This window comes from Geotrypetes seraphini, chromosome 5, assembly GCF_902459505.1.
Source record: "Geotrypetes seraphini chromosome 5, aGeoSer1.1, whole genome shotgun sequence".
Taxonomy (NCBI): Eukaryota; Metazoa; Chordata; class Amphibia; order Gymnophiona; family Dermophiidae; genus Geotrypetes; species Geotrypetes seraphini.
In genome coordinates this window covers 20,016,306-21,146,384 of record NC_047088.1, presented here as the reverse complement: position 1 = coordinate 21,146,384, position 1,130,079 = coordinate 20,016,306, and the positions used below count along the sequence as shown (strand labels likewise).

At 44.4% G+C, this 1,130,079-nt stretch overlaps 7 protein-coding genes across 25 annotated transcripts; 3 read left to right on the top strand and 4 right to left on the bottom strand.

The window, feature by feature from the left end:
- Positions 1-6,132: 6,132 nt before the first annotated feature.
- LOC117361215 (synaptotagmin-like protein 2) lies at positions 6,133-162,164 on the bottom strand. 3 transcript variants are annotated; one of them, XM_033946250.1, is made up of 17 exons: positions 161,914-162,164; positions 94,824-95,365; positions 88,590-88,741; positions 72,646-72,754; positions 71,127-71,244; positions 67,770-67,860; positions 60,134-61,231; positions 53,918-54,016; positions 48,556-48,647; positions 46,279-46,380; positions 42,260-42,429; positions 31,828-31,930; positions 29,191-29,352; positions 26,631-26,709; positions 14,531-14,630; positions 11,856-12,061; positions 6,133-6,948 (listed from the first exon to the last, which is right to left on the bottom strand). In XM_033946250.1, exons 2-17 carry the CDS (start codon positions 94,943-94,945, stop codon positions 6,803-6,805), a joined length of 2,949 nt encoding a protein of 982 aa, XP_033802141.1. In that variant the 5' UTR covers positions 94,946-95,365; positions 161,914-162,164; the 3' UTR covers positions 6,133-6,802. The 3 variants fall into 3 exon arrangements, with proteins under 3 accessions (XP_033802141.1, XP_033802142.1, XP_033802143.1); XM_033946251.1 differs by lacking the exon at positions 53,918-54,016; XM_033946252.1 differs by lacking the exon at positions 60,134-61,231 and having other exon boundaries at positions 161,914-162,157.
- A 30,366-nt stretch (positions 162,165-192,530) lies between these two features.
- VSIG1 (V-set and immunoglobulin domain containing 1) lies at positions 192,531-264,036 on the top strand. Of its 9 annotated transcripts, none has more exons than XM_033944308.1 (9): positions 192,531-192,646; positions 193,424-193,578; positions 223,764-223,924; positions 238,574-238,681; positions 244,915-245,113; positions 252,472-252,627; positions 255,797-255,916; positions 258,199-258,331; positions 263,638-264,036. In XM_033944308.1, the coding sequence occupies exons 2-9, from the start codon at positions 193,488-193,490 to the stop codon at positions 263,840-263,842; spliced, it is 1,173 nt and encodes a 390-aa protein (XP_033800199.1). In that variant the 5' UTR covers positions 192,531-192,646; positions 193,424-193,487; the 3' UTR covers positions 263,843-264,036. The 9 variants fall into 9 exon arrangements, with proteins under 9 accessions (XP_033800199.1, XP_033800204.1, XP_033800203.1 ...); XM_033944312.1 differs by having other exon boundaries at positions 192,560-192,575; XM_033944306.1 differs by lacking the exon at positions 192,531-192,646 and adding an exon at positions 192,801-192,913.
- A 14,194-nt stretch (positions 264,037-278,230) lies between these two features.
- PSMD10 (proteasome 26S subunit, non-ATPase 10) lies at positions 278,231-288,308 on the bottom strand. The gene is made up of 5 exons (XM_033944507.1): positions 288,071-288,308; positions 283,315-283,413; positions 279,907-280,053; positions 279,648-279,814; positions 278,231-279,391 (listed from the first exon to the last, which is right to left on the bottom strand). The coding sequence occupies exons 1-5, from the start codon at positions 288,182-288,184 to the stop codon at positions 279,238-279,240; spliced, it is 681 nt and encodes a 226-aa protein (XP_033800398.1). The 5' UTR covers positions 288,185-288,308; the 3' UTR covers positions 278,231-279,237.
- Positions 288,309-288,333: 25 nt separating this feature from the next.
- ATG4A (autophagy related 4A cysteine peptidase) lies at positions 288,334-322,867 on the top strand. 3 transcript variants are annotated; one of them, XM_033944505.1, is made up of 13 exons: positions 288,334-288,517; positions 294,209-294,331; positions 298,733-298,804; positions 300,245-300,343; positions 301,111-301,212; positions 305,083-305,155; positions 306,567-306,646; positions 309,563-309,732; positions 309,820-309,898; positions 310,569-310,666; positions 314,650-314,706; positions 316,996-317,104; positions 322,040-322,867. In XM_033944505.1, exons 1-13 carry the CDS (start codon positions 288,508-288,510, stop codon positions 322,102-322,104), a joined length of 1,137 nt encoding a protein of 378 aa, XP_033800396.1. In that variant the 5' UTR covers positions 288,334-288,507; the 3' UTR covers positions 322,105-322,867. The 3 variants fall into 3 exon arrangements, with proteins under 3 accessions (XP_033800396.1, XP_033800395.1, XP_033800397.1); XM_033944504.1 differs by having other exon boundaries at positions 310,521-310,666; XM_033944506.1 differs by having other exon boundaries at positions 288,371-288,513; positions 310,521-310,666.
- Positions 322,868-331,010: 8,143 nt separating this feature from the next.
- On the bottom strand, positions 331,011-788,517 carry COL4A6 (collagen type IV alpha 6 chain). Of its 3 annotated transcripts, XM_033945312.1 has the most exons (47): positions 788,341-788,517; positions 788,209-788,251; positions 654,512-654,595; positions 526,412-526,546; positions 524,784-524,828; positions 513,851-513,967; positions 511,268-511,336; positions 504,294-504,329; positions 500,818-500,880; positions 499,194-499,229; positions 485,239-485,280; positions 484,822-484,914; positions 481,755-481,808; positions 479,658-479,717; positions 479,496-479,540; positions 471,243-471,296; positions 469,458-469,527; positions 467,113-467,223; positions 458,487-458,645; positions 455,494-455,598; positions 452,157-452,317; positions 446,352-446,531; positions 442,973-443,156; positions 440,106-440,159; positions 436,289-436,360; positions 430,313-430,420; positions 428,265-428,486; positions 423,668-423,829; positions 416,029-416,037; positions 414,455-414,625; positions 409,619-409,762; positions 408,826-408,951; positions 400,911-401,092; positions 396,352-396,415; positions 393,833-393,907; positions 387,380-387,487; positions 386,050-386,157; positions 374,656-374,727; positions 372,945-373,070; positions 368,404-368,520; positions 366,511-366,672; positions 350,513-350,611; positions 347,188-347,334; positions 340,338-340,454; positions 335,935-336,126; positions 334,161-334,447; positions 331,011-331,543 (listed from the first exon to the last, which is right to left on the bottom strand). In XM_033945312.1, the coding sequence occupies exons 1-47, from the start codon at positions 788,349-788,351 to the stop codon at positions 331,283-331,285; spliced, it is 5,142 nt and encodes a 1,713-aa protein (XP_033801203.1). In that variant the 5' UTR covers positions 788,352-788,517; the 3' UTR covers positions 331,011-331,282. The 3 variants fall into 3 exon arrangements, with proteins under 3 accessions (XP_033801203.1, XP_033801205.1, XP_033801206.1); XM_033945314.1 differs by lacking the exon at positions 416,029-416,037; XM_033945315.1 differs by lacking the exon at positions 440,106-440,159 and having other exon boundaries at positions 788,341-788,516.
- Positions 788,518-790,190: 1,673 nt separating this feature from the next.
- On the top strand, positions 790,191-1,084,679 carry COL4A5 (collagen type IV alpha 5 chain). Of its 5 annotated transcripts, XM_033947288.1 has the most exons (54): positions 790,192-790,596; positions 895,501-895,560; positions 907,307-907,396; positions 916,544-916,588; positions 919,104-919,148; positions 919,260-919,322; positions 920,412-920,465; positions 926,489-926,515; positions 930,158-930,238; positions 932,514-932,576; positions 932,901-932,936; positions 933,049-933,090; positions 933,182-933,274; positions 935,850-935,903; positions 935,988-936,044; positions 938,251-938,295; positions 938,400-938,453; positions 940,670-940,711; positions 940,978-941,107; positions 943,817-943,990; positions 946,664-946,747; positions 953,126-953,218; positions 956,145-956,215; positions 959,614-959,805; positions 960,127-960,295; positions 962,856-962,939; positions 963,027-963,131; positions 966,884-966,981; positions 972,058-972,208; positions 982,441-982,554; positions 990,703-990,711; positions 994,084-994,251; positions 996,331-996,420; positions 1,011,237-1,011,386; positions 1,014,434-1,014,532; positions 1,014,806-1,014,895; positions 1,015,729-1,015,868; positions 1,019,555-1,019,681; positions 1,026,819-1,026,899; positions 1,027,469-1,027,567; positions 1,030,040-1,030,090; positions 1,030,375-1,030,560; positions 1,034,306-1,034,314; positions 1,043,966-1,043,974; positions 1,047,640-1,047,773; positions 1,054,776-1,054,848; positions 1,054,951-1,055,022; positions 1,059,431-1,059,559; positions 1,060,791-1,060,889; positions 1,061,244-1,061,456; positions 1,072,970-1,073,147; positions 1,076,603-1,076,717; positions 1,080,858-1,081,030; positions 1,083,572-1,084,679. In XM_033947288.1, exons 1-54 carry the CDS (start codon positions 790,501-790,503, stop codon positions 1,083,651-1,083,653), a joined length of 5,088 nt encoding a protein of 1,695 aa, XP_033803179.1. In that variant the 5' UTR covers positions 790,192-790,500; the 3' UTR covers positions 1,083,654-1,084,679. The 5 variants fall into 5 exon arrangements, with proteins under 5 accessions (XP_033803182.1, XP_033803181.1, XP_033803179.1 ...); XM_033947291.1 differs by lacking the exon at positions 990,703-990,711 and having other exon boundaries at positions 790,191-790,596; XM_033947290.1 differs by lacking the exon at positions 1,034,306-1,034,314 and having other exon boundaries at positions 790,191-790,596.
- Positions 1,084,680-1,111,641: 26,962 nt separating this feature from the next.
- Positions 1,111,642-1,129,790, bottom strand: IRS4 (insulin receptor substrate 4). Its single transcript, XM_033945579.1, is given in 19 exon segments — positions 1,111,642-1,112,808; positions 1,118,972-1,119,178; positions 1,125,966-1,126,428; positions 1,126,430-1,126,456; positions 1,126,458-1,126,619; positions 1,126,621-1,126,659; positions 1,126,661-1,126,714; positions 1,126,716-1,126,899; positions 1,126,901-1,126,962; positions 1,126,964-1,127,135; positions 1,127,137-1,127,434; positions 1,127,437-1,127,872; positions 1,127,874-1,127,933; positions 1,127,935-1,128,027; positions 1,128,029-1,128,052; positions 1,128,054-1,128,128; positions 1,128,130-1,128,432; positions 1,128,434-1,128,682; positions 1,128,685-1,129,790. Coding segments are annotated over 19 exon segments (3,408 nt in total). The 5' UTR covers positions 1,129,180-1,129,790; the 3' UTR covers positions 1,111,642-1,112,803.
- Between the last annotated feature and the right edge of the window lie 289 nt (positions 1,129,791-1,130,079).

Sequence of the window (1,130,079 nt, the reverse complement as noted above, 5' to 3'; positions counted from 1 at the left end):
AGACCTCTCAATTTGCCAGAGTTCCATAGTCTAAGGGAGAATGTTTGGTGAGCATCGCCCTAAATTGTCTACCCTGCCCTTCAATAAAAAAAAGGAAAAATGTTCATGCTGGCACGACGAAAAAAAATTGCAAGGAAATCTTCTGTAATGGAAACCACAGAAAAGCACCTCCTGAGAGCACGAGCTGAATCCTCAGTGTTAAAAAAAAAAAACCCCAAAAAACCTTCGCATTAAGTCTTCAGACTGTCTAAACATGTTTGCATCTGGGTTATGCGTTCATAAACATTGGATTTACATGAGCCGTGTGCTGAAGTCTACGTAGAGTAATACTTTGTGCGCAGTTTTCGTGTAAGCTATAATCTACATAGGACAGCCCAAACCACAACTGTGCGCAGCGACCTACACTAACGGGTCCTTTTACTAAAGCTTGCTAGCCATTTTAGCGCATGCTAAACGCTAAATGCTTCCATTATAGTCTGTGGCCACGTTAGTGTTTGGCGCGTGCTAAACCGGCGAGCGCGCCTTGGGGCTCCTTTTATCAAGGCGCACTAAGGGGATTAGTGCGTCGGACATTTCATCACGCGCTAACCCCCGCGGCAGCCTAAAATTCTAACTCGTCAATGGAGGCGTTAGGTACTAGTGCGGCAGGCGGTTTAATGCGTGGTATTCCACGTGTTAAACCGCGCCTTTGTAAAAGGACCCCTAAGGCTCTTGCATTTTATTAAACAAGTTCCATATTTCATAAAATAGGCCTTATGGAAAAATAATGGGGGGGGGGGGTTATTTAACATGCATTAAGGGCTCCTTTAACAAAGGTGTGCTGGGGCCTTAATGCGCGGAATAGCGCGCCCTAAATTGCTGCGCACACTAGCCGCTACTGCCTCCTTTTGAGCAGGCGATCGATTTTGGGCTAGCGCACGCTATAGTGTGCGCTAATCCGGCGCGTGCGCTAAAAACGCTAGCGCACCTTCGTAGAAGGAGCCCTAAATCACAATAATGCATGTCTGTAAATGAGGCAGTGGTGGACGAGTTGGTCTCCCCAAAGTCAAAAGGAAGATCCGTAAGAGAAACAGGATTTGAATCCTGGCTCACTTCCATTCTGCACAACATAAAACTGGTCAGGGGGTGGGAGGGAGACGTTCTACTTTAACATGTGCTACATGCCAAAGCCCATTCTATACCTTTGAGCTTTTAGCATTTAACTCCCCCCCCCTTTTGCAAAACTGCAAAAGAGGTTTTAAGCGCCAGCTGGCACGCTGAATGCTCTGCGCTGCTCCGACACTCGTAGAGTTCCTGTCAGCGTCGGAGCAGTGCATTTAGTGTGCCGGCTGGTGCAAAAAACCTTTTGCATGGTTTTGTAAAAGGGTGGGGGAGTTAATGAGCTTTAAGGCCATAACGCCCTTCAGTGAATTCTTTCTCCCCCCCCCCCCCCTTAGTGTAAATCCCGTCCACCCAGGCTTCAATGATTTACCACATGAATGGTGCAAAGTACTGAAATCCCTCATTCTCTGGTATTTTACTGTTTCCCTTTTCCCCTCAATTTTATAAGTTTCATTCAGCCAACACATTCAGTACAGGTACAAGATCCTTTATCCAAAATCCTTGCGATCAGGCATGTTTCATTTTCTGGAGTTTTCCAGTTTTGGGAATGATAAGTGTTCAGTCTTTTCTGCTTTTCATTGCCACATTCCAGCCCTCTGACCTGAATTGCACAAAGGTCAGGAGAAAAACGTGCACCTGCGTTGGCTTCAGCGTGTGTCACGTTGGGGAAATTGAGTACTTCCGGGGCACGTCAAATTTTGAGTTTTGGAGCTTTTTGACTTTGGGAATTTCAGATAAAAGACCTGGTACCTGTACAAACCTAGCCAAGCATGGTCTGAGGAGGCATGCAGGCGGTAAAGAGTAACTTTCTGGTTTCTTTAATATATCATAACAAAAACTTCCTCTTTAAATTTAATGGTGAAAATTTTAAATTTTTTTTTGTGAGAAAAGCAGGACTATTCCATAAATGTATTTTTGCAGACATAAAAAGTGTAATAAAAATTTTATCATCTTCTTACACTGGGTTCCTGCATCTCTATGCAGCAGGAGAGGGACGTTTGAGTACAAGAAAGAAGACAGACAGACAGACAAACCATGGCAGTGATTCACAGTAGGTGACTGATGCCCATAGTGGGCATGTAACCTTCTGTGCTTACATTTCAAATCTGAGGCAGCAACACCCAAGTGCAAAAATCTTAAATAGACAGAAGAGGCCAAAGAGTGTAAAAATTAATTTTAACAGAAAAGCACTTCAAGTAGACTGTCTGTGACTGGTAGACGCTGCAGGCTGTTGCTCCTTCCTGAGTGGCTGGTAGGGTGACTAAGTTACCCATTCCAGAAAGGAGACTTTGTGGCCAGACCTGGATTTCTGCCAACCTCATCCTGGTGCATTGATATAACCTTCAATCCATAACCCTACTCCCCACTGCCCACAAACCTAACCAGCAGTGGGGAGTAGGGTTATGGATTGAAGGTTATATCAATGCACCAGGATGAGGTTGGCAGAAATCCAGGTCTGTATCCATGGCATTCTGTTTGTCTGTCTTGTCTGTTTAGATTGTAAGCTCTTTCGAGCAAGGACTGTCTTCTTTGTGATGCTGTAGAGCAGTGGTCTCAAACTCGTGGCCCGTCAGGTACTATTTTGAGGCCCTTGGTATGTTTATCATAATCACAAAAGTAAAATAAAACAGTTTCTTGATCATATGTCTCTTTAGCTATAAATGACACTATTTTTTAAAAAAGTCTTTATTCATTTCATATCTTAAAATCAAGTACAGTTAATGACACTATTATTATTAAGACTTAGCCAAAAGGAAAGATTTATAAACTATAAAGAGTTTTACCTCATGCAAAATTGTCATTTCTTTAATAAGATATTAATTATTTTTTTCTGGGCCCTCCAAGTACCTACAAATCTCAAATGTGGCCCTGCAAAGGGTTTGAGTTTGAGACCACTGCTGTAGAGCGCGGCGTATGTCTGGTATTGCTATAGAAATAATTCATAGTAGTAGTAGCAGCAGTGCGAAGAGTTTCAGTCTTTGTGAAGCAGAGCTGAGATTGTGATGTCATAATGCCTCATTCCACCAATAAGAGCCAACCTCATCAGTGATGTCACAATGGCTTGATTGTTCTGTACTGCCCTCCAACCCAGCCAGCAGATTAAACGTCCCCCTTAACTGTATCCATGACATCCTGTTTGTCTGTCTTGTCTGTTTAGATTGTAAGCTCCTTCGAACAAGGACTGTCTTCTTCGTGACTCTGTACAATGCTGCGTATGTCTGGTAGCGCTATAGAAATAATTAATAGTCGTAGTAGTAGTATGGGATTTGCATCTACTACAAATACTATACTGCTTTGGGATGAAATTTTTAAAACCAGGACTGGCCAAAAAGTCTCCCTTCTGGTCACCCTAGTGGCTGGTTTCCATCTTCCAAGTTAAATGGACACCAGCAAAGATATTGCACTATACCTACAGTTATGCCATAAGAAATTCTTGGATGTTTTTAACATGAGAGTAATTCTAAAACAGAATACCTACTATAGGCACTGGTTATGGTGCTTATTTTAAGTCTATTTAAGAAAATAGGTGCCTACTTTTCTTTATAGTATACCAATCAAATGGCCAAAAATATGTGTACTTTAAGATGCAATCACTTTCACCAACCTATAGTTGGTGTAGACGTCTGTGATGGACTTCTATAATTTAGGTATGTACCTGTGTGCTTTGTCCACCAGCAAAGTATGCGCCATTAGGGTGGTCTAAAAACTTAACACATTTTATTTGTCCACAAGGCTAATTTTATTCCTTTATATAAAAATAAAAAATGCACAAAATTTTACTTAAAGCAAACAAAGTTTAGGGGTTGCCCCACCTCACTGTTTGTTTGTTTTTTTACTACTGCTAAGCTTGACAGTATATTATCATTCTTGTGCACTCGACAAATAATCAACGGTCTATGGCATAAGAGCCATCTTTGATGCAGAAGGAAACTTCTTTCGGTGGCTGGCCTCTAGCCAAAGAACAAATTGCTTTTGTTCTTCATCTTTTGTCAAAGTATCATTGTATTTTTTTATCCCTTGTTCTGCTGCATCATTAACAACAGCCAGTTTGGGTGCTCGATTCCAAAGTTCCTTGAAAACTGGACTATTTTTGCATTTGCTGATCCTCCTTCAATCAAGAGATAAAAGAAATGACTGTGTTCTCTGTGTTTCAAAGGTCACAGGTTCCATTTCATCTATACACATGAGACATCGTGGAATGTCTGGCAATGGTGGACGCTGTACGTTTTGCACCATTCGTAGCTTTGTTTCTGGTACGATTCTATCATCAAAAAAAGGCAAGCGCTTCTTAGGTGCTCAGACAGAACCCACAGATGTCTGGAAATGGCGGTGAGCGCCTTGTTTGCAACAGTTCTACTCATGTAGTATCTTCAACTTCCTAACACAAGAGTCTGTGCTTGATCCCATACCACCATTGCTGACTCACACGCCAACTTATAGCGTTCTAGTTAAGGTTTTCCTTCGTCACAGAGATGAAAATTGACCAGTCGAAGAACATCAAGTCCACATGGCAGTCTAGCAGTTGACAGACTGACAGCCGACAGACTGACTTCCCAAGGTTCCAGTTTTTGGGTGCCGATCACAAACTAGATGACGCCATACAAACTAATTATGCATAATCACCTACATACACAATACACAAGCAAACAGTGCATGCTGGGGGTGACCTCTAAATATTGTCTAATCCCATGTTTTTCAACCTTTTTACACCCATGGACCGGCAGAAATAAAAAATTTATTCTGTGGACCGGCATCGGTCCGCGGATCGGCGGTTGAAGAACACTGGGCTAAGTCGTGGGCCAGACCCCGCCCATCTCTACTCAATCTCCACCTCAGTCTCCGCCCCCATAATAGTACTAATTGTACCTTGCACGTCCAGCGCTTCATCTGGAACCTTCCATCTGACGTTGCAACGTCAGAGAAGGCTTCCGGTTCAGGCGCAGGATGCCCGTAGGAGCCACTGCCCGTGGCTTTGTGCACTGAATCAGTTAGGAAGAGGGAACTGGCTCGAAGATAACGCCGCATCGATCACACCGTGGACCGGCGGTTGCAGAACAATGTTTTGGGCCTGATGCATGTGCTGGCCCTGTGGACCGGCAGGAAATTTCTGTGGACCGGTGGTTGAAGAACACTGGTCTAATCAAGCTGAAATTTGATACATGAGTAAGACATACCAAGTGGACAGAAATAAGCTTTGTGGAGACAAGATTTGACAAGGGTTTTTTTTTGCATACTACTGTTAACCACCCTAATGTGCATCCTTTATTTTTTTTTATTTAGTATTTATACACCTCTTAGAACCTAACGAAACTGTGCTAGCAGTTTCTAGCATGGGGAGCCGCGTTCAATGGCCCGCACTGCTCCCGACGCTCACAGGAACTCAGTGAGCATCGGGAACAGCGCGGGTCATTCAGCGCGGCTCTCTGTGCTAAAAAATGCTAGCGCGGTCTCGTAGAAGAGGGGGTAAGTGGTTTACATTCAGGCACTCAAGTATTTCTCTCTGTCTGCCCTGTCTGCCCTGGTGGGCTGACAACCTGGCTAAGAAGGAGCAGCACTGAGATTGAACCCACAACCTCAGGGTGCTGAGGCTTCAGCCCTAATCACTAGGCCACTCCTGCACTTTTTTTGCTACTCAGCATTTTATAAGAGATTATTTACACATATAAATGGCCACTTATGCGCAGAAATGATTACAAATACTGCCATTAACACACTCTCCTGCCGCCCAAATCTAGGTGGCGCCATAGAGAATTACACCCATAGTGGGTTCAAAGACAAGTCGGCGAAAGACAAAGGCGCGCGCCGACAACTGAGCGCAAGACGGAGGCGCGCGCCGAAGAAAATTATAGTTTTTAGGGGCTCCGACGGGGGGGTTTTGTTGGGGAGGCCCCCCAGTTTATTTAATAGAGATCGCGCCGGCGCTGTGGGGGGTTTGGGGGGTTGTAACCCTCCACAACCCCCCACACCCCCACAACGCCGGCGCGATCTCTATTAAGTAAAGTGGGGGGGGGGTTCCCCCCCGTCGGAGCCGTAAAAACAGTAATTTTGTGCGGCGCGCGCCTCCGCACTGCGCTCAATTGTCTGCCCGCGCCTTTGTCCCGGCGCGCTTTTGACCTGACACCCCCATAGTGCACAGTATCACACAGTTGGTTGGAGGAATTCCCGTCTTTGATGGGTTGCAGCATTTAACACATTTTTTATTTTAAAAGAAATGTCTCATTTATTATCCATGAACTTAAGAGTTCATTAACCTCCCCCCATCCTCCCCTTCAAGTCCTATCTTTGCCAAGGTCTTTACAGTATTGCACAGATAAAGCAAAGAAGTTCCAATCTGGAATGGTTGTTGTCAGGAAATGTACACAGCGGAAAGAAAGATTGTACTTCATATCCCCTGAACCCTGGAACTGTCAATGTGGCTCTTCATTTTTCACCCGTTTATGGATCCCTTGGGTGACGCACAGAAATGGTCAGGCCAAGCACGTTTCTTGAAGGTGTAAATTGATGTGAAACAGTTACAATACACATTAAGCTAATGAGACCTTTTCTCAGTAGACAAAATGGTCTTTAAAATTCATCTTTTTAAACGATGTAAATGTTCCTTGTTTTCAGGGTTGGGGTTTTTTTTTCATGGAATGATCATTAAGTTTAGCATCGATGAGAAGAAAAAGATAAACAGCTGCAGTCTCAGGGTACAAATGTCCTATTTAAATTTTCTTCTGCCTGCAAGCGATCGCAAAGGAAGTGAGCCTTCGATCCATTCACTAGGGGTCAGCATCATTTCCTGCCATGAAGCCGTCTCTTCCTGGGTGGAATCCATCCAATCCACAGCTATACCATAACTGTAACCTGTAGGAGAGATGAGGAAGAGAGTTAATAGACACTCCTATGTAAAAGGCATTTTGAAATACAGTGATATCTTGGAATCCAAACTTAATCCGTTCCAGAACCCCGTTCGAGTTCCAAGACAATTTATCCCATTTAAAATAATAGAAACTGGATTAATCCGTTCCTAGGTCCCACAAACTCAAATTTTAACAGTAAATGCACTGGATTTTAAGGTAAAATAATAACAAATAATAATAATACAGTACAGTATTTTCCTCACTACACTACACAAAGGCGAAAATCAGATGAGATGCTTTCGCTATAGCTTCCGACCATGAACTGAACGATGTATGGGTGGCCCGAGCGCTGTGGAAACGTTCGCACGAACACATGAACAATGTGCAGGGCGTTCAGATTCCAAAGTAGCATTCGGATTCAGCGGCAAAATTTGCTTGAATTGCTGTACTCACTCGAGGAACGCAGAGAGAGGGGTGACACGATCGAGACGTTCAAGTATCTCACGGGCCGCATCAAGGCGGAAGAAGATATCTTCTTTTTCAAGGGTCCCGCGGCAACAAGGGGGCATCCGTGGAAAATCAGGGGCGGGAAACTGCACGGGGACACCAGGAAATTCTTTTTCACTGAAAGGGTGGTTGATCGCTGGAATAGTCTTCCACTTCAGGTTATTGAGGCCAGCAGCGTGCCTGATTTTAAGGCCAAATGGGATCGACACGTGGGATCTATTCACAGAGATAGATAGGGAGGGTCATTGGGGTGGGCAGACTGGATGGGCCGTGGCCCTTATCTGCCGTCTATTTCTATGTTTCTATGAATTTTTTGTTCAGATTCCAAGTTGTTCAAGTACTGGGGCATTTGAATTCTAAGGTATCACTGTATATTCTATCTCTTTTTTTTTTTTTTTTTTAGCCACTATTGAATCATTGCATGCCAAATCACTGTTCTGTTGTACCCTGACAGTCCAAAGGGCAGCTGAATGTACTGCCACAGAAGAAGTTCCAACAATATTTTTTATTTTTATTTGACTGTTTAAAGCATACATTTATACCAGTGTAACTAAAGCAAGTTAAAGGAGCAATACTAGCAAAGGATTAAAAAAAAAAAATTGACTATCTTAATAAAGGGCCCCCTTCACAAAGCGCAAATGCACCAAAGCCCGTAGGAATTGAATGAGCTTCAGTGCATTCACCCAGTGGAAGCCCTGGGATCCGGCACCTCTCCTCCTCCCCCCCCCCCAATGCTTGCGCCCTCCCCCCTACCTCTTTAAATCTTTACAGTGCAAGCAACTTCTCAGGCCTGCTGCTCACACCGGCCTGGCTCATCTCTGAAATCACTTCCGGGTCACGGGGGCAAGGAAGTGACATCAGAGGAAAAGCCAAAGCTGGCACTAGCAGCAGGTCGGAGAATGCTCACGCTGTGAAGATTTAACGAGGTATGGGGAGAAGGGAGGGCGCGAATGGGGGGTGGGGGTGGAGAGGAGGGTGTATGGGGTGCCACCGCCCCGGGCGCCTCCCACCCTCGCTACACCACTGCATTTACTGTGGCAGCATTGCTACTGTGACTTTGTAAAAGGGGCCCAAAGTTAGCCTCCTATAGGAAAGAGTATAACACCCTCTTCCATGCAACCCCCCACCGCACACGTGCGCCCCTCTTCCCTTTACTTTTGAAACATCTCTGGTGCGAACAGCATGCCCACGTCGGTGTCGGCTCACCCTTTGACATCACATCCTAGACGCAGATCCTGGAAGTGATGTCAGAGAGCGCGCCGATGTAGACGCGGGCAGCAACCTCGCACCGGGGAAGTAAAAAAAGGTACACGGGAAGACCAGGGGCGTGTGAGCGCAGCAAGCAGAGGAGTGAGGAGTGGGCGGAGAGCAGGAGGGGTGTGTGTGCCCTCAGCATGACGGCGCCCCGGGGTGGACCCCCCCCCTCGCCACCCTCTTACTATGCCACTGAATCTGACCTCACTGACAAATAACAGAATCACTGCAAAAACAGATTTTATTTGTTTAAGAAATGTGTTCTTAGTTCCCCTATAGGTTTTTTTTAGCTTCTTAATCCTTAAAGTGCTTGCAGCTCGCTTATATATATCCGATATAACATTTGGATTTATGGACTCCTGATGAAGGCATAGGCTGTCGAAACACGGAGCGTTTTGGGTTCTAACACATCTTTTCACATTGTCTACACTTGTTTATAGCTGCAAACAATAAAAGGCCGCTTCTGCGTGGCGCCTGAAACGGCAGGGGCCTAGAAAAATAGCACCTGCAGCATGCCGATCACTTTCAGGCGCCACTTTGCAGCTACCAGCGACTAACGACGAACTCAGGTACCAGTAATGTAGGCCAGGATTTTAAAGGCCTACGTGTCCAGCACCTAGGTTCACTGTAGAGTCGCGTCTAGCAGTGCTCAGTGATATCTAAGGTTAACTCCGCCCCTAAACACGCCTACTTAGGCGTGCGGCACCACTAAGCGCCTCTAGGCACCCAGGTGTTAGTCGCTAGTCCTGGAAGGCGCCTTGGATTTTTTAAAAAATGATTTTTTAAAAATCAACTTTTAATGGTGCGATCAATTATCGGGCCACTCAAAAACGATTATTTTTTTTTTTTAATATTCTTTATTCATTTTGAAAACTTACAGCAAGCGTACAGGAATATATTATTAGTAACAACAATAACACTTGTAATTCTCATATAATTCTACAAACATAAAAATTATATCCCGTCCCACCCACCTTCTTTCTAATATTATATCAATTATATCATAAATATAATATAAACACATAATATAATGAAATTTCCAGAAAAACTCCCTCCCACCCTCCAATGTGTATATATATTCATCCAAGGAAAATGATGTTTACTCCTTACAATAGCGTTCCAATGGCCCCCAGATCTTTATAAAATTATTATAGTTCCCTTTCTGTATTGCAATTGCTCTTTCCATCTTAAAAATATGGCATACCGAATTCCACCAAAATGTATAATTAAGATACGCTGAATAGCAACCCCAGTCAAGATTAATAATAGTTTGTTATTATATGCCGATATTTGACTTTTTTTCCTCATAGCCATGCCAAACAGAATAGTATCATCATAGAATAGTCAATCACTTAAAAACGATTAAAACAATTAAGCTGGGCGCCAGCAAACTCAATCTCGGCTCAGGCTAGTGCCTAATTTTAAGTAGCCCTTACAGAATTTCCCTCTCTAAGGGCTTTTCTACATTTTTTTTTCCCCACTTCATCTACAGCTGATTTCCGCTGCCAAGCAACAATGGTTTTCCAATTCATTTTTAATTTTCTATGAGACAAACTTGGGGGTCCTTTTATCAAGCTGCGGTAGGGGGGTTTAACGCGCGTAATGCCGCACACTAAACCGCCTGCCGTGCTAGCTGCTAACGCCTGCATCGAGCAGGTGTTAGTTTTTTAGCCGGCCGCGGGGGTTAGCGCGCGATGAAATGTCCGAAGCGCTAACCCCGCTAGCGCGGCTTGATGGAAGGACCTCTTGTTTTTTCTTGTTGCTTAGGATTTTTTGGACCCCCCAGTTCGTTTGCAAAGTAGACAGTTCTAAATCTAATAGACGCTGGCGTTGTCATACTAATATAGGAACTTTGGATCATCTGTTATTCTATTGTCCATCGATACTTAATTTTTGGAAGTCGATATGGGGCCAAATTAATGTAGTACTTGGGTCATCAATACCACTTACGAAGCCATAATTTGTGGTACTCTATTACATGTTAAACCTTCTATGGATCGCTATAAAAGCCGTTTTTTTCTTAATAATGATGAGAATAGCCATCCAGATGATAACATGCAAATTGGAAGAGTTATGATCGACTTAATTATACTTTCTGGTGGGCAAACTTATGTTCTTGCTACAAATATGAAAGAATGAATGCTGAATTTTAGGATATAGTTTGGAACCCATTGACATCATTTATTGAGTCATAATAGTTGGCAGGTACCTTTTTTTTAATCTGTCCTTACACATCCAGGGTGGGAGGGAGGGAGATGGGAAAATATTATTATTATTCATTATATCTATTTTATTGAAATTATACATGTAGTTTATTTTCATTAGTTAAGGGGAGGGGTGTGTGTGTGAAAATGTTTGTTGTTGAAATATTTGTATATTTAAAGTGCTTTTGTTTGATTCGTTTATGTTTAAATTCACTGTATTGTATTGTTAATAATTGAAAACTAATAAAGATTTACAAAAAACAAAAAAAATTTTAATCATTTTTTTTAATCCATCCAGATAGTGGTTTCTCTGTTCCACTTTTTTTTGTTTTTGTTTATTGTATTTTGTGAGGCCATATACAATCCTATACATTTGAGATATGTATATTTGGATTTCCATTTCAAACTCCCGACACAGACAATATAGCCATAACACGGCCCATGTCCTTCCAACCTTTACGTACTGTTCCATGTTGTCTTATGTGAATTGTTGCTAATAAAAACTTTTGAGAGACTCATTTAGCTACACCCTGGTCTTTGGTCATCTCCATTGTTTCACTGTTGCATTTAAAACTAAAACAATTCTGTAGATAAACAGAAGCCATCCCCTTCAATGCCTTAATAACTAGACAATTTTAAAATAACAAAGCCTTCTAACTGGTAACCAGTGCTATGACTTCAACCTCTTGCAATTAGTTATGAGCCTTCCTGCAGCACCGTGGGCAAGACCTCGACCCTGTCTCATAAAACACAGTAATCCAAGGCCAGAACGATCTGGATGAATTTGCTGGGTTGTCTGACTGAAGATCCCACTGAAAGTGGCCCTATAGCTTTGATTTCTATGATACGAGAACCGCATTTGGTTCTCTTCCCTCCTCAAATGAAGATCATTAGAAAACAATTTTAATGGAAGACCATGGTAAGTAGAACTGAAGAATATAGTTACCCGTGCCAAGTCCCAGGCGGATCCCTCCTAGAAAATGATTGGTTAGCTTCTCGTGATCCCACACAGTCAGCTCAACGCAGGCGTCTTTTAAATCCTCGGTGTGGAAGCCATCGTACACAATAGTGTGGTTAAAAACGGGGTTTGGGTCTCTCTTGATAACCCGGGTTTTCTGGTAGCTCTTTTTACTGGTGTCGGGAAGCACGTAACTGCAATGGACAAAATATAACCCTTGATCAGCATCAACTGAAGGGCAAACTGGCCACAATTATTCTCCCTTTCTAAAGAGGAAAATACATCAAGTAGGCCTGGCATTGCCCAGTACAACTGCTAATGATGATGTTCTGAGCAGTGGCATAGTAAGGGGGAGGGGGGCGGTCTGCCCTGGGCACTATCTTAGTGAGGGTACAGGCACCCTCCTCTCTGTCCCCTATGCTCCTCCTCACCCCCCACTACCCCCCTCAGGTCCTCAACCCCCACTGTCTCCTCACCCCCCACAGGTCCTACTCTCTGCCCCCCCCCCCCGCTTCTTCCTCACCCCCCTACTGCCGTGCGTGTGCACTGCTTCCCTTCCCCGGTACCTCTGTAACGTTCCTGGCGCGAGCCGCAACCCCAAGCTGCAGTTGCGCCAGCAATGGCTCTTCCTCTGATGTCACTTCCTGGTCCCGCACCTAGGAAGTGACATCAGAGGAAGAGCCGACGCAGGAACGTTGCAGAGATATGGGGGAAGGGTCTTGCAGAGGGGTTGTGTGAATGCAGGAATGTGGGTGTAGGTAGGGTCGACCCAGTCCTGCCCCATTCCTCCCAAGTCACACCCTGTTCTGCCCCAGCTTCGCCCCCTTCAACCTGTTCTCGTACTCGGATCCACATCGGGAGGGCATCTGCGCATCCACAGGTGAGGCATGATGACATCATACGTATGCGCAGGATGTCATCATATTGCATCCACGCATGCGTAGATGCCCTCCTGACGTGGTCCCGAGCTGGAAGCTTTTTAAAACCTGGACAAAATACCAGGTTTTGAAAAGCTGTCTGGACACCCGGACATGTCCTCTAGGACAGTGTTTTTCAACCTTTTTACACCCGTGGACCGGCAGAAATAAAAGAATTATTTTGTGGACCGGCAAACTACTAAGACTGAAATTTAAAAAAACACAATTCCGCCCCGTCTCCACAAGCTCGGTCCCCGCAAACCATCTGATCCCATCCGCACAAGCCTCAGTTATGATTTTATATTGAATGTATTCCAGTACCTCCCCTCTTTTTCCCATCTTAATCCAGCAGATTCCTTCCATCACCCCATTCCTTATTCAGCATCTTCTCCTTGTCTCCCTATTCCCCCTTCACCATGTCCAGCATATCCCCTCTGTCTCCCTACTCCCTCTACCCATGTCCAACATCTTACTTCTGTCTTCATACTCCACCCTCCTGTTCAGCATTTTCCATGTCTCTCTACCCCCTGCAAGGTCCAGCATCTGTCTTTGTGTCCCTATTCTTCCAACTCCCCCTAGTTCCAATAACTATCCTCCCCCAAGGGGATCCACCATCTCCCTTCTGTCACACCAATCCCCCCTCCTGGGTCTACCATCCCCTTCCCACAATACCTATATCACATTTTTCCCTCTCCTCATAATCCAACATCTCTTATTTCCTCCCTTGGCTGCTGGCCCTGATCCACTCTTCCAGCACTCGATTGCTATCAGCCCTGCCTTCGACCCTGGTCCTGCTAAACCTGGCAGCAATAACAAAGACAAAACCTACCCTAACAAAACCTACCCTAACAAAGACAAAACCTACTCTGGTCCCGCTAAATCTGACGGCTAGAATGAAGACAGAAGCCTTGGGACCTTTCTTCTTGCCTGCATTGTTATTCGCAACAAGTTCTGCCGGTCTCAATCCTGCCCCTCAAAAACAGGAAGTCAGTTCAGAGGAGGGTGGGATCAAGATTGGCAGAGCCTATAGTGATGCAGGCAAGAGGAAAAGTCCCGCGGCTTCTGTCTTTCTTTTTGCCGTCCGTTTGTAGCCGTACCACAGCCGATCTTAACACCGGCCCTGGAAGGGAAAGGGGAACAGATGCCCGACAGGAAATTTAATTTGTAGATCTCGCTGGCCCTGCGCGGACCGGCAGAAATTTTCTGTGGACCGACACCGGTCCGCGGACCGGCGGTTGAAGAACATTGCTCTAGGATATGTCCAGGTAAATCAGGATATCTGGTAACCCTAGGTGTAGGTATATGGATATGTGTGTGTGTGTGAGAGTGAGCCCGTCTTCTTTTTTCTCCTCTTCCTTTTCTCTCTTACCTCCTTTTTCTGTCTCCTTTCTCCTTGCTTTAATCCCTTCCCTTTCCTTCTCTCACCCCCATCTTCTCTTCTGTCTCCTTTCCCCTTCCCTCTTCAGTTTCCCTTTCTTTCACTTCCTTTCCCTTTTGCCTTGCTGACAATTTCAGTCTCATTTGTCTGGATCTCTTCTTCAGTGGATTAGTAGCCCCTCAGCACTCGCAGTCATGCCACCACGGTACCACGGCACCTCACTGGCATCTCGAGATTCGTCATGGACACATGGACGCAGTTTCTGTAAAAATGTTGTCTTTCTGATACTGACTGCACTGTTGAATGGATGGTAGACATCTATGTTGACCTTCCCCTTGTTGGCTTATAAACACAGCTTGTGCACTTACCATTTCACAAAAGAGTCAACTCCAGAAGGTCGTAGCTGAGGCAAGTCTTTGATGTCTTTAACCCAAATATGAACCTCACCGGAAGGAGGATTCTTCATCCCTGAGGATCAGAAAAAGAAAGGATTCTAGTCCATATTCTATACAATGAAACAACATATGCCTTTTTTGGAGAATGAAAGCATAGACTTTTTTTTTTTTTGGGGGGGGTGTACTATCTGTTTTTGCTTCAGCTCTTTACCTTTTGATTTATACACTGCTGTGATGTTATTGAGAAGTTGTATATGAAATGCTATAACTCTGCAACCTCTCTGACACTGCGCACTTCGCCATCCACATGACATAAGAACATAAGAATAGTCTTATTGGATCAGGCCAATGGTCCATCAAGCCCAGTAGCTCATTCTCATGGTGGCCAATCCAGGTCCCTAGTACCTGGCTAAAACCCAAGGAGTAGCAACATTCCAGCATCTCAAAGAATAGCAAGATTTCGGAACCCCAATGAGAGTAACGTAGTAACATAGTAGATGATGGCAGATAAAGACCTGAATGGGCCATCCAGCCTGCCCAACCTGATTCAATTTAAATTTTTAAATTTTTTCTTCTTAGCTATTTTTGGGCAAGAATCCAAAGCTCTACCCGGTACTGTGCTTGGGTTCCTACTGCCGAAATCTCTGTTAAAACCTACTCCAGCCCATCTACACCCTGCCAGCCATTGAAGCCCTCCCCAGCCCATCCTCCACCAAATGGCCATATACAGACACAGCCCATGCAAGTCTGCCTAGTACTGGCCTTAGTTCAATTTTTAATATTATTTTCTGATTCTAGATCCTCTGTATTCATCCCACGCTTCTTTGAACTCAGTCACAGTTTACTCTCCACCACCTCTCTCGGGAGTGCATTCCAGGCATCCACCACCTTCTCCGTAAAGTAGAATTTCCTAACATTGCCTTTGAATCTAGCACCCCTCAACCTCAAATTATGTCCTCTGGTTTTACCATTTTCCTTTCTCTGGAAAAGATTATGTCCTACGTTAATACCCTTCAAGTATTTGAACGTCTGAATCATATCTCCCCTGTCTTTCCTTTCCTCTAGGGTATACATATTTAGGGCTTCCAGTCTCTCCTCATACGCCTTCTGGCGCAAGCCTCCTATCATTTTCGTCGCCCTCCTCTGGACTGCCTCAAGTCTTCTTACGTCCTTCGCCAGATACGGTCTCCAAAACTGAACACAATACTCCAAGTGGGGCCTTACCAATGACCTGTACAGGGGCATCAACACCTTCTTCCTTCTACTGGCTACGCCTCTCTTTATACAGCCCAGCATCCTTCTGGCAGCAGCCACTGCCTTGTCACACTGTTTTTTCGCCTTTAGATCTTCGGGCACTATCACCCCAAGGTCCCTCTCCCCGTCCGTGCATATCAGCTTCTCACCTCCCAGCATATACGGTTCCTTCCAATTATTAATACCCAAATGCAGGTTTTGGAAAGCCCTGAGCTCTGGCAGCATCTGGAGGGCCTTCAACAAGCATGCGTGGATGACGGCACATTCATCTGTGCATGCTGGAGGCCCTCCAGATGCAGCTTGGAGGTTGGGAAAAAAGAGATGAGGCGGAATGGGGGCAGGACTTGAGGTGGAATGGGGCAGGGTTGGAGGTGGGGTGGGGCGGGGCCATGCATCTGGGTTTGTCTGTTGTTACATAGGGTAACCCTAGGAAAGATGCAGCTGTTCAGATGACCTAAGGACCTAAGGCTTTGGTTGGAACTTCTGTCCTCTTGAGTACACAAAGTTGATGCGAGAGAGGATAACATAGAAACATAGAAATAGACGGCAGATAAGGGCCACGACCCATCTAGTCTGCCCACCCTAATGACCCTCTCCTATTATGAAGACAGCTATATACTCTTCACCCTCCATTGGTTTAGGTACAATTTAGAATGGAAGTCTATGTGGACAGGGAAATAACTTGTGTACCTTGTAACTCCAATCCAGCTCAGATTTGAAAGAGATGGGTAATTACATCTAAAAATTCAAATTAGTTGTTAGTAAGAAGGTCTGGGACAAGAAGACAGGATGTAATAGTTCACTCAAATGTCTTATAGAGGGGCACTGTTTCCTCAAAGCTGAGAAGGAGTCCTCCAAATGCACTGCTACCAGCAGGAGGATGTGCTTTAATACTGTGTTTTCAGTCACTAGGGAAAGGCAGTCCTGCAGAGCTTGCTTGTCCCTCGATATTGACAATGTGATAGTGAAACAGCACCCCCCACTGGCAGGACTGTAGGTGGAGAACGCTCTCTCTGATGGAACTGTGTAGAGAGGTTTCACGGTTCTATGGCAATGCCATGGAAGAACACAAGGGGGCCCATAATCAAACTCCAGTGATGGCCCTTGTGACCTTGGTCAAGTTGCTTCCCATACCAATTCAGACTGAGCCTTCTGGGGACAGGGAAATACCTACTATAAGCAACATAACGCACCTGAAAAGGGCATGAGCTATAGCCAAATAAATTAAAACAGATGAGGAAATTGTTTGTGATAACTGTATAATAGAATCAACCATTTCGCCCTTACAAAATTTCAACGGGTTCTGAAAGCGGCGATGTCGCACAGAGCGAGACGAGATTATGATGCTCTCATAGAAGAAATGTCAAAGGAGAACCATTTTAAATGAAACTGGTGGTACAGCTGCTTCCTCGGCACCCTGAGGTTGTGGGATCGATCCCAGCACTGCTCCCTGTGACCCTGGGCAAGTCACTTAATCCTCCGTTCTCGAGGTACCAAACAAGTACCTGAATATACATAAACTGTTTTGAATGTGTAACCACAAAAAGGCGGTATACGAGTCCTATCCCCCTTCCGCTTTTTCTTCTCCATCTTTTTTGAGAGGCTTAGGGGGAGTGCTCACTCACAAGAGAGCGAGCCCCTAAGGTCCAAGAGGACCCAGGACTGAAACAGTGCTTTTCAAACCACAGCCAGCCAGATTTTCATGATATTTCACAACGCATATGCTGAAAACTCAGTCTATGAACATTTATCTCACGCATATGCACTGTGGATATCTTAGAATGGATATCCAGTAACTGAAGCTCCTGTATTGTAACACCATTACTGAAGCTCATGTAAACTGCTCTAAATTGACTCCCCAGTCTTATTGAATTTTATGTATACTTCACTGATTGTTCAGTTCTTCTTCTTTGTGAACCGCCTGGAACCTTATGGATGGGCAGTATACAAGAATAAAGTTATTATAGAAGCTTTCAATAAATAAAAGCCTGACTGGCTGTAGGGTTCCCAGTATACGTTTGCGAAGCCCTGACCTAATGTCATTTTGAATTATTTTACAATAAATCCCTGTAAGAGTCAGAAGAAGAGAATATGGAAGGTGGGTCTGCCACGATGAGTTTAATCGGTTTACTGAAGAAGCAGGTCTTAGTCTAAACTAAACTAAAGCTTAACTTTATATACCGGGTCATCAACCTAAGGAAGCTCGACTCGGTTTACAACAATTAGATAAAAAGTAAAGAAAGTAAGAACATAAGAAGGTGCCTCCGCTGGGACAGACCAGAGGTCCATCCTGCCCAGCGGTCCGCTCACGCGGCGGCCCATCAGGCCTATCGCCTGAACAGTGGTCCCAGACTAATTTTGTAACTTACCTCTAATCCTCTAATCCTATCCTTATAACCTACCTCTACTCCTATCTGTACCCCTCAATCCCTTTGTCCTCTAGGTACCTATCCAAACCTTCTTTGAAGCCCTGTAGCGTGCTCCTGCTTATCACTTCTTCTGGTAGCGCGTTCCATGTATCCACCACTCTCTGTGTGAAAAAGAACTTCCTGGCGTTTGTTCTAAACCTATCCCCTTTCAATTTCTCCGCGTGCCCCCTTGTACTTGTAGTTCCCCATAATTTGAAAAATTTGTCCCTATCTACTTTTTCTACACCCTTCATGATCTTGAAGGTTTCTATCATGTCCCCTCTAAGTCTCCGCTTTTCCAGGGAGAAAAGCCCCAGCTTTTTCAGTCTGTCAGTATATGAGAGATCCTCCATACCCTTTATTAGCTTAGTTGCTCTTCTCTGGACTCTCTCAAGTACCACCATGTCCTTCTTGAGGTACGGCGACCAGTACTGGACACAGTACTCCAGGTGCAGGCACACCATTGCACGATACAGTGGCAGGATGACTTCCTTTGTCCTGGTCGTGATACCTTTCTTAATGATACCCAACATTTTGTTTGCTTTCTTTGAGGCTGCCACACACTGTGCCGACGCCTTCAAGGTTGTGTCTACCATCACTCCCAGGTCTCTTTCAAGGTTGCTCACCCCTAGTGGTGAGTTACCCATTTTGTAAGTGAATATCGGGTTTTTTTCCCCTACATGCATGACCTTGCATTTCCCTATGTTGAAGCTCATTTGCCACTTTTTGGCCCACTCTTCCAGCGTTGTCAGATCTTTTTGGAGATTTTCGCAGTCCTCCATGTTATTTACCCTGCTGTATAGTTTGGTGTCATCCGCAAACTTAATAACCTCACATTTTGTTCCTGCCTCCAGGTCGTTAATAAATATATTGAACAGGAGCGGTCCCAGCACCGACCCCTGCGGACCCATTGCCAGTCCGAGTAATGGCCCTTTACTCCAACCCTCTGTTTCCTGTCCGCCAGCCAGTTTAGCAAAGGTTTCAAAGAAATTAGTTTTCAAAATGTTTGGCAAATAGAAAAGTTTTTAGAAATTTACAGAAAGAGCTGGGGCTCCTCAGAATTATTTATTTATTCAATTTTCTAAATCATCCTCCCAAGGGAACTCAGAACGGTTTACATGAATTCATTCAGGTACTCAATCATTTTCCCTATCTGTCCTGGTGGGCTCACAATCTATCTAATGTACTTGGGGCAATGGGGGGATTAAGTGACTTGCCCAGGGTCACAAGGAGCAGTATGGATTTGAACCCACAACCTCAGGGTGCTGAGGCTCTAGCTTTAACCACTGCGCCACACATTCCCTTTTAAGGGGAGTTCATTCCATAGTTGAGAAAGTTTAAAGGCCAGAGATTGACTGAAGATCTTAACTCCTTTAATTCCTTTTCTAGAAGGAAGGGAGAGTTTGAATTGTTGGATGCCTCTTGCAAAGGAAAATCTGTAAGCATTCCATAATAAGGGAACGAGGGGAATAAAAATGCCATATAAAATTTTGAAAGAGATGCAGGCACATTTGAATTGAATTCTAAGATAAACCGGGAGCCAATGAAGATTCAGGAGCAAAGGGGTCACATGGTGAACAGTGGTGTACCAAGGGCGGGGCGGGGAGGGAGAACCGCCCCGGGTGCACGCCTTAGGAGGGTGCACAGCTGGCTGGGTCCGGAACCTCCTGGGACCTGCACTTCAGTGCGGCTGCCGGTTCACCCCTGCGGCCAAGAAAAAGGCTAAGAAGCCGGTGGGAGCGGCGAAAGTGTCCTTTAAGGAACACCCTCCCGATCTGGCTCTATCCTGCCCCCTTCATGACGCCACCGGACAGCGTTCTCAGTCATTGGTTTACCTTGTCTGGGCGCTGTGACCCAGGCAAGGTCGACCAATGGCTGAGAACGCTATCCGGTGATGTCACGAAGGGGGCGGGATAGAGCCAGATTGGGAAGATGTTCTTTAAAGAACGCTTTTGATGCTCCCGCCAGCTTCCTAGCCTTTTTCGAACCGTAGCAGTGACGTACCAAGGGCGGGGGGCATGTGTCAAAAAAATGATGGGTTGGGGTGTGTGTGTAAAAAATGATGGGCCCCGGGTGTCACATACCCTAGGTACGCCACTGATGGTCAAATTTACTTTTTCCATTGCTTTCAATGGAAGTAAAAGCCAGATGTTTCAATCCATCCTCCTTTTTCTGGAGCCATAGGGTAACCCTAAAAGAAACCAATCTCTAGTCCTGCCCCAAGCTCTCTAGTTGCTGCTCGGTGGTGCAAGATATTGGTAGGGCTGTGGCTCCAGTGGCCCACCCCATTCCTCTGCCACTAAAACGTCCTTTGTTTTGCAGTTACAGTTCAGCTTCATTTAATATACCACAAATAATAAATGCTGCCTTTTACAAGTAGAGGTTTCTACCTCAGGCCGGAGAGGTAAATGCTCTGATGCTCACAGAACTCCGATGAGATTCAAAACATTTACCTCGCTGGCCCACGGTAGAAACCTCTACCACAGCTTTGTAAAAGGAGCCCACAATATCTAAGCAGTTCACAAATCGATATATAGAAATGGGTACGATCAATGTAAAGAAACAATAAGGAAGCTATTAAACTCATCTTTAAATTAGGGAAATATGACCCCATTACCCCCCCTCCTGAAAGAAGCCCACTGGCTTCCCATCTCTCACCGTGCTACTTATAAAACAATCATGCTGACCTTTAAAATTCTACTCTCCCATCAACCCTCCTACCTCGATAGACTTCTCATTCCACAACGCCCTACAAGGTTGCTTAGATCCACAGAACAGAACCTCCTTTCCATTCCCTCCTTTCCATTCCCTCCTTAAAGGATTTCTTCTACTCTAGGAAATCAAACTTTTCATGAGTTGCCCCTACCTTATGGAATGCTTTACCATCTCATCTCCGTCAAGAAAAACAGCTTGATAGATTTAAGATAAGCTTGAAGACTTTCTTATTTCAAGATGCTTTCAACTGCTATTGAATTATTTCACTCTCTATGAAGCGATCCCATTCCTAATGTCTTATCCTCTCCCCCCATTTTCATTCAACCCTTTTTTTTTTTTTCTCTCCCCACTCTTTTTTCTTACCTATTATGTAACTTTACCCCTCCCCTTCTCTTTTATCCTCACTCTCAAGTATGTCCTGTTTATGTTATTAATTGTACACCTCTATTACTTCTCATTATAAGTGCTACAATCCTTTATTCCTATTTTTAATATTTTATTGTAAACCGGCTAGATATCAGTTGATGGTCGGTATATTAAAAACGAATAAACTTGAAACTTGAAGTAAAGGTTTAATAAAAAATTCTAAAAAAAAGGAGAAGTAAGAAATTAAAATTAATTTAGGGTACAAAAAAAAGTGTCTCATTGGATTTTTCCGTGGAAGCAATTCTTGCATGGCAACGAGATGTAGCCAAGTCAGTTCCTATGGGCTGCATCACATTTGCCGCACCAGGACTTGCCATTGTGGTTTTGTATAAATAATAATAGTAATAACAGTTTATATACCGCAGGACCGTGAAGTTCTATGCGCTTTACAATGATTAAAAGGTATTACAGATTGAGTGGAATAAACAAAGTTCAGAGTTAATGAATAACAGTTGTAAAGATCATTTGTTGAGGACGAAGATTGTATCGGTCAGTTACCTAAGTACTTCAGGAACAGATGTGTTTTTAGGCATTTCCTGAATTCCCTATAAGTAGTAGGCACAAGCAGTTGTTCCAGGTCTTTACCCCATAATGCTGCTTGATGTGAGAAAAGATGTTGGTGATGACTTTTAAATTTACAACCTCTAAACGGTGGAGAAACAAAGTTCAGATGTGAACTTCTCCTATGTCTGTTGGTTGTGAAAGAGAAAAGATCTGTTATATATTTAGGGGCTATGCCATAAAGTACCTTGAAGCAGAAACAACCAAACTTGAACTTCACATGTGCCTCCATCGGCAGCAAGTGTAAAGTCGATAGGAAGGTTTTACATGATCAAACTTCTTCAGTCCACAAAGTAGCCTAACCGCTGCATTTTGTACCAGTTGCAATCGCCGCATATTTTTCTGGGAGAGTGCCAAGTAGGCGATGTTACAATAATTGAGTTGACTCAGTATGAGGAATTGTACCAGAATTCTAAATGATGAGACATCGAAGTAAGCTCTGATGGACCGAAGCTTCCAGAGGGTGGAAAGATCTTTCTAATCAAGGAGTCTACCTGGTCTTTCATGGTCAGACTCTGGTCCAGTGTTACTCCCAATACCTTCATAGTGGGTTGAATGGGACGACTAAGGTTATTGATGAACATTGGTGCTTTAGTGTCAAGTGGGTGTGGCGATGCTATAAAAAATTTTGTTTTCTCTGGGTTTAGCTTTAGTCTGAACTCAGTCATCCATTGCTCCATCCGATTTAGTACCTCTGTTGCTTTGGGGGTGACTTCTGAGATAGAGGTAGTGAATGGGATAATTATCGTGAAGTCATCAGCATAGCTAAATAGTTTTATCCCCATCTGGGATAGTTGCGCACCCAATGAGGACATGTAAACATTGAAGAGCAGAGGGGATAATGGTGACCCCTGTGGCACGCCAGATGAATTGCTCCATGTATCAGAGAGATCGTAATTGAAATGGACTTGGTAGGTGCGGGATATAAGGAAACCTTGAAACCAGTTTAATACCTCACCATCCCAAGGGTATAAGGGACCCTTGGGATTGTGATATCCTCAAAGTCAGGACCTTGGCAGAGTGTTTCCCCCCTTTTCCCATATACCAATAGCCCTAGAGGAATAGGGTACAATATGGATGTCTATGCCAACCCTACGACCTTGTGTCACGAGAAAGGAGCGCCTGAGGGATACAATTGTAAGTTACGAAGAGTATTTCTCTGGAAGGTAGACTAATATACAACGGAATGGCAGGAGACGCAGAACAGAAATAGTTGAGAAAACGTTCTTTGTATCATAAATTGTTCATACTGGATCCTGTGCGGGAGAAGAACTGATAAAAATTCTAATCTTACCGAGACAAGGGGTTAGTCAGAAATCAAATGGCTAAGGATAATACAAGGAAGAAATACTTTGGTAGTTCATCTATTTGACACCCCCCCCCCCAGACTTTGCAGGGAATTCGAAAGAGGAAACTACAGGTTGCTCCTCTGAAAATTACCTATGTTGTTCCTGTGTTGAAAATACCAAAGCACTTTGCAGCTCCATTTTGTGTGGGCAGGAAATGGCCAATAACCAACAAGCAGAACTTTGAAAATTGAGACTACATGTGCATCGAGCCTATTGAACATGTGTCCCCTGGAAACGCTTCTCCCTCAGTCTACGTATATCAAATAGGCTGCTAAGTCCTCTCGCTTCTATCTCTTCAATATCACCAATTTCGTCTCTGAGCACACTACCCAGGCCCTTGTCCAAGCTCTCGTAACCTCACGCTTAGATTACTGCAATCTACTCCTAACTGGTATCCCTCAGTGTCGCCTCCCCTCCGTGCAATCTGTGCAAACCTCTGCTGCGCAACTCGTCTTCTACCATCCTCGCTACTCTCATGTCGCCCCTCTCCTTAAGTCACTTCACTGGCTCCCTATCACATACAGTTCAAGCTCCTATTGCTGACCTACAAGTGTGTTCATTCTGCTGCCCCTCAATATCTCTCCTCGCTTCTCTCTCCTTATACACCTCCCAGAGAACTTCCGTTCCTCAGATAAGCCACTCTTATCGTTACCCTTCTCCTCCACTGCCAATTCCAGACTTTGTTCCTTTCATCTAGCTGCCCCCTATGCCTGGAATAAATTACCCAAGTTTGTCCGTCAAGTCCCTTCCCTTGTTTAGAAGCAGGCTGAAAACCCACCTTTTTGATATAGCCTTCAACCCTTAACTCTACTTCTCTGCCCTCCAACTCAGCCAGCTGATTAACTGTTCCTCTTAACTGTATCCATGACATCTTGTTTGTCTTTGGTAAGCTGAGCTGAGATTGTGATGTCATAATGCCTCATTTCACCAATAAGAGCCAACCTCATCAGTGATGTCACAATGGCTTGATTGCTCTGTACTCCCCTCTGCCCTCCAACCCAGTCAGCAGATTAACCGTTCCCCTTAACTGTATCCATGACATCCTGTTTGTCTGCCTTGGCTGTTTAGATTGTAAGCTCTTTGGAGCAGGGACTGTTTTCTTACTCTTCGTGACTCTGTGCAACGCTGCATTGCGGCTGGTAGCGCTATAGAAATAGTTAATAGTAGCAGTAGTCCATCAAAGTTTGTATGGATCTGTGCCAGTGAATTTTCAAGCTTTGTGGGAGGTGTACCAGCCGAGGAGGACTTTGAGGTCAGGAGGTACTATGAGACTGACCTCTATGAAGGAGAATATTGTTCGGCATATTAAATCTAGATCAACAATGACATCCATGGTGGGAGTAAAATCGTGGAAGTATCTCCCTGGCAACCTGAGGACCTGTTCTGACCAGTTACAGTTCAAGAAAATGTTTAAAAGACCGAACTGTATATAGAGGCTTCTTTTTTTTTTTTAATCTTGTTGTAGATATAGGGTTCCTTTTACTAAGCTGCGATAGAATTGCCGCGCTCGCTAAACCCACGCTATGTAGCTAGAACGCCAGCTCAATGCTGGTGTTAACGTCTAGCGTGTGCGTCTATTCTGCACACGCTAAGCGCGTGCTAAAAACGCTTTCGCAGCTTAGTAAAAGGAGCCCATAGCTAGTGTAACTTGAACTGCGATCATTGCGTTATAATTCAGTGAAGAGTGACAATATATAATTCCCAACAGTTTTTGAGGTTACCTAAGCACAGTACCGGGCAAAGCTTTGGATTCTTGCACAGAAATAGCTAAGAAGAAAAACAAAATTTAAATTGAATCAGGGTGGGCAGACTGGATGGACCATTTGGGTTTTTATCTGCCGTCATCTACTATGTTACTATCCTCCTCTTTTACAAAGGTGTGCTAAGCTTTTTAGCACCCGCTAAACCAGGGGCGTCCAAGCTGCGGCCCAAGGGCTGCATGCGGCCCCGTGAAATATTTTGTGTGGCCCCAGTCGAGGGTGATGCAGTGTTTTCCTCTGCTGCTCCCGGGTGTTTACCGTCTTGCCGGCTCCCTCCTCTGTCTTGCTGCAGCGTTTACGCATTTGTGCGGCCCCAGAAACATTTTTTCAGCCAATGCGGCCCAGGGAAGCCAAAAGGTTGGACACCCCTGCGCTAAACGCCAATGCGTGTATGCTATCCTATGGACGCGTTAGCGGTTAGTGTATGCATTGATTTAGCACGCGCTAAATCCACGCTACAATGCTTAGCGGGCCTTTGTAAAAGAGGGCCTATGTTACTATGTTAAGTTAGTATGTGATTGTACTGTAATTGAAAGTGTTTTCCGTTTATGCTGTCCTGAACTACTGCAAATGCTTTATTTGGCAGTTATAGGCAGTATAGACTGAATGAGGTGATCGGAAACCAAATAGTGTCCAAAAATATAAATGTTGAAATTAATCAAATGTGATGGAACACCAATAGTGTATATAATGCAATTTAAATCAAGGGAAAAAAGACCTCAAAATACCCCAAGAATGCAATCAACGAGTCACAATCATATTGGGGTTGGGTATCATCATAGGTCAAAAACCCTTGAATTTTTTATTTTAATTCATTAATAATTTTATGTGATAATTTTATATTATTTTTATAGTTGACTTTTCATTATCTCAAGTTTCTTCTTGCCAATGAGCATTGAAAAACCAGCAGTTGTATATTCAAGATTTTTAACTGGCTTATCCAAGAAAATATCAATAAGCACTTATCTTAGTAACCCGACGGAGGCCCGGTCCGTTTCGCACCATGAGGCTTCTTCAAGGGTAATGATAGGGCTTAATAATTCGCCAGTGGAAATTCAAAACGGCTCATTGCTCATTTCGCAGACTGCTGCTCCTATACAATTGCTGGTTTTCAATGCTCATTGGCAAGAAGAAAGTTGAGATCATGAAAAGTCAATTATAAAAATAATATAAAATTATCACATAAAATTAAAATTATTAATGAATTAAAATTAAAAATTCAAGGGTTTTTGACCTATGATGATACCCAACCCCAATATGATTGTGACTCGTTGATTGCATTCTTGGGGTATTTTGAGGTCTTTTTTCCCTTGATTTAAATTGCATTATATACACTATTGGTGTTCCATCACATTTGATTAGTTATAGGCAGTATAGAAATTTTAGAAATAAAAAAAGAAATGGTGTGAAAGTTCACCTGTTCTTTAAGCCACACCAAGGAGGCAACTTCCAGTCTACCCAGGATAAATACTATTCTACCCAGTTGAACGTCTTTGACAATTATGTAAATCAGAGTCTCAATTTATTCCAGCTTTACTGTTAGTGCAGTTCAACTCTCTGGGCAAAGGCAATACATCTGAATGTGCAGCATGCATATTACCGAGGCTTCCTGGTGGGATGTATTTAATTGACAGATACATTACTCCTCGGTGATCCACGGCGCTGCTGGCGGAAAGGCTCTGCAAAAGACAGATGGACACTGGATGGTTTTTGCAGGTATGAAATGAATGACACTGTGATACTTTTTCAACACTGTGGGCAAATGAAAGCAATCAGATCCTTTGTAAACCACGACGAGCAGGCTTTGGGGGTAGGGTTAGGGCATATATTCTTAGACATATGGGAATTCCCGTTTTTCAGTGATGGCACCTACTCTACAGGATACTTTTCCATTGTACCTTAGGACCGAACAATCTTATAGGAATTTTAAGGGGTCCTTTTACTAAGGCGCGCCAGTACGTCTTAGCGTGCGCTAAATGCTAACGCGTCCATTATTTCCTACGGATGCAAGAGCATTTAGCGCACGCTAAAAGACGATCCAGCGCGTCTTAGTAAAAGGACCCCTAAATCTCAATTATATCATTAATTAATTAATTTAATGTTTTTTTTTCTATCCTGTTTTCCCCAAAGAGCTCAGAACGGGTTACAAGTTGAACATATGTCATTGTCACCCTTTCATACTCTTTTTAAGGTCTGGAAACAGAAATAGTCAGGTGGTTAAAAGCTGCCGATTATCCCTTCTATCTGGGCAAATGTCACTCAAATATCCCCTGAGCCCGACTCAATTTGATTAACTGGCTTTTAATATTGACTCCTAAATGCCTACTAAACTTTCTTTTTTATATATTATTCCCATACTGAAATCTTTGGAAGGTCAAATAAAATTTTTATCGCATAGCCGACATGGCACGGGCAACTAGTTCCTGATGCTGCTCGTGTTGGGAAAATGAAAGAGGTATGGGGGAAGGGAAAGGTGAGCGCGTGTGCGGCGGGGGGGGGGGGTTTGGGAAAGTGTGGGGGGGGTGAAGAGGGCGGGGTAGGGGCACCACCGCCCCAGACGCCACTCGCCTTTGCTATGCCACTGCGTCTGACAGAGGCCCTCTTTTTAAGCGTTTTAGCGTGGATTTAGCGCACGCTAAATCAAAGCGTGGGCCAACCGCTGACGCGTCCTTAGGATAACATGCGTGCGTTAGCGTTTAGCGCATGTTTAGCGTGCGCTAATATTTAGCACGCGTTTAAAAAGCTTAGCGCACCTTTGTAAAAGAGGGGGGAGAGTATTGGTGACCCCTGAAGCAGCCAGTTATCCGCCGAAACACGGACCAATGTTGGGTCTTTTTATTTGTCGGTTCTTTGCTAATAAAACACTACTGTATATTCTACACTCTTGTGCATGAAAGTTCTTGGTCCACCCCCACTTCTGTGTGTTCTTTGGTTTTGCTACATAGGGGTTTTCTTCTTTCTTTGTTTTTTTTTGTATTTTTTTTTTGTGTGTGTAACTTATAGACCTACTATAAATTATGGCCTGAATTCTCGAACCGGCGCCAGTATTGGCAGCTGCCTTAAATGTGGCCGACACGAAAGACGGGCGCCGGAAATGTAGGCCAGGGTTTTCCAGGCCTACATTTCTGGCACCTATCTTCACGTGAGTCACGCCGATGGAGGCACTTTGGGCCATCTAACGCCACTTCCAGCATTGGCCACGCCTACTTAGGCGGTCAGCGGCCTAAAGCGCCTACGTAGGCACGATTCCAGCACTGATTTTCTAGGCGCTGGTATGCGCCTCAAATCTCAGTTGGGGCCTGTACATTAGGGAATTAGATCTTTGGGGCAATGATGATTTGTTATGGTTTGAGAAGCACGCTCTTGTTATGCTTTGTACCTGATGATTTCCAGTTGCAGTTGTGCATTGTTTGGCTTTATAAATAAAGAATTACAAAAAAACACCACCACCACCACCGTTTTGATGACGTTTTTAATGGAAATATGGATGCCTACTGGCACCTAGAAAATCGGTGGCGTCTATTTCCAGCATTTATCCAGGTTCTATGGCGGGAGCATGTGCTCATGCTTAACACTTAGGCACGTACAGTGGTACCTCGGTTTACGAGTGCACCGGTTTGCGAGTGTTTTGCAAGACGAGCAAAACATTTGCAAAATCGGTGCCTCGGAAACGTGAACTCGCAGGCCTTGAGCATGCTCAGATGCTCAAGGCCCAGCAGACGAGTAGGCCGATCTTCAAGAGTACCCAGATGAGGGTAAGAAGCGGCGGGGGGGGGTGCCCAATCGTGTCGGGGGGGGGGGGGTCGGATCGTGGCGGGGGGGTAGGATCGTGGCGGGGGGGGTGCCGGTTCGAGGCAGGGGAGGTGCCGGATCGCAGGGGGGGCCTTCGAAGTGAGCAATGCCGGTTCTCGGGGGGGGGGGAGGCGAACGCATCAAAGCGAGTTTCCATTATTTCCTATGGGGAAACTCGCTTTGATAAACGAGCATTTTGGATTATGAGCATGCTCCTGGAACGGATTATACTCATAATCCAAGGTACCACTGTATTTGACTTCCTATTACACTAGTATTTTAGTAGCCACACTGTTTTAGAATTTTCCCCATATAACCGTGGCAATTTAAAAACGACTGCTTCATGAACGAAATAAATGCAGACCTACCCGTGGTTTCAGCGCGTACCAGTTGAGTTTCCTGTTGCTCCAGTCCCAGCTCGCTAAGTCGATTTCCATCTCTCCCAGAAAGCTGTTACGTCCCAGCGGGTCATTGTGCCACACTGACAGACTTAGCTTCTGGATCAGCAAAACCATTTTCTCTATTTTGTACTGGTGAGAAGAAAGCGGGTAACATTCTGGCTTAGCTTTTGAAGGAGCAGAGAACATCCCCCCTTACCCCCCCCAACGAGACAACCAAGAAAAATAAGCTGTTTCCAGAGACAAGTGTATTGGGATTGAATCCTTAGCCTCGGTGGCGTAGCGAGGGTGAGAGACACCCAGGGCGGTGGTGCCCCTCCCCCACCCTCATCTCTACCCCCCCACTCCTTCCCTGATCCCCCATCTGCCTAACGTGTGCCCCCTTCCCTTCCTCCACACTTCAGCGTGCTCCTCGTGACCCCGCTGTCTCTCTCGTGCAGCGCCCGGAAGTGATGTCAGCAGGAGAGACGACGAGGTCGTGTGGAGTGCGTTAAAGTTGTTGCGGTGATGAACGAGAGGTACGGGGGAACAAGAGGGGGGGGGTAGAGGTGGGCCAGAGAGGAAAAGGGGTGCAGGCGCCCCCACCAACATTGCCCCCCTCCCATTGCTACGCCACTGCTTAGCCCTACTGTCGCTCTAGACTGCTAAGCATCATGGGAGTTCGGCACTTTTTATATTGCCAGCTGATTTTAGCCAACTTTGGGGCAGTTACTAAGCTGTGGTAAACCTTCCAGTAGCACTCATTAACGGATGATTTTACTTTGGGATTTATCACCCGGTAAAAACGCAGCACTGAACGCCAAATCCACTAAAGGAGTAATAAACCCAGAGGTTGATGTGTTTTGTCGCTGTCCCTGCCCCATTCCTGTAAACTCTGCCTAAACCTGCAAAAGCCTCAAACACTTATTATTTTAAAGTGTTTGAGGCTTCTGCAGATGAGACGGAACTTAGGCATTGGGAGAATGAGGCATTATGACATCTCTCTCCCCTCTATAGCGATTTCCTGTCCTATTAACCCTCTTTCTTCCTCCCCTCTTAAAGTCAATCAATTTGTACCTTTGCTTAATCTTTGTAAACCGCATAGAACTTCACGGTATTGCGGTATATAAGCTGTTATTATTATCTGAGCTCTAGAATGTTGCTACTTATGATTTGAAAGTGTTTGAGGCTTGTGCAGATGAGGACGGAGCTTAGGCATTGGTGGAATGAGGCATTATGACATCACAATCTGAGCTCTAGAATGTTGCTACTTATGATTTTAAAGTGTTTGAGGCTTGTGCAGATGAGGACGGAGCTTAGGCATTGGTGGAATGAGGCTTTATGACATCACAATCTGAGCTCTAGAATGTTGCTACTTATGATTTTAAAGTGTTTGAGGCTTGTGCAGATGAGGACGGAGCTTAGGCATTGGTGGATTGAGGCATTATGACATCACAATCTGAGCTCTAGAATGTTGCTACTTATGATTTTAAAGTGTTTGAGGCTTGTGCAGATGAGGACGGAGCTTAGGCATTGGTGGAATGAGGCATTATGACATCACAATCTGAGCTCTAGAATGTTGCTACTTATGATTTTAAAGTATTTGAGGCGTGTGCAGGTGAGGATGGAGCTTAGGCATTGGTGGAATGAGGCATTATGACATCACAGTCTGAGCTCTAGAATGTTGCTACTTATGATTTTAAAGTGTTTGAGGCTTGCGCAGATGAGGACGGAGCTTAGGCATTGGTGGAATGAGGCATTATGACATCACAATCTGAGCTCTAGAATGTTGCTACTTAGGATTTTAAAGGGTTTGAGGCTTGTGCAGATGAGGACGGAGCTTAGGCATTGGTGGAATGAGGCTTTATGACATCACAATCTGAGCTCTAGAATGTTGCTACTTATGATTTTAAAGTGTTTGAGGCTTGTGCAGATGAGGACGGAGCTTAGGCATTGGTGGATTGAGGCATTATGACATCACAATCTGAGCTCTAGAATGTTGCTACTTAGGATTTTTAAAGTGTTTGAGGCTTGTGCAGATGAGGACGGAGCTTGCAGGAATGGGGCAGAGACAGGAACAGAACTCACAGGGTCGGGAAAATGAGTTCCCGCGGGGACGGGAAAAATTAGTCCTTGTGTCATTCTCTGGTTATCACTTCATCTTGCTCTGGTTCCTTGGTCTGATATCTGCCCTCTTGTGTTTTGTATATGACATTGGACAAGTCACAGAAGTTCCATTTAAATTTTAATGGATTGCTTTGCATGTATTTATATGCAACATAGTTCACTAATATTTTTATCATGTTTACTCTATGTTATTGTGTTATTGCAGATTAACAGAAAGGTGCTGAGACTAATGTGTTGCTAACCCATTAACCCCATATTAACCTTCACATACTTTAGTTCATTGGCCCCTTGATCCCCACAGTCTTAGTTATACATATATCACAAGAAGGTCGTTTACTTTTAGGTTTTCACAATGAAAGTCCATTTAAAAAGGGTTGAGTGGTAGATAAAGATTAATCATGGAGTTTGCAGAAACCTATCAACAGGTTGTTTAATCCTCTTATGTGCCAGCAGGACTTGGCATTATTTGGGGACAGCAATTTCATTAATTCTTGATCTTACCCTTAACACCTCATGGTACACAGGATTCAATGTTCTCTTCTTTACCGATGTCTTCCTTTTGCCCATTCGAGCTTTGTCTGGCAGAAGGTATGTCTTGACGTAGCTGAAAGACAGTTCAGATTATATGATTTTTGATTTTCAGGGGCACACATGAATCGTAGACAAGGCAGCAGCTTACAGCTGAGCTCTCCTAGCCCCTAGGCTTCCAAGAACAATAAACCACAGACACAACTACCGTTTCTCCTGAAAATAAGACTGGGTCTGATATTAATTTTTGCTCCAAAAGACACATTAGGGCTTATTTTCAGGGGATGTCTTATTTTTTTCTGGGGGGTCAAAATACCGGTTTTATGCCCTTTAAATCTACCATTAAATCAAGTGCATTGTGTCTGTCATGCACTGGGAAAGAAGCCTAAGACTCCAGTTAACCCAGGTGCCTAAGGCCTGTGCAGCCTCTCTCTTTCCCTCCCTTGCCAACCCCCTCCCCAGCCTGTGTAGCTTCTCTCTTTCCCTCCCTTGCCACCTCCCAGCCCATTCAGCCTCTCTCTTCCCCTCCTTTGTCAACTCTCCCAATCCATGCAGCCTCTCCCCCTCTTCAGGCCACCGGCAGTGGGTCCTATATGCTGCAAGTGGCTGACCTGAAAGCAAATGCGACAGAAGGAAGGCTTCCAGGTCAGCCACCAGCAGCGTGCAGGACCTGCTGCTAGTGGCCTGAAGAAGAAGGGAGAGGATGCATGGGTTGGGAGGATTGACAAAGGAGGAAAAGAGAGAGGATCCAAACTGGGTGGGCCAGGTGGTTATGCCCCTGCAGCAAAAGCGACCAGGATGGTAGAACAATACTGTCATTTGCCATATACAGAATCTGTGGAAAACAGCTTTGATGCTGTAAAGACACTATTTGGTTCACTAACTTTGCAAACAACAAGTTTTCTGAGAGCAGCAAAGCTAGACTGATATCTCTACATGCTCACATGCCTGAAATATTTCATTTGGATTTAGCTCATTCCTTTTTCAGCTGCACTCAAGACAAGTTTACGTGAATATATTTGCCCATCCCCAGAGGGCTTACAATTTTGCATCTGAGCAAAGGAGCGTGAAGTGATTTGCCCACCACCCCAAGGAGCAGGATTAGAATCTGACCCCTGGTTTCCTCGGTTCTCATCCCACTAGGCTATTCCTCTGCTCTGTTGCAAACATGCACTGCCCTACACTTTTATTCCAGTGTAATAAAGAGACAGACCTATATCTGGCACTTGGGAACAATAACTGAAAGAAATGCAATTTTTTTTTTCTCAGACTGTGTGTGCATTTCAAATCTTGCAGGTGTTTTATGCCAGCACATGAAATAAATGCACTCATGGATCTCCCAGGCCGCTTTGCCAGTCATCAGCAGCCGAATATCTTAAAACACAGAGAAAGCGAAACACAGGCTATCGCGTATGACGACAGATCAGGCAGTTTAAAATATTGTTTTAATATCTGTGTAAAGAGATAGTCCATAAATAGATTTCTTCAAGTCATTACATGTTTCAAAGGCACAGCATGGATATGGAACGAGTTAGCTCAATGACAAATACCATTCTTTATTGCCGATTGCGTGGTAGTGACTGTTTAGAATCACAAGGAGGGCTGCCAGACAGGAGGGGCTTATACGAACATAAAAAGTGAATGGGGGATGGGGTGGAAGAATAAGGTTTGCAGGGTGCAAAGATACTGTGACAATCCAGTGACCTGTTATATTATAATGGTTACTGTGGATGGGCAGACTGGATGGGCCATTTGGCCTTTATCTGCCATCATGCTTCAATGTTTTTATACATAAAATATAAGGGACCTTGTTTCTTCAAAGGTGATAACCATATAACAATTCAAAAAATAATCACCTTATTTCCACATAAATAAACAATCAAATACTAGAGTCCCTGTGCCCCTCCTGAGGAAGCCAATCGTGAAACCCAGGTTGGGGGGGTTTAACAGCTTATGGCAGTTGCAATGTGTTAGTACTTTAAATATGTACCCGGAGCAGTGAAAGAGCAACAGTAGTGCCATCCTGCATTCAGATAAGTTACCTATCTTTTTTTTGTATGTTATTAGCAGGTGGCAGAGACAGTGAACTTGCTGTGATGGTCTCTATTATAACTGGCTCCGTGACTTTTCACTAGAGTTTGGTTATGGGTCTGAGCGTTCACTTAGAAATCTAGAGTCACTGTGTGACCATAAAAGTATTTGGATGATTATTTTTTGAATCAATGTTTTTATAATCATAAAGTTCTCTGGCATCACAATGCAGGTGTAAAGAGCCTTAGCTAATAGGGGGAGGAAGAGATAATGATTACTGCAGATGGGCAGACTGGATGGGCCATTGGGCCTTTATCTGCTATCATGTTTCTATAATCAGAAAGTTCTATGACATCACAATGCAAATGTTAAGAGTCTTAGCCAATAGGGAGAGGAAGAGATAATGGTTATTGCAGATGGGCAGACTGGATGGGCCATTTGGCCTGTATCTGTCATCATGTTTCTATAATCAGAAAGCTCTATGACATCACAATGCAAGTGTTAAGAGTCTTCGCCAATAGGGAGAGGAAGAGATAATTGTTATTGCAGATGGGCAGACTGGATGGGCCATTTGGCCTTTATAGAAACATAGAAAAAAGCAGCAGAAAAGGGCTATAGCCCACCAAGTCTGCCCATTCCAAGTATCCCCTCCCCTGAATTTACTCCCTTAAAGATCCCACGTGAGTATCCCATTTTCCCTTAAAATCCGTCACGCTGCTGGCCTTTATCACCTGGAGTGGGAGTCTGTTCCAATGATCCACTACTCTTTCGGTGAAGAAGTACTTCCTGGAGTCGCCATGAAACTTCCCTCCCCTGATCTTCAGCGGATGCCCTCTGGTGGTCGAGGGTCCCATGAGCCAGAAGATATCATCTTCTGACTCGATGCGTCCCGTGATGTACTTATATGTTTCAATCATATCTCCCCGTTCTCTTCTTTCCTCAAGTGAGTACAGCCGCAATTTTTTTTATCTTTCTTCATACGTGAGATCCTTATCTGCCTTCATGTTTCTATAATCAGAAAGCTCTATGACATCACAATGCAAGTGTTAAGAGTCTTCGCCAATAGGGAGAGGAAGAGATAATCGTCACTGCAGATGGACAGACATGATGAGCCATTTGGACTTTATCTGCCATCATGTTTCTATTGTTTCCTATTCATCAGGGCTGGCCTAGTCACTAGGCAAACTAGATAATTGCCTGAGACAGCAGTTTTTGGTGGGTGCCAAAGAGTGCAAGACAATACATCCTGACAGCCAGCCAGACTCAGATTCTCAAAACTTACCATGCCCTTAACGATGGTCGCTATACCTGTTCCAGCTGCATGTATTCTAGCGACCAATTATCAAAACGGCTCACCCTGGTCTTTTCCAAGCTTTCTAGCAGTCTCTGACTCTGCCATGCAAATGTAGTACAATGAGGTCATTAATATTAAAATGGTAGTAAAATGGGTTCATTAATAGTCATAGAACACTCCGAGAGATTCTCTATCATCACCATGGTATTCAAGCGTGGTGCCGGAGTTTTATGAAAAAAAAAAATCACTGACTGCTCCGCAGGTGTCGACACTGTGAAAATCGCATCTCAGGCATGTGTTTCTGGCTGTAGCTGATGAAAATTTGACATTAAAACAAAAATATAACAAAATTCACATGAATTGTAGTAGGGTTTTTTTTTTTTTTGGGGGGGGAGAGATCTAAAGCATGCTTCTTGAGCGCATGCATTATAGTCGTGTCTCATGTGTTTCTGACTATGGCTCATGATAAAATTTGACATTAAAAAAATTGCAAAATTTAAAGCCTGTGAATTATAAGCGCTTGTGAGCCGTGTGTGTTTTTTGCTGCAATAACGGATGACATTATAGATGGTGGTTCTTAACCTTGCGCTTTCCATGTTATTCTGATGAGAAGATATGCAATGAGACCCAAAGATGATGATGACGGCATACTCTGCGCACGTGCCAATCGCTATAACCAGCGACTCATCACGCGTAAATTTAGCAACTCTTCACAAAACTCGGCAAATCTCATTTGCATGTGCATTTTTTTTTTTTTTTAGAATGACTCATCTTTTTTAAATCGTTACAATAATGGCTGCGGCAACAGCCCATTGGATTTTACCGAGAACATTATTATTATTATTTTATTTCTTATATACCGCCAAAGCCGTAGTAGTTCGAGGCGGTTCACAATAAAGAAGGGCTGGACAATCAGCGAATAGTTAGTGAATACAGATACAACAAAGAATCAGCGATTATGGTTTACAACAGAGAAGGGCGGGCAGTCAGCGAATAGTTACAGTCAGCGAATACAGATACAATAAATATGCGTGTGCGGGGAACGGGTAAAATATGAGGGACAAAAGTAAGGTGGGCAGGGCGAAGGGTAGGGAAAGAGAACTTGGGGAGCAGGGGAGGGAGAGAGGGCTAGGTTATAGTTCGGTTGAATAGGCTAAGTTTTTAATCATTTCCTGAAGTTTAGGTAGGATGAGGAGTGCGAGATAATTCTGCTCAGCCAATCATTTAGATGACCTGCTTGGAAGGCAAGTGTTCTGTTTAGGTGACTTTTGTATCGGCAGGCCTTTGGAGTTGGGTGGTTGAAGAGGTGGGCTCTGCGGATGGGCCTGGAAGGGCAGTTTAAGGAGAAATGGGGAACCAGGTATAAGGGGGCCATACCAAGAATGGATTTGAAACAGATACAGGCAAACTTGAACTGGATTCTTGCTTCCATGGGTAGCCAGTGGAGTTTTTGGTAGTAGGGAGAATCCTCCCCTCAGACTTGTGAGCCCTCCATGGCCAAAAAATACTAACTATACCAAACTATACACTTCGATAGCTTTCAGGCATCCAGGTGGAATATAAGAAATAAAAAATAAATCATCACTCTGCAATTTTATTCACTGGGAGGATATGCGATGTTCATACAGTCTCGTATTTGTCAGGCTAAGGGCTCCTTTTACTAAGCTGTGCTAGCGGTTTTAGTGCGCACTAGATGCTAATACCAGCATTAAGCCGCCGTTAGTTCTAGCCGCATAGCGCGGGTTTAGCGCGCGCAATTCTGCACGCGCTAAAAATGCTATCGCAGCTTAAATGTCTGCTAGAAACTGCCTTCACTATGACAGTGATCAAAAACTATCTGTTCCCTCTTTGAGGATAATTGGTATAAACTTTTAGACATTTTTTCTGTCGCTGCACCTCAGCTGTGGAACGATTTACCTCTATATCTAAGAGAAGAAAGAATACTCGATGATTTTAAGGGTAAACTAAAAAGCTTCTTATTTAAGGATACTTTCCCATCTTAACTCAATATAGCCTTTTAAATATTTTTTTCTTCTTTCCTTCCTTTTTGAGATAATTTTTTTCTTTTCTACCTTTTAGAGAACATTTTTCCACTATTTGTTTTCTCTTTCTCTCTCTCCTACCATTTTGAGATCATTTTTCTACTATTTCTTTTTCTCTTTCTCTCTCTTACCTTTTTGAGATCACTTTTTTCTTTTCTACCTTTTTGAAAACATTTTTCTACTATTTTTTTCTCTTTCTCTCTCTCCTACCATTTTGAGATCATTTTTCTACTATTTCTTTTTCTCTTTCTCTCTCTTACCTTTTTGAGATCACTTTTTTCTTTTCTACCTTTTTGAAAACATTTTTCTACTATTTTTTTCTCTTTCTCTCTCTCCTACCATTTTGAGATCATTTTTCCACTATTTCTTTTTCTTTTTCTCTCTCTCTTACCTTTTTAAGATCATTTTTTTTGTTTTCTACCTTTTTGAAAACATTTTACTTTTTTTTTTTTTTTATAATTTTTTATTTATACTTTTACAAGTTAACATTCAATCAATACTTGAAGGAAATATAACAATCCAATAGGAAAAACAAATATTAATTATAAAATAATATCACATAGTAACTATGAGTAAAGTCCACAATCTGGGAGGAGAAGGAATCAATCACTTCCAAGGGTAGTTGGTTCCAAGAAATAAACTAAATTAATACAAATAACAGAGTGCAGTTGGAGTTATTTAACTAATGGCCTGCTGGGCTGATTCCATGGAGGTGTCTGGAATTCTTGTAGTTACTTTACCTTCAAGAAAAAACTGCAGTTGATCGGGTTCATAAAAAATATATCTATTACTCTGATAGGTAATACAGCATTTACAGGGGAAACGTAATTGAAAGGTTGCCCCTAAGCTCAAAACAGACTGACGACAAGCCAAAAACTTCTTACGTCTGGCTTGTGTCCATTTAGATACATCTGGAAATATACAAATTTTTAATCCATGAAATTCCACCTTATCAGTCCTATAGAATAGGCGAAGAATTGCTTCTTTATCTTGAAGAAAGACAAAAGTTACCAATAAAGTAGCTCTATTCGTTATATCTTCTTGAGATGTCTCCAGCATACCAGTGAGATCCAATTCTCCTGGTATAGCATTCCCTTTATCTTTGTCCTCCTTTGGTAAATTTAGGTAATATATCTTTTGTAATGGTGGCATCTTGTTTTCAGGAAATTTCAGGACGGTATTCAAAAAGGACTGAAATAGATCCCTAGGAGATTGAAACTTGGAGACAGGAGTCAGATTTAAGTTCCTATTAGCGTTTTCCAAATTCTCAATTTTCCTGGCAAATAAAGCTTTCTCCTTAAGTTGTGAATTAGTGGTAATCTTCCCATCTGCCACAGATTTCTCCAATTTGTCCATTCTATTAGACTGTTGCTGAAGTTTCTCTTCAAAAGTTTTAAATTTACTATTAGTATTTTGTGTAGAAAGTACAATTTAGGAGCATACCTTGTGTAAAGTCTCCATAGCACTCCATAATGCCTCCATGTCGATCACCGCTGGTTTAATCAGGGGAGCAGGGGTAGCTATTCCGGGGGACTCCACCAAGGGATCCGCCTCCACCTTCCCAGCCTCCCACTGACTTCCAGATCCTCCGAAGCTCAATGCTGACTGCAAAGGAGTCAGCAAGCTGTAATTCCCATCCGGGGTCAGGGGTGAGACCTGCAGCGCCGCCAGAGACGTCAATTCTGGCGCTTCCTGTACGTCTGAGGGTGTCCCCGACATCATCCCGGGATGCAGAGGTACTCCAGGCCCGAAAGGGCTAAGCGAAACGTCGCCTTCCAAGACCGAGGTCTGCCCTTCTCGGTCAGCGGATACGCCCTCACCAACTGGAACAACATAGGATGTTATTGCCGCTTGCCGAGTCAATGAAGTGGAAGAGGAGGCAGGAAGCACACTCCTCTGCTTACCCCTGCGCTTGGGCATAACAGGTAAATTTCTTTGTAGAAAGTTGAAAAATTGCCGAACAGAGCAGGAGCCACCTGATAGCTCGACTCACTCCGACACCATCTTGATTCCCTCTCTCCACAAGTCTCTTGAAAACATTTTACAACTATTTTTTTTTTTTCTCTTTCTCTCTCCTACCTTTTTGAGATCATTTTTCCACTATTTTTTTTTTTTTCTCTTTCTCTCTCTTACCATTTTGAGATCATTTTTCCACTATTTTTTTTTTTTCTCTTTCTCTCTCTTACCATTTTGAGATCATTTTTCCACTATTTTTTCTCTTTCTCTCCTACCATTTTGAGATCATTTTTCTACTATTTCTTTTTCTCTTTCTCTCTCTTACCTTTTTGAGATCATTTTTTTCTTTTCTACCTTTTTGAAAACATTTTTCCACTATTTTTTTCTCTTTCTCTCTCCTATCATTTTGAGATCATTTTTCCACTATTTCTTTTTCTCTCTTACCTTTTTGAGATCATTTTTTTCTTTGCTACCTTTTTGAAAACATTTTACAACTATTTTTTTCTCTTTCTCTCTCCTACCTTTTTGAGATCATTTTTCCACTATTTTTTCTCTTTCTCTCTCTTCCCTTTTTGAGATAATTTTTCCACTATTTTTTCTCTTTCTCTCTCTTCCCTTTTTGAGATAATTTTTCCACTATTTTTTCTTTCTCTCTCTTCCCTTTTTGAGATCATTTTTTTTCTTTTCTATCTTTTTGAGAACATTTTTCCACTATTTGTTTTCTCTTTCTCTCTCCTACCTTTTTGAGATCATTTTTCCACTATTTCTTTTTCTCTTTCTCTCTCCTACCTTTTTGAGATCATTTTTTTCTTTTCTACCTTTTAAAGAACATTTTTCCACTATTATTTTTCTTCTTTCTCTCTCCTACCTTTTTGAGATCATTTTTCCACTATTTTTTCTCTTTCTCTCTCTTCCCTTTTTGAGATCATTTTTCCACTATTTTTTCTCTTTCTCTCTCTTCCCTTTTTGAGATCATTTTTTTTCTTTTCTATCTTTTTGAGAACATTTTTCCACTATTTGTTTTCTCTTTCTCTCTCCTACCTTTTTGAGATCATTTTTCCACTATTTCTTTTTCTCTTTCTCTCTCCTACCTTTTTGAGATCATTTTTCTTTCTTATTCCTGCTCCTAGCTGTGTTAACCCTATATATTTTTCTATCCCATAACTTCTTCCCATTTTTCCCTTCATATTCATGTTCGTTTTCCCCTCATTGGAAATTTATGTCTTATGTAGTTGTTGCTTTGTAATTTATATACTAGTATTGTTTTAAACTGTATTTTATACATACTTATAATTTGCCTAGAAATTCATTGATAAGGAATGATATAAAATTTTAATAAAACTTGAAACCTGGCCTGAGAACCAGGAAACCAGGGTGATTCCCACTGCAGCACCTTGTGACTCTCTGGACAACTTACTGAACCCTCCAATGGCCTAGTATATAATAAGTACCTGTATTTAACATGTACACCGCTTTGACTGTAACCACGGAAAGGCAGTATATCAGATCCCATCCCATTTCCCCTCTTATTTATGTTCTGGATGTCTGAATACTGGCATTTAGAGATCTGTATTGTATGGACGTCCAAATCCAGATTTTATAAAGCTAAGATCTAGCTTTCCTATCTACTTGCAACACTGTATCTTTCTCATTGATGTGATATATCCACTATTTCCCATGCTTAGTTATGGGCTTCTTAACTTGTAAATCACCTTGAACCTGTACTGGATCAGTGCGATACAGAAATTCTAAAACTAAAGAGTCCTTATGGAAAGGGAGGTTAGTCTGGGTGTGTTTTGGGGGTGATTGAGGAGAGGCCAAAATATGGACATCCAATTCTGATTTCAGAAGAGGAAGAGATGACCATGTCCAAAAAGATGGACGTTGGTATTTAGACCTGGTACCCGGCTCATCCAGGTTAAAGAAAGTTATACCAATTGAGCAGTTCTCCTCTGGAAGATTGAGGGGAGTCACCCTCTTAATACCCCAGTGGTTGCTGCCCCCCATCCATGTGAAACTGGCAAGGGATACCAGGATCTGTGACTGCTGCAGGAAATATAGATGTTCAAGCCCACCATCCCAGCCAGCTGATTAACTGTTCCCCTTAATTGTATCCATAACATCCTGTTTGTCTGACTTGGCTGTTTAGATTGTAAGCTCTTTTGAGCAGGGACTGTTTTCTTCTTTGTGACTCTGTACAGTGCTGCATACCTCTGGTAGTGCTCTAGAAATAATTCATAGTAGTAACAGTGTGAAGAGTTTCAGTCTTTGGGAAGAGGAGCTGAGATTGTGATGTCATAATGCCTCATTCCACCAATAAGAGCCAACCTCATCAGTGATGTCACAATGGCTTGACTGTCCTGTGCTCCCCTCTGCCTTCCAACCCAGCCAGCAGATCAACTATTCCCCTTACCTATGTCCCTGCCATCCTGTTTGTCTGTGTTGTAAGATCCTTCGAGCAGGGACTGTTTTCTTCTTTGTGACTCTGTACAGCGCTGCATATGTCTGATAGCGCTATAGAAATAATTAATAGTAGTGGTGCCCTCTAGAGTGCCTCACTGCTCTGGTGGGATGTATTTGTGGACAATCTGCTATGAATACTGGCCCCTCCTACATCCCAATGGCTGGTCTTCATGTGTTTTTCATTTGGTCTTTTGGTTGGTTTGTTTTTTTCAAAAATGGTTCAAAAAGATAAACACAGTGAGGACAAACCCAGCTAGGAAATGGCCATTTTCGGACAAAAAAAAAAAAAAACCAACTTTTTTTTGGTTTGAACATGGTCATTTTCTCTACTGGATATTTGGACATTTTCCCCCAAAACATCTAAACTCAGATTTAGATGTCATATTGAAAATGCCCCTTTGATCAAACATTAAGGGCTCCTTTTATCAAGGTGTGTTAGCGGGGTTAGCGCCGCGGACATTTCATCACGCGCTAACCCCCGCGACAAGCCACAAAAATAACGCCTCATCAATGGAGGCGTTAGCGACTAGCGCGGCAGGCGGTTTAATGCGCGGTATTCCGCGCGATAAACCCCTACCGCACCTTGATAAAAAGAGCCCTAAATTAAAATATTACATACGGGTCAGATCTCTCTTTTTTTTCATCCACAACTGCCAGGTCTTTGCACTGAGCCACATAAATCTGAAACTCTCTGTTCTTTTCGTCATAATCCAGGGCAAACTGGACCATCCCTTGGGCGTCCACGCTGCCGAAATCTCCACTGTAGACGCTCAGCACACTGTTGCTCACCTGTGGGAAGCAAACGAAAAAATGGAGAGACGTTGATTAATTCATATAATGGGAAAATATTAAAGAACATTGGCATTCATATTCTTTCTAATGCCACTTTCCAAAATTATTTAGGGCTCCTTTTATCAAGGTGCAGTAGGGGGTTTAACGCACGGAATACCGGGCGTTATACCGCCTGCCGTGCTAGTCGCTAAAGCCTCCATTGATGAGACGTCAGTTTTTTGGCTTGCCGCGGGGGTTAGCGCGTGATGAAATGTCCTACACGCTAATCCCGCTAGCGCACCTTGATAAAAGGAGCCCTTAGAATTTTTATTTTAAAACAATTTTTTTTATATAACACGTAGGGCTCCTTTTACGAAGGTGCGTTAGGGCTTTAACGGACGGAATAGCGCACGCTACATTGCCGCGCGCGCTACACCTTAACGCCAGCAATGAGCTGGCATTAGTTCTGGAAGCGTAGCGCGCGGTAATTTCCTGCGTGCAATAAAAACGCTAGCGCACCTTAGTAAAAGGAGCCCATGGAGGGGCATAATCGAAAGGGACGTCTAAGTCCGTTTACGTCCATCTCGCAAGTCGTCCAAAGTTAAAAAGAGCCTAAGACACATTTTCGAAAGAGCCGTCCAACTTTTTTTTACTTTCAAAAATCGTCTAATTATACATCCTGCCGATCTGATCGTCCAAGGCGCTAAATCATCCATCTTTATACCACATTTCCGTCCAACTTTCCGTCCAAGTCCAAAATGCCTAGAACAAGCCCTGTTGGACGTGGGAGGGGTCTGCAAAGTGATGGACTGAACACCCAGACATGCCACATAAATAGTGGGGTACCTTACAGGGCACTGTTGTGAACTTCACAAAAAGGGTGCCATGGCTTCTCCTCACTACAGCTCCCTTATAGGTGATGGTGAGCCCCCCAAAACCACCTCCAGAATCCCCTAAACCCACTTATATACCACCCCAATAGCCTTTATGGCTGCAGAAGCCACTTATATGCCAGTCAAAAAGGGTTTTAGGGGTGTATAGGGGAGTGCACATGTTTAAGTATCAATGCAGTGATTACAGGGGCTTATGGGCATGGGTCCTCCTCTCTATGGGTCCCTAACTAACCCCCAAGATGACTTAAGCTGTCTATGGGCTGGACGACTAGGCTTTCCTATGCCATGCGGCCAGGTGATGATGGTCTAGAGGCTGAAATTTAAAGTTGTGAATAAAATTTTTATGAGGGCGGGGGGGGGGGGGGGTTGGTGATCACTGGGGTAGTGTGTGGGGTTCTGTGTTATGTGTTTGAAGTGCTTATCTGGTGAGTTTAGGTGGGTTTTTGTGACTTAGACCATGTTTTACATGGTCTTAGTCACAACGTCCAAGTTCCGTCTAGGCTCTGTTGTTAAACTTTCGGTTATACATGCTGTACGACCCATGTCCCGCCCACGACACTCCTCCCAAAATGCCCCATTTAGCTTTGGACGTTGAGCGGCACTATGAAGGCCTAGGTCATTTAGAAATACATCCAAAACCCGGTTTTATTATCGGCGCTTGGACGTTGAGAAATGTTCGTCCAAGTGCCGACTTAGGCCGGTTTTTGGACGTTTATCTCTTTCGATTATGAGCCCCATAGTGTGCAAAGATGGTCCCTTGTAGATCATGGTCCTGGCACCAATCCCAGATGTGACCTTGGTGGAGGTACTGAGCACATTTATAAATTTTTTAAAAAAAAATGTTTTAAAATAAAAATTCTAAATAATTTTGGAAAGTGGCAGTAGAAAGAATAATACGAACAATAATAAACTTATGCTCATTATGACAGGAGTTGCCATACAGAATATTACATAAAATTGGAAAAACTGGGATCGGCTGAGCTATAATTTTTGGTGGAATTCGTTGCGCCACATCTTTAAAATGGAGCGGGCAATAGCCATACAGCAGGGGCATTTTAAGAAATTTAAGGATGTTTGGGAGCCATTAACAAACTATTGTACAGAATGAATATTGTTTTTTCCCTTTCTTCATACACATCCAGGGTGGGGAGGGGGGGAGGGGATACTTTATGTTTTCTTATGTTTAAGTACAATTGTTGGGTATAAGGGGGGGGGGATATTTGATGTGAATCAGATTCTGATGGGATATTAAGTTATATTGCACTTATTGAAAGTTTTAAAAATAAATCAAGAATATTTTTTTAAAAAGAATAATACGGAGACATTGATTGAGCCATATCCACACCTCACTCTTTTCTTGGTTGGGTTGAGAACTTTGCAGCACTCCTCCGTAATATTTTAAGTAGATCACAACAGCAGACACATAAATAATGAACACATACCAAATATACAATCAGTAAGTCTAACCGAATTTTAAAATCTTATATGTTTAATCTTATCTAACAAAATATTGAAGTAACCCGCCTTGAAGTCCACTGCAGAGGATTTGACGGCATATAAGACCCTATATAACGTAACATAACAAAACTAGTCATAAATTATCAGAACTAACTAACCCCCCTCTTTTACTAAGGTGCGCTAACCGATTAGCATGTGCTAATTGAATTAGCATACGCTAATTGAATTAGTGCATGCCAAACGCTAACGCTAACGTTTAGTGCGTGGTAATTTGATTAGCGCATGCTAATTGGTTATCGCACCTTAGTAAAAGAGTGCCTAAAACTCTCAAGTATAATCCATTTCTAGCATAAAAGTTCATTCAGCTCCACATACAGTTTAAACAGATGGGCAGTGGTGTTGTAAGAGCGGGGGGAGGGGGGGTTGCGAGGGAGGTAGTCCACCCTGGATGCCATGGTTTGGGCACAGGCACCCCTCCTCCTTTTTGCCACCTGCGCCTCTTCCCACTCCTCCCCTCACCACGCGTGTGGCCTCCCCTTCCTTTCCCATGTATCTCTAGTTGTTCGCCGCCGTGGGCAACCGCTTCAACGTGTTCCTCGCGACCGTTTCAGCTCTCCCGCCGATGTCACTTCCAGGTGCCGCGCCTAGGAAGTGACATCGGAGGGAAAGCCGCCGGGGTCATGAGGAGCAGGTTAACGTTCTTACTCATGGCGGTGAGCAACTAGAGGTACGGGGAAGGGAAGGGGAGCATGTGTGCGACAGGGGGGGGATCGGGGAAGGATCAGAGGGCAGGGAGATGAGGGCGGAGAAGGGTGCCCTCGCTACGCCACTGCAGATGGGTTTTCAAACCCTTTTAAAAATCTTTGCAGTTTGTACCTTCCAAAATTGGCAGCTCAGTATTATATTACGTTACACGGCTCAACTGACCTTAGTCTAACCTACAGTTGTGTGTACAAGTTTTTAGAACTGTGTGTGGGGGGGAAAGGGGGTGGAATTTGATTATACTGTATAGTCCTTCCATGAGTGCCGCAATCCAGTCGGGTTTTCAGGATTTCCCCAATGAATATGCATGAGATCTATGTGCATGCACTGCTTTCAATGCATACTCATTGGGGAAATCCTGAAAACCCGACTGGATTGCGGCCCTCGAGGAGGGACTTTGAGACCCCTGCTGTATAGAGACTGCCAGGATTCCCCCTTCAGCAGGTCTACTATTTTTTATTTCTAAAGTGCTGAAAGGTGTACACAGCGCTGTACATTTTAACATACATGGTCCCTGCTCGGAAGAGCTTACAATCTAATTTAGACAGGACATTTCGGGGTTGGGGAGATTATGGTAGAGACAATGATACAGTGGGTCTAGGTATCTGACAGCAGTGGGTGGGAGTTAGGAGTTGAAAACAGATTTAAAAAAGCGGGCTTTTAGCTTGGATCTGAACGCTGCCAGGTCACTGTTGGCTGGTGCATAAAAGGAAAGCCAGGCTGTAAACATTTACACAATCTGCGTGATACGTACCGAGGACACAGAGGCCATGTCAGAGGAGTGGCTGCCGATGCTGAGGGTCTTTCTGTGCTTATTCAGCTGAAAGCTCACTTCTGATGCTGTGTCAGATTCAGTCTGTTCCCCCCACCCCAAAAATAAAATCAAACAAATAAACTTAGCTTAGCCATCTAGGGATAAAGAAGCACCCTAAGAAATTTCTCCTTATCAGAGAGGGATATATCAATTAAGGTTACCAAGTAGATCCAGATTCACCTGAAAGGGTCGCTCCAGCCCTGGATTTACCCCACAGCATGCTTTGGCTTGAAGTCTTGGTTTTCTTGGGGGAATGCAATGGGGAAATCAGAACTACAAATCCCTGCATTCAGTGGGGGGTAAACCCAGGACTGAATCAACCCTGTCGGGGAAATCCAGATCTAGTTGATAACCATGATGTGAATACAAGCGGCAAATGAGCATTGGAGCTTTAAAGATAACACATACAAACTTAAAAGATGAGGTTGAAAGTGGGCAACTTTTAACATCACTTCATTTTAACATAACATAACATAACATAAGAACATAACATAAGCAGTGCCTCCGCCGGGTCAGACCGTAGGTCCATCCTGCCCAGCAGTCCGCTCCCGCGGCGGCCCGAACAGGTCACGACCTGTCTTTAAATCCAAAAATCTTAATGAACACATATTTTCTAATTAATATGAAATTAAAAGGACTTTAAATAAGTCTAATAAAGGAGTCACATACCATAAAGTGCCACACTTTTAATTTTTGCTAGGACATAGGGAGGGAGGAATCCCCATTGCTGTTTGTCTTGTTGAGAAAGAAGGATGGGGGGGAAATCCCACTGGAAGTTGCCTTCTTAAGACAGCAGGGAAGGAGCTGGGCTTGAAGGGAGATAGAATTCCTACTTTGCAGATCTGGGAGCAAGGAGGGAGGGTATATGAGGCTGCAAGGTATTTTTCAAATTACTATTGTATGTGGGAAGAGGATGGGAGGGAATAGATGGATGAAGGAGGAAACAGTGGGCTGTTTTTTTCTGGGGGTAGGGGTGTGGGGGGGGGTTAACAGCAACAGCGGAAGGGTTGTTCAGCTATTTGTCTGATCAGAGTCAAGCAGGTAAATCTGGTGACAGCGAAAGCTAGAAGGATGCTAGGGTGCATAGGGAGAGGTATGGCCAGTAGGAAAAAGGAGGGATTGATACCCCTGTAAAAAGACTTTGGTGAGACCTCATTTAGAATATTGTGTACAATTCTGGAGGCCGTACCTTCAAAAAGATATAAAAAGGATGGAGTCAACACAGAGGAAGGCTACAAAAATGGTGCGTGGTCTTCGTCATAAGGCGTTTGGGAACAGACTTAAAGATCTTAATCTGTATACTGTAGAGCAGTGGTCTCAAACTCGCGGCCCGCCAGGCACTATTTTAAGGCCCTCGGTATATTTATCATAATCAGAAAAGTAAAATAAAACAGTTTCTTGATCATATGTCTCTTTAGCTATAAATGACAATATTATTATTGAGACTTAGCCAAAAGGAAAGATTTATAAACTATAGAGTTTTACCTCATGCAAAGTTGTCATTTCTTTAATAAGACATTAACTATTTTTTCTGAGGCCCTCCGAGTACCTACAAATCCAAAATGTGGCCCTGCAAAGGGTTTGAGTTTGAGACCACTGCTGTAGAGGAAAGGCGGGAGAGGGGAGATATGATAGAGACGTTTAAATATCTACATGATGAAAATGCACATGAGTCGAGTCTCTATTATTTGAAAGGAAGCTCTGGAATGAGATGGCATAGGATGAAGTTAAGAGGTGACAGGCTCCGAAGTATTCTGAGGAAATACTTTTTTTACGGAAAGGGTGGTAGATGCATGGAACAGTCTCCCAGAAGAGGTGGTGGAGACAGAGACTGTGTCTGAATTCAAGAGGGCCTGGGATAGGCACGTGGGATCTCTCGGAGAGAGAAAGAGATAATGGTTACTGCGGATGGGCAGACTGGATGGGCCATTTGGCCTTTATCTGCCGTCATGTTTCTATGAATACCAGAGCCAAGCAGTAAAGTTGGCTAGCCAGCATTGAATACCAGTGCTGACCAGTCAAGGCCTAACTATTCCCTGGGAATGGTCCCAGCATTGCCTCATTCTGTCCAGGCACAGTTTAGCTAGTCAGCAGCAAAGAAGGAAGGGGAGGCTGTTTTATAAAAGTCCCTAGGCAACTATGTTGCTCTTATGAGAGACTTAATCTGGGCTTCTCCCACGGGTGTCCGGTTATAAGTCAAGCTCTAAGTGTGCTTACTTCAGAGACAAGCGCAGGGGTAGATTTGCTCAGTTCTTTGGCTCGTTCAGGTTCAAGAAGCTGGTGGGTTATTGTCTGAGGTTTGTTGTATGCTACAGATGGGAACACAATAAAAGGGTTAATTGCATCATTATCGAAAGAGGCTTCACGCCCCATCTGAGAGTGGTCTTGCAGCAGATATCTGTATATCTGTCTAATCTTTGACTTGGTTAGTTTCTTCTGCTCTTTTGAGCTTCCACCCCTGATGGAACTAGTACTAGGGTGTAGACCATTAACTTTTATTTGCAGCCTCCCGGCGATTTCCCCCTATTTTAAATTCACTTCAAAGCTACTTTTGACCAGTTTCTGCAAGCACAGTCCTTGGCTAGGGAGCACGTTCTGGAACTCTGTGGTCATGAGCCCTATATTCAGCCACTAGGTGTCAGCATTGCATGAAGACTATGAACGGCTCCCTGTTTATTTATTAATTTACCAATGGCAAGAAAATATACACTTCTCCCTCCCTATTCGTGGTTTCAGCATTCACGGTTTTTAGCTTACTGGCTCTTTCCCCAAAATTACATCAGCTTGCATAGATAAATTGCTGATTCCAAGCATTTACAGAGAAAATCGCTGATTCCCAGCACTTTCTTCACCGTGTTTTGCCTCTCCTTCAGGAACAGGCCAAGTCTCCTACCATGTTATTCGCGGTTTCACCATATTTACGATGGTTTTTAATAGAAAACAGCGAATAACATATGAAAAAGTTATTTGCGGTTTTTCTGTATTTGCGGTTCTGTTAATCCCCTATCACAGCGAATACGGAGGGAGAAGTGTACGAAGATCCACCTTCTACTTTCTGCTATCTAACTCATTCATAAGTTTAATTTTTTTTGTGTTTTTTTTTGTAAGCACATCCTTGTTCATTTGGAAGGCATTTCTGTAAAGGGACTCCAATATGTAGGTGTCTGGTTGGACCCTATTCCATAAATGAACGCACTTTCCTTTGTAGTATACTAGCGTAACCAGGTATATATGTGTGTATGTGTTCACATGCGCGAACTTACACCAGACATAGGACTGGTGTAAATGTTCGTGCCTAGATTCAGGAGATATGCGCATAGGAGGGAATTGAATAAATGGCACTGAAAATTCAGTGCCGGAAAACTTGAGCACTAAGGGGGAAATTCTGTAAAAGCCGTCTAAAAAGATAGGCGCCTATCTCTTGTCAATCACACTTACAGAATGACGCCGAACTTAAAACATACATGCCTGTAATTTATTTATTTATTTAAAAAATTTCTTCCCCGCGTAATGCCTAAGTGGATTCCAATAAAAACATACTTAATCAGGTATACACAACATTGTCTCTTCCAAATCCTCCCTTCCCAAACCAGCATATAACTAATAAAAGTTTGCGTAAGGTAGGCCAGGATTTGAAAGGCCTATGTTATAGGCGCCTAAGCCCTTTAGAGCAGTGGTTCCCAACCCTGTCCTGGAGGACCACCAGGCCAATCGGGTTTTCAGGATAGCCCTAATGAATATGCACGGAGCTGATTTGCATGCCTCCATTATATGCAAATCTCTCTTAGTGTAACCATGGGTTACAAAATAAATTTGAAATATGTTATAGTTTACCCAGGGCAGAAGACCTGATAGAAGTTTTTTTTTCCTCTCTAATATTTTAAAGTGAAAAGTTTTTTTTGTTGTTAGCCAGCAAAATTAATGCTGTATTTGCCTGACTGACAGTAAGAATTCTAGAATGCTGAGGTCTGCATCAGGTCTGAGGATCTCATGCGGACGTGAACAGTGCTGGTCTGGATTCGAAAACTGCCAGAGAGAGCGAGCGAGCAGTTGGGGAGTGATCAGTTTGGAGGACAGGTTGGTTTGGGGATGCTTGAGACTAGTTTAAGATACATCGTGGGTGGAAAAAGCTTAGGGAATTTCAATTATCCATTCTTTTCTATGAGTAGTTAGAAAAAAATAAAGAAACAAATATAATTTTCAGGGTGATAGGGTTTTGCTTCCTTTCATTTTTTTAGTTAGGAAGTAGGTACGGTGTTGATTAGAGCTGAATCTCCATAGAGGAAAGAAGAAGCACGGGTACCCAACGGCCGTGTAAATCAAACAACGGACTCCTGTGAGAAAAATTTTACATCTGAACTCTGTGAGGATAAAATTATTTGAAAGGACTAAATTCTTTGAGGAAAACTTTATTTGAGATCTTATTCTAAAGTTATTTAGATATATATACTTTTTGTTAGAGTTGTAACAATAAACCAACAAAAACTCTTATTCCATGTCATTTTATTTAGGGTAATTTTATATTTTATGTTAACTTTTCCCTCTTTTTGGTTATAATTCTTACTTTATCTGGTTAGGTAACCTAAGACTAAAGGTTAAGAGAGTGGGAATTGGGAGTTCAAAGAGGGAGGGGTTACATATTCATTAGGGCTAGCCTAAAAACCCGACTGGCCTGGTGATCCTCCAGGACAGGGTTGGGAACCACTGCTTTAAAGTATCGCTCCTAGCAGTGCCTAAGTCCTTCTCTGCCCCTAAACACGTCTATTTTGGAGTTAGGCACTGCCGGGCACCATGCGATAGGCACCTATCTTTTGGGGTGACCCGTCATTCCCATGCCGGACAAAAATGCGCTGACAACCCCGCACCGACAATCCCGCACAGGAATTATGCGTATCAGCTTAAAACAGTTGCTGTTAGCGCTGTGAGGGGGTGTGGGGGAAACCCCCACCCACTAAACTTACAAGTGTTCATGGTCCCGTTGGGTGTGTGTGTTGGGGGACACCCCCCACTACATTAAAAACTGCCGAATGCCCCCCTCAAAAAACACCAAGGGAAGCGCAAACACCTGTAAGTTTACTGGGGGGTGGGGGGGTTCCCACACACACCCTCACAGCGCTGATAGTAACTGTTTTAAGTCGGTGCGCATAAGTCCTGTGCAGGATTGTCGATGTGCTTTTATCCGGTGCGTTTCTGTTACGGTTCCATCTTTTGTAGAGTCACGCCTACGAAGATAGGCGTCTATCACCCAATTCATTTCCTGTTAAAGCTCATACGTGAAGCCAATTTACTAATTAACTCCCCCCCCCTTTTACTTGGCAGCGGCAGATGTTTCTACCATGGCTCGGAGCGCTAAATGCTCCAATGCTCATAGAATTCCTACGTGCGCCAAAGCAACATCAGAGCATTCAGCGCCCCGGACCACGGTAGAAACCTTCACTGCTGGTTAGTAAAAGAGGGCCTAAGTTAGGTGTTTAACTTTGGATGCCTGTTTATTTAGGTGCCTGCCTATCTTTAGGTGTCTCATAGAATTTCCCCTAAACGCTAGCTTTTGGGGACAGTACTTACACCTGCTAAGTGCAAGTGCCCAACTTAGGCGCATTTCAGGCGAATTCCTGTAAATCCATGTGCCATGTTTTGGAACGCTCCCGACATGCCGCTGGCTGAAGAAACCCAATCTTGCGGCAGCCACCACCGACCAGGTTAGCAGCAGGGTAGGAGCACGGAAAGCTCGCTCCTGCCCGCTGCACCTCTGGACCACCAGGGATCAGCAGAGGAGATAAGAGGACAGGGCAGGGAGGAGGGGCCCAGGGTGCAGAGCCTGGAAGGGAGGGGAGCTGAGTGCAGAGTCTGACAGGGGAGGTAGGGATGGAAGTAAGTAAGGAAGGAAGGCGATTGGGTGCAGAGCCTGACAGGGGAAGGAGGGAGGTAAGGAAGGAAGGGGGCTGGGTGCAGATACTGACAGGGGTTAGGGGAGGAAGGGGGCTTGGTGTAGAGCCTGATAGGGAGGGAGGGAAGAGGGCTGGGTGCAGTGCCCGCAGGAAGGGGGCTGGGTGCAGTGCCCGGCAGGAAGGAGGCTGGGTGCAATGCCTGACAGGGAAGAGAAGGAAGAGGGCTGGGTGCAGTGCCTGACAGGGGAGGGAGGGAAGGGAGTTGGGTGCACTGCCTGACAGGAAGGGGGCTGGGTGCAGTGACTGACAGGGGAGGAAGGGAAGGCGACTGGGTGCAGTGCCTTAAGGAAGGGGGCTGGGTGAAGAGCCTGGGAGGGAGGGGAGCTGAGTGTAAAGTCTGACAGTAAGGAAGTATGTAAGTAAGTAAGTAAGGGGGTTGGGTGCAGAGCCTGACAGGGGAAGGAGGGAGGTAAGGAAGGAAGGGGGCTGGGTGCAGATACTGACAGGGGTTAGGGGGGAAGGGTGCTGGATGCAAAGCCTGGCAAGGAGGGAGCTGGGTGCAGAGAATGATAGGGCAGGGCACTTGAATATTAAGCCGCCCAACTTATATTCGAGTGAACCATTTTTCCTCCTTTTTTGGGAGGAAAATGGGGGTCTCAACTTATAATCGGATCGACTTATATTCGAAAATATATGGTTTGAAGGTTTGCTATCCTTTGATTTTTAATTGGAGTTCCTTTTCTGTCTGTTGATTTTAGTCTGTGCATTGCCTCGAACTCTGGAAAGGTGGTATAGCAAGTTTTAAAAAATAAACAATAAGCAAAAGTTAACCGAATATTGCGTAACCAGATTATTGTGATTTATACACATATGTGTTCACATTCATGCGTAAATAACAGAACACTGCCTTACGTTAGGCAAATCCTTAGAGAATTATGTTCGTAGGTCAGAACAGAACTTAAAGATGAGAGATTCAGTAACCGGAGTCATTGTGATATGTAAAGCATGGTGTGGATTAAAGAGAAAAGAAAAAAAATCTAGAAAAGCTAAGAAATACGGATGAAATTAAGACATAAAAGAAAACCCTTCACTGGGATAATTAGCATCAAAAGCAAGGCCTAGAAAAAGGCATCTAAGCTGAGAAATGCTTGATAATGCTTGATATTGCGTTTAAATCAAAATCTCAATAAACTTGAAACTTGAAACTCATTGGCGTAGTAAGGGGAGGGAAGGCGTTCCACCCCAGGCGCCATCTTGGTGAGGGCGCAGGCAGTCATTCTCCTTCCCCACCCCCCACTGGTTCACTTCCCCCGTACTACTGTAATGTTCCTGGCGTGAGCAACAAACCCCAACTTGCTGTTGTGTCAGCGTCGGCTCTTCCTCTGATGTCACTTCCTGGGCCCGAGCTTAGGAAGTGACTTCAGAGGAAGAGCTGAAGCTGGTGTGACAGCAGGTTGGGGGTTGCTGCTCACATCATGAATGTTACAGAGGTACGGGTGGAGGAGGGGAGGAAGGGAAGCAGTGCTTTTGCATGTGTGGCAGGAGAGGGTAGGGAAGGAGCTTGTGGAAGGGGGGGAGGGCAGGTAGGGGCGCCTCTCACCTCTGCTACGCCACTGATAGAGCTGTAACGCCCAGCTATAACATAAGCTTTGGAATACAACAGGGAGCAACTTGCTCAATAGTTTACTCACTCTCAGTACTTGTGTAAATGTTCACCATGCTCCGTGCGTTGTTCAGGACACCGGCACGAGCTAAAGCCAATATGACAGGAGACAGCTCATTCGCGTCTTCTAGATATAGGACAAGAAGAGTGATATATGAAGGCAGAACGTTTCAAACTGGTGACAAAGCAGGCCTGAGAGCAGAGGGTCTCAAACCATTTCTTAGGACACACAGTGAATTGATAGGATATCCATAATGCATATACCCGGTCTATAAGACACACCTGACCATAAGACGCACCTATGTGTAGAGGAGGAAAAAAAACCCAAGAAAAAAAAAAATTTGGTTCAGAATTTTTTTTCTTGTTTTTTCCTCCTCTACACGTAGGTGCGTCTGGTGGTAGGCAGCCCGAAGCCTGTGGCTCCCGCTCCCTGTACCTTTTTTCAATGCCAGTGGTCCAGCACGGTCTCGCCAGCAGCTTTCGGCGCTCCTGCTGGACGGCTACCTCCTTTGATGCTGCAGAGTGGCGAATAAGGCAGGAGCATGAGCTTTTTGCTTCCTGCCTGGTCCTGCGCCGCTCTGTGAATGGCAGCCACCCCCGACATTTAAAAAAGGTACGGGGTGGGTGGGGGGGAGGTGTTTGAAAAATTGTATTTGCTCCATAAGACACACCCACTTTTTGGGGCGGAAAAAATGCATCTTATGGAACGAAAAATATGGTACATGAAATAGATTCGCACACAATGGAGGCAGTACATGAAAATTGATCTCATGAGTATTCATTGTAGAAATCCTGAAAACCTGGCTGCCTGAGCACAGCGGCGTAGTGAGGGTGAGAGGTGCCTGGGTCGCCCTTCCCCCACGCTCTTCTCCGCCCCCTCACCTCCACACGCTCCTTCCCCACCCCCTCCTGCCAAGCGCGCCCTACTTCTCTTCTCCCGTACATTCCTGGCATGAGCAGAAAACCCCCAAGCTGCTGTCACGCCAATGTCAGCTCTTCCTCTGATGTCACTTGCTAGGCGTGGCTCCAGGAAGTGACATCAGAGCTGAAGCTGGCGCGACAGCAGCTTAGGGGTTTGCTGCTCACGCCAGGAACGTTACCAAGGTACGGGAGAACGGAAGCAGTAAGCGCACGGCCGATAGGGGGACAGGCCCCTGTGCCCTCACCAAGACGACGCCCGGGGTGGACCACTCCTCCCCCTTACTACGCCACTGCCTGAGCATGTCCTAGGGACTGGGCTGATATGGGTGTGGGAGAGGGTCAAGAATGTCAGAATACGCCTTTGTCAGGGAAGAAGATATGGTCGTCGCAGCACATCCGAAAGAGGCTGGTGGCAGAGTCTAAATTGCAAAGGTCACACAAAAACAAAAGAAAAATCCAAAGCAGGCTAGTTTATTAAAACAATTATGGTTGCGGTTAGAGTTACTGCCTTTTTTTTCAAAACCAGGGGACCCGACACGGTCCGTGTTTCGGTTAATACGCCTTCATCAGGGGTCCCTAATTTGAAAAGGTATCAAACCAAACCATTGCTGAAATAAACTAATCGAATTAGCGTGCGCTAAACGCTAACACATCCACAGACTAACATGCACGCGTTAGCGTTTAGAGTGCGCTAATCGGTTTACGCACCTTCGTAAAAGAGGGCCTTAAGCCTGTGTCTAACCAAATTTGTTGCTGGAAAAATAGATCCGTAGGGAAATTATGCAATTAACCGAAACACGGACCGTGTCGGGTCCCCTGGTTTAAAAAAAAATGGTGGCAACACTAACCGCAACCATAATTGTTTTAATAAACTAGCCTGCATCTTGTACTCTGGTCTGCAGTTTTTCTTTGTTTGTTCTGAGAGTATAAATTGCGGCCTTCATCGTTTGAAAACACAGCTGATTTTGCTTACGTTTCCTCCCTATTAAGCGGATCGTACAAATTAGATCCAGGAGGTTGCAGCAGCACAGTCTGTCAGTTTTCCATTAAGTTAATTTTATAGGGCTGTACTGAACCTTACTAGTCAACTCAATCCCACATAGTGCGCTGGATACATTACATATCCCCCTCTATATTCGTGGGTCCGGAACTCGCGACTTCGGTCATTCACGGTTTTCGTCTGGGTGACCCACCCTCTCCTCCCGGACCTCTCCACTTGCTTTTTAAAACCTGGTGGTCTAGCTGTGAGTTCTTCTGGTCTCGTGGGAGTTCACGGCGGCCATTTTTGTTCCTGGCCCCGCACGGGACAGGAGCGTAGGAAGATCGCTCCTGCCCTGCTTCACCGCTAGTCCACTCAGGCCATATAAAGTAAGTACAGTGGAGAAGTCCGGGAGGCGGGGGTGGGGTCAGAGTCGGCCCTAAAGTTATTCGTGATTTTTTTTTTTATACGTGGGCCGGCTTTGCCCCTAACCCCCGTGAATATGGAGGGGGGGATGTGTATTCATATTTGGCCGAATAGCGATTTAAATTTGAAAACGAATAATCCGGGGCTTTACTGTGCTAAATCTGACTGAAAGAAACACTTGGGGGAGGGGGTCCTTTCACGAAGGCGTGCTAGCCGTTTTAGCGTGCGCAAAAAATTAGCGCACGCTAAATGCTAACCTGTGCTAATGCGTCCATTATATCCTATGGATGCATTGGCGTGCGTTAGCATTTAGCTTGCGCTCATTTTTAGAGCGCGCTAAATCGGCTACCGCCCCTTCGCAAAAGGACTAGTCGATCTCTGATTTCACCTTGCTCCTTTTACTATTTGTTCTGTTAATTGTTCGTATTCGGTATTCATACACAGTTGAATAATAATTTTCATTAATCATATTTTATCAAATATTAAAATATTCTATTCAGCACAGCTCTATACTCTATGACTGTGTTTGCTGACTCCGCCTAGTTGTAGGCAGATTATACATTTTTATAACAAATAAATAAAGATGCCCTCAGTGGCGTAGCAAGGTGAGAGGCGCCCAAGGTGGCGGCGGCCCTTCCCCACCCTCCTCTCCACTCCCCACCCCTACACGCTCCTTCCCCACCCTCCCACTGACCACTTCCCTTTCCCCGTACCTCTGTGACTTTCCTGGCACAAGCAGCAACCCCCCTCCCAATCTGCTGTCGTGCCTGCGTGGGCTCTCCCTCTGATGCGGGTCCAGGAAGTGATGTCAGAAGACGAGCCGACGCAGGCGCAGCAGCTGTTCGAGGGTTGCTGCTCGCGCCAGGAATGTTACAGAGGAACGGCGGAAGGGAAGCGGCAGTGGGGGGTGTGGGGAAGAAGACTTATAAAATAGCCTTACTTGTATTTAAAACAATTACTTCTAATGAACCACAATTTATTAATCGTCTTCTAATTCCACTTACTTCAAATCGTTCTCTTCGATCTAATACTCAAGAATTATTAATGGTCCCATCTTTAAAAATAATAGGGACCAGACGCCATGATATCTTCTCAGTTAAGGCTCCACTTATATGGAATACCCTTCCTTTGCACATTAGAATCATTAAAGATCTTAACCTATTCAAAACCAACTTAAAAACATTCCTCTTTAAAGCTTCATTTAGCCTCTAAATTTTTTCCTTTTTCAAGATCATTTACAACTTCAGTATTTTAAACCCTACCCTAGTGTTTTACCCCTCCCCTACCTACGTTCTCTTTTCTTCTTTTAAGATATAAAATATTGTAACTTTTTCCCTTACGTTTTTACCAAAGTATTCCAGTTTTGTCCTTAATGTCTGTATTGTCAGTTTAATATTCCCCTGTTTACTTATTTAATGTAGTAATGTTAATTTAAATTTAATGTTTTATCCCAATCATATATTTATGTAATTCGCTTAGAAATATTAAGCGAACCATCAAATTTAAATAAAACTTGAAACTTGAAGCGGGATGGGGGGGCAGAAAGGAGGATGGGTGCTGCGCCCCTACCAGGATTGCGTCTGGGGCGGACCGCCCCCACCCCTGCTTACTGTGGATAGCTAGAGGAATACAAGAGGGCCCTTTAACACTGGGATAAGGGTGGTCACTCTGCTTAGCATGCCTTATCCGCAAGATCTGAAGGCCCGAGGGCAAGCCAAGAACATTTAAGGGTCCTTTTACTAAGGCGCGATAGTGCATCTTAGCGTGTGCTAAATATTAGGGCGTGGCAATGCGCCCATAGGATATAATGGACGCGTTAGCATTTAGCGCGCACTAAGACGCACTAGTAAAAGGACCCCTTAATCTGGACAAGTCAGTCATTGATATGATCGCGCTCAGTCGTCGTTCTTTCGCCCCGTTTTTCTATGCATGCGACGCAAACATGCTGAGCATTTCAAGTCCCTTCATCACCCTTTTTGATAACTCTTCAAATTATTTTTCAAGATCCTCAGCAGCACTATTCAGAGCTCAACAGATCTCACTGCCCGGAGCTTTACGTGTCAAATCATCATCGGATCCCATTTACATTGAGACTTTTAAAATACTGAAAGGATTCGACAAAATAGAGCAAGAATTATCGTTGTTCACATTGTCAAATGTGAAACGGACAAGAGGTCATGGACTGAAGCTGAGGGGCAGCAGGCTCAGGACAAATGTCAGGAAGTTCTGTTACACACAGCGGGTGGTGGACGCTTGGAATGCTCTCCCGGAGGAGGTGGTGACGGAGACTATCATTCTGGGTTTCAAGTGTAAGTTGGATGTATACCTCCTTGCAAAACATATTGATGGATACGGGTAACCAGCGTCTCCATCTGGGAGCACCTGGCTTGGCCTCCGCGTGTGCGGGTCGCCAGAATAGATGGACCTAGGGTCTGATCCGGCGTAGGCGTTTCTTATGTTCTTATGTACATCTTCTTAATCTTTATCTTATTTCATCGTTTAAAGTGGTCGCAGTTAAAGTCGTTTAGTAGTGGTACAGTAGTTAGGTAAGGGCAAAAGCAAATGTATGATTGCTCATTTCTAAAGTATATTATGATCGCAATATTAATAAGTCTTTTGTATTTATAGGGAAAAGCTTGAGAAAGCTTGAGAAAGCTGAATAACCTTGAGAAAGCCTTGAGAATAACCTTGAGAATAACCTTGAGAAAAACCTTGAGAATAACCTTGAGAAAAACCTTGAGAAAAACCTTGAGAATAACCTTGAGAAAAACCTTGAGAATAACCTTGAGAAAAACCTTGAGAATAACCTTGAGAAAAACCTTGAGAATAACCTTGAGAAAAACCTTGAGAATAACCTTGAGAAAAACCTTGAGAAAGCCTTGAGAATAACCTTGAGAAAGCCTTGAGAAAAACCTTGAGAATAACCTTGAGAAAAACCTTGAGAATAACCTTGAGAAAAACTTTGAGAATAACCTTGAGAATAACCTTGAGAAAAACCTTGAGAATAACCTTGAGAAAAACCTTGAGAAAGCTGAATAAGCGAAACATGTCGGCGCTGAAATCCCTAGTCAGAGACCACATGATTTAAGCTAAGTATATGCTTAAAGTTATATATATAAGTTAAAAGCAAAAGATGAAATTAAACAATTAAATAAGATAAAGATTAAGAAGATGTAAATGGGATCCGATGACGATTTGGCACGTAAAGCTCCGGGCAGTGAGATCTGTCGAGCCACGAATGGTGCCGCTGAGGATCTTGAAAAGTAATTTGAAGAGTTATCAAAAAGGGTAATGAAGGGAATGTTGGAAAATTTGAAACCATTTCGTTAATTAGGAGTATAAGGGCTCCTTTTGTCAAGTGCTAACCCCCGCGGCAAGCCAAAATACTAACGCCTCGTCAATGGAGGCATTAGCGGCTAGAGCGGCAGGCGGTTTAACGCGCAGTATTCCCGCGTTAAACCCCTACCGCGCCTCGATAAAAAGGACCCCTAAGTGTATACCCTTTGAACTAATAGGTGGAAAATGTAGTGCATTATTCTCTGAGCATTTCAAGTCAGCACGTAGATAAGTCGTGCTTTGGAAATTCAGGCCCACTGCTCCAACCAATCAAACGGCTCTGAATCGCATCAGCACTCTATCTAAATCTTTATTTATAAGTCTCAGCCATGTGCTGTTAAGTCGGAGGCCTTAAGGCACAGGAGCATAAAAAGCCTTGCACGGACCTGGAAGTTTCCAGAAAGAAAGCTGCTTAGCAACACTTTAAAAGAAAAATAAAGATAAACCTATATGCACAGTAGTTCTGAAGCCACAGGCGCACATAATGAAATGATCCAGAAAAAATGAAAACGCATGCCAATCTCATTCTGATAATCTTGAAGTGAGCATAAATTTTGATCGTATTAGTGATTTCCCTCTTACCTGCATAGTCAGGAGCTTCCATTTGCACCTCTTCTCCATTAACTATAAAGGTTGGCTCCCTGGTCAAGTCTGCGATTTGTTCTTTTTCATCTTCGGAGGTGACTGCATCAACTAAAATACGAACCTTGTTCTGCAATGAGTCCGCGTTCCGCCTGACTTTTTCTGGCACAATACATTCCTCTGTGCACTCAGGTGTCGTTGGCACAGAAATATCTGGTGGCCTCTCTTTGGTGGGAGAAGGAAGCTCGGTTTTGTTACTCAACTGAATCGATGGCGATCTCACAGGCAGCTTTGATTTCTTGGAGCTTCTCTGTTGTCCCTTGCTCTCCTCGTCCCTAGGATGGCCTCCATTGCATTCAGCAATGGAAATACTTCTGGTTGCTGCCAAGCCTTTGCCCTTCCCATAGGTAGATCTGGGAATCAAAGAGGGAATGCTTTTCCTTGGTGATGCTACATAGATGAGCTCATCCTCACTAGAAGAGAAAGTCACTGTTCTTTGGTGACTGTGTCTTGTTCTGTATGGCACATCTGGAACAGACTTCTCGTCTTCACTTTGGCTCTTATTAGAATGTATAGAAAGAGTTCGACCCCTAGTCAAAGAATACCTTCTACTGGATTCTGCTGAGCTTGGCTTCTTTGGAGGCTCTGGTGAAGGATCACCAAAGGCATCACCATTTTCTCCTATCAAATCAGCTCCTTTTTCCCAAAACCTTTTCAGTGACATAAAATGATCAGGACCTGGAATGACTTCTTGACTCTTTGGTTTATCTTTCATGGAAGAAATTGTATAATTAGATCCTTGTTTGAAGACTGCATTATTTTCAGTCTCTGGTGACGATAAACCTGAGCCATGTTGTGACTCTGTCTTACTTAAATCACCGTTTGATTGTTCAAAGTTGCCCAAAACTAGATCAAGTTTGGGACGAGCACAGCTCTTGACTGGTATTTTGCAGGGTGGACCAGTTTCTTCATGGGAATATTTGTTTGTTATTGCAGAGTTAGATGTGCTTTTGCAAAGATCCTCTTGAACTAAATGAGAAGGTTGCCCAACATCTTTCTCCGAGAACTCTGGAGGTGAAGAAGAAATAATTTCCTGACCTGCAACAGACGAGTTATTCAGTCAGTTATGGGGACTGTCACGTGAAGGGCTGACTTAACTCTTAGGCAGCCTATACAACTGCCTGGGAAAGCAGCCTATGAAGGATGGCAAAGAGCAGATGCAGTCAAACCAAAACGAGAGATTTTAACATACACGCTAGCTGGAAGACGCATCAACACGTGTTTACCCATTGGGAGGATGGGCAATTTTCAAAAAGCCTATTTACCCACAGAAATGGTTTTTGGAAATTGCCCTCATTAGGAGTAAACACAAACAAAGATCTGAACAAAACACAATACCCCCCCCCCCCCCCCGATATTCAGCGCTATTTAACTGGTCATGACCAACCGCTGACTGGTTAAATAGCATTTTTCAGATAATTGTGAATATTCAGCAGATGATAACCAGTTATCATCACTGAGTGTTCATGGTTAAATAAAGTATAGAGTATAAATTCTCCCCCTTTTTACAAAATCACGATAGCGGTTTTTAACACAGGCTGGCACGCTGAATATTCTGTGCTGCTCAGGGGGGGGTTGTAAATAAAGTATAATGCTCTATTATCTGTTTTCGCAGGATCACACTTCGAAAAGGAAGTGTTGCAGTTAACGTTTAATTAATTTATAACATAGTTTATATACTAAACTATCCATAGTCCTAGTTATAAAACAAATTTAAAATAAACAATACTTGATAAACATAAGTAAATATGATTGTTCAGTTTAATTGTAACAAAGTCAGGGGGTCTTTGGGACCTGATAGTTAATGTGGGGGTAAGATGCAAATCAAAAGGTTAACCATGAGTGTTCATTACCCTAGAACCACATAATGAAACTTGCTTATCAAGAAACTTTCTGCTTTTAGGGTCATATTCTGTAACCGGCGCCTATATCGGTGACCGTCTTAAAAGCGTCTGCCAATCGTGTGTCAATCATTCGATAGCGCCACTCACAGAATCACGCCTGATTCAGCCAAGATAGGTGGCTGAAATGTAGGCCCAGAAACCCCAGGCCTACATTTCAGCCGTCTATCTATGATGCCGCGGGATCCTAAAGTCAGGCCGCAGCAGCCATAAGCTGATCGCGGCAGGGGAAGTTATCCCTGATCAGCTGAGCTGGCAGTGCTCCCCGAAGCTGAAGCTTTGGGGAGTCCTGCCGGCTCAGCTGATTGGAGGGGGGTGGGAATACCCCTGCCTTGATCAGCTGAGCAGCTGCGGCAGGGGACCCCCTGATATCAGCAGGAGGGATGCCGGAAACCTTGAATGCCCCCTTGAAGTCCCCCTGCAGGAGGAAGATGAAAAATAGAATTGCTAAATTAAAAGATGCTGGGAACTGATATGTGGAGAGTGATAAGGAAAAAGCAAATGTGCTAAACAAATACTTCTGTTCTGTGTTCACAGAAGAAAATCCTGGAGAAGGACCGAGATTGTCTGGCAAAATTACACGAGAAAATGGAGTAGATTCTGCGCCATTCACGGAGGAGAGTGTTTATGAGCAACTTGAAAAACTGAAGGTGGACAAAGTGATGGGACCAGACGGGATCCATCCCAGGATACTAAGGGAGCTCAGAGAAGTTCTGGCGAGTTCTATTAAAGACTTGTTCAACAAATCTCTGGAGACGGGAGTGGTTCCTGGGGATTGGAGGAGAGCGGATGTGGTCCCTATTCATAAAAGTGGTCACAGGGATGAAGCAGGAAACTACAGGCCGGTGAGCCTCACTCAGTTGTTGGAAAAATAATGGAAACGTTGCTGAAAGAAAGGATAGTGTACTTCCTTGAATCTAATGGGTTACAGGATCCGAGGCAACATGGCTTTACAAAAGGTAAATCGTTCCAAACGAACCTGATTGAATTTTTTTGATTGGGTGACCAGAGAGCTGGATCGAGGACATATGCTAGATGTAATTTACTTAGATTTCAGCAAAGCCTTTGATACAGTTCCTCATAGGAGGCTGTTGAACAAACGAGGGGCTGAAGTTAGGACCCAAAGTGGTGAACTGGGTTAGAAACTGGCTGTTGGACAGACGCCAGAGGGTGGTGTTTAATGGAAGTCGCTCAGAGGAAGGAAAGGTGAGTAGTGGAATCCCTCAGGGTTCGGTTCTGGGGCCGATCCTGTTCAATATGTATGTAAGTGACATTGCTGAAGGGTTAGAAGGAAAAGTGTGCCTTTTTGCAGATGATACCAAGATTTATAACAGAGTAGACAGCGAAGAGGGAGTGGAAAATCTGAAAAAGGATCTGCAAAAGTTAGAGGAATGGTCTAATGCCTGGCAACTAAAATTCAATGCAAAGAAATGCAGAGTAATGCATTTGGGGATTAATAATAGGAAGGAACCGTATATGCTGGGAGGAGAGAAGCTGATATGCACGGACAGGGAGAGGGACCTTGGGGTGATAGTGTCCTAAGATCTAAAGGCGAAAAAACAGTGTGACAAGGCAGTGGCTGCTGCCAGAAAGATGCTGGGCTGTATAAAGAGAGGCGTAGCCAGTAGAAGGAAGAAGGTGTTGATGCCCCTGTATAGGTCATTGGTGAGGCCCCACTTTGAGTATTGTGTTCAGTTTTGGAGACTGTATCTGGCGAAGGACGTAAGAAGACTTGAAGCGGTCCAGAGGAGGGCGACGAAAATGATAGGAGGCTTGCGCCAGAAGATGTATGAGGAGAGACTGGAAGCCCTGAATATGTATACCCTAGAGGAAAGGAGAGACAGGGGAGATATGATTCAGACGTTCAAATACTTGAAGGGTATTAACGTAGAACAAAATCTTTTCCAGAGAAAGGAAAATGGTAAAACCAGAGGACATAATTTGAGGTTGAGGGGTGGTAGATTCAGGGGCAATGTTAGGAAATTCTACTTTACGGAGAGGATAGTGGATGCCTGGAATGCGCTCTCGAGAGAGGTGGTGGAGAGTAAAACTGTGACTGAGTTCAAAGAAGCGTGGGATGAACACAGAGGATTTAGAATCAGAAAATAATATTAAATATTGAACTAAGGCCAGTACTGGGCAGACTTGCACAGTCTGTATCTATTTATGGCCTTTTGGGGGAGGATGGGCAGGAGAGGGCTTCAATGGCTGGGAGGGTGTAGATGGGCTGGAGTAGGTTTTGATGGAGATTTCGGCAGTTGGAACCCAAGCACAGTACTGGGTAGAGCTTTGGATTCTTGCGCAGAAATAGCTAAGAAGAAAAAATAAAAAAAAAAAATCTAAATTGAATCAGGTTGGGCAGACTGGATGGACCATTCGGGTCTTTATATGCCGTCATCTACTATGTTACTATGTCATTCCATCATGCCGGAACCCCCGAAGCCCCCCAACCGGAAAATGGTAAAACTTGAGGGTATAACTTGAGGTTCCAGGGAGGAAGGAGTAATGCTAGGAAATTCTTTTTCAAGGAGAGGGTGGTGGATGCCTGGAATGCCCTCCCGAGGGAAGTGGTGGAGAGGAAAATGGTGTTGGAATCCCAAAAAGCATGGGATAAACACAGAGGATTTCTAATTAGAAAACAAATGATATAAATTAAATAACTAAGGCTGGTATTGGACTGACTTGGTACGATTTGTGTCCCATATATGTTGATTTGATGTAGGATGGGCTGGGGAGGGCATCACTGCGAATTCCATTAACTTGGAACATGAGGACGTTACTGGCCAGACTTTACAGTAGATATCCTGCAAACAATGATATGGTTGGATAGGCTGGAGTAAGCTTAGATGGCAACTTCAGCAGTTGGAATTTAGGACAATACCAGGTGAACTTTTGTCTAAGGCTTAGAAATATCAAAGAAGAGACAAGTTAATTTCATCATGTATTTTTAATGAGACTAACTTATGGGCAGACTGGATGGACCGTTCAGGTCTTTATCTGCTGTCATTTACTCCCTCCTGCCAGAACACTCAAAGCGGCCCCTCAACCGTGATAGGCAGGAAGGATGCCCACTCCCTCCTGTCTGCAGGCCCCCTTCCAAACCCATGACCCACCCTAACTTCCAATACCCCCCGACCCCCCCCCCCAAACCCCAACTGTACTCATGAGCGGAGCATGGGTGTGTCATTGACATTCTATCAATGTAAAAACCAAAGAGGATTGACCCCAAAGTATCCACAGAGGAGAAAATCCAGAAGAAACCAAAAGAAACTCTGTGGAATAAAAAATGTCAAAGTTCCAAAAGTACAATAAATCATCCACATAAAATAAAATCATCCACATAAAAGTAAAATAATCCACATGAAAACCTTAAAGGACCTAGTCCACTAGGGATGCAGGACCCAACATGGTCCACGTATAGACAAAGAGTCTTCTTCAGGGGTCTCTTAGGGTCCTATAATGGTGAATACGTGGAGTTTCTTTTGAGTTCATTCTATCAATGTGCACAACTTACAGAACACTATCAGTTGTAGGCATTGCAAGGTGCAGATAGACATGCAAACTCCTCCAGATGTTCTTGTTGACAAGCTGCCAATGCTACCTCTAATATGGTAGCCAAGACTGGCAACAGGCCAATCATCTGAAGGAGACAATACCTCCAACGCCCTCTCTTTTAAAGGAGAGATCAGAAACCATTGTCCAACACAACTAGGAAAACAACTGACTTATAAAGAGTGATGAATTAAATACACACCGATTGGTAAGTCCTTCAAAATGCCATTCAAGCATGGATATAGGATATCCCTTTTGCAAATTTGGTTAACTAATCCTGTAATTTCATGAAGTGAAGCGGTTAAACCAAAATTGGTATCATTCAGAGGCTACTACTACATAGGAATTTGTAACTCAATTCTGGAATAAAATACCAAGGTTAGCAGCTTTCAGATATTGAGTGTCTCTGAGGCTAGTTCACAAGAACATAAGAACTGCCATACTGGGACAGACCGAAGGTATCAACCCAGGTCTCAAGTATGTCACAGCCAAATTGTACGTCAGACTGGATGGATCATAAAGGTGTCATTTACTATGTTACTATGAAGCAAATGTATTTTATTCTCATACACAATCTGACATAATAGCACCAATTCTTCTATTTTCTGGTCTAAGCCAGGTCCGTGCAACATGTGGCAAACATTGAACAACATACAGTATATCTGTATTTTCCCACCTTAGATTAAAAAAAAACTGAGCAACACTATCCACAGATACCACTTCAGTAAAAAACTTTCTCATTCTCTACAGACAGCTTCAAAAGCTTTCTCCTTCAAAACCCAACGCCTTTTCTAGGTCATGCCCTCTACATCATCTTCCCCTTAATCACTCAGTCTTAACTCCATCAAACTCCAAAAGTGTTCCCTATTTATTCTTCCTCCCGATGATTTCTTATTACCATTCATCTTCAATTCTACATTCTGTTTCTTTGCATAAATTAAAAACTCTAACTGCGTGATTTGACTATATCACCTCCTCTGTTCTACAACCCACCACTATCGAGAGCCCTGATAGATCCCCAGAACAAAGAATCCAATCCAGTCGGTGCTCTCCCTAGAGACTGGCGACCATTCTGTGAAAAAGTCACAACAGGAAGGAGAGAGTAGGCATCACTCCTACCTGTAGGACCCCCCATTAGGTCACCAGGAATCTAAAAGGTTGGCCTTTAGGGCTATTTTTGCACCTCCATTTTGTGCTGGGCCTGCATTAGCAAACACTATTTTCTCTTACTTTTAAAGCACCTTGGAATTTCTGCAAGCTGTGTGTGTGAAGCGAAGGTCACCTTGTATCAACACTGAAACACTGGACCCCTTTGCTTTCCCCAAAGGAATGTGTGGGAAAAGGAGTAAATCTGTAGAACTATGATATCTTGCATTAGAAGTCTTATCTATGAGATGATTTGTGTTACATCTGATATTGTCCATCAGACCTCATGGCTTGAGCTATCTGACCCAACACGTTGGGTTTTGAAAAGAAATTGCGTCGGGAGGGGGCATCCATGCATGCACAGATGCCTTTTTGCCTCAACAGGCAGTAGGGGGCTGGGAAAAGGCTGGGGGGCAGAGCTCAGGGCGGAGCTAGGACATAATGGGATGGGTAGAACTGGGCAGCTCCGGGGTCGGGTCTAGGGGTCCAGATTTTACTGACGTAAAATCTGGTAACCCTAGCCCAGTCTGAATATCTGGGGCTAATTCTGCCTGCAGTGGTCCGCATTTACAAAACACTGACCCATGTGGGATGAAAACTGACCAGATCGTTCTCATTTCACTTTTGCTCTGTGCCCAAGCCATTTTTATAATGCACCTTCTAGGTCTCCACTAATTCATGCACACAGTTCAGGGCAGCTACGTTTACATGAAATTAAACCAGACTGGTTTTTTGCAGTAGTGTTCTGACAGTATAACCTAAAAGGAACTACTTTGCTTGTATTATTTAGCATCTAATTTGATTCAATGGTTGTTTGCCTTCCAGTTCTTTCTGAAGACAAATAGCCAGTTTCTATGTTATACTACCTTGATAGAGTAATTACTGGTCAGTGTGTGGGAAGAGTTATCACGAGGAAGAGTCTGTCAAAGAGAGAGATAATTCAGAAAGAAAAATGGAGCTTAGCCCAGCAGGCGTACCTTTTTCAAGCAGCTGAGAATTGCTGGTAGACAAGAAGGGACTTAACCCGATGCCACTGTCTGCCGGGGAGATGTTATTTTGACTGCAAATCTAGAATGACAAGAACAGGAAGGACATCCAAGTGTTACACGCAGGACTAATAACTCAACAGTGCGACACTTCATATATCGGTACTCTTCTATCTTCCACAAAATCTAGCAAGTTCTCTGTCTCGAGAGTTACGGTCAAAACTTTCTGGTTTTGCCAGCCGTCGTTAAATGCGTGGAAAGAGCTCGGCTCTGCTTGATAAAAAAAACAACGCACGGTTGAATATGAAGCAGAAAATAATAAGGTGCGCTAAGCGTTTGGTACGTATGGAGGGAGCTTGGTTGTCATGCAGCCCTTTGCCATAATGTCCTTTCTCTACCATATTCTCTATCTCTCTCAAAGGGGTTAAGAATGGGCAGAGTGAAGGGAGGATCATGATCAGTGGTCTCAAACTCAAACCCTTTGGAGGGCCACATTTTGGATTTATAAATTCTTGGAGGGCCTCAGAAAAAAATAGTTAATGTCTTATTAAGGAAATGAAAATTTTGCATAAGGTAAAACTCTTTGTAGTTTATAAATAATAATGTAATAATGTAATTTATAGCTGTTTTATTTTACTTTTGTGATTATGATAAACATACTGAGGGCCTCAAAATAGTACTTGGCGGGCCGCATGTGGCCCCCGGGCCGCGGGTTTGAGACCACTGATCATGATTATATTTATATATATTTTATAAAATACAGCATTAAGTGTCCACTTGGGATTTACACTCCCCACTCTTCATCGATCTCAAATGCAAGTATTATTAAAACTTGTCTTTTAATTTTAATATATCAATCTCAACTTCTCTTTTAGTTGAACTGCTAGAAAGGGCACTTCTTCCGATGTGTTTCGCCGTCAGGCTTTTTCAAGGATCTTGCCCCCTTAATCTTACACACTGTCCTTTTGAAAGAGCCTGATGGCGAAACACGTCGGAAGAAGTGCCCTTTCTAGCAGTTCAACTAAAAGAGAAGTTGAGATTGATATATTAAAATTAAAAGACATGTTTTAACAATACTTGCAATTAATGGGTGTAGATATAAGAACTTCTTAGATAGGACCCTAGCATTTCAAGCTGGTAGGCAACCATCTTGGTTAGGTAAATGTATTCAGCAAGCTATGTTATCGGAAATTAATTAAGACCACTTTGTTCGATAAGTTTATTACTCAACTAGTCTTATAGCCCGTTAAATTAACGGGTGCTAGAATATGTGTGTGTGTGTGTCTGTCTTTATTTCTTTTTCTCTCTCCTTAGCCGCTTTCTGTATTTCTATCTTTCTTTCTTTTTTTTCCTTGGCTGTCCACCACCACCCCTTGTCTGCTCCCCCTGTTCATTCTCCCTTCCTTTTACCTCCCCTGTGTCCTCCCCCACCCCATCACTGCTCACCTTATCCAACAGCAGCCCTTCTCCCTTTATTTTACCTCACCCCTCTTCCTGCTCCCTCGTCCATCAGCACCTCTTCCTGCTCCCCCTGTCCAGCAGTAGGCCTCCCTTCATTCCCCCCCCTGTCCATCAGCACCTCTTCCTGCTTCCCCTGTCCAGCAATATGCAGTTCAACACCAGAGAAAGAGAAAAAACACTATACACTTTGGAATATAAAAAGAAAGCAGTGCAAATTTACAGTAAAACTGCATTTTCTGTTAATGAAATTTAAAATAAAATTCTTTTTTTCTACTTTTATTATCTGGCCATTTTATTCATGTTTATCCCAGTTTCTGCTCTCTTCTCTCAATTTTCTTACCAGGGTTTGCATTCTATTTGGCTCTTCTCTCATTCCTGTCTTCACTTCCTCTCCTACATCCATCTCAGACTTTAACCTTATCTTTCAGTTTTCCTCCATTTATTTTTCTGCATCTCTATCTGCTTCTATTTCTCCAGTTGTTTGTTTTTTTGGGAGTTTTTTTTTGTTGTTGCTAACTCCTCCCTTCCAGCATCTTCTCTTTCTCTCTCTTCCCCCTTTATTTTCAGTCTTCTAACCAGTATCTGTCTTGCTCCCTCCATCCAGCATATCCTCTCCCCTTTGAGTGGCGGGTCAGGCCTGAGATATGAGGCTGGAAGCCGATTACTCCCTGAAGCAGTCCTCCATGTTGTTTGCCGGCCGCTGAAAGGAGGGGGGAGTGCCGCCGCTGCCGCTCCTGTTCAAAGCGGCCTGCTTAGGTTCATAGGCGGCTGTTTTGAACATCGCAGGCCGCTCTCCATATGGTAGCATGTTCCTTCTGACGCGATCGCGTCAGAGGGAACGTGCTTCATGTGGAGAGTGGCCTGCGAGGTTCGCTACAGCCGGCCGCGAACCTCATCAGGCCGCTTCAAACAGGAGCGGCAGGGGGGAGTCGTCGACTTGTTCCGCGCTGTGGAGGCGATCATTGGCTGTGTAGGGCGGAAGCGGGAGGCGGGTCCTCAGCACCAGCCAGGCGGCTCTCGCCGCCGGCCCCCAGGAGCTCGAGGCCGGCGGCGGACATGGCTGGCGTGGCATGGTGGAGGAACAAAGTTAGGTGACGTAAAACCCGCGCATGAGCAATCATGTTTTTCGCGACAGGATCAGGGAACATGATTTTTTTAGTGCGCATGCGCGTCCTACCATTTTATTATATTAGATGAGAGTTTTATTATTGAAATTCTATTTTACAAATATTTGTATTTTTTTACTGTATTATTGTATTTCGCTGATTGGCCAGCTCTTTTTAGTGTAAACCGCCTAGAACTTTTGGTTATGGCGGTATAAAAGAATAAAGTTATTATTATTATTATTATTTGAGATCTATGAAGAGTAGGGAGTGTAAATCTCAAGTGAAAGCTTAACGCTGACAATCCTGGGTATCACCGCCGAGATCTGTGTTTGGAAACCTGCATTAGGTTGGGGAATTTTTATTTTATTTTTTTAAATAAGAGAGTATCACATTGAATCCCAACCTTTAAGAGATTTTTTCAATTTAAATTTGAGCTTGTATGTGGATAGTGAGTACACTATTTTATAAAGTACACACATATGTGCTGACTCCTACCGGCATATACGCGCAGAAGTTATCCTGCCTTGAAGTGGGTGTAGCTTGCTGCAGAAACATCTGGGAGCCTGATATATCAAGGTGCACAAATGCACTTGTTGCTTTTACATAGCTTGCCAGTCTAGGTGCTGTGTTATATAACGACACTCATTAAACCTTTTCCTGCTACACAACTAAAAAGGAGGCCTCAAAATGACCATTTTCTTCTGTACCATACTGCTGTGTCATTCCCTCACAGAACATTTCCATAACATCAGGCTCTTGTGATAGCGAGCGTGCGCGTTACCTTCTCTGACGGGGCAGATGCAGCTGCTACTGACATTTCCAGCGCGGGTAGTTTCACCTTTAACTTCGGCACGGTTTCGGGTTCCTCCGAACTGTTGTTATCTTTCGTTTCACTGGATCTGTCACCAGAAGCAAAATTTAGCATCATTTTTTCCCCCTGCTGCATGTCTGTATAGTTCTTTATTTTTGTTTTCTTTCTAATCTCAGTTCCTTGGTAGTATTCTCCCGTTTTTCCCTCTGAAGTGATTTCCTTTTGCTCACCAAAATCCACCCTCACATTCTCTTGGACGTGTTACGTTTTAGTGTTCTTGCTTGCCTAGGGCCCACCAAATAATTCATCCTGCTTTGTCTCTTACTGCAGAATAGAATCACTTTTCATCCCTGATTTACTGGAGAGCTGCCCAACATATAATGTACAGCCATTACACTCAGGACTTCTTTACAGCATAATAATGAAAACAATATTAACAAAACATAACTCTCTATCTTCTCCCCTCTAAGCCCTAAAGTGCTTTGAAATGGCCTCAGTAAAATATAAGAAGGTGAAGAAGTCCTTGTGGCTAAAAGTTTAATAAGTTACAGCGCGACAGATTCCTTATCTGACAGATAAATATGCAAATCAAATGGGTAGAATTCCAAAGAAGGCAAGCTGTATAATGTCATATGTCCCAGCTTATACTGAATACAATACACCAAGTACAATTAAGGGGAAAGGGACTTGTATGCTGCCTTTTTGTGGCTTTGGTATTTTAAATCTGATATTCAAAGTGGTCACAAGCAGCAGCACCAGGATTTGGCCTCACAACCTCAACCAGTGAGCCACAACTTAAGTCTGTTCCTGTATGGCAATTCTTATGAGAGCTGAAATCAAGCCATTGTGACATCACTGATGAGGTTGGCTCTTAGGCATTGGTGGAATGAGGCATTATGACGTCACAATCTCAGATCTCAGCTCTGGAATGTTGCCACTCTTTCAGGTCCTGCTAGGTACTTGGGGCCTGGGTTGGCCACCCTTGGAAACAGGATACCGGGCTTGATGAAATGGAAAGGGAATGGGGACCCTGGGAATCCTTCATTACCACTTTGAAATGCCAAAGCAACATAAAGGCAGTCCCCCATTCGCTTTCCCTAAGGCCACTTTCTACGGCGGCTTTTTTGCTTCTATCAGTTTCGCTGGGAGCCTGTTCCATATATCTAACCTCCCCCCTACTTCTGTGAAGACTTATTTCCTTCAGTCATTCCTGTCTACTCTGCCCTCTGAGCCTCCTACCACAGTCCTTGGTTGTAGAGTTCCCTGCCTCTTGCACAAGACTTGATATCTGAGGTCTCTAAACTTACTGGGCTGTAATCATTCAGATATTTGGGGGGGGGGGGGGGGGGGAGAGGGGGACATGAGCTGCAGTTGGAAAGCACGTCCCTGCACTTATTTTCCAAACCAATAGGAGTCTACTACAGCCTTATAACACAGTAGATTTAACATGTCTGGCTTCTAACGTCCTTGTAATCGATGTGCCGGTTACCTTTCATCTGTAGGCAGAACAGCGCTCGGCTCCAACGAGCTAGCTGGTAGTGCAGGTGGTGGGTTGTGTTTCCCGTGTTCACCGTCACTGACTTGTTCAGCCTTCTCATCTTTGGACAGAAAGAAAAATGAAAAGTGTTATATTGTTAATAAGAAAAAAAAAAAAATCAGTTAGAGGGATGCATTTAGGGACCAGGTTACACATTTAAATTCTTCTAATCTGAGGGTGATTGATATATTTTTACACCATTTTTTTTTTTTTTAGCTCAGAAGAATTTCACAACTTATGCAGCCTATGGTTTATTGTTGATTACAATCTTGATTTACAGCCATTACAAACTCATTGAACGCAGCGGTTTATAATAAAATCAACATATATCAGAATTAAAATGAAAAGAATGCTTATAACCTAGGTTCCAGGTTCCCATTTTAACACAGGCTAACTTTTTTCATTTCAGTACAAATATGTGAGCCCTCTTGGAGCATAGAAATGCCTCCTGTACTTAAATATATGAGTGACCTGCAAGCTGGAGAGCTATTATACTGGTAGACCTTTAGGTATAGAAGATTCTCTTTGTTCCTGAAAAACTCACCATACAATATGAAGGGGTTTAGGTGGGATTTATACCTGGGTCCCTTTAGGTGAAGTTCACTGCAATGACCACTAGGCTGCCCCTCTGCACTGCTGAGATGTCTGTGCGGCCAGTTCACTAGGAATGAACATAACAGCATTGGAATAGCCCTACTGGATCAGATCAATGGCCCATCTACTCCTGTATCCTGTTTCCACAGTGGCCAATCTAGATCACAGATACCTGGCAAAATCCCAAATTGTGGGGATCCTGCATATTTATTTGGGATTGCACCATGGCGTCTACTGGATGGGATGCCGTTCTCACGTACACTGATCAGCAAGCAGAGGATCTGCGCCCCACCTTCGGTTTGTTTTCTCCGAAAGACAATCAAACATCTACAATGGATTGGGACCAGCTAACCTTCTTGGAAAAAAGGAATATTTGTACTGAGTTGCACGCAGCCACACTGGCAGAATATTGCCGCACTAGAAGAATACCTAGAGGCCTATGCATGCGAACCGAGCCTAGGTTGTTTTTGGCCAATGTAACATTTCTTGAAAAGTGGAACGCAATCTTAAACAAGTGTTCGCATGAACTCATGTTGCTCATTATAGAAACCACCAGAAGTGAGTAAAGTCAGTATAAAGCGGAATTTGAAGAGAAAGTGATGAAGCTTCAGCGGCAAGAATTCAGTCACCGACAAGCTAGAGAAGTTTAAAACACAAATGGATGACTTTAAAAATGAAGTGAGGGATTTTTGCAGAGAATATTTCTGTTTGTTGTATCTTATGTTGTGGGACGGGGGAGGGGTTGGTGGGTTTTCTGTGTCTTTTAGAGTTTTTAATTTGAAAATTTGTTTGATGGCTACAGCAGCTATGTTATTTTATCTATACTTATTCCTTTGTATTTGGATGTGTTTGATATTTACTGCTCTGTAGTTCCTGGTTGTCATCAATAAAAATTGTTTATCCTTAAAATGAAGTGAGGAAGGCAAAAATCGACAAATACAAGAGGGATGAGAATGACTTTGTTAAAGGGTTTGTATACCCATGGATGGATCGCAATCGCCAGCCCCAAAAGACAAAGAAAATCACATATGCACAAACCTCTAGTGATTCTGGAGAGGATGAGAGAAGTTTGGGGGAATCTGGTGGATCAACAGCAACAGCCAATGCTATAAGAGATAATGGTTATTGCGGATGGGCAGACTAGATGGACCATTTGGCCTTTATCTGCTGTCATGTTTCTATGATATTACAAGTTCACACCCAAAATTTTCCAGTACAAGCCTCAGAAGAGGATGAATGAGGGAGAGACGTCCATCTTGGCAGTAGCTGTAAGTACATTTAATATTTTCAATTTATTATAACGGGTTTTAACACTCACTGAGATCTTAGTGCCTTCGAAAGGACTATCTTTTCTCCCTTGTGCCAATTATAGTCCTTTGCATAAGCGTATTATTAGTATGTACAAATTGATTAGGAAATACAACTTAAGAATGTTCTTTAAAGATCAAATGGATGAGATCAGAGATCAGCAGATTTTACATAGATCTTCCACTTGGAACCTTCCTAGGAATATGGACTCTCGTTTACAGGTGTTTCAAAATCTGGTTGAACATGAAATTGCAAATGTTGAGGGGGCTCCTAGTAGGATAAAATGAAATATGATTTTAGATCATCAAAAAGCTATTAAGACTTTGGCTAGGGATTCTATGATTGTCATTCACCCCGCCGACAAAGGTGGGGGAATTGTTATTTTGGACACAGATAAATATTGTTGCAGAGGCTACACGTCAATTAACAGGCACTCAGTATTATGTTTGACTATTGCAAGACCCTACTGCTGAGTTGTCAGAAGTTATCTACCATGTTCTTCTTCAGGCTTTGGAACCATGGTCCAACCTCTGCGGCATTCCCCAAGGGTCACCATTATCTCCAACACTCTTCAATCTCTACATTGCATCCCTCGGCACCTGCCTAGACAAATTAGGCTTAACTTTTTATAGCTATGCAGACGACATCACCATCCTCCTTCCTTTTGATCAACCACCACCCTCCATGACAGACATACTACATAGAACACTAGAAACAGTGGCAACATGGATGAAAGAACACAAACTAAAACTGAACCCATATAACAAAATTTATACTTCTTAAAAAAACCAAAACCACAACCATAACAAACTTAGTAATAAACTCAATCACATACCCCATTCAACCCACCCTAAGACTTCTGGGAGTGATGATAGACAGATGCTGTACCATGCAACCACAAATCAACAAAACAATACAGAAATCCAAAAATCTGAAATTTTTTTGACAGAAAACAATTCCAGCTCATGGTCCACCTAGTCCTAGGACTTCTAGACTACTGCAACATCCTCTATCTCCCCCTGCCCCGCAGTCATGATAAAACAGCTACAAACAGTACAAAACACAGCTTTGAGATTGATCTATTCGCTGAAAAAACACGACCACATCACCGCCGCATACCTCGACTCACACGGCTCCCAATACAAGGAAGAATACTATTCAAATTTTACTGTCTACTATTCAAGACAACCCAGCCTGCTTGAACAACCGCCTTATCCGAACAACCACAACCAGGCAAAGTAGAACCCAGACACCATTCACCCCCCCCCCAATCAGAGGCGTCAAACCCAAAAAAATGTACGATGGCCTCCAATCTACTGATCACAATGATGGCTTCCAATCTACTGATCACAACACCAGACTACAAAACTTTCAGAAAAGAAATAAAAACCCTGCTGTTCAAGAAATCCATCAAGACAAACTAACACCGCAGGAAGCATTTCAATCCCCTGAAGTAACCGTTCAACTCTGTAACACTTCTGGAAATGTCCAGATAACCTCTTATGTAATCCGCCTTGAACTGCAAGGTAATGGCAGAATAAAAGTCACTAATGTAATGTAATTACGGAAAAAGAATACAGATTTATGCAACAAGAATTTCCTGTATTTCCGGTTATATATTTTGTGCCAAAAATTCACAAAAGCCTTATAGCTCCTCCAGGTCGACTCATAGTACCAGACATTGGTTCCATTGTCTGATTTTGTTGACTTCCATTTGAAAAGCCACGTGTCCAAAGCACCTTATAGTAAGGATTCTACTGATTATTCTAATTATACCTACAACTTTCCTGAAGACTTTAGAAGTGTTCTTACCAAGTATATTTGATGACATGTCTGATTATCGTTAAATATATTTTATTGAGCACCAAGAAACAACAATCAGAATCAAAAACAGAAAACAACAAGGTAGCTCAAATTTATATACTAAAACCATCAAACCCACCCTACCAACCCAACCCATCCCCCCACCCTCCCCCTCTCACTGATGCCAAACAAAGTGAGGTAAATAAAAGGATAATACCAAGACCCTAGCAGTTCAGAATGTGGCTATGAGTCACCGGAGATAGTGTAGACCAAAAAGGCTCCCAAATTCGTTGGAATGCCCGTCCAGGCAAGGAAGAAATGTCCTGAACACCTCTCCATTCCCAAGAAAGCAACGTAATCATGTGACTACGCCAAAGGGAATAGTCAGGAGCCTCCGCCTCCATCCATTTAAGTAAGATGCACTTGACAGCAATCACAGCCATCCAACGAAGGAATGCAGAGGCTCCAGGCCGACAGGGATGAAAATGCAAAGAGGCTCCAAATAACACCAGGGCTGATCTCCGAACTGTAATGTTCCAGATGTCATCCACAAAAAGAAAGACAGCTTCCCAAAAGGTCTGTATGGATGAACAAGACCAAAACATGTGACCAAGACCAGCATCCGGAGCACCACAGCGCCGGCAGTCCGCAGTCGGGCAGAGCCCCGCCAGAAAAGCTCTCCGAGGAGAAATATATAGGCGGAGAGTCAATTTGAAGTGTTGTTCCCAAAAGATAGCATATTTACTATACAAAGGCAGCTTTTTAATAGCATTCAAAATTACTTCTTCAGAAAATTCCACATTCAAATCTCCCACCCATGCATCCCGCAATTTCAGACAATCAAGCACAGGGACATGTCTGATTATAAAACATGCATGAAGCAAAAAAATAAAAATAAAAAAATTGGTATTTATTGAATAAACACCAACCAGCCTAAACTTAAAGCTTGGAAGCACTGGTCCTCGGGGGAATGCTGGGCAGCGAGAGCCCGTGTATCTGCATTTTTTCCCCCATCTCTGGATAGATCTTTGCATTCTAAGAGGACAGAAAAGGAGCAGATCCCACATACAGTGAATGTAGCTCTTTATCATAAAACTACCCAACGTGGGCCATGTTTCACATAACATCATGCTGCAGGAACTTCCAAACAGCTAACTCCAAATCAGTGCTGAATCACGGCATGCTTTATAAAAATGTGTGCTTTTCACACTCTACAAACTGAATTTTACCCCTGTTGCAGCTCTGATTGGGGCAAAACGCGGCCCACATTGGGTAGTCTTATTACTGAAATAAAGAGCTACATTCACTATATATCTGGGATCCTCTCCTTATTCCATCCTCTATTTTTTTTTATTTAAAATTTATAATTTTTACAACATTTCAATATTTGAACTGTCCCCCATCTGTACTTATTGATTGAGCAAGGTACTATTCTCTCCTCCCTCTCCAGGATTTTCTTCCAGCTCCGTTGGAGTTGCCTTGTGTGTTTACAGAATTCTTATTACATGTTTACTATTTAAAAACCTTATTTGTCCATTTATGTCCTCGAACACTGGCAACTACCATGTTTGTTCTATATGTTATGTTCCACTTGTTTAAAAATTTCAATAAAAATATTTGAAATAAAAAAAAAAAATATCCGGAACAGTAAAGAATGGAATTTTTCAATCTTAATAGCATCAGGAAAAGTCATTACTTCTTTTTAAAAAAACTATTTCCAGGGAGGGAGGGAGGAATTATATTATGATTCAATATTTGTGTGATTAAAAAGTGATATTAAAGTGTATATGATTGTATTATAAATCACTTGTTGAAAGTTTAAAAATGAATAAAGATTTTTAAAAAAGGGGAGGGCTAACTTTCTTAATATAACAAAATTTTTAATACAGGAAAACAAAACAGTAATTCCCTTTAACAGGAACAAACAAAAACTTTTAAGTAACTAGCCAAAATAAACCCTGAAAATGGAAAATCTCTTCTATCATTTAGGTGCATTTTGCTGTGGGTTTGTGTCATCTCTTTTTTGGACCCCCTTTCACTCTAAGACACACCTAACAACGGGCTCCTTTTAGAAAACATTCCTATTGATTAGCTTGAACTGAATGAGAAGAAGCCCCTGGGAACTGAATGCGTTTCTTCGTATTCAGCATGGCACTGATTGGTAAAAGGAGCCCAAGGTTTGCTGAGATGACAATATTCTCTTCTGTGATGTGGCAAGTCATGTACAAGTCAAGCTTGAATAACTCAACAAAACAAAACAAAAAAGAGAACTTTTTGGGGCTTTGAGTATGTTAGCGTCAGAAGCTGCTAGTGTTCAGTCTACCTCTACAATCCAGATGGCCTCCTGATTCATCTTCCTTCTCTCTTTATTAGTCCCTCCTCTCCCCTCTCCTCTCTCCCCTCCCCCCTCTCCTCTCTGGTCCTCCAGTAACAATCACACAACAGAACTAGACAGCTCTCAACATTAATTTCGATATAAAATTAAGGGCTCTTTTTATGAAGCCCCGTTACCAGCTTCAGCGCATGCGACTTTTCATCATGCACTAACCCCTGCGCTAGCCTGAAAACTACTGCCTGCTCAAGAGGAGGCGGTAGTGGCTAGCACAGCTGGCGGTTTAGCACACGGTATTACGTGCGTTAAACCGCTACCGCGCCTTCGTAAAAGGAGCCCTAAGTAAAATATATCATTGGGTTTTTTTTTCCTTATTAAGCACCTGTTCTTTTGCTTAGTTGGTTAGGTTTTTCTCCTCTTTCTTCCCTCCTCTCTTCCTTACTTCCCCTCTCTGCCCATTCTACCCTTTTCCTTCTTCAAATCGCCTAGAGCCTGTTTAGGTTTGTGCGACTCACAAATATTAGATTAGATCAGAAAGAACTATGTCTCTTCTGGCAGCTCAAGTGGACAGTTTCAGAATTTAGTCTGGCAATTTTCTAGGGCAAGAGTTCCAGCTGCAGCCAACCCATATCATCCATTCCAAGCTTTTCCTCTGCCCTTTCCTGTTTGAAAAGAAGGTCACCTGATCTCAATAAACAGAGAAACCCGCCCCCCCCCCTCCCCGAAAGGAGATTCACATTGTTTGCCTTTACAGTTGCAGTCCTCTCTGTTCAGACTAGACTTTGAGGCAGGTACCGAACAGAAGACAAACAATGAAATCCAGGCACATTCAGAGCAAGGCCACCCTCTGAAACTTTCTCCCATTACTGAGTTCCCAAGCATGTGACCTCTTCCACAACGGCAATCATCTTAAAAAAAAAAAAAAAAAAAATCACAGCAATAAATTAAACCCTTTTCTATGTGCCTGAAAAAATTGTGATTGACTTTAACACACTAGAAAGAAAATCATGTGGAAAATCAATTTCTTAAATCTTCTGTGCTCCAAAGATTCAGAACAATCTTCCTTTCACAAAACCACCATTTAAAAAAAAAAAAAAAAGAGGGAGGGAGGGACTTGTATACTGCCTTTTTGTGGTTACACATTCAAGGTGGTTTTCATATATACTGACAACGTCATTTCATATATACTGTTCAGGTGCTTGTATGGTACCTGGGACCATGGAGGATTGGGTGGCTTGCAGTGCTGGGATTGGATCCTATAACCTCATGGTGTTGAGGCCGTGGCTCCACCACAAGGCCATTACAACTATAGAAAGCTATGAAACAGTGTAACTTTTAGCTCAGTGTATCACAAACTGTGTGCTGTGGCGAGATTCAGGGTGTGCTGTGAGACGCCGGGGAGGAGAGGCGCTGGCTGACTGCTTACAGGATGCGCCTTTCATGGTGAGAGGCACGTTCTGCAGGCATTCAGTCCTTGCCAGCGACTCTGCTCCTCTACGTGCTTCTCCTATTGCAGCATACATACACCCCCCCCCCCACCCCACTGGCGGTTCAGAGCCCCGTCTGGAGGGCCTTCACGCATGCATGGACATCGACATGATGATTTCATGCATCGACGTCCACGCATTTCCAGATGCCCTCCAGCCGCGGCACAAGGTTTCGTGTGCCATGGCATCCAGAGATTTGCAAGACACTGCTTTAGGTCAATGAGCTACAGTTTCAGGTTGTGGTTTGCAGTGTAATGCCTTCCACCCCAGAGGTGGCTGCATATTCTGTTACTGTACAGCCTTCCGTTCGAGTGACACCAAAAGTATCAGAATGCTTTTTCCCCTCGGAGTACATCTGTACATTGTCACGTTTTCCTTTATAGATTCCTGCCCAGACTCTGTCATAGAGTAGAGGTATGCAAGGGGACAACGACAATGGGAAATCTGCGGAGATGATGAGGGGATAATTGCAATAGAATGGGGAAGGAGAAAAGATTATTACATTACATTACATTAGGGATTTCTATTCCGCCTGTGCCTTGCGGTTCTAGGCGGATTACAATATAGAAAATATCTGGGACATTCCAGTAGAGTTACATTTCAGGATAAGAGTAAGTTACAGGAACAGTAATGAGTTATGATACTACAATTTCACAGAAGATAATACTTATTACAGAAGATATTACATATAATAGAAGATAATGCATTTTACAGAGGTAATACATGTCAACTCGATCGGTTAAATCGGGTGTAGTGTAGAAGAAATTACAGTACATTCTAGATCACAGATAAAAAGATGATATAGGTGGGTATTTCCGAAGTCGTTGATTGGGAGCTCTTTGGGTGGTGGTTAGAGTGATGGGAGATATTTTTTGAACAGTAATGTTTTTATTTCTTTGCGGAACTCTTTTATGTCTGTTGTTTTGGTCAGTAATTTTAAGATGTCAGAGTCTATTTTAGCTGCCTGTGTCCCCAGGAGGTTGTCGTAAAGTTTCTTTCGACGAGTACCGTTGAGTGGTGGGTAGGTGAAAAGGTTCTGTGTTCTTCTTCTTCTTGGTGGGAGGTAGTGGTGAAAACGGTTATTTAGGTAACTGGGTGCCGTGCCGTGGGTTACTTTGAAAATGAGACAGTAGAGTTTGAATTGTGTTCTTGCTTTTATTGGTAGCCAGTGGGATTCAAGGTATGCATTGGTAATGTGGTCGTGTTTGCTGAGTGAGTATATGAGTCTGAGGGCTGTGTTCTGGATGGACTGCAGTTTTTTTATCGTGTTGGTCGGGCAAGGTAAGTAGAGGCTGTTGCAATAGTCTACAATACTTAGCACAAGGGATTGGACAATGATCCTGAATTGGTCTTTGTTGAAGAATTATGTCCCCATGCCCACCTCTACTTGGAATCCCTGCTTCCAGCACATCATCGGGGACTGCGAGAATGTTATGGGACTGTGATATTTACAAAAACAACGTTTCCCTTTATATTTAACAAAGTAATGTCTGTGGTTTTGTGTTAAATTTTAACAAGTTACAGCACATATTTCATGTTTTGGGTGAAGTTACAAGATCTTTTAAATGCAGGTTGGGTACAGGGATAGGAAAGAAAACCGTGGGGATGGCGAGAAGATGGTAGCAATATGATGGGAATGGAAAAGAACTGATGGGTTGGCGACCAAATTTATCCCTGTGCCTACCTTTACTCTGGGGCTCCCACACTAGAAGGAACTTCACAGCAAAAGCCCAGCTAGGCACTGTTACAAGTCATAATGCCACCAAACCATATTTAAAAGGGGCACAGACTTCTCTCTCCTTTCTATTGTTCCCTTTGTCCCAAATCCTTTCTGCCCTTCAGCCTAATGCTGGTTGCTGCAAATTGAGGTGTCCAGTGGACAGAGTCCAGTGAAGCAGTTAGTGATAGGCAATAAGAAAAATTGATTCAGGAAATGGAAAAAGGACAAAACTGAGGAGAACTAGAAAGAGCACAGGAAGTATCAAAAAGAATGTCACCATGTGGTTCGAAAAGCCAAAAGAGAGTATGAAGAGAGGCTAGCCAGGGAAGCACAAAATTTCAAACCGTTCTTTAAATATGTTAAAGGGAAGAAGCCGGCTAGGGAGGAGGTGGGACCGCTGGACGACGGAGACAGGAAGGGAGTGGTAAAGGAGGAGAAAGAAGTGGCAGAAAGACTTAACATGTTCTTTTCATCTGTATTTACAAATGAAGACACAACCAACATACCGGAACCTGAGCAAATCTTCAACGGAGATCAAGCAGAAACATTAACATCCATGAAGTGAGCCTTGAAGACGTACGCAGGCAGATATAAAAATTAAAAACTGACAAATCCCCGGGTCCGGACGGAATCCATCCAAGGGTTCTGAAGGAACTAAAGGAGGAAATAGTGGAACTACTGCAGCAAATTTGCAATCTATCCCTGAAAACAGGCATGATCCTGGAGGATTGGAAGATAGCCAATGTTACACCCATCTTTAAAAAGGGATCAAGAGGTGACCGGGGAAACTACAGACCAGTGAGTCTGACCTCGAGGAAAATGGCGGAAGCACTGATAAAAGATAACATCAATGAACATTTTGAAAGAAACAAACTTCTGATAACCAGCCAGCATGGATTCTGCAAGGGGAGCTTGTGCCTAACGAACTTATTGCACTTCTTTGAAGGAATTAACAAATGGATGGACAGAGGAGACCCCATAGACATCATATACCTAGACTTCCATAGAGCCTTTGACAAGGAACCCCATGAACGCCTACTTCGGAAATTGAAGAACTATGGGGTGGAAGGAGACATACATAAATGGATCAGAAATTGGTTGGCGGGAAGGAGTGAAGGGCCATTACTCAGACTGGAGAAGGGTCACGAGTGGTGTTCCGCAGGGCTCGGTGCTCAGACCGCTGCTATTTAATATATTTATAAATGATCTAGAAACAGGGATGAAGTGCGAGATAATAAAATTCGTGGATAACACCAAACTATTTAGTGGAGCTCAGACTAGAGAACTGCGAAGAATTACAAAGGGACTTAAACAAACTAGGGGAATGGGTGACGAGATGGCAGATGAAGTTCAACGTTGAGAAATGTAAAGTACTACATGTGGGAAGCAGAAACCTGAGGTACAGCTATACGATGGGAGGGATGTTATTGAAGGAGAGTACCCAAGAAAGGGACTTGGGGGTAATGGTGGACATGACAATGAAGCCGACGGCACAGTGCGCAGCAGCCGCTAAGAGAGCGAATAGAATGCTAGGTATAATCAAGAAGGGTATTACAACCAGAATGAAAGAAGTTATCCTGCCGTTGTATCGGGCGATGATGCGTCCGCATCTGGAGTACTGCGTCCAATATTGGTCACCGTACCTTAAGAAGGATATGGCGATACTCAAGAGGGTTCAGAGGAGAGCGACATGTCTCATAAAAGGTATGGAAAACCTTTCATAAGCTGAGAGATTGTTGAAACTGGGACTCTTTTCCCTGGAGAAGAGGAGACTTAGAGGGGATATGATAGAGACTTATAAGATCATGAGGGGTATAGAGTAGAGAGGGACAGATTCTTCAAACTTTCGAAAAATAAAAGAACAAGAGGGCATTCGGAAAAGTTGAAAGGGGACAGATTCAAAATGAATGCTAGGAAGTTTTTCTTTACCCAATGTGTGGTGGACACCTGGAATGCGCTTCAGAGGATTTAAACCCTACCTTACCCGCCAAGCGATGTCCAACGTAATAATAACCCTGGTACTCTTGATTTTTGACTACTGCAATGCAATCCTACTGGGTGTCCAAAAATACATGATTAAACAGATTCAAATGGTACAAAATGTAGCAGCAAGATTTCTGCTGGGAAAATTGAAGCACACAAGTGTCAACCTGCTACTGAAAGAACTACACTGGCTCCCGATTGAAAGCAGGGTGAAATTAAAGATCCTACTGCATTCATCTCTCTGAACCACAATATCTAGCGGCCAGACTACGTCAGCACACAATACGCTCGAGCCAAAATCATCTGCTGGAAATTCCCTCCTTCAGAGACATCAAATACAAGTGTCAGGAAAAGAATGTCCTTGGTGATGGCTCCAAGGTGGTGGAATGCCCTGTCGAAGGAACTAAAACTAGAAAAAGATACCGGAAAGTTCAAGATAGGGATAAAGACCATTACATTACATTATATTACATTTGTGATTTCTATTCCGCCTGTGCCTTGCGGTTCTAAGCGGATTACAGTTAAAAGAGATCAGGACATTACCGAGAGAATTACATTACAATGATTTAAGTAAATTACATGTTGTGGTATAGAAATACAAGTATAAGATATCTGATTTATCGATAGAATAACTTGACAGGGTTCAAGTAGTTACAAGGTTCAGTGGGGAAAACAATATAGGCAACTGAAGAAAGGTACCTATCTTTGAAGGAATCAGTTAAGTGGATACCTAAGGGAGACTATTTTAGCCAATAAAACAACATAGAACAGACAATCGGCTAGTTCCCCCCACAAAAAATAAAATAAAATAAAATCAGGAACTCAATAGGAAGAACACAAAAGGATATAAATAAACCAAGGGCTGAAGCCCAGAAAACTAGACTCTGAGGAAGATAATACTTCAAAAATAAACATAAACATGATACAGATACATGTATATAGACTATATTTAGTTGAATAGGCCAAACTCCTTAGTAAACCTAATATTAGATGTGAATATAGGTAGGACGATTGATTTGTTATGAACATATGCAAATAAGAAGGACGATTGATGTGCCGGTAACATAAGTAGGCTGATTGATTATGCCATAACTATGCCGGTTTTAATAACTCTGTATTATAACATCTCGCAGAAGCTCTTTGTAACTCTTTGTTGTAACACCTCTACAGAAGCTCATGCAAACCGCTCTGAATTGACTCCCCAGTCATTAGTAGCGGTATAGAAGCGCACAATAAACAATTTACCCCTTAATTCACTTTCTACCTCCTAAGTACCCAAGCCTTGAATAGCATGAGTACATAGTGCTAGAGATCAGCACAACTGATCAGGGCATTTTCTCTGACATAGCTATGCCATTTTCCTTTCCTTTTTTACTGTCAGTTACAACATTGACAGTTGGTAACCCTGGCAACGAAGGAAGCATTATCAAACTATCCTAACTGCCATTCCATTGTCCACAGTGAGACGACACAGGAGGTAGAGGTGGGTGAGGGACAGGTCAGGCAGAGGACCTATATGACTCGCTAAAAGACTCTCTTCAGTAAACATTAAACTATCAATAGCACCATAAATATACTTCTTTGAGAACAATTAATACAGTGGGAGAAACTCAGTGCCACAAACCTCTAGGCCAGGGGTGTCCAACCTGCGGCCCCGTGAAGTATTTTGTGTGGCCCCGGTCGAGGGTGATGTAGTGCTTTCCTCTGCTGCCCCCGGGGCAGGAGCGATCTTCCTACGCTCCTGCCCCGTGCAAATCGCCATGAAGAAATGGCTGCTGGGAGTTCCCGTAGTCTCTCGAGACTACGTCGGGAACCCCCTACAGCCATTTCCTGATGGCGATCTGCATGGGGCAGGAGCGTAGGAAGATCGCTCCTGCCCCGAAAGCCCTCTAGACCACCAGGTAGGGCCAGGAAGGCGGCAGGGAGGTGGGGGTGGATCAGAGCTGGATAATGGCGGTTTCTCGGCATTCGCGGTCCAGCTCTGCCTGTATCCTCCGCGAATGACGAGGGAGAAGTGTACAGATAAAAGCAACTTATCTGGGTTCTTGGGGAAGTGTATAAGGAGAGAGGAGAGATATTGAGGGGCTGCAGAATGAACCCATTTGGAGGTTAGTAATAGGAGTTTGAACTGTATGCGAAGGTGGATAGGGAGCCAGTGAAGTGATTTGAGGAGAGGGATAATGTGAGTATAATGAGGCTGGCAGAAGATAATTCATGCAACAGAGTTTTGCACAGATTGCAGGGGGATAGGCGGTTCAATGGGAGACCTGTTAGAAGTAAATTGCAGTAGTGTAAGCATTGTATTAGAGGGTCTGGGCAGTGTGCCCAAAGAGAAAGGGGTGAATTTTGGTGATGTTGCAGAGATAGAAGCAACGGACTTTAGCAGTCTGTTGGATGTGCATAGAGAATGAGAGGTCTGAGTCAAAGATGACTCTAATGTAATGTAATGTAATGTAATTTATTTCTTATATACCGCTACATCCGTTAGGTTCTAAGCGGTTTACAGAAAATATACATTAAGATTAGAAATAAGAAAGGTACTTGAAAAATTCCCTTACTGTCCCGAAGGCTCACAATCTAACTAAAGTACCTGGAGGGTAATAGAGAAGTGAAAAGTAGAGTTAGAGGAAAAATAAAAATAAAATAAACATTTTAACAAGACAGCATTGATCTAAATACTTTGGAAGGTAGAAGAGAGGAGAGAAAGGAATAGAAGCAGAAGGGGGAGCCATTGAACAGTAGAATTCTGCAGCATCCACTATCTCCTCCTCTCCCTATTGGCTAAGGCTCTTAACATTTGCATATCTTCTTCCCATTGGCTAAGGCTCTTTGCCTGCATTGTGATGTCATAGAGCTTTATGGTTATAGAAACCTAGAAACATGATGGCAGATGAAGGCCAAATGGTCCATGTAATGTAATGTAATTTATTTCTTATATACCGCTACATCCGTTAGGTTCTAAGCGGTTTACAGAAAATATACATTAAGATTAGAAATAAGAAAGGTACTTGAAAAATTCCCTTACTGTCCCGAAGGCTCACAATCTAACTAAAGTATCTGGAGGGTAATAGAGAAGTGAAAAGTAGAGCTAGAGGAAAAATAAACATTTTAACAAGACAGCATTGATCTAAATACTTTGGAAGGTAGAAGAGAGGAGAGAAAGGAATAGAAGCAGAAGGGGGAGCCATTGAACAGTAGAATTCTGCAGCATCCACTATCTCCTCCTCTCCCTATTGGCTAAGGCTCTTAACATTTGCATATCTTCTTCCCATTGGCTAAGGCTCTTTGCCTGCATTGTGATGTCATAGAGCTTTATGGTTATAGAAACCTAGAAACATGATGGCAGATGAAGGCCAAATGGTCCATGTAATGTAATGTAATTTATTTCTTATATACCGCTACATCCGTTAGGTTCTAAGCGGTTTACAGAAAATATACATTAAGATTAGAAATAAGAAAGGTACTTGAAAAATTCCCTTACTGTCCCGAAGGCTCACAATCTAACTAAAGTATCTGGAGGGTAATAGAGAAGTGAAAAGTAGAGCTAGAGGAAAAATAAACATTTTAACAAGACAGCATTGATCTAAATACTTTGGAAGGTAGAAGAGAGGAGAGAAAGGAATAGAAGCAGAAGGGGGAGCCGTTGAACAGTAGAATTCTGGAGAAATTTAAATGATAGAAATAGAACAAAACAAAGACAAAAGGCAAAACAATAGATAAGATTAAAGATAAATCATAAGCTGGAAAGAAAAATAAAATAAAACTTTGTCTTCAATCCACGGTTTCAGCGTCAGTGATGAAGTGGAGCAAGTAAGTTCAGGAGGAGCGATTGACGTTTCCAGAAAGGGCTTCTTCAGGGAAGAGACTTGGCAGACAGTCCCAGTTTATGAACGGAAGAGACAGCAATGAGAACAGTAATATTTACAGAGACGGAGAATGGAGGGAGCGGAGGATTTAGGAGGAAAGAGACATGTTTAGTTTCAGATGGCGGTGGGACACCCAGGCAGCAATGTCGGACAGACTGTATAACTCAGTGGTCTCAAACTTGCGGCCCGGGGAACACTTGCAGCCCGCCAGGTACTATTTTGAGGCCCTCGGTATGTTTATCATAATCACAACTGTTTCTTGATCATATGTCTCTTTAGCTATAAATTACAATATTATTATTAAAACTTAGCCAAAAGGAAAGATTTTTAAACTATAAAGAGTTTTACCTCATGCAAAGTTGTTATTTCTTTAATAAGACATTAACTATTTTGTCTGAGGCCCTCCAAGTACCTACAAATCCAAAATGTGGCCTTGCAAAGGGTTGGAGTTGGAGACCACTGGTATAACTGGAAGAAGATATTTTTGTCATCTCATAACTTTTTCTCCTTTGGGGGAAGTATTGGAACAATACTTTGGTCGGACAGAACCTTGTTTTGACTGACTGTACCCAAATTCTTAAGGATCATGCAGTGATGATTCCCACCCCAGCCAGAGAAATCCACCAGACCTGGGTTTAGTTTTGTTTGAGGTGAGCAGTCCCCAAAGTTGCATCCTTCTCTTGAGAGGGACATCCCCCCCCCTAAAAAAAGGGTTACAAATACACTACTTTAATATTGTGCAAACTGCCTTCTAAACACTGTGTAATTTGTTGTCTGGCCAGGTCTTTGAGAAACTTCCTTACTTTGCGTTCTGTTCTTTTTCTTCCGGACTGAGACACGAAGAAGATCTGATCCTTGCAATTCCTCCTGAAAACGCTGGGCTTTCACATCATCAAACCATTCACCAGTTATGCACTTTTTTTTCTTTTCATCCCTCAAAGAGCCTTGTATTCGTCTGCATAATAATAATAAAAAAAAAATATATATATATATATTGTCATAGGAAAAGTGACAGTACTTGCCCATGAGCAACACAGTGTTCCTTTTACTAAACTGTGTTAAGGACCAATGCATGCTTAATGCAGGAAAGAAGGTTTACTGCAAAATGTGTTAACAAAGCCTTACAAATTTGATGCAGCAAATCTGGGCTTAGCATGCAGGAAAGTTAAGATACACTAAACCCAGATTTTGCCACGGTTTATTAAAAGGGCCCTTAAGTCAATCCATGTAGAAAATGTAGAGAAAATATGTTTTTTAATCCAAATATTTTGTTCTTTATTGTGGGAAGACAGGGGATGGAACTCCTTTCGTATGAGAAAAGACTAAAACGGTCAGGGCTCTTCAGCTTGGAAAAGAGACGGCTAAAGGTAGATATGATTGAAGTCTACAAAATCCTGAGTGGAGTAGAACGAGTACAAGTGGATCGATTTTTCGCTCCGTCAAAAATGACAAAGACTAAGGGACACTCGATGAAGTTACAGGGAAATACTTTAAAAACCAACAGGAGGAAATTTTTTTTCACTCAGAGAATAGTTAAGCTCTGGAACGCGTTGCCAGAGGATGTGGTAAGAGCGGATAGCGTAGCTGGTTTTAAGAAAGGTTTGGACAAGTTCCTGGAGGAAAAGTCCATAGTCTGTTATTGAGGAAGACATAGGGGAAGCCACTGCTTGCCTGGTTATCGGTAGCATGGAATATTGCTACACCTTGGGGTTTGGCCAGGTACTAGTGACCTGGATTGGCCACCGTGAGAACGGACTACTGGGCTTGATAGACCATTGGTCTGACCTAGTAAGGCTATTCTTAGGTTCTTATGACAGTATTATACTAAGCACTCATACTCCCCGTTGACCCTTTCACTATTACGGACATGGAAATACTACCATTAAACTGACCGTTGCACATAATATATCTTCCCCCCACCCCCTACAGTGAGTCCACGGTGGTCAGTGGTTTTTTTTTACACTCCAGCCCCTATAGGCTAACAACTCCAAATTTCAGTGGCAGTGTCCAGATAGTGGCTGCCACTGAATATCAGGAAGAGTGGTGAGCTGGTGGTACAATCTGGAGAGCGGTGATATTCAGAAATTATCTGAATCGCTCTTCCAGAGAGTGGCCAATACAAGTCACAAGTACCCGGCAGAAACCCAAAGAGTAGCAACATTCCATGCTACCAAGCCCAGGGCAAGCAATGACTTCCCCGATATCTGTCTCAGTAGCAGACTATGGACTTTTCCTCCAGAAACTTGTCCAAACCTTTCTTAAATCCTGCTATGCTAAACGATATAACCACATCCTCTGGCAACGAATTCCTGAGCTTAACTATTTTTATGAGAACAAAAAATATTTCCTCCTATTTGTTTTGAAAGAATTCCTACGTGTTTTCCCCTGGTTTTGTACTTTCTGAAAGGGTGAAAAATCAATTCACTCTTCTACGCCACTAAGGATTTTGTAGACCTCAATTATATCCCCCCTAAGGGCTAGATTCACTAAGGGCACGGATCCGATTCGATCCGTGTCCGGGGTCTGATTCACGAATCACCCTCATGCAAATGATGGTGATTGGAATCACACCCCCAACCGACCGCCAGGATCGCTCTGTAGCGATCCTGACGCATGCGCAGACCATCTGTAGATGGTCTGCGCATGCATCGAAGAGCAGCGACTCTTTTTTTTTTAAAAAAAAAACCTTTTAGCCAGTCCAGCGAGCCCGTGGTTTTAACCCGCTTTAAACCGCGAGTTAAAACCACGGGCTCACACTACGGGGTAAGGCCAGGGCAGCGCATGGGGCAGGTAGCAGGAGAGTCGGGGGCTCTCTGAGCAATTGGATCTGGATCAACACATCACATTCTTACCACAGTCTGCACCTCTTTTAAGTTTGGCAAAAGGCAGAGAGGCAGGAGATTCGGGGCAGAGCAGGGCAGAAGAAAATCGTGGCAGGGTAGGGAACAGGAGATTCAGGGCAGAACAGGGTGGCAGGAGAATCATGGCAGAGAGTCGGGGCAGAGGGAGCAGGAGAGTTGGGGGGGGGGGAGAGATCTGGAAAGTCGGGACAGACAGCAGGCAGAGAGCAGGAGATTCGGGGCAGAGCAGGGCAGAAGAAAATCGTGGCAGGGTAGGGAACAGGAGATTCAGGGCAGAACAGGGTGGCAGGAGAATCATGGCAGAGAGTCGGGGCAGAGAGAGAAGGATAGTCGGGAGGGTGGGGGGGGGAGGGAGCAGAGATCTGGAAAGTTGGGACAGACAGCAGGCAGAGAGCAGGAGATGCAGTCGGAAAGCAGTGAACGACTGGTCCCCAGTAGTCGCTTGTTTGCGATCGGCCAGCCCAGTCGGTGTTGCAGGTTTTTTGTTAGTGAATTCGCTGCCTGCCATCATTTAAATGCTGTTCCCCCTCATTTGCATGCATGGATCGGAGGATGATCGGGACAGAGGTTAGTGAATTGGGTCGGAGGGAAAACGGGTCGCAAAGGGGTTGCTGAGTGGTTGGAACTTAATCTAGCCCTAAGTCTTCTCTTGTCCAAGCTGAAGAGCTCCAACCTCTTTATTCTTTCCTCATACAAGAGGTTCTGTTATAAAATACTCATGCAAATGATGGTGATTGGAATCACACCCCCAACCGACCGCCAGGATTGCTCTGTAGCGATCCCGACGCATGCGCAGACCATCTGTAGATGGTCTGCGCATGCATCGAAGAGCAGCGACTCTTGGGCATTGGTGAACCTAAAGGTAGGCGCAAACAGTTATGCCAAGTCAATGGCATTAGTAACTGTTGACACCTAATTGTGCCCTGAAGAGTGCGTCACTTATAATATTCTATAAGCTACATGCATATTTCTGAGACAAGCCCATGACCACTGTTCCTTCTAAGCTGTGTGGGAGTCCTCCAACTGCATTGCTGCCAGTGGGGGGGCGGTGCTTCAATGTTGTGCATTCAATTGATAGGGTCAGGCAGGTTCCCTGAAATCCTGCAGAGCTCGCTCATACCTACTATTGAAAATGTGACAGTTGAAGATGTGAAGCTGAAGACTATTGAAGATGTGGCAGCCCCATCCATCCCCCGACTGACAGGACTGCAGGTGGAATATTGACGCTTTAGAGCAGGAGTGTCCAACCTGCGGCCCAGTGAAGTATTTTGTGCGGCCCTGGTCGAGAGCGATGCAGTGTTTTCCTCTGCTGCCGCCAGGTGTTTATCGTCTTGCCGGCTCCCTCCTCTGTCTTGCTGCAGCATTTGCACATTTGTGCGGCCCCAGAAACATTTTTTTCAGCCAAAGCGGCCCAGGGAAGCCAAAAGGTTGGACACCCCTGCTTTAGAGGGAACAGTACCCATTACCCACCCGAGTTTTTGCCCCCTCACACATACACTTATACCTACATTATGGCCTGGATTCTATACACAGCGCTGTCGACATCGCTTGCCTTAAAAGCGACCACCAATCGCCTGTTAATCAGGAAAGATAGGCACTGGATATGTAGGCCAGGGTTTTTAAGGCCTATATTTTATGTGAATTGCGTTAGGCGTCATAAAACACCTCTGTAGGTGTGACTCTGGCGCCATTTTTTTAGGCCCTTTCAATTTTGTTTTAAGACCACCTTTAAATGTTCTTGAGGCACCGTTTATAGAATATGGACCTATGTTATATAATTGCATTTGGCACTTAAATGCATAATTATCAACTATTGGCACCAATGACATGAATAAGTGCTTTTATTCTGTAACTTATGAACGCAATTAGTTCCATGTCTTTAGGCACCAAATTATAGAGTTGCATTTTTGCTGTCTTAAATTATATGAACGATTTTGTGGGTTGTGACCCTGATTATCGCTGCTAACTAGATAACCTGCAGCTCCACCCAATAGCATCATCCAGCTAGTGTGCTGAATATTTCTCTTACCGGCTCTTATGTGCGTAACAGACGCTCCTGCCATAGTTTCCTCTAAGCCAGGGGTGTCAAAGTCCCTCCTCAAGGGCCGCAATCCAGTCAGGTTTTCAGGATTTCCCCAATGAATATGCATGAGATCTATTTGCATGCACGGCTTTCATTGTATGCTAATAGATCTCATGCATATTCATTGGGAAAATCCTGAAAACCCGACTGGATTGTGGCCCTCCAGGAGGGACTTTGATACCCCTGCTCTAAGCTGAGCAGGAGTCCTCCACCTACTGTCCTGCCAGTGGGAGGATCTGTTTCACTATTTTCAATGGTGAGGGACAGGCAAGTTTTATCAAACTCTAGGGAACCTGCCTGTCCCTAGCTATTGAAACACAATATTGAAGCATCACCCTCTACTGGTAGCAAAGCGGTTGGAGGACACCCCCTCAGCAGTAGCTCCTACCTGGATAAGCGCTTTTGAATATCTAGCCCACTGATTTATATAAAATGAAGAATGAGGTTTAGCCTAATTATTCCCTGACTTAGTGCATGGTAGGCTGCACTCAGTAATAAAGTGCCTGACTATTTCATCCAAAAGAATTGAGACAAGGGATGATAAAAAAAACCAAAATACTAGCTCAGATATAAACTAGTATTACAGAACTCTTGGTTCTATGCATCCTGAAACCAGAAAAGTCACACAATCTATTATAGCACATATAGAAATAAGAAGCCCTGTCTGAAAAGGTGCTGTAACTTTATGAAAATATACTACAGTGCTGAAATCACAGAGCCTACTTGACCTCTGGTTTTTACTCTTGTCTCTCCACAGCTACAGATTCACTGTGCTAATTCCAGGCTTTCCTGAATTCTTCGCAGGGGCAGACTGACAGGTATCTGAGCTCCTAGGCAATAAGGCTCCTGGGGTCTCCCCATACCTGTTTCTATGGCAGAAGGGTCATTAGGGCATAGACAGGGGGTGGGTAAGCAGAGTGGGCAGACTTGATGGGCTGTAGCCATTTTCTGCCGTCATCTTCTATGTTTCTATGTTTCTAAGGCAGCGGCAGTGGTTTCCTTCTACTGCCTGCTGCCAAGTTCACGGCATGCTCTCTGATGCAGGAAGTTATGTCAGAAGGGGGCGGGACAAGTTGAGAGCAGGCTGCAAGCTTGGTGGCAGATAGCTGGCAGGAAACGTTAGGCCCTCCAGCTACTTTGGACTCTAGGGCTCTGCCCTGGTTGCCCTTATGGTCAGTCTGCCCCTGATTCTGGGACTCTATTTTCACCAACCCAGCTTACTGTGAAAAAATATTTTCTTTATATAATCTCTCAGTTTACCTGAGGAAATATTTCATTACAGATGAAAAGGCAGGTGCATGAAACCCACAGAACTTGGATCCTAGGAATCTTGCCTCAATCTGAACTGGCATTTCCCCTTCATCCCTGGCTCACATTTACCACAGTAGGGCTTTGGGAACTGAATCTTTTGCTCCTGTTTGGTGCTTAGCTTCTCATCCCGCATTACTGAAAACACAGGCAAGCAGCTGGCTCAGAAGAACCTATACAACTTTTCTTAGCTTTAATCAAATAATATTTTAATGCAGTTTTTCATCAGAAATTAAACAGTGCAAATGTAAAGAAAGTGCAGGAGTTCTCAACTCAATCCTCAGTCACGTTTTCAGGATTCCCACAAGGAATATGCATGGGACAGATTTGCACACAATGGAGGCAGTGTATGCAAATGTATGCCATGCATATTCATTGTGGGTCAGTTAGTTGCTTCTATGTATAGCATATTAAATCAAGTTGAAATGGGTCTGTTTTCTGACCCTTATGGTCTACGCCTGGGGTAGGCAATTCCGGTCCTCGAGAGCCGGAGCCAGGTCAGGTTTTCAGGATATCCACAATAAATATGCATGAGATAGATTTGCATCTCAAGGACGCAGTGCATGCAAATCCAACTCATACATATTCATTGTGAATATCCTAAAAACCTGACCTGGCTCTGGCTCTCGAGGACCGGAATTGCCTACCCCTGGTCTAAGCGAAGAACCATGCGGTAGACTTTTTTATCATTTGTTTTTTTCAGATTGGGTTGTGTTTAGGAATGCTGTGTTTTTTGTACTATGAATAGTTTTCTCTTTAAATCTGGCATATTAGAGTCCTTTTACCTGATTCGGTCGCTGTCCTTTTTCTTCAGTTCCTCATCCCTCTGCAGAACTTTCACAAGCTGTTCATATTCCTCCTTCGTTAGAAAGCTGAGGTCGAGCATTGTGTCGGTATTGGTCTTCATGAAACTGGGCTAGGAACAGAAAGAGTGTCCGGTCTGCTTGTTAAAACACATCCACAGCCTTGGGGTTCAGCGTCTCTGGTTGGTAACTGCCTATGAGGAACACCCTGAGACCAGTTTCACATTTGGAAAAAATGTTGTTAGTGCTCCACGTGCAGGTGCCAGTCGTGGGTCAGTGGCTTTTTCACGTACCCCACTGTGCGGTGCTTCTTTTGTACTCGGCGGGTTTCTTCAAGAAGCCACGTCCTTTTCTGTCCCTAAACAGAGTCTGAGTTTTGGCGAAGCAGTAAGACAAAGCTACAGAACCACCGGTCTGTGGTGCTTTGGAAGAGACAAGCAGCGGAATTAGAAAACATCCATATTTCACCATCAGACCACGGGCATGTGTCCTCTCTTCTTCGGCTGGCAGTCTGGAAGGCTTTGCTGCAAGGAAACGTTAATGAGTTTTGTTAAAATAAGGTCAACACAACATATGGTGATGGAATGTGTACACTGGGGGCGGTTTCTGGTTCCGCGTTACCCATTCCAATGCAAACTGTCCTGCTTATTTCCATACTGCTGGCATATCTCCCTCGCTATCAAGATGGTCAGGTTAACACTCTATTTTAACCAGCTTTATCAGGGAAGGCAAACAGCGACTAACCAGACACATTGTTTTCCAAAAATAAATATGAGCCACAATTGAGCTAGTTAACAACTGCTGATGGGTCAAGGGGCGGATCACGCATGAAACTAGAAGGTCCTTTGGAAGAATTCTCTGAGGAGCTTTTAAATGTGCATTACTACTGCTTGGCATGCTTTAACAAAGTGTTTGGACTTCATCAAACTAAATACAGTAAAACCTTGGATTGCAAGTAACTTGGTTTGCAAGTGTCTTGCAAAACAAGCAAAACATTTTATTAAATTTTAACTTGTTATACAAGCAATGTCTTGCAATACAAATACATACAGTATATACACATCACAAGTGAGCCGATGGTTCTTCTCTCTCTGACACTGCAAGAGGGTAGTGACTGTTCTAAGTGAGCGAGGTCTTGCAATACAAGTACGTATAGTATTTAGTATTAAAGTTTTTGGGTTGTGGAACGAATCGTCTGAGTTTCCATTATTTCCTATGGGGAAATTCGCTTTGATGTACGAGTGTTTTGGATTACAAGCATGCTTCTGGAACGAATTATGCTCGCAAACCAAGACTTTGCTATATTTCAAAGCAAATTGCAGATATAATTAGACAGTGCTGTCACGATTCCAAAGCAATTTCTATCATGAAATCTATATAAGATACACAGTAACATATTCAGTCCTATTAAGTATTCTCTCTTGTCGTCCCAAAGGTAATTCTTTTTTTCTTTTGGCCACCGATCTTGGTGAAATCGTGGCTCGCTGGGCTAGTAAGAGAGTGGGCATGTGGTGGAGAGAGCACTCACCTTCCAAGGGACAGAGCCAAGACATGTTTGAAAGGGATCTTTCACTTTCCGTGCTGTTTGTTTATATACATCCTTGGGTGCAGAGATTTTAAGAAAGCCTGGCGGAAGAGTGGTTTAGGTTTATGTATAGATGTCTCTTTCTGACACTTTAAAACAAAATCAAACCCTGACATCACCACTTGCCCCATTCCTTCCTGAATCTCCCCAAACATCACTACTTAAACTCTCCCACCCCTCTCCTGGATCCCTGGCTCTTACTAAGGGTTTCCCTGGGTTCTGTTATTTGGCACCATGACCCTACCCAGTAGCACTGTGAGACTACCATTAGGGAGTCAGCGGTGCCATACCCTTGATGAAAACCAGAAAGAATCCTGGTAAGAGCTGGGGGTGGATCAAGAAGGGGGTGTGGGATGTTGCAAGTGGTGGTTTCAAGTGAGCGGGTAACTTGATTCCACCGCTAACCTCTTTAAACTTGCAGCCTGCTGTCTGGATTGTTACAGCTAGGCACCTACTTAGGACACAGTACTAGGAGGCAGGAGTACCATCTTGGATCCTGGCGCCCTACTAGGTGCAGCGGAGGGGACCATTGCTGCCTGGGAACCCCAGCATGGGCCATCAGCACCATGGATAGGTCCCAATGGGCTGGAGAGTGGGAGAGGGTAGGGCTCTTTTGTCTGGGGTCGATTTTTGTGCATTGGGGATTGAATGTAAATGGGGGGATTTGGAGGAGAATCTGAAAGCATGGATGAGGATCTGTTCTGTGTGAGTGTGGAGGGATGACAGCTAGGGCCTTAATGAACATTTATGTTGATATTTCATAATATAGACATTCATGTGCTGTGACGTGGACAACTGTGCCTACTGTTTCCTGTCTATATTTTGGAAGTGCTTATTTCTAAAATGGACATTCCTGCTTCGTTTAGCGCATATAGATTTTCATTCCACCATGCATTTTAGACTTGCCATACTGGGACAGACCGAAGGTCCATCAAGCACAGCATCCAGTTTCCAACAGTGGCCAGTCCAGGTCCCAAGTACCTGAAAGAATCCCAAAGAGTAGCAACATTCCAGAGATCAGATTGTGATGTCATAATGCCTCATTCCACCAATGCCTGAGAGCCAACCTCATCAGTGATGTCACAATGGCTTGACTGTTCTATACTTGGCTCACATAAGAAGATAAGCACTGCCATACTGGGATAGATTGAAAGTCCATCAAGCCCAGTATCTTGTTTCCAACAGTGGTCAACCCAGGTCTCAAATACCTAGCTAGATCCGAAGTAGTAAAACAGATTTTATGATGCTTATTCTAGGATTAAGCAGTGGATTTCCCCAAGCCATATGAATAATGGCCTATGGACTTTTCTTTTAGGAAAGTAGCCAAAACTTTTTTAAACCCCGCTAAGCTAACTGATTTCACTACATTCTCTGGCAATGAATTCCAGAGTTTAATTACATGTTGTGTGAATAAATATTTTCTTTGGTTTGTTTTAAATCTACTACTTAGTAGCTTCATTGCATGTCCCCTAGTCCTAGTATTTTTGGAAAGAGTGAACAAGCATTAGGGATGCACCTAAGTTTTATAGAATCAGGGCCTTAATGCCTTCCTCAGGGCTCCTTCTTAAAAGTACCCATTAAATGTTCTTAGGTGGGAAAAAGGAACACAAACAATGTTTTTACGACGTTCAGTGCTGTTGCAGTTGCACAAATCCCTCCTTGATTACATCATACTCTTTTTAGGATTGCTCATACTTTTGTTGAATAAACCTGTGATCATCCAGATCTACTGTTTGGCTTTTGCATTCCTATGGGACATATCGGTCTTCCTTTTTTGGTTTTCCAGGTGTGAGTATTAATCACTCTGCTACAGTTTCTGTATGTCACATGTCTCACTCATGAAAAACAATCAATGCTTTCTCTTGCAGTCCAATGTACAAAGCTCCTGGAGAGATAATGGACCTTCTGTTTTCATAGCAGTTTCTATTGGCGGCAAAGATATCTTGAAAGATGGAATCTAGAGCTGTTTGCATGTACCTGGCACCTTTATGGTTCCTGTGACATGACACGTCCAGAGAATGCCACTATTCAAGTGTCTTGGGTACCTAAGAACTGCCATACTGGGACAGACCAGAGGTCCATCAAGCCCAGTATCGTGTTTCCAGCAGTGACCAACCCAGGTCCCAAATACCTGGCAGAAACCCAAAAAGCAGCAACATTCCAGAGCTGAGATTGTGATGTCATAATGCCTCATTCCACCGTTGCCTAAGAACCAACTTCATCAGTGATGTCACAATGGCTTGGTTGTCCTATACTTGGCTCACATGAGAAGATACGAAATGCTATACTGGGAGGTCCATCAAGCCCAGTATCCTGTTTCCAGCAGTGACCAACCCAGGTCCCAAGTACCTGGCAGAAACCCAAAAAGCAGCAACATTCCAGAGCTGAGATTGTGATGTCATAATGCCTCATTCCACCGTTGCCTAAGAACCAACTTCATCAGTGATGTCACAATGGCTTGGTTGTCCTATACTTGGCTCACATGAGAAGATACGAAATGCTATACTGGGAGGTCCATCAAGCCCAGTATCCTGTTTCCAGCAGTGACCAACCCAGGTCCCAAGTATCTGGCAGAAACCCAAAAAGCAGCAACATTCCAGAGCTGAGATTGTGATGTCATAATGCCTCATTCCACCGTTGCCTAAGAACCAACTTCATCAGTGATGTCACAATAGCTTGGTTGTCCTATACTTGGCTCACATGAGAAGATACGAAATGCTATACTGGGAGGTCCATCAAGCCCAGTATCCTGTTTCCAGCAGTGACCAACCCAGGTCCCAAGTACCTGGCAGAAACCCAAAGAGCAGCAACATTCCAGAGCTGAGATTGTGATGTCATAATGCCTCATTCCACCGTTACCTAAGAACCAACTTCATCAGTGATATCACAATGGCTTGGTTGTCCTATTCACATGAGAAGATACGAAATGCTATACTGGGAGGTCCATCAAGCCCAGTATCCTGTTTCCAGCAGTGACCAACCCAGGTCCCAAGTATCTGGCAGAAACCCAAAAAGCAGCAACATTCCAGAGCTGAGATTGTGATGTCATAATGCCTCATTCCACCGTTGCCTAAGAACCAACTTCATCAGTGATGTCACAATAGCTTGGTTGTCCTATACTTGGCTCACATGAGAAGATACGAAATGCTATACTGGGAGGTCCATCAAGCCCAGTATCCTGTTTCCAGCAGTGACCAACCCAGGTCCCAAGTACCTGGCAGAAACCCAAAGAGCAGCAACATTCCAGAGCTGAGATTGTGATGTCATAATGCCTCATTCCACCGTTACCTAAGAACCAACTTCATCAGTGATATCACAATGGCTTGGTTGTCCTATTCACATGAGAAGATACGAAATGCTATACTGGGAGGTCCATCAAGCCCAGTATCCTGTTTCCAGCAGTGACCAACCCAGGTCCCAAGTACCTGGCAGAAACCCAAAGAGCAGCAACATTCCAGAGCTGAGATTGTGATGTCATAATGCCTCATTCCACCAATGCCTAAGAACCAACTTCCTCAGTGATATCACAATAGCTTGGTTGTCCTATACTTGGCTCACATGAGAAGATACGAAATGCTATACTGGGAGGTCCATCAAGCCCAGTATCCTATTTCCAGCAGTGACCAACCCAGGTCCCAAGTACCTGGCAGAAACCCAAAAAGCAGCAACATTCCAGAGCTGAGATTGTGATGTCATAATGCCTCATTCCACCGTTACCTAAGAACCAACTTCATCAGTGATGTCACAATGGCTTGGTTGTCCTATTCACATGAGAAGATACGAAATGCTATACTGGGAGGTCCATCAAGCCCAGTATCCTGTTTCCAGCAGTGACCAACCCAGGTCCCAAGTACCTGGCAGAAACCCAAAGAGCAGCAACATTCCAGAGCTGAGATTGTGATGTCATAATGCCTCATTCCACCAATGCCTAAGAACCAACTTCCTCAGTGATATCACAATAGCTTGGTTGTCCTATACTTGGCTCACATGAGAAGATATGAAATGCTATACTGGGAGGTCCATCAAGCCCAGTATCTTGTTTCCAGCAGTGACCAACCCAGCTAGATCTCAAGTAATAAAACAGATTCTATGCTGCTTATCCTAGGAATAAGCAGTGGATTCCCCCAAGCCATCTCAATAATGGCCTATGGACTTCTCTTTTAGGAAATTATCCAAACCTTTCTTAAATCCCGCTAAGCTGATTTCACCACATTCTCCAGCAACGAATTTCATGATCATATCTAGGGTTACCTTATGGCTCCAGAAAAAGGAGGACAGATTGATACATCTACTACTACTACTTATCACTTATATAGTGCTGCTGAAAGACATACGCAGCACTGTACATTTTGATATTTATAATAATAATCATAACAGTTTATATACCGCAGGACCGTGAAGTTCTATGCGGTTTACAAAGATGAATAAACAAAGTACAGACTTAGTGATTGATAGTTCTAGCGATCGTTTGTTGAGGACTATGATTGTACAGGTTGGTTTCCCAAGTATTTCAGGAACAGATGTGTTTTTAGGCGTTTCCTGAATTCCCTATAAGTAGTAGGCACGAGCAGTTGTTCCAGGTCTTTACCCCATAATGCTGCTTGATGTGCGAACAGATGTTGGTGATGACTTGTAAATTTACAACCTCTAACCGGTGGAGTAACAAAGTTCGGGTGTGAGCTTCGCTTGTGTCTGTTGGTTGTGAAAGAGAAAAGGTCTGTTATGTATTTAGGGGCTAAGCCATAGAGTACCTTGAAGCAAAAACAACCAAACTTGAATTTGACACGTGCCTCCATCGGAAGAGCTTACAATCTAACTTGGACAGACAGACATGACAGAGGGTAGGGGATGCAGACCCCAAGGTGAGAAGAGTTAGGAGTCGAAAGCACACTCAAAGACGTGGTCTTTTAAACAGGCCTTGAACACTGCCAAAGACTGAGCCCTCTGTAGGGATTCTGGCAGCTTGTTCCATGAGTTGGCAGTTGAAGAGAAGGGCACAGATAGGAGGGACTTACCAGCTGAGCGGAGCTCATGGGGGGCGGGAGGGATCATAGGGGGAAATAAGTGAAGAGAGATAGTGAGGGGCAGCTGAGTGAGTACATTTGTAGGTCAGTATGAGGAGTTTGAATTGTATTCAGAAACAGATGGGAAGTCAATGAAGTGACTTTAGGAGAGGGGGGTAACGTGAGTAAAACGGCTCTCCTGGAATGCTTTGGGCTCGGGGATGCATCTGGAGAGCATCTGTGCATGTACGGATGTGAAGCAGTGACTTCACACGCATGTGACATCATTGGGTCACAGCAGCACATACTCGGACGCCCTCCAAAAGTGGATCCACGCTCGAGAAGAGGAAGTTTGAGGGGCGAAATGGGGCGTGACTTGGGTGGAACTGAGCAGAGCTGAGGGGCAGGGCCATGTGTCCGGATTTTTACATATTTAAAATCTGGTAACCCTACTCTAGGGCATCTTTTCTGTTGCAATCTTTATGTGATCTGCAAAAAGAAAAACTTTCCTTTCTAATCCTTCAGCAGTGCCACCCACTCTAGAGGAGACAAGGGGGCTGAGGTCAGGGAAGGAGAGGCTCTTTTGTGTAAGTTCCAACTCCCTGACTCCCAGCCCTGACAGATTTCCCCTCTCATGCTGACTGAGCCTCAAAAGAAGTCTGCACAAAGGGCTGACTAATAACTTGACTCAAGTGGTTCAGAGTAGAGAGTTGCGCGGGGACAGAAATCCCACCCATCCCCGCCCGTCCCCATCAGGATCCTCTCCGTCCCCACCCGTCCCCGCCAGGATCCTCTCCAGCCCCACCCGTCCCCGCCAGGATCCTCTCCGTTCCCACCTGTCCCTGTCAGGATCCTCTCCATCCCCACCCGTCCCCGTCAGGATCCTCTCCGTTCCCACCTGTCCCTGTCAGGATCCTCTCCGTCCCCACCCGTCCCCGTCAGGATCCTCTCCGTCCCCACCCGTCCCTGCCAGGATCCTCTCCGTCCCCACCCATCCCTGCAAGGAATTACCTCCATCTCCACCTGTCCCCATAAAAAGCAGCAATTACTTCTGACAGGATCATCAATTCCACAGTTTCTTTTGTGTTTGCGCTGCTGTTTTCCTTGTGGAATCTCTTTGGTGGAACCCTTTTTTTGTTTTCTGTTCAGGTAATTAACTTATAAACCCCCCCCTCTTTTACTAAGGCTGACGTGTCCATTATATTATATGGATGAACCCTGCTTCCAAAGCCTTCCATCCCCTTGGGAGTCCCATTGTCTAGAAGGGGGGTCCCCTTGGGAGTCCTGTGGGCCAGAGGGGGATCCCAGTGGGAGTCCCATGGGTTATGGGGGGATTCCCACGGGACCCCTGCGGAACCCGCGGGATTCCCACGATCCCCGTTCCCGTGCAGACCTCTAGTTCAGAGTAGGATTACCAGACGTCCAGATTTGTCCTCTTTTTAGAGCACTGTTCAGGCATCCGGATGGCTTTCAAAACCTGGCACTTTGTCCGGGTTTTGAAAAGCTTCCAGCTCAGGACCGCGTCGGAAGGGCATCTGCGGATGCAATGTGGTGACATCACCGGGCTTAACAAACGTAAAATCTGGTATCCCCAGTTCACAGCAGCAGGTAGCATAGGAAAGGGGACAAGGTCCAACAGTTGGCCTTGTCTTTTCGAGGTTCAGTCAACATGGAAGAGAGAAAGGATGGGAACAGGGATCAAGTCAGCATGAAAGAGGGGATGCAGAGGCTTGAAAGAGAGGCTGAGGGAAGGTTTTTTGGAAGCTGAGCTGGGAAAGGGATGGCTGAGCTGTGTGAAAGGACTGGAGGGTCAGACGCAGGGGTGAAATTATTTTCTAGGCTGCCTTTGAAAGTCAATGGAGGCTGGTGGTGTTTGTGTGTTTATAGTGACACAGGATAAAAAAAGTGAGGGTAAATGATAAAGGGAGAAAGAGAAGACTGGATTGCAGATAAGAAGACAATTAGTGTGGGCAGACTAGATGGGCCATGGCCCTTTTCTGCCGTCATGTTCTATGTTTCAATGACAGAACCTGGGTGGGGAGGGGTAGAAACACTGGGTCAGACAGAGAAAAGGGAAAACTGCTCAGGTTTGGAACATAAGAATAGCCTTACTGTTCATTCCAATAGTCCATCAAGCCCAGTAGCCTGTTCTCACGATGGCCAATCCAGGTCCCTAGTACCTGGCCAAAACCCAAGGAGTAGCAACATTCCCCCCACTCAAAGGCACACATCGCAAGAAAATGTTTGACAACCTTCTGGCAACACAAGCAGCAAAAATCAACCATTCCATCTCCAATCTTATGACAATATCAGACAACTTCAAAACATTCAGAAAAGAAATCAAAACCCTGCTTTTCAAAAAATTCATCCAAATATCTTAACCCCTCCTCTTTTACCTCCAGAAGATTCACCGACCTTCAGATAACCTTCCCCCAAATTACCCACCTTAACACCGTCCAATTAAACAAATACCATAAATAGATTGTAACCTACCCTCTCTAACTGCATTCCATATGTATTTTTCATACAGTTCTTCACTGTCAGTTTAATTTCCATCCTATAAATTCACATAGAATTTTTCTTTTTTCAACCATCTTTATTTTCTCTTCTTTATTAATTTCCAGGTACTTTAGTTAGATTGTGAGCCTTCGGGACAGTAAGGGAATTTTTTAAGTACCTTCTTACTTCTCATTTATAATCTTAATGTATATTTTCTTCAAACCGCTTAGAACCTAACGGATGTAGCGGTATATAAGAAATAAATTACATTACATTACCTTACATTCCATTCAGAATCCTAAAGAATAGCAAGATTCTGGAATCCCAAAGGGTAACAAAAGATTCCGGAACCCCAAAGAGTAGCAACATTCCATGAACTGATCCAGGGCAAACAGAGGCTTCCCCCATGTTTGTCTCAATAACAGACTATGGACTTTTCCTCCAGGAACTTGTCCAAACCTTTCTTAAAACCAGCTACGCTATCCGCTCTTACCACATCCTGTGTTGTACAGTAGCTAAGTAAGTATAATTAATTATTGTACTTAAGTAAAATTTTGTTACTTTTATTTGTAAAGAAGTACAAGAGAACTTTTGTTACTTTTATTGAAGTAATAATTTCACCAATTTTCACTACTTTTACCAAGTTACATCTGATGCATAGAGCAAAAAGTAAAAGTGGGAAGCAAGATGCAAATGACAATTCCTCAGTAGCCCAAATCAAACAGCAAAACCTGGAAGAGGATTTTGCTATTGTAGACCTCGTCATGCAAACAAAGGATCATTTCATCTTAAATTTTGCTGTCCAGTGAATATAGCCTATAAGAACAATGGCGTTGCCTGTGTAGGTTGAACTGGTTACTGGACTCCAGCCATACAGAGCAGTTGAACTCACTTTGAAGTGCAGATGAAGCTGGTGGCAATTCTTGGTAACAAAACCAAAAGAAGGGAGGTCCAACCTTGTCTGCAGTGAAAAAAACCAACCAGGAACAAACAAACCAAAACTGCAGATATGTACAGCGATGTAGGCAAATTTTATTGTGACAAGCAAACTATATATTAAAACCAGAGGGCGGAGGAAGAAGAATGTTTCTGGGATACCGCGACGCGCCTTGCAGTAGGAAAGGAGGCCGGTGAGCGCTGGAGAGCAATGCGCTGCGGCCGAACTGCGGCTCCTTGTGCTGAGTTTGGTTTTATATTATCTTTTTCAACATTTGTTGTGAGATATGTTTTTGCCTTTTTCTACCATGGACCCCTGATGAAGGTTGTCCGAAACACGGACCGTGTTGGGTCCCCTGTTTGGTAAAAAGGTTTTAATATATAGTTTGCTTGTCACAATAAAATTTGCCTACATCGCTGTATATATCTGCAGCAATTCTTGGTAAACAGACATATATCTTAGGAAAAGCTTTTGCATTTCAGGCTAATGCAATGAATTCATGTTGGAGAGCGCTTATTCCCCAAGCCCAGTCTTATTATTTACTTAGAAAAATTCTTAAAACTTATCTGTTTGATAAATATGTGACTTAATTGCCATTTTGCATTTTCCGAGAAATTGTGATATGCTTAAGTAAGTAATTCACTGTTTGTGCAGTAAAACTAATGGTTTGGCGGTATATAAAAATAAATTATTAGTATTATTACAGTATACCCCCACGAATTCACGGTTCGTGATTTGCGGACTCAGTCATTCGCGGTATTTTCTGACCGCCTCTTCCGGCCAGAAAATACCACGAATGACTGACCAATGGAAAAGCTCTCTTACCAGTTCCGCACAGCCAGCCTTCCCTCCCCCAACCTGCGGCCTTCCATCACTTCAGCATTCGCCTGAGGACTTGAAAGGGGCTGGCGCACGGGAGCTCGGGGACAGGAGGAGGAGGGAGTGTGCCAATTACAGTATTCTTCCGCTATTTGCAGTTTTTCAACATTCGCGGTCACTCCGCGATCGTAACCCCCGTGAATTTCGGGGGGGTACTGTATTATTATTATTACCACAACAGACTATTGGTCATTCCAAGGAAAATTTCACATTGGGGGTGACTGTCTACTTGATTGATAGTCTTTAGAAAGGAAGACTGCTTGTTTTGCCCCAAGACCGGGGTGTGGTGTTCCTCCCCTGCCCTTCTCTCCACCCCTCCCCTCATCCGCTCCTTCCCTGTCCCTTCCAGCCACACACACACATGCCCCTTCCCTCCTGCGTAACTCTTCAATGTTCGTGGCATGAGCAGCAACCCCCGAACCGCTGCTTGCGTCAGTTTCATCTCGTCCTCCAACTTCATTTCCTAGGTGCGGGTCCAGGAAGTGACGTCAGAGGAAGAGCTGACACCGATACGAGCAGCAGGTTGTAGCTGCTGCTTGCGCCATGAACATTAAAGAGGTTTGAAGGAAGGGAAGGGTGCGCGCACGCGTGGTAGTGGAAGGGCGGGGAAGGAGCCAGGGCAGGGAGGAGGATGGGTGCTGGCGTCCCCACCAAGATGGTGCCTGGGGCGGACTGTCCCCCACAACCCGCCGCCTTCCTACACCACTGCTTGCATCAATTCTGTCAATTCTGTCAATTTCGTCAGTGTCAGTGTTACTATTCCCACATTACCCCTCTCCATTTTCGCATACAATTCAAACTCCTCTTACTGACCTACAGGCATATTCGCTCAGCAGCTCCTCAGTATTTCCCCTCGCATTCCGCCCCAGGCACTCCACTCATCGGATAAGTCTCTCTTATCTGTACCCTTCTCCTCTACAGTCAAATCCAGACATAAGCAATTGTTGTACAGTACTCCCCCGATATTCACGAGGGTTCTGTTCCAGGAACCCCCACGAATATTGAAAAACCGCGAATACGGTTTTTCGCCTGGGGAGGCAGGAGAGGGCAGCTGGAGAGGCAGGACAGGGCAGCTGGAGCACCGGCGAGTGAAGGAAATCACTCGCGGTATGCTCTGACTGCCTTTTCCTGCACTAAAGTCAGCCTTCATCAATCAGGAGCTGCTGTGACACGCAAGCTACTGATTGGTGAAGCCTGAGTTAATAGCACAGGAAGTCCTGGTCGGAGAATACCGTGAATGATCAGGACCGCGAACCGCAAATGACCGGGGGAACACTGTATTCATTGTAGTTAGGATACGTTTTACTTAAAAAGTATACTGTATTAGGGAATAACTTTTTTATTTACTTAAGTAAATTTTTTAATGTATTCTTCATGTACTTTTACTTAAGTATTAAAAAAATACATGTATTTTCACTTTTACTTAAGTCCATTGAACAACACTGGGAAGAAGGCTAGAGATGAACGTGCTGGGTGGGATTGGAGCCAGAAGAATGCGGGAGGGGGGGCAATACCTAGGATGGATCTGCTGGGGTTGGACATCAAGGGAGAGGACCTAAAGGAATTTCTAGTTAATTGCGGCTAATTTTATTTACTCCCTCCCCCTTTCACTAAGCCACGGTAGAGGTTTCTACCGTGGTTTGGAGCGCTAAATGCTTCAACGCTGCTCCAGCGTTCATAGAATTCCTGCATTTAGTGCCCTGGGCCACGGTAGAAATGTCTACTGCAGCTTAGTAAAAGGGGGCCTTATTTTTTTATCCAACTTTCTTTTCCACATAATCCCGTAGTTTTGGCGGATTACAAAAAAATAACATACATAAAATTATTATCATTATACCTTCATGAGCCAGTCAGTGCATAAGGCAGACAGCCACACTTCCCCCACTCGTTGGTCTTAAGTTTCATCAACTGCTTTTGACCAATTGAAGAGCACGTTTCCAAGGCTCACTCAGTCCATCAGCAGCAATTTTGAGAAAAATAGGCGGTAGCTTTTCAACTGAGTGAGTTTTGCATAGAGTATTCAACACAAAGTTATTAAAATACCATTGAATGAGTGAGTTTTGGCACAGACATGAGCTTCAGTAAATGAACCTTGCTTTGACGAATGAAATTAACTACATAACTCACAACTGAGTTTTGGAAAAATGCTCTTCAATTCATATCCAGCTCAGAGATGTCCTTTTCAACTGTTAATAACACCATATCTGTTCTTGGCCTTCCTGAACCTTTCTCCTCTTCTGGTTTCCAGTTCATAGCTTGTCTTGGTATGCATTATACATCCGTTCTTTGTATGAGTTCTAATCATCTAAGTTGCTATTTCTGTGCTATCAAATTAGCTGGTAGGTTTTAACCATATCTTGACACTTGACATGTAGAATTTTTTCTTAAGCAGTGTGAATCAAAACCATCTAATCTGGTATGGAGAGTTTTCGTTACTGCACTGTACAACAGAGCATGTATCAAAATACTATTAGAATTTCCTTAGTCCTCTTCCATATGGACTACTGCAACGTGCTATTCAATGGTTTCATGGCGAAGAACATACAACATCTCCAGTGTGTACAAAATACGGCAAACAGGCTTCTAAAAAACCTCCGTTCCCGCAGCCATGTCTCCTAGACTCTAGGCTCGGCTCACTGGCTGCCTTTAACCAAATGTTGAGTCTTCAAGGGCCTGATGCTAGCGTTCAAATCCTTGCATGACATTGTGCCGGACTCCATGATGACTAAGCTTCCTCCGTATGTGCCAAACAGGTCTCAAGATGCCCCTTGGTCATGCCCTTCAACTGCAAACCGCCAAACGACATTCCTACTCCCACTTCATACCAACCCACTGGAATCAACGTCACCCAAAGATCAGATCTCTTGAAGGACTCCTCAACTTTAGAAAACAATTTTCAAGACATCCTGGACAGAACTTATATGTTTGGAAACAGACCTGTTTTAAAAGGGTCTAAGTGCCACAAAGGTGCCCAAACTAACCACATGACCATCGCATGCATCAAGGTAACACCCCTACACTCTCCCAGTGCTCACTGACCCCCTTCACACCCACAAAGATTAGAATACAAATGTACATACCTGTCTCCAAAACATCAGCACCTAGTATAGGAAAGCCTAGTAAAGTTGCACACAGGTATCTTAAGTAGCCTGGTGGGTGGACTAGTGAACCAGAGAGAGGAGTAGCAAGTCCCATAGGCCACTCTAACCACTACGTTTATAGTGAAAAATGTGAGACCATCAAAACCCTACTCTACTGCCATATAGGTGCCACCTACAGCCGTAAGGGCTATTGGGATTGTAGACAGGTGGGTATAGTGGGGTTTTGGGGGGTGTTTTGGGGTCTTCACCATAACCTAAAAGGGAGTTCTAGTGAGATGTTTATCTGGCACCCTTTATGTGAAGCTCATAGCAGTGCCCTCTAAGGTGTCCGTCTGCTCTGTTGCCATGTCTGAGTAGTCAGTCCATTAAAGGACTGGATCCTCCCACTTCCAAATGGTCTTGTTCTGGGCGCGTGGGACTTGGATGAAGTTTTGGTCGAAAAATATGGTATAAAGATAAACATCCTGGCAATCTGGGCATCCCTATGCACTGGATGTCCCGACAGAGGATTTTCAACAACAACAAAAAGCAATTCTAGACATAAGATGGTTTGCCTTTTGAAAATAGGCATTTTCCTACTGCCGACATTAGACATCTAGCGCCATACGTCCAAATCGAACTTAGACGTATGTTTTGAAAATGCCCCTCTACATATATTAATATTAGACCCCCTATTATGTGTCAAGTTAGGATGAAAACTTGTATCTTAGCTTGGACTGTAATTATGACAAATCTAGTGCAAATCATAACTGTATATTACTGTATTTTTCGCTCCATAAGACTCACTTTTTTACATCCAAAAGTGGGTGGAAATCTCAGTGCGTCTTATGGAGCGAAGGTACAATTTTGAACCCCCGGCGCACTGTATCATTTTAAACACCCCACCGCCACTACAACACCTTCTAAAACACCCACCCACCTACCCACTCACCATAGCCACACCATTGTAAAACACCCCGCCGCTGCACCTTTTAAAACACCCACCTACCAGCCCGCCGTCATCACCACTGCCATAGCCGCACCTTTTAAAACAGCTACCCACCCACCCCCGCTGCCTCCTCCTCCTCCATCATCGTCGTCATTGCAGTTGCAGTACCTGGCGGTCCAGCGTGCATTCCTCCCTCACCAGCGGCACACAGGTCAGGAGCGCGGATGTCAGGAGCAAGCTTTCCACGCTCCCGGTTGGGCCTGTGCTGTTTTCTAAATGGCTTCATTAGTTCTTGCGAGTCCCGTGAGAACTAACTCCAGCTATTCAGAAAGCGGTGCGGGCCCAAGTGGAAGCGCAGAAAGCTTGCTCCAGACATCCGCGCTCCTGACCTTTGCGCCATTAGCGAGGGAGGGATACACGCTGGACCATCAGGTATGGGAAGGATGATCTAAAATTACTGGGGGGGTACAGGGGGATGATTTTAAAAGGTATGGGGAAGGCTGGGGAGCTGGCTGACTGGCTTAGACCTGGATGGCTTGGGGTTGGCTGGCTTGGGGCTGGTTGGCTGGCTGCCACTACATGTATCTACCATTAGACGTGCCCACCACTAGATGTACCCTGTACCCTGTCCCGGCCTACCATTAGACCACCAGAGGGGGGACAGAGTACAGGGCACGCCATTTGGTTCAGAATTTTTTTTTCTTGGTTTTTCCTCCACTAGAGGTGGGTGCGTCTTATGGTCAGGTGCGTCTTATGGCGCGAAAAATACGGAATGTATGTTTAACCTGTAACCCTTTCTGAGCTCTTTGGGGTAAATGGAATAGAAAATGAATTAAATAAATAAATATTATACATACACATTTTTGTGCATAACTCTTGAAGAAAGGATCAAATAAAATGGCAGAATAGCTATTACGATTGTATAATGCTGAATGGGAAAGGGAAAAATCACCAGGTGACTGTAAAGGAAAGGAGATTTATTGAGCTGCATTGACTATAGAGAGGAATTTTTTTGTTATCTGTACATGAAAATATACCGCAATTCTCTACAAGGAATCTCACGCGGTTTACAATAAGAGTTAGACCAAGCTCTTGAGGTTACATTTTTAAGCCCGATTTTGTGGTTGTTAGAGGGAAGAGGTGAAGGACAGGAGGTTGGCCATAGAGAGAAGAGATATGTCTTAAATTTCTTCCGGAAGTTTACAGTTAGATGATTTTTAGCCAAGCTTAAGGCTCAAGAGGACAACTTACCATGAGAAGGAGAAGCCGGGCTCAGGGCCAACAGATCTTACACTGCTCAAATTTTCACACTGTGCAGAATATTAGAAAAGGCTACCGAGTACAAAATCTGAGTAGTCATCCGTTTTGTGGATTCTGAAAAAGAATCCAGCAGCGTCAACAGAGGTAGTTTATGGAGTATTTTGTAATCAAATGAAATACCTGCCCAGTTTGTCAGAAGTTATGAAAAACCTGGACGCGAACAGCAAATGTGGTATCCAGAGTAGAAGATGGTTACATGAACAGTAACTGGAGACCGTGTATGTTCACCATTGTTATTCAGCTTAGGCATGGCCTGATTAATGCGGAAAGCAATAGGAGTTAAAAATACAGGAATCACATGGCCTGAAAACAAACATGTAGTTAGGAGACTTGGCTTTTGCATGTGATGTGGCCTTGTTGGCAAGTTCTTGTCGGGCAACTCAGGCTGGTAAACTGATTGAGTCAACTGTATCCACCGTAAAGACAACGTTTATGACTATAAACATAACAGATAACACATCAATCAAAGTAAAAGAATTTGAACTAGATAAAGTGCCAGAAATCACCTATTTAGGAAGTCTGGTAACAGAAGACCTATAGCATACCAAGGGAAGGATGGTGGGAGCAGTCCACCCCAGGTGCTTGGAGGAGAAGGGGAGAAGGTGCTTGGAGTAGGGGAGAAGGTGCTTGGAGTAGTCACAGAGCTGTGATTCACATGTGTACATCTGTTGGCTCCACCGGCTCCCGCCACCTCTGACATCAATTTCCTGTTCTGGGGCAGAGGACCGGCAGAGCTGATGCCACACGCATGTAGACCGCAGTCCCTTGCACCCCCCTCCTACTGCCTAGAGGAGGGGGAGCTCTGCCCTGGGTGGCCACCAAGCAGGTTGCCACTGCAGAAGACAACAACACAGCAATGAAAATTAGAGTTGGTAAAGTGCCTTAATTGCACCTGGTCCCCAGATAAAGAATCGATAAAGCGGCGTCAGATATGAACAGTTTATTTGATATCCTGCAATTTTTAACAAAAACAGTCAAACCAAAGCGGTTTACAAAAATAAAAACAATGGGTTACAATGATACTACAACGAACAAAAGAGCATAAAAGTTCACATTTTTACAAGATGAATAGATCTATAACGACCCACAATCAAATGCCTTTCTGCAATAATAAGCTTCGAGTTGTGACTTGAAGGTTTTTAAGGGATTTTTTCCGACCTTAAATAAAGCGGTAGTGTGCAAGTTATGTGCCCCACTGGCACGTTTGCAGACAACTACATATGTGTTCGTATTCCATCTATTTACAGTAGAGGCATAGCCAGAACTTGATTTTGGGGGGAACATAAGAATAGCCTTACTGGGTCAGACCAATGGTCCATCAAGGCCAGTAGCCCATTCGCATGGTGGCCAATCCAGGTCACTAGTATCTGGCCAAAACCCAAAGAGTAGCAAAATTCCAGAATCTCAAAGAATAGAAAGATTCCGGAAACCCAATGAGAGCAGCATTCCGAGCTGAGATTGTGATGTCATAATGCCTAATTCCACAGTGCCTCAGAGCCAACCTCATCAGTGATGTTACAATGGCTTAATTGTCCTATACTTTGCTCACGTATGAACATACAAATAGCCTTACTGGGTCAGACCAATGGTGCATCAAGCCCAGTAGCCCATTCTCATGGTGGCTAATCCAGGTCTCTAGTACCTGGCCAAAACCCAGAGTAGCAAAATTCCAGCATCTCAAAGAATAGCAAGATTCCGGAACCCCAATGAGAGCAACATTCCAGAACTGAGATTGTGATGTCATAATGCCTCAGAGCCAACCTCATCAGTGATGTTACAATGGCTTGATTGTCCTATACTTGGCACACATAAGAGCATAAGAACAGCCATACTGGGTCAGACCAATGGTCCATCAAGCCCAGTAGCCCATTCTAACGGTGGCCAATCCAGTTCCCTAGTACCTAAGGAGTAGCAACATTCCAGAACCTCAAAGAGTAAGCAAGATTCCAGAACCCCAAATAGTAGCAACATTCCATGTTACCGATCCAGGGCAAGCAGTGGCTTCTCCCATGTCTTTCTCAATAACAGACTATGGATGTTTAAACCTTTCTTAAAACCAGCTATTTTAACCGCTCTTACCACATCCTCTGGCAACACGTTCCAGAACTTAACTATTCTCTGAGTGAAAAAATATTTTCTCCTATTGGTTTTAAAAGTATTTCCCTGTAACTTCATCGAGGGGGCCTAGGGGTGGACTGGAGGGGCCAGGCATTTCCTCTCGGCCTCCCCTCCCACTGCTGCTGCTGCTACCAGTGTTGCAACTGGAACCGCTGCCACAACCCAACCATCAAGCCCTGCCAGGTGAATACATTCTCTGCCAGAGCCCGGGGCCATGCTGCCTGAAAAGCAAGGAAATAAGCAGGCTGCTCCAGCCTCCAGTGCCAGCACTTTCGTCCATGCTCAGCTTAATTGTGCATGAAGTGAGCAGGCAGAGAAGTGCCGACGTTGGCAGCCGAAGAACCCCACCGATCTCCTGCTCCTTAGACGACACGGGCAGGGGTTCCAGCAGCAAATCTCCTTGGCTGGCACAAATTCAGTGCCACAAGTTTGGAGGAGGCCTGAGCCCTTGGCTTTGCTCTGCGTAAATCAGTGCCAAACGCATGTCATTTGGGTGTCTAGTACATAGAACTGCCCTAATGCTGCTGGCTTTGACCTGTGCCTATGAATATTGATAAGAAATTCAATTGTTTTGCATTTTTTTGTCGTTTGCTTCATTATAGTTGGGGGCAGTGGAGGGAGTTCGTAGATGTTAGTAAAAAGTAAAGCATTCAGTGAAGCAGTAACGTAAGATTAAAAAACATTCCAGACTTCTCACTCCCACATCAAGAGTCCTATGGCATCATTGGAGAAATCAGGTACACAGCCAAGCAAGCCTAAAATGCCAGCCTTCTGAATAGTAGCACAAGTCTTGACAAATTCTTTCTCTTCTTTTTTTGATCAGAATGCAAATGCAAAACAAAGGAAATAAGGCAGGGGTGTCAAAGTCCCTCCTCGAGGGCCGTAATCCAGTCGGGTTTTCAGGATTTCCCCAATGAATATGCAGGAGATCTATTTGCATGCACTGCTTTCATTGTATGCTAATAGATCTCATGCATATTCCTTGGGGAAATCCTGAAAACCCGACTGGATTGCGGCCCTCGAGGAGGGACTTTGACACCCCTGAAATAAAGCAATACCGTTTTTATTGGACTAACTGTGGGGTAGGCAATTCCAGTCCTCGAGAGCCGGAGCCAGGCCAGGTTTTCAGAATATATCTCAAGGAGGCAATGCATGCAAATCCATCTCATACATATTCATTGGGGAAATCCTGAAAACTTGACCTGGCTCTGGCTCTCGAGGACCAGAATTGCCTACCCCCTGGACTAACTCAATGATGAGCTTTCGAAGGTAACCCTTCTTCACATCTTTTGCTCAAAAAGTCTCTCATAGTTGAAAAGTTTCAAGTTTATTAAAAGTTTGATTCATCGCTTATCTGTGAGCAGCCTTAGATAAAGGCGGATTAAAAATGTTTTAAATAAATTATCATTACTTGTAGCCGATGTACTTTCTACCTTTGAAGTTCCTCTAATCCAGTGCACTTCAGTGTGGGGAGAAAGCTGGCTCATTTTCTCCTCTAAACCCGCTTCCTAGAAAATCAAATCAATTTTCAAAACACTGGCACGCACTTTGGGCCGCTGTATGTTCTGTGGGTTAATTAGTAACCAAAGTTTCCAGGGGAGACTTTTGAAATCTATAGCGAGCTAATCTGCACCTTTTCAGTGGTTCACTGTGTCCATCTCGATTGCAAGCGGCCTTGTTTTATTTCTCTTATTCCCTCCAGCGACTGGCTGATTATTTTGGCACCAAAATGCTCCAACTCTAATGCAACTGAACTGTACGTGGAGAGAATGAACCTGCCAAAAGGGAGCTCAAATTACCAACTTTCCGGACATAAATACAATGTGGGTATAGGCACACACAGTCACACCTGTAAAAGATCGTTTTTAAAAAAATATGTCAGAAACCAATTTGCTGTACTTTAAAAACAAAAAAGGTTTTGTTAATTAGGCCTCCCCTGAACTGACTGATCACATGAAAACAAAAATTTTACTAGGCTGGTGATACATAGTTATCGTTTTATTGCTGTAAGAATAGCCTTACTGGGTCAGACCAATGGCCCATTAGCCCGTTCTCACAGTGGCCAAAACCCTAGTAACTGGCCAAAACCCAAGGAGTAGCAACATTCCATGCTACTGATCCAGGGCAAGCAGTGGCTTTCCCCATGTCTTTCTCAATAACAGACTATGGACTTTTCCTCCAGGAACTTGTCCAAACCTTTCTTAAAACCAGCTACGCTATCCGCTCTTACCACATCCTCTGGCAACGCGTTCCAGAGCTTAACTATTCTCTGAGATAAAATTTTTTCCTCCTGTTGGTTTTAAAAGTACTTCCCTGTAACTTCATCGAGGGTCCCCTAGTCTTTGTAATTTCTGATGGAGTGAAAAATGGATCCACTTGTACCCGTTCTACTCCACTCAGGATTTTGTAGACTTCAATCATATTTCTGCTCTCTTTCTTGAGTTGTACTTTTCATTTTTACTTTGGCAGATGAAACTAAACCAGGGGATCTCGACACCTTAAATGCAGACCTGAACATCCATCCATGTAGAAAGCTGCACATTGATAGCTCAGTTCATGGAATCTTTCTTTCTAGGAGCTATAGTGACAGAAAGAGGATTCCCCCAGTTCTTAAAGAACATCTCTTTGAAGAGACTGTGTAGAATCTACTGCAAAGTTAGCAAATAAAATATACCACACCTAATGCAGTAAGCAATGAGCATGCAAATTACTTTTGTGATACAAATGTGCAATAATCCGCAGCTCACTGCCAAAATGTCTCCTTTTCTGTCAATATGTGAGCAGTGGTTGCCTCTTCACTGACAGGAAGGGGGAAATTTTTTTTTTAAGTCACTAGGTCTGCATTGGCCCAGTTCCCTAATAGGCCCCCTGAAAAGAATTAGCATCATATCTATGTTATTTGAATGCTCTGATTTGTGCTTATTAGATGCTTCAAAGTATTATGTCTCCCTTTTAATATGAATAATCCTATAAATTTCTGTGAATCACACTAAACTTGCATAAACTTTTGGCTAAAGCACAAGTTGATGTATCCAAATGAATATAATAGAGAACTACGAACGATCTCAAGCGCTCACGGCTAAAAGCCTGATGTATATTTCAAGCTAATAACCATACGGTGAGCTATCATTGATCTTATGTGTTCTCTTTTTCTCAATTTTTCTCAGTTTTTTGAGTATTTATATATTTTTTTATAAAATTTTTTCAAATCTATTTTAGCTTTTATACTGGTCTTCATTAATTTATTTAACAGTAATTTCCCTTTTGAGAATAAACTCTATGAAGTGTTTAGCTTCATGACTATGGGGTACTTAGCTTCACAACTTAGCTTCACATTAAGTACCCCATAGTCATGAAGCTAAACACTTCATAGAGTTTATTCTCAAAAGGGAAATTACTGTTAAATAAATTAATGAAGACCAGTATAAAAGCTAAAATAGATTTGAAAAAATTTTATAAAAAAATATATAAATACTCAAAAAACTGAGAAAAAGAGAACACATAAGATCAATGATAGCTCACCGTATGGTTATTAGCTTGAAATATACATCAGGCTTTTAGCCGTAGCGCTTGAGATCGTTCGTAGTTCTCTATTATATTCATTTGGATACATCAACTTGTGCTTTAGCCAAAAGTTTATGCAAGTACTTTTAATATGACACAAAAATATCACTCCAAAACAAAAGCACCACCCAAGCCTAGAAAGCTAGCTTAAGCGAAAGAAAAGCCTCAGACAAACGGAGAGGTGGACCCACACTCTTCCACCAAAGCATCATAGGCAAAAAACTTTTGCACAAGTTTAAAGTTAGCAGGTGGGAGCAAAAAAATAGCCGAGAATGATTAATGGTAAAAACCACTGAACACAAACAGGCCAGGCCGACGATCGTTTCGTGGCAGGTAACCACTGCTTCAGGGCCTTAGCGAAAAAACCAGGCTATCAGTACGTGGATCCTAACTGCTGCTTTCCCTTTTAAAATGTACAGTTGACTTCACCTAAGCACACGTCGGTTAAGCGCACGCTCTGGTTATCCGCAGCCTACCACCACGGTCCCGTTTTCTTTACCTTAAAGTCAATGGACGTAAACTCCGGATATTTGCACTTTGGATAAGCACCCAGTCCGCTTACGCGCACTGATGTCATAGGTCCAACCTCTGTTCTTTCACGTTACGTTCACTCCGGTTAAAAGCAATCACGTTCTGACTGGGAATGGCTGGGCTTCACACAGCAGCTTAAGTGCTGGGACAGCTGGGAAAGTGAGTGCTCCGCTTCCACTCAAGCTGTAGGGCAGAGCTTTCCTGTACTTTAGGCTCCAGTAGCCCACGCGCCATATTTAAACTGAGCCGGCTTAACTACAGCTTCCCCCCACCCTCCCCCCTCCTATTAAGCGCACACTCCATTGACCCGGTCCAAAGGGCGTGCACTTAAGCGGAGTCAACTGTATTATATTTCTCTTATTTCAATTTCAGTGCTGTTAATAAGTATTTTAATATTGTCTCCTTTCAATGTTTCATTGAATAGTTGATTTCAGTCTGTTTGTCCATTCCCCTGACTTTTAGTTAATTTTTATAATTCTGTAAAGATGTAAACCGCTTTGGTACTTAAAGCGGTATATCAAGTCATAATAAACTTGAAACATGTTAGTTCTATTATTAAGGGCCTCTTCTATCAAACTGCGTGTCAAAGCAGTTTCTGATTGGTGAGGCCCGACTTTAGTGCAGGAAGAGGCGGTCGGAGCATACCGCGAGTGATTCACTCGCTGTCGCTGCCGCTGCCCTCTCCTGCCCGGTCATTCGCGGTCAGAAACTCTGTGAATGACCAGGACTGTGAACAGCGAAGCGCGAATGACCGGGGGAACATTGTAATTCAATTACTATCTGCAAACTCTTGTATGGGCGCCCATAATGATCTAAATTTGGCCCCTTGACCTCTCTTCTCCATTATGACCGCCTCATATTTCCCAACTAAACACACTGAATTCCACCCAAATTGGAAAGATAACAAGGATGCATTTTTCCAGGTTTTCAAAATGGTTTCGTTTGCTACGGCTGTAAGTATAGCTACCAGTCGTTTATGAATAGTGATATCAACAGAAGCAAAGAGGTTAAAGATCACGCCAGCATATGTTAAGGGAACATTTTTATATGTAATAATGTTTGAATGTGATTCCACATCTGTTGCCAAAAGTTATGGACCATAGGACAATAGAATAACATATGATCTAGCGCAGTGTTTTTCAACCTTTTTACACCTATGGACCGGCAGAAATAAAAGAATTATTCTGTGGACCGGCGGTTGAAGAACACGGGGCTAAGTCGTGGGCCTGACCCCGCCCATCTCTATACAAGACCCCGCCCCCATAATAGTACTAATTGCACCTTGCACGTCCCGTGCCTCATCTGGAAGCCTTCCCTCTGACGTTGCAACGTCAGAGAGAAGGCTTCCGGTTCAGGCGCAGGACGCCCGTAGGAGCCGATGCCCTTGGCTTTGTGCACTGAATCAGTTAGGAAGAGGGAGCTGGCTCGAAGATAACGCCGCATCGATCGCACCGTGGACCGGCGGTTGAAGAACACTGTTTTGGGCCTGATGCAGGTGCTGGCCCTGTGGACCGGCAGGAAATTTCTGTGGACTGGCACTGGTCCATGGACCGGTGGTTGAAGAACACTGATCTAGCGTTCCTTTTTCTTGTCCACAAGACCAACATAGAGGAGAATATTCTGAGTTAATTTTGTTTAATCTAACAGGAGTCCATATTACACGTTTGATTACAAAAATAGTGATTGTTTCATGGAGGCAGATTGACAACATCGGATGCGTTTAAGGAACATGAATTGCCACTGATCATCAAATATAGACACCAGTAGTTCCCGTGACCAATTGTAAGTTTTATGTTGAATTATACCTGCCTTGGGTGAATCTCTACCGTACACTGCCTTGGGTGAATCTCTTCATAAAGGCGGTTAATAAAAACCAATAAATAACTAAATAAACCTGCCCCCTCCCTACGGGATAGCCAATTTCTGGAAGTCTAGTGTAGGGTTACCATATTTTGAAAAAGAAAACCCTGGACACATTATCCCACCCTGTTCTGCCTCAGCTCCGCCCCCATTCGTGCCCCGTTCCGCCCCCAAATGTTAGGAGAGTGTTGTGAATTGTTACAATTCCTGGAAGTGTCCAGTTTTTAAATGCCTTGAACTGAGAGGTTTTGGCGGGCTATAAATAAAGAAATAAGCCTCTCCCTTTTACAAAACCGTAGTGTGTTTTTATTTTTTTTTGCATCAGCCACGGCAGTAAGTTCAGACACTCATAGAATTCCTGTGAGTGTTGGAGCTGTTACCGCCGCGGTCAGCGCTCAGAATCACGCTACGGTTTTGCAAAAGTGTATGTGTAGGGGGGAAGGATCAATGTAAATTTCTATTTATGCTAACTTGATCGATACTCTAACCCAGGGGTAGGGAACTCCGGTCCTCGGGAGCCGTATTCCAGTCGGGTTTTCAGGATTTCCCCCATGAATATGCATGAGATCTATTTGCATGCACTGCTTTCAATGCATATTCATCGGGGAAATCCTGAAAACCTGACTGGAATACGGCTCTTGAGGACTGGAGTTCCCTACCCCTGCTCTAATCCCCCCTCTTCTACAAAGCCGCGGTAACGGCCCCGAAGCCTATAGTGATTTAAAGGGCTTCGGGGCTGTTGCCACGCGGCTTTGTAGAAGACAGTGTTCCCCTTCAATATCAGGGAAAAATAGCTTCCCAGAAAATATTCTTCACGGAAGAGTAGAGCTATACCGAAAATTCATTTCGCTTCCATTCTGGCCCCGAGTACATTATTCTCATTCAGCCAAATAGTGATTTAAATTCAAATACGAATAATCTATGCTAAATCCTACTGAAATAAACACTTGCACCCCCACCCCCATCGATACGCAACACAATTTAATCAGCCAGGAACGACTTCTGTTTGGTTAAATAGAGGTTCACCGGCTAGCCACTAATTTAAATGGGAGAGCGCCTGGTATCTCTGCGGAATATTCACAGCGGTTAGTTGCTAATTGGCTGTATCGTGAGCAGCAGGCCAAAGAAGGGAGGGGGGTGCGGAGAGGTGCTGGGTGTCCCCACCAAGACGGGGCCCAGGGGCTGTTCACCCCATTACTACGTCACTGCTAATGACATTACAAGCCTAGATTTAGGAACTCAACTCAAAAGAGCCAAATTATGAAACTAGCTCCCAAAGAGAGACCCCTAAACTCTTCGTAAAACAACCCAGGGATGCCTTTGAACTAAAGCGACCAAACAGTTGATGGTCAGAGTTATGAGGCACCTCTGCATTTCCAAGTTCCACAGGGCAACATTATGATTCGGCGTCAACGTCATCGATAGAAGGCTCACTTGGTATTTTGCAAACGGTTAATCTGCTGGTTCAGTTTAAATATTTGCAAATTCTGTTTGCTACACAGGCGGAGGATATTTGTAAAGGTTACAGGATATAGGTCATGAAAGGCAAGGGCCAACTCTACTGGGTGGGGGCTGGGGGCATTGACAGATGTGTAACACAGTAAGAGAGAGAATGTATAAATCCAGCTGAAGTTTATTTTCTGCCTTTTTTTTTTAAATTCTCTTCCAATCTCAAGCTGCTGTGTGCAGCAGTGACTTTAAGACAGGATGAACAGGGTGCTCACCTAGTGCATTATGGGACAGAGTTCCACAAGCTGAGGATCAGAAACTTATACATAGTAAATGCCATCCGATTCCATCCAGTCTGCCCTATAATTACAAGCATTACAATTTCATAATTAAAATGCCTTTTTTTTTCTTTACTATTTTTGGGCCATAAACATTAGAAGTCAGCCCAGTACTGTCCTTAGGTTCCTGGAATTGCCACCGAAGCTCACTCCAGCCTATCCAAAGCATCTCGTCCTTTGCAGGATTTAGGCCATGACCGTCTGCCAGCACTGTCCTCCTGTTTCAAATTGCTGGGGCTCCCGTCAAAGCCCTCCTAAACCTATCCTAAACCGAATTGCCATAAACAGAACACAGATTGCGCAAGACTGCCAGGTACTGGCCTTCGTTTTCCAATTGATATCATTCATATTCTTACTTAAATGGGATACTAATTTTCTCCTCTATTTTCTCAAGTAATGAAACAAATCATTTTTGTTCTCTCATAACTAAAAATTGTTGTAATTGAATAGGGTCCCAGAAAACATACTCAACATCCTGCAACTTTACCAAACATTTACAAGGAAATTTCAGGTAGAAATATGCCTCTAGAGCCAAAACTCTAACCTTTAACTTCAGAAATTCTTTCCTTCTTAACTGAGTGGCTCTAGAGACATCTGGAAAAATCCTAACCAGATCTCCACAAAATTTCATTAACCTGTTTTTAAAATAAAGTTTCATTATTAACATCTTATCTATCTCACTCATGCATGTTATCACCAGGGTGGACCGACTTTGAATCACATCCTGAGTGTCTTCCAAAAATTCAGTCAAATTTACTTCTGTCGTGACCAACTGGTCCACCTCCTGGGCAGATTCTATTTTTTTTTTTTTGAGGAATATAATAATAGTTATTTATTGGAAAATTTTCCGCATTTGCCAATCCCAGTACTTCTTTAAAAAACTTCCTTAATAAAATTTCAGGTGACAATAAATGAGTTACTGGGAAATTGACTAAGCGGAGATTTTTCGCTCTATTCATATTTTCCATAGACTCTATTTTAGAATGTATCACTGTGGAATCTTTAACAGCAGATACCGAGACAGCTTGAAATGTATTACATTGAGTTTCCATAACATTTAATCGTTTATCCAAAGTATTTAAATTAGAGTCCACATTTTCTAATTTATGAGAAACTGACTGAGAAAAGTCCCCCATTTGTTTCATCGTTGTCTTGAGAAACCCTTCAACTCTAGAAATACCTAACCATCATTCATATTCTAATTAGAGATTCTCTGTGTTGAATTCTGTCCCCATTTTCCTCTCCACCACTTCCCTTGGGAGGGCATTCCAGGCTTCCACCACCCTCTCCGTGAAAAAGAGTTTCCTAACATTGCTTCTAAGTCTACCATCCCACAACCTGAATTTATGCTCTCCTTCCTCTCCTATAGAGTATACATGTCGTACGTCTTTTTGGCATAAACCCCCTACCATTTTCAATGCCTTCCTCTGGACCGCTTCAAGTCTTCTTATATCCTTAGCTATATAAGGCCTCCAAAACTGAACACAATACTCCAAGTGGGGCATCAACACATCCTTTCTTCTGCTGGTTACTCCTCTCTCTACACAGCTTAGCATCCTTCTGGTTACAACCACCGCCTTGTCACACTATTTCGTAGTCTTCAGATTCTCAGACACTATCACTCCAAGGTCCCTCTCCCCGTCCATGCATACCAGCCTCTCGCCTCCCAGAACATATGTCTCTCAGATTTCTACTCCTCAAATGCATCACTCTGCACTTCTTTGCACTGAATTTTAGTGGCCAGACATTACACCGTTCTTCCAACTTTTGCAGATCCTTTTTTATGTTTTTCACTCCCTCGGGGGTGTTCACTCGGTTACAAATCTTGATATCATCTGCAAAAAGGCAAACCTTACCTTATAACCTTTCAGCAATGTCACTCACAAACATATTGAACAGAATTGGTCCCAGCACCGATCCTTGAGGCACTCCACTACTCACCTCTCCTTCCTCTGAGTGAATTCCATTAACCACCACCCTATGACGTCTTTCCGTCAACTAGTTTCTAATCCAGTTCACCACTCTGGGTCCTAATTTCAGCCTGTCAAGTTTGTTCAAGACTCTCCTATATAAACTTAAGGTATACAAACTTAAGGTTTTGTTGTTGTTTTTTTTATAAACTTTATTGAATTTTCAGACATTGGCAGTGCATTACAGATAATATAACATTAAAAGTTTGCATAAAATGAACCTTAATACACAAAATATAAATGAAACAACCATTTCCCCCCCCTATCATCCAATTATTAATACATTAAATCATATTTTTCTTACAATAATTTACTCATATATTTTAACCCCTCAAAATATCCCTCCCTCCCCTCCCCCCCACCCTGGATACAAACTTAAGGTTTAGTTTAGTTTAGTCCTAAGAGGAACCATGGCAAAGGCTTTGATGAAATAGCACTCATCCTCAATCCAATTCTCTGGTCGCCTAGTCATAGAATTAGATTTGTTTGGCATGATTTATATTTAGTATAACCATGCTGTCTCGGATCTTGTAACCCATTAGATTCTAGGAAATTCACTATCCGTTCCTTGAGCAACATTTCTATTATTTTCCCAATAACAGTGAAAGGTCACTTGGACACACAAAGTCAGAGGCGTGAAAAAAGTACAAGAAATTTATTACGGTATACCGGACTCTAGTGCAGTTAATAGCCTGCCTACTAGAGTGTCAGAAACGGAAATACACGGACTTTTATGCCCTTTTTGCAAACTAATATATGCAAAAATTACAATTTTCATTTGTTACTTCTATAACTTTTCTACAATTATTATTGGTCCTAAGCTCACACTAGCAGGTCACTTATCTAACTCTTACAGTTCTAAATGTTAAATGTACAGAAGGGCAGGATACATCATGGCTCAAGCTCTTATCTATTTAGCTTACAATGTGGTAAGGCAGGGACATACATTTTAGGCAGATGAAGTCAATAGATTGTACACTTTCTTCAGCTATGTAGGCCAGAGCAATATTTTAAACAACAGTTCACCATTTCATGACCCTACAACAGAAGTGAGGCTTACCAGCCTGTAGTTTCCTGTTTCATCTCTGTGACCACTTTTGTGGAGAGGGACCACATCCGCTCTACTCCAATCCCACCGAACCTCTCCCATCTCCAGGGATTTATTGAACAAATGTTTAAGTGTACATGCCAGGACCTCCCTCAATATCCTTGGATGGATCCCGTCTGGTCCCATGGCTTTGTCCAGTATATCAAATGAATGAAAAAACGGATGCGTACTAGTTCCAGATTTCGATCATCGATCCTGAAAAAACCTCTCTCACTTAACAGTGCACTCTCTGCATACTAACAAAAACTCAATAATCAATAACGTGTTTTCAAATAATCTTAATCCCAGCAGTAATAATGCTGTGAAAATACACGACCATGAAAGACATCAAATAATCGACATTTATCTTTCTTAGTAGTCTGTGCTCTGCAATTTGTGCCCAACGTGACCCGTTTCACCAATGGCGCTGACAGCAAGAGAGAACGCCACGCAAACGCTATAAGAGCTGTTCGGCTCATTAACCAAAAGCGAGCGTGCAGGTATGGAGTCAATTCATAAAACTTAACCAATGTAATAGGCATGCGCCATTGGCGAATAACCAGTGCATTCACAGGCTGTGATCAGCGTTTCAATAAGTAAGCAAGATTTCAAGATACTATATTGTTTAATAGAATATGTATTTGTTGCACTGGTTTAGTAATTTATATGTATTTTAGCAGTTTAAATTATGATCCCTGAAGCAGGGGTGTCCAACCTGTGGCCCGAGGGCCACATGCGGACCCATGAAGTATTTTGAGCGGCCCCGGTTGAGGGCGATGCAGTGTTTTCCTCTGCTGCCCCCCGGGTGTTTACCGTCTTGCCAGCTTACTCCTCTGTCTTGCTGCAGCGTTTGCGCATTTGTGCGGCCCTAGAAACATTTGTTTCGGCCAATGTGGCCCAGGGAAGCCAAAAGGTTGGACACCCCTGCCCTAAAGCCTTCTTTATTGAAGTTCGTACTTTTTCCTCTCCTTTTTCATAAGTCGGCAGGACTTCCGAAAAAACCTACAGTCTTTACAAAACCCTCTCCCAGCCCCCGAAAAGCTTTCTGCATCAGAGAGAAAAATAGTAACAATTAAAAAAGTATAAAATGCTAACACATACTGCTTCTATGTGTACACAGACGTTAAAGTTTCCTCCTAGAATGGCAAAAATCCTCCCCAAAATTAGCATCCCAAAGAGAGTCAATTCTAGGCTACCATAGGACAGGCAGTAAAAAACGAAAGAGAAGAAAAAGACATTAATTTGTTGACTGAATAACTGCATTAAGGCAAGCACCTTGCTTTCAACTGGTTCCCAAAGGCACAGAGAGATAAAGTAACCATAAACCAGCCCCATCTGCTCCACGATAACATCGTCTTCATGTTACAGGCACAGGCCAATAAACTTAGCATATAAAGCATTTTATGTCAGTAAAGGCAACAGAAGGAGCCAAAGCCATACTGTAATATTCAGTTCCTACAAAATAATGTTTCATCTAGTACAGGAAAAATACTTTTTATTCAGAAACACTCATTTTTATCAGCTTTGAAATCTTTTTTTTTTCAACTATCCATAGCCTTCCTGCAACCCCCCCCCCCCAAAAAAAAAATATTATTATTTATATACTGCCTATCAATGGAGGTTGTCTACAAAGTTTTACTTCAGGCACTCAAGCATTTTCCCCTATTTGTCCCAAGTGAGCTAACAACATATCTAAATCTGTACAAATAATGCCAAGTGCAGTGAATTACAGTTCTCTCCTGAAATTCGATGGGGTTCTGTTCGAGGAACCCCTGCAAATTTCAAAAAACCGCAAATGCGGTGTAGGAGTTGATCAAAGGCAGGAGAGGGCAGCTGGGGTGCTGGTGGGTGCTGAAAATCATTTGCGGTATTTTCCGACCGCCTCTTCCTGGTACCAAAGTCATGGTTACACCAATCAGGAGCTGCTTTGACACGCCAGATAGCGTGTCAAAGCAGCTCCTGATTGGTATAACCATGACTTTGGTACCAGGAAGAGGCGGTCGGAAAATACCGTGAATTCCTGAGTCCGCGATTCGCGAACCGTGAATTCGCGGGGATTTACTGTAATTGCTTTTAACTCCGGCAGTTGTTTCAGTGAGCTGAGTCAGCAGGATCTTTTTAAGTTTTCCACTCTATCACAGAAAATGAAACAGCAAACTGGATCCCATGCAAAATAGCCAAGTGATTGATTCACTACTGGAGATGTTCATTTCAACAGAATATTTATTTTGCCTCTGGTAAAAAAAATTAAAAAAAATCTTTAGACCAGTCAGTAACCTAACCCCACTCTCCAGGAAAATAAAGGAAAAAATATATTACATAACATGCTCTGCCATGTTCCCATTTCCTCTAGGAGTGTTACATGGTTAGCAGGCAAACCTCTATTTTGCTTGTCTTTACCATACAGCAGTGGTTCCCAAATTGTGGGTTCAGAACCCAAATGGGGTCATATTATCAACAGATGGGGGTCTCAAAAACGGCTGTTCCCCCTGCCTCTAGAGCTCCTATGAGTGCAGAGCATTCATTGTGCCAGCCTGCAGTAAAAACCGCTTCTGTGGTTTTGTAAAAGGTGAGGGGGGGGGATCTGTTGGGGGATGGGGAGGGGTGGGTGGGGGGGTAGGGGCTTCTTTGTTGGGGGGGGGGTATGGTGGGTCCGGGGAGGACATAAGAGTCCAGTCCTCCGCGGGTGTTTGATGAAAATGCATACCATGGTTGTTATTGCTGTTGTATTTACTGTTGCTTAATAAAATAGATTTGAACATAAAAAAATCTGTGGGGAAAAAAGAGACCTCAGAGAAGATGCCCATGTACTTCAGCACAATAATGTCATACATTCAGGGCCAGTCACAGTCATTGGCTTCATAAAAAAAAAAAACTTCTAGAAAATCCAGTCACAAATAATCCGTCTTCATAAATGCATGTAGAGATGTAGCTTTTCTTCCTAAACAAGGGGATACCAGGACATAACACAAAAGGCAGGAATTAGTCCAAAACGCTTCTCATAAATTTAAATTAAAAAAAAAGAAAAGAAAGCGGAGGCAAAGTGATGCCAAGCAATTCAGCCAGACCCGCCAGTGGCCCTGTTTCGAAATTAAAACTATCTCAAGGGTCCTGGCCTATAACAGTTCTCCCCAGCACACGCGTTTCACTGAAACAGCACTGAAAAAAAAAAAATTAAAATTGTCTCAAAAGGCTCACCGGAAGCTCTTATCTTTGTTACAGAATACAATACTCTCCTGCGGTTCGCAAATTCAGTCTTTCGTGGTATTTTATGACCGCCTCTTCCGGGAACTAAAGTCAGGCTACACCAATCAGGAGCATGTCAAAGCAGCTCCTGATTGGTGTAGCCTGACTTTAGTTCCTGGAAGAGGCGGTCAGAAATGACTAAGAAGGATCCCGCCCCCGATTTTAAGCACACGCCGCTGCCCCAGCTTCCCTCTTCTGCCTCTCCTGCCTCCGATCCGCTCCTAAACCGCATTCGCAGTTTTTATAAAATTTATGGGTGCTCCTGGAACAGAACCCCCGTGAATTTCGGGGAGTACTGTAGCTCCATTTCCACGCCAAAATGCCTGGAGTTGGGTGCCGACATTTACACCAGGTTTCAGCTGGCATAAATATCAGCGCCCGACTTTTGCCATGGAAACGAGCTCTTAAGAGCTATTCTGTCAATGGCGCTCAATCTGGCGTGGCATTTATAAAATAGTACGCCACGCCAATTTTTTCCTGGTGCCGCGTTCTTGGCACCATTTATAGAATGCCCTCCTACGTGACCTCCAGCCGTCTCCCTCTCTTTGCTGCGTTGCTGTTCTAGCTATCAGTACTTTGTCTTGAAGTCCAAGACTGCTTTCGTCAGAGATTTGTCTTTATCTTTCATATAATTGAGAACAGAGAGATGTAACATTGCAGGCGGTCAGTGAAACCACATCCTCTCACCCTCCAACTGGTTTGACAGTTCTCTTACAGAAAGAGGGTTAAATAGCAGTTATCCAGGACACCAAAAGACCCAATCTAGCCGGTACTAGGAGGTACCAGATGGCCTGCAGGTCGTTGGGGATTGATGGATTCAGTTGTGGGAATTTGACTTTTTGAACAGGATCTGTCATTCTAATCCTATATAATAAAGAGCTAGCCGCGCATGCGCACTCCTATTTGCATGTTCTGTGCGGTGTAGGTCTGTGGCCGCAGGAGTGCGCATGCGCGACTCCCCAGCCTTGGCCCCGGCTTGAGGCGTATGCGCCAGTTAGCTGCATCGGGCGACAGGAGCGGCTCTGGCAGCGGATGGTGGGAGGAGGGCTCATGGTCCCGCCGCCGCTGCCGCTCCTGTTCACAGCGGCCTGCACGTCGCCGACTCACCCCCTCCCGCAACAACCGCTACCGCTCCTGTTCTTCCCCTCTCTCCAGTCACCGCTGCCATTCCTATTTAAAACGGCCTGCTGAGGTTCGCGGCCGGCTGTAGCGAACCTCGCAGGCCGCTCTCCACGTGGTAGCAAGTTCCCTCTGATGCGATCGCGTCTGGTTCTGGTGGGAGGGTTGTGCTGAGTGCAGATAGCGGAGAGTTGGGCCAACCTCTCCTTCCTCACCGACGCCAAAGAAGCTGCTGGCCCCGTTCCCTGTCGCGCTCTGAGCACTCACGATTGGCTGAAGGGTGTCGTGCCAGTGCTGCAGGTACAGGGGGATGCTTTTGTTGGAGAGGTGTGCTGGGGGGTAGACAGCTGTGCTCGGGGGGGGGGAGGGGGGAAGACACAAGGGGGTCAGGGAAAGGGAAAGGGGGCTGCTTTGGGGGAAGGAGTATGCTGGAAGTAGACAGCTTAGCTCTGGGGGGGGGCGGGGGAATGACACAAGGACACAGACACAAAAAATGACACACAGGGGGCCATTGAGACAGACAGAAAGGAAGACATTCAGGCAGCGTCCAAGGAGAGACAGCCAGTGTCCAAGGAGAGAAAAACAAATAAACATAGACAGATAGACAGCGGCCAAGGGGAGAGAGAGAAAGAAAGAAAGACAGACACACACATCTATTCTAGCACCCGTTAATGTAACGGGCTTAAAGACTAGTTAAGTTAATAAAAATCTAGCCAGAGGTCTACCTAAGCAATCTTGTTGAAGTTTTATAAATGGAGCTGGACCAGCACCAGCCTCCCCCCCCCCCCCCCACTCCCCCAGGGAATGGGACTTGCCTAGTAATTGCTTTTGACAGCAATATTGTGAAACAAAAGTGGCTGTGACCCGTGGAATGTTCTCAAAGCTCCCTATGTTGACATCTTGTCTTGCAAATCGTACACACAGCTGCAGTATAAAGAAATCTCATGCTCCTAATCCCACGAATCCTGGTTCCGCCCGTTTCTAGCCAGCAGTGTTCCGGGAATTAAGCAAACCAGCAGATATTGGAAAATTTCTGACCTGGTTGCCCCCATCTAACTGAGGGCGTGTCCCTCTCCATGTTCAATATACACCTATCCAAACCAAACAGACTCAGTCATGCATTAGTCTATTTGCGAATACTGACTTTATTTTGTGACCGGACAGGATATATTTCTTGGCAGCAGTACTCCAGAGAAAACAGGACCAAAAAATGGCACCAAGACCTCCTACCAGAGTTTAATCAAGGACGAAACAATGAGAAAACTAGAAATTATTGATCTGAATATCATTCACGGAATCATATAATTTTGTGCTTGCTTCGTGGAAAATGCTTGCTCCTTTAGATGAAACAAATAACACTGTGCAACAGAGGTTTTGGGGTACGAATCGTGGTGGGTGTTCTATAGTGATTTGGGGGTGCCGAATTCAAAACCGACCTTAATTTTTTGGTATAACCCTCTGGGTGCTGAGGCTGTAGCTTTAACCACTGCACCACTCTAGAAATCAAAGTGTAGCAAAAGTGAGCCAAATACAGGCCAATCAAGCCATTGTGACATCACTAATGAGGATGGCTCTTAGGCATTGGTGGAAGGAGGCATTATGACATCACAATATCAGCTCTTAATCAGATTAATTTTGCAGTACTGAAACATAGACTCAAGTCATAAATTTAAAAACTCAAGTTATTTGATAAAAAGAGACTGCTTTTTGTAACTGGTAGTCTCTGGAGTTCAAGATTAATCCTCTCCATGAATAAAACTACTTTGTCAGTGAAACATTTACTAGAAGGCCTGAAATATTTACTAGAAGGCCTGAAATACAAATGTTTGTCCTTCAAAGATGGCTACACTTTTTTTTTTTTTTTTTAAATTATTCTCATTTCTCTCACCCTGGGTAGATAACATCCTCAGGTTAATGTGATTCTTAAGCTGTAAATTACCAATTTAACAACCCCAGGGCTGAAATCAACAGGGACCATGCCATAGAGCATGCTTTTAACCCATGTCGGGTTTGGATTTTGCTGTGAAATTACTTAGCGAAGCTTGCTTGTTAACTACAGATGGCAATGCAGGTTTTTAATGCATCAGGCTTCCATTTTCGTGGAAATTAACACGCTGTCATTGCTATGGCGATATAACGTACCTTCCATAGGGGTAGCATTATCTTAATTTAACAGTTCTGAAAAGGAGCCCTTGTTTCCACAGCACCAGCCAAAAACTTCTCAACTATTGACTTCTGTCATATAGAAGGAAACCTTACCACATTAAAATTTATGAATCATGTACATTTATTTTAAAGAAAACGGGTAGCCCTGCCCGCCTTTAAAAGCATACTTCAAGATATTTAGGCTTAGATTCACTAAAGATAGCGATTCAATCGCTGTTGGCCGATTCCTGGCTGATTTTTAAACAGCAATTATATCTGGCCACTTATGAAAAATGCCCACTCCCTCATGCCATTGGCCGACTTCCTGAAAAAAAGCACACCAAAATGGCAGAAGGGATGCCCACTCCCTCCTGCCACCGACCCCAGACCTCCGCTCCCAATCACCTCCCCCCTCCCCGTACCTCTAAAAGTTGTGAGCAGGAAGGGTGTTCAGCCCTCCTACTCCATAGGCCTTCTGCGCTGCAATGCAGGCCTTAGGCCCCACCCCAGTGCAACATGTGATGCATAGGGAGGGGCCTAAGGCTCTGATTGGCTCAGGCACCTCAGGCTCCTCCCTTGGGAGGGGCCTGAGGCACCCGAGCCAATCAGGGACTTCCTTAGGGTTGTGTCTAAGGAAGTCCCTGATTGACTATTGCTTTGGCCAATCAGGGACTTCCTTAGGCTGGGGGTGGGGTAAGGTATTTGCTGGCAGGAGGGAGTGAACATCCCTCCTGCCATTTTGATGTGGGGGGTTTTTTTTGGGGGGGAAGCTGGCCAATGGCAGGACGGAGTGGGCATCTCTTCTGCCTTTTTCTGGGGGGGGGGGTTGGAGGGTGGGTCGGTCACATTTGTTGGGGGGGCGGCATTTTTTTGACAGGTCTGCCTGTCTTTTCATTTATTTTTATGGGGCAGATATTTTGCGTGTGTAATACACGCAAAATATCTGTGCCATGGAAAAAAAAGACAGGCAGACCTGTCAAAAAACCAGCAGACCTGTCGGTAACAGGGAAGGGGTAAAACGCGGACCTCATGGACCTGACGGACCTCGCGGATCTAAACCCGTACGGCCTTAAAAATCTGAGGTCCGTGTCGGTCCGTGTCCGTGCCGCTTGTAGTTTCTGTCGCTGACAGACCTTGATTGAGATTTCAGCGCTGACGGATCCGTCTCAGCATAGGGAGGGAAAAGTGTTAGGATCCGTCAGCGCTAAAATCTCTTCGAGGTCTGTCAGAGCCAGAGACTAGTGCTGGACTTTGGAGACTTCTTTTCCATAACGCACGTCCAAAACTTATGTCCCCGCTCTCTTGGCTTCTGCTCTGCGCTCCAGCACTAGTTTCTGGCTCTGACAGACCTCGAAGAGATTTTTAGCGCTGACAGATCCTAACGCTTTTCCCTCCCTATGCTGAGATGGATCCGTCAACACTCAAATCTCAATCAAGGTCTGTCAGCGACAGAAACTACAAGCGGCAGGGACACGGACCGACACGGACCTCAGATTTTTAAGGCCGTACGGGTTTAGATCCGCGAGGTCCGTCAGGTCCGTGAGGTCCGCGTTTTACCCCTTCCCTCGGTAACAGTCTGTAGCAGGCGGATTTTAAGATAGTAAAATCCGATTCAAAATGGCCAAGCAATTGTTAGTGAATCAATCACATGGCTATTTTGCATGGGATTTTACTAATTTGCATGGGTTGGATCAGATCGTTAAGTGGGCGGTGGGCCGTTTAGTGAATCGGATTGGGGTCGGGGAACGATCGCAAAACCAGCAAAACTGGCTTTGCGATTGTCGGTACAGGATCGGAAGGTTTAGTGCAGGGCTGCCCAGTTAACAGGCTACTATTTGCACTGGATTTGCCATAATTTCAGTACAAGCTTCCAGTACAAGTTTTTATCCTAACTTGACACATACTAGAGGTCTAATACAAATATGCATAATATACAGTTTACTGATTAGAATTTACCATAATTATCCTGACAGTGCAAGATTTTACAATGCAAGTCTTTATCTAGTGATATAATTTATTTTATATAAAAAGAAACCCAAGGCATTATTCAGCCAGATTGGTCAGTAGTTTTTACATTTTAGATCCAATGTCAGTATCCAGATAATGGGATACTGTTCAAATTATAACTCACCAAAAACTACACCAAACTAATTGGGAGAAAAAACTTCAGTAGGGCTAGCGCACTGACACTTTTAACAGCGCACTTAAAACAACCCGCATCCTCAATCATTGATCAAAAAACTCCCTAAAACAAGAATGTCACTTAATTCAACTTCCAAATCACAAAAATCTTATGTGGGAAAACTCCTTACTTGCTCTGAATGCATCACTTTAATGAATGCTTCACTTAAGCTACGTCGCACACAATTTCACAAAATAAGAGGGCACTTAGCTTTGAAAGAAATCCCGATGGGGACCTCCGTTTCACGGCACACTTCTTCAAGCCATTGCTGTCCAAAATAAATGTGTGTTCACAACATACTCCACGCACTCCATCATAAATTGATGCCTTACTCATTATAATAATAATAATAATAATTTTATTTCTTATATATCGCTATACCGTGAGGTTCAAAGCGGTTTACAGTATAGATACCATAAATATGCAATAAAAATTGAAATAAATGAAAAAAAAGGTACTTAGAAATTCCCTAACTGTCCCGAAGGCTCACAATCTAGCTAAAGTATCCAAGAAAAATAATTATTAGATAAAGCAGATAGAATAGATAAAGACATATTATACCAACCAAGGGCTTATTTTCAGAACTGTTACATTAAGATTATGCCACCCCCCTGGAAGATAAGTTTGGTACATGTTTAATGTACAGTGCTGTGTATGTCTGGCAGCATTATACAAATTATAAGTAGTAGTGACTTCAGATGCCTCGGACATATACAGCAGGGTCAAACAGGGATGTGTCTTTGCCCCTACGCTTTGCAGGATATTCTTTGCACTCTTGTTGAGGTGGGCATTTGAATCAGAAACTGATGGATTGCCCAAGTCCGGTCCTCAAGATCTTCTGGCAGGCCAGGTTTTCTGGATATCCACAATGAACCTGCATGAGAGAGGTTTGCAAACCAAGAAGGCAGTGCGGGCAAATCTCTCTCTTGCATATTCATTGGGGAAATCCTGAAAACCCAACTGGATGGTGGCCCTCAAGGAGGGACTTTGATACTCCTGGTTTAGACTGTATATACCAAGGCTGCCCAAGTCCAGTCCTCAAGATCTACTGGCAGGCCAGGTTTTCTGGATATCCACAATGAACCTGTATGAGAGAGATTTGCAAACCAAGAAGGCAGTGCGGGCAAATCTCTCTCATGCATATTCATTGTGGATATCCTGAAAACCTGGCCTGCCAGTAGATCTCGAGGACCGGACTTGGGCAGCCCTGGTCTACAGGATCTACCGGAGAATGCTCAACCTTTGTGTTTCACGTTAGATTTAAATTGTATTTTATGCTATAGCTCACCTTGAGCTGCTAAGAAAAGACAGGACATAAATTAAGCCCGATTGATTGAGCCTCTCACATCTCAAGGCAAAAGCCAAGATGTGTGAAGTCCTCGTTAGAGAACTGTTATTTGCCGATGATGTCGCTGTCACAGCTCACACTGAAGAATATTTCCAGGGCGTCATAGATCATTTTCCCTATGCATGTCAAGACTTTGGCCTCACCATTAGTCTGAAGGAGACAAATGCGATGGAACAAGAAGTTGACAAGCCCTTTCTATCAATAACTACAGACTACAGGGTAACGATATGCTCACATACTCATATGCTGCAGATTTACCAATACACCAATTCACTTGAAATAGAGTTAAATCTATGCACAGGAAAAGCTGTCATTATTTGATCAAGGCTTACAAAAAGAGTAGAGTCTGGAAGAACGACAGACTCATAGGGTGAAGCGTAATCAGTATCTACAAAGCCTGTGAAGTCAGTATTTATTTACCGCTATGCCAAATCAAACATTGACACTGTATTCAGAAGAGTTTTCAAATGTGCTGCCTGCAATGCAGGGCTTATTCTATGGGGGAACAGCCTAGAACGCTCTTGCGGTTTAGTAAAAGGGGGCCATAGTGCAAAATATAGACATCAGATATAAATTCTCAAAACGGACACATTTTGATCACTAAATTGAAAATAAAATCATTTTTCCTACCTTTGTTTGGTAATTTCATGAGTCTCTGGTTGCACTTTCTTTTTTTTTTTTAATATATAAATTTTTATTGGAAAATTTTTGTTTTTTCAATATATTGTACAATATTAGTAAACCACAAATAAGAAGTAATATCAGGTACAAGTACAATACATGTAATACAATAGAAAAAGCAACAGAGCCACATCCCCAAATCAAAAACAATACCATTCAGCCTCATCTAAGTTTCTCCATCCCGTCCCCCTTCCATCCCATATTCCCCCTCCCAATGTACCCCACAATCCCCCCTCCCCCCCTTCCCCCTTTCACATAGCAGACAACAGAGCATCCAATACTAGGAAACCCCTTAGAGTGTGTCCAACAGATTTTCCACCTTACTCCAAGTGTGGAAGGAAATAATATAGGTATGGCGCCTCCTGGCCACTGCTAACTCCATCCTCCCCAAAGATAGCAATCGGTTAACCCAGGTGGTATGAGAGGGGGCCTCAGCATTTTTCCAATGGTTGGCAATGAGGCATTTAGCTGCTGCCAACCCCCATCGAAGAAATTTAGTTTGCCAGGCATGCTCCCTGATATTATACAGTCCTAGAAGGCAGCTCAAAGGAGAAAGCATCACACACTCGCCCAAACACTCAGTTAAAGTATCAATCACCACTTTCCAGAAGGATTTGAGGGTCCCACATCCCCACCAGATATGGAAAAAGGTCCCCACTTGGGAGCCACATCTCCAACATTGATCAGATGCTCGAGGGAACATTCTATGCAGGCGTTCCGGTGTATAATACCACCTTGTAAGAACCTTATACGCATTTTCCTGAACCAAAGCACAGGAAGAAGCTTTATACACCTCCCTACATATTGTCTCCCAATCTTTAGCTGTTAACCTGACATCTAAGTCCCTCTCCCATTGCAAGCGAAACAAATAATTAGGAATTGAACACCCCCTCCTATATTGATACAGCACAGATAATGATTTAGGCACCTTCTGAAGTAATATCCACAAATTTTCCAGCGTTTCCCCCATTAGGGCAGTCCCGTTTCCCAACCCTGAGCTTGCATAAAATGTCTTATTTGAAGATAGGCAAAACAATCTCCTTCAGGTAAATCATATTTTTGTTGAAGTATATTAAAAGAGAGAATTCCATTCGGCCCAACCAAATCTCTAAATACTTTTATCCCCTTTTGAGACCAACAATGAAAAACCCTATTGTCGCGACCCGCAGAGAATTGAGGTTCAGATATAATATAAGCCAAGGAAGATACCACAGCCCCCCCTCCCAATTTAGAACGTATCTGGGTCCATACCCTCGCCAAGTGTTGTACGAAAGGGTTAGGTATGCTCTGTATCCATGTTCTCCGGGGGCCAGAAGTCCACAGCCTATATTTCAAAGGCTCCCTACCACTATATCTCTGTTCCAATTGTACTCCATTTTTTGTGTTCCCCCAGTTCCCAATCTAGCACCAACTTCAACTGAGCTGCTTGGTAGTACCACACCAAATTAGGTAACCCTCTACCCCCCTCTTCCCGGGGAGCCCACAGCAAAGATTGGGATAATCGTGGGGATTTACGATGCCAGATAAAATTACTGATTTCTCTACTCAAGCTTCTCAGTTCCCCTAAAGGAACCGATATAGGCAGAGTCTGAAACAAGAACAGCAATCTAGGAAGAACATTCATTTTAATTATTGCTATTCTGCCCCACCATGACAGCCATGGGCCATTCCACCGCTGTAGGTCAGCCCTAATTCGTCTATAAATAGGCAAATAGTTCGTCTCATATATCTTTCCTAGATCTGAAGGAATAAAAATACCCAAATATTTGATCCCACGACCAGCCCATCGAAAGGGAACAGTGCCCCGTAACTCATCCTCCTCCCTCTTTGTCAAGGTCAAATTCAAGATTTCAGTTTTAGCCAAGTTTATTTTAAACCCCGAAATCTGTCCATAGGTATCAAATAGCTGCAGTAAATGGGGTATGGATATCTCTGGTTTTCCCACATATAGTAGGATATCGTCCGCAAACATCGCTATTCGATGTTCCTCCCCTTCAGTGACAAATCCAACCAACGCTAAATGGTTTCTGATGGCTAAAGCAAGTGGTTCAAGGTATACTGCAAACAACAATGGAGAGAGTGGACATCCCTGTCGAGTTCCCCTAAAGATGGAAAAAAAATCAGTATAAGATTGATTAATCCGCAAACATGCCTTCGGTGCGGCATAGAGAGCCCGGACCCAATCTCCAAACGGCCCTCCTAGTCCCATCCTTTCCATAACATCCCATAAAAATCCCCATATAACCCGGTCAAATGCCTTCTCGGCATCAACCGATAGTAAAACCGCCTTTTCCCTACCATTGCTTGCTTCCCAAAGTAAATTAAGGGTTCTCCTAATATTATCGCTCACCTGTCTCCGTTGTATAAACCCCGCTTGGTCTTGGTGAATCAGGGACGGCAAAACCTTCCCCAAACGTAAAGCTAGGACCTTAGCCAAAATTTTTGCATCTAAATTTAGCAATGATATGGGCCTATAAGACCCGCATAATAACAGATCTCTACCTGGTTTGGGTAATATGACCACCCCAGCCTCACCCATTGTAGGCGGCAATTGACCTCCAGTAGAGATTCCATTAGCCACCCAAACTAGGAGAGGCCCCAATTGTTCCGAAAACTGTTTATAATATCGACTAGTATATCCATCTAACCCTGGGGATTTACCATTCTTCAATCCCCCAATCACCCCCAAGACTTCAGAGAGTTGTATTGGTTCCCTTAAATATTCCTGATCCTGTACTGCTAGCAGAGGTATCTGCAACGAATCCAGAAATCCAGCCTGCGCTCCAACATCTAGAGGTCCTGGGTGTCCATAAAGCCCCGAATAGAAGTCCAGGAATTCACGTTGGATAGCAGAGTCCGTGACACGCAAGTCCCCCTCCCCACTTCCCCTTTAATACCAGTAATAGTAGTCCTAGCTTGTTTAATACGAATATATCTGGCTAATTGAGCGCTAGCCTTATTACTATGCTCATAAATGTTAAGGCGAAATCTCTTGCGCATACGCTCCATTTCCTCAACCTGAAGCTGATATAATTCATCCCGGACTCTTTGCAGCTGGACCAAAGTTCGGGGATCTCTCGTGTTCTGATGAGACATCTCCAACTGTGACAAGCTCGTTCTCAATTGAAGAAAGGTCCGGGCTCTCTGTTTTTTGAATCTAGCCCCCCACTTTATAAATTCTCCTCGAACTACCGCTTTCATGGCATCCCACAAAGTAGCATCTGATACCTCCCCCGTATCATTCAACTGCAAGTAATCTCTCATAGTATTTTCCACCGCATTAACCACCAGAGGGGAACTCAGCAGGGATTCATTAAGCTTCCAATACGAACAGCCCCCCGAGTCTAACAGGCCCGTACAAGATAACCACACCGGTGCATGATCCGATACATGCATCGGTTCTATCTCCGCTATCCGTAACCCCCCTGCTTGGTTCCTATGAATCCATACCCCATCTATTCTAGTATAAGTGTTCTGTGCATGGGAATAGAAGGTATATGATCTCTGAGCCCCATGGAGCAGTCGCCATCCATCTACTAGGCCAAGCGTACCCATCAGGTCTCGGAATGCTGCAGCTGATTTTCTCATGGATCTACGCCCTCCCCCTGAATGATCTACCACAGGGTCTGGAGGTATATTAAAGTCTCCTCCCAGATATATCTCCCCTTGCGTAAAGGATTGCAAAGCCCCCTTCAATTTGCGGTAGTAAGCATCTTGTCTCACATTAGGGCCATAAATGTTGATAATAGTCAAAGTGCGGCCCTGGAGCACACCCTTCACTGCTAAACACCTACCCTCTCTATCCCTATAGACTTGTTCCACCTGTAAGCCCAATCCCTTGCGTACTAGAATGGCCAATCCCCCAGCCCTTTTCGTAGCCCCTTCCTCCTGATGGGTCCAGAGCATATCAAACTGTGGTCGTTGGAGCAAAGATACATCCCTAGGTCTCAAATGCGTTTCTTGCAAAAGGCAAATGTCCCACTTCATACGATGTAGGTCACGAAAGACTATACTCCTCTTACCCGGGTTATTAAGCCCATTTACATTCCAGGAGCCTATAATCAATTCTGGCTCCTTTCCATCTAACCGCCCAGTACCCGCGCTCCGCTGTCTGCTAAACCCCTTAGAGCCAATCCCCCCTCCCTCTCCCCCCTCCCCCCCTCCTATTAGCTGATTCTCCAAGTTTCGAATCAGCCATATGAGGAAAATGAGTCATATTGAAAAGGCCCATAAATATCACCTTGTATTGCTTTACTTCCCCATTCAACCCCCCTAGTCCCCAGGCTTACATATATCACCCACACTCAAACAGACACTCCAGTCAAACCTGTAAAAGCAATTATTCAGCATATATTGCACGAAACAGGAACATATAATCAATATAATAACCATTCCGTAATGATTAAGCAAAGGAATGCATCTAACAAAATAACAAAGGCAATATCAGCTACATTCCAAGGTTATAGAAAAGAAAATTCCCTCCGAATGTCCGGATCAGGTGACTGAAGTAGATGGTAGCCTATCCACAGTAGTACCCACCCTCTAACAGACACTCCTTTCAACCTATAGATATAATTAACCAGCAAATGGTACATAACACAGGGCACAAAACCAATGCAATACCCCTTCCTTAATGATTAAGCAAATAAATTGCAACCAGCATAATAACAATAGCACTGTCAATTGCATTCCACAAATGTAGGGGTCAAAGTTCCCCCGAAGGTCCGAATCAGGTAGCTGAAGTAGATGGTTGGTTATCCACATTAGTGCACCGGGAGACACCCGCTCCATTTTCTGATGCTGATCCCGATGTGTCTCGATCAGGGCCGTTATGCGGCAGTCGACATCCAAGGTCTTTTAACGCCATCCAAGCATTAGCCACAGAATCCACCTTCCGATGAGTCCCATTGACAGTAAAATGTAATCCAAAGGGGAAAAGCCATCTGTAGCGGTAGCCTTCAGCCCGCAGTATTTGAGTAACTTCCCTAAACGATCTGCGTTTCTGGAGTGTCGCAAGGGCCAGATCTTGATAGATCCCCACTTTCAATCCCTGCCACACAAAATCAGGTCGATGTCTTGCAGCCTGCAGAACTTTTTCCTTCAATTGAAAGTCTCCAAAACAGGCTACAATATCGCGAGTGCCCGATCCTTTCACCTGACCCAGGCTTCGATGAGCCCTCGGTAAATTTATCTCTAATGGTAACATCTGAGATTCATCAGCCAGTAGAGCTTTGCAAAAGTCTGACACCACTTCCCTGGCGTCTCTATAGCGATCCAATTCTGATATCCCTTTAAAACGTAAATTATTTTGCCTTGAGCGATTCTCCAAATCTTCAACCTGACGTTTTAAGTCTTCCAGTTGTACTGCTACTGAGTCCATAGTAGCGGATTGTTCCTCCGCTAAAGCCACCACGTGGCCCAAGCGTTCTTCAGCGACAAGGACTCTGCCGCTCAGATCTCCTACTTCTGCCCGAATCTCCCCCAGCGCAGTCTTTACATCAGTTCTCAGCCCCACCATTTCTGCCTTTAATTCCTTGAACCACATCTCGATTTTCCCTTCCATAGGTCGGTCATTAGACAAGGGGCTTGGCTGGGAAGACGCAGGCTGAGAAGGCGCGTTCGGCTCCGCCATCTTGAGCGGCGCCGTCGGGGAGCCGGGAACGTGCGAGCGAGTTTTTACGCTCGTAGCGCCAGGAAAATGAAATTTTTCCAGTTTCTTCCGGCTCGCCATATACTCTGCAAGCCCAGGCTCTGAAAAATTAGCTTCCAATCCGCCGCGGGTAGTAAATATTAATCTTGCAACCTCGAGCCCCGACAGAGCTCAAAGTTTAAGCGGCCATATTCCGTGATTCTCTGGTTGCACTTTCTTCTTCTGACTGTGCATCCAATCTTTCTTCCCTTCTTTCAGCCTGCTGTATGCTTCCAGACCTCATTCCCTCCACCAACTTTTTCTTTCTCTCTCCCTGCCCCTCTTTCTTTCTGTCTGTCTTTCTCTCTCCATGCCACCTTTCTTTCTTTTTTTCTTCTTTCTTTCTGTTTCTCTGCTCCCTCTTCTTTCTGTCTCCCTGCCTGCTCCCAAGCCACTGCCGCCGCCATCGGGGAACAGGCCTCCAAACCACCACCGCCCCAAGCTCTCCCTGCTTCCCCACAAAGAAGTGTCGGGCCGACCAAATTTCCTCTCCCCGATGTCATTTCCTCTCCGACGTCAGAATTGACGTCGGATGGGGGAAGTTGGTCGGCTCGGCACTTCTGAGTCGGGAAGCAAGTAGAACACGAAGGCAACGCGATCAACTTGTGTTGCCTTCGCGATCTACCGATCGATCACGATCGACCTTTTGGGCACTCCTGAATTACAGTAATCTCTAATCCTAGTAAGTGAGAACACTTTAACAGACAGTATGACGCAGGACCTACTTCTATTGGAAAACTGGTCCTCGACTTGGCAGCTAAACTTCAATGCTAGAAAATGTAAGGTCATGCACCTCGGCAGCAGGAATCCATGCAAAACTTACACACTAAATGGTGAAACCTTAGTTAGGACCAAGGCGGAACGTGATTTGGGGGTGATCATTAGCGAAGACATGAAGACTGCCAATCAAGTGGAGAAGGCTTCATCAAAGGCAAGACAAATGATGGGTTGCATCTGAAGAAGTTTTATCAGCCGGAAGCCCGAAGTTATAATGCCATTGTACAGATCCATGGTGAGGCCTCATCTGGAATATTGTGTACAATTCTGGAGGCCACATTACCATAAAGATGTGCTGAGAGTTGAGTCGGTTCAAAGAATGGCCACCAGAATGGTCTCGGGACTCAAAGACCTCCCATATGAAGAAAGGCTGAATAAATTGCAGCTATATTCACTCGAAGAACGTAGAGAGAGAGGAGACATGATAGAGACGTTTAAATATATCACCGGCCGTATTGAGGTGGAGGATGATATCTTCTTTTTTAAAGGTCCCTCTGCCACAAGAGGACATCCGCTGAAAATCAGGGGTGGGAAATTTCATGGCGACACCAGGAAGTTCTTCTTCACCGAAAGGGTGGTCGATCGTTGGAATGAACTTCCACTTCAGGTGATTCAGGCCAGCAGCGTGAAGGATTTTAAAAGGAAATGGGATACACATGTGGGATCTCTAGGGGGGTAAATTCAAGGGGGTAGGGTTGTTGGAGTGGGCAGACTTGATGGGCTGTGGCCCTTTTCTGCCGTCATCTTCTATGTTTCTATGTTTCAGGGCCAGCTCAAGAGACTGTTGCACCCTAAACCAACTTTTGCATTGGTGCCTCTCCACTCTACAATCTAGTATCTCTTCTCCACCCCACCCCTACCTCACCTGTGATTTGGTATCTCCCCCCCCTTTCTCGCCTCCCACTCCTGCTGGACCAGGTGAGGCACTAGCTCAGGGCACTAATGATAAAGGGTGCCAAAATCCCAGTCCGGCATGAATCCCTCTTGAAGTCTGAAAGTGGACTGAAGTGGGATTTTGGCACCTTTTATCACAAGCACCCTGGTCCATAGGTTGAGCCAGCCCTGCCTAATCCATCCCCTCTTCTATTGCTCCTTCTCCTGGCCCACCCCAAACTTTCTTGACTCCACAGTTCCATTTATTATTTTTTTTTAATCTGCTGTGGTACTTCCATAAAATCAACCGGAAGCACAAAATTTCAAATTCCAAAGCCCTGGACTAGGCTCAAACCCTCACTGCCTTAACTCCACTGCCTTAACTCTTAAGATACAGTTCCAATGGTTCGGGCATATCCATCATAAGGATAATGACAGATTTCCCAAAGATAACATATATTAAAAACAAAGAAACATGATGGCATCTGCAGTAACCATTATGGGGCTCATAATTGAAACAGAAATACGGCTAAAATCCTGCCTAAATCGGCAGTTGGATGATTAGAAAGACAAGTCATCCAAGTGTTGATAATTGAAACGGGTTTTAGATGTATTTAAAAACAGATTAGGCCTCTTCCGTACTGCTGTACGCCCAGAGCTGAAAGGGGCGTTTTAGGAGGAGTGGTAAGGGCGGGATGTGGACTGAGTTAGACTTAGTCGTACTGCAAGTATAACCGAAAGTTTAACGAGACTACCTAGATAGAACTTGTACGTTATGACTTAGGCGATGTAAAAACAGGTCTAAGTGCTCAGAAGGTATCTAAAGTGTCCAGATAACCACTGGAGACACAAAGTACAGACCCCCACACACTGCCCCAGTGATCACGGACCCCCCCCAACACCATAAAAATTGGAAGAAAAACATACATACCTGCCTCCAGAACATCAGCGCCTAGTAGAGCAGCACAGAGGTGGCTTAAGTAGGGCTATTGGGGTTGTAGACAGGTGGGTCTAGTAGGTTTTGGGGGGGTTCATCATGACCTACAAGGGAGTTGTGGTGAGATGTTTATGTGGCACCCTTTTTGTGAAGTTCGCAGCAGTGCCCTGTAAGGTGTCCCACTACTATGTTGCCATGTCTGGGTGTCCAGTCCATCACTTTGCTGGCTCCTCCCACATCCAAAAGGTCTTATTCTAGGTGTTTTTGATTTGGACGAATTTTTGGACAAGAATGGGGTATAAAGATAGATGACTTAGCGGTGTGGCCGATCATACGGCTGGACGTATAATTAGACGATTCTTGGGGAAAAAAAATATTTTGAGTGTATTTTTTGGGAATGGACTTTAGCCACTGCCGACTTTGGGCGACTAGCGACTTAGGCCCCAAACGGACTTAGGGCTCCTTTTATGAAGCCGCGTTAGCGGCTTTATTGCACGCACCTTTTTAGCGCGCGCTAACCCCCGCGCTAGCCGAAAAACTACCGCCTGCTCAAGAGGAGGTGGTAGCGGCTAGCGCGGCTGGCAAATTAGTGCACGCTATTACGCGCGTTTTAAACCGTTAACGTGGCTTCGTAAAAGGAGCCCTTAGATGAAATTTTTGATTATGCCCCTCCACCTCTTTCTCTCTCTAAGAGGGAGAGAATAATAATAATAATAATAATTTATTTGTATGCCGCCATACCGGGGAGGTTCTATGCAGCTCACAACACAGGAAACGATACATACAATTCCATCACAATATCCTGGTGAAATATAACAAAGAGCTACATACATTTCATTAATACATCAGAATAAAAAGCATGCCATATAGATAGAAATGCAAGTGATAAAAACATAATGAAGTTAAGAGAAAAATGTTAAGATATCAACTTATTACATAAATAAGTCTTTAACAATTTTCTAAAATCTAAATACGAAGAAGCTTCTAACATCATTTTACCGAGCCATGGATTCGATTTGGCGGCCTGAAAAGAAAAGGTTCTATCAAGGAACTTCTTGTAATGGCAAGATTTTACAGTCAGAGAAGGAGGGAGGCAGGAAGGGGCATTCCTCCCCCCCACCTCCTGCTCCCAGAGCTTGTTTATACATGCTTATGTTCAGTCTGTATTTTACTGACAACCTGTAAGCTAAAAGCAAGCAACAGTGTCCTGCTAGGTTCCTGTACTCCCTGTTCTTAGAGGTGCACCCCCCCCCCCTCACTTCCTCTAGTCCAAAAATCTCCATCTTAGGCGCGGAAACAAAGCTCTCCACATCCTTTCTCTTCCTCGCCACTCTTGGAATCTGCATCATTTTTTCACCAGCAGAAAAAAGTGAGGACAAAAGGATAGTCCTTCCTTAAGAACACACAAACTTTATTAGAGAACCACATAGAAACATAGTAGATGACGGCAGATAAAGACCTGAACGGTCCATCCAGTCTGCTCCTTAGTTATTCTCATAAAAATACATGATTAAATTAACTTGTCTAGGCTATAGACTAAAATCCACCTGGTATTGTCCTAGGTTCTAAATGCTGAAGCTGCCATCTAATCAAGCCATTGTGACATCACTGCTGAGGTTGGCTCTTAGGCATTGGTGGAATGAGGCATTATGACATCACAATCTCAGCTCTGGAATGTTGCTGCTCTTTGGGTTTCTGCCAGGTAACATAGTAACATGGTAAATGACGGCAGATGAAGACCTGAACGGTCCATCCAGTCTGCCCATTAGTTATACCCATTAAAAATACATGATTAAATTAACTTGTCTTTTCTTTGATATTTCTGGGTCGTAGTCTGTAAAGTCCATCTGGTACTGTCCTAGGTTACAAATGCTGAAGTTGTTGTCCAAGCTCACTCCAGCCTATCCAATCAGAATATCTACCATAAAGTCTGGCCAGTAACATCCTCATGTTCCTAGTTAGTGGAGTTCCCACTGATGCCCTCCCCAGCCCAATCCTACACCAAATCATCACATATGAGACACAGACCGTGCAAGTCTGTCCACTACCGGCCTTAGCTCTTTAATTTACATCCTTCATTTTCTAATTAGAGATCCTCTGTGTTTACCCCACGCTTTTTTGAATTTCATAAGAAGGATTACAGCTCAGCTTGACACGGCCAGTGTTTTGACACAGAAGTAATGTGTCTTCATCAGGAGTCGTTATGAATTCTCTCAAATCCGTGAGAATGATAAACAGTAGGGCAGTAATCCACAAACAGAGCGATTCACCAGAGCAGCAGGATGCAAAAACCATTGGCATCCACTTCTTCGGTCATTCAGCATCCAGCACAATCAGTCAACTGAACGGCATTCAGTTTATCTATTCTGCAGAAGGACTCTTTGTATTAGACGTGATCAGTACCGTCCTCGTGGTTTCAGCTGCCTACAATAAGTTCTTTGTTTACTTATTTGCAATAAACAATTAGAAATGAAGAGACTGGTTCTTCTGCTTGGAAATCGAACTTGTTTAGTTCACTATTTAGGGGTGAGCAAAGTATAAGGATCAGTGGTGTACCTAGCATATGTGACACCCGGTGCCCATCATTTTTTGGCACCTCCCCCCATCTGTACGAAAAACATGATTTTTAGTAACAAGCCACACGTCACACATGAGTACCTAGGAAAAGGCAGCATCTTACATATTGCAGTGAGCAGTACATCAATATACCCATTGTAAAACTAAACAAGCCAGACCAGTACAGATCAATCCTACACCGTCAATCCTAACAGAAAACCATGTCTTTCGAACACACAGAATACAGAAAACACCTTCACCTAGTATGAAATATGTCATCACAAACTAACCCCTCCCCCTTTTACAAAACTGTAGTGAGGATTTTAGCCATGGTGGTAACAGCTCTGACGCTCATAGAATTCTGAGCATCAGAGCTGCTACCACCACGGCTGGCGCTAAAAAACGCTCCACAGTTTTGTAAAAGGAGGGATAAAATAGAAATACATAGACAAAGGTTAAATTGAACCAGCAAGAAGCTGGACTCTGCATAAAATGCAACACCACAGAAACAGTGACATATGTCTCCTAAAGCAATAAATAAATAGAAAATTTTTGTTCTACCTTTGTCTTCTCTGGTTTCTGCTTTCCTCATCTTCTTGTTACTGTCTTCCTTCCATCCACTGTCTGCCATCTCTCTGCCCCTCCCTATATGGCATCTTCTCTCCTTCTATGCCCCTTCCAGAAACTGTATGCCTCCCCCCTTCCATCTCTCCTCTAGACCCCCCCCCCCACCCCTTTGGTCTGATATCCATCATCTTCCCTCTGTTCCCTCATGGTCTGGCATCTTTCTCCTTTCATCTCTCTTTCCCTCCCCCCTGTGGTTTTTAGCATCTCTCTCTTCTCATTTTCTCCGCTCAGATCTGATATCTCTGTCTCCTTCCCCATTCTCTAGCATCTCTCTCTCCTCTCTCTCTTCCCTTTCCTTCTCTGGTCTTACTTCTTTATTTTCTGCCTCCGTTTAAATTAAAGTCTTTCTTACTATGCAGTTCTCAGTTTCCCTCTTTTCACTATGTCTACCCACAGCATGCCGCCCCTTTCCTTCACCCCTCCACTATCTCACTAACTCTATCTTCTTCCTCCATCCAGCATATGTCCTTTTTCTTTATCCCTCCTTCCATCCATAGAAACATAGAACATAGAAACATAGAAAGATGACGGCAGATAAGGGCTACAGCCCATCAAGTCTGCCCACCCTATTGACCCTCCCTATTAAGTCTAATGACCCCCTTGAGTATGATTGTAATTATACTTCCACTCTACTGACCCGCTCTTTCAAGTCTATACCCTAGTGACCCTATCCCTTGGCATGACCCTCGTAGGGATCCCACATAGGTATCCCATTTTTTCTTGAAGTCTGAGATGCTGCGTGCCTCGATCACCTGCACTGGAAGCTTGTTCCAATGCTCAATCACTCTTTCCGTGAAGAAGTATTTCCTGGCGTCTCCACGAAACTTCCCTCCCCTGAGTTTGAGCGGATGACCTCTTGTGGTCGAGGGTCCCTTCAGATGAAAGATATCATCTTCCACCTCGACCCGTCCCGTGATGTACTTAAATGTCTCAATCATGTCTCCCCTCTTCCTACGCTCTTCGAGAGTGTAGAGTTGCAATTTGCTCAGTCTTTCTTCGTACGGAAGACCCATTAGCCCCGAGACCATCCTGGTGGCCATCCGCTGAACCGATTCAATTCTGACCACATCTTTACGGTAATGTGGCCTCCAAAATTGCACACAGTATTCCAGATGAGGTCTCACCATGGCTCTGTACAATGGCATCATGACTTCAGGCTTCCTGTTGACGAAGCTTCTCTTAATACAACCTATCATCTGTCGTGCTTTAGATGAAGCCTTCTCCACTTGAGTGGCTGCTTTCAAGTCAGCACTGATGATTACTCCTAAGTCTCGTTCTGCCATAGTCCTGGTCAAAGTTTCTCCATTCAGGGTGTAAGTTCTGCAAGGATTTCCGTTACCGAGATGCATGACCTTACATTTCTTGGCGTTGAAGCCCAGCTGCCAGATCGAGGACCAACTTTCTAAAGTACGCAGGTCTTGCTCCATAGCATCCTGTAGATTATAGCCGTTTACTATATTGCATAGTTTGGCGTCATCAGCGAATAAGGTTACCTTGCCTTGAAGCCCTTGAGTCAGATCCCCAATGAATATGTTGAAGAGGAGTGGGCCCAGGACTGAACCCTGTGGCACTCCGCTAGTCACCTCAGCCATTTTAGAGAGGGTACCGTTAACCACCACCCTCTGAAGTCTGCCACTAAGCCAATCTTTAACCCATGCAGTTAGAGTCTCTCCTAATCCCATCGATTTCATCTTGTTCAGCAGCCTGCGGTGTGGGACGCTGTCAAATGCTTTGCTGAAGTCCAGGTACACGACGTCCAAGGACTCTCCTGAGTCCAGTCTTCTTGTTACCCAGTCAAAGAAGCTGATAAGATTGGACTGGAATGACCTACCCTTGGTGAATCCATGTTGACTGGGATCCCGGAGATTTCCAGTATGTGTTCTCTTTCTCCACTTCCATTCAGCATTTGCTCTCCCTTCTCCCTACTTCCATCATCTTACCTCTTCTCTCTCCCCTTTCTACCCACTTCCATCATCTGCCCCCTTCTCTCAATCTCTCCATCCACCACAGGCCCATCTTTCTCCCTTCCTCACCTTTCCGATTTTGGCAACAAGATCTGCAACGCCCCCCCTCCCCCCTCCCCCCCGGACAACAGGCCCGGTCCGACAACCCTCCCTGCCCTGTGGCCGGCGATGTCTAAACTGCCTTCTTACAGCAGCCGGAGCATTGTAGTTGCATATGGCTGCCGTAAAGGTCATCTCTGATGCAACTTCCGGTTGTGTCAGAGATGACCTTTACGGCAGCCACACGCAGCTTCAACGCTCTAGCTCAGGGGTGCCCATACTTTTTGGGCTTGCGAGCTACTTTTAAAATGACCAAGTCAAAATGATCTACCAACAATAAAATTAAAAAAAAACACAAAGCACACTGAAAGGCAGAGAAAATGTTAATTATTCATATTCCGGGTTTTTTCAAAGAGGTCACGGCAGATGACTCTATGCAATGTCACCTCAGTAACAAAATACAAAAATAGACAAATACACCCCCTCCCTTTTTACTAAACCACAATAGTAGGTTTTAGCACAGGGAGTTACGCTGAATGCCTTGCGCTGCTCTCAATGCTCATAGGCTCCCTGCGCTAAAAACCGCTATTGCGGTTTAGTAAAAGGGGGCCATAGTGCAAAATATAGACAGCAGATATAAATTCAGACACATTTTGATCACTAAATTGAAAATAAAATCATTTTTCCTACCTTGTCTGGTGATTTCATGAGTCTCTGGTTGCACTTTGTTCTTCTGACTGTGCATCCAATCTTTCTTCCCTTCTTTCAGCCTTTATGCTTCCTCTCCTCCAGACCTCATTCTCTCCCCCAACTTTTTCTTCCTCTCTCCCTGCCCTTTCTTTCTCCCTGCCTCCCTTTCTTTTTTCTCTCTTCATGCCCCCTTCCTTTTTTTCTGTTTCCCTTCTGTCTCCCTGCCTGCCCCCTTTCTTTCTTTCTCCCTGCCTGCCCTCCACCAAGCCACTGCTGCCACCATCGGGGAACAGGCCCCAAAGCCACAGCCGCGGCTGCCCCAAACTCTCTCTGCTTCCCTGCGTCGGGCCGACCAGCATTCCTCTCCCCGATGTCAATTCTGCCGTCAGAAAGGAAGTTCTGCCCAGCCAGGCAGCGATTGGCTGGCCCGAACTTCCTCTCCGACAGCAGAATTGACATCGGGGAGAGGAAGGCTGATCGGCCCGGTAGATCGCCATGGCAAAGTGAGTCTATCACGGAGCCCGAGATGGGCTCCGCGATCGACTCACTTTGCCTTGGCGATCGACCATTTTCTGGACCTGGCCGGCTGTGCACCCCCCCTAAGGCTGCACCCGGGGCGGACCTCCCCCGCCCCCCCCTTGGTACGCCACTGATAAGGATCGCACAATTCCCAACCCCAATATCTTAAATTTGATTCTTGGATCGCAGTTGGACTTAATTCCAGGAAAGCATTTTTATTTTTGTACTGTAGCTGGACGAGGAGAGAAGGCTTTTTCAACCTTAGGGAAAATATTTGGGGGGGGATTGGGAAGGGAGCTGGGCAGAAGGGAGGCAGGAATCCTAGGATTACCATATAGCTCCAGAAAAAAAAAGAGGTCGGATTGAGATATAATAATAATAATCAATTTATATACTGCAAGGACCGTAAAGTTCTATGTGGTTTACAAAATATTAAAAAAATACAATTAAGAGAAGAAATTAGATAACCAAATAATTAAAAATAATACTATAATGATCTAAATAGTTCATTACAATATCCATGTCAGTTAGTTGCCTAAGGGCTCCTTTTACGAAGGCTCGCTAGGGCCTTAACGCCCGGAATAGTGCGCGCTAAAATGCCGCATGCGCTAGCCACTACCGCCTCCTCTTGAGCAGGCGGTAGTTTTTTGGCTAGCGCGAGCTAATCCGGTGCGGGCGCTAAAAACGCTAGCGCACCTTCGTAAAAGGAGCCCTAAAGTCTTTAAATGCCTCCTAAATTCCAGCATAATCAGACGTTCCAGGTCCTTAACCCCTGGTGCTGCCTGATATGACAGAAGATATTGATGATGTTTTTTAAAATTTGCAGCCTTTAACAGGCGGAAAAACAAAATTCAAATGCGAATTTCTTCTGTGTTTATTGGTTGCAAAAGAAAAAAACTCAGTTATATATTTAGGATGTCTCTATCTGTCCTCCTTACTTTCAGAAGAAGTAAAACCCGGATGTCTCAATCCGTCCTCCTTTTTCTGGAGCCATATGGTAACCCTAGGCAGGAAGAGCCTGTGGCCTTCCCAGAAGCATATATTTAATTCTGTTGGTATAAAGTAAGAGTGAGGAATTTAGTGAGTCATCATTAGAAGATTATAGGGATTTTTTTTATTTTTATTTTTTTGTAATTGGGAGACAGAGGTAGAGAGAATGTTTCCTCTAAGAGGAAGTAGCCTAGCCGGTTTGTGAGGCTTGGCAAGACCTAAAGTGAACCGTCTCAACAACTCAATATAAGCTTTAAGACAGCTGTGTTGTCTTTCTTTCCAGATCAGTTCAGGCACAGCTTGGTTACATGATCACATTTCTTTCCCTTCTGAGAACCCACAGATGATGGGGGTGATTGCTCAAGTCTGGTGTAAATATACAGGATGGGAGCAGAGTGTGATCTGAGATGAAGTGTGGTAAATCACCAAATATCACCAAAGGACCCTGGCTCCCCACCCTCTACTCCTGGCTCCAAAAATGTCTCTGGTGGTCCAACTGAGCCCTCCTGGAACTCCCACCCTCAACCCCAAACGGCCTTGGTGCCCCTTCCTGGACCCCTCGGATCTCCCCATAGGGTCAGTCTGCCAAATATGGCAATATGCATAAATCTGCATATGTTTATCATACCTACTGCCCCTTATTTGGCAGACTGATCCTATGCAGTGCATCCTGACAGCATGAAGGCAGAAAAAAGTGGGCAAATAAAACAGGGGAAATAAAACCACAAACTCAAAAGCAAAAAGACAAAGTGGAATTGTCCCAATCAGAATGATGAATGCAAATATCTTTATTGGTTCAAAATCTTGTATATGTATCCAAAGACTCAACGACACTATATACAAGATTTTGAACCAATAAAGATATTTGCATTCATCAGATGAGTTGAAGGACACTTTTTTAGTGCTCACCATTCTGATTGGGACAATTCCACTTTGTCTTTTTGCTAGAAAAAAGTGGGCACCATTCTTGCTCCCAACAGTGCATGGGGAGCAGGGACTACTTGGACCACCAGGGATATTTTTGTAATCGGGGTTAGGGGGTCTGGTGAAAGTCCCCTTGGGCTTCCAGCATGTTTACTGTTCAAGAAAGGGAGCAAGGAAAAACCTTTGGGGTGGGAAGTGAAGGGTTAGGGGTCTAGGAGCGGGAGGCCAAGGGGGACATTTGTGAGGATTGGGCAGGGTTCCAGAGAGTGATGGGAGTTCAGGGAATATAGGAGAATTGAGGAGGGAAGAGATGCAGTGAAGTGTCAGGTTTGCACTAGTGTCTACTAGAGATCTTGCACAAGACATCTAGCTCAAAATAGCTCACACTCGTGTGATGATGTTATCCTGTATGCTCTCCCATGCAAGCACACAGTTTTTGCATTAGACCTGTTGTTGCTGTTAAGTGCTGTTGAATTTGTTTAAAATCTATGGTTTCCTCATTCTCAGATCATAAATTAATTCTTAACCCAGAAAAAACTACTGCCTGTTGGTTGTCTGGTTGCTTGATTAGTCCCTCTATTTCTCCTGTACTTTTGAATTCACCACTTACAGTTGCAGATAAATTACGAGTAAAATATCTCTTCGATAGGTCCCTATCATTTTCTAACCATGTCTCAAAAGTATTAAAATCAGGTTATTTAGGATTGCGTAAGGCTTCAACCTTTGAAAAAGGTTCTAGAATCACCATTTTAAGCCAATCAGGGCCTTTGGCCCCTCCCACTGCATCCCAAAATGCATTGGGAAGGGGAAGTCCCGTTATTTGCAGCACACGGCCCTGTAGGCAGGAGGGAGGGAGCTTCCCTCCTGCTGTTTTCTCATCCAAAGGTTAGATGGGTTTGGGGATGTGGGAGGGGGGCCCAGGAATGTTGGGGGGATGGGGGGCATGGAGATGTCAGAGGAGGTGAAGGATTTCAGGGGGATGTCAGGGATGTGAGGGAGATATGGGGGATGTCAGGGGAGGTCTTGGGATGTCAGAGGGAGGGGTGTAGGGCTCCGCAGCTCAGCTGATGCTGGTAGGGGAAATCCCCATCAGCTGAGACACCATGAGTCCCTGAAACCGGCTTAGCTGAAGGGGATTCCTTCTGCCGCAATCAGACAAGGGAGTTAGTGGGTACGTCTACAAAACTTGCTTTTGTATGTTTTTCACATTGACATTCTTATTTTTGAAAATGAGCAAAAAAGGTAGACATCCTGAGGACCAAAACTTAGACCTTGCTCATTTTCAAAAATAAAAGCTAGCTTTGAAAATGGACATTTTTTCCTACTGGCTTTGTGGACGTCTTGCACAAAACACCCAACCTCAGACTTAGGCACACTTTCGATTCTGCTCCTCCATGTGGTTTACATTCAGGTACTCGAGCATTTCTCCCTATCTCTCACAGTGGGTTCTCACTCTATCTAATGCAGTGGTTCTTAACCTGGGTTCGACCGAACCCCAGGGGTTTGGTGAGTCAGTCTCGCGGGTTCGGCGGAGGTCAAAACACACCTCCGACTCATATAGCGCTTTGGTCACGTTCAATCATCTATCAGTTATTCAGTGATTTTGATCAAGACTGATCGTGTACTCGGTTTCTTGATCTATCATTCTGTAACTAACGCCTTATATACATCAATCAATTCCTGATCAAAATTTGTGATTTAACTGATAGATGATTGAACGTGACCGAAGCGCTTATGATTCGTGATGATACGCCCCGCTTGTCCATAATTGGCTGCAGGTGATCACGCAACATCGCTTGGCCTACCTGTGCTGCAGGGGATTTGATGCGCACAGTAGTCGAATTGTAACTGTTGTGATGGTACGTCGTGTGATACCTATCTTAATATTTTAATCCCTTACTAACTATGTCGAGCAAAATACAAAAGTGGTCGGACGAATATGTACAATATGGATTCACATGTATAACGGAACGTGATGGGAGTCAGCGTCCTAATTGCATGATTTGCCATGCCAAGTTGAGTAATTCTAGTCTAGCTCCGGCAAAACTAAGGGAATAAAGAAGGGTTCGGTGAACACGCATATGAAACTGGTGGGGTTCAGTACCTCCAACAAGGTTAAGAACCACTGATCTAATGTAACTGGGACAATGGGGGTAGGGGAGGGGGTTAAGTGACTTGCCCGGGGTTACAAGGAGCAGTGTGGGATTTGAACCCATAACCTCCACTCTGCTACACACTCCCCATTTACTTGAACTCTTAACTGAAATGTGTTAAGAAACAAATTTTTCTGCATATGCAGGCCCACAATGTTTTTACTAGATCTGGGACTGAATAGACAACAAAGCTTGAAAAATGCAGCTGAAAGCCTTCATTCCACTCGCTGAACTTTCCTTGTAACCCTGCAGCTATGCTTGTTTATACCCAAGTAGATCAAGATTTTCGAGCCTTTCTCATTTGTTACAGCCATGACTTGAACGACTTTGTTTTCTGGAATCCTTTCCCACACACTGCTCAAATGCAAGCAAACCTGAATTTGAGGCCTTGAAACATTTATGGCAGCAGGTTATTCATTGAGAATTGCAAAGGATGCTACCAGCTTCGTTTCAATGAGCTTTATGACCTCTCTGATGTCACTAACATCTGGAGCTGAGAGGAGAAAGTGCTCCAAATATGCCACAACGAATCTGTAATGTCACTACAAGCGAAAGCTCATCATGCCTTAGATAAATAGGCTCAAAATTACACATGCAATCTTAAGTTCAAAATCCAGAACAATAAAATCCAAATGATAAAAGGGATGGGACAAGTGATAAATGGGATGGGACGACTTCCCTGTAAGTAAAGGCTAAAGCAGCTAGGGCTCTTTAGCCTGGAGAACAGATGACTCAGGGGAGATAAGATAGAAGTCTATAATGAATAGATTTTAATCGCTTGTTTACTCTTTCCAAAAAATATCAGGATGGGAGGGGGGGGGGGGGAATTACATTGCATTACATTGATGTCTTCTATCCTGCTAATAGCTTTCAGTAATGAAGGATGTAATGAAGTTACTAAGTAGTAGATTTAAAACAAACTGGAGAAAATATTTCTTCACTCAACATGTAATTAAACTCTGGATTTTATTGCTGGAGAATGTGGTGAAAGCAGTGAGCTTAGCGGGGTTTAAAAATAGGTGTGGCTAATGTCCTAAAAGAGAAGTCCATGAGCCATCATTACGATGGACTTGGGAAAATCCACTGCTTATGTCTAGGATAAGCAGCATAAAATCTGTTTTACTGTTTGGGATCTTGCCAGGTCCTTGTGATCTGGATTGGCCACTGTTAGAAACAGGATCCTGGGTTTAATGGACCTTTGGTCTGTTGCAGTAAGGGAAATCATGTTCTTATGTTCAAATAGAACAATCTGGAAGCGGTCGGCATAATTAAACCTTTCCCTTTTAACTGAAAAGCATTTCTCTGGGACAGCCTGAATTATTTCCAGTGCTGTGGAGAATAGAGTGTCAGTTTACTTATAAACTGGTGAATTCTCTCTCTTTTTTTTTTTTTTTTTACTATATCTTTATTAATTTGTCAGTAAACAATGTATACTGACAACAAGGTAGAAAACACATAACAATCAAAAATCGACAAAGGAATAAAGAATAATATTGCATTGTGCTTCAAAGACATTTCAGCTGTCTCATGCAATCATTAATAACAAATTATATTCAAAATAACAGCAATCTTACTAACAGATTAGGTTATCCCTCCCCCCTACACCTTTCTCAAAAGTCCCCCACCAAATAACCAACAACTTTTATGTTGCAACTATAAACTGGGAATTTCCCAGGGTGTTTAATTTTACAAGATTTCCTTTCCTATTTGCGGGAGAAGTCAAAGAGCTCTTTTTGAAAGGCAACGATGTCCTACTTAATTACCTCCTAATCCCTCCCTCCCTCCAGTGTCTGGTTTTTTTTCAGACTTCTGCTCAGTGGCGGTGGCCCTGTCTCTCTCCATGCTGTAAGGCTTGATTTTTTTAAAACAAGGGTGCAAAGGGAAGAGGCTTTTTTGGCATCAAAATGGGAAATATAAAAAAACATTTAAAAATATTTAATCTATTAACCTCAAATTGGTTTTCATATTTACAAGCAATGGAGGTCAGAAAGAAAAACCGTGAAACTATTCCCACACTACACACACTTTGGCAGGGCGCCAGGAGCAGAAAGCTTCCCAGGTGGCACGTACAGTGGAAGTGGATTTTCAGGAGTCCAGACGTGCACCAGTAACTGCCATGTTGGAACGACAGGTTCTATTGTGGCTTTCTGAGCCAAAAGATAGGCACATGATTGGTGCTAAAAGCCAAGGCAAGAGAGGATGTTCACTGTCACCCACAAACACACAAGAAGAACACATTATCACCGAAAACATTTGCTCAGTAATATAAAATAGTTCAAGTAATTTGTTATAAAGAAAAGGAGGCCCATGGGGCTACATCTCAGTAGCTCTATGGCTGAAGATTAGCTCAAGGCAATATATATTTTTGATTTTATGCGATGGATTTTATTTTGCATCATTGACTTATATTTGTACTTCTGAAACCTGCTTAGGCTTTAGACAGGCTATAAATTTTTTAAAATAGATATTAAGATGTTGAGGTTGAATCTCTAGCCCTATCAATACTAAATCAACAATTTAAATTATTCCTTCCTTCTAGGAAAGGGATTAAAGGGGTTAAGATTTTCGGTCAATTTTTGATTTTTAAATTTTCACAACTTTGGAATGATCTTCTATCTTTTTTAAGAAGCTCTGATTCGCTTCAATCTTTTTGTAAATCATTAAAAACTGTTTTATTTGCTAAAACATTTTAAAAATTGAATTTGTAAAACTTCTTTTTATTTCTAATGTATTTTATCAGTATAAGTTAACTATTGTAAACTGAGTCGAGCCGTCATTGAATAATGACTCGGTATATAAAGCCAAGTATTAGATTAGATTAGATTAAACCAGCAGAATAAAGTGTGGGGGAAGGGTTTAGTCATGAATGGTGAGTGCCATGACTTTTATCCCTTCATTTGCTGTATTAAAGTTGCAGAAGCAATGGCTCCTTGGACCCTGATTTCTTGTAGGTACAATTAAGGAGAAGCTATTGGGTCTAGATACAGGGGTATGCAATTCCGGTCCTCGAGAGCCAGAGCCAGGTCAGGTTTTCAGAATATCCACATTGAATATGTATGAGATGAATTTGCATTCACTGCCTCCTTGAGATGCAAATCTATCTCATGCATATTTATTGTGGAGATCCTGAAAACCTGACCTGGCTCTTGCTCTCGAGGACCGGAATTGCCTACCCCTGAATTAACATAACAAAGAGCTGCATAAGCTGGTCATTCTTCTAGGAAGGACTGTACTAGAATAGACTTTTTTTTCCAACACTGACCCCTGCAGGTACATCTGTGAAAATATCAGTCATTGAAGTGTCTCGGTTCTGTTCTCTCTCGCCCTATCATTGACACAGCTAGAAAAACACCGGGAAGCCTGCTCACTTAGTAAGAAAACGCATTCCTTGAGATTTGCAGGTACCTTAGCAATGGTTTACTTGTTTCCGATGATCATTTTTTCTAGATCAAATTGTTTCCATAGGAAATAATGGGCTTGGCAGGGCAGCAACCAGAAGGCAGAAATGCCAATGACTTCACCCGGTCTGCCCGTCTGCTGTGCCATCACAGGCCTTACTTCATCCTGTGTTCTTATCCTCCCCCAAGATCCCTTTGTGTCTGCCTCCCATATGTGCTTTGAATCAGGGCCGGCTTAATCATTAGACAAACTAGGCAGCAGCTTTTGCTGATAACAAAAGACACTGTTGAGCATTTCCCTCCTTGTTGAATACTTTGATAAGTAGATATTTTTTTTTATATTGTTCCATGTTAATCCTATGATTAGGTTTCAATTTGCTGTTTCTACGTTTACCTCATATTTGGTCATTTTTATTATTGTAATGCTGTTAGCAAAAGTGTACGTTTTATGTTAAACTGTACCTGCTCTACACTAGAGAATGACACAGGGACAAATTTTTTCCCATCCCGGCGGGATCTCATTTTCCTGTCCCGTCCCCGCAAATTATTTTCCTGTCCCTGCTCTATTTCTGCAAGCTCCGTCCTCATTTGCACTATAAAACCATACTTAGCAACATTCTAGAGCTCAGATTGTGATGTCATAATGCCTCATTCCACCAATGCCTAAGCTCCGTCCTCATCTGCACAAGCCTCAAACCCTTTAAAATCCTAAGTAGCAACATTCTAGAGCTCAGATTGTGATGTCATAATACCTCATTCCACCAACTCCTAAGCTCTGTCCTCATCTGTGTGCCAAAGCAGCTCCTGATTGGTGAGGACTGGCTTTAATACAGGAAGAGCCGGTCAGAGCATACCGTGAGTGATTTCCTTCACTCGCCAGTGCTCCGGCTGCCCTCTCCTGCCTCTCTGGCTGCCCTCTTCTGTATCCCCTGCTAAAAACCATTTTTGCGGTTTTTCTACATTTGCGGGGGTTCCTGGAACAGAACCCCCACAAATATCGGGGGAGTACTGTATTGTATTGTATTGTATTGTATATATGGTAAAATGTAACCTGTTTTTGACTGTATCTTATGTATGTTATCCTGTAACCTGTTCGGAGCTTGTTGGGGAGAATGGAATAGAAAACGCATTACATAAATAATAAGCTATAAACTATAATTGTCTTTGCCCAATTTTAAAACACAACTACAGCAGACTCAGTTAACTGGCCCCCATGGGGACTGATAGATGCCAGATAAACATAAAACCTTACAGTTCTATGCAGTTTACAAAAGACTGAAATTGAAATGCAACGAGTAGAATAGCAGAATGAAAACTAGTTACCTAAAAACGTAGAAAACAAATAAGTTTTCAAGGGTCTCCATATTCTAAGTAAGAGAATGAACCAACTAATAACTGCTTGAAATCCTTATCCCAAATTGCCGTCTGATACGAAAGCATACGTTCATGGTACCTTTTGAACCTGCAGCCCTTCACTGGCGGATAAACAAAAAAAACATGAGCTTTACGAGAGTATTTTGGAGTGGAAACTGAAAATAGATCAATCAAGTAAAATGGAGCTTGATCCGTTAGGACTTTGTAATAGATACAACCTAGCTTTAAAAGAATACGTGCCGCAACCGGCAACCGATGTTTTCAAGTTTTATTAAAAGTTTGATGAATCGCTAAATTGTAATGCAAAACGATGTACAAGTCTAAAAAACATTTTGATATACACTAATCAATAAACATGAACAGACCCAGACGGGAAAATGGGGGAAGAAATGGGAAAGAAAGACAAAAAATGGAAAGAACGATAGGGAAGGGAATGACAACACTAATAGATGTGGTTCCCGATAGAAGGGGGTAACATGATTGAACCTTTTCAATCCAAAAATAAGTCTAACCACAGTGTTCTGTGTGATTTGCATCCTAGAAATAGTTTTTTTGACACCAGCCAATGTTACAATAATCAAGATGGCTCAGCACCTGTGATTGGACTAATAGCTTAAATGCCGAGACATCAAAATAAGCTCTGGAAGTCCTTACGAACTACCATAGAAACATGACGGCAGATAAAAGCCAAATGGCCCATCTGCAACATCCACTACATCCTCCTAAGACTCATAACATTTGCATCTCCTCTTCCTATAGGCTAAGGCTCTTTACACCTACATTGTGAGGTCATAGAACTTTATGGGTATAAAAACATTGTAAGATGATGGCAGATAAAGGACAATGGCTCATCTAGCCTTCCCATCCACAATATCCACTATCTCCTTCTCTCCCTATTGGCTATGGCTAACATTTGCATCTCTTCTTCTATAGGCTAAGGGTCTTTACACCTGCATTGTGAGGTCATAGAGTTTTATGGTTATAGAAACATTGTAACATGATGGCAGATATAGGCCAAATGGCCCATCCACAGTAACCATTATCTCTTTCTCTCTCTGAGAGCTCCCACGTGCCAATCCCAGGCCCTTTTGAATTCAGACACAGTTATACCGTATCCACCTGGCTTTGCACGATCAAATATTTTAACAGAGGAATAAATCGGATATTGTAAGGTTTTAACAGTAATAGAAGCTTCCGAAGCGTTCTGATGTGGTGAGGCAAAGAAAAACTTTGGGTTCCTTTTACGAAGGTGCGCTAGAGTTTTTAGCGCAAGCACGGGATTAGCGCATGCCATAGCACGCGCTGACCGAAAAACTACCGCCTGCTCAAGAGGAGGCAGTGGCGGCTAGCGCGCGGGGCATTCTAGCGTGCGCTATTCCACGCGTTAAGGCCCTAACGCGCCTTCGTAAAAGGAGCCCTCTGTCTTTTCGGAATTCAGTTTTAATCTGAATACCGTCATCCAACCCTCTCGATCAATCCAATTACTTCTTCAATAATGTGAATAATACTAGGAACCGATGATGGACATGGAATTATAACAGTAATATCGTCGGCATAGCTGAACAATTTTACTCCCAGATTACCTAGTCTAGTACCAAGTGATGAGAGATAAACATTGAATAAAAGAGGAGAGACCGGTGAGCCCTGGGACGTCACATGGGGTCTTCCACTCAGCAGAAGAGGCATTTCCATACGGACTTGATATGTACATGATACCAAAAATCTCTGAAACCAAGCAAGTGCCTATTAAAAACTGGTTCATAGACAGTAACGCGGAAGACAAAGGCGCGCGCCGACAACTGAGCGCAAGATGGAGACGCGCACCAAAGAAAAAGACTGTTTTTAGGGGCTGCGACGGGGGTTTTTGTTGGGGAGCCCCCCCACTTTACTTAATATAGATCGTGGCGGCGTTGTGGGGGGTTTGGGGGGTTGTAACCCCCCACATTTTAGTGAAAACGTAACTTTTTCCCTAAAACTTTTTCCCAAACCCCCCACAACGCCCCCACAACGCGGCGCGATCTGTATAAAGTAAACCCCACACCCCCTGTCGTAGCCCCTAAAAACAGTCTTTTCTTTGGCGCACGCCTCCGCGCTGCGCTCAGTTGTCTGCTCGCGCCTTTGTCCCGGCGCGCTTTTGACCTGACACCTAAAAACTGGCCTAACTAATACTATACCCCATACTATGCCATACCTTAAACTGTTCCAGGCAAACTACCGGACATATGGTAGGCAAAGCGTGGGTGTGCCAAGTTTACACTTACATTTCGGCCAAAAATTGATTTTATTTTCATTTTTATTTAAAGTAGAATTTTTTTGCTGGGGTGCTTGAGAGTTCTGGTTGCTTGAGTTCCGGTTAACAGAGAGTCTACTGTCAAACATTAGTTAGACACTGGTGGCCCATCATCTTGGGACTTGTATGCCACCTTTTTTGCAGTTATACAACCACGTTCAAAGCAGTTTCCATGCAGGTACCTCAAGCATCTTCCCTGTCTGTCCTGGTGGGCTCACAATCTATTTCATGCATCTGGTGCAGTGGAGGATGAAGTGACTTGCCCAGGATCACGGGGAGCAGCGTGGCGATTGAACCCACAACATCAGGGGGCTGAGGCCGTAGCTCTCTACACTCTCCTCCCGAGAGGCCCATCAGTCTGACCCGGGTATGGCTATTCTTATGTAGCATTAACATTTGCTATCTTTCAAATAGATGCCATGTGGTTGAGGATCAGTGAGCCTGGCATTGAGCACGGGCACAAACTCTGTCTTCAGGTCTGAGGGCTCCACGTAGAAAATAAAAGGTGAGCAGGTGTTTGTGGGCAGGTTGAAGGTATAACGAGGCGGAGGATGTTAAGGGACAGACTTTTTTTCTGCTTTCCAACACACTTTAGAAAGAATGTCTCCCGAATATCTGATTTAACAATTGCTATTCAAGAATTTTCCCATAGTCATCCTCTGGGACCAAAACAATTGGGGGTGAAAGACACCCAGTAAAGAATATTTAATTACAGAACTCAAAAATGTCGCACATCCTATTTGCATATTTCTTTAAAAAAAAACCCAAACAAACAAGGAAGTAGATCCTTTCTAATATATATTTTTTGTTCTAAAGCACAAAGGGCAGTTTCTCTGTTAGTATGGCACAGAAAAACACATTAAATTGTCATAGAGACAGAAAGAAACCCCAGCCACTCAAAGCTGCAGTTTGGTTTCTAGGACAATACTTGTGACTGGACTCCTCTCTTTTTACCAGGATCTCAATAGAAGTCAATGAGGATCCTGGAGATCCTGCAAATCCTGGTTTTACCCAGACCCTTTTTTCACCCTCCTGTTAACCTAAGGGAAGAAAAAAAAAGTTTCAGAAAATGAAATGGAAGACCCGATCCCTTCCATATGTCATTTGGAGAGAGGTCCTTCACACACAAAAAAAGCACAGAACATAGTAGATGACGGCAGATAAAGACCCGAATGATCCATCCAGTCTGCCCAACCTGACTCCAAACCTAAAGCTTGCCCCCCCCTGGAATCGCTCAAACCCTCTCCCGGATCCGAAGCACATTTTAGCAGCTGTTGTGTTGTGTGTGTCGATTTGGGATCTGTTGCGGATTAAAAGTGGCATTGGTGTAGGGAAATTCCCCCCTCCCCCCAAATTGTCACCAGGACTAGAATCTCTCTTACCTGTCTCACTTTCCTGCTGCTGCCATTGCCCTGGCAAAGTTGATCTCGAGCACTTGACAGAGCTGCCCGAGCTGACCGAACGGGGACTCACTGACACGGCGGCTTGCTCGAAAACCCGGCCTGGCTCACCGGATCGGAGGCTCACTGCTGCTCGCTTCCTGCGGTTGCAAGTTCCACTTGCACTTTCATTTCTAAATGCGAACTGAGCGAGCAAGTCGAGTGGCAACTTGCTCTCTGCAACAAAACAAAACAAAAACGCTCTAGGCCCTGTATTGTGTAAAACGGGCGTTTGCCAAGTCTACATACAGGCTGCAATCCTCCCCTTTGCAATATTTGGCACGTGGTAAGGGATGCATGTTAGAGGTCAGTAGTGCTTTCAGGCAGGATGGGGAGCTTTCCTCTCCAAACTCATCTGCTGCTCTGTGTTTGGGGAACCACCCTGACCAGGCAGCATGGTTCATGGAAAGGACGAGTCTCACTTGTCACCTAAGTCCAGAGACTATGAGTAGAGAATGACATGGGGACAAATTTGTCCCCATCCCCGCAGGAACTCAATTTCTCTGTCCCGTCCCCATGAATTTTGTCGCTGTCCCTGTCCCATTCCTGTAAGCTCTGCCTTAACTGCACAAGCCTCCAACACTTAGGATTGTAAAGTGTTTGAGGCTTGTGCAGATGAGGACGGAGCTTAGGCATTGGTGGAATGAGGCATTATGACATCACAATCTGAGCTCTAGAATGTTGCTACTTAGGATTTTAAAGGGTTTCAGGCTTGTGCAGATGAGGACGGAGCTTAGGCATTGGTGGAATGAGGCATTATGACATCACAATCTGAGCTCTAGAATGTTGCTACTTAGGATTTTAAAGTGTTTGAGGCTTGTGCAGATGAGGACGGAGCTTAGGCATTGGTGGATTGAGACGTTATGACATCACAATCTGAGCTCTAGAATGTTGCTACTTAGGATTTTAAAGTGTTTGAGGCTTCTGCAGATGAGGACGGAGCTTAGGCATTGGTGGAATGAGGCATTATGACATCACAATCTGAGCTCTAGAATGTTGCTACTTAGGATTTTAAAGGGTTTGAGGCTTGTGCAGATGAGGACGGAGCTTAGGCATTGGTGGAATGAGGCATTATGACATCACAATCTGAGCTCTAGAATGTTGCTACTTAGGATTTTAAAGGGTTTGAGGCTTGTGCAGATGAGGACGGAGCTTAGGCATTGGTGGAATGAGGCATTATGACATCACAATCTGAGCTCTAGAATGTTGCTACTTAGGATTTTAAAGGGTTTGAGGCTTGTGCAGATGAGGACGGAGCTTAGGCATTGGTGGAATGAGGCATTATGACATCACAATCTGAGCTCTAGAATGTTGCTACTTAGGATTTTAAAGGGTTTGAGGCTTGTGCAGATGAGGACGGAGCTTAGGCATTGGTGGAATGAGGCATTATGACATCACAATCTGAGCTCTAGAATGTTGCTACTTAGGATTTTAAAGTGTTTGAGGCTTGTGCAGATGAGGACGGAGCTTAGGCATTGGTGGAATGAGGCATTATGACATCACAATCTGAGCTCTAGAATGTTGCTACTTATGATTTGAAAGGGTTTCAGGCTTGTGCAGATGAGGACGGAGCTTGCAGGAATGGGGCAGGGAGAAGAAAAGAATCCCCCACCCGACGGAACAGGAAAACGAGTTCCCATGGGACGGGGAAAATGAGTTCCCTCTCTAACTATGAGCACTGGCCTCACACAAAAAAGGGACACATTTTTGATTAATATTTTTTTAACTGAACATGAAATGTAATTCTGCTACTGCAATATTTCTTTGTTTAATTATGAACAAGTTTGATAATAACAATAATCAATTTATATACCGCAAGGACCATAGAGTTCTGTGCGGTTTACAAAAAATTAAAAAATACAATTAAGAGAAAAAATTAGATAACCAAATAATTAAAAATAATACTATAATGATCTAAATAGTTCATTACAATATCCATGTCAGTTAGTTGCCTAAGGGCTCCTTTTACGAAGGCACACTAGGGCCTTAACGCGCGGAATAGTGTGCGGAATGTGCTAGCCGCTACCGCCTCCTCTTGAGCAGGCAGTAGTTTTTTGGCTAGTGCGAGCTATAGCACGCGTTAATCCGGTGCGTGCGCTAAAAACACTAGCGCACCTTCGTAAAAGGAGCCCTAAAGTCTTTATGTTTAACAATTTTTATTGAAAGAATCAAATAATCAGTACAATAATATTTCATACAAATTTAAATCATTCTTTCAAAATTAATTTCCATATGAATTAATTCAATCTTATCTACACCCCCCTTAATTCCATCCCCTACCCACTATCTTCCCCTAAATGAAATCCCTCACCCTGGATGAAAGTTGACAAAAATAAAGAATTAAAATAAATAACTGGAATGTAATTAGTAAACCTAATTTTCATAATAAATCATTGATAACCAACCTTCGTATTTTTGGTGAAAGATTCTGAATATAAGGATCCCAAACCTCCATAAAAAGATGAGTTTTTTTAGGCGAACCTCGAACCTCCCAACTCTCAAATAAAAATAAGCGATGGAATTGATTCCTCCAATGCCAAAAACTTGGAGATTCTTTCTGCAAATACATTTATGCCCAATCATACAGGCTTTCCTAAAGTCTTTAAATGCCTCCTAAATTCCACATAGGAATCAGAGAGCATAATTAGACGTTCCAGTTCCTTAACCCATAGTGCTGTCTGATATGACAGAAGATATTGATGATGTTTTTTTTAATTTGCAGCCTCTAACAGGCGGAAAAACAAAATTCAAATGCGAAGCTCTCCTGTTTATTGGTCGCAAAAGAGAAAAGCTCAATTATATATTTAGGAGATAGATTTAAACAGAGCCTTGAAACGAAAGCACACTTCTACAGCTAAAAATCTGCTTTAACTGCTTCTACAGTATATCTGCTTTGTTGTTGGGTTTTGGTTGGTTGGTTGTTTTTCATTTTGAATTCCAGGCACTGGACCCTTCTAATTTGCCCTGGCCGGGGCCTCTGTGGTTCTCTGAAGAACCCTGTTCAAGACCACATCTGTAACAAGTTCCAGAGGTAACCGGGCTGTATGTCTGTCTGATCCAAAAGCCTCTCACTGACATGGTTCAGCTGCAAGAGATAGGGAATCGAAATGAATGGAACCCCCAGGAGCAGAGCTGTGGTTATCTATTTTTTATTTTTAATCTTTTTACTTATTATAATGGCGGTCTTTTCCTTTTTATACATTTTTTGGAAATCGCATTGATGTTATTTCGAAGTGTGGGAGACTTTTTGGCTAGTCCTGGTTTTACACTTGCAAAGGGGGGGGGGGTGAGTGTGGTACAGTGGGTTCAAATCCACGCTGCTCCTTCTGACCCTGGGCAAGGCACTTAATCTCCTCATTGCTCCAGGTACATTGTGAGCCCACTGGGACAGGCAGGGAAAAATAGTTGAGAACCTGAATAAATCAATGCAAACCATTCCAAGCTCTTCTGGGAGAACAGTATACAAAATTGAATAAATAAATGACAAAATAGTACCCCTGGTCTCATCCCCATGCACTATGAGACCAGCAGCAATGGACTGCAAATGCTACACTGCTATGGGATGTGCACAGGGCAGGATTAACAAATAGGCCAAGGAGGCACGTGCCTAGGGCCTGAAATGGTCAGGGGGGCCCAATGAAAGAGGGCATCAACATTGTTTTTTCCAAAGGGCGATGGGCCCCTCCAGCATCGATCGGCAACTCGGGCCCCCCTCCCCCCCCCCCATCGACGGAAAGTAAGACAAGCAAGCAACGCGGGTAAGAAAGGCAACGGGAACTGTAATTGTGCAAGCGGTGCTGCTGGCCCAAAGCTTCCTGTTTCCGCCTGGACGCATGGTGGGGTGGGGCGGGGCAGGGGGGCCCAGTGTACTTGTGTGCCTAGGGGCCCTCGACGAATTAATCCTGCCCTGGACGTGCCTATTTTTAAAAAGCAGGAGGACCAGCCAAAAAACCTCCCTTCTGGAATGGATAACTTGACAGCTCTGTAAAACAGTAAAGAATTTTGCAGGAAAAACTGTGTAAGAGCAATGTTTATGTGTCTATGACAACAGACTAGTTTACCAAATGAGAAGCGTCAGGATCCTCTCTAAAATTAAACTTTCACTGGGGCACAGCCTTACATGGGAAGATATTTGGTGGCTCTCCTTCAGCTCATTTGAGTCCAAAGTGGCCCTGGCTTAAAGACTGGTGAAGACACGGTCCTAGGTTGTCTGTTACACTGTTTTATTGTGTATTGTAATGTCATAAGAACATAAGAATTGCCATCTCCGGATCAGACCCTGGGTCCATCAGTCCGGTGATCCGCACACGCGGAGGCCCCGCCATTTATTGTCATTTATTTATTCAATTTTGTATACTGTTCTCCCAGAAGAGCTTGGAATGGTTTGCATTGATTTATTCAGGTTCTCAACTATTTTTCCCTGCCTGTCCCAGTGGGCTCACAATGTACCTGGAGCAATGAGGAGATTAAGTGCCTTGCCTAGTCCCTGGCCTAGTTTTAGTCCCCATATCACCGTATGCTTCTCAAGGGAGATGGGCATCTAATTTACCCTTCCCCGTATCACTCTATGCCACTCTTAAGGAGATGTGCATCTAGTTTCCCCTTAAATCCTAGACATACACCACACACACACACACACACACAAGACATACACCACACACAAGACATACACCACACACACACACACACACACACACACACCTGTCCCCCTGGTCTCCAGACATATACCTCACACTTTCCTACATACCCACCACTCACTCACACAAACCACAAGCTTTGCATGTCTTCCCTACCTACAAGTCTACTCATCTCCATGTCATATAATTCCAGCTCCACCTAGCCAAGCTCCACCCCCCCAGACATTCCTTCAACAGATCTTTGTTGCAATGCATCCCAAAGCCATGTCTCTACCTGTGCTTTACTTGTACATAGGTATAGCAAGGGGGGGGGGGGTATTTTTGAAAGGCATACCCCCTGGGGATATAGTAAGAGGCTTCAGGACTGGGTTCAAAAACACTGCTCCATAGAGTTTGCAGATTGTGTTACACGTTTACAAAAATATACATGTTCTGCTCTGTTACTCCTTCCCCACCGCCATTCTTCCGTAGTCTGAACAGGGTATTGTGTTTAATGCCCTATTAGCGCGATAGAGAAATCAGCCTTCGAGACTCTTGACCAGGGGTCTCCAAAGTCCCTCCGTGAGGGCCGAATCCAGTCGGGTTTTCAGGATTTCCCCAATGAATGTGCATGCACTGCTTTCGATGCATATTCATTGGGGAAATCCTGAAAACCCGACTGGATTCGGCCCTCAAGGAGGGACTTTGGAGACCCCTGCTCTTGACAAAGGCATAGACGCCGAAACACTGTCCGTGTCGAGTCCTCGAGTCTTTGCAGTGCTACCACCAATAAAGTGAAGTTTGAACTTTATGCCCGTAGCTGAGCTATTGACATTTTCGTCTCACGACTCCTTCATTGCGCTCTGACATTGCTTGTCTTTGACTTTATTACTGCTGTATACCGCCTTGAGTGAATCCCTTCAAAAAGGCATTACATAAATCCTAATAAATAAATCATCTGAACAGTCCACTTTCTGCTAGCACAGTTGTTGTAAACCTGGTTAACTGTGCTGGATTAATGAGTCATGTGGCTTCTTCTTCTAAAAGAAAAGTGCATTGAACTGCAGAGCAACAAAGATGTTGAGATTAAAAAAAAGTTGGATAATAATTGCATTCATTGTGGTTGTGGAGCTTTTACTCAAAAAAAGAAATATATTAGGCAATAACTTTTATACTGAAGTAAATTTTTGAAGTGTTTTTCACTGTACTTTTTAGTATTAAATTATATATTTATTTTTACTCTAAGTAGTTTGACGCTGTCTAGGACTTTGAACAATGCAAATCTATACCCCCTCCCCCCCAATAATCCACACCCATCAGTACCCTCCCCCACAACCCCTCCCCACTCATAGCCACGCCCCAAGCATGCCCCTCCCACACACAGTGGCATACCGCCAAGCACACAGGCTCACTCGACTCCCAACACGCCCCGCCCATCTGCCACTGATACATCACACTCCGCTTTCCCCCAGCATTCCATCCAGACCCACAATCCATGTCTTCCTACAACCACACACACTTGCACATTTCTCCACCTTCCACAGCCACACATACACACTTTTACACCCACCCCAACTCTCCTTATACTCCCACTCACCTGCCACCAAATAGACATCTCCATCTTCTATACACAATCTGGCCTTTACACACTCATGCTACAAACACACCACACATTCATACCCTTATGCGTACCTCCACATTCTTATACCCGCACACATATCTACACACACTTGCAGAACTACACACACACATACATCTGAACCCCAGGTCTCCAGACATACACCACACACACACACACACCTGTCCCCCTGGTCTCCAGACATACACCACACACACACACACAAGACATACACCACACACACACACACACATCTGTCCCCCTGGTCTCCAGACACCACACACACAAACACACATACCTGTCCCCCTGGTCTCCAGACATACACCACACACACACATACACACACACACCTGTCCCCCTGGTCTCTAGACATATACCTCACACTTTCCTACATACCCACCACTCACTCACACAAACCACAAGCTTTGCATGTCTTCCCTACCTACAAGTCTACTCATCTCCATGTCATATAATTCCAGCTCCACCTAGCCAAGCTCCACCCCCCCAGACATTCCTTCAACAGATCTTTGTTGGAATGCATCCCAAAGCCATGTCTCTACCTGTGCTTTACTTGTTCATAGGTACAGCAAGGGGGGGGGGAGGTAGTTTTGAAGGGCATACCCCCTGGGGACATAGTAAGAGGCTTCAGGACTGGGTTCAAAAACACTGCTCCATAGAGTTTGCAGATTGTGTTACACGTTTACAAAAATATACATGTTCTGCTCTGTTACTCCTTCCCCACCGCCATTCTTCCGTAGTCTGAACAGGGTATTGTGTCTCAAAACATTGCAGAATGGTCTTTTATTCAGTTCTATTGTTGCTGCCCAAGCAACCATGATAAAAAAAAGAACAAAGTTTTATACAGCTAGGTGTAGGCTTCCAAGTGTGGCTCTTTGGCATCAAAACAAGAAAAGACTTACCTGCCTAAACAAGAGAAAGCTCTAACCCACTTTGAGACTTTAAGTCTCTTTCCTGATTCCTCAAACACCTAATTTTCTTCTCTGCAAGTCTGTGGTGTGGGTTGTTGGTTGTGGGCTCTGTAAAGTGGGATTGTCTCTTTGAGGATGCTTCTGAAACGTGTATCTGCTTGTCCCTGCTCGAAAGAGCTTACAATCTAAACAGACAAGATAGACAAACAGGATGACATGGATACCGTTAAGGGGAACGGTTCATCTGCTGGCTGGGTTGGAGGGCAGAGGGGAGTACAGGACAATCAAGCCATTGTGACATCACTGATGAGGTTGGCTCTTATTGGTGGAATGAGGCATTATGACATCACAATCTCGGCTCTGCTTCCCAAAGACTGAAACTCTTCACACTACTACTATGAATTATTTCTATAGCGCTACCAGACGCACGCAGCGCTGTACAGAGTCACAAAGAAGAAGACAGTCCCTGCTCCAATGAGCTTACAATTTAAACAAGACAAACAAACAGGGTAAGGTTACAGGGCCGGATTCTCAAAACTCACTGGTAAAATCCACTGTGACGCTGTAGTGGCTGTAAATCTAACGATTCAGAAAAGACGATCAATTCTCAAAGAACCCCACATGCAAATGAGGTTCGCGGAGGGTCGCCTAATGTCCATGAGATAGGTCACTGGTGATAGCGATCGGCACATGCACAGAATATTCTACGGAAAGAGGCGTAAATGTGCGCGTGTGCCAGGAAAAGCTACCCCATAGGCACGCCTATATCATAGGCGTGCCTTATTGAGGGATGGAGAACTACCAGCAAACGCTACGTTGTGTCAATCATAGGTATGCCAGTGCTATTGGATGGAGGGGAGGGTCAATCGTCAGCTTTCAATGAGTGTGCGCATAAGATGTCCCTGAAATGCACACGCTGGAGACGCGCCTCTAATTCATGCGCTAGAAACACGTGCTTTTGAAATTTTTTTTCATTTGTATCATGAGCCACAGCCAAATTCACGTGCCTGAGGCGCACTTTTCACAGTACTGGCACCCCCGGACCAGTCAGTAATTTAGGGTCGTTAAAACCCGGCACTTCATTTGGAGAATCACCCAGCAATGATAGAGAATCGCTCGGAGTGCTCGTTTTAATATTAATGACCTCATTGTACTACATTTGCATGGCAGAGTCAGAGGCTATTAGGAAGCTCGGAAAAGGCCATGGTGCGAGCCGTTCTGAGACTCGGGAGGTAAAATACTGTCACGTTAAACCAGCCAGGACCGGTTTAGCGACCATCATTAAAGACACGGTGAGTTTTGAAAATTCAGCCCACAGTTAGGGATGGTTAAACTGCTGGCTGTTTCAAAAAGGTGGGTTTTCAGCCTACTTTTGAACAAGGGAAGGGGGCGTGGCGTATGGACTTGGCCATATTTCGTATATGGCAAGCTTCAAGAAGCAGGGACTGCTTATTATATGTGTCTGTAAAATGCTGCTTCTATCTGGTAACACTGACAACATGCCACAAGCAACGGTCTGGATAAGCAGTAGCTTTATTCCATTGCAGCCCTCAATGTGTATGCATGCTTAGAGGAAATGGAAGGACTCTCGAGGTAAAACAAGGTCTGGCTCAATCTATCCTTTATAACATGGATCCAGCTGGTCACTTTCAGTCTATTTGGTGGCACTTATCGAGCTGCACCTGCTAACTGGCTAAGTGCCACTGACCGGGGTATTTACTACTGACTATTCCTCCAGACTAGAGAATGGCATGGGGACAAATTTTTCCCCGTCTCCACAGGAACTCATTTTCCTGTCCCCACGAGTTCTTTTCCTGTCCCTGCCCCATGCCTGCAAGCTCTGTCCTCATCTGCACAATCCTCAAACAAGTTAAAATCATAAGTAGCAATATTCTAGAGCTCAGATTGTGATGTCATAATGCCTCATTCCACCAATGCCTACGCTCCGTCCTCATCTGCAAAGCCTCAAACACTTTAAAATCCTAAGTAGCAACATTCTAGAGCTCAGCTTGTGATGTCATAATGCCTCATTCCACCAATGCCTACGCTCCGTCCTCATCTGCAAAGCCTCAAACACTTTAAAATCCTAAGTAGCAACATTCTAGAGCTCAGCTTGTGATGTCATAATGCCTCATTCCACCAATGCCTAAGCTCTGTCCTCATCTGCAAAGCCTCAAACACTTTAAAATCCTAAGTAGCAACATTCTAGAGCTCAGCTTGTGATGTCATAATGCCTCATTCCACCAATGCCTAAGCTCCGTCCTCATCTGCATGAGCCTCAAACACTTTAAAATCATAAGTGTTCGAGGCTTGTATGGTTAAGACAGAGCTTACAGGACTGGTACGGGGCAGGGACAGCGACAAAATTCATGGGGACGTGACAGAGAAATTGAGTTCCTATGGGGATGGGGACAAATTTATCCCCATGTCATTCTCTACTACAGACTACCTCAGCATACCTGAATAATGTTGCATAGGGTTACCAGATTTTGCCTTTTAAAAAAAAAAAGAGAACACATGGCAGAAGACTACCTGCCCTTGGGACCTGGGAGGTAGGCAGCCTTTGGGAGCAGCTCAGGACAGAAGAGTGAGGGACTGACGGACACTGCCTTCGACTGACTCCAACTAGGTCAGATCCCGGACCCAGAGCTGCCCTGAAGGGGGCGTTACATTATATTTTAACAGAAAGCCAGACGACATTTGCAACGGCTGCAGCATTCAGATATCCCCACCCATGTGCCAGCCGCGTCTCACTTCTGCACCTGTCCCTTTCTTCCTAATGCTGTTGTGTTCTTTACCGTCTCCTCCCTCCTCCCCTCCATGCTTCCTCCATCCTGGGTGGAGCGAATCAGCTGCCACAGCTGTTTGCCGGATCCACTGACACATGCAGACATAGCAGTCAATAAACCAGTCTAAAGGTTACATTTGCAATAATAGAATTGGCCTCCTGAAGCTTGCTCTACATTTCCCATATGCAATAAACCAGCTACTGGTGTACTGCATGTCACGACAAACCATCGTCAGAATGTTAACCCCTTCACCCTCCAGTAAGAGCAAATCTTTGACTCCACTGGCAGGGATGTGGCTTTTTTTTTTTCTCCCGCCGGATTGTTTCCCTGTTTATAGGACAGAATTTATTTGGGAAAACATCAAGTTTTTAAATACAAACCCTGATGCCAGTTTAGCCCTTGGATTTCGTACACCAGTATGATGTTAGGACATGGTGTCACTGGGGAAGAGGGGGAGGTGAATTGGAAGTTCTTCAAGGCCCCCCCCTTTAGGAAGTGGCTAATTATGCCTCTAGTGGCTTAAAGATCACGGGTATAGTGGCAAGTTGCCACTCTATTGTGGTTGGAGCTGTTCTTTCTGTGGTTGTACTCTTCTGCCAGTTGCTGAGGGTATTTTTAAACTGGATATTATCATCGCTGTCACACACACTGTGGGATGTTGCCCGGTTTCCAGTCATTCCTGTTTGAACATATCACACCGAAGATGCAGTCGCCCAACAGCTGGATATAGATCTCTGGGAAGTTTACTGTGGCTTGTTCGGCTATGTCAATATTTTAGTTACCTCAAGCAAGATATTTTCATAGACCAAAGCTATAAAAATGATGATCAAAGTTGCCCGTAAAACAAATATCCTCAGTGTGCCATCATGTTAATTACTGTTCCGTTAAAAGTGACAGCGCTGGATAACTTAATGCACCCAGTTCCATGTCACACCAGGAAGTCACGCATTATTACAAACACAAATGTAGTCATTATATAAACCGGTTTTACTTTCTCGAAGGGGAGCGACTTGCTCAAAAGTCTAAGATAATATTATCTTTGACAATAGAACTTTTGTGCAGGGGTGAAGAAATTTTGAGCATGAAAGAGGAGCGGGATTTGGGTGTGGCCAAACAGGTAGGATGTTGGAGTGCATAGGGAGAAGTATGGCCACTAGGAAAAAGGAGGTATTGATGCCCCTGTATAAGACTCTGGTGAGACCTCATTTAGAATATTGTGTACAATTCTGGAGGCCACACCTTCAAAAAGATATAAAAAGGATGGAGTCGATCCAGAGGAAGGCTACTAAGAAGGTGTGTAGTCTTCATCATAAGGTGTATGGAGACAGACTTAAACATCTCAATATGTATACTTTGGAGGAAAGGCGGAAGAGGGGAAATATGATAGAGACATTTAAATACCTACGTAATGTATATGCGCATGAGTCGAGTCTCTTTCATTTGAAAGAAAACTCTGCAATGAAAAGGGCATAGGATGAAGTTAAAAGGTGACAGGCTCAGAAGTAAACTAAGGAAATACTTTTTTACAGAAAGGGTGGTAGATGCATGGAATAGTCTCCCGGAAGAGGTGGTGGAGACAGAGACTGTGTCTGAATTCAAAAGGGCCTGGGATAGGCACGTAGGATCTCTCAGAGTGAAAGAGATAATGGTTACTATGGGCAGACTAGATGGGCCATTTGGCCTTTATCTGCCATCATGTTTCTATAACCATAAGGTTCTATGATCTCACAATGTAAGTATAAAGAGCCTTAGCCTATAGGAAGAGGAGATGCATTTGCCTTAGCCAATAGGGAGAGGAGGAGATAGTAGATGTTGCAAATGAGCAGAGTAGATGAGCCATTTGACCTTTATCTGCCATCATGTTTCTATAACCATAAGGTTCTATGATCTCACAATGTAGGTATAAAGAGCCTTAGCCTATAGGAAGAGGAGATGCATTTGCCTTAGCCAATAGGGAGAGGAGGAGATAGTAGATGTTGCAAATGAGCAGAGTAGCTGAGCCATTTGGCTTTTATCTGCCATCATGTTTCTATAACCATAAGGTTCTATGATCTCACAATGTAGGTATAAAGAGCCTTAGCCTATAGGAAGAGGAGATGCATTTGCCTTAGCCAATAGGGAGAGGAGGAGATAGTAGATGTTGCAAATGAGCAGAGTAGATGAGCCATTTGACCTTTATCTGCCATCATGTTTTTATAACCATAAAGTTCTATGATCTCACAATGTAGGTATAAAGAGCCTTAGCCTATAGGAAGAGGAGATGCATTTGCCTTAGCCAATAGGGAGAGGAGGAAATAGTAGATGTTGCAGATGAGCAGAGTAGATGAGCCATTTGGCCTTTATCTGCCATCATGTTACAATGTTTCTATAACCATAAAGTTCTATGATCTCACAATGTAGGTGTAAAGAGCCTTAGCCTATAGGAAGAGGAGATGCAAATGTTAAGAGCCTTAGCCAATAGGGAGAGGAGGAGATAGTAGATGTTGCAAATGAGCAGAGTAGATGGGCCATTTGACCTTTATCTGCCATCATGTTACAATGTTTCTATAAAAGGGAGAAAGAAAATCCAACGTAGTTTGCAGTAAACAACAGCAACCAGAAAACAACAAACAGACTGCATTATCTTAAGTATTTATGCTTAAATTCATTAGGACCCCTGAGGAAGGCGTGTCATCCGAAACACGGACCTGTGTCGGGTCCCTTGGTTGGCTATAAGGGACTGCATTTACTAATAAACAATGCCTGCATCTTGTACATTGTCTACAATGTTTCTATAACCATAAAGCTCTATGACCTCACAATGCAGGTGTAAAGAGCCTTAGCCTAAAGAAGAGGAGATGCAAATGTTAGCCATAGCCAATAGGGAGAGAAGGAGATAGCGGATGTTGCAGATGGGCTGACTAGATGGGCCATTTGGCCTTTATCTGCCATCATGTTTCTATGTTTCAGACTGAAGCAGATTCTGAACTCATAAGAACAGCCATGCTGGGTCAGAGCAATGGTCCATCAAGCCCAGTCTCCTGTTTCTAACAGTGGCCATTCTGTACCTGGCAGAAGCTCAGCTCATCTACAGTAGCTCTGTGAAGCCTCTTCATTGCAGTGGGATCCTTCACCTAGTCGTAGCAGTAATAGGGAATGATGTCAGAAACCTCCATGGCCAGGCCATTCATCACATCTGCCCCTTCCTTTGGCCTCTGTGGATTCTGACTGCACTGTACTTGCAGATCAATTTCTCCATGACTGTTTTTAAGGGGGGGGGGGGTTGTACCTGCTGTACAGTGCAGGTTACTTTTGCCATGGTTTCCTAGGATAAGCATCAACAGCAGTTTCACAGCTGTTTTGAGCTGAGGTGCTGCAACACTGTTCTTGCCTTTGGGACAACATTCTAAGCACCCACCACTCTTTCCATGAAGTAGAAGAGTAGACATCTGGGATGTCACTGAAGACTGGCTTCATAAAGCCATAGGCCAAAGATGTATTGGATTATCAGTGGAGGACTTTGAGCAAGGCATGACACGGAATTTAATGCATTTGAAAGATGAGAGGTCTGAGAAGGAAAAGGGACCTAGATCTGACAGATTCACATTCTCAGGCTCAGGAGTCATCTAAGGAAATACTTTTTTACAGAAAGGGGGGTGGATGCGTTGGACAGTCTCCCGGAAGAGGTGGTGGAGACAGAGACTGTGTCTGAATTTAAGAAAGCCTGGGATAGGCACATGGGATCTCTTAGAGAGAGGAAGAGATAATGGTTACTGCGGATGGGCAGCTCTCTGACCTCACAATGCAGGTGCACAGAGCCTTAGCCTATAGGAAGATGAGATGAAATTGTTAAGAGCCTTAGCCAATAGAGAGAGGGGAGATATGATAAGAGACGTTTAAATGCCTACAAGGCATAAATGTGTATGAGTTGAGTCTCTTTCATTTGAAAGGAAACTCTGCAATGAGAGGGCATAGGATGAAGTTAAGAGGCGACAGGCTCCGGAGTAATCTACGGAAATACTTTTTTACAGAAAGAGTGGTGGATGCGTTGGACAGTCTCCCGGAAGAGGTGGTGGAGACAGAGACTATGTCTGAATTTAAGAAAGCCTGGGATAGGCACATGGGATCTCTTATAGAGAGGAAGAGATAACGGCTACTGCAGATGGTCAGACTGGATGGTCCATTTGGCCTTTATCTGCCGTCATGTTTCTATGTTTCTCAAGAGATTTTCGAAGCTGGGACGTTGGATCATTTATTATACTTTGTCTATTGTCCTTTGATACTGTAGTTTTGGAGGTCAATTTGGGATCAAGTAAATAATTTATTAGAGAATCCAGTGGCTTTATCATATGATACTATTTTATTTGGTACACTTATGAGAGCTAATGTGAGAAATAATAAGCTACTTTTTGTAATGACAGGGGTTGCCCTGCAACTCATTTTAAGAAACTGGAAAAACTGGGATAGGTTGAGATACACATTCTGGTGGGAATCTGTATGTTATACCTTTAAAATGGAGCATTGCATGGCCATACAATGGGGACGTTACAAGAGTTTTATGGACGTTTGTAATGTAATGTAATGTAATTTATTTCTTATATACCGCTAAACTCCGTTAGGATTCTAAGCGGTTTACAGAAAAATAGACAATAGGGTACATTAAAATTATAAGTAAAATAGGTACTTAGATATTCCCTTACTGTCCCGAAGGCTCACATTCTAACTAAAGTACCTAGAAAAATGACAATTAGTAGAGTAATGAAAAAATAAAATAGAGATAGAAGAGAAAAAATAAGAAAATAAACATTCTAATAAGACTACAATGGTCTAAAGGACTTTGAAAGGTTGAAAAAAGAGGGGAGATAGGAAATAGAAGCAGAAGGGAGAACCGTTGAAACTATAGAATTCTTGGGAAATTTAAATAATAAACTAGGAAACAAAAACCAAGTGGCAAAACAATGAATGAGATTTAAAAATAAAATATCATAAACTAAAAAGAAAGTGAAAAAATAAAAACAAACAGTCAAGACTGAAGTCCAGCTTGAAATGACTTCACTGCTTTGGCTGCGAAACTTCTCCAGATGTCATCCGATCCTTGTCAGCAAACCGGAAGCCCCAAATCCAGAGTCTCCAGTCATCAACTCGTCTAAGATGTTCACTCTCTCCTCCTGCATGTCAAATTCGCTGAATCTGTCTCCTTTCAGGACAGGCACCGCTTGCGTCTCTCTGACCGTTTGCGGCGCCAACCATGGCCTCCCCCTCGTGGTGGCGGTGGTGGTCGTGGGGGTCGTTCCTCATCATGGCCGAAAGCTAGCGGCTGCAGCACCTTCTCTGAGTCGACGCTGCTCAGCAGAACCAGGCTAGCTTCAGGGCCGGGTGCCTCTAGCGGCGGCGGGCGAGCGCCAGGTTGGCTGCCGGCTTCTCGGCGACAGGGGTGACGTTTGGGAGCCATTGGCTAAATTTTGTAAGGAGAAATTGGTGAAACTAGAGGACTTAAATTGAGGTTGAGGATGGTAGACTTAAGAGTATTATTAGGAAATTATTTTTTCACAGAGAGGGTGGTGGATGCCTAGAATGCCCTCCCAAGGGAAGCGATGGAGAGGAAAATGGTGACGGAATTTAAAAAAGCATGGGATGAACATAGAGGATCTCTAGTTAGAATTTGAATGGGCAGCAAACATTCATGGTTTGAATCCCGCAAAGGAGATGGTTTGGATAACCTGGAGTGAGCTTCATCGGTAGTCGGAACTTAAAGACAGTCTAAATAAGATGTGTTTATCTCCTTTTTTTCTTCATTGAATTTTCACTCATTAGAATCTTGGATTTCTTTAATATGGGACTTTAAATATTGATTAAGTAAATAACTACTTTCTTTAATTTAATTTCTTTTGATGTGAATTGTATATCTTAATCATTTCTGTACAAGAAGTGTATTTTCTTGATAAAGTGTTTAAAAAAAAATAAAATAATATAAGGAACCACAAGACAGTCTAAGGTTTATAGCCCAGAAATAACAAAGATAAAAAAGACATTTTAATTTAACCATGAAATTGTAATGCATGTAATTACAGGGCAGACTGGATGAACCATTCAGGTCTTTATCTGCTGTCATTTGCTACATTACTACGTAAGGCTTGTTGCCGAAACACAGATGATGTTGAGTTCTTGCTGTTCACCGCACACTCCAGCTTTTTCAATAAATGACACACTTTTAATTACATTGGTTTTCTTGGACCATTTTTTAATTTCCTGTATTCATCCAGGCATACAACATTTTTGGTTCAACTGTTTCACCACTACATTTATTCGAATCATTGCCCTACACTTTGCGCTCAATTAACCGTTCAAAACATAATATAATCTTATGGAAGATTAAACTGAAGACCTGGCAGAATCCGGAATGTTCTTTAGTGCTTTTTCCTGATTCCTTTTTGGACCCAACTCAGAAGAAGGGACTTATTGACCTTAAAATCTTGAGTCATAGTTTGGGATGGGACAACAGATTTTTTTTTTTTTTAATGTCCTAATTTTTGTTTTATACGTTATGGCGGATAATATTGTTTTTCCCTTTTCTCTCCTCCCTAAAGAGCTTCAGGATTCATTTTTTATATTATAGAAAAGGCTCACTAAACAATTTGGGGAGCCCAAGGAGGCCTCGACGACGAGACAATCAAGGGAAAGGAGTCGTGAGGATGAGATGTCAATAATTCAGCCACTACACAATTTGCCACTTCCCATAGCGATTCTCCTGCAGCAAATGCCCCGAAGCCCATAGGAATTGAACGGGCTTCGGTGCATTTGACGCACCGGTACTCCCTCCTGCAGCTTTGTATAAGGGGCCTTAAATGAGTTTCCAGTTCCCATAGTTGATCTTTAACTGGCTTATTATATTCAGTCCATATCCGGGAGAGCCGCTATACTCACGTTACCCCTCTCCTAAGGTCACTTCATTGGCTTCCCATTTGTTTCATACTACAATTCAAACTCCCTTTACTGACCTATAAATGTGCTCACTCAGCTGCCCCTCACTATCTCTCTTCACTTATTTCCCCCCCCATGAGCTCCGCTCAGCTGTTAAATCCCTCCTATCTCTGCCATTCTCTTCAGCTGCCAACTCCAGAGACTCCTTCTACCTTGCTGCACCGTATGCTTGGAACAAGCTGCCCAAATCCCTAAGGTGGGCTCCGACTCTGGTAGTGATCAAGGTCCAGTTAAAAGCCCACCTCTTCGAGACTGCTTTCAACTCCTAACTCCTCTCACCTTGGGTTCTCAGCTGCCGTCAGTGCCTCACTTCCTCTCTGCACCTTTTCTTTTTCTGCATCCCCCCTCCCCCCACTTGCAGTTCAGGACCCCGTTTGGAGGGCCTCCGCAGACGTCGACAGGATGACATCATGCACGCACGCGATGGCATCACGTTGATGTCCGCGCACTTCTGGGCGCCCTCGAGCCGCGGTCGCCACTTTAGTGTGCCGCAGCTCGCAAAGTTTGCGAGGCACTGGCCTAAGGTAACCACCTAGTTTGCTTGATGGTTAGACCAACCCTGTGGAGAGGGAGATGAAATGTTATGTGTGGAAGAAGGGAGGAGTGGAGTGAATACATACTATGGGATAAAAGAAATGGGACACGAGAATGAGATCAACATGAGAAGAAAGAGGAAGAAGGATAGAAATCTCTAGAAGAGAGTCTAAGAGAAGGAGTAGGTGAAGAAGAAAACAAAATAATCAGAGGGGAGAGGGAATTTAGGATGTGAAAAACAGCCTTCTATATAGAAAAAAAAAAGAGGTGGGGGGAGAAGATACAGCCATACAGGGAAAGAAGCCCCAAGCTGTGGAGAAAGCGGGCAGGATCATGAGGAACACAGGGGGCCAAGGATTAAGGGAGAGGGGAAGGAGAGAAAAAGGAAAACATAAGGGAAAGAGGTGATAGGAGAAGAGTGCAGGCTGGCAAAGGAGATAAGCAGGAAGAGAAGGGAAAGAGGAAGTTTTGAAATCTCAATTTTGGCAGAAAGAAACAAAGGGAGCGGGAGAATTCTAACAGGATAGAATCCAGTTGTCAAGTGCCCATTTAGAGTATGCCAATGCATGTCTGCTCAAGGCCTGGATGTGAAACGACATGGAAAAGTGTACCATGTTAGGAAGCGAGGGGATGCTTGAACTGTGTGCATCTGTGTGTATACACATATGTTTCCATGTGCATCTGTGTCTGGGTGCATCTCTATGGGCTCCTTTTACTAAGCTGCGCTATCGGTTTTAGCATGTGCTACAATGCCGCGCACGCCAGATGCTAACGCCTCCATTGAGCTGGCATTAGTTTTTCAGCGTAGCACAGGGGCTAGCGCGCGCTAAAAACGCTACCGCAGCTTAGTAAAAGGAGCCCCATGTGTTTGTGTGCCGGCATGTTTTTTGGCCTATGCATACAGGACAGACAGACGGATAAACCTTCCCCAGTAGGTGCTATCACTTGGGTGAAACAGATCTAAAAGAGGACACCAGATTGGGAGAGAATAACAAAGGGACAGAGACAAGACCAGAAAAGGAGGATACTTGTATTTGGTATCTGTTTATTTGGAGTTAGCTCACACCTTTTTCAGTAGTTGATCAAGGTGAGTTATATTGAGGTACAGGAGATATTTCCCTGTCCCTGGAGGGCTTCCAATCTAACCCTCCCCCCACTTTTTACAAAACCTCCGGCCGACGCACTGAGCGCTACGGGCTGCTCCCGATGCTCACGCACCGGCCGACGGTTTTGTAAAAGGGTGGGTAAGGAGGGAGGGGGGGGGTTAGTTTGTTCCTGAGGCAATGGAGAGTTTTATTTATTCAATTTTCTTTCTTTTTTTTTAAATTAAGTTTATTGAATATACAATTCTTCAGAACAGTACAAGATAAAGAAATACATCATACAAAAAAAGGAAATTAAAATTCTAACAGAATTTCTTCTAGCCCTCATTTAATTGGGGGAGTTATCATAATTACTTCAAATAATTCAAATAGTAATTAAATTAACTCGAGAAAACTCAAGTTAAAGCTCCTTTGTGCCTTTTATATCTTGACTCTCAATAAAGACCTAGTTTCAAATGATTTCTCTACATTCTTTCCCTGTTCCCGAAAACTTAAAAATTGCTGAAACTGTGTAGGATCCCAAAAAATAAATTCCTTCTCCTGTAATTTAATTATACATTTACATGGAAATTATAGAAAAAAATGTAGCTGCCAGAGCCAACACTAGGTTTTAGCAATAAAAGCTTTGGATAGGTACTTGGAAGACAAAGGGATTGAGGGGTACAGATAAGAGTAGAGGTAGATTATAGGGATGGGATAAGAGGTAAGTTATAAAATGAATCAGGGATCACTGTTCAGGCACTAGGCCTGACGGGCCGCCGCGGGAGCGGACCGCTGAGCAAGATGGACCTCTGGTCTGACTCAGCGGGGGCAACTTCTTATGTTCTTATGTTCTACGCATCGGAGTTGCTCTCGCTACATCTTGAAATATAAGAACATTATCTTCACAATTTTCTACACCATTCTCCCAGGGGAGCTCAGAATGGTTTTACATGAATTTATTCAGGTACTCAAGCATTTTCCCCTGTCTGTCCCAGTGGGCTCACAATCTGTCTAATGTACCTGGGGCAATGGGGGGATTAAGTGACTTGCCCTGGGTCACAAGGAGCAGTGTGGGTTTGAACCTACAACCTCAAGGGGCTGAGGCTGTAGCTTTAACCACTGCACCACTCTAGAAATCAAAATGTAGTGAAAGTGAGCCTAGTCTACGACAATCAAGCCATTGTGACATCACGGATGAAGTTGGCTCTTATTGGTGGAATGAGGCATTGTGACATCACAGTCTCAGCTCTGGTTACCAGAGACAGAAGCTTTATTCAATTTTCTATACTGTTCTCCCAGGGGAGCTCAGAATGGTTTTACATGAATTTATTCAGGTACTCAAGCATTTTCCCCTGTCTGTCCCAGTGGGCTCACAATCTGTCTAATGTACCTGGGGCAATGGGGGGATTAAGTGACTTGCCCTGGGTCACAAGGAGCAGTGTGGGTTTGAACCTACAACCTCAAGGGGCTGAGGCTGTAGCTTTAACCACTGCACCACTCTAGAAATCAAAATGTAGTGAAAGTGAGCCTAGTCTACGACAATCAAGCCATTGTGACATCACGGATGAAGTTGGCTCTTATTGGTGGAATGAGGCATTGTGACATCACAGTCTCAGCTCTGGTTACCAGAGACAGAAGCTTTATTCAATTTTCTATACTGTTCTCCCAGGGGAGCTCAGAACGGTTTTACATGAATTTATTCAGGTCCTCAAGCATTTTCCCCTGTCTGTCCCAGTGGGCTCACAATCGATCTAATGTAGCCCAGTTGTTAGCACAGAGCAGCGAGACAAGTAGCACGGACTAGGGAATGACACGGGGACAAATTTTTCCCCGTCCCCGCAAGAACTCAATTTCCCCGCCCCGTCCCCGTGACTTTTGTCGCTATCGCTGTTCCTGCCCCATTCCTGTAAGCTCTGCCTTTACCACGCAGGCCTCGAATTTATGATTTCAAAGTGTTGGTGGCTTGTGCAGATAAGGTTGGGGCCGGAAAAGAACTTGCGGGGACAGGACGGGAAAATGAATTCCCGTGGGGACGGGGAAAAATTTGTCCCTGTGTCATTTTCTAGCTTGGACCTTAGGTACAGGGAAAGGTCTCCACCTCTAAGCTGTCCATATTTAAATAGTGGATTAAGGAGAGGTGTTTAATTCTAACCCGACAGTGTGTGACTAAGACTTGATACTCTCTAAGAAGCAAATGATTTCCTTATCAAGCTATCCCCACCCCTCACCTATGTTTATTTAATAGCAGAAGGTCAACATTCACCTTGCTTCAGTGAGCAGGGCATTAATTTATTGTAGAAACAGGAAAGTAGTGTTCATCTCATTGCATGTCTTAAACACCTGCCACCCGAATGATAAAATCTGATGGCAGATAAAGTCTGAAAAGTCCACCTGCTCAGTTACAATACCATAGGTCTTCCCTTAACTCAGGGGTGTCAAAGTCCCTCCTCGAGGGCCGCAATCCAGTGGGGTTTTCAGGATTTCCCCAATGAATATGCATGAGCTCTATTAGCATACAATGAAAGCAGTGCATGCAAATAGATCTCATGCATATTCATTGGGGAAACCCTGAAAACCCCACTGGATTGCGGCCCTCAAGGAGGGACTTTGACACCCCTGCCTTAACTTCTTCTTATCTTGGCTTCCTCTGTGCTCATTCCAAGCTCTTTTAGAGCCAAAGAAAAATGTACACTTCTCCCTCCGTATTCGCTGTGATAGGGGAATTAACAGACCCGCGAATACAGATAAACCACAAATGACTTTTTTCATATGTTATTTGCTGTTTTCTATTAAAAACCATTGTGAATATTGTGAAACCGCAAATAACATGATGGGAGAACTGGTCTGTTCCTGAAGGAGAGGCAAAACATGGTGAAGAAAGTGCTGGGAATCAGCGATTTCTCTATGCAAGCTGACGTAATTGGGGGGGGGGGGGGGGGGGGGGAGCCAGCAAGCTAAAAACTATGAATAATCGAAACTGCGATTGCTGAAACCGTGAATACGGAGGGAGAAGTGTATTACTATTAAAATCATAGCACTGCAATGTTTTTAAGCGCTTGAGTCCACGAGAAATAGCAGCATTCTCCTGACCCATAAAAGGTAGCTTTGGGGGCTGGCCCAGTGGTTTAATGACATATGGTATGTACTTTCTCACAGAAGGTCTCAATTTTATATTGCCCATCATATAATGCTCTGCCATACCAAGTCACCATGTTTTTGTCATACAGTGCTTTGCCATATTTTTCATGCACTGCCACCTTTTCTCCCACTCCACTATAGATTGTATATTTCTTACTATATAAGCCATATCATGTCTACCATGCTCTAAATTCACATGCTATATCCACTACACAATATTTGCCATCCCATGTCCACCGCACTATGTTCTACCATGTTAAATGCCATACTGTCATGTCCTACTAGGTTAGCTACGCTTGTACACTGTGCTTGCCAGGCTATGTTTGCCATTCTATCCTTGTATATATAACACTATGTTTGCACATGCTATATTTGCACATGGGATCTCTTAGAGAGAGGAAGAGATAATGGTTACTGCGTATGGGCCATTTGGCCTTTATTTGTCATCATGTTTCTAAACTACACTTGTATGTATAATACTATGTCCTCCATGCTATATTTGCCATAATGCACTTGTGTATATAATACTATGTCCGTCATGCTATACTTGCACGTGGGATCTCTTAGAGAGAGGAAGAGATAAGTAATGGGTACTGTGGATGGGCAGACTGGATGGGCCATTTGGCCTTTATCTGCCGTCATGTTTCTATGTTTCTAAACTACACTTGTATATATAATACTATGTCCGCCATGCTATATTTGCCATACTACACTTGTACAATACTATGGCTGTTATGCTATATTTGCCATACTTCGCTTGTGTATATAATACTGTGTCCGCCATGCGATGTTTGTCATGCTATGCTTGTATATATAATGCTAGATACCTAATGCATTGAAATTTGTCTTGAAAAGAAATGTCACGCTTAAGGAGTATAAAAAATTGCAGACTGAATCACTTCCTACACATGCTGTCGTGAATAGGTGCTTGAAACCTGAATAACTTGTTATAATATACTGTCTATTTGCACATATGGTGGATGAATATTTTGTTTTTTGTTTGGGTGCACACCCTTTTACCATTGTTCAGTTGTGCAAAGGGTCATGTGGGTGTGTGGAGGGGGGGGAGGTACAGGAATAGATGCCAACTTTATGAAATGATTGAGGGTGCTACCCCTGCCTGGACCCTGTGAAAAAGCTTGCTTTCTATCGAGGTGCTCAGCAGAGCCGGCACCTATGAAAGAAGGTGAAATTGAAAAGTTTGCAGCAGTGTATCAAGTTTAAATAAAACTGTAAGACATTGCATTCCCTGTGATTCTCGTTTCTTTAATCAACCATAGTATTATATACACAAGTGCATTATGGCAAATATAGCATGGAGGACATAGTATTATACATACAAGTGTAGTTTAGAAACATGATGACACCTATCTTCAAGAAGGGATCGAGGGGTGACCCCGGGAACTACAGGCCGGTGAGCCTGACTTCAATTATAGGGAAGATGGTGGAAGCTATGATCAAGGACGGCATTTGCGAGCACATCGAGAAAAATGACCTATTGAGAACAAGCCAGCACGGATTCTGTAAGGGAAGGTCGTGCCTAATGAACCTTCTGTACTTCTTTGAGGGAATAAGCAGTCGGGTGGACAATGGGGAGCCCATAGACATCATTTACCTCGACTTTCAAAAGGCTTTCGACAAGGTGCCACATGAAAGGCTACTTAAGAAGCTGTGGAACCACGGGGTGGGAGGGGATGTGCACAGATGGATCAAGCACTGGCTGTCGGGTAGACTGCAGAGGGTTGGAGTAAAGGGTCAATATTCTGACTGGCGGGGAGTCACGAGCGGTGTGCCACAGGGGTCGGTGCTGGGGCCATTACTCTTTAACATATTTATCAATGACCTGGAAAAGGAGGCAAAGTGCGAGGTTATAAAATTTGCAGACGATACCAAACTGTGCGGCAGAGTTAGGACCAGGGAGGAGTGTGAGGACCTACAAAGAGACCTGGACAAGCTAGAAGACTGGGCAAACAAATGGCAAATGCGCTTTAACGTGGACAAATGCAAGGTCATGCATATAGGGAAAAAGAACCCGTTGTTCAACTACAAATTGGGGGGGGGGTATTGTTGGGAGACAGCAGACTTGAGAGAGACTTGGGTGTGCTGGTGGATGCATCACTGAAGCCATCTGCACAGTGCGCAGCAGCCTCGAAAAAAGCCAACAGGATGCTTGGCATCATAAAGAAGGGCATAACAACCAGAACACGGGAAGTCATCATGCCATTGTATCGAGCGATGGTGCGTCCACATCTGGAATACTGCGTTCAGTATTGGTCGCCGCACCTCAAGAAGGACATGGCGGTACTTGAGAGAGTCCAAAGGAGAGCAACGAAAATGGTAAAAGGGCTGGAACACTGCCCATACGCCGAGAGGTTGGATAGGCTGGGGCTCTTCTCTCTGGAAAAGAGGAGGCTCAGGGGAGATATGATAGAGACCTTCAAGATCATGAGGGGCATAGAGAGGGTGGATAGGGACAGATTCTTCAGACTGAAGGGGACAACAGGTACGAGGGGGCATTCGGAGAAACTGAAGGGAGATAGGTTCAGAACAAACGCAAGGAAGTTTTTTTTCACCCAAAGGGTCGTGGACACTTGGAATGCGCTACCGGAGGAAGTGATCAGGCAGAATACGGTACAGGGATTCAAACAGGGATTGGACGGATTCCTGAAGGATAAAGGGATCGTGGGATACTGAGGGAGGAGCTGGGATGTAACACAAGTATAGAAAGCTAACCAGGTAATGAGTATAGAAACCAAACCAGGTCGTGCATGTGCAAGACCGGAGGGTTAGGACCTCGATAGGAAGACAGGACTTAAATGAGAAACCAAGGTGGCAAGGGAGCCCCTTCTGGTGATACAGACAGGTCGTGACCTGTTTGGGCCGCCGCGGGAGCGGACTGCTGGGCGGGATGGACCTGTGGTCTGACCCGGCAGAGGCACTGCTTATGTTCTTATGTTCTAACCCACAGCCGTGACTAGCCTTGTTACTTTTGGGCTGGTACCACATCACATGACCCTTTTACATCTGGAATACCATTTCTTACAGCCCTTTCCTGTACGACTGAATCATTTACCCACTGCAGCCCTTGGCATTCTCTTTTCCTTGTTAAAAACTTCTTTCGTCGTGATTGTGTCCATTTAGAAACATCTGGAAATATGGCAACCTTAGAGCCAAAAAACTCAGCTTTTTCAGTTTTGTAGAATAATCGAAGAATTGCTTCTTTATCTTGAACAAAAACAAATGTAACTAATAGTGTGGCTCTAACATAAAATTATTATTATTATTATTATTATTGGTGCCAATTTATTTAAACCATTTATTACTCGCTATATCCCATAATTCTATGCGAGTTACAAAGCCAAGTCAGCCTATTACTTAATTCAGGCACCTCACTTTAACCGTGCTTTATAGAATTTGTGGGTGTGAAGGCAATTCTGTTCCATAAAGGAACATATAAACTTAATCAAGTGCAGTATACATGTGCCAAGTCATTAGGTATGAGCATTGATGCCAGCCAAAGAACTGATGTAATTTCTCATTATGTGCAGTGTTGAAGAAGTCCGATCACATAACCCCTGCCTACCAACTCCTGCACTGGCTGCCAATGGAGGCACGTGTGAAGTTCAAGCTGGGATGCTTCTGCTTCAAGGTACTATCCAGTCTAGCCCCTAAATATATAACCAACCTCTTTTCCTTCTCAACCAACAGACATAAGAGGAGTACACACCTGCAGTTCATCTCCCCATCGGCTAGAGCAGTGGTTCTTAACCTGGGTTCGACCGAACCCCAGGGGTTCGGTGAGTTAGTCTCGCGGGTTCGGCGGAGGTCAAAACACACCTCCGACTCATATAGCGCGCAATCCTTTTCGAGGATGCTGGACATAAAAACGAAGAAAAGGAACAGACTTTGTTGCGAAAATGACATGAGAGTGGCACTTGCCAAGGTAAAGCCATGCATTTCTGAACTGGTCTCTGAGAGGCAACAGCAGAAGTCACACTGATTTGCAGTAAATTTCATTATTATGTTATTATTATTTGAAATATAGGAGAACTTTTTTGTTTTCAAAATTGATATAATTTTTTCCCTCACTGTATACCTATGTTTTGAATTTGTAAAAATCATATTTTATTTTTCCAATAAAGAAGGGTTCGGTGAACACGCATATGAAACTGGTGGGGTTCAGTACCTCCAACAAGGTTAAGAACCACTGGGCTAAAGGATGAAAATTTAAGAGACACCATCAACATCTTCTATCGTATCAAGCAGCCTTATGGGGCAAACACCTGGAAAAACTAATTATACACGCAAATAACTATGGCGAATTTAGGAAACACCTAAAAACATACCTGTTCTTGAAGTACCTAGGTAACGAATCTAGAGAATCGTTCCCATCACAATCTCTCCCTTAAACTGTTAGCCACTAATCTCTAACTATGTATGTTCCACTCAATTTGTAGCATCTTTTTAATCATTGTAAACCGCATAGAACTTCATGGTCCTGCGGTATATAAACTGTTATTGTTATTGTTAAAGAATCCAGTGGACGTATGCACCGCAATGTTACGGAGAATTGAACATTTGATACGCAGCAGGATGTGCCCCTGAAGAAGGATACGAAACGGGGTACTCTGTAAGGCAATCAGCCAAGGATCCCCCCCCCCTCTTCAAGGAACCTACTGAACACTTGCGGACATCATGAGATGTTTCCGTCTTGATTGTTTGTGATTTATAATGGGGGAAACTTTTTTCACAAGGATATGTGGGTTTAAGCGATTTTTGCGATTCTTCTGCATTTAGGGCTCCTCGTACTAAGCTGTGCTAGGGCATTAGCGCGCGCTACAATGCTGCGCACCCTAGACGCTAACGCCGGCATTGAGCTGGCATTAGTTGTAGCCGCGTAGCGCAGGGTTAGCGTGCGCTAAAAACGCCAGCGCACCTTAGTAAAAGCAGCCCTTCATATTTTCCGATATCTCGATTTTATCTTTGCACACGGCACTTTTGGAATTTAAATAAATGTTTAAAACACGGGATGGTAACAAGTGATGTTTGTGGGTAGATCCTGCAGTGCCATTTTGGGTGCACAAGAACTGTGGACATATAGATCCATGGTGAGACCCCATCTGGAATACTGTGTACAATTCTGGAGGCCGCATTACCGCAAAGAATGTGCTGAGACTGGAGTCGGTCCAGAGAATGGCCACCCGGATGGTCTCGGGACTCAAGGATCTCCCGTACGTGGAATGGCTGGATAAGTTGCAGCTGTACTCACTCGAGGAACGCATAGAGAGGGGTGACATGATCGAGACGTTCAAGTATCTCACGGGCCACATCGAGGTGGAAGAAGATATCTTCTTTTTCAAGGGTCCCGCGGCAACAAGGGGGCATCCGTGGAAAATCAGGGGCGGGAAACTGCACGGGGACACCAGGAAATTCTTTTTCACTGAAAGGGTGGTTGATCGCTGGAATAGCCTTCCACTTCAGGTGATTGAGGCCAGCAGCGTGCCTGATTTTAAGGCCAAATGGGATAGACACGTGGGATCTATTCACAGAGAAAGGTAGGGGAGGGACATTAGGGTGGGCAGACTAGATGGGCCGTGGCCCTTATCTGCCGTCTATTTCTATGTTTCTATGTTTACCCTGGTGAGCTCCCTAATCATTGACAGGAGGTTCCCACAGACTGATAAACCTCCTATTTATGAGTAATAGATAATCATTACAAAGGTGCAAATTTGCAATCAGGGTTCTGTGTGCAAAGTAGAGATTCAGGAGTAGGTCTTTCATAGTAGCATATTTTGTTCTGACTTCTCTGAAATTCTATCGGCTCTCTCGATATTTTTTGCACAAATTGGCTGCCAGGAATTGCACCTGGTTTCGGCAGGTATAAGCCCTGGTATAAAATTGATAGGCCAGGGTTCAAAGGCTGCTTCTTTCTCTGACATTCCCCAGATGAGTCATTTCACCTGCTGTTGCCTCTTAGGGGGCTCTTTTACAAAGGTGCTTTTTACAAGGAGTCACAAAAAAACGGCGTGCCATGAGTTGTGCTTTGCTTGCATAAGTTTTGCATTTGGAGTTGGATGACAGCGGCTACCTCGGGAGACCCTTGATAAAGCGTATCAACGCTTTATCGGGTCTGGCTCCCAGGTTGGTGGACACAGAGATAAGTGCAAATATCATAAATAAGCAAATAAAAAAGAATGGCACATAGCACTTTAAACGCATATTGAAATATAGCCATTTATTGGTGTGCATGAGTTGTGTTGAGGCATCCCGCGTTAATGTTGCCACATACATGTGCTACCCACATGCTACAAATTAACATTTATTTTTGTGGCGGGGGCTTGACTGGGAGTGGGCTTATCTGGGTCTGGGGCTTGTCTATGCTAATTGGTTAGTCCAGCGACTTTGCCAAACACTAACTAATTAGGCCCAGATTCTGAAAGTGGCGTCGTTACAAAGGCTCCGCTAGGACCTCTACTGGCACCAAAGCTAATTGTTTTAATTGGCTATTAATGGTATGGTAATTGATCGTAATAAATGGTAACACTTTCACTTGAATTAATGCATGATGCCAAATTATGTAGTATCAGAACAGCACAGGCTCTACAATAAGTTAAATAGAAGGAAAAAGCCTCAGAAAAGGGCCCTCCCACCTCCACAAAAAGGGGTTTATAAAAGGTGGTTGAGCGGTCACCTCATTGGCAAAAAACTTCATCAAAATTAAGGAGATTCTTTGCTGGGCTGTAGAAAACACTCAAAAACAGAGAAGAAAAAATGATTCAACTTATCTTCAGCTGATCGGTACACCAACAGTGGCCAGCGTTTCACAAATCTGCTGCCTCAGAGTGTAGCACGACCGATCAGACTTTAAAGCGGGTCGCTAAACGCGTCTCCTGCATCGTTGATTTTTCACTGTATCTGCATTCTCTTGATGGTAATTGCCCGTGCCATTAAAAACAAATTAAAAGGAAGAAAAAAAGTAGGTGCCGCGAAACGTCTACAAAGCATGGCACCGGAATCGCGTGTATGCAGACTCTTAGCAGCGCTGAACGTCAAACGAGGCATGGTTTCGGGCAGGGTTGATGTTCGGCACCACCAAGCATGTGGGCCTGTAAAACTCCGGCCTACATTGCCGGCGCCTACCCTTTGACGCAGGCCGCAGTTCTGAAAGCGGCACCAGTTCTGAAAGCATAATCAGTGCGAAACGCGACCAGTGCTATTTTTTTTCAGGCGCATACCAATTATGGCGCTGCTTTCAGAACTCGGGCCTTAGTGCGTGCTCAGCGCCTGAGCCCTTGCCACTTGAGTTTGCCGCGAGAGATTCCAGAATTTTACTTTATTAAAAAAAAAATTTCCTTCAAAAGTATACACTGGAATAGATAACACGTACATTGTGTATGCAAGAGTCTGTCAATGTTATGAGCATCTGCGTGCTTAAGGATAAAGCCACCCAGACAAGCTTCATTCTCTGAAGTGATTGGTCCTTGAAAAACTAATGGCAACTCATTTTATTTTTTTATGCAGGAGTTATTCTAACTTGAGCAACAAAGCAGTCAAGGTTTTGTTACTGTTTGGATCTTCATAGTTTTGTGAACTTGGATTTTCAGCTCTGACAGAAATTAAGTCGATAAAAAAGAGAATGACTGCAGATGGTAGAGGATGAAATGTATCTTTGCTTGTCGAGCCATATTTTGAGTTAATTTGCACTCAAACAAGCACATCCATCACATTGATTAGCAATTCTGTTCTAATTCTGCAATTTCAATTACAGTACTCCCCTGAGATTTGCAGGGGATTCCGTTCCAGGAACCCCCTGCGAATCTTGAAAAACCGCGAATACAGTTTATACTGGGGGAGACAGGAGAGGGCAGCCGGAGCGCCGGCGAATGAAGGAAATCACTCGCGGTATGCTCCGCCCGCCTTTTCCTGCACTAAAGTCGGGCCTCACCAATCGGGAGCTGCGTGTCAAAGCAGCTCCCGATTGGTGAGGCCTGACTTTAGTGCAGGAAGAGGCGGTCGGAGCATACCACGAGTGATTTCCTTCACTCGCCAGCGCTCTGGCTGCTCTCTCCTGCCTCTCTGGCTGCCCTCTCCTGCCCGGTCATTCGCGGTCAGAAAATACCGTGAATGACTGGAACCGCGAATCGCTGACCGTGAATGACCGGGGAGGGGCACTGTATAATGCGCTGTGAAAAACATTTGCTCCATTTAGTGTGCCAGAGCTGAAAAAGTTTCAGAGACACTGCTTTATCGTGTGGGAGAACCTGTGTAAGGGTACACTAAGGCTTCTTCCCCCCTCCCCCCCCCCCCAAGAAAAATGCAACGCACTGTTAGGTAAAATTGGAAAGGTGGTCCAGAAATGTGACACATTGTGCTAGATCTCAGACAGACCTCAGCACAGATCAGAGATCAAACCCTTACACTATATCTGAATACCACAGGAAAAATCTTTGGCCCTGCGCCATTCGATATCAGAAAGTGAGATCTCTGCTAGGATGTTAAGCTTCGTGTTCCTCTGTACACCTCCCTGAATCAAATTAACAGTAACAATGAAGCCTTTTAAAATAAGTGAAATATGAATAACCTGGATAAAGAAAACAATGAATTCCTAGTTCACCATTAAAAAAATTAGCCCTTTGACAGACTTTTAATGTTCCCTGGGACCTAAAACAAATCATCATACTGAAAGGTGTTTCCTTCCATTCCTTCTCATGCTTTCTTTTTTTCTCTCTCTCTCTCTCTCTCTCGAGTGTTTGCCATAATTTGAAATTTGGACTTTATTGTTTTCTATGGGCTCCTTTTACTAAGGTGTGCTAGTGGTTTTAGCACGCGCAACAAAGCACCGCGTGCTAGACGCTAACGCCTCCATAGAGCTTGCGTTAGGTTTTCCATTTAGCACGGGCTTCTCGTCGGGGGGAGAGAACAGGGACTTCAGCTAGGTAATTTGAGACTGGCGCTGGAGAGATGCTTCATAGTACTAACAAGGCAAGGAAGCATTCAGCTGAAGCGGGTAAGGAAGTGGCTGGCTGTCTTTTTCAAGGGCTTCATTGAATTTAGAGCTCTTTCAGGTTCCTTGGCTGCGCTAATAGAAGAAGAAAAAAACCCAACTCCGACGGCCCAGAGGTCTCGCGCATGCGCAGACCATCTACAGAAGGTCTGCGCATGCGCGGGGATCGCTATAACACGATCCGTGCCTGCAGATGGGGGCATTCCTCTGATCGCTCTCATCTGCATGTTAGAGTTTCCTGAATTCTTTGGACCTGCCCAGATCGGGCAGGTTAGTGAATCCAGCCCAATGTGGCTATCAAAATCTACTGTATAGTCCATCCAGTCAGACAAACAATCAGTCAGACAAGCAATTAGCGTGCTCTGGGCCATGTATATGTTTAATTGTTGAAAGCTGGGTTTCCGCTTGGAAAGAGCGTCAAAAGGTTTGACCTGACACCGGTTTTATTTTATAATCTTGTAACCAGCAGATGGCAGCAAATTCCACGTAAGACAAAGAGATCTTTGCTCACCCGAAGGCAGCAGCTGCTTTTTAAATTGCAGGACCACTCCTGTGGAACCACCTGCCCTGGTATTTAAATGCGTGCACAAATCTAAAGCAGTTTAAGAAGCTTTTAAAGACTAATCTGTTTATTTTGGCATATCTCGTGGAGAAGTGAAATGCAGACACACTGATGTGAGACTTTGTGGCACTCTCCCTTTATTGAATTTTTAAAAAAAATATTTTCTTTTTATATCTGGTTGTGTATTCATTTTATGTGTTTTATGTACTGTAATCCAGGTATACAAAGTGCAAAGCTTAAGTGGGATATGCTGCAGGCCTCAGATATAAGTTACAAAAGAAAATGCCATACCAAAGCATGAGAAAGCTGAGGAAATTCAGTAGAAAAACAAGAAAGGCAGGAGTCACTATCCGGTTGCAACTCAGTATGACAGGTTAGTGATTCTTGTGGCAGATATATAACACAACTTGCAATCCATGATCCTGGGAAGCTTTCTTAAAGGGGTTGGTTAAAATATGACTGTGGTCCTCCTTCTCCCAAAGCCGTACTCCCAAAGGAATCTACCTCTATGAATCCCTAGCAATCTAGGAGTGTCTGGGACAGGAGCAATCCCCAGTTGCTCCTTCCTTTGCCAGTGCAGGGGTCAAAGTGGAACCAGTGACCTCTAGTGGTAGTCTTGCAAAAAAGACTTTGCTATTGCAAAAGATGGCGGCATCCATGCCAATTTTGAAGCTTACACACTGAAGTGGATTACAAAATCACACCCATAGTAAAAAAACAAAACAACAAAACCCAACATCAAATCAATCTAACAATTGTTGCTTCTCCATCCCACTGCCTCAGAAAAAGGCTTTGACAAACAAACAAGTAGGTCTTCAGATCTTTTTTGAATTGTACTGCAAAGTCTCTGACAATTTATTCCATGATAATAAACTAGCTATTGAAAAAGTTTCTGCATATCTTACTTTCCCTATTCCTTCAGTGGATAACTTCTTCTGATCTCAAATGTCTCCTCATAAAAAATACCAAGGTACAACAGAGTACAACGTCTGGTGTATTATTTTCAAGATGTTATTTTCCACCCATGCTTTTACTGGTAGCCAATGTAGTGGTTTCAATAAAGGCATATGAGGGTGGTTTGAAAAGTTTGGTAAAAAAAAAACAAACAAACCCAAGTTAACCAATGTAGTCTCCGTCGATTGATAAACACTTAGTCCAGCAAGTTTCCAGTTTGTTTGTTTTTTGTATCATAGGAAAAATAGCTTACAATAAAACTGGAACATAAGAATAGTCATGCTGGGAAATCTGCGGATGCCATGCAATGATGTCACGCGTGTGTGCATAACTTCATTGCGTGGCATCCATGCATGTGCGGATTTCCGAGGGCAGGCAGCAGGGAGCGGGACTGGGGCATAATGGGAGGGCCTGGGCAGGTCTAGGGGTCTGGATTTTACTTTAGTAATATCTGGCAAGCCTACCCCATTGCCCCAGGTACATTACTGTAAATAGATTGTGAGCCCACTGGGACAGGGGAAAATGTTTCAGTACCTGAATAAATCCATGTAAACTGTTCTGAGCTCTCCTGGGAGAATGGTATAGAAAATTGAATAAGTAAAGGAATAAATAAAGGAAAAACTAAAATGGTGAGGGCTCTTCAGCTTGGAAAAGAGACGGCTGAGGGGAGATGGGATTGAAGGCTACAAAATCCGGAGTGGAGTAGAACGGGTACAAGCGGATCGATTTTTCACTCCGTCAAAAATGACAAAGACTAGGGGACACTCGAAGTTACAGGGAAATACTTTTAAAACCAATAGGAGGAATTTTTTTTTCCACTCAAAGAATAGTTAAGCTCTTGAATGCATTGCCAGAGGATGTGGTAAGAGCGGATAGTGTAGCTGGTTTTAAGAAAGGTTTGGACAAGTTTCTGGAGGAAAATTCCATAGTCTGTTATTGAGAAAGACATGGGGGAAGCCACTGCTTGCCCTGGATCGGTACCATGGAATGTTGCTACTATTTGGGGTTCTGGAATTTTGCTATTCTTTGAGATTCTGGAATGTTGCTACTCTTTGTATTTTGGCCAGGTACTAGTGACTTGGATTAGCCACCGTGAGAACGGGCTACTGGGCTTGATGGACCATTGGTCTGACCCAGTAAGGCTATTCTTATGTTCTTATGTGAGCCAAGTATAGGACAAATAAGCCATTGTAACATCACTGATGAGGTTGGCTCTGAGGCATTATGACATCACAATCTCAGCTCTGGAATGTTGCTCTCATTGGGGTTCCGGAATCTTGCTATTCTTTGAGATGCTGGAATGTTGCTACTCCTTGGGTTTTGGCCAGGTACTAGGGACCTGGATTGGCCACCGTGAGAACGGGCTACTGGGCTTGATGGACCTTTGGTCTGACCCAGTAAGGTTGTTCTTATGTTCTTACATGAGCCAAGTATAGGACAATTAAACCATTGTGACATCACTGATGAGGTTGGCTCCAAGGCACTGTGGAATGAGGCATTATGACATCACAATCTCAGCTCTGGAATGTTGCTCTCATTGGGGTTCCGGAATCTTGCTATTCTTTGAGATGCTGGAATGTTGCTACTCCTTGGGTTTTGGCCAGGTACTAGAGACCTGGATTGGCCACTGTGAGAACGGGCTACTGGGTTTGATGGACCATTGGTCTGACCCAGTAAGGCTATTCTTATGTTCTTAAAGAAAGAGATCATATTCCAGTATTTTGGAGTAAGGCTTGTGGCAGCTGAGAGACAGTAGTCACTTCTGTTGGGATCCCTCTTGTGTTCATGAAGAGCCAGGAAGTGGGACTGGATCCCTGACAAACAGGGCTGTTTTGATAGGGTAAATATTATATTGATATCGTATAAGGATAAATTAATTTTGTGTATCATTAAGTTGTAATGCTATATTTTGGAATGTGTCTTATTGCTATTGTAACACTCGGAGGTGATTTTGTAAAACCATTTTTGCAAGTATCTGACAAAGTTTGGGCAGAGCATGGGTGGAGGTTGAAAATATTCATGTAGATTTTAAAATTTGTTCATCTGTGTGCCTTTGGGAATAAACTAGGCATGGGCATTTATGCCAAATCAAAAGCAATTATTTAAAAAAAAAAAAAAAAAAAAGAAGTATCCGCATCTGCAAGGTACGAGGAGGTGTTGAAAAGTTCTCGGCCAAACCAAGAAGAGAACGACGTGGATATGGTTCAATCCGTATCAAAATATGGAATTTAGTTTCTGCAAATTGGCGAAGAATTTAGGAAATTGGTTGGTTGGGCTGAGAACTTTTCACCACCCCCTCGTACTATTTGGGTTTCTGACAGGTACTTGTAATCTGGATTGGCCACAGTTGAAGACAGGACACTAGGCTAGATGGACCATTGGGCTGACCCACTATAAGTATAGGACAATCAAGCCATTGTGACATCACTGATGAGGCTGGCTCTTAGGCACTGGTGGAATGAGGCATTATGACATCACAATATCTGCTCTGGATACCAGAGACTGTCATTCTGTAGTGTCTGTTTCAACCTCAGTCCTTCTACACCAGCATTCTTCAAAGCAAAGCTTGAGGGTCAGTGGTTGTGGCCATTCATCCTCTGATTCTTATGTGAGCCAAGGATAATGAAGCCATTGTGACATCACTGATGTGATTGGCTCTTAGGCACTGGTGGAATGAGGCATTATGACATCACAGTCTCAGCTCTGGAATGTTGCTACCAGGAGATGCTGAAAAGTTTTCAGCCCAGCCAAGAAGAGAACGACGTGGATATGGTTCAATCATAGAATTTCGTTTCTGCAAATTGGCACTTAACAAAATAAGATAACCCTCTTTTCAGCTACAGAGGCCCAGCGTTTAGGAAGCTGGTTGGTTGGGCTGAGAACTTTTCAGCACCCCCTCAGAGTCGTGATTTCTGCCAATTACACGACTGTTTTATAAAGACATATAGGTGCCCATCTGTTTTTATAAAATACCACCTACGTAGACATTTACTTTCCGTCTTAAACCAGGCAATTTGTTATAAAATTCCCCTTATTCAGTCTGCTCTGAACACTGGAAAATAGCATGACCCCCATGACCTTTCAGTCGACTTTTCACCTGCATAAAATGCTTTGAAATTTTTCTTCATCACTGTGTTTAATAACTGATGCTCCAAGAATGGGATGCATTAAACCAGGGGTGTCCAACCTTTTGGCTTCCCTGGGCCGCATTGGCCGAAAAAAAATGTTTCTGGGGCCGCACAAATGCACAAACACTGCAGCAATAATAATAATAACTTTATTCTTCCATACCGCCACAATCTTGCGACTTCTAGGCGGTTTACAATCAAGAGAGTTGGACATTCAGCAAATTACAGTATGCAGATAGTCAGAGGAAATACAGAGTGCATAGACTTTAAGAGGCAAAATTATAGAAGTACAATTTGCTGAGCAAGTATAAGAAATACAGTTTGGTAAGTGATGTCTGAGAGGACCTGTTTGGAATAAGCCGCACATTTCAAAGAATACAGCGAAAAATTACGATATGATATAGATAACAATTTGTAGGTATCACAGTACCGTGAAATTCAATGCGGGCCTTTGAGGGGAGAGAGGAAAAGGGTAGGAGGTCGGGAGGACCGTTATTGAGGAGAGAGAAAGAGAGGAGAGCAGGTCAGTTGTTTAGGTATTTCAGGAACAGGTATGTTTTTAGGCGCTTCCTGAATTCCCCGTAAGTAGTGGGCGAAAGCAGTTGATCTAGGTCTTTACCCCATAGGGCTGCTTGGTGAGAGAGAAGGGAGGAGGGAGAGGAGGGAGCTGGCAAGACAGTAAACACCCAGGGGCAGCAGAGGCAAACACTGCATCGCCCTCAACCGGGGCCACACAAAATACTTCATGGGGCCACATGCGGCCCTCGGGCCACAGGATGGACATCCCTCCATTAAATATAGTCTGTCTTTTTTGTTGCTTTGATTGGTCGAACTTACAAATAAAACATTGAATGGCAAATGTCCTGTTGGATCGCATTCTCTGTCACGCTTGCTTATACTTTGCATTACCAAGAGCTGCAATGCTTACTAGATCCGGGGTGTAGCTCTGTCTCCATACCGTTAAAAACGTACACACGGTTAGCTGAGTCACACCGTCTGTTGCCAAACAGTGCCTGGTAATGACTAGCTCATTTCCAGCCACAGATCTTGATAGGAGCGAGCCTGCTGTTTGTCACAAGTTGACTAATGGATGGGAAAGCCAGCACACAGAACTGAGGTCAGAGCGCAAAAGCTGATTCTGGCGTTGAACATGTCAACAAAGTCCACTTTTCAGGTTTCAGGTTTATTTAAAAATTTGATATACAGGACCGCCTTATTAAAAATTCAAAGCGGTTTCACATAACATAAAACCAAAGTATACTAGGAAAGTAACTTAAAAACAAATTACAAGCAATCAAATGCACTGACAAACATTAACTTACCAGAATTTATGGATAAACTACTTATTCCATATCTCTCCGTTCTGCAGCTCACAATCTCCTTAACATTCCATCCTTAAAATATATTAATACTTTAAGATCCAATAATTTTGCCGTGGCAGCTCCTTCCCTTTGGAATTCCATTCCCAACTATATAAGGGAAGAAACTTCTGTAGGCCCTTTCAAGATTAAGTTGAAGACTTTCCTATTCATAGACGCTTTTGAGACATAACTGCCCTCGTTAGGGCAACAATTTTTTTGATATTTCCCTTTCCTTATTGTTCTTCTCCTTACCGATTGTGGTTCTCCCCTTCTTCCTCTTGTTACTTTTGTTTGTCTGGTGTATGTACGTTTGTTTTTACTGACATATCCCCCGTAATGATATGTTCTGTTTTTTAATCGATTGTTTTTATGTCATTGTATAATGACAATGAATTTTATTGTACACCGCTTTGAATTTCAGATTAAGCGGTATAACAAATTTTTAATAAACCTTAAAACCTTGTTTTCTTCCACTTTAGACAGATAATCAGGCAGCATCTATATGCAGCCCTATGCTGCCTCCTTTCCCCTTGACTCTAACCTGGACTTTCTCTCCATACCAGTGCCAAGCATGCCTATAATGTGTGAGTGCTGACTTCTACCGCCACTCAACGGTAGGCCACTCAACACCCTGTCTTCTTTCTCTGTGATTATTCCAACTCCAAATTCTATACCCAGGTCTCCATCTCCTCTTTTTACTAAGTTTCCTAATAATCGAAACTAGCAATGCCATTGTCCAAAACATTCAGGTTCCATAAACTCATTACAGTTTTTAACTATTACAGGTTTTAACTCATTATAGGTTTTAACTATGCTTTTGCCTTGCAGGTTACGCCAACGCCTTCCTAAAAGCCAGATGCTTTCCTGGTATGAGGGTTATATCCCTCATACCAGATGCCACCGGTATGAGGGATATAACCATAATAATTGGGAGTACTAAATCCAGTGAAAATTATTCTTCCCTGGACATAGTTAAGACATTTGCTCAGCATTGAGGATGCTCAAGAATCCATAACACCCACAGAGTTGGTTCCTGTGGACATAACCATAATTCCACTACACATGCCTGAGTCATACCCACCATTTCATGCAGGTTACCCCAGGACATTCCTGAAAGCTCATAGCAATCATACCCCTTCTGTTAGGAATGCAAAGGTCACTCCAAACAAATTATCTCTTGGTTATCCCCAGAGGGCATAATTTGAGGTTGAGGGGTGGTAGACTGAAGAGCAATGTTAGGAAATTTTTCTTTACGGAGGGGGTGGTTGATGCCTGGAATGCGCTCCCGAGGGAGGTGGTGGGGAGGAAAACGGTGACAGAGTTTAAAAAAAGCATGGGTTGAACACAGAGAATCTCGAATCGGAAAACAATGGTATACTGCACGGTCTGTATCCCGTATATGGCCATTCTGTTGAGGATGGGCTGGAGTGAGCTTTGAAGGACACTCCAGTAGATGGAACCTAAGCACAGTACCGGGCAGAGCTCTGGGTTTCTGGCCCAGAAATATCTAAGAAAAAGAACAATTTAAATGAAATCATTCTCCCACTATTGAGGACTTCTCAACTGCGCAAAGTTTTGCCAAGAGTCGTTATTAGCCTCTGATCCAAGAGTTTCTGTACCAGGACCTTTAGGGACCCCTGAGGAAGACAGTTTTGTCGAAACATGGACTGTGTTGGGTCCACAGTCCAATAACGTTTTGGGTCCTAGATATTTCTTTCCGTGGATTATTGGATTGAACTTTTAATAAAGCCTGCATCTTGATCATCTTCTCCACAGTGTCTTTGGTTTTTCCAGAAATATCTAAGAAAAAGAACAATTTAAATGAAATCATTAATTTATGGAGAGTGTATGGTTGGGCAGACTGGATGGACCATTCGGGTCTTTATGTGCCGTCATTTACTGTTTTATGTTACTATGTATGCTCTGTGGTGCCACAAGGCCTTGCTTCTGACATTCCTTTACTTGTGCAAGTAAGGATCCTCTGTGTTTATAACTTTTTGAAGTCCACCGTCCTTTTAACTTCCATCTCCTGTTTTGGGAGGGCATTTCAGGCATCCACCACCCTTTCTGTGCAAAAAATATGTCCCGATGCCTTTTCCGAGTCTACTTTTTTGTATTTTTTTATCTTGATCTTTATTTAAGATTTTGATTAAACGCTTATCCAAAAGTACAAAGCGTTGAACAAAATATTTAAAAATAGCTGGAAGATAAACATTTCAACTTATTAGACAAACATAAACTAATTATTGGACATACATGAACAATGGGAAAAGGGGGGGGGGGAGAACCACAATTTTTATAGAAAGAATACATAGAAGGAAAATACAATAGGAGGTGGAAAAAAATAAAAAATTGCTGGAGTAGATACATGTATGAATGTCAGTTATAGGCATCTTTAATCTTTTGTAAACCGCATTGAACTTCACGGTACTGTGGTATATAAACTGTTATTATTATTATTATTAAAGGGCAAACTCTTTAGACTGCTTTTGAATTTCTGCAAGTTTCGTTCAGCTCTTAGGTATAGAGGGAGAGAGTTCTAGATCAAAGGTGCAGTAACTGAAAAAATAAGCGTACGACGAGTGCCAATTATGTTCAAGGATGGAATATTAAGGAAATGCTGTGAGGTTGAGCTTAAGGCTCTGGGAGGGTCATAGGGGATCAAGAGTCTGTCTATGAAAGCTGGGGCATTAGTTTGCATAGTTTTAAAGGTCAAGAGGGCAATTTTATATGTAATCCTATGTAGAACAGGCAACCAGTGGGCTTTTTGTAACAGTGGGGGTGACATAGAAACATAGAAATAGACGGCAGATAAGGGCCACGGCCCATCTAGTCTGCCCACCTTAATGTCCCTCCCCTACCTTTGCCCTGTGAATAGATCCCATGTGCCGATCCCATTTGGCCTTAAAATCAGGCACGCTGCTGGCCTCAATCACCTGTAGTGGAAGACTATTCCAGCGATCAACCACTCTTTCAGTGAAAAAGAATTTCCTGGTGTCACCTCGTAGTTTCCCGCCCCTGATTTTCAACGGATGCCCTCTTGTTGTCGTGGGACCCTTGAAAAAGAAGATATCTTCCTCCGCCTCGATGCGGCCCGTAAGATACTTGAACGTCTCGATCATGTCCCCCCTCTCTCTGCGCTCCTCAAACTTATTTGAACCCGAAATAATTTTGATAGCTGTGTTTTGTATAAGTTGAAGATGTTTTATATCTTTTAAGCATATCCCTGAATTACAGTAATCTATTTCAGATATTACAAGTGAATGAATTAACACGTTAAGGGAATTTGCGTCAAGGAGGGGGGGACCAAAGATCTAATCATCCTGAGTTTGTAAAAACAGTTTTTGACCAGCGCACTAATTTGAGGACGGAATGAGAGTTTGTTACCAATAAGAACGTCTAGTATTTTGATTGTAGTAGTTAGTTTAAGAGGAACATTGTCGATGGAAACTGGAGCAATTAACTGTAAACCTTCTTTCCATGGGAAAAGCACAGTGCTAGTTTTAGAAATGCTTAAAGAAAGCATATTAGCATTCAGCCATTCGTGAATTTTGGCTAGTTTGAGATCAATGATAGAGATATCATTTTGGCTAGTGGGATCGATGGTGTGGAGAAGGTTGAAGATCATCGGCGTAAGCATAAACAGTAAATCCGATCGATTGACAAAGAGTTAAGAGGGGAGCCAGGTAGATATCAAAAAGTAAGGGGGATAATATGGAACCTTGTGGAATGCCAAAGTTGGAATTAAAAGAGTTAGAGATTGAGTTATTGAAATGTACGGTGGAGAACCTGTCATGTCTTCTAGTATTCCCTTTCCTTCAAAAAGGCTTACCTCTTGTTCATTACTGTATTAATATATTTCAGATATGTAAATATCTTTATCATATCCCATCCACTTATTTTGTCGGATTTTAAATATTGAAATCCTCAGCACCATGCACCATTTTGATGGCCTTCCTCTAGTAGCCTCTAGTGTGGCGCAGTGGTTAAAGCCATGGCCTCAGCCCTCTGAGGTTGTGGGTTCAAACCCACACCACTCCTTGTGATCCTGGGCAAGTCACTTGATTCCCCCCCCCCCCCCCCCCCATTGCCCTAGGTACATTGAATAGATTGTGGGACAGACAAGGAAAAATGCTTGAGTACCTAAATAAATTCATGTAAACCATTCCGAGCTCCCCTGGGAGAACAGTTGGGAAAATTACATGAATACAAGGGTTCCTCAAAAGGCTTCTATATTTTTGCACTCAACCAAAAAAAAAAAAATTCTTTTCTGATGGCATTAGGAATTTAATAGGACATTGGGGGAAATGTATCGCAAAACAGGGTGATTATGTGGGAAAAATGATGTAATTTGCTTCTGAGGTATTTAATAAACAGTGCTTAAAAATGAAATAAAAGTGTGGAAACCTTTTGAAGATCGCCTTGTACTTTTATTTAAAGATTTACTTGCCTGCCTTTAGATCAAACACAACAAAGTGACTAACTACCGTATTTGCCGGCGTGTAAGACGACTTTTCAGTACCTTAAAATCCTCCCCAAAGTCGGGGGTCGTCTTATACGCCGGGTACTGTTTACATGCCCTAACATCTCCTTCCTTACCTCCTTACGGTGCTTACGGTACTAGTAAACCTGCCGGGACATCAGCGGGGCCATGGCGGGACATCAGTGTGACAAGGGTGCCATCTCCTTCATCCTGCGCAGCGGGAAGCAGCAGCGCTCTGGCTCCACCCCTTTTCTCTTGACCACTACGTCTCTCGCACATGCGGCCGTGTGTGGAGTCTAGCCCTTAAGGAAGTTGCGGGGGCGAACAGGAGGCTTTTGAAGGCTTTTAAAGGGAAACTGTCATGCCAGCAAACTTGATAGGGACTTGCCCGGCACTTGCTCTCTCCCTCTATGTGTTATCTTCCTTCTATCATTGACAGTTTCAGTTTGGTTAACAGTTTAGAAAACAAATAGCATGGCAGCTCCCATGGGTTTATTGTTCTATTCAGCTTTAGTGAATTAATTAAAATTGTTGAAATAAATTCTGATGTTCTTTTAAGTTTTATTTGTTGTGCAGAAGGTGTGCGGAAGAAGGGGTAGTCTTATACGGTGAGTATATAACAAACTCTATATTTTAACTGTAAAAGTTGGGGGGTCGTCTTATACGCCCAGTCGTCTTATACGCCGGCAAATATGGTAATCTAAAAAGTAAATAAAAGGCAGGGTAATAGATACAGGATATGGATGTCCATCTGACAACTGGCCAACAAAATTTCAGGATGAAAGCTTGACCAGACAAGGCATGCCATCCTTCAGATGTGCCAGATGACATCATGGTGTTACTGTCACTTTCATTGTAGCTGTACGTTAACCCTCAAAGGAGATTACACACGCCAAGACTATATTTATTTATTTCACCATTATTTACCCCTCCCACCCCCTTTTCTAAAAGCATAGCGTGGTTTTAGTGCTGGCTACGGCGATAATAGCTCCGACGCTCATAGGAATTCTATGAACATCACAGCTGTTACTGCTGTGGCTGGCGCTAAAAACCGCAACGCTTTTCTAAAGGGGGGGGGTTAATAAACTGCTAATTAAGACAATATCTAAGCAGTTTACAATATTAAAAGGAAGAAGGAACTAAAGAATGACGCGGGGACAAATTTTTCCCCTTCCCTGCGGGAACTCAATTTTCCCATCCTGTCCCTGCGAGTTTTGTTGCACTCCCTGCCACTGAGGCTTGTGCAGATGAGGACGGAGCTTAGGCATTGGTGGAATGAGGCATTATGACATCACAGTCTGAGCTCTAGAATGTTGCTACTTAGGATTTTAAAGTGTTTGAGGCTTGTGCAGGTGAGGACGGAGCTTAGGCATTGGTGGAATGAGGCATTATGACATCACAATCTGAGCTCTAGAATGTTGCTACTTAGGATTTTAAAGTGTCTGAGGCTTGTGCAGGTGAGGACGGAGCTTAGGCATTGGTGGAATGAGGCAGTATGACATCACAATCTGAGCTCTAGAATGTTGCTACTTAGGATTTTAAAGTGTTTGAGGCTTGAACGGATGAGGGCGGAGCTTAGGCATTGGGGGAATGAGGCATTATGACATCACAATCTGAGCTCTAGAATGTTGCTACTTAGGATTTTAAAGTGTTTGAGGCTTGTGCAGGTGAGGACAGAGCTTAGGCATTGGTGGAATGAGGCATTATGACATCACAATCTGAGCTCTAGAATGTTGCTACTTAGGATTTTAAAGTGTTTGAGGCTTGTGCAGATGAGGACGGAGCTTAGGCATTGGTGGAATGAGGCATTATGACATCACAATCTGAGCTCTAGAATGTTGCTACTTAGGATTTTAAAGGGTTTGAGGCTTGTGCAGGTGAGGACGGAGCTTAGGCATTGGGGGAATGAGGCATTATGACATCACAATCTGAGCTCTAGAATGTTGCTACTTATGATTTTAAAGTGTTTGAGGCTTGAACGGATGAGGGCGGAGCTTAGGCATTGGTGGAATGAGGCATTATGACATCACAATCTAAGCTCTAGAATGTTGCTACTTATAATAATAATAATAATAATAATAATAATAATAATATTTTATTTTGTATACCGCCATACCCAGGGAGTTCAAGGCGGTTCACAACAGGTAGATGAATTACATACAGTGCGATTCGAAAAAAGAAGAACATAACAAGGCAATCGTGGGGACGAACTCGTTTACATAAACGATTTAGGAGGGGGAAGGGCTAAATACGGGATACATACAGTGTGCTGCAGTAGGATACAATACGGGATACATACAGAGTGCTGCAGTAGGATACAATAGAGTTTAAGAGAGGAAATTAGATAAGAGCATATTAGATGGAAACAGGGGGGGGGCAACCAACTTGGAGGGGGGGGGGGGAAAGTAAGGGGGGGAGAGGGGAGAGGAGGGTTTAGATGGGGGAAGGGGGGGCTAAGGGATAGGTCTGTTGCAAAGGAGGGGTTTCATCAGTTTTCTAAGGAGGAGAGGGGGTAGCGTTACGGCGGAAGAGGGGAGCGTTAGGGATTTGGTCCGTTAAAAAGTAGAGTTTTGAGCTTTTTTCTGAAGGGGAGGTATGAATAGCTGTCAAGTATGATTTGGGCGAGCCATGAGTTTAGTTTGGCCGCTTGGAAAGAGAAGGTTCGTTCGAGGAATCTTTTAAGGTGACACGATTTCAGTGAGGGAAAAGCGAATAGAGTTGTTCTGCGGGAGCTCTTCTTATTATAGTTCAGGTTGAAGTGGGGGTAAAGATAGGCTGGTGACATACCAGAAACGGTTTTGTAGCAGATGCAAGAGAACTTAAATAGGACTCTGGATTCGAATGGCAGCCAGTGCAGCTTGTGGTAGAAAGGGGATATGTGATCCCATTTCTTCAGGCCAAAGATAAGGCGGATGGCGGTATTTTGGACCAGTCTCAGCTTTCTGGTGATTTTCTTGAAGGCGCCTAGATAAATGATGTTACAGTAGTCCAGGACACTAAGAATGGAAGATTGGACCAGCAGACGAAAGGAGGCGTCATCAAAGTATTTTTTAATGGTGCGGAGTTTCCAGAGCACCGAGATGCTTTTCTTAAATACTAGGTCGGTGTGTTTCTCCAGTGTGAGATGCTTGTCTAAAGTGACACCTAGTATTTTTAGTGATTGCTCAATAGAATAGTCAAGACCATTGATGTGTATCGTGGTTTCCTTAATTTTGTCATTTGGGGATGCTAAGAAGAGTTTGGTTTTTTCTGGGTTTAGCTTTAGTCTAAACGCTGACATCCAAAGTTCGATCTGATTTAGGGTGAAAGATAGCGAATTTAGAAACTCTGAGGTAAAGTAAGAGAGCGGAATGATTATTGTGATGTCGTCTGCGTAGATGAAAAATTTGAGCTTTAAGCTTTGTAGGAGATTTCCTAGGGAGACAAGGTAGATGTTAAATAGGGTGGGGGATAGGGGGGAGCCTTGTGGGACTCCACAGGGGTTGTCCCAGCTGTAGGAGGTAGTATCGTCTTTGAACACCTTGTAGGTTCTTGTTGAAAGAAATCCATGGAACCAATTGAGAACGTGACCTGAGATTCCAATAGAAGTCAGACAGTCTAGTAGAGTGGCGTGGTCAACCAAGTCAAATGCGCTACTTAGATCGAGTTGCAGTATTAGAGCACAAGAGCCTTGGCTGAATAGTTGATGAAGGTAATCGAGCAGGGAAGCTAAAATTGTTTCAGTACTGTGGCCTGACCGAAAGCCGGATTGGTTGTCGTGCAAGATGTTGTGTTTTTCTAAGTATGTGGTGAGTTCGGTGTTTACTATCCCTTCTGCTATTTTGGTAACCAGGGGGATGTTGGCGATAGGTCTAAAGTTGGAGGCCGTGTTGGAAGGCTCTTTAGTATTTTTCTTAATTGGTGTAATCAAAATGTGCCCTTGTTCTACTGGGAACTTCCCCGAGGATAGTAGGGAGTTGATCCAAGTCAGCATTTTGGCCTTAAAATTGACTGGGGCCGATTTCATGATATTAGGGGGGCAGGTGTCCAGTCTACAGTAGGAGTTGGCATACTTATTGTAGTGTTTACTAAAAGTTTGCCAGTCTATGGGTAAGAATGTGTTCCAGAACAGGTCGGCTCTGGATTCGCCTGAGTCTGGTAGAATGGGGTAACACCAGTGGGGCTTGGTTGGGTTGGTAAGAGAGGATCTTAGTTGTAGTATTTTGGAGTTGAAGAAATCCGCCAGGCTGTTTGCTGTTAGAGTGGTCTCTTCGGGTGAGTTGATAAAAGTTTCTATATTGTATAGATCATTTACCAGCTTAAATAGGTTGCTGCTGTTAGTTGAGATGTCGCCGATTTTGAGGGCGTAGAAGTTTTTGCGTTTTTCTTTGGTTCGATTTTTGTAGGTTTTTACTTTTAATCTCCAGGCGGTTCTGTGCTCTTGCATTCCTGATTTTAGCCAGAGTCTTTCCGATTTTCTTAGGTCTCTCTTTAGCGTTAGCAGTTCTGTGTCGAACCAGCCCTCTAGGTTTTTAAGTCTTTTTCTGCGGGTTTTGATGGGGGCCATTTTATTTAGGATATTGGTGCTATCAGTAATCCAGGAGTTCATGAATTGGTCGGTTTGTTTGTTTTGTTCTGATATGATCTCATAGTGAGACCAGAAATCTACGGGATTTATGCTACCTCTGCTGGTATGGAATTTTTTATTTCTTGTTGTTGGGAAGTTATTTGTTGGGCTCGTAGTTTTTAGTTGGCAGTCAAGTTCAAAATCGCAGAGACTGTGATCCGACCATAGTGAGTCGGTCCAGTGTTCTTGTTTCCAGATAATTTTGGGGTAGGATAGCTCTCGAGAGGAGAAAGAAACAAAATCTAATTGATGGCCTTTTTGATGGGTTTTAACTGGGAGGGGTTTGAGGTGCCCTAATGAGGAGATGAGTGACCAGAGTTCTGTGGTTTCAGGTAGGTCTGTTTTTTCAAGGTGGATATTAATATCTCCACATAGTAGGTTGTAAGGGCTAGATAGAGAGTTAGTTAGTAAGAATTCGAAGAAGTCGTCCTTGGCAAGGTTCCATTTTTTTGGTGGAACATAAAACAGAGTTGTTGTTAACGTAGCCGTTAGGGATTTGGATGATAGTGAGACTGAAAGAATTTCGAGGTTGGGAGTGGATTTTGAGTTTAGAGTAGAGCAGTGTAGGTTGTCTTTAAAAATTATGGCTAGGCCTCCCCCTCTACCCCAGGTCCTAGCTAGCGATAAAATTTTGAAGCCTGGGGGAAGGCAGTCTTGGATAATAATATCGTTGTCGGATAATAGCCATGTTTCTGTAAATAGGACGAAGTCAGGGTTGGATTCTTTCAGCCAGTCCTTAATTAGTATGGACTTGTTCCTCATGGATCTTATATTTAAGTAATAGCCATGTAGGTTTTGGTAGTTGGTCGGATCGATTGGACAAATGTGGGAGTAAGTCAGTTTTTTTAGAGATCGTTGTTTTTTTATGTATGGCTTGGACGGTCTGCGTAGTGGTGGATTTTAGGATTTTAAAGTGTTTGAGGCTTGTGCAGGTGAGGACGGAGCTTAGGCATTGGGGGAATGAGGCATTATGACATCACAATCTGAGCTCTAGAATGTTGCTACTTATGATTTTAAAGTGTTTGAGGCTTGTGCAGGTGAGGACAGAGCTTAGGCATTGGTGGAATGAGGCATTATGACATCACAATCTGAGCTCTAGAATGTTGCTACTTAGGATTTTAAAGTGTTTGAGGCTTGTGCAGATGAGGACGGAGCTTAGGCATTGGTGGAATGAGGCATTATGACATCACAATCTGAGCTCTAGAATGTTGCTACTTAGGATTTTAAAGGGTTTGAGGCTTGTGCAGGTGAGGACGGAGCTTAGGCATTGGGGGAATGAGGCATTATGACATCACAATCTGAGCTCTAGAATGTTGCTACTTATGATTTTAAAGTGTTTGAGGCTTGAACGGATGAGGGCGGAGCTTAGGCATTGGGGGAATGAGGCATTATGACATCACAATCTGAGCTCTAGAATGTTGCTACTTAGGATTTTAAAGTGTTTGAGGCTTGTGCAGGTGAGGACAGAGCTTAGGCATTGGTGGAATGAGGCATTATGACATCACAATCTGAGCTCTAGAATGTTGCTACTTAGGATTTTAAAGTGTTTGAGGCTTGTGCAGATGAGGACGGAGCTTAGGCATTGGTGGAATGAGGCATTATGACATCACAATCTGAGCTCTAGAATGTTGCTACTTAGGATTTTAAAGGGTTTGAGGCTTGTGCAGGTGAGGACGGAGCTTAGGCATTGGGGGAATGAGGCATTATGACATCACAATCTGAGCTCTAGAATGTTGCTACTTATGATTTTAAAGTGTTTGAGGCTTGAACGGATGAGGGCGGAGCTTAGGCATTGGTGGAATGAGGCATTATGACATCACAATCTGAGCTCTAGAATGTTGCTACTTATAATAATAATAATAATAATAATAATAATATTTTATTTTGTATACCGCCATACCCAGGGAGTTCAAGGCGGTTCACAACAGGTAGATGAATTACATACAGTGCGATTCGAAAAAAGAAGAACATAACAAGGCAATCGTGGGGACGAACTCGTTTACATAAACGATTTAGGAGGGGGAAGGGCTAAATACGGGATACATACAGTGTGCTGCAGTAGGATACAATACGGGATACATACAGAGTGCTGCAGTAGGATACAATAGAGTTTAAGAGAGGAAATTAGATAAGAGCATATTAGATGGAAACAGGGGGGGGGCAACCAACTTGGAGGGGGGGGTGGGAAAGTAAGGGGGGGAGAGGGGAGAGGAGGGTTTAGATGGGGGAAGGGGGGGCTAAGGGATAGGTCTGTTGCAAAGGAGGGGTTTCATCAGTTTTCTAAGGAGGAGAGGGGGTAGCGTTACGGCGGAAGAGGGGAGCGTTAGGGATTTGGTCCGTTAAAAAGTAGAGTTTTGAGCTTTTTTCTGAAGGGGAGGTATGAATAGCTGTCAAGTATGATTTGGGCGAGCCATGAGTTTAGTTTGGCCGCTTGGAAAGAGAAGGTTCGTTCGAGGAATCTTTTAAGGTGACACGATTTCAGTGAGGGAAAAGCGAATAGAGTTGTTCTGCGGGAGCTCTTCTTATTATAGTTCAGGTTGAAGTGGGGGTAAAGATAGGCTGGTGACATACCAGAAACGGTTTTGTAGCAGATGCAAGAGAACTTAAATAGGACTCTGGATTCGAATGGCAGCCAGTGCAGCTTGTGGTAGAAAGGGGATATGTGATCCCATTTCTTCAGGCCAAAGATAAGGCGGATGGCGGTATTTTGGACCAGTCTCAGCTTTCTGGTGATTTTCTTGAAGGCGCCTAGATAAATGATGTTACAGTAGTCCAGGACACTAAGAATGGAAGATTGGACCAGCAGACGAAAGGAGGCGTCATCAAAGTATTTTTTAATGGTGCGGAGTTTCCAGAGCACCGAGATGCTTTTCTTAAATACTAGGTCGGTGTGTTTCTCCAGTGTGAGATGCTTGTCTAAAGTGACACCTAGTATTTTTAGTGATTGCTCAATAGAATAGTCAAGACCATTGATGTGTATCGTGGTTTCCTTAATTTTGTCATTTGGGGATGCTAAGAAGAGTTTGGTTTTTTCTGGGTTTAGCTTTAGTCTAAACGCTGACATCCAAAGTTCGATCTGATTTAGGGTGAAAGATAGCGAATTTAGAAACTCTGAGGTAAAGTAAGAGAGCGGAATGATTATTGTGATGTCGTCTGCGTAGATGAAAAATTTGAGCTTTAAGCTTTGTAGGAGATTTCCTAGGGAGACAAGGTAGATGTTAAATAGGGTGGGGGATAGGGGGGAGCCTTGTGGGACTCCACAGGGGTTGTCCCAGCTGTAGGAGGTAGTATCGTCTTTGAACACCTTGTAGGTTCTTGTTGAAAGAAATCCATGGAACCAATTGAGAACGTGACCTGAGATTCCAATAGAAGTCAGACAGTCTAGTAGAGTGGCGTGGTCAACCAAGTCAAATGCGCTACTTAGATCGAGTTGCAGTATTAGAGCACAAGAGCCTTGGCTGAATAGTTGATGAAGGTAATCGAGCAGGGAAGCTAAAATTGTTTCAGTACTGTGGCCTGACCGAAAGCCGGATTGGTTGTCGTGCAAGATGTTGTGTTTTTCTAAGTATGTGGTGAGTTCGGTGTTTACTATCCCTTCTGCTATTTTGGTAACCAGGGGGATGTTGGCGATAGGTCTAAAGTTGGAGGCCGTGTTGGAAGGCTCTTTAGTATTTTTCTTAATTGGTGTAATCAAAATGTGCCCTTGTTCTACTGGGAACTTCCCCGAGGATAGTAGGGAGTTGATCCAAGTCAGCATTTTGGCCTTAAAATTGACTGGGGCCGATTTCATGATATTAGGGGGGCAGGTGTCCAGTCTACAGTAGGAGTTGGCATACTTATTGTAGTGTTTACTAAAAGTTTGCCAGTCTATGGGTAAGAATGTGTTCCAGAACAGGTCGGCTCTGGATTCGCCTGAGTCTGGTAGAATGGGGTAACACCAGTGGGGCTTGGTTGGGTTGGTAAGAGAGGATCTTAGTTGTAGTATTTTGGAGTTGAAGAAATCCGCCAGGCTGTTTGCTGTTAGAGTGGTCTCTTCGGGTGAGTTGATAAAAGTTTCTATATTGTATAGATCATTTACCAGCTTAAATAGGTTGCTGCTGTTAGTTGAGATGTCGCCGATTTTGAGGGCGTAGAAGTTTTTGCGTTTTTCTTTGGTTCGATTTTTGTAGGTTTTTACTTTTAATCTCCAGGCGGTTCTGTGCTCTTGCATTCCTGATTTTAGCCAGAGTCTTTCCGATTTTCTTAGGTCTCTCTTTAGCGTTAGCAGTTCTGTGTCGAACCAGCCCTCTAGGTTTTTAAGTCTTTTTCTGCGGGTTTTGATGGGGGCCATTTTATTTAGGATATTGGTGCTATCAGTAATCCAGGAGTTCATGAATTGGTCGGTTTGTTTGTTTTGTTCTGATATGATCTCATAGTGAGACCAGAATTCTACGGGATTTATGCTACCTCTGCTGGTATGGAATTTTTTATTTCTTGTTTTTGGGAAGTTATTTGTTGGGCTCGTAGTTTTTAGTTGGCAGTCAAGTTCAAAATCGCAGAGACTGTGATCCGACCATAGTGAGTCGGTCCAGTGTTCTTGTTTCCAGATAATTTTGGGGTAGGATAGCTCTCGAGAGGAGAAAGAAACAAAATCTAATTGATGGCCTTTTTGATGGGTTTTAACTGGGAGGGGTTTGAGGTGCCCTAATGAGGAGATGAGTGACCAGAGTTCTGTGGTTTCAGGTAGGTCTGTTTTTTCAAGGTGGATATTAATATCTCCACATAGTAGGTTGTAAGGGCTAGATAGAGAGTTAGTTAGTAAGAATTCGAAGAAGTCGTCCTTGGCAAGGTTCCATTTTTTTGGTGGAACATAAAACAGAGTTGTTGTTAACGTAGCCGTTAGGGATTTGGATGATAGTGAGACTGAAAGAATTTCGAGGTTGGGAGTGGATTTTGAGTTTAGAGTAGAGCAGTGTAGGTTGTCTTTAAAAATTATGGCTAGGCCTCCCCCTCTACCCCAGGTCCTAGCTAGCGATAAAATTTTGAAGCCTGGGGGAAGGCAGTCTTGGATAATAATATCGTTGTCGGATAATAGCCATGTTTCTGTAAATAGGACGAAGTCAGGGTTGGATTCTTTCAGCCAGTCCTTAATTAGTATGGACTTGTTCCTCATGGATCTTATATTTAAGTAATAGCCATGTAGGTTTTGGTAGTTGGTCGGATCGATTGGACAAATGTGGGAGTAAGTCAGTTTTTTTAGAGATCGTTGTTTTTTTATGTATGGCTTGGACGGTCTGCGTAGTGGTGGATTTTAGGATTTTAAAGTGTTTGAGGCTTGTGCAGGTGAGGACGGAGCTTAGGCATTGGGGGAATGAGGCATTATGACATCACAATCTGAGCTCTAGAATGTTGCTACTTATGATTTTAAAGTGTTTGAGGCTTGAACGGATGAGGGCGGAGCTTAGGCATTTGTGGAATGAGGCATTATGACATCACAATCTGAGCTCTAGAATGTTTCTACTTAGGATTTTAAAGTGTTTGAGGCTTGTGCAGATGAGGACGGAGCTTGCAGGAATGGGACAGGAAAAGAACTTGTGGGGATGGAACAATGAGTTCCAAAAGGGACGGGGAAAAATGTGTTCTCGTGTCATTCTCTAGAGAGGAACAAGGGATAGGAGAAGGAAAGGTGCAAGAGGGAGGGTCCAAGTTACAATAGTAATATAGCAATAAGCAAATTACAGAGGCAGTAAGACAGCCAGAATACGAAGACACAAATGAAGGGAAGGACAGTGAAAAGATCAGACAAAAAAGTGATGACACTGGAACACGATCAATAATTAAAGTAAAATCTGGTAACCCTACCTTTATAGAATCACACCTAGTGGTGCCTAAGCGAATTTAGATATCACAAGGCGTCCTAGTGGTAGGCGCCAATATATTTAATTTACTGGCACCTTACTTGTTACCTAAGTCTTCCTTGCCTACTCTACACCCCTAACCATGCCTACTTGTCAGGTAGACATCATTAGGCGTTGGAGGATGCCTCGACTTAGGCGTCGCTAGGCTCCATGCAGAATTCTGCGCACAACTGTTGATTGTGTTAAAAAAAATTTTTTTTAATTAAAGATCAATGACATGGTCAATTACTACGTCCATTAAGCTTGTTAAATCAATTTGGGTTGCGCGTGGAATTTACCCTCCCTTTTACAAAACCGCAAAAGCGTTTTTTAGCGTCAACTGGCCCACTGAATGCTGTACGCTGCTCCAACGCTCATACAATTCCTATGAGTCCTTGCGCAGCGCACAGCATTCAGAGTGCTGGCCAGTGCAAAAAAATTCTTTTGTAGTTTTGTGAAAGGGGGGGGAGGTGGGGGTTAATTAGGCATCGCTAGGCATCCGTCATTAGGGCACCATTTATAGAATCTGGCCCAATGTACGTATATGTGCAAACCACATGCTACAAAATTGTTCTTTGAAGGGGTGGACAGTGAACATGATGGCACAAATCAGTTAGTGTCGCCTTATTACTAAGTCCTAACTGATTAGCGTGAGATTAGCACGTGAACCTTATCACCTACAAAATAGGTGGTGGCAATGACCACACCCTAATGGCAACACTCGTGCAACACCTTTGATTTGGAAAATGGAAAATCGACCATTTTCCGGCTTCGGTAAAAACGACCTTAGCGTGCGGGAAACATAAGAACACAAGAAATGCCTTCACCGGATCAGACCGAGGTCCATCCAGTCCGGTGATCCGCACACGCGGCGGCCCATTTAGGTACTCCTTTTTAGAGACCCAGATTTACCGTATCCTTCTATATGATATGCAAGAAGGTGTGCATCCAACTTGCGCTTGAATCCCAGTACAGAAGTCTCCGCCACAACCTCCTCCAGGAGAGCATTCCAAGCGCCCACCACGCGCTGTGTGAAACAGAACTTCCTGACATTTGTCCTGAACCTGCTGCCGCTCAGTTTCAGGCTATGACCTCTTGTCCGTGTCACATCTGAAAATTTCAGTAAAGCTGCTTCTTGGTCTATTTTATCAAATCCTTTTAATATTTTAAAAGTCTCTATCAAGTCCGCTCTCAGTCTTCTCTTCTCGAGGGTAAACAGTCCCAGTTTCCGGAGTCGATCTTTGTAGTTCAAATGCTCCATTCCTTTGACAAGTTTCGTGGCTCGCCTCTGCACTTTCTCCAGCAGAGCTATATCCTTCTTAAGGTATGGAGACAGTATTCTAAGTGCGGTCGGACCATTGTTCTATAAAGTGGCATTATGACATCTTCCGATCTACTCGTGATCCCCTTCTTTGCATAATAATAACAACAACAATAGTTTATATACCGCAGGACCGTGAAGTTCTATGCGGTTTACAAAGATTAAAAGAAGGTACAAATAGATTGAACTTAACAGGGTGGAAGCTAGTGATTAACAGCTCAAAGGATCAGTTATTGAGGAGAAAGAGTTGTGCGGGTCAACTGCCTAGATATTTCAGGAACAGATATGTTTTTAGGCGTTTCCTGAATTCCCCATAAGTAGTAGGCGTAAGCAATTGTTCTAGATCTGTACCCCATAATGCTGCCTGATGTGAGAAAAGGTGTTGATGGTGTCTTTTGAGTTTACATCCTCTATAGTAAGCGTTTTGAATCACCTGACGCGGATAACCGCATTCTTGATACAAGTTTTTAAGAGCATCCGCCTGCTGTTTGAAGGTCCCCAAAGAGGAACATATCCTTCTATAACAAAAAAAATTGAGAGGTGCATGCTGGAATATTGCACCCCAGCTTAGTAATGAAACCCCTTAAAGACCACATGTAGAAGAGATTTTCGTCTTTATGTGAGCTGTGTGATTCACTGAGTTACAGGGTTTATTATTAACGATATAACAACTGTATCAGATGGTTCACACCCTGAGAATTGAATTCAGCAGAAAAAGCCACACCGTTGCGTTGGGTTAAGTTTCTCTAGCGTGTTGGTTTGCTGATGTTGTGATAACGAACAAGCAGGGCACACCTTGCCCGAAAGGCAGTTGAGGTTCCGACCGTCAAACTGAACGCATTTGTGAGCTTTTCTCTCCAGGCTTTTCTGGCAAAATAAAATAAGGATGCTTACCGCAGTAGTAAAGATTTTTGTCATCACAGCAAGTCTTTCAGGTAAGGCGAAAACAAAAAAAATAAACCGAATGTACATTTTCAAATGTATTAAACTGATTTTACTGAAGCATACAGAAAGAATTTTGTGAATTGCGTGATATAAAAATAATAGATCTTTTGACATAAAGGAAAACTAGAAATCTAATTGTTTGCATATTACTATGCTGGTTTGTGGTTATACATTAGATACTTTGGAGTGTATAGAACAAGATTTAGGGCAATCCCCGCGTGGCAAATACGCCATGCCAATATTCCCTACCATGGCTACATAAGAACATAATGGTCCATCAAGCCCAGTAGCCCGTTCTCACGGTGGCCAATCCAGGTCACTAGTACCTGTCCAAAACCCAAGGAGTAGCAATATTCCATGCTACCAGTAAAGGGCAAACAGTGGCTTCCCCCGTGTCTTTCTCAATAACACACTATGGACTTTTCCTCCAGTAACTTGTCCAAACTTTTCTTAAAACCAGCTATGCTATCCGCTCTTACCACATCCTCTGACAATGCGTTCCAGAGTTTAACTATTCTCTGAGTGAAAAAAACATTTCCTCCTCTTGGTTTTAAAAGTATTTCCCTGTAACTTCATCGAGTTGTCCCCTAGTCTTTGTAATTTTTGACGGAGTGAAAAATCGATCCACTTGTACCCGTTCTACTCCACTCAGGATTTTGTAGACTTCAATCCTATCTCCCCTCAGCCGTCTCTTTTCCAAACTGAAGAGCCCTAACCGTTTTAGTCTTTCCTCATACAAGAGGAGTTCCATCCCCCTTTACCACCTAAAGGGGGGATGGGGGTGACGGTAATTCTAGCAGGGGTTCGGTGTACTCATCTTCAAATGCAATACATCTTGAAAGGCCACATGACCCCTCTACTCCAGAAAGCACACTGGCTACCCATCTCTCATCGAATCACCTACAAACTGTTTCTCCTCACTTTTAAAACTAGTCTCACGAATTCTCCGACTTTCATCGACAACTCATTATTCCTTCTGGATCAGTTGGGGGGGGGGGAGGGGGGAGAGAGGCAGGAGGTTCCCAGCTACCTCCTTGCTGCACTTGCTCCTTTTGCCTTCAACAGCTTGTTGGGGGACGTGCAGCCAGCAGCAGTTCACCCGCTGCATGTAACTGACCCAGAATCCTTTTCTCCGACGTCTGAGCTTCTGAATACACTGGGCAAAAAAATTTTACTTTTTTTCTGGGACAAGAAGAAAATTAGGTTTACTTTATTGAATTTGACCTGTGTATGAAAATAGCCTCAGTTTTCTCCTATCACGTATAGTTTTTAAGCAAATCACAAATATTTATAGCATTGCCCCGATTTAAGAGGTCTTATAAATATTATTTTCTGGAATCATTTTGCTGTTGAAGTGCGTTTATAAATGAGATTAAGAGCATCTCTAATTAATGTCCCACAATAGTCAGCCAACATTGATGCATTCCATCTACCCTGATATTGTTTCTCCATTGTAGCAACCTTTCCCTGTGCTCATCATTAACACTACCAAGATTATCGGGGGAAAAAATCCAGATGCGAGTGGAAAAAAAATGAATTTTTAGTGATATGTTGCATTTGAGATCACAGAATGCTTTAAGCGTCGCCTCTACCATTTGGACATAGTCTGGTGCCTTCCTATTCCCCAGAAAATTCTCGATTACATTCTTCAATGCTATTCATGCACTTTTCTCACGTCCTTGCAAGACTTCATCAAAGTGCCTGTCCCTCAACAATTCTCTTATTTGTGGCCCCCACAACAATGCCTTCCTTTAACTTCTGAGCACTTATGAAAGGAAATGTTTCTTGTAAATAGCGAAATCCTTTACCTTCCTTGTTCATAGCCTTAACAAAGTTCTTCATAAGTCCTAACTTTATGTGAAGAGGTGGCAGTAGCACTTGTTTCGGATCGACAAGAGGGGATGAATTACATTTTTTCTTCCAGCAGGATCCAAATTATTACGAAGTGGCCAGTCTTTAATGATGTAATGGGATCCTCTGTCTTGGCTATCCCATTCAAAGATAAAACAGCAGTCCTTTGTGTAGCCCAACTGCAATGAGATGACCTTCAGATCAGCACAAATTTGCCACTTGTACTCGCTGTAGCTGCAAATTTTCATAAGTTTCTTTCATGTAGACAACGTGACCAATAGGAATAATCAGGGGTCTTAAAGTCCCTCCTTGAGGGCCACAATTCAGTTGGGTTTTCAGGATTTCCCCAATGAATATGCATGAGATCTACGAGCATGCACTGCTTTCAATGCTTATTCATTGGGGAAATCCTGAAAACCCGGCTGGATTGCGGCCCTCAAGGAGGGACTTTGAGATCCCTGGAATAGATGGATATACGTTTCTGTTATGCAAAAGCACTGCCCTCAGACTTAGCTTTGACACATCAATGAACAAGCGCCATTCATTGACCAAATGCTTGGAATAATCAATTTATGTCATGACAAAATGTCAATGAGTCTGTTATAGAGAAATGTTCCACGAGGGCCTTATGACAATTTCATAACATGGAGATGTTGGTCTCAGGTGCCAAGAGATTCCACTGACAATGCCAGGAGCCTAAGAGTTTGGCTTGTCTCTTAGATAAAGTAAGATCTGAAATGAGGTCATTTAATTCTGCCTGAGTTATTAAGTGAGGCTCACCTGAACTTGAAATTAGAGAATGACACAGTGACAAAATTCATCACCGTCCCCGTCCCCGCGGATAACCGCGGGAAATAATCCCACGTCATTTTCTAGTGTCTATTTCAACCTCGGTCCTTCTACACCAGCATTCTTCAAAGCAAAGCTTGAGGGTCAGTGGTTGTGGCCATTCATACTCTGATTCTTATGGGAGCCAAGGATAATGAAGCCATTGTGACATCACTGATGTGATTGGCTCTTAGGCATTGGTGGAATGAGGCATTATGACATCACAATATCTGCTCTGGATACCAGAGACTGTCGTTCTGTAGTGTCTGTTTCAACCTCAGTCCTTCTACACCAGCATTCTTCAAAGCAAAGCTTGAGGGTCAGTGATTGTGGCCATTCATACTCTGATTCTTCCCTCTCTCCTTAAAGAATGACATGAAGATTGTTTACCGCGGTTATCTGCGGGGACGGTAACGGTGATGAATTTTGTCACCGTGTCATTCTCTACTTGAAATCAAGAACTCAGGATCATTTTCGGTTTCTAGTTCCATACAGTCATCAGCACCTGCTTCAGAGCCTTCTTCTAAATCCAATGTATAAATTCCAGGTGGTTTCAGAATTGGAAGATTGTCATCATGAGGCACAGGTCATATTGCAGATTCAAGATTAGGATATTGAGTTTGACTCTTTGTTTAAGCAGAAATAACAATCTGTGCAATGGTCCTTCTGTTCCCTCCAAACCATCGGAACAGCAAATGGCATCGATGGATGAATGCCTTTCAGCCATGCTCCAAGGTTGTTGGCACAAGATTTATTTTACAACACACATGAGGTGCCCAAACCTTATCTTGATCTCCAGTTTTGCAGCCAAAATAGAGTTCATAGGCTTTCCATATGAGTGGAGTCGTATTTCTCTTCTGAGACTTAACTGTATACTTCCCACAGACATAACAAAAGACGTCAAGATGGTTCGCACCCTTTCTTGACATTATACTAAAAAAACAACAAAAATGTTTCAAAAACAACACCTTGATAACTAAGAAGCAAAACTGATCCAAAATTGACGATTTAATCTCAACTGTGCTGATGAAGCTTGAAAATTGCTGATGATGCAATAGGCCTACAGAGAACTGCATATTCCAGCTCCGCCTCCTCACCCGTAATAATTTAATAATATAGCACATTATTACATCATTAAAATTAATACTTTAGTTTAAAAATCTAATTTGAGGCAAACTGTTTTAATATTTCAGAGATTGTCATAACATTTACTCCAAGCATGCAGTGCATGCAAATAGATCTCATGCATATTCATTGAGGAAATCCTGAAAACCCGACTGGATTCTGGCCCTCGAGGACCGGAGTTGCCCACCCCTGGGCTAGACTATCAAACCCTATTAGAAAATTCTTCTGAAGCATTCAAAGATCAGTCATCAGTATATAGTCCTTGCTTCGGGGCAAACACACTTTTTTTTTGTTATTGGTATATCATCAAATATTCTTCCACAAGTCTTCAAGTGTTCTTATCTTTTTTTCAAAGATATTAATAGTGGAGGATTAACCTCAGTGGCTACACCTGAACTTGCTATTTCATTTTAGTTCAGGCTTAATGTAGCCAGCCTCCTCATCAGTTGGCCTCCACCATCCATCTATATATTTTTTAATAAACTAATTAATTTTTTTATATATTATTTTTTTGTCTTAAATAGTAGAAAAACTATAACTTATCTTTCATTTTATATATAAAACCTGAAACGAGGTCTCCGACATGAATCCACGTTTCGCTAATAGGCTTTTCAAGGAGCAATCCCTACTAAAAATCAAAAAAGAAGAATATTCGAGAATAACACTGATAAAATTATATTTTCTAGTCAGTTTTAAATCAATACTAGTACATCTTTAATGACCCATATTGTCACTCACCGTTAAGAAAGACCCGCTGTCAGCCTTGTACCATTCTAAATATGGCTGTGGCGTCTTTCTGCTTATTTAAATACTGTTACATCACATGACCTCCAACTTCCTCTCAGAGAATACTACTCAGCAGAGCGCGGGAGATTCAAAGGAGTGTCATCCACTCCACTTCCGTATTAAGACTTGTGGAAGAATATTTGATGATATAAAAATATTTTAAAAAAGAGAGCATAAAAAGTGTGTTTGCCCCGAAACAAGGACTATACAATTATCTGCATAAGTGTCCGTTCTGAATAGGCTCACTAGTACTGGAAATATAGCACTTGAACTTTGGCGACCTGTCATAGAATTGCCTCCTGTAGGCATTAGCGCTTTTGAATATGGGGCCCTAAAGGGAATTCTATAAATGGCGCTTAGAATTGCAGCTCCAAATTCCAAGGAGTACATTCACTTTTCTTAACTAGTCTGTCCTTATTAAATACAAATAATCACTATAGACCAGGGGTGTCAAAGTCCCTCCTCGAGGGCCGCAATCCAGTGGGGTTTTCAGGATTTCCTCCATGAATATGCAGGAGATCTATTAGCATACCATGAAAGCTGTGCATGCAAATAGATCTCATATACCAGTCAGTTTCAGCAAGACGTTACCTCACTGCTTTACCAAACTTCATTCAGTACAGTTAAACGTTATTTTTAGGTCCTCAGCGGGCCACCACGCACTCAACTCATCTCATTGTGCGGGGCTTTATGCACCCGTTCGTCACTGGACGTTTTGTATGCGTTTTTCATAAATATTAATTTAACCTTCATTAAGTACTTTTAGCATATTTATACTTAAATTAATGAAGGTTAAATTAATATTTATGAAAAACGCATACAAAACATATGGGTCCAGTGACGAAAGGGTGCATAAAGCCTCGCACAATGAGATGAGTTGAGTGCGTGGTGGCCCACTGAGGACCTAAAAATAACGTGCAAATAGATCTCAGGCATGTTCATTGGGGAGATCCTGAAAACCCGACTGGATTAGAAACATAGAAACATAGAAAAAAGCGGCAGAAAAGGGCTATAGCCCACCAAGTCTGCCCATTCCAGGTATCCCCCCCCCCCTGAATTTACTCCCTTAAAGATCCCACGTGAGTATCCCATTTTCTCTTAAAATCCGTCACGCTGCTGGCCTTTATCACCTGGAGTGGGAGTCTGTTCCAGTGATCCACCACTCTTTCGGTGAAGAAGTACTTCCTGGAGTCGCCATGAAACTTCCCTCCCCTGATTTTCAGCGGATGTCCTCTGGTGGTCGAGGGTCCCACTAGCCCGAAGATATCATCTTCTGACTCGATGTATCCCGTGATATACTTATACGTTTCAATCATATCTCCCCTCGAGGAGGGACTTTGACACCCCTGCTATAGACAAAGGGCTGCTTTTACTAAGGTGAGCTAGCGTTTATAGCACAAGCAGGATATTACCGCTCGCTACACCACGCGCTACGTGGCTAGAACTAATGCCAGCTCAATGCTGGTGTTAAGGTCTAGCGTGCGCGGCAATTCAGCCCACGCTATTCCGCGTGTTAATGCCCTAACGCAGCTTAGTAAAAGGAGCCCAAAGTTTACCAATGAGCTATTAAAATGAATAAACCATTTTTAGAAAAACGTGTGATATTTTCATTATTGTGAAAAGTGCTCAGTGTCTATGTCTCCTGCAACAGAGCCACTTGGAGGGCATATTCGGGACCATTATAGCGCTTTTCTGTCCCTTGATTGAATTAACTTGTGCTTTATCAAATACCACAAAGATGAGCACTTCTCTGATTCTAAAAAGGAAGATGATATCTGTCCAACTTCACTTCAAAGCGGCTCCACAGGGATAAATGTGTTTGAAATCCAAAAATTTCAGTGCTTTTCCTTATACCATTGAGTGCTTAGAAATGCACCCACAAATTTGGGCGTGTGATCAGTTTGTGCACACAACGTCAGATAAGAGCCATTGCTAAATTCCTTAACCCTTCTTCTTTAAAAATCCTAATACATTCATTCATCATCGCAAAAATTGATTACTGTAATGCCCTATTTTTAAACATTACTCAAAAAGAAAAAAGGAGACTTCAAATTGTCCAAAACACGGCTATAAAACTTATCTACAACGGCAAAAAATTTGATCATGTATCCCCATTGCTGATAGACGCACATTGGTTACCTATTAACCATAGGATTCTGTATAAATTGATGTTCTTAATTTTTAAGACCCTGAAATCTAGTGAACCGCTATTCATATCTAAATCATTGATCCCATACAATCCCCAAAGATCTTTACGTTCATCTGAATTAAACTTACTATCTGTCCCTTCTTTAAAAATTATCGGAACGAGAAGAGCAGATATGTTTACTGTCGCAGGTCCACAATGGTGGAACTCCCTTCCCCAATACATTAGAATAGAACAAGATATTTCAACCTTCAAAAATTTTTTAAAAACTTATTTGTTTAAGGATGCTTATGACCTTTAAAAAATTCTAAACCATCCATTTTGTTTTAATTAATATTCACAAAAGTGCTTTGAAATTTTTACCCTACCTTTTGTTTTTTCCTTTTCTCCATGCCCTTATTGTAACTATACCCCCTTTCCTTCTTTTCATGTTAGTTATTATTGGATTTTTATGTTATTATGTTTAAAGTTGTTTTATTATATTATGTACATCGCTTAGAAAATTTGTAATAGGCGATCCATCAAGAGCTAAATAAACTTGAAACTTGTAAGAAGTCTATTAGCGCTAATAACTGAGTGCTAACCATCATCAGTGTGAATTAGCAACGATTTGGATTTGCACGTACATTTTGCGAAGCACTACGCTATAAAGCTGCGTGCATAAACTGCGTAGCTTGCAGCGGAAGAGGGGGGCCATGGGAGGAGCAGGGGTGAATCAGGGGAATTCACCAAAGATGCGCACACTTACAGAATTTGGGGAATCTGTGCCTAATTTATCCCCCTTGTATCAAGTTGCGCTGCTGAGCCGCCCATAGAATGGGCAGCTTGGCATTTACCTCGCACTGCTCAGCAGCGCAGCTCGATAAAAAAATAAGAGAGGGGGGTTAGGCATAGGGATGTATACCAGGGGGGGTCAGTGGGTATAAATCTTCATACCCAAAAGTTGGGTGTGGATCCTGACGCTACGCGGTATTCTATAAACGGCATTCAACTCAGAGCGCCATTTATAAGAATAGCGCTCAGCACGTTTTTTGTTTTTTTTTTTCAAACCCCAAATCGGGCGCCGTTTACTGAATGTAGTCCTATGTTCTTAATGGATCTAACAGTTTGCAGAGTCCCTGACTGCTTTCCCTCGATCCTCGTTTCAGGAATCTCAGTCGCCGTGCAGGTGACGGCGCCACAAATAAATGTCAACGTATCCGCTGGCCAGGACGCTACTCTCCTCTGCGCGTACGTCTCCTCTTCACCGCTAACAAACCTCACCATCTCCTGGATTTACTATGCAAGATATTCACACCTGTACTACCCCGTAAGTAAACGCTGAAGTGTTATGAATTGCTAAGTCTTTTCCCTGTGGAGGCTCATTGGGCAGAGGCTGACTATTTTCCTGTTGCATTCTGGGATATGCTGTCCTGAATTCTGCATGAGAGAAAGCAAGGAAACCCGTGGGAGGCATGTTCCTCTACTGTCCAGGGACACGATCTTCTCTGTTACGGCACCTCAAACTTGGAACTCGCTTCCAATTTATATTAGGGAAGAAAAATCACTTACCCCCCCCCCCTCTTTTACAAAGGTGCGTTAAGCTTTTCAGCGCGTGCTAAATATTAGTATGCACTAAAAACACGCTAAACACTAATGCATGCATGCTATCCTATGGATGTGTTAGCAGTTAGCGCACGCGTTGATTTAGCGTGCGCTAAATCTGCGCTAAAACGCTTAGCACGCCTTTGTGAAAGAGGCCCTTAGTAAGTTCAAAGGTCTCTTTAACCCTTTCAGGACCATAAGGATCGTAGGCCAATTTTTGTGGTTTTGACGACATTTTTATGGTAAAAAGGGCTTGCAGATGCCAAAAAATTGATTTTTTTTTGTGAAATATCATTATTTTTATTTAAAAAATCACACTTCTGGCTTATGGACAGTGTGGCAAGTGAATCTTCTCGTCAATCTGGCAACGACGCTAATGAATGAATGTCGGAACCAGTTTGTTTACATAAAGGCAGTATCATATGGAATCCGTACATATCAAATTTAGAACTGTAGACTATCCCAATCAAAATTTATAGGATTTTAAAGTTATGGGACAAATATGTCCCTTGGTCCTGAAAGGGTTAAAAGCTGGCTCTTTAAGGACGCTTTCAAATGAGCTGCTACAAAACTCAAACATTCTATAGTGGTCTAAAATCCTCTAAATGAAAACTGAGTGGGTAACAATTCCCTATTTAACCTCTTTGTTCTTGAATTGCAGTTGAACCCGGCTTATTTATTTAATTTTCTATTCTGTTCTCCCAGGGGAGCTCAGAATGGTTTACATGAATTTATTCAGGCATTTTTCCCTGACTGTTCCAGCAGGTTCACAATCTACCTAATGTACCTGGGGCAATGGGGAGATTAAGTGACTTGCTCAGGGTCACAAGGAGCAGCGTGGGTTTGAACCCACAACCCCAGGGTGCTGAGGCTGTAGCTTTAACCACTGCACCACACACTCCCCTTGTGTCCTGTAGTGTCATAGTTTTAAAATATGTGGGGTTTAAAAAAAAAATTTTAACCCTGTTTTTATTATTATTTGTAAATCAAATCATTTTTTTTAATTTATAACTTTTTATTGAAGGAATCAAATAAGTATACAATAATATAATACAATAAGAAATTCATTACAATTATATTCACAATACTAATTTTTCATAGATTTCTATCATTCCTCCAAAATATATTTCCATATTACGTATTTCATACCTCCTCTATACATTTCCCCTATTCCCATCCCCCTTTCCCCCCCTTCCCTACCCCCCTTTCCCCTTTCCCCCTTCCCTACCTCCCATTGTTTTATTTCAATTATAACATTGTAATGAATGAATTAAGCAAATATACAATTCAAGTATTTCCATATAAATTACTATCATCCCTCTCATTCCCTCCCCTCCCCCAGAATGAAAGGTGACACAAATTACCAGGTGTTGAAATGCAACGAATGTTTCCAAAGCTTCGATATAAAACATTAAGAATCGTACTTCATGCTCTAGAGCAGGGGTCTCAAAGTCCCTCCTTGAGGGCCGCAATCCAGTTGGGTTTTCAGGATTTCCCCAATGAATATGCATTGAAAGCAGTGCATGCAAATAAATCTCATGCATATTCATTGGGGAAATCCTGAAAACCCGACTGGATTGCGGCCCTCAAGGAGGGACTTTGAGATCCCTGCTCTAGAGGAAAGATTTTGAATACATGGGTCCCAAATTTTTAAATAAACTTGAAACTTCTTGTGCTACAAGTCGAGGACAGTCAAGTAGCCAAACTGCCTTTATGTGCTTTCAATCTAGCAGGAGACAGGCCCAGGTAAGTTACGAATGCTAACAGCGTCTGAATATAGCTGCAGCCAAATAAAGGTCATCAAATCTACTCAGCTCGACAGAAAGAGTCAATGCATTTGCTGACCCACACTTCTGCGTAGCCCAGTGTAATAACACAGCATCCACTCTATAAAGTGGGTGGCACCAAGTCCACGCAAAAATGACCTGAATTCTGGCGTCTAAGTACTATGGCCCTGATTCTATAAATGGCACCTAAAACATAGATGCCATGGAATGTGAGGCGTAGCACCTGCCAATCATGAGTTAGTTCCTATATATGCAGGGTTTTCTTGGCCTAAATACCTGCACCTAAGTCCAATTTAGATACCCGGAGCTTTTTCAAGGCGAGATCCCTATAAAGAATAGCAATAATTAATGGGTGTCTAAAAATTATTATTTTTTATTATTATTATTAATAATTATATTATTAAATTATTATTTAATAATTAAATATTAATTAAATAATAATTAATTAAATAATATTAATTAAATAATAATTATTATTATTTTTGACTTCCACTCAATCAGAAAAAGTACTGTCAAATTTAACTTTTATATATCAATTAGTTCCCCGCCAGCTTCACAAAATTTACTTGGATTTCAGCAAAGCCTTTGATACAGTTCCTCATAGGAGGCTGTTGAACAAACTTGAAGGGCTGAAGTTAGGACCCAAAGTGGTGAACTGGGTCAGAAACTGGCTGTCGGACAGACGCCTGAGGGTGGTGGTTAATGGAAGTCGCTCGAAGGAAGGAAAGGTGACTAGTGGAGTCCCTCAGGGTTCGGTGCTGGGGCCAATCCTGTTCAATATGTATGTAAGTGACATTGCTGAAGGGTTAGAAGGAAAAGTGTGCCTTTTTGCAGAGTAGACACCGAAGAGGGAGTGGAAAATATGAAAAAGGATCTGCAAAAGTTAGAGGAATGGTCTAATGCCTGGCAACTAAAATTCAATGCAAAGAAATGCAGAGTAATGCATTTTGGGATTAATAATAGGAAGGAACCGTATATGCTGGGAGGAGAGAAGCTGATATGCACGGACGGGGAGAGGGACCTTGGGGTGATAATGTCCGAAGATCTAAAGAAAAAACAGTGTGACAAGGCAGTGGCTGCTGCCAGAAGGATTCTGGGCTGTATAAAGAGAGGCGTAGTCAGTAGAAGGAAGAAGGTGTTGATGCCCCTTTACAGGTCATTGGTGAGGCCCCACTTGGAGTATTGTATTCAGTTTTGGAGACCGTATCTGGCGAAAGACGTAAGAAGACTTGAGGTGGTCCAGAGGAGGGTGACGAAAATGATAGGAGGCTTGTGCCAGAAGACGTATGAGGAGAGACTGGAAGCCCTGAATATGTATACCCTAGAGGAAAGGAGGGACAGGGGAGATATGATTCAGACATTCAAATACTTGAAGGGTATTAACGTAGAACAAAATCTTTTCCAGAGACAGGAAAATGGTAAAACCAGAGGACATAATTTGAGGTTGAGGGGTGGTAGATTCAAAGGCAATGTTAGGAAATTCTACTTCACGGAGAGGGTGGTGATGTCTGGAATGCGCTCCCGAGAGAGGTGGTGGAGAGTAAAACTGTGACTGAGTTCAAAGAAGCGTGGGATGAACACAGAGGATCTAGAATCAGAAAATAATATTAAATATTGAACTAAGGCCAGTACTGGGCAGATTTGCACGGTCTGTGTCTGTGTATGGCCATTTGGTGGGGGATGGGCTGGGGAGGGCTTCAGTGGCTGGGAGGGTGTAGATGGGCTGGAGTAGGTTTTAACGGAGATTTCGGCACAGTACTGGGTAGAGCTTTGGATTCTTGCCCAGAAATAGCTAAGAAAAAAAAATTAAAAAATTTAAATTGAATCAGGTTGGGCAGACTGGATGGACCATTAGGGTCTTTATCTGCCGTCATCTACTATGTTACTATGTATGTCACCTCCGTTCTTACAAAGATGGCGGCGTCTAACAGCTCTATTTAAATTCCCAAACGTCACAATCAGCTGACCGCCCGTTACCATTTCACATAGCAGTCGCTGATAGGGTGGGGGCAAGCCCCACTGTAAATGCCTAAGTGGCGCGGCTAGCCTTCAAGTGAAATTTAAAAGGAATTATTATTTCATTCTGCCTTGATTTATATCTGAAAAATCCCCCTTACACAAATTCATAGAAGAGAGGCCCATTCTAATTCGGCATTCAAGCCGAATGGTTGTACTGTTTTCAACTCGTATATCCATCGCTGCTCCAGGTAATTTAAATGTTGTTCTATATTACCCTTTTCCATCCCTATTTCAAGATGGTCAATAATTCTCCAATTAATCTGATCGAGAGTATGTGTGCTTTATCAACCCAATGTTGTACTAAAGGGAGATAGGTGTATACATGTGTACAATTCTGGAGGCCACATTAATGCAAGGATGTGCTGAGAGTTGAGTCGGTTCAGCGTATGGCCACCAGGATGATCTCGGGGCTCAAGGATCTCACGTACGAGGAAAGGCTGAACAAATTGCGGCTATACTCTCTTGAAGAACGTAGGGAGAGGGGAGACATGATTGAGACATTTAAGTATATCACCGGTCGAATCATGGTGGAAGATGATATTTTCTTTCTCAGAGGTCCCTCGACCACAAGAGGGCATCCGCTGAAAATCAGGGGTGGGAAATTTCATGGAGACACCAGGAAGTATTTCTTCACAGAAAGAGTGGTTGACCATTGGAACGGGCTCCCTGTGCAGGTGATCGTGGCCAGCAGCGTGCAAGATTTTAAGAAAAAGTGGGATGCCCACGTCGGATCTCTACGAGGGTAGTGTAGAGGTGATGCCATCAGAGTGAAATCCCTAGGTGGGTAGTTGGGGGTGAGTTAATAGAGTGGGCAGACTTGGTGGGCTATGGCCCTTTTCTGCCGTCATTTTCTACGTTTCTAGTCTGAGCAGAGCAAGGGTGGAGCATTCAGTTGCACAATACTCTGATTTGCATTCCTTATTTATCAACCTAAGGCTCCTTTTACGAAGGTGCGCTAGGACTTTAACGCACGGAATAGCGAGTGCTAGACTTAACGCTAACCTTATAGATTGCTGCACTGGCTACCGGTGGAGGCACGAGTAATGTTCAAATTTTCTTGTATCTGTTTTAAGTTGATTTGGGGACTGGCCCCTACTTATCTTCTGTCTCATTTTGTGCTATACAACCCCACGAGGAGAACCAGAAATTGTAATTCATTTGCCTATCCAAAGATTACTGGTTGTAGACATAGGCCATTTTTGGATAGGACTTTCATGTTTCAAGCAAGTAAACAATAGCCCTGGTTTGGTAATTACATGAGTGTAGCCAGGTTGACCTATGGCGCTTTTCAGAAAGAAATTAAAACTGTACTATTTGATAGATTTATTTCCTAATTAGAAATTATAAAATATAATAATTCTATAATAATTGCAATAATTCTACTCTGATTATCCTTAAGAAATAGATTGTACTTTTGCTATTTGTATTTTGTACTTTGCTGATTGTCCAGCTCTCTTTGATGTAAACCGCCGAGAAGTCGTCAGATTGTGGCGGTATAGAAAAATAAAGTTATTATTATTATTATTATTGTATTAGGGCGATTTTCCTATTCCATGCCACTCAGGATTTGATAGACCTTTACCATATTTTCCCTCAGTCCCCTCCCCAAGCTGAATAACCCTGTCCTCTTTTCCCTTTTCTTATAGGGGATTTGTTCCGTCCCCTATATCATTTTGGGTGTCCTTCTCTGTACCTCTTCTAATTCTGCTATATATTTTCTGATGGGTCAACCAAATCCCAGTATTCAAAGTGTGGTTGAAAATGGAGTGTTACACTGGCATTATGAAGAGCTTTGTTTTATTCTCTGTTTCTTTCCTAATAATTCCTAACATTCTGAAGATTTCAATGTTTTGTCAATGATAATGCCTAGATTCCTTTCTTGGACAGAACCTAGTATTGTGTAGCTATAATTTGGTTTATTCTTCCCTGTGTCTATCACTTTGCACAAGTCCAAATTAAATTTCATTTTCCATTTGGATGCCATGTCCTTCTTTCACTAATCTCTCTTTAAAAAAAAAAGAAAAGGTCTTTTGTCACTTTGCTTTAATGCCATAGCCATGTTTGTCTTAATTGCATCTTGGTTATCCTGGTTGCCTTTTCAGCTATTCTTAGCCTTTCCAAATATTTCTTGTTGTTTTCATGGTTCTGACATCCATTGCACCCTTTGAATGCTAATATGTATGCCCTTAGCTTTTCAGCTACCTCTTTTGAAAATCATAATGTTTCTTTTCTTCTCTTTGACTTGCTTTTCCAATAAAAAATATTTTTTTTATTCGTAAAACAGCTCCATAACCTATTTTCCTATCTCAATAAATTCAGCACTCCTGACCTTTGTGTGTTCTCTGACTTGGCTCTTACATTTAATCACAAGGAACCTCAGGTGGCTACTTAGTGTGAAATTAGAAACACTGGCCCCATTGTGTGGAGGGGGGGGAGGGAGGGAGAGAGGATGATGGCACCAGGTTCAGTATTATTTGTGGATTCTGTTACCAGTTACCTGAGGAGTCACCCTTGTAGTATCTCCCTGCTCCAATCACGAATGCCAGGCTATAATAACCAATCAGCATGCTTCCTGTTTCAATGGTAAGCTTATCGATGTCTGACTAAATCTCTATCCAAGTCTGCTGGGTTAACTACACTTAAGTATTCGGAATACAGAAGTATTTCATGGGTTTTGATATAGAAATGGATATTCAGAACATTGAGCATTCCAAATAGTAGGGGTATTTTTCTGCCTGTAATTACACAAAGACTTTAGGTTTCTACGAAATGAATGTGTTCTAGGGTCACTGAAATGACATTCATTAAGCTGATTCTAAGTATCCTGAGAAGTACAGCTGATTTTTAAAATATTCTCCCTTGGTCATCTTCTCCCTCAGACTGTGACAGAGTGTAAGCATCAGGACTCTGAGAGCAGGAACATTTTGTATGCCATTACATTGTACCAAGCAGGGCCATTCTTGGAGGAACAAAGAACTACTGCAGGCTCTGTGCTTGGGGTGGTGGCATATCATTCTGCTTCCCCCTCCCCATCTGATGCCACTTCAAGTACCAGTGGACTAGGAGGTGCCAAGGTCCATACATGGCTTAAACATCAGCAGGAATGAAGATATAAAATTTGGCCCCCTTTTTTTGTTTGTTCTTTGTACCTCTTTGGGCAAAAAATGGTGCCAGGAAGACAGCACTTCTGAACAGCCTATCCTTTCAGCTGCCTCTTTAGAAAATCTTAATGTCTCCTCGATTCTCTGACTCATCATGAGAAAGCATAAGTGGATAATTTCCTAAAAGAGAAGTCCATAGGCTATTATTGAGATGGTTTGGGGAAAATCCACTGTTTATTCCTAGGATAAGCAGCATAAAATCTTTTTTTACTACTTGGGATCTAGCTAGGTACTTGGGACCTGGGCTGGCCACTGTTGGAAACAGGATACTGGGCTTGATGGACCTTTGGTCTGTCCCAGTAGCAGCTCATATGTACTTATGTGAGCCAAGTATAAGACAATCAAGCCATTGTGATATCACTCATGAGGTTGGCTCATAGGCATTGGTGGAATGAGGCATTATGACATCACAGTCTCAGCTCTGGAATCTTGCTACTCTTTGGGTTTTTGCCTGGTACTTGTGACCTGGGTTGGTCAATGTTGGAAACAGAATACCGGGATTGATGGACCTTCGGTCTGTCCCAGTATGGCAATTCTTATGTTCTTATAGTCCCTGTGGGGGTCGAAACTCTGTTGTAGTGGTGATCGCTTTAAGTCCACAAAGAAATGAGATGTGCCTCGGAGAAGAATGGCCTCCCTGTGGAAGAGCAAATCATACTGAGGTTTCAAATGAAAGAAATAAAACTGGCAGATTCAGAGGCTGTAGGGACAAGTGGAAGATTGACTACTACAACAGAGGAATTGTCTGGCAACTTGAAGGAGGGGAGAAGCAAGTGAGAGGTCTTTTGTGTTTGGTCATCCTAATGCATTCAAGCCTCTACTCTTCCCTGAAACAGGGTCCATTGGGAGGTAACTAATGCTCATCTATGGAACCTTATGGCCAAAATGGAAGCTTCTCTAACTGGTTTTCTCTCTCAGTTGTATAAATTTTCTGGAGAGGTACGCTTAAAATTTCAGAAGTTCAACAGGAAAATTCAGGGAATCCCTCAAAAGCTTGTTGAAGGTGAAAGGGACCCTGGGGCATTTGAAAGCAGCTACTTAATCCTTGTTAAAAAAAATAACCACATATTACACGGCAAACGGGGGAAGATGGAAAATGCTTTGGGAGATATGAACTTACAATGCCTTCACTTTCCAAACAACAAGCTTATTATGTCACTCTTATGAAATGCTGAGGAAATATCTTCTTGAAGCCCTTCTAGCCTCTCATTAAGTGAATTATGGGTCCATTTAACAGCAAGACACAGAAGAAGAGGCTAACGATACTCATTTCTTTGGGTATCTTGATCTTGACTTAAACATCTAGAGAAGAACTGGTTAACAGAGCAACTCTGATTGCTGCCTTTGTGTTGGATTCTGATGAGACAGATTTGTATGCCTGTCACCTCCATTACATGAAAATCTCTTCAATGCATATTTTTTGGGGTTATCCTGAGCGCCAGACTGGCTAGTGGTCCCCCAGAACAGGTCTGAGAACCACTGCATTAGAAAATGGTGTTATATTGGTCACCCACCAGTCCCAGTACTGTGGCCATTTTAAACAATTTGCAGATTCCTAGTAACAGGTTCGATCTCTTTCAGAATGCTGGGATGAATGCCATCTGATACTGGTGATTTGTTACTTTTTAGCTTATCAAGTTGCTCTCTTACATCTTCTAGATTTACAGTGATTGACTTCAGTTGATCCAAATTATTACCATCAAAAAAAGTTTCTGGAGTGGGTATAATCTCAATATCTGCCTCAGTAAAGTCCAAGGCAAAGAGTTAATTTAATTTTACTGCTATTACCTTGTTCTTCCTGAGCACCCCTTTGACCCCTTGGTTATTTTATGGTCCATGTGACTCTCTCACGGGCTTTTTATTCCGAATGTACTTTAGTTTTGCTTCTACAGCAAGTTTCTTTTCAGAGCCTCTCTTGGCCTGTAAAAAAAAAACCTAATATGCAGTATTTTTTGCAAATTTGTTCCCAAATCTTAATCCTTGTCAAGGAAAATACGAGAGGAAATGCAATTCTAGACTTAATTTTAAATGGACTACAAGGACCAGCACAGGGTGTAGAAGTAGAAGGGACGCTGGGAAGCAGTGATCACAATATGATCCGCTTCGACCTGGACACAGGGGCAAAACATCGATCCAGAACGTCAGCCACGGCACTGAACTTCTGAAAAGGGAATTATGAAGGGATGAGACTCATGGTGGGGAAGAAGATTAAGAAAAGGATAAGCACTGTAAAAACGCTAGAGCAAGCATGGTCCCTTTTTAAGGACACGGTCACTGAGGCGCAAAATCTATATATATCGCGTATCACTAAGGGATCCAAGAGGAAAAAGAACAAGGAACCGGCATGGCTCACTGTAGCGGTGAAGGAAGCGATCACAAATAAGAAGACTTTGTTTAAGGAATGGAAAAGGTCAAAAACGGACGAAAACTGGAAACAGCAGAAACAATATCAAAGCAAGTGCCACAAGGCGGTAAGAAGGGCCAAAAGAGACTATGAGGAAAAAATAGCAAAGGAGGCAAAAAGCTTCAAGCTATTCTTTCGATATATTAAGGGGAAACGACCCGCAAAGGAAGTGGTGGGGCCATTGGATAACCATGGGATAAAGGGAGTGCTAAAGGAGAACAAAGCCATTGCTGACAAACTGAACACATTTTTTGCGTCTGTATTTACTGAAGAGGATATGCACAACATACCAGAAGCTGACAGGCTATACGCAGGAAATGAGGACGGGAAACTGACAGGGTTGACGGTCAGTCTAGAAGAGGTATGCAGGCAGATTGATAGGCTCAAAAACGATAAATCCCCGGGACCGGATGGCATCCATCTGAGGGTAATCAAGGAACTGAAAGGGGCTATAGCTGAACTGCTTCAACTAATAGCCAATCTGTCGATCAAATCGGGAAGGATTCTGGAAGACTGGAAAGTGGCGAATGTCACGCCAATCTTCAAGAAAGGTTCAAGGGCAGATCTGGGAAATTACAGGCCGGTGAGTCTGACCTTGGTACCAGGAAAGATGATAGAGGCGCTGATAAAGGACCGCATCATTGATCACCTTGATGGATACAATCTGATGAGAATCAGCCAGCACGGCTTCAGCAAGGGGAGATCTTGCTTGGCGAACTTGTTGCACTTCGAGGGAGTAAACAGGCAGATAAACAAGGGCAAGACGGTCGACATTGGATTTTCAGAAGGCGTTCGACAAGGTCCCGCATGAATGACTACTTTGAAAAATTGCGAGCCATGGAATCGAGGGTGAAATACTCATGTGGATTAAAAACTGGTTGGCAGATAGGAAACAGAGAGTGGGGGTAAATGGACAATACTCGGACTGGAAAAGCATTACGAGTGGAGTGCCGCAGGGTTTGGTGCTTGGACCCGTGCTCTTCAACATATTTATAAATGACCTGGAAATTGGTACGATGAATGAGGTGATTAAATTTGCAGATGATACGAAGTTATTCAGAGTAGTGAAGACGCAGGAGGATTGCGAAAACACGCTCGAGAAATGGGCTGCGACATGGCAAATGAGGTTTAACGTGGATAAGTGTAAGGTGATGCATGTCGGTAACAAAAATCTTATACACAAATATAGGATGTCTGGTGCTGTACTTGGAGAGACCCCCCAGGAAAGAGACTTGGGAGTACTGGTTGACAAGTTAATGAAGCCGTCCGCACAATGTGCAGCGGCGGCGAAAAGGGTGAACAGAATGCTTGGAATGATTAAGAAGGGGATCACGAACAGATCAGAGAAGGTTATCATGCCGCTGTACCGGGCCATGGTAAGTCCTCACCTGGAATACTGCATCCAGCTCTGGTCGCCATACATGAAGAATGACACGGTACTACTCGAAAGGGTCCAGAGAAGAGCGACTAAAATGGTTAAGGGGCAGGAGAAGTTGCCGTACAGTGAGAGATTAGAGAAACTGGGCCTCTTCTCCTTTGAAAAGAGGAGACCGAGAGGGGACATGATCAAAACATTCAAGATAATGATAAAGGCAGGTTGTTCACTCTCTCCAAGGTAGGGAGAACGAGAGGGCACTCTCTAAAGTTGAAAGGGGATAGATTCCGTACAAACGTAAGGAAGTTCTTCTTCACCCAGAGAGTGGTAGAAAACTGGAACGCTCTTCCGGAGTCTGTTATAGGGGAAACACCCTCCAGGGACTCAAGACAAAGTAGATAAAGACAGGTTGTTCACCCTCTCCAAGGTAGGGAGAACGAGAGGGCACTCTCTAAAGTTGAAAGGGGATAGATTCTGTACAAACGTAAGGAAGTTCTTCTTCACCCAGAGAGTGGTAGAAAACTGGAACGCTCTTCCGGAGTCTGTTATAGGGGAAACACCCTCCGGGGACTCAAGACAAAGTAGATAAAGACAGGTTGTTCACCCTCTCCAAGGTAGGGAGAACGAGAGGGCACTCTCTAAAGTTGAAAGGGGATAGATTCCGTACAAACGTAACAAAGTTCTTCTTCACCCAGAGAGTGGTAGAAAACTGGAACGCTCTTCCGGAGTCTGTTATAGGGGAAAACACTCTTCGGGGATTCAAGACAAAGTTAGACAAGTTCCTGTTGAACCAGAACATAAGCAGGTTAAGCTAATCTCAGTTAGGACACCGGTGTTTGATCAAAAGGCCACCACGTGAGCAGACCGCTGGGCGCGATGGACCACTGGTCTGACCCAGCAGCAGCAATTCTTATGTTCTTATGTTCATTGCCACTTAGGCAGGAAACATTTGCTAACTTGACTACAGAAAACTCTTTTCCAGTAACCAAAATAAGATCAAACAAAAGAAAATCACCAGATTCCCTAAAAATGAAAATAAAACAAAACTACATATCTACGAGCACACAACAAACAATAAAACAATTATTTCTTTTTTGTTTCTGCAATATTTTTCTGATCTTTTCTAGTTACTATTTTAGTTGTTACAGGATATTGGCTTAACAAAGTACCTAATTCGGAGCAAATCTGGTCAATGATAGAGAAAGAGAATGTTATATAAACAGAGTGATGAGAAGAAAGCAATGAGGTCAAAGTTTATGTTGCTGAAGTTGTGATTTGTGCTTTCTGGGAACTGAACTGGGGCACTACTTTGCAGGTGGCCCTTGGAATTTGAGATTTTCCATGTAACAGCTATCTGTATGAAACAGAATATTTATGGCCTATATTGGGGTTTCCCAAGCTTGTTATGAGAATCCCAGAGCCGGTAATTAGTAACATAGTACATGACGGCAGATAAAGACCTGAACGGTCCATCCAGTCTGTCCATAAGTTATATCCATTAAAAAATACATGATTAGATTAACTTGTCGCTTTGCTATTTCTGGGTTGTAGATTGTAAAGTCTGGTATTGTTCTAGATTCCAAATGCTGAAGTTGCCGTCCAAGGTCACTCCAGCCTATCCAACCATCCCGTTGTTTGAAGGATATCTACCATGAAGTCTGGCCATGAACATCCTCATGCTCCATATTAGTGGAGTTCCCATTGATGCCTTCCCCAGACCATCCTACACCGAAACACCATATATGGAACACAGACCGTGCAGGTCTGTCCAGTATCGGCCTTAGTTCTTTAATTTACATCCTTCATTTTCTAATTAGAGATCCTCTATTTTTATCCCACGCTTTTTTTAATTCCATCACCGTTTTCCTCTCCACCACTTCCCTCGGGGAGGGCATTCCAGGCATCCACCACCCTTCTCTGTGAAAAATAATTTCCTAACATTCCTCCCCGTAACCTCAAATTATGCCCTCTAGTTTTACCATTTTTTCTTCTCTGGAAAAGGTTTGGTTCTATATTAATGCCTTTCAAGTATTTAAACGTCTGTATCATATCTCCCCTGTCCCTCCTCTCCTCCAGAGTATACATAATTAGGTCTTCCAGTCTCTTCTCACGCTTCTTTTTGTTCAAACCCCTTACCATTTTCATCGCCCATCCTCTGGACCGCTTTTCCTATTCTTAGTAGTTCTGGAGACCAGAGATGACACACTTGCTTCTACTGATGGTTTGCAGCTATAAACGTCTGAATTTAACATTTTTACGTTAGCTTTGTGTTTTGTTGAGTTTTGTTGATTTTTGATAGGTAGTGTGATTGTGTTTTTGTTTTGTGGGATTCTGTTTGCAGCTATAAACGTCTGAATTTAACATTTTTACGTTAGCTTTGTGTTTTGTTGAGTTTTGTTGTTTTTTGATAGGTAGTGTGATTGTGTTTTTTGTTTTGTGGGATTCTGTTTGCAACTTATCGTTTCAGTTGGTTTACTTCCCTTTTACAAAAGCACGATAGCGGCTGTCGCATAGCAAACACTCTGATGCCCATTGAATCACTATGGGCGTTGGAGCGATTACTACGGCCTGCTGCAAATAATCACCTTTGGAAAACGGGGTCTTAGCGACATGTAAATGACTATTGTTTATTACGAAAGGCATTCAGTCAAATTTTATAAACATAATCATGTACTTGGTGTCTAATCAATGGGAAATGTATCTCATATATATCTTGAAAACCCAACCGGTTGTGAAGGATCCCAGCACGGGATTGGGAAGCCTCGGTCTTTACTTCTCCTTTGCCATAGTAATTTTAGAATTCCCTCATTTCAGGGCTATAGTAGATATGAGATTAATCACTGTCAGAGAGGTAGCAGAGAAGACTTAAAATATATTTATGGATGTTGGCTGGAGGCCTTTTGCATCTTGCTCCTTTGACCTTCCAGCTGAACTAGAACCAGCCTCTGCAGGAGCTATGGTGCCAGAACTATCCAGGGACTGTCTCCAAATTTCTCCTCTCATCTAGCCCAATCTGGACAGCAAGAGCCCTAGGCCAGGAGCCACAAACTGAGGCTTACTTTTGAACCCATTTGTATGTACACTTGAACTACTAGGTCTTTTGCAGTGCAATGTAGTGCAATGACATACCCTTAGCCCTATGGTTTCCAATTCAATTCTCGGGGCACACCCAGCTATTCAGATTTTCAGGATATCTACAATGAATATTCATGAGAAAGATTTGCATGCAGCGCCTCTTTCATATGCAAAACAATTTCATGCATATTCATTCTGAATATCCTGAAAACCCAACTGGCTGGGTGTGTCCCAAGGAGTGGGTTGAGAAACCACTGCTTTACCCTTTCCCTTGGACTGTGAATGCTACTTCCATATTGTCCCTAATCAAAGGATAGAAGATGTGCTCTGGAATCAGATGTTTATCGCTGCCACTGCACTATTCTTATTGCAAATGGTCGCCTTTTTGTGAAATGACCCTCCAAGCTCTACTGAGCAAGTGAGCTTCAGGCATCAAACTTCCCAGCAGCACATCTCCTGCCTTCCAGGCCCCGTTTGAGAGATTATTCTTTAGATGTGCATGGAGTCCTACAGCCTTAAACTCTCAGACCGGAACCTTTCTGCTCCAATGCAGCACTCCCCGTGCTTCAGCGCTCAGAACTGGGATGAAAAGCCTCTGAATCAGTGTCTAAAGATGGAGTTTACCAGGGATGCACGGGGAAGATGTAGTTGGAGATCCCAGGTAAGGAAATGTACCTTACGTTTTCAAAAGAAAGATTTGGACACAGCGTTTTCATTCTTTATTTTTTTAGTATTATTTTTTCTGGTTCATGTTTGCGATTGCTTTATTTATTCATTACAATTTATTTACTGGTTTTTGGAAGGAATTCACTCAAGGCAATGTACAGCAAGAACAATCCAGGTAGGTTATAGGTAACGTGACCATTTATTTTTTTCATCAAAAGGGGACATCTATTAATTGTCAGTCCCGCCCCAGCCCCGCCCCAATCCCACCCCCCAATTTCTTCCATTCATTTTTTATGTACACATAATATCTTATTAATTCATAATGGTAACCATAAAATTTTAAAAAACACAAAGCACACTATACGCAGAGAAAATGTTAATTATCATTTATATTTAGGGGGGTTTCAAAGATGTCAAGGCAGATGACTTTAAAATATGCAAAGTCACCTCAGTAACTTAGAAAAATAGACAAATATAGTGCAAAATAAACACAGCAGATAAAATTCTCAAAACTGACACATTTTGATCACTAAATTGAAAATAAAATCATTTTTCCTACCTTTGCTGTCTGGTGATTTCATGAGTCTCTAGTTGCGTTTCCTTTTGTCTGTGTATCCTTTCTTACATTTCTTTCTTTCTGCACTCAGACCCAACAATTGTCCCTTTCTATTCCCTCCCTCCTTCTTTCCTATGTCCTTAGTGCCCCTTCCTATGTCCTTAGTGCCCCCAGTGCCTTCTTCCCATGTCCTTAGTGCCCCCAGTGCCTCCTTCCTATGTCCTTAGTGCCCCCAGTGCCTCCTTTCCATGTCCCACACACTGCCTTCCAGACTTTGTCCCACTCCCACCCCCGAAGCCAGCCTGCTTGTCTGCCTACCTCCTTCCCTCCCTGCCACACACACACACAAAAAAAAAAGCCTCCCTCCTTCCTTTCCTCCAGTCCGCCACCGCTGCTGTCTTACCTCCCTGCTACTTCTGCTGCTGCTAATCGACAACAAGAAGTCTTCTTTCTAATGTCAATTCTGACGTCAGAGAGGACGTTCTGGGCCAACCAGGAAGCTTGGCTCTTCACCTAGGCCAGTCATTTTATTCTAAAAGTTTGACCCAAGATTTACAAAGAGCCACAATAGGTAGAGAAGGGAGTTTGAGATACGATTTTGTAATGTGACATATGCATTTAACACAGAAACAAAACTTCAAGTATTTACAGAAAAATAAAGAAAAACAATTTAATGAGACTTTCACATTGTATGTTGGATGAGTAGCTGGAAGTCTCCTCCCCCCCCCCCCCAAATTGCAGTCGAGCATCCATGCCCCCGTCCCCTCCTCCTCCCCCATGCAGTCCTAGGGCATCATATAGACTTGAGTTACAGTATATATAAATATAATAATGTAATTCTTAAAGTATTCTCAATGATAATTGGATTATAAGGTGCTTCATAATATCTCAAAGAATGGCCAGTTACCTTTCGTAATACAGAAGACTTTAATTTATTTTCACAGCTTGCTATCACTTGCATTTGCATTTACACATGGATCTGAAATATGTTTCAATGATTTCAGGGAGACCAGGAAATCACGTGCTTTTCTGCCATAGGCTTCTAGAAAGCTACTTAGAATAGACTTTGACCTTGATTCTGCAAACTTCCTGAGTTGCCTGAGAGTTGTTCTGTTGCATTTGAGTGAGCTTGGGGGAGTTTTGGCTTTGTCCCTCAGAAGGTCACCCATGTGCATAATTTTATGCAAGTCTGGCCTCTCTCCGACTTTCACCCCCCCCCCCTCTATGAGAGTGACATGCATTTGGGCCTCCCAAGACAGCAACAGTGGCAGTGGCCATAGGGAAGGCCCCGGCAGAGTGACTGCAAGCAGCCTGTCCACACTGCTGCCTCTGCCGGCCGGGCACTGCCGATGTTGCTGCCTTGGGAGGCCCACAGGTATGCTGGGTGAGGAAGAGCCGCAGCCACTTGGTGAAACAGCCACATTTGGCTCACGAGCCACAGGTTGTCGACCCCAGACCTAGGCCTTTAATAGAAGAAGTACTGTTTTTACAGCTCCGACGGGGGGGGGGGGGGGGGCGTGGGGGGTGAACCCCCCCACTTTACTTAATAGAGTTCACGCCGCGTTGTGGGGGGCGTTATGGGGGGTGTGGGGGGTTGTAACCCCCACATTTTACTGAAAACTTCACTTTTTCCCTGTTTTTAGGGAAAAAGTTAAGTTTAAAGTAAAATGTGGAGGGTTATAACCCCCCAAACCCCCCACAACACCGGCGCGATCTCTATTAAATAAACTGGGGGGGCTCCCCAACAAAACCCCCCTTCGGAGCCCTTAAAAACTGTAATTTTCTTTGGTGCGTGCCTCCGTCTTGCGCTCAGTTGTCGGCGTGCGCCTTTGTCTTTCGCCGACTTGTCTATGAACCAATTAAAAAGCCTAACGCGTCTTTGTAAAAGGGAGGGGGGTTATTGCGTATTGTATTGTTATTTCAATATTTTTACTGTAATTGTCTATTGCTTATATCGGACTTAGTTTTGCTGTACACCATCTTGAATGAATTCCTTCAAAAAGATGGTAAATCAGTCCTAATAAATAAAATATGTGTAGAGTATCAGGAAATTATTGAAAGAAAAGGGGGGGGGGTGTTGCAGGGGGAGTGTTGGAGGCAGGGGTATATACAGTCTTCCCCCGCAAATTCACGGTTCGCGAATCACGGATTCACTAATTCACGGTATTCTCTGACCGCCTCTTCCTATACTAAATTCAGGCTATACCAATGAGGAGCTGCGTGTCCAAGCAGCTCCTCATTGGTGTAACCTGACTTTAGCAACAGGAAGAGGCAGTCGGAGCAGACCGCGAGTGATTTTGCACCCGCCAACGCCCCAGCTGCCCTCTCTTGCCTATAAAAACCATATTCACGGTTTTTCAAAATTCGCGGGGGTTCCTGGAACTTTTTTACACACGGGCCTACTTTCTTCCCCTACTGAAATATGTGGTTAAGGCCCCACAATGAGTGTCTACAGATGACTGCACCCTCCCCGCCCCTGGGCTGATCCTGCCCTCTCACTTCTCATGTCCCCCCTCCCCATCTCCATTTTAAGTGCTTTCCTTTTCACTTCCCCTTGCACTCTTTCTCCCTTCGCCTGACTCTATTCCAACCCTTTCCCCATGTAGTCGTTCATCCTGTGTTTCTGTCCCCCTCCCTCTTCTCTTTTTCCCTCCTCCTCCCCAAGTGCTATTGCTTAAGTGAGGAACTCCAAAATTTTTAAAAATTGAAAGTAATGGAAGTAAAACCCAGATGCCTCAATCCGTCCTTCTTTTTCTGGAGTTATACGGTAACCCTAGTTATTCCTTTTAGCAACCTTTAGTGTACACAATCTTTGAATCTTTTCAATTAAACACAACATAGTGAATGATAACAGGAGACCAAAAATGGCCTGTCCATTCTGTCTAGCTGAGATTCAGACATTTGTGCAAATTTGCATTTGAGTTCCTGCATGCCCAACCCATGTTCTCTCCATATCTTTAACCTTTCTAGTCACCCTCTTTTCCACAACAGCATATCAATCCCAGAAAGTCTATTTCCACAATGGTTCCATCACCCCTACTATCGTGTTTCCCCGAAAATAAGATAGTGTCTTATATTAACTTTAGGCCCAAAAAAACGCACTAGGTCTTTTTTCGGGATATGTACATGATCATCTCTCCCTTCCTCTCCTTCACCCCAATTCTTCCTCTTTCTCCCCCACATGTCAGCATCTTCCCTCCCATCCCTCATGCAGCAGGACCCTTGCCCAGCTTCTATCCTTCCCTTCCCTCCCATCCCTTGTGCAGCAGAACCCTTGAATGAACACCCCACCTCCCCGAGCACCCGCCCCAACAGCCGAACCCTCATCCTTCCCTCCATCCTGCAGCACTCTAAACAAGCTGCTTTGGCCCTATCCCGCCGTGAATTCACTCTACCGCGTTACTGATGACGTCATCAGTAACACGGCAGTGAATTCATGGGTGGACAAGGCTGAAATGACCTGTTTAGAGCGCTGCAGGCCCGACGCTGCTTAGGGAGGTATGTACTAGGGCTCGCTCGCAGTTGGCAGGGTTAGGATAGGAGGGAGGGAAGAGGAACTGCCGGCGAATCCTGGGACTAGGGCTTATTTTCGGAGGAACACGGTAATAGTGATTCCAAGCATGGAAAATTTCTGTCTGAACTATTTCCTTACATTCTTCTCAGCTTCCAGCTTTATTGGAAATGGGCCATAGTGCTGTGAAACTTCATTCATGAATACCCGGGGGTGCAGGGTTTTTAAAACATCCCTTCTCTGGAATCCAGCACAGGAGTGCCCTGAGTTTCACCATTGGATGGTGCTGTTTTGTAATGGCTAAGACCCCATTTCTGCTGGAGGTCATGAACAAAGCGTCCTCAACTCTGGCCAGCTTGAGATTTAGAAATCAAAATGAGCTCAGTTCTCTTACCTGGCAGTATGCAGTAATAAATTCAGGCACTGGGCCAGCCCTGATAATAACCCCCTAGACTTAACTATGTGTTTCATAGAATTTTTATGAATTATGTCTGGATAATTTTTTTTCTGATATGTTGCAACTATTTGGGCTTCTGCTTGGTACTATGACCCGGATTGGTCACTGTTGGAAACAGGAAAGTGGGCTAGATGGACCATTGGGCTCTTCCAGTATGGCTGTTCTTATGATCTTAATATCTACTATAATAAAACGCTAAGCGTGCATGCACACTCCTACCTGCGTGTTCCGTGATCCCTATGTCCGTGGCAGGTAGGAGTGCGCATGCGCGCCTGTGGTTCTGTTTTCCCGTAACGCAGTTCGTCGTCGTCGCCCACCTCCCCGCCGCACCCGAACCCCCATTGACCCTCCAACCCGACTGTCCCACCGCGAAACGACCACAAGCCACCCGCCTCCTGCAGCGTCCGCAGCACTCCAAACACGCTGCCTCGCGGCCCTCCACCACCCCGATTTCCTCTGCCGCGTCCCTGATGACATCATCAGAGATGCGGCAGAAGAACACAGGGCAGGAGAAGGCCACGAAGCAGCGCACCCAGAGCGCTGCAGACGCTGCTGGAGCCGGGAGGCCCATCAGTTGACTCTCAATGGGAGGGTCAGTGTGGTCGGCTGCACAGTGGTGGTAGTGGCAGGGGGGGGGAGATGGAAACATGCTTCTCAAGGGTTATACTGCAAAGGGGGATGGGAGGGAGGAAGGCAGGCAGGCAGGTGGGGGTGAGACAAAGTCTGGAAGGCAGTGAGGGGGATATAGGAAGGAGGCACTGGGGGGCACTAAGGACATAGGAGGCACTGAGGGCATTAAGGACACAGGACAGAGGCACTGTGGCACTAAGGACATGGGAAGGAGACACTGCGGGCACTAAGAACACGGGAAGGGGGCACTGGGGACACTAAGGACACAGGACGGAGACAATGGGGCACTAAGGACACAGGACGGAGGCACTGGGGGCAATAAGGACATGGGAAGGAGGCATTGGGGGCACTATGAACACAGGACGTAGCCACTGGGTGCACTACGGACACGAGAAGGAGGCACTGGGGCCACTAAGGACATAGGAAGGGGTGCTAAGGACATGGGAAGGAGGCACTAAGGACATAGGAAGGGGCACTGAGGAAATAGGAAGGGGCACTGAGGGTACTAAGGACATAGGATGGGACACTATGGACATAGGAAGGGGGGCCATGGCGCAACAGAGAAATACAGGTAGGCAGGGGGCCAGGGAGATAGAGACAGAAAGAAAGACAGACAGACAGGGGGCCAGAGAGAGACACAGACAGAAAGAATGACAGACAGACAGCGTCCAAGAAGAGAGAGACAAAAAACCCCCCAAAAACAACAACCCAGACAGACATCTACTCTAGCACCCGTTAATGTAATGGGCTTAAACACTAGTTTGTAAACAATCTGCCAAATTGTTAGGAATATACTAGTTTGTGAATCATTTTCAGATATTTTTGGCTGATTTTTGAACAGTTTTTTTGGTTCAGTTCAGAAACTAATGGAACTTAATGTGTCTTAAAAAAAATCTGAATACCTGGAAATCAATGTTGTGGCACATTCATTTTGAGGTTCTGTAAGTGAATAAAACGTTCTGAATTAAAAGCGCATCCCTACAGATTGTCCTAGAATGACGATGCCTGGGCAGCATATGAGCGGGTTCTCTCCTATTATTTAATTATTTCACTCGATGTAATTTTCTATTGCAGGTATATTATAGTAGCAAAGGATACACTGAAGCTATTGGGAACTTTAAAAACAGAATCACAGCCGCAACCAATCCAGGAAATGCCTCAATTACTATCTCCAACGTGCAGTCTGAAGACATGGGACTATATGCATGTGAAGTCACCAACCCACCAGACTTCGCAGGGAATAATATAGGAAAGGTTCAACTGATAGTTACTGGTATTTATCTTTACGTTATCTCTTTCCTTACAGGTTCAAAATCTAGACGTGCTATTGGGGTTTATTTTTGGCATTTTTTAGCCCCCTTTTCCTATGGTAATTAGAATAGACTGGGTCGGCAACTGCCCTTTAAATCCCCTTGGCACTCACTAATGCCACTTTAAAAGGGGACCTTTGTATAGTGCGATTTAACGAAGCATTGAAATTGTATTTTAACAATGATCTGCCTTAAGGTGCTTTGGGCGGTCCATTTTGAAAGGCAGGGTTTAAATTCAAAATAAGAAGCAGAGAGATCTCAATTCATGAAGAAAAAGGGTGCAGCCTTCAGAGCACATTGTCACAAGGCTGGATCAGGAGCTAGGACCATCATAAGAGAGGGCCAAACAGGACAACCATCCAGTCTGTCAAACCATAGCAGACACTATACTGTCCTTTCGAGTCAGCCTGCAAGTCTTTGGGGGTTTTTAGTTTCTTTTAATTTTATTTATAACCCGCCTTTCCCAAGGCGGCTCACAATTTAAACATACAGAATTTTAAATATATATATATATATATATATATATATATATATGTATATATATATATATATATATATATATATATATAAAAAAGACAAACAAATAAGCGACCAGCGCTTACACAATTGCAAACACCTTAACACCCGTATTTCACGTTACAGAATAGATGTCTCGTCAATAACTGCTTTAAAGCATCAGAATTACATTGCTTTCTAATGTAGAAAGGTAGCCAATCCCATTCCAGGGGGTCTCTGAGCAACGCAAGCTTGAATTGGAAGGGGGCATGGGAGGGAGCCCTCGCTCTATCGGTCATTCTTTTGTCCAGTCACTGCTTGTGCAGGGCCTGCCTATTAGACCTGCCATTGGTTCCGTTCTTCCATAAATAAAGAAGCTTATGGCCAAGGGGTCATAATAAGAAGTTGGAGGATGATTCAGAGCAGGGGTTTTTCAACCTAGTCCGTGGTGCACATCCAGCCGGTCAGGTTTTCAGGATATCCACAATGAATATGCATGAGAGAGATTTGGATATCATACATAGTAATTGTGGATATTATGAAAACCTGACTGGCTAAGTGCGTCTTGAGGACTAGACTACGAACCACTGGTTCAGAGAAAACATGAGAAAATATTTATTTAGAGGGCAGGGAATGCTTGGAATCACCCAGCAAGAGAGGTAATAATAATCAGAAACATGACAGGATTTAAGTAGGGTTACCATATGACTCCAGAATGAAAGAAAGCGGATTGAAAGAAGTTTGCACACCTACCATGTTTCCCCGAAAATAAGACACTGTCTGATATTAATTTGGGGCCTCAAAAAGGCATTAGGTCTTATTTTCAGAAATGTCTTATTTTTCTCATGTAATGATCATCTCTCTCTTCCTCTCCTCCATCCCAATTTCCTCCTATTTCCTTTCTCTCCCCCAGATGTGCAGCATCTTTCCTCCCCTCTCACCCATCCCCTTGTGCCGTATCTCCCTCCCTCCCATCCCTTGTGCAGCAGAATCCTTGCAGCTTCTATCCTTCCCTTCCTCCCATCCCCCCCGTGTAGCATCTTTCTATCTCCCCACTGCCCGCCGCATCCCCCCCACCCAACCCCACCACCCATCTTTCCCTCCCATTCGAACCGCGAGACAGGAATACCTTATAACAGCGTTGGCAGCAATCTACACAGGCTGCTTCATGGCCTTCTATCTCCTGGGCGTTCCTCTGCCGCGTTGCTGATGACATAATCAATGATACGGCAGAGGAACACCCAGGAGATAGAAGGCCACGAAGCAGCCTGTGCAGATTGCTGCCGACGCTGTTATAAGGTATTCCAGTCTCGCAGTTGGCGGGGGAGAGATGGAAGGGTCAGCGGGGGAGGGGGGTTGCGCAGCGGAGATGCGGGGAGAGGAATGGGGAAGTGCTGCTGCTGCCGGCGACTAGTGCTTATTTTTGGGGGTAGGGCTTATATTAAGACTAGGGCTTATTTTCGGGGTATTTTCGGGGAAACACGGTAGTAATATGCCTGCAGCAAGTTCCCAAGAAGGAGATGAAGGTAAAGTTAAGCAGCTTGGAAGGTCCTGACAAATTCTCCAGTAGTGGGGAGTGTGTAGTGCAGTGGTTAGAGCTACAGCCTCCGCACCCTGAGGTTGTGGGTTCAGATCCCTCACTGTTCCTTGTGACCCTGGGCAAGTCACTTAGTCCTCCCCATCGCCCCAGGTACACTAGATAAAGTTTGTGCCCACCAGGACAGATAGGGAAATAGGACAAAATACCTGAATGTAAAACCACTTAGGATATAAGTGATATAAAAATAAATAATAGAATTCTAAGGAGGTGGCAAGCTTTCTTACATGGGCTGCAGGCAAAGACAAAAGGAGAAGATGAGACTTCCTGCAGGTAGTCAAGCTTGTTCAAGAGACAGTTAAGAGCTATAGCAGCATAGGCAGGGACAATTGGATAAAACAATTGATAACACTGCACAACAAAGTTTTTGCTTCCTGAACACTGCTGGGTGTTTCTTATAGAATTTTGGGTGCTGATCATGAATATTACATCAAAAATTACCCATCACGTACCATTTCAGAGAAATCTTCAATTTTGTCGTGATTTTTTCTTATATTTGGATGCAAACAATTTTTTTCTCCCATAAGTGTCTTATCAACAACGGTTTTGTGCCGCCTGGGTATGTCCATGCATAAAATCTAGCCAGGTTGGAAGCTGTTTTATGGAAGATGACATCCTGGGCATGTCTGGGCAGGTCTGAACGAGCTTGCGCTGTCTCACCATGCTATAATGGTGGCTTCCATACACCGATCCTGCTCATTTGGTTAATATAGATAGTCCGTGTGTGTATATAGTATCAGTATAGTAAAGTATAGTAGTATAGTAGCTGTAGCAATATAACAGTAAGTAAGCTTGATGCTATAGACGTTTTGGTGTCGGGCAATATGTCTCGTCGGTGTCGTAACAGCCGCGACACATTCTGCTATATCTGTGGGGAATATACACTTACGCCTCAGAGACGTTCGATGACTGCCCTTGTAAAGAAAGCCTATCATCTGTATTTTGGCTGCAAAATAGGTGATCAAGACAAGCAATGGGCGCCTCACATTTGCTGTGCGACATGTGCTGTTAGTCTGAGAGCCTGGCTCAGAGGTACTCGAAAGACGATGCCATTTGCTGTTCCGATGATATGGCGAGAACAGAAAGACCATGTGACGGACTGTTATTTCTGTTTGACTAATGTGTCTGGTTTCTCTGCCAAAAACAAGAAGTCAATTGAATATCCTAATCTGCCTTCAGCAATGAGACCCATGCCACATGATGACAGTCTTCCAGTTCCGAAACCACCAGAGGATTGGACCTTAGACGAACCAGATGAAGAAACTGCAGTGCAGGGTTCTAACAGTGACATTGACCCGGATTTTGAACCATCCTCATCAGGCGATCCACATCTGATAACACAGTCCGAATTGAACGATTTGGTCAGAGATTTGGGTCTGTCAAAAGCAAAAGCTGAGCTGCTAGGTTCGAGACTGCAGGAATGGTGTTTGCTATCACCAGGTACGAAAATTTCTGTGTTTCGAGACCGGCATCATGATATAACCAAATTTTTTGCACAAGTCGACAGTCTCTGTTTCTGTTGTGACATTGAAGGATTGTTCTCGGTCTTTGGTTGTGATCACAACCCGGAAGAGTGGCGTCTTTTCATTGATTCGTCAATGTTAAGCCTGAAAGCTGTTCTGTTGCACAATGGCAACGTTTATCCTTCAGTACCTGTTGGCTATGCAGCACATATGAAAGAAACATATGAGAATATGGAAATGTTACTAAAGTATGTCCAGTATACCAGGTATAACTGGAATATCTGTGGAGACCTCAAAGTCGTTGCTCTGTTACTAGGACTGCAGCTTGGCTATACAAAGTACTGCTGTTTCATCTGCGAATGGGACAGCCGAGACAGAGAGTCGCACTATTCTAGAAAGAACTGGCCACTCCGTAAAAAGTTAGTTCCAGGACAGAAAAATGTAGCACATGAATCGCTTGTTGACCCGACAAAGATATTTTTGCCTCCTCTTCACATTAAACTGGGACTCATGAAGAATTTTGTGAAAGCAATGAACAAGGAAGGGGAAGGTTTTCGTTATTTAAGACAGATGTTCCCAAGAATAACTGATGCCAAGATCAAAGAGGGTATTTTTGTTGGCCCCCAGATCAGACATGTTATGAGTGACAAGCGATTTGAAGATCTGTTAGTTGGGCCGGAAAAAATTGGCTGGAAAGCCTTGAAAGACGTTGTTGACAATTTTCTGGGCAATTACAGAGCCCCAAACTACATTCAGCTGGTAGACAAACTTCTCAAAGCATACAAGAGAATGAAGTGCAATATGTCACTCAAGATTCATTTCCTCCATTCACACTTGGACTTCTTCCCCGCAAATCTCGGTGCTGTGAGTGACGAGCACGGTGAAAGGTTTCATCAAGACATAGCTACGATGGAGAAACGATACCAGGGCAATTGGAATCCGTCAATGCTTGCCGACTATTGTTGGATGCTACAACGTGATGCACCAGACACTGAATATAAAAGAAACTCGGGAGCAAAACACTTTTAATTCTGTTTCATTTAGTCGCTTGTGCGAAACGTAAACTTGACTATATATTTTATTGTCAGTAAACATAAAAATGTCTATTTCTCATAGTTCTTACGTGATGCAGTAAAACCAAAACCATATTTGAGCATACCAAGTTGGTACCTGTCATAATCACCAAAAACTTTTCAGGAATCAAGACTTAACCAAAAAATTGTTGTGCAGTGTAACTAATGGTCTTAATCTGATGACATCTACTACTTTACTAAGCTTCCCAGAGGACAAACATGATCAGTAGAATTGCTTATTGTATAGCAGGCAGATCTACAGGAGAGTGTGGCCTAGTAGTTAGAGCTAGCCTCAGCACCCTGAGGTTGTGGGTTCAAACCCTGTGCTGCTCCTTGTGACCTGGGCAAGTCCCTTAATTCCCCCATTGCCCCAGGTACATTATATAGATTGTGAACCCATTGGGACAGACCAGAAAAATGCTTGAAGTACCTGTATGTAAACTGCTTTGAGTGTAGTTGTATAACTTCAAAAAGGCGGTATACAAGTCCCAATCCCTTTCCCTGATGTCATAACGCCTCATTCCACCAATAAAAGCCAACCTCATCGGTGATGTCACAATGGCTTCATTGTTCTTTTCTTGGCTCACTTCTGATACTGTATTGGAGGAGAGTGTGGTGCAGGGATTAGAGCTACAGCCTCGGCACTCTGACATTGTGGGTTCAAACCCTGTGCTGCTCCCTGAGATCCTAGGCAAATCACGTCATCCTTCACTGCCCCAGGTACTTTAGATAGATTGTGAGCCCACCAGGACAGATAGGGAAAATGCTTGAAGTACCTGTATGTAAACTACTTTGAGAGTGGTTGTAAAACTTCAAAAAGGCAGTATATAAGTCCCAATCCCCGTTCTCACAGTGGCCAATCCAGGTCCCATCCCTAGTACCCAGCCAAAACCCATGGAGTAGCAGCATTCCAAACATAATCTCAAAGAATAGCAAGATTCCGGAATCCCAGAGAGTAACAAAAGATTCCGGAACCCCAAAGAGTAGCAACATTCCATGCGGAATCCCCAGAGTAGCAACATTCCATGCTACCGATCCAGGGGAAGCAGTGGCTTCCCCCATGTCTTTCTCAATAACAGACTATGGACTTTTCCTCCAGGAACTTGTCCAAACCTTTCTTAAAACCAGCTACGCTATCCGCTCTTACCACAACCTCTGGCAACGCGTTCCAGAGCTTAACTATTCTCCGGGTGAAAAAATATTTCCTCCTATTGGTTTTAAAAGTATTTCCCTGTAATTTCATCGAGTGTCCCTTAGTCTTTGTCATTTTTGACGGAGCGAAAAATCGATCCACTTGTACCCGTTCTACTCCACTCAGAATTTTGTAGACTTCAATCAAATCTCCTCTCAGCTGTCTCTTTTCCAAGCTGAAGAGCCCTGAGATATCTTTAAAGGTGTTAACATGTGAAGAACAAGTTTGTTGCTATGTTTCTGGAAATTAACAAATCACGGGATAGGAAAACAATTACTTAAATCAGGGGTGTCCAACCTGCGGCCCAGTGAAGTATTTTGTGCGGCCCCGGTCGAGGGCGATGCAGTGTTTTCCTCTGCTGTCCCCGGGTGTTTACCGTCTTGCCAGCTCCTTCCTCTGTCTTGTTGCAGCGTTTGCGTGTTTGTGCGGCCCCAGAAACATTTTTTTCGGCCAATGCGGCCCAATGAAGCCAAAAGGTTGGACACCCCTGACTTAAATGATAGAAACCAGAAAATACGAATGCCATGAGAATAAAGATTTTTTAAATTAGCCTGACAAGTAATGCTAGCGCACTAGTACTTGCACACAGCAACTGTCCATGTGTACAGTGGCTTGGTGCCGAGCCATATCTGCATCACTGCACAGGTACATGGCACTTACTGTGCAATCTAGATACACAGCTAGGCAGAAACAGACAAACACTGATAACCAAAACACATAGGCATTGTATCTAGGTTAAAAGTGCCCAACCTGAAAAATCCCGCATTCCAGCTGAGGTGAAAAAAGAGCAGTTTGTTTGCATGTTAGGATTTATTTACGACCTTTTCTTAAGAAATTCACCCAAGGTGGTGTAGAAAAACAATCCAGCCCCCAAAATATTCAAATACCAGGACACATTTGCCTTAGTTCTATAGATGGCGCTGAAAATTGTGAGTGCAAATTTTGGGCCTGCACTTGTATGTGCAATTTAATTGCCAAATGAGCCAATTAGCATTAATTTAAATATACATGTACATATTTAGGCGCTGGGAGCTGCACACAAAATTTATATGTGGATACAAAAAGGATGGCAGCTATGAGAGGGGTTTGCTTTTCTCCGTTTTTGTATTTCTTTTTGTGTCCGTGATCTTTTTGATGTGGTATGGATGAGGCCCTTCTACTAAACTTATCGTACAATATGTTATAGATCTACTTGTTTTAGCTATGAGAGGGGCACAGGCAGATCTGGGCAGTGTTACAGAAAAAGGGGGATCAGTGCCTAATTTAGGGGTGAGAATTTACACTAGGTTTCAGTTGGTGCAAAGTAGAGAATGACACGGTGGCTGTTAGCCGTGGGTAACCTGCTGAAATGTTGGGGGGTGGGGGGAGGGAAAAAGTGCTCACTGCGGGCACGGGGACAAGGCCATCCACCGCTCCATGGAGCAGTGAATGGCCTTGTCCCCGCAGTTAAGGGAGGGAACGCTCTTACCGGCAGACTGAATGTTCCCTTAATATCTTTCAGCTCCACCTTCAACGCCACACTGCAGCATCAGAGGAGCTGTTCAAACCGGTCATTATATCACCCTTGAATGCTTTTCCAAGGATGGAATGCCCCCTCCCACATACCAGTGGAATAAGGTGGTAGATAATGAACTCAAGGCCACCCCATCCCAAATGGGTAAGTAATAGCACTCCAGAGCCTTATAACCAGTGATGTGCTGGAGAAAGCTCCCCCCTCCCCCAGTGTACCACAGAGGAGGCGAGAACCCCGGAATAAGGAATTCCAGATCTTGTCGCTAAGGAGTCAATCGATAGGTGCCAGCCAATGGTGTAGCAAGGGTGAGAGGCGCCCCCATCCTCTTCTCTGCAACCCCCTGCTGCACGCGCACACCTCTTCCCTACCCTGTATCTCTTTTAACTTCTCCAACGCAAGCAGCATCACCAACTTGCTGCCCGCGTCAGCATCGGCTCTAACGTCACTTCCTAGGCACGGGACCCGGAAGTGACATCAGAGGGAGAGCAGATGCTATTGGGAGCAGCAGGTTGGAGATAGAGGTACAGTGGGGTGAAGGCACACAGGTGGTGGGGCAGGAGAAGGGGTACCAGCACCCTCACCAAGATGGTGCTCAGGGTGGACCGCTGACCCCCCCACCCCCATGGGTGCACTGGCTGCCGAGCACTCCCAATATTTAGCAAGCTCGTTCATTGTGTCCGGATAGGGTAATGTGTATTGTGTTTGGAACCCCCAATCATTTCCAAAAGTTGGCATCTATGGGTCAGTTTGTTTGACAGTCTCTCTTGTCCTTAGCCCCCTCTACAAGTTTCTTTGTGTTCCATTCCTGAGGAGGTGTTACCTATCAAAGTTTTTGGTGTCTCTCCAATTGAACTGTTCTACTTGTTACTTTTGTTGCCTTAACTGTTTCTTCCCTGCTCCTTGGTTGTCTAGTTCAATCAGAACCATGCTAGGTTCTGGCACCAGCATTGTGTCAGTTGCTCTCATATGTGTGTTTGTGTCCATTGCTGTAGAGGTATGTGATTTTTCTGAAATGAATAGGGATGTAGAGGTGTGTTGTGTCTGTGGCCATGAGTTGACCATCCCCCTCTTTAAAGCTGGTATGCTTATGTGTGTTAACGTCCAAATATAACATCTTCAAACTCTGGAATAGCCAAGCAGACAATAAGGATGCTATTGCCTGGTAGTAAGCGAGACCGAGGAATTGAAATGATTAAGCTCTATCCTGGACACATTTCCTGTTGTGAAAATATGCTTTCCTAGGTCCTCTCTTGAGCAAGTTTCATGCTTTTCCTAGGAGTAACTCATGCCTCATCATTCACCCCCACCCCACGGCAACTCCCTCAAATTTACGCTTCCCCATCATTCATTGTCTCTCAGCTGATCTTCCTCAAACATTTTTCTCCTTATCACCCAACTCCATTTTAGGATTTACTTCCATGATTGTAGAATTCTGTGCTTGGCCCCCACTGAAGACTCTCACTCGACTGCACTAGGTGACTTGGAAGGAGATATACATGAGGGGTGGGGAGGGGAACCTGGGTAATTGTGAATCCAGTTGCGATTGAGTTAGAGGAGCAGACTCTGTTACCCAAATAATTAAGGGACTCTTTTGCAAAGCTATGGTAAGCAGTAATACATGCAGGGCGGAAGAGGATGATTCAAGGGACATTTCATCGCAGCTGCGATGAACTGGCCCCGATGAATCATCCAATACTCCTGTTTCAAGTTTCAAGTTTATTAGCATTTTATGAATCGCCTATCGAAATATCTAGGCGATGTACACTCTAAAAGCCACAGATAGTGGTTTCACATATAATTTTGACAGATTAGACATATTACAGACAATTTAAAACAGTATAAAAATTTTAAGGAACAGTCAATACAATACATTTAAGGTCAAAGAATAACATGACTAGGCAGGAAAGAAGGGAAAAGTTACATCATTTTTATCTATTGAAATTTACATGAAAGGGAAAACACAATACGGGGCGAGGGGATTTGAAAAGTCCAATATTTGTAATAAAAAGTATAAAAATTATGTGTGTTATATCATGTGTTCAAATGCATCTTGAAATAAAAATGTTTTTAAAAGTCTTTTAAATGTTTGTAAGTCTTTTTCTATTCTTATGTAATTTGGTAATGAGTTCCATAACATGGGTGCCATAACGGAAAATATGTCGTTTCTTCTTATGCCAATAATTTTCAAGGAGGGGATAGATAATAAGTTCGAAGCCGATGATCGTAAAGAACGTACGGAGTTGTATGGAATGATCATTTTAGAAATAAATTGCGGTTCATTGAAAATCAGAGTTTTATGTACTAAGAGTATAATTTTGAAAGTAATACGGTGGGAAATGGGTAGCCAATGTGATTTAATCAGTAGTGGAGTGACGTGATCATATTTTTTAGCTTTGTGAATTAATTTTATTGCGGTATTTTGAATTATCTGAAGTCGTCTTTTTTCTTTCTGGGTTATATTAATGAAGAGGGAGTTACAATAATCTAATTTAGATACGATAAGAGAATGAATCAGAATATTGATAGATTTGGAGTCAAGAAAGGTGGAAATTGATCATCCCTGTACTGCTCTCGTGCTGGCCTGGACTCCTCTTTGCGGAAAGTACATGTGAGATTCTTCCGGGGGGGCGGGGGGGGGGGACAGCAGGACAAGGCTGTATGAGAGGCTCTTCAGAATGGGATGATAAAGCACAGGGAAAGCTCAGAAAGTCCCAGGCAGCCAGGGCCACAGGAAATATTTTTTTTTTAAATGGGGGGGCAGGGGCAGAGGGGGCATCACCTCCTCCCCCATCACCTCCCCCCCCAAATGCTGAATCAGATTCACTGTGGCCAGTTAATTGCGCTGAAACGGCTGCGATAAAATGGCCATGACAAACTGTCCTAGACCCACTGCAGGGCGCGCGCAGGTGTCCGGTAATTTTTGAATGTGTGTTATTTTTTGGCGCAGAGGACATCTGGAGGCCAGAGAGTACTGTGCTAATTGATTAACGTAGCTCCATTCATGCTTAGTGCATGAGACCTTGGGAAGGTCTCCAATGCTAATCTGTGCACATGGCCATTAAGACAATAAACAGAAAATTCAGGCATTTTCCCTCAGAGCTAAAAATGGCCTTAGTGGGCAGGAAAGACCTGCACGAGGGCGCGCTAAAGCCGCTTTTTACCGCTGGCTGGTAAAAGTGCCCCTAAATAAATGCAGAAATGTGCAGAAGCAAAAGTCTAAGCAATAAAAAGCCATAAACCTGAGCAGCTGTGATTTTTTGTGTATTAGATTAACATATAACATTAAGGCCTTACATTTTATTTTGTGTTTCAGATTCTAAGACAGGTGAGCTGATTATTGGGAATCTCACTACTTTTGAAACAGGACATTATCGTTGCACTGCTTCCAACAGCCTTGGGATTGCTACCTGTGAACTTGACTTAAGCACAGGAGGTAAGTTGGAATTTTTAGTTATAAGTGAACTTTTGTATAAATCCAATTTATTTGCCCTCTTCTCTTTCTAAAGGTCAGCCATGGCAGCATCAGTCCTCTGTTCGTGCACTCTAACTTGAAGATCGGCAGGAGGGATGCCCATTCCCTCCTACTGGCAGACCCACCTCTTCAAAATGTCGGGCCTTCCCCTTCTCGGTGCATCCTGGAATGCTCTGGGAGGGGCCTAAGACTCTGATTGGCCCAGATACCTAACGCCTCTCCCAAAGGATGGCCCTTATGTGCATGAAACAATCAGAGCCTTAGGCCCCTCCCAGTGCGTCCCAGGAGGCACCAGGAAGGGACCTAAGGCCCTAAGCGCCTGGGTCAGAGTCTTAGGCCCATCCCAGTGCATCCATAGGAGGGGCCATAGGTGCATGAACCAATCAGGGTCCTAGGGGTCTCCCAGTGCATCCTAGGATGTACCAGGAATAGGCCTAAGGCCCTGATTGGCCCAGGCACTTAAGGCCCCTCCTAGCTAGCAACAAAGAATTTTGTTTTATCTGATTTGAATTTGAATTTATACTTTAGTATCCAATTTTCCATTAATAACATCAAAGCCTCAACTTTAGAAGTAATTGACGTGATTGTAGAAAATGGAATAATTACTGAGACATCATCAGCATAGCTAAAGCTGGTGAATCTCAAGGGAGACATGTTAGAGGCATGGTTTGGGTAGGGCTAGAGCAGGCTTTTGCAATGGAAGTTTTTCTGCAATAATGGAACATTTGAGAAAACATCCAGGACACAGTTTGGACATTTGGGGCTAGACCTGTTTTAACAACAAATAAGTGCTAAAAAAGTGCCCAAACTGACCGAATGATCACTGGAGGGATGAAGGCATGACCCCCCCCCCCCCACACACACACACTCCCCAGTGGTCACTGACCTCCTCCCATCCCTCAAATATGTAAATGAAGCAGTACATACCTGCTTGTATGATAGAGCAGCTAGAAGATTCTTGGAGTAGCCTAGTGCAGGGGTAGGCAATTCTGGTCCTCGAGAGCCGGAGCCAGGTCAGATTTTCAGGATATCCACAATAAATATGCATGAGATAGATTTGCATCTCAAGGAGGCAGTGATTGCAAATCCATCTCATACATATTCATTGTGGATGTCCTGAAAACCTGACCTGGCTCCGGCTCTCGAGGACCGGAATTGCCTACCCCTGGGCCTAGTGGGTGGTGTAGTCAACTGTAAAGATGGGGGCTCAGGCTCATATCCCGCTCTAACTACTACACCTGTGGTAGAACATGTGAGCCCTCCAAAATCCCACTGCACCTACATATAACCCACCTAGAACTCCAATAAGTGAGGCAATGACACCTGCAGGCATAAGGACTATTGGTGTGGCGTACAGTTGGGTCCAGTAGGTTTTGGAGGGCTACGGTGAGATGTACACCTGGGCCTTTTTAGGTGACATTCACTGCGGTGTTCCCTATGGTGCCCCACTGCTCTGCTGGGATGGCGGTGTGGCCATTCTTCTAAATATGCTGGCCACTCCTACACCCCAAAGGCTTGTTCTGTGCACTTTTCTTTTGGATGTGATTTATTTTATTTATTTTTTTAACGGTTCAAAAAGACAGACGCACCGAGGGCAAGCACATCTGAGAAATGACCATTTTTGAAACAAAAAGACGTTTTGCTGTTTTGAAAAACGGTCACGTTCGCTACTGGATTTTTGTGCTTCTTTTGCAAAAACGCCCAAACTCGGGTTTGGATGCCATATTGAAAATGTCCCGCCATGTCTGCCATTTCACCCCCTTACGGCCACAGCTATTTTGGCTGGAGTTCAGCGATCCAAGATCATCACAGTCCTGACGTCCTCACCCTCTTGCCCCGATCCACCTGCTTTGCCTTTTCTTTTCGAATTCAATAGTAGGCTTAACTAATGATAGTACAAGGTCGAATGCAAGTTGTAGGTATAGGAGGTATTCTAAACCACCCTTGAATGCCTTGTATCAGGTATTAGATTATCATTTTTCTTCACGGCCCTCAGAGATGTCACCAAGGGTTCAGTACATGATCATAACCCCTGGCTTTATGCACCCAATCGTCACTGGGTCGGTATTGGGTGCATAAAGCCAGGGGTTATGATCATGTACTGGACCCTTGGTGGCATCTCTGAGGGCCGTGAAGAAAAATGATAATCTAATACCTGATACAAGGCATTCAAGGGTGGTTTAGAATACCTCCTATACCTACAACTTGCCTTTTCTTTTCAACATGTGCCTTATGTATTACAGCTGGAGAAGGGATCATTGCTGCAGCGGTAATCGGAGCCATCCTACTGGCAGCTGTTATTTGTGCCATTGTCGTGTTTTTAACAATAAAGTTAAAGAAGAGCAAAAAGGAAAAAATTGCTGGTGCCGAAATGAAGTAAGACCTCTCTGGGTTTTTAAAAAGTTATAATAAAGGCAGTCCCCGGGTTAAGAACGAGTTACATTTTTAAAGCTGGTCTTAAGTCTGGTTTGTATGCAACTCAGAACTTGTAGATTTTAAGATTCCTGTTGCTTCCCTCTGCTCCCGGCTGGCAAAACGTCCAACTGTCCCTACCAGGGTTCCCTCTAAGGCAGTGTTTCTCAACTCGGTCCTGGAGTACCCCCTTGCCTGTCAGGTTGTCAGGATATCCACAATGAATAGGCAAGATATTGATTTGCATACACTGCCTCCGGTTCATAGACAACGGCGCGAAAGACAAAGGCGCGCGCCGAAGAAAATTACAGTTTTTAGGGGCTCCGACGGGGGGTTTTGTTGGGGAACCCCCCCACTTTACTTAATAGACATCGCGCCGGCGTTATGGGGGGTTTCGGGTGTTGTAACCCTCCACATTTTACTGTAAACTTAACTTTTTCCCTAAAAACAGGGAAAAAGTTAAGTTTTCAGTAAAATGTGGGGGGTTACAACCCCCCACACCGCCCCTACAATGCGGCGCGATGTCTATTAAGTAAAGTGGGGGGGGTTCCCCCCCACACCCCCCCCATCGGAGCCCTAAAAACAGTAATTTTGAGCGGCGCGTGCCTCCGCGCTGCGCTCAATTGTCTGGGCGCGCCTTTGTCCCGGCGCGCTTTTGACCTGACACCACTGCCTCCATTATATGCAAATTTCTTTCATGCCTATTCATTGTGGATAGCTTGAAAACCTGACCGGCAAGGGGGTACTCCAGGTCCGAGTTGAGAAACACTGCTATAAGGTATAGCATGCACAACCACACGCTGTTCTTAATGTGGCCATGCATCATTCCTGAATCTGCTGTAGGAGTCCATGCCACTGGAAAGACTGCTCGGTGAAATCAAAGGAAGCCACAACCACATTCTTAGGTATGAGTCGTGCTTAAGTTGGGCATCTGTAACTCGGGGACTACCTGTACTGACATTTTCTGTTTGTAGACCTTGAAATATCTTGGTCAATTATAGTACCATTGACTGTGTTTTAATTTAAAATATAAAGTAAATATCTTTGATAGAAAAGTGATTTTCTTTCTGACGAGTGGAAATTTTCCAGGCTACAGTTTTCATAATAATATACTATCTAAGCCCAAGCTGTTTAAGTGGGGTTTAACGCTGAAATCTATACCTAAGAACATAATAGCCATACTGGGTCAAACCAATAGTCCATCTAACCCAGTATCCTTTTTCCAGTAGTGGCCAATCCAGATCACAGGTGCATGGCAGAAATTCAAATTGTACCAACATTCCATGCCACTGATCAGGGCAAAGAGTGGCTTCCCCCGTGTCTGTCCGAACCTTTTTTAAATACAGATATTCTAACTGCTATTACAACATCCTCTGGCAACGAGTTCCAGAGCTTAACTTCATGGTGTGATCCTTTGTAATTAAAAATAAAAAAAGCAAAAATTTGATTCGCTTTTACCCGTTCTACACCACTCAAGGTTTTGTAGAATTTAATCATATCCCCCTTTCATCCATCTCTTTTCCAACCTACAGCAATTGCTAGCTCCTAGAGACTCATGCCAATCTGTAGAGTCCAGGGCTGGCTCAAGAGACTGTAGCATCCTGAGCCAACTTTTGGTTTTATACCCTCATCAGCTCCCTTCTAGTGAGCTCCACCCTACCCCAGCCTGTATCTGCTTCTTTCCAGCCACTCTTGGTTCCGACCCTCCCTGTCTCTTTGCCACGTTGAACTCTCTTCTCATAGTGCCCTCACCCCCAACCCCTCCATCATCCCCCCCACCGACTTTGGCTGAATACTTCTATGATAAAAGTTCACAATATTAACCTTGAGTTCTTAACCAAGTCACCTCCAGCTCTCCCTCCCCCAGCCCACTCTGTCAACCCTCCTCTGGCCCCTGTCTCCTTTTCTTCCTTTCCTGATATCAGTGAAGAGGAAACTGCACATGCTTTTTCTTCCTCCAAACTCATTACCTGCTCCTCCAATTCAATTCCCACCTGTTTACTCAGTATCATCTTGCCTACTGCCACCCCTTCCATCTGGCACATCCTCACTCTATCACTTTCCACTGAAACTGTCCCCAATGTTGGCAAATAATAATAATAATTTATTTCTTATATACCGCCAAAGCTGTAGTAGTTCGAGGCGGTTTACAATGAAGAAGGGCTGGACAATCAGCGAAATGGAACAATCAGAGAAACTAGGTGCCAGAGAAAATGGTACAATCAGAGAAAATTGGAGCAATCAGGGAAAATGGTACAATCGGCGAAAGATGGAGCAATCAGAGAAATAGGTACAATCAGAGAAAAAAGTACAGTAAAGAAGGTCAGGACAATCTGCATAAAGGATAAATCTAAGAATGTAGGTAAAACAATGCCTATATCCATACAGTGGATATAGGCATTTAGGTTGTAAATCTGGTAAATAGATTAGTTTTTAGTAGTTTCCTGAAGTTTAGGTAGGATGAGGCGCATGAGATGATGTGGGCCAGCCAGTTATTGAGCTGACCTGCTTGAAAGGCGAGAGTTCTATTTAGATATCTTTTGTAGCGGCAGGCCTTTAGAGTAGGATAACTAAACAGGTGGGTTCTGCGTGTTTGTTTGGATGGGCGGTCTAGGATATACCGTAATTACACCACTTCTCAAAAAACCTTCAATGGACCCCACCTGCCCTTCCAACTATTGCCCCATCTCCCTCCTCCCCTTCTTATCCAAGCTACTTGAACGTGCTGTTCACCACTGTTGCCTTGACTTTGTCATCCCTAGCTATTCTCGACCCATTCCAATCAGGCTTTCACCCCTGCACTCTATGGAAACTGCCCTTGCTAAAGTCTCCAATGACCTTTTCCTAGCCAGATCGAAAGGCCCCTACTCTTATCCTCATCCTTTTCTATCTATCCGCTGCTTTTGACACTGTAGACCACCACCTTCTCCTTCACTTGACTATCAAGACTCTGTTCTTTCTTGGTTATCTTATCTTTCACATTGCACCTTTAGTGTATGCCGTGGTAGAATCTCCTCCTCTGCTATCCCACTATCAGTCAGGGTACCCCAGGGCTTTGTCCTGGGACCTCTTCTTTTCTCCATCTATACTCATTCCCTTGGTGCTCTGATCTCCTCCCATTGCTTTCAATATCATCTCTATGCTGACAACAGCCAGATCTACCTCTCTACACCAGAAATCTCTACAGGAATCCAAGTCTCAGCCAGTCTGTCCAACATCGCTACCTGGATGACATGCTGCCACTCAAATCTGAACATGACCAAGACAGAGCTACTTATCCTTCCACCTAAATCTACTTCTCCTCTACTCCCACTCTCTCAGTGGATAACACTTGCATCCTCAGGGGGTCATCTTTGACTTCTCTCTCTCTTTTTCTGCACAAACCCATCAGACTGCCAAAACCTGCTGTTTCATAATCTCAATAATCTGACCCTTCCTCTCTGAGCACACTACCAAAACCCTTATCACCTCTCATCTAGACTACTGCAACCTGCTTCTCACAGGTCTTCTGTGTAACCATTTCTCTCCCCTTCAATCCATTCAAAATTCTGCTGCACGGCTTATACTCTAAAACAGCACAAAAATATATAACCCTTTGGATAATAGCCAATACTATCCAAGAAATAATAATGATGAAATCCAATTGACAATTGGCTAACACACTTAGTCCCTTGGATGGAAAGCCTGAACTGGGAAGGAATAAATGAAGTAGAATGATGGATAAACGGGAAATTATGGCTCAGGCCGTGTCTCATAGGTGACCAGCACCAGACCACAGTCTAAATGAGAACTGCCCCATACATCATTTAGTCCATTGTAAAGTTATCCAACATGTGAATGAAATCACATTCCCAGGAGAAAATTTTTTTTTTCAAAACTTATACACCAAAGGAGAAAGGGGAGAAAGGGGAGAAAGGCATAATAAATACATACACTCCCTAGAAACCAACCCAATAATTAATACATTATAATAATGTAAAGTGCAGAGTGATGGATAACAATATAATAAAAGTTGAATCTAATGTGTGGATCAAAATCATAAAAAATATGAATGAAATGAAATATACTAGAATATAAAGTGCAAAGTGCAAGTGCTCACTAGCAATTCATGTTATTCTAAAAAGAGGGACTAACTTGATGAAGACCCACTAACTAACAGTGAGGTAATAAATAAATAAATAAATAAACTCGATCCTAATTCATAAAGTGGGCCAGAAAAAATAGCTAATTCTGTGAACAAACCATACGTTCTTATAATAGTCTAAGAAAACACTTGAGAATTCTATATAGAATACAATATTCAGTCAATAATTCAAAAAATTAGTTGAAAAGAGAGCAGAATTTGAAAAAAAACACTCTTCAGATGGTTGAATTACAACTGTTCAAGTCCTAAGAACGTAATTAAAAATTAAGAAAATAAATAAATAAATAAATAGATAGAAAAAGTGCATGTCCGTGATGCTATACAAATTAATATAGTCCCTAGCGCCGTTTATTTCATGGCACCTTTCAATCAAAAGCACTGCTCACTTCATAGAAAAATTCATTCGCAGTAAAAATTCATAGAAACTTTCATTCGCAGTAAAGGAACCTAAACATAATACTCGGCACCAATACCAGAATCACACATAAGGTGAATATTACCAATCGATGAATATCATCACTAAAAATACCATGTGTGGATGAACAGGCAGCAGAGAGCGGGGCTGGGGTATAACGGGGTGGGAATGGGTACAACTGAGCAGGCCTGGGGGCAGATCTAGGGGTCTGGATTTTGCTAACGTAACATCTGATAACCCTACATTTATAGAATAGCACTTCACCCAGATTCTTTTGGTGCCATTTTTTCGAGCGCCATTTACCGAGTCTATACATGTACCTGTACTCACAATGAATTCCAATCGTCCTGGGCCTCACCCTGTCACTGCATGTGAATCACTGCTTACAAAAAGTTTGGAGTCTTCAATTGTCATCTTCCCTTCTATTCATCCTCCTCTCTCTTCCCTCTGCCTCTACTATTTAATGTCCCCTAATCTGAATCCCCTAAACTGAATCTCCCTTTGCCTCCACTATGTAATCGTCCCCTAAATTGTAACTTCCTGGAAATGTCCAGCTGTCTTCTACTGTAATCCGCTTAGAACTGCAAGGTACAGGCGGAATAGAAGTCACTAATGTAATGTAATGTAGATTCTCCAATCTGTTCACCGACAAACCATGTTTTATGCTTTGGGTAACGTAATCGTTATGGGTCTTTTGAACTCTAATCGCAGGGCAATGAATCAGACCCAACAACAGGGTGGATCTAAATACGGGGTTGGAACAGCAGAGCAGAGAGAATCTGCTGCGGAAAACCTGATGGCAGCCCAGCCAGGCCATGGGCACGAGGAGCAACAGGGCGAGAGCACCACCTCTGCCGTTATTGAAAATGGAGAAATGGAAGGAGAGGAGGCTCCAGCCATCCACTTTGTTCCTTAAGAAAATGGGATTACTCAGGTTTTGGTCTGAATTGTATTACTGATGTGGCCAGGATTTTCATTGTCAGAATTGCATAGATACAAAATATTAGCATAACTTGAATTTCCCATTATTTTAACCCTTTTTCATTTTTTTTAAAAAAGAAAGTACTTTAGGATTTTCCCAAATGCTTAAATTGCCAATAAAATTCTACATTTCTGAAGAGGAATTTTTCTACGATGGATGACTCAAGAAGGTACTAGCACTGGGACAAGCCGTGGAAATTTGTGGCTCCTTTTACAAAGGCGCGCTAGCCGAAAAACTACCACCTGCTCAAGAGGAGGTGGTAGCGGCTAGCACGCGTGGCATTTTAGTACACGCTATTGCGTACGTTAAGGCCCTAGCGCGCCTTTGTGAAAGGAGCTCTTGGTTTAAAATTAGAAATTCCACTATGCTGGGGCAGATGTTGCAGGTCAAGAGATAGTCACTGGAGTTTCTTAAGTGTATTAACAAAGAGAGGACACCATTTTCCTGCTCACGTACCCTTCCTAGATAGAACTAGCCCATCCACATTACAAATAGAGAATGACACAGTGACAAAATTCATCACCGTTCCCGTCCCCGCAGATAACCGCGGCAAATAATCCCATGTCATTTTCTAGTGTCTATTTCAACCTCAGTCCTTCGACACCAGCGTTCTTCAAAGCAAAGCTTGCGGGTCAGTGGTTGTGGCCATTCATACTTTTTTTTTATGTTCAATATTTTTATTGAATTTATATAATAAAAGTACAATAAAATCAAGTACATAAATGATTCATAGATCACAAGAATACAAACAACAACAATCTGCATAAGTCCTAAACAGATTTATGAATGCTGCAATATTATGACACCTGAAATGTGTAAACCACAGGAACGATATGACTGCAGGATAAAGCATACATAAGAATATACAGGAAGATATATAGTGGAACTCAATAATAAGGTAATTAGTACTTTGTACAATATGATGTTACAGGAGCCCATCTCTTTTCATGAAGATGTAGGTGACCACGTTTTTCTGCAAAACACCTTTCATATTTCATGATTAGGCATACATTGTGCCACCACAAGTTATAGGTAAGATTATCAGCATTTTTCCAATTTGCTAGAATGAGTTTAAGAGCAATAAGCAAGAGACATTTTAATAATCTAGCATGTGTGACATTAAGAGGTGATATCAAACCATAATTTCCATAAATGACAATGGCAAGTGATAGGTTTTCAGTAATATCAAATACTTCCATAATAGTCTTCCATAATTGATCCCAAAAGGAGCGAATGGGAGCACAATGAAAGATCATGTGGTCTAGAGTTCCAACAGTGGATGTGCAGGACCAACAACGATTACTGTTGTTGTTGGGGAGTTTTGACAGCTTATAAGGGGTCCAGAACGCACGATGAAGTAGGAAGAACATGGACTGTGTGATGGAAGAGGAATGTAGTGTGTTCAGTGAGTCAATCCAGATCTTCTGCCATATGTCAGCGTCTAGTTGCATTCCAGTGTCAGTAGACCATGCATCAATTAGTCCCAATTTTGAAGTAAACTTGTAAGATAATAGAGTTTTGTACCAGATGGCGGACTGACCTCTAGGTTTATTCATAATGGCTTCACTAAGTGCCAAAATGGAGGGTGTATCACTTGAGTGATCTTTAATAGCATGGCAAATTTGCATCCATCGGAACAAGTTCGAGGAAGGTAGACCATAAGTAGATGAAAGAAGATTGAAGGGGATCCATCCTTTGGTGTCAAACAGTTGACCTATGAACCATATACCAGCAGTTCTCCACAAAGGCCAATTTATCGGCTTCTTTTGAATAAGTATTTTTGGGTTGTTCCATAAGTATGTCAAGGAGGAGTTGTTCCAATTAGTAGCTAAAAAGGAATCCAGTTCTCTCAAAGCAGTTTTGGTTGAGCTGAGAATACCAAAGGGGTTAGCATTATGTGCAGAACCTGTAAAAGCAAAACACTGTAGATCAGCATTGTCTACATATGATTTCTCAGAGTCAACCCAAGTAGGATAAGAAGTCATATGAGTGTGATGAAGCCAATAAGAGCCCTGGCGAAGCAAGAAAGAGGTATGGTACTCATAGAAACTAGGGAATCGAACTCCACCTTCAGATTTTTCTCTTTTTAACTTTTGTAGACTTATTCGAGGAGTAGTTTTATTCCATAGAAACTGTACAAGTAAGGCCTCAATTTTCTTATAAGAAGACATCTTCAAATAAATTGGCAGCATACTGAGGACATAGTTAATGACAGGTGTGATCATCATCTTAATAGTCTCTAAGCGACCCCACCAAGAGAGTCGTAACGGAGACCACTTGGTTGTTAATGCAGTGATAGATGACATTATATAATCAGTATTGTATTCCACAGTTTCTTCCAAAGATGGTCCGAAGTATATCCCCAGATATTTCAATTTACGACCTGCCCATCGAAGCCCCATTCTGTTGATGGACTCATGAAGTTCTGGAGCATTTAAAGCCATGATTTCAGTCTTTGAATGATTGAGCTTGTATCCGGAAACCTCAGAGTACGCTGCAATAGTGTTCAATATGTGAGGAATAGAGTCAAAGTTGGCATATAGTAGAACATCATCCGCGTAGGCAGAGATTTTAATTTCAAAAGTGTCAAATCGAAGACCCATAATATCAGAGTTATGACGGAGAGCTATAAGAAAGGGCTCCAATGCAATGTTGAAAAGGAGTGGTGATAGAGGACAGCCCTGTCTAGTCCCCCTGGTTGGTTGAAAGCTAGCAGATAACAGGCCATTAATGTAGATCTTAGTTGAAGGGGCGGAGTACAACACAGAAATCATTTTAATAAAAGATTCAGGAATGCCAAACCATTTTAAAGCAGCAAACAAAAAAGGCCACTCCACCCTATCAAAGGCCTTCTCTGCGTCTAAACTCATTGCCACTATAGGTGCTGAAACAGATTCTGCTTTGGAGATGATATTCATAAAGATGCGAGTGTTATCACAAGACATTCTACCAGGCATAAAGCCGTTCTGTTCAGGTTTGATTATTTGAGGCAGTACATGTTGTAATCTCATGGCTAGCACTTTAGCAAATAGCTTGGCATCTGTATTGATGAGCGATAGTGGTCTATAGTTTTGAACATGAGTAGAATCCTTGTCAGGTTTCAACAACACAATGATGTTGGCTTCAGTAAATGTACCAGAAATATCGCCTGTGATGATCAGGTAGGAAAAGAAAGAAAAGATATGAGATATAAGTTGTTCACGAAAGCAAAGGTAGAACTCAATCGGTAGGCCATCAGGTCCTGGAGCCTTGGATTTCGCCATGGAATTAAGCGCAAGTTCTATTTCATCCGCATCCAGAGCGGTATCCAACTGTCGCACACTATCATCAGAGAGAGTGTCATGAGGTAAAGAGTCCAAGTAATGTACAATATTAGGGAGAGAAGGCACTTCAGTAGTATATAGTTTGGCATAAAAATCCCTGAATTGATCTAGAATCTGTGCAGGGTCATTAAGTAATTCTCCATTTTCAGATTGAATGCAAGCTATATTTATTTTGTCATTCCTGCCTTTTAGATAATTAGCTAGGCCATGTCCACATTTGTTGGATTCAGTGTAATATTTAGCATGCTGAGCAAAAATTTGAGTGGCGGCGGTAGTACTGAGAAGACGATTATAGGAATATCTCAAGTCTCTAAGTCTAGAAAGTACACCCATATCAGAGGTACAGGATGTATGTCTCTGTTCCAACTGTTTGATATCAGATTCTAATTTTTTTGTTTCAAGCAGGGAGCACTTTTTTTTATGGGCAGCAAAGGATATAATAGCTCCCCTAATAAAAGCTTTAAAAGCGTCCCATATTACAGGCCACGTGCAAGATGAAGATAGGTTGTGTAGAAAATAGTCATCTATACATTTAGAGATATATGATTTAAAATCTTCATCTTGTGTTAAAGAGGTGTTAAATCTCCATTGTTTGTGAGGAACAGGTTTGCAGAAAGTATGAAAATCTAAATATACTGCAGCATGATCAGATACGCTAATTTCTTTGATATCTGACGAGTCCACATATTTAACTAGAGATTGACTGATCAAAAAATAGTCTATGCGGGAGTAAGAATTATGGGGACATGAGTAGAAAGTAAAATCAGAGTCATCCATGTGGGTTATTCTCCAGGGATCTACCAGACGGAATTGAGATATAATATCCTGCATCATGTGCCAATTTTTAGATTTTTTATATATAGTGTCAGATCTCCTATCCTTAATCAAGTCCTGGATAACGTTAAAATCACCCCCTAAAAGAAAGTGACAGTCTCTGTGACTATTGAGAATATCAGCTAAATCCAAATAGAATTGGACGTCATCCAGGTTAGGACCATATACGTTTAACAAAAGCACTTTATAACCAGCAATGTCCAGCAGAACCTGTGACCAGCGCCCTTGTATGTCAGATAAATGGCTAGATATAATAATGTCTGGTTTCTTGCGAATGAACAAAAGCACTCCATTTTTCTTATGTATGGCTGGTGAGAATATTACAGGGTGTGCCCAGGGAAAAGAGAAGGAGTTCGAATGTATATCATCCAGATGGGTCTCCTGTAATAATAATATGTCAGCATTGGAATTGGAAAGATAGTTCCATATTTTGGTCTTTTTGATAGGGTTATTTAAGCCCTTAACATTCAATGTAACACAGCGAAGTGGCATATGAGTGAATCAGATGAGACATGGACAAGATCTGATATCCATAATAAATATGATATTGAATACTGGCATCACAGTCATATCGCATAACACAGAAATGTGAGAAAATTACACCTGGGATCATAAATATAGGAGAAAAATGCAGCATTAATAGTGAATGCAGTGTGCAGATAGAAATAGATATCAACAAGAACAACATAACACAGTGAAGTAGTGGAACAAGGGTCAGATAGCCCTTCGAGATGACCTCATCACAGCTCAACAGCGCGCTGCAAAGAGACAATTATCAACATATTTAACATATAGTAGTTGAGATCAAACACAGTAATAGGGGAATCCCTTCATCTTGTAAGGCAAACAAAGCTGTGGAGGAAAACAGAGTGTTAACATACAGCAGGCAGCATAATACTCATCAGGTAGCATCAATTCTGGAGGGAGCAATTTTTTTCCAGATAGTCAGCGAGTTCATTCGGTGCTGTAAAATCTTTAGTGCAGTTATTATAGGTGACCCGGAGCTTCGCAGGGTACAGCATGCCGAACCTTGCTCCCAGTTGCTTGAGTTTGGGTCTGTATTCTAACAGTAATTTTCTGGCTTTAGCTGTCTGCTTGCATAGGTCAGGCACAAACAGTAAAGTGTGACCCTCAAATTTTATAGGAGTTTTCAGGCGAGCTTGTTGCATTATAGTCATAACTTGTGGGTATCTGAGCAGTTTAATAATGACAGGTCTGGGGTATCGGCCAGGATCTGATGGCTGGTGAGTGGGTATCCGGTGAGCGCGTTCTATTTCAAACGCGAGAGAAAAATTCAAGTCCAGAATCTGTGGCAAAGTTGTTTCCAGGAACTTAATGAGGTCACGACCCTCCCTAGCCTCAGGTAGGCCAAGGACCCGAAAGTTGTTACGCCACGCGCGGTCGTTGCTGTCGGCCATTTCCATTTCTAGCTGTGTAATGCGTTTAGCTTGGCGTTGTAACAGTTTAATATTTTCAGCATGCACAGCAGACTGATGTTCAACAGTGTCCATGCGGCGGTTTAAGTCGGTGAGTTCAGATTTAAAAGATTGAAACTCAGTTTTAATTTCGTCGAGGTCTCCTTTCATCTCACTCATTAGAGCACGCAGCGCCCGCATTTCCTCCAAGATGGTCGTCGCGGTATCCTCATCGAGTTTAGAGGGAGTTTTAGAAGGCGACGGAGGCTCGATGCTTCTTTTTTTCCCAGCTTTCGATGCAGCCATGATTCCCCTAATTAGAGGCAGCGAAAAGGTAGGGAAATAGACCCAGAAAGATATGTTGATCTCGATTCGGAGACGGATTCGCGCCGGAGCTATGAGGTTAGGCGGCCATCTCGCGTGGTGCTCGCTAGCGCCCCCCCCGGCCATTCATACTTTGATTCTTATGTGAGCCAAGGATAATGAAGCCATTGTGACATCACTGATGTGATTGGCTCTTAGGCACTGGTGGAATGAGGCATTATGACATCACAATATCTGCTCTGGATACCAGAGACTGTCATTCTGTAGTGTCTGTTTCTACCTCGGTCCTTCTACACCAGCATTCTTCACAGCAAATCTTGAGGGTTAGTGGTTGTGGCCATTCATACTCTGATTCTTCCCTCTCTCCTTAAAGAATGACATGAAGATGGTTTCCCGCGGGGACGGTGATGAATTTTGCAGAGTTTCTCCTGTCTCTCACCATTTCCATACCATAGCTCTGTTAGTGCACCTTTAGTTTGCTAGCACTGAGATTTTGAATGCAGAGCTCTGCCCAAGCACATAGCTCCTGTCCCGCTGCACCCCCTACCTCCTAGCACCCCAATCTGCCCACTGTGCAGGGGAAACAATGGATGGGAGTGATCTATATGTTCTGTCTCCATTGCATTCGGTGTGGCCACACTAACTGCATAGTGCCCCAGCACTAACAGTACTAAGCTCTGCTAGCGATTTTAGCACGCGCGCTAGACACTAACACCACCATTGAGCTGGCGTTAGTTTTTACGCGTAGCGCAGGGAGCAGCACGCGCTAAAAATGCTAGCACACCTTAGTAAAAGGAGCCCTAAGTGTTATGCTACACTCACGGCAATCTGAGGAGCCCTAAAACTGAACAGTGGTATTTTGGTCTCGGCGTTAACCAATCAGTTTGCATGAAGTAATTGGTTACAACTGTGATATATTTAAGAACGGCAAGATCCGAAGGAGTTGTGAATGATAAAGCAGAGAAGCTGGGAATTGAAGAGGAAGCAGTGGCGATTGGGTTTGTAATTAGAGAATGACACAGTGACAAAATTCATCACCGTTCCCGTCCCTGCGGATAACCGCGGGAAACCATCTTCATGTCATTCTTTAAAGAGAGAGGGAAGAATCAGAGTATGAATGGCCACAACCACTGACCCTCAAGCTTTGCTTTGAAGAATGCCGGTGTAGGACTGAAGTTGAAACAGACACTACAGAATGACAGTCTCTGGTATCCAGAGCAGATATTGTGATGTCATAATGCCTCATTCCACCAGTGCCTAAGAGCCAATCACATCAGTGATGCCACAATGGCTTCATTATCCTTGGCTCACATAAGAATCAGAGTATGAATGGCCACAACCACTCACCCGCAAGCTTTGCTTTGAAGAATGCTGGTGTAGGACTGAGGTTGAAATAGACAATAGAAAATGACATGGGATTATTTCCCACGGTTATCCATGGGGATGGTGATGAATTTTGTCACCGTGTCATTCTCTACTATGTATGAGAAAGAGAGAGAGACTAGAGTTACCAGATGTCCGGAAAAACCTACTTTTTGGTTTTCTTTAATAGTAAGCCACTTAGACATTTTATGATGGGCAGATATCAAGACTGAAATAAACCTGGCCTGTCCAGGTGCCCGGAGGGATTTCCAAAACCCGGCAGTTTGTCCGGGATTTGGAAGGCCCCGAGCTCAGGGCCATGGCTGGAGGACCTCTGCACTTGCACAAGACATCATCATTCCGATATCTACGCATGCGCGGAGGTCCTCCAGACGTGGCCCCAATTTCAGGGAAGTAGACATGAGGTTCGTGTGGAGGCGGACTGGGACGGAGCCAGGTGTTTTCTTTTTTTAAAGAGAAAATCTGGTAATGCTAGTGGGGACCCAGGCTATGGTGATAATGTGAAACAAAGAGGCAATGCCCCTTTGCTTCACCTATCAAGGTGAAACCATGCTTTGGGAAGGAAGATTCGCAGAGGCACCTTAGCGAACTAATTTAGAAAGGTTTCTTTGGCTACAGACACAGAGTAGGAAAAAGGCCGTGGTATGTTAGTTGCTAAGAGAGCTATTGCTGAACTGGGAGGGGATTCCCCCCTCCTCCACAACCCAAGTTCCTGCTCAACTGGAAAGTACGCAGGTGAAGCTGGGCTCATTTAGAGCACTGGCCTTTGACCTAGGGGCTGCCGTGTGAGCATACTGCTGGGCACGATGGACCACTGGTCTGACTCAGCAGCGGCAATTTTTATGTTCTTATGTACAGAAAATATTAGAGATGTGGAAAAAGAGGCAACAGAGATCTCCTCTGCTGGCTTCTTACTTTTCAGGCTGGCTCCCAGATTTAATGAAAATTTTTTGAGGCCTGCTCTAAGAGAAACCATGCCAGTTTGGACAGTCTATCAGTATTTTATTTGTAGTTTATGAAGCTTACAAAGACTAAATGTATACCCTAGAGGAAAGGAGGGACAGGGGAGATATGATTCAGACGTTCAAATACTTGAAGGGTATTAACATAGAACAAAATCTTTTCCAGAGAAAGGAAAATGGTAAAACCAGAGGACATAATTTGAGGTTGAGGGGTGGTAGATTCAGGGGCAATGTTAGGAAATTCTACTTTACGGAGAGGGTGGTGGATGCCTGGAATGCGCTCCCGAGAGAGGTGGTGGAGAGGAAAACGGTGACGGAGTTCAAAGAAGCGTGGGATGAACACAGGATCTAGAATCGGAAAATTATAGTAAATATTGAACTAAGGGCAGTACTGGGCAGACTTGCACGCTCTGTCTCTGTAAATGGCTATTTGGGGGAGGATGGGCTGGGGAGGGCTTCAATGGCTGGGAAGGTGTAGATGGGTTGGAATAGGTTTGACAGAGATTTCGGCAGTTGGAACCCAAGCACAGTACTGGGTAGAGCTTTGGATTCTTGCCCAGAAATAGCTAAGAAGAAAAAATTTAAATTGAATCAGGTTGGGCAGACTGGATGGACCATTTGGGTCGTTATCTGCCATCATCTACTATGTTACTATTTAGATTTCTTAGTGCAAATTTCATGTCCAACAGGTGGCAGGGAGTAAAATAAATCTAAATGATGCATTCAATAGCTGGTCTGCCTGTCTGTGGTCAGTGATGGTACCTAGAAGTGCTGAATAAGGCTCGGTCTTCTTGGGAATGCTGGGGCCAGTTCTTTGGACTATCTCTTTGTGCTTTCTATAGCATTATAAAACTGATAAGTAGGAATCATAGATGTAGTTTGCCTGCTTACTTTTTGGAGGGAGGAGCAAAGGATAAGGAAGCCACATTAGCAATTGGGGAAGGGGACCCAAGTCAGCATTAATACCTACAGCATTTAGGGGCAGGGCACATCATCATGCCCACTCCAACTACTGCTGTGGTAGAAATAGTATATGTAAGTTTCTGACAGATTTCTCCAATATAATATGTCCAGCCAATCACTAATTTCAGAGATGGCATCTTCATAACTGCTTAACAACAGGAAGCATGAGCTAAACACTGTTCATATGGTGACACCCAGTGGCTGATGAGGGAGAAGCACTGAAGGATCTCTCAAATGCAAGTGGGCACTGCCATGCTTATATTCCACACTGTAGTCGAGGGGGGCTGAGGAAGAAGAAGCAAACACACTGGAAAATGTAAATGATGGAAAAATGACTCAAAGGCTGATGACACCATAGTCGACAAATAGGCATACCCTTTCTACAAGTCTGTTTCCATCAGATGATAGCCACCTAATGACGACTAAAATGGTTAAGGGCTGGAGAAGTTGCCGTACAGTGAGAGATTAGAGAAACTGGGCCTCTTCTCCCTTGAAAAGAGGAGACAGAGGGGACATATCAAAACATTCAAAATACTGAAGGGAATAGACTTAGCAGATAAAGACAGATTGTTCACCCTCTCCAAGGTAGAGAGAACGAGAGGGCACTCTCTAAAGTTGAAAGGGGATAGATTCCGTACAAATGTAAGGAAGTTCTTCTTCACCCACCCACGGCGGGAGGGAGGGGCCTCAACCGACTGCCCTCAGGGCCTCCTACCGCCTGCTGCTGCCTGACCTAGCTGCAACCAGTGGACTCCGGCAAAGCACAGCCATCATGACACCACACTCACTCATACCATTGGCCAATCTGGACCAACACAGGGAGCAGGAGGCAGCCTCGCTAACCACCTCCCGTGTCACTAACAGTTCTTCAGGTGGGAGGGTGGGGAAGGGACCTGGGAGAGCCCAGGTGTTGCTCCCTAAAGTTGGCACTGTACAGCCAACATCCCGCAGCTCAACTGAGGCCTAAGCCACAGGAATATCTCTCAACTGAGGTCTAAGCCGCAGGAATATCTCTCAACTAAGACCTAAGCTGCAGGAATATCTCTCCTCTGTGGCCCAAGCCACAAGAATCTCTCTCCTCTGTGGCCTAAGCTGCAGGAATCTCTCTCCTCTATGGTCTAAGCCGCAGGAAAATTTCTCAACTGAGGCCTAAACCACAGTAACATTTCTCCTCTGAGGCCTAAGCCACAGGAATATTTCTCTTTTCTAATCCAGGAAACTGAAGCCGGTAGCTGCCAAGCCTGGCTCAAAATCACCATAGAATCCAGGAGCTGTGAAGAACCCCTGTGGTTCAGAAGGTCCACGTTCAGTAGGGTAAGGGACCTGGGAGGCCCAGATTTTACCCTGAAGAGGGTGAGGTAGGGACGCTGGGAGGGCCCAGGTGTACCTCCAAAGCTGGCACCGTTCAGCCAGAACACCCCTTCTTCCAAACATCTAGGCCTGGAACCGAAATCCACAAGCAGAAGCCAGGAGCTGTGAGGAGGAACTAGTGCTGCCCGATTCACGATTCGAATTGGTTCACCGATTCACTTCGGGTGAATTGATTCGAATCGTTTTAAAACAACAAAAAAAATTGGCCTCCCAATTCGGTAACTGACCCTCCCCCCTCAAGCAGAAGCAGCAGCGCTGCCTCTTGCTGGCTGGCCACACCTGCTTTAGAGGGCGAGGGTCAGTCGGGAAGTGCTGGTGTCCGGCTTCCCCCCTGGCCTCCTGCTGGTGTCCGGCTTCCCCCCTGGCCTCCAACTCATCCATTTATCTCATTTCAGCAGCCTGCAGCGAGGATTGCTTGTGCTAGCGATCTCTGCAAGCTGCTATAGGCATTCCGAACTGTTTCCTCTGCTGCGATCCTGCCTCTGACGTCAGAGGGGCAGGACTGCGGCAGAGGGAAGACAGCTCCCAAGGCCTATAGCAGCTTGCAGAGAAATACCAGCAGACATGATCTGGAGCTCCTTTCAAGATTTAGAATGGAATAATTATATCAAACTATATAACAAATACTCTAAATCATACTGCAGTCTGGATTCATGTCCCCCCAAAATTATGAAAGCGGCTCCTTTAAAATTTAAACTTTTTGCTGAATTACTTAGCTCATAACCTAAAAAATGGAAAATTCCTCACTAATAATGGTCACATAATAATAACCCCAATTCCAAAAAATAGCAAAGAATCATCAGCACTGGTAACCAACTATAGACCAGTAGCATCCATTCCATTTATTGTAAAAATCATGGAAGGATTGGTACATACCCAATTGATGGAATACCTTATTCGGAATACCTTATTCGGTTCTCTCACATGAAACTCAATCTGGTTTTAGACCTTTATTGCGGCTATCTTAGATAATCTACATCTCTTGTTTAGTAAGGGCCTTAATGCCCTGATCATGCAATTTGATATGAGCTCTGTCTTTGACCTAGTTGACCATGGGAAAATGCTACAATGCCTAGATGCAATTGGTATTAGGGAAGAGGTGCTGGACTGGTTTTGAGGCTTCCTTATGTCCCGTACCTATCAAGTACGATTCAATTACGATCTCTCCGATACCTGGAGCAATCCATCTGGCGTACCGCAAGGATCACCACTATCCCCATTGCTTTTCAATGTCTACATATCCTCACTAGGTGCGCAATTGACCCAGCTGGGGATAAAATTATTCAGTTATGCAGATGACTTCACGATCATCATTCCATTCACTAACTCTCTCTTGGAAATTACTCCCAAGGCATCAGAAGCACTAAATTTGATGGAGCAATGGATGACTGAATTCAAACTGAAACTTAATTCAGAAAAAACAAAATTTTTTGTAGCTTCGCCACACCTGCTTGACACCAAAACACCGCTATGCATCAATAACCTCAGTTATCCTATTCAATCTACTATGAAGGTATTGGGTATAACACTAGACCAGTGCTTAACCATGAAGGACCAGGTAGACTCCTTAATCAGAAAGGGTTTTTCCACTCTCTGGAAACTTCGATCCATTAGAGCATATTTTGATATGTCAACATTTAGAATCCTGGTACAATCCCTCGTACTAAGTCAACTTGATTACTGTAACATCGCCTATTTAGCAATTTCCCAAAAGAATATGCGACGATTACAATTGGTGCAAAATGCAGCGGTCAAACTGATTTTCGGGCTGAAGAAGTTTGATCATGCGACACCTTACTACCGACAGCTGCACAGGCTGCCGATGGAGGCATGCGTGAAATTTAAGTTCGCCTGTTTCTGCTTTAAAGTACTATATGGTCTAGCCCCTAAATACATAACTGACCTTTTCTCCTTCTCAGCCAACAGACATAAGAGAAGTTCACATTCGAACTTCATTTCCCCTCCAGTCAGAGGATGTAAACTCAAAAGACACCATCAACACCTTTTCTCTCATCAGGCAGCATTATGGGGTACAGATCTAGAACAATTGCTTACGCCTACTACTTATGGGGAATTCAGGAAACGCCTAAAAACATATCTGTTCCTGAAATATCTAGGCAATTGACCCGTACAACTCTTTCTCCTCAATAAATGATCCCTTGAGCTGTTAATCACTAGCTTCCATTATGTTAAGTTCAATCTATTTCTACCACCTTTTAATCTTTGTAAACCGCATAGAACTTCACAGTCCTGCGGTATATAAATTGTTATTATTATTATCTCCACTTGCTGGTTGATGTATGTAACCACACTAGTCTCTGGATTCATCTGCTGTTGATGACAAGGAAGAGAAATACCAAGCACAGATCTTGGACAGAAGGGTAAAAGAAACAAGGGTCCTACTACCATAGGTTAGAATGAGCGATCCTTCATGACATCAACAATGGCCACACGTGTATTACAATAAAGTTTACATTCCAGCTCTTTATGCCCACTCTGTTTTGACATAAGAGGCAACCTAAATTAGTTTTGACTGTTGTAGTACAGTACATCACATTGGGCTTGAGTTACTAACATGTGATAACAGGTATTACTGACTGCAGGTCTCATTATACAGTCAGATGTGTTTACTAATAATGTCTTTTAAGTGTTAAAATGGGGGCACACACTTTAGTAAATCTAGCCCATTGTGCATAGTCTGATCAATATTTTGGAGGCAATAGAATTTAATATCGTAAATGTGTGTTGTACTTCTAATAAATATTTCTGCATGGCATCACTTCAAAAACCCTAATTAAATTTGGTACGTTAGTATATGCATAGTGGTTGATGAAACTGTTATCCTGAATTGTTTGTTTTATGATATCTTATGTTTTAATTAAAAAAAAAAAAATTGCTCTGAAGATGCCACAGTTGTCTTCTAAAATACATTTTCTTAATTTAAATTTGAAATACCACCTTTCTTTAAAAAAAATACAACATAAATAAAATGTAGGTATGGATTAATTGCTAATACTATGCTTATGCTTATGTGCCCTGAACCAGATAGCCAGGAAGGAGGGGAGAGGGTTGTAGGGTTAAGAGTGTCAGGGAGGGGAAGGGAAGAGGTTTGGAGGGGTCTGAAGTAGAGAATGACATGGTGACCTTTTCCCACAGCTAACCGCAGTAATGGGTAAAATGGATCTGTTCACCACCAGCATGGGGACAAACCATTTCACCGCTCCGAAGAGTGGTAAATAGCTTTGTTCCCATGGAGAACCCCACCCACCACAGCTCCCCGATATCCCCTCGTGGGTCAAGCAGCACCAGCCCAGCCTGCCCAGATCATTATCTCCTGAGCTTCTGTTTAGGCCTTATATGAGAGATCGTTTTATCATTGACCAAAGCTCCCACCATCCTCAGCTTTATCCATGATTATGGAAAGTTTTTGCAGCTTCCCCCTCCTCTTTCCCCATTTATGAACCTTCTTAGGAGCACCCTTCTGGCATGTATTGGCTTTTTGCAAAGTTGACCTAGTGGGTCTTCTAGAAGCTGATCCCCCTCCCTACCCCAAGAAAACATCATTTGCACAGGACAACGAACTAGAGAGCTGCATGTGAATGGGGATCATGGGATTTGCTTTGGGATGAAAGAAGTTGCCACAGGATTCCCCACAGGAGTGTATTCAAAATCTCTTCTTTCTTAGGGGGTGTGCTTCACTTGCACTCAGGAATACTGGTGATAATAATCAGATGGAAAACAAAATGAGACAAAAAAAGAATCAGTTACATTTATTTCACAACAAGCAAAACAAGCTACCAGCACAGCACTAACATAGAAATCAAATAGAAATATTAAACAAATATCTTAATTCCTTAGAACTTTAGGTGTGGATGAAATTTGAAACATTTTTAATCAGCTATGGTGAACTACATGTCAGACTGCAGAAATTCAGTTGCATTGGTTTGGTTTTGTTTTAATTCAGCACACCAGCAAATATGCAACAATTTGTATTAAGGCTGGGACCAGGTATTTAAACTCATCAGTTCTCTTGTAGTTTCTATTATTTCCTTTCCTTATTACACAGGGAATTGCCTAGATTCGACAGCCACCCCTCATTCACGTTTACCCGAGGTGAGTGAAGGGGTAGATCTGGCTTCTAGGTTCCTCTGCTTCTAATACAGAGCTCCCCATTTTCTTGCATGGGGAAGCAATTGTCTCAGCTTTCCTACACCACACTTGCAAAGCAATATTTCTACCCAGAGACAGTAGCACAACTACTCATATACAAAATGTTTTATATTGAAGGCCTGAGAGTGGCTGCATAGCACTACACAGCACTCTGAGATTATAACAACTCTATGGGCTGAAGTTCTTGGGGTTATCACACACCAGGACTTTGTTCCCTCACCACAGCCACAGAAGAGATCATAGTACTTGTGTTGCCAGAGGGATAAGACGTAATCCCAAATAGGTTAGTTTTTTTCTTTGTCATTAAAAAATGCAGATATTACAGGTGGATGTGGATATCATTAAGACCTTGCTGTACCACCTTGAATACCAAGAGCTACCCAATGCAGCGAGTTCTAAGCACCCCTTTGCTCTAATTGAACAAAAGCAGGTAGCGAAGAACATTTTCGTAACAATACAGAAAATTCAAGTACCAGGTCTTCACATAAGATGGTAATGAATGGCCATCTTGCAGCTTGTATCTGATGCAGCAGTCCCATAAGGAGCAAAAAGTAAATACAAGAGAGTCAGTACTGCGGGGGTTGCTAGCCTTCCACCATCCTCTTCAATACGGCCCCCAACCCTCCTTTCGCAACTTGCAGCGGCGTCTTCTCTTCTTTATTGCGAATGTATAGACTTGCACCGTGCCCCGCCAAGAGCTTTGCTTCTTCGATTCTCTCTTCATCGCAGGCTAAGTGACTGGGACACAAAAGCACACTATTACTAACCAGAGTCTCCGCCATGGAGAGGCAATAGCATTTGGGCATCAGTGGACAAGATCGAGGTGTTAAGGCCCTGGCCCCAGAGAGCAGATGGCTGTGGGTGACCCCTACTCATTTCCACTATCTCAAGGTTTCCACCCCAGTCCTGTCAGCACTAAATCTCAGTGCTGCGAGGTCAATATGAACAAGAAAATACACAGTACATGAAATAAAGGAAGAAAAACACTACTCACAGTGGTGTGTTTCCCTCCGTGTCCTGTATGTTGGTCGACGCCTTGTGCTTCAACAAAAGCTGAATCATTCTTAGATTTCCTTTGGACGCTGCCCTGTGTAATGGAGCTGCCTCAAAATGGTCAGTTGCATCTGGATTAGCTCCGTTGCTTAACAACAGAAGTGCTATCTGGGTGAGATAAGAGCAGAGCATCAGGGGGAGTTTTACACGGCCTTACAAAGCCATATCCTGCAGTGAAACGACAAGGGTTAGTGGCGTACCTCATGCCTGTTTTTGGAGGCTGCGTAATGTAATGGAGTGCAGCCATTCTGATTGACTGAGTTCACTTGTGCACCTTTGCCGACGAGGGCTTTCACAATGTCATCACGACCAGCAGAGGCAGCAATATGCAGAGGGGTCCAATCGGCCTGTTGGGAAGTATAAGATGAGAACAGACATCAATATATGGCAGATCCTGTTTATAGAAGTCCTCTTTTGGTCTCCTGTGGACCCAGCAGGTACTTTCGCTTGCATCTTGCCAGATTTGCCATTTTGAAAGAATTCCTTTTCCATACTCAGATTTGCTTTCTGCTTTTAACTTTGTACATGAACAGAAAAAGTCAAAAGAAGGGAATAGACTTAGTAGATAAGGACAGGTTGTTCACCCTCTCCAAGGTAGGGAGAACGAGAGGGCACTCTTTAAAATTGAAAGGGGATAGATTCCGTACGAATATAAGGAAGTTCTTCTTCACCCAGAGAGTGGTAGAAAACTGGAATGCTCTTCCGGAGTCTGTCGTAGGGAAAAACACCCTCCAGGGATTCAAGACAAAGTTAGACAAGTTCCTGCTGAACCAGAACGTACGCAGGTAGGGCTAGTCTCAGTTAGGGTGCTGGTCTTTGACCAGAGGGCCACCACGTGAGCGGACTGATGGGCACGATGGACCCAGCAGCGGCAATTCTTATGTTCATTGCTACTTAGGCAGGAAACATTTGCTAACTTGACTACAGAAAACTCTTTGCCAGTAACCAAAATTCTTATGTTCTTATGACACTGGATGCATCTGCTGGTCTTCACAGACTACATCCAGTGTACACGTGGTGTGCAGAGATACTGCACTACACAATCAATGTTTAGCCTAGACCTAAGTAGAATCCTTGCATGATATTACAAGCTGGTGGAAACATGAAAGTCCCTCAATTCTCCATTAGTTCATGTTCAAATTTAGACTGAAGCCCTACATGGACAGGAAAATATCTAATGTACCTGAATAACACACCTTGAGACACCATTAAAAAACATTAGCTAAATCCAACAAACTGCAGTCCTAAGTAACTGACAATATGAAACATAATCTAACACATGGCACTGTATCAAGCCACAATTTTTCAGGGTACCCCCCCCCCAAAAAAAATATATATATACCTGGTTTGGTTACTAATGAGGTTACTAATGACAGCCTGGCATACTCCTTATGCTTTTTTTGAGCACCAGAGTAGCAGCACCTGGGGCATCAGGCCCTCTTAGACCCCCTGACCCCTGAGACTGCACCCAAAGGCCTTGGGACAAGTTCTAATCCCCTGGAGGTCCACCAGAGCCTCCTGAATGCCCTTAGAGAAGGTCTGAACCAAACAAAGCTCAAAAATCCAGACGTGAGCCCCTGAAACCACATGGGAATGAAAGCACCACACCTGAGATCCAGGAAGCCAAAAATTGGTCCAGAAGGGAATGCAGAGTCTGGTGGCAAATAGCCACCATTCCCACTAAAACCCACTCCCTGATCACTCCCTCCAACAAGTGCTCCAAAGGCTGCATTTGCAGCAACTACTTGGAGTCATGAGTGTCCGAAACTGACTGCTCCTTTTCATAATGAGGGCAGTAGGAGCCAACTATGTTGCCGATGTGCAAATTCACACAACCCCCAAACCTACACCCTGCTGACATCTGTTCCATGGCTTCCGCTACACCTGGGCTGCGGAGGCTACAATGAGTGATCCCGTTTCCTAGCTATGTGAAGCTTCATTGTTCTTTTTTTTTCAAAATAAAGGGGACTCTGCTTTAAACAGTCTCCATTTTTCCCAAAAAGTCTGGCAGACAGAGCTTCCGAGGTAGGGGTGGGGAAGGAGCCAAAAAGAAAAAGGAGATACACTTACCCCACTGGCAGGAATCCCTGGGGCCACTGCTGACTTTGGTATTTGAAAACACCCCAAAGGCTAAGCTCAGAGCTATGAAGGGCAATACCACTCCAAGCTCAATGGAGGAAGTTCCATGAATCAATCCCCAGGAGCAGATGCCAGACTAGACATCACAATTGCAGAATATGATCTAATGAATCAGACTAGAACTGCTGCAGACAGAAATTGCTAAGTGTTCTAGGCTGCACCACTCGTAACATAACAGTACTCTTATATACCGCTACAACCTCACAGCTCACTAAATATTCACATTTCTCTGCCTCTTATCTACTAGTAGCGGAGACACAGCTCTTTGGTCTGGACTAGTCCAGTAGGATGATAAGGAATTTAGGCCTAGATTCACTAAACTTACCGATCTGGATCGCAGTTGGGCGATTCATGGCCGGTTTTTGCTTAGCGACCGATTCACTACAGATTCTACATGCAAATTATCTGATCGGACGCATGCCCACTAGCGATCCCATGGATCGCTTTAAGAGCGATCGAAACGCATGGGCAGAGTACACTTTTTGGTTATTGATGCAATTTATGCATGCGCTAGCTCTTCGTCCTTTACTACGTAGTTAGTGGGCGGGGGTTTATTCGTGCACATCATTGGCGGTGAATTATTTTTCATGGTCGCAGTGAATTTTTTTTAGTGTAGTCAGACATTTATCGAACAAGACACACTTTAAAACTGCAGGGTCGCAATGCTTTATGTAAAGTTATTTTACAGTTTTATTCTTAATTTTAATGGTGGTTTTATATGGAGTTGTAACCTCGATACTGATATTTCTGGGCAGGAGAATCGGCAAGGATAGTAAGCAACTGGTCTTCAGAAGTTGCTTCTTTTCAGATCGGCAAACCCAATTGGTGTTTCTTCTTCTGCTTAGTGAATCGTTGGCTTCCTACTTTTCATGCCATTTCCCCTCATTTGCATGGGTGGATCGGATCAGAGATTGATCACACAGTAGTTTAGTGAATCGGGTACCATTGGGTACAGGATCGGTAAGTTTAGTGAATCTAGCCCTTAGTCATTTATTCATTTTTGCAACTCACTTTTCTTGTTTTATGTTTCATCTATTTATTTTTTTGTCACCCCCTCAGTCTTCCTTTGACAAGCTAGATTCCTTTATTTAAAATACTCACAATCTTATATTCTAATCTAATACCATTTAGTTCAAGGCGATTTATATAAAAAAGAAGCCATAATAATTTTATGGGAAAATACAATTCCTTGGAAAAAAAAAAAGATATCCTTAAAATTCTTTAACTAAAAGTACTAACTTTACAATCTATCATATATTCTATGAAATCTTCAATAACTAACTTCTGTCCTTATTTGCAGGGAAGCAGAGGCCCTCCTTAAAGTTACAATGTAGTTTTTAAATTACTAGAATTTAATATGTATAATTTTATCACCCCTGCTGTTTGACTTCAAAACAAAGGATTCAAAGGAACGTATGGCTTTCATACATATTCAATTTCTGAATGGCATATAAAGCTGAAAATCTTACATCATCTTTAGAATTCACTGGAGCACCCAAGCGCAGCAAATAATCAACAATGTCTGTATGTCCAGCCGAGCAGGCCCAGTGCAATGCTATTCTGTTATCCTGCAGGGGGGGAAAAATATATCACACCTTCATACAGGAAATGTGAATGAACAAACAGAAGAAAAATCATGCCGAGTCAGAACAAGGACTACCAAGCCCAGCATTCTCTCTCTGACAGTAGCCAGCCCAGGTCACAAGAAGTAGATCTATTTCCCATGGTTAATTTGCAAGACTGAGCAACGATTCTCCCAAGTCTGCCTGGCTAATAGTTTTCTATGAACTTTTCCTCCAGAAACCTGTTCAATCTTCTTTCGAGTCTTGCTATGTTGGTCACCTTGAGGACATCCTTTGGCAACACATTAACTATGTACTACTACGTAAACAAAAAACTTTTTACGATTTCTTTTCAACCTGCTGGTCATCGATTTCATGGAGCATCCTCTTGTTTCTATGTTGTTTGAAAGTTTAAACAATCATTCCCTATTTAACTATTCCATCTCAGTTAAGATTTTATGCATTTCCGAGTCATCTTTTCTTCAAGCTGAAGTACCCCAACCTATTTAGCCTTCTTCATGTTGTCATTCTTGGTATCTTTTCTTATTCTGCTTTATCGTTTTTGAAATGGCATAATCAGAACTGCACACAATTTTCAAGATATAGTCATATCAAGGATCTATACAGCAGGACCAATAGGAATAAAGTGAGCCTGTGGCAGATAACATGAACTAACCTTTAGTAAAAAAAAAAAACACCCGTCCTAACTCTTATTTGATTAGTGCATGTCATTTATAATGTACTAGCTGAACTCTCTGCCCATGACATGTCTCCTCCAATAAATATTTCTAAAAGAAAACAAAAATCAGTAACTTCTGGGTTAGAATGCCAAACAGGTAAAAGAATGCAAAATGCTCTAAGCCAGGGGTGTCCAACCTTTTGGCTTCCCAGGGCCGCATTGGCCGAAAAAAAAATTTTCTGGGGCCGCGCAAATGCTGCAGCAAGACAGAGGGAGTGGCAAGATGGTAAACACCCAGGGGCAGGAGAAGAAAACACTGCATCGCCTTTGACAAGGGCCGCACAAAAAACTTCACGGGGCCGCAGGATGGACACCGCTGCTCTAAGTGTTCTGTGTTAGTCTGTTAGTGTGCGCTAACCACACATTAAGGGCTTCAACGCTTTTCAGAGGCTCAGTCTCTAGCAGTATTCAAATCCAAGCTAAAGGCCCACTTTTTCAAGGCTGCTATCAACTCCTAACTCCCACTTAACATAAAATTATTGATGCCCATCCTATTGTTCTCTGCAAAAAACTCCTGAATCCCTAGACAATATGGCTTGTGTCTGTGCAAATTAGATTGTAAGCTCTTTTGAGCAGGGACTGCCTTATTGCATGCTAAATTAGGGTTACCATATGGCTCCAGAAAAAGGAGACCGGATTGAGAGCCATCCGGGTTTTACTTCCATTGTGAGCAATGGAAGTAAAACCCAAATGTCTCAGTCTGTCCTCCTTTTTTCTAGAACCATATGGTAACCCTAATTTAACATGCATTAGGCAGTCTCTATTAGTTGCGCACGCCTTTCAGCACTATAGAAACGATAAATAGTAGCAGTATGACCCTACTACGTCTGTCGAAAGTACATTAGCCAGAAAAATTCAAAAAGTGCATATTTTACTCGCCGGTTCCCCTTTAGCTTCATTCAGGCTGCACCTCTTTCCCACCTGGCATTTTAGGTCTAGGATAGTTTTGAAGCCTGACGTGCTCTGAGCTTTCTGGACTACCAGAGACTGGCAAAGTCAATAGGGCAGTACTCTACTACTACTACCATGTTTCCCTGAAAATAAGACAGTGTCTTCATATTCATTGCCCCAGGTACACTAGAGTTTGAGCCCTCCGGGTCAGATAGGGAAATATGATAAAGCACCTGAATGTAAAACCACTTAGGAAATAAGTGGTATATCTATATATATAAAATCGGAGGTATGTATGTGTGTATGTATGTATGTGTGTGTGTATGTGCCGCGATCACGCAAAAACGGCTTGACCGATTTGAATGAAACTTGGTATGCAGATCCCTCACTACCTGGGATGATATGTTCTGGGGGTCTCGCGGCCCACCTGCACACATGGGCGGAGCTACAAACATAAAATCAGATTTCACCCATTCATGTCAATGGAAAAATGTAAAAAGCTGCCATTCTCACAGTAATTCAAAAACGGCTTGACCGATTTGAACAAAAATTGGTATGCAGATCCCTCACTACCTGGGATGATATGTTCTGGGGGTCTCGCGGCCCACCTGCACACATGGGCGGAGCTACAAACATAAAATCAGATTTCACCCATTCATGTCAACGGAAAAAATGTAAAAAGCTGCCATTCTCACAGTAATTCAAAAACGGCTTGACCGATTTGAACAAAAATTGGTATGCAGATCCCTCACTACCTGTGGTGATATGTTCTGGGGGTCTCGCGGCCCACCTGCACATGTGGGCGGAGCTACAAACAGAAAATCGGATTTCACCCATTCATGTCAATGGAAAAAATGTAAAACGCTGCCATTCTCACAGTAATTCAAAAACGGCTTGACCGATTTGAACGAAACTTGGTATGCAGATCCCTTACTACCTGGGGTGATATGTTCTGGGTGTCTCCCGGCCCCCCTGCACATGTGGGCGGAGCTACAAACAGAAAATCAGATTTCACCCATTCATGTCAATGGAAAAAATGTAAAAAGCTGCCATTCTCACAGTAATTCAAAACCGGCTTGACCGATTTGAACGAAATTTGGTATGCAGATCCCTCACTACCTGGGTTGATAAGTTCTGGGGGTCTCGCGGCCCTCCTGCACACGTGGGCGGAGCTACAAACAGAAAATCAGGTTTCACCCATTCATGTCAATGGAAAAAATGTAAAAAGCTGCCATTCTCACTGTGACCAATTTGGACGAAACTTGGTATGCAGATCCCTCACTACCTGGGGTGATATGTTCTGGGGGTCTCGCGGCCCACCTGCACACGTGGGCGGAGCTACAAACAGAAAATCAGATTTCACCCATTCATGTCAATGGAAAAAATGTAAAAAGCTGCCATTCTCACAGTAATTCAAAACCGGCTTGACCGATTTGAACGAAATTTGGTATGCAGATCCCTCACTACCTGGGTTGATAAGTTCTGGGGGTCTCGCGGCCCTCCTGCACACGTGGGCGGAGCTACAAACAGAAAATCAGATTTCACCCATTCATGTCAATGGAAAAAATGTAAAAAGCTGCCATTCTCACAGTAATTCAAAACCGGCTTGACCGATTTGAACAAAATTTGGTATGCAGATCCCTCACTACCTGGGTTGATATGTTCTGGGGGTCTCGTGGCCCTCCTGCACACGTGGGCGGAGCTACAAACAGAAAATCAGATTTCACCCATTCATGTCAATGGAAAATATGTAAAAAGCTGCCATTCTCACTGTAATTCAAAAACGGCTTGACCGATTTGAACGAAACTTGGTATGCAGATCCCTCACTACCTGGGGTGATATGTTCTGGGGGTCTCACGGCCCACAACTCTATTTTGCTTGCTCAAGGGTGGGTTCACCCAAGAATTTATATGTTCTTGCTCCAGGAGGTGAAACTAAAATTGTTGTTTATAATCACGTTTTGCGTTAGTTGTATTGTATTCATTTTGTCAAATATTTCACTTTATAATTTGAATATTGTACTTTTTATTAAGCTGTAAAAAAATACTTTCATTCACCACTATAAAGTATCTTTATTTGAATCCATTTACAGTGTTATTGCTATAATTAAATACCCGTGCAACGCCGGGGCATCAGCTAGTAAATAATAAAATAAAAATATTAATTTTGGATCCAAAAAATGCCCTAGGGCTTATTTTCGGGTGATGTCTTATTTTTTTCATGTACAACTATCATCTCTCCCTTCTTCTCCTCCACCCCAATCCTCTTTCCTTTCTCTCCCCCACCATGCAGCAGAACCCTTGAGCAGCATCTTTCTATCCCTCCCATCCCCCCCCACACAGCAGAACCACGTTGACCCTCCCACCTCCCTCCAAACGGCGGTGTCGGCAGCACTTTAAACAGGCTGCTTGGCCACCTTCTCCCGCCAGGAGGCCTTTCCTGTGCTGCGTCGCCGATGACATCATCAGTGATGCAGCAGAGGGTAGGACCGGCGGGAGAAGGCCGTGAAGCAGCCTGTTTAGAGTGCTACCGACGCCGCTGTTTGGGGGGGAGGTATGTCAGTCTCACGGTGGGAGGGTTGGCGGGGTTCAGATGGGAGGGAAAGTTGCTGCCCAAGGGGATGGGGGGGGGGGGGGGTCAGCACTGCTGCTGGAGAATCCAGGGATGGAGTCGGGGACATTTGGGAGCGGCTTCAGGGGCAATCTAACTAGGCCTTATTTTTGGGGTAATAATAATAACAGCTTATATACCGCAATACCGTTAAGTTCTATGCGGTTTACAATAGATTAAGCGAGGTACAAATTGATTGAATTTAAGAGAGGGAAAGAGGAGAGTTAATAGGACCGAAAATGGGTAGGTCTTATTTTCGGGGAAACACGGTTTTTATAGTTTCTATAGCGCCGAAAGGCATACGCAGCGCTGTACATTAACATACAACACAGAAGGCCCCTGCTGAGAAGAGCTTACAATCTAATTTGGACAGACGCTCACACCAGGAGCCGGTTCTTCTCTCCTCCCGGTCCCGGCCTCACCTGGTCAGTCCTGGCGACCAGAGACCTGTCCGCTTGGATCTGGCTCTTCAGCTCCTCCAACTGTCCCTTAAAAGCCAGGTCACAGACCTCCACATCCGACACTGACCCCTCCATGGCCCGTTAGCCTCTCGCGCCGTCGCCCTCGCGCCTTCTCCCAGGCTCCGCCCTCGGCGCCCTCCCTCCAATCCCAAACGGAGGAAGCCGCGCCACCTAGCCAATCATCCGGCGCTTTCAACCTTCCTTCCCCCACCGAGCTCGGGCGTCCCTGAGTGGCTCCCTGGGAAACGTAGTTCCCTAGCAACGAGAGGATGTGGGGGAGGGGGAGAGAGAGGAAGTGAGTGGCAGCCGCTTCCGGCGGCTCGGTGGAACCTGCGCGCCGCCCGTCGGTGGGCTGTGCGGCGGGAGCCCGGACCGCTCCTCCCGGTCTTTGTCGCAGGATGGAGGCAGGTAAAGGCTACGGTGGTCCCTCGTCCCAGAGCCGGCTGGACCGTGCCCCCCCCCCCCAGCACAGGGTGGCACAAGCTGCTGTTGTTAAACTGGGCTCCTGTCACCGTGGGGGGATGGGGATGGTGTGCAGCGCCTTTCTTTCTTTTGGGGGGGGGGGGGTCTGGGGGGGTCTTTCCCGGGCTGTCGTTGAAAGCACTTTGCTTTGAGGTTTTTGAGCGTGTTTGTTTTGCTAAACACTCCGGGAATGTGAAAGAAACTTTTTTTTTTTCCCTTCCTCGTGAGTCCTACACGTCACCGTCCCGGAGACGGTGACTAAATAAGCCGCTCAAAGAAGTTGCAGGCGGGGGAGCGGATGGTACACCCAATGGAAAAGACCCCTCCTGGGCCACAGGAGGTGTTTGCTCAATTCAGAGGGGGGGGGGGGGGGGGGATTGCTCAGCACCTTTATTGTTGCATCCAAATTATGCAAATGTAGGAACGAGTCAAAAATAGCTAAGAGCACACAAGAGAAATTGCCCAGGGTACTTGGAGTTAGCAATCAATTGACTAAATAATGAAGGTGAATTATCAGTTTCTGGGGAATAACCTTTAGATTTCACTTTAGGTTTTCACCCGGTCACTACCCAAAAACAACATAATAATATAATAATAATACAGTAAAACCTTGGATTGCAAGTAACTTGGTTTGCAAATGTTTTGCAAGACAAGCAAAAACATTTGATTAAATTTTAACTTGATATACAAGTAATGTCTTGCGATTCAAATACATACAGTATACACACATCACAACTGCAAGAGTGTAGAGACTTTACAGTCTACGGCCCAGAAATATCAAAGAAGAGACAAGTTAATCTAATCATGTATTTTTTAATGAGTATAATTTATGGGCAAATTGGATGTACTGCTGCCATTTACTATGTTATTATGAGTGTTCTAAATGAGCGAGGTCTTGCAATACAAGCACATATAGTATTTTGTATTAAAGTTTTGGGGTTGTGGAACGAATCATCTGAGTTTCTATTATTTCCTATGGGGAAATTCTCTTTGATATATGAGTTCTTTCGATTACAAGCATGTTCTGGAAAGAATTATGCTTGCAAACCAAGGTTTTACTGTAATTTTATTTTATTTTTTTTAATTTTTAATTTTTTTTAATTTATTTATAAATTTCAAATTAACAAATCAAGATAAATCTTGTACAGAAAGTGATTACAACAAAAGAACAAAAGAAACCTCATAAATTTACATAGAAACCAAATATTGTATAATATCTCAAGTCCACCATATGATCCATGATGTAGAATAAACGGAACTAATAAAGAAATATTAATTACAGATAATTGGTACGTGGTTAACTGATGTACAGGCGTCTAAAATCTTGAAACCCTCATTCTTTCCCTTTCTCCAGGCGGGACAAGGAGAGAAGGGCCGTCAACTGGTTTGGCTCAAAGAAAACATATTTCTGAGAATTATATTGAACTATGCATTTGCAGGGATGACGAAGATAGAAAGTTCCCCCAAGAGCCAAAACTCCAGGTTTTAATAATAGAAACTCCTTTCTGCGGCTCTGTGTCTCTCTTGCCAAATCTGGGAACATCTGTATCTTTAAATCAAGAAACTTTTTCTCTTTATTTTTGAAGAATAGTCTCAAGAGCCAATTTTTATCCAAGGTAATAGCCAAGGTCACAATCAATGTAGCAGGTGTTGCAACTTCTTTATCAGATAGCTCAAGTAAAGCAGATACATCAATTGGTCCCTGAGTTTTTTCTTGAAGATCCTGATTTTTATTGGGTAGATAATAGACCTGGGTGAAAGGAGGTAATGAATCTTCCTATACTTCCAATATCTCCAGCATATACCGCTTTAACATTTCTCTTGGAGTCACTGTTGAAACTCGTGGAAAATTAATCAATCTTAAGTTATTATTCCTAGAGAAATTTTCAAATGTCTCTATCTTCCTTCTTAGATTTATATTGTCCTTAATTAAAGTATCCTGAAGCAACTTGGAAGATTTAAGTTGATCTTTAATACTCTGGATATCTAGTTTAGATTCTCCCAGGTCTTGTTTTATCTGAAGAACTTCTTTCTCTTGAGTTTTTATTTTCCCCTCAATTTGAAGATGATTAGTATTTACTGTTCTAACCAAATTGGCAGTCAAATCCCACAAAGCCTCCAATGTAACTTCTTGGGGCTTTACAATATTAAAAGTCTGCAAGTTTGATAGTAAGAAATTAGGCTCACCAGCCAAAGGATCCTCTCCTCTCCGTTCCTCCTGTGTCAGGGTTGGCCCCAGCGATGTAATGTCCTCATGTGCACTCAGGCTCTGCTGCAATCCGTGCGAGCCTGAATCGGTATTTGTCTCGCCGTTCCCTGCAGCCTCTGGGTGGGAGCTCATGCCGACTTCCGGCTGCCTCTCCACTCCCGGGGAACTGGTGGCTCGAGGGTTGGGAGGAGGGATTCTTATGTCGGGGCTCAACGAGATCGCATGAGCCCGAAGAGATGCCTCCAGTCCGTTTCCAGGAAGTGTCTCAGCCGGGGGCGACACCGACGTTCCTATGGCGCCCTGCATCCATCTCAGCAACTCCTCAATATTACCAGAGGAGGCTATTCCGGGAAGCCGCGAGGCCGAAAAGACTCCCTTTCCTCTCCTCTTTAGCATGGTCAAAAATCTGCGGTGAAAAATCGCTAGAAAAAAAGTTTTCCTAAGGTAAGGTTTGCGGGCAGTTGCTCAGTAAACCACAACCGCGGCCATCTTCCATGGTAATGTTACTAATTACTGTAATTTTATTTTTATATACCGCCTAACCAGCAGTTCATAGCGGTTTACACAATAGGTACTCAGCATACAATATAATAATAACATCATACATAATAAAATTCTAAATAACTAATAATCACCATCATTTTTTTCTTTTTATATGATAAAAAGTGCTCAGTGCAATGAGAAACTTTTGAAACATTCAATATAAGTGTCGCTGTGATTCCTGAGTAGAAACAATCAATATAAAAAGTTGCAACCCTCAATCAAAAAGTTGCTTTAACTTATCTGGAGATGATTGCATCTATCTAAAAGATATAGGGTGCCTTAACTGAATGCAGCCAGGTGATTAATTTTTTTTTTCACCATTTCAGTAGGTTGAGCTTATTTCTTTCTATCCATCTGGACAGGCAACAGTCATAAGAGCCAGCTCTGTGGCTGCTGAGCATTCCCCAATATTTAACAAGCTTCACGTTTGGGTACAGGGACAAATAATTTGTATTGTGTTTAACACTACCTGATCATTTTGAAACATTGGTATCTATGACGACAACCATCATTCTTTGGTCAAAACAGTAAAAAAAAAAAAAATCATTTTATTGATTTGCTCTACATTTAAATTGCATGCTTTTCAAAAAGTTAATAGCTAGACAAGCTGTGTAACAACTGGTTGTCTTGGTCAAAAGTTTAGAATGCCAAATCTTTTTTGGGGGGTGTTGTTTCTCTGTCATACTAGTCTGCTTTTCCTTTAAGCCTGCTGTGCTACAGAATTTAACAAAACAAAAACAATACTGCAAGAAATGTACAGGGTGCTGGAATTTATTTAATTGACAAAAAATAAAAATCTAAAAACAAAGTACATAAACTGCATAAAAAATGTTTATATATCCAACCCGACTGGTCCCAATATTGCTGTGGACCAGACCCAACATGGTCCGTGTTTCGAAGAAACACTCCTTTCTCAGGGGTCCCTAGTATTGGTACACAAAGGGCTCCTTTTACGAAGACGCGTTAGCGGTTTAACGCGCATAATAGCATGCGCTAAACTGCCGGCCGTGCTAGACGCTAACGCCAGCATTGAGCTGGCGTTAGTTCTAGCCGCATAGCGCGCACTAAAACCGCTAATGCGGCTTTGTAAAAGGAGCCCAAAGTATCAGAAAACCAGAATGGATAGGACAAACAGAATCAACAATAAATAGGCAAAGAAGTCTCCTTTCGAATAATAAAAGAACAAGAGGGCATTCAGAAAAGTTGAAAGGGGACAGATTCAAAATGAATGCTAGGAAGTTCTTTACCCAACGTGTGGTGGACACCTGGAATGCGCTTCTAGAGGGCATAATAGGGCAGAGTATGGTACTGGGGTTCAAGAAAGGATTGGACAATTTCCTGCTGGAAAAGGGGATAGAGGGGTTTAGATAGAGGATTACTGCACAGGTCCTGGACCTGTTGGGCCGCCGCGTGAGCGGACTGCTGGGCACGATGGACCTCAGGTCTGACCCAGCGGAGGCATTGCTTATGTTCTTCTGGGAGAGGAGGAGATAGTGGATGCTGTGGATGGACCATTTGGCCTTTATCTGCCATCATGTTTCTAGGTTTCTATAACCATAAAGCTCTATGACATCACAATGCAGGTGCAAAGAGCCTTAGCCTATAGGAAGAGGAGATGCAAATATTAAGAGCCTTAGCCAATGCGCTTCCAGAGAGCGTAATAGGGCAGAGTACGGTACTGGGGTTCAAGAAAGGATTGAACAATTTCCTGCTGGAAAAGGGGATAGAGGGGTATAGATAGAGGATTACTGCACAGGTCCTGGACCTGTTGGGCCGCCGCGTGAGCGGACTGCTGGGCACGATGGACCTCAGGTCTGACCCAGCGGAGGCATTGCTTATGTTCTTATGTAAAAGCGCTGCGCTCTGTGAGTCAAAGTGCTACAGAATTTTCCACACTTTTTCACTTTGGGAAAAATATTACACAATTTCAGGAAATTCTATAAATTCTGGCTAAAGTTAGGTGCCTATATCAGTGTGCCTTAGTGCGTATAATTGGCACGTAATTCATAATTGAAGCTAATTGAATATTTGCATGCAGCTTGGTACATGCAATTCCATAAAAGTTGAGTGTCTTGTCCAAAGTGCTTGTGGACATGGTCAGTGGCAGATCGTGGGTTTTATTTTTTAATTATGTGCTTGATTATAGAATTTATGCGCACAACTTAGACACAGGCATTTAGGCCAAGAAAACCGTGGCATAAATAGGATGCGCCTACATATTAGGACACATGCTGACACCAAGCGTGATTCTATCTTTTATAGAACTGTGCTTAATGCCGCCCCAATTTTTAGGCTCCTTTGTATTTTATTTTTTAATGCATTCTGGGCTGCTTTTACAAAGCTGCGCTACCGATTAGCGGTGCAGTGTGAAGAAGCCCATGGAAATAGAATGGGTTTCTCTGCGTTCAGCGTGCTGCTAATCGGTAGTGCAGCTTTGAAAAAGGATTTATATTCATTTTTTGTGCTATTTTCCTAATAAACGATCAATATGGTTTACAGAATATAAAAACCACCCAAAAAAATCAGAAAATAAAGCATAAACAGCAAAGATGAAGTCCGGATAAATCCAAATAAATATAATCAGACAGGGATGAAGAAAAAAAATGCTTTCATTTTTTTTCAAAGCCACATAAAAATTAGGCACTGATCATACATGTATGCTTGTGATGGAAAGTAGAAGGGATTTGATATACCACCTTTCTGTGGTGGTACAGTCAGTTGTGAGGGACACAAGTAGTAACCTGGTTGAGTGCAAGGTCCCAGTTGTTTGACTTAGTAGTGCTGAATCACTAGGCTACCCTAAAAAGTCAAAGGATGAGCTATAACAATAGAATAGCATAGTACCAAGTAAGTCAGCATTCTGAAATTCTATTTGAACATTTTAGGTTTACATTCAGTTTTATGCAAGTACGAGAACCAGATCACGGGCTTTTCAGATTATCTTGAAGAATTTCCTGAAACAGATGAACCTGTGTGGATCCTGGGACTACAGTATTACGTTAAAGCAGGTATATATGTAACATTATGCATTGTCTGCAGAATATTTTCTTGATTTGGGATGTGAAACTTTCCTATGCATATTGTAATTCAATTTCAGTATTTTAATTTTGAATGAAGGAATCCCAATAGGTATATAAAATGTTGATAACATGGAACTGTAAGAAACTGTTGCAGTGCATTCTAAAGTACAATATCCAGGATGTCCTGTGATTGTTACAGACTCCTCAGCCCTGATTCTATGAAGTCCGCCTGAAGTTACGTGCCAATATCGGCACTGATTCTATTAAACGTAGGCGCCCAGGCGCTCAGTTATGCCAGGGCTTTCTTTGCCTAAAGTTAGGTTCGATATCGAAGTCTAACGGGACCTAATTCACAAAGAGGCACCTAACTCAAAAATAAGCCCATAATCTGCCCCTAACAATGTCACTTTTAGTGTAGGTGCTTTGGGCTAGGCGTCTAAGTTTTATAGACTCACGTTTTTTGTGTCCCAATTATGGCTGATTGTGAGATGTTGGGTGTTAATATCAGCACTCATTAAGTCTGTTCAATTAAAGTATGGTAGGTGCCGATATTGGCAGCTAACTTTAGGTGGACTTTATAGAATCGGGGCCTTCCTGTCATCCAAAAACCCTGTACTGCTGAATGCATTTATGCAATTATGAACTTTGTAGCTGATGCTAACAGGCTTAAATGCTTTTTAAAATTGTCTGAGTTTTTTTTTTTTTTTTTTAAATAAAAAGAGAGGCAGTTTAGTGCAATAAATAGAATACATATACCATAAATACTCAAATATAAACTCATCCAAATATAAACCGAGGTAACTCTATTCCCCGGAAAAAAGGTTGACTCGAATATAAGCCAAACTTACTTAGTACTAGTGATCATTTCTATAGTGCTACTAGACATATGCAGTCCTGTACATCAAAACATAGAAGAGAGAGTCCCTGCTAAAAAGAGCTTACAATCTAGTCAAGACGGACAAACTGGACAAGAAGGTGCATCAATCCACTGTGCTCAGTGGGGGAATTACAGAGGAAATAAGACAGATATTGGTGATAGAAGGTGGGTTGGAGTTTGGAACTGAGAACGGGCTACTGGGCTTGATGGACCATTGGTCTGACCCAGTAAGGCTTTTCTCTGAGTCTAGATTTGAATATTCCAGAGACGGAGCTTGAAGTACTGAGGCATGCAGTTTGTTCCAGGCATACGGTGCAGCAAAGTAGAAGGGACAGAGTCTGGATTTGACCATAGAGGAGAAGGGTACAGATAAGAGACTTATCTGATGAGTGGGTGGGGAGGGGGGACGGTAGTGAGGGAAGAGAAGAGAGATGCTGCTGAGGAGCTGCTGAGCAAATACGCCTGTAGGTCAGTAAGAGTAAGAGGAGTTTGAACTGTATACAGAAACAGGGAGCCTTATGGGCATAGTGCCACTGGTGGAACATGAGGCGTGCTGCAGAGTTCCGAATAGATTGAAAGGGAGAGAGATGGTAAAGCCAGTGAGAAATAGGTTACAGTAGTCTAGGCGAGTCTTGGCAGTGCTTCCAGAAAGGAAGGGTCTGATTTTAGCAATATTGTAGAGAGGTTTTGGCAGTCTGTTGGATAGGTAACTATCTTTGCATAGTAAACCGCTACAACCGCATTATCCAGTCTCTTGCACTGTATCTTACTCTTTAAGTCTCTCGCACCGTATCTTCACTGTATAAATATCTCTGCTGTATATGTACAGTCTCCTGCATTGTAAATCTGCTTTGTTTTCCGGTGTATTAACACCTATGCTGAATATGTACAGTCCCCTGCATTGTAAATTGCTCTCAACTGCATAGTACATTCGATTACATTGTATCTTCACTGTAAATGTACAGTCTCTTACATTGTAAACCGCTCTGAACTGTTTGTGGTATTGCGGTATACAAAAATAAGTCATTATTATTATTATTATGAAGAGAAGCACAGGGATGAGTCAAAGATTGCCCCCGTGTTATGAGCTGATGAGACAGGGAGGGTGAGGGTGTTTGTTCACAGAGATAAAACAGGGGAAGAGGAGAGACGGGTTTAGGTGGAAAGATAATGAGCTCAGTTTTGGCCATATTTAACTTTAGATGGCGGCGAGACATCCAGGTAGCAATGTCAGACCAGCAGGTTGAAACATGGGACTGAATGTCTGTCGAGATTTCAAGTGTAAAGAGATAGATCTGTGAGTTATCACCATAGAGGTGATACTGAAAGCCATGGGAAGTCATGCAAGATTACTGTGGGAGTGGCCTAGTGGTTAGACCCGCTTCCTCAGCACCCTGAGGTTGTGAGTTCAATCCCAGCCTCTCTGGGCAAATTGCTTAATTCCTCCATTGCCCCTGGTACCACAGATTGTGAGCCTGCAGGGATAGATAGAGAAATACTTAAGAGTACCTGATTGCTATTCAACGTATTGTAACTGCTTTGGGTGAATCACTTCATGAAAAGGTGATAAATAAACATAGCAACCACCGTGAGAACTCATGTTAGCCATTTTGAGTAGTGAAACTGCACAGGGCAGGAACAACGCTCTTGCCTTGGCTCACCACTCAACCAGCAGAGCTTAAAGTAGGCCCGGGGAGAGGGCTGTGGTGGGTCTGAGAGAGGGAAGACTCAAATATAAACCGAGATCCACATTTTTGGGCCCCAAAATTTAGGTTTATATTCAAGTATATATAGTAATCATTTTCTAGGAGAAATGTGCCAAAATAAAATTCAGAAAAAGGGAGATTATGATGCTCTGATCCTATCTATAGACTTGCTTTTGTCTTGAATTGTATAAGAAAATGTCAGTGACCTCTTAAGATTAGTCATTTGATGCTCAAACAGGTAATTAAGTTTTCAGAACATCCCCCAATGAATATGCATGAAATATATTTGCACTCTCAGACACAATAGGACATAATCCCACTGCTAACAGTACTTCTTTCAAAAATGCTTTTATAATTGCGTCTTTGGGTCCTCAGAGGGCCACCACACACTCAAATCATTTCATTGTGTGGGGCTTTATGCTCCCATTCGTCATTGGGCCCATACTTCTTATTTAAACTTTTTAAGGTAATGTTGAATATAAATACTAAAGTACTTAGCTTTAGGTTAAACGTTATTCGGGGGGGTAGAAATATCCGCCAACATGTTTCGCCCTTACAACTCAGGGCTTTATCAAGACTCCCTCACCCGTTCGTTGTGTTTAGTAATCATTTTACTGCCACCATCACGTCGCTAGCTAAACACAACGAACGGGTGAGGGAGTCTTGATAAAGCCCTGAGTTGTAAGGGCGAAACATGTTGGCGGATATTTCTACCCCCCCGAATAACGTTTAACCTAAAGCTAAGTACTTTAGTATTTATATTCAACATTACCTTAAAAAGTTTAAATAAGAAGTATGGGCCCAATGACGAATGGGAGCATAAAGCCCCACACAATGAAATGATTTGAGTGTGTGGTGGCCCTCTGAGGACCCAAAGACGCAATTATAAAAGCATTTTTGAAAGAAGTACTGTTAGCAGTGGGATTATGTCCTATTGTGTCTGAGAGTGTATACGACTATCCTTCTTTCACATTTATTACCAAAGTGCCTAGTGATTCATGAAATATATTTGCATGCACTGCCTTCAGTATACAAGACGCCAAAAGATGAAGTGCATTCCCACAGAGATCACACCAAAGTAAAGCAGGAATCCAAATAAAAGGAGAGAGCAAAAGAAAGGAATAATGAAATGTTTAAATATTGCGATTCATAAGTAAGATATTAAAATCTTATAACTTTATACTGAAGGCAGTGCATGCAAATATATTTTCATTGAGAAAAGTTATATAGGTTTAATATTTTATTTATAAAACATAATATTTAAAAATTAAATAAATTCCTCTTTTAAATGGATTCTTGCAGTAGGGATACCAGCATTAGATGATCTGAACAAGTTAGCCCAGGGGTCTCAAAGTACCTCCTTGAGGGCCGCAATCCAGTCGGGTTTTCAGGATTTTCCCAATGAATATGCATGAGATCTATGTGCATGCACTACTTTCAATGCATATTCATTGGGGAAATCCTGAAAACCCGACTGGATTGCGGCCCTCAAGGAGGGACTTTGAGACCCCTGAGTTAGCCCCATTCAGTCCAATGTATCCCTCTTATGACAAGATAGGGGGCACTCAAGGACTAGTTTCTACACCACTGTTTTCAGTGCTACCATGTAATAAAGCAGTAAGATATGGGCTGCCCTTTGTTCTTGACTATCCAAGCGTTACTGCAGTTCATAGCAAATTAAGGTTTTGCATTTTAAAACAAATGGGTATGTCGCAGCACTGCAACCTATGAAGTTTCTCTTTCTAGAAGAAGGAATTACGTATTTCTTGTGAAACTAGTACCAGAACAATGTCTTTTCAATTGCAGAAAAGTCTGAATTGTTGCTGGACACAAGTTCTCGATTGTGGTTTACTTACAGAAAAAAGTTCTCTCCCATTGGTGAGTGCCCTTTACTACCTTTGGAAAATGCTGCCCTCTAAATCAGTGGTTCCCAACCCTGTCCTGGAAGACCACCAACCAGTCATGTTTTCGGGATAGCCCTAATGAGTATGCAAGAGAAAGATTTGCATATAATGAAGGTGACGGGCATGCAAATCTGTTCCATGCATATTCATTAGGGCTATCCTGAAAACCTGACTGGCTGGTAGTCCTTCAGGACAGGGTTGGGAACCACTGCTCTAAATCATTATTCTGTGAATCATTTGTACCATGTAAATCAAAGCAGTTCCTCTCTCTACAGTAATGCATTCCAAATGATGTGGAGCCCATTGACTGCATTTATTGAGTCAGAAGAACTGTTGTGTACCTTTCCTTTTATTTGACTTCCTTACACATCCAGGCTGGGTGGGTGGGGGAGGGGAATGTATTATTGTTTGCTATACAATTATCTTTATTATTGAAATTAAATATGTACTTCTATTAATTATGGGGAGGGGGAGAAAATGATTGTTTTTTGAATTATTTGTGTATTTAAAGTGCGTTCTGTGTAGTGTTTGTTTAAATTCATTGTATGGCACTGTTAACATTTGAAAATTAATAAAGATTAATTTAAAAAACAAGCAGTTCCTCTAAAAGCATGTATTTGGATTTAATTATGTCATAAACAAGCTTGGGAAAAGTGGTCAGAATGTATAAATGATTTTTATAGAATTACATTGCATGCTCCAGTTTCTTTAACCATTGTCTTGACAGCAAAATCAAAACTACATATGATGTATATATTTTTGGTATTCTTTGCTACAAGTTGGGTCTTCTGTGGGTTAGTCATCAGAGGTTCATTGGGACCAACTGGGATCAGGTGACATTGATTCCTGAGAAGCAAGGCACTTTTCCATGACAGTGGTGATCCCTATGAACCACAAGGAGAAGAGATAAAGGCATATTCTTCCAGCCTTTAGCACCCTAAATGCTGCCTGGGCAGATGGCCTGTGGAAGGCATTTACATGGAGAGGAAAAAGGAGACTGTGAATGCTAGGAAGAGATCCTGATACCATAGGAAAGTGCATAGCATGTACAAGAGATGAGCACACAAATTCTATCAATGATTGTCTTGCTGACAGTGAGGTGGCTTTTGAATTTTGCCAGCCAGTGAGTGGTATTAGTTTAACAGTTGCCCACTGGCTTGGAAAGCATCAATAGTGGTTTTAATTTATAATAGTAGACACATCATCTTCCATAGTGGGAGAGAGGTTTGTTTCTTTTCTTAATCCAGGATGTGACCCCAGAAGTAAATTCCAAGATCTGCTGTGGGAGCAGGTGTCCCTATTGAAGGATAAGCAGGAGGGTGAGATGAGTCCTGAGCAGAGTCTTGGGTTCATTTTTGTACACAGTCCTTGAAAAGAAATGTAATTTTTTCATGGCAGTCATTCTTGTTGACAGGAGGAACAGGTCCTTCCTCAGACACTGGCTGGGGCTGCATGTTACGATGTGGTCAGATGATGCTGGCTCAGGCTTTGATCTGCAGACATTTAGGAAGAGGTGAGTAACATCATTTTGTAAGGAATGCTTAGATATTTGTTTGTTTTCTTAGATGCTTGGGTCCATCTGTAGTGTGTATACTGTACCTGTGATAGTTTCATGAACCAGTATATACAAATTTATCATGCATAGACATTGTGTCTGACTAGAAGCCTGGTTTGCAGCAGCCATATGGTAATTGCCTAAGGAATGGGACTGATATTTAAAGATCCTACTTAGAAGCAGAGAAGGGGAAGACCTTGAATGTTGAGGGAGCTGAAAAACTCCACATGGAGTCATTTGTGGTCACCCACCACATTACCCCATACCGTTCATATGGTAATGACTAGTAAGGGCCAGTCAAAATGGTGTTAGGCCAAAGGGTGGACAGTACAACACATGTGTGCTGCATGGGAGTCTTTCTGCTAATTTCCTTCCAGCAGTTTCCTTTTTGGCCTCCTTTCTTTCCTAGCTGAGAGGTTGTCCTTAAACTTCTCTCCATTTCTGAGTTCTGTTCTGCTTTGAAAGCAGGGTTTTAAAAGTGTACCCCTGCTCAGTTGGCACTTAATATGCTACAAGTGCTGCAGTCCAGGGTCCATCTGGAGCTGGAACTTTCTGCTGTTCGGATGAATTTTCCCTGATTAAGGAAAGGACTTTGTGGAACCAAAAGCTGCCGTATATCGGAGAACTGACAATAAATCATTTAAATGGGCTATATATAATCTCTTTGCTAGCTCACTTGCACAGCAATCAGAATTGTAGAATAAATCTATTTTTTCTTCTACAAGATTGGCGTTGGGAGAAACAGAAAGAGCAAGCGGAGGAATATCAGAGGATTTTACAGTGTTTCTTGGACAGAAAAGATTGTTGCTATTCCATTCACCAAATGGGTAAGACCACGCAAGTGAATGTGTATTTTGAAACTAGCACTTTGATTTATTGTGGGCTTGATCGCAGACTAAGAGGACAGTGCGCTAAGCATTGCTCAAACTCACAAAGATGAATACACGAAAAAAAGCATTGCCTGTGTGTGTGTGTACACACATGTGCCATTTTCCAGTAGTGTAGGCAGACAGCTGATTTAGAGTGGGCCCCAAAACTTCAACCCTGCCCTGATGCACCCAAGTCTCGCCAGCCGAAGACTAATTCACAGCCACAGCACTTGTATTCTGGGCAGCTGGCGGCAGTGACCCTGAGCTACCAGCACTGCTGTCTCCACTCGCATGCATGCAGATGGGTAGGGGAGAAGCAGTAGCGATGGTGGCATCTTGGACATACTGCTTGCAGGTTGCAAGTGTTCAACCAGGAGGAAGTGTTCAGCTGGTGGGGTTGGGGATTCCCTCCAGCCACACTAAGGGAATGCAAAGTTTGGGTGGTCCCAGGTCCACCCGTGGTTATGGCACAGATTTCTGCTTTGCACCTCATCTTTCCTACACAATGGTGCTTTTCCATATGTACATTAGCGTTTGTATATTTAAATACCAAACTCCATGCAAGTGAGCTACTGTGAAGGAAATTGTGCAAAGCAGCTCAGCTGTGAATGCAGCATTAAAATACATGGTAGCAGGTTTGCAAATATGCTTATACAAATCTTTCCACTATATCTTGGGGAGCTATAGGTAAGATTTTTGCTTCCTCAAAATGTGTTGTATGTTTTATTATATTTGATATATTGTTTTACTTAAAAGTGGTTTACAGTCAATATGTTATACATATTTTATTATAAAACAAAGTAAAATAATTACACAATAATAAATCAAAATAAGATAAAATAAATAGGAACTCCATTCTTAACAGGATAGACTAATGCAGTCACTCAGGATAATACATACTCCTCATTTATCCATATATATTACATCATATGCAATACCCTGCAGGTGCCTGGATACACAAAAGAGTTTTCAGAAGCACTTTAACTTTTCTTACGTAGGTTATTCCAGAGGAATAGTTCTAACCAAAAGAAAGCCCTCCTTGTCCATCTACCTGATTCTATATGGTAGGACAATTCTGTAGCCCTCTGACGACCTCAGCATTCTGGAAGGCATGTATTAATGAATGCTGCCTACAATATGTGTTATTTATTAATTTCAAGATTTTAAAGGTAATCCTAAAGGATCCCAGTAGCCAATGATAGTGCTTTTATAACAGAGTAATGTGATCGTATTTGCTGGCATTGTCCAGCAGCTTAATTGCTATGTTTTGTAAGGTCTGTAGTCACTTCAGATTCAATTTTGTAATATCTGCATAGTTTATTTTGCCATAATCTAGCTTAGAAATCAATGAAAAAAATGTTTCACTGATCACAGCAGCCTAAGAGGGTAAAAACTTCTCTTCATTAAAGATACAATTTGATTGTCAAATGTTAACCGAGAGTCTACAGCCATTTCTAAATATTTAAAATAATCCACTGAGTCATTATCTTCCCTAAAAGAGTTGGTGATAAACTGTAAAATTTAATCTACCTTTATTCACTTTATGTATTTGCATGACATTTAAATCACCTCTAAGGTGCGCTAGCATTTTATGCCGTGCGCGCTAACCCCGCACTATGCGCCAAAAACTACGCTAGCTCAATGCTGGCATTAGCGTCTAGTGTGCGCTAAGCGCATGCTAAAACCGCTAGCACAGCTTAGTAAAAGGAGCCCTAAGTGTGCAAATTTGGGCAACATTACATGCCATTTGGTCCTGTGGCTTCTTGGAAGATCTGCCAATGCATAGAAACCCCCATGGCAGAAGCGCAGCAGAGGTTTAAAAGGCAGTGACTCACCCAGAGCCCAGCTCCAACCCTTTTAAATGCCTGATATGCTGGCATATTGCTGAGACGTAATTCACTGATCAGTCCCAAAGTGGCCTGTTTGAACAAAGCTTCAGTAATGTGATCCTGGTTGGTAAGCTTTCAGCTACTGCAGTGCACTTCCTGCTTAGGTTTTGTGCTGTGGGATGCTATTCAAATTAGAAAATGACACGGTGGTTGTTACCCGCGGCTAGCCGCGGGTAACCTGCCAAAACGGTGACCAAAAAAAAAGGTCACCGCCGAGATCGGGGACAAGGCCATTCACCGCCCCGTGGAGCGGTGAATGGTTACTACGCACGGTGAACGAGCATGAACACGCGGTGAAGAGAGTTCGATCCAGCAGCCACCTCTCTCCCACCGGCTGGCCGGCCATGCATCTCCCTCCCTCCCTTACCTTCTCTTTTCTTCTTGAAACTGGCAATTTCTATAAGGCTATGTGCTGTATTACAGCCGGAGCTTTGAAGTTGCGTCGCGTTGCCTGCTGGGAAAGTCTCCTCCGACGCAACTTCCTGTTTCTGGTTGCATCGGAGGAGTCTTTTCTAGCAGGCAACCCGACGCGACTTCAAGGCTCCAGCTGTAATACAGCACATAGCCTTGTAGAAATCGCCAGTTTCAACAAGAGAAGAGGCTTCATCTAAGGCAAGGCAGATATCAATATCAATATCAGCCGAAAGCCTGAAGTCATAATGCCGTTGTACAGGGCCATGGTGAGACCTCATCTGGAGTACTGTGTGCAATTCTGGAGGCCACATTACAGTAAAGATGTGCTCAGAATTGAATCGGTTCAGCGGACGGCCACCAGAATGATCTCGGGGCTCAAGGGTCTCTCGTACGAAGAGAGACTGAACAAATTGCATCTCTACACTCTCGAGGAACGTAGGGAGAGGGGAGACATGATCGAAAAATTTAAGTACCTCACGGGACGTGTATAAGTGGAAGATGATATTTTCTTTCTCAAGGGACCCTCGGCCACAAGAGGGCACCCGCTCAAACTCAGGGGCGGAAAATTTCATGGTGACACCAGAAAGTATTTCTTCACAGAGAGAGTGGTTGATCATTGGAACAAGCTTCCAGTGCAGGTGATCGAGGCAGACAGCGTGCCAGACTTTAAGAATAAATGGGATACCCATGTGGGATCCCTACGAGTGTCATGATAAGGAAATTGGGTCATTAGGGCATAGACAGGGGGTGGGTAAGCAGAGTGGGCAGACTTGATGGGCTGTAGCCCTTTTCTGCCGTCATCTTCTATGTTTCTATGTTAAGGTAATGGAGGGAGGGAGGGAAATCCATGGCTGGCCGGCAGGAGGGAGCTGCTGGACTGCGTGAAGGGTGCTGGGGGTGGGAGGATGGAGAGGAGAAGATGCTGAAGACGGGGACGGGGCGGTGAAAGGGACAGCAGGGACGGTGACGGGGCGGTGAAGGGGACGGCGGGGACGGGGCGGTGAAGAGGATGGTGGTCCGGGGCAGTGACGGGGACAGAATTTTTCCCCGTGTCATTCTCTAATTCAAATCATGACAAAAGTTGTCCCCATTTCCTTAGTAGTGTAATATCTCATTTCCTGTATACGCAGGACACCCTTGTTTGTGGGATCCTGGTCCTTTACTTCTGGAATTTGGGCCCGCTGCACTTGCTACGTGCTTTTTCAGGGGATTTGAGGATTGTGCTTTCAGGCTAATAAGGCCATATGAAGGCTAAATTCTTATGCAAGTCTCCCTTCCTTTGTTAGGAGAGGAAGTTTGAAGTCCTATGGTGTGCGAGGGCCAGAAGTCTTTGAATAGAAAGACTGAATAATAAGCATGTGATAGGTAACATGAGTGGAAGGGAAACAGGGAACTGATCCTTGAAATGCGAGACACGACATGCCTGGAGAAGTGCTAAACAGACCAGGCCGATGGCAAGTAGCATCAGTATCTGGAAATGACAGCCTGAAAGATTTTTATGTTCTCTTTCTTTTTAACATAATAGCACAGATGGGCATAGGAGAAGGGAAGAAAATAGGAGAGTGGTTTGGACCAAATACGGTTGCCCAAGTTCTAAAGTAAGTAACGTGTCTCTGGTATTTCCTATTAATGTCCTAGAATTGTATTCCAGACTAGTTCACAGTTGTAGTTCTGTTCCTGGTTCTAGGCTGCAGCATCACAGGTGTGTGGGGGGGGGGGGGGGGGGGAGGGTAGGAAAGCCTGTGCTAAATTAGCATCCAGGATGCCCATGCCCCCTTAATCAATGTAATTAGTTGTGTTAAGTATTTAGTAGAATGCTGGGAATCTAATATAATAAAACGCTAAGCCGCGCATGCGCACTCCCACCTGCGTGCATCCGTTTTGCGTGAGATGTAGAGCACCTCAGGTAGGAGTGCGCATGCGCGTGAATCTCTCTGGACGGTCGTCGTCGGTGTCTTCACTCCTCTCCCCGACACACCCGAACCCTCGTTCAGCCTCCCATCCGACCCTCCCTTCGGCTCCCTTAGTCCCTTGCCGCCGCTCCTCTTCTCTTCCCACCCTGCGGTCCCAACAAACGTCCTTACTCCAGCAGGGGCCGCAGCACTCTAAACACGCTGCTTCGCGGCCTGCTACTGCCCTGATTTGTCCTGCCCAACGCGGCAGTTTGTTGCTGTCCCTGCCCCATTCCTATAAGCTCTGCCTTAACCGCACAAGTCTCGAACACTTATGATTTTAAAGTGTTTGAGGCTTGTGCAGATGAGGAGGAATGGGGCAGGGACAGGAACAGAACTTGTGGGATGAAAAATGAGTTTCTGTGGGAATGGGGAAAAATTTGTCCCCATGTCATTCTCTACTCTTATGGTTACTAGAGTCTAGCTGTAGTTTTTTTCTGGGCTTATGATATATGATTACTTTATGTAGGGTTTTTTAAAATTGTTCTACTCTTTTAATTATTTAGGCAGCTGACCTGTACAATTCTTACTCCAAAATAACTGTTTATCACTAGCTCTTAACTCTGTTTATTCCACTCAAGTTGTACCATCTTTTAATCATTGTAAACTGCATAGAACTTCACGGTCCTGCGGTATATAAACTGTTATTATTATTATTAATACTGTCCACTGCTGTGTTCTTCCAGAAAGCCAAGTGCTGTAGCAAGTTTAAACTATAACTGCATGCTGCTACATGATGTCTTTTCCTTAGATAGCGTATTGCAGTTACTTTATGAAGTGCTATGATTTCATGCCCAGATCTGATATATTGAATGCATGTTTTACAAACCTAGTTCATTACCTTCTTGCCATGTAAATGTTAAAGCAGCAGCGCTGAAAAAGGAAATTTGATCAAACAAAATTATTCATCTATCCTCCTTTCATTTCCAATTAATTTCTTAAGGAAATATTCATGTTTTATAGAATTTGAAAGGCTCCTATATTTGAGAGTTGGTCAGCCAATGCCACACGGTCTGGTAACGTTTAATCTTAATCCCAGCTTTCAAATATTTCACAGAAAACTGGCGCTGTTTGATGAATGGAATTCTTTGGCGGTGTATGTATCGATGGACAATACCGTGGTGATTGAAGATATCAGTAAGACTATGCGTTCTGTTTTACTTTGAATGGGATTCTGATTTTGCTATTTTCTGCTGTAAACTATAGTTCTGTTTTACAAAGAAGTAGAACAGCACCCCTACTACCCTTATTGAAACGAGAGATAGAGCTCAATCAAAATACAGTCAAACCTCGGTTTACGAGTGCCGCGGTTTGCGAGTGTTTTGCAAGACGAGCAAAACATTCTCAAAACCTGTGCCTCGTAAACTGAGCTTGACTTGATTTACGAGGCCCCCCCATCGCGTCGCCCCTTCCCCTGCTGCGATCTGGCATCCCCCACTCACCCCCCCTCCCAAACACATTCTCTTACCCCTATCTGGCACCGGAGAGAGCGAGAACTAGAAGGCCTTGAGCATGCGCAGATGCTCAAGGCCCAGCACAAGGAAGAGGTGTGCGTTGGTGCTGGTGCCAGATATGGGTTAGAGAATGTGTTTGAGTGGGTGAATGGGGGATGCCAGATCGCAGTTGGGGGGTTGATGCGAGTGGGGGGGATTCCGGATCACGGGTGTGTGTGTGTGGAGCAGCGCCAGTGGCCACGGGAAGGGGGGGAGGAGGTGGAACGAATCAAGCGATTTTCCCTTACATCCTACGGGGAAACTCGCTTTGATATACGAGTAAATTGGTTTACGAACATGCTTCTGGAACAAATTATACTCGTAAACCAAGGTTCTACTGTACTTTCAAACATTTCAAAAAAATTTGGCATTTTAGAAACGGTACTGGTTTTTCCAAATCATTTTCAGCTGCTTGGAATGAATGGCTGAAAAAGAGGGTATTTTAAATCCTGGATCAGCTCCTAATTTAAGGTACTTTGTTTTTTGTTTTTTTATAAATCCTTATTGATTTTCAAGTAGCAACAGTGCATTACATATGAAGCTGAACATATAACAAATCAAGAAAAGCACTTTGAACTTACATACAATTGAAAGTAATATTTACCCCTGTATTTAATCAATAATAAAAATGCAATTCTTCTTCCAATAACCCATTCTTATTTAAAATAATACCCCATTCCCACCCCTCTCCCTCCCACCTTGATGTGTAAGCTAAGCATGGACCTTTTTTCCTAATTGAACCAGGACTCTGTCCTGTGGATTTTAGTCCTAGAGGGCCATATTGTTCTATGGCAGGATAGTTTAACTTCCTCCTCCACCCTTCCATTTTTTTTTGTATTGTCTGTGGTCTTTGCTTTGTTTTTCTACTCCCAGAGCAAATAATGTTTAAAAATTGAAAAAAAAGAGAAAAGGTTATCAAGTCATCCAGCAGTAGCAATAGGCTGAGAGTAGGGGAATGCTGATAGGGGAATCCCTCTCAGCAGATGAGTGAGCGGATTCAAACATTGACAGGAGAAGAGGAAGCGTGTGTGGAGCCTGAACATAGCAAGCCTCTTCTGTTTTTGAAATCTCCTATCCTGCAAAGGATTGTGAGGGCGGCCGATGCAAGAAGCATGTTGAACTTCTCCAGTTCGTGAAATTGGGTTGGAGCTGATATGGTGGGGAAACCATTGGCTTCTGAGGTTCTCCCACTGGTGCGAATGTCAGCCACTTGTTTCCTGTGTGGCATGTCACGGAGGCAAGGCATGTCTCTGGACAGACTTCTGAGACAACAGACTTCTGCGGAGCATCCTGTCATCCTGAGTCTGCGTTTGTGCATCAGCTGCTAGTGTAACTGCTTTGCTTTAGGTGAATCTCCTCACATAAAGGCATTTTATAAATCCCAATTAAATAGATTGCTTGAATAGAATGTTGGCAGCCCTAGAGATGCCCCAGTGGCTTTTACTGGAATTAGGCAGTAGGTCCTCAGATATCCTCTGACATGGAGGTTCGGGGTGGATGTCGTGGCCCTTAAGGGTGATGTCTGCTGTCACATGCCTCTGTGTCAGATGGGGGCGGGGCCTGAGAATTTGGAGAGGATATTGGGGAGGGGTGGGGCCTTTACCACTCCTTTAGCGTACCACTTATTCATGGTGTGGTGATGTGGCACTGAGTTATTTTGTAGAAAATTTGCCTCCTCTCACAGAGCAGCAAGTTCCTTAGGACCAGAACACAGACATAAGGTGGCCTTTTTCCATGGGGAAGACTTACATGAGAACTTAAGAATTACTATACTGGGACAGACTGAAGGTCCATCAAGCCAGCATCCTTCCAACAGTGGCCAGCCCAGGTCCTGAGTACCTACCTAGATCTCAAGTAATCTCAAGTAGTAAAACAGATTTTATACTTCTTAATCCTAGGATAAAGCAGTGGATTTCCCCAAGCCTCTTTTAGGAAATTATCCAAACCCTTTTTTTAAACCCTGGTAAGCTAACTGATTTCACCACATTCTCTGGCAATGAATTCCAGAGTTTTATTACACATGTGAAGACGGCTTTCTCTTTCTTGGGTTGATGAATCTTCCTTGATCCACCCTTTCACTGAGATGAGTTGGCCTCTTTTATATCCCAAAGTTTTCTCTTCCCTTCAGATAGCGATACCTCCTTTCAAGGAGGTTCTGGACAAAGTCCCTATATGACCTAATTTCTCTTGCACTGCTCACCAATAGGAGAGAGGAATAGTTTGGTTTTAAATCAGTGTTTTGGGGTATTCCTTTTCTGCTGATTGAGTATTTATATCGGTATTGGTCAAAAAAGGTTCATTGATCCTCATAGCAAAATCTTTTTTGGCTCTTCTTCCACTAACAGAGGGAAAATTGTCTAAGACTAGGACTTATATTTCTGACCTGGATTGGCCATTATTGGAAACATGATACTGGGCTGATGGGCCTGAAGTTAAATTACCCTGCCCCAGGGTTCCAAGAGGTTTTTTTTTTAAATATTGTGACAAGGAATTAGAGAACATTTCAAAATATGTGCAAATGTGTTACTATAGACAAATATGATATTTGTTCTTTTCTCAGAAAAAATGTGCAAGTATCCTCCTTACGCAGGTGGAGCTGCCCATGGTAGCGCGTTTAACAAAAACAGGACAGCATCTGCATATTGCACAGGCTGGAAGCCTCTGCTGCTGATCGTACCTCTCCGACTTGGGATAAACCACATCAACCCTATCTACATTGCTGCATTCAAGGTATGAATTTAATCCCTTTGCATATCTGTGAATCTGAAAAGTACTGTATGGAACAAAAAACAGGACTCTTTCTCTTTGCCTGTATAGGAATGTTTTAAGATGCCACAGTCCTTAGGAGCATTAGGAGGAAAACCAAATAATGCTTATTATTTCATAGGATTTTCAGGTAAGAAACAACAAATAAGTTGATGAAAACAACTTCTATATATCAAAACTATTGCTTTGTCTTAATGATGGCCTTGGCCTGCAGGATCATGCCTCAAAATTGCCAGAACCTCTGTTCTGTGTTTTTCGAACCTGTTGTCAGCAAAGAGATGTCTTGTATTTCTTTTAACTGCTGGACTATTCGGAGAAGAGGGTGTACTCTGTCTAGCCCATTGCATTGATCTTAAGTGACCTGAGACCCAAGGCCATATGGCTGGAATACTCAAAAGTAATGCAATGGTTAAGCTAAACATGATCTTGAGGGCTCCTCTTCAGTCAGTCACATGACATCCTTCATACATCCTCTAGGGTCACATCACCCCATCCTGTTAAAGATCTTTAGGTTAGTCTTGTGTGCGTGTGTTGAGCCTTCTTGCTTATATTCAGTGAGAAACACTCCTGAGCCCAAGTGCTCTTTCATCCAAGAGAATATCAGAGATCACTTTTAGGATGGTACCCCTGACAAACACATTTTCATTAGGTCCCGGGTTGTACTTAAGTCATTTGATCACTGGCTGGGAAATGCTGTCGTCGCAAATTTTTGTCTGGTGTATGTATATACCTCTTTACATTTATCTGTATAGGAGAAGAATTGATTTACTTGGACCCTCACACTACACAGGCTTTTGTAGATTCAGAGGAAACTGGCTTCATTCATGACCTGAGCTACCACTGCCAGCGAGCCCCTCACCGAATGAAGATCATGAACCTGGATCCTTCGGTGGCTTTAGTAAGTGCTGTGGAATGGACTGGTGCTTACTCCTGTTGGGATGAGGAAGGGTGGAATTACATTTGTTCTTTTTTTTTTTTTTATATATATATATATCTATCTTTATTCATTTTAAATTTTACATCAAGTGTATAGAAAAATCAACAATCAATATACAACATCACTTGAAATTCTACAAATTCTCAAAAAGAAGATTTAACCCCAACCCACCCTCCAAAATTGTATTCAAGCAAATACATCCTACATAATATAATAACATATAGCATTTGTTCTATAATTTGTTATTAGATTTCAAAACCCAACCCCCCCTCCAACAATATATATAATAAGTAGGGAAAAATGCAAATTAATCATTATAATAACTTATTAATGGCCCCCACACATCCTTAAATTTATTAAAATATCCTTTTTGAACTACTAATGTACATTTGTTCTTAAAAGCGAGCAAAACTTTGGGATCTTCATGATAGAGGGGCCCCAGAGGATTGAATATATTAATTCCCGGTTTAGTTGTCATTAGAAAATGAAACATTGGCAGTAGCCATTCAGAGCCCAGCACTGATGAATAATAAATATTTATTGCATTGATTTAGAACAGCAGGGGTGTCTGCTCTTATCCTGTGGGTTCTTTTGTAGTTTCGGACAACAAATGTACATAAAACTACAGACTCACACACAATCACCCAGAAAGTAAATACAAAAAAATTCCTTTTAATATGATGCCAACAGCTACATTGCTCCTAATTACAGGTAAAAGATCCTCATAGCAGGCTCTAACTCTTGGGGTGGGGGTATGAAGGGTCTGCACTGCAGAGACTTGAGGCTAAACCCCCCATAGTGCACAGAGATGGAACAAAAGAAAAACCCATAAAGAAAAGAAGAAAAAAAAATACCCCACCTAGAAAAATACCAGTGCATGGCTACAATTATATTCTTACTCTGCCTGGGTCAAATAGTGAAGGACCTATCCAGGACAGGGGTGTAGCCACGAGTGGGTTTGGGCAGGCCTGGCCTCGCCCAATTTAGGTGGCAAAACTTCCAGGTAGCAGTGTTGGACAGACAGGCTGAAATTTGGGCCTGGTTTCCGGTAGAAATTCCAGGTGTAGAGATATAAATCTGTGAGCCATCTGCAGAGAGGTGATACTGAAAACCATGGGATGTGATCAGAGCACCAAGAGAATGTGTAGATGGAAAAAAGAAGAGGTGCCAAGACAGAGCCCTGGGGGGGGATAGTGGAGGAAGATCCACCAGAGCATCCTCTAAAAGTGCAATGGGAAAGATAAGAAGAAAACCAAGAACTAAGAGAGTCCTGAAACCCAAGTGAGGACGGCGTATCGACGAGTAGGCAGTGATCAACAGTATCAAAAGCAGCAGAGAGCTCAAGAAGGATGAGGATAGAATAGAGGCCAGGAGCAGGTTATTGGAGACTTTAGCAAGGGCGGTTTCCAGCGAGAGAAGAGGGTGGAAACCTGATTGAAGCAGGTCAAGAATAGCTTGCGCTGAAAGAAAGTCAAGACAATGGCAGTCAAGTAGCTTAGATAAGAAACGGAGGAAGGAGATGGGGAGCGATAGTTGGAAGGGCAGGTAGGATCCAGTGAAAGTTTTTTAAGCGAGTGGTGTCATTGTGGCATGTCTGAAGGCATCAGGAATAGTTGCAGTGGAAAGTGAAAGATTGAGGATATGACAGATAGGTGGGATGACAGTAGGAGAGATAGCGCTAAGTAGAAGGGTGTTGGGTCTGAGGAACAAGTAGTGAGCTTGGAGGTGGAAAGGAAAATTTGCTGGACTGAGGAGGAGGGGAAAGAATGATAAGGATCCTATATTGGCATATGATAGGGTAGGGAAGGGTCTAATGCTAATATTGGGGCTAGGAGGGAGGAGGCTGATCTACAGATGCTGAGGATAGGAGAAAGGGTTGATTCTGGCAAATGTGGAGGATGAGAGAATGGGGCTGATTTTAGGGCTTGGATTGATGCCGGGACTAGGGAAGCAGGGCTGAGGATGGGAGAAAGGGGGGCTAGGTGGTGGTAGATGCTGGGGCTAGGGAATGATTTCGAAGAAGAATATAATGTGGAGGCTGGGAGAAGGTTGCTGGGGGCTAATGCTGACAGATGCTAAGGATGGAAGAAGGGGGCTGACAGATGCTGAGGATGGGAGAATAATAATAATTTTTTTATTCTTGTATACCGCCAAACCTTCAGTTCAAGGTGGTTTACAATAAGAGAAAAGCTGGACATACAGCAAATTACAATACAAATATCAATTGTTTCTTGGAAAAATACAAATTACAATTAGATCAAAGTATTTCTCAAAGGCGATTCAAAGTGAGAAAAGACTGAACATACAATAAATAGGAATCATAAGTGTCAGATATTTCTTAAAAATAGAAAAATGCAAGGAGGCTGATAACGTAAGGGGAGATGGCGTAAGGGGACTATTTCTAGGAGTTGGAAATTGAGGAGAAGAACTGAGACAATGGTGGGAAGGAGAGATGAGTGGGAAAGGGCAGAATTGAAGAAAGGGGAGATGAGAAAAAAGGTGGTGTGGGAAGAATTGAGAAAGGAGATACGGAGGACGAGGAGGGAAATAAGTAGGCCATATATCTGATTCTCATGTCCTTGAGTAGGATCCAAATTAATGAAGTTCAAACCAGTCGACATTTGCTGTGCTGTGCCCATGCGTTTCATCCTGCTCTCCACATCCCTGGAAGGTGAGAACAAAGTGAGATAAGGAGTGAAGAGTTGGGTGCAGAGAGAGAGATTGTGGGGTGAATTGGTAGGATGCAGAGAATAGTTCAAGGTAGGAAGAGTGTGGCGCAGCGGTTAAAGCTACAGCCTCAACACCCTGGGGTTGTGGGTTCAAACCCACGCTGCTCCTTGTGACCCTGGGCAAGTCACTTAATCCCCCCATTGCCCCAGGTTCATTAGAAAGATTGTGAGCCCACCAGGACAGACAGGGAAAAATGCTTGAGTACCTAGATGATCTCATGTAAACCGTTCTGAGCTCTCCTGGGAGAATGGTATAGAAAAATTGAATGAATGAATAGGAACAAGAAGTTTGGGTTGATGGCGTGGGAGATAGAAAGCTGGAGCAGAGTTTTTAAGGAGTGAGAGTAAAGAGGGGAGTATGAAAGGAAGAAGTGGATATAGAAAGCGCAGGGGGGAAGGGCAAACAGAAGGGAATGTGGGATATGCCTTTCACCTCAGATTGGGCTCCTACCCCTTCACTGTGCCTGTCCTTGAACTCCTCCCATGGAAAGAGGTGTAGAGCAGGGCAGGATGAAAAGATTAGAGGCAGAGAATGGAGAGCGTGGGGAGCAAAACAATGGGGGAAACTGTTGTTCAAAGACTTCAGGGGGAAAAGAGAATCGGAACAGGAAATTTTTTGCTTTTAGGGGAAGGAGACAGAAGGTAGAGTGGTGGGGTTGCCATGTCCCTTTTGTACTGTTGGGGTGGATGGTAGTACTGAGGGTTGCCATGTCTCTTTTATACTTTTTGGGGAGGTGGTTATATGAAATGTGGTATGATGGGGTTGACAGAGCCCCTTTTTGTACGGGGTGGTGTGCTGGCTTGTACTTACTTCCCAGGGATCTGTAGTGATCCATATGTTCTGTTTTCCCATCCAGTGTTTCATGATACACTGCTGTGTCTTCAGATCCATGGATTTTTATCAATTTATTTATAGGGGCACTATGAGAGAGATGTCTTGCAGCGCGGGCTCATTTCAGTAACAAACGAAACTAAAAAAACAACAACAACCCTTTACTGTTATTTTACCTTTTTTTTGGTGGTGGGGGTGGAGGGGAATAGTCCACCCCTTGCCCATCCCACCAAATGAAATGGTCAAACTATGCCTATGATGGCACCTAAATCATGCTTTAGGTTGGACGGCTTCATCTCGCAGCAGCATCTGTTTGGGGTTTTTGTTTTTTTTTTTCTTTAGTACAACAAAAATCAAATAATGGAAATGCTTCACTTTTTCAGGGATTCTTCTGCAAAGAAGAAGCAGACTTTGATAATTGGTGTAGTCTTGTACAACAGGTAATCAACTTGATCTGTTTTCCTACTTTTTTCGTCAGATAGTGATCTGTTCCAGAGCTGTAAAACTTGTAAAAATATATTTTCTTTATGTTTATTTGCTTTGATATACTCTGGTTTCAAATAAGCAAATCAGATTAGCAGTAGATAATGTCAATTTTACTTTCCAGTGCTAACTGAATAGGGTGGTCTGAAAAGATTAACACATTTCGCTTGTCCACAAGGCTAATTTTATTCCTTTATATAAAAATGAAAAACATACAAAATTTTGCTTAAACAAAGTTCAGGGGTCATCTCATCTCGCTGTTTTTTAAAAATTAGTGCTAAGCTTAACAGTATATTGTAACTCTTGTGCACTTGACAAATAATCAACGGTCTTTGACCTAAGAATCACATTTGATGCAGAAGGAAACTTCTTTCGGTTATTACTACCCGAAGAACAAATTGCTTTTGTTCTTCTCTTTTTTTTTAAATTCTTTATTGATTTTCCATACTTCAATAGTGCAATACATGAATATATAACATATAATAATTCAATACAAGCACATTCAACTTACAAATAAACATAACCAATCATTTTCTCCCACCCACAATCTAACACAAAAACATAAACTTTCCCAATAACCTTACCCTAATCAAATTAATAATATCCTCCCACTCACCCCAAGTGTAAATACTCAAAGGTCAAAATTAGGACAGAAATACCCCCCCACCATCCTTCCTGGATGTGTATGAAACCCCCCAAAAACTGACTCATAATCAAAGACCTGCTATAGTAAAGTAATATAAGATGTCAATAGGCCTCAAACCAATTTTAAAAAAATTACTGTGCCCCAAACTATCGGCATTCATTTTTTCATATCTATAACTGGAGCACAGATTTTCCCACCAGAAAGGGAAATTTAGATGATCGTAATTTCGGGTTACCATCTGCATGGCTATCCCAGTCATTATTGCTTTTGTTCTTCATCTTTTTTTTTAAATCATTAACAGCAGCCAGTTTGGATGCCCCATGCCAAAGTTCCTTGAAAAGTGCATCGTCGGTCCACTCTGTGGGATGTTTCTTCAGGAATATTTTTGCATTTGTTGATCCTCCTTCAATCTAGAGATAAAAAATGACTGTGTTCTGTGTGTTGCAAGCCTTTCAAAGGTCACAGGTTCCGTTTCATCTATACACATGAGACATCGTGGAATGGCTGGCAATGGTGGACACTCTAAGCTTTGCACCATTCTTAGCTTTGTTTCTGGTGCGATTCTGTCATTTAAAAAAAGGCAAGTACTGTTAGGTGCTTGGACAGAAACCACAGATGTCTGGAAATGGCTGTGAGCGCCTTGTCTGCAACAGTTTTATTTGGATATGGGTTGAGAGTAGACAGCGGTTCAACGTCATTGTATGGAGCCCATAGCACCATCGTTGACTCGCACGCCAACTTATAGCTTTACGGTAAATGTTTTCCGTCATCATAGTGATTAAAATTGACCAGTCAAAGAACATCCAGTCCACGTGGCAGTCTAGCAGTTGACAGCTGAGAGACTGACTTCCCAAGGAGCCAGTTTTCGGGTGCAGGTTGCAAATTAGAGGACACTATACAAACTAATTATGCGCAATCACCTGCATACATAATACACAAGCAAACAGTGCTTGCTGGGGTGACCTCTAAATATTGTCTAATCAAGCTGAAATTTGACATAGAAACATTGAAACATGACGGCAGATAAAGGCCAAATGGCCCATCTAGTCTGCCCTTCCGCAGTAAACAGTATCTCTTTCTCTGAGAGATCCCACATGCCTATCCCAGGCCCTTTTGAATTCAGACACAGTCTCTGTCTCCACCACCTCTTCTGGGAGACTGTTCCATGCATCTACCACCCTTTTTGTAAAAAAATATTTCCTTAGATTACACCAGAGCCTATCACCTCTTAACTTCATCCAATGCCGTCTCATTGCAGAGTTTCCTTTCAAATGAAAGACTCGACTCGTGCGCATTTAATCGTCTATATCATATCTCCCCTCTCCCCCAAAGTATACAGATTAAGATCTTTAAGTCTGTCCCCATATGCCTTATCACGAAGACCACACACCATTTTAGTAGCCTTCCTCTGGACCGACACATGAGTAAGACATACCAAGTGGACAGAAATAAGCCTTGTGGAGACAAAATTGTAAAGGTTGTTTTTTGGGTTTTTTTTTTTTTTAAAAAAATACTTACTGTACTTGTACTTGTGCTGTACTTACTGTACTTGTAGGAATTTGAATTTTTCATTTTCAGATTTGTTCTATGTTCCCTTCAGGAAATTCTAAAGCAGCAGAGACGGATGTTTGAGCTAGTACCAAAGCACCCACCACACTGGCCTCCCTTTATCCCTCCAACAAAACCAGAAGTTAGCACGACAGGAGCAGGTATGCCGTTGGGCTGCAGCCGTGGGCAAAGGGACATGCTACTTACCCAAGACTTAGTGCATGAACTATTTTTAGGAGCCTATTAGGGAAGGTTGATCCATTTGTACACACAGTTTGCTGCACATGATTTTTAGCAGACGATTGAAACATTTTAAATATAGCAGCACAGTGAATGTTAGGAAAAAAAATAGATGCACCTCTGAGCTTAAAATGTAATTACCTCCTTTCTTACGATGCCTTCTCCTTTAAATGGGTTTGTGTGACATAGCGTGTTTTTGCTACTTCAGCTTGTCTGCGGTGTTCTTTGCTCACAGGATTAAAGACAATAGGCTGTTTTCAGTCCAATTTTTTATGTGAGTTTGCAAACCATTGGACCCCTGAGGAAGGCGTGTTAGCCGAAACATGGACCGTGTAGGGTCCGGTTGGATTTTTATCACTGTATATTTTATCATTTTTACTTTTGTAATTGAATTTTCATGGTTTTATATGTCAGTAGTTAATAAATTATCTCCAGAACATCTGTATCCACAGTTTTTTGTTTTTGTTTTCATCGGTGGATTGTTTTCACTGTGAATCATTGGGTCTCCCCATTTTTCTTTGTTGGGCAGATTAGATGAGTCATTTGGCCTTTATCTGGCATCATGTTTCTATAACTAGTTATCCCAGCAGCATATAAACTAATCAGAAAAATATATATATAATAATACTGCTTTATACTGGAACATACATATCAAAACACAGAGCCCAGCATAGTTCAAGAACTCAGGCCTCAGAAACGGAGCCTACGCTCAGTCGTGAATCACAGACTGGAAGGATCCGCGTAGTCAAACAGCCCCTGCTCCAATCATTGGCCAATAAGTACGGCTTATTTGAAAAATTTTTTTAAACATTTTTTTAGCAATTTAAACCTCTAGCTTCAACTAAAACACTAGAGAAATGTCTTGCATATGTAGTAGCCAGGATTTGAAAAAAAGGGACTTATCTCAAAGTTCAGCTTATTTTATCTGCCATTCGTGTCTTATTTTGCCGACGCGGCCACGTTTCGCGGGAATTTTAACATCCGCTGCGTCAGGGCCATCAAGACACTCAAAATCACAGGCTCACTAGAAAGTAAAGACACAAAAAGTTAAAACATTCACACTATCATACCATAACTAAACACACTAACACTTAAATACTCACAAACATTCCACCAGTCACAAATTTTCAAACCAAATCAAGATGGCGACAATCCCAACTATATAGCGTCCAAATGACGTCATGACGCCGTAGCACGCCCACATCTTCCAATTCCTGCAGTATAACCTGCTCTAATAGAAATGTTGCCATTCATAAGATCTATTCAAGCCTTTTGGCCACAATGTATCCAGCCTGTTAATCCAGCGCTGTTCTCTTTGAGCCAAGTATCTCCTAAAGTCCCCCCCTCTCCTACCCGGGGTAACCACCTCCAGTATTAAAGCCCGTAGGGATCCAAAATCATGATCTTTATCGACACAATGTCTTGCTAGAGGAGCCCCGAGTATCTTATTCTTAATATTACTTTTGTGCTCAGTTAAACGTGTGGTAAATTTTCTGGACGTCTGCCCCACATAAACTAACCTACAAGGGCATAATACAACATAGACCACTCCACAGGTCTTACAATCAGATGTGTGTCTTAAGGTGTACTCCTTATTATCATTCGGATTACAAAACATATCCGTACACAGCATAAGGCCACACATCTGACACATCCCACAAGCTCTGTGACCCATCCATACAGTATCACACTCAACATTAGAGGGCAAAGAGGGGCACAAAATTTCTTTCAAATTTCTGGTCCTCCGAAAGACTATCCTCAAATCATAGTCCTTAAAAGTACCAGAAGTTTTCAGGATCGCCCAATGTTTTTTCAGAGATCGTACCATCTGATGACATTGACTCGAATAGGTTACGACACATGTCATAACCTGCTCCCTCATTTGCACACCTCTCGGAGCAAACAAAGCTTCCCTATTACAGTACAATGCTCTCTTATAAGCTACAGATACCACTCTAGCAGGGTAACCCCGAGCTAGGAACCTCTGTTTAAGGACCTCAGCCTGACGCTTAAAGTCTGATTTTGAGGAGCAAATCCTGCGTATACGCAAGAACTGCGAATAGGGAAGACTTTTTTTTAAAGAACTGGAATGGGCACTAGAATAGTGAAGGGTAGAGTTGCTATCAGTAGGCTTGGTAAATACTGTGGTATAGAAGTCACCGTCCCTAATCTCCACCAACACATCCAAAAAAGAAATCTGATGCATACTGTACGTATGAGTAAAACGTACATTGGGATGACAGGTGTCAAGAAAAGTAAAGAATTGTTCCAATTCAGTCTGACCCCCATTCCAGATTAAAAAGATGTCATCAATGTATCTGGTCCAGAAGGCCACATATTTAAACAACACACAGCCATACACCCAGTCACGTTCAAACCTGTCCATAAACAAGTTCGCAACAGCCCAATGTTTCTATAACCATAAAGCCCTATGACCTCACAATGCAGGTGTAAAGAGCCTTAGCCTATAGGAAGAGGAGATGCAAATGTTAAGAGCCTTAGCCAATAGGGAGAAGAGGAGATAGTGGATGCTGTGGATGGGCCATTTGGCCTTTATCTGCCATCATGTTACAATGTTTCTATAACCATAAAGCCCTATGACCTCACAATGCAGGTGTAAAGAGCCTTAGCCTATAGGAAGAGGAGATGCAAATGTTAAGAGCCTTAGCCAATAAGGAGAGAGATAATGGTTACTGCAGATGGGCATTTTTTTGCTACTTCAGCGTGTCTGCGGTGGTCTTTGCTCACAGTTTTAAAGACAATAAACTGTTTTCAGTCCAATTCTTTATATGTGAGTTTGCAAACCATTGGACCCCTGAGGAAGGCGTGTTCGCCAAAACACGGACCGTGTAGGGTCCGGTTGGATTTTTATCACTGTATTTTTTATCATTGTACTTTTTAAATTGAATTTTCATGTTTTTATATGTTAGTGTATAATAAATTATCTCCAGAACACAGTTTTTTGTTTGTTTTCATCGGTGGATTGTTTTCACTGTGGATCATTGGGTCTCCCCATTTTTCTTTGTTGTGTGACATAACATAATGCCTTATAAATCATAAGTGTTATAGATGCACAAATAACTTCTATATATCAGTGCTCCAACCTGGACCATATATGTTTATATATTTACTCAGGGGCTGAGGCTTCCTTTAGAAGTAAATATATAAACATATATGGTCCAGGTTGGAGCACTGACATATAGAAGTTATTTGTGCATCTATAACACTATTGAGAAATACTTATCTGGACATTTAAATAAATCAGGCCATTCAACAGTATATTATAAATCATAAGAACATAAGAATTGCCGCTGCTGGGTCAGACCAATGGTCCATCCTGGCCAGCAGTCCGCTCACGCGGCGGCCCCAAGGTCAAGACCAGTGCTCCAAATGAGTCCAGTCTCACCAGTTTAACATGAACTTGTCCAACTTTGTCTTGAAACCCTGGAAGGTGTTTTCCCCTATAACAGACTCCGGAAGGGATTTCCACCACTCTCTAAAGAACTTCCTTACGTTTGTACGGAATCTATCCCCTTTCAACTTTAGAGAGTGCCCTCTCGTTCTCCCTGCCTTGGAGAGGGTGAACAACCTGTCTTTCTCTACTAAGTCTATGCTTTTAAGTTCTAAGCAGTTCACAATTTAAGAAGGCAGGAACAATACCTGGGATATGCAATCCATCATAGTAGAAAAGCAACACAGTTGCTTCTCTCTGAATCTTTTAGGAATACAAATTCTTTCCCCATACCTTCCTCCTTGCAAATCTCTCTCCCCTGACGCTTCTGTTCTAGTTTTTTTTTCCTATTTAGTTCTGTTTTGCATCCTGCTGTTAGATTAATTTAATACACCTGGGCTCCTGGAACGTTGCTCTGCTGCCGGTGTGGGCCCTGTTCACTTGCCATAGAGTCCAGCACTCTATATCTGCTTCTGTGATAGAATCGCTGTTTAACAAGCCATTTCATTACGTGTCGGTGTAAGCAGCCCATTACCCCAGGAGTACTTTTTTTCCCCTCTAAACTTGAAAAATGCACCAGAAATGTTAATTTTTTTTTTTTTTTAAAGGAGGATTTAGTTATGCAAATGGAATGTTGTATGCAAACAGAAAGCTCTGCGTTAGTAGGGTGGTACAGTAAGGACAGTTTTGGGTTAAGAGATTTGGTTACAGCTCTAGGACTTAGACTGTCTGAATCATTAAGTCAGGCTCCGTCTTTAGCAGTATTCAAATCTAAGCTAAAAGCCCACTTTTTCGAGGCTGCTTTCAATTCTTAACTCCCTCTCAGTGTAAGAAACTTATGTCCTTCCTATCATTCTCTCTGCAAGAACCTCCCCAGTCCCTATATGTCCTGTCTGTCTAAATTAGAATGTAATCTCTTCTGAGCAGGGACCATCTATTACATGTTAAATCTACATGTATAGTGCTGCTTGTGCCTTTCAGCACTATAGAAATGTTATATAGTAGTAGTGGTAGGCTTATAGTCTCTTGAGCAGCTGGCAGTTCTTTTCCAAGGCAGAATGCCAACCCAAATCTCAGATTGTATGTATAATTTAAGTGAATCATGCAAGCAAGGATGGCCTTATGGGATTCTGTAGTCGGATCGTGCCATATCCAACAGATTGAAGAATTATTATTATTATTTCTTTTTTTTTTTTTTTGGGGGGGGAGGGGTTGACTCCAGTGTCTATGTCTCAAAGGCACTCCTAAATAAGGCTAGATGTAGGGATTGGGTGCCTGGAAGTGCAGGGCCTAGATCAGGCACCTCAGTTCAAATCCTGCTTTTTCACCCACCCTCCCCAAAATGGTCCTGTGCACATGTTTGAAAACAAAATATTAACACCATTTTACTTTTCTTTGCTTTTAGAGCTCATTGAATCTACTGATAAGCTTTTTGAAGTGGAAGAAGAATTTGAAATCCTGAGTGTCTGAGCCTGTAAAACACATTTTATGTATCTGTGGAGCATCTGGTTACCAATATGCATAAGCTTGTTTATTGGGGGCAGCCTTTCTCCAGCCAGAAAGTGCCTGGAAACTTGCATAGACCCGTAAGCACAAAGAGAGGAAACTCAAGTGCCCTAAACCAGAGACAGCTTTTTTTTATGTCTACATGGAAAGAGAATCATAGAGCTCTTATAATTTAAAAATAAGACTTAAGCGTACACCTCTCTTGAAGGCAGATGGGCTAGATGAGAGACACATCCAAGTGTGTGAGAATGGAGCTGGGCCCTAGACTGTGAAAAGGGAGGCAGCCTTAAGTGGACCCGATCAACAGACCACCTTGCTAATGAATGAAGCAGACTGAGCTATGACTTTTAATTCCTAATTGTAAAGGTACTCCAGTTTACAAACGATATCTTTCTGTTTCTGAGGCCAGCAAAGAAAACCATTATTCTACTGTCTATTTCTTAATAAAGGTTTTGGAGTAAGGAGCTTTTATTGTGAACGGGTGCATTCCCCAGTCTTCTAGGCAGCAATATGGACTTGGCACCCTTTTACCACTGCCATGAGCTATGGCATGATTCACTCTGACCTCAAACTGAAACCGACTGAAGATGGTTTCAGACACAGAAGTCCCATGTGGTTTTGTATTTTATTTATTTTAAAATACTGTAAATCTATTCACCAATGTGTCAGATTTCTTCTGTAACACTTTATCTGTGCTTGAAATAAATTTCACATGTCTTTAAATAGCTACAGTATTTTGTGCATGGTAAAAACTGATTGTCTTTCTGCACGAGAACTGCAAATATTTTAGTAGCTCAAGCTGCTGAGGAACTGCGTTAGATAATTCAAAAATATATGGGATAGACAGGGGATGCCTAAATAGAAAGAGGAGGGAAACACAGTATGGCTGTTGAGGTGTTATCTTGGGCAAGAACAGTAGGAATTTAGGCCAATGCTAGACAGACTTCTACGATTTGTGTTCCACAAATGGCAAGACAGGTGAAGCTTTAGCAACCCCAGTGTTGTGGATCACTTTATTGTCACATACTGGTGGTAAGAGTGCTGTGCTGCTTAGGGGGGAGGGGAAGATGTCTTCACTGTTAAGTTGAATACTGTGGGCAATACACTCCCCCCTCTGAATCCGTGGTTTCAGTATCTGCGGATTTGGGTTTTTGGCCCCCTCTTGTGAATTGCTCCATCCCCAGACCTTACTTGGTAGTCTAGCAGTGATGCGGGGCAGGAGCAACCTTTCTACACTCCTGCCCTGTGCAGAGCCATCATCAAAAATGGCTGCTGTGAATTCCCGTGGTCTCATGAGACTATACCGGGAACTCATAGCAGCCATTTTCAATGACTGCTCTGCATGGGGCAGGAGTGTAGGAAGATCGCTCCTGCCCCGTGTCACTGCTAGACCACCAGGTTAGGTCTGGGATGCAGGAAGGGGGTGGGTGAAAATTGGCCCAAAAGTTATTCGAGGGCTGGCTCTGCCCCTAACCCCCGCAAATATGGAGGGAGAAGTGTATTTGGAGTTTTGGTTATAACTACATATCATTCCCATCATGTTTGGCTGCCTGTATGGTTGGCGTGGTGGAGAATTGACAACTAGCATTTAAGTATGGTAACTGGGACCCGCACAGTGGTGGGTGTGGCTCTGGCCATCTTGTTGAGCAGAATGGTCTTTTTCTGCCATCATGTACTGTTACTGTGTTAATCCATTTGTCTGAGCTAGAAATTATGTCTCCCCTATTTGAGAGGATGTCGGCACCTGGTAGCTTTGTGAAAATTATCTTTAAAAACAGCTTTGTATCTGTGTTCTGAGAAAGAAACCCAGTTGCAGTGCATAGATGGGGGTTGGGCTTTTGAAACATGAGAGAGAGCAGAATTCACGCTAAAGAGAGAACCCCCCCCAAAAAAAGCTTTTTGTGTCAGCATGCAGAGAAGAGAGATCCTTTTGCCTGTCTGCTGCTGTGTCTATAAAAAGTTGAATTTTATTTTTCTCTGAAAGGAAGGTGTTGCCAATGAACATTTTACATGTTGGAAAAAGAACCAGAGGGCTGACTATACAAGCTGGGAGGGGCAAACAAACTGTACATGGTCCTCCAGAATTGCAGGGGGCAGTGTTGGATGATCAATGTTACTTCCTGTCAAGTGACCCATCAATGAGGTCAGTGAGTACTGTGACGAGCAAAAAATTTGACATTCTCATTCCTTGGTTTAGATACTCTCACTGATCACACATGAAGGGCAAGCACCTATTGTCACAATTTTCTGCTCTCTATACATTTCTTCTGTTCTTAAATTTTTGATGAACTTGGCATCTGATTTATAGATGATGGCACCAGTCACTCTTATACATTTGATGTCACTTGGTACCTAATCTCACCCCTGTTCATATACAACTTATTAGTGCATAAAACATACTATACCAATCAATATATTATTACCCATAGGAGCCCTGCGGAAGATAAGCACTGTTGAAACAAAGACTGTCTTGGGTTCATAGCTCTTAGCGAATTGGGTCCTAGATACTTTTATGTGGATTACAAAGTTGGATTTTTAATAAAGCCTACATCTTGAACATCACCTCTCCACAGTCTGTTTTTTTTAGTGAGTACTGTGAAACAGGAAGTAATGTGGAGAACTTCAGTGTGTTCCGTCTAGAAAAATGGGCAAAATTATGTTGACCATTCTTGTGACATCACAAAATGGGCAGGATTACACAAAAAGGTAGGTTTAGGAGAGGATTTATATAAATGAGGTGGGGGGTTACATCATATCAGTGATGTCATCAAAGGGGGAGGAGTAAGGAGTGGGGCTTGGGCAGATCCTTGCTTCTGATTAGCTGATGAGAGCAGAAATGGGCATGGTCACCTGTCAAAATATGCAAATTAGGTTTGATGAAAGCTATGTAACTTTGCCACTTTATATGGATGCCTTCCTGAAGAACTCCTGCTGCATCGTCTAGTCTAATGGGGAAGGGGAAATACAAGGGCCAGGCCAAGTATGACCCAAGCCCAAAGGGGATACACCTTGACAAAATGAATATTACTCATTTTGCAGTGGCATCTGGTGCTTCTGGAGCGCTGTTGGAGCCTAAGGAGGGGCTGACTCACGGGCATGTCTTCCCCCAGTGATTGTGATACCTTGCTTTAGCTATTATAGGGAGCACAGCTGGGATTTTAAAACCGTAGGATCCAAGCTGTCATGCTTTCATAGTGGTTTTACTGTAGTGCATTTACATGATTGTGGGAGGGCAAACAGGGCAGCTTCCCTGGGCATCTCTTTCCTTTGTTGGGTCATCTCCCTCCTCCTCATCTTCATGGGTGATTTTCAAAATCAAAGTGTTCGGTCTCAGAGGGGGCCATGATGTAGCAAATGTTCTCACAAATTGCACATAGCTGCGCTGAAGCTTCTCCTCTGACGCTTCTTCCTGTTTCCGCCTGGATGGATCACAGTGGAGAAGCTAGTCCCAGAACTTTTTGGAGGTTAATAAAGGATCCTTTGCCCCAAACCATCCATAATACAGGTCATTTCCTTTTAGATATTTACCCCTTATCAGTGTGCCCCAGGGCCCTCATTAAGATTCGAGAACTCAGTTGCACAGGGAGAGGAATTTCACCCATGCTCACCTGAACCCGCTTGGATCTATTCCATCACCACCCATCCCTACAATTAATTGCCTCTATCCTCACCTGTACCCGCAGCGCTTATTTGCAGCGCTTCATTTCCTCAACCCCCCAACAGCCTCTTGTGGTTTTGGGGGGGATGGTATTTACTAGTGCTGTACCAAATCGCACATTTTATTATGCATAATTATAAAAATTATTCTACTGAATACGAATAAATGGGTATTAAGCTTTTAACATAAATAATAAAAGAAGCAACGTGAAATCAGAAATCAAGTGTCTATTTCAGTAGGATTTAGCACAGTAATAATAATAATAATTTTATTTCTTATATACCGCCAAAGCCATATTAGTTCTAGGCGGTTTACAACGAAGAAGGGCTGGACAATCAGCAAAAATGGTACAATGTTACAATCAGATAAAATTAGGAGATAGAGAAAAAATGGTACAAACAGAAAAGAAAGATGGGTACAATTATGGCAATGAAATGGTACAGTGAAGAAGGTCAAGACAATCTGCGTAAAGGACAAATAGAGATAGCGGGCCAGGGTGGGCATAGGGTCTTAGGGTATGAATCGGGTGAAAAGATTAGTTTTTAGTAGTTTCCTGAAGTTTAAGTAGGATGAAGAGCATGAGATGATGTGGGCCAGCCAGTTATTGTGGTGACCTGCTTGGAAGGCAAGAGTTCTATTTAGATATCTTTTGTAACGGCAGGTCCTTAGGGTAGGGTAGCTAAACAGGTGGGTTCTACGTGTGAGTTTGGATGGGCGGTCTAGGATAAAATGGGGTACTAAGTACAGGGGGGCCAAGCCAAGGATGGATTTGTAGCAGAAACAGGTGAACTTGAATAGTACTCTTGCTTCTAGGGGTAGCCAGTGAAGTTTGTGGTAATAGGGAGTTATGTGTTCCCATTTTTTTAGTCCGCAGATCAGTCGGATTGCCGTGTTTTGAATAATTTGCAATCTTTGTTTTTTTTGAAAGATCCCAGGTAGATGATGTTGCAGTAGTCGACTAGACTTAAGATGGAGGATTGCACAAGTAGGCGGAATGAGGGGGCGTCAAAGTATTTTCTGATGGATCTTAGCTTCCATAAGGTGGCGAAGCTTTTTTTGACCAGAAGGTTGGTGTGAGCTTCGAAGGTAAGGTTGCGATCAAGAGTCACTCCGAGTATTTTTAAAGAGTTTGTTAAGGTAAAAACTTGGCCATTCAGGGAGATTGAGGTATCTTTGATTTTGTCGTTTAGGCCTTGGATTATTTGTATTTGTATTTAAATCACTATTTGACTTTGTTTTTATTATGAACTGCCCTGCTGTTGCTACGACAGGTGGTATATCAAGTTTAATAAACCATAGAGTCCTAGAACTATTCATTATTTAGCAAATGAGTGTTCCAAGCCTCAGTCTGATACTCCAATTTGCCCTTCTCAGTACATTCCAAGCCTCATTCTGGAATCAGATTTTGACTACACCTCCCACACGAATACACCAAAGATTTTGTCCATCCATGTGCAAATCTCATGGAACTTCTTCCATCCCCGTGAGATTCCCACAAATCTCCATTCCTGCGCCGTTTTCTCATTTAGAAACTAGACTTGTTTCAGGCCTGCAAAGTAATTTGTATAGATTGTGAAACGCATAAGATAAATAACTGCTGCGGATGACACCAAACTATATAGCAGGGTTAAAACCAAGGAAGACTGCAAAGATCTCCAAAAGGATCTGACGACACTGGAAGAGTGGGCCAAAAAGTGGCAAATGAGCTTCAACATAGGGAAATGCAAGGTCATGCATGTGGGGAAAAAGAACCCGATGTTCACTTACAAAATGGGGGGATCACCGCTAGGGGTGAGTAACCTAGAAAGAGACCTGGGAGTGATGGTAGACACAACATTGAAATCGTCGGCGCAGTGCGCCACAGCCTCAAAGAAAGCAAACAAAATGCTGGGTATCATCAAAAAAGGTATCACGACCAGGACGAAGGAAGTCATCCTGCCACTATATCGTGCAATGGTGCGCCCGCACCTGGAGTACTGCGTCCAGTACTGGTCGCCGTACCTCAAGAAGGACATGGCGGTACTTGAGAGAGTCCAGAGAAGAGCAACTAAGCTAATTAAGGGAATGGAAAACCTCTCGTATACTGACAGACTGAAGGAGCTGGGGCTGTTCTCCCTGGAGAAGCGGAGACTTAGAGGTGACATGATAGAAACCTTCAAGATCCTGAAGGGCATAGAAAGAGTAGACGGGGACAGATTTTTCAAATTACTGGGAACCACAAGTACAAGGGGGCACTCGGAGAAATTGAAAGGAGACAGGTTTAGGACAAACGCCAGGAAGTTCTTTTTCACCCAGAGGGTGGTGGATACATGGAACGCGCTTCCGGAGGCTGTGATAGGCAGGAGCACGTTACGGGGCTTCAAAGAAGGTTTGGATAGGTTCCTAGAGGACAAAGGGATTGAGGGGTACAGATAGGAGTAGAGGTAGGTTATAGGGATAGTCAGGGACCACTGCTCAGGCAATAGGCCTGAGGGGCCGCCGCGGGAGCGGACTGCTGGGCGAGATGGACCTCTGGTCTGCCTCAGTGGAGGCAACTTCTTATGTTCTTATGAGCCATGCACAGTACATACTCATAAAAGAGGATTACACTGACTATGGTAAACATGATACTTTCTTCCTTTACAACATTTATATTCCATGTGTTCTAAAATCCTCAGCGGATCACAATTAATACTCCCAATATAAAATAACGGACAAAACCTCTAATCGTCCTAATCTTTCCAGGAACACAGCGATACCCAATAATACTTGCTTGCAATTTATAGTTAGCCTTCACAGAACTAATAAAACGGGGCAGATTTTCAATCTTAAAACAAATTTATTTAACATTTTTAAGGGTGTTCCTTGCTGCTTGGTCTGTTTGGTTCAATCACAATCACAATCAAGAACAGTTTGGAATTGACATTTCTGATGTAGTCGACAGCTTTGCCAAGTGCCGATTCATTTCTTTTAGTAATGGCGCTTATGAAAATGCATTCTCTAATATTAACCCAGCAATTATTCCCTATAAGAGGCACTTTACATACAGGCATGTGTTCTCTAAAAAAAAAACAATTCTGAAATTTAAAATAACATAAATCATGGCAGTAACAAAACAGCAAATAACAGACAGACTGACATGTATGCCAAATTAGCAGCCAAAAATTGACATCCGACTCTTGTTTCAGAAAGCCAACTCCCGAAGACAAAGCCCTTTACATTTTATTTTTAAATATATAAAACGTGGATACTTACAAGATGTGTGTGATTATACAGCTAAATAAATTATTTGAGTGGGTTACAAATCTAGGAATATTAGATGGATGTCCTGGATGCTTAAACAGCTCAGTGTTTTAAAACTACCCCACACGTATTGCACCGGATTATGGGAAGAAGGTTAGTTTCAATTTTAACAGCGCTTTCCACTGCATTCGGTAATTTGTGAACCTGATTATTCTAGAGCAGTGTATCGCAAACTGTGTGCCGCCTGAGATTTCTGGTGTGCCGCGGTACACTGGGGAAGAGGAGAGGTGCCGACGCTGGATTAGCCTACAGGACGTGCCTCTCGTGAAGAGAGGCACATCCTGTAAGCAATCTCCCGATGCCGGCATCTCGTCTCTCTGCTGGCCCTTCTCTCCAGCGCGGGTCTTTCTGTCGGCGCAAGGCCCCGTTTGAAGGGCCTTTGTGCATGCGCTGATGGTGGCGTGCTGACGTCAGGCATGCGCATGATGTCATCGCGCCGATGCCAGCGCATTTCCGGGTATCTCGGGCCGAGGGACACTAGGTTTTGCGAGAAAGCAAACTTATAAATCCCCCACAACAGTTCATGACGACCAGGATTGGTTCAGACTCGAGATCTAAAGCTATCTGGTAACTACCACAGAATGGAAGAAAATCGGAAACAAAATTGGTTTCATCCGCCTCCCCATCTTTAAACACTTCAGACCAATAGCTCCAGTTCCACAATCGGTGATTTCTGACTAAACAGCTGAGCTGTTTTAACAGGATAATGTTCCAGGCACACAAGCCACGGTTACTGAAATTTAGACAAGTTATAGGAATAAAAAAAACATTTGCGTACCCTCTTATCTGAGCGGCATTAGTGCAAGAACTGCCACATGGAATATCCATCACAAATAACACAGATGTCTTCTCGGGGCAGCCACGAATAACAGAAAGGCACCAAAGTTAAGTAAATATAGCACCATGTAATATGCAATATAGTTCAAAGAGGTTCTCGAAAATGGGCCTGTCCCGCCCTTCATTAATGTAAAATCTCATTTCTCATAGACAGAAATAGAAACGTAGCACAAAAGTTTAAAGACAAAATGCGTTTTGTTCAATACAATTTTACTCTTTGATCTTTGGCATTATTTCTCTGCTTCTGTGATTGATACTATATTATCGGCGTCTTTGTATGTTGTGTTAGGGTCACATTTCTCGCACAATTGTGAGCTTACATTGAGAATTCTCTGACTGGTTTTAAATTTTATTTATTTCAGTATTTATAGACCACTTATAGTCTAAGTCAGTGGTTCCCAACCCTGTCCTGGAGGACCACCAGGCCAATGGGGTTTTCAGGCTAGCCCTAATGAATATGCATGAGAGAGATTTGCATATAATGGAGGTGCCAGGCATGCAAATCTGCTCCATGCATATTCATTAGGGCTAGCCTGAAAACCCCATTGGCCTGGTGGTCCTCCAGGACAGGGTTGGGAACCACTGGTCCAAGTGGTTTACATTCAGGTACTCAAGCATTTGTCCCTGTCTGTCCCAGTGGGCTCACAATCGACCTGGGGCAACGGGGGATTAAAGGGCAAATTCTATTAAGAAGCGCCCAAAACATAGGCGCCGAATTAGGCACTGTTCAGCGCGATTCAAGTAAAATTGGGTGCTGTTTAGTGAATAACGCTGAGCGGCACTTATTTGGGTACCTAGTTTGGAGGCGCCCAATAAATAGGCCGGCTCTAGGCACAACTAAAAGTTAGTCACATATATGAGTGCCTAGGCACGCTTAAGCGCAGCGATTCTGCAACAAGGCGTCTAACACGCAGCCACGCCTGACGTCCACAGCGCCTATTTTTGTGAAGGCCACCTAAATTTTTAGAGGCGCCGCGTTGCGGAATCGCTCTTTCTTGATAGGCGCCTAAGTTTCAATTATTGCCGATTAAAAAGCTTAATTGAAAAGCTTGTTAATCAATTTAGATGGGCGCCTATCTAGTCGGGCGCCTCCGAAATAGGTGGCTAACATTAGGCATCGGTTACAGAATTTGGGCCTAAGTGACTTGCTGAGGGTCACGAGAAGCAGCACGGGATTTGAACCCATAACCTCAGGGTGCTGAGGCTGTAGCGCTAACCGCTGCGCCACACGCTACCCTGGTTCTTGAAGAGCTCCTAAGTCAACCCAGAGGATAAGGACGCAAGCGGTTGATCTTCTCTAATTTTCCATACAATTACTGAGGTTTGATGTCATCTCGGGGAAACCAGATTTTGGTTTCTTTCCTGCTACAAATTCTTCATGCACACTTGGCAGCGGCTCACGCGGGTCCGCAGCTGTCCGGCCTTCAGCGTTTCTGACGGAGGAGCGCCAAGAAACTGCTGCGCTGCTTCCACCGTGGTCAGCCAAAAACTGTACTTGTTGGCAAAGTAATGACAGGTTCCTCGGGCTCCATTGCATTCGATGAAAGGCGTAGCCCGGAAGTCCTCCAAGCAGGATCCAGGAGAGACCAGGGACTGGCCCCCGCCTTCAGCGCCAGCCGCCGTGTGCTGAAACAGACAAAATGCAAGTTAGCACATGATGCCATCTGTTGCGTGCAGTCAATGAAACAGATTTCCATTAGCAGGAATTTATCAGTTCTGAATGCCTGGACAGACTTTTGGTCAATTTTTGGCATTCAGTTGTCTTTCAATTTTTTCCATTAATAAGTGATACAGAAAGGGGGTACAGGCCCCCATTTACAGTTCATCTATGTTAAGAACATAAGAAGTTGCCTCCGCTGAGGCAGACCAGAGGTCCATCTCACCCAGCGGTCCGCTCCCGCGGCGGCCCATCAGGCCCACTGTCTGAACAGTGGTCTCTGACTAATTTACAAATTACCTCTAATCCTATTCCTCTAACCTTACCTCTACTCTTATCTGTACCCCTCAATCCCTTTGTCCTCCAGGTACCTGTCCAGACCCTCCTTGAAGCCCTGTAGCGTGCTTCTGCCTATCTCCGGTAGCGCGTTCCATGTATCCACCACCCTCTGGGTGAAAAAGAACTTCCTGGCATTTGTTCTAAACCTTTCCCCTCTCAATTTCTCTGAGTGCCCCCTTGTACTTGTGGTTCCCCATAATTTGAAAAATCTGTCCCTGTCCACTTTTTCTATACCCTTCATGATCTTGAAGGTTTCTATCATGTCTCCTCTGAGTCGTCGCTTTTCCAGCGAGAAAAACCCCAGCTTTTTCAGTCTGTCAGTGTATGAGAGGTCCCCCATACCCTTTATTAGCTTAGTTGCTCTTCTCTGGACTCTCTCAAGTACCGCCATGTCCTTCTTGAGGTACGGCGACCAGTACTGGCCACAGTACTCCAGGTGCGGGCGCACCAATGCACGATACAGTGGCAGGATGACTTCCTTCGTCCTGGTCGTGATACCTTTCTTTATGATACCCAACATTCTGTTCGCTTTCCTTGAGGCTGTGGCGCACTGCGCCGACGCCTTCAATGTTGTGTCTACCATCACTCCCAGGTCTCTATCAAGGGTGCTCACCCCTAGCGGTGATCCCCCCATCTTGTAAGTGAACATTGGGTTCTTTTTCCCAACATGCATGACCTTGCATTTCCCTATGTTAAAAGCTAAAAAGAAATGTTTTTGGCTGCGCTGCTTTTTACCGACTACTTTTCAGAATCAGACAGGCATAAGTTTTCATTCTGAAGAATATGCATAAAACATTTCTTGGCAATCTCCCTGCACCAAATAGCACATGTAATTTTGCATGGGTACGTTTTCTGGAATCTTTTTCAGAGCAAACTGTGCCTACAAGTTCAGTCTGAAAACTGATATAGATTAGTACCATAACAGCCTGCAAATTTCTACCTAGTTGCCTACAAAATCCTCAGAGGATGGAACTGGTCTTCTCTCCTTTTAGAGCGGAAGGGTACAGACCCAGCTGGTAATGCAGTAGATGTGTACTTAAAATAAAAATGCTAATCGTGGGGAAGAAACACCTGAGGCATGCTTGTATTTCATTTGCTCTTGGCTTCTCAGTGAATACAAGTGGATCCTTGCAGAAAATCTTGATTATCTGATGCAAATAAAGTAGGAGCAGGTGCTGAAAAGTTCTCGGCTCAACCAGCGTCCTAAATTCTGAGCGTTATTGTGTCACTGTAGCTGAAAAGAGTGTTATTTAATTTTGCAAAGTGCCAATTTGCAGAATCGGACCGGAAGTTGCGTCAGAGGAGAAGCTTCCGCCCACACACACGCGACTGCACGCAGGCAGGCTTTGCCGGCTTCAGTAAGTTTCTTTACTAAAGCGCCATGAAGGTAAGGGGGAGGGAGGGAGGGAGGGAGAGGGCAGCATGCGATCGGTGACTGCACACCTTCCCTCCCTTAACTGCGGGCACAAGGCCATTCACCGCTCCGCGGGGCGGTAGATGGCCTTGTCCCCGTGCCTGCAGTGAGCACTTTTTCCTCCCCACCGTTTCAGCAGGTTACCCGTGGCTACTCGCGAGTAACTGCCACCGTGCCATTCTCTACTCCACATCATTCCCTTCTTGGTTGGGCTGAGAACTTTTCAGCACCCTCTTGTTTGCAGCCTACAAAAAGTTTACACTGTTATATACTGTGCCAGTTCAGGAGGACGGTTCATAGACAACCCCGCGAAAGACAAAGGCGCGCGCCAACAACTGAGCGCAAGACGGAGGCGCGCACCGAAGAAAATTAGTTTTTAGGGGCTCCGACGGGGGGTTTTGTTGGGGAGCCCCCCCAGTTTACTTAATAGAGATTGCGCCGGCATTATGGGGGGTTTGTAACCCTCCACATTTTACTGTAAACTTAACTTTTTCCCTACAAACAGGGAAAAAGTGAAGTTTTCAGTAAAATGTGGGGGGTTAAACCCCTCCAAACCCCCCACAACGCCCCCACAACGCTGCGCGATCTCTATTAAGTAAAGTGGGGGGTTCCCTCCCATGCCCCCCCTGTTGGAGCCCTAAAAACAGTAATTTTCTGCGGCGCGCACCTTTGTCTCGACGCGCTTTTGACCTGACATCCAGGAGGACATCTTCATTGAAGAAGACCGTCCGTGTTTTCTAGATCCCTACTATGAAATCCAATTACTCCCACCACAAATCATAAACAAATTAGGAGCTAAACACTAGAAGTCAACCTGGAATTTTTTTTTTTACCATAAGGAAGGAATATCCAATCCACAGACTGCGCCAGCCCACGGGGCACTGTGGAATAGTGATATCTTGACTGTGTACAGCGACCGCTTGAGAAGGAGCTTCACACACTGAGCAGCGGCTGATGTACTTCGGGATTTGCGAGTGACTCACTGGCATCATGGGAATAGGCGCCGTGGTGGAGAGCCAATAGGATTTGTCGTTCCGGCTGGCGTAGTAGCATACCTCGTTGATGTTGCAGTAAATGAAGGGCATGGTGCTGAAACGAGGCAAACACGAGCCAGCGAGGCCTGGGAAGAAAGGGGAAGGCAGAGAGCTGGATGACCAGCGAGCAGATCCCTCTGAGCACAATGCCGGAAAACACCAAGGTCAAGAGACAATGCACTGAGGCCCCAATGCCCAAAAGTCTTGTCATGCAAGTAAGACTGGTTATATAGCCAGTCTTACTTGCAAGGCAGCTCAGCTTCTAATGCTCTAAAGCAGGGGTGTACAACCTGCGGCTCGAGGACTTGCAGTCCTGTGAAGTATTTTGTGAGGCCCCGGGCAAGGGCGATGCAGTGTTTTCCTCTGCTGCCCCCTGGTGTTTACCGTCTTGCCAGCTCCTCCTGTGTCTTGCTGCAGCATTTGTGTGTTTGTTCGGCCCTGGAAACATTTTTTTCGGCCAATGCGGCCCAGCGAAGCCAAAAGGTTGGACACCCCTGCTCTAAAGAGTCCTTCGGGGCTTTCACCAATCACGGTGGCAGCCACTGAGAACCATATGCATTAGTAATAAAATGAGCACTTTTTGTGGGTTCTGTAATGAAACCGCGCGGGACACTGACACACCGACAATCCTGCGCAGGACTTCTTCGCACCAGCTAAAAACTGTTCCTGTTACCGCTTGTGAGTGGGGGTCGGGGGAGGAACCCCCCCCCAGTAAAATGAAAAGTGTTCACGCTCACATTGGGGGGGTGTGGGGGAGGGACCTCCCCCCATTACACTGTAAACTGCCTGTTTTCAGTGTAGTGGGGGGGTTCCCCCCACTCCCCCCCAACGTGCACGCAAACACTTGTCAGTTTAGTGGGGGTTCCCCCCACACCCCCTCTCTGAGCGCTAACAGTAACAGTTTTTAGGCGGCAGGCAGAAGTCCTGCGTGGGATTGTCTGCGCAGCAATGTCCTGCATGGTTTTGATGTGTCACCCTTCTTGTGATGCACAGAAGGGAGCACCCACCTCTTACTGGAAAAATTTTTCCAGCAAGTCTGGAGCTGCCGGTGGTGGGTTTGTATGTCAGTTAGGTGGGTGTATGCCTCAAGTGGGACATACACTCACATCACAGAGGCACAGGATCCTCATTCAGATCACTAAAATGTGCTCAGGATCAAACCCTCAACCTCAGGCTGCTGAGGAAGGAGCTCTAATCACTGAGCCACTCCTCCACACTTTGTAGGTCTGTGCTTGCACTCCGGTAAGCAGCAGCAAACAATAAACCACCTTCCAGCCTTGGATGTATTTTTAATTTTTTTTTTTAGCTGCTTATCAGTGCTCAGTATAGCCCTGCACAATATGAAGGAATGGCTGATTGTGTGGGTTTGATGCTGGGCAAGTCACAAATAAAAAAAAACTGCATATAATTTGCATGCAATCTGTGCTGAGCATGGCCCACCAAAACAAAACCTCTCCCAACCTGGTGTTTTTTTTACTGGGTTGCTGGAGCTTTGAGTGACAGATCTTCATCGACAGAGATAGAAAATACTAAGCTACGATGACCCAACGTCTGCATATGAATATTCAAGTACCCAGGTCTTGGTTGTGTGCCTTCTCCTGTCCTTCCACATACAGCAGGCTGTACCCTTCCCACAGCTTAGCCATGCCAAGTGGACATGGTGGGATCTGTTCCGACTGGCTGTGCTTCACCAAGGTATACCCAATGTTAACACTCCGCCCGGGCATCCCGGGAAGGCCCAGCAGACCTTGCTTTCCTGGAGCACCTGGGCCAAGAGAAAGGAATAGCATGAGCTACATATCGTTTCTAACGTCTATCTTAGCTAGCTATATAGTCCATCCTTGCTTACACCCTATACCTACGACAGGAGGTACACAGGAAATGTTACAAAAAGTAGAGTATATGGTAAGAACACAGATAATAGAAATATAATGTATAACACCTCTAGGCTATGCAAATGTACCACACCAAAACCAATCAATAGAAGACCAAGTATGGATAACCATCGCAGAAACACCCAAACTCTGCACTAAAGCTTATATATCGAAGCTCACGGATTGCAACACCATCACTGAAGCGCATGCATTGTATCATCATTATAAAAGCTCATAAATAGTAGCTCATATATTGTATTGTAACACCACTATAGAAGCTCATGTATCATAACACCATCATAGAGGCTCATGTCAACCGCTCTGAATTGACTACCCAGTCATTGCTCTCAATAATCAATAAACAAAAGGACTAGATACGTTGTGCATGGTCTCAGACCAGTGGTTCTCAACCCAGTTCTTGGGATGCACCCACCTAATCAAGCTTTCAGGATAGCCCACTGTGAATATGCATTAGTTAGGTCTGCATCCCAATGGAAGGGGCATATGCAAATGTCTCATGCATATATTCATTGTGAATATCCTGAAAGTTCAAGGTGGCTACGTATGTCCTGAGGATTGGGTTCAAAACTCTTCCTCTCCCAGGAAGAAGCTCTTATTAAATCCACAGGTTTATTGATAAGGGAAAGAAGTAGCCTAACAGGGCCACATTCCACGTAAAAAGGCTGCATCAGGGGTTTATATCGATTATAACTAGGGCTGCATATCGATTAGGTTTTACATAGGAAAAAGCTCATTTCTGCACATTTATATATGCGGATGACATCACGGTTTTGATTCGTACAATTGGAGAAGTAATGGTTGATACTGTACGAGTTTAATAGAACAATGGATGCAAGAATTTCAATTGAAACTGAATAGAGATAAAACAAAATTTATAATACTGGATCTACCTAATATATTATATCAGTATAAATCATTGTCCATAAATAATACTGATTTTACGCTGCTTGCTGAACTGTTGACTCTCTGTATTCTGTTTTCTTTTGTTTCACCTGGTCTGCCTAATCCTTGTATAATTTTCTCTGGATGAGCTGTACTTGGAAGGAGGACCCTGGGGGGGGGGGGGGGTATTTATTTTGGGGAGGGTTGTGTTGGGATGGGGGGGGGGTTATTCTCTGTGGGGACGGGTTTTGTTATCTAAAATGCTGAGCTTGCTTGTACTTGATTTGTTTCTTGTTTGATGGTTTTGTTGTGCTCAATAAAATATATTTGAATATAATACTGATTTTACTGTCTCAATTATTTAGATTTTGGGCGTCTATGTAGACAGAAATTAATCTCTGGAATCCCATATTAATTTAGTAATAAAAAAAAGTTCTTTGGTTTATTTTGGAAATTGAGGAGAATTAGAAAGTTTTTTTCAGAACATCATTTTTAATTATTCTTGTCTTTGATAGATTATGGTAATATTATCTACTCACCCCCCCTCCCCCGCCTTTTGAGATGGCACTGTCTTGCGTGAACAGTGCAAATAGCAGGGTGTGGTGGAGACCTTTCCAGGACTGGCTACAAAGGGCTCCTTTTACTAAGCTGCGCTAGCGGTTTTAGCGCATGCTACATTGCCGCGCTAGACGCTAACGCCTCCATTGAGCTGGCGTTAGTTTTATCGCATAGCGCGGGGGGTTAGCGTGCGTTAAAAACGCTACCGCAGCTTAGTAAAAGGAGCCCAAAGTGTGTAGAAAGGACAGTTAACAAAAGACTAGGGAAAAAAAACTATAAAAGGGAGAGAGGAATATATACAGTATACACATCTCCCTCGTTATTCGCGGGGGATAGGGGCAGAGCCGGACCGCGGATAGGGAAATACCGCGAATATCCAGCTCTGACCCACCCCGCCCCCCTCCTGCCTTCCCTCAGCATCCTGGCCTTACGTGGTGGTCTCGCGGGCTTTTGGGGCAGGAGCGATCTTCCTACGCTCCTGCCCCGTGCAGATCGCCAATAGGAAATGGCTGTGGGGAGTTCCTGTAGTCTCTCGAGACTACGGCGGGAGCTCACGGCAGCCATTTCCTATTGGCGATCTAGAAGGGGCAGGAGCGTAGGAAGATCGCTCCTGCCCCGAAAGCCCGCTAGACCACCAGGTAAGGCCGGGATGCCGGGGGGAAGGCAAAAATATGGGTTTGTTTTTTTCCCCCTCACCCCCCAAAAAATCACGATTATGTGAAATCGCTAGTGCGGAAAACGCAAATGGGTAGGGGGAAGTGTATATCTAATATATCTAACCCAACTGTTTGTGAATGCTTTTTTGAGTTTAATCTTTTATTCAAACTGGATTTGAAAATTTTTTGGTGCTTCTTGACCATATTTCAAGGACTGTTGCTCTGCAATAATTGAACTATGTATGTTTCTTAATATTTTATGCCTGTTATTATGTAAACCGTATAGGTAATATACTGTATATAAATTTTAAAATCAATCAATCAATCTATATATCCATATATGCCTCTCTCCCTTCTATAGTTTTTTTCCCCCAGTCTTTTGTTAACTGTCCTTTAAGTTTATATATACCGAGCAGACTTCTATGGCCCAGAAATATAAGACAATTTAATCATGAATTTATAAGGCACGTAACTACTGGGCAGAATGGATGGACCATTGAGGTCTTTATCTGCCGCCATTTACTATGGGGTCCTTTTACTAAGGCGTGCTAGCCAATTTAACGCGTGCTAAATGCTAACACGTCCATAGGATATAACGGACATGTTAGTGTTTAGCGTGTGCTAAATCGGCTAGCACATCTCAGTAAAAGGACCCCTATGTTACTAGATCCCATGTTCCAAACATAAAAAATATTTATGTAGAGCTTTTTAAGTCACATATTTTTTACACATATTTTTATTGATATATTCTTAATGTGTTTATACTTTTTACTATTATATTTGTAATAAACCCTTTGCAGCTTTTTATTTTTAGGCAAAAATTGACTATGTCAAGCTTCTTCATTTCATCAATAAAGGACTTCTTTATTTTACCAATAAACCTCTGGATTCTGTAAGAACTTCTTCTTTGGTCTGCTTCAGGGCTATTCTTCTATCTCCATTTTGAATTTAAATCATCAGCCTCTTTTTGGTTGTTATTGTATAACGTATTTTTCTCTCCATTAGACGCACCTGACCATAAGACGCACCCGACCATAAGACACACCCTAGATTTAGAGGAGGAAAACAAGAAAACCCCCCCATTCTGAACCAAATTCTCCCCGCCAAGCTCTGCACCTTGTTCTCTCTCCTTGCCAGGTTCTGTACCCTGTCCCCCCTCTGGTGGTCTAGTGCTGGGACAGGGCACAGGGCAGGTAGGGACAGGGCAGGCAGGTCTAGAGGCTGGCAGGCAGGTAGGGACAGGGTGGGCAAGCCCCCTCTCCAGGCAGGCGGCAGGCAAGCCCTGGCCTCTCTCTCCTTATTTTAATTCAGCAGGGCAGGGCAGGCAGGCAGGTTCTGGCCTCTCCCTCCCCCCCAGGCAGGCAGCAGGCCTCTCCCTCCTCATCCCTTAGGCAGACAGCAAGCAAGCCCCGGCCTTTCCCTCCTCCTCCCTATTTTTAATTCAGATCGGAAAGGCAGGGCAAGCCCTGGCCCTCTTCCTCCTTCCCCCCACGTGTACCTTTTTTATTACTTCTGGGCCTTCCCTCGCTGAGAGCGGCGCACAAGGCTGGCAGGCTTCCTGTTCCCTGCTGCTTCCCCCGAGAACGGCTGATGCGGCTGCCTCCTCTTCTGTTCTCTTGCGGCATAGCGGCACACCAGTTGTGGGAAGCAGCACAGGACCAGGCAGGCAACCTGGTGCGCCGCTATGCTGCAAGAGAACAGAAGAGGAGGCAGCCGCATCAGCTGTCAATTCTCTGGGGAAGCGGCGGGGAACAAGCAGCCAACCAGCTAGCCAGCCTTGTGCGCCACGCTCAGCAAGGGAGGGCACTGCATCCAGTGAGGGAGGGTGGAAGCACTTAAATAAGATAATGGGGGGAGGGCGTTTGGGTATTCGCTCCTTAAGATGCACCCTTATTTCCACCCACTTTTATGAGGAAAAAAAGTATGTCTAATAGAGCGAAAAATACGGTAACCTCAGCTTCTCTTAAGGAAATTGTCAAATTTACCTTCAAATCCTGTTGTCCCTGGATTACCAGAGAAGCCTGGGTCTCCTACCACGCCAGGCAAACCAGGTGGACCAACCTTCCCCATCTGACCTGGTCTGCCCAATACACCTTTGGGACCTTAAAAGACACAGGAGTAAATATGGTTTAAATGTGAGTTTCTATTCAGTGCCTAAATAACAGAGGTTAGCAATGGCCATGGTACATCTCTTTGCAAATACTCTTGCTTTCATGACACTATTTAGGGGTGTAGTTATCATATTATTTTATGGCCAACAGGTCTAATTTTATCCAATGAGACCTAATTACTAACTGGGCTTAACAGTGAATTAGCACTTCCTAACGGTAGCCCATGTTGATAATTCCCCCGAAAAAAGAAATGTCTCTAGAAATGGAAATCATTGCTATATGCAATAAAAAGTGAGCTGAGAGCTGGACAACTGAACCATTGTGTGACATCACTGATATAAGATTGGCTCTTAGGCATTGGTGGAAAGAGGCATTATGACATCATCATACCAGTTTTGGTTACCAGACTGAAACTCTTCACACAAAGGGGGGAGGGGGGGGGGCAGGGAGGGAAATTATGAATTACTGATAAAATGGGTTATTTTACTTCGTTACCAACAACTGAGGTTGACAGTAACATAGCTTTTCTTAACAGTACACAACATTGTAAACGTCTACCCTCGATCTATTACATAATGAATGGCCACTACAAAGAACAACAGCGCTTGGTTTGGATTCCCTAATTTGGCTGGGGATGCTCTGGAGACAGAGTCTTTGTGCAATGGCTTTTGGGTCAATGATGCAGGTTCTAGAACAGGGATCTCAAAGTCCCTCCTTGAGGGCCGCAATCCAGTCGGGTTTTCAGGATTTCCCCAATGAATATGCATTGAAAGCAGTGCATGCACATAGATCTCATGCATATTCATTGGGGAAATCCTGAAAACCCGACTGGATTGCGGCCCTCAAGGAGGGACTTTGAGATCCCTGATGCAAATAGATCTCATGCATATTCATTGGGGAAATCCTGAAAACCCGACTGTAATATGGCTCTCGAGGACCGGAGTTCCCTACCCCTGCTCTATCTATACCCCTCCATCCCCTTTTCCTTCAGAAAATTGTCCAGTCCCTTCTTGAACCCCAATACCGTACTCTGTCCTATCACATATATAGTGACATCAATAAATATAGTAAAAACAAAAATTAATTATATCCAAAAGCTGGTTCTTACTGTAAGATGGGCTGGACCCGACACGGTCCGTGTTTCGAAAAACACTTCTTCCTCAGGGGTCCAATACAATATTATTCAAGAACCAAAGAATACAAAGAAATCAGGCTAGGAGCTTTCCTGAACGCAATGCCGCACCGGAAACTCACTGGACTACATGTATAGCCCTTGATGGAGACTGACCCAACGCTGTTGGATGGGCTGAGAACTTTGTCTCCTTGTTGTGTTTCTCTTTTGAAAAATATGCATGAGCTATCTGTCTCTTTCCTTCATTGTGCAGCTCTTGGCCTGCCTGTCCCTGTCTCTTTCTCTCAAAGTGCACTTCCTGGGCGGCCTGTCTCTTTCCCAGTAGTGCAGCTCATGTCAGTGTTGACGGCGTTAGAGATAGGGTCAACCTGGGAGAAGGCTGGGCTGCTGATTATGATTGGCTGTGGGGAGAGGGCGGGCAAAGGCCGTCATTGGTGGGATACTGAACACAATGTCTCTGCACCACGGGCTCCTCTTACTAAGCTGCGCTAGCGGTTTTAGCGCACGCTTAGTGCGCGCTGCATTGCCCCGCGCCCTAAACGCCAACATTGAGCGGGTGTCAGTGCTTGGCGCGTAGCGCGGGGTTAGCGTGCGCGGCATTGCAGCTCCAAAAACCGCAACCTGATACTACTCAAAATTTCCCGCAGTCCAATTGGGCAAGAAAACTGTGGACCTGGCAACTATGGAGTTGGGCCCAGTAATTCTAAACTTGGCTCGGAATGGCTATGTGGAGACCTGGAAGACAAAGAGTTCCTAAGTCCTGCTGTGCTCCAGTTTTTGGAGACTCTCCTAGTATTACTTCTGTTTCCTCCATGACAGTGTACTGCGGTGAGATTCCGGGTGTGCCGCGAGATGCCACGAGGAGGAGAGGTGCCGCCTGACTTCTTGCAGGATGTGTCTCTTGCAGCGAGAGGTACATCCTGTAAGCAGTCAGCTGGTGCCTCTCCTCCTCCAGCACCCTTCCCCCAGTAATAGCAGGCTCTGCACATGCGCGGACATCGAAGGGATGACGTCACACGTGCGCACGACATCATCACATCGATGTCCGCGCATTTCCGTATGCCCTCCAGCCACGGCACTGAGTTTAGTGCGCCGCGGCTTCAGAAAGTTTGCAGAACGCTACCCTAGGAGGTTTATGGTGGATACAATAGTAAGGTGTAAGCTTTAGGATCACTGCTCCAGCGCCACTCCACTGAGAATTCTATTTATTTATTCCATTTTCTATACGTTCTCCCAGGGGAGCTCAGAAGGGTTTACCTTAATTTATTCAGGTACTCAAGCATTTTTCCCTGTCTGTCCAGGTGGGTTCACAATGCAAAAAAATTTGACCACGTCACACCCTTAAAGAATCTCATTGGCTTCCTGTAGCACACCGCATTTTATTTAAGATATGCTTACTCACGTTTAAAACTCTTATTTTTCAAACTCCTGCTTTTATCCATAGAGTCTTAATTCCATATACCACTTCTAGAACATTGAGATCACAGGATCAACATCTATTAACCATTCCCTCGTTAAAAATCATTAATACAAGACGTCTCACCATTTTTTCGGTGACAGCCCCTCAGTCCTGGAATGATCTCCCAATATATATAAGAGAAGAAAAGAACCTCGAAAAATTTAAGATTAAGCTCAAAAGTTTCCTTTTTAACGATGCTTTTAGTGAATAATGATCTTTTATTATTTTTATCTATCTTTTTTATTGTCTTTCTTCCCCCCCTATGTTTTTACCTTTGTATTTTGAATTTAATATAGAATGTAACCATTAATGAATTTTCCCATTGTTTCGATATAATAAGTAACAACTTAATTTTTTTTAAATTGTGTTTGTTTTTTGTAATATTGTCCATTTATATAATATTTTACCTATGTTTATAATTATTTGTATTATCTTGTACATCGCCTTGAATGTAGAGTAGGCGATTAATCAAATTATTTAATAAACTTGGAAACTTGGATCTATCTAATGTACCTGGGGCAATGGGGGGGGGGATTAAGTGCTGAGGCTGTAGCTTTAACCACTGTGCCCCACTCTCCCCATTCTTTTCTTGGTTGGGCTGAGAAGACCTTTCAGTGGCCCCTCGTATTGTGATGTCATAATGCCTCATTCCATAAATGCCTAAGAGCCAACCTCATCGGTGATGTCACAATGGCTTGACTGCCCTACACTTGTGCCCATTTACTAGATGCATTTACTAGGGGAGTGTGTGGCGCAGTGGTTAAAGCTACAGCTTCAGCACCCTGAGGTTGTGGGTTCAAACCCACGCTGCTCCTTGTGACCCTGGGCAAGTCACTTAATCCCCCCCATTGCCCCAGGTACATTAGATAGAGTGTGAGCCCACCAGGACAGACAGGGAAAAATGCTTGAGTACCTGAATAAATTCACGTAAACCATTCTGAGAAAACAATATAGAAAACTGAATATATAAATAGTGTGAAAAGTTTGTCTCTGGTAACCAGAGCTGACATTGTAATGTAATGTAATTTATTTCTTATATACCGCTACATCTGTTAGGTTCTAAGCGGTTTACAGAAAATATACATTAAGATTAGAAATAAGAAAGGTACTTGAAAAATTCCCTTACTGTCCCGAAGGCTCACAATCTAACTAAAGTACCTGGAGGGTAATAGAGAAGTGAAAAGTAGAGTTAGAGGAAAAATAAAATAAACATTTTAACAAGACAGCATTGATCTAAATACTTTGGAAGGTAGAAGAGAGGAGAGAAAGGAATAGAAGCAGAAGGGGGAGCCGTTGAACAGTAGAATTCTGGAGAAATTTAAATGATAGAAATAGAACAAAACAAAGACAAAAGGCAAAACAATAGATAAGATTAAAGATAAATCAGGAGCTGGAAAGAAAAATAAAATAAAACTTTGTCTTCAATCCACGGTTTCAGCGTCAGTGATGAAGTGGAGCAAGTAAGTTTAGGAGGAGCGATTGACGTTTCCAGAAAGGGCTTCTTCAGGGAAGAGACTTGGCCGACAGTCCCAGGATGCCTATGTCTCCTCCCCTGCGATGTTCTCCCATCCATGTCATAATGCCTCATTCCACCAATAAGATCCAACATCATCAGTGATGTCACAATGGCTTGATTGCCCTATATTTGGCTCATTTTTGCTATATTATGATTTCTAGAGTAGTGCAGTGGTTAAAGCTACAGCCTCACACTGCTGTAGGCAGTTCAAACCCACACTGCTCCTTGTGACCCTGGGCAAGTCACTTAATCCCCCCATTGCCCCAGGTATATTAGATAGAGTGTGAGCCCACCAGGACAGACAGGGGAAAATGATTGAGTGCCTGAATAAATTCATGTAAACCCTTCTGAGCGCCCCTGGGAGAACGGTAGAGAAAATTGAATAAATAAATAAATAAATTTGCCTCAGTGAAACAAAAAGTGTGAAGAAAATTGTGGAATAACTTGTAAATTTCATGGCTCCACATCCTATTTATTTATTTTTCTATACTCTTCTCCCAGGGGAGCTCAGAACGGTTTACATGAATTTATTCAGGTACTCGAGCATTTTTCCCTGTCTGTCCTATGAGGCTCAGAATCTATCTAATATACCTGGGGCAATGGGGGATCAAGAGACCTGCCCAGGGTCGCAAGGAGCAGTGTGGGCTTAAACCCACAACCTCAGTACCCTGAGTACATCTCTAAGCACTGCACCACAATCTCAGACATAGTATGGTAAAAGAGAGCATGGCAAACATTGTCTAACAAAACGGCAAAACATAGTTAACAAAGCATGGTAGAAACATAACATGATAAAACATGGCGAGCATAGTTTGGCAAAACATAGCACAGTAAATGCATGGTTAATATACACTTAATATACAAAGCATGGTTAATATACACTTCTCCTTCCCTATTTGCGGTTTTGATTATATGCAGATTTTTCCCCAGGCCCCCCCCCCTCAGAATCGCTCGTTGGCATAGAAAAAAACCAGCCCCAGGACTTGGAGGGAGGCGATCAGAGGTGATCGGAAGCAGCCGGGGGGGGGGGGGGGTGGAGGGGGTGATCAGAGGCAGAGGGAGGTGATCAGAGGCAACGGGGGGGGGGGCGATAGGAGCATGCCCCTTACCTGGTGGTTTAGCAGTGATATGGGGCAGGAGTGATCTTCCTACACTCCTGCCCCGTGCAGAGCCGCGCTGTGAGTTCCCGTGGTCTCACGAGACTACAACAGGGAGACCACGGGAACTCAGCAGCACGGCTCTGCACAGGGCAGGAATGTAGGAAGATTGCTCCTGCCCCGCGTCACCACTAGACCGCCAGGTAAGGTCCAGGGGTGGGTCAGAACAGGCCAAAAGTTATTCACGATTTTTCCCTATTCGCGAGCCGACTTTGCCCCTAACCCCCGCGAATAGGGAGGGAGAAGTGTAGTATGACACGATTTGGCAAAAACGGTAAGGCAAGCTTGCATGACGAAACGAAGCATGGCATTCTAGATCACCCAATAAGATGGGCTCCACTGATCCTCAGCTTGCCTGTATGCCTGCTACTACCATTATTTATCATTTCTGTAGTGTTACAAGACGAACACAGCGCTGTACACAAAACATGCAAGAGATCATCCATGCTCAGCAGAGCTTACAATCTATTCAAGACGGACAAATAGTGCAATCTAGGGATCAGGGTGTTTCATTTATTTTGTGAATGACGAAAACTTTTAGTCCCTGCCTAAGATATCATGTCATGGATAGCTGTATAGATAAAAACATGTCCAGTATATTTCCATGCACAAGAAGCACTAAACTATACCATTCTATGGCAAGTCTAACTTACCACATGGCTCCAGAAAAAGGAGGATGGATTGAGACATCCGGGTTTTACTTCCAGTGCTTTCAGTGGAAGTAAAGCCAGATGTCTAAAGGCTCATCTGGCCTCAACCAGAAATTGTGCATTTTTTTAAATTTAGTTCCAATTTTATGGAATAGTATACCTGTAGAATTGAGAAAGGAAGAATCTTTCCAAAATTTTAAAAATACATCTAAAAGCACATTATTTTCAATTGGCCTTTTTAAACTGATGAGATGTGAATTCGGGACTTCAATCTGCATGTATATATTCTTATATTTTTTCATTTTGATTTATTTTTTATAGATTAATTAACTTAATTTTATTAATTTAGATTGTTATATAATATTATGTATTAGGAATGTTACTTTTTTTCTTCTGTTCTATTTAAATGGAGTTCTTTTCATAAGTTTGATTGGATTATATTGTAAACCGCTTTGATCCTTTTTTGGTTGTATATTCTGAATATAAAGATTTTAATAAACATAAACAAACAAGCCCGAACACAACTCAGTCTTGTCCTCCTCACTCCCACTGCTTTCATTGGATGTAAAACACAGACGTCTCAATCCGCCCTCCTTTTTCTGGCGCCATCTGGTAACCCTAGGCAAGGGGAATATTTGAAAAAAGCAAACCCTCTGGATAGTTAGAGCAACTAGAAAAATAAAAATTAAACTATGTGTAAAATTAAGTTGCAACTTGCATGAATTGTGGATATCAGCTGATATTAAAAACCTTGCAAAACACCTAAAGATAATACAGATAGGCATTTCAACAGCTGCCTCTCTTCCTTACCTTGTAACCCAGTTCGTCCCTGAAATCCTGGCTCTCCAGGGGAACCTGGGAAACCATCAAGCCCAGGCGAACCCGGCAATCCTGGAGCAGCAAAGTAATCTCCTACAGTTGGGGCTGGACCTGGAGCACCTGGAAAACCACGGACACCTGCCCACAACATAATATCCCAGTGAGTCAGAGTCACAGAGTGTTCAGGCAAGATTAGTTGCAAGCAGAGAGGTGTCATGCGAGGAAACAGCGATTTCAGTATGTTCCTAGTAAACTAAAATACCGTATTTTCACGCATATAACGCGTGCGTTATACAAGATTTTACAAACCGAGCATAACCATGCATGAGCGCGTTATACAATTGTTTTCTGTCTTGCTGGTGCCCTCCTCCATCTTCCTGCAGCATTCGCTGAAAACCGCAGCAGCGGCTTCCATGCGCCTCCTGCGGCTGGGAAGCGTTCCCTCTGACGTCGTGACGTCAGAGGAACACTTCTGGGCCAGCCGCAAGAGGCACATTGGATCCGCTGCCTGCGGCTTTCAGCGAACGATGCAGGAAGATGGAGGAGGGCGCCAGCAAGACAGAAAATACCGCATCACAATAGAATAGGCATTACAATAGAAAACCTGGGAAACAAAATGAGAGCATGCGCGGTATACGCGTGGGTGCGGTAGACCAAAATTTTCTTACATAAATTCCTTGTTCCCGCGCGCTATACCAGTGTGCTTGTTGTACACGTGTGCCTGTTATATGCGTGAAAATACGGTACTTGATATTTTGAGGGCGATTTTATCACAGGTTGCTTTGGATGGACCTACGTAGGCGCCTACGTTGAGGCAATTTTATAAAGTCACTTCGGTGCTAATGTATCTTTAGTCTTACAAAGCCTGCACGATCAAAGATGCCCTGCCTGGCACACATTAGCACGACTCGTTCAACCGTTTCCTCGGTAACCGCCCCTATGCTTTGGAATTCGACGCCTATCCAAGTATGGGAAGAAACGATATTAGATCGATTTAAATCAAACTTAAAAGCGTTCCTATTTAAGGATGCCTTCGATCTTTAATTGTGCTCGTTCCCGAAACCTTTATTACAGATGGCTGCCCTCCTTGTGCAGTAACCCTAACCCTCCTCGTCTACGAAACCGCGCTAGTGTTTTTTCAGCACAGAGAGCCGTGCTGAATGGCCCGTGCTGGTCCCGACGCTCATTGAGTTCCTATGAGCGTCGGGAGCAGCGCGGACCATTCTGCGCGGTTTCGGAGTAGAGGGGGCTAAATGTTTTTCTTTCCTATTTTGAGATGTAGTTCTTCCCCTTCCGTCTCAGTACGTCTTATCCTATGTATTTCCAAATTTTATACTTATGTATGCCGCTTAGAAACTTGATAAGCGGAATATCAAATTTTAAATAAACTTGGTGTACACATATGTGGCTTTAGTATGTGCATGGGTGCATGTTTTCTCAAGTGCACACATACTTCTTCTGTGTTCCTCCCAACCCATGATCATGGACATGCTTACACGTGAGGTATCTAAAATTACTTGCCTTTCTGTTGCTAACGTTTGCTGAACGCGAAATGCTCCGACGCTTTTATGAATTCTATGAGCGTCGGAGCAGCATTGGAGCTTTTAGGCACTCCGGGCTGAGGTAGGACCCTCAACCAAGGCTTAGTAAAAGGGGGGGTTTATGAGGCAACCTATCGCAGGTTAAGTTCTGAATATCGACTTAACTAGTTATGTATTAGCTGGTCTGCATGTACCAGATATTCAATGCTGAAGCCCGAACATGGCCCAGCATTGAATATTCAAGAGTAACACTGGTGGCGGTCAGCAAAATGCTCACCATCGCCGGTTGAATATTGACCCCCTGTAAGTTATGCTCACAGATCTGCCTGGATTTATGAGTTTAATTTAGGCCCCCTTTTATCAAGCTGCAATAGGTTTTTTTTTTATTGCTGGCCGCTGCGGTAAAAGCTCCATTGCTCATAGAATTCACTATGAGCGTCGGAGTTTTTACCGCAGCGACCAGTGATAAACCCCCCCCCCCCAATGCGGCTTAATAAAAGGGGGCCTTAAGAAGCTAGTACTAAAAATTAATGCTAAGTTCCTAATTTCTTTTCCTTGTCCTAAATCCACTCCTTTATGCTCCTAATTTTTTAAAGAGTTTTGTGAAATTCTGGGCTCCATATTCAAAGCAATTTGACCCACCAGAAACAGCTCCCGATCAACTAAATTACTTGTTTGAGACTACCTGCTGCATAGCTGGCTCTTTTGTAGGCGGTCCAAGGGCGGAAGCAGCACTTACGCGGTTAAAGATATTCAGCACTTTAACTGCCTAAGTTTAGCGGTTAAATCGGACCGCATAAAAGTCAGTCCTGTCTTTATAAGGTGTCATTGATGATACTAGGTTGCACTAGCTTCTCTGTAAATGGTAGTTAACAATAAGAACAGGCCGACCTTGAACGAATCTTGGGAATACAGTGGTACCTTGGATTACGAGCATAATCCGTTCCAGGAGCATGCTCGTAATCCAAAATGCTCGTTTATCAAAGCGAGTTTCCCCATAGGAAATAATGGAAACTCGCTTTGATGCGTTTCCCCCCCCCAGAGAACCGGCATTGCTCCCCTCGAAGGCCCCCCCTGCGTTCAGGCACCCCCCCTGCCTCGAACTGCACCCCCCCGCCACGATCCAACCCCCCCCAACATAATTGGGCACCCCCCCGCCGCTTCTTACCCTCATCTGGGCACTCTTGAAGATCGGCCTACTCGTCTGCTGGGCCTTGAGCATCTGAGCATGCTCAAGGCCTGTGAGTTCACGTTCACATTCAGAACGTGAACTCGCAGGCCTTGAGCATGCTCAGATGCTCAAGGCCCAGCAGACGAATAGGCCGATCTTCAAGAGCCCAGTTGAGGGTTAAAAGCGGGGGGGGGGGGGTGCCCAATTGTGTCGGGGGGATGTCGGATCGTGTTGGGGGGGTGCCCAATCGTGTCGGGGGGGGGGTCGGATCGTGGCGGGGGGGGGGGGGGTGCCGGTTCGAGGCAGGGAGGTGCCGGATCGCAGGGGGAGTGGGTGCCGGATTGCGAGGGGGGGGGGAGGGGGAGGGGGTGCTCGTAAATCGAGCCATGCTCGGTTTCCGAGGCACCGATTTTGCAAATGTTTTGCTCATCTTGCAAAACACTCGCAAACCGGTGCACTCGTAAACCGAGGTACCACTGTAAGTCTTTCCAATCAATATTAAGAGGTTCATTTTTCAAGCTGTATTTAGTTTCCAAACTGCTTTTATTAAGATAAGAAGTCTATTCAATTTTCAGAAACATAAACATTCTCTTTCAGTACTCACCTGAACTCCCAATTTCACCTTTCAGTCCAGGAAAACCAGGGTCTCCAATTGGTCCATCTTTACCCAATGTTCCCTTATAACCTGGATCACCTCTCAAGCCTTAGGGAATAATAATTGAGGCCATTTAGTAACATAGTAGATGAGGGCAGATAAAGACCCGAATGGTCCATCCAGTCTGCCCAACCTGATTCAATTTAAATTACTTAACTAAGCCCTCTTTTTACAAAAGTGCAGAAGAGGTTTTTAGTGCTAGCTGGCAAGCTGAATGCTCTACGCCAGGGGTCTCAAAGTCCCTCCTTGAGGGCAATCCAGTCGGATTTTCAGGATTTCTCCAACGAATATGCATGAGATCTATGTGCATGCACTGCTTTCAATGCATATTCATTGGGGAAATCCTGAAAACCCTACTGGATTGCGGCCCTCGAGGAGGGACTTTGAGATCCCTGCTCCAATGCTCATAGGAACTCTGTGACTGATGGAGCAGCGCACTGCATCTATCTAAGTCTAACCAAGAAAAGTCTTCAAAGACTTCAGCGGATCCAGAATAGAGGTCTGCATGGGAATGGGGATTGCGGGAATCCCGCGGGTCCCACAGGGGTCCTGCGGGAATCCCCCCATAATCCACAGGACTCCCACGGGGACCCCCTTCTGGCCCACGGGTCTCTAACGGGGACCCCCCTCTAGCCAACGGGACTCCCACGGGGATGGAAGGCTTTGGAAGCAGGGTTCGTCCATATAATATAATGGACACGTCAGCCTTAGTAAAAGAAGGGGGTTTATAAGTTAATTACCTGAACAGAAAACAAAAAAAGGGTTCCACCAAAGAGATTCCACAAGGAAAACAGCAAAAGAAACTGTGGAATTTATGATCCTGTCAGAAGTAATTGCTGCTTTTTATGGGGACGGGCGGGGATGGAGGTAATTCCTTGCGGGGATGGGTGGGGACGGAGAGGATCCTGACGGGGACGGGTGGGGACGGAGAGGATCCTGATGGGGACGGAGAGGATCCTGATGTGGCCGGGCGGATTTCTGTCCCCGCGCAACTCTCTAATCCAGAATACTGTGGCTGGGTTGATCTTCGCAGAAAGTAAATTTGATCATGTTTCCCCGCTTCTGTCAAAACTTCGCTGGCTTCCAGTAATCTCTAGGGTTCACTTTAAGTGTGCCTGCCTAACATTCAAGATCTTGCATGGCATTCTTCCTCCTCTAATTCCACTATCTTGGAATTCTGCGAGACCTGACACTACTAGATCCATTAAAAAACCCAAACTATCTTTCCCCTCGTTAAAAGACATTATCTATGCTGGAAAATTAGGGAAATCTCTTTTCTTCAAAATCACTGAGCTTTGGAATAACCTTCCTGCCCTGCTGCGGAATCTGGGCTCCTTCCAATTATTCCGGAAGCACCTGAAAACTTGGCTATTCTCAAAAATGTAAATCTTGCTACCCTCTTTATAATCACTAATTCTTATTATGTTTTTCTTTCCTTACATTAAAGTTCCTGTAAACTGTGCCGAGCTCTATCTTTATGGAGAGGATGCGGTATTAGTTCAATCTTCCATCCTAAGCATACTTGACTACTGTAATATCATTTATTTGGGAACCTTCAAAAAAAAAAACCTCCAAAGGCTCCGAGTCATTCACAATTCGGCAGTTCGACTTGTGGGAACACATTAGTCCCTATTATAGGAAACTCCACTGGAAGCACGAGTTTGTTTAAGTTTTTTTTTTCCTTGCTATAAATCAATATTTGGCCTGGCCCCTTATGTACCTGGTTTCTCAATTTAATCTGGACAGTGCGATTAGGCCCACACGCAGAATTCATATGTTCACCTATCCATCATTAAAGGACTACAGCTACAAAAGATTCCTGGACAGAACTCTTGCCTCCCAGGCAGGTAAATGGAACGACTGGCTGGATAACATTATCATGCATTCCTCATCCTACTTCAATTTTAGAAAATCAATAAAAATGAATTTGTTTAATCGACTGTAACCTAAGAATCTTATAGTGTTTCACTACTCCCATCCTGTACCTTATATTCGATGACTTTGTAATGTAACCAATTCGCTGATTGTCCAGCATCTGTTATTGTAAACCGCCTCGAACTATTATGGCTTTGGCGGTATATAAAAATATAAATTATTATTATTATTATATACACTTAAGGTTTAATTTAGTTTTAGTTTAGAGCATTCAGTGGGACCTCAGCCACAAGAGGGCATCCGTTCAAACTCAGGGGCGGGAAATTTCATGGCGACACCAGGAAATATTTCTTCACCGAGAGAGTGGTTGATCCTTGGAACGAGCTCCCGGTGCAGGTGATCGAGGCAAACAGCGTGCAAGAATTTAAGAGCAAATGGGATGCCCATGTGGGATCCCTTAGAGGGTTAAGCCAAGGGAACCTGTCACCAGGAGTGGGATCCCTAGGATAGTAGACTTGGGGGTGGGTCAGTAGAGCGGGCAGACCTGATGGGCTAGGCCCTTATCTGCCGTCATCTTCTATGTTTCTATGTTTAAAAACCCTCTTCCGGCATTTGTAAAAGGGGGTAAAACTTTTCCAAACGTAACAACACCATAGAAAGCAAAGGAAGTAAAAGCAACATTTAAGTCATGTGCTGTTGACCTCTTCCTTGTATCTGCAAGGATACAATCCTATAACACATCAATGTGTTCTGCAAAATCCACCAGTGTGAGACTCTTGTTTTCATTAACCGTAGCTGAACATGCATTTAAGGTCCAGTATTAAAAAAACACAAGGTAAAATTCTTTTGAGCAATGTTAATCATTAATGTTCTATAGTGACCAATGCAGTCTTAGGGGATGAAGCACTTCTGTGTACAAAAGACGAGCAGGACTTGGAAGTGATGACCTTAAGGTGGCAAAACAGGTAGAAAAGGTAGTGGTCAAAGCTAGAAGGATGCTTGGGTGCATAAGGAGAGGAATGGCCACAGGCCCGATTCAAGCATGTTGCAAAAAAGAACGGGGAAGAAAGGTGTGGAATAACTTGTAAGATTCATGGCTCCACATCATTCTCTTCTTGGTTGGGCTAAGACCTTTCAGCAGCCCCTCGTATTGTGATGTCATAATGCCTCATTCCACCAATGCCTAAGAGCCAACCTCATCGGTGATGTCACAATGGCTTGGTTTCCCTCTACTTGTGCCCATTTACTAGATGCTTTTGTCTCATTGAAACGAAAAGTGTCAAGGAATGTGGAATAACTTGTAAGTTTCATGGCTCCACATCATTCTTTTCTTGGTTGGTCTGAGAACTTTTTAGCAGCCCCTCATATATACGAGGCCTGTTCAAAAGGTTCCAGGACTGATTTTATAAAAATTTATTAAACAATCTTACAACTTATTCCATTGGGTCCCCTTCAAATTACTCCCCTTCCCTACGTATACACTTTTCCCAATGTCCTTTCCACTTCTGGAACAGAACGCATCTTCAGGAATTGTCAAAAGTTGCTGCATCGAATTTTGCTTTATGTCTTCAATGGTGTCGAATCGCTTTCTTTTCAGCATTGGATTTAAGTTTAGGAAATAAGAAGTCAGCAGCGGCCAAGTCGCTGGGTGACTGGGGAAGAACTGTCATCGCGTGTTTTACGCAAAATTCTCAAATTTTGACGCATTCAAAAAACACCTTCCACGACTCATAATATGTTCCCCATAAACTACTTTCAACATTTCGTACGATTCTGTAGCGGTCTTACCCAATTTAAAACAGAACCTCACGCTGTGGCGCTGCTCATTGAGGTCGCACGTGATGAAAAATAGCCGGTCACGAAAACACACTTTCACCAAAACTGCTGTAGCTTGGAGACGAAAACAGATAACAACAAACGGACAAAAAAAAGGATGCTACCCGTGAGGTTTCAAGCTACTGAATGCCGCCTAGTGTGTCTCAAAAGATCCTCCCGTTGTTGCGCAATTCAGACTGTCCTGGAACTTTTGGAACAGACCCCGCATGCCTTTTTTTTGCCTCTTTGATTACTTTTATCCAGTGAACCATCCTATATTTTCAGCCTGCACTTTATAGTTTTCACAATAAACACTGTTTTTTCCATACACCAGTTAACGGTTCCCCGTTCTTGTTTGCGGCATTTTTGAATCATTTGAGACACCGTAGTAGTAGTTTCTTCCTACCATTGCAGCATTTCAACCACTTGGTAGGTTAAGAACATAAGCAATGCCTCCGCTGGGTCAGACCTGAGGTCCATCATGCCCAGCAGTCCGCTCATGCGGCGGCCCAACAGGTCCAGGACCTGTGCAGTAATCCTCTATCTATACCCCTCTACCCCCTTTTCCAGCAGGAAATTGTCCAATCCTTTCTTGAACCCCAGTACCGTACTCTGCCCTATTACGCTCTCTGAAAGCGCATTGGCTAAGGCTCTTAACATTTGCATCTCCTCTTCCTATAGGCTAAGGCTCTTTGCACCTGCATTGTGATGTCATAGAGCTTTATGGTTATAGAAACCTAGACAAAAATATATATGTATAATAGCAAGTGGAATACTAGTAAGATACACCACCAAAAAGTATTCCCATAAATGCTCACTACTATGGAGAAGTATAGTCTAGAGATAAGACAATGTAGTTATTTGGAGAAAAGACCTCAGTTTCCTCATCAAGAGGTCTCTATGTCTGCCGTACACAACTTAAAGCAGCATAGGAGAAAACATCCCGGGTCAGAAAAACTCCACTACATACTACTAGTAAAGCAACTATTAATTAGAATCAAAAGAACTAGTAGTAAGAAAAAAACTTATCTCTTAACATCACAATTCTCCAGGTGAGACAAGAATCCGGTTAGATAATATAGGATTGTCACATTAATCTTCATCCATTAAGACTCCCGACAGGCCCTGTTTCGCTATCGCTGCATCAGGGGAAGTCTCTAGAAATGTAACATAAACTGCCGCTCTACAGATTCTATGAAACAGAATGGCTATACTTCTCCATAGTAGTGAGCATTTATGGGAATACTTTTTGGTGGTGTATCTTATAGAAACCTAGAAACATGATGGCAGATAAAGGCCAAATGGTCCATCCACAGCATCACTATCTCCTCCTCTCCCATAAGAACATAAGCAATGCCTCCGCTGGGTTAGACCTGAGGTCCATCTTGCCCAGCAGTCCGCTCATGCGGCGGCCCAACAGGTCCAGGACCTGTGCAATGATCCTCTATCTATACCCCTCTATCCCCTTTTCCAGCAGGAAATTGTTCAATCCTTTCTTGAACCCCAGTACCGTACTCTGCCCTATTACGCTCTCTGGAAGCGCATTGGCTAAGGCTCTTAACATTTGCATCTCCTCTTCCTATAGGCTAAGGCTCTTTGCACCTGCATTGTGATGTCATAGAGCTTTATGGTTATAGAAACCTAGAAACATGATGGCAGATAAAGGCCAAATGGTCCATCCACAGCATCCACTACCTCCTCCTCTCCCAGAAGAACATAAGCAATGCCTCCGCTGGGTTAGACCTGAGGTCCATCTTGCCCAGCAGTCCGCTCATGCGGCGGCCCAACAGGTCCAGGACCTGTGCAATGATCCTCTATCTATACCCCTCTATCCCCTTTTCCAGCAGGAAATTGTCCAGTCCTTTCTTGAACCCCAGTACCGTACTCTGCCCTATTACGCCCTCTGGAAGCGCATTGGCTAAGGCTCTTAACATTTGCATCTCCTCTTCCTATAGGCTAAGGCTCTTTGCACCTGCATTGTGATGTCATAGAGCTTTATGGTTATAGAAACCTAGAAACATGATGGCAGATAAAGGCCAAATGGTCCATCCACAGCATCCACTACCTCCTCCTCTCCCAGAAGAACATAAGCAATGCCTCCGCTGGGTTAGACCTGAGGTCCATCTTGCCCAGCAGTCCGCTCATGCGGCGGCCCAACAGGTCCAGGACCTGTGCAATGATCCTCTATCTATACCCCTCTATCCCCTTTTCCAGCAGGAAATTGTCCAATCCTTTCTTGAACCCCAGTACCGTACTCTGCCCTATTACGCTCTCTGGAAGCGCATTGGCTAAGGCTCTTAACATTTGCATCTCCTCTTCCTATAGGCTAAGGCTCTTTGCACCTGCATTGTGATGTCATAGAGCTTTATGGTTATAGAAACCTAGAAACATGATGGCAGATAAAGGCCAAATGGTCCATCCACAGCATCCACTACCTCCTCCTCTCCCAGAAGAACATAAGCAATGCCTCCGCTGGGTTAGACCTGAGGTCCATCGTGCCCAGCAGTCCGCTCACGCGGCGGCCCAACAGGTCCAGGACCTGTGCAATGATCCTCTATCTATACCCCTCTATCCCCTTTTCCAGCAGGAAATTGTCCAGTCCTTTCTTGAACCCCAGTACCGTACTCTGCCCTATTACGCCCTCTGGAAGCGCATTGGCTAAGGCTCTTAACATTTGCATCTCCTCTTCCTATAGGCTAAGGCTCTTTGCACCTGCATTGTGATGTCATAGAGCTTTATGGTTATAGAAACCTAGAAACATGATGGCAGATAAAGGCCAAATGGTCCATCCACAGCATCCACTACCTCCTCCTCTCCCAGAAGAACATAAGCAATGCCTCCGCTGGGTTAGACCTGAGGTCCATCGTGCCCAGCAGTCCGCTCACGCGGCGGCCCAACAGGTCCAGGACCTGTGCAATGATCCTCTATCTATACCCCTCTATCCCCTTTTCCAGCAGGAAATTGTCCAGTCCTTTCTTGAACCCCAGTACCGTACTCTGCCCTATTACGCCCTCTGGAAGCGCATTCCAGGTGTCCACCAATGTTGATATTGTTTCTTCTTTTTTTTAATCTTTATTTATTATAATTTGAAAAATTATGCAAGCATCACAACTTGAGCAGGAAAAATGAAAGAAGACAATTGACAATCTCAGAATTAACTAAGGGCTCCTTTTACTAAGGTGCGCTGGCGTTTTTAGCGCACGCTGGAAATTACCACGTGTTACGTGGCTAGAACTAACGCCAGCTCAATGCCGGCGTTAAGGTCTAGCGCGCAATGTAGCGTGCACTATTCCGCGTGTTAAAGCCCTAACGCAGCTTAGTAGCTTATATAGGAAACAAATTATTTTTTCTTCTTAGACTTAAAAAAACAAACAAACCATGGGACAAAAAGAAAGGAATGGAATAACTGAAAGGCTTAACGGTGGCTCCTAATGTCTATATTACATCCTTTTAACCTCTGGAGATCTTCTTTAAGGGCTCCTTTTATCAGGCCGCGCTAGCGGGGTTAACACGCGTGACTTTTCGTTACGCGTCAACCCCCGCGCTGGCCAAAAGCTACCACCTGCTCAAGAGGAGGCGGTAGCGGCTAGCGCGCCCGGCGGTTTAGCACGCGTTAAACCGCTAGCGCGGCTTAGTAAAAGCAGCCCTAAGTCTAGAAAAGTCCGCAGATGGTCAGTAACAAAAAAAGTATATTTTGTCCCTGCATACTTAATGAGGCACTTGCATAGATACATTAATTGAAAGGTGGCCCCAATCTCCTTTGTTTCTTGCCTCATTACTAAGAAAAGTTTTCTTCACATCAGGGAATATCCATCGTCGCTGCCCAAAAAAGGGAATTTGCAATTTTCGAAAGTAAAACTTCAAAACGGAATTTAAATCTTGCCGAAAAATGAAGGAAACAAGCAGAGTAGCTCTTCCTTCGACTGCCGATAACGTTGTTGAGTGCAAAATCTCTGAAACGTTTCCCAAGTCCATCGCAGTTTGAACTTGCTGTATTTCATTCTCATTTTCTGGATCACTCCCTGGCTTTTTTGTGCCCAGAGGTAGGTAATAAATCTTATTTAAAGGAGGAGGTATAGCCTCGGGAGTGTAACCAAGATTTTGTGTCGAATATTTTCTAAACAATTCTACTGCTGAAATTTCCGGTGTTCTTGGGAGGTTTAACAAACGCAGATTGAGCCTCCTGTTGAAATTTTCTAACTGTTGCCCATAAAGCACAGTTACTTACCGTAACAGGTGTTATCCAGGGACAGCAGGCAGATATTCTTAACGCATGGGTGACGTCACCGACGGAGCCCCGGTACGGACCTTTTTAACTAGAAAGTTCTAGTTGGCCGCACCGCACATGCGCAAGTGCCTTCCCGCCCGACGGAGGAGAGCATGGTCCCCAGTTAAGATAAGCCAGCTAAGAAGCCAACCCGGGGAGGAGGGTGGGACGTAAGAATATCTGCCTGCTGTCCCTGGATAACACCTGTTACGGTAAGTAACTGTGCTTTATCCCAGGACAAGCAGGCAGCATATTCTTAACGCATGGGTGACCTCCAAGCTAACAGAGAGGGAGGAGGGATGGTTGGCCATTAGGAAAATAAATTTTGCAACACAGATTGGCCGAAGTGCCCATCCCGTCTGGAGAAGGCATCCAGACAGTAGTGAGTAGTGAACGTGTGAACTGAGGACCAAGTGGCAGCCTTGCAGATTTCCTCGATGGGCATGGACCGGAGGAAAGCCACAGAGGCAGCCATAGCTCTGACCCTGTGGGCCATGACAGCACCTTCCAGTGAAAGACCGGCCCGAGCATAACAGAACGCAATACAGGCGGCAAGCCAGTTGGAAAGCGTCCGTTTAGAGACAGGACGACCTAGATGGTTAGGATCGAAGGTCAGAAAGAGCTGAGGGGACGAGCGGTGAGCCCTGGTACGGTCAAGGTAGTATGCAAGGGCACGCTTACAATCCAGCGTGTGCAACGCCTGTTCCCCAGGATGAGAATGGGGTTTAGGGAAAAAGACAGGCAACACAATGGACTGGTTGAGGTGAAAAGCCGAGACCACCTTGGGAAGGAATTTAGGATAGGTGAAAAATAGTGAACGGTGGATCGGCGACCAGTGCATGCATCTCACTAACCCTCCTGGCAGAGGTGATGGCAATGAGGAAAAGCACCTTCCATGTTAGAAGTTTGAGCGAAGTTGTGGCAAGAGGCTCAAAAGGAGGTTTCATGAGGGCAGATAAGACCACATTCAGGTCCCAGACGACAGGAGGAGGCTTCAGAGGTGGTTTGACATTGAAGAGGCCTCTCATGAACCGGGAAACCAGTGGATGAGCCGTGAGAGGTTTTCCGAGGATAGGCTCATGAAACGCAGTGATGGCACTAAGGTGGACTCTGATTGAGGTAGACTTGAGGCCAGCGTCGGACAGGGAAAGCAAATAGTCCAGTACAGTTTCCACCGCCAAAGAGGTGGGATCGTGATGATGCAGTAGTCACCAAGAGGAGAACCTGGTCCACTTCTGATGGTAGCATTGAAGGGTGGCCGGTTTCCTAGAGGCATCCAAAATGCGACGGACGGGCTGAGACAGATTCTCTGGAGAGGTTAGCCCGAGAGAAACCAAGCTGTCAGGTGGAGCGAAGACAGATTGGGATGTAGTAGAGACTGATGCTGCTGCGTAAGTAGAGTAGGAAACACAGGAAGAGGAATGGGCTCCCTGGAGCTGAGCTGAAGCAGGAGGGAGAACCAGTGTTAGCGAGGCCACCAAGGAGCGATGAGAATCATGGTGGCCCTGTCCCTGCGGAGTTTGGATAACGTCCGCAACATCAGAGGTAGAGGAGGAAAGGCAGAGAGGAACCGATCCTTTCAGTCGAGCAGGAATGCGTCTGGGGTCAGACGATGAGGAGAGAAGAGTCTGGAACAGAACTGGGGCAGTTGATGGTTGTGAGGAGCTGCAAAGAGGTCCACCTGCGGAGTGCCCCAGCGAGCAAAGATGGAGTAGAGTGTTGGAGGGTCCAGAGTCCACTCGTGAGGCTGAAGGATGCGGCTGAGATTGTCGGCCAGGGAGTTCTGTTCGCCCTGGATATATACAGCCTTGAGGAAGAGACTGTGGGCCGTGGCCCAGGTCCATATTCGGATGGCCTCCTGACAGAGGAGGGGAGATCCGGTGCCGCCTTGCTTGTTTATGTAGTACATGGCGACTTGATTGTCTGTGCACAGGAGAAGAACCTGAGGGTAGAGAAGGTGCTGGAAGGCCTTGAGAGCATAGAACATGGCTCTGAGTTCCAGGAAATTGATGTGATGTTGACGCTCCTGAAGGGTCCAGAGTCCCTGGGTGCGTAGATCTCCCAGGTGAGCGCCCCACGCATAGGGGGAGGCATCCGTGGTTATGATCATGGAGTGAGGGGGTAGATGGAAGAGTAGACCCCTGGAAAGATTGGAGGAGTTCAACCACCATTGAAGAGATTGCTGAAGAGACGATGTCACAGAGATGGGATGAGAAAGAGGATCCGTGGTCTGCGACCATTGGTTGGCTAGAGTCCACTGAGGTGTCCTGAGGTGGAGTCGAGCCAGAGGAAGTACATGGACCGTCGAGGCCATGTGGCCCAAGAGGACCATCATCTGTCGAGCTGGGATGGTTTGATGAAGGAGCACCTGACGACAGAGGAGGAGCAGGGTCCGGTGACGGTCGGAGGGGAGAAACGCCCTCATCAGAGTGGTGTTGAGAACTGCTCCGATGAACTGAAGTCGCTGAGTGGGAAGCAGATGCGACTTGGGGTAGTTGATCTCGAAACCCAAGAGATAGAGGAACGAGATGGTGTGATGAGTGGCTTGTAGTACAAGCGGAGACGTAGGTGCTTTCACCAGCCAATCGTCCAAGTAGGGGAACACCTGGAGGTTGTGAGACCTGAGGAAGGCTGCCACCACAATAAGGCACTTGGTGAACACCCTGGGCGATGATGCGAGGCCAAAGGGTAGTACCTTGTACTGATAGTGGCGGTGCTGAACCTGAAAGCGGAGGTAGCGCCGTGAATTCAGATTGATGGGGATGTGAGTGTAGGCCTCTTTGAGGTCCAGGGAACATAGCCAGTCGTGTTGAGAGAGAAGAGGGTAAAGCGTGGCCAGGGAGAGCATTCTGAACTTCTCTTTGACCAAACACTTGTTGAGGTCCCTGAGATCGAGGATGGGACGGAGGTCTCCTGTCTTCTTGGGAACCAGGAAGTAGCGGGAGTAGAATCCCTGACCCCTTTGGTCCGGAGGTACCTCTTTGATGGCATTGAGAAGAAGGAGGGATTGAACCTCCCTTAGGAGGACGGGGTTTGGGAGGAGTGAGAAGCAGACTCTACGGGAGGATTGTCTGGTGGAAGAGTCTGGAAGTGGAGAGAGTAGCCGTGACGAATGATGTTGAGGACCCATTGGTCTGATGTGATGACCTCCCAACGGCTTAGGAAAAGTTGGAGGCGACCTCCGATCGGCTGAGGAAGAGGCAATGAGGTTGGGAGACTGGCTATGCCCTGGAGAAAAGAGTCAAAAGGGCTGAGATGGTTTTGACGGAGGCAGAGGCTTGGCAGGTTGGTGAGATTGAGAGCGAGCCTGAGTTTGATGTTGTTGCCGAGGTCGGTGCGGCTGCTGTTGAGGCGGGTTGAGAGGTCTGGCCGAGAACCTGCGCTGGTAGGAAGACTGTTGCCTGTAGGTGCGAGCAGGTGGAGTCTTCTTTTTAGGTTTGATCAGAGTGTCCCACCTGGTCTCATGTGCGGAGAGTTTTTGGGTTGTGGAGTCCAGGGACTCTCCGACGAGTTCATCACCCAGACAAGGTGCGTTTGCCAAGCGGTCCTGGTGGTTAATGTCTAGGTCAGAGACTCTCAGCCATGTCAAACGGCGCATAGCCACCGCCATGGCAGAAGCGCGAGAGGTCAGCTCAAATGAGTCGTAGATGGAGCGAACCATGAATTTCCTGAGTTGGAGGAGGCTGGAAATATGCTGTTGGAAAAGCGGGACCTTACGTTCAGGAAGATATTTCTGTAAGGAGGAGAGCTGTTGCACCAGATGCTTCATGTAGAAGGAGAAGTGGAAGGTGTAGTTGTTGGCTCTATTGGCTAACATGGCATTTTGGAAAAGGCGCTTACCAAATTTATCCATGGTTTTACCCTCTCTGCCAGGAGGGGTGGAGGCATAAACATTGGAACCCTGAGATTTTTTCAAAGTGGATTCCACCAGGAGGGACTCGTGGGGCAATTGAGACTTGTCAAAACCTGGGATTGGAATAACCCGGTACAAGCTGTCAAACTTACGAGGGGCTCCAGGAACCGTGAGGGGAGCCTCCCAGTTTTTATAGAAAGTTTCCCGTAAGATGTCGTGGACGGGCAACTTCAGGAATTCTTTGGGAGGTTGCTCAAAGTCTAGGGCATCGAGAAAAGCTTGAGACTTTTTAGAGTCGGACTCCAAGGGAATGGAAAGAGCTGCTGACATCTCCCTAAGAAATTTGGAGAAAGAGGATTGCTCTGGTTTTGAGACAGTATCGGTCATGGAGGGTTCTTCCTCGGTTGATGAAGCGTCCTCCTCGGTACCGTGAGGGGAGTCTTCCCACAAGTCCGGGTCCCTAACGTCGGGGTGCGTACGTTTGGACATCGGTGTGGAGGGCTCGGCATGGCGGGTCTTTGAGAGAGATTTGCCTGAGCGTACCGAGGCGGTACTGGGTGAGGAAGACCGATGCCATTCCTGTGACCGGACAGGGGCGGAAGCCGCACGGGTATGTACTGTAGATGTTTCTGCCAAGAGCACCGGCATGGAAGTATTAAGCGGTACCGAGGGGGTCGATACCGATGGAACGGTGTGGGGCTCGGACCGGTCCCGTACCGGAAGGTGCGGTGCCAGCGACGCCGGCAACAGTTGTTGGAGCTGTTGTTGCAGCTGCTCCTGTAACTGTGTTTGGAGTATGGCCGCAATGCGGTCGTCCAGGGGAGGCACCGGTACCACTTTTTTCTTCTTCGGTACCATAGGTGCCGCTCTACGCTCCGGCGATGAGGAGGCCGATGATGAGGCATTCACCGAGATTGGAGCGGAGCGTTTGCGGGGTCGGTGCGGGGTCGGTGCGGTGCCGGGAGGGCCGGTGTCGCAACCGTGGCAGGAGGGCGCTCAAGGGAAGAGGGAGGCTTCTTAGCCGGCTTACCTGGGCCCAACGACCCCGAGGAAGGATCCGGTGGTGTCGATGTCATCGGTGCTGACTTTTGCGGTGCCGTCGACGTCGTAGCCGGTTCCATGGTAGATCCGGTACCAAACAAAATATTTTGCTGGATCTGCCGATTTTTCAAAGTACGCTTTTTAAGCGTAGCACAGCGGGTGCAGGTGTCAGCCCGATGCTCTGGACCCAAGCACTGGAGGCACCAATTGTGTGGGTCGGTGAGGGAGATCGGGCGTGCACACCGCTGGCACTTCTTAAAACCCGGTTGAGGGGGCATGAAGGGAAACACGGCCTCTGCAAAATTGAATCCGGAGGCCTGTATGGTGGCAACAGGCCCCGCCGGGGCCGGCCTGAAAAAATAAAGAAAACTCGATGAGTTTTTTTTTTTTTTTAAAACAAAATAAAGGGAATCCGAAAAGAAAAAAAAGGAAAAAATTTAGAAAATACGCGAGCGGGAAGGCAAAAATTAGTTTTTCAACGGCCGTTGAAAACACATGCGTCTTCTTCGCTCCGCGGAAACGAAGAAACTGGGGACCACGCTCTCCTCCGTCGGGCGGGAAGGCACTCGCGCATGCGTGGTGCGGCCAACTAGAACTTTCTAGTTAAAAAGGTCCGTACCGGGGCTCCGTCGGTGACGTCACCCATGCATTAAGAATATGCTGCCTGCTTGTCCTGGGATAATTTGGGGCACAGTAATTTATTTAAACTGGTTTGAGGCCCGTTGACATTACTTCACTATAGTAGGTTTTTGATTATATGTCAATTTTCGTACACATCTGGGGAAGGGTGGGAGTGGGGGAGGGGGCTATTACTGTCCTAATTTTGACCTTTGAGTATTTGGGTGGGTGGGAGGAGGATGTGAAGATAGTATTAATCTGAATAGGGTAAGGTTATTGGAAAGGTCTATGTTTCTGTGTTTTATTGATTAAGCTTTGGGTGGGTGGGGGAGGGGGATAAAATGATTGGTTTTGTACATTTGTAAGTTGTGCTTTTATTGACTTACTAGTATTTAAGCTTGTTACATTAACAGGTGCTAGTAAAGCCTCCTTCCCTCACATGTCCCCTATTTTCAGCCCCAGCTCCAAACCCATTTTTCCCTCCCCCTCCAGCCCCCTTCTCCCATCTTTTCATTAGGAAGGAGCAAAACCAGTTTAGAACTGTTCCACCCACCCCACCCAGTGTATAACTTCAAAGAAAAGCACTGCGCCGCGCTGTTGCTGGCCTCGGCATCTTCTGTCCACTGCAGCCAGCCCTAGTGGAAACAGGAAGTTGTCAGAGGGTGGGCCACAGTGGAGAAAAGACAGCGAGGCCAGCGGCAGCATGGCGCTGCGCTTTTCTTTGAAGTTAAACGCGGTGGGCGGGTGAGCAGGCGAGGGGGAGAAGTAGATGCCAGCAGGTGCGCCTGTGCCCCCCCCCCTCGTTCCGATGCCTATGGAGGTTTCTCTGGCGGTGAATGAGGGTGGAAGGGGGGAGTCGCCGGCGTGTTTCCTGCCTCCGTGTGAATTAGACACGGAGGGACCCAGCACACTGTCAGGAAATGTGCTGTCCTAAGTGCACATGCGCGCTTAGGATTTTATTATAGAGGATTTTATGTTATATATTTGTGTCTTACATTATTGACGTTTGGAAAATCAATAAAAAAAATTTTTTTAAGTCTATCTTCAATCAAAGTATCTACTGCAGATTTTAAAGTTGTTATATCTTCATTTACTGCTGCAAATTTAACTTCAGTACACTTCCCCCTCCCCATTCGCGGTTCCTGCACTCGCGGTTTCATATAATCACAATTTTTTCTGGGGAGGGGGAAAATTAAAAAAAACAGTCTTCATGTAAAAAAAAATCCATCTTTTTTCCTCCCTGCCGCCTTCCCGGCCTTACCTGGTGGTCTAGAGGGCTTTCGGGACAGGAGCGATCTTCCTACGCTCCTGCCCCATGCAGATCGCCATGAGGAAATGGCTGCTGGGAGTTCCTGTAGTCTCCCGAGACTACGTCGGGAACTCCCTACTGCCATTTCCTGATGGCGATCTGCACGGGGCAGGAGCGTAGGAAGATCGCTCCTGCCCCGAAAGCCCTCTAGACCACCAGGTAAGGCCGGGAAGGCGGCAGGGAGGTGGGGGTGGGTCAGAGCCGGATATTCACGGTTTTTCGCCATTTGCGGTCCGGCTCTGCCCGTATCCCCCGCGAATAACGAGGGAGAAGTGTATCATATTCTGAGTCTTCAACAGTCTTAGCTAAAGAGTCTACTTTCCTAATCATCATTTCTTTTCTTCTATATATTAGCACATTTTTTTCGTCCTATTGTCTTTTCTTATATACGAGCACCAAACCCCCACCTTTGATATTTAATCGATGTCTATGGGCTCCTTTTACTAAGGTGAGCTAGCATTTTTAGCGCACACACCGGATTAACACGTGCTACCCGAAAAACTACTGCCTGCTCAAGAGGACGTGATAGCAGCTAGCGCTATTCCACGCGTTATTCCACGCGTTAAGGCCCTAACGAACCTTAGTAAAAGGAGCCCTATGTGATTTCTCTTTTTCACACTCTTTGGACTTGTTTTGTCTGTTTACGTGGTGGGTTTTTTCCCTTGGTTTTTTTTTGTGTAATTATTACTGCTGACACACAGCAAGCTCTGCACTTTTCCCTGCTACTTCTGGAGAGGTAAAATGTAGGAAAATGGCCACAAATGAAGATTTTGTTTTGGGACCGGTCAGAAAAGTAAATGGGGGGTCCATGGATGGGGGCCCACAAATGTACTGTATGTCTGTTCATGTCCCAATATAGGGCTCCTTTTACAAAGCCGCGCTAAGGGCCTTAACGCGCGGAATGGCACGCGCCAAATTGCCGCGCGTGCTAGCCGCTGCCTCCTCCTTTTGAGCAGGCGGTAGATTTTCAGCTAGCGTGCGCTAGTCTGGTGCAAGCGCTAAAACGCTTAGCGCACCTTCGTAAAAGGAGCCCATAGTGTTAATCTGGCCCTGACTGTACCCAGGCAACTTGCGATCAACCATTTGCATGGCTTGGTTTAAAAAGCGCTGAATCTGAGAAATTAACAATGATGTACAAAAGAGAAAGAAATCAGAAAAAAAAATTGTACCTTTTAATCCTGGGGCTCCAAGAATTCCAGAAGAACCAGGAAATCCAGTGTCTCCTTTCTGACCTGGTGTACCTGGGATACCAGGGAAGCCTGAGTCACCAGTATCACCTTGGTCTGTGGCTGGTCCTGGAGGACCACGTGGGCCTGGAGGACCAGGAGGGCCTAGACATACAACAAGAAAGATGTCTCTACAAAACATCAGAATACTTCCATGTGTGATAGTTTCCAAGTTTATTTAATCTTTCATATACCGTTTATCAAAAACATACCTAAACGGTTTACAATTATCAAAATATTATAAAAAATAAAAAAAAAAAGTTAAAAATAAGAAATAGAGAGGATGACAAAACATGCAGATTTACTGGTACCAAAAAGGTTAAATGGGAATGGATAAGAGATTAAATACAATGAGAAAATAAAATCATAGAAGGGAGGGAAGAGAGGGAGGGGCTTAGTACACTAGGGTAGGGTAGGGGTCGCTTCAAAAGAAGCGTTTCAATTCAGTAATGCCGACTGCATAGAAGCTGTTAGGGATTTTATTGAAAAGAAGAAAGTCTAAGATTTTTCCCATGTGGGATGGTGATGCCCCCCCTATAACCCATCAAGATTTCCTCCCCGTCCTCCGCAGCAGCTTCACCAGTGTCACTGCAGCGGGATGGACTCCCTCCCTGATGAATTCTGCCCTCTGCCAGAAGAGAAAATGGCCTCTTCCCTGCCCTCCCCGCTTCCTCCCTGTCATCCCCCAGAAGATAAAATGACCCTCCTCCCTGCACTGACGAGTAACAGCCCACATCCCACGATGAACTCTGCAGGACGGGGCCGAAGATTTCATCGCAGTTGCAGTTGCGATGAAATTTCCCGCAATGAATTAGCTGCGATGAATCATCCCATTCTGCTCTAAATCTGCCTCTGTTGTCCCTCGCACAAGGTTTTGGAGCCCAGTGAAACTAGGCGTATCAATGTAGGCACATGGCCAAGCTAAATTTTGATAGAGGCCAATATTGGAGCCTAACTCTCAAATCTAGGAACCTAAACCCTTGGAATATTGGCATGAAAATGTAAATTAGCAAAGCACTTATTTATTTATTGTGATTTATTAACTGCCTTTTCCTGAAGAGATTTACCCAAAGCAGTTTACAATATATCGAATGGTAATCAGATACTCTTAAGTATTTTCCCTCTCTGTCCCGGCAAGCTCACAGTCTAACTGTGGTACCTGGAGCAATGGAGGGAGGCTGGGATCAAATTCACAAGCTCAGGGTGCTGAGACAGCAGCTCTAACCACTAGGCCACCTTCCCCTACGTATACGTATGTTCTTTTCTTTTCACTGTTTTCCAAACCAACATTGCCAACTTTCTTTAGGAAAAAAAAAAAGTAAAATTTATATCACCAGCCACTTGAGGCCTTCACGAATCAGGGAAGGGGGCGTGGAATCATATATATGGTAGATTTAAGCCTGAAACACAGTTTACTGAGATCTGGAGATGGGCAGTGGGTGGCTGTGCAAATAGGCAGTGCATAAAGCAAGTTTTCTTTTAATATGTTTATAAGGTTATGCACTTTAATCCAAAGGTCACAATATAGTTTCAAGTTTCAAGTTTAATTTTATTTGATGTATCGCTTATTACAAACTAAGCGATTAACAAAGTATAACAATCATCGTTGAATTATATATTATTAAACACTAAAGGGGTAAAATAACAGTATTATAGTATTTCTTTAACTAAAAGGAATTTGACACACAAGACAATATTGACAAACTATGACACATATGGAATGAACATGAGGACTTAAAGTTACAAAAATATTTTCCCTCCATCTGACTGAGAATTGCTCCAGGTACGGCTCTGAAACTTTGTTTTTAGATGGATAGCACTGTGTCACTTCCTTACCTGCATATCCATTGACTCCAGGATGTCCATGGTCACCTGGTAGTCCAGGAATAGCTGAAGGAAGCGTGTAACCAGGTGGTCCAGATGGTCCAGGCAATCCCACTACACCAGGAGGCCCTGGAGTGAGAAAAAAAGCCGATAAAACAACATCAAGAACTTTTATATAACCTCAACCAATGAGCTCTGGGCGTTTTTCAATAATTAACACTGGAAGGGATACAAAACAATTCAATTCCAATGCAAAAAAAAACACACGGAGGGTCCTTTTTTGAAAGGATGTTTACGTCCAACTTTGGGCGTTTCCTGCAAAATGTCCAAAGTCGGAGGCGGAGAAATGGCTATTTTCAAACGGGACGTCCAACTGGCGTATGGAACGTGTCCCTGTTATAGCATAGTCTATCAACAGATTAGGCCAGTGATGTACAGTGTCAGCATCTATGAGACAAACTTGGTTCTTTTTGTTACATAGAATTTTTTTGGACCCCAGTTCATTTGCAAAAGTTAGATAGTTCAAAGTCTAATAGATGCTGCCACTGTCATCTTGAAATAGGGACACTGGATCATCTTTTGTTCTATTGTCCTTGATACTCAACTTTTGGAAATTAATATGGGGACAAATTAATTTGATACTGGAATCTTCGATTCCGTTGTCCTATGAGGTGGTAATTTGTAGGACACCTCTGACAATTAAACCTCCATTAGAAAGGTATAAAAGCAGACTCTCTATCATTATGACAGGGATTGCCATGCAAATGATTACCAAGAATTGGAAAAACTGCGATAGGCTTAATTTTTCCTTTTGGTGGGAAACTGAATGTTTATGTTATAGATACGAAAAAATGAATTCAGATATATTGGGTCATAATAAATTATTTAAAACAACATGGGGTCCATTAACAAATTTTGTTAACTCTGATTAGCTGTATAATGCCTTTATTTTCTATTTGATTGGCACGCACATCCAGGGAGGGGGGGGGGAATTATATTTTGCATTCTTTCTTGATTGGATTTAGTGGAAGGGAAGGGGGGAAATATATTTTGTATTGTTATTGATCGAATGTAAGTGCTGTTTATAATACTTGTATGTAAATTCTAATGCAATTTTGTACTTGCCTTGAAAATTAGTAAAGAATTATATTTAAAAAAAAAAAAAAAAAGATTGGGCCAGGGTTACTCAATTTCAGTCCTCGAGGACCACAGGCAGCTCAGGTTTTCAGGATATCCACAATGAATATGCATGAGAGAGAGAGTTGCTCGCACTGTCTCCTTGGTATACGGATAGAAGTAATGATAGGTTTTTTTAGGATGAGGCAGGGAACACTTGACAGGTCATGGACCTGATGGGCCGCCGCGGGTGCGGACCGCTGGGCACAATGGACCTCTGGTCTGATCCCAGTGGAGGCAACTTCTTATGTTCTTATGTTCTAAATCAGTGGTTTTCAACCTTTTTACACCTATGGACCGGCAGAAATAAAAGAATTATTCTGTGGACCGGCATCGGTCTGTGGACCGGCGGTTGAAGAACACGGGGCTAAGTCGTGGGCCAGACCCCGCCCATCTCTACCCAATCTCCACCCCAGACCCTGCCCCCATAATAGTACTAATTGCACCTTGCACTTCCCGTGCCTCATCTGGAAGCCTTCCCTCTGACGTTGCAACGTCAGAGAGAAGGCTTCTGATTCAGGCGCAGGACGCCCGTAGGAGCCGCTGCCCATGGCATTGTGTGCTGAATCAGTTAGGAAAAGGGATAAGGCCGCATCGATCGCACCGTGGACCGGTGGTTGAAGAACACTGTTTTGGGCCTGATGCACGTGCTCGCCCTGTGGACCGGCAGGAAATTTCTGTGGTTCGGCACTGGTCCATGGACCGGTGGTTGAAGAACATGGGGCTAAGTTGTGGGCCAGACCCTGCCCATCTCTACCCAATCCCACCCCAGACCCCGCCCTCATAATAGTACTAATTGCACCTTGCACCTTGCACTTCCCGTTGCAACGTCAGAGAGAAGGCTTCTGGTTCAAGTGCAGGATGCCCGTAGGAGCCACTGCCTGTGGCTTTGTGCACTGAATCAGTTAGGAAGAGGGAGCTGGCTCGAAGATAACACTGCATCGATCGCACTGGCGGTTGAAGAACACTGTTTTGGGCCTGATGCACGTGCTGGCCCTGTGGACCGGCAGGAAATTTCTGTGGACCGGCACTGGTCCATGGACCGGTGGTTGAAGAACACTGTTCTAAATCTCTCTCATGCATAGTCATTCTGAATATCCTGAAAACCTGGCCTGTCTGTGGATCTTGAGGACTGGAATTGAGTAATGCTGGTTTAAGCTAATGGTTCTTAATGTTTTTCCAACTGGGACACACATATGTGATACACTGCAGACATGACCCTCTCGGACCTATGATCTCACACAGTCCAGCAGTTCTTTGAGATCAATGTAAACACGCTCTGGATCCACAAAGTCTTATCTCCCCCCTCCATCAACAGGTGCAGATCAGAGCTAGCACATTTCCACATGGAAGTTACCATCCCAAAAATATTTATAAATATTTAAATTCTCATGTCATCCGATTAACAACAACATAAATCTCACTACCAGGCACATGGTGAAATAATACAAAACCTGAAAATAAATCTTAACTAAGGGCGATAGCGTTTTTAGCGCACGCAGGATTTTAGCGTGTGCTAAACCCGCGCTAGGTGGCTAGAACTAACGCCAGCTCAATGCTGGCGTTAAGGTCTAGCGCGCCCGGCAATTCAGCGCGCGCTAAAACTGCTATCACAGCTTAGTAAAAGGAGCCCTAAGGTTATTTTGGGTTTTTTTAATTTTGAAATTTCAAATAATGTTTACTAAGAAACATAACAGGATATGGAAACATAACAAGCCATTTTACATACTTATTATCATTACAAAATCAGAAATTCCATCTAGCCCTCATTAAAAGAAGAGGTGCACTATTTAATAACAGAAATCTATTTCAAAGGAAAATTAAAGGAAGAAAACATCTTCCTTCTATATAAGCATTTTTCAAATCAGGCTCCTCAATTTGAAAATAGCTATCTCCACCAACAAAATATATAATCCCCCATTATTTTTGATCAAGAAATTGTATTAACTGAGCCGGATCCCAAAAAATATAATCCGTACTTTGAAAAGTCACCAAACACTTGGAAGGAAACTTCAGAAAAAATGTGGCACCCAGTTCCACAATTCGAGGTTTCAAGGCTACAAAGCCCTTCCTTCTGAGTTGGGTCTAAGTTTTTAAAGATAAGTTTTCACTTTGTTATAGATTAAGTTCACTGGCTGAGATTGTAAGGAAGAACGTTTATGCTGCTGATTGGATTTCTCAAGCACAAAAACTTAGGAGCCAGAGGCTGAGACCCTGCCCAGGTCTCTCCTTCTGCTCCCACTGTCTCCACCGAAGTGGGGAGCTGAGGGGCGGGGTGTCTGAAGTCTACTGCAGCTTCTATAGGGCCTCATTTATGAAGGCTTTTTCCTCATAAGCTACAAAGCATTTGAAGGGATATTTTAGGTCAAAAGATGCCTAAAAGTAAATCAAACCCTTAACTTAAAGTACCCAGTTTCTCTCTCTCCCCCAACCCCCAGCCTTGTCATAGTAACATAGTAGATGACGGCAGATAAAGACCCGAATGGTCCATCCAGTCTGCCCAACCTGATTCAATTTAAATTTTTTGATTTTTTCTTCTTAGCTATTTCTGGGCAAGAATCCAAAGCTTTACCCGGTGCTGTGCTTGGATTCCAACTGCCGAAATCTCTGTTAAGACTTACTCCAGCCCATCTACACCCTCCCAGCCATTGAAGCCCTCCCCTGCCCATCCTGTCTCGCTCTCATTCTCCCCCCAAGCCCTGATGTAACCCAGTCTCATTCTCTCCCGCAGCCTTGTCATTACCCAGTCTCACTCTAGCCTCTTCTAGCCCTGTTGTCACCCAGTCTCGCTCTCTTTCTCTCTCACCCACCTCCCTGTCAAAACCTAGTCTTGTTCTCTTCCCCCGGCCCTGTCATCTTCCAGTCTCACTCTGTATGTCTCTCGCCCAGTTTCTCTGACTCCCTCCACTATTCCACAATCTCCCTCCTTTCTTAAAACTGGCCTCTCTACCCAGCCTCTATCCTGCGCCCCAGTTAGTCCTCGCCATACAAGCCAGTCATTTCCCCCCCCTCCCCCGGAACTTTCCTTGTACACTTTGTGAGAATGGGGTACTCATGTGGATGAAACAAGTTCTCAAGAATCATTAACAAGGAAAGTTAACGGTGTCTTAACACTTTCATGTCTTTGTTTCCATAAGGCAACCAAAATAATTTAAGCATATTATAGGAAAGAAAGGGTTAAATGGTCAAAATTACCATTTCAGTGCCAACAGACTTTAAAAAAAAATAGTACTACTGCTGACCACCTAAATGATTTTAAATATCAAGCTGACTATATTTAAAATAAACCACATAGGCTGCGTTGACGTAGGTTAATAGTATTTTTACCCATGTAATAGGTACCAAAGGGCTAAAGGATGTCACACATCAATACTCACCTCCTTCTCCCACTGATCCTTTGTGTCCAGGGTTGCCGATGGCTCCTATTCGGATACCTGGAGAGCCTTCTTCACCCTTCGTGCCAGGGACCCCAGGAAACCCTGGGCGACCTGGTTCACTCAAACCTTCCAAAACAGGGTTTTAGTAAATATCTTTAAAAAATGTTACTGAATCTTTTATAAATGAATTAGGCATACATTTAAAAAAAATGTTTGTGATATTACATTACATTAGTGACTTCTATTCCTCCAATATCTTGCAGTTCTAGGCAGATTACAAACGAAGATAACTGGACATTTCCAGGAAAATTACAGATTGGGGTGCTAATTACGCGGTTGAGACTTTGCTGGGAAATTTACAAGACTGAGAGTAGTCAAGGAGATGTATTACTGTATTTTCACTCATATACCGCTCACCCGTGTAAAACGCGCACACGGGTATAGCGCGCGTGAAACTGTAATTTATGTAAAGAAATTTTTATATACCGCACACATCCGTATACCGCGCATGCCGCCCCGACTCTCCTGTCGCCGCCCGACTCTCCTTTCGCCCGCCCCGACTCTCCTCTGGCCACCCCGACTCTCCTTTCGCCGGCCACCGACTCTCCTCTAGCCGCTCCGACTCTCCTTTCACCCGCCCGACTCTCCTCTGGCCGCCCCGACTCTCCTTTCGCCCACCCCAACTCTCCTCTCCCCCTTGAAGTCCTGTCTCCACCCTGAAAGCCTGATGCCCCCCCTGACGTCCGAATCACCCCCCCCCCCCACAGGGCCGCCCACACCCCCACCCCGAAGGACCGCTCGCACTCGCACCCCCACCTGCTGCTTCCTCTGCCGGTGGTCCCGGCCCTTCTGTGAGCCCTGCGTCTGCTGCTTCCTCTTCCGGTGGTACCGCCCCTTCTGTGAGCCCTGCGTCTGCGCTGCTTCCTCTTCCAGCGGTCCCGCCCTTTCTCTGACATCAGAGAAAGGGCGGGATCGCCGAAAGAGGAAGCAGCAGACGCAGGGCTCACAGAAGGGCTGGGACCGCCGGCAGAGGAAGCAGCAGGACAACGGTAGGAACTTCTCCATGATGGGGGGGGGGGGAGGCTGTGGGGGTGTGAACAGTCCTTCGGGGTGGGGGTGCGAGCAGTCCTGCGGGGTGAATCGGATGTCGGGGGGGGAACTATGTAAAAAAAAAAGTTGTATAACGCGCATGGTTATGCACGGTTTGTAAAATCGTGTATAACGCGCGCGTTATATGCGTGAAAATACGGTAGTTTTTCTTGATAAATTTTATGATTATCTTGTGCTCCTCATTAGGATATACAACCAAATCACAGGACTGCAAATCAAAGTCAAACTCAAAGTACTGCAGAACACTCACTGGAAAGGGGGAACAGGGTGATTTGTTTTTTTCTTTAGAAAAAGATCACGCATTTACAGAGGTGAGATGATTATGTGATCTAGAGAATTAAGGAATGATCTGGAAGAAGTCTTTAATCCCTACAGGTGGGATGCAGGATTCCACAGTCAGTCATGATCTAGTTGGCCTTCTCATGAGGTCTAACAGTCCTATAGATGGGTTAGAGAGGGAATTGCTTGGACCTAAATTAGGGAGATGCCCTCATGACATGAAGCTCCATAAATGGTATGGAGGTAGGAGACACCAAGAAAAGCAACCCAGCACATATAATGTGTTATTTTACATTCCATCTTTCTATCAGCTCTGACATACCTGGTGTTCCCGTAGGCCCTTTCATGCCTGCCAAGCCATTCAATCCACTTATCCCTGGAGATCCAGGGTCCCCTAGAAGACATGTGTAAATGACCCATAATTTAAGTATTCAGAGAAAGGATATAAGCAATGCTTCCTGTACTCTTTCTGTGCAGCAGGGGGCATGGCCTCAGCAAAGAGGCACCTAGCATTTACACACTCACAGTTATACCAGCTAGGCATGTAAATGCAGAAAGGACATATAGCACAGTTACTTACCGTAACAGGTGTTATCCAGGGACAGCAGGCAGATATTCTTAACACATGGGTGACGTCACCGACGGAGCCCTCGGTACGGACCTTTTTAACTAGAAGTTTCTAGTTGGCCGCACCGCGCGTGCGCGAGTGCCTTCCCGCCCGACGGAGGAGTGCGTGGTCCCCAGTTAGGATAAGCCAGCTAAGAAGCCAACCCGGGGAGGTGGGTGGGACGTAAGAATATCTGCCTGCTGTCCCTGGATAACACCTGTTACGGTAAGTAACTGTGCTTTATCCCAGGACAAGCAGGCAGCATATTCTTAACACATGGGTGACCTCCAAGCTAACAAAGAGGGAGGGGGGATGGTTGGCCATCATGAAAATAAATTCTGTAACACCGATTGGCCGAAGTGACCATCCCGTCTGGAAAAGGCATCCAGACAGTAGTGAGTAGTGAACGTGTGAACTGAGGACCAAGTGGCAGCCTTGCAGATTTCCTCGATGGGCGTGGAACGGAGGAAAGCAACAGAAGCAGCCATAGCTCGGACTCTGTGGGCCGTGACAGCACCTTCCAGTGAGAGACCGGCCCGAGCATAGCAGAATGCAATACAGGCAGCAAGCCAAGTTGAAAGTGTCCGTTTGGAGACAGGACGACCCAAACGGTTGGGATCGAAAGACAAAAATAGCTGAGGGGATGTACGGTGAGCTCTGGTACGATCAAGGTAGTAAGCAAGGGCACGCTTACAGTCCAGCGTGTGCAACGCCTGTTCTCCAGGGTGCGAGTGCGGCTTCGGGAAGAAGACGGGCAGCACAATGGACTGGTTAAGGTGAAAAGCCGAGACCACCTTGGGAAGGAATTTAGGGTGGGTACGCAGAACAACCTTGTCATGGTGAAAAACAGTGAACGGTGGGTCGGCAACCAGTGCATGCAGTTCACTGACCCTCCTGGCAGAGGTGATGGCAATTAGGAAGAGCACCTTCCAGGTAAGGAGCCTGAGCGAAGTTGTGGCAAGAGGCTCAAATGGAGGTTTCATGAGTGCTGAGAGAACCACATTCAGGTCCCAGACGACAGGAGGAGGCTTGAGAGGCGGTTTGATATTGAAGAGCCCTCTCATGAATCTGGAAACCAGAGGATGAGCCGTGAGGGTTTTTCCGAAAATAGGCTCATGAAACGCAGTGATGGCACTGAGGTGGACTCTGATAGAGGTAGTTTTGAGGCCAGCATTGGACAGCGAGAGTAAATATTCCAATACAGTTTCCACCGCTAAGGAGATGGGTTCCTGATGATGCCGGAGACACCACGAGGAGAATCTGGTCCACTTCTGATGGTAACATTGGAGGGTGGCCGGTTTCCTGGAGGCGTTCAATATGAGGCGGACCGGTTGAGATAGATTCTCTGGAGAGGTCAGCCCGAGAGAAACCAAGCTGTCAGGTGGAGCGAAGACAGATTGGGATGCAGTAGAGACTGATGCCGCTGCGTAAGTAGAGTAGGAAACACAGGAAGAGGGATGGGCTCCCTGGAGCTGAGTTGGAGCAGGAGGGAGAACCAGTGTTGGCGAGGCCACCGAGGAGCGATGAGAATCATGGTGGCGTTGTCCTTGCGGAGTTTGGACAAGGTCCGCAACATCAGAGGAAGAGGAGGGAATGCATACAGGAACCGATCCCTCCAATCGAGCAGGAATGCATCCAGGGCCAGACGGTGAGGAGAGAAGAGTCTGGAGCAGAAGAGGGGCAGTTGATGATTGTGAGGTGCTGCAAAGAGGTCCACCTGCGGAGTGCCCCATCGAGCAAAGATGGAGAGCAGAGTCGGAGGGTCCAACGTCCACTCGTGAGGTTGAAGAATGCGGCTGAGATTGTCGGCCAGGGAGTTCTGTTCGCCCTGGATATAGACCGCCCTGAGAAAGAGATTGCGGTCCGTGGCCCAGGTCCAGATGCGCAGAGCCTCCAGACAAAGGGGGCGAGATCCGGTGCCGCCCTGCTTGTTGATGTAGTACATGGCGACCTGATTGTCTGTGCACAGGAGGAGAACCTGAGGGCAGAGAAGATGCTGGAAAGCCTTGAGGGCGTAGAACATGGCCCTGAGTTCCAGGAAATTTATGTGATGACGACGCTCCTGTGGGGTCCAAAGTCCCTGGGTGCGTAGATCTCCCAGGTGAGCTCCCCACGCATAGGGGGAGGCGTCCGTGGTGATGGTCATAGAGTGAAGGGGTAGATGAAAAAGAAGACCCCTGGAAAGATTGGAGGAGTTTAACCACCATTGGAGAGATTGCTGAAGAGATGATGTCACAGAGATGGGATGAGAAAGAAGATCCGTAGTCTGTGACCACTGGTTGGCGAGAGTCCACTGAGGTGTGCGAAGGTGGAGACGTGCCAGAGGAAGGACATGCACCGTCGAGGCCATGTGACCCAGGAGGACCATCATCTGTCGGGCAGGAATGGAGGGATGCATGAGCACCTGACGACAGAGGTGGAGCAGGGTCTGCTGACGATCGGAGGGGAGAAAAGCCCTCATTAATGTGGTGTCCAGAATGGCTCCAATGAATTGAAGTCGCTGGGTGGGAAGCAGATGCGACTTGGGGTAGTTGATCTCGAACCCCAGGAGGTGGAGGAGAGAGATGGTGTGATGAGTAGCCTGTAGCACAAGTTGAGACGTAGGTGCTTTCACCAACCAATCGTCCAAGTAGGGGAACACCTGGAGGTTGTGAGACCTGAGGAAGGCCGCTACCACAATGAGGCACTTGGTGAAGACCCTGGGTGAGGAAGCGAGGCCGAACGGTAGCACCTTGTACTGATAGTGGTGGTGCAGCACCTGGAACCGCAGGTAGCGGCGAGAATTCTGATTGATGGAGATGTGAGTGTAGGCCTCTTTGAGGTCCAGGGAACATAGCCAGTCGTGTTGAGAAAGAAGAGGGTAGAGCGTGGCAAGGGAGAGCATTCTGAACTTCTCCTTGACCAGACACTTGTTGAGGTCCCTGAGATCGAGAATGGGACGGAGGTCTCCCGTCTTTTTGGGTACCAGGAAGTAGCGGGAGTAGAATCCCTGACCCCTTTGATCTGGAGGTACTTCTTCGATGGCATTGAGAAGGAGGAGGGATTGAACCTCCCTCAGGAGGAGGGGGGTTTGAGATGAGTGTGAAGCAGACTCTACGGGAGGGTTGTCTGATGGAAGAGTCTGGAAGTTGAGAGAATAGCCGTGGCGGATGATGTTGAGGACCCACTGGTCCGATGTGATGACCTCCCAACGGCTGGAGAATATGGTGAGACGACCTCCGATTGGTTGTGGAAGAGGTAGCGAAGGTGGATGACTGGCTATGCCCTGGAGAGAAGAGTCAAAAGGGCTGGGATTGCTTAGCAGGCTGGAGAGGCTTGGAGGGTTGAGTGGCCTGAGAACGAGCCTGGGTATGGTGCTGTTGTTGACGGGGCCGCCGAGGTTGTTGAGGAGGCGGATTGAGTGGCCTGGCTGAGAACCTGCGTTGGTAAGACGACTGAGGTCGATAAGGACGGGCAGGCGGAGCCTTCTTCTTAGGTTTTATCAGGGTGTCCCACCTGGTTTCATGGGCGGAGAGTTTCTGGGTGGTGGAATCCAGTGACTCTCCAAAAAGTTCATCCCCGAGACAGGGGGCGTTGGCTAGACGATCCTGGTGGTTGATGTCCAGGTCGGAGACTCTCAGCCAGGCCAGGCGGCGCATGGCTACAGCCATGGCAGAGGCACGAGAGGTGAGCTCGAATGAGTCGTATATCGAGCGGACCATAAATTTGCGCAATTGAAGAAGGCCAGAGATGTGCTGTTGGAACAGTGGAACCTTGCGCTCTGGAAGGTATTTCTGAAGGGCGGACAGCTGCTGAACCAAATGTTTCATGTAAAATGAAAAATGGAATGAATAATTATTTGCCCTGTTGGCCAGCATGGCATTCTGGTAGAGCCTCTTGCCAAACTTGTCCATGGTCTTACCCTCTCTGCCAGGAGGGGTAGAGGCATAGACACTGGAGCCCTGAGTCTTTTTCAAGGTGGATTCGACAAGAAGGGACTCATGGGGCAATTGAGACTTGTCGAATCCTGGAATAGGTATTACTCGATAGAGATTGTCCAGTTTACGGGGGGCCCCCGGTACCGTAAGGGGGTTCTCCCAATTTTTGTAAAAAGTCTCCCGTAGGATGTCATGTACGGGGAGCTTGAGGAACTCCTTAGGAGGTTGTTCAAAATCTAGAGCCTCCAGGAAGGCTTGAGATTTTTTAGAGTCTGATTCCAGAGGAAGGGACAAGGCTGCAGACATCTCCCTGAGGAATTTCGAAAATGAGGACTGCTCCGGTTTGGAGGTGGCATCGGGTGCCGACGGGTCCTCATCCGATGAGGAGGGATCCTCCTCGGTACCGAGAGGGGATTCCTCCCATAAGTCAGGGTCTCGGACTTCTGGTGCATGTCGAGACACTGGGGTGGAAGGTGCGGTATGGCGGGTCTTGGATAAAGATTTCCCAGAGCGCACCGAGACGGTACCAGGAGAGGAAGACCGGCGTCGATCCCGGTCCCGGGAAGAATGACGCACTGCCTGGTGCCGAGGAGGATCCGATGTGGTATGGGAGTGAACCACTGGATGGGTGTGAAGCTGCTCAGCCGAAAGAACCGGCATGGAGGTGTTGATAGGTACCGAAGGAGTGGATACCGGTGGTTCGGTACGGGGCTCGGGCCGGTCTGGTACCGGAAGGAGCGGTGCCAGGATAGTGGGCAACAGGTGCTCGAGTTGTTGCTGTAACTGTTCCTGGAGCTGAACTTTTAAGATGGCCGAGATACGGTCATCGAGGGGTGGCATCGGAACCGCTTTCTTTTTCTTCGGTTCCTTAGATGCCGCTCCACGCCCCGGCGATGAGGAGGCCGATGACGAGGCACTCACCGAGATCGGGGCGGAGCGCTTGCGGGATCGGTGCGATGCCGGTAAGGTCGGCGTCGCCACCGTAGTTGGAGGGCGCTCGAGGGAAGAGGAAGGCTTCTTAGCCGGCTTACCTGGCGCCAGAGACGCCGATGTGGGGTCGGGCGGTGTCGAAGTAGACGGTGCCGATTTCTGTGGTACCGCTGTCGATGTCGAGGAGTCCATCACCGACCCGGAGCCGAAGAGAAGAGTTTGTTGAATTCTTCGGTTTTTAAGAGTTCTCTTTTGAAGAGTGGCACAGCGGGTGCAGGAGTCCGCCCGATGCTCCGGACCCAGACACTGTAAACACCAATTGTGTGGGTCAGTGATGGAGATCGGGCGTGCACACCGCTGGCACTTTTTAAAACCGACCTGCGGGGGCATGAAGGGGAAAATGGCCTCCGCAAAATCGAACCCCGAGGCCTGTATAATGGCAACAGGCCCCGCCGGGGCAAAATCGAAAAAAGTCGAAAAAAAGCAAGTTTTTTTTTTTTTTTTTTTTACAAAGCAAAAGAAAAAGATACCCGAAGGCAAAATAAGAAAAATTAAGGAAAAAAGCGCGAGCGGGAAGGCAAAAAAGTGGTTTCAACGGCCGTTGAAAAAACACACGCGTCTTCTTCGCTCCGCGGAAACGAAGAAACTGGGGACCACGCACTCCTCTGTCGGGCGGGAAGGCACTCGCGCACGCGCGGTGCGGCCAACTAGAAACTTCTAGTTAAAAAGGTCCGTACCGAGGGCTCCGTCGGTGACGTCACCCATGTGTTAAGAATATGCTGCCTGCTTGTCCTGGGATAAATAGCTTACTCATTTCTGTACGTTGCACACATAAGTAGCAGCACCTGTAATGGTGGAGCCATGAGGGGGGGCCTTAGGGACCTGGGGTGGTGACCCCTCAAATGCGTGCACGACAATTGTGCCCTGTCAATCGCGCCCGTCAAATGCACGCAGAGGACAATGGCGCCCCGTCAATTGCGCTCCATACAGCGGATACTATTTTGTCTTTTTGAGGGTTACAAAGTAACCCTCTTTTTTGAGGGGGGGGAACCTTACCCTCACTACACTTAAACTATTCACTTGGTATCTATTGTTACCCTAACACTAGCGCGATTGATGGGGCGCCATTGTCCTGTGCTTACTTGTCGGGGCGCGCATTTGTCGGTGTAACATTTTGTGTTGAGGCCCTCCCTCCAAAGGTGCGGCTCCCATTAAATGACTGGAAGCGTTGCTGAAGCCCTGCTGGCCAAAGAAGTTTGTTGCCAAGCTGCTCCCCCTACTCCTTGCGTCACTGCAGTTCAGGAAAAGCTGGCAGCGTGCCTTCAGCCGCCAGCACCAGAACTCTTCACATGTGCACGGTTCGTACAAGAACTGAGCATGCTCAGGGGGAGTCTCGGCATCAGTAGATAACCATCCAGTTGGCCCAACAAGATAAGTGATCGGGTTTGCAAAGTTTCTGACATATTTGTGCTATCTAAGATGGCTGACAGCAATTCGGAGACATTTGTACTACACTGTACAACTAGTCAAAAATATTTTATATATTAGCACTGGAGACTATAACAGGCACCAAAGTAAGATAGACTTCGTTTAGGCTCTTAGTATATCTCATTTGCTCTTAGAACTAATAGGTTTGAAACTTGTTTGGAATCTTATTGATGTGAATTACAAGATGATATTTAGAAACAAAAACAATTCAGGTGATGCCTTTTTTATTGGACTAACTATAGCATGGTTTCAAAGATAATCCTTCAGATCAGATATAAGCAAATGTAGACAGTATATCAGTATATAAGGAAGAGGGAAGAGAGGGGAAGGGAGGGTGGGAGACACGGAGATAAGGAATTGTCAAAACAGTGAAAATTATGCTTTGTAATGCAAGAAAAAACCGCTGCGAAATTTATTTTTGGAAAAAGTAAACTAAACTAAAGCTTAACTTTATATACCGGGTCGTCAACCTAAGGAAGCTTGACTCGGTTTACAACAATTAGAAAAAAACTAAAGAAAATGTACAATGAGTAAATAAAAACTAAAGAAAGTAATAACAAAAGTTTCGAAGAGATTAGTTTTCAAAATGTTTGGCAAAAAGAAAGTTTTTAGAAATTTACAGAAAGACTGGAAAGAACTGGGGCTCCTCAGAATTAAGGGGAGTTCATTCCATAGTTGAGAAAGTTTAAAGGCCAGAGATTGACTGAAGTACTTAATTCCTTTAATTCCTTTTCTAGAAGGAAGGGAGAGTTTGAATTGTTGGATGCCTCTTGCAAAGGAAAATCTGCAAGCATCCCATAATAAGGGAACGAGGGGAATAAAAATGCCATATAAAATTTTGGAAGAGATGCAGGCATGTGTCTCCTTTGCTTCTAAACCTTCACTGGCTTCCGGTCCATCTCAGGATTCAGAGACGCGGCAGAGCAAATCAGGGCAGTAGAAGGCCCCGAAGCAGCGTGTAAAGACTGCTGCACACGCTGCTTGAATCGCTGGGTAGGTAGTCGGGCCCGCGGGAAGGGAAGGGGGGGGGCGGCAAAGGGCTCAGGTCATTGTAAGAGCCGGTGCGGAAAGTTGCTGGGCTCCTCGGTGGGAGCGCTGAGCGGCAGCGGCGGCGATCCCTCTCCTCCGAGACACTCCCCCCGGCCCGCTCGCCCTCCCGCCCGCTGGAGGAACATAGATCGGCGGCTGGCTGCGGTCCCGGCTTCAGACTAAGCCGCGCATTCGCAATTCCTAGCTGCAGCTCACGGAAAACGGACGCTCGCATAGGAAGTGCGCATGCGCGGCTTACCATTTTATTATATTAGATGCTTATAGATTCTCCTATGCAAGAGGCACCCAACAATTCAAACTTTCCCTACCTTCAGTGAAAGGAATCAAGAATTTCAGCCAATCCTTGGTTTTTAAATTTTCTCAATTTCCTCTTATCTTAAGGGGTCCTGGACCTTTTCAACTTTTTCGCAAATCTTTAAAAATGATTTTATTTGCCAAACACTTCGGAAATCATATTAACATTTTCTGACCGTTACTTTTTTCAGTATTTTCTTAGTTACTGTTTACCGAGTCGAACTCCACTCTGGTTGAAGACCCTAAGTTTTAGTTTAAGTCCTGTCTGATGGGTATCAAAATGTTATCATTTTGATCTCAAAAGCCTTGCATTCCTGGATTGTCTTAAAATTTCCTTTTAACATCCTCACCATAAAATCATCAATGCAGTGTTCTGGTTTTCTGAGATGCTGCCCCACAGAGATGATATCCTAGTTGCGTTACAATTTTTAATATATCCTCTGTGTAAATTAATCCTAGTCTTTAGCATCTGGCTTGTTTCTCCAATGTAGCATCCTTCGCTACACCTTTTGCCTTGAATGATTTAAACTTCATTCAAGGATGAGCAAGTGAAGGATCCCCTAATGCTGAATGTTTCTCCCATGTGGGTGACTGTGGGGATCTTGTGAAATATGTTGGCAAAGTTTGCAGCTCATTTTATTGCAGGGATGGGGGCTATTCTCTTCCTTGTGTGAAGGGAGTATGTTCTTCACTAATGTCTGTTTCAGACTGGGTGGCTGTCAGAAGGCCAGCCTAGGTGGGCTTAATTTCTTTCAGTAATTCGTCCCCCCTGGAATAGTGGCTGTAGATCTTATGATTTTCCTCAGTTTTTCCAGCTCTGGGTTGTTTGTCACTATTAGGGGGATTCTCTCTGTGGTCTTCTTGCCTTTGTACTGCAATAGGTTCTCTCTTGGTATTTCAAAGGAAGAGGCAATATTCCTTGTTTTGAAGAAATTCAAAGAAAATTTTAAGATAATCCAGGAATGCAAAGCTTTTGAGATCAAAATGATAAAACATTTTGATACCTACCAGACAGGACTTAACAAGACACGGGGCTAGATTCACAAAGCAAACCGATCGTATACCGATCGGTTTGTGACCCCTTTACTATCAAATTTCCATCCGGCCTGATTCACTTACCTCTTCTGCGATCCGCTTTGAATCTGTGCATGCAAATGAGGTGAAATGCATGTAAATTGGACAGCGACCCGATTCACTACACCAAATTTCTGATTCGACTGGGCTGGCCGATCACCTGAAGAAGCGACTGGGGACCAGTCGAAAACGTCTTTCCGACTGGAAGCCCTGCTCTCTGCCCTGCTATCTCTCCTGCCTGCTCGCCCCGAATGCTGCCCTGCTTCTTATCTCCTGCTGCTCGTCTTTCCGATGCTCTTCTCCTGCCTGCCCAAACTGCTGCCTGCCCCGAACTGCCACGATTTCCTGCCTGCCTGGACTCTCCCACCCTTCCCTACAGTGGAAGCCCGTGGTTTTAACCCGCGTGTTCTAAGCGGGTTAAAACCACAGGCTCCATTTATCTTTTTATTATTATTACAGCGGCAAAGTGAGGGCGGCAGCTGACAAGAGCGGGACCAGCTTTCTGGGAGCCACGTGGGTTGGGGGTCAGTGGAGGTAGCGGCGTTTGGTTCAGTATTTCTGAAGTCCTGCCACCCAAAGTACAAAAAAGTTAAAAAAAAAACAAAAGATCGCTGCTCCTATGGTCTGCACATGCCGAATTCATGCAGGCAGATGGGGGTGTTCCTCCGATCTCCCCCATCTGCATATTTTTGTTTTCTGAATTGGTCGGATCTGCCCGGATCGGGCCTGATCTGGCAGGTTAGTGAATCCTGGCCATGGTTTTCTCTCGCATTACAAAGCATAATTTTTACTGCTTTGACACTTTCTTATTACCCTTCCTTATCTCCATGTCTCCCACCCATCCCTCCCCTCTCTCTTCCTTTGAGACTGATCTGAAGAAGGATTATTTTTGAAAGCTAATCTAACCATGCTCTAGTTCAGGGGTTTCCAACCTGCGGCTCCGTGAAGTATTTTGTGCGGCCCCGGTCGAAGGCGATGCAGTGTTTTCCTCTGCTGCCCCTGGGTGTTTACTTTCTTGCCGGCTCCCTCCTGTGTCTTGCTGCTGCATTTGCGCATTTGTGCGGCCCCAGAAACATATTTTTTGGCCAATGTGGCCCAGGGAAGCCAAAAGGTTGGACACCCCTGCTCTAGTTAGTCCACTAAAAAGGTATCACCTGAATTCGTTTCGTTTTCTTTCTACATATTATCTTTAAGAGTGGACTAACAAGACTGCCACACCATTTCTCTCAGTGAATTACAATAAATATGAATTTATTTTTTTTTTTTTTTTATAAATCTTTATTCATTTTTAAAACTTTCAACAAGCATCCACTGGGATCTCCATCAAAGGCAGCATCCAAGGGCCCATCAAACCATGAGTAAAATATGAATATTTTAATAAATTAAGGAAAGCATAATCATAGAATTCTAGGAATTATTTTGTTCACCAAGGGAGTCTGTGTGCTAATGGATTGGCCACCATGAGAACGGGTTACTGGGCTTGTTGGACCAGTATGGCTAGTCTTATGTTCTTATTAACAATGAATTTACTAATGCCTAGAGCAGTGGTCTCCAACTCAAACCCTTTGCAGGGCCACATTTTGGATTTGAAGGTACTTGGAGGGCCTCAGAAAAAATAGTTTATGTCTTATTAAAGAAATGACAATTTTGCATGAGGTAAAACTCTTTGTAGTTTATAAGTCTTTCCTTGTGGCTAAGTCTTAATAATAATATTGTAATTTATAGCTAAACAAACATATGATCAAGAAACTGTTTTAGTTTACTTTGTGATTATGATAAACATACTGAGGGCCTCAAAATAGTACCTGGCGCCACCAGTTTGAGACCACTGGTCTAGAGTTACCAGATGTCTGGGAAAACCCAGCCATGTCCTCTTTTTAGAGGACAGTTTGTCTGGGTTTTGGAATGTCCCGAGCTCAGGGCTGCATCTGGAGGGCCTCTGCGCATGCACAGGCGTGATGACATCACACACATGATGTCATCGCATCAACATCCGTGCATGCACGGAGGTCCATCCGACGCTGCCTCGAGCTTGGGGAAGGAGACACAAGGGTTGTGTGGTGACGGGGCTGCGGGCAGAGCGGAGTGGGGCGGGGCCAAGGTGCCCCCTTGTACAAAGCCTGGCACCATATGTTTTACAAGTGCATCAGCATTTACGGCGTTCAAGAGCATGCAAATAAGGGTTTGAATGCTAGATGTACATGGAGGGCTAAAGCAGGCCTGGGAGGTATTTGGGCCACATCACTTGATTTCATACCAGTCAAAAGATATTCCTTAATTTTGGTTTGCAAAGTTTTACCCGGGTGCATGTGTTTTGACATCAGTCTTTAGATGGCATGGTTATATAAATGAGTACCATTGATCCCTGCTGGGCCAGGTGATCCAGGGAAACCTGGCATTCCGGGAAAGCCCTTTGACCCTGACAAACCCGAGTTTCCCCTCAATCCAGTAAGTCCAGGGTGTCCTGAAACAAGCAAGATAAGAATATTGTTCTTTCAATCAAAGTGATGTACCTGGATTTCATCAGTCAAACAAAACAAATCTACTGCTTCACTTGGACTACAAATCTGCACACACTCATTGCTTCGTAACTGATTATATAGAGCTTTATCATTGATCAACATTCACCATTATCCAGTTACATTCAGATGGAAAAATAGGAAGTAGAAATCCTACTAGGGATCTGAAAACCCCCCAAATTTTCAGGTCAATATTCATTCATTCATTGATCATTTCAAAATTGGATTATTATAATTCATTTTATAAAGGAATCATGCAAAAAGAAACAAGAAGACTACAACTGATACAAAATACTGCAATAAAAACTCCATTGGCTTCCGGTCCATCATAGGATCCAGTTCAAGTGTGCATGTGTGGTTTTCAAACTCCTTTATGGAATATTTGACTCTTTGATTCCCCTTAGTGGGAATTTCTTTAGATTCTGCTATTCAAGAATTACAACAAATTAGCATTTCCTTCTCTGGAAAGGTATTAAATGCACTGGGAAGCTTAGTAAATCTTAAAGAATGACATGAAGATGGTTTCCCACGGTTATCCGCGGGGACGGGAACGGTGATGAATTTTGTCACCGTGTCATTCTCTAGTTCTGATTTCCTTTTGGTTTCCCTGTATTTCATGAAACAAGATCTATTCTTGCGAACAAATGTGAAAAATTATTTAACCGCCCCCTCCCAGATAAAATCAGAAAAAAAAAATTCACTTAACACCAACAATCATTATTCTAAAAAATGTTTTCATCTTAATAGCTTGGCCCATAAATAATGGTAACAAAGGGAAGCTACGAATTAGCTCTGCTGTTCAAGAATGTGTGCAAATTAATTACAGCTCCAAAAACCAAGGTGAGATCGTAGGACGGCCGCTCTCATGACCCATATCATAGAGGCCAGCTCTGTACTGTTACTATTTATTTTTTCTAGAGTGCTGGAAGGCATACTCAGTGCTGTACATTCAACATGTAATCGATGGTCCCTGCTCAGAAGAGCTTACCATCTAATTAGGACAGACAGACAGAACAAATGGGACAGATAGAGGTTGGGAAGCTCTAAGGGTGTAGAGGATTCCAATATTGAGCAAATGCTTCACTGCACCCATTTATTTTGAAAAATATGCTGCCATGGCTTGAGCTACAGAAACGTTTCCCTGTGAGATGGCAAACATGCTCTTACCTGGTGGTCCTGGTTGTCCAAGATTTCCAGGGGCACCTTTAGGAGCTGGGATGCCAGGGATTCCGGCGAGGCCTAGATCACCCGGTGGTCCATCTGATCCCCTACCGCCTAAACCAAATATTCCAAAATGAGACAATCAAATTATTCATCAACTGTCTGGATTACATTCCCTGAAGAATACCATAGGAATGCTCGGATCCATCAACACACGGTTTATTGTTACCGTTAATTTCTGTCATTGCAGGGGTCAAATACAAAATTCTTCTCCTGGTTTATAAGTCTCAACACCTTGCAGCGCCCTCTTATCTGCACAATCTCCTTTTCCCGGGTGCCTAGAGGGCTTTCCAAAACCTGGCAGTTTGGGTTTTGGAAGTCCCCGAGCTCGGGGCCGCGTCTGGAGGGTGTCTGCGCATTCGCAGACGTCAATGCGATGACATCACATGCTTGCCTATCAACATCTGCACATGCGCAGACGCCCTTCAGACACAGTCCCAAGCTCGGGGAAAGAAAGGTGAGATTTGTTTGGGGGCAGGGACGGGGGAAGAACAGGACGGGGCTGGGGTGGAATGAGGCGTGGTTGGGAGCTTAACACGGTGGGACCAAGTGCCCTCTCTTTATTAAAGAGGAAATCTGGTGAGGTCATAGAACTTTATGGTTATAGAAACTTAAAAGAGAATCAGTGAAGTGGTTGCTCGAAGATACAATAGACCAGCGGTTCCCAACCCTGTCCTGGAGGACCACAAGCCATTTGAGTTTTTGGGATAGCTCTAATGAAAATGCATGGGGCAAATTTGCATGCCTGTCACCTCCATTATATGTAAATCTCTCTCATGCATATTCATTAGGGCTATCCCAAAAACCCAACTGGTTGGTGGACCTCCTGGACAGGGTTGGGAAACGCTGCAATAGACCTCCCCTGACGCAGCGAACCTAAGCGAAACAGGGCCTGTCGGGAGTCTGAGAAGTGCATTCCTCCCCTGCTTGGAAAGTATATCGGCAGTGGGAGAAGAAAACGAACTGTTTGGATTCAAACTATGCCTGGAGGACAGTGCTATTATTGAGATAAGTGTTGCCATTGGGACTATAAATGAGAAGGCACTTAAAAGATTCTTAAACAAATGGAGTTTTCACTGACCTAGGATGTTTTTTTCCTATGCAGCTTTAAAGTTGTGTACGGCTGACATAGAGGTCTTTCAGGTGAAATTTTCACCGGAAGAAACTGAGGTCGTTTCTCCATTGTAATGAAATGAGTTTTTTGTCCTTTGGTTAAGCTTTTCTCTTTTTATCCCTCCAAGATAGTGAAATTATTGGAATACGTTTAAGTGGTGACCTATAGAAACATAGTAACACGATGGCAGATAAAGGCCAAATGGCCCATCCTCAACATCCTCCTTTCCCTATTGGCTAAGACTCTTAACATTTGCATCTCCTCTTCCTATAGGCTAAGGCTCTTTGCACCTACATTATGAGGTCACAGAACTTTATGATTACAGAAACATAAAACTACTTATATATCACAATCCAAAAAGTTTTTTATATATAAAAAATATTCATATAATTATTAAATGGTGCTCAGACCCACAACCTTAAGTGTTTCAGTGTATAAAACAAAACACAGACTTCCATCAGACAGGAAAAGGAACACTAGTTTATATTTAATTGGCATACATTAAGCCCGGATGGGCTTAATAATGAGATTGACTGGTTTCAAATTTGAGGGCTGCTATTCAGTTATTGAGTAAGGTTGAAAGGGATAAGCGACATTTTCCTCCCCTTCCTGTTTATATGCTTGAATGGGGAGGTATGGCATTGCTTTGTTTGTTGGTTGCCTGCGTAGTTGGAGCAGTATGGATTGGTCCCTCCCTGGTGGCTAACTAAGGTAAATGTTAATTATTATTTACATGAAAGAATATAGTAAGATATAGGAGTATTGAATATGATTGAGAGGTAGAGTGGTTAATAGAAGTGGTAGAAAACATGGCATATAGTTTGTTTTGTGTTGTATTATTAGATATCCCTTCCTGAGGAAGCACTTTTTGCGAAACTCGAGTAGAGGGGAAGATTTGTATTTTATGGCTTCCAGGAGTCTTATATAATTGGCACAAGCACTTTATAACACGGAGCTGCCTGTTACGTGACCTTCGAACGCTAATTTACCACCATAAAAGATAAGTTCAATTTGCTATTATTAAACAAATATATTTATAAAGACATTAGGTGGTAAAGACATTGATGGTGCTATGATGGTCTGATGGCAGCCTGTGTTTTGTTTTATACACTGAAACACTTAAGGTTGTGGGTCTGAGCCCCATTTAATAATTATATGAATATTTTTTACACACAAAAAATTTTTTGGATTGTGATATATAAGTAGTGCTATAGTATATTATCACAATTATAGATTCATATTTATCCCTATTGGTAGTAATATAGAAACATAGTAACATGATGGCATATAAAGGCCAAATGGCCCATTCAGTCTGCCCATTTGCAGCATCCACTGCCTCCTATTCTCCTTAAGAGATCCCATGTGCCCGTCCCATGCCTTCTTGAATTCAGACACAGTCTCTGTCTCCACCATCTCTTCCGGGAGACTGTTCCATGCATCTACCACCTCTTTTTGTAAAAAAGTATTTCCTTAGATTTACTCCGGAGCCTATCACCTCTTAACTTCATCCTATGCCCTCTCAATCCAGAGCTGCCTTTCAAATGAAAGAGATTTGCCTCATGCACATTTACGCCATGTAGTTATTTAAACATCTCTATCATATCTCCCCTCTCCCGCTTTTCCTCCAAAGTATACAGACTGAGCTCTTTAAGTCTGTCCCCATATGCCTTATGACATAGACCACACACCATTTTAGTAGCCTTCCTCTGGACCGACTCCATCCTTTTTATATCTTTTTGAAGGTGGCCTCCAGAATTGTACACAACATTCTAAATGAGGTCTCATCAGAGTCTTATACAGGGGCATCAATAACCCCTTTTTCCTACTGAGCATACCTCTCTCTATGCACCCTAGCATCGTTCTAGCTCTTGCCGTTCCCTTTTCAAACGGTTTGGCCATCACGTACAATCCCACCCACATCCCGTTCCTCTTTCGTGCACATAAGTTCTTCACCCCCTAAGCCGTACTGTTCCTTTGGGTTTTTGCAGACCAAATGCACAACCTTGCCTTTATTAGCATTAAATCTTAGCTAAAAAATTCCAGGCCATTCTTCAAGCTTCGCTAGGTCCTTCCTTGTGTTTTCCACACCATCACAGGTGTCTACTCTATTGCAAATTTTGGTATCCTCCACAAAGAGGAAATCTTACCAGACAGCCCTTCAACAATATTGTTTACAAAAATGTTAAAAAGAACAGGAACAAGAAGCAAACCTTGAGGCACACCATAATAACTTGAAAGATTTGGATTATGTTCTCATTTGGATGTATCTTTTCTATATTGTCATGGAATTCTTTTCTGCCTTTTCTATTTATTGATTTAAAAAATAAATCGCCTTGGGTTGGCCGTTTTCAAATTAGGTGATAGTGCAAACAAGCATGTCGGGAGATTCTCATCTCCCTCGCCTTCTTTTACTTTTTCTCTCATGCCAAACTCTTCACGTTCCCTGTCCCTAGAACAGCCAAAATTACAGAGTTTGTTTAAAAGGGGACCGATAATGCAGCTGCAAAACATGCAAGAAACACTCACTATAGGATGGTTATATGTCAATATCCAAAATTTTTATGAAGCTACCTAGACACCAATACTATAAGTACCGTATTTTCACTCATATACCGCGCACCCGTGTAAAATGAGCACACGGGTATACTGCGCGGGGAACACAAATTTATGTAATAAAATGTTAATATAGCGCGCACACACGCGTATACTGCACATGCTAAAACCTCCTCCCGCCTACTCCGAACCGGCATCCTCCCCCCGCTCGCGTCAACCCCCCTCCCCCTCTGATCCGAGATAATCTGATCCGGTATTCCCCCTGTGAACCGGCATCCTCCCCCCCCCGCTCACGTCATCCCCCCTCCCCCGCAATCCTACATCCCCCCCAGCACCGCAAATACAACTCTTACCCGATTGGGCACCAGCACCAATGCACAGCATGTGCCAGTGGATCCTCCCTCGTTGGTTTGGGCTGGGCTGGGCTGGGCCGGGCGGTGCGAGAGAGATCCTCCTTCTTCCTGCGCCGGGCTGGACTAGGCTTTGAGCATTTGCGCATGCTCAAAGCCTTCTGGTCTTGCTCTGAGCATTTGCGCATGCTCAAAGCCTTCTGGTCTCGCTCTCTCCAAGATAATCTCGGAGAGAGGGAGACCAGAAGGCTTTGAGCATGCGCAAATGCTCAAAGCCTAGTCCAGCCCGGCAGAGAAAGAAGGAGGATCTCTCTCGCACCGCCCGACCCAGCCCAGCCCAGCCCAAACCAACGAGGGAGGATCTTCGGGCACTGGCATTGGCACATGCTGTGCATTGGTGCTGGTGCCGGTGCCCAATCGGGTAAGAGTTGTATTTGTGGTGCTGGGGGGGATGTAGGATCGTGGGGGAGGGGGGGTGACGCGAGCGGGGGGGGAGGAGGATGCCGGTTCGCAGGGGGAATGCCGGATCAGAATGTAAAAAAAATTTGTATAACGCGCTCACACGTATAACGCGCATGGTTATGCACGGTTTGTAAAATCGTGTATAACGCGCGCGTTATATGCGTGAAAATACGGTAATAAGGAAAAAGAAAGTGGCTTAGTTAATTAGTGTCAAGTGGTCCTGAGGACAGCACAGGTTTCCTTAAGCTCTAGTGCTTTGAATTTTTGCACCTTTCTGACATCAGCACTGATGGCTTTTTAGTTGTTTGAGTGGAGGTGGGCGCTTCCTGGCGCAGCATGGTTTGCGAAATAAGGATTTGCATATTCTCTTGTTGAGAGTTTTGAGTACAACGTTGAAGAGATCCAAGAAGCTATTTTGGGATTATAATCGTCGGTTGAATTGTTCCTGGGAGACTGCACAGTACTGCAACATTAAGTTAAGTTGTGTGTATGCAAATTAAACTGTCTATTGTATGAGTGTGTTAATATGCAGGGTTCTCTTCTTCAGTTAATCTTTGCTTCCCCCTCTTGGTGTTTAGTGGTCACTGAAGGAATGTTTAAACACATTAGTTTATGCCCGGTTTTTATGCTAGAGCGTTTTTCTCCTATATGGTAGGAGTTTTTACCCTCTAGTTTGTTTTCCGGAGCAGACCTGTGATAGGTACCATGTTTCCCTGAAAATAAGATAGAGTCATATTAAGTTTGGGTCCAAAAAACGCACTAAGGCTTATTTTGGGGTTTGTCTTATTTTTTTCATGTACAACAATCATCTCTCCCTTCCTCTCCTCCACCCCAATTCTTCCTCTTTCCTTTCTCCCCCCCCCACCCCATGTACAGCATCATTCCTCCCCTCTCACCCATCCCCTTGTGCAGCAGAACCCCACCGACCCTCCCACCGTGAGACTGACATACCTCCAATCCTAGGCCTCCTAAAGCAGCAGGGGTGGGAGTTGCTGAATCGACGAGTCCATTTTTTTCAGCAAATCAGGCAGCACTAGTGTCAGGGATGGAGTCAGGGAGTGTCGAGGAGATTGGGGGGGGGGCTTCGGGGGTCGATCTTAACTAGGGCTTATTGTTTGGGTGGGGCTTATATTCGGAGCATCTTAAAAAATCATGCTAGGGCTTATTTTCGGGGAAATAGGGTATATACTCTTTAATGAAGTTTTTATTTCCTGAGTTCTTATCCTTTGGATTTTGAGGTCTAATTTGTAATTGAACCATTTGTGCTGTCCTCAGGACCACGTGACACTAATTAACTAAGACACTTTCTTTTTCCTTATTACGGATAGATATACTCGTATATAACGTTTTCCATGAGTGCCCCAAGCCAGAAATCTGCTAATAATAGCTACCAAGTCTATATTTTTAATTGGAAAGATTTTTCAAAAGTGGATTATAATAATTGGTGGAATATGCTGCACTTATATGTTAAGAATGAGAAAATGTTTGCTTTTAAGCATGATAACAGTGAAATTTAATAAAATATGGAATATAGTTTTTAGATAAGACGATTAATGTGATACAAGATAGTTGTAACAACCCAGGACTAATTGTATTTTTTTTAGTATAACTTAAGATACTTGTTTGTTTGTTTTATGGCTTGTTAAAAAATTTTAATAAACTATTTTTGGGGGGAAAAAAAAGAAGAAAAGGAAACTTAGCATGGAATCCACCTCTTAGTGCAATGAAACTCACAAGAGCTCAATGACTTGTGCAAAAATGATTGCATGGTCTTGTAACAAGTAAATATAAGATTATTTGAAGTTCCACTAAGACATGACAATATATGCTTTCATGATCCTAGCTAATAAATTTGCCTTTTTGGGTCTTAGACTTAGAATCAGCAGTGACATGTACAGACTGGCCCTATATCCTCATTACCTGGGATTCCAGGCACTCCACATTCTCCTTTTGCTCCAGGCCAACCAAGCTGTCCTGTGGAATCTCCTCGATCACCTGGGAAGACAACAGTAGGCTTTATCTAATCTGCTGGTTTCAGGTTTGGTGGCATTTCATTACCAAGATACTTCCTCACCATGGACATTTCATCACCCAGGCATAGGCATGTTTAGCAATTTAGACAAGGGGGATGGGGACTCGTATATCACCTTTTTGTGGCTTTGACACTCAAAGTTGACATTCAAAGCGGTGGGCACTGGAGGATTAAGTGACAGCCCAAGGAGCGGCACTGGGATTTGATCTCACAACCTCGGGGTGCAGAGGCAGTAGCTCTACCAGTGAGCCACACTTTAAGCTCTATGACTTGTGCCTAAATTATAGATGGCATTTTAGCTGTTAAGCTAGTATTTTGTAATGGAAAACCAACACCTACTAAAAGTGGCTGTTGATACAGGTGCACCAGTATAGAACGTCCCTCAAAATGTAGGTTAGGCCTACAAGTATTTACAGGTGGTGAATGTAGGTGAGGAGTTAGCGGGCAGAATCTTCTGCTGCTGGATCTGCACTAGTGTTTTATGAAGTCACACAGGCTCCTATGTAGCTTTATAAAATAGTGCCACAATAGGTGGCTTCCTGCTCACTTAACCCTGGCGCCCTATTCTAAAATTACTTTCTTAGAGGACAATTTTTAAAGGGAACGTAGATTTAGGTTACTAGAGAGTCCCAAACAGAAGCCTACTCTATAAAGGACAGTAGGCACCTGGTTTCTTTCACATAATACTAGTTAACTAGCTATATACAAACATATGCATTCAGGCTCAAGCACTTGGGTGCTGGCTATTAGGATTGCCGATAGCGCAACCAAACTTGCTACCACCTTAAGAGGAAGTGGTAACTGAAGCTACTGGCAGTCCAGGAGCACAATGCACTGTGGGGGTAAGTTCTCCACTGCCCTCCTCTGTTTTCCTCCCCCTGAGCCACCCTTTGTATAATCTGACAGCAGCCACTCTCTATACTGCACCCCTGTACACAACACAGGGGTGTCGCTTACTTAATGAAATCCTTGTCACATCAAAAGATAAGATGTTAGGCCATAAGCTGTTTGGTTGTGAAGAACCCACAACCAAACAGACCTTGATCACCAGATATAGTGTCGCCTCCTTTTTTATTTGTAAAAGTTTGGAATGACCTCCCCTTCTATGATTAGAGTCCTCTTTCATTTACCCTCTTTTCGTAAAGCATTGCAGGCATATTTATTCCAGAAATTTATTAATGATTTTTTTTCTGTTTCAAATAATCATAAATGATTTTTTGGCTTAAAAAGATACAGTTCCTGTTCTGGGGCTCCTTCTACTAAGGTGCGCTAGGGCTTTAACGCGCAGAATAGCGCGTACTAGACCTTAACGGCAGCATTGAGCGGGCGTTAGTTCTAGAAGCGAAGCGCGCAGTGTAGCACGCGTTAATTTCCTGCGTGCGCTAAAAACGCTAGCGCACCTCAGTACAAGGAGCCCCCTAACCTCACGTAAAACGTATTAATATTCTGTGAACCGAGTCGAGCTCTCTTGTTGGGATGAATCGGTATATAAAATCAAAGATTAGATTGATCTACAAGTTAAATAGTTCTAAATCTAATAGATGCTGGCACTGTCATTTAGACATTGGGACATTGGATCATCTGTTGTTCTATTGTCCTTTGATACTTAACTTTTGGAGGTCAATACGGGGTAGAATTAATAACATTTTGGAATCGTCAATTCCATTAACGTATGAGGCGGTCATTTGCGGTACAATATTACATGATAAGCCCCTTATAGATCAATATAAAGGCCGTTTTTTCCTTATAATGACTAGGAGAGTCATTCAGATGATCACCCGAAACTGGAAGAACTATGATCGTTTAAATTTCTCATTCTGGTGGGCAAGTCTTTGCTCCAGTTATAGATTTGAAAGGATGGACGCTGATAATTTGGGCCGGGGTAATATATTTAAATTAATATGGGGCCCATTGACATCTTATGTTACCTCTTTATAACTGATTACTGATGTGAGTCAGCTTTTGTTTATTTAGGTACATATCCAGGGAGGGGTGGGGGAAGATTATTTCTGTTTTAGTTTTCTTTTAGGGTACTTACATTTGGAGGTGGGTGAATGGATGGGAAGATATCATTAATTAGAATAGGGTATAGTTTTTTGCGGTAATCTATGTTTTTGTGTTTTATTGAATAGTTATTAGGTGGGTGGGTGAAGGAAATAAATGTAGAGTTTTGGGAGGTTTTTATGCCTATAATTGGTAAGCACCATAAAAGGTAGTATACCTGTGCAAAATTTTCCTCCTGTTTTTTTTTTTTTAATATATATTTGACAACTGATCTTTATAGTCCTTGTTCCTACAGCATAAAAGCCTTTTTTTTTCCCTTCAAAATTAAAATAAAATGCAGGTTCACCAATCTTTCTGTGAAGTCACTTCCAGTAAAGGGATTAAACTCTATCTTCCTGCTCACCCTGTGGTCCAGGAAAGCCAGCAATGCCTGGGGATCCAGAAATTCCTGGAAAGCCTTCTGTACCCTAAGGAGTGTTGAGAGTGCTGTATTAATAATGATTATCACATGCACCAATACTACTATCAATAGTACAATAAATGTAGGTGATCTCTAAATTGAGAGCGGGAGCTTTTTGTGGGAAATTAAAAAACCACAACCACATTTATAAAAAGTTTAACTGACTTAAAAGTGCTACACAGTACTGATTCTGCTGAATTGCAAAAATAAAGCATAAGTTTTCAATAAAAGCTATCTACGATTAGAACGAGATCTGGGTTTGATTCCCAAGCCTGACTTGCTCCATGAATCAGACAGCGGCTGGTGATGCTGTGGAGGCTACATCTACATTATCATCAGGGGAGAACAGTCTCAGTTATTACACAATAGCAGCACTTAGAACCAGGCTTAAGGTAGAGGCCATAGAGGCCGACTGAATTTTGGTTTTGACACTGAAACCAGACTGAAATTTGAGTTCAAATTTCACCTGAAAACCAAATTCCCCATCACCACCGCAAGTCTTCCTAGCTCCAGACTCCCCTCCCCAGAGAGAGTGGATCTTGTTGAGTCACCACCCTCCCTCACAAGGCATAAAAAAGATCCGATGCTTATTGCGGGGAGGCAAACATTTGATAATATTCGTAGATTGCTTCATTTGATTTGGTTTGTACAACATGAAAAGATACCAGCATTGCTGTTGAGTGCTGACGCTGAAAAGGCCTTTGATAGGGTGTCGTGGCCATTTTTGTTGAGCACTTTATCAGCTATGGGAATTAGAGGACAGTTTTTTATGTGGATTCAGATTCTATATACTAAGCCGTTAGCAGCTCTCCGGATTAATGGGGGGTATACAGATTCATTTCAGTTAGCTAGAGGAACAAGACAAGGTTGTGCGCTTTCGCCACTACTTTTTGCGTTGGTGATGGAGCCTTTTGCTTCTCATGTTCGAGCCCAGCAGTATATTCATGGCATGGTTTGTAATGGACTTTCCACAAAGTTATTGATGTTTGCTGATGATGTTATTTTTACTGTAACTGATCCTTGTGTTACTCTCCCGGGTATTATAGGTGAATTGTCTGCCTATGGCGCTGTATCTGGATTTCGGACCAACATGGATAAATCTGAGATATTGAATTTGTCAGTTCATCCAAGGGATTGTGCTTTTTTGAAAGCTACTTATTCTTTTAAATGGGCATCTAAATCTATACGTTATTTAGGAATCAATGTGCCAGCGCGGCTTTGCTCTTTGTTTGAAGTTAATTATCCAGCGATTTTGCAATCTCTTTGGGTTGATTTGGATAGATGGGAGAATGTCTCCTTATCATGGTTTGGTCGCATACAAAGTGTAAAGATGATGGTATTGCCGAAGCTACTTTATCTTTTTCAGGCTTTACCAATTCCTTTGTCTGCTGCTTTCTTTCGTGGGGTGGCTAGAAAAATTTTTAAATACATTTGGAAGAGTCGACCCCCACGGGTGCCTAGGAATGTGTTGTATCAACTTCGCTCTCAGGGGGGTATGGCTGTACCCTGTTTGAGGCGTTATTATGAGGCTGCTCAACTGAAGTCTTTTTTGAGTTGGTGTAAGGATAGATCAAAAAGTTGGGTTCGAGGGGAAAAAATTTTGGGATCGGAAGAGCTTTGTCGGGTGATCCCTTGGTTAAGAGTGGAAGAGGCTCGACAAATGTTTAAGGGGGCTAACCCTTTTTTGCAACATACGTTTGTGATGTGGATTAGGTTGCGTAATAGGTTTTTCCCCTCTCGATTGTATTTTCGTAGTACCCCGTTGTGGGTTGCGTGGGGTTTTGCACCAGGAAGATCTGATTGTCGTTTTCGGGTTTGGGCTCAAATGGGTCTTATGGATTTGGGAGATTTTGTGGAAGAGGGGCGATTATTATCATTTTTGGAATTGAGGGAAGCTTATGATTTGCCGCCGACGGATTATTTTCGCTATCTTCAAGCAATAGATTTTATTAGGCGCAGGGCTTTTGATGATGTTTGTTTGGAAGAAACCACCCTAGAGTGGGCAATTATGGGTAGTAGTGGTAAGGGGTGTATTACTAGATTCTATAAAGCTCTTATTCAACAACAGGCTCCCCCGGTAAAATATCTATCTCTTTGGGAGGGACTTTTACGCCCAGTGCCACCGATTATTAAATGGGAGCGGGTGTTTAGTCGCCTGCTTCGAGTTTCTATAGCCAGCTCTTTGGTGGAAAATGGATATAAGATGCTTTATCAATGGTACCTAACACCCCAGCGTCTTCATCTCATGTATCCTCAAGTATCTAATTTATGTTGGAGACGCTGTGGTTGTTTGGGTACCTTCCTTCATATCTGGTGGGATTGTCCGAAGGTAATCCCATATTGGGATATGGTATTTGAACTATTATCTGATATTTTACATACCACGATTTCTCGAGCTATGGGTAGTGCTCTTTTACATCTACCTTTGGTTCCATTGTCTTCTAATACACATAAATTGGCTTGTTATATTTTTACTGCTGCTCGTCTTTTGTTAGCTGCATATTGGAAACAGGCCTTTCCCCCAGGTCGATTACACTTACTACGAAAAATTGATTTTATTTTTCGTATGTCTAAATTGACGGCATTAACAAAATCTCGTCTTACACCCTTTTTTAAGGTGTGGAATCCTTATATTCGGTGGTGTGAATGTCCTTCATGATCTGAGTGTTTAGCTACATTTGTGTAACCCTGTGTGAAAGCTGATTTTGGGGTGGGTTAGGGGGGGAGGTTTATTTTGATTTATATGATTCTTTTTTGCATTGTGCTGAAGATTAAAGTACAACTTTATCTTTTTACTAATTTGGGGGGAAGAGGTTGGAGAAAATGTGACATTGTAGATATCTGTTTGCTTAACCTCTGTGTCTTTGTTTTGTATATTTGAAAAATTTATTAATAAACAATTTACAAAAAAAAAAAAAAAAAAAAAAAGATCCGATGCCTCCCCCCCAAGCCTCGATCCCTGTCAAGCAAATATAGGTCTGCCCCAGCTTCCATTCACCTCTGTAGGTATCCCCGGGCCTACATGGTTAAGTTCCTAGGGGGAAATCAGGCAGGAGTGATGCCTACTTGCTCCTGCTTGGAACTAATCTGCAATTCAAAATGGCTGCCCCAACCTCTAGAGGCACCCTTGCAGTACTTCAAGTACCACGAATACTCAGGAATTGTAATGGGGGCGGGGCTGGGGCAGTTTTAGATTTTCTTCAATGGATGGGAGGTCAGCTTGTGAGAGGGAAGGGGGGGCACCAGACACTATTTCAGTTTAACTGGGCACTGGTCGATATTCCAACCATTGTCTGGTTGAAGTTGACATATAAAGTTAGGAGAGCTTTTTTTCTGTCTTAACTTTATGCGCTTACCTAGTCAGTTAGTGGTCTGAATAACTTAGAGGTTGGCCATTTAGCAGCAGTATTCGGTGGCACCGTCTGGTTATGTGCTGCTGTACATTGGTAGTGAGCCCTGACCAGTCCATTTAAATGGCCAGGAGCCTTCTAAACTCCCCTTAGGTGCCAACAGAAGTGGCCAAAGATTCAATCTCCACCTGCTGCAGAGTGAACCCAGTGAGGCAGGCTTTTGGCGCCCTTAATCTGGAGTGCTTTGACCTTGTGCATCACTGAATTGCTCTGTAAGTCAGCACAGAATGCTGTACAAGGAATTCTCTTTAAAAATTGCATGCAGCTCCCTGGCACAAAATACTCATAGAAATACAAAGACTACCACCACCAGGCTAAAAATTGCAATCCAGGTGGGAATACCATGCTGTATTTAAATCTGGGACTGGTCAGGTTTTTATAGCATTTACAGGCAAGGGAAGAAGATGGGATTTGATATACTGCCTTTGTAGTTACAATAAAAGCATGTTACCAGGTCAGGGACTTAGTTTGTCCTTGGGACAATGAAGGGTTAAGTGACTTGCCAAGAAAAACAGGAAAGGCAACCTAAGGTGCTCAGTTTCTATATTATATCGATTAAGACTCGACACGCAAACTTCATCTTTTTTAAAGACCAATAACAATAAGGCTATTTTCATAGGTGATATCATTTAATGCTATAAGTACAAGATTCAGACCCTTGAAGCAGGCCAAAGTGGCCGAAACATGCATTTGTTGAGTCTTAATCGATATAATAAAGAAATCGAGCATCTCAGGTCGCCTTTCCTGTTTTTCTTGGCATTCTACTTTGAAGAGATAGTACCACCTGCTTCTTTTGAGGGTTTAGTGCAGTGGTTCCCAAACCTGTCCTGGGGGACCCCCAGCCAGTCAGGTTTTCAAGATATCCCTAATGAATATGCATGAGAGAGATTTGCATATAATGGAAGTGACAGGTATGCAAATCTCTCTCATGCATATTCATTAGGGATATCTTGAAAACCTGACTGGCTGGGGGTCCCCCAGGACAGGTTTGGGAACCACTGGTTTAGTGAATCACCCAGAAAGGAGCTTCAGTGAGAATTGAATCTACTTCTCCAGGTGCTCAGCCTACTCCCCTCAAAAAGATATATTTACACTTTCTCCAGGAGATCCAGGGAATCCTGCAATGCCACTTTCTCCTTTAGGACCTGGGAAGCCAGCCGATCCCAATGGACCTGGGATGCCTAGATCTCCAGGGAATCCCTTCTCTCTGCCTGGGGATCCTGGGGAACCTGGAAGTCCAGGGAATCCAGGCTTTCCAGGTAATCCTTTGTGACCTGTTGAGAGAAAAACCACAATCGTAGTCCACAGGTACCAGGAAATAAGCAAGAAAATGTATTTATTGTACTTCAAAATTGTATTACCTGCTCTATCTGCAGATCTAGGTGAGGTACAATAAAATATTCATAAAATCACAAATATATCTATATATATATAAAATCGGAGGTATGTATGTGTATATGTATGTATGTATGTATGTGTGTGTGTATGTGCCACGATCACGCAAAAACGGCTTGACCGATTTGAACGAAACTTGGTATGCAGATCCCTCACTACCTGGGATGATATGTTCTGGGGGTCTCGCGGCCCACCTGCACACGTGGGCGGAGCTACAAACATAAACTCAGATTTCACCCATTCATGTCAATGGAAAAAATGTAAAAAGCTGCCATTCTCACAGTTATTCAAAACCGGCTTGACCGATTTGAATGAAACTTGGTATGCAGATCCCTCACTACCTGGGGTGATATGTTCTGGGGGTCTCGCGGCCCACCTGCACACGTGGGCGGAGCTACAAACAGAAAATCAGATTTCACCCATTCATGTCAATGGAAAAAATGTAAAAAGCTGCCATTCTCACAGTAATTCAAAAACGGCTTTACCGATTTGAACGAAACTTGGTATGCTGATCCCTCACTACCTGGGGTGATATGTTCTGGGGGTCTCGCGGCCCACCTGCACACGTGGGCGGAGCTACAAACAGAAAATCAGATTTCACCCATTCATGTCAATGGAAAAAATGTAAAAAGCTGCCATTCTCACAGTAATTCAAAAACGGCTTTACCGATTTGAACGAAACTTGGTATGCTGATCCCTCACTACCTGGGGTGATATGTTCTGGGGGTCTCGCGGCCCACCTGCACACGTGGGCGGAGCTACAAACAGAAAATCAGATTTCACCCATTCATGTCAATGGAAATAATGTAAAAAGCTGCCATTCTCACTGTAATTCAAAAACGGCTTGACCGATTTGAACGAAACTTTGTATGCAGATCCCTCACTACCTGGGCTGATATGTTCTGGGGGTCTCGCGGCCCACCTGCACACGTGGACGGAGCTACAAACAGAAAAAGCACAGTTACTTACCGTAACAGGTGTTATCCAGGGACAGCAGGCATATATTCTCACATGTGGGTGACGTCATCTACGGAGCCCCGGCGCGGACAGCTTTTCAAGCAAACTTGATTGAAGTTTCAAGTTTGCACACTGCACCACGCATGTGCATGCCTTCTCGCCCACTAGAGGGCGCATCCCACCTCGTGGTCCTCAGTTCCATAACTAGCAAGGAAGCCATCCCCGGGGAGGCGGGCGGGTTGTGAGAATATATGCCTGCTGTCCCTGGATAACACCTGTTACGGTAAGTAACTGTGCTTTATCCCAGGACAAGCAGGCATGATATTCTCACATGTGGGTGACCTCCAAGCTAACCAAAAAAGGGCAGGTGGGAGGATGGCAATTTAGGAAAACAGATTTTGCAAAACTGACTGGCCAAACCGGCCGTCACTCCTGGATAAAGTGTCCAGGCAGTAATGAGAGGTGAATGTATGAACCGAAGACCAAGTGGCAGCCTTACATATGTCCTCCATCGGAGTGGATCGGAGGAAAGCTATCGAAGCTGCCATCGCTCGGACCTTGTGCCCCGTGACTCGATCCGGGGGAGGAAGGCCAGCCTGAGCGTAGCAAAAGGAAATGCAAGCGGCCAACCAGTTAGACAGAGTGCGCTTGGAAACTGGATGCCCTAATCGATTGGGATCGAAGGACAAAAACAATTGAGGAACCTTCCGATGAGACCTGGTGCGTTGAAGATAATATGCCAACGCCCTCTTACAGTCAAGCGTGTGAAGCGCCGTCTCGCCAGGATGGGAGTGGGGCTTCGGGAAGAACACAGGAAGGACAATGGACTGATTGAGGTGGAAGTCAGAAACAACTTTAGGTAAAAACTTAGGATGGGTGCGGAGAACCACCTTGTCGTGATGAAAGACAGTGAAAGGAGGGTCCGCAACCAAGGCTTGCAACTCCCCAATCCGCCTGGCGGAGGTGAGGGCAATTAGAAACACCGCCTTCCAAGTCAGAAATTTCAAGAGGGACTTGTTGAGTGGCTCAAACGGGGGTTTCATCAGTTGAGCCAGAACCACATTCAAATTCCACACGACAGACGGAGGCTTAAGAGGGGGACAAACCCTGAGTAAACCTTTCATGAAGCGTGTCACCAAGGGATGGAGTGACAGAGGGCGTCCCTCCAGAGGTTGGTGGAAAGCAGAAATCGCACTGAGATGAACCCGCACCGAAGTGGTTTTCAAGCCGGAGCGTGACAAATGAAACAAATATTCTAAAACCGAGGATACCGGAACTGATACCGGATCCAGGTGAAAAGACGAGCACCAGGTGGAAAACCTGGTCCATTTCTGCGCATAGCAAAGCCTCGTCGAGATCTTGCGGGAGGCTTCCAACACCTCCTTCACCGATTGAGACAGGTCCGGAGGAGTCAGGGAATAAGAAACCAGGCTGTCAGGTGCAATGACTGCAGATTGGGATGTAACATGGATCCTTGACTCTGAGACAGCAGAGAAGGAGAGACAGGCAGGGGAAGAGGCTCCCTGGCACTGAGCTGGAGCAGCAGGGAGAACCAGTGCTGACGCGGCCACCGAGGTGCTATGAGAATCATCGTGGCCGTGGACGATTTTAGGTGTACCAACGTTCGCATGATCAGAGGGAACGGAGGGAATGCATACAGGAACCTCCCTTCCCAGTCGAGTAGGAAGGCATCCGCTTCCAGACGGTCCTGCGAGTACATCCGAGAACAATATAGTGGTAGTTTGTGTGTCTCCGGAGAGGCAAACAGATCCACCTGTGGCGTTCCCCAGCGAGCGAAAACCTCGCGTAGAACTGCTGAGTGTAGAGTCCACTCGTGCGGTTGCAGAAGTCGACTCAGTTTGTCCGCCAGGCAATTCCGTTCTCCTTGGATGTAGACCGCCCGGAGGAAGATGTTCCGGGAGGCCGCCCACTCCCAGAGGCGAAGAGCTTCGGAGCAGAGGGGCCATGACCCCGTTCCTCCCTGCTTGTTCACATAATACATTGCCACCTGATTGTCCGTGCGGACGAGGACCACCTGGTCCTGCAATATGTGAACGAAGGCTCGAAGTGCTAGGAAGATGGCTCGCAGCTCTAGCACGTTGATATGACACTGACGGTCTTCTGTCGACCACAGGCCCTGCGTGCGAAGACCGTCGAGATGGGCTCCCCACGCGTACTCCGAGGAGTCCGTGGTCAGGACCTTGCGAAAATGCGGAGTGTGAAACAATAGCCCCATGGACAGATTTGAAGAGTCTGTCCACCAACGCAGCGATTTCCGCAAGGGCGGAGTTACCGAAATGAGGCGAGACACCGGGTCGCACTCCTGACGCCACTGGGACGCGAGGGTCCACTGAGGGATCCTCAGATGTAGCCTCGCAAACGGCGTGACATGTACCGTCGATGCCATATGGCCCAGCAGCCTCATCATGCGCTTGGCCGACACCCTCGATAGTTGGGAGACCTGGCGGCTCATCCGTACCAAGGTTTCCAACCGCTGGGTCGGCAGGTAGGAGCGTAGGCGCGCCGTGTCCAGCACCGCACCTATGAATTGAAGAGACTGCGACGGCCTCAACTGAGACTTTGGAAAGTTTATCTCGAACCCGAGAGTTTGCAGGAAGGCAATAGACTGTCGGGTCGCTGAGATAACCCCCTCCCTGGTCGGGGCTTTGATGAGCCAATCGTCCAGGTAAGGGAACACATGGAGTCCACGTGACCTGAGGGCTGCTGCAACCACCACCATGCACTTCGTGAATACTCGTGGGGACGCGGCCAGGCCGAAGGGCAGTACCCTGTACTGGAGGTGGAGGTCCCCCACCTGGAATCGTAAGAATCTTCGACAGGCGGGGTGCACCGGAACATGGGTGTATGCTTCCTTCAGGTCGAGGGAGCACATCCAGTCCCCTTCCCCCAAGAGGGGGTACAAAACCGGGAGAGATAGCATTCGAAACTTCTCCCGGGCCAGGAATTTGTTGAGCTTCCTGAGGTCCAGTATGGGGCGCAGGTCCCCGGTCTTTTTTGGGACCAAAAAGTAGCGGGAGTAAAACCCCGTACCCCACTGGTCCTTGGGGACCGGCTCGACCGCCCGAAGCTTCAAGAGGGCTTTGGCTTCGGTTATAAGGGTCGGTAGCTGCGTACGGTTGCAGGGGACTAAACTTGGGGGACTGTCCGGCGGCGAGGACACAAAGTTGAGCGAGTAGCCCTCGGAGACGATCCGGAGCACCCAAGCGTCTGAGGTAATCCCGGTCCATGCCTCCCGGAAGGACCGGAGACGGCCCCCGATAGGAAGGGGTTCCTGTGAAAGTGCGGAGGGGAACCCGCCCCGTCCGCTCAGCCCGTCAAAAGGAAGGCGCGGGCTTAGAAGGGCCCTGCGCCTGGGCTTGGGTTTGTCCTCCTCTGCCTCGCTGAGACGGACGTCTCGGAGGCGGTCTCGAGAAAGCTGGGGTCGACTTCTGAGGGTATCGGCGCGGCGGAGGCCGAAAGGGTTTCTGCGGCGGGGGTCTAGGTTTGGGGCGGACCAGGGATGCTAGAGAGCGCTCCTGTTCCGACAAGCGTTTGGTCGCCGCATCCAATGACTCGTCGAATAACTCGGACCCCACACAAGGCAAGTCTGCCAGGCGTTCCTGCAGGTTTGGGTCCATGTCTAGGGTGCGAAGCCAGGCCAAGCGGCGCATGGCCACCGCGAGGGCCGACACCCTCGAAACCAGCTCAAAGGCGTCGTACACTGCGTGGAATAGGTACAACCGCAATTGAGACAGGTTGGACATAAACTTATCGAATCCTGCTCTTTGGGAGTCCGGTAACGAGTTTCGATATTGAGGAAGGTCCTTCACCATACCACGCAAATAGGAGGAAAAGGTGAAGGCGTAATTTAGAACCCTGGTGGCCATCAGGGAATTTGAATAGAGGCGACGGCCAAACTTGTCTAGGGTCCGCCCCTCCCTGCCTGGTGGAACCGCCGCAGAAACCCGTGAGGGCTGTGATTTTTTAAGAGCAGACTCCACCAGAAGAGACTGGTGTGAGAGCTGCGCCTTATCGAACCCTTTAGGGGGAATCGTCCTATACTTCGATTCCATTTTTGAAGGCACGGACGTGACTGTAAGAGGGTTTGACAAGTTATTCAGCCAGGTTTGCAGAAGGACACTGTTGAGAGGGAGTCTAGGCACCTCCCTAGGAAGAGTGGGGAGGTCCTGTTCCTCCAAAAATTCTTTGGAATACCGAGAGCCTACCATCAGGTCAATCCCCAGGGCTTGGGCCATGTCCTGAACGAAGGATGAAAATGAGGACGGCCTAGCCTGGGGAGACGGGGTTCTCGACCGCCCAACCGAGGAGAGGGGGGAGGCCTCATGGGAATAATGAGGATCCCTAACCGATCCCGAATCCCAGGATCCCCTCTCGAGGGCCCTCGAGGGGGAAGGGGAAGTTATCCTCCTCGCAGAGCCCTTGGGTGAGGACCCAGGGGTTCGTGGGACACTCTCCCGTTTCCTCGGCGAGGCGGCCCGGGAAGATTTCCCATGAGGTGAGCGGAGGAGCCTCGGGTTGTCGAGGCGCAACTCCGACACCTGCAGCGCCTCGCCCCCGAACGACGAGGAGCGGTCGCGCCGAGGCGAGCCTCGGGGTCGCTTAGACTTCCTCGATCGACGCCCCGTCCGAGGTCGCGTCGAGGGCGAGGCGTGTCTGGAAGACCCGGAGGAAGAGGAGGAAAGACGGCGCACTCTGCGCAACTTTTCCTTGGGCCTTACACTCCGCTCAGGGGGTTCCCCCGAGGTCGAGGTCCGGGGCGGGGCCGAGGCCGAGGTGAACGGGGCCACCGTACCCGAGACCGAGGTCGCCGAGGTCGGGGCTCCCGAGGGAGCCGAGGCCGGGGCCTCCGAGACCGAAGGCGCCCCGGCCGAGGTCGAGGCCGCCGGAACCGCAGCACGCTGCAACACTTCCAGGGCTCCCGACAGCTCCGATGAGATCAGAGCTCGGAGGAGATCCTGGAAGGCCGGAATCCCCACGAAGGTGGGGAGTTCCGAGTCCGGGGCACACTCCCTGGAGGGCGACCTCGGTCTCGAGTATTCCCTCGGGGTGTGCGGAGTCGAGGTCCGATGCGGGGCCGGGGTCGACCCACCCGCCTTGGCCTGACTCGAGGATGGCTTCTTTGCTGAAGGGGATGGAACAGAGGACTTACCCGAAGCTTGCTTCACTGACGACGCCTTCGAGGAAGAGGGCCGAGGCGAGGCCGAGGCCCCCAAGGACGCCGAGGCCGAGGTCAAGGCCGGGGCCGAAGCCGAGGCCGACGTCGAGGCCGTAGGTGCGTCGACGGCGAACAATTCGGCCATTCTTGCCTTACGGCGACGGAGGGCCCTGTTTTGGAAGGTAGCACAGCGATCACACGAGTCTGTCGGATGTTCGGGCCCAAGACAGACAATGCACCACCGGTGAGGGTCGGTGATGGAAAGCAACCTTTCACACCGGCTGCACTTTTTGAATCCCGTAACAGGACGGGACATCCACGAAGAAAAGGAAGAAGGCCGGGAACGTACCGACGTCCCGCGGCCACGGATTCCGGGAGCCCCCGGAGTCCGAAGAAAAACGAAAGACTTTTTTTTTTTTTTTTTTTTTTTTTGAAAGGAACCGAAAAGAAAAACAGCACCGCGAACTAATTCGAAGGAAAAACAAACTAAACGCGGCAGCTAGAAGGCAAAAACACTGGAGCTCAGATCCACAGGGCTTTCTTGCTCCGCGGAAAAATTTGAACTGAGGACCACGAGGTGGGATGCGCCCTCTAGTGGGCGAGAAGGCATGCACATGCGTGGTGCAGTGTGCAAACTTGAAACTTCAATCAAGTTTGCTTGAAAAGCTGTCCGCGCCGGGGCTCCGTAGATGACGTCACCCACATGTGAGAATATCATGCCTGCTTGTCCTGAGATAATCAGATATCACCCATTCATGTCAATGGAAGAAATGTAAAAAGCTGCCATTCTCACAGTAATTCAAAAACGGCTTGACCGATTTGAACGAAACTTGGTATGCAGATCCCTCACTACCTGGGGTGATATGTTCTGGGGGTCTCTCGGCCCACAACTCTATGTTGCTTGCTCAAGGGTGGGTTCACTCAACAATTTATATGTTCTTGCTCCTGGAGGTGAAACTAAAAATGTTGTTTATAATCACGTTTTGCGTTAGTTGTATTGTATTCATTTTGTCAAATATTTCACATTATAATTTGAATATTGTACTTTTTATTAAGCTGTAAACAAATAATTTCATTCACCACTATAAAGTATCTTTATTTGAATCCATTTACAGTGTTATTGCTATAATTAAATACCCGTGCAACGCCGGGGCATCAGCTAGTATGTAATAAACAACAAAACACAAGTGGGTTAAAATAGACAATTGCTTGAGATTCTTCTAATCATAAGCTGAGCAGTAGTACCTGCATGAGATCAAACGGCATTAAGCTTCAGGATGTCACAAGAGTATTAAATCACTTAACAAACAGAAAATGTTTTTGAAAGCAACAATAATGAATCTAGTTCTTAATGTCTGCAAGTAAGGCGTCTCTAAAATACAAAACAGCAGAAATTTAAACAAAGAACAAGGAGGTGACTTCCCATTTCCAAATATCACTTTTTAATGTAAAAGCAAAAGACTCGTGCAAAACTTCTACCTGTGGCTCCAGGATATCCCAGCTGCCCTGTTGGACCATACGATCCTCTGTCACCCTTCAAGGTGCGTATCATGGACGGCTCAAACGGTGCAGGGAGACCCGGTGGACCCTGGGGACCTCTGTCACCTGAACCAAGAAACAGACTTTCAGAAAAGAATAGCCGAAGCTGTATATCAGACTGAAGGAGATATGTATATTCAGTAAATTACGCTCAAGATTTGGCGCCGAGTAAAATCGGCGCTGAGTGACTCTATAAAGCACTGATTCCTACGCCTAAATTTAGCACCAAACTTATGCCTGCTGAAACTGGTGTAAAGGCTGGCACCCAAGTTAGGTATAAGGCGGTCATGTTATATAATTCTGCACACAATTTTTTGGAATGCCCCCTTTTGAGTTACATGCTAATAAAGTTAGGCCCCATGTCTTACAGAATAGCTTGCAGGTGGAAACTATTTTTAAAAATCCTCTTAGCACTATATTGGGTCGCAAACAAACATATATTCATTGGTCTCCTACCAAGGACTTTAATTAATGCCTTTTCTCCTCCCAGTTTAGCTGCTTAGAGGGACTCCTTGTTTGGGCTAGATTGTGTTATTGGATTTTTGAAGCTGATTCCAACCTAGTCGCTTCTTTTGTTTGGTGTATGCATCATGGCTCTGATTTTTAATCATGCTGTGTGGAAGATTCCCTGATCCCAATCTATTTTCCCCCACTATTGGAATCAGTCTAGATTCAGTCCAAACCAGTTCTTAAAGCCCTAATGGAAGTCTACATCATAATCACATAAACTCACCTTTTTCTCCAGGTTGTCCAGGAAACCCAAGTGATCCTGGTATGCCTGGTGAGCCGGAAGATCCCTTCAGCCCACTGCCACCTGAAATACCTGGCAGTCCTGGTGCACCAGGGAAGCCCCTCATACCTGGTGAGCCCTTCACACCTGAAAAAGGAAGTTTGGCAATTTTCTTTTCTTAGAACTTTCAGGAAATTCTCCAGTAGCCACATTTCTTAAAATGTATTTTTGAAGAGATTTACCCAAGGCGATGTACAGTAGGTACAGTTTAACATGAAACTTACAATCTCGTTAACAGCATAACAACAGTAAAATGACCAAAATATAAACATATATAGAATAGATCTTTCATGTAAAACAAGAGTGAAACAGCAGTGCATAGAAACTAAACAGTCAATAATATTATAGCTAGCATTAGTTAGTTATCTTACCACCCACAATATAATCTTAACTTGTATCAAGTGTTCTGTTGAACTAGTGGATTCTTTAATAAAGTGATGATAAGGGAGGGGGAGGAGAGAGAGTCCTGTACAGGTATACAGGAGAAGATTTTAAGACCTCTATGAAACTAGAGGTGAAGACAGAGCCCCCTGAAATCCCCTAGAATAATAGGCCAACACTATTAAAGGACTAAGATGGCTGAGAATGCTCTGACTGAAGCTGTCAGCCTTTGCACAAAGTATGCTTGCTGAAATCAGCAAGCCAAGCGAAACTTATGCTAAGATAATCAAGTCAAGCGAAAACTTATTCTTTCACATAGCAACTGGTACTACATCTGCTATGGTGTCATAAAAACAAGAAAGAGAACATAAGAAGGATTAGGACATGTCCTGACCAAGAATATAAAAATACATCTTTTGCTAGATAAGTCCTGCAATGGGCGGACCCTTACTAGACCCTTTGCTCAAAATTGATGATTTGATATTAAAATGGCATTTGACAGGAATAGGTAGTAATTTTAGTAAATAGGGCGTGCGTACAGTATGACATAGCATGGCACAAGATAATGTTGACCAATTGATAAATGGATAAATGTAATGACGTTTGTAAGTAACCAATAGAAACTAAAAATGTAATATGTATCAACGTGGCCTCAGGCTATCAAAAATTGTATAAAAAATAGCCATTTTGATTATGTAGGCAGATCCGAGATTTCAGGCCGGCCTAATGATCCTATGCTCTGTTACGCTATATGCTGAAAGATTTATTCTTGTAAGCTGTTATTGATTTACTAATAAAAATATATATTACTTATACCAGCGTATTGAGTGCCCTGGGGTCAGTTATTGCAGCAGGCCCCAAACAGTAGGCCTCTTCAATGATTGGATTCAAGAATGGATTCCAAGCAAGGAGAAGCTTAAAAAAAACTGGAAATAATTTAAGCATTCTCTTCTGAATACAAGGTAACTCTAACACAGCGGTCTCAAACTCAAACCCTTTGCAAGGCCACATTTTGGATTTGTAGGTACTTGGAGGACCACTCTGTTTGACAAATTCATCATCTAAACAGACCAATCCACGCTCTCTACACTTTTTCTCCCTACAAACCCTAAGCAATCTTCAGGCAATTCCTACCTCTCTCACTTCCCCCCCTTCGCCCCCCCTTACTTCCCTCCTCTACTACCCTTTTCTTCTGTAACTTTCCCCTCATACATTTGTAATTCGCTGAATGTCTAGCCTTCTTTCGATGTGAACCGCCTAGAAGTCGTCTGACTATGTTATTATTATTATTATTATTAAAGAAATGACAACTTTGCATAAGGTAAAACTCATTATAGTTTATAAATCTTTCCTTAATTGCTTCTGATCATTTCAGCTATACACAGCTGAAAGCAGAAAGATGCAGGAAAGCGCTTGCGTGAGGTTACAGCAGTGAAGCGGGCAACGTTCCATAACAATGGTAACTTACCGAGGACCTCAAAATAGTACCTGGTGAGCCGCATGTGGCTCCTAGGCCGCGTGTTTGAGACCACTGATCTAATATATGATCCAAGGTTATTTAAACTTTGAAGTACCGCAATACATGAAGTATCATTGCAGTTTGCAATTAATACCGTGTTCCCCCGAAAATAAGACAGTGTCATATTAATTTGGGGTTAAAAAATGCATTAGGGCTTATTTTGGGGGGATTTATTTTTTTTTCATGTACAACAATCATCTCTCCCTTCCTCTCCTCTACCCCAATTTTTCCTCTTTCCTTTCTCCTCCTCCCATGTGCAGCATCTTTCCTCCCCTCTTACCCATCCCCTTGTGCAGAATTTTTCTATCCCTCCCTCCCATCCCCCTGTGTAGCAGAACCCCATCGACCCTCCCACCGTGAGACTGACATGCCTCCATTCCGAGGTCTCCAAAAATAGCAGCAGCGGCAGCACTCTGAACGGGCTGTTTTGCGGCCTTCCCTGCCAGGGTCGGGCTTTCCCTCTGCAGCATCTTTCTATCCCTCCCTTCTATCCCCACTGACCCTCCCACTGTGATGCGGCAGAAGGAAAGTCCCAGCGGGGAAGACCATGAAGCAGCCCTTTCAGAGTACTGCTACTGCCGCTGCTTTAGGAAGCCTCAGAGTGGAGGTAAGTCAGGTCTCTCTGGGGTGGGGGCTCGCTGAATTGACGAGTCTGATTTTTTTCAGCAAATCGGGCAGCATTAGTGTCAGGAATGGAGTTGGAAAGTGTCGGGGACATTTGGGTGGGGGGGAGCTTCGGGTTGATCTTAACTAGGGCTTATTTTTGGGGTAGGGCTTATATTAGGAGCATCTTTAAAAATCATGCTAGGGCTTATTTTAGGAATAGGTCTTATTTTTGGTTTATAGGTTAAGGGGGAGGAAAGAAGAAGAGGGAAAAGAAGGACGAATATAGAGGAACTACACTATATATATGAGGATGGTTTGAAAAGTTTGGTAAAAAAGGAAGTTAAACAATGTAGTCTCCATCAGGGGCTATACACTTAGTCCAGCAAGTTTCAAGTTTTATCATTCCAATGGAAAAATAGGTTTTGTCAAACTCTGCAAAATACTCATTGACATAAATAAAAAACATCAAAACAGGCTTTATAATAAACTTACTTGAATGGCTAATACTTTTAACGTGGCAGGCACAAATGCTCACCTCCATGCAAACTGTTTAGAGGTAGTAGCCCGCCCTCTCCACGTCATAAAAGACGTGAAGCCTATTGATTGGCTAGTTACACTTTCAACCCCAGAGGAAAAATTCAAAGGATCAACCAAAGTATTAAGTTAAAGACATCCAGTCCAGTTCCGCATTGAGCCCTCTAAGTTCCAAAGTCTGTAAATCAAAGATCCATCTTTGTTTTTTATAATTAAGTAGGCATTCAATGTCACCACCCTGCCACCCGACTACTATCTCCTCCAGGACTCTCCATTTAAACTCCATTGGCTGATGTCCAGCTTGTTCTCAAAAGGCCACTAGGGGAGCTAAGGGAGTATTGTTTTTCAACCTAGAATTATATTCTGTCAACCGTGTCTTAATCATTCTCATTTATCTTCCTATATATAACTTCTTACATGGACAAATTATGACATAAATTACTGCTTGGATGAACAAGACGTATTGGTTCTAAAAACAAAAGAACGATTACTATGGGGGACTACCCAGCCCAATCCCTCTAATATGGAATTGCACCATTGGCAAGAGCCACATTTGGCATGTCCAAATAAGGGAGATTGAGAAGATTCATAATCTAATCTTTTATATGTCAACTAGTTTTTAAGCCCGTTACATTAATGGGTGCTAGCAGCCCTTCTCCCTTACTTTTACCTCCCCCCTGTTCAGCAGCACACCTTCCCTGTTCCCTATGTCCAGCAGTAGCCCTTCTCCTTTACTTTTACCTCCCCCCTGTCCAGCAGTACCCCTTCCCTGCATTTCTTTATTTATTTAATTTCTTTCTTTCTGTATGTCTGTCTTTCTTTATCTCTCCCTTGCCTACTGTCTATCTGTCTTTTTTTCTTTGTCTCTCTCTCCTTGGCCGCTGTCTGTGTCTTTTTTTTCTTTGTCTTTCTCTTCTTGGCACTCTGTCTGTCTTTCTTTCTTGCTTGCTTTCTGTCTGTCTCTCTCTCTAGCCCCCTGTCTGTCTGTCTTTCTTGCTTTCTGTCTCTCTCCCTGCCCTCTGTGTTTCTGTGTGTCTGTCTTTCGTTCTCGTGCGCTGCCTGCCTGTCTTTCTGTCTCTCTCCGTGGCCCCCTGCCTGCCTGTCTCTCTCTGTGGCGCCATGCCTGCCTGCCTTTCTTTCTGTCTCTCTCCGTGACCCCCTTATGTCTCCCCCCCCAAAGCAAACCAAGCTTGCTGCCTGCCCCCCAGCACACCCCTCCCCCCAAAGCATAGCAAGTTTGCTCCCTGGCCCCCTTTCCCTTTCCCCCTCCACTTCCCTGTGCAGCAGTAGCAGTAGCATTTCCCTCCCACCCTTTCTTGTGCAGCAACAGCAACATTCCCTCACTTTCTACTTCCCTGTGCAGCATTTCTCTTCATCTTGGCAGGGTCCAACGCAGGGAAACCGCAGCACACAAACCGCCACAGGCTCCAGGTGGAGGAAGTTCAGGAAAGCGCTGCAAACTGCCACGTACTGCACGCTGTACTACCATGTCTCTGCCATGGAGCTACGGATCACGGAGGCAGAGATCACGGCATTAGAAGTGCGCATGCACGCTTAGGGTTTTATTATGATTGATGGGGAGCCAGTGGGCAGATTTGAACAACGGGGTGACATGGGCATACTTTTTACCCCTGCTATTAATTTTATGGAGGTGTTCTGACTGATCATAAATCATTCATTTGTTTGTTGCCATTTCTATTTTTTTTTTCACATACAAGTTCAGCGCACTCAGCATTTACCTTTTAACGAAGAAAACCCTGGAAGTCCATCTTCACCACTAGGTCCAGGAAGCCCTGAAGGTCCCAATTGGCCAGGAGGTCCAGAAGGCCCAGGAAGACCTGGAAGCCCTTTCTTGCCAATGGGACCTGGATATCCCCCGTCACCACGCAAACCTTTTCCACCTGGAGACCCTGCAAGCAGGAGAGAGAAAAAATGGCACTCTCTAACAAGCTACTGGAACTGCTCCAGGCTTTACTGCGCATTGTTTCCTTTGGGAGAAATGGATATCTCAATTTGCACCACATGCAACTTTCTAGAAAGCATAAAAATTAGAACTGCAAGAGCATTAGTTATTTAATATAAAAGTCCTAGGACAACGGTAACTGCCTCCGTCACTAAGAATACCAGCAATAGTGAAACCCCTTACAATTTGTTTCCATGATTTGAGACGTTCAATGGTTTCCATTCACCGAACAGGAGAGAGACAGGCCTAACCCTTCCCCGCAAACACTGAAACAAATGCATGGGATAGAGAGACCCCCAACAACGTCAAATGCTAAAGCACATGAATGGAGTCAACAAAATTAGGTCAAGGCTAGGCCTCTCTTCTGTCCTAGTGTTTAAAAGTATAAAGAACCTAAACTTAGGCTGCCATTGTGTTTGCATTAAGGCTACAATGCTTTTCATTTGACCAAAGAGCTTTCAAATTTAACAGAGGCATAATATTGCTACTGGATTGCCTAGTACAGTGTATCGCAAACCGTGCGCCTCCTGAGATTTGAGGTGTGCCGCAAGACGCTGGGGAGGAGGAGAGGCGCTGGCTGACTGTCCTGTAGGCAATCAGCAGGCGCCAGCGCCTCTCCGTGCGTCTTCCCTCCCTGCACCTCCCACTGGTGCTTTCGTGCATGCGCGAACGCTGATGTGATGACATCACACATGCAAGTGACATCATCGTGCCGACGTCCACGCACTTCTGGGTGCCTCGAGCCGCGGCCACTACGTTTAGCGTGCTGCGGCTTGACAAAGTTTGCGAGACACTGGTCTAGAATGATTAGTACAGCTTGAAATCCTTTATAAAATGACGTGCGTTTTATAAATGTGGAATAACGTTTTTGTGGTCATCAAATTTAGAAGATTCAAAATATGATGAATAGTTGGGAACCCTTGCAAAAAAAAAAAAAAAAAATGATAAAGGGGGGGTGGTGGAGTAGGGATGTTCAGATTAAATCGTAACCAACAGGCAGCTTTCAGCAAGACTTTCTTTAGACAAAGGTCATAAGCCTCCTGCGATTCTATCATGTGGAAACCCTTGAGGAGTACAAATGAAATTCGAATTTTGCTTTGTAGTACAGTGGCAATGCAAACACAATATTTTAATTTAAATTAAGTACCAGGGATTGAAGAATCTAGATGCAAGTTTTTTGTTTGTTTCTGCTACTGTGTTGGTCTGCGTTCGCAGCACGCTTACCACAATAGTTCTTAGATTTCTGGAGACATCAAGCAAGGGGTATCACTTACTATTAATGCAATTCTCGTAGCATGAAAAGCTAGCGTGTTAGGCCAGAAGCTTTCAAGCTACAGAGTATTCTCTCACCTTGACAGCCTATGTGAAGAACCCACAACCAAACAGAGCAACATCAGAAATGGAGAGTGGATGATAAATGGAATGGAAACATGATGAAGAGAGAGAAAAAAAAACAAAAAAACAACAGACAAAAACTGTGTGTAAAACAGAAAACACATAAGAGAACATGAAATCAATGGCTTACGTAGAAATATATCAGCCACTCATGGGAACATCTTATCCAGAACCCATAAGCAAACTATGGGTTGAGATGAAAACGTACAACAGATAAAAATATGTACACAGGGGGGGAAAAAAATATCAGCCAACCGCTACATCTCCCCCCTTCTACACATAAGTTCATGTAATCCTTTTTCTTCTTCTCTACCCACTATTTTAAGTTCTTGTAAACCGTGTCGAGCTCCATTCTCATGGAGATGATGCGGTAATAAACTTAAGGTTTAGATTACATTAGATTAGATCAAAGGACTCAATCAGGGGTGATAAAACAGAAGACTTGACCATTTTACCAGTTTCTCCAAGGTGTCTTTACGTTTAAATCATGTTTATTGAAGAAAAAGAAAGCGACAGCATTAAAAAGCACAGTTTGAATATACTGTATACTGTAAGTTCTCCCCATCGCCACCCTCCCCTCATTACCGGACAAATCAGAAACTAGAACCATTTCCAAGTTAAAGTGTTCATGAGTCTACTTTTGGTCGCCGGAGAAAAAGCGTTCCAAAATTTTCCCCATATTCTGTAACGGCCTTGAGGAGAAGAAAAGTTCTTAATATACTGTATACATACTCTCTCAAGTTTCAGCAAATTAATTATCTATATTTTCCAAAGCTGGAACGTAGAAGCCTTGGTATCTATCTAGAAAGAAGAATAGATTTCTTCCCCAATAAAATCACTCATTGATTCCAAGGTGGCTTTAAAGTTAACGTATTCCATAGAAAATCCAACTACAGTATAATAGGCAGGTGATCGTTAAGAACTATGGGCTAGATTCACTAAAGTGAGCGATCGTCGCTGTTAACCGAACCGATTCACTAAACGGCCCATCGTATGTTTTTCCACTTGATCACCCATTTTCCAATCCAGCCATGCAAATTAGTAAAACCCCATGCAAAATAGCCAAGCGATTGATTCACTTACATTGCTTGGCTACTTAGCATCGGGTTTTACCAATCCTAAAACCTGATTGCTGTAGACTTGTCGGTAACTGTGGTACCGACAGGACTGTCTGCTTTTTGGTCTTTTTTTTTTTTTTCCCCATGGCACAGATATTTTGTGTGTGTTGCACACGCAAAATATCTGACCCATTAAAAATAAAATGAAAAAAATACCCTACCCTTGTCGCAGACCCTCCCCCACGACCCCTGACAATTGCGGCGACCCACCCTAACCCCAAAATGATGGCAGGAGGGATGCCCACTCCCTCCTGCTATAAAGGACCTCCCCCCTCCCCTCTGAAGAAAAAGGCAGGAGGGATGCCCACTCCCTCCCGCCCGCAAATACCCCCCCCTGAAGAAAAATACCACTTGTAACAGGAAAATATCTTAAACAAAACTTTAGGGATAGGGAGACTGCAACATTTAATCATTTGGAATGAAGTTCTATAAAAGTGCTTAGATTTTAGAAGCCTAGAGGCCAACTACCGTATATACTCGAATATAAACCGAGATTTTTGGGACAAACTACTCCTACTATCCATTCAATTGTGTCTGACCCTTGGATACTCTGTAGGCCAGTCCTTGCCATGCTTCCCTGTTTTCCACGACTTCTTTCAACTGCTCGATGTTCATTCCCGTGTCATTCTTGATGGTATCCAGCCAACGGGCCTTTGGTCTCCCCTGCTTCCTTTCACCACTGACCATTCTGAGTAGCACCTCCTTTTCTAGTGAATTCACCCTCATCACAATGTCCAAAATAGGTCCGTTTCTGTCTGGTAATCTTGCCTTCCAGGGACAACTCTGGGTTTATATGATCAAGAACATCTTTGTTGGGTTTCACAGAAGTCTTCTCCAGCATCACAGCTCAAAGGCATTGATTTTTCTTCTATCTGCTTTCGTGAGTGTCCATATCTCACAGCCTTATGTTGCGATTGGGAACACAATGGCAGTGATCAGTCTTTGTTTGATGGTGACTAAGACATCTTTTCACTTCCATATTTGGTCCGTGCTCATCATGGCTGCATGCCCCAGTGCTAATCAATGCTTGATCTTTGCTGTCAAACCACCACTGTAATCAATGGTCCAAAAATGGGGGTCTTGGTTTATATTTAAGTCAGTGCCCACCCTCCCCCACCCCGGACCTGTTGCAGGCCTCTCCTGGGCCTGCTGTAAGCCCTGGTGGTCCAGCAGTGAACTGGGACAGGAGGGATAACCTCCTGTTTCCTGTTCTGGCCGATTCTGAAACATCACACCTCCCTCCTGCCCCCCCCAGATCTCCAGAAAACATACCTTGAAAGCCCTGATGGTCCAGCAGTGAACCAGGGCAGGAATGATCTTCTTACACTCCTGCCCTGTACAGAGCCACTATCTAAAATGGCTGCTGCGAGTTCTTGTGGCAACCTTGCAAAACCACAGGAACTTGATTTATATTTGAATTGGTTTATATTCAAGTATATACGGTAATAGGAGCATAATCTACAAAAAAAACACAGGTGCCTACTTTTTTTTATACAATACTAGCATAGCTGGGTATATACATGCATGTATGAACCTAGGAGGCACCATCCCCTCTTGGATGAAAGAGAATTTTACAGAAACAGGATCTCCTTTCTCCATTGTAGGTCCCTACATGTGAAATAGGCTCCCGAGAGAACTTAAGCCTCTCTCAGATACTTCAGATATCAAGCAGCAACTCAAGCCTGCGCCATTTGTTCAGGCCTTTGAAGAGTCTAGTTTGTTTAGCTATTAATTTTTGGTGGCAGGATATTAAGCCTTTTGATGAGTAATAACTTGTATGCCTTTGGTGTGTTCTCTTTGAAGCCAGAGCCACCGTCTGTAGTTTATTCAGGGTAAAGTTGATTCTTTTATGGTTTTAACTGTGCATGTTTTTATGTAATCCATATAGGATTATAGCGAGTAGCAAAACACATAAATAAATGAATACGTGAACTATGCAGTTAGATCCTAGAGCAGCTGATGTAAATGATTGAACCTAAATGCTGGAAACACATGCATTATTATTATTATGGTAGTGGGACAATTCTTTCTTGTTCCACTTTCTGTTCTCCCTAGAGAAGAGGAGACTTAGAGGGGACATGATAGAAACCTTCAAAATCCTGAAGGGCATAGAGAAAGTGGACAAGGACAGATTCTTCAAACTGTGGGGAACCACAAGCACTAGGGGTCACTCGGAGAAATTGAAAGGGGATAGGTTCAGAACAAATGCTAGGAAGTTCTTCTTTACCCAGAGGGTGGTGGACGTATGGCACGCTCTTCCAGAGGTTGTGATAGGCCAGACCACAGTACAGGGGTTCAAGGAAGGTTTGGATAGGTTCCTAAAGGATAAAGGGATTGAGGGGTACAGATAGAAGCAGAGGTAGGATATAAAAATGGTCAAATCACTTCACAGGTCAAAGGACCTGGTGGGCCACCACGGGAGCGGACCACTGGGCGGGATGGACCTCTGGTCTGACCCAGTGGAGGCAACTTCTTATGTTCTTATTTTAGGTTATATGAGCATTGCTTCTCAAGACCCTCAGAAACGCCACCTGAGACTCATATCATTCATTGTCTTAGGCTTTAAGTGCTGTCTCCTCATCGGGGCATATTGAACCTCATTTCAAGATGCTAACTTGAATGTATGGCTTAGAAAAATTATGTTCGAGGTCTCTTCCTATCTTGATTTTAGAAAATTGTTAAAGACTCAACTCTTTGATAGGCTGGTATCTTAATGCATTCTGCTCCATTTCTTCAATCAAGTTCCTTATATTCAACTTGATGTATTTTATCTTAATCCTCCACAGCCCCAGGTACGTTAGATAGATCGTGAGCCCACCAGGACAGATAGGGAAAATGCTTCAGTACCTGATTGTAAAACCGCTTAGATAACCTTGATAGGCGGTATATAAAATCCTAATAAAACTTGAAAACTTGAAACTATTACTTCTTTCCCTGCCATGCTGGTATTTTTTGCATTATATTGTAAATGCTTTCTATCTTTATCTGTTTTTAAGTCCATTATTCTAATTTGTATTTTATCTGTATCCCATGTATTAGCTTAGAACTTTTTCGGTATGGTGGTATATAAGAATAAAATTATTATTATTATATAAGCACTACTCGAACAAAGTAGAGTGGAGCCTAGTAAAGGGAAGTACAGCCTTAAGAAAACCGTTTGGTGAAACATGTCGGCTAAGCTATCCCTGAAAGGATGACCACATATAAGATAAGTCACTTATTACTTTAATATAATCCAGAGCTGAACTATTTATTTATTTATATATTAAAAATATAAATGAGAGAGTAGTGCTTACATAATATGCCCTGATGAAGAGACAGCACTTAAAGCCTAAGACAATGAATGATATGAGTCTCAGGTGGTGTTTCTGAGGGTCATGAAATACATTGCTCATATAATCTAAAGTGTGTGAATGAGAACAGAAAGTGGAACAAGAAAGAATTGTCCCACTACCATAATACTATACTGAATGCTCTCATTACTATAAGAAATTGACACCAAGAGCTATTACACGGAAACACATGCATAACTTAAAATATTCTATAAGTAACATTGGAGCCCCAACCTGTTTCCTATTATGCATATGCCGACCTGTAAAATACATTCTACAGATGATATGCTCATAATGAAGGATCAGGAAACCCAGCACATCACAAAGAACAAAAAAACACTAGAAATAGTTTATTCTTGCACACAATGCTGCATGGCTCTCATAAAAAGCCCAATGTGGTCATGTTGTGCCAAAAGGCTGCATGAGGGACACTCTGTGAAAGAAATATAGTCCAATAACAATAAAATAAAAGCCATATAAGAATCAAGTAAATCACACGTAAAAACAAATTGCTAACATCATAACCACAGCATGAATAAAAATGACTGAACAGATGAGCCAATCTAATATAATAAAATGCTAGGCCGCGCATGCGCACTCAAAAGTCGTGTTCCCTGATCCGTCGCGACGGCATGAGTGCGCATGCGTGCCAGACAAGCTTCCCTGCTCTCCACCTCACAATACGGAAGTTTCTTTACACGCTAACGATTGCCTCCACAAGCCTGCTCCCAGCCAGCCGACGATCGCCTCCACAAGCCGGGACTGGGGTACAAAGAGCGCCTCCTCCCCCCCGGGACGAACCGAAAAACTGACCCCGCCGCCTGGGACCCGAGTCCTTTGCCACCTCACCCTTCCCTTCCCGCGGACCCGACTACGAACCTTGCGATTCCAGCGTGTGCAGCAGTCTTCACACGCTGCTTCGGGCCCTTCTACTGCCCTGATTTGCTCTGCCGCGTCTCTGATGATGTCATCAGGGACGTGCCAGAGTAAATCAGGGCAGTAGAAGGGCCCGAAGCAGCGTGTGAAGACTGCTGCACACGCTGCTGGAATCACCAGCTTTGTAGTCGGGACCGCGGGAAGGGAAAGGGGGTAGAGGAAACGCTATTGCTGCTGCACAGGGCACCCATTAATGTAACGGCCTTGCTTTCGGGAGGGGGGAGGGAGTCAGAAGGGGGTCACGGAGAGACAGTCAGGCATGGAACAACAGATAAATACAGGTAGGCAGGGGGGCCAGGGATAAAGACAGAGAGACATACAGAAAGAAAGACAGGGGGCCAGGGAGAGAGACAGACATAAAGAAAGACAAACAGACCAGAGAGACAACAGATAAATACAGGTAGGCAGGGGGGCCAGGGAGAAAGACAGAGAGACATACAGAAAGAAAGACAGGGGGCCAGGGAGACAGATAGAATAAACACAGACAGACAGCAGAGAAAGAGAGAAAGAAACCTCCCCCTCCCCAGACACTAGCCAAGGATAGAGAGAGAGAAAGAATGACAGACAGGGGGCCAGAGAAACAGACAGAAAGAAAGACAGACAGACATCTATTCTAGCACCCGTTAATTTAACGGGCTTAAAGACTAGTTGAATAATAAACAACTAAAAGATTAATTTTAATCATCTGTTCAATCATTTTTATTCACGTTATGGTTAAGATGATTTTGGATGTCTTGAATGGCTCTTGCTTTTAACTTGTTTTAACATATGATTTCATTTAGATTTTGCTTGATTCTTACTGGCCCATATTTGTTTCATAGAGTGTCTCTGACGCAGCCTTTTGGAGAAATGTGGCCACGTTGGGATTTTTAGGAGTCATGCGTCGGGCGCAACACAATAATTTATTTTTTTAACATGATTGGGCCCGGATTCTGAAAGCGGCCCCGTAACCGGCAGGCGCCTGAAAAAGCGGCACCAGTCGCGTGTCACGCTGATTATGGCCTGTGCTTAAGGTAGGGGCCGGAAATCTAGGCCAGGGTTTTACAGACCTATATTTCCGGCACCTGCCTTCGACGTAGAATCACGCTTAGCGGTGCCGAATGTCAACTCCACCCATAACCATTCGGCGCCACTTAGCGTCTGCTTAGACGCGATTCTGGCGCTGTGCTTTGTAGGCACTTCATAGCGCCTACTTTTTAATCTTTTCATTTGTTTTTAATTGGGTTTAAACGGCCAGGTCAATTTACCACGCCATTAATAGCCAATTCAAACAATTAGCACGTGCTGGCAGAGCGTCTACTGGCGCCTTCCTAATGGCGTGGCGCTTAGAATGCTTCGCGATCTGCAATGTTTGCTGTTCCTTGGGAACTGAGCAGACCTACGCCTCTCTTGTGCTGTACAGATATGCACATATTTACCGAATACACAGCATCTAAAGGCTGATGTCTTAAATCTTGGAACTAAACCAATGCTTCTATAACAATTCCAAGTTTATGCTTCTTCCATTTACTAATATATCAATTCATTTCAGACATTTGTGTTATACTTTTTTTACTTTTCTTATGGACCTCAGAAACACCCTCCTCCAACCGTTATTTTCATGTTTTAAAATGGGGAGCTTCACAGGTGTGATTCTCCTCACTGGTCCTTGCTAATTTTGCCAATACAAACTTTTTTTAAGCACTTTTTTGTTTTTTCCAAACTTAAGTATGTACTTATCTTTTTTTACTAGTGCATCGGTAGGACCCGACATGTTTCGCATCCGCTTCGTCAGGGATCCATACAAACCGCTAACATCCACCCCGCTCTGAATTTAAATCGCAAACCAAAAAGTGCTAAAAAAAAGTTTGTATTGGCAAAATTAGCAAAGGACCAGTGAGGAGAATCACACCTGTGAAGCTCCCCGTTTTAAAACATGAAAATAACGGTTGGAGGAGGGTGTTTCTGAGGTCCGTAAAAAAAGTATAACACAAATGTCTGAAATGAATTGATATATTAGTAAATGGAAGAAGCATAAACTTGACATATTTACAGAATAGCATGTAGCTGGATTTTTGGGTTGCATTTATTTGTGCACACATACCCAATATACTATTCATGTGTGCATTTGCCAGGTAAGTACCCTCTTTAGAGATCTACCCCATCATGACCTGTAAAATAAATAAACTATTTCACCAATTCTTTCTACAACAAATGCCGACTCCTTACCTATTACTCCTGGAAACCCTGGCAGCCCCACAGGACCTGGTCGTCCTTGGATGCCAAATGGCCCATCAGGTCCCGGGGGCCCCTGTAAGCCAGCAGCACCAGGAAAACCTGGAGTGCCTTGTTCACCTTTTGCACCCTGTAAACCTGGTCTTCCATCAGCCCCTGAAAGAGGAGGAAATGGGTTTAAAAAAAAAAAAAAAATTCTTTATTTATCAATTTTCCAAATCAAATTTACAAGAAAATAAACTTCTTGTTAAAGAAATACAGGAGAATAAAATAAATATATACACTTCTCCCTCCGTATTCGCGGTTTCGGCACTCGCGGTTTCACATACTCGCGATTTTTTTTTGTCGGGTGACTCCGCCCTCAAAAATTACGTCATGATTGAAGTTCCTTTACTTTTGCTGTACTGTAAAAAAAAGTTTAGTGTTTACCAACATTCACTCTGTTTCCATGCTTTTTCCTACAAAATCGAAGTTTCAAAACTTTCACCCTGAAAATCGCTGGTTCACAGCGTGCACATTGTGAATATTAATAGGATTTAGTAGTAGTCCTTTCACAAAACCACAAATAACTATTTTATATGTTATTCGCGGTTTTAATAACAAAACCTCTATCTTTTACAAAAAACTGCGAATAACATATACAATAGTTATTCGCAGTTTTTCCATATTCGCGGCTATAGCTGGAACGTATCCCCCGCGAATACGGAGGGAGAAGTGCCATCAAAGTTATACACAATTAAGAAAATGACATATCCTTCCTTAGACTAGAGAGTTGCGCGGGGACAGAAATCCCACCCATCCCCGTCCATCCCCGCCAGGATCCTCTCCGTCCTCACCCGTCCCTGCCAGGATCCTCTCCGTCCCCACCCGTCCCCATCCTCTCTGTCCCCACCTGTCCCCGCAAGGAATTACCTCCATAAAAGCAGCAATTACTTCTGACAGGATCATCAATTCCACAGTTTCTTTTGCGTTTGCGCTGCTGTTTTCCTTGTGGAATCTCTTTGGTGGAACCCTTTTTTTGATTTCTGTTCAGGTAATTAACTTATAAACCCCCTCTTTTACTAAGGCTGACATGTCTATTATATTATATGGATGAACCCTGCTTCCAAAGCCTTCCATCCCCCTGGGAGTCCCGTTGGCTAGTGGGGGGTCCCCGTGGGAGTCACGTGGGTTAGGGGGGATTCCCGCGGGACCCACGGGATTCCCATGATCCCCGTTCCCGTGCAGACCTCTACCTTAGACCCCAATATCATAAGGGGAGTTACCACCAATATAATGAGAAGAACATTCCTTATCAAAAAACAAAAGAAAAGCTTTAACAAAGTAAAGCTTAGCGCAAGTTTGCTATTTATATTCCAAATTCACCGTTCCTATTCCATCAGGTTATCTTTTTTAGCTCCAGGAAAGATTTAACTGGTCTGTCTGAAAAATCACATATTTAACTTGTACATATTTTACAACAAGAGGAGGAAATGTTTAGTTGCTCTCACACCATGGAGGTCATCATAAAAGCATTCAAAAATAATTTTACTTTTATTTAGGGCTCCTTTTATCAAGCCACACTAGTGGTTTAATGCGTGTAATACCACACGCTAAACCGCCGGCCGCACTAGCCGCTAACGCCTCCCTTGAGCAGGCGGTAGATTTTAGGACAGCGCAGGGGTTAACGTGTGATGAAACGTCGCACGCGTTAACCCCGCTAACGTGGCTTGATAAAAGGAGCCCTTAGTTTAAATAAAATACTTATAACTAAAAAAAAACCCCCAAAAACAAACAAACTAGGGCAGTACATCGATTGAGTGCGATTAACATTTTTAGTCGCATAAAGCGTCCCATCCTCACATTTCCTTCTATACTCGTACAGTGGCAAATATAGACAGCAGAAGTAAATTCTCAGAACTGACATGTTTTAATTACTAAAATGAAAATAAATCTTTTTTCTTACCTTTGTTGCTTGGTGATTTAAAAAAATGGAACAAAATAATTAGAAAAATAAAATCATCAGACAACAAAGGAAAGAAAAATGATTGCAAAGATTGAAAGTATTGTATAGTTTAAACATGAATTTTTTGGTTCATATACATTCAGGGTGGGGTGGGGGGATGGGAATATTTTATGATTTCTCTTACTTATGAATAACTATAGGATACAAGGGAGCGGGATTATTCAATATAGTTTAAAATTTGATGATATATTAAGTGTGATCTAAGTATAAATGATTGTATTATATGTTACACTTATTGGGAGCTTTAAAAATGAATAAGATTAATTAATATAAGTTATGGGGAGGGGGGGAAATGATTGTTTTTATGTTTTAATTGTGTATTTAAAGTGCCTTCTTTGTAGTGGTTATATCTAAACTAATTGTATGGCACTGTCAAAGTTTGAAAATCAATAAAGATTAATTAAAAAAAAAAAGAAAAATGATTTATTTTCATTTTAGTAATTAAAACATGTCAGTTCTGAGAATTTACTTCTGCTGTCTATATTTGCCACTGTACGAGTATAGAAGGAAATGTGAGGGTGGGACGCTTTATGCGATTAAAATTTTAATCGTGATTAATTGATGTGCAGCCCTACTTATAATCTGTATATCTCAAAATCTATGTGGCTTTCTGTACGAAAAATACAAAATGACATCAAGTCTTAGCATATATCGTCGTAAAGGTACTATTCTCAAACTCTCAGAAAACTTCTTTGTATCTCAACAGACCTAACTGCCCTTGTAAGGGCGACCCCACGTTGTTTTTCCCTACAGCAACCCTTCCTATTGTTTTTCCCCTATTTGTTCTCTTTTACTCAGAATATTGTAGTTCTCGCCGTTTTACCTTCCGTTCCTGTTTGTCCAAGGTTTAAATGTCTTTGAATGTATTAGTCATCCCTAAAGATATCTTCTAATTTTAAGTTTGTATTTTAGTCAATGTAAGAACATAAGCAGTGCCTCTGCTGGGTCAGACCAGAGGTCCATCACGCCCAGCAGTCCGCTCACGCGGTGGCCCATCAGGTCCAGGACCTGCATAGAATCCTCTATCTATACCCCTCAATCCCCTTTTCCTTCAGGAAATCATCCAATCCTCTATCTATACCCTTCAATCCCCTTTTCCTTTAGGAAATCATCCAAGCCCCTCTTGAAACCCAATACCGTACTCTGTCCTATCACACCCTCTGGAAGCGCATTCCAGATGTCCACCACCCTTTGGGTGAAGAAGAACTTTCTAGCATTGGTTCTGAATCTGTCCCCTTTCAGCTTTTCCGAATGGCCTCTCGTTCTTGTAGTTTTCGAACGTTTGAAGAATCTGTCCCTCTCCACTTTCTCTATGCCCTTCATGATCTTGTAAGTCTCTCTCATGTCCCCTCTAAGCCTCCGCTTCTCCAGGGAAAATAGCCCAAGTTTCTCTAATCTGAAACCTTATTGGTTGCTTTTGAATATGAAAAGGTCGATATTCAGCCAGTGGATCTCAGAGTTCTACCAAACACCACTGGTGCTATTATTGGATAATCAGTGGTGGGCCCTTTCCAGGCTTCGACACTGAACATCTAGTTTTGTGGAGCTGGCTAACGCATAGCTGGTTAAGTACGGTATTCAGTACTTAACCAGCTATAGCTTACTGCATAAAGATAGGACTGATTTTTATAAGGTCCCATTTATGTAGTTAATCTAGCTACTTAAGTGCAGTCTATTGGCACTTAAGTGGGCAAGTGCCAACTCCCGCCTCTGGAATGTCCTTCAAATAGCTTTTCGATTTGATGTTAACTGGTTATTTTCAGTGGCACTATCCAATTAAATGCCACTGTAAATTAGCAGTTAGTCCCAAACAGGCTATTTAACTGGCAAAGAGCTGTTTCTAGCCAGTTTAATTGCTTTGAATATCAACCCAGAAGTATTTAATATTTTCAAGATCTAAAGGTCAGACGAAAAGCTTCTTAACTTCTAGGTAGAGAAGACTCCCCATGTAATCATAACGTGCATCTCAAGGAAATGGAACACATGATTACTTAGTTTATTTACTCTTTCTTTTTTTAGACTAAGAATTGACAGTTAAGTCTAGATTTAGCAAGGCTTTTCTCCCTTTCAGTGTCTAATAGAGAATGACACGGTGACAAAATTCATCACCGTTCCCGTCCCCACGGATAACCGCGGAAAATAATCCCATGTCATTTTCTAGTGTCTATTTCAACCTCAGTCCTTCTACACCAGCATTCTTCAAAGCAAAGCTTGCGGGTCAGTGGTTGTGGCCATTCATACTCTGATTCTTATGGGAGCCAAGGATAATGAAGCCATTGTGACATCACTGATGTGATTGGCTCTTAGGCACTGGTGGAATGAGGCATTATGACATCACAATATCTGCTCTGGATACCAGAGACTGTCATTCTCAACCTCAATCCTTCTACACCAACATTCTTCAAAGCAAAGCTTGAGGGTCAGTGGTTGTGGCCATTCATACTCTGATTCTTCCCTCTCTCCTTAAAGAATGACATGAAGATGGTTTCCCGCGGTTATCTGCGGGGACAGGAACGGTGATGAATTTTGTCACCGTGTCATTCTCTAATGTCTAACTTAGTAAATCAGGCCCACAGAGGAATTTACCTTTTTGTCCTGGTAAGCCAGATTCTCCTGGAAATCCTTTATCTCCTGGGAATCCAGGTCGGCCCGGTTCACCTGGACGTCCAGTCTCAGCACCCAAGACTTCACCGGTAACTCCTTTAAAACCAGGAGATCCAGGTGCCCCATTCTTGCCAGACGGACCTTCCTTTCCTTGCAGTCCTGGGAATCCTTGAGGACCCTGATCTCCATGAGGTCCTGGAAATCCTTCAAAAACAAGACTATTTCAGTAGAACACAGAAACAGCAAAACAATGTCTTAAATTAATTTGAGATAGTATTATATAAAAAGACTAGTCTTATAGCCCGTTACATTAACGGGTGCTAGAATATATGTGTGTGTGTCTGTCTTTATTTTTTTTTTTCTCTCACCTTAGCCGCTTTCTGTATTTCTGTCTGTCTTTCTTTTTTTTTCCCTTGGCTGTCCACTACCACCCCTTGCCTGCTCCCCCTGTCCATTCTCCCTTCCTTTTACCTCCCCTGTGTCCTCCACCACCCCATCACTGCTCACCTTATCCAGCAGCAGCCCTTCTCCCTTTGTTTTACCTCCCCCTGTCCATCATTACCTCCTTCCTGCTCCCCCTGTCCAGCAGTAGGCCTGCGTTCATTTTTCTGCCCCCCCTGTCTATCAGCACCTCTTCCCCTGTCCATCAACTTCTTTTCTGCCCCTCCATTTCCGTGTGCTGCAGCATTTCCCTCCCACCCCACTTCCCTATGCAGTATTTTCCTCCCCCTTCCATACCTTCCTCCTTAACTCCATGCCCTACCATTCTCTCCCCTTCTGCTCCCTTTCCTCCTTCACGTTTCAAGCAAAGGGTCTAAACTTGCTATATTGTTTCCTCCATTTAAAAAACAATATGCAAGGAGAGCTTTGAAATGACTCCAACTGAACCTGTAAAGTGAACTTACATGTCTTCAGCTTTTGCTGTATTGTTGAGTTCCACAAATTTATGTGAGGTCTTTTTCTCTACCTGTTTATAGTTTTCTGTATTTTTCCCACAATAGAAGGGGATAGAGTTTTTTTATATACTATATATTTTGATATTTACTATCCCACTGGTGTTAAATAACATGTGTTACAGAACTCATGCTCTCAGTATGATGCCATCCAGGTTCGGCCGCGGCGGCCTGCAGCTGCCGACAGCCGCTGCGGCCGACATCCGCCTCGGGCCGCCAACATCCGCTGCGGCCGACATCCGCTTCGGGGGGAGGGAGAGAGAGAGCTTCGGGCAGCCAGCAGCCGCCGCGGCCGACATCCGCCTCGGGCTGCCGACAGCCTCCGTGGCCGACATCCGCCTCGGGGGGGAGGGAGAGAGAGAGCTTCGCACGCATGCACACTCCTACCTGCGGTGCCCTACAGCTCACAGAAAACGGGCACACGCAGGTGGGAGTGCGCATGCGCGGCTTAGCGTTTTATTATATTAGATGGTTCAGATACATGCCTTAACTGCTGCTGGCAGTTGATATTCAGTGTCACTATCTGGAGAGAGCTGTTGAATATTCTTATAGAGCTTCACTCAGAGAATAGTTAAGCTCTGGAACGCGTTGCCAGAGGATGTGATAAGAGCGGTTCATGTAGCTGGTTTTAAAAAAAGGTTTGGACAAGTTCCTGGAGGAAAAGTCCATAGTCTGCTGTTGAGACAGACATGGCAGAAGCAACTGCTTGCCGTGGATCGGTGGCATGGACTGCTGCTATTATTTGGGTTTTTGCCAGGTTCTTGTGACTTGGATTGGCCTCCGTTGAGATGGGATACTGAGCTAGATGGACCTTTGGTCTGACCCGGTAAAGCTATTCTTATGTTCTTATCTTAACACCAACTATGGGGTCCTTTTCTAAAGCTTAGAGTGCGCTAACAGAATTAGCACATGTATAATTAAGCTGCTCATCCTTTTTTATACCTATGGGCCTTGTGGCACTTAGCACGTGCCATTGTGTATTGGCTTGCTAAGCTTTAGTAAAAGGGTCACCATGCATCTGAATAAAGAATATTAAATATTTTCAAGGCAATTTGGATTTTTAATGAGCACACTCACCTGGTGGTCCTGGTATTCCAAATTGTCCTGGGGTACCTGGTAAACCTTTTGGCCCATCAAATCCAGGTTGACCTGGCACGCCAGGGAAGCCATGGGCACCCTTAATACCTGGGGAAAGAAAAAACAATATTTCACCGAGGCATGGATTCTGTGCGAAATGTAAGAGTAAATAAGTCCGAAAGGCAAACACAAACAAAAAAAAAATCCAACTGAACTGCAGTGATGTGTCAAACAACAAACAAAGGGAAAAAAAACTGCAGAGATGATGTACAAGATGCCAAGACATAAACACTTTGTATCCAAGGTATGGTCCAAAAGGGTGATGAACTGGGACTCGACATGATCTGTGTTTGAAAAAAACTCCTTCCTCAGGGGTTCTAAAAGTATATAAATCATATTCTAGAGCAGTGTTTTTCAACCTTTTTACACCTATGGACCGGCAGAAATAAAAGAATTATTCTGTGGACCGGCATCGGTCCGTGGACCGGTGGTTGAAGAACACTGGGCTAAATCGTGGGCCAGACCCCGCCCATCTCTACCCCAGACCCCGCCCCCATAATAGTACTAATTGCACCTTGCACGTCCCTTGCCTCATCTGGAAGCCTTCCCTCTGACGTTGCAAAGTCAGAGAGAAGGCTTCCGGTTCAGGCGCAGGATGCCTGTAGGAGCCACTGCACACGGCTTTGTGCACTGAATCAGTTAGGAAGAGGGAGCTGGCTCGAAGATAACACCCCATTGATGGCATCGTGGACTGGCGGTTGAAGAACACTGTTTTGGGCCTGATGCACGTGCTGGCCCTGTGGACCGGCAGGAAATTTCTGTGGACCGGCACTGGTCCATGGACCGATGGTTGAAGAACACTGTTCTAGAGTACCATACGGATTACAACTGGATAGAAAGGCGATTTGGTAGGCTGATAAATGAGTCGAGTTGGCTCCTTCGCAGTGCAAAAATGAAAGCTACAATGTGGTTTATATACTTTTAGGACCCCTGAGGAAGGAGTTTTTTTTCGAAACACGGCCCGTATCAGGTCCCGGTTCATCACCATTTTGGAGCATACCTTGGATACAAACTGTTTATGTCGAAGCAATGTTTGTTGAATAAAGACTTGGCATCTTGTACATCGTCTCTGCAGTTTTTTTTTTCCTTTGTTCAGAGTAAATAAGCCTACTTTTCTGATATTTTGTCACATAAGAAATATCACAGGGCAAACAGGAAAAAAAAAATAAAAAAAATTAATATATATATATATATATATATATATAATAAAACGCTAAGTGCGCATGCACACTCTTAATGCCGTGTTGCTTGATCTGTAGTTCTGTGGCCGGCAGAGTGCGCATGCATGCTTACCACGCATCTCTCTCTGTCTTGCAGTGGGCTTGCTGGCTCCAGCCACACAAAATTCATTTTTTTGTTCAAAGCCCCCGCCTTGGCTCCTCTATCGAACCTCACCAGAGTCGGAGAAGACTTCTGACTCTGGCGGGGATCGAGAGAGGAGACGAAGCGTCAGCTTTGAACTAAAAAATGAACTTTGTCTCGGCAAGCCCGCTGCGAGACAGAGAGATGATCACATCTGAATATTAATGGAGGGTGGGCGTAGGGGGCCTGGCTCCCCAGCTACTGCGTCCAGAACACGACGTCGAAAGTGGAAGATGGTGGTGGGTTGGCTCACCTCACGGCAAATGCACAGGAACCGGCTCTAACAGGCTCACCCTCCCTCTTCCCTGCGCTCTGCTCCTCTTCCACGGACGGCATGTGCTACAGGGACAACGCCTGCTTTGTGGCCCGGCACTGGACATGCTTGGTGAGTTTGTCTTCTAGGGACAGGGGAAGCACGGAAGAGGTGCTGCTGGACTGTGGGAGCAGGGAAGAGGGACAGGGGAGCACGGAAGAGGTGCTGCTGCACAGGGAAGTGGGGTGGGGGAGGGAAATGCTGCTGCACAGGGAAATGGAGGGGGAGGGTATGCTGCTACTGTACAGGGAAGTGGGGTGGGGAGGGAAATGCTGTTGGTGAGAAAAGGGGGATGGGGCTGAAAGGGAAAAGATGGGAGAAGGGGGCTGGGGGGGGGAAATGGGTTTGGAGCTGGAGCTGGGGCTGAAAATAGGGGACATATGAGGGAAGGAGGCTTTACTAGCACCCGTTAATGTAACGGGCTTAAACACTAGTATATATAAACCAAACAAAGAGCCCCTTTTACAAAGTCTCAGTAGCGATTCTCCCCGTGGAAAATCCCACATGAACTAACTGGACTTCGGTGTGTTTGTCACAGGGGAATCACTATTGCGCCTTTGTGAAAGAGTTCAAAAAAATATTACATTCCATTGGTGTCTTCTAACCCGCCAATACCTTTCAGTTCTAGGTGGTTTATAACAGGAGTTGGCCTGGGCCTTTCCAGGGAGAATACACAGTTAATAGATGTAGTATGTATCAGGATCTGTGGGAGGGTCGATCAGGTTTAGTTAGATCATCCGACAAATTTCTTGAATAGGAAAGTTTGAAGTTCTTTCCTGAATATTTTGTAGTTGGGCGTCAAAGTCATATTCGGTGAGAAATTTTGCTACAAGGCCTTCCATTAGCTTGACGTAAAGCGGTATGGAGGCTACAGGTCTGTAATTGGATGGTTGATCTGTAGCTCCCTTTGGGTCTTTCAGGATAGGGGTTATGATGATTTCGGATAGGTCTTGTGGAAATTGGCCCTCTGCTAGCATGTAAATAGATGGCCATTATGCTCAAAACCAGATTTATTAAGGATGTTTCTTCACAGACCCTAGGCGGATATGCACTTTATGGAGAGTAAGCAATTATGCATATATAGGGTTACCAGATGTCTGGGAGAACCTGGGTATATCCTGTTTCTAGAAGACTGTCTGGGCTCCCGGATGGACTTTCCAAAAACTTGCATTTGTTCGGGTTTTGGAAAGCCCCGACGAGCTCCGGCCGCATCTGGAGGGTCTCTGAGCATGCGCAGATGATATCACACACAGCCGCGCATGCTCCAGGACAGCTGGAGCTTGACTGGAAGAAGACAGGCGGCTCTGTGGGGGCAGGGCTGTAGGCAGAACTGGGCGGGGCTCATTCAGATCGGGGCGGGGCTATGTGTCCAGGGTTTCCTGGAGAAAAATATGGTAACCCTATGCATATATGTATATCCTACCTATGGCAGACAAATTCTTTGGCAGAATCTACTGTAACATCATTTGTGCTGTGTTCCATAGCCAGTGAGAGGGAGTGGCCCCCACCTTTGGGGCTGCAGAGATAAGACAGTAGGTTTATAACAATGGGAGGGGTTTGGTGTATAACAAGTGTGTGTGTGTGTGGGGGGGGGGGGGTTGGGGCTAGAGTGAGCTTTGATGGAGAATCCAGTAGATGGAACCTAAGCACACTACCAGGCAGGGCTCTGGTTTTCTGGCCCAGAAATATCTAAGAAAAAGGACCATTTGAATTAAATTAATTTATGGAGCATGTATGGTGTCACAATCCTATCCCGGGTGCTCTGCCTTTACTGGGCCAGGTCTTAGTAAAACCCTGCCCTGTAATCCAGAGAGCTGATCACGGGGATAGGATTGTGACCAGAGTTAAAGAAAAAGCTGGTTTTCCCTGGGATGAGGGTTTGGCTGATCTCTGGGGAGGAGAGGAAGGTGAGCAGAACGGCCCACAACAGCCCCAGAAGAATCTCTCTCCCTCTAGCAACTCACAGCTGAAGGGAATAAGTAAAGTCCCAAAGAAAGCCAGGCAGATTGTGCAGGTAACTCCTCCCCTTCCAAGGGCAGGGCGTATTCACCTGAGTACATTAGAAGCTGCTTTGGGAAAAAGGCAGGCAGTTTACCCGGGGCCAGCCCCAGAGAAGGTCTCTCCCGGCTGGGCTCCTGAGTCCCAGGACTGTGAAATGCAGGAGCCAGACTGTGAACTTTCTGACAACCAGCCAGCAGCCGTAGAACCTATGGAGTTCTTGGAAACTCCCAGTCTGCCTGAAGACACCTTAATGGAGTGCAGCTAAGTGGCCAGGCTGGGAAGTTTGGGGTTTGTTAGCCCACTGTGTATGTTTGGAACTGCTTAGAAAGAGTGCTTTCTTTTATAAGTTGTTTGAGACTTGTGCTGGACGGGATTGCCCTGCTTAGGGTGAAGCAGGAAGAAAAGGGAAAAAAAAAAAAAAAAGAGAAACGTTTTTTTTTTTTGTGTGGTTTAAATTTTCCAGCCAGATCAAGCTGGCTAGAACTGTTACTGCCTGAGAGGGTGTGAGGGAAGTATTGTGGGGAGAATCCACAGTCCAACAGGTTGGGTTAGTGGGGCCATTAGTGGCATTCTGAAATTCAGAATCTTATTTGTGGATTCGCTTACTCCCCTCCCCCACCAACTACTGCTGAGTTGGCTGGGGACCAGCCAGACTATCTGAAGGCTTGTGCACAGAACATTTGTAAATGTGTTGAAACATTGATGCTGTCTGGATGTAAAGACAAACGCAGTTTCACTTCTTATGCTCTGTTTTGTTTTTTTGTATTGGACTCACCCAGTCTTCATGAGGAAAGGCTAAAGCTGGGACCTATTCTTTTGATTAGCACTAATCTGATTTTGCTGATATGGTTTGATTTTTGGGGGTTTGAGCCTGGACTGATTATAGGTCAACTCTTACCCTTTACCACTGAATAAAGTGGATGTTGCAGGAAAAAGGAAAACTTTGACTCTTTGTGTTTTTTTTTATTACCTGCCTATAAGTGAATGTCTGACAGCAGGACTTCCTTCCTTCAAGGGAAGCACGTCGGAGCAGCGCTAATGTGAGCGGGAGCTCGGGCCTATTTGGAACTCAGGTACCGGCCCCGCTACAATGGTTGGGCAGACTGGATGGACCACTCGGGTCTTTATCTGCCGTCATTTACTATGAAGGAGTGAACTTCTGAACTGTGTTTTGATACAAAGCTTCCTGCACCTGGGTTTCCATGGGAAGCAGGAGCAGGCCACAGACTTTTAGGCACGTCTGGAACTGCCACCGGTTTCTAGCAGTTTCCACAACCCAGGCCAGCCTTGGGACTGCTTGGAGGGTGGTATTTTGTGACCTCACTCCAGAAGAGTCTTAAGCCCTGGTTCTGGGCAGGAGTTTTGTCTTTTGGAAAACTCAAAGCCAAATGATCACTTCTATTAAGCCAGGCCTATCCCAAACCAATAAGCCTGAGTTGGGACTTTAATATAGGATCCTTCTAACCCGGAGGATTCCTAAACACAAAAAGTCAAGTACACCTGATTTGGATATCTATCCAGTTCTGTTCAAGGATATTGCCTCTTCTGAATTTACCCAAAGAAGTAAAGGTTCAATTTATTCAGAAAACCCTCTAGTGTGGTCTACAATTATGAGAGTGTGAGAGAGGAAGATGTTTGATGCTTGCTTGCTCGGGAGCTCAGCTGTAAAAGTTGACTCCTGCTGTGGGTCCTCGAAATACACATTTAAACAACTTTATGCGACCTCTGGGAGAACGGAGGGCTACATAAATATATAATGGTATTGTAGGGTCATGAAATGGTTAACTGTTGTTTAAAATATTGCTCTGGTCTACATAGCTGAAGAAAGTGTACAATCTATTGACTTCATCTGCCTAAAATGTATGTCCCTGCCTTACCACATTGTAAGCTAAATAGATAAGAGTTTGAGCCATGATGTACCCTGCCCTTCTGTACATTTAACATTTCAAACTGTAAGAGTTAGATAAGTGACCTGCTAGTGTGAGCTTAGGACCAATAATAATTGTAGAAAAGTTATAGAAGTAACAAATGAAAATTGTAGTTTTTGCATATATTAGTTTGCGAAAAGGGCATAAAAGTCCGTGTATTTCCTGTTTCTGACACTCTGGTAGGCAGGCTGTTAACTGCACTAGAGTCTGGTATGCTGTAATAAACCTCTTTTACTTTCTTCACGCCTCTGACTTTGTGTGTCCAAGTGACCTTTCAGTATGTGCAATGTAAAAAAATATTAAGCTCCATACCTTTAAACCCTGGTAGTCCTGGAGGACCTGGTGGAGTATAGTCTCCAGGAATTATACAAGGTAAAGTGGTACCTACAAGGAAAGAGTGCGTTAAAAATGCGCTATTATGTCTGGCTAACTATTTTCTCTCTCACACAAACTATACACATGTGTGGGCACACAGTCATGCATCACAAGGTGAGGGTGAGTGGCATGAGCACATTCTACTGATGTCAGCACCTCTGAAGTCCAGCTTAGCGGGCAGATTCTATTTCTGGTCACGAAATCTCAAAGGAAACATGCCATTTTTAAAACCAAAAATACCCAATCAGCAAGGAAACCCAATAACGTAATGCACTGCTGACATGCTAAGGAGACCTATGTCTAGCTCTGTGAAAGATTTTACAGTAATAATAACAACATTAGAGGTGTGCGTAGGTAGGTGCTCATGTGGTCCATTAGCGTACCATAAAAAAACGAGAGCATTCTCCCAAATTGACTTTAACATGTGTCGACCTACTAAAAAACGAGCATTAATCTGTTTAACACACATTAAATACAGTATTACTAAAACAAATGTATGAAGCTAACTGAAAAAAGTATCTGAAAATCTGTGTGTGTGTGTGGGGGGGGAAGGGTTGAAAATGAATCATAAGTAGATGGTCTTATAGACAAGTGGGCTAACCCATTTTTCACACCCAAGGTGGTTAGCCCAGTTGTCATGTGGCCAGTGGGGATGGCCCGTTCAATTTTGTGCAAAAATCTGCAAAATTCATTGGATTTTAGCTTAGTCGACGTATCATATCAAATCGGAACTTAGTTGTGTTTGTGGTCGTCCGGACAGTATTTTCAATCGTGACAAAAATATCCCCCATCTGTGTCATCGAGCAGGAACTATGCTAAAATCCACATATCCAAATTCGACAGGGATTTCCCGTTTCGCCAATTGCTGTGTCTGGGGTGTTCACTGGCCTCTGTGCAATATCACTGTGTGGCTTTTTGCTTACTGTTTCGACTTTGAGATTTAGTTAAAGGTGGAGTTTTTTCCAACCTATGAAGCTGAACTGAGGTCTTTTTCTCCTCTTTTTGATTTCTGAATGATTTTTGAAAATATTGAGCAAAGAAGTGGGCTTCTATGCTTGTTATAGGAGTACATAGGTATTTTTGACAGTAAGGTTAAACTTACCCAGCCCAAACCGCAACTTTCCCTGTCTGCCGCCTTCCTCTCTGTGTCCTTCCACTCAAAGTCCTCCAGCTGGCATAAAACCATTTTTCTTCTTTCTCTCTAGCTGCCATCTCTGCTGGCCCGCAGTCATAATAACACAGCAAAGCCGAGCTGGACCGCAGCTCTTTGCAGGTTGCAGCTACTTCCTTCATGCTGGCCCTGCCTCCTCCAAAAAAGGTAGCTGGATTGAAGAAGGCAGGACTGGCCCAGAGGAAGCAGCCATAGTGAGCACAGAGATGTGGTCCTCTGCTGTTTTGTTGTGTTATCAGCACTGCGGGCCAGCAGAGATGGCGGCTGGAGGGAAGGAAGGTGTTGATGCCTCTGTACAGGTCGTTGGTTAGGCCCCACTTGAAGTATTGTGTTCAGTTTTGGAGACCGTATCTGGCATAAGAAGACTTGAAGTGGTCCAGAGGAGGGTGATGAAAATGGTAGGAGGTTTTGTGCCAAAAGGTGTATGAAGAGAGACTGAAAGCCCTGAATATGTATCCCCTAGAGCAGAGGTCTCCAAAGTAAGGCCCACGGGCCACATCCAGCCCACGATATGATTTTATCCAGCCCGTGGAAGAATTGTGCGGAAATGCGCCAAATGAACTAATTTTCCAATGAGAATCCGCAAAAAAAAACCCCAACAAACAACCCATGGAGTGTTGATCGATTTTAAATGCATCAATTAAAATTGTGTTCAAAATATATTGATATTCCATATTTAGGGGGTAAGGTGGACACCAACACTTAGGGTCCAAATACACATGGAAATGATCAGAATACTGGCATATACATGCGTGTGTGTGCAAAAAAAACAAGTAGATTACAGAGTGTGGACATGATTAATCTGTTATTGAGAAACATCATGGGGGAAGCCACTGCTTGCCCTGGATCAGTAGCATGGAATGTTGCTACGCTGGGGATTCCACATGGAATGTTGCTACTATTTGGGGGTTCCAGAATCTTGCTATTCTTTTGAGATTCTGTATGGAATGTTGCTACTTTGGGGATTCCACATGGAATGTTGCTATTTGGGATTCCGGAATCTTGCTATTCTGTGAGATTCTGTATGGAATGTTGCTACTCTGGGGATTCTACATAGAATGCTGCTACTATTTGGGGTTCCGGAATCTTGCTATTCTTTGAGATTCTGTATGGAATATTGCTACTCTGGGGATTCCACATGGAATATTGCTACTATTTGGGGTTCCGGAATCTTGCTAATCTTTGAGATTCTGTATGGAATGTTGCTACTCTGGGGATTCCACATGGAATGTTGCTACTATTTGGGGGTTCCGGAATCTTGCTATTCTTTGAGATTCTGTATGGAATGTTTCTACTTTGGGGATTCCACATGGAATGTTGCTACTATTTGGGGGTTCCGGAATCTTGCTATTCTTTGAGATTCTGTATGGAATGTTTCTACTTTGGGGATTCCACATGGAATGTTGCTACTATTTGGGGTTCCGGAATCTTGCTATTCTTTGAGATTCTGTATGGAATGTTGCTACTCCTTGGGTTTTAGCCAGGTACTAGAGACCTGGATTGGCCACCGTGAGAACATACTACTGGGCTTGATGGACCATTGGTCTGACCCAGTAAGGCTATTCTTATGTAAGTTCTGACTACCTGCTTGCACAGTTTGGAGGGCTCAAAGTTACGTATGTAAATTATGGACTAGTATAATTCACATTCATGTTTTAGTGATACAGGGTCAAGCATATGTACACGTCATGCCTAAATTGTATGTACATAGTTTACCTGTTACATTAGTATTCTATAAAGAAAAGTTGGCATCTACTTTCCCTCACAGAATAAGTTTCAAATAAGGGTCTGGTTATAGAATAAAGTCTTAGGGCACAGGCTGACTAGAAACAACAGGAAAAACAAGGACTTGTTGATAGAGACTTCCAGCGTCAGCTCTGGCATGTTTGTGAGTAAGTAAACATGCTCATTTGCATCTCCCAGGCTGCAAAATTGGGACATCAACGGTGCCATTTGGCATTAAGTGAGAAATGTTCTGTGCAAAAGGCAGAAAATTGACTTCAGCATTCAGAAAAGAAGCTCTGGCCATTTTCCACTGACCCCTGTGTCAGGACATTTCACCAGAGTTTACATTTGCACAAAAAAATGCTCTGCTAAGGTGAGCAGTTTGGGTCAATTCTAAGGAAAAAGCAGAGTGGCACATTCCCTTCAGCACTGGCCGTTACTAGGGTTACCAGAGGTCTGGATTTCCCCCGGACATGTCCTCCTTTTCAAGGGTCTGGACGGCTTTTCAAAACCCAGCACTTTGTCCGGCTTTTGAAAAGCTTCCCGTCAGGAAGGGGCATCCGTGCACGCAATGCGGGGACGTCACGCACACGCGCTATCCTTGCGTCGCGTCCACGCAGGCGCGGATGCCATTTGGGGGCGGGGCTGGGGAGGGCTGAACGGGGCGTGACACAGGCGGAAGGGGGCAGGCCTGGGGGCGTGGCCATGGGTCGGGATTTTCCTTCGGGAAGATCTGGTAACCCTAGCCGTTGCTGTAGCCGAGGGCCAGAAGCTGAGCAGCACACCATGCAGGTCTGTGTTTCAAATGAGCAATCTCTCCAGCATCGCTCTGGTAACCTCTACGGCCTAGCCTCTCACCTCCCTCTGTGTCTAAGACTTCATTACCAACCTTCTCCCCGCAGCAGCAGTCACCTATACCAGTCAAGCAAAGGAGGACAGGTTAGGCAGAAGTCTGAAGAACCACAAGGCTGAAAGAGCTTTAATGCACATACCAAACATATCCGCAAAATGACAGCTGCATTTTCATCGGTAAAGACTAGATCCAAATCGGTGCCGAATTTATTTGTGTCTTTACCACAGTAGCTCAGTAACAGACCATGGGCGCAAGCAACGACTGGAAAGTGAAATTACTGTTTCTGCAATTCCCGCTGCCTTCCGTTACACCTCCTGCGCGAGGGCCAGAGGAGGGCTTAGGTCTCCTGACAAATTTATAAAGAAGGCCCACAGCAGAACAGGCGGAATGGAAGACCTGCGCAGCCTGAGAAAATCTTCGCAAAGCATTCATTTCCAAGATCATCTTTGCAACTGAAATTTAATTACAGTCAAACCTTGGATAGCGAGTAACGTGGTTTGCGAGCGCTTTGCCAGACAATCAAAACATTTTCTTAAAATTTTACACGCGTCACGTTATCGCATCGCTGATCGCATCCAGGACCCACAGTTCAAGCGTGCATATCTTACGCTGAGCGTGGCTGAACATAATAAAAGCATCACGCCCAATTTACCCGCAGTTCAAGCACGCACTACATACGCGCATTTTACGCTGAGAGCGGCTGAACATAATAAAAGCATCACGTCCAATTCACCCGCAGTGAGATCTTGCAATACGAGTACGTACAGCACTGTATTTTCTATTAAAGGTTTTGGAATGTGGAATGAATCATCCGAGTTTCCATTATTTCCTATAAGGAAATTCGCTTTGATATACGAGTGCTTTGGATTACAAGCATGCTTCCGGAATGAATTATGCTCGCAATCCAAGGTTTGACTGTAATTACAGTTGTACACTTTGGAAAGATGAATTTAGCATATGGATTAGCACAACGGTCTGTGTTTCCAAAGCATCAGTTTAACCAAATTAACTCGCCCTGTTTCTGGAACAGGATCTGCAGCGCTTTTGTGAATATATTTCGCCGTATTATAAAAAGTAACAGATAACGGAAAATACAACTTGCGAAATATTTGCCAAGCGGAAGGTAACAAAACAATTTATTAAGGCAAAAGCAGAAAGAAGAGATAATTTGCTTAAGATTAAATTATTCTCACTAGCAAGAAAACCTTTTGAAGAAATGCATTGCAACTGTTTAGCCAAGATATGGTTATTAGCGCTCTTAGGGATGGGTGCAGGGGAGAAAGTGCAGATGGAATCCATTTCCTCCCTCCCCCCTTTTCCCAGAATGCTCATATAAGACATAAGGCCTCTAACAGGCAGTGGGTGAACTTGCTCCCAGATTGACCTTTATTCCAGTCTGCTGATCTGAATACAGATTGTCCAGAGCATACCCTGACTTAGGCCTGTACCAAACAACCACCTAGGAGTTCTTGAAGCTTGGATGCAGCTCACCTCAACTCATTTCAGGTGCTCAGAGGAAGACACAACTGTACTTTGACCCTTTTTCCCGCCCAAAAAGACATCCAACATTCATCATAAGGCAAAAAGCCTAAAATATATTTTATAGATGGAACACTGAGCACAGGTGTGGTAGAACAAACTTTATCTTCTGACACATGCAATTTTTGGAAATGGGCTGTTTATTTATTAGTAAATAAAGTTGGGAGGGGGGAAAGAAAAGAAACGGACTATCTTTATTAGCCATTAAGTTGCAAGATCTAGCACAACTTATCTGAAAGTGGATGTATGGGGGACCTCACCGATAAAATAATGACCAATTTTCTTTACCATTTAGATCAAAGGTTAGATATTCAAAAGGAATTATCCAGACAATATCATCATTACCTGGATCATTCCTTTAGCTGGCAATATCACGGATAATCAGCAGCACTTTTCAAATCGAGGGCGGAGCTGGAATTTTCATGGCGGGTAATGATATTCAATTTGCTGTATGAATAACTATCCAGATTAAAGAGTTGTAAGAAAACTGCTGTCCTAACTTTATCTGGATAACTAGCTAGGTAACGGTCTGACTACTAGGCAGTGGCTGAAAGGTGGCGGCGTTCGCACTCATTGCGCTCCCTGGATATTCAGGCTGCAAACGCTCGCAACTCCAGATCTGAGTTAATTTTCAGAAAATGCTGACAATGGTACTACTGTTGTCCTAATTTATCCAGATAGGTGCTGAATACAAGGGTGTCCAAGTAACTCCTGGCTCCCCCCACCCACCCCCAACTACTCTGACACTATCAGGATACTGCTGATGCAGACAAATTTTGGCAGCACTGTCTGGATTGCCGTTCCTATCTGAATACTGACCCCCAGCACTTGTACTATGCTAATGAATTATCAGAGATGGCAGTGTTTTATTTGAAGACATTCTTGAGGAAAAGTCTCTTAACAGTTATGAAAATTTGACTCTTTAAATGGTGCTCACTTTGTTCTCTACCCAACTAATTTGCTGAGGGGGAGATATGATTGAAGTCTACAAAATCCTGAGTGGAGTAGAATGGGTACAAGTGGATCAATTTTTCGTTCCGTAAAAAATTACAAAGACTAGGGGACACTCGATGAGAAATACTCGATGGGAAATACTTTTAAAACCAATTGGAGGAAATTTTTTTCACTCAGAGAATAGTAACCAGATTAAAAATGTGAAAAATGATTTATGATTAAAAGATAAAGAAAAACTGAAAAAAAGGGGATCCTCTTTCTGCCCATTTTAAATTTTAATAAGGCTATAACCAAGGTATTAGAGAAGTTAAAAATGGTGAGGTTTATGCATGAAAGACCTTATAGATAGCAAATGGAATTGAATTGCTGCCGTTCTTACCTGGTGGGCCTGGAAGACCCGGCTGTCCTGGAAGTCCATCAAGTCCTGCATTCCCTGCAGGTCCGCGATTTCCAGGAATACCTGGAACTCCGAAACCTGAAAGGCCACTTTCACCTCGGCGGCCCTTTTGGCCAGGGGAACCAGGGAAGCCTTTAGCACCTGGAAAACCTTGTCCACCATCACCCTATACGTTGCAAAATATATACATTGAAGCATAGGAACGACTGTCAGTGCTTTCAGAAGACATTGAATGCTAAGAGTTGCCTTTTTAAGGTAGACCATTCCAATCAACCATGTTTGACTAATTCTCACAGCAAAACATTAGTCACCTCATTACACAGTCCTTAAGAAAGAAATGCCTGCAAACCCTGTAAGTATGATTTTATGCGCTTTTCACTTGGTACAAAATAAATATCACTGGCACATTCTAATAAGCCAAGAGACAACCTGGAGAAACTGCCTTCACAAGAGTGAGGGACACGAAAACAACAACGACGGAGACCAGATAGTGGCTCAATCCATTTATTAATAAACCAGACTCGACACGATCGTGTTTCGGCCCAAAAGGCCTGCCTCAGGAGTCTTGATGTTAATTGATAAAACCCTAGGTGTATGAATCCATATGTCCAAATTTTACAATAAGATCTCTTTTAAACACTAAAGTAGTGGCTGATGGTGAATACAGTGAAAAATTGCATGGAGATGAAAATGAAATTCCATGCAGTATTTTGAGGGAGAGGGATTTTATGGTAGGGGTGTGAATGTGTATTGATCAAGGAGTAATATTAGGTATAAATGGAATTAAGGGGTATGTTTTGTGGTTCCATTTCCTTTTTATAATAGCAAATATATAGCAAATATTTTATCTAAATGTCAATGGTCTCAATCATCCGATAAAGAGAAAAAAAACACTTAACTTCTTAAAAAAACAGAACGCGGATATATACTATATACAAGAGACCCATCTAAATGCCATGGAAGCAAAAAAGCTAAAAGGTCGATGGGTTAAACATTGTTTTTTTGCTCCTGCGGTGAGGAAAAAAGCTGGGGTGGCCATTTTAGTTAGTGGAAAGTGTTTGGCTACATTCAAATTGATATCTGCAGATCCCACAGGGTTGTAATTGTTTTAAAAATCTTTTTGGCATATGGGCTGATCGCAGTAGTATGGCTGGAGTGTTTAGGGGGGGTGGAAGGAGAGTACCTGGGGGGGGGATAGCTTTAGTGGCTGGTAGTTCATTTGGATTTGGCCATGAGACAGCGCTCATCGGGTGGGGGGGAGTGTTTTCTGTTTGGGGGGTTTCCTTTTGTACTTCAGGCATTTGATCTAACAGTTTTCAAGTCAGAGTGGGGGGGGGGGGGGGGGGGGGAGGGATGATGGCTTGCCTGGACCATGGCTCATAAGAGTCCAGGGCCCTGGTGTGCTATGTTTTGCTTAAGGACCTAGGTCTGTTAATGGGGAATAGTTGGATAGGTGATTTTTGCATTTTATGTATATAAAAATTGATGATGACTGTTTCTCTTTGCTGCTACTGATGTTTCTTTCTCGACTTTGATATGCATTGTTTGTTTTCAATTGTTTTGCTATTTCATCAATAGAATTGTTTGAACATAAAAATCTTTTTGGCATTAAATTGAATTTGATATGGTAAGGCAGGGGGGTGTCAAAGTCCCTCCTTGAGGGCCGCAATCCAGTCGGGTTTTCAGGATTTCCCCAATGAATATGCATTGTATGCTAATAGCTCTTATGCATATTCATTGGGGAAATCCTAAAAACCTGACTGGATTGCGGCCCTCGAGGAGGGACTTTGATACCCCTGGTCTAAAGCCACTTGGTTTAAAGTCACGTATTGTACTTTTTGACAGGATGATCAAAGGGTTCTTAGTGGGTCTGGAGAAGTCTTGAAATCTGAGACAATTTACTGAAACTTTCTAGACCAGACATGGGCAACTCCGGTCCTCGAGGGCCGGAATACAATCGGGGTTTCAGGATTTCCCCAATGAATATGCATGAGATCCATTTGCATGCACTGCTTTCATTATATGCTAATAGCTCTTATGCATATTCATTGGGGAAATCCTAAAAACCCGACTGGATTGCGGCCCTCGAAGAGGGACTTTGACACCCCTGTTGAAAGGCAAATGTTTGGGAATATCTGTAGACCCTTTTCTTATAATAGTTTATATACGGGTTGGATTCTAATTATAAAGATCTGCTTTCTAGCCCATTTGTCTTTTGAATTATACATTGTGCAAATCTCTTTGTTGGCTTGAATCAAGGTGGTGGTGGGGGGGTGGAGGGGGTTCCTTTACAGACTATTTTGAATGCTTCTATTTTTCTCTATTCTCTTGTTGGCTTTGACTCCTGGTTAGGTCCAAAATTAGATTGTCTTCCTCTTTCCGTAGCTTTGGTTTCTGGATCCTTTCTACAAATTGAGTTTTCTGCTAAGATTTTGGGAGTCCTTTTTGACTCCTCACTCTCTTTTAAGGATCAAATTAATTCTGTGGTCAAGAAATGTTTTTTTTAATCTTCGTATGCTGAGGAAGGTTAGCCATCTTTTTCATCATCGTCATTTTTCTATTTTAGTTCAGTCAACGATATTATCTCACCTTGATTATTGCAATGCTATTTATCTCAGCATTACAAAAATCTGCCTTTGTAGATTGCAACCGATTCAAAATACTGCTGCAAAATTGATTTTTGGGAAACGTAAATTTGACCATGTGACTCCGTTGCTCCAGAGTCTTCATTGGCTCCCGGTTTATTTTAGAGTTCAATTTAAATGTGCCTGTGTTGCTCTCAAAATCCTGTATGGTATCTTTACTCCTCTTATTCCTTTATTTTGGAATGTCTACAGATTCTCTTTTGCAAGAGGCATTCAACAATTTAAGTTATCCCTTCCTTCCAGGAAAGGGAATAAAGGAGTCAAGATTTGTAGTCAATCTTTGATTTTTAAGTTTTCTCAACGTTGGAATGATCTTCCGCCTCTTTTAAGGAGTTCTGGTTCATTTCAATTTTTTTGTAAATCTTTAAAAACCACTTTATTTGCTAAACATTTTGAAAATTAATTTTCTTGAATTCTGTCTTATTCCTTACAGTTTTTCCTATTAAGTTAATTATTGTAAACCGAGTCGAGCTTTCTTAGAATGATGACTCGGTATATAAAGCCAAGCCTTAGATTAGATTAGATTAGACAAATGCTGTTATCTTTTTGAAGTACATCTGTATTCCAATTCTGCATTTATAGGACATTTCAGATCACTTCTGCACAGTGCTACTGTTGAGTTACTGATACGTACAGCATTTTGGATGACCACTTTCTATGGTTCTCTAATTGAGTCTGTGCCCTTGTCTGCAACTTGAAGTAAAATACAAACTCACTGGAGGCCCTGGGCGGCCTGGCAAACCTGGACGACCATCACTGCCAGGTGTTCCCGGAAGACCCTTGGACCCCTGAAGTCCTGGTACACCCAGATCTCCACGGCTTCCTTTACCAGATGAAAAAGATGGATCCCCTTTCTCGCCCTTAAAGCCTGGAAGTCCTGCTTGGCCAGAAAAACCCTGAAAGAGATAACAGAACAGTTAAGAAGCCATTGCTAGGTTCTCAGGACTGTAAGGATTACAGAAGAGAAAAGAAATTCATCATGGGAAATTATTCTGAATTCATCTACGTGAAGCAGGAGTGGAGGAGAAGCCTGACAGTTAGTGAGGTGAACTGAGAACGAGGGATGCTTTGTTCAAATCCTGCCACACTTGCTTGACGATGTAAGCTGGTAAAGGGAACCATTTCATCACCATTTGTAAGGAGGAGGAGAAAGGAGTGAAAGTCATTTGGAGAAGCAATACAAGTAGGGGATTTAAATCTTGAGAAGCATGAGAGAAGATGCCTCAGGAATCGCCAAAGGAAAGAGACTGACAGTGGTGTTCCCATCTGGGCAAAACAACAAAAAGATTGTGGAACGCCAGCCTACATTGGATTCTTTGTGACTTTGATGGTTTTTATATTTAAGACAGCCAAGGACCCTATAAGGCCCCTGAGGAAGGTATTTTTAATTTTGCCAAAACACGGCCCATTTTTGGGTTTTTTTTAATCTTGTGGATCACTTGTGACTGATACACCCTTTGTGGATTTTTTTTAAGTTCTTTGGACGCTTATGAAACTACAAACTGGTACATCCGATCTTCCGTTCCACAATCTTTTTGTTGTTTTGCTGTTTCACTTCCTTTCTGGAACCTTTTGGTGCTATTTGGACTTTGCTATTTTCCCATCGGGCCAAAAGCAGCATCTGAAAGTGTACTGGAGTTAGGGTTACCAGACGAACGGACTTCCCCTGGACACGTCCTCCTTTTCCAGGACATGTCCGGGGGTCCGGATGGCTTTTCAAAACTCGACACTTTTGTCTGGGTTTTGAAAAGCTTCCTCGAAATCGTGGATGCCACGCGATGACGTGCGCGCGAGGTCATCGCATCGCACCCGCGTGGATGTCCTCCTGCCTGATGAGAGCAGGCGGCGGGGGGCGGGGCTTGGCAGGTCTAGGGAGGGATTGGGGGCGGAACTGGCATGTAACAGGGCGGGGATGAGTGGAACTGGACGGGCCTGAGGGGCGGATCTAGGCGTCTGGATTTTGCTAAAGTAAAATCTGGTAATCGTAACTGGAGTAAAAAGGAATCCCTGAAGAAGCCAGGAAGAGACTATAAATGTTTGACACTAGTTTTGCTTTCTGTCTCTACCTGTATTAATGTAGCTGTTGAGATTTTTGTCCCATTTGCTTTAGTAATATGAACTTTAGATTATCGTAACTCACTTTACCAGGGCATCACTCAAAAGGAGATCAGGAGATTACGAATCATTCAGAACGCTGCAGTAAAAATCATTTCTAACACTAAAAAATTTGATCATGTAACACCATTTCTCAGGAGAGCACACTGGCTTCCCATTTCACATAGGATTACTTTCAAATGACTACTTCTTACTTTTAGGGCTCCTTTTACGAAGCCGCGTTAGCGCGCATGACTTTTCATCACGCGCTAACCCCCACGCTAGCCGGAAAGCTACCGCCTGCTCAAGAGGAGGTGGTGGCGGCTAGCGCGGCCGGCGGTTTTGCGCGCACTATTACGCGCGTTAAACCGCTGACGCGCCTTGGTAAAAGGAGCCCTTAAAGTTCGATCTTAATGTTAATCCCACACGACCCACACAGGACCCTACGCTCCTCCCAATAACATCTTCTAGCGATCCCCTCAGTCCGCCAATTGTTTTATGATACAACACGTAAAACAATCTTTTCTGTTTAGCTGCTAGACTGACCCTTGCCCGGCAATGGCGTATGTCACATGTACCTACCCTAAGAGATGTGAGAGAACGTTTAGGAATAGTTTGTGAAAAATATAGACTTTCGGCCTTTTTATCCAAATTTAACGATATATGGGAGAGTTATTTTGAACTAGAAAAAGAAGCCTTATGAAAATATTATTCCACTGTTATGGAACCAGGTCTCCTGGGAGGGGGAGGGGGAGGGGGTACGATAGGGAATGGGATTCTTTTAACTTTACTAATTGTAAGATGCACTATTTTTTTTTCCAATTAGTTTACAACTGTATGTCGTAAGTTGTATTGAGTTTAGTGTATTGAATGAAAATACTTAAATAAAGAATTAAAAAAAACCACAGAAAACAATCTTTTCTGTAACCGCTCCAACATTGTGGAATACTTTACCTCTTACCCTGAGACAAGAAAAGAATCTCCATCATTTTAAATCTAACCTTAAAACATTTCTTTTCAGAGATGCTTTTGAGATCTATACAGTATAATCTCGTTATAACAGACTTCAAGGGACCTGGAAAAACGGTCCGTTATATCCAGAGTCCGTTATACCCAGAGTTGCATTTTTAAAAAACTTTATTTAGGTCGACTTGAAACAACGTTCCATCAACGAACAACAGTCACTGCACAGCTGTATCAGCAACATCAAGAACAAAACTCAGCAAAACATTGGTATGGCACGAAAGGATTGCAAAACCAGAACACTGAAAGATGTTCTAAAGCACTGTGTCGTACTGTTCTGGAAAGAAAAATACTCTGTCATTTTCTTCTGGGCTGCATTTTGATACTATATCACCGGCACGCCACACGCCTTGTAGGCGGAGCCTGCATGTCCGTTATAGCTGAAGAAAATTACTGCTAGAAGTGGCTCTGGGGACCAAATTAGTTGTTCGTTATATCCAAAAGTCCGTTAGATGCGAGTCCGCTATATCCGATGATTTTTTGTATGTTTATAATGGCGCTCGGCCGGGACCAGTGGACCTCGTCCGCTATAAGCGAGGTTCCATTATAAGCGAGTCCGTTATAACGAGATTATACTGTACTTAATTTTTTGTTCAAAAAAACTCAGACAACAGGCCTTCCATCAAAGACTCCCTTTTTACCTTTTGGATTTTTCCTCCCCTTTCTTTTATTTTAACCAATGTATCCTCCCTATTTGCTCATGTGTATCATGTTGCATCTGTATTGTTATTGTTTATGCGTTCCCTTTATGTTATATATATATATTTTTTATATTTTAAACTTTTTAACACTTTATATTAATTGGAAACCGCTTTGACCATAAAAGCGGTATATCAAGACGTAAATAAACTTGAAACTAAAGACTCTGGGGGTAACTCAGGCACATCAAAGGTGCCTATGTATAGTAGGCATTATTCTATAAGGTACTGCCTAGCAGAAAGAGGGGGGAGTGTCAAAATGACAAAGACTAGGGGACACTCGATGAAGTTACAGGGAAATACTTTTAAAATCAATAGGAGGAAATATTTTTTTCACTCAGAGAATAGTTAAGCTCTGGAACACATTGCCAGAGGTTGCGGTAAGAGCAGATAGCGTAGCTGGTTTTAAGAAGGATTTGGACAATTTCCTGGAGGAAAAGTTCATAGTCTGTTCTTGAGAAAGACATGGGGGAAGCCACTACTTGCCCTGGATCAGTAGCATGGAATATTGCTACTCTGGGGATTCCGCTTGGAATGTTGCTACTCTTTGGGGTTCCGGAATCTTTTGTTACTCTTTGGGATTATGGAATCTTGCTATTCTTTAGGATTCTGAATGGAATGTTGCTACTCTGGGGATTCCGCTTGGAATGCTTCTACTCTTTGGGGTTCCGGAATCTTTTGTTACTCTTTGGGATTATGGAATCTTGCTATTCTTTAGGATTCTGAATGGAATATTGCTACTCTGGGGATTCCGCTTGGAATGCTGCTACTCTTTGGGGTTCCGGAATCTTTTGTTACTTTTTGGGATTATGGAATCTTGCTATTCTTTAAGATTCAGAATGGAATGTTGCTACTCTGGGGATTCCGCTTGGAATGTTGCTACTCTTTGGAGTTCCGGAATCTTTTATTACTCTTTGAGATTCTGGAATCTTGCTATTCTTTAGGATTCTGAATGGAATGTTGCTACTCTGGGGATTCCGCTTGGAATGTTGCTACTCTTTGGGGTTCCGGAATCTTTTGTTACTCTTTGGGATTCTGGAATCTTGCTATTCTTTAGGATTCTGAATGGACTGTTGCTACTCTTTGTTGTTTTGGCCAGGTACTAGGGACTTGGATTGGCCACCGTGAGAACGGGCTACTCGGCTTGATGGACAATTGGCTATTCTTATGGTCTTAAGTACATGTGGGCAGAGCACTGGTGGGCATGGACAACTGGTAACCCTGATCTATATGCCAGTATTCTAAATACATAAGTGTGTAACACGTGTAAATGGGAACACCTAGGTTATAGGATTGCCCCCCAATATGTGGAAAATTTTTTTAATAAAATTGACCCAAATACCATCTCAATTTGCTTCCGAGTTTTCAGTTCAGGCTTCCAGTAGCGCATCGAATTCAATATAAACTAAATCTACTTACTTTCAAATCCCTGTTATATAAAGCCCCAGCTTTCATCTACAAGTTATTGATCCCTTATACCCCAATCAGATCACTGAGATCTATTGACCAACATCTATTAGTTACGCCCTCACTTAAAGTTATTAATACACGGCGGCACTTTATTGTCTCTGTTACAGCTCCTCAAACTTGGAACTCAGAGAAGAAAAGAACTTAGATAAATTGAAAAGTAAACTTAAGAGCTTTCTTTTCAAAGACACTTATGATATTTAGGAGTCCCAGCCTATTTTTGCTTATTTTCATAAGGCGACTTCTTTTATTTCCCTCCTATTGTTTTTTACCATAATCATCCTTCTTTCTATCATTATTATTGTATTTCATTACCCTGCCTTTCCCTTTTCTGTGTATTCTGTTAGTCGTTAATTTAATATGTTTTGTTCAGTGTACATCTGTCTTTTATAACCCCTGTTTTATTTGTAAATTGAATGATTTGTTCATCGCTTAGATATTTGAGTAAGCGATTAATCAAATACTTAATAAACTTGAAACTTGATTCAATTGTCAAGCTAGTCATGAGTTGTGACCATGGGTCACAAAATTTGCCTATCACTAGTCTGAAACACCCTTTATTTTACAGACTGTAATCTTTGTTAGAAAGCAGAAGGTCTGGTGTGTGTTGGTGAGATCTTATGATGGGAATGCAACACCCCTATCTACCACCGAGTCTCAATGAGACCCTGAAAACATCACTTTCGGTTAAAGAGCGGCATTTGGAAGGTGTTCAATACCAACCACATGTCTCCTTCTGTTCTGTATACTTAGGAAGTTATCATACAAATCAGGCCCAAAACATTGATGCCAGATTTTCTACCCCCCATCCCGAAAAGACTGCATACTTATTTCTGAAACACTGGAACCTCATTTGGATGAAAGGTGCTAAAACCATGATTACTATGAGGCTCATTTTCAAAGCTTTTCCCACAGGTGAGCTGCTATTTGCCCTTGGGAGAGTCTCTTTGAAACTGCCTGTCCTCAAGCTGTTCATAGAATGAATACTTTTACCTGTATCCCAATAGGGAGAAAACCGGGATAGAGAGGTTCAGGGGGGTTGGAAAGTCCATATTAGACTTTTAGTCTGAAAGCACTACACGGACTTTTTGTAGGTCTACAGTACTGAATCCCCTGTTCCCCTAGGTGGGCAGATTTTCATAAAGAAAGCCTGGGTATGTTTTTCCTCTGAAAATGTGTTTGTGGGGACAGAAGGGCACATGTCTAAAAATAAGAACAGAAAAAATGATCCCAACTTACTGGAGGTCCATGCAACCCTGGAAGACCTGTGGAGCCTGGATCCCCGCGCAAACCTTTCGAGCCAGGAAACCCATGTTGGCCTGGAACACCAAGAGCACCAGGCCTGCCAGGGGGACCCTGATCTGTATCACCTCCATCGCACGCACAGTCACCAGCTCTCCCTGTATAACACACAGCCCACAAGGTGCAAAGCGATGAATGCCAGAACACTTGTACACATAGACTTCATTAAAATACTACAATAGTTAGAACAGTGAAAAGAGAATCAGGGAAACAAGGGGTTAAATTCCACTTCTCCCACTATCCCTCTTTGGTCTTTTTCACCCTCCACTATCTCAGCCTCATCACTAACACATGTTAATGCACATCGTGGGCTGGATTCTACGCGATGTCTACAAAAATGGACACCGGCCATGTATCAATTTAGGCGCCATTAACAGAATCAAGGCTAACGACGCCTGGGAAAAAAAACTTAAGATGCCTGCATTTTACTGGAAACTGCTAGGGCAGGGGCAGGGAACTCTGGTCCCTCGAGAGCCGTATTCCAGTCGGGTTTTCAGGATTACCCCAATGAATATTCAAGAGATCTATTTGCATGCACTGCTTTCAATGCATATTCATTGGGGAACTCCTGAAAACCCGACTGGAATACGGCTCTCGAGGACCGGAGTTCCCTACCCCTGTGCTAGGGGCTCAGGGCAGGAGTTCCAACAGCTTCCAGAAGCCCAAGAAAAACCACTCCTTGGACTTCCTGGACGGTCTCTTCATTGTGACCTCACTACAGAGGAGATTTAGGATCTGGATTTGGGCAGTAACTATGTCTTTTGGTCAGAGCTCACCAACTGACCAGTGAAAATCTTAACTTTGCATTTTGGGGGTTTGTTGGTAAATACCACCAACTTACCCATTGAACGGGAAATGGAGAAATAAATTATGTTTGGTATAGGACAGTGGTCTCAAACTCAAACTCTTTGCAGGGCCACATTTTGGATTTATAGGTACTTGGAGGGCCGCAGAAAAAAATAGTTAATGTCTTATTAAAGAAATGACAATTTTGCATGAGATAAAACTCTTTATAGTTTATAAATCTTTCCTTTTGACTAAGTCTTAATAATAATATTGTCATTTATAGCTAAAGAGACAGATGATCAAGAAACTGTTATATTTTACTTTTGTGATTATGATAAACATACCGAGGGCCTCAAAATAGGACCTGGCGGGCCGCATGTGGCCCCCGGGCCGCGTGTTTGAGACCACTGGTATAGGAGAAGTGTACATAGCTGGACTGCGTTCGAGAGAGAAACTTGTTCACTGTTGACACACGCGTGTCTCTTCAGGTTTTGCAAGAAGAAGTAAAGTTGGCGTTCTGCCGTTTAACCTCTGGTGTGATTTATTCTCATTTGGAGTGCAAGCGGATTGTGTGGTGAGACGCTTGCTGCGGCCTGCCAGTGTGATCGTTGGTCCCACAACAAATAAGTGCCCTTACCAGCGCCCGGGTGAAAAAAAAAGAGGTTCCACTTCTCAAACATCAGTAAAAAAAAAAAAAAAAAAAGGGACAAGGGGCCCGATAGTCAGACCGCAGGAGTTAGCCCAGTTGACTCCCGCGATCGGCCCTGAGCCCAGATATTCAATGTCGGACTTTCTCCGGTGACCGGCGTTGAATATCAGGGAGGGCTTCGATGGGCTGGAGCGAGCTTTGACGGAGACTTCAGTAGATGGAACCTAAGCGCAGTACCAGGCAGGGTGTCAGGTCAAAAGCGCGCCGGGACAAAGGCGTGCCCAGACAATTGAGCGCAGCGCGGAGGCGTGCGCCGCTCAAAATTACTGTTTTTAGGGCTCCGATGGGGGGGGGCGTGGGGGGGAACCCCCCCACTTTACTTAATAGACATCGCGCCGCGTTGTGGGGGCATTGTGGGGGGTGTGGGGGGTTGTAACCCCCCCACATTTTACTGAAAACTTCACTTTTTCCCTGTTTTTAGGGAAAAAGTTAAGTTTACAGTAAAATGTGGAGGGTTACAACCCCCCAAACCCCCCATAACGCCGGTGCGATGTCTATTAAGTAAAGTGGGGGGGGGGTTCCCCAACAAAACCCCCCTTCGGAGCCCCTAAAAACAGTAATTTTGAGCGGTGTGCGCCTCCGCGCTGCGCTCAATTGTCTGGGCGTGCCTTTGTCTTTCGCGCCGTTGTCTATGAACCGCCAGGCAGAGCTTTGGGTTTCTGGCCCAGAAAGAGCTAAGAAGAAGGAAAATTTAAATTAAATCATTAATTATAAAGAGAGGGTGAGGTTGGGCAGACTGAATGGACCATTTGGGTCTTTATCTGCCATCATCTGCTATGTTACTATGTTAGATGTATTTTTGCCCGCTATAAACGTAGCCACCAATGTTGATATTAAATACTGACTGGCTCCATTTATAGCAGCCAGACAGGCCAGTTATTTAAGCAGACCGATTCGACACTAAATGTGGGCTCCTTTCACAAAGGTGTGTTAGGGCCTTAATGCGCAGAATAGTGCACGCTAAGTTGCCCCGCACGCTAGACCTTAATGCCAGCATTGAGCTGGCGCTAGTTCAAGAAGTGTAGCGTGGGTTTAGCGTGCACTAAAATCCTGAGTGCACCAAAAACGCAAGCGCACCTTAGTAAAAGGAGCCCTTAGTCGGCCAGCACTTTAAATTTCATGGACTTCTGGCTAAGTCTCATTCTGAATATTAGCGCTTAGTGGGCTAAGTGCTATTTAACTGGACCCCCAAACAGGGCCCGCCCAAGCTCTGTCCGGCCAAAAACAGGGACTAGAAACCCCCTAAACAAATTCCAACAGCCCTACCAAGGGAGATGGGTACAGATCACTCAACACCTGCTGGAGACTGAAAGAAGACTGATGTAAATAGAGAAGGGAGTATATTATATACTGTCCCACAGTTTTGTTTTCAGTCTCCACCTGCTGGTCATGATTGGATATATACCCATTCGTAAAGATTAACCTCTACTGGTCTGGAGAGTGCTAAAGAAGTGCTATTTAACTGGCCAGGAGCCATTCCTGCTTTGTACAAAGGCGGTGACATCAACCGCAACAAATAATCGTTTTTAATAAACCTAGCCTGCACCTTGCGCGCTCGTCTGCAGTTTCTCTTTGTTTGTGCAGGAGCCGTTCCTGACCGGTTAATTAACGCTGACTATCGGGCAGCAGCTGTTTAAAAAAAATCACGCATGCAAGCTGCCTTGCAGAGGTCTCACAGTTCGCTTTATTGCCCAGCCCTATAATCCGGCCCTTAGCATAGGCCACACCTCAGATATGCTGGTCATTCTGCTCTGCTCTAGACTTCATGAAAAGAAAGACCTTTAAAGCCGATTGGTCCTATGGCTCCAGGTGGACCCCGCGGTCCAGGCTGTCCAGGTAGTCCAGGTTCTCCTATCTGTATACGTGCAGGTCTGAAGATGGGACCTAGAACATGGAGCAAAAAAAACCAACACATCACATCTTTGTCCACAGAACAAGCCGGGTTTCATTAGCCATTGTCATAAAGTCAATACACAAGCACTGGCGGTTAGACTGATATATGGATGTTCAAAATTTGACCATGTGACTCCACTTCTTAAAACTGAATACGTATATTCTTCCTATAGCCTACTGAATTCCTTACAAATATAATATAATCACTTTTTTAGTTATGTTCTCTGGACTCCCTTCTTTTTTGGTTCATTATACCCGTCTAAAACCTAGTTCGATTATCGGCACTTTGGACAACTTGTCTCACTGATTGTCTAAGTGTCAATTTAGGCCGGTTTTTAGACGTATTTCTGTTTCAATTATGAGCCCCCTAGATTTTAACATTTTTGTTTTATATTTGCGGTATATTAAATAAATTGAACTTGAATTTACAAAAGCATATGAGATGAGGGCAGCATTTTTGAAGCAGATGTAAGCAGCGGAAACCTGCAGTGCTGTTCTCAAGACCCTATATTTCTCTAAAATATCAACAGAGTGGTAGAGCTGAATTTTGTGACCATGCCCCAAACAATGAATTATTCCATTTTTTTTTTTTTTTTAAACGAGTATGATTTTTAAAAAATTCTATGATCATGTCAAATTTCTTATTAGGTATTGTGGAATTAAACTAAATGTTATGCAGAATGGGGCTCTTTTCTTTGTAAAATGAGAAACACATCCCTTCATTTCTAGAAAAAGTTTTTGGATCAGGGCTTCTCAATGCTGTCTTTGAAGTACAACCTGGCAGTTGGGTTTTCAGGATTACCATAATTAAGGTTGCCAGATTTCCTTTTTAGAAAAAAAGAGGACATCTGGCCCCACCCCATCCCATCCCACCCTGTTCCGCCTCCAGCTCCGCCCTGTTCAACCCCCAGCCCTGCCCTCATACGAACCTTTGGTTCCTTTCCTGAGCTCGGGGCCATGTCTGGAGGGTCTCTGCACATCTGCAGACATTAATCCAATGCGCATGTGTATATGATATGATTGCATCGATGTCCACACACAGAGGACCTCCAAACACAGCCCTGAGCTCAGGGACTTCCAAAATCTGGACAAACTGCCAGGTTTCGGAAATCCCTTCAGGCACTCGGACAGCCTCTAAAAAGAGGACATGTCCAGGTTTTCCCAGACATCTGGCGACCCTAACTATAATGAATATGCGTGAGATAGATTTGCAGAAAAAAGAAGTCCAGTACATGCAAATTTATCTCATGTATATTGTTTGTGGTAATCCTGAAAATCCGAATGACTATGTGTGCCTTCGGAAAGGGATGAGTAGCACTGTGCTGGATAATGACCATTTAAAAAAAATTTTATTTAAACTTTTGTGTATGCAGGATTAAAAGATTGCATTTGGAAGGCTGCAATTAAGTTCCCTACAAATCAGTCCTAACAGAGCATGGGGGGGAAAAAGTGCCAATTGTACACCACATGTGAGGTGACAACTAGTTTTCAAAGCATTTTTGTCAATGGGTTAACTAAGACTTGTGTTGGCCTGTTAGCTGGATATGCCGAAGGCTGCTGGGAAGTCTGTACCCTGGAATCACCATGGGAACACATCTGCTATTTTTCCACAGAGCTCTTATTAAGCCCAGCCTTTAAGAGGACCTGGGAAGCTATTTGGTAAGACTCTATGTGGTAGGTATTCAGCTGTTGGTGGAGAGCATTTTTTTTTTGCTGCTGGTGGCGTTATCTCCAGACATGCTGTGTCAGGTCTGGGCACCAGCACCGACCATTCAGATTTGCGTGACCGACTGGGACATTTAGTACTTGACCATTCAGAAGTAAAGTGGGCCACAGCCTTCTTACTGCATGTGCAGCTAAGAACACTTCCTCGGACTCTTTTATCATCGCCGATCACACTTAGCAGGAAGCGCTGTACCACTGTGATGTACATCTGCCGAAACATGGGCTGTGCTGGGTCCTCTAATAAAAACTGCTTCCTACATCTTGTTGGCAACCACCTTTTTATTCTATCTGCAGTAAGGTTACCATATTTTTACTTCAAAAAGATGGCGTGTGGCCCCCGCTCCATTCTTCCCAAAGGCCCGCCGTGTTCCAGTCTGGCCACCCACAGCATCCACCATCAACTCCTCTCCCTAAGAGATCGCACATGCCTATCCCACGACTTCTTGAATTCAGCCCAGTCTTTGTCTCCACCACCTCTACTGGGAGACTATTCCATGCATCTACCGCCCTTTCTGTAAAAAAGTATTTCCTTAGATTACTTCTGAGCCTATCACCTCTTCATCCTATGCTCCTATTCTCCCATTTTGAGGGGCTGGTGATACTGACCCTTCAAATTTACTCCTTAGTCTGGCCTGTGGTAATAAACGTTATGCATTCTACTCACTCCTTCTTCTGTTTCCTCACTTCTCCCCAACCTGACTTTATACGTTCAATATATGCCAGGACTCTGCATCAAAGGCAAGTATCAGGAACCAACATCTTTACCATTTAAGTTGGTAAATTTGAAAAATTAACAATTAGTCTATAATGTTTTTTTTGACACCTGAATCTCATTATGTCGTTCATTTTTCAAATTGGACAAAAGGAACTTTAGTATAAAGTAAAAACATAAAACAAATGTTCCATAAGATTAGAATGTATCTATAAACTTGCAGGGGTGTCAATGTTGGTCCTCGAGGGCTGCAATTTTAGTCGGGGTTTTTCAGGATTTCCCCAATGGATATGTATGAGACCTATTAGCATACAATGAAAGCAGTGCATGCAAATAGATCTCATGCATATTCATTGGGGAAATCCTGAAAACCCAACTAGATTGTGGCCCTCGAGGACTGACATTTGACACCCCTGCTATAATGTATAAAGATGCAACATACTTGTTGAGCCAGGTTGTCCAGGCAGTCCTGGGGGTCCAGGTGGTCCTGGTAAACCATCTGGCCCTGGAGGTCCAGGCAATCCAAATTCTGTCCTCCCTGGGTCTCCTTTTTCACCTCTGATTCCTGGAACCCCTGGAAATCCTTGAGCTCCAGGTGTACCTAGACAAAATATTTCCAACACTCAGAGTGGCAATTCTGTCTTCATAGTTGTAGAAAACGGCAAAAGGCAATTAATCATGGACATGAAAACTTTTATAAAGCCATGCCATATTTGTTACCAGCTACTGTTAATATACTATTGCATACAGAACTATTTTATTTACAAGGTAAATGCAGTTCATCCATTCGACCGACTGAATTTCTGTTTTGGTTTTAGTGCTGAAATGAAATTTGCATTCAGCTTATTTAGGTTTCGGATTTTTTTTGTGCTATGTCCCATGATTTCCTCACCTCCCGCCAACCGAAGATGCTACCCACTTTCTTCTCCCTCTAAACTAAAGAAGCCCCTCTTCTGGACTCACACATAGGCCCTAGTATCCTGGTGGTATATTGGCATAGTCATGGCAAGAATGATCCGCAGCTGACCTGTACGTGCCAGCTCCAGTTCCAAAAATGGCCGCTGCAATCTCCAGTGGGCAATCTCGTAATATTGCTGCTGGAGGTCAAAGCAACCTTTTTGACGCCGATAAGGCACTGGGCAGAAGGGATTTTGCTCCATGTTTTTACTAGTCATTAGATCACCAGATGGTATGGAAGGCTGGGGAGCTTAATGGGTAGGTTCTGGAGGGGGGGGGGGACCTTCTTGCATGCCTCTTTCAAAGTTGAAAACAAAGAAAAATCACCTCACTTTGTTCACAGGATTATGCTGACAAAATGTTTGAAGTGGTGAATAGTTTGTAAAATGGCATTGTTTTGCAACTGGAAAGGTGAGAGAGAACTATGTTATTTAATTTAATAAGTTATTAATTCAAGAAAAATAGTTAAGTGAAACCTCTGTCAATCTATTTAGTGCTTGCCCCAGTTAGACCTACTGCAATTCTCTTTGTAAGGACCTTAGACAAAATAGATCTTCATCGCATCCCGCTTCTCCAGAATACTGCTATCAAGATGATTTACAGGTTTCCCAACACTTGATCACATGACTCCCCTCCTAGAAGCATATGCACTTGCTATCTGTCACCTACAGAATAACATATTTTGTATTTAAAGACAACAAACCACTGGTTATCCTCTCTTTCTAGCACAACACCTAACTCCTTCTCCACTCTACCCACCACAACCTCCTTGTGGTTTCTCCATCAAGACAGATTACATACGACTACATACGAGGAGAAGCTGTACTGCTAGGGGACTTCAATATGCCTGATGCAGACTGGAACTCATTTTCAGCGACAACCAGCGGTAGCAGGAGGCTCTTAACCTCCATAAAGGGAGCACATCTCAAACAAATGGTAACGGAGCCCACTAGGGCCCAGGCGATCCTCGACCTGGTACTCACCAACGGGGAGGAAAGCGTTTCAGAGGTCTCAGTAGGAGATACGGCTAGCCCTCCAGCGACCACAATATAGTATGGTTCAACCTTAGGAAAGGCTTCCCTAGATCAAACACGAAAACAAAGGTACTCAATTTCCGGGGCACAGACTTTGCACGCATGGGAGATTTCGTCCATCAGACGCTGCAGGACCAAGCGGAGACCTGATGATTGTAGAAGCTAAGTGGTTAACACTGAAATCAACATACATGAAGCAACTAGCTGCTTCATAAAATCAGTAAATACACGACAAAGAAACAATAAACCCCAATGGTCTCACCGCGGAGATCTTGCAACCTCATTAAGGAGAAGAAAAAAGTGTTTTTCTCCTACAAGCGCACGGAGAAAAGAGAGGCAAAAGTAGAATATAGGTACAGGTCTACCAGCGGTCAAATGGCAGTTAGGGAGGCAAAACTTCGAGTGGAAGAAATTCTGGCAAAAAACATTAAAAAGGGGGGACAAAATCCTTCTTCAGGTATATTAGTGACAGAAAAAGAACACAGGCGGGATAGTACGCCTTAGAAGACCAGACGGAAGTTACGTGGAAGCAGATTCCGATAAAGCCGAACTACTGAATGAATACTTCTGCTCAGTCCTTTACCTGTGAGGCACCCGGGACACGGTCCCCAGTTGAAGGCAACACAAAGCACAGAAGACCCGTTTCAGAATTTTGAGTTCACACCAGGTGAAGTTTACAGTGAACTGGCAGACTCAAGGTGAACAAAGCCATGGACCAGACAATTTGCACCCAAGAATGCTCAGAGAATTGAGCGATGTCCTGGCGAAACCGTTGGCTGAGCTATTCAATCTCTCCCTAAGTAAGGGGAAAGTTCCCCTGGACTGGAAATTAGCTAATGTCGTTCCTTTGCATAAAAAGGGTTTGCAGGGCAGAGGCTGCGAATTATAGACCGGTGAGTCTCACATCAATAGTGTGCAAACTCATGGAAACATCTAATAAAAGCAAATTGGACACGATCTTGAATGAAGGGAATCTTCGGGATCCCAGTCAGCATGGATTCACCAAGGGTAGGTCCTGCCATATCCAATCTCATCAGCTTCTTTGACTGGGTAACAAGAAAGTTGGACTTGGGAGAGTCTTTGGACGTCATGTACCTGGACTTCAGGAAAGCTTTTGACAGTGTCCCACACCGCAGGCTGCTAAGCAAGATGGAATCGATGGGGTTAGGAGAGACACTAACTGCATGGGTCAATGATTGGCTGAGTGGCAGACTTCAGAGGGTGGTGGTTAATGGTACCCTCTCTAAAACATCGGAGGTGACAGTGGAGTGCCGCAGGGCTCGATCCTGGGTCCACTCCCTTTTCAACTTATTCATAGGGGATCTGACTCAAGGGCTTCAAGGTAAAAATAACACTATTCGCCGATGACGCCAAACTATGTAATATAGTAAGTGAATGCAGTTTACAGAATTATATGGCGCAGGACCTGCTTACATTGGAAAGTTGGTCCTCAACCTGGCAGCTAGGCTTCAATGCTAAGAAATGTAAGGTCATGCACCTCGGAAGCGGAAATCCATGCAGGGACATACTTCTTGAACGGAGAAGAAACTTTAACTAGGACTTCAGCAGAACGAGATTTAGGAGTAATCATCAGTGCAGACATGAAAACTGCCAATCAAGTGGAGAAGGCTTCATCTAAGGCAAGGCAGATATCTGGGTTGTATCATATAGACGTTTCGTCAGCCGAAAGCCTGAAGTCATAATGCCGTTGTACAGGGCCATGGTGAGACCTCAACTGGAAGTACTGTGTGCAATTCTGGAGGCCACATTACAGTAAAGATGTGCGCAGAATTTGAATCGGTTCAATGGACGGCCACCAGGATGATCTCGGGGCTCAAGGGTCTCTCGTACGATAGAGAGACTGAACAAATTGCAGCTCTACACTCTTGAAGAACGTAGGAAGAGGGGAGACATGATCGAAACATTTAAGTACCTCACGGGACGTGTCGAAGTGGAAGATGATATTTTCTTTCTCAAGGGACCCTCATGCCACAAGAGGGCACCCCGCTCAAACTCAGGGGCGGAAAATTTCATGGCGACACCAGAAAGTATTTCTTCACAGAGAGAGTGGTTGATCATTGGAACAAGCTTCAGTGCAGGTGATCGAGGCAGACAGCGTGCCAGACTTTAAGAATAAATGGGATACCCATGTGGGATCCCTACGAGGGTCAAGATAAGGAAATTGGGTCATTAGGGCATAGACAGGGGGTTTTGTAAGCGGATAAGTGGGCAGACTTGATGGGCTGTAGCCCTTTTCTGCCGTCATCTTCTATGTTTCTATGACTATACTCGAAACTCAGTCTTTTCTGTTGTCAGTCCCACTAAATTGAACTCCTTGCCACAAACCTCCCTGCAAAGATTTAAAACTAAACTTAAACCTTTTCTTTTTAATGATGCCTTCCTATAGATTCGACTTTAATATTTGTGTATGCTTCTTTCCTCCACACTTACTCTTCCTCCCGTGTGAAAATCTGTAAAATCACGTCAGATATACCCTATACCCTTGCGCAGATGAGGACAGAGATGCAGGAATGGGTCAGGGACAGGAAAAGAACTTGCTGGGATGGAACAGGAAAATGAGTTCCCACCGGGAACGGGGGAAAAATTTTGTCCCCGTATCATTCTCTAGTCCAGTGTTTTTTCAACCGCTGTTCCGCGGCACACTAGAGTTGCCTGGTGTGCCGCAGGGCCGCCGGGCCGGAGCTGACAGGGGGCCTGAGGCAGGGGCTCAGTAGCTCGCCAAGGCAAAGTGAGTCGATCACCCAGGACTCACTTTGTCTTGGCGATCTAATCTATCTAGCCGATAAGTCTTCTTACTCCCGACGTCAATTCTGCAGTTGGAGAGGAAGTTCGGGCCAGCCAATCGCTGCCTGGCTGGGCGGAACTTCCTCTCCGATTGCAGAATTGACGTCAGGGAGAGCATGCGTCGGCGTCGGCTTTGGGGCCTGTTATCCATTGGTGGGTCCTGTTCCCCGATGGCAGACGGCTAGTGGCAGTGGCTTGGGGAACGGCAGGGAGAAAGAAAGAAAGGGGGCAGGCAGGGAAACAGAAGGAAGAAGAGAAACAGAAAAAAAGAAAGAAGAAAGGTCAGGGAGAGAGGAAGAAAAAGTTGGGGGAGGGAATGAGGTGTGGAGGAGAGAAAGCATACAGGCTGATAGAAGGGAAGAAAGATTGGATGCACAGTCAGAAGAAGAAAGTGCAACCAGAAATCACCAGACAAGGTAGGAAAAATGATTTTATTTTAAATTTAGCAAAGTGGAGGCAGTATTACCACAGTTTTCAAAGGAATTTGCCCAAATAACTTAATAGTTAACTGGGTAAATTCCCAGAGATGAAAACTTCCCTTCACTTACTATGCACAGTTCTGAATTTATATCTGCTGTCTATATTTTACAATATGGTCACCTTTTACTAAACCGCAATAGTGGTTTTTAGCGCAGGGAGCCTATGAGCGTCAAGAGCAGCGCTGGACATTCAGCGCAGCTCCCTGCGCTAAAAACTGCTATTGTGGTTTAGTAAAAGGATGGAGGGTATATTTGTCTATTTTTTGTATGCTATAAAAACCAAATACAGAGAGAGACTGAGAGCTGTTGACAAAGAGCTACGTGTGTGTCTTTCTTCGATTCCAGCCAGAATATCAGCTTTGTGTTCAGCCAAACAGGCCCAGGTTTCGCACTGAATAAAGTATTTTATAATTTTTATTTCGTAATAAAGTAATTATAAAATACTTTCTTTGTGTTTATTTGATTCCTATTCAAGAGAATTACTTTATATATAGTCAATATAGGCAGAGAGTTAAATTTTTTAACATTTTCTAATGGTGGTGTGCCTCGTGATTTTTTTCATGAAACAAGTGTGCCTTTGCCCAAAAAAGGTTGAAAAACACTGCTCTAGTCTGAAGTACTTTATTCAAGGTGGTGATTGTGAATGATCATTAGAATAAACTAAACTAAAACGTAGTTTTATAGACCGAGTCATCAACCAAGAGGAGCTCGACTCGGTTAACAATAATGTAATACATAATACATAAACTTGACAAGAAAAAGTAGACTGAGATAGTTAATTTCCAAAATGTTTAGCAAACAAAAAAAGTTGTCAGAACTTTCCGGAATAAAGCAAAGAACCTAAACTTCTTAGTGTAAACGCGTAAAGCATTTCAGAAATTTGGTTAATTTAAAAGCAAAAGAATGACTAAATTTCTTAAAGGTTCTCGTTTTTACCACTGAGAGAGGGAAATGTAACTTTTAATTTTTGAGAACTTCTGGCAAGATGAGATCTATGAACATTCCAGTCTAAAGGAATTAAAGTGGCAAAAATGCCAAATAGGATTTTAAATGCAATACAAATGCACTTAAATTGAATTCTGAGATACACTGGAAACCAATGTAATTCCTTGAGAAGAGGGGTTACGTGATCGAATTTACTCTTACCAAAGATAAGTTTAGCTGCAGTGTTCTGTATTAATTGAAGTCTCTGCAGACTGACCTTTGAAAGACCCAAATACACTGAATTGCAGTAATCCAGCCTTGACAAAATGATTGATTGAACCAATACAGAGAAGTGTTGTTGGTGAAAGAGTGCACACAAGTGGATATGTGTGCATATAAGCATGTCATATTTCGCCTAGGCACTATTCTGTAAAATGTGCGTATCTTACATAGCATGTATTTTGCAGGCAGGTGTGTACATATAGGTGAAGACAAGACAGAGCATGGGCAGGAAGTGCCCACCCATCAGTTCTATGGCAGGAGTTAAGAGCTTGCTTCTATGCATTTTTGGTTAGGTGACTATGTTTCTTTAAAGAATAGGCTGACATCAGTTACAAAATAATCCCTAATGCAGTGGTCTCAAACTCAAACCCTTTGCAGGGCCACATTTTGGATTTGTAGGTACTTGGAGGGCCTCAGAAAAAATAGTTAATGTCTCATTAAAGAAATGACAATTTTGCATGAGGTAAAACTCTTTATAGTTTATAAATCTTTCCTTTTGGCTAAGTCTTAATAATAATATTGTAATTTTATAGCTAAAGAGACATATGATCAAGAAACTGTTTTATTGAACTTCTGTGAATATGATAAACATACCAAGGGCCTCAAAATAGTACCTGGCGGGCCGCATGTGTCCCCCGAGCCGTGAGCTTGAGACCACTGCCCTAACGTGTGCTTTAAAAGAAGGAGAAAGATTGTGAACATAACTCTGTATGTTTAACATAAAGTGTTGGGTGAAATCTGCAAAAGGGTGTTGTCTTGTGTGACAAATAAGAGACAGCTGTTTCTGTGTGATAAGTGACCATTGGAGTTTGAATACCATATTCCTCCCTATCTCCCATCCACTGACCTTTAGTCCAAAGAGATTAGGAGGGAAAGTTTTCACAAGAATCAATTAGGATTTATCCTGATTTTAGCGCTAATGAATTGCAGTTCTTTCACAGGTCAGTGACGAACAAACATAAAGCATTCCAAATAAATGCAAATAATTTGGATCAATCAACCTCCCTTCCAAGCAATTTTAATTGACTTTTATCAGCTTAAAAAAATGCACACAGCAGTCCAGCAGAGCAGTGGTTCTCAACCCAGTCTTTGGGGCGAATCCAGCCAACCAGGCTTTCAGGACATTTGCAATAATATTCATAAGATAAGATTTGCGCGCACTGCCCTTCTTGGTGTGAAAAATTCTCTCATGAACTATTCATTGTAGATATTCTGAAAACTAGACTAGCTGGGTACGACTCAAGGACTGGATTTGAGAACCTTGCAGTAGTGCGATGGACGCTAGCCAATGTTTTTGAACTTAGTGCTCCATCTATGATTATCTACTAGCTGGTGACAGATTGTATGTGTGCGCCCAGTGTAAAGAGCTCATGGCCCACAATGAATGAGTTGGGCTTTTAGGGCCTGATTCTCCAAAGTGCGTCCCGATTTTAGGCAGCTGTAGGCGTCCTACAGCTGTCTAATCAGCCAATCGGGATGCACGTTTAAAAAAAAAATGCTTCCCAGGCAGGCCGCCTATATTGAAGGCGCCTCTGGGAGCCTAGGGAGACCCGCAAGATGCCTAAGCTCGCCTAAGGGTCTTAGGCGAACCTAGGCGGCCCTACGCGTCTCCCTAGTAGAGGAAGAGACGCTTAAAATGTAGGCCAGCAAAATGCTGGTCTACATTGTAAGTAGACGCGGCCGCTATACTTATGGCAGCAAGGGATCTCCGCCTGTCCCATCGCCCTCAGGAGGATGCCCAGTCCTCCTGCCGGAACCCCCCTGGAACCCCCCTCCCCCCAAATTGGTAATCACGGGCAGAAGGATGCCCAGTCCTTCTGCCGGAAAGCCCGACGACCCCCCCCCCAAACTAACCTTTACATGTTGGTCGGCTGGACGGGTCTTGCTGCTGTCCAGCCGACGGGCCCACCTCGTGGAAATGAGACGGGCCCGCCCCTTTCCGGCCCATCCCCGCTAAATCTAAGGCCTGATTGGCCCAGGCTCTAGAAGCCTGGATCAATCAGGCCTTAGGCATAGCGGATCCGCCCATCCCCATTAATCCTAAGACCCGAATGGCCCAGGCTAGGCACCTGGGCCAATCAGGCCTTAGGATTAGTGGGGATGGGCGGACCACTATGCCTAAGGCCTGATTGGTCCAGGCTTCTAGAGCTGGGGAGAAGATGCCGAGTCTGACACGGGCACAATTTTTTTTTTTACTACAGGAGTAAGACTTTTCACCACTTCCACGGGGCAGGAAAAGGTGTTCTCCCCATTCCCGCAAGGCGTTGAAAGGTCTTGTCCCCATTCCTGCGGACCAGTTGCAAATGTCTCCATTCCTGTGGATTTACTGCGGTGACCACGGTTTATCGCAGTAAACAGACCCCGTGTTAGACTCGCACTGAGCTGCAACTGTGCATTAGGAACCTTGAAACATGTCACAACATGCAAAGACTTGTTTCAACATGCTCGCTACTTTCTTTCTTACTCAGGTAGATAAATTAATGATCGCCTCTTGGAGGTTCTCTAAGAATGCCACGGAAAATACAGACTTCCAAGTGGAAAACCCCCACAAACTAAGATACTGGTAGCAGCTGTAAACCACACTTACCTTGAATTAATGCAGGAAATCCTGGTGGACCAGGAGGACCTGGGAAGCCAGCAAATCCTTCATCCCCCTTAAAACCTGAGGGTCCCGGAACACCTTGATCTCCTGGAGGACCTATCATGACAAATAGCTACAAACTCAGTAGACATTGTACTTTTTCTCTTTTCTAATTTTTGTAAACCGTGCCGAGCTCTACTGTTTCTGGAGAAAACGCGGTATATAAGCCTACAGGTTTGGTTTAATTTAGATTATAAGCATCACCTGCACCAAATCTCCTTGAAGTGTTTGATTTATAAACTGCCTTTTGAAATATTGTATTATGTTATTTCAGTAATCGGTGCCTTGTATTTCACATATTTCTAGTAAGAATTAACAGATTAATGGTGAGCAATTTCTCTTACTTCATTCCTCCTGCCAATATCATAACTGATTTGATTTAATAACTGGCAGGAAGACCTTAAAAAGTCCTAAAGCGCAAATTCGATTTAGCACAGGAATATAGGCCCAGATTCTCTAACAGCGCCCTTGTCGGCAGCCATCTTAAAACAGCTGCTCATTGCGTGTCAATCACACGATGGTGCCATTTAGAAAATCGGGCCTCCAGCAAAGGAAGGGACCGAAAAAGTAGGCCAGGGTTTTCAAGGCCTACCTCCGACGTGAATCATGCCCCTATAGGATCTTTATGGCACTTAATGCTATTTCCAGTGTTAGCCATGCCCACAGTGGCATTAGGCGCTGTAAAGCCCCTATGGAGACACAATACTGGTAGGTGCCTCGAAAAGCACTTCGAAACGTCATTTAAACAACATTTTCCGTTTAATGCCTAAGTTAAGGCACCTCTTATAGAATATGGGCTATAATGGTTATGTTAGCACTTTTAGAGTGCACTAAATCGGTTAACGTCCCTTGATAAATGCCCACCTCAATCTTGTTTTCCATATTGGGGGAAAAAAAGCCACTTAAGATGAACTATCAACCATGCAAAAACTAGGTTTTGGCTTCATATGATTATTTTAACCACAGCTGTCTGAAACAAATTGACAGTTAAAAAAAAAAAAAAACATGCACAGAGCCAAAGTGCATTAGAATCCTCCAAATAATATCTCTATAATAAAACCCTAAGCCGCGCATGCGCACTTCGAATTGCGTGTTCCGTATGTCCGTGGCGACTACAACTGCCCCGAGCTCGGAACAGCAAACAGGGCCAGGCGGAGGGTCGGGCGCTGCTCCTGCGCGGGACAGCCAAGATGAAGGTATTCGCTGCCGCGGCTGTCGGCGGCTGCAGGCTGCCGGCGGCTATAGGTCCCCTGTCCACCCACCCCACTGCAAGGCCAACGCACCTATCTGGAGTCCCCTGCTGCTGACCTCCCCTCACAAAATCCGGTGCTTGCTCACTGTTCTCGCAGTGCTGCTGCTTTAACTCTTCGGCCATAGGCAGCATGAGTGAAGTAACCAAACTGCCTTCGATGACCCAGAAGCTTTTCCTATGCTACTGCTTCCTGCCCCCACATAGGCGGAAAACAGTAGCAGAGAGAAAGCTTCCAGGTCACCAGAGGCAGCGTGTTTACTTCACTCATGCTGCCTATGAGCAAAGAGTTAGAGCAGCACCGCAAGGAGATCGGTGAGCAAGTAGTGAGGGATGGGGATGGATCACGCAGTGTGGGATGGGGAGGAATAGCATGGTTGGACCTCAGGGATGGGGAGAAAAGTAAAGTAAAGGACCAGACCTGCTAGGGAAGGGGCAGATAGAGATGCCAGACCATGGGAGGAAGAGGAAGGAAAGGGGATATTAAGACTACTGGATGGGAAAGGGGGTGGGGGTGGGGGACAGAAAGAGAATAGAGAGATGTCAGACCAGGGATAGGAAGGAGGGGGAAGAGGTTCAAGACTAAGGCAGGGGGAGGGAAAGGGAAAGACAGAGATGCCAGAACAAAAAGGGGGGGGAAGAGAAAGAGGGGAGAGAGATGCCAGACTGGGAAAGAGGATAAAGATACCAGACCATAGGAGGGGTAAAGAGAGGGAGGAGACGGTACACAGGAATGGAGGGAAAGAGGAGAGATAGGGAGGACATGGTGTACAGGGATGGGATGAGGCAGGAGGTGACTAGAGAACAAAAGGAAGTAAGCCAGAGAAGCATAAGAGTTACCATACTGAGACAGACCACAGGTCCCAAAGAGTAGAACAAATTTATGCTGCTTAAATATAGAGGCGGGACATGGGTGGGGTCAGAGTCAGGGTGTAGGTGGGGCTATTCTAGCACCCGTTACTGTAACGAATGTAACGGGCTAAAACACTAGTCTAGGTATAATTTTCAAATTAGAAAATTATGGTGGGAAAATTAAATGTACCTGAAACCACCGACCCCTCTTCATCTATGACTGTGGGAAGACCTGGTGGACCCACATCCCCTGGTTCACCCTATGAAAAGAGACATGTTAATTTCTGGGTTTCGCATGACAAAACAAAAATAATGATTACACCTCATTCAGATATGCAGAAAGGTGTAGCACTGGCAAAGATCAGATGAAGTTTCACTATTATTTACCAGGAAAAAGGAAAGTTCAGAAAGTGATTCAGGGCTAGATGCACTAAACACGGTCACTAAGACGCTGTTGGCTGATTATTTGGCCGATTGTGGAACAGCGATCAGTGTTCCAACAAATTTCCATGCAAAGGATTTGCACGGAGGTTCGTCATAATCCCGACCTATCAGTCGCTCTGAACAGCTGAGTGGCAGGGGAGCCCCAAAGCAACTTCCTGCCACTCAGCTGTTGGGGCTTTTATCTTTGTTTTTTTTAATGGCATAGATGTTGTGCGTGTGTTACACACGCACAATATCTGCCCCATTAAAAAAAAAGAAAAAAGTTCCCCCCGATGATGGTCTTGTCCCCCTGTGACACTCCCCCCCCCCGTGATGCCCACTCCCTCTTGCCGCTGGCCCCCAGCCCTCCTGAACCTCTGACATGCCCAAATGAAGATTGGCAGGAGGGATACCCACTCTATCCTGCCATGTTAACCCCCATCAAACTTGCCACCCTGCCAGGCCCTCCTGACCCCCCCCCCCCCCACATGATCTCAGTACTAAAGAGGCAGGAGGGATACCCACTCCCTCTTGCTGCGGCAAACCCTTCTGCCAAACTTAACCCCCAGCCCCCAACCGACCCCTCCCCTCCTCTTCCCCGCTCCCCTTCGTTAGAAAAAAAAAAAAAAAATCAGCAGGAGGGATGCCTACTCCCTCCTGCCACCAGATGTACCCTACCCCCCCACTCCCTGAACCTCCCATGTACCTTGAAATTAGTTGACAACAGGAGGGATGTCCAGTCCTCAGGCCTGCCACTCCTCCTCAGGCCTGCCACTGCAAAATGGCAGGCCTTCCCCTTCCCAGTGGCTCAGACACCTAAGGCCCCTCCCAAGAAGGAGGGGTCTTAAGTGTCTGAGCCAATCAAGGCCTCCCTCGTATCCCAGGATACAAAGGGAGGAGCCTAAGACCCTGATTGGCTCAGTCAAGCTAATTGGGGCTTTAGGCTCCTCCCTCTGTATCCCGGGATACAGAGAGAGGAGCCTAAGGCCTTTTGGCTTGACTGAGCCAGTGTTGGCTTTCCCTCTGACATTACTTCCTGGCTCGGCGACCTGGAAGTGATTTCAGAGGGGAGGCAGGCCAGCGTGAGCAGCAGGCCTGAGAAGCTGCTCGCACTGGAGAAAATTTAAAGAGGTACCGAGGGGGTGTGAGCGTGGCATGGAGGAGCAGAGAGGTGATGGAGGCCGGGATAGTCCATCCCCCCATGCTTCTCATAAATGCCTTGTTATTAAATTACCTCCTATGAGAGTAATTTGATAACAGGACACTTATCTGAAAGCTCCAGGATTAAGAAAAATGTACAACTTAATGGGATTTGAGATCATATGCATTCAGACAGATCTACTGAATACTTCCTGTAGATATTCTGTGAATCTGATCCACTACTGGTTCCTAAGAACCAAAGCTGCTTATACTTGCCTGCTTCATCTGATGACAGACAAAAGGCAGACACAGGAGATATGATGAAATGAACTGCCTCAAAAATGTATCTACTGAATGAGTCTTTTTACGCTTTGGAGGCGAATATCAGCCCTGCTAGATAAACAAAGCCTACCTTGACTCCTGGAGTCCCTTCAAGGCCATTAAAGCCAGGAAACCCAGGGTGACCCTGTGAGAGGAAAGGGGAAAAAGTTACACAGTTATTCTAGAACCCTCTGTAAAGTCGGAATAGTACAATTAGATGTCCAGTACCCCCCCCCCCCCCCCCCGATATTCACGGGGGGTTCCGTTCCAGGGCAGCTGGAGCACCGGCGAGTGAAGGAAATCACTCGCGGTATGCTTCGACTGCCTCTTCCTGCACTAAAGTCAGGCTTCACCAATCAGGAGCTGCTTTGACACGCAGCTCCTGATTGGTGAAGCCCGACTTTAGCACAGGAAGTCCCGGTCGGAGAATACCGCGTATGACCGGGGGAACACTGTAAACCTTTCCAAGTTGGTATTATCCCAGAAAACAACCAGACAACCTGATCCACAAAAGTGAAGAAGAAGATGGGATAGAAAGAAAACTCTCTCTATTTTTTTTATAGTATATAGGATACACTTCAATAAACATGATTTTATTTTAAATTTCTATGCACAACCTTGTGTTTTTAACCATATGAAATGTTCAGTACAATTCCAACCTCATGCAAGCCGCTGCAAGTTGTTTCTGGGGATCATCAAATTTCAAGTTTATTAAAATTTTGATAAAACGCTAATCATGAATTCTAAGCGTTTTACAATTCATATTTTTAAAAAAGGGGGGAAACAAACCGGTAAGTACCGACTAAATAATACCTGACAAACATAAAAACAATAGGAAAGTGGGGAGAACTACAATTTTAAAAGCAAAGGAAACATAAAAGGTAAGAAACAATAGGGAAGCTATGGAATTAAGATTATTCAACAACCCTGGCAGTCACCAAGTCTGTTCAGCAATCATATGCATCTTGGAAGAGGTAGCATTGTAGATTGCCCTTAAATTTATCTAATTTTGGTTCAGCCCTGATATCAAGTGGCGAGGAATTCCAGATGAAGAGGCCCGACACGTACTAATGATTTTCAAAAACGGTGTACGAAGAAGATGTTGAGAGGAAGATCTTAGGACTCTTAAAGGTTCATGTGGAATAAGAAGCTTGTAAATGAAGCCCGATTCTTTAGTATTCTGGGACTTGAAAGAGAGAATAGCTTTTTATAGAAGATTCGGTGTGGGATTGGTAGCCAGTTTGCACTTTTTAGCAGGGGAGTGACATGATCAAATGTCTTCCTGTTTGTGATCGTTTTTATGGCAGTATTTTGTATCAGGCAATTTAAATGGCCAGGTGCCTTTCCCGGTCATTAAAGTCATTTAAAATATTAGTCCCATTAGGGCTTCTGATTTTAGGTATTACTGATGAACACAGATAAAAACATCCCCAATAAAAAAAGAGTAAAACCAGGTATTTAGTGGATAAACTGTGATACATAAAACAAGGCACATCAACCCACGGTCAATATACAACAAAGGGAAAGTGGGAAAGAGACAGCACACATCAGCCTTGTGTTATAAAGCACAATTGATTAAATACAGCCAATTATTGCAATATAAAATATACAGAGTAACCAAACTATCTATCTTGTGGTTTCTTCCAGACCCGACACGGTCCACGTTTCGGCTCCAAAATGGAAGCCTGCCTCAGGGGGTATGGAGGGTCATCCAGTAGATGGTGCAAATGCACTTAAACATCTCAATCTCAAGGCGTTTGAAACTCTCAAGGAACCTCCAAATGTCAGAAAACAATTTGTCGCTCGTGCGCTCCATGGTTTGAAAAAACAGAAATGGTGCCATCTACTGGATGACCCTTTTGGAGCCGAAACACAGGCCATGTCGGGTATAGAGAGTTTGGTTACTCTATATGGCGCGCATCTCAAAAGCAGCTATGCAACCTAGCATCCTTCTAGTTTTCGCCGTCACCTTTTCAACCTGTTTGACCACCTTAATATCATCACATACTGTCACACTCAAGTTTATTTATTTATTTCGTTTTCTATATGTTCTCCAAGGAGAGCTCAGAACGGTTCACATGAGTTTATTCAGGTCCTCAAGCATTTTCCCTATCTGTCCCGGTGGGCTCACAATCTATCTAATGTACCTGGGGCAATGGGGGGGTTAAGTGACTTGCCCAGGGTCACAAGGAGCAGCGTGGGTTTGCACTAGAGAATGACACGGTGGCGGTTTACCCGCGGCCACCGCATTTTAGCCGCGGGTCACCCGCCGAAAACGGGGAAGAAAACTAGCAGTCGCTGCGGTGACGGGGACAAGGCCATTCACCGCCCGCGGGGCGGTGAATGGTCTTGTCCCCGCAGTGAGGCATGAAGGATCGCGCGGTCCCCGCAGCTCACACCCGCCTGCCCAATCGATTCTAGTGTTTAGCCAGCTCTCTCCCTTCTCCTCACCTTAGTTTGTAGATTTTCTTTTTCGGCGACCCGCACGCTATCAGAGAGCCGCGCACCCGCTGCTGCTCAGTTTCATCTTCTGCTCTGACGCAACCGGAAACAGGAAGTTGCAGCAGAGCAGAAGATTGAACACTGAGCAGCCGCGCGTGCGCGGCTCTTTGGGAAAGCGTGCAGGTCGCCGAAAAAGAAAATCTATAAACTAAGGTGAGGAGAAGGGAGAGAGCTGGCTAAACACTAGGATCGATTGGGCAGGCAGGTAGTGGCTGCGGGGACCGTGTGATCGCTAGTGTTCCCGGCTCAAATTGGAAGGAGGGAGTGAAAGGGAAAAGGATTCTGGGCCAAGGGGATGAAGTCGGAAAGAAAAACCCACAGCAGGAAAGAAAGGGAAGGACTGGCAGGTGAGCCAGATGCTAGAAGCAGGGGGGGGGGGGGGGAAGAAAGAGGGAAAAAAAGCTAGAGGGGGTTGAAAAGAAGAGACACACTGGTATGGAAGAGGAAGATAGGGGAAATCTGGACACAGGAAGGTAACAGAAAGAGGGGAAATTATGTGCATGGGGCATAGGGACAGAGACATAAAGGGGACATGCCATGGGGATGGTATATGGACACAGGGGGGGCAATGACAGATACATAGGGGAGATATTAGAAATGGAGAAAATAGGAGCACAGAAGCGAGATGGTTTGTGGGGATGGGACAGGGACCGAGCTTGCAGGCTCCAGTGGCTTGCACAAATTACATTGTAACGTGCCATGAAAATAAGAGGAAGGAAGGTAGATAGGCCACGCGAGAGGAGCTGAAGGGTAGTAGAAAGGAACAGATGGTAAAGGAGGGAGGGAAGGGTGGTGGTGGAAAGGAATAGGACAGACATTGAAGGAGGGTGGAGAGGAACAGACCCCGAAGGGAAATGTGGAAGACAGAGTGAGAAGAAGACAGATGCCAGACTATGCGGGAGCGGAGGGAAGAAGATGGGTGCTAGACCAATTGGGGGGGAGGGGGTTAAGGGAGAGGCACAGTAACAGCAAATAGAAGACGCAGAGAGAAGACACACAGTGGATGGAAGGAATTCAATGAGAAGATGTGGAAAGCAGAAACCAGACAACAAAGGTAGAAAAAAAATTATATTTATTTATTTATTTTTTGCTTTAGGATAAAATAGTATATTAGTTGTGTTGATAAAAATTTATAAACAAAGCCCTGCCAGCTGAACATCTCTTTCTCTAGTTCAGCAGCAGGAACTTTGATTTATAAGAAAGGAATAAGCTAAATATTACAGTACTAAGGCTTATATGGATGCAGCGGGGACGGTGACGGGGCGGTGAATGGGATGGCAGTGGCGGTGACGGGGCGGTGAAAGGGATGGCGGTGACGGTGACGGGGCGGTGAAGGGAACGGCGGTGACGGGGCGGTGCAGAGGATGGTGGGCCGGTGACGGGGACAGATTTTTTCCCCGTGTCATTCTCTAGTTTGCACCCACAACCCCAGAGTGCTGAGGCTGTAGCTTTAACCACTGCACTACATTCTCCCCGCTCCTTTTTCGTGCACAAAAGTTCTTCACCCCCTAAATTGTACCGTCCCCTTTGGGATTTTTGCATGACCTTGCATTTCTTAGTGTTAAACTTTAACTGCCAAATTTCAGACCATTCCTCAAGCTTCAATTTTTAGCACTTAACCGACCAAGGTAACTGCATACGTAAAAGCCAGTCCTAACTTTCTCCCCCTTTTAAAATACTGGTTCAATCATCAATTCTTTCAATGCTGGATTACTGTAATGTTTATTTGGGTGCTCATAAAAAAACGGTTCATAGACATAATCGCGGAAGACAAAGGCGCGCGCCGACAACTGAGCGCAAGATGGAAGCGCGCGCCGAATAAAAATTACTGTTTTAGGGGCTCCGACGGGGGGTTTTGTCGGGGAGCCCCCCCCCACTTTACTTAATACAGATCGCAGCGGCGTTATGGGGGGTTGTAACTCCCCACATTTTACTGAAAACTTAACTTTTTCCCTAAAAACAGGGAAAAAGTGAAGTTTTCAGTAAAATGTGGGGGGTTACAACCCCCCAAACCCCCCCACAATGCCCCCACAACGCGGCACGAACTGTATTAAGTAAAGTGGGGGGGTTTCCCCCCACTCCCCCCGTCGGAGCCCCTAAAAACAGTAATTTTCTTTGGCGCGCGCCTCCGCGCTGTGCTCAATTGTCTACGCGCGCCTTTGTCCCGGCGCGCTTTTGACCTGACACCTAAAAAAAACAACTAGTAGATTAAGATTAATTCAAAATACAGCAATTCGATTGATTTTTAATCTAAAAAAACATGATCATATCAGCTCATATTATCAAAGGCTCCACTGGTTGCCGTTTGAGGCTAGAGTGTTGTTTCAATTTGGATGTATTTGCTACAAAGTCTTATTTGGGTTGGCCCCATCTTATCTTGTTGCTCATTTTAGGCTGGTTTTATTTTCCTTCAGCGAAAGCGTGCCGTTTTAATAAATTTTTAGATAGGACTCTGGCGTTTCAAGCAGGAGTAATGAATACATGCTTGAATGCTCTTATTACTCCAGCCCTACTTATCAGCAATTTCGGAAAGATTTTAAGACCTGTCTATTTAAACAGTACAATACTTAATAGATGTCAATAGGAGGAAATAGCGGAACTACTACAGAAAATTTGCAACCTATCTCTGAAAACAGGTGTGATCCCGGAGGATTGGAAGATAGCCAACGTTACGCCCATCTTTAAAAAGGGATCAAGAGGTGACCCGGGAAACTACAGACCGGTGAGTCTGACCTCGGTTCCGGGGAAAATGGTGGAAGCACTGATAAAAGAAAAAATCGATGAACCTTTTGAAAAACACAAACTTCTGATAACCAGCCAACATGGTTTCTGCAGGGGGAGATCATGCCTGACCAACTTATTGCACTTCTTCGAGGGAATTAACAAACAGATGGACAGAGGAGACCCCATAGACATCATATACCTAGATTTCCAGAAAGCCTTTGACAAGGTGCCTCATGAACATCTACTCCGGAAACTGAAGAACCATGGGGTGGATGGAGACGTGCATAGATGGATCACAAACTGGTTAGCGGGTAGGAAACAGAGGGTAGGGGTGAAGGGCCACTAATCAGACTGGAGGAGGGTCATGAGTGGGGTCCCGCAGGGCTCGGGCCGCTGCTATTTAATATATTCATAAATGATCTAGAAACAGGAACGAAGAGTGAGATAATAAAATTTGCGGACGACACCAAACTATTTAGTGGAGCTAGGACAAAGGAGGACTGCGAAAAATTGCAAAGGGACTTGGACAAATTAGGGGAATGGGCAGAGAGATGGCAGATGAAGTTCAATGTTGAGAAGTGTAAAGTATTACATGTGGGAATCAGAAACCCAAGGTACAGCTATACGATGGGAGGGATGTTATTGAATGAGAGTACCCAAGAAAGGGACTTGGGGGTAATGGTGGACATGACAATGAAGCCGACGGCACAGTGTGCAGCAGCCGCTAAGAGAGCGAATAGAATGCTAGATGTAATCAAGAAGGGTATTACAACAAGAACGAAAGAAGTTATCCTGCCGCTGTACCGGGCAATGGTGCGTCCGCATCTGGAGTACTGCGTCCAGTATTGGTCACCATACCTTAAGAAGGATATGGCGTTACTTGAGAGAGTTCAGAGGAGAGCGACACGACTGATTAAGGGGATGGAAAGCCTTTCATATGCTGAGAGATTGGAGAAACTGGGTCTCTTTTCCCTGGAGAAGAGAAGACTTAGAGGGGATATGACAGAGACTTACAAGATCATGAAGGGCATAGAGTAGAGAAGGACAGATTCTTCAAACTTTCAGAAAATAAAAAAACAAGAGGGCATTCGGAAAGGTTGAAAGGGGACAGATTCAAAATGAATGCTAGGAAGTTCTTCTTTACCCAACATGTGGTGGACACCTGGAATGCACTTCCAGAGGACGTTATAGGGCAGCGTACGGTACTGGGATTTAAGAAAGGATTGGACAATTTCCTGCTGGAAAAGGGGATAGAGGGGTATAGATAGAGAATTACTGCACAGGTCCTGGACCTGGTGGGCCGTCGCGTGAGCGGACTGCTGGGCGCGATGGACCTCAGGTCTGACCCAGCAGAGGCATTTCTTATGTTCTTATGTTATCAATTTGATAAATGGATTTTTATTATTTTTATGGAATAAAGCTTACAGAAGCTTATCTATTTTAGTATAAATAATCTGTATTGTGCATACTTTGTTTGAATGAGTTAGGGTCGTACTTTGTCAGTTAGTATCTTTTATTGAATTGTGTTATTTCCTTTTATAAGACACTGTTATCTGGCTCTGTACTTTAAATACTTTGTAATTTATTGTGTAAACCGGCAAGAACTGATGGTGTGGCGGTATACAAAAATAAACTATTATTATTATTTTAAAAACCGCAGAAGAGGTTTTTAGCGGTGGCAGGCGCGCTGAATGCTCTTTGCTGCTTCGACGCACATAGGAACTCTATGACTGTCGGAGCAGGCGCTGACCAGCGCTAAAAACCTCTTGCGCCGTTTTGTAAAAGGAGACATTTTTTTGTGGTGACCCAAAGCCACTTAAGTGCTGAAGGTCACATTGAACCTGCTATGTTTTCGCTGGTCCTCCATACCCAGAAATTCAGCGCCAGAACCCGGACATGACATGGCATTGAATTTCCAAGGAAAACGCTGGTCACCGCCAGGACAATTCTACAACTGGACATCTCCATTTAGGCACACCGAAGATTCATGGTTCTGTAACAGCAGCACCAAAGGGTTATATAATACATTTCATTTATAGAGAGCCTCTTGTCAAAAGATCTCACTGCTCCCTACAGTCACAGCCCATCAGAAGCACTTAGACACCATGACTAATAAAACACATCAGAAATACCGCAAATCAATTTCAGCATTAACATTTACTCCTTTAAAAATCCTTCCTGTTGGGGCCTCTCCTGTGGGGTATGCTTGGGACACTTGCTCTTTATTTGTATTACCTATTGAATGGAGTTCTTTCTTCGTTATAGTAGCATCTCTGTTGATCTATTTCCTATTGGCTGCTTTTCATCCCTATGTCCAATATCACTTATAAGAACATAAGATTTGCTGTTGCTGGGTCAGATCAGTGGTCCATCGTGCCCAGAAGTCCGCTCATGCAGCGGCCCTTAGGTCAAAGACCAGTGCCCTATTTGAGTCGAGTCTTACTTGCGTATGTTCTGTTCCAGTAGGAACTTATCCAACCTTGTCTTGAATCCCTGAAGGGTGTTTCCCCCTATAACAGCCTCTGGAAGAGCGTTCCAGTTTTCTATCACTCTCTGGGTGAAGAAGAACTTCCTTACGTTTGTACGGAATCTATCCCCTTTTAACTTTAGAGAGTGCCCTCTCGTTCTCTCCACCTCTCTTTCTCTACTAATGGCCTCTTACAAAGCCGCGCTAATGGCCCCGAAGCCCATAGAGATTTAAAGGGCTTCGGGGCTGTTGCCGCGCGGCTTTGTAAAAGAGGCCGTAAGTCTATTCCCTTCATTATCTTGAATGTTTCAATCATGTCCCCTCTCAGTCTCCTCTTTTCAAGGGAGAAGAGGGGACAGAGTATTGTGTTGGTATACTTGGCAAGTTTCCTTTGACCACTCATGGAACCAGTGTATTCTAGAGTTCCTTCGTGTGATTTTTCTTGGTCTTACATTGCCTTTGTCCAAGTTCATCATTTGCTTATTACTTTTGCGTACGTTGGTCGGGGGAGGGGGTTTTGGGATGTATAATTTTTGAACAGTTTTTGTATCATGCCTTGCTTACAATGTTATTTCATCTGTTTGTTCAATAAAAATTGTTTTCAACTTAAAAATCCGACGTGTCTCAGGAATGTTCCACAAAATTTTGTACCTTTGATCCTGGAAATCCAACAAATCCGTCCGAACCAGGAAGGCCCTATAGGACAGAACAGAAACGTGGATAAAGCCGTCAGAAAGTAGTTTAGGATTGCTGGCACTCTGAAGAGCGTCTCGGCTTTCAAAACACCACACCGAAAATGATTTAACTACTTACCCGATGCCCAGGCCAACCGGGAATGCCAGTTTCTCCTTTTTCTCCCACTCCGCCAAAACCCTGAGGGGAATGAACAAAGTTAAACGCAGATCAGAATGTGGTAGCTACTGATATATGTGGTTGGGCCACAGCAGTAACCCATTAACAAACATCTCCTCACAATACTTTTACCCAGCTTCTGCTTGTTAGGCTGGCAGGGGACAAGGAACACCACGGAGGGCAGGAAGGTAGCCAAGCCCTCACACAAGATCCACAGTTAGCTTTACGTGGGAGGGCAGGACCAGGAGTGCGAGATGGCCTTGGATTCAGAACACCTGAAGCAGAACCCATCAACCGAGCCCATCTGCACAATGCCAAAGAGGAAACGGATCTGGGCAGCCAAAGACTGTCTAAGCTTGCCAACATTTTCAAACTCTGCAAGTCAACAGAACTGTTCTGACATCATGACTCTAGCATATTTGGGTTGCTTGCAACTTTTGGAAATGCCCTTATGGTGCTGGCAGGTTTAGAGGGGGGGAGAGGGGGGTGCACCCAGGGGGCACACAGTGCCGTGGGGAAGAGTAGGAGGCCGCATGGTGCGGCGTTGCCAGGTGCCAACCTCCCTCGTTACGCTACTGAGTTGGCGCGCATCTCAAAAACGGCTATTTTGGAGGCGTTGCAGGGACAGAGCCAGCACTTGATCAGTTAAGTGCTGATATTCAGACTTCAGCCAGTCAAGGTTAAAGTCAAGGTTAAAAGTCAGTCCAATCTTTATGCAGTGCCCCATAGCCAGTTACCTAAATACTGAATATTGCACTTAACCGGCTACACCAGGGGTGGTCCAACCTGCAGCCCAGTGATGTATTTTGTGTGGCCCCGGTCGAGGACGATGCAGTGTTTTCCTCTGCTGCCCCCGGGTGTTTACTGTCTTGCCAGCTCCCTCCTCTGTCTTGCTGCAGAGTTTGCACGTTTGTGCAGCCCCAGAAACATTTTTTTCGACCAATACGGCCCAGTGAAGCCAAAAGGTTGGACACCCCTGGGCTACACTTTAGTCAGCTCCGCAAACCCTGAAAAATAATGTCAGCTCAAAACATACATATTTTGTATAGACCTCCAATTCAAATAGTTTCTTTATTCTGCTGACATTTAATTTCATTTTAAGTATTAAAAGAAAACTAATAAACATTATTGAAATTTAAAAAAGTCCTAAGGGTGGTACTTCTTTAGTCTTTACACTGGCAAGCCCAATTCTGTGGAATTTCCTGCCACTGGAAGTTCAGATAGGGTCATTCTTTTTAATCTTTAGGAAGAAACTGAAATTTCCTTTTAACTGCAATGAATGCAATTAGTGCATAATCTCTAGTTTTAAAATTCATTATGTGTTTAGTTGATTTTTATGTTTTCATGTGGTGTCTTGTATGAATTAGGAACTACTTTTCTAATACTGTGATTTGCAGAGAACCTCCAGGTCAGTGGTCTTAAACTCAAATCCTTTGCAGGGCCTCATTTTGGATTTGTAGGTACTTGGAGGGCCGCAGGAAAAAAAGTTAATGTCTTATTTAAGAAATGACAATTTTGCATGAGGTAAAACTCTTTATAGTTTATAAATCTCCCCCCCCCCCCAAAGGCCTGCATGTTCCCCCCTTCTTTGCAGCATCCTCCAGCTTCTCCCCTGGCCTCCTGTTCTTAGTTTCAGCTAATTACCATGCCTGCACAGAGGATCACCGGTGCTGTAACATTCCTTGCAGGCTGCCATCGGCCTCCGCATGTTCCCTCTGCTGCGGTCCTGCTCCTCCTCTAACGTCAGGGGCAGGATCGCAGCAGAGGGAACATGATGCTGAGGATCGCTACAGCACTGGCAATCCTCTCTGCATGCTACTGTAATTATCTGAAGGTAAGAGCTAGAGGCCAGGGGGGAAGCCGGAGGACGCTGCAAAGAGCGGGCAGCACTAGTACAGACTGCGGGCCGCAAAATAGTACCTGGCGGGCCGCATGTGGCCCCCAGGCCGCAAGTCTGAGACCACTGCTCTAGGTGGAATGAATAGGTTTTAAAATAAATAAAGCAAAAAGTCAACCATAATTGATTCAAAACATCTTTGAAGTCAAATCCTAACTTACCGGAAACCCAGTAGGACCTTCAAATCCAGGATTACCTCTAGGGCCAGGGTCACCCTATTTAGAAAAAAAAAGGAACAAATTCAATACACCTTGAAATGTAATCAAAAGATAGCACCTTCTTTTGGGGGGGTTCAATAAAGATCTGCAGCAGTTAATCAACCCCCCCCCCCCATAACAATCCCTGCATGCACTACACAGTACTAAATGCTGCCTCCGTGGGTTGATAACTGGAGTGGGCTGACAACCAAGGCAATGCTTCCCTCCTGTCGCCAATGGTGCTGGTTTTGGCCAGCAGCCTCCAAATCCCCCACCTCTGTCAGGCTACTGTAGCCCACCGCTAAAACCAGTTGCTTGTCTCTTACTGTGGTTACCAGATGCCCAGGATTTAACCAAACATGTCTTCTTTTCAGAGGACATGTTCTAACATAGAAACATAGAAATAGACGGCAGATAAGGGCCAGGGCCCATCTAGTCTGCCCACCCCATTGACCCTCCCCTACCTTTCTCTGTGAATAGATCCTACGTGTCTATCCCATTTGGCCTTAAAATCAGGCACGCTGCTGGCCTCAATCACCTGAAGTGGAAGACTATTCCAGCGATCAACCACCCTTTCAGTGAAAAATAATTTCCTGGTGTCCCCGTGCAGTTTCCCGCCCCTGATTTTCCATGGATGCCCCCTTATTGCTGCGGGACCCTTGAAAAAGAAGATATCTTCTTCCACCTCGATGCGGCCCGTGAGATACTTGAACGTCTCGATCATGTCACCCCTCTCTCTGCGTTCCTCCTGTAAGGAGTTTGTAGAAACATAGAAACATGACGTCCCTATGCCGAAAATCCAGACAGGCGGACCACCCCCCTTTCTGCGCCACTGCTCAGGGAATTAACATAGAAAGATGACGGCAGAAAAGGGCCATAGCCCATCAAGTCTGCCCACTCTACCGACCCTCCCTAAGTCTACTCTCCTAGAAATCCCACACCTAATGACCCAATTCCTTAACTCGACCTTCGTAGGGATCCCACATAGGCATCCCATTTATTCTTAAAATCTGACGCGCTGTTGGCCTCGATCACCTGTACGGGAAGCTCATTCCAATGATCAACCACTCTTTCGGTGAAGAAGTACTTCCTGGTGTCGCCATGAAATTTCCCGCCCCTGAGTTTGAGCGGATGCCCTCTTGTGGCCGAGGGACCTTTGAGAAAGAAAATATCATCTTCCACCTCGACACATCCGGTGATGTATTTGAATGTCTCAATCATGTCTCCCCCTCTCCCTACGTTACACCTAGTTTCAGCAGACATAAGTCTGGGCGCACAAATTTGGGTGCCGAAACCAGCATTCACTGCTGCTCTATAATATGTGCTTATCTCTGCATGCCCATTATAGAACAGGATTGAGCGCTGTTTTTTTTTTTCAGCATCGATTGTTTGCGTGCCTTTTACGGAATCTAGCTCTAATTGTGAGACTTTCGCTGAGCAGTTGAAAACTGAGGCAGAGACAAAAGGCAAAGTGTCTGAAAGTTGTCCTTGCCTGCAGTGTCAAATGGAGACGACAAGCAGATGTGTCGCTTGTTCATTGATTTCATCTTACAGGGCAAAAAGGTGGAACCCAAAATTTTTAAATGAAATAAAATTACATTTTTCTACCAGTTTCTCAAGGCATTAAACAGAAAGCCAGTGGAGGTTTCCAGTGATATGGGGGGGAGGGGGGGATGGGGGGATGGAGAGAGTGTGACCCTGATTCTATAAAGTCTGCCTAAAGCAGGGATCGCAAAGTCCCTCCTTGAGGGCAGCAATCCAGTCGGGTTTTCAGGATTTCCCCAATGAATATGCATGGAAAGCAGTGCATGCACATAGATCTCATGCATATTCATTGGGGAAATCCTGAAAACCCAACTGGATTCCAGCCCTCGAGGAGGGACTTTGAGATCCCTGCAAGTTCAAAGCAATTAGGGTGGTTCTGCTCTCGGTCCAGTCTACAGAAAGCAAGAGATCCATAACATTTGGGAAATAATCGTAAACGTTTTCATCTCGACTATTGTAAGCATTTATCAGCACTCTGCTATTAAAGCATCCTTTTTAGACAAAAACATGTTTAACTACTAAAGCAGGGGTGTCAAAGTCCCTCCTGGAGGGCCGCAATCCAGTCGGGTTTTCAAGATTTTCCCCAATGAATATGCATGAAATCTATTAGCATACAATGAAAGCAGTGCATGCAAATAGATCTCATGCATATTCATTGGGGAAATCCTGAAAACCCGACTGGATTGCGGCCCTCAAGGAGGGACTTTGAGACCCCTGGCCTAAAGTTACTGATATAGGCACTGATTCTATACAGTTTAGGCGCCCATTATAGAATCGTGCTCAGTGTCCCCTAAGCGTGCTTCGGTGGCGCTCAGCATCAACATTTAGGAGTCCCCAATTTATGTCAGGGTTTCCTGGGCCTAAATTTAGGCGTCAAAATCAGAGCTGAACTGGCACCTAATTCAGAAAGAGACACCTAACTCAAAACCACACCCATGAGCCGCCCCCTAACCACGCCCACTTTTAGTGTAGGCACCTGCTTTTTATAGAAGCAAGTTTTTCAAGTTAGGCGCCTATCTAGTCCAATTAAAGCTGACTGCGAGGTGTCGAGTGCCAATATAAGCACTGATTAAGCCTAACTTTATAGAATGAAGGCCTGTATGTACATTGAAACGTTGCTTGAAATAATTGTTTTTCTTTCTTGTGTGAATTATAAATTTTTCTATATTTTTATTATGTTATTTAATAAATGAATAATACAATAAACAAATTTTTTAAAAAAAAACCCCACACAAGGGAAAAAGATGGCGGGCTACATACAACCTACTGAATATACTTGGATTCTAAGGTTAAGGCCTAACACCTTTCTGTAACCAAGAGAAGCGATCAGGTTTCAGTACAGAGAAGGAAAAATACCAAGAAAATTTACACTGCCTTTAAAAAATTGCTCCTGGTACATTTCAGCTGGGGCTAGTAGAGAATTTAAACTGTTTTTTTTCTTCAGCTGCAGTTTGTTTGTCTGACTGTATGAATGAGTTACACAAACCTTTTCTCCTTTGATTCCTTTTGGGACGCCCATAAATTCTTCTGTTCCAGAGGACGATGGTGGACCCGGGTCACCTGGTAAACCTACATCTCCCTTTTCGAAAAGGAGACAGAGTTAGGAACTATAAACCAACAGGGTGAATTCAAAAAAAGTTTTGAAAAGCCCTGAAGCTGTTGTAATTTGGATAACTACAGCTGATCAGTTATTGTAACTCAAACACTTAAGCCACTATAAGGTGCATCTTTTATTTAAACAAAACTTCAAAAGTAATCCTCCATCGGATTTATTTAATGCAGAAATTTGCTAAAAATCTTTATGACACAAGACTACAAAGATTTTTATTACAAAAAGTGGACAGCAGAATCGCAACTCAGAGAAACGTGAGCCGGTATTTGAAAAAAAAAAATCTCTTCTTACTTTTTCTCCTTTCTCCCCTTGGAAACCTAATCCCATGTTACCCTAAAAGGAATTAATAAAACAAAATATGATGCAAAGGGTTAATTAAAAAGTGAACAAAGCCATGCCATGCACGCTTACATACAAAACACGTGTAAACTACATGTAAATGCCAGTCTTCTGTGATATTTCCTTAAGAAATATCAGGGAAATGTACTGAGAAAAACCAAGGTCAGAAAAAGTTTGCTATATAATCGAAACAACTGACCTTAAGAGTATTCTGTCTGAAGAGGGTGATCAAAAACCTTCTATAAAAGCTCAGAGATATGGAACTCTGGAGGGAAGGCTGAAAAACCTCCCTGTGAAAAACCTCCCTGTGTAAAGTTCTTCAAATTTTATGAAAAAATCCTAGTCTATGAGCGTGATCAAAAAACGTATATAGTAGCAATGACTGGAAGGTGAACTCTTTACACAGGGAGGTTTTTCAGCCTTCCCTCCAGAGTTCAATAACTCTGAGCTTTTATAGAAGGTTTTTGATCACCCAGCCCTCTTCAGACAGAATACTCTTAGGGTCAGTTGTTTCGATTATATAGTCTTCTGTGATAAGCAGACTGTAACCACATGACATCAAATTCAAAACTAAGACAAGTCTGGCTAGGGTTATCAGACGTTCCCGGACATGTCCTCCTTTTGAGGACATGTCCAGGGATTCGGACGGCTTTTCAAAACCCAGCACTTTGTCCGGATTTTGAAAATCTTCTATCAAATCGCCATTGGGCAGGCAGCTAGGGGGGAGGAGAGGGGGGCACTAGGGTGGGGCTGGGGGGCAGGTCTATGGGGTCCAGATTTGTAACCCTAGGTCTGGCTAGCCGTTTGGTCTAGGTTCACATCATGGAGGCCCCTTGGGTTTGGGGATGGAGTAAAGGCAGCAGTCTCTCCACCTTCGCCAAGAATCTTCCATAGCCAGGTTTAAATCTAACCTGAAAACTTTCCTATGGAAGGATGCCTACAACGCATGATAATGAGAGATTTTTCCTATCACTCTACATTCATTTTAAGCAATTCAACATACTTTTTTCTAACTTTTTCCATCCATTTAATCTAACCAATTTCTATTTTTATCCCACAGTTTTTACTTGCTATGTTTCATTTTTTAACGAACTGTAAACCGAGTTGAGCTCCTTAGGGAGTAGATTTGGTATATAAAATGAAGATTAGAGTAGATTCATTATAATAAGAATGAGATTTTTAATCCAAACTTAGACAAATCTGGACAATTTTAATCATATTTCTCCTCCCTTTATGTTATACCCTTGTATCCTTTCTCTTTAAAATATTGTATTTCTCCCCCCTCTTTCCTTTTGTATCAAGTCGATTGTCTTTTGTATCCCCTGTAATTGTATTTTAACTATTTTCTCTTTATTGTAACCCACTTAGACATTTAGAATCAGAAAATAATATTAAATATTGAACTAGGCCAGTTACTGGGCAGACTTGCACGGTCTGTGTCTGTGTATGGCCGTTTGGTGGAGGATGGGCAGGGGAGGGCTTCAATGGCTGGGAGGGTGTAGATGGGCTGGAGTAAGTCTTAACAGAGATTTCGGCAGTTGGAACTCAAGCACAGTACCGGGTAAAGCTTTGGATTCTTGCCCAGAAATAGCTAAGAAGAAAAATTAAAAAAATAAAATAAAATAAAAAAAATTTAAATTGAATCAGGTTGGGCAGACTGGATGGACCATTCGGGTCTTTATCTGCCGTCATCTACTATGTTACTATGTTATTTGATAAGTGGTATATCAAGATCTGAATAGACTTGAAACTTGAGCAGTCACCCCTGCAGAGATTCAACCAAGCCCAGAGGAGCCACGGAGAACGCTTGCATTAGAGCCATGCGCTGGGGGTTGAGCCCATGAGCCCGTATTCTATAAATGGCGTCTGAAGTTAGACGCCAGTAGGCACTCTACCTACCGGGGCCTAACTGAAGTTGAAAATGCCGCTTAAAAAAAAAGAATTAAAAGCCATTTGCATCAACTCCCCCTGCAGATCAGATCCATCGAAGGACTCTTGAACTTTAGGAAAGCAAGAAAAACTGACCTGGTCTATTGCTAGGTGAGAAATTTCAAGCACCATCCTGACCTCATGTGCGACTTCTTTCAATTAGTCCCTTATTGTCTTGCTCCACCTTTGCTTCCACCCTATGCCGGTGTCTCTCAAACTGTGTGCAACGGCACAGTGGTGTGCCCTGAAGAGATTCTGGGTGTGCCACAAGGGATTCCAGAATTTTGCCTTCATTTTTGAAAATTCCCTTCAGAAGTATAACACTAGAAGAGATGACATCACATACGTCGCATACGCAAGTGCTATGAGCGTCTGTGTGCATAAGGAGACAACCGCCCAGATATGATTGGTTCCTTGAAAACTAACGGCAAGTAATTTTATTTTGATTTTTTTATGCTGTAGTTATCCTAAGTTGAGCAATAAAGCAATCAAGGCTTTGATACTGTTTGGATCTTTTTTTTTTTTTTTTAATTCTTTATTCATTTTCAGACTTACAATAAGTGTGACAATATGTCCACACAAATTAACAATAAATATATATGTTTGGATCTTCTTATCTTTGTGAATTTGGATTTTCAGCTCTCACAGAAATTATATTGAAAAAAAGAGAGCCACTGAATTACTTCTTTTAATGATTTCTATAGCGCTACCAGACTTACGCAGCACTGTACAGTCACGAAGAGCTTACAATCTAAACCAGGGGTGTCAAAGTCCCTCCTCGAGGGCCGTAATCCAGTCGGGTTTTCAGGATTTCCCCAATGAATATGCATTGAAAGCAGTGTATGCACATAGATCTCATGCATATTCATTGGGGAAATCCTGAAAACCCGACTGGATTACGGCCCTCGAGGACCGACTTTGACACCTGTGATCTAAACAGACAAGACAGACAAACAGGATGTCATGGATACAATTAAGGGGAACAGTTAACCTGCTGGCTGGGTTGGAGGGCAGAGGCGAGTACAGGACAATCAAGCCATTGTGACATCACGGACGAGGTTGGCTCTTATTGGTGGAAGAGCCATTATGAAATCACAATCTCAACTCTGCTTTCCAATGACTGAAACTCTTCACACTACTACTGCTATGAATTAGTTCTATAGCACTACCAGTAGAAGCTTTGGGGGGATTCCTCTTCCGTCTTCCAGCCAGCCTTCCACGTCGGGTGCCTTCTGCAGGTTGGAGGACCTCTGTCTGGGCCTGCGCGGCCAGGTGCCGTCCCGCCTGCGCGTTGCGTGTGACGCGCACAGAGTCAATCATCGGCGTTGTGCGTGTTGTGTGCGGCGTGTGGGTGGGGCGGCGCTCGGCTGCGTGGGCTCGGGTGGGGGCTCTCCAGCATGCGGGGGGGGGGGGGCATCCGACGTGGAGGGCTGGCCGGCGGATGGAGGAGGCATCCCTTTGAAGCGACACTGCGGAGTTCTTCTTCGGATGATGGACGGAGGAGGCGGACGGAGGAGGCAGCGCTGCAGCACCCGGCACCTGACAGGTACAGATCCCGGGTTCTGGAACGAATCTTCGGTATTGCCACTATTTTCTATGGGGAACTTTGCTTTGATAAACGAGCATTTTGGATTACGAGCATGCTCCTGGAATGGATTCTGCTCGTAATCCAAGGTACCACTATACTTGATTTTCCAAGCCTAACTGACACAAGCATTTACGCCAGTGTTTGGCAAAACTGTTTGGCAAAACTGTGCGCTAAGCTAGAATTCTATAAGGACAGTTCCACGCAGAATTGCCTATCTATAATAATAAAACCCTAGAGCGGCGCATGCGCTCTTGAAACTTCGTGATCTCTGCCGCTGTGATTTCTGATCCGTGGTCGTGTTCCATTTTAGAACATGGTGGCAGAGATCACTCTAGCCACTCCCTCCTCCCACCCTCACTCACCAACCGCTGGAGGAAGCGCAGGCAAGCTCTCTCCCTGCCCGCGTCCTCGCCGCCCTGATTGGTGCTGGCTTTAAACTAGGTAAGTTGGGGGAGGGTTCACACATACATACCAGAGCAGTAAGGATCCATCCTGATGAAGCAAGTAAAACCCACACTTCCGAGCCTAAGGTAAGTACCCATAGTATACACACTTCTGAGCCTAAGGCAAGTACACTAACGGGGATAGGCATATCATCACAAATTTGGAGAGCAATGTATGTTAATGCACACAGCTTGGGCAACAAAATCCTGGAACTAGAAACAGAAATAAGGAATGCAGACCTTGATATAGTAGCGATATCCGAGACCTGGTTCACAGACTCGCATGGGTGGGATATGGTTATACCAGGCTACAATCTACTTCGTCGGGACAGAGAGGACAAATTAGGAGGGGGGGTAGCACTATACACTAAAGATAATATCAAAACTACCAGGATCACAGAGGTTAGATACACAGGGGAATCACTTTGGGTAAACCTGACCAGAGGGAACGAAAAATGCCTTTACCTCGGTGTGGTATACAGGCCTCCGAGACAAAAGGAAGACGAAGACAAAGAATTGATTGAGGACATAGAGAACATCACTTTGCGTGGTGACACAGTACTGTTAGGCGACTTCAACATGCCAGATGCAGACTGGAACACCCTCTCAGCAACTACGAGCGGTAGCAAGAGAATAATAACCTCCATTAAGGGTGCACAACTAAAACAAATGGTATTAGAGCCCACCAGGAAAAAAGCAATACTGGACCTGGTACTCACAAATGGAGACAGTGTCTCGGAAGTATCAGTGGGAGACACGCTGGGCTCCAGCGACCACAACATGGTATGGCTCAACCTCAGGAAAGGCTTCTCTAAATCAAACACAGCAACGAGGGTCCTCAACTTTAGGGAGGCAGATTTCGACCACATGAGAAAATTTGTCCATCAAAAGCTGCAAAACCATGCAGAAACTGACAACCCGGAAAATATGTGGTCAAACCTAAAATCCATCCTGAACGAAGCATCTAGCCGCTACGTAAAAACAGTAAGCAAACGCCGGAGAAACAAAAAACCACAATGGTTCAACAAGGAAATTTCTGACCTCATTAAAATGAAAAAAGAAACATTTATTACCTACAAACATCTTGGGAAAAGGGAGGCAAAAGAAGACTATCAGGCCAGATCTAAGGCTGTCAAAAAGGCAGTCAGGGAAGCCAAACTTCAAACAGAGGAAGATCTAGCACGGAACATTAAAAAAGGGGACAAATCCTTCTTCAGGTACATTAGCGACAGGAAGAGAAACAAAAATGGAATAGAACGCCTTAGGAAATCAGATGGAAACTACGCAGAATCTGATACTACCAAAGCAGAACTGCTAAACGAATACTTCTGCTCAGTATTCACCTGTGAAGCACCGGGAGATGGTCCGCAACTACAAATAAGAAACAGCCAAAATGACCTGTTTCGTGATTACAAGTTTACACCTAGTAATGTCTACCACGAACTTTCAAGACTCAAAGTAGACAAAGCTATGGGGCCAGACAATCTACACCCCAGGGTACTCAGAGAGCTGAGTGAAGTTCTGGCTGAACCACTATCCGTACTCTTCAATCTTTCCATGCGCACGGGAATAGTACCCCTAGACTGGAAAACAGCTAACGTAATTCCACTCCACAAAAAGGGCTGCAGAACGGAGACAGGAAATTACAGACCGGTGAGTCTTACATCCATAGTGTGCAAACTCATGGAAACACTAATCAAACAGGAACTTGACAAAATTCTAGATGAAGAAAATCTACGTGATCCACAGCAACACGGATTCACCAGGGGAAGGTCCTGCCAATCTAATCTGATTGACTTCTTTGATTGGGTGACCAGTCATCTGGATGCCGGTGAGTCCCTTGACGTGATATACTTGGACTTCAGCAAAGCTTTTGACAGCGTTCCACACCGCAGGCTGTTGAACAAACTAAAATCGATGGGATTAGGGGATACATTCACAACATGGGTAAGGGATTGGCTAGATGGTAGGCTTCAAAGGGTGATGGTAAATGGTACCCCCTCCAAAACGTCAGCAGTGATGAGTGGAGTACCTCAGGGCTCCGTCTTAGGGCCGATTCTATTCAATTTATTCATAGGAGATTTGACCCAAGGACTTAGAGGAAAAGTATCACTGTTTGCCGACGATGCCAAACTATGCAACATAGTTGGCAAAAGCAGTGTGCCTGACTTTATGACGCAGGACCTAAGACAGCTTGAACAGTGGTCATCAACTTGGCAGCTGGGCTTCAATGCTAAAAAATGTAAGGTAATGCACCTAGGCAAAAAAAATCCACATAGAACTTACACACTAAATGGTGAAACCTTGTCCAGGACCACGGTGGAACGTGATTTAGGAGTGATCATTAGCGACGATATGAAGGCTGCCAATCAAGTAGAGAAGGCATCGTCCAAGGCAAGACAAATGATGGGCTGTATCCGTAGGGGTTTTGTCAGCAGAAAACCTGAAGTCATAATGCCGCTGTACAGATCCATGGTGAGACCTCATCTCGAGTATTGTGTTCAATTCTGGAGACCACACTACCGAAAAGATGTGTTGAGAATTGAGTCGGTTCAGCGAATGGCTACCAGGATGGTTTTGGGGCTCAGGGAACTCACGTATGAAGAAAGGTTAAAAAAACTGCGGATGTACTCACTGGAGGAGCGAAGAGAGAGAGGGGACATGATTGAGACCTTTAAGTATATTACTGGGCGTATAGAGGTGAAAGATGATATCTTCAGTCTTATAGGGCCCTCAGTAACCAGAGGTCACTCGCTGAAAATCAGGGGAGGGAAATTTAAAGGTGATGCGAGGAAGTACTTCTTCACTGAAAGGGTGGTAGATCATTGGAACGAGCTGCCTCAGAGGGTGATTGAGGCCAGCAGCGTGTTAGATTTCAAGAGAAAATGGGATATTCATGTGGGATCTCTGGGAGAGTAGGAGTCAGGGGGTGGGTCATTGGTATGGGCAGACTCGATGGGCTGTAGCCCTTTTCTGCCGTCAATTTCTATGTTTCTATGTTTCTATTAGGTGGCGGCGGCCGGGAGGAGGGCTTCGTGGAGCTCCGCCGCACGCCAACACCTTCACAGTCTCCTGAGTCACGTCCTTGCCACCCCAATTGCCAGCCTTAGTCTTCACGCTTCCGCGACGCAGACGGGGATCGGAAAGGGTAAGGGAGCCAAATCAGCGGGGGTTGGGCTGGGAAGGGAGAGAAGCAGTTTGCCTCGGGTTTTTCAAGGCTTGGCTTCTTCAGGCAGCAGCAGCGTTTACAATTCGCTGCTGTTGCTGGCTTCAGGCCTTCCTCTCTGGCGGGTCCTGCCTACTTTCTGTTTTCAGGAAGACGACCCGACAGAGAGGAAGACCTGAAGCCGGCAACAGCAATGAATTGTGAATGCTGCTGCTGCCCGATGAAGTTCAAGGAGGAAAGGGAGCAGAGGGGGAGAGAATGGCTTGAAGGGAAGAAGAGATGGCAGGGCATGGAGGGAAGGAGGAATGTATGCCAGACCAAGGGAAAAGGAAGGGGGTAAAGAAGGAGGAGATGCCATATGGAACAGAGAGAGAGAGGGCGGACACTGGATGGAAAGAGAAGAGAGGGCAGTGAAAGGAAGGGGCAAGACAGAGGGTGAACAGTAGATAGAAGGGGTTGAGAGAGGGAGACAGACACTGAATGGAAGTGTGGGGGAGAGGAGGGACAGCCGCTGAATGGAAGTCTGAGGGACAAGGGGAGCAGACCTTGGAAGGAAGTGGAGAGGAGAAAGAAAAAAGGGCACATGCAGGATTGAGGGAAGAGGATAGAGTTAGAAATAAAGATAGACAGACAGGGGGCCAGGGAGAGACAGACAGAAAGAATGACAGACAGACAGCATCCAAGGAGAGAGAGACAAATTAAAAAAAAAAACCAGACAGACATGTACTCTAGCACCCATTAATGTAACGGGCTTAAACACTAGTACAGAAAGCACAGTTACTTACCGTAACAGGTGTTATCCAGGGACAGCAGGCAGATATTCTTTACGCATGGGTGACGTCACCGACGGAGCCCCCGGTACGGACCTTTTTACTAGAAAGTTCTAGTTGGCCGCACCGCGCGTGCGCGAGTGCCTTCCCGCCCGACGGAGGAGTGCGTGGTCCCCAGTTAGTATAAGCCAGCTAAGAAGCCAACCCGGGGAGGTGGGTGGGACGTAAGAATATCTGCCTGCTGTCCCTGGATAACACCTGTTACGGTAAGTAACTGTGCTTTATCCCAGGACAAGCAGGCAGCATATTCTTTACGCATGGGTGACCTCCAAGCTAACAAAAAGGGAGGAGGGATGGTTGGCCATTAGGAAAATAAATTCTGAAGTACAGATTGGCCGAAGTGCCCATCCCGTCTGGAGAAAGCATCCAGACAGTAGTGAGTAGTGAATGTGTGAACTGAGGACCAGGTGGCCGCCTTGCAGATTTCCTCTATGGGTGTGGAACGGAGGAAAGCAACAGAAGCGGCCATAGCTCTCACCCTGTGGGCCGTGACAGCACCGTCCAGTGACAGACCGGCCCGAGCATAACAGAACGCGATGCAAGCTGCAAGCCAGTTGGATAGCGTCCGTTTAGAGACCGGTCGACCCAAACGATTCGGGTCGAAGGTCAGGAAGAGCTGAGGGGACAAGCGGTGAGCCCTTGTACGATCAAGATAGTAAGCCAGGGCACGCTTGCAATCAAGACTGTGCAATGCCTGTTCCCCGGGATGTGAATGAGGTTTCGGGAAGAAAACAGGCAACACAATGGACTGGTTGAGGTGGAAAGCTGAGACCACCTTGGGGAGGAACTTTGGATGGGTGCGCAGAACCACCTTGTCATGATGAAAAATAGTGAACGGTGGATCGGCAACTAGTGCATGAAGCTCACTAACCCTCCTGGCAGAGGTGATGGCAATGAGGAAAAGCACCTTCCATGTCAGAAATTTGAGTGAAGTTGTGGCAAGTGGCTCAAAAGGAGGTTTCATAAGGGCAGACAACACCACATTCAGGTCCCAGACGACCGGAGGAGGCTTCAGAGGTGGTTTGATGTTGAAGAGGCCCCTCATGAATCGGGAAACCAGAGGGTGAGCCGTGAGAGGTTTTCCGAGGACAGGCTCATGAAATGCCGTGATGGCACTGAGATGGACTCTGATTGATGTAGACTTGAGGCCTGCGTTGGACAGGGAGAGCAAGTAGTCCAGAACAGTTTCCACCGCTAAAGAGGTGGGATTGTGATGATGACGGAGGCACCAAGAGGAGAACCTGGTCCACTTCTGATGGTAACATTGGAGAGTGGCCGGTTTCCTGGAGGCGTCCAAAATGAGACGGACAGGCTGAGATAGATTTCCTGGAGAGGTCAGCCCGAGAGAAACCAAGCTGTCAGGTGGAGCGAAGACAGATTGGGATGTAGGAGAGACTGATGCTGCTGTGTAAGTAGAGTAGGAAACACAGGTAGAGGAATGGGCTCCCTGGAGCTGAGTTGAAGCAGGAGGGAGAACCAGTGTTGACGAGGCCACCGGGGAGCTATGAGGATCATGGTGGCTCCGTCCCTGCGGAGTTTGGATAAAGTCCGCAACATCAGAGGTAGAGGAGGAAAGGCATAGAGGAACCGATCCGTCCAATCGAGAAGGAATGCATCCGGGGCCAGACGGTGAGGAGAGAAGAGTCTGGAGCAGAACTGGGGCAGCTGATGGTTGTGAGGAGCTGCAAATAGGTCCACTTGCGGAGTGCCCCAGCGAGCAAAAATGGAGAGGAGCGTGGGAGGATCCAGAGTCCACTCGTGAGGTTGCAGGATGCGACTGAGATTGTCGGCCAGGGAGTTCTGTTCGCCCTGGATATAGACAGCCTTGAGGAAGAGACTGCGGGCCGTGGCCCAGGTCCAAATGCGAAGAGCCTCCTGACAAAGGAGGCGAGATCCGGTGCCGCCCTGTTTGTTTATGTAGTACATGGCGACTTGGTTGTCCGTGCACAGGAGCAGAACCTGAGGACAAAGAAGGTGCTGGAAGGCCTTGAGAGCGTAGAACATGGCTCGTAGTTCTAAGAAATTGATGTGATGTAGACGCTCCTGTGGGGTCCAAAGACCTTGGGTGCGTAGGTCTCCCAGGTGAGCTCCCCATGCATAAGGGGAGGCATCCGTGGTAATGATCATGGAATGCGGGGGCAGATGAAAAAGAAGGCCCCTGGAAAGATTTGAGGAGTTCAACCACCATTGTAGAGATCGCTGAAGAGACGATGTCACAGAGATGGGATGAGAAAGAAGGTTCGAGGTCTGTGACCACTGGTTGGCCAGAGTCCATTGAGGTGTCCTGAGGTGGAGTCGTGCCAGGGGAAGCACATGCACCGTCGAGGCCATGTGGCCCAGGAGGACCATCATCTGTCTGGCAGGAATGGAGTAATGAAGGAGCACCTGACGACACAGGCGGAGCAGATTCCGCTGACGGTCGGAGGGGAGAAACGCCCTCATTAGTGTGGTGTCGAGAACTGCTCCAATGAATTGAAGGCGCTGTGTGGGAAACAGGTGCGACTTGGGGTAGTTGATCTCGAACCCCAGAAGATGGAGGAGAGAGATGGTATGATGAGTGGCTTGTAGCACAAGCGGAGACGTAGGTGCTTTCACCAACCAATCGTCCAAGTAGGGAAACACCTGAAGGTTGTGAGACCTGAGGAAGGCCGCCGCCACAATGAGGCATTTGGTGAACACCCTGGGTGATGAAGCGAGGCCAAAAGGTAGCACTTTGTACTGATAATGGCGATGGTGCACCTGGAATCGGAGGTAGCGCCGTGAAGTTGGATTGATTGGGATGTGAGTGTAGGCCTCTTTGAGGTCCAGGGAACATAGCCAGTCGTTCTGAGAGAGATGAGGGTAAAGCGTGGCAAGGGAGAGCATTCTGAACTTCTCCTTGACTAGACACTTGTTGAGGTCCCTGAGATCGAGAATGGGACGTAGGTCTCCTGTCTTCTTTGGAACTAGAAAGTAACGGGAGTAGAATCCCCGGCCTCTTTGTTCCGGAGGTACTTCTTCGATGGCATTGAGAAGAAGGAGGGATTGGACCTCCCTCAGAAGGAGGGGGGTTTGAGTTGAAAGAGAAGCAGACTCTACGGGAGGATTGTCTGGTGGAAGAGTCTGGAAGTTGAGAGAGTAGCCGTGGCGGATGATGTTGAGGACCCACTGGTCCGATGTGATGACCTCCCAACGGCTGATGAAAATGTGTAGCCTGCCTCCGATTGGCTGAGGAAGAGGCAATGAGGGTGGAAGACTGGCTAAGCCCTGGAGAGAGAAGTCAAAAGGGCTGAGAAGGTTTGGCAGGAGGAAGAGGCTTGGCAGGTTGATTAGACTGTGCACGAGCCTGGGTGTGTTGGTGTTGGCTGCGAAGGTGGGTTGAGCGGCCTAGCGGAGAACCTGCGCTGATAAGAAGTCTGCGGTCGGTAAGGACGAGCAGGAGGCGCCTTCTTTTTTGGTTTAATGAGAGTATCCCATCTGGTCTCATGGGCGGAGAGTTTCTGTGTGGTGGTATCCAGGGACTCTCCGAATAATTCGTCTCCCAGACATGGGGCGTTGGCTAGTCTGTCCTGATGGTTGACGTCCAGATCAGAGACCCTGAGCCAGGCCAGGCGGCGCATAGCCACAGCGATGGCAGATGCACGGGAGGTGAGCTCAAAAGAGTCATAGATAGAGCGCACCATAAATTTTCTCAGTTGAAGCAGGCTGGAGATGTGCTGCTGGAATAGTGGAACCTTGTGCTCCGGCATGTACTTTTGCATGGCGGAGAGTTGCATTACCAGATGTTTCAGGTAGAAAGAAAAATGGAAAGAGTAGTTGTTTGCCCTGTTGGCAAGCATGGCATTCTGGTAGAGCCGCTTGCCAAACTTGTCCATAGTTTTGCCCTCTCTGCCAGGAGGGGTGGAGGCATAAACACTAGAGCCCTGAGTCTTTTTTAAAGTGGACTCTACCAGGAGAGACTCATGGGGCAGCTGGGGTTTATCAAATCCCGGGATTGGAATAACCCTGTAAAGGCTATCCAGTTTACGGGGCGCCCCAGGGACAGTCAGTGGATTCTCCCAATTTTTATAAAAAGTTTCCCGTAGGATGTCATGCACGGGCAACTTTAGGAACTCTTTAGGGGGTTGATCGAAATCTAATGCCTCCAGGAAAGCCTGTGACTTCTTAGAGTCAGATTCCAGAGGCAAGGATAAGGCCCCTGATAACTCCCTGAGAAATTTAGAAAAGGAAGATTGCTCAGGTTTAGATGTGGTATCGGGGGCCGAAGGCTCTTCGTCCGACGACGATGCATCCTCCTCGGTACCGAGGGGGGATTCTTCCCAGAGGTCCGGGTCTCTGACATCGGTGTGCGTGTGTCGAGAGACTGGAGTGGAAGGCTCAGTATGGTGAGTTTTAGACCGAGATTTACCTGAGCGTACCGAGACGGTACCGGGGGATGAAGACCTGTGTCTGTCTCGGTCCCGGGAAGAACGGTGCCGGTCAGGTTCGCGGGAAGACCGGTGTTCCGTTCGGTCCCGAGGAGGATCGGTCGTCGTCAAGGCGACAGCCTCGGCATGGGCCTGGAGATGTGGCGCCGAGAGAATGGGCATGGAGGAGTCCATAGGTACCGATGGCGTGGATACCTGTTGGACGGTGCGGGGCTCGGGCCGGTCTGGTACCGAAAGTAGCGGTGCCAGGATAGAGGGCAAGAGCTGTTTAAGTTGCTGTTGGAGTTGTTCCTGCAACTTATCCTGGAGGATGGCCGCAATGCGGTCATCCAGGGGTGGCACCGGAACCACTTTTTTCTGCTTTGGTTCCATGGGTGCCGCTCTACGCTCCGGCGATGAGGAGGCCGATGACGAGGCACTCACCGATATCGGAGCGGAGCGCTTTTTGGTTCGGCGTGGAGCCGAAAGAGCTGGTGTCGCCACCGAGGTGGGAGGGCGCTCAAGGGTGGAAGGCTTCTTAGCCGGCTTACCTGGCGCCGGTGGCGCCGATGTAGTTTCAGGCGGTGTCGAAGTGGTCGGTGCCGATTTCGACGGTGCCGCAGTTGAAGAAGTCGAGTCCATAGTCGGGCCGGTGCCGAACAGTAGACTTTGCTGGATTTGACGATTCTTCAAAGTGCGTTTTTTAAGAGTGGCACAGCGGGTGCAGGAGTCCGCCCGATGCTCAGGTCCCAAGCACTGTAAACACCAATTGTGTGGGTCAGTGAGGGAGATCGGGCGTGCACACCGCTGGCACTTCTTAAAACCGGGCTGCGGGGGCATGAATGGAAACACGGCCTCCGCAAAATCAAACCCCGAGGCCTGGATCGTGACAACAGGCCCCGCCGGGGCAAGAACGAAAAACGAAGTCAAAAGAAAATATTTTTTTTTTTTTTTTTTTTAAATGAAAGAAAAAAGCACCCGAAGGTGAATAAAAATGAAAAAGAACGCGAGCAGGAAGGCAAAAAGAGGATTTCAATCGGAGTTGAAAAACGCACGTCTTCTTCGCTCCGTGGAAACGAAGAAACTGGGGACCACGCACTCCTCCGTCGGGCGGGAAGGCACTCGCGCACGCGCGGTGCAGCCAACTAGAACTTTCTAGTAAAAAGGTCCGTACCGGGGGCTCCGTCGGTGACGTCACCCATGCGTAAAGAATATGCTGCCTGCTTGTCCTGGGATAATAAATGTTTAACATGCAACATCCCAGCGCCTAACTTTGGGTGATTTACGGAATTACACCCCTTTCCCCCCCCCCCCCCATATGCCTAGAACACAGAGCACCTGCATTGCACTAGGATTTGCACATCAGCCCCAGAAAATGTCAGAAGATACTTCTCTTCAGCTTTCAGGGACAGTCAGGGTAGTGACATTTCCTCAATATGTCACATCGGGTGAAGGGTATGAATAAGGAGGAAGGAAACAGTGTTGAAATGATATTCAAATCACAGCACAACCCCTCTCCCCAAAAAACAAAAACAACAACCCAGAAGCAGGATGCAAAGCACTTACTTGGGGACCTGGTAGACCAGGAACTCCAGGTGGACCCTTAATGCAAAAGAAAAATACAAAATGATCATCCTCTCTTTCTTGTTATTAAGCGGTAAAAGAACACCCTAGAACCGGCAGCTCCATTTCTGGTTTTATCTCACACATTCATGGATTTGCAGTCCTGATCCTTTTGACAAAAGCCACAACTGTGGTTTTATTGTTTATGTGCATAATCTGGTTTATTTGGGTCTTCGCTTTGTTTTAGAGCAGGGGTGTCCAACCTTTTGGCTTCACTGGGCCGCATTGGTCAAAAAAAATGTTTCTGGGGCTGCACAAATGTGCAAACTCTGCAGCAAGACAGGAGGGAGCCGGCAAGACGGTAAACACCCAGGGGCAGCAGAGGAAAACACTGCATCGTCCTCGACCGGGGCCGCACAAAATACTTCATGGGGCCGCATGCGGCCCTCGGACCGCAGGTTGGACACCCCTGTTTTAGAGTTTTATCTTTATTCCAATTTGCCATAATATAAAGGACTCATCAAATGGCGGAGGGAAATAATCATAACTATTAAAGCCCAGCACCCATTTATTTATTTATTTACAGAATTATAACTCACTAAACCACTAACATCCCATGGCAAGGAACAAGTCAGCCCCCCACCCCACCCCATGTTGGTGGACAGCTTCTAGGGCTGCTCCTGAAATGCCCGGACTAGGTATTTGGGGTTGGGGAGAGGAGAGATAGTTAAATGGTCCCAACTGGGCTATATTATAAAAGGGAAGGTTGAAACTACAGAAGAAAAATATGAAATATAGCATTTAACCCTTTCATATAACATAACAACCACTTACTTCTCATCAACATCTTATGTTATCTTTTTCACCTTCGCAGCCTTGCACCTTTGTAACTCAAAGCGCAATCTCCTTTCTCTTCTCCTACTTATGCTCTGAATATTGTCGACTGTATAATGCTACTCATTGTGAAACCATGTAATACACAGCCCTGTAACTCTCCTGTTACTATCACTTGATGTTCAATGCTATACTCTGTAATTCGCTGTCTGTACAGTTTCTCTTCATTGTAAACCGCCTAGAAGTCGCAAGATTGTTGGCGGTATATAAGAATAAAGTTATTATTATTATTATTATAATCATGGCATGGAAAGGCTATACAGGTAAATATTAACTATGGGATAGGATATTCAGAGTTCAGGCCTCAAGTGCCACAAAAAATTCCGGTTTTCAGGATTGATTGATTTACCAATCAATATTCAAAGCGATTTAAGCTGGCCAGCGAGAAGTCACTGGACCGTGCTTCTGAATATTGGCACCTGCAGGACATTTCAAAAGTGGGCTGGAGAAGGGCACCTGAGGCAGAGCTGGGAAAGAGCCAGAAGGTGGTGCTGGCAATATTCAGAGCTGGTGTCCGCAGAGCTAAGTGACCAAGCAGGAACACACAAAAAAGCAGTTCTAAATTTGGTCACTAACTAGGCGGGTACCAGTGCTGAATACTGGCTAGCAATTACATAGATGTCAGTCGTAGCCTGAAGCTCAGCATCCCTCCCCCCTCCCCCCTCAGCATCAGCACCCCTTCCTTCCATGAATTGCTTTAAATGAAGGATCAGCAGCAGGCTGCTTCACTTACTGGGACGCCCGGCAATCCCCTGGGTCCTGCAGAACCTTCTGGTCCTGGGAAACCTTGCAGGCCCTGTAGGGATAAGTGTCATTGAAAACTGAATCCAAAGACAATAATTACTTACAGAGCGCATCGTGCTGCATTATTTATTGAGAATTATATTAAAAATATACATTAATCCCAAATTCTGAGTTTCCTCGTCAAGCATTAAACAAATGGCAACTATTTCTAATGTGCAGAGGAACAAAATATTTTCAGGGAGCTACACAGTGGAAATCAGCTGTAGAAATAACGATTAGTTCAGTCTTTGCCAAAACTACGTTCTAGTAGCTGAAGCCTTCCTGAAGAAAACGTAATCTTAGGTGACAATAATTTTGAAAGGATTATCAAAAGCCAACGTGAGATTCCATAAGCTTTTCAGATTTCCTAGGTCATTCCAGAACCAATAATCATAAAAAAAAAAAAAAATACCACAACTTATCAGATTTTTTTGTCACACTGACTCTCACAGCGTTCGACTATCACAGGTGGAAAAAATCCCCCAAGGCTGTCCAGATAGGTTATATGAGCTTTTATCAAACCATGAGACGTAATAATTATTCTTAATGAATGAACACCCTGTGTATGTTATGTCAGGAAACACTGGCCTTGATTCTATAAATGGCACCAAATTTGTAGATGCCACCGAGCGCAACTGTCACTCATCCACTAGGCACCGTTTATAGAATCACCAATGGTGGCGCCTACGACTGCTTAAGACGGTGGGTGTTGAAAACCTTAGGCGCACTCCATCTACGCCAGGGTTTTCTTGGACTAAATAAGTGCCCTAAGTCAAAAACACGCCCATAATCCACCCCTAACCTCGCATATTCTAGTAGACACCGAGGTAGGCGTCCACCAGCTAATTAATTTTCAAATCGCTTTTTAATGGTGCTTTTCAATTAATGGCACTGATTAAAGCCTAATTGAATAATTAACCCCTCATTCTATAAAAGCGAAGCGCTGTTTTTAGTGCCAGCCATGGCGGTAACAGCTCCTACGCTCATTCTATCAGCGTCGAAGCTGTTATCGCCACGGCCGGCACTAAAAAACAAGCTACAATTTTGCAAAAGGAGGGGGGGGGGTTAAGTTAGCGCCTAGATCAGTTCGGTGTCCTAATATAGGTGCTTAACGTCAGGCCTGGGCCACTGTGCTCGCTTCTACCTACTTAACTCAAATGACTGAAGTGATCACCCTGCATGTTGTGTGTTAATCAAATCCACAGCCCTCTCCAGTTGGGCGGAGTTATAACTATTTCAAGGACTCTTTTGCTAAAGGGCAATAAGTCCTAATGCATGCTTACCTCCGGATTCTATATATGCTGCCCGCAGTTACTTACGTGAATATGGGCATGTGCCTAATTTACATGCGCAATTTAATTGAGTAACGAGCTAATTAAGGGAGGAATTCATTAAAGGACGCTAATCATGTTAGCACATGCCAAACACTAAGGATGCCCCGCGAGAATATAATAGGCATCTTTAGAATTTAACACGCACTAATCGTTAGCGTGCACTAATGCGGTTAGCGCCCTTTGATGAATTCTCCTTTCGGCGTCAATAACTGGGCGCTAACAATCATTGGCCTTAATTGCCAACAATTTGGATTTGTGCACACAACTCGCTATAAAGACGGGTGCATTTTTTTCTGCATGTGATTAAAAAAAGGGCGTGGCTACGGGAGGAGCGTTCACTAAAGATGTGCGCAGTATTTTAGAATTCCAGGGACCAAATTTGTACTCCACTGTGTCATAAATGTGGGATGGGAAGTCATACTTTGGGACATGCTTTTTGGTTTTGTCCCTTTATTCAGCACTTTTGGAAGCGAGTAATATCTTATATGTCAGAATTAATTGGAAGATCCATTTTGTTTTGGATTTACCAGAGGCTTTTGGACACTTACCCAAGGGGCATAAGACGCTGTGTAGGAAGATGAGTTTTTTGGCAAAAAAATGTATTCTTTAATATTGGACGATCCCTGACCCGCCAAAGTTTTGGCATTGGAGGAACCAGTTACATCAGTTGGCCATCTGGGAAGCTAGAGATGCTGGAAGGACTAGGAAGCAAAAAATGCTGTTTTTGCAGATCTGGGATCCATATTTACAAATATTACATCCTAAAGGTCGAAATGCAGTTTTAAGTTGGGTATCCTAATTGGGTTTTTGTTTAGTAGGATTGGCGTTTTGACGAGATGGGGTGGGGAGGGGATGTGGAGAGTATTTATATGTGTTTGTTATATTATTTTATTATATTTGATGCATCATTATTGTATTTAGCATTTGTGTCTTCAACTGTATTTAATGTTGTTTGCATCAAAAAAAATGATTTAAACCTAAATACTTCAGAGGAGGGGGGCATTAAATAATTTCTTTATGCAGACAAAATTAAAGGAATTGATAAATGTTGTTTTTATGGAAATTTTTAACTGGATGTCTCAACATTTTTTGAAACTGAAGCCTGATAAGACAAATGTCATGTGGGTATAATCCCGCCAATTAGCTCAGCAGGGCTTCATGATACAGATGTTGTATTTCAATATAAAATAAAATTTGGGGGGAGTCTGGTTGGATTCAGGTTTTGACAATGGAAACTCACTTGAATAATTTGGTCAAGAAAGTATGGCTGACGTTGACATGTTCTCAGTAATGGCCCCGCAACTATGGAATACCTTACCTCATTATATAAGAGAAGAAAATGACTTAAGTCGCTTTAAAGGCAATCTGAAGAGTTTTCTTTTTAAAGACGCTTTTAATCTTTAACTATGCTTAAAGTTCATTTTAGTCCTTTCTTATTTTTTACTTTCCCCCCTCCCTATTGTCCTCTCCATTCATGTCTTCTCCTATATTCTAATAAATACAATGGTAGTGCTATCCTTCTTACCTTATGTATCTGTCAGTCTGTAAGTCTGTCAGCTAAACCCATTATATTCAATGACTAAATTGATATATGCTTATACCTTTTTTTAAATTTGTAAATTGCTTAGTAAAGTAAATAAGCGATTCATCAAGTCAAAATAAAACTTGAACTTGAAACTTATTACTAAGACTAAAATATTTTTTTAGAGAGACATCATTTTCAACTTATTATTCGGGTATTTATACTTAAATCCCTGGATTATTATAGCATTTGTTCACTGGGACTCCCAGTTAAACAACTGCAAACCCTGCAAAACACGTCCACAAAATGCTGCAAGATTGATTTTTTTTTTTTTTTAAACCCACTATTCTCTTCAAAGCTGATTTTAAAAATGCCTTCTCCATTTTTTTGCTGCACCTGTGACGAGCGTTCCACGGTGGCCGAATTTTGAGGGCAAGAAAGCGCAGCTACAAATCTCCTGTGCCCTTTGCAGGATGCTGGGATTACGCATTCACACTCAATATCGTTAGGCACAGGGAACAAATTACAGCTGTTTCCACTAAGAAAGGTGAACATTAAGGTAAAACTTACGAGGCCCCCATCCGATCCACGCTGGCCGCTCTCACCCTAAAACACAGGTTACAATAAAATCACCAAAGGGTTTATCACATGATTTTCATGACATGTTAAAGAGCTTTCATAAATACTGAAAATGCAAAATAAGGGTTCTGGCGGCCATGTTACAAATAAAGATCACATTTATTTTCCACTTCTATGACAGCTTGAAAATAGAATATCATCAAATCCATTTCTCCCAGCTTCCTAATGCAATAACAACCCCACCAAAAGCCAAATTCTCTTAACTCATTTTTCTGTTTTCATTGCAGTGATAAAGTGCTCCGTGAATGCTATAAATTTGATTGATATTAACTTGAGCATATCATAGGCTGTTTTTGATCTCCTTAATATTTTTAGCTGGTGTCGCACTGGTCATTGACTGCATGGCTCACAGGCTCCGGCTAAGACTTCAGTAGGATTCAAGAGCTTAGACAACTACCCATTTTCCCCCTATATAGGCCGCGGTCTATACATCGGTTTTACAGCCTAGTTATATGGGGCGGCCTATATAAAATTTTTGTAATCATCCCCCCCCACCCCCGGTACCTTTTTCAGAGTCCCCCTGGACGGTGAATCTCCAGCGGTGCGGGGGGCAGCCGCGATCTCTTCGGCATCCGGCCTGCCCCCGCACCGCTTGCCGAGTGACTGTCAGTTCTCACGAGTCCCGCGAGAGCTGACGTCGGCCTTTCAGCAAGAGGTGCGAGGGCTGGTCGCAGGGCCGGATTCTCCTATAGGCTAACTAGGCTTCAGCCTAGAGCCTCAAGATCAAGAGGGGCCTACATTCAAATTGTTAGCAAAATTAAAATTACACTATTCTAAAAACAGTGAACACTAAAACACTGAACCGAAAATAAGGAGAAATTCTACGCTTTGGGATCAGAACCGGCTCCGGCCGCAACGGGGCGCCGACTCGGCTTCTCCCTTTCTTTTTCTCACCCTGGGAGAAGGATCGGGGAGGGAAAGACGTCAGTCCAGAAACAGCTGGGCAAAGCCCAGCCCCGCGGGGAGAGAGACAAAACGTGGATCCGTCAGGACAGGGCGGCCCAGACTGGCATCGGAGAGGGGGTGGGGGATTTAATGGAAGGCAGGCAGGCAGGATGGCATGGGGGGGTGATCAATGGAAGGGGGATGGGAGGCAGGCGGGCATCGGAGGGGGAGTGAGGTGAGGAAGGACGCACTGGGGCACTATGGACATTGGAAGGGGCAATGTTGTGTGTTATATTTGATTAGTTATTGTTACAAGTACTATATATAATGCTGAGAATAAATGTCCAAATAAGTGTTCTCGACTTTTTTTTATTTATTATCCGTGTCACATTTTTTATAAAGGTTAGTACAAATAACAACATGTTTCATTTAACATATTGATATATATCCCAGTAATGATGCATTTTATTATCTCTCATGTAATTTAAAAACTTAAAAATGGGAGGTGAAAGGGCCTCATAAGTGGAATAGCCTAGGGGCTCTTTTCATCTAAATCTGGCCCTGGCTGGTCGGATGCTGAAGAGATTGCGGCTGCCCCTGCACCACTGGAGATTCACCGTCCAGGGGGCTCCGAAAAAGGTACCAGGGGTAGGGGAGAAGATTTTAAAAGGCAGAGGAGGTACTGGAAGATAAGCCGCAGCTAATACCATGGGGCGGCTAATCTTCCGGTTTTTAAACATAGGCCGCCCTTTTCTGCGGCCTATGCAGAGGGGCGGCCTATATGCGGGGAAATACGGTACTATTTATCACTTGTATAGCGCTGAAAGGTGTATGCAGCACTGTACAATTTGACATTTAATAGATGGTCCCTGCTTGGAAGAGCTTACAGTCTAACCTGGACAGACAGACATGACGTATAGGGTTAGGGATTCAGAACCCAAGGTGAGAGGAGTTAGGAGCTGAAAGCAAACGAAGAGGGCCTCTGAATCTCAAAGCCTAGTCACACCTGACTTCACCATGGCTTACAAGTCCTGCACTTGTTCCCCGGAAATTCTATGTCTTCTCCAAAGCACTTCCATGTCCAATGTGTGTGGCGCAGCGGTTGGATCTACAGCCTCAGCACCCTGGGGTTGTGGGTTCAAACCCCGCCGCTGCTCCTTGTGACCCTGGGCAAGTCACTTAATCCTCCATAGCCCCAGGTACATTAGATAGATCAGTGGTTCCCAACCCTTTCCTGGAGGAACACCAGGCCAATTGGGTTTTCAGGCTAGCCCTAATGAATATGCATGAAGCAAATTTGCATGCCTATCACTTCCATCATATGCAAATCTCTCTCATGCATATTCATTAGGGCTAGCCTGAAAACCCAATTGGCCTGGTGTTCCTCCAGGACAGGGTTGGGAATCACTGAGATAGATTGGGAGCCCACCGGGACAGAGAGGGAAAACGCTTGAGTACCTGATTGTAAAAACCGCTTAGATAACCTTGATAGGCGGTATATAAAATCCTAATAAACTAAACAATGCAGGCAAAGACTCCAAAAGAAATACAGAAGAGCTTTTACTGTCTTCTTCATTATCATAACCAGTACAATTAGAGCATTTCAACGTTTCCCAGACACTAGCTTACAACATGGCAGGTGGCCCGAGACAGTTGATTAATCAGCCCAAGGTACAAACAGATTAAGGATCATTCCGAGACTGTAAACAGAGACAAGCTGTTCCAAACGTGAAAAAGTACTGAGCATTTCACGTTCCCTCTGGTAACAGCTGTAACTGTCTTCTATACCCACCTGCTCCCCATTTCACGGTTGTTTAGTTCACAGTGCCTGTGGGTACGGTCAGGATATCACCAGACATGTTCAGCTATGCAACTATACTTAACCAATTTCTTCCTCTCCCGCTCTTCCCAAATATTGCCTTGGGCATAACTTACATCACATCAGTCTATTAAGAGCAACTGAGACATATTTCTGCAAAATGGAAGTTTAAGGGGCAATTCTGTAACCTAGTGCCTGAAGTCAGGTGTCTTAACGCTGTGCTAGAGAATGACACGGGGACAAATTTTTCCCTGTTCCCGCGGGAACTCATTTTAACATCCCATCCCCCACGAGTTCTTTTCCTGTCTCTGTCCCATTCCTGCGAGCTCCGTCCTCATCTGCACAAGTCTCAAACACTTTAAAATCCTAAGTAGCAACATTCTAGAGCTCAGATTGTGATGTCATAATGCCTCATTCCACCAATGCCTAAGCTCCGTCCTCATCTGCGCAAGCCTCAAACCCTTTAAAATCCTAAGTAGCAACATTCTAGAGCTCAGATTGTGATGTCATAATGCCTCATTCCACCAATGCCTAAGCTCCGTCCTCATCTGCGCAAGCCTCAAACCCTTTAAAATCCTAAGTAGCAACATTCTAGAGCTCAGATTGTGATGTCATAATGCCTCATTCCACCAATGCCTAAGCTCCTTCCTCATCTGCGCAAGCCTCAAACCCTTTAAAATCCTAAGTAGCAACATTCTAGAGCTCAGGCTGTGATGTCATAATGCCTCATTCCACCAATGCCTAAGCTCCGTCCTCATCTGCGCAAGCCTCAAACACTTTAAAATCCTAAGTAGCAACATTCTAGAGCTCAGACTGTGATGTCATAATGCCTCATTCCTCCAATGCCTAAGCTCCGTCCTCATCTGCGCAAGCCTCAAACCCTTTAAAATCCTAAGTAGCAACATTCTAGAGCTCAGATTGTGATGTCATAATGCCTCATTCCACCAATGCCTAAGCTCCGTCCTCATCTGCGCAAGCCTCAAACCCTTTAAAATCCTAAGTAGCAACATTCTAGAGCTCAGATTGTGATGTCATAATGCCTCATTCCACCAATGCCTAAGCTCCTTCCTCATCTGCGCAAGCCTCAAACCCTTTAAAATCCTAAGTAGCAACATTCTAGAGCTCAGGCTGTGATGTCATAATGCCTCATTCCACCAATGCCTAAGCTCCGTCCTCATCTGCGCAAGCCTCAAACACTTTAAAATCCTAAGTAGCAACATTCTAGAGCTCAGACTGTGATGTCATAATGCCTCATTCCTCCAATGCCTAAGCTCCTTCCTCATCTGCGCAAGCCTCAAACCCTTTAAAATCCTAAGTAGCAACATTCTAGAGCTCAGGCTGTGATGTCATAATGCCTCATTCCACCAATGCCTAAGCTCCGTCCTCATCTGCGCAAGCCTCAAACACTTTAAAATCATAAGTAGCAACATTCTAGAGCTCAGACTGTGATGTCATAATGCCTCATTCCACCAATGCCTAAGCTCCGTCCTCATCTGCGCAAGCCTCAAACACTTTAAAATCATAAGTAGCAACATTCTAGAGCTCAGACTGTGATGTCATAATGCCTCATTCCACCAATGCCTAAGCTCCTTCCTCACCTGCACACGCCTCAAATACTTTAAAATCATAAGGGTTCGAGATCTGTGTGGTTAAGGCAGAGCTTACAGGAATGGAGCAGAGACAGGGACAGCGACAAAACTCACGGGGAAATTGAGTTCCTGTGGGGACAGGGAAACATTTATCCCAGTGTCATTCTGTATACTGTGTGTTATTTCTATCACAGCATCTTGCTGCTACTATTACTCCTAATCATTTCTAGAGTGCGACTATATGAGAGAGTGTGGCGACTCCTGCGAGAACTGACGGCAGCCATTCAGGGAGCAGCGCAGGCCTAGGCTGGAACACGAAATGCTCGCTCCTGCCTTATGCGCTGCTGGCTGTGAGATGTGAGGCAGCCGTTCAGCGAGGGAGGGGCTCAACGCGGGCCAGGAGCGCGGAAAGCTCGCTCCTGCCAATACACCACTGGACTACCAGGATTAAAAAAGGTGAAAAAAGGTACCGGGGGGAGAGGTGAGGGGGTAAAAAATTGTTAGTCGGCTGGGACAGATCCCTCCCATCCTGGCCTACCAATAGACTACCGGAGGGGGGACAGGGTGCAGAGCCTGGCAGGGAATGAGGGGGGCTAGGTGTAGAGCAGAGAATGACACGGTGGTTATTACCCGCAGCTAGCTGCGAGTAGCCATGGGTAACCCGCGAAATGGGGAAAGAAAAAATAGTGGTCACTGCAGGATGGGGACAAGGCCATTCACCACCCCGTGGAGCGGTGAATGGTCTTGTCTCCGCAGTGAAGCAATCAAGGATCGCGCGGTCCAGCAGCCCCCACACGCCCGATCGCAGCGTTTTTCCATCCCCTCCCTCCACCTCACCTTATATGCAGAGTTTGCTGGCTTTCTTTTTCGCCCAGCTGCATGCTTTCAAAAATCCGCGCATGCGCGGCTGCTCGAGTTGTTCAATCTTCTCCTCTGCTGCAACTTCCTGTTTCCGGTTGCGTCAGAGGAGAAGATTGAACAACTGAGCAGCCATGCGTGTGCGGGTTTTTGAACGCGAGCGGCTGGGCGAAAAAGAAAGCCGGCAAACTCGGCATCTAAGGTGAGGAGGAGGGAGGAAGCTGATGGAACGCTGCGATTGGGCGGGAGGGGGCTGCTGGACCGCGCAATCGCGCGTGCTCCCGGCTCACACTAGGAAGGAGGGAGTGAAAGGGAAAGAGATTCTGGGCCAAGGGGATGAAGAGGGAGAGAAAGAAACCCACAGCAGGAAAGAAAGGGGAGGACAGGCAGGTGAGCCAGATGCTGGAAGCAGGGGTGGGGGGGAAGAAAGAGGGAAAGAAGCTAGATGGGGCTGAAGAGAAGAGACACATTGGTATGGAAGAGGAAGAGAGGGGAAATCTGGACACAGGAAGGTAACAGAAACAGAGGGGAAATTATGTGCATGGGGGCATAGGGACAGAGACATAAAGGGGACATACATGCCATGGGGATGGTATATGGACACGGGGGGAGGGGGGCAATGCCAGATACATAGGGGAGATATTAGAAATGTGGAAAATAGGAACACAGAAGCGAGACTGTTTGGGGACCGAGCTCGCAGGCTCCAGCGGCTTGCACAAATTACATTGTAATGTGCCATGAAAGTAAGAGGGAGATAGATAGATAGATAGATAGATAGATAGGCCGTGCGAGAGGAGCTGAAGGGTGGTAGAAAGGAACAGATGGTGAAAGAGGGAGGGAAGGGTGGTGGTGGAAAGGAATAGAACAGACATTGAAGGAGGGTGGAGAGGAACAGACCCTGAAGGGAAATGTGGAAGACAGTGGGGAGAAGACGCTGAAAGGGAAGAAGACAGATGCCAGACTATGGGGGAGTGGAGGGAAGAAGATGGGTGCCAGACCAATTGGGAGGGGGGGGGGTGAAGGGAGAGGCACAGTAACAGAGCAAATGGAAGACGCAGAGAGAAGACACACTGTGGATGGAAGGAATTGAATGAGAAGATGAGGAAAGCAGAAACCAGACAACAAAGGTAGAAAAAAAAAATTATATTTATTTTCTTTTTCTTTTTTTTCGCTTTATAAAATAGTATATTAGTTGTGTTGATAAAAATTTATAAACAAAGCCCTGCCAGCTGAACATCTTTCTCTAGTTCAGCAGCCAGAACTTTGATTTATAAGGAAGGAATAAGCTAAATATTGCAGTACTGAGGCTTATATGGATGCTGCAGGGACGGTGACGAGGCGGTGAATGCAATGGCAGTGACAGTGACGGGGCGGTGAAGGGAATGGAAGTGATGGGGCGGTGAAGGGGACGGTGGGCCGGGGCCAGGGCAGTGACGGGGACAGATTTTTTCCCTGTGTCATTCTCTAGTGTAGAGCCTGGTAGAGAGGGGGTTGAGTGCAGAGTCTAAAAAACTAGAAGAGTGCTTGAACCTTAAAGTCTCTCCTCATTTGATGACAGTAATGATGGTTCTTAATACTACTGTTGACTTTACATGATTGAAATATTATTCTGCTATATTTTATTAAATATATTAGTACAACATTTGGTGCAGAATATTTTTTTTTCTTGTTTTCCTCCTCTAAACCTAGGTGCGTCTTATGGTCAGGTGCGTCTTATAGTGCGAAAAATACAGTATTTTAATTGAAAAGCTTACCTTTGATCCTTTGAAACCACCCCGAGCAATGGCAGGTTCTCCCTTTTGACCCTTGAAACCAGGATGACCCTACAATCCAAACCCAGGACATATTAACTGGAATGTACACATGCATTGTCCACCTGAAAATTCTTAATCATAATTTGGAAGGGCCAGAGGCATGAATGAACCGTTTTATCCTTAATCTCATCAAATCAGTTGGCTGATGACCTTTCACTCATGAAGCCCTTCTAATATCTTTCATACATTGACCAAGTTCTTAGTTCTGACTGGATCTGTTTTATGAAAGAGTTGTATCACTACATATATTGTAGGGGGATGGGCATTTTTAAAAGCTTTTTCTGCATGTAAAGCTGGTTTACACATAGGAAAGGGCTCCTGTAGGATTATGTGATCAAATACACACATATAAAAATGCAAACCAACAGGACCACACACCCTTTTACAATCACCATACATAGGCATTTCAGGGACATAATCTGAGTGAGGCAGGGGCAGATTTATAATGTACATGGAAAAAAAACGGTGACGGGACTAAATCGCGCGAGGCAATGGTGCGCCGACAACTGAGCGCAAGGTTGACGGTGCGCCGAAGAAAAGCACTATTTTAAAGGGCTCCGACAGGGGTGTGGGGGGGGGAACCCCCCACTTTACTTAACAGACATTGCGCTGGCGTTGTGGAGGGTTTGGGGGGTTGTAACCCCCCACATTATACTTAAAACTGAACTTTTTCCCTAAAAAACAGGCAAAAAGTTTGGTTTCAAGTATAATGAGGGGGGTTACAACCCCCCAAACCCCCCACAACGCCAGCGCGATGTCTGTTAAGTAAAATAGGGGGGTTCCCCACCAACACCCCCCCGTCGGAACCCTTTAAAATAGTGCTTTTCTTCGGCGCGCTGTCAACCTTGCGCTCAGTTGTCTGCGCGCCGTTGTCTCGCGCGATTTTGTCTATGAACCGAAAAAAAACGACCTCCAACATTTTTCCAAATAACCCCAAAACAAATGCACTATGATTAAAAAATTATTACTATTATTGACACTGTGAAACCTGGATGATCCCTGCTTTCAAAATGATGTCATTCAGGAAGTCACCAGTAAGATCTGTTTTAGCAAAATTGCATTTAGCGAAGAAGATAACGCTGCGATGAACCTTTTGTGACAGCATAAGGCAAGGGGCGCAAAGTGTTTGGCTAAAGGAGTTTCCTAATAAGTGCTGGACTAATGCAGTGTATCGCAAACTGTGTGCCACGGCGAGATTCCGGGTGTGCCACGAGACACCGATGAGAAGGAGAGGTTCCTGCGCACTGCCTACAGGACGTGTCCAGTGCTCCCTCTAAGCGGGCGGGTGTTGTGAGCAAAATTTTTTTCGCTGTGCGCTAAAAATATCGGGCGCCAGCAAGTTATGAGCCAACTCGCCCGATTCTCCTCTCGCCGCCCTGCCATCTGCCGTACGCCGTGCGCTGTGACGTGAAACTTGTGCGCTGCGATGTAATATTTTGTGCGCCAGCGCACGCCAGCGCAGCTTAGAGGGAACACTGGACGTGTCTCTTGTGGCCAGAGGCACATCCTGTAGGCAGTCAACTGGCACCTCTCCTCCCTCAGCAACCCCCCCCCCCACACACACACATACACACTGGCATAGTAATAGCAAGCTCAGGGCCCCTTCGGGAGGGCCTCCACGCATGCACGGGGTTCGGCGTGATGACCACACATGCACATGACATCACATCAACGTCCGAACCCTCCAGTTTAGTGTACCACGGCTTCCAAATGTTTGCGAGACACTGGACTAATGTATTTTCACAGGTCATGCAAAATGTTATGAATCTATGTACGCAGTCCCAGTTTTTCCAGATATTGTATACAGTACGCGGGATGCTATCATACATACAGGTAGACATATAGGGATAGAGAAATGCTATTGTACCTGAATGTAACTCACCTAGAGCTCCAAATGAAAAGGATCCGAGCTAAATCATTCCCAAAAAGGAGGAGCAAGTGTGTATGGGTACCTTTTTCTTAGTTTAAATCATATACAGTGGTACCTTGGTTTGCGAGCATAATTCGTTCCAGAAGCATGCTCGTAAACCAAAGCGCTCGTAGATCAAAGCGAGTTTCCCCATAGGATGTAAGGGAAATTCAGATGATTCGTTCCACATCCCCAAAACAGACCCCCTCCCCCTCCCCCGAGGCCACTGACGCTGCTGGCTTCCATACCACTCCACCCCGGGAACCAGCTTCTCTCCCCCCTCCCTCGTGGCACATCCCAAAAACAGCACCCCGCCCAAGGCCACTGGCGCTGCTCGCTTCACCCCACCCCGAGAACCAGCTTCTCTCCCCCTGCGGCCCACCCCCAAACCCTTACCTGCAGCAGACACTGGCACGTGCCAACCCACAGGACATATGTGTGCTGGTGCTGAAAGAGCCTGTCGTGAATTCTGGTGCTGGGCTACTGCGGGGCCTTGAGCATCTGCGCATGCTCAAGGCCTTCTGGCTCTCACCCTCTCCGAGATTCTCGGATATAATTGCATAATTTAAATAAATAATTAAAAAAGAATGCAGCAATGCTAAGTGATGACCTACAGCTGCGCCAGGTGCCCCAGGAATTCCATCTGCGCCAGGATCTCCAGGGTCTCCAATGGTACCATTACAGCCATCTAGGCCAGGCAGGCCTCTTATACCAGATTGCCCGGTATGTCCCTATATGAAAGAAGAAAAGCATAATTTAACATGTGTGAACCAGAGTTTACTCAATCTTTCTACAACCAATAATAATTTTCAGCATCCCATGATAAGCAGATGATGTTTCACTTTAGGAACTGACACTCTGTCTCTTCCTATAGGGGTTAAATGTTTCACCCAAAACTTCATACTTCAACTCTTAGAACACTAGCATTTATGGCTATCAAACTGGACCTAGGGCCTCCTTCAAAGACCATGTGAATCTCTCTAGCCTAAAGAGGCCAAGGGTCATCTTTACCACACCACACACATTCTTCCATACCGCAAGTTTCAACAAGGATTCAATGCAGCATAGAACAGCTCAGCCGAACGCCCAAAAACCTATGTCAGAACTGCTCCAGTGTATAATAAGCACAATTCTGTCATTTGATAATGGGCCAGTACACAGAAAGGGATCAAATACAGAGAAAAGTCAACAACACCCACAAAAGATACACGTCAATAGAACTGGGACAGATGACACTAAAAAAAGTCCCGACACTGCCAGTGTTTCAGCTCTTGGCCTTCATCAGGGGTGTCTTAAGATGTCTGTCGTACAAATTCTTGACAAAAGTATGCCGATGTTAATTTAGACTGTTTCCCATGATCTGCATTCATCAAACACTTTCTTCAAAATTAACATTGGGACTACTTTTGTAAAGAATTTGTATGACAGACATCTTAAGACACCCCTGATGAAGGCCAAGAGCCGAAACACTGGCAATGTCGGCTCTTTTTAGTGAATAAAGAATCATCTGTCTCAGTTCTATTGGCGTGCACACTCTTTTGTGGGTGTCATTAGATAATGGGACGCAGATACCGCATTCTGCATGGTTACTGGCATTATCACAGGGGTAGATTTTCAAAGGCACTTTTCTGGGCAGCAGGGCTAACCAGAGTACTGCTGAATACTCCTTCAGACCACTTTGGCGCAATCTGGACAGTGCCAGGGTGAGCAATGGAGGTTAGCAAAAAGACTATCCTATCTTTACCTGCTTAGAGGTTTGAATATTGCCTTCAACTGGATAGACTTAACGGTTAGCGCTGATTTCTGGATATTCAGTCACTGGCTGTTGTACGAATACCAGTGCTGAACATCTGGCCTTTTTTTTACTCATAGTAGCCAATTTTTTTTTTTTTAAAATGTTGACTGCTGTGGGCTTATTATCATTTGGTCAGTTTCTAAAAGAATACAATAGTTTTGTTTTTTTTTAATTAAAATTTTTATTATTTTCCATTATGAACAGTGCAATACAAGAAAAAACATCTGAAAACATATACCAAAAAGAAGCACCTTCGAACTAAACTAAACTAAACTAAACCTTAGGTTTATATACCGCACCATCTCCATGGTTGTGGAGCTCGGCACGGTTTACAGGAGTTGTAATGAGAAAGGAACTACAAGTTAAGAACTAGATAAGTGTCAGAGGATAGAGGGAAGTTAGAAGGCTAGGATGTCAAAAGAGGAGGAAGGGTTACAGAATTTTAAAGTCATTATTTCCCCCCATCCTTTACACCTCAGAGATATAAACATATTCCAATAACTTGCAAGGAAATACCCCCCTCCCCCTCCCAGATATGTATGGGAACCAAACCTAATTTAAAAAAAATACAATAGTTATTTTAGAAGAGTTCAATGGCATTTATGCATGTAATAACCTAGTTTACTCATGTAAATCTGACCAGGAGCAATAACCACATGGTTACAGGTATTCCAAAGGGAATGCCCCTTTGAAAGAGTTTTGGAGGCCAAAAGATTGGAGCTACTGTAGGTTGTGGATAAGTAGTTTAACGGGAAAGGGTGAAATAGAAAGGACATGAAAACGTAACAGACAAGTCTCTGCAAGTAAGAAAATAAGGAGGTTAGAAAATATTTCTAATGGGTCTAACGAGGGCGGCTTGGATATGGGAACCTCACTGAGCCTCATGAGCAGGAAGTAATCTGCTGCTGATTCCTCCTGAGGGAAAGCAAGTCTCTAAGGAGTTCAACATTGACAAGGGAGTGGTGGGCTTAAAGGATGGAAATACGAGGTCTGACAATTAAGTTCTCAAACTTGCCTCCGCTATGCCTATGCTGTGATGCCTCTTGTTGGGCAGACTGGAGGAACCGTGGAGGTCTTTATCCGCCATCAACTACTATGTTACTATTACCCCGTGCTCTCTTCCTTTGCAGACGATTACCATACACCCATAGGCGTCAGAACAAGGGAGGCCACTGGGGTCCCCCTAAACAGGATAGAGTTCCGCTGCCCACTTACTGATCTTTCTCCATTCTTTTCTGCACCTCCCTCCGCCCATCTGCAACGTGCAAGAAAGGCAGCGAGTCTGAAAATGCCCAGAATAAAATTATGGAAGCAGGTAGGACTGTATAAAAATCAACTGCAACCCTTGCTAGCTAAACCAGAGCTTGGGTAGCATCACTCTGCAAAGCAGAGAGACCGTACTTGATACATAACACTGCAGCTCACCCTTGGCCAGGCAGAAGAGTAAGGATCTTTACATTCAAAGTAGTATGTCTGCTGTCCTCTCCTGTGCCTGGTAGGGCGGCAGCAACTTAACAGAGAAATCTCGGGCTCTTTCTGTAAACATCTACAGCACGGCCTTGGATATCAGTCCTTTTAAAGTATCTTTTATTGCTGTGCCAGTGGAAACATAGAAAAGTCAAGAGGCACGAGTGCCATAATACTGACCCTGCTGTTCCAAGTGAAGGCTGTAGAAATCTCACTAAAACAGCTGCCAAAACCAACAAGCGGGGGAACAAAACATCGCATTTGTCATCGGAAAAGGCCATGCATTGCTGCCTCCAGATCGAGAGGAATGGAAAGCGAAGATTATAAACTGATAAACGAGTTCTCTTAATCCTACTTCTTCTGCCTCATCCAATGACCATTTTAGGAGCTCCAGTGCAGTTATGTTAAACAAGGCCGAGTCAGCACGCCAGGGTTTCTATGGAAATCAACTCAGAGAAACTACATCTGTTTCCCCTGCCTTCTAGATCTAACTGATCTGTTCTAATTGGCTACCTGGTCTCAGTCTCTATTCACTTCCCAGCTCTGATACAAAAATGGAGGCGTCTGAAAACATCTAAAAAGACGCACAGTCAGTATTTGACCAAGCCTATAGACCAGCGGTCTCAAACACGCGGCCCAAGGGCCGCATGTGGCTCTCCAGGTTTTATTTGCGGCCCGCGATCTGGACTGGATCATTCTCTTCCTTTTGGAGCAGCTCTGGCCGGCTCGTTCCGTTCAAAGCCGCGGGTTGGTGGCTCCTTGCGCTATCCACTCCTGCATCGGAAGCCTCTCTGACATCACATCAGAGAGGCTTCAGATGCGGGCGCAGATCTCGCAAGGAGCTGCCACCCGCGGCTTTGAACGGAACGAACCGGACAGACACGCTGCTGCTCCAGTGGCGTACAAAGGGGGGGGGGGGGCGGTCCACTGTTCTCCCTAGAGTGCGGCTCGTCTAGAGCAGTGGTGCCCAACCTGCTTCCCTTCCCTTCTCACCGCTGCCATCGGGGAACAGGCCGGCACCGTGTTCTTTGATCTCCCTGCTTCTCTCGCCGCCCGACGTCAATTCTGACGTCGAGAGGACGTTCTGGCTAGCCAATCGCTGCCTGGCTGCCCGGAATGTCCTTTCTGACGTTAGAATTGACGTCGGGCGGCGAGAGTTGGTCGGCCCTGTGGAGAAGAGAAGCAGGGAGATCTCGGCCTGTTCCCGATAGCGGAAGCGGCAGCAGCCTATTCCCAGGCGGCGGTGGCATGGGGGAGGGCAGGAAAGAAGAAAGAAAGAAGGGGGGGGGGGACAGGGAGCCAGAAACAAAGCAAAAAATGGGACACGGAATCAGAGAAAGACAGACATAGAGAAAGAAAGAAAAAGTTGGGGGAGGGAATGAGGTCTGGAGGAGAGGAAGCATACAGGAGGCTGAAAGAAGGGAAGAAATATTGGATGCACAGTCAGAGGAATAAAGTGCAACCAGAGACTGATGAAATTACCAAACAAAGGTAGGAAAATGATTTTATTTTTAATTTAGTGATTGAAATGTGCCAGTTTTGAGAAAGAAAAGATATTAAACTTTAAATTTGAGTGCTGCAGAAAAAATAGAGTACTTGGAGGGCCGCAGAAAAAATAGTTAATGTCTTATTAAAGAAACAATTTTGCATGAGGTAAAACTCTTTATAGTTTATATATCTTTCCTTTTAACTGTTAAAGGAAAGTTTTATAAACTTTTATCACCTACAAACATTTAGGCAGAGATGGGGCGAAAGAGGACTATCTAGACAGATCTAAAGCTGTCAAAACAGCAGTCAGAGAAGCCAAACTCCGAATGGAGGAAGAGCTAGCACGGAAAATTAAGAAAGGGGATAAATCTTTCTTCAGCTATATTAGTGACAGGAAAAGAAACAAAGATGGGATAGTACGCCTGAAGCAATCGGACGGTAACTTTGCGGAATCAGATTCTGAGAAGGCAGAACTACTAAACAAATACTTCTGTTCAGTGTTCACCCGCGAAGCGCCGGGAGCTGGTCCACAGCTGCAGACGGGAGATAACCAGAAAGACCCGTTTCAAGATTTTGAATTTACGCCCAGTAGCGTCTATGACGAACTATCAAGACTCAAGGTAAACAAAGCCATGGGACCGGATAACCTACACCCCAGAATGCTCAGGGAGTTAAGGGAAGTCCTGGCAGAACCATAATCTTTCCCTAAGCACAGGAAGGGTCCCCTTGGACTGGAAAACCGCCAACGTAATCCCACTCCACAAAAAGGGCTGCAGGACAGAGACAACAAACTACAGACCAGTGAGTCTCACGTCTATAGTGTGTAAACTCATGGAAACACTGATCAAACAGAATCTTGACACAATCCTAGACGAAGAAAAACTGCGTGATCCACACCAACACGGGTTCACCCGGGGCAGATCCTGCCAATCTAATCTGATTAGCTTTTTTGACTGGGTTACTAGACAACTGGACGCCGGAGAGTCACTGGACGTGGTATATTTGGACTTCAGTAAAGCATTTGATAGCGTCCCTCATCGAAGATTACTGAACAAGCTGAAATCGATAGGATTAGGAGACACTCTAACTACATGGGTTGGGGATTGGCTAAGCGGTAGACTTCAGAAGGTGGTGGTGAACGGTACCCCATCCGAAGCATCGGACGTGATCAGTGGAGTGCCGCAGGGCTCGGTCCTGGGCCCGATTCTATTTAACTTATTCATAAGAGATATGACGCAAGGACTTAGAGGAAGGGTATCACTGTTCGCCGACGACGCCAAACTTTGCAACATAGTAGGCAAAAGCTTATTACCTGATAATATGACACACGACCTACTGTTGCTGGAACAATGGTCAACTACTTGGCAGCTAGGCTTCAATGCTAAAAAATGCAAGATAATGCATCTGGGTAAGAGAAACCCGCGTAGAACTTATGTACTAAATGGTGAGACCTTGGTTAGGACCACGGCAGAACGCGACCTAGGGGTGATCATTAGTGAGGACATGAAGGTTGCCAATCAAGTGGAGAAGGCTTCCTCCAGGGCAAGACAAATGATGGGGTGTATCCGCAGAGGTTTCGTCAGCAGGAGACCTGAAGTTATGATGCCGTTGTACAGAGCCATGGTGAGGCCTCACTTGGAGTACTGTGTTCAGTTTTGGAGACCACACTACCGAAAGGACGTGCTGAGGATCGAGTCGGTTCAGCGAACGGCCACCAGGATGGTCTTGGGGCTCAAGGATCTCACGTATGAAGAAAGATTTAAAAAATTGTGGCTGTACTCACTTGAGGAAAGAAGAGAACGGGGAGATATGATTGAAACATATAAGTACATCACGGGACACATCGAGTCAGAAGATGATATCTTCTGGCTCATGGGACCCTCGACCACCAGAGGGCATCCGCTGAAAATCAGGGGAGGGAAGTTTCATGGCGACTCCAGGAAGTACTTCTTCACCGAAAGAGTAGTGGATCATTGGAACAGACTCCCACTCCAGGTGATAAAGGCCAGCAGCGTGACGGATTTTAAGAGAAAATGGGATACTCACGTGGGATCTTTAAGGGAGTAAATTCAGGGGAGGGGATACTTGGAATGGGCAGACTTGGTGGGCTATAGCCCTTTTCTGCTGCTTTTTTCTATGTTTCTATGTTTATAAAGAGTTTAACCTCATGCAAAATTGTCATTTCTTTAATAAGACATTAACTATTTTTTCTGAGGCCCTCCAAGTACCTACAAATCCAAAATGTGGCCCCGCAAAGGGTTTGAGTTTGAGAACACTGCTATAGACTGTATGCAAGCGTTTAAATGAAAGGATCTAAGCTATAGAGCTTGAGTGGACAATAGCTGCGACAATAGCACCAAATAAGACAGTTAGGCCAAAGGAATCTGTCCTGAAGCCTCTAAACTAGGCCTTAGAAGAAATATTAAGTGAACGTAGAAATGTCAAGTTTCAAGTTTATTTAAAATTTCTTATATCGCTCAATCAAGACTTCTGAGCGGTGTACAATAAAAAATACAGCTTTCAACAGATAAAACAAGGTTAGAACTTGACAATTAAAAAACGACAAGGGAGTTTAGAAAGACAAAAAAAAAAAAAAACCTCAGACAGAAACGAACGGGAACAAATGGAAAAAGGGGAAGAACTGCAATATTTTGATAAAAGAGAACAAATAAAAGTATAACGATAGGGGATAGGTGTTTGGCCCTCACAAAGAAAGTTAGGTCTCAAAGGCATCTTGGGACAGGAATGTTTTCAGCTTTGTTTTAAAATGGGGCAGAGATAATGCTTCACGAAGATAATTAGGAATAGAGATCCAAAGGGATAGTGCGGTCACTGCAAAGCTATTTGATCTTATCGTTTTCATATGCTTTAAAGATGGAACTGCGAAGAGGTTTTCTGTCGTAGAACGAAGTGCTTTAGATGGACAACAGGGAATGAGTTGGCTATTGATAAATTCGGGTTGATTACTTTAGCGCGTCTTGAATGTAAGTAGTAGAATTTTATATAACTACAGTACTCCCCCGAAATTCACAGGGGTTCTGTTCCAGAAGCTCCCGCGAATTTTGAAAAAACGCAAATGCGGTTTTGAGTCTGTAAAAAGGCAGGAGAGGGCAGCTGGGGCACCGGCGGGTGCAATAAATCATACCTGGTATGCTCCGAGGGGGAGGGGGAGAGGAGGAGGAATCGGCTGTGCCGAAGGCTGATTCGCGGACTCATTCCCTGTATTTTCTGACCGGAAGAGGCAGTCAGAAAATACTGTGAATGACTGAGCTCACGATTCGCGAACCGCAAATTTGCGGGGGAACACTGTAATTCTATGTCCAACAGGTAGCCAATGTGCTTTGCGCAAGAGAGGGGAAACGTGGTTCTATTTTTATTGCGATGTTTTGCACAACTTGGAGGCACCTTAATTCTTTTTTTTTTTCCCATTATGCCCTTATAAAGGACATCTTTGCATTTCGTTCCCTGTCTACATTCCCTGCGAACAACTAGATGTATGTGGGAGAGAAAAGGGACGCGTGTGTGGAGGGGAGGAATAGGAAAAGGCGGTGAGAGGGGGGTTGAGAGGAGGAGGGGTGCCGGCGCCCCCACCAACATGGCACCCAGGGCGGACCGCCCCCCCCCCCCACGCCACTGGAGCCAGCAGCAATGCCCTGAAAGTGAACTATCTTTGGCAAGCACATCGCAGAAGGGGACCCCCAGCCCTCCCTCTCATTCATTGCTTCCTCCTTCAACGTTGTGAATCATAATGACATCACTCGAGCTCTTCTGCTTGGTTGTCCTTCGTCAGAAAATGAAAAGCCAAAACCGCCTTCCGAGGCACCACCTGGCCTGATACAGTGGTGGGGGAGTAGAAGGGAAAAATGTTAAAAATTTAACTGGCAATGGAGGCCATGGGTGGGACCCCATAGCTAAAGATGACCCAACTGCTGGCTAAGCCAGCCTCAAAACCTCCCTTTAGAAAGATGCCTCTGGTGTAGGAATCTGGTTTATGAATTATTCTATTCCCATTCCTATTTCTTCTTCCCCTTTTTCATTTTATTAAATAATGTATTCCAACTGTTCTCCTTTCGCATCATATGCCATCTAGTCTACCCTAATCTGTTTTCCCTTTTTCAGCCTCATTTTTAGAAAAGGTTCATTGTAAACCGTTTTTGTTTTTTTCTAAATGGTATACCAAACCATAATCAATTTGAAACTTAAGCTTACACTGTCAGCGGCCTCAGGATCAGTTCTTCTTTGCCCCCTCTTATGGTGTATCTAGGGTATGCGACACCTAGGGCCAATCATTTTTTAACACCCTCCCCACATATAAAAAGGGATTGGAGGAGGCGGACTGTCCCCCTCCCCTTTGTAAGCCACTGCCTGAGGAAGGGGATTTGGGGGAGTTAATTTAAAAATGTATTAAAATTAGACCAATAAAAAGATTACCTTATTTCCATTTTCTATTTATAATTGTTTATCAATACAGCTATAATACTACTTTATTCTAAAGCAACACCACCAACAACAAAATTTCTACCTTTTGCCATCTTTGGTTTCTGCTTTCCTCATCTTCTCTTCATTCTAACCAGTGTCCACCCTCTTTATCTGTCCCTTCCATTTTTCTCTTTCTGTTTCCACTCCCTCCTCCATGCTCTGGCATCTCTTTCTTCTCCTTTCCTTCCCTCCCCAATTCACCCCATGGTCTGGCATCTGTCTCCCTTCCCCCATGCCCTAGGATCTCTCTCCTCTCTTCTCCTTCCATGGTCTGGCATCCCCTTTCCCTCCCTCCCTTCCTTCCCAATGGTCTGGAATCTCTGTCTCCTTCCCTTACCTCATGCCCTGGCATCTTTCTCCTCTCCTCTCCTTCACTTCCATCTCTCCCTCCCTCTCCATGCTCTGGTATCTCCTCACTTTCTTCCCTGGCCTGGCATATCTGTCCCCTTCCCTCTCCCCATGCCCTGGCATCTCTTCCTCCCCCTCCTTGGCCTAGCATTGCCTTTCCTTCTTTCCCATCCCTCCCTTCCTTTCCCTTGGTCTGGCATCTCTCTTTCCTCTCCCTTCCCTGGTCTTCCTTCTCCCTCCCTCTCCTGAATCAGATGCAGCATTTTTCTCACCCTCGCTCCCTCTCTCCCTTTCTCATCCCTCATTCAGCATTGATCAGAACTTGCTGCTCTTGCCAGCGTCGGGCCATCCTCTCTGCCAAGTCCCACCTACTTCCTCTTTCCACAAAGGCAGGACCCGTCAGAGAGGAAGGCAGAGCAGCAAATTCTGAATGCTGTCGCTGCCAGAAGAAGTTTGTGACGCTGGCCCTCGGAGCACCCTCCTTAATGCTAACCCCAAATGCCTTAAATCCAGTCTTTCCAAAAGATGAACATTCCTGGGACACTCTCTTATTCCCTAAGGGGAATGCCCCTTAGGCACAGTTCTTGAGATGTGTGCCAATGACTCTGCATTACTACCATGCGGCTTTTATTAGCCCTTTTGGAAAATACAGACACAGCTATAATGCCTGATGTTAATAAATTATGGCATCCCCACACGATCCTGTTTTTAACAATTTTGAGTTTAGCCACTGAGGTCTTAGAAAAGAACTCTCGTGTTGAAGTGTTACGAAAGTTATGTTTTAGACGATTATTATTTAAGATAAACGTTAATGAAGACATGATTAATGAAATATTAAGGTGAAGCATTTTGAAAAACTGGTTTATACTGTAGGCTTCATCATTTTGATTTCAATAGCCGCTTCTAAGGGTGATTGACCGCATAATATGCCTGTACAACCTGCAACCCATTCCGAGCTCTTTGGGAAGAACGGGATAGAAAAGGAAATAAAGAGATAAAAACACAGAGCCAAACAGAAGAAGCCCCGTAAAAAAAACAGTGAACTAACAATTCAAAGGAACTAAATTCAAACCAAACGCTAAGGAGGGTGTCAAACCATGAGCATAGTAGAGAAATCATAGTCACCGCTTGCATTAGAATTTCTCTCTATACGAGTCAAAGTCATGTTGACCGTCTTCGTTGACTCCAGTAGCGTGGTTCATCATGAGTACGTACCACACGGCACAACCATCACCAAGGGGTACTACCAAGAGGTTCTGCACCACCTTTGTAACGCTGTAAGACGCAAACGGCCGGACCTGTGGGCAGCGGGCAATTGGCAGCTCCATCATTCTTCACATTTGAAACGGAGTTTCCTGGCCAAACACAACACACCCTGTGATTCCTCAGGCTCCCTACTCTCCTGACAAGGCCCCATATGGCTTCTGGCTTTTTCCCCAAGCTGAAAATGCCCCTGAAAGGGACCAGATTTCAGTCAAGAGAAGATATCATGCAAAATGCGACGGACCAGTTGCGAGCAATCTCAAAAGAGGCGTTCCAGCGCTGCTTCCGACAGTGGCAGAACCTTTGGAAGAAGGGGACTCCTTTGAAGGAGATTAGTATAAGATTCTTGTATCTGATTACGAGTATTTTTTATGAATAAAGGTCTGATACTTTTTCAACGGCCCTTGTATATTCTATATTGATATTACCACAGTCTCTATAAAGTTCTGGATGGTGAATTGCTTGCTCTACCTTTTGCTTCTGATTTACGACTCACTGAAGCTGATGAATTCATTTCATTACGCTTCTCGTGCTTAGATTTCTCTTCTTGCCGGTCCTCAGAATCCTACTATTAACTCATGAATGTAAAGCACTGTGCACAATTTAAACCAGACCAGCCCAATAAATCCTGCACCCGTGACATTTCGTACACAGACACACTTCATATACATTAACTGTATTTAAATATTTAGACGTAAGAGACTTACCGGAATTCCATTAATGCCCTGAAATCCAGGAACTCCCATTTGTCCCTACACAGCAAAGTTGAAAAGAATAGTTAAAATAAAGAAAACTTCTTAATCAAATCCTGAAAAAAAAGACTGCCAGTTACATTCAGGCCCCCCAGCTGACGCCCATGAGACAGTCAGCTGTGTCAGGGGGCCTCATATTAGTAGGTCAGATGAACATAGTTCTGAAATAGGAAAAGCCCTTTAGAAGAGAAATGTAAAGCACAAGGCCCACGGAATTTTTCCAGCACAATGAGCATCTTCATCTGGCTCATGGAAGGCATACCGGTCAATATTCAGGCAGTGGTGACCAGCATTTTAAAAAATGTCCACTGCTGAAGGATATGGCATAGGGAAGATTATGGCACAGTGCTGGGCCATATCCAGGCACTAGCATTGAACATTCAGGGCAAAATCGTTATGTGCTAGCCATCAGAGCTTACACAGATCAGGCCCAATACACAGTTAGGAGCCTTCATAAGACACTTATGTGGGATCTAGCTGGATACTGGCCAGAACCTGTATAAGTATATGTGACTGAATAATGGGGGGTCCTAGGATATCTAATTTCCCTGCACCAGCTCTGTAACTATCATTTGTGCTGTTATGCAGTGGCATGAAAAAGGGAAGAAGGTAGACAGATGAAAGGGGTAGAGAAAGAGGATGGACAATGGATGGAAGGAGCAGAGAAAGAGAACAGATGCTGGATGGAAGGGAAAGAGAGAGGGAAGATGGATGGAAGGAAGAGAAGATGGAGAAGCAGAAACCAGAGACGACGAAGGTGAAAAAAATTATTAAAATTTTTATTTTTTGCCTTAGGATAAAGTAGTTTTGATAAAGTTGTGTTGATAAACGTCTATAAACAGAAAGTGGAAATATGGTGAACTTTGTACGGGACTAATTTTAATACATATTTGACTAAAGTTTGGAGACCAAAATCTCCTTCTTCAAGTCAGAATAACATACCGTAACAGCAGTATACTGTACTGACCTAAGGAAGGAGGTTCTGGCTTCTGAAAGATAATTGAAAAATGTATTAGTCCAATAAAATAGTATTACTTTATTTTCCATTTTTTTGTATGTGGTGTCAGTTTTTTCAAAATTACATATGCTATCACTGTTTCTGTGGTGTTGCACTGTATGCAGAGTCTGGCTTCTTGGAGGTTCAATTTAACTTTTGTCTACATATTTCTATTTTTAGTTTGTAACTACTTATTCCATACTGGGAGAGGGTGTATACGTGCACTGTATGTATGAAAAAGACATGGTTTTCTGTAAGCATTGATTGTGCAGGATCAATCTGTACTAATCTGACTTATTTAGCTTTACAATGGGTGTACTGTATTGATATTCTGGTGCTTACCACAATGTTTAATATGCTGCCTTATTGTATGACTTGTGGATTATTACTAAAAATCATTTTTTTTTCACATAGAGGAAGAAGAGGAGGGTGTTAAACATGACTGGCCCCAGGTGACAAAACACTAGGTATGCCACTGCTGTTATCTTCACTGTTGCTGTCAAAAGGTTGTACTGCCCTTTCATAGGCTTAACCCAGCTGAACATTATGGGAACAGAAAGGCACTAGCTTACTTTTCATACTATACCTGATCGCCTTTAAATCCAGTTCCTCCTGGAGCCCCCTGGGATCCTCTCTCTCCTTTAGGCCCTGGCAAACCTTCTGGTCCAGGAAATCCTGGAGGGCCCATTGTTCCCTGAGGCCCAAGATAACCTGGCAGGCCCTAAAAATTAACAATATAAGTCAGTATTACGAGAATCCAACAATTTCAGCTCACATCCAAAACAGTCATGATAGTCTCAAAAATTCCCAAAATATTCCTCAGAAAAGCTCATTTCTGTTTTAAAGCATTTTTTAAAATCTTATTAAACGGATTTGCAGCTCTAAATAAAATAATGCTGTGTCACCACGTCCAAAGTTCTTACACTTCTGTATTAAAGTCTAATGGCATGGAAAAATGTGGCTTAGCTTTAATATAAATGAGGTACATTATAAGTATGACTGCACTGGCAAGCGTTATGTTTGGTGATGCCTTTCAGCAAACCCATTTCCTTCCTTGGTGTTTCACTTATGCCTTATGCACGTTTTTGGTTCCTCAAAACATATCATTTCTGTGTTCTTGCTCTTGTGATACTTGGCTCCCATAAGTGCATCTACTGTACATTAGAAATAGCTGCCTGATTCCGGTGGTTACGCATGGAATCTGGAATGGCATTTATATATATACTAGTCTTATAGCCCGTTACATTAATGGGTGCTAGAATATATATGTGTGTGTCTGTTTTTATTTTTTTTTCTCTCTCCTTAGTTGCTTTCTGTATTTCTGTCTGCCTTTTTTTTTCCTTGGCTGTCCACTACCACCCCTTGCCTGCTCCCCCTGTCCATTCTCCCTTCCTTTTACCTCCCCTGTGTCCTCCACCACCCCATCACTGCTCACCTTATCCAGCAAAAGCCCTTCTCCCTTTGTTTTACCTCCCCCTGTCCATCATCACCTCTTTCCTGCTCCCCTGTCCAGCAGTAAGCCTGTCTTTATTTTTCTGCCCCCCCCTCCCTGTTCATCAGCACCTCTTCCCCTGTCCATCAACCCCTTTTCTGCCCTCCATTTCCATGTGTTGCAGCATTTCCCTCCCACCCCACTTCCCTGTGCAGTATTTTCCTCCCCCCCATACATTCCTTCTGAACTCCATGCCCTACTTATGTTAAAATGTTTTCCGAGTTTGGCTGCCGCGGCCTGCAGCTGCCGACAGCCGCCGCGGCCAGCAGTCGCTGCAGCCGACATCCGACTCGGGCCGCCGCGCCGCAGGAGAAGCAGTACCCAACTTAAAACTCGGAAGGGTTGGCTTTTGATGTAAGTGGCACAGTTAATCTGTCCTGATCGTAACGACATAAGGAGCTTGGTCCAAGAAAGAATGTAGCTCTCTGGATGCAAAGTTGCAAGAAAAGTGTTACCTTAAAATGTTTTCCGGGTTTGGCTGCCACGGTCGACATCCGCCTCGGGGGGGGGGGGGGGCAGGAAGAGCGAGAGCGGAGAGGCGGCGACCGCTGCATCTTTCAACAGGGAGCAGGACAGACCGTAAGCTGCGCATGCACACTTCCTATGTGTCGCTACAGCTCACGGAAAACCGGCGCACACATAGGAAGTGCGCATGCGCGGCCTAGCGTTTTATTATATTAGATATCAGTTTATTTGCTTGCTCTACCTTAAGACATTTTGGACTCTATATATTGTGCCTAAAAAGATTAGCACTGAAAAAATCTGCCTAGGCACTTGGGGCGTAGCCAGACCTGCCAGTTTGGGGCCCACCCACGTACATATATAGCTTGTTTTAACCTTTTCCTCTGCCCCTGCATCCATCTCCCTCCATGTTCCTTTCCATCCCCTTCTGCCCCTACTCACTTCTTTATTGGTCTCCTCTCCTCCATCCCAAAACAGCATCTGCTCCTCTGGGAGGGCGGGGAAGGGAGGTGGCATGGCATTTGCCCATCTTTCTCTGAAGCACCTCCCCCCATGGTCTTCCTCAGAGCTATTGCTGGCAGCAATTCTTATAGGCAACCTGCAGCAGCCCTGTAGGCTTCCCTCTACCATGTCTCTGCCAGTAAAGAAAAAGGAAATGATGTCATTAAGGAATGGGCACAGTAGAGGGAAGCCTGCAGGGTCAGCACTGGTCACCTATAAGAATTACCACCAGCGATGGCTGAGGGAGACCGGGGGGGGGGGAGGGGGATACCTCAGAGAAAGATGGGCGGATGCCACCACTGAAATGTCTCAGGACCTCATGGGCCATTAGACTGGGCGGGCCTGTGAAAAATGGGTGGGCCTGTGCCCACCCAGGCGCACCATGGCTATGCCACAACTAATCACTATTCTATAAATGGTGCCTAAAGTGCAGTTCATAGCACAGCACTTAGGCCTCACAGGTTGCACCTAACTTTAGGTATGACCATTTGCATCAATGTAAATGTGGTGGAAGACCTCACACCTAAAGCTAGGCGCATGTAATTTTGAGGAACACCCCCTATCTGCCCATTACCCTCCCACTCCATGCACCTTTTTTAGCGCTGTGTGCGTCTGGTAGCGCTACAGAAATAACAAATAGTAGACTTGTAGGAACTAGTGAGCTTAGGAGATGTATATGCCACTTCCAGAAATGACCAGAAGAGGGAGCTCAAAGACCAGCACAAAGTGCCATTTAGCCATTAGGTATCAGTTCTCTTTAAAGGATTTCAGCTTCATCACCAAACGTGCTATGTTTGTAATGTTATAGCCTAGAGAAGGTAAGAGTGATTTTTTATAAGAAAGGTAAAATTTTTAAGCTGGCTTCTTTTCAATAGTTAGTAATTTTTGTCTGTCTTTATTCCTTAGCGTTGCTAGAGAGACTTTTCCCTGACGCAGCAGGGGTATATTGTATCCTGCGAAACGCAGGCTGCGTTGGATGATTGAAAGTAATAAGCAACAGCCTTGGTTATCTTAAAGCAAGAGCTAAGCAATTTAAGATACAAAAAAATGGAAATGAATTGAAGCAGTTTACAGCACGAATGCACTTTTCAATATAGCACTTAAAAGCACTTTTTCAAGATAAGTAAAACTTTTTTCTGTCAGTTCTGTGTTCTGAAATGAGCCGTAGGTTTTTTTTAAAGTATTTATTGCTGTATGAATTGAGAGAATTAATTTAGATGAATTTTACTATTGATTAATAGAAGATTAAAGACTAATGAATTAAAGAAATTTAATTAATTAATTGAATTAAAGGTAGGGAGGATGGGTTCAAGCTGGTGATGTAAGCAGGAGTAAGAGAACAGATTGGTCTGTCTCTTTGAGAAAACCCGGAACGGGAAGAAAAATGACTTAGGGCTCTTTTTACTAAGGTGCACTAGCGTTTTTAGCGCACGCAGGAAACTACCGCGCGCTACTAGTCGGCTCAATGCGCAGCGGGGGCAAAGAAAGCTAACAGGATGTTAGGCATGATAAAGAAGAGAATCATGAGTAGATCAAGGGAGGTCATAATGCCGCTTTATAGAGCAATGGTCAGACCACACTTGGAATACTGTGTCCAACACTGGTCTCCATACCTGAAGAAGGATATAACACTGCTGGAGAAGGTGCAGAGGCGAGCGACGAAGCTGGTAAAAGGTATGGAGAACTTGAGCTACAAAGATCGCCTCAGAAAACTGGGATTATTCACCCTTGAGAAGAGAAGACTGAGAGGGGATCTGATAGAGACTTTTAAATTGCTAAAAGGGATCGACATAATGGAGCAAGCTCACTCACCAGCAGGGGGAAAGGATAGTGAGCAAGTATCAGTGTTATTCACATTGGCAAATGTGACCCAGACTCGGACCAGAGGTCATGGACTGAAGCTGAGAGGGGACACGGCCAGGACAAACGTCAGAAAGTTCTGCTTCACACAGCGAGTGGTGAACGCCTGGAACTCTCTCCCGAAAGAGATGGTGGAGGAAACCACCATTCTAGGATTTAAGGGAAAATTGGACGCACATCTTCTTGCAGGACACATTGAGGGATACGAGTGACTAATGTACGCCTGGCTAGGCCTCCGTGTGTGCGGATCACCGGATTGGATGGACCCCAAGTCTGATCTGGTGCAGGCATTTCTTATGTTCTACCCTTCTAAACTAATGCCAGCTCAATGCTAACGTTAAGGTCTAGCACGTGCAGCAATTTAGCACGCACTATTCCGCGCGTTAAGGCCCTAACGCGCCTTCGTAAAAGAAGCCGTAAAAGTCTCCTGAAAATCTGGCTTTTTAAGGTCTTCTTGAACTGAGTTATTTGAATTCTATATTATCAGGATACTCTTTAGCAGACTAAAAGTGCTGTTAAGTGAAAATTGAGCGGGTAACCTTTTCCCATCCTAAGGTCTTTTTCCCCGTGGAAACCAGGGTTTTTCAGGTCCTTCCCTGACGGGGGTTGGAGGGGGGGTCGTGCTGCCCTGTTTCTCATAAGCTACCGCAATGTCCATGTATGGCTGCTGCGGGTTGTCGAATCCCTGGGCTGGAAAGATCTGGTACTTCAATCCCAGTCTCCTTGATGTTGGTTGCCCTGAGGAGAGAGTCAGCCAAATCTTGTCTCTGCAGTCCAGGAGGTTCTTGTGGACTGGAATCGCCACTGCCTGCGTGAAGTACTGGTACTGGTAGTTCAGGCCTTGTAGTACTCTGTCTTGGGTACTTGTTGTCCACCCACGTGGATCTTGAGAAAGGCTGTGAGTTTCTGGAGGGACTTGGGGTGAGTCCTCGTTTGTGGGTTGTTTTTGTTTTTTTTTTAGTAAATATTTATTTATTTTTGTGGGTGGTGACTCGGGGCGTGGCTGGTGTGTAGCTTGTTCCTCCGTTGCTTGGGTGCATGGCATGCCGCTGAACCGCGCCATGTTGTTGTGCGTGACTCCCTCTTAAGGGGGACATAGTGGGGAGTGTAGCCCACTGAGAGAGGAATGGGTCAGCAGGAGGATTAACTGTGGCTGCCGGTCCCACCCCTGGTGGTTCGCAGGTTCATGTGCTGCTCCACTTGACTGGTTGGGTGGCTCCATGTACCTCACCCCCCTTCTCTGTCCTTCTTGAGAGGGGGGGAGAGCCTGCAGAGAAGGGGCAGGATGCACCCCTTCATCTGTGCCAGTGCTCCTGGCTGCGTTTCCCACTGTGCCTGGAGGCAGAGAAAGAGGGGTGATAATGCCTCTTGAGTGGGCTTCTGCTGCTGTACTGCCTATTGTATATTAAACTGTACAGCGCTGCATATGCCTTTCAGTGCTATAGAAATCATGAATAGTACAGAGTCCCTCATGCTAGCTGGAAAAGCACTCTGCCTAGGTTTTATGAAGAGCAAACAGCTTTTTAGACTGAGGAGTTTCAAACCCCCACCTTTGGAGAGGCATGGTCTGACATGCCGCATCTCTGAAGATATCAGCACCCTGCTGAGAAAGGCAGACTCCTCGTTCCCACATGAGAGGGGGAGGGGGACGGGGTGGGAAAGGTGTGAATTGTAGACTCTGCAGGACCCCAAGAGGGAAAGAAACATCGAGTTGTTTTTTTGTTGTTGTTGTTTTTTTCAGCATGTCCTTTATGAGCTGAACTCTGGGGCAGCATGTTTCCTACTGGGGGGAGAGGTCTGCAGGTCCCCTCCAAGGGAAAGAAGCATGGGAGATTCTTTCTCCTTAAATTCAGATTGGGAGGAGGGTGGGGCAGAGCCCTCGGGGCTGCAACAGATTATCAGAGGTTTTCCCAAAAACAAGCAGATAGGACTTACCTTTGAACCCCAATCGGCTCCCTGCAGAGGCTGGCTGTAAGAGGCAGCATGCCATCTGGAGGGTGAAAGCCCCGATCTGTTGCTTGCAGAGGCTGTGGATTTACGCAGCAGCATGCAAAACTCCTATCGGCTGCCCTGCAGAGGATGGCTGTGCGTGGCAACATGCAGGGATTCCTGGAGAGATCTCTCGGTCTGGCGAGACTCCTATCAGCTGCCCTGCAGAGGCTGGTTCTAAGCGGCAACATGCAGGGACTCCGGGAGATATTTCTTTACCGGGCCAAGTGCAGGCGGGGGGATTAGCTGAGCCAGGGCATCCTGGAGGCTCCTTGCCACTGTAGCTTGTGGATCCCCCGCTGCTGCATTCTGATGAGGATGGTTGCTGGAGGAAGATTCTCGGGCCTCACTTCTCTTCATGCCCTGCAGAGGCTGGCTGTAAGCAGTAACATGCAGGAACTCCTGGAGAGATCTCTTGATCTGGTGAGACTCCTATCGGCTTCCTGCAGGGGCTGGCGGCTAGCGACAGCATGCAGGACCTCCGGGAGAGATTTCTTGACCGGGCAAGTTGCAGTCGGGGGGGGGGGGGGGGGGTTGACTGAGCCAGGATGTCCTGGAGGCTCCTCACCGGATTCGTCTGTGGATCCCCCGCTGCTACACTCCGATGAGGATGGCTGCTGGAGGAAGATTCTCGGGCCTCACTTCTCTTCATGAAGTCTCTCAGTGCCCTCTTCCTTAGCTTGCGTGCACGTGGTGACATGTGCGCACAATGCAAGCCACACGGAAACCTCGAGCGCCGGATCCAATCAGTGGGCGCACAATTCATGAGGATCCAGTGTGTTCATCCTCCTCCTGCATCCCAGTTGTTTCTTTAGATGATTCACATCTTCAAGTTGATGAGTAGAAAAGTTGTAATGGAGAGCTGTAGAAAAATCCGACCGATGGGAACGGGCGGAAACTAAAGACTGGGGATTAGGGGGAAGCAGGGGGAAATGGGTAGGGCTCGGGCATGCCCAGTGGGGCCCGGGCACTGCACGTGCTCAGAGAGAAAAAAAAAAAAAATCTCTCTGAGCTATTGGAGAGCTTATCCGCAAATTGGGAGGTGTTGGGACAACACCCATATGTGGCTGACTCATCCTGCTTGTCCTAGGAGAATTTTTCTTTACCCAACGTGTGGTGGACACCTGGAATGCGCTTCCAGAGAGCGTAATAGGACAGAGTACAGTACTGGGGTTCAAGAAAGGATTGGACAATTTCCTGCTGGAAAAGGGGATAGAGGGGTATAGATAGGATTACTGCACAGGTCCTGGACCTGTTGGACCGCCGCGTGAGCGAACTGCTGGGCACAATGGACCTAAGGTCTGACCCAGTGCTTATGTTATTATGATCTTAAAGGGAAATAATCTGAACCTTTGTCCTCTCTCTCCTCAAACATCTCTAGGAAAAATTATGCAGAAAAAAGGACCCACAAACTATTTGTAGGCGGCATCTTTTCACTGAACTAATTTAACATATGTTGGACAAGCTTCAAAGAGCAATTCTCCCGTCATTAAGTCAGTACAGAAAAAAAAAATAACTCTTGTGCAATCCTTCCAGGCAGAGCGATGCCCATCACAGCATCTGGAGCCGGGCTAAACATCTACACCCAGCATGACCCTGTGACCTCCCTCTCCAATAACACACAGGATACTACAAGCCATGTGTAGACTTAAGAAGAGTTTGCTTGTTTTCTTTTTCAACTTCACACCAAGTTCTGGACAGATACAAATGAAACATTTCAGCCCTCATTCTCCACCCCATCCATTTTAATACTTTTGCATGCGGTCAGGGTAGCCTTCTTTTTACTAATATAACTGGCCATTACCTATATTGCTGGTCAACCACAGAAAGTTTTTATGAGGAAGAAAGCGAACTGTAAACTCAAGACTGTCCGGATTTACCCCCTCCCCCTCCATGACTACAAAAACGGCAGGAGGAATGCCCACTTCCTCCTTACATGCTGACCCCCCACTGCAAGAAAAAAATGGCAGAAGGGATGCCCACTCCCCCCACGTGCAAAAGAAAATTGGCAGGTGGGATGCCACCGAATGCTCCCCTGAACCACTGGACGCAGGAGGGAAGAATGGTCCCTCCACCTTCAAGGCCCACGAACCCAAATTGGAAAGTCTTTGTCCTGATTGGATCAGATGCCTAGGGCCCCTTCCCTTGGGAGGGGCCTTAGGCATCTGAGTCAATCAGGGCCTTAGAACTCCCCGTACATCACATGATATACTGAGGAGGGACGTCCCGCCATTTTGGATCAGTGGGCCATGAAGGTGGAGTGACTGTGCTTTCCTCCCGCATCCAGCAGAAAAGGTACCGAAGGGGAGGGGGGGGGAGTTTCTGGGGAGCATCTGGTGGAAGGAGGGAGAGGGTATCCCTCCTGCTTTTACATAGTAACATAGTAGATGACGGCATATAAAGACCCGAATGGTCCATCCAGTCTGCCCGACCTGATTCAATTAAAATTTTTTAAAAAATGTTTTCTCCTTAGCTATTTCTGGGCAAGAATCCAAAGCTCTTCCTGGTACTGTGCTTGGATTCCAACTGCCGAAATCTCCGTTAAAACCTACTCCAGCCCATCTACACCCTCCCAGCCATTGAAGCCCTCCCCAGCCCATCCTCCACCAAACGGCCATATACAGACACAGACCGTGCAAGTTTGCCCAGTACTGGCCTTAGTTCAATTTTTAATATTATTTTCTGATTCTAGATCCTATGTGTTCATCCCATGCTTCTTTGAACTCAGTCATAGTTTTACTCTCCACCTCCTCTCTCGGGAGCACATTCCAGGCATCCACCACCCTCTACGTAAAGTAGATATTATTGAGGCAAAATTCTTCCTTCCCCCTTTTTGTTTGTATAAAGTTTAGCCACCATATTCTCAGACCAATAACCACTCAGGTCAGGTTGGATAAAAAGCCTCTTAAGTGACAAAGGCGCCTGGCAAAACTAGAAAATTCTAATCACCTATGGAGACCGAAAGGCTTTCTTCCCTATTTTATGCAGACTGAAAAAAAAATTCCTGAACGTAAACAGCTTGATTAAACAGTTAACGTGAATCACGTGCACACGAAGCCTGCAAAACCCAAAGCAGAAAAAAGTCCCTGAAAAGAGGAGAATGCAGGACTAAATTTGGAATTCCATCGGTGAGCATCTCGACTCCATGTAAGAACAAAAGTCTGGGAGCCTCCCAGGAACACGTAGCACGACATTTGAAATAAAGTGAGATGACCGTGGCTTCGTGCCATAGCACTCGGAGCTCTGGGAAGTTTATAAAAGTGACAAAACTGAAATCCTACTCAAGTCACACATTGAATTTAAAGAGTATTATGGGACAAGGGCCTAGTTTTATTTGAACTGTAAGGCAGTGGAAGCCAATAACCTGCGGAAAAAAACTGTTAATTATTTTCCCGGAAGACTTCTATGCCTCTCTGCTTAGGAAACATTACGGTTGGGCAAGGGATAAACCTTTTTCACATTCTGCTGAAATGCAGAAACCAAACTCCCCTTTTTGCAAGACCGCGCAAGAGGTTTTTAGCGCTGGCGCGCTGAATGCACTGTGCCGCTCCAATGCTTGCAGGAACTCTACGACCGTCAGAGCAAAACAGTGGTCTCAAACTTGCAGCCTGGGCGGGGGCCACATGCGGCCCGCCAGGTCCTATTTTGAGGCCCTCGGTATGTTTTACCATAATCACAAAATTAAAATAAAACTGTTTCTTGATGAAATGTCTCTTTAGTTTTAAATGACAATATTATTATTAAGACTTAGCCAAAAGAAAAGATTTATAAACTATAAAGAGTTTTACCTCATGCAAAATTGTCATTTCTTTAATAAGACATTAACTATTTTTTCTGAGGCCCTCCAAGGACCGACAAATCCCAAATGTGGCCCTGCAAAGGGTTTGAGTTTGAGACCACTGGAGCAAAGGAATAATAATAATAAAAATTTATTTCTTATATACCGCTATACCGTGAAGTTCGAAGCGGTAGGTGTCTGACATACACAAAGGAAAGTGGGTGACATGTACTTCTTAACCTTTTCCTATCGTAATACATTTTAAGTTACGCTGGTTCCAATCGTAATTATTTTAGCAAAGTTTTGTATTATTCACCGCTATCAGTTACGGCTATTGTAAACATAATGTAAATAAGTCATAAGTCTGTAAATTCAAATATTTTGTGTTCCTGGCTCTTTATTAGTATGGGACATACGATGACAACGACATTTTTGGAATGTCCCGTCATCCGGGACACACGATAGGAAAAGGTTAATATTGGCATGAGATAAGAGGTGAGTACAGCGGTCTCTGGTAGGGGAGAAGTATTTAAAAAAAAAAAAAAACCATGACATTTTATGATGGCACACGGGACACAACATGAACAAAAAAGTACAAGTAAAACATTCGGCACGCCGTCCGGCACTAACCACCTCTTGTAGCTACTGTTGGAGAAATGACAGTACACGAACCGGAAGAAAATAACCCGCAAAACCTCACCGCAATATTGGAGGATTCAGGTTCCGAAGTTAGAGTCTTTGAACGAGACTTATCGTTGGTTATGAAATTATACTTCAAAAAAGGTGGAACTCCCTTTTGTGGTCAGAATCGGTGGATTTATCCTGTTGTTACCAAATCCACACAGGAACGTCGTAGAGAGTTTCTTGCTATGAGAGAAGAAACTAAGGCCCTCTTTTACTAAGGTGCGCTAACCGATTAGCGTGTGCTAAATGCTAACGTGTCCATAGCGTTTAGAGTGCGTTAATCGGTTAAGAACATAAGAGATGCTGCTGCTGGGTCAGACCAGTGGTCCATCGTTCCCAGCAGTCCGCTCACGCGACGGCCCTTTTGGTCAAAGACCAGTGCCCTAACTGAGACTAGCCCTACCAGCATACGTCCTTGTTCAGCAGGAACTTGTCCAACTTTGTCTTGAATCCCTGGAGGGGAACAGCCTACGGAAGAGCGTTCCAGTTTTCCACCACTCTCTGGGTGAAGAAGAACTTCCTTACATTTGTACGGAATCTATCCCCTTTCAACTTTAGAGAGTGCCCTCTCGTTCTCCCTACCTTGGAGAGGGTGAACAACCTGTCCCTATCTACTTTGTCTTGAGTCCCTGGAGGGTGTTTCCCCTATAACAGCCTCTGGAAGAGCGTTCCAGTTTTCCACCACTCTCTGGGTGAAGAAGAACTTCCTTACATTTGTACGGAATCTATCCCCTTTCAACTTTAGAGAGTGCCCTCTCGTTCTCCCTACCTTGGAGAGGGTGAACAAACTGTCCTTATCTACTAAGTATCTTGAATGCTTTGATCATGTTAGTGCACCTACTAAGAGGCGGTAAGAAATTGGGAGGTTATCTCTTACCTTATTCCTGTAAATGTGTCATCAGATATTTGGATGTAAAATATGGAACCTTTTTGGATGACAAGGGGTATGACTAGAGACTCTAATTAATAACCGTGGGGATTAATAGCTTTTAAAACAATTTCTTTTTGTAGTTTTGAGCTAATTCTGTTGTTTTAAATTCTCCCTTTTATTTCCAAAGTCTTCCCTCCAGTAAGTTATGGAGGTCTAAGAAAGAATTTGAACCCATTAAGGATAATAGTGATATGTGAATCTCTCTTTTTTCCCCCCCTATTGGATCTTTTGTTGAATTACAACACCTTTTGTGCGGTTTTGCAAAAGGGGTGGGGGTATGTTCTTTGTGACGTTTCAGAGGAGAAACCACGCAAAACAAATGTCATGATTCTCCTGTCTTTCCAAAAATGACAGTGCATTCAAATGGGTCTTATTATGAAATTTAATTGAACTATACAATCACTGAACAACTGTAAAAATGAAAGTGGAAGTCATGTACCATGAATGACTACACTGAATCCTGACCCACTAGTAACCTGAAATCAAAGGTTTGTGACTAAAAGCCGCCTAACCCATCTATATAAATGTATATCTATGTTTTTAATGTGTTATTTACATAGTAACATAGTAAATCTAATCTAATCTAAATGATGGCAGATAAAAGACCTGAACGGTCCATCCAGTCTGCCCATTAGCTGTACCCATTAAAAATACATGATTAAATTAACTTGTCTCTTCTTAGATATTTCTGGATCATAGACTGTAAAGTCCACCTGGTATTGTCCTAGGTTCCAAATGCTGAAGTTGCCATCTAATCAAGCCATTGTGACATCACTGCCGAGGTTGGCTCTTAGGCATTGGTGGAATGAGGCATTATGACATCACAATCTCAGTTCTGGAATGTTGCTGCTCTTTGGGTTTCTGCAGGTAACATAGTAAATGACGGCAGATAAAGACCTAAACGGTCCAACCAGGCTGCCCATTAGTTATACCCATTAAAAATACATGATTAGATTAACTTGTCTGTTCTTTGATATTTCTGGGTCAAAGACTGTAAAGTCCACCTGGTTGTCCTAGGTTCCATCTAATTGAGCCATTGTGACATCACTGCTGAGGTTGGCTCTTAGGCATTGGTGGAATGAGACATTATGACATCACAATCTCAGCTCTGGAATGTTGCTGCTCTTTGGGTTTCTGCCAGGTAACATAGTAAATGACGGCAGATAAAGACCTGAATGGTCCATTCAGGCTGCCCATTAGTTATAGCCATTAAAAATACATGATTAAATTAACTTGTCTCGTCTTTGATATTTCTGGGTCATAGACTGTAAAGTCCACCTGGTATTGTCTTAGGTTCCAAATGCTGAAGTTGCCGTCCAAGCTCACTCCAGCCTATCCAACCATCACGTTGTTTGCAGGATATCTACCGTAAAGTCTGGCCAGTAACATCCTCAAGTTACAGTAATAACCTGCATTAACTATTTGGCCCCTTGGAAAATAGTCATTACAACACCTTCCTGATCCCTAAACACTGTGGCCATGATCTTTCCTTCTGACATTTGAGTCTTGAATTTCCTTGGCCTTGGAGAACCAGAGTGCTGCCATTGCATGAGCTGTTGTATTGTCTCAGGATCATCGTGGTATAACTATATTTCATCAACAGTAACTAGTCGTTCCAAAACGTTGGCACCAGCTTGCTGAAAATGCTGCAAAATCAACTTGGAAGTGTCCACTCGACGTTACTTCTCGTCAGCGTTCAAACATTTGGGCACCCACTTGGCTGACGGCTTCTGCAACACCTTTTGTATTGTGCAACATTTTGGGACCAATCAGCTGTCAACAGAGCTAAAATTCAGAGAGAAGGCTGTATGGCAAACTGTATCATTTCACCTTCTCACGCACACCAACGGCATTTCCTTTGGCATCTTACTGTATTTTGTCACCAAACAAAAGTGCCAGGTCCTGTTGCTATTTGGGACAGTTTCCCAAAAGTAGATCTAGGCTCACATGAGATAGAGAACTGGCCAGGGCTGAGAGAAGAATGGACTAATTGTGGTTTTTCTGTTTCCGGAGCAGTAAATTCTTAAGCCCCACCATCACTGTCACCCGTCAGACTATCTTTCAATGTGGACAATCAAAAGGAGGGTTTCAGGAGGCTCGCCTATCAAATGTCTGGAGGGCAGCAGAAGTTAGAGACCGAGGGCCCAAGGCCACACAATCTATTTCCATCTCAAAAGGCAGCCATTAGAATGCCCTTTCAGGCTTCTCTGGAGTTGTTTAACGCCATACTGTGCCGCTTCAAAAGAGGAAGCACTCTCTCCTCAGGGACACTTTCTAATCTTTTCTTGGTAAAGACAAAAGCAGGGGCAGCTGATAATTGGTTTTATCACTGCTTCTTGTCCTTTTTCCCTCAGCGACAATAAAGCGGTTCTCAACTCGCCACCTCATGGCAAGATGCACCTGACGGGACCCTGTCATTCTGAAGCTGAGATTCAGATGCAGATGAAGAGAGACAAACATGGATTTCGCTTTCTGTAGTGGTATATGCTATAAATCTAACCTAGATATGTACACACTGAGGGCAAAGAAGAATGCCCAAATCAAAAGGCTTTTGTTGTTTTCAAAACCCAAGCCTTGCCTTCCTTCCCTGTTTGTCCATTAACCAATGACATTGTTTGTCAATACCCAACATCGTACTGGATTGCATTTTACAGTCCCATCAATTTAATAACGGTCACATGGACCAAACGATTGACGCAGAGTTAGGGCTAGTGTTAGGGGGTTCAAAAAGAGCACTTGTCCTGGGCCCATGTCAGAAGGGGCCTCAAACACGAGACAGCAACGCCTACTGGCAGGCTTCGGGGCCTCCTTGCAAACTTCTGCCCTGGGTCCTAGAATGGCTGACACTGGCCCAGACTAGGGTTGGTCAGAAAGCACGCCAACGTTTGGCTGTGGCCGACTAAAGTAGCCCCAGAAGGGATCAGGGTCATGCAAGATTTTTAAAGTTTATAAAAAAAACTTTTTTGTTTAAAAAAGTTCCCAGTTCTTGATATTAGGGTTCGTAGTGATTTACAGTAATGGTTTTTGGATGATTGACTTAGTACAGACAGAGAGATTGTTCACCCTCTTCAAGGTGAAGAGAACGAGAGGACACTCGCTTAAGTTAGAAGGGAAAAGATTTCGAACAAACGTAAGGAAGTTCTTCACCCAGAGAGTGGTGGAGGTCTGGAACACTCTTCCAGAGGCTGTTATAGGGGAAAGCACCCTCCAGGGATTCAAGACAAGGTTGTATAAGTTCCTACTGGAACAGAATATATGCAAGTAAGGATAGACTCAAATAGGGCACTGATCTTTGACCTAAGGGCCGCCACGTGAGCGGACTGCTGGGCACGATGGACCACTGGTCTGACCCAGCAGTGGCAAATCTTATGCTCTTTGTGAAGTTTGTTTTGTTTTTAGACAACATAAGACAAGATTGTATTGTCTTTTTGAAATATGTACGCTAACATGTAATCCGCCTAGAAACTACATGATAAAGTGGAATATAAATACACTAGTCTTTAAGCCCGTTATATTAACAGGTGCTAGAATAGATTTGTGTGCCTGTCTTTCTTTCTGTCTCTCTCTTTCTTTCTCCTTGGCCACTGTATGTCTGTCTGTCTTTGTTTTGGTATCTGTCTCTTTAAATCTGTCTCTTTAGACCCTTGTTCTTCTGTGTGGTTTTTTGACTGTCACCTTCTGTCTATCTCTTTGGCTGCTGTCTGTATTTCTTACTTTTGGTCTCTCTGTCTGTGTTTGTTTTGGTGTTTGCCTCTTTGGCTGCTGTATGTGTTTTGTTTTGTTTTCTGTGTCTCCTATTATTAACCAGCATTCCCTACCCCTCCATTTCCCTCCCCCCACCCTACTTCCCTGTGCAGCAGCAGCATTTCCCCTACCCCCTTTCCCTTCCCGCGGTCTGGCCGGCTCCCTTAGTCCCTTTTCGCCCCCCCCCTTCCCTTCCCGGTCTCGACTCCAAACCTGCCGACTCCAGCAGCCTGCAGCACTGTACAAACGCTGCTTCGGGGCCTTCTACTGCCCTGATTTACTCTGGCACGTCCCTGATGACATCATCAGAGATGCGGCAGAGCAAATCAGGGCAGTAGAAGGCCCCGAAGCAGCGTGTGTACAGTGCTGCAGACGCTGCTGGAGTTGCAGGTTTGTCGGGATCGTGGGAAGGGAAGGGGGAGCGGGAAGGGACTAAGTGAGCCGGTCGGATCACGGGAAGGGAAGGGGGGAGGGCGGCAAGGGAGTAAGTGAGCCGGTCGGATTGCGGGAAGGAAAGGGGGGGGCAGCAAGGGATTAAGTGAACCTGAAGCCGCGAGTGTGGGGCTGATTCTGCAGCCGCGTGAGGTGGAGAGGTGAAGAGCAGGGAGGCTTGACTGGCACGCATGCGCACTCCTACTGCCACAGCCTGACGGATCAGGGAAGCACGCGGTAAGAGTGCGCATGCGCACTTAGCATTTTATTATTATAGATGCTGTGCCATGTCCTGATGCTGATGGCCATCAGGGAATCTGTCCAAATAATATACAGTAGATGTCTGTTGCAGATTAATATGATTTGACGTGGATTCTTGGAAGTGCTCTGCAGCTCTGGTAGGATTTGGAATTTGTGTCTTCTGGTTTTGAAAAGATTTTCTGGGAAAAGGGGGGACCTTCACGGAAGAGAAGTGAACTAGACAAATCAAGGTTGATTCATAAGTCATGGCAACTAATTTTTTTTCTCTCAAAAATGTGCCAACACTGGAAATCTAATATATTTATTTATTTAAAAAATGTCTATCCCGCTTATCAACTAAGCGGGTAACAGTCGGTAGATACACAATGGAAAGTGTGTGACATGTACTTCTTAATGTTGGCATGATATAAGCCAGTGGTCTCCAACTCAAACCCTTTGCAGAGCACATTTTGGATTTGTCGGTACTTGGAAGGCCTCAGAAAAAATAGCTAATGTCTTATTAAAGAAATGACAATTTCGTATGAGGTAAAACTCTTTATAGTTTATAAATCTTTCCTTTTGGCTAAGTATCTGCTATAATAATACCCTTAGTGATCTTGCGCGTTTCAATCCACGTGTTCCCGTGCCTCCATGGTGCCGTGCTCCCACATGCGCAGTAGGAGCCTGTGGTGGTAGGAGCCTGTGGCAGTTTGCATGTGGCGGCAGCCGAGGATGAAGACTAGGTAGCGCGCCGTGGGCTGGGCATGGCCGGAGAGCGCTGTGTGCGGCGACTGTGTGCTGCAGAGGGTGTTCGGGGAGGCTTCCTGGTGGCTGGGAGCTTCCGACGTGCAGCGGCACCGCGGCTGTTCTTATGTTACACAGGGGAATTCAGGGAGGATGGAAGGGGCAGGAGAGAGACAGATGGCCTTGGGGAAGAACGGAGGGGACCTGAAAGGGAAAGATGGCAAAAGGGGTGGCACACGGTCAGAGAGAGATGGGAAAGGGTGTGAAAGGGAGCGATGGAAATGGTACGAGGGCCCAAAGGGTACAGAGGACTACGGAAATGGTGAAAGGTGAAGTGGTGGGACTGGGATCAGTGGGAGGAATGATTCAGCCATGGTACAGGTGGGGCATGGGGTGGCGTCAGGGTCAGTGTATATAGGTGTGGCTATTCTAGCACCTGTTACTGTAACAAATGAAACGGGGTTAAACACTAGTTAATAATAATATTGTGATTTATAGCTATAGAGACATATGATCAAGAAAGTGTTTTATTTTACTTTTGCGATTATGATATTCATACCGAGGGCCTCAAAATAGGACCTGGTGGGTCACGTGTGGCTCCTGGGCCACGAGTTTGAGACCATTGATCTAAGAGGCGAGTACAGCGGTCTCTGGTAGGAGAGAAGCAAAAACCATGACGTTTTATTGGGGCATACTCAACAACAAAGTACAAGTACAAACTGTTTAACTTTAACAAAATGGCCTCCCAGGTTGTCTCGTGTGCCATCCAGTTCGTGAGGGATCCACTGTGAAAGCACAGTATTAAAAGTCATTTCTGCAGCACCACCTGCGTCGTGCAGTACAGGAGAAACGCCATAATCCAACATGGCAACGCTACAGCTCACACGGCAGATGGTTTACAGTGTGGGGGATGGGAGACTACTTTGAAGGATGTTAACAGTTAAACAATTTCAACGTACTTTATTGTTCATGTTCTATGTACACTGTATTCCACAATAAAACGATGATTTCAAAGGTCATGTGTTTGCTTCTCCTCTACCAGACGCCTACACTCATCTGTTATCTGGTGGCAACATTACGAAGGACACGTCACACACGTTCACATGTATATATTAGATTTCCAGTGTCAGCGCATTTTCGACAGAAAACAAAATAGTTGCTACACAATACACACACACACATAGAGATTTTGTATGGTGGATGGTGTGTGTGTGTGTGTGTGGAATGATTGAAGCTACCTGCTGTTGCTATACGATCAGTTAAAACATAGTCATGACCCCCTTTCTCGGCACACTTTAACGTATTTTTAAAATTTTGGATTTCTAAAGAATTTTTTGAATAATCTTTTTCCCTGGGTCTGTTTATAGGTTCATTTTTTTGATTTAGGATATGTAGAATATGTATCCTTTCCCCTACTCTTAGTTCTGTTGCGAAATAAAAATCGACTATGGGAAGCCTGAGGCCTGGTTTTGAAGCTACCTCCAGGTTTCCAAAAGTACATTAATACAGCATGGTGGATTCCGACTGAAAGGCTGAACACATATGTTATAGGACAATTATAACACATGTAATTCATTTAGGAAAACACAGAGTGAAAAGAGTCAGAGCAACATATTTTGCTGTTTATAGCTAGACAAGAGTAAAGTGGGTCTGTCTGGGAAGCTTAAACCAGTGCTTGGCCCAGTTGCACGGCAGCTCTGCTGAGCAGGAGACCCAGGTTCAATTCCCAGGTTCATAGGGTTACCAGATTTTACGATTGTAAAATCTGGACCCATGGCCCTGCCCAGTTCTACACAGCCCCGCCCCCTCCCAGCCTCGCCCTCCAGCCCGCCTCCCTCAACCTGTTCTCATACTCGGAGCCGCATCGGGAGGACATCTGCGCATGCGTAGGCAGGATGCAATGAGGTCACACACATGCACGCATGCGTGTGATGTCACCGCGTAGCGTCCGTGCATGCGCCGATGCCCTCCCTGATGCGGTCCTGAGCGGGAAGTTTTTCAAAACCCGGACAAAGCGCTAGGATTTGAAAAGCCGTCCAAACGCCCAGACATGTCCTCTAGAAAGAGAACATGTCTGGGTTAAATCTGGACGTCTGGAAACCCTAAAGGCTCAGCCTCCATTTTCCAGTCATCAGAGCAGTAGCGTGGTCAAATCTCAATTTCTGGGTGGGCCTAAGGGTTGACTGAGTATAGACCATGCCTACTTTTCCTCTCCAGCTGCTACTCCCCTTCCATAAGAAGTGATATAAAATGAATACCTTGATAGGCAGGGATCCCCAAGCCCTTCCAGCTAAAAAGTCCTCTCTGCATCTCTCCCCCCCCCCCCCCCAAAAGCTGTCTTAATGTCAGGGCAATTGGCAGCATGCCCTGAACATGAACTGAGAATGGGTATTGTGTGTGTGTGTGTGGGGGGGGGGGGGGGGATCTTAGTGTTGGCAGTTATATAAAAAGAATTGCCATACTGGGACAGACCAAAGGTCCATCAAGCCCAGAATCCTGTTTCCAACAGTGGCCACCCCAGGTCCCAAGTACCTGGCAGAAACCCAAAGAGTGGCAACATTCCAGAGCTGAAATTATGATGTCATAATGCCTCTTTCCACCAATGCCTACGAGCCAATCTCACCAGTGATATCACAATGGCTTGACTGTCCTATACACAGCTCACATAAGAATTGCCATATTGGGACAGACCGAAGGTCCATCAAGCCCGGTATCCTGTTTCCAACAGTGGCCAACCAGGTTCCAAGTACCTGGCAGAAACCCAAAGAGTAGCAACATTCCAGAGCTGAGACTGTGATGTCATAATGCCTCATTCCACCAATGCCTATGAGCCAACCTCATCAGTGATGTCACAATGGCTTGGTTGTCCTATAATTGGCTCACATAAGATAATAAGAACTGCTATACTGGAACAGGCCATGCAAAAGATTCTCCATTTACAGACTGCACACAAACCATGCAACTACTACGAAACCGCAGGAATTCTCAACCATTCCTTTCAGGACTGGGCTTCGATTTGACCTCTTTTGGGCTACGATTCAAATGCAAGGTCTAAACTGAGGACGAAGATGGCTGTTCTCGGTCTTTTGACCATGATTCAAAACCTACACAATGCAGATACGTGGGAGGGAGAATGAACACTCTGCCACTCTGGGGACACGATGATTCCATAGCTACCATTTAGAACAAAAGCAAACAAAAGCAGTTGAAAGTCACACACAGCATGTTTCCCCTTCTCCATTCATGTCGTTGTGGAGTTCGCAGTATGTGAGGTCTGTGTGTCGTGACTGGTGAATGTGTGCAAGTGCTGTATCTATAGGGAGTATGTACCTATCAAAACATTTAAATGTCCCAAAACCAGTCCAAGTGCCAATAATCAAAACCAACTTTCTGGACGGTCAGCAGCGCTTTGAAGCCACTGTGCGTCCAGAGCTCAAAGGGGCATGTTGGGAGGTGTGTTATGGCCAGTCATCTCGTGAGCTTAGACCTGGACATCCTAGACAGAAGTTAGACCTTGTTAAGTTGTGTCTAAGTGCCCCAAAGCTGCCCAAACGACCACTGCAGGGATTAAGGCATGAGCCTCCCTTACTCCCTCAGTTGTCACCGACCCCCTCCCAAAGATGGGGGACAAAAGAGTACATTGAGCTGTACAGAACAATCAGCTGCTCGCAGCAGGGGAATCCCCATTAGCTGAGCCGGTTTTAGAGATTCCTGCCGGCTCAGCTGAAGGGGTTTCCCCATGCCAGGATCAGCTGAACTGGCAGAAAGATTCCTCTCTCCTTCCCTCCCAGGCACCAATTCCCTCCAGTATACCTCCAAACTAACCAAATAAAAAAAGAGTCACTGAGCTCTACAGCCCTCCCCCAACATCTCCCTAATATCCCCAGACCCCCCCTAAATCCTCCAACATTCCTGGACCTCCCCCCCCCCCCCCAACATCCCTGTACCTTTAGATGACAAATCAACAGGAGGGAAGCCCACTCACTCCTACCTATAGGGTTACGTGCTCAGAATGATGGACCTTCCCCCTCCCGAAGCATCTTGGGATGCAGTAGGAAGAGCCTAAGGCCCTGATTGGCTCAAAATCACAATGATGGGGGGGGGTCCAGGTATGTTGGGGGATGTAGAGGGTGAGGATTTTTGGGGCTCCAGGGATGTCAGGGGGTTGCTGGGACTGGCACACCTCTCTTCAGCTCTGCAAGCGGCTTTCAAATGCCAGCCATGGCTTGCTACTGTATCTGAAGGCAACACATCCCGAACAGAAAATCCAAAAACCTAGCAGAGATTGTTGATTGTGGTAGTTGTATGGAAAGTCGTGATATTCAGCTATGTGGCATAAGCTAACACAGCACTTTTTCTGTTTTAAGCAAGATGGATAGAAGCTGAACATCTCTGTATCCTTATAGCTGAACAGAATATCCTTCTCTCTGCACTGGCACTACACAGATATTTCTAGAGTTGCACTATCTATACAGAACCACTGAAAATTTAGATAAGGAACTTAGCCAAATACCCACTAACTTATACAATAGTGTCAGTTATACATGTAACTTAATTTACTCATTAGCCGTTAATTGGCGCTAACAACTAATTGTTGGCTACAATTGGTGATCGCTGTTCTCTCTAAGCTGAGTGGAAATCTTCCACCCACAACCTTCCAGAAGGGGGTGCTGTTTCACTATCGCACTTTTAATAGTGAAGGGCAGACAAGTTCTGCAGGACTCAAGGGAACCTGCCTGGCCCTAACAATTGAAAACACAACACTGTAGCACCGCCCTCTACTGGCAGCCATGCAGTTGGAGGACTCCCGCTCAGCTTAGAGGGAACAGTGGCTGTTAATTGGCACTAATTAGCAATTACATGCATAACTGCTCTTAGTTGATATTCTACAAACTGAGTGTGCAAACTCCATAGCAAGCAACTGCAAGGAGGTCATGGACCTGGGAGGGTCACGGGCAGGTCAGGGCCTGCCTAGAACTCACGCGCCCATCTTATAAACTACGTCAGTTAGGCGTGAGCATTTACACCAGCCGTTGAGCTAGCACAGATGCTCACGCCTAAAGTCGGGCAGGTAACTTAGGACTTAAGCTCAAATTCTATATCTGCAATTACAAGTAATTGTCGATACAGAATTTGCGCTTAGCGCACACTGTCCGGGCGCCTACATTTTAAGCGAACTTTTGGGAGTTACTCTCATGGATGCATGGAGGGCCTAAATGCATACGCAGATTGTGCTCCGCCGACTACACCCTTTCATAGAAGAACAAGCGTCCCTGTACCCTGCTCAATCCGGCTTCCAAACAGGCCACAGCACAGAGTCAGAACTCCTAGATATCATTGATGACAGCTGGTCAATACTCGACAAAGGCAGCGATGCCCTACTAGTTCTACTTGACCTCAGTGCTGCCTTTGACACGGTCGACCACCACCTCCTCATATCCAGACTCTATGACCTTGGAATCAAGGACTCTGCCCTCCAATGGTTCACCTCCTTCCTCCACCAAAGGACCCAAACTGTCCTACTAGGGACGCACAAATCTAACCCCAAGCCTATCAAATATGGCATTCCCCAAGGCGCCCTTCTATTCCCCCTCCTATTCAACCTCTACATCAGATATAGCGCAGAAGTACAACATTAAAATCCACTCCTATGTCGATGACATCTACCTGCTCCTCCCTCTAGGCGAAAACCGATCGTCCCAAATTGCTAACCTCCAACACTGCCTCTCTGACATGAAAACCTGGATGAGAAATAACAAACTACAACTGAACGCCTCTAAGACCAAACTCTTATGGATCAGGAAAAAAAAACACCAAATATACACGCCCAACACTATCATGGGACTCCACTCTACTAACGGCAACAGATCAAGTACGCAGCCTAGGAGTAACCTTAGACGGACACCTATCCCTATCCACCCACATATCCCAAGTAGTCTCTACCTCCTTCTACTATCTCCGCCAACTGAGAAGGATCAAACCCTACATCTCCACACCTGACCTAGCCCAACTCCTCTACGCATATGTCCTCTCCAGAATGGATTACTGCAACTCCCTATTTAATGGAATAACCAAAAAAGATCTCAAGCGCCTCCAACGGGTCCAAAATGCAGCTATCCGCCTCCTACACAGCCTCAACTACCATGATCCCATCTCCCCAGCACTCCGCGCTGAACACTGGCTCCCAATTAGCCAACGCTGTGCATTCAAGGCCCTGGCAATAGCACACAAAATAATTTATGCCACCACCCCCTCCTACATAAAATCCAAGCTACCCATCTACATCCTCACCTGCACCCTCCGCTCAGAAACGGAGATACGCCTATGCATTCCCCCCGAAAGATTCCTCCTCTCAGAAACCGCCCGCAAACGCTCCTACAGCCACTTTATTCCCCAACTCTGGAACCAACTCCCCCCTCAACTCAGACTACAGAACTCACTAATGACATTCCGGAAAATGGTAAAGACCCTCCTCTTCAACTAAAGGTCACCCTCAGTCTACACCCAACCCCCTTAAACCCCCACCTCTACCCTTCTTTCTCCATTCTAATCTTCTGCCTAAATTTCTGTATAGTCCACTCTCAGCCTATACTCAAATAACTTGTAATTAAACTAAACTACCGTATTTGCCGGCGTATAAGACGACTTTTCAGTACCTTAAAATCCTCCCCAAAGTCGGGGGTCGTCTTATACGCCGGGTACTGTTTAGAGAGCTGCACGGGGACGCCCCTAGGGTCGCGGGGATCCCGTGGGGACGCCCCCTAGGGTCGCGGGGATCCCATGGGGACGCCTCCGAGGGTCGCGGGGCTCCTGCGGGGCTGGATGCTCAGTCTTCTGGATGTACGTGGCTCTTCTTCTCCCTACCTTCTCTGCTTGCAGCACAGAGCCGAACGGAAGTCTTCCCGACGTCAGCGCTGACGTCGGAGGGGAGGGAGGGCTTAAACAAAGCTTAAACAAAGCCCTCCCTCCCTCCGACGTCAGCGCTGACGTCGGGAAGACTTCCGTTCGGCTCGGTGCTGCAGGCAGGGCAGATAAGGAGAAGGAGAGTAGCCTCGCGGTTCGAGTGGCTACCAAGAGAGAGGGGCGGCCGCCCCGCCCCGGTTGCAGCACAGCCGGCCAGGTTCCCTTACTTTTGTGGCACTTCCCCGACCGACCGATAACAGCCCGGGTCCGACAATCCTCCCTGCCCTGTAGCCGCGAATCTAAATTACCTTCTTACAGCAGCTGTAAGAAGGTAATTTAGATTCGCGGTTAAGGGCAGGGAGGTTTGTCGGACCGGGGCTGTTGTTGGTCGGTCGGGGAAGTGCCACAAAAGTAAGGGGACCTGGCCGGCTGTGCTGCACCCGGGGCGGTAGAGAAGGTGTGCAGAAGAAGGGGTAGTCTTATACGGCAAGTATATAACAAAACTCTATATTTTAACTAAAAGTTGGGGGGTCGTCTTATACGCCCAGTCGTCTTATACGCCGGCAAATACGGTACTTATATTTAACTTACTGTTCTTAATTTGCTGTATAGTCCCTATATCTAAACTGCTGCACAGTCTCGTATGTCCAAGTATTTAAATCTACTGTATAATCTTGTATGTCCAATTCACTCCATTGTGAATGTTTACTTGTAAACCGTTCTGAGCTACTGGGAGGACGGGATAAAAATCTAAATAAATAAATAAATAAAAATGACATGACATCACGCACGTGCATGATGTCACTACGTCAATGTTCATGCACTTTCGGATGTCCTCAAGCCGTGCCACCAATATAGTGTGCCACCGGCTCGCAAAGTTTGCGAGATACTGCTGTATAGGATGCCTATATAAGATGCCGCTGGTTGTCCTAATCAAGGACACCTAACTTCTGAATCAGCACAAAATTTTTTTTTTTTTTTTAATTGGCTCATTTAGAATGGTAATTGACCTGCCAGTTTTCAGCCAATCAAAAAAAAAAAATAAATAAAAAAAACCCCAAAAATTAAATTACCAATTATGAGATCTGCGCAGAACTCAAATTTGGAATTCACTCCCAACTAATTTAAGGGAAGAAAATTCGCTTAGTAAGTTCAAAGGTCTCCTGAAAAGCTGGCTTTTTAAGGACGCCTTTAACTGAGTTATTTGAACTCTATATAATCAGGATACTCTTTAGTGGACCAATAATGCTGTTAAGTAAAAATTGAGCGGGTAACCTTTTCCCATCCTATTGTTTCTTTACCCATGCCCTTTTTATTTTATTTTTAAATTGTATTTAATCCTCTTTTTTTTTTTTCTCCCTGATGTATCGTGTTTGTCAAAAGTCGTATTATTGTCTGGTTCAATCAATGTGTGTTTCTTTTTACCCTGATTTTATTGTTATTTGTAAATCGCATTGGGTTAAGATTTTGCGATTAAATCAAATTCTTAAATAAACTTGAAACTTTTAGTAGGTATGGTTAGGGGCGAAGAATAAGCGCGAGATAAGCGCCAGTATATTAGGCCAGATAAAACCTAGTGCCTAGTGGTTGATGGACAATATAGGCCCGCTTAAGTGCTGTGTAGAGAATCTGGCCCTTAGGGCCTAATCTGACCAGTTTTGCACGTTATAAATACGTTTTATACTTGAAATAATGTGATGCAAGACAGGGATCCATGCAAGTCGACACTGTTACTGAAACTTATTCTTACTCCTCAAAGACAAATTATCGAGAATAGCAAAGAAAGACAGACAAGCCTGCGCTCTGAAAAGAAAGAGAAAAGGCAGGCTTTCATCCTGCACGTGGTGAATCCGTTCAGCGCTTAACCGCTGGAACCATTCAGCCACTTCAATTCCCACTGCTTTAGCTGTCCTGAATAAACAATTCATTCCTTTGCTGCTTGTCACCACATAAACTGTATTTTAAAGTCTGTGGACATTTACTACGTAGCTGCTCTAACAATCCAAGAGGCCTCTTTCATTTGCTGGTATAAACTACACTTCCAGTCTATTTCCTCTTTGATGGACAAGCCACATTGTTCTTTAAATCCTACTTTCCACGACCACACAAAGAAGCAAAATGGCGAGGCAGGCCGGTACAGAACGCCACAAAGGATCGTGCTTCCTGCTGATGGAGCCCTGGAATTCATGACCTTGCAGATCATCTAATTACACACTGGGCAGGGATTAAGTGGGGCTCTTTGTACGGAGGCATCTAAGGTCTGAAGGCAGATTTCACCTGTCAGCCTTTGTGCTCGCTGGGAATTGATGAGAGCCAGAAGGAAGCTGTCCTGCCGAACGTTAAAGCAATCGCATGTGGTGATCAGCGCGATGAACGGGATATCCTAATTCTGCAACTGGGTCCAGAAATTTTTTTTTTAACATAAAATGTCCTGCAAATTGTTCGGGGCTATGAGGAAAGTGCTTTTGTTAAAAGGCTAGGGCCTTAACGCGCGGAATAGCCCACGCTAAACTGCCACGGACGCTAGCCGCTACCGCCTCCTTTTGAGCAGGCGGTAGATTTTCGGCTAGCGCACACTTAACCCGGTGCATGCGTTAAAACTGCTAGCGCGGCTTTGTAAAAGGAGCCCCGAAGTAGGGAACTGACCAAATTTTCAAATCCTGATCCCTTTTGTTTTGAAAACAAAACAAATCAAATTTCATTCATTTCTTACTTCATTCTAAAAATGGGTTCTAGAAGATACTAAGAAAAGACAAAAAAAAAAAAAAAGAGAATGAGCTAAGTAATCAAGAAAATGAACAACAAAATAAACTCAAAGTAAATATTGAAAGGCTTCCCTATACAATAAGTACTCCCCCCCCCCCACACACACTTTTTTCCCCCCAAAAAAATATAGTGGAGAAAAAGAGATCTCAGCAAAAACTACCCTCAGTCCTCCAAATCTTCAAAAGTCATTTAGAAGGCTGGAATCTATCAATCGTTGATCTGGTAAAAAAAAACCTCCACTACAATTTACTTCAAATCAACAACATATATCAAAAAACCCCAAAACTCATACAATTCAATAAATAACGAACGGAATTGCACCCATCTACCTAAACAATTGCCTAAACCGAAACCTTTCACCCAGAATAAGGAGAACCCAGATCCCATTCACCTACCCACCACTCAAAGGTATTCGACGCAAGAAACTATATGACAACCTCCTAGCGACGCAGGCAGCGAAACTTGACCCCTAATTTTCATGATTATATCATAAATAATAAAATCCTAGAGCGTGCATGTGCTGTTGAAATATCGTGAGTCCTGGTGGCGTGAGGTGTGCTTCTGTGTCACTCCTCACGGCGCCTGCGCCAGCGACTCATCAAAATTCAGCCGGGGGTGGGGAATCCGAATTGCACATGTGCTCCAGCTCCGGATCGGATCCCGCTGCTCCTCTCCCCCCCCCCCTTTCCTGGCTCCGGAGGGGAATCGGCCTCAGCCCCGGGTGGTGGCGCGCGCTGGTCCCCAGTCCGATCCTGCCTCTGGTTCAGGTTTTAGCCGCTCCCCGGTTACCTCGGTTCAGCTTCGGGATCGGAACTGGCTCCGGCCACAACGGGGCGCCGACTCGGCTTCTCCCTTTCTTTTTCTCGCCCTGGGAGGAGGATCGGGGAGGGAAAGACGTCAGTCAGGAAACAGCTGGGCAAAGCCCAGCCCTGCGGGGAGAGAGGCAAAACGTGGATCCGTCAGGACAGGGCGGCCCAGACTGGCATCGGGGGTGGGGTGGGGTGGGGGGTTTCAGTGGAAGGGGGATGGGAGGCAGGCAGGCTGGCATCGGAGGGGGGTGGGGGGGGGGGTTCAATGGGAGGTGAAAGGGCCTCATAAGTGGAATAGCCTAGGGCCTCTTTTCATCTAAATCCGGCCCTGATTGTAACCTACTAGATAGGTTTCCTCAATGTCTCAAAACGGCCGAAACCTCAGTATGTAACCTAAAACCAGCTTTGTTCAATGTAATGTAATCTCCTGGAAATGTCCAGCTATCTTCTAATGTAATCCGCTTAGAACCGCAAGTACAGGCGGAATAGAAATCACTTATGTAATGTAAATATAAGTCAATGAATAGAGAACCACAATTGTTACATATGAGGGGCCACTGAAAAGTTCTCAACCCAACCAATGAAGTTGGAGTCGTCTCCATCGAGAACTATACGCTTAGGGCTCCTTTTCCTAAGCTGTGCTAGCGGTTTTAGTGCACGCTAGACGCTAACGCCACCATTGAGCTGGCGTTAGGTTGTAGCGCAGGGGGGGGCAGCGTGCTAAAAACGCTAGCGCAGCTTAGTAAAAGAGGGGGGGTTAAGGCTCCTTTTACTAAGGTGCGCTAGCGTTTTTAGCGCACGCAGATTAGCGTGCGCTAACCCCGCGCTACGCGGCCAGAACTAATGCCGGCTCAATGTTGGCGTTAGCGTCTAGCGGGCGCTATTCCGCGCGTTAAAGCCCTAACGCAGCTTAGTACAGGGAGCCCTTAGTCCAATTATTTTCCACTTTGTTCAATCCAAATTTTTCTGACGGAATGAAAAAAGTGGAATATTACTGGACTAAGTGTATAGCCCTTGATGGAGACTGCTTCAACTTTGTTGGTTGAGCTGAGAACTTTTCAACAGCCTCTCGTAGAGGCAATATTGAAATTCCCTTGACTTGACTTGCACAGTTCTAATACTTAGCTTAACATAATCTTCTGGTGCCCAACTTTTGGGCACGAGGACTTACTTACACCAGCTGAAACCTGGTATAAATCTTGGTAAGCCTCCAATTCTATAACACTATGATGTTCATAATTGAAACTTAAATTTGTCTAAAAACCCACCGAAGTCGGCACTTGGACGATCTAAAAGACAAGATCCAAGTGCCGACAATCGAAACGGTTTTTTAAACATATCCAGGGACTTTTTAGGCCTCTGATCCCGCTATGTGCCCAGAGCTGAAAGAGGCATTTTGGGAGGAGTGGTTAGGGCGGGATATGGACCGACCTAGACTTAGTCGTCCTGCAGGGATAATCAAATGTTTGACGAGACTTCCTAGACGGAACTTATACGTTGTGAGTTAGATGATGTAAAGACAGGTATAAGTGCCCATAAGGTATCCAAAGTGACCAGATAATCAATGCAGGGACAAAGTAAAGAACCCCATATGCTCCCCTCCCCCCGTGCTCACAGATCTCGTTGCACTCCCAAAACATTCGTAATAAAACCATCTGGAACATCAGCACCTAGCATAGGAAAGCCTAGTAGAGCTGCACAGAGGTGGATAAAATAGTCTGGGGGGTGGGCTAGTGAATCACAGAGAGGAGGACCCAGGCCCATAAGCCACTCTAACTGCTACATTCACGGAGGAAAATGTGAGCCCACCAAACCCCCCCGAAAACCCTACTCTATTGCCATATAGATGCCACCTCCACCCATAAGGGCTATTGGGGTTGTAGGCAGGTAGGTATAGTGGGTTTTGGGGGCTCACCATAACCTATAAGGGAGTTCTGGTGAGATGTTTATGTGGCACCCTTTTTGTGAAGTTCACAGCAGTGTACTGTAATGTGCTCTTCTACTCTGTTGCCATGTCTGGGTGGCCAGTCCATCACAATGCTGGCTCCTCTCACGTCCAAATGGTCTTGCTCTGGACGTTTCAGATTTGGACAAATTTTTGGGCGAGAATGTGGTACAGAGATAACATAGAGGTGGTCTGGAGGATCAAATGCCTGGACGTATAGATAGACGTTTTTTGAAAAAAAAAATTTTTAGACGTACTTTTCAAGAATGGACATTTTGCCGCTGCCGACTTTGGCCGACTAGCGCCCTACGTCCCAATCAGACGTTTCTTTTGATTATGCCTCTCCACGTGTAAGTCTTTAGAACACCCCTGACCCATCCATGTCCCTTCCACATCCATACCTCCTTTTGAGTTGGGTACAAGAAAATCTGGGTGCAGATGGATGCATAAATCCAAATTAGACAAAAAAAACGTCAATAGTTCATTGTTAATGGCTCATTAATCTGTGTGCAGATATCAGGATTGTGTGTAATTTGGAGCATAATTATAAAATCCAGGGATAACATTCAATTCATTGACACCCACATTCAGGAAGCAGATACTAGCATCCACTTTTTACCCCCCTTAGGGAGTAGATTCTACACAGTCTACGTGTAAATTCGCCGCCTGAATTTCAGCTAATCAAACACTTAAAAATCAGCCACAACCACCAAGAGCCCACAGACCCGATCCTGCCAGGAGTGTGAACTCCTCCCCCTGCAGTCCATTGGAGAGATCAATCTGCCTGCTTTTAAATATCAGCAGCAGTGGAGATCAACTGCTTTTACACCTAAGCAGCAACGAGACCAGCCACAACCACCGAGAGCACACAGACCCGATCCTACCAAGAGTGTGAACTCTTCCCCCCATGCAATCCGCTAAGAAGATCGACTGTCGGCTCCGGGCGGCTTTCCCGCAGAGGAGAGAATCCTGCATTCACCGTGGGCCTCATCTGGGGCAGCCTCCTTGGAGCGGCTGGGGCACGGGCAGTGTGTCTGGGAGGGAATGCATGGATGGGAGAACATCGCAGGGGAGGAGACATAGGCATCCTGGGACTGTCTGCCAAGTCTCTTCCCTGAAGAAGCCCTTTCTGGAAACGTCAATCGCTCCTCCTAAACTTACTTGCTCCACTTCATCACTGACGCTGAAACCGTGGATTGAAGACAAAGTTTTATTTTATTTTTCTTTCCAGCTTATGATTTATCTTTAATCTTATCTATTGTTTGGCCTTTTGTCTTTGTTTTGTTCTATTTCTATCATTTAAATTTCTCCAGAATTCTACTGTTCAACGGCTCCCCCTTCTGCTTCTATTCCTTTCTCTCCTCTCTTCTACCTTCCAAAATATTTAGATCAATGCTGTCTTGTTAAAATGTTTCCTCTAACTCTACTTTTCACTTCTCTATTACCCTCCAGGTACTTTAGTTAGATTGTGAGCCTTCGGGACAGTAAGGGAATTTTTCAAGTACCTTTCTTATTTCTAATCTTAATGTATATTTTCTGTAAACCGCTTAGAACCTAACGGATGTAGCGGTATATAAGAAATAAATTACATTACATTAAATATCAGAAAAAAAGATATTTTAGGAAACAATGATTAGCTGAGATTCAGAGAGTGAATTTGCACGTATTTTCCCTCCACTTTTGAATTTGGGGAGGTTAAAATTAAACATTTCAATAACTGTATAAATATTTAATGGAAAATATACATTTAGACTTAAAGAAGGCAAAACCGATGGTATCTACTTGGAGCTGAAATTGAGACATTACATGTCACATTGTTTGTGCAACCTCTTCTCGTCTATAAACATCTGCAGACATAATAGATTACTAATCCAAACAGAGAAGAAATAAAAGTCGTAATCAGCTGACCACCCAGAGCCCAAAGCCAAGTCAATTATATATGTACAGTCTTACAGCGCAGCAAACAAAACAGATGGATTTTACCAATGTACGTTCTGCATTTGCTGGCATATAGGACACACTTCTTTTCCCCTCAAAATAAACTTAAAACATGAGGTGCGTCTTATGCGCTGATAATCCAAATTATGAGCTCTGCATCCTGTCTGTCCTATCGCTCTGCCGCTGGAATCCATGGTAGTCCAGAGGTACAGCAGGCAGGAGCGAGCTTTCGTCGCTCCTGCCCCGCTTGCAACCCGGTCGGTCGGTGGCTGCCATAAGTTCTGGCTTCTTCAGCTGCAGAGCGGCGCCGAGCAGGAGTGCTCTTTGGCGCTGCTGCTCGGCTATAAGCGGCGTCCTGACTGGCTCCCACGAATTCTCATTCAGGAAGCCACAGCAGCGACCGACCGACCAGGTTAGCAGCGGGGCAGGAGCGCAGGAAGCTCGCTCCTGCCCGCAGCACCTCTGGACCACTAGGGATTCCAGCAGCAGAGGAGATAGGACAGATGGATAAGGCAGGGAGGGGGGGGACAGGGTGGAAAGCCTGAGAGGGAAGGGGGCTTTGAGCAGTGCCTGGCAAGGAGGGGGCTGGGTGCAGAGCCTGACAGGGAAGGGGCACTGTACATGCACATAAAGTATTTTTTTTCTTAAAAATGTTTTTAAAAAGGGGGTGCATCTTATATGCCGACAAATACGGTACTTCTTAACATATTACCTTGAATATAATCTGTAAGTACAATACATGGTTATATTGAGAAAAAAAACCACACTAAAAAGGGCTTTGCAGATTACAGAGACAGCTGAACAATAGTAATTTATCAAATTTTGGAGTTCATTTTAAAATGACTTTTCATAGTAACATAGTAGATGACGGCAGATAAAGACCCGAATGGTCCATCCAGTCTGCCCAACCTGATTCAATTTAAATTTTTTAATTTTTTCTTCTTAGCTATTTCTGGGCAAGAATCCAAAGCTTTACCCGGTACTGTGCTTGGGTTCCAACTGCTGAAATCTCTGTTAAGACTTACTCCAGCCCATCTAATAATAACTTTATTCTTATATCCCGCCTGTAATCTTGCGACTTCTAGGCGGTTTACAATAAACTAAACTGTAAATACAATCAAGAGAAGTTTTTCATACAGCGAATTAGAGAGTATAGCAGTGTATATCTCGTACAACTACTTAAAGAGTATAGCATTGTACATCTGATAACATTAGTAATGTTAACGTCAGTTTGTGTGTTGCAAGGCTAGGAAGCGCCAAGTTGTTTACACAGAAGTAGAAATATTCCGTAAGTTCATGTTGTGTTCATGTTTAGTGATTAGGGGGTTTGGGGTTAACAGTTGCAAGTTCAGGTGTGTGGTGATGTTACGAGGGGGGTTGATGTTCCGGTTCGTTACCTAGGTATTTCAAGAATAGGTAAGTTTTTAGGTGTTTTCTGAATTCTTCATAGTTGTTTGTGTGCGCAATTAGTTTTTCTAGGTCTTTACCCCATATGGCAGCTTGATATGATAGCAGTTGTTGATGGTGTCTCTTATATTTGCACCCTCCCAGCCATTTTCCTTGTGAAAATCTTCTTTTGAACTCAGAAAAAGGGTTTTTCCATAATCACACAACTCTATACGCACACCTAAGTTTGCAGTTGGCAAAAAGATCTACTTCTGACTACAAAGCACTGACAGTTTTCTTTCAGGGAAAATTAATGAAGCTATTTAAAGCGTTCCTGACTAATAAGGTTGGTCAGGGGATGTTAAATACAGCTAAATATCGAGTGGTGTATGTCCCACACCCTTTCTATCAATCGTTACAATAAACAAATCATGACAAAATTGTTCAGGAAGATCAGCATCGTTGATTTTCCTGAACCCAAAGATTTTCACACATTATTTAACCGAGTCAACTTCACAGGGATGGCATTTGGCTGGCTAACCCAGGGGTGGGCAACTCCAGTCCTCGAGGGCCGGAATCCAGTCGGGTTTTCGGGATTTCCCCAATGCATATGCATGAGATCTATTTGCACGCACTGCTTTCAATGCATATGCATTGGGGAAATCCCGAAAACCCGACTGGATTCCGGCCCTCGAGGACCGGAGTTGCCCACCCCTGGGCTAACCGCTAATATTCCGAATAGAATTATACAGTCAGTGAAGACTCAGAGAGACCAAGTACCAAAAAGCCAGGGCTTCAGCAATTTCTAAAACATACGAAACAACAGAGATTTCTACCAAAACTGGAGCAATAAATGTTCCGACGTTCATAGGAATCCTATGATCGTTGGAGCATTTAGCGCTCCGGGCCATGGTAGAAACCTTTATCGCGGCTTACTAAAAGGGAAGGGTAAGCGGTCCATTCCACCAGGATATACGTATGATATACTCGTAAATCTTGGTTACCTGTAAAATTCCCCTGGAGGATTTTGCAGAAGGTATCAATAAATGCTTATGAAATTAAAATTGGCTTGATATTACTAGAAAAAGCACGACAGCGGAGTTGACAGAAAACACAGTCACCAAATGGTGGTCACAGAAAAATCTTATTGCTCCAACATTATTGTCGGTCAACATGAGGCATGTTTTGGCCAAAAGGCCTGCATCAGGAGTCTAAAGTTGAAGCCTCAGAGAGTATTATCAGAAACATAATCTCACCAAATGACGGATGGGCTCTTGCCTGGTTAAATCACTAATGATCACTTAAGTGTGATATTCAGTGGCACTTAACCAGACAGTGCCCATGAAGATCACCACAGACCACCCCTGCACTTTCCAGTTGGTGCTGGGCAAGTCCATGGGCGGAGCCAAGACTTAACTGGTTAGAAGCCATATTCAAACTGCTGACCAGTTAAGTAAGTAGCTAAAGTTAAGACAGCAAAAATGCTTTCCTAACTTCAGCCGCCAAGCTAATGTTGACTGGTGCCTGATGAACTTGCAGGTTGTGCCACCCCACTACCCTGTGATCCCGATCCCTTCTCTCCCACTCCTGATGTGAAAAAAGGCCAACCAAGCCCCCTTGCTCAACCCCCATCCCTAGTAGAGGCCTGATGGGCAGCAGTGATGCCCTCTTGCACCAGACCATTATGGCTCTTTTACTCCTGGCAGAATTGTACAAGTACAGAATTTGTGCAGAATTCCTCAGCCCCTCGTGATGTATAGAATTTCTGCACATGCCGTGCAAAATTCAGTGCAAACATGGGCAGTAAAGGAAGAAGTGAACCACTGCACAGCGGGTCACTTCCTTCTCCTGCACTGGCTTAGACGCGACTGTCTGTGTGAACTCTGATCTCGCACGTGCAGAATTCTGCATGTAGTTGTTTACAAAATGGCTGCCATGACCCCTGGTGGCAATCTTGAAGGGGGGGGACCTATGGGGTGTGGGGGCTTGGTTGGTCCTTCTTTATATTGGGGGTGGGAGGAATAGGATTGGGATTGCAGGGGAGGGAGGAGGAATTGAAAGAGCAGAAGGCACTTGCATCCCACGGCCAATATTGAACCAAGGCCCACATAAGCTCCGGTTGCCAACATAACTATAGTTTGGAGGTTCTCAGAGCTATTTTAATGTGGTTTTTTAAAATAATGTGAATGTTTATTTTAATTACTTTGGTTTTGTATTACATGTTGGTGCTTTTGTTGCATGTGATAGTTTACATTTTATTAACCCGCCTCTTTTTTAAAGCTACACTGGCCGCTGCGGTAAGAACTCCGACACTCATAGAATTCCTATGAGTGTAAGAGTTCTTACCGCTGCGGCCTGCGCTAAAAACGTTAGTGTGGCTTTGTAAAGGAGGGGGTAAATAACGCGTTTATTCATATGTAGGCATTCCTGGGGGCAGAGGCGTGACATACACATATACATCGATTGAGGGCATGCACAAATTTATGCCTACCTCAGAGCAGGTGTAAATGCATGTATTTGCACATTCTGGATGCTTATTTCTTACTGGTATATGGGTACTAGAGAATGACCATGTCCTCACAAGAACTTATGTTCCTGTCCCATCAGCGTGAGTTCTTTTCCTGTCCCTGCTCCATCCCTGCAAACTCCGTCCTCATCTGCAGAAACCTCAAACACTTTAAAATCGTAAGTAGCAACATTCTAGAGCTCAGATTGTGATGTCATAAAGCCTCATTCCACCAACTTAAGCTCCGTCCTCATCTGCACAAGCCTCACTTTAATATCATAAGTAGCAAAACATTCTAGAAGTCAGATTGTGATGTCATAATGCCTCATTCCACCAATGCCTAAGCTCCGTCCTCATCTGCAGAAGCCTTAAACACTTTCAAATCCTAAGTAGCAACATTCTAGAGCTCAGATTGTGATGTCATAATGCCTCATTCCACCAATGCCTAAGCTCCGTCCTCATCTGCACAAGCCTCAAACACTTTCAAATCCTAAGTAGCAACATTCTAGAGCTCAGATTGTGATGTCATAATGCCTCATTCCACCAATGCCTGAGCTCCGTCTTCACCTGCACAAGCCTCAAACACTTTAATATCAAAAGTAGCAAAACATTTTAGAAGTCAGATTGTGATGTCATAATGCCTCATTCCACCAATGCCTAAGCTCCGTCCTCATCTGCACAAGCCTCAAACACTTCAAAATCATAAGTGTTCAAGGCTTGTGCGGTTAAAGCAGAGCTTACAGGAATGGGGCATGGACAGGGACATCGACAAAACTCACGGGGACGGGACGGGGAAATTGAGTTCCTGCGGGGACGGGGATGAATTTGTTCCCGTGTCATTCTCTAAAGGGTACCCTACGTTGCTTTAATGAAGACCAAGATAAGTAAGAGCACCTTTCAGTAAAGAGGAAAGTGAGAACAGAAGTACACGTAGGCCACGTTGAGCTCACGGAGGTTGGGCCTGGGAAATCCATTCTGGAAGCAGAATGAGGTGCTGGGTCCCTTCATTAAACTTTACCGTTAGCGCCGGCAGCGGCGGCAATTGCTCCGACGCTCATTAGAATTCCTACGAGCATCGGAGCAGTCACTGCCGCTGCCGGCGCTAACACCCGCACTACGCATTAGTAAAGAAGGGGGGGGGGGGATAGTTTCCAAAGAATGGTAAAAAGCGGGAATTAGGCCAGATCGTCATTCACAGAAACCCAGAAATAATAATGATCTTTCTAGCCTTGAAAATGTGCATTCGCTTTAATGAAGAGACGTGAACGGAGCGCACTTTCCCGAGTCCCCGCAAAAACACTGCCTTCCAGGACCACGGTGGAACGTGATTTAGGAGTGATCATTAGCGACGATATGAAGGCTGCCAATCAAGTAGAGAAGGCTTCGTCCAAGGCAAGACAAATGATGGGCTGCATCCGTAGGGGTTTTGTCAGCAGAAAACCTGAAGTCATAATGCCGCTGTACAGATCCATGGTGAGACCTCATCTCGAGTATTGTGTTCAATTCTGGAGACCACACTACCGAAAAGATGTGTTGAGAATGGAGTCGGTTCAGCGAATGGCTACCAGGATGGTTTTGGGGCTCAGGGAACTCACGTATGAAGAAAGGTTAAAAAAACTGCGGATGTACTCGCTGGAGGAGCGAAGAGAGAGGGGGGGACATGATTGAGACCTTTAAGTATATCACGGGGCGTATAGAGGTGAAAGATGATATCTTCAGTCTTACAGGGCCCTCGGTCACCAGAGGACACTCGCTGAAAATCAGGGGAGGGAAATTTCGGGGTGATGCTAGGAAGTACTTCTTCACCGAAAGGGTGGTCGATCATTGGAACGAGCTGCCTCAGCGGGTGATTGAGGCCAGCAGCGTGTTGGATTTCAAGAGGAAATGGGATATTCATGTGGGATCTCTAGGAGAGTAAGAATCAGGGAGTGGGTCATTGGTATGGGCAGACTCGATGGGCTGTGGCCCTTTTCTGCCGTCAATTTCTATGTTTCTATGTTTCTATATTGTGTCATTTGGAAAGGTCATATACAGATAAATCAAAAGCAGTTTTAACAGCCTATTCCATCAGTTTAACGACACGTGGGCTCTTTACTCTCTCTCTAGTAATTCTTTTCGTAAACATAAGCTTCTCTAAGACTAGCAAAGCTGGCGTGTGACCTTGTGGTTTAGGTTCAGGACAGCGAGAGCAATAATCCTGTCTGTACCCTTTTCCATACAGAGTTTTGATAGCTTGAGAAGCTAAACACAGGAAAACCACACAAGCCACAGTGCTCATTAACCAATCAACGCTGATGGAAAGCAGCCCCGTGCAAGCATTATTTCAAAAAGACCTTCTCTTGGGGAAAGGGAAACCAAGCTTAAAAATCCGACTGAACCGACAGACTATGTACTCAGTTTACATTTGACAAACCCTCTGCCAATATTTTCTGTAATAAAAATATATCGGAAACGGATATTAGCAGACGAAAGCTAAAGAAAACCTACTACACTGCAGGGAATTCTTTTCAACATGAACTACTGTACTGGAATCTCGCGCTGTAGAGAGAAACCATCTTGTAAATATTCTGGCTAGGGCTGGTCCGACAATCACAATAAGAAATTATCTCGGACCCTTCAACCTCTTCTCAAAAGTAGGCAACTTATTTCCGTTCAAGTTGCTTTCTCCCCTACATCTGCCTCCGGAAGCTTCCACCTATTCAACCCAACAGATCGTTCGAAGCTCATATTTGTTTGATATCTCACAAATCAAAATCTAAACAGTTTGCAGTAAAATAATAAAAAAAAAATGGGGGAAATGCTACACAAACATCTAAATATAAAGAAGGAGGAAGGAAAAATAACATTCGGGAGAAAATTGGGACAAGCTCATGAGTATAAGCAAGAAAGAATCATATAAACATAAAAGAATGGAGATATTGGAAGTTATTGGAAGTATCGGAAGATTCATTGCCTCCTTTCACCCAGGTCTATTATTTACCTAATAAAAATCAGGATCTTCAAGAAAAAATTCAGGGACCAATTGATGTATCTGCCTTACTTGAACTATCTGATAAAGAAATTGCAACACCTGCTACATTGATTGTGCCCTTGGATAAAAATTGGCTTTTGAGATTATTCTTCAAAAATAAAGAGAAAAAGTTTCTTGATTTTAAGATACAGATGTTCCCAGATTTGGCAAGAGATACACAAAGACGTAGAAAGGAGTTTCTATTACTAAAACCTGGAGTTTTGGCTCTTGGGGGAACTTTCTATCTTCTTTCTATCTTTCTATCTTTGAGTACAATATAATTCTCAGAAATATGTTTTCTTTGAGCCAAACCAGCTGACGGCCCTTCTCTCCTTGTCCCGCCTGGAGAAGGGAAAGAAATGAGGGCTTTAAGATATTAGACGCCTGAACATCAGTTAACCACGCACCAATTATCTTCAATTAATATTTCTTTGTTAGTTCCGTTCATTTTACATCATGGATCATATGGTGGACTTGAGAGATTATACAATAATTGGTTCCTATATAAATTTATGAGATTCTTTTGCTTCTTTTTTTGTAATCACTTTCTGTACAAGATTCATCTTGATTTGTTCATTTGAAATTTATAAATAAATAATAAAAAAATAATAATAATAAAAAAAAATAAACATAAAAGAAAGATGAGGAGGGGTTATAACAGTCTCTCTCAAATTTTTTTTTAGCTCCGGGACACTAAACGGAGCAAATATTTTTCGCGGCACATTATAATTCAAATGATAAACTTGCAAAACCGACAAAAATTTAAATTTGAGAGTTCTGTATTTGAAGTTCTTTAATCTATCTATGTAAGGGTAATTGTAACAACGGTGAAACTAACCCCCTCCTTTACAAAGCTGCGTTAGCGTTATTAGCTCCGGCCACCGCAGTTACCTCGGCGGCTGGTGCTAAAAACGCTAGCGCGGCTTTGTAAAGGAGGGGGTAAAGTCGATAGAAGTGCTAATTCTTGCGATGGATGTGCTTGTTTTTGAGTGCAAATTAACTCAAAACGTGGCTCGATAGTGAACAAGCATTTCATCAACCACCATCTGAGGTCGCTCTCTTTTTCTCAATTTAATTTCTGTCAGAGCTGAAAATCCAAGTGCGCAAAGATAAGAAGATCCAAACGGTAACGGTAACAAAGCCTCAATTTCAGCGCGAATATTCTTCAAAACATCATGCATCCTACACCACATAATCCATGGAAACTCAGCCACTCCTCTCACCCAACTATTCTCAACGGCCTGGTCTACTTCCTGGAGACTCACAAACAGAATACAGTTGAATCTACCTTCCACGAAAAATCTTCATTACAGGCGTTTGTTCCACTCCACGCTTACATTCATAGCAGTAAAAATAAGGAATAACCTGCTAGAAATGATCCGGAAAGAAACTAAACATACAACATTCCGGAAAAAAACTGAAAACCTTCCTCTTTGACAGCTGAAGCTACGGTGTCAGGTCAAAAGCACGCCGGGACAAAGGCGCGCGCAGACAATTGAGCGCAGCGTGGAGGTGCGCGCCACAGAAAATTACAGTTTTTACGGCTACGACGGGGGGAGCGTGGGGGGGAACCCCCCCACTTTACTTAATAGAGATCGCACCGCGTTGTGGGGGCATTGTGGGGGGTATGGGGGGTTGTAACCCCCCCCCCCATTTTACTGAAAACTTCACTTTTTCCCTGTTTTTAGGGAAAAAGTTAAGTTTACAGTAAAATGTGGAGGGTTACAACCCCCCAAACCCTCCACAACGCCGGCGCGATCTCTATTAAGTAAACTGAGGGGGCTCCCCATCAAAACCCCCCATCGGAGCCCCTAAAAACTGTAATTTTCTTCGGCACGTGCCTCTGTCTTGCGCTCAGTTGTCGGCGCACGCCTTTGTCTTTCGCGGGGTTGTCTATGAACCGAAGCTACTTGACTTCTCAGAAATGACTCTTTCCACCTCTTTCGCTAGGAGAGCTCCTAGACAACAATGATTTCTTGCCCCCCTCTTACCCTCCCCCCCTTTCAAGGCCCCTCTTAGTCCCCCCTCCTGATCCCCTTTCAACCCTTCTCTGAATGTCGCCTAGAGCCTGAATAGGTATGTGCGACACACAAATAGAAGATTAGATTAGATTGCTTTGATGCTCAAGTTAGGATAACCACAGCCTAAAAAATAAAAATTACTCGCCGTTAGTTTTCAAGGACCAATCACGTCAAAGAACGATGCTTGTCTGGGCGGTTGCATCCTTACGCACACAGACGCTCATAACGTTGACAGACTGTTGCGTACGCGACATGCATGCCATCTATTCTAGTGTATACTTATGAAGGAAATTTTAAAAATAAAACAAAATTCTGGAATCTCTTGGCACACCACTGTTCTGTGGCACACAATTCGAGAGGCATTGGGAAACACAGACAAAGTGCCCTGCAGCCACTAGTCACAACAAAGGATGTAAATTAAAGAACTAAGGCCGGTATTGGACAGACTTACACGGTCTGTGTCCCATATATTGTGATTCTGTGTAGGATGGGCTGGGGAGGGCATCAATGGGAACTCCACTAATTTGGAACATGAGGATGTTACTGGCCAGACTTTTTACAGTAGATATCCTGCACACAACGGGATGGTTGGATAGGCTGGAGTGAGCTTGGATGGCAACTTCAGCAGTTGGAACCTAGGACAATACCAGGTGGACTTTAGTCTATGACCCAGAAATATCAAAGAAGAAACAAGTTAATTTAATCATGTATTTTTAATGGGTACAGCTAATAGGCAGAGTGGATGGACCGTTCAGGTCTTTATCTGCCGTCATTTACTATGTATGTTACAGAAAAGAAGCCTTTTGGACTTTCCAAGTTTTAAAAAGGTCTTGAACACCTTTTTTTTTCTAGGTATTTGCTGGGGCTCTGCATGAGGCTTACAGGAATTTATTTATTTTTTTAATCTTACACTGCACGTGCATTGATTGTGTCTCCTTTCTTTCCTAGTTGCAACTGGAATTCCTTTCCATCTTTTTGATTTTAGATTGTACACTGCGTTAACATTGGAATTGTGGTATAGCAAGTTTTAAATAAATAGAAATAGGACTTTGAATGATGGACTTCCAAAATCGGTATTAGCCAGAAGTTGAATTGATTGAGGAGGCAGAAATTGGAGAAAGCCATAGTAAAGAAAATATTCTCAAGTGAGGTTTGCATTTCTTGAATGAGGACTCAGATCTGATATAAAGAAAAAAAACAATTCCAAAGAATCAAGAACAAAACATTAAAACACTAAAACAAGAGCCAATGCCTTCCAGGGGTACTTTGCCCATATTTGTGAAGATAAACAAGAGGACACATGACCCTGCCCCCAGCCCATCCCTGATCCACTCCATCCCCAGCTCCGCCTACAATACACTACTACTTTATTTTAAAGAAAAAAAAGTTTTAAAAATACTTTTCTTTTTTACCTTTGTCGTCTCTGATTTCTGCTTTCCTCATCTTCTCTTCACTCCCTTCCATCCAGGATCTTCCCCTTCCATTCACCATCTGTCTTCTCCCCCTGCCCCAGTCCCCTTTCCATCAAGCCTGTACCCCCTCGCCCCTTTTTATGATTCATTCCAGCTTCGGGTCTCTTCATTTTTATCTCTCCTACACCAGATCCAGCATCTCTTTTTCTCTCTCTCCATATTTCTCTGTTTCCCAGGATAAATCTTTGTCTCTCTCATGCCTGTAATGACTCCCCCCTCTCCTTTATTCCTTCGTATAATCTCTCCACTCCACCCTGCCCCCTACCCTCTCCTCTGATCTCCCTGCCAGCTCTGTTTCCTTCCTTTCTTCCTCCCTTCCCTCTCCGAGCAGCATCTTTCTCCATCATGCAGTTTGGACTCCAGTATTTCTTTCTAGCCCCCCCCCCCTCCATGACACATTCATTGCCAACAGTGTCAGTGATTTAGACACCTGCTGCCTGCCAGCTACTGAACTCCGCCGCGTCCCACCTTTGCGGGGACAGGACACTGCATTACAGGATGTGGGATGCAGCAGAGACAGGAGTTCAGGAGGAACCAGCTGGCAGTGGATGTCTTAATCACTGATGCTGCCAGCATCCAATTCGAGCCTTGGAAGACTGCAGAGGGGGGGAGGGAATAGAGAGGAAGTGCACAGCAGCCGGGAGGAGAGGAAGACCGAAGACAAGCCAGACTTCGGAAAGGGGGAGAGGTTGGATGCATAATTTATGCTGAGCCAAAATGGGTGGGCATGCTTGTGGGAGAATCACTTTTTTAAAAGAAGACATTTCCGGGTTTTCCCAGACGTATGGTAACCCTAGAAATGAACCAGAGTGAAAAATAAGAGCAGGGCTTGCTTAACCTATGGACTAGGTGATAAAAAGGCACCAAACGCCCAGGACCGTGATGTCACCGACCTATAACTTAACCTTGAACACTTCCCTCCTTCTCCTCCTCCCTCTTCTGATGCTCCTGCCCAGGGTCGCAAGGAGCAGCAGGGGATTTGAACCCACATCCTCAGGATGGCGAGGCTGTAGCTCTAAGCACGGTGCCACACACTTAACTTGACTCTGCCCCTGGAACGCCTACAAGTTAGCTGCTTTTGAGGTCGGCACTAACTTGTCATTTTTGGCAAAGACAACCGGTTAAATGCCGCTGAAAATGGCCAGATAGTCACAAAAAAGCAATTTAACCGGTGGGCGGCCATTTCCGGATGGTTAAATCGTTTTGCATATCGGCCAGTTTGTTACTAATCCTTCCGAGTATCTATTCTTCAGTGTATCTATGTATGGCATTTCTATGAAGGAAGCAAAGAAATTTCACAGCAATGAATCATCTGTACGTGCGGCTACAGTTTTATGAGGATTTCCTCTATTGGAACCGTAATTCTCAACTTACAGATTTAATTGCACTGTCACTTATGCCTTGGCTGCTGAAACAAGAGGGTACAGAATTAGACCTTTCCCTCTAGAACAGGATTAGACATGACATCTTGTTAGCTATGGCATGTCAAGTCATCTGCTAGGGGAGATCTAAGACTTCAGGTGCTCTTACAGCTCCGGGCCATTTGGAATTAGGCTTTAGAAGTTTCAGTTTCTTAAGGTGGCTTTTCTTGTTACATAGAGCTTTTTGGACTCCTGTTCGTTTACAGAAATTGGATAGTTCTAATAGATGCTGGCACTGTCATCTCGAGGTAGGGACATTGGATCATTTACTGTTGTCTTGTCCATTGACACTTAAATTTTGGAGATCAAGTGAATAAATTATTGGAAAATCCAGTGGCATTGACGTACGATACTGTGCACATTAATGAGGGCCAAAAGCCAAATATCTTCCCATAATAATACACTTCTCTGTATTATGACAGGGGTTGCCATTCAACTTATTTTGAGGAATTGGAAAACCTGGGATCGGTTAAATTATACTTTCTGGTGGGAATGTCTATGCCACACTTTTAAAATAGAGCGTATGATGGCCATACAACAGGGACATTATAAGAAATTTATGGATGTTTGGGAGCCATTGACAGAATTCTGTAAGGAGTGATTGTTGATTTTGCCCTTTGATCATACATGTTCAGGGTGGGTGAGGAGATATTTTAATTTGAGTGCAATTGTTGGATATATAGAAAGGGGGGATGATATTTATATATTTGTCATAAATATAATTTGATAGAAGTTAAGTATAGTTAAAGTGTAAAATGTCTGTAAAATATGTTGCACTTATTTTTGGCATGTCAAAGCATTTCCTGATTGGTGTAGCCCGACTTTAGTACCAGGAAGAGGCGGTCAGAAAATACCGCAAAAGACTGAATCCGCGATTTGCGAACCACAAATTCACAGGGGTTCACTGTATATATTCTACAACACACCCTATATATATATATATATATATATATATATATATATAGGGACAGGAGAAGTGGTAAGAGGGTGTGTTGTCGAATGTTTTGTGACAAGTCAGTCAGGCAATAGGGCAATTATGTGGAAAAGTGATGTAATTTGCTTTTGCAATATTTTACAAATAGTTAAAAAATAAGTGTGGAAATATTATGAAGATCCCTCTTTCTCTCTTTATATATTCAGAAAGAGAGGGATCTTCAAAAAGTTTCCACACTTTTATTTTTTCAAAAAACACTAATTATTAAATATACAGTGGTACCCTGGAATCCAAACGCCCCAGAACTCAAATGTTTTGGAATCTGAACCTTTTTTTGTAGTAAATTTTGCCCCAGAATCTAAACTCTGCTTTGGAATCCGAACGCCCTGCACATTGTGTGTTTCTGCCCCTAAAATCCAGTGTATTTACTGTTAAAATTTGAGTTTGTGGGACCCAGGAACGGATTAATCCAGTTTCCATTATTTTCAATGGGAAAAATTGTCTTGGAACTCGAACGATTTGGAACTCGAACAGGGTTCTGGAACGGATTAAGTTCGGATTCCAAGGACAGAGATAGAGAGCTATTGATTATTATTACTTTTAGTCTTGACATTAACAACACGAAGACCAAGTCAACTCTACAGTATAGAAGACTGATCTTGGAAGAGGACGATCAGAGCCATCTCGTAATGTAAAGATGTAAGAACATCCTTTTCTGCCCTTTTCCCTCTTCCGAGTCCTCATCAGAGCCAGAGATGAACAGCTGCTCATCACTGCTTCTCTCCACGACAGCATGTGTGGTCTCGAGGTTTCCCTTTTCGTAATATCCATTCTTGTTACATTGCATAAAAACTCAGGGAATGATGTGGAATGAAGCCATTAAAAAGAAACATGCTACATTTTATGGAGTCATTATATGTGATTAGTTTCTCTTATATGTTATTTGAGCACGCAATGAAAAAAAGAAGAAAAAAATGTGTTATTTACATTACCAAATAATCTTCTGCATGTAGCAATAAGCATATACGTACATTTTTCAAGACAATAATACATATAGAATATAACATAAGAATAGCCTTACTGGGTCAGACTAAGGTCCATCAAGCCCAGTAGTCCGTTCTCACGGTGGCCAAACCAGGTCACTAGTACCTGGCCAAAACCCAAGGTGTAACAACATTCCATGCTACCGATACAGAGCAAGCAGTGTCTTCCCCCATGTCTTTCTCAATAACAGACTATGAACTTTTCCTCCAGGAACTTGTCCAAAGCTTTCTTAAAACCAGCTACACTAACCGCTCTTACCACATCCTCTGGCAACGCGTTCCAGAGCTTAACTATTCTCCGAGTGAAAAAATATTTTCTCCTATTGGTTTTAAAAGTATTCCCCGTAACTTCATCGAGTGTCCCCTAGTCTTTGTAATTTTTGACAGAGTGAAAAATCGATCCACTTGTACCCGTTCTACTCCACTATTCAATACAAGGTTCTTTCTAGCTAAAATTGTTACAATGGAAAAAACTTTGAGGTGATAACAGACAGGTTATGTGGAAGACATGTAATTCTACTCACACATTAAAAGGCCTTTTTACTATAACTTAACATGAGTTAATTAGTGGATGTTAAGTGGCATAGTTCCCATGGAGTTAACATCAGATGCATGGAGGGACATTTTTGATGGTGCGCCCAAGTCCGACATTGGATGCTTCCTGCAAGACGTCCAAGCTCAGGAGAGAATTGTCCATTTTAATAAAAATTGTCTACCTTAGAACATCCAACTTTGTCGTTTTTTACCACAAAAACATCAAAGTAGAAAATGTCCAAATCCAGACCATTTGTTTGTGGGAGGGGCCAGCATTGTAATGGATTGGCCATATAGCATGCCAACGGAGCAGTGGAGCACCTTAGAGGGCACTGCTGTGAACTTCACATAAAGGGTGCCAGAAGTACATCTTGAACAAATTGGATACCATCTGCTATGATATCAGTTGGCTATATGAAATGAAGTGACTTTTGGATATACCTGATAAAGAACTGCAAACTCAAGAACATCTTTTGATGGTTTCATGGAAGTTTTAATAGTACATTTTATTGGGTGAATGAACAGGTGATATTGGTGTGTTGGTGATATATTTGAAGTGATTTGTATATGTTAGTATTTAATAAAATAATTTTATGAAGATTATAATAAATGATTAACTATTTGAATTGAGAATATTAATAGCTTTTTTGAGTAATATTTAATTATCTTATAAACACAGGTACAAAACTTATATTTAAAACCTTTTTTTTTTTCTTTCCACTAATACTATATGAATAAATACATTTATAATATGCTCACACCCTATTTGTTCACCCATCATAGCACATTAGAAGTTCCCTCTCAATCTTCTCCAGCGATAGTATCAATATTGTATATTCAAAATTCAAGACCGCTTATCTTATACTGCTGTGACATTGTGGCTTTGTGGCTCAGTGCAATGTGCTCAGTTCTAAAACAACCGAAGAACAAGTGGGGAGTGGAATAGACCACATCAGCCTTAGGGTGGACAATCTTTATTTGTATAAATCAATTCACAATGATAATACACATAAATTCAATTATAAAACATCATATTCCCAAAGCATTTCCACTAAGTTAGCGGTTTATATGCAGGTGAACAAATAGAGAGTCTGAGTACATTATCATAGTATAAATTTATTTATTCATATAGGCCCCTCTATTACAAAGGCATGCTAAGGGGCTCATAATCAAAAAAAACCCAAACGTCTAAAAAGTAGCCTAAATGGATACTTGGATGATCAAAAAGCCTGATCGTCCAAGTACTCATAATCAAGGCTGGTTTTAGACGTATCTAAAACCAGCTTAGGCCTTTCCCCTGCCTCTAAACGCATAGAGCGAAAAGAGGCGTTTTTAGAGGAGGGGAAAGGGCGGGAGGTGGGCCGACCTAGACATAGGCGTACAGCAGGTATAACCAAAAGTTTAGGCAGGTTGTCTAGTCGGCACTTATACGTTTTGACTTATACGTTATGACTAAGATTCTTAACACTTGGCATTGTGATGTCATAGAACTTTATGATTATAGAAACATGATGGCAGATAAAGGCCAAATGGTCCATCCGCAGCATCCATTATCTCCTCCTCTCCCTATTGGCTAAGACTCTTAACACTTGCATTGTGATGTCATAGAACTTTCTGATTATAGAAACAGAGTAACATGATGGCAGATAAAAGCCAAATGGCCCTTCCAGTCTGCCCATCCGCAGTAACCATTATCTCATCCTCACTCTTAGCAATCTCACTTCGGGACAAGTTGCCACATCACCCAACAATTCAAAGGGACCTTAAGACATTCCTTTTTACTGATGCCCTTTGTCTAACGCTGTCTTTACCTTTCACTGACAGCCACTGTCTTTACTGACAGCCAGCCTAATCTACCCATCTCCTCTTCCTCAAGTGTGTGCCTCCCCCTGCTTTTCTATCAAATATTGTCATTCAATCTTCTTTCCCCCTTCTTATCCGTCATTATACTTCACTCTCTTTTCTCACTTAATTTAGAATATATGATGCTCAGACAAATATGTTTGGGTAGAGTAGAACTCCTGAATAAACTTGGAAGTCTGCAAGAAAAGGCAGAAAAGCGCCGGTGATGAAGAAAGTAAAGAAGTTATCTTCTTGCAAACTATAAGTGTAGGGAAAATAGCTTCCTGTTTATATGTGAAATAAATACTTCTGCTTAATTTGTTGCCAATTTTCTGCCCAGCTGTGAGTTTGTAATAGGTTCCAGAGCAATATGTACGCTGTGTGGTAAACTTCCTGTTAGAATTCCGTGCTTATATACGCTTGCCGGAGAAAGTATTGCAATAAATGTTGGGAATAAACAGAGAGGATGTACAATTGCAACACACTTTTACACACAACTCTGAAACATCTTGCTCCTGGGGGATTTCTGTGGAAATAAAATGTGAAAATTTTGCTCAAAATTGATGATAATTCTGCACACAAATTTTGCAAAATTCTGCAAAGTTTATTTGCAATGTTTTGTGTAGAATTCCCTCGTCATAAGGCCCAAAATCCCTTTCTCAGGCTCCAACCTCCTCGGTTCCTTCTCTTATTCCAACTGCGGTTCTCTCTCCCTCTAGGGCAGTGGTCTCCAACTCAAACCCTTTGCAGGGCCACATTTTGGATTTGTAGGTACTTGGAGGGCCTCAGAAAAAAAGAGTTAATGTCTTATTAAAGAAATGACAATTTTGCATGAGGTAAAACTCTTTATATTTTATAAATCTTTCTTTTGGCTAAGTCTTAATAATAATATTGTAATTTATAGCTAGAGAGACATACGATCAAGAAACGGTTTTAGTTTACTTCTTTGATTATGATAAACATACCGAGGGCCTCAAAATAATACCTGGTGGGCCGCATGTGGCCCCTGGGCTGCGGGTTTGAGACCACTGCTCTAGGGTTTCCAGATGTCCGGGAAAACCCAGACACGTCCTCTTTTCAGAGAACTGCCCGGGTGCCCAGAGGGATTTCCAGAACCTGGCAGTTTGTCTGGGTTTTACGCCGACCTCAGAGTCGCTTCTGGAGGGCATCTGTGTATGTGCAGCCGTCGACGCATTGACATTATACGCATGCGTGCATGCACGTAACATTGTATCGATGTCCGCCTATGCGTAGACATGGTCCTGAGCTTAGGGAGGCTCATGTGGGGGCAGGGGGGTGGGGGTGGAGTGGACAGAACAGGCCGGAGATGGAGGCAGAATGGTTATTCAGAAGATATTTTTGAAGTTGAAATCATTATGACCTTTGATAGGATTGATGAGTCCATCTAATTTTCATACAGTTGTACAAGCATATCTATAAACTCATCGTTCGATTACTATAACTTGTTAGTTGGTTTGCCTAAAAAAGGTTTTAAGAGCTTTACAAATAGCTCAAAATGCTGCCAGTCCTTTGTATAAACTAAACTAAAACTTAGCTTTGTATACCGGGTCTTCAACAAAAATGGAGCTCGACTCGGTTAACAGTTAACTAAAATTTTAATACTGAAACCGTATTGATTTCTCTTCTTTCAAAAATTAAACAAATACGTCTTCAAAATAAATGTCCTATTTTACTTCAGTTTGATTTATCTGCAGCGTTTGATGTGGTTCATCATGACATTCTACTTCAGTTACTTTCAGGTATAGGCCTCCACCAGGTTGTTCTGGATTGGTTTTCTAAATTTCATTTGTTTCGTTCTTATTCAGTGAATATTGAAGGTGATATCTCCAATTCCTGGCCGCCTCCCTGCGGGGTTCCCCAGGGCTCCCCACTCTCTCCAATTTTATTCAATCTTTATATGGCCACACTGATTACCTTTAAGCTGTCAGCTTGGGAAACGCTATTCACCTATGCGGATGACATCTTTATACTGATTAAGATTGATTTGGATATTACCAATCTAGTTTCCAAAATAAATCTTTCCATCTCCAAACTTCAAGCCTGGGCTCTTTCTGTCCGGATGAAGCTTAATACAACTAAAACTAAACTTTTGTGGTTAGGCCCCAAATTGGACTGTCTTCCCCCTACTGTAGCTCTTGTATCTGGGTCCTCTTTGCAGATTGAGTTCTCTGATAAGATATTGGGAGTCCTTTTTGATTCCTCTCTCACCTTTAAGGACCAAATAAATTCCTTGGTCAAGAAATGCTTTTTTAGTTTACAAATGCATCATTGACATTTTTCTGTCTTGGTCCAATCAATTATACTATCTTGACTTGATTACTGTAATGCTATCTACCCTGGCATTACAAAAACCTGTCTCCAAAGATTACAATTAATTCAGACTACTACTGCGAAGTTGATCTTTGGACAAAGCAAATTTGACCATGTGACTCCTTTGCTCCAGAGTCTCCATTGGTTCCCGGTTTATCTTAGAATTCAATTTAAATGTGCTTGTATTTCCTTCAAAATTCTATATGACATCTTCATTCCTCTCAATCCTTTACTATGGAATGTTTATAGATTTTCTTTTGCAAGAGGCATCCAACAATTTAAACTCTCCCTTCCTTCTAGGAAAGGAATCAAAGGAGTCAAGAGCTTTGGAATGATCTCCCGTTTATTTTGAGGAGTTCCAGTTCGTTTCAATTTTTCCATAAATCTTTAAAAACTACTTTGTTCACCAAACATTTTTAAAATTAACTCCTCTGAAATTTGCTACTACCCTTTCCATTTTTTATTTATCTTTGTAAATTTTTCCTTAACTACTGTAAACCGAGTCGAACTTTCTTAGAATGATGGCTTGGTATATAAAGTTAAGCTTTAGTTTAGTTTAGTTTAAGTTAAAAGAAATAAAAAAAGGAATGGTCAGAAAATATTAATGTGACTGATTTCCGAAGTGTTTGGCAAACAAAATAGTTTTTAAAGATTTGGATGCCTATTCAATGGCATATTTATTTTTAAATTTTAACATTAATTTTCTAAATTCTTTATGAACCACCACCACTTTGGCTGCAATCCTAAAGGTATGTGTACCAGGACGCCCTCATGGTTCACGTAATCAGAAACTAGGCACTAGTTGATGTTCCAGATTTTAAGCAAATTAGATTGGAGATGTATAGGGACTCGATTTTATGGTTGTGGTACCTCAGTTATGGAGCTCCCTTCCAAAGGAATTTAAAAAGATTGAGTCCTTGAGTTCATTTAGAAAACTTTTAAAAGCATATATGTTTTCTCAGGCATTTTATGAACTAAATTTTAGATGTTGCTCAGGTTTTTGAATACTGTATATCTTGAAGAGTAGTTATGTACGTATCTACCATTTTTTTACGGAAAGGGTGGCAGATGCGTGGAACAGTCTCCCAGAAGAGGTGGTGGAAACAGAGACCGTGTCTGAATTCAAGAGGGCTTGGGATAGGCACGCGGGATCTCTTGGAGAGAGGAAGAGATAATGGCCTTTATCTGCCGTCATGTTTCTATGTTTTAATGTTATATCTTTTCTCTCATATATATGTTGTATACCGCTTAGATTTGTAGTATATAAGAAATTTTTAAATAAAAAAATAAATCGTATGTTATAAACACTTCCTATCTCCATATTTTGTGTCATCAATATTCAAGAAACGAGATGTGTATTAAATATGGTACAATGCATGGTGGGAAATGAACTTCCGATATCACTTGGTACATAGATCTCAAGGTTGTGAGTTTGAAAAGCACACCAGCATAATACTGTAGAAGATAACAGTATTTGAAAGTTTTGCTCAAAACCTAAACCAATCATTGAGGGTACTGTTCACACCAATCAAAATGGTGCCCGAGTCGAACGGCACTCAACCAGTCAGGAAATGATGTCAGACTAATAAAGAACAGTCAGCCCCTAGCTACATGAATGTTCCACACATTTTTGTCCATATAGATAATTGCTCCTGAGAAATTTTGGTTTACATTAATCTCAGCTTAAGTCTCCTTGAGACAACCCTACTGTACAAGGTCCAAGCTCTGAAATAAAAATGAGCCGATTCCTGTTAACAGCCATGCTATGGGAATCTTCATTGGATTCATTTATCATCCATCTTTTGGAGAACAGTCACTTTGGAGAGCAGAAAAATGTTTATTGTCAAATATATTTTATTGAGCTTAACAAGGGATAATACAGAAGCACAAGGCAGCACTGAAAATAAGCTCACTTTTTGAATATTCTTTATTCATTTTTAAAACGTATACAATAACTGAAATACAGAGTAAATTAATCTTTTTACAATATAGACATCCCTTAAAATTTTTCAAATATTCATGCTTATTAGTACCCTCCCCTCCCCCCACCAAAACGTTTCCAACAATTTTTCCAACCTTATTTACCTACCACCCCTCCCCCCCTCCCTGGATCTGCATATTATCTAATAACAAACCATAACTATAGAGATTCTACAAAGGACGTCAATGTGCCCCAAATTAATTTAAAGTTTTCATTATTCCCTAATGTAGCAGCGTTCATTTTCTCATATTTATATATTAGACAAAAACTTGCCCACCAAAATGTAAAGTTGAGACGATCCCAGTTTTTCCAGTTTCAAAATAAGCTCACTTTTTAACAGCACAAAACCCAACATGAAGTGACCACCCCCACTCCCAAACCCCACAGACCCCTATGTGTTCTCCAACAGTGAAACAGCAAAGGAAACCAGCCAAAAAACAAAGAATAAACAACCGCCCAAGAACATGATACACGTAAAAGGAACACCAGAAAAATGTTTATAAGTTACCGTATTTGCCAGCATATTGGACACACTTTTTTCCCCTCAAAATAAACTTAAAATAAGGGGAGAGTCTTATACGCTGATAATCTATGTAAATTATGAGCTCTGCACCCTGCCTGTCCTACCTCCTCTGCCGCTGGAATCCCTGGTGGTCCAGAGGTGAAGCGGGCAGGAGTGAGCTTTCCGCGCTCCTGCCCCGCTGCTAACCCGGTCGGTCGATCACTGCCGTGGCTGCCCCAAGTTCTGGCTTCTTCAGCCGCTGAGCGGCAGCAAGCAGGAGTGCGCTGAGTGGCTTCCGGAGCCAGTCAAGAAGCCGCTCAGTGGCTGAAGAAGCCAGAACTCAGGGCAGCCACGGCAGCGATCGACCGACCGGGTTAGCAGTGGGGCAGGAGTGCGGAAAGCTCGCTCCTGTTCTTTGCACCTCTGCACCACCAGGGTTTCCAGTGGCAGAGGAGATAGGACAGACGGACTGGGCAGGGAGGAGAGGGGACAGGGTGGAAAGCCTAAGAGGGAAGGGGGCTTTGAGCAGTGCCTGACAGGGTGGGGGCTGGGTGCAGAGCCTGACAGGGGAGAGGGCACTGTATCCGCGCATAAAAGGAGGTGTGTCTTATACGCCAGTGCATCCTATACGTCAGCAAATACGCTAAGTTTAACTCATTTGTTGAATAAATGCCCTCTAAGGACTTTTCAGATATTAGAGTAATAATCGGATGAAGATTTTAATTATGCAAAAGAGCTTCTTAAAAAATTTACCCCCCAGGATGTGTACTGTTACGTATTCCTGGAGTTAAGGGACAAGGTGAGGGCACAGTTATGAAATATAAAGAGAAGGTAAAATACACAAATACATGTATACTTCACAGCTGTGAGTCCAACACCTCTACCCCTTTCTTCCCTTCATCTCCTGCAGTCCAGCATCTCTCTCTCTCCCTCCCTCCAGTCTGGCATCTCCCTCTCTCTCCAGTCCCTCATAGTCTGGTATCTCCCCCTTCATCCCCCACAATACCTCCGAATTAAACATGCCCTTACGAACAGAACAAGACAGGTAGAGATACTTTTCCCACATACTTTCATAAGAATTACAAAAATTATGTTATCTGATGTAGCTGAAACCACACAATAAGGCTGTCAAAACTTTGGAGATAGGGTGGGATGGTGAGCCTAGCAATGCAAAGCTTCTGTCTCGTATAATATGAGTTAGTACTTTTAATTGTTATAAAATCGAATCTGTCAGTAGCATACACCACTGGGCGAAAACTGTCAGCTTGTATTTCCTACCGATTCTTCCGTCAACACTTCCAATTACTGCGTTAAGGGAGAAAGGACAGAAAAATACCCATAGAAGAGTGTCAGTCACTCTCTGTCAGTTAACTACCTTGAAATATGTATTGTTCTTCTCTGTAGCGTTGTCAAGGCAAGTTGTCTAGTATTTATCTTTAAATGACTGAGGACATGCCAAATGGCACTTGAAGAACAGAAAAATCATGAGATGTAGATCTCTGTCTCCCTCTATAGCACGGGACTAAAATTTAGAGCTGGCCTAAAAAAAAACCAAAACCTGCACTGCTGTATATCTGAATGCAGATCACTGCTGGTCAGCGAGCATCTCCCACTATCAACAGTAATGAAGGAACAGACACTACAAAAAATTTGTTAGCAGTGGTTATACTGAACCAATCATTCAATAAAAAAAATTATTAAATAAAACTAAACTAAACTAAACCTTAAGTTTATATACCGCATCATCTCCAAGGAAGTAGAGCTCGGCACGGTTTAAATAAAGGGTCTCTTTATGGGGTTGTCCTGTTGTGGGTTCTCCAAGGGGAGTAATTTTGGGTAAGGCAGCAGCTTGTGGGGTATTTGGCCAAGGGAAATGTCTTTTATTTCAGAAGGCATGTATAGAGAAGGTAGAGGGGGGCAGATTCTTCAGACTGGCGGGGGAAACAAAAACAAGAGGGCACGCAAGAAAATTGAAGGGAGACAGATTCAGAACAGATGTTAGGAAGTTCTTCTTCACTCAGAGGGTGGTGGATACCTGGAATGCGCTTCCGGAGGAGGTGGTAGAACAGAGTGCGATTTTGGGTTTCAAAAAGGGGTTGGACATGTTCTTGAAGGAAAAGGGGATTGAGGGGTATAGTTAGAGGGGTACTATAAAGGATAAAATGTCTTACGTAAAGGATCACTACAGGTCACGGACCTGGGGGGCCGCCGCTGAGCACGATGGACCTATAGTCTGACTCGGCAGAGGCGATGCTTATGTTCTTATGTTCTTATTGGGCTTAAATATATTATGCAAGTTTGATTACAGAAAGAATCTCCAAGCTTATGGTATTGAAGGAACCAGTTGTATCGTTTACTTTTGTTTGAAATTTGGGAGGTTAGGCGTTCTTCTAGAAAAACTCATCTTTTTATGGAGGTTTGGGATCCTTATATTCAAAATCTTTCACCAAGAGCAAGAAGTTTAATTCTCAGTGATGTACATTGAAGCTAAGGTTGTCTAAATCAGTGTTCTTCAACCTTTTTACACCCGTGGACCGGCAGAAATAAAAGAATTATTTTGTGGACCGGCAAACTAATAGGACTAAAATTTAAAAACCCCGTTTACGCTCCATTTCCGTGAGCTTGGTCCCCGCAAACCATCTGATCCCATCTGCACAAGCCGCAATTATGATTTTATATTGAACGTATTTTATTAAAGTATAAAAAGAAACAATATTTTGAACAATTGTGATTTTATAAATACAAATATACAGAGCACGGACCAACAAAACCCCTGTCTCCCCTCCCCTTCACATATATCCCCTCTACTATCAAGAAAACTGAACAAGCCAAGTTCATAGAAATATCATGCTAACAGATATGTCTCTAGCAGGATATATATTTCAAATCCGATATATTCTAATCACAAAATAGAAATAAAATTATTTGTTTCTACCTTTTGTTGTCTCTGGTTTCTGCTTTCATCTTCTTTTCACTCTCTTCCTTCCAGCGTCTGCCCTCTCTGTCTCTTTAATCCAGCATCTGTCCCTTCCATCTACTGTCTGACCTCTCCCCCTTCCATATGGTATTTGTCTTCTTTCTATGCCCCTCTCCCCTTTCCATCCAGCCTATGCCCCTCTCTCCTTTTTACACGATTCACTCCAGCTTCACTGCTCTCTTCATTTTTATCTCTCCTATACCAGATCTAGCATCTTTGTCCCTCTCAATTTCTCTGCTGACCTCCCTTCCCATCTCATTGCTATCTCTCCCCTTCCCCTCCTCTAATCTCCCTGCAAGCTGTTTCCTTCCTTTTTTTCTTCTCCCTTCCCTCCTCCCCCTGTCCAGCAGTAACTCTCTTCCTTTCTCTCCTCCCCTCCCAGCAGCATCTCTCCTTCTCCCTCCCTCCAGGTCCAGTAGCAGCTGTCCCTTTTTCCCCCTTACCCAGCAGCTTCCCAGACTCCTTTCCCTCCCCCCTCCCAGCAGCATCTCTCCTTCTCCCTCTCCAGGTCCAGTAGCAGCTGTCCCTTTTTCCCCCTTACCCAGCAGCTTCCCAGACTCCTTTCCCTCCCCCCTCCCAGCAGCATCTCTCCTTCTCCCTCTCCAGGTCCAGTAGCTGTTGTCCCTTTTTCCCCCTTACCCAGCAGCTTCCCAGACTCCTTTCCCTCCCCACTCCCAGCAGCATCTCTCCTTCTCCCTCTCCAGGTCCAGTAGCAGCTGTCCCTTTTTCCCCCTTACCCAGTGTTGGAAAGGGGTGAGAGGGGGAGGTTATAGTTTATTATATAAAATGTTTGGAGGAATGATAGAATTTTATAGAATATATGGATTAGAATTTTAACATTTGTAAAATCATTTGTAGAGAATATCTTTCTATATAATATGTATGTATTTTTGCTTTATTCTTTCAATAAAATATTTGAACATAAATAAAGGGGTCTCAAAACCCAAAAGAATCTTAACTCAACTAGAGAGAAAAATTCTCTTCAATTCGAGTTATAGTTTTTCTCATCGGCCCTCAGTCAGAAAAATTGCCAGAGAAGAAAAAACTCCCGATCCTGTCAAAGGGTTCACAAGAGCCATTGAAAACAAATTGTAAACTTAATGGCGGTATGATTATTCCATAATCATTTCTCTTCCCGTAAGCCAACTGATGATTGTAATCAAAATATCGAAATACGGTGAATTCCAAATTCTCCCATTTTTTTACGTTTCAACAAGAGATCTTGTTTCGCCATTGCTGCGTCAGGAATGAGATCATACTTAGGACCACCATTGAAAAAAACCTCCTACTTCAAATATACCTTCCCCCCCCCTCCTTTACTAAACCACAATAGTGGTTATTAGCACAGGGAGTCGTGCTGAATGCTCTGAGCTGTTCCCGACGCTCATAGGAACTCTATGAGCATGGGGAGCAGCGCGGAGCATTTAGTGCGGTGCCCTGCGCTAATAACCACTATCGCGGTTTAGTAAAAGGAGGAGTTAACGTGGACACATTTTTTATTGTTTTACAGCGAGCATCTCCTACACATAAAACTTGGAATTATTTATAGAAATGTTTCTGTTTATTTAAGATTTGATCTACCGCTCCTGCATTTTACTGACCTAAGCGGTTTACAAAGTATCTAACTAAAATGAAATTAGGTACTTGAGAAAAATGACCCGATCTGTCCCGAAGACTCACAATCTAGCTAAAGTACCTGATAAACTAAAAATAAGTAATAAGAACATATAATACCTTGCCAAGATCAAAAATCAAAGAAAGAGAAAATTAAAAATAAAATAAAACAAATTTAAGAGAGAGAAAAGTCTCTGAAGCGGCCTGATAGTAAACAGTCATATTTTAGTGCAGGTCTTACTACAACTCCCGGCACAGATCCGTCTCTGGCAGAGCTTGAGAGCATCAAAGAAATTAACATTTCTAAAACATATCCAGTAAAACTGTTATGTGAAATAAATAAATCCAAATCAACACGAATCAGTACAAATTAAGGCAGATTTCGGGCCCCATTCCATTATTGAATTTGGTAAAGCCATTTGAAAAAAATGTGCTTTAAGATGTCTCTTTAAAATTTTGAAATGATTCTTCCTTCCTTAACTCTACTGGTAAATTGTTCCACAATATTGGAACCAAGTAGAAAAATGCACCATTTCTGGTTGAGGCCAGGTGAGCCTTTGAGATATGGGGAACAGCTACTCTGTTGTCATTTAAAGATCTCCACAAGCGACTAGGTGGGTAAAATAACACTAGATATAATGGTTGTAACTCAAAGAATGCCCTATGTGCCAGCTCACTATCCTCCTATATAATAAAACCCTAGCCGCGCATGAGCACTCTTACCTGCGTGCTTCCGTGATCTCTGATCTGTGATCAGTAGGTCCGTGGCCAGCAGGAATGCGTATGCGGCGGCCAGACAAATCGGAAAGCGGAGAAACACAGCACAGCTGGCGACTCCCCCCCCCGCCCTCGCTCACCGCCAAAACCAGCTACTTTTAAGCCTCCTCCTTCTCATCGGCTCACCCGCGTTTAAATTCAGAGAAAAGCGCTGCACCGCACTACCGTTAACCTCGCCGTCTTCTGTCCACTGCGGCCCGCCCTCTCTGACTACTTCCTGTTTCCGCTAGGGTTGGCCGCAGTGGATAGAAGGCGCCTAAGCCAGCGGGAGTGCGGTGCAGCGCTTTTCTCTGAATTTAAACGCAGCGACTGGGAAGGGGGCGGCGGGAAATGCTGCTGCTGCACAGGGAAGGCTGGGAAATGCTGCTGTTGCACAGGAAAGGCCGGGAAATGCTGCTGCTGCACAGGGAAGGGCGGGAGGGAAATGCTGCTGCTACTGCACGTGGAAGTGGAGGGGACGGAGAGGGAAAGGGGGCCTGGGAGCAAATCTTGGTTTGCTTTGGGGGAGGGGAGACAGAAGGGGGCCATGGAGAGACAGAAAGACAGGCAGGCAGCGCATTAGAACGAAAGACAGACACACAGAAAGACAGCGGGCAGGGAGAGAGACAGAAAGAAAGAAAGACAGACAGACAGGGTGCCAGAGAGAGAACCAGAAAGAAAGAAGGACAGACTGCGGGAGGGAGAAAGACAGAAAGAAAGGAAGAGAGAGACAGGGGCAGGGAGAGACACAGAAAGTAAAAAAGACAGACAGACAGACATATATTCTAGCACCCGTTAATGTAACAGGCTTAAACATTAGTACAACAATATTATGAATTATGCGCCTTTTATTCAAAGTATTTATGTTCTTAACTTTGGGGGTCCCCATTCTCTCCTTTATTGTTCAATACACTTATGCAATCTTATTTCAACATTACATATATACTGCTGATATAACAATAATATTGCCAGTATTCTCATTTTTAATAGATACTACAAGTATTTTAAAAATAAAGATTTGTTTTAATATTATTGAATGCTGAATCTCTATACCAAGACTTAGGGCTCCTTTTACTAAGCCGTGTTAGGGCATTAACGCGCGGAATAGCGCGTGCTAGATGCTAACACCAGCATTGAGCATGTGTAGCACGGGTTTAGTGCACGCTAAAATCCTGCGTGCGCTACAAACGCTAACACAGCTTAGTAAAAGGAGCCCTTAAATTGACTAAGAACAACCCTCCCCCCTTTATTTGGCTTTTTTATCGCTGGCTATGGCGGTAAAAGCTCCGACTCTCAAAAGATGTGGAGATTTATTGCTGCGGCTGGCGATAAAAAAGCCTAATTCAACTTCGTATAAGGGTGAGGTGGGAAGATTTTTGTGGTTAGGCCCTCAAAATGATCCAAGATATCTTGGATCATTTTCTATAGATGGAAATGATTTTTAGAGAATGACACTGTGGATGTTACCTGCGGCTAGCCGCAAGTAGCCGTGGGTAACTAGCCAAAATGGTGGAGGGGGGAAAGGTGCTCACCGCAGGTACGGGGACAAGGCCATCCACCACTCCTTGGAGCGGTGAATGGCTTTGTCCCCGCAGTTAAGGGAGGGAATGCGCGCGGTCACCGATTGTGCATGGCCCCCTCCCTCCTTCATACCTACTTGAATCTATCTATCTTCCTCCCTCTTCCTTACCTTCACGGCGTGCTTTAAGGTTGCACACTTGTTGAAAGCCGCCGGAGCAAAGGTGCAGTCGCGTGCGTGTGTGGGTAGAAGCTTCTCCTCTGATGAAACTTCCGGTTGTTTCAGACGAGAAGCTTCCGCCCACACACGAGCATGAACTCTGGTGGCTTTTAACAAGACTGAAACTTACAACCACCGAGAAGGTAAGGGGGAGGGAGATGCGAGGGGTGCCGAAGGTGGTGGTGAGGGAAGGGTGGATGCTGCGGGGACGGGGCGGTGAAGGGGACGACGGGGACGGGGCAGTGAAGGGGACGACGGGGACGGGGCGGTGGGGGACGACGGGGCGGTGAAGGGGACAACGGGGACGGGGTGGTGAAGGGGATGGCGGGGACGGGGCAGTGAAGGGGATGGCGGGGACGGGGCAGTGAAGGGGACGACGGGGACGGGGCAGTGAAGGGGACGGGGCAGTGAAGGGGACGGCGGGGACGGGGCAGTGAAGGGGATGGCGGGGACGGGGCAGTGAAGGGGACAACAGGGACGGGGCGGTGAAGGGGTCGGCAGGGACGGGGCGGTGAAGGGGACGACAAAGACGGGGTGGTGAAGGGGACGACAAAGATGGGCGGTGAAGGGGACGATGGAGACGGGGCAGTGAAGGGGACGGCGGGGACGGGGCGGTGAAGGGGACAGTGGGGACACGGCGGTGAAGGGGTGACGGGGATGGGGTAGTGAAGGGGACGGCGGGGACGGGGAGGTGAAGGGGACGGCGGGGACGGGGTGGTGAAGGGGATGGCGGGGACGGGGCGGTGAAGGGAACAGTGGGGACACGGTGGTGAAGGGGATGATGGGGATGAGGCGATGAAGGGGACGGCGAGGAGGGGGCAGTGAAGGGGACGGCGGGGACGGGGCAGTGAAGGGGATAACAGGGACGGGGCGGTGAAGGGGTTGGCAGGGACGGGGCGGTGAAGGGGACGACAAAGATGGGGTGGTGAAAGGGACGACAAAGACGGGCGGTGAAGGGGACAATGGAGACGGGGCAGTGAAAGGGACGGCGGGGACGGGGCGGTGAAGGGGACAGTGGGGACAGGGCGGTGAAGGGGCGACGGGGATGGGGTAGTGAAGGGGACGGCGGGGACGGGGTGGTGAAGGGGATGATGGGGATGAGGCGATGAAGGGGAGGGGGAGGAGGGGGCGGGGAAGGGGACGGTGGTCCAGTGAAGGGTCAGTGACGGGTCAGATTTTTTCCCGTGTCATTCTCTAATGATTTTCCTCTAGAATTACATCCACAAATTTTGGGAGCAGAAATAGATAATGTGCCACCGTTTTCAATATGTTATTAAACAATGTTATCTGACGTTAAGGGGTCCTTTTACGAAGGTGCGCTAAGCGTTTTAGCGCACGCACCGGATTAGCGCGTGCAAGCCAAAAATCTACCGCCTGCTCAAAAGGAGGCGATAGCGGCAAGTGCACACTATTCTACGCATTAAGGCCCTAGCACGGCTTTGTAAAAGGAGCCTTAAGGCACGCTAGCCGTTTTAGCGCGTGCTAAGATGACTAGTGCGCCTTACTAAAAGGACCCCTAAGTCTTAGTTCAATTTAGGCATCGCTAGGCAAGATTCTATAGGCAGTGCCTACGTGCAGTGGCGTACCTAGGGTATGTGGCACCCGGGGCCCATCATTTTTTGACACCCCCCCCCCCATGTAAAAAAATTTTTTTTTTTTTTTTTTTTTGCAATAACCATGAAATGGAATAAATGGTCAGAATAGAAACAGGCAGTGAAAATTTTCTTTTATTGAACCTCATATATGTAACCATTATTCCAAACATAACATAACATAAATTATGTCTAAATTGTCATGACATTAGAAGTACATATGGAGTAGTTGCAGGTGATGCTTGGGACAGTTCTGATTGTGTTAGTTCGGTTTTATGTGTTTTTTGAATAGAAGGGTTTTTATTTCTTTTTGAAGGTTTTGCAGTCTGTGGTTGATATCAATTGGTTGTAGAGTTGGGGGTCGAGTGTTGCAGCTCGAATGGCTAGGAGGTTGTCGAACAGTTTTTTTCTTTTGACGTTTTTGGTTGGAGGGTGTGTGAATGGTGCACAAGTTCTCCTATGTCTGTTTGAAGTGGATTGAATTATTTAGCTGAAGAAATTAGTTACCCCCCATTCCACACACATTAATTCTCTTCCATTTTTGTTCCCATTATAAAAAACACTGATAAGTTCCCAGAAAAAAAATACATTAAAATAAGAAGTGAAAACAAAGGCCCCTACAGATGAGAACATATCATAAGAATAGCCTAACTGGGTCAGACCAATGGTCCATCATGCCCAGTAGCCCATTCTCATGGTAGCCAACATTCCATGCTACCGATCCAGGGCAAGCAGACACTTCCCCCATGTCTTAATAACAGATTATGGACTTTTCCTCCAGGAATTTGTCCAAATCTTTCTTAAAACCAGCTACACTATCTGCTTTTACCATAACTTCTGGCCACTTCATTTTTAAGTTTAGATCTTTCCTTTCAAACAGAGACCTTGCTAGATGTCAAATACAGCACAAGGTAACTTCACATGGACTTAGCTGTGCAGGAAATGTGAATCTCCTCATACACCCACCATATAGTGCAAAAATGTGCAAAGGTCTGTTTTTTTCTTTCGATCACTACATAGCCTAATGCCACACAAGCAGCGCTGTTACAAACATATTCTGTAGGTCAATGCTAAGGATAACAAAGTTTCCTTCCTTGGACCAGAAGGAGATAAACCACTGGAAGAGATCCCAAAACAACACCCAAAGACCCACTCAGTGTGTGAATCAGTTGAGTGGAGTGGACTAACTGGGGGGTGGAAATGGGCCCGGAGTTTGCTCAGCAGAATTTCCCAGACCACCTCTTCCTCTCAATACATTGACACGCTGCCACCATCACCACTAGGAACACCTCACTGGGTAGGCCAGCTATGCTATAAACTTTATAAAACACATTATTATATTTTCTTATAAAGCACATATTTTAACTGACCTCTCTGACATCCTCAGCCTTTCCATTCACAAAAATAGAAGGAAGAAAAGTTCCCATTTCCTGCTGTCTCATGTCCCCGGCCTATACAATATTTTTTTTCTGCAGACCCTTCAAAAGTCTGACCAAATCCTCGTTTCACTTGCATTATAAAGTACTGAGGATGCCATCTCTCCCCAATCCCAGGTCCTAAAGTCTAAGACAGTAGCGCAAACTAATGCTGCCAGATACAGGAAAAAAAAATTTTGATTCGATTCAGCCCTATTGAATTGGTTTTTCAATTCGATTTTCCTGCCCAGTTGGGTGATTTTTTTCAAAACTCCTGGTGGGTTTTATAGCTTTTTCACCCCCTTTGGCTTCTCCTAACCACACTGGCGCTGTGGTGTAAATAAAATAAAGAAACAAAAAGGACTTTTCCTCTCTCTGTTAAATCCTAGCTCACGTTTGCAGTCCAACACCAGCTCTGGCAGGATACACATTTCAAATCTGACATGTTATAATCACAAAACAGAAAATAAAATTAATTTTTCTACCTTTTGTTGTCTGGTTATATTTCAAATCTTGTTGGTCCAAGGCTCTGGTTTTCTTCTGATAACTTGCTTGCCAGGGTCTCCTTCTTTCTGCATGCTAACCATCCATCTGCCAACTCTGTCCTCCCTTTCCATTTCCCTTCCCTTCCCAGGAAGTCTGGTATCTTTCCTTTTTTTCATCTCCCTCCACAGATCCACCTTTTCTTAAATACCCTTTCATCCGGCATCTCTCCCTCCTTCCCCACCATCCCAGAGTCCACCATCTCTCCGTTTCTTTTCCTAATTACCCTCCTATCCAGTATCTCTATCCCTCCTCCACACCATCCCTTGTGTCCAATTTCTCTCCCTTTCTGTTCCTTCCCTCCCTAAATCCCATGGTCCATCATCTCTCTCCCTCTCCTCTATTTTCAGACCCATTATTTCTTCCCCCCCCCAAAGTTTGGCATATGCATGTCTCTTTGAACACCCCCTTCCCTCCGTGTACTTCTAAATCATGGTCCCCCCCCCCAAAAGGCCTGTCCCCCCTTAAAGGTCTGCCTGTCCCACCTTGAAGGCCTGCACCCCCCTTGAAGGCCTGTCCCTTCCCCTTGTAGGCCTGTCCCCCCCTTGAAGGCCTGCCTGCCTGTCCCCCCCTTGAAGGTCTGCACCCCCCGAAGGCCTGCACCCCCCCGAAGGCCTGTCCCCCACTTGAAGGCCTGTCCCACCCCCTTGTAGCTTCTCCCCCCCCCTTGTAGGCCTGTCCCCCCTTGAAGGCCTGCCTGCCTGCCTTTCCCCCCTTGAAGGCCTGTCCCCCCTTGAAGGCCTGCACCCCCCTGAAGGCCTGCACCACCCCCCTCGAAGGCCTGCACTCCCTTGAAGGTCTGCACCCCCCCCTCTGAAGGCCTGTCCCCCACTTGAAGGCCTGTACCACCCCCTTGTAGCTTCTCCCCCCCTTGTAGGCCTGTCCCCCCCTTGAAGGCCTGCCTGCCTGCCTTTCCCCCCCTTGAAGGCCTGCCCCCCCTTGAAGGACTGCACCCCCCCCCCCGAAGGCCTGCACTCCCTTGAAGGTCTGCACCCCCCCGAAGGCCTGTCCCACCCCCTTGTAGGCCTGTCCCCCCCCCTTGTAGGCCTGTCCCCCCCCTTGTAGGCCTGTCCCCCCCTTGAAGGCCTGCCTGCCTTTCCCCCCTTGAAGGCCTGTTCCCCCCCTTGAAGGCCTGCACCCCCTTGAAGGTCTGCACCCCCCCCCGAAGGCCTGCACCCCCCTGAAGGCCTGCCTGCCCCCCTTGAAGGCCTGCACCCCTTGAAGGTCTGCACCCCCCCCCGAAGGCCTGTCCCCCCTTGAAGGCTTGCCTGCCTGCCTGTCACCCCCCTCCCCCTTGAAAGCCTGCTTGCCTGCCCGCCCGCCCCACCCTGAAGGCCTGATGCCCCGACCCCCCCCGAAGGACCGCTCGCCCCCCTGGCCTCCCCGCACCACCTATGAACAGCCGCAGCAGGATCGCGAAGTCAGCGTCAGCGATCCCTGCGCTGCTTCCTGCGCCACGGTCCCGCCCCTCCTCTGACGTCTGAGGAGGGGCGGGATCGCGGCGCAGGAAGCAGCGCAGGGATGCTGACGCTGACTTCGCGATCCTGCTGCGGGCTGCTTCACAGGTGGCGCAGGAAGGTCAGTGGGGCGAGCGGTCCTTCGGGGGTGGCGGGGGACTGAACGGCAAGGCCGGGAACACCCCCTTAGGGCTGGTACCCGGGGCGGCCCCCCCCCCCCGCCCCCCCCCAGGTACGCCACTGCCTACGTGAAGATTGACAGCTGCTATTAGCCGTGTTCCTTGGCACTTATTTTGTAGGAGATATTTATAGAATCGGGGCATTTTCTACATATCAGACTCTATGTGCACATGGCTGAGCATAGGCATAGATGTGCCAACTCTACGACTGGTGGAAGTGCTCACACCTAAGGACAAGTAGACCCAATTATACTAGAATTCTAGTACAGCAAAACCTTGGACTGCAAGACAAGCAAAACATTTGATTACATTTTAACTTGATATACAAGCAATGTCTTGCAATACGAGTACATACAGTATACACACATCACAACTGAGCCGATGGTTCTTCTCTCTCTGATGCTGCGGGAGTGTAGTGACTGTTCTAAACGAGCGAGGTCTTGCAATACGAGTACATACGGTATACACGCGTCACGTCATCACAGCTAAGCCGATGGTTCTTCTCTCTCTGACGCTGCGGGAGTGTAGTGACTGTTCTAAATGAGCGAGGTCTTGCAATACGAGTACATAAGGTATACACGAGTCACATCATCACAGCTGAGCCGATGGTTCTTCTCTCTTGACGCTGCGGGAGTGTAGTGACTGTTCTAAACGAGCGAGGTCTTGCAATACGAGTACGTATAGTATTTCGTATTAAAGTTTGGGGGTTGTGGAACGAATCGTCTGAATTTCCATTATTTCCTATGGGAAAATTCGCTTTGATATACGAGTGTTTTGGATTACAAGCATGCTTCTGGAACGAATTACACTCGCAAACCAAGGTTTTACTGTATTTTGAGTTGTGCACATCTATTTAATTTTTAGGCATTTTTAATAGGCAGTACAGACACAATGTGACTTGATTGCATGTTAGTAAAGATACCCCTGTACTTCATTTATACTTTAAAAAAAATACAAACTGAAAGCACAATATTAAGAAAAAAGGGAGCCATCCAAAAAGTTCTCATTACATTAAAATATATCAATGTTAACTGTTCTTGGCTGTATGGCTTTATGACTGCCTGTTCTCACATTCCCTTTCTACTTAATTCTTGGCTGGGTTGGTCTCTAGGAATATTCACACATCAAATGAAAAGCAGAGGGTAACACTTTTAACTCTGGGTCACCAGTCAGTGTCCTTTGAATGAGAAGTTCTGATGGCTCGCAGTACCGTGCTGGAGATTAACCTTTAACTTTTGAAGAACTCCAGGATTGTTCTGGAGAACTAGTGAACCTAAGAGTGGGAGGGCTAGAAGGCACTAGGGAGAAAACTGTGGATTCCCACTGCTAGTCACTCTTTAACCCGACCTTGCAGATGTTTTCAGTAATAATAATTATTATTTTTCTGGCTTTCCACAGCCTGCCAGATGGTTTTGACTGAATTTGGCGCTCTAAATATTGAGTCCTTCCTCAAAACTGGGTTATTCAGAGGTATCAACACAGGATGAGGGCAGTTCCAAGCAGTGCTGCCTTCTGTAGTTGACAGATGGTGATTTTGTCAGCGCTAGTGTGTTTAGATGTTATTCCAGGTCTTTCAAAATTGCTGGTTACTACAGGGACAACAATTCTAGGTTTTGTTTTTGTTTTTTTTAAGCAGAATCACTCAACTTTTCAAATGGCCTTATGTGAAAGGCTGACCCTTAATTGTAGTACTATAAGACTACCGCTAGGGGTCAGCACTACTATTTGAACCCAGAACCAAAATGAGCAGGAGCAGAAGGGCACTACTTCTGCCCCATGCCACTAGACTACTAGGGACAACTTCTAGGTAAGTCAGAGGAGTGGTGAGGGTTCTGGGGAGAGGAGTCGGAACAGGGGATATGGGGTGGGGAGGATCGTGATTGGTGAGGAATATGGGGGAGATCAAAACTGGTGGGGGTAGGATTGGGGGAGTAGAATGTGGGGATTGGAAAGGGGGGTTATGGAATAGAGATTGAATCTGGGGAGTGGTTTGGGGCAATTTGGAGATCATGGTAGCTGTAACCTTGTGCAAGTGCTTGCTGATACAATACCAGGCACCCGCATAGCTAAGTGACCACAGATAGGACTGTCTTTTGTGCAGCCTCTTATATGTGCATGCGCACTAAATATGGCCCATAATATGGTTTGTATATATGCCGGCACCTTTTCGACTCCCCTCTCGGACTGCACCTCCACTGCCCGGCTTTGGAACAGGCAGCTAGAGTTGACATTTACCAGCCTTGCCCAGTTACTCTGGTAAGAGTGCATATTTTTCTGTCTGCATGCTCTTTTCAAAGGATGCAGTAATTTGCATGCTATTAGTTTAGACCAGTGGTCTCAAACTCGTGGCCCAGGAGCCACATGCAGCCCGCCAGGTACTATTTTGAGGCCCTCGGTATGTTACCATTGTTCTGGAACGTTGCCTGCCTCATTGGAACATTGCCTGCCTCATGCAAGCGCTTTCCTGCGTCTGTGAGGTGGATTGGAGGGGACAATCGCTTACAGATGCAGGAAAGCGTATGCGTGAGGATACAGCAGTGAGGTGGGCAACGTTCCAGAACGTAAGGTAACCATTGGAGGCAGTGCAGCTTGTGCGTGTGTACGTAATCTCGTGAAATCTCACGAAATTCAGCATCTCTGCTGGCGGTGACTGATTGATGTAAGATGGCGGTTGAGTCCGGTGCTAGAGGAGGTGAGAGCTGAAGACGGTTGCGGACGTGACCACCGGACACTGAAGGCACAAGTTTTCCAGGCACAAGTCGGATATTGATTCTCCCCTCTACAAAAAAAGCCTAGAGGGCTACACCAAAATCTTGTCTCTTGCACTTGATACTTTAGAATCTAAATCACAATTTTGCATGAGGTAAAACTCTTTATAGTTTATAAATTTTTCCTTAATTGCTTCTGATCATTTCAGCTATACACAGCTGAAAGCAGTGCAACATGTAGAAAGTGAAGTTTAGATTAGAGGTCTGCAAGGGAATGAGGATCGAGGGAATCCCGCGAGTTCTGCGGGGGTCCTGCGGGAATCCCCCCTAACCTACAGGACTCCCACGGGAACCCCCCTCTAGCCAACAGGACTCCCACGGGGATGGAAGGCTTTGGAAGCAGGGTTCGTTCATATAATATAATGGACACGTCAGCTTTAGTAAAAGAGGGGTTTATAAGTTAATTACCTGAACAGAAAACAAAGAAAGGGTTCTACCAAAGAGATTCCACAAGGAAAACAGCAGCGCAAACACAAAAGAAACTGTGGAATTGATTATCCTGTCAGAAGTAATTGCTGCTTTTTATGGGGACGGGCGGGGATGGAGGTAATTCCTTGCGGGGATGGGTGGGGACGGAGAGGATTCTGGTGGGGACGGAGAGGATCCTGGTGGGGACGGACAGGATCCTGACGGGGACGGGTGGGGACGGAGAGGATCCTGGCGGGGACGGGTGGGGATGGACAGGATCCTGATGGGGACGGGTGGGGACGGAGAGGATCCTGGTGGGGACGGACAGGATCCTGACGGGGACGGGTGGGGACGGAGAGGATCCTGGCGGGGACGGGCGAGCATGGGTGGGATTTCTGTCCCCGTGCAACTCTCTAGTTTAGATAGTTTTTCACTGTGCATAGCTGAAATGATCAGAAGCAATTAAGGAAAGATTTATAAATTATAATGAGTTTTACCTCATGCAAAGTTGTCATTTCTTTAATAAGACATTAACTATTTTTTCTGCAGCCCTCCACGTATCTACAAATCCAAAATATGACCATGCAAAGGGTTTGAGTTTGAGACCGCTGCTTTAGATCTAACAAATTGATTCTGGAAGAGATCAAACTCTCTATGACACTCAAAACCCAAATGATGAAGTTACGACTGTCTTATTTTGGTCACACCATTAGTAGAGAGAGATCACTGGAGAAGGACATCGTGTTTGGGAAGATCGAAGGAACCAGGCAAAGAGGGCGACCTGCAATCAGATGAATGGGTAAGTTGAAAACAACCATGGGGATGACGCTGGAGGACCTTTTCGGACCAGCACAAAACCTATCTCTTTTTAGATCTGTAATTCATCAAGTTGCTAGGACTCGCACATGAATCGATGGCACCTAATAGTTTAGAGCACTGGGAATAGAGACGATTTACTTTACTAAGCTTTAAGAAGCTCTGTGCTGATTTTCAGTGCACGTTTTTTAAAACAGAGCTTATTTCATCGACTTCTCTGCATTTTGTTTAATTTTGCCTTGCATTTCTTCTCCCAATTCAAATAGAATCAAAAGCTTTTATAAGGTCAATAAGACCTGTAAATATTTTCCTTGAGGGCTAGGGTGGGACCAACCATTAAGGAAGACAAGGAGGTTACCCAGCGAGGCATATTCTTAGGGGCAGCAAACATCAGCTGCAGTCAATGCAAAACAGTATGGGCCCTCAATGGTGGAATATGTTACCACAGTATATTAGATCTGAACCTGATTCTGTTAAATTCAAATTACTTTTAAAGACTTATTTATTTAAAGATGCCTATGATTTTTAACACAGCTTTTTTAATTCTTTTTTACATTGTGCTCTGGTTTTATAAATACCCTCCCTATTGTTCTTCCCTTTTTTTTTTTTAACAATACCCTATTATTGTAACTTTTTCCCCTCTCTCCCTAAACTCATGTATGTATCATTTGTATCTTGTATTTTTGAATTATCTTGTAAGTTTCTTATATTAAAATTGTAATATGTACATCGCCTAGAATTAATAATAGGCGATTCATCAAAAACTGAATAAACTTGAAACTTGAAACCTGAAAGCCAGACAAGCACAAAAAAAAACCCCATTCAGTGTCTATTTTAACCTGCATTTTTATATCTTTGTTAAAAGTAGATATTCAGAAGATAGATAAAGAATTAATATCAGCAAAAAATAATCAAGACCAATTGGTTAAAGACAATATAATTATGAGGAGGAAATTGGAAGCTCTAGAGAATAACAGTCGAGCTAATAATTTGAGGATTATAAATTTTCCTAAGATCTTATCAATTTCTTCCTGAGAAATGGTGAAATGATATTTTATGGAGATTTTAGAAATACCTGAAAGTTCTCTACCCTCTCTCACAGGGGCTTATTATCTTCCTGTTAAATCCCAAGTGGGGGGGGGGCGGGGGGGGGGGGGGGAAAGAAAAGGTTGGGAAGTCTCAGGATGATCCATTGGACATTTCAGCTAGATTGGAACAATCGGATAGAGAAGTGGCTACCCCAGCCACCCCCTTGCTGTCTGTGGCTTTGGCTCCAGACAAGGATTGGATCCTAAAACTTTTCTTCAAAAAACAGATCCAAGGACTTCCTGGGATTCCATATTCAGATATTTCCTGATGTCTCCAGAGAGACTCAAAAAAGAAGAAGAGAATTTATAATTTTGAAACCTGGAGTGACTCAAATAGGGGGTCTTTTCTTTTTGGGATATCCATGCAAGTGTGTAGTCAGATATCATTCTTTGAAATATGCTTTTGTAGACCCATCTCATTTGATAAGCTTACTCTCAATAAAAATATCTTGAGAATGGAATAACAACAGTTCAGAACAATTTACATGAATTTATTCAGGTACTCAACCATTTTTCCCTGTTTATCCCAGCGAGTTCACAATCTATCTAATCTACCTGGGGCAATGGGGGGATTAAGTGACTTGTCCAAGGTCACAAGGAGTAGCATGAGCTTGAACCCACAACCTCAGGGTGCGGAGGCTGTAGCTTTAACCACTGCACCACACTCTTTGTCTTTTGTCATATCACACCCTCTATGGTTTGTTAAGCTGAAAGTGGTGGCTCACAATGATGAAGGCTAAGTAATGATTATCAGGCCATCCAAAAGTAATTTACAGGGAAAATAACTATTTGTCTGCGTAAACTGACTGTTTGAAAAAGCCCCCAGCTCTTCACCAGGCCAGGGATTAACATGCAGTTTTAACTGGTAAGATGCAGACATCCCCAAGGGTGGACAAACTAGAGGACAAGAACAATGCACATAGGCCCTGATTCTATAAGACACCTAGCCGATATAGATGCCTAATTTAATTATTTAAAAAGCCTTAATTGATGCCATTAATTGAAAACTGCAATTAAATTGTCATTAGTTAAATGGTAGGTAAAGGAAGCTTTTAGAGCAAAAGAGAATCCTTCAGAAAGTGGAAGAAGGATCCGACTGAAAATAATTGTAAACAGCACAAGGAAAGGTGAAGAAAGACCTTGAAAAGAAAATTGCGCTGGAAGCAAAATCACAAAGTAAAAACCTTTTTAGGTATATTAAAAGCAAGAAGCCGGGAACAGAATCGGTTGGACCGCTAGACAACTGAGGGATAAAAAGGGCTCTCAGGGAAGAGAAGGCCATAGCGGAGAGATTAAATTAATTCTTTGCTTCAGTCTTCAATGAGGAAGGCATGGGGGAGTTACCGGTGCCAGAAATGGTTTTCAATTCTGATGAATCAGAGAAACTCATACAAATCTCTGTAACATTGGATGATGGAACGGGTCAATTTGACAAACTGAACAGTAACAAATTGCCTGGACTGGATGGTATACATCCCAGAGTGCTGACAGAACTCAAAAAATTAACTTGCATAGCTATTGGTAGTAATTTGTCATTTTTCTTTAAAATCCAGCATAGTACCAGAAGAATGGAGGGCGGCCAATGTGATGCCGATTTTTAAAAAGAGTTCCAGAAGTGATCCGGGAAATTATAGACTGGTGAATCTGACGTTGATGCCGGGTAAAATGGTAGAGACTATTATAAAGAACAAAATAACTGAACATATATGTAAGCATGGATTATTGAGAGAAAGCCAACATGGATTTAGTCAAGGGAAATCTGGCCTCACCAATCTACTGCATTTCTTTGAAGGGGTGAATGAACATGTGAATAAAGGTGAACCCGTTGATATTGTGTATTTGGATTTTCAAAAGGCATTTGATAAAGCAACTCACGAAAGACTTCCGAGGAAATTAGAGTCATGGGATAGGAGGTAATGTTCTATTTTGGATTAAGAACTGGTTGAAAGGCAGAAAACAGAGAGTAGGTTTAAATGGTTAATATTCTCAATGTGTCAATGCTGTATAAGACTCCTAAAATAAGAGTTATTAAGTGAATTATATATATGTATGTATAGAGCTTATAATTCTTTTCACATACACTCAGAATTGTGTAATTCGGCCAAGAGCCGAAGCTCCTATAGCCGAACCCACCGCCCAATCACTGTGTATGGAATTTTTGAAAAGAGTGCTGATAAATGTGCTCTTCAGAAAATAAAAAATGTTTTAAATGGCAAAAGAAAAGAGGGGAAGAAACTCCCACTTAGCTCTTAAAAGTTTTCAACAGGTCCCGACATGGACCATGTTTCAAAGTTCTTTTTCAAGGAACCCAAAGTTAGGTCTGGACAACTTGAATGCCAAAGAACTGTTGATAGTGCAATTGGGGCAGTAATCTTGAATTCATACATATGAATGCAAGATTACTGCCCTAATTTTTTATTTTCTGAAGAGCACATTTATCAGCACTCTTTTCTAAAATTCCATACACAGTGATTGGGCGGTGGGTTCGGCTATAGGAGCTTCGGCTCTTGGCCGAATTCCACAATCTGAGTGTAAGCTCTATACATACATATATTATAAGAATTATAAGCTCTATACATACATATATATAATTCACTTAATAACTCTTATTTTAGGAGTCTTATATAGTATTGACATATTGAACCAATTTGACTTCCTAGCCTTTATGTGACTCAACAAACAAGCTCCCCTACTTTACTTATTGTGCCCAATATTTTCAATGGACAAGAGTAAATAATGGGATTCCAAAATATCAATCAACAGATCAAGAGTACACAAAAAAAAATCATATACAAAGAAAACCAAGTGTCTCTTTTAAATTAGTGGTGCTTGTCTATGGAAAAGCTTGACAAATCTTAGGACTCAAACATTTGCTTTCAGGTACAAGGACTTCTGAGTACCGAGGAGGAAAAGCCTCAGAATGTGAAACTGACGCAATCAATTTATAATGCAGGCAGGATCATTTATGGACAAACGTCATTGGCAATAAAAAACCTCCTCACAAACGCTTCTGTCCTGTAGACTAAACTGAGCCATATTAAATATTTAGGTCCTTATATACTGCTTCTGTGTCCAATACATTTGCAGACTAGAACTGATTAAACCACTGAAGTCCCGGTTATAACTTCTCCAATTTTGTCATAAATCTTTCTAAACAACTTCCCAAAAAGAAAAGACTGCAACAAGATGACTTATTTTGAATGGGAAACTTTTCCTTTTGTCTTCTTTCTTGTCTTCTCAAAAGAGAAACGAGGGTGCTGAAACTAGCAAAAAACACCGAGCTCACACCAAACCTGCAAAAAATACTGAACCCATGCCGACGGTGGCCACCCCTGGTCTACATGAGTTGTTTCTTCTAGATAGACATGGGCAACTCCGGTCCTTGAGGGCCAGAATCCAATTCCCCAATGAATATGCACTGAAAGCAGTGCATGCAAATAGATCTCATGCATATTCATTGGGGAAATCCTGAAAACCCGACTGGATTCTGGCCCTCGGGGACCGGAGTTGCCCATGTCAGTTCTAGATTATGAGAATTCCGAGAAACACAGGACCAAAGTCTTTCTAAGTGCTATTCAATAAACGGTGCCTAAATTTAGGCTCAGTTTACGGAATAGCGCTTATGCCCGGGTGCCGTGCCTAAGTTTAGGTGAACCAATGAAAACGTGGCGCAAAATCTCATGCCGAAAGTTCAGCGCAGATGCCCCTTATTCTATAATTATGCACGTAACTTTGAGGAGAACTCCTAATCCACCCATGACCCTCCGATTTCCACTCCCACGGAGTAACTTATCTGTGAGTTCGACAGTCTTTCCCTCAAATCTAATCAAGTCACATGCATTTGTTTGCAATATTCTGGCTGCAGCTAATTTGATTTGTTCATTTAAAAATGTATATACTGCCTATACTCTAAGCCAGTGGTATTCAACCCAGTCCTGAGGGACCACCTGGCCAGTCGGGTTTTTAGGATATCCACAATGAATATGGATGACAGTGTTTCACTATGGCTGCATCGAGGCTGGTTGAAGAAGCCCAGTTTTGCCTTCATGGGAGGCTGGGTGGTGATACTTTGAAGAGACTCAACTACAGAGAACAATCCTGGATTTTTAAACTCCAGACAGTGCAACTGTGGGGTCTCAATAAAGAAATAGAATGGATGATAGTCTAGTCGGACTTAGCTGATTGGTGCTGAAAATCACATGACCGTGACACCAGGAAAATACAAAGGACACCGCAGTCATTTATATAAGGCAAAAGCAGACTAAAAAGATTCATATAAATAGTAGGCATTTAATGAATGTATGGGGTATTATGGATATAAATACGACATTACTAAGAAACTTTAGTGTCTTTTGTAGGGGGATTTGCCTTGAGACAGCCCCAGTGGGACAAAACATGAATATGTGTTGGCAATGTAAAACACCTCCCGATACAATTCAGATAAGTGTTTGACTCTAAATAAATTTAACTATTAAAGTAAAGATTTAACTGACAAATGTGTTACTAAGAAGAGATATAGTGGATGAGCGAACGAGTAACTCTCAGGACTTATGAAGATGATCTGGTGATTTGGCTGAAAAGTTATTGCTGTTTACTAACAGATAAAAATAACTCTGAAGGTCCTTTGAGATACGAGTGATTAGTATTGGTGAGGGATGAGTGCGAACGTTATTTAAAGCTGGCACTTATCTCGTAACAGTTTCTTGGGTCCCGACAAGGACCATGTTTCGCAGGCTGCTTCAGGGAACCCAACTCTGAAACTCAAAATAATGTATAACTCCTTCGGTCTCTTAAGCATTTATCAACAATTTCCACTGCAAAGCTTCTCTTCACTTGCCAGCTTTAAATAACATTATAACTTTGTAAGTGAGAATATCTCTTAAAAGTACATCAGATCTTGAAAGCAGTATGCAATGATTGGATGGTGAGACATAGTACTGGGGTGTACTCCCAACTGGTCTTTGCGCATACATTTTTTTTTCAATCATCAATTGTACTTTTTTTGAGTACTGGGCTTTGTGCATGTTATTATAACCATTTTTCCCAGTCTTTATTTCTGAAACGAGAAGTTCATAGGAACATAAGAATTGCCACTGCTGCATCAGACCAGTGGTCCATCGTGCCCAGCAGTACGCTCACGCGGCGGCCCTCTGGTCAAAGACCTGCACCCTAATCAAGACTAGCCCTACCTGCGCACGTTCTTGTTCAACAGGAACTTGTCTAAATTTATCTTGAATCGCTGGAGGGTGTTTCCCCCTATGACAGAAACCAGAAGAGCGTTCCAGTTTTCTACCACTCTCTGGGTGAAGAAGAACTTCCTTACGTTTGTACGGAATCTATCCCCTTTCAAATTTAGAGAGTGCCCTCTCGTTCTCTCTACCTTGGAGAGGGTGAACAACCTGTCCTTATCTACCAAGTCTATTCCCTTCAGTACCTTGAATGTTTCGATCATGTCCCCTCTCAATCTCCCCTGTTTGAGGGAGAAGAGGCCCACTTTCTGTAATCTTTCGCTGTACGGCAGCTTCTCCAACCCCTTAACCATCTTAGTCGCTCTTCTTTGGACCTTTTCGAGTAGTACCGTGTCCTTCTTCATGTACGGCGACCAGTGCTGGACACAGTACTCCAGGTGACGGCGCACCATAGCCCGGTACAGCGGCATGATAACCTTCTATGATCTCCCCTGTATTTTTTAACTACAGCAAAGACTAGCCATCAGTCAGTTGAGAGAAAATACAAATTAGGGGGAAAAAAATTCTCCATGTGGTAGCCAAATGGAAGCTCGTGGCACCAGTTCTCAGTCCTGGAAGCCTGAAGGCAGACGAGGAAATAGTCCCATAAAAAGAAAACAGCATGGCCATGAGTGAACACACATGGTACCAGAGGCCTGAACGTAAAATGACCTAGCCACAAAACCTAAAATAACTGCAGCGAGCGAGAGGCAGACAGTTTTGCTGCAGGCACAGGAAAATAAGTTTATCACTGCACAAATGTAGGACAATTGCCTTCTTTTCAAGACAATGTCATGCTGCAGAATATCCAAAGGCTTCCGAGTTCCTGCTGCTCATGACTTCTCTCAGCTCCAGTTTAGATGTGAAAGCATCTATTGCTTTAGAGTTTCAGTGTCTACAAATCAGGGGTGTCAAAGTCCCTCCTCGAGGGCCACAATCCAGTCGGGTTTTCAAGATTTCCCCAATGAATATGCATGAGCTCTATTTGCATGCACTGCTTCCATTGTATGCTAACAAATCTCATGCATATTCATTGGGGAAATCCTGAAAACCCAACTGGATTGCGGCCCTCAAAGGAGGGACTTTGACACCCCTGGTCTACATGAGTTGTTTCTTCTAGATCAGACATGGGCAACTCCGGTCATAATTACATCTCAAGAACTTTAAGACTAACAAAATTCTATTCGCTCCCAACAGTCTATCCACAACATAGATGATCATAAAACTGTTTACGTATAGACTTCAGCAACCGATGCAGAAGGTTCTAGTTTCATAAGGACCAAACATATCCTAAACTGCATTTAGGCATTCACAAACAACTTGGTTTTTAGTAGTTTCTTGAAATGAAGGCAGTCCGTTCATAATCTCAAGTGCCCCGACAACATATTCCAGAGAGACAGACCAGCGACCACATACCTCACTCCTTCTTCCATTCTCGCCATTAATTGCATCCCCACCTTCTGATCTCAAGGCTCCGTTAGGTCTGTAGACTTCCCACGTCCTTTTACAAGGCACTAATGCATGCTTACCGCAGGGAAAAAAAAAAAAAAGGCATCCCGCGCTAAAAAATAAAATGTTTTTTTTAGTGTAGGGGGCGTGTCTGTGGGTGGAGATCAGGCATTTTTCTGTGCTAATTGGTTAGTCTACCTATACTGCTGCACACTAAACCATTAGCGTGTGATTTGTATGTGAACCCTTAGGCCTGGATTCTATAAACGGTGCCTTAAGACAGGCACCAGCAAGTGCTCTACTGGTGGCTTAACTTAGGTTGAAAACACCATTAAAAAATGATTTAAAAAAAGCTTTTAAAATTAAAAAAAAAAAAAAGTAGGCGCCAGAATTACGCCTATGGAGGTGTTTTACGATGCTTAACAGCATTGTAGGCATGGCTAATGCCAGAACTCATTTTCCACAATACTTTACTCTATCAAGTCACCAAATCACCTAATATATTGCTTCCACAGGTGATAAAGAACCAGTCTTATAATGGACTTAACGATATATACGTCAATGCTCAGGTATCCAGGGATTTTCAGACAGCCACCCGAGTAGCATAACTCATGGTGGTAAAATGCTCATTACTCCCAACCTAGCATTTATGATGTTTTAATGGCTTTTTTCTCTTTTTACTTATTTTTTCTATGTAGTATACAATAAATAAATAATTTATATTGTACTTTATGTATATAAAGCCAACTTAGCTTTTATATATACAGTGGTACCTTGGTTTAGGAGCATAATTCGTTTCAGAAGCATGCTCGTAATCCAAAGTACTCGTATACCAAAGCACATGTCCCCATAGGCCACAATGTAAACTGAAACAATTCGTTCCACAACCAAGGTTTACTATGGTGGCCCAGGGGTGGATACCTGCCTGTGGGTGCTGCAGCCCTTGCAGCGCGGTGACTTCCTTTCCCTGGGGTCCCCGTGCGGCTCTCCTCCCTCTTCGGCCGATGCCTTTTCTGTTCACCAGCGCCTCTCGGCTTCTGATTCAAGCCGGCCGCCATCCTCCAGACCCATGCGCAGGACCTCTGAACTCCCCCGTCAAGCCGGCGTGGTGCGCGTGCTGTTGGAGCCGCGCCGGCTTGATGGGGGGAGTTCAGAGGTCCTGCACACGTGTCTGGAGGATGGCCGGCTTGAATCGGAAGCCGGGAGGCGCTGGTGGACGGCAGAGGCATCGGCCGAAGAGGGAGGAGAGCCGCACGGGAACCCCGGGGAAAGGAAACCACCACGCTGCAAGGGCTGCAGCACCTACAGGCAGGTACCCACCCCTGGGCCACCATAGTGAGAGCTCGTGTAGCGAGTCAACACTCGTTTTGCGAGACGAAAGTTTGCTCGTCTTGCAAAACACTCGCAAACCGGGTTACATTACATTACATTACATTAGGGATTTCTATTCCGCCATTACCTTGCGGTTCAAGGCGGATTACAAAAGGTTAATTTAAAAAAGACAGAATTACAATGATTAGCTAGAGAGGTAAGTTGTAGATCTTAAGAGCATTTAGAGGTCGTGTTGTTATTGCTGCTTCAGGAATTTCTTGAAAAGTGTGGTTTTTATTTCTTTTCTGAACGTCCTATAGTCTGGGGTGGTCATCAGAAGGTTGGAGATCTGGTTGTCCAGTCTTGCGGCTTGAGTGGCTAGGAGGCCGTCGTGTAGTTTTGTTCTTTTTACTTCTTTGATTGGGGGGGGTATGAATGGGGAGTGCGTTTTTCTGTGTCTGGTACTGGGTGCTTGGATGAGGCGATTGTTCAGGTATGATGGGCTGTCTCCGTGTAGGGTTTTAAATAATATGCAGTAGAATTTGAAATGGATTCTTTCTTGGATTGGGAGCCAGTGTGAGTTGATGAAGGCTTCAGTGATGTGGTCATGTTTTTTCAATGAGTAGATGAGTCTCAAAGCTGTATTTTGGATTGTTTGGAGTTGTCTTATCGTAGTTGCAGGACATGGAAGGAAGAGTATGTTACAGTAGTCCAATATACCTAGTATTAGGGATTGTACTATAAGTTGGAATTGTGTTCTTTCAAAGAATTTTCGGACTTGTCTCAGGTTTCTCATGATTGCGAATGATTTTTGAATTGTTTTATTTATTTGCGGTTGCATTGTGCAGCATCTGTCTATGGTCATGCCTAGTAGTTTTATGGTGGTTTGGATGGGATATTTGGTTGCGTTTATGTCTAGGTTGGTTGTGGTTTGGATCTTGTCATTTTCTAGGAGGATGAATTTGGTTTTGTCTTGGTTGAGTTTAAGTTTGTGATTTTTCATCCAGGTTGTGACTGCTTCAAGTGTTTGGTGAAGTTTGTCTGTCATGGTAGGTTTAGAATGATCGTATGGGACGAGGATGGTGATGTCATCCGCATAACTATAGGAGGTTATGCCTAGATTATCCAGATGCGTTCCTAGAGAAGCAGTGTAGAGATTGAAGAGGGTAGGGGATAGTGGAGATCCTTGTGGTACGCCGCAGGGGTTTGACCAGGATTCTGACTTTTCTTTGTTTGATTTTACACTGTAGGTTCTGAGTTTTAGGAATCCTTCAAACCAGGAGTATACTTTATCTGAGATGCCTATTGCATCTAGGATCTGTAGAAGGATGTTGTGGTCTACTAGGTCGAATGCCGCCGATAGGTCCAGTTGTATGAGTAGCATTTTTTTCCCTGTACTAAGTTGTTGTCTGACGGTATCCATAAGGGAGCCTAGTAGTGTCTCTGTGCTGAAGTTTGTTCTGAAGCCTGATTGCATGGGGTGGAGTAGGTTATGGTCCTCTATGTAATTGGTGAGGAGTTTGGCTACTAGGCCTTCTATAATTTTGACATATAGCGGAATTGAGGCTATAGGTCTAAAGTTAGATGGGAGGTTTTGTGGTGCTTTTGGGTCTTTTTGGATTGGGGTGATGACAATTTCGCTGAGGTCAGCAGGGAATGTGCCTTCTGTGAGCGTGAATTGGATCCATTGTAGAGTTATGGTGCGGAATTTTACACTAGAGGTGGTAAGGAGATATGAGGGGCAATGGTTGAGGTCACAGGAGGCATGGCTGTATTTTTTGTAGAATTTGTTGAATTCTGACCATTGTATGTTAGGGAATTGAGTCCAAATTCTGTCTGCTGCGATTGCCTCTTTTCCTGTAGGGTGGATTGTGATTGGATTTTGATGGGATGGGTTAAGGATGAGTGTGGCTCTGGTGTTGGTGATTTTGTTCTTGAAGTGTTCTGCTAAGAGGGTGGGTGATGGTGGAGGTGTGTTCGTGGTGGTAGTGTATGGTTTGGTGTCTGTTAATTCTTTCAGGATTTGGAATATTTTTTTGGAATCTTGGGTTTCCGTGCCTATGAGATTAGTATAGTAGCTTTTCCTCTTATCTTTTAGTAGATTTTTGTATTGTTTGTTGATTTTTTTCCAGTCGGTTTTTGTTTGATCTTGGTTCTTTTTTCTCCATTTTCTTTCTAATCTTCTACACTGTCTTTTGAGTTGGAGTAATTCATTATCAAACCATTGGTCTGATTTCCTGCTGGTTCTGGTTTTGGTTTGTAGGGGTGCCAGATCATCAAGGATGTTGGTGGATACATTTTTCCAGTGGGAGATGAAGTTTTTTGGGTCGCAGTCTTGGATAGTTTCGTCTACCTTTGACCAGAAAATGGTTGGGTCGATATGTTTGCGTGAGGTATATGTGGTTTTTTTTGATTGAGGTGTGTGTTTGGTCTTGGTCCAATTGATGTTGAAGTTATAAATGTAGTGGTCTGACCATAGGGATGGGGACCATGTTCCGTTAGGAGTTTGGATTGCTGGATTGGATGGTTGGTGAGACATGAATGCAGCAATGTCCAGTTGATGACCTTTTTCATGAGTGGTTTGTGGGTTTAGGATCTGGAAGGATAAGGCATTGAGGAAGGATAGACAGTTATTTGCTGGTGTGGAGGTTGTGTCTTCTAGGTGTAGGTTTAGGTCTCCTAGGATGAGGTTATATTCAGCTGTTAGTGAGTTTTGGTAGATGAAGTTTTCAAATTCAGGTCTCACTGTGGTCCAGTTTCCTGGTGTTATGTAGCAGAGCAAGCAGTTTAGAGAGTTTTTTAGTGTTGGGTTTGTGAGTTGACACGCTAGGAAATCCATTTGTGGAGTGGATGTTTTCTCAAGTATGTTTAGAGTTAGGGAGTTCTTGAATATTATTGCTAGTCCTCCTCCTCTTTTTTTCTCTCAAACCGAGGTTCCACTGTCTATGATCTCTGTCCCCTTAGCCGACGCGTTTCGCTATCACTTCATCGGGACGGGAAAATCTTGTTCCATAATGCTTACATGCTTCACATAGTGTTATGGGCTTATAGACTTACTGGTGCCTATCTTAAGGCGCCGTTTATAGAATCCAGGCTTAAGGGCTCACATGCAAATCACACGCTAATTGGTTAGTATACAGCAATGTAGGTAGACTAACCAATTAGCGCAGAATATGCCTGATATCCACACACGTCCCCTATACCAAAAAACACATTTTATTTTTTAGTCTTATGTGAAGCATGTAAGCATTATGAAACAAGATTTCCCCGTCCTGATGAAATGATAGCGAAACGCGGCGGCTAAGGAGACGGAAATCATATACAGTGGTGCCTCACACAACAAACTTAATTGGTTCCAGGAGCAAGTTTGTTATGCGAAAAGTTCGTTATGTGAAATGCGTTTTCCCATAACAATACATGTTAAAAAAAATAATTCGTTCTGTAGCATAAAATATGCTAAGATGACATAAAAAAAGATAAATTTTTTGTTATTATTTTTATTTAGATACATCTAAAAACATAATTGTTTTTTAAAACAACACACATTTTTTAAATTTAAAGACAGACTAAGTAGAGTCTAATTTTACAGTGAGAGAGGGCAGAGTCTCAGCGGCAAAAACTGGGACTTACCTGTTCATTTTTTTTTTTTTTTTCTAGCATCGGGGAAGCGGCGAGAGTAGCTCCGCCCCCCCAACGCATCAGCAGTAGGCACCAGGCCCCTGCGAGCCGACGGTCCGCCACTGCACAGGGAGCCAGGCGGAGAGAGGGCAGTTAAGCGCAGTGCCTGCGCGGAAGGATGCAGCTCGGGCGACTTCGTTGTGTGAAACGAAGTTCGTTGTAGGAAGCAAGACATGAAGTTCGTTGTGCGCAGCGTTCGCTATGCGAGGCGTTCGTTATGCGAGGCACCACTGTATATAAAAGCTAAGTTGGCTTTATATACGTAAAATACAATATAAATTATTTATTTATTGTATACTACATAGAAGAAATAAGTAAAAAGAGAAAAAAAAAGCCGTTAAAACGACATAAATGCTAGGGTGGGGGGTAATGAGGATTTTACCACCATGAGTTATGGGTTCCTAGACAAAGGCGCGCGCCGACAACCCAACGCAGACAACTGAGCGCAAGGCGGAAGCGCGCAGAAGAAAAACAGTATTTTAAGGGGCTCCGAAGGGGGGTGTTGTGGGGAACCCCCCCACTTTACTTAAAAGAGATCGCGCCGGCGTTGTGGGGGGTTTGGGGGGTTGTAACCCCCCTTATTTACTGGAAACGTAACTTTTTCCCCAAGACCCCCACAACGTCGGCGCGATCTCTATTAAGTAAAGTGGGGGGTTCTCCACCAACACTCCCCTTCGGAGCCCCTTAAAATACTGTTTTTCTTCGGCGTGTTTCCGCCTTGCACTCAGTTGTCTGCGCTGGGTTGTCATCGCGCCTTTGTTGTCGCGCACTTTTGACCTGTCACCTGAGTTATGCTACTCGAAAATCCCTGGATACCTGAGCATTGACGTATATATAGTTAAGTCCATTATAAGACTGGTTCTTTATCACCTGTGGAAGCAATATATATATTTCATGGTACAGCGGTATATAAGAAATAAAATTATTATTATTATTATTAGGTAATGCCAGAAGTGGCATTAGGTGTTTTAAAGCACCTCTGTAAGTGCGATTCACGGGAAAGGTAGGCGCCGGAAATGTGGGTCTTGAAAACCCTGGCCTACATTTCCGGTGCCTACTTTACATGTGGCTGCAATTCGCGCCAGTACATGACTGACGCGCTAATGGTGCCGGCTTTGGCCAATACTGATGCCAGTGGCAGAATCCAGCCCTTAGGGCCTGATCAGGCACCTTTGTGCGCAACTGTCAATCATCCGCTAGGCACCATTTATAAAATAGCGTCTAGGTGCACCTAGGCTGTGGGGTCAGTGCAGGAAACGAATATGCGTCCCTGCTCCTACCTGCAAAGGTGATGGGGTTTGGGAAGGAGGAAGTTTAGGAAAAGGGGGGGGGGGAGTTGCGGGGCTGCGGGACGGTGAGTGGGGGCAAAAGCCAGATCCAGGTGTGGGGGAGAGAGGGGCGAAAGGCAGCCATCGCTGAATTGTCTTGGGTGGGCCTGAACCAAGAATGGGTGGGCCTGGGCCCATCCATAGCTACACCACTGGTGTCCAGTTACAGAAGTGCCCGGTTTGACCTGGACTGCTCTGAAGACACAAAGGATGAACGTTTCAGTGTTTGACCTTATTAGGGTTGTGCTCTACTCAAGCTGTGACAGGATCAAATATTTTCGCCTACTGACCTTGCAACCCAATGGTTAATAAGCCTCTGGCTCAAACGCCACGTGTCTGCCGCAAACTGCAGTCTGGAGCCACACAAGCCCTCTCCTCCCTGACAACGCTCAATAAAGAGCATAAATTAACCAATTTTGTTTCTCTCGAGACACAATAATGTACAAAAGTAGCAACCATAACACTTATTCTAAAACACGGAGTACCGTAGCACAATTAGTTAACTAATTAGAATCGGATGCTTAAATAATTAGGTAACAAGTAATCCCCCCGGGTTGAGTAAATCTACAAAATTGAGTTTGGACAATCTGTTCTCATAACACATAGTAGTTGCCGTATTAGTCAACAAGTTAAATCACCTCATGATCCATATTAAAGACTTGCTTTCTTAATTTCCAGCTGTTTTGGTATAAAAATAATCAAATAATTTACTGTGGACAGCTGAAATCAAAGAATTCTGCAATGAGTTTGATTCAATAAAAAGCATAATGAATCCTTCTGAAGAATAAGTGGTTGAATAAATGGATGCTGTTTATGGGGGGGGGGGGCGGCAATGTGGCTTGTTTTCTGTACAAGTTGGACCTCTTTGTCTCCGTGGAAGAGGTACCTCATATTACCCATAAGGCCTAGAGGCTCCTACAGATAACTACAGTGGAGCCTCGTTAATGCGCGGTGATTGGGAGTCAATGTTATGAAACCGTGTACAAATGGAGCGCTTAGAATCGGAACAACAATAAAAATACAGTAGCGTCAAAGACCAGGTGGGAACACATTTATTTTCAGCACGGTATGTATTGACAGAGACAGCATACAATATTTCTGCAGCAGGCCCGTGGAATTTGCCGGTAACGCTCATTGCAGTTGTGCAGCTTGTGGGCGGCGTTCTGAGGTGGCCCGCGCACCTCAGAATTAGGAGAATTCTGAGGTGAGCTCTGTCCTCATCTGCACAAGCCTAAGACACTTTAAAATCCTAAGTAGCAACATTCTAGAGCTCAGATTGTGATGTCATAATGCCTCATTCCACCAATGCCTAAGCTCCGTCCTCATCTGCACAAGCCTCAAACACTTTAAAATCATAAGTGTTCGAGGCTTGTGTGGTTAAGGCAGGGCTTACAGGAATGGGACAGCGACAAAAATTGCGGGGACGGGGAAAAATTAGGAGAATTGTATACAAAGCCATTCTGTTCCACATGGATCTCCACTAGGGAAGTACGGAACAACCACATTTGCAAGATGAAAAATACTGGACGTTTGATTGGGCATTATGATCTACACTTCTCCCTCCGTATTCGCTGTGATAGGGGATTAACAGAACCGCAAATACTGAAAAACCGCGAATAACTTTTTTATATGTTATTTGCTGTTTTCTATTTTAAAAAAACTGTGAATATGGCGAAACCGCAAACAACATGGTGGGAGACCCGGCCTGTTTCTGAAGGAGAGGCAAAACACGGTGAACAAAGTGCTGGGAATCAGCAATTTCTCTATGCAAGCTGATGTAATTTTTGGGGGAAGGAGCCAGCAAGCTAGAAACCATGAATAATCAAAACCGCGAATGCTGAAACCGCGAATACGGAGGGAGAAGTGTATACGTAGGCCATTGCTTATTTGCTAAAGTCGGTAATCTTTAGCTGTTTTAGGTTCGCGATATGTCTTTTTCTCGCAAAATCTGTCATTTGCCTAAGGTCCATGGTTTCTAAAGGTTTCCAAGTTTATTAGGTATTTTTGATTAATCGCCTATTCAAAATTCAAGGCGATGTACAAATAAAATAGTTGGTAACACACTTACAATTATTAAATTAAACAAACAATTATCTAAAATACAAATAGCACATATTACATTACATTTAAAGGTAATTTAAATAGGTTAGAGTGAAACATAAGGAAAAATTATTTAATGGTTACATTCAATAATACAAATTATTAATTCGAATTTAAAATCTTTAATTAAATTCAGGGGAAAAAAACGATAGGAAGGGGGACAAAGACAATTGACCTTTTAAGTTAAGGATGCGGAAAGAAAAAAGAGAAGAATTAGTTATTAAAGGCGTCAATATATAGGAAACTTTTAAGTTCTGACTTAAATTTTGTTAAATTTTTTTCCTGTCTTAGGTACAGTGGAAGATTGTTCCAAGATTGAGGGGCTGTTATGGAAAAGATAGTGTTACGCCTTGTGTTAATAACTTTTAGAGAGGGAATTGCTAAAAGTTGCTGATCTTGAGATTTAAGAGATCTAGAGGTAGTATAGGGTATTAGAAGTCTAAATATAAAGGCTGGAGTTTTTTGTTCTAAAGCCTTGAAAATAAGTAAACATTGTTTAAATACTATTCTATGTGCTACTGTGCTTCTTCCCCCATGTTCCTCCATAAATCTGATAACTCTGTCAAGGAACAGCAGTTGCGTCAACAGGCAAAATGAGGAAAGGCTAAAAAGGTTAGGGCTCTTCAGCTTGGAAAAGAGACGGCTGAGGGGAGATAGGATTGAAGTTTACAAAATCCTGAGTGGACACTTGAAGAAGTTACGGGGAAATACTTTTAAAATCAATAGGAGGAAATATTTTTTCACTCCGAGGATAGTTAAGCTCTGGAACGCACTGCCAGAGGTTGTGGTACGAGTGGATAGCGTAACTGATTTTAAGGAAGGTTTGGACAATTTCCTGGAGGAAAAGTCCTTTGTCTGTTATTAAGACATGGGGGAAGCCTCTGCTTGCCCTGGATCGGTAGCAAGGAATGTTGCTGCTCTTTGGGGTTCCGGAATCTTTAGTTACTCTTTGGGATTCCAGAATCTTGCTATTCTTTAGGATTCTGAATGGAATGTTGCTACTCTGGGGATTCCGCTTGGAATGTTGCTACTCTTTGGGGTTCCGGAATCTTTTGTTACTCTTTGGGATTCCAGAATCTTGCTATTCTTTAGGATTCTGAATGGAATGTTGCTACTCTGGGGATTCCGCATGGAATGCTGCTACTCTTTGGGGTTCCGGAATCTTTTGTTACTCTTTGGGATTCCAGAATCTTGCTATTCTTTAGGATTCTGAATGGAATGTTGCTACTCTGGGGATTCCGCATGGAATGTTGCTATTCTTTGGGGTTCCGGAATCTTTTGTTACTCTTTGGGATTCTAGAATCTTGCTATTCTTTAGGATTCTGAATGGAATGTTGCTACTCTGGGGATTCCGCATGGAATGTTGCTATTCTTTGGGGTTCTGGAATCTTTTGTTACTCTTTGGGATTCCAGAATCTTGCTATTCTTTAGGATTCTGAATGGAATGTTGCTACTCTGGGGATTCCGCATGGAATGCTGCTACTCTTTGGGGTTCCGGAATCTTTTGTTACTCTTTGGGATTCCAAAATCTTGCTATTCTTTAGGATTCTGAATGGAATGTTGCTACTCTGGGGATTCCGCTTGGAATGTTGCTACTCTTTGGGGTTCCAGAATCTTTTGTTACTCTTTGGGATTCCAGAATCTTGCTATTCTTTAGGATTCTGAATGGAATGTTGCTACTCTGGGGATTCCGCATGGAATGCTGCTACTCTTTGGGGTTCCGGAATCTTTTGTTACTCTTTGGGATTCCAGAATCTTGCTATTCTTTAGGATTCTGAATGGAATGTTGCTACTCTGGGGATTCCGCATGGAATGCTGCTACTCTTTGGGGTTCCGGAATCTTTTGTTACTCTTTGGGATTCCAGAATCTTGCTATTCTTTAGGATTCTGAATGGAATGTTGCTACTCTGGGGATTCCGCATGGAATACTGCTACTCTTTGGGGTTCCGGAATCTTTTGTTACTCTTTGGGATTCCAGAATCTTGCTATTCTTTAGGATTCTGAACGGAATGTGGCTACTCCTTGGTTTTTGGCCAGGTACTGGGGACCTGGATTGGCCACAGTGAGAACGGGCTACTGGGCTTGATGGACCGTTGGGCTGACCCAGTAAGGCTATTCCTAGGTTCTTATGTCATGCTCATTGTCACGGGTGTTGTCTGGGCTATCATGCTTTGGCTGAGCAGCCGTATGTCCTCATCTGCCGTAAATTCTGTACTAGGAACGCACGAACCACTCTAATCAGCCACTAATCATTTCAGCAGAAGTTTCTATATCAAAGTCTTCTAAAATATTGTAGATACGCATGTATCGAAGAGCGGCGACTTTTTTAAACTTTAGTCCAGCGAGCCCGTGGTTTTAACCCGCGGGTTAAAACCACGGGCTCGCACTGCGGGGGAAGGCCAGGGCAGCACTTGGTGCAGAGAGCAGGAGAGTCAGGCAGGAGCAAATTGGCAGAGAGTCGGTGCAGGGAGCAGGAGAGGAGATTCGGAGCAGAGCAGGCCGGAAGGAGAAAATTGCGGTAGAGAGCAGGAGAGTCGGGGGCAGAGAGTTGGAAAGTCGGGCTAGACAGCAGGAGATGGCAGTCAGAAAGAAGTGAACGACTGGTCCCCGGGAGTCGTTTGTTTGTGATCGGCCAGCCCAGTCAGTGTTGCAGGGTTTTTGTTAGTGAATCGCTGCCTGCCTACATTTCAATGCTGTTCCCCCTCATTTGCATGAGCAGATCGGAGGATGATCGGGACAGAGGTTAGTGAATCGGGTCGGAGGGAATCGGGTCACAAAGGGGTCACAAACCAATCGGTACACAATGAACTGGCACGACAAACCAGCCCCTCCCCTGTGCCAGCCCACTTCTTCCTGTCATGCCAAACCCACCTACCCAGAAAAGAAAATTGGCAGGGCGGATGTCCACTCCCTCCTGCCACCGAAAGTCCCCCCAAATCCCACCCTCACCTTCAGAAAAGTTGGAGCAGGAGGGAAGCTCAGTCCGTCCCGCTCTTAGGCCCGACAGTCCAAAATGGCGGGCCTTTCTCTCTCCGGTGCATCATGTGATGCACAAGGAGGGGCCTAAGGCCCTGATTGGCTCAGATGCCTAAGGCCCAAGGGGAGGCAATGTTGAATTTTCCACAAATGCATGTGTGAGAGTTGCTCTCACAGCCATCAGCTGGACAGGAGAGGCAGGGATTATGACGAACCTCCGTGTGAATCGTTTGCATGCAAACTTTTTAGTGCATCAATAGCTCTTTTTGAATTGGCCAAAAATTGGATCGGAGCAGACCCACACGGTCTTACCGATCCTCTTGGTGCATCTAGGCCTCAGTTTCCGACCTGCCATCTACAAAACCTGTTGCCACCATACTAAAAGCTTGTATGAAAATCTTATGGCGGTGCATCGACTCATCCCTCTAGCTTACCTCTCTGGACCAGGAACTCAGTACTACCTTCCCTTTTCATACGTATATGAGGCAGGACATTGACGGACTATTTACCTACTTTTTTTAGGGCCCTGATCAGGTTGCTTTGCATGGATTCCAATTAGCAACTTGCACATCTCGCTCAATTTATCCAAAGTGCGATTACAAACAATAACATTCCTTAGATCCAGCTGTTCTGGCCCTTCATTGTCCATACGTACAATTAACTTTTAAAACAAACTTCCAGCTGCCTCATCTGCTTTACATAACCCAGGATGATTATTTTCCCCTGGACCCTGCTCCGTAACAATCGCAGATCACATAAAGCCCTCTGTAACACTCTGAACCAGGATGTAGTTCTAATGCCTTGCAATTATATATTTCAGTTTGTCTACTGCACAGCACAGATTTTATGATCACATTAAATGCTTTCCTTTGGCTTATAATCAGAACTGTTCACCAACACAAACAGTACTCCTCTGCCACGGCTTAAAATTCTGACAGCTCCTTAATTCCTTAACTCGAAATCTGCGCCAGCATTCACGTTCCTACCTCAGGCGAGGACCTGACAATTAGGCCAGCATTTCACCTCTGTATTCCACTTCCCCCCAACCCATCTCATGGCTTCACGGTTCTGCCTCTCCTGGATTTTTCATCAGCTTCCACTAGCAGTCTGCTAATTGGGTACAGATACTCAATTGCCTTCTCCTGTCTTCTGAGCCTTTGCTTAATCTGGGCTTACTTCCTCTCATAGAAACATAGAAGATGACGGCAGAAAAGGGCCATAGCCCATCAAGTCTGCCCAATCTACTGACCCACCTCCCTAAGTCTACTATTCCAGAGATCACACACCTAATGACCCAGTTCCTTAACTCGACCCTCAAAGGGATCCCACATAGGCATCCCATTTATCCTTAAAATCTGGCACGCTGCTGGCCTCAATCACCTGTACTGGAAGCTTGTTCCAATGATCAATCACTCTTTCTGTGAAGAAATACTTCCTGTCACTTCACAGAACTATATGTACACGCATTTCCATATGCTCACTTTCAGAGTACTCCCGTAACCTCAGTCTCAAATTCCTTTAATTACCACATTGAAACATCATCAGTGGGATATTGACCAGTTCATCACAACACCTAAGAGTAGTGGAGAGGGAAGAGGTTTTACTGGCGGGGTAACTTAATTATATTGCTTTTAACAGATTATTCTTATTATTTGTACAGTGTACACTAGGATGGTAATTCTATAACTGGGTGCCTGTTATATGCACTGGTTATGGTGCCTATTTTAAGCCTACACTTCTCCCTCCGTATTCGCTGTGATAGGGGATTAACAGACCCGCAAATACAGAAAAACTGCGAATAACTTTTTCCTATGTTATTCATTGTTTTCTATTAAAAACCATTGTGAATATGGTGAAACCACGAACAACATGGTGGGAGACCTGACCTGTTCCTGAAGGAGAGGCAAAACACGGTGAAGGAAGTGCTGGGAATTGGCGATTTTCTCTGTAAACGCTTGGAATCGGCGATTTCTCTATGCAAACTGATGTAATTGTGGGGGAGGAGACAGCAAGCTAAAAACGCAAATAATCGAAACCGTGATTGCTGAAACTGCGAATACGGAGGGAGAAGTGTATTCTATATATTTTTTAAAAAACTAGGAATCTACTTTTCTTTACAGAATTTTTGTTCAAGCGGCAAAGAACATCCATACAGCTACTTAAAATATTTATTACCCATTCTAACCACAGTTCTAGGTGGGGTAGACTAAAACCATACATAAAATATATATAAAACAAAGAAATGCAAATACAATAATAAAATCAATCCAATAGCTGCAATAATTTAAAATCTTTCTGAGTTTAGTCATAAGTTTGTTCCCATTCAAAAGGCCCAGCAATAGAAGTTTGAAGCAGGAAGATCTGTTGACTCCGAAACATAATCCCCTTACCATTGAATAAGGTCTCAACAGTTTAATAAAATAATGAAGGACATCAATGTGTACCACTCTGAAAATTAAATACGTTTTAAATATTACACATTAGAAAGCTGGAAGTCAGAGGACGGTTGAAAGTATTGGCCTGATGTGATCAAAACGACACAATATAACAAAAGAAATTGGCAAATAGCTTTAAGCTACCTGTTGCAAATTCATACCTGTCTAAAAGTACTTAAATATTAGGGAACCTCAGTACGGACTCGATCAACCCTTCGGGTCCTGTCTTTGTTAAGCCCCGGCCAAGTGTCCATAGGTGACCAGTACCAGACCCAAACGGTCTAAATCAGGGGTGTCCAACCTGCGGCCCGAGGGCCACATGTGGCCCTGTGAAGTATTTTGTGGTGCCCCGGTTGAGGGCGATGCAGTGTTTTTCCTCTGCTGCCCCCGGGTGTTTACCGTTTTGCCGACTCCCTCCTCTGTCTTGCTGCAGCATTTGCACGTTTATGTGGCCCCAGAAACATTTTTTTCGGTTAACGCGGCCCAGGGAAGCCAAAAGGTTGGACACCCCTGGTCTAAATGAACACCGCCCCGTACATCGTAATGTTCCTAAAAAATATTTTTTTTGAATTTAAATAGTGATAATAACAGTAATAAACTCTGAATGTGAATTCAAAACAGGAGCAAAAAGACTAGGAGGCGTTCCAAAACGTTGATCAGAACGAGACATTTCCATAAGCCAGTGTGCTACTGACGTTTGGACAGTTTGAAGGGCTTTTAATGTAGATAAGAGCAGACAAGCAATAAAGAATTGCAATAATCCCAACTGAACAAGGATGAGGGCCTGCAGAACAGACTGAAAGTCAGCGGCCGATAAGATAAGCGATAAGCGAGTGGTGGACACCTGGAATGCTCACCCAGAAGAGGTTATTATGGAATCCACCGTTCTAGGATTCAAAAGCAAATTAGATGCACATCTCCTTACGAGAGGCATAGAGGGATATGGGTTAGAGAATGACATGGTGACAAAATTCATCACCGTTCCCATCCCCGCGGATAACCGCAGGAAACCATCTTCATGTCATTCTTTAAGGAGAGAGGGAAGAATCAGAGTATGAATGGCCACAACCACTGGCCCTCAAGCTTTGCTTTGAAGAATGCTGAGATTGAGCAGCAACATTCCAGAGCAGATATTGTGATGTCATAATGCCTCATTCCAAAAGTGCCTAAGAGCCAATCACATCAGTGATGTCACAATGGCTTCATTATCCTTGGCTCACATAAGAATCAGACTATGAATGGCCACAACCACTGACCCGCAAGCTTTGCTTTGAAGAATGCTGGTGTAGAAGGACTGAGGTTGAAACAGACACTACAGAATGACAGTCTCTGGTATCCAGAGCAGATATTGTGATGTCATAATGCCTCATTCCACCAGTGCCTAAGAGCCAATCACATCAGTGATGTCACAATGGCTTCATTATCCTTGGCTCACATAAGAATCAGAGTGTGAATGGCCACAACCACTGACCCGCAAGCTTTGCTTTGAAGAATGCTGGTGTAGAAGGACTGAGGTTGAAATAGACACTAGAAAATGACATGGGATTATTTCCCGCGGTTATCCGCGGGGACGGGAACGGTGACGAATTTTGTCACCGTGTCATTCTCTAATATGGGTGACTAAAACTACATCAGGTGTACGCCTGACCGGGCCTCCGCGTGTGCGGATCGCCAGACTCGATGGACCATGGGTCTGATCCGGAGATGGCAGTTCTTATGTTCTTATGTACCCAATTACAATTGAAAAGTACGAACTAGAAATGAGATGTTTGGTTTCATAGTTAGGGCGGAATCCAAAATTAAACCTCAACTTCCTAATTTGTGTACAAAGAGAAACTGAGATCTGCTTCAGGTCTAAAGCCACAGGAAAGGTATTCTGGAACAGACCAATATTTCAGTTTTAGCCAAATTGATTGTCAAATTGTCATCCAATCATAACATAAGAACTTAAGAATTGCCATACTGGGACAGGCCAAAGGACCATCAAGCCCAGTATCCTGTTTCCAACAGTGGCCAATCCAGGTCCCATGTACCTGGCAGAAACCCAAAGAGCAACAACATTCCAGAGCTGCGATTGTGATGTCATAATGCCTCATTCCATCAATACCTAAGAAATAACCTCATCAGTGATGTCACAATGGCTTGATTGTCTTATACTTGGCTCACATTAGAACATAAGAGCTGCCATACTAGGACACACTGAAGGTCCATTAAGCCCATTATCCTGTTTCCAACGGTGGCCAACCCAGGTCACAAGTACCTGGCAAGATTCCAAGTAGAAAAACTGATTTTATGCTGTTTATGTTAAGAATAAGTAGTGGATTTCCCCAAATCATCTCAATAATGGCCTATTTACCTCTCTTTTAGGAAATTATCCAAACCATTTTTTAAACCCTGCTAAGCTAACTGATTTCACCACATTCTCTGGCAATGAATTCAATCAATGATGAAAGAGAACTGCTTTTAAGAAGCGCCCCCCCCCCCCACTTGTATTTTTTCTCCTCCCCCTCTTACCTTCCTCTTAAATATTTCCTTTATTTCGATGTACCTCACGTATCAAATCTCGTCAGTCTTATGTTATATTTATAAAATGATATGTTGTTTTTTTTTTTTTAATTGTACCTTAATTTTAGTATTGTAAACTTGTTGATGGTTGGTATATCAAATATAGAAACATGAGGGCAGATAAAGGCCAAATGGCCCATCTAGTCTGCCCATCAAGAAACTTGGAATGCGTGGAACAGTCTCCTAATGGAGATGGTGGAAAAGAAAAATGTATCTGAATTCAAGAAAACTTGGGACAAGTGCATTTGATCTGTCAGGGAGAGGAAGGACAGTAGCTGGCACAGATAGGCAAACTAGATAGACCTTTGTCTGCCCTCATTTTTCAATGTTTCTGGTTATAGAAGCCACGATCAGATAAAACGAAACATCCATGCTGGCTGCTAGTCGAATCCACTTAGGGATATGCACTTCTGATTTTTCCACTGATTTCCTTAACAAGGACTACAAATCCCTGCATGCACTGCAACTAAATCCAGGAGTGAATGAGTTTGCTCCTTATGCTATGGAGCCAGATGGCGATCTTATCGAAACACTCATCAAAACGTCATGCCTGGATCCCATTTTCATTCCGAATCACACAACAGGACAGGAAATGTAATAAACGTAGCCTCTTCCCTGGCTTACTTAAAACTGCTTCGTTAAAAGTCATTATTTCCAGATTCCAAGAAGCTTGTAGGCAAGATAGCACTTGTTCCCTCAGCCTCCAGGAAGCTCTACAGTCTTACAGATTAGTTAGCAATGGCTTACACATGTGTCTACAGGTCCTGCTTCATGCATGTGACTGGATACGAGCTGCAACAGATGGCTTTCATTAATGTTGAAGGACAACTTTCTAAGACATGTCCAGCACTCGTCGTTTTCACACAGGAAAACAATAATTGTAGGCTGACAAATCTGGCCACATTTCTTATTTCAGGAAATAATTAAAAATTGGGTTTATAAAGTTACTGAATCAGGTGCCAGAAGGATTAAAATTAGTGCAAACATAATGCTACACTTATCGGTACATTTATTTTCACTCATAAAGAACATCCGTGTGGAAAAAAAAAATCAACTAATTAGGTACAGATGATACAAGAGTAAGAACATAAGAACAGCCTTACTGGGTTAGACTAAGGGTCCATTTAGCCTAGTAGCCCGTCCTCACAGTGGCCCATACAGGTCACTGGTACCTGGCCAAAACCCAACAAGTAGCAACATTCCTTTCAGAATCCTAAAGCATAGCAAGATTCTGGAATCCCAAAGAGTAACAAAAGATTCCGGAACCCCAAATAGTAACAACATTCCAATCGGAATCCCCAAAGTAGCAGCATTCCATGCTACCGATCCAGGGCATGTCTCAATAACAGGCTATGGACTTTTATTGAGACATGTCTGTCTCAATAACAGGCTATGGACTTTTCCTCCAGGAACTTGTCCAAACCTTTTTCTTAAAACCAGCTATGCTATCTTCTCTTGCCACAACCACTGGCAATGTGTTCCAGAGCTTAACTATTCGCCGAGTGAAAAAATATTTCCTCCTATTGGTTTTAAAAGTATTTCCCAGGACCCGTGCCTAGGAAGTGACGTCGGAAAAAGAGCCAATGCTGGCGTGACGGCAGCTTGGGGGTTGCTACTCACGCCATGAACGTTACAGAGGTGTAGGGGAAGGGAAGCAGCGCGTGCACAGCAGGAGGGGGTGGGGAAGGAGCACGTGAACATTGGGGGCGGAGAAAAGATCAGGGGAGGGGCGCCTCTCACCCGCGCTATGCCACTGTATCCCTTACTCTTTTTTTAAAATTTATTTTTAACTTAAAAAAAGCAATACACAAGTTAAACACTTGCTAATGCAACACGGAACTAAAAACAATCCACTAAACAAAAGGGAATACAGTACTCCCCCGATATTCACGGGGGTTCTGTTCCAGGAACCCCCACGAGTCTTGAAAAACCGCGAATATGTTTTTTTAGCGGGGGAGACTGGAGAGGGCAGCCAGAGAGCAGGACAGAGCAGCTGGAGCACCGGCGAGTGAAGGAAATCACTCGCGGTATGGTCCGACCGCCTCTTCCTGCACTAAAGTCGGACCTCACCAATCAGGAGCTGCTTTGACTTTAGTGCAGGAAGAGGCAGTCAGACCATACCGCGAGTGATTTCTTACACTCGCCGGTGCTCCGGCTGCTCTCTCCTGCCTCTCCGGCTGCCCTGTCCTGCACGGTCATTCACGGTTGGAAAATACCATGAAAGACCGGGACCGCGAATCGCCAATGCGAATGACCGGGGGAGCACTGTATTAACTTCTGCACATACACAAATCAGTCCAAAAATTGCAGAGCAGTCCAGGTCTTCAAAGCTTATACATATGAGTTTTTCTCATGCTCAAAGATCTCATTTGTTTAGAGATAAAGTATTGAGTTTTCAGTGGTGTGTGTGTGTGGGGGGGGGGGAGTCCCCCACCCCAGCCCAACGGGAGCATGACAACTTCTAAGTATTGTGGGGCACAAAAGGGAAGGTTTCAAAGCTGCAGAAGCAGCGGTGCACATTTGTCCTGTGGGATTGTCGGGCGCCGTTGTCCTCCGCGCTTTTGATGCGTCACCCCTATTTCTGGACCAAACCATAATAATTTTGTCTTTGTTGTGTTAAGCTTCATATGAGCCTGAAGTGATCACAATTACAATTTAGATATACAAGAGCTTATATTAGCTGTAAAGTTGCTCAAATCAGGATCAACTTCTAGCAGGATGAAGACATCATCGGCATAAGTGAACATCGAGTCGATTTATAGTGTTTTTAATGTGGTCAGAATGCTTCTGCGAAGCTGATCTTTGGAACCCGTAAATTTGACCATGTGACCCCTTTGCTTCAGAGTCTTCATTGGCTCCCGGTTTATTTTAGAATTCAATTGAAATGCGCTTGTATTTCTTTTAAAATTCTACATGGTATCTTTAATCCCCTAATTCCTTTATTTTGGAACGTTTACCGATTCTCCTTTGCAAGAGGTATCCAACAATTTAAACTCTCCCTTCCTTCTAAGAAAGGGATTAAAGGAATCAGTCTTTGGTCTTTAAACTCTCTCAACTCTGGAATGATCTCCCCCTTTTGTTTAACCCTTTCAGGACCAAGGGACATATTTGTCCCATAACTTTAAAATCCTATACATTTTGATTGGGATAGTCTACAGTTCTAAATTTGATATGTACGGATTCCATAGGATACTGCCTTTATGTAAACAAACTGGTTCCGACATTCATTCATTAGCGTCGTTGCCAGATTGACGAGAAGATTCACTTGCCACACTGTCCATAAGCCAGAAGTTGGATTTTTTTTTTTAAAAAAATGATATTTCACAAAAAAAATCAATTTTTTGGCATCTGCAAGCCCTTTTTACCATAAAAATGTCGTCAAAACCACAAAAATTGGCCTACGATCCTTATGGTCCTGAAAGGGTTAAGGAGTTCCAGTTCGTTTCAATTTTTCCGTAAATCTTTAAAAACTACTCTATTTGCCAAACATTTTGAAAATTGATTCTTCTGAAATTTTTCTATCATCTTCTATTTATCATTTGTAAAACATTCCCTGTGTATTTCATTGCTGTAAACCGAGTCGAGCCTTCTCAGAATGATGACTCGGTAGACAAAGTTAAGCTTCAGTTGAGTTTAGTTTATGAAAACCCGAGACCTTGTGTCAAAGGGCAAAAACGTAACACGGGGCTGGTGCGCCTCCGTGTCGATCGTCGTAGGGGCGGTCAGGGGGGCGGAGAAATCGGGTGCGGGCTGATTGGGCCTTCAAAGGCTGAGTGACAATTTTTAAATTGATTGGTCGGTGGGGGTTTTGCGTGGGAAGCGAGGGGATAAAGAGGAGCAGGCATTGGAGGACTCAACCGTTTTGGGTCCTCCAGGAAAAATTTCCCTCCCACCCTCCCCCTTTTTGTTTTCTTGTCCTATGGATATTGCTGGGGGCGGATCTCCCGAGCTACTCGGTCATTGGGGCTCATTGGGTGATGAGCGGTGGGCCGGCAGGGTGCCGTGCCTGGTGGGTCAGGTGACCCGGATAAAGGGGCATGAGGGTCATGCCACCCCTCTGACCCTTGTTGAAGTGGCAGGGTCGAGGGCACTGAATGTTTGTTTTCGTAGCTCGGGAGGAGCTGTTGAACTTATGTTAATTAAAGTTGATATGGAAATATAATATGTTAATTTATTATTAATAAACTGAGCTGCGGCTAATTACCAAAATTTAGAGTTGGTGTTTTGTTGTTTATTAAACAGGAATGGTAATGGGGTGGGTGGAGGGATCTAGGGATTGGGTCATGAGGACAAAGGAGCCCATCCAGATCCCGTTGTTAAGTCACATAAATGTTGAAAAGAATCGGAGGCAACGAAGAGCCCTGCAGGACACCACAATCTGGCGTCCAAGCAGCAGACGTCTTCCCTTCAAAGTTTACCACAGGCCCTCTCATTCTGGAGCTTTCTTTCAAATGAAAGATGTTTTCTTCATGCGCATTTATGCCACCCTGGTATTAAAAATCTCTATTATAGCTCCCATCTCCCGCCTTTCCTCCAAACTATCCATATTGAGCGCCTAAGAACATAAGAACATAAGCAGTGCCTCCGCCGGGTCAGACCACAGGTCCATCTTGCCCAGCAGTCCGCTCCCGCGGCGGCCCGAACAGGTCACGGCCTGTCTGAGTCACCAGAAGGGGCCCCCTTGCCACCTTGGTTTCCCATTGAGTCCTATCTTCCCATCAAAGTCCTCACCCTCCGGTCTTGCCCATGCACGACCTGGTTGGCTTTCTATACTTATTACCTGGTTAGCTTTCTATACTTGTGTTACATCCCAGCTCCTCCCTCAGTATCCCACGATCCCTTTATCCCTCAGGAATCCATCCAATCCCTGTTTGAATCCTTGTACCGTACTCTGCCTGACCACTTCCTCCGGTAGCGCATTCCAAGTGTCCACGACCCTTTGGGTGAAGAAAAACTTCCTTGCATTTGTTCTGAACCTATCTCCCTTCAGTTTCTCCAAATGCCCCCTCGTGCCTGTTGACCCCTTCAGCCTGAAGAATCTGTCCCTATCCACCCTCTCTATGCCCCTCATGATCTTGAAGGTCTCTATCATATCTCCCCTGAGCCTCCTTTTTTCCAGAGAGAAAGCCTAAGCTTGGAAGCAACGTCCAGAGAATAGCAACGGGTGCTCATCTTTTTCAGTGCCCAAATTTGGGTGTCATTCACTCCGGCCACTGCATAACTGAACACTCCGCAGCTCCTTTCCCCCCTCCCATCATTTTGGGAAGGATAAGTGGAGGAAAAGCTGGCAAACTGATTTATGATATCTATGTTATGACAACTATAAAGAGCTGTGAGCTGAACACAGTGCTGTGGCATAAAACAGTGACTTCAGCTGATAAATATTTACTTTCCTGTCACAACCTAAAACTGGAGAAAACGAACACACTTTTCTTAAGGACAGTGAGGTGGGTAGTTAGATGAGTTAAGTGGATAATACGGGATTTTTGCCATTTAGGGCTCCTTTTGCTAAGGTGTGCTAGCGTTTTTAGCATGCACTAACCCTCACGCTATGCGCCAAGAACTAACGCCAGCTCAATGCTGGCGTTAGCGTCTAGCACAGTGGTCTCAAACTCAAACCCTTTGCGGGGCCACATTTTGGATTTGTAGGTACTTGGAGGGCCGCAGAAAAAAATAGTTAATGTCTTATTAAAGAAATGACAATTTTTCATGAGGTTAAACTCTTTATAGTTTATAAAACTTTCCGTTAACAATTAAAAGGAAAGATATATAAACTATAAAGAGTTTTACCTTATGCAAAATTGTCATTTCTTTAATAAGACATTAACTATTTTTTCTGCAGCCCTCACATTTAAAGTTTAATATCTTTTCTTTCTCAAAACTGGCACATTTCAATCACTAAATTGAAAATAAAATCATTTTCCTACCTTTGTTTGGTAATTTCATGAGTCTCTGGTTGCACTTTATTCTTCTGACTGTGCATCCAATATTTCTTCCCTTCTTTCAGCCTCCTGTATGCTTCCTCTCCTCCAGACCTCATTCCCTCCCCCAACTTTTTCTTTCTTTCTCTATGTCTGTCTTTCTCTGATTCTGTGTCCCATTTTTTGCTTTGTTTCTGGCTCCCTGTCCCCCCCTTCTTTCTTTCTTCCTTCCTGCCCTCCCCCATGCCACCGCCGCCGGGGAATAGGCTGCTGCTGCTGCCACCATCAGGAAGAGGCTGAGATCTCCATGCTTCTCTTCTCCACGGGGCTGACCGCCCGACGTCAATTCTAACATCGGAAAGGACGTTCCGGGCAGCCAGGCAGCGACTGGCTAGCCAGAACGTCCTCTCGACGTCAGAATTGACGTCGGGCGGCGAGAGAAGCAGGGAGATCAAAGAGCACGGTGCCGTCCTGTTCCCCGATGGCAGCGGTGAGAAGGGAAGGGAAGCAGGTTGGGCACCACTGCTCTAGACGAGCTGCACTCTAGGGAGAACAGTGGAGGGTGGCCAGCTGTGTGGACCGCCCCCCCTTGGTACGCCACTGGAGCAGAAGCGTGTCTGGCTGGCTCGTTCCGTTCAAAGCCGCGGGTGGCGGCTCCTTGCGAGATCCGCGCCTGCGTCTGAAGCCTCTCTGATGTTGTGATGTCAGAGAGGCTTCTGATGCAGGAGTGGATAGTGCAAGGAGCCGCCAACCCGCGGCTTTGAACGGAACGAGCCGGCCAGACACGCTGCTGCTCCAAAAGGGAGAGAATGATCCAGTCCAGACCGCGGGATGCAAATAAAACCTGGAGAGCCACATGTGGCCCGCGGGCCGCGTGTTTGAGACCGCTGGTCTAGCACATGTAAAAGGAGCCCTTAATGTTCATTAAAAGAAAAAAAAAATCCTATTATGTGCCTTTATAATGCTATATAACGTAATGCATAATATATAATAATTAGATGCAAAGTACCTCACTATTATGCAAATCAACTTTAGAAGCTGAGTTATATTTCCTCTCTGGTGTACTGGGCGGCGAAAAGATAGCCTACTTTTCCAGGGATCCTCCTTAAAGGGCCAGCAGTGAAAACAAATCTCACCAAAACCAATATCTGCCCCTTTCACAGTCCCCTTTCCTTGGGGTCAATCAGTGTCATTTTGAGCTTGCTGGCAACAGGGCAAGAGCAGCTGTGGATGGCTACTGCTAGACATCAGGGGGATCTTTGCAGTGGGTACTAGTCCAAGATTATCTTTAAAGGTGGAGGAGAGGGACACCGTGACCGGTGGAGTATTTGATGCTCCCCCCCATGATCTCCGCTCATCGGGCAAGCCCCTCTTATCTGTACCCTTCTCTTCCACTGCCAACTCCAGACTCCATCCCTTCTTTCTTGAGGTGCCGTATGCCTGGAACAGGTAGCCTGAATCAATACGTTGTGCTCCGTCCCTGGCAGTGTTCAAATCCCAGCTAAAGGCCACTTTTTTTGAAACTGCTTTCAAGTCTTAACTCCCCCTCACTGCTGTCAGATACCTAGACTCGCTATAACCTCCCCAACCCTGAAATGTCCTGTCTAAATTAGATTGTAAGCTCTTCTGAGCAGGGACTGTCTATTGTATATTAAAATGTACAGCGCTGTGTACGCCTTTCAGCGCGATAGAAATAATAAGTAGCAGTAGTGGTAGATGGGTTTGGTCACGTTTCTTTAAAGACTGTCGGTCCCCTTAAGAAAGTTCTCCAGAGTTCATGCATTAGTGGCCTGATGGTCCTGGGGAGATAAGATAATGCCAACTCAAAACTGGTATTTTCTCCTCAATAATGAGTCTTGTGAAATTCAGCACAAACTGTCCTAATCAATGTGCACATTCCTGACTGTGGAAATTACTGAGTGTCCACAGGTTAGTGACTCCTGTGGCCAAATCTGATATTTCACTACAGCTTAGTAACTTCCACCTGGGCATTATTTGCCTTTAATGCATATTAGTTTTCTGAACCATGAGCAAATGAAGTCAAAGAACCTCACTATTATGCAAATTTAATAATTCAGCTTTCCCTTACATTTACAAGTTGCATCATTCCTGGAAAAGTAACATCAGCTCAGCAATGGTATTATTTTTCCTCAGGTTGCTAACACGTGGCCCAGTGCCCCTGGGGGCCATCTTAAATGAGCTGGCGATCTCCAAATGAGTTTGCCTAGACCAGTATCTCGCAAACTTTCCGTCCAGCGGCACACTAAATCCAGGGCCGGCCGGAAGGCACCCGGAAGTGCGTAGTCATCAACGCGGCCCATCTGGCCGCAACCCGCTTCGGTGGACGGATCTGGGACTTGTGGGGAGAGGAGGAGAGATGCCGGCCAGGAGGAGAATCATCTGCACCAGCTGACTTCCTACAGGATGTGCCTCTTGCTGCGAGAGGCACTTCCTGTAGGCAGTCAGCCGGCGTGGACAACTCTCCTCCTTGCCAGTGTGTCGTGGCACACCTGAAATCTCAGGATGCACACTGGTGTGCCGTGGCACACAGTTTGCGATACATTGGCCTAGACCTTGATTCCCCTCCCCCACCCTTCCCAAACAAGCCTCTCCAATCAGATTCTCCAGTCTGCAGCCATCAAATTCATCTGTTTGCCTTCCCCTCCCTAAAATTATGTCGGCTCAAAAGATTCCTTGACAAAACCTTCTCCTTCCAGGCAGCTAAACTAAACTCATGGCTAGCCCAAATTGTACTCGACGCCCCCACCTACCTTGATTTCAGAAAAATCTCAAAACTCACTTATTCCATGGACAGAACCCTTAACACACCCTCACACCTCTTCAACTCCCATCAATACAGGTGAACCACCTCCTTCTCTCTTATCGTACCCTCCAAACCTATTAACTTCAATAACCAGTATATTCCTGAAAATAAAATATTACCTTCCTATTGTACATTCTTGTATATTCCTTGTACACTCTTGTATATTCTTGTATATTCCTTGTACATTCTTTTATATTCCTATCAACTTCAATGACCTCTACATTCCTAAAATGTTAATTCCAATGATCTCATCATTTATAATCTTAATTAATTGCTGTGAACCGCCTAGAACTCTCTGGGTATGGCGGTATACAAAATAAGCTTATTATTATTATTATTAAATCACAATGCCAACTTGCTGAAACAGACTTCTCCCAACCCTCAGAATCACATCCCCCTACCCTCCAAATATGGTCCCTACTCTGTGAAACAGACTTCCGCTTTCCATTCCTCCCCATAGTTTCCATGAATAGTGGGGAAATCCATGGATAGTGGAGAAATCCCCAGTTGCTCCTGCCCTGTAGGATGCCGAGATCAGCTTTCCGACCCAGTCTTCGGGGCATACCTAGTTCCATTGGGTTTTTAGGTTATCCATAATGAATATGCATAACACAGATTTACATCCACTGCCTCGAGTCATATCTTGCTTTCTTTTTTTTTTTTTTCAGTTAAAAATATTTATTTATTAATGTAAATGCCGTGGCAATGTTGTAGTCCCCTCATTTCAATACCCAGACCTACTCCCCCCAGGAGGAATGGGACTGATCTTCCTCCTTTCCACCCTGCTTGGGTTCAAAATGGTGCCTATGGCCCCCTAGTGCTCATCTTCAGTATTACTCCTAGGGGGTCATTTAACCATATAAGGGCAATCATTCATATACCTACCATACTTGAATGTAAATCATTTTGCGTTACAACTGAAAAAGGCATGATCCAGGTCCTAATATTTTGCTTTCTAAACATTACAATTGAAAATGCATTAAAGTACGAATTTGTTTCATTAACCTAAAAACGTTCTGTGCCCTTGAACCATCACGGCAGCTCTAAAAGAGAGCTCATTTCTTCCTGATCGGATCTGGTTTTCTTTCCAAGTTACTTTAGTATTGGTAGGTAAATGGATCTGAATGAAGCCGTTTTGCTTGGCTGGGGAAGGGTGCAGAAGTAAATGTGTGAACTGCTAAAACTGAACCCATCGTGCCGCGCTCGCATCGTGACCTCTCCAGGCCGCTGTCAGATTGAATGTAAACTTGCAGCGAGCTGATAATTTACCAGGTGTCTAACACCCCCTGGAAAAATAATTGATCACCTCAGCAGTAGGACAGTCCAGGTGGATTTTGTACAAACACTGTAGCACGTTGTCTTTTCAACTGGGAATTAATCAGTTAAAAAAAAAAGAAAAAGAAAAGAGAGACATTGTTGATAATCCTTGTGACAAAAAATTCCCCTGCAAATCTGTTACCGTGTTTCCCCGAAAATAAGACACTGTCTTATATTAATTTTGGGCTCAAAAAAGGCACTAGGTCTTATTTTCAGGGATGTCTTATTTTTTTTCATGTACAATGATCATCTCTCCCTTCCTCTCCACCACCCTAATTCTTCCTATTTCCTTTCTCTCCCCCACATGTGCAGCATCTTTCCTCCCCCTCTCGCCCATCTCCTTGTGCAGTATCTTTCTATCCCTCCCTCCCATCCTTTACAGCTTCTATCCCTCCCATACCTTGTGCAGCAGAACCCTTGCAACTTCTATCCCTCCCTTCCTCCCATCCCCTCATGTAGCATCTTTCTATCCCCTGCCCACCGACCCATCTCTCCCTCCCATCTGAACCGTGAGACCAAAATAAATACCTTATAACAAACTGGCAGTGCGGGCAAAAATCTAGACAGGCTGCTTCGTGACCTTCTATCGCCTGGGGTCCCTGATGATGTCATCAGCAACGCAACAGAGGAACTCCGAACGATAGAAGGCCGTGAAGCAGCCTGTCTAGATTGCTGCCGGTTTATTATAAGGTATTTATTTTGGTCTCACGGTTCGGATGAGAGGGAGAGATAGGTCGGGGGGGGGGGGGGAAGAGCTGCTGCTGCCAGCGACTAGGGCTTATTTTCGGGGGTAGGGCTTATATTACAACCTACCCCGAAATCACGCTAGGGCTTATTTTCGGGGTAGGTCTTATTTTCGGGGGAAACACGGTAGCTATTTAAGGGGTTGAATTAAATTATCATGTTTAAGTTAATCTCTAGAATTGCTGCCTCTAAAATCACTCAAGACAGAAAAGGAACATAAAATTCTTTTCCTGAGAAGGCTGGTATACAAAGAGGCTCATTTTCAACAAAGAAAGATATGCAAAAAAGTGACATAAAGGGGCAGATGGATGTGTTTCTCTCCAAACCCTTCCGATTCGCTATTTTCAAAACATATTTCTGGGCAAGAGATCTTAGAAGTCCGCCCAGTACTGTCTTTAGGTTCCCACAGCTGGAGTTGCCTTCCTGGACAGAACTTTCAAGTTCCAAGCTGGTAGACATCAATCATGGCTAGGTTATCTCATCGATACCGCTAGGTTGACCTACAGCATCTTCCGGAAAGAACTAAAGACCACTTTGTTTAAGAAATGATTGTCCTGGCCAGACACTCTCCCGCCAACATAACTTCCACACCTTATCCTGAATTTCTTCTTCACACTAGGTATCCACATTCCCTGTCCGCTAAAAAGTCCCTCTTCATAATTGTATCCTGATATTCGCTGGTGTCCGACTATTTTCAATTGTAAGATGTAAAATAGTTAATTTCTTATAATTCAACCTATGTATAATTTTCCTTTCAACCACCTTGAATTCATCTACTGTAATTCGTTGATTGTACAGCTCTTCTTCTTTGTGAACCGCCTAGAAGTCGCAAGATTGTGACGGTATAGAAAAAATAAAGTTATTATTAAAGCCCATTCCAGCCTATCCTAATCATCCTGTCACTGGAGCTTCTATCAAAGCCCTCCCCAGGCCATCCTAAACCAAATTTATTTATTTATTTATTCAATTTTCTATACCGTTCTCCCAAGGGAGCTCAGAAGGGTTGACATGAATTTATTCAAGTACTTAAGCATTTTTCCCTTTCTGTCCTGGTGGGCTCACAATCTATCTGGGGCAATGGGGGGATTAAGTAACTTGCCCAGGGTCACAAAGAGCAGCGTGGGTTTGAACCTACAACTTCAAGGTGCTGAGGCTTTAGCTTTAACCACTGAGCCACACTCTCCCCCCCCCCCAATCATTATATAAGGGACATGGACCGTACAGGATTGCCCAATACCAGCCTTAGTTTGTCTTATACCATTCATTTTCTAATTAGAGATCCTCTATGTTCACCCCACACTTTTTTGAATTCTGTCACCCTTTCCATCTCCACCACCTCCCTCGGGAGGTCATTCCAGACATCCACCACCCTCTCCGTGAAAAATAATTTCCTAGTATTGGTCTGCCACCCCGCATCCTCAATTCTTGTCTGCTAGTTTCACATAAGAATTGCCACTGCAGGGTCAGACCAGTGGTCCATCGTGTCCAGCAGTCCGCTCCCGCGGTGGCCCTTAGGTCAAAGAAAAGTGCCCTAACTGAGACTAGCCTTACCTGCGTACATTCCAGTTTAGCAGGAACTTGTCTAACTTTGTCTTGAATCCCTGGAGGGTGTTTTCCACCATAGCAGCCTCTGGAAGAGCGTTCCAGCTTTCTACCACTCTCTGGGTGAAGTAGAACTTCCTTATGTTCGTACAGAATCTATCCCCTTTTAACTTTAGAGAGTGCCCTCTCTTTCTCCCTACCTTGGAGAGGGTGAACAACCTGTCTTTATCTACTAAGTCTATTCCCTTCATTATCTTGAATGTTTCGATCATGTCCCCTCTCAGTCTCCTCTTTTCAAGGGAGAAGAGGCCCAGTTTCTCTAATCTCTCACTGTATGGCAACTCCTCCAGTCCCTTAGTCGCTCTTCCCTGGACCCTCTCGAGTAGTACCGTGTCTTTCTTTTGATTTATCTAGAAAAGATTTGTTTCTATATTAATACCTTTCAAGTATTTAAACAGAGAAACACGATGGCAGATAAAGGCCAAATGGCCCATCCAGACTGCCCACCCGCATAATAGCCAAAATTCTAAATATGGTGCCAAAAAAATCAGTGCCAATAAAATTTGGCCCTAAGTGCTGTTCTATAAATGGCGCTTAGCGATGGGCTCAGAGGAGAGCCTTTGCCAGTCAGGTTTTCAGGATATCCACAATGAATATGCATGAAGAAATTTGCATCTAACAAAGGCAGTATATGCAAATCATGTTTTTGCAAAATTCAATGTGGATATCCTGAAAACCTGACTGGCAAGAGGGTACTCCAGGACCGAGTTGAGAAACACTGTTTTGAACCACGATGGGTGAATCTCTTCATGAAAAGGCCGTTAATAAATAAATTCCAGAACACCTAGGGCTGGGCTCCCTTTCTGGATCCACATGTAAAATTTACACAAGAAGTTCAGCGCCTAAAAATGTGCATGCAACGTTTAATTGATGCTAATTAGTGCTGATAATGGATTATTAGCGCCAAATTATTGGTACTAATTGGCTTGCACTTAGGGCTCCTTTTACTAAGCTGTGTTAGGGCTTTAATGCGCGGAATAGCGCGCCCTAGATCTTAACGCCAGCATTGAGCTGGCGTTAGTTTTTCCAGGTAACGCGTGGTAATTTCCTCCGTGCGCTAAAAATGCTAGCGCACCTTAGTAAAAAGGAGCCCTTAGTTTTGAACGCCATGCACAGTACAATGCCACTGAAAACCTGGGCATTACCCCTCTCAGTCCTCTCATTTTCAAACCCTTCCTCCCCCCCCATACTTTTACATTCTCTCTCTCTCTCCCACTTGCCTCTTACTCTTTATTTCTTCTACCCATCTCTTACACCCTCCTTGCTCTCACTCCTACTGAATCCACTCCACCTCTTTATTCTAATTCAATGCTGGGTCATGTCGACGCACAGGCACTGACTTTCCGGAGTTTCCAGAGCCCATTAATACATAGCCAGTTAGGTATGATATTCAGCAATTAGCTGGTACATTCTCATGAAAAATTATATACATTGAGCAGGACCTACCCGACAAAGGGAGAAGAAGGAAAACGAGGAAGATAAAAAAAAAAAAAGGAAAAGAGTCACATCCCCAAAAGATATGAACTCTTCAATTGACCTAACCGTAACATGTTATCTCCAAGCTAAACGAGCAACTTAAACATTCTTATCCTTAGGAAAATTCTCCAACTGTAAATCTTCCGTGAACACGTAGTTAGTTCCTCAAAGGTTACCAGCCATTTATAGAAAGATTTCCCTGCAGCCAAAACACAGTTCTCAACTGCAAGAAGGCTTTCCTTTGAACTTGAGTAACTTTACAAACACCAGAAAATTCAATATTTTTTTCCTCAAAAAACCAGCAAATCCTTTTATGATAGGCTTTTAACACATGACTCTTGCCATACTCACGGAGGAAAGTGATGAGAAGGATAGCCCTGTTAGGAAGCACAAACACCAAATTTGTCAGATGTTAATAACACATCCTGCCCTTCTTCAGCATTCGCAGATAAATGACAACTTAGAAAGAGCAACAGATTCAGAATTGGTAACATTTAATAATTCAGAAAAATATTTTTTTAACAACTCTAAAGGGGACAGGAGAAGAGTTTTCAGAGGTTTAAAAAAAATCTGAGGGTCCCCAACAAATTTTCCTTATTCTCAGGTTGGCAATATTGGCTGGGATTCTAACTTGGGAACGGGTGTTTCCAAGTTGGCCAGTTCTAACTTCACGATCTCCCAATTTTGCAACAGTACTTTTAGAGAAGGAGGAAATAGTGTCCATAAAACTTTGAAGTGATGAGTTGGTGCAAGGTACTATCTTCTTAGTATCTACCAGTCTTATATCTGTAACTGAAATTCTCAACACTTCAAAAGAAATATTAGGAAAATGTTTGTGGAAGAGGAACCCCCAACTCCCCTGCAGGAAGTTTCAGCTGAGGTCTCGGACTCTCAGCTAATGAATTGAGCTCTGAATAAGTCTAGTGCACGGAACCCACAGGAAGGGGCAGTGGTGTTCTAGGTAGGGGGCTCAAGGAAATACCGGAAAGTTGAGGAGAGTCGTGCATAGAAGATATTAGCCCTACAGGAAAATTACCTAAAAGTATCTGCAGGGTCCACAAAGAATTCTTGATGACACCTTGTTCTTAATTTTCCTCTTCCGTATCCCCAAAGTTCCACTTCCAATATCTCCAAGCAAAAGAGGGACAACCTAATGGCACCCATTGACACTGAAAGGGTTCCAAAGGAGCACAATGTGCTAATACAGTTTGATGACATTAGAGGAAGGGCAGCTAGCTCACCCTGGAAGGCCCAAAGTATTTCTCTACATCGTGTTGTCTCTTCCATATGCAGCATCTCCAGATATTCAGGATAACTCCTAGGTATCTTTTTCTCTCTCAGCTTTGCCATAGGGCAAGGTCAGTCATATATGGAGACACAGACATACTTTGATGACATCAGAAGAAGGGCTGCTCTCTTACAATGGAAGGCCTAGCACTCTCCCCCACTGGAAGAAATGAAGGTCAATGGTTCTGCCCTTCAATGATTAAAATAATATCTTACTGGTCGTACATATTCTGTTAATCACTCCAATATTTTCTCAAATTCCTATTCAATGCAATCAGGTGTACCACAGGGTTCTAATTTAGGCCTAATACTTTTCAATATTTTTCTCGCACCTCATACTCTTGTCTTTAGCGTTCACATTATTCATTTATGCGGACGATATCCAGCTCATTTTTCCACTCGAGACTCATTCGCAATCAACTTACTCATCTATCTCTACAAAATTGGACATTATTCAGATTGGCTCACACTAAATAAACTTAAAGTTAATTCTCAAAAAACTGCAGTGTTGCTTTTTCCTTCAAGAAATGTACCAGTAAAATACCTTAAACTTCACTATAAAAGGAGTCCCCTTAAAATTCTCAACCACCACCAAAATCTTAGGAGTTGTAATAGATAATACCTCAAGTTTTCGTTCTCATATTTCTAAGGTGGTTTCTTCTTCCTTTTATGCTCTCTGTGAAATTCGATCCATTCGCTCTTTCCTTCAACAAAGTTCACTCCGTATTCTTATACATTCCCTAGTACTGTCCAAGCTCGACTACTGTAATTCCATTCTCATTGGTCTTCTGAAATATCAGTTGCACCGGCTTCAATTAGTTCAGAACACAGCAGTTAGATTACTTCATTTTTGTTCCATGTTTGACCACGTCACACCACTCCTAAAAACTGAGCATATCCTTCTTGTCTCCTATCGCATCCCTTTCAAATACAATATTCTCTCTCATCAAATATTATCAAGTGGACTTCCTTCTTTCTTATTTATTTAGTTTCCTGGTTCAATGCTCTCTGCAAAGAACCCTTTGATCATCCCAACCACATTACTGGTTGTTCCCTCATTTTGACAATTATTTCTTGATTTTCACACGAACTTTTCATTCTCCGTCATGGCTCCTACTCTCTGGAATTCTTTACCTTACTATCTTTGCACTGAAAGTTTATTCTCGACATTTAAGACCCAATTAAAGGCATATTATTTCTCTCTGGCATTCTACTCATAATTCTCCAGTATTTCCTTGTACTATCTTTGCGCTGAATGTTCACTCTGACCTTTAGGATACAACTACAGGTAATTTATCTTTCTCTGGTATTCTGCTTATAACTCAATATGCGTGGGCAGAAATCAAACACACTTAAAGCTTTACCATAGTAACATAGTATATCAGGGCAGATAAAGACCTGAACGGTCCATCCAATCTGCCCATTAGTTATTTCCTTTAAAAATACATGATTAAATTAACTTGTGTTTTCTTTGATATTTCTGGGTCATAGACCGTAAAGTCCACCTGCTATTGTTCTAGATTCCAAATGCTGAAGTTGCCGTCCAAGCTCACTCCAGCCTATCCAACTGTCCCGTTGTTTGCAGGACATCTACCGTAAAGTCTGGCCAGTATCATCCTCATGTTCCATATTAGTGGAGTTCCCATTGATGCCCATCCCAGCCCATCCTACACCAAAACACCATATATGGAACACAGACTGTGCAGGTCTGTCCAATATCGGCCTTAGGTCTTTAATTTTCATCCTTTGTTTTCTAATAGGAGATCCTCTATTTTTATAGCACGCTATTTTGAATTCCATCACCGTTTTCCTCTCCACCACTTCCCTCGGGAGGGCATTCCAGGCATCCACCAAAAAGAATTTCCTAACGTTGCTCCTAAGTCTTCCTCCTCGTAACCTCAAATGATGCTCTCTAGTTTTACCATTTTTTCTTCTCTGTAAAATATTTGGTTCTATATTAATACTTGTTTTTATTCCTTCCCTTTCCCCACTCTTCTGTTTTTATTGTAACCAACCCATTCGCTTCCTTACATTTCTGATTTCGTTATTTTGTCTATGTTTGTCCCCCTCATTTATTTTTTCATATATATATATATATATATACATATATATATATATATATATTTTATATTATAAACCGCTGAAATTTAACCTCGGTTTTATATTTGCGGTATATCAGATAAATTGAACTTGAACTTGGTGGCCTTTGCTGAAACCTGTGACTGGCTAACCCTTCTGGATGCAGCGTCTCCAGATCCCCAGGATAACCTCACAGGCACCTTCCTCTCTCTCCGTAACCCAGTATCTGGTTTGCTGCCAAAAGGCAAAGGCTCAGATCACTGAGGTGTGAAAGTTATAAACCAGCCTTGTTCTTCGGGATAAAAGAGGATTATTCTTCCCACTCATGCCCTGGAATAAATTGGCTCCTAGTAATAAATATTTACTTATCAGTAATATCAGCAGAAAGAAACTTATGAATACATGACTTAATAAAAAGGCTGTTACACCGAAAAGGGAAGCATGGAACCAGGCCTACCAGCTCTACTAGAAAATGTCCCTTTTCTGATTCCTCCGAGACGGTCATTTTATAAACGATTTTTAAGAGAACTGGCAACAAGTTAAGCTTGCTGGACACAGGTTGTTTTAGGAGCGAAGATGCTTTTTTGCTTGACCACATCCTTCTCTGTGATCTTTTGGTTAATAATCCACTGGAGCACTGCATCCATTACCATCCTGGCACACTTCATTTGTTTCAGCAAGAAGATACTGTGTACTTTCCAGTACCACCTTTTCCATTTCAGCTTCGCATTTGACATTCATCCTCTACATGTAACACAAACCGCAGTCGGAGCCCTGGGACATGTAAAACAAATTATCCATAAATTGGAGAACAAAAGGCAAATTGAATCTTGCGCTCTAACAGTTCAGTACCACTGACTTTCCCTAGCAAAGTGAGCTTGAGAGGTCTGGGCACCGAGTGAAAATGACGCAACCTGGCACCGGATGAGACGTAGAAAGCTGTTGGCTGCAGACAGTCTCGGGTGCCCACGAAAGTATAACAATAACGCAGATTAATAAAATCTCAGAGAACCTTTCCCTTCTGCCAAAAATCAGTGCTTCTGGAAGGTGCCAAACAAGCAGGACACTCTTACAAGATACGAAACTTAAAACTGCCAAGTGTACGTTCTCAGGGGAGAGGGAGGTTGAACGAATGGACACAGGACAGCAGAGTCTCCAACGATGAAAAAAATTGAACGATTTTATTTTATGCATGTTGGAACCAAAGTAAAAGGCCAAAACAATACCATTTTCTCTTCTTTTTTTTTTTCTGTTAATTCTCCAGTATTTACATTTGAGCAATTGCTTTCAAGATTCTGCACTAGAACAACCCTCTTTCATCCTAAGCCTATTTCGCCTCAAACCCTGATAAGAAGGGCAAGGTCCACACCTTCAGTGATCACCTCCAGTCCTCTTCTTTGATAATTGTTACATATTATAAGGAGGACAAGAAAATTAACTCAGGCAAGGAATGACTGCCTGAATAGACAAAGCAATAATATGCAAGAATATATGGAAAGTGAAGCAGAAACGTGTATGTTCTCATTTACAAAGAAAATTGTAGCCGTGCTTCCGTTGGGCTTTCAGTTATCCACTGCTCTTAACTGGAAGATCATGGCCTCGTCCCGAGAACGATATCGTTGTTGATAGCACTTAATGTTGATGGACCTCCTTTTGACCAACCACTATTTTTTATCAACATTGAGGGGATAATTTTGCAAATGCTCTTCTGTGTGGCTTTTAAGCATAGCTGTTCTTAAAGAGTATAAAATCAGCTGCATATATAATTTTGTTTAATGTGAGGTTTATAAGAAAAAAAAAAAAAAGAAGTGCTGTTCCTGGAGTCAAGTGACCTTGAAAGCCTGACATGAGGCCACATCTTGGCTTCTTTGTGCATAACGGGCTTGAACGACTCTTGGCTCTCTGGTCTTCAGCACAGACGTTCATATATGGTTTTCTTCAGTAAAACCAGTTTAACATGCCAAGCTCCATTAGTCATGAGGTCTTTTGAAGAAGTATGGAAAAGCAGACCCATTGTGTGGCAGTTTCAAATGGGATAAATAAAAGTGAATGGCTAGATTGAGAGAAATTATATATACAGTTGAATAAGGTAAGTGCAATTGAAACAGAAACCGAGAAAAATGAAGGCAGATAAATACCATATGGCTTATCCAGTTTGCCTATCCAGGCCATCTACTCTCCCTTCTTCTCCCTTACAGATCCTATACTCTTGTCCCAAGCTTTCTTGAATTTAGATAGTCTTCATCTCTACCACCTCCACTGGGAGGCAGCCCCATGAATTCATTATCCTTTCCATGAATAACTATTTCCCTTGGTTTCTTCTGAGTCTGTCCCCTTTCAGCTTCATCCTATGCCCCCTCATTCCTGAGCTTCCTGTCAACTGAGTCTCACCTCCTGTGCATTTATGTAGGGTCACCAGGGTCACAGGGTCAGGACAGAGGTATTTTTACCCAGGCTGGGTTCATTCTAAAGAGGTCCCTGAGGGAGAAAGAGGAACTCTCAAGTTTTCCCTAGACATGGGCAGAGGCAGGCCTTGGGAAAACAGACTGATGCCTGTAGCAGCAGGCTAAGGTAAGCCATAGCTATATTCTTTGGTTGGTGTGAGGCAAACAATAAAGCAAAATGTTTTTGTGTCTGTGAAAGGTGTTTGCATGCTAATTTCTCCTGACAAGCCAGGCTAGTCTCCAACAATCCCCTAAACTGTACACTTCTCCCTCGGTATTCGCGGGGGATAGGGGCAGAGCCGGACTGTGAATAACTTCTCGTCCCGCTCTGACCCACCCCCGCCTCCCTCCCGGCATCCCAGCCTTACCTGGTGGTCTAGAGGGTTTTCGGGGCAGGAGAAAACTTCCTACGCTCCTGCCCCGTGCAGATCGCCAATAGGAAATGACTGCCATGAGTTCCTGTAGTCTCTCGAGACTACGACAGAAGCTCACGGCAGCCATTTCCTATTGGCGATCTACACAGGACAGGAGCATAGGAAGATCGCTCCTGCCCCGAAAGCCCTCTAGACCACCAGGTAAGGAGTAATCTATAGTGCTACTAGACATTTTAAGTCCTGTAGGGAGACGGAAAGGCCCTAAACTATGCTTTCCCCCCCCAAAAAAAAAAAAAAAATCATGGATAATCGAAACCGTGAACCCCGAAACCGGGAATAGGGAGGGGAGAAGTGTATCATTCCCTCAGGTTTTTTTTTAAGCATAACATAATCTAATCTGATCTAATCTTTTATTTAAGGATTGCACTATACATGCATAGGTTCACGGCGATTTACAGCAAGAGAGCCCTTGTTAGGGCAGGGGGAATGTACAGTTAAAAGTCATATCAGTTTTACAATGAATTCGTTATACAGACTGAACAGAGATTTCAACAAAAGTAGAGACAAAATTATAAGAACATTTTTTACACAATTTGATAGGATGTTGGGCACAGCTGGAACGGCGCTAAGAGATTTGTTATAAACAAATAGGATTATTGTAATCAGTAACAATCTGTTAGGCATTGGGGAAGAGAGTTGGATTCATAGTCATTGGAGTTGTCCATTAGTCATTGCTGTGGGTGAGGTTCAAGTAGGTTGGGGCAGAGGTAGGTTTTTAGGCTTCTTCTGAATTTTAGGTAGCAGGATTCTTTTCATGTATTTGTAGGTAGACTGTTCCAGATTTTAACAGCAACATAAATGAATAAAGAGTTGAATATTTGTTTGTATTTGATTCCTCTAGGAAAAGGAAGACTCATTATTGAGGTTTTGGCTATTCTTGTCGAAGAGAAGTAAAGTTCTGAGAAGATGTGACTTAATGCCACAGATGAGTGGGTGGTTTAGAACGCTGGAAGTTTTGAATGAGATTCGGGAGGTTATTGGCAACCAGTGAACATAAGATAAAAATGTATTTATAATCTGCAAATCCTTTACAGTAGCCCAAATATTCTTTTAGCATTAAAATTTTAGCTGCCAATTTCTGGACCATTCAGACTTTGCTAGATCCCTCCTCATGTTACCTACAGCATAAAAGACATCTACCCTGTTGCATATTTTGGTATCATCCACAAAGAGGCAAACCTCACCAGACAACCCTTTAGCAATATTGCTTACAAATATGTTAAAAAGAATCTAAAGTTTCTACTAAGCTCAATGGAAGAACTTTAAGACAAGTCATTGATTACTACGAAACTTGCTTACTTACACAGAAATATTGGGCAACGATAATTTGAAAAGTCTGAATTGGATGTAAAATTGTGGTAGAATTGAGAAAATCAAGACCTACGAAGAATTGGGTGCATTAATTATAAGGTTTACTAATTATTTGCATCACTTGAGGTCCCCTAAAAATATTTTTTTCAGATAAAATCTGAAGAAAAGCTATTTTTTTATGTTTACCTTTAAACACAGCTCATTTATGTCAGGGTGTCCCAAACTTGACCTGGGATTCTACAGCCAGTTGGGAGTTTGGAATGTCCACAGTGAATATGTCTGAAATCACTATGGGGTCCTTTTATCAAGCCGCGCTAACGGGGTTAGCCCGTCGGACATTTCTTCACGCGCTACCCCCTGCGGCCGGCTAAAAATCTAACGCCTGCTCAATGCAGGCGCTAGCGGCTAGCGTGGCAGGCGGTTTAATGCGTGTTAAACCCCCCTACTGCAGCTTGATAAAAAGACCCCTATGTATAGACTGGATTTCCTGTTCTGCAAATCTCTCATATTCCTTGTGCATGTGCTGAAAAGCCAATAAGTTCTGGGTTCTACAGAACAGACTTGGGAAGCACTAATTAAGCAAAATGGGAGATGTATATGGAATTTTATAACCTCCCTTCTCCCCCACCCAGTTTTGGACATTAAAAAACAAAAAAAAAAAAATCAACTCAAAGCATTGTGAAATAGGAAACATAATTATCACCAAAAATCTTTGTGAACCTCAGATTATAAGAAGACACAAAACACAATTCATAACACTGATTCATCAGTTCTAACAGTCTGTCAAGTGCCTAAGAAGAGTATGGTATTCTTTAAAGGAATAAAAAATATAATACTCCGAAATTATTCCGCCAATAGACAGACTGTATTATCTACCAAAAAAAAGAGAAAACTTACAAGGAAATCAACAAGAAATGGAACAACGAATTGATTTGAATAACCTGACTGATTTACTAGAAAATTCTCAGGAGAAAATCGAATACCGTGGAACATTGGTTATTTCATTGGTTTTTGAACAGGACCTGAATTTAATTATGAAGGCCTTTTTTCGATTTCCCCATAGTCTTTTTATGGGACAAAAACTTAGAATTTTCCCAGATGTTACTAAAATAACACAGGACCACAAAAAGCTGTTTCTAACTATGAGGGAAGAAGCTGTAAAAATGGGAGCAAATTTCTTGTTATCCTATCCATGTAAATGTCGGATAAAATAGGCTGGTATAAAATATGTATTTGTTGAGCCAGAGCAGCTTCGAACCTTTTGGGATGCAAAAAAATTAATGCAATAGTATTAGAGCTGTAAAGAAATGAGGGCCGGTTTAAACTGCGTTAAGCCTTATTAGTATTTTTTTTTTTCTTTTATAATAAAAGATCTCTCTATCTTTCTTACTTGTTTCTCCAGTGCAAGGTGTGGTTTAACAGAAAAAACTTTACGATGGCCTACTAGCCACTCAAGCAGTAAAACTAGATAACCAAATCTCCAACCTATTGATATTAACCCCTGACTACAAGATGTTTAGAAAGGAAATAAAAACTATACTCTTCAAGAAATCCCTGAGTAAAGCCTAATACCACGAAAACCTCCCCTACCCCAAATCCTACCTTTCCCTCTCTCAGAAACGATCTCTGATCCAACTTTGTAACCCTTCCCTCCACAACTCTTATTGTAATCCGCTTTGAACCGAAAGGTAATGGCGGAATAGAAATCTGTAATGTAAAGTAATGTCTAAGGAAGACTTATAATATTTTAATCTTTATATGATTTATAGTTTATTATGTTTGCTTTTTTCTTGTGAACTTTTGATAACAATCATTTAATAATTGTGCTCTGTATTGCTGTATCAAGAGGATTCTTGAATATAAATTTGAAATGCAAATAAATAAATAATTAAAAAATTATAATAAGAAGATGATAATAAACAGGGGAATAGAAGAAAATGTTTAAAACTGAATTGTTTAAACTGATGAACCGCTGACATGAACTGGGTGGCACAGTTTGCTCTGCTGTTACCCACTTTATAATTTAAGGTTCGCAAAGATTATACTGAGATAAATAAGATGCTCATTTCAGAAGAGAAAAAAAGTTTAAGGGGTCCTTTTATCAAGCCACGCTAGTGGGGTTAGCACGTCGGACATTTCATCACGCGCTAACCCCCACGGCCGGCTAAAAAACGAACGCCTGCTCAATGCGGGCGCTAGCGGCTAGCATGACAGGTGGTTTAATGCGCATTAAATCCCCCTACCGCAGCTTGATAAAAGGACCCCTAAAAGTTATAAAGCAGCAGAAGGACGCTTTCCTTGTATAACTTCCGAGTTGTGATTTTCAAAACTCTAATTTGAGATGTTTTTACATTACATTAGTGATTTTTATTCCGCCATTACCTTGCAGTTCAAGGCAGATTACATAAGAGGTTATCTGGACATTTCCAGGAGTGTTCCAAAGTAGAGCGGGTTGCTTCGGAAGAGATCTAGACATCGTATTGGGGTCATTGCAAGCTAGATAATTTGGGTAGAAGGTTGTAGAATCTGGGGAAGATTGAAATGCTTCCTGCGGTGTTAGTCTTTCTCCGCAGTTCATCCAAATTTCACAGGAGCATGTCAGGGTGGTGTTTTGGGTGAGACTTGGGCATTCCCAAAAGGCAGACATTTTTCTGCCACAATGGAACTAAGCCAAAACGTCTGTGCAAATTTTGAGATTTTTTTTCTAGACCTGTTTCAAGCACAACTTAGGCCTCCTTTTTACGAAACTGCGATATCAGTTTCTGGTGCGGGGAGCCGCGCTGAATGCCCCGCGCTGCTCCTGGCGCTCGAGTTCCTATGAGCGTCGGGAACAGCGTGGGCCATTCAGCGTGGTTCCCTGTGCTAAAAACTGCTATCGGAGTTTTGTAAAAGAGGGGATAAGTTACAAAAGGGTACCCTAAAAGACCAGATGACTATATTAAATGATAAGGTTAAGAGACCATGGGGCCAATTTTCAGTGCTATTTAGCTGGCCAGGAGCTGTTCTCTGCTGGCTAAATAACTGGCTATCCACCAATATTCAGTGGACATTTCCCGTTGAATGACCCATTTGGCGGATAGGCCAGTGACTGGCTATGCACGCAACATAGCCAGTCACCACCAGCAGCTGGGCATTATAGCTCTCAAATGGTATTTGTGACAAAATATGGAGTTTGTTGTGCGTGATTTATGAATTTGTTTTATTTTGCATATTTTATTATATGTTAAATATTTGGTTATTCAAGTTATTATTGTAATCCACTAGAAACTATGAACTAAGCTGAAAATGTGTAAGATTTGGGGGAAATTAATGATTAAGTCACAAATTTTGTAATTCGCTGAATTGTACAGTCTCTTGTTTACGTAAACCGCATCGATCTGGAAGGTTTTGCAGTCTATAAATGTAATATAATAAACAAATAAAATTATTGTCTGTGTGATCGACTCATAATTTGCTTAGAAGAGTATCTCACAAACTGTGTGCCACGGCACAGTGGGATGCCCCAAAGAGATCCCCTCCATAAGTATACACTAGATCATGTACATCGTTTACACAAGAATCTGTCCATGTTATGAGCATCTGTGTGCGTAAAGATACAACTGCCAAGACAAGCATCATTCTTTGACTTGACTGATCCTTGAAAACTATTTTATGCAGTCGTTATCCTAACTTGAGCAACAAAACAATCATGGCTTTGTAACCGTTTAGACCTTCTTATCTTTACGAACTTGGATTTTCAGCTCTGACAGAAATTAAATCTCAAAATAAGAGAACTGCAGATGGTGGATCATAAAATGCATTTTTCCTTGTCGACTATCGAGCCACATTTTGAGTTGACTTGCACTCAAAAACAAGCACATCCATCGTATTGATTAGCAATTCTATCTACTTTACCTCCAACCCCCCCCCTTTTTTTTTTTTTTTACAAACGCGTAACACGGTTTTTAGTGCCGGTTGCGGCAGTAACAGCTCCAACGCTCATAGGAATTCTATGAGCGTCGGAGCTGTTACCACCGCGGCCAGTGCTAAAAAGCGGGCTATGCTTTTGTAAAAGGGGTGGGGTGGGGTGAGTTTCACCACTGTTACTCATACATAGCTTAAAGAACTTTAAATAAATAAGCCTCAAATTTAGGCCTCCTTTTACTAAGCTGCTTTAACGTGCTTTAACGTGCAGAATAGCACGTGCTACATTGCAGCGCACACTAGACCTTAACGCCAGCATTGAGCTGGTGTCAGTTTTTCCACGTAGCGCAGTAATTTCCTGCGTGCGCTAAAAGCGCTAGTAAAAGGAGCCCTTAATTTTTTCGTTGGCTTTGCAGTTTTACAATTTCAGTGATAATGTGCCACAAAAAAACATTTGCTCCATGTAGAGTGCCATGAAAAACATTTGCTCCGTTTAGTGTGCCGGGGCTCTAAAAAAGTTTGAGAGACACTGGCCTAGAACATCTGCAAAAGTGTGGAATATAAATTTTTTAAATAAATAAATATGAATAAGATTTCCATGCCAATCCATCTCATGTATATTCATTGGGGGTCGTAATTCTTCCTTTTGAAATTCCAAGTAAATGTACTTAAAAACACAGGATGAGTTCCCAGAATTGCTGTCTTTGCTGGACGTGGGCTTTGGTGCTATCCATCTTCAAGCACCAGATAAGAGAATGCCTTTCCAAGCCTGAAAGGCCGATAGCAGCATTCAATAGATAAAGAGGATTTTCTATTCTTGTTAAGATAAGGAAAAGTTCCACACACCTTCCAAATTGCCTTCATGTCTTTCTGTTCTGTACATTTCTCTTATTTTAGGTCAAACTATCCTCCCCCGTCTCATCTCTTTTTAGTTGTAACACTGAATGGCTCTCACTGTTCCTTAAAGCTGCCAGGCAGAGTCCTCCGACTGGAAAGAGCGATGCCAGGTATGACCCGAGGGTCAACTTCATGCACATCTCAGATACACAGCGCAGGAAGACTGTGTGGGGTCTGTGCTTTAGATAGCAGCCTTCAGACTGAGCAACCAACATGGCCGCTGCTTAATGCTACCTTTTTGCATTGCGTTGAGTTGAAACACTACTCGTTAGGCAGCTGTGTGATTTTACTGTACAAGGGAGTTTCAGGACAGCATTAAAAAAATTCAAACAAGCATGCCCAACATTCCTCAACTTTGAAAAGCAACTCCCTTTTTGGGGGAAAATGGAAGGTATAAGATTGGGGGAGGAAGGAGGAACCTGAAAAATATGTGTTGTTATTCATTTTAACTTGAAGCCAAAAAGCCTTGAGATCAAAATTTCAGGTTGAGGGACCACCACTGTTCACGTTGCTTTGGAAGAATAGAGGCGTAGCCTAGTGCTAAGTGCAGTGGCCTGAGAACCTGGGGAACTGGGCTTAATTTGCACTGCAGTTCCTTGTGAGTCTGGGCAAGTCATTTAATCCTCCTGTACCCAGGTACAAAATAAGCACCTGTGTACCGCTTTGATGGTAGCCATAGAAAGTCAGTATATTAAATACCTTTCTCTTCTCTTTTTACATTCAGAAAACTCAACACTTTTTTGGCTCCGAGTACCGTCACGGAGGATCACACAGTAGCATTAACCCGAGAACCTATACCATTACTCAAACACTCAATATAACTTAGAAGATTCTCACGACTCCTGAAGCAGGCCTGTTGGCCGAAACACGTACATGTCGAGTCACTGAGTCGAGTCATTGTCGAGTCATTGAGTTATTGGATGAATAAAGTCATTTGAACCATTGGATGAGTAAAAGGACATTTTTTCATTCATTTGTGGTCATTAATCTGATTAGGACAATTCCACTCCTTACTTTTATGTATTTGAGTTTGTGGATTTGTTTCCCCATGTTTTATTCCCTCCATAATAAGTACCTGTACAGAATATGTAAACCTCTTTGATGGTAGCCACAGAAAGTCAGTATATTAAATCTTTTTCTCTTCCCTTTTTAGGGTGCATTGCAAACTGTGTGCGCCGGAGGATTCCAGGTGTTCCCTGAGATGCCGGTGAGGAGGAGAGGCGTCGGCTGCTTACAGCTGGCGCCTGTGCCTCTGCTCCTTCCCCTCACCTAGTTTAAGTTTCAAGTTTATTATATTATTTGATTGAACGCTTTTCAGGATACAAAGCGTTTTACAAAGAAATAAAATTGGATTTCTTAAATCACAAATACATCGTAAATAAAAATAATTACTTTAAAATTAAAAAACAAACCGGGGTAACAAACCACATGAAACAATAGGAAAGGAGGAAAAAAGAAAAAATACAATTAAAAAAAAAAAAAAAAATGTATTAATCAGATTAGGTTAGAACATAAGGAAGGTGTGAGGAAAAGAATTTGAGAACAGGAAAATCTAAAGAGAAGGGGTAGATAATCTGAATTTAATAAAAGATGATGAAATTCGGAATCAACCGGAAAATAAACTTTTAGTTAAAGGCTTCTTTAAAAAGAAGACACTTTAAGCTATTTTTAAATTTTTTAAATTTTTTCAAATCCTGTTCAAAACCTCTCCTTCTGCAGCACCCCCACCCCCACCCCCCCCCCAACGGCGGTAATAGGAGGCTCAGGGCCACGGCTGGAGGACAACCGTGCATTTCCAGGTGCCCTCCAGCCGCAGCCTCGTGATTAGTGTGCCAGCAGCTTAAAAAGTTTATGACACACTGCCTTATTATGAAATGGACTCCGCAACATGAGGCTGTGATTTCCGAAACCGCTGCCTGTAGGCTGAACCTAACCCAAACAGTCAGGCCCAGAGTTTATAAACGGTGCTAGGAGTTAGCTGCCTGACTCATTTATTCAATAAAGCTTCATCGACGCCATTAATTGTAAAGCACCATTAAAAAACAATTTAAAAAATAATTAGCAGGTAGACGCTTGACTCGGTAGGTGCCTACCACTTCAAGGTAAGTGTCTACCAGAAAGTAAGCGTGTTTAGGGGCGGATTCTGTGTAGATTTTGGGAGCGGTTTGACTTAAGCATACTCATTTAGGCCAGGAAAACCCTATCAGCACCTAAGACCACTTCGGCACTTCTCTGCGTGAGTCTATAAACGATTACCTAGTGGATGATTGAAAATTGCGCTCAACAGCGCCTAGAAGCTAGGTGTCATTTACAGAGTCAGGGTCAGGTCCAGGCACCAGGATTGAATATCTGGGTCAGCTGCTAACCTGGAAGTTATGTAGGTGCTGATATTCAGTGCTGGCACCTTCATAGCTTGGGCGGAACCAAAGCCAAAAAGGAAAAAGACCTGCCCTCCCCACTCGCTTCCCTCACGGCAGCGAATGCACACCGTCTGCAAATGCTGGGTGCCCGTCTCATAATGACTGCTGGGACCTCTCGCGGCAATCTCGACCGCCATCTTGATTCAGCAGCAGTAGTGGATGATAATGGACGGGCACCGTTCCTGCCCCCAAAGAGGCTACTAAGATAGGTTTGCTGAGGATCTACAGGGTGGTCAGCCAGCCTGGGGTCCAAGTCTCTGCGGGGGAGTGGTGGGATGTGTTTTCTGCAGGGATAGGGGTGTGGTGATAGCAGAGAGTGAATGCGGGGGGGGGGGGGAGGGGCGGAGAGAGTTTCGGTTTCTGTTGAAAATGCATAGGAATCTTCGGCTGAACTTAAATCCAGATTTCGGTTCAGTTTTAGTGCCGAAATTCAGTCAGCCCCTAATAGTTATGCGTGAAAGAGAGGGCTGCGTAAAAGACAGTCCTATTTGTCCACTTAGCTATGTGGGGTAGCAGCAGTGAATATGGTCAGCGACTGCATAACTGCCTATGGACTGCCCCAGCGCTATCCCAAAATGCTACAGCCATCGGAAGGCGTATTCAGAGATGCTGTGGGCTCCTTTTACAAAGGTGCGTTAGGGCCTTAACGCGCGGAATAGCGCGCGCTAGCCGCTACAGTCTCTGTTTAAGCAGGCGGCAATTTTTCGGCTAGCGTGCGATAAAAACGCTAGCGCACCTTTGTAAAAGGAGCCCTGTGTGGTTAAGTGCCCCTGAATATCTGGCGATAGTCCACAGAGTAGGGTTTAAGCAGGCAGGAGCCTCTCTTCCCCTCTTAAACCCGACTGAATATCGACCTCTAGCTGTTTACTGAGAACATCCCTCCTCTATCCCCCAATAATTGTTGAAAATGTCTATCCCATTGTGTGCCATAGATGCAAAAGCGCATCCAGTGGCTCTAGCTCACACCTTTCATGTGCGCTCAATGCTTGTGATACTTAGGGCTTCTTTTTAGGGCCTTAACGCGCGGAATAGCGCACGCTAAATTGCCGCGCGCACTAGACCTTAACTCCAGAATTGAGCTGGCGTTATTCTAGAAGCGTACCGCGCTTGCGCTAAAAACGCTAGCGTACCTTAGTAAAAGGAGCCCTTAGAAGCCCCTCTGCCACTCATATTTTATTTCAAGTTTCTTTATTTTTGATATACCGTCTATCAAAACAAGTGTCTAAATGGTGTACAATACAAAAAGATTGAAGAAAGCAATGAAAATAGGTAAATAAAAGTTTCAAGTTTCAAGTTTATTAAGTCTTGATGAATCGCCTATATAATTTGCTAGGCGATGTACAATAAAAATAACATGTATTAATAAATGAAACAAGTACAATGTTAAAAATGACATAAAAACAAATTTGTTGTGTAGACTTATAACATACTTTACAAACTAATCAAAAACCTAAATTCACATTAATGTGAGGGTAAAACATACAAGACATGTGAGGCTAAATAGGGAAATAGTTACAATTTTGATAGAAGAGAAGAAGAAACATAAAAGGGAAAAACAAAAGGTGGGTAAGAGGTGGCTGTTTTTTTTAAAAAAGAAAAAACCGAAAATGTATATAAGATTGTCAATTTTTACTACTCATAATAACCATACGCATCTTTGAAAAGAAAAGTTTTTAGCATTTTTTTAAACTGTGTTAGGTCTTTTAGTTCTCTGATGTGTTGGGGTAAAAGATTCCACGATTGAGGTGCATTAACTGAGAACATGTCCTGTCTTCTGGTTCCTATCTTTTTAATAGATGGAACTGTAAGAAGATTAGTTGAGGATGAACGAAGTGAGCGTGTCGTACTATAAGGGATAAGCCATCTGTTAATGAATTGGGGTTCATTGTAATTTAAAGCTTTGAACACCAAAAGCAACAATTTAAAGGTGAAGCGATGGCTTATAGGAAGCCAGTGAGATTTAACTAACAGCGGAGTAACGTGGTCGTATTTTTTCGCTTTGTGAATTAGTTTTACGGCGGTGTTTTGTATGAGCTGCAGCCTTCTTTTTTCTTTTAGAGTTATATTAATGAGAAGAGAATTGCAATAGTCTAGTTTAGTAAAGCAATGCTTTATCAAATATTAAAAATACTAGACGGATTCACATTGACGTACATGGAACAAAAGGGAAGTTGGGGAGGGAAAGGTTTTTTTTTAAAATACATCAAAGTAAAATTAGTAAAAAAGGAAGGTAAATGGGGAGTGATAAAACATTAGGATGGGGATTGCTTCAGAAGAAGCGTTAAATGTTTCAAGGCTTCACAAGAATTAAAGGTTTGAGAAGCGGAAGCTGGTACGAGAGAGTGAAGGCGTTTGAACCTAAGAGTTGCTCTACTGAGTCGGACCAAGGACTCCTTTTACAAAGGTGCGTTAGGGCCTTAACGCGCGGAATAGCGCGCGCTAGCCGCTACAGTCTCTGTTTAAGCGGGTGGCAATTTTTCGGCTAGCGTGCGCTAATCCGGTGTGTGCGATAAAAACGCTAGCGCACCTTTGTAAAAGGAGCCCTGTGTGGTTAAGTGCCCCTGAATATCTGGCGATAGTCCACAGAGTAGGGTTTAAGCAGGCAGGAGCTGGTACGAGAGAGTGAAGGCGTTTGAACCTAAGAGTTGCTCTACTGAGTCGGACCAAGGACTCCTTTTACGAAGGTGCGCTAACGTTTTTAGCGCACGCAGATTAGCGGCGCTAACCCCCGCACTATGCAGCTAGAACACCAACTCAATGCTGGCGTTACCTTCTAGCGTACGGGGCATTGTAGTGCGCACTATTCCGCGTGTTAATGCCCTAACACAGCTTAGTAAAAGGAGCCCCAAGCCTTCCCGCCAGCCCAGCATCCTGTTTCCGCACTATGCGTTCGTAAAAGAGGGGGTAAATTGTACTACTAATCACGGCGGCTAAAATCAGATTTTTTTTAATTTAAATTGGATTTTTAAAAAAATAATAAAATACTGTTTTTGAGGAAAAATCTATCAAGCGCCGCCGAAGGCATGAGGTAACTGGGATCCCCCACTGACCCGGAAGGCTTTCCTCTAATGTCAGCTCTGACATCAGGGGGGAAGCCTTGCTTCGGCGGAGGGGGCGGGCAGAAAAGAGGGATTCCCACTGGTGGTGGAAGGAGGCAGGCAGGAAGGAGGGATCCCAGGCGGCGGCTCTTGGTAGAGGGGGTGGGCAGGATTATCCTCGGTGGTGGTGGCAGCCAGTGCTGCGTACAACCAACAAGCAGCTCGCGTACGTACTGTGTGATGAGAAACACTGTAGTAGAATATCTGAAGATACCCACAAGCCCTTCACCTAAGGTCTCCTTTTTCCTTAGTACTCCTGTTGCCAATCACTTCTGTGAGTTTATAATCTTCCTGCAAGTGTCTTATTGTCAGTGTTTATTTTTGTTAGTTCTGTTTATTAATTGTCTCTGCCAAAACATTTTCCAGGAGATGAACAATGAAAACATCTGCAATTAGACGCCAAAGAGTAGGAAATGTGCAATAAAAGCAGGTCACAGAAAAGGAGAGCTGAAGTATTTCTCTCTGTGGAACTAGAAGAATTTTTGCATCATTTATTTTATCCTCGCTGTATTTTTTGGGGACTACATTATTGCTGGGGAGGCGCTCAGATAGCGAGAGGACAGCATAAAGGAAAACGAAAGAGAGATACTTTCTAAGAGAGACTGGTGTTGGTCTGCCATACCAGCAGGTGGCACTGTGGCCCAGAGATCAGAAAGAAAAGGAAATGGCCAGTCAGAGAGATGCAGCCTACACAGGCGGGATAAGAAAATGTGTTTAATATTTCTTGTGAGGATTCCTTGTATTCTGCATTGCATTACTTGTATGTCGTAAGCATTATCATAAGGCAAATTGTACTATCTGTCCACCACCTGCAGAATATTATTTGTGGATGCTGCATTCAGCAAACTCAGACCCCACAAGTTGCCCAGAAGTCTACAAATGCAGCCCACATCTGTTACTTAAATAAAACATCATTAAGTCACAAAGGAATACATTCTATTTATGAGAAAATAATGAAATCCAGACCCAGACTTCTCAAAACTAAACATCATGACACAAAGAATGGAATTCTCTCTCTTAACATAATAAACGGTGGGAGATGTGTGAAAAATGTTAGATCCAGCTCCATGATAGATAAAAGTCCTTAATTTAGATGCCCTATTTGCAACTTGGATGTGCAAAAATCAGCATCGAAATGTATCTATATGTAATCCCCAAAAGCAGTAGTATGGAATTTTTCAGGGGGTCACTGAGTTTGGTGACTATGACTAGCAAGCCTAATGGGAGGTGTAGGATGTCCCTTTTCTTAGCGGAATGGGGACATGTATAAAAAGAGGAGGGAGTGAGAAATTCAAAGCATTTGGTGATCCTTTTTTCTTCCACCAAAGTCCTGTGTACCTAAGGGTTACCAGATTTTGTGTCAGTAAAATCCAGACTGCTAGACCCGCCCCCCCAGGCCTGCCCAGTTCCACTCATCCCCACCTCGTTACGCCCCAGCGTGTCCAAATTAGCGAAATGTGCAAGGGAGCATGGTTTAGGTGGGACTAGAGAGGGTGTAAAAGATAACACACATATTTCCAATTTCAGAAGGGGAATGCACATCTGTACAGACAGAGATGAATGATGGGATTTACAGCTGGAAGTGTTTTTTGATGTGTGGAAGAGCTAATGTCTGCTATGATGATTCTTGTTGGTGAAGGGGACACCGATTGATTTTTCAACATTTTGCAGCTCTTGAAACTAAGTGGAGTTTTTTCCACCCCTGGGCTTTTTTTCTCCACTTGACGTTGAATTGTGATTGGCCCTTGAAGATTTGAAACCGATAATTGTTTAACTGTAGTCCCCAGCTGCTGTGTGAGGTGCGTTTAGCACTAAGGTTCTGCTTCAAGCCAAGACTACTGACAGAATTCAGAGATCCCCATTCTGACAAATTGTAATAGAAGGATTTTGTTGTGTGTTCAGTGATTTACAGCTGCTCCCCAGGATATCTCAGAAAAGTGAGCATTCTTGGCAGTGTCCACTGAAGGGATTCAGGGACGTTGCCCTTTATCCCACAGTGTTTATTCCCCCCCCCCCCAAATCAATTGTGTCAAACATCAGCTCCATCTACCCTCCCCCAGGCCTACCTTTTAAGGTCCTGGTAGTCTAGTGCAGTGATTCCCAACCCTGTCCTGGAGGAACACCAGGCCAATCGGGTTTTCAGGCTAGCCCTAATGAATATGCATGAGAGAGATTTGCATATGATGGAAGTGATAGGCATGTAAATTTGCTTCATGCATATTCATTAGGGCTAGCCTGAAAACCCGATTGGCCTGATGCTCCTCCAGGACAGGGTTGGGAACCACTGGTCTAGTGGCTTCTTCGAGGGAGGAGCATCCCCACACAAAGCGTCCTTTATAGACTACCAGCTTCCTCCTTTTACAAAACTGCGCAAAAGCTTTTTAGCGCTGGTTGACGCGCTGAATGCGCTGCTCCGACGGTCACAAAGCTCCTATGAGCACTGGAGCAGCACAGAGCATTCAATGCGCTGACCGGCGCTAAAAACCTCTCGCGTGGTTTTGTAAAAGACGGGGCTAGTTCTGGCACTTAAAACTGGGCATCACTTATCGAATCTACCCCCCCCGGCAGGACCACTCGCACCCTCACCCCGAAGGACCGCCGACTCCCCAACAATATCGGGCCAGGAGGGAGCCCAAACCCTCCTGGCCACGGCGACCCCCTAACCCCACCCCGCACTACATTACGGGCAGGAGGGATCCCAGGCCCTCCTGCCCTCGACGCAAACCCCCTCCCCCCAACGACCGCCCCCCCCCAAGAACCTCCGCCCGTCCCCCAGCCGACCCGCGACCCCCCTGGCCGACCCCCACGACACCCCCACCCGCCTTCCCCGTACTTTGTGTAGTTGGGCCAGAAGGGAGCCCAAACCCTCCTGGCCACGGCGACCCCCTAACCCCCCCCCGCACTACATTACGGGCAGGAGGGATCCCAGGCCCTCCTGCCCTCGACGCAAACCCCCCTCCCTCCAACGACCGCCCCCCCCCCCAAGAACCTCCGACCGACCCGCGACCCCCCTACCCCCCTTCCCCGTACCTTTGGAAGTTGGCCGGACAGACGGGAGCCAAACCCGCCTGTCCGGCAGGCAGCCAACGAAGGAATGAGGCCGGATTGGCCCATCCGTCCTAAAGCTCCGCCTACTGGTGGGGCCTAAGGCGCGTGGGCCAATCAGAATAGGCCCTGGAGCCTTAGGTCCCACCTGGGGGCGCGGCCTGAGGCACATGGGCCAAACCCGACCATGTGTCTCAGGCCGCGCCCCCAGGTGGGACCTAAGGCTCCAGGGCCTATTCTGATTGGCCCACGCGCCTTAGGCCCCACCAGTAGGCGGAGCTTTAGGACGGATGGGCCAATCCGGCCTCATTCCTTCGTTGGCTGCCTGCCGGACAGGCGGGTTTGGCTCCCGTCTGTCCGGCCAACTTCCAAAGGTACGGGGAAGGGGGGTGGGGGGGTCGGCCAGGGGGGTCGCGGGTCGGTCGGAGGTTCTTGGGGGGGGGGCGGTCGTTGGAGGGAGGGGGGTTTGCGTCGAGGGCAGGAGGGCCTGGGATCCCTCCTGCCCGTAATGTAGTGCGGGGTGGGGTTAGGGGGTCGCCGTGGCCAGGAGGGTTTGGGCTCCCTTCTGGCCCAACTACACAAAGTACGGGGAAGGCGGGTGGGGGTGTCGTGGGGGTCGGCCAGGGGGGTCGCGGGTCGGCTGGGGGACGGGCGGAGGTTCTTGGGGGGGGGCGGTCGTTGGGGGGAGGGGGTTTGCGTCGAGGGCAGGAGGGCCTGGGATCCCTCCTGCCCGTAATGTAGTGCGGGGTGGGGTTAGGGGGTCGCCGTGGCCAGGAGGATTTGGGCTCCCTCCTGGCCCAATATTGTCGGGGAGTCGGCGGTCCTTCGGGGTGGGGGTGCGAGTGGTCCTGCCGAGGGGGGAGAAGAATCGGACGTCGAGGGGGGGCATCAGGCTTTCAGGATGGGGACAGGACTTCAAGGGGGGACAGGCAGATCTTCAAGGGGGACAGGCAGACCTTCAAGGGGGACAGGACTTCAAGGGGGGACAGGCAGACCTTCAAGGGGGGACAGTCTGCAGTGCTGTTAAGTATCTTTAGATAGCTGAAGTTAATGGATATATTCAGGTAACTGAGGGAGACAGCCGGACCCTCGTGTGACATTAAACCTGGAAACCTCAGTCTTCACGGCTCTTAGCTCCAGCCATTCCCCATCATTCTTCTAGTATCACAAAGTCATTAGAGAAAGGATATTTACTTTGTTAGAGAAAGAAAAGATAAAGGAACATGTGACTGTTTTCCGTCACCCACCAAGAGTGAACTTACCCGACTGCCTTTCTCTGGAATACATTGACAGCCCCCACTGCAATCCCGGCCCACACAAGGTCCTTGATAGAATTTCTTTCCTCCCTGTAAAGAGAAGACAAGACTTTGAGCTCATCCAGGCTCCAACACGTCCCCAGATGACAACTTTGTTTTCAGCTGTTTCATTTCACCCTCACAGTTCTGTTTGACATTCGCCACTGGACATGAGTTTAGTCTTTACTTGGTCGCTCTGGAAACACAATTCATGGTCATAAACACTTGTCTCGGGTTATAAGCGTCTATGGATAATGTCAGAATGGAGTTTACCAGTTATACTAATCTCCATACAGCTTGGACGTCAGGAGCGTAGAAGTGTTCGCAACTCCGTCCATCTCTGGATAAGAGCACCACATGGAAGATGTTTACCAGACGAGCAGGGATCCATTAAAGGTCTCACACTTGTTTAACAGAGGCTGCCATAAGACTGACCTACCCTGTGAAATCAGGCCATTACTTTGAATTACTGAAAGCACCTTATCCATGGGCATAGCCAAGAACCGAGCTAGGGGGGGTGTAAAGAATCTTACAATGAGAGAATGCATGGGTGTAAGCCAATGGTCTCAAACTCGTGGCCCGGGGACCACATGCAGCCCGCCAGGTACTCTTTTGAGGCCCTCGGTATCACAAAAGTAAAATAAAACAGTTTCTTGATCATATGTCTCTTTAGCTATAAATTACAATATTATTATTAAGACTTAGCCAAAAGGAAAGATTTAGAAACTATAAATTATTTAACCTCATGCAAAATTGTCAGTGGTCTCAAACTCGCAGCCCGCCAGATGCTATTTTGAGGCCCTTGGTATGTTTATCATAATCACAAAAGTAAAATAAAATAGTTTCTTGATCATATGTCTCTTTAGGTATAAATTATAATATTATTATTAAGACTTAGCCAAAAGAAAAGATAAACTATAACGAGTTTTACTTCATGCAAAATTGTCATATCTTTAATAAGACATTATGGGGCTCATAATAATAAAAAAAAAAAAACAACAACATCTAAAAAGTGGCCTAAATCAGTACTTGGATGATCAAAAAGCTAGATCGTCCAAGTACCCATAATCAAAGCTGGTTTTAGACATATCTAAAACCAGCTTAGGCCTTTCCCCTGCCTCTAAATGCCTAGAGCGAAAAGAGGCGTTTTTAGAGGAGGGGAAAGGGTGGGAGGTGGGCCGACCTAGACCCAGGCGTACAGCAGGTATAACCAAAACAGGTATAAGTGCCGAAAAGGGGCCGCTGAGCTGATCGTGGCTGCTGCGATCAGCTCAGCGGCCCCAGCAACCTGCCTACCCCCTACAGCAATGATCGCGACAGGAGAAATGGCTCATCTCCCCTGCCGCGATCCACCCTTGCCCCCCCCACAACGATCAGGGCAAGAGGGAGCCCAAGCCCTCTTGCCCCTGTGGCACCCCAACTCCCCGCCTACGTTCGGTTGGGTCCATGTGCCTAAGGCCCCACCTACAGGAGGGGCCTAAGACAACTGGGCCGATTCCGGTTGGCCCAGGCACCTCAAGCCCCACCTGTGGGCGGGGTTTGAGACGCCTGGGCCAATCAGGCCCTAAGGCCAGCCAGCCCATCCGTCCAACCAATTTTAAGGTACGGGGAGGGGGGGTCACGGGTCGGCGGAGGGCCGATCGGGGGTTCAGGGGGGTCCGGTCGTGGGGGGTTGCGTCGAGGGCAGGAGGGCCTGGGATCCCTCCTGCCCGTATTTTAGTGGGGGGGGGGGTTAGGGGGTGTCGCCAGGCCAGGAGGGCTTGGGCTCCCTCCTAGCCGGCTCGTGGGGGGAGGAGGGGGGTTGGAGATCGCAAGGCCAGTCTTCAACTTACACTAAAACCATTTTTCTTCTATCTGCACTAAACTTTTCCGAACCATCTTTTGATGCATACTCAACATACACAGCCCATTCAAACGATCCTGTCTTTATTGAGCACAACCAAGTTTCCAGAGTGTAGAAACATCCATCTTCTCACCCCACCATCCCTCTTGCTCACATCTCTTCGTTCCTTCCCACCCTCCTTTCTGGTTTGGGTCACTTTCTTCCTCCCCCACTTATGAGTCCAGCATCCATCCCCTTTACCTTGTGGGTCCACCATCCATGTCCCCTCTTCTACCCCCCCAACTGAGGTTCACCATCTGTCCCCTTCCCTTTCTCCTCCTTCTTCTGCAGGTCTGCCCTCTCTCACTTTCTGACCACCCCGCACCCCCTCCCCCATGGCATCTCCCTGCTGTCCTGCTCCAGAATGACAAACCCCACCCTCCTCCATACGGGTCTGGCCTCCCCGGGTGGAGCCAGAATTTCTTACCCGCGGGCCCTTTCAAAGTAGCAGCGATGGCTGGCAAACAGAGGAAACACTGTAGAGAAGCTGCTTGTGTCCAGCCCCTCGAGGGGCTGATCGCAGGCATTTAGCATTGCATTCATTTTCAGTTGAATGAGGGGGGGAGGAGGGGGCAACGGCGGCCCACTGGCAATGCCCATGACCTTATCCTCGCCACTAGAGAGATGCCTATGATAAAACAATGAAACATTTACTGATGGTGTTTACCGTCTCAAGGGCTCAAATGAGTGGCTTAGCCAAGGGATAAGAATTAGGGGCTGTGGACCTAGGAGACTTGGGATCTAATCCTGCTTCTGCCAATGATATTGATTATGATCATGAGTAAGTTACTTCTCTCTCTGCACCCCCTCCCCCACCACTAATTCTCCAGATTCTATAAACGGTGCTCAAATTTACGTATGCAAAATTGCACTATCCTGCGATGCGCAAGCAGCTAAACTGGCTGACGAGCCACTTAGCACAATAGTTGGGCGGCAGCAATCAATTATCGACGTTAATTGGCGTCAGTTGGGATTTGCTCATGCATCTCGCTAAGCCCTACTCTATAAAGATACGCGCACAAAACTTATAGTGTGCGGCTCAAAAGGGGGCATAGTGATGGGAGGGATAAAGGTGGCTCTGGGTCATTCCCTAAAGATGCACACTGGGAATAACCATCCGGGCACCGTACAATCTATAATTATATCAATGGATAAGGCAGATTGTCGCAATACAATAAGGATAGAAAAGAAGGGGAGAAAACACAGTTAGGGTTAAAATTTCCCTGTTTTCTAGGAGCTAGCCAACTATCTATCACAGTGGTTTTCAACCTTTTTACACCTATGGACCGGCAGAAATAAAATAATTATTCTGTGGACCGGCATTGGTCCGTGGATTGGCGGTTGAAGAACACTGGGCTAAGTCATGGGCCAGACCCCGCCCATCTCTACCCAATCTCCACCCCAGACCCTGCCCCCATAATAGTAATAATTGCACCTTGCACGTCCCGTGCCTCAGCTGGAAGCCTTCCCTCTGACGTTGCAACGACAGAGAGAAGGATTCTGGTTCAGGCGCAGGATGCCTGTAGGAGCCACTGAATCACAGAATCAGCTCTGATTCCCGTAGGAGCCACTGAATGCCACTTTGTGCACTGAATCAGTTAGGAAGAGGAAGCTGGCTCGAAGATAACGCCGCATCAATCGCACCGTGGACCGGCGGTTGAAGAACACTGTTTTGGTCCTGATGCACTTGCTAGCCTTGTGGACCGGCAGGAAATTTCTGTGGACCGGCACTGGTCCATGGACCGGTGGTTGAAGAACACTGTTTTGGTCCTGATGTACGTGCTGGCCCTGTGGACCGGCAGGAATTTTCTGTGGACCGGCACTCAACCATGGACCGGTGGTTGAAGAACACTGATCTATCACAACATGCATCAGTAAAAAGGAATGTTTTTAATTCTAATTGAAATTTATTTACTGTATTCATCATTCAAAGAGTTCCAGAGTTGGGGGGGCCTTTGACAGAGAAAACTGTTGTCCTAGTGCAGGGGTAGGCAATTCCGGTCCTCGAGAGCCAGAACCAGGTCAGGTTTCCAGGATATCCACAATAAATATGCATGAGATAGATTTGCATCTCAAGGAGGCAGTGCATGCAAATCCATCTCATACATATTCATGGTGGAGATCCTGAAAGCCTGACCTGGCTCCGGCTCTTGAGGACCCGAATTGCCTACCCCTGTCCCAGTGTGTTCATGGACAATTTCTCAATGCTGCGTCAGGGGTATGTCCTGACCGATGAACTTGTTGCTACTGGACATCCTCCAAACAAAATCGTGGAGCATGTAGAAAATTGCATATGATCAAACTCATGCAGATTCAATTTTGATTATTATCAGACCTCAAACACCCAAGACACTACTTTTTTATTCTTTTCGTGTCCTTACTGGGGGTGACACGTTCATCATCGGTCTGATTTTATTACTTTTAGTGCAGGTAAGACCCAAGTTAATTCATATGATGCTGTAATTAAACTATTAAGAGGAACAGTGGTTAAAGCTACAGCCTCGGCACCCTGAAGTTGTGGGTTCAAATCCCACGCTGTTCCTTGTGACCCTGGGCAAGTCACTTAATCCCCCCATTGCCCCGGGTACATTAGATAGATTGTGAGCCCACCAGGACACACAGGGAAAATCCTGAATAAATTAATGTAAACCATTCTGAACTCCCCTGGGAGAACAGTACAGAAAATTGAATCAATAAATAAAAATTAACTTTTACTCTGTTCAGCTCTCAGCAGCCAAATGAAGAAACATGACATCCAAGTTTCCCATTCCAGCACAATCTGTGAATTTTCTGTAACCAGGGTAATAATACAAACTGCATATATCAACCTTGTTTAAAAGTAATCTGGATTTTGGCATAGCTTGGACACAGAGCAAATAAAAAACCACTTTAAATCAATTCTCTTGCAACCACCTTTGGACAAGCAGAATTCCAGTTCCTCTTAAATATGGAACAAACTCAGATGAAAAGCCACATGAATTCTACATCAAGCAGTGGACGCAAGGCGGAATCCAAGGAACAGGCTCTCAAGTTCTGTGTCAGCGACTGCACTCAGCCTCACTAAGAGGACTTGGGCAATTTTGCCGATTCCCTCCACCCCCCATCAGCCCTGCACGCATTTTGTCCTCTCTGATGGTGCCAGCAGCCGTATCCTCATTGTTTAGGCTCTCAAGACATCAAACTATGAGAGATTCATTTCAGCATGGCCCAACTATGTATGGGACGTTGCGGACGAGCTCCGGCAGGTTTCAGACTCCTAAAAGAGGCACTTGTCTGTTAACTAAACAAGAAGAAAAAAAGAGAAGAGGGGAACTGCTATCGCAATCCCGCTGTATCCCCCAGGCTTCACATATTTCTACTTCTCTTGATAATAGGCATAGGACTCGGGCTTTGACATAGAATCCACCCCTACTTCATTTAAGGCACAAGAATCAAAAAGAACATTGGTAATCAAAGAAATAAAAGAGACACGAAGGGGGCAATTCTGCAAACTAGGGGCAAATGTAATTTGCCCTCTGACGTGACTTAAGGGGCATTAATGCAGCTTCACTTGCACTAATAGTCAGTGTCTTAGCCAGACAGCCAATTTTGGGTGGGCCTGAGCCCAAAGTGGGTGGGCCTCTCTCTTTCCTTCCCTTCCTACTACTTATCATTTCTATAATGCTGCTAGATCAGTGGTCTCAAACTCAAACCCTTTGCAGGGCCGCATTTTGTATTTCTAGGTACTTGGAGGACCTCAGAAAAAAATAGTTAATGTCTTATTAAAGAAATGACAATTTTGCATGAGGTAAAATTCTTTATAGTTTATAAATCTTTCCTTTTGGCTAAGTCTTAATAATAATATTGTCATTTATAGCTAAAGAGAAATGATCAAGAAACTGTTTTATTTTACTTTTGTGATTATGATAAACATACCGAGGGTCTCAAAATAGTACCTAGCGGGCCGCATGTGGCCCCCGGGCCGCGAGTTTGAGACCACTGTGCTAGATGTACACAGCGCTGTACATTAAACCTTAAAAGAGACAGTCCCTGCTCAGTAGAGTTTACAATCTAATCAGAAAAACAGGACAATATGACTATGACAAAGAACTTACCCCCCCTTTTAAAAAAACCGCAAAAGCAGTTTTTAGCACAGGGTGGCGCATTGAATGCTCTGCGCTACTTCCGACGCTCATAGGAACCCTGGATATTCAATGCAACAGCCTGACATTAAACATCCAGGTTAAGTGGCAGCATCAGATGATGTTTTAGGAAAGCATTTCTTGCTGTTGCTGGACAGGGAGGCCACTCAGCAGATTATGGCTGCCCAGCAAAAATGCGGGAGAAGACCTGTGAAAGCAGGAGACTTTCCTGGTCCGTCTCCCTCTGTTTCCAGCATTTTGCCCTATTGTAATCCACTTACTGCTGCTACTACCGCCTTCCCTCTTCCAGGTGAAGATCAAAATGGATTTAGCGTTGGGGCGGCGAGGCCTAGAAGAACAGGCCGTGTTCAGGCACTCTTGCATCTCACTCCCTAATACCGGACTTCCTCTCTCGTGGGGTTTAGAGCAGGATGCCACAGTGCGTGAGTTTGAGTTTGTTCATCTAGGCCCCGTGTCAACATTGAATCCACTTTGGAAGGGGGAGAACTGTGGGAACAAAAACAAAAACTGTGGATCCAGATGTTCTGGAGATAATTTATTAAACACTGACATATAAAACCATGAAAATTCAATTAAAAAAGTAAAAATGATAAAAAAATACAGTGATAAAAATCCAACCGGACCCTACACGGTCCGTGTTTCAGCGAACATGTCTTCCTCAGGGGTCCAATGGTTTGCAAACTCACATATAAAGAATTGGACTGAAAACAGTCTATTGTCTTTAAACATGTGAGCAAAGAACACTGCAGACAAGCTGAAGTAGCAAAAAAAATGCCCATCTGCAGTAACCATTATCTCTCTCCTTATTGGCTAAGGCTCTTAACATTTGCATCTCCTCTTCCTATAGGCTAAGGCTCTTTACACCTGCATTGTGAGGTCATAGGACTTTATGGTTATAGAAACATGATGGCAGATAAAGGCCAAATGGCCCATCTAGTCTGCCCAACAAAGAAAAATGAGGAGACCCGATGATCCACTGATGAAAACAAAAACTGTGGATTCAGATGTTCTGGAGATAATTTATTAAACACTGACATATAAAACCATGAAAATTCAATTTAAAAAGTACAATGATAAAAAATACAGTGGTAAAAATCCAACCGGACCCTACACGGTCCGTGTTTCGGCCAACACGCCTTCCTCAGGGGTCCAATGGTTTGCAAACTCACATATAAAGAATTGGACTGAAAACAGTCTATTGTCTTTAAACATGTGAGCAAAGAACACCGCAGACAAGCTGAAGTAGCAAAAAAATGATAAGAACAGCAGGAGGAAGAGAAGATAAGCTGCACCACGCCTATCCTGCCAGCACTGCTTTAGATGGATGCCTAATCCGGAGCAGGAGAGAATGTGATTGCCCTGACGCAGCTGTTGTTCGGCAAAACAAGAGCCTTGTTGGTGACATCCAGTTCCTTGTCTTTTTTGAGCGTGAGAAATGCTATAGCAGGAAGATCTACTCGCTGCTGTTTTTGCCATCGTCAGAAGATAAGTGAACTGTTCTCCTAGGACAAGCAGGATGAGTCAGCCACATATGGGTGTTGTCCCAACACCTCCCAATTTGCGGATAAGCTCTCCAATAGCTCAGAGAGATTTTTTTTTTTTTTTCTCTGAGCACGTGCAGTGCCTGGGCCCCACTGGGCATGCCCGAGCCCTACCCATTTCCCCCTGCTTCCCCCTAATCCCCAGTCTTTAGTTTCCGCCCGTTCCCATCGGTCGGATTTTTCTACAGCTCTCCATTACAACTTTTCTACTCATCAACTTGAAGATGCCTGAATCATCTAAAGAAACAACTGGGATGAAGGAGGAGGATGAACACACTGGATCCTCATGAATTGTGTGCCCACTGATTGGATCCGGCGCTCGAGGTTTCCGTGTGGCTTGCATTGTGCGCACATGTCACCACGTGCACGCAAGCTAAGGAAGAGGGCACTGAGAGACTTCATGAAGAGAAGTGAGGCCCGAGAATCTTCCTCCAGCAGCCATCCTCATCGGAGCGTAGCAGCGGGGGATCCACAGACGAATCCGGTGAGGAGCCTCCAGGACATCCTGGCTCAGTCAACCCCCCCGACTGCAACTTGCCCGATCGAGAAATCTCTCCCGGAGGTCCTGCATGCTGTCGCTAGCCGCCAGCCCCTGCAGGAAGCCGATAGGAGTCTCACCAGACCGAGAGATCTCTCCAGGAGTTCCTGCATGTTGCTGCTTACAGCCAGGCATGAAGAGAAGTGAGGCCCAAGAATCTTCCTCCAGCAGCCATCCTCATCAGAATGCAGCAGCGGGGGATCCACAAGCTACAGTGGCAAGGAACCACCAGGATGCCGATAGGAGCCGATAGGAGTCTTGCATGCTGCTGCGTAAATCCACAGCCTCTGCAAGCAACAGATCGGGGCTTTCACCCTCCAGACAGCATGCTGCCTCTTGCAGCCAGCCTCTGCAGGGAGCCGATTGGGGTTCAAAGGTAAGTCCTATCTGCTTGTTTTTGGGAAAACCTCTGATAATCTGTTGCAGCCCCGAGGGCTCTGCCCCACCCTCCTCCCAATCTGAATTTAAGGAGAAAGAATCTCCCATGCTTCTTTCCCTTGGAGGGGACCTGCAGACCTCTCCCCCCAGTAGGAGACATGCTGCCCCAGAGTTCAGCTCATAAAGGACATGCTGAAAAAAAACCCCAACAAAAAACCAACTCGATGTTTCTTTCCCTCTTGGGGTCCTGCAGAGTCTACAATTCACACCTTTCCCACCCTGCCCCCCTCCCCCTCTCATGTTGGGAACGAGGAGTCTGCCTTTCTCAGCAGGGTGCTGATATCTTCAGAGATGCGGCATGTCAGACCATGCCTCTCCAAAGGTGGGAGTTTGAAACTCCTCAGTCTAAAAAGCTGTTTGCTCTTCATAAAACCTAGGCAGAGTGCTTTTCCAGCTAGCATGAGGGACTCTGTACTATTCATGATTTCTATAGCACTGAAAGGCATATGCAGCGCTGTACAGTTTAATATACAATAGGCAGTACAGCAGCAGAAGCCCACTCAAGAGGCATTATCACCCCTCTTTCTCTGCCTCCAGGCACAGTGGGAAATGCAGCCAGGAGCACTGGCACAGATGAAGGGGTGCATCCTGCCCCTTCTCTGCAGGCTCTCCCCCCCTCTCAAGAAGGATAGAGAAGGGGGGTGAGGTACATGGAGCCACCCAAACAGTCAAGTGGAGCAGCACATGAACTTGCGAACCACCAGGGGTGGGACCGGCAGCCACAGTTAATCCTCCTGCTGACCCATTCCTCTCTCAGCGGGCTACACTCCCCACTATGTCCCCCTTAAGAGGGAGCCACGCACAACAACATGGCGCGGTTCAGCGGCATGCCATGCACCCAAGCAACGGAGGAACAAGCTACACACCAGCCTCCAGCCACGCCCCGAGTCACCACCCACAAAAATAAATAAATATTTACTAAAAAACAAAAAACAAAACCCCCCCCCACAAACGAGGACTCACCCCAAGTCCCTCCGGAAACTCACAGCCTTTCTCAAGATCCACGTGGGTGGACAAGTACCCAAGACAGAGTACTACAAGGCCTGAACTACCAGTACCAGTACTTCACGCAGGCAGTGGCGATTCCAGTCCACAAGAACCTCCTGGACTGCAGAGACAAGATTTGGCTGACTCCCTCCTCAGGGCAACCAACATCAAGGAGACTGGGATTGAAGTACCAGATCTTTCCAGCCCAGGGATTCGACAACCCGCAGCAGCCATACATGGACATTGCGGTAGCTTAAGAGAAACAGGGCAGCACGACCCCCCCCTCCAACCCCCGTCAGGGAAGAACCTGAAAAACCCTGATTTCCACGGGGAAAAAGACCTTCGAGGGCGCAATGCTGAGCGCACAAATTGCTGCGCTCCAGTTCCAGATGCGGCTTTATCAGGAGGCCAGTGACACTCCGAGTTATACCCTGATATAATGCATTGCAGTAGTCTAATTGAGAGGTCATAAAAGAATGAATCAGGATATTAAGGGATGAAGGTTCCAGCAGTGCTGATAACCGAAAGGCTTGGAATTCAAGAAATAAAGATACATCTGATCGATGCCACACGAACACAGGAATCCAAAGTAAATACAGTAAAACCTTGGTTTGTGAGCATAATTCGTTCCAGAAGCATGCTTGTAATCCAAAGCACTCGTATATCAAAGCAAATTTCCCCATAGGTAATAATGGAAACTCAGACGTTTCGTTCCACAACCCAAATACTTTAATACAAAATACTATACGTACTTGTATTGCAAGACTTCGCTCGTTTAGAACAGTCACTACACTCCCGCAGCGTCAGAGAGAGAAGAACCATCGGCTCAGTTGTGATGTGTGTATACTGTATGTACTTGTATCGCAAGACATTGCTTGGATATCAAGTTAAAATTTAATCAAATGTTTTGCTTGTCTTGCAAGACACTTGCAATCCAAGGTTTTACTGTATTTCATTCTGTAACACATTACTACTGATCTATGCTCCCCTCAGCCCATAAGCATCAGTGCACAACAGGTGGTACTCAAAGGCCAGGCCACCCTTCAGGAGCGGGGTATTAACAATAATCATTTCTACTATATAGTGCTACTAGACGTACGCAGGTGCTTTCACCTTCCCTAGTGAGCTCACAATCTTAGGTCTTTTTTTTGTAGCTGGGGCAGCACAGTTGAAAATTTTGAAATGTGGACCCAAATATTATTCTTAAGCCGCTTCATGCCAGTGTTTGCCATCACTACTGGGGCGGGGGAAAATCCGAGAATAAATTTGGTCGTTGGAAAACTACGGGCTCCTTTTACAAAGGTGCGCTAGCGTTTTTAGCGCACGGTAGCCGAAAAACGAATGCCCGCTCAAGAGGAGGCCGTAGCGGCCAGCGCGCGCAGCTTTTTGGCGCGCGTTAAGGGCCTAACGCACCTTTGTAAAAGGAGACTTATTTAGGCTCTCCTCTCAGGCTCCATTTGAGTGAAATTCCAAGCAAGGAGCCTCACCTTTCACCCCGGCCTAGATGGCATGTCGTCTGTCAGTACAGTGTTAATTATAAGCAGAAAAAGGAGAATGCGCACAGTGAAACAGATAGGCCCTGATGGACTAAGGCCAGACATCCCTCACCGGCGCCGTAAGAAATTTTTCTTGTGATGCCAATGAGCGGAGCAATGATTTTCCAGAAAAAAAAAAAAAAGCCCCTAAACTGTGGGAATCTGCTCGCTTTTATGCAGAGAAATGTAATTTCTTGAAGTGTAGCTGGCTTCGGGGGCACAGCTGGAATCTGCCGCGGCACACGGTTTGCGATGCGCCGATTTAGATAGTAGCAACATTCAGTGAGACAGATAAAAGGCTGCCCTATATCTGGATAGTGGATTGAGGGCTCCTTTTACGAAGGTGCGGGTTTAACGCGCTCGACTTTTCATCGCGCGCTAGCCGGAAAACTACCGCCTGCTCAAGAGGAGGCGGTAGCGGCTAACGCGTCCGGCGGTTTTGTGCGCTTTAAACCGCTACCACGGCTTCGTAAAAGGAGCCCTAAATATTGCCACACTCTGGACAAAGTTCCTATGTTGACCGTCTTATCTGGGTATCCAGCGCCGGACACTATTGGATGTTGAATATCCAGATAATTTTTAACCACTGCAACTAGTGCTAACACCCCCACCCCCCCCCCCTCCACTGACTGTAGGGTCAAAGTAAGTGCTAAAATGCCAAATATGGTGGCTAAATTTCACAAATCCAATAGCGCGCGCTAGATGGCGTTTCTGCTTGTACCATCCCCCCTCACCTACCTGGTAGCACATCAGCGCTTCATCGTTTTCAATGTAATGACAAAACAGGAGCGACAGCTAGATTATACAACAGATATTCACACTGCCATGATCTAGAAACCGCCACTGAATATCTAGATTTTATTTTGGGGGGGTTTAGATTTCAGGTCAGGTCAGGATCAAAAACTGACAGAAAAGAACCCCAGTCATTCGTAAGAGCAGAGGCAATGGGATGAAGGCGTAGCCGGACGGCTAGCGCGGCAGACTGTAATCAACCCCCTCTGCAGCTCGTTGAGACTCTGGGCAAATCACTTAACCCTCCACTGCCCCAGATACAAAAACTTAAGATTGTGAGCCAATAGGGACAGAGAACGTACCTGCATAGAACGTGTACGGGTGTGAGACAAGAACGAGGCAATCGGTCCACTATAGAATCCAAGACAATAAGCAGATTGTATGGAGATAAAAGCAAGATTTAAGGAAGGGGCTCCCCGGAACAGCGCCCAATGCGTTTCGCCCGTAGGGCTGCCTCAGGGGCATGTAACGAGCTGGAGTTAAAACCAGCTTCCACCAACGATAGAAACTAGCTGTACAGGGTCTGCACCTATGAGACAAACATGGCTTTTCTTGTTACTTAGATCTTTTTGGACCCCTGTTCGTTTACAGAAATTGGATAGTTCTCAGTCTAACAGATGCTGGCACCGTCATCTCGATGTAGGGACATTGGATCATCTACTGTCCCTTGATACTTAAGTTTTGGAGATCCATTTGGGGGTCAAGTGAATAAAATATTGGAAAATCCAGTGGCACTGATGTACGATACCGCGCTATTTGGCACGTTAATGAGGGCCAAAAGCCAAATATCTTCCCATAATAATAAACTTCTCTTTATTATGACGGGAGTTGCCATACAACTCATTTTGAAGACGTTGGAAAAACGGGGATCGGTTAAGTTATAATTTCAGGTGGGAATCTTTATGCCACATTTTTTAAATGGAACATATGATCGCTATACAGCAGGGACATTATAGGAAATTTAAGGATGTTTGGGAGCCATTGACAAGATTCTGTAAGGAGTGATTGTTGATTTTGCCCTTTGGGTGCCCTTTGTCCGGGGGCAGGGGGGGGGATACTTTTAATTAGACTGCAATTATTGGATATGTAGAAGGGTGGGGGATGATATACGCATTTGTCATGAAATATAAGTTGATAGAATTTAAGGGCCCCTTTTACTAAGCTGCGTTAGCGGTTTTAGCGCGTGCTACATTGCCGCACGTCCTAGACACTAACGTCTCCATAGAGCTGGTGTTAGTATTTTCCACGTAGCACGGGGTTAGCGCACGCTAAAAATGCTAGCGCAGCTTAGTAAAAGCAGCCCTAAGTGCTGTTAAAGTGTAAAATGTCTGTATAATACGTTGCACTTATTTTTAGCTTTATGTAGAACAATTTTTATTGAAAGAATCAAATAGTCAGTACAATAGGATAATACAAAAATACATTCAATACAATAAGAATTACAATAATATTTCATACAAATTTAAATCATTCTTTCAAAATTAATTTCCATATGAATTAATTCAATCTTATCTACACCCCCCTTAATTCCATCCCCTACCCACTATCTTCCCCTAAATGAAATCCCTCACCCTGGATGAAAGTTGACAAAAATAAAGAATTAAAATAAATAACTGGAATGTAATTAGTAAACCTAATTTTCATAATAAATCATTGATAACCAACCTTCGTATTTTTGGTGAAAGATTCTGAATATAAGGATCCCAAACCTCCATAAAAAGACGAGTTTTTTTTAGGCGAACCTCAAACCTCCCAACTCTCAAATAAAAATAAACGATGTAATTGATTCCTCCAATGCCAAAAACTTGGAGATTCTTTCTGCAACCAAAATTGCATAATACATTTATGCCCAATCATACAGGCTTTCTGAAATAAAAGACATTTTAGTTGGCCAAAAACCCCACAAGCTGATGCTTTACCCAAAATTATTCCCCTAGGATAACCCACTATCGAATTACCCCATAAAGAACCCAAAAATAATAGGATGGCAGACCAAAATGAGTTGGTCAAAGGACACAACCAAAAAGCATGAGATAATGTGCCAGGATCTTTATTACATTTAATACAAATTGGGGTATCTATTAAATTCGCATAAAAAGCTTGAATTTGGGAAAAATAAGCCCTATGCAAAATTCTATAAGTACATTCTCTCCAAACATACCCTTTTATAATCTTTGGTAGTCTATTAATAGATTGAGTAAAATCAAGAAGAGAAATCTGAATTCCCAACTTCTCATTCCAATTTTGTAGAATAAAAATTTCAAAGAAACTAACTGGTGTCCAAGAACAGTTTACTCCAACTCTGAAACAAATGTCCTGGGACCACTGTGACTGGCAAACCTCTAGTTTTAAGACATGAGCTAGTAAGAAATGTGCCCTCATAAAGAACACTTAGGCCAGGGGTAGGGAACTCCGGTCCTCAAGAGCCGTATTCCAGTCCGGGTTTTCAGGATTTCCCCAATGAATATGCGTGAGATCTATTTGCATGCACTGTTTTCAATGCATATTCATTGGGGAAATCCTGAAAACCTGACTGGAATAGGGCTCTCGAAGGCCGGAGTTCCCTACCCCTGACTTAGGCCAATAAATCATAATTAGAAATGAGACAATGAAAGCAACAAGAGGGAATTCCTGCCTAACACTAATTAAAAAAGAGCAATCGTAAAAAACATTTCATAAAAAAACATCATAAAACCCCACATTTTGCAAATTAAACAGAAACTTGATAAAACGTGATGATGACGAATATTAATCAAGCTAATGATACCAAACTTCTGATTAAGCCTAATGAGAGCAGATCCAGCATAATGGAAACAAGAATTAATCGAATATAAAAAGTAATTAAAATGAACAGTTATCAAAATAAATACTGGTTAAAAAGATAATACAAAAAACCAAATATAATAATAGTACCCAATGCTAGGTATAATCAAGAAGGGTATTACTACCAGATCGAAAGAAGTTATCCTGCCGTTGTATCGGATGATGGTGCGTCCGCATCTGGAGTACTGCGTCCAATATTGGTCGCCGTACCTTAAGAAGGATATGGCGATACTCGAGAGGGTTCAGAGGAGAGCAACACGTCTGATAAAAGGGATGGAAAACCTTTCATACATTGAGAGTTTGGAGAAACTGGGTCTCTTTTCCCTGGAGAAGAGGAGACTTAGAGGGGACATGATAGAGACTTACAAGATCATGAGGGGCATAGAGAGAGTAGAGAGGGACAGATTCTTCAAACTTTCAAAAAATAAGAGAACAAGAGGGCATTCGGAAAAGTTGAAAGGGGACAGATTCAAAACGAATGCTAGGAAGTTCTTCTTTACCCAAAGTGTGGTGGACACCTGGAATGCGCTTCCAGAGGACGTAATAGGGCACAGTACAGTATTGGGGTTCAAGAAAGGATTGGACAATTTCCTATTGGAAAAGGGGATAGAGGGGTAGGGCTGCCGCGTGAGCGGACTGTTGGGCATGATGGACCTCGGGTCTGACCCAGCGGAGGCATTGCTTATGCTTATGTTATGTTCTTATGTTAATTTGCAAAATGTGGGTGTTTATGAAATGTTTTTTATGAAATGTTTTTTTATATTTTTTTAAACATTTTTTTTACGATATGTTTTTTTACGATTGCTCTTTTTTAATTAGTGTTAGGCAGGAATTCCCTCTTGTTGCTTTCATTGTCTCGTTTCCTATTGTGATTTATTGGCCTAAGTGTTCTTTATAAGGGCACATTTCTTATTTTTCTGTTATAACTTATTACGTACTCCGTGTATTTATGGGCTCCTTTTACTAAGCTGCGATAGCGTTTTTAGCGCACACAGAATATTAGCGTGCGCTAACCCCGCGTTATGCGGCTAGAATTAACGCCAGCTCAATGGTGGCGATAGCGTCTAGCGCGTGCGGCAATACAGCACGCGCTAAAACTGCTATCACAGCTTAGTAAAAGGAGCCCTCTGTTTTAGTTTCATACATGATTCATTTTATCCATAGCTCAAAGACACGTACATTGTTTTTAGCTTATATTTTTATCTGTGTACCCTAATCCGGTATGTATATGTTTGTTCCAGTGGTTCCAATCAAGCATAGATTTGAGTCCATTTGCATTGCACAAGGCTTTTTCCAGTTTTGAAATATTATTGAGGAGGTTTTTTTATGCCAGCGATTTACCTGTACCCCAGTAAATCTCCACCTGTTTTTTTCAACCTGAGCTATTGGTTTGGTGGAGGAGGGGATCTGAGGCTTTTTCCTCCTCTGGATAATTTTCAAGGAAAAAGCAGTGCTGAAGTGCTAATTGTGGGCCATCCAGCTTTGTATTTGAACATACATCATTCTCTCAAGAAAGGAATCTATTGGTTCTCCATGAGGTATTGCACTGTGTTGAAAACCAGGTCGGAAGTGTAGTTTTGTACTGTGTAGTGTGTGGGTTTTTTTTTAGCACGTCTTTACTGTCACGTCATCACATTCACCAGTGCTTGTTTCTATATCTGTTCGTGCATATCATGCACTATGAAATAGTGGTTCTCTGATCATCAATTTTCACTGGCCAGTCTTGGTACCCTCCATTTTTTTTTTTTACATTCTCTTTTGCCACCTTAGACAGCATGGTCACACTTGGTGGCGATGGGACAAAAGCACGCCGGACAAAGCCACGCCAACATTTCGGCCCAGACAATTGTGTGCAAGACTCCAGCGCACCGATGTAAAAGTTAATTTTAAAGAGCTCCGATGGGGGGCTGTGGGGGGGAACCCCCCCACTTTACTTAATACTGTTCGCGTTGCGGTTGGCTGCCGTTGGGGTTGTGTGGGGGGGTGCAACCCCCCACATTATACAGAAAACTTAATTTTTTCCTAAAAAAATCAGAAAAAGTTAAGTTTCCTCTATAATGGGGGGTTCCAACCCCCAACCCTCCCCCCCAACGGCAGCGCAAACACTATTAAGTAAACTGGGGGGGTTTCCCCTCTCACACCTCCCGTCGGAGCTCTTTAAAATTAACTTTTTTGATGGCGCGCTGGAGTCTTGCGCCCAATTGTCTGGGCTCAAATGTCGGCGCTGCTTTATCCCGCGCACAAATGACTGTGAACCCACTTGGCACTTCTCTAATTCTTCTTATCTTGTGGTCAAGGTCAGTCATCAAATTTGCATGCATAAGGTTGGCACCACAGTCACCTTCATGCCATTTTTTAACTTTTCATTTATCTTTCTTTTTTTATTTCATTATATCAAATCCCCTTTAGGACGCCTGAGGAAGGCGGTCTCGCCGAAACACAGACCACGTAGGGTCAGGCAGGACAATCATACGTGTATTACAAATTCAGACTTTTATTTGTATTTTTATTGTGAAGCGTGACTAATAAGTCATCTTTCAGAACATCCACATCCACAGTCTTTTGCTATTACTGCCACGTTATTCTGAGGCTTTTTTCTCCACCCTTTGCGTTTGCTGTAGCAATTGGTACATTCTCCCTCTGTGGTTTACTCTCCCTTTAAATCAGTGGTCTCAAACTCAAACCCTTGCAGGGCCACATTTTGGATTTGTAGGTATTTGGAGGGCCGCAGAAAAAAAATAGTGAATGTCTTATTAAATAAACTAGTGTTTAAGCCCGTTACATTAACGGGTGCTAGAATATATGCCTGTCTATCTTTATTTATGTCTCTCTCTGCTCCTGTCTCTTTCTTCCTTTCTTTTTGTCTCTCTCCCTCCTGCTATTTTTCTCTCTCTCTCCCTGGCACCCTTTGTCTGTCTGTCTTTCTTTCTGTCTGTCTCTCTGGTCCCCTGTCTGTCTCTCTGCCTGGCCTCCTTTGTCTGTCTGTATTTCTTTCTGTCTCTCTCCCACCCCCCCACTTTCCTTTGCAGAAGCAGCAGCGGTATTTCCCTTCCCCTCCAGGTCCCTGTGAAGTAGTAGCATCATTTTCCCCCACCCCCTATTACCTTCTCTCCCCCCCCCCCCACTTTCCTTTGCAGAAGCAGCAGTGATATTTCCCTTCCCCTCCAGGTCCCTGCTGAAGCAGTAGCAGCATTTTCCCCCCACCCCCCCATTCCCTTTTCTTACTGTGAGCTGTCCTGCTCCATTTGGCCCCTCCCCCTTTCCTTCCCTTCCCGCGGGCTGGTCTGCTGCGGCTGAAGTTTTTTTTAAAAGTTTCAAAGTACCGACGGCTCATCTCACGATCCCCATGGTGGCTGATCCTTCTGTAAAGAGCAGCCTGCGATGGTGGTCGGCTTTAGCGAACCTCGCAGGCCGCTCTCCAACTCAGTAGCACGTTCCCTCTGACGGCCACCATCGCAGGCTGCTCTTTACAGGAGGATCAGCAGCAGCAGTGGCAGCGGCAGCGGCGAGTGAGGACCGAGGTGTGTTCCCTGCTGAGGACGCGGGCAGGGAGAGAGCTTGCCTGGCTTCCATGGTGAGTGAGGGCGGGAGGAGGGGAGTGGCCAGAATGTTCCCTGCCGCTGGGTTGGCTGCCACGGATCACACACCACAGCGGCAGGGAACACGAAATCCTAAGTGCGCATGTGCGCTTAGTCTTTTATTATATAGGATGACAATTTTGCATGAGGAAAAACTCTTTATAGTTTATAAATCTTTTCTTTTGGCTATGTTTTAATAATAATATTGTAATTTATAGCTAAAGAGACATCCGATCAAGCAATGGTTTTATTTTACTTTTGTGATTATGATAAACGTACCGAGGGCCTCAAAATAGTACCTGGCGGGCCGCGAGTTTGAGACCACTGCTTTAAATGTAGTGTATGATCATTTTCCAGTCACAGCAAAAAGCGGCCTTAGCGTGTGGGAAAGACCCACATAAGGGCACACTAAGGCCTCTTTTTGCTGCAGCTTTGTAAAAGGACCCCTTAGCAATTTAAATTCCCCAATTTTATCCAGGTGAGTTCCACGTTCTTCACTTGCCAGAGGAAGCATAACAAACTTTCAGCACTAGGCCATTTTGTGCACTTTCAATTCACCGGTAATTTCTTAATACAGATTTTCACCCCAAATCTACAGCAAATGCAAGAATGATTCCAGTGTTATCTAATTAGCAGCGTTGCCAAGCAAAACAGAAATCCACAGGCCTGTTCAAGGCATTCCAACCACAAAACACTCCTGTTTGGAAACAGACCCTGTTTTGACTACTCGTTATCACCTTCAAACATAAATGGGAATAGCTGAAATTTGGGTCTAGCACGTAATTTGGCAACCATACAAAAATGTGACAAAGAATTCCACAACTTGCACCTGCAAAAGATATTTTTTAAAAATTACTTTTCTTTTAAATACAGTACATACTTTTTCGTTTCTGAAACCTACGTGGCAGTAGTCATTCATACAAGTCCACCATTACAATTTGCACAATATATTGGATGAAGAATTAAGACCTCAGTATGCATAATTCATATACAGTGGCTATTTTAATAAAAGGACCCCATAGTAAATGACAGCAGATAAAGGCAGCCATATTTTACATGTGGCATCGCGGTTAAAGCTACAGCCTCAGCACATGGGCTCCTTGTGACTCTGGGCAAGTCACTTAAGGATTTAGACCAGGGGTGTCCAACCTGCGGCCCCATGAAGTATTTTGTGCGCCCCGGTCGAGGGAGATGCAGTGTTTTCCTCTGCTGCCCCCGGGCGTTTACCGTCTTGCCGGTTCCCTCCTCTGTCTTGCTGCAGCGTTTGCGCGGTCCCAGAAAAAATTTTTTCAGACAGTGCGGCCCAGGGAAGCCAAAAGGTTGGACACCCCTGATTCAGACCAACTGGTAACAACAGAGGTTGATTTAGCTGCTTTATGGAAGATCTACAAGATGTTATCAATACTAGAGCTACCCTATTGGTCATTTGAAAAGGAAAGCGATAACGTCACTGATAGTTAAATCTCTTTTGCTAAGAAAGAATTGAGCTTCTGTGGGGCTAACATTCATGTTTTTCCAGATGTTTCCAGAGCCACTTGACTCAGGCACTAAGCCTTTTGGTTCTGAAACCTGGGGGGGTGGCCACGGATGCAACTCTTTTCCTTAAATATTGCATTACATTAGGGATTTCTATTCCGCCATTACCTTGCAGTTCAAGGCGGATTACAAAAGAATTATCAAGGAAGTATTACAAAAAGATCTTACCAAAAAGAGATTTGGTCATTTTCAAAGAGAGTAAGAAATGAGTATGGTTATTTGTTTAGGGTAGTTGGCTTTAGTGAGAGGCGGTGTTTGATACTTGCGGTGTTATTTCTTTTTCATGGATTTCTTGAAGAGTATGGTCTTTATTTCTTTTCTAAAAGTTTTGTAGTCTAGAGATGCCGTCAGTAGATTGGCGATTTGGTTGTCTAGTTTGGCTGCTTGAGTGGCCAGGAGGCCATCATATAGTTTTTTCCGTTTGATCTCCTTAATTGGGGGGTATGAGAATGGGGTGTGAGTTTTCCTATGTCTGGTTGAGGAGTTGTGGATGAGGCGGTTGTTCAGGTAGCTTGGACTGTCTCCGTATAAAGTCTTACATAGTAGACAATAGAATTTAAATTGTATTCTTGCTGGGATTGGAAGCCAGTGCGATTGGAGATATGCTTCTGTAATGTGGTCGTTTCTTCAATGAGTAGATGAGTCTCAGTGCTGTGTTTTGGATTGTTTGTAGTTGTTTTGTTATTGTTGCAGGGCAGGGGAGATAGAGGATATTACAGTAGTCTAGTAGGCCTATTGTTTTATTGATTTGCGGTTGCATGGTGCAGCATCTGTCGATTGTTATTCATGTAAACGTCTTATTACTTTTCAAGGGAAAGAACTTTGGGAACCTTATCAATTAGAAAATTTCCTTAAGGGTTATGACAAACGAAGCGTTTATAGTAGGACTACATTAGGCTAATGATGCCTTAGCATATTGATTTCTTTATTGGGGTAACCTACCCTCTTCCTTGATGAGGGCATGACAACCGCTTTCGTTTTCTAAGGTGATGAGATTTTTTTTTTCCCCTATTTTTTATGTCAATGCCTACTTTGATGATAGAAATGCAAAAAAAAAAAAAAAAAAAGACTAATTTTAAAAAATGGGCTTAGCATGTCTTATTTAGAAAATACTAAACGGTAAATTCTAGAAGAAGCGTCCAAAAGTTAGGCGCCTAATTAGGCCCTGTTCAGCGCGATTCAAGTAAAATTGGGAGCTGTTTAATGAATCGCGCTGAGCGGAACCTATTTTGGAGGCGCCCAAGAAATAGGCCAGCTCTAGACACAACTAAAAGGTAGGCGCCGAGCTGAGCGCTTAAGCACGCTTAAGAGCAGTGATTCTGCAACAAGGCGCCTAACATGTAGCCACGCCCACGCCTAACATGCATAGCGCCTATTTGTTTTTGAAGGCCACCTAAATTTTTAGAGGCGCCTTGTTACAGAATCGCTGTTCCTTGATAGGCGCCTATGTTTCAATCAGCGCTGATTAAAAAGCTTAATTGAGCTCATTGTTCGATTTAGATAGGCGCCTATCTAGTTGGCCGTCTCCGAAACAGGTGACTAACATTAGGCACCAGTTACAGAATTTGGGCCAAAGTGCTCTTGCGTTAACCCTGCATTAACTGGTTAGCAAAGGCTAATCTCACAGCTCCACTTCCAATTAGAGAATGACACGGTGACAAAATTCATCACCGTTCCCGTCCCCGCAGATAACCGCGGGAAACCATCTTCATGTCATTCTTTAAGGAGAGAGGGAAGAATCAGAGTATGAATGGCCACAACCACTGACCCGCAAGCTTTGCTTTGAAGAATGCTGGTGTAGAAGGACCGAGGTTGAAACAGACACTACAGAATGACAGTCTCTGGTATCCAGAGCAGATATTGTGATGTCATAATGCCTCATTCCACCAGTGCCTAAGAACCAATCACATCAGTGATGTCACAATGGCTTCATTATCCTTGGCTCACATAAGAATCAGAGTATGAATGGCCACAACCACTGACCCGCAAGCTTTGCTCTGAAGAATGCTGGAGTAGAAGGACCAAGGTTGAAATAGACACTAGAAAATGACAAGGGATTATTATCCACGGTTATCCATGGGGACGGGAACGGTGATGAATTTTGTCACCGTGTCATTCTCTACTTCCAATGTCCATTTTCCACCCACACCAAAAATATTTTAGAAAAAGAGCTAGCAAAAGACTGCAAAATGCTTTTAACCTAGCCTGTCAGCATGTGCTAACCGTGGGTTCTGGACATAAAGCCTTTTAGTGAAAGGGCTCCTCAGGTAAGCTGGTTCATGAACCTTTGGATATGTTCTTCCCTGATCCGACATGATTTGTTGACATCAGACAATTATCAAATTTGCAATGAAATGAAAAGCTGCAACTGTAAAGCAACCAACAGAGCTCTCCTCCCACAGCACAGATGCTTCTGGATTTCATCTGAATCAGCTCCCACATGTCAATGAATTCAGGCAGAACTATACAGAGCAGACACGGAAAATAACCTGTCTGGTCCTCGACAGCATACCACAACAGATGCAGAACGCAAATAACTATTCTAACTTTTCACTGGCACCAGAAATCCCAAAACGTGATCATAGGAGCATAAATTCCTTCAAATTGCAAGGATTAAGACTGCAAGAGCCACCCACCTCCTCCCAAGCAATCAGCTTTGTCTCATAGCTCAACATCAGGAAAGCCTCAGGCAAAACACCACTTCAGTATGGAAATGCTCACCTTAAGGACAGGCATCTGCGGGTGCAATGCAAAACATAAGAACATAACAATTGCCCTACTGGGACAGACTGAAGATCCATCAAGCCCAGTGTTCTGTTTCCAACAGTGGCCAACCCAGGTCCCACCCAAAGAGCAGCAACATTCCAGAGCTCAGATTGTGATGTCATAATGCCTCTTTCCACCAATGCCTAGAGCCAACCTCTTCAGTGATGTCACAATGGCTTGATTGTCTTATACTTGGCTCACATGAGAAGATAACAGCTGCCGTACTGGGAGACAAGCCAAAGGTCCATCAAGCCCAGTATCCTGTTTCCAACAATGGCCAACCCAGGTCCCAAGATAGCTAGATCTCAAGTAGTGAAACAAATTTTATGCTGCTTATCCTAGGAACAAGCAGTGGATTTCCCCAAGCCATCACAAAGAAAACCACTAGAATCCAGAATCATATTCAAATTTGCCTGTTTTTGCTACAAAACAATATTTGGTTTATCCCCAAGCTACATCACCCCTCACTTCACCCTAAACCACAACCATAAGAACTCCCGCAAAATTCAACTCTTCGCCTTCCCCTCCCTAAAACTATGCCACTCAAAAAAATTCCTTGACAAAACCTATTCCTTCCAAGCCGCCAAACTAAACCCTTGGCTGGCCCAAATGGTCCTCAAAGCCCACAACTACCTCGACTTCAGAAAAACACTTAAAACCCACCTATTCCGAGACCAAGACCCTTAATACCCCTTCTTCAATCCTCCTCCTCCCTCCTACCGAAACTTCTCCCCCCCGTCTCCCTCCTCGCTTTTCGCAAATCCATGATCAATTTGGAATGTAACCACTCGTAACCTCTTTCTCCTTGCTGTTCGCGACTCTATGATCAATTTGACATGTAACCACTTGTAATTTGTTCTAACCAATGTGAACCGCCTAGAACTCTTCTGGGTATGGCGGTATACAAAAATAAAGTTATTATTATTATTATCTCAACACTGGCCTATGGACTTTTCTTTTAGGAAATGATCCAAACTGTTTTAAACCCCAATAAGCTGACTGATTTCACCCCATTCTCTGGCAACGGATTAGTGTAGCTTCACTGCCACATGCTAACCAATTAGCATGTGGTTAGCGCTTAAGCCCTCACCATGAACACCAAGAATCACCCATGAACACCAAGGAGCTGACAAAAGAATACTGGGGAAAAAAAATTGTAAACAGGCATAGATCAGGGATGAGTGAAAAAGAATTGCAAAATCCTTGAATATTGCTCGACACGTGAATAGGTTGATTATTAAGAAGTGGAGGGAATGTAGTGCCACCAAGGATCTTCCTTGATCAGGCCATCTCTCTAAACCAGGTGACTGATCAAAGAGGCAACTAAAATGACAGCTTTGAGTGTTCCGGGTTCCATGGCCAAGATTGGCCAGTGTGCATATGGCAACAATTACCCAAGTACTCCACAAATCTGGACTACAAGGATCTCACGTATGAAGAAAGACTAAAGAAATTGCGGCTGTACTCACTTGAGGAAAGAAGAGAACGGGGAGATATGATTGAAACGTATAAGTACATCACGGGACACATCGAGTCAGAAGATGATATCTTCTGGCTCATGGGACCCTCAACCACCAGAGGGCATCCACTGAAAATCAGGGGAGGGAAGTTTCATGGCGATCCCAGGAAGTACTTCTTCACCGAAAGAGTGGTGGATCATTGGAACAGACTCCCACCCCAGGTGATAAAGGCCAGCAGCGTAACGGATTTTAAGAAAAAATGGGATACTCACGTGGGATCTTTAAGGGAGTAAATTCAGGGGGGGGATACTTGGAATGGGCAGACTTGGTGGGCTATAGCCCTTTTCTGCTGCTTTTTTCTATGTTTCTATGTTTCTACATGATGGTGCAAGAAAGAAGCCAATTGTCGAGAGGCCACCTTGCATCCCATTTGAGGTGGCCAACGGGACACTCGGAAGATACAGTAGTCATGTGGCAGGACATTCTGCTTTCTGAGGACACTCCACTCAGATCATAATGTTCTGTTGACGTGCTATACAGCACACCACTCCAAGAACAACATTTCTACTAAGAAACACAGTGGAGGGATCAGTTTGTTATGAGGACATTTCTCATCTGCAGGGACTGGGGCACCTGTCAGGACAGAAGGGGGATGACAATTGAAAATAGGATGAAAGTTCACCTATCGGCAAAGCTATAGTTGAACATGGAGAGGCCTAATCAGAGTGCTAACCTCACTCCAACTAAAGATTTCTGGAATGACTTGAAGACTACTTTAACTCAGATTGGCGAATGACAGAATTTAGCAGCGCTGGAACAGTTCTGTAAAGAAGAATGGCCTAATACTGACAACTCTAGATATGCAAGGTTGGTGAGGGATTTAAAAACAAGATTTGGATAATTTCCGAAAAGAGAAGTCCATAAGCCATTAATAAGGTGGACTTGGGGAAAATCCACGTCTTATTTCCAGGATAAGCTGCATACAATCTGTTGCACTCCTTGGGATCTTGCCAGGTACTTGTAACCTGATCGGCCACTGTTGTAAACAGGATACTGGGTTTGATGGAACCTGCGGCCTGTCCCTGTATGGCAACTCTTATGTTCTTATGGCGACTTAGTTAATTGCTGTCAAATGGATATCTGCCAGCTTGGGGGTGGTTTAGACACCTATCCACTTGTTGCATTTCAGTTTTGTTTTCCAGGGCATTCTTTTTTCTCCAGGAGAACCTACTTTCATCTGAAAGGTGTGCAGTAAGCTGCACTGAATAGAAAAAAAAAATAATTTAAATAAATGCACTGGACACAATATGTGAAAACCATTCAAGGAGATATAGATTTTGTATAGCTAAGTTAAGTATAGTTTGCCAAGGGTACCAGAACAAGGTCAGGCTGCTCTTTACCTGATATTTGGATTAAAAAAGAGCGACCACGTCACCTCCTACTACAAACTACTACACTGGCTGTCAGTCGAGGCACGAATAATTTTCAAGTTCTCCTGCATATGTTTCAAACGGTTCATAGACAACCCCGCGAAAGACAAAGGCGCGCGCCGAAGAAAATTACAGTTTTTAGGGGCTCCGACGGGGGGTTTTGTTGGGGAGCCCCCCCAGTTTACTTAATAGAGATCGCGCCGGTGTTGTGGGGGGTTGTAACCCTCCACATTTTACTGTAAACTTAACTTTTTCCTTAAAAACAGGGAAAAAGTGAAGTTTTCAGTAAAATGTGGGGGGTTACAACCCCCAAACCCCCCACAACGCCCCCACAACGCGGCACGATCTCTATTAAGTAAAGGGGGGGTTCCCCCCCATACTCCCCCGTCGGAGCCCTAAAAACAGTAATTTTCTGCGGTGCGCACCTCCGCGCTGCACTCAATTGTCTGCGCGCGCCTTTGTCCCGGCGCGCTTTTGACCTGACACCGTTTCAAGCTAGTTTGGGGACTAACTCCTACGTACTTGCTATCTCACTTCGTATTCTACAGCCCTATCAGACAAACCAGAAACCGCTATCTTTTTGCATACCCAAGCATTACAAATTGTAAATACAAAATCTTTCTGGATAGAACTTTCGCATACCAAGCAAACAAACAACAACACTGGCTAGACGACTACATTAATAAAGCTAGACTGACCTACAACGCTTTTAGAAAACTCATAAAAACTGCCTTATTCGATAGATATATCACCTAAACCAGCGGTCTCAAACTCGCGGCCCGGGGGCCACATGCGGCCCGCCAGGTACTATTTTGAGGCCCTCGGTATGTTTATTATAATCATAAAAGTAAAATAAAACAGTTTCTTGAACATATGTCTCTTTAGCTATAAATGACAATATTATTATTAAGACTTAGCCAAAAGGAAAGATTTATAAACTATAAAGAGTTTTACCTCATGCAAAGTTGTCATTTCTTTAATAAGACATTAACTATTTTTTTCTGAGGCCCTCCAAGTACCTACAAATCCAAAATGTGGCCCTGAAAAGGGTTTGAGTTTGAGACCACTGACCTAAACAGAATCTGCACCAAACTCTTTTTTTCTTTTCTCATCTTCCCAGTATGCCCCCTCTGAAATCCTAATCAAACTGTATTTTGTAATTTCTGGACCTTTCATCTAAAATATCCCCTCCGAAAATTCTTAACAAACTGTACATTGTAATATTCGCTGTATTTTTTTTGTAATATTCGCTGTATTTTTTGTAATTCACGACCTCTCTCAAACAGGTCCTCTCGGAAATTTCTTAGCAAACTGTATATTTTATTTTTCGCTTTCTTAAAGTTTCTGTACTCTGTATTTCCTCTGACTATCTGCATATTGTAACTCGCTGAATGTCCAGCTCTCTTGACTGTAAACCGCCTAGAAGTCGCAAGATTGTGGCGGTATAGAAGAAAAAAGTTATTATTATTATCATTATCTGGAGATAGGTAAAATTTCCTATTCCTCTTTGGAATGTCTTAATCATAAAAATTACACTGGTTTTATCAGCTGAAGAGAAAACGTATTGACATTACAATTTTCAGCACCCACATGGTGGAATGATCATTTTATGATGACCAATGGTTTGCTGGAAGGCTGCAATAGGCACTCACACCCTGAATCCCCTCCCTGGTTCCCATGGTGTGGCATCTCTCCCCTCTCATCACTGGCTAAAAATCTCTTCCTCCCTTCTCACCTACAGGTTACCATAAGAACATAAGAAACGCCTTCACCGGATCAGACCTAGGTCCATCTAGTCCGGCGATCCGCACACGTGGAGGCCCAGTTAGGTGCTCCCTGTTGGAGACCCGGATTTCCCGTATACCCCGATATGATTTGCAAGAAGGTGTGCATCCAACTTGCGCTTGAAATCCAGAACAGTAGTCTCCACCACAACCTCCTCTGGGAGAGTATTCCAAGCGCCCACCACTCTCTGTGCGAAACAGAACTTCCTGACATTTGTCCTGAACCTGCTGCCACACAGTTTCAGGCTATGACCTCTTGTCCGTGTCACATCTGAAAATGTCAGCAATGCTTCTTCCTGGTCTATTATGTCAAATCCTTTTAATATTTTAAAAGTCTCTATCAAATCCCCTCTCAATCTTCTCTTTTCGAGGGTGAACAGTCCCAGTTTTCTGAGGCGTTCTTTGTAGAGGTCCAAATTTTCCAAGACATGTCTTCTTTTCACAGGACAGGTACGGGCGTCCAGATGGGTTTTGAAAACCGATGGGAGCTCGGGGCCGCGTCTGGAGGGCATCCCGGCATGCGGAGAAGTGACGCAATGATGTCACACACATGCATGCATGTGCGTGATGTCATCGATTCACATCCGTGCATGCATGGATGCCCTCCAGATGCAGCCCTGAAAACACAAGGTTTGTGCATCTCACTGCCATCATACTCCTGACACGACAACCCCTCTCATTCCCCTCCAACACCCCCCCTCGCAGATCTGGCCTCCGATCGAAACCCCCCCTTCCTCCCCATGTGAAGCCGGTTTCTCTTATCAGAAAAAGTTTGATAGGAGGAGCGAGACCCTGGCACCCACATGTGACAAAGAGTGCTTGACGGCGTTTACCATTCTAAATGACAGAAAACGGCAGCCACTTCATAACCAAGAAAATACGCCTCGAGTCTGACCTAACTTGGCTCTCTGATGCGCCAGGTGTTTCCTGAAGGATAAAACCAAATACTGAAGCAAAGCCACTTCCAGCTACTGAAAAAAAAAAAAGGGATTTTGAAAGCAAAACAGATAACGGGAGCTCTGGGGATTTTGTGGTTGTTACCGAGAACAGATGTTTTGTGGAAGCTGGAGAGAGGGAGAAGTTACCCATTGCTTTTATTGTTCAGCTGATAGGGAGGCAGCCTCTTGCTCTGTTTTAGATATATGGTGTAACCCTTTCTACTCTCCCTAGTGAGAACTGGGTAGTCTGCACTAGGGATTTACATGTATTATTCCTATTGCTATACAATGTAACACAATCGTATATATTTAGGCCCTGATTCTATAAAAAAACACCTACACTTAAGCACCTAGCCGATCTAAACGGCTATCTTTCCCCTTCCTTTACAAAAGCCACGCTAATGGCTGCTGCATGGCAAAAGCCCCAAAGCCCTTTAAATCCCTTATTTCCAGATGCCAGCGAGGAAAAGCGGTCTGCCACCCTGTGGACATTCACTCCAGCTTGGGAGCAAACATACATGTTAGCATGTAAATTACACGCATCCTAGTGCATTTTATAAAAAAAAAAACAGGCACCTAAACCGTGACTAAGGTTACCAGATTTTTAATTCAGTAAAATCTGGAACCCCTCCCTAGACCTGCCCCCATCTCTGCCCCGTTACACCCCAGCTCCGTCCTCAGCTCCACCCCCATCCTCCTCCCCCCGGGGAAATCCGAATGACTCTACCTACTCTCCAGCCAAGCTCCTCATCATGCTGACTCTACAAATGCACGCCTACCGACACTAGGCACACTTTTAGGTATGACCTAATTTTATAAGAGGCCCTTTGAATGTGAAAAAGGTTGATAGAGCGCCCAGTTTCAAATTTTCCCGCCTACACACAAACTGTTTCTCTTCTAAGGGCATGCACTGCCATGCATTTATAGACACTACATTAGTGTTTTCTACTCAGCAGACGTATGCTCCAGCCTGGCTTAAGTCCTCCTTAACTGATGCAATATGGGTGTTCCTAAAAATATAGCAGGGTGACAGCAGGGGAATAATATTTTCTTTTAACACCTGCCAGAACAATCATAGCCAGGTGAGCCAAGTGAGAAACCTACTGACTTTTGGAACAAAACATTCTTAGAGAAGATGGCTTCCTTCCCAATCCTGGCAAAAAATAATCCTCTTCAGCCACCCACTCAGAACAATCTAGGTCACTGAACTTTTTAGCCTTGAGGCAAAGAAAACTGTTACGTTGCCTAATCAACACACACCTATCACGGGCAGATTACTTCTGAACTTGTCATTTGGTTTTACAATCTGGCAGTTTTCTCCCCCTCATTTACACTTCCAGTTCAACAGGAACCAGGAGCTGTGAGTCTTCACTTGTACCTCGGCGGCAGGTGTGGTTCCAGCACTGTTTAATACAACCCCCTCCTCTCCCCCCCCCATTCCTAGGGCACCCAGCCATTGTTGCAGGGGCTGTCAGAAGATGAGAAACCCAGTTAGTGTGCATTCTAAGTCCAGCCTCTTGGTGTCACTATTGCACAACTGCCTATGAAGCATCCCAAAGTCCAGTCGATTTGTTCTGTCCCCACAAATTATGTGTGCATATTTATATTCCGTTATATTGTAATGACAGCATATGAGCTAAAAGAAAGTAGTGACTTCATGCTTTGTCCACAGTTCAAGCTTATTTAATATTCTGCAAATAAAATAGTTCCCACAAACAGCAGCAAAAGTCTAATAGACTTTCAAAGTAGCCCACTTTGTCTAACGCACTAAACTTACAATGATAACATATAACCTGTGAAGGGGGGATCCTCAGTGTGAAAGCTAAGCGAAAGGAGAAAATTCTCCAGCGCTCACATATTCTGGTGAAGGTATAATAACCTCCACCTGCACACCATCATCGGGTCCCTCCCGTGTGCTCAAATCAAACAAATCAGTGAAAAAAATAAGTGATAATAATAAATCACAATCTCACAGTGCTAAAGTTCAGAGAATGGCCACTCGGATGGTTTTGGGGCTCAAGGATCTCACGTACGAGGAAAGGCTGAACAGATTGCGGCTATACTCTCTCGAAGAACACAGGGAAAGGGGGGACATGATCGAGACATTTAAGTATATCACTAGTCGTGTAGAGGTGGAAGATGATATTTTCTTTCTTAAAGGAACCTCAGCCACAAGAGGGCATCCGCTGAAACTCAGGAGCGGGAAATTTCATGGCGACACCAGGAAGTATTTCTTCACAGAGAGAGTGGTTGACCATTGGAACAAGCTCCCAGAGCAGGTGATCATGGCCAACAGCGTGCCTGATTTCAAGAATAAGTGGGATGCCCACGTCGGATCTCTACGAGGGAAGTGTAAAGGTATCGCCACCTGAGTGTGATCTCTAGGAGGGTAGTTAGGGAGGGTTAATAGAGTGGGCAGACTTGATGGGCTATAGCCCTTTTCTGCCGTCATTTTCTATGTTTCTATGTTTCTAGTGTAAGATACTCTGAAAGTCCCCCAGCCGACTCCCAGGTGAAAATAATAGCAGACTTAGCTTGCAGACATAGTCCGAGGTTGAAAACGATGGCGGGGCACAAGGACCCACTGCCAAAGTCACGTTCTACCAGCCCGGTTTCGGAGACTCTGGGTCCCTAAAATAGTTCCAGCAATTTTTTTGTTCTTACCAGCTAAATGTTGCAAGTGACCCATTCCCTTCAGTTTCCTCAGCCAAGACACAACACTATTTGTCAATTCCAGAGCCACAGTTCTCTGGGGTATTCTTATCACCCCTTCCTCTAATGCAAAAATATCTCTATTATAAGCTCAGAAATCAAGGCACTACATAGCTACCATATCTTGAGGTTGCTCAATTGTTTTGGTCAAATTAGGACACACCGCTGCTGTTGGAACACTACGAACAGCCTGTGATTTACTGAAACAAGTGTATTTATCTTAATCACGATCACAGGACTTCCACATGAAAGCTGGATCTTGATTTGTACATGAAATTACAAGTGCTTGAGAAATCAGGATGAACTGCCAGAGGTAATCCTACATTTACAGTGAAGTATCTGACCTTAAATCACCGTACACCGACATTTTTAGTACATGCAGGATTGTTTTTCCATATTGCTGGACACCTGTCTGCCAGGAAAAAATGCAGAGCCCTGTCAGACCGCCATCTATCTTATCTGGCTCAAATTCTTTCAATTTACTTTAGATTAAAAAAATAAAAAAAGAAGAGAGCGGGATCAGCCTGCAAACTAATTTTCATGGTTAACAGATTCTCATCGAAAGTGACAGGGAAGAGCGCAGATTCCAACTGGTCTGTTTTGACTTTTAGACACCGAAGAAATGGAGGAGGCACAAAGGATGCAAACAAAGTTTCATCCACTAGTGCTCCTTATCAAGGCTGAATTAATCCTTTGGTATGCACCGGTCCGCAGAAATTTCCTGCCAGTCCACAGTGCATCGGGCCCGAGACAGTGTTCTTCAGCCGCCGGTCCGCAGTGCAATCGATGTGGTGTTTTTGGGGCCGGCTCCATCTTCCTCAGTGCTGCAGGGCAGAAAGCCTCCGGCAGTGGCTCCTGCACGCGTCCTGCACCTGAACCGGAACCTTCTCTCCGACATCGAACGTCAGTTTTTGGTCCCATATTTGCACGGAGTTATCTGTGTTCTGGTAGGAATGAATATTGAGAAGCATTCAGTGTGCTTTGTGTAGTGTAATTTTGTGGTTAACCATTATGTGTTGTTGATAAGATTATACTGTGTGTATATATGAAAAATGAATGGAAAAAATGGTGTTACAATTAGTACTATTATGGGGCGGGGTCTGGGGCGGAGATTGGGCGGAGTCTGGCCTATGTTTTAGGTACCGTTTACAAAATCGGGGCCTTACTGTGTGGCATTAGGGCTCACAATGGAAGCATTCTGTTATCAAACTGCCCTTTAAATTGCCTATTAAATACATTTATCCCATTTTTAAACGACAAAAAAGAAAAATCAAGAGACCAGCGTTAGGTAGACACAATGGAGAAACACAGAGAATGATGGATGGCTTTACCTTTGCTCAGGGCCCCATAGGTGGTTAAAGCGGTCCTGCTTCCACCGGTTACCTCAAATTTTAGCGTTTGATAATGTTCTATACTTTCCCAATACACAACTCATATTCCGTGAGAGTCGCTATTCTCACATTACCCCTCTCAAGTCACTTCATTGGCTCCCCATCCATTTCCGAATAGTTTAAACTCCTCTTGCTGACTTACAAGTGCATTCACTCTGAAGCTCCCCCAATATCTCTCCTCACTTATCTCCCCCTATGCTCCTCCCCATGATCTCCATTCATCGGGCAAGCCCCTCTTATCTGTACCCTTCTCTTCCACTGCCAACTCCAGACTCCGTCCCTTCTTTCTTGCCGCACCGTATGCCTGGAACAGGCTGCCTGAATCAATACGTCGTGCTCCATCCCTAGCAGCGTTCAAATCCAAGCTAAAGGCCCACTTCTTTGAAACTGCTTTCAACTCTTAACTCCCACTCACTGCTGTCAGCTACCTAGACCCACTGTATCATTTCCTCTACCATTATTTCCCCAACCCTGAAATGTCCTGTCTAAATTAGATTGTAAGCTCTTCTGAGCAGGAACTGTTTATTTATTCAATGTTTTAGCCCGGCCTCCCAAAGGAGCCCAGAACGGGTTACAAAGTACATCCATAATAATCGAGACAGGACAGAGGTGACATAATTTACATAAATTACAATATAGACATGACACTAAAACATATGCACTAAGTAGCATCTGGTGAGATTAGGTGGCGTAAGTGCGTTGACTGGGTGGCATTTCTGGGTGAATGACTTTAAGGCACTGGGTGAGTCAAGAGGAAGATTTTCACGGTATGTTAAAACGGACAGCGCTGCGTACACCTTTCAGCGCTCTAGAAATAATAAATAGTAGTTGTAGTAATAACTTTAGTGAAGGAAGATTCGTCAGAAAGAAACCCGCAGGGATGGCTTTGCCAACGTGGTCCTTCAGGAACATAGAGAGAACTTCACGTTGTTAGTAGTACTGGTTTTTTTTTTATTTTCCAGTCCAAAGGAAGATCCCAAAAACTTACCAAAGGCCCATGGAGAAAGTTTTGTTGTTGGGGTTTATTTTTTTTTTTTTTAAATACATTGTCAAGTTCAAAATATCAATAAAGAAATTAAAAAAAAAAAAAAAATAAGAACTATAAGCACCGTATGCCTGGAACAGCTGAAAATTGGCTGGAAGGTCTCGCGGATTGCTCACAGTTGGATCCTTTTATTTAGATGTAAATCAATGATAGGCACCAAAAGCTGAACTTTATTTTGACTGCTGAAGTGTTCTAAAGTAGATTTCCAGAAAAAAAAAAGTCACATTGGGAAAAAGAAAATCAGAATGTTTACACAAGGCTCCTTGATGGACCATGATTCATTCCTGTTTTACTAGTCAAAACCTTTTTACATTCCAGTCTTTAAAAAAGAGGATGGTGTGTGTGTAGGTGTGTGTGTTGGGGGGGGGGGGAGAGACTGGGACAGAGTCTGAAGGAGAAACTGTGGAGGAGACACAAGCTAAGGAAGGAGTTAAGGGGATATGTGTAGGGTAATAGAGGGAAAGTGAGATGAGGAGGGGGGAGAGAGAATACTGAAGGTCAGATGAGAGGGAAAAAGTCATACATGGGGACAGTAGAGACGGAGGAGGCCACAGAGAAATAAACATACCAGACAAAAATCATACAAAAATGTTTACTCTGTGCTAGAGAATGACATTGGGACAAACTTTTCCCCGTCCCTGCGGGAATTCATTTTCACGTCCCATCCTGGCGAGTGACAGCTGTCTCATTCCTGCAAGCCCCGCCCTCATCTGCACAAGCCTCAAACACTTTGAAATCCTAAGTAGCAACATTCTAGAGCTTAGATTGTGATGTCATAATGCCTCATTCCACCAGTGCCTAAGCTCCGCCTCCGTCCTCATCTGCACAAGCCTCAAACACTTTAAAATCATAAGTAGCAACATTCTAGAGCTCAGATTGTGATGTCATAATGCCTCATTCCACCAATGCCTAAGCTCCTTCCTCATCTGCACAAGCCTCGAAACGCTTTAAAATCCTAAGTAGCAACATTCTAGAGCTCAGATTGTGATGTCATAATGCCTCATTCCACCAATGCCTAAGCTCCGTCCTCATCTGCACAAGCCTCAAACGCTTTAAAATCCTAAGTAGCAACATTCTAGAGCTCAGCTTGTGATGTCATAATGCCTCATTCCACCAATGCCTAAGCTCCATCCTCATCTGCACAAGCCTCAAACACTTTAAAATCATAAGTGTTCCAGGCTTGTGCGGTTAAGGCAGAGCTTAAAGGAATGGGACAGTGAGAAAATTTACGGGGCCGGACGGGGAAATTGAGTTCCTGCAGGGATGGGAACAAATTTGTCCCCGTATCGTTCTCTATTCTGAGCTACTTAAGATTCCTTTGCTAAAGAATTTTAACTCACTGCAACACAAGATTTTATTTGTACATTATAATGGCAAAGGGAGTGTTGAGCTACTGCGCTGAAAACAGAACCTTCATGACAGACTGCACGTGACCAGACGCAATTGCTCTCCGAAGTATTCCGAATACTAGTCAGACAATTATAGCAATTGATGTTGCTTAATTTTGCATAACTTTCATTTTTTTGCCTGGGGTGTTGTCTCATCCTGTATCTTCATATGCAAACTCTTCCCCTCCACAGCTTTGCAAAGATTTACAAATCACCTGAGCCTAGTTTTATGTGAGATTACTAGTAAACCGAATTCAGAAACAAAATCATGCTTTTCCTCCAGGGCAACTGGGAGGCCAGAGCCCACCTTGAAACCGGTGAACAATGACCTTTTTTTTTTTTTTAAACAGGCTCAAGGAGACTATACTTATTCACAGAACCATGAATCTGCAAAGTGACCCTGTAGCCCTTTCAGGACCAAGGGACATATTTGTCCCATAACTTTAAAATCCTATAAATTTTGATTGGGATAGTCTACAGTTCTAAATTTGATATGTACGGATTCCATAGGATACTGCCTTTATGTAAACAAACTGGTTCCGACATTCATTCATTAGCGTCGTTGCCAGATTGACGAGAAGATTCACTTGCCACACTGTCCATAAGCCAGAAGTGTGATTTTTTTAAAAAAAAAATAATGATATTTCACAAAAAAAATCAATTTTTTGGCATCTGCAAGCCCTTTTTACCATAAAAATGTCGTCAAAACCACAAAAATTGGCCTACGATCCTTATGGTCCTGAAAGGGTTAAACACAGAAGTCAAATATTATCCCAGGTGATAAATAGATGGTAAAAATATAAGAACATAAGAACATAAGCAGTGCCTCTGCCGGGTCAGACCAGAGGTCCATCCCGCCCAGCAGTCCGCCCCCGCGGCGGCCCAACAGGCCATGACCTGCCTTAATCACCAGAAGGGGCCCCCTTGCCCCCTAGGTTTCTCATCGAAGTCCTATCTTCCCATCAATGTCCTAACCCTCCGGCCTTGCACCTGCACGACCTGGTGAGCTGTCTATACTTAATGCAACATCCCAGCACCTCCCTCAGTACCCCACGATCCCCTTTTCCCTCAGGAATCTGTCCAATCCCTGTTTGAATCCCTGTACTGTACTCTGCCGGATCACTTCCTCCGGGAGCGCATTCCATGTGTCCACGACCCTTTGGGTGAAGAAAAACTTCCTTGCATTTGATTTGAACCTATCTCCCTTCAGTTTCTCTGAGTGCCCCCTCGTACCTGTCGTCCCTTTTAGTCTGAAGAACCTGTCCCTGTCCACCCTCTCTATGCCCCTAAGTATTTTGAAGGTCTCTATCATATCCCCCCTGAGCCTCCTCTTTTCCAGAGAGAAGAGCCCCAGTTTATCCAGCCTCTCAGCATATGGAAATAATAATCTTGTAACTGGTTTTCCACACAGAACATTACACTTCAAGAATTCTGAATTATATTCTTGTGCGGGGGCTGCCCAAGTCCGGTCCTCGAGATCTACTGACAGGCCAGGTTTTCAGGATACCCACAATGAATATGCATGAGAAAGATTTGCCTGCACTGCCTTCTTGGTATGCAAATCTCTCTCTCATGCATATTCATTGTGGATATCCTGAAAATCTGGCCTGCCAGTAGATCTCGAGGACTGGGCTTGGGCAGCCCTGTTCTTGTGTATGTTGAATATTATGGAAGTGGAGGAGAGCAAATCCAGTTTTTGTTAGCAGCAAATAGGTCTACTTTATTGCCTTGGCTTAAAATATTTGCATATATTTGGTTGAAGAAACGTTAATCTGCATGTCACAGTTATTCTGAAAACTAACCTCACTGGTAGCCTTCAGTGACAGTTGCGCACCCTTGTTCTAGCAAGAAGTTCTGAACCAAAAGTAAACGACGAGTCAGTTATATCATCAGGCTGGACACGTTCATTTTACTTCATTCCTACCATCCATTTTCACTCCATAGAGCTCAAACGGTAAACAATGCAGCCAAATAATGGCTGCCTAAACACGAGTACATTGCAATGCGTTGACCCAAAGGTTGATGCTTGGCATTATTCAACCTGCCTCAGGTTTCTACCCCTTCAACTACGTGCTGGGACATATTTATAAATGATCTAGAAATGGGAATGATGAGTTCAGATGACACAAAACTGCCTGAAGTTATTATATTGGTTATGGATTGCATGAAATTACAATAGGACCTTGGGGAGGCTAGGCCAGGCACTGAAATGGCGGATGAAGTTTAATATGGTCAAGTGCAAAGTGTTGCACACTGGGAAGAATACCCCAAATTATATCTACATCATGCTAGGTTGTAAAAAGGAGTTAGGTGTCATTGCGGGCAACGTGTTGAAATCTTCTGCAGTGTGTGTGGCCGTGGAGAAAAAGGCAAACAGAATGCTAGAAATTACCGTAAATACTTGACTATAAGTCAAGAAATTTAGGGTTAAAAAAAAAAAAAGCCCTAAAAACCCCGTGGGTTGACTTATGCACACGAGCCATGCCAATCCTCTGCTTCCCTCCTCTACCCAGCGGCAGCTAGCAATCCTCTCTCTCTCTCCCTCCAACACCCCTTCCAGTACCTTACTAGCTTTGGCTGCAAGCATCTAGCAATCCTTCAAGGCCAGTCCCGAACCCATCTCTATCCTTGCCTCGGGGGATCACTGGCTGCTTGCAGCCAAAGCTAGTAAGGTGCTGGCAGGGAGGGAGAGAGAGAGGATCATTGCCACGGGGTGATGGGGAGAGATAAGGGAAAGAGAAGAGTGCTAACTGCAGGGTGTGTTGGAGGGAAGATTGGGAGAGCAGTGCTGTCCCAGTTGAGGGCTGAAGGGGAGGGTCTAAAATTTCCCCTTGATCTATGGATGAGGTTAACTTGCAGCAGCATACATACAGTACTATGAAAGCAATACAGAATAAAACAAATATATATATATTATAATGCTTGTATATTGCTCCATGGTGAGACCACACCTTGAGTATTGTGTGCAAGGAGAACTTTTTTTCACTCAGCATATTTGAGGCTAAGTGGCATGGAATCTTGCTGCTTTTAGGGAATCTGCCAGGTGCTTATGACCTGAACTGGCTATTGTTGGAACGAGGATACTGGCTAGATGGTTATGTTCTTAAAAAAGGGACTGGCCTGAAGTCTTGTTGCAGGTTTCCAGGTCTCACTGCGTCTTTGTCAGGTAGAAACCAACGTTTCAGCCACCATGCTGTGGCTTTCTTCAGGGTATGCTCGGAAGTCTGCAGTGTGACTTTGTAAATAGTGGGTTCACGGACCTGATTGGGACAGTCCCACACATGTTTTCAGCTCAGGAGTCTAAATGCCTTTCTGATAAGCATTTTCCATCACAGAAAGATCTTTAGAGACAATTAAAATAAACCACAAATTGGCTAAATGTCCATAAATCATGGTTTTCAGATTGCATATACAGTCAAACCTTGGTTTGCAAGCATAATTCGTTCCAGAAGCATGCTTGTAATCCAAAGCACTCGTATAGCAAAGCAAATTTCCTCATAGGGAATAATGGAAACTCAAGACGATTCGTTCTACAACCCAAAAAATTTAATACAAAATACTATACATACTTGTATTGCAAGACCTCGCTCACTTAGAACCGTCACTACACTCCTGCAGCGTCAGAGAGAGAAGAACCATCGGCTCAGTTGTGATGTGTGTATATTGTATGCACTCGAATTGAAGACTTTGCTTTTTTAGAATAGTCCTTGCAGTGTCAGAGAGAGAGTGTGAGTGAGAGAGTGTAAGTGAGAGTGAAAGAGTGTGTGAGTGAGAGTACGAGAATGTGTGAGAGAATGTGAGTGAGAGAGAGTGTGAGTGTGAGTGAGAGAGTACGAGAGAGTGTGAGTGAGAGAGTGAGTGAGTGTGAGTGAATGAGAGTGTGAGAGAGAGAGTGTGAGTGAGAGTATGAGAATGTGTGATAGTGTGAGTGTGAGTGAGAGAGTGTGAGTGAAAGTGAGAGTGTGAGTGAAAATGTGAGTGAGACAGTGAGTGAGAGAGTGAGTGAGTGTGAGTGAGAGTGTGAGTAAGTGAGAGAGTGGGTGAGTGTGAGTGAGAGAGTACGAGAGTGTGTGAGAGAGTGTGAATGAGAGAGTGTGAGAGTGTGAGTGAGAGAGTATGAGTGAGAGAATACGAGAGTGTGAGTGAGAGAGTACAAGAGAGAGTACGAGAGAGTACAAGAGAGAGTGTGAGTGAGAGAGTTTGAGAGAGAAGAACCATCGGCTCAGTTGTGATGTGTGTATACTGTATGTACTTGTATTGCAAGACTTTCCTTGTATTTCAAGTCAAAATTTAATCAAATGTTTTGCTTGTCTTGCAATCCAAGGTTTTACTGTATTCCAAAGCTAAATGTTATTTTCCAAAGATATATCTGAGCTTTACACCCCCGAATTTCTCAGATAGGGTTCCTGAATTACTCAGAATTCAGAATGTGCGCTCTTAGACACCGTGGTGAAGCAGCACTGTCTGGCAGTTGTCTACCCAGCTCATTAGCTACAGATCATAACTCTTGCAGCTAATTTTCCAAGTTTATTCTTTTCAAGGGATCATAAGTTCAGACCATATGTCTTTGGCAGTATGTGAAGTATAAGGCGAGTTGTTACTGGAACATTTTGCAGGATACAGATGAAGTTCAATTATTCCCAACTAGGCGCAACTGTAAAAACAGCTGTCTACCACAAAGTTGCCCCCTTTTTGGATGTCTTTTTCAAAGATAACGTGATCTCTTTCCCTGGGATGTCTATTAATATGGCCTCTTTTCTCTGCGCTGTGTAATATCCCTGTGACAACTGTCTTTGATAATCCTGAGAGGGGATGTTCATAGAAGTTATACAGTTCTGAACTGCAGCTTAATGGCTCTTTTCTGGAGGGGGGGGAGGTGGTTATAATAGGTTGAAGGTAATCATACTGAGGAGACATACTGTATTACTGAAGTCTACAAAATCCCGAGTGGAGTAGAACGGGTACAAGTGGATTGAGTTTTTCCTCCGTCAAAAATGACAAAGATTAGAGGACACTCGATGAAGTTACAGGGAAATTCTTTTAAAACCAATAGGAGGAAATATTTTTTCACTCAGAGAATAGTTAAGCTCTGGAACGTGTTGCCAGAGGATGCAGTAAGAGCGGAGAGCGTAGCTGGTTTTAAGAAAGGTTTGGACAAGTTCCTGGAGGAAAAGTCCATAGTCTGTTATTGAGAAAGACATGGGGGAAGCCACTGCTTGCCCTAAATCGGTAGCGTGGAATGTTGCTACTCTTTGGGGTTCCGGAATCTTTTGTTACTCTTTGGGATTCCAGAATCTTGCTATTCTTTGAGATTCTGAATGGAATGTTGTTACTCTTTGGGATTCCAGAATTTTGCTATTCTTTGAGATTCTGAATGGAATGTTGTTACTCTTTGAGGTTCCAGAATCTTTTGTTACTCTTTGAGATTCCCGAATCTTGCTATTCTTTGAGATTCTGAATGGAATGTTGCTACTCTTTGGGGTTCCGGAATCTTTTGTTACTCTTTGGGATTCCAGAATCTTGCTATTCTTTGAGATTCTGAATGGAATGTTGCTACTCTTTGGGGTTCCGGAATCTTTTGTTACTCTTTGGGATTCCAGAATCTTGCTATTCTTTGAGATTCTGAATGGAATGTTGTTACTCTTTGAGGTTCCGGAATCTTTTGTTACTCTTTGGGATTCCAGAATCTTGCTATTCTTTGAGATTCTGAATGGAATGTTGTTACTCTTTGAGATTCCAGAATCTTTTGTTACTCTTTGGGATTCCCGAATCTTGCTATTCTTTGAGATTCTGAATGGAATGTTGTTACTCTTTGGGCTTTGGCCAGGTACTAGGGACCTGGATTGGCCACTTTTAGAACAGGCTACTGGGCTTGATGGACCTTTGGTCTGACCCAGTAAGGCTATTCTGATGCTCTTATGATCTTAGATTCACTTGTAGTCTACTACTACTGCATATAATTTCTATAGCATTGCCAGATGTACACAGTGCTGAACATTAAACTTGTAAGACACAATCCCTGCTCTATAGAGCTTACAATCTAATCAAAACAGACAAATAGGGGTCAGGGAACTCAACACCGAGGGAATGATAAAACAGGCATGGGAACTTTACAAGTAAGAGTCAGGAGTTGAGAGCAGCCTTGAAAAAGTGGGCTTTTAGCCTAGATTTGAATACTGCCAAAGGCGGAGTTTGACGTCCTGACTCAGGCAGTCTGTTTCAGGCACTCAGAGGTTTCCTGCAATAGCTTGAATTTATTTCAATTTGTCAGTCATAAAACGGTAAAAAAGTAAAAGCTTTTCATCTTACTGATGTTTACCTTTGAATCTGAGAAGTAATAGAATAAATAAGAAACGTGTGCGTCAACTCGTTAGAACTCAAAGACGAGAGATCTAAAAACAAGCGCAAAAGTATGCAGCCAACACAAAAAGTGGTCCCCAGCTGACAGTTTCAATAAAGACCAGATAAGTCCTTTATAAAAATATAATATTAAATAATTTCAAGGAAAAAGCAAAAATAAAGGACTCCTTTTACTAAACTGCAGTAGAGGTTTCTACCGCAGCCCCGTGCGCTAAGGGGGAAATTCTAAAAAACGGTGCCTATACTTAGGTGCCGGTAGATGTCCTACCGACATCTAAATGAATTGAAAAACACCATTAGAAACAGCAAAAAAACCCCAGCAAGTTGAGGCACCTTCCAACAGCCAAATAAAAGGCGTTGAAATAGTGTCGTCGTAGGTGTTTTAGGCCACTGAATGCCAAAATAAGCATGGGCAATGCCGGGAAGTGCCTACTTAGGTGCTGTTCACACAAAGATAGGCGCCAGAAATGGCCTACCTATAGGGCGCCTGTCTTCGCTGGCGGATCTGGCAATAGTCTACAGCCTGCCATCAGCTGATTGTGGCAGAAGAATCCCCAAATCAGCTGAGCTGGCAGGACTCCCCCAATCCGTAGAGGTTTCGTCAGCCGGAGCCCCGAGGTCATAATGCCCCTGTACAGATCCATGGTGAGACCTCATCTTGAATATTGTGTTCAATTCTGGAGACCACATTATCAAAAAGATGTGCGGAGAATCGAGTCGGTTCAACGAATGACCACCAGGATGGTCTCGGGACTCAAGAACCTCCCATATGAGGAAAGACTGAATAAACTCCAACTATACTCGCTCGAGGAACGTAGAGAGAGGGGGGACATGATTGAGACGTTTAAATATATCAGGGGCCGCATCGAGGTGGAAGACGATATCTTCTTTCTCAAAGGACCTTCGACCACAAGAGGTCATCCGCTGAAAATCAAAGGCGGGCAATTTCATGGCGACGCCAGGAAGTATTTCTTCACCGAAAGGGTAGTCGATCATTGGAATGAACTTCCTTTGCAGGTGATTAACGCCAGCAGCGTGCTCGATTTTAAAAAGAAATGGGATATGTATATGGGATCTCTAGCCGGGTGAAGTCTGGGGGTGGGTCATTAGCGTGGGCAGACTTGATGGGCTACAGCCCTTTTCTGCTGTCATATTCTATGTTTCTATGTTTCTAATCCGCGACTTTGGGGAGCCCTGCCAGTTCAGCGGATCGGGGATGACCCTGCTTTGATCAGCTGACGGCAGGGAGATCCCCGATTCCTCTCTAGGTGCCTGGACTAATCGAGGCTATAGGCCCCTTCCCTAGGATGTACTGGAAGAGGCCTGGCACTGGCACCTAAGGGAATAGGGCTTAAAGGTAGACATATTGGCGATCTGGGCGATTAAACACCTGAACGTACTGGTAGGCCATTCTCGATAAAAATCACATTTTGGATGTTTTTTTTCGAGAATGGACATTTCTCTGCTGCCTACTTTGGGCACCTGGTGCCTTAGGTCAAAAAGGGACTTAGACGGGGATTTTTTTGTTGTGCCCTTGTATGGTTAAGGCGGAGCTTACAGGAATGGGACAGGGACAGGGAAATTGAGTAACTGTGGGGACAGGGACAAATTTATCCCTTTGTCATTATGCAAATCTCTCTCATGCATATTCGTTAGGGATACTTTGAAAACTCAACTACTTACCAAAGTCTTAACAGAACTCGGTGCATGTTCTCTGTGGCGCAATGGTTGGAACTACAGCCTCAGCATCCTGGGCTTGTGAGTTCAAACCCCGAGGTGCTCCTTGTGACCCTGAGCAAGTCACTTAGTCCTCCAAAGCCCCAGGTATGTTAGATAGATTGTGAGCCCACTGGGACAGATAAGGAAAGATTGCAAAACCGCTTAGATAATCTTGATAAGCGGTATATAAAAACCTAATAAACTAAACTAAACTCTGCCTGGCTAATTATGCTTTCCATGTTGGCTATGATGACGTGGAGGAGCCTTAGGCCTAGTTTGCATGCTTATTTAAATGCTAAACACATTGCAGAAAGTTTTGGGTTCAATGCAGAACTCAGAACCAGCAAATCAAAAATGCAGAGTTTGCTCTGTAAGTGCAAAAGATGACGGCAAAAGCTAGAAGGATGCTAGGGCGCCTAGGAAGAGGTATGGCCAGCAGAAAAAAGGATCTGGAGGAAAAACGTGTAAGAATAAATGCTGCCTGGGTGGGGGAGGGATGGGAAGGGAGGGAAAGAGAGAGGCTGCTGCACAGAAAACTTTATGCCTGCCCACTTTGGGCACAGGCCTCCCCAAAATTGGCTGTCTGGCTATGCCACTGCCGCAATGATCAGATCCCACTTCTCCCAGTTCTGGCCTGGGTCCGTGCAGGGCTTTGACTGATATTCAAGGCTTTGAGCATGCATAAGTGCTCAAGGTCCTGCACCAGCCAGGCACCAAAACCGCGAGAAGAGGTATGAAGAGCCTTCCAGTGATCTCAGTGTATGTGTGTGTGTGTGTGTGGGGGGGGGGGGGGGGGGTAAGAGTGAAGGAGAACAATGCTGCTTACTACTGGTAATGGTATAGTTTTTGTTTGCCTCCTCGTTTTTAAAATACAATCTGAATACCTGATGTTTTAATATAGCTTTTTATGACATAACTAGTACCTGCCAGCTAGAAATGCAAAAGCAGGTTATTAAGCAGCAGGTTGTGGCAAGCAAATAATTATTCTCCGACTGATAAAACTTCAGAATTCCAAAATGGGTGTTATGTGTTGCAAAGACCATCCACAGTCCAGAAAACTGTAATCACAATTACTTAGTAAATTATTTCTATACTGTAATCAAATATGGTACAGCCTCAGCCTTAGGAAATTGTAAAACTGCTTTTTCTTGTAATGATTTTGCAGCCCTACCGGGTCGTTAAATAAACCCAAAGGTGGTGAATACGGCAACGACGTAGTCAATATCTTATGGTTTGGGGTTTTATGGCTGGCCATGTACCAAAGTAGTCACTTTATTGATCCTTGCTTACTTTTCAATCCAATACAATCTTTAAGTTTACATACCGAGTCATCCTCAAAATTTGGGGCTCGATTCGGTTTACATTATGGGCTCCTTTTACTAAGCTGCGTCAGCGTTTTTAGCGCAGGCAGCATTTTAGCGTTGGCGCATTTACCTTGCCAGCTTGCGCTAATAACCTCTAGCGCCGTTTAGTAAAAGGAGCCCTTAAAATGCTAGTATTCCACGTGGAACTGCCATTATAGAATTGACACTCGCCCCTTAATTCTATAAAAAGCGCAAAAAACTGCAGGCGCAAATTTGGGCACGCACCCAATTTAAGCGCAGAATTCAATTGAATAACAAGCTACTTAGTGCCAATAACTGGTGACACAACAAGCAATTATTTGTTTAAATATCACACTGACCTCTGACCCTGGGCAAGTCACATAATCCCCCACTGCCCTAGGTACATTAGAGCAGTGTTCTTCAACCACCGGTCCGTGGACCGGTGCCGGTCCACAGAAATTTCCTGCCAGTTCACAGGGCCAGCATGTGCATCAGGCCCAAAACAGTGTTCTTCAACCGCTGGTCCACGGTGTGAGCGATGCGGCGTTATCTTTGAGCCAGCTCCCTCTTCCTCACTGATGCAGTGCACAAAGCCACGGGCAGTGGCTCCTTCGTGCGTCCTGCGCCTGAACCGAAAGCCTTCTCTCTGATGTCGCAACGTCAGAGGGAAGGCTTCCAGATGAGGCGCGGGACGCGCAAGGAGCCGCTGCCCGCAGCTTTGTGCACTGCATCAGTGAGGAAGAGGGAGCCGGCCAGAAGATAATACCAGGGCGGCATAAAATGGCCAGGCGGGAGCAGGCCAGAAGATAAGGCATAGCATGGAGGGAGGGAGACAACAAAGATAGGGGGGAATGATTTTATTTTTGAATTTAGTGATTGAATTAAGTCAAGTTTGAGAATTTACATCTGCTGTCAGTGTGCTTTGTGTAGTTTAATTTTGTGGTTAACCAGTATGTGTTGTTGTTTTTTTAATATTTTATTATTTTATTTAGTTACAATAGTGTAATACATTTGATTGAAAGTAACAAAATATTACAAAGAATACACTATCTCAAACAATAATATTACAGAATCATAGCTATACCCAACCCCTTTCCATCAATTATTAATATTGACAATAATGTTTAATATTAATGAAAAAATTCAGATTATATTGTATATCTTTGAAAATGAATGGAAAAAAATAGTGTTACAATTAGTACTATTATGGGGGCGGGGTTTGGGGTGGAGATTGAGTAGAGATGGCCGGGGTTTTGCCCACAACTTAGCCCAGTGTTCTTCAACCTCCGGTCCACGGACCGAAGCCGGTCCACAGCCTAATTCTTTTATTTCTGCCGGTCCATAGATGTAAAATGGTTGAAAAATACTGCATTATAGAGTATGAGCCCACCAGGACAGAAAGAGAAAAATGCTTGAGTACCTGCATATAACCCACTTAAGCTATAAGTGGTATATAAATACAGGCTGCCTCTCCCTACTCCCCCCCAAAAAAGAAATTTCTGTATTGGCACTAATCAGAATGAATTGCAAGCCATGTCTATAAATTTAGATGCCGAATTTGCACCTAAATTTTAGATAAGAGTCAAAAAAGGAGCTTAGAAGTGGATGGGTCATGGGCGGATCGAGGATGCTTCAATGTAAAGAGTGACAAAGGGTCTCCATGTAAATACAGAAGAGAACACAAACAATAAAAAGACTCAACATATTACACCGTATTATAAGAAATTATACTAATTACCGCTTTAAGCCGGAATAATATTCAAATTTGGCTGCTTGTGCTATAAAACAGTTTGATATTGCACCTATTTATCTTATGAAACGTTTTGTTCTTTTAGACAAACTAAACTAAAACTTGGTTTTATAGACCGGGTCATCGACCAAAATGGAGCTCGACTCGATTAACACTAAGGGCTCCTTTTACGAAGGCGACCTGGCGGTTTAACGAGCGATATAGAGCGCTCTAAACCGCCGGCCGCGCTAGCCGCTACCGCCTTCTCTTGAGCAGGCGGTAGTTTTCCAGTTAGCACGGGGGTTAGCGCGTGATGAAAAGTCACACGCCTTAAACCCGCTAACGCGCCTTTGTAAAAGGAGCCCTAAGTAAAACATGATACAGAATGAAAACAGAGCAATAGCCTAAATTAGAGAAACGACATAACTAGTTTCCAAAATGTTTGGCAAACAAAAAAAAAGTCTTCAGTGCTTTTTGGAAAGATAAGAAGGGGCCAAAACTTCTCAATGAAAGCAGCAAATTGTTCCAGAGCTCTGTCAACTTGAAAGCGAAAGAGCAACTAAATCTCCTGATAGATTATTTTTACCCCTAAGGGAAGGAAAGTAGAGTTTCAGTCTTTGAAAGCTTCTGGCAAGATGAGATCTGCACACATTCCAGTACAAAGGAACGAGAGTAGTGAAAATGCCAAATAAGATCTTAAATGCAATACAAATGCATTTAAACACTTGGTCCCCTGAGAGTCGTAGCCGTATCCTGAATAGACTCCACCTATAATTGAGTTTACCTGTTTGATATTGGTCTTTCCCTGTTTGGAGTTGTTCCGTTTCTCTTGGTGGGGTGGGAGGGGAAGGGGGTGTGTGGGATTCTTTCTGTGGGGTTGGGGTGTTACTTCTGATCGTGGAGGACATCAGAGTCCAGTCCTCCACGGTTGTTGGTTGATATTGTAAACCATGTTTTCTACTATTGTTGTACCTGCTGTTGTCACTGCTTAATAAAGTGGATTCTAAGATGGACTGGAAGCCAATGTAATTCTTTAAGTAGTGGGGACACATGGTCAAATTTACACTTGCCAAAAATAAGCCTAGCAGCAGTATTACATTACATTAGAGATTTCTATTCCACCATTGCCGTTTCATTCCACCATTCTGTATCAGCTGGAGTCTCTGCAAGCTGACCTTGGATAAACCTAAGTACATAGCGTTGCAGTAGTCCAGTCGAGAAAGAATAATTGATTGAACCAGAACAGAAAAATGCTGTTGATGAAAAAGCGCTCTCACTCTTCTCAAGATTGTGGAGCCTGAAAAAACACTTTCTAACAAGCTAGATTATTTGATCCTTGAATTTGAGTGAAGAATCAATGACAATGCCTAGTATTGACAAGGAAAACTCAATTTTCAAAGATTCTCCTAAGTGAGTCTAAGGTCACAACAGAAGGAAGGGAATCTAATTTTGGACCTAACCATGAAAGTTTTGTCTTGGCGGCATTTCATCTGGACCGTCGCTGCCCAGGACTGTAGTTTGACAATACAATGGTTAATATTAGATGTCAAATTAACAAGATTAGGATCAACCTCAAGTAGTATAAACATGTCATCGGCATACATCAGTAAGGTTTCTCGAATATTCAAGTCATAATATTTCAGTGTACTCATGTAAATGTTGAATAAAATTGGTGAAAGAGGAGAACCCTGAGGAACACCACAGAGGGTTCTCCACGAATTTGAAATGAGATCCTTCAATATTAACAGAATAGGGATAGAAATTTTGAGAACCATTCCAAGACAGTCTGATCGAGACCAATCTCTGAAAGCAAGTAATGCAGAACATCATGGTTAACAACATCAAAAGCTGCAGACAAATCGAACTGAAGCAAATAGCATGCTTCTTGCATGAATGTAATAGTTGGATCTTTGAAAGGAGAGAAACCAAAAGAGTTTCTGAACGGAAGTTTGAGTGGAACCCATGCTGAAAAGCTAAGAGAATAGAAAACCTCTCAAAGTAATTCGAAAGTTGATTAGCAACGATTGATTCCATAAGTTTAGACGACTTTGTTTTCATTTCTGACTTTTAAAGGATGCCAGATTAAAAGATATCTCGATAAAACATGATCTTTTCAAGTAGGTGTCTGGAATAAAACCTTAAGGGGCTCATAATCGAAATGGAAATACGTCTAAAATCCCGCCTAAATCGGCACTTGGGGTAGTGAAGTGTTAAGTGATTTGCCCAAGTGGAGACAGGCTGGCGATCTTGACCTGGGCCTGGGTCGCCGCTTTTGTCAGATCTGGAAGCAGACTACTGAATTTGTGAAGAGGGCCTCATGCCACATGGTGGACTGCTGGACACTATAGACATTATAGATGTGTGTGTGTGGGGGGGGGGGGGGGTTGGGGCTTGGTTTGTGCATATGTAAGAGTATTCGGTTTGCATTGCTGTGTGATTTTTCTTTGCACTTTATTGAAAATCTTAATAAATATATTAAAACATAAGTGATTTGCCCAGAGTCTCAAGGAGCTGGAGTGGGAACTGAACTCGCAACCTCAGGGTGCTGAGGCAGCTGCTCGAACCACTAGGCCACGCCTCCACTCCTAATTGCGTTGCTTGGTATTTAAAATAATTCACTGAATAGCCCCGTCTTATATAGTTTCATTGATTACAGTTCTATATTCTAAATATGGAACTCATAATTCTTTCAAGCTAAAGTTTCCAACTTGGAAGGCTCTCGGGACTAAAATCATTTTTTCTACTCTTTATTTTCATATCAAGCAGCTAAGCTTTGGAATGCTCTGCCTGTTCATGTAGCTTCCACGCCTCTTTAAGTTTTCTTTCATCAATCTACTAAGACTATTCTACTTACCGGTAAAAATGTATTCTCCAAATAATCAAAATGATATGCTATGTATATCTCAGACGCTATAGTCTTGCACTATGCGATCCACCTCAAACTAAGATTTGGGGGCTCCTTTGACTAAGCAGCATTAGCGGTTTTAGCGCACGCAATTTAGCGCGTGCTAAACCTGCGCTACGCGGCTAGAACTAACGCCAGCTTAATGCTGGCATTAAGGTCTGGCACCGGCGGCAATTTAGCGCGCGCCATTCCGCGCGTTAAAGCCCTAACGCGGCTTAGTAAAAGGTGCCCTTGGTGTAGGCGGAATATCAGTAATGTAAGGGGAGTGTGTGGCGCAGTGGTTAAAGCTACAGCCTCAGCACCCTGAGGTTGTGGGTTCAAACCCACGCTGCTCCTTGTGACCCTGGGCAAGTCACTTAATCCCCCCATTGCCCCAGGTACATTAGATAGAGTGTGAGCCCACCGGGACAGACAGGGAAAAGTGCTTGAGTACCTGAATAAATTAATGTAAACCCTTCTGAGCTCCCCTGGGAGAACAATAGAGAAAGCTAAATAATGTGAAAAGTTACTGTCTCTGGTAACCAGAGCTGAGATTGTGACATCACAATGCCTCATTCCACCAATAAGAGCCAATTTAATCAGCGATGTCACAATGGCTGGATTGTCCTTTACTTGGCTCACTTTTGCTATATTTTGATTTCTAGAGTGGCGCAGTGGTTAAAGCTACAGCCTCAGCACCCTGAGGTTGTAGGATCAAACCCACGCTGCTCCTTGTGACCCTGGGCAAGTCACTTAATCCCCCCATTGTCCCAGGTACATTAGATAGATTGTGAGCCCACCGGAACAGACAGGGAAAAATGCTTGAGGACCTGAATAAGTGCATGTAAACCGTTCTGAGCTCCCGTGGGAGAATGGTCTAGAAAATTGAATAAAATCAAAAAATAAATAAAATAATGTAATATAAATGTAAAAAAGGATGAAACTGATAAACAGTGAATAAGTTGAGATGGCCATGAATTGGAACCTCATTGGTGTGGATTGTTTTATACATGGAGGTAATATTCAACAGTGGTAATCAGCGCTTTAATTTAAATGCCAGCCAGAGCGTTGAAATAAATAATGATATTCAGTGTTGCTATATGCACAATCAGCTTTCTTGTCATCGGCTGAAGAAGCAATGTTGATTTGTCCAGTTTAATTAGATAGATAGAAAGAGAAAGAGAGAGAGAAAAAAATCGATTTAATGACACACCCCACATATTTCACAAGAAGGAGAGCAAAGTCAAGTTTGGGGCAGGTCATTGAAAGCAAAGAGATTGCTATGGTTTGTTGTCCGTGAAAGGCATCACAGACAACCATGGTAAACAGGCCTATTTGAAACATGGCAATCGTGTCCCACTTCGCATGTTTAGCATGGTCTTCGCACGGTCACCATTTTTATAATATAATTAAGTTTTTCACTTCACTCTGCATTTTACATAGACTCAAATATTTTTTTCACCAACTCATTTTTATTAGTGCCATTTACATCACTGTGTCCTTTATCACATATCTTTCATACTCTTTGCATGTCAGATATCATTCACAGTTTCACATTTTATCACCACTACTATTCATAACTTACATGCATTCTTAATGTACCCCTCATTATTTATAGGACACCTGAAGAAGACTTTTTGTCAAAACGCAGACCGTCTTGGGTCCTGTATCCCTAGCGGACTAGGTCCTTTAAGGCTCTTATGTGGATGATTTATTTTTATGTGGATGGAATTATTTTATGTGAATGATTTTAGTGTACCTTTGGAACTTTGACACTTTCAAATAAAGTCCATTTAGGAACATCATCACTCCACAGAGTTTTTTTTGGTGGTTTTTGTTGGTTTTTTTTCTCTGGATTTTCTTCTTTGTGGATATTTTGGGGTCAATTCCTTTTGTTTTTTCTCACTTGGAGACGTTCCAGATGGATCTAGGTAGTCTGGCAGAAAAGTTTAAAATAAACTTCCTCAGTCTGCATTATCTGAAGTCCCTCCATTCCTACAAAATCCTGAGTGGTGTAGAATGGGTACAAGTGGATCGATTTTTTTACTCCGTCAAAAATGACAGACTAGGGCAGTGGTTCCCAACCCTGTCCTGGAGGACCACCAGGCCAATCGGGTTTTCAGGATAGCCCTAATGAATATGCATGGAGCAGATTTGCATGCCTATCACTTCCATTATATGCAAATCTCTCTCATGCATATTCTTTAGGGCTAGCCTGAAAACCCGATTGGCCTGGTGGTCCTCCAGGACAGGGTTGGGAACCACTGGACTAGGGGACTCTCAATGAAGTTACAGGGAAATACTTTTAAAACCAATAGGAGGAAATATTTTTTCACTCGGAGAATAGTTAAGCTCTGGAACGTGTTGCCAGAAGTTGTGGTAAGAGCAGTTAATGTAGCTTGTTTAAAAAAAGGTTTGGACAAGTTCCTGGAGGAAAAATCCAGTCTGCTGTTGAGACAGATATGGGGGAAGCCACTGCTTGCCCTGGATTGGTGGCATGGAATGCTCCTACTATATGGGTCTTTGCCAGGTACTTGTGACCTGAACTGGTCTCTGTGAAGACGGGATAGTTCAAGTTCAATTTTTTTAATATATCGCAAATATAAAACCAAAGGTAAATCTAAGCGGTTTAAAATAAAAATTTAAAATAAACAATATATTGCTGAAAGTCAAAGAAATGTGTGAGCATTGGAGCCTACTACATCTTTCTTGGTGGGGGAGAGTCCAAACTGTAAAAATGATGATTTTGCCTGTAGTTTGCTACCAAATGAGTAGGCTGCCGGTTTATTTTCAAGGGTATCTCTACAAAAACCAATTGCAGCGGATGGAGTAAATTTTCCAAATTTCTCTAGATACCATGAAGCATTTATTCTGAGGCAGGGTATGTATTGGATCCTTCCTGAAGTCTTGGAGCATCTTCCGGATTGGCTTTATTTAGAATGGCAACTCATGTCCCCACTACGATTATGTCTTGTGTTGAGTATCAAATTATCCAGAATTTATAAGGACAATAGCATTCTTTTTGCCACATGGAAAACCCTTAAAGTTCATCAATAACTTAACATCTGTACCGGTATAACAGTCCACGTGTCAATCCTTAGGGTTGAACTCCAAGATTCAAATTGGCGAGTCTAAGATCCTCTGGAAGAATTAGCTGCAGGCAGATATACGTATATTAGATGATGTATTATCAAACGGGACAAAGCTTGATTTTTCACAACTGCAACAATCATTTGGCATTACAAAGTCTCAAGCATATAAGTGGTTGCAGTTGAAGCAGGCCATTCAGAAAGGGTTCCCTGATTGGCGAAATTTAAAGGATCAGTACAGCTTGCCGGGCCTGTGCTTCCAGACAGATTTGCTAGGGCATCAGGCAGCCAAGTGGTATATATTAATATCTGAATTAAAAACCTAAAACTAGTCTTAAAGACATTTAGAGCATTGAGATAAAGCAACAGATTTCTGCATCTCAATGGCCACAAATTTGGACATGGAGGATGAGATGTACAGCGTCAGCATCTATGAGACAAACATGGTTTTTTTTGTTGCATAGAAGTTTTTGGACCCCTGTTAGATTACAAAAGCTAGATAGTTCAAAATCTAATAGATTCTGGCACTGTCATCTTGACATAGGGACATTGGATTATCTGTTGATATGGGGACATTAATTTGAAAGTCTATATGGGGACATTAATTTGATTCTGGAAAGTGCGGTTCCGCTGTCGTATGAAGCGGTAATCTGTGGGACGTTGTCATCTCCTACTCCACCAACAGTTAGACATAAGGGCAGGTTACTTGGTATAATGAATGGGGTAGCCATGCAAATGGTCACTAAAAATTGGAAGAATTTTGACAGATTAAATTTCACTTTTTGGTGGAATTCATTATACTTGTGTTATAAATACGAGAAAATGAATTCTGAACTCGTGGGTTGTTTAATCTGACATGGGGTCCATTAACCGATTTTATTAATTTTAATTAAATGGTTTATTCCCCTATTACTAGTTTGATTTGTACATCTAGGGAAGGGGGATGGGTGGGAGGGAGAGGGATCTTATATTAGGATTTGTTTACTAACACTATTCGCCGATGACGCCAAACTATGTAATATAGTAAGTGAATGCAGTTTACAGAATTATATGGCGCAGGACCTGCTTACATTGGAAAGTTGGTCCTCAACCTGGCAGCTAGGCTTCAATGCTAAGAAATGTAAGGTCATGCACCTTGGAAGCGGAAATCCATGCAGGATGTACTTCTTGAACGAAGAAACTTTAACTAGGACTTCAGCAGAACGAGATTTAGGAGTAATCATCAGTGCAGACATGAAAACTGCCAATCAAGTGGAGAAGGCTTCATTTAAGGTAAGGCAGATATTGGGTTGTATCAATAGAAGTTTCGTCAGCCGAAAGCCTGAAGTCATAATGCCATTGTACAGGGCCATGGTGAGACCTCATCTGGAGTACTGTGTGCAATTCTGGAGGCCACATTACAGTAAAGATGTGCGCAGAATTGAATCGGTTCAACGGACGGCCACCAGGATGATCTCGGGGCTCAAGGGTCTCTCGTACGAAGAGAGACTGAACAAATTGCAGCTCTACACTCTTGAGGAACGTAGGGAGAGGGGAGACATGATCGAAACATTTAAGTACCTCACGGGACGTGTCGAAGTGGAAGATGATATTTTCTTTCTCAAGGGACCCTCGGCCACAAGAGGGCACCCGCTCAAACTCAGGGGCGGAAAATTTCATGGCGACACCAGAAAGTATTTCTTCACAGAGAGAGTGGTTGATCATTGGAACAAGCTTCCAGTGCAGGTGATCGAGGCAGACAGCGTGCCAGACTTTAAGAATAAATGGGATACCCATGTGGGATCCCTACGAGGGTCAAGATAAGGAAATTGGGTCATTAGGGCATAGACAGGGGGTGGGTAAGCAGAGTGGGCAGACTTGATGGGCTGTAGCCCTTTTCTGCCGTCATCTTCTATGTTTCTATGTATATACTGGTGTAAGTTTTTATTGAATACATTAGAATCAGAGTGGGTGGGAGGGAGGTGAAAATGGTTTCTCGTGTATTTATTGATAGATGTAAGTGCTATTTTTCAAACTACTTGTATGTATCCCTTTATGCACTGTTTTTAGACTGAAAAATGAATTAAGATATTTAAATCTAAAATAAACAATATAAAATTTAAATAGGGTAGGAAACCAAAAAAAAAAAATTAAACAAAATGTAAAATATAATTGAAGAACATTAGGAAAGGAGGGAATCAGCGGTTACAATAAAAACAAAAAGGTTTGGGAAAGAAATGAACAATATGGTAAGGGAGGAAACAGAAAATTGGTTCTGCCCACACTGATTTGATAAAGCCAGGAATGCAACTTTTGGGAAACGTTGCCATCAAAGGAAAGTAAATTAAAAGCAGAAGGTCAATTGTATCTTGAAGGTTGAAAACGATTTTTCTGAACGGAGATAAAAAGGCAAAGAATTCCAGAGAGTAGGAGCCATGACAGAAAATGAAGAATTCCCATGGAAATGAAGAAAAAGTTGTCGGAATGAAGGAACGACTAATAACTACCAATATATATTCAGATCCTAAATAAGCGACCACCTTCTTTATCCAATAAACTTCTTCCTTCAATGTTAGATAATTTTCTTATGTTATCTGAACATATTGTTATTCTCCAATGTAATCTGTAACTTACTTGAATCTTTGCTAGGTAATTCTCTCGGAAAAATCCAGATGTCTTCTAAGTTGTAACTCTCTACCGTATCATGTAACTCACACGAATCTGTGTTATGTAATTCTCTCGGAAATGTCCAGATCTCTTCTAATTTGTAATCCGCTTAGAACCGCAAGGCACAGGCGGAATAGAAATCACTTACGTAATGTAATGTAACTGCTGCTGTGAAGAGCGTAGGGTTCTTTGTGGCGAGTATGGAACCAGGAGACTATTTAAAAAGGAGAGGAGACCACGGGATAGAATCTGGTGAGAAAGAATATTAATTTTTGAAAGGACTTTGGCGCGCCGACAATCCCGTGGCGACATTTGCGTGCAGGATTTATGCACGCCGCTGCTTCAGCAGTTCCCGTTAGCGCTTTGACTAAACTTAGAAGTGTTTGCGTTCCTGTTGGGGGGTGGGGGGACCCCTACATTACACTGAAAACTCCCGAATACCAAAAACCGGAAGGAAAACGGAAGTGTCCAGTGTGATGCCGGGGGGGGGGGGGAACTCCCCCAACGGGAGCACGAACACTTCTAAGTCCCCCCATGGTCCCCCCTCAGAATTCTAATGGGAACTGCTGAAGCAGCGGCGTGCATAAGTCCTGCACGCAAATATCGCCATGGGATTGTCAGCTCACCAAAGTCCTTCGCGCTTTAGGGCTCCTTTTACTAAGGTGTGCTAGCGTTTTTAGTGCACGCACAAAATGACCGCACGCTAAACCGCGTGCTACGCTTCTAGAATAGCGCCGTCTAGTGTGCGCTATTCCGCGCGTAAAGGCCCTAATGCAGCTTAGTAAAAGGAACCCTTAGTTATGGAACCCAAAAAAACGCAAAACAATGTATTCACGAGACCAATAGATTAGTATATTTTGCAAGCCAGTGATGTTGAACAAAATCTTTTCAGACCATAAAGGTCTCTTCAATTGTGATTGGGGGGGGGGGGGGGATAGAAAATGCACATTCCATGATTGCAAGTGCTATGCTGTTGTCTGGTTGTGTTTTCTCGATGCTTGTCTTCACTGTTCTGTAAAAATCCTATTAATATTTTTAACAGCTTGGACTATGTCTGGTCCTTTCTTGAAAGCCTTTCTAGAAGGTGGTTTTATTACATCCAGGCTCTTGTTTTTCTCCCCAATTAAAAACAAAAGAACTTAATCCACATTACAGACAGACAGTCTAAAAGAGGGTTATATATATATATTTTTTTTTTAAAGTGCTGTCTTTGATCTCCACTTGTTTTTCCACACAAAAGTAAACATGTTTCTTCAAATTTAGGACAAGAAATATTAACAATTAGATTACTTTTTTGGTGTAACTAAAGAATTGGGGAGGTCAAAATTGAGGAGAAGCTTATGGGGTTTCTTTTAGAAGCGATATTTGCATTTTAGAACGGCATAAACCATCATTTAGAGATTTATATTGCACAAACATCTAAATTCCAATTTTAATAAGCCACAATATACACATCTAAAACTCTAAAACATGCATGTGGCAAGAGGACATGGACTAAATGTGTTCCGGAAATACCTAAAAAATAAAGGCCCGCTATTCAGGTAGTAGCAGCCGGCAACCTAAAAGGGATTGGGCCATGGGAGGGGGGCATGTCGGGTCAGGGAAGTTTCAAAATATTATGCGTCCTTATCTCCTCCAAAATAAGAGTTGGTAGGTGTTCTCGCAGTAATTGTTTTAAATGGATACTTGCTAATGGTCCCAAGTATCAAAATATATCAAAGCAAGCAGGTTTGGTACTCACTAATAATATTAGCACAAGGCCATTAACAGAAAACAATTTTAAAAATTTGCCATTTTTTAACTAATGTAAAAATGGCCTTAGAATGTGGGGAAAACTTACACTAGGGTATGCTACGGTCACTTTTTACTGCTGCTTACTAAAAAGACCCAAAAAGTAGTAGTTGCAGAAATTGTAAGTCAGCATGAGGTATAGGATTTGATTAAAAATAACATTTTGGAAGCCCAGATAAAATATATTTCACAAATTAGGTTGATAGAAAAGCAAGCCAGAATGACTATTTAAGTGATTGCGCCTTAAATCAAGATGTGTTTTCAGCCCATTCTGGAAGTATTTTATAAAGAAAAATATTCACTTTAAGTAGTGTTTTTAGTTAGTCGTCTGTTATAAAAATTACCCTTCAAATGTCTGTCATGAGCTTGGCCATTAGTCTTGCAAAGAACTAATAGGGTTATTTGCACTTTCCAAAGTTTTATTCTGTAGAAGAAAACTGATTCATCTGATCACGACCAGCATGTTGAGAACAGACCCCCCCCAAAAAAGGTCACTGAAGTGGATTGAATAAATTCTGAACATTTAACATATTCAATATTTTTAAACAAGGGTCTCCATCAGCTTAGAACTGTGCCATCTCTCCTGATAAAAATAACTTTCAGTATGTGAAGGCTTCCAAGTTCTTCCCAGGCCCCAGTATATTAGAAGTGCTCTCCCCCGCCTTCCCCAGGATTCCAGCCCCCTTTGCTCTGAACATTAATGCTTTGTTAGGTTATCCTTCTAATTTTTAGAGCTGAGGAATTCTTTATTGGCAGCAACATGTTGGTAAACCTGATTAACCAAGGTACTTGGAATAAGAAGCCCACAACAGGGAATTTTCAGTTTTAGTACAGACATCCTGCAGCACTGTTTAGAAACTGAACACAAACCCCCCACAAACGAACCTCAATTTATAAACCGGATGCTCATTCCATATAATACGTCACGCTCTCTCCGCTGTTAGCGGTCCCTTCTTTAAAGGTTATTGGTACTAGACGCCATGACATATATTCAGTGATGGCCCCTCAGACCTGGAATAACCTACCACAACATATAAGAGAAGAAAAAGATCTTAATAGATTTAAAAACAACCTGAAAACTTTACTTTTTAGAGACGCTTTTAATCTTTAAATAACTTATATCTAACGTACCAAGCACCATTTATATATTAAAAAAATAAAATAAAATAAAATTTTTTTTACTTTTCCTCATGTACCTTCCATTCATGGCTTCTTTTTTTCTTTTAAAAATGAAAATCATTAACTTTGTAACTTTCTCCCTTTTCTCCTTATGTTCTCAAGTTTGTTTCTATGTCTGTCCGTCTAACCCATTTTAAGTTGTATGTTAAATTGTATGTTTATTTTATATTTTATTGTAACTCGCTTAGTAACTTATATATAAGCGATAATCAAATTTAAATAAAACTTGAAACTAAAAAATAGATTATGGTGCTATCGGAGACCTAAGATAACAGCAGACCAGCTGGAGCAGAACATAGCAGGTTCAGCATTTTTATTCAGAGTAAAAATAATGTGCCACCTGCTGGTACCTGTATGTGTTTTTTATTTTCTGCTTTTGAGTGATTTGGTTTTTGGCAGCGGCTCTTGGTGAAATACACAGGCATTTGTTGTTACCTTATTTACCATGGACCCCTGACGAAGGCGTGTTGTCCGAAACACGGACCGTGTTGGGTCTCTTGGTTGGTAAAAAGGTTTTTTATTACTGCATTTTAATTTTGGTACAATAAATTCTTGCCTTCATCGTGTACATTGTCTGCAGTTTTTGTTTGGTTTTCCTATTTTGGTGGTTTTTCCTGCAGATTCGGTTGGATTTCTTTTTTTGTTGCTCTAAACTAAACTGGGTCATCAACCAATTTGGAGCACGACTCGGTTAATATTAAGAATAGAGTAATCCAAAAGAACGGAACAAAATAAATCTAATTTGGAAAATGTAGAATAATTAATTTCCAAAATGTCTGGCGAACAAGACTGTCTTCAGAGCCTTCCTGAAAGATAAGAAGGTGGCCTAAGCTTCTTAGCGAGAGTGGCAAGTTATTCCAAAGCTCGGTTGGCTTCTAGGAAAAAGAATGGCTAAGTTTTCTGATAGATTTGATTTTGCCCTTAAGGGAAGGAAAGGAAAGTTTTTTTTAATTTTATTTATTTATGATTTTCAAAATATTCAATTCAAGATCTAACTTGTACAGAAAGTGATTTACAACAGAGAAAAATTTCCCCCCCAAGTTATATAAGAAAATAAGTATTGCTTAATCAACTCAAGTCCACAATAAGATCCAAGATGTAATATAAACGGAATAATAAGAAACTACTAACATAAGAAGCGTGGTACACGATTAACTGATATACAGGTGTCTCTGAGAGCTCCGAGCCAGATGAGATCTGCACACATTCCAGTCCAAAGGGACGGGTGATACAGTGGCCAAATAAGATCTTGAATGCAATAGAAATGCACTGATATTGAATTCTCAAATGGACTGGAAGCCAATGTAGTTCTCCCAGGATATGTATCATTTTTTATTTACACTTCTTCCTCCATATTTGTGGTTTCAGCAATTGTGGTTTCGATTATTCATGGTTTTTAGCTTGCTGGCTCCTCCCCAATGACGTCAGCTTGCATAGAGAAATCGCTGATTCCAAGCATTTACAGAGAAAATCGCCGATTCCCGGCACTTTCTTCACCGTGTTTTGCCTCTCCTTCAGAAACAGGCCAGGTCTTCTTCCATGTTATTCACAGTTTCACCATATTCATGATGGTTTTCAATGGAAAACAGCGAATAACATATGAAAAAGTTATTCGCGGTTTTTCTGTATTCGCCGGTCTGTTAATCCCCTATCACAGCGAATACAGATTCAGAATGCCGCGGCCAAGCTCATCTTCACTAAAAGCAAATTTGACCATGTCTCCCCGCTCCTGGCCAAGCTCCACTGGCTTCCGATAATCGCCAGGGTCCACTATAAATGCGCCTGTTTAGCTTTCAAAATCCTACACGGTATCTTCCCTCCCTTTATCCCTCTTTCTTGGAATTCCTCAAACCCTAATATCACCAGATCCTCCCACAAATTAAAACTATCCTTCCCCTCACAAAAAGGCATTTCCCACAAAGGAAAGCTAGGGACCTCCCTCCACTTCAAAATCACTGAGCTCTGGAACAACTTTACCTCCCCTCTTCGGAACTTGAGCTCTCTCCAAATCTTCCGCAAGCATCTGAAAACCTGGCTTTTCTCAAAAAATGTAAGTCTCCCTCCAAATTAGGAATCAAGGAAACTCTTTTATCTTGACATCCCAAGTCCTCTAAATTTTCTTCACACTTCTACCTCTAACCCTCTGTTGTAGTTCCTTCCTATTTCTTCTACTGTAAACCGCGCCGAGCTCTACGAACGTGGAGATGATGTGGTATACAAACCTAAGGATTAGATTAGAAGTGTATTTCCCTACTTTGAAATTTAGACCCTCCTCCTGAATACATTTGGAGCGGGTAACAAGAAAACAATTTGTGCAAGCAAGCTTTTCCTTGAAAGTCATTTTGTAAAAATTTCATGATTGTTTTTGCTGTTGTGACTGTATCGGCCTCTTTTACAAAGCCGCACGGCAACAGCCTCGAAGCCCTTTAAATCTCTATGGGCTTCGGGGCCGCTTGCGCGGCTTTGTAAAAGAGGCTGTATGTTTTGGCTTTATTTTACCCCTCCAGCAGTGGTTGATTCTACTATGCTTTGGCAGGTTTCTCTGTGGCTTTTCTGGCTTCCAGCGTCCACAGTTGACATTTGCGGCTATTTTGGTCTCTCGAGGATTCACTTGTCCCCGCTCCTGAAGAAGGCACTGAAACAGGAGCTCTGTCGAGGGCGTGACAAAACCCAATGGGACTTTGGTAGTCCGACGTTACAACCAAGACAGGACTCAGCTAAGTGAAACTGAATTAACGGCTTTTTCAAGGATCTTTCAAGGATTGTCGCAATGATATTGTATTTGAATTTTGTCATTATTGGACAGTGTGGGGCATTTAATGCGCTCTACTTTTCCCCTTCCGCTTAGAATTAACAGTATGCAGTTGTATTTTTTTATATTTCATAATAAAATTTGCAATAAATTAAATAAAGAAATGATAGAAAAAGAGTTTGTGAGACAACTAATGATGGTAACCCGAAGGATGCAGGAGCAGAGGTAGTCTGATAATGCAGACAAAAATATCTCTCAGAGGCTCAGAAATCATTTTGGTGCCGTACTTTTGCTAGACATTTGGAGCTGGATAAAAGCATGTCCCTCCAGCTCCAAGCCCCGCCCCTGGAAAAGACGGGCCTTCCCCTCCCTGGTGCACCATGTGATGCACGGGGAGGAGCCTAAGGCCCTGATTGGCTCAGATGCCTAAGGTCCTTCCTGCCTTTTTTTTTTGGGGGGGGCAGGAAGAAGGTAGGGTAGAGGATGATTGGGGGGGGGGGGGTGCAGGGGTCCAGGACCAGGTGGGGAGGCATGGCATAGGGGTATTCGGCCAGGCAGGAGGAAGTAGGCATCCCTCCTGCCATTTTCGCTGCCACTAGGAGGTCACGGTGCCGGTGGGGGTCGTTGGAGAGGGCCATTAGCGCGGGGTGGCTTTTTCCTTTTTTTTTATTGGGTCAGATTAAGCTTGTATATCACATGCACATTTGTGCTATTAAAAAAAAAAAGACGCTCTAACAGCAGCGACAGGAGGCTGCTTCCCCTGTCACTGGTGTAAGGGCTGTGCGCATGTATCAATTGCTCACTGAGCGATTGATCTGTTGGGTTTGCATGCAAATGATTTGCACCTCCGTGCAAATCATTTGCATGTAAACTTGGTAACACATTGATCGCTGTTCCACAATAGGCCAGAGAATTGGTCAACAGCGATCCAGTCGGTATTACATCTAGCCCAGGGATCTCAAAGTCCCTCCTCGAGGGCCGCAATCCAGTCGGATTTTCAGGATTTCCCCAATGAATATACATGAGATCTATGTGCATGCACTGCTTTCAATGCATATTCACTGGGGAAATCCTGAAAACCCGATTGGATTGCGGCCCTCAAGGAGGGACTTTGAGATCCCTGATCTAGCCCAATGTCACACCAATCATTCCAATTCTTAATGCCCCATATAACAATGTAAAAACAATTTAATTTAATTACATTTATTTGGGTTATACTCCTGGCAAATCTTTGTCCTTTACAGCTGCGAGTTAGCACATGATTTCTGACACAAAACAAGTTCCCCTTCCTGTATGCAAAATTTTTTTTTTTTTTTTTTTTAAGTTCAATGAGTTTTATTGATTTTATATATAATATATAACAAAACTAAATAAAGAGAACATCAGTCAAGAAGTACAACGATCATAACAATCATCATCTGTGCTCGATGGTACCTCCGTTGTGTAACAGACGTGTGTATGTTTAACGTAACAGAGCTCATCTTTGTAATGCCATAACAGCCCAAGATTTGTCAGGAGGTCAATCCATTACTCAAGGCATAAGGTGGCCCTTCAAAGTGTAAAAAGTCATAGAACAAAGCCATTGTGGGTCAGTGTTGGTTCTAAATCTGTGTCCTCTGAATTCCATTTTAATTAAATAGATGTCTGCTATGGAAATGCCAGTTCAGCATTACAAATGGAATTTCTCCTTTGATCTTTGCTAATCTGTGTTACACACACACACGTCCTGGGGCATAAATCCATAGTACAGTATCTTTCATGTTAAAAACAGGAACAAACATAAGCCAATTTATTTTTCAGCATTTATTTATTCGATTTTCTATATTGTTCTCCCAGGGGAGCCGAGAATGGTTTTACTCAAGCATTTTTCTGTCTGTCCTGGTGGGCTCATTAAGCACAGTTACTTACCGTAACAGGTGTTATCCAGGGACAGTAGGCAGATATTCTTAACGCATGGGTGATGTCACCGACGGAGCCCCGGTACGGACCTTTTTAACTAGAAAGTTCTAGTTGGCCGCACCGCGCATGCGTGAGTGCCTTCCCGCCCGACGGAGGAGAGCGTGGTCCCCAGTTAAGATAAGCCAGCTAAGAAGCCAACCCGGGGAGGAGGGTGGGACGTAAGAATATCTGCCTGCTGTCCCTGGATAACACCTATTACGGTAAGTAACTGTGCTTTATCCCAGGACAAGCAGGCAGCATATTCTTAACGCATGGGTGACCTCCAAGCTAACAGAGAGGGAGGAAGGTTGGTTGGCCATTAGGAAAATAAATTTTGTAACACAGATTGGCCGAAGTGTCCATCCCGTCTGGAGAAGGCATCCAGACAGTAGTGAGTAGTGAACGTGTGAACTGAGGACCAAGTGGCAGCCTTGCAGATTTCCTCGATGGGCGTGGAACGGAGGAAAGCCACAGAAGCAGCCATAGCTCTGACCCTGTGGGCCGTGACAGCACCTTCCAGTGAGAGACCGGCCCGAGCATAACAGAACGCAATACAGGCAGCAAGCCAGTTGGAAAGCGTCCGTTTAGAGACAGGACGACCTAGACGGTTAGGATCGAAGGTCAGAAAGAGCTGAGGGGACGAGCGGTGAGCCCTGGTACGATCAAGGTAGTATGCAAGGGCACGCTTACAATCCAGCGTGTGCAACGCATGTTCCCCAGGATGAGAATGGGGTTAAGGGAAAAAGACAGGCAACACAATGGACTGGTTGAGGTGAAAAGCCGAGACCACCTTGGGAAGGAATTTAGGATGGGTACGCAGAACCACCTTGTCATGGTGAAAAACAGTGAACGGTGGATCGGCGACCAGTGCATGCATCTCACTAACCCTCCTGGCAGAGGTGATGGCAATGAGGAAAAGCACCTTCCATGTGAGAAGTTTGAGCGAAGTTGTGGCAAGAGGCTCAAAAGGGGGTTTCATGAGGGCTGATAAAACCACATTCAGGTCCCAGACGACAGGAGGAGGCTTCAGAGGTGGTTTAACATTGAAGAGGCCTCTCATGAACTGGGAAACCAGTGGATGAGCCGTGAGAGGTTTTCCGAGGATAGGCTCATGAAACGCAGTGATGGCACTGAGGTGGACTCTGATTGAGGTAGACTTGAGGCCAGCGTCGGACAGAGAGAGCAAATAGTCCAGTACAGTTTCCACCGCTAATGAGGTGGGATCGTGATGATGCAGTAGACACCAAGAGGAGAACCTGGTCCACTTCTGATGGTAACATTGGAGGGTGGCTGGTTTCCTGGAGGCATCCAAAATGCGACGGACAGGCTGAGACAGATTCTCTGGAGAGGTCAGCCCGAGAGAAACCAAGCTGTCAGGTGGAGCGAAGACAGATTGGGATGCAGTAGAGACTGACGTTGCTGCGTAAGTAGAGTAGGAAACACAGGAAGAGGAATGGGCTCCCTGGAGCTGAGCTGAAGCAGGAGGGAGAACCAGTGTTGGCGAGGTCACCGAGGAGCGATGAGAATCATGGTGGCCCTGTCCCTGCAGAGTTTGGATAACGTCCGCAACATCAGAGGTAGTGGAGGAAAGGCATAGAGGAACCGATCCGTCCAGTCGAGCAGGAATGCATCTGGGGTCAGACGATGAGGAGAGAAGAGTCTGGAACAGAACTGGGGTAGCTGATGGTTGTGAGGCGCTGCAAAGAGGTCCACCTGCGGAGTGCCCCAGCGAGCAAAGATGGAGTGGAGTGTTGAAGGGTCCAGAGTCCACTCGTGAGGTGAAGGATGCGGCTGAGATTGTCGGCCAGGGAGTTCTGTTCGCCCTGGATATAGACAGCCTTGAGGAAGAGATTGCGGGCCGTGGCCCAGGTCCAGATGCTGAGAGCCTCCTGACAAAGGAGGCGAGATCCGGTGCTGCCTTGCTTGTTTATGTAGTACATGGCGACTTGATTGTCTGTGCACAGGAGAAGGACCTGAGGGCAGAGAAGGTGCTGGAAGGCCTTGAGAGCATAGAACATGGCTCTGAGTTCCAGGAAATTGATGTGATGTTGACGCTCCTGAGGGGTCCAGAGTCCCTGGGTGCGTAGATCTCCCAGGTGAGCTCCCCACGCATAGGGGGAGGCATCCGTGGTTATGATCATGGAGTGAGGGGGTAGATGAAAGAGTAGACCCCTGGAAAGATTGGAGGAGTTCAACCACCATTGAAGAGATTGCTGAAGAGATGATGTCACAGAGATGGGATGAGAAAGAAGATCCGTGGTCTGTGACCATTGGTTGGCAAGAGTCCATTGAGGTGTCCTGAGGTGGAGTCGCGCCAGAGGAAGCACATGGACCGTCGAGGCCATGTGGCCCAGGAGGACCATCATCTGTCGGGCAGGAATGGAGTGATGAAGGAGCACCTGACGACAGAGGTGGAGCAGGGTCCGTTGACGGTCGGAGGGGAGAAACGCCCTCATTAGTGTGGTGTCGAGAACTGCTCCAATGAACTGAAGTCGCTGTGTGGGAAGCAGATGCGACTTGGGGTAGTTGATCTCGAACCCCAGGAGATGGAGGAAAGAGATGGTGTGATGAGTGGCTTGTAGCACAAGTGGAGACGTAGGTGCTTTCACCAACCAATCGTCCAAGTAGGGGAACACCTGGAGGTTGTGAGACCTGAGGAAGGCCGCCACCACAATAAGGCACTTGGTGAACACCCTGGGCGATGAAGCGAGGCCAAAAGGTAGCACTTTGTACTGATAGTGACGGTGCTGTATCTGAAACCGTAGGTAGCGAAGTGAAGTCGGATCGATTGGGATGTGAGTGTAGGCCTCTTTGAGGTCCAGGGAACATAGCCAGTCGTGTTGAGAGAGAAGAGGGTAAAGCATGGCAAGGGAGAGCATTCTGAACTTCTCCTTGACCAGACACTTGTTGAGGTCCCTGAGATCGAGGATGGGACGGAGGTCTCCTGTCTTCTTGGGAACCAGGAAGTAGCGGGAGTAGAATCCCTGACCCCTTTGGTCCGGAGGCACCGCTTCGATGGCATTGAGAAGAAGGAGGGAGTGGACCTCCCTCAGGAGGAGGGGGGTTTGGGAGGAGTGAGAAGCAGACTCTACGGGAGGATTGTCTGGTGGAAGAGTCTGGAAGTTGAGAGAGTAGCCGTGGCAAATGATGTTGAGGACCCATTGGTCTGATGTGATGACCTCCCAACGGCTGAGGAAGATTTGGAGGCGACCTCCGATAGGCTGAGGAAGAGGCAATGATGGTGGGAGACTGGCTATGCCCTGGAGGAAAAAGTCAAAAGGGCTGAGATGGTTTTGACGGAGGGAGAGGCTTGGCAAGTTGGTGAGACTGTGAGCGAGCCTGAGATTGATGCTGTTGACGAGGTCGGCGAGGCCGCTGTTGAGGCGGGTTGAGAGGTTTAGCCGAGAACCTGCGCTGGTATGAAGACTGCTGTCTGTAGGTGCGAGCAGGTGGAGTCTTCTTTTTAGGTTTAATCAGAGTGTCCCACCTGGTCTCATGTGCTGAGAGTTTCTGGGTTGTTGAGTCCAGGGACTCTCCGAAGAGTTCATCACCCAGACAAGGTGCGTTTGCCAGGCGGTCATGGTGGTTAATGTCCAGGTCAGAGACTCTCAGCCATGCCAAACGTCGCATGGCCACCGCCATGGCAGATGCACGAGAGGTCAGCTCAAATGAGTCGTAGATGGAGCGAACCATGAATTTCCTGAGTTGGAGGAGGCTGGAAATATGTTGCTGGAAAAGAGGGACCTTACGTTCAGGAAGGTATTTCTGTAAGGAGGAGAGCTGTTGCACCAGATGCTTCATATAGAAGGAGAAGTGGAAGGTGTAGTTGTTGGCTCTATTGGCTAGCATGGCATTTTGGAAAAGGCGCTTACCAAATTTATCCATGGTTTCCCTCTCTGCCAGGAGGGGTGGAGGCATATACACTGGAACCCTGAGACTTTTTCAAAGTAGATTCCACCAGGAGGGATTCGTGGGGCAATTGAGGTTTGTCAAACCCTGGGATTGGAATAACCCGGTACAAGCTATCCAATTTGCGAGGGGCCCCGGGAACAGTGAGGGGAGTCTCCCAGTTTTTATAGAAAGTTTCCCGTAAGATGTTGTGGACGGGCAACTTTAGAAATTCCTTGGGAGGTTGCTCAAAGTCTAGGGCATCGAGGAAAGCCTGAGACTTTTTAGAGTCGGACTCTAAGGGGATGGAAAGAGCTGCTGCCATCTCCCTAAGGAATTTAGAAAAAGAGGATTGTTCTGGTTTTGAGGCGGTATCGGTCATGGAGGGTTCTTCGTCGGTTGACGAAGCGTCCTCTTCGGTACCGTGCGGGGAGTCTTCCCACAAGTCTGGGTCTCTAACGTCAGGGTGTGCACATTTGGACATCGGTGTGGAAGGCTCGGCATGGCGGGTCTTTGAGAGAGATTTGCCTGAGCGCACCGAGGTGGTACCGGGAGAGGAAGACCGATGTCGTTCCTGGGACCGGGAAGGGTCGGCAGCAGTACGGGTATGCACTGTAGGTGTTTCAGCCAAGAGCACCGGCATGGAGGTATTAATCGGTACCGAGGGGGTCGACATCGATGGGACAGTGCAAGGCTCGGACCGGTCCCGTACCGGAAGGTGCGGTGCCAGCAACGCCGGCAACAGTTGTTGGAGTTGTTGCTGGAGCTGCTCCTGTAATTGGTTTTGGAGTATGGCCGCGATGCGGTCATCCAGGGGGGGCACCGGTACCGCTTTTTTCTTCTTCGGTACCATAGGTGCCGCTCTACGCTCCGGCGATGAGGAGGCCGATGATGAGGCACTCACCGATATCGGAGCGGAGCGTTTGCGGGGTCGGTGCGGTGCCGGGAGGGCCGGTGTCGCAACCGTGGCAGGAGGGCGCTCAAGGGAAGTGGAAGGCTTCTTAGCCGGCTTACCTGGGCCCAACGACCCCGAAGAAGGGTCAGGTGGTGTCGACGTCGTGGGTGCCGACTTTTGTGGTGCCGTCAATGTCGCAGCAGGTTCCATGGCAGATCCAGTACCGAATAAAAGATTTTGCTGGATCTGCCTGTTTTTTAATGTGCGCTTTTTAAGCGTAGCACAGCGGGTGCAAGAGTCAGCCCGATGCTCTGGACCCAGGCACTGCAGGCACCAATTGTGCGGGTCGGTGAGAGAGATCGGGCGTGCACACCGCTGGCACTTCTTAAAGCCCGGTTGAGGGGGCATGAAGGGTGTAAGTAAAAATAGGGAATCCGAAAAGAAAAATTAGAAGAAAAACGAAAAATTACGCGAGCGGGAAGGCAGAAACTAGCTTTTCAACGGCCGTTGAAAGCACATGCGTCTTCTTTGCTCCGCGGAAATGAAGAAACTGGGGACCACGCTCTCCTCCGTCGGGCGGGAAGGCACTCGCGCATGCGCGGTGCGGCCAACTAGAACTTTCTAGTTAAAAGTGTCCGTACCGGGGCTCCGTCGGTGATGTCACCCATGCGTTAAGAATATGCTGCCTGCTTGTCCTGGGATAATCTAATGTACCTGGGGGGGGATTAAGTGACTTACCCAGGGTCACAGGGAGCAGTGTGGGTTTGAACCCATAACCCTGGGGTGCTGAGGCTGTAGCTTTAACCATTGTGCTACTCTCTCCATCCACTTCCCCGAATCAATTGCTATTACAGAAAATGAACGGTTACATTCTTTAGAATGAGTGGACGATACAGGAGTTATTTAAGATGGGATTAAGGAGCTCCAAACATATACACCAAAAATATGCACCGGAGAGTGAAAAAAAAAAAAAAAAATCACTCACGGTCTGCTCCGACCGCCTCTTCCTGTGGTAAAGTCGGGCTACACCAATCAGGAACTGCTTTGACACGCAGCTCCTGATTGGTATGGCCCAACTTTACTACAGGAAGAGGCGGTCAGAGCAGACTGCGAATGAGCGAGTCCACAATTGACAAACTCTGATATATATGCGGAGGAACACTGTAGATTTAAACATAAAGGATCCAATTCTATATATGGCACCTAATCGCATCTAACTTGTAGGCGCCGGTCGGCGCAGTTATCAATCAGCCGCAAGGCACCACTTATAGAATCAAGCTTAGTGGCCCCTAGGCCTGCTTAGGCATCATTAGGCGTCCTTATGGTAGGCATCGGTATTTTAGGCCAGGCTTTTCCTGGTCTAATTTACCAGCACTCGAGCAACACCTAACTACCCTTACTTTTCAGATTAGGTGCCATTAGGAGTAGGAGGCGGTCCACCCCGGGTGCGGTCTTCCTAAGGGTGCAACTCCTCTCCTCCTCTCTGCTCTCCCCACTCCTCTCCTTGCCATGTTAAGGCTTCTTCTTTTTTTTATGGGTATAGATGTTGTGCGTGTGTTACACATGCACATCTGCCCCATAAAAAAAAAAGAAAAAATTCCCCCCCTCGCTGATGGCCCTTCCCAATGATCCCCCTCATGAACCGGTACCGCGACCCCCAATGGCAACTAAAATAGCAGGTGGGCTGCCTACTCCCTCCTGCCTGGCCGAATACCCCCGCATCATGCCCCCACCCGGTCCTGGACCCCTGCGCAACAAACACCCCAACCATCCCCTACCCTCCCTCCTTCCTCCCCTCCCCCCCAAAAAAAAAGGCAGGAGGGGCCTTAGGTGTCTGAGCCAATCAGAACCTTAGGCTCCTCCCCATACATCACATGGTGCATGGGGGAGGGGAAAGTCCTTAATTTTCCATGTGCTTTCCTCCAGCTCCCAACGTCTAGCAAAGGTACAGGGGGTGGGGGGATGGGAGGGTGTTTCGGGGAGTGAAAACACACTCAAAACATCTGTCCATTGAAAAAACGGTCTCCTGCCCCTAACAACTGCATGGCAGGAGGCTTCCCCTGCCTCTCAGCTGTTCGGGCTTCCACTGCCGGCCCTGCGCATGTGTGAGAGTCACAGTCACAACAATCAATCAGATGGAAGAGACGGGGATTATAATGAACCTCCGCGCAAATCATTTGCATGCAAAATTTTTAGTGCATCAATAGCTCTTTTAGAATCGGCCAAACATCGGACCGGAGCCAACCCACACAGTCTTGCCGATCCTGTTTAGTGCATCTAGCTCTGTGTCCTGGGCTTTTATACTTCCTGACCTAGACCATGCCCTCCTGGCTATACCTCTCCTGAATCACTTCCCCCTTGGGCAGGTCCCCCCTTGGGTTTTAAGGTGGTTCTGACATTGTGAGGAAGCTTCATTAAGGGGAAGTGGAGGGATGAGGAGATGGTGTGAGGAAGAAGGATTCCACTTCGTGAGGAACTGGACGGCGTTCTGGGGCAAGAGCAAGCTATACAGGAAAGATGGACTGCACCTGAGCGCAGCAGGAACTAGACTCCTAGCAAACAACGTCAAGAGAGGAATAGAACAGGCTTTAAACTAAGAAGAAGGGGAAAGCCGACAGTTGACAAAGGGTCGACGATTCGGAAGACGGTATCCTGTGAAGATACCGAGGGGAAAAATGGCTGGGAAGGAACAAGGGACAAACTACAGGAGTCGACTAACCCAGAAGAAGTGGTTACAATGTCTGCAGCAAAAGAGAAGAAAATATGGACCGAAGCACAGGGAAAGGAAAGGAGGACAGCAAAATACCAGGATCTAAAGTGCATATATGCTAATGCAAGGAGCCTAAGAAACAAAATGGGGGAACTAGAAGCCTTGGCCAACGCAGAAGACATCGACATCATTGGAATCTCTGAAACATGGTGGAATGAGGAAAGCAAATGGGATACAGCACTACCGGGATACAAGCTCTATCGCCAGGACAGAACAGGACAAAAAGGAGGTGGAATAGCCCTATACATAAAAGAAGGCATACAATCCACACAAATGGACACAGCAGAGACGGCCAGCAAGCCGGAATCTCTATGGGTTAAAATACCGGGAAGGAAAGGGCCTGAAATAAAGATGGGCCTGTTTTATCGCCCACCGGGGCAAACCAGAGATATCGATGAGGAAATGGAAGCCGAGATGAAGCGTGAATGCAAAAGCGGCAACACGGTTATGGGAGACTTCAACTACCCTGGGATAGACTGGAGGCTTGGAAGCTCGAAATGCGCTAGGGAGACAAAATTCCTGGAAGCTACACAGGATTGTTTCATGGAACAGCTTGTTAGAGAACCGACGAGAGGAAATGCCACTCTGGATCTAATCCTAAATGGGTTAAGGGGACCTGCAAAGGAAGTAGAAGTAGTGGGACCGTTGGGAAACAGCGATCATAATATGATCAAGTTCAAGGTTGAGGTAGGAGTGTCAAAAGGCAAGAGATCCATTGCGACAACTTTTAACTTCAGGAAAGGAAACTACGAAGCAATGAGGGAATTGGTAAGGAAGAAACTTAGGAACACTTCCAAAACATGGCTAACGGTAAATCATGCCTGGTCCTTCTTCAGGGACATGGTGAGCGAGGCGCAAAATCTGTATATCCCCAGATTCAGGAAGGGGTGTAAAAAGAATCGAACAAAAGACCCGGCGTGGATAACCAAAACAGTGAAGGAAGCGATAGGCAATAAGAAAAAATCATTCAAGAAATGGAAAAAGGACAAAACTGAGGGGAGCTGGAAAGAGCACAAGAAGCATCAAAAAGAATGTCACCGTGAAGTTCGGAAAGCCAAAAGAGAGTATGAAGAGAGGCTAGCCAGGGAAGCAAGAAATTTCAAACCATTCTTCAGATATGTTAAAGGGAAGCAGCCGGCTAGAGAGGAAGTGGGACCGCTGGACGACGGAGACAGGAAGGGAGTGGTGAAGGAGGAGAAGGTAGTGGCAGAAAGGCTTAACATGTTCTTCTCGTCTGTATTTACAAACGAAAACACGTCCAACATACCGGAACCTGAGCAATTCTTCAACGGAAGTCAGGCAGAAAAATTAACATCCATAGAAGTGAGCCTTGAGGATGTTCGTAGGCAGATAGAAAAACTAAAAACTGACAAATCCCCGGGTCCGGATGGCATACATCCAAGGGTTCTGAAGGAATTAAAGGAGGAGATAGCGGAACTACTGCAGCAAATTTGCAACTTATCCCTGAAAACAGGCGAGATCCCGGAAGATTGGAAGATAGCCAACGTTACGCCCATCTTTAAAAAGGGATCAAGAGGTGACCCGGGAAACTACAGGCCGGTGAGCCTGACTTCGGTTCCAGGGAAAATGGCAGAAGCACTGATAAAAGAAAACATCGATCAACATTTTGAAAAAAATGAACTTCTGATAACCAGCCAGCATGGTTTCTGCAAGGGAAGATCGTGCCTAACGAACTTATTGCACTTCTTCGAAGGGATCAACAAACGGATGGACAAAGGAGACCCCATAGACATCATATATCTAGATTTCCAAAAAGCCTTTGACAAGGTGCCCCATGAACGTCTACTCCGGAAACTGAAGAACCATGGGGTGGAAGGAGACGTACATAGATGGATCAGAAACTGGTTGGAGGGTAGAAAACAAAGGGTAGGAGTGAAGGGTCACTACTCCGACTGGAGGAGGGTCACGAGTGGTGTCCCGCAGGGCTCGGTGCTCGGGCCGCTGCTATTTAATATCTTCATAAATGATCTAGAAACAGGAACGAAGTGCGAGATAATAAAATTTGCGGACGACACCAAACTATTTAATGGAGCTCGGACTACAGAGGACTGCGAAAAGTTGCAAAGGGACTTGAACAAATTAGAAGAATGGGCGGCGAAATGGCAGATGAAGTTCAACATTGAAAAATGTAAAGTATTACATGTGGGGAGCAGAAACTCGAGGTACAACTATACAATGAGAGGGATGTTATTGACTGAGAGTACCCAGGAAAGGGACTTGGGGGTAATGGTGGACATGACAATGAAGCCGTCGGCACAGTGTGCAGCGGCCGCTAAGAGAGCGAATAGAATGCTTGGTATAATCAAAAAGGGTATTACAGCCAGAACGAAAGAAGTTATCCTGCCATTGTATTGGGCGATGGTGCGCCCGCATTTGGAGTACTGCGTCCAATATTGGTCGCCGTATCTTAAGAAGGATATGGCATTAGTCGAGAGGGTTCAAAGGAGAGCAACACGTCTGATAATAGGTATGGAAAACCTGTCATATTCTGAGAGATTGGAGAAGCTGGGTCTCTTTTCCCTGGAGAAGAGGAGACTTAGAGGGGATATGATAGAGACTTATAAGTTCATGAGGGTCATAGAGAGAGTGGAGAGGGACAGAAAGAGAGAAAGGGAGACAGAGAGAAATAGAGAGAGAGAGAGAAAGAAAGAGAGAGAGAGAAAGGGAGAGAGACAGAAATAGAGATAGATAGAGAAATATTGGAGAAACTGGGGCTCTTTTCCCTGGAGAAGAGGAGACTTAGAGGGGATATGATAGAGACTTATAAGTTCATGAGGGTCATAGAGAGAGTAGAGAGGGACAGAAAGAGAGAAAGGGAGACAGAGAGAAATAGAGAGAGAGAGATAGAAAGCAAGAGAGAGAGAGAAAGGGAGAGACACAGAAATAGAAAGAGAGAGAGAGAGAAAGATAGAGAAAGATTGGAGAAACTGGGGCTCTTTTCCCTTGAAAAGAGGAGATTTAGAGGGGACATGATAGAGACTTACAAGATCATGAAGGGCATAGAGAGAGTAGAGAGGGACAGATTCCTCATACTTTCGAAAACTACAAGAACGAGAGGGCATTCGGAAAAGTTGATAGGAGACAGATTCAAAACAAATGCTAGGAAGTTCTTCTTTACCCAACATGTGGTGGACACCTGGAATGCGCTTCCAGAGGACATAATAGGGCAGAGTACGGTACTGGGGTTCAAGAAAGGATTGGACAAATTCCTACTGGAAATGGGGATAGAGGGGTATAGATAGAAGATTACTGCACAGGTCCTGGACCTGTTGGGCCACCGCGTGAGCGGACTGCTGGGCACGATGGACCTCGGGTCTGACCCAGCAGAGGCATTGCTTATGTTCTTATGTTCTTATGTAAGTGGCAACAGCTTAGACTCCCTCACAAGTGGCATGATTGGATGCTACTGATAAGAGAATGACACGGGGACAAATTTGTCCCTGTCCTCGCAGGAACTCAATTTCCTCATCCCGTCCCTGCAAGTTTTCTCCCTGTCCATGCCCCATTCCTGAAAGCTCTGCTTTAACCGCACAAGCCTCGAAAGCTTATGATTTTAAAGTGTTTGAGGCTTGTGCAGATGAGGACGGAGCTCAGGCATTGGTGGAATGAGGCATTATGACATCACAATCTGAGCTCTAGAATGTTGCTACTTAGGATTTTAAAGTGTTTGAGGCTTGTGCAGATGAGAATGGAGCTAGAAGGAAAGGGGCAGGGGCAGGAAAAGAACTCGCAGAGACGGAATGGGAAAATGAGTTCCCGCAGGGACGGGGAAATATCTGTCCCCATGCCATTCTCTACTAATGATTCCAGAGATAGGTAGTGGTTTTCCGCCTATCTTTGTAGTAGATTATGGAGTTTTTCCTCCAGGAACTTGTTCAAACCTTTTTACCAGCATGGGGGCTGTGCACTCTCCTTGCACTGATTTGTTGATTCTGTAAACTCTTGGGCCATCGAGACTAATAATTAATCACTTTAGATTCTTTTTTTTTTTAACATGTGAACTAGCATTTTAAGAGATCAGGGGCGGAGCAAAGCCTGCAGGCATCTGCTCAGCACGATGTCAATACGTGACCCCTAGGAATTTGGTTCTTAAGCAAGTATTGTTAGTAAATATAATCCTGTGAAATATTTTAAGGGATATGCATCTGTAATTGTGATCGACTTAGCTGGATCCAAGGGAGAGCTATGCAGAGTAGCACTTGAATATAACCGAGAGAGAGAGAGAGAGAGTTGCATAATCATTAAATGCAAAATAAACAGAAATACAGTAAAACCTTGGATTGCAAGTAACTCGGTATGCAAGTGTTTTACAAGACAAGCAAAACATTTTATTAAATTTTAACTTGATATACAAGCGTGGTCTTGCAATACGAGTGCATAGAGTACACACACATCACAACTGAGCCAATGGTTCTTCTCTCTCTCAAACTCTCGCACTCTGTCTCACTCACACTCACTCTCACACTTTCTCGTACTCTCTCACTCACTTTCACTTTCACACTCACACTCTCCTCACACTCACACTCTCTCGTACTCACTCACTCTCTCACACTCACTCTCTCTCACACTCACTCTCACATTCACACTCTCTCTCTCTCTCTGACACTGCAAGTGTAGTGACTATTCTAAAGAAGCAAAGTCTTGCAATACGAGTACATACAGTATACACACATCACAACTGAGCCGATGGATCTTCTCTCTCTCAAACTCTCGCACTCTGTCTCACTCACACTCACTCTCACACTCTCTCACTCACTCTCTCCTCACACTCACACTCTCTTGTACTCTCTCACTCACTCTCTCTTTCATTCACACTCTCTTTCTGACACTGCAAGTGTAGTGACTATTCTTAAGAAGCAAAGTCTTGCAATACGAGTACATACAGTATACACACATCACAACTGAGCCGATGGTTCTTCTCTCTCTCAAACTCTCGCACTCTGTCTCACTCACACTCACTCTCACACTCTCTCACTCACTCTCTCCTCACACTCACACTCTCTCGTACTCTCTCACTCATTCTCTCTTTCATTCACACTCTCTCTGACACTGCAAGTGTAGTGACTATTCTTAAGAAGCAAAGTCTTGCAATACGAGTACATACAGTATACACACATCACAACTGAGCCGATGGTTCTTCTCTCTCTCAAACTCTCGCACTCTGTCTCACTCACACTCACTCTCACACTCTCTCACTCACTCTCTCCTCACACTCACACTCTCTCGTACTCTCTCACTCACTCTCTCTTTCATTCACACTCTCTCTCTGACACTGCAAGTGTAGTGACTATTCTTAAGAAGCAAAGTCTTGCAATACGAGTACATACAGTATACACACATCACAACTGAGCTGATGGTTCTCTCTCTCAAACTCTCGCACTCTGTATCACTCACACTCACTCACACTCTCATACTCTCTCACACTCACTCTCTCCTCACACTCACTCTCTCGTACTCTCTCACTCTCTCACACTCACTCACTCTCACACTCACACTCACTCACTCTCACACTCACTCTCACACTCTTTCTCTCTGACACTGCACGAGTGTAGTGACTATTCTAAAGAAGCAAAGTCTTGCAATACGAATACATAGAGTATACATGCCAATGGTTCTTGTCTCTATGACTCTGCAGGAGTGTAGTAACTGTTCTAAATGACGAGGTCTTGCAATATAAGTACGTATAGTATTTTGTATTCAGGTTTTTGGGTTGTGGAACGAATCGTCTGAGTTTCCATTATTTCCTATGGGAAAATTCGCTTTGATATACGAGTGCTTTGGATTACAAACATGCTTCTGGAACGAATTATGCTCGCAAACCAAGGTTTTACTGTATATACTTATGTATATGCTAGGAATATACAGCTTCCGAGCTTGACATGCAGTGGATGGGCTTATAAGACAATCGCTGTGAAAAAAATGACTTCCAAAAGGTCAGGTTTTGGATTCCAGTGATCTTTTTTTCCCTCCCCCTCCTTTTTACTAAGCCGCGATCGCCGTAGCCCGGAGCACTAAATGGTTTGAAAAGTTCGGTAAAAAAAACAAGTTACACAAATTAAAGACAATTGTTAAATTACGTGATAACCAGAATAGAGTTAGCAAAATGCAACATATGTACTCATACATCGCCTGTTGGATAGTTTGTCCACACACAGTACATAACGCTACCAGTAAGCCGTAAAAGCACTGGAAACGGCGGTGCGCAATCATCCTGCGCCAATGACCTGCGCCGCGATTGACGTGGCACCGTTTAGAGACCGTGGAAGATGGTATAGTGCTGTAACCCAGCGCCCTGCTGAGGTCTGCGTAGACGTTTATAGCACGTATACTGTACATTCTTTGGACAACGTCATGCGTTCATGCCAGTGGGCCCCAAACCTGTCCTGGGGGCTGCCCAGCCAGTCAGGTTTTCAGGGTATCCACGATGAATATTCATGAGACATCTGCATGCAAATCTCTCCCATGAATATTCATTGTGGATATCTTGAAAACCTGACTGGCTGGGCATTCTATTTATATATAATGCATAAGATTTGAGTGTATACTAGTCCAATTAAAGTTTTGAAAAGATAAGCCAGTTATTTAAGGAAGAACCACTGCACAAGAAAATCCTACAATTAAGCCTCAGGCTGGTAAGTATAACTGGTAGGGCTGCCAACTGAATCCAGTCCTGGGTTTACCCCAGGGCATGCAGGAACGTTTTCTGATTTCCCCATTGAATTTCCTAAGAAAAGCAAGACTACAAGCTCCTGCATGCCCTGGGGTAAACCCAGGCCTAGATTAAGCTTTTTGGGTGAATCTGGATTCAGTTGGCAACCTTAATAACTAACAGATGAAACTCTGAAGTTACTACACAAACCTGTTACCATATTTACGAGAACTGTGATCCTTAGATTTACAAAAATAAGAGCACATCCAAACATTATAAGGGTTTTTTTTTTTTAAACTGAACTCTGAAAATAAAATCGTACAGTTATGGCCTAAATAGGATTCATTTTCCATTTTTATTTGTTCCTGAGTAAACACTGTGGGTCTCATGTGAGCTGAAACTGTATACTGTACATTCAACTGATAAACACAGAGGAAAATTGAGCAAAACTTTTGGCAGGCTGTGTAGCGGCCTGGAAAGAATTAAACTTATCTTGATAAATTAAAATACAGCCAAAACGCAGTCTACAAGCTATGCTGAACACCTTATCACTATAAGAATTTTATGAGATCTTCAAAAAGCTTTTGGTTGAAAAGCCATCCAGAGCCCCAGACATGTCCTCAAAAGGGAAATCCAGCTATGTTGTCAGTGAAGCCCTATCAGAAACTCTGGCTCAAAATATTGGGTTCAAGGGTGGCTCACTAGATCCACGATGCCATGGTTGCTCAGGGTATTACTTGAGACCATCAGAGAACAGAGAACATTACACAGAGAGCCAGGCGAAGGGCTGAGAAAGCGGGGAGAGAGTCTCAGCAGGCGAGGCGAGCGGCAAAAGCCTGGGATTTGTTGTTTCTTTTCTTTTTTAGCATCGGGGAAGCGGCGAGAGTAGCTCCGCCCCCCCCAACGCATCAGCAGTAGGCGCCGGGCCCCTCCATAAAAGGAGGCGGGCCAACGGCGCACAGCCGTTCGGCGCACGGCGAAGGCGAGCGGCAAAGGCGCTCGCCTTAGCGAGAGCGCCTTTGCGAAGGGCCTCAAGAAGGGCCTCTAAACAGAGCCCTACCACTTTGAGCCAGATACACTCCACTATTCCCACACAAAAACAGATACTCCCCTCTATCGCACGCAAGCAAGCACACAGGCAAACACACTCTTTCCTTGACTCACATTTGTTTTCTCTTTTCTTTTCCTTATTGAAATGGCAGGGAGAACAAGGAGCGCCAAGACTACTATCAAGCTCAACACTTCAGCATCTGGAGAGACCCGGGGGATGGCCAAGGACTCTACACAGAAGGCAGAGAGTGCCACTGAGCAGGGAACAGATGTCTCAGTGCTGACCGCGGCCACCCCCCTCCCACGGTATGCCTCGGTCTCTACGCAGACAGACGAGATGAAACAGGTAGTAGCGGACGAGGACGTTATGCAAGAACTGCGGAGCCTCAGGGAGGAGGTGAAACGCCTGAGGTGCATCAGGGAGGATGAGGCCTTCATCGACGAAGCCATCCAGGAAATGTCTCATATCGCAGAACGAAGCCTCGACAAGACCATCCTTGGCACTCCCAAACCTACAGCTCTAAACTCAACGATCGGAATACAGGAAATGATTGGAGATGCCAGTCCCTGGCAGCTGGTAACCTCTTCTACTGGCAAGCAAAGAAACCCCCCCCCATTCTCACCTTCTTCTTCTTTTTCTCTCAAACAGGGCAGTTCAACACCTACGCCACAACTTTCCCTGAAAAACAGATTTCACGTCCTTCAAGAAAAAACTGACGAGGATGAAGCAGAGGAGGATTCCGAACACAGAACACCGGCTGCAGTTCTCGCTGCTCGATCCACCCCCCCTCGGAAGGAGCGTAGAGTGGTGGTCATCGGAGACTCCATGCTAAGAGGCACCGAAGGACCAATTTGCAGACCAGATTTGCAGTCGAGGGAGGTCTGCTGTCTCCCTGGAGCCAGGATCCGCGACATCACCACCAGTATAGACAAACTTCTGAAACCTACTGACCATTTCCCTATGTTTCTCATCCATGTAGGTACCAACGATACTGCCAGAAGCACATCAGACAGCATCCCTAAAGACTTCGAGGCCCTGGGAAGGAAGCTAAAGCAGACAGGAGCACAGGTGGTCTTCTCATCAATTCTCCCGGTAAGAGACAAAGGCAGAGACAGGGAAGAGTGCATCCATAGGACCAACGAGTGGCTTCGCGAATGGTGTTTAGAGAAGAACTTTGGATTCCTAGACCACGGAGCGGCGCTACAAGGACTACAGGGACCTGACGGACTTCACCTAACAAAGAGAGGCAAGAAAGTTTTTGGACATCGACTAGCACATCTACTTCGGAAGGCTTTAAACTAGGTAAGTTGGGAGAGGGTTCACACATGCATACCAGAGCAGTAAGGATCCATCCTGGGGAAGAAAGTAAAACCCACACTTCTGAGCCTAAGGTAAGTACCCATAGTATACACAAAAAAATAAGAGCCACACTAAAGGGGATAGGCATATCATCACAAATTTGGAGAGCAATGTATGTTAATGCACACAGCTTGGGCAACAAAATCCTGGAACTAGAAACAGAAATAAGGAATGCTGACCTTGACATAGTAGCGATATCCGAGACCTGGTTCACAGACTCGCATGGGTGGGATATGGTTATACCAGGATACAATCTACTTCGTCGGGACAGAGAGGGCAAATTAGGAGGGGGGGTAGCACTAGACACTAAGGATAATATCAAAACTACCAGGATCACAGAGGTTAGATACACAGGGGAATCACTTTGGGTAAACCTGGCCAGAGGGAACGAAAAATGCCTTTACCTCGGTGTGGTATACAGGCCTCCGAGACAACAGGAAGGCAAAGACAAAGAATTGATTGAGGACATAGAGAACATCACTTTGCGTGGTGACACAGTACTGTTAGGCGACTTCAACATGCCAGATGCGGACTGGAACACCCTCTCAGCAACTACGAGCGGTAGCAAAAGAATAATAACCTCCATTAAGGGTGCACAACTCAAACAAATGGTATTAGAGCCCACCAGAGAAAAAGCAATACTGGACCTGGTACTCACAAATGGAGACAGTGTCTCGGAAGTATCAGTGGGAGACACGCTGGCCTCCTGTGACCACAACATGGTATGGCTCAACCTCAGGAAAGGCTTCTCTAAATCAAACACAGCAACGAGGGTCCTCAACTTTAGGGAGGCAGATTTCGACCACATGAGAGACTTTGTCCATCAAGAGCTGCAAAACCATGCAGAAACTGACAATCCGGAAACTATGTGGTCAAACCTAAAATCCATCCTGAACGAAGCATCTAGCCGCTACGTAAAAACAGTAAGCAAACGCCGGAGAAACAAAAAAACCACAATGGTTGAACAAGGAACTTTCGGACCTCATTAAAATGAAAAAAGAAACATTTATCACCTATAAACATCGGAAAAAGGGAGGCAAAAGAAGACTATCTGGCCAGATCTAAGGCTGTCAAAAAGGCAGTCAGGGAAGCCAAACTTCAAACAGAGGAAGATCTAGCACGGAACATTAAAAAAGGGGACAAATCCTTCTTTAGGTACATTAGCGACAGGAAGAGAAACAAAAATGGAATAGAACGCCTTAGGCAATCAGATGGAAACTACGCAGAATCTGATACTACCAAGGCAGAACTGCTAAACGAATACTTCTGCTCAGTATTCACCTGTGAAGCACCGGGAAATGGTCCACAACTGCAAATAAGAGACAGCCAAAATGACCTGTTTCGTGATTACGAGTTTACACCTAGTAGCGTCTACCATGAACTTTCAAGACTCAAAGTAGACAAAGCCATGGGGCCAGACAATCTACACCCCAGGGTACTCAGAGAGCTGAGTGAAGTTCTGGCTGAACCACTATCCGTACTCTTCAATCTTTCCATGCGCACGGGAAAAGTACCCCTAGACTGGAAAACAGCTAACGTAATTCCACTCCACAAAAAGGGCTGCAGAACAGAGACAGGAAATTATAGACCGGTGAGTCTTACATCCATAGTGTGCAAACTCATGGAAACACTGATCAAACAGGAACTTGACAAAATTCTAGACGAAGAAAATTTACGTGATCCACATCAACACGGATTTACCAGGGGAAGGTCTTGCCAATCTAATCTGATTGACTTCTTTGATTGGGTGACCAGTCATCTGGATGCCGGTGAGTCCCTTGACGTGATATATTTGGATTTCAGCAAAGCTTTTGATAGCGTCCCACACCGCAGGCTGTTGAACAAACTAAAATCGATGGGATTAGGGGATACATTCACAACATGGGTAAGGGATTGGCTAGATGGTAGGCTTCAAAGGGTGATGGTAAACGGTACCCCCTCCAAAACATCAGCAGTGATGAGTGGAGTACCTCAGGGCTCCGTCTTAGGGCCGATCCTATTCAATTTATTCATAGGAGATTTGACCCTAGGACTTAGAGGAAAAGTATCACTGTTTGCCGACGATGCCAAACTATGCAACATAGTTAGCAAAAGCAGTGTGCCTGACTTTATGACGCAGGACCTAAAACAGCTTGAACAGTGGTCATCAACTTTGCAGCTAGGCTTCAATGCTAAGAAATGTAAAGTAATGCACCTAGGCAAAAAAAATCCACACAGAACTTACACACTAAATGGTGAAACCTTGTCCAGGACCACGGTGGAACGTGATTTAGGAGTGATCATTAGCGACGACATGAAGGCTTCCAATCAAGTAGAGAAGGCTTCGTCCAAGGCAAGACAAATGATAGGCTGTATCCGTAGGGGTTTTGTCAGCAGAAAACCTGAAGTCATAATGCCACTGTACAGATCCATGGTGAGACCTCATCTCGAGTATTGTGTTCAATTCTGGAGACCACACTACCGAAAAGATGTGTTGAGAATTGAGTCGGTTCAGCGAATGGCTACCAAGATGGTCTTGGGGCTCAAGGATCTCACGTATGAAGAAAGGTTAAAAAAACTGCGGATGTACTCACTGGAGGAGCGAAGAGAGAGAGGGGACATGATTGAGACCTTTAAGTATATTACTGGGCGTATAGAGGTGAAAGATGATATCTTCAGTCTTACAGGGCCCTCGGTAACCAGAGGACACTCGCTGAAAATCAGGGGAGGGAAATTTCGGGGTGATGCTAGGAAGTACTTCTTCACCGAAAGGGTGGTCGATCATTGGAACGAGCTGCCTCAGCGGGTGATGGAGGCCAGCAGCGTGTTAGATTTCAAGAGAAAATGGGATATTCATGTGGGATCTCTAGGAGAGTAAGAATCAGGGAGTGAATCATTGGTATGGGCAGACTCGATGGGCTATGGCCCTTTTCTGCCGTCAACTTCTATGTTTCTATGTTTCTAAGGCCTTGCCCGTAGGGTTACCATATGGCTCCAGAAAAAGGAGGACGGCTTGAGACATCTGGGTTATACTTTCATTGAAAGCTACGGAAATAAGGAGGACAGACTGAGACATCCATTGAAAGCACTGGAAGTAAAACCCGGATGTCTCAATCCGTCTTCCTTTTTCTGGAGCCATATGGTAACCCTACGTGCACTGGATTCTGCTCATAGCAGTATATTACAGTACCATGAAGCCATCTGGTTTTCCATGAATTTTCAACACTAAAAAAGCCAAATACATATAGACCAATTTTCACAAAGTTTAGGGCGTGACTTTGGGAGTCTAGGCCTAAATTGCCTCTTTGAAAACTGACTAAGTTCCTAAATTTAGGGACTAAGGAGTGGATGGTCTATAGAGCTAATTTAGTGCGGCGAAAACAGTTAGGAACTTAACACCTTCCTTACCAGCTTACTATTTCAGGACTGTAAATCCAGGCGAATGAATTGGAGGCCTAAATTAAGCTTCTAGTTTTAGGCTTTGCCACTGAATACTTAGGTGCTTAAGTCTGGTGCCTAAATTTAGGCCTTCAGATTCTTCTGGAATATCTGTCTCTCCATGACTTACCCATGTCATTCATTTTGTTGTGTATGCTTTCATCATGATCCACCCCCAAACTAATAATTTGGTTTGTTAGCAAGTAACATGAATAATAGTTGTAGATTCAATTAATGAAAATAAGTCTTTTTCCCCTGGATTCTTTTTTTTTTTTTTTTTTAAATAATATCTTTATTGGAACAGGCAGTACAGCCATAACACAACCAGAAATAGACCAACAGTGGAGCAAAACACATCAGCAGTGCAGTTACAAAGGCAAGCGAGAAACAACTCCAAAGCTCGGGTACCAAGCGTGCCATGGCAGGCCGCCCGTTCATTTTCAATTTACAAAAGACAGCCCACCAATCGAGCCCCCCCAACATAAATCTGAATCTAAAAAGGAAAACAATCAGTAATACAACAGACACAAGTCATGCAATCTCCCGTAGTGCAGGGCAGTTGCGATCTTTTCGGCATCCAGCCTGGCCCCACACCGCTTGCTGAATGGCGAGTCCCGCGAGAACTGACGGCAGCCATTCAGCAAGCGGTGTGGGGCCAGGCTGGATGCCGAAAAGATCGCAACTGCCCTGCGCCGCGGGAGATTCAAGAAGACAGCCATCCAGCAGGTAATGTGCCAGTAAGATAAGCCGCGGCTAATGCCATGGGGCAGCTTATCTACCGGTTTGAAAACATAGATCGCCGTTTGCTGTGGCCTATACAAGGGGGCGGCCTATATATGGGGAAATACAGTAATCAAAATATACTCGGGCATATTAGATTAAACATCAACCTGTCCCGTTCTTCCAAAATCTCAAAAAAACCCAGCATAACGTTAATAAAAAGCTTGCACAATACAAATTATATAACACGTTTATCATCAAAACTAATCAAGTTTCATTAATTTTAATATATCGACCATCGACGTGCACCTGGCCGGTTTACAATGCTACAAATGAAAGATTAAAATAAATTTTGTAGGGGGGGGAATGTGAACATTAAATAGACAAATTACAAATACGAACATGAGCTTGAGGGGAAAATTAATAATTACATCATTAAAAATAAATAACTTTTCAGCTGCTTCCTAAAAGACATTTTCTGTCTGCACAATCTCAAAGACTCTGGCAATATGTTCCACAAATGTGGACCCACAACAGAAATTGCTGTTGTTTGCGGTTTTTTATAACGCGTTAGGCACCCAACTTGATAGGGCCATTTATACAATCAGGCCCTAAGTGCTATTCTTTAAAAAAAAAAAAACAACTTCTCAACTCGGAATGTTCCTTTTAGAATAGCTTTCTTTGCTAATTTTTCCCACTGCCCAAAGTTGGGCACTCCGAATCCAGGGGTGACCCGTCAAATGCACGAACACTGGCACGCCGACATTGGCACACAGGACAAATGCACGCTGCCCTATGCCTTCCCATTTACGCTCTGAGTGGGGGGGGGAACCCCATCCACTACACTCTTGCTCTCGTTGGGGGGGGGTGTGGAGGGAACCCCTTACAACTCACGCTCTCAGCACTTACAACTCGCTCCTCTGCCGCCATATGCCTTCCCGTTTGTGCTCTGAGGGGTGTGGGGGGAGGGGAATCCCCCACTACACTTGCACTCTCGACGGGGGGGGGGGGTGAAATTCTGGGGGGGGGGGGTCACGCGCTCTGAGGGGGGTGTTGGGGGAACCTTTACAATGAAGCGCTCGGGGAGAGTGTTCAATTCCGACACGCTCTGTATTAGAACATTGCCGCAACCCCCTTCCCGCAACAATTCCGCTCCCTTCATGTGCGCACTTATTGGTGTGCGCATTTGACGGAGCGGAATTGTCGGGCGCATTTGTCCTGCGCTATTGATGGTGTACCGAGTCCAGGCCTTTATGTATTTTACTTACTCGCCTCAATTTGCATTTTGGGAATGTTTTTTTCTAAGCGCACCAGGTGGACTGTAAAGGCAGATCATAGTTATCGATGGCCTTTTCAGTGGCAAAGTAAGGGGGCGGACCGCTCCAGGCACCATCTTGGTTAGAGTGCCGGCACCTCTCCGCCCACCATGCCACACTCGCGCCCTCTCTCCCCCCGGTACTTCTTTAAATCTTTGCCAGTACGAGCGACTTCGCTAGACGATGGCTCGCACTTCCAGGAAAGCCAATGCCATGGCGGCAAAGATTTAAGCTCATTTTTATTGATGATGACTGATGATCACATTACAGCAGGCCCTGATATACAAGGCGTAAAACCACCAGGCAACAGCAGCAAAGCAAACAACAAGAAAAGTCTAGTCATCAAACATTATCAACAGTATTGTGTCCCAACTCCCCACCGCCCCCCCTCTCCCCTAAAACTCAACCCTACAGGCTATCAGGGAAAAGACAGAGGTCCTCTTCATGCCACCAACAAACGAATAGCCCAGGGACCTGGTTTCTTATACAGTATAATCTCGTTATTAACGGACTCGCTTATAACGGAACCACACCTATAGCGGCCGAGGTCCACTGGTCCCAGCCGAGTGCCATTATAAACATACAGAAAATCATCGCATATAACGGACTCGCATATAACGGACTTTCAGATATAACGGACAACCAATTTGGTCTGCAGAGCCGCTTTTAGCTGTAGTTTTGTTCCGATATAACGGGCATGCAGGCTCTGCCTACAAGGTGTGTGGCGTGCCGGTGATATAGTGTCAAAATGTAGCCCAGAAGAAAATGACAGAGTATTTTTCTTTCCAGTACAGTACGACACAATGCTTTAGAACATCTTTCAGGGTTCTGGTTTTGCAATTGTTTCGTGCCATATCAATGTTTTCCTGAGTTTTGTTCTTGATGTTGCTGATACGGTTGTGCAGTGACTGTTGTTCGTTGATTGAACTTTGTTTCAAGTCGACCTAAACAAAGTTTTAAAAAAATGCAACTCTGGGTATAACGGACTCTGGATATAACGGACCATTTTTCCAGGTCCCTTGAAGTCCCTTATAACGAGATTATACTGTAGTCCCCAAACCTTATTTAAGAGGAGATGTCACAAACGATGGGACATGTACCCCTCCTAAGCCCCGGCAGTCCCCCCACTCCACCCATCCGCCTGTACCAACCCAGAGTCCAGAGGCACACTTGAAACAAAAAAACAAGATAAGCTACCTAGGGAGTCATGGTGAAAACAAAAGACACCACGGGGTGGCAAAGATTTAAAGGAGTAGGGGGGGGAGAGGGAAAGCGTGAATGTGGCATGGGGGGGCACTGCCCCAGATACCTCCAACACTCGCTACACCATTGGGTCTCTTCAACAATGCTATTTTAAGTATTTTTTGGTTCATTACAATACACTTACCCTTCCATATTTGCGGTTTCGGTTATTCGTGGTTTTTCGATCGAAGGCCCCCCACCCCCAAATTTATGTCACAGGAAATCGCTGCTCCCAGCTGCACTTTCTTCACTGGAACAGGTCAGATTATTTGCAATTTTGTGTCTTTTTTGGTTTTTTTTTACATAAAAACTGTGAATAACATACAAAAAGTTATTTGCGGTTTTTCTCTATTCGCTGCCTTGCCGTTCCCCTATCACCACGAATGCGGAGAGGGAAGTGTATGGGGCTTATTTCCCATTGGTCAATCACATCCCCATCGGCACCCTGAGGAGTCCGTCAGCCTTCTCCGTTCACGAGACCTATGGCACTGTCAGGAAGGCAAAATAAAGCATACTGCTTGTTCCAATTATATTTCAACTATGCAACAAGACTGACTTTGTACTAATTTTAGACAGGTACGGTAGTTTCAGTCATTTGAGCAAGATCCCTGGTTATTTTGGACAGCCAAACAGAAACTGATGGAGCACAGTAGGGATTGTTCAAGATCGTTAACAGACATGTTGGACCCCTGGCTTGGATCCAAAGGTGTCACATGCTCAGAATCGGGGATAGTAGCGGTGCCAGCTCTGTGGATGTTTCGGCCTGTCTAATATTTTCCCTGGACTCCTGTGGCGTGACAGCTGGGAGTTCCATCCTGCATAGCCTCAGGGTAAAGCAGACGGAAGCACTTTTATCTCCCTGCGAATGTCCCTGTCTCCCCCTGCAGCTTATTGGCTGGCTAGGAAGTGTTTGAACAGTGGGATGCACTAAGGGAGAGAGCCAGAAGAGGCAGAAGAGGTTAGATAGGCTTCTTATTTTGGTCTACCGTCAAGAAGAGAAATGGTGCTATTAGAAGGGCCAGGAAATCCTTAACAGCTAAGGTGTTTATTTTGTTAAGTTTCTTACCTGCTGCTTCCCCCCCCCTCCCTCCCCTCCCCCAATTTCCCAGGGCAGTGGGACATCTTTTTGGTTGGAGGGGCCAAACATACCAACCTCAGCCCCTCCTCTAAGCTTTCTAGTTGCTGATGCTGTGCTGGACAAAATACTGGTGGAACCAAGGCCCCCGTGGACTGACCCATTCTCCAGCTTATGCCCCCTCCTCTTCCCGCCCCCCAATCCCTTTGTTGGTACATTTCTGATTTAAGAGGTAAAGAATTACAATGTACAGAGAGGATGAGGGGGGGGGGGGTAGAAAGAATGGAATGGGCAAATATGAAAGAGGATTAAGAGAGGGTAGTGACACAGCGGAGAGGAAATTGGTGGGGGGGGGGGTGAGAGACAGAGTCTGGATAGGCTTTAGAGCAGTGGTCTCAAACTCAAACCCTTTGCAGGGCCACATTTTGGATTTGTCGGTACTTGGGAGGGCCTCACAAAAAAATAGTTAATGTCTTATTAAAGAAATGACAATTTTGCACGAGGTAAAACTCTTTATAGTTTATAAATCTTTCCTTTTGGCTAAGTCTTAATAATAATATTGTAATTTATAGCTAAAGAGACATATGTTCAAGAAACTGTTTTATTTTACTTTTGTGATTATGATAAACATATCGAGGGCCTTAAAATAGTACCTGGCGGGCCGCATGTGGCTCCCGGGCCGCGAGTTTGACACCACTGCTTTAGAGGGTGAGGGGTAGTACTGGCGACTGTGAACTGGGACTGGGGAAATGAATGACTGGTGGAAATTTTGAGTGCTTTACTAGCTTTTTATTTGGCCTTGTGAGTCTTCCCCATTTCTACATTATCACCTCTGCTCATGATGTTTAAAAATTAAGCCGATTAATCACATTTGCAACCTGCTCTGTTGGTTCCCCCCCACTGAGGACCCCCAATCATTTTCAGGAGCTGTCTCCTGGGGTCAGTGGCGACTAAGAAGGTTCTACTGGAGGCAAAGTAGTCACAAGAGAAACCCTGAATGATCTTTTTGGATCAGACTCTGCCAGTAAGTTATTTGATGGAGAATGTAAGGGACTTTCAGCCAGAAATCTGGTACTCTCCTACATCACAAAGCTGAGCTCACTGTTACGGAATGAAGGAAGCAATTCCAAATGATCTGGTTTCCTGCAAGATCTTAGACATAAATCATTACAATCAAAATATATTTTCAATTTCTTGTACATAACTACTGATACATTCACGTACACACCAGAGGTCACAGCCAGGGCCAGTTCAAAAGGTTACAGCACTCCGAACCTACTTCTGTTTTACCATCTTACACCCCAAACACAGACCTACTGTTTTCTTGGAGGATTAGGTGACTTGCCCAGGGTCACAAAGAGCAGTGTGGGTTTGAACCCACAACCTCAAGATGCTGAGGCTATAGCTCTAACCACTAGGCCACACTCTCCTTGAGTCATAACTATACAGTAAAACCTTGGATTGCAAGACAAGCAAAACATTTGATTAAATTTTGACTTGATATCCAAGCAATGTCTTGCAATACGAGTACATACGGTGTACATGCGTCACGTCATCACAGCTGAACCGATGGTTCTTCTCTCTCTGACGCTGCGGGAGTGTAGTGACTGTTCTAAATGAGCGAGGTCTTGCAATACGAGTACATACGGTATACACGCGTCACGTCATCACAACTGAGCCGATGGTTCTTCTCTCTCTGACGCTGCGGGAGTGTAGTGACTGTTCTAAATGAGCGAGGTTTTGCAATACGAGTACATACGGTATACACGCGTCACGTCATCACAACTGAGCCAATGGTTCTTCTCTCTCTGACGCTGAGGAAGTGTAGTGACTGTTCTAAATGAGCGAGGTCTTGCAATACGAGTACATACGGTATACACGCGTCATGTCATCACAACTGAGCCGATGGTTCTTCTCTCTCTGGCGCTGCGGGAGTGTAGTGACTGTTCTAAACGAGCGAGGTTTTGCAATACGAGTACATACGGTATACACGCGTCACGTCATCACAACTGAGCCAATGGTTCTTCTCTCTCTGACGCTGCGGGAGTGCAGTGACTGTTCTAAACGAGCGAGGTTTTGCAATACGAGTACATACGGTATACACGCGTCACGTCATCACAACTGAGCCGATGGTTCTTCTCTCTCTGACGCTGCGGGAGTGCAGTGACTGTTCTAAACGAGCGAGGTTTTGCAATACGAGTACATACGGTATACACGCGTCATGTCATCACAACTGAGCCAATGGTTCTTCTCTCTCTGACGCTGCGCGAGTGCAGTGACTGTTCTAAATGAGCGAGGTTTTGCAATACGAGTACATACGGTATACACGCGTCACGTCATCACAACTGAGCTAATGGTTCTTCTCTCTCTGACGCTGCAAGAGTGTAGTGACTGTTCTAAACAAGCGAGGTCTTGCAATTTGAGTACATACGGTATACACACGTCACATCATCACAGCTGAGCCGATGGTTCTTCTCTCTCTGATGCTGCGGGAGTGTAATGACTTTTCTAAATGAGCGAGGTCTTGCAATACGAGTACATACGGTATACACGCGTCACGTCATCACAACTCAGCCAATGGTTCTTCTCTCTCTGACGCTGCAAGAGTGTAGCGACTGTTCTAAACAAGCGAGTCTTGCAATACGAGTACATACGGTATACACGCGTCACGTCATCACAACTCAGCCGATGGTTCTTCTCTCTCTGACGCTGCAAGAGTGTAGCGACTGTTCTAAACAAGCGAGGTCTTGCAATACGAGTACATACGGTATACACGCGTCACGTCATCACAACTCAGCCGATGGTTCTTCTCTCTCTGACGCTGCGGGAGTGTAGTGACGGTTCTAAGTGAGCGAGGTCTTGCAATACAAGTACGTATAGTATTTTGTATTAAAGTTTTTGGGTTGTGGAACGAATCGTCCGAGTTTCCATTATTTCTTATGGGGAAATTTGCTTTGATATACGAGTGCTTTGGATTACAAGCATGCTTCTGGAACGAATTATGGTCGCAAACCAAGGTTTGACTGTACTAATTATTTGGCTTTTAGAGAAGTGGTTGAAACTCGATTGCAGAAGCAAGTTTAGGGGGGATTGGAGGAGGAAAATCAGAAGGGTGGATTCTGTGGAGGGGGGTATGGTTTTAATTGGGATGGGATTATTTTTATGGTTATAGTGTCAATCTTCAAAGTGTGGATATACATTGTTAAATCATTTTATAAATGTGAATCACTTTGGTTCCATCTGATATTAGTGATATTAGTGGAGGTAAAGAATAAATCCAGTAATAAATAGCCAAGACTGAACTTTTTGCCCTTCTCCTCAAATCCATTTCCTCTCTTCCCCTTTTTAAATTTCTCAACCCCTCCAGTCCTCTCGTTTTCTGACTTTTCTCTCTCCTTCTCTACACACATGCAAATCACTGCTCAAGCATGTCATATCTTTCTCTGTAATCGACCAGAATTCATCCTTTCCTCTCTGAACACACAATCAAAATCCTTTCACTCTCTTACCACCTCTCACTTAGGCTACGGCAACCTGCTCATCTTCCACATGTCCTGCATTCGGAATTTATGATCAGAAGTCTGCTTGCGAGCGCCTCAAGGCTACTTACTCCACAGCGACCTTTCTCCAAGTCAGTTTCAGTTCTTTAAAATGCTTTGCTACCCAATGTCAGAGTAACTCCTAATCTTCTAGTTTTCAGCAAACTGCTAAATCATAACTCGTTGAGGCAGCTTCTGGGAGTGTGTGGCACTGCGGTTAAAGCTACAGCCTCAGCACCTTGAGATTGTGGGCTCAAACCCCTGCTGCTCCTTGTGACCTTGGGCAAATCACTTAATCCCCCCATTGCCCCAGGTACATTAGATACATTATGAGCCCACCAGGACAGACAGGGAAAAATGCTTGAGTACCTGAATAAATTCATGTAAACCATTCTGAGCTCCCTAGAGAGAACAGTAGAGACAATTGAATAAATAAACAGTGTGAAAAAGTTTCGGCCTCTGATAACCAGAGCTGGTATTGTGATGTCATAATGCCTCATTCCACCAATAAGAGCCAACCTCAGCACTGATGTCACAATGGCTTGGTTGTCCTTCACTTGGCTCATATTTGCGACATTTTAATTTCTAGAGTGGTTAAAACTACAGCCTCAGCACCTTGAGATTGTGGGCTCAAATCATGCTGCTCCTTGTGACCTTGGGCAAATCACTTAATCCCCCCATTGCACCAGGTACATTAGATACATTATGAGCCCACCAGGACAAACAGGGAAAAATGCTTGAGTACCTGAATAAATTCATGTAAACCATTCTGAGCTCCCTAGAGAGAACAGTATAGAAAATTGAACAAATAAATAAACCTAAGTTGGTTTATTCCTAAAGCCATCCTCCCTAATTTATTGACATACTTCCAGAGGTTGTTCCTTGTAAGAGTGTGCTAGGCACACAGGGGAAACTGTCCTAGCTTATCCAAGTTTATTCGATCTTATTATCCTGCACCAAGGGTGAACCTTCTGGGCAGTTTACAATCTAAAACTTCAAGGCAAAGTGTTGCTTATCTCTCACCGTTTACAGCGGGAAGAGAAGATGTGCTCCTGACTTTTTAGCGAAATTGTTAAGTGACTCACCCGAGATCACCAGGAAAAGCACTGGAAGCTTTGTTTTCCATGGCTCTAAGCCCAAGAAATATTTTATTTTACTTATTGTTGATAGTTGTGTATTTCTGTTACTTGTGTAAGTGATTGAGTATGATCTACCTACAACAGTGGTCTCAAATTTAAACCCTTTGCAGGGCCACATTTTATATTTGTTGGTACTTGGGAGGGCCGCAGAAAAAAATCGTTAATGTCTTATTAAAGAAATGGCAATTTTGCCTGAGGTAAAACTCTTTATAGTTTATAAATCTTTCCCTTTGGCCAAGTCTTCATAATAATATTGTCATTTATAGCTAAAGAGACATATGAACACGAAACTGTTTTATTTTACTTTTGTGATTATTATTACTTTTGTGATTATTTTACTTTTGTGATTACATACAGAGGGCCTCAAAATAGTACCTGGCGGGGCCGCATGTGGCCCCCGGACCGCGCGTTTGAGACCACTGACTAGAACAGGGGTCTTCAAAGTCCCTCCTTGAGGGCTGCAATCTAGTCGGGTTTTCAGGATTTCCCTAATGAATATGCATTGAAAGCAGAGCATGCACATAGATCTCATGCATATTCATTGGGGAAATCCTGAAAACTCACTGGATTGCGGCCTTCAAGGAGGGACTTTGAAGACTCCTGGACTAGAACATCAGCAGGAATATACATTTTTTAAAATGAAATAAAATAAAAATGAGGAAGGAATAAAAGCATAGGGGGGTCGGATATTCAAAAAGGTGGGATGCTACCTGGTGAAATGCCACTGAGTTTGAGGGAGGGAGGGGGCGGGCAGTCGGTCCTAAAAAAAAGTTGTTGTTTGGGGTTTTTAAAGTCAATTTTATGAGTCACCTTATTTCCAAGTGAGCTTTAGGCCAGCATTTCCCAACTGTTTCCTGGAGATACAGTTAAGCAGTCAGGTTTAGGTTTAGAGGACTAAAACCACACATCTGCTGGAAAGATGTTTTACCATTTTGCAATAGAGTACAGTACCACATTTATTAAGTGTCAAATATCAAAGGAAGAAAAAACCTCATTAATGATGCCATAACTTTTACAAGAGAAATTTCCTAAAGTATGGCTCATTTCTCACTCAATAGCCAAAAAAAAAAACCCCTCCCTGTGTATTGAGCAATATTAAACTCTGAAAAAAATGTGCATAAAACTGAAAACAGCTTGAAAACTGCCTCAATCAACTTGATGTGGGGCTACCGTTTTCCTAGAAAGTTACCTTGAAATTGGGACTGAATGTACGACTCTGGTAGTAACATTTGCCCTAGAACCTGATAGGGAAAATATCATTCATTGACACACACCCCTCCCCCTTTTACTAAACCAGGGGTGGGCAACTCCAGTCCTTGAGAGCCGGAATCCAGTCGGGTTTTCAGGATTTCCCCAATGAATATGCATGAGATCTGTTTGCATGCACTGCTTTCAATGCATATTCATTGGGGAAATCTTGAAAACCCGACTGGATTCCGGCTCTCGAGGACCAGAGTTGCCCACCCCTGTACAAAACCATAGCACATTTTTAGCACCGGCCACGGTGGTAATAGCTCCAACGCTCATAGAGTTCCTAGTTAGCCAGTTTTATGGCTATGGACTTCTATTAGTTCTTATTTCCATAACAGTTTGCAATGTCGTATTTTTATATACTTTCTTATGCAGTTTTAAATGTAATACTCTGATCTGCATATCTTGCTATTATATTACTTTATGTGCATTTTCTTACAACCATATTTTGCTATTATGTTTATGGTTTATATATATATTTTTAAAGTTGTTGTTTGAAATTTTCCGCTTTGTTTTTCACAGTACGGTTATTCATGTGTTATATATTTTCAGTGTCCCCTGATGAAGGTAACTGTTGATGCCGAAACTCGGATCCTTGTTGGGACATTTTAATAATAAAGCATACGGGTTGTTTAAGACATGCCCCTTGCCTTTTTTTGTCTTCTGTTTGTTGCTCTCTTATGAGGCAAGGACTCTCTGGGATGGGGTGTGGGGGGGCATTCTGCGTTGTGGGGTTTTGCTGAATTCGGGTAGAAGAACCCAACCCGGGCTCACCTGTTTGGTGTTTTGTGCATTATATTTTGTTGTATTTTGAAAATGTTATATCTGCTGCTGTCTTGGTTTCTACTTGGTTGTTCAATAAAATGTTTTGGAAAAAAAAAAAAAATTAAAAAGTTGGCCTGTGGATCCATGTGTAATGAATCTTTGATATAGCATTATTTTTAGTGTCTTTGGTGCACAGAAAGTCCGCCATGCTTTAAAAATGGCAGAAGAAACAGAAGAACAAAACCTCTCCGTGAATGAGAAACCAGCAACGGAGTGGACAGCGGACCAACAGAAACTTTAAAACAATCATGCTTATTGGTCCAGAGGAAGGCTACTAAAATGGTATGTGGTCTTCATCATAAGGCGTATGGGGACAGACTTAATCTCAATCTGTATACTTTGGAGGAAAGGCGGGAGAGGGGAGATATGAAGGAGCTGTTTAAATACCTACGTAATGTAAATGTGCATGAGTCAAGTCTCTTTCATTTGAAAGGAAGCTCTGCAATGAGAGGGCATAGGATGAAGTTAAGAGGCGATAGGCTCTGGGGTACTCTAATGAAATACTTTTTTACAGAAAGGGTGGTAGATGCATGGAACAGTCTCCCGGAAGAGGTGGTGGGGACAGAGACTGTGTCTGAATTCAAAAGGGCCTGGGATAGGCACGTAGGATCTCTCGGAGAGAGAACGAGATAATGGTTACTGCGGTTGGGCAGACTAGATGGGCCATTTGGCCTTTATCTGCCATCATGTTTCTATAACCATAAAGTTCTATGACCTCACAATGTAGGTGTAAAGAGCCTTAGCCTATAGGAAGAGGAGATGCAAATGTTAAGAGCCTTAGCCAATAGAGAAAGGAGGAGATAGTGGATGTTGCAGATGGGCAGACTAGATGGGCCATTTGGCTTTTATCTGCCGTCATTATTTCTATGTTTCTAACACTGTGAGGAGAGCATAAATGACTCGGCCAACAGACCTGCACAAGGAGCCAAACTAAATAAAAATAACAGAATAAGCACATATTAAAAACTACTAACACATTCATCCATAATATGTACATATAGAAACTGTCAATAAACAATGTAAGATGAACATTTATGCGTCCAATAAAGCTTGACTGGCAATTGTTTCTGTTAATGCTTTAAAAAGGGCCTGTATCATTTCGTATTTTCAACAGGGTTTCTAAATTAAAGCGCCATGTACTATTAACTACGAATGCATCATATTATGAAAGACCTCTCTCCCCTCCCCAAGTTATTTCTGGCGTGCTCTTGCTTAATGTGTACTAGAGAGTTGCACGGGGACAGAAATCCCACCCGTCCCCGCAAGGAATTACCTCCATCCCCACCCGCCCCTATAAAAAAACAGCAATTACTTCTGACCGGATCATCAATTCCACAGTTTCTTTTGTGTTTGCGCTGCTGTTTTTTACTTGTGGAATCTCTTTGGTGGAACCCTTTTTTTGTTTTCTGTTCAACCCCTCTTTTACTAAGGTTGACGTGTCCATTATATTATATGGACGAACCCTGCTTCCAAAGCCTTCCATCCCCGTGGGAATCCCGTGGGTTAGGGGGGATTCCTGCGGGACCCGCAGGAATCCCGTGATCCCCGTTTCCGTGCAGACCTCTAATGTGTACACATGGAATGACCATGCTGTTATGATAAGAATCAGCACATCTTGTTTACATATGTAGATTTCAAAAGGAAGGGAAAGAAGATACTAGAAGTCTGGTAGGCGCAGCTTTTCAAAATTTAAACCAGTTATACAGAAGTGACAGAAAATATAAACTTATGGGATTTAAACTGAACTGTCTGATAACACTTCCGTTACTCATGTAAAAAAATAAATAAACCTCTTTAGCACACTGCAAAAATCAGTCAGGTTACCTCTATTTATCTCTTTAACATAACAACGCACATCCTAGCACAATTTCAGATTTGTAAGGCAGCCTTCACAGTTAATGGGGGCATAGAGAGGGTGGATAGGGACAGATTCTTCAGACTGAGGGGGACAACAGGTACGAGGGGGCATTCGGAGAAACTGAAGGGAGATAGGTTCAAAACAAATGCAAGGAAGTTTTTCTTCACCCAAAGGGTCGTGAACACTTGGAATGTGCTACCGGAGGAAGTGATCAGGCAGAGTACGGTACAGGGATTCAAACAGGGATTGGACGGATTCCTGAGGGATAAAGGGATCGTGGGATACTGAGAGAGGTGCTGGGATGTAACACAAGTATAGAAAGCTAACCAGGTAATAAGTATAGAAAGCCAACCAGGTCGTGCATGGGCAAGACCAGAGGGTGAGGACTTTGATGGGAAGATAGGACTTTAATGAGAAACCAAGGTGGCAAGGGAGCCCCTTCTGGTGATTCAGACAGGTCGTGACCTGTTTGGGCCGCCGCGGGAGCGGACTGCTGGGCAGGATGGACCTATGGTCTGACCCGGCGGAGGCACTGCTTATGTTCTTATTACTCTTCCTCCAAAAACTAGATTCATTTAAATTTGAGCTTAAGTAGTTTTGTTTCAGTTCTCTACAACTCCCCTCCCAAACATGTGCAGAACTTGGCAAGGAGACAGAGGACGAAAGGAAGTCGGCTTTCATTCACAGTTTTCGCAAAGTCCTCAGGGAGCGAGAAGCCAACACAGAGCTGGGAAGCTTCAACAAGGGGACACTTTTATGGCTTTAATTGTTAATGTACATATGGAATATACAAACATACACAAAATAAAGAGACTATAGAACTAGAGGATATGAAATGAAGCAGCAAGAAGGGAAGCTGGCATGCAACATCAGGAATACTTTTTCCCTGAAAGGATAGTGGATGCCTGGAATGCTGTTCTCCATAAGACAATGGAGATGAAAACGGTGACGGAATTCAAAAAGGCATGGGATATACATAGAAGATCCTTATACAGGAATATTATATTACATTATTTTATGATAGGCCTTAGGCACCTGGGCTAATCGGGGTCTTAGGCCTCCTTCCCAGTGTATCCTAGGATGCATTTGGAGGGGCCTAGGACTCTGATTGATTCAGATATCTTAAGCCCCTCCTACGGGAGGGGCCGTAGGTATCTGAACCAAACGGAGTTTGAAGTTCCTCCCAGTGCATCCCAGGATGCACCTGGAAGGGAGCCCAAGGCCCTGATTAGCTCAGGTGACTAAGGTCTCTCCTATGGGAAGGGCCTAGGGTTTCTAAACCAATTGGAGTCTTAGGCCCCAAAGATGCACCAGGAAGGGGAAGGCGTGCCATTTTGAAGAGGCAGGCCTCCCAGTAGGAGGCAGTGGGCATCCCTTGTGCTGCATTTCTATAACAAGGTGCTTGAGCTCGGGGAGTGGGGTGTTCTGACCTGACTCCCCCCAGCCCACCAGAGACTTCTCTTGAGGACTTGTTGGTGGGGTGGTGGGAGAGGACAGAATGGGAGCCTTGGTGTTGGGGGGTGTATGAGGGTGTGGAGGGGTCAGGGTTGTGGGGGTCTTCTGGGTGACCAGGACAGGAGGGAGTGGGCATCCTTCCTGCTGATTTTTTTTTTTTTTAATTGTTGGAAGAGGGGGGCCATTGTCAGGGGAGGGGGCTGCAATCTCGTGGAAGGGAGTCGGGTGCTTTGGAGGGTTCCGATTTCTGAGGCAGGAAGGAGTGGGCTTCCCTCCTGCCTCTCTTTTTTCGGGTCAGTAGAACTAATCACTATTTTTTGTGTATCACGAAGTGATGTTAGGGCATCGATCAGTGGGCTGCTTTTAATATTGATGACCTCACTTCTATACTAGCGAGGTCATTTGCATAGCAGAGTCGGAGGCTGCAACGGACGCACAGAAAAGGGTACAGTGAGCAACTGAGCGCATCGGTCGCAAAATAACATCATCGCTAAACCGGTTCAACTAGTTCAACGATGATCATTAGATGCACGGTGACTTTAGTGCATCCGGGCCTGACTGCAAACTTACTGAGTCCTTTCCTGTCTGGAGACTGATTCTGGGGACAGCACTCGAGATTGTTCCCAGCTTCACTTAGGCCCTCCCACCCTGCCCCTCATCCCATCCACCCCTAGACTCATATTATATTTATATTCCTATTAGTTCTCCTCAACAATCCCCAGCTAATCCTGATAAGGGAAAATCATCACTAATTCAGGCTCCTGCTTCCAAACTTTCCACCAGATGGACCTCTTGACTATCACTGATTAACCCATTCCCTAAACTTGGAAACCAACCTACAATTTCACTGCTGTATTAGCTTTTGCCTCCAATCCAAGCTAACCTCTCCATCACATCTACCGTCCTTACAAAAGTAAACCTTACAATCCACCTGAAGACTCCTCGCAGCCCTCCCCAGGGTGACCCCTATCCCACCCATACCAACCCCACCGCTCGTGCCATTTCCATCTCTAAGCTATGGCTCCACTACACCTTCTTTTCTTGTTACTGACCTTACCCAATCTCCCCTTCCTCCCCAAACCACTGCTTTCCTCAAATCAACACTATCCACTTTATGAATTCTTCATCTCACCATCACTTCTACCACTCTAAGGTTTCAACAGTTTCTCCCCCTCATTCAATCCTCTCCATCCTGACTGCATAACCCCAGTATCACCATCACCGCAATTCTCCTACTCTTCTGCTCCTCCTTTTACTCATTGCTGGTGGTATCAACCCCAATCTTGGCCCCCATAATCAAGTCTCACACTATTCATGCACATCACAATGCAACGTCCAATCTTATTTCTATTCCCCTCCTCTACACTTCTTCTTTCCCTTTCTCATGTGCCCTATAGAATGCCCACTGTCTCCAACAAGCTCGCTTATGTCCACTACCTCTTTATCTCTCATTCTTTCCACCTGTTAGCACTAACTGAACTTTATTTCAGTCATTGAACTATGTTATAGAGGTTACCACTTCTCCAATACACCTTGCCTAGTTGGCCACAGAGGAGGGGTTTGGATGTTGCTCTCGCCTTCCTGTAGTTTTCAATATCTTCCTCTACTTCGGTCTCACTGCTTCTCCTCCTTCAAAGTCCAGTTCCTGTCTATTCACTCCCCTTCCACAATGAATAGTGGTCATTTATTGCCTCTCCCCCCTGAGAAATCTTTACCTTCTTTTCTCACAGACCTTGACTCCTGGCTCTCCATCTTTTGTGAACTTTCTGAGCTTTTGAGCTCCTTCTGAGCTTTGGTGTTTTCAATGTTCATGTTGAGGACACTTCTAACTCCTACATATCAAAATTTCTTGCCCTAATATCCTCTCTCAATCTTCAGCTATGCCCCAGCACACCTACACATCAAAACGGCAACTGACTTAATCTTGTCCTCTTCTCCAACTGTTTGATTGCCAACTTCTCTACCTCAACTCTTCTCCTCTCTGACCATCATCTCATAACCTTCACAACTCATTATCCTCCCTCCCCCTCGGAAAAGATCGATCCTCACCAGAGGACATAATTTGAGGTTGAGGGGTGGTAGATTCAGGGGCAATGTTAGGAAATTCTACTTTACGGAGAGGGTGGTGGATGCCTGGAATGCGCTCCTGAGAGGTGGTGGAGAGTAAAACTGTGACTGAGTTCAAAGAAGTGTGGGATGAACACAGAAGATTTAGAATCAGAAAATAATATTAAAGATTGAACTAGGCCAGTTACTGGGCAGACTTGTACGGTCTGTGTCTGTGTATGGCCGTTTGGAGGAGGATGGGCAGGGGAGGGCTTCAATGGCTGGGAGGGTGTAGATGGGCTGGAGTAAGTCTTAACAGAGATTTCGGCAGTTGGAACCCAAGCACAGTACCGGGTAAAGCTTTGGATTCTCGCCCAGAAATAGCTAAGAAGAAAAAAAAAAAAAATTGAAATTGAATCAGGTTGGGCAGACTGGATGGACCATTCGGGTCTTTATCTGCCGTCATCTACTATGTTACTATATGTTACTTTTGGTCTCCTCAGGCTATTGACCCATGCACTCTCTCTGCCACTATCTCCCCCCACCTCTCAAACACCACACTATTTAAATCTGTCAACAAAGCCATCTCTTACTATAATACCATTTTTTCCCCAACTCTTGATACCCTCACCCATCCCATGTCATGCTCTATAAAGTTTGCCAAACCCCAACCCCGATATCCCACAAGATCTGCTACTTACGTTCCTGTGCCCAATTTGTGGAATGCCACTGACTGAAATTCCATTGTCATGCTGACTTCATGCACTTCAAATTCCTGCTGACCTCCTTCCAATCTGCCCTTTCACTTGCAAAACAAGACTATTAAACTCACTTGACTGATTTACTCAGATCCAACCCCCAAAACCTCTTTTCCACACTCAACTCTCTACTTAAGGTGCCCTCACCCATGACTCCTCCTTCACTTTCTCCCCAGACCATGGCTGAGTACTTCCATGACAGGGTTCACAAAATTAACCTTGAATTCTCAACCAGAACACCTCCCTCTCCTCCCGTCCTCTCTGCCAACCCTCTGTCGACCCCTGCCAACTTTTCTTTCTTCCCTGAAATCACTGGAGGAAACTGTACATCTTCATTCCTCCTCCAAATCTACTATCTGTTCCTCTGATCCCATTCTCATCCATCTACTGAGCACCATTTCCCCTACTGTCAACCCCTCTATCTGCCATATCCTCAACCTACCGCTCTCCACTGCAACTATACCCAATGCCTTCAAACTTGCCATAGTTATGCCGCTCCTCAGAAATCCATCACTGGACCCCCACCTGCCCCTTCAATTATCATTCCATCTCCCTCCTCTCCTTCTTATCCAAACTACTTGAACAAACTGTCCACTGCCACTATCTTGACTTTCTTTCAGCTCAAGCCTCCTCGACCTGCTTCAATCAGGTTTCTACCCTTATCATTCCATGGAAACTGCCCTTGCTAGAGTTTCCAATGACCTTCTCCTAGCCAAATTCAAAGGACTCTACTCCATTCTCATTCTCCTTGTTCTATCTGTGACATTTGATACTGTAGACCAGAGGTCTCAAAGTCCCTCCTTGAGGGCCACAATCCAGTCAGGTTTTCAGGATTTCCGCAATGAATATACATGAGATTTATGTGCATGCACTGCTTTCAATGCATATTCATTGGGGAAATCTTGAAAACCCTACTGGATTGCGGCCCTCAAGGAGGGACTTTGAGATCCCTGCTGTATACCATCACCTACTCATTCATGCACTGTACTCACCTGGGTTCCAGGGCTCTGTTATTTCATGTTTTTCCTCATATCTTCCCAGGCACACTTTTAGCGTAAGCTCTGGAGGATCCTCCTCCGCTGCCATCCTGTTGTCAGTCAGCATACTTCAGGGCTCTGTCCTGGGACCCTTTCTTTTCTCAATCTACACGTCTTCTCTTAGTGCTCCAATCTCCTCCCACAGCTTCCTGTACCACCTCCATGCTGACAACTCACAAATTTACCTCTCTAAAACCTGAAATTTCTACAGGAATCCAGGTCCGAGTTTCAGCCTGCCTCTCTGACATTGATACCTGGATGTCTCACTACAATCTAAAATTAAACATGGCCAAGACTGAACTCCTTATCTTTCCTTCTAAAACCGCCTCACCCCACTCTTCTGTTCTCTATATCAGGGTATTCTTTGACTCATCTCTTTCCTTCTCCTCACATATCCAACAGATCACTAAGACATGTTGCTTCTTCCTCTACATCATTGCTAAAATATGTCCCTTTCTTTCTTACAACACTGCCAAGATCCTCATCCACACCCTCATCACCTCTCGCCTGGATTGCTGCAATTTGCTTTTTCGCAGGTCTTCTGCTAAGCCACATCTCTCCCCTTCAATCCGCACACCTCGTATTCCACCAGTGCTGTTATGCTTATGTTATCCCTCTCCTAAAGTAACTTCACTGGCTCCCTGTCCATTTACGTATCCAATTCAAATTCCTCTTATTGACCTTCAAGTGTATTCATTCTGTGGCTCCTCAGTATCTCTCCTACCGTGTTTTCCCAAAAATAAGACAGCGTCATATTAATTTTGGGTCTAAAAAATGCACTAGGGCTTACTTTCAGAGATGTCTTATTTTTTTCATGTACACCAATCATCTCTCCCTTCCTCTCCTCCACCCCAATTCTTCCTCTTTCTTCCCTCCCCCATGTGCAGTATCTTTCCTCCCCTCTCACCCATTCCCCTGTGCAGCAGAACCTCACCAACCTCCCCACAACGAGACTGACATACCTCCGCTCCGAGGCCTCCTAAAGCAGCAGGGGTGGGGGTTGCTGAATCAACGAGTTCAATTTTTTCAGCAAATCAGGCAGCACTAGTGTCAGGGATGGAGTCAGGAAGTGTCGGGTACATGCGGAAGGGTTGGGGGACTTCAGGGGTTGATTTTAACTAAGGCTTATTTTTGGGGAGGGGCTTATATTAGGAGCATCTTTAAAATCATGCTAGGGCTTATTTTCGGGATAGGTCTTATTTTCAGGGAAACAGGATATTACCCCCTATGATTTGCCCCAGGAACTCCATTCATCTGTTAAGTTTCTCTTGTCAGTATCCTTCTCATCTACTGCCAACTCCTGTCTCTGTCCCTTTTGTCTTGCTGTGTGACATGCCTGGAACAACCTGACCTACTCGGTACATCATGCTCCGTCCCTGGCGGTTTTCAAGTCCAGGCTGAAAAGCCACTTTTTTAAGGCCGCATTTAAGTCCTAATCCTACCACATATGAGCCCCCTACCCCTTCCACCCCATAAGCCCCCTTCTTATTTCCTCATCAGCCCCCTTCTTACTCCCCACACGAGCGTCTGGATTCCCCCCCCTTTTTGTCTTGTGTGTCTGTCATAATTAGATTGTAAGCTCTTGCGGGGAGGGACCGTCTCTTGTGTGTTTAATGTACAGTGCTGTGTGTGCCTGGCAGTGCTATAGAAATGATAAATAGTAGTGGTTATGTAGCCCAGGTCCAATGGGATGAGGTTTGGGGATGCACCTCAAGAGAAATAATCCCAAATTATACATGATGTTCAACAGAGCCACAAACTTCTATTACCAGAAAAGAAAGTTTTTCTCTGTTGCTCAGAAATTCTTTGGTCTCTTTTCTAGCTGAACTTTAATGGTAACCTCCCCCTCCCCCCCCCCTGAAATCAGTACAAAGCAAGCTATAATAGAACTGACCCATTATAAAAGTTAATTTAATCCACATTATCCATCTTTATTCATTAGGTATGAGTCCAATCCTTTCAAAAGTAAAAAAACAAAAAAAAATCCAGACAGTACTTAGATTTCCCATTTCACTTGGCGTTACAGACTAAGCTGATCTTAGGAGAGATATCCCATACAACTACAATTTAAAACAGAGGTGAGAAAAACACAGTAGAGAGTTGCATGGGGACAGAAATCCCACCCATTCCCGCCCGTCCCCACCAGGATCCTCTCCGTCCTCTCCGTCCCCACCCATCCCTGCCAGGATCCTCTCCATCCCCACCCGTCCCCGCCAGGATCCTCTCCGTCCCCACTCGTCCCCGCCAGGATCCTCTACATCCCCACCCATCCACGCAAATAGTTACCTCCATCCCCGCCCGTCTGGCGGGATCATCAATTCAACAGTTTCTTTTGTGTTTGCGCTGCTGTTTTCCTTGTGGAATCTCTTTGGTGGAACCCTTTTTTTGTTTTCTGTTCAGGTAATTAACTTAAAAACCCCCTCTTTTACTAAGGCTGACGTGTCCATTATATTATATGGACGAACCCTGCTTCCAAAGCCTTCTATCCCCGTGGGAGTCCCGTTGGATAGAGGGGGGTCCCCGTGGGAGTCCCATGGGCCAGAGGGGGGTCCCCATGGGAGTCCCGTGGGTTAGGGGGGAGTCCCGCGGGACCCGCAGGATTCCCACGATCCCCGTTCAGACCTCTAAAACACAGCCTGTGGGTCTCCACTGGCCCGTGAGAGTTTACAATCTGACTACACTGGACAGAGATGGAGCAGCTGTTTTCCGTCTGCAGCCACTGCTCTAAAGGGAAGGGGCGGCATCTTGGCACTCCAGGGAGATCCCTACATTTCCTTAAATCCCCCCTCCCCTGGGCCACCAATTTAAACAGATAATAAGGAAGAGCTCAGACATGTAAATGAGACTTCTTACACTGAATCGCTTAACAAACAGCTAAAGTTACTAAGGTGCTTCTGCATTAAGAAGGTTTTAACCCCATTAACAATTAGTAATTAGCAAGTAGATCTCACTGCAGAAAACAAGGCCTGTGGTAAACAGTAGCAAAATAAATGTCGGCAGTCAAAGACTTGAGCGGTCCATCCGGTCTGCCCAACAAGGTGGCCACTGTTGTAACACGATTAAACATTGGCATCACAAAAATAATGCACGCCCACGGCGCTGGCATTTGCTAATACAGCAGCACAATATCACGAACTTGCTGCCCGCGTCACTGTCGGCTCTCTCCGACGTAAACTTCTGGGTCCCGCACCTAGGAAGCGATGTCGGAGGAAGAGCCGACACGACGCGGGCAGCAGGTTCGCCATGCTGCTCGCGCCAGGAAAATTAAAGAGGTACAGGGGGAGGGGGTACGCGTGGCATGGGGGGGGGTTCGGGAAGGAGTGGGGAGGCGGAGAAGAGGTGGGGAGGGGCGCCACTCACCTCGCTACGCCACTGGCTCCGCTGAAAGAGCGGGCGAGTTTCCAAGTTGTATTAATACTTGATGGCCTACCACAATGGAGAACATTAGTGCAGTTTACAAAATATACATAATAACATAGTAACATAGTAAATGACGGCAGATAAAGTCCCGAGCGGTCCATCCAGTCTGCCCAACCATACATGCTCCATAAATTAATCATTTATTTTAAGTGGTCCTTTTTTTTAGATAATTCTGGGCCAGAAACCCAGAGCCCTGCCCAGTAGTGTGCTCAGGTTCATCTACTGGAGTCTCCATCAAAGCTCTCTCCAGCCCATCTAAACCATCCCAGCCATCGAAGCCCTCCCCAATTGAATGTCCAGCACCGGCCTTAGTTCCTTCAATGTATACCCATTATTTTCTGATTCGAGATCCTCTGTGTTCATCCCAAGCTTGTTTGAACTCTGTCACCGTTTTCGTCTCCACCACCTCCCTCGGGAGCGCATTCCACGCATCAACTACCCTCTGCATCATTAGTGACGCAGCAGAGGGAATCACTTGCAAAATGCCGCGAACTGCGAAGCAGCCTGTTTAGAGTGCTGCGGCTGCCGACGAGTGCTGGAGGGAGGTTTGTCGGTCGTCTCGGGGTGGGTCGGCAGGGTTCACCTGGGAGGGAGAGCTAATGTTCCTTTTCAGAGGGGCCCCGGCTACAGGGGGAGAAGCGGTCTGCCCTGGATGCTCCAAGGCCTGGCATTTTTAACTTCTTCGGGCAGCAACAGCGTTTACAAACAGCTGCTTTTGCCAGCTTCGGGCCTTCCTCTCTGCTGAGTCCTGCCTACTTCCTGTTTCCATGAAGGCAGGACCCAACAGAGAAGAAGGCCCGAACCCGGCAACAGCAGCAAATTGTGAATGCTGCTGCTGCTGCCTGAACAAGTTCATGACGCCAGGCCTTGGAGCACTAGCTTAGGGGCTGCACTGCCGACCGGGGATGGGGTGACAGAAGGAGGAAAGGGAGCAGAGGAGGAGAGAATTGCTGCACCCAACTGGAGGGAAAGGAAGGAATGAAAGGAGATGCCAGGGCTTGGAGGGAAAGGAGGGAGATATGCCAAGACATGGAGGGAAGGAGGAAGGTATGCCAGAACAAGGGAAAAGGAAGGAGGAGATGTCAGAGCATGGATGGGGAGGGAGAGATGAAAGGAAAGGAGAGAGATGCCAGGGAATCAGAGAAGGGAAGGAGACAGATGCCAGACCGTGGGGTGGAAAGGAAAGGAGAAGAGAGAAATGCCAGAGAATAGGGGAGAGGGTAGTGACAGAGAAAAATGGAGAGGTGGCAGAGCTGAAATTAATCACGTACAAAGGAGAGAAGGGGCACAAGATAGACAGTTTTATGGAAGGAGCATAAAAAGAAGGAAGATGCCATATGGAACGCGGAGAGGGCGGACAGTGGATAGCAGGGCAGAGAGAGAAGGCAGACATGGAAGGGGCTGATGCTGCATGGAAGACAGAGAGATGACAGATGCTGGCTAGAAAGAAGTGAGTGAAGACAAGATGATTAAAGTAGAAACGACTATAGGCAGAAAAAGATTTTTTTGTCAATAAATAAAATGATTATTATGATATCTGGTTTTATTTAATGTTAGTAGCTAGTTTAAACCGACTCCTAAAAGCATGGTTCTTGAAAAAGAAATTTGGCTCTCAAAAGAAATCTTAATCGTTGTACTGCTGATCTTTGGCTCTTTTGACTAATGTGTTTGCCTACCACTGCTCTGGGGCTTCCAGTCTCTCTTGGTACGTCTTCTGGCGCAAACCTCCTACCATTTTCATCGCCTTCCTCTGGACTGCAGGTAGGGCAGAAGCAGAAATACAAGTGTATGACAGGACAAGGCAAAAGGATCTCAGATGTAAGAACAGCTAGAAATAAACCATGAACACCAGTGAGACGAACAGTCAAAAAACTATGACTCAGGGCTGTTACTGTTCTGTGGTCTAGTCCTAAGGTTTTCCTTGTAGTTCTTGGTTAGCTGATGCAGCCACATCCACCACAAGTGGTTTCAAGTGCATCATGCCAGCTTTTACTTCCTAAATCCCAGTCTTAGCACACTGGCAGACACATTACAGTGAAGCTGTGTTCTGCCCTTGTGCACAAGGGGGTATTTTCCCCTATAAGTCCCGCCTATTTATTTAATTCGATTTCTATCTCATCCTCCCGGTAGCTCAAAACGGGTTACAAGTTAACATTCACAGTGGATTACATTGGACAGTACAAATGACAATATAATAACTTAAGCCCAAGCTTGGAAGAGCAGCGACTTACAGTCCACTTGAGAGGCGGTATTCAAAGGGAATTCCTGGGGGAAGTAACCGAGAATTGGACCTAAGAGTCGGCAATTAGTGGTTGTCGGTAGGAGAAGGATCCGAGGGATTGATTGCGGCTGGACTTTCAGTTGAAGAGGAGGGTCTTCACCGTTCTTCTATGCAATGGTCTACTATTTGGCAGCTGAGTTTTAATGCCAAGAAGTGTAAAGTTATGCACCTTGGTAGCGGAAACCCTTGCAGAACCTACACTCTGAACGGTGAGACCTTAACTAGAACTGTTACAGAACAGGACCTGGGAGTCATCATTAGTGAAGATATGAAGGCTGCCAATCAAGTGGAGAAAGCTTCATCCAAGGCTAGACAAATGCTGGGTTGCATCCGGAGAAGTTTCGTCAGCCGAAAGCCCAAAGTGGTAATGCCGCTTTACAGGTCCATGGTGAGACCACATCTGGAATACTGTGTTCAATTTTGGATGCCACATTATCAAAAGGATGTGCTGAAAATAGAGTTGGTTCAGAGATTGGCCACTATGATGGTCTCAGGATTCAAGGATCTTCCATATGAAGAACATCTAGGTAAGTTGCAGCTATCTCTCTCGAGGAACGCAGAGAGAGGGGAGACATGATAGAGACGTTCAAATATGTTACTGGCCGAATGGAGGTGGAAGAAGACATCTTTTTCCTTACAGGAACTACGGCGACAAGAGGGCATCTGCTAAAAATCAGGGGTGGGAGATTTCATGGTGACACTAGGAAGTATTTCTTCACCGAAAGGGTGGTTGATTGTTGGAATGCTCTTCCACTTCAGGTAGTAGAGGCCAACAACATGCTCGATTTTAAGAATAAATGGGATAAACATGTGGGTTCACTTCGAGGAAGTGCTTAGGGGGGTAGGTTATTCGAGTGGGCAGACTTGTTGGGCCGACGGCCCTTTAATGCCGTCATACTCTATGTTTCTATGTCATTAACAAGTTCTGTGATCTGCCAACTCCAGACTCCATCCCTTCTGCCTTGCCGCGCCATAAACTTGGAACAAGCTGCCCAAATCCCTACGGCGGGCTCCATCTCTGGCAATGTTCAAGGCCCAGTTAAAAGCCCACCTCTTCGAGAGTGCTTTTGACTCCTAACTCCTCTCGCCTTGGGTTCTGCATCCCCGAATCTATATGTCATGTCTCTCTGTCCAAGTTAGATTGTAAGCTCTTCTGGGCAGAGACCACCTATTAAATGTCAAAAGGTAAAGCGCTGCATATGCTTTTCAGCATTGTATAAGTGATAAATAGTAGTATACTTCTCCCTCCGTATTCGCTGTGATAGGGGATTAACAGAATCGCAAATACAGAAAAACCGCAAATAACTTTTTCATATGTTATTTGCTGTTTTCAATTAAAAACCATCGTGAATATGGTGAAACCGCGAATAACACGGTGCGAGACCTGGCCTGTTCCTGAAGGAGAGGCAAAACATGGTGAACAAAGTCCTGGGAATCAGCAATTTTCTCTGTAAACGCTTGGAATCAGCGATTTCTCTATGCAAGCTGACGTAATTGGGGGGGAGGAGCCAGCAAGATAAAAACCGTGAATAATCGAAACCGCAAATGCTGAAACCGCGAATACGGAGGGAGAAGTGTAGTAGTAGTATTTCACACTTCAAACATTTGAAAAGGGCAAGAGGGGAGAGTTTGGGACCTGACTTTCAAAGAAACATACAGGGCCCGATATTCAAAACCAAGCTTAGCTTGGTCTCCTTTTACAAAGGTGCGCTAGCGTTTTTAGCGCACGCACTGGATTAGCGCGCGCTAGCTGAAAATCTACCACGTGCTTAAAAGGAGGCGGTAGCAGCTAGCGTGCGCGGCATTTTAGTGCGTGCTGTTTCGCGCATTAAGGCCCCAACGCACCTTTGTAAAAGGAGCCCTATGTGTGTTTTCCCACCGTGCTTAAACATCAAAACAGAGCTTCTTGGTTCCTGTAGCCACTTTTAATCATTATACTCTGTTGAAACCCTACAATCACCATTTATTGGATGACTCATGCACCCCTGAAGCAGGCTCTCGAGCCAAAATATGAACCCTATCAGATCTGATCTAATATTGCAATATAGACTGTTCATAGCAACATAGGCCGTTTTTCAATTATTATACCTCAGGGAAGCAGAAATCTGAGGTACAACTATACGATGGGAGGGATGTTATTAAATGAGAGTACCCAAGAAAGGGATTTGGGGGTAATGGTGGACATGACAATGAAGCCGACGGCACAGTGCGTAGCGGCTGCTAAAAGAGCGAATACAATGCTAGGTATAATCAAGAAGGGTATTACTACCAGAATGAAAGAAGTTATCCTGCCGTTGTATCGGGCAATAGTGCTTCCGCATTTGGAGTACTGCGTCCAATATTGGTCGCCGTACCTTAAGAAGGATATGACGTTACTCGAGAGAGTTCAGAGGAGAGCGATACGTCTGATAAAAGGGATGGAAAACCTTTCATACGCTGAGAGATTGGAGAAACTGGGTCTCTTTTCCCTGGAGAAGAGGAGACTTAGAGGGGACATGATAGAGACTTACAAGATCATGAAGGGCATAGAGAGAGTAGAGAGGGACAGATTCTTCAAACTTTCGAAAAATAAAAGAACAAGAGGGCATTCAGAAAAGTTTAAAGGGGACAGATTCAAAACAAATGCTAGGAAGTTCTTTACCCAACGTGTGGTGGACACCTGGAATGCGCTTCCAGAGGACATAATAGGGTAGAGTATGGTACTGGGGTTTAAGAAAGGATTGGACAATTTCCTGCTGGAGAAGGGGATAGAAGGGTATAGATAGAGGATTACTGCACAGGTCCTGGACCTGTTGGGCTGCCACGTGAGCAGGCTGCTGGGCGCAATGGACCTCAGGTCTGACCCAGCGGAGGCATTGCTTATGTTCTTATAATAAAACCCTCTCGTTATTATCTCCGATTGATGTGTACAGTTCCCGCCCCACTTGTTCTATTACTGAAATATTGTTAAGAAAACTGAGATAGTTTCAAGTTTATCCTGACTTGATATACCGCTTTTATATACCAAAGCGGTTTACATCTTTACAATATTAAAAATGAATTAAAAACCTGGGGGATCGACAAACAAACCAATGGTGACAATTAAGACAAAAAAGGATTGATACAAAAGGAAAAAGGGCGAGGGTACAATATGAAAAATTAAAGGACAGGGTGAAGGGAAAAAAAAAACAACGGGGGAGAGGGATTGTCGAGAACAGGTGTCTTCGCATTTTTTCTCTCTTTTTTTTTTTCCCCATTATCAATCGTAGATCTCATAAGCGTCTTTGAAAAAAGAAAAGTGTTAAGATTGATTTTAAAATTGTTTAAATTAGTTTCTTGCCGTAGCGTTAAGGGGAAGGGCGTTCCAAAGTGTGGGCGCAACTACCGAGTAAATGGTTTTACGCGTTGTATCCTAAAAGAGCTGATTGAAGGAATAGTCAGGAGATGTTGCCGAGAAGATCTCGGTGACCTTGACGATTCGTAAGGGATTAAAAGCCTGTCAGTCAACAAGGGGGAATGATCGAGTTGAACTCTGAATGCTAGTAAGAGAGTTTTGAATGAGATTTTGTGAGTGATGGGTAATCTTGTGTTCCCCCGGTCATTCGCAGTTCACGGTCCCAGTCATTCACAGATTTTCCGACCGCGAATGACCAGGCAGGAGAGGGCAGCCGAAGTGGCAGGAAAGAGTAGCCGGAGCGCCGGCGAGTGAAGGAAATCACTCGCGGTATGCTCCGATCGCCTCTTCCTGCACTAAAGTCAGGCCTCACCAATCAGGAGCTGCGTGTCAAAAGATTCACTTGGTATCTAGTGTTAGGGTAAGGTTTACATGATGATTATGGGAACCCTTTACATACGTGGATATGTGGAAGGCCCTGATTTGCTCAGACTCCTCAGGCCCTGTCCCTTGGGAGGGGGCTCAAGGTGCCTCAAGCCCCTCCCATGGGAACGGGGCCCAAGGAGTCTGAGCAAATCTGACCTTCCACATATCCACGTATGGCAGTTTCAGATTGGTGTGCGCCTTTCACAGGGCTCAATTGTCGTACATGCACTTGTCCGTGCATGCAATTGTCGGGGCACATTTGTCGTGAACGGATTTGTCGGTGTGCCGAATATGCATGCCATAAATTTACTGATATCCTAGAAATCTGACTTTTTAGACATTGTTTTCACTTCTTTCTTGGAATTGTGTTTAGTTTATTCTTATTTATTCTAATTGATATTCTTCTACTGCTTTTCCTTTTGCAGAATGTAAACCACACTGGAGGAATTTTTACTCTGTAAGGCTGTCAACCACATTTCTTAAATAAATGGGTCAGATATGAAAGGGAACTTGGAAAGAGCCACTTCACTGGTTTATATTACAACAGAGCCAGACAAAAAGCTAATTTCTAAGTTTACAGATGGGTTTTTTTCCCCCTGATTCTTGTAAAGTTAGTCAGCAGAGACAAAAAAAAGTCCTTTTTGATTAAGTGGCATGAAGTTGTCTGTCTTGGATCAAGCTTCCTGGTGCTTTTTTTTCCTTTCAAGAGTGTTGTAAGATTTGAAAATAATGCAGATAACTTATAATCCAAGGCAGCTACAAGTTCTGAATTCTAGCCCTAATCCTGATATGCTGGGAGGGGGGGGGGGGGGGTTAATGTTAGGCCTCAATTCAGTCCATCTAAGTTTGGCTTGACTGTTTTTGAGAGAGAAAATTGTTGTTGGCTTAAACCCTACATCAGGGGTGTCCAACCCGTGGCCCACGGCCCGCATGTGGCCCCGTGAATTATTTTGTGCGGCCCTGCTCGCGCTCAAGGGCAATGCAGTGTTTTCCTCTGCCGCCCCCGGGTGTTTACTGTCTTGCCGGCTCCCTCCTCCGTCTTGCTGCAGCATTTGCTCAAAGCTGCGAGCAGCGGATCCTATCTGCCTCTTGCGGCTGACCCGGAATGTCAGAGAGAATGACATCGCGATGTCAGAGAGAACACTTCTAGATCAGCCGCAGGAGGTGCGTGGAAGCCGCTGCCCGTGGCTTTGAGCGAATGCTGCAGCGAGATGGAGGAGGGAGCAGGCAATTATTTTTGTATTCTGTGGCATAGTCATATACAGCTGATTTGGGGGAGGGACTGGAGCCCAAAATCAGTGGATGGGCACCAAAGTTTCTCCCTGCCTGAGTGCAATTTATAAAAACTTGAGCTAGTGAGGATTCCCAAAACCTGACAACTGAAGATATCTTCCTCCAGTGTGGTAACTCAAAATCTCCAAGCTTTGCAGCCAATGGCAATATCCTCAAGCTGCCCCTGCTTTCATGCATGCATGAAAGCCAAGAGGGGGGGGGGGAGAGGGAAGGCAGCAGCTCTGCAATATAGCTGCCACTGCAGAACTTGGGAAGTTGGAGGGGGAGGAGGTGGACGTCAGTTGGCGAGGCTTGGGGATCCCTACCAGCTACAGCAGGGGAGATATTCATTTTGAGGGAGCTTAAGCTCAAAGTGGAAGGCCCAAAAAAGCAGTAATATTTACCCTGATTAAACGATCCTCCACGTTTGCTGCTGACAGCTGATTTCAGCATCCCCGCTCTGATGTAATAGAAGTGCATGGGAGAACCATCAGAGTGGGGATGTGGAAGCCTGTGGTTGCTCCCACTGTCAGCGGTGCACATGGAGGGATCATTCAGTCAGGGTAACTATTACTGCTTTTTTGGGTTCCTCTCCACAGTGTCCCTTTAATGAAGGTTTATTATTAGATACATACATCTTCTATATTGGTGATTGCAGATTTGGGACCTGTACAACCTTTTTTTTGCTCATTGGCTAGTGTTTGTGCGGCCCCAGAAAATTTTTTTCGGCCAATGCGGCCCACGGAAACCAAAAGGTTAGACACCCTTGCCCTACATGCTTCCTCCACATATTTTTTTTTTAAACTTTCCTTTAGCCAGTTTCACATCGCGCGGTATTATTTATTTATTTTAAAAATTTCTTCACCGCTTAAGGCCTAAAGCAGCTTACAGCGTAAAACATACATAGTCATGTACACACACGTGATCAGTAAAATATTTTTCTACCTAATCCTCCCAACTCTTTCTAGCTGTTGCTAAACCTAGCACACATTTAATAAAACTTAAATGAAGCAGATTATAAAAAACTAAAACATGGCCATCTTGTCAAAAGCTTTCACAAACAAATATGTTTTTAGTTGCTTTCCAAAGGGCATCTTATCTTCACATACACTCAAATACCCCGGTAAAGCATTCCATTTCAGAGGACCCGCCACAGAAACGGCTGTTGTTTGCGTCTTTTTGTAATGGTACAGCAATGGTCAGTCTATCCTACACATCCGTTTGCTTCGGAATATGCAAAAATATCAGATGTGTTCCAAGTATGTTGACCTGAAGCGTAGGGAGGAGTCCTGTCTACTGCTAAGGCACAATGTGAAATGCCAGCGGGAGTTCCCAACCACCACTGGCAAAAATCAAGCCTACGCCTGGGGCAATGGAGAGCTCGTGCCATGTAAACTGATTTAATAGTAACCACAGAAAGGTGGTATATCAAATGCCATCTCCTTTCCCCACTATTGCAAGGGGATAAAATTAGACCTGGAGGCTCCCTAAACCTTCTCCTCCAAGACGTCTGATCCCTAGCAATTTAATGGACACACTTTGCTCCCTCCTTCCGTATATTTCACCAGAAGCCTAACTAGGCTCTGAACCATACCATTATGGATAAGATACTACAAGACCTCCTGAGGCAGTGGTCCGATTCACATCGTCCAAACACATGCTGAACTGGCTCTCTGGTGTGAAGACTGGAGAAATGAGACTCATACAATAGAGGTAATCCTCGTTAGCCACCTCATTAGGGAGACTTCTGTACTGCTCTCCTAAGGAGTTGGATCCTAGTTCGATCCTCATCATCCAAGACTGTATTTTATATGGAACTTGACTGGTCTAGAACAGTCATCTGTGGACCACAGGGTTATAGAGAATTTGGGGATCAGAAGAGAAAAAGAAACGAGAGGGAGATCGAAATGTCAAGAACGCCTATGAACTTTAACTCTCTTACTGGTCCAGTCCAGGGGAGATTTAGAGGTTCAATTTCAAAGCAGTAGACACACAAAGTTAGGGTTGCCAGATTTCCTTCTAAAAAAAAAACAGAGGACCCCTGGCCCCGCTCCATTCTGCCCCCAGCCAAACCTCCTGTCTCCTTCCCCAAGGTCTGGAGGGCCTCTGCGCTGGCGTTATGCACATGCGTACACACATACGATGTCATTGTGTCACTGTCTGTGCATGCGCCAGAGGGCCTCCAGACATGGCCCAGAGCACAGAGTCTTCCGAAACCTAGACAAACTGCTGGGTTTTGGAAATCCCTCCGGGTACCCAGGCAGTCCGTTAACCTATGAAGCCATAATTTGTGGTACGATATTGCATATTAAACCTTCTTTAGATAGACATAAAAGCCAGCTCTTCTTGATTATGACGGGAATAGCCATCCAGATGATTACGCGGAACTGGAAGAGTTACGACAGACTTAATTACACATTTTGGTGGGCAAATGTTTGTTCCACGTATAAATATGAGAGAATGAATGCGGAGGGTTTGAGGTCTAGTATGACATTCAACAAGGTATGGAGCCCATTGACTGCATATGTTGAATTGCAATGAATGTCATGCATCTCCCCTTTTTATAGATTCCCTACACATCCGGGAGGAGGGGAGGTGGGGGGGAGGGGAAGGTATTCGGGTTTGCTAAAGGTATTTATCTATAATATTGTAATAATATATGCATGTGCATTGTAATAGTTATGTGAAGAAGGTAGAGAGAAAAGGATTGGTTATGTATTAATTTTGTGTATTTTAAGTGCTTTATGTATAGTGCTCATGTTTAAAATATTTGTATTGCACTGTCAAAATTTGAAATTCAATAAAGATTTAAAACAGAATAAAAAGAGGACATGTCCGGGTTTTTCCAGACATCTGGTAACCCTACACAAAGTACCACAGAACCTAGGGTACGTTGTGTGTGTACATGCTTTGAAAATGAGCCCCTTAGTAATCAGCTTCTAAGGGGCTCATTTTCTTTTTTTAATCTTTATTGATTTTCAAACTATGACAGTGCAATACAAACAAGAGAACAACAAATACTGCATATATTGCACTATTAATTATACAGGTAATACATATAGCAATCATTTTCTCCCACCCTTTATTAATTTATTAATAACATAAGACATAATATGTAATGATAATATTAAATTACACAGTTTTAGTCTTCATGGTTTATTTCCCTTCCCCCCCCCTCCCCGGATGTGTAAAGGCTCATTTTCAAAGCAGACACAAAGCTTCTAACAGATTGAGAGAACCCAGAAACCTCTGCCATGCACGGATGTGTCTGATAAATCTCCGATACTGACCATCTGCCTGCTGGGGGCTTATTGTGGAACACAGATTGAGCTGGAGAAAGCTCTTGTCCATCACCAATGCCAGAAAGTTCTGCTTCACACAGCGAGTGGTGGACACCTGGAACGCTCTCCCGGTGGAGACTGCTGCGGAAACCACCGTTCTAGGATTTAAGGGCAAGTTAGATGCACATCTCCTCGAAAAGCGCATAGAGGGATACGGGTGACTAAGTTTTCGCCAGGTTACGCGTGAGCGGATCACCGGACTTGATGGACCCAGGGTCTGTTCCGGAGATGGCAGTTCTTATGTTCTTATGACTCTGATACAAAGAATGTTGCCGGTCACTAGGGTGAGAGAAAGAGTTCACTTCTATGGTCTGGGGCATATTTAGCTTTCTGTCCTTAGCCTGCAAAGGATACATTAGATTCTCAGGTACGTGCCTCCCTTTCCCCTGCCGCTGACCAGTTAAAACACACATAACTGGCTATCCCCGATTATTCAGTGGGAGATAACCAGTTATCTTCCTTGAATATCTTCAGTTAGCTTCAAAGTGACCGCAAAGCATCCTCCCAATTCAACCAGGCCCCCTAGTGGTGGCCCCTGACAATGAACCATCACCTCAAAAGCCTGAAACCCCCAACCCTCCCAAAGCCCCCCTCCCTTGGCCCTACCATAGATGAAATATTGCTGGGTAGTGGTTTATACAGGAGCAGTGCACAGTTTCCGCCCTTGCCAGCACCATAATCCAAAATGGTGCCAGTGACCCCCTAACAGCAGTCTTATAGTACAGGCAGTCCCCAAGTTACAGATGCCCGACTTAAGTATGACTCATACTTAAGAACGTGGTTGTGGCTTTAGTGAGCAGTATGTTCAGTGGCATAGACTCCTACACTTTCTCCTGTAGCAGATTCAGGAACGATGAATGGCCACAACTGTGTGGTTGTGCATGCTGTACCTTAGAGAAACATTTGGCCCTTTTGTCAGCTGGGAACAGAGAAAAGCAGCAAGAATTTTAAAATCTACAAGTTCTGAGTTACATACAAATCCGACTTAAGAACAGCTTTAAAATGTATCTAATTCCTAACCTGGGGACTGCCTGTACTACCTTAAGAGGCCATCTTTCCATAAAAAGGAAACATGTCCCAGCAACTGCATATGCGACTATAGCGTTAGCTGACCACTAGTGGTAGTCCTGTAGTATTACCATGAGTAAAATCATATATACATACCTATATACACATACACACAAAAGTATAATGTCTAATTATGCCATTTTATGTGATTATTTTTGGAAAAGTGTTATTGGGGTGATCATTTTTGTTGGTTTTAGTTATCAAAATGTCAAAGGGTCTGGAGAATTAATTGACAGAGTGTACAAGGTTAAAGGTTCACCTAAACTAAACTAAAACTCGGTTAACAGTATTAAAAAAAAAAAAAATACAGGATGATAATAGAAAAAAAGAAAGAGCTAGGGTGCTTAATACCATTTCACTAACCTCGAGCTGTCTCTTCCATCTTGGAAGAAAAGGTTCTAATTTGGAAAAGCACAAAGGCAACCAGCGCCATTGTCGACAGTCACCTTAAAAATAGCTGCTGATGTGGACTTAGCAGGTTTTGGAAATAAGCCCTTCAATTGCAAATCAAACTCACTCAGCATTTGAGGCACTCTTTGGCAGGAATTTAAGTATTAAAATACCCAATAATTTGAATAGTAATGAATCTCTATCAGATTATATACATACTAGTGTTTAAGCCCGTTACATTAACGGGTGCTAGAATATATGGCTGTCTGTCTTTCTTTCTTTACGTCTCTCTCCCTGCTCCTGTTTCTTTCTTCCTTTCTTTCTGTCTTTCTCCCTCCTGCAATTTTTTTCTCTCTCTCCCTGGCACCCTTTGCCTGTCTGTCTTTATTTCTGTGTCTCTCTGGTCCCCTGTCTGACTTTATTTCTGTCTGTCTCTCTCCCTAGCCTCCTTTGTCTGTCTGTATTTCTTTCTGTGTCTCCCCCCCCCACTTTCCTTTGCAGAAGCAGCAGCGGTTTTCCCTTCCCCTCCAGGTCCCTGCTGAGTAGTAGAAACATTTTCCCCCACCCCCCATTCCCTTCTTACCTTGAGCTGCCCTGCTCCGTTCGGCCCCTCCCCCTTCCCTTCCCGTGTGCTGGCCTGCTGCGGCTGAAGGTTTTTTTCGGCGACTCCTCCTGTTAAAACTCCCCCCCCCCCTCCTCCTCCCGCAACCGCTCCTGTTCAAAGCGGCCTGCTGAGGTTCGCGGCCGCTGTAACGAACCTCGCAGGCCGCTCTCCAACTCGGTAGCGTGTTCCCTCTGACGCGATTGCTACCATGTGGAGAGCGGCCTGCGAGGTTCGTTACAGCGGCAGCGAACCTCAGCAGGCCGCTTTGAACAGGAGCGGTAGCGGCTGTTGCAGGAGGATTGGGGGGGGAGGGGGGAATTCGTTAGCGGCGGCAGGACCATGAGGCGGGATTGAGTTTTTCGGCTTCCCCTATCTGGGGAAACCGCCGTGCCAAACTGAGCAGCGCGTGGGGCCGTAGTAAGCGCGGGGCATGCTGCAGTCTTGGCGGCCACGGACATACGGATCATGGAAGCACGCTGATAAGACTGCGCATGCGCCGCCTACGGTTTTATTATATAGATATCTTCAGAGAGAGAATCCTTTGTGAAAAGCCCTGAATAAATCCAAAAGCCATTCTCTCATCTTCTTCGGCTTGCAACTTCAATTTAGATTCAGAACACAAAATGTAATTGTTCATGGCACTGAAACCTTGCCTTGTTTGACAGGGAAAGAGACCAGGAGGCATGACCTGGAACATAGCCAAAGCTATCAAGAAAAACACCACCTTTTACCCAAATGGACTTTCCAGAGCCTCAAAACAAACCTGCCTTTTTTCAGATTTGCAGACTGGTAGTGTTTGGGTACAACAGATATAAGTGAATTTTACTTAGTCTAACAATATCAAAACTGAACCAAATGCTCGTGGAGCAAGTCTGGAACGTGAATTGCATAAATTTGTTTATTCATTTTAAAGCAGGATTTTACGCAAGCTATTAATAGGATACCAAAAGTTATTACAGGTTCTGTATGGAGGGAATGTTCTTTTAGAGTTTTACATAGAGCTCATTTTTCCCAAATTCAAGCTTTTCATGCAGGTTTGGTAATTCCCCAATTTGTATGAAGTGTGAAAAGGATCCTGGAACTTTAACTCATGCTTTTTGGTCATGCCCTTTAATTAGGTTATTCTGGTCTGCCATCCTGTTATTTTTAGGCTCATTATGGGGTAGTCCTGCTGTGGATTCTCCAAGGGGAGTAATTTTTGGTAAAGCTGCGGCATGTGGATTTTTGGTAAAAAGAAGTGTCTTTTATTTCAGAAGGCGTGTTTGATTGGACATAAATGTATAATGCAATTTTGGTTATTGAAAGAAGCGCCTAGAACATAAGAACATAAGCAATGCCTCCGCTGGGTCAGACCTGAGGTCCATCGCGCCCAGCAGTCCGCTCACGCGGCGGCCCACCAGGTCCAGGACCTGTGAAGTAATCCTTTATCTATACCCCTCTATCCCCTTTTCCAGCAGGAAATTGTCCAATCCTTTCTTAAACCCCAGTACCGTTCGCTGCCCTATAACGTCCTCTGGAAGCGCATTCCAGGTGTCCACCACACGTTGGGTAAAGAAGAACTTCCTAGCATTCGTTTTAAATCTGTCCCCTTTCAACTTTTCCGAATGCCCTCTTGTTTTTTTATTTTCTGAAAGTTTCTGGCACTGGAGGAAAACAATTTCATTATTTATTGTTATTTGACACTTGGGAGGTTAGGCGTTCGTCTAGGAAAACTCGTCTTTTTATGGAAATTTGGGATCCGTATATTCAAAATCTTTCACCTAAGGCAAGAAGTTTAATTCTCAATGATTTACATTGAAGCTATGTTGATTTACTTAACATTGCAGTTCTCTGTTTTTATTATTCTTTATTTTTGTCAACTTTCATTTGGATTGGGGAGTTTAGTTTATGGGTTATTTTACTTCTTTAATAAAATGTTTCCATATAATAAAGGGGGGTAGGGAAGGGAGGAGGAGGGAATTGAGGAATTGAAAGGGGGGGTCTGAGTTTGGGAATGTATTGAGGTTCACAGTGGATAAAATGGAAATATATTTTAGAGTTTGACAAATTTTTTATGAATTTAATTGTTATGAATTTATTATGTATTATATTTTTATATACTTGTATACGATTCCTTCAATAAAATGTTATAAACTAAAAAGCAATTCTTCCAACCTGGTTCCAAGCTCTATCATTTTAGTCTTCTTTTCATCAGCTTCCAATTTTCATTATCACATAATAATGCCGTAAAATCAGCAACACCCCTCCTCCGTCCCGTTATAGGTACAAATTTCTCGGGGAGGATCATGTGTTATCTCCTCATTGGTCCAAGCTAAATTTTCTATTTTACTATTAAATTTACATTTTTTATTAAACTTTTTAACTTCTATTTTGCGGGATGGATGATAGCGGCTACGTGTGGATCCCTGACGAAGCGGAAGCGAAACATGTCGGGTCCAACCACTTAATCACCAATTAAGATAAGTACAGCAAAAAAGAAGTTACAAAGTTTAATAAAAACATGTAAATTTAATAGTAAAATAGAAAATTTAGCTAAGGAGATAACACATGATCCTCCCTGGGAAATTTGTACCTATAACGGGACGGAGGAGGGGTGTTGCTGAGGTCTGTGGCATTATTATGCGATAATGAAAATTGGAAGCTGGTGAAAAGAAGATTAAAATCATAGAGCTTGGAACCAGGTTGGAAGAATTGGATTTGTATTACAATTCCAAGTTATTATTATTTGCCTTGGATTGATGAATAAACTAAAAAGCAGTCATATTCTGCCTATCCATAAATGAATCATGTTCTCAGGGGAGTACAATCATAAAATATACACCCAACAGATAACTAACTAGAAATAATTAAAACACAGTCATATACATTCAAAACCACACGAACATCATTAACATTCAAATAACACAAATGATATCTAAGCAATAAAAATAAAGACACACAGGTTCTAATTCTATAAAAGGCGCCTAACTTAATCGATTAATAGGCTTGATCAGTGCTGATATTGGACTCAACGCCTCACAATCAGCTTTGATTGGACTTAACTGAAAGTTAGGCGCCTAACTCAGGGGTAGGCAATTCCGGTCCTCCAGAGCCGGAGCCAGGTCAGGTTTTCAGGATCTCCACAATAAATATGCATGAGATAGATTTGCATCTCAAGGAGGCAGTGCATGCAAATCCATCTCAGACATATTCATTGTGGATATCCTGAAAACCTGACCTGGCTCTGGCTCTCGAGGACCGGAATTGCCTACCCCTGACCTAACTCAAAAAACTCGATTGTATAAAAAGTAGGCACCTAGCCCAAAGCACCTACACTAAAAGTGGGCATGGTTAGGGGGGTGAATCATGGGCGTGTTTTCAAATCACTGATAGGCTCTGCTATCAGTGTCTAACTTTAGGCATAAGAACATAAGAATAGCCTTACTGGGTCAGACCAATGGTCCACCAAGCCCAGTAGCCTGTTCTCACGGTGGCTAATCCAGGCCACTAGTACCTGACCAAAACCCAGAGTAGCAACATTCCATGCTACTGATCCAGGGTAAGCAGTGGCTTCCCCCATGTCTCTCTCCATAACAGACTATGGACTTTTCCTCCAGTAATTTGTCCAAACTTTTCTTAAAACCAGCTACGCTATCCGCTCTTACCACAACCTCTGGCAACACATTCCAGAACTTAACTATTCTCTGAGTGAAAAATTTTTCCTCCTCTTGGTTTTAAAAATATTTCCCTTTAACTTCATCGAGTGTCCCCTAGTCTTTGTAATTTTTGATGGAGTGAAAAATCGATCCACTTGAACCCGTTCTACTCCACTCAGGATTCTGTAGACTTCAATCCTATCTCCCCTCAGCCGTCTCTTTTCCAAGCTGAAGAGCCCTAACCGTTTTAGTCTTTCCTCATACCAGAGGAGTTCCATCCCCTTTATCATCTTGGTCGCTCTTCTTCGAACCTTTTCTAGCGCCGCTATATCTTTCATGAGATAAGGAGACCAGAACTGAACGGTTCATAGACAACAACGCGGAAGACAAAGGTGCGCGCCGACAACTGAGCGCAAGATGGAGGCACGCGCCGAAGAAAATTACTGTTTTTAGGGGCTCCGACGGGGGGGTTTGTTGGGGAGCACTCCCAGTTTACTTACTACAAATCGCGCCGGCGTTGTGGGGAGTTTGGGGGGTTGTAACCCCCCACATTTTACTGTAAACTTAACTTTTTCCCTAAAAACAGGGAAAAAGTGAAGTTTTCAGTAAAATTTGCGCTCAGTCTTGCTACCCAAAATCTATCCGTATTGAACTACGACTGATTGCTTTAACTAAAGTGTCCACACATCTGGAATTTGCATTTCCACACCTTGTGCCATTATTTTAGTTGGCTGCAAACTCACTTGATGCCAGATGAAAGGCTCAAACTGGACATTTCCAGTGTTTTCCACTCTACAGCCAGGGTAAACACAGGCCAGTAGGAATCTCCCTTCCTGTCCCGAATAGCAGGCTTGGCACCGGAAAACCAATTCAGAACAGAGCACAGAAGAGGTTATTGAACAGAGCAGTGCAAGGGAGTAACTACCCTGTTTCCCCAAAAATAAGACCTATCCTGAAAATAAGCCCTAGCATGATTTTTAAAGATGATCCTAATATAAGCCCTACCCCAAAAATAAGTCCTAGTTAAGATCAAACCCCGAAGCACCCTCCCCCCACCGAATGTCCCTGATACTCCCTGACTCCATCCCTACCCGATTCACCGAAAAAAATCTACTCATCGATTCAAAACCCCACCCCGATGAGACCCGACATCCCTCCACTTTGAGGCCTCTTGAAGCAGTAGCGACGGCAGCGTCCTGAACGGGTTGCTTCATGGCCTCCCCGCCTGGGCCTTCCCTCTGCCGCGTCACTGATATCATCAGTGATGTGGCAGAGGGAAGGCCCCGGTGGAAAAAGCCGCGAAGCAGCCCGTTCAGAGCGCTGCCACTGCTTTTGGAGGCCTCGGAGTGGAGGTATGTCAGTCTCACGGTGGGAGGGTCGGTGGGGTTCTGCTGGGATAGATACATGTTGCCATGGAGGGGGGGAGGAGGATGGAAAGAGGAAGAACTGGGGTGGAAGAAAAGTAAGGAGAGATGATTGTTGTACATGAAAAAAAATAAGACATCCCCCGAAAATAAGCCTTAATGCGTTTTTGGACCCAAAATTAATATAACAGTCTTATTTTCAGGGAAATAAGGTATGAGAAAATACTTTTTTTTTTTGTGTCAACTTGGAAAATTTGAAGCTGCTTTGAGGTCAGATCATTTTATAACAGGGCAGGGAAAGCCCATAATTATACTGCATATGTGACATCTGCTATATAAATACAATGCAAATGCCTTTCATACAACCGCTTATACAGAATTTTTCACCTGCTCCGATGCAGGAGTAAGTCGGCGCGTGCATGCGCCAGGAGAAACCAGGGGGCGCTGTCTCCCCTCCACCCTTACTTCACCGCAGGGAACACCTACGTGTATGTTGCATAAAACAAGGTGCCGTGGCTTCCGAATGCCTTCTTTTCATGTGGGTATGTGCTGGAGCAATGTTTAGGCTCAAACGTGCTCAATTCACTATCATCCTTCCTGTTATGTCTCAGCGTAGCATGTAATAACTTTCTCTCCGTCTCTCTCTTTGAGTTTATTCTAAGTTTTGATCATATCATAAGCCCCCTTGTGTGTTATTCATTTTCCCCCCTTCTCCCTTTATGCTGTAAACTGCTTAGAAATGTTTGCCTCTAATTGAAATGATGTGAAATTTTTCACATTACAATCTTTACATTACAGGGTCAATATTCAAAGCAATTTAAAGTCATAAACAGCTGGCCAGTTAAATCACATGTTCTGGGCTAACCACTAATTTTCAAAAGCATTTAATTCCTTAGTGCTGAACTTAAAGACAGATATTTTGGAGACACGTCAGGGGTAGTGTCAGCACTTGCCAATTACCGTGTTTCCCCGAAAATAAGCCTTAGTTGTAGGGAGCCGTGTTTCCCCCCCCCCCCCCCCGATGACCCTCCATCCCTTCCCTTCCAACCGATCCCTGCCAACCGCGTCAGGCCAGCAGCATGCATAGGCTGCTTTGCTGCCTTCTCGCTGGGGCCTTCTGTGTACTGATGACATCATCAGTAATGCAGCACACAGAAGGCCCCAGCAAGAAGTCCGCAAAGCAGCCTGTGAGTGCTGCTGGCCCGATGCTCATCTGCAGGAAGGCATTTATGGTCATGGTCGGCGGGGATTGGTTGGTTGGGAATGATGGAGGGTCAGCGGGGGTTCAGCTGCGCGGCGGGGGCGGTTGCTCGAGGGTTCTGCTGCAGGAGGGATGGGAGGGAGGGAAGGATGGAAGCTGGGCAAGGGTTCTGCAAGAGGGATGGGAGGGAGGGAAGGTTGGAAGCTGGGCAATGGTTCTGCAAGAGGGATGGGAGGGAGGGAAGGTTAGAAGCTGGGCAAAGGGTTCTGCAAAAGGGATGGGAGGGAGGGAAGGTTAGAAGCTGGGCAAAGGGTTCTGCAAGAGGGATGGGAGGGAGGGAAGGTTAGAAGCTGGGCAAAGGGTTCTGCAAGAGGGATGGGAGGGAGGGAAGGTTGGAAGCTGGGCAAAGGGTTCTGCAAGAGGGATGGGAGGGAGGGAAGGTTGGAAGCTGGGCAAAGGGTTCTGCAAGAGGTATGGGAGGGAGGGAAGGTTGGAAGCTGGGCAAAGGGTTCTGCAAGAGGGATGGGAGGGAGAGAAGGTTGGAAGCTGGGCAAAGGGTTCTGCAAGAGGGATGGGAGGGAGAGAAGGTTGGAAGCTGGGCAAAGGGTTCTGCTGCACAGGGAGACAGGAAGGATAGAAAGATGCTGCAGAGGGAAGGCACAAGGGGATGGGTGAGAGGTGAGGAAAGATGTTGCACATGTGGAAAGAGGAAGAATTGGGGTGAAGGAAAGGAAGGGAGAGATGATCATGTACATGAAAACATAAGCCCTACCCAAAAATAAGACCTGGTGCCTTTTTTGGGCCCCAAATGAATATATGACACTGTCTTATTTTGGGGGAAACACGGTATGTGTTGATATTCAGCACTTCATCAGCCAGGCTAACTGCATACATGGATGGATGCATTATGCCATTGAGTCAGATACCAAGTGTCTATGAGTATCGGGAGCAGCACAGATAATTCAGCGTGGCTCCCTGCGTTAATAACCGCTATAACTGTTTAGTAAAGGGGGGAGGAGGACAGCGAGGAATCTGGTACTGGGTAATCAAAAGCTGACAAGAGATCATTTATACACATGTGTGCATGATCCTTTACAAAATTCCAATGGCATAATATGTCGTTATGTTATTTTATATACCACTGAATCCTCATTAATTAGAGTTTCTAGGCAGGTTACAGGCAATATATTGTTACACAGAATTTTGTAGAGTTAAATATATTACAAAGAATTCTACATGGAGAATTAGATAGAGAGTTTTCAAATTCTACATAAAGTCTGAGTAGGGTTACTAGATGTCTGGATTTAGCCGGACATGTCCTCCTTTTAGAGGATATGTCCGGGCATCCGGACGGCTTTTCAAAACCCGGCACTTTGTCCGGGTTATGAAAAGCTTCCAGCTCGGGAGGGCATCTGCTGCACATGTGAAGATGCAAGGCGGTGACATCACGCGCATGCATGCATCATCATGTCATACCAGTGCATGCGCAGATGCCCTCCTGATGCGGCTCCGAGCATGAGAACAGGTTGAGGGGGTGTCAGGTCAAAAGCGCGGGACAAAGGCGTGCCTAGACAAATGAGCGCAGCGCGCGCCGCCACGCCACTCTAAATTACTGTTTTTAGCGCTCAAACGGGGGGGCCTGGGGGGTTACTTAATAGACATTGCGCCGCGTTGTTGGGGGTGTGGGGAGTTGTAACCCCCCACATTTTACTGAAAACTTCACTTTTTCCCTGTTTTTAGGGAAAAAGTGAAGTTTACAGTAAAATGTGGAGGGTTACAACCCCCCAAACCCCCCATAATGCCGGCGCGATATCTATTAAATAAACTGGGGGGGTTCCCCAACAAAAACCCCGTCGGAGCCCCTAAAAACTGTAATTTAGAGCGGCGCGCGCGCTGCGCTTAATTGTCAGCGCGCGCTTTTGTCTTTCACACCGTTGTCTATGAACCGGTTGAGGGAGCCATGGCTGGGGGGGTTGCGAGGCGGGCCTTAGGGTGGGGCTGGAATGAATGGCAAAGCCCATCCTATGAGCCCCAAAGACTAATGATACAGGCAATCAGAGCAGCCTCGCCCAAAGCAAGGCCCCTATGTGCAATGGCTTGAACATCTGAGAGACAGAAGGAGCGTAAATAAGCCTATGTTTGCATATACATGGTGACCCCAAGGGATGGGGCCTGAGGAGTCTGAGCAAATCAGGGCCTTCCACATATCCACTTATGGCAGATTTCACGGGGCGGCATTGTCGTGCGCACACTTGTCTGTGTGCACAATTGTCGGGGCGCAATTGTCGTGCGCAGATTTGTCGGTGTACCCATATACATGATTGATAAATCAAAACCTGAGCACTCTTAAATTTGATGTAGAGAATGACACGGTGACAAAATTCATCACTGTTCCCGTCCCCGCGGATAACCGCGGGAAATAATCCCATGTCATTTTCTAGTGTCTATTTCAACCTCGGTCCTTCTACACCAGCATTCTTCAAAGCAAAGCTTGCGGGTCAGTGGTTGTGGCCATTCATACTCTGATTCTTCCCTCTCTCCTTAAAGAATGACATGAAGATGGTTTCCTGCGTTTATCCGCGGGGATGGGAACGGTGAAGAATTTTGTCACCGTGTCATTTTCTAATTTGATGCTTATAGGTGTTAAGGTCTTAAATCTGGCCCCAATACTAGGGGGAAAAAAGGTACTGGAGTCACATATACAGCATTTTCCCGGTATGTAGATTAGAAGTGGAAAAAAATTCTTTAAAGGCTAATAAATTTCTGCTTCTCTAGCGAAAATATATTTATAACAACCCTACAAAGCAATGATACTGTTTATACAATCTTCTACCTGACTGAACAAGCATACATGATGTCACACCACAGGCCTCGAGCAAACAGACCGGTGACAAGCTTACCATGATTCTAAAGGCAGCACCCATGGAAAGAAGACAAGATCCCAAAAATACAACCTCGGGCCTCGCATCTATTAACAGCTTCAGACTGACAGACAGAAGAAACAGTGTTACCTACGCACCACAACCATCAGTCCGGCAGTGGCAAAAAAAAGGCCAGGGCTGTGGTTCCTGCTGTCTTTGTACACAGGAACCGAGTACAGAACCCTGCCAGACCCACTAAAATTAGCATAGCCAGAACAGATGGACAATGTTCCCCCGCGAATTCGCGGTTCGCAAATCATGGACTCGCTCATTCGCAGTCTGCTCCAACCACCTCTTCCTATAGTATATGTAATGTAATTTATTTCTTATATACCGCTACATCCGTTAGGTTCTAAGCGGTTTACAGAAAATATACATTAAGATTAGAAATAAGAAAGGTACTTGAAAAATTCCCTTACTGTCCCGAAGGCTCACAATCTAACTAAAGTACCTGGAGGGTAATAGAGAAGTGAAAAGTAGAGTTAGAGGAAAAATAAAAATAAAATAAACATTTTAACAAGACAGCATTGATCTAAATACTTTGGAAGGTAGAAGAGAGGAGAGAAAAGAATAGAAGCATGATGAAGTGATGAAGTGGAGCAAGTAAGTTTAGGAGGAGCGATTGACGTTTCCAGAAAGGGCTTCTTCAGGGAAGAGACTTGGCCGACAGTCCCAGGATGCCTATGTCTCCTCCCCTGAGATGTTCTCCCATCCATGCATTCCCTCCCAGACACACTGCCCGTGCCCCAGCCGCTCCAAGGAGGCTGCCCCAGATGAGTATAGTCGGGCTACACCAGTGGTCTCAAACTCAAACCCTTTGCAGGGCCACATTTTGGACTTGTAGGTACTTGGAGGCCTCAGAAAAAAAATAGTTAATGTCTTAATTAAAGAAATGACGATTATGCATGAGGTAAAACTCTTTATAGTTTCTAAATCTTTCCTTTTGGCTAAGTCTTAATAATAATATTGTAATTTATAGGTAAAGAGACATATGATCAAGAAACTGTTTTATTTTACTTTTGTGATTATGATAAACATACCGAGGGCCTCAAAATAGTAACTGGCGGGCCGCAAGTTTGAGACCACTGGGCTACACCAATCAGGAGCTGCACGTCAAAGCAGCTTCTGATTGGTGTAGCTCGACTTTACTACAGGAAGAGGCGGTCAGAGCAGACCGCAAGCGATTTTCTTCACCCGCTGGCACTCCAGCTGCCCTCTCCTGCCTCTTGACAGGTGAAAAACTGCATTTGCGGTTTTTTGAAATTCGTGGTTGTGAATTTCGGGGAGTACTGTATACTGAGGTCATATGTGCCCATTAACCTCCTATTACTGTAACTCAGCCTTTTGGCAGAGCCTATTCTACACAGCATAGGCTTGGGAACAGGGGAGGCCACGGGGGGCCATGGCCTGCCCCAAATTCTTGGTCGCTGTGGTTTTAAGCCCTCCCGCCCACCCTTCTCCCGCTGTTTGCTGAACTCTTTGGGCAGCCACCGCGCAGCCGCCACACAGCGTCAAAGAACAGGCCTGCCCCGGAACCTTTCATTCTACTTCCGGGGGCAGGCCTGCTCGTGGACGCTGCATGGCGACTGCTGAAGCTTTAAAACAAAAGCGCCGGGAAGAGGTAGGTGGAAGACTCGGGAGCTATTTAGAGGTCGTGCACCAGGGCGGAACTCCTGGGCCCCCCCCTCCCAAACAAAGCAGCTTTTTGCTGCCTATGCTACATGGTGTCCATTAAAATAACCCCAAAACGCCTGAAATTTGAGATATTTCCGAGTACTTTATTTTGTAACAGGGTGGACCACAAGCGCCAAACTGCTGAGCTCTTCATTCGCTGAGCCAACAACAGCTCAATGGCCTTGAAGACTTTGTGAATTTGGAAAGGTTGAAGGAGGACACTCTGGGCCTGATTCTCTAAAGCAGTGGTTCAGAACCCTGTCCTGGAGGACCACCAGGCCAGTCGGGTTTTCAGGTTAGCCCTAATGAATATGCATGACAGAGATTTGCATATAATGGAAGTGACAGGCATGCAAATCTGCTCCATGCATATTCATTAGGGCTAGCCTGAAAACCCGACTGGCCTGGTGCTCCTCCAGGACAGGGTTGGGAACCACTGCTCTAAAGGATGTCAATATCGGTGGCCACAACAATAGCCCTTATGGCTGCAGATGTCATCTTTATGTAGGTACAGTAAGTTTTGGCTGGGTTTTGGAAGGCTCGCCATATAGGTTATGGTGAGATCTGTAACTGGGACTTTTTAAAGTGACATTCACTGCAAGGGGGGGCTAATTGCTTAAAAGACTTAATAAGCACTGACAACTGATAATTGGCATTTCATAACTGACATCATTGCACTTAATTGGATGGTAGACACCTAACTGAAAGTAGGTGTGGTTAGAGGACGAAGGCAACTGTTTTGGACTCACAGTATATACTCGAATATAAACCGGAATTTTTGGGCCAAAAAATTGACCCAAAAATGGGGGTCCCGGTTTATATTCAGGTCAACGCTCCCTCCCAGAATTTTCTAAGACTTCCACCAGGCTCTGCCCCCCTCCTCCTCCCTGCCCTATCATACCTCTGCCGATCCCTGGTGGAGGTGCAGCGGGTCCTCTTCCAATCCCCGGTGGAGATGCAGTGGGCAGGAGCAAGCTTTCCGAACTCCTGTCCCGCTGTTAACTGGCTGCGCAGATCCATCTTCATCATCTGAGCGGCATGAGCAGCAGCGCAATTTGACGAAGACGGATCCGCGCAGCCGGTTAGCTGCAGGGCAGGAGTTCGAAAAGCTTGCTCCTGCCCACTGTACCTCCACCTGGGATCGGGAAGAGGACCCGCTGCACCTCCACCAGGGATCAGCAGAGGTATGAAGATAGGGCAGGGAGGCAGAGACAGAGGGCAGAGCCTGGGAGGGAAAGTGCAGAGTCTGACAGGGGAAGGAAGGGTGCTGGGTGCAGAGTCTGACAGGGGACGGATGGAGGGAAGGGGGCTAGGTGCAGAGCCTGACAGCGCAGGACACTTGAATATTAAGCCGCCCGACTTATATTCGAGTCAGCACATAATTTTAAGAACAGCCCTACTAGGTCAGACTAATGGTCCACCTAGTCCAATAGCATATCTTCACAGAGGCCAATCCATGTCACAAGTACCTGGCAAAAATCCAGCAACATCCCATGCTACCAATCGCAGGGCAAGCAGTGGCTTCCCCCCATGTCTGTCTCAATAGCAGACTATGGACTTTTCCTCCAGGAACTTGTCCAAACCCTAAGTTAACCGCTTTACCACATCCTCCAGCAATGCACTCCAGAGCTTGACCATTCTCCGAGTGAAAAGATATGTCTCTGTAACTTCGTTGAGTGTCCCAAAGTCTTTGTAATTTTTTTTTTTAACTTTTTATTTATAACTTTACACATTTAAAGACGAGCATACAATACTTGAATAGAGATTCATAAATGCTCAGGAAAATTTGTGATGAAAAATAAACAAATCACCTAACTATAAGAAATTTTCATTATTTAGTCCACAATATCTCCGGGACCAAATATAAACAAAAATACAGAGGTAAATTATATATATTAAAGGAGACAGCCGGTTCGCATTAATCTGTAGAAGAGGCCACTGGTCTAATTATTACTCCACCCCCTTCTCTGGCCACAATAAAGTCCAGCAATTGCTTCGGAAAAAAAAAAGAAAATTTTTTGCTAGCAAACGTGACACAATGAACTCCTTTTACTAAGCTGCGATGGCGTTTTTAGCGCGCACTAAACCCGCAATATGCGGCTAGAACTAACGCCAGCTCAATGCTGGCATTAGCGTCTAGCTCATGTGGCAATTCTGCATGCGCTAAAACCGCTATCGCAGCTTAGTAAAAGGAGCCCAATATTTTGCTGGAAACTTTAATATAAAGGAAGCTCCTTCTTTTCTGTGTCTTTGTAATTTTTGATGGAGTAAAAAAAATCAATCCACTTGAACCCATTTGATATAGAGAGTTGTGCGGGGATAGAAATCCCACCCATCCCCGCCAGGATCCTCTCTGTCCCCACCTGTCCCCGCCAGGATCCTCTCCGTCCCCACCCGTTCCCGCAAGGAATTACCTCCATCCCCGCCCGTCCCCATAAAAAACAATTACTTCTGACAGGATCATCAATTCCACAGTTTCTTTTGTGTTTGTGCTGCTGTTTTCCTTGTGGAATCTCTTTGGTGGAACCCTTTTTTTGTTTTCTGTTCAGGTAATTAACTTATAAACCCCCTTTTTTACTAAGGCTGACGTGTCCATTATATTATATGGACGAACCCTGCTTCCAAAGCCTTCCATCCCCGTGGGAGTCCTGTTGGCTAGAGGGGGGTCCCCGTGGGAGGCCCGTGGGAGTCCAGTGGGATAGGGTGGAATTCCCGCGGGACCCCCGCGGGATTCCCGCGATACCCGTTCCCGTGCAGCCCTCTAATTTGATACCACTTAGGCTTTTGTAGACCTCAGTTCTCTCTCTAGTCTTTCCTCATACAAGAAGAGTTCATTTCACTTTATCGGTTCATAGACAACCCCGCGAAAGACAAAGGCGCGCGCCGACAACTGAGTGCAAGACGGAGGCGCGCGAAGAAAATTACAGTTTTTAGGGGCTCCGACGGGGGGTTTTGTTGGAGAACCTCCCCAGTTTACTTAATAGAGATCGCGCCGGCATTGTGGGGGGTTTGGGGGGTTGTAACCCTCCACATTTTACTGTAAACTTAACTTTTTCCCTAAAAACAGGGAAAAAGTGAACTTTTCAGTAAAATATGGGGGGTTACAACCCCCCAAACCCCCCACAACGCGGCGCAATGTCTATTAAGTAAAGTGGGAGGGTTCCCCCACACCCCCCCCCCATCGGAGCCCTAAAAACAGTAATTTTCTGCGGCGTGCGCCTCCGCGCTGCGCTCAATTGTCTGCATGCGCCTTTGTCCTGGTGCGCTTTTGACCTGACACCCACTTTATCATTTTGGTCGCTCTTCTTTGGACCTTTTCTAGTTCCGCTATAACTTTTTTTTGAGATAAGGCGACCACAACTGAACCCAATACTCAAAGTGAGGTCGCACCATGGAGCGATAACACAGGCATTATAACGTTATTAGTCTTGGTTATCATCCCTTTTCTAATATTTTCTAGCATCTCGTTTGCTTTTTAGGTCACCAGCGCGCATTGGCGCCATTTATAGAATCAGGCCGTTACTGCCCCCTATTTAGGAGACACTACCCCCCCTCTTCTACCAAACCGCGCTAGCGGTTTTTAGCGCAGAGAGCCGCGCTGAATGGCCCGCGCTGCTCCCGACGCTCTTCGAGTTCCTAGGAGCGTCGGGAGCGGCGCGGGCCATTCAGCGCTAGAAACTGCTAGCGCGGTTTCGTAGAAGAGGGGGTAAGGGCTCCTGCTTTATGGACACGCTAACCAGTAATGCCAGCATGCTACTTGCATAGAGCTTCCCCTCCAAATTTTTTTTTTTTAAATACCGTGAGCTTATGTACACAAATGACAAAACTAACAGAGAAGGCTTTAGCCCATCCAGCGTTAAGTGCATATTAACATCTAACACAGGGGACCCTTATGTTGCTACAAAATAATAGAGGATTTTTGAAATAGAAAACAAGGCTTCAGAAATCAAACATTTACTCCTGGAATCATCTTCTGGTTACTACATCAGTTACAGATTTTCAAAGTCACTTTCATCCTAGGTCTTACAGAGCACCCTCATGTGGCAAAATAAACAATGTAACCATCTACAAATTTTAAGCTTCCTCTTACTGTCAGCAAATCAAAAAATGATTGTTCACTTTCTGGCCTTCAACTACACAGATAGTCTGGTAACATAGTAGATGACGGCAGATAAAGACCCGAATGGTCCATCCAGTCTGTCCAACCTGATTCAATTTAAATTTTTTAATTTTTTTCTTAGCTATTTCTGGGCAAGAATCCAAAGCTCTACCCGGTACTGTGCTTGGGTTCCAACTGCCGAAATCTCTGTCAAAGCTCACTCCAGCCCAACTACACTCTCCCAGCCATTGAAGCCCTCCCCAGCCCATCCTCCATCAAACGGCCATATACAGACACAGACCGTGCAAGTCTGCCCAGTACTGGCCTTAGTTCAATATTTAATATTATTTTCTGATTCTAGGATGGTTCACGATATTAATGTACTGAGATGTCCTACGCAGGGTTGGTGCTAGACACGATGGGGCCTAGGGCAGACCCTAGGAAGGGGCCCCTCAAAACTAGTTTGCAGGTTGCCTCTCTTTCAATTTCAGGCAGGTTTGGGGCCCCCCCCCCAGTGATATGGGGGCTCAGGGTTAATTGCCCTGCTTGCTCGCCCTAAACAGCAGCCCTGGCCCTATGTCAAAATTTGGTCAACCCTAGGGAGCACTGGACAATGACAATCCAGATGCCCTTGGTATGACTTAAAGCAGGGGTGTCCAACCATTTGGCTTCCCTCGGGCCGCAGGTTGGACACCCCTGACTTAAAGCTTTAAAAACAACGGGAAGACGACCGCAGGTCAAGAGAAGTAAAAGTTAATTGCAAACAGAAACAAGGCTTCAGATTCTGTAACTTGACAGAATGGTCCTTATGGACTTGATTTTGTATAACAGAATGTGAGAAGACCAAAAAGGAGCCTTTTTAAAAGACTGTTTTACAAAGACCACACAGGTGTCTTTATAATGCAGGCTCAGCTCCAGCCCCAACTTGAAGACACCTGCTCGCAAAAAAAAAAAAAAAAAAAGGCGCCAATGTATGCGTGAAACAATTCCTGCCTCTGTCCCATCCAAATCACACCCCCATGGTTTGTACTGCTTTCAGATATTACGGGCTCCTTTTATCAAGCCGCGCTAGCGGGGGTTAACGCGTGCGACTTTTCATCACGCGCTAACCCCCTGCGCTGGCCAAAAACTACCGCCTGCTCAAGAGGAGGCGGTAGCGGCTTGATAAAAGGATCCCTACGTAGGCATTTCATTCTCTGCTTTGGACAGACTATTAATACAGTTGTTTTACAGAAACAGAGTGAAAAGAGACGGCATAAAAGTAGGAAAACGCCTCTCATGGACGTGTAATTTTTATAAATGCCCTTTGCCAATTCCTGCAACTCAGGGCTAGAACCTTGGGTGTGGGTGCATCATTCTTCCTTAAGTTCCCCTGTCAATGCTTGGTGACTTTTTAGAATACTAAATATATATTTTTAGACCCAATTCATTTAGAAAATTTTCTTTCAGACAAACCTAAATTGGATATATTACCTGTTACCTGTTACTAGTGCAGAAGCTGAGAAGGAATGAAATATGAAGATTATTATTGCCTGAATTATTAGAATATTGATGGTTAGTTCTTTACTTTTTTGGAATATAAAATTGGCGACAAGATTAGTCAACCCTTAATAATGTGGACTTGTTAATGTTTATATTTTAATTTGAATTATTTTCTTTATAATTTGTATATTTGCTTGAGTTTGTTATGATGTAACAATTAATAAAAATTTATAAATAAATAAAAAAATTATATGCCCTTTGCATTGCAATATATAAAATTGGCTTTAAAAGCAGAAAAAGAATTATTAAAAAAAAAAAACCCCACCCATCCTTTTTCATATATTTTGGAATTGTATTTAATCTTATTTTTTTTTAACACCCCCCCCCCCTCCCTCTCAATTGCATTATGTCATAACTGTTTTTAATGTCCTGTTTGTTGGATTTTTTTTTATTATTTTTTCTATTTTTAATCTTTGTAAATCGCATTGGATTTGGATATTGCGATCAAATCAAATATTTTAAATAAGCTTGAAACTTATCCTAATGCAAAACACAGGTGTGGCGTTTGGCCACCAGGAAAACTCACTTCCTTCCAGTCTATTTTGTTTGAAAGTCGTGCAAAGACATTTCTAGTCAGGAAACTGAAGCTGGCTATCCCCGTGCTAATGAACCCCTCCAACTCACCGCTCGCACCGATCCCGCCGCCAGGCAAAGCAGAAGAAAATCCCTGCAAGAGGAGAAAAGGAGAGAGAGATCAGGACCGGGCGCGCAAAAGAGGCACCGGCAGGCCGGAAGAGGCTCCCCGAGAAGGCTCACCCTGTCCTCATTCTGCCCGCGGGAGAAACCCTTCGGCGCTCCGCTCCTGGAAAGCCGGATCTGCGGAGAAAAGGAGAGAATCGCGGAACGAACCAACGAAAGAGGGGGGAGTTTCGTGCTGGAGGCTGAGCGCGAGCTCGATTCGGGCAGACAACTGGAGAAAGGGGCGGCGACTTTGCAGACTGTCAATCAGCCGAAAGCCCGGAGGGTGCTGCTCCCCCCCACCCCCCCCCCCTTACCCTGCCACCGTGTTGTGATTGCATCTTCTATAATCCGGGCAAGCAACCACTTTGCAGGAAGAATCCGGATGCAGAGAGATCTGGGCTTTGCAATACTGTAACTTGGGGGTAGGTCGTTTTCTTGGAAGGAGCCACCTGGCTTGAGGTGGGCGACTGCTTCCTGGCAGAGCTGAAAATGCTGCCTTTCCCCCAGTCCCCTTCCTTTCCAGCAGGGCAGAACCTCTTGGCTGGCTTTTCTGCTTTGATCTCGCCGGCGAGGCTGGGATTTCTTTGCCCAGTGACTTCTTAGTTCCCCTTTTCCATGCCAATCACTCTCTGGTTTACTGTTTCGCTGAAGCAAGATGTATATGCGCCCTTAAGGTTGAAAGTTATTTTCATGAAATCAAGCTGAGAACTCCAAAAAAGTTAATAACACTCTATGCCAGATTGCAGCACTGCGCGCAGAGATCCAGAAGAGGAGCCCCATTGGCATTCCAATCTTAAGGTTGTCTGCCCTAGATCCTGGAGATCTAGATCAGTGGTTCCCAACCCTGTCTTGGAGGCCCACCTGGCCAATCGGGTTTTCAGGCTAGCCCTAATGAATATGCATGAGAGAGATTTGCATATGATGGAAGTGATAGGCATGCAAATTTGCTTCATGCATATTCATTAGGGCTAGCCTGAAAACCCAATTGGCCTGGTGTTCCTCCAGGACAGGGTTGGGAACCACTGATCTAGATAATCCTGGAATTCCTGTTTTTTTACCCAGACCCGATCCAGAGCCAGAATCCTTTCAGATAGGCAAATTGTATTTGTCTGGGGAAAAGATGCATGGGCTGTTTTGCAACTATCTTGAAAGGGTTGCTTTTAGCAACAAAAACAAGGAAGGTGGGTTTTAGTTTTGGTTGGTTTGTTTGTTGGTTTTGTTTTTGGGGTTTTTTTTTCTTTAGTTAAACAGGGGTGTCAAAGTCCCTCCTGGAGGGCCGCAGTCCATTCAGGTTTTCAGGATTTCCCCAATGAATATGCATTGAAAGCAGTGCATGCAAATAGATCTCATGCATATTCATTGAGGAAATCCTGAAAACCCAACTGGATTGTGGCCCTCAAGGAGGGACTTTGAGATCCCTGATGCAAATAGATCTCATGCATATTCATTGGGGAAATCCTGAAACCCTACTGGATTGCGGCCCTCAAGGGAAGGACTTTGAGATCCCTAATGCAAATAGATCTCATGCATATTCATTGGGGAAATCCTGAAACCCGGACTGGATTGCGGTCCGGAGGGACTTTGACACCCCTGGTTTAGTATTTAGACGTGTTTTTGTCTAAAAAGGATGCTTTAATAGCAGAGCGCTGATAAACGCTTACAATAGTCGAGATGAAAACGTTTACGATTATTTCCCAAACGTTATCGATCTCTTGCTTTCTGTAGACTGGACCGAGAGCAGAACCACCCTAATTGCTTTGAAGAGAACAAATATTAGTTTTTCATTTATTCAGGGAGCAGTGGGAGATGACAGGGATCCATCCGCTAAGTGGGGGGAGGGGGAGGGGGAGGAACGAGTTCTGGTGGGAGCCTGCAAGACGAAAACTTTGCAGGTCGTGAAATCCGAGAAGAAGCCGCTGTCACATTTAGCATGCCCCCCCCCCTACGCCCCCACCTCCGGACTCCTTAAACAGTGACAGCGGAAGAGCGGACTTTTTACCAGCTTACAGCAAAGTCCCAGCACAGGTTGCCTCAGCCGTAGCCCCGGAGAGATATTTAGAGCGGCGGAAGGATATTCCTTTGGCTCTTGCGCCGAAGTAGTCCGTGGCTTAGTTGGCAAGTTAAGCGATCTTTTGCAGGAGGGGGAAAGTTGCGGCCCCTTTCGCCATCCCCTCCTAGGAAGGGCGGCTTCCTGAAATGTTCTCGGAGGCAGCCTAGTCGTCTGGAGCCCGCGGGATGAAGCGGTTTGCTCTCTGCAGGAGCCTGCCCGGCTTTGCCTTCTGCTGCCTGGGTTTCCATCTGCTGATCTGGGCACCGGGCGCCCGGGCTGCTGTGAGTACTTGGGCTGGAGGGTGGGCACAGGTTTTCTCGCTTTTCTTTCTTTTCTTTTTTTTAATCCTTGATGCGGACGTCTCTGCCTCCAGCTAACTTGCTGGTTCCTAGTATTTTTAAACCTTGTAACTCTAAACCCCAGTGAGCACAAAATGTTTAAAAATAGGGTGCTATGTGCGACGAGGAAGGTCTATTTATGGCGTGGTCGTTAATAAGTCAGTGTGTGTTATAAAATCACCTGCTTTTTTTTTTTTTTTTAAGGCCTTTGAGATTTAAGATAATCTCTTCATGTGCTGCATATCTAGGGGATTAACAACTATTTTAGTTTTATAGTTTATTAACTTTTGCTATGCCGCCAGGCTTTAGCTGATGAAGGCGGGTTAGAAAATACAATCGCGAGCTTAAAAAGATAGGCTAGACCTAACATAACACCTGAGACATAAGATTCTCCTTCTCTCACCCTGCACAGTAATGTCAGTCACAGAAAATACTTTGCAACTCCTGATTTAGTATGTTCTAATCTTTTACAATATTTAGGTGGCAGATCTGTTTTGGATTGGGGGTTTTTGTTTTTTTTTAATCTTTATTGATTTTTCCAAACTACCATTGTGCAAACAATTCCAAAATACATAATATTACAAGAAAAGAACATTAAACTTATAGACATTAGTGAACAATTATTCCCCCCACCACCACCACCAAATAATCAGAAAGTAGATACCTAGAAGAATTAAACTCCAATGCAAAACCCTCCCCCCTCCCACCCTGGATGAATATGCTTAAAGGTCAATAAAATAAGTTATCATTCCTTACAAAACTTAGGGCTCCTTTTACGCGTTTTAACGCGCGCTAAACCGCTAGCCCCTACCGCCTCCTCTTGATAAGGCGGTAGTTTACCGGCTAGCGCGGGGGTTAGCGCGTGATGAAAAGTCACGCGCGTTAAAACCCGCTAACGCGCCTTCGTAAAAGGAGCCCTTAGTCGATGGTTCCCAAACATCCATAATTTTCTTAAACCGTCTAAGCCACTCCTGAAAACCGACTTGCCACCTTTCCCGGGACTAATTTTTCCAGCGCAGGACTAGAGCACCTCTTAACACTTTGCTCTAGGCCTAAATGTCAAAAAAGCACGTTATTGCCCTGAACAGCAATCCGGGTCGGTCCAGAGAGAGACGCCTCCACAGTTCACTGTCTCGTCACCAGAATGACAGAAAGTTAAACGGGGGAACTTGCGAGGTTTCCAGTCAAGGGCTTTGAAGCAGCTCGACTCGTCTTTGCTCAAGTTTTTGTCTAAAACGGACACGGATCGGCTAAACCCCTGAACCCCTAAGACATCAAGAAGAAAGGATAAACTTAGACATCTACCGAGACTGCTTCTGGCTTTGGGAGAAAGACTAGAGGAGCTGCAGCCTAACGCCGTGGAAAGACAAACACCCACCCACTCTTACAGTCCGAATGCACTAAAATTTGCGCTGCAAGAGAAGTAGCGCTTTAGGGGAATCCCAGCTAGCTCAACAAAGCGCGACAGATCACTTTCTGTTCGGTATTCATTCTTCTAAAAAAAAAAAAAAGCTACCGCAGTGACGCAACAAGTTGATTTTAGAAAAAAATGTGTATTTTAACGCGATGTTCTCAGTATCTCTGGATTTAGAGCTTTAGCTGCAGAGGTTTTGAAGTGCTGTATCCCGGGAGAGTTGGTGCCAAAGTGGTAATCTTAGCTTATTTTTTACCCCCCAGTAAGATTAGTGTGGAAGTCTGCCTGTCCCAAAGAAAAGTGGTTTTAATCTTGCCTAATGGATGTGCACCAATGGGATAAAAAGTTTCAGAAATGTGCACTGGGCTATTTAGAGAACACCGGTGCGGTCAGTAATTCTTCTGGTACAAATCTCATGGCATCTAAACATGGATTTTGTAGTACCTCCAGCATTATGTCACACTAAAATCACCAGATGACCTCAGTCATACCTTTGGGGGGGGGGTGCTTATTCTAGCAACAGTTTCCCCCCCTTTTCTTGTTCCTGTTTCGTTCCGTGCAGTGAAGCATTGTTGTGACTTAGGGAAGCAACTTTTCCTCTTTCTGCCTCCATAAAAATTACTTCAAACGCATGCTATCAGGAGGTGGGAGGAGTGGGATCAGTGGCCCTTTATGCTTCTGATAAGGGACCAAGGAACCTGCGGTCCTGCAGCCTCAATAATACCTGCAACCGTTATCAGGGTGGGGCAGGTAATCTGTCACTGATGTTGTCACTGAAGGGGGAGGTCAAGGGGTCCTACTTTTCCTGTCTCCCAACTGTTGATATTTATTGCTGTTTGTGCAAATGGGGCAAGGTATGATGGTGACAGGAAGTGCCTGGGCTAGAAGAGGTACAGTAGGTTTTTTTGGAAAAAATATAGGGAAAAAACCGTGAAAGGGAAGACGGCTAGAAAGGACTAACTGGGGGGGGGGGGAGAGGAGAGTGACTAGGACACTGCTTAGTGATAAGTTTGTTACCTGTTGTCCCTTCCATCATCATCGCTCTTTTCTTCAAGGGGAAGAGGGGATGGGGGGATTGGGACTTCTATACCACCTTTTTGTAGCTATGCAACCACACTCGAAGCAGTTTACATAGAGGTTCTTCAAACATTTTCCCTGTCTGTCCCAAAGGGTTCACAATCTATCTAGTGTACCCGGGGGGGCAGTGGAGGATGAAGTGACTTGCCCGGGGTCACGGAAAGCAGAGTGGGGTTTGAACCCACAACCTCAGGGTGCTGAGGCTGTAGCTCTAACCCCTGCACCACACTCTCCTCCAATACAGTATCAGAAGTGAGCCAAGTACAGAACAATGAAGCCATTGTGACATCACCGATGAGGTTGGCTTTTATTGGTGGAATGAGGCATTATGATGTCAGGGAAAGGGATTGGGACTTGTAGTTTTACAACCACACTCAAAGCGGTTTACATACAGGTACTTCAAGCATTTTCCCTATCTGTCCTGGTGGGCTCACAATCTATCTAATGTACCTGGGGCAGTGGAGGATGAAGTGACTTGTCCAGGGTGACAGGGAGCAGTGCAGGGTTTGAACACACAACCTCAGCTCTAACCATTACACCACACTCGCGGAAACATAGAAAAATGACGGCAGAAAAGGGCTACAGCCCATCAAGTCTGCCCACTCTACTGCCCACTCATGGCCCCTTGACTGATTCTCGCTCACCATCTATCCCTCCGTTTATTCTCTGCTGCTCCGCAGTTCTCTGGCTTTGTTACCTGCGACCTCAGTCTTTTGAATCCATTCTATTACAAATTTCAGAAGGGCACAGACCATGAGGGACATAGACCCGCCCATGGCCTGTTTACATACTTCCTGCTTGTGGTTGGAGGATGCGAATGCTCCATGGACAGAAATCAAATTTAACCTAGGATAAAACTTGATGTCTCACCGCTCCTGTCCAAGCTTCACTGGCTTCCGATAAAAGCCGGGGTCCACTTTAAATGCGCCTGTCTAACTTTCAAAATCCTTCACGGCTTCCTCCCTCCCTTTATCCCACTTTCTTGGAACTCCTCAAATCCTAATAGCACCAGACCCACTCACAAACTAAAACTATCCTTTCCTTCATTAAAAGGCATTTCCCGTGCAGGAAAACTAGGGACCTCCCTCCCCTTCAGATTCACTGAGCTCTGGAACAACCTTACCTCTCCCCCTTCGGATCCTGAGCTCTCTCCAACTCTTCCGCAAATATCTAAAAACCTGGCTATTCTCAAAAATGTAATGCTTACACCTTCCCTGGCATCCTAAGCCTCCAGATATTCTTCTCACTATGTCCTATAACCTTCATTGGAGTTCCATTCTCTCCCAACTCTTGTAAACCATGCCGAGCTCTACGATTGTGGAGAGGATGCGGTATACAAACCTAAGACTTATTTTAGTTTAGTTTAGTTTATTGGAAAACTTGCACTGTCAGGATAACTATGATAAATTGTAACCGGTAAACTGTATATTATGTACGTTTCCTAGACTCATCATTCCTATCTAAGATACATTCAAATCCATCCACACAATTAAATTAAATTAATTAAGTAGCAGGTCAATTGCCTTAAAGCCTCTCAGATTAAAAAATGTGATCATTTGGAATGGAATCGATACCAAATGCTCGTTGAGAAAAGTATGTTTTCAACAGCTTTTTAAATATCTTATGATTAAATTCAGTATGGATAGCTTTCAGAAGTTGATAGTGGTCAATCCAGGTCACATGTATCTGGCAAGATCCCAAGTAGCAAAACAAATTTTATGCTGCTTATCCCAGGAATAAGCAGTGGATTTTCCCAATCCATCTCAATAATGGCCTGTGGACTTCTCTTTTAGGAAATTGTCCAAACCTTTTTTTAAACCCTGCTAAGCTAAATGATTTCACCATGTTGTGTGAAGAAATATTTTTTCCAGTTTGTTTTAAATCTACTACTTTAGTGGCTTCATCTCTCCTAGTAGTTTTGGAAAGAGTAAACGAGCGATTCACAACTACCTTTTCCTCTCCACTCAGTATTTTATAGACCTCTATCATATCACCCCAAGCCGTCTCATCTCCAAACTGAAAAGCCCTAGCCGCTTTAGCCTTTCCTCATAGGGCAGTGGTCCTCTCCCTTTTATCATTTTGGCTGTGCATTATTCTACAAGGTATGTGCGGTTAAGGCTGAGTTTACAGGAATGGGACAAGGACAGCAACAAAACTTGCGGGGACAGGGAAAAATTAGTCCCCGTGCCATTCTCTAGTGTAGTGTAGTGGCCTAGTGATTAGAGGAGCTGCCTCAGCACCCTGAGGTTGTGAGTTCAATTCCCACTGCAGCTTCTTGTGCCTCTGGACAAGTCACTTAACACTTATGATTTTAACGTGTTTGAGGCTTGTGCGGATGAGGACAGAGCTTGCAGGAATGGGACAGGGAAAGAACCTGCCGGGGCGGGAAAATGAGTTCCCATGGGAACGGGGAAAAATTTGTCCCCATGCCACTCTCTACACTACACCTAGTAGGGGTTCTCATGCCCAACATTAGGCATGAGGGCTTATGTCAGCTGAAACCTGGTGTAAAACCTGGCGTGCAACTTGGGTGTGCATCCTCCAATTTCTGTAACACTGCGCATGATTCATTGGAATGTCCATGCCCCTCCCACGGCCACGCCCTTTTCTGGGTTATGTGCTATGAGATTTGGGCGTGGATCATTACAGAATTGCACCCAGCCGGGTCTGCATGAAAATCCAAATTAGTACCATCTAACATCAGCCAGTTATCGATAACGGCTCATCAAGGTGTTTGCCTGCAGATCTTGATTGCGTGCAAATTTGGATGCCATGGATAGAATGTGAGAATTAATGCCATGCTAAGAGCAGGTTTAATTGAGTTAATGTGTGACTTTTGTATATGCCCTGGAGTTTTGCGTGTCACTTATAGAATTTCATCGAGGTTCAGATTAGAGAATGGCACGGGGGGGAAAAAATTTATCACTGTTCCAACCCCGTCCCCATGAGCTCGTCCCCACAAGCTCAGTCCCATCTCTGCCCCATCCCCCATGAGCTCTGTCCCCACCCCATCACCATGAACTCATTCCCCATCCCTGTCCTACAAACTGTCAGATCCCATCCGCACATGCCTCAAATAGTTATGATTTTATACTGAACTTATTTTATTAAAGTATAAAAAGACTATTCTGTACAATTGTCATTTTATAAACACAAATAATACAGAACAAGGATCAACAAAACCCCTGTCTCCCCTCCTTTTCACAAGTATCCTCTCCACTGTTGTGAAAACTGAACAAACCAAATTACTACAGAATGCTACATAGAAAATACTTTAGTCACACATGGCAGGAATTGTGTTAGGGGAGAGCAACTAGGGCATCTGCCCCCTGATCAGAGAGAGACCTAAGCCAGCTGGAAGCTAAAGAAGCACAGCCTGGACTTCGCGGTCCCCAGTTATGTCTAATACCAGCTCTAGCAGGATACATATTTCAAATCTGAAATATTCTAATCACAAAATATAAAATAATTTTTTTTTTTTTTTTCTTTTTGTTGTCTGGTAATTTTATTCTTCAAAGCACATTGGTCTTGGGCTTTGGTTGTAGGTTCCTTCTGTCTTCATCGTGGTATGGTTGGCTCCTGAAGGTAAAATAGGTGTAAGAGTTGCTGGGGAGGAGATGCCGAGTCTGACACGGGTGCAATTCTTTATATCACAGGAGCAAGACTTTTCACTGCTTCCACGGGGCGTGAAAGGTCTTGTCCTCGCTGCTGCGGATTTACAGCGGTGACCACGGTTTACCGCGGTAAACAGTCCCCATGTCATTCTCTAGTTCAGATTCTATAAATGGCATCTAAGCGCACCTCCATTGCAGACGCCGCTCTGCACAGTTGTCAATCGACTGCTAGGTGTTGGTTAAAGAATCATACCTAGCAATGCCTAACGGACAAACATCGCTAGGTTCCGTAGAGGTAGGCGCCGGAACATTAAGCCAAGTTTTACCGGACCTAATCTACCAGTGCCTAGTAATGCCTAAATCAACCACGCCTGAGGGAGGTAGGAGAGGGGTGTTAAGGGTTCTGTTCGGGGAATAGGTGGGTTTTGAGTTGTTTTCTGAAGTGGAGGTAGGTGGGGGGTATCGAGTGCAATTGGGGCTAGCCATGGGTTCAGTTTGGCTGCCTGGAAGGCGAAGGTTTTGTCGAAGAACCTTTTGAGATGACATAGTTTTAGGGAGGGGAAGCGAACAGATGAATTCTGTGGGAGTTCTTATTGTACCAATTTAAATAGAAATGAGGGTTGAGGTAGCTTGAAGATACAGTGGTACCTTGGATTACGAGCATAATCCGTTCCAGGAGCATGCTCGTAATCCAAAATGCTCGTTTATCAAAGTGAGTTTCCCCATAGGAAATAATGGAAACTCGCTTTGATACGTTCCCCCCCACCTCCCCCCTGAGGCCAGGGCGCTGCTCCACCCCACCCCCCCGCTCGCAAAGTCCCCCCCCACCGCCTGATCTGGCACCCCCTGTGAGAACAGGCACCCCCCGCCCGATCAACTTTAACTCACCCCCCCCTTTGGCACCGGCACGCAGCCCACAAGTGCCGGTGCCGCTTAAAGATCTTCTTCTTCCCAGTCTCTGCCGGCTTTGAGCATGCTCAAGCCCTTCTAATTCTTCCTCTCACCGAGATTGCAGATGCATGCTCAAAGCCGGCAGAGACTGGGAAGAAGATCTTCAAGCGGCACCAGCACTTGTGGGCTGCGTGCCGGTGCCAAAGGGGGGGGGGTGAGTTAAAGTTGGTCGGGCGGGGGGGGGGGGGGTTCCTGTTCTCGCGGAGGGGGGTGCCGATTCGAGCGGGAGGGGGCCCTTTGCGAGCGGGGAGGGGAGCGATGCCTGTTATCGGGGGTGCTCGCAAATCGAGTCAACACTCGGTTTGCGAGACACGTTTTGCGAGAATGTTTTGCTCGTCTTGCAAAACACTCGCAAACCGGGTCACTCGCAAAACGAGGTTTGACTGTATTCCAAAAACTGTTTTGTAGCCGAAGCAAGCAAATTTGAATAGGTCTCTGAATAGCCTCAGAACCCCAACCGCGCCACCTTGAATAAGACAATAGTGTGGGGAACTTACCAGGGGTAAGTCGCCTCATCGGCATAGCAAAAACCTTTCATATTGAGACATGTGAAAGCCTTAAGCAACGCAGGGCGAAAACACAAATTTTATGCTACACCACTGACTAATCAATGTTGCCTTAGGGCTCCTTTTATCAAGCCGCGCTAGCGGTTCAACCCACGTAATAGCGCGCGCTAAACCGCCGGCCACTCTAGCCGCTACCACCTTCTGTTGAGCAGGCGGTAGTTTTTGGCCAGCGCAGGGGTTAACGCGCGATGAAAAGTCGCGCGTGTTAACCCCCGCTAGCGCGGCTTGATAAAAGGAGCCCTTGATTAAAGTAAGCATAAAAAGAAGTTACTTATCCCGCGCTGAGGTGGGTTTAGAGAGCAAGTGCCGCATTGACGCGGTGCCCAGCGTTTTGCCGGAAACGGCTGCTTCCAAGATGTGCGAACTCCCAGCCGCCTGGTTCTCCTCCGCGGCCTCCCCAAACTACCCCATTTAAGCTCATTGAAACTATTTGGGTTGCGAGCGGATTTTGGTTGGGTGTTTGCAATTAGGGCACCTAGCGGCACTTAACTGGGGCACTTGCCACGGTAGGTGCCTACAGAACAGGCGCTTACCACATGCCAATCACTGGTAGGTGCTGCGACAAGAATCGCGTCTATTTTTTTTGTACGAATACCAGCGTTTTACAGGCCTACGTTTAAGGCGTCTGACTCGCACCTACAGAAGTGCCGAGGCACGCCTATGGACACCTAAGGCCACTTCCAGCGTAAGCCATGTCTATGCCAGTCTTAGGCATGCATAGGCGCTTCCATAGGTGCAAGTCGGATATCTAGAATGTAGGCATCATTCGCCACATCAGATTTTTTTATTTTTTTTTTTTAAACCTGCATCCCGATTGGTCCATTAGATGTTGGTAGAATATCTACCGCCACCTACAATCAGGATGCCATTTTGAAAATCAGACCTAGCAATTATGCGCATTTTAGTGGTAGTAATTCTATAATTTTAGCATGCAAATGAGGATTACATTTCGGTACTAAAGTTACAGGTTTATGGGGAGTCATTCTATAAGGAGCGGCCTAATATTAGGCAACAAGAACACGCAAATGGCAGTATTTCCCCCCCCCTCCCAAACTCACCACAAATAGGGCATCCAGGCATCTCTCTATGTCGCTCTTCACTACCTCCCCCAACGCCTGGGAACTTCATAAAAGTTTTCTTGTCTGCCTGTCAGCAATGATTCGTGTAGCCTTCTTGTGCCATAAGAACATAAGAACAGCCTTACTGGGTCAGATCATTGGTCCATCTGGCCCAGTAGCCCGTTCTCACGGTGGCTAATCCAAGACATTAGTACCTGGCCAAAATCCAAAGAGTAGAACATTCTAGCATCCCAAAGAATAGCAAGATTCCGGAACCCCAATGAGAGCAGCATTCCGAGCTGAGATTGTGATGTCATAATGCCTCATTCCACAGTGCCTCAGAGCCAACCTCATCAGTGATGTTACAATGGCTTTATTGTCCTATACCTCACGTAAGAACATAAGAATAGCCTTACTAGGTCAGACCAATGGTCCATCAAGGCCAATAGCCTGTTCTTACGGTGGCCAATCCAGGTTCCTAGTACCTGGCCAAAACCCAAGGAGTAGCAACATTTCTCTCTGACACTTCCCACCTATGTGGAGGCAGGAAGTTATATTAGGGAGAAGGCTCCAGGGTTGGCATGAGCACAAGAAAACTTACTCCATTCTAGAAGAAATTAAATTGGCCCAAATCTAGCGGCACACGTCTTGAAAAAACACTGCACTAGAATAGCGCCTAAGTGCCTTTTTACCCGTTTTGGTACTTCCATTTGAGCACCAGAAGTTAGACCTGCCTGTTGGTGCAGTATACAGCATTAGGGGCAGTGATAAATACCAAATAAAATTAATATGATCGATAGTCAGCTGGCGGCGGTGAGAATTTTTCAAAACGCTGATCACTTTTCTCTAATTTAGACCCAGATATTCCATGTCTAATCTAATAACACAACTTATTAATCGCAGTGTAGCAAAAAGATTCAAGGCAATTTCCATCCAAAGAAGCCGTAACATCTACAGGAGAATACAAAAGCAATCGATAATTAAAAATATCATCATACAATGAATATTACCACAAGTCATAAAAAAAGTTTTCAAATTTTTACAGAACCTTAAGTAATTGATATCCAAATTGTAATGGCAGCATAAGCAAAAGAGGAGTTACGCTGTCGTTTTATAGCGTATTCCTCTAATCTATGGAAAATGTAATAATAATGTAGTAATCTGGTGGAAGAATAACGCAAAAGAGAAAAAAGCAAAATCAGATTATCTCAAGTCAGTCTGTAATCAGTGGCGTAGTAAAGGGGGGGGTGAGGGGCCGGTCCGCCCCAGGCGCCATGTTGGTGGGGGCGCGGCACCCCTCCTCCTCTCCGCTTCTTCCCACCCCTGGCCACCCACACGCCCTCTTCCCCCCACACCTCTAGTTGTTCACCGCGAGCAACAACGTAAATGTGTTCCTCGCGACAGCGTCGGCTCTCCTGCTGACATCACTTCCGGGTGCCGCGCATAGGCAGCGACGTCGGAGTTAAGCCACCGGGGTCGGGAGGAGCACATTGAAGTAGTTACGCACGGAAGTGAACCACTGCAGGTATGGGGGAAGGGAAGGGGGGCACGCACGCGGCAGGGGGTGGAGACAAGGGCGGCGGAGGGGCACCTCTCGCTAAGCCACTGTCCGTAATATACGATGAGCTACGCAAGCTGATTTAAACTTAATTCGCCTCTCAACCGATAACCAATGAAGATTCTTTTACGCTAACGGAAGCTGTGTTGGAGCACCAGCATTGGACGTCCGAGTCAGTGGTGCTACCTGGTAATATTCGATGTCCTATCTGCCTAGCTAAGCCAGGCAAAGTCAGAACTGCTGTTTAAATAATCCTACTCCTCTGCTTAGCTATGCAGGCGCTGGCAGTGCATGTCGCCGGTCCCTGCATAATTTCCAGAACTACCCCAATTCCACCCCTGGACCACCCGAGTGCTGCCTGAATAGTGCCGTGACAGTCGGAGAAGATATTCAGCAGCTCTGTCCAGAGAAGTGACACTAAATATCCCCCTCCCAGCCTACTCGGGAGTCTCTTTGGTCTGGTTAAACCCTTTCTGAATATCGGAGTTGATGTTTATATTCCGCTGTTCCTGGAGCGTTTGAGGCAATTCAAATCAACAACCTAATGCATAAGAAATTACATATGTCAAAATACTTCCATACAGTTTAACGAAAGGCAATCGGATCCAACAACCATCAATCAACAAGCTCATATTTTTAGAACGGTATATTGTGTTTGTCAATGGAGTAAAAAAAAATCAACCTCTTCCTCTAGCGTATTTTGTGAATTCTACACATTTGTAGATTGTATTAGCAAGATCTAATCTCTGTTGGACTCTGATCTCCGAGGAGTAGTTGAAATAATAACAGACGGGTTTTTTTTCTAACACTTTCATTGAACATAAGCAGGAATGTGAAGCCCACTTGAAATGGTTCAGGCTTCACCGCGACCTTCACAGCAGTCGACCTGGGAAACCATAGGGGTGTGAGATTTCCCTTTTTGCATTTGTGCAGTGTGATAATCCAAACCTCATGTTCATAAACCAATAGCACGTCACCTTTTAGCGTTTGGCTAAAAGTGGAAGACATCTGAATTATCGCAACTGGGGATAATAACCCTGCTGGATTTTTTTTTCCCCCCATATCAGGTGCTAAGAAAATGTATGCAGGAAAGAACAGAGAAAAAATTTAGAGAAAATTTTAAAATAATTCCCTTAAATGCTTGCCTATGAGTCGCAACAGAGACTTTCTATGCTAAAAAAAAAAAAAAAAGTGCAATTCCTTAAAGTCCCTTGCTAAGTGAGCAGAGTACTTAAAATGTAATTTTTGTAACAATGGTGACCGCCCTTGTTCACATTTTCTAGTACCAAAAATCAATCAGGCCACAGAATTTTCTATCACCACAAAAATGACTTTTCACAACAAAGTCCAACATATACAGAGGTATACATATATATTCCTGTCCCCTTCCTCCTAATTATAAAATAACAGTTCTACTCCTGTCACTTGGATCTCTACAACATCACCAAAATTCAGCCCTTCCTCTCTGAGCACACTGCCTGGATCCATGTCCACACTCGTAATCACACACTTGGATTACTATAGTCTACTAACTGGTCTCCCGCTGAACCACCTCACTTCCCTGCAATCTGTACAAAACTCATCTTCTACCAACCTCGCTACACTCCTGTCACCCCCTCCTTCAGTCACTTCACTGGCTCCCTATCCACCTTCGCATACAGTATACCTGACTGGGCCTCCGCGTGTGCGGATCGTCGGACTCGATGGACCATGGGTCTGATCCGGAGATGGCAATTCTTATGTTCTTATGTTCTTATGTTAAGCTTCTATTGCTGACCTACAAGTGTGTTCCTTCTGCTGCCCCTCAATATCTCTCCTCGCTTCTCTCTCCTTAAACACCTCCCTGAGAACTCCTCAGATCAGCCGCTCTTAGCTGTACCCTTCTCCTCCACTGCCAATTCCAGACTTCGTTCCTTTCATCTAGCTGCCTCATATGCCTGGAATAAACTACACTTCCCCCCTCCCGATTCGCGGTTTAGGACTCGTGATTTTAATTATTCGCGATCTCCTTTCCGCCTCCCAGGAACTCATGGTTTCCAGGATGGTAAGTAGAGTTTGTCCAGGTGAGAGCTCCAGATTGGGTAGGGGGTGTAAGGGAGGGATGGAATATGGATTTTACTTTGGTGGAAAGATGGCGTGAGGTTGCGATTCCAGACCTCTGCGCTATTGAATTATTTGCAAAGGATGCGCAATGGAGATACCTGAGCCCCTCTCCTCTCCACTGAAGGACTTCTTTATAGTACAACTCAACAAAACGCTTCTTTAGAAGCGACCTTCCTTCTTGTATTACACCCCCTCCCCTTTTGAAATTTTTTTATCTCAATGTATTTTTTACTCCCTAATGTTCCTTCCCTCTTCTCTAGTTAATTCTACCTGTTTTAATTGTCTGTTTGTGATTACTTTATATTACATGTTTTTATATATTACTTACTATAAACTGTCTAGATAATCTTTGATAGCCAGTATATCAAATAAAAAATAAACTTGGAAGATATGCATGGGGGGAGGAGTATTTAAGGAAAACTAACGTCCTTCTATATTACAACGTTCTGAAATATTTTGCTCAATGTGTTTACATGCGCTTAAATTTTTTAATTAAAAAAAATAATTAATAATTAAAGGTGCTGTCTACCGTTCTAGCAAGAAGTGAGTGAAGAAATACTGGTGTTTTTAATCAGAAGAAACAGGGACGTGTTCTCTAAATTTTCTAGGTATGTGCAGACCACCCAGTGTGATATACAGACCAACCCATGAGTTGTCTGCCAATAATCTTGTAGCATTGATTGGACTTCCTCTCTAACCTCTTCACACTGGCCAAGAGTTATACAATTGGGATTTTTTTTTTTGGAAGCTCCAGTAGCAAATTGCACTTCCATTGTGCTAATGCTGAAATCAAAAAGAACGCTACAGTTTTGTATGGATTTGTTGAAAATAATTGAAATATTTAAATTTGATATATAACCTATGCTATATATAGACAAACATATATTGAAAGGCTAGTGTAGGTATTGTTCCATCTACTATTCTCCCATTTGGGGCACCAACAACATTCAAATGGTTCATGGACCTAGTGAGGATCCTAAGGAGAACATGCAACTGTTTATTAAATATCCGATCATCCATAACCCAAACTGCACCAGAAGTCTTCTCGTTTACATTTTAGTAAAGACCAAGCACCATTTTTGCCACTTTCCTCTGGACTGTCATCTACTTCTTCAAGATTTAAGGTTCATGCAATGATAGTGGAAGGCTAGTTTAAATTTTGGGCCTAATGTCATTGAACATGGAATCTTGAAATTAGAAAGACTTCTTAATATTCTCCTTGGGATACAGCCTCCAAAATGGGACATAGTGCTCCAGGAAAGGCCCCTCCAACAACCTGTGCAAGGACATTATCATATCCTTTTGCCTGCTTGCTATTTTTCATTTTAAGCAGCCCAGCATTCCTCTGGATTTAACCACTGCCTTATCCCATTGTTTTGCTACCTTGAGATCGACTATCAACTCAAGGTTTCTTCTGGTCCATGAACATCAGCCTTTCCCCTACTATTCCATGCATCTCCTTTAGATTTTGCACCCCAAATATGCTGCTCTGTGTTTTCTCATACTGAAGCTTCATTGGGAAGCATGTTTTCAGTCTTGGAACACTTCTTATTTTGTCTACTCTCTCTGTGGTATCCATTATATTGCAGATCTTTGTGTTGTTTATATAAAGTTTTACTTCTAATTCTTCAGTAAGTATGACTTGTAAAGATGTTGAATAGTAGAGACCATAGAACTGATCCTTGAGGCACTCCACCAGTTACCTCTCTCTTTCTCTTCAAAGTGAATTCCATTTATAACTACCCTCCATTTGTCACTCAACCAGTTTCCAATCTGGTTTACCACCTTGGGACCCAATTTCAGGATGCTATCAAAAGCTTGACTGAAGTCCCAAGTGGACCATAGTCTAGCTCTCTGATCACCCAATTGAAGAAATCAATTAGATTCATTTGGTGTGAGCCGCTTGACCTGCCTCTGGTAAAAGCAAATAGTTCTAAAATAAACACTATTGATTAACCTATACAAATATGTATTAGAAAAGCAGAATATCCATTATTTATGATACATGCTAAAAAGAGACCAAGTCCAGTCCTAAATAGTTCAAATAGCCATAGCAAAAAAAAAAAAAAAAACCCAACAAAAAATTTTTTTTTCACGGAGCAGTTCTATGAGTTGACACTTAAGTGCATCAAAGGTGCCATTAATTATCAGATACCTATGGCCCTCCCTTTACTAAGCCACAGTAGAGGTTTCTACAATGGCTCAGAGTTAAGCTCTTGAACGCATTGTCAGAGGTCGTGGTATGAGCGGGTAGCGTAGCTAGCTTTAAGAAAGATTTGGACAATTTCCGGGAGGAAAAGTCCGTAGTCTGTTATTGAATGGGGGAAGCCACTGCTTGCCCTGGATCGGTAACATGGAATGTTGCTACTCTTTGGGCTTCTGGAATCTTGCTTACTCTTTGAGATTCTGGACAGACAGACATGACATCTAAGGTTGGGGATGCAGAACTCGAAGTGAGAGGAGTTAGGAGTCAAAAGCACTCCCAAAGAGGTGGGCTTTTAACTGGGCCTTGAACACTGCCAGAGACGGAGCCCGCCGTAGGAATTCAGACAGCTTGTTCCAAGGATATGGCGCAGCAAGGCAGAAGGGACGGAGCCTGGAGTTGGCAGTTGAAGAGAAGGGCCACAGATAGGCAAGGTAGGTCTGAGAGTAGTGTTTCAAAACAAAGAAGGCTAACTCTGTGCCAAGTTGGAGCCCCTTTTCCAGGAAAGAAAATCGTTTAGTCCAGGGAGGGTGGGTGGGGAGAGGGGCTATACTTAATTATCTATATTATTGAAATTAAATATGTACTTCTTCTATTAATTATGGGGAGATGGGGGGGTGAAAATGATTATTTTTTGAATTATTTGTGTATTTAAAGTGCGTTCTGTGTAGTGTTTATGTTTAAATTTATTGTATATAGCGAAAATTTTTTTTACCAAACCTTAAGTCAATTAGGGATGGTAAAGATCCTCAGAGGGTTAAACTACCCCTATGGTTCTCGTGAAACAAATCACTGAACCCAATCTTCATTGGATCAAATCTTCATTAATACTTTTTTCATTAATTCATTAATTCTTTTGATTTTTCTAATAGTCATGTATATATTTTTTTTAGCATTTCATTTAAATAAAGTACTTGGCTTAAATAGCTTTAACCCTTTCAGGACCAAGGGACATATTTGTCCCATAACTTTAAAATCCTATCAATTTTGATTGGGATAGTCTACAGTTCTAAATTTGATATGTACGGATTCCATATGATACTGCCTTTATGTAAACAAACTGGTTCCGACATTCATTCATTAGCGTCGTTGCCAGATTGACGAGAAGATTCACTTGCCACACTGTCCATAAGCCAGAAGTGTGATTTTTTTAAATAAAAATAATGATATTTCACAAAAAAAAAATCAATTTTTTGGCATCTGCAAGCCCTTTTTACCATAAAAATGTCATCAAAACCACAAAAATTGGCCTACGATCCTTATGCTCCTGAAAGGGTTAAGGGAGTGCCTCCACCAACATGCCCATGTTTCAGATTACTTTCGTCAGGGTTGAGGCTCCCGATTTTTTTTTTTTAATTATCAAGCCTCAAATTCAAAGAAAACAACAATCGATTTATCATCACCATGCAAACACGAAGTACCTTCCAACACACCCTCCTCCCTTCCCATCCCCCCCTTCCCCCCTCCACCCATCCCATTTCCAAATACAGTATTACTAATAAATAGCGCTTCACTTTATGATTACAAATGTAATGAGTTCACTACAAAACTTTGTGCTCTGACTGATAATTACATGAGAACATAAGAATTGCCGCTGCCGAGTCAGACCAGTGGTCCATCGCACCCAGAGGTCCGCTCACGCGGCGGCCCCCAGGTCAAAGACCAGTGCCCTAACCGAGACCAGCCCTACCTGCATTCGTTCTGGTTCAGCAGGAACTCGTCCAACCTTGTCTTCAATCCCTGGAGGGTGTTTTTCCTTATAACAGCCTCCGTAAGAGCATTCCAGTTCTCTACTACTCTCTGGGTAAAGAAGAACTTCCTTACGTTTGTACAGAATCTGTCCCCTTTTAACTTTATAGAGTGCCCTCTCGTTCTCCCCACCTTGGAGAGGGTGAACAACCTGTCCTTATCTACTAAGTCTATTTCCTTCAGTATCTTGAATGTTTCGATCATGTCCCCTCTCAGTCTCCTCTTTTCAAGGGAGAAGAGGCCCAGTTTCTCTAATCTCTCACTGTACGGCAACTCCTCCAGCCCCTTTACCACTTTAGTCGCTCTTCTCTGGACCCTTTCAAGTAGTACCGTGTCCTTCTTCATGTACGGTGACCAGTGCTAGACGCAGTTTTCCAGGTGAGGGCGTACCATGGACCGGTACAGCAGCATGATAACCTTCTCTGATCTGTTCATGATCCCCTTCTTAATCATTCCTAGCATTCTGTTCGCCCTTTTCGCCGCCGCCACCACACACTGCGCAGACGGCTTCATCGACTTGTCGACCAGTACTCCCAATTGCTGTATATAAGGTTCCCAGGTCATCCAAAATTTACTCTGTTTTTTTATAAGATGGGGAGGTTGCCCTAGCTTCTCAATTATCGCCCATTAAAACCAGTTAAAACTTTCAAGGTCTCTGTGGAAATCCGCTAGGTGCCATTTATAGAACTTGGGCCTAAGAGTGAGGCTCTGTACTTGCACTGGATGTTTTAAAGCCTTCTGATTATATGAACATGCCTATATTTAACAATACTATGTGTGACTACCAGAAAGAGCCAAACTTGCCTTTCTTCAGAGAGGAGATTGGAGTTGGTGGCATGGTGGGAGGGGGGGGGAGGACTGCTCAGGGCAGCGCCTCTCTTCCTCTCCATCCCCCCACCCCCACCCAGCGTACCTCTTTAAATGTTCACTGGCGCAAGCAGCATCTTCCATCTGCTGCTTGTGCCAGCCTCGGCTCCCTTCTGATGTCACTTCCTGGTGTGGGGGCGACTTCTTATTCCCTATTACCCTGCCAAATCTCTTCGTTCTACATCACACAATCTCTTAATTGTTCCATCTCTTAAACTTATCAATACTTTAAGAATTAATAATTTTGCCGTCACCGCGCCTACTCTATGGAACTCATTGTCTCACCATTTACGGATGGACTCTTCAATAAAGCAATTTAAGGCAAACCTCAAAACTTTTTTATTTAAGGATGCTTTCGGATAAAAATGTCCTTTTCAGGACTAAACTAATGCCAGTCTCTCTACCCACCTTTTGTTTTTACCCTTAATGTTCTCTTTACTTAAAATTTAGTAGTTCTTCCCTTTTCCCCATCTGTGTGTAGTCAACTTACGTGCTCTTTGTCAACGTCTATTAGATTAACACTGTCTTGTTTTTAATATTTTAATACCAAACGTTTTGTTTTAAAAACTCTTACTTTTTTTTATTGCTGTACACCGCCTAGAAATTTGAATAAGCGGTATAACAAATATTTTAATAAACTTGAAACTTGATGATGCTGCTTGCACCGGTGAACATCTCAAGAGGTACGGGGAGGGGCGTGCTCAAGTTGCGGGGAAGAGCAGGGGGTACAGAATGCAGCAATGCCAGGCATCAGCCTCCCTAGCTATACCGCTGATTAGGGGAAAATTGACATTAGGGGAACATAACAATAGCCTAACTGGGTCAGACCAATGGTCCATCAAGCCCAGTAGCCCATTCTCACGGTGGCCAATCCAGGTCACTAGTACCTGGCCAAAACCCAAGGAGCAGCAACATTCCAGAATCTCAAATAGCAACATTCTGGAACCCCGAAGGGTAGCAAGATTCCATTCAGAATCCTAAAGAATAGCAAGATTCTGGAATCCCAAAGAGTAAGAAAAGATTCCGGAACCCCAAAGGGTAGCAACATTCCATGCTTCCGATCCAGGGCACAGAGTGGCTTCCTACATGACTGTCTCAAAACAGACTATATACTTTTCCTCCAGGAACTTGTCCAAACCTGAAGTGTAAAGTTTGGGTAGAAGGTACAATAAATGTAAAAAGCCAAATTCTCCCCTGCCAGTTATTTGGCATTATTTAGTTAAATGAGTACTCAACAGGGCAGCTGTGTGTAATAATTGTAACGTTTTTCGTTGCATCATGTAAAGAAGTGGTGTGCATGTAAGAAGGAAATCTGTATCTGGATTGCTCTTAACTGGCCTGTCAAAATTTAGCCAGTGTCTGATGGTCTTAAGCAGACTCAATGTTTACTGCATTCCTTAGGTTCACATCAAAGGCTTTTTGTGCATCTGCTGTTCAGGGGACGTTTTGCTGATCCTTACCTGCTAACAAATCAGAAACAGTTCTCGACTTTTTTGAAGTGTGCCTCTCCAGGGCTTTCTGTGCCCCCATGGCCAACCTAGTTTTCAGGATGTACACGGTACATATGCATGAGATAAATTTGCGTAGGTGGGAGTGCCAGTACATGCTGCCGGAGCTCATGCATATTCATTGAGGATATCCTAAAGACCTAGGGCCGGATTGTCAAAACTTACCGTGCCTTTAATAATGGTCGCAAAACCGTTTCTAGCCGGTTTAGCATGCCAGTATTTTACCACCCGAATTATCACCGTGGTCTTTTCCAAGCTTTCTAGCAGCCTCCGACTGTCGTGCAAGTGTAGTACAGTACCCCCCGAAGTTTGCGGGGGTTCCATTCCAGGAACCCCCGCAAAGTTTGAAAAACCGCGAATACGGTTTTTCAGCTGATCAAAGGCAGGAGAGGTTCAGCTGGGGCGCCGGCGAGTGCTTAAATCGTACTTACGAAGATGGGCACATTTTCCGACCGCCTTACCTGGTACTAAAGTCATGGTTACACCAATCGGGAGCTGCTTTGATAGGCTTGATTTGTGCAGAGGACTTTTGTCTTCTGTTTTCATCTGCCTATAGAAACATGATCCAGTTGCCCATCCACTGTCTTCTCCTCTCCCTTTAGGCTCTTGCATTGTGAGGTCATTCAGCTTTATGGTTATAAAAACAGAGAAACATGATGGCAGGTAAAGACCAAATGGCCCATCCACAGCATCCACTATGTCCTCCTCTCCCTAAGAGATACCACTTGCCTGTCCCATGCTGTCTTGAATTCAGTACCTCTACTGGGAGACTTCCATGCATCTACCACCCTTTCTGTAAAAATGTATTTCCTTAGATTACTCCAGATCGCCTCTTAACTTCATCCTATATACTCTCGTGCCAGACTTCATTTGAAAAAGGCTCACCTCCTGAATATAAATGCCTTGGAGATATTTAAACATCTCTATCATATTCCTTCTCTCCTGCCTTTCTTCCAGAGTATACATATTGAGGTCTCTAAGTCTGTCCCTATAAGCTTTATGGCAAAGACTTTGTAGAAGCCCACTGGACTGACTCCATCCTATTTACAGTATATCTTTTTGAAGGTAGAGTCTCCAAAATTGTACACACTATTCCAAATGGGGCCTCACCAATGACTTATACAATGGCTATTCTTTCCTTTTTTTCTACTGGCCATTCCTCTCCCTTTGCACCCAAGCATCCTCCTGAGTTTGACCATCACTTTTTCTACCTGTTTTGCCACTTTGAGATCATCAGACACAATCGCCCCCAGTTTTATCCCAGACAAAACGCCAGTTTTCTCCCTGGAAATACCTTTCAAAATGACCTCTTAGTGCAAGCTTCTAGAAAATCTTTTGCCTCTGGAGCCAACCCAATTAGGAGCTGACAATTTGAACTAAGAACTGATGTTTTTATGCCCCAAAACTCTGGGCCATGGTGTGTGTTGGCAAGGAAGGTTGTGGTAAAATGGATAGTGTAGCTGGTTTTAAGAAAGGTTTGGACAATTTCATGGAGGAAAAGTCCATAGTCTGTTATTGAGACAAACATGGGGGAAGCCTCTGTTTGCCCTGGATCAGTTAATGGAATGTTGCTACTCTTTGGGGTTCCGGAATCTTTTGTTACCCTTTGGGATTCCAGAATCTTGCTATTCTTTAGGATTCTGAATGGAATGTTGCTACTCCTTGGGTTTTAGCCAGGTACTAGGGACCTGGATTGGCCACCGTGAGAACGGGCTACTGGACTTGATGGACCTTATATGTTCTTATAAGGTTAATTTTTCCTTTACGACAACCCTTTAGATTCTTTATATAGGAGAGAGACCTGGTTGTTTCCTAAGAAATAGATTGTCCCACTAGGCTAATTTATTTTTTTTGTTCAAAAGTGACATCTTTCTTAAGCGCTTGCAGTGGAAAGATTCCATTTATAATCTGCAGCACTTGGCAGCTTATATCATTTCCAGAGCAAAATTCAAGGGGGGTAATAAACAAGTTATTTCTGGGACACACATCGCGCCAAAAATCGCTTCTCGGCATCTTGTTTCTTCATCCGAGCAGAACACGGATGACGATTGATCCAGACTGTGGGAATTGATCTTCCCTTAACGTGGCGTTGTGGGGTTACGGGGTGCGACGGGGGAGGGTGCTCTCTTCTTCTCCCCCTTTTGCTTTTCATTTTCAGAAGGGATTTCAGGCCACAGGGCGCCAGATGCCTGGCTTTCATTTCACAAGGTCTGGTTTTTCTGTTGTAAAATCCACCGGGCAGGACGGGCGGCAGTTATGAAAAAGTAATCTCGGGTCACAAAATGGTTTTATTATAATACCTCATGTTGCACGTAAACGATTGCAATGTTTTATTTATTACAGAAGCCTTTTAGCACATAACTTTGGCCAAATATCCCATGTTCCTTTTTTTTGGTAAATGGATGCATGCTCTTTTGAAGATGTTTAAAACCTTGTTGACAGATATTAACACTGAAGACACTTTATTGCCTGTGATGTCATGAGGTTTAGGTTAAATTGGTTCATGTTTAATACAGTTGATTAAACTGCAGCTTTTTCCAGTGTCTTTCACCAGACTGTCCATCCATTAGATAAACAGCAGTTTATGTCGGTAAAGGGTTGTTTATCGGAGAGAAGCAGAGTTTATACAGTAATTGCAGAGTTGTACGTTGGTGTCTTGCAGGCTAAATTCTTTATTCTGGTACAAGGTAAATCCTGTCCTAAACTGTCCCATTCTAGTCTCAACAATTCAGTCAATCACTTATACAGACATTTTCTGTGGTTATACAGATGACACGTTGCTGTCAAGTTTTTCACTAAAAGCTTGGGTTCTCTGCCTGTTGGGCTATTGTGCCCGCCTAGGGTGTCCGACTCAAGTCATAAGAACATGACTAGCCTTACTGGGTCAGCCCAATGGTCCATCAAGCCCAGAAGCCCGTTCTCGCGGTGGCCAATCCAGGTCACAAGTACCCGGCCAAAACCCAAAGAGTAGCAACACTCCATAGAGAATCTCAAAGAATAGCAAGATTCCGGAATCTCGGAGAGTAACAAGATTCTAGAATCCCAAAGAGTAGCAACATTCCTTGCTACAGATCCAGAGCAGGCAGAGGCTTAATAAGAGGCTATGGACTTTTCCTCCAAGAATTTGTCCAAACCTTTCTTAAAACCAGCTACGCTATCTGCTTTTACCACAACCTCTGGCAATATTTCCTCCTATTGATTTTAAAAGTATTCCCCTGCATTCTTAAGGGGCTGTGTAATGGATATGCATGAGATCGATTTATTAGGGCCCTGATTCTATTTTTAAAAACCATCTACCGTTAGGCACCTGGATCAGCGTACCTAGCTGATCTGGGTTCCTTACTTAATTTTTTTAATTGGTTTAATCGGCGCTGTTAATTGAACAGCGCCATTAAAAACCAATAACGTAAATAAATTTTCGGGTAGGCATCTAACTTAAAATGGCAGATGATGTTTAAGGTGACCAAATGCAAAGTGATGCATTTGGGAAAGAGGAACCCGAACTATAGCTCGACGTTTGGTTTCGATTATTTGCAATTTTTTTTTCCCCCCAAGCCCCCTCCCTGTGAATCGCTCGTTGGCAGCCCACATCGAAAAACAAACGGCTCCGGGACTTGGATCGGAGGCAGAGGAGGTGAGCAGTCACTGCCGTCCAAAACATCTTCCGATGTTATTAAGTCTTTACTATCATTCTGTTATTAAGTCTCTATCCTCAAACTGTATTCTCTATTGTCATGTACCATCCTGGAAATGTCCAGTTCTCTTCTTATGTAATCCGCTTTGAACCGCAAGGTACAAGCGGAATAAAAATCACTAATGTAATGTAATGTAATGTAATGGTGATGCTGGGCAGGAGCGATTTTCATACACTCCTGCCCCGTGCAGAGCTGTTCTGTGAGTTCCTGTGGTCTTATGAGTTCCTGTTGTAGTCTCGTGAGACCACGGGAACTCGCAGCACGGCTCTGCACGGGGCAGGAGTGTAGGAAAATCGCTCCTGCCCCGCGTCACCGCTAGACCACCAGGTAAGGTCCGGGGGTGGGTCAGAGCCGGCCCAAAAGTTATCGAGAATCTTCCCTATTCGCGAGCTGGCTCTGCCCCTAACCCCCGCGAATAGGGAGAAGTGTAGAATGTTAAGAATTATCAGGAAAGGAATGGAAAACAAAGATGAAAATGTTATAATGCCCTTGCATCGCTGTCTGGTACGGCCACACCTTGAATACTGTGTGCAGTTCTGGTTGCCTTATCTCAAGAAAGATATAGCGAAATTGGAAAAAGTACAAAGAGCGACAAAAATGATAAAAAGTTTGGGATGACTTCGCTATGAGGAAAGGCTAAAGTGACTAGGGCTCTTCAGCTTGGAGAAGAGACGGCTCAGGGGTGATATGTTAAAAGGTCTATAAAATACTGAGTGGAGTGGAAAGGGTAGATGTGAATCGCTTGTTCACTCTTTCCCATAATACTAGGACTAGGGGGACATGCGATAAAACTACTTAAGTAGAAGATTTTAAAACAAACCAGAGAAAATATTTCTTCACACAATGTGTAATTAAACTCTGGAATTCGTTGCTGGAGAATGTGGTAAAATCAGTTAGCTTAGTGGAGTTTAAAAAAAAAGGGTTTGGATAATTTCTTAAAAGGGAAGTCCATAGGCCATTATTGAGATTCAGTGGGAGGGGCCAAAGGCCCTAATTGGCTCAAAATGGTGATTTTGAGCCAATCGGGGCCTTTGGCCCCTCCCAATGCATTCCAAGATGCATTGGGAGGGGAAGCCCCCATCAATGCAGCATGTGGCCCTGTAGACAGGAGGGAGGGAGCTTCCTTCCTGCCATTTGCTCTTTCAAATGTACGGGGAGGGGGGGCAGGGATATTGGGGGAGGCAGAGATGTCTTATTTTTTTTTTGGGGGGGGGGTTCGCTGTTTGGGTGGTGAGAAGGGATTGTGGCCACTGGGGGAGTAAAGGGGGGGGTGTCATGCCTTAAATCCTCCAGTGGTCTCCTTGTCAGTTTGGGCACCTTTGTGGAACTTAGACGTAACTCAAACAGGTCTAATTGCCGGCGTCTAAGTTCCCTCTAGGAAAGTTTTGATTATGGCTGGGGTACGTCCAGCTTAAAGCCCACCTTATTCCTGCCCATAACACAGCTCCCAACACGCCCCTTTGTTCTCTGGACGCACAGTAGCTTAGAAGTGCTGTTGCACATCCAGAACGTTGGTTTTGATTATTGGTACTTGGACGTCCCTGCTATTAGAATGTCCAAGTGCCGACTTAGGCTGGTTTTTGGACATTTTAAACTTTTGATTATGAGCCCCTATCTGTCTGGTGTGTTGAAAACCACTGGTCTATATGGACAGCAGTGCTAAATATATGAATTAAATTAAACCCCACAGTCTGCTGAGTTTAACTTATTCAAGTCATCTTGGTGATTGAAAATTGGGCCCTATATTTTTCATCATATTACTGGAGGAATGTTGTTTTTTTTTTTTTTTTCTTTTGATTGGGACCATTGTAAGCAGGGCAGGATTAACCAATAGGCCAAGAAGGCACGTGCCTAGGGCCCGAAATAGTCAGGAGGGCATCAACATTGTTTTTCCAAACGGCAATGGGCCCCTTCAGCGTCGATCGGCAACGCGGGCTCCCCACCAGATCGGCAACATGCCCCCCCCCCTATATCGACGGAAAGTAAGACAAGCAAGCAACATGGGTAAGAAAGGCAATGGGAACTGTAATTGTGCAAGCGGTGCTGCTTGCCCAAAGCTTCCCTCTGACGCAGCTTCCTGTTTCCGTCTGGGCGCATGGTGGGGTGGCGCGGGGCAGAGGGCCCAGTATACTTGTGTGCCTAGGGGCCCTTGACAAATTTATCCTGCCCTGATTGTAAGTGATACTGGAAGAGACACCTAAGATATATATCAGTTGCGTTGTGTAAATAAGTATTTTGCATATGCAAATAGTGCACATCTCTTCTAAAATTACATCCAGTGTGTGCTGTGCCACCTTGTACCTTTTCGTGGTTTGGTGTTAATATTAGTGTGTCTGGTGAATAATTCTGAAACCAAATAAGAAAACCATAAAGCTTATGACAGCCCAGTAACTTAGGGAGGGTCTCAAGGACTGGGTTCAGAACTGTCGATCGACATATTTCAAATTTGAGGCTACTTTTGTAATATGCCTTTTTTTATTATAATAAGTTCATTAAAAAAATCCTCTGCTGGCTAAAGTTGGATGGTTCAAACAGCATTGTACTGTATCTGGTGCCAGCTATACCAAAAAGAAAAAATAGGGCAGCAGCCACTCCCAGTAATTTGCCCAGTACGGATGTAAAAGCTGAACACTACGAAAACAAGACAGAAAGAAGATCGACTCATTTGAGCTTTGGTGCTGGAGAAGGATTTTAGGCATGCCGTGGACCACTAGAAGAACTAACCAATCAATTCTGGAAGAGATCAAACCGTCTCTGTCACTCGAAGCCCAAATGATGAAGTTACGACCGTCTTATTTTGGTCACACCGTCAGACGACAGAGATCACTGGAGAAGGACATCGTGTTTGGGAAGATCGAAAGAACCAGGTGAAGGGGGCGACCTTCAATCAGATGGCTGGATGCGTTGAAAACAACTATGGGGATGACGCTGGAGGACCTTTTCAGACTAGTACAAAACCGATTTTCTTTTTAGATCAGCAACTCATCGAGTCACTAAGACTCGAGCACGAGTCGATGGCACCGTACAACAAGCTGCAGCGTTTCGTGGGCTCTTGGCAGGTGACAGTTTGTTTTCCAAGTTCTAGAGTAGTCTATCGCAAACTGTGTGCCACCCGAGATGCCAGGTAAGCCACAAGACACCAGGGAGGAGGAGAGAGGCACTGGCGCCAAATAACTGCCTTCAGGACGTGCGTCTCGCCGGCGCCTCTCCTCCTCTTCATGCCTCTTCCCTTCCAGCACCCCCCCACTAGTGGCTCAGGGCCCCATCTGGAGGGTCTTCATGCATGCGCTGACGTCACGCATGTGCGTGATAGCAAGGCATCGACGTCCCGCGCAGTTCCAGAGGCCCTTGAGTCATTGCAGCATGTGGCCCTGTAGACAGGAGTGAGGGAGCTTCCCTCCTGCCATTTGCTCTTTCAAAGGTATGGAGGGGGCAGGGATGTGGGGGGATGCGGAGATGTCTGAATTTTTTTTGGGGGGGTTGCTCTTTTGGTGGTTGGAGGGGGTCGTGACCACTGGGGGAGTAAGGGGGGGTCATGCCCCACCATGCTTAGTGTGTCCACGGCTTTGCAAAGTTTGCAAGACACAGGTCTAGAGTCACTGAAGTGCTGTTGGTTGACTCTTACAGAGTGAAGGCTTTTCCCGCCTCTGGGATGAGACTTTTTTGTTTTCTGCTGAGGTAAGACGTGTGTCAAGTTCAAATATTTATATTCTGTGCTGGCCTTCCTGTGACCTGTATATGACTGAACAATTTTTTTAAATTCACTTTTTCCTTTTCTTCTACTGTTTGTCCCCAAATCTTCTATGGAGGTAGAGGTTGGGGTACTGGGGGGAAAGTCAGTGGCATAAATCCTAGGAATTCTAGGGTATTCAGGGAAAAGGGGGACACTTATTGCAACTCCTGTATCTTTTGAGGTGGAGTCCCCCTGCTTTGGGCGAAGATCCTTTATTTGAACTTCTGAATTTTCTGAGGTGGTGATTCTGTGTTAAACTCCACCTCATTGATTTAAAATCAGATAGAGCCCTTTATGCTTATTCAAATATTTGATTTCATGATTGCCTTAGCTATCCACCATATTGTTTCCAATTGGAAAGACAATTCTAGGCTTAATTTTTACGAATGGTGGAATCACCTTTGTGTCATCAGAAAGTCTGAGGAAATAATAACATTCAAACAAAATGACATAGCCAGATTCACAAAAATTTGGACCCCTCTTGATGAATATGTAAGGACTCAGGTAAATCCTAATTAACTTCACTTTATATATTAACTATACTATATTTTGCATATTATTAGGTATATTTTGGTATCTGCTTCTTATTGTTTTGTTTTATTCTTTCTTATACTTTTGTATTTGTAAAATTTCAATTAAATTTAAATTAAAAAATATATATATATTTGATAGTCTGCTAATGCAAAAAAAAAAAAAAAAAGTCTTAAGTAGCGTACTATAAAAATATAGAAGCATCAAAGAAAAGGAAGACCATCGGATGACAGGAAAGAAAAGAGCCACTCGTTCGAACTAAAATAGACATTTAAGAGTTCTCAAACCATTCCTCAGGACACACCCAGCCAGTCAAGGTTTTCAGGATATCCACTATGAATATGCATGAGATACAGGTGCATTTACTTCTTCCACTGTATGAAAGTCTATCTCATGCATATTCATTGTAGTTATCCTGCAAGCCTGGCCGGGTATGTCCCGAGGACTGGCTTGAGAACCCCTGCTCTAGACCAGTGCGAGGCATCCGCACCGTTGAACAGACGTTGGAATGCCTCTGGACTTTCTCCAGCAGACAGAGAGTGACTCATGGGTGCGCTGAGGAAGCAGGTCACGCCTTGCCTGCAGGTCACGATCGTTTCCATTGCTTTGTTTGAAACCAAATGAGCCATTGTGCCGGTTTTTAATAAGTGCTGGTTGCTGTGCAAGGGGGTTATGTAAGGATTTTTTTTTTTTTTTTTAAATTTATAAATCTTTATTAATTTTCAAATGTTAACAGTGCCATACAGTGAATTTAAACATAAACACTACGTAGAACGCACTTTAAATACACAAATAATTAAAAACAATCATTTTCTCCTCCCCCTCCCCATAATTAATAGAAGAAGCACATATTTAATTTCAGTAATATAGATAATTAAGTATAGCAAACAATAATACATTCTCCTACCCCACCCTGGATGTGTAAGGAAGTCAAATAAAAGGAAAGGCACATGACAGTTCTTGTGACTCAATAAATGCAGTCAGTGGCCTCCATGCCATTTTGAATGCGTTAATATATCCCAAACATTCCGCGTTCGTTCTTTCATACTTGTAACTGGAACATAGGTTTTTGTGGTTACAGAAGAAGATCCATACAGCTTATTTTGAAAAATTGGAACAGGTTAAACTATAGTTTTTGGTGTGAATCCTTGTGCCAAACTTATAAATTTTGAACGTATGAGTGCGATACAATTGGGACATTATAAGAAATTCAAGGAGGTTTGGGACCCATTGACAAAATTTTGTAAAGATTGATTACTAGTTTTCCCCGTTGATTATACACATCCAGGAAGGGTGAGGGGGTGGGGGAAATATGTACTTAATTTATTTTTCAATTGTAATTTGCTTATCTTGGTCATTTGTATTACTCTTCATTGTCTTTATACTGTACGAAAGGGTGGGTGGGGGGGATGGGAATGTACGGTTCATAGACAAAACCGCGGAAGACAAAGGCGCGCGCCGACAACTGAGCGCAAGATGGAAGCACGCGCCGAAGAAAATGACAGTTTTTAGGGGCTCCGACGGGGGGTTTTGTTGGGGAGCCCCCCCCCCCACTTTACTTAATACAGATCGCGGCGGCGTTGTGGGTGGTTTGGGGGGTTGTAATCCCCCTCATTATACTGTAAACTTAACTTTTTCCCTGTTTTTAGGGAAAAAGTGAAGTTTTCAGTAAAATGTGGGGGGTTACAACCCCCCCCAAACCCCCCACAACGCCCCTACAACGCGGCGCGATCTGTATAAAGTAAAGTGGGGGGTTCCCCCCCGTCGGAGCCCCTAAAAACAGTTATTTTCTTCTGCGCGCACCTCCGCGCTGCGCTCAGTTGTCGGCGTGCGCCTTTGTCTTCCGCAGTTTTGACCTGACACCGGAATGTACTTATTATATCAATTGATGGAATTAAGTGCTGCTTTATTTTGTAAATTGTTTGATAATATGTTGTACTTGGGAGGCTCCTTTTACTAACCCCCACGCTACACAAGAAATACTAACGCAAGCTTTATGGAGGCGTTAGCGTGTATCGCGTGCGGCAATGTAGCGTGTGCTAAAACCGCTAGCGCAGTTTAGTAAAAAGGAGCCCTTGATGTTGGTTTTTAAAATAAATGAAGATTTGGGGGGGGGGGAAAGGGATTTTTGTGGTTAATCACCCTTTGTAAATTTTTGAAATCTTTTGTAAACCGCTTTGAATCCACAAGGACAATGGGGTCCTTTTACAAAGGCGCGGTAGCGGTTTAACGCGCAGAATACCGCACATTAAACCGCCTGCCGCGCCAGTACCTAACGCCTCCATTGACGAGGCATTAGGATTTTAGGCTGCCGCGGGGGTTAGCACGTGATGAAAAGTCTGACGCTTTAACCCCTGTAGCGCGCCTTGGTAAAAGGAGCCCAATGTCTCTCGAACACTGCACGGTGGTGTACCCTGAAGAGATTCTGGCTGTGCCGTGAGAGATTCCAGAATTTTACTTGAGGGGTGGTAGATTCAGGGGCAATGTTAGGAAATTCTACTTTACGGAGAGGGTGGTGGATGCCTGGAATGCGCTCCCGAGAGGTGGTGGAGAGGAAAACGGTGACTGAGTTCAAAGAAGCGTAGGATGAACACAGAGGATCTAGAATCAGAAAATAATATTAAAGATTGAACTAAGGCCAGTTACTGGGCAGACTTGCACGGTCTGTGTATGGCCGTTTGGTGGAGGATGGGCAGGGGAGGGCTTCAATGGCTGGGAGGGTGTAGATGGGCTGGAGTAGGTTTTAACAGAGATTTCGGCAGTTGGAACCCAAGCACAGTACCGGGTAAAGCTTTGGATTCTCGCCCGGAAATAGCTAAGAAGAAAAAAAAAAAAAAAAAAATTTAAATTGAATCAGGTTGGGCAGACTGGATGGACCATTCGGGTCTTTATCTGCCGTCATCTACTATGTTACTATGTTACTTTACTTGAAAAGATTCCTTTCATAAGTATACGCTAGACTAGATGATGTGTACGTCGCATTTGCAAGTGTCTGTCAATGTTATGAACGTTTGCGTGCATGTAAGGAAACACCCGGCCAGACAAGCATCATTCTTTGACGCGATTGGTCCTTGAAAGCAAACGGCAAGTCATTTTAGTTCTATTTCTCTCTTTCTATGCAGTAGTTATCCTAACTTAAACAACAAAGCAATCGAGGCTTTGTTACCGTTTTGGATCTTATCTTTGCGAACTTGGATTTCCAACTCGGCTAGAAATTTTAAAGAAAACAAAATGACTGCGGATGGTGAATGATGAAATGCGTGTTTGCTGATTGACTATGGAGTGTGTGGCGCAGTGGTTGAAGCTACAGCTTCAGCACCCTGGGGTTGTGGGTTCAAATCCCGCGCTGCTCCTTGTGACCCTGGGCAAGTCACTCAGTCCTCCATAACTCCAGGTACGTTAGATAGATTGTGAGCCCACCGGGACAGATAGGGAAAATGCTTGAGTACCTGATTGTAAAAACCGCTTAGATAAACCTTGATAGGCGGTATATAAATACCTAATAAACTTGAAACTTGAATTTGCCCTCAAAAACGAGCGTATCCATCACATCAATTAGCAAGTCTGTTCTATCTACTTTGGTTGGTTCATAGACAACGGCGCGAAAGACAAAAGCGCACGCCGACAATTGAGCGCAACGTGGAGGCGCGCGCCACACAAAATTACAGTTTTTAGGGGCTCCAACGGGGGGTTTTGTTGGGGAACCCCCCCCAGTTTACTTAATAGACATCGCGCCGGCGTTATGGGGGGGTTTGGGGGGTTGTAACCCTCCACATTTTACTGTAAACTGAACTTTTTCCCTAAAAACAGGGAAAAAGTTCAGTTTTCAGTAAAATGTGGGGGGTTACAACCCTCCACAACGCGGCGTGATGTCTATTAAGTAAAGTGGGGGGGTTCCCCCCCACACCCCCCCGTCGGAGCCCTAAAAACAGTAATTTAGAGTGGCGCGCGCCTCTGCACTGCGCTCAATTGTCTGGGCGCGCCTTTGTCCCGGCGCGCTTTTGACCTGACACCACTTTAGTTTCACCATTGTTACAATTACCCAAGCATAGCTTAAAAAACGTATTTAAATAAATAACTCTGAAATTTAATTTTTAGTTGGTTTTGCAATTTTATAATTTCAATTATAATGTGCCGCAAAAAACATTTGTTCTATTTACCCCCCCTTTTTTTTTTTTTTTTACGAAACTGTGATAGCAGTTTCTAGTGCGGGGAGCCGCGCTGAATGGCCCGCACTGCTCCCAACGCTCGTAGGAACTTGAGCATCGGGAGCAGCGCGGGCCATTCAGCGCGGCTCCCCGCGCTAGAAACTGCTATCGCAGTTTCGTAAAAGAAGGCCGCTCCTTTTACTAAGCTGCGCTAGCGGTTTTAGCGCACGCTAGATGCTAACGCCAGCATTGAGCTGGCGTTAGTTTTTGGTGCGTAGGCGGGATTAGCCGCTAAAAACGCTAGCGCATCTTAGTAAAAAGAGCCCTTAGTGTACCAGAGCTAAAACGTTTGAGAGACACTGCGCTAGGAGATACAGCGGTATATAAAGACACCATTAGCATTAGGACAGTTTTTGTTTTAACATTTTTGAAGCACAATTTGGACTATCCAGCAATACAGCAAGAAAAGAGAGGGGTTTGGGTTTTTTTTGTGTGTGTTCTTGTGCATTTTTAATTTTTATTTAAACTAGAGCTGTTGTATTTTTCTGTTTCTTTTTATTTCTTGAAGTAGCATTGTGGGGAGTGATGAGTATTTCCTTGTGAGTGAAGGAAACATGTCTAGTTGTGCCTTGCAGGTTTCACCTAGTACAGAAACGGGATGTGAAAGGTACATAGCACCCGCATGCTTTTTTTGGCGAGTGATCAGAGGTTACTGTAGGATATTTTAATTTCAAGTCAGCTCACTGTTTAAGGGCAAAAGTAATTGTAAGGGGGTGGAGGGAGGGTAGGAGGTTACTGCTCCCTATTCATTTCCACATACAATTCAAACTCCATTTGTTAGGGAATAATAAGGTGTTATATTAGTTTGGGGCCCATTGGCAGATTTTACTGCATCTATATAATTGATCTCTCTTTAATATAGGTTTGTTTATTATATACATGCATATCCAGGAGGGTGGGGAGGGGGTGGTATTTTATTGTATCTAATATAATAAAACCCTAAGCCGCGCATGCGCACTCCCACCTGTGTGCTCCTATTTTCCGTGCACTGTAGGGCACCGCAGGTAGGAGTGCGCATACACGCGAATCTTTCTCTCTTCCCCAAGGCGGATGTCGGCCGCGGCAGCTGTCGGCAGCTGTAGGCCACAGCGGCTGCAGGCCGTGGCAGCTGTCGGCGGCTGCAGGCCGAGGCGGGCGAGCAAGGAGCACGGAGCCACCAGCAGCGGGTGGCGGTTAGCCCAATAAACCCCTGGCCTACAGGCCGGGCCGAAGTTTCTTTTTAACTTAAAAGACGCCTATGGGGAGTTTTAATGGATAGCCAGTCAGTAAAAGTAGGAAGATAGGAAGAAAGACACAGGGGCAGGGAGAGAGACAGAAAGACAGACAGACAAAGGGGGCCAGAGAGGGAGAGAGACAGAAAGAAAGACAGCGGGAGGAAGAGAGACAGAAAGAAAAAGACAGGGGTAGGGAGAGAAACAGAAAGAAAGACAGACATATATTCTAGCACCAGCAGGAGGAAGGGAGACAGAAAGAAAATAAGAAAGACATAGGAACAGGGAGAGACACAGAAAGACAGTCAGACAAAGGGGGCCAGGGAGAGAGACAGACAGAAAGAAAGACAGCGGGACAGAGAGAGAGACAGACATATATTCTAGCACCCGTTAATGTAACGGGCTAAAATACTAGTTATGAATAATTTTGTTTACATCATTGATTAGTAATAGGGTTGGGGGAAATGATGACTTTAAATTCTGTAAGTTAAAGATACTTCTTTCTGTTATTGTTATGTATTCAGATATAGATAGATATATTTTGCACTGTTCATACTTGAAAATTAATAAAGATTAAAAAAAAAATAAAAAAGCATACAAACGCATTTACTCTTTAGCTCCTGAATATCTCCCCTCTTATTTCTCCCCGGGAACTCTGTTCATCGACAAATCTCTTTATCTGTACCCTTCTCCTCTTATGCCAGCTCCATTCCTTCTCTCTTGCTGCACTGTACACCTGAAACAAACTGCTTGAGTCGTTGCAAAGAAATGTATATTGATACTAGAACCAGTATGTGTTACGTAAGGAAAGCTTACATGGTAAAATCTTCCACTGTAACAATGGCAAATCTAACTTATCAACTGTCCATATGTGACCAATTAGGTACATAGTAACATAGTAGATGACGGCAGATAAAGACCCGAATGGTCCATCCAGTCTGCCCAACCTGATTCAATTTAAAATTTTTATTTTTTTTTCTTCTTCTTAGCTATTTCTGGGCGAGAATCCAAAGCTTTACCCGGTACTGTGCTTGGGTTCCAACTGCCGAAATCTCTGTTAAGACTTACTCCAGCCCATCTACACCCTCCCAGCCATTGAAGCCCTCCCCTGCCCATCCTCCACCAAACGGCCATACACAGACACAGACCGTGCAAGTCTGCCCAGTAACTGGCCTAGTTCAATCTTTAATATTATTTTCTGATTCTAAATCTTCTGTGTTCATCCCACGCTTCTTTGAACTCAGTCACAGTTTTACTCTCCACCACCTCTCTCGGGAGCGTATTCCAGGCATCCACTATCCTCTCCGTAAAGTAGAATTTCCTAACATTGCCCCTGTACATAGACTAAACCGCGCGAGACGATCACACGCGGACAGTGCAGGAAGTCGGCGTGCTGGATTAAAACACTATTTTAAAGCGCTCCGAGGGGTGGTATGGGCTTAGAACTGTTGGTGCTCCCGTTGGGGGGGGGGGAGGGAACACCCCCACACACACCATTATAGAGGAAACAGCCTTTTCTCCTCTTTTTAGGAAAAAATTACAGTTTCCTCTATAATGGGGAGGGGGTTCCCCCCCCCCAACGGGAGCGCCAACAGTTTTAAGTAAAGTGGGGGGGTTCCCCCCACACACCCTCGGAGCGCTTTAAAATAGTGTTTTAATCCAGCACACTGACATCCTGCATGCAATTGTCTCACACGGTTTTGACTCCTCACCATCAAATTAGGATAAAACTTATACTGTACGGATAACTATGGCAAATCATAACTGGTAAACTATATATTATGTATATTGATATCAAATCCCTAGTAGGTGCCAAGTTAGGATAAAAACTTGTATCGTAAGCTAGTACTGAAATTATGTACCGGTATCTTTATCCTGTAATAAGTTATTTTCTTTAATTGCTTTTGCACTGTTTTAATGTTCTCCTTGGCTTTTTTGTGTGTGTGTGCTGGTCTTTTTGTACCACAAGTGTGACGTTGATCAATCAGTTGTATTGTTTCAGGATTACTGAATTTTCTGTTTATTATGCATGCACATTCGACCTGATTGTATCATGTCCTAGTTAGCATTTGTATACTGGCGTTCTCTATAAAATCAATAAAATCTTTTGAACTGAAAAAAAATGTCGCGCTCCGTCCATGGCAGTATTCAGATCCTGGCTAAAGGCCCACGTATTTGAGGTTGCGTTTAATTTCTAACCCCCACTTGCTTGCAAGCACCCGTGCCTGACTCCTTGTAAGTGCGATTGCCCGGGGCTGTGAAGTTGGTACACAAAACCATAAAAGCATTTATCTGGGCAGTACCAGGGCAATCTGTAGGTGGAACTTGGGCAGAGCCAAGGTTATGAAGTTGAGACATCAAAAAGGACATCTTAATTTTCATCTGATTAGTGGTCTAAATATCGCCATTAACCAGATAGTATCCTTAAATCAGCGTGGATTCCAGATATTCTGTGCCAGCCGGTTTTTTAAGATCATGGTAGCCGGTGTTTAGAAATAAAGCACTGACTGCCACAGTTCAGTATCAGGAGTTAAGCTTTTAAAGTTTTAAAGATCTTATAGCAAAGTTAAAGTGTGTTCATAATTAGTCTAAGGGATTGCCTCTGTGGGTATTAGTCACCATACAGAAAAAAAATCCTTGGGCAGATTGCTTTTGGAAGCATTTTTACAAGGAGATTGCTGAATGTTCTTTCAGGGTTTCTGCAGCTGGCATCATACTTGTTGCAGGTTTCCGGGTCTCACTGTATCTTGTCAGGTAGAAACGGACATTTCAGCCATCATGCTGTGGCTTTCTTCAGGGTATGCCGTGAGGTCTGTCTTTATATAGTAGGTCCTCAAACCTGATTGGCTGGAGCTTGAGGTGAATGAGACAGGAAAGTCCGTTGGTCACCACTTTGAATTTTGGTGGGAAAGTCAGTTGGTCACCACTTTGAATTTTGGTGGGAAAGTCAGTTGGTCACAAATTTTGAATTTTGGTGGGAAAATTAGTTGGACTCTTTTTCCCATAGAATGAAAAAGTCTCTGGTGAGTTTAAAGATGTTCTTTCCATGAAGCTGGGTTATATGTTCTCTCATGGTTTCCGCAGTTTGCTTATTGCAGGTTTCTGGGTCCTCCTGCATCTTGTCAGGTAGAGCAGATGTTTCAGCCATCATGCTGTGGCTTTCTTCAGGGTATGCTGTGAGGTTTGCAGTTTGTCTTTTTATATAGGGGGGGTACAGTGACCTGATTGAAACTCACCAGAGACGTTTCCATTCTATGGGAAACCAACGAACTTTCCCGCCAAAATTCAAATTCATGACCACCGAATCTCCTTGTTCCCAAACTGCAGAACTTACAGCATACTCTGAAGAAAGCCGCAGCACGACGGCTGAAATGTCGCTTTCTATCCGACAAGACGAAGCGAGATCCAGAAGCCTGCAATAAGCAGTTGCATCCATGGACTTAGACAAATGGACTTCTCCATTTGTTTTGTTGGGGGTTTTTTGTAATCATTTTTATTAGAAAGGGTACAACAACAGTGTATCATGGACTTAGAATAAAAATTTTTCCACTAGCAGTGCAAAAAGATCCTGATATCATGGTCCTGCATGAACCACGCTTCTTCTGCTCCTACATGGTTTGTGCTTTTCCACAAAGGCCTTCTCAGGGAGACAGACATGTGCTGTTCTTTCTTAGACATTTGACATTTGTCCTAGTAGTCGTGCATTCACCAATAAAGCAACAGCGAGAAAACATTTTCAAAACTGCTGTATCGGCACAGTGGAGGACTTCAGACTTTCAGAACCTGCAGCTTAAAGGACTCTTCTGCTGCAGCGGTAAGGCAATTTTTGAAAACACTACCTCATCGATAAATGCATGGCTGGACGTGATATATCACTCCTGCTTAGTGAGGTTTATGTGTTCCTGAGCAAGTCCTGGTGGCGAAACATGGACCAAGCAGTAGCATTGTTTTTTTCAAAGGGATAGTGGATGGGATTTGATATGCCATTTCTGTGGTTACAATCAAAGTACTTTGCTTATTATATATACGTAGGTACTTAGTTTGTACTTGAGCCAATGGAGGGTAGTGAGAACTGAACCTGGTTTCCCTGGTTCTCGGACCACTTTACTAACTATCAGGCTACTTATTTTGTTGTACCTGAGAACTATGGTTCACACAAAACCATGGAAAACTCTTTTCATACCCCCAGTTAAATGCTTTTTCAGTTCGGTCAAGTTTGTTATAAATTATGACTTTCTTGAATGGTTCTTTTAACATTTTCAAAAATAATGAACTAGAGAATGACAAGGTGACAAAATTCATCACCATTCCTGTCCCAGCAGATAACCACGGGAAACCATCCTGTGTCATTCTTTAGTGTCTATTTCAACCTCAGTCCTTCTACACCGACATTCTTCAATGCAAGGCTTGAAGATCGGCGACTGTGCCCATTTATACTCTGATTCTTATGTGAGCCAAGTATAGGATAATGAACCCATTGTGACATCACTGACGAGGTTGGCTCTTAGGCATTGGTGGGCTGAGGCATTATGACATCACAATCTCAGCTCTGGAATGTTGCTGTTCTTTGGGTTTCTGCCAGGTACTTGTAACCTGGGTTGGTCACTGCTGAAAACAGCATACTGGGCTTGATTGACCTTCAGTCTGTCCCAGTATGGCAAAGCTTATGTTCTAACCACCTGGTGTCATTCTTTAGTGTCTGTCTCAACCTCAGTCCTTCTACACCAGCTTTCTTCAGTGCAAGGCTTGAGGGTCAGTGGCTGGGCCCAGTCATACTCTGATTCTTCCCTCTCTCCTTAAAGAATGACATGGAGATGTTTTCCCGCAGTTATCCACAGGGACGGGAACGGTGATGAATTTTGTCACCGTGTCCTTCTCTATAAGAAACCCAAGGATTTTTGTGTGTGGCGATTAATAAGTGTGAGGCATCACTGCTGGTGGGTATTCTCACAATTGTACCAGTTATGAACGCTCATTATCTTGGCTATAAATGTTTACAATTATTAAAGCACAATATTTTGCATACTATTCTAATTTTATTTCAGGTAATTCTATCAATTTCCTTGGCTATATCAGCATTTTGTGCCCGAAAACTGTTGCCCTCCTTGTATGTGGGAGGATTCCAAGGAAAGACAATTATCAGGTAAGGCTTGATTGAACCTTCCTCTTTGTTCTTGCGAGACCAGTGGAATGTGCTCAAGTTGCTGCCTATGCAGAGCTAGGATGGTCCACTGCAGGTTTCAAGATTTTGGCTCCAAGGCTACTTACATAGTAAAATAGTAAATGACGGCAGATAAAGACCCATGTGGTCCATCCAGTCTGCCCAACAGTCTTTTTTTTTTTTCTTTGATTTTTCTGCCGTAGAAGTCTGCCTGGCACTGTCATTAGGCTACAAACTACTGGACTTGCTGTCCAAGCTCACTTCAGCCTTTCTAAACCATCCCAAAGTATTGTAGTTCCCGTCAAAGCCCTCCCCAGCCCATCCCAACCATATAGTCATACATGGTATACTGATCGTGCAAGTCTGCTCAGTTCCAACCCTAGTTCTTCAATTTATGCCCTTCACTTTCTGATTAGAGATCCTCTGTGTATGTTCCACGTTTTTTGAATTCTGTCACCGTTTGCTCTCCACTGCCTCCCTCGGGAGGGCATTCCAGGCATCCACTACCCTCTCCGTAAAAAATAAATTTCCTAATGTTACTCTTACGTCTACCACCCCATAACCTCAATTGATGCCCTCTAGTTTTACTATATTCCCTTCTCTGGAAAAGATTTGTTTCTATATTAATGCCTTTCAAGTATTTAAGGGCTCCTTTTATCAAGGTGTGGTAGGCGGTTAACGCGCGGAATACCGTGCGTTCAACCGCCTGCCACGCTAGTCGCTAACGCCTCCATTGACGAGGCGTTAGTTTTTAGGCTCGCTGCGGGGGTTAGCGTGTGATGAAATGTCCGACGCGCTAACCCCCGTAGCACGCCTTGATAAAAGGAGCCCTAAATGTCTGTATAATATCTCCCCTGTCCCTCTAGAGTATTCATACGCTTCTCCCTCCGTATTTGCTGTGATAGGGGATTAACAGAACCGCAAATACAGAAAAACCGCGAATAACCTTTTCATATGTTGTTCGCTGTTTTCTATTAAAAATCATCGTGAATATGGTGAAACCGCGAATAACATGGTGGGAGACCTGGCCTGTTCCTGAAGGAGAGGCAAAACACAATGACAAAAGTGCTGGGAATCAGCGATTTTTCTCTGTAAACGCTTGGATCGGCGATTTCTCTATGCAAGCTGATGTAATTTGTGGGGTGGGGGGAGGAGCCAGCAAGCTGAAAACTGTGAATAATCGAAACCGCGATTGCTGAAACCGCGAATAAGGAGAGAGAAGTGTATTCAGATCTTCTAGCCTCTCCTTATGTCTATGCACTTGGCCTAACATTTTAGCCTGCAAAATGAAGGAAAGGAGTGTGAGGCCAACCACAAGGTGGCGCTATGTATATCTTCAATAGAAGCTCAAGAAAAGGTGTGAGCTCTTCCAGAGTGTTCCTTTATTTTTTGTGGAATTGTGTGGCCTACATCTGTATAGGCTGTTATTTTCTTAATCCACCTGGCTTAGGTGCCTACAGTGATTTAACTGGGCAGGAGAGGCTCTATTAGATGCTGGCACTGAATATTGGACCTAATTTAGCTTGCAGCAGTCAGTGCTTACAAAAACACTGATCACTTCAGCCTGAGTATTTATGTATTAAATTTTCTATACCGTTCTTCCAAGGGAGCTCAGAATGGTTTACATTCATTTATTCAGGTACTTGAGCATTTTTTAAAATTATTATTGCCCTCGTCGTTCCTAGGCAGGTTCCATGTCTGGTATAAAGGGATCCAACCACAGGTTTGCTAGGAAATGAAATTGAAAACGGAGCACTGACCACAGCCCTGGACCCTTGGACCCACAGAGTATATTCTTCTGGAGCCCATTCCAGCTTTTTCTTTGGTGTACCACTTGCATTCAGAGCAATGCTGATCAGTGTCCCTACTGCATCAGCATGTGCATGGAAGATGAACAATTTAGTTCTGTCTCCACCTGCTGGTAGGAGGGTATAACCTGTTAGTCTGCAGTGGACTGGCAAGGAAAAAAAGAAAGCATGTACTGGGGAAAAGGGCATAAGGAAGCTTCTCCCAAGATTAATGAGAGCTGCCACAGACTTGCAGACCAAACAATAAAGAACATTGACCTGCAATCTACTTGTTCACTTTTTATCATAACAACTAACTTGTGAATAGGGACTTTTGGAGAGGATTTAGGAAGACAGGATTACAAGAGGGATATGATTTTTTTGTGTGTGTGGGGTGTTGGGGAGGCAGAATGACAGGGAGAGCAAAGGGGTTTTTTTAGGGGAAGATAGGAAAAGAAAAGGCTCTTTTTGGGAGGTTTGGGGCTCACAGGATGGTGCAAAGGAATGAGCAGAAACTGTAAAATAATAAGAAAAAATAGGACAGAAGAAAAGACATGAAAAAACTGTGGAGCTTTCCCCAAGTGTTGTGAATTATTAGTGGTTCAGCAGTTTTTTTTTAAAAAGGTACAGCCCTGTCACATAGGAAAAGCCAGGCTGAAGTTACTTTAAGCGAGTACTCAGCCTTCTGTGATAGAACAGGTTTTCTCAGTACAGTAGATTATATTAAGAATAAAAAAATCATTCTATCCAGTATCGGATCACAAATTCCAGATAGCTTTATCAGAGATCTTATAACGCTGGGACAGTCATGTTCTGTAGAAAGGTGGTTTTGCTGAAATTTTCCTTTGAAGCGTGATCACACAGTGCCGAGATCAAATTCCGACACTCAATTTGACATCATATTTATTTATTTATTTAAAAATGTCTTATGTACTGCAAATCTACAAATCTAAGCAGTTTTTTTCAACATACTTACATAGAATAAATATAACATAAAATATACAGTATTCAAAATCTGAACAATGTCTAAAATTTCTGTTTTAATTCATAAAAAATACCTGAGAAAACAGATGTGCTTTTTAAAAGTTTTCTAAATGAATTCAATGACCCTCAGGGCTCCTTTTATCAAGCCTCGCTAGCGGGATTTACGCGTGTGACTTTTCATTACGCGTTACCCCCGCGCTGGCTAAAATTTACCGCCTGTTCAAGAGGAGGCGGTGGCGGCTAGAACGGCCGGCGGTTTAGCGTGCGGTATTACGTGGGTTAAACTGCGAGCGTGGCTTAATAAAAGAAGCCCTCAGCCTTTCTCAAGCCCTTTGGAAGGCCATTCCATAACTAATGTCCCCAGACCATAAAGATCGAGTTGTTTATACATCTCCAATCTAATTTGCTTAAAATCTGGAACATCAAGTAATGAAGGATCTTGGCGCATGAACCGTTAGGGTTGCAACTAGAGAATGACACGGTGACAAAATTCATCACCGTTCCTGTCCCCCGGATAACCGCGGGAAACCATCTTCATGTCATTCTTTAAGGAGAGAGGGAAGAATCAGAGTATGAATGGCCACAACCACTGACCCTCAGGCTTTGCTTTGAAGAATGCTGGTGTAGAAGGACTGAGGCTGAAATAGACACTAAAAAATGACATGGGATTATTTCCCACGGTTATCCGCGGGGACGGGAACGGTGATGAATTTTGTCACCGTGTCATTCTCTAGTTGCAACCAGGCAAAGTGGTTGTTAGCGCCCCCTCTCTCTAGAACAGTATCCCGAATTACCTACGTGAAAAATCAACTCTTATAGACTTTAAGACATTTCTCTTTCTTGATGCTTTTGAGACTTAACTGTCCTTTTAAGGACGACCTAGAACAGACATGGGCAACTCCGGTCCTCGAGGGCCGGAATCCAATAGGGTTTTCAGGACTTCCCCAATGAATATGCATTGAAAGCAGTCCATCCAAATAGATCTCATGTATATTCATTGGGGAAATCCTGAAAACCCGATTGGATTCTGGCCCTCGAGGACCGGAGTTGCCCATGTCTGACCTAGAAGGATTTTACCATTAGCACCCCTCCCTATTGTTTTTTCCTTACATGTTTTTTTTCTCCTGGCTTATTGTAGTTCCAGCTCTTCTTTCCCTTTTGTTCCCGTTTGTTAATGTTTTTTTATACGTCTCTGAAAGTCGTTATTATTCCTGGTGATGTTTTGTCTTTTTAAACTGTATTTTAGCTAACAAATGTTTTTAACCTAGATGGTTTGATTAGGCGGTATAAGAAATTTTAAATAAACTTGAAACTAGTTGGTAGATAAATCCTTCGACTTTGACTCCTCAGTTTCTGGTACCCACAACTCTGACTCCAGGTACCCAAAATGTCTCCGACTCCACAGCCTTGAATGTGACTATGCAAAGGACTTCCTGAAATTAACCCCCCTGTACAAAACCGCAAAAGCGTTTTTTTAGCCCAGGCTAGCGCACTGAATGCTTTGAGCTGCTCCTGATGCTCATCGGAACTCTATGAGTGTCGGAAGCAGCGCAGAGCATTCAGCTCGCCTGCCTGCGCTAAAAACCGTTAACACAGTTTCATAAAAGGGGGGAGGGGTAAACGAGCAATGGCATTTTGATCTATTTGTAAAGCTCTTAAACCTTTTTTAAGCAAACCAACTAACAAGTTATAATAATGAAACGATGGGTGTATGTATATATGTGTGTGTGTGTGTATATATATATATATATATATATATATATATATATATATATATATATATATATATATACTTGTTCAACTGTATGAAAATTAAATGGACTCGTCAGTTCTTTCAAAGGTTGTAATGATTTCAACTTCAAAAATATCTTCTGAATAACCAATCTGAGATGCGTTTTCATTGGTAGTGAAGAATCAAGAAGTACAGTGCTCCCCCACGAATTTGCGGTCCCGGTCATTTGCGGTATTTTCTGACCGCGAATGACCGGGCAGGAGAGGGCAGCCGGAGTGCTGGCGGATGAAGGAAATCACTCGTGGTATGCTCCGACCGCCTCTTCCCGTACTAAAGTCAGGCCTCACCAATCAGGAGCTGCGTGTCAAAGCTGCTCCTGATTGGTGAGGTCCAACTTTAGTACAGGAAGAGGCGGTCGGAGCATACCGCAAGTGATTTCCTTCACTCGGCGGCGCTCCGGCTACCCTCTCCTGACTCTTCCAGCTGCCCTCTCCTGTCTTCCCCTGCTAAAAACCGTATTCGTGGTTTTTCAACATTCGGGGGGGGGGGGGGGTTTCTGGAACAGAACCCCCGTGAATATCGGGGGAGTACTGTCCTCCCAAATATTTCAGTTCTCCTAAAATGGGAATTTCAGTATTCTCATAAGAAAAATCCGCAGGAAATTGAAGATTTGATCTCCCAGAGAGCAATAAAACCTGAGTTTTGGATGAACTTATCGGCTCAAAGCCAGGATTTAATAGTATTGAGACATATAATGCCAGAAACGAAAATGTATCAGAACTAGATTCATGAACTGAAAAATAAAATTGAATATCATCGGCATAAAGCCGGTGCTACACACCCAAACAACTCAATATTTTACAGAGTGGTGCAATATACGATGGTCATTTCATAAATAATGCACACTATTTTTTTTTTTTTAATTTACATATTTAATTTATTTTTTCCAAGTATTTCTTTACAATCCTTCAATATAGTCTCCCTGTTTGCAATGATTGAGTCCCAACGTCCGGGGAGCTTCATTATTCCATCCAAGACACCGTTTTTGCTCATTTGCCGAATGGCTCGGGAACCGGCGGAAGAAAGCTCTTCCAGAGATGCAAAACGATGTCCACGCATAGGTTGTTTCAACTTTGGAAAAAGGTCGAAGTCTGGTGGACTCATGTCTGGACTGTAGGGAGCGTGAGGTAACACCTCCCAGCCGTATTTGCGTAGTTTTTCAATGACGAGTGGAGAGCTCCAGCTTCCCCACGACCAAAAAAATTTCGATGAGCTCAATCAAAAATAAAAAAAATGATGATTTTTGCTTATGATCATGAAGGCATCATCATCGCAGACATAGTTCCATGTGGAAGAAGCGTCACAGCAGTGTATTATCGGGATTTTTTTGTAAAAAATGCACAAAACCCGACCTCAGTTGCTCTTGGCTAGGCCACTCATTCTTCACGACAACGCTCGCCCGTACGTAGGGAATGTTATTGAAAAACTACGTGAATATGGCTGGGAGGTTTTACCTCACGCTCCCTAAAGTCCAGACATGAGACCACCAGACTTTGACCTTTTTCCAAAGTTGAAACAACCTATGCGTGGACATCGTTTTGCATCTCTGGAAGAGCTTTCTTCTGACAGTACCCGAGCCATTCGGCAACTGAACTAAAATGGTGTCTTGGATGGAATAAAGAAGCTTCCCGGACGCAGGGACTCGGTCATTGCAAAGCAGGGAGACTATATTGAAGGATTGTAAAGAAATACTTGAAAAAAAAAAATAAAACATGTGAATTTAAAAAAAATAAGGTGCGTTATTTATGAAATGACCCTCGTATATGTTAAACAATAGAGCAGAAAACATAGAGGAATGTAATAAACTTGAGGGTTGATAGAAATGGGCTGCTCTAAACTTGTTTGGTCATGCCTATAATGTGCTAAGGGCAGTGTCATGAAAAGGTTTTTAAACAAAGCACACTGGGTCACTTTCAGATATATCTTCCTTTTTATAGGGTATTTCTCTTTCAACTTTTGACAGGAGAGAATGGCTTAGTTCATTCTTTATCTTTGTTAAGGATTTCTATACCACTTGTAACCCCTCTTTTACAAAGCCTGATAGCGCAGGCCACTGGGGTAACTGCCCCAAAGCCCATAGGGATTTAAAGGGCTTTAGGGCTTTTGCCGCAAGGGAGCCGTTAGCGTGGTTTTGTAAAAGGGGTGGGAGGTGGGTGGGATAATGACTATATAGTCAATTCAAGAGGTTTACAATACACATCCAAAGCACACAGTTGGGTAATGTTAGTGATCCTGAGTACCCTCTAGTTTAGGGGATATTGATCAATAATTGTCTTTAATAAAATATGTCGTCTTAGATATGGGTGTTGATGAGTTTAAAGGCAGCAGTTGGTTATGTTGAATAGTGGCAGACATACCCATTAAAAAAAAAAATCCTTTTGCAGTCCCTTCTTCCAAGAGCCCGTAATCTTGTTCTGAATCAACTAGGCGATGGGCCTCCTTAGAGGTGTCGTGGTCTATGTTCTACTTCTTGGATCTCTTGTCCTTCCTAGGCGTTTTTGCTTCTGTATCTTTCTTTTCCTCCTTTTTGGGGATTCCCCCAAGCTAGAGATTTGTTATAGGGCATTGACCCCCTTGGGTTTCTCTGTGTCTGTAGTCTAGCTTGCATCTTTGGGCATAGGGCCTGCTGTGGGTGGATGGGTGAGGGGGGTTGGGGGAATAGGGTGGGATTATTGCTTTGACCTTCATTTGGCTCATTGACACTTGTTTGAGGTTCGGCTTTCTCTGCATTAGTACTTTTTTTTTTTGCATAAGTGTCACTTTGTGCTGTGTAATAGGGGGAAGATGGTATGGGTTGCTTCTGTTTCATGCCGGATATTTCTGTTTTCATGTTCTGCATTGCTCATTGATGTTTTCTTTTTTAATAAACTTGTTTTATTCGGAAAAAAAAAAAATTCCCTCCTTAAATCGATTCTTTGAAAAACGTGACATATAATACGTAGTCTACCAAAGGCTCGTTTAATATTCCTGCGCTGTCTTGAGCAGTTGTGTAGTGGAGCGATTGATAATGCCTTGCGTGCATCAGGAAGTTGGAAGCCAACTATGTGTTGTGTAATATGTGTTGTGTAATAATTCGGGGCTCTTTTATTAATGGGCATTAAGCTCTTAACAGGTGGTCAGCATGGGCTAATAGGCTACCGCAGAACACATTAAAGTGTTTTGCGCTATTTTGTCTGTTTGCTTAGGCGGTGCTCGGTATCCTAACATTTAAGCATCCCCAGTTTAAGCCAGGGTTTTCTTCGCCTTAAGTCAGGCACCGATATCGGTGCCTAATGGCACCTAATTCACAAAAATGCACCTAACTCAAAAGCACACCCATGATGTAATGTAATGTAATGTAATTTATTTCTTATATACCGCTACATCCGTTAGGTTCTAAGCGGTTTACAGAAAATATACATTAAGATTAGAAATAAGAAATAATGATCCGTCCCTAACACCCACTTTTAGTGTAGACAGTTTGCGATATTTTTATAAAATTGATTTTTTTTTTAAGTTAGCTATTTCAATTAATAATAATTTTATTCTTATATACCGCCAAAGCCGTGATAGTTTGAGGCGGTTTACAACAAGATGTGCTGGACAATCGGCGAATTGGTTACAATAAAGAGTTATCGAATACAATGAAAGGTGTTGGACAAACAGCGAAGTGGTCACAATGGAAAGTCATCGAATACAAGCTCACAGAGTGGAAGAAGTGGAAAGTTATAAGATTCTTAGGTTACAAATCGATTAAACAAATTCGTTTTACAGATTTTCTAAAATTGAGGTAGGATTAAGTCCAATTAAAACTGATTGTGAGGTGCAAAGTGCCAGTAACAGCACTGATTAAGCCTATCGATTAATTAATTTTGGCACCAGTACAGGCGTCTAAATTTGGGCAGACTTTATAGAATCGGGGTCTTAGTGCCTCCTATGGGAACATGAGCACACAAGCTGCAAAAAAAAAAGCCCTACAAAACTTGTGTTAAAACTAAACTTATTGCATGGGAAGTCCTGCATTACAATATGCTAAGTCCAGATTTTATCACACTTTAGTACAAGTTAGAGAATGACACTGGGACAAATTTTTCCCTGTCCCCGCGAGTTCTTTTCCTGTCCCTGCCCCATTCCTGCAAGCTCCGTCCTCATCTGCACAAGCCTCGAACACTTTAAAATTACATTACATTATGTTAGTGACTTCTATTCCTCCAGTACCTTGCAGTTCTAGGCGGATTACAAAAGAAGATGCTTGGACATTTCCAGGAAAATTACAAATTAGGGTGCTGTTTACATGGTGGAGACTTTGATGGGAAATTTACAAGAGTGGGGATAGTGTTCGAGGCTTGCGTGGTTAAGGCAGAGCTTACAGGAACGGGACAGGGACAAAAGTCTCAGGGACGGCTCAGGGAACTTGAGTTCCTGCGGGGAAGGGGACAAATTTATCCCCGTGTCATTCTCTAGTACAAGGGCCCCTTAATGCTTGGGCCACTTTACGTGCCCAAATTAACAGGAGGTAATGGTCCATAATACATACTTCTAGTGACACTTATAAATTATCATGTTAAACGGATGGTATATGAATGTGGAAAGCCAGCTCGATACCTATTTCACTTAACACTGCTTATTGGTTCTAATCAACCAGGTGGAAAATCCAGGTCAAGACAGACTTGACCCAGTTTTGACATCTGAGGGGGGGGGGGGGGCGGGGTCAACTCAAATTATGACCTTCTCTCTCAAAAGTCTTCCAAGGTGTCCAGGTGCCTTACAAGAGGGTTTGAACTTTTGTTTCTGGTATGAGAGGTCAATATTTTTTCTGCTTCTAGTGATAAATGCCAGTAAGGTTTTTGGTGTGTTTTGTGTGTGTTTGGTAAAAACAAAGAATTGAACCTGCAGCACAAAAGAGGGATGTAATATTAGCCAAACCAGCTCATCCATCTCCAGTTAGTTATTAACTGGCCTGACATTGCATTGACCATGGTATTCACTAATCCGAGCTTGCTCTTCCAACAGTGTTGGCGTTATCCATTTTCTCTACTGGTGTTGGACTTCAGTGGAGAATTTCTCGAGTGCTCAGAATAAAGAGCTCTAAAACCAGTGAAGTTTATCCGAGTCCTGCTTTTGGGCTTTTTTTTTCTTCTGAAAGTCCCACCTGTTCACGAATTCAGCACGCGCTCCTTGGCGCTATGAGATAACGAGTCGCAAATCAATGCAGAGCTGGTAGTTCATGACACAATTCTTTCCCTCCCTATTCAGTCTTATCTGCAAACAATTTTAAGGCGTTCTTTACAACGTTTCTAGGAATTTCCAGTGCTGTTTATTTTTTTCCCCATCTACACATACCTTTGTGGCTTTTTGTGCCAAAATAGTCCTGTGATGACGAGATGGACAGGGGAAGTAGAGAAGGATGGTAATTGTAGCTTATGGAGGGAAACAGTCTGATAAAATCACGGATTTTTGTGTCATTCTAACTTCACTTTTTTCATCCTTTTCTTAGGCTTTTACGTGTATGCATGGAACCGATGAAAGTGGAAGCATTTCACAATTAGCACTTAACTAAAGGCCCATTCTGTTTTTTATTCCTTGTTTCTTATTTTTTCCCACTAGAAAAATAGAAACATGATGACAGATAAAGGCCAAATGGCCCATCTAGTCTGCCCATCTGCAACATCCGCTATCTCCTCTCCCTATTGGCTATGGCTTAATTTGCATCTACTCTTCTATAGGCTAAGGCTCTTTACACCTGCATTATGAGGTCATAGAGCTTTATGGTTATAGAAACATTGTAACATGATGGCAGATAAAGGCCAAATGGCCCATCCACAACCTCCACTATCTCCTCCTCTCCCTATTGGCTATGGCTAACATTTGCATCTCCTCTTCCTATAGGCTAAGGCTCTTTACACCTACATTGTGAGGTCATAGAACTTTATGGGTATAGAAACATTGTAAGATGATGGCAGATAAAGGTCAAATGGCCCATCCACAACCTCCACTATCTCCTCCTCTCCCTATTGGCTATGGCTAACATTTGCATCTCCTCTTCTATAGGCTAAGGCTCTTTACACCTGCATTGTGAGGTCATAGAGCTTTATGGTTATAGAAACATTGTAACATGATGTCAGATAAAGGCTTCCCCCCCCCCCTAAAACTACTTGGATATAATTTAGGGAGCACCCTTCTGACTTACTAGAATAGAGATCATTTATTAATAGTCTAAAATGTAAAATTATAGATATAATTTATGTTGTAATATACAACTCTGCAATAGCACAATATTTCTCCTTTGGTGTTCTAGAAACAGATAACTTGTTAGAAAACTGGATATCGGTAAACGGTGGGTTGTACAATTTTCATTTTCATGCTGTCTTTTCAATACCAGGTAATTAAAAAGAAAACAAAACATTTTTTTGAATGGAACATTTTCAGGAAAATTCAGGTTTTGATTGCATATGCCTTTTTTTTTTTTTTGTCTCTCCCCCACTGCCCCCCAACAAAAGAACAAAACCAAACGAAATTCTTCATGTTTAAAGCTGGCGTAGTTCCTTGGTGTCTGGAGTCGATATTTCAGCCAAGATGAACTAGTTCTTCACAGCTGGGGCATCTGGTTTCTTTAAGAGCAGGTCATATTACTTAGAACATAAATCCTCCTTATGTCCTCCCTCCAAACACACACACAACCACACTACATTTAGAAGAGAATTCGGTATGAGGTGTGCCAAAAAATAGGTGTCAAACTGTATGTAGAACGCTGAGCATTAAAAAAAATCTCCTGTAAAAACATCTGGGGGCCCAGATGTTACTATAGAACAGACTGAAAGTCTGCATTTACACACCAACCTTTTTAGATCTGTGGCAGGTGCAAACTTGTGCATTTTATGTTACAGGGAAATACTTTTAAAGCCCATAGGAGGAAACATGTTTTCACTCAGAGAATAGTTGATCTCTGGAATGCGTTGCCAGAGGATGTGGTAACATAGGGTTACCAGATTTTACTTATGTAAATGTTGCTATTCTTGGGGATTCCACATGAAATGTTGCTAGCATTTGAGGTTCCGGAATCTTGCTACTCTTTTTGAGATTCTAGAACAGGGTTGTCCAACCTGCAGCCCGAGGGCCACATGTGGCCCCGTGAAGTATTTTGTGCGGCCCTGGTCAAGAGCGATGCAGTGTTTTCCTCTGCTGCCGCCAGGTGTTTATCGTCTTGCCGGCTCCCTCCTCTGTCTTGCTGCAGCATTTGTGCAGCCCCAGAAACATTTTTTTTGGCCAATGCGGCCCAGGGAAGCCAAAAGGTTGGACACCCCTGTTCTAGAATTTTGATACCTTTTGGGTTTCTACCAGGTAATTCGCAACCTAGATTGGCCACTTTGAAAACAGGATACTGGGTTAGATGAACCATTGGTCTGACCCAGTTAGGCTATTCTTATGTTCTTATTAGAGAATGACACGGGGAAAAAAATCTATTCCCGTCACCGGACCGCCGTCCACTTCACCGCCCCATCCCCGCTGTCCCCTTCACTGTCCCGTCCCCGCTGCATCCATCCTTCCCTCTCGCCACCTCACTACCCTCCGGCACCCCTCGCACGGTCCGTGCATCTCCTTCCCTCCCCCTTACCTTCGCGGCACGTTTTAAGGTTTCAGACTTGTTAAAAGCTGCCGGAGTGTTCGTGCAGTCACGTGCGTGTGTGGGCGGAAGCTTCTCTGACGCAACCGGAAGTACAATATTCAGCTGACTCCTCCCTCAATTAGCCAATGTTGCTTTAAGCCAGTGTTTTCCAAACTGTGTGCTGTGGTGACAAAGTGCCAAGTTTTGAAAAGCAGTCCAGAGCCCCGGACTTATCCTCGAAAAGGAGGACATGGCCGAGGAAATCTGGACGTCTGCTAAGCCTACAGGGGTAACAAAAAAACCCAAAACTCTGTAGAGTGACGATGTTCCTAAATGGACTTTATTTGAAAGTGTCAAAGTTCCAAAGGTCCACTGAAATCATCCACATAAAATAATTCCATCCACATAAAAATAAATCATCCACATAAGAGCCTTAAAGGACCTAGTCCGCTAGGGATACAGGACCCAACATGGTCTGCGTTTCGACAAAAAGTCTTCTTCAGGGGTCCCTGGGGGTCCTATAAAGGTGAGTACGTGGGAAACAATTGTGTGGCAAATGCAAGCAGTGTCTCACTTCCGGCTCACCACACAATTGTTTCCCACGTACTCACCTTTATAGGACCCCCAGGGACCCCTGAAGAAGACTTTTTGTCGAAACGTGGACCGTGTTGGGTCCTTTATCCCTAGCGGACTAGGTCCTTTAAGGCTCTTATGTGGATGATTTATTTTTATGTGGATGGAATTATTTTATGTGGATGATTTCAGTGGACCTTTGGAACTTTGACACTTTCAAATAAAGTCCATTTAGGAACATCGTCACTCCACAGAATTTTTTTTCGTTTTCTCTGGATTTTCTTCTTTGTGGATATTTTGGGGTCAATTCCTTTTTGTTTTAAGCCTACAGGGGTGTCAAACTGCAATCCTGAAAGGCCACAAATCAGCCAGGTTTTCCTGAATGAATATACAACAGATATTTGCATACGATGAAGGCAGTGCGTTCCGATCTTTGTCCTGTCTGCCGAAACCATGGTGTAAATCCCCCGTGTGCAAGCTGGATGTGGAGACCCATTATTCTATAACACTTTGTGCAACTTTCTGGAATACCCCTGGCCTGCCCATGCCCCTCTCGTGGCCACGCCTCTCTTGGGTTATGCGCAGTGGGAATTAGGTGCTAGAATAGTGCCCAGCCAGACGTGGGTGCAAATCCTAACTGTGCCAATTGTGGGTGGTTAACATCAATTATTGCTTGTTAATGGCTCATTAGCCAATTTATGTCGTAGACATCGTGGAAGCGTGCCCAAATTTGGCTGCCATCTATAGAATCCAGAGATGAGTTGAATGCATCATTTATAGAACAGCGTTGATCACTCACCTAGTACTTACGCATGCAAGTGTACACTTATTAGCATAAGTGCTACCGTGTTTCCCCGAAAATAAGACAGTGTCATATTAATTTGGGGTCCCAAAAATGCACTAGGGCTTATTTTCGGGTATGTCTTATTTTTTTTTATGTATAACAATCATCTCTACCCCAATTCTTCCTCTTTCCTTTCTGTCCCCCACACCCCCCACCCCCCATGTGCAGCATCATTCCTCCCCTCTCACCCATCCCCTTGTGCAGCAGAACCCCACCGACCCTCCCACCGTGAGACTGACATACCTCCAATCCTAGGCCTCCTAAAGCAGCAAGGGTGGGAGTTGCTGAATCGACAAGTCCATTTTTTTTCAGCAAATCAGGCAGCACTAATGTCAGGGATGGAGTCAGGGAGTGTCGGGGACATTCGGGGGGAGGGGGGCTTTAGAGGTCGACCTTAACTAGGGCTTATTTTTGGGATAGGGCTTATATTAGGAGCATCCTTAAACATGCTAGGGCTTATTTTTGGGGAAACGGGGTAGTATTCTACTGTATAAATTTAAGTTGGCAAATGGAACTTAACATTTAGGCTCCGAGTCATAGAGTGAGGGGTTACTTTTGGGGCTCCTTTTACTAAGCTGCGTTAGGGCTTTAATGCACGGAATAGCACGTGCTAGACCTTAACGCCAGCATTGAGCACGCGATAATATCCTGCGTGCGCTAAAAACGCTAGCGCACCTTAGTAAAAGGAGCCCTTGGTCTTGGGACTGTTGCTTTTTCGGATGAAGGCAGAAGCTTATCACCTGATGGGCTTCCATGCCTACCTGCTCCTGGCAAAAGTCGGAAGGTGGAGTAAATTCACCTTTTGTGTTTGCTGCCGCCTTTGGAAAACATACGGTCAGTGTCTGTCTTAACAATGCACTGAATTCTGGCATTTCCACACAGTGGCCTAGTGAGGGGGACAGGTGCTCCTCCCCCCCCCCCACCTCTGTAACGTCCCTGGCACGAGCACTAGCATCGGCTCTTCCTCTGATGTCGCTTCTTAGGCGTGGGTTCAGGGGGTGGCATCGGAGGAAGAGCGGACGCTGGCACGACAACAGCTTGGGGGTTGCTGCTCACGGCAGGTACGTTACAGAGGTATGGGGGAAGGGAAGCGGCGTGCACGTGCGGCAATGGTAGGATGAAAGGAGGACGGGTGCCCGCAATCTCACCAAGATGGTGCCCAGATCGGACCGTTCCCCCCCCCACCCCACCCCTTATTACGCCACTGTTTCCACGTAATGTTCAGCCAACTGAAGGGTTAACAGCAAAATGAATATTTCTAATCATTTTATCCAGTAGCCTGGGAATGGCCTTCTGCCACTGAAAAACAAAAAGGGAGACCCAGTGAAAACAATCCAAAGATAAAAACAGACTGTGGATGTCCTGAAAGATGATTTTTATTCGTTCTTCACAATAAAAATAGAAATAAAAGTCTGAATTAGTAATACACGTATGATTGCCCGTGTTTCGGCGAGACCGCCTTCCTCAGGGCTCCGGATGATGTAGGGCAGTGGTTCCCAACCCTGCCCTGGAGGACCACCAGGCCAGTCGGGTTTTCAGGCTAGCCCTAATGAATATGCATGAGAGAGATCTGCATATAATGGAGGTACCAGGCATGCAAATCTGCTCCATGCATATTCATTAGGGCTATCTTGAAAACCCGACTGGCCTGATGGTCCTCCAGGACAGGGTTGGGAACCACTGCTCTACATCATCCGGACCCCTGAGGAAGGCGGTTTCGCTGAAACACGGGCAATCATACGTGTATTACTAATTCAGACTTTTTGCTGTATTTTTATTGTGAAGAGCGAATAAAAATCATCTTTCAGAACATCCACTTCTAACACTGACCCATTTCTGGGCTGGTGATACGATGGCATGTTTAGTGGAGATGTGTCTTTCCCAACTCTGGGCTTCTCCTCTTCCCTGCTCATTCCTGCTGGACTTTGATTTCACAGGGAATGGAAATAAGAACCTGGTATTGCAGATGACTGACATGGTGCATGTTTCTCTCACACCACTTGCCCTGACCTGCAATAGTCCTGCTGTTTCATTCCGAAAGCGCTTGTAGGCCGGCCCTCCTGCTGCTGTTTCTCAAGTGGAAAAATACCCATTTGTTAATGGATGTATTGTCACCATATTTAGATGGGGCATCGGACTAACCCGGTTCTCCAGGAGCAAAAGTTTGGTGTGTTTCGCTAGTTGCTTTTGCTATTCTAAGACATTCTCCATCCTTCCTCTTAATCTTTTGTGATATACGTGCAGCTTGTCATAACTTGTGGAATGCCACGGGGCGATTTGCTGGAAAGTCTTCAAGTGTAAGTTGCAGGAGGAAACATGCCCAGCCAGACGAGGACTGATAAGGGGAGAACTGGGGAGGGGGGCGTCGCTTTAAGAAAAAGGCAGAAGTTAGAACGTTTGGTACAGAATGGGGTTTGTTTGAGAAATGGGGACTGTCAAAAGGACGGTATGAAAGATGGTATAGAAAGTGTGTCCTGGGATTTAAATATGCAAAATTAGGATGGGAAAAATGTGGCATAGGGTGATTTTTATTTTTAGGAAATAGCTGTACGAGTATGGAAAAAACAAATAGAAGGATGGGGGGGGGGGGGTGAGAAGGCAAAATATGCTGAAGTATTTTTAAAGCAAGGGTGTCAGACTGCATTCCTGAAGGGCCACAAATCAGCCAGATATTCCTGAATGAATATACAACCGATATGAAGGCATGAATATTCATTCAGGATACCTGGAGAAACTTCTAGTTTCAAGTTTATTTATAATTTGGTATACCGACCATCACAGGAATCTGACCGGTTTACAATATCAAAAATTAATAAAAACATAAAAAATTACAATAAAATAAGGCAGGTTGAAGCCAAGACAAGTTGGATACAAGAGGAGTTTGGCGGGGGTGGGGGGGGTGGAGAGCAATTATAATTGCATTAAAAAATAAAAATAAGAGGAGGAGAATACAGGAGGAAAGGGGGGGTCATAAGAACATAAGAAATGCCGCTGCTGGGTCAGAGCAGTGGTCGATCGTTCCCAGCAGTCCGCTCACACGGCGGCCCCCAGGTCAAAGACCAGTGCTCTAAATGAGTCCAGTCTCACCAGTTTAGCAGGAACTTGTCCAATTTTGTCTTGAATCCCTGGAGGGTGTTTTCCCCTATAACAGACTCCGGAAGAGCGTTCCAGTTGTCTACCACTCTGAGGTGAAGAAGAACTTCCTTACGTTTATACGGGATCTATCCCCTTTCAGCTTTAGGGAGTGCCCTCTCGTTCTTAAAAGCGGTTGTCTGTATTTTTTTATTTATTTATTCATTTTTTCCCCCCCATTTTCCTCGGAAAGTATGCTTAACGGCAGTTTTGGTATGCATCTTTGAACAGAAATGTTTTGATGTTGGTTTTAAATTTGGTTAGAGAGTTTTCACAGCGGAGATGAGGTGGCATTGCAATCCAGAGGGAAGGGGCTGTGGCGGAAAAGATAGTGTTTCTGGTATAATATAGGTCTCTGATCGAGGGAACCGTCGGTAAGTTCTGATTGGAGGATCTGAGGGCCCTGGAAGGGGTATGGGAGATAAGATAGAGGCACTGCAGTTCAGGATTTAGGGCTGGAAATTCAGGTGCTTTTAAAAGAGGTAGGATAGGATCTGGCTTTATACTGAAGACGGTAAACAAAGATCTAGGCCTGAGCGACAGTGAATACTTACCACTTGATTTAAAACATGTTTAATGTTTGGAAACAGATAAACTAGAGCATAGTTACCCAAACTGCTGAATTAAGTTGTTCTGACACAATAAATTGTCTTTGTCTGAGAGAATGAGGGCAACGTGACCTATTTTGGGTCAGTCTTGTTATATTTTCTTGATCAACATTGCTGGAATTTTTTTTTTTTTTTTTCTTGAGACCAAATGCAGCGGAGACCACCAAAGTCAGATTTTATCTGTGAATTTCTAGGCGACGTAAAGCAATGGAGGTGAAGGAAGATTTTGAAATCGTCCCTTTTAAGCAGCCTGCTGCACAAAGGGATCGCAGTATACCTTGTATTTTTCCTATTTTGGCTCCGCCTTACCTACAGATTCCATTTGATTTTTTTTTTATTTTTTGTTCTCCGATCCTTCCAAATTCCTTTTCCAAAGTTTCCCTACAGATACACATTCTACTCGCCATAAGATTCCTGAAACGGTTGTACAGATTTCTAGGAGTCACTTTTCTCTGAACTCAAACATAAAATTGTTGACCTGCAACCATCTCTAATTTTGTGATTTGTTAAGACCAAATTTGTGTTGCAATCGTGAAAAGTCAAGCAGCTTACCATCTGATATTACATCATCCAAAGTGCGTATACCTGCCTTCATCCAATGCTTCCAGATGACCTTAAACCCGCCACGCCCCCCTTTTAAAATACACACTGTAGGATTTAGACACTGTGTTCAGGAAAACCCGGACATGTCCTCTTTTTAGAGGACTGTCCAGGCTCCCGGATGGACGAGCTCCGACCACATTGAAGGGCCTCTGAGCATGTGTGGTTGATGTCACACACCTCTGCACATGCTCCAGGCTCTCCAGACGCGGTTGGAGCTCATCTGGAAGAAGAGCGGAGGCTTTGTAGGGCGGGACTGGAGGTGGAACAGGGCAGGGCTGGAGGCGAGGCTGGGGTGGAACAGGGTGGGGCTGGGGGCGGGGTGTAGTGTGGTAATCCAGAGAAAAATATGGTAACTCTAGCCAGGGGTAGGCAATTCTGGTCCTCGAGAGCCGGAGCCAGGTCAGGTTTTCAGGATATCCACAATAAATATGCATGAGATAGATTTGCATCTCAAGGAGGCAGTGCATGCAAATCCATTTCATACATATTCATTGTGGATATCCTGAAAACCTGACCTGGCTCCGGCTTTTGAGGATCGGAATTGCCTACCCCTGGGCTAGCCCAATATAATGTTTGAGCTTTATAGTTAACTACACATTTACATGGAAATCTTCCCGGAGCTAAAACTCTGGGCTGCATTAACCAAAGCTGGTTCTTACATTTTTGCAACATTTAAGAAACACCCTCCAGGGATTCAAGACGAAGTTAGACAAGTTCTGCTGAACCAGAACGTGCACAGGTTAGGCTAGTCTCAGTTAGGGCACTGGTCTTTGACCTAAGGGCTGCCGCGTGAGCGGACTGCTGGGCACGATGGACCACTGGTCTGACCCAGCAGCGCCAATTCTTATGTTCTTATTTGAACTTTCAAAGAGCAAAAGTAGATGCTCTCTGGCAGATATTCAGCAGTCCTTAGTCAAAGGGTATGCCTCTTATCCATACCGTTAGAACTAACCCACGGAAATGCTAGTAGTCTTTAAATGAATGCATGCAAAGGGACATGCAAATACAGGCGCTCTTTTGGTGTTTGAATTCACCCTGCTGAATGTCTTACATTGCGAGAACCGTGACTGCTCTGAACTTGACAGTCTGTCATGGCTAATGATTGCGCTGAAGCAGGTTGCCAGAAAACCCAGGCAATATTTTTACACAAAACTATCTTGTGCCTTCTCCGCGTATTAGCTTGAAAGGTTTATGCCGCTAATCTGATCTGACACAACGGGAAGAAACCTGGAAACATCCATCCTTTATCTGAAGCCTGTAAAAGCTTTAGGAAATGTTCATGAAAATGAGCAATTTTTTTTTTTTTTTTTTCTTACAATAGACAAATGAATACCAGCTGCTTTCTGCTCAAGCCAAGAAGAAATTAAACAGACTTTATGGAGGAATGACTCAGATCTTCTGGGGAAAAGTTCAACAAATTGGGATATCTTGAAAGCCAAAAAATAAATCAGTCACCGTGGTGGTTAACTAGTTTAGAAATATTGCAAGTCGTTTTATCTTTGTAAGATTTGGTTATCTAAATTCTTCAAAAAGAAAACTCTCAACTGGTGAAAACTTTTTCTTCAGATCTGCCTGGGATGTTCTGACAGTGTGAATCCAGAGTTTTTACATTAGAACTGAACCAAAAGGGCTGTAGGTAGAAAGACAAATCTGGAACTAAACTTTATGTAATTTGACCTCAGATACTCCCCCTCCCCCCCTTTTTTTCCCCCAAAACCGTAGCGCGGTTTTTAGCGCCAGCTGTAACAGATCTGGTGCTCATAGAATTCCTAAAAACCACTACAGTTTTGTAAAAAGACGGTAAAGATGTGAAATAAGCCTAAAGCAGGGGTGCCAAATATGTCTATCGCGATCGACAGGTAGATCGGGAAGGCAACGCGAGTCGATCGCGGACTCATATTGCCATCCCGATCTACCGTCCAATTGGCCTTCCTCTCCCCAACGTCCCCCCACCACTGCCCTAAGCTCTCCCTGCAGAAGCGTTGGACCGACCAGCATACCGCTCCCCAACGTCAATTCTGACGTTGGAGAGGAAGTTCTGGGCCAGTCAATCGCTGCCTGGCTGGCCCGGAACTTCCTCTCTGATGTCAGAATTTACTTCGGGGAATGGAATGCTGGGAGAGCTTGGGGTGGCGGTATCTTGGGGCCCTGTTCCCTGATGGTGGCAGTGGCAAACCTAGTGGCTTGGGGGAGGGCAGGGAGAAAGAAAGAAAGAAAGAAAGGGGGCAGGCAGGGAGACAAAGAAAGAAGGGAAACAGAAAGAAAGAAGGGGGCAGGGAGAAAGAAAGAAAAAGTTGGGGGAGAGAATGAGGTCTAGAGGAGAGAAAGCATACAAGAGGCTGAAAGAAGGGAAGAAATATTGGATGCACAGTCAGAAGAATAAAATGCAACCAGAGACTGATGAAATTACCAGACAACAAAGGTAGGAAAAATTATTTTATTTTCAATTTAGTGTCAAAATGTGTCCGTTTTGAGAATTTATATCTGCTGTCTATATTTTGCACTATGGCTCCCTTTTACTAAACCGCAATAGTGATTTTTAGTGCAGGGAGCCTTTGAGCATCGAGAGCAGCGCAGGGCATTCAGTGCAGCTCCCTGCGCTAAAAACTGCTATCGCGGTTTAGTAAAAAGGGAGGGGGTATGTTTGTCTATTTTTGTATGGTTGTTCCTGAGGTGACATTGCATAGAGTCATCTGCCTTGACCTCTTTGAAAAAAAAATCCGGAATATGAATGATGATTAACATTTTCTCTGCCTTTCAGTGTGCTTTGTGTTTTGTTTTATTTTTTAAATTTTATTGTTGGTAGATCATTTTGACTTGGTCATTTTAAAAAGTAGCTCGTAAGCCGTGGCCTAAAGCAATAACAATTTATTATTTCTATAGTGCTACCAGGTGCACGCGGCAAGCCAAGGACCCAATATTCAAAAAAAGCTGAGCTCTAAAATTTAGGCTTCTAAATATGTGCCTTATTTTTAGACAGACTTAGGTGCCTACATTTTCAGCAGAAACCCATCTTTATTAGGAGCTGAAGTTAAGGAATCGGTTCTGTAACTGGGCACCATAATTAGGGTGTGCTGATGCTTGTCCTATAATGATAGGGTTACCATATTCTCTGGGAAACTCCAGACACATGGCTATGCCCCATTCTGCCTCCAGCCCAGCTCCACCCCAAGCCCTGCCCCCTCCAAGCCTCCTCTCTTCTTCTGGATGAGTTCCAGCCACGTCTGGAGGGACTGGAGCATGCGCGGATGTGTGTGATGTCATCCACGCATGCTCAGAGGCCCTCCAGATGCGGACAGAGTTGGTCGGGGCTTTCCAAACCCTGGACAAATGCCGGGTTTTGGAAAGTCCATCCGGGAGCCCAGACAGTCCTCTAAGAAGGGGACATATCCAGGTTTTCCCGGATGTCTGGTAACCCTATATAATGGCCTTTGTATAGATTCTGTTATGGAATACCAATGAAGTCAGCGTTGGCACACCTAAATATCCAGTTACACCCCAGCAGATATTCAAAATAATTTAACCCACTGAAAATGGCCACCAACTGGTTAAACTTAGGCATTAAGGACAGGTTCTGTATAGTGTGACCAAAGTTGTGCATTTCTAATTTGGTTGTAATCCGCTTGTTTAAAGGCAGAATATAAATAATAAATTATAAACTATATGCACAACTTAATTGATTAAGAAGCCAATTAGAACCTTAAGAACAGCCTTACTGGGTCAGACCAAAGGTCCATCAAGCCCAGTAGCCCGTTCTCACGGTGGCCAATCCAGGTCCCTAATACCTGGCCAAAACCCAAGGAGTCGCAACATTCCATACAGAATCCTAAAGAATAGCAAGATTCTGGAATCCCAAAGAGTAACAAAAGATTCCAGAACCCCAAAGAGTCGCAACATTCCATGCTACCGATCCAGGGCAAGCAGTGGCTTCCCCCATGTCTTTCTCAATAACAGGCCAATAATTGGCACTATTTAGAATTTGCATGCACAACTTTCTAAGTGTATTCTATAAAGTGGTGCGCAGAAATTCTTGTGTGCGGATCTCCAAAGGAGGCATGGTCAGGGGAGGAGAACGGATGGGTTGTGGGCATTCCTAAAAGTTGAGCGCATTGTTATAGAATAGGCCCGATTCGCGCCCAACTTAGGTGCAGGTATTTAGGCCTGGTCTTCATTGGCCGAAATTGGGTGAGCCTAAATGTTGGTCATGTGCATTGGTGCCAAGTAATGATTCTGTAAACTGTGCCAGACTTCAGAGGCAATTTATAGAATCGTGCTAAGCATCAACTTTTTCAGCACTGATTATTTTTTGGGTTGTCTTATGTAGAATATGGCCCATAATGAAATTCTGAGTATAAAGTTACGCACTCGGCCCTAGTAAATCTTCAGTGAGGCCAATTTAGTAGTCTAACTCTCAAATTTAGGAGCTTAAATCCTTTGAATATTGGACCTCAGGTCTTGACATGTGCACTTTGTGGGTTTGGGGGAGGAGACAAAAGATTTAAAATGCTTTTCATTTAGCAATATTCAATGTTATTTAGCTGGTGAGGGATGGCTCCTGGCTGTTTAAGCAATGCTAAACTGGCTAACTGCTTATCAGTGGCTTGCGGGCAGGGCCTTCATTAAATTCCCAGCTCTACAGCCCTGCTTCTTTTGTTTGTTTACTTTTTGTTTGAGGCAGTTTGATTGGCTGAGCAGGCAGCCTGCTCAACCAACCAAAATGCATCAAACAAAAAGAGCTCTAGGGCTGGTGATTCACTCAACCCCCTGAAGGTCCTAACAGTACTCCTCTGAATAGGAAGAAGAGATAGTGGATGCTGCGGATGGGCAGACTGGATAGGCCATTGGCCTTTATCTGCTGTCATATTTCTATGTTTGGCTGAACAGCTTCTGTCTGCTTCCTGCTCAACTAATCATAAGAACAAAGAATTGCTATACTGGGACAGACCGAAGGTCCATCAAGCCTAGTATCCTGTTTCCAACAGTGGCCAGCCCAGGTCCCAAGTACCTAGCTAGATCTCAAGTAATAAAACAGATTTTATGTTGCTTACCCTAGGAATAAGCAGTGGATTTCCCCAAGCCATCTCAACCCTGGCCTATGGACTCCTCTTTTAGGAAATTATCCAAACCTTTTTTTAAACCCTGTTAAGCTAACTGATTTCACCGCATTCTCCAGTCGCATGTCCCCTAGTCCTAGTATTTATGGAAAGAGTGAACAAGCGATTCACATCTACCCTTTCCACTCCACTCAGTATTTTATTAGACTTCTATCGTATCACCCCCGAGCCATCTCTTCTCCTAGCTGAAGAGCCCTAGCCACTTTATTCTCTCCTCATAGGGAAGTCATCCTAAACCTTTTATTATTTTTGTCACCCTCATGGCCTTCAGGAGATTGGGTGAATCCCCTGAAGACCCTGACTGCACCAGCAAGAGATAACCAGTTATCTCCCACTGAATATCCTGGTCAGCAGCTAGCCTGGTTACTGGCTATGTCACGTGACTTAACTGGTCAGCGCCAATGTTAATTGTCAACTGGGTACGTTTAGAGGCCAGATAGACTCCTCCACTTATCAGGTATATCTTTGGCTGCTATGACTTAGCTCAGGGGTAGGGAACTCCGGTCCTCGAGAGCCGTATTCCAGTCGGGTTTTCAGGATTTCCCCAATGAATATGCATTGAAAGTAGTGCATGAAAATAGATCTCATGTATATTCATTGGGGAAATCCTGAAAACCCGACTGGAATACGGCTCTCGAGGACCGGAGTTCCCTACCCCTGACTTAGCTGGTTAGCGGATGTCTATCAGCTTGGCCAGCTATGTAAATCAGGCCAAAAACAGACCAGAAATTCAATGCGATTTTCCGGATACAACCCCAGCATTGAATATCCAAGTTTGCTGCTGACCGTGGGAGGTAGCTGGGATGCTTCTTGCAGTTTTGAAAATTGGCCCCATTGAGTTTATTTCTGTGGTAATCCAAACTGATCAATTTTGCTTTTATAAAGGCAAAATATAAATCTAGAAAATTAAATTGACAGTGTTTTGATGGTGTCACAAACTGTTAGGTTAATGGCTACGGAGAGGGGGGTCCTATTTCCAAAAACACTCAGATAAATTAAAGACTGGACAACAGTTTTTCATTCATTTAACTGGTATGTGAAAGGCTGGTAGTGGGTCAAAGGTCTGACTGTAATAAGAGTTCTGTATTTATAATGGCAGTAGCTCTAATCTTGTTTTATATTATGGGTGTAATATTGAGTTGGGGTGGCCAGTGAGTTTTTTTAAACACTGGTCACTGTGGGCTTTTCTATAGTTCGAAGGAGGAACAGGGCTTGAACTCCTCAGTGCTAAAAAAAAAAAAAAATCCATCACCTGCTGAGATAACTTTGGAGGGAGAGAGAACAAAGGGCTAAAAGCAGGGAAAATTGCAAATAAGCAAAAACAACCCCCCCATTTAGACAAAACAAAAAAGCTGAGTAAAATAAGCTCAGGGCAGGGGGGGGGGGAGGAGAGGCTTTCCTGAGCTTCTGTAAATTCCTGGCTTGTGTCCAAGTTTTGTAAATATTTCTCCATCCCTGAGGGAAGTGTGTTAGAAACATTCAAGTACCTCAGACTAAAGTACAAGAAGGTTGCACTTTTTTTTTTTTTTTTCTTAGCCTGAAAAGCTCAAGGAGCAGGGGTTATCGTGTGAAGCTGAAGGGAGAGGTGCTAAAGAGGAATGTGAGAACATACTTTAAAAAGGGAGGTGGACACCTGGAACGAGCTTCCAAGTAAGGCGGTAGGTGCCAGAGCTGGAAGAACTTAAAGCATGTGTGGGATAAAGGAGTAATATTGTGATCCTTTTTGGAGCTTAAAATACTGTTTTTATGAGGCCTTGTGACAAAGTTAGTACATTTCTCCCTCCGTATTCACGGTTTCAGCAATTGCGGTTTCGATTATTCACGGTTTTTAGCTTGCTGGCTCCTCCCCCCCAATTAGTCAGCTTGCATAGAGAAATCGCCGATTCCAAACATTTGCAGAGAAAAATCGCTGATTCCCGGCACTTTTTTCACCGTGTTTTACCTCACCTTCAGGAACAGGTCAGGTCTCCCACCATGTTATTCGCGGTTTCCATATTCACGATAGTTTTTAATAGAAAACAGTGAATAACATATGAAAAAGTTATTTGTGGTTTTTCTGTATTTGCAGCTCTGTTAATCCCCTATCACAGCAAATATGGAGGAAGACACGTAGGTTGCTAGTTTACTACACCCATAACCTTTTAAGAATCCCAGGAGCAAAAGAAAAAAAAATCCTGTAAACGATATGGGAATGTAAACAAAAAAACCCAAAAATGGTTGGCCTGTACACCATTAATGGAAAATTTAAATAACAGTTTACCAAAGGCCTTTACCAACAGGAAAAATTCTGTCCTTCAGACCCATGGTCACTTAAACCCAGGGTTTCTCTTTCTTGCGATCCCTAGGTGCAGGTTAATATTATTGGATTTCATGTAACCTAGAATTGTCCACCTTTGACATACTTACTTCGATATGGCATCAAAGGTGGATCTTTCAGGATCTCGATAATCCCACTAGGATTAGGGTTACCAGATTTTGTCTGTAAAAAAAGAGGTCACGTGTCCCAGCCCCGCCTCCACACAAATGTCATCTCTTCTTCCTGAGCTCGGAGGCACTCCAGATGCGGCCCCAAACTCGGGGGCCTTCCAAAATCCGAGCAAACTGCCGGGTTTTGAAAATCGACTCGGGCACTTGCACATTCCTCTGAAAGGAGGACATATCTGGATTTTCCCCGACACCTAGTAATTGGACAAACTAGCATTGGAAATGAACTAGCATTGGAAATGGTGCAAATTTACCCATTGTGAGGTGGGCTGAGAAAAACCAAGCCTGTGGGCTAGTTTTGTCCCATGGATCATTTTTCTCATCCCAGCTTTCGGGTGTTGGAGAGATGAAGTAGTCCAGTTTGATTGTGTTGGCAGTGAGTGAGGATTCACAGTTCAAGGACTGGTGTTTAAAGATGTTGGAATGGCTGGAAGGATGTAATGTAATGTAATTTATTTCTTATATACCGCTAAACTCCGTTAGGATTCTAAGCGGTTTACAGAAAAAATAGACAATAGGGTACATTAAAATTATAAGTAATATAGGTTTACAGAGAAATATACATTAAAGGATAAAATAAAAATAAGATAAATAAATAAAGAATAGGTACTTAGAAATACCCTTACTGTCCCGAAGGCTCACAATCTAACTAAAGTACCTAGAAGACAGTTATTGAGCAGTAGGAATAAAATAAAGATAGAGATATTGAACAAGATATTAAACATTCTAACAAGAGTACACATATCACTCTAAGGCCATAGTACTTTTTAAAGTAAAGTATACATCTCAGTAATAATTAAATAGATAAACTAAATGAATTAAATTAAATTTGTTTGAGTTAAAACTAAATATGGAAAATTTTAAAAAGAACATATATGGACATAATAAATGTGAAAAAGAATGAATAACAAAGGAATGTGAGTGGGGAAAAAAACGTTGAGCAATGGAATTCTGAGGAATAATTTAAAAATAAAGATATAAAACAAATACATAAAAAAAATGTCAGCAATATATACAGAATCGTTAAGCTTAAAACTACATTTAGGTGCAGAACGTTGGAACATGTCTGGCAGGTCTTGCTCCCATTTATCTTGTCAACCACTTTGTATTCTCTACAAACCTTCGGCCCATTCGGAGAATTTCTTTTTTTTTTTTCCCTACGCTAAAAGGATGTATTGTAAAAAAATTCCTGGACAAAACTTTAGCTTACCAGGCTAGTGTCTGGAGCAAAACCTTAACTGCCCTATTTGTGAATTCATTGTCTTATCAAATGTTTAAGGAGACCTGTGAAATCTCATTCGTATGACCATTAAGAAACCCAACCATGCAAGTTATATAATTCCATATGTATTTCATCTGCGTCTGGCAGATTTTCTTAGTTGTATGCTGCTCTGAACTGTTAAGGCAGGGCTGTCCAAGTCTGGTCCTAGAGATCTACTGGCAGGCCAGGTTTTCAGGATATCTACAATGAACATGCATGGGAGAGATTTGAATACCAAGAAGGCAGTGCCGGCAAAGCTCTCTCATACCTATTCATTGTGGATATCCTGAAAACCTGGCCTGCCAGTAGATCTCGAGGATTGGACTTGGGCAGCCCTGTGTTAAGGTATAGCGGGTTATAAATAAAATTATTATTATTAAAATGATTTTAGGGGGAGAGTGTTCAGATTCCTTGTGCGAGAATTGATGGACCAGATTATGTAAATCATTCATGTTGGTTTTGATTACACAATCACTCCTCAATATAGCTCACAGAGCACTCTGGATCTCTCTAAGGGTGTGTTGTCTGGAGATAGGTCTAGTGCAGGGGTAGGCAATTCCGGTCCACGAGAGCCAGAGCCGGTCAGGTTTTCAGGATCTCCACAATAAATATGCATGAGATAGATTTGCATCTCAAGGAGGCAGTGCATGCAAACCCATCTCATACATATTCATTGTGGATATCCTGAAAACCTGACCTGGTTCCGGCTCTTGAGGACTGGAATTGCCTACCCCCTGGTCTAGTGTCTGTTGGTCTTGCAAGTCTGCCATAGGACCCCTGTTTTATATGTTTATTTGGGGATTTACAGTATTTGTTTAAGCGGGTTTGAGATCAGGATCAGTGCACATAACATTCAGGCTCGGCTTAGTTACAGGATTGTGATTTTGAGATCAGACGCGCTGCCTCATGATCTGGGTTGCGGGGGAGAGAGGAGTTAGAGCAAAGTTCTTTGATGTGCTTATGAAAATTGTTATTCAATCATTCTTGTCTGAATGGAAAAGTAATTCTGAGTATGATTGGAACGATGCATGTCTTGTTAGAAGGTATGAAGAGGTGGACACAAATAAGGGGAGGAGCTTGGCATCTTTTAACCCTTTATTTGGCATTGTTGCTCAGAAGCAATATGAGTCTTCTATGGCTCTTATGGGAGATCTGCGTTTACAAATGCCTGTTTGCTTGGCACAGTTGCTCTTGTTCACCATCTGCCAATTAAAGCAGTGGTCTCAAGCTCACGGCCCACCAGGTACTATTTTGGGCCCACGGTCTGTACTAGTGCTGCCCGCTCTTTGCAGTGTCCTCCGGCTCCCCCCCCCTGGCCTCCCGCTCTTACCTTCAGATAATTACCGCAGCCTGCGGAGAGAATTGTCGGAACTGTAGTGATCCTTGTAGGCTGCTGTCGTCCTCAGCAGCATGTTCCCTCTGCCGCGATCCTGCCCCTGACGTCAAGAGGAGGGGCAGGACCGCGACAAAGGGAATGTGCTACGCAGGCCAATGGCAGCCTGCAAGGAACGCTACAGCATGGGCGATCCTCTCTGCAGGCTGTGGTAATTAGCTGAAATTAAGACCGGGAGGCCAGGGGGGAAGCTGGAGGACGCTGCAAAGAAAGGGGGGGGAATATGCAGGTCTTCGGGGGAGAGGGGGAAGATTTATAAACTATAAAGAGTTTTTTTTACCTCATGCAAAATTGTCATTTCTTTTAATAAAACCTTGACTATTTTTTCTGCAGCCTTCAAAGTACCTACAAATCCAAAATGTGGCCCTGCTAAGGATTTGAGTTTGAGACCGCTGAATTAAATGATTAAGAGAATGTGGCACATAATACTTATTGTCAAAATCACCATTTTGAGCCAATCTAGGCCTTAGGCTCCTTCCCTGTAGGAAAATCTGGTAACCCTAGGATTGAGGAACATGCAAATGGGCAAGAAGGCCAAGATAGTTGCTGGTGCCAGGCTAGGAGAGTACCCTAAAAGAGAAAAACGTAGAGCTAATAAGTTAATTAATTAAGATGAAAAATTCTAATAGTCAAATCCAGTTTTTCTGTTTTCTTGTGAAAAAGAATGTGTTCTCGGAAGTCGAAGAAAGAAACAGAACACACATTACTGCAGTTGCTGTAAGCTATTTTTCATACTTTATATAAAAGTACTGCTGTAAGTTCAGTATTATAGAGTTAATGGTTTCCTGATATATCTTTAAAAGGCATTTCTCATATAGAATTTATTACGTTCACTGATGTCAGCAGTGTAGAGAATTGCAGAAATTAGGTTTTCCTTCCGGATCTTTCAGAATGACCTTAGTGTTTTCCAAGTTCCTCTCTTGTGAGTCAGGAAAAGATTAAACAGTTATTCACTATAGCAGGGGTAGGAAACTCCGGTCCTTGAGAGCCGTATTCCAGTCGGGTGTTCAGGATTTCCCCAATGAATATGCATTGAAAGCAGTGCATGCAAATAGATCTCATGCATATTCATTGGGAGAAATCCTGAAAACCCGACTGGAATACGGCTCTCGAGGACCGGAGTTCCCTACCCCTGCACTATAGGCTTGCGTGGAATGGAGTTTGAGTAGTTCATTTTCTATTTTTATTTTTTTTTTTACAGCTCATACGTAACAGGTGCAATCTCGTAGAGTAAATGGTCCACCAGCTATTTTGCATGGTATCTGGAGAAAAAGGGAACCCCCCTCAACGTTTTTTTTTTTTTCCAAAAAACCCCCAAAACCTCCTACTGCAGGAGAAACGTCTGCCTGAAATTCAAGACGTTTCCGAGTACAGTATTTTATTTCTCAACACACCGAGCATACAAAACAGTCGAGCTCTTGGTTAATGAAACCCCGGAATTCACTGAGTCAACAGCTTAGTGGTCTTGAAGGTTTTGTGAATGTGCCAAGGTTGAAGAAGGGCACTTTGAACAAAAATTATGAATTAACTAAGAAAAGGAAAAAAAACAACTCCATTATGCTAATGTATTTTCAAAGGTCATACTAAAGTTTAAACAATTGCAAAGTATTTTGAAGCTAAGTAAGGGGGTCCCGAGTTTTTTTTTTCTCCCAGACACCGCAGGTGTGCTGCAAGGTTCAACATTACCAGCTGTGTTTAATATTTATCTATGTTCATTAGGTGAGGTCTTGCAAACACTTGATGTGGCATACCAAGTAGGAGGAGTAGCCGAGTGGTTAATGCAGCGGACTATGAATTGGAGAGAAAAGACCCTCAATGCTTCATCTAGGCAAGGGGAACAACTTAGCTCTAACTCTCCCCCCCACCCCAGATCAAGAGGAAAAAGGAGGTATTCAGTGGGAGGGGCCTAAGGCCCTGACTGGCACTTTTCACAATAAGTATCACGTGCCACATTCTCTTAACCCTTTAATTGACAGATGGTGAAACGGCTGCTTTACGTAACTTGATGTAGAACAAGAGCAACTGTGCCAAGCAAACAGGCATTTGGAGACGCAGATCTCCCATAAGAGCCGTAGAAGACACATGTTGCTTCTGAGCAATAATGCCAAATAAAGGGTTAAATGATGCCAAGCTCCTCCCCTTATTTGTGGCCACCTCTTCATACCTTCTAACAAGACATACATCGTTCCAATCATACTCTGAATTACTTTTCCATTCAGACAGGAATGACTGAATAACAATTTTCATAAGCACATCAATCAACTTAGCTCTCCCCCCTCCCCCCCACCAGATCGAGCAGGAAAAAGTGGAGAAGATGAGCTGGATGTAAACAGGTTTATTACAAATAATAGTCTCAAAAGGTCTCTAGTTGGTGCTGAGTCTGCTGATCTGTGAGGCAAAATTACCAATGTTTATCCGACCAGTCTTGAGATACAGTAGGCCAATTGCTGGTGTAATGATGGTGTGGAACTAAAGAGTGGGTGGGTCCCTACATGGTCCGTGTTTCGGCAGGTCAGAGTGCCTTCTTCAGGGGTCCATAACTGGAAGGTTCATAAGATGCCAAAATCATAAACAGAAAGTTTTAAAAGAAATTCCTATACACATTTCTTCATTTTCTGCTTACAAACCCAAGATGCTAAAGTGTAATGAGGTTAAAAAAATTTATCCGATGGTTCAGAGAATTTAAAAAAGGGGGAAATTCTGCCCCTAAAATCCTGCAGCCCACTGCAAGGGGGCACTGCTGACGTCACATCAGATCCGCGGAGGACAATTCTATATAAGGCATATCTGATGCACATAAATTCAGAATAAGTGCCACTTGTGCCTGCATTTGCCCAAAGCACTGTTCTCTGAGCTAGTGCCGCCTGATTCAGGAAAATATTTTCTATTCGATTTGGCCCATTGAAATGATTTTTCTATTCGATTCACTTTTCCTGCCCAATGCGTTTTTTCAAACATCCTGGTGGGTTTATTTTGTAGCTTCTTCACCCATCCCACCCCCCTTTGCCCTCTCCAACCCTATGCTGGCACTGTGGTGTAAACAAAAAAGACTTTTTCTCTTTCTGGTTAGGTCCTAGCTCACGCTCACTGTCTAACACCAGCTCTGGCAAGAAATACATTTCCAATCGGACATATAATCGCAAAATAGAAAATAAAATTATTTTTTCTACCTTTTTGTTTTTTGGTCATTTTATTGTTCAAATGTTGGTCCCAGGCTCTGGTTTCTTTTTTCTTTTGTTAACTCGCTCATCAGGGTCTCCGGCCCATTTGATGTTTTCTTCTTTCTCTGTGCTCACCATCCATCTTCCATCTCTGTACCTTCCCTTCCACTGCCATATCCAACATTTATGTTTCTCTCTCTCTGTCTTCTCTCTCTGTCTTCTCTCTCTCTTTCTCTCTCTGTCTTCTCTCTCTCTCTGTCTTCTCTCTCTCTCTCTTTCTCTCTCTGTCTTCTCTCTCTCTTTCTCTCTCTTTTTCTTTCTCTCTCTTTTTCTTTCTCTCTCTCTCTACCTCTACCAGCACACCATCACTGGACACCTCACGTGTGCTCCATGGCTTCCCTCCGCTGCATCATCGGTGATGTAGCAGAGAGAAGGCCCCAGCAGGGCAGGCTGCTGCCTGTTCCGAGCACTGCCTCTTCCTGCTGTCTACTGCTGCTGCTGCTTTAGGAGACTCGGAGGTGTCAGGACTCATTGAATTGGTGAGTGCGTTTTTTTTTGTTTTTGTTTTTTTTTTAATTTTTTAAAATTATTTTTTTAGCGAATTGATTTGTATCAATTCACAAATGTGAATCGATTCGAATCGGCAAATTGGGCATAAGTGGCATAGCATGCAACTGAAAAGGGTATGTGCATATGAGAATGGCACACATCAGATGCCCACATTTATTTGATTGATGGATCTAGGTATGCCTTACTACACCTGCCATTGACTCTCCCGCCTTTCCTCCAAAGTACAGCCTATCTGATTAATAACCGCCCAGACTTGTGACCATCTTTCTGACCAGAAGTGGGGCAGAAGCGATCTTAAACCGTGACTTTTTCATGACATAATTAATTCTGTTTTATGTGGGACATATCCGGTGGCCTAAGCATGTACTTCTATACTGATCTCCTCGCCTCATTCAACATTTCTGCTGTGATGCGGTACAAAGTCTTTTGTTAGCCGCATTGAATCCTTGTTGAAAAATTGCGGGGATATAAGACCTGTACAGTATAGTATAGTTATATAAAAGTGTAGAACAGGTTATTGATTAGATTATAATTTTTATGGTAGAAAATTACCCTGGGGAGACCCAACCCTGCTTGAATGTCCCAGATTTGCAAACCAATAATCTGGGAACCTTTTTGATCCAGTAAGTGCCTTGACAGTTAACTTGTTGACTTTTTTTCTAATACAGTTAACAGTAAGGGCTCCTTTTTACTAAGCTGCATTAGCGTATGCAGCATTTTAGCGCATGCTAGACCTGCGCTACGAGGCTAGAAGTAACGCCAGCTCAGTGCTGGCGTTAGCATGTAGCGCGCTCTATTCCACGCCCTAACGTGGCTTAGTAAAAAGAGACCTAAATGTTCTTAGAATTCTCATAGAAGTTTTTGCCAATTATGTTAAATCTTTTTTATTGGAACACAAAATTCCCCAACCCTTCCCCCTCCTTAAACAATGATATTATTTGGTAATGAGAACCTTATAGCATCAAAAGACAATAATACATTAGATAATATTCATCATCTAATATAATAAATCCCTAAGCACACATGCGCACTCCCACCTGCGTGCTCCTGTTTTCCGTGAGCTGTAGGGACCCGCAGGTAGGAGTGCGCATGCGCAGGGCGGCGCAGAGCCTGCGGATGCGGCGGCTCTTGCAGTCTGAACTTAAGGATGTGAACTGGCCAGGGCGATGTCAACAGGGGCCGGAACGGACTTTAATTGCTGCCTCCCAGGCTTCTCCTCCTGCTCCGGCTGGTCCCGCTTTAAAAAAAAACCCAAAAAACCCAGAGCTCGCTGCGGGTCCTGAAACCTTCCAATTCAAGCAGCGTCTGCAGCACTCTACACATGCTGCTTCAGCTACACATGTTGTGTAGAGTGCTGTAGACGCTGCTGAAATCGGAAGGTTAGTTGGGACCGCGGGAAGGGGGGGGGCGGTAAGGGACTAAGGGAGACGGCCAGACTGCGGGAAGGGTAAGGGGGAGTAGGAGAAATGCTGCTGCTGCACAGGGAAGTGGTGTGGGGGGAGGGAAATGGAGAGGGAGGGAATCCTGCTGTGGCTGCTGCACAGGGAAGTGGTGGGACAGAAATGCTGCTGCATAGGAGGCAGGGAGAGAGATGATAGAAAGAAAAGAAGAAAGACACAGAGGCAGGGAGAGACACTGAAAGACAGACAGACAAAGGGGGCCAGGGAGAGAGACAGACAGCGCGAGGGAGAGAGAGACAGAAATAAAGACACACAGACATATATTCTAGCACCCGTTAATGTAACAGGCTAAAATACCAGTCTGTAATATTAACCTGTGAACGTCCACCAAATACAGGTGGTTCTCAAACCTGTCCTGGGGACCCCCCAGCCAGTCGGGTTTTCAAGATATCCCTAATGAATATGCATATGAGAGATTTGCATATAATGGAAGTGACAGGTATGCAAATCTCTCTCATACATATTCACTAGGGATATCTTGAAAACCCGACTGGCTGGGGGGTCCCCAGACAGGGTTGAGAACCACTGCCATAGGATCATATGAGGATCAAAATAGAACCCAAACACTGCTACTAACCTGGGAGCCCTGGTTCTTACGGCCCCCAGAATGAGACATCTATCTCCAAACGTCCCCTCTGTCTAGGATTGCGACTAGGTTGTTTCATCCATTAAATTACCCCTCCTCCCTGCAGTTCAACCATCGCAGCCATAAGCTTTGCCCTCTGGGACGTAAAGAAACCAAATAAGCATCCCAGGTAAGTAAAAAGTGTTTCCTCTGTTTGAGATAGTCCTCCACCACTCTTGCTTCCTATGTAACTAAAGTATGAACTTGGTTTCTCCATTTCCAGAAGAATGGAGGGTCAGAAGAAATCCATGACTGCATTTTACCTTTTCTTGCCACATCAGAGTCCCACTCCTGGGTAGGGTTCTCCCCAGAATGCACCCGGCATATCTGGCACCGACTACACCCCTGTGCCCACTATTGCACAGCCTAATCTAATCTCATACACCACTTATTAATCGCACTATACCAAAAAGGCTCAAGGTGATTTACATCCAAAGAAGCTGTAAAGCAGGCCTGCACAACTTCGGCCCTCGCCAGGCCAGGTTTTCAGGATTTCCCCAATGAATATGCACAAGATCTATTTGCATGCACCGCTTTCAATGCATATTCATTGGGGAAATCCCAAGGACCGGAGTTGCGCAGGCCTGCTGTAAAGTCTACGGGAAAATACAAAAGCAATCAATTATAACACCTTTACCAGAGCTGTTGTTTATACCGTATGCCTCCAATCTGTGGAAAATGTAGTAATGAAGTACCACATAATCTGGTGGAAGAATAATGCAAATGAGAAAAAAAACGCAAAATCCAACCGTTTCTGTAAATAGCCAGTGGGGTAGCAAGAGTGAGAGCTTCCCAGGGCAGTGGCGTCCCTTCCCTTCCCTCCCCCTCCCCCGGTCCTCTGTAACATTCCTGATGGGAGCAGCAACCCCCAACCTGTTGTGATGCTCTTCCTCTGATGTTGTTACTTCCTAGGCGAGGGTCCAGCAAGTGACGTCGGAGGAAGAGCCAATGCTGGCACAACAGCAGGTCGGGGGTTGCCGTTCACGCCAGGAAAGTTACAGAGGTCAGGGGGAAGGAAAGGGGTGCGCATTCGCGGGGGGGGGGGGGGAGGTTGTGTGAAGGGGAGGATGGGCCTGTGCCCTCACCAAGATAGCGTCTGGGGCAGACTGCCTCCCCCCTTACGTTACTGATAGTGGCACAAAATTTTTGAAGATGCCAACATTCCCAAAAGGAGGAGGAGCTTTTGCCAATTATATAGCTGCTGAAAATCCAGAAATTTGCAGTAAGCTCGTGGGATACTTGCTTTAACCGTCCCTTTTTCTCATTGTGCAGGAGACTAGACGTATCATAAGTTCTTTAGCTTTGCAAAAGCTTGGAAGATAATCAGCTATTATTAAAAAAAAAAAAAAAAAGGGATCTTTTTTTTTTTTCTTTCTTTTTAATGATGAAATGTTAGTTTGGAGAGCCGCATTCCTTGTGGCTCTTGTTTGAAATGAATGATAGGTATTCATGCCCTTAGGGTACAAGTTGTGAGTTTTAACAAAATATGTCTCTAAGGAGACGATGACCAACGTTGCCATGTGGCAAGATGTTTTCTCTTCATTTTGTCTGGATTTAAGAAAAAGGCTTATTTTATACAGATTCACGCAGAATTGGGCACTTTTCTGCCTTTTCCTTATCCCCCACATTTCTCCCACAGACCTTCTTTTCTTGCCATTCCAGACCCTCCTCTGTCTTCAAGCATAAATTGAAGAGTTCTGAAGGGTGCAGGGAGTGCATTTTTGTCTTTTAATTTCCTCAGGTTCCATGGTTTTATCCACCCTTATTTGTGTAAGTTATGTCAAGTAGCTTCTTGAAGTAGCTTACACAAATGAGTGGCTAAGGCCATGGACCCTCATGGTCTGTACTGTGAGACAAAAACATAGAAATATGATGGCAGACAAAGGCCAAATGGCCCATCCAGTCTGCAATAACCATTTTCTCTTCCTCTCCCTATTGGCTAAGACTCTTAACACTTGCATTGCGATGTCATAGAACTTTCTGATTATAGAAACATGATGGCAGATAAAGGCCAAATGGCCCATCCGCAGCATCCACTATCTCCTCCTCTCCCTATAGGCTAAGACTCTTAACACTTGCATTGCGATGTCATAGAACTTTCTGATTATAGAAACATGATAGCAAAGGCCAAGTAGCCCATCCAGTCTGCCCATCTATATGCCCATCCACTTTCTCTTCTCACGTTTTCTTGAATTTAGACATAGTCTTTGTCTCCACCACCTCTACTGGGAGTCTATTTCATGCATCTACTATCCTTACTGTAAAAAAAAGCATTTCATTAGATTACTCCTAAGCCTATCACCTCCTAATTTCATCCTATGCCCTCTTATTCTGGAGTCTCCTTTCAAATGAGGCTTACCTCTTGCACAATTGTCATGTAGTTATTTAAATGTATCATATCTCCCCTTCTGCCTTTCCTCCAAAGTATATATATATTGAGATCTTTAAGTCTCCCCATACTTTTTATGACGAAGGTTACTGACCATTTTAGTGGCCTTCCTCTACAGCGGTGATCTCAAACACGCTGCCCAGGGACCACGTGCAGCCCGCCAGGTACTATTATGCAGCCCGCAGTCTGTACTAGTGCTGCCCACTCTTTGCAGCATCCTCCAGCTTCCCCCTGCCTCCCGCTCTTATCTTCAGATAATTAACCGCAGCCTGCAGAGGATCGCCAGTACTGTAGCATTCCTTGCAGGCTGTCGTTGTCCTCAGCAGCACGTTCCCTTTGCCGCGATCTTGCTCCTGACGTCGGAGGAGGGGCGGGACCGCGGCAGAGGGAACGTGCTGCGGAGGCCGATGCACCAGCGATCCTCTCTGCAGGCTACGGTAATTAGCTAAAACTAAGACCGGGAGGCCAGGGGGAAAGCTGGAGGATGCTGCAAAGAAGGGGGGAACATGCAGGCCTTTGGTGGGGGGGAGGAGATTTATAAACTATAAAGAGTTTTACCTCATGCAAAATTGTCATTTCTTTACTAAGACATTAACTATTTTTTCTGCGGCCCTCCAAGTACCTACAAATCCAAAATGTGGCCCTGCAAAGGATTTGCGTTTGAGACCACTGCTCTAGACCGACGATATCCTGTTTATATATTTTAGAAGAGTGGTTCCCACCCCTGTCCTGGAGGACCAGCAGGCCAATCGGGTTTTCAGGCTAGCCCTAATGAATATGCATGATAGAGATTTGCATATAATGGAAGTGAGAAGCATGCAAATCTGCTCCATGCATATTCATTAGGGCTAGCCTGAAAACCCGATTGGCCTGGTGGTCCTCCAGGACAGGGTTGGGAACCACTGTTTTAGAAGGTGCCTCTCTAGAATTGTACACAATATTCTAAATGAGGTCTCACCATCTATGAGACAAACATGGTTATTTTTGTGACATAGGATTTTCTCGACCCCAGTTCGATTAAATAAAATAGATAGTTCTAAGTCTAATAGATGCTAGCATTGGGACTTTGGATCATCTGTTGTATTTTTGTCTGTTTATATTAATACTAGTCTTATAGCCCGTTACATTAACGGGTGCTAGAATATATGTGTGTGTATCTGTCTTTAGATTTTTTTCTCTCTCCTTAGCCACTTTCTGCATTTCTTTTTGTCTTTTTTTTTTTTCCTTGGCTGTCCACTACCACCCCTTGCCTGCTCCCCCTGTCCATTCTCCCTTCCTTTTACCTCCCCTGTGTCCTCCACCACCCCATCACTGCTCACCTTATCCAGCAGAAGCCCTTCTCCCTTTGTTTTACCTCCCCCTGTCCATCATCACCTCCTTCCTGCTCCCCCTGTCCAGCAGAAGGCCTGTCTTCATTTTTCTGACCCCCCTCCCTGTTCATCAGCACCTCTTCCCCTGTCCATCAACCCCTTTTCTGCCCCTCCATTTCCGTGTGTTGCACCATATCCTTCCCACCCCACTTCCCTGTGCAGTATTTTCCTCCCCCCATACCTTCCTCCTGAACTCCATGTTAAAATGCTTTCCGACTTGGGCCGCCGCGGCCGACATCCGCCTCGGGGGGGGGGGGGGGAGGGAGAGAGAGAGCGGAGAGAGTATGGTGCGCAAGGGAACGATGGCGGCGGGGACGGCCAACTAACAGGAAGGGAGCTGCGTCTTTCAACAGGGAGCAGGCCAGACCGTAAGCCGCGCATGCGCACTTCCTATGGGTCGCTACAGCTCACGGAAAACCGGCGCACGCATAGGAAGTGCGCATGCGTGGCCTAGCGTTTTATTATATTAGATATTGGAAGTCAATTTGGGGACAAATAAATTTAGTACTAGATTCAAATGTTCCAATGTCACATGAGGCTATAATTTGTGGAACAATTTTACATGTGAAACCCACTCTAGATAAATATAAGAGTCGTCTATTTATGATCCTAACAGGTATAGCCATTCAACTGATTACAAGTAATTGGAAAAACTATGATAGAATTAATTATACATTTTGGTGGGTGAATGTGTGTACTACATACAGATACGAACGAATTAACGCAGAATGTAGGGGTTTTAGTGTGGTATTTAATAAAATTTGGAGCCCATTGACTAAATTTATAAAAACATAATAATGTATTTTCATCATATCTCTTCTTTTCTTTGGTTTATTTATCTTTACACATCTAGGGAGGTGGGGGGTTGGAGGGAGGGAAATAAATATTGATAGTGATATTTGGGTAACTTTATTCTTTATTTGTATTGTATATTAGAATATATTATGATATTATATGCAGGAAAATGAAATTATTGAATGATATTTATGTTACCTATATAGATAGTAGTGTAATATGTGGAATATCTTTTGTTCTTTCATTTGTATGACACTGTTTTTGATTAAAAATCAATAAAGAATGTTAAAAAAAACCCCCAAAAAACTAAATGAGGTCTCACCAAAGTCTTATAAAGGGGTCTCAATACCTCCTTTTTCCTACTAGCCATTCCTCTCCCTAAGACAGTAAAGAAGCAATGGGTGAATGGGTTTGTAATCATTTAGAAATACTATTTCCGTCTTCAGACCTGTCGTCTTTCCCTTCTTTTCTACCTGCCACCTTCCTCCTTTTTTTTCCAAATCCTACATTTTTCTGTTATTTTTTGCCTATTCTTTACTTTGGTTTTTCATCTAAGAGATTGCCAGGTAGCCTCTGAGCCCTACGTCCTATTTCCGATCAGGGCCGATATACGTAACTTTGGAAAGGGTTGAAAGGGGTTGTCTTCAGTATGCACTGGGACATGCCCAGAAGCGAGGGACTGTGCTCGGTTGGACAGAGGCCTAAATTTGGAACTTGCAATTAGCAGGAACTAGCACAGTATCTGAAATCGGAGCACTGAAGATGGCCCGTGGCAGGGACTGGAACTTAAAATGGACCCGAACGGCAGAACTGGACTGCAGTGAACAAGCAGGTGACAGATTTGCCTAGACCAGAAAGGACATGGCCTATGGGGGGGCTTGAGGGCAAACAGGCTGGTTAGCGTCCGAGTCGCTGTGCACTGTTCAGTGCCTCTCAGCAAATCTTTTTAACTGAGTCCCAGACAATCCCTGCTTCCCTGAGAGGTAGCCTTGAGGACTGTCTGAAATTTTCATTCTTTTCTGTGGGCCTGCACTTGCTCCAGGTCACTGACTGGCCTGGTTGCTAGGTTTCCTGTCCTGAATTCCCAGGCTGGCCCTGGTTCAAGCCTCTTAAAACAGGCTTTTGCCCTGACTCGCTTGGAAAAATGTACTCAGTAGATCCTTTTTATTTTTATTTTTTGTGGGGGGGGAGGTCCATTACTTGTTCATTCTAAACTCCTGACAATAAGTAGCTTTGCCGAACCCTACCTGACTGGTAATTTTTAAAAAGCTTAGGGGGCAGTTCTATAAAATGTACAGTAGATGCCAGGTGCTGGGCGCTAAGTCTATAACAGAATCTGGCCACTATGATACCAGTGTAGAATGGTTAACAAGACAAAGAAAGTTATAATGCCCCTGTATCGCTCCATGGTGTGACCTCAGCCGGAGTACTGCGTTCAATTCTGGTCTCCTTATCTCAAGAAAGATATAGTGGCGCTGGAAAAGGTTCAAAAAAGAGCGACCAAGATGGTAAGGGGGATGGAGCTCCTCTCGTATGAGGAAAGACTAAAACGGTTAGGGCTCTTCAGCTTGGAAAAGAGACGGCTGAGGGGAGATAGGATTGAAGTCTACAAAATCTTGATTGGAGTACAAGCGGATCGATTTTTCACTCCGTCAAAAATGACAAAGACTAGGGGACATGCGATGAAGTTACAGGGAAATACTTTTAAAACCAAGAGGAGGAAATTTTTTTTTCACTCAGAGAAAAGTTAAGGTATGGAACACGTTGCCATAGGGTATGGTAAAAGCGGTTAACACAGCTGGTTTAGACAAGTTCCTGGAGGAAAAGTCCAAAGTCTATTATTGAGAAAGACATGGGGGAAGCCACTGCTTGCCCTGGAATGTTGCTACTCTTTGGGGTTCCGGAATCTTTTGTTACTCTTTGGGGTTCCAGAATCTTGCTATTCTTTAGGATTCTGAATGGAATGTTGCTACTCTTTGGGGTTCCGGAATCTTTTGTTACTCTTTGGGGTTCCGGAATCTTTTGTTACTCTATGGGATTCCGGAATCTTTTGTTACTCTTTGGGATTCCGGAATCTTGCTATGCTTTAGGATTCTGAATGGAATGTTGCTACTCCTTGGGTTTTGGCCAGGTACTAATGACCTGGATTGGCCACCATGAGAACGGGCTACTGGGCTTGATGGACCATTGGTCTGATCCAGTAAGGCTATTCTTATGTTTAAGTGTGGGCGACAGAGGCCCACATAGAGTGGTAAGTATGTCTCTGGCCGCCTTGGGTAGAATGCTGTCATTTACTGTGTTACTCTGTATTCAAAGCATTTATGTTCCTAACCTTAAGAGTTAGGTTCATAAATTGGCCTCTTTGAAAATCATTATCTTAACACTATGAAGCAAATTTAACTTATGCTTAATATGCAATTGCAGAAAGTCAGGAACCTTCTCTGGCTACCAATACAGGACTAAATTTATCTTCAAGGCCCGTAAAGGAAATGGGCCAGAGACCTTGAACAGGCTGTCCCATCCACATACCTCCAAGGTTGCCAAGATCTTCACAAAGATGTAATTGAAGATGTTCACAAGATAGTTGATTGGTGATTCCAGGTGTCAGGTCAAAAGCGCGCCGGGACAAAGGCGCGCGCAGACAATTGAGCGCAGCGTGGAGGTGCGCGCCGCAGAAAATTACTGTTTTTACGGCTCCGATAGGGGGGTATGGGGGGGAACCCCTCACTTTACTTAATAGAGATCGCGCCGCTTTGTGGGGGATTGTAACCCCCCACATTTTACTGAAAACTTCACTTTTTCCCTGTTTTTAGGGAAAAAGTTAAGTTTACAGTAAAATGTGGAGGGTTACAACCCCCCAAACCTCCCACAATGCCAGCGTGATCTCTATTAAGTAAACTGGGGGGGCTCCCCAACAAAACCCCCTGTCGAGCCCCTAAAAACTGTAATTTTCTTCGGCGCGTGCCTCCGTCATGCGCTCAGTTGTCGGCGCGCGCCTTTGTCTTTCGCCGAGTTGTCTATGAACCGTGATTCCATTATGACAGTTGTTAGACGTTGTTTGGGGATGTCCATTTTGCAGGGCCATCTAGAAGTAAAGAGTCCTTGGATTCTCTACAGGGAGAACTGTAACGGCGCTGTTTACGTCCGGTACCAATAGTAATGGGAGAGTATTCCATGACCCTTTCCGTAAAGATGCATTTCCTTAAATTACTTCTCAGTCTGCCCCCTCATTCCAGAGCTTCCTTTGCCCCTGTGGACTTCAGTGGAGTGTGAAATCATCTTCTCTTTTCTGGTCCATGGCTTTTCATTTCTTTTCACCTTCTCTTACGTGACCTGATGTTTGCTAAGGGCCAGTGCAAAGGAACGTTTGCCTTCTGTTCCCACAGGAAGCTTTTATTTGACCTGTTACAGAAGGTGGAGTTCACAGGCCCGTATGCATTAGGCTACAAACAGAGAGAAAAGGGAATTGCTTTCTGTTCCAGCCAAGTCATTCTGAGAACCATTTCACTCCCACATTTCGTAGAATGAACGAAGAGCAGTCAGAGCCAGCTTAATAGGTGAGTCAGTGAAGCACAGGTGTGGGGGCATTCTACAAAAGTCACCAAAATGCCAGTGGAGTACCAGGAGGGGTGGGGGGTGTCCATCCCAGGTGCAGACCATTGGAGGGGGGGGGGTGCTCCCAGGATTGGTGTCATTTTCTGGGAACTTCACTGCTCTTCTGACATCGGACCTTCCTCTCTGCCGTGTCCTGCCTTCGCAAAAGCGGGTGGAAGGCCTGACGCCGGCAGAGCTGCGAGTTAAGGCTACTGACAATGAGAGAATGCTCTGAACAGGCTTCTTACGGCCCACTGGGGCCTTCCCTTTGCCGCGTCGCCGATGGCTTCTACTTCATTGCAAATGGAGGTTTGCAGCTGCATAATGGTGACCTCATTGTGAGATCATCAAGATGCACCTGCAAGGTAGAATGCCACAATTAAAATATGTGCTGGGGGAGCTGGTTGGGATTCAAACCCATGACCTCTGGAAGATGAGCACAGGGCTTTTTCTCTTATTGAGCTGTAGCAGTTTCCAGGCAGGTGTCTCTCACTGCCCGGTGGTATGATAGCTTAGCAGATCCCTAAGCTATCATATCACAGGGCAGTCGCTTTTACCGCAGCAATAAAAAAAAACAAACCCTAATGTGGCTTGATGAAAAGAGGCCTAAAAGTTTATCTTTCATAAAACATCTAGGTTCCAATTTAACAACAAGGAATCTGTTCGGTTTACAATAAGATTCAGGAATAAGTTCTTAAGTTACACTGTTTGCAGTAGCATTGCTTTTAAGGAAGGAGAGTTCAAGGGTAAGAAAGTGAGGAATGTATTGAGTTTCTTCCGGAATTCTAGGTAGTTGATAGGTGAACTTAGGTTAGGATTTCCCCGAAACATATCCTCCTTTTGAGGACATGTCTGGGGATCTGGACAACTTTTCAAAACCCGGTACTTTTGTCTAGATTTTGAAAAGCTTCTGGCAACGAGCGACATTGGGATGGCATGCGTGGATGCAACACGGTGACATCGTGCGCCTGTGTGTGATGTCATCACATCACACCAGCGCATTGGCGAATGCCATCCGACGTTGCTCATGCAGGTCAAGGGGTCAAGGATGGGGGCGGAATGGGGGGGCGTGGACGGCCAGAACGGGGCAGGGCCCTGGGTCTGGATTTTCCGTTTGGAAAACCTGGTAACCCTAACTGAGGTGGTTCCAAATGAGAAGTCATTGGGTTCCTGTACTTTGCACCATTTGCTGTCGTGTTTCCTGTGCTGTTTTCTATGCCTGCTATGTCTTTCTTGCTTGTTTTGATCCTAGTTCCCTTTGCAATTGCTAATAAAGACAATTTTTTTTTTTAAATAAAAAAAGAGAAGTCTTTGGTATTCGAAGGTAGTTTCAAATATCTTATTTTACTTTACTTTTTTAGGAGATGGGAAGGATAGTTGATAACATTGCATAGTGTGGGAGTTGAACTTTAACTTTATAACTTTTATCCCTTTTTTTTTTTTTAATATATACTATTACTTAATGTATAAATTGTTAATTTTTATAATATTTTATGTTATTTACTATGTTAGTAAATTTTAGTATAAATTTGTTAATTTTATAATATTTCATGTTACCTACTACTTTAGTATTATGTTTATTCATACACTGTACTTCGCTTAGATATAATTTTAATTAAGCGATTAATCAAATATAAATAAAACTTGAAACTTGAAGGAATGTGGGACTTGAATGTCAAAAGTTAGTCCCTCCCAAGTTCTCACCGTAGATTGCTTTTTGGACTATGCAGGCTAGTTTGAACTGTATCCTTTTTCACATCCTCTCGTATCAGAATATAGAATCCTCTATAATAAAACCCTAAGCGCGCATGTGCACTTAGGAGGCCGTGATCCCTGCCGCCGTGCTATGTGCTTCTGTGGCGGCATTCCATTTGCAGCGCATGGGGCGGCTTGTGGTGGATCGAATGGCGGTTTGTCTCAGCAACAGCAGGAGTTTGTCGTGTGGGTGCTGCGAGTTGTCCCATGCTGGTAAGAAGTTGAGGGGGAGAGGGAAAGGGGGCTGCTTTAGGGGGAGGGGTGCGCTGGGGGGCAGACAGCAATCATGCTTTGCTCTGGGAGGGGAGGGGAATCAAAAGGGGCCATGGAGAGACAGGCAGGCATGGCACAACAGATAAATACAGGCAGGCAGGGAGCCAGGGAGAGAGACAGACGGAAAGAAAGAGACAAGACAGTGTCCAAGGAGAGAGAGACAAAGAAAAAAAAAATGAGACAGCCAGCGGCCAAGGAGAGAGAGAGAAAAAACAACAACCAGACAGCGGCCAAAGAGAGAGAGAAAGAAAGAAATACAGACAGACAGGGGGCCATGGAGAGACACAGACAGAAAGAATGCCAGAAAGACAGACAGACAGCGGCCAAGGAGAGAGAGAGACAGGAAGAAAGAAAGACAAGACAGAAAGCGGCCAAGAAGAGAGAAAGACAGAGAGTGGCCAAGGAGAGGAGAAAGAAAGAAAGACAGAGAGATACATCTATTCTAGCATTCGTTAATGTAACGGGCTTAAAGACTAGTTTATATATAATATACACATGTAAAACTGAAGACCATGCAAATAGCTGGAACTAAGGTGGAACAGTAAATGAACGGCTGGTCCTCATTTTAGAAGGGGAATGAACATGCATGTCCCAGCAGATCGATGTTGGGCTTTACTTCTGTGTTTCTTTTCTTACTGAACAGTGCTCCGTTACGAGGATTAGGAAAGCACCCCCCCCCCCCCCTTAATCTTCTAGTGCTTGCTGGACCCCCAGCAGTCAAACTGGCAAGCCTCAAGAAAACCATTCATGCTTCTAGAATGGCTAATATAAACATCTGGCTCGGGCATAGAAAAGTTTGTTACTATTCCACAATATAAATGTTTGAGCTCCTTCTGACCCACTGATTATCGTAGATGTTTATTTTTCAAAAATAGCTGTTCAGGTTGCATGTCACCTGCATATAAACATCCATTTCTCCATGTGTGTTAGAACAGTCTCTTACTAGGCGGATCCTGATCCAAAATACTAGGATAACGTTCGACGTCCTACACTTTTGTCCGCAGATGTTTTAAGATGGTACCAGAGCATCTGACGTAGAAGACTGCGCACTTTTTATGCTTATTGATTGGTCAATCAGAGCCCAGACTCCTGAGGCAGGCCCTTAGGGCCGAAACACGATCGTGTTGCGTTGTTTTATTGAATAAAAGATATTGAACATTGATTGGTCACCTTCGCTGTTTGCTTTCTGTTCTCAATTCCAATTTTTGAACATCTGTTTATAAAATACTGCCCCACCCATATAACCGCGTTACTCGCCTGTAATCCGCAGAGCTTTTAATCCACCTAGGCTAGAAAAAGGTTGCCCTAAATTCAATTCCTTTATGCCACAGATAGTGAAAATATTCTGCCACAGCTGGGGGCGGGGGGGTAATATTCTGCCCGCTGTGGTAATCCTAGCTATGCAGTTCTGGGACATGCGGCCTGGAAGTTAATTAGAAGGCAAGCTCCTGGTTAACTCTGCAGAAAAGTGGGGACAGTTGGTTTTCTGTCTAACTTTAGCCACATATTAAGCTGGTTCGTGGTCTGGAAATTGCTGCTAAACCAGCTAAGTAATGGCTCCGCCCATCCCGTGCCCCCAGGCCGACCCTAACCCACCTGGCTAGGGAATAACTGGTTTGTGGAGATATTAAGGGCTCCTTTTACGCAGGTGCGCTAGTGTTTTTAGCGCACGCACCGGATAGCACGCACTACCCGAAAAACTACCGCCTGCTCAAGAGGAGGCAGTAGCGGCTAGCGTGCACAGCATTTTAGCGTTAAGCGCCAATCCAGATTACAAGTACCTGGCAGAAACCCAAAGAGTACGAGGGGGTGGTGAAAAGTTCTCAGCCCAACCAACCAATTTCCTAAATTCTTCGCCAGTTTGCAGAAACTAAATTCCATATTTTGATACGGTTTCAGGTCATTGATTGAACCATATCCACGTCGTTCTCTTCTTGGCTGGGCTGAAAACTTTTCAGCATCTCCTGGTAGCAACATTCCAGAGCTGAGATTGTGATGTCATAATGCCTCATTCCACCAGTGCCTAAGAGCCAGCCTCATCAGTGATGTCACAATGGCTTGATTGTCCTTGGCTCACATAAGAATCAGAGGATGAATGGCCACAACCACTGGCCCTCAGGCTTTGCTTTGAAGAATGCTGAGATTGAGCAGCAACATTCCAGAGCTGAGACTGTGATGTCATAATGCCTCATTCCACTAGTGCCTAAGAGCCAATCACATCAGTGATGTCACAATGGCTTCATTATCCTTGGCTCCCATAAGAATCAGAAGATGAATGGCCACAACCACTGACCCGCAAGCTTTGCTTTGAAGAATGCTGAGATTGAGCAGCAACATTCCAGAGCTGAGATTGTGATGTCATAATGCCTCATTCCACCAGTGCCTAAGAGCCAGCCTCATCAGTGATGTCACAATGGCTTGATTGTCCTTGGCTCACATAAGAATCAGAGGATGAATGGCCACAACCACTGGCCCTCAGGCTTTGCTTTGAAGAATGCTGAGATTGAGCAGCAACATTCCAGAGCTGAGACTGTGATGTCATAATGCCTCATTCCACTAGTGCCTAAGAGCCAATCACATCAGTGATGTCACAATGGCTTCATTATCCTTGGCTCCCATAAGAATCAGAAGATGAATGGCCACAACCACTGACCCGCAAGCTTTGCTTTGAAGAATGCTGAGATTGAGCAGCAACATTCCAGAGCTGAGATTGTGATGTCATAATGCCTCATTCCACCAGTGCCTAAGAGCCAGCCTCATCAGTGATGTCACAATGGCTTGATTGTCCTATACTTGGCTCATACAAGAACATAAAAATAGCCATAGTGGGTCAACCCGATGGTCCATCTAGCGTAGTGTCCTGTCTCCAACCGTGGCCAATGAGGGGGTGCTGAAATGTTCTCAGCCCAACCAACCACCTTCCTAAATTCTGATCATCATTTTGCCAATGTAGCTGAAAAAAGAGTTTTCATTAAGTGCCAATTTACAGAAATGAAATTCTTTGTTTTGACGTTTCAGAACACTGATTGAACCATCTCCACATCATTCTCTTCTTGGGTGGGCTGAGAACTTTTCAGCACTCCTTTATAGGTCAGGTACACAAGTGGAAGCTCTGCCTATTCCCCGCCCCTGAACTCACGTACTCACTGTGTATTTTCAGGGGTATTTGCAGAATACCATGTGGGCACCACCCTAGCACTCGCATTCATAAGTGCACCTGGGTTCTAGAACTGCCCTGTTAGCCCACAGCCTTTTCTTCCTTTCAGCGTCACTCATGAGTGGTATGAGGTATTATAAGCATGCTAATAGCTGGATTATTGACTCCTTCAGAATGGCTAGAGAGGCTTCTTGGCTAAGTACTATATGGCATTCTCTCCAGCCCTTTCCAGTTGGCACTGAGCACTGAAACTAGACTGGCTGCAAAATTTCAGCAGTCTTTTTTAATGTCGGACTGTTTATAAGAAGGCTCCGGAAAGACTTTCACTTGCGGTTCACATGGGAGATTTCTGAAGGCCAATTTTAGGATTTTAGATAGGAGACCGAAATCCAGAAGTGCCCCAGTTACAGATTCTCAAATAGATGACAGATTTGTTAGAAACTAGTGAATATTTGGGGGAAATGAGCACCTCTGGTACTGCACGGATAACACCTTAAACCAAGTGGAATCCAGCTCAGTGTGAAGCTACAGCTGTCAGCAAAACCAGTGTTAGGAATGATTCAGAAAGGAATAGGGATCGAAAGTAAGATTATCTTGTATCTTTATGGTGCAGTGGGTATTATGAAGGGTTACTTACTGGCTCATGAAATTTCCATGCACAAAGCAAGATGCGCTGGTTATATGATTTTTAATAAAACAGCACAAATAATTTGAATGGTTTTGTCGAAGTTTTGATCATCCCATATCAAAAGTTTCCAAGTTTCCAAGTTTATTGGTTTTTAATATCCCGACCATCAAACAATTGTCTGGCCGGTTAACAATCAGCTTAAAAAAAAGAATTAATAGTAATAGGATGTGAATGGAAATATCTTAAATTAAACATAAATGACAAAGACTTGACATACTTGAATGTGAGGAAATTGTGGGGGAAGGGAAAAAAGTTACATTGTATAGAAGAAATGGAGAGAGTGGGGAGGGGATGAACATGAGGAGGGGGGAACGTTAATGTAATGAATAATGGATACTTGTCTAATGAATGAAAAAGAGCATTTTTTTTTTTTTTTAGGTTTGGTTAAATGCATCCTGAAATAAGAATGTCTTTAGATTTATTTTAAATTTAGCAAGTTGTTGTTCATCTCGGAGATGTTGTGGCAGTGAGTTCCACAATGTTGGGGCGGTAACAGCGAAATTGGTTTTACGAGTATAATAAGAGTCTTTTAGGGACGGTATAAAAAGGAGCTTTTGGTCTGAAGATCTCAAAGTGCGCGGGGAACTTTGAGGTATAAGAAGCTTATCAAGAAAAGTTGGTTGATGTAGAAGTTTGATTTTAAATGTGAGAAGAATGATTTTGTAAGTAATACGGTAGGAGATGGGAAGCCAATGAGCTTCCTTTAAAAGAGGGGTGACGTGGTCATATTTGCTTTTTTTATAGATAAGTTTTATAGCGGTATTTTGTATTAGCTGGAGGCGTCGTAGTTCTTTTTGTGAGAGGCCGTTAAGGAGGGAATTGCAGTAATCTAGGTGAGAGATTACCAGAGAGTGGGTCAAGATAGTGATAGAGTCAGTGTTCAGAATGGATGTTAAAGATCTGATAATGCGGAGTTTAAAAAAACATACTTTTACTACAGAGCTGATATGCTCATGGAAGGTGAGATTGCTATCGATGATGACGCCGAGTAATTTAATTTTTGTTTCCATTTGTAATGGAGTGGATTTGATAGAAATAGTTCCGAGTAATGATTCTGATTTTTTGATGGGAAGTAGAAGTACACGAGATTTATTTATGTTGAGTACACGAGAATGCAACATAATTTTAAAAAGTGCAGAGAGAAATAGCTCCCTTGTGAAGAAAAGCTAAATAGGGTAGGACGGTTTGGAGAAGGTTACTAGACTTATAAAAAAAAGTTTTGGATAAGTTCCTAGAGGACAAATCCGTTAACCAGACAGAACTTTGTTTCTTCACTTGGGAGTAACCATCGTGGAATTGATGTCCCAATTAAGATCTTTTGCTGGTCAACTTGGCCATTGGTTTGGTCTTGCTCAGAGGTGGCAAAGTCCCTCCTCGAGAGCCGCAATCCAGTCGAGTTTTTAGGATTTCCCCAATGAATATGCATGAGATCTATTTGCATGCACTGCTTTCATTATATGCTAATAGATCTCGTGCATATTCATTGGGGAAATCCTGAAAACCCGACTGGATTGCGGCCCTCGAGGAGGGACTTTGACACCCCTGGTCTAGCTTATTGCATCTGACGTTACATAATGCTGTTTCTAGTACACAATGATCTTCAGTTGGCCAAACAGGTTGAAAAGGCAATGACGAAAACTAGAATAATAATAATAGTAATTTATTTTCTTATATACTGCCCCACCAGCAGTTCTGGGTGGTTCACAACAGTTAAGACTGAACATTTCAGATACTAATACAATTTAAAAAAAAAACAACTTTCAGAACTACTACATCATTAAATACATAATCAGATAAAAATACATTTAAAATATAAAACATAATAAAAAGTACATTTGAAATGCGGAACCTAAAAAGAACACATCTTAAAGTCTCAACAATCTTGTTTATCGAATAGATATGTTTTCAATCATTTCCTAAATATAGGATAAGAATTGGTTTGAACAGTCAACGGAATCATCCAGGAGTTCATCTTCCCCGCCTGATATTCCAATGTCCTGTCCAAAAAAGTCTTGTAACGGCAGGCCCTTGGGGTAGGGAAGAGGAACATACCTGAATTTCTGGTAAATTTTAATGAAGTGAGTAATTTCAAATAAATACCAAATAAGAAGGTAATAAACCATAAAGAAGGATGCTTGGATGCATAGGAAGAGGTATAATCAGTAGGACAATGGAGGTATTGATGCCCCTGTATAAGACTCTGGTGAGACCTCATTTAGAATATTGTGTACAATTCTGGAGGCCGCACCTTCAAAAAGATATAAAAAGGATGGAGTCGGTCCAGAGGAAGGCTACTAAAATGGTCTTCATCATAAGGTGTGGTCTTCGTCATAAGGTGAATGGAGACAGACTTAAAGATCTCAATCGGTATACTTTGGAGGACAGGCGGGAGAGGGGAGATATGATAGGTTTATATGATATGATATGATAGGTTTATATGATATTATATGATATGATATGATAGGGAGATATGTCACGTAGGTTTAAATACCTACGTGACATAAATGCGCATAAGGCGAGTCTTTGAAAGGAAGCTCCAGAATGAGAGGCATAGGATGAAGTTAAGAGGTGATAGGCTCAAGGATTCTTCAATCAACCCACCAAAATCTACCTTCTGTTCCATCCATTCGCCAGATAGTTTGACACCACCCGCAAAACTATTTTTTCTGTTGTAACGCCTACATTGTGGAATAACCTTCCTAGTAATCTCAAACAGGAAAACTGCACTTCCAAATTTAAATCAACACTTAAAAACTTTTTTCTTTAAGGACGCATCCTATATAATAAAACCCTAGCCGCGCATGCGCACTCTTATCTGCGTGCTTCCATGATTCATATGCTGTGGCCGCAGAAGTGCGCATGCGCGCTTAGGGATCCCCCCCCCCCCCGTAAGACAGTTTGTCTTCATCGGTGGTGTCTTCGCCCCCCCCCCCCACCCCGGCACACTCAAACCTGCGTTCAGCCTCCCATCTGACCCTCTTTTCCCTTGGTCTGGCCGGCTCCCTTAGTCCCTTGCTGCCGCCCCTCTTCCCTTCCCGTGGCCCCGACAAACATCCTGATTCCAGCAGCGGCCGCAGCACTCTAAACACGCCACTTTGCAGCCTTCTACTGCCCTGATTTGCTCTGCCCGACACAATAATTGTAGCAGTGTTTCCCCCCACATTCATTTTGTACCCAATATTGTCTCTGTTTTTATTACTATTCAGTTTTTTGTCAACCGCTCAGATTGTGAAATAAGTGGCATATCATAAGAACATAAGAATACCCTTACTGCGTCAGACCAATGGTTCATGAAGCCCAGTAGCCCATTGTTCTCACGGTGGCCAATCCAGGTCCCTAGTACCTGGCCAAAATCCAAAGAGTAGCAACATTCCATGCGGAATCCCCAGCGTAGCAACATTCCATTCAAAATCCTAAAGAATAGCAAGATTCTGGAATCCCAAAGAGTAACAAAAGATTCCGGAACCTCAAAGAGTAGCAAAATTCCATGCGGAATCCCCAGCGTAGCAACATTCCATTCAGAATCCTAAAGAATAGCAAGATTCTGGAATCCCAAAAAGTAACAAAAGATTTCGGAACCTCAAAGAGTAGCAACATTCCATGCGGAATCCCCAGCGTAGCAACATTCCATGCTTTCAATCCAGGGCACGCAGTGGCTTCCCCCATGTCTTTCTCAATAACAGACTATGGACTTTTCCTCCAGGAACTTGTCCAAACCTTCGCTGCATGGAATAGTCTCCCAGTAGCCGTGGTGGAGACAAGACTGTGTCTGAATTCAAGAAAGAGTGGGACAGGCACGTGGAATCTCTTAGGGAGAGGAGGAGACAGTGGATCCTGCAGATGGGCCGGCTGAAAGGGTCATTTGGCCTTTCCATCATGTTTCTGGGTTTAAATGGTCTATTATTGGCAATCAGATGTGCTGCTTAACAATCAAAGCATAATTGTCATGATTTGCTCAAAGGAGCCAACCTACTTAAAATCAGCACCAATGTGGAGGATGGAGGTTGACCTTTATTTTTATAAGGTCTGTACTCAAATCTTTTTTAATTTAGGAATGTCAAAGGGGTCCTTTTACTAAGGTGCGCCAGCCGATTTAGTCCACGCTAAACGCTAACACGCCCGTTATATTTTATGTCCACACAATACCCGCTATTATTAAAGCTCTATTAATTTAATTGTCAAACATTTATTCTTTTGTTAAGAACATAAGAATTGCCGCTGCTGGGTCAGACCAGTGGTCCATCGTGCCCTGCAGTCCGCTCACGTGGCAGCCCTCTGGTCAAAGACCAGCGCCCTAACTGAGACTAGCCCTACCAACGTACATCCTGGTTCAGCAGGAACTTGTCTAACCTTGTCTTGAATCCCTGGAGGGTGTTTTTCCCTATAACAGCCTCCGGACGAGCGTTCCAGTTTTCCACCACTCTCTGGGTGAAGAAGAACTTCCTTACGTTTGTACGGAATCTATCCCCTTTCAACTTCAGAGAGTGCCCTCTCGTTCTCTCTTCCTTGGAGAAGGTGAACAACCTGTCCTTATCTACCAAGTCTATTCCCTTCAGTATCTTGAATGTTTCGATCATGTCCCCTCTCAGTCTCCTCTGTTCGAGAGAGAAGAGGCCCAGTTTCTCTAATCTTTCGCTGTACGGCAGCTCTTCCAACCCCTTAACCATCTTAGTCGCTCTTCTCTGGACCCTTTCGAGTAATACCATGTCCTTCTTCATGTACGGCGACCAGTGCTGGACGCAGTACTCCAGGTGAGGGCGTACCATGGCCCAGTACAGCGGCATGTTGTACACTTATATAACAATAAATTAATTCACAATACCATATACAATATCAATCGCCCCACATTTAAAATTGAAACCCTCCCCTTCCTTTCAATCATCCCAAAGTTCATCCATTCATTTTGTAAATCCTCGTGTAGATTCCTGTTCTTAACCTTGCCTTTTTATTCAACCACAGTTTTCCGGTCTTGAGTTTATGGATACTATTCCAGAATCAATGTTTATCCAAATAGCAAATGCAATCAATTCAGCTTTCAGCCCGAAGTAGTTCTATGTTTCGCAATCAATGCGTCCTCAGGAGCTGAAGTCGGGAGGGTTTTTCCTCCTACCACATAGCATAAACAATATCATTATCCTTCCACCTACACTTTTAACCATCATATTAACTTCTCTATCACTTACTGTAAACATATTATCAGCAATCTTGTAAAAACTACCTTAGCAGCCTGAAAGCGGGTGTAATTCCAAACCAGGAAATCAGCTGATGCACTGTTTCCACCATCTTGCGCTTACCCAGAACTCCCCTCTCTCCTTTTTATAGATTGACTCATTATCATAATAGATTCCACTTAACTTCCTTCTATGGACACGGTAGCCTTTAGCATGCGCTAAACCAGCTGGCGTGCCTTAGTAAAAGAGGGGGCTGATCTTTTTCATGCAAAGGGCCACAGTGTGAATATGAGAAAGCCCTAAGGACCATCAAAAGATTTCAAGCTTACTATGAACTTTGTGACCCGCCTTGATCCACGTGCTCAGACTGGTTATCAAACGTTAAAAAATAATGTTAGTATTGATTCTACTTGATAAATCTTAACCAATTGTTAGTGTAGTCCTTATTCACTTCTCTCTAAATCACTAACTATTCTCTGTACTCTTTTTAAATCTCTAATATTGTAAAGCTATATGGTGCCTGTTTATATATTGCGGCCTCATATACACTGTAAAGAGATTATTGGTCTAGTACTAACATATACTTCACTAGGCTTTAATCCCGTTACATTAACGGGTGCTAGAATAGATGTGTCTGTCTGTCTTTCTTTGCCTTTCTCTCATTGGCCGCTGTCTTTCTTTGTCTCTCTCTCTCTCTCTCTCTCTCTCTCTTTGGCCGCTGTCTGTCTGTCTTTCTTTCTTTCTATGTCTCTCCTTGACCACTGTCTGTGTGTCTTTCTGTCTCTCTCTCTCTCCTTGGCCGCTGTCTGCCTGTCTTTCTGTCTCTCCCTCTCTCCTTGGCCGCTGTCTGTCTTTCTGTGTCTGTCTTTCTCTCTCTCCTTGGTCGCTGTCTGTCTTTCTCTCTCTCCTTGGTCGCTGTCTGTCTGTCTCTCTCCTTGGCCACTGTCTGTGTGTCTGTCTGTCTTTCTGTCTCTTTCTCTGTTTCTCGTTGGCAGCTGTGTGTCTGTCTGTCTTTCTGTCTCTTTCTTTCTCTCTTTCTTTCTTTCTCTCTCTCTCCTTGGCCGCTCTCTGTGTGTTTCTGTTTCTTTCTCTCTCTTTCTCCTTGGCCGCTGTTTATGTGCCTTTCTGTCTCTTTCTCTCTCTCATTGGCCGCTGTGTGTCTGTCTTTCTGTCTCTTTCTCTGTCTCTCTCCTTGGCCGCTATCTGTATATGTTTCTGCCTCTTTCTCGCTCTTTCTCCTTGGCCGCTGTCTTGTCTGTCTCTTTCCTGGAGGATTAAGTGACATGCCCAGGGTCACAAGTGGTGGCACCAGGATTTGATCTCACAGCCTCTGAGTGCAGAGGCAGCAGCCCTGCCTCCCTGAAAGGAGGACTTCGGAAGCTGCAGGTGGCCCAGGGGGAGCTGCATGTTGGAGACCACCGTTTCCAAGTTTTTCAAATTTATTTAAAATTTGTTATACCGCTTAATCGAGCTACAATAAAATGCATTAAAAAACTGACAAATGTGGAAACGGGACAGAGAGTTTATTGTAAGACAAAGCTACACCATTTTTGACATACTTAAACACAAGGATAAAAGGGGAGAACTTCGATTATAAGAGAAAAAGAACATAAAAGGGGAAAAAAACAAAAGGAAGGGGAGAAAGTATGAGATTGTCCTGAGAAGGACATTCATGTTCCAAATGCATCGTTTTTAGTTTGGACTTGAAATGTCATAGCAGTTTGTTTTTTAATTTATGAATTCTTTCTTTGGAGGTAATGTCAGTGGTGACCTATGAACTTGGTACAGTGGTATCATTATGTGATATTACTGAGGTCTTTGATATCAATTAAACGACACTATAGAACCACAGGAAATGATGGCAGATTAATACCCTAGACTAAACTAAACCTTAAGTTTATATACCGCATCATCTCCACGGATATGGAGCTCGGCACCGTTTACAAGATCTTAAAATATAGGAAGAGAAGGGAAATAAAAGGTTTACATGAACTTATATATAGAAGAGAAAAGTAAGGGGGGATAGAATTACATTTTAGTGAAAAGCCAGGTTTTCAGTTGCTTGCGGAATAATTGGAGGGAGCCCAGGTTCCGCAGCGGGTTAGTAAGGTCGTTCCAAAGGCCTGTGATTCTGAAGAGAAGCGATTTTCCCAGTTTGCCTGCATAGCGAATACCGTGTAGAGAGGGGAAGGATAGTTTATACCTTTGGGCGGGTCTGGTAGAGTCAGGACTCGTCTTCCTCCGAGATCATCTGAGCTTCTCCCATGCTTTCTTTGAATTCAGATACAGTCTCTGTCTCCACCATCTCCACTGGGATGTTGTTCCACACATCTATCACCCTTTGTTCTTTATTTATTTATTTATCAATTTATATTAATACATGAAACATTCTGTATTAACAAAAGAGCTTGACCAACAAATTACATCAAAGCAAAAAAACAAATTTTTTTAGGGCCTTTTAGGCATCCGTTTTGGGGGATTTTTCTTTGATGTAATTTGTTGGCCATCTACCACCCTTTCCATGAAGACGTATTTTCTGTTCATCTTCATCCTGTGCCCCTTCATTCCAGGACATCCTTCAGTACCTTATTGATGGAGTGAGAAATCGCCTTCTCTTTTCTGGTCCGTAGTTTTCAGTTCTTTTCGCCATATTTGATATGATCTGAGGCTCCTTGGCAAATGTAACATTTTGCTTTCTGCTCCCACAGGAAATCGTTTCATTTGTCGTGTTTTAGAAGGGTGAGGGGAGGTGACAGCCACAGGCTTAAACATATCCAGCTTCATGCAACACGTTGCTCTCTCCTTCAATGCATCCCGTCAGGAATCTCTAGGGCTCCTTTTAAAGGCATAACGAGGATCTTCCCATCCCTCACTTCAAGGTCAGGTCAAGGGCAGGGTTTCCTCCAGAGCACATTCACTTGCTGATGACAGATGGCAGACAATATGTTTTCTTAGAAAGGAGCATGTACTCCTCTGTCCCCCAGAGCAGCATCGAAGGCAGCATCTTTCGCAAACTCCCTGAGCCCTGGGGAGTGAGGATCATGGAAGCAAAGTTTGCTTTAGACTTAAATCTTCATTAGTGAGGTTTCACTTCTTACAATGACCTTCCCCCTGATATCAGGATATTTTAAGATTAGGGGCAGAACATTGACTTCTGTCACATTTGGAACATGATATGGTTAATCTAGAAGACACTTTGGAACAGGTTGGGTTATAGCAGATAGGTTAGAAATTTTTTTTTTCTTTTCTTTTGATTTGCCTTTATCAGAATCAACAAGTATAAACTCGATAAGAGCAATGAGATACGCATTCATTCTCAAACAATTAGAAAATGGGGAAAAAAGAGAGAAAATCAAATACACATCATTGTAAAATAAGAGGGGAGGACCCCTAATCTCTGGGGGGGGAGGGGGAAGAGAAAAATAAGCAATAAGAGGAGACTCTCTTTGGCTATTTCCAGTTTAACCTCACTCTACAATCCTGGGAAATAAGAGGCCTGATAGTCAAAACAAGCTGAGCTGGTTAATAATGTTTTCGGGGTAAACTTCCCATGGTCTTGCAGCAGGCCAAATGGGCTATAAGTTGCCCACTCCTGATCTAAAGCATGGCATTGGCGAGCACACTTCATATATGCTTCCAGCAAAGTGGTCCAAGTGTAAGGGCCCTGGAAAGCTGCAGATTGACTGTTACTTTGTGGCCCTCAGGGCTAGCTGATTTACTGGTTGGTGCAAATTGCTACTACTATTTATTATTTCTAAAGCGATGAAAGGCGTACACAGCGCTGTACATTTTAACATACTATAGACCAGGGATGTCCAACCTTTTGGCTGAAAAAAATGTTTCTGGGGGCCGCGCAAACGCTGCAGCAAGACAGAGGAGGGAGCCGGCGAGATGGTAAACACCCAGGGGCAGCAGAGGAAAACACTGCATCACCCTCAACTGGGGTCGCACAAAATACTTCACAGGGCTACAGGTTGGACACTTCTGCTATAGATGGTCCCTGCTTACAAGAGCTTACAATCTAATTTAGACAGGACATTTTGGGGTTGGGGAGATTTTGGTAGAGGAAATGATACAGTGAGTCTAGGGATCTGACAGCCGTGAGTGGGAGTTAGGAGTTGAAACCAGATTTTTAAAAGTGGGCTTTTAGCTTGGATTTGAACGCTGCTAGGGAGGGAGCACGACGTATTGATTCAGGCAGCCTGTTCCAGGCATACAGCGCCGCAAGAAAGAAGGGACGGAGTCTGGAGTTGGCAGTGGAAGAGAAGGGTACAGATAAGAGGAGCATGGGGGTGGGGGGGCTTCAGAGCGAATGCACTTGTAAGTCAGCAAGAGGAGTTTAAACTGTATTTGGAGATGGACGGGGAGCCAATGAAGCGACTTGAGGAGAAGGGGTAATGTGAGAATAGAGGCTCTCACGGAATATGAGTTGCGCAGCAGCCTTTTGAACGGATTGAAGAGGTGAGAGACGGGCACGCGGGAGGCCCGAGAGAAGTACGTTGCCGTAGTCTAAGCGCGAGGCGACGAGAGCATGGACAAGGGTTTTGGTCATGTGTTCAGAGAGAAGAGGACGCATTTTGGTAATGTTATAGAGGAGGAAGCTGATCTGCAGAAGTGGCTGTGTACTAAAAGTCAGGATCCACTCGCAACTCTGGTGGATGATTTGTGATCTAATTTGTTGGTGGTTTTAACTTAGTTTGAAAACCCACAGCCCCAAATCAGACTGCCATTCCTCCAGATCTCTTTGTTTTGTTCACTAAAATTTAGTAAACACTTCAGGCTAAATATGTATGCATTTCTTGGCCTCTCCATATCATCCTGTTTTCTTGTTTGCATAAAAAAAGAACTTTTGTCTTTGAGGCTTCATTTTGGTTGGAACAATGTGCAAAGTGTATGTTGGCTGCAGTTCAGAAATTGACCTGTCCTAACAGACTGTAGGAAAAGTGCCCCCTCTAGAGTGCTTGGGATGTATTGCGTCCACTGTGAATCTGCATCTGCCCATCACCTGCCCTGACCTGACGAGAGAGTCCCACTTTTCCTCTGTTTAAACAGGGTGCCTTGCTTACATCAAACACATGCACCACATAACAAATGGAGCCCCTCCTTCTGTGATAAGCCCTATGGGGATGAAGGAGGTTAACAGATGTCCAGTAGAGAATAACACGGTGACAAAATTCATCACCGTCCCCACGGATAACCGCGGGAAATAATCCCATGTCATTCTGTAGTGTCTGTTTCAACCTCAGTCCTTCTACACCGGCATTCTTCAAAGCAAAGCCTGAGGGTCAGTGGTTGTGGCCATTCATACTCTGATTCTTATCTGAGCCAAGGATAATGAAGCCATTATGACATCACAATATCTGCTCTGGATACCAGAGACTGTCATTCTGTAGTGTCTGTTTCAACCTCAGTCCTTCTACACCGGCATTCTTCAAAGCAAAGCTTGTGGGTCAGTGGTTGTGGCCATTCATACTCTGATTCTTATGTGAGCCAAGGATAATGAAGCCATTGTGACATCACTGACGTGATTGGCTCTTAGGCACTTTTGGAATGAGGCATTATGACATCACATATCTGCTCTGGAATGTTGCTGCTCAATCTCAGCATTCTTCACAGCAAAGCTTGAGGGTCAGTGGTTGTGGCCATTCGTACTCTTGATTCTTCCCTCTCTCCTTAAAGAATGACATGAAGATGGTTTCCCGCGGTTATCTGTGGGGACGGGAACGGTGATGAATTTTGTCACCGTGCATTTTCTAATATCCAGATTTTCCTGGAGATGTCCTTTCTTTAGAGCAGTGCTCTTCAACCTTTTTACACCTATGGACCGGCAGAAATTTAAAAAATTATTTTGTGGACCGGCATCGGTCCGCCGACCGGCGGTTGAAGAACACTGGGCTAAGTCGTGGGCCAGACCCCACCCATCTCTACCCAATCTCCACCCTAGACCCTGCCCCCATAGTCCTAATTGTAACACTATTTTTTCCATTCATTTTTCATATATACACACACATTAACAACGCATCGATCGCACCGCGGACCGGCAGTTGAAGAGCAGAGTTTTGGGCCTGATGCACGTGCCGGCCCTGTGAACTGGCAGGAGATTTCTGTGGACCAGCACCGGTCCATGGACCGGTGGTTGAAGAACACTGCTTTAGAGGACATGTCTGGGCTTCTGGATGGCTTTTCAAAACCCGGCACTTTGTCTGGGTTTTGAAAATCTTCCACCTCGGGACTGCGTCGGGAGGGCATTTACGCATGCACGGATGCACAGATGCACTTCCGACACGGTCCCGAGGACGAGAACAGGTTGAGGGGGTGAGGCTGGGGTGGAACGGCGTGACTTGGGCGTAATGGGGCAGGGCTGGGTGGACCTGGGCGGGCCTGGGGGTGGGGCTAAAATCTGGCAACCCTACATGGGGTTGATTCTCTCATGCTGTCTCAATCACACACTCAGTCTCCTGTGAGCCCTTCAGAAGTGGAATGATCTTATCCAAGGCCCAGTTATAGTTTTGAAATGAATTTAATGTAAAAACACATTCAAGTGGCTAAAGTTCTGTCCTGCTGTGAATTTGCCAATGCCATGTGAAACGAATATGATGATAGAGGGTCAGATTCAGTAAAGTTTCCAAGTTTAATATGTATTTGATTAATCGCTTATATCGACTTCTAAGCGATGTACAAAAGATAAAAATATTGAGTTACAATAATCAAAGGGGAACAAATTATATAAATATGACTGACAGGACAAAATTAATTGATACAGAAGGAAGGGGTAGGTGCAGAAATACAATTTAAAATAGTAAAGAACATTTAAGGGAAAAACATTAGGGAAGGGAGGAGCAATAAGCGTCAGATTTGTTACAGCCAGTGCAGTGTTCTGAAACCTGAACTCCTAAATACTTGTGTCTGTGAGTCCCAGTGTCCCTTTTATGGTTCTGGGTGACTTCTTGGGCTCTGTAAATGGGTGAATCTTAAATTTCCAAATAAATCTCCCTCTCATACTGGGATCTGATGCAGATTTCTTCACCATTTATAAAAATTTTATTCCACCCTAGGTACAGTTCTAGGCGGATTGCAAAATAACATACAAAAATCCCCTCTTTTTCTCTGCTGTGGTGTCTGGATTATACCTCGCTCGAGCTCTCTTCTGGGAGAGCCCCCTTTGGATAGCTCTGTATTGCTTCTTCCGCTCCTTCAGGTACAAATTAGGCACCAAATATCTCCATTCTTCTCCTTTTGGATTGTAGGAGTATGAAGTAGAGAATGACATAGGGACAAATTTTTCCCATCCCCACAGGAACTCAATTTCCCCGTGAGTTTTGTCGCTGTCCCTGTCTCTGCTCCATTCCTGTAAGCTCTGCCTTAACTGCACAAGCCTCGAACGCTTATGATTTTAAAGTGTTTGAGGCTTGTGCAGATGAGGATGGAGCTTAGGCATTGGTGGAATGAGGCATTATGACATCACAATCTGAGCTCTAGAATGTTGCTACTTATGATTTTAAAGTGTTTGAGGCTTGTGCAGATGAGGACAGAGCTTAGGCATTGGTGGAATGAGGTATTATGACATCACAATCTGAGCTCTAGAATGTTGCTACTTAGGATTTTAAAGCGTTTGAGGCTTGGGCAAATGAGGGCGGAGCTTAGGCATTGCTACTTAGGATTTTAAAGCGTTTGAGGCTTGGGCAAATGAGGGCGGAGCTTAGGCATTGCTACTTAGGATTTTAAAGCGTTTGAGGCTTGGGCAGATGAGGATGGAGCTTGCAGGAATGGGGCAGGGACAGAAAAAGAATTTGCCAGGATGGGAAAATGAGTTCCCACAGGGACGGGGAAAAATTTGTCCCCATGTCATTTTCTAATATGAAGCACTCCAGAATACCCTTCAGTCTCCTCTTTATCATCAGGAATTGAGGAGTAACCCAATGGTTAGAGTAGTGGCCTGAGAACCAATCTTGGAGGACTTATGGCTGTGGAAGGTTAAATGGCTTGCCCAGGTCACAAGGAGCCAAAGTGCCCGGCTATAAGCACTGTGGTGAGAGATGCAATTGCGTTTGTGACTGCTTTCTATTTGCTTGGGTGGTGCTTCTATCACTGGGTGGTGAGGCGACATTCTTGGGGCTTCGTCCCTTGTTTTTGCCTCCGTGTCTCTGAGAATATTTTTTCTAAAATGATTAATTTGCACAAAGAGTTTGTTTATTGCACTAGAGGAGTGATGTTGATACCAATTTTGCCAATATTCTCTTTAATCACTCACACAGATAGAGTACCAAGGTTTTCGATTTCCCCATTCATTGTTTTGACGCGAGTCATTATTAAATTCAGCAGAAAGAGCAGAAGACTCAGTAGATCAAAACTTTTATTTGCTTTTTCGCTTTATTACATATTAATTGCTTTGCCATGATGATGCCTTGTTCCAGTACAGGTTTATCCAGTATAGGATACACCCCTGAGGTCTCTGACCAGTTCTGGGATTCTGTGACCTTCCCCTTGTATGTAAGTCAGAAAACTGATATGGGCAGTCACTGGAGATAATGTGACAAGGTATCAGAAAAGGAAAGACAAAAAAGTATACAGTAGTACTGTACTCAGTTTCCATTCTATGCCCAACCGACAGCATAATCTGCATCCTAGGGCACCATCTAGTGGTTCAATGCTCAACTGCAGCCTTGTCCCCCACAAACCTATACACATTTGAATGACTCAGATGAAAGATTGTCAGTATACAAATTGCATTAAAACACCTGTAGTGATAGTTCCTGGTGGGAAAAGTCTCATGGTTTCCAAACCTTGCCCAGCTGTGTTGTATGTTTTGTTGCTGTTCTGTTAATTGAACTCGCTACCATAACTTTTTTTTTTTTTTTCATTGTAACTTGATGTGCCTTTTTGAAGATACCTTCTTTTTTTTTTTTTTTTTTTTTTAAATCTGAACATGTTTGGGGGGCGCTGCTGAGCCCGCACGAGATGGCTGCCTGAGCACGGAGCTCCCGAGACCCTCTAACAGAATCCGCTCAAAATATAATCTTCAACATCGCTACTCTCAGCGAATCACCCTGACGCTGCTTCAATACACCGCAGTGAATAACTTGGTGTAATTTGCCGACTCCCGCTGACTCCTGCTGCCCCGATGTCGGACAAACAAAAAGGAAAGAGGCACAAGCCTGACCCGGTCTCCCCTTCCAAAACGCCGCTTCCCTCCTCCCCTGCTGGCGATTCTAACCGCGAGATTCTTAACGAACTGAGGGAACTAAAAGAACTGGTGACGGAGACCAAGGTGAGCACCGATGAAATAAATGAAAAAATCACTACTTTATCCTCTGAACTTGCCTCGATGCAGACACGTGTGGGCTCCTTAGAATCCAAGATGGACGCGACTACACTGCAGCTCACTGAACTGAGACACCAGACTGCTCGAATTACACACCTAGAGCAGGAGATGGAGGAAAATAATAACAGGTCCCGGCGCTGTAACATACGTCTCTTAGGGCTACCAGAAAATGGCAGAGATAATGATCTCATTCAGCAGCTGGAAACCCTCATACCTAAACTACTTGATATTACTTTTTCTCATGATTTTGAAATTGAACGTGCACACCGTGTGCCCTCTCACCGCACTCCTACTGATCGTCGGCCCAGACCTGTAGTGATGAAAATTCTGAGATACCAGCACGTGCTTACCATCATGCAGAGAGCGAAAATAAAAGCACCGATCCAGCATGAGAGTGCCACCTTGCTCTTCGTACCAGATCTGAGCAAACCTACGGCTCAGCGTCGCAAGCTCCTATTATCCTTCAGGCCTCAACTCAAATCCTTAAATGCAAGATTCGGTCTCATGTACCCAGCTCGCATGAGGGTGACCCTCAACAACAGCACCAAGGACTTTACTAATCCGGATGATCTGGCTTCCTACATTGAACAACTCTCACCGACGCCAATTAACCAGGTCTAACTGCACCACTGTGACTCATTTACTTAAGAACCTGCTCACATTTATACAGATATAAATATGCTGCTATGTCATATTTACTGCCATGGTGTTTTCTGTTAACCATATGTTCTTCTCCTTAGTTCAGAGTGTTATATTATAATAGTTCTGATTCTCTAACATAACAGTCTCAGAGGGCGACGGGGGCCCTGACCTCTCTGGCTCCTGTCTCTGGGTGCCTTTTGGCTGCACTCGCACTGTCTATTAGAGGTGACCTCCTAGTCACCACTGAGGATATGTGGTGCATTTGTTTAGCTGTTAGTTGTCTAATGTTTATGTATGCATTGTTCTGGTTCATATTTACTGTTTCACACTACATATGGATGTCATGTATGCCTCCTCAGAGTCATGATACTATGATATTTTTTCTTTTGCAATACACTGCCTATATGCTTTATTTTATGCCTGATTATGTCTCTTAACATTATTTCTTTGAACACAAAAGGTCTCAATAATCAAATTAAACTCAAAAAAATATTGACGTATCTTGAAGGTTTTCAACCAGATATTGTAATGCTTCAGGAGACTCATTTGGATTCCAACTCCTCAGCTAAAGTCCAATACCCTTGGGCTCTTCCTCCATATTTTTCACCTGCTATTGACAGAAAAGGTGGAGTGTTGACACTATTCAGGAAAAAAATTGATCTCTCAATAATATCCTCCTCCACGGATCTTAATGGCAGATGGGTTAAGGTTAAATTCCTTCACGCTGGTGCGGTATATTGCCTCCTGAACATATACGGCCCAAATACAGACTGCCCAGATTTTTTCCACGCATTGCACCAAACCCTCCTTGAGGACGACGACTCCCAACTGATATTGGCGGGCGATTTCAATCTTATCATGGTTCCCAGTAGAGATAGACAGTCCTCCTGTGCCTACAAGAAAACTCGCTCATGGTACGCCTTGCATAATCTAATTGAAGACGCCAAACTCCTTGACATATGGAGACACATGCATCACGATACCAACTCTTTCACATTCTACTCCCCTCCACACTTATCTTACTCGCGTATCGATTTTTTCTTGGTAAGTGAATCCTTAAGCTCCACTGTACTAAAGTCGGATATTTTTCCTATACTTGTTTCTGACCACGCAGCTATATCTATACAGCTCAAACAGAAGATACCCCGCTCGACCACCTCTCAATGGAGATTTAATAATTCCCTTCTGCAAGATCCACAATTCTACCAACATATGAATACACAGATCACTGAATACTTCAGATTCAACAAACCTGAACATACCTCATGGATTTGCTGCTGGGATGCTTTTAAAGCTTATGTTCGGGGAGTAACTATTAACTATTCTGCACATACCCAAAAAAAATGGAAAGCCGAACAGAAACTCATGGAAGATAATATTAGATCTTTAGAATCACAACACCAACGCACTCCAACGGATATGTCTCTCTTACAGAACCTAAATAAGGCTAGATTTCGATATAACTCCGCCTTGAGTCATAGAGCTTCTCAAAATGTGTTTCAACAATCTGCGTCATATTATGCTACGGGTAACAAATGTGGACGCCTACTCGCTAATTACCTTAGGAAACGCAGTGAGAAATCATACATTGAATCCATCAAACTTGACTCCGGAATAGAGGTCACTGATCCCACTGACATATCCCAGGCCTTCATGGACTTTTACCGCAACTTATATACATCAAATCCTTGCGATCCTCAACTTACTTGTGACTTTTTGAGAGATATTCCACACCTGATGCTTGATCACAAAGATAATGCTACCTTAGATAACCCGATAACATTATCTGAATTGTCAGATGTCATACAGTCTTTGGCCCTTAAGAAAGCTCCAGGTCCAGACGGCTTAACAGTCGAATTTTATAGAACCTTTCAAGAAGTCCTGACACCATTTTATCTGCAATTCATTGAACACCTCATAGCTGATGGTGAGGCGTCTGGTACATTTACGGAAGCTTCTCTGATAGTACTTCCAAAACCGGGTAAAGACAAGAGATACGTCGCCAATTATCGACCACTATCATTAATTAATGTTGATGCGAAAATATACGCCAAATTGCTATCAGTTCGACTTCAAAAGGTTATTACTAAATTAATCTCTTCAGACCAGAGTGGTTTCGTCACTGGCCGTTTTTCCAGCGACAATACTAGATCTTTTGCCCTAGTATTATCTCATATTCACAATCAAGATCAAGAAATTATGGCAGTTGGGCTAGACGCTGAGAAGGCCTTTGACAGAATAGAATGGCCTTTCTTATTTCAAGTCCTGAAATGGTATGGCCTTTCTGATGCTTTCATTACAAAAATAAGGGTCTTATACTCCAAACCTACTACCAAGACGTTTATTAACGGAACACCATCTGTTGCATTCTACCCCAACAGGGGCACGCGTCAAGGATGCCCGTTATCGCCCTTGCTATTTAACCTGGCACTTGAACCTCTTCTGCAACGAATTAGACACAGTCCGCATATCTCTGGCTTTAAAATCGACGAGCGTGAATTCAAAACCTCGGCCTATGCAGATGACATATTATTATTCATTACACCATCATCAATGCCTCATCTAATATCCACAATATCTGAATATGCCGCAGTGTCTGGCTACAAATTAAACAAGAGTAAATCTGAGATTATGTCGATAAACTGTCCAGCGGCTGAATTTGAAGTCTCTAAATACGGTTTTCATTGGGTGGCCTCTTCCATGAAATATTTAGGGGTCCATTTTGGTCCCTCACTGGATGACACCATCCGTCTTAACGAGGAATACTTAATGGACACTCTCAAAACCAATATCGCTAGATGGTCGCCACTGACGTTAACATGGTGGGGCAGACTTGAGTCGATAAAGATGATGCTGGCTCCCAAAGTCAACTACGTATTGAGCATGCTGCCTATCTATCTTTCTTCGTCCTTCTACAAGCAGGTTGATTCCTTACTAACGAAATTTCTATGGAATAACAAACAACCTCGCATAGCGCTCTCAAAATTAAAGGCACCCAGATCGCATGGAGGAATAAATTTTCCTAGCTTCATTCATTATCATCAAGCATTTATTATGCGACAGTGGTCAGAAGGACATCACGGATCACGAGATCTTGATCCCCCCGCTTGGCTACACATGGAGAAAGCAATATATGGTGAACATCGACTTCATTATCTAGCAGGTACAGATTTAACCAAACAGGACAAACGTGACCTCATATTACAGGCATATAAAAAGGCCATTACAGCCGTTGATTCCACTTTCTCCATGACATGGGAGCACTCCAATTTACATGCATTATGGAACAATGACAGATTCAAAATACAGAATGCGGTAATAGATTGGAAAATCTGGCAAAACCATAAAATATGGTCAGTACAGGATCTTATGAAAGATGGAGAGTGGTTATCTTTTCAGGAACTGACATCCAAGACTGGCCTGCCAAACACTCAACACTTTAGATGGGTCCAACTTACACATTGCATCAAGCACTCCCTACCTGGTGCTTTAAAGATGGCAGACTACTCTGGCTTAAATAACACTCTGGCTAAGATATATACTACATCCTTACGGGCATCTATATGGTATAAAATATTACAGAAATCATCTTTCAATGGTCCTATAGAACTCGAGACCAAATGGCAACATCAACTCAAGCTACCCTCTGACGCCATTGACTGGACCGAAATATGGTCAACTTTTTTCAAATCAATCAAGTCAGCATCCTTACTTCAATCCATATTCTTTGTTTATCATAGAGCGACTTGGACTCCTGTATTATCAAATAGAATAGATCCCAAAACATCTCCACTTTGCTGGTCGTGCCTTCAACAAGAGGGAACCCTTGAACACCTTCTCGTATCTTGCCCCATCATTCAACTATACTGGGACAAGGTATGGTCCACAATATGTACTATTCTAAACATTAAAGAGGATTTCTCATTCCTTATCCTCCTATTAAGAACCCAGGCTCTATCAACACCATTAACCGCAAATGAAGGCACTCTTCTGACTATAATGTTATCAATAGCAATCCAAGCGTTATTATACAACTGGAAAGATTTATCCAAAGCCAACTACCTTACATGGTGGAATACGCTATGTATCACAGCTAAATTTGAGAAAGTCTTTGCTGAGAAAAATGGAAACCTTACTCGCTTTTACGACATATGGAAACCCATTTATGATTACACTGATAACTGACCTTTTGTACATTCTGGAACTACTTATACACAATGTCTTTTCCTCACAATCACCCATATTAATATCACTCTGAGGCTCTATTTCCCTATTTCCTTATCCATCCAAATGTTGAAGAATTTTCTACACTTTCAGTTTATTCATGATGAATTATTAGTCTTATGCTGATGAATGTACCTTGAATTGTACTTTTCTTCTGTATGTTACTTACCGATTTCTCATGTTTTGGTATGTATACCTCATAAAATTCAATAAAACTTGTGTTGAACTTAAAAAAAAAAAATCTGAACATGTTTTAATTTTATATCTGTGATCTGGTTTTACAGATTTGCCATGGTTGTTCACCGGGATCAAAATGTGACTGCAGTGGAGTAAAAGGGGCAAAGGTAAGGAAGGTGCTCTGAATTTTCTGTGGGCCAGTTTTTTAATTCATACTGAAATGTGCTTTGACGGTCTGTGACTTTTCTCTTTATATGTTATGAAGATCAATATCAATACAGAAGATTTTGCGTCTTTAGCAACTTTCAAACAAACGTATCTAGAAACTGTGAATAGTTCTGGTACTTGGGGAATATGACAGCAGAGAAGGTACCACAGGGCAAGCATACTTAAAATTTCATATACCGTCCAATCAGTGAGCCTTCTGAGCAGTTTACAATATGAGTAGGAAAAGAATTTGAGGTTTATTAAGTAATTGCTGTTTGAAGAGTAAATTGGGAAAAGCACCAGGTCCTGAAGGTTATAGAGCCGAGTTTTATAGACTAATGGGGGAAAGTATTTTACCAATTCTAATGGAACAGTTCAACGTCATTATTGACCGGCAATCAATGCCCGACTCGCTACGTAGGGCCCATATGATTGTTTTGCCCAAACCGGGGAAAAACCCTTCCTTCCCAGAGTCTTCCCGAGCTATATCCCTGCTTTGTTTTGAAACTAAAATACTGACCTCAGTGTTATCCAATTGCTTGGCACGTATCCTGCTGGATACGTATCCTGCAGGTAGGATTTGTTTGGGGTCACCGAGCAGTTAAAAATATCAGAACAATTCTAGCTTCCTTGATGGCTGTACATGCTACAGCTGTCCCCTCCTTGCTAATAAGCTTTGATGTGGAAAAAGCCTTTGACAGGGTACACTGGGAGTTCATGGGGAAATATGGTATAACGGACGTATGGGAGACGCTGTTTGAGTGCCTTACGACAGACCCCCAAGCACAGATATGATAAATGGACAACTCGCTGATCCCTTTGAAATAAGGAGAGGGACTAGACAAGGGTGCCACCTCTCCCCTTTGCTGTTTGTCCTAACCCTTGACCCATTGATCCATGAGATTAACTGGAACCTGGAGGTCAAGGGGGTACGTATAGACTCTGGTGAATTCAAAATCTGCATTTGCAGATGATCTTCTGGTTCATATCATGGACCCAGTCTCGTCCCTACCTGTATTACTAGAAAGCATGTGTGAATTTGGGGACTTCTCTGGATTTAAATTAAATGCCTCTAAATCAGAAGCCATGGCACCCTTGACTCAGACTAGAGAGTTCTGAAATTTTCCCTTCCGCTGGACAGGGGAAGAATTTACCTACTTGGGAATAATGCTTAACGTCGGATCCTCGTACGCTATATGACTGTAATGTTTCCAGATTTTTGGCTGATACCAAATGTCAACTGGACACTTGGAACCCGTTCCCACTGAGTGGTAGAATTGCTCTATATAGTGTGATAATCTTCCCCTGATGGTTATATACCCGCCAACAACTCCTAGTGCGGATTAAGAGGAAAGAACTTGCAGTGCTGACCTCGGCTTTGAAAACAGTTTTTGGAAAGGGACAAAATCTAAGCTTAAGCTGGAATTTAGGTAGGTAGTTGGAAAAAGGGGGAGGGGATGGGTGTCCTAAATTTGTATCTTTATAATTTGGCGTGTGGTTTCCGACATCTAAGGGGCTGGTTTTTGGGTACCTCGGATTACACCTTGTGGGACCTGGAATGCTCTCTTATTTAGACCCTTGCATCCACACTACCTTTTGCAGGTGTCACTTTGCAAACTGCCGCCCCCCAATATAAGACCCACTTGATCTTAAAGTACATGAGGATGATATGGCAAGCTTTGATGAAATTGTGGAATATGCCACACCCCCACACCGATGTAATTGTGGGAAATCTGGACTTCAACTCCCGGACTGGACAATTACATTACATTACATTAGTGATTTCTATTCCGCCATTACCTTGCGGTTCAAGGCGGATTGCATAAGAGTTGTCCTGAAGTTACAAGATATATAGGTGGATTACATAAGAATTGACATGAAATTAGGTAATACATGTTGGGTAATTTGAACATTTTAGATTTGATAAGGAGTAGACAGTATAGTAGGTGGAGCTTGGGATGGATCCGGTCGTGTCAAATAAGTTTTATGTATTTCTTGAAGAGTAGAGTTTTGTTTCTTTTTTGAAGGTTTTTTTTAAATCTGTGATCGAAGACAGACAGCAGATTGGTGAGTTTTCTGTCTAGTTTTGCTGCTCTGGTGGCCATTAGGTTGTCATATAGTTTTCTTCGTTTGACATTTTTGGTTGGCGGGTGTGTGAATAGTGAGTGGGTTCTCGCTGGGCAGACTCTCTGCTGGAAACATGCGTTTTCTTTTATTGATGAGCTGGTAGTACCTTTCGAGGCTCTGTTGGATCATCCGGGAGTGAGGCATACTGACACATACGTCTATATACAGTTGACACATTAGATCAGAACTTTGAAAAGGGAGGGATTGGCATTGGGAGGTGGAAACTGGGTCGAGCACTCTGTTTGGCCAAGAGGAAGAATGTATACCCTCAATATTGTACTTTCAAAAGAGCCTTGAGCCCACCTAGAAACTACACACAGATTGCTGCTAAGTGGAAAGGGGAGTTTGGAGTGGAGGTGGTTGAGGACGTCATAACGATGGCTCCTAGATTGGGTGTTTCTTCTATATCAAGTGCAGAGTATCTTCAGGGTGATATTACGAGCTTATATCTCCCAAGTTCAGGCATTTCACTTTGGTTTAACTGACACTAGAAGGTGCCCCAGATGTCAACAGGAGGATAACACTTTAGGTCATGCATTTTGGCTTTGCTCCCGCATTCAGTTAATTTTGGGGGGAAAATCTGCTCTTATTTAGGAGCTCTTCTTCAAAAGATTGTGCTCCCTTCCCCTCAGATGGTGCTCTTCCTTCAGTGGGAGGGGTCATTCAAGAAAGGGGGAAGAAGGCTGATCCGAAAAGTCATAATAGTTGGTAAGAGATATATATTGCTATACTGGCTGGAGGATGCTCCACCCTCCTTTTGGCACTGGAGAGCTCATGCAACATCCCCCACCTATAAACAACAACAAAGTTACTGGATGACCTGGGAACCCTACATACAACGTTTGTCAGTAAGGGCATGTAGCTTTGTCTTGAACACCTTGAATTTGTAAGCTATGAAAATGGAGTATTTTTCTTTGGGAGGTAAGGGATGGGGGAGGGAGTGGGAAAGGAGGGAGAACAAGAGAGACTATCATTAGCCTGGTTCTTGGTATACACAGTTCATTTCCTGTTCACAGCCCTTGATGGCACTGATTTTTCCAATAATGTGGTCAGGAAGTCCGAATGGCTCTTTATTGCGTATACAGACATTGGGCATCCTTGTGGGGGTACTTTAGTTTCTTTTGGGGCTATAGGGGGCCTAAGTTTGTTAATAAGCTATATATGGGTATTGGCGCCTGTAGTTGGTTCCATTCTGTTTACTGTGTATATAACTCAATTGTTTTTGCTATAAGGTGAGGGAAGGGGGATAGATTTCAGGATTTTAATAGTCATTGTATAACAAAATGGAACACTTGAAACTTTGTGTGTACTTGTATATTGCTTACTAAGTGATACCGACGATTATGAGTTCTCACTAAAAATGAATTTACATAAGTAATTGCTGTTTTAATGCATTTGGCTGTTATAAATTATGCATATTTGTTGGAATCTGCCTAGAAATGTTGATAGAGCGGAATATAATTGTTTTAAATAAATAAATTCAAAAGCACTATAAAAAGATGGTAAAAAAAAAAATTAGAACAGTAAACCGTGCACCAACGTAGATGGAGAAAATCAGCAGGACAGTTCAAACAATCCCAAACAAAGAAGCAAACACTCTCTCGCTCACATTCGGTGTCAATCAAACCGTATCCCTGGTCCAGATCCTCAAAAGTTGAACCTGGAATCTGATGCCACAATCGACCAAATATATGAGCATCAGCTGCTGTAAGCTTCAAAGAATAAAAATGGTTTTAACTGTCTCTTAAAACACTTCCACCACATCAGCCTGATACAGCGAGAATGGTATAGCGTTCCAGAGTGAGGGTCCCAGAACACTATGGCCTAGATTCACAAAACGTACCGATCTAGATCGTTCTTGGGCGATTCTTACCCGAGTTTTGCCGAGCGACCGATGTCGCTACAGAGTTTACATGCAAATGATCTGATCGGACGCACGCCTATAACGATCCCACTGATCGCTGTGAGAGCGATCGAAACACACGCGCAGAATATCCTTGTTTATTGATGCAATTTCGCCCTTACTACGTAGTTAGTGGGCGGGGTTCATTCCTGCACGTCATTGGTGGCAAAGCACAAGCGAGCTCAAAAGAAAGGGGGAGGGGTGGCTGCGATTTACTTTCGCTGGCCCTACGAGTTGGACATTTTTAAAAAGGAATGATTTGTGACTGGCGCAGTGAATTATTTTGTGCAGCCAGATTATCGAACGGAACATGTTGTAAACCCACGGGTTAAAACCGTGGGTCAAAACCACGGGCTCGCAATGTGCTTTTTACAGAATATATAAAAAAGGAATTCTTACGCATATGCAAAGATATTTTACAGTTTTATTTGTAACTAGTCATTAAGCCTGTTACATTAACGGGTGCTAGAATACTGTTCACCCTCTATGTTGCCCCTTCCATTCACTGCCCTCTCTTCTCTTTCCATCCAGTGTGCGCCCCCTCTCTCTCTGTCCCTTATGGCCTCTCTCCATCTCCTTTCCTTTTCCCTTGGTCTGGCATACCTTCCTCCTTCCCTCCATGCCCTGCCATCTGTTCTTCCCTCCAAGCCACTCTCCCCTGTGCTCACTTTCCTCCTTCAACTACTTCATCGGGCAACAGCAGCATTCACAATTCATTGCTGTTGCTGGCTTCAAGTATTCCTCTCTGGCGGGTCCTGTGTTCATGAAGTAGGCAGGACCCGCCAGAGAGGAAGGCCTGAAGCCGCAACAGCAGCGAATTGTAAATGCTGCTGCTGCCTGAAGCACCCGAGGCAGACGGTTCTTCCCCTCCCAGCCCAACCCCCGCTGACTTTGCGACCCTCCCGGCGAGATGACTTTAATAGCAAACCTCCCTCCAGCGTTGGCAGCCGCAGCACGTTAAACAGGCTGGTTTGCGGCTTTCTTCTGCCGTTGAGTCTCTCTGTCGCGTCATTGATGACATCATTAGTGGCACGGCAGAGGGACTCAACTGCAGGAGAAAGTCGCAAAGCAGCCTGTTTAGCATGCTGCGGCTGCCAACGCTGGAGGGAGGTTTGTGTAGAAGTGATATGTGTCTATGTGTCTCTTCCCCTGCAGTACCTTTGCAGCACTTTGCTGCGGCGCATCCTCCCATCTTGAGTCTGTTTCTCCCGCTTTGTGTAGCCGCCACATACGCACTCTGGCCACGGACCTACGGATCAAGGATTACAGATCACGCAGGTCTGAGTGCGCGTGCGCGGCTAGCGTTTTATTATATAGGATATTGATGGTTGTTTTATACGGGGTTGTAACCTCGATGCTGATATTTCAGGGCGGAAGACGGCAGGAGAGCTGGTAAGGATAGTAAGCGACTGGTCCTCGTCTGTCGCTTCTTTTCGAATCGGCAAACCCAGTCGGTGTTTCTTCTTCTGCTTAGTGAATCGATGGCTTCCTACTTTTGCATGCCGTTTCCCCTGATTTGCATGGGTGGATCGGATCAGTTAGGAGATTGATCGGGAAGCTGTTTAGTGAATCGGGTTGAGGTCGGGGAACGATCACAAAACCAGTAAAACTGGTTTTGCGATCGTCTGGACAGGATCGGTAAGTTTAGTGAATCTAGCCCCTAAAATTCCTGTGATGAATTGAGCTCAACTCGAGCACATGCAACGACGAAGCTATCGGCTGCATCTGTGATACCGATCTCGGAGATCTAGTGAATCGGTAAGCTCCCAGAATTTGGTGGCAGTAATACGCTGTGGGAGACCTCCAGTCACTGTTGAAAACTGCTAGTCGAATTTGTTTTTTTTTTTAAATTCTTTATTTATTGGATTATTCATTACAATACCTTAGTAACAAACATTCATGAATGAACACAAAAATTACAAATGTAAATTCCATTTAAGGAACAACAAAAATATGGAAGTGATAAATACGTGTTTTTTGATCCAGCCCAGGTGGAAGATTTTATTAAAGATAAACCTTTGTTGAAAGTTTAATTTTTATTATTTAGTTTACTTTTGGAGTCGAATTTGTTTTAGTCAGTAGATGGCCCGTGTGGCAAAGATTCCTTTTACTGTAGGGCAAGGATTCTCGACCGAGGCCTTGAGATATCCACAATGAGATAAATTTGCAGGTAACTACCTCCATTGCGTGCAAATCTTATCTCGTGCGTATTCCTGAAAGCCTGACCAGCTAGATGGGCACCAAAGAACAGGCTGAGAATCACTGCATTGATGACCACAGAGGAATGAACTGAAATCAAAGCATAAGGGAGTGATGCAGCCCAGTGGACAGTGGATTACGGATAAGATGGTTCACAGCGAGCACAGAAAAGAACGGTGTCGGGTCAAAAGCGCGCCGGGACAAAGGCGCGTGCAGACAATTGAGCGCAGCGCGGAGGCGCGCACCACAGAAAATTACTGTTTTTAGGGCTACGATGGGGGAGCGTGGGGGGGAACCCCCCCACACTTTACTTAATAGAGATCGCGCCGCGTTGTGGGGGTGTTGTGGGGGTTTGGGGGGTTGGCAGTGTTCCCTCTAAGCTGAGCAGGTGTCCTCCAGCTGCATTGCTACCACTAGGGGGTGGAATATTTTCAGTCGCTAAGGACAGGTATGTTCCCTGGAGTCCTGCAGAACTTGCCTGTCCCTCACAATTGAAAAATGTGACAGTAAAACAGCACCCTCTATTGGTGAGACTGGGAAAAAGTTAAGTTTACAGTAAAACGTGGAGGGTTACAACCCCCCAAACCCCCCACAACACCGGCGCGATCTCTATTAAGTAAACCGGGGGGCTCCCCAACAAAACCCCCCATCGGAGCCCCTAAAAACTGTAATTTTCTTCGGTGTGCGCCTCCATCTTGCGCCTTTGTCTTTCACGGGGTTGTCTATGAACCGAAAAGAACTATAAAAACTGACGTGTAGATTCTGTGAAGGAAGAGCTGGATATTTTCATGCATCTTGTATCTGGCTGCAAAATTCTGATGGGTGAAAGTTTATGTACAGAAAGACAGAGTAAGGCAGCCTGTCTCGTCCATTGGAAACTTTGTAAACATTACACCACCGTCATTTCAGAAAAGCACTGGGATCACAACCCCAAGAGAATTATGGAAAATGAAGAGGTTATAATTACCTGAGACATTCCTATTGCGGCTGATGAAAAGCTTGAGACGAGAAAGTCAAACATTGTGGTAAAAGACAAAAACACAAGCGCAAGACGGATAATAGAGTTGTCGGTGCCAAGCGATGATTCTGTGCCTCGGGTGAAGAAAGCGAGATCTTCAGGTACCGAGCAATGCAGCCAGAGATGAAGAAAATGCAGTTCAGAGAGACCAAGAAAAATTCTCCAAAGGACCGGGTTGCAAAAGCCTTGATGTAAAGGAAATTTCAAGGACACCTGCACAGAATGACCTCTACAGAATACTGGCTTAGTGCACATTTCGGGGGGGGGGGGAGGATTCTGTAAGTGGTGCCTAAAATGTAGGTGCCGAGTAGTGCAGCATTAATCGTGATTCTGTAAAATGTAGGCACGCTTTATAGAATCACGCTTAGTAACGCCTAAAGTGGGCTTAGGTGTTGGTAGGCATCCTAACCTTAGATGTACCCTATGTATGCCAAGGGTTTTTAAAAAAGTTTTTGCCTAAATGAGTGCGCCTAAACCCAAAACAAGCGCCTACGTGAAAAACACGCGCACAATCCACTCTCTAATCACACCTACTTTCTGGTAGGTGCCTTGGACTAGGCGCCTACTCTCCAATTAAGTGCAATTAACATCGGTTGCAAGTTAATTACCAATTCTGGACGCTGATTAAACCTTTTAAGCAATTAAAGTTAGGCACCTCGATCAGCAAAGTGCGCCAATCTAGGCGCCATATATAGAATCGGGGCCATCATGTCTAACTCTGAGCACGAGCATACTCCTTTGATAAATATGCTGGTGACCAACTGATGGCAAACACTCAAATGTTGGCGTTCTATAACGTGCCCAATTTCTGGGAATATTCGTGAGCCAATCAGGACTTTTGGCCCCTCCTACTGTATCCCAAGATGCATTGGGAAGGGGAAGTCCCGTCATTTGCAGCATGCGGCCCTGTAGGCAGGAGGGAGTGGGCTTCCCTCCTGCTGTTTTCTCAACCGAAGGTACGGGGGGGGTTCCATGGATTTGGGAGGGGGCCCAGAAATGTTGGGAGGATGTGGGGGGGACAGGGGAGGTCGGCGGGGTATTGGGGATGTCAAGGGGATGTGGGGGATGTCAGCAAGATATCAGGGGTGTCGGGGGGAAGAGGGGAGGGCTCAGCTGATCCTGGCAGGAATCCCTGAATCCGGCTCAGCTGATGGGGATTCTTTTGCCGTGGACGTTTTTATTTTTGAAAATGGACAAAAAAAAGTAGATGTTCAAAGGAGCTCATTTTCGTAAATAAAAGATAAGACGTTTGGCAGCTTTGAAAATGGACATTTTTCCTACTGGGGACAAAACGTCCAACCTCAAACTTAGGCACGCTTTTGATTATGTCCCTCTGTGTGTTTTTACTCCTCTGCTTTTAACAACGGTGTCAGGTCAAAAGCGCACCGGGACAAAGGCGCGCCCAAACAATTGAGCGCAGTGCGGAGGTGTGCGCCGCTCAAAATTACTGTTTTTAGGGCTCCAACAGGGGGGCTTGGGGGAGAACCCCCCCACTTTACTTAATAAACATCGCGCCGCGTTGTGGGGGCGTTGTGGGGGGTTGTAACCCCCCACATTTTACTGAAAACTTCACTTTTTCCCTGTTTTTAGGGAAAAAGTTAAGTTTACAGTAAAATGTGGAGGGTTACAACCCCCCAAACCCCCCATAACGCCGGCGTGATGTCTATTAAGTAAAGTGGGGGGGGTTCCCCAACAAAACCCCCCGTCGGAGCCCCTAAAAACAGTAATTTTGAGCGGCGCGCGCCTCCACGCTGCGCTCAATTGTCCGGGCGCGCCTTTGTCTTTCGCGCTGTTGTCTATGAATCTTAAAGAGCGTCACACCAGATGTAAAAGATGGAGCATTGCCTAAGCTTGACTGAAGCAACTTGTCCCGACAGCCACCAAAGAGAGGAAGATGATGGCCCACACACACCATTGTAGCTTCTCAGTAATACAGGTAGAAAGGTATAAAAGCAGATGATTTAGACGGGGAGAGGGGGGAGTTGATGGATGTGCAACATTTTCAATGAATTGTCTGCTTCTAGGTCTGCAGTAGTCTCATCTGATCTTTAGAGGATCAGCTTCAGGTGGAGGATAGGAAGAGAAGGTCACAGTGGGAAGGAGGGGGTCAGTATCCCTTTTACCTACCCTGGTATCACTTAACTAGCTGGATGCCCCTCAGAGGTCTCATGTCCCAACGGGTTCTGGAGCTGATCGTTGTACTTTGGGATGTAAGGGCGGGGGGGGGGAACAGTTTCCTTGCACACAGGCTTGGTGCTTGGTGACTATCTAGAGAAGGCAGGTCGGTGCAATCCAGAGTTGCACTGACAGATCACACTTCCCACTATCCCGAGGTAAAGGAAAGCCCTTCTGCTATAACGTACAAAGAATTCAGACTTTTTAATCTTACTCATCCTTCACATACTTGGCACCCATCAAAATGTGGTGATTACAGGAGGAAATAAGTGAGTGCCCGCACTGTAATTAGTCTGAAAGCATTCCCTGAGGGAAGAAGTCTGTGGTGGAGTTCTGGAGAGCTGCCCAGCTCGACGTCTGCTTCACCGGCTTGCGGTTGAGGGAGGGGCAGGCTTGCCAGTCTCTGCGTGAACTGGAGTCACTTTTGGCAGTAGTTCCCTTCAGGTCACGTCTGCACCTGCCGGAGTGCTTGAAAGTGGGTTCCGAACGAGATGAGCTGGCATTTATCGGAAGCCTCTTCTGCCTCGGTGGGGCATGTTCCTCGACTTCCTTTCGCTGTCTGACCTACGGTGAAACAACCCCCAAAGCTTTCCTGAGACATAAATTTAACTGACATTTCCTGATTTCAGCCGACCGGAAGGTTCAAGAACCTTCTCTTCTACTCGCACAACTAAAATGCCACCTCCTCCTCGCAACCTTGTCCTACACCCAACAGGCGAGAGGAAGATCGGAGCAGAGTATACAATAAAGACGTAAGGGGAATAAAAAGCCATTGAGTTTCAAGTTCAAGTTTCAAGTTTACTAGCGTTTTTGATTAATCGCTTAATCATATTTCAAAGCGATGAACATAAATAAAAAATATTAAAAATTACAATATTAAAGAGTAATACAATATTTAACATAGACTTAAAAACAAACCAGACTAAACACAAACTTCACAAACAAGATAAAAGGGAGAAAGGGATTTGAACTACAAAATATTATAAAAAGAATAGTCAGGGAAAAAAAACACAAGGTAGGGGATATAAAATTCATAATCAAAATCAACATTTTTTTTCACCCCTGCTTATGACAATATTTTCTTATGTCCCATGGTCCAGTCACAGAAAGTCAAGTAGCTAGATAGAGATGTGCCATTCTTTCTGTTAGGGGAGTTGGGAGGGGGGGATTTTGGTTCTCACTGGAAAATGGGGAACGGTTGGAGGAGTACCATGAGAATATGCCCTGGGGTCAGTGAATCTTCTCTTAACTTCCTGTATAAATAAGAGCCCAGCCTTAATTCAACTAGAAGTTTCTGTGATCATTAATGCTGATAGAAGGTATTCTGGAGAAGGAAGGAAAGGTGTGTTCATAGATTACCAGGTCAATATTCACATAGGGCTACTGAAAATGTGGGGAGACCGCCACTGCAGTATTTATTACCAGGATGGTTTGTGGGCAAGGGAAGGGTGAAGCCAGTCTTTATCCTATTCATATTCAGGCTACTAACCAAATAACAACGTGGACAAAGACAGTCATAACTTTTATCTGCTTTGTTATCTAGGTACTTCTCTGAATCTCAGCCAGCGCCCAGATAACTTCTGGCGCAGCGCCACAAGCCCTGATTAGATCCAGCATTGAATATCTGGGTGATATTCTGCCCATGGAACATGCCACCTTTGAGATCGCTGATTGCCCTGGGCTGAGGATCAGCTGGGTGCACTTTTCTTAAGCAAAAATTTGGTTGCGCAAAAAGCAGGTGCGTGGCACTTTTCAAAAAGGAAGCGCGTGCTCCCGTTTTGCTATGAAAATCGGGGCACAGCTGCGGAAGAAAATGAGTGTGGTGTGAAAATTGCCCTCCCCCCCCCCGCCTGCTAGATTCTAGTGACCGCCAGTAACTTTCCGTGCTCTTCTTGGAAGCCGGGGACAACTTGGGAAATTCTTTCTAGAGACAGTATTTCTTGGCGCTCTGTCCTTGGGTTTCAGATTGCCATTTTACCTCAAGGACTAGCTTGGCTTAATTTACAACACGTTGCAAAGTGCGCGCTCAGTGTGGCCACCGTTGCTTAAGTGACACCGTAGCCTTCCCTGCGTTCAGGTTCTTATCTTCATCCAGCTGGCTGGATGAAGCACAAGTAGGGAATTGCTGCCGAGGCAGGTAAATCTGACGCAGAGAGAGATTTTTCTACAGGTCTTTAGGAAGAAAATTTGTTTTTACGTTGTGTTTTTTAAAAACTCTTCTAAATGTAAATGTGACAAACATGTAGATTTCCTACATGACAATTTTTTTCTTTTTCTGTCGTAGGGTGAGAGGGGATGGCCAGGTTTAGAAGGTCAGCCAGGCCAGCCTGGATTCCCAGGACCCGAAGGACCTCCTGGACCAAGAGGAGGAAAGGTGAGCAATGCATCATACTGTAGAAAAAAATGAATAAGCTCCCAGCACAGGGGGTGGGGGGTGGTCCGCCCCAGGCGCTGTCTTGGTTGGGGTGCTGGCACCTGTCCTTCTCTCCGCTCCCTACTCCCCGCTCCTTCCCACTCTTTCCCCTGCCGCCTGGGTGCCTTCAAACCCCCACCTCCACCACCACCGTACCTTAGTTCTTTCCTGGCACCAGCGTCGGCTCTCCCTCTGACATCACTTCCAGGTCCCGGGCCTAGGAACTGATGTCAGAGGGAGAGCTGCGGCAAGTTGGTGATGCTGCTCGCTCCGGGAAAGTTAGAGGTGCGGGGGAAGGGAAGGGGTGCGTGCAGGGCAGGGGAAGAGGGCGGGGGAAGGGGTACCACTGCCCTAGGCGCCTCCGACCCATGCTACGCCACTGGCTCCCAGCATCTGTACAGAAAAGACCCCCCCCCCTAGATCTTCCAGTGCAGATGGGACAGGATTCAGGCTTGGGCAAACTAGACGTGTGCTCAGAGCCCAAATGTGTTTAAGAGGGGCTCCTTCAGATGTGCTAATTTAATGGCTGATGAGGCAGATTTTTGCCCTGCTAAGTTGGCTGCTGGCAGAAAGAAGAGTGGAATTAGGTTGGTACAGGAGTCATCACTGCTGTTTTCCTCTGCAGTAAGAATCGCACCTGGCCCCATTTGTGAGTTTTTAAAATTTATATTATGGTGGAGTGCCCAACGCCGTGTTTTTCAAGGGTCCTCCAAAGGGTTAATCCTGCCCTGAGAGTGGGGACCTCACCAGTTGGAAAAGTAAACGGTAGTTTTGAAGTAGAAGTTCTGTTTCAGAAAGTTTGAACTCACTGTGTCCACGAATCCACATTCTTGCATCAGATCCTTTTATTTTATTTTTTTTTTTTAAGTTCAAATAGTTTTATTGAAATTTCACAAAAGTAGAATAAACTGTGAACAACAAGATCAATCATCCAAAAATGGCAAAGCAACCGTATAGACTAATACATAGTAAGTATTCTGAAATGAAACATTGCAATGCGCAAACTAATAATAGTAATAGCAACATAACATGTAACTAAAGAAGAAAATGAAGGAGAAAAATAATAAAAATAAGAAATAAGGGGACTGCTTGGCTATTATGTGCATGGTGCATCATCAATTCGTAAGCATACTTTAATTTGAATTAAATCCATATCAATCAATACAATAGTCCAGGAACGGTTGCCAGATAGTGTTTGTTTTATGCAAAGATCCCTTCCTTTCAGCTGCCACTAATTCAAACTTAGCTGTGAGACATGCTTGATTCCACCACGCTGCATAGGATAAGGTAGATGAAGACTTCCAGTTTGATAATATCTGTTTAATAGCAATGGACAGTAAAGCTTTGAGCAAGTTGGCTTGCGGTTCAACAAGAGGAGTCTGAAGTCCATGATGGCCATACATCACTATTGCCAGTGTGATGGGTTCCGAAATGTGTAGTACGGCACTGATAGTGCGCCAAATTTGAGACCAATAATGTCTTATGATGTCACATTGAAAGATCATATGATCTAAAGTTCCAGGTGAAGAGCGACAAGACCAGCATTTACCATCCATTGAGATGTCTTGGTGTGCAATCTTGGCAAGTTTTATTGGGGTCCAGAATGCCTTATGTATAAGAAAAAAAAGAGATTAAGTAATAGCAGATGAGGCAAGTGCTGAGTGGGACATTTTCCAAATGTCGTTCCAGTCTCTGACGTCAAGTTCAAGTCCTGTGTCTGTACTCCAGAGAGAATAAAGAGTAGTGAGTGAGAAAGTGTCATGTTTTCTCATAATTTTATACCATTGCGATGATTTGTGTCTGGCATGAGAGATCTGATCGCACAATATCAAAATGTTAGGGAGTTCATCTGTAACAGGTTGTTGCTTCAGGTGTGCCGTAATGGCAGATTTTAGTTGTATCCATTTGAAGAAATGTGATTTTGGCAAGTTGCAATTCTCCGCCAACCTCTGAAAAGGGGTCCAGGTAGAGTTTGAGTAGAGATGACACAATCGGTGTATTCCTTTAGTTTTCCATACAGAATTATAGGTCAGTGCATTTTGAATGCAAATTTTATTATTTCCCCAGATAGGTATTTGCGTAGTTTCACTCCATTTTGGTGAGAGCATAGCATCCACGTGTCGAATAGCTGTACATGTGGATGCAAGAATTGGTTGCATTTGCAAGAGATCCGACTGTCCAATGAAAGGTAGATCCTCTAAAGGTATGGTTGTAGATAGAGAGCATTCCAGCAGTAGCCAGCGAGGCGTAGAGCTATCATCAGTGGTATGGAGCCATCTAGAACCTTGTCGAAGCAAGAAGGCGATGTGGTAGTTTTTAAAATTAGGAAAGTTCACACCACCTGATTCTTTGTCATTCCTCAACTTTTGTAGGCTTATACGTGGTGGTTTGTTATTCCAGAGGAAAGTAGTGAGAATTTTGTCCAATTTGGCATAGAATGAAGGTTTCATCAATACCGGTAACATACTGAGGGTATAATTGATGACAGGAGAGATCATCATTTTGACTGTATCCAGTCTGCCCCACCAGGATAATTTCAGTGGGGACCAAGATGACGTTAACTGTCGAACTGAATCAAGAACATGATCCGTATTATGTTCCGAGGTCTCATCTAAATCCGGTGCAAAGTAAAGTCCAAGGTACTTCAATTTATTGGGCGACCATAAAAGTCCAAGCTCTTTAATGGACTGGCAGTCTTCCGGACAGTTCAAAGGCATCACCTCCGATTTAGAAAGGTTCAATTTGTATCCAGAATGAATAGAGTATGTTGATAGTATTTGGAGCAATGGAGAAATGGAATCAGGAGTGAGGTACAGCAAGACGTCGTCTGCGTACGCTGAGAGTTTGATGTCCACACCAGCATATGAGAATCCCTGGATGTGGGGTGACGTACGAATTGCAATCAGGAGGGGTTCCAATGCTAAGTTAAAGAGTAAGGGAGATAGAGGACACCCCTGACGTGTGCCTCTACTAGGTTTAAAGGGCAAGGAAAAATATTGATTAGCATAAATTTTGTTAGTCGGTGATGTGTACAGTACTTTTACCATATTTATAAATATAGGGGACATTCCAAACCAAGATAGGACAGTAAACAAATATGGCCATTCCACCCGATCGAATGCTTTTTCTGCATCCAATCCGACTGCAACTACAGGATAATCAATAAGTTTGGCAAGTGAAATTACATGAGCAAAAGTTCTTGTGTTATCACTAGATAATCGATTGGCCATAAAGCCAGTTTGATCTGGATTAATCAATTTAGGTAAGATCAGTTGCAGCCGATTGGCCAAGATTTTAGCATATATTTTAGCATCTGAGTTAATCAGGGATAAAGGCCTGTAGTTGTTTACTTTAAGCGGATCTTTATTTGGTTTGGCCAATACAATAGTAGTGGCCTCAGTGAAAGAGCCCCTAATATCTCCAGTGTTTTGTAAATATCGGAAAAACTCCAATAGGTAGGGAGAGAGCCATTTTCGAAACACTTGATAAAATTCAGTTGGTAGGCCATCTGGACCAGGTGCTTTCTTAGTGGACATAAGATTCATAGCTTCATCGATTTCCTCTATAGTAAAATTAGCATCTAACCCAATATTATCTGTTTCATGCAATATATTGTGAGTGAAGCCCTCAAGAAAAGGGATAGATATACTGTCTGGTTGAATTTCGGACATGTACAAGGTTGAGTAAAAGCTATGAAATTGTGTTAGGATCTCATCTGGCCCAGTAACTAAAGTGTCAGTATCAGTAAGAATGGCAGAAATTGTAGTCTTCTTCCTCTTCCCTTTTAGATAGGAAGCAAGATGTTGGCCACATTTATTGCTATCAGAATAGTATTTAGCAGAGGTCATATATACTTGTGATGCAGCTGTTTTACTAAGGCAAGTGTTATATTGGAATCTAAGATGTTGAAGTTTCTTCAAAGTTTGCATGTCAGTAGGATTCGTTTGATGTAGTGTCTCTAAGTGTTTAAGTTTAGATTCATAAGTGTCTAATTCCTGTTTGTTAACTTTCTTTAAGTGAGCATTATAAGAAATAATGGTTCCCCTTATGTACGCTTTAAACGCATCCCACACTGATATCCAGTTACTGTCTTGGGGTGAGTTGAAAGCGAAATATTCCTGTATTGCAGTCGTTACATGGGTGCGGAAATTCTGATCCTGTAGAAGGGAGGAATTTAATCTCCATGTGCTTTGTGGAGAAGTAGCAAGTAGGGTGTCCAGTGACAGTAGGACAGCCGCATGATCAGACACACTGATTGATTTGATTTCAGAGTGAATAACTGATTTGACTAAAGAAGGGTCTATCAAGAAATAGTCAATCCTAGTATACGAGGAATGAGGTGCAGAGAAAAATGTATAGTCTCTGTCTTCTAAGTGAGTTATGCGCCATGGATCAGATAGGCGAAATTGGGCAATGATATCTTGAAGACATAACCATGTTTTTGATTTTTTTGTGTTTATATACGGATTTTCTATCCTTTGAGGGATCAATAATCAGGTTAAAGTCTCCTAGCACGAAGGGGGTATCCTGATAGCCATTAAGCTGATCAGCTAAAGCAGTGAAAAAAGAGCAGTCTTCTGTATTTGGACCATATAAGTTTAATAGATATAAATTGTGGGCGTTAATACATATTTTTGTGGACACCCATCTTCCCTGGTTGTCAGTAGTATGAGAGAGAAGTTTTATGTGATTTACATTTCTAATAAAAGTAAGAACACCATTCTTTTTGTCAATGGCAGGTGAGAATAAAGGGGGATGTGCCCAGGGGAGAGAAAGTTTGGAAGAGGAAACAGCGTCTAAATGTGTTTCTTGGAGAAATATTACATCTGCGGACAGAGAGGAAATGTAGTTTAGAATTTTCCTGGATTTGATGGGATTATTTAATCCTTTTACATTTAGAGTAGCACATGTAATAGGCATATATTATAGAGATATATATAGGATCAGGTAAGTCTGTAATATCACACAGGTATAACCATAAGCATACAAACCATGTACTAGCAATGATATTCTATAGAATAGCCAAGCAGTCAAAGTAAAAAAGAAGGAAACAAAAAAGAAAAGTCATGTAAAGTGAGAAACTGGACAATTTACCATGGGTCAGTGAGCCAGGTGGAACTCCAAAGCAGCACTGCCCAGCAGAATCAAATATCCTTCAATATGTTGAACCCCTGCAATATAAAGGCACAGTAGTATAACAAAAGACCAACTGTTTGATATGCTGTAATTTTCCTGTATAGTAGGAAAAAGCTGTTAGCATGTAGTAATGAAGACAGAGATTAAGCCATTAGTGAAAAAGTCAGGTACAATCAATTGTACTCGGGCTCAGAGTTTCCAAGTATTCAGCCAATTCTGTAGGATTGGTAAAGTCTTTCGTGTGATTGTTATATGTCACCCTCAGGCAAGCCGGGTACATCATGCCAAATCTCGCTCCCAGTTGTTTCAGCTTAGGGCGGTATTCCAATAGCTGTTTTCTTAGTTTGGCTGTTTGCTTTGCTAGGTCCCCTTAGCACGTGCTTGCTGCATGATCTCCATAACTTGTGTATATCTCAAGAGGCGCACTACCGTCGGTCTGGGATATTGCCCTGCTCTATTAGGTAGCGAGTTAGAGGGGACCCGGTGTGCCCTATCAATTTCGAATGGGAGATCAAATTTAAGATTAAGCAGTTTGGGCAAATTGGTTTGTAGAAATTCAGTCATATTACGCCCCTCACAGGATTCTGGGATCCCGAGAATTCTAAAATTATTCCTCCTGGAGCGGTTACTATAATCCTCAATCAGCATTTCTAATTGCTCTACACGTTTTGTGTATCTGAGCAGCTCTTTTACATTATTTTCAGCTACAGACAGCCTAGTGTCTGTAGCCTGTACCTGGAGCTGGAGCTTTGCAAGTTCCTTTTTAAAGGTGGCAATCTCCTCTTTTATTTCATCGTTGTCGGCCTTAACTTCCGACCGCATGGCTCTGATTTCATCCAGGATGGTCTGGGTTGAGGCCTCCTCCGTTTGGGAAGATGACATTTTTTGCGGCGATACAGGGTCTGTGTTTCTTCTTTTTCCGGGCTTAGTAGAAGCCATCGCGCTTGAGACGTAATTTATCACCGCGTGTGCCGAATTCGGAGACTTAAATCATGCAGGGGGATCGATACACAGAGTGATTCTGCAGGAGCTGTGTTGCTAAGCGTCCACCATAGATCGCGCTCACTAGCGCCCCCCGCATCAGATCCTTTTAGACTGCTGCAGAGAGAACCTACCTTTTTTTTTCTCTCCTTGAGCGCAAAGCACCTTTTGACCACTAGATGGCAGTGCAACTTAGCAGGAGCTTCTCTGCACCATCGCTCTTCCGACTTCTACAATACCTTTCATACTGCCTGGGCACAGTCCCCCTGATATTCAACCACCAGCGGGGCGGTTTACAGTCATAAGCGCAAGAGACAAACGCCCGCCGACATTTGAGAGCGGACAATTGAGCGCAAGACTTCAACGCGCCACTCTAAAAGCTTATTTTAAAGGGCTCCGACGGGGTGTGTGGGGGAAACCCCTCCCCCACTTAATAGTGTTGGTGCTGCTGTTGGGGGTGGTATTGGGGGGTTGTAACCCCCCCCCCCATTATATAGAAAACTTAACTTTTCCCTGAAAAAATAGGTAAAAAGCTAAGTTTTCTGTATAATGTGGGGGGTTACACCCCCACACACCCCAAACACGGAAGCGTGAACAGTATTAAGTAAAGTGTGGGGGGGGGGTTCCCCCTACCCCCGTCGGAGCCCTTTAAAATAAGCTTTTAGAGCGGTGCGTTGAAGTCTTGCGCTCAATTGTCCACTCTCAAATGTCGGTGCACGTTTTTCTCGTGCACTTTTGTCCCGTCACTGGCGGGGCAGTGCTTTGGCTGCTTCCAGCGTTCAGCTCAGGTATTCATTGCAAGAACATTGCCAACAACGGTTATTGAGTATCTGAGTTTTTCAACGCTGGTTAGCACATGGATGGTTAAGGCTGACAATGGCTTAATGGGCAAAGTTAGGCCTGCTTTTTATGTGTCCTGTTTGCCCTCTAAGCCTGGCCGCTTAAATTTTGAATATCAGAACTTAAACAGTCACGCCCCCAACATCACTGGCTTATTTTGCATTTTCAGTGTTGATAACTGGTTAAGGCCTCCTTTTACTAAGGTGATTAGAGTGGGCCAATGTGATAACCACACTGAAGCCGTTTAAATCCTTGTGGGTTTTGGTGCTGCTGCCGCATGGCACTCACTAACCCTGCTTAATAAAAAGGAGCCTAAATGCTCTTGAAAATGACCACTTATTTGTTGAGATGTGCATTAACTGGTTGGTGGTTGTTGCCGTCTGGTTAACTCGTGCTGAATGTCGTCCAGAGTAAGTTTTTGTCACATTGTTAATTTTGCTGATGTGAAACTAGTTTGGTTTCAGATTGTTACTGTTCATTCTTTAATCAGGTTTATTGCTTTTGACACTTGATAGGGATAGAATGTACCAAGTCTCGAGACAAAGCAGAACCAACAAAAGGAGGCAGTGGAGATGTCAAGTCCAATCTGTGGTCACAAATCCTTTATTTGCAGTTTGTATCAAAGTTTTATAACGAGTCTTTAAAAATTGCTGAAACAGGCAAAGTTCCAAACGACAAAGTCCCGACTAGGATCCAAGTTTCGGCGATGCCGTCGCCCTTCCTCAGGGGACAGTTATGAACTTGCAACGTCCTGCGAACGGTGCGTGTAAACGCGTCGGCGTTTCTTCGTCCAAAAAGAAACGCAGCACGTTGCAAGTTCATAACTGTCCCCTGAGGAAGGGCGACGTCATTGTCGAAACTTGGATCCTAGTCGGGACTTTGTCGTTTGGAACTTTGCCTGTTTCAGCAATTTTTAAAGACTCGTTATAAAATTTTTATACAAACTGCAAATAAAGGATTTGTGACCACAAGTTGGACTCGACATCTCCACTGCTTCTTTTTGTTGCCTTTAACACTCGATGTAATTGTAAAGAAGAAACACCAACTGGATTTCTTTGGTACCAGTTTCAAATGGCCGTTTTGGGTTTTGAACCCATGGGGTGATATTCAGCCTTTGGCAGTAAGCAGCTTGTAAACTGCTTCAGGCCGTGGGATGAACTAATCCTGGTATTCAATGCCAGGGTATGCATGGCTCCAGTGGCCTAGTAATAGGGGGAGGGGTCAGTCTGCCCCGGGCACCATCTTGGTGGGGGCGCCGGCACCTGTCCTCCTCTCCAACCCCCTCTCACGCGTGTGCACCCCGTCCCTTCTCTTGCACCTATTTAATTTTCCTGGCGCGAGCAGCATTTCGAACTTGCTGCCCGTGTCCATGTCGGCTCTCAATGATGTCACTTCCAGGTTCTGCACCTAGGAAATGATGGCAGAGGGAGAGCTGACAGGACGCGGGCAGCAAGTTTGAAATGCTGCTCGCGCCAGGAAAATTAAAGAGGTGCAGGAGAAGGGAAGGGGTGCACATGCGTGACGGGGGAGGGGTGTAGAAGGCGGGGGAGGGGTGCCGCTCACCCTCACTATGCCACTGTGTGGCTCCTAGCAGCATAGGGTTGCCAGATTTTCCTTCTGGACAATCCGGACTCCTCCTAGCCCTGCCCCCGTTCTGCCCATCTCTGCCTTAAGCCCGCCCCCAAGTCTGCCCTAACCCCGCCCCCGCTGCCTGCTCTGGTCAGGCAGGGAGGACGTCCGCGCATGCGTGGATGCTACGGGATGAATTCACACGCACACGCGTGTGATGTCGTTGTGTGATGGCCACACATGTGTGGACGTCCTCTCTGCCCAACACAGCTTTTCAAAACCTGGACAAAGTGCCGGGTTTTGAAGAGCTGTCCGGACCCCCAGGCATGTCCTCAAAAGGACATATCTGGGGAAACCCTAACCAGGCACCAGTTGATAATTCAGACCTGTTACTCTGTTAACTTGGCACATAAAATTACGACAACCTTTATGCTACCCAGTTAAATCCTTTTGAATAGCAACAAAATAAAGATGATTAGCTTGGACCCTCTTAGTGAAATGTAATAATATTATGCATTCTTCCAGTGCTTGAACCTGCAGGCGACTGGCTTTTCTTAACCTCCTTTCTGTATCGATCTGCAGGGCGATGATGGACTTCCAGGACCAGCTGGACCCAAAGGAATCAGGGTTAGTGTAAATGTTGTTGAGATAACCAGTGAATGATGAGGTTTGCATCTGTAGTAGGACACCACGGACATAAGCCCAGTTGAGTAGTAGATCAAAGGTCTTCCATTCCTGGATTGTTTAGAGATTTCCTTTCTGTTTTCTGACCGTAAAGTCATCGATGCAGTGTCTGGTCTTGCAAAGTGCTCTCCCCCAGAGTTGTTGCCCTGGTTAGCTCTGGTGTCTAATGCTGTGCCTGTATAATTTGATTCTTGTCTTTAGCTCCTAGCCTGTCTCTCCAACATAGAACGATATTGTTGAAGGGCTGTCGGGCAAGATTTGCCTCTTTGCAGAGGATACCAAAATCTGCAATAGACCTGGCGAAGCTTGAAGGATGGTCTGAAATGTGGCAGCTAAAATTTAATGCTAAGAAAGGCAAGGTCATGCATTTGGGCTGCAAAAACCCGAGGGAACGGTACAGTTTAGGGGGTGAAAAACTTATGTGCACGACAGAAGAGCGGGACTTGGGTATGATTGTATGTGATGATCTTAAAGTGGCCAAACAGGTTGAAAAAGTGACGATGAAAGCTAGAAGGATGCTAGGGTGCATAGGGAGAGGTATGGCCAGTAGGGAAAAGGAGGTATTGATGCCCCTGTATAAGTCTTTGATGAGACCTCATTTAGAATATTGTGTACAATTCTGGAGGCTGCACCTTCAAAAAGATAAAAAAAGATGGAGTCAGTCCAGAAGAAGGCTACTAAAATGATGCGTGGTCTTTGTCATAAGGTGTATGGGGACAGATTTAAATATCTCAATCTGTATACTTTGGAGGAAAGGCGGGAGAGGGGAGATATGATAGAGATATTTAAATACCTACATGGCATAAATGCATATGTGTCAAGTCTCTTTCATTTGAAAGGAAGCTCTGGAATGAGAGGGCATAGGATGAAGTTAAGAGGTGATGAGCTGAGAAGTAATCTAAGGAAATACTTTTTTACAGAAAGGGTGGTAGATACGTGGAACAGTCTCCCGGAAGAGGTGGTGGAGACAGAGACACTGTTTGAATTCAAAAGAGCCTGGGAATTCAAAAGAGCCTGGGATAGGCAAGTGGGAACTCTTAGGGAGAGAAAGAGATGATGGTTACTGCGGATGGGCAGCTCTATGACCTCACAATGCAGGTGCACAGAGCCTTAGCCTATAGGAAGAGGAGATGCAAATGTTAAGAACCTTAGCCAATAGAGAGGAGGTAATGGTTACTTCAGATGGGCCATTGGGCCTTTATCTGCCATCATGTTTCTAAGTTTTTATCTTTCTTCACACTTTTTTTTTGCATATTTCTTCATATACTATATTTGAAGAAGAGCGTTCATAGAATCCCCTTATGCTCTGGCTAAGAGTTCTGAAGCTGGATTCACTTTGGCCTAGATTCACTAACCTTAATGATCGTGTCCCGAGCACTTTGCAACCCCGACCCGATTCACTAACCTTCCTCCCGATCCGATCTGCGCATGCAAACGAGGGGAAGGGCATCCAAAAGAAGGAAGACAGCGATTCACGAAACAATTTCAGGAACGCCGACCGGGCTGGCCGATCATAAAAGAAGCGTCTGCTGAGGACCAATCGCTCACGTCCCCGCCGACTCTCATGCTCTCTGCCGCCCTTCCCTGCAGCGCGAGCCTGTGGTTTTAACCCGCAGGTTTATAGCGGGGCTTCGTTATGGTGTGTTCTGTTCCAGACTGGAACACGCTATAGTGCAGCCTCGCTTTAAACCCGTGGGTTAAAACCACGGGCTCGTGAGTAACCCTTCCAAGCAGCGTATCCTGAACCATGCCTAAGAAACGGAAAGGGAGAGCAGTGGGCGCTGCTGCCACAATTCGGGCACCGGAGCGGGGAGGGACGAAAGGCAGAGGCAGTCACGGGCGGGACTATTCTGGATAATAATCTTTTTTTTTTAGGATCTGAATCTTTCAGCTGAAGGATAAACGGAGGACCTTTGGGCTCCCAGCTGGATGGGAATCGCATTTCAGAGAGGGAAGGCGGCGGCAGCGGGGTCCGGGAAACTGCGGGATGGGGCTCGGTCCCTGCAGCCGGCGAGAGGGAAGTCAGGAGAGCAAGCACATGCGCAGACCATCTACAGGCAAAGAAGATGGTCTGCGCATGCGTCTGGATCGCTCTTCAGCGATCCGTGCAGTCGCTGTGGGGCGTGCCTCCGATCGGCATAATTTGCATGTTGAGGCTTACCGAATCGGTCGCCCGGGGAGACTTGGCTACGGATCAGAAAGGTAAGGGGGGGTTTAGTGAATCTAGCCCTATAAGTATGATTTTTTGTTATCTAGCACTTGTAGACGTAAGAGGGTGCTTGAAATCTAGTTTATTTTACTAAACTAAACCTTAAGTTTATATACCGCATATATTTTTTTCTCTCGCTGCAGGAATCTAAGTTCTAGTGCCTGAATGCTGTTTTCTACAGTTGTAAAAATGTTCTTTGGGATGTATAAATTGTTTTTGTTCTTCGCTCATTCCCATGATCTTTTACAGGGTCCACCTGGACTTCCTGGGTTCCCAGGCACCCCGGGCCTTCCTGTAAGTAGCCTTTAACATATAGACTGAACAGAGGTTTACTGAAGTTTCTTATAAGAATGTGACTGTGGCTTGGTTCTATTAAGTGTTCTGGTTCTTTCTCTGCCTTTGAAGGGATTACCTGGCCAGGATGGGGCCCCAGGACCTCCAGGCATCCCAGGATGCAATGGCACAAAGGTAGGATACCCCGACTTGAAGCCTCTCTATGTCCTCTGTACACTGTTCTTATCACCTCATCCTTTTCTTTGCCGGGGCAACAGAATTAAATAGTTCCAGATTTTTCCTTCCATATGAGAGAAATTTGTGTCCTAAAGATTTTAGGGGTCAATATTCAGACTGAAGGAGTTAACCAGGCAGACTCCTGCAGTTGGTGCTGAGCCTGGATATTTATAACAGCATAGTCCAAAAAAATAAAAATAAAATAAGAATTAATAACTTTGGTGCATAACCTCTATGAAAAATGTGTGATCTTTGAAAAGTGCTCAGTGTTCGTCTGCCTCCCCCCCCCCAAAAAAAAAAAACCTCCCCAAGCTTCAAAGCCCACATTTGGAATTCTTTGCGCATGCGCAGATATCATTACACACATGTGCGCAATGACGTCGCACACATGTGCGCATGTGTATGATGTCATCACGGTGACAGCCACGCACGCATAGAGGCTTCCAGACAAACAGCTGGGTTTTGGAAATTCCTCCAGGTTTTCCCGGATGTATGGCACGCATTTTTCAATTTAATGTTAATCGCCGTTTCAAACGGTGTTTCTCAATTAAATTACCTCTTGTATGAAACTGCACTAGCGTTTTTAGCGTAGAGAGCCGCGCTGAATGGCCTGCGCTAGAAACTGCTAATGCAATTTTGTAGAAGAGGGGCTTAGGCACCGTTTACAGAATTTTCTCCTGTCTAGTAGCCTGGTTCTTTAAAAACAATGATTTATCCAGTTAACCCCCAAAGTTAAGCGGATAAATGCTTTTGACTATTAGCTGTCATAATTCTTTGTTGGAACGAGTTGCTGTGATTTCTTCCATATGGGGCAATCTTACCTCTCTTCCTCTGCTCACATCCCGCATCTGGATTCTTGCCCTTCCTTCCAACTTTGTGATCCATCATTCAACTGCCTCACTCAGAGGCCTGTGTTTGCGTTTAACCAACCCCTCCTTGGATTAAAGCTTTATGACTTTCTAATAATGTTGTGGTATTCTCTATGGCACTTCTCTCTGATGCATACGAAACATTATTGATGGTTTATTTCTTCTCGTTTTTTTAAAGGGAGAACATGGTTTTCCTGGAAGTTCAGGTTTCCCAGGATTAATGGGACATCCTGTAAGTAAAAAAAAAAAAAATTGTCTGTTTTTTCTATCCAGGGCTGCTTTTACCAATGGGCAAAGGGGGGCAGCTTCCCCGGGCCTCTATGTGCAGGGAGCCCAGAAGAGCTACTCCATTGCCCATTGGCAAATTCATCCTTAAACCTGGAATCTCTCTCTTTCTCTCTCCTTTCTCTGCCGCACCACTGCATTTCCTGCAGCTCTCCCTTCTGCTCATGCTCTCGGGTCCCCATGCGTCTTTTATAGCATTTTGGCACCACGATTAAGAGAGTCAACCTTCTTCTGGCATGGGGCCTTCTCCAGACGCATCCTGTTTGCCAGTAATGATGGTGCTGAGGTAAAATAGGGGGTGTTGCCATGCCTCAGGCAATGGAAGGAGGGCAAATGTTAGCTCTAAGGGCGGTGGAGAGGGAGAAAAGGGAGTGAAGCAGCTGCTGCTGAACTGTTTTGGGGCCAGACAGGGCGGGGCAAACCAAAAATGGGTGGGCCTCTGTCCACCCAGGCCTACCTATAGTAATGCCTCTGTTTGCAATTCAGTTTCTATTTTTCTGATTTCTGGAGGCAGTAGCGTAGTAAAAAAGGGGCTCGGGGCTCGGTGGGGTTGTCTTGGTGGGGGCATCAGCACTCATCCCCCCTCTCCATCCCCCCTGCTCCTTTCTGACCCCCCTTGCCATGCGCGTGCGACCCTTCCCTCCTGTGTACCTCTTTTGTTTTCTCGGCACGAGTATTATCGCGAACTTGCCGCCCGCCTCGGTGTCTGCTCTCTCTGACATCACGTCCGGCTCCCGCCCCTAAGAAGTGATGTCAGAGGGAAAACCGACATGATGTGGGCAGCAAGTTCATGATACTGCTCACACCTGGAAAAATAAAGAGGTATGGGGGAAGGGAAGAGGGAGGGGGTTTGGGAAGGAGTGGGGACAGGGAAGAGAATGGGGAAGAGCGCCACCACATTGGGTGCTGTTCACCCTCACTATGCCACTGTCTTGAAGTTCCAATTCTGGTTTTATTGTGCCTTCATACCTCTATTACTGAAGTGCGGTCCTTGTTTAAGAAGCGGGCCTTATTTCAAAGTACAATTTAATCATCCACATAAAATGTATCTAGGACCCAAAACGTTGGGAGCTATGGACCCAACATGGTCCGTGTTTCGACAATGCTGTCTTCCTCAGGGGTCCCTAAAGATCCTGATATAAATACTCGTGGAGCCGAGTTGTTACTTCAGTGTTGGATCCACAGCTCCCAATGTTTTGGGTCCTAGATATATTTTATGTGGATGATTAAATTGTACTTTGAAATAAAGCCTGCATCTTGAACATCACCATCTCCACAGAGTTTTTTGTTGTTTGTTTGTTTTTTGGTTTTTTTTTGCTGGACCTGCATTTTCTGTGGAATTTAGGGTCATTTCTTTGTTTGTGTGCGATCCTTGTTTCCTATTTGTACCATACTTGCAAAGACAAAAAAAGAACGCCCATTTTCTCCCCCCCCCCATACCTTCTTCGCGTTCCTGGCGCGAACAGCAATCCCAGCCTGCTGTTTGCGCCAGCGTTGGCTCTTCCTCTGATGTCACTTCCTGGACCCGCACCTAGGAAGTGATGTCAAAGGAAAATCCGAAGCTTTGCCCGAACAGCAGACTGGGGTTGCTGCTTGCGCCGTGAATGTTAAAAAGATGTGGCGGAAGGGAAGGGGCGCTCGCGCATGGCATTAACGAGCGTATGGGATGGGGGAGGCCCTCGCTACGCCACTGATTGTAAATTTTGTGTGAAAATGTAACTTAATAATGTAGAAAGACCTGAATGGTCCATCCAGTCTGCACAACGGTCACACGCAATATTAATTCATGATTAGAGAATAGCACAAGGACTAATTTTTCCCCGTCCCCGCGGGAACTCATTTTCCCATTCCGTCCCAGTGAATTATTTCCTTGTCCCTGCCCCATTCCTGCAAGTGATGTCCTCATCTGCACAAGCCTCAAACACTGAGCTTACAGGAACGGGACAGGGACTGGCCCGGAACTTCCTCTCTGACGTCAGAATTGACGTTGGGGAGAAGGCTTGTGAGCCGGCGCCTGGACCTTCCTTTCTTGTACTTGTGGCAGGGGGGGGGGAAGCAGGGAGCGAGCCCATTCTCCATGATCGCCTGTCCCGTTGTCCCCATGCACAGCTTCAGGATGCTCTCTCTGAAAACGGGAAAAAAGGAAATCTCCCAAGCCCCAAGTAGGAAACTGTGATCAGGGGGAGAGACTGTCCACAGAGACGATCAGAGTGAAAACGGGGCATTTCGGCACCCCGAAGCTGTGCTTGGGGACAACGGAACTGGCGATCTAAAAACGGGGCGGTCCCATTCAAAACGGAACGTATGGTCGCATTAGTTATGCACTTTTGATCTTCAAAAATAATTTATATGATAAAATAGAGAGCTCCAAATAAATGCTTTCGATATAAAATTTTAGCAGGAATTTAAGTCTATAAATTTGGGATGATAAACTCCTTAGGAATTAGCCTCTCTGTGGAATTATGAGATCCATCTGCAAAGCGCCATGGTTTAGTTTCAGTTTTCATTAGTTGCGGTCCACGTGTGGGGGAGGTGGGGAGGTCTCTTTTTTTTCTTGAAGGCAAAATATGGTTTTTCATCATTTAAATTATTATATTCTAGCTTGGATTTAGCAGAGGGGTGCACAAGATCTAACAATCCCCAGCGGCTTTCACTGGTTCACTTTTACACAACCAGATTCGGCCCAAACCATGTGACGAGAGTTTCAGCTGCAGTTTCCATTTCAGCCAAAATCTGTCAGACAGTTTCGGTGGCAGTTTCAGTTTTGGTGGACCTGTATTACCATATCAGGATGGTGTGAAAACAAAGGCCAAGAAATATAATGATACCTTTTCATTAGACCTCATGTTTTTTTGATAAGATTTCTCAGGTCAGAAAGTCGTCAGAAGCCCGAGTGATACTGAAAGTATTTTAAAATCGTCAAATACAAAATGGTATTTCTTTAGCAACAAATCCTTATTTCAAATAGCAATTTTAATAATAATAATAATTTTATTCTTTTATACCGCCATTATCAAAAGTTCTAGGTGGTTTACACCAAAAGAAACTGGACAGTCAGCAAATTATATTCATACATAAGAATAAAATCGTACAATAAAAGTTAAAAATTTGATTACAATCTTAAGAATACCCAATTAAGTAATAAATTTGTCAAACAGAGAAGACTTGACTAATTTTCAAAAAGAACAATAGGACGTGGCTTGATGAATATATTCACCAAGCCAAGATTGCAGTTTACCTGCTTGAAACGCTAAGATCCTGTCAAAAAAGGTCTTAAAACGGACACCATTTGGCTTAGGAAAAGCAAATAAATGAGAACTTCTTGTATTCCTTGATGGTCTATATCAGGGGTGTCAAAGTCCCTCCTCGAGGGCCGTAATCCAGTCGGGTTTTCAGGATTTCCCCAATGAATATGCATTGAAAGCAGTGCATGCACATAGATCTCATGCATATTCATTGGGGAAATCCTGAAAACCCGACTGGATTCCGGCCCTCGAGGACCGACTTTGACACCTGTGGTCTATATAAATCAAAGTGAGGGGAAAGATAAACCGAAGGTCCTCGGAACGCCACACTAAAGCATTTAGATAATATAACTAGTTTGGTAGCGCTCCTCACTGCATCAATCCCCCCCCGACGCGTTTCATTCTTCCTCAGGGTCGGGGATATTAGATGTGCAAAATGTTCAAGCATTTAGCTTACTCCATTTAAAGATTCTTCCGAGGCCGAAGAAGAATGGAACCCATCGGAGGGGATTGATGCAATAATGTTTTGAAGCTAAGAGCATGTTTAACTATCACAGTGACGGTCTGGCTGCAGTAGAGGGAGGAGACTGTCAGGTTTGTTAGTGCCCCCACAATGTATGGTTGGTGGGGTCACTTGATAGGCGCCCTTACAAACGCCAGGTCCCAGGTTCAGTTTCCTCACAGATGATTCACCAGGAAGTAGAATCAAAGAGGCACAGCCAGAGGTGATTGCATAAAGAATATATTATAGAAATAGGCTTACAGAAAAGCAATATTTATAAGCATTACAATTAAGCATTACAATTAATGAGAGAGCAACGCAGTTTCCCTGCCTTACAGAGTTCAGAGGAAAAGAGAGACATAGAAGCTTGAAGTTCCAGGGAAAGTCAGAGAGAGAGAAAAGGGGGATGGGGTGATGCTTCGTGTTCCATAGATAAAGAGAAGGATAGACAGAGAGATAGAGAAAGAGAGAGCTCAAGAGAAATAAGAGAGGACCAGAGTGCCAAGAGATAGATTGATAGATATAGATATTTTTGTGTGTTGCAGAGAGGAGGCTTTTATAGCTTGGAATCTTCAATAGAAGTTAAATCTCCCCCTCCTTAGTAAACTTGTGCTAGACAGCCGAAGAATAGGCTATGGTCATATATGTATTTCCAGTCTGACTCTGACAATAGTTTCTGATTAAGTTATCTGTGCACCTGGATCCATTGTCCTAAGCACCCTCTTAATCAGACATTAACACCTTTTAGCTAATCATGATTCAATCAGGGCTACTTAAAACATATCAATCAGGGCTATTTAAAACAGTCTCCCTGCCCTCAGGGTCTATCTGCATTCACATGCCAGAGTCAGATTGATATAATTTCCCATAGGCCTTCGCTGACATAAGTAAATGCTGAATGCTAGCGATAGCTATGCTGACAGAAACCTCTTCCAGAACCCTTCTAATGTCTCTCCTGTTACTGTCAAGTGATGGCTGATGGTCTCCGTTCCCCAACCCTCCGCTCTGGGACTGTGCGTTCTGCTTCCACAGTAACCCTAGGAGGCAGAGGTCAGACTTGAGGATTCAACCCAGGTCTTCCTTTTCGCCATGCACAACCAAGCTCATTTTTTATTGTTGGGGGAACCTTCACAAATGTCACCAAGTCACACATTGTTTTGCAATCTATGAGATTTCTGCTTAGTATTTTTTGAGAATTAATCCCTCATAATAATAATAACTTTATTTTGTATACCGCAATACCAGAAGCAGTTCAGAGCGGTTTACAGAGGGAGAGACTGTACATAGACAGCGAATGTTGTACACAGACAGACAATATTGTCAATTACATTGGTAGAGTAGTCGGATGTGCAATAAGTATGTCGGAGAACAACAAGGCAGGGAAGACTCAGAGAAATTTTTTTTTTTAATTTTTTTATTTATAATATTTCTTTATTGAGCAAACCAGTACATACAGAACATAACAGAGTAAATGGACATCCATCAATCCAGAAAAAACCGCCCTACCGGGCATACAGAGAGCAAAGGTCATAAACACAACCGGTCTTCTGTCCTCTTCTGTACTATCCCTCTTCAGACTCATTCTTACTTGGATTCTTTTATGGGGTTCATTTCTCTTTCTCTTTATTTTTTCCTCTTCTTCTTCCCTTTTTGACCTAGTTTTCCTCCCCATTTTGTCTATTTTTTGTCTATTTTGTATATTTCGTATATATATATATATATATATATATATATATATATATATTTATTTCACAGGTCGGGAGTAGGGGTGGGTGGGGGGTTGGGGGGTGGTTTGGATCCGGTTTTCTACGGTGTATTCTAATGTATGTTATAGTATTGGGGTGCTACGATATGTCCTGGGGGGGGGGGTTTCAGAGGGTTTTACATAGAAATTTGTCAAAGAGGTAGGTTTTGATTGATTTCCTGAAGGCTTGGTAGGAGGGTGCGTTGGGAATGAGGGTGGATAGACATTTGTTCCGTTTGCCTACTTGGAATGACAGTGTTCTATCAAGGAATCTTTTGGAGATACAGCCCTTCAGGAAGGGGAAGGCCAACAGGTAGGTGTTACACGTGCGGGAGGTGCCTGGAAATACAAAGTGGTGCGACAGGTAGATTGGGGATGAACCTGCGATGGTTTTGAAGCAAAGGCAGGCGAACTTGATTATATTGAAAACAATATGTGTGTATGTATATATTTATATATTTATTTTCAACTTTCCCTAGGGGCCTCCAGGACTGCCTGGTCTGAAGGTAAGTGTTTATGATGGGGGGGGGGGGGCTCGTTCTTAGACATCGGCAATACTGGCAAAGCCATGCTTGAACTGGAGCATCTCAAGAATCTGACATTTGTAAGAGTGGAGGTGTGGCCTATTGGTTAGAACTGAGGTTGTGTGTTTGATCTTGTGAATCTGGGCAAGTCACTAGGAAATTCCCTAATGGCGGCCGGCTAGCAACGCCTAAGTTAAGCGCTGATCCCGAACTTTTAATTTTTAATTGGCTTAATTGATGTGGTAATTGGCTGGTTTTCAGTCAATCCCCAAAATTTTTTTTTAAAAAGATTAATTAATTTAAGAGTTTGGTGCCAAAATCTTAGGACCCTCCTATGTCTAAGGGCGCCTAGTGACGCCTATTTCAAACAGTAGATGTGGGTTAGGGGTGGAGAATAGCTGAGTTAGGCGTCGTTAGGCATCCGACATAGGCACCGCCAAATTGAGTGAAACACTGGCCGAATGGAACAGCGCTTAAGTCTAGGATGCCTAGCGACGTCTAAGTTTGCTTAGGCATCGCTAGGTGTGATTCTATAAATGGCGCCTAGGGGATCGACAACACGCCTAACGGTACCTACAATGTAGGCGCTGCTGGACGCCGTTTATAGAATCGGGCCCTTAATCCCTCCTTTGCCCCAGGTACCACAGCTAGATTGTAAGTCTGCTGGGACCAATAGGGAAAATACTTAAAGGCACCTGATTACCGTACAGCATATCGTAAACTGCTTTAGGTGATTCTCGTCATGAAAAAGGTGGTTAATAAATCCCAGTAAATTAGAGGAGTTTCCAAATTCCTTTTGGCCATTGGCGAATTCTGGAATTTAGTCTGTCGGACTCATCCACCCTGAGGGGCCCCAGCCATAGCACACTGCACACTGCTCCTTTTGACCCTGGGCAAGTCACTTAATCCCCCCCCAGTGCCCCAGGTACATTAGATAGGAAATGCTTGAGTATCTCAATAAATCCACATAAACTATTCTGAGATCCCCCTGAGAAAGCAGTATAGAAAATGGAATAAATAAATATGATGTGAAGCCATGAAACTTACAAGTTATTCCATACTTTTCTGTTTCAATGAGGCAAATGCATCTAGTAAATGGGCACAAGTAGAGGGAAACCAAGACATTGTGACATCACCGATGAGGTTGGCTCTTAGGCATTGGTGGAATGAGGCATTATGACATCACAATACAAGGGGCCGCTGAAAAGTTCTCAGCCCACCCGAGAAGAGAATGGGGAGAGTGTGGCGCAGTGGTTAAAGCTACAGCCTCAACATCCGGAGGTTGTGGGTTCAAACCCCCCGTTGCTCTTTGTAACCCTGGGCAAGTCACTTAATCCCCCCCTTGCCCCAGGTGCATTAGATAGATTGTGAGCCCATCAGGACAGACAGGGAAAATGGTTGAATACCTGAATAAATTAATAGAAAATTGTTCTGAGCTCCCTGGGGAGAACAGTATAGAAGAATGAATGAATGAAAAGGGAGGCCTCACTTCATGGGATGAAGTACTGATCACAGATGCCCAGCGACGCCCAACCCAAATAAGCTTAAATGACATGGTAATTGACCTTGCCATTGAAGTGAACTGGCATACATACATTTTTTAAAAATTGAACTAATTAAGAGTGCCACATGGAACTCAGAGCGATGCCTAAATCGACGCACCCTCTCATGCTTTCCTGAAAAGTAGGCTTAGTTAGGGGTAGAGAATAGACGTGGTAAACCTAGGCATGCAAGATAGGCTCCACTAAATTAGGCCTCAGTGGTACCTAGCAATACTTAAGCCCACTTAGGCGCTGTTAGGCTTGATTCTATAAGTGGTGCCTAGAGGTTGATTGACAACTGTGCAGAGCGGTGCCCACAATGTAGGTGCATTCAGGCGCCGTTTACAGAATCCGGCCTTTAGTGCACTGTAGTGGTACTAAACCAGGGGTGGGCAATTCCAGTCCTTGAGGGCTGGAATCCAGTCGGGTTTTCAGGATTTCCCCAATGAAGCAGTACATGCAAATAGATCTCATGCATATTCATTGGGGAAATCCTGAAAGCCCGACTGGATTCCGGCCCTCGAGGACTGGAGTTGCCCACCCCTGTACAAGTCAGTTATATGCCTGCCATAGTACCAGAAATGTGTACAAGCTAGCTGTATACCTCCTGTAGCACTGAAAAAATAGTACAAGTCAATTGCATATCTCCCGCCCCCCCCTCCTCCCTTCCCAGCTCTGCTCCAGTATTCCCTACCTCCCTTCCCAGATCAATTCCAGTATTCTCCAGTAGTGAGCAGTCTTTTTACATGAGGGGCCACATGAATGTCAGCACTTATCCCTAGGGGGGCTTCATGCATACAATTTCCTTCCCCCCCTCCATAAAGTTATCTCCTTCCACATAAATCCCTCCCCCGAAAAACACATAAACCTCCTGCACACAAAATTCTTTCACTTACATATGGTCCCCTTTAATTCTCTTCTTCCCTGGATCCCTTCTCCACCCCCATGGTCTCCAGAATATCTCTTATTCCTTCCTTTCCAATGGTCTCCTTCCTACTCTCCTTTCATCCATGTTCTCCAAATCCCCTCTCTCCTGCCCCACAGTCCATGTGACCCAAGTCCCCTCTCTTCCCTTCCTGACAATCCATGTGCCCAGGTTCTCCTCACTTTCTCTCTCTTCACTTCCCTTCAAGTCATATGGCCCAGTTCCCTACTCTCTTCCCCACCCCACAGCCTATGTCCCCAGTCTCTATCAAACCTTCTTCTCTGATCACAGCATCACCCATTGCCCCAGGTGCATTAGATAGAGTTGGAGCCCGCTGGGACAGTTGGGGAATAATGCTCGAGTACCTGAATAATTTGTCATCCGCATAGAATTGTAGGATATGCAGAATCTAAATTTTTTTATTTTAAATCCTAAAGAAGATTAGACTTAAAGGGTGAGAATGCAGAGTTCAGATGGTTCCTTATTTTGGAGAGCAGACGCCTCCCCTCCCCCCTTCCCCTTCAATGCCATCTCAGTTGCTTATCAACTTTGGCTGTTCTTCAGGTTTCCTCCTCTGTTGCTAACTTCCTCCTTCATTCTGTGGCTCCTCCCCACCCCCTTCTGCTATTCCCAGGGTTACCATATTTTTCTCTGGGAAACCCTTGACACATGACCCCGCCCCACTCTGCCTCCAGCCCCGCCCATTTCTACCCCAAGCCCCACCCTCCAGAAAGCCTCTTCTCTTCTTCCGGACAAGCTCCGGCCGTGTCTGGAGGGCCTGGATCATGCGTGGATGTGTGTGACGTCATCCACACATGCTCAGAGGCCCTCCAGGTGCGGCTGGAGCTCGTCGGGGATTTTCAAAACCCCGACAAATGCCGTGTTTTGGAAAGTCCGTCCGGGTTTTCCCGGGCATCTAATAACTCTAACTATTCCATACCTCCTCCCTTGTTCTGTGCCTCCTCCATCCCCCACCCCCTCACCCCCTTCTGTGGCTGCTCTGCTATTTCAAAGCTCCTCCCTCTTCTGCACCTCCTCCATTGTTCATGGGAGGCTGAAACCAAGGGCAGCTTGTGGTTACATAATTGTAGTGTAATATGTGCTGTCTTCTTCTGAAGTGCATAGCTTTTGCTGAGCTTTTCTTCTTCTTTTCCATAGGGGGAGCCAGGTGAATTCATTGGGGGGATCCAGCCAGGACAGAAAGGAGAACCTGGAACCCCTGGCCTGCCAGGTCTACCTGTAAGTTGTCACTCATTTGTACCTCTTTGTATGTTCCCAGCTGCAAATAGTTCTGTGGAAGGCACCTGCAGATTCTCAGAAATGAAACTTGCCTTACAAATAGGGTTGCCAGATTTCCTTCAACCCCGCCCCCTTCCCCGAAGACATTGGCTTCAGTTCCCAGCATTTACCACAAGGGGGCAATAGAAGATTGCTCTTCTGCTGTTCATGAAGAGGTTAAGACAGCTGCTTTATGATTTTTCATTTCAGAATTGATAAAAATTTCCAAAAAAAATTAAGAATCATAGTCCATGTTAATGGGAAACAGCAAAGCTGTCTTGAAAAATAAAATTTTGATAAATCTATCCAAACCCACAATAATCCTACCCATAAACATATACAAGGCTCCTAACTATTCTTGCTAAGATACTTTCTTATCAAAAAGAAATCTTTCAGACTGACTGGGATCAAAAAATGCTTTATGAGTATCATTCACGTGTACCATTGGCAGAGAAACTGCAAAAAGCAAGATCCTCCAATTGCAGTTATCCTGTTTTTTTCAGTTTCGGAAAACTCCTGCGCAGCTGAGTTGTCCTCGCCACCTCTGGAAATATCCAGATGGGCTGGCCAGAAAACTTTGCCTCTTTTTGAAAAAACTAACCCCCTCTTCATAATGAGCATCGGGAGCAGTGCGGGCCATTCAGCGCGGCTCTCTGCGCTAAAAATCGCCAGCGCGGTTTCGTAGAAGAGGGGGTACATTTCTGCAGGGATTTGAGTCAGTGGCGACCTTTTATGGTCTTAGAAATAGGGGTGTAACAATGGAGGGGGCTTCAGCGGCGGTGTAGCAAGGATGAGTGGCGGCTGGGGCGGTTGCGCCCCCCTCGCTCCTTCCCGACCCCCCTGCTGCACATGTACGCCCCCTTCCCTCGTACCTTTAATTTTCCCTATGCGTGTGGCGTTACAAACTTGCTGCCCGTGTCGTGTCAGCTGGCCCTTTGACGTCGCTTCCTAGGTGCAGGGCCCAGAAGTGACCTCGAAGAGAGGTGATGCCGATGCGGGCAGCAAATTCGTAATAGTGCTCGCACAGGAAAAATTAGAGGTACGAGGGAAGGGGCGCACATGTGTGGCAGGGGGATCAGGAAGGGGCATGGGGGGATGGAGAGAAGGACGGGTTCCTGCACCCTTTACAAAGACTGCACCCGGTGCGGACACTTCCCCCCCTTACTACGCCACTGGGCATCAGGGACCTGCCTCACTCCCCCCCCCCTTTGGGCTCAAGCCCCCTTCAAAATTGCTGCAATGATTTCATAGCTGGAAGATATGCCTAAGCCCTACTAACCGAAGAGCTCTGCCACGCAGCCCATGCCCTGGCCGCCTGAGCACAACTTGAGCTGGTGATACTGGCACACTCAGTTGGGAGTACTGGCATCACTGTCTGAAGCATGCCCAGTGGCATAGTAAGGGGGGAGCAAGAAGGGGTGTGGGCGCCGGTACCTCTCCGCCCCACCACCCCATGCAATTCTTATGCCATCTTTGCCCCCCCCCCCCCTACTTCTGGAGATCTCCGCTAATCTGAGCATCTTCTCCTGCCTGTTGCTGGCACCAGACTGGTTTCCCTCTGAATCACTTCTAGGTCACGGGGTCAGGAAGTGACATCAGAGGGAAATCCAACACTGGCACGAGAAGCGTGCTGCGGAAGCCACTCGCACTGGTAGGTAAAGATTTAGAAGTACCAGGGGGGTGAGGGGAAGGAAGAGCACGAGTGTGGAGTGAGGGTGAGAAGGAGCGTGGGAGGGATACAGAAGGAGTCTGGGAGTGGAGAGGAGGGAGTGGGGGTGCTGGGGGTGCCATATTCTTACTACGCTACTGACTTTTGAACTGCTTAGGCAGCATAGGTGGGACCATTTCAGCTTGCGGGGCTTGGGCATCCCCACCGGCACAGGTACAATTTAAATGCAGGGATGGGGGGAAGAGCTGGGAGTAAATATGTGACCCTATCAGTCCACCCCTGGACCCCTCGTCCCCACCCAAACTGGGCTTATGACTTTGCCCCTGCTTAGAAAGGACTAGTTACTCATAGACTCTCAAAGGTGTCCTGAGGCAGAGAATAGCAAGCCTGTAGATCTTGCCTTCAAGCCTGTCGACCTGCTGCAAGCTGCACGGGAAACCTTTCTAGCCAAGTGAATTATCTTGTGTTAGCATGGCTCCTGCCTAGTGCATAAAATATTGTTTCTTCTCATTTTGCACCTAGTACAGTTGAGAACAGGCTAATTTATCTTTGGTTGTCTCCTGACAGGGTACTGTGGGTTCCATTGGCATTCCAGGTCCATCTGGTCCTTTTGGACCACCAGGGTTCACGGTACGCATAAGTTTGTAGATTTCTCACGTTGTATCTTGCAGCTTTTTATTGGTTTCTTTATATTGCTATGTGCCTTTGCCATTTTTCCTTGTGTAACCTTCAGTTATCTTACGCTGCCTCCTGTACGCCAAGCTGTACCGCTTAATGTAAGGTCCTTGGATGTTCACTTTGGAAAATCACCAGGCCACTATAACAGAGTTTTGTGTTGGTTGTTTGTGTTTGTTTTGTAATAACAAAATTTTCTAATAAAGATGTTTGAACTAAAAAAAAAAACAACTTTGTGCATTTCTTAGAAAATTACAATTAATGCTCTCTCTTTCACAGGGACCTCCAGGTCCTCCAGGTCTTCCAGGACCAAAGGTAGAAAACTTCTACCCTCTTTTTTTATGCATATGTATATATTCATTAATTTTTGTTTGTATGTTCTGTGGCAGAATCTTGATCTGATGCTTATGGTTTTGTCTATTGACAGGGCAACATGGGTTTGACTTTCCAAGCAAAGAAAGGAGATAAAGTAAGTAGAAGCCCTTCTCTCAGTAAATCCCATTATTGTCGTACGAATGGTGGATTATGCAATATTTCTTTGCTACGTCTTTGGACTGTAGGGCGAGCCGGGTCTCCAGGGGCCGCCGGGGCCACCAGGACAAATTCGGGAGCAGCAGAAACCAGGCGATTTTGAGGTTCAGAAAGGAGATAAGGTGAGTGTAGGTTAAGAGATGGTGCCACTGACTATGTATGTTCTGAAAAGCCGTTTCAACCTGGCCCTTGGGAGGTGGTTTGACTCTACCATCCTGGATTTCAGGGTCTCCTAACAAGACACATTCTCTCACTTTCCAGAATGTCCAAAAGGCCAGGTATTATAAAAGGGACCCAGCAAGACAAAGAAGTAAGACCATGCACCAAATAAGAGGACTTATTACATAAATAATAAACAAATAAATATATACATGAAAATTGATCAATTAAAATTTTTTTTAAAATCCGTGTTTCAGCACACACCTTCAAGGAATAAGAAGTAGAAATTCTAAAAAAAAGCAGAAACAATATGTATTTTAATAAATCATAAAAAAACAGTTAAGTAAGTCATAGCCTGCAAAAGGGGATTAAAAGTTAAATACATTTATCAGGCACCATACCTTATATACATGTTACAGTGTATCTGCAGTCTGGATTTCAAATCCACCCCCCCCTCCCCCACACCCCCAAACATGCCATATTTGAGTCAATAAAATAAAAGGCATGTTTATGTATCTGAGACTTGGGAGCTGCCTCCCTCCTCTTCCCAGCCTGCCAACATCCTTAACCCCCATGAATATCCCCCTAGGCTCCACCCCCTACCATCTAGGTAAGCCTACCTGTAGCCCTGGTGATCCAGTGGGGGGGGGGGGCAGCTGTCCTTAGTAGATAAGGACAGGTTGTTCACACTCTCCAAGGTAGGGAGAACAAGAGGACACTCTCTAAAGTTAAAAAGGGGATAGACTGCGGGAACGTAAGGAAGTTCTTCTTCACCTAGAGAGTGGTAGACAACTGGAACACCCTTCTGGAGGCTGTTATAGGGGAAAACACCCTCCAGGGATTCAAGACAAAGTTGGACAAGTTCCTGCTGAACCAGAACGGGTGCTGGTAGGGCTAGTCTTGGTTAGGGCGCTGGTCTTTGACCTAAGGGCCGCCGTGGGAGTGGACTGCTGGGCGTGATGGACCACTGGTCTGACCCAGCAGCGGCCAGCTCACAGTACTTACTAGTTTGGGTTACCATATGGCTCCAGAAAAAAGGAGGACGGACTGAGACATCCGGGTTTTACTTCTAATGCTTTCAACGGAAGTAAAACCCGGATGTCTCAGTCCGTCCTCCTTTTTTCTGGAGCCATACGGTAACCGTATTACTAGCACCTGTGTAATCCACAGCTCCTACTTGGTGCCCCCTCTTGTACCGCCCCTCAGGGCCGGTGAGATATAATATTAGAGCAGCACTGCCTGGTTTAGTGCCACTGAATATCAGCAGTTGGACGACTCGCTGTGATTTAAGTGGACCGGAGCCCAAGCACACACACACACGTTCGCACACGTACAGACGTATGTACACACACACCATACACAGACGTACGTGTACACACACCATACACAGACGTACGTGTACACACACACGAACACAGACGTACGTGTACACACACGTGAACACAGACGTACGTGTACACACACGTACACACAGACGTACGTGTACACACACGTACACACAGACGTACGTGTACACACACGTACACAGACGTACGTGTACACACACGTACACAGACGTAAGTGTACACACACGTACACAGACGTAAGTGTACACACACACGTACACAGACGTACGTGTACACACACACGTACACAGACGTACGTGTACACACACACGTACACAGACGTACGTGTACACACACACGTACACAGACGTACGTGTACACACACACGTACACAGACGTACGTGTACACACACACGTACACAGACGTACGTGTACACACACACGTACACAGACGTACGTGTACACACACACACGTACACAGACGTACGTGTACACACACACACGTACACACAGACGTACGTGTACACACACACACGTACACACAGACGTACGTGTACACACACACACGTACACACAGACGTACGTGTACACACACACACGTACACACAGACGTACGTGTACACACACACACGTACACACAGACGTACGTGTACACACACACGTACACACACGTACACAGACGTACGTGTACACAGACGTACGTGTACACACGTGTACACACATATGTACACACACACGTACGTACACACACACACGTACGTACACACACACGTACATGTACGTACATACACAGCATAACTCTGAAACGCATGGACAGATTTCAACCAAACTTGGTATACATATGACTTACTATCTGGGAACAAATACTGTGGGGGTGACAAGTAAAAATTTTTGAAGACAACAGATATTACTGTCTACCCCATAGTTTTTGGGCTCACTAAGATGAATACTGACCCTCCCAATGCTGTTTTAAGTCCAAGTTCAACCCCATAGAGAGGGACATTCCTGTGGGGCACGTGGGGGGTGGGGCAAGTAGGACATTTTGGGATAAATAAATATCCGGCCAACGCCGGGTAATCAGCTAGTTTTAAATATTGATGCTAATATGATCTTTGTTTGGAGGTAACCAGGTTTCTTTGTAGTAGCACTAGTTTTGCCTTCGGGTGCTTTGGTTTTTTTTCTATAATTTGATCTTTTTTGTCACATTTGACAGGGTGATCCTGGTGAACATGGCCCGATGGGGCCTGCAGGACCCAGAGGTTTCCCTGTAAGTAAGATGTGAGCCTTCTGGCTTCCTCTCAGAACACTCTTATCTGCATGGACTGAGACTGAAGTTTGAATCTGTTGCTAGGGTCCACCAGGCGGTACGAAAGGGGAAAAGGGAGAACCGGGAGAACAAGGCAAGAGAGTAAGTAGCAAGCTCCAAGCTTCCTTTGAGATCTGATAGTGGCTTCTAATACGGCATGACGACCTTACCTTTTTTTCATGGAGTCATTTTCTTTGAGGCAAAAAGAAAGAGAGATCCAACAAGTCTGCAGTGAAGGCGAATGCAATAGACAGAAAGAGGACTGCAGAATGGAATGTACAAGGCTCTGCTATAAATGCCTGCTTTTTCTTTTTTTTTTAAATTCTTTATTCATTTTTAAATCAAATATATAGTGCAAACAAGTGAACAAACAAGTAATATAACAAAATGCACTCTATTCCAATCACATACCCCACCTCCCCCCCTCCCACTCTCCCTCCCCCCTTCCCCTCCTGGATGTGCAATCTTTCAAAAATCAAAGGGAATTAATATTAATATATCATAATTTGCAATATTTTGTTAATGGGCTCCAAATTTCCTTAAATTTATTATGATGACCCCTCTGCGTGGAAAAAATGTTTTCAAACTTATAAACTTGACATACGGACTCTCACCAAAAACTATAGTTCAAGTTATCCCAATTTTTCATTATCATCTGTATGGCCACTCCTGTCATGATGAGGAGCAATTTATTCTCATTTGCACTTATAGGTTTTTTTGGTTAATAATATTGTTCCAAATAATATTATATCATATGAAAGAGATAAAGGGACTTCCAATATCGTAATAATTTGACCCCAGATGGATTTCCAGAAGTTGAGTGTCGAGGGACAATAGTATAGTAAATGATCCAATGTCCCTATGTCAAGATGACAGTGCCAGCATCTATTAGATTTAGCACTGTCCAACCTTTGCAATCTAACCGGGGACCAAAAGGTTCTATGCAATAAGAAAAACCAAGCTGGAGTAGCCATGCAGATGAATCTCGCAATTGGAAAAATTGTGATCAACTTAATTTTTCTTTTTGGTGGGCGAGCTTATGTTTAAGCTATAGGTATGAGAAAATGAATGCCGACATACTAGGACATTCTAAGATATTTAACTTAATTTGAGGTCCATTGACGTCTTTTGTTCAATTGTTATAGCTCTTTTATCCTTCTTTTTACTGGTATAATTCAAACACATTCAGGGGGGAGTGGGGGAGGGATATATCTTTAATGTGATTCCTAGATGTAATTGTGGGGTGGGGGAGGGCTTATATTGTTGCAATGCTATTGATCAAATTTAAGTGCTTAATTGTTATTGTTACTGATATGAATATTGTGTTGCACTTTTTGTTAGTAATGGAAAATTAACAAAGACTTAATTTAAAAAAAAGGAATGTACAAGGTTCAGGAATGTTTATTAAAAATCTATATAAAATTGTACTCCAAAGCAGTGACTCTCATATACGAGTGGAGTCCGGACCCAACATGGTCTGTGTTTCGGAGACACACTCCTTCCTCAGGGGTCCAAAATGTCCAATGTATCACAAGACGAGAGTCATGTGGTGCACAGCCTGGTTGTTTAAAATCACTTAAAAATGTGTGAGTCGAAGGCAAAAATTTCTTCCGGGAGTCCCTACTTTGGATGACAATTTTATATAGATTTTTAATAAATATTCCTGAACCTTGTACATTCCATTCTGCAGTCTGTTTTTTTGGTTTATTGTCATTTTCTTTGAGAACAATTTGAAAGTTCTAAAGGGTAACGCTGGATGTTCTTCACCTCCGAAGCAAAGTATCCTGTCTGGAGTTTGGCAGGAGATTTTAATAATAATAATAATTTGATTTTGATATACCGCCTGACCAAGAATGGTTCTAGGCGGTTTACAACAAACAAACACAAGTCATACAGTGGAGAGTACAATTTAAAAGGAAAAAAAAATTCAAAACAGAGTCCACCTCTCCTTGTGGCATATTGTGGGGGCCTGTGGTAGTGATTACAAATGATGCTCTGGGAGGAAGGTTTCAAAGGTTAGGGGACTAGCCAAATATCTTCTGCATACCCGCGGCTGCATCTCATCCTTGCAACTGGCTTGCTAACTGTGCCACACTTCAGTCTAGTGATCTAGAAGAGTGGGAAGCCCCAGCCCAAGCATGTGTTAACCTCTTATTAAAGAGCAGATTGCAATGTGGAAGTAATCTTGATTACACGATTCACTGAGCACATGGATAAACCTGTTCTGCCGACGCTTTCTCAGATACTCAAGTTTCGCAGATAAAAAGACTGTCCTATAAAGTCACACAATTGCATTTGCTTTTTGAAGGGGAAACCTGGCAAAGATGGAGAGTCCGGCCTACCAGGCGAGGGGGTGAGTGCCGCTGGGATTCCTGTTTCCAGGGGTCATTTTTCAGCCGTTTTCCTTGACGATGTCGTGAAATAACCCCATCCTTTGTCCCGTTTGTTTTATTCAAGGGCTTTCAAGGTGAATCTGGTATACCAGGATCTCCGGGGAGACCTGGGGAAAAGGTAAGCAGGGTTCTTTGTTTGCTAAGAGTATGTATGCTGTAGGGTGGGATCATTTTTGTAATGTTTTAATTTTTGGGCCCTGTTCCTAGTCGGGTCAAAAGAGAAAGTTGGATGCAAATGACCACCTAAAACCTTGGATGTACGCTCTATCTTTACAGAAAGGTCTGTCAGGCAGTAGCAGCTCCTCGGAGACAGAATTTGTACAATAGTTTGACCAGAGCCATTTAGTTTTCTCTTCATTAACCTTAAAACCATTTACCATGATACATTTAAAAACTCCATTGGTCAAACGAGGTCAAACACACATTAAACAGTAAAGGTGAGAGCGGGGAGCTTTGAGGTAGCATAAGGAGATACCCAGTTCTTGTGAAAAGCGTTTTTCATTTCATCTTTATACTATCTGTTAAGACAAATAGTTGCTAAATCTTTTTAACGCATTTCCCACAATGCCTAGGGAATTTAGCTGGTACAGAAGAATGCTATAGTCCAGTGGTTCCCAACCCTGTCCTGGAGGACCACCAGCCAGTCAGGTTTTCAGGATAACCGTAATGAATATGCATGAGAGAGATTTGCATGTAATGGAGTGACAGGTATGCAAATCTGTTCCATGCATATTCATTAAGACTATCCTGAAAACCTGACTGGCTGGAGGTCTTCCAGGACAGGATTGGGAACAACTGCTATAGTCGACTGTATCAAACGCTGCAATAAGATCACAGCCCTGTCTCTAGAAAGGAACATTTTGGCGTCCATAATTTGTACTAGCGGTGCTGTTTCAGTAGTGCGAAAGGCCCTGAATTCAACTTCCGAGGGACTGAGACAAATACGATATTCTAAAAATTCAGACGATGGCCTTGGGCATTTTCGCAAGGAAGGGCTACGGTTGGTCTGCATCTAAGGATGCCTTTGTGATGACGGGTATCAAAACAACGCCACTTAATTCAGTGGCAAGTTTTCATGAGACAATTCTGAAAGGAAGTAAGCCGTTCAATAAATGGTATACAGTACTTCCCTGAAATTCGCAGGGGTTACGTTCGTGGAGTGACTGCGAATGTTGAAAAACTGTGAGTATCGGAAGAGTTCTGTAATTGGCACTCCTCCTCCTCTCTTGCTCCGGCCCGAGCTGCACCGCTTACCTGGTCGCCTTAATCGACGGCGTTTTGGCTTCCCTGTTGTCCGTTCCTGCGCACTCAACCTCCTCCTCCTGCACAACCCCGCACGGGAAGCGCGCTCCAGGTTTCCGCGAGAAGAGGCTGACGTCGGGAATGATGCGATCGCCATGTTGGTGGTGGGAGGAGGGAATTTGTAGTTCTGCTGTCCCCTCCCACTGCGTTGTGGACGGGTGCGCAGGAGGCGCGTGGCCAGGGAAAACAGAGAGCTTTTCCATTGGTCAGTCATTTGCGTTATTTTCTGATCGGAAGAGGCGGTCAGCAAATACCGTGAATGGCTGAGTCGGCAAATCGCCGACCGTGAATTCGCGGGGGTGTACTGTAGAAGGATCTGCCATTAAATAAGGTAGACAACTGTCTAGAAGGAAGGAATAGGTAGATAAGCCTAGATCAAGGAAGTTACCTGCAACTGGAATAGTACTCCATGTTGTAACTTCTGAATAGACTTCAGCCCCACATTAATCTACTCATTTCTGTTTAAACCTGAGAAATATCCTTAGTCCAATAATAATAATAACTACTGTGCACCTTTTGGGCCCGATTCTAAATATGGCGTCCCGATTGTAGGCAGCGGTAGGGACGCACATTTAAAAAAAAAAAATAAAAATCAATGGGGCAAAGGACACCTACAATGTAAGTGTTGTTTGCACACCTGCTGAGATGTCTAGGGATGCCTATGGACGCCTAAGGCCGGCGGAGTCGTGGTTTACACAGGAAGTGGCCTTAGGCGTTCGTAGGCACGAGTCAGACACCTTAAATGTAGGCCTGCAAAATGCCGGCTTACATGTAAGGCGTCTGCGGAAGAAAATAGACGTGATTCTGGACGCAGCCCCTACTGGCGATCGATACATGGTAGGCGCCAATTTTGCGGGTTCCATTTTCAGAATCGGGCTCTTGATGTCCATCTCACTTGTTTGTCATCTCCCTGCTATTTACTGGTGGCTTCCTTGAAAGTTTTTCAGAAAGATAATTCCATTCTGAATTTCCGTTGGGAAGAAATGTCGTAGGCTCTTATGAAGTGAGTAATATTTTGTGCTCATGTTGCAGGGTATGAAAGGTGACCGTGGCTTTCCTGGCTCTCCTGGACCGGTGAGTTCCATTTCCTTTGTGCCACGTGCTCCAGATTTCCTCCTGTCTTCGATGTGCCATGTTTTACTGGGAAAGAAGAGTACACGGCTGACCATTATTATACCGAAACCAGGGTTTAAAGATTCTCATAGAAAGGGTTTCCTGTATTGTTTTGACTTTTATCGCTCAGATAGTGACAATGACCATACGATATAAAGTACAGATTGGTGAAACATTGTTGCTTTTGTATGAACTTTGGGAATAACCAGGGGAGCTTCTTCTGATAGGTCATCACAAGACCAGGGCCAGGTGGAGGAGGACCAAAAGGCAACATGGGATTGCCGGGACTTCCGGGACAGAAAGGAGAGCGTGGATTGACTGGTTCACAGGGTCCTCCGGGAGTTCCAGGACCTCCGGGTAAAAATCTACCAGGCCAATTTTCTGTGTCATGGCTGAAAATCCACAGATAAAGTCATGCATTCACCAGCCTCTGTAATGATGGGTCTCGGCACTTGCTAACTATTTTGGTATCAGTTGGCATAGAATAGTGAATGGTTTTCTTATTTGAGTTGGCCCCTTTTGTTAAGTATTGCATCTTTGCTGCTTTTCCTATTGGAAATTATGAATCAATGTACAGTACATGTGTATTAGAGAATGATACAGTAACGAACTCATTTTCCCGTCCTGTCCCTGCAAGTTCTTATAAGAACATAAGAAGCGCCATCTCCAGAACAGACCCTCGGTCCATCAAGTCCGGCGATGCGCACACGCGGAGGCCCCGCCAGCTGTACATCTGGCGTAATTTTTAGTCACCCATATCCTTCTATGCCTCTCGTAGGAGATGTTCATCTAGTTTGCTTTTGAAACCTAGGACGGACTAACCGCAATAACCTCCTCTGGGAGAGCATTCCAGGTGTCCACCACTCGTTGCGTGAAGCAGAACTTCCTGAAATTTGTCCTGAACTTGTCCCCCCTTAACTTCATTCCATGTCCTCTTGTCCATGTCGAATTGGACAATGTAAATAATTTTTTCTGCTCTATTTTGTCGATTCCTTTCAGTATTTTGAAGGTCTATCATATCCCCTCGCAGTCTCCTTTTCTCAAGGGAGAACAATCCCAGTTTCTTAAGTCGATCCTCGTATTCCAATTTCCCAGTTTCTTAAGTCAATCCTCGTATTTCAGTTCTTTTCCTGTCCCTGCCCCATTTCTGCAAGCTCTGTCCTCATCTGCATAAGCCTCAAACACTTTAAAATCCTAAGTAGCAACATTCTAGAGCTCAGTCTGATGTCATAATGCCTCATTCCACCAATGCCTAAGCTCCGTCCTCATCTGCATAAGCCTCAAACACTTTAAAATCATACGTAGCAACATTCTAGAGCTCAGTCTGTGATGTCATAATGCCTCATTCCACCAATGCCTAAGCTCCGTCCTCATCTGCATAAGCCTCAAACACTTTAAAATCATACGTAGCAACATTCTAGAGCTCAGATTGTGATGTCATAATGCCTCATTCCACCAATGCCTAAGCTCCGTCCTCATCTGCATAAGCCTCAAACACTTTAAAATCATACGTAGCAACATTCTAGAGCTCAGATTGTGATGTCATAATGCCTCATTCCACCAATGCCTGAGCTCCGTCCTCATCTGCACAAGCCTCAAACACTTTAAAATCATAAGTAGCAACATTCTAGAGCTCAGACTGTGATGTCATAATGCCTCATTCCACCAATGCCTAAGCTCCGTCCTCATCTGCACAAGCCCCAAACACTTTAAAATCATAAGTAGCAACATTCTAGAGCTCAGATTGTGATGTCATAATGCCTCATTCCACCAATGCCTAAACTCCGTCCTCATCTGCACAAGCCTCAAAACACTTTAAAATCATAAGTGTTCGAGGCTTGTGCAGTTAAGGTGGAGCTTATGGGAATAGGGCAGGGACAGCGACGAAACCCGTGGAGACGGGACGTGGAAATTGAGTTCCTGCAGGGATGGGGAAAAATGTATCCCCTTGTCATTCTCTGATGTGTGTTTCCAGTCTTGAAGTAACCTAACCCAGCCTTATGCTGTCTACATGGTGGTGTAGTAAGTGGGGGAGGGGCACTGGCACCTGTCCTCTTCTCCACCCCTCCTGCTCCTTCCTGACCTCCCCTTCCTTTCCTATTTTCTCTGGGCGAGCAGGCATTATGAACTTGCTGCCCGTGTCGGTGTCGCCTCTCTCCAACATTACTTCCGGGCCCCGCACCGTGACGTTGCTCGCGCCTGGAAAATTAAAAAGGTACGCGGCAAGGGGGGGGTCAGGAGGCCCTGATCATCTCACATCATCCTCTTGCAGTTTTGTACTGGCAACTGCTGCACATTTATACTGGCCAAATTGGCCACAGTAACCAGCATGAACCAGTATAAAAGTGCGCTGTATTCCGTCTGGGCTGGAAGTCACAAGGGAAAGGATGCGATTTGCTTTCACAAAGTGGGGTGATGAACTCTTCTATACAATGTCATTAATGCATTACTTCCCACATGAAATGGTTGTGGCAGCATTTCAAGATATAAACATGAACCCCTCCCCCCCTTTAGGAAGCTGCATTAGCGTTTCCTTATCGCCAGCCACGGCGGAAAAAGGTCTGACGCACATAAGAATTCTATGAGTGTTAGAGCTTTTACTGCTAACGAGGGAGGGAGGGAGGGTAGTAATATGAAATAAATACAGCAGACCCTCTATATTCGCAGGGGTTAGGGGCAGAGCCGGCCCGCGAATATTGAAAAATCGTGGATAATTTTTAGGGCCAGCTCTGACCCACTCCCTCCTGCCTCCCGGACCTTCCCCAGACCTCCTTACCTGGTGGTCTAGCAGCGACGCGGGGCAGGATTGTTCGTCCTACGCTCCTGCCCCATGCAGAGCCGTCATCAAAATGGCTGCAGCGTAGAACGGGGCAGGAGCATAGAACAATCGCTCCTACCCTGCATCACCGTTAGACCACCAGGTAAGGTATGGGGAAGGTCCAATGCAGAGTTTTGTTTAAAAAAAAAATCGCAAATAACCAAATCCGAGGGTACTGAAACCGTGGATTCGGAGGGGTTACTGTATACACATTAAAACCATTGACAAACAACCCTCTTCTTGCTCAGGTATTTCCAGCACTGGCCAACCTGGATCACCTGGTTTTCCAGGAGAGAGAGGACAGAAGGGTGATCTTGGTTTTCCGGGACTTGCCATACCAGGCCCTCCCGGAGTAATTGGACAGCGTGGCACACCTGGACCTCAGGGGCCTCCTGGACCTCCCGGGCCTCCTGCTCCTTCTGGTAAGTTCGGACCGCTAGAAGAAAATGGCTTTGGACACTTCTGTTCTTAGATGTTTATAAATTGTACATTTTGGTGCTTGTTTTCTGGCTAATTAAGAGTTCTTTGAGGGTATAAAAAAATCTCCAGCTGATATTTGAAAGGGTTTGATGGTCCAGCTGCTTCGCCCTCTCGGGTAGAATCGATTCTAACTAGTTTATTAGGTTACATTACATTACAAGGGTTTTTATATTCCGTAAGCATCCATTAAGTTCTATGCAGAATACAAAGTTTAAAAAAAAAACTCTAAAAATCAGTCAGCCTCTGGAAACTTAACAGTATAAATATACATACATAAATAAAATAAAATTAATTGCACGCCCAGAAATTCCTTTAAAATAAAAGCTTTTAATGTCTTCCTTAAAAGCAGACAATCCTTTATTACTCAAGTTTGAAAAAGAGTATTCTAGATAGTGGGAACTTGGCATTCAAAACCTGCAGAAAAAATAGTTAAGCTCTGGAGCGCATTGCCAGCGGATGTAGTAAGAGAGGTTAACATAGCTGGTTTTAGAAAAGGTTTGGACAGTTTCCTTGGGGAATTGTTCATGGTCTGCTATTAGACGGGGTAAGCCACTGCTTGCCCTGGATTGGTAGCATGGAATGTTGCTACCATATGGGTTTTTTGCCAGGTACTTGTGACCTGGATTGGCCTCCGTGAAGATGGGATACTGGGCTAGATGGACCATTAGTCTGACCCAGTAAGGGTATTCTTATGTTCTTAACATAAGACACTGGGACAGAACAAAGGTTCCTCAAGCCTAGAATCCTGTTTCCAACAGTGGCTAAACCATGTCACAATTATCTAGTAAGTTCCCAAAAAGTAAAACAGATTTTACGCTGCTTATCCTAGAAACTGCAAGGTATAGGCGGAATAGAAGTCCCTAATGTAATGTAAATAAAACAGTGAATTTTTCCTAAGTCCATCTTAATAATGCCTTGTAGACTTTTCTTTTAGGAGATCCAAACTTTTTTTTTTAAACCCTGCTAAGCTAACTACTTTCACTACATTCTCTTGCAGCACATTTCAAAGTTTAACTACACATTCAGTGAAATTGTCCAGAAAATCCTTGAGCTTACCTATCTAACGCTAATGTAACCTTTCACCCTTTTATGTGATTTCCTCTCAGCCCTTTAGTTTTGTAGTTGTGGAAGCCGGGGTTTTGTCAGCAGGAATTCTCCCAAGGAAGGAAGACCAGGTTTACAAAATTAGTCTTTACCTAAATAATAAATGGGTAAAATGAAGATTTTAATAAAACCTGAAAGTTATTGGAATCAAAAGTCTATTTAAATCCAATAAAAAGGCTTTTTAAATACAAAGAAAGACAATTTATTGTACTAGGAGGTCTTTAGAACTAATTTTTTAAAAAATTAAAGAAATTCAAGTTCTTTGAATGTTTCAACAAATGATAAGCTAATATTTCATATGTAACAAAACCCTGCTAGCCAGCATAACAATCTAAAAAGATGAGAAATTGGAACAGTGTTACCACACTCGGCTCAGCTGATCAAATTACAAAGTTTCCTTTTAGGAAAAATATACGTAGGGCTCCTTTTACTAACTGCGCACTAACTGCCATGCACGCTAGACGCTAATGTCAGCATTGAGCTTCTTGGGGGCTGCATTTGCGGAGTGACTGCAAATGGTGAAAAACCGCAAATTTTGGAAGAGTACTGTAATCGGCACTCCCCCCCCCCCCCCCTCCTCTTGCTCGAGCTGCGCCTCTTACCTGGTCGCATTTGCCAACCCCTTCTGAGTCTCCAGGCGAATGTTGAAGCTGTGCGGAACTGATAAGAGGCAGCATAGGGAAGTCATTTGCAGCATTTTCTGACCGGAAAAGGCGGTCAGAAAATACCGTAAATGACTGAGTCAGTGAACCGCGAACCGCAAATTTGGGGAGAGGATACTGTACCGCAAAATATAAACAGAAGTTTAATCTAAGCCTTGATGGCACAGCAAATCTTCCACAAAACTGCAGAAATCATGATGCTGTGGCTCAAGGCATGATTTAGAGAGCATAAGTTTGGCCAAAGGTGACCCAGGAAACATTCCCACACCTCTGGTAATTCAAGTAAAAACAATTACCAACTAAGTAATTACTCCATATTGTACTTTAAAGATGTTGGGTTTGATATTCAAAGCAATTTAAATGTCCAGGAGTGGCTTCTAGCCATTTAAATCGCTTGCTTGAGGCTAACCGGCAATATTCGGTAGCACTTAACTGGACGTTGAATTTTGCTGCTAAATATCCAACCCCTAACCGGCGAGGCCAGGAGTGGAGCAGAGATTGGTCTAGGTAAGCGCCTAAAGTTAGGACAGAAAAGAGGCTGTCCTAACTTTATACACCAAGTTTAACTAGGCAACAGTCTGAATACTGACTGGTGCCCAGTTAAACTCACCTTGGATCTTGCGACCCTCTCTCCAAATCTCCAAAGAAAATTGAAAGCTGCCCCTGTCCATTCCTTCCCTCCATAGACCCAGGAGCCTACCTGGAGATATTCCTGGTGGTCCACAGGCTGAATATCAGTTGGGTATATTCCACTGAATGTGACCATAACTTTGTTGCCTGCTGTTATTGCATGGTTTATCTGTAATGAAGAGACCTAGAGCAATAATATATTTTAAATTTGATTTGCAGTTGGGGAAATATGCCAGCCTGGATCACCCGGCCTTCCAGGACTCCAAGGAGAGCAAGGCTTTATTGGGGAGCAAGGACAAAAAGGTAAGTCTGTCATTGTTTCCCTAGTCTGTTCCAAACCTCATCAAATATAGAAATCTGGAGCTGGTAGAAAGATAACCAAACATTATGATGGGCAAACTCCAATGTGGCATGGGAAGGGTGAGGAGGGAGAGAGACAATTAGTCAATTATAAGAGCACTAGTCGATAAGCCTGTTACATTGACGGGTGCTAGAATAGATGTGTGTGTGTCTTTCTTTCTCCGTCTTTCCTTGGCCGCTGTCTGTCTGTTTTGAAACATTTTATTGAGAAATCAATCAAATATACAATAATACAATATATGCTCATTACAATTAAATTCAAACCTCAAATATTACATAAATAATTTTATCATTTCTCCAAAATATATTTCCCATATTACCTATTCATTATACCTTTCCTCCCCTTCACATCCCCCCCAAAATTTTTAAAATATAACAATGTAATAAATTAATTATATAAATATACAATTCAAGAAATTCCAACTATTATTATCATCAAACAAATTCCCTCCCTATCCCCATAATGAAAGATGACACATATTACAAAGTGTTAAGAAGTAATGAAAGTTTCTTATTCCTCAATATAAACTTCCTCTGCACTGCTACCTTACTGGAATAATCCTGGAAACAAAGTATTTTCTTTGATTGATAAATTAATTGCTTCCCTGACCGAATCGCTCTAACAATCATGTCCTTATGGGCACTGTTCAATTTTTTTAAATACAGTGGTGCCTCACACAACGAACTTAATTCGTTCCAGGAGCAAGTTTGTTATGCGAAAAGTTCGTTATGTGAAACGCGTTTTCCCATAACAATACATGTTAAAAAAAATAATTCGTTCTGTAGCATAAAATATGCTAAGATGACATAAAAAAAGATAAATTTTTGGTTATTATTTTTATTTAGATACATCTAAAAACATAATTGTTTTTTAAAACAACACACATTTTTTAAATTTAAAGACAGACTAAGTAGAGTCTAATTTTACAGTGAGAGAGGGCAGAGTCTCAGCGGCAAAAACTGGGACTTAACTGTTCATTTTTTTTTTTTTCTACCGTGTTTCCCCGATGATAAGGCAGGGCCATCAAATAAGACAGCCCCCCCTTTTTAGAAAAAAATGTAAAATAAGGCACCCCCCCGCAAATAAGCCACCCACCGATACCTGCGCTTACCCGAATCGGGTGGTACGGTGGGTGACTCAGTGTGGTCCCTGGCACCCCCGACACGATCGGGGCAAGAGGGAGCTCAAGCCCTCTTGCCCCCCCGACTCCCCGACACGATCGGGGCAAAAGGGAGCTCAAGCCCTCTTGCCCCCCCGACTCTCCGACACGATCGGGGCAAAAGGGAGCTCAAGCCCTCTTGCCCCCCCGACTCCCCGACACGATCGGGGCAAAAGGGAGCCCAAGCCCTCTTGCCCCGCCGATTCCCCAACTCCCCGACAATATCGGGCCAGGAGGGAGCCCAAGTCCTCCTGGCCACGGCGACCCCCTAACCCCACCCTGCACTACATTACGGGCAGGAGGGATCCCAGGCCCTCCTGCCCTCGACGCAAACCCCCCCTCCCCCCAACGACCGCCCCCCCCCAAGAACCTCCGACCGCCCCCCCAGCCGACCCGCGACCCCCCTGGCCGACCCCCACGACACCCCCAACCCCCTTCCCCGTACCTTTCTGTAGTTGGCCGGACAGACGGGAGCCAAACCCGCCTGTCCGGCAGGCAGCCAACGACGGAATGAGGCCGGATTGGCCCATCCGTCCCAAAGCTCCGCCTACTGGTGGGGCCTAAGGCGCCTGGGCCAATCAGAATAGGCCCGGGAGCCTTAGGTCCCTCCTGGGGCAGGGCCTGAGGCACATGGTCGGGTTGGACCTATTCTGATTGGCCCAGGCGCCTTAGGCCCCACCAGTAGGCGGAGCTTTGGGACGGATGGGCCAATCCGGTCTCATTCCGTCGTTGGCTGCCTGCCGGACAGGCGGGTTTGGCTCCCGTCTGTCCGGCCAACTACAGAAAGGTACGGGGAAGGGGGTTGGGGTGTCGTGGGGGTCGGCCAGGGGGGTCGCGGGTCGGCTGGGGGGGCGGTCGGAGGTTCTTGGGGGGGGCGGTCGTTGGGGGGAGGGGGGGTTTGCGTCGAGGGCAGGAGGGCCTGGGATCCCTCCTGCCCGTAATGTAGTGCAGGTGGGGTTAGGGGGTCGCCGTGGCCAGGAGGACTTGGGCTCCCTCCTGGCCCGATATTGTCGGGGAGTTGGGGAATCGGCGGGGCAAGAGGGCTTGGGCTCCTTTTTGCCCCGATTGTGTCGGGGAGTCGGGGGGGCAAGAGGGAGCCAGGCGGAGAGAGGGCAGTTAAGCGCAGTGCCTGCGCGGAAGGATGCAGCTCGGGCGACTTCGTTGTGTGAAACGAAGTTCGTTGTACGAATCAAGACATAAAGTTCGTTGTGCGCAGCGTGCGCTGTGCGAGGCGTCCGTTGTGTGAGGCACCACTGTATAACAATGCGAGACCTTTGTTTACCTTCCCTTAAAGTTCCCAGACGATGTGCTCTCTCCACTCTTAAGGGACCAGCATCATTAGGTAAATTCAACTGTGAAACCAACCAAAATTCCAAAAAGGCTCGCAGATCCTTTTCTAAAATACTTTCGGGTAGACCATCAAGTCTCAGGTTACATCTCCTATTGCGATTTTCCAGGTCATCTACTTTTTCTTCTAAAATCCTACAAGTGTTGATTAGACTCAGATTTTCTGATTTAATCTGCTTGACATCCGTCTCCAGTGAATCTATTCGCTGTCCAATTGCCACCATATTTCTATTCAGCACAGCCACACTATCTCCCACTTCAGTTATTTTGTCCAGAGGAGGTTTTAGTTTTAAATCCAGTGATGCCTCCACAGTTGCTGATATTTCTACCATTATTTCTGCAGCCGTCCATGCTGCTCCGGGCTGAGATGAAGCAACTGCCACTGTAGAACACTCTGCCATTTTACACTCTCCAGCTCTGATCTTATCCTTTTCTTTCCGTACCAATTTCACTGCCATAATCTCTTTTCCATTTAAATTTTATGTTGCAAGATATTCCAAAACCGATTTTCTTGTATTTAAAGCTGTTCTGTAGGGTTTAGAAGTTGGGAAGTCCGTGGAGGAGCTGAACAGATTAACAGCTGTTCAGCACCATAGCCATTCTAGAATCCTGTCTGTCTGTCTTTTTTTCTTTGTCTCTCTCTCCTTGGACGCTGTCTGTCTGTCTTCTTTTCTGTCTGTATCTCTGGCCCCCTGTCTGCCTGTCATTCTTTCTGTCTGTGTCTCTCCCTAGCCTCCTGCCTGCCTGTATTTCTCTGTTGTGCCATGCCTGTCTGCTCCGTGGCCCCCTTCTGTTTCCCCCCACCACTCCCAGAGCAAAGCATGATTGCTGTCTGGCCCCCAGCACACCCCTCCCCCCAAAGCAGCCCCCTTTCCCTCTTGCCCTGGCCCCCTGCCTGCCTGTATTGCTCCCAAACCCGGCTTCCTGGTCACTTCTGGCCCACCGGCACGAACCGCTGCCGCTGCTCCTCTTCAAAGCAGCTTGCTGAGGATCGACAGACAGCTGTAGCGAACCTCGCAGGCCGCTCTCCACCTCAGTAGCATGTTCCCTCTGACGCGATCCCGCACCTCGGCCAGGTGGTCCCTGAGGACTGGGTTGAATACCACTGCTATAAAGGACATCTAAAGATTGGTGCACCTAACCCAGGGGTAGGCAATTCCGGTCCTCGAGAGCCAGAGCCAGGTCAGGCTTTCAGGATATCCAGAGAAAGTGCCGGGTTTTGAAAAGCCATCCGAAGGACATGTCTGGGGAAATCCGGACAACTGGTAACCCTAAATGTGGGGCCCACTTGCAGTTGCTTCTAAATCAGAGGTGGGAACCCCTGTCTCTTTTCCCCAGCATACTGAAGAAAAGTAAAGTTAACTTGACAGGGTTGATCAATGGGTTTTGAGAGTTTGACTAGTTTTATGATCTTTATTGTGTTTTAGGAATTATAGGGTGTGTCTAGCCTCCAAGCATTGTATGAGAGAAAGTGTTTGGTGTGGGGAAGGGTGATATGTTATATATTAAGCATGGGTGGTATTAAATCAGATGCAATAAATGTATGTCCATTAGGGGCGGGATTCACTAAAGTTCCGAAATCTATCCGCTTCGTGTCCTATCCGTTTCCGAGTCAGTGTAGACGATCGATTCAGTAAAGCTTGTCCATGCAAATGATCCAATCGTAAACACACTGCTATTAGCGCTGAAACATTGATCGACGCGCATGCGCACTGTATCCTTGCTGGTTTTGAAGCTCATAGCGCATGCGCTAGCTCTTTAGGAATTCACGGCGTAGAAATGGGGCATGGTTTAATCGCGGACATCATTAGCGGGCTCCGAATGCATCTACCGCAAAGCATTGTTGTCGTAAAAAAGGCAATATAAGGAAGTCTTCTTGCCAACCGTTATTTTTCAGAAGTACTGTTGCGAACTGTATAAGCAGTGACCGTAGCTTTTTGAAAATTTCGTATTCCAAAAGAAGCAGATAGTGGAAAAGTACTGTTAAGTTGCTAGAAGACACAACAGTTAACAGCTGTTGAATGCGCTGGGATCAGGCGCTTTTTATATACAGCCTACGAATCCCAGGACGCTGTGCGGCTCTATCTGCTGTGAAGCACGTAGCGACCACTAGCGACACCCTGATGTCACATGCACGCGACAATCCAGCTGGAAGGAAGGGGGGAGGGATAGCTGGTCCATAAAAGTTTTATTTGGTTTTGGGTTTTTTTTGTTATTTGGCATTGATATTTGAAATTACATTACATTACATTAGTGATTTCTATTCCGCCATTATCTTGCGGTTCAAGGCGGATTACATCCAAACTAAAACAAGAATTACATTCAAAATTTGAAGGAATAGAATAAGCGATGACATAAAATTTTTAAGGTAATAAAAAACGTTGGGTAAAGAGTTACCAACGGGAAGTAGAAGTCTTTAGGGGATAAGAATAGGGTGAATTATGGGGTTTTAGATAACGTTTGGTAAATAGAAGAATATTAGAGAGTACTAAGGGTATCGAGAGTGTTGGATGTTGGGCTGGGATTGGTCGTGCTGGATAGGTTTTATGTACAATGCGCAAGGAGAGCACGGGGTTAATCCGCGATTTTCTCGCAATGCGCATTACAAATCTGAGATTCACTCCTGCGCTCGCTATGCGCATTCCAAAAAAAAAGAAAAAAATATTTCTAACGCTTATGTACATGAAGGTTTACATATATTTAAAAATTTTGATATATTTTGGATTTTTGATGGGGTTCTTAACGTGTACGCATCAGTTGCTAGACAGAAATAGCTGGCGAGGGTGTAAACGACTGGTCCTCAGCAGTCGTAACTTTGGAACGGAAAAGCCAGTCGGTTTGGACAAAATGGTTTCATGAATCGACGCGTTAAGAAATTTGCATGCGCTGATCGGATAGGGTGTGGATGAGGTCTGGAAGAAGGTTAGTAAATCGAGCCGGAGTCGGAAATTGAGCGCAAACCGAGCGGTACATGATCGGTTTGCTTAGTGAATCTGGCCCAAGGTTTGAATGTTTTATGCCAGTATAGCATGTATATTAAAGTATTTAACACTATTACATTGCAATATATTACCTCGGGTCCCATTGCGGGTCCTGGTTGCTCATAATCTGTGTTAATGGTATTAGCATGCGTTAATATAGGAGCACATTGATGTTATGTTTTGTTAAGGTTTGAAAGTTCAGCTTTTCCCACAGAAGGGCCTGCCTCAAACCTGAACTAAACAGCCCTGAGGACCTAGTTTAGAGAATGACACAGTGACAAAATTCATCTCCGTTCCCGTCCCCGCGGATAACAGCGGGAAATAATCCCATGTCATTTTCTAGTGTCTATTTCAAGCTCAGTCCTTCTTCAAAGCAAAGCTTGCGGGTCAGTGGTTGTGGCCATTCATACTCTGATTCTTATGTGAGCCAAGGATAATGAAGCCATTGTGACATCACTGATGTGATTGGCTCTTAGGCACTGGTGGAATGAGGCATTATGACATCACAATATCTGACCTGGATACCAGAGACTGTCATTCTGTAGTGTCTGTTTCAACCTCAGTCCTTCTACGCCAGCATTCTTCAAAGCAAAGCTTGAGGGCCAGTGGTTGTGGCCATTCATACTCTGATTCTTCCCTCTCTCCTTAAAGAATGACATGAAGATGGTTTCCCGCGGTTATCTGCAGGAACGGTGATGAATTTTGTCACCGTGTCATTCTCTAACCTAGTTCAAACGTGTCACTTGGGTGCCCTTTGATCTTATGCCAATAGATTCCAGGATTAAATTATCTTATTTTCGACAGCTAATGCAATTTTGTTTTTGTTTTTTTAGGAGAGAAGGGAGACGTCTGCTTGAATTGTATAGGAACTGGTTTTCAAGGCCCTCCTGGTGAACCTGGGCTACCAGGAGCTCCTGGAAATCCAGGTAAAATCAAAATTGTGACTTGGGGCATGGGTTGTGGAGTGTTTTGCCTATCATTGGTAATTTATGGGAAAGTGTTGTGCTCTCAACTAACTTATCTTTTCAGACTGGCTAAGTCCATTTGTGGTTTAAATAGGATGAATCAAGGTATTTATGTCTAAAATAGGAGTGCAGGCTTGGAAAAGGACCATTGGGGGCCCTAAAAATGTTCAGTCTCAGGCTAACCCCCTCTTTTATCAAACTGCGATAGCAGTTTCTAGCGCGGGGAATCGCGCTGAATGGCCCGCGCTGCTCCCGACACTCATAGGAACTCCATGAGCGTCGGGAGCAGCGCGGACCATTCAGCGTGGCTCCCCGCTCTTGAAACTGCTATCGCAGTTTGTTAAAAGGACGCCCAAGTGTGATAAAATCGCATGGCCATTTCATGTGTAGAAAGTATATGCACGCAAAGACTGTGCCAACTTCTACAGTCTCCGGGGCAGGATTCTATAAACTGTGGCAAAACAGCAAAAAGATTGTGGAACAAAAGATTGGCTGTACCAGTTTGTAGTTTAATAAGCGTCCAAAAAAATTAAAAACAATAATCCTTTTTTTTAATATATATGTTCTTTATTCATTTTTAAATCAAATACATAGTGCAAACAAATGAACAATCAAATAATATAACATATTGCACTTTATTCCAACAAATAATATATGGCTATTTAACACCCTCCCCCCCCCCCCAACCTTCCCGGATGTGTATAACAATCTTTCATGAATCAAAGGGAAGTAATGTTCCAGGGCTGTGGAGTCGGAGTCGAGGTGTCGGAGTCGGAACATTTATCTTCCGACTCCATTTTTGAACTTGGCATACCAATCACGAGCGATTCTTTCAGCTATAGCACCCACTATATACACAGCACAAATGTTGCGAGCAGCTTCTGCGGCCTTAGAACCTTGATTAAAAGCAAAAAGAAGGTGGTGTCGAAAATGCTCATTTCTCTCAACTTGACATTCCATTTTAACGATCTGAAAATTAACCAGTGCTGTGGAGTCGGAGGAAATTTCAGGTACCTGGAGTCGGAGTCAGAAGTACAAAAAACTGAGGAGTCGGAGTCGGAACATTTATCTACCGACTCCATTTTTGAACTTGGCATACCAATCACGAGCGATTCTTTCAGCTATAGCACCCACTATATACACAGCACAAATGTTGCGAGCAGCTTCTGCGGCCTTAGAACCTTGATTAAAAGCAAAAAGAAGGTGGTGTCGAAAATGCTAATTTCTCTCAACTTGACATTCCATTTTAACGATCTGAAAATTAACCAGTGCTGTGGAGTCGGAGGAAATTTCGGGTACCTGGAGTCGGAGTCAGAAGTACAAAAAACTGAGGAGTCGGAGTCGGAACATTTATCTACCGACTCCATTTTTGAACTTGGCATACCAATCACGAGCGATTCTTTCAGCTATAGCACCCACTATATACACAGCACAAATGTTGCGAGCAGCTTCTGCGGCCTTAGAACCTTGATTAAAAGCAAAAAGAAGGTGGTGTCGAAAATGCTCATTTCTCTCAACTTGACATTCCATTTTAACGATCTGAAAATTAACCAGTGCTGTGGAGTCGGAGGAAATTTCGGGTACCTGGAGTCGGAGTCAGAAGTACAAAAAACTGAGGAGTCGGAGTCGGAACATTTATCTACCGACTCCATTTTTGAACTTGGCATACCAATCATGAGCGATTCTTTCAGCTATAGCACCCACTATATACACAGCACAAATGTTGCGAGCAGCTTCTGCGGCCTTAGAACCTTGATTAAAAGCAAAAAGAAGGTGGTGTCGAAAGTGCTCATTTCTCTCAACTTGACATTCCATTTTAACGATCTGAAAATTAACCAGTGCTGTGGAGTCGAGGAGTCGGAGTCGGAGGAAATTTCGGATACCTGGAGTTGGAGTCGGAGTCTGAAGTACAAAAAACTGAGGAGTCGGAGTCGGAACATTTATCTACTGACTCCACAGCCCTGTAATGTTCATAATTCACATTCATATCTTACAATATTTTGTTAACGGGCCCCAAATTTCCTTAAATTTGCTATAGTGTTCCTTCTGTACAGAATTAATGTTTTCAAACTTATAAAATCTGACATGAGGATTCCCACCAAAAACTATAATTTAAGTTATCCCAACTTTTCCAGTTTTTCATTATCAGCTGCATGGCTACTCCTGTCATGATGAGGATCAATTTATTCTGATTTGCATTGATTGGTTTCTTGGGGAATAATATCGTTCCAAATAATATTATGTCATATGATAGCGATAATGGAACTTCCAATATCGTAATAATTTGACCCCAAATGGATTTCCAGAATTTGAGTATCAAGGGACAATAATATAGCAAATGATCCAATGTCCCTATATCCATAAAAACAATAATCTTAAAAACAATCCACCACATAATGTATACAATTAAAATGACCCGACATGGGCTGTATTTTGGCAAAATAAAAATGCCTTCCTCAGGGGTCTTAGAGGTCTTTGGCTGTCTTAAATATAAAAACATTAAAATCACAAAAAAATCCAAGTAGTTAAGAGCCTTCAAACAAACAGCAAGCCCACAAGCTTCCAATGAGGAAGGCGTTGATATTTTGCGGAAACGCAGCCCGTGTTGGGTTATTTTTATTGTATACATTATTTGGTTCCTATTCTGTGGGTCACTTGTGACTGTTATACACCCTTTGTAGATTGGTTTTGAGTTCTTTGGACACTTATTGAATTACAAACTGGTATTTTTTAAGTGCTGATCCACGAATATGCGAACACAGTGGCGTGAATGGGGCATGTTGGTTGCAATTGATGCAGTTGTGGGTAGGCGAAATCGCACATCGTGAATGCATGAAAAATGCAATCAGACTGTAAATATATATCATACATACTATTTTTCTTTCAGGATCTCCTGGTGCCCCTGGACTTAAAGGTGATCTAGGACTTCCTGGCTTGACTGGTCCACCTGGACCCTCAGTAAGTGTATTCCCCCCCAGTATCCAGCCGTCAGGATTTTTTAAATGCTGACCATTGCCGGCTAGCTTAGCCCCAAATATTCGGTGCCAGGTCATGTCTGGGCACAAGCACTGAAAATCATAGGTACACGAAGAGCCGACATGTTTACAGTAATGGGGCCACAATGGTGGAATGCAATTCCCCAGTATATCAGAATGGAACAGGACATTACAACTTTTAAAAAATTGTTAAAAACTTATTTATTTAAAGACGCTTTTACTTCTGACTGACCTAAAAACGCTTTTTAATATTGGCTTGAATCTTATTGCTTTATCTTTTTTTAAATTACTTACTTAAAGAGTCTTTTGAATTTCAAAGCGTTCACTTCCTTTAAAGACAGCTTTAGCTTGTGTTCTGATAAAGTTAAACCCATCCTCTTGTTTTTTCCCTTTTTTTTTCCGAACCCAACAGTGTAACTTTATGCTATTCCTTACCCCTCATGTAGGTTTTATATAAAGTGTAATGTGTAATTTGTCATTATTTGTTATATTTTAGCCTCTTGAATACTTTTATTTTGTTAATGTACATCGCCTAGAAATTTTGTAATAGGCGATTCATCAAATATTCAATAAAACTTGAAACTTGAATACTGGGGGCTAATTTTGGGTGGGCTAGCTGCTGGAGCATCTGTGGGTCTGCTCAGTATTCAGCCTGGACCCACATAAGACAGTTTATGCAGGCCCCAGCCGAATATTGACTGGGACCCACATAACTTTAAAATTGTTTCTAGTGCCATGATCTCCAGAAAGCCCTTCCCAGAATGCCGCCTCCTTCTCACATCATCTGTAAGCTCCCATAGTCCCCCTGGGCCTACCTCTGCTCCTTGGTGGTCCAGTGGGTCATTGGGGGCAGGATCGCAGTCCCCTCACTCCTTGCCTCAGGAAATGGCTGCCGCTTAGTGATGCGGCTGCCTGTACTAAATATTGTCGGCACCTGTTAACCCTTGGCTGCTGCTGAATATTGGATGTTAAGTGCATTGGTGCTGGTTTTAAGAAAGGTTTGGACAAGTTCCTGGAGGAAAAGTCCATAGTCTGTTACTGAGAAAGACATGGGGGAAGCCACTGCTTGCCCTGGATCGGTAGCATGGAATGTTGCTACTGTTTGGGGTTCCGGAATCTTTTGTTACTCTTTGGGATTCCGGAATCTTGCTATTCTTTAGGATTCTGAATGGAATGTTGCTACTGTTTGGGGTTCCGGAATCTTTTGTTACTCTTTGGGATTCCGGAATCTTGCTATTCTTTAGGATTCTGAATGGAATGTTGCTACTGTTTGGGGTTCCGGAATCTTTTGTTACTCTTTGGGATTCCGGAATCTTGCTATTCTTTAGGATTCTGAATGGAATATTGCTAGTCCTTGGGTTTTGGCCAGGTATAGTGAACTGGATTGGCCACCGTGAGAACGGGCTACTCGGCTTGATGAACCATTGGTCTGACCCAGTAAGGCTATTCTTTTGTTCTTATGAATATCGGGCCATTGTGATTTGAGGAAATTGTCGTAATCGTTTGAAAGAGCCGCACAGAATTTAATTTTGCTCATCATGGGTTCCAGTGGTATATCTCAGACTTGGCTAAATTTTTGCATGCTATGTAGGAGGTGACAGTATTGAGAAGGTTACAAACTGATATGCATTTGCTCTGCTTTCCATGGTTCTTTCTTCAGGGACAAATCCAATTGTTCAACTTGTAATTTAGTCGTGGCATATACTGTAGTATTAGCACTGTGGGAGAAGCATTTCTGCAGAGTAAAAGTCACGTATTTGAAATTCCACCTTTCTGTGGTACAACCAAAGCAGCTTACATATATTACACACAAGTACTTGCTTTGTCTCTAATGAGCAAGAGAATGATACGGGGACAAATTTGTCCCCGTGGGATCTATCTCCATCCCCGTCCCCGCGAGTTCTGTCCTTTTCCCATTCCTCTAAGCTCTGTCCTCATCTGCACAAGCGGCAAACACTTTAAAATCATAAGTGTTTGAGGCTTGTGCAGTTAAGGCAGAGCTTTCAGGACAGAACTCTTGGGGACGGGACAGGGGTATTGAGATCCCATGGGGACAGGGACAAATTTGTCCCTGTGTCATTCTCTACAGTAGGCTCAGGATCTAAGGTCCCCTTTTATCAAACAGCAGTAGAGCGTAGTGCTAATGGACTACCTCCTCCTAGCTCCCCTTCCTTTCTCCTCTCCTGTTCCCTGCTCCCCTTCCTTTCTCCTCCCTCTCCTGTTCCCTGCTCCCCTTCCTTTCTCCTCCCTCTCCTGTTCCCTGCTCCCCTTCCTTTCTCCTCCCTCTCCTGTTCCCTGCTCCCCTTCCTTTCTCCTCCCTCTCCTGTTCCCTGCTCCCCTTCCTTTCTCCTCCCTCTCCTGTTCCCTGCTCCCCTTCCTTTCTCCTCTCTCCTCCCACTCCTGTTCCCTGCTCCCCTTCCTTTCTCCTCTCTCCTCCCTCTCCTGTTCCCTGCTCCCCTTCCTTTCTCCTCTCTCCTCCCTCTCCTGTTCCCTGCTCCCCTTCCTCTGATGCCTTGCTCTCCTACTGCTCCCCCATTTCTGCCCTCCGTTCCCTCTCCCCTTCCCTTGCTTCCCTTCCCGTCCTCTCTCTCTACGTCCCCTCCCCTGCCTCTTCTTTGAATGCCTATAATTTTTTTTTGTCCTGTAACTTTACTGTGAATGTCAATTGTAATCCATTTTGAGCTCCCGGGAAAACGGGATAGAAATCTAAATACATAAATAAAGCATTTTAGTGTGGGCCGGTGAAGTAGATACTCTGACATTCATAGGAATTGAACGAGCATCGAAGCATTTACCTCACCAGCCGCACTGAAATGCTCTACCGCTGCTTGATAAAAGAGGCCCTAAGTGGCAGTGGAGGGTTAAGTGACTTTCCCAGGGTCACAAGGTACTGCAGTTGGAATTGAACCCAGCTCACTGCACTAACCACTGATGTACTCCTACCATTCAATGTAGCATAATAGGAGGAAAAGACCATAAACTGCTGTTGAGACAGATGTGGGAGAAGCCACTGCTTGTCCTGGATCGGTGGCATGGAATGTTGCTACTCTTTGAGGATTCCACATGGAATGTTTCTACTGTTTGGGGTTCCAGAATCTTGCTATTCTGAGATTCTGGAATGCCGCTACTCTTTGGCTTTTGCCAGGTACTTGTGACTTGGATTGGCCTCCATAAAGACGGGATACTGAGCTAGATGGACCATTGGTATGATCCAATAAGGCTATTCTTATGTTCTTAAATCTTTCACTCCAGTTTGAAGGGCTCCTCCCTTGTACCTTTAGAGATATTTCAATTTTATCTGTATTATAATCTTGTAAGTTTGTTTATCTAAAAGGTTTGGGTTTTTTTGTCTGCTTCTAGGGCTATGCAGGAAATCCAGGGACCTCTGGCCGTCCAGGTAATAAAGGCGAGCCAGGAGAAGTTTTTGGTGTTCCAGGACTGAAGGGTGACAAGGGTGACCCTGGTTTTCCAGGTTCTCCAGGTCTTCCTGGCCTGGAAGGAATTCCTGGGCGAGATGGAGGTCCGGGCTTTCCAGGCTCCAAGGGTGAACCTGTAAGTCTTCCAGTGCAAAGTTACCAGTCTCGTCAAGTGGTTTTTTTTTGTTTTGGTTAGAATAATGCAAAAATGGTACTAGGTAAATACTGTATAATATGCCATTCTAATAAGAATTGTAGCATTTATGAAAAGGTGATAGCTGGGGCAAGCGTTCTGTAATTTGCAGTCTTAAATTTGATTGGCTTCCCTGCTTGTATAATAGCAAATATCCAAGCCCTTTCGTTTTCCTAAGCTAAACTGAAAAAGTGATGCAATCATGTTTCCAGGGTTTTAACATTTGTGAAACCAGCGCTGGGCCTTTTCCATCTTCTCTTTAAGGGCGGCTTGGCCTTGAAAGGAGAGAGAGGTCTCCCAGGTGACCCTGGAGTTTCTGGACTTCCTGGTGACAGGGGGCCAGTGGGCCCTCCTGGATTTGGTCTGCAGGGTCCTCCAGGTGAAAAAGGCATTCAGGGAGTTTCAGGTCGGCCAGGCGCACCGGGAGCTCCAGGTAAGTCGCGTCCTGTGTTGCTGTTCATGAAAGAGCCTTAGTTATTGTGTTGACTTTGTTTCGTTGAAGGGAAGTCAGTCTTCGGAAACATATTTTTAAAGCTGAAGTTACAAAGGGACAGATTCCACAACAGCCGCCAGAGAGTGGTAGAAAACTGGTACCAGGGCTGTGGAGTCGGTAGATAAATGTTCCGACTCCGACTCCTCAGTTTTTTGTACTTCAGATTCCGACTCTGACTCCAGGTACCCGAAATTTCCTCCGACTCCTCGACTCCGACTCCACAGCACTGGTTAATTTTCAGATCGTTAAAATGGAATGTCAAGTTGAGAGAAATGAGCATTTTCGACACCACCTTCTTTTTGCTTTTAATCAAGGTTCTAAGGCCGCAGAAGCTGCTCGCAACATTTGTGCTGTGTATATAGTGGGTGCTATAGCTGAAAGAATCGCTCGTGATTGGTATGCCAAGTTCAAAAATGGAGTCGGTAGATAAATGTTCCGACTCCGACTCCTCAATTTTTTGTACTTCTGACTCCGACTCCAGGTACCCGAAATTTCCTCAGACTCCGACTCCTCGACTCCGACTCCACAGCCCTGACTGTACGCTCTTCAGGAGTTTGTTATAGGGGGAAACACCCTCCAGGGCAGGGGTAGAGAACTCCGGTCCTTGAGAGCCCTAATCCAGTCGGGTTTTCAGGATTTCCCCAATGGATATGCATTGAAAGCAGTGCATGCAAATAGATCTCATGCATATTCATTGGGGAAATCCTGAAAACCCGACTGGATTAGGGCTCTCGAGGACCGGAGTTCCCTACCCCTGCTCCAGGGTTTCAAGACAAAGTTGGACATGTTCATGTTAAACTGATGAGACTGGACTCATTTGGAGCACTGGTCTTGACCTTGGAGCCGCCGCGTGAGCGGACTGCTGGGCAGGATGGACCATTGGTCTGACCCAGCAGCGGCAATTCTTATGTTCTTTTGAACGTTAATCAGCCGTAGCCGCCCTGCCACCACCTAACTTAATTGGGTTTAAGTGGCATTATAATTGGTTGTGCCAATAAAACCCAATTCAAATCTGACGCCGATTTTTTTTTTTTTTTATTTGAGGCACCTTGAAAATAAGTTTAAAACAGCGTTTTTCACTGAACTTGTTCGCCTACTGATGCCTAAAAAATCCAGCGCCATTTAGAGAAACCGGACCATAGTATATGTGTTTGAATTAGAGCAGGGGTGGACAACTCCAGTCCTTGGGGGCCGGAATCCAGTTGGGTTTTCAGGGTTTCCCCAATGAATATGCATTGAAAGCAGTGCATGCAAATAGATCTCTTCCATATTCATTGGGGAAATCCTGAAAACCCGACTGGATTCCGGCCCTTGAGGACTGGAGTTGTCCACCTCTTGTTTGTAAGGCCATCTAAATCACCCTTGCTATGACTAGGCACTGTGCATTCCATGTTGCATGGATAGAGTGGGCACACTTTTTTGTTCTTATTGTTTGGTTTTTTTTTCCAAAATTTTTTTGTTCTTATTGTTATCGAGAAGAATTTTACTAAGTAGTAGACCTACCAAACAAAGAATCGGTTAAAACATTGCTTAAAAAAAACAATTGCATTTGCAGATAATAACTTAGACGTAGCGGAATGATAGCACTGTATCCCTCCCAACCCAAGTTAGGAATCTTGTTAGATTCATCTATGTTAAGGCTTACCTATCAAACCACAAAAACACGGAACTCGCTTCCCAAGGCGCTACCACCACGTATGCTCTGTTTTCGTTAAAAACCTGAAAACGTGGCTCTCTCAAAAATCCTGGCTAGGTGCCTAACTCGACCTCAATGGTGGACTACGCGCTCTCGGTTATGACGTAAATGCACCACCCACAAACTCACTGCATCGGAAATCTATGCTAGGATGAAAACTGGACTGTTGCCCACGCTGTATCTTTATCCTTATACTGAAGCAATGGCTGTTGTCATGTTCGTGTTGTACTGATTCTTGCTGTAACCCGCCTTGGAACGCCACCTCGGAGCATTTCACGGGATATAAGACCAGAAATAACATAACGTATATCTTGTATGAAGTATTTAAGATGCATGATGTATATGTTATATGTAACCGGTGGCCTAGCGAGAGTGACCTGGGGCTGTGGCGCCCCCTTCCCCCTCGTACCTCTAAATTTTCCTTGCATGAGCAGCGTTACGAACTTGCTGCCCACGTCGTGCCAGCTAGCCCTCTGATGTCACTTCTAGGTGCAGGGCCCAGAAGTGACATCAAAGAGAGGCGACACTGATGCGGTCAGCAAGTTCGTAATGCTGCTCGAGCGGGAAAAATTTAGAGGTACAAGGGAAGGGGGCACACCCGTGTAGTAGGGGGTGTCTGGAAGGAGAGGAGGACTGGTGTCTGTGCCCTTTACAAAGATCGTGCCTAGGGCAGACTGCCCCTCCCCCTTTCCTACGCTACTGTATGTAACCGAAAGGTGTTGCCTTCAGTAACTAACACCAGGGCATCTTTTTTTCTCCAGTCACAGTTCTTCCATTTATTCCCCATCCTTCCTTTTCTCTTAGGTCCTACAGGAGAACCAGGACGAACTGTGTCCGAGCCAGGCCCCCCTGGTCTCCCAGGCGCACCCGGTGAGGCTGGCTCTCCGGGTAAGTTCCTTCTCTTCCATAGAATTTCTCATAGCCCTTGCTGTCCATTTAATCGGATTTTTCTAATTTAATCCATTTTACCCGAAGGTGAACCCGGTCATTCAGGTCAGCCTGGCCGGTCAGGTCTTCCAGGTGCAAAAGGTGATCCAGGAGTGCCTGGCATTGGATTTCCTGGCTCATCAGGTCCAAAAGGTAGCTTTCCTAAAGATGAATTATTACATGGGTAACAGGGGCCATGGAGGTTAGTAGATGGTTTCAGTAAGGACAGTACAGAAAGGAACACCATGGAGGGGGTGGGGGGGGGGGCATCCATCATCGGATTATACTTTTTTTTATGTAAGAATAAGGGGGGATTATTATTTCTGTATAGTTACATATATTTCTCTGATGTTTATTTTTCTCAACCAAAAAGTCCAACGGGACAGAGAACCCACGGATATAAAACAGTACAAAAGGAAGTAGGAACTGACAATGAGCGCTCCACTGAAGAACACTGATAGAAAACCAACTTATTTATTTTAGAAAAGGACACAAGCAGAAGCTGTGGTCCACAGTGGAGTGCTCATTGTCCGTTCCCACTTCCTTTAGTACGGAGGTAGAGAAAACACAGAAGGTTGCTGTTTCGTGTCCCTCTGTCCTTGGCTTTACTAACTCATCATCCTAAGAATGAAAAGGGCTTTTCATAGAGTCAGCTCACCATTCTGCACAAATGGGTTATCCCTTCCTACCAGCAGGTGGAGGTAGAGAAAAAGTAAACACCAAAAAGTCCAACAGGACAGAGAACCCACGGGTATAAAACAGTACAAAAGGAAGTGGGAACGGACAATGAGCGTTCCACTGAAGAACACTGATGGAAAACCAACTTGTTTATTTCAGAAAAGGACACAAGCAGAAGCTGCGGACCTGACACAGCACTGTGTTTCGGCGTCTGAGGAATGCCTGCATCAGGGGTCACTAAACATAAAAACACAACGCAACATATTAAATCACATCATATAAAAATTACAAAATTTTTCATAAGCCTTACAAATAAATCAATACTAGAGGCCAATCAAATAAATAAATACAACGAATGATAAATATGTCAAAGATATGTATATGTGACAAACAAAACATATGATAATGTATATGCAAATTCATAAAAATGGAACCAAACCTGTGGCATATGTGTTCACAGATGACAGGTCTGGGATAAAACAAAGCTGTGTAGTAAAAATATGGAAATAGGACCATCAAAATGCCATATTTCATCAGGAGAAAAACTCAAGAAAACTACAGCATCTATAATAATAAAACCCTAGAGCGCGCATGCGCTCTTGAAAATTCGTGATTCCTGGCGCCGTGAGGTGTGCTTCTGTGGCAGTATTCTATATGACACCTCACGGCGCTTGCAGGGGCTGGAGGCGCGCGACTGTGCTCTCTCCCTGCCCGCGTCCTCGCCGCATCACCTCCCGCCCTCACTCGCCGCTGCTGCCGCTGATCCTCCTCTTCAGAGCAGCCTGCAATTGTGGCCGGCTTTAAAGAACCTCGCAGGCTGCTCTCCAACCTCGGTAGCACGTTCCCTCTGACGCACGGGATCACTTCATAGGGAACGTGCTACCGAGTTGGAGAGCGGCCTGCTAGGTTCGCTAAAGCCGGCCACCACGATTGCAGGCTGCTTTGAAGAGGAGCAGGCCAGAAGACGCCGGGATGGAGGGAGGGTAAGAAGGGGATCAATACCGGGAGCCAGGGGGAGAGGGAAAGGGAAAGGGGCTACTTTGGGGGGAGGGGTGTGCTGGGGGGAGACAGAAGGGGCCATGGATAGTGAGAGGGAAAGGGGGTTGCTTTGGGGGGGAGGTGTGCTGGGGACAGACAGCTTTGCTCTGGGAGGAGACAGAAGGGGCCATGGAGAGACAGTTAGGGAGAGGGAAAGGGGGCTGCTTTGGGGGGAGGGTTGTGCTTGGGGCAAACAGGTTTGCTCTGGGGGGAAGACAGAAGGGGCCATGGAGAGAGAGGGAAAGGGGGCTGCTTTGGAGGGGAGGTGTGCTGGGGACAGACAGCTTTGCTCTGGGAGGAGACAGAAGGGGCAATGGAGAGATAGGGAGAGGGAAAGGGGGCTGCTTTAGGGGGAGGTGTGCTGGGGACAGACAGCTTTGCTCTGGGGGGAAGACAGAAGAGGGTCATGGAGAGACAGTTAGGGAGAGGGAAAGGGGGCTGCTTTGGGTGGAAGGTGTGTGCTGGGGGCAGACAGCTTTGCTTGGGGGGGGGGGAGACAGAAGGATACAGACAGCGGCCAAAGAGAGAGAGATAAAGAAACACAGACAGACAGACACATCTATTCTAGCACCCGTTAATGTAACGGGCTTAAAGACTAGTAACATAATATTTACATAAGATAATAAAAGAGCACAAAACATGTAGCTGCGTGAATAAACTTCAAAAGCTATTTGATTGAAAGAACAAGTTTTGTAACAAGCTAGCAACCATATGGGATCTCAAGTGTATCGCTACATAACTTTGTAACAAAATAGCAACTTTATAGAATGTTAATACAGAGAATCTCCAGTGTAACATTTCATGCATTGTAAACCTGAACTGAAGAAAGAGGAAGGTGAGTATAAAGAGAGATATGAAAAGCCACAGGTAAGGAGAAAAAGGAAAAAAGAAGAAAAAGGGGGCCGAGAGAAAAGAAGGAAAAAAGAGAGAGAAAGAAAAAAGAAAGGGAGGAAGGAGTAAGAAAACCGCACCAAAGGAAAATAAGCCAAAAGAACCAACATAATAAAAATGATGAAATAAAGAAGCAATAAGAAAAAGAAGTGGCTATAAACGGAGCCTTTTTAGAGTTTTTCTCCTGATGAAATATGGGGCTCCGTTTATCAAGCCACGCTAGCGGGGTTAGCGCGTCGGACATTTCACACGCGCTAACCCCCGTGGCCAGCTAAAAAACTAACGCCTGCTCAATGCAGACATTAGCGGCTAGCGCGGCAGGTGGTTTAACGCTTGGTATTACGCATGTTAAACCCCTACCGCAGCTTGATAAAAGGATCCCATGGCATTTTGATGGTCCTGTTTCCATATTTTTACTACACAGCTTTGTTTTATCCCAGACCTGTCATCTGTGAACACATACGCCACAGGTTTGGTTCCATTTTTATGAATTTGCATATAGATTATCATATATTTTGTTTGTCACAGATACATATCTTTGACATATTTATCATTTGTTGTATTTATATGTATTTATTTATTTGATTGGCCTCTGGTATTGATTTATTTGTATTTCTTATGAAAAATTTTGTAATTTTTATATAATGTGATTTAATATGTTGTGTCATGTTTTTATGTTTAGTGACCCCGATGCAGTCGTTCCTCAGACGCCGAAACACAGTGCTGTGTCGGGTCCGCAGCTTCTGCTTATGTCCTTTTCTGAAATAAACAAATTTGGTTTTCCATCATTGTTCTTCAGTGGAGTGTTCATTGTCCGTTCCCACTTCCTTTTGTACTATTTTTCTCAACCGCCACACGAATAAACTAATCTAGTGTACAGACATTGTACTGTATTGTAAATGTGAAGCCTCTTTACTATTTAAAATAAAAATTCATGCGCTTAACTGAATTTTCCTACTCTTTGTGATTCTGGAATCTTGTTGTTCTTTGGGGTTCCGGAATCTTGCTGTTCTTTGGGGTTCCGGAATCTTGCTGTTCTTTGGGGTTCTGGAATCTTGCTGTTCTTTGGGATTCTGCCAGGTACCTATGACCTGGATTGGCCACTGCTGGAAGCAGGATACTGGGCTAGATGGACCCTCCGTCTGACCTAGTATGGCTATTCTTATGTTCTTATGTAATGTCCTTGGTAGAACTAGCTTTCAGACCATTAACGTTGTCTCTTGTTAGAAATGGATTCTCTGGTAGGCTCCACTTTCTATTTCTTATGGTGTTTTGTTTTCTTTTTAATCTATCTTCAGGTTTGCCAGGAACCTCGGGAGCACCTGGTGTTCCAGGGTTGCAAGGAAAACCTGGTCAAGACGGGATACCGGGGTTACCAGGTTTGACAGGCCAAAAGGTTAGAAAGTTGTTTGTTTTATTTCTTTTTTTTTTTTTCTTTTATGTCCCCAAAGGAAGTCTCCAGATAATGCTTAGGGCTTCTTTTACTAAGCTGCAGTAGTGTTTTTAGCGCACGCTGCATTTTAGTGCGCACTAAACCCGCGCTACGTGGCTAGAACTAATGCCAACTCAATGCTGGCGTTAACGTCTAGCGCGTGGGGCAATTTAACGCGTGCTCTTCTGCGCGTTAATGCCCTAACGCGGCTTAGTAAAAGGAGCCCTTGGTCTCTTCTCATAAGCGCTTGTTTTCTTTGTGATTCTAATTTTTTTTCTAAGTTCTCATGGTTTGTAATTCTATAACTGGGTATATAATCATAATATAGAATCCCTTGTGAGAAAAATATATTATTATGAAAATCAAGTCAAAAATAGTGTAATGCAATAAAATAATCAAATTAATAAATAACATACACTTTATTAATTATAAATTTCATTCATATCATCAAAATTGCATCAAAACACATATATATACAAAACCTATACAAACCATAAACTAAAAATCAAGACACATACATAACTACAGAAATTCAAAACCAAGACAGCCAAAGGATTTAACTTAGTTCATCAAGAAAATGTTCAATAAATCACTTAGCTTAAAATCCAGTAAAGTCAAGGCCACAAATAGGCATCCTGGCCATCTTGGGATCAGGTGAAACAGGTCTGAATCAAATCAAATCATGGGATCAGGTGAAACAGGTCCGAATCAAATTTGATTTGATTTGACTCAGACCTGTTTCACCTGATCCCAAGATGGCCAGGATGCCTATTTGTGGCCTTGACTTTACTGGATTTTAAGCTAAGTGATTTATTGAACATTTTCTTGATGAACTAAGTTAAATCCTTTGGCTGTCTTGGTTTTGAATTTCTGTATTTATGTATGTGTCTTGATTTTTAGTTTATGGTTTGTTTAGGTTTTGTATATATATGTGTTTTGATGCAATTTTGATGATATGAATGAAATTTATAATTAAAATGTATAAGTTATTTATTAATTTGATTATTTTATTGCATTACACTATTTTTGACTTGATTTTCATAATAATATATTTTTCTCACAAGGGATTCTATATTATGATTCTATATGCTATAATTGAATCCTTTTTTTGAATTATTTTCTCTCAATTTTGTTTTGTATTCTATAACTGGGTGCCAAAGCTAGATTCCGAGATGCAGCACGCTGAGTGCTAATTCTGTCACTGCCTCCAATGTAGTCCAGCATCTCCCCCTCTTGCATCTTTTCTCCCCTGGACTGTCCCCTCCTCTCAAACCTTATATGGCTTCCTGTTTGATCCAGTGTCAACATGAAAAAGAAAAGTGGTGTGCCTTGAAGTCTCTTCTCAAATGAGCTGTCTGGAGAGTGGATTTTATTTAATGGGGTTTTTTTTTCTCCTTTTTATTAGGGCAGCAAGTTAATCACAGTTAGCTTTGCAATTAATACATTAATTATTAATTGTGATTTTAAAAAATGAATTGCGATTAAGAAAATGAATCATGTTCCAGCATCTCCTGTCTCCTCCAAACATCTCTTCTGCTCTCTTCCACTCCCAACACCTGTCCTTGGCATGATCCAGACCCCCCCCCCCCCCCACACACACACAATTCAACATCACCAGCTCCCCTCCCCCCTCCCCGTGCTTGTCTATCTTAAATATTTGTTGTTCCATTGGGCATGTCAAGGCAAATTCTATAAGAGGTGGCCAGAAAGATAGGTGCCTAGAGTTAAACACCTATCTTAATTAGAAAATTTAATAAGCTCATAATTGAAATACAGTGGTACCTTGGATTACGAGCATAATCCGTTCCAGGAGCATGCTCGCAATCCAAAATGCTCGTTTATCAAAGCAAGTTTCCCCATAGGAAATAATGGAAACTCACTTTGATACGTCCCCACCCCCTGAGGCCAGCGGCGCTGCTCTATTCCCCCCCCACACACGAGAACCGACATTGCTCCCCCCGAAGGCCCCCCTGTGATCCGGCACCCTCCCCCCGTGATCTGCCCCCCCCCCCCAGCAAGAAGAGGGCACCGGCATTAACGCACAGGACATGCCGGTGCTGGTGCCCAGGCCCAGATGACAGTAAGAAGCGGGAGAGGGGGTGCCCGATTGTGGCGGGGGGGGAGGGTGCCGGATCGCAGCGGGAGGCGCTGCTCGCAAATCGAGGCATGCTCGGTTTCCGAGGTGCCGATTTTGCAAATGTTTTGCTCGTCTTGCAAAACGCTCGCAAACCGGTGCACTCGTAAACCGAGGTACCACTGTAAATAAAACTTAATTGGGTGATAGGTGCCTATCTTCTTAGGCGTGAATCTACAAAGGATAGGCGCCTATAGCATGACACCTAGAGGTGCCTAGCAGTAAAGTAGGCATGTTTAAGGGGTGGAATGTGACTTAGGCGCAATTCTGTAAAGCAGGGGTGTCCAACCTTTAGGCTTCCCTGGGCCGCATTGGCTGAAAAGAAATGTTTCTGGGGCCGCACAAATGCTGCAGCAAGACACAGGAGGGAGCCGGCAAGACGGTAAACACCCGGGGGGGCAGCTGAGGAAAAACACTGCATCGCCCTCGACCAGGGCCGCACAAAACACTTCACAGGGTCACAGGTTGGACACCCCTGCTGTAAAGGATTTAAGTGCTTATAATCAGTGGCGTAGCGAAGATAGGAGGCTCCTGGGGTGGTAGCACCCCCGCCTTACTTCTGGACCACACACCTCCCCCACCAAGTGCGTGTCTTCCCTCCCCCCGTACCTTTTAAGGAAAATCTGTTTTTATTAAAGATAAAGTGCCATTGAACGACACAAGAGCATAAGAAAAACAACTGCAGCAGTCGACAGATATACCAATCTCCCCCCACCCCACAGCCAAGGTTACAAAATTCAGAAGAGAAACCAAATAAGAACACATGGTTACATCAAATATATACAGTGTAACAAAGAGATTTCAAATTTACAACATCACCACCCTACCCTCCCCAACATCACCACCCTACCCTCCCCAACATCACCACTCTACCCCCCCCCAACATCACCACCCTACCCCCCCCCCAACATCACCACCCTACCCCCCCCAACATCACCACCCTACCCCCCCAACATCACCACCCTACCCCCCCCCAACATCACCACCCTACCCCCCCCCCCCAACATCACCACCCTACCCCCCTCAATGCCAGAATCTGGGAACACAATTGAAATAAAATACAAAGGGGCAGAGAGAGGAAAAAAAAAAAGGAAAAGAGGGAACCCCCCGTACTTTTTAAACTCTTTGCCGGCCGAGCAGCATCTCCAACCTCCTTCGCGTGCTGGCCTTGGCTTTCCCTCTGATGTCATTTCCTGGTGCCGCGACCAGGTAGTAACTTTAGAGGGAGAGCCGAGGCCAGTGTGAGCAACAGATTGGAGATGCTGCTCATGCCGACGGGGGGAGGAGCAAAGAGCCGATGAGGTATTGGGGGCAGAGAGGGGGAGAGGTGCCAGCGCCTTCACCAAGTCGCCCCCCCTCCCCCTTACTACGCTATTACTTATAATGTAGACCTTTAAAACCCTGGCCTACATTACAGGCACCTGAGTTTTAAATTAGGTGATCCTAAGTGCAATTCTTTAACGGGTGCCTAAAAGTGATTGACATGCGATAGGTGCCAATTACAGAATATAGCCCTTCTTGCCTGGAGCCTGGTCTGAAGCTTTCCCTCTGGCTGGTCCTGCCCATTCAGAAACAGGAAGTGATATCGGAGGAAGTGGGATGGGTCAAAGAGAGAGCTTTGGAGAGGCTGCAGGCAATGTATGTGCACCACTGCCAGGACCCAGCAGAAGACCAGCAGGGGGTGACGGGGGGAGGGTGGGAGAGGCAAATGCCAAACCATGGGTAGGGAGAGGGAAGAAACTGTAGACCCATGAGCAGAACTAGAGGAGCCATCGGTAGAAGCTGTGGCTGAGGTGGTGAGCTCCAGCAGGCACAAGAAGAGCTTGGCGTTGCTCACTACCAGGTTTGTGTCGCTGCACGTGAGGGTGGAGGGGAGGGAGGGAGATAATGGACCCTAGGAAAGAAAGAGAGAGAATAGACCTGGGAGAAGAAGAGCAGGATGGAAGGAAGAGAAATAAAGCGATGTTTAGACCTGGGGATGGGGAGGGAAAGAGATTATCAGTCTTTTACGGAAGGGAAGGGTTATGCGATTGGATATACCGCCTTTCTGTGGCTACAATATATGCAGGTGCATAATTTATACCTGGGGCAATGTAGAGTTAAGCGACTTATAAAGCGTCACAAGGAGCTGCAGTGGGAAATAAATACAATACCTTTACATACACAATTAAAATTGTTACTAGTACGATTGAGAGCAATCAAAAATTTTAAACAAAATGCAGCTCTACCTTTTACCCCTCCCTTCTTCAGTACCTTCAATGCATTCCCTTTGGCTTCCATGATTGGCGTCGTGGTTCGTACAGCTGTTGGGTACGGCTGCATCCAAGTTAACATAGTAACATAGTAGATGACGGCAGATAAAGACCCGAATGGTCCATCCAGTCTGCCCAACCTGATTCAATTTAAATTTTTTTTTTTTTTTCTTCTTAGCTATTTCTGGGCGAGAATCCAAAGCTTTACCCAGTACTGTGCTTGGGTTCCAACTGCCGAAATCTCTGTTAAGACTTACTCCAGCCCATCTACATCCTCCCAGCCATTGAAGCCCTCCCCAGCCCATCCCCCACCAAACGGCCATACACAGACACAGACCGTACAAGTCTGCCCAGTAACTGGCCTAGTTCAATCTTTAATATTATTTTCTGATTCTAAATCTTCTGTGTTCATCCCACGCTTCTTTGAACTCAGTCACAGTTTTACTCTCCACCACCTCTCTCGGGAGCGCATTCCAGGCATCCACTACCCTCTCCGTAAAGTAGAATTTCCTAACATTGCCCCTGAATCTACCACCCTGACAGCCGCAAGAATCAAAACGATACAACGCATTGCTTGTAAAGATTTTTTCTCATTTAAAATGCAAATAGAAAGAGAGTTCATTTGTAATTTGTATTTTTTTTTTGTATTGGTAGGGTGAGCCTGGATTTGGCCTCCCGGGTCCTGCAGGGCCACCAGGTCCTACAGGTTTAAAAGGAAGTCACGGGCCAAAAGGTGACCCCGGTATTCCAGGAAGCCCTGGTATTCCAGGACGTTCAAGTCTCGAAGGGTTGCCAGGACCAAAAGGTAGCAAACTCTTTGATAACCTAGTATTTCCCTCTTTTGGAAGGGGTGAATCATCTAAGATGTTGTTTATGCTACGCTTTCAGACTTTCCAGGTTCTATAATCAATCCTCATTCTAATGTAATGGTTTGTATTTCCATCCTTGATGTTTGCTTGGCCAGTTGGATTTTAAGAATATCCACAGTCACTCTCCATGAGATAGATTTGCACTGCCTTCATTGTATGCACACATGTGTTATACACACAGTCCGTTCTCGTTATTCACAGTAGTATTTATTTATTTAAGGTATTTATATACCGCCTGTCAGTTATCTAAGTGATTTAGAATCGGGTACTCAAATATTTTCCCTATCTGTTCGTGAACCGTGAAATCATGAATAATGAAATGCTGAGTCTATGGGAAAATAGAGGTTCCAGCAGTACACCTCCCACCTCAAAACCGCAGAGAGTGAACAGTGGGTCCTATTGGGAGAACAGGGTTAGGTTCCTTGAAGTATCTGTAATTCACTCTCCGGACACCTGGGGGCCATGCACTTCTCTTTTAGGAAATTAGCCAAACCTTTTTTAAACCCTGCTGAGCAAACTGATTTCACCACTATCTCCGGCAACGAATTCCAGATTTTAATTACACATTGTGTGAAGAAATATTTTCTCCAGTTTGTTTTAAATTACTACTTAGTAGCTTCATCGCATGCCCCCTAGACCTAGTATTTTTGGAAAAAGTAAACAAGCAATTTACTTCTACCCTTTCCACTCAGTATTTTATAGACCTCTATCATATCCCCCCTCAGCCATTTCTTCTCCAAGCTGAAGAGACCTAGCCACTTTAGTCTTTCCTCATAGGGAAGTCGTCCCATCCTTTTTATTACTTTCATCGCCCTTCTCTGTACCTAGACATTTTTGTCGCCCTTCTCTTTACCTAGACATGTTAAGTTACCTAGTTCCAGGAGGGAGACTTTTTGGCCAATCCTGGTTTTGAACTTACACCCCAAAGCAGCATGGGAGTTATAGTCTTTGATTCTACGTATTGAAATCAATGCTAGGGGTTCTATAATGCATCAGTACAGGATTATCAGAAATGGTCTAAAATTTCCTTGTTGGAACCAGGTAACTTGGCAGCTCTGAAAATCTTAATATAAACCCTGAACCTCTAGATCTGTGACACATACCACAGTCCCATTATAATGGATCTAGGACCTTACCCCATATAACTAACCATACAAAAATATTCAAATTGCAAAATATAAAGAAAGCCAAGGTAAATTCCTACTGTAAAACTGACAATTTCCAATTGCAAAGTTAAAAAATAAAACTCTTTATTCTCCCTTTGTTGTCTGGCCATTTTATCCATGTTTGTCCCAGTCTCCAGTTTCTGCTTTCCTCTGTCTTTTCTCAGCTCTTTTCCAGAGTCTCCAGTTTATTTGCACTTCAGTCTTCTACACAATGAAACCATCTCCGTGTCATTCTTTAAAGAGAGAGGGAAGAATCACAACCACTGATCCTTAAGCCTTACATTGAATGATGGTGTAGAAGGACAGAGGCTGAGGTAGACACTTCTGTGGTTATCTGTGGGGACAGGGACATATTCTGTCCCTGTGTCATTCTCTACTTCACATCCACTTCTGATTTTGATCTTTTTCTTTCAACCCCTTTTCATTTTTTTTTATACCTATCTAATTAGATTTAATTTATTCTTACTGTCCAGTCTTCAATCTTCCTGTTTACTACATCTATCTGTAGCTTTCCTTCTCCATCTCCCTCACCCCAGACTAGAGACCTGCACGGGAACGGGGACGACGGGAATCCCGCGGGACCCGTGGGGATCCCGCAGGTTCCCCCTTCGGGTCACGGGGATCCCGTGGGGTTCAATGCCGCGAGACTCATCTGATTTTCCTACCTGCCCTGCTGCGAGGCTCATCTTCCATTTCCTGCCTGCCCTGCTGCAGCACACATAGCCAATCGGAATTCTTCCCCGATGTCAGCGCTGACGTCGGAGGGAGGGCTTAAGCAAAGCCCTCCCTTCCTCCGACGTCAGCGCTGACATTGGGAAGACTTCTGGTCGGCTGTGTGCAGCAGGGCAGGTAGGGAAAAGGCAGTGGCGTACCAAAGGAGGGGGGCGGTCCACCCCGGGTGCAGCCATGGGAAGGGAGTGTGCACAGCCGGTCAGGTCCCCTTACCTTTGTGGCGCTTCCCCCGACCGACCGACAACAGGCCCGGCCGACAAACCTCCCTGCCCTGTAGCCGCAAATCTAAATTACTTTCTTACAGCAGCTTCAATACTCCAGCTGCTGTAAGAAGGTAATTTAGATTTGCAGCTACAGGGCAGGGAGGTTTGTCGGACCGGGCCTGTTCTGTTGTCGGTCAGATGGGGAAGAGTCGCAAAGGTAAGGGGCAGGGAGGGAGAAAGGGAGGAAAGGTGGAATTCAGAAGAAAAGACGCTTAAGGGAAATGGGTAAAACTGAGGGGGGAGAAGGACGCTGAAAGCACTGGGGAAGACAAAGGGATGGAGAAGGACGCTGAAAGGACATGGGGGAGAAGGACACTGAAAGCACATGGGGAAGACAAAGGGGTGGAGAAGGATGCTGAAAGCACATGGGGAAGACAAAAGGGGGAGAAGGACGCTGAAAGGGCATGGGGAAGACGGGGGGAGAAAGACGCTGAAAGGACATGGGGAAGACAGCGGGGGAGAAGGACGCTGGAAGCACATGTGGAAGACAGAGGGGGGAGAAGGACGCTGACAGGACATGGGGAAGATGGGGGGGGAGAAGGACGCTGAAAGGAAATGGGGAAGAGAGAGTGGGGAGAAGACGCTGGCAGGGAAGAAGACAGAGATGCCAGACTATGGGGGGAGCGGAGGGAAGAAGATGGGTGCCAGACCAATTTGGAAGGGGGGAGAAAGGGAGAGGCACAGTAACAGAGCAAATGGAAGACGCAAAGAGAAGAGAGACAGTGGATGAAAGGAATTGAATGAGAACATGAGGAAAGTAGAAACCAGGCAACAAAGATAGGAAAAAATTTCTTTTTTTTTTTTTTTGCTTCAGGATAAAGTAGTATGTTAGTTGTGTTGATAAAAATTTATAAACATTAGAGGCTCTGGTAGAAACCCGTTTACAAAGTATGTATTCTTCCCAATTAATATTTCAAAATTAATAGTCTTTTTGCTTATTTTTAAATGGGTTTCTACCAGAGCCTTTAATTCATTAGCATAATTAACTGAAATAACTATTTCTGAAGTTTATAGGGACGGGCGGGGACAGAGGGGATTCCTCATGGGGATGGGTGGGACTTCTGTCCCCACGCAACTCTCTACCCCAGACCTCCTATTTCTCATCCTATGATTCTTCATTTTTTATGATACTCCTCTCTGTCCCCCTCCTTCCAGTTCCTCCTCTCTTCCCCTCTGTACAGTGCCCTTTCTCTCCCTCCTCTTCCTGTCATCTCCTCTCTCACCTTCTACCCAGTATCTCAACTCTCTCTTTCCACCTCCATCTAGTATTTCCCAATCATCTTATGCCCACCATCCAGCTTCTCTTTGTTTCTCTATCCCTTCTTCCTATCATCTTTTTTTCTTTCTACTTTCCTCCACAAGCCAAGCATCTCCCTCTCTTTGTACTCCACACAGGATCTAGCATCCTTCTTTGTGTCTCTATCTGTCCTCGTGCCCTTATTCTCCCCCCCCCCCCCACATACACACACTGGCCCTGATTCTCCAAAAGTGCGTCCCGATGTTAGGCAGCTGTAGACGTCCTACAGCTGTCTAATCAGCCAATTGGGATGCACGTTTTTTTAAAAAAATGCTCCCCAGGCAGGCCTGAAGGCGCCTCCGGGAGCCTAGGGAGACCCGCAAGATGCCTAAGTTCGCCTACAGGCCTTAGGCGAACTTAGGCGGCCCTACGCGTCTCCCTAGTAGAGGAAGAGACGCTTAAAATGTAGGCCAGCAAAATGCTGGTCTACATTGTAAGTAGACGCGGCCGCTATACTGATCGCGGCAAGGGATCTCCCTGCTGCAATAAAGTATAGCGGCCGTGGCCGCCTGTCCCATCTCCGACAGGAGGAGCCTAACTCCTCCTGTCGGAACCCCGGAACCCCCTCCCCCCCAAACTCGTAATCGCCGACAGGAGGATGCCCAACTCCTCCTGCCGGAAAGCCCAACGACCCCCCGCCCCAACTAATCTCCCTTCCCCAACTAACCTTTCAATGTTGGTCAGCTGGACGGGTCTTGCTTCCGTCCAGCCGACGGGTCTGCCTCGTGGAAATGAGACGGCACGCCCCTTCCCGGCCCATCCCCGCTAAATCTAAGGCCTGATTGGCCCAGGCTGTAGAAGCCTGGACCAATCAGGCCTTAGGCATAGTGGGTCCGCCTATCACCACTAATCCTAAGGCATGATTGGCCAAGGTGCCTAGCCTGGGCCAATCAGGCCTTAGATTTAGCGGGGATGGGCCGGGAAGGGGCGTGCCGTCTCATTTCCACGAGGCAGACCCGTCAGCTGGACGGCAGCAAGACCCGTCCAGCTGACCAACATTGAAAGGTTAGTTGGGGGAGGGAGATTAGTTGGGGTGGGGGGTCGTTGGGCTTTCCGGCAGGAGGAGTTGGGCATCCTTCTGTCGGCGATTACGAGTTTGGGGGGAAGGGGGGTCCGGGGTTCCGACAGGAGGAGTTGGGCATCCTCCTGTCGGCGATTCCGAGTTTGGGGGGGAGGGGGGTCCGGGGTTCCGACAGGAGGAGTTGGGCATCCTCCTGTCGGCGATTACGAGTTTGGGGAGGAGGGGGCTCGGGGTTCCGACAGGAGGAGTTAGGCATTCTCCTGTCAGTGATGGGACAGGCGGCCGCAACAACCGCGGCCGCTATACATATTGCAGCAGGGAGATCCCTTGCTGCCATAAGTATAGCGGCCGCGTCTAATTTAACCCGATTCTCTAAAGACGCCGGTTACAGAATCGGCGTTTAGTATAGGACGCCTCTCCCGGGCGGCCTGCCTGGGGAGCATTTTTTTTTTTTAAAAACGTGCATCCCGATTGGCTGATTAGACAGCTGTAGGACGTCTACAGCTGCCTAAAATCGGGACGCACTTTTGGAGAATCAGGGCCACTGTGTCCACAGTCCCCACCCTAATCTATCCAATATCTTTTTCTTTCTCCCTCCATCTTAATTCATCATCCCCCCCTAATGCCTTGCCCTCCAGCATCCCCTTCCCCCCTCCACACCCATGTGCATGCATATCTGTTTTCTTTTCTTTCTCCTCAATTTAGCATCTGTACTCTTCTCTCCTGTCCTGGCCTCAATCAGAATCACACTTCTCTTTTAAGAAATGATTCCTCTGCCACTGCTGCATTCTGCAATATGCAGTAGTGGCAAAGAAGCAAAGAAAAGCCATGGGGCCTTCTGTGTTGTCTGCAGAGCTACACGCTCTGCTGCTGCCAGTTCAGATCCTGCCCCCTTCTGAAGTCACTTCCTGTTTTTGAGGAGTAAGACTGGGATTGGCAACAGGACTGTCAGGAGGCATATGACCCCTTTAAATTTTGTCAGATAAAGAATTTCCTCTAACAGTAATGGTATTTGGTTAAATGGGCTTCCTTTTTTCAGAGACAATTATTATTAGGCCTTGACCCTTGGCATCTACCAGTAATTAAGACAGAGAAGTCACCCAGACAAAGAACAAATATCAGGATTTGAGTTAAACGTTTTCACGTACTCTGGTAGCATTGTTGTCACTTGGGTAATAAGATTGAAAGAGTGCAGAAATAGCTAAAGTCAAGAATGCTATTTCTATTGCAATTTGATTATGAAGGCAAAAATAGTGCCGGGGGACTTTCCCTTACGTTGAATACAGTAGAGTCTCAGTTAACCGGGACTCTCACACAACTGGCAAAAAAAATTGTCCCCCAAAACACCAGCGGCAGCGGGCCTGAGCTGTGAATTCCCTGTCTCCCTCCCTCCCTCTCTCTTTTCCTTACCCAAAGCGTAGGAGGCAGCTGCAAAACAGGCTGCTTGGCAGCAGGGCCTTTCCTCTGACGCATCAGAGGAGGGCTGGCAGCGAGCAGCCTGTTTTGAGGCTGCCGACCATTGCGGTTCAGGTAAGGAAGAGAGAGAGAGGGAGCAAAAGAGGGGGTTCATGGCTCAGGGTCCGCTATCAGTTCGGGACTTGAAGTAGGGAGGAGGGCTTTGTGGCTCTGCACTGGTGTTTTGGGGGGTGGAATTGAGACCGTGTTAGACAAGGTTTCTAACACACTAAATTAACCAGAAAAACAGTTATCCAATATCCACCAATCTACGTGGATACCAGATAACTGAGATTCTACTGTACTCTTCTTGGTGATATGTTAGTTAAACTGCACTGTCCAAGGTCCTGAACTCTGAGCCAGTAGCCCTTGTTTTCATCAGACGGTGGCTTGTTGAGGGAACCTTAATTTTCACAGCTTGATCCTTTTCAGTGACTTTATCATTTTACATTAGTTATTAGAATCCTGTTTTTCCTTCAAATTCACTATCCTCCCTTAGAAATTATAGAGATCTGGGATGCAGTTCTGGAAGTCTTAACAAAGGAGGTAAAATCAGTTGCCCTGAAACTTCTTAGCAAGGTTTTTCTCCTTGCTGATGGTACGTAAATGGTAACATGATTGACTGGCTTGTTATTTTTGTCAATGCATCCTTGAGTGAGTGGATGTTATCCTGTTGTACCAACATCCACTATACTTCCACTGATTTTGAAAGGAAACTGACTGGATGCCAGGCTGTGTGCTAGCTGCAGACCTGTTTCCATTCTGCCATGTTTTGATATAAGCCGCTGTTTCTCTTCAACCTCACAAACATCTTGGGCCACACATTTTACTTGTCCCATCTTGGGAAAGGTTTTAGCATGTCCGTAGTCTTATTGGATGGTCTTCAATTCTTGTTGCTGCTGGATTGACCTAGTCCAGGGGTGGGCAACTCCAGTCCTCGAAGGCCGAAATCCAGTTGGGTTTTCAGGATTTCCCCAATGAATATGCATTGAAAGCAGTGCACGCAGATAGATCCCATGCATATTCATTGGGGAAATCCTGAAAACCCGACTGGATTGCGGCCCTCGAGGACTGGAATTGCCCACCCCTGACCTAGTCAGTCGCTCTTTATTTTTGATGCAACTTGAGTTTTTAGGCATGAGAGAATGCGCAGTAGAAAACATACTTCACAAATAAGAAATGAAGGCAGAAACTCAGACTGGACATCACCCTCTGACATTACCCATCCTCTAATGTTTTCTGCAGCCTTTGGGGGGGGTTTCCAGTAGAGATCTAAGTTACTTATTTTCGCTACACAGATGATTTTCAAATACTTCTGTCAGTTCAGATTTTTTTTTTTTTTTAGAAAAGGCAGTTTGCTTTTCAAAGGGATGTTTGTTCAGTTAGGAATCATCGAACGTGGGCCCGAGATTGAAAGTCAGCACTGATTAAAATAAGGATATTATGAGTTGTCAGATCTGAAATGTCTGCTTCCAGTCTCTCTCTAAAAACTGGAAATGAAAGTCTCACGCCTTATTAAGAACATAAGAAGTTGCCACCACTGGGTCAGACCAGAGGTCCATCACGCCCAGCGGTCCGCTTCTGCGGCGGCCCATCAGGTCTTTGACCTGTGAAGTGGTCCCTGACTATCCCTATAACCTATCTCTATATCTATCTGTAACCCTCAATCCCCTCATCCTTTAGGAACCTATCTAAACCTTCCTTGAAACCCTGTAGTGTGCTCTGGCCTATCACAACTTCCGGAAGCGCGTTCCATGTGTCCACCACCCTCTGGGTAAAAAAGAACTTCCTCGCATTTGTTCTAAACCTGCCCCCTCTCAATTTCTCCGAGTGACCCCTTGTACTTCTGGTTCCCCACAGTCTGAAGAATCTGTCCCTGTCCACCAGACTGTGGGGAACCACAAGTACAAGGGGTCACTCGGAGAAATTGAAAGTACATAATTTAGATCAGGGGTTCTCAATCCAGTCTCGGGACTTACCTAACCAATCAGATAGTCAGGACACCCACAATGAATATGCACGAGATAAATTTGCATGCACTGCCTCCATTGTTTGTAAATTTTTCTCTTGCATGTTCATTGTGGGTGTCCTGAAAACCTCACTGGCCAGGTATGTCCCAAGGACTGGGTTCAGAACCTCTGATTTAGATGTTATCAACTCATGTCTTTCAATAGATAGGCACGTGTCCTTAAATCCCTTACGTATTTGTGAGGACAGCTACACTCTTTCGTACCCTATTTAGATTTAAGAACGGTTATGCCAATGGTGTTTCTCTCCCATCTTGACTATTGTAATGCTGTTTATTTGGGGCTTCCATAGAACCTACTGCAATCTGAGCAGAAAATAGATGCTAACTTGGTTGCAGGCTACTCTCTTGATCAAGGCATTCATTTTAAAATACTTAGGGGCCCTTTTACCAATCTACAGTAATCACTAATTTTCAATATAACATAAATCTTTATGTACCGCAAAAGCCTTTCGGTTCGAGGTGGTTTACAAGAAGCAAACTACAACATATGAGGAAATATTAAAAATTACCGCATTTTTCGCTCCATAAGATGCATTTTTTCCACCCCCAAAAAGGGGGTGCATCTTATGGAGCAAATACACCTCTGCTTCCCCCGGCGTTCTGCTGCTACTCGTGCTCCCCCCCCTTGCTGCTGGTACTGGTGCTGCTCGCCGCCCTCTTAACTACTCACCGCCGCAGGACCCACAAGTCTTCCCCTGACATTAATTCTGACGTTAGAGGGATCCCTTATCTCTGACATCGAAATTGATGTCGGGGGAAGGCTTGTGGGCCCTATTGCACGCCGCCGGCCCTTTGTGGAGTTACGGCAGCAGTGGACCAGGGAGGAGGAATTAGCGCGGCAGGGATGGAGGAAGGAAGGCAGGCAGGCTTCGGTGTGGGAGGGAGGAAGGACAAAGGCTGGAAGGCAGTGAAGGGGAGGGGGCACAAACTCAGAACATAGAAAGGAAGGAAGGAGGGGGGAGGGAGGGAATAGAAAGAGACAATTATTGGGCCTGAGGAAGTAAGGAAGGAAAGAAAGAAAGAACTATCTAGTGCAACCAGAAATCACCAGACATCAAAGGAAGGATTTCAATTTAGTGATCAAAATCTGTCTGCTGCAGTATATTTGTCTATTTTTCTAGGGGATTGGGTTCAGAGGCACAATTTGGTTCAGAATAATTTTTTCTTGGTTTTTCCTCCTCTAAATCTAGGATGCGTCTTATGGTCAGGTGTGTCTTATGGAGCGAAAAATGCGGTATATGGAACAAATAGAACATATAGAGGGATATTAGCAGGGTTTTATAAGGGGGATGATAAATAATAAATAAGAATGATCATAGTCTTAGAGCAACAATATGGAACAGGGAGTCAATTTAGACTAGAATGTCCTATTTGGGGAAGAGGAGTGTTTTTAGGAGCTTTCTGAATGCATGTAAAAAGTAGAAGATCGAACCAGTTGACTCCATTCGGGATCTTTGGAAGCCGCTTGGTAAGGTAGGAGTCTAGTGGTGAATCTTTAATGGGTGTAACCTTTACTTGAGGAGAAGGCAAAGAATGATTGAGGTTGAGTGGATCGTCCGGGTCTGAAAAATGAAAACTGATTGGTGAGCTTAAAAAGATGTACCGTGGGGCACACTCAGGCATCCCACGGTACTTTGGACATGTATGCACGCTACCGGCACACTAAAATATAGACATTTTTTTGCCATGGGGCGTCTGGGGCACAGAATGGGTGGGTTTGTACTAATCAGTTAATGAAACTACATTGCCACATACTAACTGATTAGTGTAGAATTAACATTATGAGCCCTTAACACTTACAAAATAGGTGTTGGTAAGTGAACGAATGAGACAAATTAAATAGAAACAGGAATGAACAACTGAGGAGATCTGAAAGGGGAGCGAGGCGTCAAGGATTACGCCAAGGTATTTGAAAGAATCAACTAGTTAGATAGGGGAACCATGTATGGAAGGGCTGACTATGTCTGAACGGAGACAGATAGGCAGTATGGGCAGGAGGCTTGTAAGCTTTAAAGTGGCTTATTTTCTTTCCTTTTATATGTTTTATTGTGCTTGTGTTTTTTATGCTTTATATTTTAATTATGCTAATTATTGTAGTGTTTTATTATTGCATACTGATTGTATTGTGTTTTAATCCTGTGACAGTATTTAATTATTAGGCATTTAAAGAATACAACTAATTAAATACATGAATACATTTTTCAGGTGATCCTGGATTAAATGGGCAACCTGGTTTGCCAGGACCTCAGGGAGTCGCAGGAATTGGTGGCATTGGCCCTCCAGGACCAAGTGGTCCACCTGGATCTGCAGGGCCACCAGGTAAGACTCTAGGCCAAGGGGGCTCATAATCAAAGACCTAAAACGTCCCAAAACCACTAAGTCGGCACTTGGATGTCATCGCTGGGGCGTCCAAGTTCCGATAATCGAAACCATTTTCCTGGACGAGACGTTTCATTCACTGTGTGTCCAGAGTTCCAGGGGGCATTTTGGAAGGGGTGTTATAGGTGGACTTTGGCCATGCTTAACTGGGATGTTTTGCGGCAATCATCGAATCTTTCGAAAACGTCCTGGATGGAACTTGAGCTAGACCTGTTTTTGAAGCTTCTAAGTGCCACAAAGGTCCCCAAATTGACCAGATGATCCCTGGATATATTAAGATATGACACCCACCCCCACACTCCCCTACTGCTCACTAATCCACCCCCAAAAAATCTGAATGAAAGAGCACAGACCTGTCTGTAGAATTTGGCATAGGAAAGCCTAGTAAAGCATCACAGAGGTGTCTTAAGTAACTTTAGAGAGGAGGACCCAGGCCCATAAGCCACTCTAACCGCTACATTTATGGTGGAAAGTGTGAGCCCAGCAAAAACAAGCGAAATCCTTCTCTACTTCCATATAGGTGCCACCTGCAGCCATTAGGGCTATTTAGTGTTGAGTCAAATAATTTGGGCACAAGGATGCAGGTCCAGAATCAGCAGATTATGCTGGCACCCAAAGGGCTAATCCAGAAGCCTAACGGGAGAGCAACACAGTAGAGTGGACGCATGTTAGAAATGAGAATATTTATGTATTTTCTATACTGTTCTCCCGGGGGAACTCGGAGCAGTTTACATGAATTTATTCAGGTACTCGAGCATAATTCCCTGCCTCTCCTGGTGGGCTCAGACTATCTAATGTTCCTGGGGGAATTAAGGGACTTGCCCAGGGTCACGAGGATCAGCATTGGTTTGAGCCCACAACCTTAGGGTAAGGAGGCTGTAGCTTTAACCACTGCGCCACACTCTCATACTAGATGAGACTCCGGAGCGTGACGGGCCGGCACAATGCTGGAAGAGAAATACGTATGTGACCCGCTGAGCGAAAATGCACCAGAAGTAGGATATGAGACAACAAAACACCATGTGCTTTATGGTGTGGCACCAGAGTACTTGACTCGAATATTGAGAAGATAACATTCCAAACCGAAATTTACGATCCGAATTGACGACGACGTTGATTGCTGTATCTGTAGCAGGGCCAAGACTTTGGAACTCAACGAGAGAGGCACGTTGAGAATATGTGCAAATTACAAAACGTTAAAAAAAAAGGCCTGCCTGTTTGCGAGGGCCTTCTCTTGACGGTTTGATGGAGTATTCCTATAGGTCAGGGGTAGGGAACTCCGGTCCTCGAGAGCGGTATTCCAGTCGGGTTTTCAGGATTTCCCCAATGACTATGCATGAGATCTATTTGCGCGCACTGCTTTCAATGCATATTCATTGGGGAAATCCTGAAAACCCGACGGGAATATGGCTCTCGAGGACCGGAATTCCCGCCTATAGGTATTCGCATCAGGTGGTGAATTTTCCCCCTCTTTTACTAAGGCGCGCTAGCCGATTTAGCGTGCGCTAATCGATTTAACGCGGGCTAAATGTTAACGCGCCCATTCCATTCTATGGACGCGTTAGCATTTAGGGCGCCTTAGGAAAAGGATCCCTTTATGACATGATTTCATTGCTGATCTTTGATAAATTTGTAGAGTCTGTTGTAAGTATCCTTTGTTACCCACTTTAGCTGTAGCTGGGGGTTTTTTTTGTCTTGTTTTCCAAAAATGATGATGTATCGCAATGCCTGCACCGAGATCACATGGCTTTGAACAAGCTTCTGTGCACGGGAATGGAATTATCTTTCCTTTCGTCACAACTCTTGCAGAGGGCTGGATGATCACGTTAATTGCACCGAAGGAGCTAATTGATTTTTTTTTTTCCTAATTACGAGTCCCTCACTGCACAGATCGCCCCTCACGGCACTGAAATGATTTCACATGAGCCCACCTGTCTCTTACCCATTGCATGAACATGTGGTTCTAAGTGTTGGCTGCTTTCACCAAAAATCTAGGCGATGACCTGTACCACAAAACTGGTATTTTGAGGCAACAAGGGCCCCCTTCTATGAAGCTGCATTAGACATTTTTTTTTATTGCTGGCCACGGCAGAATTAGCTCTGACGCTCATAGGAATTCTATGAGTGTCAGAGCCTTTACCGCCACGGCCGGGGATGCTAAAGCCTATCACAGCTTCCTGAGGGGGAGGGGGAATGACTCTCGTCTCCCGTGCTCAGTGCTGTTGCCTCTAAATGACCAGTGTCTGAGAGGGTGTGCACTGCTTACTAATGGCATGATGTGTTGTATATGGCCTGGCCGAGCTCAGGATGTTGACTAATCCTCACTAATCTGCGTGCTCTGCTTTCTCTCGCTTTCCTTAAAGCTCTGGATTTAATATGCATGGTGCATTAAATGTTCTAGAACAGTGGTTCCCAACCCTGTCCTGGAGGACCACCAGGCCAATTGGGTTTTCAGGCTAGCCCTAATGAATATGCATGGAGCAGATTTGCATGCCTGGCACCTCCATTATATGCAGATCTCTCTCATGCATATTCATTAGGGCTTTCCAGAAAATCTAGCTGGCCTGGTGTTCCTCCAGGACAGGGTTGGGAACCACTGTTTTAGAATCTTTGCAAGGATTATTTGCTTTTGCAGTTTCTTGGAAACAGTATATTTGTTCAATAAAACTAATGCGTCTAAAACTAACAGTTTCTCCCCCTTCCATGAGTTGCCTTTGTAGACCATGTGCCCCAAATAAAGATCAAGAAATGACCTTTGTTTGTCCTTTGGATTCAAAATTCTCTCTACTTTGTTCCAAATAATGGAAAGCGTTTTCTAAAACAGTGGTTCCCAACCCTGTCCTGGAGGACCACCAGGCCAATTGGGTTTTCAGGCTAGCCCTAAGGAATATGCATGGAGCAGAATTGCAAACCTGTCACTTCCATTATATGCAAATCTCTCTCATACATATTTATTAGGGCTAGCCTGAAAACCCGATGGGCCTGGTGGTCCTCCAGGACAGGGTTGGAAACCACTGTTCTAAAAGGTCTTATTTGAGTACTAAACCTTTATTATGTGTGCGGTTGTGGGGAGGGGGTTCATTTCTCTCTGTTCTAGTTGCCATATGCTACAGCAGTGTTGTCCAAGTTCAGGCTTTGAGGCCTGCAAAAGTAATGCAGGTACAAGTGAATTGAATTTTTACTCTATCAAAAATCACTAGGGGGACACTCAAGTTACGTGGAAATACCTTTAAAACTAATAGGAGGACAATTTTATTTTCACTCAGTTAAGCTCTGGAACACGTTGCCAGAGGATGTGGTAGCAGCAATTAACATAGCTGGGTTTAAAAAAAAAGTTGGACAAATTCCTGGAGGAAAAGTCCATAGTCTGCTATTGAGATAGACATTGGGGAAGCCATTGCTTGCCCTGCGATCGGTAGCATGGAATGTTGCTATTATTTGGGAATTCCACATCGAATGTTGCTAGTATTTGAAGTTCCGGAATCTTGCTACTCTTTGAGATTCTAGAATGTTGCTACTCTTTAGGAGTCTGCCAGGTACTTGCAACTTATCCCCTCCCCCTTTTACAAAACTGTAGCACGTTTTTTAGCGCCAGCCACGGCGGTAACGGTTCCAACGCTCATAGAATTCCTATGAGCATTGGAAATGTTACCACTGTGGCCGGCGCTAAAAACCGTGCTATGGTTTTGTAAAAGGGGGAGTTAGATTTTCCACTGTGGAAGCAAGATACTGGTAACCACGGGCTCGCAGTGCATGGGCTAGAAGGACCACTGATTTGACCTAGTATGGGTATTCTTATGCTCATATGTAAAGGCCAGATTTTCAGGATATTCCTATTGAATATACACAAGAGCTTTGCTTACAACAGAGGTAGTGGATATGCAGATCTCTCTCCTATGTAGTCTTTAAGGAAATCCTAAAACCTGGTCCGATGGTGGCCTTCAAAGACTAAACTTGGACAAGCCTGGCCTACAGCATCTGAAGTCTCCATTTCCTGGGAAATGGTCGGTCTTTCTTTCAAGTTGGAGGGTCCAGTTCTTTGGTTTTACGGAACATCTACCTCTTGAGTGTTCAATGATGCTCTGAGTATTATATTACCATTCATACTCGAATATAAAAATGGTTCATAGTCAGTCGCGCGCGTCGACAAATGAGCGCTGGCAATTCAGCGCAAGACATAAGCGTGCCGTGGAAAAACTTCGTTTTAAAGAGCTCCAAAGCGGGGTGTGAGTGGGGAACCCCCCCACACACTTTACTGCATAGTGTTCGCGCTGCTGTTGGGGGGGGGGGTTGGAACCCTCCATTATAGAGAAAATGGAACTTTTTCCGATTTTTTTTCAGGAAAAGTTCCGTATTCTCAATAATGTGGGGGGTTCCCCCCCCCCCCATTGGAGCTCTTTAAAACTAAGATTTCCGCGGCACGCTTGTGTCTTGTGCCGAATTGTCAGCGCTCGTTTGTCAGCGTGCTGGTGTCTGGCACGCAATTGTCCCGTCACCATAAAAATAGTCTAAAAATGGGGGTCTTGGTTTATATTTGGGTCAGTGCTGACCTGCCCCCTCCCGAACTTGTAACAGGCCTCTGCCGGGCCTGCCTTGAGACCTGATGGGTCAGCGGTGGGCCAGGACAGGAGGGATCCCTTCCGTCTCCTGTCCCTGCCAATTCTAATAACTTTTACCTCCCTCCCCCTCCCCAGTATACCTTTTAAATCCCTGGTGGTCCAGTGGTAGGCCGGGACAGCAGGAATCCCTCCCGCCTCCTGTCCCAGCCGATTCTAAGATTTTTTTAACCTCATTCCCAGCTTCCCCCGTGTAACTTTAGAATCCCTGGTGGTCCAGCAGTGAACCGCAGCAGGAGTGACCTTCCTTCGCTCCTGCCCACGCATAGCCACTAGCTGATTGGCTGCCGTGACTTCTCGAGGGACAGCGAGAACTCACGGCAGCCAATCGGCTGGCAGCTCTGCATGGGCAGGATCAAAGGAAGGTCACTCCTGCTGCAGTTCACTGCTGGACCACCAGGGATTCTAAAGGTACACAGGGGAGGCAGGAATGAGGTAAAAAAATCTTAGAATCGGCTGGGACAGGAGTCGGGAGGATCCCTGCTGTCCGGGCCCACCCATGGACCATCAGGACCTATAGCAGGCCTGATGGAGGCCTGCAAGGCATCGGGAGGGAGGGGGGACAGGGTCCAAGGAAGGGGGCTGGGTGCAGAGATGGGGAGTGAGTGAGTGAGGGGGCTGGATGCAGAGCGTGATAGAGCAGGGAGAAAGGGGAACAGGGTACAGAGCCCCTGGCAAGGCAAGCCCGGTTTATATTCGAGTCATCCTCTATTCCTCCTTTTTTTGGGGGGTGAAAGGTTGCCTCGGTTTATATTTGGGTCAGTTTATATTCGAGTATATACGGTACCTATTCAGCATGGGGTGTGCTTCACATCATGCTGGTATTTTCTGGGCCAGAATGAGAAGGGCAGTTTGAAGCAGCAGCACTACTTGACTGATCTTACTGATAACGTGTTCATTCTTTTGCAAGACTTCCTTTTCCAGTCATAGCAAGAGACGTGGAATACTGTACATCTAAGACCCAGGTTTACTCAGTTATGGGGCTAGGCAAAATGTGCAACCTCTGTAAATGCACCTATGAAATTAAATGCAGAGAGCAATGGTACGTCTGCTTTTAGACCTGTATAAAGAAGGCATTTCTGGGTACAGAACTGCATTCCTAATTTACAAAATTCCGATGAGGCATGAATGATCTGCGTGTTCTCGGTGTCGCGCATATAAGCGGGTTATGTGCAGAAGCAGCGATTTTAGGATGAAAAGTGTACGTGTGCTTGCCTTGTCTAAAATCACCAAGTTTTAAACGTGTGAAGGACAATTCTGGACCTGGGCCCTTCTTCCACACAGAAATGTATATCCAGAAGTGTACATGTGGCTGGGAAAATGCCGGCAGGATGCGTGATATTTTGTAATGGCGCGTGTAAGTGACATGCCCTTGAATTCCATAACTGGCGCCTAAAGTTTGCCTAAAGTCCCTGTGCCTCAGGTATTCTGAAGATGCACCTAGACAGAATAGGGTCAGCTACATAACTGGCACTTAATTAGAGATAAGTAACATTAATTGGCCTTAACGAGTGCTAACTGGTGATTGCCCTCAATAACTGACTTAGGGCTAGATTTACGAACCTGCCCGATCGGGACCACTCTAGGTCTGATTCGGGCAAGTCCGATGGATTCTTGAAACTACAATATGCAGATGGGGGTGATCGGAGGAACGCTGATGTGCGATCCTGGCGCATTTGCAGACCATCTGTAGATGGTCTGCGCATGCCCATCTGAGCCACGACTTTTTTTTTTTTTTTAATTACTTTTTAAACTTTTTTTTTATTATTAGTTTTTAGCCCAGCGAGCCCATGATCTTAACCCACCTTAAACTCATGGGTTAAAACCACGGGCTCGCAGTGCATGGAAGGGCGGGAGAGATTCGGGGTGGCAGGCAGGAGAGATCCGGGTCGAGCAGGCCAGGGCAGTGATTAGGGGCAGAGCAGGTAGGAGAGATTCAGGGCAGCGAGTCGTGCAGAGAGTAGGACTTCAATGGAGCTGGAGAGTGGTCTCCAGCAGTCTCTTCTTCAGTTGATCGGCCAGCCCAGTCGGTTTCAAAGGTGAATCGTTTCCCTGTCTACTTTGCCTGCGTTCCCCCCTCATTTGCATGCACGGGTTCAAAGTGGATCACAGGAGAGGATAGTGAATGGGGCCCGAGGGAAATCTGGTCGCAAACCGATCGGTACACGTTCGGTTTGCTTTGTGAATCTAGCCCTTAAACCCCTATTCTGTAAACTGAGTGCCTAACTTGTATGCAAATGCAGAGGGGGTGTGGCCATGGAAGGAACATAGGTGGCTTATGAGTGTACCTAGGATATAGGCACCCAGCTCTCCCCCCCCCCCACCCCCCACTAATTCTGTGCCTCTGCGCCACACTCACTCCCTTCCCACCTACACCAGCATGAGCATCTTCTCTGACCTACTGTTCACACTGGCACTGGCTTTCCCTCTGATGTCACTTCCTGGCCCTGCGACATGAAGTGATTTCAGAGGGAGCCAGGCCAGCGTGAGCAGCAGGTTACAGTACTTGTACGTGCTGGCAAAGATTTTAAAGAGGTGCGGGGGCGGGGAAGAGATGGCGAGAGCATGGCATGGGGGGCAGAGAGGTGCCAGTGCCCCCACCAAGATGGCATCTGGGACGGTCCACCCCCCCTGTAGAAATTACGCTTAGCGCATGTCATCCCAGTGCCTAAATTTACTGAATCTATCCCATAGTGTGGAATTTCAAAGGGGGGGGGGGCTCCCACCTACACATGTAAATTACAGAATACTATCGGTTACATGTGTCGGGTACATTTTTCCGTGCCCGCTGTTGTGCCAGCTCTATGACTGGTGTAACCATGGGTTCGTAAATGCAAAATGCACTGATACCAGGTCACACTTGTATTCTCTAGCAGAGCCTGGGCTCCCGGATGCTGTCCTACAATAGACGCTTACCATGCAGGATCGAGGCGTGTAGATGATGGTGCCCAGGTCTAGAATTGCCCATACCAGCCAGAGCCATTTCTGCAGCTGGTTTTTGTGGCTCGAGCTGTGGTCTTTCTCATGCACCACAGTCCCTGGGCCTCAGGCATTCTGAAGAGGCGCATTTTGTGGAGGATTTGGATAAGGCCTGAAAATTGGAGGCAAATCTGTAGACCCTGAAAACCACCTATAAAGGGGCTTCAATGGTGCAGCCTTTGGGCAGGTGCCAATTTCGAATCTTCAGTAAGGAATAGCGCAGTAGCAGCGCCTTTATTTCACGGAGTTTGTTAGGGGAATACTGAGTAAAGCAGGTCCAACGTACCGAAGATTCATTCAAGTACTGCTGCTTTTTTTTTTTTTTTTTAGCGTTGCTTCTCTTTGGGTACCATGTTGTTCGCTAACCTTTTTTTTTGTCTGCTTACTTTTGTTTTCTAACCCAAATGTCGCCCTGGCGCCTTTATTTACAACTCATAACTGCTTGGTGTCAACTTCGCGATGAGCCTTAAACCTGCCGATCTTTGGCCCTCAGGTCTACCAGGTACTGTGGTCACTCTGCCAGAGCTTTGACTTGTGCAAAATCTAGAACCGTGAATATACTGAGCAAGAAACGAGAATCTCTTGCACACTCATTACCAGCTGAAAGCAAAAGCCCACAGAAGACCATTGACTGAGATGATTTCCATTCACACTACCCAGACTTTTTTGTCAGGTTCCCTTCCCTCCTAACCCCCCCCCCCCTCCACACACACACTCTCCCCTATTCCTAAACAAGATTAACAGATTGAATATGTAGCCTGTCCGTGGTTTGGGCTGGCTCCGTGGCTCTGCTGAGCAGAGTGATGCTGAGGGTGGGGCTCAGAAGAGACACGCCTCCAACCTTAGGAGCTGGCAAGGGCTCGCCGCCACCGCCCAGCAATGGCACATGGAGGGAAGGAGCAAGCCCAAAAATATCATGCTGCTTTATAGGAACATTTTTAAGATGTGATTCCTGCCAAACCGAGCATGCTAAGAATTCAATGCAGACCACCATAACGCCTATGAACCATTAAAAAATAAAAACCAGATGCCAAAAGGCTTGTTCTTGTGACGATCGTGGTTGGGTTTTATGTTTAAAACCACGTCCCACTTTTCCGTTTTTAAAGAGGTATCCAGTTAATGTAATACTGCTTTTCTTTGATAGCATTATCTGGGTGACAGGTCTTAAGCGCGCGAGACAGACGCACGCCGACAAACGAGCACCGACAGTTCAGCGCAGACTTCAGTGCGCCAAAGAAAAACCTAATTTTAAAGGGCTCTGACGAGGAGTGGGGGGGGAACCCCCCCATTCTACTTAATAGGGATCGTGATGGCATTGGTGGGGGGTGGGGAGTGTAACCCTCCACATTATACTGAAAACTTAACTTTTTCCCTACAAAATAGAGAAAAAGTTAGGTTTACAGTATAATGTAGGGTTACAACTCCCCCCCCAACGCCAGCGCGATCACTATTAAGTAGAGGCGGGGTTCCCCACCAAGAGCCCTTTAAAAGAAGGTTTTTCTTCGGCGCGCTGAATTGTCGGCGCTCTTAAGACTATGAACCCATTATCTGTCCTGTTCTGTATATGCAGAGTTAACTGAACTAGTCCTGTTTTAACTTTAATAAGGGGCCTGGTTTAGTTTTCTGGCTTCAGAGTTTAGGCAGGCCTGGTAAACCACTTATCAGCTAGGCTTCCACTTGAGCTTTGTCAGCTCCTGCTGTGTTCTGACCCTGATGCTTCGGGGTTTGAAGGCCTTATGTCAGATGAGGTAGGACCCACAGCCACTGAGCATGACCTGCTGCTTCTCTGCTCCGTTTCGGGAGGTCTGAATGGAGGATAAAAACAAATATCCACCCCCACACCCCCCATCTCCAAGCAGAGTGAGGTGGCCATTGCAGGGGTGTTTTGGGAGCCCATTTTAGGCCTCACCCTGCCTCATGAAAGAGCTGCCCCTCTGTTAATGAAAATAAAAAGATTTGAAGCTTATTTCTCTTTACTGGGGAGCATGAACTAAAGGCTCCTTCGGAAGACTTTTAAAATTCCGAAAGATGTTGCCTAATTCCATTAAACGCTGCTTCTCACTGCGCTACGGCTCTCCTTTCAGCCACTCTGTGATATTCAGTGGTTGGGCCACAACTGGACGTCGTTGCTGTCGTAAACCAAAAGTCAGTGATGGTTTCAATAGCAATTTGGGTAATTTGCAGACAGAAATGCCTCTAGGGCTGATGAGCCCAATCTGGGGAGTTGCCGTTCACCGCTTTAGATTTCCTGTCCTGTTGTGCTGGTTTGTTTGGGGGTTTTTCCCCCCCCCATTTCATTTTCTTTTTTCGGTTCCCCGTTGAAGGCAGTCACCATCTCTGCACAGGTTTCCACATTAGATAACGCTCGTGCGCCATCCAATAAAGAAATTCTTAATGTTGCATTTGAAAGAAACAAATGATTAATATCACAATCGAGAATGCGGCTACCGTGCCAGCCAGCTCTCTGGAAGGCTGCCAGGAGGAAACTTCCCCCCTCCCTCCTCTCGATTCACTCATGATATATATAAAATAATATAAATATAAAACACTGTTGGTACAAGTAGAAACTTTTAAGCCAGAAAGGTTTTTGTAAACGTCTCAGATGCTAAGCATGAGGCAGTTTGAGCACAAGTAGAGCACAATGCCATTCTTTTGCCCATTTTTGGAAAGAGCCAGGAGCCTGACTTGTTTCCAGTCATAACCAGTCTCTACTGGGACTCTTGACATCAGGAGCCTTCATTTGTGGCTTTTCCCACCCTCCAGCTCACTGGACCTTGCTATCAACGTGACAGCTCCCAGCCAGGGCCTATACTAGAGAATGACACGGGGACAAATTTTTCCCTGTCCCCGCGGGAACTCGTTTCCCCGTCCCATCCCCACGAGTTCTTTTCCTGTCCCTGCCCCATTCCTGCAAGCTCCGTCCTCATCTGGACAAGCCTCAAACACTTTAAAATCCTAAGTAGCAACATTCTAGAGCTCAGATTGTGATGTCATAATGCCTCATTCCACCAATGCCTAAGCTCTGTCCTCACCTGCACAAGCCTCAAACACTTTAAAATCCTAAGTAGCAACATTCTAGATCTCAGATTGTGATGTCATAATGCCTCATTCCACCAATGCCTAAGCTCCATTCTCAATGCACAAGCCTCAAACCCTTTAAAATCCTAAGTAGCAACATTCTAGAGCTCAGACTGTGATGTCATAATGCCTCATTCCACCAATGCCTAAGCTCCATTCTCAATGCACAAGCCTCAAACCCTTTAAAATCCTAAGTAGCAACATTCTAGAGCTCAGACTGTGATGTCATAATGCCTCATTCCACCAATGCCTAAGCTCCATTCTCAATGCACAAGCCTCAAACCCTTTAAAATCCTAAGTAGCAACATTCTAGAGCTCAGATTGTGATGTCATAATGCCTCATTCCATCAATGCCTAAGCTCCATCCTCATCTGTAGAAGCCTCAAACACTTTAAAATCATAAGTGTTCGAGGCTTGTGTGGTTAAGGCAGAGCTTACAGGAATGTGACAGCGGGACGGGGAAATTGAGTTCCCGTGGGGACAGGGACAAATTTGTCCCCACGTCATTCTCTGGCCTAGACCATGGCTCCCTCTGAAACATAGTACGAGTCAGGCTGCCGAGTGTCGGTTCAGAGCATATAACATTCCCACTGAGCCCCCAGGCTGGCCCCATCCATCTTCATCCTTAAGCAGAAAGGTGATGAATTGGGAACAAGACTCAACTGCTTAAAGGGGTTCGGGGCATCAGTCAATAATGCCAGACAAGCAGCCAAAGTTATCAAAAATTTTCACTATGTTGGAAGCATTTATGTGGTTCTTTCCCATTGTGCCTAATTACTATTCTGCTACAATCTAGGATTACAAGGGGTTCCAGGAGCAAAAGGTGACCCTGGTCCTCCTGGATATGGTACACCGGGTCTCCCAGGTGATAGAGGAAGCCCAGGATTCCCTGGAGAACGTGGATTTTCAGGCCCCCCTGGCCCTTCAGGGCAGCCAGGAAGAGAAGGATCCCCTGGACTCCCAGGTGCGTTTGTACCACCGACAGCAGACTATGGTTAATATCTTATATTTTATTTTTTTTTTCTCTTTGTGAAGAGTGTGGATGATTGCTAAGAACATGACTTATCTATTTATGTTCCGCATATCCTGCAATTCTATGTGGATTACAAATTATTCAGGTACTCGAGCATTTTTGCCCCTATCTGTCCCGGTGGGCTCACACTCGTATCTAACATACCTGGGGCACTGGGGTGGATTAAGTGACTTGCCCAGGGTCGCAAAGAGCAGGGTGGGATTTGAACCCACAACCTCAGGGCGCTGGGGCTGTAGTTCTAACCACTGCACCCGCACATTCCCCAACTCTCTGAGCGTCGGGAGCAGCGCGGAGCATTCAGCGCGGTTCCCTGCGCTAATGACCACTATCGCGGGGGTGGGGGGGGAGGGGTAAGTTACCATATAGCTTATTAACAGAAGTGTACTTGATGTGGAGCGGTACGGGACCGGTAACGTGCTATGATGGCTCCAGCAGCAACCTCTGCTTAGATTCACGATTGAAGCACCCAGGTTGAGGGTCTGACCACTTGGGGCTCCTTCTACGAAGGTGCGGTTAGGGCCTTAACGCGCGGAATGGTGTGCGCTAAAATGCCGCGTGCGCTGGCCGCTACCACCTCCTCTTGAGCAGGCGGTAGTTTTTTAGCTAGCGCGCGCTATAGCACGCGCTAATCCGGTGTATGCGTTAAGAAAAACGCTAGCGCACCTCCGTAAAAGGAGCCTTTACGCATCACACCATTGGTGTCTCTGTTCCATACATTCTAAATAAATAAATGTATTTGAATGTACGTTGGGGTAAGACATAAACGGCAGGTGTGAAAGGACCTGCTTGGGTCAAAGTTCATAGCCAAGTTGTTGTTTTGTGGCGGTTTATGAATCGTGTCGTTTACATAAGCACCAATCGAAATGTAATATTTAAAAGCATAATTTTCCATCAAGTAACTATTAAAAACAAAAATAAACTATGAAATACAAATCACCAGGGATGTCAAAGGCCCTCCTTGAGGGCCGCAATCCAGTGGGGTTTTCAGGATTTCCTCAATGAATATGCATTGACAGAAGTGCATGCAAATAAATCTCATGCATATTCATTGAGGAAATCCTGAAAACCCGACTGGATTCCGGCCCTTGAGGACTGGAGTTGCCCATCCTTGGTCTAAGGCAGGGGTGTCAAAAGTCCCTCCTTGAGGGCCGCAATCCAGTGGGGTTTTCAGGATTTCCTCAATGAATATGCATTGACAGCAGTGCATGCAAATAGATCTCATGCATATTCATTGAGGAAATCCTGAAAACCCGACTGGATTCCGGCCCTTGAGGACTGGAGTTGCCCATCCTTGGTCTAAGGCAGGGGTGTCAAAGTCCCTTCTTGAGGGCCGCAATCCAGTGGGGTTTTCAGGATTTCCTCAATGAATATGCATTGACAGCAGTGCATGCAAATAGATCTCATGCATATTCATTGAGGAAATCCTGAAAACCCGACTGGATTCCGGCCCTTGAGGATTGGAGTTGCCCATCCTTGGTCTAAGGCAGGGGTGTCAAAAGTCCCTCCTCGAGGGCCACAATCCAGTCGGGTTTTCAGGATTTCCCCAATGACTAGCCTGAGATCTATTTGCATGCACTGCTTTTGTTGTATGCTAATAGATCTCATGCATTTTCATTGGGAAAATCCTGAAAACCCCACTGGATTGCGGCCCTCGAGTAGGGACTTTGACACCCCTGAGCTACACTAAACTCTTGGGTGTTTACTCTCCATCTTTGAGGGACCAACAAGTTTTCAAGGTGTTCTGAATGTGGATGAATGAGATTTGCATACAGCGGAAGGAGGAGGCATGCAAATCGCTGTCTTGCATATTTATTAGGCAACAGCCTGAAAATCTGAGCTGTCGATGGCCCTCGAGAACTAGGAATGAAGACCAACTCCAAACAGAATAGTAAAGTGAAAAGGAGAATTTAAGATGTAGATCAGACTATTTACTGTATTAATGTAAGCACTAAAGAAAGCTAATGATTGATTTTTACTGGTAAATTGATAGTAATTGCTCAGTGCTTTTAGGTGCCAAAGGTGAAATGGGTGTGATGGGGCATCCAGGGCCCTCAGGCTTTCCTGGAGTTCCTGGCACTTCTGGCTTTCCTGGTCTAAAAGGTACTTTCTTTTGTCTTTTTTGGTTGAGGGAAGGCATTGCTTGTAAAATTATTGGCAGCTTTTGTGTAATTATTTACCATATATACTCGGATATAAACAGACCTTTGAGCCTAAAAATGGGGGTCTCAGTTTATATTTGAGTCCACCAGATAGCCAGTGCTTTTGTCCTCTCTTTCCAATGATAGGCGATGCTTTCCTGCATTCACACCACCCCTGATAACTGGCGCTGCTCTCCTGCATGCCCTCCCCCGATGACTAGCGCTGCTCTGCTATACACCCACCAGCACCCCAATGACTAGTGTTGTTGCATTGTGCTGCACTGCATTCCCACCCTCCGCTGCCTTCTCCTTACCGCTCCAGCGCTCAATAAAGCTGATGTCAATAATAATAATAATAATTTATTCTTGTATACCGCCACACCCAAGAAGTTATAGGCGGTTCACATCCATTAATTAAGAGCCGTGCTGACACACGGATTTACAAAATTTTGACAAAGTTACAGCAACAAAGAAAGGAGCGTGGGAGCGCTTTAACAGAGTTTTATCAAAAGTTCAAGCAGCAACAAGGTAGGGATGGAAGGTAAAAGAAAACAGGAGAGAGACCAAGTAGGGGGAGGGGGGGAGCGGGGAGAGGGGGGGATAGGGGTAGTGGGCCAGTGCAGGGTTTGTGCATGTGCGCATGCTCATGGGATGCCGGTTCCCGCCCTCTCCACGATTCCCAGAGAGGGCGGGAGAGCTAGAGATGGGGAAAGGCTAACTGGGTTGCTTTGCTTTTAATGCGGGCTGAATTTTAAAATTGTTTGGTGAAGTCCATGTATTTTTGTCAGCTCCTACCAGCTGTCGTCCTCTGCTTGGTTACGTTGGCCTTTTTCTGCAGTTGGATTTCCATCTCTTGCATTTTGCACAATGTGGGGGTACTTTTATAAATTAGGTATTATACGCAGTCATCTCTGAACTCATGTGTTGTCTGAAATTAGCTTAACAAAGTGCAATTAGAAAAACAGGTCACCGACCCAATAGCAATCTTAATTGTAAGAGATACTGCCTTTCTGCTATTATTTACGAGAACAATTTACATTTTTTAAGGCGTTTCGTCCACTAAGGATAACTTCATTGTTTGTGTTACCTCCAACACGAGGATGTCTTTACAAGAAATTTTTTGCATATCAGGTTGCTAGTTGGGATTCGGAACTGCGTATTTTGTTTGCTTCTTCGATTTCATATAGGCATCTCCGAAAACTATAAAAGACATCTCTTTTTGTAAAATTCTTAGGAGAGTAAGGAAGATTACCGTATGTTCACGCATATAACACGCACACATGTACAACGCGCACACGGGTATAGCGCGCGGGAACAAGGAATTTATGTAAGAAAATTTTGGTCTAGCGCGCCCACGCGTATACCGCGCATGCTCCTCGTTTTGTTTACCAGGTTTTCTATTGTAATGCCTATTCTATTGTGATGCGGTGTTTTCTGTCTTGCTGGCGCCCTCCTCCATCTTCCTGCATCATTCGCTGAACGCCGCGGGCAGCGGATGCTATGTGCCTCTTGCGGCTGACCCAGAAGTGTTCCTCTGACGTCACGACGTGAGAGGGAACACTTCCCAGCCGCAGGAGGCGCATGGAAGCCGCTGCTGCGGCTTTCAGCGAACGCTGCAGGAAGATGGAGGAGGGCGCCAGCAAGACAGAAAACAATTTTACGGAGAGGGTGGTGGATGCCTGGAATGCGCTCCCGAGAGAGGTGGTGGAGAGTAAAACTGTGACTGAGTTCAAAGAAGCGTGGGATGAACACAGAAGATTTAGAATCAGAAAACATAAGAACATAAGAACATAAGAAATGCCTCTACTGGGTCAGACCATGAGGTCCATCGTGCCCAGCAGTCCGCTCACGCGGCGGCCCAACAGGTCCAGGACCTGTGCAGTAATCCTCTATCTATACCCCTCTATTCCCTTTTCCAGCAGAAAGTTGTCCAATTCCCTCTTGAACCCCAGTACCGTACTCTGCCCTATCACGCCCTCTGGAAGCGCATTCCAGGTGTCCACCACACGCTGGGTAAAGAAGAACTTCCTAGCATTCGTTCTGAATCTGTCCCCTTTCAACTTTTCCGAATGCCCTCTTGTTCTTTTATTTTTTGAAAGTGTGAAGAATCTGTCCTTCTCTACTCTCTCTATGCCCTTCATGATCTTGTAAGTCTCTATCATATCTCCTCTAAGTCTTCTCTTCTCCAGGGAAAAAAGTCCCAGCTTTTCCAATCTCTCAGCATATGACAGGTTTTCCATCCCTTTTATCAGACGCGTCGCTCTCCTCTGAACCCTCTCGAGTATCGCCATATCCTTCTTAAGGTACGGCGACCAATATTGGATGCAGTACTCCAGATGCGGACGCACCATTGCTCGATACAATGGCAAGATAACTTCTTTCGTTCTGGTTGTAATACCCTTTTTGATGATGCCTAGCATTCTATTTGCCTTCTTAGCAGCCGCTGCACACTGTGCCGACGGCTTCATTGTCAAGTCCACCATCACCCCCAGGTCTCTTTCTTGGGTACTCTCATTTAAAAACATCCCTCCCATCGTATAGTTGTACCTCGGGTTTCTGTTTCCCACATGTAATACTTTACATTTCTCAACATTGAACTTCATCTGCCATCTCATTGCCCATTCCCCTAGTTTGTTCAAGTCCCTTTGCAGTTTTTCACAGTCTTCTTTAGTCCGAGCTCTACTAAATAGTTTAGTGTCATCTGCAAATTAAATATTGAACTAAGGCCAGTTACTGGGCAGACTTGCACGGTCTGTGTCTGTGTATGGCCGTTTGGTGGAGGATGGGCAGGGGAGGGCTTCAATGGCTGGGAGGGTGTAGATGGGCTGGAGTAAGTCTTAATAGAGATTTTGGCAGTTGGAACCCAAGCATAGTACCGGGTAAAGCTTTGGATTCTTGCCCAGAAATAGCTAAGAAGAAAAAAAAAAAAAAAAAAAATTTAAATTGAATCAGGTTGGGCAGACTGGATGGACCATTCGGGTCTTTATCTGCCGTCATCTACTATGTTACTATGTAATTGTATAACGCGCATGGTTATGATCGGTCTGTAAAATCTTGTATAACGCGTGCGTTATATGCATGAAAATACGGTATATTTCTCTTGTATTGTTATGTACAGTCTCTTGATGAGGTAAACCGCATCGATCTGGAAGGTATTGCGGTCTGGAAATGTATTTCATTGTAATGTAATGTAATTTTTTCAAATACAGGCAGTCCTCGGGTTAAGAACGTCCAACTTACGTCAGACTCGGACTTACGAACCGGGGTCTGCTTCACCCTTCCGGGTCCCAACGCGCCCCCTCATTGTCCTTTCCTCCCTCTGTGCTGTGTCCCAAATTCGGGCCTCTCTCCCTCCCGCGGGTGTTTACCTCCTCTGGCTGGCTCCTTCCTCCCAGCCACACTTCTCTTCACAAAGCCGCAGCCGCAGTTCCTACATAATAGTTTGTGGCCAATCCCCAACTTGTTTAGTCGACAAAGTAGCCGCCCACGATTCACCGCATCAAAAACAGAGGATTATGTCCAATTGAAGGAGGATCATCTGTTTATATTTACCTAATGATATCATATTATCCATAACATCTCTAAAAGCAGAATTTCTATACTATGAGCTGTTCTATAACCATGTTGCAAGTAATGTAAAATATCAAATTTTGACATATATTCTGTCAACTGTAAGCCTATTATGAATTCCAAGAGCTTGGCAAGCCATGGAATACTCACCAGGGGTCTATAATGCTCAACCTTGGGTAGACCTGCCCCATTGACTTTGGGATAGGTGTTAATACAATTTGTGTTTATTCAGTGGGATATATTCCACTAGCCTGCCTTTCAGCCCTTTTGGGGCACAGCAGACCAGACCTTTTGAAAAAAAATTTCACTCGCAGCACAGTGAAGGGGAAGGGAGATCGAGTCGTCCCCCTTCACTGCACTGGAGGAGCCCACGCGGTCGGCGGTTAGTCCCTGCCCTTCTAAGCCGGTCCCTCAGACCTATCTCCTCTCATTTAAAACAAAAAAAAAAAAAAATCCTTAGGACCGAGCACCCTACTCCTTGCCTCTTACATGCGGCCACTCAGACCAAAGCACCTTCCTTAAAATCTTATAGATCTATAATTGTTAAATGCCCAGGACTCTTACTTGTGCTTGCCTTTATACTATTTCTGCTTTGATTTATATTGTACAACTGCTCATGCCTTTAATCTTAGTTGCCTAAACCAATATACCATCTTATAGATCTTTCATTGTCTTTTATAACACTCCTCTTGTACCCCTTTCCAGCTCATAATCCTAAATTGTTCACCTGTCCAACGACCTCTTCCACTACTGCTCCTAATCAACAGTCACCTGCCCAGGAATATTTCATATCTACTCACCCCAACATAATCATCTGTCTCTCCTCCTACCCTGCACCTCCTGTCTGCCCCCCACCCCTCTCCCTGCCCAGCCTCCTTCGCCACCGATCACCAAACATGTCTAGCCCTACTCACAAACTCACTGCCTTTCTCCTTCTTTACCTGCTCACCACAAGAGGCTGGATTTCTAAAGCCTCAGCCTTCGAACCCATACCTACCTACATCGCATGGACTAGAATCCCGGGACCTGACAAACTCCCCCGATCCCACCGACTTGTTCAGGATGTCACAGAAACAGGTCCTTTTCCCATCCCTGTAATCCACATCACCCGCCACCCATCCAGACCAACAAAAAACAAAAACGATATCTAAAAAATTTACAACTCACGGAACCCTCGCCACCCTTAGAACAATCCATTCTCTCTGGCGCCTACCTGAACATCCACTCGGTCAGAAATAAAGCCCAACTCTTCAAAGATTGGCTTGAAGAAACCCCTCTAGACATTGTATTCCTAACTGAAACTTGGCTCATTTCCGACCAGGATGCCATCATAGCGGACATTCTCCCACCACACTACAAAATTATTCCCCTCTCAAGAAACTCTAAAAGGGGAGGTGGCCTGGCCATCATACTACGCGACCACTATCACTTCCAAATCCTAGATTCCAAATTAACCAATGACCTAGAAATCCTCACCTGCAAAATCTCCAAAACCGATCTCACTGATAATCTCATCGTCACACTATTCTATATTCCCCCTAATAAATGGAACCTAGCTAAAGAAGACTACTACGAATTCCTTCTCTCAAATTCGGCAGCTGGCACCCACAACCTCCTAGCGGGAGACATCAACCTTCACCTTGAGCAAAAAGAAAACCCCAATGTTGCAGACCTATACTCCTTCCTCAGATCAATAGGCTTCACCAAGCCCCCCCTTACCACAACACACAACAAAGGACACCAGCTTGACATGGTCACCTTCCTTTCTAACTCCTCCACTACCCCCAACATAAATCTCACAAAACAAAATTGGTCTAATACTCCCTGGTCCGACCACCTCCTATGTCATTTTGAACTATTCTGGTTCAAAAAAACAACCAGACAGGAAACAAACAAATAACCTAACAAAGACAATGACCTGGACAAGAGAAAAAATCAATCCAGTTGATTTCTGGTCTCATTACACCCTCTCTCCTGACTCCGACCCCAACCCCAACTTCCACCTTGACTGGAAAAACTTCAGCAACCAAGTCCTCAATACCATCGCCCCCCTAAAACTTCGCAAGAAAACCCCTCGGCCCCCAAATAAATGGTTTGATTCGGATCTCTCAACCTTAAAACGCGAAGTAAGGAAACTAGAAAGAATATGGCGTAAATCAGGAACCGACAATGATAGACTTATCTGGCGACGAAAAGTTAACGAATACAAAAAATTAATTGCCGAAAAATGCAGCAAATACTACTCAACTCATCAACACCCCTTCACTAAACAGTAAAGCACTTTTCAGATTAGTTAACTCCCTTCTAGACACCGATTCATACAAACGGTCCAGCTCAGAACTCCCGCCCCCCGCAACAATCCTAGCTAACCACTTTGCCAACAAAATCCAAACCTTAAAATCATCTCTTACAACTCCTAACGCTGAGACAATATTCGACCTTCCAGCAATAGACACAACAGGTTCAAGGGCTGACATGACCTGGAGCTCCTTCGAAAGCCCAGACTGGAGCCTATTCCTCAAACTCTTCTCAAAATACGCCAACTCCAACTGCCTACTAGACAACTGCCCACCCACCATCATTAAATCCGCCCCACCCCAATTCAAAGCCGATCTCTTCAATTGGATACGCTATGCCTGTCCACAGGTCTCTTCCCGACTGAACTCGGACACATTCTCGTATCCCCCCGCCTCAAAAACAACAAAGAACACATCTCATCCGCCGCTAACTATAGACCCATAGCCAATATACCACTCTTCCAGAAACTCATGGAAGACCTCATTAACCATGACCTCACGAACTACCTAGAAAAGTTCAACATCCTTCATAATTCTCAATCCGGCTTCCGCTCAAACCACAGCACAGAAACGGTCATAGCCGCTCTAACCAATTACCTCCTCCACCTATTCTCATTGGGCAAAAGCGCCCTAGTACTCCAATTCGACCTAAGCAGCGCTTTCAATCTGGTCGACCACGACATCATGCTCCGCTGCCTCGACTCCATCGGCATCTCCGGCCAAGTACTTAACTGGTTCTCAAACTTCCTAACCAACCGCACATATCAGGTCCACAGTAACGGAACCTTCTCCCATCAATGGCGTAACTCCTGCGGAGTCCCACAAGGCTCCCCATTATCCCCCTCCCTTTTCAACATTTACTTGGCCCCTCTAGCACGGATACTAGCCGACCTAAACCTTAAATCATTCATATATGCCGATGACATCACCATTATCATTCCCCTAACTTCATTCACTCAACAGACGGAACAACTCACCTCCTCTATCCTCACCAAGCTAGAACAATGGACCTCACAATTCAAATTAAAATTAAACACAGAAAAAACCAAAATCTTCCTGGCAAACCCTACCCACAAAATAACAAACACTTCCCTGAAACTGAACGGCCTAGATTACCCCATCAAACCCACCATAAAAATACTCGGAGTCATCCTAGATAGAAGCTTGACCTTCAAAGCCCACACCAGTGCCCAGGTCAAAAAATGCTTCTGTTCCCTCTGGAAACTTCGCACCATCAAACACCACTTCGACCACCTCTCCTTCCGCTTACTGGTCCAATCACTAATCCTAAGCATATTGGACTACTGTAATATCATATACCTGGGAGCCTATAAAAACACCATCAAACGTCTTAGAATAGTACAAAATGCCGCAGCCCGCCTCATCTTCGGCCTCAAAAAATATGACCACGTCAGCCCCTATTACACCAAACTCCACTGGCTGCCGGTGGAAGCAAGAATCATCTTTAAATTCGCCTGCCTCTGCTTCAAAACCTTAGCAGGCTCCTCACCAATTTACCTATCTGAGTACCTTGAAATTGCAGGCCCCTCCCGCACTTGAAATACCTACCTGTTTTCTTTTCCCTCCCCGAATGGCTGCCTTTACAAAAAATTCCTCAACCGATCCCTAGCATTCCAAGCGGGCAAATGGAACAAATGCCTCTCCACTCTCATCTCCAATTCCCCCCCCCCCCCCATCAAACTTTCAGGAAGTTAACCAAAACCTACCTTTTTGACAAATTCCTCTGAATGTTCCGATCCCCTCCCTCCTCCACCTCTGACCTCGACTCTCCCCCAGACTCTTTACTGCCGTAGGTTACACTTCTATTTGTAACACTGCTGTATGTAACCCATAGCAAACACAACTACTCCGAATATATTACCTACCTGCAAAAATTAACTTCTCTGTCAATGTATCGTATAAAATGTAAATGTAACTTGATTGGAAAAAAAAAAAAATGCATTGTCTATAATATTAATGTAACATTAACGAAATTGTAACTTTGCTGTAATTGTACAGTCTCTTCTTCTGTTAACCGCATAGAACTTCCATGGTAATGCGGTATACAAGAATAAAGTTATTATTATTATAATTATTATTATTATTATTATATAAAGTGGCATTCTCAAATTTTATATTTAGGAATAGCTTTTAACAAAAAAGGACAGATTTTTTTTTTAACTCTTTATTAATTTGCCATTCAAAAACAGTACATTAAAATATACATACAATTGACTTCAAGACAGCACTTACAATTGATCAAAGAAATACTACAAAACATTTCCCCCCCCTAATTCAAGAACAAAAACAAAGTGCATTACTTCATACATACAATTAAAATCAGAAATAGCACTTTCATTTGGTCAATGAATACAACAAAATATAATACCCCCCCCCCTCCCACCCTCCCTGGATGAGTAAATCAAATAGGAAATAAGGGGATAATCCAGCTAATCAGTGTTAACAAAATTTGGCAATGGACCCCACGTTAGTTTAAATACCTTATTATTACACGTGATTTCTGAATTCATTTTCTCATATTTGTAACATAAACATGAAGAACCCCACCAAAAGGAGAAATTAAGTCTATCCCAATTTTTCCAGTTCTTGGTAACCATTTGCATGGCTATCCATAGAAACATAGAAACATAGAAATAGACGGCAGATAAGGGCCACGGCCCATCCAGTCTGCCCACCTCAATGACCCTCCCCTACCTTTCTCTGTGAAGAGAACCCACATGTCGATCCCATTTTGTCTTAAAATTCGGGCACGCTGCTGGCCTCAATCTACCTGAAGTGGAAGGCCATTCCAGCGATCCACCACTCTCTCGGTGAAAAAGTACTTTCTGGTGTCACCATGCAGCTTACCTCCCCTGAGTTTCCATGGATGCCCTCTTGTAGCCGTGGGACCTTTGAAAAAGAAGATATCTTCTTCCACCTCGATACGGCCCGTGAGATATTTGAACGTCTCGATCATGTCTCCCTCTCTCTGCGTTCCTCGAGAGAGTATAGCCGCAACCTATCCAGCCGTTCCTCGTACGGGAGGTCCTTGAGTCCTGAGACCATCCGGGTGGCCATTCGCTGGACCGACTCCAGTCTCAGCACATCTTTGCGGTAATGAGGCCTCCAGAATTGCACACAGTATTCCAGATGGGGTCTCACCATGGATCTATACAATGGCATAATGACTTCAGGCTTATGATTGACGAAACCCCTACGTATACACCCTATGATTTGTCTAGCCTTAGATGAAGCCTGTTCCACTTGATTGTCAGTCTTCATATCTTCACTGATGATCACCCCTAAGTCCCGTTCTGCTACAGTCCTTGCTAGGATCTCGCCATTAAGGGTGTAAGTTTTGCATGGGTTTTGGCTGCCAAGGTGCATGACTTTACATTTTTTGGCATTGAAACCTAGTTGCCAGATCCTAGACCAGCGCTCCAATAGGAGTAGGTCGTGCTTCATATTGTCGGACATTGAGTTTTTGACCGTTGCACTCCTTTCTACTACATTGCATAGTTTGGCGTCATCTGCGAATAACGTTATTTTACCTCGAAGCCCTTCTGCCAAGTCTCTTATAAAGATATTGAACAGGATCGGCCCAAGACCGAGCCCTGCGGCACTCCACTGATCACCTCCGTCATTTCAGAGGGGGTGCCATTTACCCACCACCCGCTGACGGCCTGCCTCCCAAGCCAGTTCTCAACCCATTTTGTCAAAGTGTCACCCAATCCTATAGAACTCATTTTTGCTACAACTAAGCCTGCGATGTGGTACGCTATCGAAAGCTTTGCTGAAGTCTAAGTACACAATGTCCAGGGGCTCCCCAACATCCAGCTTCCTCGTCACCAGTCAAAGAAGCTGAATCAGGTTGGATTGGCAGGATCTCCCATAGTAAATCCATGTTGATGGGGATCCCGTAGATTTTCCTCGTCCAGGATCATATCCAATTGACGTTTGATTAGAGTTTCATCAGCTTGCTCACTATTGATGTGAGACTCACCGGTCTATAGTTTGCAGCCTCCATTCTGCAACCTTTTTTGTGGAGTGGGATGACGTTAGCGTTTTCCAGTCCAACGGGACTATACCCGTACTAAGGGAGAGATTGAAAAGCGCGGACAGTGGTTCGCCAAGACATCACTTAACTCCCTGAGCACCCTGGGGTGTAAGTTGTCTGGCCCCATCGCTTTGTTAACCTTGAGTTTAGACAGCTCACAGTAGACACTGCCTGGCGTAAACTCGAAGCTACTATAATGGGTCTACTGGGACTATCCCTTGTCTGTAGCAGAGGGCCAGATCCCGGCTCCTTGCGGGTGAAGACCGAACAGATGTATTCGTTTAAAGTACAGCCTTTTCCGAGTCCGCTTCTATATATAGTTTCCCGTCTGGTTTCCTGAGGCGTACTATCCCGCCTGTGTTTCTGTTTCTGTCGCTAATATAATTGTAAAAGGATTTATCGCCCTTCTTGATGTTCTTCGCTAACGTCTCCTCGTTTCGGAATTTGGCCTCTCTAACTGCTGTTTTGACGGCTCTTGCCTTGGCCAGGTAGTCTTCTCTCGAGTCCTGATTCCCTGATTGTTTGTAATAAATGAACGCCCTTTTCTTCTCTTTTATGAGGCCCGAGATCTCCGCAGAGAACCACTGTGGCCTATTGTTCCTTCGCCGTTTACTTACTGATTTTATATATCGGTTGGTTGCCTCCTGTATGGTATCTTTCAGAGCTGACCACATTTCTTCTACGTTATCTGTTACCGCTTGGTTTTGTAGCGCTTGATGGATGAATTCCCCCATGCCCTCGAAGTTGGCGTCCTTGAAGCTTAGGACCTTGGTCAATGTGTTAGATTTGGCGAACCCCTTTTTGGGATTGAACCATACCATATTATGGTCACTGGAGGCCAACGCTTCGCCCACTGAGACCTCTGTGACACTTTCGCCATTGGTAAGTAACAGATCCAGTATTGCCTGCTCCCTTGTTGGCTCCAGTACCAGTTGTTTCAGTCTTGCTCCCTTCATAGAGTTCAATAGCCTCCTGCTGCTGCTGGATGCAGAGGAAAGTGTGTTCCAATCCACATCAGCATATTGAAGTCACCTAACAGTACTGTATCCCCTCGCAAGGTGATATTCTCTATGTCTCCGATCAATTCCATATCCAGGTCCTCCTGTTGTCTTGGGGGTCTGTATATACGCCTAGATACAGGCATTTGTCTTTCCCCTGGCCAAATTTACCCAAGGGATTCCCCTGTGTACCTGACATCTGCAATTCTGGTTACTTTAATGTCATCTTTAGTATATAGTGCTACACCTCCTCCCATCTTGCCCTCCCTGTCACGGCGAAGTAAATTGTAGCCTGGTATGACCATGTCCCATCCGTGGGAGTCCGTGAGCCAGGTCTCAGATATCACCACCCACATCCAGGTCAGCGTTCCTCATTTCAGTCTCTAATTCTAGGATCTTGTTGCCCAAACTGTGGGCGTTTGACGTACATGGCTTTCCATGTCGCATGTTCGCTTTTAGTGCTAGTTTTAATGTGAGCATCTACCCAGACACAGAAATGTGTGTACCCTGTGGGGGAATTCCCACTTGAGCTATTTGAACTTTTTTGGTACAATTGCAAGGTGTGCACCCTCCCTAGACCCCGAATAACAACATGTACCCACCCCAGACTCGGAAATGTGTTGTACTCGCCCCAGTCCCGGACCTAGAATTTCGGTATCCACTTACCCCAGTCTCCAAAAAGTGTTGGCAGCCTAGCTCGCCAGGTGGGGTTGATTGAGCCTGTACCCTCCCCCAACTTACCTAGTTTAAAGCCCTGTGAAGTAGGCGGGCTAGTCGGTGTCCCAGTCATAAGAACATAAGCAATGCCTCCGCTGGGTCAGAGCTGAGGTCCATCGTGCCCAGCAGTCCGCTCACGCGGCGGCCCAACATGTCCAGGACCTGTGCAGTAATCCTCTATCTATACCCCTCTACCCCCTTTTCCAGCAGGAAATTGTCCAATCCTTTCTTGAACCCCAGTACCGTACTCTGCCCTATTACGCTCTCTGGAAGCGCATTGGCTAAGGCTCTTAACATTTGCATCTCCTCTTCCTATAGGCTAAGGCTCTTTGCACCTGCATTGTGATGTCATAGAGCTTTATGGTTATAGAAACCTAGAAACATGATGGCAGAAAAAGGCCAAATGGTCCATCCACAGCATCCACTATCTCCTCCTCTCCCATAAGAACATAAGCAATGCCTCCGCTGGGTCAGACCTGAGGTCCATCGTGCCCAGCAGTCCGCTCACGCGGCGGCCCAACAGGTCCAGGACCTGTGCAGTAATCCTCTATCTATACCCCTCTACCCCCTTTTCCAGCAGGAAATTGTCCAATCCTTTCTTGAACCCCAGTACCGTACTCTGCCCTATTACGCTCTCTGGAAGCGCATTGGCTAAGGCTCTTAATATTTGCATCTCCTCTTCCTATAGGCTAAGGCTCTTTGCACTTGCATTGTGATGTCATAGAGCTTTATGGTTATAGAAACCTAGAAACATGATGGCAGATAAAGGCCAAATGGTCCATCCACAGCATCCACTATCTCCTCCTCTCCCATAAGAACATAAGCAATGCCTCCGCTGGGTCAGACCTGAGGTCCATCGTGCCCAGCAGTCCGCTCACGCGGCGGCCCAACAGGTCCAGGACCTGTGCAGTAATCCTCTATCTATACCCCTCTACCCCCTTTTCCAGCAGGAAATTGTCCAATCCTTTCTTGAACCCCAGTACCGTACTCTGCCCTATTATGCCCTCTAGAAGCGCATTCCAGGTGTCCACCACACGCTGGGTAAAGAACTTCCTAGCATTCGTTCTGAATCTGTCCCCTTTCAACTTTTCCGAATGCCCTCTTGTTCTTTTATTATTCGAAAGTTTGAAGAATCTGTCCCACGAATAATTAAAGAACAAGAGGGCATTCAGAAAAGTTGAAAGGGGACAGATACAAAACGGCAAATAATCTGCTTTTATATCTATCCAATGGAGGTTTAGGTGACCACAATGTACAGATATCTAATGAACCTGACTTTTTAGATAATATTTTTAGAAAACAGATAACCCGTACTTTCAAAAACTTTTGAGAACTCATTCCACAATCTATCTCCATGCACTTTCTCTTCATTAACATCTTTCCAAACAGTTAATGTCTGATTACCAGAAGCATTTTCAATTACCTTTCTATTCCAGGTTAGTGTTAAAATAAACAGTACGTTCATGGGAAACAAAAAATGAGCGTGAATCAAAAATTGAAGACGATGGTTAAATTACGCGATAAATGGAACAGTGCTAGCGAAATGCAGCATACGTACTCGTACATTGCCTGTTGGGTAGTTTGTCTATGCACAGTGCAACTCTCGGCCTTGACAGCCACAAGGTCAGAGACATGGACGCTCCATTGCAAGATCGAACAACGTGCAGTAGTGCGCTTTCTTTGAGCAGAGGGAGCGAAACCTGTGGAAATTCAATGAATATTGACTCGGGACGGACATAGCACCATGACTCAACAAAAGGTTTATGAGTGGGCAAAAAGGTTTAAAGCAGGAAGAGGGAACGACAAAGGTGGTTGTGGTCACCCGTCAACGTCATGCACACAAGAGCACATTGATAGGGGCGGATGCCTTGATTAGAGAAGATCGACGGATAACGGTGTCTCAACTGGCTGCAAATTTGCATATCGGCTATGGATCTGCATGTGCCATAATGCTTGATGATTTGGGATGCAGGAAAGTCTGCACAAGATGAGTTCCCAACAGCTTACTGATCTGCACGAGCAACGGCGTGTGGAGGTTGTGACCAGTTCCTGGGGTGGCATAAAGAAGATCCGAGTATTTTGGAGAGAACTATCACTGGTGATGAGAGACATGGTTGCATCACTGCGACCCGGAGAGCAAAAGATAAAGCATGAATGAAGTAAAGGAAGCGGCAGCTGAAAACCTCTTTCTTCTCTGCAGGAATACAGAAGCTAATTGAACGATACAACAAATGCGTTGTCTTGCATGGGGACTATGTGGAAAAGTGATATGTTCAATTGCTCACAGTTACTTCTGTTAAATGTATTTTGCCTTTACTTTTTGATTTACCCTTGTAGATAGGAGGTACACAAGTACTGTTTCTCTGCGTTCTGCTGCAGAATCAGCCTGATTGGGATTCCAAAGCAGCATCCAACTACTTGTAAGATCAGGACAGGCAGGCAATCAAAAGGTATCAAGCCATGGAAAGCTGGTCTGATCCAGGCATTATTCTCATTCTGACAGAGCTGAATAGGAGCAAAGATAAGGACACCTTAATCTGCAGTGCCACCGTCTGTCCTTGTTATCTTCCAGGGTATGAGAAAGCCAGAGTTGGGTATGAGGAGATTCACTTCCTTTCCATCTCGTAAAGATAGCAACAGTATTCAGGTGTTTTTTTAATTTTTATTTTCTTCTGGCTGTTTGTGGGGGGGACTCTAGAATCAATAAATCTCCTAAACTAAGGTTTCTGATTGTCCGTGGGGTGTCAAAGTCCCTCCTCGAGGGCCGCAAACCAGTCGGCTTTTCAGGATTTCCCAATGAATATGCATGAGATCTATTAGCATACAATGAAAGGCAGTGCATGCAAATAGATCTCATGCATATTCATTGGGAAATCCTGAAACCCGACTGGATTGTGGACCTCCAGGAGGGACTTTTGACACCTGTGATGTACTGTGTCATTCAATTTGGCTTATTTTTGCTGGTATATCAGAATGGATTCTCAGAGCATGCAGGCCAGACCATGTAGTGGTATAGGGATGGCTTTAATATATCTGCTCCTTTGACTGCTGTTATTTTCTGATTGTTCTGATTTTTTGTCTATTTGTTTACTGAAGAAACTGAAAGCGCCGTATTTTATTTGCTATGTGAATATTGTAGGTACCGATGGCTTTCCAGGTCAACCTGGCCTGCCTGGTGCTAGTGGTCTGAAAGGCGCTAAAGGTGAACTTGGCATACAGGGTATTCCGGGATCTTTTGATCCAGGGATGCTGGGATCGAAAGGAGAAAAAGGAGAACCCGGTGAACCAGGTGAGCTGACCTGTTTGGCTTTGCAATAACTTTTCTTTTCTCGCAAAGGATTAACTGACAGACACATAATTGGGGCTTTTGACTCTAGAGGTTTATAAACTGCAGGATAGATACTCAATCAGGCAGGAGAGGCTGGATGGCTGCAAATAGTCATTAGCACTTAACTGGATAGTGCATTGAATATCACCACTAGTTGACCACTGAATTTTAGTTGCGGTTTCAGCAGTGAAACCAATCCAAAATATGGGTTCAGGTTTCAGCTGAAAATGCAAGCGCATTTTTGGATGAGATCTAACCCCATCCCCCTGCCCCATGATCATTCTCTGCCCTGCACTGTCCCTCCACCTCACTATCACTCTCCACCCAGCATCTAATCTAATCCTTAGGTTTGTATACCGCATCTTCTCCACGTTCGTAGAGCTCGGCACAGTTTACAGGAGATGAGATAGGAAGGAACTACAATAAAGGGTTAGAGGTCGAAGTATGAAGAATATTTAGAGGACTTGGGATGCCAGATATGAAGAGTTTTTTTGAGGACTTGGGATACCAAAGTTGGAGAGAGGCTTACATTTTTGAGAAAAGTCAGGTTTTCAGATGTTTGCGGAAAACTTGGAGAGAGTTCAAGTTCCGAAGAGGGGAGGTAAGGTTGTTCCAGAGCTCAGTGATTTTGAAGGGGAGGGAGGTCCCTTGTTTTCCTATATGGGAAATGCCTTTTAGCGAGGGGAAGGATATTTTTAATTTGTGGGAGGGTCTGGTGGTATTAGGGTTTGAGGAATTCCAAGAAAGAGGGATAAAGGGAGGGAGGATACCGTGTAGGATTTTGAAGCTAGACAGGCGCATCTCCCACTACCAGCCAAAGGCCCTCCCTGGGCCTACCTTCAAATCTCATTTTGGTCTAGTGGGTCTTCAGGGGAAGAGCGATCCCTAGTTATTCTTGCCCCCATGGGTAGCCAAAATGGATGCTGAGATGTCCTGTGGAAGCCTCGAGACTACTGCGGGTGGTCCCAGTAGCCATTATGAGATTGGAAAGGCATAAGCAGGAGCAACTAGAGACTGGTCTTGCTTATGCTGCTTCCATTCCCAAGATGGCTGCAAGGACCTCCTGCAGAAGTCTTGTGAGGCTGCCATGGAAAGTCCAGGCAGCCATTATGGTTGAGGAGCTGGTGCGGCAAGAATGACTGGGGATTGCTCTTGTCCTGAAGATCAACTAGACCACGCCAGGTTTAAAGTTAGGCCCAGGGAGAGCCGTTAGGTGGTGGGAGAAAAGGAGGGGGGTCCTGAGAGTGATTGCTGGCGGATGGGGGCGATTGTGGTAGGAGCTGGGGCATGGGCCGTGAAGAGTGATCACGGGAGGGGATTCGGTTTCAGCCAAAACTGGAAACTGCAAATTTCAGTTGCTTGTTTAGTTTCGATTGGAACCGAGAATCCCAGTTTTGGTCAGCCTCTATCGACCATTGCTTAACCAGTTAGGATAGGGGTGGTCCAGAGGTGGAGTTTGGGTAGAGTTGCAACTTAGTAACATAGTAAATGACGGCAGATAAAGACCTGAACGGTCCATTCAGTCTGCCCATAAGTTATACCCATTAAAAAAACTTAGCTGCTTAGTATTGATAATCAGCTAATCAGCAAAAAAGGCTGTCCTAATTTTATGTGCCAAGTTAACTGGGCACAGGGCTGACTATTGGTTGGTGTCCAGTTATTTATTTATTTAAAAACTTAATATACCGCCTGGAGTCATAGTGGTTTCCAAATAAACATACACAAAGCAAAAACAATACAAAATATTCTTCAAAACATCAACGCATATGAAAATCAAATTTGCAAAGCCTTCAATATCATATTTAAAAGAATGATACAGAAATGGCCAAACAACTTTAGGAAAGACGGATCAAAAACATGTGTCTAAAAACCGGCTTGGTTTTCAACATCTTCTTGAAGCTGTCATGATTTTATTTGCCCAGTAAGCTTGTTCCAAGATGATACTCCGGCAATGGAAAACATTTGGAGTTCAGCGGCCACATATCTTACGTTATCAACCGTCAACGCTACCAATTTAATTTTCCCCTCAGATTGTAGCGCCCTTGGAGGTTTATAAATCTCCCCTAGAGATTGAAACCATCGGCAGCCAGTGTAAGCTTTTCAATGTGGGGGTTATATGGGCTGTCCTCGTTACCCCACTAATCACCCTAGCTCAGGGTTGTCAAAGTCCCTCCTCGAGGGCCGCAATCCAGTCGGGTTGTCAGGATTTCCCCAATGAATATGCATGAGATCTACTAGCATACAATGAAAGCAGTGCATGCAAATAGATCTCAGGCATATTCATTGGGGAAATCCTGAAAACCCGACTGGATTGCAGTCCTCGAGGAGGGACTTTGACACCCCTGCCCTATAGCCATTCTCTTATCTTTACCCCTTCCTCCCATCATTTATCTCCCACTCTAAAAATGAAACTTCCAAAACTTGACCCAACTCTTGATGTAAACCGTATAGATTCCTTACAAACACTTGCGGTAAATAAGACACCCATATTGCATTGTAAATATAGGTGCACAATTATAGAGTTATTCTCTTTACCTGTAGCCCAGGGGTGTCAAAGACCCTCCTCGAGGGCCGCAGTTCAGTCGGGTTTTCAGGATTTCCCCAGTGAATATGCATGAGATCTATTAGCATACAATGAAAGCAGTGCATGCAAATAGATCTCATGCATATTCATTGGGAAAATCCTGAATACCCGACTGGATTGCGGCCCTCAAGGAGGGACTTTGACACCCCTGCCCTAGCTACAAAATCCATAAGCACGTGCAGAACCTTCAGTTTCATTTTAGGCAAACTCATAAACAAGGAATTATAGTTAACTTCTGGGTCAGCACACATACCTGGATATTCAGTGGCAGGAGCTGCATATGCCCTGGCATTGAATCTTCAGGCTTAATTCAGCCCTGATGATAGTCTCCCTACATTTTAGTGTGTTCCAGCAACATCGTTTGTCCAACAAAATATTATTCTGCAAATACATTTTCTTGAGTTCTCGTTGATTTTCTTTCAAGGTGACCCTGGACTGAATGGCCAGAAAGGCAGTCCAGGTCTTCCCGGAATCCAAGGTTCACAAGGTCAAAATGGACTCCCTGGTTCATCAGGACTTCCAGGTACGAAGGGGGGGAGTACTAGTAAATGAGAATGTGGAAGCCCCACACTATTGAAAACTGATGCCCAGGTTCTTGAGGGGGTTTATTAGCGAACGATATACTTCTGTCCCTTGCTGCTTCTGAGTTTCAGTCCCTCATGCGTTTCTTTTCGCATTCTATGTGTCTGTGCTTACCTGTTCTGACTGTATATCAACATAGGCGTTGCACGATGATAAACTTGACAGGAGTGGCTTTGATTCAGTTTTCTCTGGTGATGTCACGTTTACTTTTTAGGCCCCAAAGGAGATTCGGGCTTCCCTGGACAGCCAGGTCTACGAGGTCCTTCAGGACAGAAGGGGAGCATGGGAGAGATGGGGTTCCCTGGTGAGCTTTTCGTTTCAAAATCAGTTCTGCATTAATCAGTTATTGTAAATACTCGTGACACTGAGGTAGCTTGTACATTTGAGCAACTTCTTGCTGCTTCATTTTCGTAAAGATATGAACCAAATCCAATAAACAGTATTGTCCATAACTTGTTGACTTGTATTTCTGCATATCCAACTGGATTGATTTGCCAACCACAATATTTTAAAGTTGCGTCTGGAAAATGTGTTGCCTTCCTCTGTATTTGAGCACTTCTGGCTCCCATGTCACACTGGTAGAACTTTCAGGGCTATTTGTGAAGTGATGGAAATAACAAACTAATACGATACCGTGGCTCTCAGTTGGGGCCCCTTGTGGGTTTCATCTGCAGATCTCTTTGGTCCGCCATTTTTATTTAACCCTTTGATGTTGAGGCCTGTACTTCCTCTAGGACCAAATAAGCTGAAAAATCAATACATATGGCCCCAGTGCTTTCACAGAGAGGGGCGCCAGTGGGGCAGGGTGCTCTTGATGTAGGGGACAAGTCGTCAAAGGAAGTTGGCTCGGAGCACCGTGATCCCTTGAGCCGGTCCTGCTTAATGCACTTTAGTAAAAGGCCCCCAAATCAGTGCTTCTCAGCACTCTTTTGGCTGCACACCTAGCTGGTCAGGTTTTCAGGCTTACCACTGTGAATGTGTATAAGATAGGGGGAAACTTGACCGGCTAGGTGTGCCTCAGAAAAGGGTTGAAAAGAATGGCCATGAGTGACTTAGAAATTGTTTTGTGCCTTCTGGAGACTGTCATGGAGGGAACCTTTGCCTACAGGCTGAAACCTTATTCTGTCTCTCGGACAGGTTCTCCCGGAAGTAAAGGGTCGTCAGGTATATCGGGACGACCTGGACAGCCAGGATCTCCTGGACATCCTGGATTTAAAGGAGAAAAGGGAGAACCGGGCCTTCAAAGCTATGGTGAACAAGGTCCACCGGGGCCTAAGGTAATTTGCATCTGTTTAAGTATGCTTTATTTCGGCTTGCCATTTAACATTTCCAAATCTTAATAAACTTGAAATGGTAATATCAATACGATTCTTATTTACCGCTATATCCTGACTAGGGTTCAATGCGGTTCATAAGGAAAAAGGAAGCCAGATAATCATGTCAATAAATAAAAATCACTTCAGATTTTAAGCTTTAAATAAATTGCAGGAATGTAGGAAGATCGCTCCTGCCCCGCATCACCGCTGGACCACCAGGTAAGGTCCCAGTGTGGGTCAGAGTCGGCCCAAAAGTTATTCGTGAATTTTCCTTATTCGCAGGCCGGCTCCTGCCCCTAACTCCCGCGAATACATAGGGGGGGAATGTACATCCAGCACAACTACCGTATTTTCACGTAGATAACGCGCACCCGTGTAAAACGCGCACACGGGTATAGCGCGCGGGGAACACAAATCTATGTTAAAAAAATTTAATATAGCGCGCACACGCGTATACCGCGCATGCTAAATCCTCCTCCCGCCTACTCCGAACCGGCATCCTCCCCCCCGCTCGCTTACCCGTGGTTTTACAACTTTTTTTTTTCAATCCGATCCGGCATCCCCCCTACGAACCGGCATCCTCCCCCGCTCGCTTACCTGGGTTTTACAAACTTTTTTTTTTTCAATCCGATTGCATCCCCCCCTGCGAACCGGCATCCTCCCGCCCCCCCCCCCCGCTCGTGTCATCCCCCCTCCCCCGCGATCCTACATCCCTCCCAGCACCGCAAAACATGTCTTACCCAATTGGGCACCGGCACCAGCACCAATGCACAGGATGTGCCAGTGCCCGAAGATCCTCCCTCGTTGGTTTGGGTTGGTTTGGGCTGGGCTGGGCTGGGCTGGGCGGTGCGGTGCAGGAGAGATAATCTCGGAGAGAGCGAGACCAGAAGGCTTTGAGCATGCGCAAATGCTCAAAGCCTAGTCCATCCCGGCGCAGGAAGAAGGAGGATCTCTCCTGCACCGCCCAGCCCAGCCCAGCCCAAATCAACGAGGGAGGATCTTCGGGCACTGGCACTGGCACTGGCACATCCTGTGCATTGGTGCTGGTGCCGGTGCCCAATCGGGTAAGACATGTTTTGCGGTGCTGGGAGGGATGTAGGATCGCGGGGGAAGGGGGGTGACGCGAGTGGTGGGGAGGATGCCGGTTCGCAGGGGGGATGCCGATCGGATTGAAAAAAAAAAGTTGTAAAACGCACTCACACGTATAACGCGCACGGTTATGCACGGTTTGTAAAATTGTGTATAACGCGCGTGTTATATGCGTGAAAATACGGTAATGTGGACTTAGAGGGTTTAGACATAAGCCCTTCAGTTACAGTACAGAGAATCCATGATTGCTGTAGTCCATGTTGTCTTGGGGGATGATGCCTCCCAGTGGGTTAGTTTTGCACATACCATGATAGGAATGAACCTCATTCTTAAGTCAGGGTATGGGGAGTATAATCTCCGTCTCTCAGTATTACTGCCAGTACTCGCCATAAAACTTGCACCGTGCCAAAGGGAACTATTTTTCTGGCGTTCATACGATGTAACGTGCATTGAGGGGCATTTCTGATAGGCCGTCTGGGCCTGACTTTGTACATTTTTAGAAAAACATCCAAAAACCGGGTGGAGAAAATGTCCATTTTCAAATCTGCAAGACAACTTATTTTTTAGTTGTTGTTGTTTTGAAAATGGCCTACCTAGACATTTTGTCCAGCTAAATGTCTATTTTTTAAGCCGTTATAAAAAAAAAACCCCTGTTCAAACTAAGAACATCCAAAACAAACCATTTGCATGTAGGAGGGGCCACACAGACGTGCCAGCAGAGCACTGGGGGCACTCTAGGTAGCACTGCTGTGAACTTCACATTAAGGGTGCCAGGTACACATCTCACCATAACCCCTATACATTATATGGTGAGCCCCACAAAAATCTCCCAAAATCTACAGTACCCACTTGTCTACCACTCCAGCAGTCCTTACTCAAAACTTACCTATTCAGCAAACAAGACCCTTAACCGTCCTCCCCTTCCTGCAATAACTCCTGGCCCCTCGCTCTGCTCTTCTCCTCCTTCATGATAGCTTCTATCTTCCCTTTCTTCTACCCTCTTTCTTCTTCATCTGTCAAGTTCGGTTAAATTTGTTGTAAATCTGATAAATTGTTGTAAATCGGCATGTCAACGCGGATCCTAATCTAATTGATGTGAACCGCCTAGAACTTGCTGGGTATGGCGGTTTATAAGAATAAAATTATTATTATTATGCCTGCAGGTATCGCCTATATGGCAGTACACTGGTTTATTTGTGGGTTTTGGTGGGTTCTCACTTTCCACCACAAGTGTACTAGTTAGGGTGGCATATGGGCCTGGATCCCCTTCTCTGCAGTCTACTGCACTGCCCACCAGGCTACTCCAGAGGCCTGCTTGAGCTCTACTAGGACTTGCATCTGCACCTGTCATGGAGATAGATATGTACTATTTCATGCAGATATTTGGGGAGTGGAAGGGGGTCAGTGACCACTGAGGACGTGTGTGGGGGCCATATTTTCATCAGTTTGGGTACCTTTTTGGATCTTATTTGTTTTCAAAACAGATCTAGCCCAAATTGTGCCCTAGATGTTTTGTAAAATGTCCACGTCCCATCCAAAACACGCCTCTAACATAGCATGCCCCCTTAAGATTTAGACGCACTGGAGACAAAATGACCAGAATGGCAGGTAAAATGTCAGTTTTGAAAATTCCCTTGTAGATGTTTTAAACTAAACTAAACTAAACCTTAAGTTTATATACCGCATCATCTCCACGGAAGTAGAGCTCGGCACGGTTTACAAGAACTTAAAAATGAGAAAGGGTAGGAAAAGGTTTACATAAGTTTGTAAATCGAGCGGAAAAGTAAGGGAAAAGAAATGACATGTTAGAGAAGAGCCAGGTTTTTAGTTGCTTGCGGAATAAATGGAGGGAGCTCAGGTTCCGCAGCGGGATAGTAAGGTCATTCCAGAGACCTGTGATTTTCCCAGTTTACCTGCGTGGAGAATACCATGTAGGGAGGGGAAGGATAGTTTTAATTTATGGGCGGTCCTGGTGGAGTTAGGGCATGAGGAGTTGAAGGAAAGTGGGATTAGGGAAGGAAGGATGCCGTGAATAATCTTAAAAGCCAGGCAAGAGCATTTGAATTGGACTCTGGAAATCACTGGGAGCCAATGAAGAATTGGCCAGGAGTGGGGAGACGTGGTCAGATTTACGTTTTGCAAAAATCAGCTTGGCTGCCGTGTTCTGAATAAGCTGGAGTCTTTGGAGGCTTTGGTTAGTAAGACTTCAAAGTGCCGGTTTATGCCATCGTTTGGACATCTGTCTTTTTTTGAAAATGAACTCCATAGGCAACCTATCTAGGTGTGTTTGGAAATTATTTTTGATCAAGCCTGTGGCACCCAACATGGTGGGGGAAAATCTTTCTGCTGCATTTTCTTGGTCTCAGACTGTTGGTATTTCAGGATCTTCTCTCGCTCCATGTAATTCACAGAGTAATCGCTTGGAACTGACACCTCTATGATTAATGCTGTTCTGGTGATTTTCTCTTTTACCGCTATGTCCAGTTTAAACCATCTGTGTGCGTCAAAACACTTCAACTATATTTTGATTTATGTATCTTAATTTCTATTTATTCCAGGGTGATCCAGGCCAAAGTGGATTCCCAGGAATTCCAGGGATTAAAGGAACACCCGGCAGCCCAGGTGTGCCTGGTTTACCAGGTGGCCCAGGTCAAAAGGGAGACTCTGGCATTCCTGGATTCCCAGGTAACCTTTGGTTTTGACATGAGGAGTTTTTGGTCTCTTCAAGACTTTGGTCTCATCGGATCATTTATTTGCTTAGAAAAGTATATTATAGATGCTGGCACTGTCATAGTAATATAGGGAATTTGGATCAACTGTTATAATATTGTCCTTAGATACTTAATTTCTGGAACTCAATTTGGGGACAAATCAATTATATTCTTGAATCAGCAATTCCCTTGAAACCTATGAAGCCATAATTTGTGGTACGCTTTTACACGTCAAGCCTTCTTTGGATAAATATAAAAGCCGTCTTTTTTTGATCAGGACGGGAATAGCTATTCAAATGATTACACATAATTGGAAGAACTACGACAGACTGAATTAAACATTGGTGAGGCCCGAATTTAGTGCAGGAAGAGGCGGGCGGAGCATACCGCGAGTGATTTCCTTCACTCGCCGGTGCTCCGGCTGCTCTCTCCTGCCGCTGCGGCTGTCCTCTCCTGCCCGGTCATTCGCGGTCGGAAAATCCGGGAATGACCGGGACCGCGAACAGCGAATGACTGGGGGTAACACAGTATTACACTGTCAAAGTTTAAAAATCAATAAAAATTTAAAAAAGAAAAGTATATCATGCAATAAAAATAACAAACCGTGTTCTCCAACTTCACCAAAGACTGCTAAAAATATCAATTACTTAATAACCCTTGCGAGTTCTACCACTGACCAAAAAATATCATACCAAGAGCAGCAAACTTCATTGTTTGTGGATGCCTCCATGTAATATATGAGGGGAGAAATTTGAATTTGACATTGTCACTTTACAGCATCGTGTTATGGAGAAATAGCAGTAACCTCTTCAGACTGGTCAACGATCTATACAACATAGAAACCTGCACAAACCTACACGAAGAATCCACCTTAACCGCCAACACCCTTGCCGACTTCTTCAATACCAAGATCTAAAAATTAAGAACAACACTACCCGCCAGCACCAACCCCCTCGAGCTCTTCCCCATCCTCACAGACATGAATCTATCAAACCCAGATCCTGGAGCCAGAGTCGACCTTAGTTGGAAACAATTCGCATCAACCGATTGGCAAACCTTCAACACTTACTACAACAAGTATACTCACTCCTACTGCCATCTGGACACATGCCCTCCAAATATCATGAAAACTGCCCCCCCCCCCCCATTTTAAAGCAAAAATGTTGACATGGGTTAATCACCTACTATCCAAAGGAAACTTCCCATCGGAGCAAGGTCATATTATGATTACCCCAATTTTAAAAAACGAGAAAGAATCACCTAACTCCCCTTCTAATTATAGGCCGATCGCCAGCATCCCCCTATTTACCAAAATAGCGGAAGGGTTGGTAAAGGCGGAACTTTCCGCATACCTTGAAAAATTCAACATTCTATGTGACAACCAATCAGGATTTCGTGCAGACCACAGCACTGAAACCATCATAGCCTCCCTTCTCGACCACCTCCACACGCTCTTCAGTCAGGGCTCAAGTGCCCTGATCATACAATTCGACCTGAGCAGTGCTTTTGACCTGGTCGACCACACCATTCTCCTTGAATGCCTAGCTCACATTGGCATCTCAGACCAGGTCCTCAATTGGTTCCAGGGGTTCCTACAAAATAGATCATACAAGGTACTCAAGAATAACTCATTCTCTTACTGCTGGGACAACACCTGTGGGGTCCCGCAGGGCTCCCCCTTATCCCCCATCCTTTTCAACATATACCTAGCCTCCCTAGGTAAACTCTTACACAACCTAAATCTCAAATTCTTCATTTATGCAGACGATATCACAATAGCCATCCCACTAACCAACTTCTCACAAAAACTACTCGACCACATCACAAACATTCTCAACCAGATAGAACTCTGGATGCTATCATTCAGACTGAAATTAAACCCTGACAAAACAAAATTTTTCCTAGCCTCCCCCAAAGATAAAATCAAGGAAACCACAATTCAACTAAAAGGAGTGACCTTCTCCCTCGATCCGACCATTAAAATTCTGGGAGTCACGCTGGACAAAAACCTATCCCTAAATAACCATACTGACCTCATCGTTAGGAAAAGCTTCTCGGTACTTTGGAAACTTCGCACTATAAAAAAATACTTCAATGACACTGCATTCCGCCTACTTGTACAATCCTCCATCCTCAGCATTCTCGACTACTGCAATATCATCTTCCTCAACGCCACAAAGAAAACTACCAAGAGACTAAAAATAATCCAAAATACCGCAGTGCGCCTCATCTTTGGCCTAAAAAAATGGGAACATGTCACCCCTTTCTATCACCAACTACACTGGCTACCATTTGAATCTAGAGTTCTTTTTAAATTTGCATGCTTCTGTTACAAATCGATTAATGGCTCTTCTCCAAGTTACATAAATACCCACTTTAACCTTTATCGCAATAACAGGACATCACGCAGAATTCAACTGTTCACCTTCCCTCCGCCAAAACACTGTCCTCTCAAAAGATTCCTCGATAGAACTTTCGCCTTCCAAGCAGCCAAGTCGAACCCATGGCTAGCCCAGATAATACTTGAGGCCCCCACTTACCTTGCCTTCAGAAAACTACTAAAAACTTACCTATTCAGCAAACACAACCCTTAATATTCCATTCACCCCACATAACACTTACCCCACCCCTGCCCCCTTCCTCCTTCACCAGACCCTCCCTTCCACACTCTCTACTTCCCTTATCTAGTTCGACCAAACCTGCAATTTCTGTTACACTGATGTAAATCTTCCCCTCATTGCAGACAGTTGTAAATTGTTGTAATTTCACTGCTGACTACTGTAAATCGTTGTAATTTATCGTAAATCTGCTTGTTGCTGTAAATCTGCTTCTAATTTTGTTGTAAATCTGCTTGTCAATGCAGATCATTTGCTAATTAATGTAAACCGCCTAGAACTCACTGGGTATGGCGGTATATAAGAATAATAATAATAATAATTACTGTCTCCTCTGAGCTATATGTTGTCTGTTTTAATGTTATGTATGTTCCTATGTAAACCGCTTAGATTTAAACCAGGGGTGTCCAACCTTTTGGCTTCCCTGGGCCGCATTGACGGAAAAAAATGTTTCTGGGGCCACGCAAACGCTGCAGCAAGACAGAGGAGGGAGCCGGCAAGACGGTAAACACCCGGGGGCAGCACAACCTCAACCGGAGCCGCACAAAATACTTCACATGATCGCATGCGGCCCTCGGGCCGCAGGTTGGACACCCCTGATTTAAACGATCTGTAAATTTTTTAAATTAATATTTTAAGTGCTTCCGAAGGGCAAAAGGATCAGGCTCGTTTCTCAGGGCCAGAGGGAATCGGTTACACATCACAAACCAGGAAAGTGACACTGATACCAGAACCCGTAATGTCAAGATTACAACACCAGATATGGCCAATCTTCTCTCCAAACCACGTACCATAATCGTACGTCTGCACAAACAGAAGCCAAGATATCTATTTCATGAACCCTAATGAAATAATGTAAATCCTGGACATAGCCAGGCTTTTCTAAATTGAAAATCACATTGAATTCCTTCTGGGGCATGCAATGTAATGATGCAGCCATAGTGAATGCAAATGATCTGTTTGCACACAGTTCCCGATGGAACATCCAGGAGTCTACTCCGTGTAGATCTTCATGACCTGGATGGAAGTTAGAAAGTCAATATCTCTGTAAGTTGCACAGGTTTATCTGTGCTCACTAGGATAAAATGAACCAGTGCAGTTTAACCAATGCTGAGTGGTCACTTGCTCAACATCACAGGTCGGGGTTCATTTGAGCTGCCATATTCTGAACTATTTGCAGTGACTTAAGGATCTAAATCGATATATAATCTTAACATTCCATCTTTAAAAATAATTGGTACACGTCGTACCTCAATCTTTTCTGTGACAGCCCCTATGATTTGGAATACTCTTCCTTTACACTTAAAAATGGAAAAAGACTTAAAATTTAAAAGCAATTTAAAGTGCTTTCTTTTTAAAGATGCTTTTAATTGATCAACTGTGTTTTAGTAATTAACTTAATCTTGTTTCTTACATTTATTTTCCCAATCCCCTTTTGTGTTTCCCTTAAATGTTTCTCACATTTTCTATATCGATTGTATTTCTCCCCCTCTTCCTATTCGTGTCCAGGGGCTTTTCGGTCCTTTTTACCTAGTACGTATTTGTTGTCAGTCATGTAGTTTTTTTATAGTTTAATTAATAATAGATGTTTCATTATAGAAATGTATGTTTTATTTGTTTGTTAAAATTTTTGTTTAAATGTTAATTTTAAATTTTGTTCAATGCTTTGTAGTTTCAAAAAAGCGTTTAATCAAAAACCTGAATAAACAATAAACAATAGAGTCACGTAAATGTCTAATAAATGCTCTATATTAAGGAAATGTGCAGTCGAAACAAGACATTGGAGTCTAATATAATTCCCAGTTCACTGAATGAATTCTTTACAGACACATCACCATAAACTATCAGTTTAACTGGCAGCTTTGTTCCTAAAAGTCAGCATTTTGATTTTCAATGCAATAAACACCAACTATCTTTCACCCATGATACAACCTCAGTTAAGAAATAATTTAGTTTTACACCAGGAGAGGACCCTAAGGCTACATTTATCCATACACTTTCAACATATATACACTAGTCTTTAAGCTCGTTACATTAATGGGTTCTGGAATAGATGTCTGTCTGTCTGTCTGTCTTTCTTTCTATCTCTTTCTTCGGCTGTCCACCACCACCTCTTCCCTGCTCCCCCTGTCCAGTAGGCCTTCTCCCTTCCTTCCAGGTTCACCTCTTACCTGATCCCCCTGTCCAGCAGTAGGCCTCCCTTCCTTCCGGGTTCGGCTCCTTTCCCCACCACCAGACTCAACGACCGCCGGGTCCATCGGGACCCGATTAACCACCGAATCCCTCGCACAGGTGCAAACGCACACCACACAGGCGTAAGAGTGCTCAGAGCTAAGCCGCAACCACTGCTGAAATCGCCCAATGCGCCGCAAGCCCCACGCACCTGAAATAGAATTCGGCACTAAGGGACACATCACGCGGTCAGGGAACACGCCGTTCTAAGTGCGCATGTGCGCTTAGGGTTTTATTATAGAGGATATATATAATAAAGGAAAACCAAAAGCGCATGCCAGCAGGGCCACTGACCACTTGAAAATATTAAAAGAAGAAAAATATCCCAGAAGACAAGACACCTTACCATTTGATCATATCCTTCAAAACTCTCTTCAGTGAGGAGTGAAATGAGCCAGTTCAAAACCTGACCTCCTAACTTCAGTTACCCATTCTGGTAACTAAAAGGTCAGAAATTGATGACAAAACTACAGTAAGGGAACCAATATTACTAACTGCTTATTATAAAATACTGGTAGATTCTATCCATAACAGCCATCAGTAATAGAAACATAGAAACATGATGGCAGATAAAGGCCAAATGGCCCATCTAGTCTGCCCATCCGCAGTAACTATTATCTCCTCCTCTCCCTATTGGCTAAGGTTCTTAACATTTGCATATCCTCTTCCTATAGGCTAAGGCTCTGTGCACCTGCATTGTGAGGTCAGAGAGCTTTATGATTATAGAAACATTGTAACATGATGGCAGATAAAGGCCAAATGGCCCATCCACAGCATCCATCTCCTCCTCCCCCTATTGGCTAAGGCTCTTAACATTTGCATCTCCTCTTCCTATAGGCTAAGGCTCTTAACATTTGCATCTCCTCTTCCTATAGGCTAAGGATCTGTGCACCTGCATTGTGAGGTCATAGAGCTGCCCATCCCCAGTAACCATTATCTCTTCCTCTCTCTGAGGGATCCCATGTGCCTATCCCAGGCTTTCTTGAATTCAGACACAGTCTCTGTCTCCACCACCTCTTCCGTTCCACACATTTACCACCCTTTCTGTAAAAAAGTCTTTCCTTAGATTACTCCTGAGCCTATTAAGCTTCTTAACTTCATCCTATGCCCTCTCATTCCAGACCTTCCTTTTAAATGAAAGAGACTGAACTCATGCATATTTACGCCACTTAGGTATTTAAATGTCTCTCAAGATTAAAAAAAAAAAAAGTAGTGACGGAAAAACCCACAAAATTACAAAAAAATTCACTCACCAGCAGTGGGCCACCTCTTTAAGATCCAACATTGAAATTCAAAAACAGGTGGAGAAAAAAGCCTCAAAAACGTTTTTAGCATGCATCGATCATTGATGAGTCACAGCTGGCATTCTTTTCTTATCATGGGCAAAAAACTCACAGCCGCAGCACAATGTAAAAAGATCTTAAAAGGGGAAAACCCCACTACTATGTACTACTGTATGGATTTAAATGTCTCTACCATATCTTCCCTTGGCTTAGCTGGCTATGTCTCAGCCTGCCAAATCTAAACCGGAAATTCAATGACGGGCACTGGATACGGCACCGGCATTGAATTTCCAGTTTTACCACAAGAGACAGACGGCTATCTCCCGCAGTCTGAATATCATGTTGACTGTTTAAACATACGTGGGCTTTTAATTTCTCAGCATAATTTCTAATTTTAATTTTAGGTAACTCTTGTCAGACCTGCAAGGACTCCTGTCCTTGCAAGGCCAACACGGTCCTAGGGGGTGACGAGACAAAAGCGCGCCGGATAAAGCCACGCCAACATTTCGGCCCAGACAATTGCGCGCAAGACTCCAGCACGCCACTGTAAAAGTTAATTTTAAAGAGCTCTGACAGAGGGGGTGTGTGGGGGGGAAACCCCCCCCCACACACACTTTACTTAATTCTGTTCACGCTGCCGTTGGCTGCCTTTGGGGAGGGTGTGGGGGGGTGCAACCCCCCACATTATACAGATAACTTTTTCCTAAAAAAATCAGGAAAAGTTAAGTTTCTTCTATAATGGGGGGTTCCAACCCCTCCCCCCCCCACGGCATCATGAACACTATTAAGTAAACTGGGGGGGGTTCCCCCATCACCCCCCCCCCCCCGTCGGAGCTCTTTAAAATTAACTTTTCCAGCAGTGCGCTGGAGTCTTGCGTCCAATTGTCTAGGCTCAAATGTCGGCACGCGAGAATGACTGTGAACCGTCCTAGGGTGGTACCAGATCATGATTTATGCATTGCTTGGTCTTTTGTTTTGCAGGAACATCGGGTATGCCAGGGCTGAAAGGATTAGATGGATTTCCAGGTACTCCCGGGTCCCCTGGTGCTCCTGGTGTCAAAGGTGAGCATCTAAGAAGTCTGTGTGCCAGTCAGGTGAGCTATAGTTGCAAAGGCATTGCGTCTTCCAATCCCAAGCGCATGGCATTGTGCCACTGGCATATTTTAATTGGTCTTTGGACTGCAAATCCATAATTTGTCTGAACAGATGTGGACTAAAGAGTGGCGTAGCGAGGGTTAAGTGGCGCCCCTCCCCTTCCCGACCCCCTCTGCCGCGCGCGCATGTGCTCCCCTTCACCTTTTTAATTTTCCAGGCGACAGCAGCAGCATAAACTTGCCCACATCGTGTCGGCTATCCCTCTGGCCCGGAACTGACATTGGAGAGAAGCGACACCAGCGCGGGAAGTGAGTTTGTAACGCTGCTTGTGCAGAAAAATGAAAGAGGTGCGAGGGAAGGGGCACCCATGTGCGGCAAGGGGGATCGGGAAGGAGGGCGGTAGAGAGGAAGATGGGTGCCTGAGCCCCTTGTGCCAGGGGCGGACCACCCCTTACTGTGCCAGTGGGGTACGCAGGATAGTCATAGAAGTAACTTAGCCGTGCTGTAATATGAAATGGTGTTTCTTCTTCCTCTAGGTGAAACGGGTCGTCCTGGACTTCCAGGTGTCTCTGGCGCAAAAGGACAGCAAGGGCGTGATGGAATCCCCGGACCAGCTGGACAGAAGGGTGAACAAGGTGAGAGATGTTTGGGGTTTGATTTTTACTAGGCATCATTTTTCCCTTTCCTCTGTCTAACACGCTTTCTCTACTTCCTGCTACGGGGTCAGTATTCAGCCCTTGGCGATGAGCGATTTTCTGACGTTATGCCCAGATCTTCAGTGCTGAGCTGTGTCCAGACTTCGGCGTTGAATATTTGGTTTATGCAGTGTGATGGTTTTGCCACATAATGATAGGACTGTGCTCTATGTGGCTACCCCAGCCAGTTAAAGCTGACTCTGACTAGAGAGCTGCAAGGGAAGGGGGACGATGGGAATCCCGCAGGACCCGCGAGGATCCCGCGGGTTCCCCCTTTGGGTCACAGGGATCCCATGGGGATGCCCCCTAGGGTCGCGGGGATCCCGTGGGGACGCCCCCTAGGGTCGCAGGGATCCTGTGGGGACGCCTCCGAGTGTTGCGGGGTTCCTGCGGGGCTGGATGTATTCAGCTGCGAGGCTTGTCTCCCTACCTGCCCTGCCGCACACAGCCGAACGGAAGTCTTCCTGATGTCAGCGCTGACGTTGGAGGGAGGGCTTAAGCAAAGCCCTCCGACGTCAGCGCTTACATCGTGAAGATTTCCGTTCGGCTGTGTGCTGCGGCAGGGCAAGCAGGGAAAAGGCAGTGATACAAGGCTGGGGGGCGGTCCGCCCCGGGTGCAGCACAACCAGCCAAATCCCCCGACCGACCGACAACAGGCCCGATCCGTCAAACCTCCCTGCTCTGTAGCCGCAAATTTAAATTACTTTCTTACAGCAGCTTCAATACTTCAGCTGCTGTAAGAAGGTAATTTAGATTCACGGCTACAGGGCAGGGAGGTTTGTTGGACCGGGCCTGTTCTATTGTCAGGCGGGCGGGTAAGCGCCACAAAGGTAAGGGGCAGGGAGGGAGAAAGGGAGAAAAGGTGGAGTGGAGAGGAAAAGGCGCTTAAGGTAAAACTGAGGGGGGAGAAGGACGCTGAAAGCACTGGGGAAGACAAAGGGGTGGAGAAGAACGCTGAAAGGACATGGGGAAGATGGGGGGGAAGAAGGACGCTGAAAGGACATGGGGAAGACAAAGGGGTGGAGAAGGACGCTGAAAGCACATGGGGAAGACGGGGGGGGGGAAGGACGCTGACAGGACATGGGGAAGATGGGGGGGAGAAGGACGCTGACAGGACATGGGGAAGATGGGGGGGAGAAGGACGCTGAAAGGACATGGGGAAGACAGAGAGGGAGAAGGACGCTGAAAGGACATGGGGAAGACAGAGGGGGGAGAAGGACACTGAAAGCACTTGTGGAAGACAGAGGGGGGAGAAGGACACTGACAGGACATGGGGAAGAGAGAGTGGGGAGAAGACGCTGGCAGGGAAGAAGACAGAGATGCCAGACCAAGTTGGAAGGGGGGAGAAAGGGAGGCACAGTAACAGAGCAAATGGAAGACGCAGAGAGAAGAGAGACAGTGGATGGAAGGAATTGAATGAGAACATGATGAAAGCAGAAACCAGGCAACAAAAGTAGGAAAAAAAATTCTATTCTATTTCTTTTTTTTTTTTTTTTTTTTTTTGCTTTAGGATAAAGTAGTATATTAGTTGTGTTGATAAAAATTTATAAACATTAGAGGCTCTGGTAGAAACCCGTTTACAAAGTATGTATTCTTCCCAATTAATATTTCCATATTAAAGTCTTTTTGCTTATTTGTAAATGGGTCTCTATCAGAGCCTTTAATTCAGTAGCATAATTAAATGAAATAACTATTTCTGTAGTTTATAGGGATGGGTGGGGACGGAGGGATTCCTCGCGGGGACGGGTGGGATTCCTCATGGGGACAGGTGGGGACGGGTGGGACTTTGGCGGGGACGGGTGGGATTTCTTTCCCCGCGCAACTCTCTAACTCTGACCCCAGAACACACTCCAAATAGCTGGTTTTCATTTAGGCACCAAGGCCCAGATTCTCTAACCGGTGCCAATTTTTTTTGGGGGGCCCAAACCGAATTACAAATGCAGTTCAAACAACATTTTTAACTTAGTTTCAAGGCGCCAGAATTGTGCTTTCGTAGACGCTTTAGGCTACCTATCGCTGCTGTGGGCGTAGCTAATGAAGGAAGTGGCATCAGCTGGCCTAAAGTGTCTACCTAGGCACGATTCATGGCAAAGATAAGCGCCAGAAATGTAGGCCTGGAAAACCCTGGCCTACCTTTCCAGTGCCTGTCTTTTGCGGAGGCGCAGTTGACGCACGATCAGCGCCCCTATAGAGAATCCAGGCCTAACTGCTAATTTTCAGTGGCAATAGCCGATCGAGTGCTGCTGAAAATTAGTGGATAGCCCCAAACGTGCAGTTTAACTGGTCAGCATCTGTTTCTGGCCAGTTAAATCGTTTTCAGCATCAACCAGTCTATGCCACTGTGCTAATTACCTAACGTGTAATCCTCCTATAGTGCATTGACTGACTGGACTTTCTTGTTTGACTTTTAAGGTCTGCCGGGTTTCGGTTCTCCAGGTTCCTCAGGTTTTCCTGGCGTTCCAGGTAAAGTTATCATGTCTTTTTGTTTGGGGTTTCTTCCCCATATGCCTCCAGAAAAAGGAGGACGGATTGAGACATTCGGATTTTACTTCTATAGCTTTCAATGCAAATAAGGCCTAGATGTCACTATCTGTCCTCCTTACTTCCGTGGCTTTCAATGGAAGTAAAACCCGGATATGTCAATCCTTCCTACTTTTTTTTGGGAGCCATACGGTAACCCTACTCTTTAGTGTTGCTTCCCTTCGTTGCTCACGTCGGCGTTTTTGTTTCATTGTTTGGTTTAACAGGAGTAAAGGGTGATGCAGGATTGCCTGGCTCTCCAGGAAGCCCAGGACTTCCAGGCTCCAAGGGTGAACCAGGTTTCCAAGGGTTCCCTGGTCTTCAAGGTCAGCCAGGTCCCTCTGGTCCTCCAGGTCCACGTACGGAGGGTCCTAAAGGTAGTCCTGGGCCTACAGGCCCACCAGGGAGACCAGGTAAGACCACCGTGAATGAGGTTGACTTCACGTGCACCTTTTTATTTTGCTGCTGGGTTTCCAGTCTTGGAGTTGGGCCTAAATTTCTCATCTTCTCTCGGGTGCAGAATATTTTTCAGTTGAGTTAGAACAAATATCACATTTTTTAAAAACTGATAAGTGTAATAAATGCAAATTGAACAAAAGATAAAACAAATAGAAAAACAATAGCTTTTTTTTTTTATTGGACTAACAGTACAATTCTTGACTTGCTTTCAAAGGCAATACCTTCGTGTTTGGGTCCTTTTACTAAGTTGCAGTAAAATGTGACTATAGCGGTACGGCTATTATTTCCCGTATGCGAAAGCCTTTTTTGTCACTGCAGAAAGAAAATGGTCGATTTCTTCTTTTTTTTAAAAATCAATTGCCAAACACTGACCCCCCCCCCTCTTCTATTAAACTGCGCTAGCCGTTTTTAGCGCAGAGAGCCGCGCTGCTCCCGACGCTCATAGGAACCCTATGAGTGTCGTGAGCAGCGCGGGCCATTCAGCGCGGCTCCCTGCGCTAGAAACTGCTAGCGCAGTTTAATAGAAGAGGCCCTAAAGTTGCCATTAAGAATAATTCCTGCAGGAGCGCTTTACCGACACCTATTTTTTAGGTGATAAGAACTCGCGCAGTAATCCTGCACTAACCAGTTAGCACGCGGTAATGCAGACGCACTAAGGCTCAGATTATAAAAATGGCGCCTTAACAGGCACCGTTAGGCACCCTACCAGTGCTAAGATTAAGTTCAAAACGCCATTTTAAAGACCTTTTTGAAACAAAAAATGGGGCCAGAATCACACCTGTGTAGGCGCTTTACATAGGGTTACCAGATTTTCCCGAAGGAAAATCCAGACCCAAGGCCACGCCCCCAGGACTATCCAGTTCCGCCCTTGTCATGTCCCGTTCTGCCCCCCCAGATGGCATCCGTGCATGCGTAAATGTGACACAATGACATCACGCGTGTGCGCATGATGTCACCGTGTTGCATCCACTCATGCCGGGTTTTGAAAAGCCATCCGGACCCCCCCCAGACATGTCCTCGAAAAGGACGTCTGGTAACCCTAGCTTTGCGGCACTTAATGCCACTGTAGGCGTGACTAATGCCGGAATTGGCGTTAGGTGCCGTGAAACGCCTACATAGCCGCCATTTGCGACAAAGGTAGACGCCGGACATGTAGACCTTGAAATCCCTTGCCTACATTTCGGGTGCCTACCTTTCCCGAAGGTGCAATTCTCTAAACGGCGCCAATTAGAGAATCCGGGTCGAACTGACTAGCACAGGAATGCATGCTCTCTGCTTTCAGACATGCCCCTCCCCCCGCACCCCAACAAAAATTTAAAAACATTTTTTTTAGCAAACAGCCTGCCTATGCAAATTTGGAACATACCTCAGGATCCCTGAGTGGGTAGCCCCGGAGTAAGTCATTTTAAGCTGTGGTAAGTGAATGCTAGAGCTTTACTGTAGCTTAGTTTCAGGACTCCGTAGCAAGTTAATCCAATAAAAAGAGGTATCATTCTTATCTTTTTTGTTTGTTTATTTCTAAGTGGAGATTGACGATAAAAAACTGATGAATTCCCAATGCGAGACTCCACTGAGACCTAGCAGCAAAATGCAATACACTGTACGAAGTGCGGCGAAAATCTCAGCATGATGTCACACGTCACCCAGTGAGCACAAAATGAGCACAAGCATAACAAGTGTCTCCCTCATGGTCACGTGATCAGCAAGTGTATGCACGCAAAGAGAACACCATTGTTTTCACAGCCATGAAATCACCTTGACAGCCAAAGCATGAATAGATTTGGAACGTGGCATCTTCATCCCAGCCTCATGTCGGCACATGGTTCCCCCTCCCCCTTTTAACGCACAGTTCAGCAGTTGTGATGCAACATCCTGTTCCTGTTTCCATTCTATTCTGATGAATTTTCCATCCCATCTACTAACTTGGGCAATGATGCATTCCACAAAGGGTTAACATTACTGAGCTGGGCACTGCTGTTCAAAACACATTTTAGCTGAGTTTTAAATATGGATCGGAAATAAGCAGTTGAAAGGTACAATTTGAAAGTTACTGCCCCCCCTTCCCCCCAACTTAGAAGAAGTAAAAGTAAGCTTGATTTTGTCTCTGGTCTTCTTGGGCAATCTTGCATTCCATAATTTGGATATTTTGGGGCTGATTCTATAAACGGCGTCCCAATTATAGGCTGATTCTACAAACGCCGTCTCACCAGCCAATTGGGACACACACTTTTTTTAAAAAATGGATGCAGTGAATGACACCTATATTGTAGGCATCTATTTCGTGCCTACGGAGACACATAGGGATGGGCATGGCTTGCACTAGAAATGGCCTTGGACATTCGTAAGCATCCCTATACGTCTCTGTTGGCGTAATGTAGGCCTGGAAAATGCTGGCCTACATTTAAAGCATTTGTTAGAAAAAAAAAGACGTGATTCTCTAAAGGACACTGATGCATGATTGACACTCAATCGGCAGCCGAGATCAGCATCCTTTTGAGATTCAGGCCCTATGAGTACAATATTATAGAGAACTCTTGACCTCCATGATAAATCCAACAGGGACGCTGAATACTAGGATATATATACATCAGTATCCACATATCTCTTTCATAGGTTTAAGCAAGGATGTATTTTAGTAGTGGACTTCTGAGTTAATTAAATATAGGTATTGAGTTGTCATTGTTTTAATAAGACCAAAGGGTGATCCAACATCTATTGCTTTCAGCTCAAAATAGAACAAGACTCTATGAAAGCTGTAGCACCATGAGCCTTTATTCAGCTACATGAGGCTCCCTCACCTCCAAATCATTTTAAATTTTCCTCCCCGCCCCTACAAAAGACCAGGGGCCACAGCCTTCTCCCTTCAGGACCTGTACATGTGCGCCCTGAGTCTGACCAACAGATAGTACAATTGCACAGGGCTTAGGGCTCAGTTCCCCTGGACTATAAATGCACCCTTCCCCTTCTGCAGCACCTCTTAACCTGCCTAAGGCTAGGCTTGAATACTAAACTTTAGGCTCTTATCAGTGCCTAAAATTCTTTGTAATAAGAAGCTGCTACTGTACAAATTCTCATTCCAAGGCAGCGCTTTAACTTGTGTTACGAAGTAAACACAGTGTTCCAAAATGCATCGAGCATGGAGAAGAGTTCCCATAGATTGCATTTATTGGAAAAGTCCAGCAAGGCTCCGCTCAGCCATGTTGCCTCACTAATCCTAATTTCTTTTGCACGTGATACAGAAAGTGAAATGGATTGACCTGCTTAATAATGCATGCATTAATGTAGGCAAAGCAAACTGTTATCTGTGTTCTGTGAGCATCGGTACGTTGGCCCCTTTGTCCTAATCAGTAGAAGAATCCACTTCTGAAACGCTGCTTTTCACATTTCAATATTTTAGAGATCCTTTAAAAAGACAAATCTGTAGTCTAGCTTTCTTAATGCATTTTTTTATAAGTTCTTATTAAATGGGCCTTGCTTTTAAAATAAATCTTGCAAGCTGCACTGTGCCTGATATCATACTCATGGCTTCTGTTAGACTGGATAACAGTTTGGTAAATGCTTACTAAAAGAATACCGAGCTAAAGCTGCCGCAGATAAAGATTTAGCTTAAAGCTATGGTGTGACATTTTCTAACTGTTAATTTTTTCCCCTTCATCTAATGATGACACCGGACCTTGGTGAACTCTGACCCCTCCCCAGGTCCCTCAGGTTAGCCCCCTTCCCTCCAAAGTTGTAACTGCATGAAGACTGAGAGAATTCTTTCTACTACCTTTTTATTACCGTACTGAAATTTTGCAAGGTTAGGGGCACACTGGGGGTACGCCAAGTGAATTTCCCTTTTAATGTTATGCATTGTGCATGAAAGATAAATGCAGTGGATTGAAGAAGCCAAACATGACGTCCTGGAAACACCACGTTCCTGTTGGATAAGAGAAACGATTTACTGTTCCAAAGGAAATTTGGGGTTTAAGCCTTGCCCTGGAGATATGTCTCATGCTAGAAAGACAAATTTTATCTGGACATCGCAGTTACTGCGGTTAACACCCTCACGCGAAAGACCTTTACTGGTAGCATTATTAGTGTTTGTGTAGTTCTGATTCGTTGTAAAACAGGAGAATGCAGTATTTTCATGGCCACTAGACATTACCTTATAAATTTTTTTAAAAAAAGGAATGGCTGTTATTCGTAATACCGATTTGAGCAGCTCTGAGACTCTGCACCTAACAGGATGAAGTGTGCTTAAGAAATGGGACCAGATTTGGAATTCATTACTTCTCAAACACTGCATTTCTTACCGATTTTCACCTAATATGCATTTCTAGCCCAAAGCCCTATGGTTCCGTGTTCTGTTAGATGAAAAAGTTACAGACATCCATACTCTTCGGCAGTATATATTTTTGGGACGTCAGCTGCTAATGAATACAGAACTGCTTTTCATTTCTTCCTATAGTAAAACTACAGTCTGTAGCATTAATAATAATAATTTACTTTTTTATATAGCGCCCAACCAGCAGTTCTGGGCGGTTTACAACAAGAAAAAAAACGGAATCATTTCAGCGAAAAGTACAATTTCATAATAACACTAATACATACATCAATCAAATATAACATTGGTTGAAATATAGTTCCTAACTATTATTATCAATTAAAAACTTAACATAAAAAAATTTTTAAAAGATAAAAAACCTCATCAGGAATATAAAATCAATATTCTTGGTTGTCAAATAAGTAAGTTTTTAATGATTTTATGAATGTAAAGTAAGAATAGGTTTGAGCCATCAACGGATTTAACCAGGAGTTCATCAACGTGGGCGACCATTACATTACATTAGGGACTTCTATTCCGCCTATACCTTGCAGTTCAAGGTGGATTACAAAAGAGCTAACTGGACATTTCCAGTGAAGTTACAACAGTTTTGGGGTTTTTTGTGTTTTTTTTTTGGTTACAAGGGAATAGAGGTACCTGGATTAATTCCGGAAGAACTTGCAAATTGGATATTAAATTGACTGTACGTTACTGTGTGATATAACAAATAGATTACAGTTAGAGTCCAAATAAGATTACGTTACATTTCAGGGATCTGAATACTTGGTTGGTGTTTTGGGGAGGAAGAGATTATTTAAGTGGAGGTTTTGGGGGAGAATTTATCTAGGAGGAGGGGGAAGGGTTGGGTTAAGATATCTGGATAAATTTTTTGAAAAGTTATTCTATCACAGGTCCCATTTTATGCAACGAGACCTACTTATATTTGGCGTTAACAGTAAAATAGCACTTCATAATGGTAGCCCACGTTGTTGACGTAGCAGGGTTTAAGAAAGGTTTGGATAATTTCCTAAAAGAGAAATCCATAGGCCACAGCTTATTCCCAGGATAAGCAGCATAAAATCTGTTTTATTATTTAGAATCTAGCTGGGTACTTGGGACCTGGGTTGGCCACTGTTGGAAACAGGATATTGGGCTTGATGGACCTTTGGTTTGTCCCAGTATGGCAATTCTTATGTGAGCTGTATATAGGACAGTCAAGCCATTGTGACATCACTGATGAGGTTGGCTCTTAGACATTGGTGGAATGAGGCATTATGACATCACAGTCTCAGCTCTGGAATGTTGCTACTCTTTGGGTTTCTGCCAGGTACTTGGGACCTAGATTGGCCACTGTTGGAAACAGAATACCGGGCTTGATGGACCTTCGGTCTGTCCCAATATGGCAGCTCTTATGTTCTTATGTGAGTGAAGTATAAGACAGTCAAGCCATTGTGACATCACTGATGAGGTTAGCTCTTAGACATTGGTGGAATGAGGCATTATGACATCACAGTCTCAGCTCTGGAATGTTGCTACTCTTTGGGTTTCTGCCAGGTACTTGGGACCTAGATTGGCCACTGTTGGAAACAGAATACCGGGCTTGATGGACCTTCGGTCTGTCCCAATATGGCAGCTCTTATGTTCTTATGTGAGTGAAGTATAAGACAGTCAAGCCATTGTGACATCACTGATGAGGTTAGCTCTTAGACATTGGTGGAATGAGACATTATGACATCACAGTCTCAGCTCTGGAATGTTGCTACTCTTTGGATTTCTGCCAGGTACTTGGGACCTAGATTGGCCACTGTTGGAAACAGAATACTGGGATTAATGGACCTTCGGTCTGTCCCAGTATGACAGCTCTTATGTTCCTAGTCCATTTGGGATGGTATTGTGTAGACTATTTTTTAAAACACTTGTCACATTTTTGTAAACTGATGAAGTCCCAATGTAAGACTCTGCTGATGCCTAGCAGCAAACTGCAAATGGACTGCATGAACAGTTGGGCTATTTTTTGATGTTAGATCATTTTAAAACCGAGTACAGGATTGAGGAAAAATAGTGCTTTGGGCTTCAAAACAGTCGCACTTTACCATGAAAAGCGAACCTTACATTTGAAATGCATGATTTCTTTCTGTAATTTTTCTGTGATTAAACACAAGGAAATTAATGTCTTTGCCAGAATTTAAATTTTCAGGTTTATCAAATTTAATAATACTTAATTGTTTGAACTGTAGGAAACATGCATGTCACTGGCTGAATATCTTTTAGTGTGACTCAAAGTTTAGGAAACACCGGTTTCTTTCATAGAGAAGTCACTTGGCATACCTGGGGAATAAACTTGAAGCAGCAGTTACATAACTCTTTCCGGAAAGCATAAGATACTGTTTGAGCTTTTCCTTTTCTTGACCTAACCACATACCCATTGGCCCCCCTTTAATTAAACCACGATAGCGGTTTTTAGCGCAAGGAGCTGCACTGAATGTCCCGCGCTGCTCCCGACGCTCATAGAGTTCCTATGAGCGTCGGGAGCAGCGCGGGGCATTCAGCGCAGCTCCCTGCGCTAAAATTCACTATTGCAGTTTTATAAAAGGGAGCCATTGTTTTTAGTTAAACCCTCTGTGATGTCATAATCGTGTAAGGGCATGAGAGTGAGATAGGAAGCCACAGGTTGGGCTTGGTATGAATCCTAATCTCCAGGGAACATACACTCTTAATTTAAAATCATCTACAAAACCATGTATTTAGGTGTTTAAGTTAGGACTAAGATTAACAGAGCTTGAAATTGCTGAAAAAAAGTTGCTAATTCTGCTGCTTCAAGTTTGACCAAATCTTTTGTTTATCTGTCAGGGACACCTGCTTAGGGCATGTTATAAACTGTGTGATGATAATTCATCTCCTTTAAGTCTAAATTAATCAATCATTTGAAAGTATACAACTAAAAGTTAGTTTGTGCTTCCAAATGTAAATTATAGAAGAATAGGCCATTGAATTTTATAGCAACATTTTTTTTGTCGGTTTGTTTGAATGAGTCCTACTCAGCAACATACGAGGGTGGTTTGAAAAGATTGGTAAAAAAGCAATTTACCAACATAGTCTCCTTAAGGGCGATTTTAAGCCAATCAGGACCTTCAGTCCCTCCCACTGCATCCCAAGATGCAGCACACGGCCCTGTAGGCATTTGGGAGTGGACTTCCCTCCTGCTATTTTCTCAACTGAAGGTATTGGGGGGGGGGGGTTTCCGGGGAAGGGGGGTCCAGGAATTTTGGAGGGATGTGGGGGGGAGGGCAGAGGTGTCGGGGGAGGTTCAGGATGTCAGCCAGATATCAGGGATGTCAGGAGGATGTTAGTGGGATATCAGGGATGTCGGGGGGGGGGATGTAGTGTAAGGGGGATGTCTGGAATTTCAGGGGGTGTCAGGGGAAGGGGTGTAGGACTCCACAGCTCAGCTGATCCTGGCAGGGGGAATCCCCATCAGCTGAGCCACCAGGAATCCCCAAAACCAGTTCAGCTGATAGGGATTCCTCTGCCGCGATCAGCTGATGGGAAGCCTACAGGCTTTTGTTTTTGTTTTCGCTCTTTTGGTGGTGTAAGGGGGTCGTGACCATTGGGGGAGTAAAGGGGGTCATGCCTTAAGTCCTCCAGTGGTCTTCTTGTCAGTTTGGGCATCTTTGTGGAATTTAGATGCAACTCAAACAGGTCTAACTGCCAGCTTCTAAGTTCCCTCTAGGAAAGCTTTGATTATGGCTGGGGTACGTTCAGGTTGAAGCCCGCCCGAAACCCGCCTGATTCCCACCCATAACATACTTTTGAACATGCCCCTTTGATCTCTGGACACACAGCACCTTAGAAGTGCTGCTGCACGTCCAGAAATTTGGTTTTGATTATCAGCACTTAGATGTCCCTGCTATTAGGACATCAAAGTGTCGACTTAGACTAGTTTTTGGATGGTTTAACATTTTGATTATGAGTCCCTTAGTCCAGTGAGTTTCCAGTTTTTTATAAGCTATATTTCCTACAATATGATAAAACTGGAAATTCGCTGGGCTAAGTGTTTAGCCCTCAATAGAGACTATGTTGTTTGTGTGTTAGGTGCCATCGACTTGTGTTTGAGTCGTAGTGATTCGATGAATTACAGATCTAAAAAGAAATCGGTTTTGTGCTAACCCAGTAAGGTCCTCCAGCATCAGCCCCATTGTTGTTTTCAGCGTGTCCGGCCATCTGATCGCAGGTCGCCTTCTTCACCTGGTTCCTTTGATCTTCCCAAACATGATGTCCTTCTCCAATGAACTTTCTCTTCTGACGGTGTGACCAAAATAAGGCAGTGGTAACTTCATCATATGGGCTTCGAGTGACATAGCTGGTTTGATCTCTTTCAGAATCAATTTCTGGCAGTCCACTGCATGCATAAAATCCTTCTCCATCATCAAAGCTCAAATTAGTCAATCTTCTTTCTGTCTTGTTTCTGTAGTATTCAGCTTTCACATCCATAATTGACCACTACAAAAATGAGTGTGTGGACAAGTCTGATCTTTGTTTGGAGTGTTATTTTCTTGCCTTTTTATACTTTGTCGAGAGCCTTCATTGAAGAGTGCAGAGCATTTCTTCCCTGCTAGTTGCTTCTTTGTTAAGGAGAGAGCTCACGAATACTTTTTAAATTCTTCTGCAAGCTCTTCAAAACCCTACCTGAACACTCTTCCAGACCAAGATTTTGCTGTAGTCAATGAAGCACAAGTACAGGGGCTTTTGACATTCTTTGCTCTTTTGATATTTTTTGCTCTTCTCCAATATCCATCTAATATTGGCAATAATGTCTCTTGTTTCTCAACCTTTTCTGAAACCAGTCTGAACTTTGGGTAGTTCTTCCTCATCATATGATTGTAGCCTGTGTTATATTATTCTCAGCAATATTTTGCTGTGTGTAGAATTAATGCAGTCATTCTGTAGTTGTTATAGTCCTTAGTGGCATCTTTCTTCGGTATAGGTATGAACAGTGATCTTCTCCAATCGATTGGTTATGTTTTTTCCTTCCAAATCTGTTGACACAGTCAAGTGAGGACCATGATAGCACTTGCTGAGCCTTTGATTAATTCTATTGGAATACCGTCAATACCAGGTGATTTGCTTTTCAATAAAGATTGAATTGCTGCTGTGACTTCTTTTAAAATATCTGGCTGTTCTTCAGTGTCAGTTTCCAGTTCCATTTTTCCAGTGTTATCCTCATTGCCTTTTTTGTATAAATTTTCCATATATTATTTCTATCTCTTTTTAATGCTTTCTGGATCATTCAATATCATCCCATTGGCATCTTTAAGCATTCCCAATCGAGGTTGGAATTTCTGCCGCAATCTCTTAATTTCCTGATACACTAATCTGTTTTTTTCTGTTTACATGTTCCGATTCAGTTTTTTGACAAATATTCTTGAGAATATCATTCTTTGTCTTTCCAAACTTGAAGTTGAAACACTCGGTTCATTTGTGATACTTTTTCTCTATCACTGGAAATTTTTGCTTGTCGTCTTTGTTCTGCTACTTTTCTGGTTTCTTCTGAGATCCAAGGTGATTCCCTGGCTTTCTTTCTCTTCTGGAGTGGGTTTTGTTGGGTTGTTGTTTTTTTTTTTGGGGGGGGGGGGGGTTAGCTTGTTTAACTTGCTTTTTTAACAACTTTTCAAACCACCCTCATATATGACAGATTTAAGACCTGACCTAATATATCTGATTAACAATCTTCCATTTGGCTTCAGCAGCTAAATATGTGTTGTTGAATAGGGTTCATGATTTGGTATCTATAAAGCTTGAAATTAAGAGCTGTTTGCATTTAAAATGAGGGAAAACTATTGATGTGTAATTGGGGCAAATCAAAAACTTCTCACTGATTCAGAATCTATACAGTTTTACATCATTCTCCCGTTTTTGCTTATTTCTTATTACGAAAATCCCAAGTTGAGGCTAGGAAACTAATTACGAAACCTTAAGTAATTGATATTCCAAATTATAATGGCAGTGTAAGCAAAAGAGGAGTTGAGCTGTTGTTTATACTGTACTCCTCTGGCTAGATATGAGATCAAAATTGAATTTTCTGACCATTGTATTACATAGCCCTAGTAAGAAAAGTTCCATTAGGTTTATTAAATCTGGAGTTCTAGGCCTTGCTGATTGTTCAGAGAAAACCAAAAAAAACTGTGGAGTGAAGATGTTCCTAAATGGACTTCACTTGAAAGTGTCAAAGTTCCAAAGGTACACCGAAATCATCCACATAAAATAATTCCATCCACTTAAAAATGAATCATTCACATAAAAGCCCTAAAGGACCTAGTCCGCCAGGGATACAGCACCCAACATGGTCCGCGCCTCGACAAAAAGTCTTCCTCAGGGGTCCCTGGGGACCCCACAAAGGTGAATACGTGGGAAACAATTGTGTGGTGAGCCGGAAGTGAGACACTGCTTTTATGTGGATGATTCATTTTTATGTGGATGAAATTATTTTATGTGGATGATTTCGGTGTACCTTTGGAACTTTGACACTTTCAAGTGAAGTCCATTTAGGAACATCGTCACTCCACAGAGTTTTTTTGTTTTCTCTGGATTTTCTTCTTTGTGGATATTTTGGGGTCAATTCCTTTTGTTTTTTGCTTGCTGATTGTTCACCAGTGACCTTATTTTAAGTGTATTTATTTGAAAGATTTCATATACCACACATTCAAAGACTCAACATGGCAGTTTACACATATTCCTCCAAATTCTATAAATGGTGCTAAAAATTTCATGCGCATATCTGGGAGGGGTGTACAATTTCATTGGAGAACGAGCCAGTTAGCGCCAGTAATTGGGCTATTATGGTCCATTATTGATGCTAATTGAATTCAATCAGTCACGCGCGCATATTTACGTGCCCGAATCTGCACGTAAATTTTAGGCATGGCCTCCAAAAAGGGGTGGTCTTCCTGTAATTTCTTGTACAATCCTGCTCTATTCCTGAACAAGCCATTTGCTTTGAGTGATCTGCATGGGGCAGGAGCGTAGGAAGATCGCTCCTGCCCCGAAAGCCCGCTAGACCACCAGGTAAGGTGTGGGATGCTGGGAGGGAGGCGAGAAGGTCTGGAATGAGGCGGGAATGGGTCAGAGCTGGCCGATAACTTATTCACGATTTTTCACACTTCGCAGTCCGGCTCTGCACCCAACCCCCGCGAATACCGAGGGAGAAGTGTATTCTTATGGTAGGGAAGAAGCAAAAACCATGACATTTGAAATAATCGTTTTATTGTGGCATACAGTGTACATACAACATGAACAATAAAGTACGTTGAAATTGTTTAACTGTTAACATCCTTCGAAGTAGTCTCCCATCCCCAACACAGTAAACCACTATCTGTTGTGTGACCTGAAGCGCTGCCATGTTGGATTATGGTGTTGGACCTTTCTCCTGTACTGCACGGCGCAGGTGGTACTGCAGAAATGACTTTTAATACTGTGCTTTCACAGTGGGTCCCTCACGAACTGGATGACACACGAGATAACCTGGGAGGCCATTTTGTTAACAGTTAAACAGTTTGTACTTGTACTTTGTTGTTGAGTATGCCCCAATAAAACGTCATGGTTTTTGCTTCTCTCCTACCATCTCGTGGCAACATTAAGAAGTACATATCAGACACTTTCAAACGTAAACATTAGATTTCCAATGTCGGCACATTTTTTTGAGAGAAAAAAAAATTAGTTGTCATGACTCATTAATCAACCCTTGTAGAATTTAGCCCAATGGAGGCAACATAGTAAAGGACACTTCAACGGAGCGGCCAAAAAATCAGGTGGTCTTCCAGAAGAGCGTTGACAGGGTTACGTGCTGTTATATAGAATACGGGAATAAAGTGCCACGTACATGCAAACACGCAGCCACGATCACTTGTGCCATATTACTAGCTGGTGTAAGCTTTCACAGCTATGTGGCACCACCAGTGGCGTAGTAAGGGGGGTCGGTCCGCCCCATGCACCGTCTTGGTGGGGGCGCCGGTGCCCATCCTCCTCTCCGCCCTCCCGCGCCTTCTCGACCCCCTCCTGCCCCTTCCCTTGTGCCTCTTTACTGTTCCCGGCGCGAGCAGCGTCACGAACGTGCTGCTCGCGTCCGCGTCGCCTCTCTCTGACATCACGTCGGGGAGCCCGTGCCTAGGAGGTGACATCAGAGGCCAACACGACGTGGGCAGCAAGTTAGTAATGCTGCTTGCGCTGGGAAAATGAAAGAGGTGCGGGGGAAGGGAAGGGGGCGTGGTTGCGTGCGGCAGGGGGCGCGGGAAGGAGCACTGGGTACCCAATTTTCACGTTGCTTATAGTTTTCTGTAAGTTACACGCATATCCAATGGAACTGCCCTTTGCCTGCTCTGCTGCCCCCATGTGAACGATCTCCGTCACATCCACCACCAAAGTGAATCCACCCATATGTTCTAGAAGCGCAGCTAGCCATATGCGAGTGTCAGTTAGTGATGCCTCGTACCCACATATTCTGTAACATACACGGATATTTGGCGCCTATCCTTATAATTTATACAGTTATACAATGACATAAAGCAAAACGCAAATGCATATAGGAAGAATAAAGATGTCCGAAAATGGAGGCTGCTCCCCTTTTTTTAGTGTTCAGTGTTTATAGCCAACTGTTTCCCTTTAGAAACGGGGGGGGGGTGGGGGGGGCATCACGAGGTGGCCATTTTTACATCCCCAGAAGCAGAGGCTGAATTCTGGGTCAGTGAGAAAATTGCCCAGCGCAGAAAAATAACAGAAGGGCAGCCAAATGGGCTGAGAGCCACGAGGGATGGTGGGAGGAAAAACACGCTCTTCGATCAAGTTTTAAGATCCGTGCCATGTGTGCTCTTGGCCTTGCAAACTCCTCTGCCTTTAGGCCTATGAATTTTGCGTAGCGTGCCAAGAGAAAGTCACTTCTACAACTTATAATGCTGGTGGTGTGAGTCCTTTAATGTCTAACTAGTAATCTTGTTTTGCACTTTGTGGTGTGACCCATCTAACAACGATCACTGGGCATTGGTGAACTCTGATCCTTCCAGGTCCTCAAGGTTAGATTCTTCACTCGGTCAAACTGTTTTTCTGCACTGTATATATTGCTGAAGTAGCTGTCTTAAGGCCAGACGTGATTCTGGCTTGCTTCCATTGTGCATCTACAAGAGACGGCTGATCTGGTTTTTAGTCTGTAACGTTAGCTTTAAAACATTTTTTACAATGTAAAATGTCTGCCCGTCCCTTTGAAATGATTGAGTCACCCTTTCTCTCAACATGTGTGATTGGTTTCTTTCAATGAAATTGATCAAATGATAAACAATGCTTGAAGACATTTTGCTGCCACTTTGTGGAGTGGGTTTAGATCTGTTAACTTATTACGTAAATGTGAGTTAACCATTCGCTTTTATACCCTATACACAGGTTTTCTTTCTTCTGGGGCAGGGGTCAGCAACATTTGTAAAGCAAAGAGCCATTGTATCCTAAATGCTTGACCCAAGATTTACAAAGAGCCGCAATGGGTAGAGAAGGGGGTTTGAGATACGATTTTTAATGTAATATGGGCATATATGCATTTGACACAAAAACAAAACAATTACAGAAAATAAGGAAAAACAATGTAATGAGACTTTTGACACTGTAGTTCCACACCGAGTTGTTTCATGTCCATTTCTCCCTTTCTCCCCATGCACCATCTCTCCCTCCCTCCCCTTCCCTAAGTCCTCTCTCCTCGTGTACATCTCTCCCTCCCCTCTACCATTAAGTCCATATCTCCCTCTCTCCTCATGCACCATCTCTCCCTCCCCTTCCCTAAGTCATCTCTCCTCGTGTACCATCTCTCCCTACCCTCCACCCTTAAGTCCATATCTCCCTCTCTCCTCATGCACCATCTCTCCCTCCCATCCACCCCTATGTCCATTTCTTTTTCTCTCACCACTCTCATCCCTCCTGCAGCATATTTTCTCCTCCAACCCCCTCAGCCCCACTCATAAACTCCTTCCAGTCCAGGAAACCATTTGAACACCCAGACAGTCCTCTAAAAAGAGGACATGTTTGGGTAAATCTGGATTTCTGGTAACCCAACTTTCTTCTAAACTGGAGAGGGGGGGGAGGGACAGGACTGAACATGAGCTTAACTGCAAAGTTACTATAGCAAGACATGGGTCTACTGGGTTGTTTGTACAAGTGTGAACACTGGGAACTAGGGGTAGGCTGAACTTTACTCTCCCATCCTGCTTTCCAAAAATGCAAGGCCTAGGGTGTACATAATGATGTGCTAAGTAGTAAATTTATGACAAATTGGAGGAAATATTTCATTACTCAGTGTGTAATTAAGCTCTGGAAATCTTTACCAGAGAATGTGGTAAAAGCAGTTAGCTTAGCAGGGTTTTCAAAAGGTTTTGGACAAGTTCCTAAAAGAAAATTCCATAAGCCATTATTAAAATGGACTTGGGGAAAATCCATTGCTTATTTCTAGATTGAGCAGCATAAAATCTGTTTTTACTCTTTTGGGGTCTGGCCAGACTCTTTTGGGGTCTGGGTTCATAGACTAAATCGTGCGAGACAACGGCGCACTGACAACTGAGCACAGACAACTGAGCGCAAGGTTGATGGCGCGCCGAAGAAAAGCACTATTTTAAAGGGTTCCGACGGGGGGTGTTGGTGGGGAACCTCCCTATTTTACTTAACAGACATCGCGCTGGCGTTGTGGGGGGCTTGGGGAGTTGTAACCCCCCTCATTATACTTGAAACCAAACTTTTTGCCTGTTTTGTAGGGAAAAAGTTCAGTTTTAAGTATAATGTGGGGGGTTACAACCCCCCAAACCCGCCACAATGCCAGCGCAATGTCTGTTAAGTAAAGTGGGGGGGTTCCCCTCCACACCCCCCGTTGGAGCCCTTTAAAATAGTGCTTTTCTTCGGCGCGCCGTCAACCTTGCGCTCAGTTGTCTCGCGCGATTTAGTCCCGTCACCAGTGGCCTGAGTTGGCCACTGTTGAAAACAGGATACTGGGCTTGATGGACCTTCGGTCTGTCCCAGTATGGCAATTCTTATGTACTTACCTATAAATGAAAGGAATTCTGTGCAATCTGTATAAAAGTACGAATTTTTTCTCCCATCGCTTTATATTTTTACAAAGTCTCCTTTCTTGAATATAACAATGCTATCTTGAGCAAAACTATCCCTAAGCGATTGGCTGTCTGTTTTTTTTTTTTTGCACATTTTCTTACGAGAATGCCAATAAAACTGATTTCAATTTCTGTAAATCCAAAGTAGCCACAAGCTTTTTCATCAGGTGTTCAAGATTCTTATCTGTGTAGTATATATATTTGCAATAAATGAAACCAGAGGAGTTATAGGAAAAATTTCAAAGGCATCTTAGGATGCCACGGGGAGGGGCCAAGGCCCTTATTGGCCCAGGTGCTTAAGGCCCTTAGGCCACCCCCCATAGGAGGGCCTTAAACACCTGGGATAATCAGAATCTTAGGCCACTCTTAGTGCATCCCAGAATGCACTGGGAGATGGGCCTAAGATTCTGGGATGGGTTGCCTGGGCCGCCACGATCAGCTCAGTGGCCCGATCTGGAACTTACACCTATTTTGACTTGGTCTAAGTCAAAACATATAAGTTCTGAACAGGCAACCTAACAAACTTTTTGATTATGGCTGCCAGACGACTGAATCTAGGTCGGCCCACATCCTGCCCACCTCCCGCCCTACCCACTCCTCCAAAAATGCCCCTTTTCGCTCTGGGCACACAGAGCCAGTGAAAAGGCCTAAGCTGGTTTTAGATACATCTAAAACACTGTTCGATAATTATCAGTACTTGGACGACCTGTCTTTTTGATCATCCAAGTGCTGATTTTGGTGGGTTTTTTGACTTTTTTTGGGGGGAGGGGGGATTATGTACCTCATACTGCCCAATATTCAGTGTTATTTAACTGGCCAGCAATGGCTCCTGGACGCTTAAATGATGCTTCGTCAGCTACCTGCCAGTATTCAGTGGGAGGGAGCCAGCTATCTCTGCAGAACATTCATGGTTAGCAGCTAAAACAGCCAACAGCGAGTACTGACCAGCAGTGCTGTTGCGAGAGTGAGCAGCGTCCCTCCCTGCCATGCGCGTGCCCCCTTCCTTATACCGTTTTAACTTCAGTGCGTGCAGCCAACAATTTGCCACCTGTGTCAGCTTTGGCGCTCTTCTCTGACGTCACTAGGTGCAGGTCCTGGAAGTGACATCGGAGAGAGCGCTGAAGCCGAGGCGGGCAGCAAGATGGTGGTTGCTCGGGCCGCAGCTAAAAAGGTGCAGGGAAAGGGTGTGCACACGATATCGACTGAGCCAGTTCAGTTATGGCTACTAAAGAAGCCCCCTGGTATTCAAAGACTGGTCACTGGAAATAGCCCGCATTGACTATTCGGGCTTGGTGCTGAAAGTGGGAGTTACCAGCCTGCCACCCACAGTCCGAATATCGGCCCCATAACGATTGTCGTGACTGTAAAGTACACACGTCTTTTTTTAAAGATAAAATGGAATTATTACCCTTCTTAAAATTTGATACTAAGGGCCTGTTTTACGAAGCCACGCTAGCGGCTGTGCTGCTGTAACGGCCCAAAAGCCCATAGAAATTTAAAGGGCTTTGGGACCGTTGCTGCGTGGCTTCATAAAACAGGGGGGTAAGACTTCCTTAGGACTCTGCTGTTCTACTAACCCCTGTTCTGCTGGTATGAAGGTCTTCCAGGACCAGAAGGACCCCGTGGACTTCCTGGCATCGGAGGACTGAAAGGGGAAAAAGGAAATTCGGGTCTGCCCGGACAGTCGGGATTCCCTGGATTAAAAGGAGATCGAGGAGACCCTGGACTGTCGGTATGTTAAGAGAAGACCAACTAGAACAGGGGTGTCAAAGTCCCTCCTGGAGGGCCGCAATCCAGTCGGGTTTTCAGGATGTCCCCAATGAATATGCATGAGATCTATTAGCATACACTGAAAGCAGTGCATGCAAATAGATCTCATGCATATTCATTGGGGACATCCTGAAAACCCGCCTGGATTGCGGCCCACGAGGAGGGACTTTGACACCCCTGAACTAGAATGTTCCCATATTTGTGCAATTAAGATAAGTGTCACTCCATTTTCGGAATATATTTTTTTGAAGATTAGTTGGTAATATATCAATGTAAAAAAACAAAATTAGAGGATCAGTGAGGAGTTGTGCTTCCCATCTACAGAGTCATTTAAAATGTCAGCCATCTGAAAATCCACTTAAAATACTTTATAAGCTATAGTGAAATGGTGAATAATTGGGATCGATTGTGATTAGTGCCTTGACAGTGAATTGAGTAACAAACAGTGGACAGCATGGGTCTGCTTTTATGACATAGTTAAAGCATGCTTTATGGAGAACATGACTTTTAAAAAGCACATGGACAAATTTGTACATACAGGTGCACACACAAAAAGATCGCACATGCACATTCCCAGACTCGTTCGCAATGGAGTTGAAGTTGTAATGTATTTATTTATTTAGATTTCTATCCCGTTCTCCCAGAAGCTCAGAACGGGTTACAAATAACATTCAATCCAAAAGTTTTTGCAATCCAAACAGTGGGCGCGGCTTCCTTATATGGGGCGGCCTATCTAATGACATCATAGATAAGCCACCCCATTAGTAGACCTTTTAAAATAATGCAGCTCCCTCGCTGGCCTGCCTGCTGCAATGTCGCAACCGCGGTGCAGAGCAGGAGCGTTCTTTTCAGCGTCCAGCCACCACCGCGCTGCTTCCTCAATGCCTGCGTCGGCTCTCATGGGATTTGCGAGAACTGATGCAGGTATTGAGGAAGCAGCACGGTGGTGGCTGGACGCTGAAAAGATTGCTCCTGCCCTGCAGCGCGGCCGCAACATTGCAGGAGGCAGCTGGCAGAGGTACGATATTTACAGGAGGGGAGGGATGTATAGGCCGCCTCCATGTGGTTTTATAACTCTTAGATAAGCTGCAGCTTGTAACATGGGGCAGCTTATCTAAGAGTTTTAAAACATGTATAGGCATTTTTTTGCTGCCTATACATTGGGGTGGCCTATATGCGGGGAAATACGGTAATAATTTCTATAGTGCTACTAGACATACACAGCACTGAACATCAAAACACAGAAGAGACAGTCCCTGCTCAAAAGAGCTTACAGTCTAGTCAAGAAAGACAAACTGGACAAGAAGGTGCATCTGTATACAATGCTCAGGTGGAGGAACCGCATACAGCTGCATTATGATGTCATAAAGAATTCTGGGTTCGACCCAGATGCATTGTGATGTCATTGAGCATTCAGACAGCTTCTACTACTTACTAATTTCTGTAGCGCTACTAGACATACACAGCACTGTACACAATAACACTGAAGAGACAGTCCCTGCTCAAAAGAGCTTACAATTTAGTCCGGACAGACAAACTGGACAAGAAGGTGATTTACATGTCTATCTTATAAAATATAGCCTTCAGCACCAGTTTTTAAATATCTTAGAATGAAGAACTAGTTAACGTATTATTCAACCGGGAGAATTTTTCTCACAGCCTTATCCCTTCATTCACACATGTGTTTAATCATTCGCTGTTCCTCAGCGGGCCACCATGCGCTCAAACAATCTCATTGAGCATGGCTTTACGTCCCCCCTCCTCATTGGAACCAGCGTTTTTATTCTAATATGAGTCTTACTTAAATTCAATTTTAAATATTTAAGTTAAATACTAAAAGTACTTAGCTTTTAGTTCGATGTTGAACCGGGGAGTTTTAGTATGTACCGACATGTTTCGCCCGTATAAGTTGCTGGGCTTTATCAAGGTTCATACTCCCTGAAAGATATAAAACATGAAAACTAAGTTCCCATAATTACCCTTCCTAACATCTTATCAATGATAACGTATACAGTGATTTAAAGTAATTTAAAGAACCATTATTTCCCCTCCTTACCTCATTTACTCTTTCACCACCATAACGTCCAGAACGTAATGGTGGACTGATTCACAATCATGTGATTTATAGGATCCCGCCCCCCGCGTCATCCGTCATTCGGTATGTGAAGGATGACGTCAGGGATAAGGATGCCCCAAAATTTAATGAAAATACACTGAGTTAGCGTGCCGTATGGAGGACATAACCCCCCCGTCTCTTATAATAAAGAAGCCTTAAATTAAAGAAGCCCATTCAAGTTCGTTATTCAATCCATAAGGGGTTACTGAATTTAAACGATAAATCCAGCGTTGTTCCAGCATATTAAGCCTCTGCTCCCAGTTTCCTATCAACTCACATGTTTCTATATGATCAATAATTCTCCATCTTAACTGGGAAACCTCATGTGTTTTATCCATACAATGTTGGACTATCGGGGCTTGTTCAACTCTTGTGTTAATCCTTGATTTGTGTTCATTCAAACGAACACAAATTGCTCTCTTTGTTCGCCCCACGTACACAAGGTTACATGGGCACATAATTATGTACACTACCCTGGGGGTCCTACAGTTAGTATTTGATCTAGCTCTAACTTCATAACCTGATCGGGGGTCCCTCCATTTGGGACCTACTAAAGCTGAATTGCACCACTGACAGTGTTGACATTTTTCATGACCTTTAATCATGTCAGGGTTCAAAGGTGTTCGAACAGGTTTATTCAGGACTTGGCCGATGGTTCTGCCTTTACGGTGAGAGAACAAAGGGAGTTCTGTGAAACCCTCATGTAGACTAAGTATGGGCCAAAACAATTTAATCTGGGAGATTAAAACTCCAGAAGCTTTGGAATAAGGTAAAACACATACCAGTGGTTCTTCCTCTTCCACACTCATCTTCTCCTGTAATAAAAGTTCCCTTTGCGCATACCGCGCTCTAAGGTAAGCTTGTCTAATGGACCTAATGGGATAACCCCTTTCTAAAAATCTACCCTCCAGATCTTTAGCTACCCTTTTGAATTCAGACAGAGTGGAACATATCCTTCGTACTCTCAAGTACTGGCTAACCGGTAAATTATATCTCAAATGATATGGGTGGTGGCTATTGAAATGGAGCAGGGTGTTCCTTGCCACAGTTTTCCTATATAGGGTAGTATGGATCCCTATATCATCTTTATTCAAGAGTATATCCAAAAACTCAATCTCAGTATTACTGGAGTGGGCTACAAATTGGAGGTTCGGATTTAAGGTGTTAATCCATATGCAAAATTTATTCAAATCATCTTCTGAACCATTCCATAACAGGAAAATATCATCTAAAAAGCGTTTCCAAACTTGAATAGACTGGAAAAATTCAGAAGGGTATATAACCTCTGTTTCAAATTTGTCCATGTATAGAGTCGCTATGGACGGGGCCACTGTAACTCCCATAGCCACCCCCTCTATTTGTTGGTAAATGATGTCATTATGTTCAAAAAAGCTATCCTTGAGGACCCATTCGGCTAATCTATAGAGGAAGGAGTTAGGAATTCTCAGATGTTCAGTCCTCTTTGCTAAGGTGTCTTCAATAATGGATAAAGCTTCATTTTGGGGGATCTTCGTATACAGGGAAACCACATCCAGTGTAACCAAAATTGTGTTGTTATGAGGAGTTATCTCCTGTAAGGTCCTAAGAAAGTGTGAGGAATCCTTAAGATATGATTTTACTTTGGCTGCTTCCACCTTCAAGAATGTATCCAGGAACTTTGAAAGCGGCTCAAGTAGACTCGCCCTGGTGTTAACAATGGGTCTTCCTGGAGGCCTAGTGATACTTTTGTGTATTTTAGGTACAAATCGGATAGTGGGAGTTCTAGGGTATTTTTCAAGAAGAAACTGATATTCTTTATAGGTGATATGTTCTTGCTCATAATGTTGGGTGATGAAGGTATAAATACTTTTCATCAGTTGGCCTGTAGGATTTTCCGGCAAAATCTTGTAAGCTGTTGAATCTTGTAATTGTCTATCCGCTTCTTCTTGGTATTGAGTTGTTTCTTGGATAACTATTGCTCCCCCTTTATCCGCTTTAGAAATAGTGATGTTATCCATGTCTCTAAGTTGATGGAGTGCCTGATACTGATGGTATGATAAATTATATTGAATGTCAGAAGTTCTGAATGATCTCTCAAACTCAGTTAATCCATTGAGTACAAGGTCTTTGAATGTACTCAATGCCGAGTCCATCTGTCCCGGTGGAATCCATCTAGAATCTTTCTTAACGATGGAAAGGTCATCTCGATATGGAAAATCAGTCTGGGTTTGGAAAAATAATTTAATCTGTAGCTTTCTGATGAATTTATGAAAAGCTATTTTTAAAGTGAAAAAGTCAGGTCTCTCCTGGATTACATATCCCAGTCCAAACTGTAATACTGACATTTGGTCCGTTGTTAGAATCACAGAGGAAGATATATTGATAACCAATGGTTTTATTTCATCCGAACCGCTCTTCCCCGGGCTTGGCCTCGTCCTCTGTTTCTTGTCTTTATGTTTGAGGTCCTGGTGGGTAGTTGTTGACCATCTTCCCCCGACGTCTTGGAGACTGAGGAGTCCCCCGAGTCCCCACTTAATCCTTCCGATTCTTCAGAGGACGCATCAAATGCTACTTTCTTCTTGGTTTGTGCTGGAAAATTCCTTTTATTCCAGGTATAGACTTTCCCTGCCATGTAGTCCTTTTCATCACGTTTCCACTTTTTAATTTTTGTTTGTTTTACTGATTCACGTAAGTTTTGTAACAACTCTTCCAATTCTTTATGTTTATTGTCATATTCTTCCCTTTCCATCGTCCTCTGGAGCTCGTGTTCAATATCCACACACTTGACTTTCAGATCTTGTTCAATGGTTGTCGTGGTCTCAACCAGTAATATCATCAAGTCTCGGGAGCATCTATTGAGAATCGCTGTCCACTTGTCCATAAAAGGCTTATCCATACCCATCAACATGGGTTCTTTCAAAATTCGTAAGCCTCGAGGTATCATAGCCCTTTTTAAGTATTGAACGAGCGTGCTGCCATGTAGCTCCGCCCGAATAAGTCTTTTCTGTGCCTGTTCCCATTCCTGCCAGGTGGATTGGCCTGGGGAGTCCTCCATATCGTCCAACAACGCCGGTCTAGAAACTATCGACTTAAAGTGTTCGTCAGTGTATCCTATAAATTTATAGGATACACTGACGAACACTTTAAGTCGATAGTTTCTAGACCGGCGTTGTTGGACGATATGGAGGACTCCCCAGGCCAATCCACCTGGCAGGAATGGGAACAGGCACAGAAAAGACTTATTCGGGCGGAGCTACATGGCAGCACGCTTGTTCAACTCTTGTGTTAATCCTTGATTTGTGTTCATTCAAACGAACACAAATTGCTCTCTTTGTTCGCCCCACGTACACAAGGTTACATGGGCACATAATTATGTACACTACCCTGGGGATCCTACAGTTAGTATTTGATCTAGCTCTAACTTCATAACCTGATCGGGGGTCCCTCCATATCGTCCAACAACGCCGGTCTAGAAACTATCGACTTAAAGTGTTCGTCAGTGTATCCTATAAATTTATAGGGGGGACGTAAAGCCATGCTCAATGAGATTGTTTGAGCGCATGGTGGCCCGCTGAGGAACAGCGAATGATTAAACACATGTGTGAATGAAGGGATAAGGCTGTGAGAAAAATTCTCCCGGTTGAATAGTATCTTATAAAATAGACTTGTACATGCATAGAGAACCCAAATGCATTTATACCTCTGTGTGCATGATGATTTGGGGCAGTACTGGGGCTGGTTTGGGATGCCTAGTTATAATATTGCCTTTCAAAATGAGCAGCCTTTTTCAACTCTGGCATAGTTCCCTCCTTTAAGATGAGTTCTCATTTATTTCTAAACTCCGGTCAGGTTTAACTGCCTCCTCCCATCTTGCTGTCATAAGGGATGCAAAATGCGGACAAAACAAATTGCAGTGTCCAAGGATAGGATACAGTAAAGGGTAGCATAAAGTTTGTTGCTGTATAGGCTTTAGATCCAGAGACCCTGTTCTCCCTGGCTTATAATTGTGAGCATTCAGAATGGTTCAGCCCGTAGGGGTTAGTGGCTTAAAAACTACTCACAGCCAAGGGCTGATCGAACGTCACATATTCAATGAATATTCAGGAATGTGTGATGACCTGGAAGTTAACTGGGCACTAGCCAATATTCAGATTTTTGCCCAATTATAGTAGTGTAGTGAGGGTAGGTGGCACTCTCCTCTCCACTCCCCTGCTCCTTCCCTGCCCCCAATGCCACACTCGTGCCCTCCCTCTCCCCCCCCCCCCCCCAGAATCTCTTTAAATCTTCGCCAGTGCAAGCAGCTTCTCTAGTCTGCTGCTTATGCCAGCATTTGCTTTCCCTCTGATGTCACTTCCTGGCCCGTGACCAGGAAGTGATTTCACAGGGAAGCCAGGCCAGCGTGAGCCGCAAGCCGGAGAAGTTGCTCGTGCTGGCGAAGATTTAAAGAGGTACGTGGGAAGGGAGGGTGTGAGCATGGCATGGGTGGGGGGGCAGAGTGGTGCTGGTGCCCCCACCAAAATGCACATAAAATTAGGAAGATTTTTCTGCTGTCCTAACTTTATCCACTTCCTTAGCTGGTTAACAGACCAAATATTGCTACTAAACAGCTAAGTTGTGGCTTTGCCCATGGACTACCCCTAGCCTGGCTAGCTGAAAGAGATTTTAGTGGTACTCCCCGATTAGGTACTGCTGAAAATCAGCATCCGGCCTGCTTAGCAGTGCGTAACCAGACAGGGGGGCGGATGATCAGTTGAGGTCTATGATATTGCAGAGGAGGGAAATTGTGCAGTTAGGCTGGACCTTCCGATCTTTCTTTTTCCATGTTTCTGTGAGATTATCCAGATAAAGAGAACTATGTTTATCATTTAGGGTGAATCTGGTCGCCCCGGCCTGAATGGAATGAAAGGTGATCCGGGTTTTCCTGGAGTTCCAGGACTCTCAGGTATTTGAAACATGGATTCTAGGCCCTCTGTGAAGTTCTGTGAGGTCAGGAGAAGGGAGCATAGTCAGCGCTTTGATTACAGCTACCATTTGCTTTTCTCAGGTGCAAAAGGACCCAGTGGGTCTCCTGGTTTGCCCGGTTTGCGTGGTGATACAGGTACCCCAGGACCACCAGGTAATGGACCAGATTATCTTGTCTACTTCTCTATCTTTATCATTTGAACTTCAGGTAAATTCTTTGATAAAAAGATCATTTTTATTATTGCATAAGCTAAGACAAATCTGTAAATATTTATGATTTAGACTGGTTGTCCAAGCCTTACTACTGTCACAATTTGATAGAAACAGAGAAGCATGAAGACAAATAAAGACCATGTGGCCTATCCATGTCATCTACTATCCCCTCCTCTCCCTTTGAGATTCAACGTACTTATCCCAAGCCGTCTTGAATTCAGATACACTTTTCGTCTCCACCACCTTCACTGGGAAATCATTCCAAGCATTTACCACCCTTCCATGAAAATGTATTGTCTAAGGTTACTTCACCTTCATCCTATGCACCCTCATTCCAGAGTTTCCTTTCATTTGAAAGAGATCTACCTCATGTACATTTATGCCACATAGGTATTTACATGTCTCTATCATATCTCCCCTCTCGACTTCTCCTCCAAAGTATACATATTGAGATCTTTACATCTGTATAAACCTTATGACGGTCATGCACCATTTTAGTAGCCTTTCTCTGGACTGACTCCATCCTGTTTATATCTTTTTGAAGGTGCATCTCCAGAATTGTACACAATATTCTAAATGAAGTCTCAGCAGAGTCTTATACAGGGGCATCAATACCTCCTTTTTCCTACTGGACATATGCAGCCTAGCATCCATCTAGCTTTTGCCGTCAGGTTTTTAACCTGATTGACCACTATCGCACTAAATATTTGTGTACAGAGCCAGCGGAATCAGAATATTGCCAACCTGCATCAACACCGCCTGCTTGCTCCAGTATTTATTGGCTGCCATGTTTTGCACATGTGCAGTATCGCTTTTCTCTTAGCTCCTCCCCCCTCCTTCCAAAACATATAAAGTGGTGACCAGCACCTGTTCCTGCTGCATGTAGAGTGAGGAGATCAGCTGGGCCCAGGCGTGCAGGAGGTGATTGATAAAGAGTTTGTGCTCTGTCTTCTGTTGCTTTTTTTTTTTTCTTTCGAATTTGTTCTTTGTCTTCTGACATTTAAGAAAATTTTCCTCTCTGCACTTATGCCTGCTCCAAAGTCAGCTACCTGCTCATTTGGATGTGAGGTCTATCAATGGCTGAGAAACATAAGAATATCCATCCTGGGTCAGACCAATGGTCCATCAGGCCCAGTATCCCATCTTTACGGAGGCCAATCCAAGTCACAAGTACCTAGCAAAAACCCAAGTAGTAGCAGCATTCCATGCCACCGATCCAGGGCAAGCAGTGGCTTCTCCCATGTCTCTCTCAAATTTATGGACTTTTCCTCCAGGAACTTGTCCAAACCTTTTTAAAACCAACTACATTAAACACTCTTGCCACATCCTTTTCAGAGCTTAACTATTCTCTGAGTGAATGCATTGCCAGAGGATGTGGTAAGAGGAGGCACTTATAAAAATTTATACACCACCTAGAATCAAGGCGGTTTCCATCCATACAGACCTTTTAAAATTCTACCATGTATAAAACACTTCTTCCCTTACAATAAGACCATCTATCTACCATCCAAATAATTCACATAAATGCTGTTACAAATAACTGAGTTTTCAATAATTTCTTGATATTACCCTGCTCTGCACATAAACATATCTGACTCGGTAGAGCATTCCAATGACTTATAATTGCAATAATGAACCTTGAGGCCCTTGTCTCAGCATATTGTGTTTTCACATGACCACTTACTGATAACATTTCTTGACCTCAAACTTCACCAACACCTGGGCGAAATAGTACATTGCTTTGTGGATAATTGACATCACTTTGTACTGTATTCTCTACAATACTGGTAGCCAATGTAATGCTTTAGGATGGGAGTTATATGTACTGACCTAGGAACTCCAGTAATCAACCTTGACCTAGAATCCCCAGTAATCAATCTTGACCCGGGAACCCTAATGATCAACCTTGCAGCAGTATTAATAACTGCAAAGCTCTATATCTCATCTTATTCATACCTAGGTATAATGCATTACAATTAAGTATCATCCCCTGGATCATAGTACGGGAATAATAGGGCACCAACATTGGCTTCGGTCGATGTAAAAGATGTACTTATGCAAAACCTGATTGAATAGTTCTTAGCCACTTGATATTTCATGCTTAAAGGCAGAATGTGGTAAAATCAGTTAGCTTAGAAGGGTTTAAAAAAGGTTTTGATAATTTCCTAAAAGAGAAGTCCATAGGCCAGTATTGAGATGACTTAGGGAAATCCACTGCTTATTCCTAGGATAAGCAACACACTACTTGGGATCTAGCTGGGTACTTGGGACCTGAGTTGGCCACTGTTGGAAACAGGATCCTGGGCTTCGGTCTGTCCCAGTATGGCAATTCTTATATTCTTATGACACACAACCCCTTGCAGTTATGCACCTTGGATTTTGCACACTGATCGAGTGTCAATCATGTGAGTGTACCCTACAGAGAATTGCACTTCCGTGAAATAGGTGCTGGAAACATAGGCCAGGATTTTTCAGGCCTACATTTCTGGTGCCTATCCTTGTGAATCGCTTTATGGCACCAAACATAGAAGATGACGGCAGAAAAGGGCTACAGCCCATCAAGTCTGCCCACTCTGCTTACCCACCCCCTGTCTATGCCCTAATGACCCAATTTCCTTATCTTGACCCTCGTAGGGATCCCACATGGGTATCCCATTTATTCTTAAAGTCTGGCACGCTGTCTGCCTCGATCACCTGCACTGGAAGCTTGTTCCAATGATCAACCACTCTCACTGTGAAGAAATACTTTCTGGTGTCGCCATGAAATTTTCCGCCCCTGAGTTTGAGCGGGTGCCCTCTTGTGGCCGAGGGTCCCTTGAGAAAGAAAATATCATCTTCCACTTCGACACGTCCCGGGAGGTACTTAAATGTTTCGATCATGTCTCCCCTCTCCCTACGTTCCTCAAGAGGGTAGAGCTGCAATTTGTTCAGTCTCTCTTCGTACGAGAGACCCTTGAGCCCCGAGATCATCCTGGTGGCCGTCCGTTGAACCGATTCTGCGCACATCTTTACTGTAATGTGGCCTCCAGAATTGCACACAGTACTCCAGATGAGGTCTCACCATGGCCCTGTACAAAGGCATTATGACTTTAGGCTTTCGGCTGACGAAACTTCTATTGATACAACCCAATATCTGCCTTGCCTTAGATGAAGCCTTCTCCACTTGATTGGCAGTTTTCATGTCTGCACTGATGATTACTCCTAAATCTCGTTCTGCTGAAGTCCTAGTTAAAGTTTCTCCGTTCAAGAAGTACGTCCTGCATGGATTTCCGCTTCCAAGGTTCATGACCTTACATTTCTTAGCATTGAAGCCTAACGCCACTTCCGGCATTATCCACACCCAAAGTTACGTTAAGCGCCTTTAAGCACCTATGTAGGTGCAATTCTGGCATATTTTATTTAGACGCCGGTAGGTGCTATAATTTTACCATTTTTTTGCTGTTTTAAATGGCATCTTTCAATTAGGTGCTGTTAAAGTGACTACCGGCATCTAAGTTTTGGTGCTGTTTATAGAATATCCCCCTAAATTTATAGAATACCGACGAAGGGCAGTTACATGTTTAACTTTAAAATCATGCCAATTATTACTTAAAGCCAATTAGCTAATTACAAGTTTATAGAATTGGGGGGGGGGGGAGACTCTAAAAGGAAACTCTGTATCTAAGCACCTGGTAGGAGCCTATCCTATGAAGGAACATAGGAAACATACTTTCATGTATAGAATACTAGCCCGGATGTAAATATATGTACCTACTGTGTTTCCCCTAAAATAAGGCCTAGTTGCCAGCAGCAAGACAGGAATACCTTATAACAGCGTTGGCAGCAATCTACACAGACTGCTTCACGGCCTTCTATCTCCTGGGCGTTCCTCTGCCGCATCGCTGATGATGGGAGGGAGAGATGGGTCAGCGGAGGTGGCGGTGTGCGGCGGCAACAGGGGGGATAGAAAGATGCTACATGCGGGGATGGGAGGAAGGAAGGGATAGAAGCTGCAAGGGTTCTGCTGCACAAGGGGATGGGTGAGAGGGGAGGGAAGATGCTGCACATGTGGGGGAGAGAAAGGGAGAGATGATCGTTGTACATGACAATAAGACCTAGTGCCTTTTCTGGGCTCCAAATTAATATGAATGTGTCTTATTTTCGGGGGAAACACGGTATAAGTAAAGCACAAACAAATGAAAAGAAAATGAATGGTATCAAAAGCAGAAAATGAGTTGCATGTGTATTTGATGTGTTGCTAACTCCTGTGGTTAATCCATGCCTTTTAGCACACCTTGATAACTCCCCCCCCCCTAAATATTTGACTTAGCATTTCTAAATTCGTTTAGACCAAGGTTGTTTTCTTCCAGGCTTCACCGGCCCACCTGGTCCCAAAGGTGCAGTCATTGAAGTAAAAGGAAATCCTGGCTCCCCAGGTTCGCCAGGCCGCCCTGGGCTGAACGGTTCGCCTGGGCTACAAGGTCCTCTAGGGTTACAAGGTATGGTTAGATTATTCTATCCAAGCTTATTATTTTATTTTATGGTTTTTTGTGGGTGGAGGGAGGGTTTGGCAATAAGAAAATATTCCACTGTTAATGTATTTCTTTCATTCTGCAACTTCATTGGTTGCCTTTAAAGGCTCACGTTATAGTTAAGATCTACTAGATTAGTATTTTATTTTCCATAAACTTATCTTTTTCCACAAGCATTTTTTTCCTAGCTGTACCTTATTTTGTATTGAACATCTAATCATCTATTACAGTGTGAATGATGTAACGTTTACATTTAGACCTCTGTCTCCTTTGCTCCTGTTTGTGACGTGAATTTGAAGATTTTATGTGTGCTTAAAGATCACGTATGTTTATTGTTAGCGCTTTGGCCAAAGGCGGAATATAAATGTTTAAAATAAAATAAATAATCTTTATTGACACCACACAAAAAAGAAAAGAAATACAATGAAACATATATTATCAAGAAAAACGTACGACAAGAGACAATAGATTTGGAATCAGCCTTTTTGTTGGCATACCCCTGTAAATGCCTGGTTCGTTATGTGGAATCCAAATATATATTTTTTTCACTCCCCAGAACAGTTGAAAGTTTTTCTTCAACTAAAGAAGATTGTGTAACCAGTTATGTTGAAATTAGAATTGAAAAGAAACAAATGAATTTCTCACATTAGGCCTCTCGTGGTTTGATTAGTGTGTAATGTTACCTCTGATTGATTGATGTAGATTTCTATCCCGTTCTTCCGGGAGCTCAGAACAGGTTACAATTGACATTCACAATAAAATTATAGGACAAAGTTTATAGGCAGTCGTAGAGAGACAGGAGGGAAGACGTAGGGGAGGAGGGGAGCAAAGAGGGAGGGGGAGATCAGGGGAGCGGGAGTTAGGAAAGGGAGCAAGGAGAAGGCGGTCTGAGGGGGCTGTTCACTTGAAGAGGCGAGTCTTCAGTGTTTTCCGGAAGGTCATCAGCGAGTCTTGTGATCTTACCTGGCCAGGCAATTGGTTCCAAAGATGGGGGACAAAGTGGCTGTATAAGCATCTGCTGATTTTCTTGTATTCATTCTCCTATTATTGTAGTCTCTTAATTCCAGTAATCAAAATTTGATCACCTTGTGATCACCATTGCCCAGCACTGCCGTTACCAGGCCCTGTGTACCAGGAAGAAGTTTGATCTCTTTTTTGATATATTGAATAGAAATTTATGTTCCTGTTTGTTTTCAAGGCCCCGTCGGACTACCTGGAGATCATGGTCGCGATGGACTTCCTGGATTTCAGGGTTCGCTCGGGCATAAAGGAGAAAGAGGTTTACCGGGTCAACCAGGTGAGCTTTAAACATGATTACTGATTATGAAATCTGAGCTTATTCTTCCCGAGACTTGAAATACTTGAAAGTAATTAAGGCTTCTGATTTTCAGTTATAACTGGAAAGCCCTAAAAAGTTGTCACTCGGCAGGTGCCGTTGAAGCTGGATGATGTCATTAGAGCAGGCCACTGCAGCAGCGTGGCAGGAGCTTGAACTTTTGCTTCCATTGCTTTCTGCTAGCACCAGATATCCGCAGGCGTGGCAGCTGGCATGACACGTTGGTTCTGTAAAGGACAAAAATCTTTTTTAAATGATAACACCATAAAAAAAAATGCTTTCATTCGTTTACCCATTAATCTGTCTCTGACCCAGGTTTAAGAGGAAACCAAGGCTCGCCTGGTCCAGATGGTTTACAAGGTCCTCCAGGTCTTCCAGGAGCAGGGTCCGTGGCTCATGGATTCCTCATTACGCGGCACAGCCAGACAACAGAGATACCAGCGTGCCCACAAGGAACAGCAAGAATCTATGATGGATATTCTCTTCTGTATGTGCAGGGAAACGAGAGAGCGCACGGCCAGGATTTGGGTGAGATTCCCTATTCTTGCCATCCTGCTGAAAGAAAAAATGAGGAGGAATTTTCTTCACTATTCTTTCCTTCCATCATAGTTGTGCCATCATAGCAGAGTTGCTAGTAATCTCTTCTTGTGCCCACAGTTTTTAAACAATGAAGTAAAGTTTAAAGGGTAGTGGATTTCATATACCACCTTTCTGTGGTACAACCAGAGTGGTTTTCTTTTATTATTTGTAGGTACTTTCTCTGCCCTAAGGTTTGTACCTGGGACAATGGAGGGTTAAGTGACTTGTCCAGGGTCACAAGGAGCTGTGGTGGGATTTGAACCTGGATACCAAGAGGAAAGTTCAAATCATGTCTTGTACTTCAGTAGTGGTCTAAGACATGATGGGACTGATTGATATTCAGCCCTCTTGTTGGCGTAAGCAATCCTGGATATTCATTTTCAGAGCTGTATCCAGCCCCTGCACTGAATATCCTGGACAGTGTTTGGCAGCTCACACGTAGCCAGCCGAGCCGACTTTTTATTGGCTGGCCAGCTAAGGCCAATGGCCAATGAAAGACCTACCTTTTTGTCGGGTCTATCTGGCCACATGCTTTAGCCGGCCAGCTATGTTGCGCCAAAATAACAAAAGATTGTGAAACAGAAGATCGGACATACCAGTTTGTAGTTTAATAAGCGTCCAAATGACTTAAAAACAATCCACAAAGGATGTATACACTCACAAGTGACCCACAAGATAAAAACCAAATGACCCTCTTAACTACTTGGATTTTTTGTGATTTTAATGTTTTTATATTTAAGACAGCCAAAGACCTTCTAAGACCCCTGACGAAGGCATTTTTATTTTGCCAAAACACGGCCCATATTGGGTCATTTGTATTGTATACATTATATGATTTCTATATTGAGTCACTTGTGACTGTATACATCCTTTGTGGATTGGTTTGTGGGGTTTTTTTTAATTATTTTTAATTCTTTATTAAGTTTTTATTCCAATATAATGCAATCTAATGTATAGAAATATATATAATCTATTATTGTCATGAATAATCATAATAAAGAATTAAAATATATATATAATAAACTATACAATTGCATTTTTACCCAACAAAGTACATCAAAACTATTATTCCCCCACCCCAGTATAAGAAGAATTCAAATCTGATAATTTAGTGAAAAACCTATTGCACTTATTAATCAATGATAATAATAAAATACAATACCCCTCCACCCTCCCACCCTCCCTGGATGTGTAATTCAAGTGAAAAATCAGAAAAATAGTCTGGCTAATCAACTTTAATAAAATTTACCAATGGACTCCAAGTTGATTTAAAAATTCTGTTCTTACCCATAAGTTCTGAGATCATTCTTTCATATTTGTAGTATAAACATGCAGACTCCCACCAAAAATGAAAATTAAGCCGATCCCAACTTTTCCAATTTTTGGCTTCCATTTGCGTGGCTATCCCAGTCATGAAACCAAATAATTTATTTTTATATTTATCCAGAGGAGGCTTGGAGAACAAAGGGCCACAAATGATAGCCTCATTTGACAGCGGAATACAAGATTCCAAAACCAAATTTATTTGTCCCCATATCGATCTCCAAAAGCTGAATATCAAAGGATAATAGAACAATAAGTGATCCAGTGTCAGACAGATTTGCTAAGGCATCAGGCAGCCAAGTGGTATAAATTAATATCTGATTTATCTGAATAAGAAACCTAAAACTACCGTATTTTCACGTAGATAACGTGCACCTGTGTAAAACGCGCACACGGGTATAGCGTGCGGGGAACACAAATCTATGTAAAAAAAATTTAATATAGCGCGCACACGCGCATGCTAAAACCTCCTCCCGCCTACTCCGAACCGGCATCCTCCCCCCCCCCACTCGCTTACCTGCGTTTTACAACTTTTTTCAATCCGATCCGGCATCCCCCCTACGAACCGGCATCCTCCCCCCCCGCTCGCTTACCCGCGATATACAACTTTTTTTTCAATCCGATCCAGCATTCCCCCCTACGAACTGGCATCCTCCCCCCCCCCCCGCTCGCGTCACCCCCCCTCCCCCGTGATCCTACATCCCCCCCAGCACCGCAAAACATGTCTTACCCGATTGGGCACCAGCACCAATGGACAGGATGTGCCAGTGCCAATGCCCAAAGATCCTCCCTTGTTGGTTTGGGTTGGGCTGGGCTGGGCAGTGCGGTGCAGGAGAGATCCTCCTTCTGGTCTCGCTCTCTCCGAGATAATCTAGGAGAGAGCGAGACCAGAAGGCTTTGAGCATGCTAAATGCTCAAAGCCTAGTCCAGCCCGGCGCAGGAAGAAGGAGGATCTCTCCTGCACCGCCCAGCCCAGCCCAGCCCAAACCAACCCAACGAGGAAGGATCTTCGGGCACGGCACAGGCACATCCTGTGCATTGGTGCTGGTGGCGGTGCCGGTACCCAATCGGGTAAGACATGTTTTGCGGTGCTGGGGGGATGTAGGATCGCGGGGGAGGGGGGGTGACGCGAGCGGGGGGGAGGATGCCGGTTCGCAGGGGGATACCGATCGGATTGAAAAAAAAAAGTTGTAAAACGCGCTCACACGTATAACGCGCACGGTTTGTAAAATCGTGTATAACGCGCGCGTTATACGCATGAAAATACAGTAGTCTCGAGGACATCTGGAGCATTGAGATTAAGCAGCAGATTTCTGCTACTCAGTGGCCACAGATTTGGACTTGGAAGATGAGATGTACAGCGTCAACATCTATGAGACAAACTTGGTATTTTCTGTTACATAAAGATTATTGTTTTTAAGTTCTTTGGACGCTTATTAAACTACAATCTTTTTGTTGTTTTGCTGCTTCTTTTCCTTTGTGGAATCTTTTGGTGCAGTTTGGATTTTGTCGTTTATCTCCCATTCAATACTGGTGGATAGCTGGCCAAACGTGACTTAGCCGGCCGGCAAAGTAGCACTATCTGAATAGTGCTACTGAAAATCCAAGTATGGATCCAATTTATGCTGCTTTCAGTATGTGTGTGTGTGTGTGTGAAGCTACTTATCTGAGTAGCAGCACTGATTGGATCCACACTTGGATTTTCAATAGCACTATTTAGATAATGTTACTGAAAATTCCCGCAGATCACCTCAGTGCTATCTGGACAGTGCTGGGGCAGTCCAGAGACAAAGCCTGGGTGGAACCAGAATTTATCGAGGTATTGACAAAATTCAGCATCAGTATCTAGACAGCTAGCCAGGCAGCTTAGGTACTACTCGAAAGGGTCCAGAGAAGAGCGACTAAGATGGTTAAGGGGCTGGAGGAGTTGCCGTACAGTGAAAGATTAGAGAATCTGGGCCTCTTCTCCCTCGAACAGAGGAGACTGAGAGGGGATATGATCGAAACAGTACTGAAGGGAATAGACGTGTTCACCCTCTCCAAGGTAGGGAGAACGAGAGAGCAGTCTCTGAAGTTAAAAGGGGATCGATTCCGTACAAATGTAAGGAAGTTCTTCTTCACCCAGAGAGTGGTAGAAAACTGGAACGCTCTTCCGGAGTCTGTCGTAGGGGAAAACACCCTCCAGGGATTCAAGGCAAAGTTAGACAAGTTCCTGCTGAACAAGAATGTACTCGGGTAGGGCTAGTCTCAGGGCACTGGTCTTTGACCAGAGGGCTACCACGTGAGCGGACTGCTGTGCACGATGGACCGCTGGTCTGACCCAGCAGCGGCAATTCTTATGTTCTTAACAAAAAGCCTATCCATAGTTACCCAAATCAATGTTCCCTCTCAGCAGTGCGAGAGTCCTCCACCTACATTCCTGCCAGCGGAAAGTGCTATTTCAGTATCACATTTTCAAGAGCAAAGGACAGGCAAGCTAGGACACCTGAAAACACAATAATGAAACACCACCCCCTACTGGCAAGAATGCCTTTGGAGGACTCTTGCACAGCTTAGAGAGAATGTGATCGGTACTGGCTCTGAATGTTCAGACACAGTGAGTGGTACCTTGGTTTGCGAGCATAATTCATTCCAGAAGCATGCTCGTAAACCAAAGGGCTCGTATATCAAAGCGAGTTTCCCCCTAGGAAATAAGGGAAACTCTGATGATTTGTTCCGCATCCCCAAAACAGGACTGACCTCCTCTTCCCCCCCCCCGGCCACTGGCGCTGCTTGCTTCCACACTATCCCACCCCAGGAACCGGCTTTTCTTCCCCCGCGGCCCAAACCCTACCTCCAGCAACACCTGGCAAAGTACGAAGAGGCAGTGCAGAGGAAGAGAGGGTGTGCATGCAGTACAGACTAACGGCCGCACCCGAGCTCGGACACACAGCGTTCTCTCGTCGACGCCCTGGCAGCAGGACAAGCCAGATGGAGGACAGGACTCTTGGGGCAGGACTCACCGCTGATGCTCTATGCTGGGCTGCTGCGGGGCCTTGAGCATCTGCACATGCTCAAGGCCTTCTGGCTCCCACCCTCTTCAAGATTCTCTTCAGATTCTCTGACAATCTCATGAGAATCTCGGAGAGGGTGTGAGCCAGAAGCCCTTGAGCATGTGCAGATGCTCAAGGCCCCCAGCAGCCCAGCATAGAACATCACAGCAGGCTCTGTCAGCACCGGCACGCGGGGGTGGTGTGGAAGCCAGCAGCGCCAGTGTCCGCTGGAGGTAAGGGTTTGGGGGTGGGCCGCGGGAGGAGAGAAGCCGGTTCCCGGGGTGGGATGACACGCTCGCTTGTTGTGTCAATGCTCGGTTTGCGAGTTAGTTTGCTCGAGTGTTGTGCTCGTCTTGCAAAACACTTGCAAACCGAGGTTTGACTTTATACCTTTAAATGCAGCAGTCAACATTTGAAAGGAATGCTGGCTGCAGGGTTTAATATTGATCTGGATGTTCTTAATAGCTTCATTGTTCAGTGCTCTTGAAGCATATAGCTAATGTATTCATTCTTAAAATCTCCTTTATCCCAGGACCATCAGGCAGCATATTCTTAACGTATGGGTGACGTCACCGACGGAGCCCTGGTACGGACACTTTTAACTAGAAAGTTCTAGTTGGCCGCACCGCGCATGCGCGGGTGCCTTCCCGCTCGACGGAGGAGAGCGTGGTCCCCAGTTTCTTCGTTTCCGCGGAGCGAAGAAGACGCATGTGCTTTCAACGGCCGTTGAAAAGCTAGTTTCTGCCTTCCCGCTCGCATAATTTTTCGTTTTTCTTCTAATTTTTCCTTTCGGATTCCCTATTTTTACTTACAAAAAAAAAAAAAACAACTCGTCCAGTTTTCTTTATTTTTTCAGGCCGGCCCCGGCGGGGCCTGTTGCCACCATACAGGCCTCCGGATTCGATTTTGCGGAGGCCGTGTTTCCCTTCATGCCCCCTCAACCGGGCTTTAAGAAGTGCCAGCGGTGTGCACGCCCGATCTCTCTCACCGACCCACACAATTGGTGCCTGCAGTGCCTGGGTCCAGAGCATCGGGCTGACTCTTGCACCCGCTGTGCTACGCTTAAAAAGCGCACATTAAAAAACAGGCAGATCCAGCAAAATCTTTTATTTGGTACCGGATCTGCCATGGAACCTGCTGCGACGTCGACGGCACCACAAAAGTCGGCACCCACGACGTCGACACCACCTGACCCTTCTTCGGGGTCGTTGGGCCCAGGTAAGCCGGCTAAGAAGCCTTCCACTTCCCTTGAGCGCCCTCCTGCCACGGTTGCGACACCGGCCCTCCCGGCACTGCACCAACCCCGCAAACGCTCCGCTCCGATATCGGTGAGTGCCTCATCATCGGCCTCCTCATCGCCAGAGCGTAGAGCGGCACCTATGGTACCAAAGAAGAAAAAAGCGGTACCGGTGCCCCCCCTGGATGACCACATCGCGGCCATACTCCAAAACCAATTACAGGAGCAGCTCCAGCAACAACTCCAACAACTGTTGCCGGCGTTGCTGGCACCGCACCTTCCGGTACGGGACCGGTTCGAGCCTCGCACTGTCCCATCGGTGTCGACCCCCTCGGTACCGATTAATACCTCCATGCCGGTGCTCTTGGCTGAAACACCTACAGTGCATACCAGTACTGCTGCCGACCCTTCCCGGTCCCAGGAACGACATCGGTCTTCCTCTCCCGGTACCGCCTCGGTGCGCTCAGGCAAATCTCTCTCAAAGACCCGCCATGCCGAGCCTTCCACACCGATGTCCAAACGTGCACACCCTGACGTTAGAGACCCAGACTTGTGGGAAGACTCCCCGCACGGTACCGAAGAGGACGCTTCGTCAACCAACGAAGAACCCTCCATGACCGATACCGCCTCAAAACCAGAACAATCCTCTTTTTCTAAATTCCTTAGGGAGATGGCAGCAGCTCTTTCCATCCCCTTAGAGTCCGACTCTAAAAAGTCTCAGGCTTTCCTCGATGCCCTAGACTTTGAGCAACCTCCCAAGGAATTTCTAAAGTTGCCCGTCCACGACATCTTACGGGAAACTTTCTATAAAAACTGGGAGACTCCCCTCACTCTTCCCGGGGCCCCTCGCAAATTGGATAGCTTGTACCGGGTTATTCCAATCCCAGGGTTTGACAAACCTCAATTGCCCCACGAATCTCTCCTGGTGGAATCTACTTTGAAAAAGTCTCAGGGTTCCAGTGTATATGCCTCCACCCCTACTGGCAGAGAGGGAAAAACCATGGATAAATTTGGTAAGCGCCTTTTCCAAAATGCCATGCTAGCCAATAGAGCCAACAACTACACCTTCCACTTCTCCTTCTATATGAAACATCTGGTGCAACAGCTCTCCTCCTTACAGAAGTATCTTCCTGAACGTAAGGTCCCTCTCTTCCAGCAACAAATTTCCAGCCTCCTCCAACTCAGGAAATTCATGGTTCGCTCCATCTACGACTCGTTTGAGCTGACCTCCCGCGCATCTGCCATGGCGGTGGCTATGCGCCGTTTGGCATGGCTGAGAGTCTCTGACCTAGACATTAACCACCAGGACCGCCTGGATAACGCACCTTGTCTGGGTGATGAACTCTTCGGAGAATCCCTGGACTCGACCACCCAGAAGCTCTCAGCACACGAGACCAGGTGGGACACTCTGATCAAACCTAAAAAGAAGACTCCACCTGCTCGCCCCTACAGGCAACAGTCTTCTTACCAACGCAGGTTCTCGTCCAGACCTCTCAACCCGCCTCCACAACAGTCTCGCCGTCCTCGCCACCAGCATCAGCCTCAGGCTCGCCCACAGACTCAACCTGCCAAGCCTCTTCCTTCATCAAAACCGTCTCAACCCTTTTGACTCCTTTCTCCAGAGCATAGCCAGTCTCCCACCTTCATCGCCTCTTCCTCAGCCGATCGGAGGACGCCTTCAACTCTTCCTCAGCCATTGGGAGGTCATCACATCAGACCAATGGGTCCTCAAAATCATTCGCCACGGCTACTCTCTCAACTTCCAGACTCTTCCACCAGACCATCCTCCCGTAGAGTCTGCTTCTCACTCCTCCCAAACCCCCCTCCTCCTGAGGGAGGTCCAATCCCTCCTTCTCCTCAATGCCATCGAAGAGGTACCTCCGGACCAAAGGGGTCAGGGATTCTACTCCCGCTACTTCCTGGTTCCCAAAAAAACAGGAGACCTTCGTCCCATCCTCGATCTCAGGGACCTCAAAAGTGTCTGGTCAAAGAGAAGTTCAGAATGCTCTCCCTGGCCACGCTTTATCCTCTTCTCTCTCACCACGACTGGCTATGCTCCCTAGACCTCAAGGAGGCCTACACTCACATCCCAATCCATCCGACTTCACGTCGCTATCTACGGTTTCAGATACAGCACCATCACTATCAGTACAAAGTGCTACCCTTTGGCCTCGCCTCATCACCCAGAGTGTTCACTAAATGCCTTATTGTGGTGGTGGCCTTCCTCAGGTCTCACGACCTTCAGGTGTTCCCCTACTTGGACGATTGGTTAGTGAAAGCACCTACGTCTCCTCTTGTGCTACAAGCCACTCAGCACACCATCTCCTTCCTCCACCTTCTGGGGTTCGAGATCAACTACCCCAAGTCGCATCTGCTTCCCACACAGCGACTTCAGTTTATTGGAGCCGTCCTCGACACCACTCTGATGAGGGCGTTTCTCCCCTCAGACCGCCAACGGACCCACCTCTGCCATCAGGTGCTCCTTCATCGCTCCATTCCAGCTCGGCAAATGATGGTCCTCTTGGGCCACATGGCCTCGACGGTCCATGTGCTTCCTCTGGCGCGACTCCACCTCAGGACATCTCAATGGACGCTGGCCAACCAATGGTCACAGACCACGGATCCTCTTTCTCATCCCATCTCTGTGACATCGTCTCTTCAGCAATCTCTTCACTGGTGGTTGAACTCCTCCAATCTTTCCAGGGGTCTACTATTTCATCTACCCCCTCACTCCATGATCATAACCACAGATGCCTCCCCTTATGCGTGGGGAGCTCACCTAGGAGATCTTCGCACCCAGGGTCTCTGGACCCCTCCGGAGCGTCAACATCACATCAATTTACTGGAACTCAGAGCCATGTTCTATGCTCTCAAAGCCTTCCAGCACCTTCTCTACCCTCAGGTCCTTCTCCTGTGCACAGACAACCAGGTCGCCATGTACTACATAAACAAGCAAGGTGGCACCGGATCTCCCCTCCTCTGTCAGGAGGCCATCCGCATCTGGACCTGGGCCACGGCCCACAGTCTCTTCCTCAAGGTTGTCTATATCCAGGGCGAACAGAACTCCCTGGCCGACAATCTCAGCCGCATCCTTCAACCTCACGAGTGGACTCTGGATCCTCCCACGCTCCGCTCCATCTTTGCTCGCTGGGGCACTCCGCAGGTGGACCTCTTTGCAGCTCCTCACAACCATCAGCTGCCCCAGTTCTGTTCCAGACTCTTATCTCCTCACCGTCTGGGCCCGGATGCATTCCTGCTCGACTGGATGGATCGGTTCCTCTATGCCTTTCCTCCACTACCTCTGATGTTGCGGACATTATCCAAACTCCGCAGGGACAGAGCCACCATGATTCTCATCGCTCCTTGGTGGCCTCGCCAACACTGGTTCTCCCTCCTGCTCCAGCTCAGCTCCAGGGAGCCCATTCCTCTTCCTGTATTTCCTACTCTACTTACACAGCAGCATCAGTCTCTACTACATCCCAATCTGTCCTCGCTCCACCTGACAGCTTGGTTTCTCTCAGGCTGACCTCTCCAGAGAATCTGTCTCAGCCTGTCCGTCGTATTTTGGATGCCTCCAGGAAACCGGCCATCCTCCAATGTTACTATCAGAAGTGGACCCAGTTCTCCTCTTGGTGTCTCCTTCATCATCACGATCCCACCTCATTGGCGGTGGAAACTGTACTGGACTATTTGCTTTCTCTCTCCGACGCTGGCCTCAAGTCTACCTCAATCAGAGTCCACCTCAGTGCCATCACTGCGTTTCATGAGCCTATCCTCGGAAAACCTCTCACGGCTCATCCCCTGGTTTCCCGGTTCATGAGAGGCCTCTTCAATGTCAAACCACCTCTGAAGCCTCCTCCAGTCGTCTAGGACCTGAATGTGGTTCTCTCAGCCCTCATGAAACCTCCATTTGAGCCTCTTGCCACAACTTCACTCAAATTTCTGACATGGAAGGTGCTTTTCCTCATTGCCATCACCTCTGCCAGGAGGGTTAGTGAGCTGCATGCTCTGGTTGCTGACCCACCTTTCACGGTTTTTCACCATGACAATGTGGTTCTGCGTACCCATCCTAAATTTCTCCCCAAGGTGGTCTCGGACTTCCACCTCAACCAGTCCATTGCATTGCCTGTCTTTTTCCCTAAACCCCACTCTCATCCTGGGGAACAGGCGTTACACACGCTGGACTGCAAGCGTGCCCTGGCATACTACCTTGACCGTACCAGAGCTCACCGCACATCACCTCAGCTCTTTCTGTCCTTCGACCCTAACCGTTTAGGTCGTCCTGTCTCTAAACGAACGCTTTCCAACTGGCTTGCTGCCTGCATTGCGTTCTGTTATACTCGGGCCGGTCTCTCACTGGAAGGTGCTGTCACGGCCCACAGAGTCAGAGCTATGGCTGCTTCTGTGGCTTTCCTCCGCTCCACGCCCATCGAGGAGATCTGCAAAGCTGCCACTTGGTCCTCAGTTCACACATTCACTACTCACTACTGTCTGGATGCCTTCTCCAGACGGGATGGGCACTTCGGCCAATCTGTGTTACAACATTTATTTTCCTAATGGCCAACCATCCCTCCTCCCTCTCTGTTAGCTTGGAGGTCACCCATACGTTAAGAATATGCTGCCTGCTTGTCCTGGGATAAAGCACAGTTACTTACCGTAACAGGTGTTATCCAGGGACAGCAGGCAGATATTCTTACGACCCACCCACCTCCCCGGGTTGGCTTCTTAGCTGGCTTATCTTAACTGGGGACCACGCTCTCCTCCGTCGAGCGGGAAGGCACCCGCGTATGCGCGGTGCGGCCAACTAGAACTTTCTAGTTAAAAGTGTCCGTACCGGGGCTCCGTCGGTGATTTCAACCCATACGTTAAGAATATCTGTCTGCTGTCCCTGGATAACACCTGTTACGGTAAGTAACTGTGCTTTCTAAGATACAACAAAAAGGAAATGTCGATTAGTTCAATCAACAACAGACTTCTGATTCAATTAAAAGGAAGGAAAAGATTTCACTTGTGCTCTTCCAACATGGGTTGCTTAATTTCAACTCACCATTATGAATTATAAGCACGCCATCATGAATGCAGAAAAACCTTCCTCTAACTTTATATAATTCTCCTCTGTGGAATAACTTTTATGTAGAGTCCAATGCACTCATTTCTATGGAGTTTTGTTTCTTAAGCACAAAATCACATCATTATTTCAATAGGCCCAGTGGATGCTCCATTTCATGACATTTCTTCAGGAGCCTAGTCCCGCCAAACTTCATTCACTGCGGCATTAGTATTATAGGAACTTTCAATCCACTTACTGTATATTCACTGCGGTATTGGTATCATGGTGTCAGTGGCGAAGTAAAGGGGATCATGTAGGTGGGGGTACCAGCACCCCTCCTCCACTCTGCCCCCCCTATCTCTTCCCACTCCTCCCCTCACCATGCGCACGCCCCCCTTTTCCCTTCCCCCGTGTCTCTAGTTGTTCACCACCACGTACTCCTCACAACCGTGTCGGCTCTGCCGCTGACATCACTTCTGGGTGCCAGACACAGGAAGTGACATAAGAGGGAGAACCGACGGGTCATGGTGAATAACTAGTGGGGGTAAGGGGGTGGTACCGTGTGTGGGGCGGGGGGGGCGCCCTGCCCCAGGTGCCTCTCACCCTTGCTACGCCACTGCATGGCATCTCTCAACACTTATGTTCCTTTACCGCTCTAAACATATGCCATTAAAATTATCTACCGATCTCGCCTACGGTGATTGTGCAGCTGCAATAAGAATGGTCTGTTCTCCTTGAAACCAAACCTTGTCTAGCTTTAGGAGGGTTGTGGGTCGAGCTGAGCGATGCGATTGTTATGTTTTAAAGTTCTCTTCTTTAGGGACTGCTGGCAGCTGTCTCCGTCGCTTCAGCACCATGCCCTTCATGTTCTGCAACATCAACAACGTCTGCAATTTTGCCTCTCGAAACGATTACTCCTACTGGCTTTCAACCCCAGAGCCCATGCCCATGAGTATGGAGCCATTAGCTGGGAGGAGCATCCAGCCATTCATTAGCCGGTGAGTGAGATGTGCAGAAACGAACACTCCCCCTTTCGCCGTCACTGTGATGTTTCAATTTGCAAATCAGTCGGATTAATCTAAATGAAGAAAAGAGAGCCAACTCAGTGCTTTAAAAAAAAATGCCCTTGGCAGCAGTAGGATTTTCAGTAATGTGCTTTGTTTCTGTTTGGGTTTCACTTATGGTATTTCAAGAGATTGCATGGGAGGGAGGGAGGATTTGAGTCTAGATCAGGGGTAGGCAATTCCGGTCCTCGAGAGCCACAGGCAGTTCAGGTTTTCAGGATATCCATAATAAATATGCATGAGATAAGATTTGCATTTCAAAGAGGCAGTGCATGCAAATCCATCTCATACATATTCATTGTGGATATCTGGAAAACCTGAGCTGTCTGTGGCTCTCGAGGACTGGAATTGCCTACCCCTACTCCACATCATTCTCTTCTTGGTTGTTGGACTGAGAACCTTTCAGTGGCCCCTCATATTGTGATGTCATAATGCCTCATTCCATAAAATGCCTAAGAGCCAACCTCATCGGTGATGTCACAATGGCTTGGTTTCCTTATACAGTACTTGTTTCCATTTACTAGTGTGGAATAACTTGTAAGTTTCGTGGCTCCACATTGGGGGTGGGCAATTCCAGTCCTCGAGAGCCACAGACAGGTCAGGTTTTCAGGATCTCCACAATAAATATGCATGAGATAAGATTTGCATTTCAAAGAGGCAGTACATGCAAATCCATCCCATACATATTCGTTGTGGATATCCTGAAAACCTGACCTGCCTGCGGCTCTCGAGAATCGGAATTGCCTACCCCAATGTGGAGCCCTGAAACTTACAAGTTATTTCACACTAGTAAATGGAAACCAATATAGGGAAACCAAGCCATTGTGACATCACCGATGAGGTTGGCTCTTAGGCATTGGTGGAATGATGCATTGTGACATCACAATACGAGGGGCCGCTGAAAAGTTCTCAGCCCAACCAACAAAAGAATGATGTGGAGCAGTGTAGGCAATTTCGGTCCTTGAGAGCCAGAGCCAGGTCAGGTTTTCAGGATATCCTGAAAACCTGACCTGGCTCTGGCTCTTGAGGACCGGATTTGCAGCCCTCCATTGCCCCAGGTATCACAGTTAGATTGTGAGCTTGCCAGGATAAATTGGGAAAATACCTAAGAGTACCCGAATAATATTCAATGTATTATAAACTGCTTTGGGTGAATCTCTTCATGAAAAAGGTGATAAATAAATAAAATTATAAAATAAAACTTCATTCTTGTCTACATTCAAAGCAATGGGCAGGAGAGGCTCTAGCCCACTTTAAATCACCTATTGCCATCTAATCACCAGTATCCAGTGGCACTATACTGGTAAGTGGTGAATATTGTCTCTGACTGGCCCCAGAAAAAGTGAGTAGATCGGGGCGGTACTGGGGTGACGTTAAGGAGGAAACTGGAGTTACGTAAGTGCCGGAAATATTCAGTGTCAGCATCCGCGTAGCTAAGTGAGTTAAGTTAGGACAGATCAAAAGCTATCATTTACACTTCTCTAGGGCAGTGATTCCCAACCCTGTCCTGGAGGAACACCAGGCCAATCGGGTTTTCAGGCTAGCCCTAATGAATATGCATGAGAGAGATTTGCATAGGATGGAAGTGAGAGGCATGCAAATTTGCTTCATGCATATTCATTAGGGCTAGCCTGAAAACCCGATTGGCCTGGTGGTCCTCCAGGACAGGGTTGGGAACCACTGCTCTAGGGTGTAAGTGCTACCTGGGACAACGCCAGCATCTAAAGTGGCACCTTTGCCTTGTATAGTGCTAGGAGGCAGAGGTGCCATTTTAGATACTGACATTGGCTCTAGTTAGGGTTACCGGATATGTCCTCTGTTTAAAGGCTGTCCGGGCTCGTGGATGGGCTTTCCATAACCCGGCATTAGTCCGGGTTTTGGAAAGCCCCGACGAGCTCCAGCCGCTTCTGGAGGACCTCTGAGCATGCACGGATGACGTCGCACACATCCACGCATGCTCCAGGCCCTCCAGACATGGCTGAAGCTTGTCCGGAAGAAGAGAGGAGGCTTTGTAGGGGCAAGGCTGGAGGCAGAACAGGGCGGGGTCATGTGTCCAGGGATTCTCAGAGAAAATATGGTATCCCTACTCCTACTGCCATCCCAAACAGCAGTAGAGGGGGATTGCTGCTGCCCGGGAACACTGACGAGACATTTACACCCTGGGTAGTCCTAGGGGGTGATAGTAGAGCTCTAGAAAGTCAAAGCCGATGTCCTTGGGGCAGGGTTTCATGTCAGGGGATTAGAACTCAATGGAGAGGGCAGGAGTGAGAGGAGCTCAGCACTCAAAGTAGGGTCAGGAGTGGACTCTGGTACCTTTTATGGAGAGGTAGGGCTAGAGCTCAGGAACTTTTGGGAGGGGGAAGAGTGGGTGATAGCGGGCCAATAGGAAGGCCTATGTTGCTGTTTATTTATTTGGGTTTGATCTACCTGTCACGGCACAATTTATACTATTATGCTGTTTACAATAATTAAAGTTTATAAGAGGAAGAAGGAAAGAACTACAAAATTATTGACAGAAAACCAGATGCGGAAAAGAAAGAAAAATAAACAAATAGCATAGATAACAGAGATACAAACGCAATACAACGTAGACATTCATGTTCTGTAAATGGACTTTTTGTGTCTGCTTTTCCTCATCCTATAATGGATGTTACTTAGCTGGCACACAGTCGCCCCTTTCACATTTCTTATAGAACGAGCTCTTTGTCAGCAGATCCTGTTTTAAAATACTAGTGGAACTTCAGATGTCTCAACCTGGAAATCCTAATTTCTACTCTGAACATCCTTTCAAAAATTCTGCTTGTATGTTGAGTACAGATAGGTGTGTTATTGTATATGCGATATATTTCTTTGGAGGATAGCAGGAGTATCCCTAGTCCCCATTTTGTGGTGGGAGGGGGGCCAGGGATGGGAGGCAACATATTTCCTACCTTTGATGGCGGGGATCCTGAAGCTCCACCAGCCAGAGATTCGTTGTTGGAGCCACCTCCTCTCCTCCTTGTGTTGTTGCAAGACAGAAAAAGTTGGAAGCTCTTTGCACAAGAACTGAGCATGCTCGAGGAATCTGGGCATCAGTGGCTGAAAGCACATGTCCAATTTCCTCTCTTCTGCAGCAACACAAGGTGGGGGGAGGGGCAGCTCTGGCAATGAATCTTTTTGGCTGGTGTGGCTTCAACATCCCCGTCAGCCATTGAATGGGTGCTGTAGTTTCGGAGGGGTCCTGAGCCCAAAGTTGAAAGGGGCCAGGTCCCAAAAGACCACCCCCCTCTCCGGGGGACGGTGCTTTGTTTGGTGATCACAAATATATCTCTGGCTCTCTTTTACGACTGGTTCTTTCGAATGCAGTGCAGTTTGTCTTACAAACCCTTTGCTTTGGTTCATTGGTTCAGGTGTTCAGTATGCGAAGCTCCAGCCATGGTGATTGCAGTTCACAGCCAGACCATCCAAATCCCAGTATGCCCACAAGGCTGGTACTCCCTTTGGATTGGCTATTCGTTCATGATGGTATGAAGTGTGAAAAGATGTGTCCATGCCTTCTAAAACAAAAGTGTATTAGCTTGCTTTCTATTTTTAAAGACACAATCATTTATCTTGCTCCTACAGGCAGCTAATTTTATGTTCCAGTGTGTGTTAATTCCTGTGGGATTTATATTCAAAGTGAATTAGGAGCTAATTTTCAAAGCGCTTAGACACACAAAGTATCATAGTAACCTTTGGCGCTTTGTCAGGATCCTATGGTACTTTGTGTGTCTAAGTGCTTTGAAAATGAGACCTTTATCTGACCAGAAATGGCTGCTAGCCCATTGAATCACCAGATTTTTCTTGGCTAGTCCCAATGATAAAATTACCGATAAAACTCTTTATATAAGAGGACAAGAATATCCAGTAGTCTCGTCTCTAAAAATTATAGGAGTTATATTTGACTGCCATTTATCCTTGGGGGAACATACCGATACCCTTGTCAAGAAATGTTTCTTTGCATTATGGAAATTGGGTTCCATCAAGTATTTTGACCCTACTAGTCCAAGCATTAATCTTACCCATTCTTGACTACTGCAATATAATCTATCTGGGAGCCTATAAAACCGTTATAGGAAGATTAAGGTTAATCCAAAATACAGCGGTCCATTTAATTTTCGGATTAAAAAAACAGGAACATGTCACCCCTTACTACCGTCAGCTGCACTGGTTGCCAATGGAAGCAAGAATATTTTTTAAATTTGCTTGTCTTTGCTGTAAAATGTTATTTGGATTAGTTCCGTTATATCTCTTCTCTCATTTTGAACTGTACTGTTCGACTAGATCGTCTCGACTTTCTGGTCTATTCACTTTTCCTAATCCTAAAAATTGCTGTTACAAAATGTATTTTCATCAATTTTTGGCTTATCAAGCAGGTAAAGTTTAACTATGGCTGGATGATCTGATTCATCAATCTGTATCTTATTGCACTTTTAGAAAATCGGTTAAGACCTATTTGTTCAAAAAAATTGTTCTTGATTGATGACTATGTTATCGTTCCATACTGTATTTTTTCATTTTTGAAATATTGTATTGCCTTTCTGATTGCTTTGTATGATCACTGGAATGTGCAGTCCTTCTTACTCTGGGAACCGCCTAGAACCTTTTGGGTGAACATAAGCAGTACCTCTGCTGGGTCAGACCAGAGGTCCATCACGCCCAGCAGTCTGCTCACACAGTGGCCCATCAGGTCCAGGACCTGTATAGTAATCCTCTATCTATTCCCTTCTATCCCCTTTTCCTTCAGGAAATCGTCTAATCCCTTCTTGAACCCCAAAACCGTACTCTGCCCTATCACATCCTCTGGAAGCGCATTCCAGGTATCCACCACCCTTTGGGTGAAGAAGAACTTCCTAGCATTGCTTCTGAATCTGTCCCCTCTTAATTTTTCCGAATGCCCTCTCGTTTTGGCGGTATAGAAAAATAAAGTTGTTGTTATTTTCAGGGCTAATCCGCTAATTTTCATTAGCACTCAACCAGTTAGTGCCACTGATAATAACTAGTTAGTGCCAAACTAAAAACTGGCTACTTATTCTGGAGGTGTCGCTAAGTGCCACTGAGGTATAGGTGCTGGTATATTAGGTCAGGTTTTATTTGGCCTAATTTACTGGCGCCTATCTTCCACACCTAGCGACACCTAAGCTTACCACGCCTATTCTCCGCCCCAACCATACCTACTTTCAAAGTATGCATCATTAGGCACCTCAGCTTAAGTGTCGTTAAGCATTCTTTCTACGTGGAACTCTTACTTGGTAATTAAAATTTTTTTGGGGGGGGATTGGCTAAAAATTGTGTGGTCAATTACCACACCAAAGAAGCCAATTAAAGAAGAAAAAAAAGGTATGTGCAAATTCCTAAGTTAGGCATCGCTAGGAGTTGCTGATTAGGGCGCGTAGCCGTGCCTAATGTAGGCATCCTATACAGAATCCAGCTCTAGGTGGCTTGAATTAGTTTTTTGTTAGACACCTGATCCTCTGGGAAAGTGATGCTAGGACATTCTTGTATATCTACTAAGACAGTGATTCCCAACCCTGTCCTGGAGGAACACCAGGCCAATCGGGTTTTCAGGCTAGCCCTAATGAATATGCATGAGAGAGATTTGCATATGATGGAAGTGATAGGCATGCAAATTTGCTTCATGCATATTCATTAGGGCTAGCCTGAAAACCCAATTGGCCTGGTGTTCCTTCAGGACAGGGTTGGGAACCACTGTACTAAGATATCTGTGATAGGGTTTAGAACAGGGATCTCAAAGTCCCTCCTGGAGGGCCGCAATCCAGTCGGGTTTTCAGGATTTCCCCAATGAATATGCATGAGATTTATGTGCATGCACTGCTTTCAATGCATATTCATTAGCGAAATCCTGAAAACCCGAATACGGCTCTCGAGGACCGGAGTTCCCTACCCCTGGTTTAATGGCATGTATTTTGGTGGTGAGCAGGCGCTTATGGAGTTTGGCCTGGGGGCACAGGCATAGCTAATCTAGTATTTCTGAGTCGTGCTATACCTAAACAAGTTCAAGGTGATTTACATTATAAGGAATTACAGAATGCTTATTTTACATCATAGCTGTTTGAGGAGGGGAGAGTTATGAATGGAGTATAGAGGTTCTATGACTGTAATGGTATGGAACTTAAGTTGAGCGTGGGATTTAGTGACATAAGGTATTTCGAGTTTGTTGTCTATCATGTGTATGCTTTCAAGGGTCTCTCGTACGAAGAGAGACTGAACAAATTGCAGCTCTACACTCTTGAGGAACGTAGGAAGAGGGGAGACATGATCGAAACATTTAAGTACCTCACGGGACGTGTCGAAGTGGAAGATGATATTTTCTTTCTCAAGGGACCCTCGGCCACAAGAGGGCACCCGCTCAAACTCAGGGGCGGAAAATTTCATGGCGACACCAGAAAGTATTTCTTCACAGAGAGAGTGGTTGATCATTGGAACAAGCTTCCAGTGCAGGTGATCGAGGCAGACAGCGTGCCAGACTTTAAGAATAAATGGGATACCCATGTGGGATCCCTACGAGGGTCAAGATAAGAAAATTGGGTCATTAGGGCATAGACAGGGGGTGGGTAAGCAGAGTGGGCAGACTTGATGGGCTGTAGCCCTTTTCTGCCATCATCTTCTATGTTTCTATGTTTCAAAGAAGAGATTTTTTTAATTTTTTCAGAATCTGTTATAGAATGTTTCCATCCTGATGTCAGTCAGAAGGATGTTCCAGGTCTTGGTGTCATGATATGTGAAGAGCGAGTCCAATGCGTATTTCTATTTAACCCCTTTGGGAGTTAGGAGTAGTTGAAGTGATTCTAGTTTTCTGGTTGATGTTGACCAGGATTTGACAAATAAGTTTATGAGCGGTTCAGCGTTTTTTTGCATATAGGATTTGGAACATTATGCATGACAGTTTGAAAGTGATGCGAGTTTTAACGGGTAGCCAGTGGAAGTTTTTATAGTAAGCGATTTTACCAGTCAGCAATTGTTTCTGCATAGTTAGATTATGGAGGAGGAGTGGCCCAGCTGCCTCAAATCCCTGAGGTTGCGAGTTCAATCCTACCCCCGATCCTTGTGACTCTGTAACACTTCATTGCCTCAGGTGCAAAATACCTGTCTAAAATATATAAACCACACAGAAAAAGCAGTATATCAAGTCCCATCCCCTTTGAATATCAACCTTTTTGTTCCAAAATTTGACTGAAAATAGGGCATAAATTTAGCTCAACAGCAATTTTCTGAATTTCAGGCCTTTGAATTTATCATAAGTTCTAAGCTAAAAGAGACTAGGCCGGGGGGGGGGGGGAGGGGAGATTATTGAGTCTACTATTATCTATAAGGAGAAGAGCATGTTTCCATATATTCACACACACACACACACAAAAAAAAAATACACACTTGTGTAACTACCGAGCCTTTAACTCTTCTTACAAAAATAATAAAGGGAAGAAAAAGATCTCAGTTCAGCTTCATAGGTCATAAAAAAAAAACCTCCCCTTTATAACAGTCCAAAAACCTTCCATCAAAAATCACTGATTACAAAAAAGTTGTCTATAGTCCTTCAATAATATACTTGGACTTGGAGGGGGTTGCAATAAAGCTTTTTAATTTCAAATGTCATTTTTCTTTCAGCACACTAGCGCTGGCGCAGAGGGATCGGGACAGGCTCTAGCATCTCCAGGCTCCTGTTTGGAAGAATTTCGATCTGCTCCGTTTATTGAATGTCATGGCCGCGGGACTTGTAATTACTATGCCAACTCGTACAGTTTCTGGCTGGCAACTGTGGAAATACCGGAAATGTTTAGGTAAGGCCAGGTGAAATTCACTTTCCTTGTTTGGAGTAAAACCCTTCTGTGGTTAAATGTTTTTTCATCTTTAGTAAAACTAAGCACAAGTAAAGAGGAGGCTGTCTGGCTGTCACTTGGTTTCAGCAGACAAATGACAAAACGGATTGAGGTGACATGGGACTTAGGGAGCAGTTCTAAACTTTGGTGCCAGGAGGTAGGCATCACAATGGGACGTGCTTCTTGATATGCAAATCTCTCTCGTGCATATTCATTGTGCATATCCTGAAAACCTGGCTTGCCTGTGGACCTCAAGGACCAGAATTGGGTAGCCCTGACTTACACATCAATGGCCGATAAAAGTGGGCATTCCTTGGTGTGCCAATCAACACATGCAACTAATAGTCTTCTATGAATTGTGCACATTTGGTGACACGCCCATAGCTCACTCACGTCTTTATAGTTGCACGCTATAGCATATAAGCGCTACCTCATAGAGCAGCACCTAGCCTATTGAATATAAGCGTCATTGTCTATTATTGACACTAATTATTCATAAGTGGTGAATACTTCTAGGTGCCTGTTTGCAGAATTGCCCTGTTAGTGTAGTCAAGTGTGGGGATTCTAGAATATTCTGGAAGGCGCTGCAGCATTTGCAGAGGTCCTAGCATGTGCTAGTCTGATAACGTGCACATTGTTTGATGGCTTAGAACAGTGTGTCGCGCACTAAACTTGAGGCCACGGCTAGAGGGCCTCCAGACGTGCACGGATGTTGACTTGATGATGGCATGTGCATGTACGACATCAACATGTCGATGTCCGCGCATGTGTGGAGGCCGTCCAGATGGGGCCCTGAGCTTGCTAACCCTGGGAGGAGAGGTGCCGGCACCGGCTGCTTACAGGACGTGCTTCTTGCCACAAGAAGCGCAGGCCGTAGGTAGTCAGCCAGCGCCTCTCCTCCTCACCAGCTTAGTGTGCCACAGCAAACAGTTTACGATACAGTGGTTCCCAACCCTGTCCTGGGGGACCAGCAGGCCAGTTGGGTTTTCAGGATAGCCCTAATGAATATGCATGAGAGCGATCTGCATATAATGGAAGTGCCAGGCATGCAAATCTGCTCCATGCATATTCATTAGGGCTATCCTGATAACCCGATTGGCCTGGTGGTCCCCCAGGACAGGGTTGGGAACCAGTGGCCTAGAACATGCTAATGCAGAGGATCATCAATTAGTCTGCACCACACGCAAGAACAGGTGTTTGGGGGTGCCAGATGTTCTAGGCTTTATATGTAGCCCCAGTGGCAGTTAATTCAAAATACAGCAGCCAAGCAGATATTTGGTAAACCAAAGTTTGATCATGTGACGCCCTTGCTGTTTCACCTGCATTGGCTGCCTGTTAAAACTAGTATTGTTTTTAAAGTTTGATGTCTAGTTCGTAAAATTCCCTCAATTGATTAACATCAAAAAGTGGAGCAGGTATATAATTTTTCTTATTAAAAAATTATAATTTGTTTCAAATAAATTGTACAAAATATGCTGGCTAAAAACATGTCGCATAAATTTTTCAAAAATATTAATGGAAGGTGGGAGGACCTCAGACTCCCCGTCCCAACTCACACTAGGGCAGCAAATACTGTCCCATTCAATGGGTTGTCTCTTCATCGTTCCACCACCCCCTTCCAATCAAAACTTAAGTATGCAGCCAATTAATTCAACTGTTAGAATTTAATCAAAGCAGGAATTTAGGGCCTCTTCTACTAAACCGCACTAGCGGTTTTAGCGCAGAGAGCCGCGCTGGATGGCTCGCCCTGTTACCAACGCTCATAGGAACTCTAAGCATCGGGAGCAGCACGGGCCATTCAGCGCAGCTCCCCACACTAAAACCTCTAGCATGGTTTAGTAGAAGAGGGGGTTAGCTTTTGATCAACGAACCTATGATGTCAGCCATAAAATTCCCCAACAGGTTATTCTCCTCAGAGTCTTTCTAATTTTCCACAAATAACTGGCATGTTCAACTATGGGTGAAACCAAGACTTTAATATTGGTGTTTCCATCTGTAAAAGCTATTTGATTTGTCATTATATAATAAATCTTAACTTTTTTCTCAGCGAAACTTTGGAAAAGTTGATCATTTGCTCTTTCAGAAAGATTTGAAATGCTATTTATTCACTGATTTTTAGTTTTTTTTTAAATTTCTGATTATTTTAACTGTAATTCCTAAAGTTAAGTTTAGCGTTTTCTAGTATGGTCTTTCAACCTATTTCTAGGGACTAGGCAAGATGTAAGATCCTAGAGATTCCTTTCTGCGTGGTGGATTACTCCTGCTCAGTTGGAGCCTGGGCCAGGATCTGGTGCCATAAGCCTTCATTTACAACTGCTGGGGAATCTTTCCCCATCTTGTATCCTCTCCCAGCATATTTTTGCACAGTGCAAATCTATGTTCCATACATCGAAGCCACATGCTTATGTATAACCTGATTGCCATAGTGTGATGAGCGATGGCTTGAATTTTTCTAGTACACATTGACTTGCACACCTTTTTTTATTTTCTTTTTAATTGCAGCAAACCTCAGTCAGAAACGTTGAAAGCTGGCGACTTAAGAACACGAGTCAGTCGGTGTCAAGTTTGTATGAAACGGACGTAACGTCTTGGAGAACATTTAACAGATTGGAAAAACAAATGTTAAGGCGTCTTGTCCTCCAGCTACAACAAATGGTGCTACCATGCAAAAAAACAAACAAAAATATAAATACGAAAGGATGAGAGGAAGAAAGGAAACACAAGCTATAAAGATGTACCTCACTGAAGTGCCATATCGAGGAGTACCTGGTGCATTTCTAGAAACAAAGTGACTGAAAGATTAATTTTCTGCTAATGGAAATCATACTTGAGGTTTTACGGAGGATCAGAAGATGAAGTTTTTGTTGGTTTTTTTTTTTTTGGGGGGGGGGGGGGGGGGGGGGGGAGTTCCAGTACCGAAATGGCACTTTCTTATTTTTTTTAATCAACCAAGAGAAGAAATGCACTGAGTATTGAAATTTCAAGACTACAGTTCTGAAAGACATTTTTCATGGTGCTACTAACCTTTCTGTATCCCAGTTTATTTTTTAATATAAAATGTTATGCTTTTCTTTGTAAGTAATGAAATGTATATATTGTGTAAACACCTTTAAACTTGCAATCATTTACATAAGAGATAGCATTAAAAAAATCACTTTCACAAAAACTTTATGCAAATATTAAAACATACAGCAATGTTTTTATTTTTAGAATACCTTTAATCCCTCCCATCATTGCTTCCCTACGGTGTTCTCCTCATGGCTCAAGGAACCCCCCAATAGCCTGAGGGATGGATAGGCAAATCCTCCAAGGTGCTCTATACATGCCAGTCTCTGACCAGGAGGAGCCGCCCAAGAAGTAGCCACCTCCCTGTTCCCTTTCCCAGACTTGAACATATACCACCTTCTGGGCAGTAGAACAGTATTTAATATAAATTATGGCAGCAGAAGTTTTACTACTGAATTATAGTTCTAAATTTTCTTGAGCTCTTGCTGAAACACCTTTTTAAAAAGTATTTTAAAAAAAGTTTGTATGCATGGTCATTTTGACCGAGGTATTAATATTATTACTGCTGCTGTGCTATTAAAAATTTTATTGGCTTTGAGAAACATTTTTTCTAGCCCTTTTCCAACTTTTTCTGTACTGTGGAAATGTTAAATTAGTCATGTTCTTTATTGCTTCTGAATTAAAATCAGAATCAAATACAACAAAATTGGTTTAATATTTTTAACTCGGGAAAATATTCCTGAAATGTTTAAGCTGCCAAAAGTATGACAAGCATATAATCCAAAATGGATGTACACTTTCAAATCTTTATACATGAAATAAAGAGACTGACTGTCCAACCAAACTTCACTTAGTCCTGAAGCTTATGCGATTTCACTCACCCACATCAAATTTGGAGGGTACAGTGTTCTTTTTCTACTGTAAATGAAGAAATGGTGGATATGGTTAATTTTTGTTTTAGTGAATTAGTACAAATCTTGCCTGCAACATCCAGTCTGCCTTGTTCAGGCTAAATCTAGATCTTTGTCATGCAAAGAAGTTTAACTTATTCAGAAGGATACCTTGAGGAAGTTTGCCACTATTTGCTAAACAAAATTGAGAAAGTACCACTGGAAATTTTTTTTAACAGTCAAAGAATATAAACTTGTAAATATGTTCTCAAGTTGAATACATGGATTTTGTCTTATGGTGAATTCTTGAGGCTTTAGGAAACATTTGCATTTGAGCAGTCTGAACTGGTTTCAGAGGTTTCTCATTATTCTATGAGGTCTGTCGTTTGCAGGTTGACTTATCTTGTTTGTTTGGTCCATGTGAATGCACCAAATTCATTTCCTCTAGGTTAAAGTTAGTGAAACGCTTGCTAGGCCTGTATTATTGAACCTGTTGTTATAATGAGTATTTGTATCCTTTCCTGATTTATGCAAGTAATTCTTTAAGCAGTCAGCCAAAGCTAAGCAGCAAGAATACACATAAATTCTATTGTTCACTCATTCATGCATGGCACATAAATAACAGTGATGCTATTCTGTAATTACATGCCTAGTGTCCATGATAAGTACTTTGCAAGTGGTTATTCACACGGGCAACATCTGAGTGGGGTGCATACACACTCAACTTACAGAATAGAGCTGCATATTGATTAAAACTTTTAATCGTGATTAATCATGACCAATCACACAATTAAATGTATTTTATTTATTTCTCACTGCAGCTCCTTGTGATTCTGGGGAAGTCAATTAACCTGCCATTCCCAGATGTAAACCATTTTGTAACCATAGAAAGGTGGTATATTAAATCTCATCTTCCCTTCCCTTCAGGAGTGATAATCTCCTTCTGAAGCTCTCTCTCTGGTCCCTCCTACCTCCTCTGACATCACTTCCTTTTTCTGCATGGGTGGGACAGGTCAGAGGAAAAGTTTGGGCCAAAGCCACAGGCAATAGAAGTTGCTTACCTGTAACGGTAGTTCTCCTTGGACAGATGATCTTACAGCCACACAAGAAGGTGACGTCCCCGTGACGGAGCCGACCCGGCAGTTTAAAAGCTGCAAAGCTAAAGAGCTTTGCGCATGTGCCAGCCCTCCCGTCCGAAAGTATCCCACCTGGCCCCTATATAAGCACACCCCCAACCGACATAAACAGTTCGGTATAAAGCTGGCGGCAACAATAGGGGAGGCTGGGCGGGATTGTGTGGCTGTAAGATCATCTGTCCAAGGAGAATTACCGTTACAGGTAAGCAACTTCTATTTCTCCCTGGACAGGGATCTTACAGCCACACAAGAAGGTGCCTCCCGAGCTGAAGGTAACAGAATAACAACATGCTATTATAATAATAATAAAGATCTGTTACCTGAGACGTAGAGGAGGGAAGTTGACGCCTCACAATGCCGCTTGCAGGACCGTAGAACCCAGTGATGCATCTGCGCCGGATTCCACATCAAGGCAGAAGTGTTTGGCAAAGGTATGAATCCTGGACTAGGTAGCCGCTCGACAGATCTCTTGGAGAGGAGCGAGGCGAAGGTTAGCCCAGGTGGTAGCCATAGCTCGGAGGTCATGAGCCGTGACATGCGGAGGGATCTCCTGAAGAGCAGGACTGGAGGCGGAGGCGTAACAGTACGCAATGAGCTGGGTAATCCAAGAGGACAATGTCAACTTCGAAACTGGTCTAGGAGAGGAAGATGAACGGATGGAGAGGAACAACTGAGACGGGCGCTGAGGAGTCGCAGTTCTGTCCAAATAGATGCGGAGAGCTCTGGCACAGTCCAGTGTGTGGAGTCGTTCGGCCTCCGGCGAAGGGTGTGGATGAAAAGTAGGCAGCACAATGGATTGGTTCAAATGGAAGGCCGAGACCACCTTGGGCAGGAATTTAGGATGAGTGCGTAACAGCACTTTGTCATGAAGAAATTGGGTATAGGGACTATAGGATACCAAGGCATGGAGTTCTCCAATGCGGCGAGCCAAGGTAATAGCTACCAGGAATAGAGTCTTCCAGGTAAGAAATTTGAGTGGTATAACAGAGAGAGGTTCAAATGGGGGAGCCATGAGAGCCTGCAGCACGAGGTTGAGATCCCAGACCGGCACAGGAGGTCGGAGGGGAGGATGCAGACGAAGAAGGCCTTTGAAGAAGCGCTTGACCACAGGATGGCGTACCAGAGAGACCGCGTCCACGGGGTCATGGTACACTGAGATGGCCATCAGATGAAGGCGAATGGAGTTGTAGGATAATCCGCAGACCTGCAAAGAGGTAAGGTAGCGGAGGACCTGAGCCAAGGGCGAGGTGCTGGGGTGAACACGACGGGTGGAGCACCAGCGCTGGAAACGGGTCCACTTGGCGGAGTAGGAGCGTTGAGTCGCAGGAGCTCTGGAGGCAAGAAGGATGTGTAGGACCTCCGGAGGGAAGGCAGAGTCCCCAGTCAGCGTGGGAGCAGGAGCCAGGCTGTCAATTTGAGAGACGGAAGATTGGGGTGTAGCAACTGACCGTCGTGTTGTGTGAGAAGATCCGGAAACTGCGGGAGAATCCAAGGAGCCTGAGAAGCCCGGTTGAGGAGGACGGGGAACCAGGCTTGTCGCGGCCAATACGGTGTGATGAGGATCAGGGAGGCATTGTCTGCGATGGCCTTTTGAAGGACTTTTCCAATCAGAGGAATCGGAGGAAACGCATAGAGGAGATGCTGAGACCAGTGGAGGAGGAACGCATCGTCTGCCAGACAGGTTGGTTCTCCGTACCTGGAGCAAAATCTGGGACATTTGGCGTTCGTCTGGGATGCAAAGAGGTCGACGTGAGGAGTGCCCCATTTTGCAAAAATTTTTCGCGTAACTGTGCTCCGAAGCGACCATTCGTGAGGACTGAGTTGCCTGCTGAGTCTGTCTGCGAGCTGGTTGTCCGTGCCCGGAAGGTAGACCACCTGCAGGGTGGAGTGGAGCTGGAGAGCGAGGTTCCAAATGGAGACTGCTTCGCGGGATAGGCGAGAGGAGCCCATACCCCCCCTGTTTGTTCACATAGAACATGGCAACCTGGTTGTCGGTGCGGATTCGGATGATCTGACTGTGCAAGTGGTGTTGGAACACCTGCAGAGCGAGATGGATGGCATGCAGTTCCAGGAAGTTGATGCTGCAGCGAGCCAATGCGGGGGACCAGGTGCCCTGCGTGGACCAAGAGAGGAGATGAGCGCCCCAGCCTTTCTTGGAGGCATCCGTTGTGATGGTGACAGTAGGCTGAGGAGGATGAAATGGAAGCCCGTGAGAGAGGGGATCCACGTGAAACCACCATTGCAAGTCCTGCCGCACTTGGGGCGTGAATTGTTGTTGCGTGGAAAGAGGCTGAAGGAACTGGTTCCAATGGGTCTTGAGAAAACCATTGGATAGGTCTCATCTTTAGGCGAGCAAACTGCAGCACTTGCACTGTGGCCGCCATGTGTCCTAGCAAGGTGAGAACGTCCCTGGCTGTGACCCAGAGCCCTGGGTACCAGGGGGACATCAGCTGTTGGATGACTTGTGCTCGCAGTGACGGGAGGAAAACCATAGCCTGCTGAGTCTGAAAAGTTGCCCCGATGAATTGCAGCGAATGAGATGGGTGCAGATAGGCATCCTGAAGGTCTATGGACGTGAGCCAAGCGTCGACTTGGAGCAGAGGAGCAATGGCGAAGATCGAGAGCATGCGGAACCTTTCCTTTAATATGAATTTGTTTAGGTTCCGTAGGTCCAAAATCGGGCGAACAACCGGTCTTCTTTGGAATGAGGAAGTATCGGGAATAGAACCCCTGGCCCCACTGGTGTTCGGTAACCGGCTCTACGGCCCGAATGTTCAGCAACCGAGACAACTCCTGTTGCAAAGGAAGCAGGTGAGATGGTTGAAGGGACTGGTGGGAAGGGGGGCACCAAGGAGGAGGAGCCAGGAAGCGAAGGCGGTATCCATGTTGAATGATGCGCAAGACCCAGGTGTCTGTGGTTATATCCCGCCAGGTCTGGAGAAAAAACCTCAACCGACCTCCCACCGGGACAGCGGGAAGGGGAGGGTTGTCAAAAAGAGGGTTGGGGCTTCTGGCCCGCAGGTTCAGCGGGTTTAGGAGAGCGACGGTCTCTGGGGGCTCTGTTGAAGGATTGCTGCCGATAGGGCCGAAACTGCTTCTGCGGATATGGAGCAAACTGTCTGGCAGAAGAAAACGACTTCCTGGTATGGAACTGCCGTTGAGAAGGTACCTGCTTCTTAAAGGGCTGTTTTGAGTGATGTGCGGTATCCTCCTCCAGAGCATCCAGTGTGGTGCAATCCTCTTTAAGCCCCTCAATAAGATCCTTAACCTTGTCTCCAAACAAGCTGTCTCCGAGACAAGGAGCATCTGCCACCCTTGCATGGATGTCCACCCCCAGTTTAGAGCATTGCAACCATGCCAGTCTGCGGGTGGAAATACCTGTAGCCGCTCCCCTCATGGCAGTATCAAAGGCATCGTCAGCCGCCCGGATAAGGTTCTTGGAGCATTCTTCGAAGTTGGAGAGGACGGCATTAAAAGCCTCCTGCGTGGGCACCAGTAAGGTCTCGACCAGTTTTCTCATATCCTCCATGTTAGAATCGAGGTATTGGGTGTAGAAGAACTGATGGATGGCAATTCGCCCAGACAGCATGGAATTTTGGTATGCTCGTTTACCCATGGAGTCCATGATGCGCATCTCGCGGACTGGTGGAGTAGATGCGAAGTCTTTGGAGGACTTGGATTTCCGCAAGGCAGAGCGGACAACCAGGGATTGGTGAGGGAGTTGAGTTTTGCCAAACCCCGCTACATCCTGAACCTTGTATTTATGTTCCAAACTGCGTTTCGTGACCCGGGACGAGTAGGGGGTGTTCCAGATTGCTTTCTGAGAATCAGCCAGAGTAGCATGAAGGGGCAAAGAGACCACTTCTTTTGGAATATGAAGATACTTAAGCACCTGAAGCCTCTGTTCCCGGGGGTCCGGCTGGGCCTTGGTGGTCAATTGTAAAGAAGACGCCATCTTGGATAGGAAGCATGGGTAGGAGGTGTCTTCCGGAGGTGATGCCCTATCCCGCTCAGATGGAGTATCCTCATGAGCCAGAGAAGAGAGCAGGGGATCCATCTGCAGATCAGGCAAGGGAGAGCGCGAGGAGGAAGCATAGTAGGATTCCAGCTCCGCCGCCATAGAAGAGGTAGTGGAGACAGAGTCAGAGAGATGGGCATCATGCTGGACCAGATGAGGTGCGGATGTAAGCTGAGTGCCCTGTTCAATAGGCTGAGCGGAGAGGAGCGGAGGAGATGCAGAAAGCAGTTGTTGTTGCTGAAAGAGCTGGAACTGCTGGAAAAGTTGAAAAAGTGCAGGCTGCATCAGAGGCTGAGACTGGTGAGAGAGCTGGGGAGGATCCTGGGTTGGAGCAGCAGCAGCAGACAGTGTAGGAGAAGAGCCCGAGGAGGAGGAGGAACTAGAGGAAATAAGATGTTTAGCTTTCCTCTTCAGTTTCCTGGGTGGGCTGGCTGAAGCAGAGTGCAGATGCCGGTCTAGGGAGGCAGAACGCTGGGCTGCAGGCTCTGTATTAGAAGGAGCACGGTGCCGACGGCTGGAGTCAGTCGGTGCCGAGGGCGGGACCGAGAGAGAGCGATCCTGCCGGGATTGGCCAGTGGGAGCAGTCACTGAGCCAATAGGCAGTGGAGGAGCAAGGGAGCCAATAGGCAGCGTCCCTGCGTGTGACGTCATCGGCCCTGATGTGCCACACGCAGGAGACGCTGGTGCCTGAGCTGGTTTGCGAAGCACCAGCTTCGGCACCTTGGGAGGCGGTCCCTGCGGCTCCGATGCTCCTTGCTGGCAGGCGGAGGAGAGAGCGGAGGCCGCGTTAGGGAGCTCAAATTTTGAGCGAGCGCTTGTTTAATTTAGCGCAGGAAGACGTCCGGTGGAGGGGACCCAGGCAACGGATACAGGAGGCGTGCGGGTCAGTCGCCGACATCTTGAGGTCGCACGTGGAGCAGCGTTTAAAACCAGGTTTGGCTTTTTCAGGCATGCTAAACCAGAGCGCTGCTAAATCAAAATCGTTTAGAAGAGAAATGTTGGTAATAAAAGTTGAAGCGATAAGGAAACAGGTTGACACCGTTAAGACTACCGAGTCGGATAGATCGCGGAAACTTTTAAAACTGTTTATGTCGGTTGGGGGTGTGCTTATATAGGGGCCAGGTGGGATACTTTCGGGCGGGAGGGCTGGCACATGCGCAAAGCTCTTTAGCTTTGCAGCTTTTAGACTGCCGGGTCGGCTCCGTCACGGGGACGTCACCTTCTTGTGTGGCTGTAAGATCCCTGTCCAGGGAGAAATATATATATAACACTATCCTTGCTAGGGAATGACAGAAGACCACCTTTAAGGTAGATTAGTGAGAGTGGGGGGTGAGGTCATGATAAATCACAAGTGGGGAGAAAGATGCCAAATCCACTGAGGACATAGGATGGGAGCGGGAGAGAGAAGAGATGTTTAGAGGAGACGGGAGATGCTGCAATATAATTACATTTTTATAATCACAATTTTTAAAATCATGATTAATAATTGACTATGATTAGCTTGCAGCTCTAAGAATAATGTAAACTTACACATGTTTCTCCCTAATCTGGCTGCAAATAGGTCAGTAAGAGGAGTTTGAACTGTAATGTGATAGTGGACAGGAAGACAATGAAGTGACTTGAGGAGAGGGGTAGAAGAAAAAACCAGGGGAAAAAACAAAACCACAAATACGCAGAAACCAGAGTGGAATTGTCCAGATCAGAATGATGTGCACTAAAAAAGTGTCCTTCAACTCATCTGAAAATATGAAGATCTTTATTCCTCCAGTATCACAATGTTACATTCAACGACTCAATGACTCGACATGTACATGTTTTGGCCAACATGGCATGCCTCAGGAGTCTAAAGTCATGAATGATGATGATCGAAATATACTGCCACTCAAATTGATTAGACACTCCTTTTTGAATGAATTTTGGCTAAATCAATTTGAGTGGCAGTATACAGTGGTGCCTCGCATAACGGACGCCTCGCACAGCGAACGCTGCGCACAACGAACTTCAGGTCTTGCTTCCCACAACGAACTTCGTTTCACACAACGAAGTCGCCCGAGCTGCATCGCTTAACTGCCCTCTCTCCGCCTGGCTCCCTGTGAAGTGGCGCTACATATTTTAAACCCCCCTGCCGCCGCTGCTGCATATTTTAAACCCCCCTGCCACCGCTGCTGCATATTTTAAACCCCCCTGCCGCCGCTGCTGCATATTTTAAACCCCCCTGCCGCCGCTGCTGCATATTTTTAAACCTCCCCCCGCCACCGCATATTTTTAAACCTCCCCCCGCCGCCACATATTTTTTTAAAAAAGCCACCACTGCTGCAATTTTAATCTCACCCGCTCACTCGTGGTGGTCTAGCAAATTTCCCAGCCAGAAGCGCAGAGATCAAGAGCAAGCCTTCTGTGCTACTGCCTGGGCCTGCGCTGATCTCTGAATGGCTGCAGTCAGCTCTCGCGGGACTCACAAGAACTAACTGCAGCCAGCTCTCGCGGGACTCACAAGAACTAACTGCAGCCATTCGGAGATCGGCATGGGCCCACACAGGTGTGCAGAGGAATTGCTCCTGATCTCTGCGCTTCTGGCCTGTACGCCACTGGCTGGGAAAGATGGGAGGAATTAAAAAAGGTACTGGGGAGTATGTGGGGGGTGATTATAATACACAGCAAGGATCAACAAAACCCCTGTCTCCCCTCCCCTTCACATATATCCCCTCTATATCATGCTAACAGCTCTAACAAGATAAATTTATCTTTTTTTATGTCATCTTAGCATATTTTATGCTACAGAACGAATTATTTTTTTTAACATATATTGTTATGGGAAAACGCGTTTCACATAACGAACTTTTCGCATAACAAACTTGCTCCTGGAACGAATTAAGTTCGTTGTGCGGGCACCACTGTATTTCGAATATCATCATTCATGACTTTTAAGACTCCTGAGGCAGGCCTGTTGGCCGAAACACGTACATGTCGAGTCGTTGTATGTAACATTGTGATATTGGAGGAATAAAGATCTTCATATTTTGAGGAGAGGGGTAACATAAGCATGACAACACTGACAGAATACAAGGTGCACAGAATTCATAGAAACATGATGGCAGATAAAGGCCAAATGGCCCATCCAGTCTGCCCATCCACAGTAACTTATCTCTTTTTCTCTCCAAGAGATCCCATGTGCCTATCCCAGGCCCTTTTCAATTCAGACGCAGTCTCTGTCTCCACCACCTCTTCTGGGAGACTGTTCCATGCATCTACCACCCTTTCTGTAAAAAAGTATTTCCTTAGATTACTCCGGAGCCTATCACCTTTTAACCCATTTATTTTATAAATTTGTTTAAACTTCCTCAAACGATTTCCTCTACGTCTACTTGCATGCTCCTGCCTTCTGATATATATAATTATGTTACACACTTAGTTGTTTACTCCCACTTCATGCTCTTAAGAACATAAGAATTACCGCTGCTGGGTCAGACCAATGGTCCAGCAGTCCGCTCACGTGGCGGCCCTGGCCCTCTGGTCAAAGACCAGCACCCTAACTAAGACTAGCCCTACCTGCATACATTCTGGTTCAGCAGGAACTTGCCTAACTTTGTCTTGATACCTGGAGGGTGTTCTCCCCTAAGACAGACTCCGGAAGAGCGTTCCAGTTTTCTACCACTCTCTGGGTGAAGAAGAACTTCCTTATGTTCGTACGGAATCTATCTCCTTTCAATTTTAGAGAGTGCCCTCTCGTTCTCCCTACCTTGGAGAGGGTGAACAACCTGTCCTTATCCATTAAGTCTATTCCCTTCAGTACCTTGAATGTTTCTATCACGTCCCCTCTCAATATCCTCTATTTGAGGGAGAAAAGGCCCAGTTTCTCTGATCTTTCGCTGTACGGCAACTCCTCTAGCCCCTTAACCATCTTAGTACTACTCGAAAGGGCCCAGAGAAGAACGACTGTGTCCTTCTTCATGTATGGTGACCAGTGCTGGACGCAGTACTCCAGGTGAGGGCGCATCATAGCCCGGTACAGCGGCATGATAACCTTCTCCAATCTGTTCATGATCCCCTTCTTTATCATTCCTAGCATTCTCTTCGCCCTTTTCGCCGCCGCTACACATTGCATGGACGGCTTCATCGACTTGTCGATCAGTCTCTTTCCTGGGTGGTCTCTCCAAGTACCGCCCTGGACATCCTGTTCGTGCATGAGATTTTTGTTACCTACATGCATCACTTTACACTTATCCACGTTGAACCTCATCTGCCATGTAGATGCCCATTCCTCGAGTCTGATTATGTCCCATTGCAGATCTTCGCAATCCCCCTATGTCTTCACTATGAATAATTTTGTATTGTCCGCAAATTTAATCACCTCACTCATCATACCAATGTTCAGATTATTTTTAAAGATGTTGAAGAGCACGGGTCTAAGCACCGAGCCCTGCGGCACCCCACTGGCGACGCTCTTCCAGTCGGAGTATTGTCCATTTACCTCCACTCTGGTCACTATGCTCCAGCCAGTTTTTAAATCCACGTGAGTATTTCACCCTCGATTCCATGACTTACAATTTTTCCGAAGTAGTCGTTCATGTGGAACTTTGTCAAACGCCTTCTGAAAATCCAGATATACAATGTCGACCAGGTCGCTCTTAACTATTTGCTTGTTTACTCCCTCAAAGAAGTGCAGCAAATTCATCAAACACGATCTGCCTTTGCTAAAACCATGCTGATTGGTCCTCATCAGCCCATGTCCGTCAAGGTTATCAATGATGCAGTCCTTTATCAGCGACTCTACCATCTGTCCCGGTACCAAGGTCAGACTCACCGGTGTGTAGTTTCCCGGATCTCCCCTCGAACCTTTCGGCGTAACATTCGCCTACTTCCAGTCTTTCAGAATCTTTCCCGACTTTATTGACAGCTTGGCTATTAGTTAAAGCAGTTTAGCTATGGTCCCTTTCAGTTCCTTGATTACCCTCGGATGGATGCCATCTTGTCCTGGGAATTTATCGCTCTTAAGCCTATCAATCTGCCTACATACCTCCTCTAGACTGACCGTCAATCCTGTCAGCTTTCCGTCTTCATTTCCAGCATATAGCCTGATGGGTTCTGGTATGCTGTGTAAATCTTCTTCGGTAAATACAGACACAAAAAATGTGTTCAGTTTGTAGACAATTGCTTTGTCCTCCTTTAGCACTCCTTTTTATTCCATGGTCATCCAATGGTCCCACCGCTTCTTTCGTGGGTCGATGTAACTTCGCTGCATTCCTGCAGACTCTCTTGTTGTAAAAACCATCTTGAACTGAAAGGTATGATGGGATATAAATAAAGCTATTATTAACTTCATCCTGTGCCCTCATTACAGTTTTCTTTCAAATGAAAGAGACTCAACTCATGCGCGTTTACATTATGTTGGTATTTAAACATCTCTATTATATCTCCCCTCTCCCACCTTTACTCCAAAGTATACAGATTGAGATCCTTAAGTCTGTCCCCATATACCTTGTGATGAAGACCACATGCCATTTTAGTAGCCTTCCTCTGGACCGACTCTATCCTTTTTATATCTTAACATAACATACATAGTAACATAGTAAATGATGGCAGATAAAGACCCGAATGGTCCATCCAGTCTACCAGTCTACCCAACTCTACCTGCTCCATAAAAATCATTTAATTAAAATTGTCCTTTTCTTTGCTATTTCTGGGTCGGAGACCCAGAGAGCCCTGTCCGGTAGTGTGCTTAGGTTCTATCTACTGGAGTTTCCATCAAAGTTCACCCCAGCCCATCTTAACCATTTCAACCATCAAAGCCCTCCCCAGCCTGTCCTAAACTGAATGTCCACCTACAGGATACATACCATACTAGACTGCCCAGCACCAACCCTAGTTCCTTCAATATATACTCATTATTTTCTAATTAGAATGTTCAGCCCACACTCATTTGAACTTTGTCACCGTTTTCCTCTCTACCACCTCCCTCAGGAGCGCATTCCACGGATCAACCACCCCCTCCGTAAAGAAGAATTTCCTAAACATTACTCTTGAATCTACCACCCTTCAACCTCAAATTATGCCCTCTGGTTTTACCATTTTCCTTGCTCCGGAATAGATTTTGTTCTACATTAATACCTTTCAAGTATTAATGTAAAACAAAATCTTAATGTAGTATTAAGTATCTGAATATACATTTCAAGTAACTCACTTGTCAGGGTCTCCTGACCATTTGGCATTTCTTTCTCCATGCTCATCATCCATTTCTTTTCTTTTTTTTTTTTTTCAATTCTTTAAAATCTTACATCAAGTGTACAAATAATAAAACATTTGATATTAAATACATCACTTGAATTTCTTTCTAATATAACATCAAATATATAAATTTATTCCCATCCCCCTTTTCCTTTAACATTTAATCAAAAAATACAATATAAATATCATCCATTTCTGCTTTTGTGTATATATTGTTCCCCATGTTCAGCATCTCCCTTCTCTATATCTCCTATATGTCCCTTTCTATTGTGGCCTCCAGAATTGTACACAATATTCTAAATGAGGTTTCACCAAAGTCTTATACAGGGGCATCAGCATCTTTCAACCTGTTTGGCCACCTTAAGATCATCACATACAATTGCACCCAAGTCCCGCTCTTCTGTCGGGCACATAAGTTCTTCATCCCCTAAATTGTACCGGTCCCTCTGTTTTTTGCAGCCCAAATACATGACCTTGCATTTCTTAGCATTAAATTTTAGTTGCCAAATTTCAGACTATTCTTCAAGCTTCGCCAGGTCTTTCTTTATGTTATTCACACCATCCGGCATGTCTACTCTATTGCTGATTTTGGTATCATCCACAAAGAGGCAAATCTTACTCAGCAACCCTTCAGCAATATAGTTTATAAAAATGTTAAAAAGAACAGGACCTTGAGGCACATCACTGGTAACATCCCTTTTCCTCAGAGCGCTCTCCATTGATCACCACCTTCCACTCAACCCAAACCATCACTTTGGGACCCATCCCAAGGGCACTAAGTTTATTTATTAGACGTCTGTGGGGAACACTGTCAAAGGCTTTGCTAAAATCTAAGTAAACCACATCTAGCGCACATCCTCTATCCAATTCTCTGGTCCCCCAGTCAAAGAAATTAATCAGATTTGTCTGACAAGACCTACCCTCTAGTGAATCCATGTTACCTCCTTTACTGTAATCCACAGGATTCCAGAAACTTGACCATTCTCCGATTTAAAAGTGTTTTCATTAATTTGATAACTACAGAAGTCAGTCTTACCAGCCTGTAATTCCCTACTTCTTCCTTACTTCCACTTTTATGGAGAGGGACCACATCCGCACTTCTCCAGTCTTCTGGTACCACTTCCTACTCTAGAGACTCATTGCAAAGGTCAGTCAGTGGAGCTACCAGAACTTCCCTAAGTTCCCTCAGCATCCTAGGATGTACACCATCTGGCCCCCATCACTTTGTCTATACCTTTTTTTTAGCTAGCTCCTCACAAACACAATGCTATGAAAATCGATTAGGGTGTATTACTCCTCCATCCCTATTCATGTTTGTCTACTGCGGTCCCGCTCCTGACGCTTCAGCTGTGAACACAGAGCAGAACTCTTTAAGCAATTCGACCTTTTCTTTGTCAGCTTCTACATATGCCTCCCCTTCACCTTCGAGTCTCACAATGCCACTTTTGCATTTCTTCCTATCACTAATATATCTAAAAAATGTCTTGTCTCCCCGTTTTACGTGTCAGCTATTTTTTTTCTTCCATTTGCATCTTTGCTTTCCTGACTACATGACCAGCCTCTTAACTTTTCCTGATATTTTTGTTTGTCTTCCTCTTTCTGCGATCTTTTGTAGTTTACGAAAGCTAACCTCTTATTGCTTACCTTCTCAGCTACTACTTTTGAGAACCAAAGTGGCCTTTTCCTCATACTTTTATTTACTTGCCTCACACAAAGGTTTGTCACCCTTACAATCGCTTCTTTCTTCAGTTTTGCCCACATTTCCACTCCTTCCAGACGTTCCCATCCAGACAATAATTCATTGACGTAAACCCCCATTCAAACAAAGTTAGGTGTTTTTGTTTTTTTTAAGTCTAGAACCTTTGCTTCTGAATGAGCCCTCTCTATACCCTTCTTAATATTAAACCGTACCATGCACTGATCACTGGATGCCAGATCACCCACTGTAACATCAGAAACACTTTACCCATTTGTAAGCCCTAAGTCCAGTATAAGCCCATCCGCTTTGTGTGGGATGCTGGAACAGTTCTTGTACAGAATCTCCCTATTTCTAGAAGACCCGCAATAGAGATACCCCAATCAACATCCATCATGTTAAAATCACCTATTAGCAAGACTTTCCTTTTTTAGATATATTCTGAACGTCTACTATTAAATCTCTTACCTACTCCTGTCTGTGAAGGAGGCCCGTATATCACACCAATGTAAATATATTCAACATTCCATCTTTCCAAATTGATCCACAGTGCTTCTTCCTTGCCCTGCAGATCCTGCAATTGTGTGGCTTTAATATGATCTCTAACATATGCTACTTCTCCTTTTCTTCCTACCCTGTTTTTCCTGAACAGATTATAGCCCAGTATATCTACATCGCAGTCTTGGTTCTCTGTGAACCATGTTTCTGTGCTCACTAGTGCTGCCCGATTCACATCGGTTCACCGAATCACTTTGGGTGAATCAATTCGAATCGGTTCAAAACAGAAAAAAAATCCGGCTTCCCGATTCGCCTGACCGTCCCACATCGCCCCCTGAAGCAGGAGCGGCAGATGCCGCACCTGCTTTAGAAGGCGAGGGAGGAGGGTCAGTAGGGAAGTGCTGCTGTCGGCTTCCCCCCCCCAGTCCAGCTTCCGGCTCCCACCCCTTCGGCCTTCCGCTCCCTCTGGCCTCCCCGCACAGTTTATCTTCTAGCTGGAACAGCCTGCAAACAAGATCATGGTGTTAGCGATCTTAGTACCGCTTCAGAGCTGGTTCCTCCATCGCGGTCCCGCCCCTCCTCTGACGTCAGTCCTTTGGGGTGGGACAGGCAGCCAGGCCTTCAAAGGGGGGGTGGATAGGCCTTCAAGGGGGAGGCAGACCTTCAGGGGAGGGGGCCCTGGTATAGAAGTACACGGAGGGAGGGAAGGGGGGGGGGTCAAAGTGATGTGCATATGCTGGACTTTGGGGAGGAAGAAATGGGTCTGAAAATAGAGGAGAGGGAGAGAGATGATGGACAATGGGATTAGGGAGGGAAGGAATAGAAAGGGTGAGAAGTTGGACGCAAGGGATGGTGTGGAGGGAGATACTGGATAGGAGGGTAGTTGGGAAAAGAAAGGGAGAGATGGTGGACCCTGGGGTGGTGGGGAAGGAAGGAGAGATGCTGGATGAAAGGGTAGATAAGAAAAGGTGGATCTGTGGAGGGAGATGAAAAAAAGGAAAGATGCCAGACCTCCTGGGGAGGGAAGAGAAACAGAAGGGGAGGACAGAGATGGAAGATGGATGGTTAGCATGGAGAAAGAAGAAAGAAGGAGACCCTGGCAAGCAAGTTATCAGAAGACAACCAAAGCCTAAGATCAACAAAATTTGAATAATGACCAGACAACAAAAGGTATCCTGCCAGAGCTGATGTTAGACCGCAAACGTGAACTAGGATTTAACAGAGAGGAAAAGTCTTGTTTGTTTACAACACAGCGCCAGTGTGGTTAGAAGGCAAAGGGGGTGAAGAGGCTGTAAAATAAACCCACCAGGATGTTTGAAAGAAAAAAAACAAACCACACCCAATTGGGCAGGAAAATTGAATCAAATCGAAAAACCACTTCAATAGGCTGAATCGAATTGAAATTTTATTTCCTGAATCGGGCAGCATTAATGCTCACCACTATATCCAACTCTTCTTCTTCCATCACAGCTCCAACAATTATGATTACAAAATAAATGTTCAATTTTCCTTCAATTCAATTTGGCTGCAGCATTTGATGTAGTCCATCATGATATTCTGCTTCAATTACTTTCAGATATTGGACTTAATCAGATTATTCTTGATTGGTTTTCTAAATTTCTAGTGTAGCATTCTTATTCAGTCAGTATTGATGGTGATATTTCCAATTCCTGGCAGCCTTCTTGTGGGGGTTCCCCAGGGCTCTCCGCTTTTCCCAATCTTTATATGACTACTTTGAACACTTATACGTTGTCAGCTTGGGAAATGCTTTTTACCTATGCAGATGGCACGTGGGATCACTTCATAGAGGTAGGTAAGGATGTGTCATTGGTGTGGGAAGACTGGATGGGCCGTGGCCCTTTTCTGCCGTCAGTTTCTATGTTTCTATGATATCTTTATACTGATTGAAATTGATTTGAATATTACTAATTTAGCTTTTAAAATAAACCACTGTATTTCTAAACTTCAAGCTTGGGCTATGTCTGTCCAGATGAAGTTAAATACAGCCAAAACTAAACTTTTGTGGTTAGGCCCAAAACTGGATTGCCTTCCTTCCACTGTACTTTTGGATTCTGGGGCCTCCCAGCAAATCAAGTCTCCTCTAAGATTTTGGGAATCCTTTTTGACTCCTCTCTCACCTTTAAGGTTCAAATAAATTCTCTGGTTAAGAAATGCTTTTTCGGTTTTCAGTTTCACTCTTGGTCCAATCAATTATACTATCTCAGCTAGATTACAGTAATGCTATTTATCTTGGCATCACAAAGATCTGTCTCCAAAGTTACAACTGATTCAGAATATCGCTGCAAAGTTGATTTATGGAAATAGCAAATTTGACCATGTGACTCCTTTGCTTTTGAGCCTTCATTGGCTCCCAGTTCATCTCAGGATTCAATTTAAATGTGTATGCATTACTTTTAAAATTGTCTATGGTATTTTTATTCCTCTTGTTCCTCTACTAGAGGCATTCAACAATTTAAACTTTCCTTTCCAGGAAAGATATTAAAAAAGTCAAGAACTTTAGCCTTTCAAATTTCTCAATTATGGAATGAACTCCCTTTAACTTTGAGATGCCCTAGTCCTTTCCAATTCTTCTGCAAATCATTAAAACCTTTTTTATTTGCTAAACATTTTGAAAATTAATCTCCTTGCAATTTTAGCATTGTTTTTTAATTATTGTTAACCAAGTCAAACTTCCTCTGGCTGATAACCCGGTTTAGATCCAGAATCTTGTTTCCCATACTTCAAGCATTAGTATATACTGCTTTCTAGACATTGCCCCCCTTTTCCCATCTGTGTAGAGGTATTCAATGATTTACTTACCTGAGGACTTATACTCACCCAGGAGCCCCATCACTTCTAGTTTAAAGCCCTCTTCAGTAGATTAGCTAGCCTGCTGGGGAAGACATTTATTCCCTTCTTTGATAGATGCACACCACCACCAAGTTTTATTAAAAATTTGATTAATCACCTAGACAAGGTTGAAAGGCGATGAACAATAAAAAAATTTTAAAAAAAACCCCACCAATAGGTTTAATTTTTGCTTTTACAAGCACCAACACTTAAGGACTTACAAAACAGAGACTAAGACATAGCGATACAATAGGGTAGAAAGGTGAATAACTACAATATGAAAAAATAGGGAAGAACATAAATGGGAAGAACAAAAGAAAGGGGAGCAGCCCTTGGAAGATCATCCCATGGTCTAGGAAGCCAAAACCTTCAACGACCCTATCCACGCATTCATCTCCAAGCTTCTCTGCCCTTTACCCTTGACATTCAAAATACTGAAGGGACTAGACTTAGTAGATAAAGACAGACTGTTCACACTCTCCAAGGTAGGGAGAACGAGAGGGCACTCTCTAGAGTTGAAAAGAGATAAGATTCCATACAAACGTAAGGAAGTTCTTCTTCACCCAGAGAGTGGTGGAGAGCTGGAACGCTCTTCCGGAGTCTGTTGTAGGGGAAAACACCCTCCAGGGTTTCAAGACTAAATTGGGATGTACGTAGGTGCTGATTTTTGCCCTAAAACAGCCTGAAGAAAAAACTGGGACCCCTTGGAAAATGGCAATTTTAGAGGTGAGGGAAAAGGTTATGGCATGCAGGGAAACCACCCAGAAATCGCTTTTCAGGACCCCCCAAAATCACTAAACGGCAGGCAAGCTGCTACTCACTGTGCTATGGTGCTGTAAGGGAGAAATGGCAAGCAATGCTAATACAGCATGCAGGGAGATATCACACCTCAGGAAGCTGGAAAACTGGGTTTCAAGTCTTTTGACTGGCCCAACCACCTCGGCCAATGACCTCTACCACCTCTGGATCACCCAGGGAAGGTACGGAGTCCAGTCCCGATCCTGAGTGCACCTCCACGGAACCGCGCAGCCTGCGCTCCACCCACTAGTAGACGAACCTGGGGTGAGGTAGCTCCCGATCCCAGAGCCCTGATTTAATGTGCATGTTGTCCGAAAGGCTTACTGCAGTAGCAGGTAACTCCCCTGAGGCAGACTCTTCAAAGTCTGTGATTTCCCGCAGTAAGGATGTCCCCGCAGGTGACTTCCAAAGGCAAGGGCAAATCCCACAAAGAAAAGTTAAAAATACACTAAAATTTCAGAAATGAAACAAGCAGAAGAGATGAGGCTCCTACAGTCTGGCTTGTAGGAATACAAAACTGATGTCCAGGGAGCATGTGCCAGGGGATAAGTGAAAAGAGAGGAGCTAAAACTTCTATCAATTGAAGTTCCTACAGCCCCTGGCTATCCAGGGAAGACAACACCCATTTGTTCCCAGAATAAAGTGGGATTGTACAAGAAGTGTAGACACTGTTTCCTCTCATAATAATGAGTATTGTAGTTTGTTTCTGCCTTTTTAAATTGCTCATTTTGTATACTGCTGTGATCTGCCAGTTAGCTACAACAGTATAGAAAATCTAAATTTACTGCTGGAGGTGGTAGAGATAAAAACAGTAGCAGAATTCAAAAAATGCATGGGATAAACACAAGGTGTTTGAAAAGCATGGAACCAAACAAGCTTAGCACCACCAGTAATTGAGAAGTAATGCCAGTGTAGAACAGACTTATATGGTCTGGACCCTGATCGTGGCTGGATAGATTCAGCTTCTAAAGTTGGAGAACAATGTTAGTGCCAGGTAGCCTTTTACAGTCTGTGTCCTGCAAATGGCTGGAGAGATTTAGAAAGGCTGTATTGGAGCTGTGGCGACAGTTTCAGTCGTAAGAAAACAAGGCTAGAGCAGGGCAGACTTCAACTGTCTGTGCTCTGAAAATGGCAAGGACAGCAAGATCAAGTATGCATATGTACTATCACCTCATAGTTATGCTATGAGTTTATCTTGTGGGGCAGACTATATGGACCATACAGGTCTATATCGCATTCATCTGGGCTGGTCTAGCACGATAAGTAAGGAAAAATTATGTTCTTACCTGTTAATTTTCTTTCCCTTAGACGCAGCAGATGAATCCAGAGACCAATGGGATAGCTCACATCTACCAGCAGGCGGAGATAGAGAAACTGATTAACAGGTGGTCCTATTGGCTGGCACTCCTCCTGTTTATTCAGTATAGCTCCTTGCCCAAGCATCCGTAACCATCAAGAGGCATAGCATGCAAAAAACTTCTTTCCCATAATAAATCTCAAAATGCAAAAATACGGAAAACAACCCGCCAGAATAACAAACTGCGAAAGTTGCAAAAGAGAAAACCGAGAGACAACAACCAAAAAAGGGGTGGGGCTCTGGATTCATCTGCTGCGTCTAAGGGAAAGAAAATTAACAGGTAAGAACATAATTTTTCTTTCCCTAGCAACAGCAGCAGATGAATCCAGAGACCAATGGGATGTAGCAAAGCAATCCTCAATCTGGGTGGAAAGCAAACGTCGCCTCCGCAACAACCGACGCACTAAACGCATCGACCGCATGCGTCCCCACATCCAACCAGTAATGCTGAGAGAAAGCACTCTCAGAAGACAAAGTAGCCACGAGACAAACTCCTCCAAGGAAAAAACCTCTGGACCGAGTCCAAGAAGTAGCCATCACTCTGATGGAATGGTCATGAAGTACTTTCGCCAACCGCTTCCGTGCCATCAAGCAAGCGTAAAGAATGTCCTCCTGGACCCATCGAGCCATGGAGGCTTTGGACGCCGCCATATGTTTGAGGCATCCCTTGAAGACTACAAAAAGATGATCTAAACAACGAAAAGTCAATAGAAACCTTGCTCGCGGAGAACGCTACGCACTTTCAGAAAATGCAGTGAATAAAAGCATGTCTCCCCATTCCTCCCCCCAGGAAGAAGGAAGGAAAAGGGAGCGTGTCATAAAAGAAAGGAGGACACAGCCTTAGAAAGAATCGTGGTACCATCCGAACTAATACCCCAGATTTTGGAAATCAGAAATAGGAATCCCCGCTGAACAAAGCCTGCAACTCGGAAAACTGCAGAGCCGAAGCCCTGGCCATAAGAAACCCCGTGTTCAACAGCACCAGGAGGAAATGAAGTCTTCGGTAAACTGCGAAGAAGTACCTGAAGATTGTACTCCGGACAGGGCTTCTAAGAGGTGTTCAAATATACCGTACTCCATTTAGGAACTGAACTACATGAAGCTGAGAAGTAATCGAAGAGCAATATACCTAGCCCTTGTAACAAGCTATGAATGGCACTTGAAGCTGAAGGGAATTGAACGCTAAGCCATCGGCAATACACCTGTGCCAAAAAGGAACTCAGGAAGGGTGCAAATATTGAGAAGTATCCAAGAAAGGAAAAAACCTCCAAAAGGAAGCAGAAGCCACAGGAGAAGACGTCTGTAGCGCCTGGATAAGAGAAGAAACAACCTGCTTCGCATAACTCTCACACGTCAGTCAAGACTGCTCAAAAGCTAGGTCGTAATGCCAAAGTAGTATGAATATCCATGTTGATCATACCCAAGGAGAGCAAATCCGGAGATACCAGGAAACTTCTTAGTCCGGCTGTCGAAAGGCTCATCAGATCCACATAGCAAGGATGGCGCAGCCAAGCCAGAGATTCTACAAATAATGTGCCCGGAAAGCGAGCTTGAGATGGCAAATCCAAGCCATCATCAGCCAGGGGAAAACACTGAAAAAGAGAAACCAGAGGTGAGAAAGAAGTCACACTGTTACCCCCCTCTAACTCCCACTTCCTGTGCCCGCCGAAGAAGCTAGGAAGCATGGAATTGTGAGACGAGGCCATGAGGTCAAGTTCCAGGAGATCTCACGTCCACAAAAAAAGCTGGAACGCCTGAGCCAAAATTCCCAATATCCAGGATGTAGAAGATTTCACTATTACTAACGTCTACACTTCTAGAGCGTACACAGTGCTGTACACTGTAACATCCAATAAATGGGCCATGCTCAGATTTCGCAGAGAGAAAGACTATCCAAACTCTTTTCCTGACCCGTAAAATGATCTGCCAACAGAATAGAAAGATGAGGGTCCACCCATTGAAGTAGAACAACCACTGTACCTGGCAACTGAGTACATCACCTACTGCCCAAGCTGTAGAGAAATACCCCCATCATAATACTGACTGAAAGGGCCCTCAGTGGCATTCCGGAAGAATGGTCTGAAGCTCCAGAAAGGAAGCCTGACCATGCTCAAGAGTAGAAGAATGAACCAGTACTTAGTCGCCTCTGAAGACCAGACTCCTGGAGCTGAGGATGGAAGCCACCGAGACCCCAACCCGACAGTCCGGAATGGTCGGTGGTCATGAGCTAGTCCAGCAAAGACCGAGGCATGCCTTGGAAAGACAATCTTGCTGAGCCACCAAATCATACAGAGCTATGCAGGAGAAGCATAGCAACTAATAGGAGCCCAGAGATACCGGGAACCACCGGAACAAAAGCGGCTGCTGTAGCGTTAGAAGGGGAAAGCAAGCCGAGGTTCCCAGAGGAGTAAGCAATATGGATTCTAGAACCTGTACAGAATCCCATACTCTTAGCCATGGTAAGCGAAGAACGCCAATCTGAGATCGAGACCCCACGCTCAAATCTCTGGAAAGAAACACATGTCTCTCCTATAAGAATAACAGCATCAACCCGATATACCTATAAATATTACAGGAGAAAAGAGCACTGCAAATTTGAAGATGCGCATGTAAAGAACTGAGGAAAAGATACCACCCGCTTCGTGTCAGTCAAAAGACCTGACTGGAAGTCGTCCGAATTAAGCAGGCAGTCAAGTAGAAATCAGATGAATCGCCTGGCAGTGCAAATGAACCCTTGGGTAGGAGAAATGGAATGTGCCAAAACCGAAAGCGCTGCTCCAAGAGAGGCAGGCAAACCTAGTGCCGATTCGGAATCCATAGAGAAAATGTAAATATACTCCCAGGTTGACTGCAGAAATGGGTAACCCTGAGAAACTAATGCAGCAGAATGGAATCCAGCCTGCCCAATGCCCCCGTCTTGGCCACCCAATATTAAGTGGTACCCTAAGAACTACAAGAACTGTCCCGAGGACCAGCAACACTTCAAAGAGAAACACAAAACAGAGAGACTCCATGAACGAACTAGAAACCTGAGGAGGATGCAAAGGTGCAAGCATCCTGAAAAATGTCCACAGCTCCCTGACCTGACAGTAAAGCGACTACTCCCTCATGAGAAAACTGTAAACCTGGAAAAAGAACACCGTCTTGCGATGTGAAAGGGAGCATGAGGACACTCAGCAACCTGCCTGAACTTTACGCATGCAAAGGAAAGACAAGGCATAATCCAGAAGCAGCATACGCCTCTCCAGAGAAACAAGCTGTACCTGGCAGGAAACAGACCAGGTTTCCACTCCAAAAGAGAGCTTAAGGGGAGAATTCAATGGGCATACAGCGCAAGCTACCCTACGAACTCGCAAGCAGAGGTTCTCGCCCTTAGGGATCAGCAGCCACTTAGACCATGCTACTAGAGCAGAAGGCCATCTAGCACGCGCCATGAAGGCGACCACCACGCGATAAGCGTGAAAAATCAGCCAACCCTGGAGACAAGCTGGCCCACAGGAAGAAGAAAAGAACCATCAGGCCTCAAGAGAGACCCCCAACTCGGAATTCCTGCATACTACCATGAAGAAACATGCCTAGAGCACAACCAGACGCACGCAGCACATAGACAGAAGGCCTAAGGAAACCTCCAACACCGCCGCACGTTATCGGAACCCCGAGTGAGGCAATGAACCACCCGAATGAAACACGGGCACGCCCTTGTCACCTACTCCACCGTGCTGTCTGCCAACCCATAAGGTAGCACAACCAAGCGTAAGCAGCCAAACCCAGGGCAGAAACTTATGTGTAAGTGCCTAGGGATATAAAGGAACAGCCCCCAAGAACAACTAGCTGCATTTTTTTTTTTTTTCCTTTTCTTTGGCATGAGAAGCCTGTGGAATATACACCACAGCAAACTTGAGCACTGCAATACAGGGCAAAGCTGTTTCCAACAGGGCTGACGATCCAACCCCGAAACAAAAAGAAGCCGCGGTACACGCTTATAAGTCAGTTGCAGGACATGAGTCACTGAACCCCGTGGCGCTGGGGGCCCAAGCGCGGGCACTTTCCCGCCAGAATCAAAACCGGCTGGCTCCCCCAACAGCGCTGTACAAAACAGACCGGGAGCTCATAGCCAAAACAGAAGCACACCGCCCTGCAAATCAGAAGTCGAGGCCCACGCTGAGAAAGTCAGCCGCCTAGAATAACTCCCCGAGTGACGCGGTGCTGGCGACCCAAGCGCGGACTGTTTCGCGCCAAAACAGGCCGGCTCGGCTCCCAACAGCAGGGGAGCACAAGCTCGCACCACCCGCGCTCCAGAAAGATCCAGCTCCAGTTCAGATATTGTACAACACACCCGGAGCCGTCCTCACATCCACGTGGCCACACCGAGAGCCACACAGTTGCATTTCCCCACGGGCCGTGGAAGTATCGAGTAAACAATGTCCCAGAAACTACCAACCCCACAGCACAAGCGCCAGGGCAAGAAAAGAAGCTCTCCTTACTTATGCGCGGGAATACAGAGGCCACCTCACCTTAGCAACCTCATATAAAAACACATTCCACCACAAAACAAAACTGCCATAGTCAAGAACCCACAGCTCTCACACAACCACAAAGTTCAAAGACAAGTAGAATAAAACACATATTCACAACCTACTGAATAGTGCCGGTAGACGCCGGTAACACCGGCTGCTCAGCACGAGCAGGGCAAAAATTCAGCTGTGTAGTCCCCCTTTTTTTTTTTTTTTTTTTTAATGGAAAGAAGAAAAAATAGGGGCCAGGGCAGACCCTCTATCATTGGAGGGAGGGTGAGGCAGGGACAAGGGGGGGCCCAAGGGTAACCTCTAAAGCCGGCACCGTTCAGCCGGACACCCCTGTCTCACTGAAGAGAAGATCTCAACAGGAGAAATAGTACTGACAACTCACTGAAGAGAAAATCTCCACAGGAGAAATAGCACTGCCAGCTCAATGAAGAGAAACCTCAACAGGAGAGAAACAGAATGGCAGTCTCACTGAAGAGAAACCTCAACAGGAGAAAATAAAGTTCCAGCCACAGCCAGAATTCAGGAGCTAGTTGAATAGCGACTTTCACCTGCTAGGAGATAGAGAATACTGAATAAACAGGAGGAGTGCCAGCCAATAGGACCACCTGTTAATCTGTTTCTCTATCTCCGCCTGCTGGTAGATGTGAGCTATCCCATTGGTCTCTGGATTCATCTGCTGCTGTTGCTAGGGAATGTATTTTAGAATAAACATTGCTTAGAACCTAGAATTGCTCAGGCCATTTGTACATTTAAAGTACCATTAGTAATAGGTGGGAATCAAATGTATCCAATTATCTAGATTTTCACTCCTGCAGGAACAAGCATTCATCTAGCACTGGGAAGGTTTAGCCCCACAGGGATTAGATGGTTACACTGAATGGCATGCATTTTTGATTGTTAATTAATGCACCTGCCATTTGTATGCTATGTACGGAGAAAAAATTAAATACACATGTGGGTGTCAAATGCCAGATACCATTTTTTACTGAATGCAGTATTGCAAGCCTAAAGAGCTGAATGCTATTTTTATCCTGAGAAAATAGTAACTGTGCTTGCAAAACAATTAATGTTAATATTCATTATTCTTATGCTCATCACTTAAATGCCTCTCCTTAGGTTACAAGGAAAACTTTTTTTCCCTGAAGCAGTTCATAGTGTGGGGTGAAACTGATGGCCAGTCAAGATATTAGCTTATTGAAGCAGTTTTGGAGGAATTAAAAACTCACTGCAAAGATACTTTGAATTTGCTTTGAAGTTCCTTAATTAAATATCTTATGGAAAATGCTTCTATAATACTGTGGCATTAACAGCAAGAGTATGATGAAGACAAATACTTATGACTTCTATTGCTGAGTAATGAAGAAATAATAAAAGCCTTAACATACCACCACATACATTACTGATCAGGTTTTTAGCACAACATTTCTAAGTTTAAACTACAATGAACTAGGCAGGATTCTTTGTGAAAAGAAAAGCTTAAATTTTTGTAAAAGAAATAGTAAAATACACAGAGAAATATTGAACATATATTTAACCAGTTATTTGGAAAATTTATTATGAAGAATGAGAGGGAATTTTAAAAACTGTGGGCTCTCCGTTACTAAACAGCGGTAGAGATTTCTACTGCGAGCCAGTGAGATAAATGCTCCAACACTCATAGGAATTTCTATGGGCATCGGAGAATTTAACTCACTGACTCGTGGAAGAAACCTCTACTGCCTTTTAATAAAACCCAGTATGTATTTGTTATTTAGAATATTTTAAAATATTTGGTAAAGTTTTAAAGGAAGCTTTATGACTTATTTACTGCAAAAGCTGTGTGATACAAAAGTGTTCCTGAGGTTGGAAGGAGAACATCAGACCAGCACTTTTTTTTTTTTTTTAAGAAGTTGGCAAAATATATGCTGTAGATGTATCCCAAATTACATACATTCATTCTGACATAGTATCTGCCTTGTTCTTGGGTCATGATGGCCAAAGAACAGCATCCTTCCCTATCTATATGCAGCACTAACACCCAAACTGCAATTCTGTCCCTTCTGTCCCTTGCATCTAATCCACACACATAGATCAACCAGGTATAGGTATCATGCTTTTGTTCAGGACACACAAAATAAGACACAAACAGATTAGGTGAACACATTTACTGCAAGCAGCTCTAGAGAAAAAGTCAAGTCTGATAAAATACTGTATAAACACTATACAAAGCTTGAAGCCAGTCTCCCAAACCCGCAAATGCGGTATGTTTACAAAGAAAACAATGTAACAATATTTACAATGGAAGACAAAGCCAGATAATCAGCTCAATAAAAACATATCTGTGAAGCAGAAATAGCAAATATATTCAACAGTATCAACCATGTTTAAATCTGTACAGACAAAATAACTGTCCCATTATCAAATTAAGTTACATGAAACAACTAAAATTTTCTATCATTGGTACAGTAAAACCTTGGTTTGCGAGCATAATTCGTTCCAGAAGCATGCTTGTAATCCAAAGCACTCGTATATCAAACGAATTTCCCCATAGGAAATAATGGAAACTCAGGACGATTCGTTCCACAACCCTAAAACTTGAATACAAAATACTATACGTACTTGTATTGCAAGACTTCGCTCATCTAGACAAGTCACTACACTCTTGAAGTGTCAGAGAGAGAAGAACCATCGGCTCAGTTGTGATGTGTGTATACTGTATGTACTTGTATAGCAAGACATTGCATGTATATCCAGTCAAAATTAAAAAAAAATGTTTTCCTCGTCTTGCAAAACACTTGCAAACCAAGTTACTTACAATCCAAGGTTTTACTGTATTTCCATTCTACATAGCATTGTAAACCAGTAGCTGGAAGAGAAATATTTAGTGATATGTTACATATTCTGAAAATATTTTCCAGCACAATACTGAATTAAACTTGCTGTAAACTAAAATAGATTTCAAAAGATTGCATATAATGCTGTACCTGTTATTTCCACTACTCTGAGGTTACCTATTAATTCTGCATTTCATTTCATTTCATTTGTTAAATCAGTGCTATATATTGTACAATGGCAGCCTCAAGAGTAAAATGTGAATTAAATGTGACTGTGGCATCATAACTTTTGAAATTACAAAAGTAAAGCTTTAATAAAAAAAAATAAAAAAAAAAAACCCAAAAGGATGGGACACATACTATCAAAGTAGTAGTATTCTGCAACAAACCAAGTGGGACTAATTTTCCAAACATCAATGTGGATTTTTTTTCTTTTTTACACTGTATATTCTCTTCTCAAAAGCTTTCAAAAGGCATGTTTTATAAGTTCTGATCATTATATTTTAAAGTCAAGAGCATCCAGAATAGAAAGACAAACAACTATTTAATCTGAATTTAAAAAAATGTGCAATCTATGTCAAACATACCATAGGCAATACTGAGAGGTTATCATCAAGAAGATGAGGCAGCTAATAAGTGTACAATACAAAATGCAGAGAACTACCAGCAGCTTAGTACCATCTCATTAGAATATATGTACCAGTTTCAACGCCAGTGAACAGTGCATCTTCATTACCCAAGTACCTCTTAGTATTTTACTCTTAAAATCACCATGGTTTTAATTTTTTTTTCCTTTTAAAGTCTAGGCTGATTTAATTCAAACTGCAACAGTACAAGAATTTGGCACCTGCATTTGTATAGACATTATACAAACACACTCATGTACCACCCTGATAGTTCAATGGCAGTGCTGTCGTCACTACTCAAGGATGACCCCTAATTGCCAGACTTAAGACCCATGATTGCAGGGGTTTTAGAAAATAATCCTGATGCATGTCCTCTGGTTCAGTATCATCAGTGGTATGACCTTACTAGATAAGTGAAGGCTGAGGGAATGGATTAGATAAGGAGGAAAAAATTCCCCAAAAGATTGAAAATGAAGGCTTCATGCCCAAAAGGGAGAGGAAATGGCTAAGTCAAAGAAAAAAAAATTACAGTTTCAAAACGTGTTTAAGCAAACAGTGTGTTGACACATCAAGCTTGGTCCCAAGTCAAAAGGAAAATTAACACATATATCCAACTCCTATTAACTCAAACTGAAAGATACTGCACTCATTCTACCATGTATGCATAAAAGAAAAATACATATTGCAAAATGAAGTCATTTAAAAATAACTATGGGGAAAGAATGGGTGAAATCTTATCATACTTAAGCTTGCTTTATACACATTGGAGACTTCTGATTCAGATATGTAGATTTTAGAAATATAAACACTATGATCAAAAAATTGTTCTTGTACTAAAGGAAAGTAACATTTCAAGAATTCTCAGTGATCATAAATACATAGACTGATCTATTCCCCTCCCCAAATTGTGAAGCTTCTTTTCCTTACTTACACGTCACATGTTAAATTATGCATTTATTTTCGTACCATATAAGCAGCAAATCAATATACCTCCATCTTCAAGACATCAAAAGATGTACCTATTTTTCTAAGTTGTTGCAGAAATCTTTTCTTCAGTATTCATGCTTTCAATCCCAAAATAATCTGTATTCCCATCACCAAACTACAACAATTTTACTAAAATTAGTCTTATATAGAGCTACCCAGTTGATCCATATGATACAATTGCTTTGTTCATCCAAAATTATTATTTGGTTATATTGAAAATTATTTCCAGTCTTAACCCATTGCTTCCATAAGGCAATGTATCCCATGCACTTTCTTCTTCTTGAAGAATCATTTCTATAGCAATGCAGTCAGTCTGTTGAAATAAAAAGAAAAATAATGGAAATTTTTGTTCAAAGTTAGTATTCATATAATTGTCTGTTAAACTCTCTCACTCTGTTCAGCTAAAAGAACTCTTAATATGTTCTGAGATATGTTAATCATATAAAGACAATCTACCACTTGGTCATTTAACTATTTTCTAAAAGCAAATCAATATGAAAGCAGGAATGTAACAGTCATTTTACTTATAATATTCAAGTTCTGTTCATACACATTTGCTGCAAGGAGAGTTTTGCAAAAAAAAACAGGAGCAGCAGTAGTCACCAGATGGGTACAACAGATGTCACTAACATCAGTGGGTAGGACAGGAACCAAGTGTAGGCAGAGAAGAAGCAAAGGTATTTACACAAAAATTGCTGCCACTAGAAGACTACAGAAGGGATACAAACAAACAAACAAACCAGGGCTAGAAAGCTACATATAAAAAAAAAACAAAACCCAAAACACATGAATCCAGAATAATAGAGGTGGGCTTTTGCACAAGTTTTTCAAAAATATTTCTACCCTGCTAATTTGAAACTGGATACCTCGCACCCATCTCTGCCCAGGAGAAGTTCTTTGCTGCAGTATTCTATAAGTCTCCACTAACCTACTACATCAAACCTGGTCCATCCCCATTGTTGCCAGCTAAAGATGACCCATAAAAGAGGCTACAGGGAGAAAACCCCAAAAGGCAGATTTGAAGTAGGGTTGGAGGGATAAAAGTGTATATAAGGAAATAAAACAAACATGCAAAAAATACCCAATATAAAATCCAAACATGAAAGAAAACTGATCTGGCAGTGATTTTCAACAAACTGTACAAGTTTCTTCAGCTAGCAATTGACAGTTATCCCAGGACAAGCAGGCAGCATATTCTCACGTATGGGTGATGTCACCGACGGAGCCCCGGTATGCACCACTTTAAAAGTGCATCGCCACTTTAAGACTTTAGAAAGTTCACGATAGCCCGAACCGCGTATGCGCGAGTGCCTTCCCACCCGACGTAGGGCACACGGTCCCTTAGTTTCAGCGGAGCTAAGATGTGTCTTATTCCTATAGAGTGGTCCCTATCTCTGGGTTTGACAAACCACAGCTCCCTCATGAATCTCTTCTAGGTGGCATAAACCCTAAAGAAATCTTCAGGGGCTAGTGTGTATGCCTCTGTACCCCCTGGCAGAGATGGCAAGGCTATGGACCGGTTTGGAAAATGCCTATACCAAAATGCTATGTTAGTCAACCGATCTGACAAACTACACTTTTCACTTCTCCTTTTATATGAAGCATTTAATCAAACAAGTTGCCACGTTCCAAAAATATCTCCCAGAACGTAAGCTTCCTGCTTTTCAGCATTTCATTTCTGACCTGCTCCAGCTCCACATGGCTCATTCAGTCTATGATACCTTTGAGCTTACCTCACCTTGCTGCGGCAATGTCAGTAGCCATGAGATGTCTGGCCTGGCTTACGAGTTCCATCAGGACTTCAACCATCAGGACACGTTAGCCAATGCACCTTGTCTGGGGGACGAGCTTTTTGGTGCCTCCATGGACACAGCTACCCAGAAGTTGTCTGCTCATGATACCAGATGGGACACTCTGGTAAAGCCCAAAAAAGAAGCCTCCACCTTCTCATCCCTTTAGACCAGCTTCTTCATATCAGAGAAGGTTTGCTGCAAAACCTACGACCCCTGCTCCTCCTCAACCAAGGAGACAGAGACAACAGCAACCATGTCAGCAACAGCAAAAATAACAGGCTGCCCCCCAAAAGTCTACACAGCCTTTTTGACATGTTTCTTCAGGGCACAGCCAACGTCAACATTCTGCAGACTTTGCCTCAGCCCATCTGAGGCCATCTTCAATTTTTCATAGCTTGCTGGGAGCTCATAACATCAGACCTCTGGGTCCTCACCATCATATTGTCAAGGTTACACTCTCAATTTTCACACCCTGCCACCAGACCATCCTCCAAGAGAGTCTGTTTTGGACCCTGCACAGTCCTCCCTTCTTCTGCAGGAAGTTCAATCTCTTCTCCTGCTGAATGCCATTGAGGAAGTTCCCCTCAATCAGCAGGCGCAGGGATTCTACTCCTGTTACTTCTTAGTCCTCAAGAAGACCAGAGGACTGAGATCCATCCTGGATCTCTGAGCTCTCAACAAATTTCTAGTCAAGGAGAAATTCAGAATGCTATCCCCCGCCCTGCTTTATCCTACTCCTCAATCAGCACGACTGACTATGCTCTATGGATCTCAAAGAAGCCCACACACACAATCCAATTCATTCCATCTTCCAGGAACTACCTCCATTTCTAAATCAATCGATGTCATTAGCAGTACAAGGTTCTTCCCTTCGGCCTGGCATCTTCTCCCAGGGTCTTCACGAAGTGCCTCATTGTAGTGCCGCATCTCTCCGATCAAACAGCCTTCAAGTCTTCCCTTACTGGATGACTGGTTGATCAAGGCTGTTTCATCACAAGCAACATCTCAGACCATTTCTTTTCTTCAGATACTAGGATTCGAAGTTAACGTCCCCAAATCACATCTTCTTCCAACTCAGTGTCTACAGTTCATTAGGGCAATCCTAGACGCAACTCTCATGAGAGTGTTTCTTCTTCAAGATCGTCTTCAGGCTCTACATTCGCCTTTGTCAGCAATTGCTTCCTCTTCAATCCATCTCTGTCAGGCACATGATGGTTCTTCTAGGCCAAATGGGCTTCCACTGTCCATGTGGCACCACCGGCAAGGCTACATCTTCACATGCCTCAGTGGACCCTTGCTTCTCAGTGGTCCGAAGCGACGGACCATCTCTCACAACATATATTTGTGACATCATCGCTTCTGCGGTCACTTCGATGGTGGATGACCTCCTCCAATTTATCCAGAGGTCTCCTTTTTCACTTGCCTCATCATCACAACAGAACGCATCCCCTTATGCCTGGGGGGCTCATATGGACAATCTTCAGACTCAGGGTCTTTGGACCACCAAAATATGGAAAGTTCACATCAATTTCCTGTAACTCAGAGCAATGTTTTATGCCCTCAAGGCCTTTCATCATCTTCTCTGCCCTCATGTCTTCCTTCTTTGCACAATCAAGTAGCAATGTACTACATAAACAAGCAAGGAGGCTTGGGTTCTCTCCTGTTGTGTAAGAAAGCCCAGAAAATCTGGACCTGGGCAATGGCTCGCAACCTTTTCCTAAAGGCTGTCTACATACAGGGGGAGAAGAATTTCCTAGCAGACAACCTCAGCAGAATTCTTCAGCCTCATGAATGGACTCTCAACTCTCTAGTCCATCTTTGCTCAATGGGGCAAGCCTTGGTAGAAGATTCATCCTTTACAGTTTTTCATCATGACAAAGTGGTTCTGCATACAAAGCCAAAGTTGTCATTGAATTTCATCTTAATCAGTCAATTGTTCTACCAGTGTTTTTTCCTAAGCCTCATTCTCATGCTGGAGAATCCGCTTTACATACTTTGGACTGTAAACGGGCTTTGGCCTATTACATTGACTGTACAAAGCCACATTGAACATCTCCCCAACTGTTCATCTCTTTTGATCCAAACAAGTTGGGGCATCCTATTTCCAAGAAAATGATTTCCAACTGGCTAGCTGGCTGCCTGCATCTCGTTCTGTTATGCTCAGACTGAATTGGCACTGGAGAGTCGTGTCACAGCCCACAAAAATAGAGCTATGGCAGCTTCTGTTGCTTTCCTCAGATCTACTCCCATTGAAGAAATCTGTAAAGCTGCCACCTGGTCCTCAGTTCATACAATCACTTCTCACTATTATCTGGAGTCTTTCTTCAGACGGGATGTGCACTTCGGCTAATCTGTATTTAAAAAATGTATTTTCCTAAAAGGCCAACACTCCCACCATCCCATTTTTGTTAGCTTGGAGGTCACCCATACGTGAGAATAATGTTGCCTGCTTGTCCCGGGATAAAGTACAGTTATTTATCGTAACAGTATTATCCAGGGACAGCAGGCAGATATTCTCACAAACCCACCCAACTCCCCAGGTTGGCTTCTGAGGGATTGTGCGCCCTACATCATTCAGGAAGGCACTCACGCATGCGCAGTTCGGGCTATCGCAAACTTTCTAAAGTCTTAAAGCGACAATGCACTTTTAAAGTAGCCCGTACTAGGGCTCCGTCGGTGATGTTACCTATACATGAGAATATTTGCCTGCTGTCTCTGGATAACACCTGTTACGTTAAGTAACTACTTTATGCACATGGACTCTTTACTACTACTAATTATTTCTATAGCGCTACCAGATGTATGCAGCGCTGTAGTCATAAAAAGAAGAAAACAGTTTCCTGCTTGAGCTTACAATCTAAACAGCCAAGACAGACAAACAGGATGTCATGAATACAGTTAAGGGGAACGGTTAATCAGCTGACTGGGTTGGAGGTCAGTGGAGTAGTGTTAAGGATTGACGACAATACCAATAAATTGCCAATAAATGCAAAGCCCTGATCGTGCTTAAAAATCTAAGCTTTCAAGGACATGTAAAAATGAAAGAATAAGCTCTTGTAGAGTTAAGAGAAATGTTGGGCAGAACAGAACATATCTTTGATAAATATGTTGTCAAAGGGTGTTTTGCTATAAGAATGTTAAAGCAATGGCATGCTTAATTTAGAATCAATTTACAAATGCTGCTACAGTAGATTTTCTTTGTGAGTTTCCTCCAGATATTATCATGTTTCCCCGAAAATAAGACAGTGTCTTATAGTCATTTGGGGCCCAAAAAAAGGCACTAGGTTTTATTTTCAGGTAGGGCTTATTTTTTTTCAAATACATGATCATCTCTCCCTTCTTCTCCTTCACCCCGATACTTCCTCTTTCTTTTCCCCCACATGCGCAACATCTTTCCTTCCCTCTCACCCATTCCCTTGTGACTTCCCTCTGCAGCATCTTTCTATCCCTCCCTCCCTCCCATCCCCCTGTGCAGCAGAACCCTTGCCCAGTTTCCATCCTTCCCTCCCTCCCATCCCTTGTGCAAAACCCTTGCCCAGTTTCCATCCTTCCTTCCTTCCCATCCCTCATGCAGAACCCTTGAGCATTCCCACACCCGCCGTGCAGCTGAACCCCCGCTGACCCTCCATCCTTCCTTCCCTCCCAACCGATCCCCGCCGACCGCAACCATAAATTCCTTCCGGAAGAGGAGCATCAGGCCAGCAACACTTACAGGCTGCTTCATGGCCTTCTGTGTACTTATGTCACAGTCAACAGTATATAAGGAAGTGCAGCCGTGGTGTGGTAAAGCCTAAACAGAAACTGAAAACTGAACATTTTGTGTGATGTTAATTCTCAAGTGAATGTAAACCAAAACCCAAGAGAATTTATATCTGGACAACGCCGTGAACAACGTCAACTAGAAGTATGGGGGGAGGGGAAGGAGGCGCATATGTGGAGAGGAATGGGAAGAGGCAAGGGGCAGAGAAGAGAGGTGCCAGCTTCGGGAATCATGTCACACAGTCATTTAACAATATATAAGAAATGCAGCTGTGGTGTGATGTGGTGAAGCCTAAACAGAAAGTGAAAAACTGAAAATTTGTTTGATGTTAATCCTCAAGTGAAAGTTCCTCAAAGGAATTTATATCTGGGCAATGCTGGGTGATCAGCTAGTTTTAAAATAAGAAAAAAAAGTGGAACTAAAGTACTAAATAAGAGAAAAAGGGTAAATAAATGGGGGAAGGGCAGGTGGGGCCTAGTGGACTTAGTGTGCTTAGGGGCCCTCAACAAATTAATCCTGCTCTGGCCTACAGCTCGAGCATCCAGTCTTTGGGTACAAATCTCATGTCCTGCCTGTCAAGAAGCACCCCAGGTATTTCAAGGTTAAAAGGGAAGCAAGAAGCTCTGCTCAAAATTCAACACCCAACTAGTCTCACCAGAAGAGGGACTTTCCTGTGCGACTTGCCTCAGAATCAGTCAAAAATGAGCCAATTATCCATGTAGATGTAGACTCAGATACCCCATTTCCTCAGGCAGGCTGCCACAACCACCATGACCTTTGAAAAGATTCTGAGCATAATGCTGAAGGATATTGCACAGAACTGAAAGTTATTACAACATGCAAAATTGCGGCAATCACCAGTATGTGGGTCTGATGGTGATACAGAAATAGGCCTCTGAAGTCCAAGGACATAAGGAACTCACCTGGCCTGACCAAAGCTATCACAAAGCACAAGGTTTGCCATTCAGAAAGGAGAGACTTGCAGTGAGGCTTCCAACTCCCTTCAAGATCAGAATGGGTGAGAAAGAGACCCTTCTTTTCTTCAGTACAAAGGAAATGGAAGCGTAGCCACTGTGTCCATCTTGAGCAAGTGATGGAGGGTACTGAACGCCCGTGTTTTGAGTGAGGAACTACAAAAGGAACATCAAGTAAGGATTGATCACTGGCTTTGCGAATTCCAGAGCATAATGCTAGAGTACCACCTCTAGAAACCAATGGTCTGAGTTGATACAGGGCCCCCTCGTAATCAAATCGCTGAGCCATTCAACCACACAAATCACTGAGAGGCTCACTCACCATCACTGGGTGACCTTGAGGGAAATAAAGCAGGGACTAGTGCTGCCCATTCTGGCCCCACCTGCCTGTCTGAAATACAAAGTACCCCCAGGCCCTGAAGCGAGTTCTCCCCTGCACTGTTGCACTGTTGGGGGGATAGTCCTCCAGGAGGTGCCAAAGTTTGGCATTCCCCATGTCTTGCTAGCTTTTCCAGTTCCTCCCTAAAAAGCAGTCACTCCTTAAAGAGTAGCTTACTTATGTGCAGCTAAGCAGCGATATCCACTAACCAATTCTGCAATCTGCATGCTTCCACCAGGGATGACATAGCCAGGGTGGCATGTGTAGCATCACATCATACTTTATGCCAGGGATACTCAATTCTAGTCCTCGACATCCCCAGGCAAGCCAAGTTTTCAAGATATCCACAATGAATATCCATAAGAGAAAATTTGCTTACTGAGGCAGAACATGCAAATCTCTCATGTATATTCATTGTGGATACTGTATCCTGAAAACTTGGCCTGCCTGGAATTGAGGACAAGAATTGAGTAGCCCTGCCTTATACTATGAGTATCTTGCTGGGCAGACTGGATGGACCATGCAGGTCTTTTATCTGCTGTCTTCAACTATGTAAGGCACATGTGTCAAACACAAAGCCTTCGGGCCCAAATTCGGCCCGCCAGGCCTTTTTATGTGGCCTGCGGCAATGCTCCCTGAACTTCCCCTTCTCAGAGCCCGTTGTCCTCCCTCCCGCGCTGATCCAACATCGCCATCATGCCGGAAAGTCTGCCGGCTTCGGCAGTGTTGTTCGTGGCTCCCCCTCCTGCCTTCCATCCGCTGCGGTTCACCCGGGCAGAAACCGGAAGTTGAGCGTCATTGGAGAAACTGCAACAGGCGAAAACCAGAAGGAGGAGCCATGTACAACACTCCTGAATTGCTGAGACCGAAGATTCCTCGGCTTTGTGGCGCTGGAGAGAAAGACACACTGGGCTGTGAGGAGAGAGGGACCGGCGCTGGAGGGAAAGGCATGCTGAGCTGTGAGGAGAGAGGGATCGGTGCTGGAGGGAAAGGCAAGCTGAGCTGTAAGGAGAGCGAGATGAAGGGAGAGAGGTTGGACCTGAGGTAGTGTGGAGGAAGAGGGAAAAAGATACTTTAAAGGGAGAACTGTTGGGAAGAGAAAGGGAAAAATGGTGCACCTGGGGGTAGGGAGGCAGGCAGACAGAGGGAGAGATGGGATGGGGGACAGTTGGGAAGAGAAAGGGAGAGAAGTTGGATTTGGAGATGAGGGAGAAATGTTAGGCCTGGGGGTGGAAGGGAGAGAGAGAGAGAGAGAGAGACAGCATCTTTTTTTTTTCCCTTCCATCTCATTGCTCAGCATCAAGGGGGGAGGAAGAAGAACAGAAAAGAGGGAGCAAAATATTGGACCAAGAGGATAAAGGAGGAGAGATAGAAGTAAAAAGGAGGCTGGGGAAAGGAGTGAGATGGGAAATAGGAGAGCTACAGATTAAGAGAAGATGGAAAATTGATAGGTAGCTGAAAATTTTAAAAGGAGAAGGATAAGAAAGAAAGCAAGATTTGAGTGGACAGAGGCAGAAAAAAGGGAGAAAAGTTGAAAGGGAAAAATCAATATGTTGGAGACAGGGACTGGAGCAAGAGAAAAGAGGAGAAAAAAATGGACAGCAGACACTGGAAAGAGAATTAGAAGATAGACAAAAATAAGAAAGAGAAACTGGGGCTAAAAGCAAAATGACCAGACAAAAGGTAGAAAAATAATTTTATTTTTTATTTTATGATTACAATATGTCAAATATAAAATGTGTATCCTGCCAGAGTTGGTGTTGGACAGCAAGCATGAACTAGGACTTAAGAGAGGAAAAGTCTTTTTTATTTATTTGTAGCCTGCGTGGGGTTGGAGAGGTTGTATCCCTATACTTCTACTAATACTAGCCTCCTCTGCTGGCGCATGAGTTTTAGCACCAGTGGCAATTGATCCGATGCTCACAGAAGTCCTGTGAGTATCGGACCCACCACTGGCGCTGGGGCCCATGCTGTGCATCAGCAAAGGAAGAGGTAAGTATATTAATAAAAAAATCTGACCCACAACTTAGCCTGTGTTTTAGATTTTGACCCCTTATGTGATTTGAGTGACACCTCTGATGTAAGGAATCTAATTATGAATGCCAAATGATGTTCTAAAATATTATATGAAGAAAAGCAGAAATTGGTATAAACAAATCAAACCATCCTCAAATTTCTGCAGAATACTTCAATGGCAAACCTAGTGCCCAATATTTGTTGAGCCAAGATGCCTGGATATTGGATTCTGACACTCGGGCTTTGGGCCCTCAAGTCCTGAATACTTCCTCTGCAAAACAGGCTGAAATCTGAACCGCCCCACCGCTATCTTAGAATGAATTTGAGTCACACAGTGCAGGAAGAGTTTGATATTGCTGTTTCAAGTCTCACAGGACTGGAGACCAGATCAAGAGCTCAGCAGCAGTATAGTAAAGATGTTAAAAAGGCAATTTTTGCATTGAAGGCAGCATCACTTCTACTAAATGTAAGGAGGAGGGGATACCTAAATCTAGTCTTGCAAGACCAGCAGCTGGCTTGGCCTGAACAAGAGAGGGTAGGAGTGAAAGTCAGCCGGCCCAAACATTAAGAAATAGGCAGTCATCTACGATAGCAAACAGAAACTCCAATCAAAGCAAAACAAATCCTGACAGCAACACTCAAAACGAATATTAGCAAATACTTTTACACGCAAGAAAGATGTAGTTTTCAAATATACCATTTGCTTGGGTAAATGACTATCACACTCACAAAGGCAGTTTCCAAAAAACACAATGTGCACACACACACACAGTGTGTATTGGGGGGAGTATTGGTGGGGGGGAGCACAGAGACTTTCTTACTTGTAACCCCCACCCTCATGACAGAATGAAGGGGAAGACGAATAAGAGAGGATGGGACCTGGGCAATGGTTACAGATAATTCCAAAAGCCCAACACCATAAACACATCTTTCAAACGGTTAACAGCATCTTTATGGTGGGTGATAGGAAAGGCTGTTAGTTGATGCCAATGCTGGATAATGACACATTTAAGAGCATGCTTTGTTAAACTTTTTCAAGTAGATGAAGAATGGAATAGTAAATCAGAAACAGCGGCTCCTAAATTCCAAGAAAGTTTGTCAAGCCCTTGGATAAAGTAACATATCATATTTTTGACTCCATAAGACGCACTTTTTTTTCCCCCCAAAGTGGGTGGAAATGTCTATGCGTCTTATGGAGCAAATATTACGTCACAGACCACAATGTCACATATAAGGTACCTTTTTTAATCCTGGTGGTCCAGCGGTGTATCGGCAGGAGCGAGCTTTTCATGCTCCTGCCCTGAGCCCCTCCCTCGCTGGACAGCTGCCTCAGATCTTGTAGCCAGTGGCGCACAAGGTAAGAGCGAGCTTTTCGCTCTCTAGCCTGGGTCCACGCTGCTCCCTGAACGGTTGCCGTCAGTTCTCTCGAGTCCCAGGTGGGAGTAGCCTTGGGGGGGAAGATATTGGCAGGAGGGACTGGGCATCCCTCCTGCCTTGATGCTTTGGGGAGGGTTCATGGAAGGAGGGACTGGGCATCCCTCCTGCCGGGGAAGATTACGGGAGGATTTGGGAGTGTCAGCAGGAGGGAATGGGTCTCCTACTGTGATCGTTGCAGGGGTGGGGGACGGACTGTTCCATGATTCTCTAACCGGCACTTATGACAGATGCAGGTTAGAGAATCGTGCTTTTAGGCTAAGGACTGGTCCCTCCCATGCCAAAAAAGTCTTGTTTTGGCCGTTTGGGACTTGGGCAAATTTTTTTCAAGAATAGGGCTTAAAAGTAGATCTAGTGGCGGTCTGGGCGATTAAACTCCTGAACGTACAAGGTAAGCCATTCTTGGAAAAACACATTTTGGATGGTTTTTTTTGAGAATGGACATTTCCCTGCTGCCTACTTTGGGCGCCCAGGGCCTTAAGCCCAAAGGGGATTTAGGCTTTTTTTATTATGCACCTCATAGCATTCCTCTACTTTGAGCTACCTCTAGTGATGGTAGTGTATGCATACAAATATTCTTAGCAGGCTTAAAGACGGATTTATACCCATTTCTCTCTCTTTCATGAATATGGTTTTCATTCTAACAAAATACAGCTGACAAATTTAATTCACTGGTTCTTAACCAAAAGAATGAAGCAATGAAGCATTTTTAAATATATTTCTATTGATACCTGAAAAATCAACCTTCAATTGTAAGTATGCACTTTTTTTTAGCATGCAATTAATATCCCAGAGTGATGCATAAGCATCCTTTTTATTTTAACGATAAATCAAATGTTTAAGTCTTCACTAATGTGCATTATTCAAATATATAATGCTGCAATTTTTTATTTAACCTTTAAGCACACAAGTTTACAGATAGTAATTTAGGAACACCACTAATAAAATGTATCACTAAGAGAAAATTAAATCTGAAAGGTGCAACCATAAAAGGTTTACTGTACAGTATATGCATAAAGAAATATTTTCACCCATTCTTTGTAACATAAAGATACAATTTTGCTCTTTGAAAAGCAGTTAAACTTCAAAAATGGGACTTCAGCTCGTTTAGGAAAACAATATTTATACAAGAATTTCAACAGTACTTTGAATGCTGCTTATTTTTACAGCAAACGCATCAAATAAATAAAAGGAATTAAATATCGTAACAGTGTGCATTGAAGATATGAGGTTAAGCATTTGCATTTGAGCTCCAAGTTACATTATTTGCCTCTCAGTACATGTTAAAGAGCTTTAACTCCCCCTTTTACGAAGCCACGTTAGGTTTGGGAGGGGTTTTTTTGACAGCCATGGAGGTATTAGCTCCGACACTCACAAAATTCCTATGAGCATCAGAGCTAATACCATCGCAGCCTGCGATAAAGCCTAACACAACCTTAGAAAAAGAGGCCCTAAGTGACAAATTATCGTTTGTCACAAGATACAAAACACGTAAATGCATATAACGCAGCTCATTACCGCTCACCACCACAACCCACACTATATTATTTTACTGCCCAGAAGCACAGTACTATCAAATCAGTGGCTTAATACTGCCACGCCATCACTGGTAGGTTGATAGCCTATTTCTCTAACATCTTACCAAACACAAAATTCCCAAGGTGTGAAGCCTCCCCCCTAAAAAAATAGCCCCATCCTAATGGATCTGGCCAATCTGAATCTTAGGCCACTCCCAGTGCATCCCAGAATGCACTGCGAATAGGGCCTAAGATTCCAATTGGCCCAGGTGCCTAAGGCCCCTTCTACAGGAGGGGCCTTAAGCGCCTGGGCCAATCAGGGTCTAAGGCCCCTCCCCGGTGCATCCCATGATGCACCAGGAAGGGGCAGGCCTGTCATTCTTGAGAAGGCGGGCCAGCCGGCTGGAGGCAGGAACGATTTAAGATAGGGGGTGGGTTTCGGCAGGAGGGACTAGCCATCCCTCCTGCCAGTGTTGTACAGGAAGGGGGGTTCTGGCAGGAGGGACTGGGCATCCCTCCTGCTGGTGATGTACGGGGGAATAGGCTGCTGCTAAACTTATCGCAGTTGGGGAGATCCCTTGCCACGATATGCTCGGCGGCCATGTCTGCTTACAACGTAGGCCAGCACTTTGCTGGCCTACATTGCACACATCTTCCACAAGCCTAGGAAGGCACATAGGACCACCTAGGTCTACCTTACGCTACTTCTGGGCCAAGCCATGCGCGGCCTTAAGCAGGCTTATGTGCCTCCCTAGGCTCCTGGAGGCACCTCCAATGTAGACGGCCTGCCTCAGGAGGCGTTTGTTTTTTTTTTTTAAAACCTGCGTCCCAATTGGCCGCCTACAATCGGGACACCGATTTATAGAATTTGGCCCCTAAATATATGTCTTCAGACTATAAGATAAACACAAGCTAGCACATCTACAGGGCATGGAGGGAGTTAATAGACAAATAAAGGATAATAGAAAAAGTCAGTAATAAATCAATAACTTGTTTATCTCTTCAATTAAAAAAAAAAAAAAAAAAAAAAACTTGGAAATTTAAGATTCCATCAACCCACCCGGTTCTTAAACTGAAGATTGATGTTGAATTATACAAATAATATACAAAAAAAAAAAACTACTGTACTCTCTCATTGACTAACATACACTGAATTATGATGGAAGTTTAGCCTCAAGTTAAAAAGAGTTCAGTTAACTAGTACTTTGTCCCAATTTTGTTTAAAAATTTTGAACAAAAAAGTGTATCTATAATTCAAGTAAGCCAGCCGAATAAAATAGGCTTAGATGTACTGTCTTGCTAGCCCACATTGCTAGAAAAAAAGTGTTTATTTAATAGTGCGTTTTATGCAGTGTTTGTTCAATTAATTGTATTACTACACTGTCAAAGTTTGAAAATCAATAAAGATTTTAAATATATAAAATAATCATCCTACTTTATTCTTTACCCCGTGTTCTTGCTGACATGAGAACCACCAGGGATAGTACAAATAAGCACCGTTTTCTCTCTTTTTCTAACAGTATATTGCAAATAACTCATCTTAATATACATTACTCACTTTTAATATAAACAAATAATTTACTGTCAAATTACTAACCTTTCCTTGTAGATGTGCACTTCAACCCATCAGAGCACTGGAAATCTAAGCTTACATATGTTCCATTGTCCAAACTCCTAGTAGCACCTTGGAGAGGATGGCAATTTGATGAAGTACAAGATTCAAGTTTTACAGCAGCATCATGTACATTCAGAGTTATATAAATTAAACCATTCCAAAATCCAGGAGAATTTCTGGCCATTCTTCCCTCCTCCTGGCTGTCACATGTGCTTTCAATCGGGTTTGGCCAAACATTGTCAAAGGATGCTGAACTGTGTCTTTTGCTACTCTCAGTAAAAATAGAAGAGGAAGTGGTTATTGTCCCAGAGGAAGAGAAAGTTTCAGAACTGTGTCTCCTTCTACCTTGTGGGTCTGCTCTTATTACTTTAGGTCCAACTGGGGGCTCAGCAGAGAAGCTATTGTTACTAAGGTACCTGTCACCAATGCACAATCTATTTACAATTGGATGGAGGACTATCTACTATTGGGCCAATGACTTGATTCTGTGTTGAAAGACTTTGGTGGTGTCATTGCCATGTTGAAAGTCATTTGTGTATAATCATCATTCCTACTGCTTACTGTGCCAACACAAGCAGTACCACATGGAAGCCTGGCATAGACAGTATTTGGTGGGTTTCTGGAGATACTAGAAGCCTGCATAAATAGAAAGGTCTGTTAAAGAACTTGGTAGTTCAAATTGTATGCTTTGGAGACTGCAAATCAAGGTCAACACTCATGTAATCAGAAAGATGGGGACTGTCTATGGTCACAGCTCGATCCTAAAGAGACGATGGGGATCCTATCAGCAGACAATGAATATGGTGTATTGCTTGCTTTTTCACTGAAGTCAATATTTATGTATTCACCAGGGCTATTTGGTTCTGGTAGAATGGTATGATCAAAATATCCCAGTATAGTACATCTCCTTTGTATCCAAAGGAAGTCTAGTAGGTCTTGCAACCTTAATGTTCAGCTCCAGCTTGTCGTCAGAAGATTTAGATGCACCATTTAGTTAGCCCATTAGTGTAACTCTTTACATTCTCAACTCCCATGTGCAAAAACTTGCCAGGTGATGACATTGGAAATATATTCATTATGGTCACTATTTGCTTTGACAGACTCTTAAAACTTCGAGGCAAAGAAAAATATGAACTAAAACTTTTGGGGGAAATTAGAATCAGTAGATTGCTTTTGAGCTGAATTGCCGTGTGACATATCCATGTACTCGCCATTCATTACCTTATCACTATTTTTAGAGACAAAACCAGTTAACGGACTCCTTACAGGAGAAGAGCCTGCATTAGGAAACATCAGCATATATCCTTTGGTGTCCACCTGGGAAGGAGACCACTGGTTAAGAATTTGTTTTGGAGCACAAACACTTTTAGGCGTCATTGGCAAATAGTCATTGCTGTTTGTGAGAGAAGAAGCTACTCCAGGCATCATTGGCATATAACCATCATCCCTAGTTTATTTCCACTTTGGTTACACATAGAGTCAGGCACATAATCATGACTGCTTTTTAATTTAGGCGATTCAGAACAAAGTATTTGTCCGCGGCTCTCTGTAGAATCATCATCTAAAGAAGCTGCAGTTTGTGTTCTCTGATGCACCGTTACAATGGTTGGTTTAGTTAGAGAATATGTTCTTTTCCTGTAAGATTTTTCAGCTTCCATGTAATCATCCCTACCAGCTTGGTCATTTTGTGACTTCCCCATTGACATGTATTCACTTAAACTACTTTCTTCTCTAATCGGAGGTGTGTTTCCCAGGGAATCAGGAGTGCTGCTCCTAACTCTAAAATACCTAAAATCTCCTGGGCTAGAGCCATACTCATCAGAAGAGATAAAGCCTCCATCACTTGGGGAACCACAGACCGAGGAACTAGAAGGTCTGGCAACAGTGTACCGAAGCCGAGCCATGACCACTGCTAGAACACACACTTATTGGGCTGGTTGCAGATGGGAAAATGCGACACTGGCAGCGAGGCAGACCTGGTATGATAGCAGGAATTAAAGGCGCTCTCACGTATCTGCCCGTCCCTTCTATGGCGACCGAGGTTCAATCCTGGCGGTGTTCAAGTGAAAGCAAGCTGCCGGTGACCGACCGGAACGGCCTCGTCATCGTCCCTTCGCCCTCGCTGGACGTCCTGAAGCGGTAGGCGGCCGCTCTTCGCCGTAGGCGGTGTCCCAGCCGCGCTCTCGGTCCTCGATCGCCTCTGCAGCCCGGTCTGGCTGGGCGGCAAGTTGCCCAGGTGTCGCCATGTTGGTGATGAAGGAGATGGGGTTGGCGCCCGACCTGGCTATTTGCTCCGGGGCCGGAACTCGGCGAAGGCTTATCAGGGCTTTCATGGTCTCCAGGAAGGCTATCGTGCATGCTCTGGCGCCACCACCGAGAGTCGTCCACCTGCATACCACAGCTCGCCAGGCCCCACTGAGGAGGAGCGCCCCACCTCGATGAAGAAGAGAGTTCTCCGAGTGGCCGCAGCGCCGGATGTTCATGAGCAAGTCAGGTGCTAGGCATGGCACGTCCGAGTTCTGGCGGACCAGGTGGACCATCTTGCTGGAGAGGCAGAGGCGGAAGACGCCCGCCAGGTTCTTGCTCTGGCCCAGGCCCTTGGGCTTCACGGTCACCTGCCAGACCTCCTTGAAGACGGCGCCGGGCTTCAGGGCGCCGTCGGCACTCCTCCAGCTCGTCGGGCTCCGGCGCGCAGCCCCGCCCTACTCTCGCCCATCAGCTCGCTCAGCGCCCGGTACCAGCTCTCCTGCTCCTGCTCGCTCTCGGCCACCACGGCGAAGTACTCGTCCTTGGTGTAGAGGGCCAGCAGGTGTTTGTTCTTGGCATCCGCCCGGCGGCTCACCGTGAAGCACTGCGAGAGCGGGATGAGCCGCTTGGGCGGGCCGGCGGGGGCCGAGCGCAAGCCGCTGCGGAACTTCTTCTCGCTGTCGTAGTACTCGAGGCGGGCGGGCCCCAGGCGGCTGGGCTCGCGCAGCACGAAGAAGCGCTTGTGGCCGTGCTTCTGCTTCCTCAGGTAGCCGCACTTGCGCACGTCGTCCGCCGGGGAGCCGGGCTTCTCCTCACGCTGAGCGACGACCTGGTTCGCCGCCGCCTCCCCCTCCCCCTCTGAGGAGTCCGCGGGGACGCCGCCCCCTGCCGTCGCCGCCGCAGGCGGCTGCGCCTCGATCTTCTCTCGGTAATTCATCAAACTCGCCATTTTTCCCGGATTGAATGAGGTGGGGGGGGAGGACGGTCTGCCGGGTGACTGTCTTTCCACAGCCGCCACCCCCCCTCCTCCTCCCGCCAGAAATAACAAATAAATGAAAACACCACAGAGAAATCCCGCGCAGGGGAAGAGTCCGCGAGCCTCCGAGATACTGTTTTGTTTTCTCGTCTCTCGCGCGCGCACTCTCGTTCTGGGGCCAGGCACGCCGCTCTCTTCTTCTTCTTCTTTTTTTTTTTTTTTTTTTAACTACTACGCCGGAATGTCAAAGGAGAATGTCCGCTCAAAGGCAACAACGACAACACGCAAGACAGGGAAAATCGCCACCGGGGAGGCACGGAGCATCTCGGCTTCGCGAACGAGCCACTCCGCCGCCGCTTTTACTTCACACACCGAGCAGCGGCGGCACGGCGAAAACAACCATGTGACTCCACCCCCGCCTGCGTCACGCGGCCCATCTGAGGCTCGCCTCGGCGAAAGCTTCAGCCTACTATTAGAGTTGGAGGAGGCGCGCGCGCGCGCGTTTCAGAACCGAAACTCTTGTAACTGGCTGGTTTCACAGAACCAATCCAAAGCCGAACTGAGCTCTTCTCCCTCCCCGGTTCCCCGAGCCATTCAGGACTGGGGCGGGAGTTTCCGAGTTTGTTGTTATTATTCTGTCCAATGAGTGCATTCCGTCTTCTATACGCCAAGCTTTACTAGGAACGTCATGATTATTATTAAAAAAAAAAAAAAAAAGAGGCGGGAGAGAGAGTAAAGAGGCGGAACCTTTTTCTCGTCTTGACGCCGGGCTGTTCGTGGATTGGCCCCCGTGTTGGAGGAGTAAAACGAGCCGCCCGGCTCCCATTGCTTTCATTCCTGAGGTGGGGGGTTGAGGAGGAAAGAGAGGGGGGC

What these genes read in the sequence shown, in the direction of transcription:
- PSMD10 (XM_033944507.1), bottom strand. Translation starts at nt 288,184, where the DNA reads ATGGAGGGGTCAGTGTCGGATGTGGAGGTCTGTGACCTGGCTTTTAAG. An exon ending in CAGTGAATTCTAAAGATGAT is followed by an intron (nt 280,054 to 283,314) that starts GTAAGATTTTCA and finishes ACTTCCCAACAG; the next exon opens with GCCGATTGGACCCCTCTGCA. An exon ending in ACGGAGGGAAACACACCACT is followed by an intron (nt 279,392 to 279,647) that starts GTGAGTAGTGTT and finishes TTTGTGTCCCAG; the next exon opens with TCACTTAGCCTGCGATGAAG.
- LOC117361215 (XM_033946250.1), bottom strand. Translation starts at nt 94,945, where the DNA reads ATGAAGACCAATACCGACACAATGCTCGACCTCAGCTTTCTAACGAAG. An exon ending in GAAAAAGAACAGAACGCAAA is followed by an intron (nt 72,755 to 88,589) that starts GTAAGGAAGTTT and finishes TTCTGTCCAAAG; the next exon opens with ATGAGAAGGCTGAACAAGTC. An exon ending in CATTTACACAAGTACTGAGA is followed by an intron (nt 48,648 to 53,917) that starts GTGAGTAAACTA and finishes TCCCATCTGTAG; the next exon opens with CATACAACAAACCTCAGACA.
- ATG4A (XM_033944504.1), top strand. An exon ending in AAAAAAGTTCTCTCCCATTG is followed by an intron (nt 298,805 to 300,244) that starts GTGAGTGCCCTT and finishes TCTTGTTGACAG; the next exon opens with GAGGAACAGGTCCTTCCTCA. An exon ending in TTATTTCATAGGATTTTCAG is followed by an intron (nt 309,899 to 310,520) that starts GTAAGAAACAAC and finishes TTATCTGTATAG; the next exon opens with GAGAAGAATTGATTTACTTG.
- COL4A5 (XM_033947288.1), top strand. Translation starts at nt 790,501, where the DNA reads ATGAAGCGGTTTGCTCTCTGCAGGAGCCTGCCCGGCTTTGCCTTCTGC. An exon ending in TGGCATTCCTGGATTCCCAG is followed by an intron (nt 1,019,682 to 1,026,818) that starts GTAACCTTTGGT and finishes TTTGTTTTGCAG; the next exon opens with GAACATCGGGTATGCCAGGG. An exon ending in AGCGCACGGCCAGGATTTGG is followed by an intron (nt 1,061,457 to 1,072,969) that starts GTGAGATTCCCT and finishes TCTCTTCTTTAG; the next exon opens with GGACTGCTGGCAGCTGTCTC.
- COL4A6 (XM_033945312.1), bottom strand. An exon ending in AGGGCATTAATGGAATTCCG is followed by an intron (nt 513,968 to 524,783) that starts GTAAGTCTCTTA and finishes TCTTTCATATAG; the next exon opens with GGACATACCGGGCAATCTGG. An exon ending in GGGACGAACTGGGTTACAAG is followed by an intron (nt 340,455 to 347,187) that starts GTAAGGAAGAGA and finishes GTGTCTTTTAAG; the next exon opens with GTCCCAAAGGTGTATTGGGC.
- VSIG1 (XM_033944308.1), top strand. Translation starts at nt 193,488, where the DNA reads ATGCCATACCAAAGCATGAGAAAGCTGAGGAAATTCAGTAGAAAAACA. An exon ending in GTTGCAACTCAGTATGACAG is followed by an intron (nt 193,579 to 223,763) that starts GTTAGTGATTCT and finishes TCCTCGTTTCAG; the next exon opens with GAATCTCAGTCGCCGTGCAG. An exon ending in GGCCACCCCATCCCAAATGG is followed by an intron (nt 252,628 to 255,796) that starts GTAAGTAATAGC and finishes TTTGTGTTTCAG; the next exon opens with ATTCTAAGACAGGTGAGCTG.